This window comes from Hemiscyllium ocellatum, chromosome 12 (assembly GCF_020745735.1).
Source record: "Hemiscyllium ocellatum isolate sHemOce1 chromosome 12, sHemOce1.pat.X.cur, whole genome shotgun sequence".
NCBI lineage: Eukaryota > Metazoa > Chordata > Chondrichthyes > Orectolobiformes > Hemiscylliidae > Hemiscyllium > Hemiscyllium ocellatum.
The window spans coordinates 35,786,773-36,930,680 of NC_083412.1; the positions used below are offsets into that span (position 1 = coordinate 35,786,773).

The 1,143,908-nt window shown below is 40.4% G+C and overlaps 9 protein-coding genes across 14 annotated transcripts; 7 read left to right on the forward strand and 2 right to left on the reverse strand.

Annotated features, from left to right (window-relative positions):
• The first annotated feature begins 9,885 nt into the window (after window positions 1-9,885).
• LOC132821026 (superoxide dismutase [Cu-Zn]) lies at window positions 9,886-33,206 on the forward strand. The gene is made up of 5 exons (XM_060833508.1): window positions 9,886-10,049; window positions 20,720-20,813; window positions 23,518-23,587; window positions 28,400-28,517; window positions 32,702-33,206. Exons 1-5 carry the CDS (start codon window positions 9,975-9,977, stop codon window positions 32,819-32,821), a joined length of 477 nt encoding a protein of 158 aa, XP_060689491.1. The 5' UTR covers window positions 9,886-9,974; the 3' UTR covers window positions 32,822-33,206.
• Window positions 33,207-53,548: 20,342 nt separating this feature from the next.
• LOC132820914 (superoxide dismutase [Cu-Zn]-like) lies at window positions 53,549-72,594 on the forward strand. The gene is made up of 5 exons (XM_060833270.1): window positions 53,549-53,695; window positions 62,406-62,499; window positions 69,114-69,183; window positions 69,978-70,095; window positions 72,445-72,594. Exons 1-5 carry the CDS (start codon window positions 53,549-53,551, stop codon window positions 72,592-72,594), a joined length of 579 nt encoding a protein of 192 aa, XP_060689253.1.
• A 7,993-nt stretch (window positions 72,595-80,587) lies between these two features.
• LOC132820915 (superoxide dismutase [Cu-Zn]-like) lies at window positions 80,588-124,622 on the forward strand. The gene is made up of 5 exons (XM_060833271.1): window positions 80,588-80,701; window positions 87,947-88,040; window positions 97,694-97,763; window positions 100,049-100,166; window positions 124,409-124,622. Exons 1-5 carry the CDS (start codon window positions 80,588-80,590, stop codon window positions 124,526-124,528), a joined length of 516 nt encoding a protein of 171 aa, XP_060689254.1. The 3' UTR covers window positions 124,529-124,622.
• A 5,119-nt stretch (window positions 124,623-129,741) lies between these two features.
• LOC132820916 (superoxide dismutase [Cu-Zn]-like) lies at window positions 129,742-189,061 on the forward strand. Its single transcript, XM_060833273.1, has 5 exons — window positions 129,742-129,945; window positions 135,731-135,824; window positions 157,740-157,809; window positions 170,832-170,949; window positions 188,916-189,061. Exons 1-5 carry the CDS (start codon window positions 129,742-129,744, stop codon window positions 189,024-189,026), a joined length of 597 nt encoding a protein of 198 aa, XP_060689256.1. The 3' UTR covers window positions 189,027-189,061.
• A 14,294-nt stretch (window positions 189,062-203,355) lies between these two features.
• LOC132820917 (superoxide dismutase [Cu-Zn]-like) lies at window positions 203,356-238,735 on the forward strand. The gene is made up of 5 exons (XM_060833274.1): window positions 203,356-203,376; window positions 205,699-205,795; window positions 217,406-217,475; window positions 226,968-227,085; window positions 238,619-238,735. The coding sequence occupies exons 1-5, from the start codon at window positions 203,356-203,358 to the stop codon at window positions 238,733-238,735; spliced, it is 423 nt and encodes a 140-aa protein (XP_060689257.1).
• A 12,082-nt stretch (window positions 238,736-250,817) lies between these two features.
• scaf4a (SR-related CTD-associated factor 4a) lies at window positions 250,818-336,144 on the reverse strand. 3 transcript variants are annotated; one of them, XM_060833510.1, is made up of 20 exons: window positions 336,031-336,144; window positions 299,168-299,251; window positions 290,061-290,105; window positions 289,771-289,932; window positions 287,953-288,085; window positions 286,705-286,844; window positions 283,841-283,990; window positions 283,574-283,671; window positions 283,129-283,249; window positions 279,894-280,064; window positions 279,719-279,810; window positions 278,456-278,646; window positions 278,011-278,111; window positions 277,142-277,255; window positions 276,474-276,630; window positions 274,320-274,435; window positions 272,768-272,930; window positions 270,000-270,098; window positions 264,537-264,734; window positions 250,820-252,622 (listed from the first exon to the last, which is right to left on the reverse strand). In XM_060833510.1, the coding sequence occupies exons 2-20, from the start codon at window positions 299,237-299,239 to the stop codon at window positions 251,772-251,774; spliced, it is 3,174 nt and encodes a 1,057-aa protein (XP_060689493.1). In that variant the 5' UTR covers window positions 299,240-299,251; window positions 336,031-336,144; the 3' UTR covers window positions 250,820-251,771. The 3 variants fall into 3 exon arrangements, with proteins under 3 accessions (XP_060689494.1, XP_060689493.1, XP_060689492.1); XM_060833509.1 differs by having other exon boundaries at window positions 335,856-336,144; XM_060833511.1 differs by lacking the exon at window positions 264,537-264,734 and having other exon boundaries at window positions 250,818-252,622; window positions 335,856-336,144.
• A 60,482-nt stretch (window positions 336,145-396,626) lies between these two features.
• prrg1 (proline rich Gla (G-carboxyglutamic acid) 1) lies at window positions 396,627-427,138 on the reverse strand. Of its 4 annotated transcripts, none has more exons than XM_060832996.1 (4): window positions 426,939-427,138; window positions 412,251-412,291; window positions 407,489-407,649; window positions 396,627-399,788 (listed from the first exon to the last, which is right to left on the reverse strand). In XM_060832996.1, the coding sequence occupies exons 2-4, from the start codon at window positions 412,258-412,260 to the stop codon at window positions 399,300-399,302; spliced, it is 660 nt and encodes a 219-aa protein (XP_060688979.1). In that variant the 5' UTR covers window positions 412,261-412,291; window positions 426,939-427,138; the 3' UTR covers window positions 396,627-399,299. The 4 variants fall into 4 exon arrangements, with proteins under 4 accessions (XP_060688979.1, XP_060688977.1, XP_060688976.1 ...); XM_060832994.1 differs by lacking the exon at window positions 426,939-427,138 and adding an exon at window positions 415,692-415,774; XM_060832993.1 differs by lacking the exon at window positions 426,939-427,138 and adding an exon at window positions 415,651-415,760.
• Window positions 419,085-910,621, forward strand: LOC132820918 (cilia- and flagella-associated protein 47-like). The gene is given in 62 exon segments (XM_060833275.1): window positions 419,085-419,228; window positions 429,759-429,913; window positions 432,218-432,333; window positions 439,238-439,379; window positions 441,772-441,997; window positions 444,961-445,130; window positions 453,085-453,215; window positions 466,978-467,207; window positions 468,316-468,508; window positions 469,958-470,180; window positions 478,547-478,690; window positions 481,785-481,968; window positions 483,224-483,277; window positions 485,478-485,574; window positions 488,569-488,785; window positions 494,822-495,066; window positions 497,590-497,720; window positions 500,920-501,042; window positions 503,701-503,832; window positions 503,946-504,023; window positions 506,911-507,055; window positions 510,886-510,980; window positions 519,172-519,337; window positions 543,225-543,264; window positions 544,705-544,805; window positions 549,928-550,065; window positions 552,706-552,979; window positions 557,096-557,260; window positions 559,175-559,256; window positions 561,740-561,847; window positions 576,880-577,078; window positions 582,506-582,603; window positions 586,343-586,459; window positions 588,387-588,521; window positions 589,176-589,288; window positions 595,313-595,463; window positions 596,138-596,226; window positions 636,878-636,960; window positions 639,206-639,351; window positions 644,193-644,301; window positions 649,117-649,346; window positions 651,510-651,690; window positions 684,477-684,548; window positions 697,219-697,418; window positions 706,241-706,384; window positions 717,174-717,347; window positions 719,164-719,275; window positions 731,643-731,786; window positions 737,437-737,531; window positions 763,601-763,776; window positions 771,440-771,547; window positions 792,890-793,001; window positions 794,996-795,100; window positions 798,678-798,834; window positions 802,178-802,273; window positions 820,679-820,838; window positions 832,400-832,494; window positions 854,069-854,218; window positions 868,220-868,398; window positions 870,315-870,472; window positions 879,992-880,160; window positions 910,283-910,621. Coding segments are annotated over 62 exon segments (8,913 nt in total). The 3' UTR covers window positions 910,490-910,621.
• A 94,189-nt stretch (window positions 910,622-1,004,810) lies between these two features.
• Window positions 1,004,811-1,050,971, forward strand: tmem47 (transmembrane protein 47). Its single transcript, XM_060832997.1, has 3 exons — window positions 1,004,811-1,005,278; window positions 1,020,186-1,020,326; window positions 1,049,704-1,050,971. The coding sequence occupies exons 1-3, from the start codon at window positions 1,005,056-1,005,058 to the stop codon at window positions 1,049,880-1,049,882; spliced, it is 543 nt and encodes a 180-aa protein (XP_060688980.1). The 5' UTR covers window positions 1,004,811-1,005,055; the 3' UTR covers window positions 1,049,883-1,050,971.
• The last annotated feature ends 92,937 nt before the right edge of the window (window positions 1,050,972-1,143,908 follow it).

A 1,143,908-nucleotide genomic window follows, 5' to 3' on the forward strand; every position in this document is an offset into this window, starting at 1 on the left:
AAAGGATCAGTTTATGTTTGGAGAACTGTCATCTGCTTCTTTTTGCTGAAAAGGACGTGCTGGGTTGATGAGCGTGAAGAGACCTTACTGTCATATTGTTGCAGAGCACTGAAAAAGCAATCTGGTTTACAAAGCATTTCAATGTTTTCAAGATTCTGATTTATTATTCATTGTATTTTCATCTTGTTATTATCTATGCAGAGTAAAACCGTAAAGTGCAAAATTGAGACTTTATTCTGTTTTTATGTCCATTATAGAACGTCTTCACCTACGTTTAATTGAGGAATGTTAATATAATTGGGTTAGGTTTTCTGTTGTAAATCCTTTCTTTTTGTTTATTTCACACCGCTCTCATTCATTGTTGGCGATTTACCAATTTCTGGCTCAACTAGTTTTACTTGTTTGAATATACAAAGCTTCAGATTCTTGGTTGTTTTTCCTATCCTGATATTTATAAACTTGTAGTTCACGGAGAACACTGCCACAACAATACAAAGAAGTTTCTGGTGGTATAATGTAGTCATAACTGGAAAATATGAAAGTCTTTTGCCACAGTGGAGGGTAGCATCCTAGTTGCTGAGCCAGAAGGTTCTGATTGGAACCCCACCTTCATTCTTAAGAGCAGAGGACGGTACTTTCAGAGCATGGCTAAATCAGTTGATTATCAATTAATGCAAAGTACCACAGATGCTGGAGATCGGAAACGAAAACAAAGTGCTAGAGAAATATAAAAGGACTAGCAGGCTCTGTGGAGAGAGAAACAGAGTTAACATTTTGAGTCTGGTATGACTCTTCAATGGAACTCAAATTGAACTCAAACTTAACCCTAACTATCAACTTTCATTTCATTCCAGATTATGACATTGGCAAGCAATAAGAGCAAATGCAATTCCTGGTCAGCCATCTCATGGAAAAAACGTTGGCATCTTTACCAGCACCAGCCATATTTTTAGAATACAAAATGCATGTAAAAGTTCCCACAGCACCTCAGATTTGTTATGACTGATGTGAAAAATAGATGTCCAATGTTGAATTCCTGTAATCTGATTTTTAATACCTAGGACCTGTCATGAACTAATATCGTTTTTAAAGGGAAAATACTGACCTCTGATGCCTGCAGTTAAATCCTGATCAAGTTCAGCCAAATTCATGAATCTATTAATAATTAAGAACCATTTTGAAATACAATTAACTTGTTTGAAACAAGTCACTCAGATCTGGATTTGTTTGATTCTAGAAGTTCTAATCCAGCTTGATAAAAGCAATTAAGCCAGATATGGAAATGAACTGTATTTCAGGAAACAGCTTTTGGGCAGAGCAGAGAGAAAAGTTATGGAATTCATCACAGCAGGACTGGACAGCTTGCTGTAGCTTGCTGTCCCTCTCTCTCACTCTCTCCCCTTTTTTTTCTCTCAGCCTTTCGAATGACAGCATTGGTGATAATGCAAATTGGAGAAATATTCATTCACCATGAACTTAAACATATCTACAGACTTTGCTACTGCTGAGGATACAAGACATTAATTATGGTCGCAAGTTAAATGAAGGACTTTTGCCCGAAATGTCGATTTCACTGCTCCTTGGATGCTGCCTGAACTGCTGTGCTCTTCCAGCACCACTAATCCAGAATTTGGTTTCCAGCATCTGCAGTCATTGTTTTTACCTTTTAGTAAGTTAAAGCCTAACACCTCAAGACTAATAAATTTCATATTCTTTTGGCTCCCTGTTTGTACAATCACTCTCCCATTTTAAAGCCTTTTCATAGAGTCACAGAGATTTACAGCACGGAAACAGACCCTTTGGTCCAACTTGTCCATGCCGACCAGATATCCCAATCCAATCGAGACCCACCTGCCAGCACCCGGCCCATATCCCTCCAAACCCTTCCTATTCATATTCATCCAAATGCCTTTTAAATGTTGCAATTGTGGTAGCCTCTGCCACTTCCTCTGGCAGTTCATTCCATACAATTACCTCCCTATGAATGAAAAATTGCCCCTTGCGTTTCTTTTATATCTTTCCCCTCTCACCCTGTAACCATGCCCTCTAGTTCTGGACTCCCCCACCCCAAGGAAAATACTTTGTCGATTTATCCTATTCATGCTCCGCATGATTTTGTAAACCTCGATAAGGTCACCCATAAGCCTCCAACCCTCCAGGGAAAACAGCCCCAGCCTGTTCAGCCTCCCCCTATAGCTGAAATCCTCCAACCCTGGCAACATCCTTGTAAATCTTTTCTGAGCCCTTTCAAGTTTCACAACATCTTTCCGTTAGGAAGCAGACCAGAATTGCACACAATATTCCAAAAGTGGCCTAACCAATGTCCTGTACAGCCGCAACATGACCTCCCAACTCTGTATGCGTGCTTTAAGGCATTTTTGATATTTTGTGTATTTGTCATGTTATAAGGTTCTTTGCATGTATCTTGTATTTATATTTGTGTTAAGATGTAACCAATTGCGAAATGGACCAATGACCGGAGCTCAAAAGTAGGTAACAATAAGATTGATCTACAAAAGGAGAATAATTCTGGCAAAAGACATCATTGCTGGGCCAACAGAGACAAAATTAATGAGACAAGGTGCGCACACACACACACAGAAACAAGGTCATGAGATGTGATTGAGATAGTGATTCACCACCAGATGCTTTGTCCACAATAACTGACCTACAATGTACTCCCAGGTATGTGTGAATAACGTATTTCCTACCCTACCTAAATGTAGAAATCACACTCATTGTAAGCATGCACCTAAAAACCCTGCGTACTGAGAGTAGAATAAAGCATTTCCTTATTTGCCAAGGGACCAGGTTCAGTAAGGGTTATATAGCCACAGCCTTCAAGAACACCACTTCCGCATTCAGGGAATGTAACATGGTCAGCTGTGCAGAGGACTTGTTAGCAGAGTGATCACCTGATAAAGAACTCTTGTACATCGGAACTCAGTAAATGACTGTTAGTCTGAGTATATGCTATTGCTTGGTGAGTTATTAGAGGGTTACTACATGAACTGGAAATTGTTTCCAAAATTTATGTCATGGTATTGATACCCAGAGTATGAGGTGAAGACTATAGAGGCAGTGAGGCCTTCTGTTTAAGAGTCTTTTACTTTGATGTTGTGTTTTATTATCTTGTTCAGTAAGAAAATACCTTTTCCTTTCACTCAAGAAAAGCTTGAAATTAGTTCTTTTCTGAACAAGTGAACTATGTTTTAATTGGAATTTGATATACCTATGTGCCAAAGGGAATTAAAAATCTTTGTTTTGGTCAGCCAATGGATTAAAAAGGGGGTAGCGGATTCATATCCTTCTACTAAGTAACAGTAGACTGCATAGCCAATAGTAGTAGATCAGCCCGATCAACTTTGTTGTACAGGAAGCAATGTTGGCTGCTCCTTGTGGACTGACACATGCAGGTCAACAATTTGTAAGCAGCAATAATTTTCTTAATCGTTCCTGAAAGAGTAAGCATGACAGACCCACAATACTTTCATCCTGAAACATCAATAATTTCTGCTGCTTCCAAGCACAAACAGTAGGTTGAATGCACAACTGCAAGGACAGTTGTGGAAGGGCAACAAATGCTGCTGTGCCAGACAAAAACAAAAGGCGATGGAATTGCATGGCTGCTTAAAGAGGAAGCTAACACAATAATGAAGAAATTAATGACCTCTGATAATGTGGAATCTGTATGGGCAGAGTTGAGAAGCACCAAGGTGGAAGAACACATTCGTGGATGTTTTATATGGACCCCCAAACTATGGGGCAATGTTGAGTTTAGTATTAAACATGCAACAAAAGAAGATTTGCAATTATGGGTGACTTTAATCTGCATACAGATTGGGGAAATCAAATTCATATCAGTACAACAGAAGAGGAATTCCTGGAGTATATACAGGATGGTTTTACGGTACAATATGTGAAGGAATCAATTGGAGAACAGAATTTCCTAGATTAGGTACTCTATACAATGAGAAAGGAATAATTGACAGTCTCGTTGTGCGAAGTCCAAAGGGATGAGTGACTATAATATCACAGAATTCTTCATCAAGGTGCAGATTAGTGTCATTGATTCTGAGACTATAGTTCTGAATCTAAATAGAGGAAATTATGATGGTGTGAGGCATGAATTGGCTATGACGGATTCAGGAACATTACTAAAGGGATGACAGTGGCAAAGCAATGGCAAACATCCAAAGAGTGCATGAGTAAGCTGCAACAACTGTTCAGTCCTGTCTGGTGCAAGAGTAAAACTGGAAGGGGTATCAAATCATTACTTCAAGAGAAATTAAAGATAGTATTAGATCCAAGGAAAAGGCATACAAATTGGCTTGGAAAAGACAACAGACATGTGAAATGGAAGCATTTTAGAATTCAGCAAAGAAAGACACAGGGATTGATTTAAAAATGGAAGATTGAGTACCAGAGTAAGCTTGGGCGGGGACAAAAACTGACTGTAAATGTTTCTATAGCTACGTGAAGAGAAAAAAAGATTGGTGAAGATTATAAGGTCCCTTACAATCAGAAACAGGCGAATTTATAATTGGGAACAAAGAAATAGTTGGCCATTAAATAGTTGTTCTGTCCTCACAAAGGAGGACATAATTCACTGCAGAAATGTTTGGGAACACAGGGTTTAATGAGAGGGAGGAACTAAAGGAAATCAGTATTAATAGGGAAATTGTGTTGGAGAATTTGATCGATTGAAGTCCAATAAATCTCCAACATCTGATGACTTACATCACAGACACTTAAGGAAGTGATTCTTGAAAAAGTGGTCATTTTTGATGATTCTATAGCCTCTGCAACAGTTCTTTCAGGTTGTAACCCCTGTATTTAAAAAGAGAGATAGAGAGAAAACCAGGAACTACAGACCATTCAGTATGGCATGAGTCCATTGTAAAACATTTACTCACAGAACACTTGGTAAACAGTAGCATGATAGGATAGAGTCAGCATGGATTTATAAAAGGGAAATCATGCTTGACAAATCAACTGAAATTCTTTGGTGGATGTTATTAATTGAGTTGAGGAGGGCGAGCCAGTGAATGTGGTTTATTCGGACTTTTAGAAAGCTTTCAAAAAAATTCCAAGGGATTGGAGGTAGTGCTTTGAGATGGATAGAAAACTAGCTCGAAGACTGAAAACAAAGAGTAAGAATAAACGGTTCTTTTTCTGAATGCAGGCAACGATTAGCACCACAGGGATCAATTCTAGAACCCTAGTTATTCATAACACTAATTATTTATATGAGGGAACTAAATGTAATATCTTCAAGTTTGTAGACAAGTTGAAGCAGGTGCAAGGATGACCTTTGAGAGTTGCAGGGATCCTTCAAAGTGATTTGGACAAATTCAGTAAGTGGTGAAATATATAGTAGATGCAGTATGATCTTGATAAATATGAAGTTAACCATTTTGTTGGCAAAAACAGGAAGGCAGGTTATCTGAATGGCTATTAATTGAGAGAGTGGAGTGCAATAAAAGACCCAGGTGTTCTTAGTTAACTAGTCACTGAACGTAAGCATGCAGGTGCGGCAGGTCGTAAAGAAGGCAAATAGTATTGTTGGTTTTCATAGCAAGATAATTTAAGTATAAAGACATGGATGTCCTGCTGCAATTATTCAGGGTTTTGGTGAGACCACACCTGCAAAATTGTGTGAAATTTTGTTCTATTTATATTGGATATTGGATATAGCACTTTGGACAAAAGAGCCCAACGGAAATAGGGGATAAATGGAGACAGGCTACCGAGTTGGATGATAATCGTGAATGGTGAAACAGGCTGAAAGGGCCAAATAGCCAATCTCTGCTCCTAGATTTCATGTTTCAATGATGCCCACATCGCATAAAAGTTTTTTTTTGAAAATGGATACCTACATTGTGGAAGCAGACCATTCAACCTAACAAGTCCACACCAACCCTCCAAAGACTCACCCCCCTACCCTGAATTTTCCATGGCCAGTCTACCTAACCAGCACGGTGGCACAGTGGTTAGCCCTGCTGCCTCACAGCGCCAGAGACCCAGGTTCAAATTCCCCCCTCAGGCAACTGTCTGTGTGGAGTTTGCACATTCTCCTCGTGTCTGCGTGGGTTTCCTCCAGGTGCTCCGGTTTCCTCCCTCAGTCTAAAACTGTGCAGTTTAGGTGAATTGGCCATGCTAAATTGCCACTAGTGTTAGGCGAAGGGGTAAATGTTGGGGAATGTGTCTGGGTGGGTTCCTCTTTGGAGGATCAGTGTGGACTTGTTGGGCCGAAGGGTCTGTTCCCACACTATAAGTAATCTCTAATCTTTGCGCTGTGGGAGGAAACCAGAGCTCCCAGAGGAAACCTACACGGAAATCAAGTGAAAACTCCACACAGCCAGTCACCCAAGGGTGGAATCAAACTCAGATCATTGACACTGTGAGACAGCAGTGCTAACCACTGAGCCACTATGCTGGGTTATTTATCGTGCCAGGCAAAAGTGAGGACTCTGGAAACCAGAGTTTAGATCAGAGTGGTGCTGGAAAAGCACAGCAGGTCAAGCGGCATCCGAGGAGCAGGAAAATTGACGTTTTGGGCAAAAACCCTTCATCAGGAATTCCTGATGAAGGGCTTTTGCCCGAAACGTCGATGTTTATTGTGCCAGTTTACTGATACACATCCCTTCGTATAGGGTCAGAGGGTTTCTATGCATAACACGGAACAAGATCAAACACATAACACAGAGATTTTGCTCTGTGTGCGTGTGTGTGTGTGGTGTCTCCATGTTAAATGTTTGGAGGCTGTAAGGGAATGAGAAGGAGGGGAATGAAGGGGAGAAATCACATGTTTGATGTGCATCTGAACACAGTGATCAGAACAGCATTGTAAGGGTTCAGTTGAATTATATGCAACATCCCATTCAGCATGGACTACATGTTATTAACAGCAGAACACAAAGTGTTGGTGGGGGGTTGTTTCTCGGTCTGGGGGCCTGTGACCAGCAGTATTCTACAGGGATTGGTGCTTGGTCAACTTTTATTTGTCATTTATATAAATCATTTAGTGTCATCTGCAAACTCACTAATCATGCCTTGTAAATTCTCATCCAAATCGTTGATATAAATAATAAACAGCAATGGGCCCAGCACTGACCACTGAAACACTCCACGAGTCACAGCCTCTGACAAGCATCCTTTCATTATTGCCTTCTGCTTCCTACCATCAAGCCAATTGTGTATCCAATTTTCCAGCTCCCCCTGGATTCCATGTAATCTAATCTTCCAGAGCAGCCTACCATGTGGAAACTTATCAGAGGCCTTACTGAAATCCATATAGACTACATCTACTGCCCTGCCCTTATCAACTTTCTCAGTCACTTCATCAAAGAACTCGTACAAATTTGTGAGACACGATCTCCCACACATAAAGCCATGCTGACTATTCCTAATCAAACCTTGCCTTTCTAAATGCATGCATATCTTATCTCTCAGAATCTACTTAAGTAATTTACCTATCACAAATATTAGGCTTACAGGTCTGTAGTTCTCAGGTTTTTTCTTTGCAGCCCTTCTTGAATAAGGGCACAACATTTGCCACCCTCCAGTCTTCTGGAATCTCAACCTGTGGCTAACAATAATGCAAAAATATCAGCCAGAGTCCTTGCAATTTCTTCACTAGCATCTTGCACTGTTCTTGGATATATCGGTTTGGGACAAGGAGATTTGTCCATCTTCATGCATTCTAATACATGTAACACATCCTCTACTGTAATATGGATTGTCCCCAAGATATGACCACTAACTTCACCAAGTTTCCAAGTCTTCATGTCTTTCTCCATGGTAAACACAGAGGGGAAGTATTCATTGAGGTCCTCGCCCATCTCCCGCAGTTCGACACATACTTGTCCACTTTGGTTCTTGAGGGCTCCTATTTTCTCTCGAGTTATTCTTCTTCCTTTAATATACTTAAAGAACCTCTTTGGATTCACCACAATCTTCTCAGCCAAGGCTATCTTTTCCCCACCTGCCTTTTCACCCTCCTGATTTCCTTCTTCAGTAAACTTTTATACATTCAAACACCTCCAGGGATTCCCTTAATCCCAGTTGCCTATACCTGAGCCATCCCCCTTCTTTTGTCTGGTCAAAGTCTCAATATATCTTGTCGTCCAGAGTTTCCTATTCCTGACAACCTTGCGTTTCACCCTCACAGGAACATACAGACCTTGAACTCACTTCTAAAGGCCTCCCACTTGCTGGAGGTCCCTTTTCCTGCAAACAAACTACTACAATCAACCTCTGCAAGCTTCTGTCTAATTCCATCAAAATTCACCTTGCCCCAATTTAGAATCTGAACACGTGGACCAGTTTTATCCCTCTCCATAACTATTTTAAAATTATTGGAACTATGGTCACTGGTCCCAAAATGCTCTCCACTGTCACCTGTCCTGCCCCTTTTACCAAAAGTAGGTCAAATTTTGCCCTTCCCAAGTAGTATCCTCAAGATACTGCTTGAGGAAACTTTCCTGAATGTAATTAACAAATTTCACCCCAGCTAAGCCCTTAACGCTCGACAGTCCCAGTCTATGTTAGGAAAATTAAAATCCCCCACTATAATAACCCTATTGCTCCTGCAAGACTCCCAGTCTCCCTGCATATTTGTTACTCTAATTCCTGTTGACTATTTGTGGGCCTATAGTACAACTGCATCCCCTTCTTATTTCTTCGCTCCACCTACGAAGCCTCACTGGACGATTCTTCAGTTATTTTATTCTGATTACTGCTGTGATACTCACCTTAATAAAAAATGCAACTCCCTTTTTATTTTTTAAATTAGATTCCCTACAGCATGGAAGCAGGCCCTTCGGTCCAACAAGTCCACACCAATCCTCCAAAGACCAACCCACCCACCAGACCCATTCCCCTACATTTACCCCGACTAATATGCCTAACACTAAGGACAATTTAGCATGGCCAATTCACCTAACTTGCACATCTTTGGACTGTGGGAGGAAACCGGAGCACCCAGAGGAAACCCACGCAGACACGGGGAGAATGTACAAACTCCACACAGTCAGTTGCCTGACATGGGAATTGAACCCGGGCCTCTGGTGCTGTGAGGCAACAGTGCTAACCACTGAGTCACCGTTTCTCTGTCTATCCTTTTAACTGTGCCTTATTTATAATTTATACTACGAATCACTGTTAAGGTCATGCAACTTTTCTTTTTTATTGCTCTTTTTGTATCAAAGGTTTGTACCTTGGTACTTTGCACCTGAGATGGTGCCACGAGAGGTGAAATTGTGAATTTTTCAGTGTACTCTGGTACTTGTGTACTTGAGTACATGTGACAATAAAGGATATTCTATGCTGTTCTATTCTATTCCAGCACATGGAACTAGTCACCAAAGGCAGTAACCATACATTTGATAGGACACACCTGGTTAGAGAATGCAGAAGCTGGAATCCAGGTGGACAACCAGGAGGCCAGGGGAACACAGCAAGCCAGGCAACATCAGGAGGTGGAAAAGTCGACGTTCAGGTGTAACCCAATGAGAGATAAAATGGGGAGGAAGGTTTTTGAGTGGAGTGTAACATAGGCATGCTCGGTAGCCCGTTTTCTGTACCATAGTAGACAAGCATGAGGCTGGAAGAACACAGCGACCCAGGCAGCATCAGGAGGTGGAGAAGCACTCACTGACGCTGCCGGGCATGCTGTGTTCTTCCAGCCTCCTGCTTGTCTGCTTTGGATTCCAACTTCCGCAGGTTTTCGTTTTGTCCCCAACCGAGTTTTCTGTCCCGTGGCTGCGCAGTATCAGCAACACGAAACACAAACACTTCAGGTCGATCTCCCAGCCCTTTCGGCCTGAGGGGTTGGCCCCTGACTGCGCAGGCGCGCCAGCTGGGCGGGAATGGGGCGGGGCCTGCGCAGGCGCTGTGCCCTCAGGGACTCGGCGTCGGTCTATATCCCAGTGTGCGGGCAGTTGGTGCCGTCTTTCCGGTGAAAGTCCATCATGTCCGTTATGAAGGCGATTTGCGTGTTGAAGGGCACCGGCGACGTGACAGGCACCGTCTGCTTCGAGCAAAATGTGAGTTGCCCGGAGCCTGTTTGGCAGTGGGGTTGTTTTCCCCCGGCGCTTGGGGGGGGCTCGGGATCTGTCGTGGAGAGCGCCCGTCCTTCCAGGGCCTTTATCCCCCACCCACACTCCATCCCACCGTGTCCCCTCACCCCCTGTGTCCTCCCCATCAGCTGCAGAGCTGGACCAGGGCCCTCGCTGTGTTCCTACTGGGCAGAGCACCGATGCAGACTTTCCCTGTCTTATAGCGGCCTGTGTTTCGTTTCAAAAGTGCACGTCTTAGTCATCCTGTGTGACTGAGCACTGCTCTTTACACCCTACGCCCTATCCCTGCCATTGCTGTGTGTGTCTTTTTTTCGCTGTGTCATGGTTGCACCGCTACTTTGCCGCAGCTTGCAGCGAATTAACGTGGGCAATCCGATAACAATGTTTGTTTTGGGGAGATAGGGCAAGCGCTGCGAACATGTGAAGCGACAGCAACTTGTCTCTCGTCAATGGTTGTGTTGTAGAACCTGTGAGCTTTCGCGGGGTCGCTGACTTGGCGAGTTCATCCGGAATACCTTTTGGACTCTGTTTGTATGCATGCATGCCAATTTGTGAACCTAACAACAGCTGGCGGTGATGTTTTCTTCTGAAGGACTGCTTGCTTGTCAGAGCTTGGCACAAGTGTTTTAATTCATTCTGTTGGAAATGCGCAAGTACATGAGTTTGGCGCGTTTTTAAGATAGATGTGCATGTATGTATCCTTGCTTGGGATACCATCGCCTCCAACTTGCCTTCTAAGGTATACCCATCCTGACTAAAGTCTCATTGCTTGTTGCGTTAACGAGTGATGGTTGTAGCAATGTAGAACGCTGCTTCTTAATTTAAAAATTAGGGGAATAACATTTAAATTAGAGACTCCAGTTGCACTCGAACTTAAAAGCAGGAAGTGTTATTGTAGAGATTTGTGCGCATAACAGGTGTGCTGTCCTGCAGATTGCTGAGGCCTTATCTGTCGTTCCTAAGTTGCGGGGCGGGAAGCAAGTTTTCCCTGTTCCCTAGCCAATATTTGTCGTTCAGCCAACGCCTGAAACGATATCTTTTAGTGTTTGTGTGAGCTTGAGCTTGCTTTCTGTAAATTTACTGTGCTGCATTTCGTAAGAGTGAAAGTGCACATATTTGTTTTTCAAGTGGTCAAAGCACAGGCTTGTTTATACGGTGGAAGAATCATAACCTCCCTCTGGAAAACTAAAAACTGGTTTACCTCTTTATTTTCTGATTTTTTTTTCTCTGTAACTCTTGGTGAATGTAAACTTGGACTGAAGCCTGCACCCTGACCAGTTTTTCTTAATTTGAAAAATTGTAGCTGTAAATACAACTATTTCTTGCATATGCAATTGAAACTATTTTTGGAGAAATTAAATACAAACAAAGTTATTATAATCAATTTTTAGTGGTTGAGGTGTAAGTAGATTTCATGCATACTTTAGCTAGTCAATAGTCTTGGAAATGATACCATGGTAAAATATTCCTGTAAACTTGCAAGAAACGAGCAGCTGTTAAGATGTGCTGTTGCACTGCAGCTGTAGACTTCTGAAATCCCAAGGTGAGATTATTTGCCGCATGTTTGCCTCTCCATATTTAAATCCTGACTTTACTCCAGTGTTAGCATACCATAAGGAAGAGGAGCTGGAGTAGACCATGGCCTTTTCAATCTGCTGTGCTATTCATCAAGACTTTATTGCTCAACGCTATCTCCTTGCATTATCCGCATTCAAATGCTTCATATACAGAAACGTCTGTTTTCATCTGCATTGAATACACTCATCAAATGAGCATCCGTGGCCCTCTGTGGTAGAAAATTCTAAAGAATGGTGATGTTTGGGTTATGAATTTTCTCCTGAATTTACAAGCCTAAATGGCCATTCACTTATTCGTGAATGTGACCTTGTGTTCTAGCATTCACTGTATTGAACCCCTTGAGAATGATTTTGTTATGGGCCTAATTTACCACGCTTCTCATTGAACAGATCAACTGTACGATCTCTTGGCCAAGTATGTTATTCCTTTTGTAAGGAGAACAAAACAGCACAGACCACTAGAGTTGTGGACATGCCAATGCTCTATATTCAAAAATCTCTATCTTCACTTGTATCATCTTTCCTCTGCAGTACAAGGTCCTAATTGGAGGTGATGGGAATCATTCATGATGACACCATATTGAAGAAGTCTGTCCAAATACATTGACTATTGGATAACATTCAAGCTGGCAAAAAAATGTAAGCACTGACTGGCACCAATAGGAGGATCTAGCTATTGACTGTGGCATTGCCATTGCTAAATTTCCCATATCAACGTGCTACGGTCTACCATTGACCAAAATTGAACTGGATCAGCTAGGAGCTCTTGTAGCACATTGGTAGTGTCCCTGAGTTCAAGCCCCACATGCTTCAACATGTCATCACGTGTTATCAATCTTCAAGCTCCTTCAACCTAACTCCACTTTTTGTCCATTTCATTCTTGAATTCTCCAATCTTCAGAGTCTTGAAATAATATTCACTGCTTTGTCAAATGCTTCTGAGAATCTAATGCTCTATATCCACTGCTCCATCTTAGTAGTAGCACTCAAAAATATCTTTACTAATTTGTCAACACTTCCCTTTTATGAAGTCTGCTTATGCTGCTTCTTTATGCAATCTGTAAGGATCCTGTTGCTATGCTGAACTGGCTGAGGCATGATGACCCTATGGTTGAACCATCACCGGTGATCTCTAATGAGAGAGCACCCATTTGTTCTTGGACTACGGTGACTTAGCTTTGGATGTTAGCTTTTTACTCAGACTTGTTTCCTAGTATGCAACTTCCAGTTTGTTTGCTAATAAAAGCAAAATACTACGCATGTTGGAAACCAGAAACAAACAGAAAAAGCCAGAGGAACTCAACATGAGGGAAATGAAATTGACATTTCAAGTCTGTCACAGCTTTAGAAAATATTGTGTGAGGAAGAGTCGTATTGAACTTGCAACATTACCTCTGCTTCTCTCTGCAAATTATGTCAGACCTGCTGAGTTTGTCCAGCACTTTATTATTTTAGTTGGTTCTCTTCCTTTCTGAAATTGTTGACCACTTGAAGTCGTGCATTCTCATTTCAGTGGATTAATTCACTGCTACTGTTTTGACATTGTGAAATGCTTAAAATTGATCTTTAGATGCAATAGACATGGCTGAGATTAGCTTGTGGTTTTTTTTTTGAAAAAAGCTGCAACTTCCAAAATTGTGGTTTAATTTTTGTACTAGAAAACCAAGGAGGGGAGTAAATAATGTTTTGGTTTGTTCCAGTGGTATTCAGTCCACCTCAGCATCTATTTGGTTTCAAATAGTTATTGCATTCATTTTCGAAAAGGTACTGACCAGCCCTAATTCAATGGAAAATGAGAATCTGTAAGTTGGCATGTATGGATATGAACCGAATTCGAAATAAAAATAGTTATTGTTCAGGTTATTTTAACAACTAATTCAAATACTAAAAGCTTCCACTTTATTGTCTCTCTTCTAGCACATTAACACTAACCACAGATTTCTTATTAGTCGGCAAATGTACCTCATTCTCGAGTGTGGTTTTTATTTTCTCTTTAAAGAGTAAGGTGTAGTTTGATACTTCATCACTTAATGATTTAACTATAAATATAATCTTTAAAATTGACAGGTCAGGAAGGAGCGAAACTGGAGTGTCTGTCCTTGTAAACGACAGTTAGTGGTAAGGCTACATGTTGGCAGTGAAGCTATTTACATAGAAAAGCTTTAGGTTAGAAATATGATAGATTTATTTCATAAGACTAAAGGTACAGCTTAAGCAACAAAAGAGGATGTTTGGATTGTGTATAGTGTAAGTTCCATGGCACTCCACGCTGAGTGAAGAACTCTATCTTAAACATTGGATGTTTGGAGCTGGACATACAGGTATCGTGAGTCTCAATTTTAATTATGCATAGAATCTTTGGTTTTGTAATTACAGCTGCTAAAATTAATAAGTTGGAGAGCAGATATAAACTTTAAGCGCCAGGTTTATTGTGTAATTTGCAGGCTAGATTATGATACTAACACTGAAGTAATTACGATGAGGCTGAACATTAGTTGGTATTCTAATTAAGTGTTTGTGCTAAGAAATTTGCAAATGGTTATTTCACGTGAGTTCAATTTTCATTTGGGCTGAGATTATGGTGAAGATCCCACCTTCTCAACACTGAGGCATGTTAACCCTTGGTTAAAGTACCATCAATGGTGTGTATCTATCATGAGCAGCCTGTGGTCTGCTCGGGCTATGGTGAATTTAACTTTATTGGTAATGTTAAGTTTGCAAGCTGTTACCTTAATTTAAGTAACATTTTGTAAATTATATATTGCCAATAGTCATTTTTGCTGTTACAATAAATAATCCTTTTTTTAGATGGGTTATTTTAGTTTGTTTTCAGATTAGCCTAACCAACTTTTGCTCATCAGTGTCGCACTTTCGTCATGTTCTTTGCAGGGAGAAGTAACATGCCTGTTTTAACGTGACAACAGGTAACAGATATTCTCTGGCTCATTCTTGGGGACATGCCTTGGCAAATCATTCTATCTGCTCTGATTTTAAATTTGTTTGACAGAATCTGACAATTGTTATCCAGTCAATGCATTGTCATATATTGGTTGTAGGCAGTGGTACTAAACTATTTAAACTCCGAACCATGGACAGAAATGTTTGACGATACACCGAGATTGAGATTTAAAATTAAAGAATTGAACCCCCAAAATGTCCAGGGTGTATGCAGCAGGTGTAATTTAAAGACCATTACCTAATCTGTCCAAAATCGTCTAATAGATTTGAAACTGCACATGAAATGGAAGGTTCTGAGAAAGGAAATGGAGATCGGGATCAAAGAGGGCATTGTAATGGTTCCCAAAAAGTTTCAGCGCAGTTGCAAAATATTTCAATTGTATAATATTGTGAAATTGGTTCTTTTTAGCCAAAGAGAAACTCAGGACTGCAGATGCAAAAGGCAGTCAAAAAATGTGGCACTGGAAAAGGCCCAGCAGGTCAGGCACCATCCAAAGAGCAGGAGAGCAGACGTTTCTGGCATAAGCCCATCAGCAATGTGGAGGGGGAAGGAGCTTCAGATAAATAGTAGAGGGGGGCTGTGGGGAAGGTAGGTGGGATGGCAGTAAGTGATGTTTGATGGGTTGATGGGGAGGGTGGAGCAGATAGATGTAGTGTGAGGGTGAGTGGAAGTGGTTGGCCACAGTGGTGGATCTGAGTCTTAACTTGACACCAATCCTTAAGAAAATTGACTTCATCCAGTTCTAGCTTTAGAAATGATAAAACTTTATTTTACAAGAAATGTAAATATTTTAGCTAGGATTAATCCCTTTATTAGTGTGAGTAATAACCTATTTAACAGTTTTAGTGGATGACAGTGATAAATGCTGATTAAACTTGATAAGGAGACTGAAACCTCTTATTTGGAAAAGGAGAGTGAGTGAGTGAGTCAATTAGTTCATTGTGATATTAAAATAATGCAGTATAACACTTTTAATTTCTTTAGGGGAGAGGTTATTGACACCAGCTTTAGAAATTTTGACAGCCCATGTAGTTTTTAAAATACCTTTGCCATCTGTCCGATCAAGCTAAAAAATGAAAGGATGCAAGAGTGAAATGAGGGATGCAATCTTCATTTCAAAAATGTGACAGATGTCAGCTTTATAAGAAATATCAGAAGGCACTTGTCTCGCCCCAGCAAGCACCACTAGGTAGTGATGATTGAATGAAAAGTTTGAAACTTTGCAGATTTGGCAGCAACTTTTTCTGCTGAGAATAATACATTAGTCACTGAAAAGGTGGTTTTCTGGCAAAACCTCTCACTATTAATGGGGTTGAAATTGCAAAAAGTTGAATTTTGAGGTGTGCAAATCATGCAATAGCATCAGAAAACACAGCATTATCTATCGATGGGAGAAGGATATGGTCCATATCAGTTTTTAATAGAAATCCAACAGTTCCATCAGTATTAAGTGATCACTTCTCAGCTTGGGACAAGACTATAGTTACCATTTTGAGCATTTTTTAAAATGCATTACGTTGGAAGAAAGACTTAAAATTCAAAGCCCAAGTTTTGGAACTGATGCTTAAACTTGTGACAGCCTTGAGAGCCAGTTTTCATTGGGTAAATGTGGCTTTTTACACAAAAAGGAAGGGCGTAAAGTAGACACCTCTAAGTTTTCTGGTAGAGTGCAAAATTAAACCATTAGAGAACCAGACTCTTGAAAAAGCATCTTCAACACAGTTTGGTGTATGGATTACACATTTGCAGATTGTAAAGGAGTTATAGAAAGTTACAAAGAACCAGTACTTCAGAGCTGTGCAGCACGCACTTGTATGTTGAAATTGACTATTGGTCTGATTAATCACTTTTATTTCTAATCAAAATGAAGTGATCTATACCTGCTTTTGTTAGCTTTTATTTTTGAACTATTTACCAGCAGATGCTATTCAGTAGAGAAGTGGAGCTATTATGAAAGTGTGGAAAACTACTGCAAAATAGAACTTATTGACAATGCAGGGTGAGAGGCAAGCAGTTGCACCAATGGGTTGGCAACATTTAAGTACAAAAAAGGGGAAGACTGATTATGTTCAGACAATTGCTTTGGGAGCAAACATGTTCTTCGAAAGCGATCATTTAATGAAAATGTGTTAGTGGAAGATCAACATGCAGCAGACTAGAAAAAATACTTGAAGGCCAAGGATTTACAGCTTAAGGCCAAGAACTGCAGTACAGATGAGAGGTGCTATCAGAATCCGAAACCCATACAACCAGAACTCTTGGTGGCTACTAGCAAAATAAACATGTTAGTGAAAGCTTTCAAAGCACCAGAATCACTAAGTTGGGGAAACTTGGGAATTTATACACAGGTGCTAGCTGGCAGGTAGCCAGCCTTATTGGGTTACGTGGGGAAAATGCATCTCCTGATGGGACTTGCATAGTTAAAGGCTGGCTGAAAAACGTATGGTTTTGAGGACCAACTGAGTGATAAAGATAGGAATAGGTTCACCAGTGGCAAGAAAAGAAATGTTAAATCATTTTTTAAAATTGGTAGCAATAAAAATGTGAACGCAGACCAGTTGACTGGTTTCTGAAGTGAGATTAGTGCAAAAGGGGCATCAAATACAGTGGGAACACCCTCACAGTAAATTAATGTGATCTAAATGATGTGACTTTGATATTTCTCCAAATAGTTCTTTCTAAATAAAATTAGGCTTTTGAATTGGGCAGTTGAAAGCAGACCTTTCAGTCTTTTATTGGTAGCATAGGGCAGTTTTCAGGTATCCTTATGCATAAAGTTTTTTCTTTTTGGGTGGAGCAATGAATTTGAGAGCAGTCAAAAATATACTTAAAGCAGTATTCAGTATTGGAAATTGGACTTTTGGAGCTTTGCTCTGTTCTGCCTGATTTTCAATTCAGTATTGCTTTGCTTTGCTTCAGCATTCTTACTTGAAACATGTTTGCTGTTTGTCAGTCAGGCCTCTCAATTATGCAGCAACTTGAAAATGGAGGTGGAGGAATTGAGGTCTAATTGGACAGTTGAATTATCTGACCCCGCAAACAAGGCCAGGTGCCAGTTTATGGAGTTAGAATCTTGAGTGTGAAGTCTTTATAGTGCAGGTGATATTTGATTGAACAAAACTTTATTTTTAAAAAATATATTGCTAAGGTTGGAAGATGCCAGGAATGTAAACATTTTTTAGTGATGCTTATGCAAATCTGGTGGATTTTCAATTTCAGGAGAGTTCATAATTGTTTTCTCTTTTCTGGAGAGGTAGGTAAATGTTGTACTTGCTGATCAGAATACTTTAAAAGTATCTTGCCAGAGCTACTCAACCTTGTTCAGATTGTGGCATTTTCTTGTCACAATGGAAGAAATTCTAAAAAGGGATTCGGTAGCAATGCCCCAAAGAGGATTGAGGACAGAGCATTGGATGTGACATGTATGGACATCAGTAAGGGGTTTGTCAGGTTCCTCATGGTCTACTGGTTAGCAAGGTTAGATCTTATGGAATACAGGGAGAACTAGTAACTTGGATTCAGAACTGGCTTGAAGATAGACGTAGGGTAGTTGCTTTTCAGACTGAGGTCTGTAACCAGTGGAGTGCCACAAGGATCAATACTAGGTCCACTGCTAGATTTGGATGTGAGCATAGATATAGTTTATAAGTTTGCAATGACACCAAAATTAGAGGTTTTAGGTGACAGCGAAGCAGGTTACCTCAGCACACTGGGATCTTGATCAGATGGGCCAATGGGTTGAGATAGGGTTTAATTTAGATAAATGTGAGTGCTGCATTTTGCAAGGCAAATCAGAAGGAATTACACGCTTAATGGTAAGGTCCTGGGGAGTGTTGCTAAACAAAGAAGCCTTGGAGTACAGGTTCCTAGTTTGTTGAAAGTGGAGTCTCTGGTAGACAGGATAGTGAGGAAGGCATTTGGTATGCTTTCCTTCATTGGTCAGAGTATTGAGTGTAGGAGTTGGCAGGTCATATTGCACAAGACATTGGTTAGGCCACTTTTGGAATAGTGTGTGCGATTCTGATCGTCTTCCTATCAGAAGGATGTTGTGAAACTTGAAAGGGTTCAGAAAAGATTTGCAAGGATGTTGCCAGGGTTGGGGGATAGGGAACTGTAGAGAGGCTGAATAAGCTGGGGCTGTTTTCCCTGGTGTCGGAGGCTGAGGGGTGACCTTACAGAGGCTTATAAAATCATGAGGTGCATGGATAGGGTAAATAGACAAGTCTTTTCCCTGGGGTGGCAGAGTGCAAAACTAGAGGGCATGGGGCAACCTTTTCACACCGGGTGGTAAGTGTATGGAATGAGCTGCCAGAGGAAGTGGTGGAGCTGGTACAATTAAAGCATTTAAAAGGCATCTGGAGGAATATATGAATTAGGAAGGATTTGAAGGGATATGGGCCAAGTGCCTGCAAATGGGACGAGATTATGTTAGGATATCTGGTCAGCATAGACACGTTGGACCGAAGGGTCTGTATCTGTGATGTATATCTCTGAATCTGTGACCCATTGCATGCGTGCTGATAAATCAGTCTGGGATAATATGCATTCAACCTTGCATAGATGAAAAAAGATTATGGATCAATTTTCATGACATTTAAAATGTGGATAATGGACTAATCTCAACTGAAATGGGTGGATAGCTGCACCCTGGTAGCTGATGGCTTCCAAAAGAAAGCAGCAGGCTGTAAGAAACATATACTAGAAAAGATGTTAGGGACATGTGACAGGGCCATTTATTTGAGAGGTGTTGTCTTGTGCATCCTGAAGTGAGATGTCACTGTGGTACTGAGTCTCTGCTTCAGACAGGCAGTCAGTAAATTGATTGGAGTTTTCCTTGGAGCAAAAGCGTGTGTGGGGTCAGGCTTTCCGAACCAACGACCTTTGGGTTTGGCTTGGTTTGATTTTGAGTTAGAGGTCTGCTGGATGCTGAGCAAAAAGCTTGCTCTCTGGAGAGCAGTCTGAGACAGTGAGGCTTTTTCCTTAAAAAAATAGTTTTGTTCTGGAGGGTAGAGACACAGCATGTGAGAATCACTTAGGTGTTTTGCTGAATTGAATTTTTGCCAAAGGGTGTGTTCATGGGACACTGCCTAAATATGGGATGGGTGATGAGTAATTGAATAATACACATCTTCAGTCTTTCAGCAGTTCTGCCAATTTCTTTTACTTGAATTTTTGTAAGAAAGTGTATTTTTGTTTAAAGTCTTGTGGTGGACCAAGCAAATGACGACATCCTGAACAGCCCCTTATGCTTTCAGTATAAAACTTGAGCTCTACGTTATCTCCTCCGTATTTAGATTAGGTTAGATTACTTACAATGTGGAAACAGGCCCTTCGGCCCAACAAGTCCACACCGACCCGCCGAAGCGCAACCCACCCAGACCCCCTATATTTACCACTTACCTAACACTACGGGCAATTTAGCATGGCCAATTCACCTGACCAGCACATCTTTGGACTGTGGGAGGAAACCGGAGCACCCGGAGGAAACCCACGCAGACATGGGGAGAACGTGCAAACTCCACACAGTCAGTCGCCTGAGTCGGGAAGTGAACCCAGGTCCCTGGCGCTGTGAGGCAGCAGTGCTAACCACTGTGCCACCGTGCCGCCCTTTTGGAAAGTTGAAGCAATGTGGTTCTGATCTGGTCCATAATAAATGCTATGTATATTTCTTCAAAATAAAGAAGCATTAGTCTTTTTGCATTTTCCTTGTTGTTTTTCTTTAATTGCGTAAAATTCTGGTTAAACTTAGTGATCTCAACCAAAAATATCAGGCAAGTGAAATACTTTGCACTGCAATTGTTAGTAATTTAGCTAGTTGCACAAATTAGATTTCATTTTGAAGATGTGATCACTGTTGCCAACATGGGCCACCAGTCAAGTGGCCTCTCTTCTATTTGGCTATGTAATAAAATGAAGCCCTGAAACAGGGAAAACCTGAAGCACCAATTGACTGAAAATATTTGTGAAAAGTGAATTAATTTTCAGTGTGATAGTTTTATTCTTTTTGGATCGCTTGACTTCTCTGTTTTTATTGCCGATTAACACATTCTGTAATACTGGAAAAAAAATCCACCTAATATCTTTATGGAACTTTTCTCCAGGGAGATGGACCTGTGACTGTGAAAGGAAGCATCACTGGATTGACTCCTGGGAAGCATGGGTTCCATGTTCATGCTTATGGAGATAATACAAATGGTACGGAGTAAATATTTGCTGTTATGACAATTGTGAATTAAAGACTTAATGTACTAATGTTCATTAAAATAAACTGGAATGAAATTGAGTTTACTGTGTAGATGTATAACATTTTAAATTCTAGTGCAAAATGCACATTTTATTAAAAGTTAGCTTTAAATCTCTAGTAAATGCTGGCAACATTTGGCAGATTAGACATCTATGGAGAGCACAAAATTGATTCTTCAGATATGAAGCTTTCATTAGAGAGAAGTTTTTTTTTGCAAAAGATAAAAGCTAATACATCAAATTAAGGGAGGATGAAAATTTGTGTTTAACAGTATAGACCACAATCCAGTGGCTCCACTTTTTTTGAGCACTTACATTAAAAAGAGGTGAACTTTTTCAAAATCATCGAAGCAAGGGATCAGTTATCAATTAGGCCATAATCTGTAGCTTCAGTGGCATGAGACTGAAAAGTCCATCCAGTTCTTAATGGCATCTACTTCTGAACCTTGTTTCCCTCCCCTCTATCTTGAACTTGAGACCAGACAACCTGGAATAAGAAACCAATCTGTCTAGACATGAGGCCATTTAGAATCAAATGAGTTGGGCCTGGGGGTAGTAGAGATGAAAGCAGCATCAGCAATACAGGGAGTGATGCTAAGAAGCATTCAATGAAGTGTGAAACCTGGAAACTTGCTTTGTATGTGACAATGAATATTAACACTGGGCAAATGGCAACCAGATGGGAGGCACAGTATTTTCTGTTCATGCAGTTTACATGTGTCCTGATTTTAAACAAACTTCTGTTCATGAGTAGGAAGTGAGAGAACCCATCTAGATAATCCAACTGTACATCCATGGGAAGTTTTTCTTTATTTAAAATGTCTTGCATTTCAATAATCCTTTTAAAACCTTTTTATGCTGCTCCCTAACCTAGGAAAGCATTAACATGGATGTGCCAGTTATGATTAAAGGTTTTAAAAATACTTAACTAGTTGAGGGCTAATGTGTACTTTCCTTGCACATTGAAACCTAGTTCAGTAGTTCACTCTGAAACCAAGTGTTGTAATCAAAAGCTTTTCTTCCAATGAACCTTGAAAGAGTGGTATTCGATTGATTATGGCTTTGATGGTCAATAAAGCATTCAAAAAAAACCAACTTATTGTTGGTTCAGAAAGGCAAGTGCAACAGACCTTTGCACAGCTGGTCTGCTCCAAGAAAATGTAGACAACAAAACAACTTTTTGGCTGAAACAACATTTTAGTGCCAGCAGAGAAAGAAAGTGGCAAAAGTTTGTGTATCTGGATAAACACATTGACTAAATTTGGAAGAGGAGACTATTACATCTCTTTTCCTGTTAGAAATTGTGTAAAACAAGGCTTTGTCTGCAGCCTCACTAATGTGTTTTGCTTGTTGCTAACATTTTTATAGCGTTTACTATCTTGTATCGAAATAGAGAAAAGGTTCAGGAGAGACTGGCATCTTTTGAAAGTTAAGATAAAACGAAAGAGAAACCAAGTTGGTGGAAGAAATAACTTGGTGCTTGTGACTCACTCCAGGCCTAATCAGATTTCTAGGCAATGGTGTCATCGTCTGTTACCTTGACCAAGAGTAAGGAGTGTTTCACTGCTAATGCAGATGTCCAAAATGTGTTACTATCGAGTCCTTGGGTTGTACAGCACGAAAATAGATCCTCGAGCCGAACTTGTCCTTGTCGTCCAGATATTCTAAATTCATCTAGTCCCATTTGGCCCGTTATCCCTCTAAAACCTTTCCTATTTGTGTACCTGTCTGGATGCCTTTTAAGTGTTGTGATTGAACCCACCATATTCCCTGGAATGGAAAACATTGCCACTTATGTCCCTTAATTTTTGTCCTCTAACCTCAACCTATGTCCTCCAGTTTTGGACCTCCTACCCTATGGAAAAGCATTTGACTCTTCATGTTATCCATGACCTTCCTATTTAGCTCCTAAAGTTCCATAATGAAGCTTTATTTTAGTTACCCAACTATTTATCAAATCCTGAATTCTAGAGTTTGTTCAGCAATGCCAGAAATGATCGTAGTATAAAATGTGGGGAAAGGATGTTGGAGAATTGCTGTGAATCACAAATGTTTTTTTTGGGGGGGGGGGGGGGAATTAATCTGCAATTCAAAGTTTAATGTATATGCATATTTTGGCACAAAATTTGCCTTCCAACATACCCACTCTTTAATCAGTTCCCATGCAATAGGCAGTTGCTAATATATAAATCTGGACAATGTATCTCAAATGCAACATATGTTTCTGCTGTCTCTTCTGAACTGTATCACTTCCTACAGTGAGGAAGCAGAATATCTCTCATGCACATAGTTTGCATCTTCAGTGTCATTTGAAGCCACTGCCAACCACCATCACTTTAATTGTGCCCTTCTCTTTTCAGTACTTGATGACTGCAGCACTTACAGGACTGTTTCTAACTCTCTTAAGCCACAGCCCCTAACAGCTTGTTGCATGCTGTTGATTTGGCTGGCTGCTAAATGAAAATGCAAAGGAAAGTATTGATGTGGGCACTTGCCTCCCTTTCAACATGTGAGCTACTGTCTGACTTTGATTCTACTGCCTATGTGTAAACATGATACTATTTTTAAAGAAATTCCTCACCACCTGAAGTTGCTGGAAAGCTTATGATCAATTACCCATCAAAGTTTAGATAACCTGTATTTGTGTACACTACAGGCTGTATTAGTGCAGGACCTCACTACAATCCTTTTGGAAAAGTTCATGGTGGACCTGATGACCAAGAAAGGTGAGCATTTTTTATACAATGATTTTCCATTATATTTTGTGCTATTCAAAGGAGTATACGTAAGTAATTTTATAATGCAATTTTACACTTTTTTTAAAAATTTACTATTTTAGAGTCATCGTCACAGATGTGCAGCACAGAAATTGAACCTTCAGTCCAATTTATCCATGCTGGTCAGATATCCTAACCTGATCTCGTCCCATTTGCCAGCCTCTAAACCCTTCCTTTTCATATACCCAATCAGATGCCTTTTAAATGTTGTAATTGTACCAGCCTCATCCCCTTTCTCTGGTAGGTCAGCACCCTCTGCTTAAAAACACTGCCCCTTAGGTTCTTATTAAATTTTTTTCCCTCTCACCCTAAACCTATCTTAGTTCCGGACTCCCCTCCCCACCCCAATCCCAGAGAGAAGACTTGTCTACTTACCTTATCCATGTCGTCTCATGATTTTATAAATCTCTATAAGGTTGCTTCTCAGCCTCCAATGCTCCAGAAAAAATAGCCCCAGTCTATTCAGCCCCCTCCTATAGTTCAACTTCTCTCAGCCTGGCAACATCCTTGTAGATCTTTTCTGAACCCTTTCAAGTTTCACAACATCCATCTGATAGGAGGGAGACCAGAAGTGTGTGTACTATTCCAAAAGTGGCCTAACCAATGTCGTGTACAGTTGCAACGTGACCTCCCAACTCCTATACTCAGTGCTCTGACCAATAGAGGAAAGCATACCAAATGCATTTTCACTATCCTATCTACCTGTGACTCCACTTTCAAGGTGCTATGAATCTGCACTCCAAGGTCTCTTAGTTCAGCAACACTCCCTAGGACTTTACCACTAAATATATAAGTCCTGCCCTGATTTGCCTTTACAAAATGCAGCACCTCACATTTGAGTTAAACACCATCTACCACTCTGACCATTGGCTCATCTGATTACAATCCCTTTGTACTCTGAGGTAACCTTCTCCACTGTCCACTACCCCTCCAATTTTGGTGTCATCTGCAAACCTAGTAACTATACATCTTGCGCTCATATCCAAATCAGTTTGCACCAAGTTATAAACTTGATATGAAGCATACGTTTGGATGAAAAGATTAGATTCCCTACAGTGTGGAAACAGGCCCTTTGGCCCAACAAGTCCACACCAACTCTCCCAAAGAGTAACCTACGGAGACCCATTTCCCTCTAATGCACCTAACAAAATGGGCAGGTTAGCATGGCCAATTCACCTGACCTGCACGTTTTTGGACTGAAGAAACCAGAGCACCTGGAGGAAACCCATGCAGACATGGGGAGAATGTGCAAACTCCGCACACAATCACCGGGTGCTGGAATCGAACCTGGGACCCTGGTGCTGTGAGGCAGCACTGAGCTGCCCAAAAGTTAGATTATTTTACATTGCAGCATACAAATTGAACTGGCATCAACAGCAGCCAGCAAGATAGAAGCTACCTTGATAAAATAAAGAATTGACCAAATGTATGCGAATACAGGAAAACTGGACAGTGACACTGGATAGAATTTTGATGTATTGAAATTTTCTAACCTGACCTCCCATTAAATCTGCCAAAGCATTCCTACTTTTCTTATTTAACATCTACATTAAGCAACTCCTCCTTTCCACTCACGTCAGACTTCTGCCTTCAGCTTTACTTGAACATAATACAGCCACTGTGAAATCATGACTAATGAAGCTGTCTGACCATCTCAGTTATAGCATCTCCGATGAAGACACTCCAGCATTATCTCTGCTGTAATCCAATTATGTTATTGTGCATTTTAAAGACAGTATAGGAATTCTCCTGATGCCCTTGCACAATATGTGAAAGCTCCCACCTTTTCATACAAGGTTACTGGTTAACCAAAACACAACCACCAGCTAGGATAGGTTTATATCAGTTAAAACTAGAATTTTCTTGCTTGTTGCTCAAATTAAATGGAGTCCACCACAGAATTCTATGTCAAGTTAGTTGATGTATCCACTTGATGAAAAACACAGATCTAGTGTTGTGGGTTTCACAAAATTACTAAGATTGCTAAAGACCCTGTACCAATGTTAGCAGTTTTCACAGATGATTCTTCATCAGCAAAATCATATTGGAGATATGGATGCAATATCTATAAATTTCGTTACGTGCAGCAAATAAACTGGAATGGAAAAATTTGAAAGTGGCAAGTCATTACAGGCTGCAGTTCAGTCGTGCAGACCTGCATAACTGACAGAATGGAAACTCCAGTCAGTTTTAATTTTTCAAGTGGAAAATGATGCCAAAAGTCAAATTTCCTGCAGGAGATTCCTCACAATGAGGATGGAATGAAGTTTGGGGTAGCTAATGTGTGGAATAGGTGTCCCAGTGGCCTGTGTAAGAGTGCAACCTATCTGAGTAAGATATCATCAGATCCAGAGTTTGAGAGATGCAAAGAAATAATGTCCATGTTGCGTTTGTACTCTGGTTTAGATTCAGCTTTTTTTTTTGTATGAGAGCCTCTCGCCATTTCTAGAAACTGCTTGTGCAGAATCAAATATCTTGATGCTTAATTTAACAATGAGGTGCCTTTGCCATGTAACATAATGCCAGGCTTATTTGTGAGATTTTGCCATGAGATCATGCGATGCCCTTTATGCACAGTTAACAGACTATTTGCAAAAGTTATATTCTCTTCATTGAATTGGATGGTCTTTATTGCAGCAGGATGATTCTGAATGCACCACATTGAATCCAACATGGCTATATCATAGGATTGCTAAATGACTCAATTAATGTGATGCGCTTTCTGTCAGATGCTGAAGACCATGAAATGCTGGTTTTAAAACTCCCTTCAGTGTGCTAAAGACAATTTTTTATTCTAAGTGCCACATTAAGAAAACCCAGAAATTCATTATTATTTACAACCAGCCAGACAGCTGGGATATTACTTTTTCATGTTTAAATGAAATCTCCTCTCACTTGAAACACAACCAAACCTGCAGCATTGTTATCAGAATGTTGAAGCAAATGTTCAGACAGTTGTTTTACCTTCCTTTTGTTTCAGGCCCTGGAGAGAATGATCACCCATGTGCACAGGGACATGAGTTCAGTCTTCTCTCAAACAACACCTTCTCAATGAGTTATGTAGTAATTTTACAGGGAGGAGCATCTAGATAAGGCAACATACATTTTAATTGGGTGACCGCTACAATCAGCATGTACCGATAGCGGAGGCCAAACCCTTTTACTGTTATACAATGGGTGTTCTTAACTTTGTTAACTGTACTCATACAATGAATACTTTCTCCTTGTTTGCTGACCTTGCATACTATATGCTTTCAGTATTGTTAAATGGCTCTACAAAATGACTGCCTGTCCATTTTGTTAACCCATTACCCTTGCCTTCAGCACCCCATTGTTAACTGTAAATTCTTATCTGATCTGAGTCTCAGCTGAACCTCCTTTCACAAAACTCCAAACTTAACTCTTTCCCTGCCTGCTTATACCCTATACGCATTCTCAAGTAAAACAAGTTTATTATGCAAAAGAGGTGAAGATGCACTAAGCTACTTGTATTGAAAGATTTCAAAACACTTAGTAAAAGACGACTATTAATTCCAAAGTGCCTCAACAGTACTTGAGTATGAGAGAATTCCTTATTTTGAGAATCTATCACTTCTTCAAATCTTGCCTACAACAGTGTAAGCTGAGTTTCAAAACCCTTTAGCAAGTCTATTAAAATCCTGATGTCGAACTTTAAAATAGGTTACCTCTGTGTGCTCATTCTGTTTACTATTCTAAAGCATCTTGCAATAGCAATCATTTGTTTTCACATTCAGCTTCAGCCAAGACTTCTATGAACTGCCAAGCTGTCTTTCCCCCTAAACTTAAAGAAGGAAACACATTCTAGAACCTTCCAATGCACTACACTGTTTACTTTGCATGTAATATTCTCCCAAAGTAAACAAATTAATCTTCTCCAAGAACTGAAAGAAATTATAGCTACATAATGCTTAGTTAACCTTTGTTAACCTACGTGCATCTAGTTCAAAATTCTAAATAAAAAATAAAACAGATGAACTCCTCTTGCATCACATTTTGAACTGGCAACCAACAACTTGGATGCTGGTGGACAAGTTCACCCTGGTTTTTCATGGGTTCATAAAGTTGAGACTTAAACTGATGTCAATTTTTCTTTGAGCATTACTTTAAGATGTTCATGGTAGTTATTTATATAGACTTTTTTTTCTTTTGGAAGAATAACTTGGAGTAATTTTCTGTAAGTTTTAAGATGGTCAATGGTTGTTGTGTGCAAGACAACCTTTGCTTGTTGAGAGATTTCCCTGTGAACTAAAATGCCCCAAGTACTTTTGAGTTGGTGTCTACACCTTTACTGCTGTCTATATATTTTTGAGGGTTCTGAGTCAACTGAAATAGTTAAACTTCAATATTCCATTTGAATGTAGTAAGATCTAAGTCACCTCTTAAGCTACATATGTTTGGTTTTTTGGGGTGGGGGAGAATTCAGTCCATATGTTCAGTACTTCCATCTCACATATGGTTCAATACGTGTTATCATAAATTCATTCCAGCTCTTTTTAGTTCAAGCTGAAATTGAATTTACCTGCTTTACAGCAAAGGGCATTTTTAGTGGCCTGTTTAGTTTTTCTACAGTAACACTCAAAGCAATTTAGGATGCTTTTACTACATTGAAGACTGAAATTCAAGTTACTGGAAATATCAAATGCTATTCACTTGCAATAAATTAACCTTTTTGGGTTATAAATGTTGCATTCAATATTGCCTCAATTATCTGGTTTAATTGTAACTTATGATTTATTTTAGACATGTTGGTGATCTAGGCAATGTGGAGGCAAATGGGAATGGTGTGGCAGTATTTGAAATGAAGGATGGTCAACTCTCTCTCTTAGGGGAGAAGTCCATTATTGGGCGTACACTTGTGGTAAGTATTGAAAAACTTGTGACCACCTTGTGGTTACAATAATGTCTGATTCAAGAAAGATGAATTGATTGACTTTCAAATCAACTCCTGCAGTTTTCAATGAAATCTGAGTTTTTGTGAAAAACTTGAATGGCGGTACTGAGCTGTACTTCTAACTTGAAGATTTGTTGCTCAGGTTGTGGATGAAGTTGTTGACTTTTTCACTGAGCTTGTAAGTTTCTTTGCAGATGTTTCATCCCCATACTAGGTAACATCAGTCTGCCTCTAAAGTGTTGGTGTTCTATCCCACTTGCTATTTGCTTCCCAGTTTTCTGAGGTGGATGGCATCACTTCCTGTTGTGTCTCTTGGAGGCTAGTTGGCATTCGTGCCACCAAGAGACAGACTCCACTATCTTTGGTGTCCATGCATGGACAAAGAAGGACACCAGTTCAACTGGAACAATGTATCCATCCTATGAGGAACCAAACAAAGACAGAGTCATAGAGATGTACAGCATGGAAACAGACCCTTCGGTCCAACCCGTCCATGCCGACCAGATATCCCAACCCAATCTAGTCCCACCTGCCAGCACCCGGCCCATATCCCTCCAAACCTTTCTTATTCATATACCCATCCAAATGCCTTTTAAATGTTGCAATTGTACTAGCCTCCTCCACTTTCTCTGGCTGCAGATTCCATGCACGTACCACCCTCTGGGTGACAAAGTTGCCCCTTAGATCTCTTCAGTCTTGCATACCAGTGGAAATGTTCAATAATAAGGCAATGATTTATGAAGCAGAATTGAATTGCTGAACCAGTATTTTTGTTTAACGCTGCAGTACAGGAATTATTTTATCCATGTAGTACTTCAGGACTAGGTGTGTTCTGGTTATAGAGTCAGATGTACAGCACAGAAACCAACCCTTCAATCCAACTTGCCCATGTCAACCAAATATCTTAAAATCTAGTTCCATTTGCCAGTGTTTGACTCATATCCCTGTAAATTCTCTCCCCATTCATATAGCCATCCAGGTGCCTTTTTTGAATGTTGTAATTATACTAGCCGCTGCTTCTTCCTCTGGCAGCTCATTTCCATACATGCACCACACTCTGAAAAAGGTTGCCCCTTGGGTTTCTTTTGAAATCTCGCTCTCTCTCCCTAAACCTATGCCCTCCAGTTTTGGACTTTTGTCTATTTACCCAATTCATGCCCCTTGGATTTTTATAAACCTTTTTATAAGGTCGTCACTCAGCCTCTGACACTCCAGACCCAGCTTATTCAGCATCTCTCGATAATTTAAACACTCAAGCCCTGGCAACATCCTTGTCAATCTTTTCTGAACCATTTCAAGTTTCACAACACCCTCCTGATAGGAGGGAGACCAGAATTGCACGCGCAAATTCCAAAAGTAGCCTAACCAGTGTCTTGTATAGCTGCACGTGGCCTCCCAGCTCTTGTACTCAGTGCTCTGACCAACAAAGATAGGATAGTGAAGGCCTTTGATATACTTATCTACCTGCAATTTCACTTTCAAACAACTGTGAACCTGCACTCCAAGTTCTCTATTTAGCAGCACTCCCTTAGACCTTATCATTAAGTGTAGAAGTCCTGCCTTGATTTGCCTTTCCGAAATGCAGCATCTCACATTTATCTAAATTAAACTCCTTCGGCCACTCGTTGGCCCATTTGATCAAGGTCCTTTTGTACTCTGAGGTAAGCATCTTCACTGTCCACTAAATTTTGGTGTCATCTGCAGACTTGCTTACTGTACCACTTATGTTCATATTCAAATCACTTATATGAAAGCAGTGGACCCAGCACCAATCCTTGTCGCACACCACTGGTTGCAGGCCTCCAATCTGAAAAGCAACACCCTACCACCTTTGAGTCAGTTCCATATCCAAATGGCTAGTTCCCTCTGCATTTCATGTGATCTAACCTTGCTCACCAGTCTATCATGAGGAACCTTATTGAATGCCTTACAGAAGTCCATTTTGATCACGTCCACCGCTCTGTCCTCCTTTAATACTGTTTGTTACTTGTTCAAAAAACTCAATCAAGTTAATGGGTCTTGATTTGCCACACGCACAGCCATGTTCACTATCCCTAATCGGTCCTTCCCTTAACAAATGCATGTCCCTCAGGATCTCCTCCAACAACCTGCCCACCACCGATGTCAGGCTCACCGGTCTATAGTTCTCTGGCTCTTCCTTGCTATCTTTTTAAAATAATGCCTCCATAATAACCAAGCTCCACTCTTCCTGCACCTCACCTGTGGTTATAGATGAGACGAATGCTTTTGTTGGGCTTAGTGATCACTATCCGAGCTTTCCACCACGTTCTAGACTGCATTCAGATTGGGGATTTATCCACCTTTTTGTGTTTTAAGATGTCCAATGTTGCCACCTTTTATAACATGGATATTTTTCAAGATGTTGTTTATTTCCCACATTGTGTCTTCTATATCCTTCTCCACAGTAAACACTGATGCAAAATACTCATTTAGTGTATCTCCCGTTTCCTGTGGTTCCACACCTAGGCAGCCTTGTTGATCTTTGAGGTTCCCTATTTACCTCCTAGTTACCCTTTTATCCTTAATGCATTTATAAAATCCCTTTGGATTCTCCTTAACTCTATTTGCCAAAGCTGTCTCATGTCCCCTTATTGCTCTCCTAGTTTCCCTCAAGTATACTCCTATTGCCTTTATATTCTTCTAAGGATTGATTCTCTTTGCTGTCTATACCTGATGTATGCTTCCTCCTCCAAGATATGAGGACAGAGTGGAGCTGGAAAAACCACAGCAGGTCAAGCAACATCAGAGAAGAGGAGGACCCTGATGAAAGGTTCTGAACCGATGTCAACTCCCCCTTTCCTCTGCTGCTTGACCTGCTGTACTTTTTTCCATGCTTCCTTTTTCTTGATCAAAACCCTTAATTTCTCTAGTTATCCTGCATTCCCTACACCTCCCAGTCCTGCCCTTTATTTGAACAGGATCCTAGTCTCTACTCTTGTTTTCTTGCTTTTTTCTGAAAGCTTCACATTTTCCAGCCGTCCCTTTTACGTACGAACATCAACCCCTTGTCACTTCGTGAAAGTCTTCCTAATATTGTTAAAATTGGTTATCTTCCAATTTACAACTTCAACTTTTTAGATCTGATCTATCCTTTTCTATGACTATTTCAAAGTTAATAGAATTCTGGTCATTGGACCCAAAGTGCTCCCCACTGACAGCACAAGTCACCTGCCCTGCATTATTTCCCAAGAGCAGGTAAAGTTCTGTACCTTTTTTCTATGGGAACACCCACGTGCTGAATCAGAACTTTATTGTGCATACTGAACAAATTAAGAGGTCCACATAATCAATGTAAAAATTGCTCCTTGTGTGTGCAGAGATTGTACATGTCATTGTTGTACTTTATTTACAGCTTTAGTCTCTTCAAAAATGCAACTTTGCCTGAACTAAAACTTACTGGCAGAGAATCATCTCGCCCTCACTGTCAACTGACTTTGATATCAAGATAACTGAACTTCCAATATTTGAGGTGCATAATTGCTAGTTTATCAACAGTACCACTTCATAAGATGCCAGTTAAAACAAGTTTGTTGTATTTCAATTTTAGTTCAACCTTTTTTCAAGATAACCTTGGAGGCAATATGTTGAACAGGATATCTTCAAATGAGCAAAACGTGTTCGGCATAACTGAGGCAAAATTTGATTTTTTTTTCTTGCATTGCCACAAGTAAATCTTGCATCGGTAGAATGGAATAAACTATTGACACTTGATATTCTGTTAAAGATTATCGTTCGTGTTTCTTCAAAATTAATTCTGAATTTAAGGCTAAAAGATACTTGATACTAGATTAAAAATGGCAAAAGGTGTGGCTTAAGCACAGACTTTTGAATGCTAATTTGTGCGTTTGCTTGTACTTGGAGTGAAGAAGTAACTGACTCTTGATTCACCATAATCACCCTGATGGGGAGAAGTAAGGACTGCAGATGCTGGAGATCAGTTGAGATTGTGTGCTGGAAAAGCACAGCAGGTCAGGCAGCACCCGAGGAGCAGGAGAATTGATGTTTCGAGCATAAGCCTTTCTTCATCCTGATGATTATGCTCAACATCTATAACCCTGCTCCTCGGACGTTGATAGGGTCACAAGTTGTCATTTGAGATATGCTGATTTTTGACTTTTTTTGTTTTGAAGGTTCATGAGAAGGAAGATGATTTGGGAAAAGGTGGCGATGAGGAGAGTACCCGAACAGGAAATGCCGGAAGTCGTTTAGCCTGTGGTGTGATTGGAATTGCTAAGATTGAAACAAACTAGTCTACGGAGGTGGTGGCGGGGGGGGGCAAGAATTGAAAGTGATTTTTTTTTTCTGTAGGTCAGCATACCTAGCTGTTGATGACTATTGGTCCAAAATAGTCTAATGTACAACAACTTTGTTCAGTGTACTTGATATCTACAGAAAAGAAACTGGCAACTTTGATCCAGCTGACCATTTGGCCTGCAGAGTTGTGCTTTAATTTCCTTGAGACTTGTTTAATCCTAAATACAGATGTCTAGTTGATTCTTGGTTTGTTGGCCCTGTATACTTCCAACCATTGGAATTTGTTTATCTAGAAGAACATGAGCTAACTGAATAGTTGAAAGTACTGAATAATGTAATGTCAAACAAATATAATAAAGGCAACATTCTTTTCTTTCATTATCCAAGTGTCTTAATGGTAAGCGCTGAACAGTTTCAAAATTTGAAATGTTAACATCTTTATTGTCAAAATTGAACAATAAGTTCTTGCAGTACTGTTCAAATTACAAATTAAGGACAGTGGAGTGAAACTGGGGTGTTTGTCTAATGCTGACCTTTTTTAAACTATGTTCCATATGTTCTTTAAAACTTGCCAAGTTTTGATATATTGTTCTAGTAGTACTGTGGTCCAAAAATTGGGTTTTCCCAAATAATGTGCTGTCAAACCTTGGGATCTTGAGCTCCAAGGTAGCTGTGTGGCCCTTGTAAAATGTTTTTATTTTAGTGTGTAGTAGCGTAACTGGCTGAATCTTGACCTGAAAATCACTTTGAAAAGTTAGATTTTATTTTTATTTCATCTCTGGAGTAAACAGTTCTTCCTCCCTCCCTTCCTCTGTTCCTTCAATTCCCTAAGTCCCTCTTGATATTCCTTTTATGTACCTTTTCTTGATTTTTGCCCTCTGTCTTAATATCTTACACCATCATAGAATCTCTACAGTACAGAAAGAGGCCATTAAGTCTGCACTAACTCTCCAAAGAGCATCCCACTTAGAGTCAGCCTACGAACCCTCACCCTGTAACCTCACATTTACCATGGCTGACCCACCTAACCTGCACATCCCTTGGATGCTATGGTTAATTTGATTTGGCACGTGGCCATTTCACCTAACCTTCACCTAATGTCAAATTTCATCAGATTCTTGTGAAGCGCCTTGATCCTTTTGTTGAAGGTGGTATGTAAATGGAAGTTGTGAATAAGAATGATGTTTGTGATCAGATTTCCAAGAAATTTGAATACCTTGTTGTCATAGATCTAAACTTCAGTGCAGGGATACTCAAACATTAAGCTTTTAATTAAGCAATCAGTCATTTGCTCGCTGTATGCAAAGCCACAACATTGAGTTGAACTTCTCTTCAGAACTGAAAGATGGCCAGGTGCATTTGCTTTGTTCATAAATTAAAAGTTCACAGCTTTCCTAAAGAATACTAAGATTCAAGCTTGATCCAACATGACTGCCTTGTCTAACAGTAATAGCTTTGAAAGTTGCTACCTTTTTAAGAGTTAGAATGTTCAGGTCATGCTGGGTCCACAGCAGGCAGTAAGACCATGAGAAGTAGGAACCAGAGGAATCTGTTTCGCCCCTTATGCCAGCTCTGCTGTTAAATAGGATCATGGCTGATCAGACAGTCCTCACGTCCACTTTCCTGTGCTTTCCTCAATCTTTATTTTTACAACTGATTTTGACTTTAAGAACCTATCCATTTTAGCTTTAAATGTACTTCAAGGACTCTGCCCCCACAGCTCTCTGTGGCAGAAGTTCCAAACGCATTTAAACTCAGGAAATTCCTCCTCATTCTAGTCTTAAATTGTCATCCCTTTATTCTGAGACTGCCCTCTGGTCCTCTACTGCCATGAGGGAAATTAACCTGTCTGCATTTTCTAAAGTAAGTACTAAAAACCACAAAATAGCACTTTAGTTTATAATATTGCCCATACTAGCGAATTGTCAAGAGTTTCTAAGGGATATGTACCCAGAGTAGTCATAGATTGGTACTTGGTTCTCTATAGAGATCTTCAATAAATTTGTACTTTTTCTACTGTATTACACAAAATTAGGGCTTGGTATTGAGGATAATTTGTTAGTATGGATTTCTACTTTTCAGGTGAACAATAAAGCCAAGTTCGTGAATCTTGATGTCAAGTGATGTACAGGATTGGATAAGGAAAAAAGAAGCTTGTGGCAGGTAAAGGACTCAGATCAGAAACCAGAGTGTAGGTAGTGCTGGGAATTTCATGGAAATTAGGAATCACAAAGACACATTTGAGAGCGTTGGGTAAAATAAGGGAATATTTAAGGGTTCAAGAACAGGGAAGCTGTTGAGTTAATTTTAGGAGCCAATATGAAAGGAGCTGGAAGACAGGTGAGGTTTTCACGGAGTACTTTTGCATATGCAGTACAAATGTCAAAGGGTGACGTAGGTGTAGAAATTAGGAATGTGATTATTTGGCATTGAGATGGAGGAGCTATTAACAGTTTTAGCAGACAGCATTGGATAAATCCCCAGGTGTAACCCAGACTTTTGGAGCTGAGGGAGGAGATTGCCAAGATATGACTTTCATTTTCAAGTCTCAGGCCATCTGAGAGGTGCTAGAGAACTGAAAGGCAGCTCATGACATTCTTCAAGGGGTGTGGTCAGGACAAACCAGGAAACTGCGGTCAGGTGTAACTGGGAGGGAAATGTTTTTGGAAGAAATTGATTAACAATTAATTTCTAACAATTTAAATGAAGAATCAGCCTGGCTTTGGGGAGATTGACAGTGTTAATTTTTAAGGAATTGACTAGACTTGATTTGAGTTGTGCTGTCTGTATGGACGTCAGCAGTTAAGCTTTTGACATGGTGTCACTACTCATCAAGAACGTAAAAGCCCATGGGATCCAGGGTAATTTGACAAATTGGATCTGAATTTGACTTTGTGGCAGAAAGGAGAGGGTTGTTCTGGTGACAGGAAGCATGTCTAGTGTGTACTGTCACTAGATGATTTGTACAGTAACTGCAGATGGCTTGAAAATTGATATGGTAAATAATGGAGGAAAGTCTCTGGGCCATATAGACAAGCTGGTGAGATGGGCAGGACAACTAAATTTAATTTAATGCTCAGTGTGAGGAGATGGATTTTGGAATGATAAAACAACAAAATGGTGAACAGTAAGACCTTAAAGTACAGGGATGTTGGTGCCCATTGATCCTTGAAGGCTTTAGAAAAGGTGGTTAAGGTATGTGGGATGCTTTGTCCCTTATTTTTCAGGTTTTATTTAGTTAATGCATCACAAAATGTGAAGCCTGACACTACTATTTTTTTTAGTTTAATCATCTGTTTGAATGCTGCCTTTTGAGTAGATGTAACTGTAGCCAACTGTGTTGCAGTTTTGGCAGCTGTTTGCTTGTTCATGTTGAATCTTGTGCACCTCCAGTTTCAGGTTCCTCTTGGCCAGAATCTCAGCAAGAGGGCCACTCGTAATAGTTTGCTGAAACTTCACTGCATGACAGGAGTGCCTTTTCTGAATATCTTCAAACTGCCCCTTGTGCATTCACCCATACAAGAAGAGAATAACAGTTGATCTGCTGAGGGTTCCAGTTGGAGTGGAATGCTGATTTGCACTGAGTTCAGAAAGGCATTGAATAGAAGAGCTGGGAGTTTGATCGAGCCATACAAACATTTGTCAGTCATAGGTACTGTGTGCAGCAACTAGAACTGCACAATTGGAAGGATGCTTGCACTACGCAATGTGAGGAAGTTTTTTGTTTTGTTTTAATTTGTTTATGGGATTCACAAAGATATTGTCTGGACTGGAGTCCTTCAGTAACAGAAGGAGACTAGTTAGCTGGGTTGTTCTCCACAGCAAAGAGGGGAGGATCTCCCTTAGCTACGTCCCTCAATTTGTACATCTAAGAAAGTACAAAAACAGCAATTACTGGCAACATTCAACAGGGAGAAAGTAACATTGATATATTTCAAGTCTGGTAACTTCATCAGAGCAACTCTAATGAAAGGTCACTGGACTCTTGATTTAACTCTGCTTTGTCCCCACAGATGTTGCCAGATCTGATTTTTGTCAGCAATTTGTTTTTGTTTCAGCTCTTCTGAATCTGTTGTTTTTATCAATAATAAAACAAAGAAAGGAAGGGGCTCTGGTTAAGGATGTGAGAAGTGGAAACCTTGCCTCCTGAGTATTGAGACAAACACTAAGAATGCCATACTTACAAGACTGTGTGCCAAGTGCTGACAAAGGAATTAGATGCTTGATAAACAAAATGAACATGATTGGCCAAAATATCTCTTCCTGTGTTGTAAATTGACTTGAGTTAGCAGGGCAGTTTTTTTTCCACACTGTTTAGCTTGAGGTTTTGGTTTGGTCACTAGCTATTTTAGTGAAAGATAAATGTATACCATTTTGAATTTGATACTTTCACACCAAACACTTTAACATGACTAGAGGGCTTTAAAGAGGTGGATGTGAGCAGGAAACCTGGCAGTTTGGGTATGATGTGAAATGAGTCTGCTGTGATAGTAAACTTGAAATGAATTGTTTTTTGGTGAGGAAATTGAGGGATGGAGGGGTTGGGGAAACAGCACTCTGGTGGAATCAAAGTTAACATGCGGGTATGATAAACATGGAAGACAAAAGGTTTTTGACTGACTTTATTACAAGGAGATTGGAGTAAATGATCTATTTTATACACATGATCAGTACAGTAATACCTGGGTAAAACATGCAGTTTATTGTCTTTAAAGGATTTTCAATAACTTGTGTTCCTCTGGGTGTGATAGGGTGAGGGAATTATTCAAGAAGAATAGGCCTATACTCTGCTTTAGAAGAAATTATAAAGAATCTAGTTGAAACCTAATTCATGAACTTGGAAGGATAGATTAAGGGGAAAGTTTCTTCCTAGGTAATCTAGAATGTTGGATGACCAACTCCAGTAAAAGTTTAGGAGTGATGAGAAATTTGCTCAAGTCTTCAGAGTTTTCTGTTCTATAAATTCTGGGTGTTCCAACAGTAAGTATATCTAAGGCAGAAGTTGATAAACTTTTGTTTGGATACCATGTGGCTTGCAGTTTTCATTTTGGTGTTTAGGTGCAGCTTTGATGACTGTTGTGGTTTTAATCTTTTGAAAACTGGTCTTAATGCTTTATCTATTTCATAATCTCATTCAATACTATCACTTAGTTATTCATTACCAATTTACACTGAGTTATCTTAATATGGACGCTGATCCTGAAAAATTGCCCTTACAGGAACAAGGCTGTGATCCAACTAGGAGTAAATTACTGCAGATGCTGTGATCTGTACTGAAAACAAACAAACAAATGCCAAAGATCACAGTGAAAGCAAGTTTAACCTTTTGAGTCTGGATGGCATTAATTATTCTTCAATGAGTCCACAAAGGCCTGTTGAGGGTAAATTGCTCTCGTACTTAATGTCTAGTCTTCTGTGATCACGGTTGAAAAATCCGGAAGAAACGAGAAGAGGTTATATCCAATGAAGAATAAGCTCAGCGAGTGAGATGGGGAGGGTGTGTATTAAAGTAGGGCAAATGTCCAGTCTATCTTCCCAGCCTTGCTCTGCTGCTGGAGTGGGGACACAGAGCGCTCTGCGCATGTGTGAAGTCAGCTGTCTTCAGTGGTTTCTCTCAGGTGGAGGAGTGGGTGGGTGGGGAGACATGGCCAATGCCATTTGTATCCTCACAGGTCACTTCAATACCTTCGGAGTGGTCTTCTTCAAGACGGATGTGAGTAGTGGGCACGGTTATGAACTGGGCTGGCGCTGTGTTGTGTCACAGAGCGCTTGTGGCCCCACTTGGTGCGGGTTTATACCGTAGAGCGACCCAGGCCACAATATGGGCGACCCATCTTCCCCCAGTCGGAAAGATATTCTGGCCTTGAAACAGGCGTCCTCCTGTCTATTGCTGTGCGCTCGATTTAATTTCGGGCATCGTCGGGTATGATGTAATACTTTCTCTAATGTGACGGAGGAGAAGTTTTTGTTTAAATCCTAGCTTATGAAAATTATATTTGGGCGTTTTAGTTATCCCCCACCACCAACATTTTCTGGACTTTTGAAGCTCTCTGCGAGTGCCTGACAAAAGTTTTCACGTACAGATATGGCAGTGCTGAAGCCAGTTATCTGAATATTAACAATGCTAAAAGTAAAAGAGCATTTAACCATGAAAGAGCAGCAGGAAAGTACAGCTGTACTGTCCATGGTTGAAATATGAAATTAAAAAATCTAACCAAAAAAATCACGTTTCTCCATAGATGCTGCTTGGCTTGCTGAGTAATTATATTCTTTACTGTTTTACTCTAACCAAAGAGTACTCTATGTAATTTTCAGTGTGGTCATTTTCATTTGCAAGGTCCCTTCCCCTTTTTTAAAAGGCAATAGCTACCTGTATTGCAATAAGTAAAATGCTTGAAGGTTCCAAAACCATTTTGGCAGGTATGTGACTGAAGGTAAGTGGGTGAGGGCAGTTTCATCTGGCATCTGTGTGCTGATTGTATGCCCAGAAAGACTGGGTCAGTCCGCTGGGAGGAAGGGAGCTGTTTTCCCAGAATTTCAAAGGATCATGGTTCATCTAAATAGCAGTTTCTTCCTGTTATCTATGTAGAAATACATCATATCTTTATTTCAATGATTGAATTAACACAAGGCTCAATGTCTTATTCTCCACTAATTATTTCTGATGATATGGTCACTTAGAAAAATTTGATCCCATCTCATCATTTTATAGTAAAATGGCCCATGTACTAACACTGTCAGCATCAACAGTTGAGAGTGTGGTGCTAGAAAAACACAGGTCAGGCAGCATCGGAGGAGCAGGAGAATCTATGTTTCGGGCATAAGCCCTTCATCATTCCTGTCAGCGTCAACAGCCAGTTTGAATGATTCTTAACAGTCAGAGCTGGTAAAACTGGTATGATTATCAGCACAACATTCACATTGTCAAAGGCACTGTGACATTATTCTCACTCTCACTTAAATGTTCTGCCTTTCTTTCATAAATCTTGTAAAGGAACCTGATACTGCTGAAGTTTGGGGCAAACTTGGATTAAAATCCACTCATGTCAACATAATTGCAAAATGTCGTTTTGTATCGGGAATGGCGCAATTCAAAATGGCCCTTCCAGTTCACAGGTCTAGGTGTAACTTGGCCTGGTTCTATATTGTAGCCCAAATAAGTGACTTTTGCTTTGACAAATTAATTCTTAGCCACTTCTTTCACCAAATTGGCTCTTTGTAGCCATCAAACAGTTCAATCAAATGGTGTAAATGTTCTCTCTAGGATTTGCTGAAAACAACCAAGTCATGGATGTAAACATGACTTTATATAATTCCTTAATGCCTTCACTGGAACATTATTCATGCATTTTTCATTCTAAACATCAAGACTTTGCATTGATAAAATTCATCTGCTGTTATAAAAGCTAATAATTTTTTGGCTGTATCAATGGAACTTGCACAGTCTTCAGCTAGAAGGGGCAAGTGGATGATTAAATGGTCTTTGACATCACAAACGTCTTCAGACATTTTTGTTAACTTCATATGATATCGAAGAACAGATTGAAGCATTGGCTACAGAAAGGCTGTAGAGCACAAAATTTTAGTAATATTGCCAGAATGTTGTAAGGGTCCATAACCTTTTTAGTAACAGTGATGCCCAGTTTGGGTTCTGCCAGGACCATTCAGCTCCTAACCTCATGTCCACTTTTGAACCAAAGTTGCAAAAAGAGCTGAATTCCTGAGGTGAGAGTGACAGTCCTTGATGTTCAGGCTGCATTTCACCAAGTGTGGTATTAGGGAGCCTTCACAAAAACTAATTGGGGTTTGGGGTAAAACCTCCTGTGATTGAAATCATTCCTAGCACATGGGAACATGGTAGCCGTTATTTGAGGGCAGTAATCCCTGCTGTAGGACATCACTGCAGAAGTTCCTCAGGTTGGTGTCCTAGACATTCATTTTCAGCTTGCCATCAGTTATGCCCACTCTCCTCCTCTTTTCTCCCCCCCGCCCCCCATCATAAGGTGAGACGTGGGAATGTTCCCCAATTATTCCATGATGCGCAGCACCACCTGCCTCAGATACTGAAGTGGTCCACGTTCACAGATAACTAGACCTGGACAATATCTCAGCTTGGCTGAGGAGAGGTAAATAATGTTCATGCTATACAAATGCCAGGCAATGATAATCCCCAATAAGAGACTAACCAACCCCTCGACATTCACTAGCATTACCTTCACTAAATTCCCTACTGTCAATATCCTAGGGATTACTATTGATCAGAAATCCAACTGGCTTGCCCTAAAATACAGTGGGTACAGAGTAAGTCAGATGCTAGGAATACTGCAGCAAATAACTCACCACCTGACTCTCCAAAGCCTCTCCACTACCTACATGGCACAAATGTGATAGAATACTTCCCATTTGCCTGGATGAGTGCAATTCCAATAAAAGTCAAATGTCTGGCCAACATTTATTGCCCATCCCTGGTTGTCCTTGAGTAGGTGGTGGTGACCTATCTTCTTGAAGCACTCTAACCCTCCTGAAGGTAGACCACATTGTTGTCAGGGAATGAATTCTAGGATTTTGATCTAGTTACCTGGCAATATATTTCTAAATCAGGATGGTGAATGGCTCGGTGGGGAACTTACAGGTGATGGTGTTCCCATGTATCCGATGACCCTTGTCCTTCTAGATGGAAGTGCTCTTGGGTTTGAAGTGGTTTCTGAAAATCGTTGGCAAATTCGGGCGGCACGGTGGCACAGTGGTTATCACTGCTGCCTCACAGCGCCTGAGACCCGGGTTCAATTCCCGACTCAGGCGACTGACTGTGTGGAGTTTGCACGTTCTCCCCGTGTCTGCGTGGGTTTCCTCCGGGTGCTCCGGTTTCCTCCCACAGTCCAAAGATGTGCGGGTCAGGTGAATTGGCCATGCTAAATTGCCAGTAGTGTTAGGTAAGGGGTATGGGTGGGTTGCGCTTCGGCGGGTCGGTGTGGACTTGTTGGGCCGAAGGGCCTGTTTCCACACTGTAAGTAATCTAATCTAAAAAAAAATTTTCTGAAGTGCATCTTGTGGATAATACACATTGCTGTTACTGAATATCAGTGGAGGAGGGAGTGGATGCTGTGGTGCCAGTCAAGCAGGTTTCTTTGTCCTTGAATGGGACAAGCATCTTGTAGCTGCACTCATCCGATCAAGTAGGGAGTATTCCATCTCATGTACTGATGCACAGGCTTTAGGAAGTCCAGAGATTAAGTTACTGGCTGTCAAAAGTTGAAATTTGGGCTAGAAGTGTACTGGTCTTCAAAATTTGATGTCGTCTTTCCAATTCACCTGGAGATGGTGGATACTAAACAAAATATTTAAATTTTTTTATTCCCAAAGTAGTCATTATTCTTTGTTTACTTGTGATGTACAATCAGATCAGGATTCAGATTTTATTTCTCTCAGAAAGCCATGTACCATTTTTAAAAAATTAAGTTTGCTCTTCACTATAATTTTCGCTGTAAATTTTCCTAAGCCCATGTCTTCAAAGTTAAAAATCACACAACACCAGGTTATAGTCCAACAGGGTTTAATTGGAAGCACACTAGCTTTTGGAACAACGAAAGCTAGTGTGCTTCCAATTAAACCTGTACACCCCAGTTCAACACCGGCATCTCCAAACCATGTCTTCAAGAAATCTTGTTGAAAATCCACAATCATTAAAAGTTACTGATTCCTGGATTTAAGTAGGGATTCGATATAATCTATTAACAGCCTGATAAACAGTTCTTCAGAAGCTGATTTCAGAATGAAGAAATTGTTTCCAATAATGGTTGGGGTTTCGACACTACCTGACATGTATGAATAACTGGCAAATGTGACCACATCTTTTATGTAACCCTAGCCAATAAAAATAATATTTTAGCCTGAATTTCCTGACTGTTTAAGTCACCCACCATTGGACTTTTGAAAGTCGCAAGTAATATTTCATCACTGCCTGTTGGCTGATCTGACACTCCTCATGTCCACTTTCCTGCCCTTTTCACCATAACCCTTGATTCTCCTCTATCTCAGTATTAAATATACATAAGGACTCAAGTCCCTTATGAGATCACCTCTCATTCATAGAGTCATAGAGATGTACAGCATGGAAACAGACCCTTTGGTCCAACCTGTCATCTAATTTCCATTTGAAAAAGTGGCCCATTATTAAAAGAAGTTTAAGAACCATTGATGTCTTCCCCTTCCTCCCATAAAATGATCAAGCAACCTCATTCATAAAGTGAATGCCTCTGTCAAAACTCAAAATAATTCTCGTGTCATGAACAGTGCTAACTGCAAAATTTCACATCACTGATTGACTTGTTGGCTTCTTTTCTGTTTCAGAAAAACAAAATTCCAAGATAAGTAAAATGCATGATCTGGAATTAGACAAAATAGTGTCTCAACTATCCAATGGGGTCAGGTGCCCTAGCAAATAAAGCATTCAGTCTGAATGTTATTTGTAGCCTGAACTTTAATTTTTGTTCTTGAAGATGTGACATGACAGGGTGGCAAAAGTCAAGAGTGGTGCTGCAAAAGCACAACAGGTCAGGCAGCATCCGAGGAGCATGAAAATCAATGTTTCAGGTAAAAGCCCTTCATAAGGAATGAGGCTGGGAGCCTGGAGGATGGAGAGATAAATGGGAGGGGAAGGGCCTGGGGAGAAGGTAGCTGAGAGTGCAATAGGTGGATGGAGGTGGGGGTGAATGTGATAGGTTGGAAAGGAGGGTGGGGTGGACAGGTGGGAAGGAAGATTAACAGGTGGGACAAGTCATGAGGACGTTGCTGAGCTGGAAGGTTGGAACTGGGGTAAAGTGGGGGGAGGGGAAATGAGGAAACTGGTGAAGTCCACATTGATGCCATGGGGTTGAAGGGTCCTGAGGCGGAAGATGAGGTATTCTTCCTCCAGGTGTTAGGTGATGAGATAGTGGCAGTGGAGGAGGTCCAGATCTGCAAAAGGATGGCAAATGGCCTTTTATTTATTATGTTGTGTCAGGAAATGCCTTACCCACTCCTGTCCATTGGCAGCGCACCTCATTGTGACTCATCTCAAACAGCTGGAGGATCTGCTTCTTGGAGAGATGTCCTTCACCTCATCTGTTGTCAATGTAGCATCAATGACAGAAATATTAGCATGAGAGCAAGGTGGTTTATTGAAATGAAATGCAACTGCAGATCAAAATAATCCTCCAGTCAGAAAAAAGTTGTTCCCATAATGTGGTCACCCAGACTACATTTAGTTTCGCCAGTGTGAAGGAGATTGCATAGTGAATAGCAAATGTAGTAGTCTAGGTTGAACATAGTCCAAATGAGCCTGAAAGATGATTGAGGCTTTGTACAGTGAGGAGGGAGCAGGTGAATGGACAAGTGTTACATCTTCTTCAGTTGCATAGGAAGGAACCATAGACGAATGACAAAGTCTTAGCAGTGGACAAGGGTGTCATGGAGAGACCAGTTTCTTTGGAGTCCTCATAGTGGACGGGAGGGGACGGGGAGATATCTTTGGCAGTGGCATCATGCCACTGGTGGTGGTAATAGTGGAGGATGATCATTTGAATGTTTTAATTCATTTGGACACTATTCATTTGGTGGCAAGTGAGGACAAGAAGTCCCTTACTAATGTTCTGGGAGGGAGAGAAAAGGGTGATGTCAGAAGTATAGGGGATGGGTCAGATATAACTGTGGACCCTGTTCACCCCAGTGGGGATAGAATCATTGACATGAAAGGTCATATCAGATTCACCCTGGCATTATTGATACAGACGAGACAGCAAATGGAGAAACTGGAAGAATAGAATGGAATCCTTATAGTAAGTAGGGTGTGAGGAAGTATAGTTGAGGTAACTCTGGGAGTTGTGGGCTCTGAATGGATAGCCTATCTCCAACCAATGAAGTTGCTTGATCTCCAGAAATAGACACATAGAAATCGAGGAGAGGGAAGCGCCAGGTGAAGGTGAGAGAAGAGAAGCAAAATTGATTGACATTTCTAATTCTGGATGAGCCCAGGAAGCAGCATCAATGAGATCATTGATGCAAAGAAAACGTTGTGGGTGAAGGTCGAAGTAGGATCAGAACAACGGATTTTCCACATTTATCACAAAGAGAAAGAAATAACTGGGACTGATATCCACACTTTTGACATGGAGAAGGTGAAATAACTTAAAGGAGAAGTTGTTTAAAGTGAAAACAAGCTCAGTCAAGTGATTGGAGATTGGTGGTTGTAGACTTTTCAAGCTTCTTTTCAAGAAAGAAGTGGACAGTCTTCAGACAACCTGACAGAGGATGCATGAGTAGAGATATTGTACTCTATATTGAAGAGGACCTGGAAATTGTCAAACCAAAGTAAAGTATCAGAAGTTTCACAAATGTGCACGAGGAGCAACTGAACAAGGGAGGAAAAGTTAGAGTCAAGAGAAGAAGAAATAAGGTCAGGGCAGTCGGAACAGACTGGAACAATGGATTTGTAGGGCAGTCCTGTTTGTGGGTTTTTCAGAGGAACTAGAGATGGGTTACGCGTGTTTGGACAGCTATGAGTGGGAAACTGTAGAGGAAAGTTCTCCGGTGGAGACGAGACTGTACTGGAAATAATAGCTTGATCTTCAATATGTGGTCATGATCCAAGGTGAGATCAGAGGAAGTGTATGAGAGTTGGTGCTCAGCCTTTGCAGAATACAGGTCCCCACTCCAGACCACAGCAATACTCTCCATATCAATGGGTTTCATAACCAAGTCAGGGTTGGACCTAAAAGAGCAGTGTGCAGCAAGTTCAGAGGGAGACAGCTTATAAATGCATGAGGACAGCAGAGAAATTAAGGCAACTGATGGAACATCAAGACTTCTCATTTTACCATTTCCTTTCAGTCAGCCAGCATCAGTGACTGACTTGCTCCACTCGATCTCAATATCATTATTGGTTTAGCTCCTTGATTTGAAGCATAAGGAAATACCTCCAAGATAAAATATTCAGAACCTTCAGTAATCTGATTCTCATCAAAATTCAAAGAATTTATGATCTTCTAATTACTGCCCCTTCTTAATATGTTCAAAGGAAACTTAGTCTCGTTCTACTCCTGTATAGTTTTCTGAGGATTTCTTAGGCTCTCTTCTTGGTTTCCATTTTAATTTCCAGCAATATATAAATAAATTGAATAAAAATGGAGGTGGTCTGATTAGCAAGTTTGTAGATGGCGTGAAAATTGATGAGTTGTGGGGAGTGAGGAATGTTGTCAAAGAATGCAGCAGGACATAAATCAACTGGAAAGTTTGGCAGAGAAATGGCAGATGGAATTTAATCTGAGAAGAGTGAGGTGCTGCATTTTGGGAGGTCAAATTTAAGAGGAAAGTACAGAGGAACCTTGATTATCTGGCATTCAATTATCCGACAAGATTGCAATGTCCCGATGCTCGGCTAAACTGTTATCCGGCGTTTGATTGTACAGAATTCGATTAACCAAATAAAATACAGCCCACCCATGTCCTTTGAATAATCGAGATTCCTCTGTATACTGTAAATGGCCAGACCCTTGGGAGCTTTGATCTGCAGAGGAATCATTGGGTCCAAGTCCCTACCTCATTTTGAGTGCGAGCAGCAGCGGAGAAGGAGCGGGAGCAGTGAAGGAAGTGACGAGGACCAGAGGGGCAGCTGGGAAGGAAAGCAGTGACCATATATATCAGCAAGGCGGCTAAACCCAAGACTCTACTACTAGTGTCTCCCACCCGCCCTCCTCATCTAACCTAGTTAATAAGGTAAGGTTCATTCTAAACTTCCTCTATTGAATATAAGTTTGTTATTAATTTCATAGCAACTTGACCTAAACTTTCTACTTTAGTTCTGAGTGGGTATTTAGATAAGTCGGGTATGGATGCTAGGGCAGTTCCTTGCTCCTCCTGCAGAATGTGGCAGGTGGGAGACATGGCACATGTCTCCACTGGCTACATCTGTGGGAAGTGCACCCAACTCCAGTTCCTTGAAAACCGTGTTAGGGATTTGGAGCTGGAGCTGGAGCTGGATGAACTACAGTTCATTCGGGAGGCTGAGGGGGTAATTGAGAGGAGTTACCGGGAGTTGGTCACTCCTAAGGCTCAGGACAAGGATAGATGGGTTCCAGTTAGGGGGAGGAAAGGGGACAGACAGACAGTGCAGAGATCCCCTGTGGACATTCCCCTCAGCAATAAGTATACTGTTTTGGATACTGCTGGGGGGGATGACCTACCAGAGGAAAGCCAAAGCAGTCAGTTCTCTGGCACTGAGTCTGACACTGTGGCAAAGAAGGGAAGGGGGCAGAATAGAAAAGTACTCATGGAAGGGGACTCGATAGTTAGGGGAATCGACAGGAGATTTTGTGGTCAGCATCGGGATTCCCGGAAGGTATGTTGCCTCCCTGGTGCCAGGGTCCAGGACGTCTCCGATTGGGTGTATAACGTTCTAAAAGGGGAGGGCGAACAGCCAGAAATCGTGTTACATATTGGCACTAATGATATAGCCAGGAAAAGGATCAAGGATATAAAAAGTAATTTCAGGGAGTTAGAATGGAAGCTGCAAAGCAGGAAGAACAGAGTAATGTTCTCTAGTTTGCTACCGGTGCCACGAGATAGCAAGGCGAGGAACAGGGAGCGGGTGCAGCTTAACCTGTGGCTGCGCAGCTGGTGTAGGAGGGAGGGCTTCAGATATATAGATAATTGGGATGCCTTCTGGGGAAGGTGGGACCTGTACAAGAAGGATGGGTTGCATCTGAACTGGAAGGGGACCAATGTCCTGGGTGGAAGGTTTGCTCGAGTAGTTCAAGAGGGTTTAAACTAGTATGGCAGGGGGTTGGGAATCTGAGCTGTATACCGGAGGTGAGAGTTGATGCAGATAAGGCAATAGCAAGAAGTAGACCAGCTAGTGAGAAGGACTTTCCTGGGAAGGAACCAAGGGATCAGATAAAGTGTGTTTGCTTTAACGCAAGGAGTATCAGGAATAAAAGTGATGAACTTAGAGCATGGATCAGTACCTGATGTTGTGGCCATAACAGAGACATGGGTTTCTCAGGGGCAGGAATGGTTGCTGGATGTTCTAGGATTTAGAGCATTTAAAAAGAATAGGGGGGGGGGGGGAAAGAGAAGGGGGTGCAGCACTACTAATCAGAGAGGGTATCACAGCTACAGAAGCTTCCATTGTCGAGGAAGATCTGCCTACCAAGTCAGTATGGGTGGAAATTAGAAACAGCAAGGGAGCAGTCACCTTGTTAGGGGTTTACTACAGGCCCCCCCAATAGCAGCAGGGAGGTGGAAGAAAGCATAGGTCGGCAGATTTTGGAAAAATGTGGACGTAGTAGGGTTATTGTAATGGATGACTTTAATTTACCCAATATTGATTGGAACCTCCTTCAAGCAGAAGATTTAAATGGAGCTGTTTTTGTAAGGTGTGTTCAGGAGGGTTTCCTAACTCAGTATGTTGACAGGCCGACGAGGGGAGAGGCCATTCTAGACTTGGTGCTCGGAAACGAGCCGGGGCAGGCATCAGATCTTGTGGTGGGAGAGCATTTTCGTGATAGTGACCACAACTGCCTCACATTCTACATAGCTATGGAGAAGGAGAGGATTAGGCAAAATGGGAGGACATTTAATTGGGGAAGAGGAAACTATGATGCAATTAGACATGAGTTAGGAAGCATGGATTGGGAGCAGTTGTTCCGTGGTAAAGCCACTATAGACATGTGGAGACTGTTTAAGGAACAGTTGTTGCAAGTGATGAATAACTATGTCCCTCTGAGACAGGCAAGAAGTGGTAAGATAAAGGAACCTTCGATGACGAGAGTGGTGGAGCTTCTTGTCAAAAGGAAAAAGGTGGCTTACATAAGGTGGAGGAAGCTAGGGTCAAGCTCAGCTCTAGAGGATTACAGGTGAGGAAGGAGCTCAAAAATGGTCTGAGGAGAGCCAAGAGGGGGCACGAGAAAGGCTTGGCAGAACGGATTAGGGATAAACACAAAGGCATTTTACACTTATGTGAGGAATAAAAGAATGGTTAAATAAATAGTAGGGCCGATCAGGGATAGCATAGGGAATTTGTGTGGGAGTCTGAGGAGATCGGGGAAGCCCTCAATGAGTTTTTTGCTTCTATCTTTACGAAAGATACGAAATTTGTAGTGAATGAAACCTTTCAAGAGCAGGTGTGCATGCTGGAATGGATAGAGATAGAGGAAGCTGACGTGCTTAAAATTTTGTCAAACATTTAAGATTGACAAGTCGCCAGGCCCGGACCAGATTTGTCCTTGGCTGCTTTGGGAAACGAGAAATGCAATTGCTTCGCCACTTGCGAAGATCTTTGCATTCTCGCTCTCCACTGGAGCCGTACCTGAGGACTGGAGAGAGGCAAATGTAATTCCTCTCTTCAAGAAAGGAAATAAGGAAATCCCCGGCACTTATAGATCAGTAAGTCTCATGTCTGTCGTCTGCAAGGTATTAGAAAGGATTCTGAGGGATAGGATTTATGACCATCTGGAAGAGCATGGCTTGATTAAATGCAGTCAACACAGCTTTGTGAGGGGCAGGTCATGCCTCACAAGCCTTATCGAGTTCTTTGAGGATGTGACTAGAAAGGTTGATGAGGGTCACGCTGTGGATGTGGTGTATATGGACTTCAGCAATGCATTTGATAAGGTTCCGCATGGTAGGCTCATTCAGAAGGTCAGGTGGAATGGGATACAGGGGAACTTAGCTGTCTGGATATAGAATTGGCTGGCCAACAGAAGACAGCGAGTGGTAGTAGAAGGAAAATATTCTGCCTGAAAGTCTGTGGTGAGTGGTGTTCCACAGGGCTCTGTCCTTGGGCCTCTACTGTTTGTAATTTTTATTAATGACTTGGGTGAGGGGATTGAAGGATGGGTCAGCAAGTTTTCAGATGACACAAAGGTTAGAGGTGTCGTTGACTGTATAGAGCGCTGTTGTAGGCTGCAGCGTAACATTGACAGGATGCAGAGATGGGCTGAGAGGGTGGCAGATGGAGTTCAACCTGGATAAATGCGAGGTGATGCATTTTGGAAGGTCAAATTTGAAAGCTGAGTACAGGATTAAGCATAGGATTCTTGGCAGTGTGGAGGAACAGAGAGATCTTAATGTGCAGGTACATAGATCTCTTAAAATGGCCACCCAAGTGGACAGGGTTTTAAGAAAGCATATGGTGTTTTGGCTTTCATTAATAGGAGGATTGAGTTTAAGAGTCGTGAGATCTTGTTGCAGCTCTATAAAACTTTGATTAGACTTGGAATACTGCATCCAGTTCTGGTTGCCCTGTTATAGGAAAGATGTGGATGCTTTGGAAAGGGTTCAGAGGAGGTTTACCAGGATGCTGCCTGGACTGGAGGGCTTATCTTATGAAGAGAGGTTGACTGAGCTCGGACTTTTTTCATTGGAGAAAAGGAGAGGGGACCTAATTGAAGTATACAAGATAATGAGAGGCATAGATAGAGTTGATAGCCAGAGACTATTTCCCAGGGCAGAAATGACTAACACGAGCGGTCATAGTTTTAAGCTGGTTGGAGGAAAGTATAGAGGGGATGTCAGAGGCGGGTTCTTTACACAGAGAGTTGTGAGAGTATGGAATGCGTTGCCAGCAGCAGTTGTGGAAGCAAGGTCATTGGGGACATTTAAGAGACTATTGGACATGCATATGGTCACAGAAATTTGAGGGTGCATACATGAGGATCAGTGGTTGGCGCAACATCGTGGGCTGAAGGACCTGTTCTGTGCTGTACTGTTCTATGTTCTACAAGTGGATAAGATGGTAAAGAAGACATATGGCGTACTTATCTTCGTCAGTTGGGGAATTGACGATAAAAGTTTGCAAGTCATGTTGCAACATATAAGATTTTGGTTGAAGATCTGCACCCCCAGCAGGGTTCTCAGTTCCACGATTGGTCAATAAATACACGCAATTGGTCTGGTCCTTTAAGATTTCACTCTTTATTTCTTTGTACGGCTGGGCACAGATCGACCAGAAACACAGAGGGTTTACACCTCTGTGTTCCCCTGAGGAGCTACACACATGGCTTAAAACAAAGACATTTTTATACTTTTCTTAAAGAAAGATACAGGTTATGATGGCATAGTACATTCAGACAATTAACAATCAATACACGATATTGCTTTATTTGCCAGTTACTTGGTCCAGTGATATTTCCTGGGAACCACCTTTGTTTTGCAACACTGAGACACCCTTATCTCACTAACCGAGCCATTGCACCTGCATTTGAAGGTCAGTTAGGATGGCCCATAATGTCTTATTGAGTGTAGTTATTTCTAAGCTGTTGAGGGAGCATTGTCTGCTAATCTCTGTTGAAGCAGACTGTGGTTAGTCAGTTATGCAGTTTTAGCAAAATTAAAAGCCATTTTTTGCAGCTTTTAGCAGAATTGTCAATTTGCAGCCTAGAAGCCATTTTATCATGTTATTTGCATTGAGAAACCATTTTATTGCTGCCTAAGTTATTAAGAGCATCTGCTAAGCAGTTGTTCCTGAAACAACTAATTACATCAGCCTGAATTCAGGATTCAAATCCTCATCTCTCCCATTTGGTCATTGCATGATCACACCATAGGATGGGAGGGCATAGATTAGATCAGTCCAATCGAATGGACACTAGAGACTGCCATACTTCCTCCTTCGAGGAGGAGGAAGTAAGGGTAGGCAACCGCTCCTCCTCACCTTCATTTGGACGGAGAAGAAGCATTTTTTGGAGGGAACCGATGTTGTCAATGGAAGTCATTAGCTTGGCAATAATATGTTTAACAATAGCAATGCCAGCAAAGAGACAAATTAAAATAATACCAATTTGAGGAAGGTGCAGATGTTATCCACATGCTTGATAACGTTCTTGATGAGGTCAGTAACCCCTAGTATACACTTGCCCTTTACTATGGCACAAACCCTACACTCTTTGGCAAGTAGGTAGTCGAGGGTGTACCGGTTTTGCTGGGAAAATAGATGTAATTCTGAGACCATGTCCTTAACTCCTGCTAAGGCCAAGGCCGTCTCATTGCCCAAAAGGATGAGACACAAATAAGATAGTTTCAGTTTTGATGGCTAATAATTCCAGCAGATCTTCCTAGGCAAAGGTAGCCCACAGACTGAGCTTTACTGCTGCCCAAAGCCTTAGCACACGTCCAATGCACACAGAATTTAGATGAAACTGAATGTTTGGTAGGGAAACCCCAACTCCATTCCCAGGTAGTTGAACAGGGAAGAATAGTCGGGAAAAGCTCTGACAGCTACAGCATGGGGGTATCTATTTCATCAAGAACAAGGAAGTTGGTCGCTCTGCCTTGGCTGAAAAATAATAACCGGGTTTAGTATAAATAATGGAGGGAGCTTTCCAATAGGAAGAAAGCCTATCTTTGTGACTACCTCAAACGTATGGGTAATCCATGTCTACAAAGTATGGTTGCTCTGGGTGCTTAGCGTGGAAGCTGTTCAATAAAAAGAGGTGGGTCTTTCGGTAAGAGATGCAGTTATTGTCCCAGACTGGTTCCTTCCATCCCACAATTGGGAAGATGGAGGTGCCCTTAGGGGTCTCAGTGAAATTGGGTGCCATTACCCATACCACAAAGGGCCTGAATACCAGCAATTACAGAGACACACTCCTCCAGTCGGCATGCACATGAGCTGCGAGGCCCCACGGGGAGTAGTAGCGGTTGGTACATTTGACTAAGGCACATGGAATAGTTTTAGCTACATTCACGTAAGTACATCCCCATCCCGTAATAATTGGGATAGGCTACCCCAGACATGTTAGAGGAAATCCCAAGCAACTAGCAGGTGGGGATAAGTAATAGTCCAAAGAGACATTATGTCCGGTAAACGCCTTAGAAATATTCCATACTCTGTTGTTGGGATTTGGGAGGAGGAAAGGGGTCAAAAGACTCCTTTCCTGATGTGAGGGCATAACAGACCACTTCATCATGGCTGAATATTTTATTGTGACTTTGAAGAAACAAATTGTTAGTGAAGGATGACATTTCCCCCTTTTCTCTTTAGCAATGTGCCAATTTAGACCTCTGTGAATAGGGGCAATGCTTACCAGGGCCGTCCATAGCACAACTGAAATTAAACTGGCATAAAACACCTTGACAGGGTAAAGACCATTGAGACTTGTTCTGTAAATGAAGTGTCCAATCTTGATGCAGTTGACCGTTGTGGCAATTTATTTTGGTAACATTCCATGCATCAAAGGAATCAGTCTCTCGGCACACAAGGACATCTTTTCGGCATAAATGGTACACAGTCTCTGGTTGCTCAGGATCACACGGGTAAACAGTCCCTTCTTGAGTACCAATGCCGGCGATGACGAGTTCATATAGCAGGTTAAATTTGATCCCCATCATAATGGTCATTTCTGGATCAAGGATTAGGATATCTAAAACAGAAGAAGAATTACTATTCGAAATATGCAGCTATATCTTAGTAGTCTGGCTTGATTCCAGTTCCTCTCTCAGTTCCCCATCGTCTTCATCTCCATCATCTCCCCCCTTGAAAGGGCTTGTGCAATGACCTTGCAATGATGGAGGTGAACCCAGGTGGAGCGGTCTGCGACCTTAACTGCAGTTGGGGTGGTGAGGAGGACTTGAAAGGGCTTCTCCCATTGAGGTTGGAGACCGCAGTGTGTCCAATTCTTGATGAGAACGAAGGAGCCTCATTCAACAGTTGGAACACTGTTGAGGGAGGGGAGCTTCTCATGATCGGCATGGACTTGGGAGTGAAGACCTCGCAAAATATTAGTCAAGGAAAGAACATAGGACGACATGTCTTCAGCCATGTGGTGCAAGTGAATACGGGAGGAGGCATCATTCCAAGGCATGTGGAAAGCTCGACTCTAGACAATTTCAGCTGGGTACAAGCGGGTCTTACCCATAAGAATGTATCGTAGGTGGAACAATACCATCCGAACCCAGACCCATGCCCCTATCCTATCCCCATTTCCCATTGGCAAATACAGCCAGTCTACACTTGCCTGAACACAATGAGTAATTTAGCATGGCCACTCACCTAACCTGCACATCTTTGAACTGTGGGAGGAAATCGGAGCACCTAGAGGAAACCCATACAGACATTGGGAGAATGTGTAAATTCCACAGATACAGTCACCCAAGGGTGGAATCAAACCCAGGTCTCTGGTGCTGTGAGTCAACAGTGCTGCCCACTGAACCACCGTACTGCCCTATGGCAAATATGTCACTAATTTGTACAAGACATAATTCAATGTGTACATATATATGTATACGGTTTTAATTTATGGGTGAGTGTGGATTACTATAATTTAATTAACATTATTGAACTTAGAAGAACATGGGAAATGGAAAATCTGTTGGGAAAATATGGCAAGAGTGCAAATTAGATTCCTGACATTTAAAATTCCAGTTTTTCCATGCAAGGTTTTAACAGCTAGATGAGAATTTTTAGAAATTATTTTTATTCATTTGTGGGACTTGGGTGTCGCTGGCTGGTCAGCATTGATAGCCCATCCCTATTAGCCCTTGAGAAGGTGGTGGTGAGCTGCCTTCTTGAATCGCTGCAGTCCATTTGCTGTGGGTTGACCGACAGTGCTGGTAGGGAGGGATTTCCAAGATTTTGACCTAACGACTTGGAAGGAACGCCGGTATATTTCCAATTCAGAGTGGCAAGTGGCTTGGAGGGGAACTTGCAACTGGCTGTGTTCCCAAGTACCTGCTGCCCTTGTCCTTCTAGATGGAAGTGGTCATGTGTTTGGAAGGTGCTATCTAAGCATCTTTGATGAATTTCTGCAGTGCATCTTATAGATAGTTCACACTGAGCGCCGGTGGTGGAAGGATAGATTGGCACCACATCTACAAACAATCAAGCGAGTTGCTTTGTCCTGGATGGTGTCAAGCTTTTTCAGTGTTGTTAGAGCTGCACCCATTCAGGCAAGTGGGGAGTATTCCATCACACTCCCGACTTGTGCCTTGTAGGTGGATAGACTTTGGGGTGTCAGGAGGTGAGTTACTCGTAGCAGTATTCCTAGTCTCTGACCTGCTCTTGTAGCCACTGTGTTTATGTGGTGAGTCCAGTTGAGTTTTTGGTCAATGGTAACCCCAAGGATGTTGACAGTGGGGGAATTCAGTGACGGTAATACCATTCAATGTTAAGAGGCGGTGGTTAGAGTGTCTCTTATTGCTGATGGTCATCGTCTGGCACTTGTCAGTCCAAGCCTGGATATTGTCCAGATCTTGTTACATTTGAGCACATACTGCTTCAGTAACTGAGGATTTGTGAATGGTGCTGAACACTGTGCAATCATCAGTGAACATCTGACTTCTGACCTTATGACAGAGGAAAGGTCATTGATGAAGCAGCTGAAGATTGGTGGGGCTTAGGATACTACCCTGAGGGACTCATGTAGAAATGTCCTGGAGCTGAGATGAATTAACCTCCACAACCACAACCATCTTCTTTTGTGTCAGGTATGACTCTAACCAGCAGAGTGTTTGCCCCGATACCCATTGATTCCAGTTTTGTCAGGGCCCCTTGATGCCATACTTGGTCAAATGCAGTCTTGATGCCAAGGGCTGTCACTCTCACCTCACCTCTGGAATTCAGCTCTTTTGTCCATGTTCCTGATGAAGGGCTTATGCCCGAAATGTCGAATTTCCTATTCCTTGGATGCTGCCTAACCTGCTGTGCTTTAACCAGCAACACATTTTCAGCTGTCCATGTTGGAACCAAAGCTATAATGAGGTCAGGAGCTGGGTGACCCTCGTGAAATCCAAACTGGGTGTCACCAAGCAAGGTTGTTGCTGAGCAAGTGCTGCTTGATAGCACAGTTGATGACCCCTTCCGTCACTTTATTGACGATGGAGAGAAGACTGGGCGGTAATTGGCCAGCTTGGATTTGTCTTGCTTTTTGTCTACAGGACATATCTGGGCAATTTTCCACATTGTTGGGTAGATGCCAGTGTTATAACTGTACTGGAAGAGCTTGACTAGGGGAGCAGCAAGTTTAGATTAGATTAGATTAGATTACTTACAGTTGTGGAAACAGGCCCTTCGGCCCAACAAGTCCACACCGACCCACCGAAGCGCAACCCACCCACACCCCTACATTTACCCCTTACCTAACACTACGGGCAATTTAGCATGGCCAATTCACCTGACCCGCACATCTTTGGACTGTGGGAGGAAACCGGAGCACCCGGAGGAAACCCACGCAGACACGGGGAGAACGTGCAAACTCCACACAGTCAGTCGCCTGAGTCGGGAATTGAACCCGGGTCTCAGGCGCTGTGAGGCAGCAGTGCTAACCACGTGCCACCGTTCTGGAGCACACGTCTTCAGTACTATTGCTGGAATGTTATCAGGGCTCATTGCCTTTGCAGTATCTAGTACCTCCAACCGTTTCTTGATATCACGTGGAGTGAATCGAATTGGCTAGAGACTGGTATCTGTGATGCTGGGACCCACTGGAAGAGGCCAAGATTCCTGCAAGTGTGCAATGACAGGCCTATTTAAATACATTAGTATCTCATTAACTAGTCTTTGTCTCATGTCTATGCAATTTGCTATTTTCGCAGTTAGTGTAGAAACATTTGACAGTGACAATCCATAACATGAAAGTCAAGACCATAATAAATCGGATATAGGATCAGAAGTAGGCAAACCTGGCAACAGTACATTCATTCATTCATTACATCATCCAAGTCATTAATGTATATTTAAATACATGTGGCTCCAACACTGATCCCTGTGGCACTCCACTGGTTACACATTGTCATCCTGAAAATGCCACCTTTTATCCCAACTCTGTTTTCAATTAGTTAGCCAATCCATGCTAATATACTACTCCCAACACCTTGGGCTTTTATATAAATAGTCTTATATGCAGTACTTTATCAAACGCCTTTTGGAAATCCAAATATATTACACTTTTTTTTTAGATTATTTACAGTGTGGAAACAGGCCCTTCGGCCCAACAAGTCCACACCGACCCGCCGAAGCGCAACCCACCCATACCCCTACATTTACCCCTTACCTAACACTACGGGCAATTTAGCATGGCCAATTCACCTGACCCGCACATCTTTGGACTGTGGAAGGAAACCGGAGCACCCGCAGGAAACCCACGCAGACACGGGGAGAACGTGCAAACTCCACACAGTCAGTCGCCTGAGTCGGGAATTGAACCCGGGTCTCTGGTCCTGTGAGGCAGCAGTGCTAACCACTGTGCCACCGTGCCGCCCCTTTAGTAGTTCCTTTTTATCTATCCTGTTTGTTACCATCTCAAAGAATTGCAATAAATTTGTCAGGTGTGATTTCTCTTTCATGAAGCAATTCTGACATGACTTGATTTTATTGTGTATTTCTAAATTCTCTGCTACTACATTGTCTTGCAAGATTCTAAAAATTTCCTAATAATAAATGTTAAGGTATTTGGCCTATAGCTTCCTATTTTTATCTCATATTTTGAATAACGATGTTACATTGGTACTTTTCTTTGGGATGTTTCTCAAATCAAAGGATTCTTGAGAGATGCATCCACAGTGTCTGTAGCTACTTCATTTAAAATCCTAGAATGCAACCCATCAGCTCCAGAGGACTTAGGAGGTTTTAGCCTAATTAGTTTTCTCAGTACTTTTTCTCTAGTGATAGAGATTATGTGTACTTTCTCCCCTTTCAGTGCCTTGATTGTTTAATAGTTTTGGAATGCCATTAATATCTTCTAACATGTATTTGTTTAACTTCTCTGCTATTTCTCAGCTCCCCATTGTTATTTCTTCAGCCATATTTTCTCTGGCTTTCTTTTGCCATTTTTCATATTTAAAAATGTTCTTGTTGTCTGTTTTTTACTTCACTTGCAGAATTGCCCTTAGAAACAGAAACATTGAAAATAGGTACAAAAGTAGGGCATTTAGCCCTTCAAGCTTACGCCATCATTCAGTATGATCATGGCTGATCATGCAATCACAGGTTCACAACTCTCTTGAGTGAAGAACTTCTTTCCTTATCTCATACCTGAATGGCTTACCCCTTATTCTTAGACTGTTTCTCTTAATTCTGGACTTCCCCAACAGTGGGAACATTTTTCCTGCATCTAGCCTGTCCAGTCACATCAGGATTTTGTAAGTTTCCACAAGATCCCTCCTCATCCTTTGAAACTTCAGAGTACAAGCACAGTCAATCCAGTCTTTCCTCATATGTCAGTCTTGCCATCCTGGGAGTTAGTCTGGTGAACCTTCACTGGACTCTGTCAATCGCAAGAATGCCCTTCCTCAGACTAGGAGACTAAAACTGCACCACAGTACTCAAGGTGTGGCCTCACTGAGGCCCTGTATAACATCAGCAAGAGATCATTAGTCTGATACTGAAGTCCTCTCGTTATGAAGGCCAGCATGGCATTAGCTTACCTCACCGCCTGCTACACTTGCATGCCAACCTTCAGCAACTATTCTGTCATGATACCCAGGTGTCGTTGAACCTCACCTTTTCCTAAACTGCCACCATTTCAGATAATAATCTGCCTTCCTGTTTCTGTGACCAAAGTGGACAACCTCATACTTTTCCACCTTATATTGCATTTTCTAAGTACTTGCCCACTCTGTCCAAGCCACCATGCAGCCTCTTAGCATCCGTCCTATAGCACACACTGCTGTTCAGTTTAATGACATCTGCACATTTGGAGATATTGCATTCAATTCCTTTGTCCAAATCATTAATGTGTATTTTGAATAGCTGGGATCCCAGCACTGAACCCTGTGGCACCTCACTTGTCACTACCAACCACTCTGAAAAGGACCCATTTATTCTAACTCTCTGCTTCCTGTCTGTGAATATATTACCTCCAAAACCATGAGCTTCAATTTTCTTCACTAATCTCTTATATGGAACCTTGTCAAAAGCTTTTTGAAAGTCCAGACACATAACATCTGCTGATTCACCCTTGCCCACTCTACTGGTCACATCCTCAAAAAATTCCAGCAGATTTGTCAAGCATGATTTTCCTTTAGTGAATCCATGCTAACTAGGACCAATTCTGTCACCACTTTCCGAATGCTCAGTTATTACATTCTTAATAATCGTCTCCAGCATTTTCTCCACCACTGTTATCAGTCTATCCAGCCCATAATTCCCTATTGTCTCTCTCCTTCCTTTTTTAAAGAGTAGAGTTACATTATCTGCCCTCCAGTCCATTGGAACTCTTCCAGAGTGTACAGAATGGTCCATTATTTCAAGGCCCATTGCCTTAATTACTCTGGGATTCAGAGTGTCAGGCCCTGGGGACTTATCAGGTTTTAATCCCATTAATTTCCTCAACACCATTTCCTGACTAATAAGGATTTCCTCCTTCATGCTTGACCCTCTGTCCCCAAGCATTTCCTGAAGGTTATTTGTGACCTCCTTAGTGAAGACAGATCTAATGTATTTGTTCAGCTGGTGTGCCATCTTTTGGTTGTACATTATGAATTCACCTGATTCTAACTGCAAGGGACTTACATTTGTCTTCACCAGTATTTTTCTCTACACATAGCTATAGAAATTTTTGCAGTCAGTTTTTATGTTTGCCACAAGCTTACTTTCATATTCTATTTTCCCCTTCCAAATTAATCCCTTTATCTTCCTCTGCTGAATTTTAAATTTCTCCCTGTCCTTAGGGTTTGCTGCTTTCTCAGGCAAATTTATATGCTTCCTGTTTGGCTTTAACACTATCCCTGATTTCCCTTGTTAGGCATGGTTGAACCACCTTTCCTGTTTTATCTTACACCATTAGGGATGTACAATTGTTGAAGTTCATCCATGTGTTCTTTAAGTGTCTGCCATTGCCTATCCACCATCAAAGATACCTCTTAAGTATCCTTGGCCAGATTATCCTAGCCAATGCATGCCTCATTCCACCAAAGATGGCTTTCTTTAAGTTCTGGATCCTAATTTCAGATTTAATTGTATCACTGTCGAGCTTACAGAAGTACTCTACCATATTTTGGTGACTCTTTCCCAAAGAATCTCACACCATAATGTTGCTTAATCCTCTCTCATTACACAATATCCAATCTAGGATGGCTTGCTCTCTAGTAGGTTCCTCAACATATTGGTTGAGGAAACCGTCCCTCACACATTCTAGGAAATCCTCCTCTATTGCATTGCTATCAGTTTGCTTCAACCAATCAATATGTAGGTTGAAGTCACCCATAATAACTGTTGCATCCTTACTGCATGCATCTCTAATTTCCTATCAATCCCCAATCTCACAACTGCTGTTTAGTAGTCTGTACATAACTCCCAATAACATCTTTTTCTCTTTGGTGTTCTGCATCTCCACCCACAAAGATTACACATCATCCAGGCTAATGTCCTCCCTTACTATTGCATTAATCTCCTCCTCAACTAGCAACGCTACCCCACCTCTCTTTCCTTTCCATCTATGATTCCTGAAAATTAAATGACCTTGGACGTTGACTTGCCTTCCTTGTTCATCCTGGAGCCAGGTCTATCAATCCAGTTACATCATATCAGTTAATAATTATCTGTGCAGTTATTCATGCACCTTATTACAAATGCTCCTCACATTGAGACACAGACCCTTCAGGCGTTTTTTGACATTTATTGGCCTTTTGGAATCATGGTGTAATATGGCCCTTTTTGATTTTTGTCTTTGGTTTCTCTGCCTTGCACTTTCACTTTTCCCCTTGCTGTCTTTTGTTTCTGTTCCACTTTACTTCTCTCTGATTTCCTCCATTGATTCCCATCCCCTGCCTTATAGTTTATTTTCTGTTTTTATTATCGTTTTGGTCATCTTTTGTTGGCTTTTAAAACTTTTCCAGCGTTCGTTTTACCACTAATCTTTGCCACGTTGAATATTTTTCTTTTAATTTGATACTGTTGTTAGCTTACTTGATTAAGGATAGTTGGCTTATTTCCTTAGTAGAATCCTTCTTACTAAGAATTTCTTTGCTGAGTCGTTACCTATTTTCTGTCTGTCATTGTCCTGTCATTGTTCCTCAACAATCTTTTCTGTTAAACACCTTTTCCAGGCCACTCCAGCCTTCTCACCCTTCATTCTTATACAATTACTCTTAAAATTTATCACAATTGTTTCAGACCCACATTTCTCACTCTCAAATTGAATGTTAAATTCTGTTATATGGTCACTGTTCCCTAGTAGATCTCTTACCAAAATAGTCTGATCCCTGGTTGCATCGTTAACATATTATTCCAAGAAACGACATCAATATACACCCTCTGAATTTTTTTACATGGCAATCTTTGCCAATTCATTTTTGCAACTTAGAAAATTGAAGATTTAAGTCACCCGTGATTAGCTAACTGCCTTTTTCACATGTTCTCATTATCCCGTGATTTATTCGCTTTCCTATACAACAGTTACTGTTGGGGGCTTAGATTACTGGCATCAATGTCTTCTTCTGTTGTTATTTCTTACCTCCACCCGAATGGATTCTATAGATCATTTCCTGCTATACCTATTTCATCTCATTTTGAAAAAGTTAACCACCACCACTCCCTTTTGTTCTTTTGCTATGTCAAATACCCCTGAATAATTAGGTCCTAACTTTGATTGCTTTGTGACAAAGTGGATACCTGGCAATGCAGCTGACCAGAATTTGTTCCAGATCTCCATTCAGCTCAGCATCCTCAAGGGCACATGCCATAGACAACAACCATGTGCACCATTCATCCAAAAAGTTTTGACATTGGCAAGACAACAGCTTCACCACATCATGGACAATGTGAGACTCACTCAATTCAGCACTGCAGTTGGAGCTCGCAGACATTACAATACTGCACCCAGGCCGCTTTGTGCAGAAGGGCAGGCACTCATCTCATGCATCGGAACAGGGTGCATCTCAGGGGTCTTTAATTGCTTCCTTCACATTCACTCACTTTGTTTACTTCGATATAGTATCCCTGCCTTGTTTCACCTTTTAGCATACAGACAGCATGTAATGTTTAGCACCAATACACCATTATGTCACTATCATCTGTCCAGTGTGTGTTCTATCATCAGTCAGGAAAGTTGGTGAGGTGCCCTGAGTTTATAAGAAGTGCAGAGGTTAGAAAGGTTAATTGTTTCGTGGGGAAATGGGTTGAATGAGAACCATTGAGGAAGGATGTTGCATGCAATATTTATAGTGATAAACCGTGAACATTGTTAGGAGGTGGGTATTATTGCAGAATTAGAATGAGTGTGTGGGAGCTGAATGAAGATCATGGCATTTAATCTTGACAGAAGTTTAACCTTATTACTGTATTGCTGTGCATTCCTCCAGGCATTAGTCACCCCACTGACCCGGTTGGTTACTTCAGATCAAACTGACGATGTTTGATATAGTGCAAAGTTGAGATTTAAATATGACATGATGCTCATGACAAAAGTCTCTTTGTCTCATGGAGGGGAGCATCCGGCCCATGAAGGTCCTCAAAAGTTGACACAGCCAAAAGAAAATTCAGCCAAATGTGTATGTCACTTATCCATATTAAGGCATTTGTACATCCATTTGCTAATTTTCATTGCATTTACATTAAATTGACTTTCCAAAGCCAGTAACATTTGTTGAATGAGGAATTTGCTTTTATAGGTAACTGACTGTGTGATTGTAAAAGGGGAATTTACTGGACTGCCTCCTGGAAAGCATGGCCTTCACGTTCATTGCTTTGGTGACTTAACCAATGGTATGAAACAAATATTTACTATAATAATTACATGGAGAAAAATGCTTGTAAATTCGTACAACAATAGTTGAATAATCTTCACCAACAGGACAAAGAATAAATGTCAGTAAACTCTCACATCTTAACTTGCAAGCAGTGAGGGCAAACTCAGAATTTCTTTAAGACTTAAATTATGTGTTCATATATTTCAAGCACTTTGATATGTTTTTCCCTCTAAGTATGAGAAACCTCTTTCCATTCTTGCTTGCTATGTATTTATTCAGTTTTTTCACATATTTGTAAGTTCTGCTTTCCCATGTGGAATAAAACATCATGGATGTCATCATCATAAATAAAGTATTCTAATAGAATTTTGCATTATATCCATCTCAACCAGCTGCTTGGCTAACCAGTAACATATGATAGTGAGTGACTCCAAGTGCAATGTTATATTAGTAACTGGGAATTTTGAAGTATATTAATTTTAGCTCAGACATGATCTTCCAAGGCAACAATGAGTAGCATGAAGGGCATTTTACATTGTTGTCTCGCCTTTAGAACAACAAAATCCTAATATAAAATGAATTTGTGGCATAGGGAGTATGTATTTAAAGGCTATGTCTACTTCTACGGCAAAAATTTGGAATAACTGCAGGGAGAGACACATACCTTTCTTACTCGGTATTAAAGAATGGAGGATCTGAAATGTACAAATACATATTTAGCCAATTTCCAAAATAATGCTGAGGGTTTATCTACAGTGAAATAATGCTGAGGGTTTATTTACAATGTATCAAAAAAGTGCAGAAAAGTCCAGAGCCAAAGAAATCTGAAGCATGTTATGGATATGTAGACTCAAAAAAAAAATCAGATAGCTCAAAAAGACAATATAATTTAGAGGAACTGAATAATTAGGTACACATGAATGTGGATGGTCTATTCTTCATTAGAATGCAGGAGTATAGACAAGGTAACAAATCCTGAAAACTGCTTGTCAGTACACTGCAGGCAGGAGGTACAGTGTAAAACTTGACAGTCTTGACAAATCAGCAGGGAATCTGCAGAGTATGACAATTTTGTTTTATACTTTAAGATCTTAATAGGACAACAAATTGTTGGTGAACCTATCCCTCCCAACTATATCACCACATGATTGCAAATGGCAGAGGACCCAAGTGGGTCACTTCATGTCACTCTATTCATGTGGTGACAATGTTGTGAAAATGTCAAAGAAAGAGTTAGTGTCTCAGGATTCATTATGGAAACAACAATGATGCTTTTGGACAAGCGTGAAAAAAATCCTTCGTGCTTTTTTTCTTTGCCCTACACCCCAGTGTAGATAAGCACTAGAAAATAAAATAATTATTCACTGATGTAGCCCTTCAGAATTATAATACTTGGTTCTAGTGTTAGTTGCACTGTCCAACTGGAGTTTATCTTTGTAGAACTATGAAGTGACAGATGTCTGGTGCTGATGCAATGTTTAAGTCAATCATTACTGAATAACACAAACATTGATTGTAGGAGGTTGTCTGATGATACTGCAGCAGAGACTAAGCCATCAGGTTGTGTCATATCTGCTGTGTTTTGTTGTCCACCATATAGGAGTAGAGGCTTTAATTGTTTGATTTTGAGAAATATAGTTCAGATTGGTGCATTGATGAAATCAGGCACAAAATAGTGCAAGCCTATAAAAATTCAGTATTTTTGTCTGCACCACCTTGAGGATTGAGAGCACAGTTACTCATGCAACCAAAGCTCCATAGCTTCACATAAAGTAGTCATAACTGGAATCAATTAAATATTATCAGCACATTTCATACATTCACTCCTCCTGTCCTGCTCTTTGGAATATAGTGCATACTTGAAGTAATGACATTTTTTTGAATTTCAAAATTATCCTTTAGACACAAAAAAAATCACAAACACAGTTTGGTTTTGAACAATACCATATGAAGAAAACAGTCTAAGTTAGGCTGGAGCACCTTTTTTTAGAGCAATAAGATGGTGCTATTTTCTGGGTCTGCAGATTGTGCAGGAGCAAAGATGGCCTTTAGTAGAGTGATGTGCTCTTCCTGGGAGAAAGTGAGGACTGCAAATCCTGGAGATCAGAATCAAAAGGTGTGGCACTGGAAGAGCACAGCCAGTCAGGCAGCATCTGAGGAGCAGGAGAGTCAACGTTTTGACCAGAAGCTTATGCGCAAAACGTCAACTTGCCTGCTCCTCAGATGCTGCCTGACCGGCTGTGCTTTTCTAGCGCCACACTTTCTGACTCTGATGTGCTTTTCCTGACGGATGTGGGAGATTAGGGAGAATTTACATGTTACTAATGATTACGTCTGCAGTGTCTTTGGTTGCAAATCCTATCAGATCGCAAGGATCAGTTAGAGCAGCAGTTAGGGGCAATGAAGAATTTACAAGAGCTTGGGAATGTGATGGATGGCAGTTTTAGAAAGGGCAAAAAGCTGCAGATGCAATCAGGTACATGGCGTAACTCCAGGAAAGGTAGGAGGCGTAGGCAGGTAGTACAGGATTCTCCTATGGCTGTCCCCATTTCAAATAAATGCGCTGTTTTGGAAAATGTGGAGGGTGATGGACTCTTTGGGAAATGTAGCACGAGCAGCCAAGTTTCTAGAATGGAGATTGGCTCTAATGTAATGAAGGGCATGTTGGGTTCCAAGCGATAGATTGTGATAGGGGACTGTCTAGTCAAAAGCACAGACAGACGTTTCTGCAGCCAGCAACGAAAAATCAGAATGGTGTGTTTCCTCCCTGGTACCAGGATCAAGCTTATCTTGGAGAAGGTGCAGAAGATTCTCAAAGGGGAAAGAGACCAGCGGGAGGTCATTGTATACATTGGAAGGGAAAAGGATGAGATTCTGAAGGGAGAACATAGAGAGTTAAGCAGAAATATAAAAAGGAGGTCTTCGAGGGTCTGGATTACTCCTGGTGCTATGAGCCCGTATGTGTAGGAATAGGAAGTTTGAGCAGACGGATGCATGGCTGAGGAACTTGTTCAGGGGAGAAAGGGTCACATTTCTAGATCATTGGAATTTCTTCTGGGATAGAAGGATGGATTGCACCTGAATTGGAAGGGTACTACTATATTGGCAGGGAGATTTGCTAGAGCTGCTCACAAAGATTTAAACTAGTAAGGTTTGGAGAGGGTTGGGGGGGTGGGGGGAAGACATCAATCTGAGACTGGTAGAGTTGGGCAAAAGGAGCGAGTCAAACAGTCAGGGCAGGCATGAACAAAGCAGATAACAAGGTAGGACTGATAAATTAAACTGCATTTGTTTCAATGCAAGAGGCCAATCAGGGAAGGCAGATGAACTCAGGTCATGGCTAGGAATATGGGACTGGGATATCATAGCAATTACAGAGATGTGGCTCAGGGATGGATGGGAATGGCAGCTAAATGTTCCAGGATACAAATACTATAGGAAAGATAGAAAGGGGGGCAAGAGGGGAGGGGAGTTGTGTTTTTGATAAGGGATAGCATTACTGCTGTACTTAGGAGGAAGTTCCAGAGAATACATCCAAGGAGGTTATTTGGGTAGAACAGAGAAATAAGAAAGGGATGATCACCTGATTGGGGTTGTATTATAGACCCTGTAATAGTCAGCATAAAATTGAGAAACAAACTTGTAAGGAGATCTCAATTATCTGTAAGAATTAAAGGGTGGTTATTGGTAGAGGATTTTAACTTTCCAAATATAGACTGGGACTGCCATGGTGCCAAAAGTTTAAATGGAGAGGAATTTGTTAAGTGTGTACAAGAAAATTTTCTGATTCAGTATGTGGATGTACCTAAACTTGACCTACTTTTGGGAAATAAGGCAGGGCGTGACTGAGCTGTCAGTGGGGTAGCACTTTGGGGCCAGCGACCGTGGTTCTATTAGTTTTAAATAGTGATGGAAAAGAATAGGCGGGATCTAAAAGTTGAAGGTCTAAATTGGAGGAAGGCCAATTTTGACAGTACAGTAGCGACTCGACATATGAACGACCCCATTCACGAACAAATCGGTTTACAAACAGGATTGTACATAAAATTTTGCTTCAAAGTACGTACTAAATTCAAGGTATGAACACAAAAAGCCTGTGTGCGACCACGTGGTTTCATTGTTCTGCTTTGCTACATAAAAGCTCTCGGGCCCCGCGTGATCTCATTCAGTTAGTCTTTGGCACGTGCGCTGTGAACAGCCGTCCAAGCATTCTTATGCCATCCGAGCAATGGGAAAAACTGTTTCAGTTCGCTAACCGAGTCCCAGAACGAATTAAGTTTGTAAGTCGAGACGCTACTTATTAGATAAGAACTTTCAAAAGCTGAAAGTATTCAGGGGCAGGTATTTGCAAGTAAAGGGACAGCTGGAAATTGGGAAGCCTTCAGAAATGAGATAACGAGAGTGCAGAGACAGTACATTCTTGTTCATGTGAAAGGAAAGGCTGGTAGATGTATGGAATGCTGGATGACTAAAGAAATTGAGGTTTTGGTCAAGGAATAGAAGGAAGCATATGTCAGGTATAGACAGCAGATATCGAGTGAATTCTTAGAAGAGTATAAAGGCAGTAAGAGTATATTTAAGAGGGAAATCAGGAGGGCAAAAAGGGGACATGAGATAGCTTTGGCAAATAGAATTAAGGAGAATCCAAAGGGTTTTAACAAATACATTAAGGACAAAAGGATAACTAGGGATAGAATAGGGCCCTTCAAAAATCAGCAAGGCAGCGTGGAGCCGCAGGAGATGAACGAGATACTACATGAGTATTTTGCGTCAGTGTTTACTGTGGAGAAAGACATGGAAGTGGGGAAATAAATGATGATATCTTGAAAAATGTCCATATTACAGATGAGGACGTGCTTGGATGTCTTGAAATGCATAGAAGTGGATAAGCCCCCATGATCTGATCAGGTGTACCCTAGTAAGCTAGTGGAAGCTGGGGTAGAGATTGCTGGGCCCCTTGCTGAGATATTTGTATCACCAGTAGACACAGGTGAGGTGCCAGAAGACTGGAGGTTAGCTAATGCGGAGCCACTATTTAAGAAAGGTGCTAAGGAAAAGCCAGGGAATTATAGACAGATGAGCCTGACATCAGCGATGGGCAAGTTGTTGGAGGGAATGCTGAGGGACAGGACATTGGTTGTGGCTGTACAAGACATTGGTTAGGTCACTTTTGAAATATTGCATGCAATTCTGGTCTCCTTCCTATCGGAACGATGTTGTAAAACTTGAACGAGTTCAGAAAAGACTTACAAGGATATTGCCATGGTTGGAGGATTTGAGCTACAGGGAGAGGCTGAATTGGCTGGGGCTGTTTTCCCTGGAGTGTCGGAGGCTGAGAGGTGACCTTATAGAGATTTGTAAAATCATGAGGGGCATGCATATGGTAAATAGACAAGTTGTTTTCCCTGGGATCGAGGAGTCCAGAACTACAGGAAACATTTAGGTGAGAGAGGAAAAATTTAAAAGATACCTAAGGGGCAACTTTTTCACGCAGAGGATGATGCATGTATGGAATGAGCTGCCAGAGGAAGTTGTGGAGGCTGGTACAATTACCACGTTCAAGAGTCATCTGGATGGCTATATGAATAGGAAGGATTTAGAGGGGCATGGGCTAAGTGCTGGCAAATGAGAGTGGATTAGATTAGGACATCTGGTCGGCATGGGTGAGTTGGACCTAAAGGGTCTGTTTCTGTGTTGCATATCTCTATGACTCTCTGACATTGGAGTTTGACTCTACCCAACAAAGGCATCTCTTTCTTGTACAAGACTATATTTACATGCATTTGAGCCATCAGGATGGTCCAATAACTGAACGGATCCCTATTTAACTTCAGCAGGAAAACCATGCCTCAGAACCATACTGTTCCCTCTTCCTTTATTAAGGCAAAGTCCATGCAATTTCTAGTTAGAGTTTTATTTCAACCAACCACAGCTGTTTCCCAGATGAGTGTCCTTCATGTATATTTGCACAATTATCTTAAATCAACCTGTTCAGAGACTCTGTGACATGCCATACTTGAACCACAAGAGTCCTTTGTACATTTGCGTACAATTAACTAATTAGTTTACAACATCTCTTTGCCTTTTTATCTTTAATTCTTAGGTATTTAGGATCCGATTCAGAATTGGGAACCAACACTTTATATCCTAACATGAAGGACTGTAATATACTTAATAATATCAATTTGAAAATGTCTTATTAAGGAATTTTTACTCACAATGGGGTGCAGTCTTTAGTCTTTATGCTCTGGTACTGAAAGGAAAAAGTGATCCTTCAATTAGGAAAGAGTTTTTCCTCAGGTCGTGAGCTCAAAATCTTTTGTGCCTTCTAAAGTATAAACTCTGAAATCCTTGCACCTTCATAGGGCAAACAATTGGAAGAAGTAAGATGGTGTGTGTGTGTGTATATATATATATATATATATATATGCTCAGTTTATATTTGAGATTCTTCATAGCAAAGTTGGTTGAATGTAATATTTTAATGCAAAATTTATATGATTAAAGTTACATTTTGTTTGGAAAACACTTACTTTTGTAATACCTTTTGCTGACCTCCCTTTCACCCTATCCTTCCCCATTTCAAAAAGCTGGTTTTGCAAAGGCACTGAGTATAATTATTTGTTTTAGATTGGATTAGTGCAGGACCTCATTACAATCCAGACCATGAAATCCATGGTGCACCAGAAGAGAACAACAGGTAAGTTCTGTTTCAGTTTTATATGAAACTAAAAAGAAAATGCAGTTTTTTGAAAAAGATATGCTGAATTTGGATGCTTTCAATTCTGAGATGTGTAAATTCATTGTATTTTGTAAAATGTTGGAGCCATTTCTTTCTCTTCCAATGAAATATTCAATTCTGAATATAGAAAAAGGGAATGTTGATCTGGAATGTCACGTTTCTGCTCATTTTACATTGCCTTGTGATTTTTTGGGATGCTTCTCTGTGTTTGCAAAAGGAGCAAGCCAGCATCTTTTCATAATGAGACAGATCTGATTGCTTCAGGCCTATCTCTGTCATTCATCTTCATGAAATCACCTAACAAGCTTCTACCTGCCATTATGCATAATTGATGTTCTGTTGGGGGACCTGAAAATGACAGGTAACAAAGATTGAAGAGCCCAAGGTAGGTTTATTTTCAGTGACTTGGGTCTGTTCACCTTTCCATGTGTGCAGCAATGTTTGTATGTAGTCCATATCGAAGATATAAGTTTAAGAATATTACTAAATGAAACAAGAGGAAAGGTAAGGAGTTTGTTTTATCTCAACTGTTGTTTGGACATTGCAATATCCCAGAAAAAAACTGTGATGGAAACGTCACTTATTAAGGAAATAGGTTCCATATGCACAAAAGTGTGTTCGATATAGAACCACAGATCCTTTACCCATTCATTCTTTCTGATTGTGTCTGTGTTGCCAATGGGCTGAATGGACTTCCTCTGTTATTTAAAATTCTATGATTCTTTAAAACAAAATACTTTTCATCCAAATAGACATGCAGGTGACCTGGGCAATGTGGAAGTGAATGAAGACGGTTTGGCCAAGCTGGATATGGAGGTGCAACATTTCCATCTGACAGGAATTCATTCTATTCTTGGACGCTCCCTGGTGGTGGGTACCAAAATAGCCCTCCAGCTATAGCAACAATGCCAAAATGTTAGATTAGACTTGTGTATTATCAGGTTTAACTTTTCTTCTCCTGGTGAATGGATTTAACAGTAATCTCTTTTCAACTCATAGAGATGTACAGCATGGAAACAGATTCTTTAGTCTAACTCATCCATGTCAACCAGATATCCTAAATAAATCTAGTCCCATCTGCCAGCATTTGGCCCATATTCCCTCTAAAACATTCCTATTCAGATGCCGATCCAGATGTCTTTTAAGTGTTGTAATTGTACCTGCCTCCACTACTTCTTCTGGAAATTCATTCCATATACACACCACCCTCTGCGAGAAAAAGTTGCTTCTTCGGTCCCTTTTAAATTTTCCCCTCTCACCTTTAACCTATGCCCTCTAGTTTTGGAATCCCCACCCTGAGGAAAAGACCTTGTCTTTACCCTATCCATGTCCCTCATGATTTTATTAACCTTTATAATGTTACCCCTCAGTCTCCGACGCTTCAGGGAAAATAGCTCAAGTCTATTCAGCTACTCCCTACAGCTCAAACCCTCTAAACCTGACAACATCATTGTAAATCTTATCCAAAATCTTTCATGTTTCACAACATCCTTCACAACAGCAGGGAGACCAGAATTCCAGTGTTCTAATGATTTGGACGTGAACATAGGAGGTATGGTTAGTAAGTTTGCAGATGACACCAAAATTGGAGGTGTAGTGGACAGCGAAGAAGGTTACCTCATAGTACAATGATAGGCCAGTGGACCAAGGAATGGCAGATGGAGTTTAATTTAGATAAATGTGACGTGCAAATAAGGGCAGGAATTATAGACTTAATGGTAATTGGGTATTGTTGCTGAACAAAGAGACTTTGGAGTGCAAGTTCATAGTTCCTTGAAAGTGGAGTTGCAGGTAGATGGGATAGTGAGGGCTTGGATAAGGTAAATAAACAAGGTATTTTCCACATTCAGGGGAGTCCAAAACGAGAGGGCATAGGTTTAAGTTCAGAAGGGAAAGATTTAAAAAAGACCCAAGGGGCAACATTTTCATGCAGAGGGTGGTCCATGTATGGAATGATCTGCCGGAGGAAATGGTGGAGGAGGGTACAATTACAACATTTAAAAGGCATCTGGATGGGTACATAAATAGGAAGGGTTTAGAGGGACATGGGCCAAATGCTAGCAAATGAGTCTAGATTTATTTAGGATATATGGTCGCAGGATGAGTTAGTCCAAAAGGTCCATTTCTGTGCTGCACATCTCTATGACTCTAAACTCCTTGAAACTGCCACAACCTTCTTTTCCGTAAGCTTCAGGCCTGATTGTCTATACAGCCCTTACAGAATCTTATATTTTTGAAAGCAATTACATCTCTGATTCTTATCTCCAGAGTGTAAAAGTGCAATTAATGCAACGATAGGACCAACCTCTCATTCCAACCTTTGTTTACCATGAACCAAGGTAAGTTTCTTATCAACAAAAAGGAACCCCAAAACTTTCCCTTCACACTTAAATATTAGCTAGCTGCTGAGAGATTGTAGTGGACTAATAAGGACAAGTTAGCATTCTTAAAAGTACAGGGAAAAGCTATACCTTTTTGCCTAGGTGTTCAGTGAGGATGGGGATACAGTCATAGAATTATACAGCATTGAAACAGAACCTTCAACCCAACTTGTCCATGCCGACCAGATATCCTAAACTGATCTAGTCCCACTTGCCAGCAGCATTTGGCTCAGAACCCTCTAAATCCATCTAGACCCCTTTTTAAATGTTGTAATGTAACCTTTCTCCACCACTTCCTCTGGTAGCTTGTTACATAAATGCACAACCCCCTCTGCGTGAAAATGTTGCTCCTTAGGTCCTTTTTAAAATTTTCCCCTCTCACCATAACCCTTTAGTTTTGGACTCCCATTCCAGAGGGGGAAAAAAAAACTTGGCTATTCACCCTATCCATGACCCTCATGATTTTATAAACCTGAATAAGGTCATCCCACAGCCTCTGACACTCCAGGGAAAAAAATGCCGCAGCCTATTCAGCCTCTCCCCATAGCTCAAACTCTCCAGTCCCAGGAACATCCTTGTTAATCTTTTCTGGGCCCTCTCAAGTTTAACAACATCCTTCGTATTACAAGGGTGACCAGAATTGTACACTACAGTATTCTAAAAGTGGCCTCATCAATGTTCTGTGCAACCACAACATTACATCCTAACTGCTGTACTTTGTGTTCTGATGAATGACGGCAAGTGTACCAAATGCCGTCTTTACTACATTTTATGAGTAAATATCATAAAATGACACTGAATGTAATGGTTACACACTTCCATGTTTTATTTTCCATAGATTCACCAGAATGAAGATGACCTCGGAAAAGGTGATAATGAAGAAAGCCTGACAACAGGAAATAGTGGAGAGGGTTTAGCATGGGGAGTGATAGGAATTTGTCAGAGTGATATTTTAGAGGAAGTCTTAGAAGAAAAGCCTAACCAATAAAGTTATTAGTTCACATTACAAAATTATATTTATCTATGATTGTTTGCCATACGTTCCTTGTTTGTGGACCTGCAAATCTGTTTTCCAGCTGAAAGAAACATGGTTTTGCATGTTTGTTTTTGCATGAGCAAAGGTATTTTCTTTCCACTTTAATTCCAAAATGAATTATTTTAGGGACCAACCATTCTTAAGAAATGCTCCTTTCCAATTTTTGTGAAACAATGCTCTGTACCAAAAAACTTGATTTGAATCAAATGTCAATTGTACTCCAATGTTTGCAGTTCTATTTTGCATCACACTTAGGTTTTGAGAATAAAGAAATAGCTGCAGCACAGAATGATAACGCTTTGCAACATTTTATTTCATTGAGCAATATTTCAAGAAGTCTGAGAATGAAACTAAAACTAGAATGCGTTTTGGAAGATTAAATGTATTAATATCTTTAGCAGTCTATACCAATGGTAAAAGTGTTTTTCAATATGTATTTTATGATTTCTATAAAGTTATGTACAGCCATTTCCCCCCAAAATGTCACTTCTTCTCTGAAATTTAGTTAATGACAAAATAAAACTACTTCTTTTTATTGAAGTTGTTTTACAGATGTAAATTGTTAAGATAATATGACTGGAAGATGTGTGGGTCTCGTTGTAACAAGGTTTTGATGAGTTTGGCATCAGTTGGAAGTGAGAAGGAAAGACCATGTAAATATTGGAAAGCACTGCATCTTGTCTTTGAGAAGCTGACTCAACATTTCATTGTTTTCCTAAAATAGAGCTGAAATCGTGGAGTGGCTCGTATGGAAACCCATTGAACATTTTGGATTGATGTGCAAGGTTAATTGGAGCTGATCATAGAACATTGATTGAGTGGAATTTCTTTCTTTTCAGGAAATCCAGCAGCTCCACAGTAGAAGCTGCACCATGTGAATTTCTCAATTGCCCCTTAACTATGTGAAATCCAGTGTGTTTCATTGATACTACTACTTTGGAATCAGCCCAAAATGGATGAATATTCTGAAGATGATATTGATGACCTGGCAGCTCTGAGCTCAGATGGCTCACTGTTTATTGTAGCATAAGACTCCCAAGGACAGTTGAATGATACATAGTCAAAGGATTATGAATTTTGTCAGCCAGACTTGTTTATGTAATTTCCTGGACCTGAGGAAACCCTTAGATAAGACGACATACCTAATATAGGGAATCTTTAGTGAAACAAAGTTGAGAAGAGAAAATCCTTACTCAACTGCTTATAAGATCTGAAAGCTTACATAGTCAAAATGAGAACTCATGGATTGACATAATCCCCCTTTGATGTCAACTCAGTCTCTTTTCTTAGCTATGGGCACATCCTCTTCAAACTTGGTAATCATCGTATCCTCAATGGGGAAATTGCTACAATAGTATTCCTACTGTGGGTGAGCATGAAAAATGTCAGGTTTATCCAGAGTCACTCAATTTGTCAAAGTGAATTACAAATCTGGAACTCCTTACGGGAAAATAAAAGCTAATTGTTTGTTTTTTTCTCATTTATTTTTATCTATCTTAACTTGGGAGTGTAATGACTAATGGCATGTGCATAATAGAAGTCTTTATGCAATTCCTGACATTTGTATGTGTATACAGGTGAAAAGGTGGATGTAAGAAATGGCCTCTCACCTGGAGCAGAAATTTTGTTGGAATTTATAGAAGAAATAGATTCCATTCAAAAATCCTTAAATTTGTATTATATTTCTAAATTTTACAGTGTAGATTTTCAGTCCTGCAATTTTCTCTGTTACGTCAAATCACAATCTGGTTAGAAAGATAAGAACATCACCACCAGCTTCTTCAACTACAAAGTCTCACTTGTTCAGTTTTGAACTCTTGCTTCTAAAGCTACTGTCATGTGCTTTTCTGTGTTCTAACCTTATACGTTTTTAAAAAAAAATCTTTTAATATCCTTTCACCTCATTTAAATACAGAAAAAATAATTCATTCAGTTAAATTTACAAAGTAAAATCTTTTCCTGTGCCTATTGGCGAGGTAACTAACCAAGATAATGCATTTGTCACAGGGATACACATTTTAAATCCCCAATTTTTGACAGAAACCAATGTTTCTTCCATGTATTTTAAACTTGACCATATGATGTTTTTATCTTTTATGCTACATTAAACAAAAAATATAACTTAATACATTTGCTTACGAGAAAGCAATCACAGAACATTTAATCTCTTTAGACAATTTAGCTTATTCAACAAGGGACCTTGGCCATCTGAACCTCTTTGGCGTAGTTCCAGCACTTACTGATAAGTTTATAATTACAGAGCCTTTGTTATGGACTTTGCAATATTTTGTGAACCCATAAAGTACATATTTTCAAGCCCACTTGCTTACAATAACGAATAATATTTTATGAGAATGGAAAGCAAAAATTTAAAATGATTGATTACTTCAGTTCTTTGATAGTGTAGGTAATTAGATTGTGGATCTAACAAGGATCCTTGAGTTTAGTTTCTCATTTGGATACAAAGAAGACAAACTTTCAGCTATTTAGTACCTTACACAACCTCAGGAGATTTTATAGCACCTTACAAGCAACACAGTTCCTTTCTGGACAGTCGTCACAATTGCAATGAAAGAATATTATCTTATGAATCTCCAAACCATGTATTTTTCTTAACTTTTATTTGAAAGAAAATAACCAACTTTATAATTTTGCAGTATTTTACAATTCTTATAATTCTGTTCTTACACGTTCTGTTGAGTCTGATTCTACAGCTAGAGAACAAGGAGCATTAATAGCAATCATAAACTTGCAACTGCTGAGAAAGAGACAGGAAGGGAAGATACATTCTGTATAAATCTTAGCTGTTCAAGATCAGAATTTCATACCACTTGCAAAGTGGGCATCAAAAACTTCTGTTTCAGAAAATAGTATCAAAAATATGACACCTGTTGCAACAGAGCTGGACTCAGATCTTTGGATTTTCAGTAGCTGTCAAGGTCAGCCTTGTGAATTTCTGTCACAAGGTCATTCCAATTGTAACAGGTAACATCAGCAAGACAACTCAGTTTATTGAAGCTATGTACTCTCAGGAGAATTACTTCACTTTCTTCACCATGAAGCAAGGACAGCAAGTTTGAAGAACCAGGATTTTGCAAGGATTCCAAACCTTCCAAGAATGCCCACTGTATCCTCGCAGTAACTGTGGTGCGCCGTCCAGTGCCACTGCCGTTCTTGTAGGGTTAGGTCTCAGCACTCATTGCTCTTGCTGAAAACAGACTGCAAGTATCAAACTGATTTCTATCGTCTTCTTCTTGATTTAAGTCCACTTTGAACTCCTAGTGAGGTTGTCAGAACTGGCCTCAGAAATTTCACCACAATGGGCTTTCCTGTCATGTTCACAAAGCTAACCATGACGTATCCTATACTGTATATGACAGGAATATAAAATATTACATTCTAATCTAGCATCATAAATTATCAATTTGATTATTTAGGAACTATCATAGAGGATAGGATAAGCAGTCAATTTAGCTTATTTAATCTGATCATGGCATGTGAATTTCCTTGGTACAGAGGATCCTTGATTATCCGAATGAGATGGGCGGGCACTATTTTGTTTGGATAATTGATGATTTGGTTAATTGATTCAATGCCTCTCCTCTAGGGCTTGGAATTTTCTGAAGTTTCCTTTTTCCTTGCTCTGCCTGCCTTGCTTCCTCCCTCTGACTCAGGGTTTGTTTCTGAGCAGACACACACTTGTGTGTAAGAGGCCTGCAGCTTTGCTGAAGCCTCCCACAGTACGCCCCACCATCAGTTCAATGGGAATGCCAAAGCGAGCACTTGCTAAGTCTATTTCCCCCATTCAGGAGACTAGGCACCAGCACACTGCGTGCGACCCCCCCGCCACCCTCTCCAGCCCACAACCCCGTTTGCACCATCCCACTCACTGTCGGTCCCACCCCGACACCCATCTGGCCCCACTCCAACCCCATCCATCCCGTCCACCCTCCCAACTCCATCCAAACCTATCCCCACCCCAACCCTGTCCAAATCTGGCCCCCACCATCCACTTCCCAACTCCATTCAGATCTGCTCCCAGCATGCCCCTCCCACCTTCTGCCTCCCACCAAGGCAGCCAGAATGGAAACCAACAGTAAGATTGCTGCTGTCTTTTGGGGGCGGGGGGGGGGGGAAGCTGAGACTCAAAATAGTGCGCGCACGCACACACACACATCTTTTTACAGCAACATTTTGACAAGTTCTACCTTTGCCCTGTACAGGACAATGTTGATGAGATTATCTGGGGAAGAGGAGATGCGGTTTAAGGTATACCCCTGTGTGGAACTCTAGGGAAAGTGTGAGGAGAGGGTGGGTGGTCAGTCATTTGGAGACGGTGCCTGGGCTCCCATCGATGACCAGGTCTGTTCTCGGCAACATTTCAGTAAGCTGGGTTCATTTTTAAGTATTGTAAACAAAAGACGCTATCAGTGTTGGAAACACCTGTTTGATGTAATGTTTCTATCGGGACCTCAAGATCTTCTTTGGATAATCCGAAATTCGGATAATTGATCTTCAGACAATTGCGGTTCCTTTGTATACCATTCACTATTCATGACTGTTCGTTACATTGCCCTGCACAAAGATCCTATAATAATTAGAATTGAACTCCTCTGCACTCTTCCATTGTGAAGAGGCTTGTTGGCAGGAAGTCCAGTGTACCTAGTAGTTTAAAGTACACATGCACTAATTTTATTCTATGTCCTGTTTCCTTTTCAACAACACTAGGTTGTGAACTCTCCCCCGCAAACTCCTTCCTATACTGTCTTATCCACTGCATTTAATTGAGTTTTTGATTATTTGGTATCTCTTGTGTAAATCAGTCGAGCATTCGTATAAATTATGTAGAATGCCAGTTTCTGAGTAGTTGCCTCCAAAATAAAAAATTGATGTTTCACCTTCCCTTCACCAGCGAATGTCACTTCCGCTGTTCCCACAAGGCCATTTAGAGATTCTAGACCTGAAATTGAAAGTGATGGATAGTTAGCAGTATTGGTAAACAGAGTCAACATAATGGCTGATGAAAACTGATGTACTTTGTCATCTATAGTATGTAGGAAAATATTGCATTGGGAAAGGAACAAGAGTATAAGAAATGTAAAAAAGCACTGCTCTAAACCTACCAGTCACCATGACCTGACTCACAACTTGCCTCCATAATGTCCAGAGAAAACTTCTCACCTTCCTCCTATTTTGTGATTTTTTCCCAGGTATTATTGTATCAGCTTAACCTACAAAAAAATGTTTGTAATTGATTGCATAGTGAGATGTCTTGAGAATGTACACATCATGGTCTAATAGAGTTGTGAAACAGTAATGAGGAGAAATATTTTGTGTGTAATTAAAATTCACTATCTTAAAAGCTACAATGTTGATAAAGATTTTGATAACAGTGTTGCTAATTGAATGATGCTATCTCAAAACTGCAATTTAAAACTGACAGACTAATTAATACTAGCTCATTTAGTAGTTTGGGGAACTGGCTTTAATGCAATTTCTGCTGCTGGATTCCTCTGGTGAGTCATTCAATATCATGACAGTATGTTGGTTTTCTATTTACATATGAACTACAAAATGGGAGCAGAAGCCTTTTGACTCCTCAAGCCAGCTCTGTGATTCAATAAGGCCATGACTGATCTGTTTGTGTTTTTGTATTCCACATTCTGTCTACTGCCCCACCTTTGATTCCTTTGCCTACAATAATCAAGGGAATTTTGAAAAATTAACACAAATATATTTACGAACTCATAAACAACCTCTTTTTAGGACAAAGTCCATCAGTTTATTTCGTATTGTCTCCCTCATGATTGTCATTTCACTGAATTCCTCACTCCCTTCCAACTCCTTATTTACAGTTATTGCTGAAACCCTTTTTGTTTACTCTATAGTGAAGACAAAAGCAAAATATTTGTTCATTTCATCCATGATTTTCTTAGACTATTAACTCACATTCTTACTATCTGTAGAGGACCAACACCCACTTTAGTTACCCTTTTCCTTTTTAAATATGTTAATAATGCTTGCCAGCTATTTTTTCGCCAGCTTCCTCTTGAACTGTTAATTTCTTCCTCCTGATTGAGCCTCAATCTCTCCTGGTCTTTATATTCTGACCAATCATCTGTCTTGCCACCCACTTTTTGTGCAACTACATGCTTTCTCCTTAACTTTGACGCTTCTCTAACCTTTTTAGTTAACCACAGATGATGGGTCCTCTCTAGAAGTTTCTAATTGTTTATAATATTTTGGGAGTCCCTCAGTGACATTGATTCTGGTCTCTCTGAGGTCTAATTAGTTAGTATACAGCCATCACTCTTGTGCAATGGTAGTATCCCTATCTCTGAGCCAAGAGGCCTGGGTTCATGTCCTGCCTGCTCTAAAGGTGTGTGATAATATTTCTGGGCAGGTTGATTAGAAAATACCTATAGCAATCAAAATATACTTCCACTTTAAGCAGTGGTGGGTTTCACTAATTGGCGGGAGAACTTGCATGAGGTGAGCTGCCAATTAACAGGACATTTGACCTCATAATTTAGCACAAGGCCGAATATGTTAATAGCATCCATGTGAACAGAAGCAGGGTTTATGCATAATGGCAATTTAAAGACATAAAATAATTTCTCTTTGCATACTTAATGGTTTATGTACACCTTTTAGTGTAGCAGTTTATTTCAACTCAACTTACAGTTAGTGTAACATCACTCTTAAAAAAAATTGAAACTAAGATGAGATCAAATACCCAAAGCCAAAAGTATCAACAATACAGTGAAATGTGGCCTAACTAAAGTCTTATACAGCTGCAACATGACTTGTCAACTTTTATACCTAATGCCCCGACTTGAAGATTGATGTTTCTTACACATCTATTCCACTGAGCAATTATCTCTAGAAATGGTATCAAATGACAGTACACATCTATGCATTTAGAATATATTTAGAAACTAGGAGTATTGTGCGCAATTCTGATCCCACATTATAGGAAGGATACACAGGTTTTAGAAAGGATATGAAAGAGCTTTACCAGGAATTGTATAATGGTGGCTCAGTTGTTAGCATTCATTGTTAAAATTTATTTACATTTCAATAATAATACAACTTTGCCTTAAGTAAAATTTACAATCAGAGAGCCTTCTCACTTGCACCCTCGACTGACAACTTGGACATTGTGGAGCTCGTGATGACTCAGTAAACTTCCAGTATATAATTTTTGCTAGTTTATTGAGAGTGTTGCTTCATTAGGTGCTGGTTAAAACACAGTTTGTTGTATGTGAGAAACATGGATAAGGTGGATAAGAATCTTTTTTCCCCAGGCTGGAATTGTCAAATATTGGGGCACACAGATTCAAGGCAAGAGGGGAAAAGTTCAAGGGAGATGTTTGAGGCACCATTTTCGCACAGAGGGTGGTAGGTACCTGGAACATGCTGCTGGTTGACTTTATAAAAGCAGATATTTTAGCAAAATTGAACAGGCATTTAGACAGACACGTGAGCAGGCAGGAAATAGAGGGATGCCGACCCTGTGCAGGCAAGCAGGATTGGTTTAGCGTGGTTGGCATAAACTTAGTGGGCTGAAAGGCCTGTTCCTGTGCTGTTATAGAACTATGTTCTATATGTTATATGTTTTAAGTCATGGTCAATCATTTTAATTGACCGCTGTGACTTGTTTGAAGAAATAGGCCATGCAGTTTGAACAAAAACAGAAGTTGCTGCAAAAGCTCAGCAGGTGAGGCAGCATCTGTGCAGAAAAATTAGAGTTAATGTTTTGGGCCTAGTGACCTTTCCTTAGAACTAGTAGAGTTGTTGACTATAATAAACACCGCGTTAAGCAAACAGAGAGTAAGCAACAGGAATGCTGCCCACTCAGAAGCTGAAGGGCATCATGTCCATTTGGGGGGGGGGGGAGGAGAGTGCGCAGGCGCGGCGTCGTTGGTCATTGACAAGGATAGAGATGGAAATAAAAGCTGTTTGTGTCCTGAAAGATCAGCACGATGTTTATCCTTATGTCCACGATTTATCCGGCCCTGTCAGCGGCGTCAATGGAGTCGTCGTTTTTGAATCACAGGTGAGTTTCTCACTGGGGTTCTTTGCCCAACCGGCGGAACCTTCCAGAACATCGCCCCCACTGTAATAGCATGGCGGCAGGGGCTGGCTCGCGCCGCGTGTACGGTTAATCCCAGACACGAGATGAGTTTAAATAATGTGAATTCAGTGCCCTCGTTTCTGGATTGAGATGAATGAGTATTAACAAAGGGAAAAAAAAGGCAGGAACGCTTGGAAATGGACGCACCGGGGTTTCATTTTGACATGAACAAGGCGATTCAGGCAAAAGAGAGTCACTCTCCAGTTTCTGCTCTTGATTAACTGTACTGCGGCTTGGTCAGCAAAATGCAGCAACTTTTTATTAGCTTTTATTCTTATTTGATGTTTAGCTCATGCTATGGTAGTGGTGAGGAATGGATAATCTAGGGTCGTCGGTAAATCCTGTCTGATCCAGATTTTTAACTTCCTTTATGTTTCGGAAGCTCACTCGTTCCCGTTAAACAGCAGATCCAAACCAGTTTGTTTCAACTGGCAGATGTTGGGGTCAGACTTTCACACCATAGAGGTATTTATTACTGCGCAGTAGAGTTGAACTTTGCAAAACCGAAATCCCCTGAGAAAATTAAGATCAGGTAGAAAGCTAAGGACAACCTACTGCACTTTTTACAATATATGCAATTTTTGAGGGCTCTTGTGGTGTAGTGGTAGTGTGTTCTACTTCTGAGTCCTAAGCTCAAGTCCCACCTGCTCCAGAGCAGTGTAATAATGTCTCTGAACAGATGGGTTGGAAAATATCTACAACCTAATTTTATCTCCTTATTGGTGCCAGTACTTGGTTCAAGGACTTGTGACTCATTTATAAAATCATGAGGGGTATAGATAGGGTTAATGGTAGGTATCTCTTCTCTAGGGTGGGAAATTTCAAGACTACGGGAAATATTTTTAAGGTGGGAGGAGAGAGATTTCTAAAAAACATAGGAGCAAACGTTTTACACAGAGGGTGGTTTGCTTGTGGAATGAACTCTGAGGAATTGGTGGATGCTGACAGTTACAATATTTAAATGACAAAAAAGCACAATTGGGAAAGGATTGGAGGGATATCATAGAATTCCTAGAGTGTGGGAGCAGGCCATTGAGTCTACAGCAACCCACCGAAGACCATCCCACCCAGATGCACCCCCCTACAACCCTGCATTTCCTATTGTTAATCCACCCAGCCTGCACATCCTAGACACTATGGGCAATTTAGCATGACCAATCCACATAGCCTACACACCTTTGGACTGTGGGAGGAAAGCTGAGCAAACCTACACAGACACAGGTAGAATGTACAACTCCACATAAACAGTCACCCAAGGTTGGAGTTGAATCTGGCACTGGAAGGCAGAAGTGCTAACCACTGAGTCACCATGCTGTCCTATTAGCTGGTTTCTGGCAGGTCAGACTAGTGTAGTTTGGGATTATGTTGGGCACTGACTGGTTGAACTGAAGGGTCTGTTTCCATGCTGTACGACATCTGTAACAACAAAACCTCTAAACTATGGAGAGATTTGCTTCAAATGTCATTTTTAGGAAATTACAAATGTAAGTGATCAAGCAGCATGGTTGATTCTCTTAAATATCTTTTAAAATGGCCTAGCAAGGTAATCGATTCTATCAAGGTTGGAAAGGAATGAAACTGGAAAGAGTGCTGAGCGTCAACCTAGCCATGAAAATGAAAAACGATAAGCCAGCCTAGACAAACCTGCAATGTTCTGTCTACCAATGTCTGGAGACATGACAAAATTGGAAGGGCTTATTTGCAGACTTGTTGAACAGTAGCCAGACATCGTAAAGTTTGATTTGGTGAGTATGACTGTGCCACAGACATTACCATCACTATCTATGGATATGTTCTATCGCATCAGAAACACAGACCCCATTGAGGTGGTGACACAGTGGTATACTTTTGGAATGGGTTGCCTTGAGAGTCCTTACTATTGTCTCTACGGTCCAGGAGGCTAAAATGGTATTAAGTCAAATGTGCAAGCAAGTTTTCTTCTGATTACTACAAATGGTTTGAACAGCTGATGAATCAGTGCGATTTTATATTGATCACCACTTGGAAGAAGCATTAGAGTAGAAAGGGCAGACAATGCACAACTGGCGAGATCCTGTAGAGCATATCTGCTCTACTGGGTCTGCAACAGCTGATCAGAGTCAGATGGAAAGACCTGCTTGTCTTTGTTGCTGGTCTATCTATTACGGATATATGACATTATTGGTCATTGTGATGACTGGACAGTCCTTCTGGAGATGAAATCTAATACTGACATTGGTCCTGCTACAGACATGTTGGACAATATTTTTCAATGTGGAGAAAGTAAGGACTGCAGATTAGATTATATTTGACTTACAGTGTGGAAACAGGCCCTTCGGCCCAACAAGTCCACACCGACCCGCCGAAGCGAACCCACCCATACCCCTACATATACCCCTTACCTAACACTACGGGCAATTTTAGCTTGGCCAATTCACCTGACCCGCACATCTTTGTGACTGTGGGAGGAAACCAGAGCACCCGGAGGAAACCCACGCAGACACGGGGAGAACGTGCAAACTCCACACAGTCAGTCGCCTGAGTCGGGAATTGAACCCGGGTCTACAGGCGCTGTGAGGCAGCAGTGCTAACCACTGTGCCACCGTGCCGCCCACAAATGTTGGAGATCAGAGCGGAAAAGTGAGGTGCTGGCATAGCACAGCAGGTCAGGCAGCATCCAAGGAACAGGAGAATCGACATTTTGGGCATAAGCCCTTCGTGAGGTAGGGCTAACGAAGGGCTTATGCCCAAATGTCAATTCTTCTGCTCCTTGGATGCTGCCTGACCTGTGCTTTTTCAGCACCACACTTTTTCTACAATATCTTCAAATAAATTTAGCAATTCCAAGGCATCTATGAAGCATCGTGGGCCATCAGCTGCAAGAGCATTGTATTTTGCTACAATCTGTAACACTATGACCTAGCATTTCTCCAGTCTACTATTATTATCAAGCCAGTGGACCAATCCTGGTTCTGTGAATGGTGTAGGGAAGCATACCAGGCACACCTACAATTGAGTTGCCATAGAAGACTACGTTATGCTAAATTCCAGCAGAAGCAAAATGTAGACAGAACTCGGTCACCCCACAACTAACCAATCAGATCTTGGCTATGCACTCCTAACATATACAGTCATGAATGTTGGTTAATAATTAAACAAATAGCTGAAGCAGGAAGCTCAACAAATACTTCCATCCTCAATAAAGTGGAGCCCAGCACATAGTGTAAAAGACAAGGCGACAGCATTTGCAGCCATTTTCAGTTAGCATCACAAGTGTCACTGTTTAGCCAATTTGTTTCTCTTAATGTGATATAAAGAATTGTGGATGGTCCTTGGCATGAATGCCATATAGGACTGAGTGTAGCGTCAACGAGTCAGATCAAAACTGGTGTCACTGGCAGTGAGGGGGACAATCCTCTCAGTCCCCAAAGTTCCTCTCTGGTGACCTCGGCCTTATTTTCAGTTATTTCATTATTGACCTTTCTTCCACCATAGGGTTAGAAATGGGGATATTTACTCCTGATTGCACCATTTGTGACTTTTTACACTGAAACAGCCTATGTTCATGTGTACCAAGACTGGACTATGCCCCAACTTGGATTGATAAGTGATTAGTAGCATTTACACTGCACAAGTGCTAGGCAAGAGAGAGTTTAACCATCTCACCATTTATATTCAATGGGATGCCCATCACTAAATCCCCCACTACCAACATCTTGGAGTTATCAAGGGGACTGGAACCTGAACTGGACGAGCCATATACATACTGAATAAATAATATCACAAGAAAATACTGAGTACCTAATCCACAATAACCAGTTCACTGTCTCTCCGTCTGTCTTCTGCACGAACCATTTCACTCCTTACCTCATTACAGCCTTGGTTAAAATATGGACAGAAGAGCTGAATTCTAGAGGTAAAGTGAGACTGTCTGTCCTTGACACCAATGCCATCTTTGACTGAGTGTGGCTTCATCAACGAGCCCTGTCAAAGCTGGAGTCAGTGGGAAGGGCAGTTTGGGGGGGGTGTGATTTTCTATGTGGTTGAAGTCATACCTCAAGATGAAGGATGATTGTGGTTGTTCGAGGTCAGTCATCACAGCAAGAGTTCCTCCGGGTATTTTCCTTTTGAAATCAAGCTCCTCAGCGATGTTATGATACTCCTATGGATTAATTGGAATATGGTCTTTTGGGATACTACCAATGCGTCATGAGCCAAGTTCTTCAGTGCTAGGCCCAACTGTCTTTAGCTGTTTCATCAAAGAGCTCTTGTCCATGAAGGTCTGAGCTGGAGATGTTTACTGAAGTTTGCAAAATTCACTATTTGCCACTCCTCAGATACTGAAGCAGTCTGTGCCTAAATGCAGCAATATCCAGTACAATATCCAGGCTTTGGCTGAACGGTGGCAAGTGGTATTCAAGCCACACAAATGCTCTGCCATAACTGTCTCTAACAAAGAATCTAACCATAGTCCCTTGACATTCAATATCATTACCATCACTGAGTACCTCATTATCAATTGTAATCCCCAAGATGTTCATCAGAAAGTGAACTGCACTATCCATTGTGGCCACAAAAATAGATCAGAGTTGAGGAATCCTGCTTTCTGTCTCCCCAAAGCATGTGGACAAGGATGTAATATTCAGTTGCCTGGATGAGTGCAACTCCAATTTGTAAGAAACTTGACATGATCCAGGACAAAGCTGCCCACTTGATTGGTACCACATTCATTCCTTCCTTCCACCACTGACACTCCGTAGCAGCAGTGTGTACAATCTACAGGAAATTCTGCAAAAATTCACCAAGGCTTCTTGACACCTTCCTTCCCATCACCAGTTCAATCTAGAAGGATAAGACTGGCAGATACTTGGGAGTGCAAGTTCCCCTCCCAGCTGCGTACTATCGTGATTTGGAAATCATTGCTGTACCTTCAATTTTTTTTTGAGTCAAAATCCTTGAATTCCCTCCCTAATGGCATTGTGGGTCCACCTTTACCATGTGGACAACAGTGGTTCAAAATACGTCACTTTCTCATAGGGATGGACAGTAGATACTGGCCCTGCCAGTGATGCCCTCATCCCATGAGTAAATTTAAGAAAAAGGACACTACTTGCCAGTTCCCCTCCAAGCCATACCTGATCCTGACTTGTACTGTTTTGTGTTCTTTCCCTGCTGCTGGGTCAAAGTTCTGAAATGTTATTCACAGGAGAATCACAAAAGTCTGACGATGTAGTGGGAGGTCAATTGGTAGCATAAGTGTACTTTTATCCTGTGGATTGCAGTAGTTCCTTATGGGCAGTTAGGGATGGGCAATAAATGTTGGCCTTGCCTATAATGTCTGATCCAGTGAACAAATTTTTAAGGAGCTGTTAAGTATATTGAGATTGACTGACTGTGATCCCTACGGTCTTTTTGCATAAAGGAGAGATGACCTAACTTGTGGCCATGTTAAGGTGGCAGTCTGCACAAGATGAAATGGCCATTGCAAGGTGGAGTGATTATGGGTTCCCAAACAAATTGTGGATTTATACTCTGCAGCTCTCTTTCTGCCTCTGCTCCCCCCACCCCCAATCTATCCTCACGTGCTGCAGCCAATATCATTTTAAGTATAGTACTGATGATGCATATGGGGCAAGTAGCAGCTCACTATTTCCTAACCTAATGGGAAAGTAAAGTTGATAATTCAGTTTGGGAATTCCTAGACCTATAATGATGTGTTATCCCAGATCACATAATATCTGTAAATATTAATAGGTATTTGTTATGTAAGTTTAGCACTCCCACCAGTGGATCCATTGGAAATTTTTTTGTGATTTTGTGACAAAGCTGTTGTGGTATATAACCAGTAAGAAAAAGAAAAATTGTTAAATCTTTAACAGTGAAGCTGCATAATTCCACTTCACACAAGCATTGTTTTCAAAACTAGTCTTATGAAGAACTTAATACCCATTTAGGGGCCCGTTTTTAAAACTTGTCAATCATCAATTGCCAAGCACCACAATTCATAAGTAGTTCCTGTAGCCACCAATGAATTGTAAGCTATAAAATTAGAGATTTTAAAAATCATTCTGCGCGACCTGTTGTGTGGCACTGATTCTGCATGCTGTTGGCCTCCTGCCTGTGACATGTTCCAGTTGCCTGCCTGGGAATTACCTAAGGACCACTATCAATATTAATTTTGAAACTAGGTAGAAGTTTACAAAATTATGAGAGACATGGATAGAATGGATTGTGGAGTTTTTTTTCTGCAGGGTAGAAAAGTTATGTACTATGGGGTGTAGGTTTAAGATAAAAAATACGAGTAAAAAGTGAAGTCTGCAGATGCTGGAGATCAGAGCTGAAAATGTGTTGCTGGTTAAAGCACAGCAGGTCAGGCAGCATCCAAGGAACAGGAAATTCGACGTTTCGGGCCAGAGTCCCTCATCAGGATGAGGGACTCTGGCCCGAAACGTCGAATTTCCTGTTCCTTGGATGCTGCCTGACCTGCCTAACTTTAACCAGCAACACATTTTCAGTTAAGATAAAAAGGGCAAGTTTAAAAGGAGATGAGAAGCATGCTTTTTACACAAGGTGGTAAATGTCTAGAATGCACTGCCAAAGAGGGTGGCAGAAGCAGATACTGCAGCAATGTTTTAAGAGGCATCTTGAGATACATGAATAGGAAGGGCATAGAGGCATATGGAGTGTGTAGAGGCAAAAGATGGTGTATAGAGGCAAAAAGGTGTTGGCACAGGTTTGGAGGGTCAAAGGGCCTGTTCCCATCGTGTACTTTGTACTTTTCTTTGTTTTGGTATTATTCGTGTTGGTTTAGGAAAAAGCACTATGTAAGGTAAAAGGAAAACTCACTTGCTGTTTGAGTTGTGCCAATCTTTGGATGGAATCTCTGACGATATAACACTCCCTATTTGAACAATTTTGGTTTACTGCAAATTTTTTTTGAAATACTTAAATTATATGTTGTAAATATAACTGTAGCATGTGTTGAGAAGTAGTTTTTGGAAGTAATTAGTTGAGAACCAGTGTGCCTCCCTAGCTGTTAATTTGGGGGCATTTCAAAATTTCCTAGCCAGGTACTTTGGCCTTTGTGATTGTCATCATGGTTAATGAAAAATCTTTGGCTGTGTTTGAGTGCTTACGTGGTTAAAATAACATATTGTGAACTTCTTTATTTATTATTTTATTTTGTAGGCAAATGGTCAAGTATTAATAAAAGGAACTTTTACTGGATTGACTCGTGGAAAGCATGGGCTTCACGTGTGTACTTTTGGAAATCTTTTTAATGGTACGACCTGTGTTCCAAATGCATTTATAAATAATTATATTTTATTGCTAAGCTTCTTTTCTAACTTGTACTATCTATGTTTTTGCATAATTATATTTTATTGATAACTTTCTATCTTATTCATATTACATAGGTTAATTTGTTTACAAAATGTTATGATTCATCTTTATATTTGACTTTAGCTCTATCTCTGGCAATAGCAAGATTTTAAACTTCCTGGGGGTAGTAAAAACAACACTGGCACTTTGACATCTTGTTGGGAAGATAAGAACTATATCTTACAGTTTAAAAATAAAAGGTCTTCCTCTTTAAAGTGAATTTGAGTGTATGTTTTCTTTGTCTGATTTGGTTGTTCTGTGGATTTTATTTTCCAGTTATGGGTAATGTGACTCTGATAGCCACTGTGAAGGATTGTGAATAGCAGGCTGTTGCAAGTGACATTGCTGGACATTTTAGTCCTCCTTAGTCTGTCCTGATGTTATAATGCTGACTTCCAAAATGTAGAAAATGATCTTTAAGTTGCACAAAGTAAAATTTCAACAAAAGTAATTTTTAAAAACTAAACCCTTCCCACTAGTGAGAGCTAAGTAATTACTGAGATCTTTGCCTGGAATTGACTTCAACCTTGGCCCACACATGCTCTTGTTTCACGGATAAGTTTCAAGAAGCCAGTGAAACTCTTGGACCATACTTTTAATTATGTAATAGCACGTCAATATTATTCTATTTTAGCCTTTGAAAATTAACATTTTATCTTTCTTGAGGGAGCTCTGTGTGCACAGTCGAATACACTCCAAGTGAAATCAGTGGGCCAGCTTTGAGAGTTTGTCACTTTCTCTGCTTTTAATTCTTTACACCAAAACTCACTCATGCTTCCATGTTAAACCCTAGCCCAGTGCATTCTTTATACACTTCTCTTTCAGCTTTTGTCTTTTCTGTGTTCATCTTTATTCTTCCTTGTAGCCCTTGCTGGGATTGGTAGCATCATTCTTTCTGGTAACTTTGAAAATTCATCAGTTTGAGCCATTTTATATTGAGACATTTGAGATGAGGAGAAATTTCTTCACCCAGAGAGTGGTGAGCCTCTGAAATTTGCTATCACACAAAGCAGGCGAGGCCAAAACATTGTGATTTTTAGAAGGAATTGGATATAGCACTTGGGGCTAAAGGGATTAAAGAATATGGCGGAGAGAAGCAGGAACAGGCGATTGAATTACATGATCAGCTGCGATCATAATGAATGGTGAAAATAGCAATGTCGAAGGGCTGAATGGCCTACCTGCTCTTATTTTCAATGTTTTTATGTAATTTCAGATACCCTTGTAAAACACTTTTTTTTCAATTTGATATAAAGCTTGAATTAAATCTGTTCTATGCAATAGTTAATGTAAAATTAACTAAAAGAAAAACTGCTCACAGGGAAAAATAAATATCCTTGCATGTAGAATTGATGCTAAGCACACAACTGAGATTACAATCTGATTTGAAGAATTAATTATGACGACTCTTTCTAAGTAAAATCTGTTATAAATCGTTCCTGTGTTCACTTAAATGTACAACTCGTTGCTATCTTTTGATTTTATACAGCTCCCAATGGGTTATGGTATTCTTTTAAGGCATCCCCTATTAGCCAATTATTTAATTGGCTTATTTCTGTCTTCTGATTTCTGCCTTTAATAGTACTTGTGCATTTTTGGTTCTCAAATATTTTTCTAAATATAGATACAAGTGACTGTTAATGTTAATATATGGAGGCAGCCAAATCAAATTAACCACTTTTTAACCCTGCATTTGAAGCATAGTAACATTTAAAATACATAATGGCCCTCAAAATTGACCCCAGTGGTTTCTAACCAGAATTTTTGAATAACAAGTACAGACTTTCTGAATAGCTGACTTTAGCCTCCAGATTTATAGTTTAAGCCAGAGATTTAACAATTCATTAATAATACAAGGCTTTAGCACAGCAAATTTAAACCACAAGATAATTAATTAATGTCTATAATTTAAACATAGAACAGACCAGCACAGTACCGGCCCTTTGGCCCTCATTGTTGTGCCGGCCTTTTATCCTACTCTAAAGTCAGACTAACCTATCTTCCATGTGCCTAACTAAGAGTCATTTAAATGTCTTTAATGTATCCATGCACCCACCACTCTTTGTGTATAAAGCCTACCTCTGACATCTCTCTCAACCTTCCTGCAATTACTTTAAAGTTTTATGTCCCCTCGTGATAGACTTTTCCGCCATGGAAAAAAGTCTCTGGCTATCCACTCTATCTATGCCTCTCAACATTTTGTACACCTCTATCAATTTACCTCACATCCTTCTCCACTCCATTGAGAAAAGCCCTTGCTCATTGCACCTTCCTTCAAAAGGAAAAACATAAATTGAGATTTTGACTGGTCAGTTCAGTCAAGCTATTTCCATGACATGTCGTCCCACAGGCACATGGATTGTATCTTACTTAGTTTCTGACAACAGTGATGTATTCAGGTAGCTTCCACTAGACTGCAAGGAATACTAATTTAATGTTTATAACTGAGACTCTATTCTCTAAATCTGAATAAGTTGATAATGAGCGGACAGCCAGGGAACAATTAAATCTCCATCCTGTACCCAAAATCCTCTTGACCTAAACACAGTTCAAAAACCAGTTAAAACTCTGGTTTCTTTTTGTTGGACTGGTTGTTTCTATTCAAATACTGGGTAATTCAAGATTGAGGACGGGAAGTGTATTCTTTTTAGTGGCCTACAGAAAGTCTGCAGTAGTGAGTAGAGTGGGTTCTTTCTTGATTATGTTTTTGGAGATATGACTCTTGATTACACTTAAAATATAAGCTAAAACTATGAATTTAACCTGGGGCAGTGTTTGTAGAGGAATAAAACGGTGTTATTTTCTGGGTCTATAGAGTGTGATGGAAAGAATGGGCTTTAGTACAGTGATATGTGCTACTTGTCAGATGTGGGAGTTTAAAGAGAGTTTAAGGGTTACTGCGGATTATATCTGCTATAAATGCTGTTGGTTGTGAATCAGATCGAATGAATCGATTGGAAAGACAATTAGAAGCATGAGGAATTTGCAACAGCAACAGTTGGATGGCAGTTATAGGAAGTGGGAGGATAATTTCCTATACAGTCACATAGATGGGTTAACTCCAGGAAAGGTAAGAGAGGTAGGCAGCTAGTGCAGAAGTCTTTTGTGGCTATACCCATTTCAAACAGGTATGCTGTTTTGGAAAATGTAGGGGGTGATGGATTCTCAGGGGAATGTAGCACGAACAGCCAAGTTTCTGGTATTGAGACTGGCTCTAATGCAACGAGGTGTACGTCTGGTTCCAAGAGATCAATTGTGTTAGGGGATTCTTTAGTTCAAGGTACAGACAGATGTTTATATGGCCAGCAGAGAAAAATCAGAATGGTAGGTTGATTCCTGGTGCCAGGATCAAGGATGTCTCAGAAGGTGCAGAATGTTCTCACAGGGGAGAGGGGCCAGCAGGCAGTCATTGTCCACATTGGAACCAACGACATAGGAAGGGAAAAGGTTGAGATTCTGAAAGGAGATTACAGAGAGCTAGGCAGGAATTTATAAATGAGGTCCTCGAGAATAGTAATATCTGGATTACTCCCAGTGCTACGAGCTAGTGAGGGCAGAAATAGGAGGATAGAGCAGATGAATGCATGGTTGAGGAGCTGGTGTATGGGAGAAGGATTCATATTTTTGGATCATTGGAATCTCTTTTGGGGTAGAAGTGACCTGTACAAGAAGGATGGATTGCACCTAAATTGGAAGGGGACTAATATACTGGCAGGGAAATCTGCTAGAGCTGCTCGGGAGGATTTAAACGAGGGGGGGGGGGTGGCGTTGAGACCCAGGGAGACGGTGAGGAAAGAGGTCAATCTGAGACTGATACATTTGAGAAAGGAAGTGAGTCAAACAGTCGGGGCAGACAGGGACAAGGTAGGACTAATAAACTAAACTGCATTTATTTCAATGCAAGGGACATAACAGGGAAGGCAGATGAAATCAGGGCATGGTTAGGAAGATGGGACTGGGATATTAGAGCAATTACAGAAACATAGCTCAGGGATGGACAGGTTTCTCAGTGTTTGACCCACAGTATCCAACCAGAGGATGACTGTTGGGTGTTAAGAGCCACCCACTTAGCTCAAGGATTCACTATAGACTCAAACTAAACATGCCGAGGAAGCATACAGTGAGAGCCACATTGCCACAAAAAAAATACATTATGCAGCAGGCCCTTTAGGTTTAGAAGCAATAGTTCTGCAGTTTGTCCACTGTTTCCTGTATGAATCATGATGGTCTCCTCATTATGACCCTTGAAGGGATCGTCTTCGCCATAAAGAATACACTGAGCAGCTTGAGAACTGGAAGGGATAGAAGCAGGGAGGAAACAATCAGCAAAACCAACAAGATTGTGTGATGAAATAGAGCTTCAGCCTATGTTGCTGGTCACTCTAATGAAGGCAAACAATATCCTCTTTAGGTGGGTGAGGACATACAGCCACGCTTGGATTCTGTTGGTTTGGTGCTTCTCTAACGATAGAGCATCTTGGTTTGCAAGAGGGAGGAAGATGATGCAATGTGTTTGACTGATGTGCCTACTGCTGTCGGATAGATGTCAGTGTGAAAGCTGAGATGTGGGTTGAGGCTTTTAGCAGTGTGAAGCTTGAGAGAGTGGGATGAAGCGATAAACATTAACTATTAGTTGTGATTTCCAGCTAACTGCAGTTTCTAATAAACTATTTTTCCTAGAATCATGTCTCACAAATTGATTGAGTTTTTTTGAAGAAGTAACAAAGAAGATTGAGGGCAGAGCAGTAGATGTGATTTATATGGAGTTCAGTAAGGCATTCAACAAGATTCCCCATGGGAGACTGATTAGCAAGGTTAGATCTCATGGAAAACAGGGGGAACTAGCCATTTGGATACAGAACTGGCTCGAAGGTAGAAGACAGAGGGTGGTGGAGGAGGGTTGTTCCTCGGACTGGAGGCCTGTGACCAGTGAAGTGCTGCAAGGATTGGTGCTGGGTCCTCTACATTTTGTCACTTACATAAATGATTTGGATGCGAGCATAAGAGGTATAGTTAGTAAGTTTGCAGATGACACCAAAATTGGAGGTGTAGTGGACAGCGAAGATTACAACAGGATCTGAACCAGATGGGCCAATGGGCTGAGAAATGGCAGATGGAGTTTAATTCCGATAAATGCGAGGTGCTGCATTTTGGGAAAGCAATTCTTAGCAGAACTTATACACTTTATGGTAAGGTGCGAGGGAGTGTTGCTGAACAAAGAGACCTTGGAGTGCAGGTTCATAGCTCCTTGCAAGTGGAGCCGCAGGTAGATAGGATGGTGAAGAAGGCGTTTGGTATGCTTTCCTTTCTTGGTCAGAGTATTGAGTACAGGAGCTAGGAGGTCATGTGGCGTCTGTACAGGACATTGGTTAGGCCACTGTTGGAGTATTGCTTGCAATTCTGGTCTTCCTATCGGAAAGATGTTGTGAAACTTGAAAGGGTTCAGGAAAGATTTACAAGGACGTTGCCAGGGTTGGAGAATTTGAGCTATAGGAAGAGGCTGAACAGGCTGGGGCTGTTTTCCCTGGAGCATCGGAGGCTGAGGGGTGACCTTATAGAGGTTTACAAAATTATGAGGGGCATGGATAGAGTAAATACGCAAAGTCTTTTCCCTAGGGTGGGGGAGTCCAGAACTAGAGGGCATAGATTTAGGGTGAGAAGGGAAAGATATAAAAGAGACCTAAGGGGCAACTTTTTCACACAGGGTGGTGGATGTATGGAGTGAGCTGCCAGAGGAAGTGGTGGAAGTTGGAACAAGTGCAACATTTAAGATGCATTTGGATGGGTATATGAATACGAAGGGTTTGGAGGGATATAGGCCAGATGCTGGCAGGTGGGTCTAGATTGGGTTGGGATATCTGGTCAACATGGACGGGTTGGACCGAAGGGTCTGTTTCCACACTGTACAGCTTTATGACTAGCAGCTTAATGTTCCAGGAAACAAATGCTACAAGAAGGATAGAAAGGGAGGCAAGAGATGAGGGGGAGTGGCCTTTTTTGATAAGGGATAGCATTACGGCTGTGCTGAGGGAGGATATTCCTGGAAATACATCCAGGGAAGTTATTTGGGTGGAACTCAGAAATAAGAAAGGGATGATCACCTCACTGGGATTGTATTATTGACCCCCTAATAGTCAGAGAGAAATTGAGAAACAAACTTGTAAGGAGATCTCTGCTATCTGTAAGAATAATAGGGTGTTTATGGTAGGAGATTTTTACTTTCTGAACATAGACTGGGGCTGCCATATTGTTAAGGGTTTAGTTGGAGAGGAATTTAAGTGTGCATAAGAAAAGTTTATGATTCCATACGTGGATGTACCTACTGGAGAAGGTGCAAAACTTGACCTACACTTGGGAAATAAGGCAGGGCAGGTGACTGAGTTGTCAGTGGGAGAGCACTTTGAGGCCGGCAACCATAATTCTATTAGGTTTAAAATAGTGATGGAAAAGGATAGACTAAATCTAAAAGTTGAAGTTCGAAATTGGAGAAGGGCCAATTTTGATGGTATTAGGCAAGAACTTTCGAAAACTGATTGAGGGCAAACGTTCGCAGGTAAAGGGACGGCTGGAAAATGGGAAGCCTTCAGAAATGAGATAATGAGAATCCAAAGAAAATATACTCCTGTTTGGGTGAAAGGAAAGGCTGGTAGGTATAGGGAATGCTGGATGACTGAAGAAATTGAGGGTTTGATTAAGAAAAAGAAGGAAGCAAATGTAAGGTCTAGACAGGATAGATTGATTGATTGAACCCTTAGAGTATAAAGGCAATAGGAGTATACTTGAGAGAGAAATCAGGAGGGCAAAAAGGGGACATGGAATAACTTTGGCATATAGAATTAAGGAGAATCCAAAGGGTTTTTGCAAATACAATAAGGACAAAAGGGTAACTAGGGATGGAATAGGGCCCCTCAAAAGATCAGCAAGGCGGCCTTTGTGTGGAGTCGCAGAAAATGGGGGAGATACTAAACAAGTATTTTGCATCAGTATTTACTGTAGAAAAGGATATGGAAGATAAGGGAAATAGATGGTGTCATCTTGCAAAAAGTCCATATTTCAGAGGCGGAAGTGCTTAATGTCTTGAAATGCATAAAGGTGGATAAATCCTCAGGACCGGATCAGGTGTACCATGGAAATCTGTGGAAAGCTAGAGAAGTGATTGCTGTGCCTCTTGCTGAGATATTTGTATCATCGATAGTCACAGGTGAGGTGCCGGAAGACTGGAGGATGGCTAATGTGGTGCCACTGTTTACGAAGGGTGGTAAGGACAAACCGGGGAACTATAGACCAGTGAGCCTGACGTCGGTGGTGGGCAAGTTGTTGGAGAGAATCCTGAGGGACAGGATGTACATGTATTTGGAAAGGCAAGGACTGGTTAGGGATAGTCAACTTGGCTTTGTGCGTGGGGAAATCATGTCTCACGAACTTGATTGAGTTTTTTGAAGAAGTAACAAAGAGGATAGATGAGGGCAGAGATGTAGACGTTAGCAAGGTTAGATCTTGTGGAATACAATGAGATCTAGCCATTTGGATACAGAACTGGCTCAAAGGTAGAAGTCGGAGGGTTGTTTTTCATACTGGAGGCCTGTGACCAGTGAAGTGCCACCGAGGATCAGTGTTGGGCCCTCTACTTTTTGTCATTTACATAAATGATTTGGATGCGAGCATAAGAGGTACAGTTAGTGAGTTTGCAGATGACCCCAAAATTGGAGATGTAGTGAACAGTGAAGAGGGTTACCTCAGATCACAACAGGATCTGGACCAGATGGGCCAATGGGCTGAGAAGTGGCAGATGGAGTTTAATTCAGATAAATGCAGGGTGCTGCATTTTGGGAAAGCAAATCTTAGCAGGACTTATACACTTAATGGTAAGGTCCTAGGGAGTGTTGCTGAACAAAGAGACCTTGGAGTGCAGGTTCATGGCTCCTTGAAAGTGGAGTCGCAGGTAGATAGGATGGTGAAGAAGGCGTTTGGTGTGCTTCCCTTTATTGGTCAGAGTATTGAGTACAGGAATTGGGAGGTCATGTTCCGGCTGTACAGGACATTGGTTAGGCCTCTGTTGGAATATTGCATGCAATTCTGGTCTCCTTCTTATTGGAAAGATGTCATGAAACATGAAAGGGTTCAGAAAAGATTTACAGGGATGTTGCCAGGGCTAGAGATTTGAGCTATGGGGAGAGGCTGAACAGCTGGGGCTGTTTTTCCTGGAGCGTCGGAGGCTGAGGTCGACCTTTATAGAGGTTTACAAAATTGAGGGGCATGGATAGGATAAATAGACAAAGTCTTTTCCCTGGGATCGGAGTCCAGAACTAGAGGGCATAGGTTTAGTGTGAGAGGGGAAAGATATAAAAGAGACCTAAGGGGCAACTCTTTTTCACACAGATGGTGGTACGTGTATGGAATGAGCTGCCAGAGGAAGTGGTAGAGGCTGGTACAATTGCAACATTTTAAAAGGCATTTGGATGGGTATATGAATAGGAAGGGTTTAGAGGGATATGCGCTGGGTGGTGGCAGGTGGGACTAGATTGGATTGGGATATCTGGTTGGCATGGACAGGTTGGACCGAAGGGTCTGTTTCTGTGCTGTACATCTCTATGACTCTTAAGTATTTGCCATCTGTTTGAGCATAATGCCTCAAGAACAAAACATGACAAGCAGACAAAACACAGCCAGAAACCCTAACCACCTTATCATATATCAAAGAATTTTCAGAAATGACAGCCAGACTACTGAGACCCCTCGGAATCCTAGTAGCACACAAACCCACCAACACTCTGAAACAAAAACTAACAAACTTTAAAAGACCCAGTACAACCCATGAACAAAACCAACCTCATCTACAAAATTCCATGCAAGGACTGCCACAAACACTACTTAGGATAAACAGGAAGAAAGTTGGCCACCAGGATACATGAACACCAGCTAGCCACAAAAAGACATGACCCCCCTCTCCCTCATAGCCTTACACACAGATGAAAAAACCCACCATTTCAACTGGGACAACACATCTATCCTGGGACAGGCTAAGCAAAGACATGCCAGAGAATTCCTAGAGGCCTGGCACTCCAACCACAACGCCATAAACAAGCACATAGATCTAGATGTCATCTATCAACCCCTCAGAAAACGAACAGGAAATTACATCACCACAAACCCCAGGAAACCAATCCAGGAGAAAGATATAAATAGAAAGCACGAGACAACAGCTTCGCTTCACTTGGAGGTCGCCGCTGATGATGGTACCTAGCCAGGTAATGAAACGTCTGGATATCAAACCTACAGCTCAGCGAGCAAACCTACTCCCTAAATGACTAGTAAACTCAGACACCCAGGAAGGATTGTAATTGTCTTGAAGATAATCGTACAGTTTTACATTGGCTGACATTTGAGGATAATTGTACAGTGGCTGGCATTTGTTTTTCTTTCCTCCTTTGCCAGTGATGTTTGCATTCATTATCTATGTATGCTAAGTGCAGTAGGTCTTCCTTCAAAGAAAATTAACTTCTTTTTGTTGTAATTTAGTCACATTGAGTTCTAAAGTACATAACTTACTTTTAGGTTATCATAGTGTTGGACCTCATTTCAATCCCCGTAAGAGAATTCACGGTGGGCAACAAGATAATGAAAGGTGTGTATTATATCCAGACATTTCCTAAATAGACAATGCATTTTAGATCACAAGGTAGAAAAGCTGAATTGTGATTTAAATGTAAAATATTCCAATTAGATACCAGCATGAAAGACAATATAAATATTTTAATGAGTTTTCAAGGAACTTGAATTGTTGTCATTGCAGTATGAGAACCTTTGTCTACAAATTTCATCCTGAGGAAAAGATTTAATTCCTTTATTCACTGCCTGAAAATATTCACCTGACAACAATTTCACTTCCATTTTTGAATGGCAATTTCTTGAATTAGCCTGAGTACTTTCTCGGGTACACCCTGATCCTTGGTAATTTTACTTGGGGGTTATCGGTCTGCAGAAAAAAAAAGTTTACGAAGAAAGAAAGTATACTATTGCTTTTGTAATTTTCATAACTAATGTTTTGAAGTAAAGTCTTACAAAATATTTTTGATAAATAGTGATATTCCAGGTTGTAGGTTTATGTTGTTAGTGTTATATGATAGCTGGGTTTGCGCAGAACATCATGTTGAGAGTGTTCCATCAGCAACATCCATGTTTATTGGACAATATGATTATCTCTCATGGCTTTCCCAATTCGTACCTCTTAAAATTAAGAACGTATGAGTAGGCCATTTCAATCCCCTATAGCAAAATTACTTCCATAGACAGGATATTCTGACAATGAGATCTTGTGGTTGGAGACACCAGAACACTTTATTTCCCTTCTGTGCTAGAAAATGTAAGACAGCATGTATTATATGTCAGAAGCATTGTGCACCTTAAGACTATGTTTCACCAAGGAGGTCATTGGCCATCCCTGACGTACTCTGGATGACTTCAAGCTATGGTTTACTGACTAGGTAAAAACAATGACTGCAGATGCTGGAAACCAGATTCTGGATCAGTGGTGCTGGAAGAGCACAGCAGGTCAGGCAGCATCCTCGTTGGATGCTGCCTGAACTGCTGTGTTCTTCCAGCACCATTGATCCAGAATATGGTTTACTGACTGCAGAGTGTTAGTCATTGGAGGAAATGAAAGATGACTGTACCTGAACCTTAATGCGGTGGTCATTCCAGTCATTGAGGGATCTATTCAGTAGCAGCCAAAAATCTGCAAGGGCCTGCATTCGCTACGTGCAGACATCCTTTTGTGGAAGAAGCTACAACATGACCCAAGAACAACAAAAAGACATGTCCAGAGTTCTGCAAGCTCACTAGCTTTTTCATGCTTCAAAACAATTGATGCGACCCATAAGGAACAAAATCAAAACCGCGTGAGTTAGATCGATTATGGAAGAACTGTATTTTATCAATATTTAGCTTGTCTTTCACGTACAGAAATGCATATGAAGTCAAAAGCATGTATGGTCGCTTTAGGATAGAAAGTACTTTCCTGAATTTAAAGTACAGCCACAGTTCTCCGCCAAAGGTCAGATTGTTTGTTTGAAATGTAACAATTGGCTGTTTAGTGGATACCTGAGTTTTGGTTGTGGTTTTGATAACCATTCGAATTTAACCAGTTAGTTTAAATTATACCCAGGATGCCAGTAGCTAATGGAATTTGAATTCTATTGGTTTCCAGGTGTCAAAACAAATTAAATTCTAAGAATTTAATGTGTCATGAAGGATATATAGACCTGGAATTTTTGAAAATTAAAGGGAAAGCAACTGCCATCGAACAGCAGAGCAACTGCTGTGTAGAGCCAGAGAGGTAACTGCTCATCCACTGTCTTGCTCTCAAAGAAATTAGAAAACACTCTCTATCAAAAGTACCTTTTCATGTGAAACATACTTGGAGTAAAAAGAAAGAAGACGACCCAGGGAGAACAGATGAAACATTGAAGATAGCGAAGAAGACAAACTGTGTGGTCTTGAGATTAACTTGATGTCATGTTTAATAATTGTGGTATTGCAACAGCTTTTTTTTTGTAGAGTTGGAGTCAGATAGTAAGTAGTTAAGAAAAAAGTTGGGGCTTGGATTTGTGAATAGTTTTTGTTTAGTGTTCAAGTTGTTATTTTCTTTTAAATAGTGAAAATTACGAGTTCTTCGTCACTCACTCACTCGCATTTTAACAGATTTCAAGGTGAGGCTCGCTTTTCTAGGTGTTTTGGTTTTAAGTAACACAGGGGTTTGACCTCCCAGTGGTAACACGTGTCAATACACATATTCAGTTGAGGTATGGACTTGCTTTTTGTGCTAAACATTTTGTGAATCCGTATAGTGTAAAGTTCTACAAGCATTGTTCTGATTTATTTTTCTAATTATAATATTGCAATATATTCCAGGCACGTAGGAGATCTAGGCAACGTTGAAGCTAATGAAGATGGTGTTGCTGAGTTTCAAATAGAAGATCAACTAATTAGTCTTTCAGGAATTGAGTCTATCATTGGTCGAGCCATGGTGGTAGGCATTAACAATAACCCTGTTTGCCTCATAAACAGATATTCTTTATAAAACGTATTTCAATCTACAAATATATAAAGACTTAGTGATGCAACAGATAAATATACACATTTTATGTGATAACAAATTGTCCATCTGATTGGACATCTGACTCTCTCTCTTAATCTGATTATATTAATTATACGATATTTAAACAACATAGTAAGCTGTAAGAAATTCATGCGTATTTGAAAATGCCTTACTGTAAAATGGACATCTTCGTGTTTTTTGGATTGCAGAAAGCAGCATTTCGACTGCTGGACACACTACCTTGTCAGATTAGACAGTTAACTTGGATACAAATGGTGAATTTCTTCATTTAAGCATGTACACTACCAACTTAAAATCAAGTTTCCATGCATTTTCAGGCAGGATATTTGAAGTAGAAGCAAAATCCACTGCATTTTTCCAAAGCTTTACACTGTTCGCAGTGAAATAAAATGTCTGCTAATTATGGAAGTTATAAAATGAGTGTGGAAATTAGCCATATGGATTTTTTTCCACAGCTATCAATCAAGTGTTCCCTATTTAAATGTAACCCTACATAGAATTTTGATGGGCTGATGATGCATGAGCTTAGTGTTGTCATTACCTGATGCTTGCTTTGAGAATCATGAAGTAAAAGCTATGATTGATAATGTTACCTGATATTTTCCCTCCTGAAATCCAGAGACTGGTAACAGAATGATAATAAAATAAGATTACTGAATTTTTAATAATATATTTTTATTAATAAAAATAGATTTTTAAATATTACAACAAATACAAAACAATGCAATTCAAAACAGTACAAAAATAGTACAAAACTAAACCCAAATAATAAAATAAATCCCCAACCCATGAATGTACGAAGGTATAAACATATATAGAGAAATATAAAATTTTAAAAAACCTAAACTAACTATTTAACTAAATAAATACCTAACAACAAACAAATAAATAGTAATAACTCAGCCCAGCCAAACAAAACACTCATACATTCACAGTTCCTCTTCCCTGGATATTGGACAATTTTCCGCCAATCCGACAGGCCTGGGGGTTTTTCGGATATCCAACCTAGCAAGATATTCTTCCTTGCACAGAACGTAAGAATATTGAAAAGTTTTTTTTCTTATGCGCATCTGCAGGAAATACAATGGGTAGGCCCAAAAGGAGAGAAATAGCATCCTTCTCCATCCCTGCACCTAAAATCCTCTCTATTGCACCCGCCACAGTGCTCCAATATGTTTTGAAGACTGTCTTTGGCCTTGTGACAATGAGTAAGAGTGCCCGTGCAGACCTTGCACTTGGGTCATGCTGAAGATATCCCTGGTTTAAATTTTGACAAACGATCTGCGGCTAAGTGGACCCTGTGGAGAATCTTCAACTGTAAAGCATGGGTCCTATTGCAAATTGATATCTTCCTTGCATTCTCCCAAATATTCTCCCATGCATCTGAAGAAACTTCAACATCCAGCTCTCTTTCCCACATCTTGCAGAGTCGATCAGACTCATCTGAGGTGGCACCCTCCAATTGGTGATTGAAAGTACTGACAGAGTGTGCTCTTAGCCCTTAGAAAGAGGGGTACAATGTCAAATATATAGGGATCAGTCAAAAGTGTAGTCTTTTTTTTTTGAATAAAATCCCTAACTTGGAAAAAAACAAGAGGTCTCTATTATGTCTCCCTCAAATAAATCACCCGTGCAAGATACACCCCTAGCTGCCCAACGTTTAAATTCTGAATCTATTGAACCCGGTTAAAAACCCACTAAAGGTGTAAACAAAGATATTTTGCCAATATTACCTTCCCTCTGCCGAATTGCCCTCCATGCTTTAACAGTATTGATGACTATTGGGTAATAGTTAGAGAATATTGCTGTCCTCACCTTGTCCAAAAGCAGCAAACTGGTAAGGGGGCACCTTGCCTGGGAGGTTTTGATATCTAGCCATATTGAAAGAGGGTCCCCACAAACCCAATCACTCACGTAGGTCAAAAGCGAGCTTAATTGGTAATTTTTGATGTCTGGAAGATCTACTCCCCCCAATCTGTGAGGCAACTGCAGTTTGGCTAATTTAATGTGGGACCATTTACAGTGCCAGATAAAGGAGCTGTTCAGTCTCCTGCGTGTTTTGTTTATTGAAAATCAGGGGGAGCATTCGTATAGGGTATATCCAACGAGGGAGAATATCATCTTTAGTGCTATCCTATCCAACCCAACCACGAGACTGGAAGTGCCTCCCATCTTTGGAGATCTTGTTTAATTTTTTCAAATAATTGAGTAAAATTGGCTTTGAACAGCCAGTCCAGAACAGGACTGATGAATATGCCCAAATACACAAAACCCCCCTGTGACCATCTAAATGGCAATCTATAGTCACTTTCAAGAGCCAGCTCTTTCCTAAGACCACCCATAGGCATAGCCTCTGATTTAGCAAAATTAATCTTATACCCTGAAAAAGCGCCAAACGCGTGAATGTATTGTATTAGGCAAGGCACTGAAATGGCTGGATTTATCAAGAAAATTAGAACATCGTCTGCATACAGTGAGATCTCATGTAATTTTGACCCCACTTCTGGAGCTGTTATATTGAGATCCCCACGAATGCCAACGGTTCAATCACCAACGTAAAAAGTAATGGTGAAAGGGGACAGCCCTGCTGGCTGCCCTGAGAAATATTAAAATTGCTTGATCGTACCCCATTGGTAATGACCGCAGTGAGAGGTACACTGTAGAGAACCTTTACCCATCTCATGAAAACTTCACCCAGACCAAACTGGTCTAGAGTATAGAAAAGGTATGGCCACTCAACTCAGTCACATGCCTTCTCTGCATCTAAAGAAATCACCAATCCCTGTATTGACTGCTGTTGGCAGCCTCCTAACATTATTGGAGGATCTGCGACCCTTTATGAAGCCCGTCTGATCCTCTTTAATAATAGAGGGTAACACAGTCTCCAGCCTTAACGCGAGAACCTTAGAGTGGATCTTAAGGTCCACATTTAAGAGCGAGATGGGCCTGTATGAAGCACAGTCTTCCAGATCCTTTCCTTTTTTCAGGATAAGTGAAATATTGGCCTCTCTGAGATGGTGGGAGACAATCATGACTGTATGAATCATTAAACATATTCAGCATCGAGTCTGACAGTATACTTATAAATTTCTTATAGAATTCACGGGGAAGTCCATCAGGACTGGGCGCCTTTCCACTCTCAAGCTGCCTCACAGCTTCCTGCACTTGCTCTGATAGTGGGACATTGAAAAAGGACTGTTGTTCGGGAGTCACACCTGCGAGCTTCAGATCTCTTTTTTAAAAAAAAGGATTCCATTTTGGCCTGCCCCTCCTCACAATTCTCAGACTGATATAACTTAGAGTAGAATATCTGGAACACCACATTAATCTTTTTAGAATCACATGTTAGGTTCCCAGACCCTTCCCTAATCGCTGTAATGATTTGTGGAGCACTTCTCTTTCTGGCAAGGTATGCTAAGTGTTTGCCTGCCTGTCACCATGCTCGTATAACCTTTGCTTTGCAAAAGCCAGCTGCTTCTTTGCCGTCTGCGTGAGCACGGAATTTAGTGCAGACTGCAGTGCCGTAATCCTCTGGAGTTGGACCAACGAGAGTCTGTCAAAGTAGGCCTTCTTAGCTGCCTTCAACCGTGCTTTAAGGAGACGTTGCAGCTCCCCCTTCTGCCGCTTCCTACTGTTGGAATATGAAATAACTAACTCCCTGGCATAAGCTTTGGCAGTTTCCCAGAGAACAGATGAGCTATCAACCGAGCCTATGTTGATGTCTAGGAGTGCCCGAAATTCCTTCGAGAAATACTCCACAAACTTACTGTCCGTGAGAATAAAGGGGTCCATTCGCCAGTACCTTGAATCCACTGTAACATCCTTAATCTTAACCTTGAGGTACACTGGAACATGATCAGAGATGGCAATATTACCAATTGTACAGAATGCCACCAGATCCAGGGTCACCACAGGGGTCAGAAAAAAAAATCAATCCTTGTGTGACATCTATATGGAGTGGAGAAAAATGTGAAAGCCTGACCTGTAGGGTGGAGACACCTCCAGACGTCCACCAACCCTAATTCCCCCACACAGACCCAATAACTGTTTAGTTTGTGCAGAGGGTATCGAGGGACCTTTAGGCAACCTGTCTACTGTGGGATCCATGAGGCAGTTAAAATCTCCCCTTATAGAACATAGAACATAGAAAGATACAGCGCAGTACAGGCCCTTCGGCCCTCGATGTTGCGCCGACCGAATCCTACCTAACCTACACTAGCCCAATAACTTCCAAATGCCTATCCAATGCCCGCTTAAATGACCATAAAGAAGGAGAGTTCACCACTGCTACTGGCAGGGCATTCCATGAACTCACAACCCGCTGTGTAAAGAATCTACCCCTAACATCTGTCCTATACCTACCACCCCTTAATTTAAAGCGGTGTCCCCTAGTAACACCTGACTCCATTAGCGGTAAAAGGTTCTCAGTGTCGACCCTATCTAAACCCCTAATCATCTTATACACCTCTATCAAATCTCCCCTAAACCTTCTCTTCTCCAATGAGAACAGCCCCAAGTGCCTCAGCCTTTCCTCATAAGATTTTCCTACCATTCCAGGCAACATCCTGGTAAACCTCCTCTGCACTCGTTCCAATGCCTCCACATCCTTCCTATAGTACGGCGACCAAAACTGCACACAATACTCCAGATGAGGCCGCACCAGAGTCTTATACAGTTGCAACATGACCTCAGGACTCCGGAACTCAATTCCTCTACCAATAAAGCCCAGTACACCATATGCCTTCCTCACAGCACTATTTACCTGGGTGGCAACTTTCAGAGATCTGTGTACATGGACACCAAGATCCCTCTGCTCATCCACACTACCAAGTAGCCTACCATTAGCCCTGTAATCCATCATCTTGTTACTCCTACCAAAGTGAATGACTTCACACTTAGCTACATTGAATTCCATTTGCCACCTTTCTGTCCAGCTCTGCAACTTATCTATATCCCGCTGTAACCTACCACTTCCTTCCTCACTATCCACAACTCCACCGACTTTTGTGTCATCCGCAAACTTGCTTACCCAGCTTTCAAGCCCTTCCTCTAGATCATTTATAAAGATAACAAAAAGCAATGGTCCCAAAACAGATCCTTGTGGTACACCGCTAGTAACTGCACTCCAAGATGAACTTAGTCCATCAACTACTACCCTCTGTCTCCTTCCAGCCAGCCAATTCCTAATCCAAACCTCTAATGCACCCTCAATGCCATACCTCCGTAGTTTTAGCATTAGCCTACCATGGGGAACCTTATCGAACGCCTTACTAAAATCCATATACACAACATCTACTGCTTTACCCTCGTCCACTTCCTTAGTCACCTTCTCAAAGAACTCAATAAGGTTTGTGAGGCATGACCTGCCCTTCACAAAACCATGCTGGCTATCCTTGATCACGTTATTCCTATCCAGATGTTCATAAATCTTATCCCTTACCATTCTCTCTAAGACTTTGCCCACCACTGAAGTCAGACTCACTGGCCTATAGTTACTAGGGCTATCCCTACTCCCTTTCTTGAACAAGGGGACCACATTCGCTATCCTCCAGTCCTCTGGTACTATTCCCGTTGACAATGACGACATAAAAATCCAGGCCAATGGCTCTGCTAACTCCTCCCTAGATTCCCATAGGATCCTAGGGTAAATGCCATCAGGCCCAGGAGACTTATCTATTTTCATCCTCTCCAATATTCCCAGAACCTCTTCCCTGCATATTTCCAGGCCATCCATTCTAATCATTTGTGACTCCATATTCACGTCAGCAACAGTGTCCTGTTCCTGAGTGAATACTGATGAAAAGTATTGATTTAGTGTCTCTCCAATCTCCTCCGCCTCCACACACAACTTCCCACTACTATCCTTGACTGGACCGATACCTACCCTAGTCATCCTTTTATTCCTGACATACCTATAGAAAGCCTTTGGGTTTTCCCTAATCCTACCAGCTAAAGACTTTTCATGTCCCCTTCTCGCTTCTCTTAGCTCTCTCTTTAGATTCTTCCTGGCTACCTTATAACTCTCTATCGCCCCAACTGAACCTTCACGCCTCATCTTTACATATGCTGCCTTCTTCCCTTTCACAAGGGATTCCAATTCCTTACTAAACCACGGCTGCCTCACAAGGCCCTTTACACCATGCCTGACTGGTACATACTTATCGAGGACACGTAGTAGCTGCTCCTTGAACAATCCCCACATCTCATTAGTGTTCTTCTCTTGAAGCCTGTTTTTCCAATCCACACATCCTAAGTCATGCCTCACTGCATCATAATTTCCCTGCCCCCAGCTATAACTCTTGCCCTGCGGCGCACACTTATCCCTCTCCATCACTAAAGTAAAAGTCACCGAGTTGTGGTCACTGTCCCCGAAGTGCTCACCTACCTCCAAGTCTAACACCTGGCCTGGTTCATTACCTAGAACCAAATCCAGTATAGCCTCACCTCTTGTTGGCCTGTCTACATATTGTGTCAGGAAACCCTCCTGCACACATTGGACAAACACCGACCCATCTAATGAACTCGAGCTATAGCTCTCCCAGTCAATATCTGGGAAGTTAAAGTCCCCCATAACAACCACCCTGCTACCTTCACTCTTTTCCTGAATCATCCTCGCAATATTATCCTCTACTTCTCTAGGACTATTAGGAGGCCTGTAGAAAACACCTAACAGGGTGACCTCACCTTTCCTATTTCTAACCTCAGCCCAAACTACCTCAGATGGCAAGTCCTCTTCCATCGTCCATTCCACTGCTGTAATACTATCTTTGACAAGTAATGCCACACCTCCCCCTTTTTTACCCCCATGTCTGATCCTACTAAAACATTTAAACCCTGGAACCTGCAACAGCCATTCTTGTCCCTGTTCTACCCACGTCTCTGTAATAGCCACAACATCGAAGTCCCAGGTACCAACCCACGCTGCAAGTTCACCTACCTTATTTCTTATACTTCTGGCATTGAAGTATACACACTTCAATCCACCCTTCTGTTTACAGGCACCCTCCTTCGAGATCGCTGCATTATTCATAACCTCCCTACACTCAAGGTCCTGTACCCTAAAGCTACAGTCCAGGTTCCCATGCCCCGGCGGAGTTAGTTTAAACCCTCCCAAAGAGCATTAGCAAACCTCCCCCCAAGGATACTGGTGCCCCTCAGGTTCAGGTGTAGACCGTCCTTTTTATAGAGGTCCCACCTTCCCCAGAAAGAACCCCAGTTGTCCAGAAACCGGAATCCCTCCCTCCTGCACCATCCCTATAGCCACGCATTCAACTGCTCTCTCTCCCTATTCCTCGACTCTCTATCACGTGGCACGGGTAACAAACCAGAGACTACAACTCTGTTTGTTCTAACTCTGAGCTTCCAACCTAGCTCCCTGAAAGCCTGTCTGACATCCTCATCCCTCTTCCTACCTATATCGTTGGTGCCAACGTGGACCACGATCTGGGGCTGCTCCCCCTCCCCCTTAAGGACCCGGAAAACACGATCAGCGGCATCACGTACCCTTGCACCTGGGAGGCAACATACCAAACGTGAGTCACTGTCGCCCCCACAAAACCGTCTGTCTGTACCCCTCACTATCGAGTCCCCAAGAACTATCGCTCTACCTTTCTCCACCCTTCCCTTCTGAGCAACGGGGCCAGGCTCCGTGCCAGAGGCCTGAACCTCGTTGCTTGCCCCAAGCATGATGATGTGCTGAGACTTGAGACTTATCAGTTTAGAAAAAGCATCTACCAAGAATTTAAGAGGATGAGCTGGGGAACAATAAACATTTAAAGTACCATATTCTTCCCCATTTATCAAGGCTTTAAGAATTACAAACCTCCCGTATATGTCTTTAACACATTCCAACAATTTAAATGAGAGTTTTTCCTAACCAATATAGCCACTCCCCTACTTCTGGAATTAAATGATGAAAAATAAACTCGGTAAAAGCCATTCTGCTGTAATTTGTGTCCCTTGTAACAAAGCAATATTCACCTTCTCCTTTCTAAGACTCAAGAGTACCTTCTTCCACTTAATTGGTGAGTGACTTCCCTTGATATTCCAGCTACACCATTTAATCAAATCATTAGCCATAATCTTCTGCAATTACATTTAAATTCCAGAGCGGAGGAACCCAAACCACAAATTACTGAGCCTTAGTGTCGCATGGTCCACCAAATATAAAAACTACATAAACTAAAACCACTATATTTAACAAACATACAAAATTATAAAACTTACAAAATTATTAAAAATAAAAAACAACAAAAACCAGAAAACAAACCAATATATAAAGTGGCAAAAGCGCTGAGTAGGGGAACTCACCCTCTGCCTGAAGAGGGCAACTACCTGTCCCAAACTGCCCATAAATAGGCATCTAACCATCTCAACCACCTTCACTTCTCCCAGCTAGAGCCGCATCGCAAGAGCAAGCTAAAAAGAATAAACACCCCATCGAATATCGATATGAATAAAAAAAATTCTTTGATTTTTAAAAAAAAGGGGAATAAATACCCCTCCATCCTTTGGTATGTCCTAACTTAGAAATTTAACATGTACATCTTAAGCACAGCCGGACATAGTTCGAACCAAATTATTATCAATAGAGGGAAAAAAAAGGGAAAAACAAAGCTCCAACCAGGTTTCCTCCATTTTTTTCAGAATGATAAACACATACCCAGGCAACAATATTTATACGTACTACAATTGTTTAAGTTAGGTTAGTATGTCCACAAAGTCTCTTGCCTTTTCCGATGTGTCAAAGAGATTCATGGATCCATCTAACGTGATCCAAAGTGCTGCTGGATATCTTGGGGAGTACTGAATCCCAAGCTCCTTCAGTCTTCTCTTGACACCATCATACGATTATCGTTTCTGGATCACTGCCGCTGAAAAGTCCTGAGAAAACATGATCTTAGATCCCTTGTAAGTTGGGACCTTTGGATCCTTCCCTTGGAGTCTGGAAGTCTCCATGACTCTCTCCTTATCCCGGTAATGATGGAACCGCACCACAAAAAGAAGAGGGCGTTGACCCAGACCCGACCTCCGTGCTGCGATCCAGTGAGCCCTCTCTATCTTCAATCCTCTCATGCCAGCCTCCAAATGAAGGAATTTCAGAAGCCATTCTTCAACAAATTCCACAGGCTGCTCACCTTCCTTACCCTCAGACAGACTGATGATCTGAATGTTTTTTCTCCTGCCCCTGTTTTCAAGATCATCCACTTGGCCATGCAAATTACGAACCTGCGTCTTCAGGGCTTGGATCTCATCCTTGAATGAACTGGCATCAGCTTCCACCACTGTGACCCTATGCTCCACCTCATCCATCCTCTTCTCCAGGTCTCCCAGCTGCTGCTCATGCTTCTGCAGCATGAGAGAGACTGGAGCCAGCTTCTCTTCAGGTAAAAAATGAGGTCTGCAGATGCTGGAGATCACAGTTGAAAATGTGTTGCTGGTTAAAGCACAGCAAGTCAGGCAGCATCCAAGGAATAGGAAATTCGACGTTTCGGGCATAAGCCCTTCATCAGGAATGCTTCTCTTCTCTTCAATCACCAGCTTCTCTTCTCTTCACCAGCTTCTCTTCAATCTGTTTCCCCAATGTCTCGCAAGATTTCGAGAGCTGGTTCACCAGGTCCTGGAGAGTAATCGGCTCTGAGGCTGCTGCAGGCTGAGCTGCAGACCCGGCCTCGCATGCTCCGCCTCTCTTTTTAGGCAGTTCTGGACAGCTGAAAATACAGGTAAGTCGATTTTTAAATGTTTCTTGGGGCTCCACAATCTTTCCAACGCCCCAAGAAATCCTGATGACCTGGGTTGGGCGGGTTAAAGGACCGTCCTGCTCCTGCTGCGATGCGAAGCTGTGCAGTGCCATTTTCTCAGATCGCCGCCATCTTAGATCCCCCCCAAGATTACTAGATTATTAATCCAGAGACCCAGATTAATTCTGCCAAAGAATAAGTTTAAAGTCCCACCTCTGAAGCTGGAGATATTTGAAGTCAATTAATAAGTAAATCTGGAATACAAACTTCGTCTCAGTAATGATGACCAAGAAACTATTGGATTGTTGTCAAGAAAACCATTTGAATTACTAATTTCCATCTGAGAAGGAAATCTAGTGTCTTTACATGGTCTTCCACGGTGACTCCAGATACGTGGCAACATAGGTGACTCTTAACTGACCTTTTTGAAATGGCCTAAAAAACTAGGCAGTTGCATCAAATCACTGCAGAAAAATTGGATAAGAAGAAAGCAGTATCTACAGAATCTTCATGTTGGCACACGTACATAGTTGCAGATAATCTGGAAACGTATGCATATAATTCCAGATTCGCTAATCATTGCACATAATTCTGATGTCATCAAATGCAAAGGAAGTGCACATGCACAGAAAAGAAGTGCAGTATTTTAATGAAGTTCAGCAGGGAGATATGAGGACATGGGATGGAGTGAGCTGGTGGGGAGTTAGGTTGGGGTGGAAGGGGAAGTGAGGATTGGAGAGAATGAGAATGTAAGGGAAGGAAGTGGGAAATGAAGGGGAGCGATGATAATGAGGATGAGGGAATTAGGGGAAAATGAGGCCTCTTTGCTACTACAACTTCTTTCCTCTCTTCACAGCTGTACCGTCCTCCTCCCCTTTCACAGTTTCATTCTCTTTTCCTGACACCTCCATCACCTTAGCTGTACCCTGTTTCCCTCCCCTTCATTGGTGCAATTTCTCTCTCTTCTTCTCAGCCACACCAAGTTTAAAGCCAAACTCATTTAAATGCATGTGTGAATGTCTGCTATCAATAAACACAGCCTCAGAATAAAACTGATACTAACCCGGATGCATGGGAAACTGACAAAAGCAGACACTGTCCAAGCTGATCTTGGAACATATGGGAACATGCTAAAATTGGTAAAGTTGTCCTATGGACTATTGAAGCAACCATACATACTAATACATACCGATTATATACTACAACCAATGTCCCAGTTCCCTCCATCACCATCCCTGTGTATGACCTAAGCATTAGCGTTTGAGGCACAGCTGTATTTAATTGCGAGGGACTAGCCTTTGGAATCCTCAGTTTTGAATATTGTACAACATGATGTCATATGACCTGTTCATACCCCTCCAAGCCACTCACCATGTTGACTTGGAAATGTGTTGTCGTTTATTAAGTGTTGCTGGGTCAAAATCCTTGCATTCTCTCCCTAACAGCATGTGGGTGTACCTACACCAAGCAAACTATAGGAGTTCAAGTATGTAGATCGCCACCACTCAAAGGCAACTAGAAAAGCGCAATCCATGCTGTCCAAACCAGTGATGCCCGCATTCCAAGGATTAATGTTTTTTTTAAAAAAGAGAAACACATTTGTTATGTAGCTTGATTTTTTCAACAGACCTTTTGGACTTGTGTTTGAAGGATAGTGGATAATGATGTTCTTTTTAAACAGTTGAAGGAACAGTGGAGCATTTTTTTTAACGATGTTTCTTGAAAGTCATAACTTTCGTGATAACTGCGTCTTTACAGCAGAGCTTTACCAGGCTTTAAGAATAGCAGATTGCAGCTTCTGCTTTAGAGATTGTATGTTTGTTTAAATTTTCTGGCTGGTGACGAACCTGTGGGAAAAAAGGAAAATTTCTTTGGGAGTCCGGTGTGGTACCTGGCAACCTGGTGCAGTCCGAAAACCTATTGACAGCCTGAAATAGATCCGGAAGAATCTTTGATACAATCTTTCTTGATCAAGCTGACAAAGATCCAATCTTATTTGTATTTGCTTACGCTTGACAATATCCTTCTTTATCTGCCAGAACATCAGATCAGATAATGATCTGAACATTCCACACTTTATACTTTCTTTAATCTTTCATGTAGCGAGACTTACTGACCAACTTCTTTCACGTTTTACCGTGTGTTTGTACATTTTGAGTTATTTGCAGGGTTAAATATTTATGTTTTCACATTACAAACAGTGTCTGTTAAGCAGTTTTGTATCATTGTTGAATAAGTCTGTTTACAATAAATCACTAATTTTATGTGCATTAAACAAACTTGGCTGATGGATGTTTTTAGTTTCGGTCTAATATGGAGAAAGCATATGATTAGATAAATTGGAGATGTTGTTTACTGGGGAACCAGGGGAAAACACCTCTCTGTATCTACTCTGTTCAGTCCTCTAAGAAACCTGTATGTTTCAGTAAGGTCTCCTCTCATCATCCTAAACTCCAATGAGTACAAACCTAACTTACTCATCCTCTGAAGAAAATCTCTCCGTACCTGGGATCAACTAAGTGAACTTTTTCTGGACAGCCTACTATAGAAGTATATATCCCCTTAAATAAAGTGACCGAAAGTGTTCCTTATAGAAGTTTATAAAATCATGAGAGCCATGAATAGAGTGAACACCCAAGGTCTTTCCTGGGATAGGGAAGTCCAAAACTAGAGGATCCAGGTTTAAGGTGAGAGGGGCAACATTTAAGAGGTCAGAGAGCCACCTCTGTGTGAATTGAATGAGCTGCTGGAGGCAGTGGTGGAGGCAGATACAATTGCAACATTTAAAAGGCACCTGGAAACGTATATGAATAGAAAGGGTTCAGAGGTATATGGGCCAATGCAGGCAAATAGGACTAGGTCAGATTGGGATGTCTGGTTGGCACAGACAAGTTGGACTGAAGGGTGTGTTTCCATGGTGTCTGACTCTGCTGTGGTCTGACCAATGTGTATAGTTTCAGTTTCTTTTGAAATAAATGCCAGCAGTTTATTTGCTTTTCCTGTTACTCACTGAACTGAGTATCAGGACCCCAAATCCCTCTATACTTTCTCCATTTAAATAATAGCTTTTCTATTTGTTTCTGTAAATGTGCAGAGCCTCACATTTTCCCAAATTATATTCCATCTGCTAACACACTTAAATTGTCGGTCGACTCCTTGCATCATCCTCGACACCTGTCTTCCCACCTATTTGGTGTCATCTGCAAACATAAAGGTAGCAATTTCACTTCACTCATCCAAATTATTTATTTTGTAAATAATTGATTTCTGTGGCACTTCACTAGATAGAGGTTGCCATTCTGGAAATACTTCTTTCATCCCAACTCTGTCTGCTATTCATGCTAATATATTCTGGGACACCATAGTCTATTTGTCGACCAAGCGCCCAAACAGCTTTTCACCTGTACCTCTTCCAATCTTGTGTATTTGTATTTGCTGTGGCCAATGTGGTCTACTCTCCAGAGAAACCAAATGCAGATTGAGTCACCGCTTTGCCTTTTCTGTGCGCAAGCATGACCCCAACATTCCTGTAGCTGGTCATTTTAACACAGCATCCTGCTCATATGCCCACTTGTCTGTCCTTGGTATGCTGCAATGCTCCAATGAATTATGGAGTAAACTGGAGGAACAATATGTCATTTTCAGAGTAGGCACTTTATAACCTTTTGGGCTTAATACAGGGGAACCTCGCTTATCCGAACGACATAGGCGTCCAACACCCCCTGCCCCCAAACCTCATTCAACACTGCCTTGCCCACCCAGCTTCCACAAACCCCCAATTCCATCCAAACCCCCCACCCCCAGCCCTGTCCAACACTGCCCCCTGCCCCCTCTCCGGGACAGCCGGACAGTACACCAACAAGACTGCTGCTGCAGCTGCCTTTCTGGGGTAAGTCTCCAAATAGTACACACACACAACTTTTAACTGCAACTTTTTGACAGGTTCCATCTTTCCCCTGTACAGGACAATGTTAGAGAGATTATCTGGGGAAGTGGTGGGGTGGGGGGAGGTTACAGTACACTCCTGTGTAGAACTCCAGGGACAGTGTGGGGAGAAAGAGAGAAGAGGGTGGGAGGTCAGTCATTTGGAGACCGTGCCTGTTTAATCACTGTAAACAAAAGATGCGATGACTGTTGGAAACAAGTCTTTGATGTAATGTTTCTATCGGGGGACCTTGAGATCTCCTTAGGATAATTGTGTTTGGATAGTTAATGTTCCTCTGTATTGAGTTCAACACTTCAAATTGTGAACCCACTCCCATTCTTTCCTTTTCTTGTTACATTTTCTGTCAGCTTGGCCTCTCTTCCCTCCCCCCATCCCAGTGGGACTGTCTGTTATTTCCAGTTTGTCAGTTAGATACACCATTGTTCTACCATTCTCACATCCTGATCACTTAACCTGAGCTATCAACCTTCTTTCTCCCCCAGTACTCCACCCTCCACTCACCCCAAACCCACAATATTGCATAAACGCTTCCTCTCCACATTTCACATCAGTTCTGATGAAACTCTTCATGGAAACCGAAAGAACTGTGGAAGCTGTAAATCAGAGCCAAAAGTAGAAATTGCTGAAAAAAACTCAGTATATCTGGTAGCATCTGTGAAGGGAAATTATAATTAACTTTTCAGATTGAGTGACCCTTTCTCAGCATGTTCCATTGTATGTTTCTTAATGTTTTGCTGTTGCATTCTACATATTAGTAATTACCTGGTGCCTGTGGAATAAAGAATCCTTGCTTCATTATCTTTGGACCTCTTGTGTGATCTAATTTCATGTTATACTAACAATTCTGTAGAGGTTTATAGTCTCCAACGTCTTCAGCAATATCTAATGGTTACAAAACATACTCCTGATCCCTATTTTCACAGCTATTTACAAATGAGAGAACAATTAGAGAGCAAATTCCTGCTCCATATCTGACAGCAGTTCTACTTGCATGTGTGTCATGGCTTTGAGGTCATATCCCTTAAGTTTGTCTATAGCTTGCATGATGTTCTGTACTGTATCTTCAACAAATTGCCATCTCATTTTTATGGTCCTAATACTGGCATTTTCTCTACACTCTTCATTGAACAAGAGTTGTCACACTTACCTGACTGTAAAACAAGGGATATGCCAGGTCAAATGGGTAGTAGAGATGAACCCCTCCACAGATTACTGCCTAGACCTCTTTATATCCAGCCTGGTCAGGCCCAGAAGCAGACCAACGAGGAGGTCCTAATATTTCCTCACATCCCTCTGCACCAGATGCCCAAAGATCTGGAATATAGGGCTGTAGCGCAACCAAACCATAGCAAACCAAAACATGATTGCATCTGGCAACAACCAACATAAACATGGTCAATGGATTCCATAGCACCACAAAATAACCAATTGGGCTGGGAGTTCGGGAACCACCAAAATCTATAGTTATGTGGGACTGCTGCATGCAACGGCTTCCACCCCAGATTCCAGATGGAAAGTGGGAGAACTCCTGTGCAGAGAGCCCTTCACTGGGGATCCCCAACACTCAGCATCAAAAAAGCATGCCAAGACATGCCTAGGTAGCATAAGTAAGAGTCAAGGTGGATAGTGTGCAGCATTGGTCTGTACAAAAATACCTCTTTGCAATTTGGAAAGACACACTACACATACCTAAGAGACAGGCCCTCCACCTCTTTGCTCAACAGTATAAATGTGGCCACCTGTGTCCAGCCACGTGATAACTCTGGAGTTCAAAGTCCAACACATTCCTGTATCTTATTCCAGTACCTAATAGTCTGATTTCAGAGAAGTACCCTTGCACTGATCGAAAAGTCAGTTCTGACTTGTGATCATTTAATGTTCTTCTCAATGCTTCTCTTCAAATCCCCTTGGATGCCATCCTGCATGCCTTGTGTGAGGTCTGGTTATCTTCTAATTGGTCTAGCCATCATCATCATCAGATGTGGTGCACCCAAGGAAGTGGTCCAGGGCAGAAACGGTTCCTCACAAAGAAGAGATATTGTGGGGAATAGCCTGTGGAGACGTGTGGAATACTGTTAAATGCATAAACCAGCTCCGAACAATACACAAGCCATTTTCATTTACTTTTAGAAGGCAAGGTGTGCAGATGATCATGCAGAACATGACTGAATTATTCACACCATTCTTTACTCTTTGGAGGCTTTGGGGTGGTGCAGCTCTTGGCGCTGCTACAGACTTTGCAAAGCTCCTGTAGTATCATGCTTTTGAAGTTGGGCCACTGTTCACTCTGAATCCAATATGACAAACTAGACAAACTAATCACACACAAACTGTTTGATTATTGTTGAGGCATTTTGGTCTTAGGTGCAAGTAGAGTGCATGACCTTGGTGAAGACATCGTTGAGTACAAGAAATTGCTCAGTCCTGTTATTGTCAAGAACTGTAAAATTAATTGCAAGGATCTCTAGATGTGACTAGGACCCTATATGAGAGCAAAGCTGATTCCTTGCTTTAACCAAAGCTAATTTCTTATCATTTCAACAGCAACCATCAATGATAACCGTCATCCTGGGACAGTAATAGTGCTGAAAATGTGTTGCTGGTTAAAGTGCAGCAGGTCAGGCAGCATCCAAGGAACAGGAAATTCGACGTTTCGGGCTAAAGCCCTTCATCAGGACGAAGGCTTTAGCCCGAAACGTCAAATTTCCTGTTCCTTGGATGTGTCAGTTAGGGCTCCCTCGTCAGTTGGAGCTGGGTTATTGGATGTTCAACCTTCCAGTAATGGTGTGGTCTCTCCTGATGTCTTTGGTGTCTGAAGTCCTTTCCTGAGATAGATAGCAGAAGTGAGGCAAACTATTTTGCATCTGAATCACCACTTCATCCTGTGACACTCAATAATCTTGGTCTGATTGTCATAGGAAATTTGGGTCAGAATTATGCCATTGACTTGAAACATGGCCAAGGGAAAGAAGTCAGCCAGACACCCCTCCAAGAGGGCAGGAATGGGTTCCCAGTGGGGTCATTCTTCTGTCTGAGAGCATCGGTATTTACATAACTTTAGTATGACCTGTACCAGGTTTGGAATGGAAACCATACACGTTCAGCAGCTTCTGCCAAGCTTGGCAGAAGTTTGAAAGTAGGTGAGTGGGTTGTTGTCTGTAAACACTTAAAAGTATGTACTAATCAGAATGTCTCTGAATTTCTAGGAAAATAGCCCACCTCAAATTTAGCAGTTTGATTTTCATACCAGAGTAGTTCTCCATATTCCTCTCATTGAACTTGAGATCTTGACTGGTACAGGTGTTCTAACTATTGTATTCTGAATAATGATAGCACTGCATCTAGGTCAAGAAGATTGGCATCAGTTTTCAATATGGAAAAGTGTTGGAAATCTGGATAACAAAGACAGATGAAGAGACAGGCTTCTGGTTGAGAGTGCAAAAGGAGTGTTCGTTTCTGGGGTCTGGCTCTATGAGATACCCTGTGACATGTGACTCATTGTACATCCTTTCCAGCCACTCCATCATCTTTCTCCGATTTCATCAGCAAATCATAAGTGGGGTGGCAAACCTTGCACAAACCTCTTTAGTGCTGTTCGCTCACATTGAGTCCCATGGATACCTTTGATCTAATTGCCACATTTCTGTGCAATTCATTTTGCAAAGTGGAAGAATGGTTTTCAGTTTTGCTTACAATTTGTGCTATTGTTGCATCTGAGGGCCCATAATCTGAATGTGGTAAAGACTTGTTTTGGTACTACAGTATGCTAATGCATTCTTTCATATGCATCAGGTAGAGTATACTCAGTTTTTGCATATTAGTTTGCACTGGATCTAGCTTCTCAATGCCAAACAATTTGTTCTGGCCTTTGCTTTCTATATTGACACTTTCTGTATTCTCTGGTGCCACATGCATTATGTATTTTGTTTAAAGGTGTGCAATTTCTGTGTGTTTTAATAATGCTGCACCATCCACTCGACTTGCTGATATTGTATAATGTGAAGTGTTAGATCCCAGAACAAAAGTACTGTATGTTGTATCCATAGAGTGCTGCAGTAAAACAAGTATTTGAACATTTTTTCATTTTCACATTATTCCTGCTGCTGCATATGAAGGGTTGAGCTTGTATATTTCCTGTCAAATCTTCAAAATTAATACTGCCACCAGGTTACATTAAAGACAAAAAAAACTGCAGATGTTGGAATTCAAAGTAGACAGACAGGAGGCTGGAAGAATACAGCAAGCCAAGCAGCATTAGGAGATGAAGAAGTCGACGTTTTGGTTATAACCCTTCTTCAGCACCAGGTTACATTATGCATTCTAATTGTATCAATCATGCAACAAGGATTTCTAAAACAATAATGTGATTCTTAATTTGAAGACAAGGCTGTTTACATAGTGTTAACTGGAAAGGTGAGTAGATACATCATCAGGACAGCTGCTGTATTCTGAATTTAGAGCCATGAGACTGCTACATTACATCCTTCTATTTTCTGGGATTTGTGATGTGATGCTGCTGCCTAATGCTGATGGGCAAAGGGGGTGGGGTGGCCCTGTTGGTAAGGGATGCTATTCAGTCCCTTGCGCGGGGCGACCTAGAATCAGGGGATGTAGAGCCAGTATGGATAGAGCTGAGAAATTCTAAGGGTAGAAAGACCCTCTTGGGAGTCATCTACAGGCCCCTAAACAGTAGTATGGATGTAGGGTGTAAGTTGAATAAGGAGCTGAAATTGGCCTGTTGCAAAGATGTTACTACAGTTGTTATGGGGGATTTCAACATGCAGGTAAACTGGGAGAATCAGGATGGTATTGGACCTCAAGAAAGAGACTTTGTGGAGTGCCTCCGAGATGGATTCTTAGAACAGCTGGTGCTGGAGCCTACCAGAGAGAAGGCAATTCTGGATCTGGTATTGTGCAATGAACCAGAATTGATCAGGGACCTCGAAGTGAAGGAGCCTTTAGGAGGTAGTGACCATAATACAATAAGCTTTAATCTGCAATTTGAAATGGAGAGGTTATAATTGGTAATGACAATATTTCAGTTGAATAAAGGGGACAATGGAGCTATGAGGGAGGAGCTGGCCAAAGTTCAATGGTGCAATACCTTAGCAGGGATGACAGTGGAGGAACAATGGCAGATATTTCTGTGTATAATGCAGAAGTTGCAGGATCAGTTCATTCCAAAAAGGAAGAAAGATCCTATGAGAAGGCAGGGGTGGCCGTGGCTGACGAGGGAAGTTAAGAAACATATAAAGTCGAAAGAGAAAAAGTATAACATAGCAAAGATGAGTGGGAAAACGGAGGACTGGGAAGCTTTTAAAGAACAACAGAGGATTACTAAGAAGGAAATACGCAGAGAAAAAATGAGGTACGAAGGTAAACTGGCCAAAAATATAAAGGAGGATAGTAAAAGCTTTTTTAAGTATGTTAAAGGGAAAAAAATGGTTAAGACTAAAATTGGACCCTTGAAGACAGAAACAAGGGAATATATTACGGGGAACAAAGAAATGGCAGAAGAGTTGAATTGGTACTTCAGATCTGTGTTCACTGAGGAAGACACAAGCAATCTTCCAGAGGTAACAGTGGCTGAAGGACCTGAACTGAAGTGAATTTATATTGCCAGGAATTAGTGTTGGAGAGACTGTTAGGACTGAAGGCTGATAAGTCTCTGGGGCCTGATGATCTACATCCCAGGGTACTGAAGGAGGTGGCTGTAGAAATCGTAGATCCGTTGGTGATTATTTTCCAGAGTTCAATAGATTCAAGATCGGTTCCTGCTGATTGGAGGGTGGCTAATGTTGTACCACGTTTTAAGAAAGGAGCGAGAGAGAAAGCAGGAAATTATAGACCAGTTAGTCTGACCTCAGGGGTGGGAAAGATACTGGAGTCAATTATAAAGGATGAAATTGCGACAATCTCGATAGCAGTAACAGGATAGGTCAGAGTCAGCATGGATTTATGAAGGGGAAATCATGCTTGACTAATCTTCTGGAATTTTTTGAGGATGTAACTCTGAAGATGGACAAGGGAGATCCAGTGGATGTAGTGGACGTGGACTTTCAGAAAGCCTTTGATAAAGTCCCACATAAGAGGTTAGTGAGCAAAATTAGGGTGCATGGTATTGGGGGCAAAGTACTCACTTGGATTTAAAATTGGTTGGCTGACAGGAAACAAAGAGTAGTGATAAATGGCTCGCTTTCAGAATGGCAGGCGGTGACCAGTGGGGTACCGCAGGGATCAGTGTTGGGACCGTAGCTTTTTACAATATATATTAATGATATAGAAGATGGTATTAGTAATAATATTAGCAAATTTGCTGATGATACAAAGCTGGGTGGCAGGGTGAAATGTGATGAGGATGTTAGGAGATTACAAGGTGACCTGGACAGGTTAGGTGAGCGGACAGATGCACGGCAGATGCAGTTTCATGTGGATAAATGTATGGTTATCCACTTTGGTGGCAAGAACAGGAAGGCAGATTACTACCTAAATGGAGTCGTTAGATAAAGGGGCAGTACAAAGATATGGGTATTCTTGTACACCAGTCAATGAAGGCAAGCATGCAGGTACAGCAGGTAGTAAAGAAAGCCAATGGCATGCTGGCCTTCATAACAAGGGGGATTGAGTATAGAAGCAAAAAGGTTCTTCTGCAGCTGTTCAGGGCTCTGGTGAGACAGCACCTGGAATATTGTGTGCAGTTCTGGTCTCCAAATTTGGGGAAAGACATTCTGGCTATTGAGGGAGTGCAGACTAGGTTCACAAGGTCAATTCCTGGAATGGCGGGACTATCTTATGTTGAAAGATTGGAGCGACTGGGCTTGTATACCCTTGAGTTTAGAAGACTGAGAGGGGATCTGATTGAGACGTATAAGATTATTAAAGAATTGGACACTCTGGAGGCGGGAAACATGTTTCCGCTGATGGGTGAGTGCCAAACCAGAGGACACAGCTTAAAAATAAGAGGTAGGCCATTTAGGACAGAGATGAGGAGAAACTTCTTCACCCAGAGAGTGGTGGGTGTGTGGAATGCTCTGCCCCAGAAGGCAGTGGAGGCCCAGTCTCTGGATTCATTTAAGAAAGAGTTGGATAGAGCTCTCAAGGATAGTGGAATCAAGGATTATGGAGATAAGGCAGGAACAGGATACTGATTGAGGATAATCAGACACGATTATAATGAATGGCGGGGCAGGCTCGAAGGGCGGAATGACCTACTCCTGCACCTCTTGTCCATTGTCTATTGCTCCTTTAACAAGGTTATTCTGTCCTTGTTTTTCTGTTGAGAGGGGTTATAAAGGCAGAGTTTCCAATATATCAGGAAATACCCACTTGAAAAGGCTTTTATTTATTTTAAAAAAACTTGTACAATGAAAGGGGAGTGACCAGTTCTCCCAGGTCAGGGTTTTTTCTCGTTTTGGGTTAGTTTTAGCTGAGGATGCAAAGAAACAGCTCCATATTGATTCTCTCACTCCCTCTCTCTGTAATCTCTCTCCTGTAATAATCTGTGTTTGAATTTATCCTTTTTGCCAAGAGAGTATTATGGGATGTTGCAGGAAGTCGGAACAGCTCTTTGTTGTGTTTTCTTGTTGGTTGGGTTTTCAAATAGTTATGTTATCCTAAATTTGGTGTTTTGTTTGTGTGTAAATTAATTCTGTTTGTTTAAAACCCAATGGGTTCGACCTGCTGTCTTGGTCCTGGACTATTCACCTTACATCTGCTTAAAATAACTAGAAAAGTTATCTGGACTATCTTTTTAAAATGTTTTGAGAGGTCCGGCCTGGTCATAACAGTGGTCAGAGTTACTTAATACAGGCAGTTGACGATTTATTGCAATTTTCTGATAGTTTATTGAATTTATTCTGAAGCAGCATTTAGATGCAATACATTATTTGGGATAAAGAAAGAATACAACCTTGACAACTGGGGATGGTTCACTGATACTAGGGGGAAAAAAAACAGCCTGTCAGTGTGGAACTTTTGAGGTGTCATCTCTCCATTATCTGAAGTTAGCATCCTGCTATTTAATCAATGTTGAAGGGCCTCCAATTGTTCTTCCAGCTTTGGCAGCCGATATTCATCCTTAATGATGAATATTAAGCCCTCTGTCGATGAATTAGGCAGTTCAGGTCAAATCATTACCAAGCCACCTGTACCCCCATTAGTTTTCTGTGATTATTCTATGAACAATTCTGTAATTTTGTGATTCCAACCTTTGTCGTGTGTTTGTGTGATGTATTGATAACATTATCAGCCATTCTGGGCAGCAAACAGCTTAGCCTATCTTGTTGCCTGCAGAGTGAGCACCTCCTTAATAAAGCTCCTGATGTTCAATACTTTGGCATCCTGGTCCTTCTTGTAACGTAACATAAAATGAAAACTGGTGACAAGGATAAAACCTGCTTTGAGATCCTCTGGGTCTACCCACTGATTCATCCAAAACAATCATGATTCTCACTGCAGATCTTGCATATGCTTTGATAAAAGTAAATAAATCACAAAGTAGAGAATATCGCAGTTATCTTGGTTCGAGATCGGTCAAAAAAAATCAGCGGAATGCAGTCTGTACAAAGCAAGGTCATTAAAGTAAGGCACCTTGACACAATTCTGTCCAGCAACACAGAGGTTAAAACTTCTGTGTTCCGTGTAAATACATTCAAAAATTACACATTATTTATATATTTTTTAGAGACAGTACAGCCTTAATTACAGGAAAAGACCAATCATATATTATAAAGTGACAGGTTAATCCAATTATATTCCCCAGGAAAGGGGTCTTAATTACAAGAAAAGTCCAATCAACTGTAATATGGTGACATGATCGACAACAGGCTAATCCAATGATATTCTCTGGGAAAGGGGTCTTAATTACCTAAATCGTCATGTCTTTGTAGCAGTTTAAGGTTAGTTTGAAGGGTCAATTAATGTGCCAGTATTCATTTTATGAAAACTCCATTGTTCTTTCTTATCTTTGGATTTTAGCTTAATTCTGCAAAGCAGTAGTATAAGTTCACAGAGTTCAATCATTATTTTCAGCCTTTTTTGTGTTATTTTAAATTGAAAAGCTATTTGTGGTTAGTAAAAATCTACATATATTTGTTACTTTTGACAACAACCTAAATTCAAATGTTAGATCCTCATATTTAAGTACTCAGTTTTCTGGTATTCCTTTCCAGTAAGTGTTGCTGCTGGCTTTTCCTATTGAAAGGCGGAGAACAAATGCCTTTCCAGCCCTAGTCTATTTCAATTCAACAGTCAAAAATCCACTCTGCAAGTGTCACAAAGAGATCCATTTGAAATTGCAGCCTGTTTACATGTTGTATGTGCAGGTAATGTTTCTTCCCTTAACATGCAAGGATCTCATGATTGTGCAAATACATATGAGAGGAGGCTTTTTCACACCACCCTTGGAGCCTAAGGATTTGTTTTCTGACTGATTTTATTACATCAGGAAAATGAATTTCATCTCAAGCTTTTTTTAGTGTAGCCTTGTTGCTTTCATGAAACCTTTGTGGTCACGTGATGGCTGTGGCCATTATAAGTTGGCATTTTTGGTCCTCTTTTAAACTATTTCTGTCCATGAAAGCCCGAGGTATTGAAACAGACTGTGATGTTCAAAGATCTATAATCTTTATTCATATCAGTGTGACTTGTTGAGCATGGATTTTTGACCTTGTATGTTCTGAAACAACGAACAAGAAATTGCCAAAGCAAGTCAATAAGCAAAGATTTTAAGAGACAATAATCAAAATTATTGACAATCAACTATTATTTATACACAATATAAGCATAATCTCCATGCACTTAAATCACATTAATCAGATTGCTAACTTCTAAATATTTTTTCAATATTATAATTAATAAACTCTTTATTATAGTGCGACTGGCAACACAATGCTGATATAATGCTGAAAATGAAAATTTTCATTTTCAGTTTCATTCAGGGGTGCAGTTTCATTGTGTATTTATTTGATGGTTTGCCTTGATGCAGGCCTATTTTTGTAATAATTATATTAATATTCTCTTTCGATGTACCCGATCTAACTTGGAAAAAAGAGACCAATATTTTCTAAAGAATTAAGTTCTTATGACAGTACGTAATAAAAGTGAGATCTTGCTTTTAAAAAAAACCTAATTTGTGCTGGCTTTGCTTCTTTGCCTGCTGAAAACCAGACCTTTCATTTAATCATGTGCTACTGCTGATAATAAAATTGTGATACATATGCATCTCTATACCTTATTTCATCAAAAAGTGAAGGATAATTTGAGATTTTCCCTCAAATGTGGAAGTAAATTTTTTAATCAATCCACCCTCGAAGGAGAAAATTCTCTGGGAAATTGTCAGAAATTGCCATTACATTGATTGCAAAGAATGATTAATCTTATTTCTTGTGTGAATCTGTGTGCATGTCAATTATTGTTGTTTTAAATGTATTAATGTTTTAAATGTAGACATTTTTTACTTTCTAAAGATTCAGGCAGAGGAAGATGATCTGGGAAAGGGTGAAAATGAAGAGAGCCTCATCACAGGGAATGCTATTACAGGTTTAGCCTGGGGAGTCATTGGAATAGCTGATGTCACTGTCAATTAAAAAAGCACACATGTCTAACCAGTTCCATGTCAGCAGTCAAATGTTAGTAAAAAAATGTTTTCACATTGAATTTAATATATACCAATGTACTACAATGCAGAAAATATGTGTTTGTTTTGTTATAATTTTTTGAAGAGATGTGTTTATCCTGTATTAAATGTCTCAATATAAAATTTGTTCTTTTTTTTAACCAAATGTCATTAAAGTTTGTTACCAAAATGTGAGTTTGTTTGAATGTACATTTTATGTTGGTGCACCAGTTAAATATTACTGCCAAACTTTATTAATCAATCTCTTGAATATAGAGCAGATTTAGAAACTTTCTATGCAACTGCTCAATGAGATCACATTCCTGCAAAGACGTTTACATTTTCCAATTTTATGAGACACAACAGAAAGATAAGAACAGTCCCTAAAGAACATTGGTGTTAGACTGGGTATGCATCAAGTCATAGGGAACCAACAAGAGAGAAAACTCTACTTCACTCTATCCTCACCAATCTACATTTTGAAGAGAAATCTGTTGATGTCGATATCAGTAGCAGTTACTGTTGCACCATTCTAGTGGAGACAATATTCTGACTTCACATTGTGGATAACTTCCATTGTGTGGCACTAAAATCGTGCAAACTGGACAAACTTTAAGCAGATCTAGCAGCTTAAAACTAGGCATCCATAAGGTGTTTTGGGCCCATCAGCAACAGAATTATATTCAACCATAGTCTGTAAACTCATGCCCCAGCATATCCCCTACTTTACCATTACCATCTAGCTCGGAATTCCACCTCAGTTCAATGAAGGATGCAGGAGGGCATGCCAGAAGCTTAAAAATAATGTGGCAGTCTGGTGAAGCTACAGCACAGGACTATGTGCACACTAAACAGCAAAACTAAAAAAAAAGACAGGGTTAAGTGATCCAACAACAAACATCAGATCTGAGCTGTTCTGACCATATTTGGACCAAAGCTGTAATGAGGGCAGGAGCCCAAGCAAACCCAAATTGAGCATTGCTGATCAGGTTATTTCCTTTACAAGTGCTGCTAGGTAACACTTTCAACAACCCTTGTCGTCACTGTTGGATTGGTCTTGCTTTTTATACACAGGACATAGCTGGGCTTGACTAGTCTGTGAAACAGCTATCCCAATGTTGGCACAAATCTCTACATGCTGTAAGGGTGGATTTAGCAGTGTCGGTAGGGCTGTGTTTGCCAATTGTCAAGTGATCTGTCTGGTATCATCTCTTTGTTTAGATATTAAAGCATATTAATACAACTGAATCGCTTGCTTAGACTGTTCAGAAGGCATTAAGAATCTGGACTCGTGTAGGTCAGACCATATAAGGATGGCAGATTCCTTCCCTAAAGGAAGTTAGTGAACCAGATTTTGTCTTTGAACAAAAATCAACAGCAGGTGGTCACCATTAGGTTAGCTTTTGATTCTAAATTTAATTGAATTCAAATTTCACCATCCAGTGTGACTGCTACTGTCCATTTAAATTACATGGTTTACACTGAGTCAAGTCTGTGTGCTTCATTGCATCAGAAGTCCTGCAATGCAGATCTGGGGCAGTTTAATGTCAGTGGAATGAACAACTTGCATTTGTTTTTTTCAAATTTGGCTCGAACTTTGATTCAGCCCCCTCATTTGAAGGCTGCATATGTGAGCTTTTGGATATTTTCTGTAATGCTTACGGAGAACAACATCCAGCTTTGTTCGGCAAGAAGGAACCATTTCCTTCTTTGAAATGGGAATTCTACCACGTCTCCCTTTACGCTTGATCTTTGCAAAATAAGGGAAGACACTTTTAAATGACTGAGAGATTATGAATCAAAGAATGGATAGCATAAATGTAGTAGGCCTGAAGGACCTCTTGATAGATGCGAAAGATCTTAAATCATGTACCATAAATGAAGTATTATGTCTTCTGATTCCTGAGTTAGAAATAATCATATTTTATACTCAAAATTTGGGAGTGCTGAGTACATTTCTAGCTATTGTATCCGATAATATTTTATATATGTGAATTTATATCTAGCAACTATAGAATTCCATATACAGAGGAGTTCAACGTCATTCGTGGGTGCACATGACACGGAGCTGTCACCCTTCTAACATGCGCACCACCAAAATTCCGAGACTGTTATGTTGACGCCCTGCCCATAAGGATCAACCGTTTAATATTCACGACAAGTAATTGTCGTTATTATCATTATTCCCATTCGATATAAATGTTTGAGAAACAAAGTAACAGTTTATGTAACATTCGCTAGATTTGAAAATAAGAGACAAAGAGAATTTTGTTTCAAGAGGGCATTGAATCTATGGAATTCTGCTCACGTCACATTTTTAATATATAAATATTTTGAATGCAAATGTGGATAGATTCTTGATAAAGTTATCAGGGATAGTGGGAATGCTATGTAATCAGATCAACCACTAGCATGTTGAAAGGCAGAGCAGATTGAAAGGATGAGTGGTCATCCTCTGCTCCTAATTCATATATTTGTACATATGTACATTCTTCATGTAATGCAGGACTGATAGTGTTGGTCAGCACAATAAATGTGGCACCGTGCTTGTATATTCTCGTAACAGCTGGTTCCTTTATATGCAACACACAATTCTATTAGATTTAAAATAGTGATGGAAAAGGATGGACCAGATCTAAAAGTTGGAGTTCTAAATTGGAGGAAGACCAATTTTGACAGTATTCGGCAAGAACTTTCAAAAGCTGATTGGGGGCAGATGTTCGCAGGTAAAGGGACGGCTGGAAAATGGGAAGGCTTCAGAAATGAGCTAATGAGAATCCAGAGAAAGTATATTCCTGTCAAGGTGAAAGGAAAGGTTGGTAGGTATAGGGAATACTGGATGATGAAAGAAATTGAGGGTTTGGTAAGAAAAAGGAAGCATGAGTAAGATATAGACAGACTAGATTGAGTGAATCCTCAGAAGAGTATAAAGGGAGTAGGAGTAGACTTAAGAAGGAAATCAGAACGGCAAAAAAGAGACATGAGATAGCTTTGGCAAATAGAATTAAGGAGAATCCAAAGGGTTTTTGCAAATACATTAAGGACAAAAGGATAACTAGGGATAGAATATGGCCCCTCAAAGATCAGCAAAGCGGTTTTTGTGTGGAGCCACAGAAAATGGGGGAGATACTAAGCGAGTATTTTCCATCACTTTTTACTATGGAAAAGGATTTGGAAGATGTAGCATATAGGGAATTAGATGGTGGCACCTTGCAAAATGTCCATATTACAGAGGAGGAAGTGCTGGATATCCTGAAACGCATAAAGGTGGATAAATCCCCAGGACCTGATCAGGTGTAACCTAGAACTCTGTGGGAAGCTAGAGAAGTGATTGCTGGGCCTCTTGCTGAGATATTTGTATCATCAATAGTCACAGGTGAGTTGCCGGAAGACTGGAGGTTGACAAATGTGGTACCACTGTTTAAGAAGGGTGTTAAGGCCAAGCCAGGGAACTGTAGACCAGTGAGCCTGGTGTCATTGGTGGGCAAGTCGCTGGAGGGAATCCTGAGGAACAGGATGTACATGTATTTGGAAAGGCAAGGGATAGTCAACATGGCTTTGTGTGGGAAGTCATGTTTCACAAACTTGATTGAGTTTTTTGAGAAAGTAACAAAGAGGATTGATGAGGGCAGAGCGGTAGATGTGATCTGTATGGACTTCAGTAAGGTGTTCGACAAGGTTCCCCATGGGAGACCTGTTAACAAGGTTAGATCTCACGGAATAAAGGGAGAACTAGTCATTTGGATACAGAACTGGCTCAAATGTAGAAGACAGAGGGTGGTGGTGGAAGGTTGTTTTTCAGACTGGAGGCCTGTGACCAGTGGAATGCCACAAGGATCTGTGCTGGGTCCTCTACTTTTTGTCATTTACGCAAATGATTTGGATGCGAGCATAAGTGGTTCAGTTAGTGAGTTTGCAGATGACACCAAAATTGGAGGTGGAGTGGACAGTGAAGAAGGTTACCTCAGATCACAACAGGATCTTGATCAGATGGGCCAATGGGCCGAGAAGTGGCAGATGGAGTTTAATTCAGATAAATGTGAGGTGCCTCATTTTGGGAAAGCAAATCTTAGCAGGACTTATACACTTAATGGTAAGGTCCTAGTGAGTGTTGCTGTACAAAGAGACCTTGGAGTGCAGGTTCATAGCTCCTTGAAAGTGGAGTCGCAGGTAGATAGGATAGTGAAGAAGGTGTTTGGTATGCCTTCTTTTATTGGTCAGAGCATTGAGTACAGGAGTTGGAAGGTCATGTGGTGTCAGTACAGGACATTGGTTAGGCCACTGTTGGAATATTGCGTGCAATTCTGGACTCCTTCCTATCGGAAAGACGTTGTGAAACTTGGAAGGGTTCAGAAAAGATTTACAAGGATGTTGCTAGGGCTGGAGGATTTGAGATATGGGGAGAGGCTGAACAGGCTGGGGCTGTATTCCCTGGAGTGTTGGAGCCTGAGGGGTGACCTTATTGAAGTTTACAAAATTATGAGGGGCATCGATAGGATAAATAGACCAAGTCTTTTCCCTGGAGTGGGGGAGCCCAGAACTGGAGGGCCCTAGGTTTAGGGTGAGAGGGGAAAGATATAGAAAGAACGTAAGGGGTAACTTTATCATGCAGAGGGTGGCACATGTATGGGATGAGCTGCTAAAGGAAGTATTGGAGGCTTGTACAATTGCAACATTTAAAAGGTATTTGAATGGGTATATGAATAGGAAGGGTTTGGAGGGATATGAGTCGGGTGCTGGCAGATGGGACTAGATTTGGTTGGGATACTGGTCAACATGGACGGGTTGGACCGAAGAGTCTGTTTCCATGTTGTACATCTCTATGACTTGATGATTCTATGACACAAAGGGAGGGGGTTTGTTATTAGTGGACCAAGATCTTTATTTGCCCAAGGCAAGCAATTTACTCATATTGTGGTGGCAGAGACCTGAGGTGGTAACATTTGAAGAATTTATCGATTTACGAATGATGGTCCTGCAACGGTATTCTAACCCATTCACCCACTCCAGTCGCCCTCTTCACGCTGCAGAGAAAGTCTGATTCTTAACTCCAAGTAAGTTATGTTTGAGCATCTTAATGACCCTCATTACATTATCATTCCTCTGTATATTTTACACCAATGGGTAATGAGGCATCTACATCCGTGATATATCTTTCTTGTACTTTCTCTTTTGCGAAGCAACATGTTAACTCAGCACGTGGCGAAGTCCGTCTCTCGAGTGCGCGTGCGCATTGGATGGTGTTTTGGGCGGGGGGGTGTTAAAGGCGCATGCTCAGTTCTCATTGGTGACGGTGGAGCCGAGAACATGATTGCGACGGGAATTTGTCTTTTGAAGGGTGAGGAAAGTGAGAGCCCGATCCAAGGAACGGTCACCTTCGAATGGGATGTAAGCGTTGTGTAAATAGTAATAAAGTGTAGTAGACGTTGCTGGTCTCAAATGCATTCTAGAGAAAAAAATTGTCAGGGTGGGGCGCCATGAGGTACAGTTAATGTTACACAAACTCTCACTTTGTTTCTCAAACATTTATATAGAATGGGAATAACGATATTTCGTTGCAAGCTATTACTTGTCGCGGATATTAAACGGTTGATCTTTAGTGACAGGGCGTCGATATAACGGTCTCGGAATTTTAGTGGTGCGCATGTGCGTTAGAAGGTTGACAGCTCCGCATCATGTGCACCCGCGAATGACGTTGCATTCTTCTGCACATGGAATTCTGCAGTTGTTCTCCATTTAATTGTGAAGCCAACTACATATTTTCTGACATTATATTCTACCTGCCAGATGTCTGTCCGTTCACTCAACTATCTGTCTGGAACCTGTATACTCTTCAAAACAAACATTCTCACCTATCTCAGCTGGGAACCTGAGCTATGGATCAGATGATGGAGTAGGTAGTGAGCAGCCAAATACAGCATGCAGAGAGTCTGTGAGGAGGGATAGGCACTTGATAGGGCAAGGGGCAGTCAGTATGATGGCTTGAAGTGTGTCTGTCTTAATGCAAGAAGTATCAGGAATAAGGGTGACAAACTTAGAGCATTGGAGCTATGATGTTGGGGCCATACAGAGACTAGGATATCACAGGGGCAGGAACTGTTGTTAGATGTTCCAAGGTTTAGATGTTTCAGAAGGAATAGGGGTGCATGTAAAAGTTGGAGGAGTGACGCAGCTAATCGGGGATAGTATCACAACTGCAGAAAAGGAGGGTTTGTCTACAGAGTCAGTATGGGTGGAAGGAGAACGTGACGTCTGCAGATGCTGGAGATCAGAGCTGAAAATGTGTTGCTGGAAAAGCACAGCAGGTCCGGCAGCATCCAAGGAACAGGAGATTCGACGTTTCGGGCATAAGCCCTTCAGGTATTCCTGAAGAAGGGCTTATGCCTGAAACGTCGAATCTCCTGTTCCTTGGATGCTGCCTGACCTGCTGCGCTTTTCCAGCAACACATTTTCAGTATGGGTGGAAGTCAGAAACAGGAGAGGAGGAGCAGTCACTTTATTGGGAGTTATCTACAGCTCCCCAAATAGCAACAGAGACAAGGAGGACCAATTGGGAGGCAGATTTCGTAAAGGTACAGAAGTAACAAGGTTGTTGTCATGGGTGACTTTAACTTCCTGAATACTAATTGGAACTTCCTTAGTTCAAGTAGTTCGGATGGAGCTGCTTTTGTCAGATGCGTCAGGAAGGGTTCCTGACTCAATATGCAGATAGGCTGACTAGAGGGGAGGCCAGATTAGATTTGGTGCTTGGCAATCAACCATGCCAGGTATCAGATTTCTAGATGGGAGACCATTTCGGTGATAGTGATCACAACTCCTTTGCCTTTACTATAATCATGGACAGAGATGGGAGGAGACAGTATGGGAAAGTATTTAGGGGTGGCACGATGGCACAGTGGTTAGCACTGCTGCCTCACAGCGCCAGGGTCCCAAGTTCAATTCCATCCTTGGGCGACTGTCTGTGTGGAGTTTGCATATTCTCCCCGTGTCTATGTGAGTTTCCTCCGGATGCTCTGGTTTCCTCCCACAGTTTAAAAATGTGCAGGTCAGGTGAATTGGCCATGTTAAATTGCCTGTAGTGTTAGGTGCATTAGTCAGAGGGAAATGGGTCTTGGTGGGTTACTCTTCGGAGGGTCGGTGTGGACTGGTAGGGCCAAAAGGCCTGTTTCCACACTGTAGGGAATCTAATCTAATTTAATCTAATTGGGGAGGGGGAATTACAATGCTATTAGGCAGGAACTGGGGGCCCTAAATTGGGAACAGATATTTTCATGGAAATACACAATAGAAATGTGGAGGTTGTTGAGACAGCCATTGCTGAAAAAGCTTTAGCAAATAGGATTAAGGAAGATCCTAAGGCATTCTATGTGAGGATGGCCAGAGTGAGGGTAGGGCCAATCAGGGATAGTGAAGGGAACTTGCCCCGGGAGTCGGAAGAAGTAAGGGAGGTCCTTAATGAATTCTTTGCTTCAGTATTCACTACAGAGAGGGACCTTGACATTTCAGAGGACAGCCTGCAACAGACTGATGTGCCCAAAAGGGTTGATATTAAGAAAGAGGATTGGCTGAAAACTTTGAAGTTCATGAAGATAGGTAAGCCCCCTGGACTAGATGGTATATACCCTAGGTTACTACAGGAAACGAGGGAAGAGATTGCCAGGTCTTTGGTGATGATCTTTGCATCCTCACTGTCCACTGTAGTATTCAAGTATTCCGGTACTCAAAAAAGAGAACAGAGATAATCCTGAGAGTTACAGAACAGTCAGTCTCACATCTGTTGTGGACAAAGTATCAGAGAGGATTCTGAGAGACAAGATTTACGATTACTTGGAAAACCATAGTTTGATTAGAGATAGTCAGCATAGCTTTGTGAGGGTCAGGTCACGCCTCACAAACCTTATTGAATTCTTTGAGGATGTGACCAAACAATGGTGGAGGTAGAGCAGTGGATGTGATGTACATGGATTTTAGCAAGGCATTTAACAAGGTTGTCCGTGTTAGACTCATTCAAAAAGTAAGGAGGCATGGGATACAGGGAAATCTGGCTGTCTGGATACAGAATTGGTGGTACTAATGTCAAGGACTGTTCATGTGTACACAAAAGGTCAGTTGATGATGGATATCAGCTTCTGTGGAGTTACTTTATTGGTCATAGAGGTAAAGCATGATCCTAAAGAAACCTGCCTGCAACAATTGTTGCAACAATTTGATTTATGGTAAGCATTTCTTACATCATGCCTTTGTTTAGGAAGCTTGATTCATTCGACCCTACTATTGAGGACCGGGCCCAATATGTGGAAAAAATGTATTATTGTTTCCAGATGAACAACACCGTGGCAGACGAAATGCAGCGAGTAATTCTCCTGACAGTGTGGAGCTGCAGCTTCTACTTTATTAGAAGCCTAAATTTCCCTGAGACACCAGACACTAAAATGTTTCAAGATTTGACAACATAGTTAAGGAATATTTTAATCCTAAACCGCCTCTAATTCTGAAAAGCTGTCATTTTTACTTGGCAACTCGAGGATCATGGGAATCAGTATCATGATTTTTGACTAGGTTAAGAAAAGTGGCAGAAAAGCATGTGACTTTGTTTTAACTCTTAATTAGATGCTCAAAAATGTTTTGACATGCAAAAATGCCTACCTGCTGAAACTCTACTGGTCTTCAAACAGGTGAAAGTAAGGACTGCAGATGCTGGAGATCAGAGTAAAGATTAGAGCGGTGCTGGAAAAGCACAGCACGTCAGGCAGCATTCAAAAAGCAGGAAAATTGACGTTTCGGGCAGGAGCCCTTCATCAGGAATGAGGCCTGCCCTTTCCCCATAACTTTTGATTCCCTTAATGATCAGGAATCTGTCTATCCCTTCTTTAAATATGTAAAACGGTTCTGCATCCACAGCTTTCTGTGGCCTGCTTTGAACTTCTGAACAATAAAATGTTTCCTAATCTCTGTCTTGAATTGTGACTTAATTTTGAGTCTAACTATGCCGTCCTCAGCAGTTACCAGGTAAAATCCTCTATATTTTTACCACTTCTATTTTGGAACCAAGTGTTCAACTTCTATGTAGATAGTATATTTTTTTTAAAAAATCCAAGACTTCATAGCCTCTTGTGCTTATCCTGTGGATATTCTTTTTCAACTATAAGTTGCTGACTCTTCTGCATTTTGTCTGGAACTTGTTGCTGTTGTGTGGCCTGAATGTTTCCATAGTTCAAAATAATGATCAATCATTACATATTTGACTATAAATGTAAATTACAGTGACACTTGATCACTTTGATTACATAATAATGTTATGTTAATTGCTTCTTGGGCATTGGTCTTTCTCAAAAATCCAATGATGTTTTCGTTACCATGAAGAATGCTCACTAAGGAGAAAATTCTCAGAAAACGTGAGGATAGTTTGCAGGGTTGGACATTGTGTGATAAGGATTTGGTTGTAGAAATGAAGGATACAGATGGTAGGTGTCACAATTTGAGGTGAAGTGAGATGTGAAGCCAAGGTGCTATGCTTAAGGTCAATCCTGTACTTTTAGGGAAATAAATGGGAAGTGAGTTTTGAATTGACCATGGGACAAAATTCTGTGGTTAAGGTCATGGGAGATCTGGAAACAGTAAGAAAAATTGGATATTAAAGATAGAGATTAATGGAAAAGAAATTATGGGATAGTTGCGAATATCTGTGGAATTAGGAAGCAGAATTGAAAGACTCATGCCATACCACTTGATAGGCATATCTGAAGACTGTATTTAGACAGTTTTAAAATTTACCAGTCAACATAATGTTGATCTGGATTTTAATTCCAAGTGTTCCATGAGACGGAATTAATTCTACATCTTGATATCAGAAGCATTACTGAAAACATGATGTGATTATAGTTATAGACAGGAAAAGTGAGTTTAGGATCTGTTGATTGCACCCACAATCACTGATGTGAACCCTAAATGATGTCATGGCCAGATCTTGTTAACATTTGATTGACAGTCTACACAGCTGATCTCATTGATGGGCCTGCCTCCCACTTTTTTGTAGATTAGATTATTTGTAGGACTTCCCAATGGCAATTTAAAATGCACCATTTATACAAAACCTAGGTTGATTTGCTGAAGACATTAATTAATGTTGAAAATAAGACTGAAGGATGTATGTTGGTTCTTTTGACAGTTCCAAAGAGGTTTTATTTCAGAGTGTGAAGGCATATTTTTGTCTGTCGTTGCTAAAATGATTAAGTTTAAAAGCAGGGTAGTTATGTTGCAGCTGTGTCGGGTGCTGTGGGGCCATGCTTAGAGTACTGCGTGCAGTTTTGGTCTCATTACTTGAGAAAGGATACACTGGCACTAGAGGGGATGCAGAGGAGGTTCACCAGGTTGATTCTGGAGTTGAGGGACTTAGCTTATTACAGAGACTGAGTAGACTGGGATTATATTCATTAGAATTTAGAAGAATGAGGGGACATCTTATAGAAACATATAAAATTACGAAGGAAATAGATAAGATAGAACTAGAGAGGATGTTTCCACTGGCGGGTGAAACTAGGACAAGAGGGCATAGCCTCAGTATTAGGGGGAGATGATTTAGGACCGAATTGAGAAAGAACTTCTTCATGCAGAGGGCTGTGAATCTGTGGAATTCCATGCCCAGTGAAATGGTTGAGGCTTCCTCATTAAATGTTTTTAAAGCTATGATAATTCATTTTCTGTTCAAAAAATTAAGGGTTATGGTGAGAGGGTTGGTCAGTGGAGCTGAGGCCACAAAAAGGTCAGCCATAATCTTATAGAGTGGGCTCGAAGGACAAGATGGCATACTCCTGCTCCTGTTTCTTATGTCCTTATATTGGTATTTGATGGAAACCAAGTACACCAAAAATAAATTGCAGGGTTGATGAGAAATGGTACTGTAAATTAGCCCTTGGATTGTCAGTACCAAGAATTGGATTCTGTACAGGAAAAGCTTAATTGACATACTCTGAATAGTGAGAGTGAAAGCTGACCTTTGCATCTTCATTTTTCTGTATTACAAGAAGCAACCATATTTCTAACTAAACCATTTCTAATAACCATATTTCTAACTACTCACTTTCACAGTACATATCCCTCACTTGAATTATTAGACTTTCATAAAGATTCATGTTTAATTATATGAACCTGGATTTTTTTTTTAATCTTGTAGGAAACTGAAGAAGTGTTTGTACAAGGGACTATTGAGGGATTGAAACCAGGAAAACATGGACTTTATGTTTGTTCTTTGGGCAACGTTACTAATGGTGCGTACTATACAGGCTCTGCTGTTTCCAAATAATCAATAGTTTTAATATCTATCAGCCAATGTGTTAATTCATGCAAGTTAAGTAAATGTGAATAGTTCTCAGTTTTCATTGTTATAGAAATGGTGAAAGGTCGTCTTCAGGGGTTCTGAGAAAATGAAATGCTTCTGGGGAGAGATGCTACAATTGGAAATAATAAATCTATTTGCAGTTTTCAATGCTAAGGTGCTCTTGCTGTCCTTTGCATTTCTAAATTATAGAATTTTTTGGAGGAGATATATGCAGAGGTAGAATTAGCCTGGGTTCCTTAATCATTAATTACCATTAGACATTGTGGTTTATATGGGTAAAGACATATCTCTTGGCCTGTTTTATCTTTTTGAGCAAATATTGTGTTTGCATTTCTTTTCTCGATTTACATCTGAAGTGGAGATTTTTGAACATCTTATTGGATTTTTAGTTCTTCACAGTAAATGGCATAAAATACATTCCAGAAATAATGGGAAGCCACGGGTTGAGAGATAATGAAATCAGTTTGTTCATTTTATTTCTTCTCACACAGCTTTTTCCCTTTTGGAGTATGGTGGGGAAGTGTTGTAAGAATTAGCAGATTATCTGTCTGTTTAGAATTAGAATTAAATTTATTACACGTGTTCTCATGTTACATAAGAGCAGGAGTACAGTCAAAACTGTACAATGTCAGCAACACACGGTGCTATCTTAGGTACAAGAAAAAATAAAGAGAAAGATTACAGTAGATTATAGATATACATAGTATGAGTGAGGAAAACAAGAAGTAAAGCTAAAAAGACAAACATTACAGACTTTTTCTAAGGGCTTCCACATGGTCTGCTCGAGCTCTTGAATGCTCTGTTGTCGATAAATCCTAGTGCACTACAAAGTGAGACATACAGTCATCGAAGAAACAATACTGGAGAAATTATTTTGAATTTGTAGCAATAAGTCTCCTGGATCTGATGACCTTCATGCTAAGGTTTTATAAAGGGGTAGCTTCAGAAATAAGAGGCATTGGTTATAATCTTCCAATATTCTAAATCTTGTAGAGCATTTCTCAAGGACTAGAAGATAGCAAACACAATCCTGATAGTTAAGAAAGAATAGAGATAAAATTGGAAAGTAGGCTAATTAATCCAATATCAGATGTAGAAAGAGCGCTAGAATTTTGAAAAATTTCTTTCACTTGGTATTATCTTTGCTGTATAGGTTACGGTTTGTTGCTCATCTCTAAATGCCCTTGAGAAGGTGTTAAGTACTTAGCTGAAACATTGCAGTGCATCTGGTTTAGGTGCATACACTGTGCCTTCAGGAAGGGAGTTCCAAGATTTTGATCCAAAGATAGTGATGGAATGATGACGCAGTTCTAGTCATGATAAGGAGATTTACTGAGAACCAACAAAGCAGCCAATGCAGATGGAATAACTGCTGAACTACAGCAGAGAAGCACTCTTGGTCTGAATACTTGCCCTCATCTCCCTTGTCTGGACGGAGGAGTGCATGCTCATGGATCTCTAAGACACTTTGATTATGACCATCCTTAAGTAAAGAAATATGACCAAATGCAATAACAACAGAGGAGTCGACCTGCTGTCTGCAACAGGGTAGGTCACCTAATGGGCATCTCATTTTATGTTTAATCTAACATAGTCCCATAGCTTGCTTCTGTTATGCGATACCATCCCCTGAATCCATTGGGATTTACAGTGAACCACCGGTTTGGCTGTCTCCTTTCAGTGAGACCAGACATTGATTTTGAAATTTAACATCACTGAGGAACAGACAATTTGATGGCAAAGACGTTGAACCCAGCACCAGGCTCATAGGCTACAAGGCAGTAGTGCTACCTGACCTGTAAGTGTTGGAAATATATAACAGGCATCCCAAATCCCAGGCAAAATGTCACCAGTGATGTTTCTACAAAATCTTGCAAATCCAATGTCTCTGGCATCAAGGTACCAGTTAGTCAGTCAGCTGCATTGGAAAGGCATGGGTCGAAGTCAGGGCGATGGCAGCAGAGCGAACATGGGCTGGACCCGGAGCGACAGCAGCAGGGTGAGCATGGGTCGTAGTCCTGGTGGCAGCAGAGTTAGTCTGGGGTGGAGGCCAGCGAGTAGAGGTAGTATTGCCTCATGTTCTGCAGCCAGCAGGCATGGACTTATGTTGGAAAAAACTAGAACTACCAAAACTTAGTACTTTATATTCCATCTTTATCATTTTGAACTTTTAAACTGTGTTCCCACGCTTAGCTTTTACTCTGTAACAACACTTAAAGTATCGGTACCTAAGTTGCTACCGAGAGGCGACGTTACACTTTTCTCGCTGCACTCGTTGAGTGCATGTGACAATAACGACTATTTTATTCGTTCAAATCATCTGCACACATGACGTAAGACTTTCAAACAGATTCTCTTCTCTGAACTTCATGACGGCAAATGATTATCAGGAAGGCAGAGAAAATCATGTAAAGGATGTCCTCAAAGTTTCTGTGAATAAGTGCAACATCTCTACCACCTTATGAGAATTTCTTACCCTTGGCTGACCAAATTGGAAAAACAGTATCAGTGAAGGTGCCAACAATCTTAGACATCTCTGATGGTTGGAAGCCAACAACAAAGAGTGGAAGGAATGTGAGAAAACCCACTTGGGTCAGGGTGTGTGAATCCAGCATTATATTGTTTTGTAATCACAGGACCCAAAACTCCAGAGTGGAAGATAGCCATCTTCTGACTCAGGGACTGTCTATGAAGGAGCTGTAGACGTTAAGAGGTGTGGAGTTGAGTTGCTTGCCAAAGACCTTCCAGCCTCTGATCTACATTTATCATCATAATACTTATGTGGCTGGCCCAATTCAGTTTCTGGTCAGTGATGTCATGACCAAGTCTGGAGGGGTGAATTGGTTCCCCCTTTGTGTAATCTTGATCTTTTTAGTGTGCAGCTATATCACACTTCAATTAAAACATAGTACAAGTCAAATTAAGGAACCAATTAAAATGTTTCCGGATTAAAAGAGGAATTTAATTACTTAATAAACCCATGAATAAAAGATGTGATATCAAACACAATTACCGTGATAAAGTTTAAAAAGGTGAGGGAGTCTGATTCAATAGAAAGATTAAGTTTGAACAAGTTGCTAGTGTCCTGAGTTGTTATGTTAAAACTGAGACCACGGGGGATCCAAGATGGCGGCGACCCAGCAAGACTGAGTCCACAGTGCTCTACCCAAAACTTGGGAAAAGTGGGCTATCCACCCCCACCACACTCACTAAACCATTTATAATAGTTGTTAACCTTAAATAGTTACCTATTAGTACATTTAAATAGTCTAATACTAGCTGGAAAATGAGTAAAGGGAAGGGAACAGGCGGCTCTAAGAAAGCAGGGACCCCTCCCCCACCCTCTCCCTCTTCATCTGCAACAAAGGTGTCTTCAGCTACTTCAGGAGATTTACCAATGAAGATGAGCTTTGAGGAGATGTTTGCCAGGTGGGAGGCGAAGATTGATGCTTTTATCGATGAGTCTCGGCAGAGCAGAGAAGCACTATCAGCCGAGCTGCAGAAGCAGGGCAGAGACATTCAGGAATTGGAGTGCCGAGTCAGAGAGGTGGAGTCGAAGGCCGCAGCCTCAGAGACTGGGATAAAATCAACAGCCGACCACATCCGTTTTCTCGAGAATCGAGTCCAGAACCTAGAAAACCACATTGATGGCCTTGAAAATCGATGTCGTAGAAAAAATATTCGGTTGTTGGGCCTGCCCGAGCAGGAAGAGGGAGGTCAGCTGACAGCATTCTTAGAGCATTGACTGCCACAACTTTTAAATCTGCATAATGGATCAGGCCAGGTAAGGGTAGAATGGGCCTACCGGGTCACAGTACGTGGGCCCGGCTCAACCCAGCGCCCACGCCCGGTCCTGTTCCAGCTGCAGAGCTATAGGGAGAGGCAGATGCTCCTGGAAGCCTCAAGAAATCTGGGAAAAGATCCCCAAGCTATGACCCACAAAGGATCCAGGATCATGCTGTTCCAGGACTTCTCCCCAGCTTTGGTCCGAAAGAGGAAGGCATTCGATGAGGCGAAGAAGCGTTTAAGGGACTTAAATATCCAGTACTCCTTACGATATCCAGCGACGCTACGCTTTAGCCACGAAGGATCCATATATAACTTGGGATCACCGGAGAAGGCTAAGGAATTCTTGGACTCTCTTAAATAAACTGTAAGAGATTGTGGACGCTGGTCTGCCTTTCCCATTATTTTGGTTTACATCCCTTCATCTTTTCTTATCTTTCCCCCTATGTGTGTATGTATATATATATATATATATATATATGTTGGGGCGTTTGGTTAATGTTGATGGGGAGAGGTGGTTACCTTATTCTATTTTACTTCTGTTTTTAGGAGCGGGGTTGTTTTTCTTTCCCCTGTTATTTTGTGGTATTATATTTAAGTATTACATGTTGAGATTGTAATCTTATAGTTATATATGGTATTAATATTCTCAAATATATTTAGATGTGGGTGTGGGTGGGGGTGGGGTGTTCACTGTTAACTCTAGCTTTATATTATATTTGAATTCTCATTTTATTGAGGAACACCTGGGTCAAGGGTGGGGCACTGGTTGGAAGAGGGTAAGATGGACTGTGGGAGAGGAAGTGACGCTCCCTGGGAACAAGGGAGAAAATCTCCAATTCGGAATGTTTTATATTTTTTATACTTAGAAAGAGTTTTTTGTTATATTGTTTTGAGTGTATCAGAGAATCTTTACTTTTGTAAATCTTGTATGCTCCATGCTCGGGATGTTCTAAATAGGGTTTCCCCTCCCAAGGGGTCTCGGATCTGTCCAGATGATTATGGCTGAACAGTCGGTTAAGTGGTGCACCTGGAATGTCAGGGGGAGTAATTCGCCAGTTAAAAGGAAGAAAATATTATCAAATCTTAAGAAGGAGAGAGTTGATATAGCTCTCCTACAGGAGACACACCTGTCGGATAAAGAACACTTAAAATTACGACAGGGCGGATTTGATCAGGCCTTTTTTTCCTCTTTTAATTCAAAAAGCAGGGGAGTCGTTATCCTTGTCCGGAAGAACTTCCCTTTGAAAATTCTAAATCAGATAAAAGACGAATCTGGACGATATATTTTGATTAAAGCCCTCATAAATGGAGAGGAATATGGGATCTTAAATGTATACTGCCCCCCGGCACACCCCTTTAAATTCATAACGGAAGCTTTTTCAAAACTGATGGCCTTTGGTGCCCGTCATACAATTATAGGGGGAGACTTTAATTGTATTATGGATCCGGAAATAGACAGGATTCCCAAGAGTGCCGCTGGAGTATCTCTCAGATCTAGACAACTGGCGGACCTGAATAAAGAATTAGGATTGGTAGATGTATGGAGATGTCTCCATCCACAGGGTAGAGATTTTTCTTTCTACTCTAATCCACATAAATGTCACACAAGAATTGATATGTTTTTTGCCCCATCGATTTTTCTAAACTCTATAGCAACCTGTAAAATAGGTACTATAGCAATCTCTGACCATGCCGCTGTATACATGGAAACTAAGGTAAAGAACAATGGGACATCTGCTCAGCATTGGCGTATGGACCCCTTCCTGATAAAAGATAGCAAATTTTTAAAGTACTTCTCCCAAGAACTTTAAAACTTTTTTAGAAATTAATACTGGTACGGCTAGCAATCCGTCAATGATGTGGGAGACCATCAAAGCTTATGCACGAGGTTTGATCATCTCCTATTCAGCGACCCAGAGGAAAATGAAGGGAGCGCAACAGCGTCTGCTCGAAGCTCGCCTAAAAGCAGCCGAAACAGCATACGCTGATAGACCTTCTATCACAAAATTGCAGAGGATTACAGCTCTTAGGACAGCTTTAAACACCGCGCTTACTCAAACGGCTAAAAGGGAAATATTATTTGCGAAACAAAGATTATATGAATATGGCGACAAACCGGGTAGATACTTAGCATTTCTTGCAAAGAAAAAGAAAGCCCCTCAAACTCTTCCGACCATCAAGGAAAGTACAGGTACCCTGACTCATGATCATAAAAAGATCAATGCGACCTTTAAAGAATTTTATTCTGAACTATATAGATCGCAGGATTGTGAAGATAGGATTAGGAGGATGCAGTCATTTTTTAAAAATTTGACCTTCCCGGGCCTGACTCCGGAACAGGTGTCGGCCCTAAATACCCCTTTAACAGTCCAAGAGATACTTGAGGCAATTAGGCAACTTCAGAGCGGAAAAGCACCGGGCCCGGATGGTTTTCAAGCTGAATTCTATAAAGAATTTACAGGAATATTGGTTGACCCACTTATGGATATGTATAATTTTGCGCATAGTCAGGTCTGTCTCCCGCCCACGCTGAAAGAAGCAAATATTTCTCTTATCCTCAAAAAAGGAAAAGACCCAGAAGATTGTGCATCTTATAGACCAATATCCTTACTAAATGTAGACTTTAAAATTCTCTCAAAAATGTTAGCACTAAGACTAGAAAGGGTACTGCCATATATGCTGCAAATGTGTTGCTGGTCAAAGCACAGCAGGTTAGGCAGCATCTCAGGAATAGAGAATTCGACGTTTCGAGCATAAGCCCTTCATCAGGAATAAGAGAGAGAGAGCCAAGCCGGCTGAGATAAAAGGTAGGGAGGAGGGACTAGGGGGAGGGGCGATGGAGGTGGGATAGGTGGAAGGAGGTCAAGGTGAGGGTGATAGGCCGGAGTGGGGTGGGGGCGGAGAGGTCAGGAAGAGGATTGCAGGTTAGGAGGGCGGTGCTGAGTTGAGGGAACCGACTGAGACAAGGTGGGGGGAGGGGAAATGAGGAACGTGGCTGAAGAGCTTCTGTGCAGAGGAGATGACCTGGGGGGTGCAGTGAGAGAGGGACTCACTGAAATCCTTGTAGAGGGAGGAAGAGAGCTTCTTCAAGGAAGGCATCCTTGTAAGAGGATTCGCAGTAGGTTAAAATCTTCGAGTAAAAAATGAGGTCTGCAGATGCTGGAGATCACAGCTGCAAATGTGTTGCTGGTCAAAGCACAGCAGGTTAGGCAGCATCTCAGGAATAGAGAATTCGACGTTTCGAGCATAAGCCCTTCATCAGGAATAAGAGAGAGAGAGCCAAGCCGGCTGAGATAAAAGGTAGGGAGGAGGGACTAGGGGGAGGGGCGATGGAGGTGGGATTTTTTACTGCCATATATTATAAAGGAGGACCAGACGGGATTTATTAAGGGCCGCAGATCATCCAATAATATCAGAAGGGTCTTGAATATGATCCAAGCCTGTCATCAGGGAAAGATACCAGGAGTAGTAATTTCATTGGATGCGGAAAAGGCATTTGATAGGGTTGAATGGTCATATTTATTTTACACATTGGAAAGGTTTGGCGTTGGACAGGTGTTTACCAAATGGGTTTCAACATTGTATAATGACCCCAAAGCAGCTGTTATTACTAATGGGTTAAGATCGGATGGCTTCAGTGTGGGTAGGGGCTGCCGTCAAGGATGTCCTCTCTCACCATTGTTGTTTACGCTGATAATCGAACCATTAGCAGAAGCCATCCGGACTGATCCTAATATAACGGCCCCGAGGATTGGTACAGGTAAACACAAAATTACCCTCTATGCAGATGACGTTCTCTTATTCCTCAGTAATCCTTTAATGTCAGTGCCTCATCTAATTCAAGTTATTAATACATTTAGTGCATTCTCAGGCTATAAAATTAATTTTTCAAAATCGGAAGCCATGCCAATGGGTGGTCTGGCTATGATACCCCACTTAATGGACGGATCCCCTTTTCCCTTCCGTTGGTCCCTGGAGGGCTTCTTATATTTAGGTATTTTTATCACGCCAGTATTTGATCAGCTGTATAGGGCTAATTTTGTACAATTAATGGAAAGGATAAGGCAGGACCTCCAGCGATGGAGAGACCTTCCGATTTCCTGGCTAGGGAGAATAGCATTAATTAAAATGAATGTTCTGCCCCGTCTCTTATATCCTATGAGAATGCTCCCGCTGATGCTGCCAAGGCTAGCCCTACGTAAATTATATGGCTGGTTGGGCTCCTTTATTTGGAACCATAGACGGTCCCTTATTAAGCTGAAGAAGCTACAGCTTCCACAGGCAAGGGGAGGACTGGACTTCCCAGACTTTAGGAAATATCAGTTAAGCTCCCTACTAAGTTACATAGCTGATTAGGTTTCATCTGATCCACAATCAATTTGGCTGGATATCGAAGCCTCCCAAGTAAAATACCCACTTATTAACCTTTTATTTTCAGATAAGAGGAAAATCATTACAGACCACTGTAAAAATCCCATTATATTAAACACAATTAAGGCCTGGAATATAATGCGGCAAAATGAGGGTAACTCACATAAAACATCCCCCCATGCACCAATAGTAGGCGCATGGGGATTCCAACCGGGGATTACAGATGCCACCTTTAAACTCTGGAGATCCAGGGGCATCTCATGCTTAGGGGACCTATTTAAAGATGGGATCCTGATGTCCTTTGAGCAGCTGCGTCTGAAATTCAGAATACCTAATGGGGATCTCTTTCAATACTTCCAAGTTCGAGATTATATACAGAGGAAGACTACATTAATAGATAGTCTTTATAAATCAGACAGAGAACGTAATGTCTTACGACCAGCGGGGGCATCCTCTGTTAGTACTATATACCATTTGCTACATGATGGAGTCTCAGGAGACATGGATGACCTGCTTAAAACATGGGAGCAGGACTTGGGGCTAGAAATCTCTGAGGATATGTGGAATGACATTTGGGAAAATGCTAGAAGAATTGCTATCTGTAACAGAACTCAGGCTATCCAACTAAAGATACTTCATAGGGCCCATATAGCTCCGGCTCGACTGGCAAAATTTAAGGCAGGAGCATCTCCAATGTGTCCTAAATGCAAAATAGAGGTGGGTACTCTTGTACATTGTCTGTGGACTTGTCAGAAAATCCGCAGATACTGGACTAAAGTGGCAAATACCCTGACAGAAATTTTAGGAACGGAAATTAGGGTGGACCCTGTATCTCTCCTTTTGGGCTTTTCGAACCTCTCATCTCTGGATATGCATGGGAAGAGACTATTTTCTATTCTCTCTTTCTGTGCAAGGAAAAATATTTTGGTGAACTGGGTGGCTGAGGGCCCCCCAGGACTGTCAAATTGGCACAGATTAATTATGGAATATATCCCCCTTGACTTCCTCACAAATATGGTGCACCGAAAGACTGATTATTTTATAAAATATGGCAGTCCTTTTTGAATTATATAAATGCAGATATTTCGGCTATCCTAACAAGGGCTTTTATTTAGTGAAGATTTCAGACAGGGCTGCTCCGGGGCCCCTTGGGAGAGGAATCCTGCGCGAATACGGGTTTTATTATATTTGATGTTTATACATTCCGAGCATGTAAGAGACTAGGTATACACTCTGGTTAGTTATAGGTTAGATTAGTAGAAAGTTGAGTTTTTTTTTCTTTCTTTTTTCGTTTCTTTTTTTTTGTTTTCTTTCTTTCTCTTTTCTTTGTTAAATTATGAATATTGTATATATGATTTAATTGTACATCAATGTTTGTATTTGAGAGTTTTGTTTATTTTTGTACATTTTCAAAAATGTTAAATTTCAATAAAAATATCTACAAAAAAAAAACTGAGACCACAACAGTATAACTTGTGTCATCAGCAATAAGATTATTTACAGAATCCTTGAGGTCTTCGAGTCATAGAGATGTACAGCGTGGAAACAGACCCTTTGGTCCAACCTGTCCATGCCAACAAGATATCCCAACCCAATCTAGTCCCACTGCCCAGCACCCAGCCCATATCCCTCCAAACCCTTCCTATTCATATACCCATCCAAATGCCTCTTAAATGTTGCAATTGCACCAGCCTCCACACATCCTTTGGCCGCTCATTCCATACACTTACCACCCTCTGAGTGAAAAGGTTGTCCCATAGGTCTCTTTTATATCTTTCCCCTCTCACCCTAAACCTATGCCCTCTAGTTCTGGACTCCCTGACCCCAGGGAAAAGACTTTGTCTATTTACTCTATCAATGCCCCTCATAATTTTGTAAACCTCTCAGCCTCCGACGCTCCAGGGTAAATAGCCCCAGCCTGTTCAGCCTCTCCCTATAGATCAAATCCTCCAACCCTGGCAACACCCTTGTAAATCTTTTCTGAACCCTTTCAAATTTCACAACATCCTTCCGATAGGAAGAAGACCAGAATTGCATGCAATATTCCAACAGTAGCCTATGACTCATGTCTTTGTTCGTCTTATGCATTGCCTTAATGAGCTTGGCGTAACCTTTCAGGTGGCAACCTTAAATAAGTGTTTTTTCTTGTTTTGAAACTATTTTAGTCTATGAAATGTTCCAGGTATTAAAATCAGATGACGGAAATTTAAAATCGATCCATATTTTAACACTACCATGACAATTGTAACTCCCAAGATTTTGATAGTGGGGAATTCAGTAATGTGAATGCCATTGAGTGTATAGTTGAGACAATAGTTATTGTCTGTCACTTGTCTGGTGCAAATGTTACTTGCCAGTTATTAGCTAAGGCTCAATGCTTTTGAGATCTTGTTGCATTTAGAGGTGGGATGCTTCAGTGTCTGTGTCTAGAGTGCCATGATTTCGTGCTGAACATTGTACATCATCGGTGAGCATTTGCAGTTCTGAGTTATGATGAAGGTAAGTTTATTGAAGAAACAGCTAAGTCCAGGACACTCCACTGAGAAGATCCTGCTGCAATATTCTGTTTTGATGTCAAGAACAGTTAATCTTGTCTTCCTTCTTGAATTCAGCTCTGTTATTCATGATTAGACTATGACTGTAATTGGATCAGGAACTGAGTAGTCTCGAAGAAACCCAAACTGAGTTTGAATTCTGAGAAAAATGTGCCAGGGTATTTCAGTGTAAACATGAATTTATGGATGGAAAATGGTCTTTAATTAATCTGTCAGACTCTTGAGGATCTAACTTAAAATATCAAAAATAGAAAGCCATGAGTTTGAATATTTTTGGATTTTCAAGATGATTGTAATAAGGTACCCCACAAGAGTTTATGATGATGAGGAGAAATTTATTCACCCTGAGACTGGTGAGCCTTTGGAATTTTTTGCCGCAGAAAAGGGTTGAGGCCAAAACATTGAATGTTTTCAAGAAGGAATACAATACAGTTCATGGAGCAAAAGGGGTCAAAGGGCATGGGGAGAAAGCAGGAACAAGGTACTGAGTTGGATGATCAACCATGATTATAGTGGATGACGGAGCAGGCTCGAAAGGCTGAATGGTCTAGAATTGGGGATAATATGTCAGCATTAATCGAATATTGATAGATGGAAAGCAGAGGATAGAATTATACGATGCATTTTGAGTTAGCAGTGCTAACCACTAAGCCACTGTACCATACCTACTTGTGATATGCATTAATGAGTTAGATCAGTGAGTATCCCAAGTTTGCTGAAAGAGTACCTCAGCGGAGCAGGTAAGGGCTGTTTGGCAGTGGCTGCTTGAAAGCTCGGTGACGTTTGTTTAACGGTTTAAATTCGAAAGTTTTTTTGTAAGAAAAGCCCTGAGCGGACCCGGAAGCTGGTGTAGCGCAAGCTTACCTGGGTGAGTTTTTTCTTATAAAGGCGCGCAGGAGAGGAACCCGAGGCACTACAGAAGTAGTGCCTCCCGCCCGCCCTCCTCCTCTAACCTAATAATAAGCAGGTAAGCAGGTTGTGGTAAGCAGGTAATTGCTGCATTTTGCTTGTTCTATTGTTTAGACCTAGTTTTTTTTTAAAGGTTACTTTTATAGGGATGGCGGTGAAGGCAGTGCAATGTTCCTCTTGCAACATGTTTGAGGTGAGGGATGCCATGGTCGTCCCTGCAGATTACACTTGCAGGAAGTGCACCCATCTCCAGCTCCTCCAAGACCGTGTTAGGGAACTGGAGCTGGAGTTGGATGAACTTGGGATCATTCGGGAGGCAGAGGGGGTCATAGATTGGAGCTTTAGGGAAGTAGTAACTCCAAAGATTGCAGACAGATGGGTGACAGTGAGGGGGCTGGGAGGAAGCAGCCAGTGCAGTGACCCCCTGCGGCCGTTGCCCTCAAGAACAAGTATACCGTTTTGGATACTTGTGGGGAGGACGACTTACCAGGGGTAAGCAATGGGGTTCAGGCCTCTGGCACGGAGCCTGTCCCTGTTGCTCAGAAGGGAAGGGTGGAGAAGAGCAGAGCAATAGTTATTGAGAACTCGATAGATCGGGGCACAGATAGGCGGTTTTGTGGGGGCAAGAGAGACTCACGTTTGGTATGTTGCCTCCCAGGTGCAAGGGTACGTGATGTCTCTGATCGTGTTTTCCGGGTCCTTAAGGGGGAGGGGGAGCAGCCCGAAGTCGTGGTCCACATTGGCACCAACGACATTGGTAGGAAGAGGGATGAGGATGTTAGGCAGGCTTTCAGGGAGCTAGGTTGGAAGCTCAGAGTTAGAACAAACAGAGTTGTTGTCTCTGGTTTGTTACCCATGCCACGTGATAGAGAGTCGAGGAATAGGGAGAGAGAACAGTTAAATGCGTGGCTACAGGGATGGTGCAGGAGGGAGGGATTCCGGTTTCTGGATAACTGGGGTTCTTTCTGGGGAATGTAGGACCTCTATAAACAGGATGGTCTACACCTGAACCTGAGGGGCACCAGTATCCTTGGGGGGAGGTTTGCTAGTGCTCTTTGGGGGGGTTTAAATTAACTCTGCAGGGGCATGGGAACATAGACTGTAGCTTTAGGGTGCAGGACCTGGAGTGTAAGGAGGTTAGGAACATGGCATCAGTCTCGAAGGAGGGTGCCTGTAAACAGGAAGGTGGCTTGAAGTGTGTATACTTCAATGCGAGAAGTATATGAAATAAGGTAGGTGAACTTGCAGCGTGGGTTTGTACCTGGGATTTTGATGTTGTGGCTATTACGGAGACATGGGTAGAACAGGGACAGGATTGGCTGTTGCAGGTTCCAGGGTTTAAATGTTTTAGTAGGGTCAGAGGTGGGGGTAAAAGAGGGGGAGGTGTGGCATTGCTTGTCAAAGATAGTATTAAGTAGTGGAAAAGACGATGGATGAAGACTCGCCATCTGAGGTAGTTTGGACTGAGCTTAGAAATAGGAAAGGTGAGGTCACCCTGTTAGGAGTTTTCTACAGGCCTCCTAATAGTCTTAGAAACTTAGAAGAAAGGATTGCGAGGATGATTCAGGAGAAGAGTGAAAGTAATAGGGTGGTTGTTATGGGGGACTTTAATTTTCCAGATATTAACTGGGAAAGCTATAGCTCGAGTACGTTAGATGGGTCGGTGTTTGTCCAATGTGTGCAGGAGGGTTTCCTGACACAATATGTAGACAGGCCAACAAGAGGTGAGGCCATACTGGATTTGGTTCTGGGTAACGAACCAGGCCAGGTGTTAGAATTGGAGGTAAGTGAGCACTTTGGGGACAGTGACCACAATTCGGTGACTTTTACTCTAGTGATGCAGAGGGATAAGTGTGCACTACAGGGCAAGAGTTATAGCTGGGGGCAGGGAAATTATGATGCGGTGAGGCATGACTTAGGATGTGTGGCTTGGAAAAGTAGGTTTCAAGGGAAGGGTGCAATCGATATGTGGAGCTTGTTCAAGGAGCAGCTATTGAGTGTCCTTGATAAGTATGTACCTGTCAGGCAGGGAGGAAAGGGTCGTGTGAGGGAGCCGTGGTTTAATAAGGAATTGGAATCCCTTGTTAAAGGGAAGAGGGCGGCCGATGTAAAGATGAGACGTGGGCGATTGAAAGTTATAAGGTAGCCAGGAAGGATCTAAAGAGAGAGCTAAGAGCAGCAAGGAGGGAACATGAAAAGATCTTGGTTGGTAGGATTAGGGAAAACCCAAAGGCTTTCTATAGGTATGTCAGGAATAAAAGAATGACTAGGGTAGGAATAGGTCCAGTCAAGGATAGTAATGGGAAGTTGTGCGTGGAGGCTGAAGAGATTGGGGAGACAATGAATACTTTTTGTCAGTATTCACTCAGGAACAGGACATTGTTGCCGATGTGAATATTGAGTCACAATTAGTTAGAATGGATGGCTTTGAGGTATGTAGGGAAGAGGTGCTGGAAATTCTGGAAAGGGTGAAAATAGATAAGTCCCCTGGGTCTGATGGCATTTATCCTCGGATTCTCTGGGAAGCAAGGGAGGAGATTGCAGAGCCATTGGCCTTGATTTTTATGTCTTCGTTGTCTACAGGAATAGTGCCAGAAGACTGGAGGATAGCAAATGTGATTCCCTTGTTCAAGAAGGGGAGTAGGGATAACCCTAGTAACTATAGGCTGGTGAATCTCACTTCTGTTGTGGGCAAAATCTTAGAGAGAATTGTAAGGGATAGGATTTATGAACATCTGGATAGGAATAATGTGATCAAGGATAGTCAGCATGGTTTTGTGAAGGACAGGTCATGCCTCACAAACCTTATTGAATTCTTTGAGAAGGTGACTAAGGAGGTGGACGAGGGTAAAGCGGTAGATGTGGTGTATATGGATTTTAGTAAGGCGTTTGATAAGATTCCCCATGGTAGGCTACTGCAAAAAATACGGAGGTATGGCATTGAGGGTGAGTTGGAGGTTTGGATTAGGAATTGGCTGGATGGAAGAAGACAGAGGGTAGTAGTTGATGGTAAAGGTTCATCTTGGAGTGCAGTTACCAGCGGTGTTCCGCAAGGATCTGTTTTGGGACCATTGCTATTTGTCATTTTTATAAATGACCTGGAGGAGGGGCTAGAAGGTTGGGTGAGCAAGTTTGCAGATGATACGAAAGTCAGTGGAGTTGTTGACAGTGAGGAAGGATGTGGCAGGTTACAGCGGGATATAGATAAGCTGCAGAGCTGGGCAGAAAGGTGGCAAATGGAGTTCAATGTAGCTAAGTGTGATGTGATTCATTTTGGTAAGAGTAACAAGAAGATGGGGTACTGGGCTAAGGTCGGATACTTGGTAGTGTGGATGAGCAGAGGGATCTTGGTGTCAATGTACACAGATCTCTGAAAGTTGCCACCCAGGTAAATAGTGCTGTGAAGAAGGCATATGGTGTACTGGCTTTTATTGGTAGAGGAATTGGGTTCCGGAGTCCTGAGGTCATGTTGCAGTTGTATAAGACTCTGTTGCGGCTGCATCTGGAGTATTGTGTGCAGTTTTGGTCGCCATACTATAGGAAGGATGTGGAGGCACTGGAACGGGTGCAGAGGAGGTTTACCAGGTTGTTGCCTGGTATGGTAGGAAGATTGCATGAGGAAAGGCTGAGGCACTTGGGGCTGTTTTCATTGGAGAAAAGAAGGTTTAGGGGTGACTTGATAGAGGTGTACAAGATGATTAGGGGTTTAGATAGAGTTAACAATGAGAACCTTTTTCCACGTATGGAGTCAGCTATTACAAGGGGGCATAGCTTTAAATTAAGGGGTGGTAGGTATAGGACAGATGTTAGGGAATGATTCTTTACTCAGCAAGTCGTGAGTTCATGGAATGCCCTGCCAGTAGCAGTGGTGGACTCTCCCTCTTTATGGGCATTTAAACGGGCATTGGATAGACATATGGAGGATAGTGGACTAGTGTAGGTTAGGTGGGCTTGGATCGGCGCAACATCGAGGGCCGAAGATCCTCGCAACATCGAGGGCCGACTGATCATTACTTAATAATCAGTCATTAAGTAATTGTTTTGATAGAAGTATAGTACAGTGGAGATTAACATTTTAACTTGAGTTAAAATAATGATTGTGTTCAATGACAGAGCAGGTTTGAATGACTAAATGGGCCCTAGTTGTGAGAGGTTACAACCTGAAATTTTAACTCTGGCTCTCTGCAAATATTGCTCGAGCTGTGGTGCATTTCCAACATTGTCTTTGTTTGGGCAGAATTTGCTTTTTTGTGTATCCTAAGTTACCTTGGAGTTGTTTTATTTTGGAGAGATTTTTGCCCCTGAGATCTAATAAGTTATTTCACTGTATCTTACCAAATTGTATCTAAATACATACTTTGTCTCTTTGGTGTAACATATGTCCAATTCTGGTCCCATCTGTTCCCAGAACAATCCTGCACTGAGTAGATATCTGCCTGAAGGCCACTGTGCACCCAGAGACAATCCGGTGTTGCGCTTCACCAGTAACATCTTGACATGGTAGCCATAAAGTCATGCAGCCCATGACACATAGCAAAATGACTGACACACCACTGCACATAAAACTACATTTTTCTCAACTGTGTTGCAATTCAACCACTGTGCCACACATACTCAACAACCTGTAAGTCAGTGTTACGCTGTCCCACAACTTATCATTGCTTGCCTATATGTGACATATCTCTACTGGACAATCAGAAAAGTCCAAACATCAGCTTTTATTTATTAAAAGCAAAAGGGAAAGCAAATAAAACCATTAGTGTTTGAAATCCACCCCAACAATGCTATCTAAATTTTGGTAGCATGACCAATGAATATTTTACCATCCCTGGTTGTCTCTTGCACTCAGCTCTCATTTGTTGGAAGTAGGTGTATATTAAGTTCTATCGAGTTTGTGCATGGATTTGTCCTGGCCACACCAGCTTCCTTCTCAAGACTGCTCCCATTCCCCAGTTCTTTTGCATTTATTTCCTCATTTATTGTAATTGTGTAGAACACAGCATGGCAGGATGATGCAGCACATGCTGTGTGGGCTATACTGGGATGACACCATCAGACCAGTCCAAGTAATGGAACCACATCTTCAGTAGTCCTATACTCTCCTCCACCACAGACTTCATTGAAGCATGAAGCTTATGTTTGGCATTAGCAAGGATTGCACAGTGGTGTTGCGAACTACAGTTTAAGTTGTATCCCTTGTGCACCAGTCACCAGCCTTGTAAGACACTTGGAAACAAGTATTCCAGAATGTTTGGGTTGTGCCGGTAGCCAGAGTGGCAGGCACATACCTCCAAGAAGAGGTAGTAGTGATCACAGATTACCTGTACATTAATTGTTGAATTCTGCAGAACTACATACAGTAAGATTTATGCACCTTGATAACGAGGAACATGGCACAATCATCCAGAGACATTAATGCTCAGCATGTGCATCAACTTGGTGAAGGTGTTGTGTGGTTGCGTGACCACCCAATTTAATCAAGAAGGAAATTTGAGTGACCACCCAATTTAATCGAGAAGGGAAGTCCTGCAATGCTGCAGTATCCCACCTTGAACTGACATTGGTTTCTCAACTTCACACGATGTTCAGTACAGACCATCTAAGAGATGTTGAAATGATGTATGGTTGATGCAAGATCTTTGGAAATGGGATGAATAATGGTTCCCTTTCAGCCATTATTGGCCTTTTGTACTAACATAACTTCCGCATTGTGGTTTTGGGAAGATTTGTAGCTCAGGTTGACGTTCAGGTTGTAAGTTTGCTCACTGAGCTGGAAGGTTTAATTTCCGACGTTTCGTCACCATGCTAGGTAACATCATCAGTGAGACTCCAGTTAAGTGCTGATGTTCTGTCCCGATTTCTATTTGTGTTTTGGTCGGTTAAGGTGGATGATATCATTTCCGATTCAGAACTGATGATGTTACCTAGCATGGTAACGAAGCATCTGAAAACAAATCTTCCAGCTCAGCGAGCAAAGTTACAACCTGACCCTCCACATTATTGAAATGTTCAAGTTCAATTTGCATGCATCAGTGGTTACTGGAAATTGACTTTGACTAGCATCTGACCCCTAATCACATTCACTCTGTACACAAAACAAATGAATGAACTAATGATTTCAAATTAAGTGTAGCTGTATTTTGCAACGGCTCATGTCTTTGTTGTGAAAATATCCTAGCATTCGGCAAATCCAAATCTCATGCTTTTGCCCATCAAACTGACAATGATTCTGCCCATCCTGGGTTTTATCTCTGCCTTTTTCTAGCAGCAGTTCACATCTAGTGAACCAGTGTAGAGAACATAACTGTGAGCATTCCAAACGAATTAATTACTGTGTTAATATCCCTGGACTGTGTGCAGATTGTGTCTGTGACTTATGGTTCTACGATCCCCGATCAACAGCAATGCCCTCCCAGCCCTTGAACTGTACTACCAATTCCCAACATGGCTATTTGGTTATATGAGATTAGATTAGATTCCTTACGGTGTGGAAACAGGCCTTTTGGCCCAACATACCACACCGACCCTCCGCAGAGTAACCCACCCAGAACCATTTCCTTCCTAACACTAACATCTACTGATGTTAGTGATGTGACGTGCACACCTTTGGATTGTGGGAGGAAACCAGACCACCCAGAGGAAACCCACGCAGACATGGGGAGAATGTGCAAACTCCACGCAGACAGTCACCCAAGGCTGGAATCAAACCTGGGACCCTGGTGCTGTGAGGCAGCAGTGCTAACCACAGAGCCACCGTGCCGCCGTTCCCAATGGAAGTGGGAATTACACAGGGCACACAGATACAAGGTGGCCGCTGAGCCATTACCTGGAAAAGTACAGAAGTCATATGCCAGATACTGCTGGAGGCCAACAGGATACCAGCACAATAGACACAGAACATAGATGATTAGTTTAAGGCAGGTGGGGGAGAGAATACATATCAGTAATGTCTATTGCCCGCTGAAGAGGCTGAGTCCAGCCACCATCTTCAATAGAAATATTAACTACCTGTATACAAGTGTTAATACTTCAGATTTGCAGTAGTGGAAAACGATTTTCTTTCTTAGGAAGAATGATCACAACCAATTACAGCAGTAATGGACTTGCGCATAGCTGCTGAAACTGACAATGACTCTGTAATGTTTTCTGTAATCAAACCATGCTGTACAAACAAAGACTCGATACTTGAACTTGTATACCATGAAATGTATAAAATATCATGACGTGCTCACAGAGAGAAGGCTCACAGTTGACAGCCGTCCTGACGGATGCCCCTTTCTCTCCAGAGCTCCGGTTTTTTTGTACAATAAACTCTGTAGTTGTATCCCGATTCTCACTCCGAGACTGGTGATTTTCCCCACAAAATATTAATGTCAGTGAATTTCCTGCCCAAGCAGCTGGTGCATGCTGCAAGTATTGGATTGACTTTTCAGTGTGCTCTTCGCAGAATGTCTATTTTCCCCCTTCCCAGATAGATCCTTACAGAGAAGCAGCCTGTCTGAATTTCTGCACAAAAGAACACCTCATTGCAACTTTAGAACTGGTGTGTTGCAAGGCATGGATGCTTGAAGCATGTTGGTAGGTGCTAAGTAAGTGAGAGTTAAGAGAGTAAGCAGGCACCCTGAGATGACGTCTACTCCAGTCCGTGAACTAGGTGCCTGACCCTCTGTGTGAAGTGTCACTGCTGCAACCTTTCAGTATGCCCAAAAATGCAAGTCTGTGCTTCCAAAGCAGGTTTCAAGTGTATCCAAGAGGTGCCAATTTTGAAAGTGATGGGTTGGCAAATGCCAGTGTCCCTGGACACTGCAGCTGGTGTTTGTGGATCGTGAAGTTCGGTTTGATCAAATGCAGCATGGAACTCTTTCAGAGTTGAATCTGCCAGGTGCCTGCTTTGATTTCCATGTCGAGGTTTCTCAATGTCTAACTTGTTAGGTGAGTTTGGAAAGATCGGTGGAGATGAATGCGGTGAGTTGAGCTGTCAATGAAGCATTTTACAGCTTGTCTCCTTTACAAATATTAGAAGCAAGGAACAAGGGGTAGGCCACTCTGCTCTTTGAACCTGCTCTGCCATTCAATGAAATCATGGGTGGCATGAGGTGGCACAGTGGTTAGCACTGCTGCTTCACAGTGCCAGAGACCCAGGTTTTATTCCAGCCCTGGGTGACTCTCTGTGTGGAGTTTGCACAGGCTCCCTATGTCTTGGCTTTCCTCCAACAGTTCAAATGTGCAGGTTAGGTGGCCATGCTAAATTGTTCCTAGTATCGAGGTATGTGGGGGCTAGGTGGGTTAATCATGGGAAATGTGGGGTTATAGGGATGGGGATGGAGTGCGCGGGGAGGATGGGTCTGGCTGGGATGCTATTAGGAGGGTTGGTGAGGACTAGATGAGCTGAATGGTCTGTTCCCACTCTAGGAATTCTGTGATCATGGCTGATCTGGTTTAAATCTCAATTCTACATTCTTGCACACCCTTGATAATCTCTCCTTGGTAATCAGGAATCTATCAACCTCTGCCTTGAAAATATTTAAATATACTGCATTCATTGCCTTTGGAGAAAGGGAATTCCAAAGACCTCCAATACCGAAAGATTTTGATTCCCTCACCTCTGTTTTAAATGGATAACCTCTTATTTTCAAACTGTGATCTCTAGTTCTGGATTCTCCCTTTTAGAAAAAACATCTTTTCCATACTCATCAGGTTGAGTCTCCTCAGGATCTTATGTTTCACTTACGTAATTTCTGACTCTTCAGAATTCCAGAGAATACAATTTTAGCCTGTCTCGCCTTTCGTCATGGGGCAGTCTGCTCATTCCAGCTTTTTGTCTAGTCAACTTTTTCTGAACTGCTCCCAGTGCTGTACACAGTACTCCGGATGCACCTTAATTGGCAACTTGTTGCTGCTGAGTGAGAAACCCAATACAGCACTTCTGAAAAGCATAAAAGATGGCCCAAGTGGCTCACAGTGTCAAGCCTCACTAGAATTCTTATCTGCTTCTCCCACAGATTTCACCACACTCCATGTTGCTCAGACCCCTATAAGATTCAGTCCTTTGTTTCAGATTTCCGGAAAGGGCCAGTTGTTCTTTAACTCTCTTTATTTCCAAAGCAAAAAAGTTTAAATCTTGGCGCAATATTTCATCTGTATATTTTTAAAGGGAAAAGAAAAAACAAGTTGAAAAGCTAAGTAGAATGTTGCTTAGTTATGATCTGTGTAAGTTTTGATGCATAACTAAAACCCATTGTGCATGGTTTACCTTTCTCATTAGTATTGAAAATGCTATGATTGGTTTTCTAAATGGACACAATTCTTTTTATTTGTGGGACGAGGGCATCACTGGTTAGACTAGCATTTATTGCCCATCTCTAATTTGCCCAGAGGGCAGTTCAGAATCAATGACACTGCTGCGAGTCAGAATCACATGTAGGCTATATCAGGGAAGGACGGCAGCTTCCTTCTTTAAAGGACATTAGTGAAACAAATGTTTTTTCTAACAATCAACAATGGATTCATGGTCCTCATTAGATTCTTGGTTCCAGATTTGCATCATATTTAAATTTCACCATCTCCTGTGTGGATTTGAACTCCCAGAACATAACTTGGGTCACTGGATTATTAGTGCAACAATAAAACCACTATAGCCTCCCCTGAAGTATCACTTTGGGTACTCTAGCCTCTTCTGAAATCATGTATGATGGGAGAGCTAATTCATAACATTTAGTCTTTTGTGCTTCAATTTCTCTTCTCCAACCTCTCTGTGCCATTCCCTCTGCCACTTCAGCCACTTCTGTAAAATGATTCAATTTTGCTTTTGGTCATATTTCCCAACCTTTCTTCCACTATTCCTCAATCTCCCTTTGTGAAATATTTGGGTATTTTAAAGGTGAAAATTATTTATTAATCCTGAAGATTCCATTTTTGTTTCTTTTTCATTTCCTTCTCTCATACATTTTGAATGTACTTCTTGGAGATGCCTCCATTCTGATTGTCTTCATGTATGGGAGTATCTGTGTAGCTTCTTTAATTTGGTTATTTAAAACTTATAGTGGTGTTGGTATTGCATATTTTCCATTTGTCCTCTGCATCTTTCCTCTATGGGATCAAAAAAAACCTAAATTGCCAGAAAACAAGTGATGATCCAAGGTCAAAAGACATGTTTAGTAATTTTCTGTTATTTACAGAACTTAATACAAAGTAACTCCAATGAAAATTATTTGTTTTAGGGTACATGAGTTCGGGCATTCATTATAACCCCTGCAACAAAAAACATGGTGGACCAGAAGATGCAGACAGGTGAGATATTTCTTGCATTAAGATGCTTTATTTAGTTTCTAAATAGAGTTCTGAGTAGATCAATTTGTGCTTCAGATATTTAAAGTTTAAACATATAGGCCACCTATGTTTGTGTTTTTGATAAATCTTTTTGTAACTTTGAGTAAAGTTCTTAATCTTCAAATATCCCATAGAGTCACAGAGTTATGCAGCATGGAAACAAACCCTTCAGTCCAAGCAGATATCCTAAACTGATGTGGTCCCATCGGCCAACATTTGGCCCACATCTTTCTAAATCTTTCCTATTCATGTACCCATCCAGACACTCTTTAAATATTTAATTTCAACTACCTCCACCACCTCCTCTGTCAGCTTGTTCCATACACACACCACCCTCTGATTGGAAAAGCTGTCCCTTTGGATCCCTTTTAAACCTTTCCCCTCTCTTCTTAAACCTATGCCCTCTATTTTGGACTACCCTGGGAAAAACGCTCTTCACCCTATCCATGCCCCTCATGATTTTAAAAACCTCCATCAGGCCATCCCTCAGCCTCTGACACTGGCAACATCTTTGTCAATCTTTTCAGAGCCCTTTCAAGTTTAACAACATATTTCCTATAGAAGGCAGAGCAGAATTGAATGTAGTATTCTGAAAATGGTATTACCGATGTCCTGAACAGCCACAACATGACATCCCAACTCCTATAGTCAGTGTAGAGACCAATGAAGGCAAGTTTGCCAAACACCACAATTCCACTTCCAAGGAACTAAGAACCTACACTCCTAGGTCTCTTTGTTTGGCATCGCTCCCATTCATCTTCAAATAATAATAATTATGCAGACTAACAGTTGATCAATTGTTCAGCACTTTTTTGGAATTAAATATCCTGAGAAAGGTGATTTTTCGATTTGTGTTCAGGGTCCAAACTTTATGACATGCAAAAATAGTTCTAAGTTTTTAAAGGTGACAATTTGAATGGAACTCTGAATGATAAGAAGCTGAACGTCCAGTAAAAGTTCTGTTAGCTGTTTTCCTCAAAAGTATCATTCATATTTCACCTCCAAAGCTAGTTTTGTGTATTGATACATAGTGTAAACCCTTTTTCTCCTGTACTCAGAAAATTGTGGATCTCAACAAAAGTGACTGGCATTTATGAAGCAGTGTTGACAAAAGAACTTGCATTACATAGCAGTTTTTTTATATTTCTGATATTTCAAAGCTTTCCTCAGATAATCTAGCACTGTTGGAGTGTAATCTCTGTTGCTAAATAAATCTGACGGATGTTTTGCGAAAAGCTTAATTGAGGTAAAAGAACATGTATTCTTTTTTGGCAATGTTGGATGAATGACAAATGTTGAGGGAGACTACCCTTCTCTCAATTCTATTCTGGGATCATAACAAGTTGCATAAACAAGTTGGCCTTCCATTGACTTGATTTAGGTGCTGAACAGAAGTGATTTTTAACTTCTTCATCCTGAATGGAATATAAACTGTGAAAATGGTGAGTGCCTATTATGCATTCCTGCTGTCTTCCTTTAAATGCCAAGTTAAATACTTTGTTTGGGGGATCCAAGATGGCGGCAACCCAGCAAGTCTGAGTCTATAGTGCTCCTCTCAAGGCTTGGGCAAAGTGGGTCACCCACCTCCACCACACTCACCAAATCATTCAAAATAGTTTTTACTTCATGTAATTAGTTGCTTAGTACTGAATTCAAACAATTTAATCTCCAGTAAAAATGACTAAAGGGAAGAGAGTCTGCAGTTCTCAGCAGGCAGGAACCCTTCCCCCACCCTCTCCAGCTGCAGGAGAGGCGTCCGCAGCCACCCTGGGGGACTTACCTATGGTGGCAAGCCTCGTGGAAATAATCTCTAAACTCGATGCGAAGATCGACGCCTTCATCGAAGAGTCCCAGAGCCGATGGGACTCACTCTCGGCCGCGCTACAAAAGCACGACCGAAACATCAAGGAAACATCAAGGATGGGGGGTGCTAAAGGCCACGACCTCCAAGACTACAGCAGAATCGGCCATGGATCGGGTCTGGACACTCGAAAAGTGAGTCCGGACCTTAGAGAATCACATTGACAACTTCAAGAATTGAGGTCATCGGATAAATATTCGTCTGCTGGACCTTCCCAAATGGGAAGAGGAAGGCCAGCTTACAGCGTTTCTCAAACATTGGCTTTCACAGCTTTTAATTCTGGAGGCTGGATCAGGCCAGGTAAGGGTAGAATGGGCCTACCAGGTTGCAATACACAGGCCCAGCTTGAACCAGTGCCCCCGTCCGGTCCTGTTCTGGTTGCAGAGCTATAAGGAGAGGCAGATGCTCTTAGTTTCCAGAATTCTTGGGAAAGATCCCCAAACCATGATTTATAAAGGATCCAAGATTATGTTATTCCAGGACTTTCCCCCGTCTCTGGTCCGAAAGAAGAAGGCGTTTGATGAAGCGAAGAAGTGTTTAAGGGACTTAAGTATTCAGTATTCCTTGCGCAACCCTCCTACACTTTAACCATGAAGGGTCCGTGTATAACTTCGGATCGCCGGAAAAGGCCCAGGAATTTTTGGACTCTCTTACAATTTATCTAAGAGTTAATTGATGTTGTTTTGCTCTCCCCCCACTCCAGTTTACACCCCCCCTTTTTATTATATTAATCTCTTTTTTTACCTTATGTTTAATATTGTCTTCGGGGGGTGAGGAGAGGGATTTATTTATTTGTTCTCTACTTAGTGATTTTCTCCCCCCTTTTTTTATATATAGGCCGGGGGGCCTATATAATGTTGGTGGGGGGAGGTGGTTACCTTATCCTGTTTTATTTCTGTCTTTAGGTTTTCTCCTGTTATTTTGTATTATTGTATTTAATTATTACTTGTTGAGGCTGTAATTTTATAGTTATATATGTTTATACATGGTATTAACATTACCAAATATATCCAGGTGTGGGCGGGGGGGTAGGGTGCTCACTGTTAACTCTAGCTCTGTAGTATATTTGAATTTTCTTCATCCTGTCGAGGAGTGCCTGGGTCAAGGGTGGGGCACTGGTTGGGAGAGGATACGATGGATTGTTGGAAAGGAAGTGAGACCCCCTGGGAACAAGAGGGAAAATTTCCATTTAAATATGTTTTATATTTTTTTAAATTTAGAAATAATAATTTTATTATATTGATGTGAGTGTATTAAAGAGCCTTTTAATTTTGTAAATTTTATATGCTGTATGCTCAGGATGTTCTGGATAGGGTCTCGGACTTGTCCGGACGATTATGGTTGATCAGTCGGTTAAGTGGTGCATCTGGAATGTCAAGGGGAGTAATTCACCAGTCAAAAGGAAGAAAATACTATCAAACCTCAAGAAAGAAAGGGTTGATATAGCTCTCTTACAGGAGACACACTTATTGGATAAAGAACACTTGAAATTACGACAGGGTGGATTTGATCAGGCCTTTTTTTCTTCTTTCAGCTCAAAAAGCAGGGGAGTTGTTATTCTTATTCGGAAGAATTTCCCTTTCAAAACCCTAAATCAGATAAAAGACAAATCTGGACGATATATTCTGATTAAAGCCCTTATAGATGGAGAGGAATATGGGATCTTAAATTTGTATTGCCCCCCTGGCACATGCTTTTAAATTTATAACGGAAGCCTTCTCAAAATTGATGGCTCTCGGTGCTCGTCATACAATTTATAGGGGGAGATTTTTAATTGTACTTTGGATCCGGAAATAGATAGGATTCCCAAGAGTACTGCAGGAGTATCTCCCAGATCTAGACAATTGGTGGATTTGAACGAAGAAATAGGACCAGTAGATGTATGGAGATGCCTTCATCCACAGGGCAGAGATTTTTCTTTGTACTCCAATCCACATAAATGTCATACCAGAATCTATATGGTTTTTTGCCCCCTTGATTTTTAAAAATTCCATATCATCCTGTAAAATAGGCAGTATAGCAATTTCCGATCATGCTGCTGTATATATGGAAATCAAGGCGAGGAACAATGAGACATCCCTCCCAGCATTGGCGTATGGACCTCTTTCTGATGAAAGATAGTAAATTTGTGAAGTGCTTCAATCAAGAATTTAAAACTTTTTTAGATATTAATTCAGGTACGGCTAGCAACCCATCAATGATGTGGGAGACCATCAAAGCTTACGTGCGAGGTTTGATCATCTTATACTCAGCGACCCAGAAAAAATTAAAGGTAGAACAACAGCGTCTGCTCGAAGCTCGCTTAAAAGCGGCTGAAACAGCATACGCTGACAGACCTTCTGTTATCAAATTACAAAGGATTATGGCCCTTAGGACAGCTCCAAACACCATACTGACCCAAACGGCTAAGAGGGAACTATTATTTGCAAAACAAAGTTTATATGAATTTGGCGATAAACCTGGTAGATACTTAGTATTTCTTGCAAAGAAAAAGAAGGCCCCTCAAACTATCACGTCTATCAAGGAAAGTACAGGAATTCTGACTCATCATAAAAGGATTAACGCAATCTTTAGAAACTTTTATTCTGATTTATATAAATCGCAGGATTTCGAAGACAGGACTAGGAGGATGCAGTCATTTTTTAAAAACCTGACCTTTCCGGACCTAACTCCAGAACAGATATCGGTCTTGAATGTTCCCCTAATAATCCAAGAAATACTTGACGCAATCAGGCAACTTCAGAGCGTAAGGCGCCCGGCCCAGATGGCTTTCAAGCTGAATTCTATAAAGAATTTACAGGAATATTGGCTGTCCCACTTATGGACATGTCTAACTATTCAGACAGTCAGGGTTGTCTCCTGCCTTCGCTGAAAGAGGCAAATATCTCTCTTATCCTCAAAAAAGGAAAGGACCTAGAAGATTGCACGTCATACAGACCAGTATCCTTGCTAAATGTAGATTTTAAAATCCTCTCTAAAACGTTAGCATTGAGGCTAGAAAGGATATTGTCACATATTATAAAGGAGGATCAGACGGGGTTTATTAAGGGCAGTAGATCATTTAATAATGTCAGAAGGGTTTTGAATGTGATTCAAGTCTGCCATCAGGGAAAGATACCAGGTGTAGTAGTCTCATTAGACGTGGAAAAGGCATTCGACGGGGTTGAATGGTCATATTTGTTTTACACAATGGAAAGGTTTGGCATTGGAAAGGCATTTACCAAATGGGTCTCAACATTGTATAGTGATCCCAAAGCAGTTGTGATTACCAGTGGATTAGGCTCGGATAGCTTCAGTGTGGATAGGGGCTGCTGTCAGGGATGCCCTCTTTCGCCATTGCTATTTACGCTAATAATTGAGCCACAAGCAGAAGCTATACGTGTTGACCCTAATATAACGGCCCCAAGGATTGATACAGGTAAACATAAAATTACCCTTTATGCAGATGATCTTCTATTTCTCGGTAATCCTTTGATGTCCGTGCCTCGCTTAATCCAAGTTATTAATACATCTAGTGTATTTTCAGGCTATAAAATTAATTTCTCAAAATTGGAGGCTATGCCAATGGGTGGCCTTGCTAGTATATCCTACTTATTGGACGGATCTCACTTTCCCTTTCGGTGGTCCCTGGAGGGTTTCTTATATTTAGGCATTTTTTATTACCCCAGTATTTGGTCAGTTATACAAGGCTAACTTTGTGTATTTACTGGAAAGGATAAGGCAGGACCTCCAGCGATGGGAAGACCTTCCAATTTCCTGGCTGGGTAGAATAACCCTAATTAAAATGAATGTCCTGCCCAGTCTCCTATACCCTATGAGAATGCTTCCAGTGATGCTGCCGAGGCTGGCACTACGTAAATTATATGGCTGGTTGGGTTCCTTTATGTGGAATCAGAGACGGCCTCTCATTAAGCTGAAGAAGCTACAGCGTCCACAGGCAAGGGGAGGATTCGATTTCCCAGATTTTAGGAAATATCAGTTAAGTTCCCTACTAAGTTTCATGGCCGATTGGGTCTTGTCTGACCCACAATCCTGGCTGGACATTGAGGCTTCTCAAGTAAAATGCCGACTTATTAACCTTTTATTTTCAGACAAGAGGTAAGTCACTACTGATCGATGTAAAAACCCTATAATAATAAACACAATTAAAGCTTGGAATATAATGCGGCAAAATGAGAGCAACTCACATAAAACATCCCCCTATGCTCCGATAGTGGGAGCATGGGGATTTCAACCTGGGCTTACAGATGTCACTTTCAAACTCTGGAGATCCAGGGGTATCTCATGTTTAGGGGATCTGTTTAAACACGGGTCCTGATGTCTTTTGAACAGCTTCATTACCTAATGGAGACCTCTTTCGATACTTCCAAATTCGAGACTACATACACAAAAAGAAAGATAGTCTTTATAAATCAGGAAGAGAACATAGAGTGCTATGGCCAATGGGGGTATCTTCCGTCAGCACTATTTATCATTTATTACATTATGAAGCATCGGGAGATATGGAGAATCTGCTTAACACATGGGATCAGGATTTGGGACTGGAAATCTCTATAGAAACCTGGAATGACATTTGGGAAAACGCCAGAAGAATCACCATCTGCAACAGAACTCGGGCCATTCAGTTGAAGATACTTCATAGGGCCCATATAGCACCGGACCGATTGGCAAACTTTACGGCAGGAGCATCTCCAATGTGTCCCAAATGTAAAATAGAGGTGGGCACTCTTGTACATTGCTTATGGACCTGTCATAAGATCCGTAGATATTGGACTAAAGTAGCAAGTGCTCTGACAGAAATCTTAGGAACAGAAATTAGAGTGGACCCTGTATCTCTCCTTTTGGGCTTTTCAAACTTATCCTCCCTGCATATACTCGGTAAGAGATTATTTTCTATTCTTTCTTTCTGTGCAAGGAAAAATATTTTGGTAAACTGGGTAGCTGAGGGCCCCCCTGGACTTTCGAAATGGCACAGATTAATTATGGAATGTATTCCCCTTGACTTCCTTACAAATATGGTGCACCAAAAGACCGCATTATTCCATAAAATATGGCAGCCCTTCTTGAATTACATAAGTACACATATTTCGGCCATCCTAACAAGGGCTTTTATTTAATTGAGATGGCGAACCTGGCTGGTCCGGGGCCCCTTGGGAGAGGAATCCTGCACGAATATGGGTTTTGTTACGATTTGATGTTAGTACATTACGAGCATGTATCTCACTACCCAATTTCAGTGTTATCCGTCATTTTTTTAATCTTCTTTGAATAATGTAAGAGACTTAATTATACACTCTGGTTAGTTGTAGGTTAGATTAGTAGTTAGTTGAGTTTTTATTTTTTCTCTCAGTTTTTTTTGTTTGATAAATTTTGGTTATTATTTATTTAAGATTTAATAGTATATCAATGTTTATACTTGGGTTTTTTTATTTTAAACTTGTAAAAATATGTTAAATTTTCAATAAAAATATTTATTAAAAATATTTTAACCGATTAAACAAAGTGCTTGGCAGAAACTAGCAAGGATTTCTTGAATGGATTGAAGTCAGTCCAAAAATGTTATGAGAACTCATGTAAAATTGTTGCTGAGAAAGACCTAGAAAAAGGGACAAGAGTTACCATTACAAAGACAAACTCAATATCAGATTCTGGCCAGAAGATTACAGCTTGAATTCTTTAAGTTTATTGACTGATTTTTGAGGTGAATAAAGGGAAATCATCATTAACACTTAACATTTTCTCTAGAGTTTTATATTACAGATTTTCATCTGCCCAGTTCCTCTAGCAATAGTATAATACACATTACTTCTGTTCCAGGTTTGGAATCAAGATGGCCAGAACTCGTTTATTAAAGGTCACATCAACTTTGAATACTGGAAGCCAAGTTAAGGGCTGAAAATTTAATAGGATCATTTAAACTTCATATTATAGACTGAAGATGCCTCGCACCCCCAGCATCTTCAAACATATGTTTCTTTGCCTTACTTATTTGTAACATTGTTTCCCCCATCATTAGGTGTCATTCCATTCATGGGGGCAATGGGAGAAGTGGGTTATCACTTATACTGATGAGGGTTAGCCTGAATGTTACTTACAAGATGCTAGATAATAATAAACTCCAGCAAAAGAAATGCCGTTAGAATTAGTAAACCCACTCATTGTCAACATCTTTGGGCTATCATTAATGAGAAAATGGACTAGACCAGCTATATAAATACAATGACTGTGAGCAGGCCTGTGAAGCTGAGAGTTTTTTTCGCAAGTAATTCACTCTTTGACTTCATAGAGTTTGTCTCCCATCTGTAATGCAGAATTAAGGAGTAGAATGGAATAGTTTCCACTTGCCCGGTTAAGTACAGCTCCAACAACACTTGAGAAAGCCCTTTGCTTGATTGACATCCAGCCACCAACTCAAACTGTCGCATCTTTTGCCACTAATGCACAATGGCAGCAGGATGCACTGTGGTTGCTCATCAAGTGTCCTTAGACAGCACATTCTGAACCTGAAACCTCAACCAAGCTAGAAGATTAAGGGTTGCCGAAGGCAAGGAAATATAACCCACTTACAGATTCACCTCTAGCTTCACAATTCTAACTTGAAGTTATGTTGCTATTCCTTCAATGTGTCATGCCCACTTAATCATAGAAAACTTGGGATGGGTAACAAAGTAGCATCTACTTCTTAAGAAAGAATAAAAAGACTTGCAATTTAAATTAATTTGTTGTACATTACAAAGAAAATTAGATTATGAATTAGTGCCAGTTGATCGGCAGACATCTTGTTCTGATGAGTTTCCACCCTTGCCTGAATATGTTTCTTTTTGCTGTGCCATTAATATTTACAGCATCCTTCTCTACTTGGATGAGGGTTGTGACATCAACTGTTCATACCCAGTCTTGCTACTCCCCTTCGCATGGTATTAGAGTGAAAATGTGTCAGATGTGGAAGATAATGCTACTGACAGTTGATGTGAGGACTGCAATGGATGAGGTCATTGATTTGGAACTAAAGGTGAAGAATGTATTGAAATTTGTTGAGGTAGAAAGTGGAAAGCACGCTCATAACCCAAGAGAAATAGTGTTGCGTATTGTACCTGCTTATATGAAATAAGTTGAAGATTTTTGTATCTTGGACCCAGGTTCTGGGAACAATGAAGTTGGTATTAACTGTCTCGTCATTTGTGTTACAAAGGTTCTTCATGTTTAGCGCTTCTCGTACAACTTAAGTGTTTGAAGGATTGTGGAAAAACTGATGTTGTTGAAGTTAAGTAGAGAAGCCTAGACTTATTTCATGAAAATAAATAATTGAAAGCCCACTGTGGACGTTGGATTTGCTGCAGAGCCTTGTTTGAACATTGGCTTAACAGACAGAGTGCTTTGATATCTGTAAATAGTTGGGGTACCAGAAGCATTTTTGGAAGGGCTGCACAGCTGATCCTACTTTTTGAAGTGATTGTTGATTTTGGATGAAACCTTCTTTCTTTGTGAGGAATACTTGCAGGAACTTTGCAATATTGTATTTAACAGAGAACAAAGATAATTTAAAGCCCAGGAACCGGCCCTTCGGCCCTCTAAGCCTGAGCCAATCCAAATCTACTGTCTGAACCTGTCACCTAATTCCTAAGCATCTGTATCCCTCTGCTCCCCACCTATTCATTCATCTATCCAAAAGCATCTTAAATGAATCTACCATGCCTGTTTCTACTGTCTCTGCTGGCGCGCCATTCCAGGCACCTACCAACCTTCTGTGTAAAGTACTTGCAGTGTGTATCCCCCTTAAACTTTTTACCTCTCACCTTGAAAGCGTGACCTCTCGTTATTGAATCCCTCACCCTGAGAAAAAGCTTATCTCTATTTATCCTGTCTACGCCCTTTATGATTTTGTAGACATCAATCAAGTCCCCCCTCTATCTCCTGTTTTCAAATGAAAACAAACCTAATCTACTCAACCTCTCTTCATAGCTAGCACCTTCCATACCTGGCAACATCCTTGTAAACCTTGTCTGCACCCTCTCCAAAGCATCCATGTCCTTTTGGTAATGTGGTGACCAGAACTGTGTACAGTATTCTAAAGGTGGCTGAACCAACGTTGCGTACAGTTTTAACATGATCTGCCAGCTCTTATACTCAATACCCCGTCTGATGAAGTCAAGCATACCATATGCCTTCTTGACCACTCTATCCACCTGTGCAGCACCCTTCAGGGTATAATGGACCTGTACTCCCAGATCTCTCTGCTCATCAATCTTTCCGTGGGCTCTTCCGTTTACGGTATAATTCGCTCTATAATTAGATTTCCCTGAATGCATCACCTCACATTTGCCTGGATTGAACCTGCCACTTCTCTGCTGAACTCTCCAGTCTATCTATATTCTGTTGTATTCTTTGACAGACCCCTATGCTTTCTGCTACTCTAACAATCTTCCTGTCATCTGCAAACTTGCTGATCATACCAATAGTGCCCTCTTCCAGATCATTTATATATATCACAAACAACAGTGGCCCTAGCACTAGTCCCTATGGAACACCACTGGTCACCTTTCTCCATGTTGAGAAACTCCCTTAAACTGCTACTCTTTGTCTCCTGTTGCTCAACCAGTTCTTTATCCACCTAGCTAGAACACCCTGCCCAACATGTGACTTCACATTCTCTCTTAGTTTACCATAGAGAACCTTATCAAATGTCTTACTAAAGTCCATGTATATGACATCTCCAGCCCTTCCTTCATTTATAAACTGGTCACTTCCTGAAAGAGCTCTATTAAGTTGGTAAGGCACGATCTACCCTGCATGAAACCATGTTGCCTATCAATGATAAGCCCATTCTTTTTTAAGTATAAATAGATCCTATCCCTCAGTACCTTCTCCAGCAACTTTCCCATCACTGACATCAGGCTCACTGGTCTGTAGTTACCCGGAATGTCCCTAGTACCCTTCTTGTACAGGGGGACAACATGAGCAACCCTCCAGTCCTCTGGCACCTCATCTGTATTTAAGGATGCTACAAGAATATCTGTAGGACCCCAGCTATTCCCTCTCTCTCCTCCCTCAGCAATCTGGGATAGATCCCATCCACTCCTGGGGACTTAACCACCTTAATAACCTCTAGTCTATCCAACATATCATTCCTACTTACGTCAACGTGATCTAGCGTTATCAAACTTCCATCTCTAATCAGTAAATACTGATGCAAAGTAATCATTCAGAATCTCACCTATTCTTTCAGGTTCGACGCAGAGCCTTCCTTCATTACCCTTTAGTGGACCAATCCTTTCTCTAGTTACCTGCTTGCTTCTTATATAAGAATAAAAAACTTCGGAATTCTCCTTAATTCTGCTCGCTAAAGCTATTTCATGACCCCTTTTAGCCTGCTTGATTCCTCATTTAAGACTGGTCCTACTTTTCCAGTATTCCTCCAGGGCCAGTTACGTTCTTAGCTGCCTGGACCTTAAGTACACTTCCCTTTTCCTCTTGGCTAGTCATACGATTTCTCCTGTGATTCACAGTTTATGAATCTTGCCTTTCCTACCCTTCGCTTTCAACAGGACATACCTATCCTGCACTACCTTTAACCTATATTAACCTATAACCTATATATCAATTGTGGACTTCCTTTCAAATAGGTGTGTCCAATCCACATTTCCCAGTTCCTGCCTAATTTTGATAGAATTGGCCTTGACCCAGTTTAGTACTCTTCCCTTAGGACCACTCTCATCTTTGTCTACAAGTATTCTAAAACTTACAGAATTGTCGCAGTTCCCAAATAAATCCCCCACTGCAACTTCTACCACCTGGCCTGGCTCATTCCCCAACACCAGGTCCAGTATGGCCCCCTCCCTCATAGGACTATTGACATACTGCTCTAGAAAACTCTCCTGGATGCTTCTTACAAGTTCTGCTCCATTCAGACCTCTGACACTAAGTGAATCCCAGTCAATGTTGGGAAAATTAAAATCTCCCACCACCACTACCCTGTTGCCTCTGCATCTTTCCATAATCTTGTTTACCTATTTGTTCTTCAGTTCTCCTGAGGAAGCTGTGTCTATCTATACTCCAGAGACATTCATGCATAATAAGTAATTTGACCCTATGTACCAGAATGTCAGGGAGTAACAGACTTTAAATTATTATATCCATTATCTTGTTTACTTACCTGAATAACCCTGTTGGTCAACAAGTGGCTGTTTTAAGTGAATTGCAGAGAAAATTCCTTTTTTCTCTTTTGCGCTTGAAGTGTGTATTTGGCATTATTTAGAGGGATCATTGTTAGACTTTATATTTCTGACCGAATATGTTAACCAATCCTTGAAAAGGTATTGTTTGATAATAAATAATTGTTTATTAAAGGAACTTGGTTGATGGCTCTTTTTAATTAAAACCTGACATAAATATAATACTTGATTGGCTATCTCAGCAACTGAGAAATATATTTTTATATTAAGCTGTGACCCACGGGGTAATGGTACAAGAGCAAAGTGCATTTCTCCAGCTTTGGTTGTGACACTTGTGTGTCTAGATCTGCAATGTAGTAATCCTTGTTTTCGTTTTGGTATTGTCATCCTCTTGTTCTGAAATTCACCTGTTTAAACAATATCACATGAAATTTAAAAACAAATTTTAAGAAAACGAGGTGAATTCCCTGGCTGGAAATTACAGTGCAGCAATGAGCAAGTGCCTGATCCTCAGTATAATTGGATGGGCAAAGAATCCAAACATAATCTTCCTAAAATGATGATTGATCACAAACCAAAAAATGTATTGCACAGTTGCTGCCTAACCTGCTTAGTACAACTTCTTTTGATTTCTGATTCCAATAGCTGCATAATTTGCTTTTAAATTAAAGAACACTTTGTTTGTTTCAACTAAATAGTTTAGGGGCATGTATTGCATGTCTGTGTTACAGGCTGGGTGAACTATTATTTAAGCACTGACGTTTATTGCTTACATTGGCTCCCTGCCTTGCAGTGGAATGAATTGAATTGAAAACCATCTTCCTCATGTAACAGTTCTTGAACACATTTCAATATGTTGAAAGAGTTACGTAAAAGCATTGTCATTGTAATTTCTTATCTATTCTTGCAGAACGTACTTCTAATTTTAAAACTTCTACAATTCTTTATAGACATGTTGGTGACCTGGGTAATGTTGAAGCCAATGATGATGGTGTTGCTAAGTTTGAAATGCACGACCGACTTCTTCGCTTGGCTGGAAATTATTCAATAATTGGACGCACTTTGGTGGTAAATATTGCATCCCACAGACTCTGTTGTTTTACAGCTGTACTGAACAAATGGCTTGTTGGAATGAAAATTAAAGCATAATACGGCACACATTTGATCTTATGAATTTACTTTCATTCCATTATCCCACCCTTTCATTGGATAGTCTAGGACAGTTAACCATCTCAACAGTTGTTACCTATTGTCACTTTTTTAACTTAACTTTAACTTCAACCAGTCACACACCTTGTACCTGGTTCCATCAATGTGAAAATTTTCCCTTACAAAACAAATGTTGTGCTATGCAATAATCAAATCAATTTAAAAGCTAAATGTATTGATTGCTCACTTTTGAATAAAGAGCAAAACAGCACAGGAACAGACCCTTCGGTCCTCCAATCTGCACCAACACATTTTGCCCTTCCATACTAAAGCTGTCTTTATTACAGGATCTGTATCCATCTATCTCCTTCATATTCATGTATTTGTTCAGGTTTTTCTTGAGTGCTGCTATTGTGTCTGCTTCCACCACCTCCTTTAGCAGCGTGTTCCAGGCACTCACTACTCTTTGAAAAACTTGCCTCACACATATCTCTTTTAAACCCTAGCACCTTGAACCCATGTCCCCTAATAATTGACACCTCCAACCTGAGAAAAAAGCCTCGTACTTTCCACTCTACCCTAGCCATTCACAATCCTATAAGCTTATATCCGGTTCCTCAACCTCCTGCGTTCCAGTGAAAACAAATCCAGTCTATCCAACCTTTCTTCATTTCTAAAATCTCCCAAACCAGCAACATCCTAGTAAACCTTTTCACATCGTTTCGGCAGTGTGGTGACCAGAACTGTACGCAATATTCTAAGTGTGGTCTAACTAAAGTTCTATAAGGCTCCTTCTATTCAATGCCCGTTCCAATGAAGGTAAGCATGCTTTCTTTTGGTAATCTGTGGACCTGCACACCCAGATTCTTCTGCATATCAATCCCAAGTGTTCTGCCATTCACAGTATAATTTCCACCTGTACTTGACCTTCCAAAATGCATCCCCTCACATTTGTCCAGATTAGATTCCATCAGCCATTTTTCTGTCCACATCTCCAGCTGATCTTTATCCTTCTGCATCCTCTGACAACCATCCTCTCTATCTGCACTCTACCAATCTTTGTATCATCCATAAACTGACTAATTAGATCAGGTATGCTTTCCTCAAAATCATGTATGTTGACCACAAAGAGCAGAGCTGAAAATGTGTTGCTGGAAAAGTGCAGCAGGTCAGGCAGCATCCAAAGAACAGGAGATTCGACGTTTCGAGCATAAGCCCTTCTTCAGGAATGAGGAAAGTGTGTCCAGCAGGCTAAGATAAAAGGTAGGGAGGACGGACTTGGGGGAGGGGCGATGGAGATGCGATAGGTGGAAGGAAGTCAAGGTGAGGGTGACCAAACGGACCCCACCACCAGGGATATATTTCCCTCCCCTCCCCTATCAGCATTCCGAAAAGACCACTCACTCCGTGACTCCCTCGTCAGGTCCACATCCCCCACCAACCCAACCTCCACTCCCGGCACCTTCCCCTGCAACCGCAAGAAATGCAAAATTTGCGCCCACACCTCCCCCCTTACTTTCCTCCAAGGCCCCAAGGGATCCTTCCATATCTGCCACAAATTCACCTGCACCTCCACACACATCATCTATTGCATCCGCTGCACCCGATTGTGGCCTCCTCTGTATTGGGGAGATGGGCCGCCTACTTGCGGAACGCTTCAGGGAACACCTCTGGGACGCCCGGACCAACCAACCCAACCACCCCGTGGCTCAACACTTTAACTCCCCCTCCCACTCCACCAAGGTCATGCAGGTCCTTGAACTCCTTCATCGCCAGACCATAACAACACGACGGTTGGAGGAAAAGAGCCTCATCTTCCGCCTAGGAACCCTCCAACCACAAGGGATGAACTCCGATTTCTCCAGTTTCCTCATTTCACCTCCCCCCACCTTGTCTCAGTCAAATCCCTCGAACTAAGCACCGCCTTCCTAACCTGCAATCTTCTTCCTGACCTCTCCACCCCCACCCCACTCCGACCTGTCACCCTCACCTTGACCTCCTTCCACCTATCGCATCTCCATTGTCCCTCCTCCCTACCTTTTATCTTAGCCTGCTGGACACTTTCCTCATTCCTGAAGAAGGTTTTATGCCCGAAACGTCGAATTTCCTGTTCCTTGGATGCTGCCTGACCTGCTGCGCTTTTCCAGCAACACATTTTCAGCTCTGATCTCCAGCATCTGCAGACCTCACTTTCTCCAAGAACAGCAGAGTCCCAGCACTGATTCCTGTTGAACACCATAGTCACAACCCTCCATTCCAAAAAGCATCCTTCCACCAGTAAACTCTGTCTCCTAAGACTAAGCCAGTTCTGTATCCATCTTGCCAGTTCATCCCTGATATCATGTGACTTCACTCTCTGCACCAGTCTGCCATGAGGGACCTTGTCAAAGACTTTACTGAAGTCCATGTAGACAACATCAACTGCTTTCCCCAATCAATCATCATCTTCACCACCTCAAAATAAAACCCAATCAAGTTAGTGAGATATGACCTACCCCACACTAAACAATGCTGTCTATCGCTATTAACTCCATTCGCTTCTAAATGCATATAGATCTTGTCCCTGAGAATCTTTTCTAATAATTTCCCTACCACTGAAATGAGGCTCACAGGCCTGTAGTTTGCTGGATTATCCCTGCTACCTTTCTTAAACAATGGGACAACATTGCCTGTTCTCTAGTACTGTGGGATCTTACCTGCGGCCAAACAGGATACAAAGATGTTTGTCAGTGCTCCAGCAATTTGGTTTTTTGCCTCCCTCCGTATTCTGGGATGGATCCCATCTGGATCTGAGGACTTAACTTTCTTAATATCTTTCAAGAATCACAACTCCTCTTCCTGTTTAATAGCAACATGGCTTAGAAATTTGACACTCCCTTCCCTGAGATATCCTCCACCAATTCCTTCTCTTTGGTGAATACTGATACAAAGTATTTGGTTAGGACCTCACCTACCTCTTCTGGCTTGTACATTGATTCCTTCCTTTTGCTGAGAATGTATTTGTGCAGCCTCTTTACTCCGAATGAATAGTTTGGAGTGCCAAACAAAGCTTGATAGGTGTATTACATAACTTAATAGCTATTTAAAGAACAGATACAGAGTGTTCGGCTCACTGTTGTGTCCTGATTTTTCCTCCCTTACATTTATCCAATTTTCCCTGAGATGGATCTGTAATGTTTTCTTTAGCTACTCTTTGTAGTTCCATAAGTTCCATGTTTCAGACATTCTAGATGAAAAGTAGAACTCTGTTAATTTTCTATTGATTTTTTTTTTTCAGTGAGTGTCTTGCATTTATGGTCTCTTTTGGTCCCACCCACAAGTAATAACATCTTCTCTATGTTTATTCTTAAAGATTACGCTTTTTTTTGCTCAAAATGCTCAGCCAATTTTTACTAATAGGTATAACCTGTCCATTCTGGTATTACTTTAATAAACCATTTTACCACTTCAGTACTTAGAACTATTTTCAATTTTCCAAACGTGATCTAACTAATGTTTTATTCTCTAGTGTCAATTTTATTTCTCTACAAATTAACCTTTGTGCTTGATTTACTTTCCAGTGGCTTTATTAAACGATATTACATCTTTCATCTTCTTTTAGTCCCACCTCTTGTCATGTATTTACTTTCCCGTTTCACCTTCGATTTCTGACACTGAACAGTCTATGCTCAACAAAGGACTATTTTATTCCAATGTGTCCCCACCACAAATTGGAACGCAGAATGATTCTGAACTCTTCTGTGGCATTGTCTCCATTCTCCCTTGGCCAGCGTTCTCTTTGTGCTCAATAAACCCTTTCCTTGTCACTAGTACTGTGTTGTGGATCAAACTAGGGATAAGGCTATTTTGAAACTCGTGATGTGTAATGAGGCAGGTTTAATAAATAATCTCAGAGTAAAAGATTGCCAGGGAACAGTGAAATAACACAAATGACTTTAGTATTCAGTTTGAGAGGGATGAATTTGGAATTAGAAACAACTGTACTAAGATTAAATAATAGTAATTACAAAGAGATCAGGGTAGAGCTTGCTGGAGTGGTTTGAGAACAGAGCAGAGAAAGGCAGTCGAGAAACAATGACGATGGCTGACAACAAAGACATATTCCATTGAGAAAGAAGGAGTCTAGGAAAGGAGAATGAGCTAATCTTGGTTAGCCAGGAAAGATGAGGATAACATTAAATGGAAAGAAAAAAACATAATATGTGGCAAAAGTTAATGGTAAGCCAGAGGACTGGAAAGGTACTACAAAATCAACAAAAGATCAACAAAGGGAAATAATAAACTTTGACAGTAAAGTTGCAAGTATTATCACGACGGACAACAAGGGTTTCTATAAATACATAAAAAAGGAAGAGAGAAGCCATGGTGAATATAGGCCCCTTAGAGAATGAGGCAGGAGAAATAATAATGGGGAACCAGGAAATGGCAAAGGAGTTGAATAAATACTTTGCATCAGTCTTCACAGTAGAAAACAAAAATAGCATTCCAAAATTACTAAGTATTCAAGGGACAAAAGGAGGAAAGGAAATAACTGCAATAATATCATGAGAGAAACCAGTGGGGCTAAAGACCATTAGGTCTCTGGGCCTTATGGGATGTATCCAAAGGTATTAAAGGAACAGCAATAATACAATGTAGTAATTTTCCATGAATTCTTAGATTCTGGATTGGAAAACTTCAAATCTATGCAAAGCTAACCTATTATTTGGAAATAGAAGGAGACAATAAAAAAGATAGGCCAGTTAGCTTAATATCTGTACACGGAAAATGTTAGACTCTAATATAAAGGATTTGATAATAGAGCATTTAGGAATACTTAACATGATTAAGCAGAGTCACCATGCCTTCATGAATGGGGAAATCATGCTTGACAAATTTATAAGAACTCTTTTAGAATGTAAGCAGCAGAATAGATAAAGGGGAAGCAATGGATGTAATAAATATGAATTTTCAGAATGTATTTAGTAAGCTACTAAACTTGAGGTTACTTGTTATGATAATATCCTAAGATGTTGGAGGTAGTACATATGTATTGATTAGGGATTGTCTGATGGAAAGCAGAGTTAGTAAAAAGGAGGGGCAAAAAGCTACCAACCTGTAACTTGTGGTTTGCTGCAGAAATCAATGCTGGGCATTATTTCCAATATGTATGAATAACTTGATGAGGAAAGTGATTGATTGTACTATATCCAAATTCACAAATGACATAAAAATGGTGGGGGAGGCAAGGGAACACAGTCACTTTATAAGTGACACAGATTCTGCAGAGTGAGATGAATAGGTTACCTGAGTGGCATTTTGTTTTTAGTTTGGAACTTGTAAAGGTATGTGTGGGATTAATGGGATTGTACTTTTCTGTGTGCTTAACATTATTTGAATTTGTATTGTAAATAAATAGTTTTGGTTATTTTGTTTTATCATCATTTAGTTTGATTGAATTTATTTTGGTAAATGAACTTCTATTTTATGGTTAAAACAAAAGCTGCAACCTTGCATGCTTATGTTTCAGTGAGACACCACTTTGTAAAAACCAAAATAAACATTATCTAGCAAGCTAGGTTTTGATGTCAGATATGATCTGTCAAGTAATAATATTGGATGGGATCATAATAACACTTGTACCCCTGATCTTTCTGTTCTTCTATCCCATTTAATTTCCTTATTCTTCCAGAAAATATCACCTGACACATGTTTATGTGAAGTTTGCTATTTACACACCCAATCTCCAAGTTTTTTACTTTTGTGGTTTTAAGACAGCAGGTAACCAAAGTACTTTACAGCCAATGAAAATCTTATGAAGTAAAGGTAAAGTCACTGTAGTCCAACCAGACAATAGGGCTGCTCTCTCATTACAGAGAGATGACTAGTAGTGGTTTAGGGTCATCAACCCTCAGATGAGGGGAGATGTTGAGAAAGCGAGTTCTTCACATTAACGTCAGCCGGTGCAGGAATTAAATCCATGCTTTGCATCATAGAATATTCAATATTGTAATGTAGGAATGTGGTAGACAATCTGTAAACAGCAAATTGTTGTACACAGCAGTATAATAGTGTCAAAGTAGTCTGTTTTTGAGATGTTATTTGCAGAAAAATATTGACTAAGGTGCCAGGGATAACTACCCTGCTCTGCTTTGAAGTGAAGCAATATGGTCCTTAGTGTCCACTTGAGAAAACTGAAAGGTCCTCAATTTATACCTTGACTCAAATATGATACTTCTGACAGTGTAGAACTCCCTCCTTCAGTGTTGCACTGATATATCAATCTGATTTTATTTGCGCTCGAGTCCTGAACTTGACCCACAAATAACTGTCTCAGAAATTACTGTGCCACAGCCTGTCCCCAAATTTGATCTCATTACAAATTTTGACTTATTGGGACTATTTCCCAAGTCAAAATCAGTTATGTTGTTAATGAGGAGCTTGTCCTTCAGTTATTTGAAACAATAGTCAGATCTTATTTGTAGTACTGAATTCCATCTTGATAATGAAATCTCAGCCTTGGAAAGAGTGATATGGGGTGGTTCAGTTGTGAGCGTAGGTTGTACAAACTTTTGCATATTCTCGATATTCTTGGAAGTTTAAATAAAGTCAGATTGACCTGTTTAATGTGTTAGGTTAGATGCAGACAATGAGGCAATAGGTCTTTTGTTGGGAAATCAGAAAAAAGCTGTTTTACACAAAAGGATAGTGAAATAATGGTGATCTCCGCATCATAAGAAATTTGCAACTTAAAAAAATTGTTCTGAAAAGTATCAAGATATTGAATGAAGGTATGGAATTAAGTTATGCATCAACTATGTTAAGTGGTTCAAGGACCCTACTAGAAAATGAGTGGAGGGATTCAGCCACTACCATTCTTATGACAAATAAATGAAAATATAGTGATGTAACCATATTTACATAACGTACATGCTCTAAGCCTATGGTGTCACTTCTTGGTATTTCTTTTTCTTGTTGAATCTTTTCCTACCTCAACCTCCTACGATGTCTAACTACTCCTAAAGTAGATGGAATCACAGTAGTGGCATGATAGATGATGCAGTTCTGTGGCAGTGGTCATGGTCTGACTCATTGATGCCATATGATACCTCAACAAAAGATGGTGGTGGCTTGTCAAATTTGAAAATGCTGTTAAATATGGACAGTAAATGTGGATTATCTTCTGCTTGAGATGTCAGTTGACCATCATTTGTGTGGCATAAGTATTGTCATCTTTGTTAGACTCCCTACGATGTGGAAGCAGGCCATTTGGTCCATCGAGTACACACTAAGCTTCTGAAGAGCATCCCACCCAGAACCACCTCCCTACTCAATCACCCTGCATTTCCTATGGCCAACCCACCTACCTTGCACATTCTGGACCCTATGGGCAATTTAGCATGGCCAATTCACCTGACTTGCACATCTTTGGACTTTGGGAGCAAACCAGAGCACCCGGAGGAAACCCATGCGCAAACTCCACACGGGAAGTTGCCCAAGGATGGAATCGAACCCAGGTCCCTGACACTGAGAGGCAAGAAGGAGGATGGTAAAAAGTTGTGGCTGTAAGAGCTGCTCCTTTTTTTGAGGTACTTTCAGTGTTGGAACTGATTTCCTCAAATTCTAGAGGCAGCAATTGCTGTTCTCTAAGCTGTTGCATTGCTTTGGAACTTCGGGGAAAAGAAAGGTCAAAACAATGGCACTATAAAAAGGAAGAAGACAGACAAAGGTAGCAACCACATAGGAAATAAATCAAATGGAGAAATAAACCTGGACTGCTGTCTGACCCAGCAGTGAATCTGCACAGTTGACTGTTCTGCAGTTTGATTTCAAGTATATCTGGATATTGAAGCTTGTCTCAAGAAGAATTAACAATCGGCGAAATTCGCAGCTGACCTTGGAGAAACCTGTGTGGGGAAGCTCACAGCATAGGAGCAGCTAAGTGGTTTTTAAAAGTGCAAACTTGCTGTTTTTTACTTGTAAATCTATGATAGTGACTTGAGTGGGTTCTTTTTAGATTATATGTTATATTAAGATTCATCTCTTGATTAAACTTTTAAAAACACAAAAAGTAGGTACTAAGTTAGCCTGGAACAGTGTTTTTTAGAGCAGTAAGACTGTGCTATTTTCTGAGTTTGTAGATTGTTAAGGAGCAAAGTTGGCCTTTAGTAGAGTGTTGTACGCTTCCTGTTGGATGTAGGAGATGAGGAGGAGTTCCAATGTTATTGATGATTATGTCTGCAGAAAGTGTGTTTGGTTACGATTCCTGTCGGATCGCATGAATCAGTTGGAGCGGCAGTTGGCGGCAAGGAGGTCCTCGACGATAGTAATATCTGGATTACTCCCAGTGCCACAAGCTAGTGAAGTTAGGAACAGGAGGATTGAACAGATGAATGCGTGGCTGGAGAGCCTGTGCAGGGGAGAAGGATTCACATTTTTGGATCATTGGAAAGACTTCTGGGGTAGAAGTGACCTGTACAAAAAGGACAGATTGCACCTGAATTGGAAGGGGCTTAAGATATTAGTGGGGAGATTTGCTAGAACTGCTTGGGAGGATTCAAAGTAGTGGGGGAACAGTGGGACCCAAGGGGATAGTGAGGAAAGAGATCAGTCTGAGACTGATCTGAGACAGTTGGAAAAAGAAGCAAGTCAAACAGGGCAGGCAAGAGCAAAGCAAAGACTGAGGTCAGACTGATGAATTAAACTGATTGAAGTATTTCAATGCAAGAGGCCTATCAGGTAAGGCAGATGAACTCAGGGCATGGTTGGGAACATGGGAATGAGATATCATAGCAATTACAGAGATGTGGCTCAGGGATGGACTGGAATGACAGATAAATGTGCCAGGATACAAATGCTGCAGGAAGAATTGAGAGGGAGGAAAGAAAGGAAAGGGCATGGTGTTTCTCTTTGATTAACATTACAGCTATACTTAGGGAGGATGTTCCTGAGACTACATGCATGGAAGTTATTTTGGAAATAAGAAAGATATGATCACCTTTATTGGATTGTACTATAGTAGTAGTCAGTGGGAAATTGAGAAATACATTTGTAAGCAGATCTCAGTTATATGTAAGATAGGGTAGTTATGGTAGGACATTTTGACTTTCCAGACATAAACTGGGACTGCCATAATGTTAAAGACTTGGATGGAGAGGAATTTGTTAAGTGTGTACAAGATGATTTTCTGATTCAGCATGTGGATATACCTACTAGAGAAGCTGCAAAATTTTACCTATTCTTGGGAAATAAGACAGGGCAAGGTGTCAGTGGGGAAGCACTTTGGGGCCAGTGTAATTCTATTCGTTTTGAAATAGTGTTGGAAAAGGGCAAGCCAGATCTAAAAGTTAAAGTTCTGAATTGGAGGATAGTATTAGGCGAGAACTTTCAAAAATTGTTTGGCGAGGGATGTTTGCAGGTAAAGGGATGGCTGAAAAATGGGGAAGCCTTTGAAAATGAGATGAAACCCCAAAGACAGTATGTTCCTGTTAGGGTAAAGGGCAAGTCTGGTAGGTGTAGCGAATGTTGGATGACTAGAGAAATTGAGATTTTGGTGAAGAAAAGGAATGAAGCATATATCAGGTGTAGACAGCAGAGATCAAGTGAATCACTAGAAGAGTATAAAGGTGGTAGGAGTATACTTAAGAGGGAAAAAGGGGGACATGAGTTAGCTTTGGCAAATAGGGTTAAGGAGAATCCAAAGGTGGTAGGAGTATACTTAAGAGGGAAAAAGGGGACATGAGTTAGCTTTGGCAAATAGGGTTAAGGAGAATCCAAAGGGAACTGAAAATTCTTTAAGAACTAGAGGGTAACTAGGGAGAGAAGAGGGTCCCTTAAAGATCAGCAAGGCTGCCCATATGTGCAATCATAAGAGTAAGGGGAGATACTAAATGAGTATTTTGCAACAGTGTTTAATGTGGAGAAGGATATAGAAGATATAGAATATGGGAACGTAAATAGCGGTATCCTGAAAAATGTCCATATTCTATAATATGTATAAATGTGGATAAATCCCTGGGACCTGATAAGGTGTACTGTTGAACTCTGGGGGAAGCTAGGGAAGTGATTGCTGGCCCCCTTGCTTAGATATATGCATCGGTAGTCACAGGTGGGGTGCTGGAAGACTGGAGGTTAATTAACATTGTGCCACTATTTAGGAAAGGTGGTAAGGAAAAGCATCCAATCAACAGGCTGCATTGTTCTTGATGGTTTAATACTTCTTGAGTTAAGAATTAATGAAAAGAAATTTCACTGTGTATCTAACGTACAACATTTTGTTCCTGATCAATTTTATATTGTAAATACAATATCTTTATCTGTGTTTTTGATTTATCGCTGAAACAGAAAAGGAACATTTTTTAAAAACCAAGGATTGCTGCACTATTTTTAAAGCAAGTAACCTGACACTCACATGCTGTTTACACAGCCTTTGATTGAAGCAGTGGGCCAAGTCTAGTTGCATATGAGCTGGAGCTGGTACGTTACCTAACAATGGAGCTATGTTTAACAACAAGTAACAGATTGGTCTGTGGGACTAGTGTCCAGTTATTGATGACAAAGGCCCTCCTGCTTGCCAAAACTCTGGCTACCTGATAACTGAACAGTTTGGGGGTGCAAATGTTCAGGTCAGAAACCTTGGGACCTCTGAAAAAGAAGGTATTTTTGCTCTGCAGTGAAAAGCATCTCAAGCCTGTCATTAATTAGTTTATTTTCCCTAATCATTTTCTGTAACTGTGACTCCTAATTAAGAAATCAGAGATCCTTGTAAGTGTAAATCATTCACCCTGTGTCTCCTGCAAACTAGGGAAAATACCTGGCGAAAGAAGATTAAGCAGCAATTTTTGGATCAACAAAAGGATCATCTCAGCAAATTCTATGAATAAGGACAGCTGAACTCCCTCGTCAGTCTTTCCTGCTACCAATAACACCCATTTTTTGTGACCATTGTCACAATGATGTTTTTTTTACATAAGATTACTATGCCCTTGAGTTTTCTTCCCAGAGAGGGGGTAATTGGCCAGGCTTCAGCTCGGCTGGGTTTGAAAGACGTATTGGGACCCTGTTTGTTTACCCCTAACAGAAAATGCCTCTGCTAAAGGCTTTCGTGACTTAAAAAAAAGTATAATCAAAGGGGAGTGCCCAGCTATCTGTGTAGCTAGCCTTTGTTTAGATTAGAGTTTTTGGTTCAGTTCAGTAGCAGTACATGTGAAGAAAGACTGGTGTGGCATTTCTCTCTCTCTCTCTATCTCTATCTCTCTGTTATAAATATTAATTCTTGTTAAGTACAGAAAGTAGTCTGTGCTTTCTGACAGCCTACCAAAAAGACAGTTTATTGGGAAATTCTGTATACTTTCTGGAATGCTTAATTTTTATGATGACTTTATGATTAGCAGGACTGGACTTCCAGAGTGCTTCCTCAGAATTAGAATTAGGTTTATTGTCTTCTGTGCTCAAGTTACAAAAGACCAGGAGCATAAAGTCATAGAGATTGTACCAACTTCCAACACTTCCTGTGGCAGTTCATTTCATACACGTACCACCCTCTGCATGAACAAGTTGCCTCTTCGGTCTCTTTTATACCTTTCCCCTCTCAACCTAAACCTATGCCCTCTTGTTCTGGACTCTCCCACCCCAGGGAAACGACTTTTTCTATTTATTCTATCCATGCCCCTCATAATTTTGTGAACCTCAATAAACTCACTCCTCAGTCTCCGACGCTCCAAGTAAAACAGCCTGCCTGTTCAGCCTCTCTCTATAGCTCAAATCCTCCAACCCTGGCAACATCCTTGTCTGAACTCTTTCAAGTTTCACAACATCTTTCCAGTAGGAAGGAGACCAGAATTGCACGCAATATTCCAACAGTGGCCAAACCCAATGTCCTGTACAACCGCAACATGACCTCCCAACTGTACTCAATACTCTGACCAATAAAGGAAAGCATACCAAACGCCTTCTTCGCTCTCCTATCTACCTGCGACTCTACTTTCAAGGAACTATGAACCTGCGCTCAAGGTCTCTTTGTTCAGCAACACTCCCTCGGACCTTACCATTAAGTGTATAAGTCGTGCTAAAATTTGCTTTCCCAAAATGCAGCACCTCACATTTATCTGAATTAAACGCCATGTGCCACTTCTCAGCCCATTGGCCCATCTGATCAAGATCCTGTTGTAATCTGAGTTAACCTTCTTCGCTCACCACTGCACCTCCAATTTTGGTGTCATCTGCAAACTTATTAACTATACCTCTTATGCTCGCATCCAAATCATTTATGTAAATGATGACAAGTAGGGGACCCAGCACTGATTCTTGTGGCACTCCACTGGTCACAGGCCTCCAGTCTGAAAAACAACCCTCCACCACCACCCTCTGTTTTCTACCTTTGAGCCAGTTCTGTATCTAAAATGGCCAGTTCTCCCTGTACTCCGTGAGACCTAACCTTGCTAACCAGTCTCCCATGGGGAACCTTGTCAAACGCCTTACTGAAGTCCATGAACATCATGTCTACCGCTCTGCCCTCACCAATCCTCTTTTTTACTTCTTCAAAAAACTCAATCAAGTTTGTGAGACATGATTTCCCACGCACAAAGCCATGTTGACTATCCTTAATCAGTCCTTTGCCTTTCCAAATACAAGTACATCCTGCCCCTCAGGATTCCCTCCAACAACTTTTCCGCCACAGACATCAGGCTCACTGGTCTATAGTCTCTGGCTTGTCCTTACCACCTTTCTTAAAGAATGGCACCACGTCAGCCAACCTCCAGTCTTCCGGCACCTCACCTGTGACTGTAAATGATACAAATATCTCAGCAAGAGGCTCAGCAATCACTTTCCTAGCTTCCCACAGACTTCTAGGGTACACCTAATCAGGTCCTAGGGATTTATCCACCTTTATGCACTTCAAGACATCGAGCACTTCCTCCTCTGTAATATGGACATTTTTCATGATGTCACCATCTATTTCCCTACATTCTTTATTTTCCATGTCCTTTTCCACAGTAAATACTGATGCAAAATACTCGTTTAGTATCTCCCCCATTTTCTGCACATTGAAAAGTGTGCAATATTGCCAACACACAGTTCCATCTTAGATACGAAGTACCTATATACCAAAGAAAAGGCACAAAGAAAAGAAAAAAAAATACTACATTACAGATATACATAGAATAAGTTAGGAAAAAGATAAAGCTAAAAAGATGGACATTATAGTAATTCTGTCAGGGCTTCCATGTCTTCTGAATAGGCTCCACCGGTTTCCAACCAGTAACCATCATTCTGGGGGCGCTGGCCACCCTCGTTTTGCTCCTGATGGTTGGCTGCCCCTGCTCCGCTTGGGCTGTTGGTGGCTCCCACTGTACTCCAGCCAATGGCTGTGATCCCCTTTCCACTTTGGGCTGCTGGCTGCCATCCTGACTCAGGGTCACTAGCCACTTTCCCCTCTGCTCCAGGCCGTTGGTAGAAGAGAAAAAAGACAAGAGTAAAACAACAATTATAGCATAATCAACCTGGCATAGTTTATCAACAAAATAATTATGACACATTTAGTCATCAAGCGATCCAAACAAAACATGATTTTTTTCACCTGAATGCCTCTTAATCTCAGATTGCCATTAACTTCTTCGAGGAAGCACCTTTTCTGTACAGTAACAACTTGTGACTTGCTCGATCTACTTTGGAAATCTTTCTTTGCTCTGACATTTCTTTCATGCTAACAAGATTATTCCTCAACCTTTGCTCAATGACACACTCTGTTGAATGTATAGTATCCCAGAAGAGATGTTTTCCAGGCAAACTTTTCTTCCATAAAAGATTTCCTTTAGAATATTGTATAATCTCCCTGTATTTTAGTTTTTTCTACAATGAGGAGTTGTGAATACTCCTGAATAGTTTGCAAACATCACCCTGCCTCTAGCTTGTAATGGAGGGAAGGTCATTAAAGCAGCTGAAGATGGGTAGGCTTCACACACTGCCTTGAGGACCTCCTGCAGTAATGCCCTATAACTAAGATGATTCACTTCTCACAAATAAACCATCTTCCTTTGTGTTAGATGTGATTCCAAAGAGCAGTGAGTTTTTCTGATCCCCATTGCTTCTTTGAAATCTTTGCTACAGCTCCTTGAGCCACACTGTGGATTTCTGCATTGTTCTCAAAGTCACTCCCTCTCTGCTGTATTGTCGAGTTCACCTCTTTTGTCCATGTTTGGACCAATACTGTGATGAGGTCAGGAGCTGAGTGGACCTGGTAGAAGAGCCCAAACTGTGTGAATTAGCAGAATATTGTTGAGTAATTGCTATCAGTGACAACTTGCAACATTTTTTTGATGATTGAGAGCGTGAACTGATGGAGCAGTTATTGGCTGTGTTGGATTTGCCCAACTTGTTGTGGGGAGGACATATGTGTTCAATTTATGACGTGATTGGGTAGACACTAGTGTTTTAACGATGTACAAAAACAGCTTGATCAAGGAAGTGACTAGCTCTAGAGCTAACTCTTTTGTATTTCTGCTTGAAAGTTGTTTGGGTTCATCCTATATGCAGTATTCACTGTCTTCAGTCCTTTCTTGATATCAAATAGACTAAATCGGATTGGTCGAAGTTTGGCATCTGTGATGCTTGGAGCCTCAGCAGCAAACCAAGAATAATCATTAACTCAGTATATCCAGTTGAAGATGCCATTAAGGGCCTGCGATAGCGAGGTCGTCCTCCTGGCATTTGGGCTGGTGGCAGTAGCAGCAATGCTCCTCCAGTGATTGGAGATGGCAATGGACTCTTCAAGATGGCAGCACCAGAAAGGCAACATCTACAGATGAAGCGGGACTTGTGACCTGGAGGCAGCCTGACCTGGCATCTGAACCAGGGACTCTTAGTTGTGGGGTGAGTGTGGGTTCAGCTGCGTCAGTGAAGTGGGCCCAGCAGTGAAGGGATGGCAGTTAAAGTGGGGTGAACCCTATGTTGGTGAGTCCTGTACAGGTGGCAGCAAGACAGTAGAGGTCTCCATTGAGGCTAGGTGCTGGGTCAGAAGAACTCATATTCCGAACTTTATACTATCGTATTTTTATAATTTATTCCTGTGTCCTATAATGCTGGACTATTTATTTCTTACCTTTTTCTTTGTTTCCTGAGAATTTGATCTTAAGTATCTGTACCTAGGCACGTTTGTACCTAAGAAGGTGCTGTAATGTGGTGACTGTGAACTTCTCGCTATACTTATTTGAGTACATGTGATAATAAAGCTAATCAATTTGATCATTCAGTTGGTGCAAATACTTCAGCTTTATTACTGTAAAACTATCTCAGCAACCACAAGGAAATCTGGAGAGTCAGTTGAGTAAGAAATTAAAGATTTTAGATAGGAATGATATTCCTTTGGGATTTGAGTATCTGAGAAATAGGTTGAAACTTTGTCTTACTGTTTATAGTAAGATTTGTATTATATTTCGAAATGTGTGTGTTTGTGTATGGTATATATATTCTGTACACTTGTTTTGTGTAATAAATTTGTGTTGTTTTATTGAAGGACATTAGCAGCCTACTGTGTACATATTTCAGTGACTTAGAACAAAAGTAATCAAATGCAAAAATTAAATTTCTGATCTATCAAGCCAGTTTCCTCTCAGGGGTTTGACTTGACTGGTATTACCAACAGCTGAGATCTTAACAGGGTATGTTTCACTTCCAGTTGTGAAAGCCTTTTGGTTCCCCCCATCATCACCAGCTATTTCAATTTTCCAGGACCAGATCTTTCCGCATTCAAAGTCTGATGTTGTGAAAGAAGTGTGTCCAGAAAATTTAAAACTACTCCAGACTCTTCCAGTGGCGTTACCACCAGTTTTGTATCTGCCAGCAGGAGGTGGCACAACACATCCACACTTGCTACTTGGTCTCTTGGAAGGTGTTCCAACTTGTAATTATATGCACTTAGTATTAGAGCCCACTGCTGAATTTGGCCTGAAACTATGAGTGGCACTGCCTGACCTCTCTTAAGTAGATCTGGCAGGGGTTTGTGGTCTGGGATATGGAGCCCAAAACTGCACACAGTACTCCAATACTTGTGAATCTGAAATGAACACGATGGATGTCACCGCCCTGATGCCTTTGCTGCCTGAAGAAGAGAATGAATTCTGTGATGCTCTGGGTGCAAGAGATGAGTTGCTGTGCGTTACACACCGCTGGTATTAGAGGCACAGTTGGAGGAACCCGACCCAATTTCCGAAATGGTGGAGCTGCAAAACAATGAACCGGCCTATGTCCTCAGACCCAGAAGGGAGGAATGTAGTGATTGTAATGAGGTCAGCCAGGTGGATCACGTGTTCCCTGATTGGACCAGATTAACAGCCTCAATCAGGGAGCTCTGGCTAATGGAAAAAAATTGGAGTGTCAGACATTTTGTTCAGTGTGAGAGCTAACTGTGAGAGTGCTGGATGAGTGTCTTGGACTTTCTACATGTAAATAAAGGGTGACTTGAAAATGGGACACCGGCTTTTTGGAGTTCTTTCACAATGCGCGTCAGTAAAATTCTGAACTAATTCCTTGTTCTGCGCCTGTCTGTCCAAGCCCTCACTTTCATTCTTTCAGTATTTTCTGATGTTATCATTTATAAGCCTTTCAAAAACCCAAGGTATCATTTCGTGAGAAAGCATTAAGAAATAATTGAACAATTGTGTCATAACTGAAGGAAACAACTAGGTAATTCTTGAAGGATATTACTATCGTAAGTTGCTCCAGTCTTTTAAAACTGACAGCGAAGATCTGTCAGATTAGCCATGATTTATTTGAATTACAGAATGGACTCAAGGGGTTAAATGGCTGACCCTTATTTTTATGTTTCTACTTCCTGCTCTGGCTATCCAAAGTTATTTATATGGGAGTAATTCTCCACCCCATATTTCAATATTGTGCACCATTAGCATCAAAATAAACAACAGATTGTTTGTTTTAAATCCATTTGTGTAATCTTTTAAAGGAATCATTATTTCACTTTCCTCCTCTTTGAATTGTATACTGTAGTTTATGAAAAAGACAGAGATATGTAGCCACCTCTTTGCCCACCAAATGTTTTTTATATGTTTTGATCTTGCAGTTGGGAGAATGAAATCATAGAATTCCTACTGTGTGGAAGCAGGCCATTTGGCCCACTGAGTACACACCAATCCTCCAAGGAAAATACTACGCAAACTCACCCCCTACCTGATCCCTGTAACCCTGCATTTCCTATGGCAAGTCCACTGTGCCTGCACATCCCTGGACACTATGAGCAACTTAGCATGGCCAATCTATCTAACCTGCACATCTTTGGAGTGTGGGAGGAAACAGTGGCTCAGTGGTTAGCACTGCTGCCTCACAACGTCAGGGATTCACGTTCAATTCCAGTCTGTGTGGAGTTTGCACATTTTCCCTGTGTCTGCATGGGTTTCCTCCGGTTGCTCCGGTTTCCTCCCACAGTCCAAAGATGTGTAAGTTAGGTGAATTGGCCATGCTAAATTGCCCCTAGTGTTCAGGGATGTGTTGGTTAGGTGCATTAGTCAAGGGAAATGTGGAGTAACAGGGTAGGGGAATGGGTCTGGTGGGATACTCTTTGGAAGATTGGTGTGGACTTGGGCCAAATGGCCTGCTGCCACACTGTAGGGATTCTATGAAACTGGAGCACCCAGAGGAAGTTCCTCTCAGACTTGGGGAGAATGTGCAGACTCCACACAGTCAGTCACCTGAAGCAAGAGTCAAACCTGGATCCCTGGCGCTGTGAGGCAGCAGTGCTACGTACTGAGCCACCATGCAAAATGGCCATCAACTCTCGTTGATTAATTGAAAATATTTTTGAATATACTGTTCATTTTTATTCAAGTAACTATGTGAAAAGATTACTCTGTTGTTATTTGCAGGTTAAATTATTAACTTTTTCTTTCTCAAAGGTTACAGAGAATGAAGATGACCTGGGTAAAGGTGAAAATGATGAGAGTGCTGCAACAGGAAATGCTGGAAAAGGTTTAGCCTGGGGCATAATTGGAATAGCTAATAAATAAAAGACAAGTAGTCAAAAAATGAAATGAGTGATAACCTGTGTGCTGAATAATAAAATGAAGTAGGTTTCACCATAAGTGGGAGATTTACATAGTGTTTGAAAACGTTCTTTATGAAGTTACTTTCTGTATCTTTGTTCTTTGCAGTAAAATTCTATGTTACTCTGATAACTTTTATCATTTTATTATTTCAAAGAAAAAGTCAAATATGGGTATTAATATTCAGTCAATTTTGTAGGTATTTATAATTTCTGCTTTACTTATGCGAGCTTCAGGTAGGTGTCAATTCTGGTCAGAAATGAAAAAACAATGCTTACAATTTTCTTGAGCTTTAACTTGCAGGATTCAATAAAACCTAATTATTTATGTTCTCCTTGTAAAAATGTTCAAGAATGAAATTGCTCAACTCAGTGCAATATTGTAATAAGCTATGATGACATTTTTGGTTGTTCACGAATTATTTGAAATAAAAAGGAAAAACTGAAAGTCAAGGACAAATAGTAAAACTTTGTTTTAATTATGATTTCAGAAAACAATAGCAAGAGACAGATTTTCATTCCAAACAGGCTTAATGTTTCTGTCCCACAGAATGTGCCATCTAGTCATCCTAATATGAAGTCATACATTTGGAATGGTGAGTTGCAGCCACTGTTTGAGCACTAAGTCTTTCAACTCGGAATGGGAATTAGGGGAAGCCTTTCTGTTGCTTGGAGTTGTACCTGCCACAAAGTAAGTTGTTGGTGCTGATTTCAGCTCCAGGACATGTCTGCCGGAGTCCTTCAGAGCAGATAACTTTGAATAATCAATCTGTTCAGAATTGTTATACCTCTCAGAGTTGGAATTTGAAACTCAGCCTCCTGGTTCAGAGAGAGGGCAATATCTCTGCCCCACAAGAGCCCTAGTTCCTCCGAGTTGTGTCCTAAGCTCAACCATCTTCAGTTGTTTCCTCAATGACCTTCCACTTACTTTAAGGTCAGAAGTGGGGATGTTCATTGATAATTGCAGAATGTTCAGCACCATTCAAGACTCTTCTGTTACTGAAGCACTCCATATTCTGGTTTATGCTGGGAAGTATCTGATTTATGCTGAGAAGTAGCAAAAAACATTTACACCACACAATGCCAGACAATAGCTATCAGCAATAACAGACGATCTAACCATCTCCCCTTTACATTCGGTGTTACCATCACTGAAACTGTTCAAATATTGTGTTTGTAAGAGCAGTTCAGAGGCTAGGAACCCTGTAGCAAATAAGTCATGTCCTGACTCTCCAAAACCTGTCCACCAACTAAAAGGCAAAAATTAGGCCTGCGATAGAATACACCCCACTTGCCTCCAACAACACTCAGGACAGAGCAGCATGCTTGATTGGCACTATACCCACAAACATTTATTCCGTCCATCACTGATGCTCAGTCACAGAAGTATATACGATCCACAAGATACACTGCAGAAATTTGCCAATGATCCTTGCCAGCGTCTTCCAAACAAAACCACTTCCACATTGAAGGTCAAGGATAACACATTAATGAGAACACTAACACTCTTAAGTTCCTATTGGGAGCATTTGATGAAAGGTCTGGAAATTGGACTTGACAGGACACTAATTCGTTCTTCAAGAAGAACAAAGTGGCTGAGGTTATCATGGTAACAGTTTTCTTAAGTACTATTGGCAGCAAGACTTTTGGGATTCTAAGGAGTCTGGTACAATCAGAGAAACCCACAGAGACAACATTTCAAGAGCTATGAGAAGTGTTAGATAATTACTTTGCACAAAGCCGTTGATGAAGGCTAAATAATTCTGTTTTTATGAACAAGTACAGCACAAAGGAAAGTCCATCATCCAAAGAGGTTTACATAACATTGCAAATTTGGAGGATTTCTCCTGGATGCCTTGCAGGACTATTTGTGGCATTCAATGTGAGGCCATCCAATGGAAGTGATTAACAAGGAAATAGCTGGATATTATGCAGCTTTCTAAATTGCTACCTCTGTGGACACTAGTGAAGCCACCAAGTTGGCTGACAATGCCTGGGTGCATCAAGTAGTGAATCTTAGCAGGTTGCAGGATCAACTGTAAAATGCCACCTTTGCGGCAATTCTGGTGACAAGAAATCAACATGTTGGACCTGAGAAACCCAGTGCTGCAGGTATAAAGAAGTGGGCCATGTTACTTGAAATTGCCAGATACAACACAGCTAAGAGAAGAGGTGCCTGAAGGAGATGAGTCAGAGAGCAAAGCATAGGTACATGCCCCCAACCAGGGAGTTGATGAAATCAGCTGCGTCTGCGGGTGAAAAACCCAGACTCACCAGAGTTCTAGTTAAATAGACTCTCAATCTTGGGTGAAACTGGTAGTTTCTGGGTTCTTCCCAAAATAGAGGGGAAAACTAAAAATGGAAATGGATACAGGCACAGCAGTGTCCCTGGTTTCTGAATCAGTATACAGGGAGATGTTAAGGGCACTATGACTAAAGTCAGCAAAGATTACACAGAACATGTGGTGCCACTGCAGGGGCGTGCACTGGTTAAAGGGACCAATGTGAGGAATTGCTACTTTACGTTGTAAAAAGGAATATCATTATAGCATTACTTGGACTTTCCTAGTTACATAATTAAAATTGAACTGAGGCATGGTTGAGATGTTGGCAGAGTCCAACATGAGTCTGCAAAACATCCTGGAGAGTACAAAAGTGGCTTGAAAGGAACCCTGAGGGAAATGAAAGGTATTGAAATTAAATTACAGTTGAAGTCAGAGGCTCATCCTAGGAGTCATTGTGGGTAAAAAACATACACACAAGAAAAACAAAGATTCTGAAGATCAAAAGCCCTGATCACAAGGGTTAAATTCCTTCTTTGCAATTCCTTTTGATTTTTAATAATGATGACATGCCCTTTTTGTCTTAGAAGAATAAGGGAGAGATATTTTCAGTTTGCTGGCTCTGGAGAGCTCTGGATCTGCTGTATTAACCGATTTGTAGCAAACTTTTGCTGAATTAATCTGAGCAGCGTCATAAGGCAATTTTTAAAATTCTTTGAGCCACTCGGTTTTAATAATGGATCGATCTCAGTGCTTAAATAGCAAAAATGGGCACTACTGATTTTTTTTCCACCAGTTGTAAAGCTCTCCAGTCATTTTGGCTACATAGCAGTGTGACTGACATAGCAAGGTGTGAATGCTTAGCAGATGCCATTGACCTCCTGCAGGGATAAAAACATGAATTTTGTTGCAGTAAAAACACCTCAACCTGAAGAAAGCCAATACATTTACTTTATCAGTTATAAGATATGGCTTACTGTTAACCAAACATTACGTGCCTCCTGCAAGCAAGCAAATCTACCTGGAGAAAGAACAGAGATCTTAATAATCTAAAAGGATCATCTCAGCAAGCCCTGTGAACAGGAACCATTGAATTATTTTCTAGTTATTCTCTTTGCATGTGACATTCATTTCTTTGTCTGTATGGGTGTAGAATAAGTTTTAACTACTGATGTTATACGTAATAAATAGTAATACTTGCCAAGTACAGACACCCAGTTAGAGCATAATCAACCAGGGTGGATAAAACCGGTCAATTGAGGAATTTTGCGCACTTTCATAAACATCATTTATTTTCTCCACTCAGGAATAGTGCGGTTTGATTTCCAACATATCAGTCTAGAGAGGCAGAACTTGGTCTACTGAGTAAGAATATGTGGTTTCTTTCAATATGCAAATACAGTTGTTTAAAATGTGATTGAAGATTTGTAGGTCGGGTATCCGTTGTTGTGGTTCTGCTCGCCGAGCTGGAAGTTTTTGCTGCAAACGTTTCGTTCCCTGGCTAGGGAACATCATCAGTGCTGTTGGAGCCTCGTGTGAAGCGCTGCTTTGATGTTTCTTCCGGTATTTATATTGGTTTGTTTTTGCCGCTTCTGGGTGTCAGTTTCAGCTGCAGTGATTTGTATGTGGGGTCCAGGTCGATGTGTCTGTTGATGGATGTTCTTGCCGTTTCCGGGTGTCAGTTTCAGCTGTAGTGGTTTGTATATGGTGTCCAGGTCAATGTGTCTGTTGATGGAGTTTGGGGATGAATGCCATGCTTCTAGGAATTCTCTGGCTGTTCTCTGTCTGGCTTGTCCTATGATAGTGGTGTTTTCCCAGTCAAATTCATGTTGCTGGTTGTCTGAGTGTATGGCTACTAGAGATAGCTGGTCGTGTCGTTTTGTGGCTAGCTGATGTTCATGGATGCGGATTGTTAGCTGTCTTCCTGTTTGTCCTATATAGTGTTTTGTGCAGTCCTTGCATGGTATTTTGTAAACTACGTTAGTTTGGCTCATGCTGGGTATTGGGTCCTTTGTTCTAGTGAGTTGTTGTCTGAGCGTGGATGTTGGCTTGTGTGCTGTTATGAGTCCTAAGGGTCGCAGTAGTCTGGCTGTCAGTTCTGAGACGCTCCTGACGTATGGTAGTGGTGCTAGTCCTTTTGGTTGTGGCATGTCCTCGTTCCTCGGTCTATCTCTTAGGCATCTGGTGATAAAGTTGCGTGGGTATCCGTTTTTGGCGAATACCTTGTATAGATGTTCCTCTTCCTCTTTTCGCAGTTCTGGTGTACTGCAGTGTGTTGTGGCCCTTTTGAATAGTGTCCTGATGCAGCTTCGTTTGTGTGTGTTGGGGTGGTTACTTTCATAGTTTAAGACTTGGTCTGTGTGTGTTGGTTTCCTGTGTACCCTTGTGGTGAATTCTCCGTTGGGTGTTCTCTCTACTAACACGTCTAGGAATGGGAGTTGGCTATCCTTTTCCTCTTCTCGTGTGAATCGGATTCCTGTGAGTGTGGCGTTGATGATTCGGTGTGTTTTTTCTATATCTGTGTTTTTGATGATTACAAAGGTATCATCAACATATCTGATCCAGAGTTTGGGTTGGATTTGTGGTATGGCTGTATGTTCTAACCTTTGCATAACTGCCTCTGCTATGAGTCCCGAGATTGGTGATCCCATGGGTGTTCCGTTGATTTGTTCGTATATCTGATTGTTGAATGTAAAGTGTGTGGTGAGGCACAGGTCCAGTAGTTTAAGTATGCCGTCCTTGTTGATAGGTTCGGCCTCCTGTGTTCTGTTATGTATGTCCAGTAGGTTGGCTATTGTTTCTCTGGCTAGGGTTTTGTCAATTGAAGTGAACAGTGCCGTCACGTCGAATGATACCATGGTTTCTTCTTTGTCTATGTGTGTATTCCTGATGCAACTTTATCACCAGATGCCTAAGAGATAGACCGAGGAACGAGGACATGCCACAACCAAAAGGACTAGCCACTCTACCATACGTCAGGAGCGTCTCAGAACTGACAGCCAGACTACTGCGACCCTTAGGACTCATAACAGCACACAAGCCAACATCCACGCTCAGACAACAACTCACTAGAACAAAGGACCCAATACCCAGCATGAGCCAAACTAACGTAGTTTACAAAATACCATGCAAGGACTGCACAAAACACTATATAGGACAAACAGGAAGACAGCTAACAATCCGCATCCATGAACATCAGCTAGCCACAAAATGACACGACCAGCTATCTCTAGTAGCCATACACTCAGACAACCAGCAACATGAATTTGACTGGGAAAACACCACTATCATAGGACAAGCCAGACAGAGAACAGCCAGAGAATTCCTAGAAGCATGGCATTCATCCCCAAACTCCATCAACAGACACATTGACCTGGACACCATATACAAACCACTACAGCTGAAACTGACACCCGGAAACGGCAAGAACATCCATCAACAGACACATCGACCTGGACCCCACATACAAATCACTGCAGCTGAAACTGACACCCAGAAGCGGCAAGAACAAACCAATATAAATACCGGAAGAAACATCAAAGCAGCGCTTCACACGAGGCTCCAACAGCACTGATGATGTTCCCTAGCCAGGGAACGAAACGTTTGCAGCAAAAACTTCCAGCTCGGCGAGCAGAACCACAACAAATACAGTTGTTTCTGATCCTGCATCTCCTTAAAAATACATCATTTAGTTTCTAATGCATGTCCTTATTTTCCACTAAAAATGATCATCTCGCACTTCTCTTAAATTTAAGCTGTGAGTTTTCCCATTTTTCCAGTATATATACTGTTAGTTCACTACTTGTATTCTAACAAGAATTCAGTGTCAACACCAAACTTTGGAATTATACTATTATACTTTTTTATGCCCAAGACCAAGTTATTAATGAGAACAGTGGTCCCAAAATTGAGCCTTGTGTGACACCACTTCCTTCCAGTCTTGAAAACTCATCATAACTACTCTGCCTCTTAGCCAATTTTGAGGCCATACAACTCATTAAGCTTAAGGATTTTAACTGTTCACCAGTTGATGATGCTGTACTTTATTAAACACTTACAGTCTGGTCCAAATGATGTCTCTTGGCACATTCTTCCCAAGAAATCGACATTCTGCTGTTAATGTCAATACTATCATTATTCCAGGTGAAGAGATGATGGAAGTGTCAGCTAAGCTTCAGAGGTATCATGGGGACTAGTTAGGTGAACACCTCAGTGGAAATGGTGTCAATCAAACTAAGATAAGTATTGCATCACAGAGAAGGCGATTTAAAAGCTGCAAGAATAAGAGAGACAATATAAAATAATAGATCCCAATTTAAAGAGGGTGCATGAGCAGAGGGATGTGGGAATCTATAACACATTATTGATAGAGGTGGGGTACGTGGAAAAAGCAGTGAATAAAGCTTACTGGATCCCAGTTTTCATAAACAGAGGCCACAGGTTACAAAAGCAAATAGATTATGGTAAATCTGTATAAAATACTCAACCTCACCTGAAGTTTTACAAAAATTGTGAAATCAAGCAAATACAAGAAAGATTTGTAGTAATTTTAGTAATGAAAACTTCAGTTCCAGAGATAGGTTGGGGGGAAACAAAACAGGAGAGATATAGAACAAATATTTTGCAACAGTTTTTACTGTGGAGAAAGAAATGGAGGCTAAGGAACTGAGGGAAAAATATTGATGTCTTGGACACAGTCCACATTACAGAAGAGGAAGTGCTGGAAGCCTGGGAACTATAGACTGATTAAGTTATTGGAGGGGATTCTGAGAAATAGGATTTACATGCATTTGGAGAGGTAAGATTATGAATATCACTCAAGGTTATGAATGGCTTTGTGTGTGGGAAATCATGACACTCAAATTTGATTAAATTTTTTGTGGATGTAACCAAAAAAGATTAATGAGGACAGAATGGTATATGCACTTTAGTAAAGCCTTTGACAAGATTCAGCTTGGTGGACTAGCTAAAGCTAGATCACATGGGATCAGAGAGAGCTTGGCAATAGGATACAAAATTAGCTTGACAGTAAGAAACAAGGTGTTGTGGTAAAGGGTTGTGTTTCAGATTGGAGGCCTGTGACCAGTGTTGTTCCACAAAAATCGTTGCTGGGTCCACTTTTGTTTGTCATTTATATAAATAATTTTAATGAGAATTTAGGAGGCATGTAAGTTTGCAGACAGCACCAAAGTTGGTGGTGTAGTCTACAGTGAAGAAAGTTTTCAAAGATTACAAAGGGATATTGATCAATTGGACCAGTGGGCTGAAGAGTGGCAGATGGAGTTTAATTTGAATAAATGCATTTTGGTAAAACAAACAAGGGCAGGACTTATACAGATAATGTTAGAGACCTGGGTAGTGTTGTTGAAGAGAGAAACCTAGGGATTCAGATACATAGTTCTTTGAACTTTCTACATCATGGGTAGATAGGCTTGTTAAGGTGTTTTACATGCTTCCTTTCATTGCTCAGACTTAAAAATCACATAACACCAGGTTATAGTTGTGAGAAACAAAGCTCACTCACTTCAATTTTCAGTCCGAGACAAGATCTGAATCAGTAGTGTCATTTATTTCGCTCTTGCAAGAGGGGTGTGGTGTCCACTGTCCACAAGGCAGGGACACACACACTGAATTCAACTAGTACACAATATTTTAAGTAATTTGGTTCCTATTCTTTCATCCCATTGCTCCTCCCCTGTTTACATCTCCTACCTCTCTAAGACCGGCGCCCATTACTCTTTGTTTATCTCTTGCCTTATCTGGCCTTGTCTGTGACAAAATGCTTATTTCTGGCCTCACAAGGCCATTTGGCTACATCCTGCCATGGTCCATTGTTAGGTATATCCTCCTTCATTACCATCTGTTTCCCTCACTTGTTATGATCTTATGACCTCATGACTTCTTGATTGTGGTTTGTTCTTGTTTTTGCAGAAGCGGGAAATAGATACTTATAACTACTGTTTGTACAGGCATATCTAGCTTAACCCCCACCCCTCACAGCACCTTATCTATTTGTCTGTAACATTTACCATTGTTTGCAGGCACATTTCATTCTTACATGCACATTTTAGCTAATACAAAAACAATTATATATTTTCTTCATATAGTTTTCAATCTTGTTGACTCAGCTTTTGGCTGAAACAATTATACACTACTGTGAGTTCATTTACCTTGCATAAGTAATTATGATTGCAGAAGTAACACTACTTTACCTATATCCCACATATCCAACAAGTTTATTTGGTAGTACAAGCCTATGCAGTGCTACTCTTTCGTCAGGTAGCTAGTGGGGCAGGATCATAGGACATAGAATTTATAATATATAACTTATTATAAAATGTACTGTAAATTCTGTGTCTTACGATCCTGCCCCACTGGCGACCCGACGAAGGAGCAGTGGCCTGAAAGCTTGTACTTCCAAATAAACCTGTTAGATCACAACCTGGTATTGTCTTAACTTTGTCCACCCCAGTCCAAGACCGTTCCCTCCATGACTACCTGGTCAGGTCCATGCCCCCCAACAACCCACCCTCCCTTCCTGGCACCCTCCCCTGTCACCGCAAGAATTGCAAAACCTGCGCCCACACCTCCATCCAAGGCCCCAAAGGAGCCTTCCACATCCATCAAAGTTTTACCAGCACATCCACCAATATCATTTATTGTATCCGTTGCTCCCGATGCGGTCTCCTCTACACTGGATACCTCCTAGCAGAGCAATTTAGGGAATATTTCTGGGACGCCAGCACAAATCAACCCCACCGCCCTGTGGCCCACATTTCAACTCCCCCTCCCACTCTGCCGAGGACATGCAGGTCCTGGGCCTCCTCCACCTCAGCTGCCTCACCACCTGACATCTACAGGAAGAACGCCTCATCCCTCCTCGGAACACTTCAACTGCAGGGCATCAATATGGATTTCACCAGTTTCCTCATTTCCCCTTCCCCTTCCCCCCCACCTCACCCCAGCTCCAACCTTCCAGCTCAGCACCATCCTTATGACCTGTTCTACCTGCCTATCTTCTTTTCCACCTGTCCACTCCACTCTCCTCTCTGACCTCCATCCCCACCCCCCCATTCACCTGTTGTACTCTATGCAACTTTCTCCCCACCCCCACCCCCACCCTCCTCTCATTTATCTCTCCACTCTGCAGGCACCCTGCCTCCATTCCTGATGAAGGGCTTTTGTCCGAAACGTCGATTTTCCTGCTCCTCGGATGCTGCCTGAACTGCTGTGCTTTTCCAGCACCACACTAATCTAACTTGTCGAATTGATCCATCAAAGTGCGCCTGCGTGGCGGGAGAGGAACGCTGCAATGCGGCTGCGCAGTTCGTTCGCTGCCCGTCCGACCGTTATACCGGGAGCTGAAATCGGGGCATTATGGAGGTTAGGAAGGCCATTTGTGTCCTGAAGGGTCCCAGTTCCGCCACTGGCACAATTTGTTTGAGAACAGCCGTGAGTACTATCTATTTGATATCCGAACCAGGAATAAATCAGGCTTTCGAGGATCAGGTGACGGTTAGATGCGGAGGCACGTGCTAAGCTTTTGAACGAAGCGCCTGTTAATGGCGGAACAAATGGCAAATTCTGATCGTTAAATCCGCGTGTCGGTATTTCGGTAAAGTATCATTCGTTTCCAACCCCACCCCGCTTTCACCTCTGTGGTGTTAACGTGCTAAAAAAAATCTAAAGGTGAGCAAACAGCTGAGATTTGCAAAAGTTGCTGCGGAACTTGGCAGTTCCTGGATGTGGTTATCCCAGATCCATATTGTCTTCCTGGTCCGCAATAAGTCTCCCTCCCTTGTTTCCGTGCTGTACATCTCAATAGGTGAATGACTCTATCCGGCGTTCGGCGGCTGATAGGAACCATTTAAATGTCGTGCAGCACTTTGACTTGGGGGCGACGAGGTGTCAAGGTATTTTTCAATGTATAATTTCTGTTACATCACACTGTAAACTTTTGCTCTGAATTCTGTGTCTTACAATGTTGTACTCCACAACCACCTGATGAAGAAGCAGTGCTCAGAAAGCTGGTGCTTCCATTTAAACCTGTTGGACTATGACCTGATGTTGTGTGATTTTTAACTTTGGAAATAGGGTGTGTGAGAAGAACACATGACAGTGGGAGGGAGTATGTTGGTTTGCAGTATGTGTGGCTGGGTAGTACGTTTGCTGTACTTTGGCAAGAGTGAGTGTGTGAGAGTGTCTGGTGTTTGATTGGAGTGAATATGTTTGAGAGAGTCTGGCGTGACAGTGAAAGTAGGTTTTGCATGTTTGTGCTCAGTTGCTTGCACGGTGTTACGTATGGTTCTGCATAGAGATTGTGTTTAGCGTGAGTTTCCAAGTGAATCTCTAAATCTGGTGTACAGTTTTATTGTGTGTGTTTGTTTGAGGTGAATCTGAGGTTCTATTCGGTGAATGTGTCAGATTTGATGTGTTTCTTCTGAATCATACAGGAGTAACAATCACTTATTTCGTTATTCCTGTTTTTTTTTCTGTGCTAGATTGAAATCTGCCTGCAGAAATATGGGGCCTATCTGATATTAAAGTCCTTCTTGATAAAGCAATGATTTGGAGGTGCTGGTGTTGGACAAAGTTTAAAAAAAATCACACAACCCCAAGTTAGAGTCCAACAGCTTTATTTGGAAGCACCAGCTTTCTGAGCACTGCTCTTTCAGAGGTGGTTGTGGAGTATAAGATTGTAAGACACAGAATTTATAGCAAAAGTTTACAATATGATGCAACTGAAATTATTTATTCAAAAAAAAAACCTGGATTGTTTGTTAAGTCCCTCAACGTTTAGAATGACCATGTTGGTTTCGGTTCTTTCATATGGTCGGCATGGACGAGGTGGACCTAAGGGTCTATTTCCGTGCTGTATATCTCGATGACTCTATGACACTATATGTAAATCCCAGAACCTTTTTTAAAGTTAAGTTCTCAAGTGAACTTTTACAATAGGTGCCTTGCCAGCTCAGATAATGCTTTGAAGGTGTGAGGTTGTTTGTGCCCCAATATTCAGACTGATTGTATTTCTTAAGAAAGGATTTACAGAGTCTTACATGGATTCATGCACTTTTTGAGCAAAATAAAAAGTAATTCTGCAAATACAAATTCACCCCACAAACTTATATGGTGTGTATGTGTGGGGTGGTCTGTGAGAGTGTGTGAGAGAGTAAAGTGGTACAAGTCTGTGAGAGAGTGCGTGTGTGAGAGTCTGAGAAAGAGCTTGTATATGAGAGAGGGTCTATAGGAGTGTTTGTGTATGAGAGTGTGTAGTGCAGTGGGGTCACCTATAGTGAGACATGAATCCATTCCCATGAGTACCGAACTTGGCTATCAGCCTATACTTGACCACTTTGTGTTGATGCCTGTCCTGAAGTCTGCCTTGGAGGATGGTCACCCAAAGGTCTGAGGTCAAATGTCCTGGACCGCTGAAATGTTCTCCGACTGGGAGGGAACACGCCTGTCTGTTGATTGTTGTGTGGTGTCCATTCACCCGTTGTTGTAGCCTCTGCTCGGTCTTGCCAAAGTATCATGCCTCAGGACATCCTTGCCTGCAGCATATGAGATAGACAACATTGGCCGAGTCATGAGCACCTGCTGCATACTTGGTGGGTGGTAGCATGTATTGAGAAGATTTGTAGCTCAGGTTGAGGTGCTGGATGTAGGTTTGCTTGCCAAGCTAGAAGATTCGTTTTCAGATGTTTCGTCATCATACTAGGTAACATCTTCAGTCAGCCTCAGGACGAAGCACTGCTGATAATTCCTGCTTTATATTTACATGTTTGGGTTTCTTTGGGTTGGTGATATCATTTCCTGTGGTGCTGTCGCTTCCTGTTCTTTTTCTCAGGGGGTGGTAAATGGGATCCAAGTCAATGTGTTTGTTCATAGAGTTCTGGTTGGAATGCTTACATATAGATAAGGAAGGATACCACTTTGACTGGTACAATACATCCATCCTAGGATAAGCCAAACAGACATGCACAAGAATTCGTAGAGGCATGGCATTCCAACTGGAACTCTATCAACAAACATGTTGATTAGGACCCTATTTACCACACCCTGAGAAAACTAACAGGAAGTGACATCACCAACCCAAAGAAAGCCAAACAAATAAATGGAAAGCAGGAATCATCAGCAGTGCTTCATCCAGAGGCTCACTGAAGATGTTACCAAGTATGGTAACGAAACGTCTGAAAATGAACCTTCCAGCTCAGTGAGCAAACCTACATCCATGGTGGGTGTTGTCCCCACGAGTAATGGTGGTATGTTGACAGTAGCAATGGTGGTATCTTGCAGTATCTACCGTGACAGACTTGTATGATGCCCTGAAAGCCAGGCAGTTTGCTGCGAATAATGATCTGTTTGAGGTTTGGTGTTTAAAGGCGAGATTTGGAGGTGAGGGGAAGGTCTTGGCGAGGTGCTCATCCTCATTGATAATGTGTTACAAGCTACGAAGAATATGATGTAGTTTTTCAGCTCCTGGGAAGTACTGGACAATCAAGGGTACACTGTCAATTGCAGCTCATGTCTGTCTCATGAGCAGGTTATTACGGTTTCTCGCTGTGGCACGTCAGAACTGGCAGTCAGAGTTGAGCATCATACCCTGTTTTTATGAGGGTATCCTTGAGTTATGTACAAGTACCCGTCACGTTCCTCCTTACCTGAACAGATCCTGTGTATCCATAGGGCTTGTCCATAGAGGATGGCTGTTTTAATATGCTTTGGGTGGAAGCTGGAGAAGTCTAGCATCTTGAGGTTATCTGTGGGTTTGCGGAAGAGTGAGGTGCCCATCCTTGATGGAGATGCATGTATCCAAGAATGAGACAGATACTAAAGATTAGTCCATGGTGAGTTTGATGGTGGCATCAAACTCGTTGATATCACTGTGTAGTTGTTTCAGTTACCCCTCGCCATGGGTCCAGAGGGAGAAAATATCATCAGTATATCTGGTGTATAGTGTTGGTTGGAGGTCCTGCGTAGTGAAGTCGTCTTCTTCAACCTGTGCATGAAAATGTTGGCATGCAAATTTGATGCTCATGGCTGTTACATATATCTGAATGAAGAACTGGTTTTCAAAGGTGAAAACGTTGTGGTCGAGGATAAAGCGGATGAGTTGTAGGTGGTGCTCAGAGATTGGCAGTTGTTGCTGTTGAGTACTGAGGCTGTTGCTACGTTTCTGTCACTGGTGTAGAGTGCTGAAACGTCCATTGCTACAAGGAATGTTCCCAGCTCGATTGGTCCATGGGTGCTGAGTTTCTGTAACTGAGTTTCATTTTCTTGGTGGGCCAGAAATTGAGCCCTCTGCTAAGAACTTCAATCTCTTCCTGTTGAAGGGCGTGGTCCGATAAGTTGACAATTGACTTCCCTGTGGTGATAACATTTTCCACTGTGGTGCCAGGACAGGTTTGGCTACTGCTGGTGGTGTTGCCAAGTTTCTCCAATTTGTTGTTCTTGGTGTGCTTGGATGTGGTGTAATTTTTATGCCTTTCTTGTTTGGCAATGTCCTGCAGTTGTACTACTGTACCCTGAGTGCAGGCTGAGTGTGTGGACTCCATCTTAATTTCAAGGTTGTGGTGCCTGCTGTATTATTGGTGCATGAGATGTTTGAAGAGCTCTGTGTCTTACGAGCTCATATTCCATGACCACCTGATGAAGGAGCAAGGATTCCGAAAGCTAGTGCTTCCAAATAAACCTGTTGGATATAACGGCTGAGGAATCCTGGTGAAGGGCCTATGCCTGAATCATCGATTCTCGTGCTGTTCGGATGCTGACTGGCTGGCTGTGCTTTTCCAGCACTCCATTCTCGACTCTGATCTCCAGCATCTGCAGTCCTCACTTTCTTCTACATTCTGGTAAATGTTTATTCACTGAAAAGGTTTAGAATATTTAAATACCTATATAGTATGTTAGTAAATGTGTAAGGTGAGTGGCAAGAATGCCAAGAGGTTAGGGTGGTTAATAGGTAGAGAGGCAACTGCTTACAGTGGTAGATGAGTAGGGTGGGAAGTGATGGTTAAGTTGGAGGGTCAGGTAAGTGGGTTGGCGGAGAGTTGAAGGTTTAAGTGGAGTTACCATTAAGGGAGAATGGGGAATTAATGGATCAAAATAAAGTTAAGGTTATTAAGGACAGTCAAAGGGTTGGGAGTGAAATTGACTGGTTGTACCATCTAGGCAAAAGTGAGGACTGCAGTTGCTGGAAATCAGAGTCTAGATTAGAGTGGAGAGCAGGAAAATCGACGTTTTGGGCAAAAGCCCTACTGACTTCTACATCTCAGAACAGCTAATACTCAAAAGGGGGCATTGTTTCTATAAACAAAACCAGAAGTTGCTGGAAAAGCTCAGCAGGTCTGGCAGCATCCGTGGAAAGGAATCAGAGTCAACATTTTGGGTCCAATGACTCTTCCTCAGAACAGATGGTAGCTAGGAAAATGTTGGATTATATGCAGAAGATAGGATGAGGGAAGTGGGTAAGGAATAAGCGATAGGTAGGCTCTTTTGGAGGCCAAAAGAGTGAGAAGAACATTTGGACAGACAAAAGAGTGGATAATGATCTGGCGAGAAGGGTGAATAGCTATCAGTGGGGACTGTTAGTGGCTAACAATGATTGTGTGTATTTCAGACGATGATAACAATGCTTGGTGTGTGGCATTAGGGTAATGACATGGGAGAGCTCAAGCCCTACTGTTGTTGAAATTGGTATTGAGCAGATAGGCTGCAGGGTTCCCATTTGGGAAATAAGTTGCTCTTCTTCCAGCTTGCACTGAGCTTCACTGGAGCACTGCAGCAAGCCTGAGGCAGTGATGTTGGCCAGGGAGCAAGGGATGTGTCAGAGTGACAGGCAAGTGGAAGCTCAGATCTTGTTTTGTGGACAGAGAAAAGGCTTGTAAAAATGGCTGCAAAAAAGACGCATCCACTTGCCTGTCACTTTAACAAACCACCTTATTCCCTGGCCAACATCTGTCTCAGGTTTGCTATAGTGCTCCAGCGAAGCCCGGCAGAAGCTGAAAGAACAGCACCTCCTTTTTCATTTGGGGATCCTGCAGCTTTCTGGACTCAAGTACTGATTTCAACAACTTTGGGATTTGAGCTCTCCTATATCCTTACCCCAACCCACAAACATCAGGTCTTTTTATCATATAGTCTGCTATTACACGCAATCCATTGTTAGCCACTAATAGTGCCCATTAATAGCCATTCACCTTCCTCATCAGATTGTTATCTACTCCTTTTTCTGTCCAACTGTTCTTCTCTCTCTTTGGCCTCTATACCCAGCTATTGTTTGTTCCTTATCCCCTCTTTCCTAAGTACCATTAGTTCTGAGGAAAGGTCACTGGACCTGAAATGTTAATTCTGATTCCTTTCCACAGATGCTATTAGACCTGCTGAGATTTTCCAGCATTTTCTGGTTTTGTTCCTGATTTATAGCATTCACAGTTCTTTTGGTTTTCATGGTTTTTGTAAAGATCATTTCACCATTGGATTTCTGGATAGGTTTGTGATACAATACCCCTATTCAGGAATCTCCAGCGCAGAAAACATCTAAAGATATGTGACTTGGATTCAGGGTTGAAAATAGAATGTCCTACATGTTTCAGGTGTGTGTCCTTCCTCAAAACTTGTACTTTGCTGAGCCAGGCACATTTGAAATGCTGTCTGATTTATTTCCCTTTCAATACTACTGTGCTACTGAAAGAACTGTGGACGCTGTAAATCAGGGATTAAAATAGAAATTGCTGGAAAAGCTGAGCAAGCCTGAAGCATCTGTGGGGAGAAATTTGTTTACATTTTGGTGAGAGGGACCCTTCTTCAGAATGCTCTCAAGGGTCCCTCAACCTGAAACGTTAACTCTGATTTCTCTCAGATGCTACCAGACCTGCTCAGCTTTTCCTGCAATTTCTCACTTTTATTTCCTACTATTATCCCAACATTTGCCTTTTTAAAAATATGTTAATCCTAGATTGGAATGAATGAATGAGTTAGCTTTCTTGTCACATGCAATCGAATGAGCTCAGTGAAAAGTTTGTAATGTTGCCGCTTATGGTGCCAATTTAGATACAAGGTACCTATGTACAAACACTTAAGTATTTGATACAAAATTCAAAGAATAATAAATAGAAGTCCATAAGAATAAAGAGGAAAAGAAAATGTACTCAATTTACAGTTCTTTTGCCCTGTCTGTGTCAGCACCTAGCGTCCAGACTGCTCCAGGCCAAGTCTCCAGATTATGCTGGGCTTCAAAACTCATGGTTTCACCTCCCACTACAGCCTCCAATCCGGGACTCGCTGCTCCATGACCCTTCAATCTGAGACTGTCCTCCAGGCTCATGCTTTACATGTATACTTATCTTGTAGGAAGGTGGACACTCGACTTGCATAAATGGAGAAATTACTGGATTGACTCCTGGAAAACATGGATTTCATGTGCACATGTTTGGAGACATATCGAAAGGTATGGTTGTTATTTGTCATATTGATATTCAAAGGAACATGGGAAAAACTATTAGAACAGAAATCACTCAAATAATTTGTAAAATGTATAGCTTGGAAGAGAAGAGAATATCGTAAATTGTAATCCTCTACAGTTTGATGGCTGAATTGGGCAGCTCCTCATTGCTTCACCACAGTCATTAAAGTCATTGGTTCACCACAGTTAGGCACCTCACTGAACTTAATGGCAATCCATGAAATTCCTAAATTTTCCTGTAGCAGTTATTTAATATTGCTAAGTAATCATTGTCCTGCCATGAATTTGAAACTTTGGAGGCCAGGGATGGGATGGATGAAGCTTTTTAAGTTCTAGAGTGTTCAATTTAACTTTAATTGTAATTGACTTAGGTCTCTCAATTGTAGACTAGGTTGGGAAAATTACAGGACAGATCAGGTATCAGTATGTCTTAAAAATTTATTACGATAAGTACAGAACAGTGATGTTGACTACAGGCAGTGGTATCAATCGGTCCATTTTGAAACATTGGCTCATGATTTCTGGTTGATTTGCCACTTTTCTTTTTGCTGTGTTATATTGAAGTCTGTTTTCTTTGTTCTTGTGTGTTTGGTTGCTAAAATTTACTGTGTATTCACCCTTGTTAGACAATAAATCTGTCCAAGGTCAGTGGAATCCCTGAGCTCTGATCTGTTAGCGCACAAATAGTATATGATCAATCTTAAATTGCCAAGGTGATGTGTGGTCAATTTGATTTTTGTTTTAAAGATTATGGTCATCTTATTGATTGGTTCCTGGGATGTCAGTCATTTTGAAAGACCAATCCTGTCTTTCACAGGGGCTTTCTTTATCCTCTACAGAGATTGGAGTCATGTGCTTGACAAGAATTATCGTAAAACAATATCATATGATTACCAGAAATTAACTATTATCAAATAGTGAAGGTGTTTGGAATGTTTTATTGGTCAGAGTATTGAGTACAGGAGTTGGGAGGTCATGTTGCGGCTATACAGGACGTTGGTTAGGCCACTGTTGGAATATCGTGTGCAATTCTGGTCTCCTTATCTGAAAGGTATTGTGAAACTTGAAATGGTTCAGAAAAGATTTACAAGGATTTTGCCAGGGTTGGAGGATTTGAGTTATAGGGAGAGGCTGAATAGGCTGGGGCTACTTTCCCTGGAGTGTCGGAGGCTGAGGAGTGACTTTATAGAGGTTTTATAAAATCATGAGGAACATGGTAGGATAAATAGACAAAGTCTTTTCCTTGGGGTGAGGGAGTCTAGAACTAGAGGGCATAGGTTTAGAGCGAGAGGGGAAAGATATAAAAGGGTGGTACATATATGGAATGAGCTGTCAGAGGAAGTGGTGGAGGCTGGTACAATTTCAGCATTTAAAAGGCCTCTGGATAGGTATATGAATAAGAAAGGTTTGGAAGGATATGGGCGAGGTGCTGGCAGGTGGGACTAGATTGGGCTGGGATATCTGGTCAGTATAGACAAGTTGGACTGATGGGTCTGTTTCCGTGCTGTACATCTCTATGACTCTAATTGCGCTGAAGAGGCCAAGCACAACTTAGTGAACTGTTTGCCTACTTTAATCCAAGGTAATGAATAGGCATTTAATATACTTTAACACGAGAGAGTGACTTTATTTGAACACAGTTTAAGTTAAAAGTCTTAGCCAATTTAGGATATAAAACTGCAGCTTAGAACTGAAAGTTTATCTGAATCTATATGAAAAGTCTTTCTTATTATGAGTTTTTAAAATTCTTTCTTGACTTATGGGAATTGCTCGTCAGGCCAGCATTTACTGCCCATTTCAATTGCCCTGGAGAAGATACTGTTGAGGTGCCTTCTTAAACTTTGCTCTGTAGAGACATCCACAGCGACATTAGGGAGATCAAGGATTTTAACCCAGAAGAAAATAAGGAATGTTGATACAATTCCGAGTCAGTGTGTTTTGGAGGGGAACTTGGATGTGATGGTGTTTCGATCTATCTGCTGCCCTTATCCTTCTAGGTGGTAGAGTTCAAGACTGGAATTTTATACTGAAGGAGTCTTCATAGGTTTTTGCTGTACAGTAAATCTTGTAAATGGTACACACTGCTGTCACTGTGAATTCGTGGTAAAAGGCGTGATTTTTGATGGATGAGATTCCAGTCAATTTGATGATCAAGAGTACAGAAGGAGGATGGAAATCGGCCACGGTAGATTCGTCCTGCCTTTTGTTGACTGGCCATTTCTATATAAATTTTCACATTGCTGAAATGATATCAGTGTTGCATCTACAATAGAAAAGCTTGACTAGGGCATGGCTAGTTCTGGGGCACAAGTCCTCAGTCCTGCTGCTGAAATGTTTTCTTGGCTGGTGGCTATTTCTTGTCACATGGAGTGAATCAAATTGGATGAAAACTGCTGGGGACTTGAGGAGAAAAAGTTGGAATATCCAGTTTTATAGTTGAAGATGGATGTAAATACTTCTGCCTGGTGATGGATTTACGCATCATTTGAAGATGGAAATTTTTGTGGAGCTCTTCATTATGTTAGTTGTCAGCTGTCATTCACGACTAGCTGTGGCAGGACTACAAGGCTTATAGTTGAAAAATGTGGTGTTGGAAAAACACAGCAGGCCAGGCAGCATCTGAGGAGCAGGAGAATCAACGTTTCGGGTACAAGCCCTGCTTGAAGAATGAGGCTGGTATGCCTAGTGGGCTGAGATAAAAGGTAGGGGGAAGGGAATTTGGGAGAGTGGCGCTGGGAATACGATAGGTGTAAGGAGGTGAGGGTGATTGGGCGGAGAGGTCGGGAAGAAGATTGCAGGTCAAGAGGGCAGTGCTGAATCCGAGAGTTGGGACTGAGATAAGGTGGAGGGGAGGGGAAATGAGGAAGCTGGAGAAATCTACATTCATCCTGTGTGGTTGGAAGGTTCCTAGGCGGAAGATGAGGCGCTCTTCCTCCAGGCGTTATGTGGCCAGGGTCTGGTGATGGAGGACGCCAAGTACCTGCATGTCCTTGGTGGAGTGGGAGGGGGAGTTAAAGTGTTCAGCCACGGAGCAGTTGGGTTGGTTGGTGCGCGTGTCCCAGAGGTGTTCCCTGAAACGTTCCACAAGTAGGCGGCCTGACTCCTCAGTGTAGAGGAGATCATATCGGATGCAGCGGATACAGTAAATGATGTGTGTGGAGATGCAGGTGAATTTGTGACTGATATAGAAGGATCCATTGTGGCCTTGGAGGGAGGTGAGAAGGGAGGTGTGGGCGCAAGTTTTGCACTTCTTGCGGTTGCAGGGGAAGGTGCTGGGAGTGGAGTTTGGGTTGGTGGGGGGTGTGGACTTGACGAGGGAGTCGTGGAGGGAGTGATCTCTCCTGAATGCTGATGGAGTGGAGAGGGAAATATATCTCTGGTGGTGGGGTCTATTTGGAGGTGACGGAAATGACGGAGGATGATACGATGTATCCGGAGGTTGGTGGGGTGGAAGGTGAGGACCAGTGGGGTTCTGAACTGGTGGCGATTGGAAAGGGGGGGTTCAAGGGCGGAGGTGCAGGAAGTGGTGGAGATGCGGTGGAGAGCGTCATTGACCACGTCGGAGGGGAAATTACGGTCTTTGAAGAAGGAGGCCATTTGAGTTGTTCGGTAGTGGAATTGGTCCTTCTGGGAGCAGATGCGGCAGAGGCGGAGGAATTGGGAATATGGGATGGCGTTTTTACAGGGTCAGGGTGGGAAGAGGTGTAAACTAGGTAGCTGTGGGAGTCAGTCGGTTTGTAGTAAATGTCTGTGTTGAGTCGGTCGCCCGAGATAGAAATGGAGAAGTCCAGAAAGGGGAGGGAGGAGTCTGAGATGGTCCAGGTAAATTTGAGGTCAGGGTGGAAGGTGTTAGTAAAGTGGATGAACTGTTCAACCTCCTTGTGGGAGCACGAGGTAGCGCCAATACAATCATCGATGTAGCGGAGGAAAAGGTGGGGGCTGGTGCCCGTGTAGCTGCGGAAGATGGACTGTTCCACATATCCGACGAAGAGGCAGGCATAGCTGGGGCCCATGCAGGTGCCCATGGCTACTTCTTTTGGTTTGGAGGAAGTGGGAGGATTTTTTCCTAACCATATCGAACATCAAAGAAAGTAAATACAAGAAACTTTCACGTACTCACCCCTACACTCAGAATTCCTCGACAGTTCCAGAACCTTCTCGTGACTTCGGAACCGCTCAGGTGCCATTGCCCATGCAGCCGCTGCAGTCACCACCGCCGCGGCGAACGGTGACATCACCTCCGCCCCCACCGCCGCACGGACAACAGCCACCACCGACCATGTAGCCTCCGCAATCGCCGCCCAGACAACCACCTCCACGATTGCCAGGAAGACCATTGCCGACAGAAGTGCGGCCGCCGCAGGATCCACGGCCACCCGGACCAGTGTCGTTTCTGCCTGGCGCTCCACTTCCGCCCCTGGAGTGGCCATCGTCGCAGCCACTTCCACTCCCCAGTGACGTCACTCACATGCTCAAGGACCACGCCGCCCCCCCACGACTAACTCCGCCCCCACTCCCAGCTCCAGCCCCAAAACAGGTCCTAGCTCCCAGCCCTGCTGTATTTTCACTATCTCTCCAGACCTCCCCCTCTCTGATGATGAACGATCAGTCCTCAGCAGAGGCCTCATCTTCATCCCCCTAAGCTCCCGGCTCAATGAGTTCGACATGCGGCTAGATATCAAGCATTTCTTCCATCGCCTTCGCCTCTGCGCCTACTTCTTCAACATGGACTCTCGTCCACCCTCTGACGACCCCTTCTCCCGCCGCCAACACACCCCATCCACCTGGACACCCCGTGCTGGCCTCTTACACGCCCTCAATCTCTTCATATCCAACTGCCGCCGCGACATTGACCGCCTCAACCTGTCCACCCCTCTCACCCACTCCAACCTCTCACCCTCACAACACGCAGCCCTCCACTCCCTCCGCTCCAACCCCAACCTCACCATCAAACCAGCAGACAAGGGAGGTGCAGTGGTCGTTTGACGCACCGATCTTTACACCGCTGAAGCTAGACGCCAACTCATGGACACCTCCTCCTACTGCCCCTTTGACCATGACCCCATCTCACACCAGGAGAAAGTGAGGACTGCAGATGCTGGAGAGCAGAGATGAAAATGTGTTGCTGGAAAAGCACAGCAGGTCAGGCAGCATCCAAGGAGCAGGAGAATCGCTGTTTCTGGCATGAGCCCGTCTTCTTACCACCAAACCATCATCTCCCAGACCATCCATAACCTCATCACCTCAGGAGATTGCCCATCCACTGCCTCCAACCTCATAGTCCCACAACCCTGCACCGCCCGTTTCTACCTCCTACCCAGAATCCACAAACCCAGCTGCTAAGGCTGACTCATTGTCTCAGCCTGCTCCTGCCCCACCGAACTCATCTCTGCATACCTTGACACTGTCCTGTCCCCTTAGTCCAAGAATGCCCCACCTACAAAGGGCCTGTCTCCATGTTGTCAGACTCTATGACTCCATAACTAGAGATTCACTAGAAAGAAAAGGAATTGAGAAAAGAATAACAGCTTAGGATGTTGGAACATTTTTAGAACAGAACCATGGCAAATAGGAACAGGAGTACATCATGCATCCCAGTGAGCTTACACCGTCATTTAATATAATCCTGGCTGATTGAAGACTTCAATGCATTTTACTCACACTATCCCCATAATTATTATGTCATTGTATCAACTTCGACAGTAAAATATATCGAAACGCTTCCATAGTCTTCCATAGAGGTCACGCTTTCAAGGTGAGAGGTGGAAAGTTTAAGGGGGATACACGTGGCAAGTACTTCACACAGAGGGTGGTGGGTGTTTGGAACACGTTCCCAGCAGAGGTGGTACAGGCAGACACAGTAGATTCATTTAAGATGCATCTGGATAAATGCATGAGTAGGTGGGGAGTAGTGGGATACAGATGCTCAGGAATCGACCCACAGGTTTAGACAGTACATTTGGATTGGCTCAGGCTTGGAGAGCCGAAGAGCCTGTTCCTGGGCTGTAAATTTTCTTTGTTCTTTGCAGTACTGAATTCTAAAGACAACCTTCTAATAAACAAAATTCTCATCTCAGTACTAACTGGAATCCCCCTTATTCTTAAATTGTATTCCTGGTTCTAGACTCCCCAACCAGGAAAACATCTTACCTTCCCAAATATTCTGTAAATTATAATGAGTTCACTTCTCATTCTCAGAAACTCGAGAGAATACAGGCCCAATTTGCCCAACCTCTCTTCACTGTATAGTCCTTCTAACACGGAAAAAGTCTGGTCAACCTTTATTGCACTTCCTCTTTAGCAACGATACATCTCCTGACATAATGAGACTAAACCTGCACAGACTGCTCCAGGTGCTATCTAATCAAGCTACAATAGGAATTTGAAACAAGACTTCAATACTGCTTTCCTCAAATCCTCTTACAACCAAGGCCATCATTCATTAGCTTTTCTCACAGCTTGCTGCACTTGTAAGATATTCTTCAGTGACTTATTGATAGTGACAGTGAGTTGTAATTCTAGCTGAATGCATACGGCAGTTGAAACAAGGTGGACGACCTAAAGGCACAAATAGACATGCATGGGTATGATCTAGTTGCATTACTGATGTATTGCTGTCTGATGACCAGAACTGGGAACTAAATATTCAAGGATGCTTGACATATGAAAGGACACAAGTGAAAAAGGAGGTGGAGTGTGTGCTGATTATGAGAATCAATACATTTAATAAGGGAGGATCTCAGATCAGAAAATAAATTATGGAATCTGGTTGGAACTAAGAAATAGTAAGGGGCAGCAGACATTCGTTGTATTCTTTATAGGCCACCAAATAGTTGTGATAGTGAGGGGCATAGTATTAGTTACCTATGCATAAGCAGCATAATTATCACTGAATTCCATCTGCATATAGACTACATAAACTGATTGAGCACTAAAGCTATAGAGGTTGATTTTCTGAAATGTGATAAGAATGTTTTCTAGATCAGTATATTGAGGAGCCAACTAGAGGACATGCTTTTACATCGAGTTTTATGTAATGAAAAAGACTAATTAATACAATTGTCAAAGAATCTTTAGGGATAAGTAATTACAATTTGATGTAATTTTACATTTGGTTTGACAGGAGTTAATTTATTCAGAAACAAGTGTGTTAAATTTGAATAAGGGAAATTATGAAGGCATGAGGCTCAAAATGGCTAAGGTAAATTGTAAAAATGCATGAGATGACAATAACTGTACATAGGAAATGGATAGGAGGCAGGCAGAGATGAGTCAAGATTAGAGTGGTGCTGGAAAGCACAGCAGGTCAGGCAGCATCCGAGGAGCAGGAAAGTTGACGTTTCGGGCAAAAGTTCTTCATTCCTGATCTCCAGCATCGGCAGTCCTTGCTTTCGCCTGACAGGCAGAGATGATAATTAATCATTGATTTTTTGAATGGCAGATGGTGGAATATGAAAAGTGGGATTTGGACCTGGGGCCCCAGAACATCATGTGGTTCTCTGGATTGACAGTCCAGCAATAATACCATTAGGTTATTGCTCCCCTAATTCATTACCATCACAGTCAGAAGAATTTATTAAAGGGAATAGAGAAATGACAAAGAAGCTGAAAGATTGTTTTCACTGAGGAAGATCCCAAAAATATCATAGAATCAGAGATCCAAATGGTAGGGAGAATAAGGAGTTGAAGGAAAACAGCATTAGTAAGAAGATTACACAAGAGAAATTAAAGAGCTTGAATGGTAAGAGGTTGGCAAGTGCATATGTACAGTGTGACCTCTGTCTTTTATGAAAGTGTGGTTAATATATTTCTGATATACCAACGGGTACAATATACTGAAGTGCTCAGACAGCCATGCTCATGCTGGAGGAGTTGCATTACTGGTCAAAGAAGATATCACCGCTGTGCTGAAGGAGGGCACTAGGGAAGACTCGAGCATTGAGGCAATATGGGCAGAGCTCAGAAATAGGAAGGATGCGGTAACAATGTTGAGATTGTACTACAGGCCTCCTATCAGCAATGTAAGATAGAGGTGCATATGTGTAGAGAGATCATAGAAAGATTTAGGAGCAACAGGGAGGTGGTGATAGGAGATTTTAATTTTCCCAACATTCACTGGGATTCATTTAATGTTAGAGGTCTGGATGGAGCAGAACCTGTAAGGAGCATCCAAGAGGGTTTTCTTGAGTAGTATGTTTGGAGTCCAACTCTGGAAGGGACCAAACTGGACCCGGTGTTAGGAAATGAGCCAGACCAAGTGATTGAAGTTTCAGTGGGGGATTACTTTGTGAATAGTGATCACAATTCCATAAGTTTTAGGATACTCATGGACAAAGACAAGAGTGATCCTAAAGGAAGACTGCTAAATTGGGGGAAGGCCAACTATATCAAAATTCTGCAGGAGGTGGGGAATGTAGATTGGTAAAGGGAAATCCTGTTTGAAGGTAAATCCACATTCGATATATGGGAGGCTTTTAAAGAGAGGTTGACTACAGTGCAGGACAGGCATGTCCCTATGAAAATGATACGACTGGCAAGATTAGGGAACCATGGATGACCGGTGAAATTGTGAGACTAGCTAAGAGGAGAAAGGATGCATCCATAAGGTTTAGGCGACTGGAGATAGACCAAGCTTTGGAAGAATATTGGGAATGTAGGACCAGTCTGAAATGAGGAATTGAGGGTTGAAAGAGGTCATGAGCAGGGTTAAGGAAAGCCTTTTATTCATTTATAAGGAGCAAGAGAGTAACTAGGGAAAGGGTGGCCCACTCGAGGACAAAGGAGGAAAGGTATGCATGCAATCAGTTCTCTTGTACTGAAACCATGTCTTTCAGCAACTCCCACCTTATACAAGGACCTGTGACCAGACCTCAATAATTTTAAATATCAGTCCTGACAGAGCCCTTCATTCATTCTGTTTGAACCTACAGAATTTGCAATTTGTGACATGTAGGTAGCTGGAAACAATTATTTACCCAAAGGTTTCGTGAGGGCAGAAGTCATTTGATCTAGAAAAGAATCTCTACATAAAATTTTAATCAACTATCAAAATCAAAAGTCTTTCCATGTGAGATTTGTGCTTAAAATCATAACTTGAATGGAAGCACAGAGTCAGGAATTTCTCTGTTTTTTTTTAGTATTTTGTATAACCTGTCAAAATCCATGATATGTTCCTTGAAGGATTAGCTGTCCATCATCTTAGGGTTATTAAAAGTCAACCATGCCTCGAGGGATTGCAACAGATTTCTCTTGGAAACTTTGCCGGTAAATTGTAACAGAATCTGCAATCCTTTTTCGGTATCTAAGTCAATTACTTACTCATGGTTCTGAATATAATTTAAACCTTATTTTTCCCTGGTAAAGAAAAAGCTAAGACCATACCTTGGCTCTGGTTGCAGCTAAAGTCCATTCTTTCTTTGTATGGTTCAAATTCCAAAAAAGTCTGGGTATTCAATTGCAATATGACTATCAGTGATTTTGCATCAGGAGCTTTGAGAAGCAGTGCTTTTGTTGGAAAGAAATTTCTTTATTTATCTTTCTGTCTGAAGGGACCAAGGTTTATCCTCTGGTATTTTCTATCTATTTTAAACAGTGGACTGCATCTGCTTGTTGAAGCAAATATAATTTTGTGTTCCACATGGTTTATTTGCATATATTTTAGTTCATAACAAATGTAAATCTGCCTTTCCCCTTCCTAACCAACACCATTTACTAATGGAAAACTAGCTTATCTTTTTCATTAACCTGTTCAGACATGTTCTGTCATGCTTCTGGAGCAGGTGTGACTTAAACTAAGACCTTCTGAGCTAGAACACTGCCACTGTACCACAAGAACCCGAAAATATCAACCCATGGATTCTTTTTAAATCAACCTGTTCAGAGACGTTACACTTGAACCCAGGCTTCCTGCCTCAGAGGTAGGGACGATACAACTTCACCACAGGGATCACTCAAAAATCAGTCTTTTTGTTTATAATCAGTCTGTTCAATATAGTTTGACGCCTTTACAATGCAGTTGGGACTTTGGCTTTCTGGGTCAGCGGTACCAGAGCCCTTAATCTGTTATGACACACTTCCGCAGCAGGTGGCACCTGGATTCAGGCCTTTTGTCCCTGAGGTAGGAAGACTTGCACTGCTGAATAGGATATCAGTTTTTTTTCCCACAGTTTACAGATGTTATTACATACTCTCAACATTTTTTTTACCTCTAATAACCCGCCTGTGTTTCTCATTAAAGGAGCAATAATCTACCGGGGCAGTACAATAATAATGAACATAGGAGAGGACAAGAAAGAGAGAACTAAATTAAAATGAAATTCGAGGAGGAAGTAATACATTCCAGCCCCTGCAGTTTCACATCTCTCTAAAGACTTTGAAGGCATCTGTGGAGAAAGACAACCCTTAATTATATTCAATGGGCATCAGCTACTCTCTAAAACTTCTGCGACATGTCCTGGTTCATTATTAATTCGATCTTGACTTACATTGTCAGGCTTTTGTCTATTAACATTACATATCTATTAACATTATTATGGCACTATCCTAAAATCAATTATACTTAGAAGAAAAACATCAGATCTTTTATACAAGTTACATTAAATTATTGAAGTAGAACAAAAATGAATGGCAGGAATTCCAGATCAGAAATTGTAATGTGTTATTTTCTAGATTTTAAGTAACTTTTCTCTTGGAGTATGAGTCCAGCAGTATTTGTTTTATAGTGATACATTGTATATTGCCATAATTAACCACAGCATACTATTTTATTCACTTACAGCAGCAACATGGATGATCTAAGATTTGTGTTTTATACATGTTTGTCCTACTTTAAGTAGAACATTAAGTGGTAATCTCTCTGTGCAGAAACTGTTCAGAATATAAGGCAATTTTAATACTTTATAATCTGAAATCAGTTTAAGGTTCTGACCATCCCAAAATGTCACAAACTCCGTTGGAATATTCAAAAGCAAAATAAATATTAATGGGAAATAAAGTTGTTCGTGTATTAAGAGAAAAAGCAGGGGCTTAAAATTTAAAAGATAGACTTGAAAATTACAGAGCAGTCTCTGCGTCAGATCACCTTCTGTTGCTACATCTTTCTGAACTGAAGCTTGAAACTGACACAAACATTCTAATTTGCAAAGTTACTTATGCAAATAAATAATCCGAGGATCCGTTTATTTTATGTATAGTCTGCACAAATGTATACTATTTCCATTACCAGTAGTCCCTTAGATTGCATTGTCTCTCGCACCTATTACTACCAGTTGAGCATGATTAAACTTACTATATGAAATGTAATGGAAAATGCTGATGTACCAAGGTCCATCCTTAAGAACTTAAAACATAGTCCAGTTCAAATTGGTGTCCCTCGAGCATGGCGAGGTGAAGATAGGTACAGATATCTAATGAAAGACTCCAAAGTGCACCCTTCAGTATCTGAACCAGATACTGCTATTTCTGAGAACACGCACCACAAGAAAATAGAAGGATGATGTTCACTTGAATTTTCATTTATTGCAAATATATATATGGTATTACATAAAAGTGGACCAGTCCTTCAAAAATTTTAAAACTATCAATTTTTTTTTTAAGGTTGTGGCAGTGCTGGACCTCATTACAACCCCTGTAATGAAACTCATGGAGCACCACAAGACAAAAAAAGGTGAGTTTTATCTAAACAGCAAAGTTTGAAATGCTGAATAGTTTATGAAAAACTTTGTTACCATGTTAATTATTTTGACTAAGTACACTTTGGCTTTTCATCTGTATGGCAGATGAAGTATAATGTGGATACAAGTAGGGTTATCCACTTCAGTAGCAAAATCGGAAAGGAAGATTATTAGTTGGATGTCTATAGATTTGGAAAAGGGGAGGTGCAGTGTGACCTGGGTGTCCTTGTGCACCAGTTGCTGAAAGTGAGCATGCAAGTGTAGCAGTTGGTGAAGAAGGCAAATGGTATGTTGGCTTTTGTTGAGAGAGGATTCGAACAGTGAAGCAAGGATGTCTTACTACAATTGCATTGAGCTCTGATGAAGCCACATTTGGAGTATCGTATACAATTTTAGTATCTATGGAGAAAGTGCAACAAAGGTTTACCCGGCTGATTCCTGGGATGGTAGGACTGACATTTGGTGCAAGTCTGGATCGGTTAGGACCATATTCACTGGAATTTAGGAAAAATGAGGGTGATGTCTAAATTGGATTTGTTTCTAATCACATCAGGTTTTGAGTATTTTTAAGTCATATTATATTCCACTGTAATGTTTTTTAAAAAGCAAATCATTTCAGTTGATAAACAAAAATGCCTGTTGAGTGACGTTTTGGAGTCTAGGGATGGACTCAGTCAACTATAACCCTAATACTGAACTTCAAAGTTGGCCCATATTTTAATAAAGTCAGAAGTCACACAACACCAGGGTTTTATTTGAAATCATAAGCTTTCGGAGCACTGCTCCCTCATCATATCCCCTGACAAAGGAGCAGTGCTCCGAACGCTTGTGATTTCAAATAAACCTGTTCGACTATAACCTGGTGTTGTGTGACTTCTAACTTTGTGTATCACGCCTCCACATTATGGCTACATTTGAATACCAGCTGACCAAAGGCACTGATGCAGAATATGTGCTTTAATGGCTATTGTCTGAGGTAGGTAACTAAAATGGGATACTGGAGTGCAGAAATAGAATATGAATGGTATAAAGATTCTTCTCAGATGAAAGACAAATGAATCATTTCACTGGTAACAATGAATGAGAAAAATACTAAGTTTGCTTTGAATCAAGAAGATGCTGTGCCTCAGATTCATTTTGAAAGTTGCTAAATAACTCCATGTGTGTTGCATCTGTACTTTAAACAAACAATATTTTGTTATAGGATCCTTTTAGGAATCAGGAAGAAATTAGTGATCAGGATTGCACTTTGGATAATCTCTGCTTTTTCTTAGAAACTAGAAAATTTTGTGAGCTAAAGAATAGAAATCTCATGACCAAAGCATCCATTTGGTCTAACTGGTTCACTGTGGGATTTAGGAATATAGCTCATTGTGACCAAACTCTTGATGGTTGTTTTTGACATCCATCTGGGATAACAGTCAACATTTTATATCTTGTGTTTATAAAGACGATATGTAAAATTAATCATCATGGTTAAACTTTCCAGTTGCAGTTAGTATAGCAGTGAATGAATTTCATAGCGTCCCATCCACCTTGACTTGTAGCAAATTTTCTCACACGAGCTTACGCCTTCACTTTCTTGATAATGCAATCGATGTTGAGCACATTTGGGGAATCTCATGGCAAGTAAGGTGGTAACGCTTGCCATTGTCAGGACCTTCTAACTATTTAAAGCACAGCTGCACATCATTTCAACGCTGCAGCAAGGATCAACCTCTCACACTGTGGTGTTCATTTCTGAAATCTCAGCATATGGTGCCAAAGAGGGCCAAGCCTACTTCCCACTTCCAACACAGAGTTCCTAAGTTGCTGGGAGACAGGGTCATGGGATGGAAGCAGCCATCGTCTTTGCTGACCCTCACAGATGGCCAGCCTGACAAACGTTTCAGTATGCCAACAGTAGTGTCACAAGAGAGTAAGTGCCACCATTTTCTCATCCTCAAATGTATTGCTCACATTATTACTCTACCACTCCATTGGCATCTCATCAAGTTAGATGGACTACACCTTCCAGCATGTATATGCATCTTGTCTACTCGAGCTCTCATCCTTTCAAACTCAATGCATATTGCATTCTATACATTCTACTTGCTCAGTGGGGACACCTCACTGTCTTTCCTACTTATACACGATCACTAATTTTACTAAGCAGGGGCCATTTGCTAGTATAACAAAAGAATTGCAATTAGTTAAACAAAGTTAAAGCCCAACTTATTCATCCTGGAGGTAAGGTTGTCTCTGATCTTCTGGCTCAATGATTCATTCCTTTTATGTACTCAATGGATAGCTGACCTGGTGAATATCATGATCCTGATCCTTATCTTCATGCTCAGAATATTGCTGTTCATCCCACGATTTTTTCTGCATCCAAGACATTTCCCAACTTTCTCAGCTCCAGTTATGAAGGACAAACTATGCCAGAATGAGGCCCTTCCCAGACTTGCTTTCTCTAGGACCAATTGAACTGTCTTCTGATAAACCCTGACCACTATTGACCAAACCCCACGACTGACTTAACAGGACAGTCATGATTAATCATGCCATCCCCTAGACTTATGTCACAATGATAACCTGACTGACAGTGTCTAGGATCTGGATCCCGAGGTTTGCATGGGACCAAGTGACTGACTGACCAAGGCCAATCCAAAGAACTGGAATAGGACACGTCCTTTGACCACTGTTATCAGTTGCCTGCTGCTTCTATGCTAAAAATCAAGATAAACTGCAGAAGCTGACAATCTGTAAATCTGTGCTCAAGACCTTGTGAGCTAAGAAGGCAATAAGGCTAGGAGCCTCCAAATAAGTGCTGAACTCAGAGCTCTAGCAAAGTAGTGTAGAAACTGGCAGCCTGTAACTCCACAATAGAGTCAGTGATTGCTAAGAAAGCAAGCTAAATGTCCGTGTAAAAGCTTCTTGTGTAGACACATGAAATGCATGACTATCTCTGCACACATTGCAACCTGGAGGAAGCACACAAATCAGCTCCAGGTCTAACGTAAAGTGTTGTAGGCATGAAGAGTTGGCTGAGTTGTTCCAAGAGCAAAGCTCAGTGTGGTGAGACTGATGACTTGCTGATGATGAGCTGCATGGATGAAGGATTGAGGAGGATGGTGGCCCTGGAGCACATGGGTGCATTATGAACCAGTTGTATGAAGCCAGAGTGAGGCATTTAACAAGCTGCACCTGTAGCTGTGTCTGATCTGTCAAACACAGTTTTTGCACTATTTAATTTCATATGGGAGGAGAGAAAAGTTGCAAGTGGATGTAAATAGGGTGAGTTGGGGCGTTAATGGAATACAAGTACATGAATATAGTTAGTCACCAATCATGGGTAAATACCACAAGAATTTCAGAATATAAATGCCTGTTCAACTACAAGATGTGTGCTGTGAAGCATATCAAATTCAGTACCCAAGAGGATTACATTGAATATAGCAGACATTTACCTCGTATGTTCCTGTCACTTAGGTACAGCTGGGAGGACTATACCAGTCATTGAATATATATTGTAAGTATTAAGGCTATTACAATTATAGTAAGGCACAAGAGTGCAACATGATATCTGGAGACAAGTTGAGCTTCTCTTGTAAAGTCTGTAAATTTTCAAATGGAATTAGTTTGTAATCTACTTTTACCAGTTTTAAGAATAAATATTTTTCTGAAAAAAGCACACGATAAGAGTACACAGCTTATAGACTTCTGCTTCCCTCTTTTCTCGTACTGTCACGAATCTTACACCACTATAGTGTACACCACTGGGTCAGGCAGCATCCAAGGGACAGGAGAATCGACATTTCAGGAATGAAGAAGGGCTTATGCCCGAAACGTCGATTCTCCTGTTCCTTGGTTGCTGCCTGACCTGCTGCGCTTTTCCAGCAACACATTTTCAGCTCTGATCTCCAGCATTTGCACTCCTCACTTTCTCCTCTATAGTGTACACCACACAACAATCACGTGCAATTCAACCATTTCAACTTTTCTATTTACAGTGCTGTAGGGCACCCTTAGAGCAACATGGGTGCAGTAAATAGCACCCTGCACTTTGGGGAATACGAATGCCATAGCTGCTTCACTATCATTGGCGAGGAGAAAGGGTATGAAGAGTTGGTGTATGGCAAAAATGAATCTTGTCATCAGTAACTTCCCAGAATCATTTTGTGGATTGGAAAATGCCAAAAATTCTCCAGTGCTCCCAGTAATGAGCCCTGTCCATAAAAGTTGAGGACTGCTGTAATAATTAGCAGTCATAGGATGGGATTGCCACCTAGTTATTCTGAGCAGAAGTCCCCCTGCCAAAGCTGGTATAGTTCAGAGATAATGGGGTGAGGCACTTTCAATTTGCACTTGCAATGTCAAACAGTTGAAGAAAGTGACATTGAGGTCTTTTATGAGGGATCTAATTTACCTGTGCTTCCTGGGCTGAGGTCACACAACATCAGGTTATAGTCCAACAGGTTCATTTGGCAGCACTAGCTGATGAAGCTACCTGATGAAGGAGCAGCACTCTGAAAGCTAGTGCTTCCAAATAAACCTGTTATTGCTGGTGTATTAAATATATTCTAATTGTTGTCTTGTATTGTATTCTTCTCATAGAATCAGCAAAGCTGCAATGTCTCCAACGATGGAGTTATCCACGTGAGCTCTGTGAGCATAGAATTTGTGGGAAAAATGTCAGGACTATTTGCAATTTCAAGTAAAGAACTTTTGAGTTCTCACATCTATAAAAATGAAATGACTTCTCACAGAGCAGCACTGAGGCATTCCAAAGAGATCATACTTATGCCTCAGTTAGAACTAAGCTTCAGTAATAGTTATGTCTGACAACAAAAGTTTTCAATGTCAAATTGGGAGTAGAGTTCTTTATTCAATTATTTACCACGAAAGACACACCTCCTCAAGAAGGAAAAGGTTCCCTTCTGCATCATAACCCTTGCTGTACCCTATTTATAAATCGGTGTGACGGTCTGGCAGATGAAATGTATTGAATTCCAGAACTTTCTGTGGTGTCATAAATCATACAGTACAGGAGAGGCACTTCTTCAGCCCATCAAGTCTCACCAATTAAATCTATTTTAAATGTACATTTACTCCACTTTTTAGCACTTGGCCCATAGTTTTGGATGGCATGACATTTCAAGTATTCATCCAAAAGTACTTATTAAAAGTTTCGAGGTTCTGCACTTCAACTACCCTCCTCGGCAGTGTATTCACATTCCCGGTACCCTCTCGGTGAGATTTATTTTCCTGAAATCCCTTCTAAGTCTTCAACTTATGTTTATGACCTCTTGTTATTGACACTTCAACTAAGGATAACAGCTGCTTTCTGTCCACCCTCTCCATGCCATTCATCATCTTACATACCTCCAGTCAGATCTCCTGTATGCCATCTTTGCTCTCAACAAAACAACCTGAACTAAATTGTGCAACATCCAGGTGAATCTCTTTTGCATGCCCTCCAGTGCAGTCATATGTTACTTATAGTGCAGAGACCAGACCTGCACAGAGTACTCCAACTGTGGCTTTTGTACAGCTTCAGCATAACTTCCCTCTTCTTAAAATCTATGCCGTGACTAATAACAACAGCATCCCAAACACTTTCTTAACTACCCTATTAACCTGTCCTACTGCCTTCAGGAATCCGTGGATGAGCAACCCAAGATCCTTATATTTCTCTGAGCTTCCTAGTGTCCTGCCATTCATTGAATTCTTTCTTATTACATCTTACAAAGTGCATCACCTTTTTTACATACATGGTGTGCATATGTGGAATGAGCTGCCAAAGGAAATGGTAGACGTGGGTAAAATTACAATATTTGAAAGATATTTGGATAGATACGTGATAGGAAATGTTAAGAGGGATATTGACCAAATGCAGTCAAATGGGACTAGTTCAATTTAGGATGCCTGGTTGACATGGGTCTATTTCTGTGCTGTTATGACTGTGACTCTTACTTAGGTTTAAGTTTCATCTGCTACTGATCTGCCCATCTGGTCAATCTATCTATATAATCCTGTAACAAAGACAACCTCCTTCCTCACCGTCAACCACCTGGCCATTCTTTGTAAAGTTATTGTGTAGTTAGCTTTTGAATCCAGCATAATAATATTATGTTGTTGTATTAGTGAGAGTGATTTGCAGGGTCCACCTGTGATGCGCTGTTTTCCTAAAATCCTTTATGTTCCCTTTTTCTATTGCTGTACCTATGGCCATATGACTTTTCAGCAAACCTCCAGTTTTGGTTGAGCCCTTTTGCATCACTATAAATGTGCCTTGAAATTTTTATGCACTTATTGGCCCTATACACCTACATCATGTAGGCTCAAGAATTACTCTGACCTGCTTAAACGGTACCACGATCATCACCTTCGCTCCCACTCCACTCCCGTTTCCCTCACCCAGTACAATGAAATTTATCCCAGACATGAATTGACACTTTCTCCAGGACTTCCACCCTATATAAACCCCCCTGACCGTTGTTGACCTAAATCCAATGACAGACTTTGCTCCACCCCAGGATTGACTCAGCAGAATACCTTGAGATCATGGCTCACCTCCCATACTGATGTCTCATTCCAATTGAGACATGTACCTGTAATCTCTTGCATTTTACCTGCAGAACTGATCGTGCCTAATTCCCAGGCCGCAAAGACATTGATCACCAGACCACAGTAGAACCAATACTTGACTGACTGTGGCGAATCCCCTGGATTGAAATGATCAGTGTTTTGATGAATGACAGTTCTGATTCATTCAAATTTCTGCTGTCTACTGTATACAATTCTGTGAGCCCCATAATCTCCAAGCTCCCTCGGCTGTTGTGTCCTAATGAGTAGAAGCTTAAAACTTTGTACTTGTTTTCCAGTGGCTTATGATCTTAATGTTTTCCTGCTTTATCTCCCTAACTATAGTTTTCACTCTCACAGTGGATTTCTCTTCAGCATGCATTTCTTAGTTGTTACTATTGTTAAGTATTCATTCAGTCACTATATTCCTGACCGTTGAAATTCCCTAAATGGAATGTTCCATGTTGACTGTTCCTTCCACTTCTAAGATTCTACCTTGATAACTTATGATTTTCATATTAACCCCTCTACATTGATTCTCTTTTTCCAAAGGTTTAATGATGACCATCTTTTTTGGACATGACAGTTCAACATAAGTGTGGTTCTTTTAAAATATAAAATTAGACTGTGTCCCCTTGACAGTAGAAGAGTTGAAATTTTGAGGATTTTCTTACGGACCTTTACTTTGCTGAAAACTTGTTGGAGTAGAAATGGCTCATTTGGCAGCAGATTTGTTTTGTAGTTTCTTTCTCTAATTATGGTTGGCTTATTATTTTTTTCCCTTTCTGTAATAACCTGAGACTTATTCTGCATTACATCAAATTAACTTCTGACCAGATAAATCAGGTGATATGCTTTAATAGTTTCAGCTGAACTTGGCAGAGGTTTCACATCTAAAGATGCAACTTGGACAATGTTTGCTCGTCTTTCTGGTTTGATTATATTTATTTTTAAACTGGATGTTCAGTGAATTATATCGCCATAGTCAAGGAAACTGCTCCTTGACTAATTTACAAGTAGTAACCACAGAGGGTTTTTTTTAGGCACAGAGGTTTCAATGGATATTCCCCTTTGAGATATATTGATGAAAGAGGAGAAGGAGAGAAAAAGGGAGCTCAATGTGGCACTAGTGCCAATGGATTAAATCAAACTGTCTCTCTCTCCAAGCAGTTTCTAAGTGAGGAACTGTTTTGCATATTTAGGTTCACAAAGGAATCTTCAGCTGACCTAGTTTCTACATGTTAAACTTCCATGCCTGATTTAATAGTCAAATATGTTGACAACTAATAGCAAAGCTGGGTACCTAATTTTTCATGCCACTGATTCATTTGATATTGTATGTAGACCTACTATAACAGCAGTTAGAGTGCTATCCTATCCAACATTCCCAAGGCAGTCAGTGTTATTTTTAGGAGAGCTTGGACAAGTAACCATTCTGATATAATAGAAGCATGAAAGAACTGTTCATTTCCATCATGTTGTTACTTTCCTCAGAATTCAGAAGGCAGTATGAGATCCACATTTCACCAACCATCCTCTCTGTAAGTCCATCAAATTATCACAATCAAATGGGACTGCATGGTTGGGTTTGTGAATCACAGCAATTAATTCTCCATATTATTACCAATACAAATTAATACAAAGTGATACCTTGGAATCTGACTTTAATTCGTTCCAGGAAGCTATTCTAATTCCGAAACTCTTTTCCCCATAAGAAATTATGGAAAGTGAATTAATCCGTTTCTAGACCCAAAAAAAACATTTTCAAGACACTGTTAATTGCAAATACACATGGTTAAGGTAAAATAAGATGAGCAAATGACCTAAATATCAAGTAATAATAATAAAAACAATAAATAAATGTATTAACATGAAAATAACTTAATTTACCTTAGTGAGGAGTGCTAATGGTGCATGTGGAAGCTGGAGAGGAGGAAGGACTTCCTCTTACTCTTATTTCCTTCACTGCTCTTCTTGGGTGCCATGGTGAATGCACAAGGGTGATAACTTTAAAAAAACCCAGCACAAATTAAGGTGAAAACACGAGGTAAACTAGTGATGGACACACGAGAGATGCTTTCACGACTACTTCCCGGGACAAACTGAACAAACAATGTGCGACCTGAACTGTCTGTGGCGTTCGGATTCTGAAAATGTGTTGGGATTTTAGGGCAAAATTTTCCCGAAATAATTGTTCGGATTCCAATTTGTTCAAACAATAGGGCGTTCGGATTCGGGGGTCAGCACTGTACTTTGCGATTCTAACAATTATTTCTGAGAGGGATTACGGCTGTCAAGATAAATCATCATTTATTACTGTTTTTACCTTCGAATGTATGAGAACTGTCTAGTTTGGAGGACATTTGGTTACTCAATGTCTATGGCTGCTCATGCGGAGGACTGCACAGATAATCAAGGAGGAGGAAGAGTGTGACTGTACGTCATCTTTAAACCCAAACACAATTCTTCAATGGCAGGTCCACTGAGTAACTTGTAAGCCAACTTGGGACCATTGGAATTCAATCACATCGTGTGCAACTGACATTAAATGTGAACCAGGTGTATCAAATTTATTTTTCAAACTTGTCATGAATAGATTTAGACTCTCGCCATAACCACTGAACAACTAGATTCAGCTTGAAAAGAGCTGCTACTGCATTAGACTAGATAAAATTGTGTCCATCATGGCAAGATAAAGATGCGAAAGGTGAACTATTTATACATTATTTACTGAATTTTATCACTTTTTTCATACTTTGAGTCTAGAAGCAATTAAATTGGAAAATTCTGACATATTTTGTCATTGACATTAGTTGTGATGCTTTGCTGAATTGAAGTAAAGTTCTTGGCAGCTACATGGCTTAAATAATAAGAATATGTTTAATTATGATTAAATCCCAATTCTTAAATCCATTTAGACATGTAGGCGACCTGGGCAACATAGAAGCTGATGAAAATGGAGTAGCCTGTGTTGAAATGGAAGACCGACTTATTCGCTTAGCTGGAAAGTATTCTGTTATTGGACGTACTTTGGTGGTAAGTGTTAATTCTGTACTGTCAAGTAGTGTACCAGTACACGGGCTATAGCGCAGTTTGAAGAAGCTGCCTTCTTTTCTTCTCTCAGTTTCTTACTTCAGCAAAATAGATGTAACCAAAGTTAATATTACAGATGTGGAGAGATGATAGAATAGTCCCTGGTTTTACGACCTCTGACTGACTGACTGAAGGCAAGTGTGTTTTTGAAAAATTGTTCGAACACTCTGAGTGCTGTAACTTCAGAATAGACAAATTACAATGTTTCTGGTTTGTTCTCGAAAGGATTTTTTTAAAATAGCTCACCAAATGCGACAGCATGCACGTGCGTATACAGGAAGAGGTATGAGAAAAGAAGTAGCATGCACTTAAAAGTATAACTATTCACTAGCATATTTGCTTGCTTTGAGATGAGGTCTTGAAATCTTTTTGATTCCCTTCTTTAAGGAAATAAAAGTTAGACAGTTATGAAGATTTGTAGTAACTTACTGCTTGTAAAGACTGGTTTCTTGGGTTTCAAGTATAGTCAATCAATAGATGAAAGCTAGCATGAATTTTGTGCCATTGGATTTTAAGCTGCGTTCAGTTCCTTTTGCTTCTCTGGCATTCTGTTTCTTTGTCTCTGACTACTTTTCTTAAAACATCAGAAATCTGGTTCCTCTCTCATGATCATTGTGTCTTCTTTCATTGCCTGCACTAATGATCTCTGATGCTTTGGCCATGACATACAGTGGTGTTTGAGTTTCCTCCACTTAAATGTACTTATGATATATTCACATTCATCTCACAACCATTCTTTAGAATCCTATTCCAAAGCCATGAAATCTGTATGTCTATTCTGAACTAGTATTAATAATTGTTTGGGTAATAGCAGCCATTAATGTTCAGGATGATTTGTTAAATTGTTGGTACCTCTCCATAAAATGTCTCAGAAAATCAGTTGTGTTTAATGCCTTGTCCAAACATGCAGACTAAATTCCAGAGTCTGACTATTTCCATATATTAACAGATAAAAGAATCACTTTACCCGATGACAAGGTGGGAGGCAGATTTGGATCTAGACAGGATGATAGTCTGGAGGAAGCAGTTTCAGAGTGTGTAAGGGAGAACCAAGTTTAAAGCGGGAACAGGATAGCATGGGAATCTGGACCAGAGTGGATGAAGGGAAGTCAACTCCTTGGGAAATTGAGGGACAACAGTTCAAGTGGATAAAATTGGGACAGTTTAAGGAGAGGAGGTTGGGTCGAAAACAGATGAAGGGGAGTTGGTTCTGGAAGAGGTGAAGTGGAGACCCGACCTTGGGGGTGAGAAATGTTGAAGACTGATTAGAGTCTGGAAGGGGAAAGGTGGCTCATCTCCTGGGGAGCTGGAGGGGTTTGGGTCTGAATAGGCAGAAAGGGGAATCTGACTTGAAGCGATGAAAAGGGTGTCGGTTCACAAGCAGGTGAAGAGACACATCAGCTGAATCATAGGATTTTTGAACTCTTGTAGGATTTTTGAATTCATTGCTCTTGAGAGGGATCTGTGCCTTTTTAAAGTATCGGGTATATGATCGTTCTGAACATAAAATGGCTCAATTGAAGGGAGGTTTTTTTTTGGAAGAAATTTGAAGATGGCTTTGAAAGTTGCTAAGAGTGTTCTAGAAGTATTTAGATATAAAGTGAATTATTTGAAGACTAAAGCCAAACTGAATGAATTAGCAGATAAATTGGGGAAGAAATAAAAGCAGAATCTCAAGGATAAAGCACCAGGACCCAGGTTCAATTCCAGCCTTGAGTGACTGTCTGTGTGGAGTTTGCACGTTCTCCCCATGTCAGCACAGGTTTCCATTGGGTGCTCTGGTTTCCTCCCACAGTCCAAAGATCTGCAGGTTAGGTGAATTGGCCATGCTAAATTGCCCTATACTGTCCAGGGATGTGTCAGCAAGGTGTGTTAGCCATGGTAAATATGGGGTCGGGTGGTATGTAGACTTGATGGGCTGAATAGCCCGAACTGTACTGTAGGGATTGCATGAACGCGCTTAACTTATGGTATACTAAGGAGGTAGAAATGGTTCAGGACAGGCATGAAAATTCTTCTGTAAAGTATTGACAAGAATAATCAGGCAATTGGAGATTGACATTTTTTTAAAAGAGATCTCAAAAAGGGAACCCATTCCTAATAATTTGAATCAAGGAGGTAAACCTTTATTGAGAGAGAATGAAGCAATCAGTCACTGAACTGGCTTAATGATACTTGTCTTCTAGACAGATTAATGAAGGTAATATTAACTGGAGGTTCACAAGGGTTTTGCAAACCAGTCTTGTTGTACAGTTGAATTAAAGGTAATTAAATTAAATGAGTAAAATAAATTCATATAGTAGAAATTGACTTTATTTTGGGAAACAACTTGGTAGGTTCAAGAATATTGGCTTCACCAAGAACGATGGAACAACTAGTAGATACTGAACTGTTAGAAGAGGAACGTATTGGATTGTTTTCAGACTCTGTTGTGACCGGATCTCAGGCCCATAGAATTAAACAGGAAGAAAAGTCTATTAAACAAGCAGTGGATTTGGAAATTTAACCGAAACGACTGAAAGCAAAAAAAATGAGACTGATGTATTTAGCCCATATGTTTTGATAGTAATCCAACAAATGGATGTCAAATTAAAAAAAAAGGAACCTTGATTATCCGGCAAGATCGCAAAGTCCTGATGCTTGGCTAAATTATGTTATCCAGCATTCAGTTATCTGGAATTCGATTAACCGAATGAAATACACATTGCTTGTGTCCTTCTGATAATTGAGGATCCTTGGACGTTGGATCAGAGACAATACTGGTGGTGTGTTAATATTTGAAAAATGAAGTGTTAATGATTAAGTGGAGATCACCTCAACGACCCTGATAATGAATGGACAGTGTTGTTCAGAGTAGTGTATTGATATTTTACACGTGGCTCTCAAAATTCTGATGGTTGATCACTTAGGTATTAGCAAAACACAGGCTAAGCTGTTATAACCTACTTACTAGTCTGAACTACATAACAATGTAGTTACGTTTTCAGACATACTTACATGTCAGATAATGGGGAAAACCCAGCTCTCCATTAAACTGTGACTTTAACTTTAATTCCAGTTTTTGAAGAACCATTTAATAGTTTGTCTAGAACCCCTGCCTAGAACTAGGAAGGGAACCAGCATGTTTGAAAAATTATGAATGTTTCCACAGATTTCCTGAAGCAGAGCCTTCAGTGAAAATTACTGCAAAAATCGTGGCGAAAAAGTTAGTTCAAAGTTTCTTTTTAACCAAGATATGGATCATTTAAAGATATGCAATCAAATGAAGATTTAAATATTTAAAGAAATTATGAATAGTTTGGAATAAAACAATTTATCTCTACTCATCACCCATTATTACAAGGTGCATTTGAAAGAAGATATCATTCGAGCTTATTGCCAAGAACATTCTAATTGATTTGGAATTTTACTGTCACTATTTGCCCAAATTAATCCATGGGACATGATTTTGAACTAATATCTGGACTTGAGGTAAGAGCTCAGCTCTCCACCTCATGCAGAGTTGGACAAAGAGTTTCATTCCAGAAGTGAGATGAGAGTGACAGCCCTTGATATTAAAGTTGCATTTCGCTGAAGGTGGCACTAAGGAGCCTGAGCAAAAATGGAATCAAGGGGCAAACTCTCCACTAGTTGGAGTCATGCTGGGCATATTCGAAAATGGTTGTGGTTATTGGAGGTAGTCACCTCAGGTCCAGGACGACTCTACAGGAGTTTCTAGATAATTTTTAGAGTTGGGTAAAAAGCAGCAAGTAACATTTGCACTACACAAATGCCAGGAAATGACTGTCACGAATAAGTGCTAGTCTAATCACTATCCCTTGACATTCAATGGTGTTACCATCACTAAATCTCCCACTACCAATATCCTGGCGATTACCTTTGACCAGAAACTCAACTAGACATGCCATGTAAATACAGTAGCCTCAAGAGCAGATCAGAAGCTATAAATACTGTAGTGAGTAACTCGCCAAAACCTGTCCACCATCTAAAGGCACAAGTCAGGAGTGTGATGGACTTGTTTGAAGGAATACAGCTCCAACAACACTCAAGAAGCCTGACACCATGAAGGACAAAGCAGCTCACATAATTGGCACCACATACACAAACATCCCTATGATACTTAGCAGCAATGTGTAATGTCTACAAGATGCACTGCAGAAATTCATTAAATGTCCTTCTCCACACTTTCCAAACCCACAACCACTTCTATGTAGGACACACAGCAGATATTTGAGAATACGGCTACCTACAACATCCTCTCCAAGCTACTTGTCATTCTGGCTTGGAAATATATTGCTGTTCCTTCACGGTCACTGGGTCAAAATCCTGGAATTCCCTCCCTAAGGATCATACCTACAGTTCATAGACTGTAGCAGGTCAAGAGGGCAGCTGACCATCACCTTCTCAAGAGCACCTAGGGATGGCCAGCCAGTGACATCCCAAGAGTGAATAAAAAAGGACTACTTAATTAGTTAAGGAGAAATTAGTAAACTGAAACTCAAACTATGCTTCTAGCTGATGTTTGGAGACAATTTGATCATATAATGTAAATTGGCTAAAACATTTTTAAAAGGTACATAACCAAATAAAATAAAGCAGATGGAAAGGCCAAACCTTGAAATATTGTGACAAGAGATAAGGTGTTAGTGCTGTTACCTATCCTGGAGAATCATTGAAAACAAGTTCACTGGACTTTACTCAATATCAGAAAGGAACTGAATGTGTAGTAAGTACACCAGCTGGGATGATGACTTTGTTTGTCTTGATGGAACCCGCTTGCATTCAAAACAAGCTGAAAAACAGATGATGAAAACTCATCACAGGCAATAATGGATATTATGTCATTTAAGACATCCACCATTCTTTAACTCCAAAATTAAAATCCCAATTTGTGAGTTTATAGTTTGTGTATATAACAAAGATCAGATAAAAATGTTGAGTGAAATACAGAATAATAATAGTGTAATTCACTACCATGCGAAGTGCTTGAAATAGGTAACATGAATGCACTTATAGATAGGTTTTATGCAAAGAGAAGGGTGAAAGTAATAGAGATGGGGCAAAAACCCAGAATTTTCCCTCGGATGTAGGTCATTAAGTCTTGTTCGCCTTCATACCATAATGAATTTTCCCTAGTGATAATGGATGCTCTAAGTTCGTCCATTTCTATAATTTTTGTTTTACATATTATTGTTGGGATAATATTAGTGTCTTTAATGAAAACTGAGGCAAAATATTGAATTAGTGATTCCAACGTTTATGTATTCCCTATGGTTAATCCCCAGTCTCATCCACCAAGGGCCCAGTGTTCACTTTTGCTACTCTCTTCCCTTTTATATACTTGTATGAGTTTTCATTATCAGTTATTGCTTTGTGCTAGTTTATTTCATAATTTACCTTTTACTCTTTGTGAATTTATAGTAACCATTAGGGAAACTTTTAAAGATAACTACCTTCCAGCCTGCCACTCGTCTTTGCAATATGATATGTCTTAGTTTTTGTCTTTACGTTATCTTTAACTTGCTTGCTAAGCCTTCGATGTTTGTTTCCCCTCTTACAATGTTCCTTCCTTTTTGGAATATATTTTACTTTGGAGAAATTGAGTATTTCCTCAAATACATGCCACTGCTCATTAACTCCCCTACCTTTCTTGTCTTCCTGCCCAATCTATCAGTGCCAGATCTGTCCTCATACTATATAACGACCTTTATTTGATTCCAGAATGTTAGTGTGAGTCTCCAGTTTCTTGTCTTTCAACTAAGTTTGAAACTTGAGTATGCCATGGTTACTCTTTCCTCGAAGATTCTTTTGCAATGAGATTATTCATTGGTCTCACATTGGCTATTGTGTAACAATCCAGAATAACCTGTTTATTTCTACAACATATTGCTCCAAGAAACAATAGCTAATACTTTCAATGAACTCTCCCTCAAGACAACCCTTGTCAATTTGATTAATCCAGTCTAAATACATATTAAAATCATTAATCATCACTGCTGTACCTTTGTTACAAACCCTCAGTATTTCCGCTTTACTTCACTGCAGGATTACTTTTTAAGAACCTAAAATTTACCCTGTTCAGGGACTTCTTTCCCTTGCTGTTTCTTCTACCCAGACTGATGACTTGAAGGAAAAGCAAGGAATTTATGTTAACCTTATCCTAAGCACCGGTTTGGCCTCAAATAAGTTCTTCAGGCAATTCTGGCATTGCAACTTAAGAAAGACATGAAGACATTAGAGATGGTGCAGAAAAAACAATTGCAAGAATGGTCCTCTAAAGGGGGGACTTCAGATACATGTATAGATTGTCATTCTTTTCCTTGGAGAACAGAAGATTGAGAGATTGATACAGATATTCAAACATATTGTCAAAAGATATAAAGTAAAAGATAGAGGTGACACAATGAAAATCTTTTTTCATAAGCAAGTTTTTAAGATTCAGAATGCAGTGAGTATGGTTTAATCAAGGCATTCCAGAGGAATTTGGATTTTTGTTCTGTAAATCTGCAGGCTAAATGGAAAAATTGAAGAAATGACACTCTGAGTTGTTGCATCAGAGAGCCAACACACACAGTGGATTATGTAACAATAAAGGGTATTCTAGTCTATTCTAAATGGTTCCTCTGTGCTGTAACCATTTTCATGGTTTGATTTTTAAAAAAATTGAATTGCCTTGTATAAATCCATGCATAATCATCATTTCCATAGACATTCCCATTTCTGTGCTTCTTGTTAGTTTGGTTAAATGTGAGGGATTGCATTTTGGTTTTAAAAAAACAAGAACAGGACTTGTACAGTCAATGATAGGACCCTGAGTAGTAGTGTCAAAGAGAGACCTAGGGGTTCAGGTAATAGTTCTTTGAAAGTTGTATCACAAGTGGACAGAGTGGTTAAGAAGGCATTTAGTACACTTGCCTTCATTGCTCAGATCATTGAGTATCGGAGTTGAGATGTCATGTTGACATTGGACAGGACTTTGATGAGGCCATGTTTGGAGTACTGTGTGCAATACTGGTCACCTTACTATAGGAAGGATATTAAATTGGGAAGGGTTCAGAAAAGAGTTACCAGGATGTTGCCATATTGGAGAGTTTTGAGTTGTAAAGATGGGCTGTGACTTTTGCACTGGAGTGTAGGAAGTTGGAGGTGACCTTATACAGGTTTATAAAATCATGAGGGGCATTGATAAGGTGAATAGCAAAGGTCTTTTCCCTAGGGTAGGTGAGTGATTTCTAAACTAGGGGGACTATTTTTAAGTTGAGAGGAGAAAGATTTAAAAGAAACGCTGGGGCAACTTATTCACACAGAGGGTGGTTTGTATGTAGAATGAACTGCCAGATGAAATGGTAGATGCAGGTGCAGTTACAACATTTAAAAGACATTTGGACAGGTACATGAATAGGAAATGTTTAGAGGGGTATGGGCCAAATGCAGGCAAGTGGGTCTAGTTCAGCTTGGGAAACATGGTCAGCATGATGAATTGGATTGAAGGGTCAGTTTCTATGCTTTATGACTGACTTGCTCAAAAAAAATAGTCTTGTTAGATGTGACAAATTCATATTGCCTTTCTGATCAAGTCAATTTTAAGTGCACCTTGTGTTCCTAATTAGATTGCAATAATTTCCACATAATAAAGAAACAGACTGTACGGCTTGGTTCCTTTTCTTTTACCGTTCTTAATGACATTTGTAGTTTTCCAATCCAAAGGGATAGTCTGAGCTTGGAAGGTAATAGCAAAATCATTTGCATTTTCCTCATCTAATAGCTTTAAGGCCTTGGTAGAAATCATCATATGCTTAGCATTTATTAGTCTTCAGTGCTATTATCTTTTCTTGCCCGGAGTAATTAAACGTGTCTGAATGTAAAAGTTCTTAAGACAAATACCACCAGTGTTTTATGTAACTGGGATGTATTCACATTATTTGTGAAATTTAAGTTCATGGTAGTTTTGTTGCATGAGGTAACCTTCTTCTTGTCATCCAGTGCAGTTAAATTTCCATAAAATCAGCTCTTTCTGCAGGACCAGCAACCTGTTATAATCTGGAGCTGTAGCTTACTGGGATTCTTTGAATGTAAAGATTAGTATTTCTGTAAAGATTTTTTAATATTGAACAACTTGCATTTTAAGCACCTCTTTTACTACATGCATAACTGTTGCTTTACTTATATTGTTACTAGTCAATGAATTTAATGGAAATTTGACAGGCTGTTTTGCAGTGCTGCTACTTGGTTTAATTATCATTGGTTCATTCTGTGGGCAAAACCTTAAAATAAAATGGCCAGCAAAGCTAAGGAAAGATCATGGGCTAAATTATACATCTGTTTGAATAAGTGCTAGTTGCGTTGAATTTTTGGAGTGTTTTTCCACCACTAGCCTGAGCCAATTTTGTCACTATATCTTACCAATCTTTACCATATCTTGTTAATTATCTACTCAGCGGCAGAGATACCTCTATCTTACAGGATTCTAGACCCATCTTCCCATATGCAGTCCCATGCACAACTTATCCTTCCAGGATATCCCAGAATTGACTAGCATCCATCTTTAAAATGCAAAAGTATATCCTGCATTACACAGGGCAGAGAAGTGAAATATGGTGGCCCACGTTTTAAGCAGTAACCAGGAGGTCCTGCTGAACAGGGAAGGTGTCATCTTTTCCCCCCAGGATCAGCAGCAGTGTCCATGACACTAGACTTTCTGAGCCTGATCCAATGTGTGACCCAGTGCAGTCTCAACCATGTAGAAAGAAAGCCAGTGGTTTTCTACCATCTTAAGTGCCACCATTATCTCGCTGATATTTTGTACTAATAAATCCACCACCCGCTAAGTCTTGTTCTACTATGCTCATGGTTGCCTGCAAAGTCTTCCCTTGCAATCTTACTCACACCACTAACTCTGTATGCCATCTGTACTGTCTCCTCACTTAGTCATCTCTCAACCAGGCTTAATAAGCTGCGCCAGCCTTAGTTTGTTATGAAGTCATAGAGCCATACAAACACGGAAACAGACCCTTTGGTGTTGTGGTTCTGTTTGCTGAGCTGGGAATTTGTGTTGCAGACGTTTCGTTCCCCTGTCTAGTTGACATCCTCAGTGCTTGGGAGCCTCCTGTGAAGTGCTTCTGTGATGTTTCCTCTGGCAGTTATAGTGGTTTGAATCTGCCGCTTCCAGTAGTCAGTTCCAGCTGTCTGTTGCAGTGGTCGGTATATTGGGTCCAATGAAGTTGCATCAGGACATTATTCAAAAGGGCCACAACACACTGCAGCACACCTGAACTACAAGAAGAGGAAGAAGAACACCTATACAAGGTATTCACCAAAAACGGATACCCGCGCAATTTCATCAACAGATGCCTTAGGGAAAGACAACTAAATGAGGACATGCCACAACCCAAAGGATTGGCCACACTCCCATACATCAGGAGCATTTCTGAACTGACAGCCAGACTGCTGCGACCACTAGGACTCATAACAGCACACAAACCAACAGCCACTCTCGGACAACAACTCACCAGGACAAAGGACCCGATACCCAGCATCAGCAAAACCAACGTAGTGTACAAAATCCCATGCAAGGACTGCACAAAACACTACATAGGACAACAGGAAGACAGCTAACAACCCGCATCCACGAACACCAACTAGCCACGAAACGACACGACCAGCTATCCCTAGTAGCCATACACTCAGATGACAAACAACACGAATTCGATTGGGTCAACACCACTATTATAGGGTAGGCCAAACAGAGAACAGCCAGGGAATTCCTTGAGGCATGGCACTCATCCACAAATTCTATCAACAGACACATTGACCTAGACCCTATATACCGGCCACTGCAGCGGACAGCAACTGATAACCGGAAGCAGCAGATTCAAACCAGTATAAATGCCGGAGGAATCAGCACAGAAGCACTTCACAGTAGGCTCCCAAGCACTGAAGATGTCACCTAGAAAGGGGACGAAACGTTTGCAACAAAAACTCCCAGCTCGGCGAACAGAACCACAACATATTGGGTCCAGGCTGATGTGCTTATTGATTGAATCTGTGGATAAGTGCCATGCCTCTAGGAATTCCCTGGCTGTTCTCTGTTTGGCTTGTCCTATAATAGTAGTGTTGTCCCAGTCAAATTCATGTGGCTTGTCATCTGCGTCTGTGGCTACTAAGGATAGCTGGTCGTGTTGTTTCGTGGCTATTTGGTGTTCATGGATGCGGATCTCTCACAAGAAAAATGACAGTCCACAATAGGGCAGCAAGGGTGATCACAGGTGGTGGCTGTCTGAAATTTGGCTCCTCAGCCCTTGGGTGGAGAGCACCCCAACTAACCATCCCAAGCAGTTGACTGGCTGAGATCAAACCCTTGAACTGGTACAGTGAGTGCCCTTGACTTACTGTGCTGGGACCTGATTGAAAGTTAGCCCCCTTGGCTTCACTGAAGACAACTGACACCCATGACAAGCTTCCTGGTCAGCAGTACTTAATTGTGTGCAGCAGAGGGGTCAAAATAAGGATGCTGAGAGTATCCAGATAGGTCAGAGCAAGTGAGTGAGCACTAACAGAAAGCAAACAGGCTGGATATGCAGTCTGATCCAAACCACAAAGTGGCGCTTATCCCTAAGTGTAGTGTCCGTGCAGCAACAATGCAATGATAGTTGTTGGTTCAGCCTGAGATGCCACTTTGAAGTGCAGAAGTTGGCTGTAAGCTTATGGGAGATGTGCATATGGCTGGTGCCCGTGGAATATTGCCTGAGGTGTGGATTCTAAGTGTGCAACTGAGTCCTTTTGAACTGAAGGATACCCGCTGTAACTTCCACATTGATAGTGTTTGACTTTGAATATGTTTGGTACGTTTTAGGAAGCAGAATAATGGAGGTGAGTGAGTTGTAGCATTTTTGTGGCATCTTTAATGAACAGTAATTCCCCTTAATTGACAATAGACCACTACTTAGCAAGAAACTGCCATGCTGCAGATGCAACAACTCTTTCTCAACGTCAAGGTAGGTCTCATCAGACAACTTGGCATGGTTTTACTATAACCCACGGTCATTCAGGGCTCTTAGATGGAGTGGAACTGTAAAGTTTCAAATAGTACCACTTAGATTTTAGAAAAAAAAATCCGTTGTTATAGATCATTTTGAACTTTGATGTGAAAATTAGATTTCTTTCAAAGATATAAATGGTAGTTATCCATAGTCTTGAAATGTAATGTAGCTTTCATGTAAAATCTATAAGTTCATATATCCTCAAACTTTACTACATTTCTATCCAACAGTTAGAAATATACTTTATGAATATGCACATACTTCAGATTAACTTGTTGTAACCAAAATTGTACTTTAGTTTTAACTGAATTTTCAAAAACTCTTTAGGTATTTTGGACCATGAGAGCAACTAATATCTTATAAAGCAGCTTACTTGCATTAAGTCTTGTGCGTTTACTAATGTGATGGACTGATTGTGATGTATCTTTTCCTTTAAGGTTAATGAAAAGGAAGATGATCTGGGCAAAGGTGGTAACAACGAAAGTCTTGAATCAGGAAACCATGGAGCAGGTGTAGCCTGGGGTATAATTGGTATAGATGAAGACCCCAAGTAAATATTTAGCAAAGAATTCTGGTTAGAGACACGATACTGATCTCATAGACCTAAAACTGTAGTCATTGTTATAGATCACAATTGCATAGTTTATAAGTGCATGCATGTTGTTGGAAACAATATGAAATTAACTGTCTGTCAGGAACTTAATCTTCAGGGCCTGTTTTTAAAAGTTCACATGTTACCTCTAAAGTTGGGGCTAACTTGAACATGCTTTCTGTAGCTTTGAGCACTGATATCAAAGAATGACTTGGATGAGTTATTGAGTACAGCACTTCAAGAGATCTGAATCGATATATTTCTAAAACTGAAGTGACCTAGGTTAATAATGGTATCAATGAGTAATTTACACATACTGTCAGAAATAAGTGACTTCCAAACCAGTTGCTCAGTATTCTGAGGATTTACTGGAAAATAAAACGTCAACACAGTTTAATCAGAATTATTTCTAATTATTTTTAAGAGGTGGTGATACATCCTATTAAATCAATTTGGAAAAGCCATGTATAATTCACTTGTATTTCTTAAACTAATATTACAGTGTTTACCAAGCATTTAACAGTATTGTATTTAAAAATGTAAACTTTTTTAAATGTGAAAGTTCGACAGTGCCTACTGTTTCCCCATATCAGCCAAAATTAAAGTTCATCAATAGAGTTCGAGCTACATGACAGTAATTTGTGTGATTGTAACAATTCTTTTCTCAAATTAGCTTTCTCTACAACCTTTGTTTCCAAACCTTTTACTGTGCTGTGAAGTGAACATAAATTACTTTTTGGTTTTGAGGACTGTTGTCAATTTGAATACTTTCTTCCTGTCTTTGTCATAAATTATGTCAATCAACAAAGCTTATTACAATTATTTTACATTCTGGTACATTACTTTACATAACTGTTGGATCTGGGGAGCATCTGGCTAGGTGATAACTTGGTAAAATATGAATCAGAATTTAAGGTAGAATTTCCAGTGAAGGTGGTCTGATGGTTAATGATGAGCTCCAGCTGCAAAAGGGTAGGACTTGTGGAATCTTGTCACCTGCTATAATTGTACAATTCTGCTATAATCTCTTATTTCATTATTATTTGTAAAATTTTGAAAAGATTAGCCGCTGCATATCTCTGTAAAACAAGAGACAACAAATACATGTGAAATTTTGAGAAATTATGAAGGTAGGAAAGGAACAGCTTTATTCATCCTTTTCCAATCCAATTTTGTTTCTGATACAAAGGTAGATAGGAAAGGAAATTGTCAGAAGAAACAAAGCAGCTACAAAGAGATAGATAGATGTCAAGTATAATGCAAGAAATGAGGTTGACTACTTCAGTGTGAGGAGGAAAAAAAAAATTGAAAGAGCATTTCAGAATACCAATCCATGTACACAAGTCACAGAAATTTAACATGCAAATACAGAAAGTAATTTGGTCTATGGTTTGCTTTGCTATATTTACAGACCTAACCCCTTGTAACACTCCATCATCAGCACTGCCACCTCCCCCCCCCCCCCCCCCCCCCCCCGCGAAAAAAAAACAAATTAGAAAATCCAGGGCACTTTTTTTTGCAGTTGTGAAGTCAAGAATTCAGCTTAAGTTTTCCCTTTCGGTTATGATATGGATCAAAAAAAATCAAAGCTTTAAATTGCAGATTGCATTTCATCTGGTCAGCGCACTGCGTGTAGTATGCATATAGTTTGATGTTCAGTCAAAAGGGCTGCTGATTTTCTCCTGAAACAATTAACTTTGGTATTCTCTCGCATTTTGTTCTCTTAACTTCTCTAACATTTCTAGGTATTTTCCAATCAGCCTCTTCAAGAATGTTGTTATATACCTCTGGGGCAGACGGGACTTAAGAAAGGAAGTTCAACTTCTTATATTGTTGCAAAAGAATGTGTATTCAGTCTGGTTATTAACTCAGTTTTAATGACAGTCTACTTTAGAATAGACTATAGATAAAACATTTTCTTAGTGAATAATTTGCAGAAATGTAAAGTGCTTTCCATTAACCGTGATGTAGCAAAATGTTTTCATCCATTGAAGTCCTACAGGTAGGCAATCCCTGTTGAAAGGTAACATACCCTTAACTTGAGAATCTGTTTTTAGCACTGATTAAACAGGTAAAAGGAAAACCCCTTTGCTCGTCTTCAAAATGGTGCTGTGGATTCTTTTGTTTTATGTAAACTTGACACAACTTAACATTGCCTCCAAAAGAAAGCATTGTTGATCATGTAGCAATCCTTCAGTAGTGTATTAGAGACTGGCAATTTTGGGCTTCACCCGTTAGTGTATAAGTAACGTACAATTTGGTCTAAAATTACACAACTTTTTTTCATATTCATCCAATAATACTAAATGTTTGAAGCAAAGTGGAAACAGCAAAAATGAAATTGTATTGAAAGTAGTAGCTAGTCAGCAATTTCAATAGATTACACTATAATAATATTACTAATTTCAGAATTTGTCACCCTTCAGACCACATTCCTGCCATCTATATGAAAGTTGCTTTGGACTATGCTGGCATTAATTGCTAATGGAGACCTTAATACAGTCCTACAGATTGCATACTTGAAATTGCTTGGCTGGAATTAAGCATGAGGAAATTATCCAGGGCAGTTTCTTTTCTTTTGGAACAACTAATTTTAATATCCTCACTTCGGAGTGAAATCTGTCATCTTTACCTCAAGTTTTTTAGTGCTTTGTTTAAATCTTGAAATTAGCATTTAAGAGAACACAGGCAATTGCATTAATTTTCCCCCCATTACAAAGCACTGGTTAATATGGTGTATGAAACCTAGACATCTAGATCTTTTCCTTTTTAATATGTTTCCTCTGAATGTGTCATAATCCTGTCAATTTTTGGCAAATCTACTTGTCAGGAATCTTCCAAATGGTGATATTTCCACATACTTGCTGTCCTTTTCCTTCTATGTAGTAGAGATCTTGGATTTGGAAGGTGTTGTTGCACAACATTGTGTGGATGGTACATATTGCAGCCTTGGTAGAAAGCAAACAGAGGCTGGGAAAATAGGCAGTTTTGTCCTGGAAGGTTGAATTTCTTGAGAGCTTTGAGACTAGGATTGAGTGACTTTTCCTTTAGAAGGGGGAGAAATTCAGCAGAAATGGCAACAACTGTGGAGGGAAAAACAGTTAATGTTTCAAGACTAGTAACCTTTCATTAGAATTGAAAGCATCTGGGAAATAGTGGTGACATGAGTAGAATAGATGGAGACAAGCCAGGAGAGAAAAGGAAAACAGATAAAGGAGTGCAGTCATTATGTTGAATGATGACAAAACGCAGACTGGCTGACCCTGTACACCTGGCCTCTCTCTAAGAATGACCCATGTTTCCAGTTGCTTGCCATGCCAGAATTTGTCTCAGACCTGTTTCAGTGGAAGTTGGAGGAACACCACCTAATCTCCTGCTTGGGAACCTTACAGCCTTCAGGGCTTGACACAGAATTCAGAGCATGAACACCTTCCTCCTTTTTCATTACCTAGCTCCCCAGGTCCTATTCTATTTGGGATGGTCTGAACACATGCAACCATTAGCCCTGCATCAGAATTGAAAGCAGGTGGAACTGGTCAACTGTTTTTCCAAACTAATCAGATATATGTACTTCTGAAATAGTCACCATTTTTAAAAAAATTATGTAATTACCTCAATATTTTAAGCTATAGGATATTTTAAGTCATCTCTCATCATATTGTTGGAAATGTAATGTCCATTTTGAGGATGAGAGAAAGGGACTTGCAGTATTGTGATAGTGGCCTGACATTTGAAGCAGGATGCCTGGGTACAAGTCCCACCCCCTCTAGCAGTGTATCTTTGAACAGGTTAATTAAAAAAATAAAAGATTTTAAGGACTCATGTCAGAATTTCTTTGCTTTTTGGCTATGTACAACTGAAAATGCACAAAAGCCTTAACTGAACATCTCATTTAAGATAGCCAATCCAACAGTGCAGCCCTCCAAGAACTGCACTGAAGTGTTAGTTTATATATAAAGTATGGTGTGAATCAATGACTTTTTACCTTTGGGGCAAGAATATTTTCTAGAACTCTGCAATCCTTCCTGTTAGATCTTTTGGACTCAGGTTTTGTAGTACCACCAAAGGAAAGTAATTCTGGTTTGCTTTTAAAGGCATATATCTTCTAGTGAATGGCTATGTTCTGAAAATCGTTTGTTTGCCATAAAAATTGACAGAATATTTCTCAAAGAATTGTAAAGCAGGCTTATAACTTAAAATTATTTGAGACCATTAATCTTAAATTCTTGAAAACAAGCTGTGCCCTACTTCATTTAAAATGACTTTGTAAAAATGTGAGAACTATCAGGATCATTATTTGATACTGCTAACCATCCATATGCTATGGTATCTTTAGCAAATGAAGGTAAAACACTAAAGGTTTGACATAAAAAAATTCATTTAGATAATACCTTCCATTTCAAAAGTCATTCCAAAGCCAATGAAGCACTTAAGTGCCACATCAGTAATAAGAAATGTTGCAGCTCATTTTCACACAATAGAAACATGACTTCAAAATATGTCTTGACCTCTACCTCAGATGGTAGGTTGTGCTTCCATTTAACATATCACCCATAACTTAGCACCTCTAACTGTGCAACACTCACTTAACTACTTCCTCAGTGGTAGTGCAAACCTTAACTTCTGTGCTTACGTTTTAGGGTGAGACTTGAACCTGCAGTTTTCAAGTTGAGAAAGCTACAAATTGAGCCTAGATTAGAAATGCAGATAACTTAGGTTTGGTCAACCTTAAATTAAGTGGAGTTAATATATATTTAATCATAAGGGAATAATTTTGCAAAGTCATGCAATTTCACAAGTTCAATACATTGTATCATTAAGAAAATTCCAAAGCAATAAATTGCCATTAAAAATTAGAATTCTAGTAGCAACAACTTAGTCAAACTGGCTCCCATTTGCCAATCACTCGAAGTCTCAGTTAACATAATTTCAACAAAGACCGAATTATAACTCATGACATTCTCACATTAGATTTCACCTTGCAAACACAAAATAATTAACCCTACAATTGCCAAGAAATTACAAAATTTCCTTATCCAAAACAAAAATGGAAATTGCTGCAAAATGTCAGGTATAGAATATCTGTGGAGAATCGTCAGATTTAACATTTGGGTCCAGTGATGCTACTTCAGGTCTTTTAGTTTTTACTGAATCCAAGAGTTTCATTCTCATACAGCAACAAATTACATCAGCATGTGCCAAGGTAGGGAAGGAAGAATGGAATCAGAAACACAAAAGATGCTTTGTACTTAAATCATACCATTGTCCTAACCACGCAACTGTAATCAGAAGAGTTCTTGGTCATTCAGCAATACTGTATATTGGAAACATTATATAACTAAAATCTCAAGATGATTCAGAGGATAATTATAAAAACAACTGACATCAGGCATAAAAGGAGATCTATCAGATGACCAAAAGGTTGGACAATGAGATAGGGTTTAAAGAAAGTGAAAAAGCAGAGAAATAAAGGAGGGAAATTCCAGAACTTGGTGCCTAGGCAATTAAAGGTACAGCCATGAATGGTGAAATGATAATTGGGAGTGCACAAAAGGCTAAAAAGAGAGGACTACAGGACTTATAGCAATTACAGATGTAAAGCAATGAAGCATGGAAGGATTTGTAAACAGCTAAGAATTTTGAAGCCAATGCAAGTCAGCAAGTAATGCAGTAGATGAATGGCACTTGATGCAATTTAACTCGAGCATTTGTGAATATCTCAACTTTACAAAATCAGAAGTGATAACCAGATTATGGTTTAACAGGTTTATTTGAAATCACAAGCTCTCAAAGCCCTGCTCCTTCAGAAGGTGAAGTTGAGGGGAGCGCACAGGCACAGAATTTATAGTTGGAGACATCATTGCAAGAAAATTCCATGTCTTTGCAGGTGATCAAGAGTCAAAAAGTGACCAAAAACATTTGATTGCCCATAGACCTGCTTCCCTTCCCTTCATCTGACAAAGGATTGGTGCTCCAAAAGCTTGTGATTTCAAATAAAGCCGTTGGACTATGTAACCTGGTGTCATGTAACTTCTAAATTTGTCCACCGAGACCAACACTGGCACTCCCACATCATCATCAAGTTTATGGAAGACAGAATGTGGGAAATTAAGAGCTATGCTACAAGAGTCTAGTCTAGCAGTATTAAATATGTTAGAGCAGTTGAACTAAGATGGGAAAAGTTACGCAATACTATGTAGGTGGAAACAGACAACCTTTGATTCTGCAACTGCAATGTCACTTCTAGTTTGAGGACATGATATGGAAGAACATAAGTCTCATAACTGTATACTGGACAAAATTCTTGAGCAAAAATGACTGAGTTACAAAATATGATTAGAAATTAGAAAATGTGACAATGTTCAATTTCAAATTCTAAACAGGATTAGGTTTTTGATCATTCAATCCCAATCCCTTTCCTATATCCTAATCCAATTTATTCTTTCTTCCCCTACAAGAGTAATGTTTGTATATCAACAGAATAAGGCAAAAACAGCAACCTATTTAAATCCAGCAAGGGGACTCATGCAAAATTCAGAGCATACACTTTCCTAAAACGGAGACCAAGACCTTTGATCAAATTTTAAATTAGCTACTCTAGTTGCAATTCTTGTAAAGTGTTTGGGAAAAAAAATCTCAAAATGCTTGCTTACAAGATTGAAGAACTTAAAACATACTTTCATACAATTACTGTCATGCTGACAAAAGAAAATTTCCACAAATGCTTTTAAAAAATATCTGTAATAGCATAACTGCAACAGTTAAAATTTCAATATGAAATCAGACCAATTAAAAAGGAATTAGAAAAGGGGTAGTTAGAGGGAAGAGAAGTATACTGGCATTTAGTGAATAAATCTTCAATTGGGAGTCCATAGACACAGTTTTAGTAAAACAAAAATATCTATAATTGTTCATGTGTATTCAATTACTTTTAACACATCACAAACAAGAACAAACCTGTGTTTAAGCCCAACTTCCACAGTTACATCATTTCATGTTGTATGAAGCTGTATTGGTGATCATGGATGTGTTTTCATGATGAGGATAATGATGTGATTTCAGTAACTTTTTAACAGTAATCTTGGTTTGAAGAGTGATAATTTTTCTTGGGATATAAACACAGCAAATAAGGAACAATGCACTCCTTTACAGAAATTGAACAGCACACCAAAACAATGCTATCATCCTGTAGATGCAAGATGAATATAGTATAGAAAGCCTTATTTGATACCTAAAGAGAGGAGAACTTGGCAAAATCAACTTTTAACATTTATTTTGCCATATGATAGATTAGCTGTCCCATTACTGGACTAACAATCCACAAAACAGATTAAACCTTGTCATGCCTGTTCATGAATGAGTTCAGTTTTTTAAAAAATGTTAGCTAGGAATGGTAAAAGTGATCATAATGCAGTCGAATTGCTAAAAACTGAAATGACTAATATCTTTGGGAGCATAAAATACTGACCTGATCAATGTCATACAGTGTAGAAACAGACCCTTCCGCCCACCCTTCCTACACCAAAAACAGCAAACTGTATAAATCCCATTTACCTGCACTTGGTTCATATTCTGGTATTTTAAGTACACATCTAAATGCTTCTGAAATGTCGCTAGAGTACTTGTTTACATCACTTTCTCAGGTAGCATGTGGGTGAAAGAAACATTCCTAGATCTCTTCTAAACCATGTACTACTAACATTCAACTCATTCGGCCTTAGAATCATCTGCCATGTCTATGCTTCTCATAATTCTGTATATCTCAAATCAGATCCCCTCAATCTCCTTTGCCCCAAGGAAAATAAACCTAGTCTATCGAGTCTGTCCTCTTAATAGCTTTTTCTTCCCAGGCAACATTCTGGTGAACCTCTGCTGCACCCTCTCCAGTGCAATCACATCCTTCCAATAGTGTGGCAAACAGAACTGTATGGTGTTCCATCTGTGGCCTAACTAATGTTTTATAAAGTTGTAACAAGACTTCCTTGCTTCTATTTTCTATGCCCTGGCAAACGAATGCTTCCTTCACCACCCTGTCCACCTGTGCTCACACCTTTAGGGATCTTTGTTCCTCAGTACTCCCTAGGACCCACCATACATTGTGTACATCCTTGTTTGTTGGATCTCCCAAAATATATCACCTCGCATTTGTCAGGATTAAATTCCAACTGCCATTGTTGTGTCCAGTTTACCAGCCGATCAATATCAGATTGTAGCCTGAGACTATCCTCCTCATTATCACCAGCAATTTTCACGTCACTTGCTAATTTACTGATTATACCTTGTGCATTCAAAGCTTAATTTGTTAATGACAGCAAAGGTTCCACTCTGCATCCTGCGGAAACTGGTCACAGGCTTCCAATTTTCAAAACCAACCGCGCACCATAATTTTGCCTCGTATTCGTATACCAATTTTAGATCCGGTTTACCAACTTGCTCAAATTCCATGGGCTCGTACCTTTGGGATCAGTCTTCCATGTGGGACCTTCACAAGGGTTTAGTTAAGTGAGGTCTTAAGTTCATGTAAACCACATCAACTGCACTATCCTCATCAATATAGTCACCTTTTCAAAAAGAAAAATCAACTAGATAGGATTTCCCTCTTAACAAATCTGTTGACTATCCCTAGTCCCCTTGCCTTCCAAAAATTGGTTAATTACAATCCTCAGAAGTTTTTCCAATAATTTCTCTTCCACTGATGTCAGACTAACTGGTCCTTACTTGCCTGGTTTACCCCTGCTGCCCTTCTATAAAGGAAGCATATTAGCTATTCTGCAGTCATTGGTCACTTTGCCTGTGGCCAACCAAGTGTTAAAAGTTATCTGCCAAGGCGGCAACAATCTCCTCCCTTGTTTCCCATTTGCCTGGGAGACTTCTTATCAGACCATGGGGATTTAAGTACCTGTTACGGCCCCTAAAATATTGAATACCTCATTAATCTTAAGTGTTTTAGAAACTCACCATCCCAAATGAAATCCTCAGCTACATGGTCTTTCTCCTCTACCAATACAAATGAGATATAATCATTTATGTCCTCACAGATTTGGTCTCTAATAAGTCTCATTCTTTCCTTGGTAATCCTCTTTCTCTTAATATATTTATAAAAAGCCTTGGTGTTTTCTTTGATCGCATCTGCCAAAAGATATTTTGTGACCCCACTTTGTTCTCCTAATTTCCTTCTTAAGCAATCTTCAAACTTTTGAAGGGTCTCCTTAATGTGCTCTACCTACCATTTGCTTCCTCCTTATTCTTTATAAGACTCACCATATCCTTTGACATCCAGGATTCCCTGGACTTGCTGCTCTCACCATTAAGAGGAACACACTGGCCCTAAAATTCTCACTATACTGGAACTTTCCAAATGCAGACTTACCTGCGGGTAGCTGGTTCCAGTCCATGTTTGCCAGATCCTGTCACATGATTTTGAAAGTGGCCTTCCCCAATTTAGACATTTAACTCTGCATTAACTTTATCCCTTTCCATAATGACATTTAAAACCTATTATGGTCACCATCTGCAAAATGCTTCTCCATTGAGACAAATCTCCTGACCAGCTTTATTCCCTAGGATTAGGTCTAGCATGACCATCTAAATACTGGCACAAAAAAAAATTCTCTTGGGTGTTCTTTAAAAATTCCACTCCATCTAATCCTTTTACTTAGGCAATCCCAGTTAATATTGGCAAACGTGTAGTCCCTACACCTATAACTTTATTTGTCTCACACCCTCTTCTGATTTGCTCACACATCTGCTCCTCTAGTTCCCTCAAATGGTGGAAGACAGAATTGGCCTTTTTATTTCGAAGTTATACCCATTTGAAGAACCTTCGAGGATGTCCTCCCTCATTATGATAGTTTCCTTAATCAGTAGTACCTCAGCATTTTAACATTCCTTCCATCAGGTTGAACCTTGCTCCTACCTTCACATCTACTCTGCCTCCTCCCCCTGCCATATCAGCTTAAAAAACCTCCCTGACAGCACAAGCAAACCTCCCAGCAAGGATACAGGACCCATTCTGGTTCAGATGCATCTATCCAGCTTGTACAAGCTTCAATAATCCAAGAATCAAAAGCCTTCCATTCTACACCATCCCTTTAGTCACCTGTTTTTAACTGGCCTATCTTCCTATTCTTATACTCCGTAGCACATGGCACTAGAAGTAATCTGAAGATTACAATTTTAGTAGTGTTTCTCTTTAATCTACCACTTCAGTTCCTGCTGCAGGACCTTTTTTAGAAAGCCCATGTTGTTAGTACTGAGGTAAATATATCTTTGTATCAAACTGCTTCAAGAGGGCCAAGCTATCACCTCAATTCAATGAATATTGATCTAGGCAGTGATATCCACAAAGTAAAACAGAGGACAAATATAAAGGTTATAATTCCAAGGATAATTACCAACTTGATAAAAATGGAGAAGCTATTAAAAGGGAAATCCATGGAAGTCTTGAACTACTATTTTGGCAAAGGATCAAAATATATTGTCCGAATGATTAGTAAGATTATATTTAGGATTATTCAGTGGACTCAGTCACAGAGTTAAACTTTGTTCAGAATGCTTCAGACTAATCAAAACTACTTGTCAGGGAATATCAGACTAAATTGAACAGAAGAGCATCTCTTTGCTGAACTGAACCTGGGAGTACCTCGTGGCTTATCTGTAACCATGTCTCCTGAACATGTTTGAAAAGCCATGGCCAGATTTAAAGTCAACAAACAGGATGATCTGTTACAGAAGTTGGTATCAAATGTTCTCTGATTCAAATTAAAGTGTCCTATCTTACAGAATAGTGAATCATGCAAAGTCCTACAAATAAACCCAAAACACAATGAAAATCATACAAAGTCACACTGTTTTGAAAGTGATTATATAAGGCAATAAAATCACAAGTAGTAGTGTTGAGTAAATCATGCACAATTTAAATAAATTCATGTATGTCTCTTTTCCCTGTAACAACTACTCTTAGGAGTACATACATAAGATCAATATCAGCCTTTTATCGCTGGCAGATTAAAAGTGCAAAGATATTAGCTTGCAATTACCTTGAATACCACCTAAACATGGAACCAAATATATTGCTAAACATTCTCAGTTAGATGCCACACTATGCCTAATAGAACCTCTATTCATATATTGTCTTTCATATTTGGGAGTTCCCAAAATAATATAAAATAAATTATGACTGCTGTTTTGAAACAAGAACCAATTTGTACATGGATTACAATCCATTTTTGGTGGTGGAGGTTGCTGCAAAACTGATGGCCTGTACAGTACACCAGGTCTAATCCCTAGCCAGCACTCATGCTGCACTGAAAGTTACTATAGATTCCATAATCAGGATTTGAAGTGGTGCTTCAACCCACAACTTCAACTTAGGAGCATGAGTACCACCAGTCAAGTTCCAATATGCATTGAATAAATATGTTTGAGACTGGAACCAAAGGAGTTCCAATATTTCCTACTGTATTCATTATCTTTTGCAAATGTTCTTTCATGAAAATACCAAGCAGCAGAAATATTCCTCCATAAATGGAGCAAAGCAGACAGAGTATTGCTCTGTATCTTATTGCAATGATGGCTTTGGTTCTCTTGAAAGGAGTTTCCGACTCAATCGTAATATCACAAAAAGAAAAATCTGCTAACAACATGAGAAAATACTATAATCCAAGATAATACTCTGCATGTAAATGAAAGTGTAATACTAACCTCCAAGGTACTAAGTTGCCATGGATTTTCATCATCAGGTAGGTAACTGATGCTTACTGAATTTGAATAGGTGAAACTCCCATTTTCTAACTTCGTATTCAAAACAAGCATGAAGACCTAAACCCATTATCATCCAAATATTCCACTGCATGAACACAATTAAATCGACTAAAAGTAGAATTGTTTATGTCAAAAGCATTTCATTGAGAAAAAAACGCACTTATTTTCCCACAATGAATGGAGCATTAACAATTCCAACAGAATCTATGCAAAATCTTACTTTTGGGAATGTCCTGAGATTAGGTGGAAATAACATGAAACTTTAAGTGAGCCAAAATGCTGTCTTGCATAAACAAGTGGGTGAAAAATTTCCATGATTTTTTTTATGGTTAAAGCAAGTTACACAGCCATATATTAAATCTAAACAACATTCATTAACCCAGCTATAATATTGATGTCTGTTAGAACAGTGAACATGTGATACTCTTTTTACAACTACATTAGCATCCAAAACAGAAGAAAACAGGAAAACTGTTACTTTTAAGAAACAGTCTGTATTTAAGGGAAAAGAACAAATAAACTTTCAAGAAACATTCTAAAACAAAGTACTGTTCAGACCATTTGTTTCCTGATCTTGAGTGGGCAACTTTATAAGTTTTCTATACATCACCAGTGAAATACACTAATATTTTTATAATACACTTTGCAAAGCAATCTGTTTTGGGTTCTAGTTGGTTGTTGAAAAACAATTTCCAATTTTTTTTTAAAAGAATGCATACTGAGTGTCTAATTTAGACTTGCTTCCCATATAGAAAATATCAAACTTTAGGGTGTTTCACAGCCTTATTCTTCCATCCCTTGACATTCTTTTCTTCACAAGTCCGAGGAAGAATATCACACGCTCTAAAGTTTGTTAAGAAAATAGAGTTTATTAAAAACAAATCCCTAAGCTCAACTTTTGGAGGAGCTTTCATCGCTTGTTATCTTTTTAAATTAAAAAAGAATAGAAAGCACTTCTACCTTATGTCAAAGTTTTAAAAACGTACAGCAAAAATTTGATTTTTTTTTCCCTGGTTGTTGGGTGTTCAGCCTTCGGAGTAAATCATATGGTCATTCTGAATACTGGGGAAAGCAAACAATTTGCTTAAAACTTTAAAACTAGACAGGACTGTAGGATAGCAGAAGCAATACTTTATACATCATTTTTTTATACAACTCTAAAGCTTCATAGCACAATAATGTGGTGTATACATCAATTACTACCACATCATGTGTTTTATTACAATTAGTTCCTATCACTGAGCCTCGTCAGCTGCACCTGAATTTTTTGTATCAGGTTGATTACTTGAGGTAGGCTCCAATCCCACCATTCCTGCAGCTTTCAAATTCATGTTCGGTGAATCAGATTCTCCTTTAGCAGATTCAGGACCTGGGATTACCTCGGACTGTTTCATTATTTCTTCCTGTGTATCGCCATTAGATCTGTGATGCTCTTCAATGCTTTCATCAGTTTCTTCAGGTTTTTCTTTTCCACGTTGATCCATATCTCTATCCCTGCGAGATTCTTTGTCTCGTGAATCACGATCCCTATGTCCACTTGATCGTCTATTCCTTTCTTCTGAGTCTCTGTGTCTCTCACGTTCCGAGCTTCTTCTCCCCCATTCCCTTCGATCACGTCCACCACTATGGCGATCATGATCTCTATCTTCATGACGATTTCCATAACGATCATTTTCATTTCGGTTTCCACCAAAAGGACGATTTCTGAAATCTGATCTGCCAAAGCGTTGATCCTGGTCGCGATCCCTTCCTGGAGGAAATCCATGTCGGTCATTCCTAAATTGCCTTCCATCTCTATCCTCAGCCACACCAGGGCGACCAAAAACATTTTGAGGTGGAAACGGACCACGCATAGCATGAGGTGGAGGAACTCCATATCCTCCTGGCCCTGGAGGTGGTGGGCCCCTATGTAATAAATGTGGTAGCAGGGGACGTGGTGGAGCAACAGGAAACCTTTGCAGATGAGGTGGTGGAACTCCAGGCGGCCGCTGTAGTGGTATTAAACCAGGCCGCGCACCCAAGAGACCAGGGCTTGGTGGCTGTACACTCATTAAGGGAGTGTGTGCTGCAGTTCCACTTTGATTTCCTGAAGAATAAACACAAAGAAGTATGTTAAGCAAAATCATTAACTTACTTGTAGTGGAAAACAAAAGTAAAATTATTTGATGGGATACGAATACTCTAATACCAAACATTCAGTATTATATAGAGCTATTTTGCCATCCAAATGGAGTACTACATTCAATAGAACACAAAATCTGAACAGTAATAATGTCTCATACATTATTACTGTGCAATGTGCAAGATAAAAACATCTAAGTTTTCCACCTTGAGATACAAATCCACACTACCTGTTTAAAAAATTACCTCTATACATTTTCACTTAATCCTTATAATGTAGATACAGACCATTTGGCCCAACATGTCCACACTAACCCTCCAAAGAGTATGTCACCCAGACCCAATCCCCCACCATATTATTTTACATTTCTCCTGACTAATGCACCTCACCTACACATCCATAAATACTATGGGCAATTTAGCATGGCCAATCCACCTGACCTGCACATCTTTGGACTGTGGGAGGAAACCCATGCAGACACAGGGAGAATGTGCAAACACCATACAGATAGTCGCCCGAGGCTGGAATCTAATCTGGGACCCTGGTGCTGTTAGGCAGCAATGCTAACCACTGAGCCACCTTGCCGGCCAAAACATGGAAGAAATAATATGGCAATTGCCTTGTGATATTACCGCTAGATGTTATTCATCTATTATTAAATCCATTATTAATATACTATTATTGTTCTGGGGACCCCAGTTCAAGACCCATCATGGCAGAAGGTGGAATTTAAATTCAATTCAATAAACATCTGGTATTAAGAATCTACTGAAAACTATTGTCCATTGCCAGAAAAACCCATCTCTCTCACTAATGTTCTTCAGGGAAGGACATCTGTCATCCTCACCTGGTCTGGGCTATATGTAACCAGAGACCCCATGGCAATGTGGTTGATCCTCAACTGACCTCTGAAATGGCCTAGCAAGCCACCCAGTTATATCAATGGATGATATATGTATGCAGTCTCAGAAATAAAACCAAATGGACCAGCTGGCATCAACTTAGGCACCATAGAAGAGAATGGCAGAAGCAGCCATGTCAACCCTGCAGAGCATTCCTTACTAAAATCTGGGAGCTAGTGCCAAAATGAGAAGAGGCTCACAGATTAGTCATGCAACATCTTGATAGTAATAGCCATGAAATCATACTTTGGAGATAATATCCCAGAGACAACCATCACTTTCCCTGTATATGTTCTGTCCCACTGGCAAGGCAGACCCACCAGAGTTGGTGGCAGAGTGAAATACAGTCAAGGTGGAGTTACTCTTGGAGCCAAGTTACCTTTAACATTGACTCTGGATCCCATGAAGTCTGATGACTGCAGATTAGAGATGGTTTTAGGTATGCCTGGTGCTGCTCCCGGCATGCCCTCCTGCTGGTTACTACATATCGCCCTCCCTCAGCTGATGAATCAGTACCCCTTCATTTTGAACAACAGTTGCAGGAACACAGAGGGTAGTGAGGGTGGAAATGTACTCCAGGTGCAGGATTTCAATGTCCACAACCAGGAATGGCTTGGTATCAGCCCTACTGATTCAGCTGGTGAGTCCGAAAGGGCATAGCTGCTAAACTAGGGCTGCAGGTGTTTAAGGAATCGACAAGAGGAAAAATGTATTTGATCTCATCCACACAAATCTGCCAGCTGCAGATGCATCTGTTCATGAACATACCAGTAAGAGTGACTAGCACAGAGCTGTTGTGGAGACAAAGTTCCACCTTCACAATAAATATAACCTGCATCATGTTGTGTGGCACTATCACTGCACTAAATGGGACAGACTTTGAACAGATCTAGCAACTCTAGACTGGGTATCTATCAGGCATTATGGACCATCAACAGCAGCAGAATTTTACCCCAACACAACCTGCAAACTCCTGGCCAGTTATATACCTCATTCAATCATTACCATCAAGCCAGGCGACCAACTCTGATTCAATGGACAATGCAGGAGGGCATGCCTGGAGCAGCACCAGGCATACCTAAAAGTGACATGTCAATGTGGTGGACAACTTGCACACCAAACATTATAAGCAGCAAGTGATAGAGCTAAGATATCGCACAACCAACAGATGAGATCTCAGTTCTACAGTCCAGCTACATTTAATTGTGAATAGTGGTGGTCAACTGAATGCCTCACAGGAGTTGGTGGCTCCACAAATATCACCATCCTCGATAAGGCTAAAAGATAAGGCTGAGGCATTTCAGGCAATCTTCAGCCAGAAGTGTAGAGTGGGATGTTCCATCTCGGTCTCCTCCAGTGGTCCCTAGCAATACAGATACCAGTCATCAGCCAATTTGAATCACTCCTTGTGATATCAAGAAATGGTTTGAGGTACTGGATGAGACAAAAGGTATGGACACTGACAACATTCTGGCAATAGTACTGAAGACTTCTGCTCCAAAACATGCAGCTCCCACAGCCCCAAGCTCTTCCAGCACAGCTGTAACAATACCTAGCCAACAATGTGGAAAATTTCCCAGGTATGTCCTCCTGTACATAAAAAACAGAACAATCACCACCTCATCAGTCTACTCTTAATCATCAGTAAAATGATGGAAGGTCTCACCAACAGTGCTATCAAGCAGCACCTGCTCAGCAACACCCAGTTTGGGTTCAGTCAGGGCGACTCAGCTCATTCCAGCTTTGGTTCAAACATGGACAGAACAGGCTGAATTCCAGAGGTGAGGTGAGAGTAACAGCCTTTGATATCAAGGCTGCATTCCACATGACAATGCCATCAAGGAACCTGAACAGAACTAGAATCAATAGTGACCGGGAAACAAACTCTCCACTAGTTTGAGTCATACCTGGCACATGGTGAAGATGGTTGTAGTTGTTGGAGGCCATTTTCAGGACATGCTTGCAGGATTTCATCAGAGTAGTGTCCTAGGCCCAAACATCTTAAGGTGTTTCAATAATGACCTTCCATTCATCATAAGATCAGAAGTGGGGATGATTGCACAATGTTCAGCATCCTTCACAATTCCTCAGATACTGAAGCAATCCATGTTCAACAATATCTAGACAATACCCAACTTGTGCTGGCAAGTAACATTTGCGCCCCATAAAAGTGAGACAATAACATCTCAACACTGCACCTTGACATTCAATGGTGTTATCATTGAATTCCCCACTATCAACAACCTTGGGTTACCATTGACCAGAAAATCAAATGGACTTGCTGCATAAATACAGTGGCCGCAAGGGTAGGCCAGAGGCTAGGAATACTGCAGTGAGCAATTATCTCCTAACTCCTGAAAGCCTATTGACTATCTACAAAGCACAAGTCAGGAATGTAATGGAATACTCCCCACTTGTCTGGATGGGTGCAGCTCCAACATTTGCCGAACTTTAGAGGACAAAGCAACCTGCTTGATTGGTTCCACATCCACAAATATCTACTCCCTCTACCATCGACGCTCAGTAATAGTAGTGTGTACTATCCATAAGATGCACTGCAGATATTCAATGATCCTCGACAGTATCTTCCAAACCCATGATGACTTCCATCTAAAAGGACAGCAGATACTTGGGAACACCACCATCTCCACCAAAGTCCCCTCCAAGCCACTCAGCAACCTAACATGAAACTATATTGCTGTTCCTTCACTGTCGCCAAGTCAAAATCCTGGAATGCCCTAACAGCTCTATGGGTCAACATACAGCACATGAACTGTCACCGTCTCAAAGGCAACTAGGGACAGGCATATATGCTAGCCAGCCAGTGATGCCCACATCCAAAGAATGAACAAACAAAGCTTACAAAATCTGTTTGCTAATGTTGTTAGTCTGATACATCAGAAATATCTAGGAGACACAGAACAAAATACATTTACCACTGTCATTTTTTGAACATAACCATCCACGTTCTATTCAGGATAAGCTCTTCTGGAACACAAAACGGTAATGAAAAGACATGTTGATACAAGAAAGATACTAAACACAAGGAGGCCGCAACTGTTTCCGGAGTTTAAAAAAAAATAGCCTTGCATATGGAGACAGAATATGGGATGACTGAACTCAAAAGTGGGATAACATTTTACTGCTTGAAAATAAATTGTCTTTATAAATGATACTTTGGGATTATGACCGGCATGGACTGGTTGGACCATAGGGTCTGTTTCCATGCTGTATGATTCTATGACTCTACGACAATGCTGAAGGCAGTTTGGAGCACATTAGTACCAAAGCCCTCATCTTAAGGAATTTTTGCATTCAACTTTATTCAGCTGCTGTTATTACAATAATAGAAAAGTCAGAAAGGAAACCATGAGTCAATGACATTCATGTCAGTTCTTTGTAAAGAAATGTATCTCAGCCCACTCATCTTGCCTTTTCTCCACAGAATTGCAAATCTCACACCAACAGCTAATTATGGAACACCTTATGCTATAACTGAATCTGGCTAGACCACACTCAAAGGCTATCTTTTCCAGGACCTCGCACTCAACACAAAATGTTTTTCTTCAACCAGTCTCTGGTTCACTTTCCAATAGTTTTACATTTGCATTGTGGTTCTTCACCCTTCCCTATGTACTCTTAACACTCATATAATATTTGCCCCTATGCACACTGAAATCTGATGTAATAGCAACTGAATTAACTTTGTCACCATAATTATTGTCATTAAACTGAATAAATAGTTCGACTATAGTTATTTGGTAGCAAAGATCTTGAATATTGCTAAAGCAAAAGGACAAGGCCTTTCCCACAGTTAATTTGCCAACAAATTAGCACTCTGTTCTAATGCAGTGTAAATGTGATGTCCTCTTAAGTCTCTCTCACAAATTGACCTGACAAGTGCATGAGGAAAAGTTTCAGCAGTACTCAAGTATTGCCTTTGTACATACATCACTTTGATCCCACCATCACAGAACTTTACAAACTAGCCAGTAAATGTGTCAGGACACATGCAGTAACAAACATAACTTTTATGCCACAGTTTCTTGAGATAATGGTCTTGTTATTAGAGAAGACTAAACCTTATATTTTGAAATAAATGCGCTTTTTAAAAAATCAGTCAGGGATAGTATACAGGAAGTTTGCTTGTTCCTTGGCTGGAGAGTACGTTAGAAATCTGTAGGATTGGCTTTTCCTCCCAACCAAACTAGAATATCCCTGCAAAGACATGTCTTTAGCCATAGATCATCATAGCTTCTAACAGAATGGGAGGTGTTTCACTTTCCAGTACCAAAACTGTTGCCTTCTTTGAACAACACTACCGAAAATTTAGGTTATATATATCAGAGATGAATCACTGACTGGAAGTAAGCAATCTGTACCTTCACAATGATCCATGACTCTTGCATATAATACTCATGATAATACACAACGGATAAGCAACAACAATTTTTCAACTGTCCGTTTGGGAACCAGTCTAGGCAACAAAATTTTAGATGAAAACTAAAAGAAGTTTCTTTTTCCATTTTACAGAAAGATGGTCATTCACCTGCAATATCTTTGACCATTCAACAGATGGTACAATCTTTTACAGTAATAATTCAAATATATATTTTCCACAAAAATATCCACATCAATTAGATCCTCAATAGCATGATAAAAGATAACAACCTGAAAGCTGATTTTGACAATGTGCTAAACTGAAATTCATGTTTTCCCTTCTGACCCATCATAATAAGCCGATAAACAAGCTATTAATTAACCTGAAAATGTCTACACTAAAATAAATACATATTTGAAAAATATAGCAGTGATCAGGCCCAGATCGGTTAGCCCTGCCATTCAAACCCCAGTTACAATGTTCAGGTAGGTCAGGAGTTACACACTAAGCTCAGCGATACAGCTGACGTATTTCAATGTAAAAGAAGTGTCTTTATCAAATGCTGACTTACAGTCTCCCAGCAAGCAGACTCAAAAACAAGTGGTTTGTTTTTTCCAATTTTCATCCATCATTATACTTTAAATATGAAACTTCAAACTGTGCAATATCTTGCTGCCAAACTCAATGACCACTTTGATTTTGTAAGCCTCAAATCCACTTTCTTGCCTTAGATGCATCACCTTCAATTCCCTTCATGATTAGGGAACAATCTCTCAGTCTTGAATACACCTAATGACCAAGCCTCTTCAGCCCTTTGTGATAAAGAATTTGACAGATTCTCTACCCTGAGAAAAGAAATTCCTTATGTCTTAATCATGTGACCCCTAATTCTGAGATTGTATCCTCTAGTCCTAGACTCTTCCGCAAGAGGTAACAACCTCTTAGCATTTCCCCTGTCAAATTCCCGAAGAATCATGTATGTTTCCTGTTATACTAAAGTCCAGTGGAGTGTGAAAATACTTAAACCTTCCTCATATGACAGGCCCTCCATACCTGGAATTCATTTAGTGCAGCTTCTCTGGATTGCCCCCAATGCCAGCTAAACCAAGGGGCAAAAACTGTTCATAGTATACCAGCTGTGGTCTGACTGGTGCCTTGCACAGTTTGAGCAACACCTCCCTATTTTTATACTCAATTCCCTTGTAAATAAAGATCAATATTCCATTTGTCTTCCTTGTGACATGGGATAAGAGTAGGAATAAACCCGTCAATTTCTCAGTGACCAGTGGGATACTGCAGGGATCAGTGCTTGGATCCCAAGTATTCACAATATATATACACAAGTGATTTAGAGGAGGGAACTAAAAACAATATATTGAAGTGAACAAGTGACACAACGCTGGATAGGAAGTTGAGCAGTTAAGAAAATGCAGAGATGCTTCAGTATGATTGAGACCAGTTCAGGAGAGAGAGATTCACACACACAGTGAGAGAGAGACAGAGAGAGAGAGACACACACACACACACACACACACACACACAGAGAGAGAGAGAGAGAGACACACAGAGAGAGAGAGACACACAGATAAGAGAGAGACACATACACACACAGTGAGAGAGAGAGAGACACACACACACAGACAGATCAGGGGTCTGCCAGTATGGTAAATTTCCCATTGAAACAAATGGGTTTACACCTATCCACTGTTTCAGGCTTCTGCAATAGGTTGTGAAATGTACCTCCTGCAGGTACGGGGGAATTACTGTATTCACTGAAGTTCAGAAGAACATGGGAGTGATCTTATAGAAACCTATAAAATTCTAATTTGTCTAGACAGGATAAACACAGGAAAGAGAGTCCAGAACCAATGACATTGTCTATGGAAATGAATTTCTTCATCCAGTGAGTGTGAGCTTATGGAATTCTTTTTTAAGTAGTTAAGGCCAAAACAATGAATGCTTTCAAAGAGTTAGATATAGTCTTTTTGGGCTAAATTGATCAAAGGACATTGGATGAAAGCTGCAATTATCAGTCATGATCATAATGAATGTTGAACAAGGCTCATGACTTACTCCTGCTCTTATTTTGTTTTTATTTTATCCACCATACTTTTTGTGAATCTTGCACAAGGACTCCAAATCCCTCTATCCTAGCAATCTCTGGATCTACCACACAATTGTGAAGATCCAGGAATCCATTATAAGATAATTTCCTACAATCCCACAACAGGCTTCAGCTAAACAGTTTCTCCTCTCGCAGGCAATCTCTTTCTTACGAAAAGCAACAGAAGTGTCTGGCACTTAGTAAACTTGGTCTTTAAACCAACAGTCAAGGAAACCGTAGCACAGTCTTCACTGAAATTCACCATTTTCATTGTGACTCCTCAGATACTAATGCAGTCCATGTTCAAATATAGTAGGACCTATCAATCATCCAAACTTGGGGTGATTAAGCAACAAATAAATCATGCCACACAAATGTCAGACAAGCCCATCTCTAACAAAAGAAGCTAACTATTGCCCCATGACACTCAGTTGCAGTATCACTGCTAAACTCTCCACTAGTGAAATCCTGGGAGTTACCACTGACAGAAACAGAAATGGACAGCCATATAAATACAATGGCTATCACGGCTCAAAAGCTAGGAATTATCTAGCAATTAACTCATCTTCTATCTCTCAAAATCTGTCTATCAAGGCACAAGTGTGAAGAAATATCCTGCACAAATCTGGACAGGCACAGCTCCAACAGCACTCAAAAAGCTCAAAGCATCCAGAACAAAGCAGTCCATTTGACTGGCTCCCCGTTTATCACTCTGAATATCCACTCACTCCACCATTAGAGCGACAGCAATTCTTAGCATCTATAATATCTACAAATACAATCAGAAAGACAAGAGATGCCTGGGCACACCATCATTACAAATTTTCCTCAAAGCTATCCACATCAGAATAGCTCTGGTTTTCCTCCATTATTGCTGAGTTAACTCCTGGAGCTTCTTTCCCAAAAGCGGTGTGTGCCCTTAATCATCTTGAGATAGCAGTGGTTCTAGGAAGCAGATCACCACCACTTTTTCCAAGCCAGTGACGTCCATGTCCATAAATTAATTTTAACAAGTAAAACTTTCTAGATTTTGTTTATTTTCAAGCATTCAGATAAAATGGGATTCTGTAATTTGGTGAGTGATTTGCATAAAAGCAAAATACTGCAGATGGAGGAGATGTGAAACTCAGCAGTTCTGTCAGCATCTTTGGATACCAAAAAACAAATAAAAGCAAAGGACTATAGATGCTAGACATGTGGAACAAAAATGAAGCTCTCAGATTTTCTCTATTCACAAATGACGCCAGACTTGCTGAACATTCCCAATACTTTCAGTTTTAACAACTGAGTCATTTGGGCTTGCATCATAACCTACTTTTATCTTTGAATAATGAAGGCATATAAATGGTCACAAAATAAGGAAATAAATTGAAAGTCTACTACTGCCTGTCAAGGAGATTAACAAAGATAGTTAACTCACCATATATCTCTGCTTGAATATAACTGGAATCAAAAATGACTGTCTATTTAAGTACTAAGTCGGTGAATGCGTGTCCTTATAAATACAATGTCCTTATTTTTGCTCAATGGAATGTCCTTGCGTTGTTATTTCCGCTAAAAGGATCATCTCATGAAAGGTAATCCATTGCAGAAACTTGAAATGACTAAGAACCACAGTAAACTGTAGATTCAAGATTTCAATCCCACAAAAATAGCTTATGCAACAATATCAGCCATATAAACTGGAGCAAAGGCATTTCATAAAAACCATCAAACCTCCAAAATAATGAAACCCTACTCTGTTGAACCAACAGACAAAAATTCACGTAAAACTTCAAGTTGATGAACTGATACTACCAACTTGAATTTATCAAGTCCAGTTTGCATGGTGCATCAAAGCACAAAGGATTGGTGGTAATACGCTTTCACTGATTAAAAATTATCATGCAGGAAAACACAGCAAGAACAAGTAAGTCATTTTCAGACTAGAAGGCATTGACTAATGGGATACTGCAGATATCAATGCTTCAGCCCCAACTATTCACAATATATATTAGCAAGTTAGATCAGGGAATGGAGTATTAAGTTGCCATGTTTGCTGATGATACAAAATTAGGTGGTATTAAGAGTCATAAAGAGAACCAAGTAGTTCCAGGGTAATTTAATTAAGTCGAATGAGTAGGCAAATATATGGCAGATGCACTATAACATAGAGGAATGTGAAGTGGTTCAATAGCAAAAAACACGATTGGCAGAGTATTATTTGAATAATGATAGATTACCAAAGACTGACATACAAAGGGGCATTGGGTGTCCTAGTAGAATATCCATTGAAAGCATCATGTGCAGGTTTGGTCTCCTACCCGAGAAAGGACATATTTGAATCACAGGGTGTTCACAAGACTGATTCTTGGATTTGCCAGTTTGCCATCTGAGGAAAGTCTGGGCAATTGCACGTGTATTCATTGAGGTTTAAAAGAACGAGAAGGTACCTCATTGAAATGTATAAACTTGAGAGGGCTGGACAAACTGTACACAGTGATAATGTGCTCCCTGGCTCAGGAATCCAGAATACTTGATCATGGTTTCAGGATACTAGGTAGGACCTTTTGAACTGAAACAAGGAGACATTTCTTCACTCAGAGGGTGGTGAACCTGTGAAATTCTCGACGACAAAAGGTTGTCGAGGCAAAGTCACTGAATACATTCAAGACAAGAATGGATTTCTAGAAACTAAAGGTGTCAAGGGGTATGGGGAGATCACAGGAGTATGGCATTGGATCAGACACAAGCATATCAAATAGCAGAATGGACTAGATAAACCAAATAGCTTTCCTCTTATTTTGCTTGTTTCAATGATCTAAATCTAAACTATTCTAAAAAATTATTTACAAGCCTATTTCCTTTACAAAGTGACAACATCAAAAGTGTGCTGCTGGGAAAGTATAGCAGGTCAGGCAGCATCTGAGGAGCAGGAGAATCAACGTTTCAGACATAAACCCTTCATTACGGTTTATGCCCAAAACATCGATTCTCCTGCTCCTTGGACGCTGCCTGATCTGCTGTGGTTTTCCAGCAGCAGACACTCGACTCTGATCTCCAGCATCTACAGTCCTCACTTTCCAATAAGTAAACAACATATCCTCATCACTAGAAGCAGGACAAAATGCACAGCCATTGATCCCAATGGGAATTATGCTACAAACAATGATGATTTTGTGGGGTCCTGTTGGAATGTCTCAAAGAAAGGTTGGAGTTATGCCTGTGACTAAATACTGTAGTGTACTTTTTGGAGTCCAGGGGAATATGAGCCCATGCCAAGAGGATAATTAACTAGAATTAGAGCAATCCTTAAGGCAATCCATCACTGAACTGCACTTGGGTGGGTTGCCAGATCAGCGTAAGAACTGTAATTACTTAAGACATTCAATGACATTGTGTCATTAATCATAGAATCCCTACAGTGAAGAGGCCAACCGGCCCATCGAGCCTGTGACCCTCCAAAGAGTATCCCACCCAGACCTACCCTATTCCCATAACCTCGCAGCCACCATAACTAACCCACCTAGCCTGCACATCCCTGGACACTATAATGCAACTTAGCACATTCAATCTACCTCCCATGCACATCCTTTGGATTGCAGGCGGAAACGACGAAAACTCATGCAGGCATGGAGAGAATGCGAAAAGTCCAGTCACCCATGTCTTGAATCAAATTCGGGTCCTTGGCACTGAGAGACAATAATGTTAACTAATCTCTGGGGAAATCGCATGCAATGTGTTTTGTTTGCAGGTGATGTGTCCAATGAAGTGTTCAATCACAGTATTTACCCATGCTTAATTCTAAGTGCTAGAAATAAGTTGCCTGTGTACAGGAGATTGTATTACTCATTAAACTGTAAAATCTTGTGTCTTTAATGTCTCAATCAGTCCCCTTGACCTTAGTTTTATTTTTAAAATAAAGATCACTGATCCTTAGCTAAATTGTAACAAAGTTGCTGGTCTGGTATCATAACTTATCTGTCCTTCTTAAGCATCTTCAATGTGAGACAAATGTTTAACCAGACTGGACAAACACATTTTTGAGACTTCAGTACACCGAAGTTCATTATAATTCGTTAAAAATATGCATTTTTTTTTCCAATGTCAATCTCCGAAGAGTATTTCAAAAAATAATCTTACGATTTAATTTGGATTTTCGCATAACTGAGATTGTCAAGTGCAGGAATCTATCAAACTGAGATATGTCTCTCAAAAAAATCATTACAAAACAATTATTGGACACACTAAATGAATAGGAAAATCTATCAGATGATAAGTAGTGTGCATGGACTTCTAAATAATTATATGAATGCAACATACATGAAACGTGTCACTTTGAATATTCAGAATAATAATTAATGTTGCTTAAAATTAAGTCTTTTAAAATAAAGACAACATCAGATCCATTTGTTTCAAATCTAATCATACAACCTTAAATACAACCTGCTTATAAATATTCCCCTTATTCTCCGCCTACCCTTTCTAAAATTCCAAGATGGAAGGGCTTACCAATGACAGGCATAGCTTGTGTTGTAGAGAATGGTACGTTGGTACCTCCCAGCCCAGGGTTATGTCCCTGTACAGGTCCAAAATATTTAGTACCATCTGAAACATCTTCACTGTTTCTCAGCGTAGACACTAAGGTAGGGGTCGGGTTCCTCAGTGAGGAATTCTTTGCACTATCTTCCTGGGAACCCAGTGGTGTTGCTGGATAAAATTACATTTTATTAGTATGCATTTATAAGATAAAAATCAAATTATTTAAGAAATTTTACAAATTAAACTTCATATTAAATATTTTATGGCTAGACTGGCTAGAATAATCTTAGAAACATTGATCACCATTTTATGAAACAATGATAATGCAATGGCTCCAGCCTTAAGCATTTAGGTAACAGCAACACAATTCTACTTCATCACCAGATTAATTTCAATGAAATCATGTAAAATGTGAACTGACATCCTGCAACCACAGTTGTACTTTACCATTCAAATTCTGAAAGATGAGAAAACTTCCTTAAACTTTCAATAAAACCCATAAAACATGCCCAGAGTTTTCTATCAGATCGTTTTCAAACTGAAATCCCTAATTCAGTACTTTGTAATTTGTCCCCCCCACCCCCAGCTCCATTATGACCCAACAGAGACTTGAAAAACATTGTGTTCCCTCTATAAAAAATGTAAGAGTTGAGTAGGGAGGCTGGGAGGGCAGGGACCGGTTACAGCAAGAACACAGCTGTTATAACTTGGTCAAGAGCTCCATGGTGCAATTACTGCCTCTAAACTCAATGTCTGTTTGTGACTCCACTTGGGATTCCCATCCCCCACTGTGATAAGCCCTGTTGGAACACTGCATGTTTATATAAACTGCTGCCTCATTCCCCAACTATATAAACATAAGATAGCAACCTGGATTTTCTGAATGTGGCATATTTCTGACTTCCACCCAATGGAGTTGGCCCTTTTATCCCAACATATATTCTGGTCCTAAGATCATTTACAACTATGGTTTCCAACTTCCACAAAGTGACTGAGCTAATCTCAAGTTGAATCTAACAGCAACAGACTTGGACGCATGGCGTTCATGCCCAGTGAAAAAGTGTTTGAATTATTCCATGTAGATATGGTACTGATGCTTTTCAAGGCGAAAACAGATGGTCACCATAAAATGGTAAGTACTTTACTGCATCACTTCTAATGTTCGTGAGGATTTCGTGCAATAGAATATATATTTACCTGAAACTGGAAAATGAACCTAAAATTACATCCACTCAACTGTTTTTGCTGGCAAAGCCAAAGTGCTATAGAAACAATCACTACAAGTGGCAGTGGTGCTGCCTTAATTTTCAAACAGTTGTCATTAGTGACAGTTCTGACACAACATCTCCCTGTAACTAATGGTACTCAGTGTCAACAGTGAACCTGCTCCTCAAAGATTGCTGCAGAACATCATGACATCTGTGTGAAAGCTGACTATACCTTAGAAAAAAAGCCAAATCTTCCAACAAACCATTTGTAAATTCACAAATGTAATCTGGGCATAGACTGTGGCTGTAGAACCTCAACTGCTATCTTCTCGAGAAATCTGACCAACTGAGTTTGATGTGATAACAGTGCAGTTTAATCAAGCGAGTACAGTGAACGTATATACAGATTTTCAGAAGGTATTTGAGAAATTCCACATAGGAAGCTCACCGGAGAGAGAGAAGGGTAACGAATTAAGAAAAAATTTGGCAATATGGATTCAAAATTAGCTGTGAAAGAGAGCCAAGAGCTATAATGGATGAATAATTTTCAGACTTAGGATGAGTTACAGTGGTCTCCTCCAAATGTCAGAGATCTACAGCATGGAAAAAGGACCTTTGGTCTATGTCCATGGCAGTCAAAAACAACAACTTAACTATTCTAATCCTATTTTCTAGCACTTGATTCAAAAGCCATGTATGCCTAGGTATCAACAAGATGCATCTGAAATACTTAAATGTTTTGAGGGTTTCTGCCTCTACTACCCTCATAGGCAGTGAGTTCCTGATTCCCACCACCCCCAGGTGAAAAAGGTTTTCCTGACATCTCCCCTTACCTTAAATCTATGCCACTGATCACTGATCCAGCCATCAAGGGAAAAAGCTTTCAGGTCCACCTTATCCACACCACTCAATTTTATACACCTCAATCACCTCTGCTTGACCAAAAACCACCTCAGTTCCAATCTCTCTTCATAAACTCACCAGCACAGCCAACACCCCAGTAAATCTCCTCTGTGCTTTTTTGAATGCTTTCATTCTTATAATGTGGATTCCTGAACTGTATATACTTGCTGTGGCCTAAACAACTTTTTAATGCAGTTCCAGCATGACTTGCCTGCTCTTGAAACTGTGTGTATTAACGGATAAAGGCAGGTATACCACATGCCTTCTTAACCACTTTATCCACCTGATCTGATACCATAACGGGGCAGTATATTTTCTAGGGTTCTGCTGTTCATCACATATTCCATTGCCTTGTTTGTTCTGCCCAGTGCCAAGTTTCACATTTATCTAGGTTGAATTCCAATTGCCACTGATAGCCCACCTAATCTACCCATTCACATCCTCTCGTAAGCTACATCTATCCTCCTCACTATTTATCAGCCCGCCACTTTTTGTATCATCTGTGAACTTATGGATCAACTCTTCTACATTCGAGTCCAATCATTAATATAAACTAAAATCAGCAAGAGCCCAATATTGACCCCTGTGGGACCCCACTGGACACATACTTTCAGTTGGAAAAACACCCCACAACCATCACCCTCTGTTTTTTGCCACCCAGCCAACTGTGCATCTAATTTGCCAAATTTCCTTGGAATAATTGAATAAGTGAAGTCTATTCTCCTCGGAACACAGGAGGTTTAAAGGTAACTTAAGAGGTTTCCAAAATGTTGAGAAGTTTCAAGTAGAATGACGAGAAGGTAATCCCTCCAACAAAATGTCAAACAATCTAAGGTCAGTCAAAATTCACGAGCAAGAGATCTCCAGGAGATAAGAAAAATATTTTTCAGAGTTGTTGGGATATGAGAATGCTCTAATTGAAAATGTTGTGCAAGTCGATTCCATAAATAATTCTAAAAGGCAATTGCACATGGACTTAAAGGTGAGAAACATTAGGGTTATGAGAGAGATGGGACAAATTACAACCGATTGCTGAAAAAGGGAGCATAGGTACATTTTGGATCAAAGTGCTATCCTTTTAGCTGCATAATCTATATTTTCTACATTCCTTCATTGTTGCGTCCAAATTTTAAGATACAGACATTACTGCCATTAGGGGTCTACCTCATGCTCTTGTGGGGACTTTGGACACAAGCACTTTCCTTGAACAATGAAGTCCTAAGGCAGAAAAGGTGAAGATCCTTTTAACACTGTGGCCTTTACATTTGGCACAGCAACACAATGGTGATTTTAAAAATGCTTTAAAATATCCTGTCGCTGTAGTTCCTTTCAATTTGTTTATAATCAGCTTTTTGAAAAATAATTAACTGACTAACCAGTCATCAAAAGCCTAGTTTTTGTAATTCAACTACATACTGCCAATTCAGCAGTACGCAGACTGAAGGAAACTGCAAAATTAATGACAATTATTATTCAAAATCTGCAACTTTGCACTGTACTCATGCATTCCTAACCTTGTACTCGTGTATTCCTATAATTGAGTACGTGATATTAAAATGTAATTCTAATTCAAATATTATTTAAATAATGTGATCACAAGGGTATAATTGCTCAGGCAAAGCAGGTGCAGAGTGTACATTGCTGCTTTTTACATTAGTTTTACACACCAAGCTCAAGCCTAGGAATATGATAACACCATGAACCTAACTACAAAATCTGTTTCAAATGGCATATACATCAGCCATAGTAGCAGCATGCACGTGTTAAGTGACTAGACTGTCATAAGATCAAGTACATTACGTTCTGAATTTATTTAGACACCTCTCATTCTGTAGCACCAGTCTAGTCTTTTAGTATATTGTTTTCTTATGCTGATTAAGCTCAAGAGATCTTTTTTCATATATATTTTAAAACTTCTTTAAAGGGATTTTAAAATTCCCAAATTACAACTTCCATTAAAATTTTGAAATATGCTCTAAAATCCAAAGCATCCTCAACTTTGAGGAAATAATTAAAATGGCCACAGTCTTCACTGGTTTAACTAATTCCCGTACACTGCTTACTAGTCTCCACAGTCAAACTGATTACAAAAGGAAGCCAACCAAGTCCCAGACCAACTTGCCATTGTGGATTGACGCGGCTGGATCTTCTGCAAATTTCCTCTGATTAGAGCACAATACGCACTCCTTTTATCTTAATGGAAGCAGGCAATACATATAGACTCTGTTTTAAAATAGTGTATTCAATATTTGGGTGATCGAAGTTCACCTCTATATACGGAGAAAAGGAATTGTGTGGTTTACTTTACCAAATTCCTTTCATAACTGTATGCCTGATTGAACCTTTAACAGCAGCTGAAAATTTTTCATTTCATTCTCATTTTTAAGTCCAGGCAAATTTTAACTAGCAAAATAATACCAAAAATATTGACTGACGATTTTTACAGCACTCAATATGTTACTTGAAAAGTGCCATAATGTTTAAAAAGACAAAGAAGAAAACTATTGAAAAGAAACATTCCTTACATAACAGCCTGCCAGCACTTCTGAATCACAGAATCCCTACAGTGCACATACAGGCCATCTGGCCCACTGAACCTCCACAGTTTCGCCAAACAGCATCCAACCCAAACACAATCCATAACCCCATAATTCACCTAATTTGCACATCACTGGGCACTATGGGACAATTTAGTAAAGCCAATCGACTTTACCTGCACATCTTTGGACTGTGGGAGGAAATCAGAGCACCAGGAGGAAACCCACGCAGACACCAGGAGAATGTACAAACTTCATACAGCCAGTCACCCAAGACCGGAATCAAACCCGGTTCCCTGGATTTGTGAGGCAGCAGTGCTAACCACTGTGCTAAATGCCACACAGTGCTTTTCTAACTTAAGAAAATTCCTCCTGATGCCGATTGTGTGTTAATTTTTTTCTCATGTCGTGCAGTCTGCTGGTTGCTGACATGAGGTAGGCTTATCTAAGAACTACGTTATGCCTCAAAAATCTCTTCAAAAAGCTAATCTTGCGATATTTTTCCTCAAAAGGAAACCTTCCAAATGGAAAGCAAATTAACTTAAACATTTACATGGCATTAAACACAGCAGATGCTCAAGATCTGAAATAAAAATAGAAAATGCTGAAAGCACTCAGCAAGTTCAAGACAGAAACAGTTATTGTTTCAGGTTGAAAATGGCAGACTATGTAAATCCAGAATTATTTATTATTTACATTCACATTTAGGTATTTACTGAACAACAGATATTTCAATCTGTTTGAAGCCACAAAGTTATGAAATTAAATTCAAGAAGGCGACTAACCAGGAAGATGGGAAGACTCGCATGTTGGAATGTTCGTTCCTGAACTCCCAATGGGCATTGCAGAACTCAGTGGAGGAATAGGCCCTGGTGGAAGATAACCTGAAATAATAGAACATTTACAGGATCAAAATAGGTTCTTTGCATAATAAGCCGGAAATGGTTTACTTAATGATGATTGTCAAGTCCAAAACGTGTTCACTTTTTCTAACCTAATTTATATTTCTCAGGATGTATTACAATGTATTGGCAATACTGCCACAAATAATTGAAAGACACATTTTAATGTTTAATTAGTTTTATTAAGCATGTTTCACATGTTCTTTTATAAGCCTAGAAACTTAGTAGCAAAGTACTTACTAAGCTAAATTAAAGGTATTTTCTCCACAAGCTAAACAATGAGCAATGAGTAAACCTGTCTAGGTAAATAAAAAACCTTCATCACTGTTAGAAAGTACTGATTTCCATTTATGAATGGAGGGAGATAAAAGGGGGACAAAGTTTTGGCGAACATACAAGAGCATAGAATGGCAGATTAAATGGCTCTCTCTCATAGTGTTGCATTCTCTGATTTCTACAAGGGTCTCGACTTTATGAAAATTGAAAGCTGTGAAGAATTTTGTACAAACATAAACCTGAAATACTGAAAGATGGTTAAATGCTTTTTGTTCAAGTTAAGCAAAATATTGACATATTAACTAGCACGATGTATTCTTTATACTTGGATAATTTTGTAATGATGATCTGTTTGAATTAAGAAAGCCCACCAAATAACTGTACTTTAAAAAAATTAAATGTGAAGGTAATGGTATTGAGTAGTGATGTTGATCCACCAATCCAATGGTCAAGAACTCAAGTCAGAAAATAGAACATTGCATTACATTTTGGATTTTGGTTTTATTATTCATGCTCCTTTGGGGCCTCAAACAAGGTGTGCGTGTGCTTGCGTGCGTCTGGATTTGACACCTCTTGCGGTGGCAAGGGAAGATGCTGGGAGGGAAAGTAGGTTGGTGGGAAGCATGGACCTAACAAGGGAGTCACAGATGGAATGGTCTCTGCGAACGTAGATAGAGATGGGGAGGGAAATATATATCCAGACTCCCTTGGTCCTCTCCTTTCACCCCACTAATCTCCTGATTCAGTGCACTATCCTCTGCCTTTCTGCCACCTACAATCAGACCCCACCACCAGAGGTATACTTCCCTCCCCAATACTACCAGCATTCCACAGAGACCATTCCTTTTGTGATTTTGTTGTTAGGTCCATGTCCCCCACCAACCCACCTTCCACTTCCGACATCCTCCTTTACTGCCCACACCTCCCACCTCCGAACTATTACCCCCATCTGCATCTATTGCCTTCCCACCTACCTTTCCTCCATTCTCCTATTTATCTCTCTACCCACTTTCACCATCCCCTCTATCACACCCTTCATGAAGGGCTTATGCCCGAAACACCGAGTCCTGTTCCTCAGATGCTGCCTGACCTGTGGTGGTTTCCAGCGCCACACCTTTTGACAACAATCAGAACTGGTTAACAACATTGAAGAAAACAAGTTAATAATTAAATAGTTGATTCTCTAAAACTAGCTTGGAGCAAAGATGGAACCAAGATGTAATAAAAATTCATCGAATTTGGTTTATTTTCTCAGATAGGTTATATTTTGAAAGACAGGTCAGTGAGAACATTCATATTGGTAGAAAAAGGACAACTTTTTTTTAAGAAATGGTGAGAAACTATTAAATGTTGATGCACTGAGGGGGCTTTGAGTGCCCTTATACACTAGTTTCTTTCCAGGAATAGCAAACAGTGGGAAAGCAAATGGTAGGTTAACTTGTTCCAATGTGCAGAAGTTTGGTGAGACATCTGAAAACCACAAATAGCTTTGTCACCATACCCAAGACAGGATGTACAACCATCAACGGGGTACACGATGAAGGCTCACTAGCCTAAATTCTGAGACGGAGAGAACTTGAGATGAATTAGCTCCTACTGTTGTTAGGAGGAGAGTGATCTCACAAATATACAAAATTCTGAGGGCTTGATAGAGTACAAGCTGACAGACCATTTACTTGAACTGCAGAGACTATAATTAGGCAGAATAGTTTCTGAATAAAGGGACAGGCATATCAGCCTAAACCAAGGATAAATTTCTGTATTCAAACTGAGAATACGACAGCATTCGCTACCTCAAGAATTCTCAATCTTTGCATTAACTGAGTCAAGCCTAAGATCAATAATTTTTTTTGCATGCTAAAGAAGTCAAAGGAAATGAGAAGAAGGTGAGAACAAGATTTCAAGATCCAAAAGTAGATATAATCCTACGTAAAAAGTCACACAACACCAGGTTATAGTCCAACAGGTTTATTTGAAATCACAAACTTTTGGAGCACTGCTCATTTTTTTAAATGTAGCAGTGCTCCGAAAGCTTGCGATTTCAAATAAACCTATTGGATGATAACCTGGTGTTGTGAGAGTTCTAACTTTTCCCACCCCAATCCAACATTGGCATCTCCACGTCATAACCCCACTGGATGGTGAAACTATTTTAAGTGACCAAGTAATCACTTAGCCCACTTCCACTGCTACTTTTTCTGTTTTATTCTGCAGATAGCAAAATATTGCACAGTAAGCATTCCAAAAAAATCAGTATTAGTTGCAGATATATTTTCCTAAAGCTACTGCTTTGTCATGTCAAATGGAAATATTTTCTGGAATTGCAATTGCTAACACATTATGACACAAATGAAAAGTCCTGTGAAGTAACATACCAGGCGGTGGCTGAACTGGATTGAAACCAGGACGCATAAAGGGAGGTGGTGGTGGTGGAGGTGGAGGTGGTGGCACTCCAGGATTGAAAGTAGGTGGTGGAATTGTTGAAAAGTTTGGTGGATGGAGCCTACTAACAGCTGGAATTGGTTGAACCCCAGGTATCTGCAAGTACAAATTTTATAGTAATCATCTTTTCATTGAATATTTGGCTGCAAAATGCAGTGAAGGCAGTGATCTAAAAGATGAATATCAATATCTTAAATTTTTCTGTCTTCAAACAAAACTTTAAGTAAATGCTAACCTTCAACTTGTTCACATAAGAATGAGTATAACTCAAATGTATTTCAAATTAACAAAAGGCCTTTTACTATCAGATAACTTACATTCAAGTGAATTGGTTTAATTGATTTTACATACATTTACTGAGCCAGTATTACTGTGGTACAAATAATGAGAGATAATCCGACATTTTCTAAAACTGGGTACACGATAGCAAATACAATGCAATCTGGTTAAATATCGAGTAATTCGAAACAAAGAACGAAAGAACTATGGGTAAAAGGATGAACTGTTGGTACTGAGCAAAATTAAAGTTCATAATAAATAACTGCTGATTTTTTTTTAATATAGAAAACATCAAGACACTTTCTACAGAGGGTTAGAATGTTGGGACAGAATATATGTTTTCAAGAATAAATTCAGATTATTAAAACATGGAATTCTTGAAAGGAAATAAGGCTTGCTCAGTGTTCCAGAGTTCACAGAACTGCCAGGAATTAAAAGGCAAATAGAGGGTGAGGTGCACAAAATGCAGGCCGTGTTGGTGCATATCATATTGAACTTTACCAAACAAATTTTCTAGGGGTATTTTTGATTTTTCGAGGGCACTAAAACAAACTAGTGTGAAGCATTGTTGTAAGATGATACTCTGAACACAACATACTGAATGTGAATTCTGAAGAGCCGTACTGGACCTGTAATATTAACTCAAACGAGTTTTGAAAAGATCTGTAGCTCAGGTTGAGATCCTGGATGTAAGTTTGCTCTCTGAGCCAGAAGGTTCATTTTCAGACATATTAACTCTGTTTTTCCTTCTCAACAGGTACTGCCAGACCTACTGAGTTTCCACAGCATTTGTTTTATGTTCCAGATTTCCAGCATCTGCAGTATTTTGCTCTTATTACAATGAACTGAATCAGTATCTCACCCTGATGACCAGGGCTTCATGAAAGGACATGGAGTGCTTCTCTTCAGCAAACATATTTTGAAGTGATATGCAGCAACTAGTCAAATGTACCATAAACAATGCAACAACTGGCACTGTTCTTGAGGAAAAGCCTGCACTAAACCAGGTGCTATACCAGTTATATTATCTGACATAGATATATAAAGATGCAAGAGGAGACTCACTTCAGTCATAACTTGGTACATTGCAATTACGGTAACATAATATACTACGCATTCTGCTCATACAAAGTCGATTCTTCACTCTGATAACATTGTGGATCATTTAATTTATTTGATAAATATAATTCACTTTTTCATTCTTACCTGTGCAGGCATTGGCAAAGACGTTTGAGGCATTTCTTCTGGTTGTGTCACAGCAGTGTTACCATTTTCAGCTGTATCAACAACTGCTGGTGATGCCTTTGTAATAGTCTTCCATTCTAATTCATAAAGAATACAACAAGTTAAACAGCAAAAACTGGCCACGTGGCTGTTCAGGTTTGCTCTGCTACTCAGGTTCATAGCTGATCTTCTAGCTCAACCTCACCGTACTATACCAAAAGAAAGTATCAATGTCTTTAATATGCTCACTGAGCCGTTACTATATTCCCAAGATTCACAAACATTTGAGTGAATTTCTTAACTTCAGTTTGAATGATCAGCACATTTCAGAGTCTGTGACCTCTTGCTCTAGATTCCCTTGTCAGCAGGAACATTCTCACCTTCCACAGTGTCAAGCCCATAAGGAATTTTAAATTTCAATGCAAATGCCTTCGTGGGAGCACCCCTAGGAAGCCCAGTTATTACCTCAAGGAAGTATGGTGAGCTGTCTTTCTGAGCCACGGCAGACTCTAGTGTAGATATATTTACATGGTTTAAGGGAGGGAACTCCATTCCTGATGAAGGGCTTTTGCCTGAAACGTCTATATTGTCCTGCTCCTTAAATGCTGCCTCATCTGCTGTACTTTTCCAGCACCACACTCTCGGTTCTAATCTCCAGCATCTGCAGAATTTACTTTCACCTATTTCCAAGATTTATACTTTAGTAGGGAATTTGCTGGTGGTGTCTCCATGCACCACTGCCCTTGTGCTTCTGGGTAGTAGGTCATGGTTTAGGAGGTACTGGTAAAGGAGCCTTGACAAGTTACTTCAGTGAATAATATCCACCACCATGCACCAGTGACAGAGAGTCAATGCTTAAGGTGGCAACTTGGATGCTTATCAACCATGTTACTTTGTCTTAGATGACATTGGGCTGCATGCATTCAGTCAAATGGAGAGTATTCCAACAGACTTCTGCCTTGCAGATGGTGTACTGGCTTTGGGGAGCATTAATGGACTTAAACAGGATGAATACTATGGCCATACTTATTTACAGCATATATTACTGGCTAGGACGAGGGAAGCAAATGCCAAGTTTGTAGACAACGTAAAAATAGGTGAGAAGGCAAGTGGTGAGGATGACTTAGTGCAAAGGGATACAAACTGAGTTGGGAAGACAAACTGAATTTTGGCCTTTATTTCAAAGGGAATGAAATATAAAATTAGGTAAGTCTTGTTAAAACTACACAAAACACGAGTGAGACAGCATAAAGAATACTGTGAACAGTTTTGGTCCCCTTACCTAAGGAGAGATAGCATCATAGAGCTATACAACATGGAAACAGATCCTCTGGTCCAACTCGCCCATGCTGACCAGATATCCTAAATTAATGTTGTGGTTCTAGCCAGGGAACGAAACGTTTGCAGCAAAAATTTCCAGCTCGGCGAACAGAACCACAACAACGGACACCCGAGCTACAAATCTTCAACCAGACTTTATCCTAAATTAATCTAGTCCCATTTGCCAACATTTGGCCCATCTCCCTCTAAACCCTTCCTATTCATAAAACCATCCAGATGCCTTTTAAATGTTGTAATTGTCCCAACCTCCAGCACTTCCTCTGGTAGCTCTTTCCAGACATTTACACGCAGAGGGTGGTACAAGTTCTGTAGGTTGAGCCTGTACAGTTTGGAATTCAGAAGACTGAGAGGTGACCACATTGAAATATGTTACATGCTTAGTGGGACTGACCGGGTCAATGTGAAGAGGTTGTGTCCCCTTGAGAGAGATTTAGGGTCTGAGACCAACATCTCAGCACAAGGGGTCACCCAGTTGGACAGAGCAAAAAGGTATTTCTTCTGAGGATAGTAAATCTGTGAATTTTTTTATCTCAGAGGGATGTTTATGCTGGGTCATTAAGATAGACAGATCTTTTTTTAATTAGTAATGAATCAAGAGTCGGAGGAAAAGGCAGCAAAGTAGTTGAGAGTTATCAGATCAGCCATGATCTCACTGAGTGGTGGAGCTTATTCAATAGGCTGAATGGTTTAGTTCATACACCTTCTGGTCTACCACCACAGAGTTTTTAAAAAAACACCATATCGTCAAGAGATTTAAGGAACAGACCAAAATGTGTTAGTGCTGCCAATGCTTACCTGGACAAAGTGTTTCATTGTCTAGCATTCCTCCTTCACACAAACGATCCAGTTCTTCTGGCTTAACTTTGTCCCAAGGAATGTAAGTTACTCCAAGCTCCACATCCCAAAACTGTTTGTATTCAGTTTTCATTCCCTTGTTTAAGGCCCAGGCAATCTGAAAAACAAATAACCTTATTTGATACACATAAAGCTAGGCCCAAAAGCAGTTTCTTGATTTGTCACATTAGACAAGTTATAGCATCCAATTTCTCTCTCACAAAGGTTACCTTTATTTCATAAAGTAACCCTGACTAGCGTGCTAATATTTCTTCTGCACAAACATTTGAAAGACTATTTCAGGCACAAGCAATAATACAGACAAAACAGGATGGCACTGGGTTTCTCAGTAATTCTTCAAAATGGATAGACATTCCCAGAGCGCAGTATTAAATTCTATAATTCAATAAACAAGTGTAATTACAAGTAACATATCTGTGTTAAAAAAAGGAAATTTATTTCAATTTTTATTCTAATTGTTGTAACCTAACAGTAAATTTGTTTATAGGAGGAGCACAACATAAAAATAGGTAATTAAGTTTGGTGATTGGAAAGCCAGCTGTATAGTCTGGTGCATAGAGAAGGAAAAAATCAATTTCCTAAAACTCAGCACCCCTTACAGGACATACCTTTATATACTTTTGATTGACCTTGAATGTCCCTCTGCTAAGCTTCTGTAAGGCTCTGTATGCATCTTGTCGATGAACCATCACAATGTAAGCACATCCTCTTGGAGGAATCATCTACAATGGAACACAAAATAGATCACAGAATCACAAATTAAGAACCAGAATAAGTAACACAAAATCAAATTAAATATACACGTTCTGATGACAGGTCAAACACCTGAAATATTCATTGCTCTTTTCTCCCCTATATGCGCTGCTTGACCTATTGCACATTTCCAGCATTTTCTCCTTTTGTAACAATTTCCATGTATGTTGTGCTCCAAGGTGACAGGATGTCATACTGGGATGGGCTCTTCATCTGGCAGAGTAGCCCTGACTTGAGAGCACCTGCCACATTTGGAGTGCCATAAAACGAAGACACGATGTTTGGAATGAAATTAGCTCAGAATAAACACATAAGCTAATTATCAACATTTTGAAACTTTAAAATGCCCTTAAAATGCTCATTGGTATCCAATCCTTTGTTGCACAGCTGTCAGTAACTTTTTCAATTCACACAAACGAATTACAATGAATGCAGCACTAAGTGTTTAATCAAAACAGGCTAACCAAGAAATATTTTGGGCACACTTAACATTCAAACATACCTATTTCCAATAGGACTATATACTGAAATTAAGAGGAAAAGTCATGGTTGAATTTCAGACTCTTCCCCTCACCGATAGGTACTGAAGTAAACTGGGTGCTCAACATTCTGAATATCTCAACTCTGGACAACAATGACACTTACACAACAAGCTACACTAACTTGACAAATATTTAATCCAATGTCACAAAACAATTTTTAACTAGGGATAAAATATACTCACATTCAAAGATTCGATTTGGCCAAATTCTTCCAGAAGATTTGCAACATCCTGCTGCGTTGCTCTCTTGTCTAATTGTCCTATCCAGAGGGTTGTGCTGCAAACTGTAAACATGATGTTGAAAATATTAAGCTCAGGATGCTTAACATACTTAGTAATAGATTTTGGGGTAAAGGAATGGAGTAGGAATCTCAGATTTATGGGTTAGAGGACTCTTCCAATCAGGAAACGAGAGTAAATTCTTTAGGCAAAGAATTTTGTTGAATGAGCAGTTTGTCATCTTTACAATTTTTAAAATATTTCCATCATAAAATTACATACACAACATTTATTTTGCTGTTAATGGGACAATGCCAATTCTAAATAATTATGGTCATGCCAAAATGCTCCTTCAAAAATAGGACATATTCTAATAGGATATGATGGATTCTAGATTCTAACTACCTACCGCTAACAATTTTAGATTTAATTGGTGGCAGTCCTTTTTGACGGCGTTCTCTCTCCTTCTCTCTTTCACGTCGCTCTTGAGATCGCGAACGAGGAGAGTGTCTGCGTCTTTCTCTGGATCGTGATCGAGAACGCTTGTGTCTTGACCTTCTTGACCTAGATCCAGACCGAGAACGTCTTCGCTTTGGTGATCTGTGGAAAGTATACAATTTAGATATTCAGGAAATGAAATACTTTTTTTGGAATTAATGAAATGCACTACCATCACATCATCTAACAACTTTATAACAGTCTGTACTTTTTAAGTACAAACTAATTTAGCAGTTCCCTAGTTAATCTAATTTAACTTTCTACAGTCATATTTGCTGTCTTTAGGTGCATAAACCGTGATCTCCTGCTCTATATCTCTCAGAGCCAACGAATGCATCCAGCAGCAATACTAGGAACCCACCAACAGTGAAGTTCAATGTAATAACAATTTCTTTCATTCAGATATCTAATATGAAGTAAATTAATTTGTAACTTCACAGATTACATCTCTCTAAATAATCTGGAAATTACCTTTTAAGATATGCTATTATCACTTCCAAGTTTCATTACTGTTCCGCTCAACTGACATACTGTCAAGTATGAAAATGTTAGTGAATAACCAAACTTTCTCAACTTGTAAAGTCCACAAGTTTGGAACAAATGACTTGAACATGTGACTGTTTGTTGAAAAGTTGCAGTTCCTACCTATAGTAAGTTTTTATTTACCTGCACTTTTCAGACTGGTCAGTGGGTTGGGTTGGTGGGCAGAATCTTGGGCATCCAGAGGCTTGCAAGGCATGCAGAGGGCTGGAGAATGCGTTTTATTTGTGGATTCCAATAGTTAGAGGCAGCAGGGTTAGCGGAGTAACTAAACACTGCAGTGTAAGGGGAGCACAATAAAATTACCCCAGGTAGAGGGGCAGGGGATATAGATAGTATGGGATGGATAGATCGTAAGGATATGAATAACATGCGAGGAATTGCTTAGGAGAGGTAGATGGGATGACAGAGTGAGATAAGTAGGTTAATTTGATCAGAAATGTTCTGCAGATCATTGTTGATTCAACAGTGATTATCAAGGATACAATGAATCAACTATGAGGTGAGGGGAAAATAAATAAGAAATTATACATATAAAACCAACAGCCTACTTTTAGTAAACTCGAACCTATGATGCTTCATGTAAGCATTCAGATTGTAAGTAATTCATGCACAGTATTCTCGTGTTGCTAACCTTGATCCAGACCGAGTGCGTGATCTTCTAGTTTCAACACTACGACGTTTTGCTTCTCGTGTATCAGATTTTTCAATCTCCATATCTACTTCCTTAAAATCAAAGGATTACGCTCATTAGATTACGATCTACAAAAGAGGTCACACATTACAAAATATATTATGTGATAGCTTACTTGCTGCTGCTGCTGTTGTGATGGTGGTGGTTCACTTGGAGTATGGTAGTCTTGCTGAAAAACAGGCTGTATAGGTGGTGCTGGAGGCATGGTAGGCTGTGGCATAGCTGCATATGGATGAACAGGAACCATCCCAAATGTTGGTAATTGTCCATTGGGAGGTGGGGGCACCTGAAATAAATTAGTATTTCTAAATATTAACAAGAAAGAAAGAAAAATATTCTGAAAGAAACACTTTGCAATAAAAGAAAATTCGAACATTAGATTCAACAGTGTAATCTTGTGATGATCGATGCAGAGATGTGCATGGGAGAAGCAAGATAAACAGTGAGGAAAATTTTAAAAATGGAAAAGGCTCCATAGTTGGAGCCTACAATCTCTTCTCACTCCAATGTACCCATGAGGACAGATCAGGCCCCAGTGAATTGGGCAGGAAGACTAAAAGATAGGACAGTTGATAGTCAGTGACAGATGCTCAATGAGATACTCATCGCTCACAACTCAAATATATTCCAGAAAGGAAGATGAGAGGAGGAATAAACATCCATGGCTAAGTAAATTAAAGATAAAGAAAGACAACACTCGGCAGACCACACTGCAAAGGTGGGAGAAAAATGGCATAAAAAGGCAAAAGGGTAAATGATGGAAGAAAACTAGCTCAAAATTTTATAATTTATAGCAAAAGCTTATGAGTACATAGAAGAGAAGACAGTGGCAAAAGTGAACATTGGTTGCTTGGAGAATGAGTCTGAGGAATGAATAGCGGGGAGCACTGAAATGGCAGAGTCACTAAATGGATAACAGTATTTGGCTTGGTGCATTCTATAGTGTAGTAGTTATATTCCCCCATGGCAATTAAGTTTGCTTTTCAAATTAATTGCTGTCCAGTTAAATTATGTGAGAACTACTACCATGACAGCTTTATCAACCTCAGTAATCAGGTTGCAAATTCACCTGCACCTCCACACACATCATTTACTGTATCCGTTGCACCCGATCTGGTCTCCTCTACATTGGGGAGACAGGCCACCTACATGCAGAACGTTTCAGGGAACACCTCTGGGACACCCGGACCAACCAACCCAACTGCTCTGTGGCTGAACACTTTAACTCCCCCTCTCCCTCCGCCAAGGACATGCAGGTCCTTGGCCTCCTCCATCGCCAGACCCTGACCACACGATGCCTGGAGGAAGAGCGCCTCATCTTCCGCCTAGGAACCTTGCAACCACACGGGATGAATGTAGATTTCTCCAGCTTCCTCATTCCCCCTCCCCCCACTTTATCTCAGTCCCAACTCCCGGATTCAGCACCGCCCTCTTGACCTGCAATCTTCTTCCCAACCTCTCCGCCCCCATCCCCTCTCCGGCCTATCACCCTCACCCACACCTCCTTCCACCTATTGCATTCCCAGCGCCCCTCCCCCAAATTCCCTCCCCCCTACCCTTTATCTCAGCCTGTTTGGCACACCAGCCTCATTCCTGCAGAAGGGCTTATGCCCGAAACATCAATTCTCCTGCTCCTCGGATGCTGCCTGAGCTGCTGTGTTTTTCCAGCACCACATTTTACAACACTGGTCTCCAGCATCTGCAGTCCTCACTTTCTCCTCAGTAATCAGGTTTCCTGTCTTGCAAATACTTGCACCAGACCCATACCACTCATATACGATATAACAGAATAAAATCACTACATCACCATAGCATGCCCATCGACATCAAATTGCTCAACCCAACACCCACGTGCCTCAAAACTAAAAGACCTTTTCAGTTTATTTGAATTGATTTATTCCTGTCAAGTGTACATGGAGATACAGTGAGAAGTGTTGCTGTATGTGCTTCATAGGCAGATCATACTATACAAGTGTATCAGGGTAACAGAACAGAATTACAGCTGCCATGAAGGTGCAAAGAGACAGATTAACATTAACCTTAAAGAGGTTCATTCTGAAGTCTGAAAACATCAGGGAAGAAGCTGTTCTTGAATCTGTTTGTACATGTATGCAAGCTTTTACATCTTCTGCCCAATGGAAGAGGGTGGAAGAGAGTTTAATCAGGGTGGGAAAGTTGCCTGTGTTCCCTTTGCATCAGGAAGTATAGATGAAGTCGATGGATGGGAGGCTGATGTGTGAGATAGACTGGGCTGCATTCACAACTCTGGTGGTTTCTTGCAGTCTTGTGAACAGTAGTTGCCATACTACACTGCGATGGACCTAGAAAGGATGCTTTCTATGGGTGCATCTATAAAAGTGTGTAAGAGTCTTATCAACAGACGATCACTGAAGTCCCTCAATGATCTCCATTCAAACTTGATGACTGATGCTTGGAAAAATTTAGTCTGCTCTCAAACATCTGCAAAATGATGAAAGGTGTTGTCAATAATGCTGACAATAATCTGTTCGCAACTGCTTAGCTTGGGTTCCACCAGGTCCACTCAGCTGCTGACTTTATTACTGTCTTCGTTCAAACATTCAGAAAAGACCTGAACTCAAAAGGTGCAGTAAGAGTGACAGCCGACGACATTACGGCAGCATTTGAATATATAGCATCATAGACCCCCAGCAAAACTGGTGTCAATGGGACTTATGAGGAAAACTCTTTATTGCTGGAGTTATACTGAGACAAAAGTAGGTAACTGATCGAGGTCAATCCCTTGAATAGTAGCCCAGCCAATGAAACTCACATCAAATGAAAAAAGTAACTACAACATAGCAAATAGATGTTATGTAAACTCCATAGTATTAAAGGATTTAATCTTCCTTGTGAACAGTGCAGAAATCTATAAGTGCCTGAGAATGATCATGGTAGACGCTGTCAACTTACCCACTAGGCAAATTAAAGCAACTTCATAATACGATCGTAAGGTTGTTAAATAAACACACCCCACTAATGAAAACCTGAAAGAAGTTGAAGGTTGAGTTGGAAAGTTTGGCCTGGACAAGTGACTTCAATACTGGTTATATGACTTGCTTTGTTGTTATTATATAAAAGGAGAGACACTGAAAATGTGGGTTTTGGTCAGATGAGAGCTCATGAACATGGAGCTATATATAGGTTAAAACAGGGAAAACCTACAAGTTAGTATATCTATTCTGGCTAGTGCAATCCAAATTTCAATCAGTATCACATCTAATATTCACCATAAGTGTACAACCTATACAATGTGCAAATATTTGACTGGCAAATATCATTCCACATTTCGGACAGGCTGCACAGAAATGAAGTCTTTTGCATTTTCTAACCTGCTGTTGCAATGTCTCCTGCTGGAGTCCCATCAAGGTCTGTTGAAATTGTTCCATATTTGGCAGTCGAATTCCAAGCTGCTGATACATAGGTGGCTGTATACCTTCTCCAGAGTAGCCACTAACATTAAAGAGATAAAATATTTCAAAAATTTGTTCAAATTAGCACATTCAAATGTGCATTTGATATACCCACAAAGAATGCAAAGGCAATATAACTAACATTCCACAAACTAAAGAATCTTACATATTTTCCCCCCCAAAGCTGCCATCATTAATACTAATTTCGTAAAACAACTGCAGTGACGAGTGAAACTTCAATTCCAATTTTTAATTATCAAATTTTGGAAAATAACACATTTTTGACACAAGGACAAAGTAACCTTTAAGCAGGATTATCACTAAGAACTTAATTGCTTCAGTCCAGTAGGTTTGCAGCACTTACAATGAAGTCTGAGCAGGTGGTGGACTGGATTCTTCTTCCTTCTTCACATCATCAACCTGGTCTGGTTCATCATCATAATCAAAGCGGTCAAGCAATTTCTGCAGTAAAATTGACATGAACAATTCATCAACTCACTGAGCTACCAGTATCACAATCTTATCAACTACTAAACTGAAGAATATGAGGGACTGTGAATTAAGTTGGCAAGTATTAATGTGCACTAACACAAACTTCCGATTTGTAATATTATTGACTGCTTCTGCATACCTTATCAAAGGCAGCCTTTTGCTCTGGAGGCTGTGTACTCTGTGGCTTCAACTGAGCTGTTAAGGCTTCCACCTGGGACATGATGCTATTGTCTACAACTGGTGACTGTGGCTTTGGAGCCTGCTGGAAGTTCTGTAATATTTGTTGTATCTGATGTAAAAAAATGAAATCTAGTATAATTATGAACCATTAAAAAGAAATTCAGAATTAGCACTTCAGATCTCAAAAAATGAGATCAATTTATATCTGAAGGAACAGTAATATATTTATGTAATATTAGCAACTTTTAAAAAAAATTTCCATAGAACATAGTCATAGAGATGTACAGCATGGAAACAGACCCTTCAGTCCAACGCTTCCATGCCGACCAGATATCCCAACCCAATCTAGTCCCACCTGCCAGCACCCGGCCCATACCCCTCCAAATCCTTTTTATTCATATGCCCATTCAAATGCCTCTTAAATGTTGTAATTGCACCAGCCTCAGATTTTCATTAGATGTTCCCATATCCGGACAATTTTTTTAAAAAAGTGTCAAATATCTCAGTTTTCACTTTCCCCCTTTTTTGGTCAATTAGAAACAAGGAGGGAGAAAATCTGAGAAAGATTTTGTCCTTTTCTTTTCCGTTAACACCCACTGCACTGCAGACTATTTTGGGCAATCGAACCATATCTCTGCCCCACCATCTAAAGTTAGCATTTTAATGCCAGTGGCTTCAATGCTGATGATGCCTCTGAAACCATGAAACAGGATTGCTAACTTTGATAGAACAACTGTCATCACTTTACCTTACATCATAATCTGTCCCTCCCCAGAGTTCATCTAATGATTGCTGAACACTGCAAGTATCATGAGGCCCAACCTAACCATAATTTTTCAAAATCTGATCACCATACTAAAGTGCTACAAAATGTTAGGCTTTCTAAGATGGTTACATCTTCCACTGTCTCCTTTAATTCAGGCTAAAATGGAGTAGCTTGGAGATGTGATCTCATACTAAGTCTGCCCTGCAACAAACTCATCCTGCTCGTTATCAAGAAAGAAACTCAACAAAACTCATTGAATTGTGCAAATTTTAACACCTTTAAACAAAGACAGCAACATGCTTTGCTGCATGCAGACTTTCAAAGTCAGAAATTTGGGGAAGAACGCCATTGCTAAAAGACTAATGATTAATGTGGAAAGAAAAATTAGAGTACAAGAAAAAGCTAGCAAGAAATTTTAAAACATTACTAAAAGTTTCTACAGACATTTAATAACAAGATGACAAAGTGAATGGTGGTGCTATAAAAATGAATATGGGGGAACTAAGGAAAAATAAGGAGCTCATTATAAATTAACAGATAATTTGCACAACAGAAGATACAGTAACACCCCACAAATACTGGAGATAAGGAAATGGAATGGAATTAACTCAAGAAAATTTGCAAATTGGTACTGGGAGAAACTGTTTGGAGATACAAGCTGACAAGTTCTTAAAAGTGGTTGAATGAGATACTTTTCCAAGATTCAGGGAAGGTTCCATTAGATTTGAATATAGTCAATGTAACTCCTTTATTCAAAAATGAAAGGAGACAAAAAGCTGGAAACTAAAAACAAGCTAGCTTAATGCTTATAACAGGGGAGATGTGATAAGTTATTATTTAAGACTAATAACAAGGCACTTGGATAAGTTCAAGGTATATGGGCAAATCAACATGCTTTTGTGAAAAGAAAAATCATGCTCAACTAATTTCCTGGAGTTCTTCGAAGAACTAACGTGCTGAGGATCAAGGCAAATCAGTGGCTGCACAGTATTAAATCTCGAATAGTTATTTGATAAACTGCCATATCAAGAGGCTACAGTGGCAAATAAAACCTCATGGTGTGCAGTGAATATTGTAAAGGCAGAAATGTGGCTAGTTAACAGGAAACAGTAAGCATAACTTTGCTGTTTTCTGTTTGGCAAGATGCAATGAGTGATGAACTATACTTCATGTTTCATAGAAATGATCAGATGAAGAGACTAAAGAACTGGTTGCTAAATTTGCTGACAACACAAACATAGGTAAATTAATTTGCGAAGAGCACATAAGGAGATCACAAAGAGATGTGCATAGGTTAAGTGAGTTGGCAAAGATCTGGCAAATTGATGACAAGATGGGAAAATCTGAAATTGTCCATTCCAAGAAAAATTTAAACAAAAAGAAAATGAGGCTTTGTTTCAGTTGTACAGGACATTCGTGACACCACGTCTGGAATACTGTCTACAGCATAGGGTGTAAATACATGAGCAGTTCAGTGAAGGTTTACTAGTCTAACGTATGGAGAAAAAAACCCGGATACACTGGACTTGTGTGTGCTGCGGTGTGGATGTTGGATTTGACAAAAACGTAGGATCTTGAGGGATCTTAACAAGGTGAATGTGGAACAGGTTTTTCCTCTTGTAGGAGAACCTAGATTGAGAGATTATTGTTTATTAATAATGTGCCATCTGTTTAAGACAAGTTGAGAAAGCCTCTGGCGACTCTCGGGTCTTATAGTCTTCACAAGCTTCTCCTTCTCAAATAGGGAATCTGTCCTCACCAGCGCTATCCTTGAGGGTACAAGTGGCCTAATCCTGCCGGTAATTTTCATATTGTTATACCAAGCAAAACAAAAGAACAATTGTGGGCAAATCACTAAGGATAAGAAGCCTCTATCTTCCAAATGACGGGATTTAAACTGTACCTGTTTCTTCCTAATCCACAACAACATGCATCAATTTCTATATGCAGTGGCAATACACAAAGTATCAATCTCTTCTTGAGTAAAGTGCTGATACAGCCATTGGCATTACTATATTGCTTCGAACTCAAACAACGCGTACCAGTTTAAATTTTACCTGTGCTCCTTGTGTCGATTGAAAAAGCTGTGCTACGGCTACAAATGCATCAGAGTTGGGTAGTTGCTGCTGTATCGCAGACAAAGAATCAGATGTAATCGGAGGAGCTTGTGCAGGTGTAGGAGGAGCAACAGGGGGACCTAGGAATAATAAAAATACACTCAGATACCACAATCCTATTTCTCTGCAGCATTTACTTAATGCCTCGATGCAGACTTCAGAAATGCAACGATTATCCCAAGATCTTGATCTAGGCATGAACATTAAACTTTACATTAAAACATTAATATCCCATTTTTCCACTAACTCAGTGCTCTGATTAAGGTGCTGAGTAGCTGCACAGACCATGGAGTTCCCAGATTTAATCCTCAATCAATGCCTCAGTCAGCAGATATCAAGGAGCATACTTTAGCCATCGCATAGGTAAAGGGAAATAATGCCTGATCATTTTTTATTCGGTGACTGAAGAATTTGCGCTAATGTGAAAACCTGCTCATAAACCAAACAGGTATTACAGAAGAAACATTCCAAAATCCAATAGTTTTCTGAAATTCAAGTGCAAGGATCAGAAGTTGAATAAATATCACTTGAGCAAAGCGCCAAAGCTATCAGCCCTGTTGGAATTCCTTCAGTTGAGTTACAAAACAGGCTCAATAAAGATTGGTTTCTGGAGCTGTAGCTTACTATGTACCTTGACAGTAGTTCTAATGAAAACCTATTGAGCAGAGAAAAAAAAGTCTCCCTCTATTTGTTTTCCTAGCACTTTTAGTTTTTATTCTAGTATTCTAGCATTCAATGTCCTCCTCCCGATTGGAACTTTTGATGTTGCGTACCAAATGTAAAATGTTACTCTTATATTACAATACCAATAACAATGGAAGAAGTTGCTCAAGCAGCTCCACTTATAGTACACCATTCTCCATTAACAAAACGTATACTTGGTTTAGTGCATTAAGTAGCACTGGTACATGGAACAAATTATGTGCGTAGCTGTTATACTCATGGCAAGTTGAAAAGTGTTGCCAACTGCTGAATGCCAAGCTTTCAGTCCTAATGGATTTCATATCTAATGACCAACTTAAGAATTGAAAAAAATCTCTTTGCATGAGGTTTGTTCATTCAAGTACCAAACAATCTGCAGGGCAGTCAAATAACCAACCTGTTATGAAATGAACAGTTCATGCTCCAATAAACGCTCATTACTTTTCTTTTTAAAAATTAACAATGCAACACAAAAATTATACTTACTAGTATTGTTATCAGTACTTTCCAGTGCAGGTGGAACTGATGTTGCAGTTGCCATATCTAATAATGGCTGTATAACTTCAATCTTGAAAACACAGTTCTTTTGCCAAAGGTTCAGCACACGAACTATCTTGCTCTGTTTAAATACAAACAAATAACGATTCTTTAGATAGATGCATTCGTTCATGTCATTCAGCTCTAAGTCACGATTTAACAATGTGGCTTTCTGCTCTTCATATATTTTCACTAGATGGCATTCACTGCCCCATTGATGGTATCATACCAACTCAAAACTTCCTCATCTGCTAACCAAGTAATTTTGATTCTGGGTGAAAACATGGATAATACAATGGAATAGTGAATGGCAGGTGCTGCTCACCTCATTACAGCCTTGGTTCAAACACAGACAAAAGAGCTATATTCCAAACAGAAGGCAAAAATGACAGCCCTTGACAACATGGCTGCATTTGACAGACCGTGGCATCAAGGAATCCTAGCAAAACTAAAATCAATGAGAATCAGGGATGGGAGACAGTCTCCGCTGGTTATTGTTATATCTGTCACAAAGGAGTTCCTCAGGTTAGTCTCCAAGGCATAACCATCTTCAGTTGCTTCATCAGTAACCTTGCCTCCATCAAAAAATCAGAGGCAAGAATGCTGGCTCATATTTGCAGAACATCCAGCACTATTTGCAAGTGCTAAAGATCTGAAACAGTCTATGTTCAATCACAGAAAGACCTGGACAACATTTAGGCTTGGACTTCAGTGGCAAGTAACATTTGCACCACTTAAGTGCCAAGGGATAACCATCACACTCTGACATTTGAAGGCATGCTATCACCGAATTCCCCAGTAGCAATATCCTGTGGGGGGGGGTTACCATTGACCAGAAATTGAACTGGTCCAGTCATCTAAACATCATGACTACAAGAGCAGATCAGGGGCCGCTAAGTGCTCAGTAATTTATTTTAACTCCTCAAAGCCTGTCTATCCATCTACAAGGTACAAATCAGTGTGTGATGAAATATTTTCCACTTGCCGTGAAGTACACTGCTCCGACAATACTCAAAAAGCTTGCCAACATCCAGGTTGAAGAGGCCTGCTTGAATGGTATCCCACCTAATATCTAAAACATCCATTCCCTTCACTATGACAACAGTGTGCATTATTTACAAGATGTACTGCAGTACCTCCTTTGACAACAGCATCCAAAACCATAAACTCATCACCTCAAAAGGACACTGACGGTGGATGCATGGCATCCACGGTCGCACACCATCCGGACTTGGAAACCTATCTCTTTTCTTTCACTGTTACTGGGTCAAAACCCTCAATACACACTTCGCTAAAGCACTGAGTGCGCATCTATTCACCATAAACTGTAGCAGTTCAAGAGGCAGTTCACCATGTTCTCTAGAGTAATTAAGGATGGATAATAAATACTGACTTAGTCAGTGACATACACATCCCCAGAACAAACAAAAATAAATGTCAATATAAAATAAAAACACATGCACAGTTTGAACTGTGCAACAATATTCATTTACTATTTCCCTGTAATGGCACATCGTCTGTCTTTTTCTAATTTAATTAGTTCATTTTGATACAATTCAAACTTCAGAAACAAGGTCTCTGACTGCATTAATACAATATGGCTCCAACAATCATGGCATTAAAATTTTACCGATCCATCATTAATGTTTTACTGAAACATTAGCAGTGAATCATAACTTGGAGAATTTCATTTCCAGAAAACTCAAAATCCTTCCCAAAGGTAATACATTCCAGTACATCAATCTGCTGCCTATTCAATGTCCTTACCTTCTCATCAGATGGACATTTATACAAATACTGGAATGTCGCAGTAATATTTTTGCTGAACCGCGGCCCAAATACATCTTTTTCTGCTCCAAATTGATGACGGGATTGACGCACGATAGAGTCGACCACATACAATCCTGGAACTTTAAATTCTGGTTTGCACTATAAAATTATTGTTTAAAAGGGAGAATTAGTAAATTATTAAAAGAACCTTCGTAAAGAAAATTCGTAAATGTTACTACAACTTAACTATTCAACTTCCAAGAAAAACACTTGAACAAATTGCTCACCTTTTTGATAAACTTCTCTACAATCTGCACAACATGCTTGTAAAGCTGAAAAATGACATAATGCACAGTAATTTATTACAACTGAAATTTTTGACTCAAATCACAATTATCCTTTGGTAATTATAAATATGTTGAAATGCACAGTATCATTTGGAACTAAGTGCAATACAATGGTCTTACAAAGCCTTTAAATTCACGTGGAAAGTAGATTTGAATTTTCCATAGATGGGAAATATCTCGTGAAGTTTTTAATCTTATCTTTTGTATGTTTTACTCTACATTTTTCTTTAAAGACAGAAAACAACGTGTGCCTAAATTATCTAAGCAGAACAAAATTAGTACATCCTACAGTTTGGAAAAGTCAAATTTCATTTTCAATTTTTTAGAAAAATGACATGATCGCATTGAACATAATATTGAACAGCAATATAACAAAATATATCGCAAAGAGAGAGAATGCTATCTTAGTTCCATCCTCCTGGAAAAAACTATCACCCAATTCACTAATTCAAAATCCTGATTATGTAGTCTTTGGCCCTCTATATACAACATTTCTGCAGCTCCCGATTTGCTCAGCTTTGTGCCCACATCCATTTTTAGTTTCACTGTCCCAATCCCCATTATGTGGCCCTCATTTTCAGTAATCAAGTCTTAACTGGAAAGAATATTGCACACAACTGGCTCAGCCATCCACCAGCAGACCTATCTGATCCACTTAAAACCATACTAGATCCCCCTCTCCCTCAAACTACTCACTATTCAAAATCATCCAGAAATGAAGGGATGATCTCCCACTTTTCTCAAATGCAAATCATTCCCTTTTATCCTCAAGGACAAAGAGCTCATGAAAGACATGATTAATATTCAGACAATTCAATCAGCTGTATTGACCACAGCACCTACCTTCCTCTTGCTACATGGTCAAATGTCCTTTAATGTTCCTCCTTGCCCTGGTCTTGACTTTGCATCTTTCGCTTCCATCTCCCTCGTGCTCTCTGATTGCATATTGTTCATGGGATGCATTTCCTGTTCTCTTCATTCTATTCCCATCACACTGCCGATCACCCAACCTCTTCTTTTGATCTTAAAGTCAGCCAGTATTGCAAATGATTTTCGCTTTCCTAGTGTTATCATTCCAACCTTCAAACGTGCTATCATTATTCCACTCCTGAAGGTATCAACCCTTGACACCCCCCAACTTTGCAGACTACATCCCATCTTCAACTTCATTTTCCCTTCTAAACGTTTTGTACACATTGCTGCCTTTCAAATCCAGTTTCATCTTTCCCAGACCACGTTTGGTTGCCTCTAATCAGGTTTCTGCTCTTACCACGGGTGCTGGAACTACACTCGAAGTGACATCATGTGTAAGAAACCTTGTCCTGGACTAGCTGGCAGTCTGTCACACAATTGACCAACTTATCCACCTCAATAACCTCTTTACCCACATGCAAGTCAACCTAATTACATAACTACTGCAGTGTTTTGTCAAATATAAGCAACTTCTAAGCAGACTCACACCCGAGGCAAGCATACTTGCATCAGTTAATGTATGCATATTGAACATAACTGAACACATTAACAGCTTATCATACAGTATAGAGGAAAAGATTCAGCCCAGAATCCGTCCTGCCAAAAATACATCATTCTGGATTAGTGGTGCTAGAAGTGCACAGCAGTTCAGGCAGCATCCAAAGTGCAGCGAAATCGACGTTTCGGGCAAAATCCCTTTATCTTTTATTTCTGATGAAGGGCTTTTGCCCGAAACGTTGATTTCGCTGCACTTTGGATGCTGCCTGAACTGCTGTGCTCTTCCAGCACCCCTAATGCAGAATCTGGTTTCCAGCATCTGCAGTCATTGTTTTTACCTCAAAAATACATTACCTACACTAGTTCCATTTTTAATATTTCAAGCACTGATTTAGTGACTGAAGTTTCCTGCATAAACTAACGTCCAGGCAGTGCATTACAGAACCTCAATACCATCTGAGTGAAAATGTTTTTCTCAAATCCCCTCTAAATCTCCTGGCTTTCATTTGAAAATTATGCCCCTTTACTAGTGACCCTTTGACTTTCTATTCATACTGTCATGCCCCTTGGAATCTTCTGCAACTCTACTAGATCCCCTTCAAACTTCTCTGTTCTAAATAAAACTGAGGGTAAACAAGCAGGATGCTGAAAGAACACATCAAGTCAGGCAGTATCAGGAGTTGGAGAAGTCAATGTTTCAGGGTGTAACCCTTCTTCAGGACTGGGACAGGGTGTGTATGTGTGTCTGTGTGTGTGTCTGTGTGTGTCTGTGTGTGTCTGTGTGTGTCTGTGTGTGTCTGTGTGTGTCTGTGTGTGTCTGTGTGTGTCTGCGTGTGTCTGTGTGTGTCTGTGTGTGGGTGTGTGGGGGTGTGTGGGTGTGTGTGGGTGTGTAAGGGGATCTACAAATAAAGGGGGTAGGGGAGACAGAATGGCGAAGTGGGGATAGGTGAACACAGATAGAGGGTACCTGATGGTTGGTCAATGGGAGGAATTAATCCAGTTGGTGGCTAGAACTCAATGTCTCCAATTTCAAATATCTTCCCTTCCCATCACCTGACTCCCTTCCCAGCCCGCTCATCGACCCTTCCTTCTAGACACCAATCGGATTCATTCCACTCAGGTCGTACCCTCGACTTGTGTTCACCCTTCCCTACCTCACCGTCCTGCCACTACAACCCTCCTTATCTGCAGCTCCCCTTACACCTACCCCAGTCCTGAAGAACGGTTACACCCAAAACACTGACTTCCCCACCTCCTGATGCTACCTGGCTTGCTGTGTTCTTGCAGCCTCCTGCTTGTCTACATTAGACTCAAGCTTATCCAGCCTTTCTTCATAGATGCAATGCTCAATCATCCTGGTGAACCTCCTTTGCATCCTCTCCAGTGCAATAAACCCTTCCTTTAGTGAGGTGACTACAATGCTCCAGCTGCAGCCTAACCAAACTACTGAACAGTTCCAACATGATCTCCCTGCCCTTAAAATCTATGCCGTAACCAAGACAAACATCCCATATGTCTTGCCGAATCAAGTAACAGGTCTTGCTGCCTTCAGAGACCTGTGGACAAGCAACCAAGATCCCTCTGTTCCCCTAAGTTTCCTACTGTCTTGCTGTTCATTGACTACTCTCTGATCTTGTTTCTTCTGCCAAAGTACATCACCTCAAATTTCTTGGGTTAAATTCTATCGACCAATATTCTGCTTATCTGACTAATTCACTTATGTTCTCCTATAACCTAAAACATTCATACTGTCATCAATCTTTCTATCATTCACAAACTTACTCATCACTCCCTACGATCTCACCTATAGCTTTTGAGTATCACAAACAATAAGGGACCATGCATTGCTCTCTGTAGTATACTCCATGATACAAGTCAGAGTTTTGTACCACAAATATCTATTTCCTGCAAATAGGCTAACTTTGGATCCAACCAACTAGGTTACCCTGGATCCCTTGAGCTTTTACCTTGTTTATCAGTTTACCATGCTGTACCTTGTCAAAAGTCTTGCTGAATTCCATTGAAGCTTTGTCAAATACCCTGTCCTCACTTCAACACTTGGCCAACTACTCAAAAAGCTTCACTAGATTTGTTGGGCCTGACTGCTCTCTGACAAAGCTATCCCCGATTAAACTCGCTTCTCTAAATGGAGATGAATCTTTTCCTTCACTATTGTCTCCATTAGTTTGCCAACCAGCAACATCTGACCTCATAACCCCCACTCAATTATTACCATCAAGCCAGGGATCAATTCTACTTCAATGTAGAATGCAGGAGAGCATATCAGGGTCAGCAGCTGGTATATCTAAAACAAATGATGTGTCAACCTGGTGAAATTAACAAACAGAACTACTTGCTTGCCAAATAGCATAAGTAGAAAATGGTAGAGTTAAGTGAACCCACAACTAAACAGATCAAATCTAAGCTCTAGCCTTGCCAAATCCAGTCAGGAATGGTGGTGGACAATTAAACAACGCACTGGAGGAGACTGGATTGAGAATGGGAATTTTTATGAAGAGCCCAAGACAACAGTGCAAAAGTTAAGACTGAAGCATTTGCAGCCATTTTCAGCCCGAAATGATGATCCATCTTGGCCTCTTACAGTGGTCCCCAGATATCAGTCTTCAGCCAATTTGATTTATTTCATGCAAAGGCTATGGGCCCTGACAACATTCTGGCAACTTCAGAACTTGCTGCTCCTTGGCTGAATTCTTCCGGTACAGCCATAACACTGGCATCTACCTGACACTTTGGAAAATAGGGCAAAAGTGAGCACTGCAGATGCTGGAGATTAGAGTCAAGACTGGAGTGGTGCTGGAAAAGCACAGCAGGCAGCATCCCAGGTGCAGGAAAATCGATGAAGGGCTTTTGCCAATTATGTCCCATCTGTCTAAGCTTGATCATCAGTAATGTGATGGAAAGTATTGCCAAGAGCTTTCAAGCAGCACCAGCTGAGCAATAACCTGTTCAGTGACATCCAATTTGGTTTCCACCAAGGCTCCTGATCTCATTACAGCCTTGGTATAAACATGGACAGAACAGCTGAATTCCAGAGGTGAGGTGAAAGTTACAGTCTTTGACATCAAGGCTGCAATCAACAGTGAACCATCACTGAGCAAAGCTAGATTTACGGATATTGGGGCAAACTCTCTAGTGGTTGGAGTCATATCTGGCACATATGGAAGACGTCGTGGTTGTTGGAGGTCAGTCATGTCAGCTCCAGGACATCTCAGCAGGAGTTCCTCAGGGTCGTGTCCAAGGCCCAACCATCTTCAGCTGCTTCATCAACAACCTTCCCTCCATCATAAGGTCAGATATGGGGATGTTCGCTGATGATTGCACAATGTTCAGCAGCATTGAAGTGATTTGTTTTCAAATGCAACAAAATCTGGACAATACCCAGGCTTGGGCTGACAAGTGACAATTAACATTCACACCATACAAACGCCAGGCCATTACTATCACAAATAAGAAATAAACTAATCAAGGTCCTTGACATTCAATGGTGTTATCACGACTGAATACCCCACTAGAAACATCCGGGGGTTTCCAATGACCAGAAACTCAACTGAACCTGCCACATAAATACAGTGGCTACAAGGCGAGATCAGAAGCTAGGGATACAGTGGAGAGTAACTCACTCCCCAAAATCTGTTCATCATCTATAAAGCACAAGTCAGGAGTGTGACAGAATACTCCTCAAATGCCTGGATGGGTGCAGGTTAAACACCACTCAAGAAGCTCGACACCAACAAGAAAAAGCAGCCGCTTGATTGAGACCTCATCCACAAGCTTCCAGTCCTTCCAGTATTGGCATTCAGTAGCAGCAGCTGTGTGTGCTATCTACAAAATCCACTGCAGAAATTCATTGAAGATCCTTCGACAGCATCTTACAAACACACAATCGTTACCAGCTAGGAGGACAAGGGCAGCAGATACATGGGACAACTACCACCTGCAAGCTTCCGTCCAAGCCACTCACCATCTTGACTTAACAACATATCGCTTACTTCAATGCTGCTGGATCAAAATCCTGGAAATTCCCTCCTATATTGTGGGTCAATCCAAAGCAGATGGACTACAGCAGTTCAAGAAGGTAGCTCACATGACCTTCTCAAGGGCAACTAGGGACAGGCAATAAATGCTGACCAGCCATATTCATCCCAGGAATGAATTTTAAAATATATAAAAACCACTGCTACTATAGTCACTGGTTGATCATTTCCTACCAAACCTAACAACCTTTTTGTAAAAAGGAACATATTAGCTGTTCTTCAATCATCTGGCTCCTCCCATGACCAAAGATAATTTTAAAATTTAGGTCAGGGCCCTGTTATTTCCTTCCTCATCATCAACTCATCCAATCTGGGGTTTTGTCTACTTAAATCCACTAATATCTCCAATACCTCCCTGCTTCTTAGACCAATCTGCACAAGTTCACAGTCCAACGTTTCAAACTCTGATCTTGCAAAATGTGAAGTATTCATTTAATACTCAACCAACGTTCTTCAGATTAATGCACATTATCCCCATGGTCCCGAAGAGGCCTTATTCTTTCCATAATTATTCTCTTCCCCTTGATATATTTGTAGATTATCATGGGGTTCTGTCTGATCATGCTCATCAGCATTTTCTCATACCTTTCTTTGCTTCCTTAATTGCTTTCTTCAGATACCTTCTTGCACTTCCTATATTTCCCTAGGGCCTCCATCGTCTTGCTCCCTTTTTAAATGTTATAGTTTCTTTTCCTTTGTATTCAGTCCTGAACATTCTAAGACATCCATGGTTCTCTGGGTTTGTTGCTTCAACAATTTACCCTAAAGGAAACATGTTGGGGGCAGCACAGTGGCTCATTGGTTAGCACTGCTGCCTCACAGCACCAGGGACCGGGTTCGATTCCAGCCTCGGGCGACTGTCTGTGTGGAGTTTGCACATTCTCCCTGCATCTGCGTGGGTTTCCTCCAGGTGCTCCAGTTTCCTCCCACAATCCAAAGATGTGCAGGTCAGGTGAATTGGCCATGCTAAATTGCCTATAGTATTAGGTGCATTAGTTAGGGCTAAATATAAGGTAGTGGAATGGATCTGGATGGGTTACTCTTTGGAGGGTTGGTATGGACTTGTTGGGCCGGAGGGCCTGTTTCTACACTGTGGGGAATCTAATCTAATCTATATGCCCCATACCATGTTACCATGCTGAACACCTCCCATTGTTCTACCATACATTTACCCTCAAGTAGCAGTTCCAAATCTAATTGGCCAGATCTTGCCTTATATGAATAAAATATACATAATCTCAATCCAAAACCCTTTTTGCAAGTCATCTTTCTCCTTTTCCATAACGAGCTGAAAACATAGTGATGTGGTCACTATCTCTAAAATGCCTCGCTGCTATCATCTCAAATGCCTGTCTGGTTTCATTCCCAGAATGAGATCCAACACTGCACCATCACTTGTAAGGTCATTGGCACATCAACATAAAAAGCTCTCATGTACATGTGAAGAAATTTGCCCATCAAAACCCTTTATCCCAAGATTGGCCCAATTAACATTCAGGTAACTTAAAATCTCTTACTGTACTATTTTTACATACCTTAGTGAATTGACTACATATTGCTCCTTTATTGCCCACTGACCATTTGGGGCCCTATATTATATTCCTAACAGTGTAACTACACCCTTTATATTCTTAAGTCCTACCCACAAATCTTTGATGACATTTCCAATATATCATTCCTCCATACTGCAGTAACTGACTCCTGAATTAATCACCGCCTTCAATACTATCTTCACTTTTGCACTCCCGCCTGTCCTGCCTGAAATTTCTACACCCCAAAATGTTAAATTTCAAATCTTGGCCCTTCCTCAAGCACACCTGTGACAGCAATAACATAACACTTTGATATTTCAATCTATATCTTTAACTTACCTGCCTAAATTTGAATAGTCCTAGAATTAAGATACAGGCCATTCAGTCTTTCCTACTCCCTTGATATAACTATAGCTGAACTCATTATACAAATCAAATATGCAAAAGAATCACATTAGCTTAGTTAACATTGAGAAAAAGAATCTTCGTACTGAAATCCAGGTAGCACAAGAAATCTATATTCCCATGGCCCCTAATTTGCCTGTCTCACAGGCTATCTATGTGACATCCAGTTCTGAATAAAGCACACCTATTTATAATTTAGCATTTGGAAGACAGAAGCTTTCACCACCATGCTTCTTCATAAACTTAACTTCCCGGTTACCGTCTGAGGATAAACCAGACTATTTGTGACCTCAAGGCCTGATTTCACAAATGTGAACTTCTAATCCCATAACCTTCCAATTTGATTATATTTCTTTGTCATGAGGAATTGCACTGTGTGGTTCAGAGATGAATTCTGACCAAATGTCATATTCTCTCTCCTGAATTTTCAGTTTCCTTTTAACATTTGAAAGGTCCTCATATAATCAAACAGGCAGACAGCTCTGGAAGTGAGTCTGCAGATCAGACATCCTGTAATAATTAGGACATGTATTGGTAAACAACTGAGTAGATCACGAATACAAGCCATGCTTCAACAATGGTCAATCACCTGCAAGCAAATTCTGATTTGGAGGTTTAATGAGTCATTGCATCATGTACATGAACAATACTGCAGGCACATTGATGGTGGAATTAAATTTCGACAGTTATGGATGGAGCCCAATCAAACAATGTTTTATGTTTTATCCTGGATGGTGTTAAGCTTCTTGAGTTTTGCTGGGATTGTACTCATCCAGACAAGTGGACAGTATTCCAACAATCTTTTGACTTGTTCTTTGTGGAAGGTGGGCAGGTTTTGGGCAGTAAAGATGTGAATTATTTGCTATAAAGTTCCAAACCTGTTCTTGTATGCAGAGCACTTTCATGGCTGCTCCAGTTAAATTTCTGGTCAATAGGTCTCCCCCTTCCATGAAAAATATATTGATCCATGTGCCTATCTCACAAGGATTGAAGCATTCAAGTCGACAACTCACTTTCTCTACATTCTCAGAGGTATGACGGATGGGTTTAAACATTGGATTTTTCTATGGTCTTCACACAAAAATACAAAATGCCACCTTTTCCTGATTCACTTACCCATGTCAAACCTACTTCACGAATCCTTGGCTCTCCCTTCAGATTCAGCAGTCCCCTATTCAAGTCTTAATTTGATACTATTTGGTAATTAGGCCAGTTACAAGCAAATTGTTCATGAATATTTTTTTTTAAAAATTAATGAAAGATTCAACCCTAACCTTATTGCAAGATGACCCAGTTAACTGATGTTTGGGCTTTTCCTAATTGCAAATTTTAGTTTTTCTATTTGTCTTTGGCAGATTCTCAACATAAAATAAAAAATTTCTACCACTCAGAAAAGTTGCTATTCATCTTGGTGAATGTTTTGCTGAAATTACGGAGGAGGAGAGCAGGATTTCATGCATATACACAATTCATTTCTCCTATTCCATACCACAATCAGAAAGAGATACACAGAAGGAAGGAAGGAAGAAGCAAGAAACAACAATAGCTCAAACCATGAAGTACAGCAAATATGTGACTTTCTTACCTTTATAGCTTTGATGGCAGCTTTAGTAATAAGAATCATCTTTGCCCTAGAAATTGGTGGCTTTAGCTCCATCAGTGAAAAGAGCTGAAATGCACAAAAAAAAAGCACAATTAGTATTTGTTGTTTTAAGCTCAAGTTACTTTTAAGTTATTCTAGGGTATGGTATACTTTGACGTTAGTGTCATACTGTATGGCCACTATTTCCACTGGCTATAATTCATAAGCTAACAAAAACCAACAAATATAGTTCAAATTTCACAAAATTTCTATGTCAGCTTTCCCATATTGCTTAAATCATCTCAGGTATATAAGAAACAGCATTTTCAATAAACTTAACTTTAGATTCACCAGGATGCTACCTGGGATGAAATGCTTTAGCTATAAAGAGAGGTTGAGTAAGTTCTTGGCTTTTCTTCTTTGAAGCAGAGAAGATTGAGAATGGACCTGATGGAGCTGTGTAAGGTTTTGAGGGGTATGGGCAGGTTGGACAGAAAGCAGTTGCTTACCTTAGTTGAAGAGTCAATAACAAGGAAGCACATTTTAAGATGAAAGGCAGGAGATTGAAAGGGAGTTGAGTAAAACATTTCAATCCAGAGTGTTGGGGATCTGGAATGCAGTTCCTGCCAGGTTAGTATAGACGAGTAACCTCATCACTTTTAAAAATTGCTTGGTTGAGCACTTGAAAGGTCATAATATTCAAAGTTGTGGGCCAATTGCTGGAAAATCAGACGAGTGTAGTGTTCACACAGTTTTGTCCGAAGGACCTTGTCTAAGGTCTATGATTCGATCCATTACTTTAGTTGCAGAACAGTACCATTACCTCTGCTAAGTCTTTAAAGCAAGCAGCAGTTAAGAAAGGTTGGTATTAACTTCCTACTTAACACTCACTGATTGACCATGAAAGTCTATTGCCGTGTTTGCAAGAATATTACTTTTTTTCACTAGGTGTTAGTTTAAATTAGATTCATTACAATGTGGAAACAGGCCCTTCGGCTCAACAACCCCACACCAAACCTCCGAAGACTAACCCACCCAAGACCCATTTCCCTCTGACTAATGCACCTAATACTATGGGCAAATTAGCATGGACAATTCATCAGACCTGTACATCTTTTGGACTGTGGGAGGAAACCCACACAGACACAGGGAGAATGTACAAACTTCAACACAGACTGTCGTCTGAGGCTGGAATCAAACCTGGACCTTTGGTGCTGAGACAGCAACGCTAACCACTGAGCCACCATGCCGCCCCAAAATCTTAATGATTATGAATCGGCCAGCTAGTAACAACAGGCTAGGAGTTCACAAGCAGTTTGTGAAGTTGATAATCAGTCACAGCTCTGATACTTAATTGAATGGAATTTAAAACATTCGTGTTCAGCTGCAAAAGCAGGCCATTGAATAGGATTCACATAGCTTGTTGACAGGACAACTATTTTTCTAATGAAGATATCTCGATGAAGTTGACATTTTGTCACTCTTAAAATTAATCTATGTAACTGAATTCTATGTTTAATACATTATGTACCTCATCAAACATTTAGGAAATAATATTCAAATTCTCTGTTCACAACTATTGCAAGAAAAATCTAACTAATCAACTGTTTTATTAGCAAACTGTTTCAATTTTGGTTACAAAGTCAACACAACTTAACTGCAGGTAAGTTCATCTAGAAAAATGAAAAGAAAAATTAATTGGGTGAAACTTGGAACTTTTATTTAAATTCCATAAATAAAATGTTATGTTTACTTACAGAAAAAACTACTCTATTCTCAAATTATTAATCTAAGGTAAGCCTAACACACAAATGATTCAATCATCAACAACTATCTAAATCTATCAAGTACTGAATAGTAGCAAATCTGAAACAAAATACAACACAAACATCTACATGTATACACTTACACCACATCTAAAATAGTTTTATATTCCAATGCTGTTATGCAAGGCGTAAATGTAGCTAACTGAAAAGCATGTGCAGATTTTTATTACCTTCCTCAGATCAGAGCAGGCAAAATAGCCAATCACAAACTTGTTCCAACATTTTTCAACAACAAACCTGTTGTCGTCAATCAAGTGAAGCAGTTATGATGAAATTTGCCAATGCTTGTCTCACAGTAAAGAGGAATTGTAGCACTCTAATTGATGCCTCAGATGAAATCAGCGAATGATAACGTTTATTAGCCCAAGCCATGACTTGTTAAATCTAATACTCCCCCAATCCTCCTCCCCACAACTGTACTGGCTGGTACTATTCCTTCCTTGAGAATCTGCAGAGTTCAACATTCTACTCTATCATATAAAAATACTTTGCATTCCTTTTTATGCTTAATACTGGTATTTTGATAAGGAATTAATTTGCTGCACTATTAAAATGAGAGATTCACACTCCTTGGAATACTTGAATATTTTTTAATATAAATCATTGGTAAAATGAAAGACAGTCGTCATGTTCTTCTTACTCAAACTAACTCTAGGACCTAAAAAACAGTCACAAGATTTACTGGAGTAAGACAAAGTGCATCACTTGAATCACCCCTTTAAGGTCACTGTTCAGGTACCATCTGCAAGGAAGCAGATTAACAAGGCCAAGATTTTAAATCAATAAGGCCTGATTCTCAAAATCAGGAGAATTATTTTCCCATTGTTTTATAATATTTTGACACCCATTTTACAAGACATTGCAGAAGGAGTCAATACCATATCATCTTCAAATGAAACAGGGTTACAGACTAGGGATTGTAGATGTAATTCAGACATCAGTTTATGCCTTCATTACAAACTGCTAATTATCCACATTTCTAATTATTTAATGATACTTCAACTTCATCCTGATTTTTTTTGTAGGGAGGGGAGTGGCAAGGAAAGGACGCAATCCCATGACAAATTAAAATGGGAAGCTTTTTCATTAGAAACACAAGTGAGTTGGAATAAAAATTATTAGTAATCATAGTAGGCACAGACATTAACAATGCCTGTCATATTGCCCACGAAACTTGAAGGCACTGTGTAAGTGGGTGGAGTGCTTCAGAAATTAGTCAAATATTAGCTCAAGAGAAAGAAGCAAACATTGGTTCTATTGGCACAAGACTTCATTAACAATGTCAGTCACTGTTGCTACTCACAAAGTATATGTTTGAATTGGAGCATTGGAACGAAAGTTTTCCAAATTTGGAAAAGATATCAAGAGCGACTGCGAGTAACCGGAAACAAAGTATCAAATCCAGATGAATTAGATTAGATCAGGAAGGTGGACTAGCTGGTTGCAAATACCATTCAATGTATAGAATGATGGAGAAAGTGTTTGTATGGCCATAAAGAAGGGTTAAGAAAAACTATGTGAAAAGGAGAATTTAGCTTAAATCTCAAACATTTATAAGTCAGGTCACATCATGATGAAAAAGACTTCCATTGGTTCGTGCAGAAGCTAGGGTTATTACACGGAAAGTCTTCAGATCTTCTGAAAACTATAATGGATTCTCCAAGATGAACATGATATCTGACAAATAAATGACACAGGCTAAAAACCAAAACAGGAAAGGATTTTGCTTTCAGCATTACCAAGAATAATTTACTATAAAGATATATGGCAATGAAACTGGTGTTTCCTATGACCCATTTTTCATCATTTCAAAAGTGCTAAGTGAACACACATTTAATCCTGTTTCATAAGATACTTGAAAAAAATCCATGTCAGCAACAGGTGTCATTTAGCGTACTCTTATTTAGTGTAAATAAACTGATATTGGATGAGATAAATGGGGATCAGAAATACCTTTCTAAACATTTTAAAAATAAAATTTTGCTTTGGACATATTACTAATATAACCAACATAATGGCAAGGATTGTCAGTTAGCATAGTCATATCCACCTGAAAACAAACAGATACTGGATACGTGAAATGGAAAACAAAAATAACTCAAAAATTTGCTTTGGGCATATTGCCAATGTAACTAATTACCAGATAGTCAATGGACTTAAGTGCATGCTTAAATAAAATTGTTTTGTGATAAATGTGCATAATATGCAAGGTTTCTGAATTTCCACTACACAGACAAAGGGAAAAGCTATTTTTTCTTTAATGTTATTCACTTGATATACAGTTAAATATACTTAGAGATTAAATTCCAACCATGCAAGTGCTGTTAGAAAAACCTAGACTTTATTAAATGGGAATACATTGTTTAAGTTAAAAAAAATTAATTAAGTTTTACAAAATAATCTGTTCTGAAGAGGTGGTGTAGCAGGTTTAAGCCTCAACAATATTTTCACTGTTCAGTATGTTCAGGCAGAGAAACTGAAATGCAATTTCAGAACTAATCTTCAAGACAATTGTTAAATGTGGATCAAGGCATATGAAAACGTACAGTAATTTTAAGAAAGCACTGTCTGTGCCATTGATCAATATATATTCATAAAAAAAGCTAATTTATGCAATAAAAATCTTTATTTTGCCAATATTGCTGAAAATGTTCAGTTATGGAAATTAATTGAAGCAGATATATTCAAAATGTGGAACATCAGAAGACTTTATTAAAAGTCCACATTATATGACATTAATGTAATACTAAAACTACAGGATACCAGTCACATGAAAATTAAACCTGCCAAGTGTGCATATTTGACAACAAACATCCAAGAGTTGTGGCAAGCTCTGCGTCAAATCTAAAAGAAAAATAAGGTTGCTCATATTTTTCTATTTTATAGTAGATTACGAAATACAAAGATGGCTTTGATTTATGCTACATCTTATTTACTCATTTAATTAGTTTAAATCTTCTGGTATGCGTTGGTTCCACTTTTCTCCATCACGATGTCTAGTCAAATACCATGCAGATCTGGATGTATAAGCAGTATCCTTGGGTACAGACTTGCAGGACAAATCCACTGTGGTGAAACAATTACTGTCTTAAAAGTGATAGCATGAAGTTTAGAACACCACACCTCCGGTGCAAATTTGAAAATCATAGTTTCTTACTCATGCATATCGACTTAAGTTAATTCAGATACACAGTTATTTTCCATTTGTGTAGTACATCTTTCCACGTGAGCTTCAGTGATTAATGTAAATTTATTTATTTTTACAAATCCATTTCATTCCACCTTAGCAGGACTTATGTCTGTCGCTTGAGAAAATCAAGTGAATTAGATCCATGATATTACAGACAGAACAAGTAGGCCTTTCTACTTCACATCATTGAATGTATGGACATGCAAACAGAATATTAGGCTGTTATACATGGAAGCTTGGAATACAGAAGAAAATGGCTCAGCCTCAATTAAAATTCTAGGGTATTAGAGAGATGTAATGATGATTCATGAAAATGGTTTCAGGGATGAGAAACTTTAGATAAGGTCAAATTAGTGAAGTTGGCCTGAAGGGTTTTGGGGGTGGATGTGGGCGCGAGATCTCAAGGGGACAAAACTGTTGTTGGAAAAATCTGCTGATGCAACTGTTGAAAAAAATCAAGAACCAGAGGGTACAAATGTAAAGATTCAAGAGAGAAAAGATCAAAAACATTCATGCAGTGAGCAGTCAAGATGTATGATGCAAGATTTCAGAATATGGTAAAATGAGGTAGAATTGTGGCATCTGAATGTGAATTAGACAATTATGACAAAAACATTTTCATGGAGATGGGGAGTCACATCAATCACAAGCAAATTGACAAACCAAAAAGCTATTTACTGCAATGAGATGAGAAATATCATGTTTGGATGAGCAGTGTTCTTTGCTGGAAACCTTTTATGCTCCCCAAGAGTAATGAATGTCTCTCAAAAGGGTTTACATTCTAATTTTTGAATTTGGTGCTCAAAATCAAGAGAATAACAGAGGTAAAATTCTTTAAAATCACTCTGTACCAGTGAATGTTTAGTATTAAAAATATTGAAGTGTTTCAGAAAATTTCATATCGATTTTCAAATTGAAGAAATGATTATATTAACCATTTGAAAATGGGAAGCACCATGATTGTTGATTCTATAATTCTAACAGAAATATCCATCCCTTCAATTGTTCTAATTGTAGTAAATTGTATTTGTTACAAAGTAAGCGATTTGGTAGGCAAAAAAAAACTAAATTTCCAGACTTACTGTGTTACCAGGAAGCGCACTAACCCAAGTGGCTATTAGAATCATGTCCAATAATTGACGGTGATGTTCAAAGGCATCGTTCATTTCCTCAGGTACTTGACAATGGATACAGCATCAATGATCAATGTAAAGTAGTTTATGACAAACAGCAAAGAGCTTTTCATTGTTTTACTTTTATAGTAAATAATTTTAAACTTTGCCACTCAATTTCCTGCCTTACCTATGAGAAAATAAATGCTAGTATGCTCTCCATATGTCCTGCCAACACTCATGTCTCTTAACCAAGATGGCTTTTTTTTTAAGTAAAGACAGTTGAGGCTGAATTCACAGCTGTAATTTGCATAGCCTACAGACATGCAGAATGGCAAACAGAAATCTCCACCAATTTTGCTTTTATTTGGCTGAGGGACACAAGCCAGTTGCACAGCTTCCAAAAGATCAAGGAGCACCTCATCTTGCATAGCTTAAAACCACTCAGTCACATATTAAAAGTGCAGAAATGGTGACAATTCAGTTCAATTAAATTAAATCTGTTCAGGAGCTTTCAAGGTAGTGACAGCTATCTTTTAAGATTGAGAAACTCAAAATACCCTGCAGCTTACTTAAGTAAAACCGTATTACGGAGCTGTGGAAGTTACCAGTTGAATGTTTAACTTAATTTCCATACACTTTCAGATTAAATTAACAAGTGCTGATGTTATAATGAAAGAGTTAGCCACAAAGTGGGCCAGAGTATGAAAAGTAGCCCATTCCAACTCTTCAAGGGTGCAAGATTAAAACAGACTGAAAAATGTGAAATATAAGCACAAATAAGGTAAAGTTGCTGGATGGCAGAATTGAGAACTTTAGTGCCTGACATAGTGGCTATACATGACCCATAATAAAGCATACTACTCACTGCAAACTGCTATGAAGGTGAAGTTTTGAACTGGCATGGTCAAAAAGTATCAGTACATCTCTGAAGTCACTAGACTAGTCATGCAGCAGTCTAATGTGCTTGGAACTGATGGAACAGTTCAAATAAATGTGAAACATAGATGTAGCATTAGTAATAGTGACAATGAAATCATTAATTGTGTTAAAAAAAAACAGGTTCACAAATGTCCTTCAGGGAGGGAAATCTATTGCTGTTATCTTGCCAGGCTTATGTGACTTCAAACCTACAAGGTGGTTGGCTCTTAATGGCCCTCTGAAATGGCCTATCAAGTCACTCAGGTCAAGGGCAATCAGGATGGGCAACAAATGTTGTCCTTGCCAGCAACATCCATATCTCAAAAAAGAATGGGAAATTAAACAGGAAAAACTGGATTCGGCTCTTGGCAAGTGTGTTAATTACTCATCTGTGGCCATTCTACAAGCTGTGTCAAACATAGAAACAGACATATTTTGTCACTTGAGAGCATTGACTTTCTCATGGGGAGCACAAGACTAGTCAATCTAAGTTCCAAATGAACTTTTCACTATTGGCATCCTTAATAGTTAAGTAAGAGGGTGTGCCATTTCATCAGCAAAGCCACATTATCAACAATCTCTGTATGATCAGCTGCTAAAGTGAATGTATGCATTCTGGAATGTTTCTTTAAAAGCACAAGACCAAAATGCTGTAAAAATACCTTCTGGTATCATGGGATATATTCTTTAGGAGGTGAAGGTATACAGTAATTTCCCAGCTCAAATGGCAACAAATGATCAATGAAACGTTACACTTCCTTTATTTGCACTTAGTTTTCAAATAATAGTGCTGCAATTAAATTGTACATGCGATATGTAATGAACCCATTTCAAAATATACACACCTTTAACCTGTGTGCCAAACTCACCCATTAATTCTTATGGGGCATATCAATGAATGCTATCCATTGCACAATGTTGAAAGTTTAGTAGTGTAGTATCTTGCAAGTGTTGCCTTCTTTCTCTCATCCACAACTCAAACGGATGTCATGTTGGTGCATTCACGATCATTTACAAGGGATTAAAACCATTAAGATTAGAATTTTGTCAGAACTGTTCATATCAGTATCTTTCTAGTAAGCTGTATCTAAATCTTTTTTACTTGCAAGATCAACCTCAGAATATCAGAATGCGTCTAAGGCTACTTCATTTGAGGATCCATGGAGTCAAAGAGAATTAATGTTTCAGGGCAATGGTCTTCTTTCTAATCATTGACTTGAAACTTGAACCGCTTCTCTATCCATAAATGCTGGCAACCCTGTTGAGAATTTTCTGCTTTTAATCGTATTTATGGTATTTTACTTTTGTATCTACAAATCTTGCAGCTTTCATCATAACAGCTTCAGAAATCCGAGAATATAGGTCTAGTAAATATTAATAGTTTGGGTGTAGATGGTTATGATTGGAATATATTTGGTTTTGCAGCCTATGTATGTTTGCACTAGTAGCAACTTGTGCAACACAAGTTAAAAATGTAACTAGGACTCAGCCCATTTTCCCACTTCTGATGAAGAAATATTCTTTTATTCAAAGCACAATTTCCTTCATTCAGGTAGTGTGACTACACATATAAGAAAGCAAATGGGGTGTGACATTAGATCTCAAGTGTCAGGTGAAAAACTACAGAATGGTTATCTAAATGTCTGGTCTACGAATATAAATGTGCAGATATTCAGCTTGCCTACACTCAAAACAAAAAGCATGCATTCAAACAAATGTTTCATTATCAAAATATGGAGTGCTCTGGCCTTGTAACTCTTCTTCAAACCAGTTAATATATTCACCAGCAGAAACAAAGATGTGATATGCACATGATTGCATTTAAGTTCAAAACTGAACAAAATAGAACACAAAAGTTTGTGACATCCTATTTTTATAAAAAGCTATTGAATTCAACACCAACCAAATCAGTCAGTTGAGCACGAATTTTCAAAAAGATCATCTGGTGCATGTAAAGATTTTTTTTCCTCCTTTGGTCAGATCATAATTTCCTTATTTAGCTAGAAATCAATGGACAGTTGGTACAATTGTAAGTAATCCCGTTAATAGGTTGAGATAACACAATACCACAACAAAATTGAAGACTAAATGGTTTCTAATCACCCTAAATCAAAAAACAAGTGTCAATCGCTCAGCTACATTAATTTCTCACTGACACTGTGGATAATTTGTATGCAGACAGCAGCCTGTGCATTCCAGGTTTACGTTAAGATATTTATACAACGGATTGCTAATAATTGCCTGTTCCTTTTAATTTAATCTCAAATGCTACTGCCTGAATTTATTTTGGACCAAATTCAGAGTTATTTAGGATGGATTCACACGAAGTAATTTTTATGCTAAAAATGACTGTATAGACACAGATAGAAGTCACAAAATTAATCCCAAATATTCCTGTAAGACACTTATAATAAATGGTACTTAGATGCTGCTAATGAAGATTAAGATATTGTATAAATCTTGTTTTAAAAAACAGCTCTGAATGATTCCTACCAATGTCACAATAGGACTAATTTCTATTCCTCACCTGAAAAAAAGTGAACTGTAATCGCATAATTTAAAATGGCTGATGCAACACTTGTGTATTGCGAAGATGTATCATTAAGATTGCTAGTGTTCCTTATTTTGCTAAGATCTGCAGGGAACATAAGGTTATCACCATTTTTTTCAATTTAATAATCAGAATGCACAGTATTAAACGCACTTGATGGATGCACTTGCAAAATCATTATAGAATTTTAAACAAGAAACTCTAGAACTAATTGTAAAGATAAATTAAAAATGTTTACAACCTGATACTAATAACTGGTTGAATATACCATGACCGGCTCTGCACTCGCACTTTTTTTTTAAAAAACAATTAACTATGTTGCATTACTAAACCAACTAGAGTGCCATGTAAGTGAATAAAAATAGTAACCCAATAAATATGATTTCACGTTGAAACACCTTTCATATCAAGTTAATGTGTGTGGGCTCCTCACACCTGAATTTATGACAGCAAACTTCAGTTAGAACCATCCCTTACACCTGAACTAAGACATTCCCACAGGTATTCAACTAACTTTGCATGTAATAAGACATACCTTTTTAGCACAACTGCTTCAAAGTATACTGCATCTTCAGTAGATAGGTATAATAAAGACAGCAGAATCATTTTAATATTTTTATTTTAAACCAAATTATACATTATCATGCAAAGTATGACCATATAAACATTTACAGCTTTTTCAGGAAACCAACAAAGCCATGGACAACACACGAGTACATGACTTTGAAAATCAATAAGCTCATCTGTAATAATTTTACATTTGTTTATTCTAAAAGAGTCTATTCTTTGAAACATGCTTTTGATGCTCATCCAGCTGAGTTCATATTGGCAAAATTCACAGCGAAGAAGGTCCCTTCATCCAGACAGTCAATCCAAGGCACCCTAAGAGCCTAAATTAACCAGTGTCACCACGTTCTTCACACTTCAGTTGCCAATTAACAGCAATATGTCTAAACTATACAAAATATCAGCAAAACAGCAAACATACAATTAAAAACAGTTCTCAAAACAAGTTCAAGACCCTTGTGCAGTACCTTTTATTTTTAAGATGTGCAAAATTTATAAAAAAAACAGTATTAATTTGGCCAGTAGCGCTTTCTTAAATTTCAAAATCCATGTTACATAACATTTGAGATTTTTACAAAATGTTTTCAGTTAAATATTTTTTCAAATTTTGTCTCAACTATGAAGGGAAGCAACAGGCAGGCAGCAGTATTATTATTGCTTTTTCAGCAAATTCTTCCTCAACCTTGCAGACAAATGTGGTTTGGAAAATGGTGGCATAATCAAACATCAATGTAAACAAATTCATCACATAGCCCAGGCAAATGGACACTGATAGAATAAGCACAGTCATTTTCTAAAATCGATTGTTACAAACAGAAATCTGATGGCAAAAAGAAGCTTAAGGATTAACTACCAGCTAAGGAATGCAACTTTGCCTGGTGACCAACTATGCAAAACATCAAGCACATGATAAAGTATCATGTAATTTAAAAGATTTCAAGTATAGTATTAATTACTTAATCTCAACACCTTGATCAGTTGAAGGTTGCTGGTAACTAATTAATCACCTAAATACCAGTGCTGTCAATCATACCAATTGTATTTATAATTTTCAATCAGGAAGTGGAATGCTGTACCAAATAGAAGTGACAAGACAAGGTGCTTGATGAAATTGCAGCAGCTGGTCAATCAGGAAGGTGTTCAACAAGAGACCGATTTAAAAGTTATTTTATGCACTACCTTTCTTGATGAAAGAGACCCTCTTTAGTGTTAAGAAAGCTATGTGCAAAATTTTGAATAAGTTATTGCAGAGAAAGTGTCTGCTAGGCACTTAAAAGCATATGACAATAACAATGGATGACTATACTTTCTCAGAGAGATTGCTTAGCATATCTCAGATACAAGCATTCAGTGGAATGCAATTATTTTAAGGTAATCTGGCCTGTATGGACAGATTTACAATCTCAGCTATTCTTTCAATTTAGCTAAAAAGAACATTTACCGAAAGTTACATCCCAGAAATAATCTTTTTGAATCATGCCCACATACCACTCCTATCCTAAAGATGACACATCCTATACAGGATATAGAATAATTAAAAGAACATTCAACCCAAACATATTAGCAGTGGCTGTACTTACTCAAGTGCTCCAAATCCCCTGAAAAGAAGTTGGTCATCTGAAGTGCACAGGTGAATTATTATTAATTACCAACAAAGCTAAGATGGCAATATCAAAATAACATGCCAATTCAAGTAATCTGGTGAATTTAGCAATCTTTATTCATTATACATGAGGATTAATTTCAGTGATCTAAAGAAGGTACTTAGGAAAGCAATTTGGAACGGTGTTGTAATTTGTGGAGCCTTTGAGCAGCATTCTCCCTACATGTGTAGGCCTGTAGACAGGCACAAGCAGCAATATTGGGTGAAGCTAAAGGTAGAATGCACCAAAGACTGGCACTGAGCCTTTTCTTTCCCTAAATGTCTCAAATGCTCACAATGACCATGATACTTTGTTTCATTGCTCAAAGATGTTTGCAGATGACACTAATCCACATGGTGGTGTTGGAACATAACACCATATCTGAACAACTGGGGAAAAACAGAAAGACAGACATACAAAGATCTATGAATTAACATACCAATTTATGAACTGTCAGCTTATGCTCATGGAAGAATATCAGATTAATGGTGTAAATATTAAAGGGAAAAGCTAAGCAATCTCAAGTGGCTGGACCGAGTGGCAGTAGAAGATGGAATGTATGGAAATTGAAGACAAGCAATAGATCAGTTTTGACTGGAACAAATGAAAGAACTGTAGTGTTGTGACCAAAAATAAATAATGCTGAAGAGGAAACAACACACTAGGTAACTGTTCAGTAATCTTGTTGTAAAGTGCATAAACTTGGGCAGCGAGAGTGTAATGACTCAATACGGAGATGCAGATGCCAAGCTTAGATGTGTTAATAAGAAAGGACAGAATCAGGAACAGCACACTGAAGGATCAGTGAAGATCTTGTTTGTGATATATTAACTAAAATGAATAATAAAAAGTGACAGACTGAATTTTTTTAAAAATTAAAATTAATGGCCTCAAGCAGAAAAATAAATTTTACATTAAAGATCCATGTAATAGAATAAACATAATGCATAGAAAGACTAATGCTTAGCGAAGAGGTATCTTCAAGAAGGTACAGATAAGCAGTGACTAGTAACAGCAAAGCCAGTACAGCACAAGTAAAATGCCTTAACACTATTAGATTATTTGAAACATGGCATTGCCATGTTTTATTTACTTGCTTCCCGTAACACTGAAGGGGCTTCTGGAATGACAATTGTGAGTCCTGTGAAAACTAATAGAGGAATTCCCAAGGGGAGCACTAAAAATTTAAATTTGAATCGAAGCAAGCCATTTGGAATCAAAACATGCGATTTACAAAACTATACCTCTTTGTGGCAAGGCAGACAAAAAAAGGTTAAATCAATCATCAGATTCAAACTAGCTCAATGTTAAGGCTGTAGTTACAGCTCACAGTTAAATAAACTGTTTGATTTGATTTATTATTGTCACATGTACTGAGGTACAGTGAAAAGCATTGTCTTACATGCTTTACAGACTGATCGTACTACATGCATGTATTAGGATTACTGAAATGTGGAGGATACAATGTTGCAGCTGCTGAAAAGGTGTAGAGATCAACATTAACATTAAAGAGGTCCATTCAAAAGTCTGATTAAAGTTCATTGTTTAGCTGGTATTTAACATGTAGGCTACTGTTTAGCCATCAGCAAGACCTGCAAACAAAATCTCATGAAAAAGCCCACATTTAAAATGCGATAACCGAAGTGTTCATGATTTCCAATGTTTCAGACCTGTGGAACAATAAAAACCCATGTAATAAAACAGTACAACTTTACAGGCCAAATTTCATGTTAATTTAGCCATTTAAAAATGTCATAATTCTATGCTCTGCTGGACAGGATGTGTGTGAAAATAGTCATGAGCTTGCATTCAATAATAAAGCAGAGAACAAATCTGATGTTCTTTTTGCATGAATTATCAGATACAACCTTAATTTTTCCCAAAATGCAAATAAAACTCTTATATGTCATGTTTGAGTATTAGTTATTCATATTCCATTTAAATTGGCCACCTTAAACAGAACAATACCAGTGAATGACTCAAGGCCTTATAAATCAAGAATTTATTTTATTAAAAGTGTGTTTTTGGGTTAAAAATCAGCTATACTGCTATGGGTCTGGAGTCACAGAGTCAGTCACACAGCATGGAAGCAGACTCCTTGGTCTAACCAGATCACACTGACCATGTTCCCAAACTAAACAAGTCCCATTTGCCTGCACTTGGCCCGTGTCCCGCCAAATCTTTCCTATTCATGAATTTATCCAAATGTCTTTTAAACATTCTAACTATACCTGCATCCACCACTTTCTTTGGCAGTTCATTCCAAACATCAACTGTGTAAACATTGTTGCTCCTGATGGCCTTGTAAACCTTTCTCCTCTCACCTTAAAAACATGCCCCCTAGTTTTGAAATCCCATATCCTAGGGAAAGAAAACCTTGTCATTCACCTTACCTATGCCCCTCACGATTTTATAGTAGTCATGATTTGGAGATGCCGGTGTTGGACTGGGGTGTACAAAGTTAAAAATCACACATCAAGTTATAGTGCAACAGGTTTAATTGGAAGCACACTAGCTTTCAGAGCGACACTCCATCAGGTGATAGTCACCTGACACAATCACCTGATGAAGGAGCATCACTCCAAAAGCTAGTGTGCTTCCAATTAAACCTGTTGGACTATAACCTGGTGTTGTGATTTTTAACCATGATTTTATAAACCTCAATAAGGTCACCCCTCAGCCTCCTATGCTCCAATGAAAAATGTCCCAGTCTTTCCAGTCTATATTCAAGTATTCTATCTCAAACCTCCATTGCTGGCAACATCCTGTTAAATCTTTACTGAACCCTCTCCAATTTAATAATATCCTTCTTATAACGGAGCCACCCATAACTGGGCACAGTACTCCAAAAGAGGCCTCACCAACATCCCGTACAATCTCAACATGATTCCCAACTCCTGTACTCAAAGGTATGGGCAATGAAGGTAAGCATACTAAACACCATCTTGTCCACCCTGCCTACCCATGACACAGGTGGAATTAGCAACCAGTGACAAAATAATTATTTACCGAAAACCAGAGGTATCTCTGTTCTACAACATTACCCAGAGCTCTCTCATAATTAAAAGTCCTGCCTTGTTTGTATTACCAAATGCAATACCTCCCATTTATCCAAATTAAAATCTATCTGCCACTCAACCCACTGACCCAACTGAGCAAAATTTCTTTGTAATATTAGATAACCCTCTTCACTGTTCCCTATACCAATTTTGGTATCAGCTACAAACCTCTAACCATGCCTCCTGTATTCTCAGCCAAATCATTTACATCAATGAAAGTGGACCAGTACCGATCCCTGCAGAACAGTTGGTCACAGGCCTCCAGTCCAAAAAACAACTCTCCATCTCCACCTTCTGTCCCCTACCATAAAGCCAATTTTGTATCCAACTGGCATGCTCATCCTGAATCCCATCTAACTTTTCTACAAAAGTTAGTCCATCATGTGGAACCTTGTCAATGCCAGCACTCCACTGTGCTGTCCTCATTAATCTTTTTGGCTATTTCATTACAACATGTATGCCAGACCAGTTCAGGATGGCAGATCTCCTTCCCTAAAAGACATGAGTGAATCAGTTAGGTTTCTTTGACAACGACCATTAAGTGGTTCCAGATAGTCACTAAATTAAAATTTCACCATTGGTCATGGTGGGATTTGAATCCATTTCCTCAATTTACTAGTTCAAAAAATTGGGTGCCCACCTTCCCTTTTTCACACACTTGCTGTGTTTATGTTTATATAGCAAACTTTATGTTTGGCTGCAAAGGTAGCACAATCACAGGTCTAGACACTTAATATATTCCTTTCTCAGGCAGCAGAGCTTCCAAAGGAAATTTAACAATAAAAGACAGAGTGGCTGATGAAGATGCAATTTACAAAGTTTAAAGATAAAAGCCAATGTCTTGGGCATCCTTCCTGGCTCTACATATCCCACCAAATAGCATTCTAAGAACTACATTCTCCAGTGAATTCTCAAAGTAGCAACGAATTTTCTTTCATTAAGACTATTGTAAGCATTTTATGATACCAACTGTCCTTGGGAAGGTAGTAATAAATACAACAGAGCATTGAGTTTGTATTTTATACTCTCAGGAAATCAAGAGACATGAAGAGTGGGTGGGAAAATGGAGTCCAAGACCTGTAAGCCACATCTGCAGTTTCTTGTAACTTTGCGATCTATTAAAAAAGGGGCAGTTAAGAGTCAACTATGTTGTTGGGTCTAGAATCATATCAGTCAAACGATGTCGGGACACTAGATTTTCTACTGGTTGGATGCGAATTTTCTTTTAATCATGATCTAGTAGCTACATGATCATTACTAATGGCAGCTTGTTATTCAAGGTTTTATTTAATTAACTTAATTAAATTTTTTGAATTGCTGGATTGTGACTTGAACTGATATTTTTGAACAATTCGTAAATGGAATTAATATTCCTGTGATTTGGTAATCCTTCGGCCGATTTAAATGCCATGCTGATTTAGTGTGTTGCATCTAACATGTCTTGCTCATCCAGGTTAAATACATCAAGTAGTCTCATAGTTTTCTCTTGTTAAGTTAACATTTAGAATCAAGACTATTTATGTATTCCACATATATTAGGCACTGGGACAAATGAATGTCAACTGGGTATGGACACCCTCTTCAGGCAACTATGTTGAGGATTTTGATTTCCAGCTAACAGCAAATGCTGGAAATCTGCCAATGCTTTAAAAATTTACTTTCATGCTTAGGCCTTCAACAGTTCCTTTAAGGAATCTGGGTCTCATCATCAATGCAACGCCCAGTACATAATGCCCAGGCACCCACAGCTGAGAGAAACAGTACAGAACCACTGAACGTCCAGTTAATATTTTCTTCTGTGTAGATGCATATCTCTTTATGGGTACAAAGTCATACTGATATTCAGTAAACCTTTTGCAACATCATTCAAAGGTTAACCCATAGCGCAGGCTACAGATCACATGCTGTTTGTATTTGCAGGCAGGTGAATTAAAGACAGCAGGTACATGGTGGCTCCCGTAGTTTGACTGTCAATAAGTCTCATAAGGTGCGAAGAGACAAAGTTACAACACACATCATCTAAAGTTTGACACGCCTAAAACTGCACAAAGTAAACGGTCTTTATGTCAAGACCCAGCATTTACTGGAGCAGATTTACTAAAGCAGGACTCGACATACCTGACAGCATGGATTACTGATATCCAAGTAGTTGATGGTAATGGAACCATGGACTTTAGTGGCATGAGCAACTGGGGAGGGAGATTGATTGAGATTCAACCTTGATTGAAAATCCCATTACCAAAGTGTTGTTCCACAGTGTCAGTATTATTCTTATGGTAAAATAACATAAAAAGTTGTTTTAAAGTCAGCATTGGGAAAACAACACTAACATCAGTGAACTAAAATGGGATATACCGTAAGAACTCTACAACAGCTCATAAAACCACAAACATCATGTCTGACAGTCTTGTCACTATACAGAGATAGATGAACTAGCTCATTATATATATATATATATATATATATATATATATATATAAAAAGGCAAGAACAATTAAAAATCTATTTACATTGTCAAGTTTAAAACCGAAGCTCAAGGTTTTGGTTTATTCACTCTACAAAGGCTATGAGAGAATTGGTTTTCAATTAATTAAATCTGCAGTGATTTACTCCAATACTGATCTGCATGAAATTACAATAATTCATAACAATCCAACAAAAATGCTGGAGAACTTAAGAGGGACGATGCTAATCCAAATAATCACACACCAGGAAACAAGGTCAGAAATCAAACAACACCGGGTTTGATTTTTGATCTTGTCCACCCCAGACCAACTTCAGCATCTCTACATCATGACCAAGCAACAAGAGTGTGGTCCTAAATTGCATATTTTCCCGAACTGAAAAAGGATTTCAGCACAAAGTCAGAATAATTGTGGGTCATAAAGCTACACTTTTTTTGGCTGCTATAAAAATACAGTTGCAAGATTATGCCAAGAAATGCTCAAATAAGCAAACTATAAACAGTTTCTTTCAGGTATGTTCAGATCTGATAGAATGCAAGTATAACTACCTGTCAGGAACATCTTGGACTCAAATTATTGCATTTTCACATTTTTACCTTCCAGATTATGGCAACACTGAAAGCTACTTCTGGGTAATCCAAGCTGGCAGAGTATTTTGGTGCCTCTCCTGTTCTGCACTACTAAAACAGCATCCACAACACACACTAATATTTTATCAGCAATTGTGATACTGCCACCTAGCTATCAAGTCTTACTTTGAAAACAGAATCATGAACATCTAGCAATATCTCAAGAGAACTAGCAACTGCTTCTTTAAGCCTCTGAGGCAGCTCTACTCTCGTCTTGAATAGTTCCCAGCATGCTCCTTACAAGATTTAACCTTTAATCTAAAATAAATTGAAAATATTAACAGTCAAGATCAACATAACATTTCGCACAAGACACTGAATCAGCATAGGTGTATAAAACAGTAGTCTTCTGACTAGATGTTACAATATTCACTCAACAAATAAAGGACCAATGCCGAAATGCAAAATCAGGCTCTAACAACAAGAAAATTTTACATCTTCTACATAAACTATTGATCCAATACATAATAAGATCTAGCAAGCAGATTCCATTTTTCCTTTGGCACACTACATCAGCACTGTTTGTACCAACAAAGCGGAGGAAGAATTAAATCCATGCACAGAGCTATCAAATACACTAAATGAGACAAAGGACAACAAATGCTGGAGATCTGGAACAAAAACAGAAATTACTGGAGAAACTCAGCAGCTAGAGCCACGGGACTCAAAACATTAATTCTGCTTTCTTCCCACAGATGCTGCCAGACCTGGTGAGTCTCTTTAACAATTTTGTTTTTGTTTCAAATTATTAAATGTTTGCCTTTAATTAAAAACCCAAGTACACTAGCACGCATGTAGAGTGAACATCAGCAGGTAATAGCAGCATTTACCTGCATAATTAGTCTTCAAACCAATTGCAAGATCTTGAAATTCATCACTGGTTCAAGATGTATCTTATTATTTCATGTTAATGATGATGGCATTCTAAATGCCATTGTTGAAATTGGGAACAACTACCAAAGTATGGGGTGATTTCAACCCTCATGCACTTTAAAATAGAATTTTAGGAAAGGTATACTGATGAAAAATCAATTAAAATCTGGACTCTACAGTTAGATTAAAGATTGACATTTAAGCAGTCTTGCCAAATAAACACACAAAGTGGACAAAGTAAATCAAGGTCATACAGGATCATCTCAATCTTGTGAAAAAATAAGATTTTTATCACACAAAGAAAATATGGAGCAGGATGTTCAGTACATGTGTTCCAAGAACTGAAGTTCTTATTAACCAATGAGGAATAGCAAGCTTCTGATATGGTCACTGTATATTCTATATGGAATAGTTGAATATTTATGGCTGAAAAGTTTCATTGTGTTTTGTATTGTTAGTTGCTAGCTGTCGGAACACCTACTTGTTCTTTCTTAAGGGTATAGCAATGCTCTTCTTGTGCAAGTACTTAACTAACAAGCTACATTTCACAGCACTGCAAGATGATCAGTGAAAATCTTAATGCGATAAAAAGTTCACACAATACACTATGGAAGACGGAATGCAAAAGCAACGTAATCATTCAAACACCACAATTTGAGGAATTAAATAATTACGATACTCTGCTTAAATACCTGTACAAAAACACTTTATAGTGATCAAGAAGTCAGTCAACACCAGCACACTTCAGTGTGTAGTAAATGTTCTTAATTGCAAACAAGGGTGTTAATATTCATACATAACCACAATATTGAGAGATTGAAGTTCCAGTAATAAACAATTCATTCCATAGCCTCTCAACCTTATTTCATTTTATCAACAAAGCTTCTCAGCTTTTCAAACTTGCCCATTGAGTATTTTGTTGCATATTTGCAACATTAAGTTGACATAATCAGGTCCCTTACAAATAAGACTGCAATGTATACAATTATATGAAATATTTTCCAAGCACTTATATTTGTCATAGATCAAAGAACTGAAAAGCCAGAAATGGGCTTTTCTATGATATCTGTTAGGAAATAGGCACAGCCTTCCAAAGTAGGGATTCAAGGCAATCACAACCGTTGTGGAGCTCTGACCAAATTATAACAGCGGTCCTCCCACTCGAAGAGTTGATCTTTACGTCATTGTTTACAGGAATAGTGCCAGAAGACTGAAGAATAGCAAATGCTGTTCCTTTATTCAAGAAGGGGAGTGAAGACAACCCTGGTAATTATAGGCCAGTGAGCCTTACTTCAGTTGTAGAAAAAAAGTGTTGGAAAAGGTTATAAGAGATAGGATTGTTTTGGGGTCACTGCTGTTTGTCATTTTTATGAACGACCTGAATGAGGGTGTAGAAGGATGGGTTAGCAAATTTGAGGATGACACCAAGGTCGGTAGAACTGTGGATAGTGCCAAAGGATGTTGTAGGTTACAGATGGACATAGATAAGCTGCAGAGCTGGGCTGAGAGGTGGCAAATAAAGTTTAATGCAGATAAGTGTGAGGTAATTCACTTTGGAAGGAGCAATAGGAATGCAGAGTACTAGGCTAATCGTAAGATTCTTGGTAGCTTGGATGAGCAGAGAGATCTTGTACATAGATCCCTGAAAGTTGCCATCCAGGGTAATATGAGTTGTTAAGAAAGCATATGGTGTGTTAGCCTTTATTAGTGGAGGGAATGAGTTTCAGAGCCATGAGGTCATGCTGCAGCTTTATAAAACTCTGCTGTGGCTGCACTTGAATGAGTATTGTGTACAGTTCTGGTCAGCGCATTATAGGAAAGGATTCAGAAGAGATTTACTAGGATGTTGCCCAATATGGAGGGAAGGTCTTAAGAGGAAAGGGTGAGGGAATCGAGGCTGTTTTTGTTGGAGAGAAGAAGGGCGAGAGGTGGGTTAATTGAGACACAAGATAATCAGGGGGTTAGATAGGGTGGACAGTAAGAGCCTTTTTCCTCGATGGTGACGGTTAGCATGAAGGGGTATAGCTTTAAAATGAGGGGTGATAGATATAGGACAGATGTCAGATGTAGTTTCTTTACTCAGTTGTAGTGGTGTGGAACGCACTGCCTGCAGCAGTCGTAGACTTGACAACTTTAAGGGCATAGATAATCTTATGGACGAAAATGGAATTGAATCGATTAGATGGGCTTCAGATTGGTTTCACAGGCTGGTGCAACATCAAGGGCCTGTACTGCGCTGTAATGTTGTATGCGTTCTCAATGAGGGAATGCACAATTTTGAAATCTTGAAATGGAGTCACAGAGGAAAAGAATTTGAGAAAACACTGGGTGGGCTATGCCATACTTGCCTTCATTAGTCAGAATATTAAGTACACGAGTTGGGACATCATGTTATGGCTGTACAGGACACTAGTGAGACCAAGTCTGGAATACTGTGCACAATTCTTGTTGCTGTTCTATAGGAAAGATGCTGTTAAACTTGAGGGGATGCAGAAAAGATTTACAAAGGATGTTGCCAGAGTGTTTGAGTTCGAGAGAGAGGCTGAGGCTTTTTCTCCCCTTGGAGCACTGGAAGCTAAGGGGTGATCTTATAGAGGTTTATATAAGTATGAGGGGCATGTATAGGGTGAATAGCCACAGTCTTTTTCCTCGGTGGGGGAGTCCAAAACTATGCAGAGGCTTATGGTGAGAGGGGAGAGATTTAAAAAGGGATCTAAGGGGCAACTTCTTCATGCAGAGGATGGTGCATATATAGAACGAGCTCCAGAGGAAGTGGTGGAGGCAGGTACAATTACACCATTTAAAAGGCATCTGGATGGGTAAATGAACAGAAAGGATATAAAGGGACACGGGCCAAATGCTGGTAAATGGGACTAGGGCACATTAAGATTGCTGCTCAGCATGTACGAGTTGGAGGGAAGGGTCTGTTTCCATTCTGTACAACACAATGACTTCATAAATAACTATTATATTCAAATGAACAATGTAATAGGCCAAAATCTACACTATCAATGAGACGCATCTAGTGCTTGTTATGAGATGAAGAAGACACCACAGCAATGTGAAATCAACATTACTTTTAAAAAGGTAAATATGGGACCAGCATAAATTTGGGCTATTTTATCACTATTACACTAGTTTTCAGTTGGAGTCTTTCTGCCAATTTGGGAATAATTTCAGAAAACCTTTATTTTGAATTTTACAAAAATACTTCTACAAACAGTTTAAATTTTCTACAATGATGCATGTTTCCTAAATCAGACTTCCTAATTCCCTTCAGCAACCTGCCATATACAGAATGTGGTGCACTACCTGGATGCCACACCCATGACTGCTCTGCCTTGCTGCACTTCACACCAGGTGGGTATCTTTGAGCAATCAAATTTTATGATCCGCAGTCTTAAATCTCATGCCACAAGGATTATGTGTAAATCTATTTGAGGTCAGTGAAAAGCAACCCCGCTGTACTAGTGGAAACAAAGTCTGACTCACCCCAACAGAATAATTAAATGACTCAGAAATTTCATCTTTAAATTTCTTCTTCATAGGTTCAAAGAATGGGTCTTAAAAATTCCTGAAGAAATACAGACCTAAATTACAGTACATTTACATGAAATCATTTTTAAAAGGAATCCCAGACTATGTTTGAAAAAAAGGCAGTTAAAAGAAGAATCTATTCACACATACCGTTGAACAATCGAAAAGTGCCAATCCTCAACTTCTGACAAAATGACTACAGTAGCCAGCCTCCTCCAAAATCACAATTCAAAACATACAATACACAGGCATGAATATCCAGATACATACATGAAAAACACAGCATAACAGTTTATCTTACAAAATACAATGCTGCTTTCACTAAGAGAACCTTTAGCTATGTTATGCTATGTTGTCTCTTCAGGATTTCAATTAGAGCTGCAGAATCAAATTGAGGTATTCCACTGATTTCAATCTGCCAACTGCTGAGGCTCCATCAGTCAAGTACCTCAATTTCAAATTGGAGGTATATAAACCAAGGCAGACTCATGGAGGAAATACTTCTGGCGATTTCAAACAAAATGTATGCAGGAAAGTTTCATGCTTGTCATGATTATCTCATTTCATTTCTTTATGCACTTGTAGGTCATTGACATGCAAGATTACAGAAGCTTCAAAATATTATGCCATCTGCTGACAATTTTTGCTTGATTGTTTTTATCTTTTGCTGATAGTCTTGAGTGGTGATTTTTATCCTTGTATTCAAGTTAAACAGATAATTCTGCGACCTACTCAGATGAGGTACATCAATATTTTATCAATGCAATATTAGAAATGCAATACAAAGTTTACTTTTGAAATTCAACATGCACCCACAAGACAGATTTCTTGTGAGGTAATCCTTTGAATAACACGAGAGCAAGCAAATGCTTGTAATACTGAGTACAGGCCAATTCAGAAATGAGAAATGGTACATATTAAATGGAGAGATGCTAAAGAATGGCAAAATGATAAGCAATACAGTCCATTCGGGTATAATGTGTTTGGTCAACATGAATTGACTCTGACTTGACTGACAAATATTGGAAGCTGTTTGGATAATATGAACTTTCTACTGAACAGGTATAGCAATTTTATATAGCTATCTTCTACAGTGAAATTCTCTGTAGCATGATTTTCCATAGAGCGAATTGCAGAGAAACAAAATGTTATACCAGAATGCACTGTATAGAACGTTACAAGTCAAAATCTTAAATACTGGCCCATCACAAACTTTTTAAACTGATCACGAGAAGCACCTGCAATTGGATAAATGGCACCTGGCAATATTTAATGAGGCACTGCTAAATAAAACTGTGTGCCAGTTATTTCATACAGTTTCAAGGAGCGTTTTACACTACATACAAACATGACAAGTTATAGGGGAAGATTTTAAGAAAGCTCAAATTATGATTTGTATTATTAATTATGAAAGTCATTCAGGAAGTGAAGATTTCAAGTAGATTCACTGATTTGGTTTTATGACCCTATAATCATGAGAAAAGCATGTTGGCACAAACATGCCTGATGTGTGTGGTAGAACTGCACTAAGGAAACAAAATAATGAACAGGGACAGTAAAAAGGAATGGGAAACAGGTAGAAACTGAAGATGTTTAAATCTAAAACAGGTAGTCAACAAATTATGGTAAAAATTAAATGGAAAGTTAGCTATTCCAGGTATTGCAAAAGTATGTTTAATGTCCGTTGGATTCGAATTGTTATCCATTACTGACTGCTAGAAATTGTCATAGTCCAGATTTTGCGGTGGCAGCTTTGCTAAAATTGCCAATATTTCTCAAACTGACAACACCTTCTGGAGTTGCACAGAGTTAAATGCAGACATCCAAAATTTACTGTCAGTGATCATATCTGTTCAGTTCCTCCATAGATTTGCCTTCTTGGTACTTCCAGGTAGTCACAATGTGAAATCCATGAACTGTCAAGAATTTTCAATTTTAATCCTTTTGTCCAAAACATATAGAAAAAACTAGTTTGTTCAATGAAGTATTGATGAGCTTTTAAAATGGCTTACTAAGTTCACATTTACTGAACAATCACCTTGCTTCTGAAAAAGTGATTTTCATTTTTAAATTCCTCAACTTCACGAGAAATTCCAAAATGTTATCTGAAAACTTAAATTTCAATCCACTCCTTAATTCTATATCACAATGTCAATCCTTCTTTGGTGACGTGTAATATGCGAGCAGTATATTTTTCTACCTGGTACGCTCCCAGGGGAATACTTCAGCTTAAATTGTTGGTTCACCAACTTGTTGACATCCAGGACTAGGGAGTAATACATTTAGAATTTGAGGAATTTCAAGACTGAAATGTTTGGACAATATGGGTATCATGGAGTAGGAAAGTTGAGGTGAGGTAGACAAATAGACATCATGTTATGACAACACAGGCTTTCAGTGCGCAATGGTGGACTTCTCTTATAAGTCTTGCTATGTTGTGATACTTAAATACAGTTGTCAACTTAGCAGAGGTGCAAAAAAGCTTAATTTTCAAGAATTTTAATTCTTGGTACTTATGAGATGTACGTTTTTAAGAATGTACACTTGATATCTTTGGTTCAAAATGACAGATTTATTTTTGGAATTGCTTTCACCAGTGTCTGAATTAGTATTACTCTTGTTTAAGTCACAAGGTTCTGGTTTCAAGTACTATTCAAAGATCAAGGCTGACATCCAGTGGGGGTGGGTTCTGTTGCTGGAGGTGTTATAGATAATAAACCATGGTCGAATCTCATCTCTCATTGACATAAAAGATATTCTGGCACTATTTTGAAGGACAGCAAGGGAATTAATACCTGCATTGTCTAATATTTATCATAGAGTAAAACCATTTATCTAGTCATTACCACTTTGCTGTTTTTGGTAGCTAGCTGTCTGCAAATTTTCTACAAGTGATTACAATTCAAAACTACCTCATTGGCTGTCAGCTAATTTGAAACCTCCAATGGGTTTGAAAGGCTCCACTTAAATGCTCATATTCTTTTAATTTATCTGCCACAGCTAATTATCTACCTGCAGTGGATAAAGTGATCACCAAAGATTCCTATTGAAAGGGAGTGCAAAATAGGTAGAAAACAATAGTCAAATGAAGCAGAAAACATTTTCCAGCGAATCAAAGCTCACTTCCTTCACTGCCTGTAAGCACAGTTTCCAAATACAAAGACATTGTCTCAGGATGCATCTTTCTCCTTCCATACACAGCAAACAATGTGACATCTGATTCACAGGAGACCAATTATTATTTAAAGCAACATGTAGCTAGCTGTACTGCAATGTTATTAATCATAACTGAAATCAAAAATAAGAACAAAACTCCAGCACATTATGACACTTGACCCAAACGTTCAGCTAAAACAATAAGAAATCTAGTCTGGAATATCTATCATTCTCCAAGTAATAAAAGCATTACTACATCATACCTTTATTTCTTGGTCTTCCCACATCCCTTAAAATTTAACCAAATTAACGTACAAACATATTGCAGCCTTCATTATTTGCCATTAATCGATTACTCATTACTGCCATAATTATATCAAGCACTAAATAACTCTCATATCAAGTCATTGTTAACAATTAAGAAACCACACAAAATCACTATTAGATACTGGAAAGGCACTTTCCATGTTGAAACATCAAGTTTGAAGATATTCCTCATTAAATTATGGTTAGCTAAAATATCTTTCTGGTAATTTTACTATTGCTTTCAATTTTACTATAGGGCATGGATTTTAAACAAAATATCACACACGCTTAAAACTTGTTAACTTCAATTAACATTGCGACAAGTTCACTAAGCAATAGATTTGTAGTCACAATTACCTCACCTGTTGTGTTCAGAATACTTAAGCCAGACACTGCATGTGAAAACCAAATCCAATTTAACTCATGACCAAATTGCTGCTTGTTGATCACGTTGTTCTCTACAAATCTTGCCAAATCAGCCCACAACAGTAGACAACTCCATTTATATTGCCAGATTGTCCTAACTGAACATTAGGATCTTCAAAGATTTGAAAAGAGGTCTTAATTAGTGCATAAATTTTAAATCAGAGCACCAAATTTTGTTATCTACCATTTCAAAAGAATGAAAAATAACACATTCATTTAACCATTACTTGCAGCTCTATGGCACTCAAAAACAATCACTCCTGATCTAACCATACTGATTTCCCACAGAATGTCAATTCACAGAATTAAATTTGAACATTCATGCCTTTGACAAAATCCTAGTGGGGGAAGAAACTAAACTAAAACTTTGTCTTCATCTCATTATTTAAGAGATGGGATTAAAGATGAGACTGAAAGAAGGAAAAAAATAACTACCACACTCCACAAAGGAGCAAGCAGACCTAAAGATTAATCTGGGCAATAGCTGGATGGACCCACAAGTCAAATGAACTCCTTCTAGAGTTGCTCTCCAAGTCAAGAAAAAGAATAATCTATACAGACCAAGTCCTATGCCCCCCCCCGCCCTCATGTCTTAATTCTCCTCTGTGCTATCTCCCTACTTATACCCACCAAACAAACCAGAAACAGCGAGGTTTGAAGTTCAGCAAGCCAGCTGGAGCCAGGAACTGGAAACAATATGCCAGCTCCCAGGCTATGCTGACCAAAACAAATCACTGATACAAATTTGAACATTAAAAAATTTCATACCATAGATTGAACCATGTCTGGCCATGAGTTGTTAATCATTCTATTTCAACACACAATGCACCACTAAGTCACTTATAAGTAATCTATACAACTCAACTATAATGCAGGTTTAAAACATTATCTTGCATCAAATGTAGATTCTGTTGCTCTACTTGAGAAATTTCTAATTATGTGTATAGAAGTAACGGAAACACAAGATGAGACTTAAATGGAACATTGTGCCCAATTATTTTCGACTGCCTGTGGTAAAATAAAATTTTAATTAGATTGGACTCCAATATAAATCTTTACATTGGATAATTAAGTCAACTTGGTGTCCCCCCCAAAGTCCCATGGATAAATGCATGGTACAATCCAACTCTCAGTCATTCGCATACAGCCTCTAAGTTCCTCAGTGTTCAGATTACTTCCTCGAAGGGCACATCATTGAGTGTTATTGGAAAGAGAGCCATGCTCAGCCTCCAAAAACTTAATGAATCAACCCACCAAGCTCACTCCTGACTTAAACACAAGTAATATCACAAATTAATAAGGCACCTGGGTAAACACTACCCTGATGAAATTTCACCCATCGTGAATCCCTACCTCCAGGAAAAGGGCAAGACAAGAAAACCTGCGGAAACATACAAAGATTAAAAATGAAGTTAGAAAATAAACTACAGTTGTTTTGATAAAATTAACACCTCAAATGAAACTCCATTTTATTTCTCATACTGGCATTATGGTACCCATGGACCACATTAGGATGCACAATGTTTTGAGACCTTAAAAAGCTGTTAACATTTCCATGGTGTGCTGCAATGGTTAAAAAAACATTTCAGTCTGTTGCTTACTTTCAAAAAACCAACTTGCTCATTGCTCAACGAATTTCCCAAGATGAATACGTGTCACTCTTAAAATGTTGTGTATTTGCGTTAGTTAATTAGAAATATAGTATACGCAAGAGTATCATAAACAATGATGCACATGCATCCTAGGTTAGGTTTCCAAACTTAGGTTTCCACTGCAAGATTTTAAAGAGGATTCAATTTGAGGCAGGTGAATTAGTGAACAACTAATTTCATTTCAGAGTATTTAAAAAAAAGGAAGAAACTGAAAATGTATGAATCCTAATTTTCCCAACAGCAGGAATTTTACAATTTCAAAGGATTGTTAAAAATGATTCCAAATTGAGGGAATGAGAACTCAAATGATTATCCAAATCAGTCATGTCTGATTAATCAAACTGCATTTTTTGAGAAAGAAGTATCCTGGATCAGGCAAGTCTTGTGGATGTTGTATATGTGGACTTTAATTTTTAAAAATTGCTAAGATGTCATAAAAGGATTCAGTGATGAAAGGGCATGGAATTGGAGGAGGCTGTGTGACGGGGCATTGTAATTGGTTGCTTGGAGGAAAATAAGATAATCAATAAAACATTTTCAAATTCAAAGAAACATTGTGAACTAGAGCTTCAGAAAACAACTGGCAATAAAGTAACAATTGCCCATCCAAGTTTGTAAAGGACGGGATGGGAACAGGTACCAAAGCAATCAAAGCTAATGGAATGGCTGCCCTTTATCCACAAGAGGCTAAAATAGTGAAGATATGTTTGGATGTCAGTGAATTGTAGTGGTGATCTCTCCTTGTGGTGTTTTACCTCATCTCCATACCACTACAATGAAAGAGTGGTGATCAGGAGTTTGTATATTAATGTTGATGTCTGGAATTCACACCCCATTTCTGAAATACCTGAAGATGGTTGAGATCTTTCCTTCACCATAGCATCACATCAGGTTGTTTTAAGGTGGCTCAACTGTTCAGCTCCATTCACAGACAGGCAGACAAAATGACCCACAGCAGCTAAACAATCTTTCACAATCATGAACAGCAATATTATTGCCTAATGCCTCAACATCTCACAGGTAATTGTTCACGAGATGATTTACTGATCTGGCCATATCATCACAGCTATTTTGTGTATTTTGCACCAAATGTTTATGTCCCAATCCCACAAGACTCCGCAACCAAGATGATCCAAGTCAGGAATGTAATAAAATTCAAGCTACAACACACCAGAACAGATCCGTTTTTTTTAAACCACCATATAGTCAAATTCAATATCAACTTTGCCAGTGGTGCGTTGTGACATGTATGACCTTCGGGATACAACTGTTCAAAGCAAGTACCACCCTGTTACATATATTGCAACATAACAGATCTACATTCCTTCACTGATGTCAAAAGCAGCTCATGCAGACAGATCAGAATGTTTCATAGGGAAGGATCACAATGATAAATGGTGAAACATCATCTTCAACTCTCAAGGAAACTCAAGATGGACAAGAAATGCAGTATTGCTAGAATCAGCCTCACTCCAGGAATTGTTTTTAAAAAACATATCACAATATTATAAACATTCCTTAGCAACATTTATCAATTATTGCAAACCTTTAGTACCAAGGATTGTGACGCACAAAGTCTAGGATTTGCGTACACTTCAAGTAGTTTTTTTCTCCAATAAACAGAGCACATCAACTTGGTCCATCATGCACACACACATCTCATGCTTGTTCTAGTCTCATCCCCTGCCTTTTCTTCACAACTCATTCAATTCTTTCTTTGAATATTTATCAAATTACCTTTTTTGAATATAATAGTGACTGTTATGGCCTGTTGTGGTAATATATTCCATGGTTTAAAATACCTTCTATCATTCTTCTTTGTTCTTCCAGCATTAGCGATATTCATATATTTATGTAACTTTTTTTCGCTAGCTCAATGACTGAAATAACTCCATTCTGTCTATAAGCTACTAGTATGAATATCATTTCAATCATGGAGAAGTCAGAACTTTATGTAGTAATAACCAGTGTCCAAACCTGTACATGTCATTAAACAATCAAAATTTTGAAATGCTCTAGCTCTATTGCAAAGTATCGGAAAACTCATATACTAAATAACCACTTAGGCCCTTAATATCTAATGGCAAAACATCTGCGATGCAGCAGACTTCACATTCAAATCTTTGAAAACAAATTTTGGAAGTTTATGGAAAATCTTATTCATTTCACGTTCAATGGAGGTGACGTTTTCAGAGATCAATTAAACATATTAGAACATTTTATTTTAAGAATGTGAAATTGCCTGACTTCAGCTAATTGCTTGCACACACTTCTTAGAAATCTTTCTGGATTTTATGATGGCCTTTCTTCAAGTATTTTACCTGCAGATAGGCTTTCCCCAACTGAAAATTGAGCTATTGAGGAAAGGCTCATCTCTGCCATGTTTCTGAAACACCCCTATTGTGTCCAATGTGAATCCGGATAGTCCTCATTAAAGGGTATGTAGAAGACTTGGTGATGGCTGTTCCTATACAAACTGCACCTGCCAAGACCAAAGTCAACTGCATGCACCTAGTGACCATTGTATGCCAAAACACCAGATTGATAACCACCTGAATATATCAGACTTTATCTCTTCCACTCCTTAACAGAATGAACCACAAATGATCAATAAGTTTTGTCCTCCGAAGTGAATCACAACATAGAGAAATCATTTTTTATTGCTGTTTGCCTTACAGTGTGTCTGCTTTCGGTTCTTTAGAGGGATAAGCATTTATACTTTCATAATACAAACTATGTGCTAACCAGTTCTACATCTTGATTTAATAAATGTTGTTTTATTCTAAGTCAATAGTTTTGCATTAAAGAAAGCTGGGATTATCGTTAACTGGAGACTTGGCTGAGGTACTCTCATCAGACTTAGGAAAATTACAGTTCAGAGGATTTGATGAGCTCAGAATTAGAAAAAAAACTTCACTGATAAATGACATTTCAAGGCTTGTGATGAGCCAGGTGGCCTACATTTACCTCAAGAAAAATTTAAATTAATGAAACTCACAGCTAAAAAATTAAAAGCAGTCTTGTAAATAAGGGTACAATCAGTAATAATCAGAAGAATTGTCCTGACATCATTAGAAATGTAAATTATTGAATGGCATCCCAGAGTTTGAAGGCTAAATTTTGAAAGCAACAGATGGTTTACATTTATTTGGAACATTCAATGCATGCCATATTGCAATGCAATGGGTTGCCAGGGTTAGCGAGTTTTCAATTTTTGTGTTAGCACCTCAGAAAAAGACGGTCAGTAATTCAGTTTAGGAACAGAGATGGCGCAAAAAGCTGCAACTAAGGGACAAAAAGAATACATGTTAGCCAATCCTGCACCTTAAGCAGAAAAAATTATTAACAGTGTTAACACTAGAAAGCAGGTGGGATCTCAAGTTTCATGTTCATGAAGGAAAAGGAGACTGAAAGATTTACCTAGGTTGTTACTAGAAGAAAATTCCACAATAACCATCATGAGCTTTCAGAAGGTTGGAAGGGGGGGGGGGGGGGGGGGGGGGGGGGGTGAAGATAAAAGAGAGAGAGAGAGAGAGACAGAGAGAGCGCGGGGTGGGGAACAGACAGTGTCTGTTAGGAGCTGTGCCTCACTAAAGTTGGGACAAAGAAAACAGACAATAAATAATCAGAGATGTCACTGATTTTCAAACCACAAATGTAGTCAAACCCAAGCCCATAGTCACAATGTGTTGGAGGTTCTCTTAGCCAAGTGAAACCTGAAATGATAACTGATGATCACCATGACCTTGCTGCATTGGAGAATAGTTGGACAGCGGATGAAAAAAATCAAGTCAATTCCAGAAAATATTTCCAAAAAGAGAAGTGCATATTTTGGAATTATTCACAAGACCACTGGAGCAGAAATTGTGTTATTGGCCCACTGAGTCTGCTCTACCATTCGATCATGACTAATAGGATTTTCAACACCATTTTGCTGCTTTCTCCCCATAACCTTTGATCCCCTTGGTAATTAAGAACATATCTTATCTCTGCCTTAAATATACTTAATGACCTGGCCTCACTAACTTCTGCTGCAATAAATTCCAGATTCACGACTCTTTCACAAAAGAAGTTTCTTCTTATCTCTGTTTTGAAGGGTATTCTCTTTACTCACAAGCTGTGCCCTCGGGTCCTCGTCTCTCTTGCCGATAGAAAATCTCCCCAACATCCAACAACCACTCTGTCCAGGCCAAATAGGAATTCCGTAAGTTTCAATTCAATCCCCCCTCGTCCTTCTAAACTCCACAGAGTACGGTCGCAAGGTCCTCAAATGTTCTTCATATATTTAACATTTCATTCCAGAAATCATTCTCGTGAACCTGCTCCAGGGCCAATACATCCTTCCTGAGACATGGGTGCAAAGTTGCTCACAATACTCTAAATCTGGCCAGACCTGAGCCTTATAAGCCTCAGAAGTACATCCCTGCTTTTACATTCTAGCCCGCTCGAGCTGAATGACAACATTGTATTTGGCTTCCTAATTACTGACTCTACCTGCAAGTTTACTTTAAAAGATTCTTAGACTATATAAAGTCCCTTTATACTTCAGATTTCTGAATTTTCTCCCCACTTAGAAAATAGTCAATGCCTCTATTCTTCCGACCAAAGTGCATGATCAAACACTTTCCGACATTGTATTTCATGTCACTTCTTAGCCAATTCTCCTAACCTGTCTAAATCTTTCTGAAGCCTTCCTGCCTCCTTAATACGACATGCCCCTCTACCTATCTTTGTGTCATCTGCAAACGTAAGTAGAATGCCATCATTTCCTTCATCCAGATCATTCATGTACAACTTGAAAAGCTGTGGTCCTTGTGGAGTACTACTTGTGACTGGCTTCCATTCAGAAAAGACCCTTTTATCTCCACTCTCACCATTATTCTTTGAAGTAGGAGTAATGCGTGCTGTGGACAAGTGTATATAATTTTTTTTTAAAAAAAGTGAAGTTAAAGTTGAATGCAGAAAACAATACCTCGTGTAGTAGGGGTTAGCACATTGGCATGGATAGAAGATTCGCTAGATAATAGGAAACAGTAGCATAAATGAATTATTTTCTGGTTGGTTAATATAATAATTGGTGCGCCACAAGGAACAATAGGTGCAACCTAAACATTTAATAACTTACACAAATAGCTTGGAAGAACTAACTAATGGTATGGCTGCTAAATTTGGTGATCATACCAAGAAAGACAGGAAAGCAAGTGTGAAGGTCACGAGTATGAAATTGACTCCATGGGTTCAGTAGGGGCAAAGATCACGGACTTCATTGACATGGTTCGCTGTTGTGGAAAGGCTAATATCATTAAAGACCCATCACATCCCAATTGTGATCTCCTACAACTTCTGTCAGGTAGAAGACAGAAGTCTGAACACACGCCAACAGGTTCAGGAACAGCTTTTTCCCAGCTGTTAGTCAACTGATGAATGGATACTTGAGCATCACATAATGCTGACCTTGCTCAAGCTGATCTCGCCTAGCACATAATCTGCTCAATGTAATCTGTTTGCCCCTGTCTAAGTCTTTTGATCTGTACATCCTTGCTTACTATGATATGCTTGTACTGCTCGTAAACAAAGCTTTTCATTGTACCTCAGTACATGCAACAATAAATAAATCAAGTACATAAATTATTGGTAAGCAAGACAATGAAAGATTTTCACAGCAGGCAGTAATGTGGAGGAATCAAATATGTTCTTATTGAATGACAGGGTTAGCTCAAGGGAGCAAGTGGCCTTTTCCTCTTTAACTAGAGTGTTAAGTTATATCATTTACTTTTATTAATGCATTGAATATAACGTTTACTGAAAATGAATGTGGATTTTTATTTTCTCTAATCATTAGAGATCTCTATTGGGATCTCAATAACCTTTATAAGATTATTTGCACGATGTTTACTTTCAGAAGTTCTCCAGTATTCACACTTCGAAATCTTCAAGGCTTCTCTCTTCTCAATCCAACATTTTTACCTCTGGCATCCTGCAAGGTTCCACCCTTGAATTCTATTGCACATAATACCACCAGTAACATGTGAAAACACTCAGTTTTAAGTCAAACGAGTACACCCAGCTGTACCTCAACACCAACTCTCTCCATTCCTATCCTGAAGCTTTCAGCCTGCCTATCCACATTCACCTTAGGTTCCCATCAAACTTTCTTCCACTCTCTCCTTCCACTCATTCCTGGAACATCTGGATAACAAGAATACCAAAGTCAGACTCCCTACTTACTGACAACGGTTTCACCTAAAATATAATTCCAACCAAACTTTTTTCCAAACTTCAAGATCTAGGTCTCTGCTCTCTGCAACCGAATCATTGACGTCCTGGCCCACAGACCGTAAACAGTAAGAATAGGCAACAACATCTCCCCCATAATAATCCGCAAAGCTAACGCCCTGCAAGGCTGCATACTCAGCTCCCTACTATATTCCATATACATGGCTGTCGCCAAATTTCATCCTAACTCTATCTACAAGTTTGCTGACAACACCACAGTTGTAAGCGAGGGTTCTTGAAGATATCGTGCAAAGATAATCTCTCCCTCAACGTCAGCAAAACAAAAGAGCTGGTCATTGACTTCAGGAAGATGGAGTGTCTACATCAATGGTGCTGAGATGGAGATGGTCAGGAGTGCCAAGTTCCTAGGAGTGATGATCACCAATCACTCCTGGTCCACCCACGATGTAACAGTCAAGAAAACACAACAATGCCTCTACTTCCTCAGGAGGCAAAGGAAATTCAGCATATCTATTCAAGACTCTTATCAATTTTTGTAGATGCACAATAGAAAGAGTTCCATCCAGATGCACCACAGCTTGGTATGGCAACTGCTTTGCCCAGACTCATTAAAAAAAAGAGAATTGTGAATGCAGCCTCATCCATCCACAAACCAACCTTCCACCTGTTGGTTCCATCTACACTTCTCGTTGCTTCATGAAGTCAGCCAACTTAATCAAAGACCACTCTCTTCCACCCTCTTCCTTCCGGCATAAGATATAATAGTTTACATACAGGTAAAAACAGATTCAAGAACAGCTGCTTCTCTGTTGTTATTAGATTTCTGAATGGACCTCAAATTTTAAATTTAATGTGCACCTTCTCTGCAACCATAACATAGTATTCTTTGCTCTATTCTATTACCCTAAAAGCATTTGTATGGTATGACCTGCCTGTACTACACACAAATCAAAACATTTTGCTGTACCTAGGTATGTAACAAAAGTAACTCAAATCTTATGATTTCTCAACTCTACTCATTCTTAGTATTTATTTGCCACTTCCACAGTCTACCCCTTTCTGCCTAATATTTAATCTCCATCTCCTGCTTATATTAATTTGCATCCAGGACACACCTGATGAAGCAAATACCAATGATGATCACTGCTCCTTTAATCCAAACATAGTAGGGGGTGCAGCTAAATAAGAAATCAGTATTTAGCAGTACTGGATATCCTACAAATGCTAGCTTTCTTTCTGTATATTACTTTCACACACTCAGTCAAATTATTGTTTTGGAATGGGGACAAATGTCAGATCTGAAATATGGCATATTGAAACAAACACAAGTAAACTTTGTTTTAATAATTTTAACTGTAAAATAAAAGTCTTCCAATACATCTGAAAAACAAGGATTGATTTAATGTATTAGTCCCTCCATGTTATAACACCAGCTTCTGACCAAATGATCAAGCCACTGAGAAATAATAGAATCCCTCCCCATATCACCTAATAATTTGAGACACTGCAAACAAAAGAAATTTGGATAATTGTGTTATCCAAAGCAAAGAAAGAGGTGCTAAAGAAGCGGACTTATCGTCAACTTATACATGCTATTTAAAGCTAAATAGCATGTCTTCCATAAACATCGAAAAATTACACAATAAGCTAAAATTCAAAAATTGATAAGTACTGGTTGAGGTGTTTTGTTCAATCCTGGTAAATACTATTGACTGATGACCATGTGAGATCAAAATACGTTACTGCAGTAAATCAGACTTCAAACGATGTCGCGTTTGAAGTAACAAACGATACGAATGGTAGAAAGTCCAAACCAATTATAAAAATAAGCTAACTTTTTGAGAAAAACTGAAGGGTGCCAAAAAGGGCCGACGGAATGGTTTGGCGCGGCGCTGTGTAGGCCGCGATCCAGCCTCCTTAAACCGCGAACTGAGCCCAGGTCGAGGGAGCGGAGGGAGACATTGTCCTCACTCAGTCCTCGGGCCTGACAGGACTCCACCTTTCGCTAAAACACACACACACACCCACACACACTCTAATAGGACAACACAATAGCAACCAACCGCCTGTCGCCCTGCTTGACCTGGCAACAACGATCGGCTGCAATGCCGCACCGCAAAGCGGAGGAAGAGGCACAGAGAGAGAGAGAGATGGGGACAGGATTGAATGTCCTGCCTCGCCCCGCTCCCCAGCCCAAAATAGGAGGCCGGGCTGCCGCCCTTGAGGCTGACACGGCTGCTTCAATCGAAATAAACGTATCCGCCGCAGAGCGGGCCCGCCGCCATGGCGCACCGCGCTCAGCCCGCCGCCTCCATCTTCTGATTGTTCACCAACACCGGGCCTATTCCCACCCAGCTCCTCCACTCAGACAATAATGTGACGGCCTACTGAGAGAGGAGGAGGAGGAGGGGGGGGGGGGGGGAAGAGTAGGGGAGAAGGAGAATAAAGCTCGGTTTCGGCTGACATTTTCCCTGCTCCCATCCAGCGGCGGCGAGGAGACGAGAGATAAAGGCCAGCCGAGCGGCTCCTGCTCGCACTCACCTCATCGTTAAAGGCGTTGACGGCTTCCATGCTGCCGGTGCCGGGGGAGGGAAGGGGGGGAAGGGTCACCGTGCTCACTCTGCTCTGTCAGAGGTCCAAGCTCCGGCTGCGGCCCTAACCGGGTTCCTGCGGCGCGATTCGGTTCGTCTCGTCTCGTCCCCGTCCCGGCTCTCACCTCCAAAGCTGCTTCACACGCGCCTCAGTCAACATGGCGGCGGCTGCACAACATCGCCGCACTGTCTGCTGGGAATAGGTCTGCCAGTGGCGCCCGGCAACCGTCTGCTCTCAGGCAAGGGGAAGGCGCTCCATGCGCATGCGGAGGCCGGCAACGGTCTGCATCCCGCAATGGGGGGAAGGCGCACCGTGCGCATGCGGACACTAGCAACCGCCGTGCAGGGAAGCTTAGTGCGCATGCGGACACCGGCAAGAGCCGTGCAGGGAAGCTTAGTGCGCATGCGGACACCGGCAAGAGCCGCGCAGGGGAAACTTAGTGCGCACGCGGAGGCCGGCAACCGTGAGCTTCTTTCCGAAAGAGGGGCAAGGGTATGAAAGGGGCGCATGTGAGGACCACAGTGTGCTGGGTGGTAGGTTATCGATCCCATATTGTACCTCAACTATATTTTGCAACAAAAGTGATTCAAGATCACTATTTTCACAAGCACTCCAATTGTCTTCCAACTCTCAAATCGGAATGTCTCTTACACTTAAGTTGCTGATTTCACATTTTTCTGATGCCTCTCGAATGTGATACAGTTACAGCCAATGTTATCGCACTTGGAGGAAGATTTGGAAAGCAATACAGACAGGGGATTCTACACGTAGGGGTACAGCAAGCGCTTCTGCAGCCAAAGATATGATTCTGGGATCCAGGATGTCACTGAGTGGCTGCAAAGCAATCTGAGACAACAAAGTAATCAAACAAACAAAATTAAGAGCAAGAGTAGGCCATTTGGCCCCCAGAGTTTGCTCTACTATTTAACAAGAACATGGCTGTCTGATCATGACCTCTACTTTCCTCACTACTCCTGTATATGTTGACCCATTATGGATAAGAATCTATTTAATTCAGCTTTAAAAAGTATAAAATGATGTTACATCTATGCTGTCTGGAAAGATGATATTCAACCTACCAAGGTTTTACCCATTTGCTTAACCTCATAATATATCATTCTGCAAACTCTTTGTCTCAGCAGTTGTCTGGTGTGTCATTCGCAGACTCAATTGGAGGTCATTCACTTTCATCATTACTGTCATTAGAATGTATTGTCAATAACTGTGGACCCTTGTGGCACACCACTAGTTGCCATTCTCTAAATGGCCCCCCTCATCCCAATTCTCCATCTGCTATTGTTTAGCCCACCCTTTATTCGGCACCATAAGCTTTAAACTGAATAAGTAGCTCTCAGTGCCGGCAAAACCAAGGAACTCATTATTGACTTTCGACAGGATGTTACTCATGCTCCCCTACACATTAACAGCACAGAGGTGGAACGAGTGGAGAATGTCAAGCTCCTGGGAGTTGTCATCAACAATAAGCTTTCTTGGACTCTTCTTGTGGATGCACTGGTTACCAAGGTCCAACAATGTCTCTTCTTCCTCAGGCAGCTGAGAAAATTTGGCATGACAGCAAATACCCTTGCCAACTTTTATTGGTGCACCATCGAGAGCATTCTGTCTGGATGTATCACTACCAGGTATAGCATCTATACCATTCAAGATCGGAGATGGTTACAGAGAGCGGTGAATTTGGTGCGGACAATCACAATGTCCAACCTCCCATCTGTAGAATCCATCTACCAGGCCCGCTGTCAAGGAAACACTGCCGGCATTCTCAAAAATCCATCGCACCCTGGCAATTTTTTCTGTAACTTCTACCATCAGGGAGATGGTGCAGAAGCCTGAACACATGCACCAGCTGGTTTCAAAACAGTTTCTACTCTGCTGTTGTTAGAAGACTGAATGGACTCACAAACTCTTAGCATTCGCCTGTACCTGTGTTTTAGTTTTTGCCGCTGTTTACCTATTATTTACTTAGCTATGCTATTTAACTATGCGAGCTGCCTGTATTGCTCGCAAAACAGAGCTTTTCACTGTGCCTCGGTACACGTCATAGAGTCATAGAGATACACAGCATGGAAACAGACCCTTCAGTCCAACCCGTCCATGCCAACCAGATATCCCAACCCAATCTAGTCCCACCTGCCAGCACCCAGCCCATATCCCTCCAAACCTTTCCCATTCACATACCAATCCAAATGCCTTTCAAATGTTGCAACCATACCAGCCTCCACCACTTCCTCTGGCAGCTCATTCCATACACGTACCACCCTCTGTGTGAAAACGTTGCCCCATATTTCTCCTTTATATCTTTCCCCTCTCGCCCTAAAGCTATGCCCCCTAGTTTTGGACTCCCCAACGCCAGGGAAAAGAATTTGTCTATTTATCCTATCCATGCCCCTCATTGGAATTCTTGCAAGTAGATAAGTCACCAGATCGGGATGGATTACTCCCCACATGTGGTCTGGAAGGGAATAGCAGTTGCTTTCAGGATTAATTTCCAATCAAATGCAGTTCTGTTGGTTAAACAAAGTCCAAAGGAAATGCCAAACAGTAATAGACCAGTTAGTCGTACTTTGGTGGTGGGCAAATTGTTAGAACCAGTCCTGAGAAAATGGATAAATTGTTACTTAGAAAGGCATGAACTAGTTGGGGATTGTCAGTATGGCTTTATTAAGAAAGATCATGCCTTATGCATTTGATTGAATTTTTTGAGGAAGTGACAAGGAGGATCGATGATGGTAATGCAGTGGATATTGTCCACATGGATTTTAGATTAGGTTACTTACAGTATGGAAACAAGTTCAAACCGACCCACTGAAGCATATACCACATAGACCCATACTCCTACATTTACCCCTTCACCTCACACTACGGGCAATTTAGCATGGCCAATTCACCTAACCTGTACGTTTTTTTTTGGATTGTGGGAGGAAACCGGAGCACCCGGAGGAAACCCACACAGACACGGGGAGAATGTGCAAACTCCACACAGAGAGTTGCCTGAGGCGGGAATTGAACACGGGTCTCAGGCGCTGTGAGGCAGCAGTGCTAACCACTGTGCCACCGTGCCGCCCACATGTGAAGCTTTTGATAAGATCCCACCAGTCTGAATTAATGAATACATTTTGATTCAGAGAATGAATGAGGTATGTTAGATTCATTAATGGAAAAAAAATAGGATTGCTTCCTTGAATGAATGAATGGGCCAAGTTTAATCCATTGACTGAACGAATGAAGTATGATTTATTGTATGAATGAATGCAGTTTTATACATTAAAAATATAAGGTTTGGTTGATTGGATGAAATTATGAAGATTGCATCACTGAAAGAGTGAAATTTGATTCACTAAATTAATTAATGCAGTTTGATTCACTGAATTAACTAATGCAGTTTGAGAAGTTTGATTCATTGAATGAATGAATGAACTTTGATTCAATGAATGAACAAAAGCATTTGCATTCAATGATTGAATGAACAAAGTTTGATCCATTGAACGAATGAATTGTGCCTGATTCATTGACTTGAAAGAATGAAGGTTGATTTATTGAATGAATGAAGTTTGACTCACTGAATTAATGAATGCAGTTTGATTCACTGAATTAATGTATAAAGTTTGCATGATTAAAAAAAAGTGAAATTTGATTCCCTGAATTAATGAATTAAGTCTGATTCAATGAATGAATGAATGCATTTGATTCATTAAATGAATGAGTGAAGTTTGCCGGTCAAAAAAAATAAAAGCCCATGGGATACAGTTATGCCAAATGGATCCAATAGCTGCCCTTGGAAAGCTGTTTCAAGTGGTGTTCCATATGAAAGATGGGATTAGAAAAGGCATTGTGCTGACTTTGGGACAGCATGAACAAAATGGGATGAATATCCTCCTCTGCTTATCATTTTTACGGTTCTATGGACCACAGTCAGGTTACCAACCTATAGGTTCCTGCCTCCCTCCCTTCTTAAACAGGGATGCTACTTTAGCCATTTTCCACTCTTCTGGATCCCTTCCTGACTCCAGCGTTTGCTGAAAGATCACCACCAATGTCTTTACAATCCCCTCAGCTATCTCCTTCAAAACTCTAGGGTGCAGTCCACCTCGCTTGGGTGATTTATCCTCCTTCAGACTTTCAGTTTCCCCAGTACCTTTTCCTTAGTGATTGGCACTACACTCTCAAGGTTTTGTACATTGCTGGTATCTTCCACTGTGAAAACTGATGCAAAGTACCGATTCATTTCCTCAGTTCCCATTACTACTTCTCTAGCCACATTTTCCAATGTGGAATGTCTACTCTTATCTCTTTCTTACCTTTTAGCTGTCAAAAAATACTCTTGCAAGTTACTTTTAATATTCTTTTAATATTACTCAAATTTTATCTCTCCCCCACCCCTCTGCTTATTGCTTTTTTTAAAAAACTATCCTCTGGTGTTTAAATATTTCCCAATCCCCCAGACCTTATAGAAGTTTACAAAATTATGAAGGGCATGGATAGGGTAAATAGGCAAAGTCTTTTCCCTGGGGTCAGGGAGTCAAAACTAGAGGGCATAGGTTTAGGGTTAGAGAGGAAAGATGTAAAAGAGACCTAAGAGGCAACGTTTTCACGCAGTGGGTGGTACGTGTATGGAATGAGCTGCCAGAGGAAATGGTGGAGGCTGGTACAATTGCAACATATAAGAGGCATTTGGCTGGGTATATGAATAGGAAGGGTTTGGAAGGATATGGTCCGGATGCTGGCAGGTGGGACTAGATTGGGTTGGGATATCTGGTCGGCATGGACGGGTTGGACCGAAGGGTCTGTTTCCATGCTGTACATCTCTATGACATTGTTTGCTTTCGCTTTTATGCTATCCCTGACCACCTTGGTCAGCCATGGTTGCTTCATCCTCCCTTTAGAATGTTTCTTCTTCATTGGGATGTACTCCAGATCTGGTGTCAGCAGTGCCTTGTGCACCTGATGCATGATCTCCCTACTTTTCTATTTAACTCTCTTGTGATAAATTATATTTGATGAAGTTTCCTAAAACCTTGCTGTGCCTACATACTAACCTTTTGGTGATTCATGCAGCCAAAGACCCAGATCCCTCTGCATCTCAGAACTCTTTAGACCTTGTTACTTTTATTTTTATTTTTCCTAACAAGTTCACAGTTCCATGCTGTTTGATACTGTTTTGAAACTCTAGTTGACCACAGATGATGTGTCCTCTCATCGTATTTATTTTGTGTATTCTGCAACATCCTTTCTGATATTTGCCACAACATATTTAGTGACACCTTAACCTAATTTTCAAGTTGAATTCAAGAGTTTTCTTGGCTTCATAATTCCCTTATTTAAGTTCAAAAACAATCTTTACTCCCTCAAACTGAATATAAAATCAACCACTTCCATGTCAGGAGCATGATGGAACATTCTCCGTTTGCCTGGATGAGTACTGCTGAAAAAAAAAGAAATATCACCACCCAGGACAAAGCAGTACAACTGATTGGTGCCCTATCCATCACCTTCAACATTCACTTCCTTCTCCATCACAATGGCAATACCCACACGTTGCACTGTAACAACTCAGAGTTCCTTCTACAGCACCTTCCAAAACTACAATCTTTACTATCCAGAAGGACAAGGGCAGCACACGCATGGGAACAGCCCCACCTTCACCCAGACTTGAAGTTATCTTGTCATTTCATCACTGTATTAGGTCAAAATCCCAGAACGGGACCCTGGATGTACCTACACATTATGGACAGCAGCTATCCAAGATAACTGTTCATTACCATCTTTGCCAGGCCATTTAGAGATGTGGTAACTTGCCTGCAATGCTGCATCCCTTAAATAAAAGTTATTTTCACAATATTCCAGGATGGAATTTATGGTTTCAAAACTTGTTTTGAGACAGACCTAATTGAAAAGTTAAACAGAGAAAGGAAGTCCACTCAAGAGTTTAACCTAGACAACTGTGATTTCATAGAGTCAGATGTACAGTACAGAAACAGACCTTTCAGTCCAACTCATTCCTGCCGCCCAGATATATGCTGTAATTGTATGAGCCTCCCCCACTTCCTCTGGCAGCTCATTCGTACAGACACTGCCCTCTGCGTGAAACAGTGGTGTTTTCTGGAAGGTCAAATGCAAGAGGAAAGTTTACAGTATATGGCAAGATCCTTAGGGACATTAATACACAAAAGGATTTGTAATGCAAGTCCATAGCGCTGACAGTGGCAACACGAGTGGATGTGGTGGTAAAGGCAGCAAATGGCATGTTAGACTTCATCAGTCATGCACTGAGTATACAATTTGGTAAATCACATTGCAGCTGTATACGTCAATCAAGTCATATTTGGAGTATTAGGTGCAGTTCTGGTTACCATACGATAGGAATGATATGGAGGCTTTGGATGGGGTGCAAAAGAGGTTTACCAGGAAGGTGCCTGGATTGGAGTGTATTAGCTACAAGGAGTGTTGGATAAACTTGATTGCTTTTGCTAGAGTATCGAAGGCTGAGGGGTGACCCTTTAGACGAATATAAAATGAAAAGAATGGATAGTCAGAGTTTATCCCCCAGGGTGAAAGTCAAATACTAGGGAGCATAGATTTAAAGAGAGAGAGGGCATGTCTAAAGGAGATACGCGAGGCAAGTTTATTTTTCCAGAGGGCAATAGGTACCTGTAAAACGCTGCCAGAAAAAGTAGCAGAAGCAGATACAATTAGCTAATTGTGTCTGCGTCTGCTACTTTCTCTGACAGGCATTTAGTCAGATACATGAAAAGGTAGAGAATACAAGGGATAGACCACATGCAGGCAGATGGGATTAACTTAAAACAACGTCGTGGTCGGTGCAGACACATTGGGCTGAAGGGCCTGTTCCTCAGCTGCACTATTCTATGCTCTTCTTTTTATAAGGAAGCTAAAAGATTGGAAATCAAAATTTCTGGGGTCACAAACTGGTTGAAAGAACACAGAACATGCCCTTACAGAAGAGTGCACCTAGGAAATGTGGTGTTGGCTGTTGCTGCTATCAGCTGGGAATTAGACTAAATCTTAGAACGGGAAGAGTGAAATTCACGAGGATGATAATATTTGGGAGACTTTGTGATTGAGATTGATGATATAAATGCTGAGTGAACTGTCAAGCCAACTCAATGTGTAATTTATAGTTTACAATCACCTGTTAATTTATGTTTAATTTCTGAAGATTCTAAGTTTTGGATTCATGCACACTATTTTGGTTAAACTGTAGATCTTGTGGTTTAACTCTTTTAGTAAGAATTGGTATTTCAGATTTATTCATTTAATAAACATCTCTATGATGATTATATCAATACTGAGGTAGTCAACATTAGGACATTCTATCTGCCAGTCATTGGGATTTGAAGTGATTGCGCTCACAGGACAATTGCACAGAGCATGAGTGAGAGAAGAGGGACTGTTGTTACATCCAGTCAAACCAGCTTTCATAAGCAGGAGGGGGTACCAAGATTGACCCTCCGAGTTCCGTCCAGGGCTGGAGTTGTGAGTTTGACAGATACACAATTCACTGTCACATAACTAAGTTTACCCAATGATGTTTGGAATATCTGCAACTGCAGATTTAGTTTGCAAACCACAGATCCTGTCCTATAGATACACAAGAACCTTAATCAACTGGCTCCATGCTGGGAAAGGTCTTGGGAGATATCAGTGAAAGAAGTCAATACATAACAGTTGTAAAGAGTAATAAATTCAATTCAATAGGGAGTGTTGCTGAACAAAGAGACCTTGGAGTGCAGGTTCATAGCTCCTTGAAAGTGGAGTCACAGGATAGTGAAGAAGGCGTTTGGTATGCTTTCCTTTATTGGTCAGAGTATTGAGTACAGGAGTTGGGAGGACATGTTGCGGCTGTACAGGACATTGGTTAGGCCACTGTTGGAATATTGCATGCAATTCTGGTCTCCTTCCTATCGGAAAGATGTTGTGAAACTTGAAAGGGTTCAGAAAAGATTTACAAGGATGTTGCCAAGGTTGGAGGATTTGAGCTATAGGGAAAGGCTGAACAGGCTGGGCTGTTTTCCCTGGAGCGTCGGAGGCTGAGGGGTGACCTTATAGAGGTTTACAAAATTATGAGGGGCATGGATAGGGTAAATAGGCTAGTCTTTTCCCTGGGGCCGGGGAGTCCAGAACTAGAGGGCATAGGTTTAGGGTGAGAGGGGAAAGATATAAAAGAGACCTAAGGGGCAACTTTTTCATGCAGAGGGTGGTACGTGTATGGAATGAGCTGCCATAGGATGTGGTGGAGGCTGGTACAATTGCCATATTTAATAGGCATTTGGATGGGTTTATGAATAGGAAGGGTTTGAAGGGATATGGGCCGGGTGCTGGCAGGTGGGACTAGATTGGGTTGGGATATCTGGTTGGCATGGACGGGTTGGACTGAAGGGTCTGTTTCCATGTTGTACATCTCTATGACTCTAATTCAGTATGTGTGGTGGCTTATCCAAAACTGATGAAAATCCAAACATATCACATCTGCTGCTTCCTCTTTATCTTTCCTGCTTGTTAACTCCTCAAATAATTCTAATAAATTTGTCAGGCATGATTTCCCCTTCATGAAACCATGCTGAGTCTGCCCTATTATGCATTTATAAATGCTATACTATTACATCCTTTAGAATAGACTTGAACATTTTCCCAATAACAGATATTCTAACTGGCCTATTGTTACCAATGTGTTCTCTCCACTTTTGAAATAAAGGTATTACACTGGCAGTTTTCCAATTCTCTGGGACTTTTCCGGAACCTTAGGATTCCAGAAAATTCACTATCAATATATCCATTATCTCTGTAGCTACTTCTGTTAGTATCCTGGGATGCATCCCATCAGGTCCGAGGGATTTATCAGACTTGAATTCCAGCAATTTCCCTAACACTATTTCTCCATTGATGGTTATGAAACTATTTTCCTCTCCTCCTTTTTCTCCTTGAATGTAGTAAATTTGAGGTGCTATCAGAGTCTTCTACTGATGAAGATTTAACTCCTGATTCAACTGCTCTGCCATTTCCCAATTCTCCATTATTATTTAGAGACATTGAGTCATAGAGATATACCACACGGAAACAGACTTTTAGGCCCAACTCGTCTATGCTGACCAAATATCCAAAATAAATCTAGTCCCATTTGCCACCATTTGGCCCATATTCCTCTAAACCCTTCCTATATGTACTCATTCAGGTCCCTTTTAAATGTTGTAATTGTACCAGCCTCCACCACTTCTTCTGGCAGCTCATTCCATACACACACCACTCTCTGTGTGAAAAAGTTGTCCCTTAGGTTCCTTTTAAATCTTTCCCCTCTCACCTTAAACCTATGCCTTCTAGTTTTGGACTCCCCACCAGGGGAAAAGACATCTAGTTACCCTATCCATGCACCTCATGATTTTATAAACCTCTATAAGGTCACCCCTCAGCCTCCGAATCTCCAGGGAATATAGCCCCAGTCTATTCAGCCTCTCCCTATAGCTCAAACCCTCAACCCTGGTAACATCCTTGTAAATCTTTTCTGAACCCTTTCAAGTTTCACAACATTCTTCCTATAGCAGGGAGACCAGAATTGAATGCAGTATTCCAAAAGTGACCTAACCGATGTCCTGTACAGTCACACATGACTTCCCAACTCCTGTACTCAATACTCTGACCAATAAAGGAAAGCATACCAAACACCTTCTTCACTATCCTATCTACCTGTGACTCCACTTTCAAGAAACTATGAACCTGCACTCCAAGGTCTCTTTGTTCAGCAACAGTCCCTATCAGCTCACCAGAAAGAGTATAAATCCTGCCCTAATTTGACTTCCAAAAATGTAACACCTCACATTTATCTAAATTAAACTTCACTTGCTTCTCCTCGGCCCATTGGCTCATCTGATCAAGATTCCATTGTGCTCTGAGGTAACCTTTTTCGCTGTCTGCTATGCCTCTAATTTCCCCAGCCTCATCCTCTAAGGGACTTGTGTTCACTTTGTCTTCTCTCTTTACATATTTAATGAAGAGCTTCCTGTCTGCCTTGATGCAGATCCAAATATACTTACCCTCAAATTTTATTTTCTCCCTTTTTATATGATCATATATTATTGGTTTTTAAAACTTACCCAATCCTCCGTCTTATCACTCATTGTAAGTTTTTCACATTGTAAGTTTTTCTTTCAATTTGATGCTGTCCTCAACTTCCCTGCTTAGCCATGGTTGACTTATCTTCTTCCCAGAATCCTTCTTCCCTGTGAGCCACAAAATACTCTCTTTAACATCTGCCATTGACCTTCAACTGTCTTTGTTGCTAACCTTCTTCTCCATTTAGATCTGGCCAGTTCTGCCCTCATTCCTTCGCAATTACCCTTATTAATGCTTAGGTCAGTTGTTTCTGACTCACTTTCCTCTCTCTCAAACTGAATGCTAAATTTCAACATGTTTCTGTTTCCAATGGGATCATTTACTTTGGCATCATTTAACCACGTCTGATTACACATCATCATATCTTTACAAAGGAAACTTATCAAAATTAAATTAAAATGAAATATTATTTGCCGACATGTCAATGCACCCCTGTCCCTGCAGGGCCCATTTTTAAGGAATGTCTGTACCAGACCAGTGTTTCTGGCCCAATCATTACAGTATTTGGATCTAGCAAATAATGTGGGGGAATCAACTATCAGCAGAATATCACTTAGAGAACATTGACCAATGCATCATAAGGTTCAACATAGCTATACAAAAGTTTAATGAACATTCTATAGTAAAATGTAGATTTTTGAAGAGTGGTCAATTTTAGATGAATTGGAATAGTTATGGCACCCTGCATCCACGTGATGCTCCGCTCCACCTGAGTCTCCACAAAATTCTGTGATTTCCCAAGAAAGGTCACTAAATGCCAACATGCCAGAGAAATGACACCAAATATGGCATAGATAAACTCTTCCGGTGTTTATGCAAAGACAGAAACTGACAGACATTTGATGGTACTGTGAAATATCTGCCTCTCTGCTGAAGACACACAAGTGTTGGCTCATCATCTGCATGAAGTTGAGCATCGGTCAGCTGATCCTCACTCCTTCAAGTGGAAATGGTCACAGTTATCATTTCCTCTGTTACCCCGTCCTGTGCATCTACCTATTGAACATAGAATGGGTGACGCAACAAAATCCATTAATAACCATTCAGGTGAATGGCATGCTGGAATAAAGTCATGCAGAATCAAGATGATTTTCCAGCTTCTGAGCTTTCCAGTGTAGTTGGAGTCCTGGTCTATTTTCTGTTAGTTTCTCTGTTTGATTTCATTTGCTCCTGTTCCTGTTGGAGAGAAATCAGTTAAGTAAAATAGTTGATCCTTCAATCAACCAGGTGTGTTCCCTTGGTCAAGGACTTCTAGTGGTGTTGAAGGCTCTTACAGACTAAACATGATCAAAGGAACGATGGACATAACCATGACTGTACTTACTCTCCATTGTTTCCACACTGCTTAGTGTCAAGCTATCTTCCTGTGATTCATTTGCTGTCCATGGCCTCCTCATCATCCTTCACTGACAGTACAGTGCTGAAAAGCATCCACATCTGCAGGAACAGATAAGTGCTGTTTCACACAAGCCTTATGGACGTACATGGAATAGTATAGGTGGGATGGGCTTCAGATTAGTTTGACAGGGTGGCACAACATCGACGGCAGAAGGGCATGTACTACGCTGTAATGTTCTATGTTCTATGTTCTATCTACACAGTCATTCTGAGATGTTGAAAGGAAGTCAGCCTTCACTCTTCACTGAGCATGGAATTTTGGTGTTATGTGATCGAAGCATGTGTTCCAAGCATAGATAGGCTATCAAGCCTCACATTTCACATGTGCCTTCTAATCCAGGCTGGGCTTCCAGTTTGCAACTCTTGATCTCTCCTCAAGCAGGAGGTCATTAAATCTCTTCACTTGCTTGATGCAGGTTCTTGTAGAAATCACTCATCTGCTTACAATGTCTTCTACCTCCAGCCATTCCTCCCTTCTATCTGTTGAAGCAAGTCACCTTTTACTTCTCTGATGATTTAAAAAAAAATGGCTTTGGTGAATTGTGAAGTAAGCCTATTTTTTAAAAAATTCCTATAGTGTGGAAACAGACCCTTTGGCCCAACAAGTCCACACCAACCCCTCCAAACAGTAGCCCAACCAGATCCATTCCCCTCCCCTTCTATCCTACATTTACCCCTGATGAATGCATGTAACCTGCACATCTCTGAACACTACAGGCAATTTAGCATGGTCAATTCACCTAACCTGCACATCTTTGAATTATGGGAGGAAACCAGAGCACCCAGAGGATACCCATGCAGATATGGGGAGAATGTGCTGAGGCTGGAATTGAATCCAGGTCCTTGGTGTTGTGAGGCAGCAGTACTGATCATTAAGCCACTGTGCTACCCCTTTATTATTTAAAAAAACATTTCTCCACTTCTTGTGTTGTTGATAGCCACCACTCTTTTGTCTATATCTATGGTATGTATGAATTTTCACATCTGCCTTTAAAAGTGCAAGAAATAGGCACTTGGACCAACACACCTTTAGTTGGCAAGCTCCCTACCCTGCTGGCTCCATATCAGTCCTAACTCATACAATCAGGAAATGCCCTCCCTAATGACATTTTGGGTCTAAATACACCAGCATTATCTTGCAGCAGATCAAGAAAGCGGCTCACTAAAACCTTCTCAAGGATAACTGGGAAGGATAATGCTGGCCCAACAAGTGAAACCCACTTTCCCAAATGAATAAAAAAGGGTTCTACCACCTGTCTGTGCTTGGAAAGGTGTAGAAATTATTTACCAACATGATTCCAGGGATGAGAGACTTATGTGGCAATTTGGGAGAAGCTGGGTCATTCTTCAAGTTGAGAGGAGATTTGTTTGAAGTGTACAAAATCAGGAGAGATCTGGACATAGTAAATTGAGAGAAACTGTTCCCATTGGCAAAAATGTCTAGAACCAGAGAAATTGATTTCTTGGCAAAAGAGCCAAAGGTAAAAGAAGAAAAACGTTTTTTTCACATCACAGGTGGTACTACCTGAGAAAATGGTGCAAGCAGATACAATCATGGCTTTCAAAAGGGAATTAGATCGAAGAGAAACAAAATGCAGTTAAAAACACAGAGAAGTGGAACTGGTTATATTATCTATGCAGAGAACTGCACTGACTTGGTGGGTCAAGTAGTCTCTTTCTTTGTTGTAACAATTCTACAATTTCTTCCATCCCATTTTCTCTCCCATACTCTTATGCATATCATATCTTTACAAAATGCATGACAAAATGTTTCCTAAGTAGGTATCAACAATTGTTACAGTTAATATTTAGAAATAATTCAAGACTTTTTATTGCTTTGTTGACTGATAAATTCCATAATTTTATTAGTGGCTGTGGATCTGTGAAAATTGATTTCATGTTGAATTTGAGATAGAACAAGATGTGATTGCTTTCCTGCCATACATTAGCGTGGGCTTCATAAAAAGAGGCATGTCACAATGGAATGAGGTAGTGAGAGAATTTTTCACCTTTTTCTGTGCCTCTTGTTTGCAATAAGGTGTAATTTTTAGGAAGTAGTTTCCAACCTTTTGAGTGCTGTGACAATTCAAGGATAGGATAGTATTTCAACTAGGTTTAAATCAAAAGATAATACAAACATTTATTACCCAAAATCCAAAATGTAAATGCAACAAAACACTGACTCCCTTAAACATACACACATGAGAAAAAATGAGTTTGAGAGATGATACATGAACTTAGGCATTAATAGAGTAATTGGAGTAAAAAGAAACATATCACGTGTCCTCAACCAGTTTTTTAAGATTAAAATGTTGCAGCCTGTAGGTTTTTTTTCACCTCGTCTTTTAAAATATAATTGACAGTTGCACATTTTCAAATTTCCAAAAACATTTTGGCAATGCCTCTGTAGAAAAGAAATATAATCTAAATTACCCCATCTGCTCACTACTTGAATTGAGTGTTTCTTTGGAGAGAGTTCATTCCTTCTTGCTGGTGAAGTGATGATCCCTATGTCTTAATTAGTCCTTGCCTGCCATCTTCATTCCCCAGTAAATTATAATGGTCTTGAATTCCCTTTGGCTAGTTCTGATCATTTGTAGGTAAATTTTGGTACCTCCCATTGTCCACATAATGGATTGAAGCTAATGTGATTGATGTATTGGGGAGGATGATTAATATTCCATCAATTATACCAGTCATGTTTAACTTATGGAGAGATCGTGTTGGATGTTCCATGCTCAGGCCCCAACAGATCTCGCAGTTATTTCTATTCCATTGAGCTCGTGCAGACAGTGATTTCACACCTGGAAACCCATTTGTATTTTTAAGTAATTTCTCAGTAATAATGTGTCTGTCCTGAATTTCTGGCTGCCATTTTCTGAGTCCATTGATCACTTATCTTGACAAGAATTGTCTGACTGGCACAGCCACAACTGGAAAAATGCATATTGGGTGGGGGAAGTGAGAGTACTATCAGTCAAGGGTTCAGTTGTGAACCCTATAAAATGCTGTGCATGGCTGATGTAAATAATTAAGGATTGTCAGTTATCTTCACTGTATCATTTTGAAGTCTTTTACTGGTTCATTTACTTTTATTGGTATTCCAAATATCAAAAAGTGGTTTATGATTTTTGTCTAATTTCCCCTAGTTTTTAGGTCCACTTTTTCCCACTGATATTCTTCTCAGTCTAATACAAGAATGTAACCAAAATTTGGATAATATGCAATAAAACTAATTTTAGCATTCCCTATTTATTATGCATGAACAGCTACATTCCTGAAAAAGAACTTCAAAAGTTGGAATCCAAGGACACTGAAACAAAAACTGTAAACTATAAACATACAACAACATCCATGACGAAAACTGTTAACATTTCTAATCTACTACATGCATTAATTGTCTTAATCATTTAAAAGAGATTGATTAACTCCCTGCAATGTAACTGTATTTAATACAGGAAAACACCTTATGGCTATGAAGTAGATATTATACAACCAACTGATTTCTATGCATGATCAGCTCGCAGATCACAGCCATCTAACTGCCAAGCAGAATCTCACTATTGTCTCCATGCAACATTTGGAGTCCTTAAAGGTAAATTCTCTTAAAGGAAAGGTATACATACAAAATTATTTCCAAAAGATTTTTCAGCTATTTACATTAACTTGTGAGTCTGTGAGTGTTTATAAGACACAATAATTTGCTAATACATTCACATCTCATGATGGTGATTTTGCCTGAAGGTGCTGTTAATTTCCCACAGCAATTTATAATATTGCCGGTTTGTGTTTGGCATCTTGTACACAATGCAATAATATTGGGAGCAGATGGGAAATTGAAACAGATCTGATTTGCTGTAAGTTCTGTTTCAGCATTGTGCCATCAGGTGCATGGGCCTCTTGGCTTCTTGGTCCTGAGTACATTCTTCTCATCTTGACTCTTTGTCGTATATCTTCGTTGATGCAAACTTTTTATTTCACTTGTAACTTTGGCAATTCCATTTCCATATCCTCATTGTATATTTTCATCATCTTCTCATGTAAATTTACAAGCTAAGTCTCAAAAGGAGTATTTTGTGTATGAGTCAATAAAGTATTATACACTCGTAATCGTAATCAGTCAGAGAATCGGGTTGTGATGAAAAGACAGCTTAGTGGTGTTCAGGCTTATCCGATCAGCCACGATCCCATTGAATGGCAGAGCAGACTCAATGGGCTGACTGGCCTACTTTTACTCATAAATCTTACTGTCTGCCAAACATGAGCCTGCTGCTTGAGGAACAATTGTGCTCAGAGACGCTGTCCTCAAATGTAATATTGTAATTTGTAAGTCTTAGTTGATCTATCTACATTTCAGGATTAGATTTATGACTGATTTCTGCAACCAGCCAAACCATTGGATATCAGATAATGTAGAAAAGAAATTGTGTCATTAATGCTCCACACATGCTTCTCACACATGCCCTGGAATGACATGCCAATAAATTGTGGACTGTTCTCCTTAATGGTCTCTCTAAGGGTACCAGATAAATTAAAAATGGAACTTATACTGTGGTGGCAGGTGCATCTGATGTCATGTGCAGCTGATTAATGATGGGGAATGGTGCTCACTTGTGGGACAGTGATAATGTCCCTACCCCTGGATTGGGAGGCCTGGGTTCAAGTCCCACCTCCTCCTGAGGTTTGGATAAACATGCCTGAACAGGTTGATTAGAAAAACAAGTGATAAGGAACTTGGCAAGAAGGTCACATGCAATTTTGGATCAAGGATTGGCAGGAACTTCATGCAGCATCAGTAATTCCTTATAATAACTTGAAACATGCTCTTGACATACCTTGCAGTTCTTAATATGGATTTTAATATCAGGGTCAATATCCAACCAATATTTTACCTCTATTGTGAATCTTCTTGTCTGATCACTGCTCCTGTGTGAATGATTTAAGTTATTGGAGAACACCAATTCACAAAAAATTCTGGCATGATGATGCGTGTTTTGTGATGGTACTGTGCCTTTAAGAGAGATTTGTTCTGTGATGTTTCTCTTGCAGAGAGGTGTTGCCGCAGTGGTGCCAGAATGTCTGCTTCAGAAGCAGTGGGTAAATAGCTTTGAGCTCCTTGAGGTCTTTTAGTTAATTAGATAAAAGAAGCATGCGTAGGTGGATTCAGGTTCACTAAGACCCAGACATTTGGTTGTGCTTTCATTTAGGGTGTTTGGAATTGGCTATTGAAGCTGATAGATATAGCTCTCCCTCTGCTGCAGCAAAAAGCCTGAGTTCTCCCTCTGGTGCAAGTTTATTTCTTTTGGTATTCCTTTTCCCTGGACCAGAAGGGAGATAACATGTGAAGAAAATCTGTTTTGCTGAATTTGCCTTTGCCAAAGGTGTGTGGGATATAGGAAATTTATGTTTCTTCTGCAAATTCTAAATTCATTAAAACTCAGTGTGCAATTGTTTCAGCCAGGAGCTGAGTCAACAAGAATGTGAACTCTGTGGAGGAAATGCTAATTGGTTTGTTAAGAATGTAACAAATGGTAACCCCATTTAGAAGGGCTTAGTGACAGGATGCTGTGAAAAGGTAGGAAGAGGGGCAAGTAGCCTGAAATCAGGAATGAGCATGTTTTTCACAGACAAGACCGGATAAGACACGAGATGAGCAGGAGGGTCTCAGGGAAGTGGAGGATGTAAACGGGGGGGAAACAATGAAATAAGAAAAAAACATATAGGAACCAAATTGTATAAATATTGAGTGTTTGTTGAATTCGATGTGTTTTGTCCCTGCCTTGTGGACATCACACCCACTTGCAAGTGTGAAATAAAGAGCTCTGCTGATTCAGATCTTGTCTCGGACTGAAATTATTGCAGTGTGTGAGCTTTGTTTCTCACAGGTATGTTGATGAGATGCTGTTATATTGGAATAATTGATGATTAGTAGTTAAATAATATATTATTTTATGAAGTATTTCAATAGAGTTAAAGTTATGTCAATTCATTTTTTTGTTTGTATTTTAACTGTGTTGTAAGAATGAAGTGTGATTAGATTAAAGCCTAGTGGTGGTCCAATTGAATCACAGCACCTTACACTTGCCGATAAATAATAAATGTAAAAGTTAAGATCTAGGATTTCTCATTACTTTATTTTGGGGAGGCCTGGTCTGGTACCAGACATTATCTTCAAAAGTGACTCCTCGAGATCTAAGATGGTGGTGACCTAGTAGCTCTGAGTCTGCAGAGCTCTGCCCGAGACTAAGGCAAAGTGGGGTACCCACCCTCACCTCACCTGCTAAATTGCTTAAAATAGTTTTTGCCCAGAACCGTTGGCCATTCTGCATCAAGCTTTAACAGTTTGATGCTTTTTAAAATGACCAAAGGCAAAGACTCTCACAGTTCGCAGCAGACAGGCACCCCTCCCCCACCACCCCGCAGCAACAGAGACATCCGCTGCTGCCCTGGGGACTTACCTGCAGAGGCGAGCCTGATCTTGGAGCTCGTTAAACTCCGAGAGAAGATTGATGAATCCATTGAAGAGACTCGGTCCAGGGGGAATTCAATCTCGGTCATGCTGCAGAAGCATGACCGAGAGATCAAGAAGCTCGGGCAGCATGTCGGGGTGGGGGAACAGAACAACAGGCCATGGCCTCCAAGACCACTGCTGAGTCATCTATGGGTCAGGTCCGGGCTCTGGAGAGTTGAATCCAGACCCTGGAGGAGCATATCAGTTGCTGGGCCTTCCCGAAGGGGAGGATGAAGGCCAGCTTGTTGATTTTCTGGTGCAATGGCTCCCACAGCTGCTGAAATTGGAGTCGGAGCTGGGCCAGGTGCGGGTTGAGCAGGCCCACTGGGTTGCTGTGCTCAAGCCCAGGTCAGACCAGCGCCTCCGCCCGGTCCTAGTTCGACTTCAACACCGCAGGGAAAAACAAATGCTGCCAGAGTCCTCCAGAGTCTTGGGGAAGGATCCCCATGCCATGATATACAAGTGCACCAAGATAATGTTGTTCCGGGACTTCTCTCCAGTTGTGGTCCAATAGGAAGGCATTTGATGAGGTGAAGAAGCGTCTGAGGGACTTAAATATTCAATATTCCATGCGATATGTGGCAATGCTGCGCTTCAGTCATAAAGGATCTGTATATAACTTTGGGTCACCTAAAAAAGTAAAAGAATTCCTGGATGCACTCAAATAGACTGCGGGACTTGAACTGTATGGATAATGATTTTATTTTGCCCCACTTTTGTCTTTCTCTCCTCCTTTCTCCCTCTTTCTCTTCTCCATCTTTCCTTGGTGCTGGTGGAGGGGGGGGGGGGGGGGTGGGGGTGGTTTATTCCTTATTCTTTCTGTGGACTCTTGTCTATAGTTTGTGTGGTTTATTTGATAATTGGGGAATGTTTCTGAGTGGTTTTCTTATTTTTTTGGTTGTTTAATACTTGCTGGGATTTTAAGTTTGTAACCTTAGGTATTTTTTATCTTGTATTGTTTTGCTAAGTGTATCTAGGTGATAGTGTGGGGGTGGGGGGAGGGGGGTCGACCACTTTTAACTCCTGTTTGATAAGATATTGGAATTTATATCCTCTACTTTGTAATGCCTGGGCCGAGGGCATGGCTCTGGCTAGGAGATGTTACGGCGGGATTATTGGAAGGTAGTAGTGCCTCCTGTGAACAAGGGGGAAAGTCTCCTTTTAAATATGTCTTATGTTATTTGTATTTAGGAGTAGTTCTTAGCTGTTTGATTTAGCTGATTTAAGGAGTGTTTTTATACGTGAATCACTTTTGGGTTTTTATTCAATGTCTCTTGGGCGAGGTTCTTCCTCCTGGGAGGTCTCGGCCTTGCTTGGTTAGTCATTTGGTTTAGGTGGTGCACCTGGAATGTCAAGGGGAGCCACTCACCAATCAAAAGGAGAAATATATTATCAAGTCTTAAAAAAGAAAGGGTTGATGTAGACCTTCTGCAGGAAACACATCTACTTGATCAGAATCATTTGAAGCTGCAACAGGGTGGGTTTAGCCAGGTGTCCTTTTCATCTTTCAGCTCAAAAAGTAGGGGAGTAGCCATTCTTATTTGGAAAAATCTTCCCTTCCAAATGCTAAGCCAGATAAAAGGTGAGTCTGGACAGTATATATTAATTAAAGCCCTAATACATGGAGAGGAATACGGGATTTTGAATCTTTATTGCCTCCCAGTGCACGCTTTTAAAGTTGTAACGGAAGCATTCTCCATATTGATGGCTCTTGGGGTACACCATACAACTACAGGTGGAAATTCTAATTGTATCATTGACCCAGAGACGGACAGGATACCTAGGAGCTCTGCGGGCATGTCTTTGAGATCTAAGCAGTTGATGGATCTGAATAAGGAGTTGGGGCTGGTAAATGTGTGGAGATGTCTTCTTCCTGAGGGAAGAGACTTTACTTTCTATTCTAATCCACACAAGCGCCATACCAGAATCGATATGTTTTTTGGCCCCTCGACCCTTTTGAACTTGATATTGTTTTGTAAAATTGGTAATATAACTATTTCTGACCATGCTGCAGTATATATGGAGGTTAAGACTAGTGATGATGAGAAACGTTCCCGACATTGGTGTATGGACCCTTTTCTATTGAAAGAAAGTAAGTTCATAAAATATTTTTTGTAGGAATTTAAAACCTTCTGGAATGTCAACTCAGGTACTGCCAGTAACCCTTTGATAATGTGGGAGAATGCTAAGGCATATGCACGAGGCTTGGTTATCTCATATCCTGCGACCGGAAAAGACAAAAGTGAGAACAACAGCGTCTGCTCGAGGTTTGCCTGAAGGCAGCTGTAACAGCGTAAGTTGATAGGCGCTTCATTACTTGGGCATCTTTGAATACCACACTTACTCAAACAGCTAAGAGGGAGATATTATTCGCAAAGCAGAGATTACTTGAACACGGTGACAAGACTGGCAAGTATCCAGCATACCTTGCCAGAAAGAAAAAGGCACCTCAAGCCATTGCATCTATTAGAGAGAGTGCTGGTATCCTGACTTGTGATCGTAAAAAGATCTATGCAGCCTTTAGAAAGTTCTATTTCGAATTGTGTAAGTCACAGGATTGTCAGAGTTGAAGGAGGAAGATGGAGTCTTTCTAAAACAATCTGGCCCTCCTGGGCCGAACCTCGGAGCATGTGTCGTTTTTGAATGACCCTGGCAACCCAGGAAGTACAGGAGGCGGTGAGGCAGCGTCAGAGTGGCAAAGTGCCTGGACCAGATGGATCCAGGCTGAGTTCTGTAAAGAATTTATAGGGGGATTGGTCAGGCCACTTATAAATATGCACAATTACCCACATAGTCAGTCCTGCCTCCTGCCTAGTCTGAGAGAAGCAAATACTCCTCTCATTCTTAAGAAGGGAAAAGTCCCAGATGACTGCTCTTCATACAGACCCATATCCTTGTTAAATGTGGATTTTAAAATTCTCGCAAAAATGTTGGCATTAAGATTGGAGAGGGTTTTACCATTCATTATAAAAGAGGACCAGACGGGGTTTATAAAGGGTTGCAGATCAACTAATAATGTTAGAAGAGTCCTAAATATGATACAAGCCTGCCAGCAGGGAGCAATACCGGGATTAGTTGTCTCCCTAAATACAGAGAAGGCATTTGATTGGGTAGAATTGCCATATCTCTTTTATACGCTGGAACATCTGAGCTTGAAAGAAATCCTGTCAAACGTATAGCCTGAAGAAGAGTAAGTCAAAACAGGATTATCCAAATGGAATATAAAATGAAGTTGAGCTCTTTTGAATCCTCTGCTAGATGTACTGATTAATAGTCCTGCTTGCCATCAAGCTTCATGAAGAATTTCACATTTGCACATTTCATGTTTAGCACATCTAACTTTTGTAAGGGCACCATTTTAAAGTTAAGTTTTGAAATTGTGTTCCGAAGCATAATTTCAAAGACCTAATCTTTTTTCTGATTTAATTCATTGAAACTTAAGAGAATTCTGAGATGCCTAGGTAAAGTGGATATGGAGAAGATGTAGGAGAGATTAGGACCTGAGGACATAAACCTCAAGATGAAGGGACACCCTTTATTACTGAGATGAGGAGTTTCTTCAGCCAGAGGGTGATGAATCTGTGGAACTCATTGCCACAGGAGGCTGCTAAGGCCAAGTCACTGAGTGTCTGAAAACAAAGATAGATAACTTCTTGTTTTGTAAGAGGATCAAAGATATGGGAAGAGAGCTGGAGAATGGGCTGAGAAACATATCAGCCATGTTCAAATGGCAGAGCAGATTAGTCATGGACAAAAAAGTCTAATTCTGCACCTACATCTTATGTTATTGAGCAATAATGGCCTGGATGCGCATGCCCTGTTTTAAGGATTCCATCTTGTTCCATCTTGTCTAGTTCAATCCTCGATTTGTGTTGGAAGTGAACTCTGCAATTAGGTGGTGTGGTAATGTATGGGTTTGCATTTTACTTCAAATACAATGTTGCAGTTCCCCTGAAACTCCTAATTTTTTAAAAACATCAGCATATTTAGTTGTGAATTGAAATGATAGTTAAAGTTCCTAAGACTTATTTTTTTCTAATGTTTGATTGATTCCATGCATTTTGGCTAGTGTTAGCTCAGAACATTTTGATAAACCTCCAATTAGGGGAGATGGTGGTGGAGTGATAATGTCACTGGACTAGAAATCCAGACGTCTAGGCTGACGGTCGAGGGACATAGGAGAAAGTGAGGTCTGCAGATGCTGGAGATCAGAGTCAAGAGTGTGTTGCTGGAAAAGTACAGCAGGTCAGGCAGCATCCGAGAAGGAGGAGAATCAATATTTCGGGCCGGGGTCCTAATGAAAGGCTCTGCCCCAAAACGTTGATTCTCCTGCTCATTGGATGCTACCTGGTCCAGCGACATAGTTTGAACTCCGTTGTGTCTGACTTCAAATTTGAATTCAACAAAATCTGTAATTAAAAATTAGGTCAATGGTAGCCTTGCAACAATTAGGAAAGCTGGCATCCTTACCTGGTCTGGTCTATGTGTGACTCAATTATGGTTGATTCTAACTGCTCCCTGAAATGACCCAACAACCCATTTAGCTCAAGGGTAATTAGAATGGACAACAAATGATGGCTTTGTAAATGATATCCAAGTCCCATGCAAGAATTATTTTTAAAATTGCTGATTCAACAGTCACTGATGTGCAATATCTATGATGTGGAGGCGGATTGATCTGTAGGTGCAGCTGGAATGCAAGCTGCAGCTTTACTCTGCACTTGGAATTGGTGAACTATTGTATACTGGAAGTCTTACATTTGTAGGTTTCATGTTGGCTTCCAGTATCTGTGGGTATCCGTTTTGAAAATTTACAGGGGTGGTATATAGGCTCTTGACCTATGTATCAATCTTAGTCAATAATAAATGTTCACCAATTGTCTGAGGACAAATCATTTAAATAGTTCTCCTATAACACCAAAGTTGCATTTTCGCGAAACCTCGCTTAATCGAAAACTGTTTGATATAAGTAATGGGGCCAAGTGGGAAAAGTGAGATTGGGCTGCAAATGTGTTGCTGGTCAAAGCACAGCAGGCCAGGCAGCATGAGATTGGGGCAGACTAGCAAAATGTATCACTTACGATCGCTCAAAAATCATCCAAATGTCTAACACAAAACATAGCACAGCCTGAATGAAGGTTTATTGACAAAACAAAAGTAAATTGAACACAGTACATTTAAAAAATATTGCAGGTACAGAGGGTCATTATAATGCATATGGTAGATTCCCTCATTCCTGTTAAACAAGCTATAACACATATTCTCCCCTTATGTCTAAAATGCTTTATAATATCTAGCTTCTCTTCCAGTGTTATAGCCTTTCTTTTGTGTTCACCACCTGAAATATTATCACCAGGATGTTTTTTTGCTAACATTCTTGCCCCTCCATCTTTGCAAAAAATGGATAATCTAGGAGTAGTTTACATTTCACAGGAAGCTGCTCAATGTATCTCTCTCTCAGAGAGCAACACTCTGTGCAGTGCGTCTCATAGAAAGCTGCTCTTTCAGCAGTTGACATGGATGCATGCATGGAATGGCATGACAACTGGCATTGACATCGGTGCATCGCACAATGGAGACTTCAGTGCCAACATCAGTGCATGCACAGAACAAAGCATACAAAACAATGTCTGCTGAAATCGCGCTACTGTGAACAGAAGTAAGTGTTCTTGAAAACATTGTTCCCTAATTCTTCAGCGACATTATAATCAAATTGTGCTGCCAGAACATTTGTTTCCTGAGAACTACTGGTAGTTACAAATGATTTGGATGTTGTGATGACATTGATATTTGCCATGGGTTGATTGCATGAAACATGTGTTTACCACTCTTTGTCTTGTTGTATACATAATCAAATTCTGCTTTCTCAAACACTTTATTTATACACCTTTGGCAGGATACCAGATAGTAGTTAAGAGCTTGAAGATTCTCCCTATAGAGTCTTAGAGATGTACAGCATGGAAACAGACCCTTCGGTCCAACCTGTCCATGCCGACCAGATATCCCAACCCAATCTAGTCCCACCTGCCAGCACCCGGCCCACATCCCTTCAAATCCTTCCTATTCATATACCCATCCAAATGCCTCTTAAATGTTGCAATTGTACCAGCCTCCACCACATTATCTGGCAGCTCATTCCATACACGTACCATCCTCTGCGTGAAAAAGTTGTCCCTTGGGTCTCTTTTATATCTTTCCCCTTTCACCCTAAACCCATGCCCTCTAATTCTGGACTTCCTGATCCCAGGGAAAAGACTTTGTCTATTTATCCTATCCATGCCCGTCATAACTTTGTAAACCTCTATAAGGTCACCACTCAGCCTCCGATGCTCCAAGGAAAACAGCCCCAGCCTGTTCAGCCTCTCCCTATTGCTCAAATGCTCCAACCCTGGCAACATCCTTGTAAATCTCTTCTGAACCCTTTCAAGTTTCACACCATCTTTCCGATAGGAAGGAGACCAGAATTGCACACAATATTCCAACAGTTGCCGAACCAATGTCCTGTACAGCCGCAACATGACCTCCCAATTCCTGTAGGAGAAAGTGAGGTCTGCAGATGCTGGAGATCAGAGCTGAAAATGTGTTGCTGGAAAAGCGCAGCAGGTCAGGCAGCATCCAAGGAACAGGAAATTCGATGTTTCGGGCATAAGCCCTTCATTTCCTGTTCCTTGGATGCTGCCTGACCTGCTGCGCTTTTCCAGCAACACATTTTCAACTCCCAATTCCTGTACTCAATACCATGACCAACAAAGGAAAGCATACCAAACGCTCTCTTCACTATCCTATCTACCTGTGACTCCACTTTCAAGTCCTGCTAAGATTTGCTTTTCCAAAATGCAGTATCTCACATTTATCTGAATTAAACTCCATCTACCACTTCTCAGCCCATTGGCCCATCTGGTCCAGATCCTTGTGCAAGATCAGTTTGGATTTGGGCCACTATATGTTTCAACTCTTTGTAGCTATATCAGCCTTTGCTCAAGCGCACTGCCTCTATCAATGCCATGCAAAATTGATTGAAAGCTGCGCATTTCCTTGTAGAAGGCCACAACTTCCAAATGTCTTGTAATGTTCAGATGTTCTAGTGTGTCAACTATGGAGGCTGTACTCAAGCTTTGTCAACCTGCGAGGATTGTTTCTGTCTTACATTCATCTTTCAGGAGCTCTTTGATATTCTAAGTTTTTGTGTTGTCCAGTAAATATATTTAGTAAGATTCCTTGGGTGATTGCAGCCGCTAACTTAACAATTCTATTTGCTAGCTTCCCATCCCCTAAATCACATACTGAGGCCAATTCTCTGCATCTGCTCTCTAAGCAGTCAATGGATTTTATAGACTTCTTTCTAAACGACATAAATTCTAGACAATGAAAACAGAAGTTTAATCTAACTACGAATTGGTCTTCTAATGTGGTCTTTACCTTTTGGGGTCTTTTAGTTATTTGGTTGTTAATCCTGATGTGTTATGTCTGTGTAGATGTCTGTTTCCAATTGTTAAGCAAATCTTAGCTTACTTGTCTGCACTGGACACACCTGAGTCTCAGACCTAAAGCTCTGAAGACAGTTTAAACATTTTAAGTTCTGTTAGGAGGTCTCCTATGTCCCAATTTAAACTCAGGAATCTTATAAACATTCTGACAATATGCTTTTTACCTTCCCTTTGTGCAGTGAGTTTTTATGTAGAATCCTGTCAAACATAGAATGGTCTGACCCAAAATACAGAATATTTACAGGTTCCCCTTCATCCACAATGCATCTTCAAAGAATTCCAATAAATAGGTTAACTACAGTTTCTCTTTCACAAAATCGTGCTAATCTTCTTGATTACTTTGAATTTTTCCAAGCGCTCAGTAATAACATTCCTAAATATTGATTCCAACAGCTTCCCATATCAAAACATCGAGATAACAGTTTCCTGTTCTCTGACTCACCTTTCTTAAATACCACATACTCCTTAAAATCTATCACTTTGACTAAGCTTTTGATCATCTGTACTTATATTTCATGTGCTGAAAATGTGTTGCTGGTTAAAGCACAGCAGGTCAGGAGAGGTCCGCCCCCACCCCACTCCAGCCAATCACCCTCACCTTGACTTCCTTCCACCTATCACATCTCCATCGCCCCTCCCCCAAGTCCCTCCTCCCTACCTTTTATCTTAGCCCGCCTGGCACACTCTCCTCATTTCTGATGAAGGGCTCTGGCCCGAAACGTCGAATTTCCTGTTTCTTGGATGCTGCCTGACCTGCTGTGCTTTAACCAGCAACACATTTTCAGCTCTGATCTCCAGCATCTGCAGACCTCACTTTTTACTCTTATATTTCATGTGTCCTTATACCAAATATTGTTTGATGACTTTCATGAAAAGTGTATTTGGATGTGTTAAAACATTAAAGGTATACAAATGCAGGGTGTTGTATTGTAAAAAAAATTGAGCAAGTATTTTGAGTAAGACTGGAGAAAAGAATGTGCAACATGTTCCACAGAAATCAGGCACTGTATTTTTCAAATCTATAAGTGATACCCTTTTTTTGATTGTAGATTTGCAAATTTGCAGATTGTTGCCTTTTATTACCTGATACTTAGAAAGTGTGAAATTTTGAATTGAAAGTAAATTGAAAGGGAGCCTTGAAGTCAATAAGATGACATAAATTTCGCACGGTGGCACAGTGGTTAGCACTGCTGCCTCACAGCGCCTGAGACCCGGGTTCAATTCCCGACTCAGGCGACTGACTGTGTGGAGTTTGCACGTTCTCCTCGTGTCTGCGTGGGTTTCCTCCGGGTGCTCCGGTTTCCTCCCACAGTCCAAAGATGTGCGGGTCAGGTGAATTGGCCATGCTAAATTGCCCGTAGTGTTAGGTAAGGGGTAAATGTAGGGGTATGGGTGGGTTGCGCTTCGGTGGGTCGGTGTAGACTTGTTGGGCCGAAGGGCCTGTTTCCACACTGTAAGTAATCTAATCTAATCTAATCTAAATTTGATGATTTAAAATCTATAAAGAGTTTGAGGAGTACATATACACAGGCACTAGAGGGCACAGTTTTTCATGTGAGACTGCTAAGTTGAAGGACCAACTCTGTACACCTTAAAAATATCTTGGAAGATAAATTTCTTGTCATGTTTTAAATACAGGCAGATAAAAGAATTTTTTTAGACGAAAAGATAAATGGTGGCTATTTATGGAACAAAAAAGAGACAAGAAATACGCAGTTTCCAGACACCATCTGACAATGACATTGTTTTAGCTGTCAAACAAGAGGACAGCAGTATTTACCTGGGGTGTGCGAGGTGGTTGTGTGAGGTGGGGATGGGGGTGAATAATCCACTTAAACCAGGTGGTAGCATGAAAGAGAAGACCCAGAGGTGTTGAAGGGCAATATTTAAACTGAGAAAATGAAGAAAGTTTTAACAGTAAACTCCACGATCAGATGCATGAATGGAATGTTTGGCAACATGATCATAACTCCTATATAATCTGCTGCCTTGCTGGAGTGAGGATCAGGAATGTCTATAAGTAGCTATACAAGCTTCTGGCATAAGATCTCTCTTTACAGAAATACTGTTTACACATTGATAGTGGCTATGGACCTGGATAATGTTTTGACAGAAGAAGTGTAAATCAGCTCCACTGCAACTGGATCAAACTGAATTGCTCAAAGATTAGAGAAATAGGCTCTAATTCAGGGGGCACGTGTGTCAGTACCGGGAAAGAGAGAACTGTTTCATTGGGACGGGCTTCATTTGAGTCATGCTGGGATCAATGTCTTGGCAAATCATATAACAAGGGTTGTAGATAAGGCATTAATTTGACTAGTTGAGGGAAGGGCTCAATTGAAGGAATGTTTTAAATATCAAAAAGAAACAAGGGAGCAGAGGTGCAGGGTGGTAAAGAGGCAAACAATATCCACACTATCAAACAGAGGGGTAGAAAATATACACAGAAGCATACAGCAGAAATCAGATGCAGAATAAGTTATAATGGTAAAAAAAACAGAGCTTGAAGCTCCTATCTGAATGAATACGGTATTCTAACAAAATAAATGAACATGACTTGATAGTTACTACAGAGATGTGATTATAAAGTGACCAAGACTGGAGACTCAATAGTCACGTGTATTGAAAGCTCTGGAAGAATATGCAAAAAGGAAAAGGAGGCAGGGTAGCTTTGTTAATGAAGGAAGGTATCAGTCCAGGGATGAGAAGTGATGTAGATGTAAAGATCATGATGTGGAATCAGTTTTAGTGGAAATAAGGAATAACCAGAGAAAGAAGTCACAGATAAATGTCATCTGAAGGTCTGCAGAAAGTTGCTGTAGGAAAACATATAAATTCAGAAATAATATAAGTGTGTAAGAAGGACACTACAATTTTCATGGGTGATTTTAGTCTACATATTGACTATGAGTCACATAGACAAGGATAGCATGGAAGACAAATTTTTAAAGTGCATTGTGATTGTTACTTAGAGTAGTACATTGCCGAACCTAACTAGGAACCAGTTATTTCAGATCTGGTAATGTGGAATGAGGTCGGCTTAACAAGAGATTTCATAGTAATGGATCCTTTCAGATTGAGTGATCATAACATTATAGAATTCCAAATTCAGTTTGTGAGAGAACAACTTGCACCTCAAATGGTGTCCTCAACTTAAATAGGGGCACTTAGAGAGGCATGGTGAAAGAGTTGTCTAATGCGGGCTGGGAAATAGACTAAAAGGAAAGTCAGTAGATGAGGACTGTCAGTTATTTAAACAGATATTTCACATCACTCAGTAAAAATTCACTATGGTTAAAAAGAATGACACAATGAGGTGATTAACAAAGACAATCAGAGACAGTGTCCAGTTAAAAACCACGGCATGCTAAGCAGCAACAATGGTGGTTGGCCAGAGCATTGAGAATTTATTTTTAGGCATCAACAGTAAATGAATGAAAAGCTAGTACATGGAGAAAATTAATGATGCAAGTTGATTTGCAAGAAAGAAAAGTAACAGCAGGAGCTCTTTTATGGCTAAATAAAAAGAGACAAGCCAATGTTACACCTTGCTGGTGTACGTTTTTTTAGAAGTATGCAGATTTCCCCAAATTACCTGTGCTTTAGATTCAGGTTAACACAACACAAGGATTATGTCTTTGTACTTAACAAGAATTACTATTTATTACAAGAAAATAATCTCTAGCTTTAGGTAAATAATTATGAACTGTCAGCATAGAACTCTACTAGTTAAAACTTTAATTCACTTTTAAACTCCCCCTTATTAGACCAAAAGGCACACATTAGAGCATGTTAGCCTCCGAGTCACCCATAAATACAGATAATATCTCATTACATGATAATCAGTGTGGAATCTGAAGATTTGAATTAGCGACACTACTCCCAAAAAAGGAAACATCTGATCACCCAGAGGACATCAAGGAAAACAAATACTGTCGAGTGCTGAGATCAATGAAACTCAGAAAACTCTGTGGCAACATTCTACATGGAAGAATATGATAAAGGATGACATGGTAACCATAAGATACCCACTGGTACAGAAAACATATGCAACCCTAAGGAAAGGGTAGAGATTGCATTCTGAGATTGATCCTGAGTCAGGTTCAACCAAATTGTAGTCAAGGCATTGTAATATGTTGGAAGCAAAACTAAAAATCTCTGGATTAAAAGAGAAACTTTGTATGGTACAGTTATTCATGAAGAAAAGGCAAACATTTTGAAAATAACTTGCAGTTCAGAATGAGTAGTAATGCCTTAGTGAATGGATACCATAATCCACAGCTGACAGGGCCAAGAGAAAAACTTGCACATCCTAGGAGCAGAGAGCCATGGAAATCATGATCCCAATCATTTGATCTGGATAAGTATTGGGAAATTAAAAGATGTGAGCGATTTTGGTTTCACATGAAAATTATGTTAGGAGATGCCATTAATGCCATGGAATGGTGGGAAATTTTCCATTACATATAGTCATAGAGACATAGAGTAATACAGTCTTACAGCATGGAGACATGCCTTTGGTCCAAACCAGTCCATGCTGACCAAAATATCCATCCTTACTAACCCCATTTCCCTGCACTTGGCCCATATTCTTCTAAACCTTTTCGATCCATGTATTTATTCCAATGCCTTTCAAATGTTGTTAATGTACCCACTTTAACCACTTCCACTGGTAGCTTATTCTATATGCGTACCATCCTCTATGTAAAAAGGTTGCCCCTCAGGTTCTCTTTTATTCTTTCCCCTCTAACCTTAAACTGATGTCCTCTAGTCCTTGATTCCACAACCCTGGGATAAAGACTGAGCATATTCACCCTATCCATGCTTCTCATGATCTTATATGCCTCTATAAGATCTCCCTTCAGTCTCCTACACTCCAAAGAGAAAGGGCAGAGCTTGTCCAATCTCCTCCTATAACTCAGACCATTGAATCCTGGCAACATCCTTGTAAATTTCCTCTGCACTCTTTCCAGTTTAATAACATCCTTCCTATAGCAAAGTGACCAAAACTGAACACAATACTCCAAGTGCAGCCTCACCAACATCCTGTACAACTGCAACATAACTTCCCAACTTCTATACTCTATATCCTGACTGATGAAGGCCAGTGTACCAAAAGCCTTCTTCACTGCCCTGTCTGCCTGTGACTCCACTTTCAGAGAACCACACACCTGAACTCCAAGGTCCCTCTGTTCTGCTACACTCGTTAAGGCCCTACCATTCACCATGAAACCCCTGCTTTGAGTTGACTCTCCAAACTGAAAGACTCACACATATCTATATTAAACATCTACAAAAGGCAGCAATGCTTAATTATAGCTGCAAAAGAGCTTACTCTTAAAAGCTGTATACAATTGCAGACATTTAATAAACCATACCCTGATTGTTTTGCAAAAATATGCTTGATTGATAAATTATCTGTAAATACACTAGATATAGTTGAAGTCAAACATTACACAATATCCAATAAATAATCACATGAGCATTTCATGCAAAGGTACCTCCAGCCATATGTCAAATCAGAACGTTTCCAAAATATGACAACAAAAGATTTATGTTCCAATACAGGCTGTAAGGAATTTTATAAGTTAACAGACCATGGCAGAAAGGCCTTAGAGGGTGGCCTTTCGAAACTGTGTCTTGATATCTGCCTCAAGCTTTAACATGTCTCTCATGTGGTTCTGGACCTTGGAATGTGGCAATCTGCAACACTGGTTGGAGGACTCTTTACACTGGAAGGTTAACAGTTTTTTTATAGAATGCCTTTCACCAAATTGATGTCCTCTTGGTGCAGTTGATATTTGTCCTGGCGCATGTCCCAGGTAAGAGCCTGCAGAGTTTGGTGTCATGGGTCTGCTTGGGACAAACTTCAACAAAAACTACTGCATTTCTCTCCAGACTTTCTTCGCAAAGACACATCCCAGAAGGAGATGTGCAATGGTCTCTTGACTACCATCTGGGTAAAGTGTGCAGTGACAGAGAGAGTTTGGACATACATGAAAGATCCGGCAGGTAGCGTTTTCCTCACTATCAATCAAGCTACATATTGGTGCTTGTTGGAAAGTTCTGACAATGAAGTGTTCTGCCAAATAACTTTGACAGTCTACACAGGGAACCATCTGAAAGGATCAATGTTCTTCTTTCCCCATGGGATCTTTAGGATATCAGGTGCTGACCATTCCTGATGGACTTGTGGTCAAATGTTTTCTTTCCATAAGGGGTACATGGTACAGTACAGTCCAGCCACTTGAACCATATCTACAGCATCATGCCCAGACCCATCCTTCACAATCTCAAAGGGAGACAGAACCTCAGGACATTAGTGACATTTGGTTTTTGCATTCGAGAATCTATGCACAACTTGATGCAACCACATACAAAGGCAGCCATTAGGATGAGGCAACATTGAGTACACTCCTCACCTTGCACTTTACCCAGAGGTTTGCACATGGTATCTTGTGGACCCAATTCAATTTTAATCTTCAGATCAACTTGAAGATGGTCAGGGAAAAGGCCAGACCTGCGCCACATTCCCCTCACCAAGTATACCTCAAACCTGATGATAAAGTTTTTCAAAGTTTGGGAGAAGATTTGTAGCTCAGGTACTTGTTGTTGTGGTTCTGTTCTGGATGGAGGTCGATGTGCTGGTCGACCTGGACCCAATATACCGGCCACTGCAGCGGACAGCTGGAACTGACAACCGGAAGCAGCAGATACAAATCACTATAAATGCCGGAGGAAACATCACAGAAGGGCTTCACAGGAGGTTCCCAGGCACTGAGGATGTCACCTAGACAGGGGATGAAATGTCTGCAACACAAGTTCCCAGCTCGGCGAACAGAACCACAATGATAAAGTTTTTATCCACAATGGAAAGGGAATGGTGCTGCCACATGCCCAATTTCTGCATTACCATGGTAATATGCTCCTCCTGAGTTTTACTGCATGCTCTGGTCCCTTGAACCAAATGCCCAGCATCTGAATGGTAGAACGGGTAAGGGATCGGTTGACTCAGGTCCCAAAGAACATGGCCTGACTCTTGCCTTAATTGACCTTGGCCCCTGAGGTCAGTTTAAACCAGTCACAGCTACTCATGTTTCTGCACACTGACAGAGTATCTGGGCAGAAAATTTCACTGTGATCCATACACAGCGACCTTGACATCCATGCCGCTGTGGTCTGTGATATTCAGTCCTCTTAAGCTCACATTCTTTCTAATGGACTTGGCAGTAAGTTCTATGTATCACACAAAGAAGGCTGGAGAGAGAGAGAGAGGGAGCAATTTTATTTGGCTCCAGATTTGGTCAGGAAACTTTCTGATTCCCACCCATTGATTGAGACTGCACTACTGATACTTGTCTCCAACAGTCAGGATCCAATTGAAGACTCCCTCCTTATAGCCCATTTTGGAGAGCCCATCCTTCACGTAGGTGTATGATACTCTATCAAAGATCTTCATCTGGTCAAGGCAGATATTCACCCCACTGTTCCGCATGTAGCAATCGTACCATTGAGTTACACAAGCCTCTCAAAGACTCTCCAGCCCAGGACAGCACAGGTCTGTTCAGGATAAATCACTGATCCTAGAGCAGACCTGACCTGGTTGGCAAGGACCCTGAATGGAATTTTGTCATCTAAATTCAGCAGTGTGATTAGTTGCCAATTCCAAATTCCCTCCCCCTCCCTGTTCGTACCTTAGATGAGAGTGATAATGCTCTTTTTCATGGATTCACATGTTAAAAGCTAATAGCATCCTCTTGTTCACCTCCTAGCCCACCAAGTCCCATAAGGTCATACAACTCAGCTAGTAAGGGCTCACAAGCGTCAGTCAGCTCATCCAGAGACGTGGACATGTCCAGACTTTCCCACATATTGTTGTCTAAGACCTCCATGATAAAGGTCAGGAACAACTGGAGGCTATGCTGTCTGTGGGCTATCTGGCATAAAAGAATTTACTGATCCTCAGAATGTCAGATTGAGTTGATGTTACCAAGGCAGCTTCTGGAAGAAGAAATGTGAGCACTTCTCAATTGGCTCCACAGCGAGGATCCTGTACTCTGAGACAAAGAACAAAACATGTTGGCTCTTCACCTGTTGGGAGATTAATCTCCAATGCCTGCAGCAGGAGCAGGTTTTGCACATTTTCTGGAATCGGGATAATGCCGCACATCTCTCTTTCTCTGTCTCTCTCATTCTGATTATCTTTGAGGATGAAGAACCTTTTGATGTTTGCCTTGATTTCTCCCCAATAGTGCTCTTGTGACTCAAAAAGAGGTTTCACAATTCTCCAACCTTTGTCACCACCATTTGAATTTCTCAATGTTTCCTGGGGTCATCAGTTTCACATTCAGCTCCCACATTCCCCTTCCAACCCCTGGTCCTGCTGTAGGTGACAGTCGGCTAGAAGGAGGCAGTCGTCAGAGAAGAACACTGGCTTGACATTGGTGGATCTGACTGAGAATGCTAAGGATAGACCAAAAAAATCCATCCTGGAGCAGATCGCCCTGTCTTTCTGTGGCCAGGTGTATCTACGCTACATTCGGTTCGCAGGGCTGCTGAAGATGTTGTACAGCCTGACATCTTCTATTGTTTCCAACAGGAGTCTGGTCCAGATTGCTGTTAGCCATTCCAAATCATCCAGCCACATTGATGATGCAATTGAAATCACCACCCAGAATCATCGGCCTGAAAATCAGTAGCAGCAATGGGAGCTGGAGATATACGGCCAGCTGTTCGCTCTTTTCAGCCGGAGCCTACACGTTAATTAGTCTTAGAGGAGTTTTTTTTAATGTAACATCTGCTGTGAGGAGGGACCTATGAATCATCTCCTCCTTAACTTTGAGATGGTGAAGTTTCTTCAGCATTGGAGAAGACTCTGGCCAATTGAATGGTAATTGTTATGTCCATGAGATGACCAACGCAAAAACACATCATGTAGTTAATGCTACACACATTCATAATGGCAATTTCTTTGCCCACATTTTGTTTACTCTATAAGACTCTATTCATTAGACCAGAAGTTGGTTACCTTGTGCACATTAGATAAGATAAGTCCCTAAAAACTCACACATTTAGAAGATAGTGATAGCAACACACGCAACAAAATTTTATAATTTTACTTCCAACTTGTTTATCTGGGCAACTTACTGTCATTTATATTTGTGCATCTGAAAGTGAACCACAGAAAAAGAGTTATTTGGTAATATTGTTAACCATTTCAGGAGAAGAACATTGTTCATTGAGGCCACCAATTCACTAAAAATCATTGGTGCCTTTTGCGGGGGTAGAAATGCGTCAATCTCAAACCTCCTAAATTTTCATGGTAGTTTTCCTGAAATGCTTTTAGTTTATTGTTTTCCTGTAAAATTAATTTCTTCCATTTCCTTTGGATGTTTTCTATGTATGCTTTGTTATTTAAATGCTATTCCCATGACAATTTCTTCTATCCGCACCCTTTAAAAGGATGCACTGTTTTCTATTCCGTACTTTAATATGCCAATTTATAAACTTCTGATTAGATCAGATTTTAACCTATTTCGTTGTATTAGCAAGGGAAGATTACAGATCATGAGGAATTCCATAAAGTTCCAAGACAACGGAATGCCATCCATGTATGCTGTAAGTTTCTATTTCTAAAAGACTCCCAACATTTGGCATGTCATCATCTACAAAGAAGCTGAAGTACGTAACACTACATTGAAGCAGAAGGCTGTGGTAGTGTTCATCCTCGATTTCTCTGACTTTTTTTTAATCAAATGGGTATATTTGCTCATTGGATTACTTACTCACTGAAGCATGCCCTGGCCAAAGTTTATATGTCATTTATCCAACAGTAACCCACATGTGAAAAGTTGCCATCACGACTCCATTGCAAACATAGACTTTGCAAATATTTGCCAAGGATTGGGGTAGAGATCCGAGATAGAAGCAGAATGCTTCCACCTCTGTTACTTGCACTAACAGTGCAAAGTCCCAACAAAATTGGTCTATCTTCAGAGCTATGAAGTATGAATTGAAAACTTGTTCACTGGGTGATGCACAGAGCTCAAGTGTGCAGATGGTGGCAGCAGAAGTTTGCTTGTTAGAGAACTGGAGCTTTTAGCAACTTGTCTTTAATTGTCACAGACACACTTCCTGTTTTAATTTCAGATTTCAGTCCAGTTTAGATGAGAGTTTTTAATTCATTTAATCAATTGGATATATTTTTGGTCGCTCAGCAAGTTCATTTTCTTTCCATATCTTTAATAAGAGGAAGTTAATTTGAAGTGAAACTCAATCATCTTGGGAAAGATCAGGTGGTTCATTTCCAATTAAAGCTTCAACTTACATTTAATTGCATGTTGTAACTTTCTGTCAGATCAATTATGTCACAATTTGCGCAGAAGATAGTGGGCCTCCATTCAACCAGGATAAGCAGCTTAGCACTCCCTCCCTAACTGGGAAATCAAATTATAGTTTTGTAAAACCAAAGTAACATGAAGAGAATTGTATGAAACTACAAACAGAGTCAGACAAAATGGCCTTGACTAAATTACTCAGGAAGTTAGACAGCCTTTAGTCATTAGGGTCTAAATTTTCTGCCTTACACTTGATATCCCTATTTCCAGTCCAGATCAGACTAAACATTGCCCCCTAAACTTTGGATAAACTTTGAGGCCAGAAGCCTAGTTGCCAAGCAGCCTTTGCCCAGTTCAGAAATCTGTTATTACAGTAATGACAGGGCCTAGGTACTAACCATTTTTGATTGGAGTAGAGTTCTGCTATCAATTCTATTTCACTATGCTAGTCGAAGGACTTTCAAATAATGAAGGATAAACATCAAATATGTCTCAGCAGAAGATGCCCTTGTTTTAGATAAAAGGGTGCAGTTGTACTAGATTACATTAATTCTTTACTACCTACAACTAGCTCCAAGATGGCCCAAATGCCTGATGCTCTGCCCAGTGACTATACTATATATCAGAGTAGGCAGAAATTCAACTTTGCTTAGATCAACTGTATTCATTATCGCATAGACCAGAATCCACAGAGCTAGCAGTGGAGAGATTTAGTGCTGGAGTCACATTCATTTTTTTAATGGTAAATGCCATAGTCTGTTGCTCAAATGTCGAGAGTCAATCTGTCAGATACTGAAAGAAGGTAAGTACAAAAGGTAGGTGAGATGTAGAGTGACTGGTTAGTAAGGGCCTAAAGTGTACCTGGGTAAGAGAATAGGATGCCAGGTGAGTGTAGATAAGGAGTGGGGATAAGGACAGATTGTGGCATTCCAGTTAGGTGAGGGGGTACAGCACCAGATGTATGAGGATGTAGCACATTAGGTGGGCATGTAGGGTAGCAGGTGGGTGCAGGGTCTGCAAGAGTTTAGGTTTGAGGTGTTAGGGAGCCAGGTGGGTGAGGATATGATGCAGTCATTGCAGTAGATGCAAAGTAAGGTCCAAATGGATGAGGCGTAGGCAGACTAGGTGGGTAAGTGTAGGTGGATTGGGGTGTGGGGGCTACCAGGAGGGTGAATTAGGTACCAGCTGGGTGAGAGGTAAGATGCAATGGGTGAGGAAGTACAGGTAGTTCTGGGATAACGCGAATTTCAGCAGAGCGAGTTGGCTATAACGTTGCTGAAGAATTAGGGAATGGTATTTTGGAGAATTCTTACCTCCGTTGGCAATAGTGCAATTCCAGTGGAGATTGGTTTGTGTGGTTTGTTCTGTGTATGTGCCAAAGTGCGTGTTGAAATCTCCGCGCTGTTCTGCATACAGATGCGCCGGTGTTCTTGCCATTCTGTGAATGCCCCAGTGTCTGCGCATGTGCAATGTCAGTTCCGATTTTCGTGGTGTACTGTTCATATACAACATGAGCGCTGAGGTCTCTGTGCCAATCTGTGCAGCACCGATATCAGCTGACAACAGAGCTGCTTTTTGTGAGAAGTACAGAACAGAGAGCAGCTTTTTTACAGTTTTTAAATGTACTGTGTTAAATTTACTTTTGTTTTGTTAAGATATAGATTAGATTACTTACAGTGTGGAAACAGGCCCTTTGGCCCAACAAGTCCACACCGACCTGCGCAACCCACCCATACCCCTTACCTAACACTACGGGCAATTTAGCATGGCCAATTCACCTGACCCGCACATCTTTGGACTGTGGGAGGAAACCGGAGCACCCGGAGGAAACCCACGCAGACACGGGGAGAACGTGCAAACTCCACACAGTCAGTCGCCTGAGGCGGGAATTAAACCCGGGTCTCTGGTGCTGTGAGGCAGCAGTGCTAACCACTGTGCCACCGTGCCGCCCAAATAAATATTTCAACCTTCATTCAGGTTGTGCTATACTTTGCGTTAGACTTTTGAGTGTTTTTTGAGTGTGTGAGTGAGTGGTATTTTTTGCTGGTCTGCCCCAATCCTACTTTTCCCATAGGCTCCATTGTTTCTATTAAGCAATTTTCTATCAAGCGAGGTTTTGCTGGAACACAACTATGGCATTATAGGATAACTATCTGTATGTTGATGGGGTGTTGTGCTTTAGGCAGGTAAAAGGAGGTTGGCAATAGATGAATCAGGAAGGTACTGATGTCAGGGCCATGTTGTGGTAGTATAGCAAATGATATGCAATGACCATAAAGTGACATCATGGTGAACTGATAACTATGCGATCCTTATTCCTTGCCCAGGCCTCACATATCTCATATTTCACTGCATGTAAATGCCACTTCACTGTTGTGCTAATAAGTCAGTACAGTGTACAAGACAGAGTTGAGGTGGGACGTGTGAACAAGGATTAAATATAAGTAGACCATCACTTTCAATAATTTCACTCCCACTTTCTGCCACATACTCAGCAAAGGCCAGCACACGTGTCTTCTAGAGAGGTTGTGGTATGTCACAGAAACAAGTGTAGTATGGATTAAAAATGAGGAGGGTGTGTCAGAGCAGTGAACCACTATTAGTTTTCTGTATACCAATAGTAACCCTTAGAAAGTTGCTGCTAATAAATGATGTGATCTTCATCCGTTACTCAGTGTACAATGTTTCCAACTGACTTGTGTTCACTTATTTCAAGGACTCTGAATGTCATTCCTACAGCTCTGAGGGACCCAATTTGAGGATCAGTGAATATGTGCTAGGAAATAGTTTGACTCTTCCTCAAAGTTCAGATGGATTATTACCATGTATGATTTTTTTTAACAAAATCATTTTCTTCAGCCATTTTAATATTGTGTCACCTTTCAATTGTTCATACTGTGTCACATATTTGTTATGGTGATTGAATAAACTGTTCAGAAACTATACCTTTTGACAGTAGAAATATCCTTTTAGAGACAGAAAGACAGAGAGAGAGGGAGAGAAAGAGATCTCCAGTTCTAGTTACAAGTCTCAGAGCTAAAAGCAGCTCCCCAAAAAGACAGTTGGATTGTGCATTCAAATGTCTGAGTTCCTTGTTTTCAAGCTGAATAATTGCAGGTGATAACGTTTGTCTCCAATATATTAAACGTATCATGGAAAATCATAAAAATAAGAGATACGTGTTTGTTCATGCCCAAATCATTTGTCTCTTTTGATAAAATTGTCAATTTATGTTTGAGTTAGTTTTTCTTTGTTGGTCGTTTCATGATGTTTATTTGAAACTGTGGTCAGATGATATTGTGGTCTTTTTTATGACAGTAAAAAATGAGGTCTGCAGATGCTGGAGATCACAGCTGCAAATGTGTTGCTGGTCAAAGCACAGCAGGTTAGGCAGCATCTCAGGAATAGAGAATTCAACGTTTCGAGCATAAGCCCTTCAGTATGTTTTCCCGTTTTGAAACCATTTAAGTCCAACCCAGGTGTTAAAAGCAAATTACAAGTGAATCTAAGCATGAAACATTGAGGAAAAGCGCAACACAGAAGGGAGAGTCCAGAGTTTTTGAATATTGCACTGCAGTCAGGGAATCGATCCCCTTGACCACTTCAGATTAGCCCCTTTGTGACCTGTAAGAGTGAGGGAAGTGTGGCAATGCGTCTCATTGAAATCTATTTGGATCATATGCTTGCTATGACAAAACAACAGGTAGTCCATGCAAACAAACTGTGACCTGTGTGTGTGCTGTATACAGAAGAATTAAGTCCATGAGGGTGTAATGGAGAATAGGAATGATAGCTATGAGGCTGGACTGATAAAAGTTGTTGGTATTTGGGTCATGGAGTTTTAGGAATTAAGCAGTGTCTAAGGATACTAGTAATACAATTGATAGAATATTGATTCTGCAGATACATTCACTCACATGGAGTCTTGAGGCTCTGCATCTTAGTCCTCAATGTTTTGATCCTGTTCTCTATGACTACCTGAATATATGTTGACAGGATCTTGCCAGTATGGGCATTTCTTTTCCTTTCCAGCTCCTCTACCAAGGCCTGCAGCGTGGCTTTTAAAACTCTGGAATCTCTCTCCATATCATACTATTGCTCAATGTTTCATGCTTAGATTCACTTTCTGCATGACTGCTAGGCATATCCTAAGCACAATGGATTTTTTTTTTATGAGATGAAGGCTAACTTTAGCTGCTCACAAGATTGGACCCTTGCTGATGCATCCAATTTGTAACAATAATGGCAAAAGGTGGATGATCAATTTTCAACTTCCATTTTTTGATTTTAATGTTTGGTATGAACTTGAATGGTTTCAAAAAGGGAAAAAATGCTGACATAAGAATGGTCACAGTTTGAAACAAGTATCATGAGACCATCAATAAAGAAAAGCTCATCCAAACTTGAATTCATAATTTTATCAAAAGAGACCGAAATGAATTGGGCATGAAAAACCTGTCCCTCTTATTTTTATGACTTTCTGTGATATGATTAACATATTGGATATTAAAGTTATCAAATGCAATTATTCAGTTAAACCAGACTTTGGGATGCACAATTCAACTGTTTTTCAGGGAGCTGCTTTTAGCCCTGAAACTTGTAACTAGAACTGCAGATGTCTATCTCTCACTCTCAGCCTCTCAAGAACATGTCTGCTGTTGATCCAGAGATCCCTGACCAACTCTGGTCAAAGTTGAAATGCTAATATCTGAAGAACCCCCTCAGGATTTTAAACTACATATTCTTTTATCTTCCGTTTAGAACTGAATGCTATCCTTATTTAAGCATTGTTCTTGTGCTTGAATTTTTGTGTGTTTGATGGTATTTTTCTCAGGTAAGCAAGTAATGAAGTTGCTCTTAACAGCTGTCATAGGGAAGCCATGACTTGGAGATGCTGATGTTGGACTGGGTTGTACAAAATTAAAAATCATACAACATCAGGATATAGCCCAACAGATTTTGAATTTAGGTTTGTTCGCTGAGCTGGAAGGTACATTTTCAGATGTTTCATCACCATCCTAGATAACCTCTTCAATGAGGCTCTGGATGAAGGCTTCATCTGGAGGCTCACTAAAGATGTTACCCAGTATGGTGATGAAACATCTGAAAATCAACCTTCCAGCTCAGCGAGCAAACCTATATCCAGAACGTTAACCTGAGCTACAAATCTTCTCATAACTCTCAAACAGATTTATTTGGAAGCACTAGTTTTTGGAGCGCTCTGAAAGCTAGTGCTTCCAAATAAACCTGTTGGACTATAACCTGGTATTATGTGATTTTTTTTTAACATACATTAGAAATCACGATTGAGGATGTGATAGAAGGGCAGTTCGTAACTTTCAGGAAATCAAGCAGAATCAACATGTGTGAAAGGGAATTCATGTTTAACCAATTTTCTGGAGTTCTTTGAAGAAACACCATGTGCTGTGAATAAAGGGGAATTGGTGAAAGTGCTGTACTGGATTTCAATCAGGTATTTGATAAGGTGCCACACCAAAGGTTATTGTAAAAAATAAAAGCTCATGGTTTTGGGTTAACATGCTGACATGGATAGAAGAGTAGTTATCTATCAAGGAACTGAATAAGATGGATCATTTTCTATTTGCAAGATGTACAGCGTGCTATGCCACAGGGATCAATGCTGGGCCCTCAACATTTTAACAGTAACACAAATAATCTGGATGAAGGTACTAAAGATATTGTTACTAACTTTGCTGATGATAAAAAGAAAGACTAAGTAAACTGCAAAGACAACCTAAGGAGGCTACAACATGAAAGAGAGAAGTTAAATGTGTGGACAAAAATCTGACAAATGGAGTATGACATGAGACTGTGAACTTGTCGATTTCTGCAGGAGGAATAAAAAAAGTGGTTTATGTAAATGGTGTGATTGAGGGGCTCTGATATGCAGAGGGATCGTAATGTTTTTGTGCATGAAATACAGAAGGTTAGTCTATGGGTACAGTAAATGAGAAGCAAGTAGAACGTCATCATTTGTTGCAACAGCATTAGAAAACAAAGGTAGAGTTCATGCTTCAGTTATTCAGGGTGCTAGCGAAATCACTTCTGGAGTCTGTGTTCAGTATTGGTCTCCTTACTTAAGGAAGGATGTAAATGCATTGGAAGCAATTTAGAGAAGGTTTACCAGGATAACTGGAATGATTCTGCTCGCCGAGCTGGAAGTTTTTGCTGCAAACGTTTCGTTCCCTGGCTAGGGAACATCATCAATGCTGTTGGAGCCTCGTGTGAAGCGCTGCTTTGATGTTTCTTCCGGTATTTATATTGGTTTGTTCTTGCCGCTTCCGGGTGTCAGTTTCAGCTGCAGTGATTTGTATGTGGGGTCCAGGTCGATGTGTCTGTTGATGGATGTTCTTGCCGTTTCCGGGTGTCAGTTTCAGCTGTAGTGCTTTGTATATGGTGTCCAGTCAATGTGTCTGTTGATGGAGTTTGGGGATGAATGCCATGCTTCTAGGAATTCTCTGGCTGTTCTCTGTCTGGCTTGTCCTATGAACAGCCAGAGAATTCCTAGAAGCATGGCATTCATCCCCAAACTCCATCAACAGACACATTGACCTGGACACCATATACAAACCACTACAGCTGAAACTGACACCCGGAAACGGCAAGAACATCCATCAACAGACACATCGACCTGGACCCCACATACAAATCACTGCAGCTGAAACTGACACCCGGAAGCGGCAAGAACAAACCAATATAAATACCGGAAGAAACATCAAAGCAGCGCTTCACACGAGGCTCCAACAGCACTGATGATGTTCCCTAGCCAGGGAACGAAACGTTTGCAGCAAAAACTTCCAGCTCGGCGAGCAGAACCACAACAACGGATACCCGAGCTACAAATCTTCAATCAGATTTTAAATAACTGGAATGAGGTGAAAAGGTTGGACAGGCTAGGCTTGTATTTATGGAAGTTCAGAATAGCAAGAGCCAACCTGATTGAAATGTAAAATCTTTAAGGATCTTGAAAGGGTGAATGTGGAAAGGAGTTTTTACAGGGTGGATGTGAAAAGGAATTTTGACAGCGTGGTATGGAAAGGATGTTCCTTTTATGAGAAAATCTAGAACTAAGGGTCACTGGTTAGAAATAAGGGATTGCCTGTTTAAATCAGAGAGGAAGAGAATTTTTTTTCTATCAGTCCAAGAAAAACAGTGAAATTTCACAGCTGACCTTGAAACAACCTCATTATCAGAACCTGATCAACAAAGTGTTTATTTTTAAGACTTATCAAACTTATAAATCATAATGTTATATTTTGCAAATCTGTAACAGTGAGCAGGGTGAGGGTTTTTAAAATATTTTGTTGAGATCTGTTTCTTGATTAAATTTCATTTTAATGTAAAACATTACTTATTATGTTAGCTTAGGTTAATGCCAGAGACTGTGCTATTTTCTGGGTCTACAGATTGAATAAGGGCCAGACATGTGTTTTTCCTGTTGGATGTGGGAGATAAGGGAGAATTTTAGTGTTCCTGATTATTGTGTCTGCATGAAATGTGTTTGGTTGCAAATCCTATTGGATCACATGGATTGTTTGGAGCCACAGTTAGAGGCAAATAGGAATTTACAGGAGCCAGGGGTGTGATGGATGCCAGTTTCAGGAAGTTAGAAAAACCGCAAAACAGGCAGGTAGATGGGTTACCTCTAGGAAAGGTGAGAGAGATAGCCAGGTAGTGCATGAGCCTTTTTGGCTATCTCCATCTCCATCAAGTATGCTGTTTTGGAAGATGTAGGGGTGATGGACTCTCAGGCGAATATAACACTGACAGCCAGGTTTCTGATACTGTGACTAGCTCTAATTTAATAAAGGTTTATCAGGTTCCAAGCGATCAATTGTGATTCTCCCATACGGGGTACAGATAGCTGTTTCTGTGGCCGACAGTGAGACATCAGAATTGTGTATTGCCTCACTGGTGCTGGGGCCAAGGATGATTTGGAGCGGATGCAGAATATTCTCAAAGGAGAGAGTGACCAGAAAGAGGTCATTGTACGCGTTGGTACCAAAGACATAGGAAGAGAAAGGAACAAGGTTCTGAAGAGAGAATATAGGAAATTAGGCAAGAGGTTAAAATGTAAGTCCTTAGGGTAAGATCTGGATTACTCCCAGTGCCATGTGCTAGTGAGAGTAGGAATAAGAGGATAGAGCAGATGAATGCAAGGTTGAGGAGCTGGAGCTGGTGACAGGGATAATTAGAATCTCCTCTGGGGTATAAGTGATTTGAAGGATGGGTTGCACCTGAATTGGAAGGGGATCAATATCCTGCCGGAGAGTTTTGCTCATGCTACTTGAAAAGCCTTTAAAGTAGTAAGGAAGGTTGGGGGGGGGGGGGAGTTTGGAGCCCAAAGACATACTCAGAAAAGAGATAAATCTGAAGTTGGTACAGTTGAGAAGAGGAGCAAGTCAAATAAGCAAAACAATCAAGAGTAAGGCAGAGAAGACTGATAAAATAAATTGCATTTATTTCAATGCAAGAGGCCTGTTAGATCTCAGATTTTCCAATAACGGTCTGAATCTGGTGAGGTAACCGTTATTGCCATTTACAGCTTCATTTCTCAGAGCAATAAGACACACACAGAGCTTCAAATGTCTTAATTTATATCGTTTAAACTTAGAGCGCACACACCCCCATCCCCTTTGATGAGGATTGGTCAGCAGCACCAGGTTATCCCTTATTAATTGGATCTCTGGAACAGCATCTTATACAGTTCAAGCTTGCTTCAGAAATTTACTTGGTGTAAACGGTTTAACTGTTGATAGTCCTAACCTGAAGGAAGTACTGCTACACTCAGCAATTTCAATTAAGCTAATCATATCACTGAATGACAAAGAAATGGACAGGCTTGTGATCCATCCCCCAGCCCTTCACAATGGTTTCCCAGACTTTCTTACATTTTTCTTGAAACTTTTTACAATGGATACATGTTCGAGTAACTTTTGCCAGCTACACCGTGTTAACTGCCAATTAATTGGATACTTGCCAATCACTTCAGGACCTTATTCATTTCTCACTGCAAAGTTATTGATGTGGACTACATTCACTGTGTGAAACTGTTTTCAATCTTGTCCTTTAATGCTTTCAGTGTTTTTCTTGCACACAAGTGAATCGATAACTACTTTTGGATCTATATCTATGATTATTTGAAGGACATTAAGTAAAATCTGCTCTTAATATTGTAACAGATTGATTAAGTAAGCCTAGAGAGACAACTAATTAATGTGAAATATTCTTATCGATGTCTTATGTGTAAGTAACTGCAGCTGCACATCATTTATATAAATGATGTGGATGTGAATATCAGTGGTATGATTAGTAAGTTTGCAGATGGTGCCAAACTTGATAGTGTAGTGGCCAATGAAGAAGGTTATCTCAGAGTACAACAGGATTTTGATCAGATGTGTTGATGGGCCAAGGATTGATAGATGGTGATTAATTTAGATAAATGTGAGGAGTTGCATTTTGGAAATGCAAATCAGGACAGGATTTATAAGGTCCTGGGAGAGTTGCTGAACAAAGAGACCTTGGAGTGCAGGTTCATAGTTCCTTGAAAGTGGAATCGTAGGTAGACAGGGCAGTAAAGAATGTGCTTGGTACACTAAATCTTATTGGGAAATGCACTGAGTATAGGAGCTGGTGTATCATGTTACAGCTGTACAGGACATTATTTAGATCACTTGGATTACTGCATTCGGTTCTGGTTTCTCTGCTATAGGAAAGGTGTAACTTGAAAGGGATGAGAAAAGATTGACAAGGATGTTGCCGGGGTTGGAGGGTTTGAGCTAGCCATTTCTGCTATAAAATGTGTTTCTTCAAAACGAGTTGGCGATAATGTGAATGGTGAATTCAGACCATTATTTGTAGAATGCAAACGTTTCGTACCTATGTTGGCTATAACACGATTCTGGTTACATTGTTTTAAATGGTGCTGCTACTTCGTGTTTTTTTTAATGATGTGTGATCGCATGGAAATGGAACGTTTGCATTACATCAGAGCAGAATGTATAGCGAGAGGCTAAATAGGTTGGAGCTATTTTACCTGTGGTCTTGAACTTCTTTTCAAGTGTCCCATTCTGGGGGTCCAATGAGGCATCTCCCTGTTAGCAACATATTATAGGTATAACTTTGGAAAGGCTGAGGAGTTTGAGAGCTTCCTTTTGGATACAGAGAGCAAGGCAGCTGACAGTGGGGTTTGCTGCAAAAACAGGTTTCCCAGAGGTGTGACATGCTACAGATTGCAAGCATTTTGCCATGAATGTTTACTAGGTCAGTACCAAAGGCCAGCTGCCTTTAAAAATAGAAAGGGTTCCATGCCATTTGCGATCAGCTGTCAAAAAGTCCAGATTTGTGCTCATTATGGATTTCTAACATGTGATTGAAGTTTTTAATGCCCAATGTTAATTGAAGCACTAGCTGCTTGGAGACAAGTGCTTTCCCCAGAAGGTACCTGTGAGGAATTGGCAGACTGCTGCTGAGGAGAGGTATAATGCTCCACATGCCTCCTCAAGAGTCATATTACTGAGTAGACAATGGATCTGTACAAAATGAGACTCAGACTACAATAAGCTGTAATATTACCCAGACAACATTTCCCTCATCACCTGTGTGTGCTGTGCCCTCCACAACCTCACTTTACAAATGGTCAGTCTTTGGAGATGAAGAGAGGGCAAACTGAGATGTTTCTTCCTACAAGGAAGGGAGAATTGATGGTGCCATGAGTGAGGAGATCACTTCTGTACAGAAAGAAACCAGAGCAATGGTGAAGAGGCAGAAGATACTGGAAAACTTAATTGAAAACGAAGTCCAAGCTGTTTGTTTTGATATGCTTTTATAAAACCTATAGGATGGAAGCCTGCAACGTTCCTTATTGGGATAGACACTTTAAACTTTTAATTTATGTAAGACCATAAGAAATTGAAACAGGAGTAGGCCATTCAGCCCTTCAAGCCTGCTGCCATTCAAGAGGAGCATGGCTGATCCAACATTCCTCACATCCACTTTCCTATTCTTTTCCCATAACCCTTGATTTCTCTACTGATCAGAATCTATTTATCCCAGCCTTAAAATTACCCAAGGACTCTACCCCAAAGCCCTCTGTGGCAAGGAGTTCAAAAGATTCGCAACCCTCTGAGAGATGAAATTTCTCCTTATTTCAATCTTAAATTGGCACTCCTTAATTCTGAGATAATGTACTCTGGTCCTAGTGAAGGGAAATATCCTCTCAGCATTTATCCTGTGAAGGCCCTTAAGAAAGTTATATGTTTCAATGAGATAACTTAGCATTCTTCTAAACGCCAATGAATCCCAATCTGTTTAGCCTTTGCTGAGGATTACCCCAGTGAACCTTGTCTGAACTGCCTCCAACGAAGTAATATCTTTTCTTAAATAAGGGGACAAAACTACTTACGGTACTTCAGACGTGGTTTCACCAGTATCTTGAACAGTTGCAGTAAGTCTTCTCTATTCTTATACTCCAATCCCCTTGAAATAAGGACCAACATTCTGTTGGCCTTCCTGATGCCTGCTGCACCTGTGTGCTAGCTTTCTGTGTTTCATGTACAATTAAATCCAGGTCCATTTGTGTTGTAGCTTTCTGCAGAGGGGGCTCCATTTAAATAATACTTTTTTTTGTTCTACCTTGCAAAATGAACAACTTCATCTTTTTCCACATTATACTCTATTTTTGCCCACTTTTTGCCCATTTACGTAACCGTTGTAGGTTTCTGTTTCCGTAAATAGAGCTTCCTCTTTTACTTCACCTGTGTTGGCAGTGTCATTCTTTGCATGCTTCAAACTGAATGGGGAAACTTTGCCGTTGGGCTTATTATGTAGAACAGTAATTGCACAACATGCACTCATATAATATCAGTCTCTTGGGGAAAACATGATTATGGGCCATGTAGGAGCAAATTACTGCGAATGCTGGAATCTGTACTGAAAACAAAGAAGACTGGAGATCACAGCGGAGACAAAGAAACTGCAAATGCTGGAATCCAAAGTAGACAAGTGGGAGCCTGGAAGAACACAGCAATCAATGGGGTGACAGATGTCACAGCCAGATCGCCCTCACACCCAAAGAAGATGCAACAGCAAACTTTTGACACAGCAAGCAGTCACTACTGGGATAGTCACTGCTGGGGAAACGTCAATGTTTCATGAATGGTTATACCCAAAATGTTGACTTCTTCACCTCCTGATGCTGCCTTGACTGCAGAGATGACAGCGGGTCAACAGTGGAGACAGTAATTTAGCGTTTTGAGTCTAGATGACTCTTCATCAGAGCTGATGTGAAGTGTAGAGGCGCAGCATTTATGTTATAGTTGCAGGGGTTGGGTGGGGGGAGACTGGAGTGAAGGGATGGAAAGGGTGCTGATAATGCAGATTAAGTGATTGAAAAGTGAGAACGGCAGAACAATGGTATATCTACCTTCCAAGCTGGAAAGAACAGATAGTCAAACTGGAGTACGGGGAGGGAGAGAGGACAAGGTGACAGAGAATGCAACAAGTAAAGCTAAAAGAGTGGAAGTGAGTTTACAATATCTTGAAAGCAACATGCTGTCTTACCTCAGCTTGGTTGCTTTTGTGTCACTTAGACATATGCTCACATCGCAACTGTGCCTTGATGAGAACTTTGCAAGGTGAATATAGGGATATACAGAGATAGGAAGGAGGAGTAAAAATTGGCCAATTTAACCCTGAGGTTTGCTCCATAATTCTTCTACATCGTAACTGCTGTAATTTATTGTCTCATTTCCACAGTATCTTCAATGCCCTCAATATCTTTCCCCTTTAGAAATTTCACACTGCATTAGTTGAGCTTTCTCAGTGACTATGCTTCCACTAATCAATGGGTGGGACAATTCACAATACTCCTTTCTTCTCAGGAGAATAAAGTACACCACACCTCAGGGCAAAAGTGAGGACTGCAGATGCTGGAAACCAGAGTTTAGATCAGAGTGGTGCTGGAAAAGCACATCAGGTCAGGCAGCATCCAAGGAGCAGGAAAATCGACATTTCAGGCAAAAGCCCTTCATCAGGAATAGAAGCAGGAAGCCTCCAGGGTGGATCTCTCACCTAACCCGCACATCTTTGGATCTCTCCACCCTGAGGCTTCCTGCCTCTATTCCTGATGAAGGGCTTTTGCCCGAAACATTGATTTTCCTGCTCCTCGGATGCTGCCTGACCAGCTGTGCTTTTCCAGCACTACTCTGATCTCTACTCTACATCTCAGTCATGCATTGCCCTAATCTGAGACCATTTCCAATAACTACAGACTCCAGAGGGGACACAAAATCTTCCCTACCTTCAAATTCACAGTCTGTTCAAATTTCTTTATTCCTTACATTGTCTCTCCTTGTTTCTGCAATGCAGCAAATGCAGGCCCATTCTGCTCACTGTCACTCTCACCTCATCTGACAAGACAACTGTTCCTAAACTCAGTTTTGTGATGCTTACGAGCAATCTTCTACCAACTATGGGACCCCAGACAATGAGAATACCATTAGACACAACCAAAAATAGTCTCTTGATGGAAGAGTAACAATGCATACTGTTGGGGGAAGGTGCCTAACCTGTATATCACCTGAACACTATGACAATTTAGCACGGCCAATTCACCTAACTTGCACATCTTTGGATTGTGAGAGGAAACCAGAGCACCCGGAGGAAACCCATGCAGACACGGGCAGAATGTACAAACTCTACACAGACAGTCACCCAAGGCTGGAATCAAACCTGGGTCCCATTGAGCCACTGTGCTGCCCTAATAGGCCACGTTTGGGGCACTTTTGGAATATTGTGTGCAATTCTGGTCTCCTTCCTGTTGGGAGGATGTTGTGAAACTTAAATGGGTTAAGAAAAGATTTAGAAGGATTGGAGGATTTGGGCTATACGGAGAGGCTGATTAGGTTGGGGTTGTTTTCCCTGGAGTGCGGAGCCTGATGGATGACCTTATAGAGGTTTATAAAATCATGAGGGGCATGAATATGATAAATAACTTGTGGACCAACCTATCCTTTTCCCTGGGTGGGGACGTTCAGACCTCGAGGGCATAGGTTTAGGGTGAGAGGGAAAAGATACGAAAGGGATCTAAGGGGCAATTTTTCCATGCAGAGGGTGGTGCGTGTATGGAATGAGCTTCCAGAGGAAGTGGTGGAGGCTGGTACAATTACAATATTTAAAAGGTGTCTGGTTGGGTATATGAATAGGAAGGGTTTAGAGGGATGTGGGCCAAGTGCTGGCAAAAGGAACTAGATTAGGTTAGGATAGATAGTCGGCATGGACGAGTTGGATCGAAGGGCTGTTTCCATGTTGTATGTCTATCGCCTTTAGGACTCTAAGTGACAGAAGTGCTGGGATGGGAGCACTTTTGGACCAGTGACCATAATTCCATTAGTTTTAAAATAACTATGGAAAGGGGTAGGTTTGGTCCACATGTTAACGTTCTAAACTGGGGCAAGACCAAGTTTGATGGTCATAGACAGGAACTTTCAAAATTTGCTTGTAGCAGGCTGTTTGCAGGCAAATGGACAGTTAGTAAGTGAGAAGCTTTCAAAAGTGAGTCAATGAGGGTTCAGAGCCAGCATGTACCTGTTAGAGTGAAGGGTAGGTTGGCAGGAGTAGGGAATCCTGGATGACTAGAGTTATTGAGACTCTGATGAAGAAAAAGAAGGATGCATATCACATGTGTAAGCATCTGGGATCAAGTGAATTCCTTGAGGAGTATACAGGGTGTTGGAATACACTTTAGAGCGCCAGGAGAGCTAAAAGGGGACATGAGATGGCTTTGACAGATAAGGTAAAGGAGAATCCAAAGGGATGTTACAAGTACATGAACGACAAAAGAGTAACTGGGGAGAGAATAGAACATAAGTATGTAAGTTAGCTCACTGAGCTGGCTGGTTTGTTTTCAGACGTTTTGTCACCATACCAGGTAACATCATCAGTGAGAGTCTCTGGTGAAGCACTGATGGTATGTCTCACCTCTCTATTTATAGGTCTTGGTTTCTCAAGGTGGGTGATGTAATTTCTGGTTCTTTTTTTCAAGGGAAGATAGATGAGATGTAAATTGTTGTTTTTATTAATGGAGTTCTGGTTAGAATGCCATGTGTTTATGAATAAAATCATGAGAGGCATGGGTGAGGTAGATAGCCAACAGCTTTTCCCCATGGTAGGGGATACTAAAACTAGAGGACATAGGTTTAAAGTGAGTGGGGAGAGATATAAAAGGGTCCAGAGGGTAGTCTTTCACACAGAGAGTGGTAAGTGTCTGGAATGGTCTGCCAGAGGTAGTGGTAGAAATGAGTATAATTTCATAATTACAGAGACATTTAGACAGGTGGATTGATTGGATAGTTATGGAGGGATGTGGGTGAAATGCAAGCAAATGGGACTAGTTTAATTGTGAAAACTGGGTAGCGTTGGCAAGTTGGGCAGAAGGGCCTGTTTCCATGCCAATGACTTGTATGACTCTATGTCCTTCTCTTATGAAGATGTGGGTGTACCTTGAAGAGAGTTAAAAGTAGCAGAACTACCAGGATCCAACACCAAGTGTTCTCAATAAGCTAACAATGTAACACTGGGTCAAACAACTCGATTAGTTTGTTGCCTGGAGACAAAAAAACAAATTCAAAATCAGCCAATCAGTTTAAACTATACCCCCAAAATACCAATTTATAATCAAATTTGAATTGAATATATTAAAAGCCAATGACACAGTGCAATGGTCTGATTCCCTCACATTCACTCCATCACTGTCACACTGAAACCATCAAACTCACTCCATCACCGACACCCTGACACCCTCACACTCACTGAATCACTGTCACACGGACCCCCACAATTGAGGATGCATTAAGGACATGCATACAAAAAATTCTATTGTGAAAGATACATATTGAAATGTCTAGAATAGTTGAATAGTCTTAATTCCCTAGACATTTTCTATCCTTGACTGGAAATTTTAGTTTACGCAATCAGAAAGCAATCAAATAATTTCAGTTCCTTCAGTTTAAGGGAGAAATTATTCACCTTCCTCATATGCTGATATAAAGTATCATTTACCTTCATCATATTCCTCTTTCAGTATGATCATTTTGAACTCGTATTATGCTTATTGCTGCATCACTGTACACACACAGTTTGGGCAATTTAGAAAATGAGACATACACAGTGCAATTAAAATTTCTAACAATCTTGGCTGGACACGTGACTAAAGCAATCAGTTTGGCTATTAAAACTATTATCTGATGTTTATGTCTCCCTTTGCAGAGGAATTCCACTCTAAGCCAAAATAAACCGGAAGGAAACCATTTAGTTTCTGTGTGTGTTTGAGTTTAGTAATGTGTGGAGTTTTCACATTCTTATTTCACATTTCCTCCCACAGTCCAATGATATGCAGCACAAGTGGATTGACCATGCTAAATTGCCTGGTAGTTTGCAGGGATATGTAGATTGGGTTAATTAGCTATGGGAAATGCAGGTTAAAGAGATACGGTCAGGGTATGGATCGGATGCTCTTTGGAGGGGCAGTGTTGACTCTATGGGCCAAAGACCTGCTCCCACACTCTAGGTATTCCTTGATTCTAGTCATTTTTAAAACACTCTATCCCGTGGATGTATGGTCATTACAAAACTGACTTTCAACCACTATCACAATTCAATGGTTCTATTTTGTCTTCATTGCTTAGTAAGTTTGCCAATGGATTGCTATTCCCCTTTTGATCATTTGACAAATTATAAAGATTGCAGAGTAATATCAATTTAGATGTAATTTGTTTTCCTAGTTCTAATCACATTTTTCCGATAACATTTTATCAACTATTAATGAAAGTACATATTTGAATGCTTTGTTTTGGAAAACAGTCATATTAGACTTGCATATTATCTAAGATGCTGCCAGACTTGCTGAGTTTCTCCAGCATTCTGTATTTGTTTTAAGAATTCTTTACATCAGTTTATACTTGTGCTCATTGTTTTCCTTGAGTTATTTAATGCTTTCTCACTGGTTGAATGTGTTTTCTGTCAGTTGTTTAAAATCTTGTGAAAATTACATTTTTAATTTTCATATTGCTGGGTGATAACTTGTTACTATTTTTCCTAGAAGATATTTAATTAATTAAAACATTAGCATATTTTCTCCCATCTATTAATTTATCAAGAAAATATAAGATTTTCCATAATTTCAGCGTCTACAGACTCTCAGATGAAGATGTTTATTGATTTTTTTTTCTGGAGTTACAAATTTTAAAATTTGCAATTCTATTGAGCTTCAGACATTTACTTTTCATAGGTATGACTCATCATAATGACTTCAGCGATTTCTTCCAAATCTATATTAATTTTGCCTGATCTTTCATTTGGTGCTTCCTCGGGCAAGTGTAAATGGATGTTTTTAGGGCAAAAATAATTGATTGGATCAAGTATCATTTTGAAATAGTAATGTATCGTAAAGCAGTTGGCCTGTTTATTGGATCAAACAATATACTAATAAAAGCTTAACCAAGTTAATTTAGACACAACCAATCAACCAAATCACACTGAATTCTTTATTTAATCACCTGCTTCCTTACCCTGCCCATTACTCTTTACCAATCGTGATACTTCACTATCCAGCCAAAAATATCCAATTAAAACTATGAAATTTAATACAGGAAAAACACATTTCAGTTCATCAATTCCATTTTCTACTGCATCCCCTTCAACAGTAAAAACAACTTTGGTTGTTTCCGGAGGCTTTTTTTTAGGTATAACTACTGGCTTATGTTAGTGACAGAATTCTTAAATGTGGTAAGGAGCAAATCAGACAGGAAGATAGTACATTACAGTGATCATCCTGCTTGTGTTTTATGATAAAATCTGTGGCACGTGTACACCTTTTACTTGACAAAATGCTATATTTTAGATGCTGCTTAAAAGAAGACTATGTCAAGTCAAGCTAAGCCACCCAGTATGTCTAAAAAGACCAACTCTCATTCTTCTAAATTCTAATGGGTTTCAGCTCAATCTTTCTTCCTAATATTAACCCCTTATCCCAAGAATCATGAACCCTTCAATCATATGTAATGAAGGTATGTTACTCCTCTCGTGAGGAGACTAAAACTGTTGACAATACTCCAGGTGTGGTCTCACCAATGCTTTGCATAGTTGTAACAAGACCAGTAACAAAGGCTAACATTTTCAGATTCCTAATTACTTGCTTTTCTGCATGCTGTTTTTTTGTAATTGACATATAAGGACACTCAGGTCCCTTAGTACTGTATCATCCTGAAGACTCTCTTTTAAATAACACTCTGTTTTTCTATATTTTCTGCTAAATTGGACATCCTCACATAATATTTCTGCCAGATTTTTGATCATGCAATTAATGAATCTACATCCTTTTGCAAGTTCTTTGTATCTTCTTCACAAATTGCTTTCATTCCAATCCTGATAATGAACAAACTTGAATACAATGTTGTCAGACCCTTACTCCAGGTCATGAACATAGATCATGAAAAGTTGAGGCCACGGCTCTGATTCCTGAAACATTTAACTATTTTGTATTTTCCAGCATGAAAATGACCCATTTTTCCTGAATCTGTGTTTTCTGTCAGCCAGCCAGTCCTCTATCTCTGCTGATAAATCACCCATAACACAATGGCACAGTGGTTAACACTGCAGCCTCACAGCGCCAGAGACCTGGGTTCAATTCTCGCCTCAGGTGACTCTGTGTGGAGTTTACACATTCTCCCCATGTCTGCGTGGGTTTCCTCCCACAATCCAAAATGTGCAGGTCAGGTGAATTGACCATGCTAAATTGCCCATAGTGTTACGTGTAGGGGAATGGGTCTGAGTGGGTTGTGGGTCGGTGTGGACTTGTTGGGCCAAAGGGCCTGTTTCCACACTGTAAGTAATCTAATCTAATATGCTCTTATTTTGTTTGGTAACCTTTCCCTGTACTGGTCATTCTGCTATAATGTGTGTTTTGTTAACACAAATTCGCTGTAACGCATTTGACGAATTGGGGACACTGTTTCTAAAACGCAAACCTTTATAACGTGTGTTGGCTGCAACATAATTACATTGTCAACATTTTAAGCACTGTTTCTAAAGCATGATTTTTCTATAACACCATACCTTATTAAATATCCTTTGAAATCCACATAGATTATACCTTTATTAACTCCCCTTGTTGTATTCTTGAAGAACTCTTGTCAAACGTAATTTTTCTTTCACAAAAACATGCTGGTTCTGCCTGAGTATATTATCACTTTCTAAATGCCCTATTTCATCTCTCAGAATACATCTTGGATTTTTTTCAGTGATGCTAGGTGAACTGACTTATAGCTTGTTGCTTTTTGTCTCCCAGCTTTCTTGATAGGAGTGTTACATTTGTGGTTTTCCAACCTGTTGGCCCTTTGCACAATGGAGAATATTGGAAGCTTACAAACAATCTATCCATTACCTATTCAGTTATTCTTTGAAGACCATAAGAATTAGAAACAGGAGTAGGCCATTTGTCCTCTCAAGCCTGCTGTGCCTTCCATAGGATCATGGCTGATCCAACATTCCTCACATCCACTTTCTTGGCCTTTCCCCATAACCCTTAATTCCCCTATTGTTCAAAAATCAATTTACCTCAGCCTTTAATCCACAGAAGGACCCTGCCCCCACAGCTCTCTGTGGCAAGGAATTCCAAAGATTCTCAACCCTCTGCCAGTAGAAATTTCGCTTTGTTTCAGTTTTAAATTGACATGCCTGAATTCTGAGATGATGCCCTCTTATGCTACACTCTGAAATGAGTAAACCATCCTCTCAACATTTAGTCTGTTAAGCCTCTTAATAATTCTACACATTTCAGTGAGATCACTTCTCATTCTTCAAGACTTCAATGAGTCCCAACATGTTTATTCCTTACTCATATGACAACCCATATCCCAGTTCACCGCGAATGTTGACCATGAGGTCAAAGGAACGTGTTGGCCAATAGTATTAGAGCCAGTTATTATTTTAAATTCAATCCTCCCTTCTGCTTGCTTCTTGATTTTTCTATATTTGGGGGGTATTTTTGAGTCTTCGACAATGAAGAAATAGAAAATATTTGTTCATAGCTGCTGTTATTTCCTTACTTACCAGTATTAATTCCCCATTTTCACCATCTAAGAGACCAATGCTCAATTCAGCTGTTCTTTACATGGCAGAAGCTTTTAACTGTTGTTATATTTCTTGCTAGCTTTCTCTCATGCTCCAGTTTTTCTTACTGTCACTTTATTTTTTCAATATATTTTTATTCAAAATAGATTTTTAAATATTACAACAAATACAAAACAATACAATTCGAAACAATACAAAGAAAGAACATCAAAAAAGTGTAAAAAAACCCAAAACTGCCCTCATGTAGAAATGTACAAATGTGTATTTAAAAAAACCCAACTACTTAACTAAATAAATAATAACTTACAACAAAGTAATAAATAATAATACAGCTCAGCAAAACAAAAGACTAACTCTGAAATATTGAGAGCATTAATTTTCACCTATTCGCAGTTCCCCCTTTCTAGATATCAGACTCATAAAGCACCATTGTTACAGCTATATAATAGCCCTTATTAGTGTGGCAGATAAACCTGTGTCCAGGTCTTCCAAAAAGGGCTGTCATGTCTTATAGGAATTCTCAGTTTTGTGGTGTACCATACTTGTTAGAAAATCCAAGGGATATCCTCCATAACAATCTGCTGCCAACCCGACAGGCCCGGGGAATTTTTGGATACCCAATCTAGCAAGAAATTCTCTCTTGCGCAGGAAGTGAGGATGTTGAAAAGCTTTTTCTTATGCGCATCTACAGGGAACACACTGGTAGGCCAAGAAGAAGAGGGATTGGATCCTTCTCCACCTTTACACCCAAAATCCTCTCCATTGCATCCACCACAATGCTCCAGTATGTTTGAAACCTATCACAGGAATAGAGACAATGGGTAAGAGTGCCCGTACAAATCTTACACTTGGGATCCACTGAAGATACCCCTGGTTTAAATTTTGACAAATGATCCAGAGCCAAGTGGACCCTGTGAGGAATCTTCAACTGTAAAGCATAGGTCCTATTGTAAATTGATATCTTTCTTGCGTTTTCCCAAATATCTTCTCATGCCTCAGAGGAGACCTCAATGCCGAGCTCTCTCTCCCACACCCTGCAGAGTTGATCAAACTCATCTAAGGGGCTGCCCCCCAGTTGATGATATAGAGTGCTGACAGAAAGTGTACTCTTAGCACATAGCACCTCCTCTCTATGTCGCATTTGTTGGGATCAGTCAAAAGTGTAGTCTTTTGTCGGATAAAATCCCTAACTTGAAAAAACAAAAAAGGTCCCTGCTAGATAGCTTGTATTTCTGTGCTAACTGATCAAAATACATCATTGTGTCTCCCTCAGCTAAATCACCCATGCAAGACACACCCCTAGCAGCCCAATGTTAGAATCCTGAACCCATCATCCCAGGTTGAAAACCCAGCATATCCACTATAGGTATAAGTAAAGATATTTTGCTAATATTGCCTTCCCTCCATGCTTTACAAGTATTGATAACTATTGGGTTATGGCAATATTCCCGCATTGTCCTCATTTTGTACTAAAACAGCAAGCTAGTAAGGGGGCATTTTGTCCGAGAGGTTTCGATATCTAACCATATTGAAGGAGGATCCCCACAAGCCCATTCACGTGAGATAAAAGCGAGCTTAGTTGATAGTTTTTAAATGTCCAGGAGATCCACTTCTCCCAGGCTGTGAGGCAATTGCAGTTTCTCTAATTTAGTAAAGGGTCACTTACGATGACAAATAAAAGAGCTGAACCAGCTGTTCAGTCTCCTGAATGTTTGCTTATCAAAAATTAGGTAGAACATCCTTATCAGGTACAACAAACGGGGAAGAATATTCATCTTAAAAAGCGCTATCCGACCCAACCACGAGACCGGAAGCACCTCCCACCTTCAAAGGTCTTGTTTCATTTTGTGAAATAATTGAACAAAATTAGCTTTAAACAACTGATCAAGAACTGGAGTAATGAATATACCCAAATACATAAACCCCCGTGACCACTTAAATGGGAATCGAGATTCGCCTTCAAGATCTAGCACCTTCGTAAGACCACCCATATGCATAGCTTATGATTTTGCAAAATTAATCTTGTAACCCGAAAAGGTGCCAAATGAGCTGATGTATTGTATAAGGTGAGGCACCAAAACTGTTGGATGTGACAAAAAAATGAGGACATCGTCGGCGTACAACGAAACCTTATGTGATTTTGACTCCACTTCTGGAGCCGATATATTAGGATTCCTACAAATGGCCTCCGCCAATGGTTCAATCACCAATGTTAAAAAGCAATGGCGAGAGGAGACAGCCTTGCCAGCTGCCCCTAAAAATATTAAAATTGCTTGATCGTACCCTATTGGTGATGACCACTGTGAGAGGGTCACTGTAGAGAACCTTTATCCATCTTATAAAGGCTTCACCCTTACCAAACCACTCCAAAATATAAAAAGGGTATGGCCACTCAACTCGGTCAAATGCTTTCTCTGCATCTGGAGAAATCACCAATCCCTGTATTGACTGTTGTTGACACACTTGAATTACATTATAGGAAGACCTGTGGCCCTTTATGAAGCCCGTCTGGTCCCCTTTAACAATAGAAGGTAACGCAGTCTCCAGCCTTAATGCAAGAGTCTTAGAGAGGATTTTAAAGTTCACATTTAAGAGTGAAATGGGCCTGTAAGAAGCACAGTCCTTTGGGACCTTTCCTTTTTTAAGAATAAGCGAAATATTGGCCTCTCTTCGAGATGAGCAGTTTAGATAAATTGGCCATGCTAAATTGCCCATTGTACATTAGTCAGAGGGAAATGGGTTGGGGTGGGTTACTCTTTGGAGGGTCGGTGTGGACTGGTTGGGCTGAAGGGCCTGTTTTCACACTGTAGGGAATCTTAAAAAAAGTGACAGGAGATGATCATGACTGTATGAGTCATTGAACACGTTAAGCATCGGTCCTGACAACATGTGTATAAATTCCTTATAGAATTCACTGGGAAGTCCATCAGGAATGGACACCTTTCCTCTCTGAAGTTGCTTCACGGCCTCCTATTCCTCTTGCTCTGAGAAAGGAGCATTGAGAAAAGACTCTTATTCATAGGTCACACCTGGGAGATCCTTGAAAAGGGAGTCCATAAGACCATAGGAGTGGAAGTAAGATCATTCGGCCCATCGAGTCCACTCCACCATTCAATCATCACTTAACAGCATCCTCTCTGCCTCGTGACATCAAGAATCTATCAATCTCTGCCTTGAAGACATTCAGCGTCCTGGCCTCCACTGCACTCTGCGGCAATGAATTCCACAGGCCCACCACTCTCTGGCTGAAGAAATGTCTCCGCATTTCTGTTCTGAATTGACCCCCTCTAATTCTAAGGCTTTGTCCACGGGTCCTAGTCTCCTCGCCTAATGGAAACAATTTCTTAGCGTCCACCCTTTCCAAGCCATGTATTATCTTGTAAGTTTCTATTAAGTCTCCCCTTAATCTTTTAAACTCCAATGAATACAATCCCAGGATCCTCAGCCGTTCCTCATATGTTAGACCAACCATTCCAGGGATCATCCGTGTGAATCTCCACTGGACACGTTCCAATGCCAGTATGTCCTTCCTAAGGTGTGGGGACCAAAACTAGACAGTACTCCAAATGGGGCCTAACCAGAGCTTTATAAAGTCTCAATAGGACAACGGTGCTTTTATATTCCAAACCTCTTCAGATAAATGACAACACTGCATTCGCTTTCTTAATCACGGACTCAACCTGCATGTTTACTTTCAGAGAATCCTCGACTAGCACTCCCAGATCCCTTTGTACTTTGGCTTTACGAATTTTCTCAGCATTTAGAAAGTAGTCTATGCTTTTATTCTTTTTTCCAAAGTGCAAGACCTCACATTTGCTCACGTTGAGTTCCATCAGCCATTTCCTGGACCACTCTCCCAAACTGTCTAGATCCTTCTGCAGCCTCCCCACTTCCTCAGTACTACCTGCCTGTCCACCTAACTTCGTATCATCGGCAAACTTCGCTAGAATGCCCCCAGTCCCTTCATCCAGATCATTGATATATAATGTGAACAGCTGCGGCCCCAACACTGAACCCTGCGGGACACCGCTTATCACCGGCTGCCATTCCGAAAAAGAACCTTTTATCCCAACTCTCTGCAATCTGTCAGACAGCCAATCCTCAATCCATACCAATAGCTCACCTTGAACACCATGGGCCCTCACCTTCCTCAGCAGCCTCCCGTGTGGCACCTTATCAAAGGCCTTTTGGAAGTCTAGATAGACCACATCCACTGGGTTTCCCTGGTTTGGCCTATTTGTCACCTCTTCAAAGAATTCCAACAGGTTTGTCAGACACGACCTCCCCTTACTAATCCATCTTGGCCTACCCCTCCTCACAACCCTCTGATTGGTATTATTCAGTGTAAAATCTCTGGAATGCCACATTAATTTTTTAGGAACCACACGTTAGGTTCCCAGACCCTTCCCTAATCGACATAATGGCTTGAGGACCACTCAGATTGTCATTATACTCATATAACCGTTGTTTTGCGAAAGTAAGCTCCTTCTTTGCTGTCTGTGTGAGCACAGAATTCAATGCAGACACAGTGCCGTAATCCTCTGTAGCTTGACAAATGAGAGCCCGTCAAAGTAAGCCTTCTCGGCTGCTGTAAAAATAAACCCAGCTATTGGTATTAAAGTAATTTGTTTCATTGTCCATGGTAGCAACTAGTATAAACATTACATAAAACAACATATGACGCCACATGGAATAAATTTCAATATCATTTTATTTATGCATTTTATGCTAAAACAAACATTATTCTACACAATACTTTCTTCTAAAGGTTATAGAAACATCTCCGTATTATAACATTAAGGCGTTAAATATTTTGATTCAGTGCTCCCTTGGTGTATTACAAAGCATTTTTGTTAATTAGTGCATTAACATATTGTTGAAAATGCCCCAACATTTAGAATAGCCATGTTTATAATGCTTTTCAAATTCATTTTATTGTAAAGAAATTAACACAATAGAAAAGTATTTCTGATTCCTTTGCATGATCATTTTGAAACCACTGTTGTATTATTCAAAATATCTAAATAGTTTAGTGCATATTAACATTGAATCAAAAATTTATACAAAAATATAGTAATGTATACATATCCCAGCATTTCAACAATTGCAGGCAGAGGCAATTCCATCACCTGCACTATCTCCTTTCATAAAATGGAGATTGAGGCATGAGACTACAGTGGTGATGTACAATTAATATGAGCCACATATTGACAGCTTTGTTCACCACGTCACCCACTTCCAGGCATCTGTTAGTCATTACTTCACCTTCAAACAGAAAATAACTTTCCTTTATTTTGAAAACATGTGCAAAAATATTTCTGAGCATGACATCTAGAACTAATTAACTGTTTTCCTAACTTAAGAAGCAATGCAATACAAATCACACAAGATTAAAGTTGCTTAGCAGAGAAGAAAAGCTCCTGAACAATTTTCAGACATTGTTTCTATCCTTTATCTTTTTCATGGAACAAAATGAAAAAGAAAACTGCAACACCATCAGGTAATTGGGATTCTGGAAAATTGTTAATTTTGAAGCTAGTCCCCAGTACATAATAATATCATGAATGTCTAATGTTACAATTTGTGAGGACACTTAACTTACATACTGGTATTATTACACTCAAATACTGAAGGCAAATACTTTGGACCATACCTATATGCAATTTTAATTGCTGTTTCCTGAGATGCTCAATAATAATGGCACTTTCTGTATATTACTGCACACCAGACATCATCTACATTTCATGAAAATTTTCACTTCAATATGTACATGGTACCCAAACATAATTTAATCCATATCCTAGATATTTAATTCATTCACACACAATTTCCTGAAGTTTGTACATTTGGAAAAGTCAAAAACACATTATTCACCTGTGCAAAATGTATGCACCATTACTGCCACATCCAATTACTACATATGTTGTCAGTAAGAACTAAAATTAGCATAAATTTTAGTTGAACCTGAGGAAATTTGACTATGGATAACTCAATAGCATGGATTTAATCATTTGATCAGAACATGAATTCAATAGAAAATCAGTTTCATCTGTCCCAAATATTCAAGATGAGCTTAGAAAACCTATCTGTACATTATATATTTAAAATAACAAGAGTCAGTCTGTTAATTCATTTTCAGAAATTTACAACGCTTTTAGTTTTTGTGATGGTGTACAGGGAAGAAAGGAAATAAAATCTTGATAGACCAGGCTCAATTCTTTCCCTTTGCATTAATAATTAACAAAAGTTGAGTTTTCAATAATATATTCATATTTAAAGATTAAAACCTACCACGTTCTTGGTGTGATTTACCAGGAAACTGTACAGTAATGTACATATAATACTGAATGAAGACAATAAATCCAGAGAAAACACTGGCAGGAAAAATACAGAACCAGAAAGAGACTAGACTGTTTAGATGAGCTGTCATTTACTTATATGAAATTGTTTTCTGATGCATGTTGTTAAAAAAAAAAATCAGGTGATAATTAATGCTCAAAATCTGATATTTTCTCCTGGCATGACAAAAGGTCAGTTTGGAATGTGTTTCTCCCCCCCCCCCCTCCCACCCCCAAAGAGTGAGGTGGATGTGAACAGTGGAACAGACATTTCATAGGCACATTCAGTTCAACACATCAACAGATTAAAATTCCAACGCCTACTCTGAAATACAGCAGCAGTGGAAATGAGTACTTCATTAGCTGTTACCAATCGGTAAACTTCAACATCACAAATTCTAAGCCAAACCATTGTTGTCTAAAAATTTACCCAGGTGTAACAAACCAATTTTGTATTCTTCTGCCTTTGTTAACAGTAATTCCAATTAATTTCTAACTTTACATGGTTAATGAGTAATAAGAAACAGAATAATAAAGATTGGATTCTATTCTTGTAGTACAAAACATGCTTGAATAAAAAAAAAGTGAAAAGTCAATCAGAGTTTTTACAATCGTTCTCTCTCTGTGGAGGAGTATTACCCAATTTTAAACAAAAACTGATTGATTATTTCACTGGACTAGCACTCTTTAACTAGAAGCATATTAAATATAAAAAATGTGTGTGTGCATATAGACAGATGATTTCATGTTATCCTCCATCCTTCCTAAAAAAATGCAAATGTACTTAACCTGGACCTAAAAGGAACCATATTCCCTTTTCTTCTAACTTTTCAAAGGTAAGTTTTATACCTATTTAAGTTCAGTAATGAAGTGCCACTTTAAAAAGACAAATGAGTTATAATCACCAAATTTGAAGTGGCTACTTGGAATATAATGAAAGTGTCTAAATGAATATCTTACCTTCAATTATTGATTTTTTTCCCCAAAATATTGTTTATCTCCCCATTCCTAGCAACCTGTGATATTTTTTAACTCTGTTTGGGAGGAGTCATAATTTCTTCATATTTTGGAGGATCCTCACTGTGTTGTGTATCATCATTAATTCTTATATTATCAGCTTGTCCAATAGCCTCATGGTAAGTTGGAGGTTGATCTGAACTTAAGTGTGTGGATGGTCCTCCAGGGAGTCTACTCCCATTGGAATAATCGATAGTCATAACCTCTGGTTGTTGCATACGTACTCGATCAAATGGACTGACAGGATTATCATTGTAACCAAACACAACTACTGATACATTTCTGGCGGGTTGGTTTGCTTGACTCTGTGACTGGGCATAAGCATTCTGCCGGTTATTTGCCTTTCTCACCTGACACCTCCAGATAGCAAAGAGTACAATAATAATTAACAGAAGTCCTGTCATTAGAGGAGCCACGAGATATACTGATTCTATACTGAAGCCAGGAACATTTTCTTGATTGTCATTCTGATCCTTAATGTAGTTTGTCCAAAATTCATTCTGGGGAAAAAAAAACTCTCATTAAACAGATGTACACCATTTTAAACATTGTTCAACATAAATCATCTTCCATGAAGTAACATCAAATCTACAGATATCAGTATAAATATATCTTGACCACTTAATTTTAACCAAATGCTGGTTGTTAGGAGTAATGAATCTATAACAAGGTAAAATAATTCCAAATCAGTAATGAATTGCAGCAGTTCCTTTTGTAAAAACATAGGAATGCAGTAAACCAGCAAGTATTTCCTGTATTTCAGACAGAACGTTTGAACAAAATTGTTTTTTCCAATAGGTAGCTGCAGTGAACCTATGAACAGAACTTGGAACAGATTCACATGTTGAACAATCTGTACAAGGTCAGGAAACAAAGGAGATGTTTCATATGGTACTTGTATCAATAAATTACATAGATTGATCCAATATTGCACTGTTTGTTACAAGACAGACAATAGTGAATTTTTAACTGCATCAATGAGAACACACTTGAAAAATTGCGTTCAGTTCTGGTCGCCTCATTATAGGAAGGATGTGGAGAGAGTGCAGAGGAGATCTATTTACCAGGATTATGCCTGGACTGGAGGGCAGGTCTTATGAAGAAAGGTTGGAGGGAGCAGGGCTTTTCTCATTGGAGTGAAGAAAGATGAGAGGTGATTTGAGAGAGGTATACAAGATGATGAAAGGTATAGATATAGTGGACAGCCAGAGATTTTGTCCCAGGACAGAAATGGCTATCATGATGGGGCATAAATTTTAAGGTGATTGGAAGAAGGCTTAGGGGAGTTGCCAGAGGTAGATTCTTCATACAGAGTGTGGTGGGTGCATGCAATGCACTGCCAGCGGTAATAGTAGAGTCAGAGACATTAGGGATTTAAGCAACTCTTGGATAGGCACAAGGAAGATAGTAAAATGCAGGGTATGTAGGTAAGTCTGATCTTAGAGTAGGATAAAGGGTCAGCACAGCTTCGAGGACTGAAGGGCCTGTACTGTTTTATGTTCTAAAAAAGGAGAGAATGAAAAAAAAAGTGTAAAAGGAAAGCCTGAAAAATCCTTGGAAGTTTGTTGCTCCTGACTGACTTTTCTTTACACAGACAGATCAAAGAAATTACTTAGTTTCATTGATCATAAAATTCTCACCATTGGGATTATTGCCTATGACTAGATTCACTTCAGATATTACATAAAATCAAAGCTGAAATATAACCAAAACCACCAGGTTATTGATTCAAAAAAGGTCAAGTTTAATTCTCATATCTAGAAATCATGATAGAAGGCTTAAAAAATGTAACACCAGAACATTTTAACTTGCTGCACAACTATTGGCAGTTGCTTAATCAGTTTTGGTTAACCTTTCTCAATACCAAGGAGTGTGAATGGAGACATTAAGTGACCAAAAAAACCACATTAATGGACAAGTTGCAATGTTTTCTAATAATTAGAAAAATAAACACTGGATCCATTAAAAAAAACTAATTGTGCACAAACAAAATTTATTGCAAGGTCAGCTTAAACCTGCCTGCAATTCTCTACGGGAGCAGTGCCTGGCAGGTTACCAATAGTAAAACGTGCTTGGAAACTTAAAAACCATAGCTATTTCAGAAATGATTTTGCAAAATCAATCAGACACTTCCCTATAGTAACTTTCCACATCTTGCTGTTTTTGGAAAGGATTTGAAGACAGGGAATGCCAGCTTGAACTGAGGACAGAGAAGCATGTCAGGAATGTGTAGTTAGGTAGTGGGGGCATGGAAGAGAAATAGTGTTAGTCTGAATTGAATACGCACTCTCTCAAGTGGATTGAAATATTAACACTGTTTCGGTCTCCACAAATGCTGCCAGACTAGAGTATGCCCAGCCTTTTTGTTTCTTATTTCAGTATGCATTGGCCAAGCCTCAGAAGGAGATAAATGTCTTAAAGGGTGGGAGATTGGATTAAGTGAAACAAACTATGTTTGATATCTGAAGTGACCGTTGAGGAATTTATGGGAGAGTTACAGACACGAACTCTGCTCCATCTGTCACTTTGATTTTCCGATTGAAGATTCAAGCTTAATCAACGATGAAAGTAAATTGCTCCAAGTTAACCAGCATAAATAATTTTTAGTAGTTTATTTCAGTGAAGCATGCTATAGATCAATTAAGAATGCAGCTCCATTACTGGTCTTAAATAACAGCATCTTTCCCCTTTACAATTCATTACACATTTCGTTCCTCTACTGAAAATGAAGAAATGCTTGAAATACTTACAATGAAAACCCCATAATTTCAGCTGGTCACATTTCATAGCATCCAACTAAAGAATGACCCCAATCATAAACTAGCAGTTTTTTTTTTTACAGCTATTGGTCAATATTAGCTATTTTTCAAAATGGCATAAAAAGTCCAAGACCCCACAACCACCTGTCACTCGATGCTATACAGTGGGGGAAGTGTTGCACTGTACCTTCTTATGATAGAGATCTGGGATGAAATCTCAACTGAATTCTTCCTTATGCAACAGCGAGACTGGTGGCAGGTTGGGAATTACTTTGTAAGTGAATGGCACTCCAACGCAATTTACAACATCATTTCCTGGCATACTCTCCATCTACCATTATCATCAAGCCAGGGGATCAACACTCATTCAATGAAGCATGCAGGAGTGTATGCTGGGAGCAGCATTGGGCATACCTAAAAATGAGGTGTTAATGTGTTGAAGCTACAAATCAGGATGACTTACTTACTGAACAGCACAAGCAGCATCTCATAGTCAGAAGTAAGCTATTCCATAACCAAGGGACCAGATTTAAATTCTGCAGTCCTGCTACATCCACTCGTGAATGGTGGTGGACAATTAAATGACTCTCAAGTGGAGTTGTTTAAACATCCTCATCCTCAATGATGGGAAAGCCCAGCATACCTGTGCCAAATGCTGAATACTCAACTATCTTCACCCAGAAGTACCGAGTGCATAATCCATCTCGGGTTCTACCAGAGGTCCTCTGTGTCACAAATGTGAGCCTTGAGCCAATTAAATTCACTCCACAGGATATCAAGAAAAAGCTGGATATTATAAATGCTACAGGCCCTGGCAACATTCAAGCAACAATCATGCAGACTTGTGCTCCAAACGTTGGCACAACCTAAGCCAAACTGTTCCAGTACAGTTACAATACTGGCATCTACCTGACAATGTGGAAAATTTGCCCAGCTCTATCATATACACAAAAAAAAGGACAAATCCAACCCGGTCAATGACCAGCCTATCAGTCTACACTTGATCATCAGCAGGAAGATGGAAAGAGTCACCAAAACAGCATCTGCTCAGTAATAACCTGCTCACTGAAGCCCACTTTTGGGTTATGCCAGGGCTACTCAGCTCCTGACCCTATTATAGCCTTGGTTCAAAACATGGACAAAAGAGCTCAATTCCAGAAGTGAGGGGGAAGAGTGACTGTTCTTGCCATCAAGGCTGCATTGAGGAGCCCTAGCAAACCTTGAGTCAAGGGAAATCAGGGGTAAACTCTCCGTTAGTTAGAGTCATGCCTGGCACAAAGTCTGAGATTGCTGGCAGTTACACATTTCAGCTCTAAGACATGACTGCAGTAGTTCCTCAGGGTAGGATCCTAGACACAACCATCATTTACTGCTTCATCAATTACCTTTCCTGGGGCATGTTCAGCATCATTCAAGACTCTTCAGTAACCAAAGCAGTCCATGTAAAAAGCCAACAACATGTGGACAGTATCCAGGTCTGGGCTGACAAATGGCAAGTAACATTCATGCTGCACAAGTGCCAAGCAATGACCAATAAGAGAAAAGTTAACCATTTCTCCTGTAGATTAAAGTCAAAAACATTACCATTGTTGAATTCCCAATTATCAACATTTTTGGGGTTACCATGATCAGTAAGTGACCTGGACTAGCCATATAAATACTGTTGGTACAAGTACAGGTCCGAGGCTAGAGATTCTGCAGTGTGTAACTCACCTCTTGATGCCCAAAGCCTGTCCATCATCTACAAGGCCCAAGTCAGGAGTGTGACAGAATACTCCCGAATTGCCTGGGTGAGTGTTGCAATCAACCAGCTCGATTGTTTGTGGATGTTGGACCATTCATCCCCTCCATCTCAAATTTCAGTAGCAGCAGCGTGTACCATCTACAAGGTACACTACAAAAGTTCACCAAAACTCCTTAGGCCGCACTGTCCAAACCTATGACCACTACCATCTAAAATGGCAAGGGCAGTAGAGACATGAAAGTTCCTCTCCAGCCACTCACCATCCTGAACTGGAAACATCACTGTGGCTTCAGCGTCACAAGGTTAACATTCTGGCAATACCTCCCTCAAAGCACTGTATCAAATGGACTGCAGTGTTTAAGGAGTCCACCCATCACCTTTTCAAAGGCACGGAGCAATGGGAAATAAATGTTGGCCAAGCTAATAAAGTCCACATCACATGAATGAATTTAAAAAGGCAAGAGTAGCTATAGATAAATTCACTTCTAAAGGTTACTGAAAGAAATAAACATGGAAGGAAGTTGTCACACAGGTTTCTGTCTTCACTGGGAGATCATACTAAAAAGGTAAAGGAGTGCATCACATTGCCTGCTGACAAACATGGCACTGTGACGTCCTTTGCATTCACCCCAAGCTCATTGAAGGAGGATGCCTTGGACAGTGCTAGGGTAGTCCACAAACATCATCTTTTGGTGAAGTAAGCGTAAAGTGCCCGGAAACCTAATGGCAGTGTAAAAACAGAGGAGCGGGAATAGACCATGAAGTTCTATGACCCAGCTCTGTATTCCAGATTATGACTGGTCACTTGCCTTAATGTCACATTCCTGCACTACTCCTACATTCCTTGTGTCATTAGTAACTAGATAGTGAACAGAATACAAACACAAGATGCTGGCAATGAGTAAGAGGAGAAAATTGCACTGAGAGTGAGGCAAGAGTAGAAAGGGTATGGAGAAATGAAAAGGGTGATCAAGAAGGAATGACTCTGACATGAATGAATTGTTGAAACTTCTGGTACAATTATCTGCAAAATATTGATTGTCAACTTATTCATGGAGTTATATTTTCCTGGGTCAAATTCATTATCAATTTTGCATCTACTCCTGCAGAAATTGCATCATGATAATACAGTGTCATACAAATTGCCTTCTCTTTACTAGTCAATACATGAGAAAAACCATCATATGATGATTGATATTTATCTTCTTCAAATTCATTTAAAAGTCAAGCTGACTTCTGAAATCCACGAGGATATTTGTTCCAGTATGAAATCTCATTTGGCCATGCTAAAAATTGCCCAGAGTGTTAAGTGCATTAGTTAGAGGGAAATGGGGTCTGATGGGTTACTCTTTGGAGGGTCAGTGTGGACTTGTTGGGCCGAAGGGCCTGTTTCCACATTGTAGGTAATCTAATCTAATCTAATCTCATGGTGTACAATTAGGAGAGTAATGCTTCAACTACTTTATTGTTCTTAATATCATTGACACTTTGAACATTTCCAGTAACACAACTTTTAAAAAGTACAATGTTCTTAAATGCTTAATATCTTTTGCTATGCTCAATTATGCTTTACCCGTGATCTTTCCCTCCTCCCAGAATCCTCACTTACTGTCTTGGCATTTCGTTTTGCTTTCTGGATCTCATTTAGTTGCCTTGGTCACTGTTTTCAGAAGTAAAAGGTGCTATGTCTTCTAAACTATCCAAAGTAGTGAACTAACTGTAGTATCCAAAGTAACTGAAATTCAAGTTAGCCTGTTCTACAGTACACCGTAACATTGTCAGCAATCAGTCAAGAATTATCCCAGATAACCTTTATGATCTTTCTTATTTAGCAACAAAGAGTTTGGAAACTGGAACCATTCATTTGAACTGAAGTGAGAAACAAAATGTGATGATTTTGAAGAATTTGATAAGGTAGGGAAAAACCAAACAGCATAAATCAGCCGAGTAATAGACATAACCAATTTTAACCTGCCACATTTGCAGCATGTAGAATGCCCTACTAGAATTAGCAGTGCATTCAAAATTATTTGGAACAGTTTTGATTAAAAAAAATCATAAATTAGCAGTTTAATTTCTCCTTAAGAGAGCCAGATGAACTTAATGGTCATCGCCAGTGTTTCAAAGATAATTTTGCTAGCCATTGCATAACCAAGGTCACTTGTTAATAGGCCTGATTTGTAAATGCTCAGTGCTGAAAACTCAGTAGTTTTAAATGATTAAACTCCAGCTCTTCCCCTGTGTACTCCAGTACCCATTGCCAAGTTGGGAATGTCCCTACACAGAGATGGGGTCGTTCTTCAAATTAAATAAACAATCAATGGAAGAGGCTCACTGCATTAGAGATTTTTATGATGCTAGTGCATTCTATGGATAACTGATACTTCAGTTAGCCAAGAGAAGTTATGCATTGATTAAAACCTTATACATAATTAGGTGTCTCGTTGCACTCACCTACTCATTCTACATTTGAAACATTCCTCCTGAATTGAACTTAATTAGTACCTCCTCTGTTAGCCCCTTTGGTCATGTTCACTTTCTGAACATTCTCTATGATCCTGCTCCACCTAATTACCACACATAGCAGTTTATCCTCCCAAGACCAAAATGATGCATTATCCCAGAACCAAAGACAGGAAATTTCTACAGAAATGTTACATAACAAAAGCCCCTTCTGAACTCTGGAGCCCAGTAACTGTCAAAAATGTATCACAGTGCATCATTACTTTTGGTTCACTTCCCATTTCCAAGTCCTGAGGCTTTGGTGGGGGAGGAGCTTGTTGATCTAAATGTACTTATTAACTTCGCAACCTTGACATACCCTTAAAAAAAATCAAACAACAGTTGGTTTTAAAAGATATTCTCTTCCAAACTAATCATTTGCCAAATGGTGATGTTACTCCTGGTAACAAGATATATACTTGCTGGCAATAACAGATTTTCCGAAGTAATGCAATGGAAGTTGCATGGGCAACAATTTAGAGCAAAATCTCTCAATCATATATACACACACAAGGGCAATAAAGTATACATAAATTTTAGAATAAATAAATAATTAACATTTAAAACATAAGCATTTTGAATTGAAAATGAACAATTAAATTCAGTTGTCAATAAATGGAAGAATATTATTGCTGGAAATTAGAATATTTCCTTATAATTTATCCTAATACCAATGTTAAAGCAACTCCCAGAAATGCATCAGCATAGAATAATCCCAATTTCAAGGGGAGACTCTTCAAATTTTTCTCTCCCCACGTTAATTGTTCTGACTCTGAACTATCATATTAAAGGATTATAGAAGTTAGGAGGCCATTCAACACATTGCATCTCAGCAAGCACTGAGAAGCAGCTGTTTATCCCACGCCCCTGCATGTTCCTTTTAACCTGAGGATGTTACACTTTTCTAAAAAAAAATATCCACTTTTGAAAGACAGAGTTAGATCGACCTCCACCACTCTTTCAGACATTGCATTCCCAATCATAATTTACAACTGTAAATTTGTTTGCCTCCCTGTCACTTGTGTTGTTTCTCGTTCTGACTCCAAACTATAGGCAGTTCTAGGCTGTGGATCCACAAGCAAAGTCACTACCGCTGTTAAAAATCTGCATGACCTCACATCAACAAAGGATAATTCCAAATGTGAAAAGCATTGCATTAAGCCACCCAGCAGAGCCCCAGAACATTTCCACTTACCGTCCTTTCATTATTTTCAAAAGCTTCTCTAGCTTCTTCATACGTACAAACTTCTTCCCAACATTCACGCTCTAAGTTGCCCTGTTTTATTTCTTCTAAGAAGCCATTTTTTCTTCGCACTCTTCTCAGAGCAGAGTTGGCTTCATGTTGTAACAGGAACACTGTTTTTAAAAAAAGCTTGTGAATTCACTATATTAAATATTTTTTAGATAGTTATTTTATGTATTTGCCATCTAAAATGCAGCAAAGTCACAGTCTTATTCCATATCAAAAATAAAAAAGTCAGCCTAAATTTTGATGTTTTGGTTTCCCTAACAACAACTGAATAGTCAAAGAGTAGTTCAGGTGATTCATTTATATGACAGTACATTTTCAATAAAAAAATCAACACAAATTACTGAAAATATAAATTATATTGTACTGTGGTTTTTATAATAACACCACCCCAAGCCAAAATATTTTTGTCCAAATTTGCTTCTAGGATGACATGTGTACAATTTAAAATATTGTTGGTTTCTGCAATTCTGCAGTGTTGGAGGTGTTAATGTTGATTACATGCAATTAATAACTGATCAACTCTCTCCTGTGCATCTCGTGCCAACTTAAGCAAGAAGTCAGTATCATCGACATTTTCGTGTGGTGGAAAGACACAAAGATACTGGAAGCTGGAACGTGCATCTGCTGTTACAACTTCTCCTTTGCCCTGTATTTTGTGCTTCCTTAGGAGGAAGATTTTGTTTCGAATTATATATAGAGTGACATATGAATGCACACTAGGAATTTTACTCCCTTTCTGTATCATCACAGAAACTCTAAGTAGAAGCATTGTTAACTCCTTTGAGCTGACTGACCAATAGCACTGAAGATAAATATCAAATCTAAACTTAGGATCAATAAAAACAGAGACTTAAAAGCTTGTCAAAAATTTGCATAACTCTACTCAAAAACACTGTGGCATTTTAATTGTAAATTATGGTCAGGTGGTAGTTTAATAACTATTATGTCAGAAGTCAACCCTATCCATAACATGAGAAATTCATGCCAATTATGTTAACTTGCTGACCTTCAAGGAGGCTATAAAAAGTTAGTGCAAGGACACTGATGATATTAAAAGCTTTCAAATATTAAAAATATACAGAAGAGACTGAGCTTTACTTCACAATATAACTGTCAAATGACCTTGTATCTTAGGAGTCATCTTCAGTAATTTAAAACTCAGCTTAGTGACAGATGGTAAATGGACAGTGGTTAAAATTCTTCCTTTTTGCAATAACTCTGCTTAGAGCTGTGGGCACTAAGTTACTACTAAATATATTGGACTGGACTTTGCAGTCAGTGGCAAAGCAAACACACTTGCTGCTGGCTGGGAAGTAATTCTTGTCAAGACTGTTCTAAGCTTTATTATTATGTATTGATATTGCAACTGATTGCAGAACTGTGGTTGCAAAATGAGGAAATACTAGTGCTGTTGTGGTTCTGTTCGCCGAGCTGGAAGTTTTTGCTGCAAACGTTTCGTTCCCTGGCTAGGGAACATCATCAGTGCGATTGGAGTTTGCAGCAAAAACTTCCAGCTCGGCGAACAGAACCACAACAACGGACACCCGAGCTACAAATCTTCAACCAGACTTTAAATACTAGTGCTGCTATAATTCACATTATTCACCATTGGCAATAAATGCTGGCCAGCCAAGTGACCCCACATCCCTCAAATGAATGAAAAAATTGCAGCTATTAATGTATTTTACCAAGCCCCAAACAGGAAATTAAAAGCTGTGAAATAAAATCATTAATTTTAATTCAGAGGATGCATTTAATAAAATAGGGTGGAAATAGGCAATGAAGGTAGAAGCCAAAATATTCTTTTCATTCTAATTTCAGCTTAAAAAGAAGCAAATTAATGATTGATTACTTAACAACACCAGAGCTTGTTTACTAAATTTTATTATTTGCATGGGTCATTAAAAATGCAGATATATCTGATTAAGCAGTGGAAATGTAGGGGCAAATAATTAAAATTCTGACTAACTGCTGGCTTAGGAAAAGAGTCGTGATATTGCCAACCTCGAAATCCTGAGTGGCATACTTAAAGTTTAGGATTTCTGTGCTAATCTGCACCTGTCTAATATTGTGGTTACTCTGTTCTGTCAATACCCCCACAACACAACAAAATCAATCCCAAAAAGCAACACTGAATAAAAATTATATAAAACTTGCTGGGACAATGACAGATTTTGCATGGAGTTATACAAATAAAACCAGAAGGAAAAGCGCTCTTACTTTGAGCGCAGATCACTGAATCTGCCAAAATAGTCATCTCTACACAATCACTGAAGTGCTACCTCATCATATCCCTTTACACCTTTTAATCTCTCCTGTTTAATCACTTGACAGAGCACTGCAAGCACGGGGCAGGCCCTGTGGCAGCAGCTTCGCCTCGTGCTCTAGAGTCTGCAGGCACGGACTGGAACTTAAGTACTTATAATCACTGGACTTTTTCACCGTTTCATACTAATCTGTATTCTTTTTCACTCTATAACAACACTTTATTTTACTCGGTAAGATTTGTACCGAGGATGGTGTCATTAAAAGCTGCCATTGTAAAAACCTTTCACTTAACTCCTGTACTGGAGTACACGTGACAATAAATGATATTCTATTACCATCCTGTTCTTTAGTTTTGTTGACAAAAACAAAATGCTGTAGTTACTGGAAATCTGAAATACAAAACAAAGTGCAGGAAAAGTTTCAGCAAGCTTAGCAGTACTTGGAGAGAGAGGAACAGCAAATGCCTAAAGTCCAATCTCTCCTGCCTAGTTATTTGCTTAAATTTATCCAACTTTGATGAAAGATCAGTGACCTCAAATGTTTCTCTCAGTTTCTTCCTCCAAAGATTGTGCACAACTCATGGTGTCTTCCTCGCGTATTTTATTTGTTTGTTGAAGGTTTTCGCTTCCTGGAGTAGTCTAATTTTGCATTTCAAATTATATTTATAAAAGTTTATATTTATCTATCACTGAGAGGGACAAACAGTGGTATATGTTAGTCAGTATTTGCAACGTCAACTTGATTCAGTAGCCCATACCTGAATGAGGAAGCTTGACCATCTAAGCTGACAATTCATTATCATGTAGTACTTCATCAATCTCACTATTGTCTTTTAATTAAGAGGGTGCATTTTCCATGGCATCGCCTCTTTCAAGAATTCACGTTTGAAACAATTAGCACTCCCCTCTCACATTAGAGCAAACTTTGTTTTAACCAGCAGCTTATGAATTTGGACTATTGATAAACCAGAAAAAAAAGAAATAACTCAAATATCGTAAGTTTACTGTCTTATGATCTCTGCAATGTCCGATTAGTCAGTTGAGGATGCAAGTGAGAAGGCTGTCTTGCTGGTAAGTTTTAATTAAGGCAAAGTTTCATAATTATTTAAGTGACTTTTGCTGTAAATAAGGTATAACAGTGATGTGTATACCCCCTACGTTACTTTTCTATTTACTTATAACATGATTTTACACTGATTATGTGGACTTCTTGATCAACCGTTATATTTGATCAACTGGAACACTTCTGGTCCTCCAGGTGCTGGTTAATTAATGAAAAGTTTGATGCATAAATATGTTTTCCTTTTACGTTGGTATTTCATGGAAATTATCCTGATGAGTGCAAGATGAAAATCTTCAACAACTTGTCTTTTCTCAACAGTTCTCAAGTTTTATGCTACCATAGGACCATTTAAAATTAGTGGGATTGTAACTTCAAATCTACCAAGAACTTCATTTTGATGGACTGACTTTTGGGGTCTCTTGTCAGTAAAAAAAAACACACACAATCTCTTTATGCATTTATAGTGAGTTTTATCTTGCTTTTATCAAATTAAGATGCTTATTGCAGAGAATCCCACAGGAAAAGCCTGTGAATTTCTACAACAAGATCTCTCAAATAAATTAAAGTTACTTGTCTCCATTGGGAACCACAATGCTTGTGAATTCCAGACTACTGGCTATAAACTGCGAACTGTTCCTTTGGTTTTTCCAAGACTTACTATTGGCCATATTTATCTGTCCTAACTTTTAATCTGTTCTTGTGTGCACGAAATTAGAGTTGGTTTTTTGGGTTCATTCAACATTTAATGTTTTTAGCTAGGCCAGTTTCAGAACAATAAACTTGGCGTCTTAATTTGTTAAAAGTGAAAGCCTGTCTGACTAATCCTTTACAAAAATCAGTATGTAAACAGATAAGTACAAACACTGGATTAGCAAGTTCATGTTTTCAGATTTTAAACACACCCAGTACAATCAAATAAGGAGGAAAAGATGGGAAAACTATTGTTTTGGTCATACAAGTTTCTAAGAAATCATCAAGAAACTGCAATGAAATGTTATTATTCATTAATTGCTGGAGGAAATAATTTTGAATGATGCAATTGTGATGTTGTAAATCAAAACTCCAGCCATGTGAGCAAGCTTATAATAGCAAGTTCAAATGATACACAACCTTGATTTTTGGGCTGACCATAATTTACAGCTTTTTGTCTCAGTTAAACCATGGTGCAACAAGAACAATAATATTCAAGTGCTAATGATAAGTGCATAGACCGCATGTTACAAAAACTCCATATAAAACACATTTATGACCAGAATAAATTTATTCAAACATGGATAATTATAATCAGTTGAATTACAAATGAGGATTTCATAAAATTTTGCCACATTAAAAGTTCAGAATAAATGTAATTCAGCAAAATGAATCAATTACTTACCACTCTGCATGGTTTCTTCTTGAAGTAAAGCAACTCAAAGTCTGAAAACAGAAAAAATGTAAAAGTATACTTGCGCAAAAATAAAGTACCACAGTTTGAAATTAACCAGTAAAATGAGGAAGACTGGTGTCTACTAAGGTTTACGTAGTTTCTATAATTACTGTAGGAATTAACAGTGTTCGAAAAACTGAGAAGTACAGTGTCTTCCTCTAATCTTCCCTCATCCCACTGTGGCCAACATTACTAGTAAACTCGTCCCTCATCACAAGCAGGCTCACCAGCCATCTGCAGCATCCTTCCTCAATCTATTTTACCTCAAAATCTTCCTTGAAATACCTCATTGCTTGGCTGCTTCCCTTCAGCCCCACACGCTGAAGTGCTTTGTGACCGTTTGCCATATTAGAAAAGGAAATAATTCAATTTCATTCCACTCTGGCGTACATTTTTTGACCCAGGAGCTAAAAAATAATTTGTACAAAAACAACTGAGAAGCACTAAACCAAAGATAGCCCCAGTGCATTCTTCTGAAAGAATTGCACAATATTTTTATATACTGATCTAATAAAACTTTTTCTTCAAAACAGAAACAAACTTTAAATTGTTCTGCATTCAGAGTGTTAAGATTAGTCACTTTTAAAAAAATAATCACAATTTAACTTTTTTCTTGAAAATCTGTGTAATTTATTGGCCTGAATGTGTCATCTAAAACAGTTTTTTGTGAATTAGTTATTTTTTCCTGTCATGTCATTCATAAAAAATTAATTTTGAAAAAAGCTGACCTTTCCAGGCGTTTTAAATCCAACGAAAAGAATTTTAATTACTCAAACACACAGAGTGAAGTTACCTTTATTTGATGACTGGATTTTGTAGGGGGTGCATTTATGATGTCAGTGGTGGCGTTGCCAAAGGATGTGTGTAATAGATTACACAACATTATCTTAAAATGTCAGGGAGTTGATTTAGCTCAATTGGCTGGACAGCTGGTTTGTCACTCAGAGTTATGCCAACAATATGGATTCAATTCCCGTACTGGCTGAGGTTAGCATGAAGGTTTCTCCTTCTCAAACTCTCCCCTCTCTTGAGGCATGGTGACCCTCAGGTCAAACCAGCACCAGTCATCTCTCTTGAACAATACAGCAGTCTTATGGGCTGGTTCCTCGAGATCCATGTCAAAAACATAAGCCAAGTTATGATGCAATTTATGGAATAGAAGTTAGGTTGCAGTTGGGCAGGACTCCTGAGCACTAGTTTGGGTAGAAATGTAAATCTCAAAGGAAATGTTTAAAGCTTGACCACTCTATAACTAGAAGACAGTATGGAGGTCAATATGTGGAATTTACTACTAGAAATAGTTAAGGTGACTGATAGGAGAAACTCGAGAAATGCATGAGAGAAAAGATTAGGCTGGGGTTAGTGAAGGAGGGTAAGAAGTGTTAGTGAGAAGCATTAATACTGACATGGACTAATGTTACAAATACCCTAACAAAAATCACAACATAATTGATTATCCAAAAACAACAGGTTAGTCAAAACTTTCTCTTCTGTATTCATTGGGATAATCTGTAATGTGTGCATGTTCAAGTGAATGGCCAGGTGCCAGTCCAGGGGTGGGTGGGGGGTCACAAAGTGTTAGCTGTGGAATCACCCATCATTACACCAAAGCTTTTACCTTCTAACATTTCACCAAGGTCTCTGTCCTAAGCTAGAGTTCCAGCAGGTAAAAAATGAGGTCTGCAGATGCTGGAGATCACAGCTGCAAATGTGTTGCTGGTCAAAGCACAGCAGGCCAGGCAGCATCTCAGGAATAGAGAATTCGACGTTTCGAGCATAAGCCCTTCATCAGGGCTGATGAAGGGCTTATGCTCGAAACGTTGAATTCTCTATTCCTGAGATGCTGCCTGGCCTGCTGTGCTTTGACCAGCAACACATTTGCAGTAGAGTTCCAGCAGGGCCTAGCACAACAGGAAAGGTCACATTTTCTGGCAATTCCCACACTATTCTTTTAAAGGAATGGAAGATTAGGTTAAAATTTGGTGAGGTGAAAGATACCGGGCCCCAGAGAGGGGAGGGGCAGGGAGGGGGGATCTTCTCCGGGATAAATACATTTTATCAGCATATCACAGCATTTATTGCATTTCATTTTGCATCTCACTAGAAAAACCTCTTAAATGGATTACTCTCAGTATGGTATGGAATTATAGAATCATCAGCATGTAAAGAACTCGAAGAAACCAATTCGTCTGACCAGTGTTCATATTAAAAGAAAAACAAACAAACAATCAACTTCATCGCTATAACTTTACATTGTGAATCCAGATTCCACCACAAATTGGGTTAAAGACTGTTTGGATTAATAGTTTGGCACGAATCTGAAATCAGCTTGGAAACATGAAGAATCAATGTACCAATCATCCCCAGTACTGAAGCACAATTTTTTAATTTACACATCAACATAGCTTAAATTTGCCAGTTCTCTGAAGGAACTCAGACTAAAAGTAAATAATTAGTGACTGTTTTACAATTGCTTCTGGAGAGGGCGTGTTAGTATTTACAAATTGGCAAAAAACTGGAATGAATAAAATGTCTCACTAAGGTCTCTATTTGGAAGATATTCATTATGTAATATTCGAACATTGTCAGAACAGATAGACCAAAGTGTACCTAATCTTTACATCAATAAAAATAAAAAGGGGGAGACTAAATGCCTTCACATTATTCGCCTCTTCCCCTGAAAGAAACCAAAATTCAACAGAGAAAAAAATAATCCGTTCCGTGCCTTTAACTTAAAAGCAAATTAATGTCTCAAGGCACCGACTGCAGTGTGAGCTGAAGGAAGGAGGGAGGATTGAAGTGAAATGGTTACATCAGTTATCATGCTCAGTTGTAGGAAACCACATGGTATATTTCCAAAGCTCATTACTCAGCTGGCTGCCGCTGTGCTATCCTAATGCTATACCGTAATCCTCTGAAGGACAAACCACGCATAAACTACACACTTTATAGAAAATAAAACCCCTCACTATATTCATAAGCTGCTTGAACTTTAATAAAACAGCTCGTTAAGTTCAAGCTGTGTAACAACACTAGCTTCAACATGCTCTTTTTTTCGTTACATTTCGTTTTAAGACAGAGAAACGTGCCCACAGACCGAGAAACAGAACCCTGCACTTAACAACACATACAGCGTCTCTGGTCTCGCCCTGCTGCCTCATCTTAACCAGAGACAAAGGATTGGATTGAAAACTATGTTCGTGCATTGATTCAACTCACATGATCGAGCCAGCAGGACTGGAAAACAGCTCAGACAAACACAGCAGATGGGAATTTAAATCACCATAAATCGTCATGTATCACAATTTTCTCCTTTTACATATTTAGAAACATTTCAGTATTAAATTACCAATACAGCGTCGAACAACTTTTCGCCGTGTAATCTCTTACAGTTAAGTATATCTGCTCCAAAGTCCACCGCAGGAAACACAGCAATTACTTCTCAACTCAACTCCCTCAAAAGTTTTTCCCCCAATGATCCAGAAAGAGCATGCGCAGAGCCAGCCCTCTGCTTTGTGGCTGCACCATCTCCAAATGGACAACAGCCCGTGGGAAAACAGGAAAGCTGTTAAAGGAGCAGGCTGCAGACTTTCACTCTCTTACCCGTAGTCTTTTGGTTTACCCAAGAAACCGACTTCGATGTATGTCGTGGTGAAAACGACAGGCTCATTTGTCAAAAAAAAGGAAAGCTTTCTAGCCCGATTCATTACGGATCTCACTTCCAACTGCAGCAACCTGATAAAGGAGTAGCACTGAAAGCATGTTGCAAATAAACCTGTTGGACTATAACCCGGTGTTGTGCGATTTTTAATCTCATTCTGTGCAGCAGTTCTTTGTGTAATGCAGATTACGCTGACAGTTTCATTAACCGCCCTCGGTGTCTAATGACTAATCATGAAGCAAATCTCAACAGGTTTATCAGAAAATCTGGAAATCTTCCCATCCTTACACGAGGTAAGCATCTCCACCAATTCTGTCAGAACTGCTGAGTTTCTCCAGCACTTTTTGTTCTAATTTCACCTGTTCAGCACTGCTTTCATTTACATTGATGAAGACACATCTGGAGGGAAAAAGTAAGGTTCCTTTACCAATGGGAGAACGTAGGAGACAGTGAGGTCTGCAGATGCTGGAGATCAGAATTGAGAGCATGTTGCTGGAAAAGCACAGCAAGTCAAGCAGCATCCTAGGAGCAAGGAAAATGGATGTTTTGGGCCCTCATTCCTGATGAAGGTCTCCGGCCGGAAACGTCGATTTTCCTGCTCCTCGGATGCTGCCTGACCTGCTGTGCTTTTCCAGCACCACACTCAACAAGAATGTATCTGCCCTAGAGCTAATGCAATAAATGTTCACAGGATTGTTTATTGGAATGAAGGGCTGTTAGCAGACATTGAATAGAATCCGTTTAATCCTGGAAATTAGAAGAATAAACCTACTTGAAACACATTAAATTCTTACGGGTGTTGCCATGAAAGACAATAGACAATAGGTGCAGGAGTAGGCCATTCTGCCCTTGGAGTCTGCACCACCACTCAATATGATTATGGCTGATCAACCTTAATCAGTATCCTGTTCCTGCCTTATCTCCATAACCCTTGATTCCACTATCCTTGAGAGCTCTATCCAACTCTTTCTTAAATGAATCCAGAGACTGGGCCTCCACTTCTCTCTGGGGAAGAGCATTCCATACAGCCACCACTCTCTGGGTGAAGAAGTTTCTCCTCATCTCTGTCCTAAATGGTCTACCCCATATTTTTAAGCTGTGTCCTCTGGTTCGGCACTCAACCATCAGCGGAAACATGTTTCCTGCCTCCAGAGTGTTCAATCCTTTAATAATCTTATATGTCTCAATCAGATCCCCTCGCAGTCTTCCAAACTCAAGGGTGTACAAGCCCAGTTGCTCCAGTCTTCCATCGTAAGGTAGTCCTGTCATTCCAGGAATTGACTTTGTGAACCTACGCTGCACTCCCTCAATAGCCAGAATGTCTTTTCTCAAATTCGGAGACCAGAACTGCACACAATACTCCAGGTGTGGTCTCACCAGGGCCTTGTACAGCTGCAGAAGAACCTCTTTGCTTCTATACTCAATCCCTCTTGTTATGAAGGCCAGCATGCTATTATTCTTCACTACCTGCTGTACCTGCATGCTTACCTTCATTGACTGGTGTACGAGAACACCCAGATCTCTTTGTACTGCCCCTTTATCTAACCTGACTCCATTTAGGTAGTCATCTGCCTTCCTGTTCTTGCCACCAAAGTGGATAACCATACATTTATCCACATTAAACTGCATCTGCCATGCATCTGACCACTCACCTAACCTGTCCAGGTCACCCTGTAATCTCCTAACATCCTCCTTACATTTCACCCTGCCACCCAGCATAGTAAGATCACCAAATTTGCTAATATTATTACTAATACCATCTTCTATATCATTAATATATATTGTAAAAGCTGCGGTTCCAGCACTGATCCCTGCGGTACCCCACTGGTCACTGCCTGCCATTCCGAAATGGAGCTGTTTATCACTACTCTTTGTTTCCTGTCAGCCACCTAACTTTCAATCCAAGTTAGTACTTTGCCCCCAATACCATGCGCCCTAATTTTGCTCACTAACCTCCTATGTGGGACTTTATCAAAAGCTTTCTGAAAGTCCAGGTACACTACATGTACTGGATCTCCCTCATCCACCTTCAGAGTTATATCCTCAAAAAATTCCAGAAGATTAGTCAAGCATGATTTCCCCTTCATAAATCCATGCTGACTTTGATCTATCCTGTTACTACTATCCAGATGTGTCATAATTTCATCTTTTATAATAGACTCCAGCATCTTTCCCACCACTGAGGTCAGACTAACTGGTCTATAACTTCCGGCTTTCTCTCTCCCACCTTTCTTACAAAGACGATGAGAACATTTCTTCTGGTCTAAATCTAGAACCCAGGGTCGCAGGCGTAGATGAAGGGATTCTTATGTTAGCCAGGGAAGAAGTTTTTTTCAAAAATAAAGAACTGCTGATATTGGAAATCTGAAACAAAAAAACACAGAAATTGCTTCAGAACCTCGTCAGGTCTGGCAGCATCTGAGGAGAGAAGGCAGAGTCAATGTTTTGGGACCAGTCACACGCTCTGAACGCTGGAAGCGTTAACCCTGTTTTCTCCTCACAGACCTTCCAAGTTTCTCCAGCGATTTCTGCTTTCGTTTTATAAATTTCTTCAGTTGGGTTGAGATTTTCTTTTCTTCCCCCTTTGGAATATTCTACTCCAGACAGCGATGAGCATTCAGTCATTTTTGCACATTCATGACAGATAAACCTTTGGGCATTGAGGGATTTCAGGGATAGAGTGTGCCACGGCAGAGCTCAGTAGGCGGCCCACCACGATTTCCAAACTTCGCCTCGACAAGTCCCATTTCATATTTCAGCTTTCACTGCGGGGAACTGCAAGAAATTTTAAGTTCTCTGCATTTCTAGTTTCGCCATTACGGAAAGGACGCATTTTTATATTTTTTAAAAAGTGGCAATTTCACCCAAACCCATTTCAAAGTGTCACTTAGTATTGTGTTCCTTACAGTCCGTGGGGGGCTGAAATCATGTCATTTCTCTTCTACGAATTTACGGTGCAAGAATTCATTGCTCACTTTACTTAACGAGTTGCTAGGTAACGGCGAATGCTGAGAGCCAGTGTCCCCTGGAGACAGTTTGTTGGTGATCAGCCGGAAAAAAAAGGTAGCATTGGGGAGGGGAAGGAGACAGAGAGCACCGGGGCTGAGATGTGAACCCAGAAGATGGATATCGCGGGGCTGAGGTTGTCACATTCAAAAGTAAAATTCATTGGGACTGAGCCGGGGGAGCTGCACCAGGAGACAATCACCCTGCAAAACATCAGCAGCGCCCCCAAAAAGGTTGTCGTCCGGCCAACCAAGCACAAGGTAAGCGCAGCCGGGCTCCCAGGAGCCGCCTTCAGGGTGACTGCACTTCAACAGACACAGGAGGGGAAGGTGGGGTCCACTGGACATCAGCTGAGGGCTCTCCGACCCGTCCTCCCGTTTCCTTGGGGAATGTTTGCACTGGCCATTCTCTGGTCTCTGCTGAAGTGAAAGGAATGTTCCAACAAAGTTGTGATTCCAGGGTTCAGGCTGCCTGGCTGTAGGCTCTCTGTTTTGCTTCTCTTATTATCTGTGTCTCCAGTCATTTAGTCAGAGGCGAGGGCTAATAACTGCGGGGAGCTGAATGGACAGGGCAGGTGTGGTAGGTGAGGTCAAGAAGAGAATAATGCAATGTATGAAAACATGAGTCGGATCGAGAAGAGACAATTCAGCTCCACGAACCTGCTCAGAGACAAAATAAGAGACTGTAGATGCTGGAATCCAATGTAGACAAGCAGGAGGCTGGAAGAACACAACAAGCCAGGCAGCATCAGGAGGTAGGGAAGTCAACATTTCAGGTGTAAGCCTCTTTCAGGACTAGCAATGGGTGGGAGGGGAGCTGCAGATAAAGGGGGTTGGGGGGGGTGCAGGGTGGTGAGGTGGGGATTGGTGAACAGAGGTAGAGGGTACGGTCCGGTTGGTCAATGGGAGGAATGAATCCAGTTGGTGGCAAGAAGGAAGGGTCGATGAGAGGAATAGCAGGGAGAGGGGGAGGGGCTGGGAAGGGAGTCGGGATACAGAATGGGAGGTTAGTTGAAATTGGAGAACTCAATGTTGAGTCCTTCGGGCTGTAGGCTGCCCAGGTGGAAGATGAAGTGTTGTTCCTCCAATTTGTGGTCTGACTCACTGTGGCAATGGAGGAGGCCAAGGATGGTCATGATTAGATTAGATTAGGTTCCCTACAGTATGGAAACGGGCCCTTCCGCCCAACAAATCCATATATACCCTCCACAGAGCAACCTAACCTATATTTACCCTTGACTAATGCACCTAACGCTATGGGCAATTTAGCATAGCCCATTCACCTGACCTGCACATCTTTGGATTGTGGGTGGAAACCGGAGTACTCGGAGGAAGCCCACGCAGATGCAGGGAGAATTTTCGAACTCCACACAGACAGTTGCACAAGGCAGAAATCAAACCTTGGTTCCAGGCATTGTGAGGCAGTAGTGCTAGCCATTGAGCCACAGTGGTGCCCTTCATGTCAGAGAGGAAGTGAGAAGGGGAATTAAAATGGGCGGTGACTGAGAGGTCCGGTCGGCCCCTGTGGGCCTGGCTGAGATGCTTGGTGAAACATGCCCTTAGTTTACGTTTGCTCTACCTGATGTGGAGGAGACCACAGTGGGAGCACCTGATACAGTCAACTAGGTTGGAGGAGAGGCAGGTGAACCTGGAAGGACTGTTTGGGGCCCTGGATGGAGGTGAGGGGGTGATGTACCAGTAGGTTTTGCATCTTTTATGGTTGCAGGAGAAAGTACCTGCGGGTGGTGGGGAAAGTGGCATGATCCAAGGATTGGTGAAGGGAATGGTCTTTGCAGAAGGCAGAGACAGTGGGGAGGGGAAGATGTTCTTGGTGGTAGAGTCGAGTTGGAGTTGGCAGAAATGTTTAAGGTTGATATGTTGGATGTGGAGACTGGTGGGTTGGTAGGTCAGGATAAGGGGATCCTGTGTTTGTGTTTGGTGGGGGCCGGGTTTAGAGCAGTGGAGAGAGGAATGGAGGAGGTTTGGTGGAGGGCTGTCTGGATGATGGTGGGTGGGGGGTGGGGGGGGCGAACACACATTGTTCAAAATAGGTGGACATCTTGGATGCTTGGGAGTGGATGTCTCCTCATCCGAGCAGATGTGGCAGAGGCGGAGGAATTGGGAGAATGGGATGGAGTTCTTGTAAAATACTGGGTGGAAGGAGGTGTAATCCAGATAGTTGTCAGAGTCTGTGGGTTTATAGTAAACATTTGTCTGGAAACTGTTGCTGGAGATGGAAATGGAGAGGTCAAGAAAGGGGAGTGAGGTATCTGAGTTGGACCAAGTGAATTTGAAGATAGGATGAAAGTTGTGGGTGAAACTGATGAACTGCCCCAGCTCAGCCTGGGTGCAGAATGCTGCACCGGTGCGGTCATCGATGAGTTGAAGAGTTGGGGTACAGTGCCTGTACTGAAGAGGGACTGTTCGACATAGCTGACAAAGAGGCAAATGTAACTGGGGCCTATCTGAGTGCCCATGGCCACTACCTGGATTTGGAGGAAATAGGAGGACTTAAAGGAAACGTTATTAAGGGTGAGCACCAGTTCGGCAAGGCAGAGGAGGGTATGGGTGGCAGGGGACTAGATGGGTCTGTTGGAGAGGAGGAAGCTGAGGGTCTGAAGGCCATCTCTGTGGGGTATGGATGTGTGTAAGGACTGCATGTCCATAGTGAAGAGAAAGCGCTGGGGGCCGGGAACTGGATGTTACTGAAGAGATGGAGGGCGTGGTTGGTGTTGTGGATGTTGGTGGGAAGTGCCTGAACAAAGGGGAATAGGATGGAGTTGAAGTAGGACGAAATGAGTTCAGTAGGGCAGGAGCATGTGGAGACGATGAGTTGGCAAGGATAGTTGGGTTCGTGGATCTTGGGGAGCAAGTAAAAGCAGGCAGTGCGGGGCTGGGGGACAACGAGATTGGAGGCAGTGGAGGGGAGATCACTGGAGGCAATGATGGCATTGACAGTGCAATTGATTTTGGCGTGACGAGTCACTGTGGGGTCATGGTCAAAGGAGAGGTAGGATGTGGTGTTGGAGAGTTGGCATTTAGCCTCTGTGACATAGACGAGGAAGTGAGGACTGCAAATGCTGGAGATCAGAAGTGAAAATGTGTTGCTGGAAAAGCGCAGCAGGTCAGACAGCATCCAAGGAGCAGGAGAATCGATGTTTCGGGCATGAGCCATTTCTCCAGAAATGAGGAGAGTGTGCCAAGCAGGCTAAGGTAAAAGATGGGGAGGAGGGACTTAGGGGAGGGGCGTTGGAAATGCGATAGATGGAAGGAGGTTAAGGTGAGGGTGATAGGCCGGAGTAGGGGTGGGGGCGGAGAGGTCAGGAAGAAGATTGCAGGTTAGGAAGGTGGTGCTGAGTTCGAGGGTTGGGACTGAGACAAGGTGGGGGGAGGGGAAATGAGGAAACTGGAGAAATCTGAGTTCATCCCTTGTGGTTGGAGGGTTCCTAGGCGGAAGATGATGCACTCTTCCTCCAGCCTTCGTGTTGCTATGGTCTGGCGATGGAGGAGTCCAAGGACCTGCATGTCCTTTGTTGGAGTTGGGGGGGGGGGTTAAAGTGTTGAGCCACGGGATGGTTGGGTTGGTTGGTCCGGGTGTCCCAGAGGTGTTCTCTGAAACGTTCTGCAAGTAGGCGGCCTGACTCCCCAATATAGAAGAGGCCACATCGGATGCAGCGGATGCAGTAAATGATGTGTGTGGAGGTGCAGGTGAATTTGTGGTGGATATGGAAGGATCCCTTGGGGCCTTGGAAGGAAGTAAGGGGGGAGGTGTGGGCACAAGTTTTGCATTTCTTGGGTTGCAGGGGAAGGTGCCGGGAGTGGAGGTTGGGTTGGTGGGGGGTGTGGACCTGACGAGGGAGTCACGGAGGGAGTGGTCTTTTCGGAACGCTGATAGGGAAGGGGAGGGAAATATATCCCTGGTGGTGGGGTCCGTTTGGAGGTGGCGGAAATGACGACGGATGATATGATGTATATGGAGGTTGGTGGGGTGGTGGTGAGGACCAGTGGGGTTCTGTCCTGGTGGTGATTGGAGGGGCGGGGCTCAAGGGCGGAGGAGCGGGAAGTGGAGGAGATGCGGTGGAGAGCATCGTTGATCACGTCTGGGGGGAAATTGCAGTCTTTGAAGAAGGAGGCCATCTGGTTGTTCCCAATTCCTTTGTCTTCACCGCATCTGCTCCCAGGAGGACCAGTTCCAATACCGAACAACCCAGATGGCTTCCTTCTTCAAAGACCGCAAATCCCCCCCAGACGTAATCGACGATGCTCTCCACCGCATCTCCTCCACTTCCCGCTCCTCCGCCCTTGAGCCCCGCCCCTCCAATCGCCACCAGGACAGAACCCCACTGGTCCTCACCTACCACCGAAACGTCGATTCTCCTGCTCCTTGGATGCTGTCTGACCTGCTGCGCTTTTCCAGCAACACATTTTCAGCTCTGTGACATAGAGGTCCATTCTTCAGACTACAGCACCCCGCCTTTGTCAGTGGGTTTCATGGTGAACCGAAGGTTGGTGTGGAGAGAGTGGAGTGCTGCACTTTGACAAAAACTCCCAACCTTCCTCTGATGTCCCATTCTCCTGCCTCCAGCCTTCCCATCCAACTGGTCACCCCTTGCCAGCCTTGTACCAGCCCTTGGCATCTTCATTGCTGACTGCCAATGTGACATCAGCAGCCTCAATTTCTTCACCCCCCTCATCTACTCCAGTCTCACCCCTTCCGAACGTGCAGTGCTTCAATCTTTCTGCACCAACACTCGGCTCACCATCAAACCCGCTGCTCCCCTTTATCTGCAGTTTCCCTTACACCCACCCAGTCCTGAAGAAGGGTTACACCTGAAACGTTGACTTCTCCACCTCCTGATGCTGCCTGGCTTGCTGTGTTCTTCCAGCCTCCTGCCTGTCTTCCTCTAGAAGTTCGAGATTAGAGGGGATTTATTGTAGATTTTTTGAGATGTATTTTTGTGTTTCTATACAAGAAAACTAGGAAAAATTGAAGTAATTACATTAAAAGATCAAAGATTATGAAGTGATAGGACTGATCAAGTATTAACTATTGTAAGTGAATAAAAAGTTAAGTGTTAATAAACTAATTCCAGTAACTTTGAGGTCTAGAAAGAGGTGCTTTGTCTTCTGGTTGAAAAGTGGTTGAAATAATCACACCAAGTATGGATGCAAAAGAGCTCTTCTGTTTAATTTCAAGTTGCCATGCTGCATGCTCAGAGACTGCTTAAATTGGTGCTGTGTTCAATAAAAGCCTTAACTTTCCAGTGCAGCCGTGAATATAACCCACTGGAATCCTGACACATATAACTGATTCCTGGCTACTCAATTACTAGCTTTTTACAGACAATATGCAAAATAAAACCGTCATTCTTTTTTTGAAATGTAATGCACATATCTTTATAACTACAGTATTTCAATCATTAACTATCCTAAACTAATGTATTATTAAGTTATTTATTGGCTTACTTTCTTGGGGAAAAAATTTTTTTTTCATAGTCTGTCACAGCATGAATTCTTATAAATAGCTTTGGTGGTAAAATATTGTTCCTGCATCTTGTAGATATGCATTTGATATTCTCAGTGATGAGTTGGTGATGTGTGTATTATTTCTGATATTGCAGAAGCCATGCTCTCTGTTGCTAATGTTGTCTCGCTGATGTTGATGTTTCTGACATCATTGATCACCAGCATTCTGATTTACCAGCTCAGATATAGGTCAAATATGGACTGTTTCTTTCCATTTCCTTCCCAGTTTCCGGCTCAATTATTATGAACTTAGGGTCATAGAATCATAGAGCTGTACAGTATGGAAGTAGACCCAACTCATCCATGCTGACCAGATATCCTAAATTAATCTACTTCCATTTGCCAGCATTTGGTCCATGTCCCGCTGAACCCTTCCTATTCATATACCCATCCAGATACCTTTTAAATGTTGTAATTGTACCATCCTCCACCACTTCATCCATACGCACACCACTCTCTGCTTGAAAAGGTTGCTCTTTAGGTCCCTTTTAAATCATTCCCCACTCACTTTAAACCTCTGGCCTCCAGTTTTGGACTTCCACACCCCGGGGAAAAGATCTTTGCTATTGACCCAATCCATGCCCTCATGATTTTATGAACCTCTATAAAGTTACCCCTCAGCCTCCATCGCTCCAAGGAAAGTAATCCCAGCCTATTCACCCTCTCTCTATAGGTCAAACCCTCCAACTCTGGGAATATCATTGTAAATCTTTTCTGAACCTTTTCAAGTTTCACAATATCCTTCATATAGCAGGGAGATTAGAATTGCATGCAGTATTCCAAAAGTGGTCTATCTAATATCCTGTACAGCCACAACATGATATCCCAACCCCCGTACTCAATGCTCTGACCAATAAAGGAAAGCAGACCAAACGCCTTCTTCACTATCCTGTCTACTTGTGACTCCACTTTCACCAAACTATGAACCGGCAGTCCAAGGTCTCTTTGTTCAGCAACACTGCCCAGGACTTTACCATTAAGTGTATAAATCAGTTGAAAAGTTGTATCAATCTCTGCAGTTGTTCCTTGGCCAGTTTGTGTGTAGGTGTGCTTGGTAATGAAACTAAGGGTCTGAGGGTGATGTCTGGTTTTTGCACCTTGGGGAGTCTGTAAAAAAGCTGAATTAGTTTAGGAATGGGTGAACCTGTGCTATCCACTCAGCTTAGATATTCCTCAACAACCTCAGAAACAACGATGAAATCATGGTTTCCTATGACATTACAGCACTGTTTACCTCCATTGACATACCATTGGTGAAAGAAACACTTGCAGTATGACTGGAAGAATCAGAAATGCTGACCCTCAACAGCATCATCAGTAAGGACCATACATACAAATTACTGGACTTATGCCTCACCACTCACTTTGTATTCATTGGCACTTATGGGATACCCTATATCAGGACTCATAACAGAAGCAGTCATGCAAAGACTGGAAAGCACAGTCCTCCCCGTAATCCAACTCAAACCAGGAGCCTGATATGTGGATGACACACTTGTCATCATAAACACACAAAGTTAGAGGAAATGCACTATCTCATCAACAAATTCACCAGAGAGGAGGAAAACAACAATCAACTCCCATTTATAGATATCATGGTTGAATGAAGGACCAACGGAGAATTCCCAACCAAAGTGCACAGGAAGGCTACCAACACAGACCAAATTCTCAACTACAACAGCAACCAGCCCAATGTCTACAAACAGCACTGTGTCAGGGCATTACTTAAATGAGCTACTACGTAATGCAGCACACTAGAACTACACAGGAATGAGGACGAATGCCTATACAAACAATAGATACCCCAAAACTTCACCCACCAATGCCTATCAGACAGACAACACCAGAAGGACACTGTACACCCCAATACACTGGTCACCCTACTCTATATCAAGAACATATCAGAAATGATAACCTGACTGCTACAATTACTCAGAATCATGGCAGCACACCAATCCATAGCCATACTACTCCAACTACTCACATGCTCGAAGGACCCCCATACCCATAACATGCAGGACCAACATGATATACAAAACTCCATTAAACAATTGCCACAAACATTATATTAGCCCAACTGGAAGAAAGCTAGCAACCTGGATACATGAACACCAACTAACAGCCTACAGCAGGATCAATTCTGCCTAATCTCAGTACATTCAGACAAAGAAGACCAATAGTTTGACTGGGACAACGTAACCATCCTAGGACAAGCTGTAAAGAACATGCGCAGGAATTCTTAGAGGCCTAGTTTTCAACCTGCAATGCCATCAACAAGCAAGTTGACATAGATCCCACCTACAGCCACTGCAAAGGAAAACTGGAAATGATACCACCCACTTTAACAGAGCGGTGCACAGAGCAGAGTAGAACAACAATACTTCATGGAAATCATACTGATGTTGTTATCTAGCATGGTGAAGAAATGTTTGCATGACAACTCACCAGCTCAGTGAGCTAACCGACAACCACCACATCCACAACCCGCTTTCTTTGTATTTTCTCTCATTCGCCCTGTTGTTGCACTGGTGACTCATCTGTCCTTTTCTTCCTTTGTTCTGCAATTATTTTCCCAGTGATTGGCTTTTCCTCTAGCTCAGCAGACTGACGCACATTTCTGGTATTTCCTTCTAACTGTGAATTCTTATTTTGTCCAGAGCTTCTGTATGTCTTTCTTTCTTTGGTGTTCATGGTTTGCTGCTGGTTCACTGCATCAACCCTGCCACATTTCTCTTGAAGTTAAGTGAAGGCCAGCTGTTTGCGTAATCAGCATTTTCATTTGTTGCTCATGGCTCCAGGCGTGCTGCCAATGCTTGCAGTCAGCAATATTGGGAGCTCATTATTTCTGATGAATTTTTTCTGTACTTTCAGGTTGTACAGAACACTAAATGAGTTGATTTAATAGTCTTTCCTCTGTGTCCTTAAACTTACATTTCAAGGCTGCATTTATTTCTCTTGTTAAAAGAGTGCCAGTAAACTCCCCCAACTCCTGTTTGAGACTTTGAAATTCATACCGGTACATCTAAAGATTTGATTTTGGCTGAAGGTGGGTGCCGAATCTTTCAAAAATGTCATTTGGATTTCTGGTGTCTTCTTAATTAAGTAATTCTAATCAGATAACAGGATGTAGCTGACTCGCTCTTTATTGTTAATGATCTTTAGGCAACTGTTGAATGCCGGAGTGTGTGTTACCAACATACCTCATATTTCAAAATGGTCCAGAGTCACCTATGCATGTATGGTCTCATGTTCAGACCTGAGTGAATTTAATCTTTCATGAAAGAGCTGCCACTTTAGTATGCAACCATGAACTGACCTGTTCCAAAGGGGATTTCTGCCACAAAGTCATTTAGATAAGGCAGGCATATTCTTTGTGCTGAAGAGAATCAGTGTTGTGCAATTCATCAAAGTTTAATGCTGCCAACAGAGAGAATCCCAAGTCCTTCCTTTGGCAAGATCAGAAGTCACACAAGACCAAGTTATAGTCCAACAGGTTTATTTGAGATCACAAGCTTTTGGAGCTCTGCTCCTTTGACAGGTGAAGTGAAGAGCAGCACACAGGTACATAATTTATAGGCAGAGAAAGCAAACAGTCATACAAATTGAGTGGAGTGTCGACAGGCTGGATAATGAGTCGCTGCAGGTGATCAAAAGTGTCAGTGTGAATAAAGTGTCAACAGCTGAATAGCAAGTGAAGGAATGACTTATAATCTGATTAATTAAGGCAGAAAGATAATTACAAAAAAATTAAAAATAAGTTGTTGCTGGAAATAAACCAAATGGCTGGAATAACATGATACGTATGAGAGTTGCATACTAGGGGTCTAACCAAATGTTACCAGAATCACCGTGTTAATTTCTTACTCCTAACCTGCAGGAAGGTAAATGCTACCCTCTGATTTTGCATGTGTTTGCAGTGCTTCACTTTGTTAAGTGTGTGGGACATAAACTCAGCCTTTTAATTTAATTATTTTAAATTTTTCTCCAACATCATCAGCACCCCAATTCATTTTGGATCAAAGGTGTGCATTTATTGCTGTGCCATTTGAGTCAGGTTTTTATTTTCCCATGATGTATTCAGTTTTTCTTTCCCCACCTCTCTCTCTCTCTCTATCTATCTGTTGATATGGCATTAATTTGGATTGATATTGCTGATCAGCATTAAATTACTTTAAAATGTTTTGAGTTTACTCACTGGTACCACCATATGGTTTTGGTTGTCTTTTGGTTTCCAGATGTTTGAAATATTCACCCATTAAGGTTGGAAAGAAGAGATTACTTTTGTTTATTTCTAACTCCCTGTCCATTATTAGACTACTAGGGTATGTTAACCAACAGATCAGATTCTTTATTACAGCCCTGAATGATGGCACTGAACATTCACACATACAGTTCATTCCTAGCTAATTAGTTCCTTGGCCTTTACAGACAATATAACAATATTTAACAGAAGGACCAAAGATACAAGATTATGTGCAAGAGATTTGGACAGAAAGCAATGGTAGCTTCTTTACTCTGAAATTTTTGAGGATGTGGAATTCATTTCCAGGATTAGTATTTGAGGCAGAAAATGTAACATTGAACATTGGATTGGAGAGATGGTTGAAGGGAATGAAAAAATATTTTAACAAAATGGATAAACGCCATTAGGATGATTTGTTTGCCAGTTTCTGTATATAACTTATATGTATCACTGCCCATTTTGTTATTTAGGAATAAAAAGAATGTAGAATTGGACACGATAAATATTTTGTGGCAGCATTTAAGCATCTTGATATATAATTATATGATGAGGTTTGGGTGACAATGCAATAGAGTGCCTTGCATTGTTGGCGGAGCCTGCAAAGCCATTTGAGATGCATCAGTAAGGCCCTGCAATGTCTTAGGAATACAGTCATGCTGTTTATTGTACAACAATTAGCTGTTGTAAAAGTTATTTAAGTTGGCAAATAAGGTGATACTTATCTGGCGAATATGAACAGAGACAGTGGGATAAAACCTGTTGTATGGGAATGCAAGCTTGTAATGACAATGAAGGAAGAGCCACCACAGTTCCGAATTTAGATGGGCTCCACGAAGTGTTTAAATTCTGAAGCTGGCAGTGCATAGACAGTGATGGCAAATCCTTTTGAATGTGCTTGGTGGAATGTGTAGACTTTCCTTCAAACCTAAGAGAAGTTCGGGTTAATGTTTATGATACTCAGGGAGAGTGAAAAGTTTAACTGAGTGAATTCAATACAATTACATTTATTTCTTGCTTTGCAGTTATTCAGGATCATTGTGAACAATAAGGAAAATAAAATTGCACCTGGAGTACAGATTTCAGCCCGAATAGAATATTCAGCAGATAAAAGAGAAGACGCAAAGGATGAATGTATTGTATCCATAGATGAAGATCTTATTAAGATCCCACTACTTGCGTATGTATTATTAAGTAATTCCTATACGAAGAGCACAAAGTAAGTTCTCGTGAAGTTATAACTGCATTCCTTAAAAGTACAACTTTTGGAGAAACAACAAGTTCCCATTAAAACCAGCATAAAAATTGCAGTAAGGTTTGGTAGAACCTTCCTCCTACAAAATTGTTAAAATATTATACCTTTGATTATATTTTGGAAGTAAACTAGATCATTGTTGATCCTGCTTCCTGAACTTCCTGTCATGACATATCCTGCTCTCTGATTCTCCTCTTCTCTGCATACTCTTCCTCTTGCACTTCCTACTTGCAATCTTTCACAGTCCAAACTGTCCCCATATCAATCCTTGGCCTTGCTGAATCTCCCATTCCCTGACTCTCCCAAATCACTGATTTTCTCTCCTGAACCTATATTCTTGTTCAACATCCTGATGTGATCTGGTGCTGCTCCAAGTTTGGGAAATTGCCTTGTTGTGCAGAAGTGTCCAGCTGATTTGTTATTATGCAAGTTTTTTTTAAACCATCTTCTCATCGCTTCCTTCTCCTGAATCTTCATGTCAGTGGAACAGCTTCGATAGTCATTTTAAAAAAATGAATTATCGCAGTCTGACTTCCACATTTCTATGTCAGTGGGCTCACTTTTCAACCATGCCAGAGCTCCAGCTTTGAATCAGATCTGGACCTTGAATGGTTAGAAGTGGGAAGCTGTAATTGGGCGAATCAGAAAATGAGAGGTTCAGTGAGGGTAAGGATCAGCATGAGAGTGATTCAGGGACTGGGAGTGGCAGGAAGTGAGAGAGGCTACAATTTGGAGGATTAGGCAGTGGGAAAGGCTGCTGCAAATGGCACCAGTTGGATCAAGAGAGAACTGATGTCAGACTGATTGGAAATAATACTGAAATGATATGGAATGGGCAAACTGGCTCCATTAATTGATCGACATTGAAGTGAAACAGCATTAAACAAGGCAATATTTTAAGGCCCTCTTGTGGTGTGGTGGTAGTGCCACTACCCCTGGGCTGGGCGGTCAGATTGAAGTCCCACGTACTCCAGAGGTGTGTAATAACATACTGAACAAGTTGATTAGAAAAATAGGTTAAAAAAAATAAATTGGGACTTACCGTACCACCAAACAAAGTTGATAACATGATAATTCAGATAGAATTATCAAGGATCTTTAGTACTATAAATTAATTGAGGTCCAGAAGAAAAGTCATCAATAAAGTATCTTACATAAATCTGTCCATTTCATTTGAAATGAGTACACAGAATTGATACACAAAATTGAGGTCTGCAAAGTCATACTTGTCTAATATTTGAATTTGTCAAATTTCTGCTGGAAATACAGGATTGCTGAATTGACTACATATGTATGAACAATCATATAGTTGTTAATAATGGCACAGGCAACTTACGTGCTCTTAAACTGGCATGTAAAGATTTTCAAAGAAACTTGGAAACTATAGAAATCTGGAGAGGTGCATAAGCAGCAGCCAATGCTACAGTCAAATTCTATTCCCACCAAAGTTGCTAACTACCCAAAGATGTTGGTAGATGACCTGAAACTATAATCAACCTGATCGAAAGACAAGAAGGTTATGCTGAGCAAAAATGGTACACTGAGCTGAAATTAATTGTTACCTATGCTATGATCCCAATAAAATCAAAACAAATTCTTATCATACATATTTATAATAGGTGGAGGATCTTAAGTGTATGTCATGCATTTAAGAGAGTAAAACTTGCTTCATAGGAGTGACAACAATAAATCAATTCAAATCAAAGTCACATAGAACAAATTAGAGAAGATGAAGAGGGAAGTGAGGAAGTGGACTTTTAATAGATCCTTACTAAAATTATAATTTGAACTTAACTGATAATATTTTGTCAAAAATAAAACTATGTTGGAAAGAGAAAAACAAATTTAGTTATAGTTCAGACATTTACTTCTCAAATTTAAACTGATGTCACACAAAAACATATTTCTTCTTCCAAAGACACGCAGAGCAATCTTGGATAATTTTACAGCACTTATTAGTTACTTGTTAAGAAATGTGAGTTTTTACTATATTTTCTATTGTTGTACCAATTTCTTTGAGATGAAACACTTTTCGTTTCTAGCTTACTTCATCTTGATGCTTAGCTGTTGATGTGAGGCTTTAAGACTGCGTCCGAGTGATGCCACTTCATGTAGATGGTGTGAATAGAATAATCCTGCTTCAGCTATTTTCTGTCATTTTAATGGATTCATTAAATTGCTTATATTAGAATTAATTGCTGTGATCGCATTTTTTGTCTTCTCTGGTAGGTTTGTCTCTGTTTGTGATCTTCGTATTGATCCAGAAATTGATTTTGGCACTGCAGTAGCCAACAGTAAACTACTTGTGAAAGAAATAAATGTTCAAAATCATGGAACGCTCTCAGGTAATTATTCCTCATTAGCAACTTGTGAATACACAACTTTCAAATGCTTTATTTTTGTTTGAAAGCTGAGCATCTAAAGCTGATAAAATGAGATCTCTACAATATTACAAAAAACAGTAAATGTCACAATCAGTTTACAAAGTGTGAAAAGTGGATATACCGGGAGCTAAAAATTATAATAAATTATTGCACTTTTAAAATAACAGAAGAATTTAAATAACATCATTAACTATAACAGTGAAGATAAAGTTATTTGATGTACAAATTAAATTTGTAAATTTGTAGTCTTTGCATGGAACTTGATCTATGGTGGATTCCCGGGAAAGTGATACTACTTAATACATTAGCATTGGAAAAATAATCAGCTGTAAATGTTATTTATGAGAAATACTAATAAAGATATCAGAAATGGTTTCTATTTTCATTGTTCTTCTGATGATCAAATTGTAGTTGAAATCGAGGAAATGCAGACTCTCATTCAAAGCTATTGAGAAAACTTCAGGCAACTTGAAAGTATCATCATGTGAACATTCTGTTACACACCAGAAGTTTTATTTTATGATTACTGTTTTACTTTTGGAAGTTACATTCATATTAATTTTAATAGGACACTCGTTAGGCAACCTTAGTAATCTTCAGCTACACATATAATAAAAATGTTTATTGATTTAAGCTTTTTAAGTATTTAAGGGAGATATTTATTGACATAAGTTCTTACCATGAGTGAATAGTCTGTTTTGGTAAGTTAATGAACACACAAGTGAAATGTTTGAGTACATAAGGATTTAAGTTCCTGAATTTCACTGTACTGAATTAATTTTGTATCAATGAGAATCTGCCTTTCTTTCAATAGTGACATACCTACTAGTCTGGCAATTTGTGTTGGTTTGGAGGGAGGAAGACAAAGGATGGCAGATGGAAGATGAGTTGATACTGAGTTGACATAAGGTTTTAGAAATGTTTGGGGTATTTGGTGACATGAGGGATTGTGGGGTCGGTGCAAAGGCACAGGGAGATATAAGGTGTGCTGGAGATGGATGCAGGGGTAGAGGATAACACAATTGCACAATGAAAATGAGAGTGTAAGAATGTTTTATTTTTCATTTTTATACTTTCTTTAGAGTGCCAGAGTCCCAAAGCATGCTCTTTACTGAGTCTGTTTTGTGAATTGAGGAGCCTCATAGCTCTTCCCAGGTCACTTCGCCTGACTACTAATCCAGTCCACTTCCACGGAAAAAGATCCAAGTCATGGGTAATCATTTGTAAAAGGTTAGAGTTGATGAAACAGGATGCTGCTGAACAGGGGAGAAAAATCAGGATCCAAATGTCTGTCATCAAACATTTAAGAGATAATGATCACAGCATCATTAGAGTTAAGTGAGCTACTAAAAAGAAAAACAAGCAATTCAGTGTAAATGCTCATAACTGGAGGAGGGCCAATTGCAATGAAACAAGAACGGATCTTGCTCAGATGAACTGAGATCAAAGATTGGTAGACAAAAGTATAAGAACTGCTATAATGGCATTGGAGGCAGCCCATAGAAGTTTCACAAGATTGATATTGGGTATGGAAGCATTTTCTTAATTGGGGAGGATTAATAGGTTGTGACTGAACTCTTATGTTGAGAAGAATAAGAGGCAAGCCTATAGAAACACACAAGATCCTGAGGGGCTTGACAGGGAAAATGCAGTGAGGTTGTTTCCTGCTTGTGGGAAGAGTCTTGGGCCAGAGGGCATAATCTCAGAAGAAGGGATTGCTTCACTTCAGACAGAGATAAGGAGAAATCTTTTCTCTCAGAAGGTTGTGAATCTGTTCACAAAGGGCTATAGATTTGGGTCATTAAGTGTTTTCAAGGCTGAGATAGATTTAAATCAGTAAGGGATTTCAGGATTATGGGGAAAAGGCAGTAAAGTGGAGTTGAGGATTATCAATTAAGCTGTAGTCTCATTGCATGGTGGAGCAGACTCACTGGGCTGAATGGACTACTTACCTCCACCATTGCCTTCTCTCAGGTAGTTGGGGATGGTCAATAAATGCTAGACTAGCTAGTGATGCCCACATCCCATGAATGAAAAAGAATTGAACAACAGGTGGAGCCAGCTGTCTCACGCCACTAACTTTGCAATAAACATGTCTGACATTCTCTCTCAACAGGTACTACTGTCAAACCGAAAGTACTTTCTGCCTGCCAACAATTCTGTAATGTCGTGTATGAGGTTCAGAGCCAATGTGATGACAGATTTATAAGTCATACCCACCAATGACTGTCCCTTTGACTATCAGAAACAGACAACTTGCTTCTCATGCTCAACTAGCTCCTGCTTACAAAAAGCAGAACATGTCTCCAGCATTAGTAATGGTTCTGCTTATGGACAACATTGTCCCACTGTCTTCAGTCTTACACTAGAAATCAATGTAAATTATCGGTCATGTCACTGTTGTGGTTCTGTTCGCCGAGCTGGGAATTTGTGTTGCAGACATTTCGTCCCCTGTCTAGGTGACATCCTCAGTGCTTGGGAGCCTCCCGTGAAGCGCTTCTGTGATGTTTCCTCTGGCATTTAATGGGACACCAACTAGCCACGAAACGACATGACCAGCTATCCTTAGTAGCCACACACTCAGATGACAAGCAACATGAATTCGACTGGGACAACACTACTATTATAGGACAAGCCAAACAGAGAACAGCCAGTGAATTCCTAGAGGCATGCCACTCATCCACAGATTCAATCAATAAGCACATCGACCTGGACCCAATATACCGGCCACTGCAATGGACAGCTGGAACTGACAACCGGAAGCGGCAGGTACAAATCACTACAAATGCCGGAGGAAATATCACAGAAGCGCTTCACAGGAGGCTCCCAAGCATTGAGGATGTCACCTAGACAGGGGACAAAACGTCTGCAACACAAATTCCCAGATAGGCGAACAGAACCACAACAACGAGCACCCGAGGCACAAATGTTCTCCCAAAGTCATGTCACTGTGTGATTCAATTGCACATTCTAGAAGCCACATAGCTTCACACAAGGGCCCAGTTCTCTGTAGGCATATGAAATATGTCCTTACAAGGCATCTTTTTCTATGGAGAAAGCTAATCTCTGATGCATCTCTATGGCAATACTCAAACCAGTCAAAGTTGACCTACCTGGTTTCAATTGAAAAAGTTTACTAAAATTGACAGCTGGCTCTTCATGACAAACATAGTCCAACCAATCAGCCTTCTTATTTCTTTTTATGTTGTTATTTTCTTCATAAAATTGGATTTTACTCCTGTTTCAGTCCTGGTGAGTGCAACACAATGTTTTTCAACTTCATAACTCTTTTTAACAATGTTTAAAAGGAGCTTGTGAATTTTCCCAATTTGGATAATTGTCCATTTTCCACAGAACTTAACTTTTGATTTCTTTGAATTTGAAAAGTTTGTTTGATATTTGTCCTAAAAAAACTTTCAAATCCTTCTGCAGAATATTTGAATTTTGATTGCCAATTTGGATTTTGGTTACTGTCACTAAGAACTTGTACTTGAACAATATTTTTGCTGTGAACTGATTTAATATTTGGCAAGACGTTTCGAACTTGCGCTTTGGAATGAAACAAAATCTGTGAAGTCATGCAGTGCCCTGGCAGCTTGTCACCTGATTGTTCTAACTCTATCAGAAAATGATGGTTGTGTCATTTGAATCCTGATGTTCTATTGTTGAGTCATGTGTATTCAAATACCTTAAAAATTCTTTCTGCTATGGTAGTGCTTCATAAAGAGATAAATTATCAGATAAATTCATATCTATATTTAGTACATTTTAAAGTAGAGATCGAGGGATAAATTTATATTGCAATCAGTATGGTTGATGCAAGTTTGTTTGCCTTGCCTATACTGAATATTCTTGAAAGAACAGATTTGTTCATATAGGGAATGCGAGACACAGATCTCAGGTGACTGGTACAAGGGTCAGATTCCACTCTGGTAGTAATCTCCTTTATGTTCCAGAATTAACAAGTACTGTATACTGATCTGTTCAATGTAATTGTTTGTGAATTGAAAGAAATATACATACCAAGCATGTCTTTCAGGAAATCAATGATGTACAGTCAGAAATTGAGCAATATACTTAACAACAAGCACAATAAGTGTTGGAGGGGCTCAACAGGTCTGGCAGCATGTTTGAAAAGAAACAGATACCAGATGACTCATATTCATTCCTGGCTTTGGAGTTTTAAGGAGAGTCATACTGGACTCAAAATATTGACTTTGTTTTTGTCCACAGATGCTGCTAGACCCACTGAGTTTCTCCTGCATTTTGTGTTGTTTAAAATTTCTGGCATGCAGTTTATTTTTACTTTTGGTGATTGGGTTGGCAGCAACATAAACTATTCTCGAATACAATTCAATACAGCACAGAAACAGACCCTTCAGCTCATCAAGCTTGCTCCAATTCCAGTCATTATTTAAACACTTAATTTAATCTTGATCTCTGTGCCAGTAAGGAATATACACAGTCTGCTGAGGTAAGGAAAACATTAGTTTTATTTATGAAATTTGTCATAGAGTCCTAGAGTCATACAGCATGGAAACAAACCTTTTGGTTCAAATAGTCCATTCCACACATAATCCCAAACTAGTCCCACTTGCATACTTTTAGCCCTTATCCCTCCAAACCTTACCTATTCATGTACTTATCTAAGTATCTTTTAAATGTTGCAACTGTGTTGGCATCCATCACTTCCTCAGGAAGTTAATTCCACATATGAGCCACCCTCTGTATGAATATGTTGCCCCTCAGATCCCTTATAAATCTCTCTTCTCTCACCTTAAAAACATGCCTCCTATTCAACTCACCCACCCTAGAGAAAAGACCTTTGCTATTAATCTTACTTATGCCCCTCATGATTTTATAAACTTCTTTAAGGTCACCCCTAAACCTCCTACACTCCAGTGAAAAAATCCAGTCTATGCAGCCTCTCCTTATAATTCAAACCCTCCAGTCCCAGTAACATCCATGTAAATCTATCCTGCAACCTCGCCAATTTAGTAATATCTTTCCAATAAGGCTGAGCAGAACTGTACTCAGTTCTCCAAAAGTGCCCCACTAACCATCAATCAATCATGGAATCACATCTTACAGATAATATCCCATAAACCACCATTACTGTCCCTGGACATGTCCTTCCCCACCAGCAGGACAGGCAGAGCAGAGATGGCAGAACAGTATTCTTCTTTCAGGAGGGAGTTGCCCTGGGAATTTGAAACAATTCACAGCATCAGGTCAAACATGAGCAGGGAAACCTCCTTTTGATTACCATGCACGTACTCCCTTGTTGGTCAGTCAATGCTCCTCCATACTGAACAGTGCTTGGAAAGAATACTGAGGGTAGCAAGGGCATAGAATGTACTCCCGGTCGGGGACTTCAAAATCTATCACCAACAATCCTTTGCCAGATAGAGTATTGATCGAGCTTGTTGACCCCTAAAGAATATTACTGCTTGAATGGGTCTGTGACAAGTGCTGAGGAAACCAACAAGAAGGTAAAACGTACTTGACCTCATCCTTGCTAATCTGCTGGCTGCAGATGCATCTCTCCATGATGGTATTGATAAGAGTAATCACTGCACAGTCTTAATATAGATGAAGTCATACCTTCACATTGCTGATATCTTGTATTGTGTTGTGTAGCACCATCTCTGTGTTAAAAGGGCTAGACTTCGAACAAGTCTAGTAACTCAACACTGGGCACCCATGAAGTGCTGTGAGCCATCAGCAGCACATGGAAACACCACCACCTGCAAGTCCCCCTCCAAGCCCCTCGCTGTCCTGACAAGAACTATTTTGGTGTTCCTGGGACAAAATCCTGGAATCCCTTCCCTAACAGCATTCCCTCCCAAACATAATACAGCATATGGACTGCAGCAGTTGGCAGCTCACCACCACCTTTTCAAGGGCAGCTAGTGACAAGCAATAAGTCTTAGCCGGATATAGATATAGAACCATACAGCATCACACACATCCTGTGAGTGAATTTAAAAAAAGTTGAATGTTCATAAATTAGCTGATAATTCAGATAATTTTGATAAAGGTAGTTTGATGCGTGAATTATTCTGGTTATGTAAATTGTTAGATTGTGTTCAGCACAAGTACAAATTTGAATAGGTCTGAATACGATTGGGAATTTTGTTGAGAATTTAGGGGTAGTAGAAGAGGACTTGATAGATAAGTGTCCTTTGTACTCACACTCATTTATTGGCATTCTTAACTTCATATTCCCATAGCTTCATTTCCAAAGCAGTCCCTAAAATTCTCAGTCTTCCACATCAATCAGCTTGTTCTTTTCTTCTCCCAACTTTTCATTTTACGAGAAAGCTCAAGTTTATCAAAGGCGAGCTTATTGTTCCCATAACTGTGAGATTTTTCTATCATCTCTCTTGTATTTCTGGACAAGATTTGGGGTATAATAGCTGATGCCTAAATCAGCAGTCTTTGTGCATGGCGATCTTTTATTTCTTTTTGTATTTCATTGACACTCCTATGGTTAGTGCTCTTTTGCAATGTCTCTTCTTATAACCTCGGAAGTGTCATTTCATAAGTTTTTTTATTCCCCCTCCTTGATGTCCACTTGTGTTGAAATCAAAACACTTAGCCTCTGACTGATTCCTTTTAAATACCTTAAAACTTTTTGCCAGTTTCAGTAATCTTTCATTCTCCAGTTGTCATGATTATCTTTTCACATTGGTTTCACCATGCATAATGCAGTCTAATTCTTCTTTTAACCTTCCATTTCTTTCCAAGCAGGATTGAATTTCACTTTGGGAGTTAGCAGTATTGCCTGGTCCTTTGGTTAAGATATTATATGAGTTTGATGCAGCAAAGCACGTGTAGCTCACAGTCTGCTTTTCTCCCACAGGCCAGTTTCTTATTGTGGATAGAAACAATCTACCATTTTTGGTCATTACACCCAAGTGTGCAGATGTTTTGCCGAACACACAGCAGTTGGTCAAAATTGAATTGTGTACTGTCCAGCCGATGGTCCTTGATGAAATGCTTCTGTAAGTCTTCATTGTAGCTGGTATCTTGCAATTAACACTTGTTCATGAGCTAATCATTGTCCATCTTCTGAACATTTCCCTAGTACATTAGTCCAAGTGCAATTATTTGCAGAATTAAAAAAAATCAGAAAAGAAAGAAAATTCTTAAGACACTCACTTCTGAATTAGAATTTAGATTGTGCATTAGACATATATAACACCACTGTTAATGTATATAAATAAAGGGTTCAGCCCTGTGTTCCAGGCCGCAAGAAAATTATTTTCACCTAAGGCAGCCAGCATCACTGTTCAGAGAAAAATTGGACTTTAAATCTTATCTTCTGAGGAAGGGTCACTCGACCCGAAATGTTAATTCTGATTTTTCTTCACAGATGCTGCCAGACTTGCTGAGCTTTTCCAGCAACTTCTGTTTTTGTTTCTGATTCACAGCATCTTCAGTTCTTTTGGATTTTATTTTGCCTCGATTTTTCTGATGTGTTCCCATCTTTCTTAAGCATTGGTGGAATTTGGATGTGAGAATGCTGCAGAAACCCCATCTTAGCAGACTCCAAAGGAATTTACCCCAAAATTGAAGGTTCCATTGGGCAGTTCCCCTGCACCTGGAACCTTCCGAAAATATCCATTTAAATCAGAGAGGTGGGATTCTGCTGCAATCCAGTAGATAGTTACTCAGGGAAAGTTAGACTTTGATAAACCTCAAAATAAGTTATGAGTTACGATTCGACTAACCCACAACTTGACTCACACATCCTCAACCACTTCCTCCAGGGATCAACAATTTGATCCGCCAGATCCAAATCCTTCCCCTGGAACCAGGTACCCTGCTCCACTCAACCCATGCTGTGATCCCACCACCATGTCCCGTTCTCCAGGACCTTACCACACTTCTGCCCTGCTGCTGGGTCCGACCACTCCTCTTGACATCATCAACAGAGCCACATCTCTTCCCCCGACCCCCCCTCCCCCACCACCCAACCTGGGCCTCACTCTCTACTGTCCACAGCTGACATCCATTCCCCAATTCCCTCTGGAACCATTCTTAGTTTCCTAGGAAGGATTTAAATGAGTGTACCCTTAATCTGTAACTACGTCACCTAGTTTAAGATTCTCCCATTTGAGGAAACATCTCAACATCTACCCTGGCAAGCGCCCTCAGTATCTCATATATTTCAATATGATCATTCACCATTCTTCGAAACTTTAATGCATGTAGGCTTAATCTGCTAAAATAGTTTTGATAAGACATCATCTTCTTCTGAGGAACTTTTGAGCAGACAATTTGAATGCAGCAAAAAACTAAATGAACTATTTTTGAAACTACATAAAAGCAATGGTAATTCAGCAATGGCAATGATGTACCATTATACATTAATATATGCTGACACAGCTTATAGATATCCATTGCACTCTTTCCCATGGCTTGACATTATATTCCTCATGCTATCTATGCAACAGTTTTACAAATTTATATATCTTCATGACTGTTTCAAAACTGCAAGGTAGCAAATAATGTGAAAGAGCACCATTAAATCTAGCCCACTCTATCATAATATTATTGATTGTGTAAATTGAGCATAAAATTTAGCAGCAACTATTCCAGGAATGCAGAGTATTGTATTATTAGAACCATATGGCATATAATGTGCATTTCTTCTCGTACTTAGCCTGTGAAAAGTGCAGAACTGTGAGAATGTACAATTTGGATAATGATGTTCTCCTGTTATCATGTACAATATATCTGTAATTATAGATTCATTGTTTAATTGTAATAGTTAGCATTATGTATAATATTCATTTCAGAAACGTAATTGTGGAGGGAGGGGGATGAGTACAAGACTGAAGGCTTGCTTCCAGCACCTAATATGCTACATTGGCCTTGATTACTTTGTTAACCATGCTCTGCTGAAATAACACCTTTACTTTTAAAACTCCTTCCAACTACTTTTAAATCTTTTCCACACAGTGATTTGAAATTATTTTAAAAGTCATATGTATCTGCATGTTTGCACCGATAAATAAGTAAATACATTATGTGCACTTTAGTGCATTGCTTCACTGACAATAACAACAGTAATACTGAGATTTGTTATTAAAATTTGACCTTAAGTAACAGGTGGCTTTATGATGAGTCACAAAGCCATTGAGAAAATATTGCTTAATGTCAACTTTTCAAAACTATGCCAACATTAATTTAAGTGTGGTGGAATTTGTTCAAGTAAAATTCTGAATTTGAACCCTTGTAAATTTTATAGGGCATTTACAAACATTTTCATTGCTCCAGCAGGTGATGAGCAGTTTCAGTGGAAATAGGGTAGAAATATGGGCAAGTAAAATATTATTTTTCGCTGTAATAGTTCTGTGCTTCCATTTCATTTGCTCTCTTTCCCACCAGGGTGTGCTTGGAAGGTGCTGAAGATACTACTCTGAGAGTTAAGGCAAATATAGTTGCCTCCTTACTGGAAGTTCTTGATTTCTCTGGCCAGAAGCTTGACTGTATTCGGTTTGGTGGTACATATTATGGAACATCAAAACTGGATCAAGTTATTTTGTATAACAACAGCCCAGAAACCATTGATTGGGTGACTGTGATGGAAAACAATGCTCTTGGATCTGAAGTGGTAAGAGCCTGTAAAATGTTATTGGAGTAATGTCTTATTATAATAAATAATACTCAACTCTTAAATGGATTGCAAACAATTTTTTTTCCCTGCAAAATGTTTATATCTTGTTTTATTCTTTGTTTGATCATATCAATGTTAAGTAATTCTGACCAGTTATGATCTTGATTTATTGTAGTTACAGAATTTCAACACTTGAAGCTTCTTTCAAAAGTACATTAGGGAAATTATGCAAAATTGTGGATCTGGCGATGAATAGTCACCAGTTGATGAAAGGCTGTGTACTGGGCTGTTTCATTCATGCCATGTCACACTTGCTACCTTCCAGCATTGTTTTCCCACCTTTTTCAACTCATGTTTGACTTAGATCTCAGAGTCATCACTCTCATTTTGGTTCTCTCTCATTTTGGTGCATGGGCTGTTTTGATGGGAGGATGAACAGGTGGATGAAAGAGGATGGCAGCTTCTCTGCACTCAAGAAGCTTTCTGGAAGTCCATTAGGACGTAAAAGTACATTGTTGTCTGTGAATATATTTTTGGCTCAGAATCTATAAAAAGATCCTGCACCACATTACGGTTCACATAATGAATGGCCATTAGTGTGAATTATGTATTTTTGAAGCCTTTTTTTAAAATAAATCACCCACTTTAGTGAGTTCTATGCTTAATAAGAGCCGGCTTCTCCATGATGGTTTTTCTAGAAAGTTAAACACTTTTTTTCTCTTTCAAAGTTTGCTCTTTCCTCCATAAGGTCTTGATTCATTAAATATAGTGGAATGATTTCAACAGATGTGTTTAATGATGTCAGGTTACATAGGAAAACATAATAATTTGGGTGAATGAGATAGGTGAGAGTCATAGAGTCATAGAGATGTACAGCATGGAAACAGACCCTTTGGTCCAACCCGTCCATGCTGATCAGCTATCGCAACCCAATCTAGTCCCGCCTGCCGGTACCCGGCCCATTTCCCTCCAAACCCTTTCTATTCATATACCCATCCAAATGCCTCTTAAATGTTGCAATTGTACCAGCCTCCACCACTTCCTCTGGCAGCTCATTCCATACACGTGCCACATCTGAGTGAAAAAGTTGCCCCTTAGGTCTCTTTTATATCTTTCCCCTCTCACCCTAAACTTATGCCCTCTAGTTCTGGACTCCCCCACCCAAGGGAAAGGCTTTGCCTATTTACCCTATCCATGCCCCTCATAATTTTGTAAACCTCTATAAGGTCACCCCTCAGCCTTCGACGTTCCAGGGAAAACAGCCCCAGTCTGTTCACCCTCTCCCTATAGCTCAAATCCTCCAACCTTGGCAACATCCTTGTAAATCTTTTCTGAACCCTTTCAAGTTTCACAACATCTTTCTGGTGGGTAGGAGACCAGAATTGCACACAATATTCCAACAGTGACCTAACCAATTTCCTGTACAGCCGCAACATGACCTCCCAACTCCTGTACTCAATACTCTGACCAATAAAATAAAGCATACCAAATGCCTTCTTCACTATCCTATCTACCTGCGTCTCCACTTTCAAGGAGCTATGAACCTAAACTCCAAGGTCTCTTTGTTCAGCAACACTCCCTTGGACTTTACCATTAAGTGTATAAGTCCTGCCAAGATTTGCTTTCCCAAAATGCTACACCTTGCATTTATCTGAATTAAACTCCATCTGCCACTTCTCAGCCTATTGGCCCATCTGATCAAGATCCTGTTGTGATCTGAGGTAATTCTCTTCGCTGTCCACTGAAGATGCTGCATGCATGTTAAGAATAGTGGACCCTGGGCATTAGTAGAGGCAGATACAAGAGAAGAGTTAGAGTGACTGTGAGGTAGCAGAGAGAAAATAGTGGTACTTAACTACACCGAATGCAAAAGATCTTAACCTTTTGGCAGCCCTGCTATAATTTGCTCTGGATCATAGACACTACACTGACTGTTTGGCGACTTCAGACCAGGCTGGCAAAGTTTGAAACAGTGTATAGCTGAAATTTCAGCATGACATCCATGGTGCAATTGCCATAAGGTTCTGTCACTTGCGAGCATTTTGCCACTGTCTGAATGCAGCATTGTATGACAGTAGCACTGTGAAGATGGGTGCATACTTGGTGAAGTGAGAAGCATGCAAGTGTGTGAGAAATGTCTCAAGGGTTCATAGATGGAAATCTCCCATGAACTTCCCAAAGTTGACACTTAGCTGAATTTGGGGAAAGTTCAGTCCATGGTGCTGGAAGACTGCCCTGCTCACCAAACTGGCCATATTCCCATTTTTTTTAGATTAGATTCCCTACAGTGTGGAAACAGGCCCTTCAGCCCAACAAGTCCACACCGACCCTCCGAAGAGTAACCCACCCAGACCCATTTCGCTCTGACTGATGCACCAAACGCTATGGACAATTTAGCATGGTCAATTCACCTGACCTGCGTATCTTTGGATTGTGGGAAGAAACTGGAGCACCTGGAGGAAACCCATGCAGACACGGGGAGAATGTGCAAACTCTACACAGACAGTCAGCCAAGGTTGGAATTGAACCTGAGACCCTGGTGCTGTGAGTCAGCAGTGCTAACCACTGTGCCACCCATAAAGTTATTAGTCTGCGTTTTTGCTAATTTACACCCCTTGGAGGAGGCTGTTGGTATTAAACTGTTTTGTAGATACATAGGCGCTAACAGGCACCTTTTAAAAAATATTACTTATTAAGAAATAACTAGTTTGAGCAGATTAATACAGTAAATAGCTGTTTGTTTGTTATAAAGAGCATTTTCAGTTATTTAAAATCAATCACTTACAGGCGGTGGATTGGAACTTGATTAAAATGTTTTATATTTAATGATTAGCCTTTTTTCATCTGTGTTGATGATGAAGAATCAGCAGATTACCATTTTTAAATATATCAAGAAGTTGTGCTATTTGTAAAACAGGCTTCCCTTAATTTTATTTTTAAACGAATTGTCTTTGATTTAGGGTACAGATTTATCCTTGAGTTCAGATGCTGTTTTGGCAAACAGAAAGGTAGATGAGCCAACACCAACTGCTTATACATTTGGTCTGATTACATGTCAACCGTGCCAAGGGATTTTACATCCATATAACAAAACCATTGTTACTTTGTGCTTCAATCCGAAGGATACTGAGTAAGTCAAATAGCACTAAAGATACTGAAATGAATGTATTACAGTATTTATGTTTTGACATTCAATCATTTTAGCAGGTGAATGTATTATCGAGATGAGAAAACACAAATTATATTCCACTGCTAAAAGATACACTCACAGAATGATCCCAACTGTCATTTCCAAATTACTTGTTGTCTCTCTTGAATATATTTTATCTGCGACCTGATATAACTGTGTGGAAGTGAGACCTATACACCATGCTGTCAGTCACTTCTGTGGCAATGTAAACAGTGCTGGATTGTTATTGACTATAATTTTTAAGAAACATAATAACATAGTTGGAGAAATAACCATTTAATCTGTCAACTGCTCCTCTTGACTTTTAACTCACCCAGCCAGGTCACCAACAATACCTTGAGCTCCTCAGATATTATTAATTTAATTACTTTACCCAATAAATTAATCTACATGTTTATCATCCTTTGAGTAAAGTGATGTTTTGAATTTATGTTTTCACTAAATTATATGCTCTTGTTTCATTAACTTGTTTGGTTTTAAAGTTATAAAATATATCAAGAGATCCTCTGTGCTCTAGCTCATAGTAAGTCAATAAGAACACAATATTTTTCTCCCTGTTTTCATTATTCATTTCACCATTTGTAGAAGCATAATAACAGCAATGAAGGAACCACTCATTCTGGGCAGGATGAGCAGTTACCAGATCCAGGGACTGTCAAATGGATATTTGTTCTCCTTACTTGGAAGATAGAGCAAGAGGTGTATGCTGCTTGGGGTCCGGAGTCAGCAGCTCAGCAAAATATTGATTTGTCTTTTGTGGGAATGTGAAGGAACATTATTGAAAACTAAGATTCCTCTGCAGAGTAGCAGAAAGTTAAAATGACCTTATGATGGTGGCCACTGTAAACTACCAACTTGCTCTGACCTTCCTTACAATTATTTTGCATGTATGGATCTTTTTTATTCACTCTGTTCACAGTGCCATAGGGGACAGAGGTGAGAATTGGATCTGAGGGATGTTCGGTTGGCCTTCAGGAGCCAATTGTGACTCCTGGGCTTGCGGAGAAAGTGAGGTCTGCAGATGCTGGAGATCAGAGCTGAAAATGTGTTGCTGGAAAAGCGCAGCAGGTCAGGCAGCATCCAAGGAACAGGAGATTCGACGTTTCGGGCATAAGCCCTTCTTCTGATTTCCTGAAGAAGGGCTTATGCCCGAAACGTCGAATCTCCTGTTCCTTGGATGCTGCCTGACCTGCTGCGCTTTTCCAGCAACACATTTTCAGCCCTGGGCTTGCAGAGCCTTGTTCTAAAAATAAAAACACGACTCAAACATTACCCTTTTTTTGAAGTTTTGACGACTATTTTGTCGAGTCTTAACCTCTCAATGGAGATCACGATGGTGTCCAATTGCATTTTTCACTCTGTAAAAGAAGGGTACAGTGCAATCCCCATTGAATTAGAAACCTCCAGACCTATCTGTGCACCATTTTGGAACTTTGGAAAAAAAAAGTCAAAACAACAGCAGTTTTTAAAAGGGAGAAGAACAGACAAAGGAAGTACTTGGTGAGGACAGTACAGGAGAGAGAGAGAGAACCTGCACAGTTACTGCCTTTGCTGTTTTGAATTCATGCATCTCTGGACGTCGGAGTGTGTCTGGGAAAATTAACAAACAGTGAAATTCACAACTAAACTTGGAGGGACCTGTTTGGGCGAAGTTCACAGCACAGAATCAGATAAGTTAATCATTGTTTTAAGTGTGTCCAACAGAAAGGCTGCAATAGCGAGTAAAGTGGGTTCTTTCTTGATTATATGTTTTTGGAGATATGTCTCTTGATTAAACTTAAAATATAAGCCATAACTATTTATTTATGGCAGTGTTTTGTAGAGGAATAAGATGGTGTTATTTTCTGGGTCTGTAGAGTGTGAAGGAGGAAAAATGACCTTTAGTACAATGATATGTACTTCTTGTCAGATGTGGGAGTTTAAAGAGAGTTTAAGGGTCACTGCGGATTATATCTGCTATAAATGCTGTTGGATGCGAATATCAGATCGAATGGATCAGTTGGAGAGACAGTTAGAACCAATGTGGAATTTGCAACAGTAACAGTATGTGATGGATGGCAGTTATAGGAAGGGGGAAAAGTCACAGATACAGTCACATGGATGGGTTAACCCCAGGAAAGGTAATAGTGGTAGGCAGCTAGTGCAGGAGTCTTTTGCGGATATACCCATTTAAAACAGGAATGCTGTTTTGGAAAAATGTATGATGAATTCTCAGGGGAACATAGCACGAACAGCCAAGTTTCTGGTATTGAGATTGGCTCTAATGCAACGAGGGGTACGTCGGCTTCCAAGAGATCAATTGTGTTAGGGGATTCTGTAGACCGAGGTACAGACAGACGTTTCTGTGGCCAGCAGCGAGAAAGCAGAATGGTGTGTTGCTTCCCTGGTGTCAGGATCAAGAATGTCTCAGAGAGGGTGCAGGATGTTCTCACAGGGGAGAGGGACCATCAAGGGGTCATTGTCCACATTGGAACCAATGACATAGGAAGGGAAAAGGTTGAGATTCTGAATGGAGATTACAGAGAGTTAGGCAGAAATTTAAAAAGGAGGTCCTTGAGAGTAGTAACATCTGGATTAATCCCAGTGCTACGAGCTAGTGAGGGCAGGAATAGGAGGATAGAGCAGATGAATGCATGGTTGGGGAGCTGGTGTATGGGAGAAAGATTCACATTTTTGGATCATTGGAATCTCTTTTGAGGTAGAAGTGACCTGTACAAGAAGGACGGATTGCACCTAAATTGGAAGGGGACTAAAATACTGGCAGGGAGATTTGTGAGAGCTGGTCAGGAGGATTTAAACTAGTAAGGTGGGGTGGGGTGAGACCCAGGGAGATATTGAGGAAAGAGATCAATCTGAGACTGGTACAGTTGAGAACAGAAGCGAGTCAAACAGTCAGGGCAAGCGGGGACAAGGTAGGATTAATAAATTAAACTGCATTTATTTCAATGTAAGGAGCCTAACAGGGAAGGCAGATGAACTCAGGGCATGGTTAGGAACATGGGACTGGGATATCATAGCAATTACAGAAACATGGCTCAGGGATGGGCAGGACTGGCAGCTTCATGTTCCATGATACAAGTGCTACAGGAAAGATAGAAAGGGAGGCAAGAGAGGGGGGGAATGGCATTTTTGATAAGGGATAGCATTGAAGGAGGATATTCCCAGAAATACATTCAGGAAGAGAGGGGGGGAATGGCATTTTTGATAAGGGATAGCATTGAAGGAGGATATTCCCAGAAATACATTCAGGAAAGTTATTTGGGTGGAACTGAGAAATAAGAAAGGGATGATCACCTTATTGGGATTGTATTATAAGACCTCCTAATAGTCAGAGGGAAATTGAGAAACAAACTTGTAAGGAGATCTCAGCTATCTGTAAGAATAATAGGATGGTTAAGGCAGAGGATTTTAACTTTCCAAATATAGACTGGGACTGTCATTGTGTTAAGGTTTAGATGGAGAGATTTGTCTGATTCAAAATGTGGATGCACATTTCAAGCTCTAAATTGGAGAAAGGCCAATTTTGACAGTATTAGGCAAGAACTTTTGAAAGCTGACTGGGGTAAGGTTCGCAGGTAAAGGGACGGCTGGAAAATGGGAAGCCTTCAGAAATGAGATAATGAGAATCCAGAGAAAGCATATTCCTGTCAGGGTAAAAGGAAAGGCTGGTAAGTATAGGGAATGCTGGATGACTAAAGACATTGAAGGTTTAGTTAAGAAAAAGAAGGAAGCATATGTCAGGTATAGACAGGATAGATTGAGTGAATCCTGAAAAGAGTACAAAGGAAGAAGGAGTATACTTAAGAGGGAAATCACGAGGGCAAAAAGGGGACATGAAATAGCTTGAGCAAATCGAATTAAGGAGAATCCAAAGGGTTTTTACAAATGCATTAAGGACAAAAGGGTAACTAGGGTGAGAATAGGGCCCCTCAAAGATCAGCAAGGCGGCCTTTGTGTGGAGTCACAGAAAATGGGGGAGATACTAAATGAGTATTTTGCATCCGTATTTACTGTGGAAAAGGACATGGAAGACATAGACTGTAGGGAAATAGATGGTGACATCTTGCAAAATGTCCACATTACAAAGGAGGAAGTGCTGGATGTCTTGAAACGGGTAAAGGTGGATAAATCCCTAGGACCTGATCAGGTGTACCTGAGAACTCTGTGGGAAGCTAGACAAGTGATTGCTGGGTCTCTTGTGAGATATTTGTATCATCTATAGTCACAGGTGAGGTGACGGAAGACTGTAGGTTGGCTAACATGGTGCCACTGTTTAAGGAGGGCGGTAAAAACAATCCAGGGAGCTATAGAACAGTGAGCCTGACCTCAGTGGTGGGCAAATTGTTGGAGGGTATCCTGAGGGACAGGATGTACATGTATTTGGAAAGGCAAGGATGATTAGGGATAGTCAACATGGCTTTGTGCATGGGAACTCATGTCTCACAAACTTGATTGGGTTTTTTGAGGAAGTAACAAAGAGGATTGATGAGGGCAGAGCGGTAGATGTGATCTATGTGGACTTCAGTAAGGTGTTCGACAAGGTTCCCCATGGGAGACTGATTAGCAAGGTTAGATCTCATGGAATAGAGGGGGAACTAGCCATTTGGATACAGAACTGGCTCAAAGGTAGAAGACAGAGGGTGGTGGTGGATGGTAGTTTTTCAGACTGGAGGCCTGTGACCGGTTGAGTGCAACAAGGATTGGTGCTGGGTCCTCTACTTTTTGTCATTTACATAAATGGATTTGGATGTGAGCATAAGTGGTTCAGTTAGTAAGTTTTAAGATGACACCAAAATTGGAGGTGTAGTGGACAGCGAAGAGAAATACCTCAGATTACAACAGAATCTTGACCAGATGGGACAATGGGCTGAGAAATGGCAGATGGAGTTTAATTCAGATTACTGCGAATTTTGGGAAAGCAAATCTTAGCAGGACTTATACACTTAATGGTAAGTTCCTAGGGAATGTTGCTGAACAAAGAGACCTTGGAGTGCAGGTTCATAGCTCCTTGAAAGTGAAGTCGCAGGTAGATAGGATAGTGAGGAAGGCGTTTGGTTTGCTTTCTTTTATTGGTCAGAGTATTGAATACAGGAGTTGGGAGGTCATATTGCGGCTGTACAGGACATTGGTTGGGCCACTGTTGGAATATTGCATGCAATTCTGGTCTTCTTCTTATCGGTTCAGAAAACATTTACAAGGATGTTGCCAAGGTTGGAGGATTTGAGGTATAGTGAGAGGCTGAACAGGCTGGGGCTGTTTTCCCTGGAGCGTTGGAGGCTGAGGAGTGACCTTATAGAGGTTTACAAAATTATGAGGAGCATGGATAGGGTAAATAGGCAAAATCTTTTCCCTGGGGTTGGGAAGTCCAGAACTAGAGGGCCTAGGTTTAGGGTGAGAGGGGAAAGATATAAAAGAGCCATAAGGGGCAACGTTTTCACACAGAGGATGGTATGGGTATGGAATGAGCTGCCAGAGGAAGTGGTGGAGGCTGGTACAATTGCAACATTTAAAAGGCATTTGGATTGGTATATGAATAGGAAGGGTTTGGAGGGATATGGGCCGGGTGCTGGCAGATGGGTTGGGATATCTGGTCGGCATGGACAGGTTGGACTGAAGGGTTTGTTTCCATGCTGTATATCTCTATGACTCTATGACCTAAAATGGATGCATTCATCACCAAATTTCCAAGTCACAGGATAACATTTGGAGAGAATGAGGGAAAATAGTTTTCAAGAGCTTCAGCATTAGATATGTCAAGATCTTCAGGACTTTCTTTTATTTGTTGAAGGGGTTTGGGTGTTATTATTGCTCATCATTAATTGTCCTTAAGAAGATGGTTACATCTTGTTGAACTGCTAGAATTATGAACTCCCATGATGCTCTTTGAAAAATAATTCCAGAATTTTGACCCAGCAACAACAAAGGAGAGGTACTGTTATCATGCCAAGCTGCTGTGTTGGAACACATCTCACAGAAAGTGGAGAGGATGCATGTCGAAGGTGGTGGATGGGTGTCTGTTGGACAGACTGCTTTGTCCTAGATGTGTCAAGTTTCTTGAGTGTTGCTGGAGCTGCTTACTATCAAATGGAGAGGATTGCATCACATGCCTTGTTGCCCTTCAGTTGCCAGCGTGATTATTAACATGAAAAGCTCTATTCTAAAAACTACATTTTAAAAGACTGAGGATGAAGATGCCTTCAGAGATCAAAAGACATCTTTTATGGATTTAGAAAAACTACCTTAACTCTTGAGAGAACAGAAATGACATTCCTTTAGATGTGATTCACGGTGAGTCAGGCCAACTGATAGATGAGACCATTAAAACCTTTATTGCAATGTTAGTTTGTCTTTCAAACAGAAAGCTGCCATGAACTACTGGGGGTTTGAAAATCCAATGCATATTGAATTACTATTGCAGCTATAAGCACGGTGACACATCACTTCTTGCAAAGACAAATGATAAGGTGGCAGTCAGCCCCATGAGGCAAAATTAGTTAGCTTGTCAGCAAAATTCCATCAGTAACCACTTATCTTGAAAGACGAAAGAAGAACTCTCTCAGTTAGCGTTATCCATCTGAACGATTCACCTCCTGGTAGACCAACTAAAAACTACTGAGAAATTTCTGCTTTTCCAAGGCCTTCATTCCAGGAACTCATTGACTCAACGAAGAAAAGTCAGGATTGCATCAAAAGAGACACCAAGTTAAAACCCATTATTTTAATTACTGTTTTACCTTCATCTGTGTCTAATCTTGAAAGTGTAATAATGTGGGTGAGCTGAGTGAGTGAGACATCACTTTTTTGATTATCTGCATGACAAGTGTATGAGAAGTCAAATAACCTTCTTCATTTTAAATACACAGAGCATTGCTGCTGGGTTATCACAATTAGGTCTGTCTTTTTGAGTGTCAGAAAATACATACGCCCACACTCTAATATATTGATCATGCAGAGGGTGAGAATGATGGCTGGCTTTCTGATTTAGAAACCATAGTGATTTGCCAGTATAGGGTGGGCTGGGAGGAACAAATTACCCAAATCTGGAACAATGCAATCAGAGACTACATGGAGAGCAAGAATGGGGAGAAGGAGATGGTCTCTGAAAACCAGTCTATGCCATTCCCTCCAATCCCCTTGCCCTCTTTCCCTCTGAGCCCCACTTTGTGGGAAGAGTTTAAAAGGGAGCCCTCACAGCTAAATCTCCTGTGGTGTAGGCCTCGACTGGCAGACTTTAGGATCCAAACAGCATCTAATTGGCTGGCACTATCAGATTGTTAGCGCCAATACCTGAGATGGGTGAATGCCCACGTGTACTAGTTGGCTGATAATAACCTGACTGGCGGGTGACGTGAGGAGCCTTTTTCAATGATGGGTGTAGTGTGTTAGTTGCACTGAACATACTCACATTTGGTAAAAAATGGAACAATTCTGAATATGTCTGTGTGTGATAAAGTCATTGTGTGGGATTGAGCCAATTAGATTTTCTTTGGGAGCTCAGGCTCCTTCCCTCCTCAATTGTGCTCTCTATATCAGGAGACTGATTTTCTAATCTCTTTTGGCATACCAAATCCAATCCCTTTGCTATTGACTTCCTTTTCCTTTAGAAAGAAAAGTCGAGGTTTTGCCTCTTGAGATGCTGACTAGAATTGAGGCTGTAATCAGAGCAACCATTATTTTATTGATTGTTGGAACAGACTCAAGAGGCCAATTGGCCTTTTCTTTCTTTTCATGATGCCCTGATGCTCTAATTCCTGGAGTTTGTGAAGGCTTTGCCTGACTATTTTATTTGAAACTACTGGGCTTCTGTAAGAGTTATGACAAGGATCTGGTGGAATGCTCTGAGAGATCTTCCCTAGAGTATACATTCTGAAAAGGATTTTGATCTTTCTTATAGCCCTTTCAGATTTCATAAAAAAGAGAACGAAATCCCACATTACCGAGAGTATGCCCTTTATGTGAGATTTGAAGCCTTGGGCAGCTGTGATACCTTTATGAAGAAATCATCTGGAAGCATTGAGAGAAAAGGTACTCAATAAATCTCAAGTGCATAATATTGAATAACAGAGCGTGATGTTATTATTTGAATGTATGAATGCATTCATATGCTGATACTGCACAGCAAGTACTATGTTTAATATTTCTTTGCTACAGCTGGTCGTTAATGTGACAGCACTGCGGGGCTGAATTTTCATCTTGAGGATGAGGAATAAGGGCAGGGACTGTTTCTCGAAGTGGGGAGGGTGGCCCCAAAGTTAGAGAGACGTTTGCAGGCCTCACAGTTTCAGAGTGGCTCCTGTCGCAGTTTGAGATAAGAGTGCACCTTGATAAGAAGAGGTGATCTCAAAACATTTTACAAAACGTTTTAAGCAAACATTGACAACAAAAAACATCTGTGTTGGGAGGGGCAGGTGTTACAAGAACCTCTTGAATTCGCCCCATCAGTGCAGACAGGAAAGACCTATACAATCACCTTAGCATTCCAGCCTGAGTCCTAACCTGCAAGTAGTAAACATATACTTGCTGGCTGCAAAATCCCTGTCGGCATCTTTAATCCCTACTTCAAGGCTCTCATTTCTTGCCTGAATTGGGGTGAATGGCCTTCCTGGTCCCTGAACTTGAGATGGCCAAAATGGCCAGTGTGATGAATGGGGTTGATAAACCAGCTTGGTTGTCAATCTTTTAATTTTTGCACCTTGTCTGTCTCAGTTCTCATTGTCGATGGAACCCAAAGATTCAACACATGGAGTAAAGGTCAAAGTGTTTTGGCTGCCCTATAGATTCCATACTGTTTCACAAATGATAGGGAACAACAAAGCTGCCAGAGAGCGAGAGAGAGAGAGAGAGAGGGAGATGCAGAACTGAACTTGCTTTTTTCACAGCAAAGAGGATTAGTGGGAATCTCTTCAAGGTCTTTAAATTGCTGAGGCATAGATGTTGAAAATATAATCAGATTATATGACTTTAAAATGAGTACAGAACTGGAGGGTTAATGTTTAAAATTAACTCACCTTAAAGAAGATTAAGTATTTGACAAAACTGCTTTTCTTCCAGTATTGTGGGAAATCTAAAAAGGACTGCCAGTCAAAATAAAAGCAAATGCAACAGTTACCTTGTCTGAGGTGTAATTTATGTTAAAGATTTCAGAGTGTGTTCAGCAATTTGATCCTTATTTTGAGGACTACAAAAGTAATTTTGAATGATTTTATTGTCTTTGCGGAATTTTCTCCTCCCTTGAGTGGAATGGATAATGGCGAAAAAGTTGGTAAAATATAATGAGAATAAAAAGATCAGAGTCTCAATGTTGAGAAGAAATTTTGTGATTTTCCACTTCAGCTTTAAATGGCAACTTCAGAATCTCACCACTGAGCAGCAACTAACCTATTCCCAAGTATTTGCATCTCAATATTAGTCAACTCTTCTTATTCCCATGCCAGCACATGACCTTGTTTCCTTCTTCAAGAAGGTCAAAGCAGGTAGCAGCTTATGCTGGTCTTTAACCAACTGTGACTACAACACAATATGTCTAAATGCTCCATGGCCATCATCCTTCTCGACATTTTATCAGTGAAAGTTATCATCAGCAAACCATCAACCTCACCATATCATCATGCTCTTCTCAGACCAACTCACACACCATCTCAGCCCTTTCAGTACTTAACTTTGGAGCTCAAGGACACCATTTACCTGCAGGTTTCGGCCAGGTTGCTCTGCATGCAAGAATACACATGAAGCTGATAACTCTGCACAAGATGCACCTTATGGCTCTTAGCTTCCTTCTTATCACTCACTTACTTTGTGTTTCCTTCTAGCTGCCAGCCTCTGTGACTTGCATTGCCTTTTAGTGCTGAGGGGGAGAGAGTTTGAGTACTGAATAATCAAGAGGGTGGGCATTTTGTTGTATGGCACTGTACTATATCAATATCGTTGTGTATTGTATGTTTGGATAAGGTAACTTTCCTTGGTGCTCATGGAGTCATGACAATGACCTTAGTCAGCCTCCATATCACACTGTGAGGGCATAACATAAATCTTCATTGTGTTGGATATGAGGGCTCAGGTATTTCTTCAATAAACTGTACGAGCCTTCTAAACTTCCCAGCTTTTCAGTTCATGCGTCTGGTATGAACTTCACTGTAGCAGGAGTCCTTGTGGTCTTGTTTCGAATCTGAAGACAGCAAAGAGGGAGATAGCAATTATGCCATCAGCAAGCTCAGCAAGAAGAACAACCACCTTAAATTGACACACAGTCTCTCGAGAAGAGGCACCAGATGAAAATTCACCAAGAAGAAGGAGGAGGGATGGAATGAGACCTTGTACCAACGTGCCTCACTGCCCTTTCCTTCCATTGTCTAAAATGTAGTGCAGTCACCAGTTAAGGATGCCCAGGTCATCATCATGGATCTATGTCATTTGACTTGCACCTGAGAAAGTGGCACTCCCATCCTCGTGGCTGTCAACGTCGCAGCTGCCCTGAATTTTTCCGCTTTCATCTGATTTCAGGGAGCAGTTGTGCAGTATCTCCCAAACCTCCACATATAAATGCATCCAGAATTTTGGTGAGATCATTTTCTTCAGATTACAGCTGTTGCTATCCTTGCCTAATGATGCAGAGAGTAAAGAGACTGAGAAGCTGGAGATTGTTGTACATATTGGTAAGAATGATATAATTAGAGATAGGGTTGAGGCTTTGTAGCGTGAATTTAGCAAGTTAGGTAAAAGATTTAAAGGTAGTAATGTCTGGATCACTCCTGGTACCATGTTCTATTGATAGTTGGAATAAGAAGATAGAGAAGATAAATCAGTGGCTGAGGAGATGGTTGAATGGGCAAGATTCCAGACTTTTGGATCATTAGGATCTCTTACAGGACAGAAGAGACCTGTTCAAAAGGGATGGGTTTCACCTGAACTGGAGGGGGAGATTTGCGAGTGCTATTTAGGAGCCTTTAAATTAGTTTGGGGGTGGGGATATGGGAAGGAGGATCCTAAGTAGTAGTGAGAATAGAATGACAAATGAGGAAGATTCTGAAGTTAAAGAGAGCAAGTTAATTAGACAAGACAGGCAAGAGTAAGTCAGAAAACAAGGTAAGTTTGAAGAACCAGCAGCAGGGGTTGGTACATGGGACATCAATGTTGTGGCCATCTCAGAGACATGGATAGAGCAGGGACAGGAATGGTTGTTGTAGGTTCCCCGATTTAGGTGTATCAGCAAGAACAGAGAAGATGTAAAAGAGGTGGAAGTGTGACATTGATAGTGAAGGATTATATTACGGTGGCAAAAATGACATTTGAGAACTCATCTACTGAGGTTGTATCGGCTGAGGTTAGAAAGAGGAAAGGAGAGGTCACCCTGCTGGGTGTTTTCGATAGGCCTCCGAATAGTTCCAGAGATGTAGAGGAAAGGACAGCAAAGATAATTCTGTAACAGGGTAGTTGTTATGGGGTCTTTAACATTTCAACTATTGACTGGAAATACTATAGTTCAGGTACTTTAGATGGGTCCATTTTTGTTCAATGTGACACAACAAGCCAACAAGCAGTGAGGTCACATTGGATTTGGCACTGAGTAATGAACCTGTCCAGGTGTTAGATTTGAAGGGAGGTGAGCACTTTGGTGATAGTGACCACAATTTGGTTATGTTTACTTTAGCGATAGAAAGGGATAGGTATATACTGCAGGGCAAGAGTTATAGCTGGGGGAAAGGCTATGATGATGCGATTCAGCAAGAATTAGGATGCATAGGATAGGGAAGGAAACTGCAGGGGATGGACACAATTGAAATGTGGAACCTATTCAAGGAACAACTACTGCATGTCCTTGATGAGTATGTACCAGCCAGGCAGAGAGGAAGTGATCGAGCAAGGGAGCTATTATTTACCAAAAATGTTGCATGTCTTGTCAAGAGGAAGAAGAAGGCTTATGTTAAGATAAGACATGAAGACTCAGTTAGGGCGCTTGAGAGTTACAAGTTAGCCAGGAAAGACCTGAAGAGACAGCTAAGAAGAGGCAGGAGGGGACATGAGAAGCCTTGGCAGATAGGATCAAGCAAAACCCTGAAGCCTGCGATAGGTATATCAGGAATAAAGGAATAACTAGAGAAAGACTAGGGCCAATCAAGAATAGTCATGGGGAGTTGTGAGTAGAGTCAGTGGAGGTAGGGGAAGTGCCAAATGAAAATTTTTCGTCAGTATTCACACTTGAAAAAGACAATGTTGTTGAGAAGAATACTGAGATACAGGCTACTAGCCTAGATGGAATTGAGATTCACCAGGAGGAGGTGTTAGCAATTCTGGAAAGTGTGAAAATAGATAAGTTCCCTGGGCCAGATGGAATTTATCCTAGGATTTTCTGGGAAGTCAGTGAGGAGATTGCAGAGTCTTTGGCTTTGATCTTTATGTCATCGTTGTCCACAGGAATAGTGCCAGAAGACTGGAGGATAGCAAATATAGCCCTCTTGTTCAAGAAGGGGAGTAGAGACAACCCTGATAATTATAGACCAGTGAGCCTTACTTTGGTTGTAGATAAAGTGTTGGAAAAGGTTATAAGAGATAGAATTTATAATATTCTAGAGAGGAATAATTTGATTAGGGATAGCCAACTCTAATTTGTGAAGGGTTAGTCATGCCTGACAAACCTTATTGAGTTCTTTGAGATGGTGGCCAAACAGTTGGATGAGGGTAAAGCAGCTGATATGGTGCCTGATAAGGTTTCCCATGATAGGCTATTGCTCAAAATATGGATGCATGGGATTGAGGGTGATTTAGCGGTTTGGATCAGAAATTGGAGAGCTGAAAGAAGACAGAGGGTGGCGGTTGATGAGAAATGTTCATCTTGGAGTTCAGTTACTAGTGGCATACCACAAGGACCTGTTTTGGAGCCACTGCTGTTTGTCATTTTTATAAATGACCTGGATGAGGGCAAAGAAGAATGGGTTAGTGAACTTGCAGATGACACTAAGGTCGGTGGAGTTATGGATAGTGCTAGAGCATGTTACAGGTTACAGAGGGACATAGATAACCTGCAGAGCTGGGCTGACACGTGGCAAATGGAGTTTAATGCAGATAAGTGTGAGTTGATTAACTTTGGAAGGAGCAACTGGAATGCAGACTACTAGGCTAATAGTAAGATTCTTCATAGTGTAGATGTGCAGAGAGATCTTGGTGGCCATAGACATAGATCCCTGAAAGTTGCCACTCAGGTTGATAGGGTTGTTAAGAAGGCGTACAGTGTGTTAACTTTTATTGGTAGAGGGATTGAGTTTCGGAACCACAAGGTCGTGCTGCAGCTGCACAAACCTCTGGTGCGGCTGCACTTGGAGTATTGCATACGGTTCTGATCACTGCGTTATAGGAAGGATGTGGAAGCTTTGGAAAGGAGTCAGAGGAGATTTACTAGGATGTTGTCTGGTATGGAGGGAAGATCTTACAAGGAAAGGCTGAGGGACTTGAAGCTGTTTTTGTTGGAGAGAAGACGGGTGAGAGGTGACTTAATTGAGACATATAAGAGAATCAGAAGGTTAGATAGGGTGGGTAGTGAGAGCCTTTTTCGTTGGATGGTGATGGCAAGCATGAGGGGACATAGCTTTAAATTGAGGGATGATAGATATAGGACAGATGTCAGAGGTAGTTTCTTTACTCAGAGTGTAGTAGGGGCGTGAAGTGCACTGTCTGCAACAGTCGTAGACTCACTAACGTTAAGGGCATTTAAATGCTCATTAGATAAACATATGGATGAAAATGGAATAGTGAAGGATAGATAGATTTCAGATTGGTTCCACAGGTCGACCCAACATTGAGGGCTGAAGGGCCTGTACTGCACTGTAATGTTCTGTGTTCTATGTTTCAAGTAAACTGCTTTTATTTCAAGTAAGGGGTCTGACAGGTAAGGCAGTGAACTCAGGGCATGCATGCGAACATGGGACTGGTACGTCATAGTTATCACAGAAACATGGCCAAAGGAGGGACAGGACTGACAGCTCAATATTCAGAAGTTTAGGTGCAAGGGAGGCATGAAAGGAAGGGAAAGATTACTGCTGTACTTAGAGAGGATATTCCTAAGGGATTGTCCTATAAATCTAAATGGTTGGAACTCAGAAATTGCTCCCCAGTAGTCAGTAGGAAATTGAGGAGCAAATATGTTGAGAAATCTCAGATATTTGTAAGAAAAATAAGGCTGCAATTGTCGGAAATTTTAACTTTCTCAACATAGACTGGGACTGCTATAGTGTTAAGTGCTTGGATGGGGAGGAATTTATTAAATGCGTTCAAGAAAAATTTCCTTATCAATATGTAGATGTATGTACTAGTGAAGGAGCAAACCTTGACCTTCTCTTGGGAAATAGGCAGGACAAGTGACTCATGTGTTGGTGGGGGATCACTTTGGGACCAATGATTATAATTCTATTAGTTTTAAAATAATTATGGAAAAAGATAGGCCCTGTATACAAGTTAAAGTTCTTAATTGGAGGAAGGCCAATTTTGACGGGATGAGACAGGAACTTTGGAATGATTGGAATAGACTGTTTGCAGGGACAGGGACAACCCGGAAGTGGAAGGCTTTCAAAAGTGAGAGTTCAGAGACAATATGTTCCTGTTTGAGTGAAGGGGCAGGCTGATAGGAGTAGGAAACACTGGATGACTTGAGATATTGAGGCTCTGGCCAAGAAGAAAACAAAGGCATATGTTAGATATGGACAACTGGGACCAAGTGAATTTCTTGAGGAGTATAAGGAGTGTAGGGGCATACTTCAGAGGGAAATCAAGAGTGCAAAAGGGAAATATGAAATAGCTTTGGCAGGTAAAGTTAAGGACAACCCAGAGATTTTACAAGTACATTAAGAGCAAAAGAGCAACTAGGGAGAGAATACGGCCCCTTAAAGATCAACGAGGTCGTTGATGTGTGGAACCACAGCAGATCAGAGAGATACTAAATGAATATTTCATGTCTGTATTTACTGTGTAGAAAGACATGGAGGTGAATGAACTCAGGGAAATAAATATTGATGTTTTGAAAACAGTTCCCATTACATAAGAAGAGGTCCTGGAGGATTTAAAAAACATAAAGGTGAACAAATCTTGGGGAGCTGATCAAGTGTACTGCAGGACGTTGTGGGAAGCTAAAGAGGAAATTGTGGGGCCCTGAGCAGAGATATTTATATCTTGCACCACCATAGCTGAGGTGCTAGAAGACTGGAGGCTAATGTACCTTTATTTAAGAAAGGCTGTAAGGAGAAGCCTGGGGACCATAGACCAGTGAGTTTGACATCAATGGTAGGTAAGTTGTTGGAGGGCATTCTGAGGGATAGGATTTACATGCATTTGGAGAGGAAAGGACTGATTAGGTCAACATGGCTTTGTGCATGGGCAATTGAATCTCACATACTTGATTGAGTTTTTTTTTGAGGATGTGACCAATAAGCTAGATGAGGGCAGAGTGGTGGACATTGTCTAAATGGACTTTAGTAAAGGCTTTGACAAAGTTCTGCAAGGTAGACTGATTAGTAAAGTTAGATCACCTGGGATCCAGGGAGATCTTGCCAATTTTCTTGATGGTAGGAGACAAAGGGTGGTGGTGGAGAGTTGTCAGACTGGAAGCCTGTGAGCAGAGCTCTTCTGGGATCAGTGCAGGGTCCACTGTTATTTGTCATTTATGTCAATGATTTGGATGAGAATTTAGGAAGCATGGTTAGTAATTTTGTGGATGACACCAAAATTGGTGGTATAGTGAACAGTGATGAAGGTTATCTAAGATAACAAAGCCTTCTTGACCAACTGGGCAAATGGGCAGAGGAGTGGCATATGGAGTTTAATTTGGATAAATATGCATTCTGGTAAAAGAAACAAGGGCAGAATTTATATAATTAATGGTAAGGCCCTGGGTAGTGTTCTCGAACAGAGACACCTAGGCATTCAGGTACATAGTTCTTTGGAAATTGCATCACAGGTAGATGGGGTGGTTCAGAAGGCATTTGGCCCACTTGTCTTCGTTGCTCAGACCATTGAGTATAGGAGTTGCGATGTCATTTTGAAGTTGTACAGGATGTCAATGAGGCCACTTTTGCAGTACTGTGTACAGTTTTGATCACCCTGCGAAAGGATAGATATTATTAACTTGGAGAGGGTTTAGAAAAAGATTTCTAAGGATGTTGCTGGGACTGGAGTTAATGAGCTATAAGCAGAGGCTGAGACCTTCTTCATTGGAGTGTAGGAAGTTGAGAGGTAACCTTCTAGAGGTTTATAAAATCATAAGGGGCATAGATGAGGTGAATAGCAAAGGTCTTTTCCTCAACATAAGGAAGTTCAAAACTAGGTGGCATATTTTTAATGTGAGAGGAGAAAGATTTGAAAGGAATCTGAGAGGCTACCTTTTCACATAGAGGGTGGTTTAAATGTGGAATGAATGTGAAAGTGGCACTTAAGGTACAAGTTACAATATTTAAAAGACATTTGGTTTAGAGGGATATGAGCCAACTGCAGGCAAATGGAACTAGTTTAGTTTGGAAAACTTGGTCAGCATGGAGGAGTTGGACCAAAGGGGCTGGTTCCGTGCTCTGTGACCCAGCAGCTTAACCAGTGGGTTTTTCCGCCATTTCTGTCTTCCTCTAGACACTGGCTGCTATCGACAGCATCCTTATCACTTTGAGAGTGACCTATCACTAACCTGCAAAGTTTATCAGCAAAAAAGGCTTCCCATCTATCAATGTGCAAAATATATATTACAGACTATACTAAATCATGATTGGCTGCACCAGTTACCCTGGAAGTTGCCATGATATGCATACTGAAGAGCTCACTGGGTTCCTGCCTCCTCTTCAGGTCCCCTGGCCACACATAAATGGGAGCCGAGCTTTACCCCTCCAAATATGGTGCATGACACCATCATAAAACCTTCAGACTGATGCAGAACAAAAGTACTATGCTGCTCATGCTTCCACCCAGGCCAAAATGGAACTGCACATGGTTAGTATGGTCAGAAATATTGTTATGTCATGCTATGCTCTTCCATAATTGAAGTCAACAAAATGAGGATGCAGAATAATTAGAGGATTGAGAGCAACCTTCTGAAGATGAAGATGAAAATGAGACATTTATGTGGAAGATTATTCAAGAAGCATGACAGAGCATTGCATTGCCAAACATGAGAAGGCAGAGACAACATTATTGAAACCTGTTTCCAAGATGAATATGTTGGTTTGGACTTAGTTTAGTTGTTTTAGTTGTTGAATTATTTCATGAACTTTGTTTAAAATTCTGTTTTAATGTGTCAAGCATTGCCTGATTTGTGCAAAGTACAGTGGTCCTTGTCATTGTTGCAATCCTTGACCTTTTCTGTTGTCGAATAAATATCTCATTATCCATCTGATTGTCCATTTAATATCTTTGGCCTATCCCTTTTGCAAGCATTGTAGAGTGAAGCCTTTCATGATAGTCAGTTGTATGAGAGGAACTCTGAGGAATCTCCTTTAGACATTAGCATCAGTATTCCTTCAAATGTTTCAGAGAGCACATGGACTGCTATATTGCCTTGAAAAGCTGGAACATCCCATAAGACAGCATTGAATCTGTGAGAGAAAGTGCTTTGTGCAGTGCTTCTTAGCAGAACAATAAGCTGGAAGGGAGACTGGATATGTGAGCTGCCCATTGTACATCTCCTAGTCTTGAACAGCATTACATTCCCTTGAAAAGGTCATAGATAGATAGAATTAACCTTTATATCCAGGGATGTGTGGAATTGTTACTCATTCCATACTCTCACCCACAAGATGGATATATAAGTGCAAAATGTTTTGTGCCAGCCAGGCCCTAGAATAATCCTGCAAACACTGTCCTTTAGTTAGTGTTACTCACGTCAAAGTGCAATGCATGAACGCAGTTCTGAATGCGATGATTCAAAGATTCCTGATGTTTGATGCTGTCTACAATCAATGAATCAGTTGCTTGAGAGAGATGAGCAATACCATTATAACTTTGTTCATCCTTGGGATGTTTGAAGAGACTGCTGAACTCTTTCATTTGTCCAGCTTAACCAGGTCTGACAGTGAAAATGGCATGTCAGCAGACATTGTAACCATACACGTGTGGATATATTTACAAAAGAACAAGGTCATTTACAATTGTCTGTCACCCATGTCACCTATGTGCTCCCAATAATTTTTATTTCTTCCCACTTGGAAGACCAAGCCCATTTGGGACTAGATTCCAAGGCTGCTGACAGGATCCTGATGATCACACACACAGGGGTGAGATGAAGGCTAGACCTGGGTCACCATTCCAGTCACGTTCAGAGCTGTCATGTTATTGATAATGCTTGTGGACTCCTCCATCCTTCGATCTAGTTTACCAATTGCCTCTGACAAACCTGCTTCCTGTTTTGGTTCCTGTCTGCATTTTGACAAACTCATTAAATGCCGAGACTGGGGTAATCTTTTGCCTAGGGCTCAGAAGGTGCCTGCTCTCCAGCACCATCTTAGTGTCAAGGACCTGGAGTATTTCTTCTTTGACTTGCTGCAGAGACTTGCTTCTGCTCCCGAGTCTAATCACGAAAGGTGAAGCTCTTGGAGCTGGTGGATGTGCAGGTGAAAGCCTTGCTGGTGCATCTAAGAGTTCAATAGCTTATTCCTTGGAGGTGTAGGTTGACAGTCTCAGGCACTTGTCTCTTTGGGCAGAACTTTGAACAATGAGGCATGTGCAAGGGAGAGTTTGAGCATCTTGGAAGTGAGTGGAAGAGCAGTTAGTGGTGAGATGGAGAGGGGCAGGATGAGGAGAGCTAGTGAAGTGACCCTAGGGAGCGAATAATAAACAGAGAGGGCAGGAAGGAGTTGTCATGTGGGAAAATAAGTGGGCCAGAGCCATGGAGTGGACAGAGTGCACGCAATAGAGAGATTTGTAGTTCATGCCTTGTGAGGGACTTATACAATGGCAGAGTTCTCATGCGTGGTGGCCCTGTGAGTGTGAGGTACCAGGGAGCTGATGCTGGCTGTCACCTTTGCGGACTGCAGAAGATCACTGACTTTCTTCCTGAACTGCTGTGCATACATTCACCCAAGCACTGCACTGATCTATCTGTAAGATAAGTTCTGGTGATGTGGCCTCCTTTGACAGTCAGCATGGCAAAGTACAGGCCTCTTCTCCAGTATCCTGTACAGCAGCACTTCCAAGTCTCTGTAGAGTGGGGAGACAACTTGCCTTTATGAACACCTTCCTCAGCTTTAATAGTGGGAAGGCACAGCATGAGCTTCAGATGCTTGCTTGCTGTACCTGGATCCCTGCACGTGAATGCTGCAAGGTCTCATCAATGGTGAGCACTTCTACCTGTCCTGCTGCACAATTCCACAGAAATTGGTGAGGGAATGTCAAAGAGTGAGGTTGTATAATGCGTGAGGTGAAGAGCAGGAGATTACATGAGAAAGTCATTTTGAGCCAAGGGGGAGCAGACACCACAAATCTTACTTGACAAACTACTTCAACTGAAAACATGGAAATTCTGTCCTGAGAATTTTTATGACTTTGGCAGATCTATTACATTAGCAACAAACCATTTACACAAATTGTCCATTTTTCTAATATAATAGTTGTTCACTAGTTTTGAGAGTGATCTTCTCAGTGCACCATCAGTAGTAGATTATTTTTTCAAAACATTTAAATAAACTCGAATTAGAATTAGATTTATTGCCCCATATACTCAATTGAGAGCAGTGAAAAATTGATAAAGTTGTCACTATGGCACCATCTTAAGTACAAAGTCTGTAGAATAAATTAGAAAAGAAAGTTCAGCATTACAGTTCTTCAAGCATTCTGTCTATGCCAGGACCTTGCCTTGAGTCTGCTCCAGGCCTCACCACCTGACCATGTTGGGCCTCACCTCCAGAATGAGCCGACTTTGCCTCCAAAGTCAGGGTGATCAAATACTGAGCAAGTCACTGTATTCAGTGTCCAGATTTTATTACTTCGTCACAGCATCCTTAACAGCTACGGAAAAATAGGGGAAGTTACAGAGCAAAAGGATTGCAGACTTACTTAGACAAAGGATCAGGGAATTCTCATGGTATAAAATAAGGCAATTACACCCATTGTGTCCACACTGGCTCTCTGAATGTGGAATTCTGTTAGCTCCATTCACTTGTCTACTCCCTGTAATCCTGCCCATTCTTCCTTTTCAGATATCAGTCTAATTCCCTTTTGAATGTTTTGATTGAACTGCCTTCAACAGTCTCAGGCAACACATTCAAACCTTAACCACTTACTGTATGAAAGTTTTTGCACATTACTGTTGCTTTATTTGACAATTGCTTTAAATCTGTGCCCTTTTGTTCTCGATCCTTGCATAAGTGCGAACAGTTCCTCACCATCTGCTGTGTCTAGCTCCCTCATGATTTTGACACCCTGTTCCACACTTTCACACCCCCTCGGACCTTTCCGACGCTGAACTTGTGAGAATTGACTAACATTGGCTCTCTTTGCTTACTAATATCAGAAGCAATCACAGTTACATTGGATTTAGGGATGTTTTCTTGCTGCTTTCACTTAGATTTAAACATGATATCAGTGGTGAGTTGCTAGCCTATTTTCTCTTGGAATGAAGTTTTTAAAAACATATTTTCTGTTCCTGTGAAAATTTAGAATCAAATTTAGCAACTGCAGTTGGATTGCAGTGCGTCTGCAGCTAGGAAAGCATGTTCACTGAACACAACAGGTGCAGTTTCTATTTTATGACGACTAATGTGCATTCAAAATGTCCCATTCACATTCTGTGAGCCTCCCATGCTGCTCCCCCATCCAGTTCCAGTTTTCAGTGTAGATGCCAGCAGGAGAGTACAGGCCCCACCTATATGCTGCTTATGTCATTTAAAGTGAGAATATTAAACTGAATGGGAGCTCAGAAACAGAAGTTTCAAAAACAACTTTAGGGAAAGACTTACATGAAGGCGTCACTGTTTATGACAGCTGCACATGCCAAATTCTTTAGAGCCAATGAAGGACTTTTTGAAGTGTCGTCATTCCTGTAAAGCAGGAAACACAGCAGCCAATTTTGCATGCAGCAGAGTCCCAAAAATAGCCCTGACTTACCCTTGAGATTATCTGTTTTGTGGCATTGACAGAGGGATACATATTGCCCGTGATACCAGGGATAACTTCCCAGCTCTTCTTTGAAATAGTGCCAACAGGATGTTTTCCGGAGCAGGCAGAAGGAACCTCTGTTAACCTCTCACCCAATAGAAGGGTCCAGCGACTGTGCAGTGTACCATCAATATTGTACTAGACTGAAGAATGTTGGTTTTTATGTACTAATCCTAGAGTGGGTCTTGAACAGAGAGCTCTGTGATGTGAAGATGAGAGTGCTAGCAACTGAGTCACAATGACATAAAATAGAATGCAGAAGATTCAGAGCAGGTAAATAAAAGAATGGCATTTCAAAAGTAGTACTTTTGATAAACATGTCATAGCTTTGAACTGGTTGCAATGTCCCTGCAGTTATCAGACCCAACCCAGCCCTGACCTCTTTATTCTCAACCACTCAGTTTTACAGACACCACCTCATGAACATGATCTACTTGGCAGTTTTGCAGTGATCATTTGCTGCCTCTGACTCACTGCTATGCTCACTGTGATATGTTTGAGTTAGATACTTGGAAACATTTGAACCAGTGACATATTGAATTGAAAAATTTGCAGCATCACGTTGTAGAAGATATTTGGATCAATATGTTTTAAATTCTCAACTTTGAACTGTAAATTTTCATTGAATCTAAGTGGAAGATTTCTCATTGTTTCATTGCTCTTCTTTTTGTAGATCAACCACAAGTTGAGTTAGCACTCACTGGAATTGGATTCCGTGTTTGTTTAAACATCAGTCCAGTGACAGAATTTGACTTCAAGGAATGTTTTCTTGGTGAAAAGGCTTATGTTATAAGTACTCTTCGAAATGATTCGCCGTTGCTTCCACTATGCTTTCAGTTCCCTAAGATAGCACATTTTCAGATCACTCCAGCAAAAGGAAGGATTAAGCCAGGGCAGTCAAAGGTAAATATCTTCAAACTACCCTATAATTTTCTGATTTGTGTTATTTATAAATGCCTAGATTTGAGAGAAAAAAAATCACTTGGTTTTATTGAATTAATTAACAAATGATACATGCTGGCTCCCTGTACTGAACAAAGGATGTTGCCTGGTATGGAGGGAAGGTCTTACAAGGAAAGGGTGAGGAACTTGAGACTGTTTTCGTTAGAGAGAAGAAGGTTGAGAGGTGACTTAATTGGATGGCGATGGCTAGCGTAAGGGGATGTAGCTTTAAATTGAGGGATGATAGATATAGGACAGATGTCAGAGGTAGTTTCTTTACTCAGAGAGTAGTAAGAGCGTGGACGAGCTGCCTGCAATAATAGTAGACTCACCAACTTTAAGGGAATTTAAATGGTCATTGGATAGGTATATGGACAAGAACGGAATAGTGTAGTTAGATGGGTTTCAGATTGTCCACAGGTCGGCGCAACATTGAAGACTGAAGGGCTGTACCGCACTGTAATGATCTATGTTCTAAAGACTTTTTTTGTGAGTGGACTCTTGACTTGAACAATTATCATTGTTAAGCTGCGGAATGTTAAAAATAATGGATTTAAATGGATCAGCAACATGACAAGAGAAAGGTTTTCTGAAGGTGCAGAGGAGCCTTCAGAACTCCATCCATGTACATGTTCCCACCATGTGCATCAAGTGCTGAATGAACTCCTGCAGTCCTTTTAGCAGTTTCAGTGCCTTCATTTTATACCAATTGCACCAGGCTACCGTTGTTCACAGGAGGAGGGGGGACAGAGTGAATGTTTTCTTTAAAGTCCTTACTAACGAGCTTGAGGGAGATGAGAAGAGGTGGTGACAAAAAAGGTTGAAACTGGGGTTTGCGGGACTCTCAAGTGGCAGTGACCTTTAGGTGGTATGAAATAGTCATATTTTCCTTCCATAAGGAAGATGACAGAAAATTATGAGCTTCTGATCACAGTAATGTAAAATCTAGTCATTTAAAATTGAGTGTGCATAATAATTACAACTTTGATTTCACACCAAACATAAAGATTCAGTCAAATCAAAGGTTTCCATGCAAATTTAATTATCTTTCTTCTTTCTTGTCAAACAGGATATTATTATCTGCTTTGCTGCTGAGCAACTTGGCACTTTTCGAGTAATTCAACTGATAAAGTTTTTTGGACTGGTGATGGTCCCAGACAATCCAATAAAGTTGAAAATGCAGCCATTTCACCAAATGAAAATTACTTTATTAGGTGTCTGCAAAACTTCTGTGAAGAAACTGGAGCCAAAATCAATTCCTCGTAAGTTTACAGGGCAGTTATGAAATGCCATGTCTATAATGAGTTGATATGTTAGGAAAATGTTATGGGTTTTCAATTCTGGATTTTAGTTCTCAGCATTGGCTAGCAGTGAAGATATTGCAAAAAGAGAACTTTATTGGGAAATCTCTTTCATCAACACAAGCCTCCTTATCAACCAGCCCTATATAGCACCTCACAGGATGAAATATGTAAACTCTGTATCTCCAGAAACAGGCTGAACTATAGGGGCTTTAAGTTGGCCTCTGATGTACAGCATATAATTTCAGAGGCATGTAATCGGCTCCTGTTATCCATAAACAAGAACTCAGTTGTGGTTAAATAGCCCAACTACCTTGTGGGTATCTCTGGAGAAGAGAAGGTAAGAGAATAAATCCGAACAGAAAATTTGGAGGGGAGTCCTGTGAACAGAAATCTGTCACCTATCAGGCAGTTTTCTGGCAATTTCTGTAGTTTTTACCAAACATGACTGGTTTTATCCTTATCTTTGGACAATACAAGCAATACTGACAGGAAGGATCCTTTTCTTGGGCAACTCAGCGTCTCCATCTTACTTGTCCAGACCTGAATTCTGGAGAGGATAATCCCACATTTATGGTTTATGTTGACACAACATGGGAAGAAATAGTCACTCTTTATAACCTCTTGTTTAATTGGTGTGGGGCATTAGTGCCAAGGGTTACTTCCGACAGTGAGAGTGAGTATGGTATCTCATGACAAGTACGCATTTCCAACTAGGCAACCCCCAGTCAGCCTGCTTGCTTTAATGAGTGCTTGGAGATTAGAGATTCACTCCTCAATAGACTGCTTATCTAACCAGGTCAGTCAAATTTGTTAAAGAGACACTCAGTTTTTCACATTGCTAATGAAAGGAATGTAAGGACTGTGTAGTCTGGCCTTACTGCCACCTTTCTCCAAGTTGGTGACACACGTAAGATAGCTGTGCTCAACAATTTTATAAATTCACTTATGGGCCTAGTTGGAAATGTGTAGTTGTCATCCAATGAGACATCTGAAGTTCTTTTGGTTTTTACTTGTATTATATGTTTTGTGAGAGTTTTTGGTGCAGCTCCAGGATTGGTGGGGCAAGTCCTCCAGACTATCCCCTTCAAACAGAGGGGAAACCATAAATTAGCTCCTTTTCTTGTTTTCCAAGTGGGGGACTTTGTTAAGGTCAGCATCATCTACTTCTGCATTGAATGATCTGCTCAATATTGGCAGGATGGAAATTTCTGACTCTGGGTGTTCTTTTTTTCGTTCGATAATATAAGTTTGTTTTACCCTCACATAAGAATGTGGGGGTGAAAGAAAAGATTCATTCCCAGCTTATTTCTTTGATGAATTTTTGTATTTGTTTTAGTTTTTTTCTGGGATATAATCTAGAATCCGAATCATTTTGATTATTCAATTTATACCATGTCTGATCCTTAGAAATAACTCCTGTCATTGCTAAAGAACCTGAAACACTGGCTCAGCAGACAACTGATCGAAAAGTCAAGTACATTGATTCTTGTCCTGTGACGCTCCCTACTGGCTGTGAAAGCTTGCTATTTCAGCAAAACAGAAGCAAAAATTTAGAAAACAAGGCATCTCCTTCAAAACCTGATGGCAGAGGCGCAAGTACCAGGTCCAGCAACAGAATTGAAAAATACACGTGAGTGCTGATTGAAAGAACATTTTCATATGTTAAAGTGTAGGTCTAGCCTCAAAAACAAGAGAGAAAAAGGCAATCTTTTCTTTTCTGTGTACTTTCACACAAATTGAAATCAAATAAATCATCCAATAATCATGAGTGATCAATGTTTATTAAAAAATTCAAAAAGTAGCACTGCATTTCGTTGAATTACGCCATGAGGCTTTCATGTCTACCTGAAAAGGCAGATTAGCCTTAGATTTAGGTTTCATCTGAAAGACCATGCAGCACACCCCCACAGCACAACAATGCCAGTCTAGGTGGAAATACCTCCACAGAGGCCGGTGTCCCATCATCAAGTCACTCTTTATTTACTCATGAAGAGTCCTTGACACTGATTGAACTTCCTCAGAGACAGTTCTCGGAGTGAACAACATGTCTGAGATTCCAGTTTATATCTGTCAGCCAGGGGTCCCTCAAGTGGATCAGATTAACAGCCCAAGTCAGGGAACTCATATTCTGTGAGGTCCACCTGGCTGACCTTGTTACAGTCACTCCAGAATATATCCCCTTGAGTGGGATTTGAACACACAAACGTCCGACTCTCACAGAATACCTCTGTTCAAGTTTCTGCCAAGGATGGAACTGAAACTTGATAGAAAAGATTTACAAGGATGTTGCCAGGGTCGGAGGATTTGAGCTATAGGGAGAAGTTGAAGAGGCTAGGGTTGTTTTCCCTGGAGCGTCGGAATCTGAGGAGTGACCTTATGGAAGTTTACAAAATTATGAGGGGCATGGATAGGATAAGCAGACAAAGTCTTTTCCCTGGGGTCAGGGAGTCCAGAACTAGAGGGCATAGGTTTAGGGTGAGAGGGGAATGATATAAAAGAGACCTAAGGGGCAACTTTTTCACGCAGAGGGTGGTACATGTATGGAATGAACTGCCAGAGGAAGTGGTGGAGGCTGGTACAATTGCAGCGTTTGAAAAGCATTTGGATGGGTATATGAGTAGGAAGGGTTTGGAGGGATATGGGCCAGGTGCTGACAGGTGGGACTAGATTGGGTTGGGATATCTGGTCGGCATGGACAGGTTGGACCGGAGGGTCTGTTTCTGTGCTGTAATGACTCTAATGTAGTATAATGCTATATTTACCATTTCTTTTTAGCAGATTAACCCCCCTTTCTCCTTTTAGTTTTAATATTTTATATTAATGTTTAATAATTTTTAAATCCTGAATCATATTGACGCTTGGGGGCTGATCTTCTTAGCCCTCACAAGGGTGTCAGAAGTCAAAGGGGCTCCAAAGGTGTTTGACAAGAATTGGAGGTAGGAATCTCCCTTGGGGTGACCCTGTGATCATTGGAGATATTCTCTTAACTGCACCAAGATCTTACACTTCTGCTTTAAACCTCCTGGATTCATAAAACTGGCCTCTCAACCCAAATGCTTGGGCCAGACAGCCTGACCATGCCAAAGTCCTGGATTTGCCTTAAGTCTGACCTTGGTAACATCCTCTTCCTCAGCAGCCACTTGTAAACTTACCAGTGGCTATTGCTTGAATCTGGCCCTGCAGATGCTACGAAGGTATCAGCAGGAGCCCATCTTCCTCTCCGGACATGAGCAGAAGTCTCACTCTGAGGCATTTAATACCTACCAAGCATAAAATGGCTGAGGAGCAGCTGAGCTTTCATAGACAGGCTCCTAACTGTCTTTTCAGCTAGTTTATTGGTGAGTGGAGCCTATGACCAGGGCACCTTGAAAAGCCTGTGCAAATCCTGCATCTGGCAAAGGTTCCGTGGCCTCTTCAGTTGATGCTTTCTTTCCATGGGTAATACAATAAAAATGTTGAGGTTTCACAAAGTTTTGTTTGGATTTTTCCACCTTTAGTGCCTGATTTTGAGATGAAGTAGGAATGATATTGTGGAATTGTGTGTTCCATTAACTGTTAGCTCATTTGGGGATTGGTTAGTTCAGTTGGCTGGAAGGCAGGTTGGAAGTGCAGAGTGATGCCAATAATGTAGGTTCAATTCATGCACTGGCTGAAGTTACCATGAAGAGCTCTCCTACTCAAGCTTTCCTCTTGCCTGACGCATGGTGATCCTTCGGTTAAACCACCACTACTCATCCTCTCTCTCTCTCTCTCTCTCTCTCTCTAATGAGAGAGCAGCCCTATGGTCTGACAAGATAATGGTGACCTTACCTTACATTTATAGCATTATGCATCATATTTGTTTAAGATGATGTTTCAGTGTTATTAGACAGAATGTGAGGGTAAAAGAAAAGATTCATACCCAGCTTATTTTTTTGATAAATTTTTATATTTGTTTCATTTTTTTCTGGTGAGGAAAGGATTCAGAAAAGATTTACAAGGATGTTGCCAGCGTTGGAGGATTTGAGCTATAGGGAGAGGTTGAATTGGCTGGGGTTGTTTTCCCTGCAGCGTCGGAGGCTGAGGGGTGACTTTATAGAGGTTTATAAAATCATGAGGGGCATGGATAGGATAGACAAAATCTTTTCCCTTGGGTGGGGGAGTCCAGAACTAGAGGGCATAAGTTTAGGGTGAGAGGGGAAAGATATAAAAGAGACCTAAGGGGCAACTTTTTCACTCAGATGTGGCACGTGTATGGAATGAGCTGCCAGAGGAAGTGGTGGAGTCTGGTACAATTGCAACATTTAAAAGGCATCTGGATGGGTATATGAATAGGAAGGGTTTGGAGGGATATGGGCCAGTTCTGGCAGGTGGGACTAGATTGGGTTGGGATATCTGATCAGCATGGACGAGTTGGACCGAAGGGTCTGTTTCCATGCTGTACATCTCTATGACTCTATATCTCTATGACAACTTCAGTATCGACACTTGCACATTTACGTAAGAGCTCTTGTTGCTTTTCTAACTCCAAAAAGGAAATAATAAATTTGCCTTTGTAATGGCCCCTATGTATTTGTGTTTTGGATTAAGGACATAACAATAGGAGAACCAAGTAGGCAACATTGTTTGATTAGATTACTTACAATGTGGAAACAGGCCCTTCAGCCCAACAAGTCCACACCGACCCGCAACACTACGGGCAATTTAGCATGGCCAAGTCACCTGACCTGCACATCTTTGGACTGTGGGAGGATACCGGAGCACTCGGAGGAAACCCACGCAGACACAGGGAGAATGTGCAAACTCCACACAGTCTGTCGCCTGAGTTGGGAATTGAACCCGGGTCTCTGGCGCTGTGAGGCAGCAGTGCTAACCACTGTGCCACTGTGCCGCCCACCAGTCCAGACCAGTTATGGACCAATCCAGACCCCCTCAAAATATTTTAAGAAGGTAGCCTAGACCTAACTTGTTCTTATCCTAAAGGGAAATGTAAAGTGTTGTGTCCCAGATGCAATTTGATTGGTCAAACTACTCAACACAATACTTAAAACATTATAGTGAAAATACAACAAAAGAAAGAAGCACTTAGAATAGCTTAACTCTACAGGAAAACCTAACAGCGTAATAGATACAGTAACTATTCCTAATTAACTGTTCCAATAGACTAACATCCCATAAACACACCCTTGGCAAAAGGGCAAATTTAGAAAATGGATTTTCTTACATGCATTGCCTGCTGTAGGAAGAGAAATCTCAATGTCTAGCTGTAACCGAAAGAGGGGGAAAAGTAGTTTTTACTTCTTTACAATTCATTCAGCTTTTGCTGAATCTAAAAACTAAAGCAACCCACTAGAAACCTTGGTGTGTGAGAGCTGGCCACACCACTCCAGGCTGCCCCTATAATTCCAACTTGAAGAAACAAATCTGTTCATGTTACCACAGACTGCTTGAAATCTCTCATTCAGTCTCTCTCTTGAAAGAAACCAAGACAAATACACTTCTTAAAGCCACAGCATTGTCACATTAGGAGTCATGTGACACTTACTCACATGAAGCCCTCCTATTTCTATTTATAAGACAGTGTTTTTTAAGTACCCCACTATTATTAGTTGGAAATTAAAAAGATCCCACAGTCTCTAACTTACTGTTATGGATTGTTTGAAGGAACCAGTAAGATTTTTCGTGCCAGAATCCAATGCCTGTCCATAGATGAATGAGTGGAAGAACAAACAATACCATTTATATCTCTATGGATAAATGATGGCAGAATGATAAGGCCCTGCCATCTTGTGGAGTTGCTAGGTTTCAGTAATGACTTAACTTCGAGGACAAGCCACCTGGGACAAGCATTCTTTGACCAAGTGTTTGGGAGGATTCTGGATGATCACTCTGCATCCACTATTAGTGATGCCATGGGGAGCTAGCACTGAAGCCTTTGCTGTGAGCCTTCAGTGAGCTCCTGGATGCAAGGTGAAGGAGATGAGTTTTAATCCTTGGCCCCTGCTGTTCTGCCACGCCAGCCAGGATGGAATACTTAACAGCCTATAACTGCTTTCCTGCTTTAACCTCTGAATGAAAGGCTGTGCCATGTGACATTACTTGACTCTGGCCTGAGACGCCAAATTTGGATGCCTGGCAATTGGGGGAGGCAGAGCTAAACTAAGGGGGCTGTTAATGCTAATTTTTCAGTAGAAAATGGTTTACAAGCATGTAATATTAGCAGGTTAGATCAATGAATGAAGCATGCAGCCAACTGAATATGAATGGCATGAGCATGAAATTCTTTGAGGGATGCGATTTTCCAAAATTATAATTTTATGATGAAACTTGTCTCATTGCCTACAAATGTTTCTCACAAAACATTTGCATCATAATCACTGGGGCTATTATATGCTCAGATCAGAAATGCATGTAAAATATGAGACTTCAATAAACTGAAATTATAGTGTTTTGACATGATTTCTTGAGTGTTATAATGGGCAAAAACAAGTTTACATGCCTGATATTTAGGGAAAAAAAATAATCATTTTGACAATCTCAATGTCTCAGGTTCTGGTTTGTGAAAAGGAAGAGTGCTCCCCCTAAAGGCAGCTTTGTAAATGGAAATGTTGCTATTCTGGGCCTTGCCTCAATGAATGTAAATGAATTGTTTGTTCTGAGTCTGGTTTTATGTTTGTGCAGTATGGGTTTATAAGTATATAGCACCTTCAATATATCATATCATCCCATTAGATTAAGATGGACAGAAGTTAGAAACACCAAAAGTGTGAAAACAATTTTTTTGAGGAAGTCTTTGAAGGTGAGGAGATACAGAGCAAGATGGAAGATTTTAGAAGATAATTCAAATTCAAGACCATGTTGACTGAGGTCTTTGTTGCTGGTTAAATTGTGAAATAAATATACATTTTTATTCATAACTACAATACATTGTTATAATTGTACCTATCTCAATTTTTAAAACATTCTCTCACAGGATATAGGAACAGTTGTGACCACCCTAACTTCCCTAGAGAAGGTGTTATGATATAGCAGTGAACCCTTCTGTTAATTAAATCAAATGCCCAGAAAAGCTCTCCTTGCCTCTTAATCTGTTAAAATATGAATGATAGAGAACTCCCAAATTCCACTTTTTAACAAAAATAATATCAATTTATTCTTTAAAAGTGAACATTAAACAACAGCTATTCACAACTCTCATCCCCCCTTTCTCTTCACTGTTTATATTCTGCCTCCAACACTATAGTAATAGACTGTTCCAATAAAACACACTAAAGTTACATCAGCTTAATTTCAAAACCATACAGCAGCTGTTGTCATCAGTGTCTTTCTTCTTCTGGCTGAAGATCTCCCTGCATCATCTTCTTTCTTTTACTGCAAATATGTTTCATATGTAAAGGTATCTTTGATAGACAGTGTTCCTAATTTCTTGAGTCTGTCTCAATGGCAGATACTCTGTCTGACTTTCAAAAAGCCTGCTTTTTTGTACCCCCAACATGGGATCATCTCATCGGTTCGATGTTGGCAAAACAATAAATTCAAACTCGATTGGGTTTTAGAATCCTATGGCCCCATGGAATTGCTTAGCTCAGTCTATTTTGGGCTGACGTGACTCTTTTCTATACAAGTAGCTCAATGTGAAAGCTTTACAAGGCCTGGTGCTATTCCTCACATATGTCCTGTATTCTTCATTTAACCAAGGCTGATTCCTAGGCTTGATAGTATTAGTAAAGTGAGAGAAATGCTAGGTCATGAGCTTTCACTTTGTAGTCGAATATAATTGTATGGGTGCTGCCCACTGTGCCCCATGGATAACCAATTTTGAGATGTTAGATACATGGTATCAAGAAATGATCCACAGGGGCAGGACTAGACACTGCAATGGAGGATACGTTCATTGTGAAGATAGAATCTCATGTTCACAAGGACTGTGATGATAAGACCTACTTCACTGACGTGGACAACTGCATCTGCGGCTTGGTGAGGAACACATGAATAGAGGGTCCCCAGTTTACGAACCATTGCCTTACAGACACTTGTATTTACAAATGTTCCCCCATACATGGGTGTAATTTTAAAGACTCAACATGCAAATGTTTCCTATACTTTCCATTGTCCTGCTTTCCATTGTCCTGCATCTTATTCCAACTTGTATACAATTCAACTTGTGAGCAGAGTCCAGAGCAGAATCCATTCACAACCCAGAAATTGCCTATATTTACAGAATGGATCATAGAATCATCACAGAATTGTTACAATGCAGGAGGCCCATTGTGCCCACATGGCTGTTCACATAAGCATCACTACCTAATGCCAATCTTCTGCTTTGTCCCTATGCCAGTGTGTACTACTTAAATCGAAGTCATTACCTAATGCTGCCTTGAATGTCTCAATTGAACCTGTTTCCATCTCATGGCGAGGCAGTGCACTCCACACCTAAAATATTTGCTGTGTGAAAGAAATGTTTTCTCACATCACCCTTGCTTTTTCATCACATTACTAAAAAACTATGTCCTCTCTTATTTCTTTTATGAGCAGGCACAGTTTCTCCCTATCTATACCCAGCTGCTACTGACTTTGAAAGCCTGTATCAAATCTGTTCTCAGCTGCTTTCTCTCCAAAGAGAAGTTGCAACTTCTTCAATCTGTCCTCATAACTGAAGTTTCTCATTAGTGGAACCATTCTTCTCAATCAGTTCTGCATTCTCCTTCATGAATTCACATCTTTCCTATAACGTGGCACACATAAAGGCACGCAACACCCCTAACAAGTCTTGCATGGAGTTTCAACATCACCTCCTTTCTCTTGTACTCTAATCATCTCATGATAAAGCCAAGGACACACGATATTTTATTGACTGCTGTCTGCACCTCTCCTGATACCTTCAGGGATCTGTAGGCCTATACATCCAGGTCCTTCTATTCCTGCATCCCTTTTGGAATTGTATCCACTATTTAATATTGTCTAGTTATCTTCTTCTGACCAAAGTGTATCACCTCATACACTGAAACTTATCTGTCACCTAACTGCCCAATCCATCAACTTGTCAAAGTCAGTTTTTCCTTTTGTTGATTTTCTCACCACCTGCCACACACCCAGTCTATTAGTTACTTACTTCAGGATTCAAGCATCTAGGTCAATAGTGGTGTTTCTGACCACTCTCGGTGAAGGGTATTGACGTCCCCATTCTGTACCTTTGCTCCCCTCAGTGGGTACCGCAAGCAGTGCTCAACATGGGGGAGCAGTGATTCATCAGCGAATGAGGATGTAGGTGGTAATAAGCAGATGTCCTCATTGTCCAGTGTGATCTGATGCAGTAAGATTTCATGGTGGTATCTAGGACGTTGTCTGTAGGTGTGATTCAGTATGGATTGCAGTCAAGCTGTTATGTGGTTTAACAGTGGGGCAGCTTTGCTAATTTTGGCACAAGCCTCCAAATTTAATAAGAATACCATTGTAGGATCGCAATGTTTTCGTGTGTCACTGTCATTTCTAGTCTCTAAATTGATGCTTGGTGATCTGTTCTGGTGTTAATTCCTTTTGACATTTCTGTAGGAGTTTGGCTGAGTAACTTGGCCACTTCAGATGGCTGTTCAGAGTGGTGAAGACCAGGTAAGGATGATGCATTCCCTTTGAAAGGCCACTATTGAACCAGATGTGTTTTTCCATTGTTCAGGCAATGCGTGTGACACTGACCAGGCCAACATTTATTGTCTATCCCTAATTGTCCAGCGACCTGTGGGGTCTAGAGTCTGGAGTTTTATAGAGAAAGATACCATCAACTAAGATTGAATCTGGCATCTGGCTATTGGTGAACCTGACGGTTATTTGTTAAGTTGTTGTCTTCGTTGCATGATTACATGATATCCTCAGTTTATATTCTTAAATACTTGAATATTTCTTTAAGTATTGACCATGGTCTTGAACACCTTGGTTTGACCACAACTGTTAAATCATATCTTTACATTATTCATGTTAATATAATACAGATACGTTATATTTTCTATTAATTTCCCGCAGTGAAAAAACACATCAACAGATTCCTGTGGACCCTGAGTACACTTACAATGATGATGAGGTAGCAGCAATGAAAGCCCATAAAAAATATTATGAAGATTTTATTCGGCATCTAAGATTGCGTCGCTCACAAAAGCAGGATCGCAGGTAAACAATGGACATATTCATGTGCTGCTTTGGCAAAATGCAAAATTTAATGGTGCAGCAGAACTTTTTATCCTAGGGTGGTGCTAATTTTTAATATATTTTCAGATTATCCCTTGTTTCATTGGATCTATAAAATGAGGATTTAAGAGGCCAATTACAGATAAATGCCGAAGAATGTATCAAGAATTAATTGACATCTCTTTAAATAGCTATATTTTCATTCTTTCTTTACACAATAGAAATAAGATTTTCCCTCGGCTAATGAATAGAACATACTATTTTGACGTGATACAGTGTTGTGCAAATATTTCTGGGTGCACAATACTATAAAAATAGTTTACAGTCTTGTATGAGATTAAAATACCCTTTATGATTGTTGAGAATTTTTTGAATGGTAGTATTCTGAAATAAACTTGAAATAAGTACCATAATTATATTAATATTTTAGATATCTGAAGAAACAGAATGCACAGTTATGTGTAGAGAGGTCAGTTCTTACTTAGGAAAGCCAACATATGTTTTGAATAGCCTATTCTGTGGAATACATAGTCTATGATTAAACGAAATAATCCTTGATTTGATTGATGACATTTTCTACAATGGTGCAATGAAGAAAAGCATTCCGATAGCTTCATTGTTTCTTTTTGTTTTCTCCTTTTCAAATTAACTGGGAGTGAAAGTAGAAATCTCATGAATGGTCCTACTGTAATAGGACAGTGAAAATAAAGTTTCAGATCATTATCATATTCTCATGGCTTGACATTTTATATGCTTCTTATTTTGAAAGGCAGCGCACAATACCAGTGGAGAATGAACTATTTAAATCTGCTAATATGGGGCGAGGCAGCCAAGTTGAGGAATTAGGATTTCTATAGGAATGCAAAGAAATTCTTGTGCCTGTATAATACCTTTCATGATCTGAAGTAATTTACAGTTAATTAAGTTATTTTAAAGTGATGCCCTATTGTAGTGCAGGATGGGAGATGGGAACAAGAGGTGGGCATCATCACAGACATGTACAACACAGGAGGCCATTGAACACATTGTACCAGTGTTTGGTCTTTGAAAGAAAACTAGCTATTTTCAGCCCCACACTCCCACCTTTTGTCCAGAATCCTGAATTTGTTCATCCTCAAGTATTTTCCAATTCCCTCGTATAATTGATTATAAAATCTTCTTTAACTACATTTTCAGGGAGAATGATTGATTCCTGCCACTGAATCAGTTCTATAAACATACCATCATCTTTCCACTTTCATACTTTTCGTCTCTTGACCTGTGACACTGTAGAATACCTTCTGCAAATCCATTATTACAATATGAACTGCACAACCTTGGTCAGCTTCCTCTGCTACTTAATTAAGGATTAGAATTAAATTAGTTAGCTCTGTCTTCAACAAATTCATGCTAGTATTCCTTGATTAAACAGTGCCTTTCAAAATTAAAGGTTATTTTGTCCATGATAGTAGTTTCCGATAACATGCCCACCAAGTGATGTTAGGCTGTAGTTTTCTGATGTGTCCATTTCCTTTTCTTTGAAGAGTAGCACATAATTGCAATCCTGTAATGCTCCTCCAAAATTGTAGCCAGTTAACGGCAACGTAGGACCTCATTGTGCTGTTGTTGACTTTTAATCCAGAACATGTGAGAAACCTTGCACCTTTAGCTTTTTGGGGTGATGTTAGGAAAGGTGATGTGGCCTTCCTTTGCTGGCCCCATTGAGACCTCCCAAGGCTCCACAGAAAATGTCATTCCCCATTCATTAAATCTCTCTTGCTGCCTTTGTAATTGTTTTCAAATTCCAGAACCTCTCTCTCTCTCTCTCTCTCTCTCGCTAAATGTTTCCTATGCCATTGATTTTTGTGCTTCTGAAGTATCTATTTCTTCTTTTTGCTGTCCTTAAATGGTTGAGAGTTCAGGGAGGACATGATTACCAGGAGTTGCCAGTGGTGACTTGCTGCATGCACATCTGTGAATGTTGGAGCTTGAGGAGACTTTGGCTGCTGCCAGTTGCTGAAAAACTTTCGAGTTTCAGAGTTTGAGGAGCGGCTGGAGTCACTCACTCCTGCACTGTGGTTCTCAGGCAACCAACTTCTGGAACAAATAGGGTTCAGGAATCTATGCCCCAGATACATTGTATTCGAATTAGGCAGAGAGCAGCCACAAGGCTGATCACTAGGTTTGGAGACTTAAGTGGAAAAACTGAAGTAATTTGAGATCTCAACTTGGAAGAAGACATCCCAACATGAAGGGCTGATGTATGGCATACTACTGGTATATTTGACACATGAGATTGTCCAGAGAAACAAAAGCAGGATAATAAAAAAGATAGAAAACTTTGAGGCTGGAAGTAGTATGATTTTGGAAGAGGTTTTGTGTTGTGGCATTGTGCAGAAAGGGTTTGGGTTTTGAGTAGAGTGGTCTCAGTTCTTGAATCTGATAGAACCTGTGCAAATTAATGCTTAGTTACACTTTAAACACTTAACACTAATGCTGATAGGTATGGCTGACCCCTTATTATTCTGAACATGAATGAAAGCTTATTTTTTCCAAACTCCTCACCTTTACTGCCCAAGTCTTAAATGTTAAAGGTTTCAGTTACCTTTTGCTTTGGAATTGTCAAGTAGTTGCTGCCCAATTTTCAATGTGCCCTCCTGCCTATCAGTGCTGCTGAATAAAATCTTGTCTTCAATTGAAGTTTCATTGTGATGATCTGGTTTACACTTCAACATGTATTGCCATTATGAACCTTGAATTCCTATTAGAAATTATAGTTTTATTTATGCACATGGCTTTTCATATTGCTGCTGTGTTGATCATAACGTTTTGTACTTAACTCAACTACCTTTGCTTCAAATAACTGAAGATATGGAGAATATTTTATAGAGTTATTATTTTGTTTATGAACAGTATAAAGTAGCAGAGCAAAAGGTTTGCTCTGGAAAAATCAGATGCAACTAAGATTTATCAAAAATATGTACTTTTAGTTGGAATCCTGAGTAGAAAATGATCTTCAATTGGCTCTTAACAAGATATTTAAATGACCTTGTATACTATAGTATTATTGTAAAACCTATTCATTTTCCATCTTTAGAGAATTTGAACAATTTAACAACGCAAAAGATATTGGTCTGAGACCTGCAGAAGGACTAAACTCTCCATATCCTGAAGTCACACCCTTTATGCCACAGAGACAGCCACTAAAAATATGTTCTACGGTGCCGCCACCTAGGAAACACAAGCCTAAAGTCACATACAGCAATCTTGCAGAAAAACCAGTGAGTTTGTTTCATTTCAGTTCCACTTTTATGGTAAGATTATGTAGCAGCCATGTTATCATCAGAAATAGAAACAGAAACTGGTGGAAATTATTCAGCGGTGGAGGCTGGAACTGAGTGCATGAGCTAGTTCTTCATTTTTGGGTCGGAACTCTAAAATCAACCAGCTTGAATTGACACCTGGTAGCTGGCATAGGTTCCGGCAAATCCAATTGCGGTCTTTATTGTGGTAGGTGATTATTCTGGAATGAGGAAGAAAGGAGAGCAGTGCCCAACAGCACGTCAAGTCTTCTTGCAAGGGCAGCCACATGATGTACAGATTCCACCTTGTGGTACTTCAGGTGGCTGTATGGCAGAGCATATTGGTTCCTGAGTGCAGCAGGAGACGACTAGTCTGTCAGATGAAGCAGGCCTGGCAGGAGGTGCCTCAGGAAATAGCTACTATGTTAGAGAGGCCCCCACAATCTTCTGTGGTCTGGCAAGGAGAGACAACCTGCTACATCCAGTATTGACCGGCAAAAACATGATTTGCACAGCCTTGGGTCTGTGGTGCCACCAAACACAGAAATGTGGTTTTCCAGATTGGGAAAGCTCCTATCACAAGTTCTTGAGGAGAAGGCAACACAAGACAGCAATATCTCATGTTTGACCCACTGGAGGTGGGTCCAACACTCAACTGTTGGATTCCACTGAATGAAGAGTTATCTGATCCTTTTCTTTAAAAGCAGTACTCTTAAATGCACCATCCCTATGACCGCCTTTCCACAGTGATGTTGCCTGTATTTCCTGTAACTCTCCTCCAAAATTGCTTTCTCTTTATTGAGCTGACAATTGAATTGTTTGCATGATTAGTCGATGGACCACCATTGTTGTCTGGGTTCCCTCTGCACAAACCACATGTTTCAGATCACATCAAAGTTGCTATGCGGCAGGACTACGTTGGGAAGTTTCACATTGTTTGGCAATACAAAATTGCAGGCTCATTTGCCATCACTGTTCAGCAATAAATAAAATCAACTTCAGTTTCATAACCTTTCCTTAAGTTCTGACAAATGTCCGTCACACATGCTGCTTGGCCGGCTGATTGTTTCCCAGCACTTTTTGTTCTTATTTCAGTTTTGCATTATGCACAGTGTTTTGTTCGTGTATGACTCGAAACCCTGAATAATCATGTGCTTATACCAGGGCCACTTGTGCCTCATTATTTCTTCCTTCATTTGACATAATATTTTTTGTTCTGTCTTTCCACCTCAAGGCATTGGCCTGTCGCGATGAAGGTTCCATAGGTGCAATGGGCCATTTTGCAAAGGTGAGTTGCAAAAGCAGGGTATTCTTGATTGGGTTGAGGGCAATGGGGAAGGGAATTGGAATAGTTCAAGGTGTAACAAAAGTGAACCTTCACCTGCTCCAACATTCATGCACTATGTTGCCAATAAGGCTTGCTGGAAAGCTTTTAGGAGAGGATTGCCATCCATAGCACAAGTTAATCCCCGGGATATTTCTGCAAGCAACCTGGGAGGAAAATTGTTGCTGCAATAAAATATTTTTAAAAAGAATTCTTCAAACACTTTCACTAATGAGTTGTGAAAATATTGGAGATGTGGGATAAAACTGTTTGGACTCTCAATCAGTCAAGCAACAAAATCTGTGCACTTTTGAATGGGCATGGGAAGTGCACAGAAATCTATTGGTCTCAAATTGGAATATACTAATTGATGGAGGATCCTTCATCCTCAGAGGAAGAAAATTCCACAGATAAAATGTTACTTAAATCCACCAGTCTTTCTCACAGATGATTTGGCTTTGGTAAAGATCTGACAATGACCTGCGGATGTTTTAACTTCAGATAATTGCAAGATGTTTTGCTTATGAGAAAGAAGGGGAAGTAAAAACAAAGACTTGTACAATGTGTGAGAATTAAAAATAATTGTATTGTTCACTTGAATTTTTGCACCATCATTTACTGGTAATCACTTTATCTTGGCAAACAAATGATTTATACCAAAAGTATATTAGCAAAGTACAATTGAACATAGGCATGCATGCTTCTCATTGTATCACCTGAAACAAGAAAATGCTTACACAAAGTTTTTCCTGAGCATACTAATTTTTCTTTCTCATGATGGTCTTTTACTGCCTTTTATGACCATCTTCAGCCTAATTGTTGACATCTTGTCCATTAGACATGCATCCACAGCTTTCTTGCGTTTGCTGTTCCAGTCTGGAATAAGCTACTGATCAAACTTGAGCAAACTAACTCTTTTTGTCTCCCACATATTCATCAGCTGTCAGGGTAAAATTTGCAGCTAATGATTTTCTTTCAAAGATAATGTGTTCACAGTTGCAAGGAAATACTCAGACCATTTTCATACAAGATCCCAGAAGCAGAAATGAGGTAAACAGCTAATGAATTTGATTTTGTAACATTCTTTGAGAGTTAAAAGGGAAATTTGTAAATGTCGTCAGACAGCTCTCCTGCCCTTTTTTGAGTAGTGGCATATGATCTTTTGAATGCATTTCAGAGGACAGATATCTCATTATAGCTTTCTTTAATGGGGATCCCCAGCATGGAGCTGTTGTGACAATATCAAGTTTCCTGAGTTGCCAGTGTGATTAGAAAATTCTCACAGACAGCCTATCAGGGAATGAAAGGTATTAAAATCCAATTACGTTTTCAGCAGTTTGTGCCAAAAGAAATACTCATTAGATATAATGAGAAAATGTATAAAATAAATTTGTTTGAAGGGTTTAGTTTTAATCTTAACAGTGAAATGTCCCTCCACTCAAAAACACAGTAATATCTATAAATATATTGTCTATTGTTTCCAAACAGTATTTTTTTTAGTTTATTAAACAACAGTCCACAAATATAAAATTGCATTTGAAAGACTGCATCTGTTGCTCAGCAATTGTTATTGTTTACTGTGCTGATAGAAGGACTGAACAAGTTGAAACCTTTTATTGGGTTTCAAACAGTGATGTGAGAGTGAAGGAAGGAAAATTGATTCTGCGTGAACTGATTACAATGATCATTGGCTGTGATAACAGTGCACAGCACAACCTCTGGCAGAGTAGGGAATAACAGAAAGCAACTTTGGGATTTCTCCATTAGTGCAGACCTGCATGAAATCCTGAAGATGTGGTCAATTTCAGAGGACTCGTTTCATAAATCTCTAGCTGTTCATCATCAGAAACTCCAGCAAGATTCAGGTCAATTTCCAGCATCTTATCATGCCCCTTTTATGAAAAAGAGAGGGAAGAACAAAAGTGCAATTCAAGTAAGATTTGTTTCTAGAAACACAGAGAACTGGGGAACACAGTGTTAAGCATTCAGATTAGCTTTCAAGTAAAATTTTGTGGAAAAATGTCTTGTTAGTTTGTTTAATAACCAAAAAAAAACTATTTGAAAACAATGGACAATGTATTTATAGATATTGTAGATGAAACATTTCACTGTTTTCTCCCTCCACTCCAAGCACATTTACTCTTCTTTCAATTATTTACCATAGGCTAGAGATGGCCTTAATGCTGTTCCATCTTCACTTCAAGAGGAAATGGATTGCAGTTTGTTTCTGACACCCCAGCAAATTCATCAAATATCCATTGGTAGGTTCAATGTTTATAACATTGATCGAGACAAAAGATGATTTCATGGGATGTGTACATAACTATCAAGGCAGGGTTTAATGCCCATCTCTAATTGCACTTGGTCTGAATGCCTTGTTATGCCATTTCAGTCAGCCATGTTACTCTGGCTCAGTTCCATTTAGGCTACAGCAGGACGATAAGGAAGGTAGATGTCCTGTCCACAATGGTTTTGTCACAATTATGAAGATGATCTTTATATTCTAGGTTTAGTTGGCAAATTTAAATTCTAGTAGCTGCTGTGGTGAGATTTGAAACTGAGTCACCAAACATTAGTCTGAATTGCTACTTCAGTGACACCACCAATTCCCCACTTGTTTCTGAATAGTCAGTTTGTTAAGGTCATTATTTTTCTGTCACAAAGTTGCATCTGCAGATACTGCTTATTGAAATATAGATATTTGTCACATGTTTTACCAACCATTTACGTTTATGGTTACATATGAAATGTTTATCTAACATTTATATTTCAAATGTTACCCCAATATTCAATGTTCCCTTTTGAAAGTGACAAGGAAATTAGTTTGGATCAATGGTGTGTGGTGCTTAATGGGTGAGAATCCTGTCAGTTATTTGGTGTAGTTCTTGGGGTTCGCCTCTTCCACTTGCCCCATTGTGACTTCATTGAGTAAATGTCAAAGGTTGTGATATGTGGAGAGCCATGACTACCAACCTTCAGACATGTTGATAGTAATTTATCTTCTGATTAATATAGAGAGAGGGGGGAGTTTTTTTTCCAAATACATGTTTAACATTGAGCAAAAGAATGGGTTATTTGGTGTCCGATTGTGCATGCCTACTGCAGACTTTCATCTTTCCCATTCTAAATGTTTCTTCTTCCTGGAGTTTGTTTCTATTGTTCTGGGTTATTATGCAACAGGTTTCACTGTGCCTTTGGTTGGTCCCTTTCTGGCTGGTCCATGCATATTAACTCGGCAACAGGCTGTCCTCTCAGACTGAACCACTTTTCTCCTGCTCCAGATGATAACCTCATGTACGTCTCTGAGGTTGGTGCAATCCCAGCCTTGTTAGCATCTGTATTTATTAGAAGCTCTTGGAGGCAGCCTATGATCCCTTAAGGAAATAGGAGACTGTAGGCAGGTCTCTGATTGCTCCCTGAAATAGGCAAAATGGGATTGTGTGGGTTTTTCAGTTAGCTACTGGGCCACCCTGATGAGGATCAATAACGTCAAATCTGAACTTAATTTCTCTTCCACTGATGCTGCTATGTCTGCCAACAGTGTTGCCAGCATTTTCTATTTTTATTTCAGGTTTGCAGCATCTCCAGCATGTTGCTTTTGAATCTCAGAATATTGATACTTTCATAGTTTATTAAACCAATTACATACAGTGTTTTGACCATAACGTGATCTTCATTTTCTTAATTTCTAAGTAAATCCAATCTAATTCAAAAAGTAGAAAAGACTTTCTCCTACATATTGGTCTTCTCGTTATGATGCTTTTGGTGCATTCAGATGTGATACATGGAGGTGTTAAAATCTTATCTCGAATTATTTATGAGATCATGTGGAAATTCAATCCTTACACTTTTTCTTTTCAGTGACCCCCTTCTAAGATATTTTACACCTCTATCATTTTGGAAATTCATTGGTCAATCTTTCTTAGTTTATATGGTTTCTTCTACCCTTACAGGAAGGGGTGTGAGATTAAAAAAGAACCAGCCCTTTCTGATATCTCATGCAATTAGCAATTCTTAATGTGTGATCTTAGATGGTGAACTAAAACATAATAAAAAAACACTATGCAGAGGAACCTCGATTATCCGAATGAGATAAGCGGCACTATTTCATTTGGATAATTGATTCTTCGGTTAATTGATTTTCTCTAGGGCTCAGAGTTTTCTGTGAAGTCTGCTCCCCGTTCAGGAGACTAGGCAGCAACACACTGCGCATGAGACCCTGCCCCCAACCTTGTCCGCTGCCAGTCCTATCCACCACTGCACCCCCATCCACGCCCCGCCCCACCCCCAATCTCGCACCCACTAACATCCCCACCCACTGTCTGACCCCCGTCTGCACCACCGGCCCCATCCGACCATGCCCTGCTAGGCCAGCTGGACTGTACATTAACGTAAGACTGCTGCTGCCTTTGTGGGGTAATATCCAAATAGCGTGCGCGCGCACACACATACACGCACACAACTTTTTGACAGGTTCCACTCCTGCCCAGTACAGTACAATGTTAAAATGATTATCTGGGGCAGGGGTTTAGGGTTCACCTCTACGTAGAACTCCAGGGAAAGTGTGAGGGGAGAGAGAAAGGGTGGGAGGTCAGTCATTTGGAGATGGTGCCTGGACTGTCCAGCACTGTTCTCAGCAGCATTTCAGTGAGCTGAGTTTGTTTGTAATCATTGTACCAGTAAACAAAAGACGCGATCAGGGTTGAAACAGCTCTTTGACGTAATGTTTCTATCGGGACCTTGAGATCCCCTCGGATAAACCGATATTCGGTTAATCGAGGTACCTCCGTATTGAGAAAATAATGGAAATGAATAATTCACTAAATCTGGTTGGAGAGTAAATATTTTAATCTCTAAGCTTGTTTTTGCTCTGTTCCCTGCAAATTATTCCCTTTAACTAACAAAAGGAAAGCATAGTTTTAAAAGTCATCATATTTAAATATTAATCATGAACAACTTTAAATAGAGTAAGCTTTAACAGTAATTTTGGTCCAGAAATAATTCATGAGATTAGGCATTAGAATATAAGCAACAGTATTATTGTTGTTGTAACATTGCTGCACTATGAATTGTATACAGTTCCACTTTTCACTTTTCTAAGAATCCAGTACCCACTCCCTCAAGTTTTGATCTTGGAAAATGTACTTAATGATCAAGGAACTGCTACCCTTTGTCCCCTGTGGGATTGCATTTAATCTATGACAAAGGCAATTTGTTTGGTACAATTTGTTTTTGAATTTCTTTTTAAACTTCAGGTCCAACTACAATTGACTTTGGAAATGTTTGTGTATATTCAACATCAAAGCAGATTTTAAATATTGTGAACAACTTACCCACTTACATACTAATTGAAGTGACAGCTGACTATCCAGAACTCCGGGAATCCAGCCCATTGTCTCAGGTGGTACCACCCACGACCGCAGCTTGCCTACCTATAATATTTGAATCTACATCAGAGGGAGCATTTCAAAAGTAAGTTTCAAAGAAGAATTGCTTTGTTTTTCAATAGAGAAGCAAACTGTCAGTGAACATAAATAAATGAAAATAAATAAATAAGTTGGTTTTGGTCAATTGAATATGAGGGTGGTGACAAAGCAGGCAAAATAGTCTTTTTTGCCTCTCATATGTCAGTCTAATATTCATTTCTATTCAATTCCACATAAACAAACATGCAATGGACATTTCATGGGCAAACAGTGCAGTACTGTACAGTTTGATTCCTTGTCCATTGTTAATTTCATCTCCACACTGCCTCACATGTTTTGATGTTGTAGCAAATTAAGTATAAATTATTGTTCTTACCTTCTGAGGTCTTATGCCACTGAGATGCACTGGGGACCTTATTGAAAGTTTAAGCAAGTGTGTTTCCATTTACTTTGCTAAAGGGTCTTGGAAAAAAAAAACATTTTCAAAAGCATAACTTAAAGTAGGTCTCAATTTCCAGATTAGAATTCTTTGAGGAGTTAACAAGTAGGATAGTTAAAGGGGTAACAATGGGTGTAATATATTTGGATTTTCAGAATGCATTTGATAAGGTACCATACATAAGGTTACTTAACAAGGTAAGAGCCCATGGGTATTGTGGTTAGTATATTAGAATGGATAGAGGACTGGCTAGCTAATAGACAACGGAGAGTTATGATAAGACAGGATATTTTCAGACTAACAAATTGTAACTAGTGCCACAGGAATAAATACTGCAACCATAATTATTTGGATAAGAAAGTGAATGTACTGCAGCTAAGTTTGTCGATGACATACAGATAAGTGTGAATGCAAGTGGTGAGGATGGCTTTAATGGTCTGAAAAAGACAGAGATAGGTTAAACAAGGAAAATAGAAGTGAAGAATATTATTTAAGAACAGAGAGGTGCAGAAATCTACAACACAGAAGTATTTCGGGGTCCCATGAACACATTACAAAAAAGTTAGCATCCAAGTCTTTATTTTTTTGGCAGCAGTTGAAATGGGAGGAGTGACAGCGAGGACCAGAGGCCCAATGGGAAGGTAAGTTTAAAGTATATAAGCTTATCTCAGGGGTTCAGTGGTCTTCATTTCTTCGATGGCAGTTGAAGTAGGAGGAGTGACAGTGAGGACCAGAGGCCCGACAGGAAGATAAATTTAACTCGTGTATAGGTGGAGCGCATGCTGAGCAGAAGTGGACGTGGGACTGCTCGGTAATTGAGGATTTATATTCGGGTAGTTGCTTTACCCGAAGTAGTGTCGGGTAGCGTCTACCACCCATCCTCCTCCTCTAACCAGAAAAAAAGGCTCTATGCACCAGATTAAGTGAATTAAATGGACTAGTTTTTATTTTATTTTTTAGTTTTCAGTAATCTCATCGGGAATTTAGAATAGTGGGAATGGAGGTTAGGGCAGTTGAATGTTCCTCCTGCAGAATGTGGGAGGTAAGGGTCACCACTGTATCTGTGGGAAGTGCACTCAACGCTAGCTCCTCAAGAACTGTGTTGGGAACTGGAGCTGGAGCTGGATGAACTTCAGATCATTCGGGAGGTGGAGGGGGTTATTGAGAGGACTTACAGGGAGGTAGTCACACCTCAGGTACAAGAGAAGGGGTAGATGGGTTACTGTCAGGGCACAGAAAGGGAATCGGCAGGCAGTGCAGGGATCCCCTGTGGCCGTTCCCTTCAACAACAAGTATACCGTTTTGGAGACTGTTGGGGGGAATGACTTACCAGGGATAAGCAATGGGGCATGGATCTCTGGCACAGAGTCTGTCCGTGTTACTCAGAAAGGAAGGGGGAAGAGGAGCAGAGCATAAGTCATTGGCGGACAGATAGGAGGTTATATGGGAACGTGGGAGACTCACTGTTGGTGTGTTGCCACCCAGATGCCGGGTTCATGATGTCTCTGATCATGTTTTCGGGATCCTTGAGGGGAAGGGGAAGCAGCCCCAAGTTGTGGTCCACATAAGCACCAACGACATAGGCAGGAAGAGAGATGGGGAAGTACAGCAGACATTCAAGGAGCTAGGATGGAAGCTTAGAGCTAGGACAGACAAAATTGTTATCTCTGGTTTGTTGCCCATGTCACAGGCTAGTGAGGCAATGAATAGGTAGAGAGACAAGTTGAACACTTGGCGACAAGGATGATACAGTTCAGAAGACTTTTGGATTCCTGGATAATTGGGGCTCTTTCTGAGGTAGGTGGGCCCCTGCAAACAGGATGGTCTTCACCTGAACCAGAGGGTTATCAATATTCTGGGTGGGATATTTGCTAATGCTCTTTGGGTAGGTTTAAGCTAATTCAGCAGAGAGATAGGAACCCAGATTGTAGCTTGAGTATACAGGAGGTTGAAAGTAGTGAGGTCCAAAATAAGGTTTCAAGGTCGCAAGAAGGCACCGGCAAGTAAGAAGTTGGTTTGAAATGTGTCTACTTCAATGCCAGGAGCATCTGGAATAAGGTGGGTGAACTTGCAGTATGGATTGGTACTTGGCATTTTGATTTTGTGGCTATTTCGGACACATGGATAGAACAGGGACAGGAATGGTTGTTGCAGGTTCTAGGATTTAGATGTTTCAGTAAGAACAGAGAAAATGGTAAAAGAGTGGGACATGTGGCATTGTTAGTCCAGGACAGTATTATGGTTGCAGAAAGGATGTTTGAGGGCTCGTCTACTGAGATAGTATGGGCTGAGGTTAGAAACTGGAAAGGAGAGGAGACCCTGTTGGGAGTGTTTGGCCTCCGAATAGTTCCACAGATAATTGGGGCTCTTTCTGGGGTAGGTAGGAAAGAATAGTAAAAATGATTCTTTTTAGGAGCAAGAGTGATAGGGTAGTTATTATGAGGGATTTTAATTTTCCAAATATTGACTGGGAATTCTATAGTTCAAGCACTTTAGATGGGTCAATTTTTGTCCAATGTGTGCAGGAGGGTTTCCTGACACAATATGTAGACAGGCCAATAAGGGGCGAGGCCACATTGGATTTGGTATTGGGGAATGAACCTGGCTAAGTCACTGAATATATTTAAGGAAGAAATAGATAGATTTCTATCAGTTAAAGGTGTCGAGAGCTCTGGGTAGAGGGCAGGAGTATGACATTGATAGAGAGGCCCAGCCATGATCATTTTCATGAGTGGAGCAGGAGAAAGTGAAGACTGCAGATGCTAGAGATCAGAGTCGAGAGTGTGGTGCTGGAAAAGCACAGCAGTCAGGCAGCATCCGAGGAGCAGGGGATGAAATGCTTATGCTTGAAACATCGATTCTCCTGCTCCAAGAATGCTGCCTGACCTGCTGTGCTTTTCCAGCACCACACTCTTGAATAGTGGAGCAGGCTCAATACTCCTCCTGTTTTCCCTGGGCTGAATGTTATGTTCTTTTGGCTCAGTGCCAATTGTGTTGTCTTTTTGGAGGGTATTTCATTGCGAGGCCTTGCAATTTTTTTTTGCAGTATCATGCCAAACTCACCTTATTAACTACCTTCCCTACCAATGGCATCCCTCATGTCTGAATTTAGTCCCATCTTACCAAACACCATTCCAAGAACAATTCAGTACAGCCAGGATATCCCAGAATTCACCGGCAACCCTGGCAACTGTGCCTTCTTTAAAGTTTGTTGGGCACCTGGACAAGCAAACACTGTCAGGCAGAGTTACCCTGTGCAGTTCTTGGCTTTCATCCCAGACATGATTAACAAGTGGAAATTGGTGCCTTGCATCGCAGGCAGGACTGCTGGATGGGGTAGTGCAGAGGCAGGACTCCTTCCCCCAGGAACAGCAGTGGAGGCAGCAACACCAGATCATGCCAACCTGATCTGAGATTGTCACCCAGGCTACTGCAGTCTCAACTATCTGGATTAATGCCTCACAATGTTGGGAGTAGGCCATCCCTCCAATAGCTCACACTCACCTCTATCTCTGCTATTGTACTGGCTTCCCATCAAGACTAAACTGTCTACCACCCTCACGCAACATCTTAACTCACTCACTCTCACCCACCTCAAGCGCCAGCACCATTAACCTTGCGTGACCTCTGCATGGCCTCCTCACTCAATCAGGACAACTCGCTGCCTGGATGGAATGTAACAAAAGAGCCAACCAAATTCACCTCCCTTGATCTTTGCCTCACTTTCAGTCAAGGAGGAATATAACCCTCGATGGGGCAAAGCTGGTGGGCTGACTGACATTCAGCTCCTCACTCCTTATAAGGAGAACACCCTGACTCAGACCTCTCCTGGTGGCTGACTGCTCATGTCCAAGTCCCTGAGCTGGTATCAGAGACTACCCTGAACTTGAGTCATTCAGATTCCCTGCTGAAGGATAATCCCTAGACTTGACTGAAGCCTGCTGACAACCATGACAAGCTTTCTGCCTTTGTGCCTGCTCTAAACAGGACAATAAGACAGTAGTAATGTGATAAAACAAATAACTGCAGATGCTGAAAATCTGAAACAAAAGAAACAGAAATTGCTGGAGAAACTCATTCAGTCTAACGGCATCTGTGGAGAGAAAGAAGAGTTAAAGTTTCTTGTTCAGTGACCCTTCTTCAGAGCCCATGGGTGGACCTGTAACATTAATTTTGCTTTCTCTTCATAGATGCTGTCAGACTGAATGAGTTTCTCCAGCAATTTCTGTTCTTCTTTCAATATTAATGGGCCTAGTATCTCTGACTGAGTGGCAAAGTGCACAAAGGCAAAGCAATGCAAGGCAGGAATACTATGAGCATCCAGGTAGGCTCTGAATAAGTGAGTGTTGTGATAGCAGGTGAAGAGGCTGAAGATACAGCCTGGACCAGTCCATGAGCTGAGTCCATATCCATGAGCACACTGTGTCCTTGCAGCAGCATTACAACAATAGTTGGTGCAGCACAGAAGTGTAGAAGTGTCTTGTAAGTAGGTCAGAGTTAGTGGATCAATTGTGTTTAGCTGTTTAGTGTGTTTGATAACATAGGAAATTGCATATTAATGAGATAAGTTGGGCAGTTAACAAGATATTTAACAAGCTAATTTCCCTTAATAGGCAACTTCCCACTGCCCAGCAGGAAACTCACCACACCACTTATCGAAAGTATAACAGATGGTGAGAAGTGCTCTTGATATTGAGATGGGCCTCACTGGACTTTTCATCTAAATCTGTCGCAAATCTGACAATAAACCTTGAATACACCGGATAAAATTGTGCTCTATTGCTAATCCTGTTCAAGTCCTTACCTAACTGTGCAATCTCAGAATTTCAGCTGAGATTACTGGATACAAATCAGGAGCATGAACTCTCTCATCGATTCATGCTGATTTTTAATTCTGACATTGCAATTGCTGCCTGGCTAAAAGCACAACTAATTCACTGATGTGTGAAAGGAAAGACTGAAAACAGGAATATCATGACTTGTATGGCTCAGATTCACACTGATAGTATGCTTACTAAATGAGTTGATGGCAGTGTTTCTAAAAGGAATTTCTGAATTGAATATGACAGCAACTTGTAATTTGCTATAATCACTTGGTTGTCAAGAATAACTTGAAAGAATGTTGCTGAGGTATGAAAATAGAAAGTGAAGTTGGATGAATTGAAGCAACTTTTCTTTACAATACTACCTTGTAATGTTCAATCAGCAATGATAGCTACCATCCGTAAAGTTTGCATTTGGCATGCTTATTAGTCTTGGTGATGTGACATCTTGGACTCCTAAGTGTAGTTTGAGAATCTGAATGCTGTTTTGAAATGGGCACAATTTAAAATTGTTTTAAATTGTGGATTTTACGATGGTAAATTTGATTCATTTGCAACTCCCTTTCCCAATAAGTATTTGCTGTATCTTAATTTCTATCACATATTGGGCAATGCAAAAACGGATGCAACTGTCTCCAGATTAGAAAAGCAGTGTTAATGTTGGGCAGGACACTTAATAGGTGTGCAATAGACTGAGAGGAGCTCATATATTTCTAGGATTTTAAACAGAATCATCTGTTAGCATTGGAGGTATTGTGATCAATAATGCTTGTTTCTTCAGCTGCTATTGCAAAAATATTAGCTTTCTTTTATGATGCAGGTCAATAGACTACAAGATAAATAATCATCACGTCGGTCGTATATTAATACTGGCAAATGTGGTTTGTGTGGCTCTTGAGCTATCAACCAACGAAGTGGTGCTGACCCCAAACTATGGGTATCTAGCAGAAACGGGCTTCAGAACAACTGTGCGGCTTTACAACAGGCGGAACTACCCTGCACAATTCAGCTGGAGTCCAATCCTCTCAGAAGATGGAATCGCATTCTTTATCCGACCTGATGGAGGTATTTGGTGTAAAAATTAAGTTAGCTGGAGGAAGAAGCAAAAAGAGAGTAAATTAATCAAGTCATTCTTTCCTCCCTTTAAAGTAGCATTAGTAACACCATAACTATCAAAGACAACACCATCAGAAATACCATCATCAGAGAATTTGCCATCAAAGATATCACCATCAGAAACATCAACATTAGAAACATCATCATCAGAAACACCTCTGTCAGAGGCATCATCATCAGACGCACCACCATCAGAAACACCACCATCAGAGGCATTACCATCAAAAACATCAACATCTGAGACATTACCATCAAAGACATTCATCAGAAACACCATCATCAGACACTCCAGCTTTAGAAATACCACTGTCAGAGATCCCGCTATCAGAGACACCACCATCAGAGACACTGTCAATAACACTAGTAGATATAGCTGAATTCTCCTGAGTTACAAAGAGTGATGAAAAGGAAATTCTTCTCAGAGAATGGTGAATCTGTAGAATTCTTTCCCACATAAAGCTATCAAGGCTGAGTCATGTATATTCAAGGCTAAGATGGATATACTTTAAAAGGCAGAAAAATAAAATTGAGGATTATCTAATTAACTGTGATATTATTGAATGACAGATCAAACACAATGGACCAAATGGCCTACTTTTGTTTCTATTTCCTTATGGTTTTGTGGATTTACATGCCTCTCACATGGCAGAAGGAATGGACACTGTGGTCTGTCTGGAAAGACCTGGCCTCAGTCTCTGCTTTCAGCATGTTGTGTGTTCTCTTCTGTAAGGAGAGAAAACAGAAATGAGTGAGCATTCTTAATGGTTTTAGTGGGAAGGGTAACATTGGAGAGGCTAACTTTGCAAGACAGCAAAAGGATGAGGCTGTGTGGTGATAGTTTAGATGAGAAGTGAGGAATTGGCAGCTGAGAGAGAAATGAGTGAAACTGCGAACTGTTGTCCTCAACAGTGTTGTGGAGTAGAATGTTGTCAAGGTCACAGTGTCAGGCTTGATATTATGCCTCTCAATTGTCATGCCTTCCTGGAGTCCTAAATTCCTTAGGTGTGCTGTCTCCAGGTTGGAGCGATTATGCTCCTTTTGCAGACTCCATTTGAGCATTCATCCATGTCTGCCTGGGTGGTAATCCTTCCATCCTTAGAGCTTGCTCCACTGCAGTCTCTCAGATCCTACAATAGGACCACCAGGTGAGAGACAAAGAGAATCAAGGAGCAGCCTTCGTAGGTCTGATCTCCATTTTGTATGGCTCTGCAGCCTCAGCATCTGCAAATGTTGGTAAGTCCTTCTAACCCACGTCGTGATCCTGTATTAGAAATTCACCCTTTGACAGATCTAGCTCATCATTTCACTTTGATTGGTCAGGGAATCTGGAAGGTGGATGCTAAGGTCGTGGTTCTGTGGAGGAGCCCTGGCAAAGTCTGCCAATGACTGTAAATAGTCCTGCAGTTCCAGCAATATCTAAAGTCAGAAGATTTCACCGTAGAGTACAAGATGCCAGAAATCCATATTAAACCCCCATTATACGTTGGTTTGGCCTCAGACAACTGTATATTTGGAAGAATGCTAAGACATTAGAAAGGCTGGTGAGGGGTGTTGTACCAGACATATATGACTGGAGAAGTTAGAGTGTCTTTCTTAGAGCAAACAAGATTAAAAGGAGTTATGATAGAGGCATGCATTTGATCGAGTAAATAAGCAAGAACAATTCCAGTAATTAGACTAAAACTGATTTGTACACTCAAAGACACTTATAGCACAGAAGGAAGGCATTCACCCATCTTGTCCACACCAATCAACAAAGATATGGCTACATTAATCCCATGTTCCAGCTTCAGGCCTATACCGTAGGAGGCTGTCGCAATGCAAGCAGCTATATAAATACTGCTTAAATGTCACAAGAGGTTTTGACCCAGTCAGCCTCTCAGACAGTGAGTTCCTGAACAAAAGACCTCCTCAACTTTCCTGTTAGTCTTCTACCTCTTACCTTAAATCTATGTCTACTAGTTGTTGACCCTTCTGTGAATGCTTAAAAAAAGTGCCTTCTTATCTTCCGATCTGTGCCCCTTGTAATACCCATCGATTTTGTCAACACTCAATCTTTGCTGCTCCAAGTAAAACAATCCCAACCTGTATCACCTTTCCTCATAGCTTGAACCTTGTTTATTTATCTAACAACCTAATTTTTTATGCCACAAGTTATTATGACCTACAAAGCCTGATCTGAAAGGATAGTGAAAGCAAATTCAACAGTGACTTTCAAAAGAAAATTGAATAACCGTTTGAGGGGCAAAAGAAATTGAAGGTGATCTGGGAGCAGAGCTGGGTGCTAATTAGATAGCTCCATTAAAGAATGATGCATACGTGATGGGCCAAATGGCCATGACTATTCTATGAAGGGAAAAGTTGCTATGAGAAGCTGAGGAGGAAAATACCTATTATCTCAACTCAATATCATTTTTTTCTTCCAATTGTGTTGTTCATTATAACATTACATGTGAACTATACTTTATGCAGGCATCGTAGATGCTTTCAATGATCTGGAATGTGAAGTGGCCTGGCATGCCTCATTCTTCTCCCCTAAGGAAGGAGAGTTCGATCTTATTGTACATCATGGGAACAAACTGAGATTGAAATGTATTGCTAAGGTACAATTTTATTTTAAAATGGTCTGCTCTAAAATGAGTTTGAATATATACTTTATATTTGCTTAATTTGTTAATGAATATGAATTAGCTTCGTCTGTCTTCTAATAGAGGACGCTGTACCTTTTGTATCCATTGTCTTCAACAACCTGTAGGAATTGTTAGAAGGGTTTCTTATTCGATTTGGAAATACTATATTCATGTTAAGTTTTACTTATAATTTGTACTTCAGGCATTTAATTCTCCTGATTCATTGGAATGCATGCAGTTGCCTTTAGTAATCATGTGGCAGTGAAGTATATAAGCTGTTCCAATTTAAACTATATCTTCTGTTTTAAAGCACTATCTTTTATGAATTCAAATGTTTCATTTGCTTCGTTCTTAGTTTTTTTCATGCTGTAATCCTCAGTCAGAAAAGAATAACTCAGTTCAGATTTCATTAGGAGATATCTACAATATATTAACTTATTTTACTAGATCATCTCATTGCCCTGAGCTCACTGGCACCATTCCTTTATTCTCAAGATTGGTGGCATCAAGCCTCATTCCAGATGGTTGAGCACAAATTTAGACCAACAATTCACTGCAGTGCTGAATGATTGCTGTGCTTTCAGAGACTTGGTCGGAATTTATTCCAAGTGACAAGGTCTGACCTGTATAGCCTGTAGGCAGAAATATAACCTGAACACCCCCAAAGAGCTATTGGTCAATCAGAGATTGGCAGTTCTCCATTGTAGATAGTACCACCAGGAACAGTGGCAGCCATTGGTAACATCCCTTCCAAATGCCTAGTATAGTTGAGGAATCCAATTGACATTGGGATGGGTTGGTAGGTTGGATGTCGTTAGCTAGACAGGGCCTTCAGCCCACCATTGCTGTGCTGACCAATCAATACTGAACTACACTAATCTTATTTATCAGTACTTGGTCTATAGCCCGCTATGCCCTGGTGTTTAAAGAATTCTTCCAGGTGTTTCTTAAAAGTTGCTGGAGCACCTGCCTCCACCACCCTTTCAGGCAGCAAGTTTCATATTTCTACCATCATCTGGGTGAAAATAGCTTTTATCAAATCTCCTCTAAACCACTTGCTCCTCATCTTAAACTTATGTCCTCTGGTCTTATCACATCTACTAGTTTAAATCCCATAGATTCACCACTCTCTTGCTGAAGAGGTTTCTCCTTATCTCCATTCTAAAAGGTCTTTCCTTTACTCTAAGGCTATGCCCTCGGGTCTCTCCAACCAATTGAAACATCTTCCAAACATCTACTCTGTCCAGGCCATTCAGTATTCTGTATGTTTCAATTAGATACCCCTTCATCCTTCTAACCTCCATCAAGTATAGACCTAGATTACTCAAACGTTCCCCATATGTTAAGTTTTTCATTTCTGGGACCATTCTCGTGAGGAAAGTAAACTGGCTTTCTTTAAGCTTGAATTTGTTTTTATTGCAAAGGAAGGACAGCTCTTTTTTCAGTGGTCCGGGATTTCTAACTCAAACATTCACATCCATAATCTGTTTAGCTACCTGGGAGCCTGTCATGGATTTATTCGGAGGCAGATGGCCTTTGTCATTGAAAACCTTCTCCATGGTCACTGGAGCACAAACTAAATAACTTCCCATTGTTGGCTGAATCTCTATTTGTACCTCATGCCTAGCGCATTTGCACATTACTGCCCCCTCCCTTCTGGAACAAAGCGGTTGTGTAAACAACACTTTTAAGAATGTAACGGTATTTTTTGAAAAATACAGCAATCTTTCAATAATCTTTGGTTTTTAAAACAGTTTTTTCCCCCATTTCATTCCACTATCAATAATACTGAATAATAAAAACATACTGTCTTTATATGCTGTGATTCAATTCTGCATTCAAGGATTCATAGACAGAGTTCTGTTAAGAAATTGCAGAGACCTGTCCAGGAAACATCAGAGCCAGCAGAGAAAAGAATTATCACTGAGATCACATCCTCTTTTGCAGTAGCAAGTGTGCTGTATTCTGAAGTTTACATGTTCAGCAGTACAGGCAACCTGTTTCACAGCTACTGTGAAAAGGTTTGTATGTCAGACAAATATTGGATTGGATGACAGCTGATTTAGGGTAGGTGTGTTGGGAGGTGGTTTGGTTGCAGGTGGATGAGGTGGGTAGAGCGCTAGGTAAGTTGGTAGGTGCTAGATCACATGAGCTTTATATTTACCCAGAAGTTAGAGCAGATTTTCAATCCTCTTTTTTGGTTAACCATTAAGCTCACATATATTGGAATTCTCCAAATTCTCTTACTTTAATGGGTCCCAGATGCAGAGGAATTGCACATTGGAATTTTCAGTTTCCTGGTTAATTTCCTTGTTAGAATCAGCTGTGTCAGGATTTCCGGATGCTACTGGAATGCAACTCTATTTTACACTGTTGAAATGACTAACTGTCTATTGAATATCTAAGTTTTTAAAAAAATACCTTACTCCCATGGAGATCAAGCAATCTATCCTTCCTGTGTTCAGTCTGTCAGTTGCCTTACAACTTCAGAAACACCTATTGCTCAAAAAGTGTATTTTTAAAGATAAAGTTTCAGTGAGTCTCTTGACTAATCTTTCATCAAGTGAAGCAATTTTCACAACCTTTTGGACATGAGTCTTTGTTAAAACAATAGTGGAAGCACCTTCATAACATTTAGCTGCTGACATTTGTTTGAATAGGTCTGCCTTGAGTTGCTGGAGGAATTGGGGTTAAGAAGTGGTAGGAAATGGAATGTGTTGTGGGAAGTCAAAAAAAATGAGACAGAATAGGAATCACGAGAGATGAGAAGACAACTGTTTAGTGACAAGGCACATTTCTGCACCAGCTCCTACCAGAAAATTTAGCTTTCGTCAGCTGCTTTCCATGCAACTTGATATCATGCCACTGATCATCCCATCTAAAAACTGAAAGCAGAAAAGGAAAACACCAAGATTATAGAACAAGAAACAGAGAGAACCAAGATGCATTAGGGTGTGATAGCAGTAAAAGTGGACAGAGAGGAACAGCAATGCAAAGCTCACAGGGACAGTTGCATCATAATATATTTTCTGACTTAACTGTGCATGATGACACAGGAGATCCACTGTTAAATATTCAACTCTACAATAAATCTGAGTTAACTTGTTTAAAAATACAATAATTTGGGTCTTGTAATATCTAACCAAAATGGCAATTTTCTTTCGTTTTGAAGCTTGGCCATGTGAACATTCGCTTTGCTGAGAATCGTCTGCTTTTTAAGTCTGCTTCTTGGAATTTAACCACCATGAAAACAGCGATTCTCAAAAATTATGGACAACATCATGCTTACTTTAAGGTCTGTCAGTTACTGATTTTTTAGTTAGGTTGTTTCAATTTCTTTCCAATTATTTGTTTGATAAAAATACAATTGGATTTGTATGAAGGCTGAAAACAAATGTTAAGTATTTTAGTTTAGAATATGAGACAGTTTATGTTTGACCACACAATCTTTTTTCATTATTTTTATCCATGTACATCAATGGAGTTGGGGTTCAATGGGAAATATAACACAAATACAGGACAAACTAGAACTTGATACATTTTGGCATCATGTATACTTATAAAGTGCCTTTAAAAAGTGAAGTGACCCAATATCCTTCACAAACTGAATAAATGAACAAAGAACAGAGGAGGAGGATTAAGGGAACAAGAAATCGGAATGGGAGTTGACCAGACAGTTTAATAAACACACTTCACCATTACCAAGGTCATGATTGATCTTAGACTTTAATTCCACTTTCAAGCCTTTCCCCATAACCCATGATTCCAAAGACCAAACATCTGCCTATCCAAGCCTTAAATATATTTGATGATATATTATTTTTAAAAATTTACTCATGGGATGTGGGTGTTGTTGGCTGAGCTAGCGTTTATTGCCCATTCCGAGTTGCCCTTGAGAAAGTGTTGGCAAGCTGCCTTCTTGAACTGCTTTTGTCCATTTTGAGTAGATGAACCCACAATGCTGTTGGGGAAGGAGTTCCAGGATTTTGACCTAATAATACTGAAGGAATGGTAATATATTTCCAAGTCAGGATATTGAGGAGCTTGGAAGGGAAGTTGCAGGCAATGATGTTCCTGTGTATATGCTATACTTGTCCTTCTAGCTGTTAATGGTTGGGGTTTTGGATGGTTTTGACTCAGGAGCCTTGGTGAATTTTTGCAGTGCATCTTCTGATGGTACATTGCTGCCCCTCTGTGTTAGTGACAGAGGAAGAGAACATTTGTGGATATGAATGTCAATCAAGTGGATCGTTTTGTCCTGGATAGTGTCAAATACCTTGGGTGTTGTTAGAACTGTCGTTAGATCCAGATAGGTGGGGAGTATTCCTTCACACTCTGACTCATGCCTTGAGTTATGACACAGTGGTGAACCCCTCTGTTAATTAAACTAAACACCCAGAAAAGCTAACCTCACCTCGTAATTTGTTAAAGTAAATGAGTGATGGAAAACTCCCAAATTCCACTATATAATGAAGATAATGTCAATTTATTCTTTAACTCTAAAAGTGAACATTAAACAATTATTCACAACTCTAAGCCCCCCCTTTCTCGTAACTGCTTCCTCCAACTCTATAACAATATGCTGTTCCATAAAACACTTATTAAAATTACATCAACTTAATTTCAAAACCATATAGCAGCTGTCACCATCAGTGTCTTTCTTTTGGCCGAAGATCTCTCTGGGTCGTTTTCTTTCTTTTTACTGTGTAGATGTTTCATATGAAAAGATACCTTTGATAGAGAGTATTTGATTGGGTTTTAGTATCCTGGGGCATAATTTAAGCTGGTTGATTAAATTTGAATCATTGCTGAAACAGCAACCAACTCGGGTATCTATTTCACAGCCAGATGTTACATATTCTCAATATTCCAGTACACTCTGGGACTGCTAGTTAGCTATATGACTGGTGCTTGTAAGCTCTCAGTGCAAAACAGCATTCACTCTCTCTTAAAGCTACAGTACATGCTTTCAACTTCACAACACTTGTAGATCTTGGACAGGCTTTGTAAAATCAGGGCACAAGTTCCAAATTTCCCTGCCCTGATCTGCTCTTGTCATCATAATATTTATAATGCTGCTCCAGTTCGCCATCTGGTCAATAGCAATCATTGGGATTCACAACCCTCTGCTGTTGAGAGTTCCAACAATTCATTGATCTTTGAGAAGAAAGCAACTTCTCGTCATCTAAATCATAAAAAATTGTTCCTTATTGTGAAGACATGCTAGATTCCTGATCAGCAAAAATAATCTCTTAGCATTAATCCAAAAAAGCCACTTCAGAATTTTGAATGTCTCAAAGAGATTCATTCTTCTAAACATAAGAGAATATAGGCCCGATACACTTGACATCTCATCATCAAACAAATGCCTCATTTCAAGGATCAACTTAGTCATCATTTACTGTACTCCAGTGGAAGGATTCTATCTTTTGATATGCAGACTAAAGCTGTGCACTCTGCGAATTCCAGGTTTGGTCTCACCAAAGCTCTTTTCAGTTGTAACAAGACTTTATTCTTGTACTGTAATCCTCCTCAATAAAGGGCAACAGACCATTTGCTAGGCAATGTCAAAGTTGCACAACACTCTGAATGAAGATATTTCACCTCTTGTCAGGTATAAGAGGCTGATCCTCACTCCAAGGCTGCACCTCAGTTTTAAAATCTACAGCGAAGTGAAATGCTTTCCAGGCATCCAACTTGTCAAGGTCTTAAGCAATTTAGATGTTTCAATGAAATCACTTCTCAGTCTTCCAAGTGCAAGGGAATTGGGACCTTGCTGATGCAATCTCTCCTCACAGGACAGAATCCCATCCCAGTAACCAGCTTGTTAATTTTTGTGATAGCTTACTGATTCTTTTTTCAGCTTGTTAGCAAAAGAGTCAAATCATGTTCCATGTTGATTCAGTAATGTAACTTGCTCCAAACTTATATTGTCCTTTTTTCTGCTTATAAGGTAAGAAATGTGCATCCTGTTCCGGGAATGACTGTAACTCCTGCTTATGGAATAGTACCAGTTGGAGGTCATGTGCTTTTCAAAATTTTCTTCCATCCAACAACAGTGTTCAAATTTGATACCAGATTAAAGGTAAATCAAAAACAAATATTTTGAACAAAATTACTGAAGAATAAACATCTGTTTGTTTTGAAAGACACTGAGATTCCACATTTCCTGATTAAATATTTATGATATTTTCTCAGCTAGACATTCGTAATTCAAAACTATTGAAGCTACGGGTTGGTGGATCAGTGATAAGACCAATGGCTGAAATTGATGTGGTCAGTATCTTATCTGTATTCTTTTACTGTAACTCTGAATTATTTCATGCTCATGCTCCTTGAGAACTTAAAAATAACATTTTGCTAAGCGTTTGTTTGGGAGGCCACCAACACTCCATTTGGGAATCTCCAATCACACCACTCAAAGCCTGGTTCAAACAGATAGTCCATGTATCTTCATCATGTCTACTAAAATTTGCACTGATGAAAAAAAATCCAAGGTTTTATGAAAAGCTTTTCATCTTGCAAGAATACCAATACAGTATAAGGGAAAGGCATTATTCAGATTGTATGAAAAGAGAGCGCAGATTAAGAATGCTCCCATTAATGCTGATTAAGAGTTAGAAACAGGCTTTGTTCAAATTTTAAAACAAGTTGTAGATTTACTAGTTAGAGCATTATCCTGAGAAACTAACCAACAAATGTCTGTCAGTATTTTGGTGTAATATATGTACATAATTTTTTTTGCCTGTAAGGAACAGGGCCCTTAAAGCGAATACATGCAATTTCCGGTATACATAAGTCCATCACAATGCAAGGCTGAGTGATCATCCTGAATCGATTGTCAGCATAATTCTTCATGCATTCAGGATTATCCAACAACTCATTCAATTATCTTGCTTGTTATGAGCAACTGAAAGGACATGCTGGGACTTAGAGCCAATATACCAGGTATCACACTGACATTGAAATTCATAGGATAAGAGGTCATAGCCTTAGGATAAGGGCAGCAAATTTAAAACAGAGGTGAGGAGAAACTACTTCTCCCGAAAGGTAGTGAATCTGTGGAATTTGCTACCCCAAAGTGCAGTGCATGGGACAGTGAGTAAATTTAAGGAGGAGTGAGACAGATTTTTAATTGGTAATGGGTTGAAATGTTATGGGGACAAAGCAGGAAAATGGGAGTGAGGAACATATTGGCCATGATTGAATGGCGGATCAGACTCGAAGGACCGAAAGGCCTAAATCTGCTCCTATATGTTATGAACCTATATGGCATATTACTCATTTGTGTAATAGTCATATGGCTTCTGTTAAACACCACTCATGTTGCTACCATCTTCTGTTGTGATTGTACCAAGGTCAGCCAGGTGTACTTCATAAAATATGAGTTCTTTGATTAGGGCTGTGAATCTGCTCCTATCAGGGAGCCCTAATTGTCAGATAAGAACTGGAGTGTCAGACATTATGTTCACTGAGAACTGGCTCTGAGGGAGCTGGATCAGTGTCAAGGACTTTTCACATGTAAATAAAGAGTGATTTGGTGAAAGGACAGAAGCACCTGTAGAGTTATTTCACCCTTCCAGTCTGAGGTCACCTGGGCACTTTTAAAGACCTTTTAATAGCACTTTTAATAGCCCTTGAGAGTCTATGGGCTGAAGTTTCATGACTGACATTAGTAGCTTGAGTCTGAAAATATCTATACTTGGCAGACCCCTCTTGTTTCAAGGGTCACTGTCAGGCAATTTATTTTCCATGAAGGTTGGGGCACAATATCTTTAAGAATGCTGACCCCAAATGTATTTAATGCTGTTGGACTCTGCAACCTCACCATTGACAATGCTTGACCTCATTCTCTCCCTGTGAATTCAATATTCATGTCAGTATTCCTATAGTTCCATGTGCTACAGGATCAATCTCATTGATAATTTCATGAGTAAGGCCCTAGTCACCTGGTCATTGTGTCAACTGTTAAATTAACTATTTATACTGTATCTACAAGCCAATGATAGCCAACTAATCATCATCTTTTTCTTAACCTGTATAACATGTGTTCAGTTTTCAACCCTGATTTCTTACATTCCAATCCTGATGAGTGCAAGATAAAATGCTTTGACTTTGTGTCTCCTTTGAGTAATGTTTAAGTTCTGTCCTACTTAGTTTTCTTTACAATTATTTCAAAGAAACTTATTCAAACCTCGTATTAGTGTGGAAATTATTTAGCATAATTGGAGCATAATGTGATATTGGGAATGAATATTTGAATAAATGCAAAAGACTGTATACCACTCCAGATTCATGAATTGAAGGGTGACCTTATAGAGAATTATAAAATCATGTGGGGCATGGATAGGATAAATAGGCAATGTCTTTTCCCCAGGGTAAGCGAGTCCAAAACTAGAGGTCATAGATTTAGGATGAGAGGGAAACGATTTAAAGGTGAGCTAAGGGGCAACGTTTTCATGCAGTAGATAGTGTGTGCATGGAATGAGCTGTCAAAGGAAGTGATGGCGACTGGTACGTTTACAGCATTTAAAAGGCATTTGGATGGGTACATGAACAGGAAGAGTTTAGACGGATATGGCCAAATGCTGACAAATGGATCTAGATTAACTTAGGATATCTGGGCGAAGGGTCTGTTTCTGTGCTGTACATCTCTTAGACTCTATAACTGCCAGATAATGTGAATTTTATCATGGCATGAATGATTGATTAAATTTTGTTTGGATTACATTTTGGAGTAAATGTAGCCTTGATCTTCTGAGTTAGTAAATGTTTCAATTGGCCTTCTAAAAAGAAAGGAGATAATCTCATCAGGCCATGTTATGCAGAAGATTTTTGCCAACAAGCTCCAAAGTGGCAGCATGTTGGACATTATAAGCTTTTATGAAGACAGTTAACAATCAAAACATGAGGAAATTATATTGCCATTTTAAAAAAACTGACTGAAAAGCATTATTCCTCCTTGATTCTGCACAAAGATTTGATTTGACTTTCTTCTATGAATTCTGATGTTACTTTCAAATTATTATCTTAATATAAAAATGCTACTATATTCCACAAAGTTGAAGAAAAGTGTAATTAGGATGTACTGTGGAACATTTCAATATTTTTCTGATTTATCTAATTTAACTAACATTGTAATGTCATTCTTCTTTATCTGCAGAAATCTTTCGTGTTCCATGGTATATACTGTGGTGCTTCTTCCACGATTCCATTCACTTTAATTAATTCAACTGAATCACCAATCAAACTTGAATTTGACTTTGCTAAGTACAGAGATTTCTCACTGAATTTTGAAGCGTCTGCAGGTATAAATAACAAAATTTGGATTGTAGAGTTATCCCATTAAACTATTAAAAGACAGCCTAGAATTTCTGAGGATTTCCTAATGTTTTCAGTGCTAGATTCGTTTCAGGGTAATGACCATTTTCGACAATTGACACCATTTTTGGGAGGCTTCTGCCAATCTACATCACAGTCAGCTAAAACTCAGAAATAGTTATGGAGAGCTTCTTTTGGATTTTGGAGAAGTATGAAAAAGATTTTTTTTGTCTTGAGCTACAATGTTTCATAGAAACCCCTACCCCGTGAAACCCACTTTACAAAAACCCTGCTACCAGTACAGGCCTCCATGATTCTGGGCCTCTGGTTGCAGGTTGTTCTGAAAGCATTCACAAATCCCCAGGCCAGGTTGTTCAGCAAATGAACTGCTGGCCTCAGAATCGCTAGCAACTTTCAGTAGGTACGATTTGGTGAAAAGCTGCTGGTGGATTCCTTTCTGGCTGATCTCAATTCCAATTTTCCCACTAAGTCACGCACTATCCTGTCTTGAACGAATGTCTCCTGCCTTGCTTAAAATTTAAACAGAGCTGTGTAATTAACTGTCACTCATTGTTAGCTGGTTATCATCTACAGGTCTAGGTCTTCAGAAGTTGTACCAACACAAAACTGGAGTGATTGTCAAACTATCTATACATTTCATAGATCCTTAAACTCTTAAATTCATTTTTTTTCAATTCTTGCTTTGTTGTTAAAAGTTCAGCAATTATCAATATGTATGTACTTTTCATTCTCCATGCATATATTTTTATTTTGGGGAAAAGGGGATCGTGTTTTGTTACTTTAAGAGCCAAGTACTAGGGTGACACCACATGACCTGCAGTTCTAAGGACTCCAAGCAGCAATAGGTTCCCTTTAGTGTGGAAAGGGGTCATCTGGCCCAACAAGTCCACACTGACCCTCCGAAGAGTAACCTAGCCAGATCCATTCCCCACCGCTATGTTTACTACTGCACTGAACACAATGGGCAATTTAGCATGGCCAATTCACCTGGCCTGCACATCTTTGGATTGTGGGAAACCAGAAAACCTGGAGGAAACCCTCGCAGACACAGAGGGAATGTGCAAACTCCACAGAGACAGTTGCCCAAGGCGGGAATCGAACCCAGGTTCCTGTCGCTGTGAGGCAGCAGTGCTAACCACTGAGCCACCATGCTCCCTATAAATTAGACTAGACAATAGACACAGGAGTAGGCCATTCTGCCCTTCGAGCCTGCACCACCATTCAATATGATCATGGCTGATCATCCTTAATCAGTATCCTGTTCCTGCCCTATCTCCATAACCCTTGATTCCATTTTCCTTGAGAGCTCTATCCAATTCTTTCTTAAATGAATCCAGAGACTGGGTCTCCACTGCCCTCTGGGTCAGAGCATTTCACACAGCCACCACTCTCTGGGTGAAGAAGTTTCTCCTCATCTCTGTCCTAAATGGTCTACCCCGTATTTTTAAGCTGTGTCCTCTGGTTCGGCACTCATCCATCAGCGGAAACATGTCTCCTGCCTCCAGAGTGTCCAATCCTGTAATAATCTTATATGTCTCAATCATATTCCCTCTCACTCTTCTAAACTCAACGGTATATAAGCCCAGTTGTTCCAGTCTTTCAGAGTAAGGTAGTCCCGCCATTCCAGGAATTAACCTCGTGAACCTACGCTGTACTCCCTCAATAGCCAGAATGTCTTTCCTCAAATTTGGAGACCAGAACTGCAGACAATACTCCAGGTGTGGTCTCACCAGGGCCCTGTACAGCTGCAGAAGAATCTCTTTGCTTCTATACTCAATCCCTCTTGTTATGAAGGCCAGCATGCTATTAGCCTTCTTCACTACCTGCTGTACCTGCATGCTTACCTTCAATTGACTGGTGTACAAGAACACCCAGACTAGGGATGTAACTTGCAATTATAAAGTAGTTTGTATTTTAAGTCAGCATGTTTAAGTAAATTAACCTTATGCTATTTATTAATCCTGTATTAGAATAATGATTCTGTGTTAAAGAACTCAAGAATGCAACTACCAGTGGACTGAAAAATTGCTAATGTAATACTTCTAATCAAGAAGGGAAGGAGACAAAATGAAACAATCTATTTACCGATTAGACATCAGTCAATGAAAAAACTGCGAGAATTCATTCCTGAAGAGATCTAAGATTCTACAATTAGGCAGAATCAGTACAGGAAAAAACAAAACAAAGAACTGTGTATGCTGGAAACTGAAACAGAACAGAAATTACTGGAGAAACTCACCAGGTCTAGCAGCATCAGTGCAGAAGCAGAGTTAATGTTTTGAGTCCAGTGATCTTCTTTCAGTTCAGACCTTCAGCTGCAAGACCTGCTGAGCTTCTCCAGCAGTTTCTGTTTTAGAGTCAGTGTAATTTTGTGAAAGTGAAATGGTATCAGGCAAATAACAAGCAATGTGGATGAAGAGAAACCCAGCGATGTGCTGTACTTAGATTCCCAGCAGGCATTCAACAAGGTGCCATTCAAAATTTACTAGACCAATTAGGAGCTCATGGGAGGGAGGGGGGGTAAAATATTAGCATGGATCGAGGATCAATTAGCTGACAGGAAGTGAACAGTAGTGGTAAGTAGGTTATTTTTAGGTTGGCAAACCTTTACTGGTGGAACGTCAAAGGGATCAATGCTGGGATCAACTATTTGCAATAGATTTTAATGACTTGGATGTAGTGACTAAATATCTGAAAGACCAAATGAAAGTGCCCTTCCAAACTTTCAACCTCTGCCATTCAGAAGCTTTAAGGCAGCCCAATGCATGGAAACACCACTTCCTGCAAATTCCCCTCTAAGGCACAACCCATTCAAACTTGGAACTGTATTGCCATTCTTTCACCATTGCTGGGTCAAAGTCATGAATGTGCCTTTCTAACAGCATTGTGGGTGTGCTTACAGCCAAGGATAATGGTTCAAGAGACAGCTCACCACTATCTTCCCAATGAGCAATAAATGCTGGCTTTGTCAATGATTCCCATGTACCACAAAAACACATTTTTATGTGTGGTCCGGAAGGTAAATGGAATGTTGATACTTATTGCAAAGGCAATTGAATATAAAAGTAGGGAAATTTTGCTCTAACTGTGTAGATCTATAGTTAGACCTCTCTGGAATACTACATACAAATTTGGTCTCCTTTCTTAAGAGAGGATGTAATGGTAATTGAAATATTTCAGAAAATGATTACCTAATCAATTCCTAGGATTATATCACGAGGAAGGTTGAATACCTTGGCTGTGTACCCATAAGGATTGAGATGAATGAGAGGTGTTTTTATTGAAACACATAAAGTTCTGAAGAAAGTTGACAGGGTGCATTATGGGTGGATATTTTCCACTTTGGGGCAATCAAGTACTGGGTGCACAATTTAAAAATTAGGGGGTCCCTCATTTAAAACAGGCAAGGATTATTTTTTTCTTTGAGATGTGTAGAACTCCCCTTCCCAGGAAATAGTTATGGATATTCATTGAATATATTCAAGAATGAGTTGAATAGATTTTTGAGCAACAAGCAAGTCTAGCATTAATCAGGGCAGTCAGGTGAGTGATGTTGAGGCTATAATCATATAACCCATGATCTTATGGACTGACAAAGCAGGTTCAAGTGTCCAAGTGACTTTCTCCTCCTCCTAATTCCTGACTTCTTGTGACTTCCTTATTCCTAGAATTTCTGGATTCCCCTCTATTACCACACCAACATGCTCCTTCCATGCCTCACTGCAAATATCAAGGCCTCTATTAACGCTAATTGCAGTTATGGGGTCTAAATTGTAATTTTAATCTTTACCTGTAGATGCAACACAAGATCTGCTGAATCATCAGTTGTATATTGTTTCTCTAAGAGGGAGAGAGCATATCAAATGCGAATTAGTGTTCAGTCCTACAGATGTAAGTATCGAAACAACACTAAATCTATTTTTAAGTTTAATGTTTATGTTTTACATCTTGCTCAGGTTTACTTTAATTACTGAGATGTATGAGGTCAGTTGGGGGGGGGTTTATGGAGTTGCAAGGCTGGGCTGGTCAAGGTCGTAAATTGTTCATGTGGAGCAGGAGGACACTGTTTGGTTGGCATGCCATAGAAGTGTCAGTCAGAAGTTGCTCATTGTGTTGTGTTATAGTTGTAATGTCATTGCGTAAATAATCCCAAACCCAGGATTAATGTTCTGGGGGCATGAATTCAAATCCTACCATAGAAGATGGTGAAATTTGAATTCAATAAAAAAAACTGACTTTAAAAACAAAGCTGGCTTAAGGGTAACCACTGTCAATTGTCATAAGAATCTATCCAGTTCACCAATATCCATTAGGGAAATCTACCATTTTTACCTGGTCTGGCCGACACGTGACTTCAGACCCAAAGCAATGTTGGTGACTCTTAACTGTCCTCTGGCAATTTGAGATGAACATGAAATGTTGGCCTAGCCAGTGATGCCCACATCCCATGAACAAATATCCTTAAAAAAAGAGTGCAGAAGGCTTCCTTAAGAAGAGCTGGAATTGGCAAGTAAACTGGCAGTTGATCGCTATTCTCCTAAATTGGTCATTTTTGCAACTGTTTTAGGCCCATAAAGTGGGCATAACTATGTTAAATTTAAAAATAAAGACACAAAATTCTGGAAATGCTGAGTAGATCAGGGCTGCCTCTGTGAGAAGAGAAACAAAGTTAACTAGTCAGGTTTCATCCAAATGCAGTTTACATGGATCTGGTAGGGTCTGAATTAGAGTATAGCAAAAATTGTCAGCGAAAGCTGTGATTTCATTGGGCTAAATGGCCTGTTCTTGTTCCTTATTGATTCCTGATGAAGGGCTTTTGCCCGAAATGTCGATTCTCCTGCTCCTTGGATGCTGCCTGACCTGCTGAGCTTTTCCAGCAACACATTTTCAGCTCATTCCTTATTGTTTTGTACTTGGAGGTAAAGGTGCCAAATTGTGGAAAAGATTGGGAAACAGCTGTAAATGATTGTGAATTATTTCCCTGTATTGTCAGCTGACTCTGGATACATTGCCTGTAGGCTGCGCATGTAATCAAGGAAGTAGGTCAATAACTGCTAGCACTATTTTCCATAACCCTTGGTTTTGAATTACTTTTCCCCCCACTTTACCTGTTAGGAGGGAGTAGACATTGTTATTCTCCCCAACTTCCTGAAAATATGATTGATGTTTTCTTTTTATTGCCTTGTGAACTGGGAGGAGCAACACTCCTCCAATCCCCACAAGAAAGATTTGAACCTCTCAGGCTCCCTTTTAATCTACCTTGATGTTGATTGCCTCCAGACACTTACCTTTGCTTAGTGCTCAGATTTCTGATCCCCAGCTACCACTCTGGCAAAATGGTGTCCTGGTCTCAGGACAACTAATATCTCCCACTTGATTAGGATGGGAAATGACACTGGAGTTCTACTGCAGAACTCCACATTCATATCCAAGTTGAAAGAAGAGCTTAGGGTTTCCAGTTATATGCATACCTCTGTTGAAGCCACTTGAGGGCAGCAGTGGCTTACAGAACTTTACAAGAAGAGTGAAGTATTGAACAATGTGCAATTAAATATTTCAAAAATATGCTGATTGAAATTGTATTTCATTAAAAATATCGAATTGTTGATGCACTGTTCATTGTCCTTGTGTGAGCATTTTGATCAGTATAAATGGATGAAAACAGATTGGTTTGTGATTGGATCATGTCTGACTCGTGAAGATTTTGAGGAGGTTGCTGAGATGTTGGATTGGGAATTGTCTGTAATTTATCCCATGTTGGCTTTCAGAATGTAAATGATAAGCTTTGTGCAACAAAATTGAAAAATCGAAGCATGTGGAATTAGAGGGAAGCTTGGGATAGGATTAGCAAATGTTCGGGAAATAGTGAAAGATAGCCTAAGAATTAATTTAGTTGCTGGGACCCAGTGTGTGCAAATAATAATTCTTGTTCCTGATTGTGGAGGCTCATGGAATACTTGAGAAATTGATGCTTGGTCTCATCGGCATACACAAGATGAGCTGCCAGTGACATTTTTTTTCTCCTTGCATGACTCTTACCAGATCCAGTTAGTGGATTTTGGGTCAGCTGCTTTTCTAAGTAAGTCTCCTGGGAGAGTGGGAAAGAGTTATGGAATGGGGACTGATTTCAGGCCAACTCTGGATCTTAGGAGAGCTACGCAGCTGGGATGAATCATCCTGCTAGCTCCAAAGGAAAGTTACTTTAAGTTAGGCAATGTATCTGAAAAGCCATGAACAGGACAGACTAACTATCAATATAAATTTCAGTGCAATAGCCTGAAACATAAGTAAGGAGTCTAATGGCATATTGAAGGCTGCCAGACATCTGGCAAATGCCCTGAATTAATACATTACTCAGAGCACAGTGTACTTGTCCTCCAAATTGGATCGTGTTTGCCCTATTTTACACCAAGTTATGTGCTAGATTTCTGACAGAGCAGCATAATTTTGCTTTTGGTGAAATTTCTTGCTGTTTAAAGAGCTCTATGCAAGTAATCCAGCTACTGAATTGTTTGTTCATGGATGATGGGGGCACCTTCCACCCGTACAATGGCTCATTGGCACCCATGGGATGTGAAAATAGTTATTCAGTTCATCAAGCTGCTGGAGAGTTTTACTTTCCTAATCAAATAAGCAAATCACTTAATTATCTGGAACTACTGTATCTTCAGAAATCTTTTCTCTTATACTAAATTACAAAAATAGTTGTTCACTTTCTAACTAAAGCTTCCATTTCTTGAATGCATCTACATACTGAATGGCTATTTCCTTAATGGATGTTTTGTCATCCCCTTACTCGCTCGGAGTGAATGGGGTTGCAGACAAATGTATGTCTGCTCCAGATCAAATGATTCCCACCTCAACCAACATCAGGATTTGCCTTTTATGCTTTTGGGAAGCCCTCCCAGGGAAATGAGGTTCCAGTTCACAGTCATTGGCTGTTTTTTGCTGATGCTGTAGCTAATACTGTTTCATTCTAATTCAAATTTGCAGATGTTCTGTGCACTCTCTGACCCACCAACGTGGCCCACATCTGAAGAATTGGCTCTAGGTTCACAGCAGGGCTATAGTGGGCTTAGCACTCAGTTGGGTTTATCAGTCAAAATCAACATTTCTGGATCTGACTGGAGAGCAGTGCAACTTCTCCTGTTAGGTTATCATAGATCCTGTATCCCTGATAAAGGGCTTTTGCCCGAAATGTCAATTTTCCTGCTCCTCGGATGCTGTCTGACCTGCTGTGCTTTTCCAGCATCACTCTAATCTAGACTCTGGTTTCCAGCATCTGCAGTCCTTGTTTTTACCTGGGTTATCACAGAACCCTGCCCAACCCCTCAATGTGATTTGTAAGTGCCCCTTCAAGTTGCCACAGACATGCACATCCTTTCAGTTTACCAAAAATGATTGAGTCTGCAGTTCACAGCTGCAAAAGGGTTGTAACCAATGATGTATTTCGAAGGCCAACAAATAGATTATTATTCCTACTCATCTGAACAGGTAACAGGTCAGAACTTGTCAATCCTTTATGTGCAAAACATGATTAACGTGATACATGTGGTAATTGTGCATGAGCATATTAAATCTCAGTGTGAAGGTTGAATTAACCATATGATCTAGACCTGTCCCTGCTGCTTAAGTATATACTAATATAGTTATTCATTCAGAGCATCAGTTAGCAACATTCATCAAAAAAATGACTGATGTATGGCTGATGTACAGTGCCAATCATAGGAACAGTTAACATCATGCAGGTCAGTACAAAATCCCCAGTATCTTTGTTTTTGACTTTGAAACAAGTGTGGCAATTTGGCTGATGGCAAGGGATATCACCTCCAGACACCAGTGCTAGACACCCTTGTGTAACTTACCTCTCTCAAGCAGTACAGGTAGACTAAAGGATTTGAATGAACTTTTGCAGCAGAAATTCAGATGGGAGGTCCTTGCAATATTGTGATTATATATATTAAGGTGTCACCTATCATTGTGGTCTGCTGCATATTGTACAGCACTGCATTTAAATGATCCTTGCATTTACTGGGGTAAGAGCAAATGTATGGTCATCATCAGATTAGGAAGGAAGCTAAGCAGGAAGGAAGGCCATATCAACATGTTATAGCCAGCGATAAGCAGTCCTGCTCAGTTCTCACACACTGCTGTGTAGTCAAGGTTTCACTTCATACCAGACCTTATTTTATTCTTCTCTACTCCCATAAACCTGCAGTGTAGAACAGTCAAATCATTCAAACAATTTCCAATTCAGTTGCATTCTGACTGTGCAGATTCAGAAGCTGTCTTTAACCACTTTGCTGACCAAAGTCCCAAAGGCCTTAACGATAATCAATTTGATGGCAACATGATAAATGTCTTCCATTCATTTCTCAAGCAGGTCAGCAGCCTGTCCAGGTGACCGTTGCTGAGTGGTAACACTCTTGATTGTAAGTTAGGAGGTTGTGGTTCAATCTTCAAAACAGACTTTTTTTTAAAATGTTCACAGCAGGTGGGCATCACTGACATTAGATTTTTGGGGTTTGAGGTCTTAGGTTCCCACTATGGTTTGTCAACCATTCTTAAGGAATTTTCAGATGGTTTCTTAAGCTTGTTAGGAATCAGTTGTTTTAATGCAATACGTTAGTTAAGTATATGCAATAAGTATTCCAACTATGTTAATTTAGGATGTTGATGCCAGAAGGTGAACACTGCTGGCACAGTGTGTTGTTCTCATTGAAGTTATAAAGGCAGCGTCCTGTTCTCTAGACAAATTTCTTCCCTGGGTTTTCCCTCAACCTCCATCTTCTATTTGAAAAAAAGAGTTCCCAGGTGAGGACCTTCTAGGATTTACCCATGGCTTCATGAGGGATTCTTTGTTATCAGGCATTTTAGATTTGATCGAGACACCCAACGTCGGGAACGGAGATCCATTGCAAGTCATCCCATTGACCTAGCCTCCAACCCACCTGATTCCACAGACCTGCAACCTCCATTCCAAGATCCAAAAACTACCTTCAAGAAAATCGTATTAGTCCCTTCCATTTCCACTAATGTAACATATCTACACTACTGCCCCTGCAAGGACATTCTGATCAGACCATGAGCACTTGTTGATATACAATGTTTCTAGGGGCTGGGAGTTTACCTGTGTCGATCACCCATTTGAATCCTTCTAGCTGGTGAACATGGGATCTGACCTTCACATGACGGTTACGTTTCATTCATGTTATGAATAAAGCTTTTATTTTCCTAAACACTACATTGACAATAGGTTACATTCTTTAAGGAGAGAAAAGAGCTGATGTTTCGAGTCTAACTGACCCTTTGTCAAAACTGGTCAGTTAGACTCGAAATGTCAGCTCTTTTCTCTCCTTACAGATGCTGCCAGACCTGCTGAGATTTTCCAGCATTTTCTCTTTTGGTTTCAGATTCCAGCATCCGCAGTAATTTGCTTTTATTAGGTTACATTCTTTGTCAGCTTATAGGATGTCGTGGTCTTGGTAGTCTATATTGTCACTTTCCTTCTGTCTTGTTTATTAGAAGTTGTTAATGTTTGGTGAAAGCAAGTAACTGCTCATGCATAAAATAATATTTCATGCTACATAGGAAATACTGGGGAAATTCAGTTTTAAAGCAACCCCAATGTCTAAAACTGGCCTGGTTAGAATTTGTTGCCTATCTATAATTGTCCTTGACAAGTTGGTAGCGAGAGTCTGACAACAATGAATCCAGCAGAGATCCAGAATTGCCAAGGCACCAGGCTAAAGGTGGATGAAGCTGGTTTTTGGATCATGGGATTGAGGTTGCAGGCCTATGAGATCAGGTGGGTGGGAGGCCAGGACTATGGGGTTCCTCACAATGGATCTCCATTCTTGATGTTTGATTACAAAGAATCCCTCAAGAGGCCATGCACAGATCCTAGAATGTTTTGCTAAACAGATGTCCAAGGGCATGGGAAAACCATGCATCATCCATTTAATCTTTGAGCTACCTCGAACACATGGTGAATTTGGGGATGATTTGTGGGTTATTAATGAACCTAATGGACTACCCATTGGTGCAACCAGGAATATTGTATTAGTCCCTTCCATTTCCAGTTTAATCAGGGGAGTTTTTTTTGCTGCAAAGAGACTGATGACAATCACCTGAGGAAGGAGCGGCGCTCCGAAAGCTAGTGTTCTTCCAATTAAACCTGTTGGACTATAACCTGGTGCTGTGTGATTTTTAACTTTGTATATCCCAGTCCAACACTGGCATTGCCAAATCAAGTTAATTGAAGGCAGTGAAGACAAGCACCAAATTATAGCCACGATGCAGAGACAAGAGTCCTCACTAGGAAGCTATCCTTGCATCATCAGCCTTACTCTGAAGATTTTTTTCTCTTGCTTTTTGTATCCAATATGTTCAGATCCCTTTGGCTCTCTTCTCATCACAAATTTGATTGCATTTGATTGGGCTGATTGTTACGACACGGGGTAAACCCTCCTGCTTAATTTAAACCAGCAACACAGAAAAGATTTATCTTGTGCAGTAATCTGTGAAAATTCGAGAGACTAAGAACTATTTAAAGTAAAAATTAACAACTTTATTTCTTAAACTATAACAGTGAATAATTAACTAACAACTATTTTGCAGTTCCTTCCTCTAACCTATCTTTTACCTTCTCCTTCTACAATACTCGTCCAATAAAAACCCCTGATTAAAATTTACCAAACATTCAAGTTTTCGAAACCAACCAGCTGTTAAATCTTTGGGTCTTCCTATGCCTTCTTTTCTTATTGGGGATTATGCTTCACAGGTCATGGATTGATAAAGGTACCTTTAAGAGAGCTATTTTTCAGGCAGTCTCTACGTGCTGGTGGCATGGCAATTCTCCACCCAACTGTTCATGATTTTCCTGTGTTATATCCCCAAAGCATTGGATTGTGTCATTGGCTTTTAAGATTGTCAAAATACTAAATTCAATGTTGTGGTTCTGTTCGTTGAGCTGGGAATTTGTGTTGCAAACGTTTCGTCCCCTTTCTAGGTGACATCCTCAGTGCTTGGGAGCATCCTGTGAAGCGCTTCTGTGATGTTTCCTCCGGCGTTTATAGTGGTTTATCTCTGCCGCTTCCGGTTGTCAATTCCAGCTGTCCGCTGCAGTGGCCAGTATATTGGGTCCAGGTCGATGAGTTTGTTGATTGAATCTGTGGATGAATGCCATGCCTCTAGGAATTCCCTGGCTGTTCTCTGTTTGGCTTGTCCTATAATAGAAGTGTTGTCTCAGTCGAACTCATGTTGCTTGTCATCTGAGTGTGTGGCTACTAAGGATAACTGGTCGTGTCGTTTTGTGGCTAGTTGGTGTTCATGGATACAGATCGTTAGCTGTCTTCCTGTTTGTCCTATGTAGTGTTTTGTGCAGTCCTTGCATGGGATTTTGTACATTACGTTGGTTTTGCTCATGCTGGGTATCGGGTCCTTTGTCCTGGTGAGATATTGTCTGAGAGTGGCTGTTGGTTTGTGTGCTGTTATGAGTCCTAGTGGTCGTTGTAGTCTGGCTGTCTGTTCAGAAATAAATGCTGGAGGAAACATCACAGAAGCACTTCACAGGAGGCTCCCAAGCACTGAGGATGTCACCTAGACAGGGGATGAAACGTCTGCAACGCAAACTTCCAGCTTGATGAACAGAACCACAACAATGAGCACCTGAGCTACAAATCTTCACACAAACTTTGAACTAAATTCAATCTTGATGGGAATTTGGTATTTTTCAGGGTATAATTTAAACTGATTGGCCTAATTCAATCTATTTTTGTCTCCAAGCAACCAGTTACCCCAGCTACCCCAGTAGCTGGACTACATGTTACATTGTATGTTATTCAGAACACTTGGTGCTGTCAAAAGTATAGTTCACCCAAATCTTCATAACACTGATAAATAGGAGATGTATATGCTTATGATTTTGCCAGGAACTTTAGTGGGATTTCATCTTGGCCAAATGGAGCACTGTTCAGTCTAGTCTGGGTATATTTTATTGGTTGCTTCCTGAGCAGAAATATCACTTAAGATTTTCTAGAACATTTTAAGAAATATGTAATGATAATATTTCTTGCCTTAGGTGGCATCCTATGACTTTAATCTACCCGTCATGATCAATGGCAGTGTGACACCATCTCCTCCTCCAAGTTCTATACCACCTGATCCTTATGATGAAATATCTATAGGTTCTTCTGAAGTACAATTGCTGAATTCTGCTACTCCATCTCGCAGAGTGCAAGCTACCGGTAAGTTCAGTGGAAAGAGAAAATGCCAATGCAAGCATTTTTAAAAAATAGCTTCCAAGTGTGAATGTCTCTAGATGCCTATACCTTAACATGAAATTTGAAACTTATGCTGTTTTGCTTCAAAAACATAAAGAAATTTCAGTGTCCTTCAAAGGCTATCTTGGGAACTAACCTGGATTACCTTAAGAAGGGGTTTGTTATGTTAAAGTGAGTCCATGGATTTACATACAAGCATACAAAAAGACGGGTGAGAAAAATCCATCTGTCCTATCCAGTCCAGTGTGAAAACTAATTATTAAGAAATCAAATCCTTTGCAGTAGTTTTCCTAGAAACTGAAACTAAATTCAAGGATCTGTAACTACCAGAATCAAATTTGTTTCCTTGTTCCCAGAGCAAAAGATTACATCTGTTTTCCTCAAATTCATGGGAAATAACACTGTGGTTTGAATAATAAACTGGCAGCTTATGTACTGTTTCTCTCATGCTTTCCCTTAGATATAGAAACTGCCAGTAAGTGTATTAACAGGCATCTCAAACTTGCTTTTCCCTGCATTTGGCTGTTCCAAATCAAATTCTTTAAAGTTTGGATTGTTAAAAATGTGCATTATATCAAGAGACCTAATCTCTGAATTGGCTGTATCATAAGTATTCTTGCTCCTACTATTGCACTGGAAGCTATAAAGTATGCTCAGAATCCCTTCAAACAGCTCTATAACCCAACTCCCTTGAACCACTTTAGTTACCTCTGATAATCACTAAACCTTTCTGTTCTTGCAGTAAAATCCATACTTACTCCTTCACATGGAAACTTGCCCCACCAACTCTTTTATAATCCCATCAATTTTGGATTCCCTTGTATCCTTGCAAGCACACTTCAGATTCATTTTTTTTTCAAATTATTACATCAGAGTTCTTGATGGAATCGCATATCTGTTAATACACTATTTTCTTCATTCATTCCTTACTGTTAATATATAAAATTTGATTTTTTTGACTGTGTGTTTTATGTCTTTTATAAAGTATACTTTATTGATCCTTGACATTGAAACGCCATAAAATTCCCTCCCATCAGCTGCCTTGTATTCCCTTGACCTAATTTACCATATCCTGTTCTGCCAATAATGAGACATCCTGCACAGATAACCTTGCTATGGGTTTATTTGTTTTCCATCCTCTGTTGTCCTTCCGAAGGTGGAGATTGGCCTTCTTCCTTGATCCCTGAGGAGAATACAATTATTTCTATAATGCTATTAGATCAGGCGTTCTCGAAACTTATCCCTGCAATGATGAAGGAACAGAGATCTACATCCAAGTCAGGATAGTGTGTGACTTTGAAAGGAACTTACAGGTGAAAGTATTCTCACACACCTGCTAGTGTCAAGCATTTGAATATTGTTGTAGGTGTGTCTATCCAGGCGAGTATCGAGTATTCCATGACAATGCTGTGTTATGCCATTTGCACCATCAGGAATTGCATTTGTTGCTGCAAAATACTCAGCCTCTGATCCGTTTTAGGTAGCCAAGGTACTTAAGTAACTTGTCCACTTGAATTTTGTTTGTCAGTACTGACCTCTAGAATGTTAATTGTGGACATCTTAGTAGTTAATGTCATTAAATGTAAAATGGAGTTGGTAGGATTTATTGTTTGAAATTGTCTTTGCTAGGTACTTCTGTAAACATATGCACATGTGAAAAGGAGCAGGAGTAGGCCATCTATTCCCTAGTCTGTTGCATCATTCTATGGTATTTTGATTGATATGATTGTGGCCTCAGCTCTATATTCTCACCTACACCCAATAACCATTAACTCCTTTGTCAAGATTGAGTCTACCTCTATCTTAAAAATGTTTATATGATTCCACCTGTACCGTTATCTGGAGAGTTCCAAAGATTAATGATCCGTGAGAAAGATATACCGTCTTTACAATACAGAAGAGTTTTTCCCAGACTGGTTTAAAGAAAGATTTTTGACAAAACATTTTTGAACCACCCTTGATTTCTTCTTAGGAACGCAATCCTGATCTCCAAATCTTTCTGTGTGTGTATGAAGCATTGAATATCCCTTTACACCAATGTAGAATCCCTCTGTAGTTTAAATGTGCTTCTCTGCTATGTAACAAACTCTATAATGACAGTAATTCAATGTAAAAACAAGTATTTCGAGTCATAGAGATAAACAGCACAGAAAGAGGCCCTTTGGTCCAACTCTTTCATGTTGAGCAGATATCCTAAATCAATCTAGTCCCATTTGCCAGCATTTCTTCAAAGTATTGTAACACTGTATCACTCATTGAAAAAAGTAAACTGAACTTAAAGTAAATAGTGTCCATTTCCTTCTACTAATATTCTCCATTTTGATCAACTACAATTTAAAAAGATGTTTTGAATATTTGTACAATTTTAAAATTTATCCCAATTATCTACATCTTAGCTGGTGACTGTTCAGCATTAACTGAGCATCAAATGTGGAATTTTTCTGATCCATACATTTAATATTGTAACAGCCAAGCTTGGAGAAAATACATTGCCTCTCCCTTGTCCTACTACTCCACTGTTCACAAGATATATTTAGATGTTTTACCCAGTTATCGATATGGCTAATTACAGTATATACTTTTCTCTATTAGTTGTTACAAAAGATTCTCCAGTTCATCATGGTTTCAGCTGGAATACCCCAAGCTGTTAAACTCTTGGGTATGGAGGGATGAACTGGCTCCCCTTCTTTATTCATCCATCTTCTTGGCTGATTTCGACATAGATTGTTTAAAAAGGTTCCCTTCCTTTGTCAATGCCTTTTTCCCAGACCAAAATGAGCACCCATATTATTTTAGAGTTCCAAGTCATCATGTAACATTGTTGAGAGTAAAACCGACATCAACCAGGTTTCTTTATTAACAACAAGATTATCGATTTATTATTACATATATTAATCTAATATGTTATCTATTGATTATAAATGACTTATTTGGCAAGGATGTAAAGCTGATTGACACAGTTTAAAATATGAATACATAAATATTGATTCTTCCTTCTAAATTATCCAACTCACCAATTAAAAGAAAAATAAAGAAACTTCCTCAGCAGAGAATATGCTTGAACCCGAGATGTTGAGATGCTGAGAAAATATCTTCTCAGGGAGAATAGCTGTTTCAGTTGTTCAGCTTTTACATGGGATGCTTGAGAATCTCTGGATGGCCATAGGCACATAACTTCCAGTAAGTTCAAACAATTAGCTAAATGTCTGACCTTACTTGAAGGAAAAGGAGTTATTTTTCCTTTTAAAAATAATTCCCTGTACCTTGCAGCTATCTTGTTCAGCTCCTCCACGCTCTCAGTTGTGGTTGTACTTGGCCTCGCAGTCTGTCATATTCCTGGTCATGGTACCTTTGGTACCCTGCTAAGTCCCTATGGGTTTACCTTGCGACTCTTAGCAAGCTGTAAAGGATGTGCCCAGCCTTGTATCAATGGAAACGCTTCGTTTATTGGACATCAAGTCCAATCTCAGCACTTTCCTTTGTGGCATGAGGAGGAGATCTTGCAGTATTCCCTGCTGTGCCTTCTCATCCCTGGATACTTGTCTTCTTTTCACCCTCCCACCTTGTATCCCTCTTTGGTTGGTAAGCGTGACAGAGAAAGGGTTTGTGTACAAACTAATAATCATCAGTCATCTCCATTGACTGTTGATTTTTTCTGATTTTATCTTGTGTTCCCATTAATGGAGGGAGTGAAGTTTTAAATGCTTCCATGAGAAATATTTCCCCAAGGATCTTGTGTGTAGTTTCTACTTTTAATGTCCACATCCAGTGATCAAAGTATTTTTTTAACCCTCTCAAATGTTAAGTAAGTCTACTCAGACTACTTCTGAATGGTCTGAAATTTCTGCCTGTAAGTCTCCTGAACTAATCCAGAATAGCCTTTTTTTTCATCTCATAATCTGTTGAAGCTTCTGCAGAAAGCATGGCATAAACGTCATGAACTTTGTCATTCAATGGCTTTGTGAAAGTAGTGTCCAGCTTTATTTTGGTCACCTCAGCTGCTTAGCTATCATTTCAAAAGGAATAGTAACTGCATCTCCATTTATCCAACATTCCAACTTCTTAAATGCTATTTTTCCTTTTATTCTCTGTAGTGCTTTCTGTCTCCACAGGTTCAAATGTTCTGTCCTTTTTTAAATTCCTCTTCTTTTTCCAGCAGCTTCACCTACATCTCAATTCTAACTGATTCAACCGACTTACTATTTGGTTTTCCTTTTTGCCTTTTTCAATTTCAGATGCCCTACTATTACCTCAATTATACCAGCTTTCTCGTGCTCTTCTTTGAATTGCAACTTCAACTTTGGTGCCAGTGATGCTAGTTTAACTTTGGTTAATTTTTGTAAATCCCTCAAGGAACTTTCTTCCTTTCCAGAAAGGCTGGAGTATCTTAAAGAATGGTTTAATAAGCTTCACAAGTTCCCAAGAAATCTTGCATTATAATAAATCCACTTTGAATTGCACATTACTGAGTTTGGTTATGCTGTATAAACGAGGTAAAAACAATGACTGCAGATGCAGACTCTGGATCAATGGTGCTGGAAGAGCACAGCAGTTCAGGCAGCATCCAAAGTGCAGTGAAATCGACGTTTCGGGCAAAAGCCCTTCATCAGGAGGGCTTTTGCCTGAAACGTCGATTTCGCTGCATTTTGGATGCTGCCTGAACTGCTGTGCTCTTCCAGCACCACTAATCCAGAGTATGCTGTATGAACCCCAACTTTATGTAGCAACTGAGGTTGCATGTCTTTGTCTTTGTCTTTCTCTTTCTCTTTCTTATCCCACTGCTGCATTGGTCACAACATATTCTTAAATGTTTTGCCGGGATATCAACTTTGCGAATTATTTTGTTTATTTACATCAGGTTCAGAGTGAAAAGATCCATCAATCAAATTTCTTTAATTCAAAGCAAAATTATTAATTTATTGTTTCAACTCGATATAATCAATGAATATGCAAAGCTAATTAACACACTTTTGAAATAGGAAAGTACAAATATTTACACTTCTAAACAACCCAACATGCACATGTATGCACACACGCATATACACACACCAGTTAAAGGTAGAGGAATTAAACTTTCTCGCAGATTAACTTTGAAAAAAATCTTTGGCCAAACAATTATTCATTTTCAGGAATAAAAACATAAAAATGAAATGTCCATATAATTTTCAGTCTGGAATTCTTGCACATGTAGACAGATGTCACGAGACACAGGTGTTTACCTTAGATTATGCATTTGTCCTTGGAATCCCTTTCCCCACAATACTTTCAGGAGATATCAGGAGGAAGGCTTCTTGATTCTCCTCAGGGTGAATGGCTGTTTCAGTTTGCAACTCCCTCAGAGAACATTGCATATCTCAGAAAGGTGGCAAAGGCTGAGCTGTGGGCATTTTGTCATTATAAACTCCTCAGCTGAACTTCAAATAATTTTGAAATAACACTATTAACTCAGCTGTTTGCTAATATCATGTGATTTCCAACAAGTTTATTTTTAACATGTGTGCGAAGAGGGAGCCTTTAAAAAAATAAATCAGGTCCATGTACTTCCTCAGTATTTAAAATGAATTAATTTTCACAGTCTATTAAATATGAATAATCAAAAATATTAATAGTGGAAATGTTTTTGCAACAATGTTTAAGTGATTCATTAAGGATTGTTATTTATTTAGCTATTTTCTACTTTTTCATATGCAGTATTTACTTATTATATATACTTTCTTTTGCATTTGTTAAACTGCTAAATTGTTTTTTTTCTTGCCTCTAAAATGGATGATCAATTAGCACATTGAACTTTTATCTTTCAGTACTTTATCCACCACTTGAACTCTCAGATACCAAGTTGGAATTCTCACTTCTGCCAGGATACAATGATATGGGTGCTATTGTAGCTGATCCATTTGTAAAAGTACAGTATATCATGATTACATGAACATTTTCTTGTTTTATTTTGCTTTCATAACCATGAAGTGGCATCATGAAGATAATTTTCTTTTGTAATTTGTTTTAGAAAGTTGAGATACACAACACTTCCTCCAAAGAAATAAAGTGGTTGTTTGATTTGGACAGTCAACAAAATTCTACCCTCGAAGATGGCACTTTTAGAATCTTTAATTACTGTGGAAATATTAAACCAGGTGAAAGGCATTGCATTACAATAGGCTTTTGCACACGTAAGTTTTTACAGTAAAATTCATTTAAAAATTTTCTGTAGTAGCTATCAACAAGATATATTTGGTTTTTAGCTGGTGCTGATGGGTCAATTCTCTTGCACAATTACCTGATACAATTTCAAAACCTGTTGGACTATAACCTGGTGTTGTGTGATTTTTAACTTTGTACACCCCAGTTCAACACTGACATCTCCAAATCACAATTTCAAAAATAGTTGTTTCAGTATGTTTTCATTGAATATGAATTCATCGATTTGATCTCTTTTATTTATCTTGAGGAAAACTTTATATTTTGTATTTAAATAGTTGTTTTGCAGTCCTTGTAGTTGGCGAGACAGCTAGTTTGCAATGCAGAGTGATGCCAACAGCATGTGTTCAATTCCCACTCTGGCTCAGGATAATGTGAAGGTCCCAGTTTCTTGACTTCACCCTCACCTGAAGTGCGATAACTCTCAGATTAAAATCATAACCAGTCACCTCTCTCTAATGAGAGAGTAGCCCTATGGTCCTTTGGGACTATGGTGAATTTATTGATCTAGTAGTATGAAGTTTGCTGCTTTAAGACAAACTGTAAACAGTTAAATGCTCACAAAAAATACCACCTGGTGGAGAAGAGGACTTACCATCATGACAGTTTCAAAATTCTACCATATCCAATATTAAATGACAAAGAAAATACTGACTGACGTTGAATTGAATGTCTTTCAATATAGTAGGATCTTTCATCATTTTCAGTACACTATATAAACAACATACCTGCAATATATCAGATATTGTCTATAAGTTTAATATGTCTACCTCCATCAGGAATATGTTACTGAAAATATTTTACACATATCAATCCCCTCCTATCTGTTTTAATTCAGCAAGAATGCATTTACTTTTGTTTTAGTTTTCATAATTTAGAGCCATAAATTCTAGAACACCTTTTGTTAGTCTCTGAACTTTCTCCATGTGGAACTGATGACTTGAATATAGGGGCATGAGATTGTGCTCCATAATTCTGCTGCAAACTATGGAAACCCTGAAGTACAAAATGCTGTGCACTATACTTCTAGTCAGGACTAGTGTAGCCCGCAGTGTGTCCCATACAAGCATGGTATGAGCACCAGGAGCATTTGATGCCAGCAGAATTGTGACATCAATCAACCATTTCAGTTGATTTGACATGTCTTTGAAACTTGTGCTGCGTGTGTCCACTGAATTTTATTTGGTCTCAGCTCAACATGCTTTTAGCTGCAAAAGGAATTCACCCACAGACTTCAATATTTGGTTGAATTTTTTTTTGACTCCTGATGTTGAAACGCTTGTGAAGGAATTATGGAATATTTTGAAGGGGTTACATTAACTGGACTTGTTGCTGCATCCTTACAGGGAGGGCAGGAAATTTGTTAACATGTTCACGGGAAGGCTAAAATAACCATTATTGCTGTTCATGTCTCAGTCTGCAACATGACAGACAAATGATACAGAAACTGCACATAGGCAAAGCTGGATATAAGAGGCTTCTCTACAAAAGGCCTTACTCACTGAGGGTTTTCAGGGTCTGCTGCTCCCAGCTTCACCCCATTTAAGAATTTGAGGACATGAGATTCAGTAAGATGGTAGTCACATAGCTGCTGTCTCCTTCAACAGCATCTGCAGTCTCACACTAGGATAATGTTCTGAAGGTATAGGTTCACATCTCACCATTGCAGCTCATGGAACTTAAATTTAATTCATAAATTTGGAATATAAAGCTATTCCCAGTAAGAGTGGCTATGACAATTGCCATTGAATGTTATTAAGACTACTTGGTTCAGTAGTTTCTTTTTAGGGAAATAAATCTGCTATCCTTATCTAATGAGAGTCCTCACCCTCAATAACTTTTCCTTTAACTCCTCCCATTTCCTCCAAAACAAGGGGGTGGCCACGGGTACCCAGATGGGCCCCAGTTACATTTGCCTCTTTATCAGCTATATTGAATAGTCTGTCTTCATCACTTACACAGGCACTGTGCCCCAACTCTTCTGCTGTTATATTGTTGACTGCATCGGTGTAGCGTCCTGCACCCAGGCTGAAATGGAGCAGTTCATCAACTTCGCCCACCACTTCCATCCTGCCCTCAAATTCACTTAGTCCATCTCTGACACCTCCCTCCTCTTTCTTGACCTCACCACTTCCATCTCCAGCAATAGTCTCCAGATGGATGTCTACTATAAACCTACAGACTCCCATAACTACCTGGACTGTACCTCCTCCCACCCAGTATCCTGCAAGAACTCCATTCTATTCTCCCAATTCCTCTGCCTCTGCCGCATCTACTTGGATGGGGAGACATTCCATTCCCAAGCATCCAAGATGTCCACCTAGTTTGAACAACATGCGCTTCCTCCCCCTGTCACCCAAACAGCCCTACGCTGCACTACCTCCATTCCCTGTTTCACTGATCGAACACCCCACGAACTCCATAAGGACAGAGTCCCCCTTGTCCTTCCCACCACCCCACCAGTCTCCACATCCAACATATCATCCTCAAACACTTCTACCTCCAAGAACGGCATGTTGGCACAGTGGTTAGCACTGCTGCCTCACAGCGCCAGAGGCCCGGGTTCAATTCCTGCCTTTCAGGCAACTGACTGTGTGGAGTTTGCACGTTCTCCCTGTGCCTGCGTGGGTTTCCTCCGGGTGCTCCGGTTTCCTCCCACAGTCTAAAGATGTGCGGGTCAGGTGAATTGGCCATGCTAAATTGCCCGTAGTGTTAGATAAGGGGTAAATGCAGGGGTATGGGTGGGTTGCGCTTCGGCGGGTCGGTGTGGACTTGTTGAGCCGAAGGGCCTGTTTCCACACTGTAAGTAATCTAATCTAACTTCAAAAAAAATTCTTCTCCTCCCTACCCCTCTCAGCCCACCCCTTCCAACCTAGTTTACTGCATCAGGTACTCCTGATGTGGTCTTCTATACATCGGAGAGACTGAATGTAAACTTAGGGAACAGCTTATTGATCATCACAGCTGGGTCCACAGCCGATCGGATATCTCAGTCACTGCCCATTTCAATTCCCCCAACCACTCCCTTTCCAACATGACCATCCTTGTCCTCCTCCATTGCCAAAACAACCACTGCGTCTATTGGAGGAATAACACCTCACCTTCTGCCTGGGCACTCTACAGCCCAGAGGATTCAACATTGTGTTCTCCAATTTCAAATAACTTCCCTCCTCATCCCCCAACTCCCTTCCCAGTCCCTCCCCCTTTTGCCAATGCTCCCTGCCACCAATCAGATTCATTCCTCCCATTGACCCTCAACCAGCTCGTACCCTCTATCTGTCTTCAACTATCCTTACTTCACCACCCTGCCGCCACCTCCCCCTTTATCTGCAGCTCCCCCCATACCCACCCCCAGTCCTGGCTTGCTGTGTTCTTCCAGCCTCCTGCCTCTCTACTTTGGATTCCAGCATCTACAGTTTTTTAAAAAATCTCTAATCCTTATCTAATCTGGCCTAAACATGACTTATAGTCATTTCTGAAATGGCCAGCAAGTCACTCAGTTATGAATAGGCAACAATTTGACACTCCACGACAGAAGTAAAACAACTAACAGCTGTGCTGGAGAAGCACAGCAGTTCAGGCAGCATCCGAGGAGCAGGAAGATCGACGTTTTGGGCAAAAGGCGTCCAGTCTCCCCAATGCAGAGGAGACCATCAAAGTTTTACTTGCACGCCCACCAATGTAATTTATTGTATCCGTTACCCCTGATGTGGTCTCCTCTACATTGGGGAGACTGGAAGCCTCCTATTAGAGTGCTTTAGGGAACATCTATGGGACTTGCGTACCAATCAACCACACCGCCCTGTGGCCCAACATTTCAACTCACCTCCCAGTCTGCTGAGGACATGGAGGTCCTGGGCCTCCTTCACCGCCGCTCCCTCACCACCCGACGCCTGGAGGAAGAACGCCTCATCCTCTGCCTCGGAACACTTCAACCCCAGGGCATCAATGTGGACTTCACCAGTTTCCTCATTTCCTCTTCCCCCACCTCGCCCCAGTTCCAAACTTCCAGCTCAGCACTGTCCCCATGACTTGTCGTACCTGCCTATCTTCCTTTCCATCTATCCACTCCATCCTCCTCTCTGACCTATCACCTTCATCCCACCCCCATTCACCCATTGCACTCTTTGCTACCTTCCTCCATCCTCCTCTCTTTTATCTCTCCACCCTGCCTGTATTCCTGATGAAGGGCTTTTGCCCGAAATGTCGATTTTCCTGCTCCTCAGATGCTGCTTGAACTGCTGTGCTTTTCCAGCACCACTCTAATCCAGAATCTGGTTTCCAGCATCTGCAGTCATTGTTTTTATTCTGTTTTTACCTAGCTGTGCTGGAGAGTTCACTGAAATTCTTTTGAGTGAGGTAAACAAATTAAAGTAATCCAAGTAGATTATATCTACTGGATGACCTTCGTTTATTTACCTCATTCAAAAGAATTTCAATGAAAATTGACATAGTCACTCTTACTGGGAATAGGCCTTATATTCCAAATTTATTTAATTGTGTATAAGTTTCATGAGCTGCAATGGTGAGATTTTAACCCATATCCCCAGAACCATTAGTGCAACACACTAGGTTATTCATCTAGTGACATTGCCACTATGCTACCATCACTCCCTACAGCTAAATTGAATTTAACTTTCACTCTGTAGTCACCTGATATTTTGAATAAATTTTAAAGTTTGCTAATCGCTCTGTGGAGAGTGATGTTAAGAGTGGGGTGGTTGGGCGTTGTACTTTAAGGACCCACAAATATTTGTACATTATTTCTGTGCTTGTCTACTTTTCAGAGTGCCCAGGCAAATACAGATGTGAAATACCTATGTTTATTAATGAGGACAGAATTAGCCCATATCGAGTAATTACTTTGATTGGTGTTATACACATCCCAAAATTGTTCATCGATCCCCCCTTTGTGATCTTGAACCCAGTTCCTCTGGGCACGGAGATATCAGCAACAGTCCAAATTACTTGTTTGGACTATCTAAGGTTGGATTTTAATTTATATTCCTTTAATTTGTTCAACTTTGAGCATGAATCTAAGCATGATTTGTGTTATTATTTTACCATTGACTTCATCAGATGACAAAGGAACTATTAGAAAAGAAACTTAAGATAAAGAGAAAATCTGAGAGCACCTGAGATTTGAAATAAATATTTCAATATTTACAAGAGATATAATTAATGTTTTGCATGCATGCAGTTATCATGTTTACCTTGGTTTGCTCTTTGAAAGTTTTAAGGATCTGTTTTGTATATGGGACTCTGTTTATGTAGTGAAATATTTCAGGGTGACCAGGAATAAATAGATGATTATAATATAATTTGGCAGTCCCTCATGTGACATTTATAACCACCTTTTACAGATTCTGATGCTATTGCTTACTTCTAACAATTCATAATTGATCTTCAAAATCTGGCGATGCCTTAACTTTTTGCAAACAAACTAAATTTGTGTCATAAATTTGAGCTATGATTATTTTGGTAACATTTGATTATAGATAAAATCTTTGAACTCGTGTCACAATTTCAACCATTTGTTGGTAATCAGTTGAATCATGCAAAACATTTTTTTAGAAATGAAAATTCTGTAATTCAACCCTCTTATGCCTGAAAAATTACATGTTTTCATAAAAACATTGTATTTTCATAACTTTAATTGTTACATTTTTGGGGGAGGAGCTTGGTTGTTTGATATCTTGATTCATTTATTTACTTGCAAAATGTAGCCCGTGCCATGGATCCATGATTAGACTTCTCCAGTTTGATTAATCTGTTAGTGGCAGATGAAGTAAAATTAACTTGGCACTTTTTTTTCCAAAAGGAAAGTCATGTATATTAAAAAAAAGCTACTTGTTATATCTACTTGTATTCTTCAGATTTCAAGCACTCTAACTGTTGTAGAACAGATGCAGCCAAACAGAGGCAGAAGAAGGGAAATAGATTGTAGTGTTATGAACAGTATTGTTTGCTCTTCCTCTCTTTCCATAGCTGACTAACACAGATCTACCTCTTCTTCCACTCTACCTCATCTTTAGGTTCTATCTTTTGTCCTTTATCTTCCATCATTAACTCACCTGTGTTTCCAACTAAATTACCAACTAACATATAAAGCTTTTCAGCGATAGTGCAATTATACCAAACAGTGAAGGAAAGGTAGGGAGAGAGGGAAGGGACTAAATCAAAATGGAATTTGAGGGGGAAACAAGGCACTTCACCCATTACGGTGCCCACACTTCTTCCAACTCAAATTAATTTTCCCCCACTCCACAGAGTTCTCAAAATCTGGGAACCCCACTCAAGGTCAGCCAAAATTCACAATCAATCCCCAGTCTTCCTAAACCGAACACTATCCTTAGGCAAATTGTCTTTCTTCATCCGCCCTCTGATTTAATCCCTTCGTTAATTCCTTTCTTTGAAGAACTTGATTGCTTGTTTTGTATCTTCTTTCTTGGTTTGGAACTATATTCTTGACATGGAGGCAGGAAACAGGAGTTGTTTCCTTTAGTCAGAAATCAGTGGAAAACCGACTAAAGTTAAGATTTTTGAAGGGGTGATCCCTTAATTGATAAGAGAATGCATTTCTTGCCCATTAGCGTCAGTGGAACTGGAAAAACAATGGATAACATGCATGTGGGACTCATTTAGACACCCCAGAACAGTCTTCACTGAGGCTGCTTGTCCTGATGGATATTCTGTGGTCTATGCTTAAGCCTTCTGCAGAACCAGAGGGAAGTAAGATGTCGGAGTGGAGCAGAAGATATGGGTTCCAGGGCAGGATAGCCAAATGCTTCATCCTGCCAATTTAGATTGCCCAATGAGGGAGAGAAGAGCAGGAGGAGGCGTGCTGCAGAGTCGTGTCCCCCTGGGCTTAAGTTCCACCTGCTCCAAAGATGTGTAATGACATCTCTCAACAGATTGATTAGAAAACATCTACGCTGTTCATTTTTGTCAGGGCTGGCATTAATGCCTCAAATGAAATTCTGCACCCATTGTTCTTTCCAAGTTCTCCTCTCTCTGTTCCCATTTTCGGGGGGTCGTGAAAATCCAGCCCTTAATGTTCTATTCAATGTTACAAAACTCTGTGGAGTATCTTGCCAAAAGCATCTTCCCCCCTTCCATTTCAATAAGTGGATCGGGTTGCTGTTGTTGTTCTGAGAATTGGCGGATGTGGTCCTTAGACGAGGAATATCTGTAATCACTGGATTTTAAAACAAAAATCCATAATCAGTTCGTTCACAAAAAGCTTTCTAACCAAGTAATTAAAAATGTTCAAATAAAAGTACAATATTGTGGCTGTTGAAATCTAAACTAAAAGCAGAAAGTGCTGGAGAAATCCAGCAGGTAGAGTATCTATTGGGAGAAACAGTTTAAAATCTAAAGATACTGGAGTTATTTGACTTGAAAGATTAGCTCTGTTTTTGTCTCCACAGATACTGCCAAATGTGCTGAGTTTCTCTAGTACTTTCTGTTTTTATTATTAAAATGTTGCTGTGCAAGTGGATTCCCCATTATCGTTCATTGGCAAGGTAGGTGGACCACAATACCTATGCACGTTGGTGGCAACATTCGGACACACAGCTTCTCCTAAAAAAATACTTTATGCAGATTTTATTTATCCCTTGTTGAAGTAAAAATATTTAAATTCATTAATAAAATTCAAGCATAATGTTTATTTTAAGAAAAGCATTCAGTCCTCATTACAGGTTAATTGAGTCAAAAAGTGCACAGAATGAATTCGATAAAAACAGTTGAGTGAAAGAAAAATAACTGCTGTCTACAAGGAAGTGAAATGAGATTTCATGACTTTCAACCAACTCTTGCTCTAGAAGGTCAATGGATTTTTACTGCATGGTAAAACTGCAATTTCCTCCCATTATTTCTGATGGAACACTTTCTCAAAATTGGATATAATTCCATGTCAATGACGCTGACACAGAGTCATAGAGATGTACATCATGGAAAAAGACCCTTTGGTCCAACTTGTCCATGCCAACCGGATATCTTAATCTAATCTAGTCTCATTTGCCAACATTTGGCCCAAATCCCTCTAAACCCTTCCCATTCAGATACCCATCCAGATGCCTTTTAAATGCTGTAATTGTACGAGCCTCCACCACTTCCTTCAGCAGCTCATTCCATACATGCACCACTCTTTGAGTGAAAAAGTTGCCCCTTAGATCCCTTTTAAATTTTTCCCTCTCACCCTAAACCTGTGCCCTCTAGTTCTGGACTCCCCCACCCCGGAGAAAAGATGTTGACTCTTAAGCATTTTCATGCTGCTCATGATTTTATAAACCTCTATAAGGTCACACCCCAGCCTCCGATGACGAGGGAAAACATCCACAGCCTATTCACCCTCTCTTTATAGCTCAAAACCTCCATCTCTGGTAACATACTTGTAAATCTTTTCTGCACCCTTTCGAGTTTCACAACATCTTTCCAATAGAAGGGAGACCATAAGTGGCCTAACCAATGTCCTGCACAACTGCAACATAACCTCCCAATCCTATACTCAGTGCTCTGACCAGTAAAGGCAAGCATGCTAAACACCTTCTTTACTATCCTACCTACCTGTGATGCTAATTTCACAGAGCTATGAACCTGTACTCCAAGGTCTCTTTGTTTAGCAACACTCTCCAGGACCTTACAGTTAAGTGTTTAAGTCCTGCCTGATTTGCCTTTCCAAATTGTAGCACCTCACATTTATCAAAATTAAACTCCATCTGCCACTCCTCGGCCCACTGGCCCTTCTGATCAAGATCCCATTGTACTCTGAGGTAACATTCTTTGCTGTCCACTACAGCACAAATTTAGATGTCATCTGCAAACTTACTAATTATATCTCCGTATCCAAATCATTTATATAAATGACAAAAAGCACTGATTCTTATGGTACACCACTGGTCACAGGCTGCCAGTCTGAAAAGCAACCCTCCTCCAGCACCCTCTGTCTTCTACCTTTGAGCTAGTTCTGTACCCAAATAGTTAGTTCTCTCTGTATTCCATGAGATCTAACCTTGCTAACCAGTCTACAATGAAGAACCTTGTCAAACACCTTACTGAAGTCCATATAGATCACGTCCACCACCCTGCCTTCATCAATCCTCTTTGTTACCTCTTCAAGAAACTCAATCAAGTTTGTGAGACATGATTTCCCATGCACAAACCCATGCTGACTATTCCTAATCAGTCCTTACGTTTCCACATATATGTAAATCCCTTCCCTCAGGATTCCCTCCAACCACTTGCCCACCACCAATGCCAGGCTCAATTGTCTATAGTTCCCTGACTTTTCCTTATCACCTTTCTTAAATAGTGGCACCATGTTAACCAATCTCCAGTCTTCCGGCACCTCACCTGTGACTACTGATGATATGAATATCTCTTGATTGCAAGGGCCCAGCAATCACTTCCCTAGCTTCTCATAGAGTTCTAGCATGCACCTGATTAGGCCCTGGGGATTTAGCCCCCTTTATGCATTTTTTTTAGATTAGATTACTTACAGTGTGGAAACAGGCCCTTCGGCCCAACAAGTCCACACCAACCCACCGAAGCACAACCCACCCAGACCCATTCCCCAACATTTACCCCTTCACCTAACACTACTGGCAATTTAGCATGGCCAATTCACCTAACCTGCACATTTTTGGACTGTGGGAGGAAACTGGAGCACCCAGAGGAAACGCACGAAGACACAGGGAGAATGTGCAAACTCCACACAGTCGGTCGCCTGAGGCTGTAATTGAGCCTGGGTCTCTGGCGCTGTGAGGCAGCAGTGCTAACCACTGTGCCACTGTCCCACACCTCCTCCTCAGTAATATGGACATATTTCAAGATGCCACTAGCTATTCTCCACATTGTATATCTTCCATGTCCTTATCCATAGTAAACACTAATGCAACATGCTCATTTTGTATCTCCCCATCTCCTGCGGTTCCACACATAGGCTGCCTTATTGATCTTTGAGGGGCCCTATTCTATCCCATGTTACCCTTAATGTTTTTATAGAATACCTTTGGATTCTCCTAAACGCTATTTGCCAAAGCTATCTTATGTCCCCTTTATGTACATCTGATTCCCTCTTAAGTATACTCATGTAGGAGTATACTATCTCTGGATTCTTGTTACCTCATTTCTAAAGCTTCCCATTTTCCAGCCGTCACTTTACCTGTGAACATTTGCCCCCAATCAACTTTTGAAAGTCCTTGCCTCATACCATCAAAATTGGCCTTTCTCCAATTTAGAACTTGAAGTTTTAGATTCCGTCCCTCCTTTTCCATCACACTTTTAAAACTAATAGAATTATAGTCGCTGTCCCCAAAGTCCCCCACTGACTCCTCAGTCACCTGCCCTGCCTTATTTCCCAACAGTAGGTCAATTTTTGCACCTTCTCTAGTAGGTGCATCCGTATACTGAATCAGAATTTTTTTTTGTACACACTTGACAAATTTCTCTCCATCTAAACCCTTAACACAATGGCAGTCCCAGTCTATATTTGGAAAGTTAAAAACCCCTACCATAACCACCCTATTATCCTTACAGATTGCTCAGATCTCCTTACAGATTTGTTTCTCAATTTCCTGCTGATTATTGGGTGGTCTATAATAAAATCACAAAATAGTGATCATCTCTTTTATATTTCTCAGTTCTACCCAAATATTCCCAGAATACCCTTAAGTAGTGCTGTAATGAATTGAATTTATTGTCATATATACAGAGGCACACTGAAAAGCCTTGTCTTGCGAGCAATACAGGCAGATCACAGAGTTAAGTAGCATAGATAGTAAATAATAAGTAAACAGCGGCAAAAACAAAAACACAGGTACAGGCAAATGCTAAGAGTTTATGAGTCCATTCAGTATTCTAACAACAGTAGGGTAGAAACTGTTTTGAAACCAGCTGGTGCGTGTGTTCAGGCTTCTGTACCTTTACCCTGATGGTAGAGTTGCAGAAAAACATTGCCAGGGTGGGATGGATCTTTGAGAATGCTGGCAGCCTTTCCTTGACAGCAGGCCTGATAGATGGATTCTATAAATGGGAGGTTAGCCTTTATGATTGTCCAGACTGAGTTCACCACTCTCTGTAACCATCTCTGACCTTGAATGGTACAGTTGCCATACCAGGTAGTGATATATTCAGACACAATGCTCTCAATGGCGGCACCTATAAAAGTTGGCAAGGGTATTTGCCGCCATGCCACATTTCCTCAGCTGCCTGAGGAAGAAGAGACGTTGTTGGACCTTTATAACCTACGTGTCCACACGAAGAATCTAAGAAAGCTTGTTGTGGATGACCATTCCTAGGAACAATACGCTAAAACTTGCCTGGAAATGGGAAATGAATGCTGTCCGACAGAGCGCCACCCGTGAACAGCTGTACTTCCTGCATGAATGCCTAAGAAAACAGATACCACCTCAATGTCTTCGATACTAACCTCCCCTTAACACCCCACTAGCCAAAAGGATAGCAGAGCAAAATGGCTGCAGAATGCTCAGAGAAATTATTAATGATGCCCACAATAGACTCTGTAAATACAACCGGGAAATTTTGCACCAAACATCTTTACTCACTCATGCAACAGACCATGAATGGACAGATGCAATACAACAAGCCAGACCGCAATAAATACAGAAAATGAAAAACCTAGACCTGCATTAAAAAAAAGACAAACTTACACAACGTAACAACACTGACAACACAGAAGCATTGATAAAAAAAAACTTATCTGACAGACCCTTAACAGACACTGAAAAAGCCGCCTTAGTAAGAGCATTAATTTACAACTTCCAGGATGTGGACAAGAAAGATTTCTTCGCAGCATTAGAAACAACACTGAAAGATAACCAACTCACAGAAGAAACCCAGCAAACCATCAGACAGACAGACGCACCAACATTAAGTAGGGAAAAGGAAGGAAACACACTCAATACACAAGAAGGGAAAGCACTAAAAAGATAAAATAAAAACATAGTTATCCTACCTGCGGACAAAAGATGCTTAACATTCATTTTAAATCAAAGAGACTACTATGAAAAAGCAAACCCACTTCTTGCAGATACCAACAAGTGACGATAGACCCGACCTTTCAATTAGAGAACCAAATCACAGCCTTATTCAAAAAACTTAAGAAATCTGGAGAAATAAATAAGACCAACTTCCAAAAAATGAAACCAGATGGATCCAACATGCTTTTGCGGATTACCCAAAATTTACAAACGAGGAGCCCCCCCCCGCCCTCAGACCCATAGTCTTGCTACCTGGAACATCAACTTACAGATTGACCAAGGAGCTACAGCAAAGACTAAAACACTTATTAGAAGACTCACGCCACTCCATCCACTCCACCCAAGAATTCCTGAAAACCATTAAAGACACCAAGATAGAAGAGGATGAAATAATGGTCTCCTTTGGTGTAACAGCCCTGTTTACATCAATCAACATTAAGCTGGTCAAGGAAACACTGACTACAGTATTAGAAGACTCAAAGACACATACACCAAACACCACCAACTTCATCAGCAAGGACAGTATCGTCAAGCTAGTGGACCTATGCCGTATCACCCACTTCACCTTCAACAACAAAATCTACAGACAAACCAACAGAACACACATGGGATCTCCGATATCAGGGTTCTTAGTAGATACAGTAATGCAGAGACCTGAACAAACAGCTCTGCCAACCATCCAATGCAAACTCTGGATCTGCTATGTGGATGACACCTTTGTCATCACTAAATGAAACAAGCTAGAGGAAACCTTCAAGACCACCAAGAATACCCTTACTGGCAAAAAATTCACTAAAGAGGATGAAAATAACAACAAACTGCCATTCCTAGATGTCACAGTAGAGCAAACAGCTGATGGGGAACTTCAAACCAGTGTCTACAGAAAAACAACACATACAGACCAAATATTGAACTACAGAAGCAATCATCCCAACATTCACAAACGAAGCTGCATCAAAACATTATTTCAACAAGCCAACACACACTGCAGCACAGAGGAACTTCGAAGAGCAGAGGAAAATTACCTCTACAGCGTATTCAAAAGGAATGGGTACCCAGTGAACACAGTCTGCCAATTTCTCATCAATAAACCCAAACAAGCAGACAAAACACATTAAGAAACCCTAGCCACTCTGCCCTACATCAAAGATATCTTGGAAATGACTGCCAGACTACTCAGACCCCTGGGCATCATGGTAGCCCACAAACCCACCAACACAGTAAAGCAGCAGCTAATGAACTTGAAAGACTCTATACAGACAACAAGCAAAACTAATGTCATTTACAAAATACTGTGCAAGAACTGTAACAAACACTATACTGGACAAACAGGCAGAAAACTAACCACCAGGATACATGAACATCAACTAGCCACAAAACTACATAACTCTCTCTCACTAGTATCCTTTCATACAGAAAAGGAAGGACACCACTTTGACTAAGGCAACACATCCATCCTCGGACAAGCCAAACAGAGACACACGAGAATTCCTAGAAGCATGGCATTCCAACGGAAACACTATCAACAAATACATTGACTTGGACCCCATCTACCACCCCCTGAGAAAAAGAACAGGAAATGTCATCACCATAGCAAATGACATCACCAATCCAAGGAAACCCAAACATAGAAAGCAGGAAACACCAGCAGTCCTTCGTCTGGAGGCTCACTGAAGATATAACCTGGTATTGTGATGAAACGTCAGTGAGCAAGCCTATATCCACTTTCTATACTCATTCCACCTCTGTGCTATTAATGTGTTGGGGCATAAATAACATCCTGCCAAAAATCAATAGTGAGTTCCTTGGTTTTGCCGGCATTGAGAGCTAGGTTGTTCTCAGTGCACCATTTTTCTAGGTCTTCCATCTCCTATCTGGAGTCTGTTTCGTCGTCATCGAGATTCGATGGTGGTGTCATTAGCAAACTTGTAAATGGCATTAGTCTGGTATTTGGTGATGCATTCATGGGTATACAGTGGGTACAGTAGGAGGCTGAGTACACACTCCTGGGGGCTCCAATGTTGAGTGTTAGTGAGGATAAAATATTGTCCCCAGTCTTTACTGATTGTGGCTTATGTGTCAGGAAACTGAGAGTGGGGCTTAATCCAAGATCACTAAGTTTAGTAATCAATCTTGAGGGGATAATAGTGTTGAAGGCTAAACTGTAGTCAATGAGTAGGACTGTTCTTGGTGTCAAGATGTTTTAGGGAGGAGTGAAAGGCAAGTGATATGGCATCTGACGTGGATCCTTTGGTCTGATACGCAAATTGGAGTGGGTCAAGAGTAGTGGGGAGGCTGGAGTTGATTAATGCCATGACCAGCCTTTCAAAGCACTTCATGACCACTGAAGTTAGAGCCACTGGGCGGTAGTCATTGAGACATGCTGCATGAGCCTTCTTAGGCACAGGGATGATGCGGCCCTCTTGAAACAGGCAGACACGTTGGCCTACTGCAGGGAGAGGTTGAAGATGTCCAAGAAGACCTCTGCCGGTTGATCTGCGCTTGCTCTGAGTGCACGGCCTGCTACTCTGTCTGGTCCCATTGCTTTCCTTGGATTCACATGAAGTAAAACTGATCTGACCTCTGATGCAGTAACTGTTGGGATAGGTTTGTCAGGACTTGTCGGAATTGGTGTTACCTCTCCGCCAAACCTCTGCTCAAAGTGAGCATAAAACGCTTTGAGATGATTTGGGAGGGATGTGTCATCATCTGCTGTCTTTCACTGTCTCTTTTCAGAACCTGTGATGTCATTCAGTCCTAGCCATAGTCGCTGGGTGTCTGTCTGGGTCTCTAGTTTGGATCAGTATTCATCCTTGGTTGTCTTAATGGCTCTGTGAAAGTTATATTTGGATTCCTTATATTTGAGTAGGTCTCCTGATCTGAAGGCCTCACGCCTGGTTTTTAGCAGGTTGTGCATGTCCTGATTAATCCAGGGTTTCCTGTTGGGGAACATCCAGATTTACTTCCTTGGTATACAGTCCTTCACACCAAGTCCCTTAGAGAGTCCCCTATTGCAATCAATTGCTTTGAACCTGATGGGCCTGCTTGTTACATTGGAGCATTTCTTGGTACCAGAAACGTGGCTGTTTGTGCTATGTTCCCCTTAGAGTCCACTACCCCCACATTTTCCAAAACATCATACTTTTTGAGATGGGGATAGCCACAGGGGACTCCTGCCCTACCTGCCTCCCTCACCTACCTTTCCTGGAGGTAACCCATCTACCTGACTGTATCTGCAGCTTTTCTCCACTCCCTTCCAATGATAGCTGTACATCACACCCACTAGGTCCTTAAATTCCTATTGCCTCAACTGCCGCTCCAACAGATCCATGTGGTCTAATAGGATTCACAATCTAACACATTGCAGACGTAATCATCAGTAACATAGAAACTCTCCCTAATCTCTGACATTGGACAGGAAGAGCGCGTCACTCTACCCAAGGCCATCTTTGCTCTTTAACATTCTACACACCCAGAAAATAGAACTTACTGCTCTAAAAAAAAAGACTATGTTCCAGTTATACTTTTAAAATTTAATCAAGAGACAGATCTCAATAAAACATGTAATCAAAAAAGAACTCAGGTTACTCACTATTGTCGATTTACAGCGAGGTTACACCTAAAAACTATGCACATATCTTCTGCCGTGCTCTGAGCTTTCACACACAGGTTCCTCCAAGATCAGCTGTGATTTTGCTGTTTGTTAATTTTTTCTCGATACACTCCGATGTCCAGAGATACTTGAAGTCAAACAGCAAAGACAGTAACTGTGCAGATTCCCATCTGTGTCAGACAGCAATGTTGGTTTCTTTCTCTGACCATGTGCTCGTTGCCTTTGTGTGTCTTCCTCCTTTTTAAAGTGCCATTGTTTTGATCTTTGGTGTGAGTACAATTTGAGTGTAACTGCACAATTAAGATCATGGGAAAATTTTCTGTTTATGATACCTGCCTTTTATTTCAACATTTTATTTACTGTCAGTTTTAAAATGGCAAGGATATAAAATCATGATAGGTGAAGGATATACTCATTTTTCCAGAATAATACAGAGTGATCCCTAAAACACCAGTGAAAATCTAGACTATCTGGAACAAACACAGATGTTTGATTTGCTATGTCAGCATAAACCACTGGTTCTAATATTATGCTGTCTGTAGTGTTATGCCCTAATTGTTTTAAAACAACCTTTCCCCTATTTAGCATTTCTTACAGTTAGGTTTGCATTACTAAACATTCAGAGTTCATTGAAACCATAAGCCTTTGGTTGTTTTGATTTATATATTTACTGTTCAGTGTTTTATTTTCTAATATTTTACTTTAAGTTCCAGTAAAATGTGCTGTTACAATGCTTGTGGAAAATGTGTGAAATATAAGGTTGAACATTTATAATGTTTGCCCTGCCTCGATTATGCCTGAAAATTGTGATGCCACATTTAGAATTAATAAGGGAACTTCTCATGTGCAATGTCATAGGAGTGGCCAACTTTCCTAAACATGGGTCCAAAAGTTTGATAATGGCACTCCTTTATTCAGATGCAAAATATGTGTTTCGGTATTCAATATGGGTGCTTGCTCATTTCATTTGTAAGTATAGCACCTGCGATATTGTTAACAGAAGAAAGTGGCTCATGCCTGAGGCTGACATATGAATAGGGGCCTTAATGCCTGTTTGAGAGCTATATTTTACGTTTTAAGTTGAATAGCTTTTAAGTGGCTGCTGCAAGCCGCCACCAAATACATGAGTTTAAGAACTTGAATGTTAATCAGTGAAGTGCAAAATTCCTTCACATGACTCCAGTGTGATTTTAATCAGTTCCTCCCTCCCAATCACTTTCCCCACCACTAAAATTCTCCTCTCCTTCCCAGTCACTTCGCCATCCTTTCCCACGCAGTTCCATCTCACACAATTCTTCACCTGACATCAATGCTTTACGCTCCCTCTTGATCACTTCCTCCAATAAGCTACCTGAGCGTTATTTTTGGCAAACTTTACAGCAGTTGTTTTTTTTAAAAAAGTCACAATTCCTGTCTCAGGGATCAGCATCTGAAGCTTTATGCTTTACCTTGATTCTTTGAATTTTATGGCTAGATTATCTTAACAGCAACTGCTATCTCTCACCCCAATGCAGTATTTCATTGAAATTGATTTTGATCTCACAAAGACAAGTAATCTGCTATTTGTTGGAACATTGAATAACTTTGTTGAAGTGAGTGGAGAATATGTCCAGTAAGCATGTCTATGCATTTTCAATATCATTGGATGTCCCAAAACACTTTCCAACCAGTTACATGCTTTTAAACTCAGATTAGCATTATATTTATTGTTCGTTCATGTTCTGTTCAGCTGTAATTTAACTTGTGTATGTAATAATTTATTCTGAAATGTTAAATAACTTATGAGTGATGTCTTAAAGGGGAATTATCATTTCTTGTCTGTATTATAATTTACTGTTGCAAAATTTAATGAAAAAATGATTTGGTTTCAGTGACTGTATACTCCAAGCTAAAGTTCCAGAAGCAGAAACCGAAGAGGGGAATTGGATTAAGCCTTTTACTTGTCAGTTTCCTGAAGGCTCAACTTTGCCGTTTAGGAGTGAAACCATCAGGAGCATAACATGCTGCATTATCTTCTGTTCATTCTGTCCAATTTCAGTATCAACAAATGTTACGTTAATTGATCAAGACAGGAACAGGTAAAAAAATATCAGTACACAGAAGTGCATGCATATTATAGAGCTGTTGGATTTTAATGCATATAAATAAATTGACAAAAAGAAATATGTACCAGCAACTGAAATAGTAGTTAACCACATCCTTTACTTGACAAAATACCAATTTCTAGAGAGCCAATTTAGTTGACTGTGTTAAGTTATTATCCATTGATCATTTTTATGGACTCTGCAGTGTTCAGTGATGGTAATAAAAGTTGAATAGACTTCTTCGAAGAAGTCTATTCATATGCAAACAGATCCAATGTCAACACTGGGATAATAAACCTTCATTTGGTAATGTATGATTTTTTGAATAGATGCATCCAGGATTTGGCCAAACTGCATTCTTTCATTGCTGGCACCTAAAGCTGCTGTCCTTTAGAATTCCCCTAGATCTGTGCTGATCTGGACTGGATATGCTTTACTTCTTTGCAAATACTCTGAAGAATAAATAATTTGAATGTCCCTGTAATGATTAGAACTAGATTGATCTTGTTGACTATGAGATCCTTGCTTGGATTTACCTGGGCCATTCAGGAAGCCCAGGCTGACCACTATAAACAAGGGATTTAGAATCTCCTCAGTTCAGGACACTGACTCTGAGCTGACTAGGCAAAAGGATTCCTGATGAAAGGTTTTTGCCCGAAACGTCGATTTTCCAGCTCCTTCGATGCTGCTTGATCTGCTGTCCTTTTCCAGCACCACTCTGATCTAAACTCTGAGTTGACTGGCCATTGCCAGTGTCCTGTGTACAAGTAAATAAAGGATGACTTTGTGACAGGATACTGTCTCTGTGCACAAAACGTAAATGTGATGATCTCTATTCCGGATATCAAACTCTGTTTATGGCTTTACAAAGGAAAGCTGAAGTACTTTCTGAATTAAAAACAATGGGCTGTTCATCCTGTAGGGATTTAGCAGAGCACAGAATAGCTTGAATGTAATGGTTGTAATGCTATCCTGAAGTCACCAAACTCTTTCTTTAGAACTAATTTGGGGCTAATTTAAAAATCACACAACACCAGGTTATAGTCCAACAGGTTTATTTGTAAGTACTAGCTTTTGGAGCACTATTCCTTCATCAGGGATTAGTTTGACCATGACTGTCAAAGAAGGGGAGGAACTAATTTACAGTAGATAGGATTGCAAGGACAGGCTTGGGATAAAACCTCCAATTGTTCAGGCAGACAATAGCTAATTCCAAATCCCTCATCTTTATTAGCTAGCTTTGCTACATATTCCTTGGTACATTTACCTAATGAATATCTTTTGATCCTAGTCATGAAAATTTGGACTGATACAGTATCGAAATAATTAGACTGTTACTACACTTTGTATGTAAAGTGCTTTACTCAGATTGGATTATTAAATTTGATTTATTGTGCAATGTTTTTGACAAACTATACTATTGTCCTGATGCAGGTTCACCTTACCTGTCTCGGCATCTGCAGATAATTGCCTGTTATCTATATATAGATATATTGCCCTCCACAGTACAGACCAACATATTGTTCTCAAAACTGGTAAGTGGTCATAAAATTATTTTTTTATCAAACTAAATTAATATTAACCCTACTAATTTCCACAGGTGCTAACTGACTTGTTGAATACTTCCAGTATTTTCTCTTTTTGTAACCATAGTGCTGCTGGTCTATCTCAATAGACAATTGGAAGGTAGTTTGGGTAACATATAGGTAGAGGTAGCTGAAAATGTGTTGCTGGTTAAAGCGCAGCAGGTCAGGCAGCATCCAAGGAACAGGAAATTCGACGTTTCGGGCATAAGCCCTTCATCCGGGAGGAAGAGAGCTTCTTCAAGGAAGGCATCCTTGCAAGAGGATTCGCAGTAGGTTAAAATCTTCGAGTAAAAAGTGAGGTCTGCAGATGCTGGAAATCAGAGCTGAAAATGTGTTGCTGGTTAAAGTGCAGCAGGTCAGGCAGCATCCAAGGAACAGGAAATTCGACGTTTCGGGCATAAGCCCTTCATCCGGAGGTAGAGGTAGGTCATTCATCCCATTATTCCAACTCTGCCATTCAACGTGATCATACCCGATCCTTTATCTCAATACCATATCCCCATTCTGTCCCCTTATCCCTAAACAAATATAGTTTCTAGAAATCTAGAAATCTGGAAATGCATTCCGTGACTTCACCTCCGCAGCCTTTTGTGGAAGAGATTCCAGGAGTTCACCACCTATTAATTAACCCCTTATCATTGCACAAAACTAAATTTAGCTTTAGTCTGCCCTTGAGTTGGTTCCTCAATGTATTGGTCTAAAAATCCATAATGTAAGCCACATACTAATGCAAATGTGGTTTGACCAGATTATAGTTCAAAAGTATTAAACAAATGCCAGAGACCTGACCTTACCTTTCTTTACCTTACCTCACCTCTTGTTTCAGAGTGCCCACTATGCCTGCTGTTCTGAGTGATGCTGACTCCCTGTCTTAGGATCCTCAACACCCTGCTTCTCTCCAGGTCCAGCTTTACTTCCCCTATTAGAGTTTTCATTGTGAGGTGATGAGGTAACTAGAAACACATTAGCCTTCATTTCCTTTGTTCAGAGCTGTCTGGGCTGGAAACAGTCAGCTGATCTCCAATCCCTGTGTGTCAGATTTAGCTGGAATATATCTACACAGTGCAGAAGCTTTCAGAAATATGATCATGTGATCAACCTCAGCCATTTTTGAGTCCAGCAATGTTAGCCATTTTAAAAAGAAATAGATTTAAACCCAAATATGTGAAACTCAAATGTGGAGGTTTAATTTGAGATTACTGTTCATGGCCTCTGATAGATCTCCAAGTAAAAGCACTTCTAAGTAGCAAAAATAACAATATTACTGAATTTGCATTCATTTGAAATGGAATGTGACAAAGGCAATATTTTAAATTTAAATAAGGATAACTGTATGGGCATGAAAGCGGAACTAGCTGATGCTAATTGGGATATCAAGCTAAAAGATCAATAGAGAAACAGTGGCAGATATTAAAGGGACTATATTATAATACTTAAAATAGTACATTCCAACTGTAAAGAATAATTCCAAGAGAGGACCCACCATCTGTAGTTAATTAAAGAGTCATTGAAAATTTAAGGAAAAAAGCAATAGTCGCAAAAATGAGCAGCAGATAAAAGAGTTGGTCAGAATATATAGAACTGCAGCAAATGTCAACAAACAGGAGGAAGATATTATAGTATGGGAACAAGCTAGGTGGAAACATAAAAACAGTAAGAGTTTCCACAAATATCTAAAAAGGAACAAAGTAAGTAAAGTGAATATTGGTCCTCCAGGAAGTGAGTGTGGAGCCTGAAGAGGAAATAAGGAAATGATAGGCAAAATGAGTGAATATTTTGGTTCTGTCTTCAAAGAGGTGGCTTATGATGTATGTTAATTGATGTTAACTTTCCAAAATTTGTTAGAATCTGGAAAGGTTCAATCAGACTGGAAGTGGCAAATATAACCCCTCTATTTAGGAAGAGAATGAGGCAGGAAACAATAAAGTACAGCCCAGCCACCTTGATGACTGTCTTGAGTCTTTTTTTGATTAGTAGGGTGAGCTGAGGTCTCAGATGGCAATGTCTACTGACACCAGAACTGCAGGGCACTTCCTCAGAAACACGCACAGCTCCAGACCCACTATGTCATAGCATTGTGCACAAGCTCCAACACCCAGTATGTACACAGAACAGTGTGACATTGAAATGGGAATCGGATAGGGCTGGCGGGGGAGGGAGAATGAATGGTTGGACAGGGAGATGTAATGGAGGTTTTTCTCACCATCCTATCCACAAGCTTGATTTCTTCCCCCTCACCACAGTCCTGACCTCTTCTCCCACCACCACTGCCCTTTATTATGAGTGGAATTGAATATGAAAGTTACAAGATAATGCTTCATTGACACAGAGCATTGAAAGACCACATTTTGAATACTGTGTACACTTTTGATTTCCTTACATGTGCAAGGATATAATATGTCAGAAGCAGTTCTAATGAGGTTTTCTGGATTGATGCTTGGAATAAACACTTTGTCTTATGCGGAAAGATTGAACTGCCAGAGATGGAAATCTGGCCTGCATTTAATTACAGACCGTTAGCAATGTGATTGATTCTTTACTATCCTTTGAAATGACCTATCAAATCGTTACAGAAAATGGTCACTTGATAATGCAAGACTTCTGTGTTGGTAAAAAATAATTGCTAGGTGAAGCTTTTTGTCTTGCACTCAAGAGGACAAACACAAGATTAGCTGAACTTCAAAGGGAGCAGCCACTTTTGCTGCATGTAATAAGATTTCTGATTCACTGGCAAGTTAACTTTGATTTGTTGAGGAATTGTTTTGGAAAATGTCTTCTTACTTATGTTTAACATAAAATATGTACTATACGTTGGTGTGTTTTATCTGCAGAGGATAAGTGCCTGTAATAAATATATGTAATTTCAAGCAAGCATAAATGAGCACCACTTTATGAAGATGATGGCGGATTTTAATTTTGCTGTTAATGTAATTCTAAATGCACTCAGGGTTATTTAGTAAGTGCTGTTCAGTTGCAGAATCACACATAACATTAGACATTATGTTCTGAGTTTTGTAAACATGGGCTAGTTGAGTACAATCATTTGAACAAAATATTGGTGAACTGTTTACTTACAGAAAGTAAAATAACATATTTGAACATGCTGATAGTAGATGTTTGTGACCAGTTGATCAGTTAATTTAATGGGAGTAAAACAGCAGCCATTATTTATTAATATCATGCTTATTTTCTTTTATTTTAAATGATTAACTCAGTAATCATTTTCTGTTACAACTTCATTATTCTGGACTATTACGATGAGGTCTGTAGCCATGGATACAAATAAACTAATCCATGAAGCATAATGTTTTGCATGTTTCAATTTATTCTGCTATAATTCATGACTTAGAAGATTTACATGTATGGCGGTTCATAAAAATAGAAACTCCATCATCTAATTGGCATAGAGTATAGGAGTTAGGAGATCCTGTTGAAGCTGTGCAGGACATTGGTTAGGCCACTTTTGGAATATTGTATATAATTCTGTTCTCCCTCCTTTAGGAAGGATGTTGTGAAACTTGAAAAAGGTTCAGAAAAGATTTACAAGGATGTTGCCAGCACTGGAGGGTTTGACCTACAGGGAGAGGTTGAATAGGCTGGAGCTTTTCCTGGAGCTTTGGAGGCTGAGAGGTGACCTTATAGAGTTTTATAAAATCATGAGGGGCATTGATAGGGTGAATGAACAATTTCTTTTCCCTGGGATAGGGGAGTCCAGAACTAGAGGGCATAGGTTTAGGGTGAGTAGGGAAAGATTTAAAAGGGACCTAATAGGTAATGTTTTCACACAGAGGGTGGTATGCGTATGGAAGAGGAAGTGGTGGAGGCTGGTATAATTACAATTTTTAAAAGCTATCTCGATGGGTACATAAATAGAAAGGGTGAGAGGGATATGGGATAAGGATATCTGGTTGGCATGGACGAGTTGGACTGAAGGGTCTGTTTCCCTGCTGTACATCTCTATGACTATGACTGTAACATCTCTGTGTGAGTTTGGAATGATAAGAATAAAATTATACGTTTAAATTGAAAAGGCAAAACCTTAGATCATTCAGTAACTAAGCATATGGCTGGGAAGTTACCTGTGAATGAGCAGTGGATTGAATGATTCCAAACTAAAATTGCCCATGTATGAGGCAAATCAATGGGTATTTGACATTATCTTCTGTACTGGTTTGCAAAGGCTGTTTTGCTGTGGCATGTCAGAAACAGATTAAAAAATTGAAGTTTTAAAGACCAAGTTAAGAAAACTAATTGAGGACAAGAACACAAAAGCTAGTGACCACAGGGTAAGTGAAGAAAGACAGAACTATGAGCAAGAGGTACTATCTCTGAAATTCCAAAACCAAATAATCAGCTATTTGAGAAAAGAAGTGACAAATGGGAAAGAAATGTGTAAAACAGAGTGAGAACTTGAAAGACCCAACTAATTATCAGAAGAACATCTCAGAGAGAGAGAGAGACAGAGAGAGACAGACAGAGAAAGAGCCTGAGTGATCATTGGAAGAAGAATCCATAATCTCAGAAGCAAGGTGCTTCTGGAGATTTTGTGACGAGCTAGCAGTTTATTTAAGCCAGATGTTGGTGAAGTATTAATTGATGGAACTAAGGTAACATTTGAGCATTATGGCGCTAGATGTGAGTTATGCTTTCCGGATCACAAAGTCACAAAGCAGATGCTTTACAATGTTGTTATTATTGTTGTCTTTCTCTTTTTTAATTCATCTGTTTTGTAAATAACTTGCAATTATTATCTGAATCCATTTTAATTTTCCTGTAATCATTTTCAATCACTGGCAAAGTTGAAACTGTAGTCAAATAACTTTCCCCTATTAAGTGTCAATAATATTTTGAGTGAATTGATTGGTTCTGTAAATTTCAGGTTACAAGAACTTTAATAAGATACATTATAAAAGTCAGAAACTCTACTTCTCTCTTTACAAACTATCATGCTGCTTTAATGTTATACTACATTGTGTCATCCATCCCTCAAGTAAACCATGAGATTTTTCCAGTACTAATAAACAATAATAAACTATTGGCTTTTCCTCATAATATTTTATGTTCTTTTTAGGAACTAATGCAAGCAAACATGACAGTATTGGAAAAGTTATTCTACAACCCTATTACACTCCAGCTGCATCAACACGCAGTTCATCTACCATCACCAGATTCTCTCCTTCCACTTCTTCTTTTGAGGAATCTGTTACAGGTGAACTGTTGCCATTCTCAAAAATTGAATCTAAACTTGTCCAATTTTAATTTTTGTGTTTCATCTGGACTAACAAAGAATGATAAAATTTGATCTCTGACCCAGTTGGGCTAATGGTGATAAGGCTAAGGCTATGGATCCAGCCAGGAGGGATCCTGTCATACCAACAGTGGGGACAGTAAGGATACAGAGTTTCTGCATGCTCAGAGCAGGCCAATGCTGTACTTAAAGCAGCTGCAGGGCCCTATCTGGATAAGAAGTCTTTCCATTGATATTACTTGTGCTGGCTAAGTAGCTTAGGTTATTGGCAGCTGAAAATAAACACCAGAACTGCATCATGTATAAGTGATGGCTTGTGACACTGTCACTGACTAGCAATCCAAGTGCTTTGACTAGTACGCTGTGGATATGGATTAAAATCCCACCATGATCAGTTGAGGGTATAAGGAACTGGCAGAGGAGCTGAGGCCTAGTGCAAATCAAGGTAGGCTAGAGGGGTTGACTGGTCTATTCCTATTTTTAGTTCTTATGTTCTTCTGACATATAGACTTATGACTTACATATAGATGATTTGGAGTTGGGGACCGCACGTTGTGTGTCAAAGTTTGCAGATGACACTAAGATGAGTGGCAGAGCAAAGTGTGCAGAGTACTGTGAAACTTTGCAGAGGAACATAGATACTTTAAGCGAGTGGGCAAAGGTCTAGCAGATGAATACAATGTTAATACATGTTGAATCATTCATTTTGGTAGAATTAACAGTAAAAAGAACCACTGCTTGAATGGTAAAAAAATTGCAGCATGCTGCTGTGCAGAGGGACCTGGGTGTCCTTGTGCATGAATCACAGCAGGTTGATCTGCAGGTACAACTTGTAATTAGGAAGGCCACTGGAATTTTGTCCTTCATTGCTAAAAAGATTGAGTTTAAAAGCAGGGAGGTCATGTTGCAGCTGTACAGAGTGCCGGTGAGGCTAGATCTGGAGTCCTAAGTGCAGTTTTTGTCTCCTTACTAGAGAAAGAATGTACTGGCTCTGGAGGGGGTGTAGAGGAAGTTCACTAGGTTGATTCCAGACTTGAGGGGGTTGGCATATGAGGAGAGACTGAATAGACTGGGATTATATTCACTGGAATTTAGAAGAATTAGGGGGGATCTTATCGAAACATATGAAATTATAAAGGGAATAGATAAGATAAAGTAGAAGGATGTTTCAGGTGAAACGAGGACTAGAGGGCATAGCCTCAAAATTATGAGTAGGAGATTTAGGACTGAATTGAGAAGAAACTTCTTCACTCAGAGGGTTTTGAATCTATGTGATTCCCTGCCAAGTGAAGTAGTGGACACTACTTCAGTAAACGTTTTTAAAAACTAATGTAGTTTTTTTTGAACAATACAGGAATTAAGGTTTATGGTGAGAGGGTGGATAGCTGGAGCTGAGTCCACAAAAAGATCAGCCATGATCTTATTGAATGGTGGAGCAGGCTCAGTGGGCCAGATGGCCTACTCCTGCTCTTAGTTCTTATGTTCTTGTTACGTTATGACAGCTGGTGGAATTTAATTTCGATTAATACATCAGGAATATAAAACTAGTATCAGGAAAGGTAATCTTTAAACTATCACTGATTGTTGTAGATTTAGGAAGGACACTTGTCATTTTTTCCTGCACTGCCCTACATGTGTCTCCAGACCCACAGCAAGGTGGTTGACAATTAACTGCCTTCTGCAATGGCTTAACAAGCCACTCAGTCTGAAGTCAGTTACAGATGGGTAACAAGTATTGGCCTTGCTAGAAATGCCTCCATCACTTGAAAGACTGAAGACAATTGCCTGTAAAGTAAGTTAAAGTAAAACAAAATGGAAGTCAAAAGAGGCAGTCAAGCACTTAGTTAGATCTATATTGTAGAAATGATAGTTCCTGAGAAAATGGGGACAAAGTGTATATCCTGTACCTATTTCAGGTTTTTGAAAAAAAAAGTCTTGCCTTTCATTAGCTGTTCATAAGACCAGAAAAGTATGAAGTTGTACTGAATATTGCTGAACATTGTAATATGTTTTAAGATGCCATAGTATGTTTGGTTATGAAGAAGAATGGTATTTTATCCAATTTATTAAATATGTCAATTTTATTAATGACTAGGCATTATGACTATGGCTATGCTCCTCGAGCACCATGTTAGAAGTGATAGGACCATAGATAGCTTTTAAAATGTAATAAGGTTGTTTGTTTTCAAAAAGGAATGTTCAGGAACTGAGTCCTTAATTTATTCACCTTTTTCGATATTTTGCATATTCTTTAGTTTTGTCAGTGATTGTCTCAAGTATGAAATTTTCTGAGATTTGATCTGCCATTAAGCATAACCTATCTCATTGCCTTTTTTTTATTAAACGATTTATATTTGCTTAGCTATCATTGGTGCTTGGTGATGTTGTTTCTGTATACAATTTGCTGCACAATATTGCACTGTATCTCCTTGCTTATGCAATTAGATTCAGTATTTCATGGTTATTACAGATTAAATCACAAACTGAATTTGCAAAACATATTTCTGTTTCTTTAAAAAGTAAATTTTTTGCTTTGCTGAGGCATAACACAATTGTATTAACGTTATAAAGCCCCTGAAATGCATATCTTGTTTATTACAGATAGTTCTAGAAATGCAGATTCCAAAGTAGAAAAGAAAGACGCAGAGAGTGAAGCTGAGCTATTAGGCAGGAAGAACTATTTGGGAGATCTCCTGTTTTCTGCTGAGAATATTACGGAAGATATTTTCTATCAAAGGGTTCTGAATGCAGTACGGACTTGGTTCACTCTTTTTGGTTGGCCAAATGGCATGAATCCTGTTTCTATACCAGAGTCGCTGCGAAGGTAAGTATCACAAATGATTAAATCTTGTGGTAATGGAGAATTGTAATTATCGTTCTTCAATAAGTCCATCAATGTTTGAACAGTTAGATCAAGCCTTGAGCAAAAAAGGTAAAACCTGTGATTAACATCCAGGGGTCTCAATGTATTTCGCGATGTAAGGAAATGACACCTTAGTGGGCGGCATGGTGGCACAGTGGTTAGCACTGCTGCCTCACAGCGCCTGTAGACCCGGGTTCAATTCCCGACTCAGGCGACTGACTGTGTGGAGTTTGCACGTTCTCCCCTTGTCTGCGTGGGTTTCCTCTGGGTGCTCCGGTTTCCTCCCACAGCCCAAAGATGTGCGGGTCAGGTGAATTGGCCATGCTAAATTGCCCGTAGTGTTAGGCAAGGGGTAATATGTAGGGGTATGGGTGGGTTGCGCTTCGGCGGGTCGGTGTGGACTTGTTGGGCCGAAGGGCCTGTTTCCACACTGTAAGTAATCTAATCTAATCATGAAATGAGGCAGCATATAAACAAATGATGAGGTAATCTATCTGAAGTGGCATACACTGAGGGGTGATTATTGGTCAGGATGCTACTGTGCCATCATAGGGTGCTTGTTGTGTAAGAGAGGGATTTCTGGACTATTATTTAGTATTTCACTAAAAGGACTGCTTGTCAAGTAATGTATCAGTATTTCACTGAGGTGTCAGCCTAGATTATTGAATGGACTTTCTGGCAGTGTACGAGAGTTGAATCAGAAGTGTTGAGATGGGCTGTGGGTACATCTGTATGGGAGGGGGGGTCAGGAGATTTGCGTCAAGTGGGATGTCAGGGCAGGGGTTGGAGGTCTCCAGAGGGTCTGAGGGGAGTTGTGGATTGGACCTGGGCATTAACCAGACATTGGGTTGATGTATGAATAGGAAAATCCAGTAGGAGAAAGTAAGGACTGCAGATGCTGGAGATCAGAGTCAGGAGTGTGTTGCTGTGAAAGCACAGCAGGTCAGGCAGCATCCGAGGAGCAGGAAAAATCAACGTTTCAGGCATAGGCCCTTCATCAGGAATGAGACTTGTGGGTCGAGGCTGAGAGATAAATGGGTGGGAGGTGGGGTGGGTAGCTGAGAAAGCAATAGGTCAATGAAGGTGAGGGAGAAGGTGATAAATCAGAGGGAGAAGTGGTGGACAGGTCTGGAGTGCGGTGCCAAGTTAGAGGCTTGGGATTGGGATAATGTGGGGGGAGGGGAAATGAGGAAGATGTTGAAATCCCCATTTATCTTGTGTGGTTGCAAGGTCCCAAGGTGATTATGAGGTGTTCCTCTTCCAGGCGATGGGTGGTAACAGTTTGGCAGTGGAGATGCCACAGTACCTGCATGTCCTTGATGGAGTGGGAGGGGGGAGTGGGTGCAGGTGTCCCAGAGATGTTCTCTGAAATGATCCGCAAGAAGGTCTCCTGTCTCCCCGATGTAGAGGAGACCACACCGGGTGCAATGGATGCAGAAGAGGATATTGGTAGAGGTACAGGTAAATTTTTCATGGATGTGGAAGAATCTCTTGGGACATTTGACAGAGGTGAGGGGAGTGGTGTGGGTGCTGGTTTTGCACTTGCTGCAGTGGCAGGGAAAGGTGCCGGGAGTTGGGTGTGGGCTGGTGGGGGTGTGTGGACCTGATGAGGGAGTCACGGAGGGAATGGTTCCCTCTCTACACCTATCAGTGTTCTAGAGAGAACAACTCCACTGCCCCATGGCTGAACACTTCAACTCCCCCTCCCACTCCATCAAGGACATGCAGGTCCTGGGCCACCTTCATTGCCAAACTGTTACCATCCAACGCCTGGAGGAAGAATGCCTCATAGTCCGCCTTGGGACCGTGCAGACATATAGGATAAATGTGGATTTCAACAGCTTCCTCATTTCCCCTCTCCCATATTATCCCAGTCTCAAGTCTTCAACTCGGCATCGCCCTCTGGACCTATCCGTCACTAATCCCCCCCCACACCCCCTCCTCCCCACCCCTCCTCCCTCTGACCTATCACTTTATCCCTCACGTTCATCCACCTATCACTTTCTCAGCTACCCACACCACCTCTCACTCATTTATCTCTCAGCCCTGGCCCACAAGCATCATTCCTGATGAAGGGCTTATGCCCGAAATGTCGATTCTCCTGCTCCTTGGATGCTGCCTGACCTGCTGTGCTTTCCCGGCAACACACATTCGACTGGGAAAATCCAGTGGTGAGTTGGAGAGTGAGGCTGGGGACAGCTAGTTTAGAAATCACCTGGAAGTGAGAGAGATCAGGAGATCAATTCCTTTAACTTTTCTTGGGTAACTATTAAGCTCAGCAAGTCAGATGTCTCTGAAGTCTCCAATACCAACAGAGAGGTGGGGATCATTTTGGACAGTTACAGACATTGTAATTACCTATTGAAAATTTCTACAATTCAACGCAGCACAGGAACAGGCCCTTTGGCCCATCAAACCTGCACTGATTCCTAATCCTTATATAGACCTGCTACTTATTGCCCATACACAGTTTCTAACCTTCTGTTTGCAGCTTCCCACTCCATTCATGTGAGTATCAAGATACACCTTAAACATTGCTAATGTGCCGACTTACACCACCTCAACTGGCAGTGCATTTCAGGCGCCCACCACCCTCTGTGTGAAAGAGTTTCCCTGCACTTTTCCTGAAAGTTTCTACCTCTCACCTTGAACTTGTGCACCCTCTTTGGTTGACATTTCTACCTCTCATAATTTTGTAGACCTCTATCAGGTTGCCCCTCAGCCTGTCTTTCCAGTGAAAATAATCTGAATTTAATCAACCTCCCCTCATAACTAAAACCCTCCAGATCAGGCAACGTTCTGGTCAGCTTCTCTGCACCTTCTCCAAAGCATCCACGTCCTTCTGGTAGTGCGACGACCAGAACTGCACGTAATATTCCAAATGTGGCCTAACTAAAGTTTTATACAGTTGTAATAGAACTTGCCAACTTTTTTATTTGATGCCCTGACAGAGGAAGGCAAGCACGCTTAATGTATTTGTGACCACCTTATTCACCCATGTTGCCACTTTCAGTGATCTATGGAACTGTATGTCCAGATTCCTCTGTACATCAATGCCCCTAAAGGTTCTGCCACACTGTAGAATTTGCACTTGCATTTGATCTTCCAAAGTGCATTTGTCCAGATTAAAATTCATCTGTCATGTCTCTGCCAAAATCTGCAATCTATCTAAATTCCACTCTATCCTTTTGAGCAATTCCTTGGGAATCAGCAGTGTTGGGGTATCTGCACAATTAATTAATTACAGTGATTAACCAAACTTGCATCTTTTGAGTTCTCCTCCGTTATTCATAAAATATTGAACATGTACATTTGTTTTATGAAATTAAATATTGGGAAGACAGAAGCCATTACCTTCTGCCTCTGTCATACTTCTTTTACTCCGTAATCCTAATCCAGGACATAAACTTCTGAAAACATCATCCATGCTTACTTCACTATTCGAACATTTTCCTTTATCAGCTGTCCTATAAATTACTGCATCAATTTAAGACTAACTGAACTCTGCTGACCAGTCCCTCACTCCCACTAAATCCTGTTCATCCATCACTTCTCTATTTGGAAAGCTCTTTGTTGATCCTTTACTGCTGTTTTCACTTTTAAATGTTGTGCCAATGCTAAATAAAAACAAAAAGAATAGACTGAATACAGATTAGAAGAGATTTATACAAAAGGTGAGAAATAGGAGGTAAATATTGAGGTCAAGATAACAGCAGAAATATACAAAGAATACTGAGAGAAACAAAGAGGTTCTAAAAGACTAAGACAGAAATAGAGACCAGAAATTAGTTAATTACAGGATAAGAGATTTTTCTAATCTTTATATGTATTATAATAAATTGATTATTTTATGCTGTCATGTTGTGGCTTTAATAAAGGTCACATCCTTTCTGATTTTGAAGAGGAGTCATGGACAGAGTGTGTATGTTTTTCCAATACCTGTGATCAGTATGTTTCATATGGAACACAGTGTGCATTTTCTTGCTCTGTCAGTCATTGTGTATTTCAATGAAATGGAGAATTGTAACTTTAGAGCTTCGACTAAACTGTGAAACTACTAGTAACAGTAAAGTAAAGGAACTCTAGAGTGTTATATGCATCTGAATATTAAAATTCTCCTCAATACAGCACAGAACATATCGGTAGAGATACAAAGACAATTTATGAAATGCTAAACCATCTGAGCGGCCAGTGGCTGCCAGGATTCACTGGAAAGAAACCATTGCTTGGTGACCCTATGGAACGTTTACTACAATTGCACTGGCAATATTCAACACTGTTTACATTCTTAAAGTAGGTGGATATCTTTTTGTTTTAATATGTGGTTGCTTTGCTAATTTAATGTGTTATAACTTATGGTTTTAGATGTGTTTTGAATTCTGTACTGCATTCATCTCCCAGAAGGAGATGAGGAACTTATTGAAGATGCTCCCCCTTGACTGTTACAAAAATAAAGTACAATCATGATTAAAAATCTGAAATAAAAACAAAATATGTAGGAAGTACACAGCAGGATAGGTGACATCTTTAAGGAGAAAAATATCGATAACTGGCAGAATTTAATGCTAGTGGGAAGGGGCAGATGACTGACAATGCTGCCATTTCCCACAATTTCATGAGGCCCTTCTGAGGTGGGAAGCAAGGCAATTTACGTACAACCTGGAAGTACAAGGGCAGCAGATGCATGCAACGCCATCATTTGCAAGTTCCACTCTGAAGGCACACTCCATCCTGACGTGAAATTCAATTCTGATTTGGAACCACATTATTATTTCTCTGCTGTTGCTGTGCCTAAAGGGGCGGTGATGATGTAATGCTAATGTCATTGAATTGGTAATCCAGAACCTCAAGGTATTGTTTCGGGGACATGGATTTTTAAATTTGAAATGTGAAATTTGAATTCATTAAAAACCTGAAATGCAAACTAACCTAATGATGATGATGTAACCATCGTCAACAGTTATAAAAAACATTGGTTTCAATAGTTCCTTTAGGATAGGAAATCTGCCATTCTTGCCTGTTCTAGCCTATATGTGAATTCAGATTCGCTGCAGTGTGGTTGACTGTTAACTGCCCTCTGGGCAATTAGGAATGGGCAATAAATGCTTGTCTAGCCAGTGATGCCCACATCCCATGAACATAAAAATAATTCCTGCAACTCCCCTTCTAATAGTACTGTGGTTTATATACAAGTTGCAGTGGTACAAGAAAGTAAAACATCTCCACCATTAAATAATGTCCCTGCCAATGATGCTTACATCCCATTCATGAATGAAGAAAAAATTCTCTCTTAGACACATGTTATTTTGACTTTGATCTATGTTATGCTTCCTTCTTTGTTGCTGTTTCAAAATCCAACACATTACTACCATTTTCTGAGGAGATCTAGAACCATAGAATAGAATAATAAAATCATAGAATCCCTACAGTGCAGAAAGAGGCCATTCAGCCCTTTGAGTCTGCACTCACCCTCCAAAGAGTAATCCACCTCGACCCATCTCCCAACCCCATCCCTCTAGCTTTGCATGAGGGTTTTATCAAGGCTAACCCATCTAACCCGCATATCTCTGGACACTATGGGGCAATTATTTGAACCGCCAATCTACCTAGCTCTACATCTTTGGACTGTGGGAGGAAACTAGAGCACCTGGAGGAAATCCATGTGTAGAAATGTGACATATAGTTTATGTATAATCGATGATATTCCTAGTTGAAATAATTGTGTTAATTTCTCCAGGCAGATATTTGTGACAAATTTTTGTTCTCACAATAACGATTCATTAGTACTAATTCTCCCATTCACCATGTTTGGAAAGAAAACCCTGATTCTTTTTCTTTACTTAAATGAATTGTTCTCAAGGAGAGGACTATCACCTTCAAGGGAACAGCCCTATTTGTTTAACTTGTATTGGTGCCCAGGAGAATATGAACATTGTCAAAACATTTTTCCCACAGGCAAATGTAGACATTATCCAATCATACTCTTCAGCTCCCACCTTCAGGTTGTAGTAGATTATATTTTCCAGCCGTTAAATATAAAATTCTATTATCTGAGGACTTTCCTATTTCATAATTGTAATAATTCTGTCCAGAAATAACATGGCATTTTCCCCTCGGTACTGTAAAACAGAAGACACATGTAGTCGTTAGTTTTTGGGCATAATGAATGGCATTTTTTTCCTACATTTTAATTATACATTATTACAGAGTTCAAGGAGCTTGTCTTGCTCACGTGAAACCAGAATTCTTACTTGAACCTGAACAGTTTAAACAATGGAACCAGCTACAGGTAGGGATCCTACATGTTTGGTCAGCAAATAAGAGATTTACTGCTAAATTTATGGCAACACAAATCTTTCTGGTCCCCCTCATCATTCCGTCTGTAATGTGACATCATTCAAAACTGCTGTCCATGCCCTAACTCATACCGACTGCTTCTCAGCCATTTTTCCTGTGCTTTCTAACTTATCTTCATTCACAGTGAAGCACCACTCCAATTTTAAAACTCTCACCCTTGCTTTCACATCCTTCAATGACTTTGCATCTCCCTCTGTCTGATTTCCATCAGCCTTATAGCCACCCAAGATGTTTGCTGTGCACTAATTCTAGTCTCATGAGAATTTCTGACATTGATTGTTCCATAATTGTCATCTGTCACCTCAACTAACAAGGACTAAAGCTCTGGAATTCACTTCCTGAAGTTGTCAGTATCTTGAGTTTTCTTTCATTTTAAAATATGCTCACCAAACTAATCTTTTGATCATTGGGCCTAATTTTTTCCATGGTTTGCTATCAGTTTATTTCAACAATACATGTATAGTGTTTTGGGCTTTTATTCTGTTAAAGACAAAAAAAACTGCAGATGCTGGAATCCAAAGTAGACAGGCCTCTTTTAGACATGACCATCCTGGGCCTCCTCCAGTACCAAAACAAACCACAGCTCCTACTGGAGGAACACCACCTTATCTTCTGCCTGGGTACCTTACAGCCAGGAGGGCTCAACATTGAGTTCTCCAATTTCAAATAATCTCCCTCCCCATACCATGACTCCCTTCCCAGCTTCTCCCCCCTCCCTTCCACTGCTCCGTGCCACCAAACGGATTCAGTCCTCCCATTGACCAACCAGGTCTATCTGTCTTCACCTATCCCCACTTCACGACCCTGCCCCCTCTCCCCCTTTATCTGCAGCTCCCCCCATACCTGAAGAAGGGTTACACCCGAAACATCAACTTCTGCATTTCCTGACGCTGCCTGGCTTGCTGTGTCCTTCCAGCCTTGCCTGTCTACTTGACCCTGTTAGAGACAGTAACATTGCAAGTTGTTGTTTATGGGTAACTGCACTTCACTCTACTTTGAAATTATTTTTGTAAAGAGGTAAATGATAGCATTTTAATGACCGTCTTTGTAAACTCAATTATTATTGTATTTGTGTTATTCTTGCAGTGTTATCTACTTTGTAAAATATTTTTGATATGCAAAGTAGCACAGTTCTTCGTGTCGTGGAGTAGATCTAATCTGATAAGATTACCATCAGTACTTTTATTCACAGTTCTTTGTAAAGTCAAACATAACAGAAATCACAATATACTCCAGTCATCCTGCGTTTTGCAGAGAAACAATCTGCACTGAAACCTCATTGGATCATTATGCGTATTGGTCCAAAATGTACATTCAGCTGTCCAGCATCTGACATGCTCACGCCAAATCAGAGCTTTCATCAGATTGCTCAGGTGCACCAAAGAGGAAAATTATGTAGGAGGAGCTTCTTGCTCAGTGAGCAGGCTTCCATGCAATTCTACCTCCTAGCTGTCCACTACATTCTATGGCCAGGCAATCCAACATACCCAAGAATATAGAGTCATAGAGATGTACAACATGGAAACAGACCCTTCACCAGGAAGCCTCTTCCAAGGTGGCCTACTTTGAAGAAATTCTCCTCCTCTCTCACACCTGAGATGCTGCCTGACCTGCTGTGCTTTTCCAGCACCACACCCCTCGACTCTAATCTCCAGCATCTGCAGTCTTCACTTCCTCCCTGTTCTATTCAAACCTGAATATGAGAAACAGATGAAATAGTTTATCTTAAACTATTCAGCAGGCTCATAGACATCTCTACAACGAGAAATATGGGGTTAATATTGTGGGTCAAGTTCTCACAGACATCTTGTTATTCACGTAATAAAACCATTTTATAGCTTTACCTTTTATGTTTCATTCATTCCCATCCTTACTGCAAAATTTCATTAGCTCATGTTACAAATGGATGAAAGAGGATTATAATACCTTGTTCCACACTTTGAGCAATGTCAAATTATTAGCACATTTGTACCGCATCTGTTTCCGCTGCTATACTATAGTAGCACTTTTCATGTTATTATTCACAGGAAAAGTGAAGTAATGTATACCCGATTATTACAATCATTGTCGTAAAATAGCCTTTGAATATTAACAACAAAACTCAACCATTCTTTCCGAAATTGGTTTTGTGTTATTAAAGTATTATACTTGAAAGACGCTGCTAAACAGTAAATCTGTCTTCATTCTCATTATCTACATTACACTAGGATCAAAGATCTAGAGTATTCTCTTACAGATAAAGAGTATGCATTTGGATGATTTATGCTAAAAACATAATATTTGATTTTATATAAACCTTTTTTAAAACAAACTTTAAATCAAAAACATAGCCACAAGGGATGTTCTTTAAATCTTTTACCTGTGTAAGCATGGGCAAAACAGCACTGTGCCTAAATTACATTTTGCTTTTTTTAGGGTTGTTCGCAGATCACTGAAAGCACTGAAATCTTTAAACTAGGTGATGGTGTGTTTGAGTCTGTCAGTAAACGTTCATGGACTGACTTGCTGCTACAGATCTACAAGGTAAAATATATAAAGACACATCATGTGGTTGTTTAGAGCTGACATTATTAACTGCATTCAGTATGTAGTCTGAACATTATATCCTAGTTATCTGGATATCTCAATGTTGAACTGGTTTAGATTTACTGATAATTCTTGCATCTTGTGCTTCTTTGAAAATATAAGGGAGTACTGTAAGACAATTTTAAATTTATTCAACAGCAATATATATTCAATTACTTTAACTAGAAGAGCTGTAAGTTTTTAAAAGTTGACTGTTTGGAATCATTGGCTGCTCTTGGGAGCAGGAAGACGTGGCGAAGGGAGCTGAATTGGGCAAGAAGCCAAAACCTTGATTCCCAGTGGTCATTTGAAAGTTTCCAATTAAGTTCTCTGAATTGAAAGGTCATAGAGCTTCCCAATAGCAAGAATCAGGAAGCCTTTTTGCATGTATTTGCATGTAATGCCTATTAAAAGCCAGCAGACCAGAATTCCTTGTTAAGTTCTACATGAGTGATGCGTTCAATTCATGACTGCTTAAAGCCACAATACTCACTTTCCTGGCCTTTTGAATGAGTAGCTCTGGGGAGCATTTGTCAATGATATGCCATGATTGAGAGAAGCTGGCTGTGGTCGAAGAGGATGAACAAGGGGTCTGGCTGAGAGTGGAAGCATCTAGTGCGTCTGGGCAAGGGTAGAAAGGTGGAAGGAAGGCAGGCTGACTGAGCAAGGGAGGCAAACTGAACAATGAAGGATGGGTGGGCCAGAATGTTTTGCTGCAGGCTTCTTCACTCAAGTAATGCTCCTAACTTGCAGTGAGTGAATGCTGTCCAGGTGACCTTTAAGTATGGTGCTTGGGTCCCATGAACAAAGACCATTAAAAAAACCAGCTAATGGAACACATTGCTTGACTTGTATGTTTCAAATTGGAGTTCAATCTATATGATCATTTGCAAGTGTTACATTATTTTCTATTGGATGTTCCCACTGGAAACTCTTCAACCCCCACAAGGTAATGGGGGGAGCATCTAAAGATAGAAGAAAGTAGGCACAGAAGCAAGTTTTTGATCATAAGAGCCACACCACCTTCTTTAATTAATTCAATAGTCTCTGTGAATCCCCATACCCATCTCCAGTAAATTTACAAAGCTCATTGTGCTACTCTAGGATATGTCAAAGATTAGATTACTTACAGTGGGGAAACAGGCCCTTTGGCCCAAGAAGTCCACACCGACTCGCCGAAGTGCAATCCACCCAGACCGATTCCCCTATATTTACCACTTCACCTAACACTACGGGCAATTTAGCATGGCCAATTCACCTAACTTGCACATTTTTGGACAGTGGGAGGAAACCGGAGCACCTAGAGGAAACCCATGCTGACACGGGGAGAATGTGCAAACTCCACACCGTGCTGCCCACAAGCTGGTAGATCCTAGGACTAGATGCTCTTTTGTACCTCCTTCAATATTTTAATAATTAATTCTGTAAGTGGCCAAATCTCTCTCTGCCAAGTAAATGGGTGGCACAGTGGTTAGCACTGCTGCCTCACAGTGCCAAAGACCCAGGTTCAACTCCCGCCTCAGGCAACTGTCTGTGTGGAGTTTGCACATTCTCCCCATGTATGCATGGGTTTCCTCCCACAGTCCATAAATGTGCAGGTTAGGTGAATTGGCCCTGCTAATTTGCCCATAGTGTTAGATGTAGGGGAATGGGTCTAGGTGGGTTGTTCTTCGGAGGGTCAGTGTCGACTTGTTGGGCTGAAGGGCCTGTTTTCACACTGTAAGTAATCTAATCTCCTCCTTGCCTCACTCTGCCACCAGCTTCGGCAGGCTCCTTCCACACGGATTGTGTAACATGTTACCACCTAAGAAAAACTGAACCCCTGTCAAGCAGAAATTAGGTTCTTTTCTGCATCTCCTACCCAACCCTCTACTCCAGAATATATTCCAGGAAGGAAATGTAGCAGGTTCTGACTGCCATGGGCTATGGTGAAATGATGGTAGAATCAGGTGAGATGTTTGGCGAAGCCCATCTTGATGTTGAGATCATCGCATCTCATCTTGCTTGTGAAATGGCAAGATTCTTGCATGGGAGCGGCAAGGTTCCAATTGATGCTCTTTATTGCTTGTTAAATATCTTTTTAACAGTCCAACTTGCCATCCATTGAGCATTTAGAATTATAGAATCCCTACAATGCAGGTAGAGGCGTTTCAGTCCATTTGGCCAACTTAGTAAACTCACCAACAAACTAGCAATTAGGAAAACCCAACATGGAATTCAACGAGATTTCTTGGTGGTTTGAACTTGCCACTTGCTCCAAAATATCTTAATGTTGGACATTGGGCATCGGCATCTCCATGGACACTGATTACATGCACCCCATATAAATCGGCATTGTTATTCAATGTGTGCCCACCTATAAGAATTCTATTAGCACATCTCGGATCCACATATGTGCAGGATACTTCTGAACTTCAATCATTCACCTCAGGCTGAACAAGAAGCTACAGCAAAGACACTGTATGCTTCGTCAGACATATGTAGCTCATGGATTGGATCAGGCTGCCTCTCCAGGCTCCTCATTCCCTGTCATTGTGCTCACTCACTCTGAGCCTACCTGGATGTTTGCAGTATCCCTGCCTTGCATTTCCTTGCCTTTCCTTTTTGCACATTGCCCCTTACCCAGAGTTATTTGACCCATATTGTTATTGTTCTGTCATGCCTTTTGATGCAGACACAAAGCCAGGAAATTAGTCACTGATCATTGAGGTCACAGGCCTCAGCCCACTCAATAGAAAGAGCCTTCATGAAGGGATTGAAGCACAATAAGTCAAGGGCAGCCTCCAATACCAGTCTAGGCTTCTCTTGGTAGTCATAGTTATGATTCTTTGCTCATAAGAGATGAGGATTGGAATGAATGGCTGCACACCAACCAGCTTGACTCTTTCTGCCTAATTGTGGATTGTTATGCTCTTGGAATGAGAAAGAGGTAATATTATGGAAAGTAAAAGTGTGTGCCATAGTTATGACTGCTGCTGTAAGTGGTGAGGTTTCCTGAACAAGCCAATAGGCTGTACAGTGGGCAGGCAGGGTTAATGGTGTTTCAATGTGGGGTAGATGAAAGTGAGTGGGGAAGATGTAGGCAATTGTGAGAGTGGTAGAACACAAGCTTTGGTGGGATGTAGCTACAGTAGCAGAGATGAAATGAGCGTGAAGTACTGGAGAGAAATGGTAGTACTTACATTGGTGGAATAGATAAGGGCATTGACCTTCTTCTTATACTGATGGGCATTCATCCAGATGGCTGAGACTGAGTCACAGAGTCATACAGCATGGAAATAGACATTTTGGTCTAACTTGCCGATGCTGACTGTCTTTTCCAAACTAAACTATCCCCATTTGGTTGCATTTGGCCCATTTTCCTCTGAATCTTTCCTATTCATGTCCCTGTTGAAATGTCTTTTAAATGTTGTACCTGTATCCGCATCTACCACTTTCTCTGGCAGTTCATTCCATAAGACCATAACATCATAAGACATAGGAATGGACGTAAGGCCATTTGGCCCATGAAGTCCATGCTGCCATTCAATCATTGCTGATGGGCATTTCAATGCCACTTACCCACACTCTCCCCGTATTCCTTAATTCCTTGCGAGATTAAGAATTTATCAATATCTGCCTTGAAGATATTTAATGTTCCTGCCTCCACTGTACTCTATGGCAATGAATTCCACAGGCCCACCACTCTCTGGCTGAAGAAATGTCTCCTCATTTCTGTTTTAATTTGACCTCTAATTCCAAAGCTGTGTCCATGGGTCCTAGTATCCCTGCCTGACGGAAGTAATTTCCCAACATCTCCCCTATCTAAGCCATGCATTATCTTGTAAGTTTCTATTAGATTTCCCCTCAGTCTTCTAAACTCTAATGAATACAATCCCAGGATCCTCAGCCATTCATCGTATGTTAGGTCTACCATTCTAGGGGTCATCCGTGAGAGTCTCTGCTGGACACAGTAATCCAAATGGGGCCTAACCAGAGCTTTATAAAGTCTCAGTAGCACATCACTGCTTATGCATTTCAACCCTCTTGAGATAAATGACAACAGTACATTTGCTTTCTTAACCTCGGACTCAATCTGCAAATCAATTTTTAGAGAATCCTGTACTAGCACTCCCAGATCCCTTGGTACTTTGGCTTTATGAATTTTCTCACCGGTTAGAAAATAATCCATGCCAGTGTTCTTTTTCCCCAAAGTGCAGGACCTTGCATTTACTCACATTGAATTTCATCTGTCTAAATCTTTCTGCAGTCTCCCCATTTCTTCAGTACTACCCGTCTGTCCACCTTACTTCATATCATCGGCAAACTTTGCCAGCATGCCCCTCAGTCCCTTCATCCAGGTCATTAATATGCAAAGTGAACATCTGCAGCTCCAACACTGAACCCTGCGGTACACCACTTGTCACCGGCTGCCATTCCGAAAAAGAACCTTTTATCCCAACTCTCTGCCTTCTGTCAGACAGCCAATCCTCAATCCATACCAGTAGCTCACCTCGAACACCATGGGCCCTCACCTTGCTCAGCAGCCTCCCGTGAGGCACCTTATCAAAGGCCTTTTGGAAGTTTAGGTGGATAACATCCACTGGGTTTCCCTGGTCTAACATACTTGTTACATCTTCAAAGAATTCTATCAGGTTTGTCAGGCATGACCCCCCCCACTTACTAAATCCATGTTGACTTATTCTAATCCAACCTCCACTTCTAAGAATTTAGAGACCCCATCCTTGATGACAATTTCTAGAATTTTACTTACAACTGAGGTTAGGCTAATTGGCCTATAATTTTCCATCTCTTGTCTTAATTTTTTCTTGAACAAGGGGGTTACAACAGGGATTTTCCAATCATCTGGGACTTTCCCCGACTCCAGTGATTTTTGAAAGATTACAACCAATGCCTCTACTATTTCTTCAGCCACCTCCCTCAAAACTCTAGGAAATAGCCCATCTGGGCCTGAAAATTTATCAGTTTTTAGACCTTTTATCTTTTCAAGTACTTTCTCTTTTGCAATGGCTACCATACTCAACTCTGCCCCTTGACCCTCCTTAATTGTTGGTATATTACTCATTTCTTCCACTGTGAAGACTGACACAAAATATTTATTATGCTCTTCAGCTATTTCCTTATCTCCCATCACTAGCCTTCCTGCATTAATTTGGAACAGCCCAATCTCTACTTTTGTCTCTCATTTGGTTCTTATGTACTGAAAGAAACTTTTACTAATCATTTCTAATATTACCGGCTAGCTTACCTTTATATTTGATCCTCTCCTTCCGTATTTCTCTTTGTTATCCTCTGTTTGTTTTTGCAGTCTTCCCAATCTTCTGATTTCCCACTGCTCTTGGCCACTTTATCAGCTCTCTCTTTTTCTATGATTAATTTCCTGACTTCCTTTGTCAGCCATGGTTGTCTAATTCCACATACGAACCACCTTCAGTGTGAAAACGTTGCCACTCAGGTGCACTTTAAATCACAAGATACACATGTCACCAGGCAGAGTACTCATTAAACCAAAAACAAATCTTCTGACTTCTATGGATCCCTTATTGCTGAAGATTCACTTCTGCTAGATTGCCCTGGTGTGCTCAGGGTCCAGGAAAGAAATGCACTTGGATCTTAATTACATCAGCTACTGCTTTTGAGTGCTATTCATTTCAACTGTTCACATCAGGAGGTGAAAGTGGTGAAACATTTTACAGAAAAGTGATAGGATGGGTGGCATTGTAATTAGTTCAATTTTAATTGCACATCAATCAGTTTTCACTGCTCATAATGTTGTGGAAAGATCACCCGATACTCTGAGAAAATTACCAGGACGTGCAGAAAATCCTTCATGAAGATAAACTTCTATTTGCAAACAAAAGCTATGGCAATCAGAAAATGTCTTTCTGCACATTCTTGCGGTCTCTCCAGTTTATACTTTTCTAGTTCCCACGCTTATCTGGTATCATTAGCATAACCAATCATACTAGCTTGCTTTGTCTTTCTAAACTAATCACCTTCTGCCACACTGCTCTGCTACTTTACACTTAACCTATCACATTACACCACCATTGCCTTTAGCATTAGCTCATCTATCACGTGATTTAACTAGCCTATCATAGTGTGCTACCATTTTCTGTTGAGTCCAGCTATTGCTCATCTGAAATGCGATCCAATGCATGCATTACTCCACTAAGTTAATTACATAACTGCTAAATTAATTTCCATATATTCCATATTCCCCACTTTGAGACATACCGGTCTCACACAGAGCAGGAATACAATGAGGCTGGACGTACAAAGGCCAAGTCGTTAGTTGTAGCCCTGAAAGCAGGCAAAAACAATTTCCTGGGGACCAGTTCTCAAAGGATTCTCCCTCCATTCCTGGAGTCACTGGGCCAAAAACCTGTCACACAGTAGCTAGAACAGGAAAAAGGTCCCAAGGACCCCACACAATCTAAGGGAGCATGCAACACAATGTGATTGAGGCATCTTCGTCTGGACAAGGCTTTAGCACTTCAGCAGACAGCAGACCATAATAATAGAGCATTGGAACACTAGCAGAAGAAGGAGTTGGTCCAGAGTATGCTGGAATGACAGTGAATTACTGCACAGTAAGACACACTAAAAAAGACTTAATAGAAGGTATAGCACAGCAAAAAAACAAATACAATGATAATCAGCATGATACCCGCAACAATCCCAATCTTGGCAAACCAAGCCCCCCATCCACCTGAAATACTATCCAACAGCCAAAACAACTGATAGCCAGACCCTGCATTCTACTTCAGCTCCTTGTTCAGATTCCTTAGCTTATCCATCACCTTAGTAAATTATCCTTCTGGGCTAATATTATTGGGTCTGAAGGTACAGCAATGTTCCCCAAACATAACACAGACACCACCTTTCTCATCCAACAGCCAGTCGAAGGCCTGGATATTTTGCCATGCCATTTTGCTGGTTGCATCCAACTTTGTGGGTGGCACGGTGGCACAGTGGTTAGCACTGCTGCCTCACAGCACCAGAGACCCAGGTTCAATTCCCATCTCACGCGACTGACTGTGTGGAGTTTGCATGTTCTCCCCGTGTCTGTGTGGGTTTCCTCCAGCTGCTCTGGTTTCCTCCCACAGTCCAAAGATGTGCGGGTCAGATAAATTGGCCATGCTAAATTGCCCGTAGTGTTAGGTAAGGGATAATGTAGGGGTATGGGTGGGTTGCGCTTCGGCGGGTCGGTGTGGCCTTGTAGGGCCGAAGGGCCTGTTTCCACACTGTAAGTAATCTAATCTAATGTTCCCCTAATGCTGCAAAAACACCATAGGTGTAATTAATAAACCTCTGCTGGTTGTAATAGATGTAATTAATCCATTCAGCATTTTTGCTAACACCAAGGGCAGGGATAAGTGCTTCCCAGCCCACGACAATTTCATTTTAGGCCTTGAGCTTGTTGGGGATGCCCCTTGGCTTACTTACATCAATGTGTATTGCTGGATCAGAGACATATCCCTGTCTAGGGTGGTGCAAAGTCAGTTGTGATAGGGCGTCAAACCAGGCCTGTGGTAACACAACAATCTCATGGAGGAGCATCACATGGGTGCAGACACCATCCCAGCCAGAGGGAAGGGTCAGACACAGCCTCCCTTCCAGTCCACACAGCACCAGGTATCTGCTAAGGGAATGTGCTGAGAATTCATAATGAACTCATGATGAAGAGCACTGGCACCAAAGGTTGTGTCAGTCTCAATGTCACAAGGGCCTTCAAAGTGGCCTACTGGAACAGACCCATTCCATCTGAAACATTCAAAGCTCAAACCTTTACGCACCACGAAATCAGCTATGGAGAACGTCTGGTTATTTTTACTGGTACCATAACCAAGGAGTACCATAACTACAACACTGCTGAAGTTGCTGGCTCCCTGACTCATCCAGTCAATATAATGTGGAGGCAACAGAAAGGGCAAGAGGGATGTAAAGATAACGGTGAGTGATTCAGATCAAATGTCCGACAGGGTCGTTGTCATTGCCATCGGGAGCAAGTGGAAGAATTATAGGGCACAGGAATAATGAAGTATGACGGTTTTGACTTAGTGCACAGGAAGCAGTCCTGTTTAATCAGCATCACTGCCATGTAATTTACCCATTGGTACCAATGATTGCTCCGGGCAGACAACTATGCTAAAGATTGGGCTCCACACTCCTTACTCCTTTATACTTTTTGGCTAGGCTTTACAGGGCATTGACACTATCAAGCAAGATCTGCCAGGTCTGCCAAATTGATGGTCCCCAAGTCTGACAGGAGTAGAAAGGTTCAGGACTGGGGAGGGGGCATTAGTAGCTTCCTTCAACCTGTCCCCAGTCATATAATAAGGAGAAAATTCACCTTCCACAGACCCAATTCTGATAGTCCCAGAAACACCAGTGTCGCCGAAGCCCTCACTCACTGATTGCTCAAAGTCACATGAAGACACTCCATCACGTCCTGTTTGGTCACCGCTGCCCCTTCCTCACCCTCACTCAGCTCAGCTCTGGGGTCTATCTGCGTCTGCCAGAAAGCTCTGGTGCAGTGATTGAGATGATACTTCCCCCACATGAATGGTAATGACGATGCTTTGGTTACAATGAAGAGTCCCTTTCTTCTCAACTCGTACCGTTTTCTCTGGAAGACTCTTACATGCACCTGATCTCTGGGTTTAATAGGCCCCTTTTCTTTGCCAGACACCAGCTTCCACATTTTTCCTGTATGTGGACAGATTCATGTATCATCGTTAGCTGTTGCATGTACTGCTTGAGTATGAGCTCCAGTTGTTCCAAGCTAGGTCCTTCATACAGATCCTTCCACCTGGCATGGGTCTACCGGTAAGCATTTCATGCGGCGTCATGTTTGTCATACAGTTAGTCTGCATAGGGTAGCTCATTAGTGCTAGTGCCAGTGCATCGACCCAGTTAAGGTTGGTACTTGTGCAAATTTTATTCAAGTTGGCTTTTAACATTCCATTAATCCATTCCACCATACCTTGTGACTGGGGATGATACAAACAACCAAATCTTTGCTTGATCCTCAAAGTCTGCAGCACCAACTTAACCACTCTTTGGATAAAAGCAGACACATTGTCTGAACTGATCTCTGCTGGTATGCCAAACCTTGGAATAACTTCATTTGTTAAGAGTTCCACTACTGTGCCTGTCCCTGAGCCTTTGGATGGAGCTGCATCTACCCATCTACTAAACCTGTTATTACCATCAACATATATCTCTTCCTTCTCACTGTCTTTATTGTAGCTATATAGTTGATTACCAAATGGTTAAATGGTCCCTCAGGTACTGGTACGTGTCCTCAAGGGGTCGTTATTCTCTTTCTGATATTAGTTTGAGTACATATATTGCACTGAGGCCTGCAAGTAAGGTGACCAGAATCCGTCCTTCTTTATCCTCCTCAGTACTTCACCTCTAGCACAGTGATCCAACCCATGTGTGTCTGAGATGGGAATAGTCAACAGAGTGGTAGGTGCCACTCACAAACCTTCCTCTGTGCTCCACAGGGCTTCCCTTTGTCTCCACAGTAGTGTTCAGCTCAGGCCACCTTACCTTGCATCTCAATGATATCTGCTATTGTAGGCTCCGGGTGTGCACCTGGGGCACAATGACAGCTGAAGTGCATACAGAGGCCATTCTGGCCGCTTTATCTGCTGCCTGATTACCCTCGCCCACCATATCACTGCCTTTCTTGTGTGCTTGGCACATTATAACAACAAGCACTTTTGGCTTCATTAATGCAGTCGTCGACCCTACAATCTGTTGGCAATGTTGTATGGATCTCCGTTGCTCTTCCTGAAGCCCCTTTGCTTCTAGACCACCCCGAATAGATGGCAGACCCCATGATCATAAGCTGAATCAGTATAGATATCCGCCTTCTCACCTTCCATCAACTCACATGCTGCTGTTCGTGCCTTAAGCTCAGCTAGCTATGCTGAACAAGGTTGTGGACAGGCCTCCAATATAACTGTCCTAAACTGAGACTCCTCCTGTTGGACTACTGCAAATCCCGCATGATTCCCATCATAGTCTTTAAAGCATGAGCCATCTACGAATAGTACCTTCTTGTCCTCATCAGGCAGCAGCTCAGGCTGTAAATCAGCCCACAATTGAGCAAAAGTGGCGAGTTGACTACACAATCATGGAGTTCTCCCTCATGTTCTAATGGGACATAGTCTGCTAAGTTCCTTGTAGCGCATTTCTGTGTAGTTATGTCTGGAAATGTCAATAATATCTGATATGCTATTATTCTGGCAGATGTCAATACAAATTGCCATTTTTCAAACAATTCTGCTACCTAATGGCATGTGTACATGATCACAGGATAGCCCATCGTTAAGGAGGATGCCTTCTCATATGCAAAATGAGCCCCCGCTGGCCCCTGGTAACAAGGTGGATATCCCTGAGCCACTTCATCCAATCTGATGCTGTAATACGCAATAGGTTGCTTAGTTCTCCCTATGCCCATCTCTTGTGCAAGTACTGCGGCAGCATAACCTTCCAGTCTATTTGACACAAAGATTTTCATAGTTCGGCAGGGCCAACTGCAATGCCTGCTTAACGGTGTTGAAAGCTGATGCAGCATCCACCTTCCACTGCAGTGCACTCTTCAGACTTGCATGTCCTGCCTCCTTCATTGTTTTCCTCATGGCAGCCGTAATTTCGGCGTATTCCCCAATCCAGTCTGAACTAAATCCTGCCATCCCCAACACACTATTTCTGACCCTCTCTGAGTCTGCCTTCTCACCATACCCTTTCGCTCCCCCACCTCTTTGTCCCTGTCCTTGGGAACCTCCATTCTGTTTAGGCTGTTGTTTAATTTTATTTTGCCCTTGGTATGGTATCTGTGGACAAGTTCCCCCAAAAACGTTTGTTATCGGAATGGGGTTATCCAGCCCTTGCCAGGTGGTATGAGAGGGTCTCCTTGGACCGGCAATTTGTGCACTTCAGTAGCGCCTATTAACTCAGTTGTCACTGGCAGCATACTTTTGCCTTTCTCTCTCTCTCTTTTTAAGATCCTTGAGCTGCATTTTCTTTGCACCTCCTCCTGTTGATCAGCCTGCCTCTTATTGTCTTTCTAGTATCTTTCGATTGCATGGACTACATGATCTCTGAATTCCTGGTGGGCCATTGACATTAGACCCGCTTCCTCCTCTACCTTAGATTTGACTTGAGGGGGCTTTGCCTAGCAGTCCAGAACATTGCAGTCAACAGTTGGCTACCTCCCACATCTTGTTCTGTTTCAAGCCTCCATCTTTTTAGCTGGTTTTCTAGAGAGGCTGCTGGGTTTTCTATATCTCGCAGCAGATCCCCTCTCAAAGCTTTGGGATCAATCTTAGGTGGATAACTGTCTCTAAGGGCCTGCCATACCCTTTGTCTTACTTGATCAAACCCAGCACCATCAACCATCGGATTGTCCACCACATGCTTCAGGCAGGCTCAGTCCATTATCTCTCTTAACATTAGGGAGCCCCACCATCTCTATTAGCAGTGCCTTCAAATCCCCCATAGCCAACAACCGTCCTGTGCTTTTGTCTTCAAAGGCTGTAACCCACTTTGCTGCTCCCTCAGTAAGCTGGGCAACATATTTTTCAGCCCTTCCAGATCCTGGGTTCCCCAACAAATGTATTGCGGCTGTCTCCCCCCTTTTATAAGCAATGGCAGCATCTTCCCCCATGGGGGCTTCTTTCTCTTATTGAAATTGCTACATTGTGATTCCTCATCGGATTCCAAATCTGACTCTACTTCTATTTCCTCCCATTCTTTTCCTACTTGTTCTGCTTGGGCCCGTCTTCTGCCTGTGTAACTGCATCCTCAGCTCCCTTCCCGTTATCACTCTCCATTTGTCTGCACTCAACATTCTTGCAGTTGTTTAGATTTGCCTCATAGTCTCTTTGTGATCTCAACATGCGTAACATCTGAATTTCATCTCACAATCTTTTTTTTCTGTTGTGTAGCTTCTATTCCTTCTTGCCTCCTCTCCTGTTCTGCCTCTCTTTTCATTCTTAATATATTCAGCTCTGGGTCACCTTCCCCCCAATCCAATTCTCCCTCTATCTCTACCGTTCCCCTTAATACAGGACAGTGTGTCGCATTGTCTTTGCCTGAATAGGGAGGGTTTTTTTCTAATTCTTTTAAGTCTGGATATATGGATGTTTTTTCTTGCTGAGCCTCTGTTCCCAAAGGCTGTTTGTTCTGCTGTGAGCATGTGGAGATTTTTCCTTCCAGAGCCTTTGTTTGTTCTGCTCTCTGGCATCTCTCCTTATTGTAACTGGTGCCTGATAGGCTTTGCTCAGCTCTTCTCTCTCAATCCTAAAAAGTTTTACTATCTCGGCCTCCTGTTCCCTTTTCCGTGTCCTCTTTTAAGATTTATCTTTGGGTCTGTGGTTCTTAATTAACCCTTCCATTTCATCACACATATTTATATCAAAGGTTACTTCTTTTGGCCATTTACTTAGTAATTCGTTAGTTCTTTTTTCCCCCCATTTTTCAGAATTTTTTAATGATATAATTCCTTGCTACTGGGAGTTTCTTACTCAATATTTCAACTGCAGTCCCTTTGTCCATAGTTAAAATTACATCAGTCAGTCTAATTATCACACAGTCCTTTTTTTAAAACTCAACAGTCTAGTGGCACTTTGAAAAATTTGGCTATTTTCTGCGATTTTACTTTTAATCGTCTGTTACCAATTTGCTGGCTTTCAATTTCATTCGGAATCAATAATACTAATGATAAAACAAACTTTCCTTACCTGTTCTGCCCACACAGACACCTGCTCTTTCCAGGGCGGTATCCACAGAACTTTCTATCCTGCCAATACAGACCCCGAATTTCCGAAGGTGGTAGCTGCAAGGTTTTCTATCCTGCCTGTTCAGACCCCTTAATTTTCTAGGGCAGTATCCACAGTGACTTACCTACACCACATAGAATTCTATATCCGTCAATCTCTTTGTTCTACACCTACTCACCCCACTGCGCAGTTTTCCTGAATATTCCTCTGCGACTCACCAAACTTTAATTTACCATCTGCCTTATGGTTATTTGGATCGGAGAGACCCTTCAGCAGTCTTACTGCACTTCTGCGTCCCCAAGGACCTCCCTTTCTTGACAGAATATAGTCTGAATTAGTAGAAAAACGCTTACCTTTATTTTGTTGGTGCCCAGCCCTTATTCTGCCAGTCTCAGGAGTATACTCTGTGGTCTGGGAAGTGCCCTATGGCTGCTGCCTCTTTTCAGAGGGGGGTTCTCTTTCCGATCCTGCTCGCAGAAACAAATTTGTGGGAAAAGATCACCCGATACTCTGAGAAAATTACCAGGACACACAGAAAATCCTTCATGAAGTTAAAATTTTACTTGCAAACAAAAGCTGTGACAGTCAGAAAACGTCTCCCTGTCTACCCACACATTCTTGGGGCCTCTCCAGTTTATACTTTTCCCATTCCCGTGCTTATCTTGCATCATTAACGGAACACATCATACTAGCTTGCTTTGCCTTTTTAAAGTAATCATCTCCTGCCACAGTGCGTTGTTACTTTTCACTAAACCTGTCACATTACACCACCATCGTCTTTAGCACTGACTCATCTATCACGTGATTTAACTAGTTTATCATAGTGTGTAAACATTATCTGTTACATGAGTCCAGCTATTGCTTATCCCTAACATGATCCTATTCATGCATTACCCCACCAAGTTAACTACATAATGGCCAAATTAGCTTACACATATTCCAAAATAGCAGAGTGAAGGTTTCATTTTGGTACTTTGGGCTGTTTTAACATAAAACAAAGAACTGAAGATGCTGGCAGTCTGAAACAAGAAAAAGAAATTGCTGGAAAAACTCAGCAGGTCTGGCAGCATCTGTGAAGAGAAAGCAAAGCCAACACTTTGAGTCCAGTGATGTTTCTTCAGAACATTTAAAATGACATTGATCAGATTTAAAAGGACTCTGCATATTTACCACTGGATGTTTAATTTAAGATTTCTTTACTGAGGAGAATAAGAGGTATAGTTAGTAAGTTTGCAGATGACACCAAAATTTGAGGTGTAGTGGACAGCGAAGAGGGTTACCTCAGATTACAATGGGATCTTGATCAGATGGGGCAATGGGCTGAGAAGTGGCAGATGGAGTTTAATTCAAATAAATGCGAGGTGCTGCATTTTGGGAAAGCAAATCTTAGCAGGAGTTATACACTTAATGGTAAGGTCCTAGGGATTGTTGCTGAATAAAGAGACCTTGGAGTGCAGATTCATAGCTCCTTGAAAGTGGAGTTGCAGGTGGATAGGATAGTGAAGAAGGTGTTTGGTATGCTTTCCTTTGTTGGTCAGAGTATTGAGTACAGGAGTTAGGAGGTCATGTTGTGGCTGTACGGGACATTGGTTAGGCCACTGTTGGAATATTGCATGCAATTCTGGTCTCCTTTCGATCGGAAAGATGTTGTGAAACTTGAAAGGGTTCAGAAAAGATTTACAAGGATGTTGCCAGGGTTGGAGGATTTGAGGAAAGGCTGAACAGGCTGGGGCTGTTTTCCCTGGAACGTCTGAGGCTGAGGGGTGACCTTATAGAGGTTTATAAAATTGAGGGGCATTGATAGGGTAAATAGAAAAAGTCTTTTCCCTGGGGTGGGGGTGTCTAGAACTAGAGGGCATAGGTTAAGGGTGAGAGGCGAAAGATATGAAAAAGACCTAAGGGGCAGCTTTTTCACGCAGAGGGTGGTGCGTGTGTGGAATGAGCTGCCATAGGAAGTGGTGGAGGCTGGTACAATTGCAACATTTAAAAGGCATTTGGATGGGTATATGAATAGGAAGGGTTTGAAAGGATATGGGCTGGGTGCTGGCATGTGGGACTAGATTGGGTTGGGATATCTGGTCGGCATGGGCGGGTTAGACGAAGGGTCTGTTTCCATGCTGTACAGCTCTATGACTCTATGACTCTGTGAATGAATGCTGTTGTAGTAAATAAATTTGACATATTTTTCAGGTTACGGTTCTCTCTCGATTGACACTAAAGGATATCAACAACATTTTAAGTGATCAGAAACACTCAGAAAATATCCCTAGGATAAATATTGAGCCCAGTTCCAGCAATATATATTCCACTGGTGAACTTGTCCTGCTGACCTGGCTCAACCATCATTATGAAACAAAAAGATGTGCGGTGTGGGAATGTTGCCAGAAAGGTGAATGTAAAATGTTCGACTTTTATCTACTTTGGTGGAATTTAGGACGTTAAGACAGTCAATATAGATTGCCAATTAATGTCATTATCTGTACAGTCGGTTCTGCTAGAATGTGTTTTTTTCAACGCGAATTGGCTTTATCGTGATTGAAGAATTTAGACCATTACTTGCAGAATGTGAAATTTCCTGATTTGTATTGGTTATAGCATGATTCCGGCTCCATTACTTTAAATGGCGTGGCTATTTCAAGATTTTCTTCTAACACAAGATCACACAAAAACGGAACAATCATGTTATATCAGAACTGACTATACAGATAAACTAGTACCTATCAGATTTTCTTCAGTTAATCAGTTAATCTAATCAGTTAAAATGTGGAATTTTGGGATTCAGATATAGCCCATTCTTTTGCAAGTTCATTCATATGTCTTTTGTATGTTGGATTCTGTTTTGACAGACAACACATTACAGGGGACAGATTGCATCATTATTGATTATCATTGAATCTGTGGTTAAAACCTTTTTTTTCTAGTGCAGAGCATTAAGTCATTGATCATTTTATTTAGGGCTAGATTCAGGATGAGTCCTGTTTTGAAAAAAGATGGATGTTACTAAGCTAACAGGAAAACAATGCCTAGAGCGGAGATTACATACCATATTTACATGTCTCTTATATCTTATAACTTAAAAATCCTGAAGAAAGTTTATCAGAAGTTTCTAAAGACCCCGTTTTGCTTTGTCTCTGAAATAACTCCAGAAGCTGGTATCCTGTCAACAAGCCATCCTTTGTTTACACGTGCACAGCACATGGACACTGACCCAGCTAGCTCAGAGCCAGTCCCTAGACTGAGGAGAATCCCTGATAATCCTGTTTATATCTGTCAGCAAGGACTTTGTAACTGAACCAGGTTAGCGGGGAACTCAATGACATCCTCTTGGCTAACCTCGCTCCAATCACAGCAGTCTTGTTGATTAAATTTCAAAGGTGAGATTGATTCGGTCTTTTCCCTGAGCTCCTATTTAATGAGAGTCTGCTGAAAGTCATGGGTTGGAAGTCTCTTTCATATGCCCAGAAAATCTTTAACATTATAAGAATGAGACTTATTCTGTGATATTCTTGTGATTTGAAGTATGCTGATAACCAAAGGCAAACGGTTTAAGTGACTTTATGTAGTGCAGGAAGGGAACAACCCCTTGCATCTGACCAAAGTCCAGGCAAAAGTAAGACAGGAGCGTCCAACAAATGATGGTGATAGTGTTACAGGCCTATTTCTGGGTTCTTTCAGACACAAAAACAGAAGTTGCTGGAAAAGCTTAGCAGGTCTGGCAGCATCTGTGAAGCAAAGTCAGAGTTAACATTTCTGGTCCAGTGACCCTCCCTCAAAAGTTTTGAGGAGTTCAAAGTTCGTGAGAAGATTTGTAGCTCGGGTGCTCGTTGTTGTGGTTCTGTTCGCCGAGCTGGAATTTGTGCTGCAGACATTTCGTCCCCTGTCTAGGTGACATCCTCAGTGCTTGGGAGCCTTCTGTGAAGCGCTTCTATGATGTTTCCTCCGGCATTTATAGACCACTATAAATGCCGGAGGAAACATCACAGAAGCGCTTCACAGAAGGCTCCCAAGCACTGAGGATGTCACCTAGACAGGGGACGAAATGTCTGCAGCACAAATTCCCAGCACGGCGAACAGAACCACAACGGTTTTGAGGGAGGGTCACCGGTCCCAAACCACTAGCTTTGATTTCTCTTTACAGATGCTGACAAACCTGCTGAGCTTTTCCAGCAATTTCTGTTTTTGTTTCTGATTTACAACATCTACCGTCCTTTCAGTTCTTGCAGATACTTTGACAGAAGTCTTAGCCACCAGTAAAACAGCCTGTGAGCAATGAAGACAGGAGATGACCCTTTGGCTCACACATTCCACCCCACACAGCTGCAGCTCCTTGTGTCTCCTAAGAAATACACTGTCCCCCTCCTTCCTAAAGTCTTGTATTCTCCTGGGAAATGCAATGGTAGTGATATCAGCTAATTAGGAGAAACAAAGAAGAAAATACCTTGTTAAATCCCTGAGGAACCACTCTGGTCATAATTCATATTCTGTTGTAACACTTAGCTTTTACATGGGGTGATTGCTAGATCAGCCGGGAGTAGTTTTGCTTGAGAAATTCAACAAGTCGATGTACGTTGCAAGAACCAGCAGTCTATTTCACAGATCCACTGCTGTCTGTGAAAAAAGCAACAATCTAATATTTAAACTAGCTCAGGTCTTTTGTCACTTGAAATTGTGATCTTAGATCCTGTTTAATCTATAAAATTGATATAAACTGTTCACAAATGCACATACTAATCCCCGCATCATCTTATAACAAATCAAATTGCTGCAGTCTGTGCATCACTAAACTGGCGAACATTTACTCTTTGAGCCTATCTTGGCCATGAAGTTGGGTTGGACAATTAATTGTGTGGTTCTCCTCCACATTGATTTGAAAACTTCACTGTCAATCCCTGTAAGAGAAACTACAACTGAACACTGTATTCCAACTGAGGTATTGTCAAAGCTCCATCATTCTTGATTCCACTGAAACCTTCATAAAACTGTTTACTCCATGTTTGCCTGCATGATCTGTAGCCAGGATAAACTGAGAACTGCGGATGCTGGAGAGTAAGAGTCAAAAAGTGCGGTGATGGCAGCATCCGAGGGGCAGGAGAGTCGATGTTTCGGGCATAAGCACTTCATCAGCTTCCAAGGATGTCCAACTTGAAGAGGTTTTCTTTCTCTATCCATAAGGATCTCAGTGAGTCTCTCTTCCACTGCAACCCCAGGTCATCTCCTCTTGCCCTGAAGATCTTCAGCCACATCCTGAAGCAAACTCCCTATTACAGCCACGTCTCCTTCCTCAGCACCTGCTGATACCACTGGCTTATCCCGCATGGACTCTAGACTACACTAAGATCATCACAATTTGGACCTGACCGGGACAACCGCAACCTACATCAAATCCAAAGCCTTCACATTCCTGATGAAGGGCTTATATCCAGAACGTAAACTCTATTATTCCTTGATGCTGTCTGATCTGCTGTGCTTTTCCAGTGTCACTCTATTTGACTCCGCATATCTTGTTGGAGGATCCCAAATATTTGAGAGATGGAGCTGTCTATGTTCTATTCCATTATGTACAAGTTCACTGGCATACTATCCAGAATATTTAAAATGCCCTGAAATATTGTGGGTCAGTCCTCATATCAGTTCTCTTTAACCTTTAGGGCAAGACTAGGACGAAGCTGTCCAACTGACTAGCTGCTTAATGAACTGTTTCCTGATCCATCCCTGTTCTTCTCTTATGTATACCAATGTGTGGTGAATATCCTATGCAGACCCCCCCCAGTCTATCATTGATTGAACATGCAGTGCCATTCTCCGTATGGGAGTTTGCAAAAGAAAGGTCAAATTTTGCAAGTGTCATCTTCAGTCGTGGAGAAAGTGAGGACTGCAGATGCTGGAGATCAGAGCTGAAAAATGTGTTGCTGGAAAAGCGCAGCAGGTCAGGCAGCATCAAAGGAGCAGGAGAATTGACGTTTCTTCAGGGCCATTCCTGAAGAAGGGCCTATGCCTGAAATGTCAATTCTCCTGCTCCTTGGATGCTGCCTGACCTGCTGCACTTTTCCAGCAACACATTTTTTAGCTTATCTTCAGTCGTGCCTTCTGTTGTCTCATTTTCCTCCAATGCTCGACATTTTAGTAACCTTAAAGAGAAGAGTAGGGTAAGATCTCATTCCTGATGAAGGGCTTATGCCTGAAATGTTGACTGTCCTGCTCCTTGGATACTCTGCCTTTCCAGCACCACACTCTTCAATGCTGGTTTAATCATGAAGGATAAATGGATACAGGTGAGTATCTGTTGGAAAAAGTGAGGGGAAGTTTCAGTATAGGACTGGATGTTACTTAAGAACACTAAGATGTGTCTTCTGGCTTGTCTAGTTGTGATGCTCCTAACAGGACTCACCTCATGGTCTCAGTGACTTGATCCAAGAGTAAGAGAGGACCTGAATGGATGCTTTGCCTCTTTCACCAACTTGCCTTAATATTGTTTGCAAGCTTTGCCTGAAAGAAACCAGTGAGACTATTAACAGTTGCCTAATGACATAGTTTAAGGATGTGCATATCAAATAGTGGGGAAGGTGAAGGGAGTGTTTGGGAGGGGATTAGGAGGTGCAGAAGATAGTCATGCTTTGTGGGTTGAATGCTGGTTCTCATGGTTGGTTTTGCTGTTGAATCCCTTGTATTGCAGAGTTATTGATGATAATGTGAGATCATTGTACAAGTGGTTAATTTAGCATCACTTGGTTGGAAATGACACATTTTCTTGCATTGAAACCAGGTGTGTGGGATGATGCTCTTTGCAACAATATCTTGCAGGAGTTGTGTGCACTGCTGCTCAGAAATCTGGTATGGTAAGGAAACCCCTTTCTCCTCCAACATCCTCCAGCAGAATCTCCATTGTGCTGTTGGAAAGTGTGGAACCCTTGAAGAATTTATTTCTTCTGTCCCGTGATTAGCTCATCTCAGGTTGCCTGCTGGGTTTAAGAGATGCGGCCTGTCTTCAAGTGAAAACAGTAACATCAGAAAATGAAGGCCCCATGGAGGGAACCTGCTAATTATCAACAACACTACACAGACAGTCTGCTTATCTATTTATCATTTATAACGAGGGGCTCCAATCAATTCCAGAATAATTCTTCACCTGAAAATAGGCCTACACAAGCTTCAACCTATTAATTTGCTATTTGATTAACTCGTGCTCCAAATCCTTTATTTGTGCTTTCAAATATTGTCATGCCTTCAATGTACTCTACGTTTTGCCACCTCCACCCATTTGCTTCAGTTCTTTCAGTCTAACCTGCATTACTACAGTCATGATGTTTTTTTAAAAGTTCTTCATTAATTTAGGTGTAGTAAGAGTATAATGGAAAAAGATCTTTGGTCCTTTGTGAACATAATGACATCTAAAAAAATTCATTTCACCAGCACAATCCCATACTATACTTTATGATTTAATCTTAAAGGATCTGTTTTTAATCATTCACAATCCAATTTTATGTAGCATAATGATTGGACGGTCTTCCTATCGTATGAAGTCACTAAATGTTTTCCATCAGACTTTGAAACAACACAAAAGCCAGGGTGCTCAAAACTACATGCATAGAACACTATCATTAGTTGGTTCGAGATCAGTAGATTGTCTCTAATTGCATTGTTTATCTTGGTCTCAAAATGAACTCTTTTAAGGCCATGATAAAAGAACAAAGGTCTTTCTGCCAGTACATGTGAATATGTAATATCAAAACAAGACCACATCCTCTAAACTCAACACCTTCACCACTTGGTTTAAAAGATTGTCTTATCTTTTCATTTTCCTCTCTCTTTTTAATAGGTGCTATACCGCCAACCCGCTGGATAATTAATTTTGATTTAGATTTGATGGATGGTTTAGTGCTTGCAGCTGTTGTGGCTGCTTATTGCCCTCATCTGGTAGGTATATATTTTCTATTATACTTCATTTGATTGTTTTCCTCTTTAATCGGTTTCTGATTTCTAACAGGGAACAGATTTGACCAGTTGTTGGAAGATGCTGAGATGAAATCAAGTCAAAGTTGTAAATGTTCATGCTGCACTAATTTACCACATTGTGTATCACATGGGATGTATTCACCTTCGTCTCAGGATAGAAGTGCTTCCAGTCTAATTCAGATCCGATAGCCCAAACCAAATTTGAAGGGAATCTTATTGGATTTATTTCCATCATCAGGTTGTATTTACGCTGGAATTGCAGTTTACCAATTCTCTGATTACAGCCTTACAGACGGGAGAGAGATAGACTGAACTGCCTTATTCTTATGAACTCCTGTCCATAAGCAGGATACTTTATTTTTGAAAAAGCTGTGGTGTGTTTCTTAAACCCCTGTTTATGACGTCAGTTTTAAGGTGACAGACAGTGATTCTCTTAGATTAAACCAGGAGTATTTATTGCTCACATTCGATCCCAGCATTGTCTTACACAACTTTTTAAATAAGATCACATGGCTTACAAGTTAACAACATTCTAGAAACTTCCAACAGTAAACATTAGTAGACAGATCATATATGTGAACCCACTTTCTCTTGCATGTGTGTGAGCATGTACACACACTTGCAAAGTTCATAGAATCACTCCACTGGACTTTGAAGCATTTTAAACAGACTTTCTGAAAACTTGGATGTTATCCTCCCCAGTGAAATCTGATGTTCAAATGAACACATAACTATGTTGTCGCTTTTAATAATCATACACTTGAACTCTTTCTTTTGCGTGTGTGTGAGCACATAATGATTCTATAAACTTTGCATGTATATGTACATGCTCACACACATGCTGCAAGAGAAAGGGGGTTTAGTATATGATTATTAAAACCAACAGTATAGTTATGAGTTCATGTGAATATCCGATTTCACTGGGAAGGTTAACTTTCAAGGTTTCAGAAAGTCTGATCAAAATTCTTCAAAGTCCAGTGGAGTGTTAATAATTTGATGCTGGCTATTGACTTGCCATTCATGTTAAAGGAGATCCTATCTCTTTGGTAATATTCCTTTACATACCTTTGAATATAGGTGCATCATTGTTTCTAGCATCTCTTTGGGTATATCGAGTTTTAATATTATCTTCTGCTGTCAATCTGGGCTTGAAGATAGAACCTAAGGATATTCTTTACTTGAATATTTTGCTGTATATCCAAACATTAACAGGTGCAAACTTTCACAAGGGTGATCTGTCTATCCATGCTTACTGTTGAAAGTTTTCAGAATGTTGTTAACTTATATGCCATGTGATCTTGTTAAAAGTCCAGCAAAATCCTTTTTCTAAAAACAATGTAGTGTTTACACTATTTCTAAGATCCTTCATGTCATGAATGTGATTGTACCCTTAATATAAATTAGCTACTTATACTAATTTGGACACCTCCAAATCTTGCTTCAGAACTCAAAAATATAAATCAACTAAATCATGGCTTTATTAACTGTGCACAGAATCTCTGCTCCAAGTTCCTCCTATTGTGGAAAATATTTTGTTTAATCCACAAAGGATGTCTAGGTGCTCGCTTAAGAGAAGGATGCTTCTTAGCCTTTTTCTGCACATTGTAAAAAGGAAGTGAGAATAGAAGCATTTCAGGTTGAGCAGTTTGGGGTCAAACCATGGATCATCTTGGCCTGCTATTCAAATATTATTCAGTGAAGTTCAAATTCAGCAGTGAGCCATCATGCGTGTCTGTAACTTACCTGTTGCTGACCTAGGACCTATTCACTGAGCTCTATTCTTTTGCCTGTGTTGTAGTTACTTCCAATAATCTACCACAGGAGACCTGAGTACAGGATATTGATCCATTTATTCAAGCGTATGCAAGGAGAGTGTATTTGAGGGCTAACCCAAACAACTCTGAGGAATGCAGGAAAAAGGCAGTGTCTTTCTACAAATGTTTTGCCATCTCATATTTCAAACTCTAACCTTGCTTCATTAAAACATAAAACACAGATGTCCACTCCAGGTCTTAGCCTAATGTAATTTATGTTTTCTCCTTCACCTAGCTAAGGAACACTTAGTCATATTCTAGATGTTGTTGCTTACCCAGTTCCCGTCAGTGTCTGGCATCTCCTGACTCTCAACCTATCTCCAAGGCCTGTAAAGGATATTTTTGAAAGCATAAATTGCTGTTTTTAATCTCTTGCTGACACGATCCTATTGGATGCGCAACATTCATCTCGTACAAGATCCATTATTTGAAGTCTGCTCTTCAATTTTTCCCAATTTAACCCTTAGTGCGTTTACAATTCACCTACTATGTGTAGCAATTACATCTAAAGCTACTTTTGAGCAAATGACAGTGACAATGAGCAGAGGGCGCTATTGCTCCTAGTTCATCTTTAAATAGGAGACAGTGAGGTCTGCAGATGCTGGAGATCAGAGTTGAGAGTGTGTGACTGGAAAAGCACAGCAGGTCAGACAGCATCCGAGGAGCAGGAGAATCGACGTTTCGGACCGGAGCCCTTCATGTTTAAACAGTCTCGTAGATTGAATTGGCTAAAATCAATTTGCTAAAATCTCTAAGATAATTCAATGTTAAGTCTGGATTAGTAAGATTTGGAAACTAGTGCTAACATAGCTATTCAAATAATAATAAGGTATTTTCATATACATCTAGTCAGCATACTTGGTTAATCGAGACACCTAAAACCCAAATGGAGTTTGTCAGCTAACCAAGAGCTGAACTGCTGTTCTGGACTGTCCTGATTTTTGTTTTTCCTGGCTTTAGAGATCTTGCTGATGTTGTATGACTGGTTCAACGAGTACTTGACTGACAATTGTATTTTGAATTTGAAAAGTCAAATACTTAAAAATCTGTGAAGTCTAAGTAACTCTTTGCTGGTACATTAAACATGACCCACCTGTTTAACTTGATGCATTTGTAAAATCCTGTGGGAAGAGATAGTTTGAAATCTCAGAGAACAAATCAGTCACTAATGATCAACTTGATTTGTTCAAATACAGGACAAAACACTACTTTTGAAAGTGGTATTCATTAACGATTTGTTTAACCTTCAAAATTTTTTGTTATTTAAAGTTATGCATAGTGTATAAACATAACCATACTATGTTTGTTTCTTTGATTCCTGTGTTTTTTCAAGAAATGAATAATATATTTGACTTAAAATCAGATTTCACATAGTATAATATTGATTCTGAATGTCAGAATAAAATCTTGAGAAGGTATAATTGCATAATTGGCTAAAAGCAATTGTTGGATTGGTTTGTTGTTCATTTGCAGTGTATGTCATTGAAAACTAGCTTAGATATTGAAGAATGAAAAAAAATCTCAAAATGTACTGATTTAGGAATAATGAAAATGATCCCAAGCTCTGGAATCAAAATAATTTGGAAGTTAAATATTAGAAAAGATCTAAAAGAATTACCATTAACTTGCTGCAAAAATCAGCTGAGAGCAATTTGCAAATGGGAACCAGGGAGCTATCCCTAGCTTTTATTTTCTGCAATTTTGTTTAAAATTGGTTAAGGCAAACCATTTGTTTTCCCAACCTTTCCCTCCTTATCCAAATTACACTTTCTGGATTTTTAAATAAACAATACAGCACTTAGTTGGTGTGAAATAATTTATTTCTGGTTTTTGTTTGTAGATTGGTACTCTCAAAAGTACAACACGTTGTCTGTCTTTCTTTACAGATTCCAACTCATTTTGAAAATATGTATACTTCTCCAGCTGCTCCTGAGCAATGCCTACATAACAGTCTGATACTCCTTAAAGCATTTGATACCATTGGCCTAGATTTTGATATACAGGTAAAGTGGATTATTATTGCACAATTCATTTCATTTCAAGACTCAAATCATGGCACAGATATCATTACTGCCTCGATCAAAACATGAACAGAAGTGCTGAATTTCAGTGGACGGTGAAAGTATTTGCTGTTGACATCAAGACAGCTTTTGGCCTAGCGTGGAATCAAGCAACTCAGTAAAAATAAGACAATAGAAATCAAGGAGGTGGGGGATGGGATGCTGGTGGTGGTGCAGTGGTGAAATGGTTGGAGCCCATTTATTTCAATTCCATGACATTGCTGGGCGAATTGTTCAGTGCAATGTTCCTTTCACAATCATCTTTAGCTGTCTTTTTAATGACCTTCCCTCATAAGGTCAATGCTGAACATTTTTCTGTGTTCAGCACCATTCACAACTCCAATAAGGATGTCATCAAGTAACGAGATAACACTGAGTTTTGAGATAAATGGCAAGTAACACCCATACCAAATAATTGTTAGCTAATGTCCATCTCCAACCAGAGATACCAACCACCTGTTAATTAATTACCATCACTGAATTTTCTTCCATTAACATTTTGCATTGTTAGCATTGACCAGAAACTTACTGTTAACAAGATCAGGATATAAATACACTGCATCTGTGGAAAGTGGTTCTGTTGAAATCCTTTGCACCACAATTCAGGAATGTGATGGAATATTCTATGCTTCACTGGGCGAGTGTGGATCCAGCAACACTTGAGAAATTCTATCCAAATCAAAGCAGCTTACTTGTTTTCCTTGCTTTACATTCACCATCTCCTATGTTGAGAGATTGGCTGTTGTATATACCATTTACCAGGTGCACAATAAACCATCAACAAGGCAGCTTTGACAGCAAAAGCGAAACCTGGATGCATTGCTGCTTTGAAGATTGAGGGATAGGGTTATTAACATCAGCAAGTTTCCCTTGAGATTATGCACAATTTTGAATTGGCATCATGTAGCTAATCCTTCATCATTGCCATCAAAATCATGAAATTCCCTACTTAAAGGCATAGTGGGGGGTACCATAAGCTCACAGATTTCAATGATACAATAAGGCTGCTCACCATCACCTTCTCTAGGTCAATTAAGGAGGGTAATGAATACTGAAATATTAAGTAACAATCCCTTGAATCAATGTAAAAATGAATACATCTGGAGCTTCTTGATGTAAACATAGCTGGTATCAGAAACTGGTTAATGCTCAGATGTTACAAAATTTTATTTTACTTAACAATCATCATTTTTTATGTTATACATAAAGTTCCATTTTGTCATAATTTCGCGCAGAGATGACAAACACATTTTATCTCTTGATAGTATCTAAAAATGGGAAAAAATACATTGAGAATCTCAGGATATCATAGAAGGAAGATGTTCAGTACCCCCTCACCCCGTACCACAGCACCACCAGCCCACCTCTTCTAACAATCTGGAAGAAAGATCCTTTTGATCTTTTTTTCTTGCCCTTCCTCTACATTTTATAAAGTTTAAATTTTGCAAATATTTACTTGCTTTGCTAAAAGTCATTTTAGACTCTGATTCCATCCTTGTTTTGTTTAGGTATTCTGAAACCAATGGACTTTCCTCGCTCTTTTCTTTTTAATGACCTTAAATTTATCTTTCTGGTTTCCACCAAACCAACCAATTTCTTCTGTCAGCTTATGTATTGAGTCTGTACAAAACTTTGAGCTCTCTATTGGCCAGGTACTTCAAGGTATCACTCACCAATAGTCGAGTGACTATAATTGGGTATTTACAAGAGGCCAGAATAAGAGGAGTGTACGTTCCTTGGATGTTCATTTTGTTGGATGAAATGGCAGACATAGGGAGAGGTAAACCTATGAAGGGATTTGAACAAAAAAAATGTAAAACCATTAATTTTAATATTTTTGAATATAATGATATTCTTGTTATTTAAACAGGCCACTGACATCTCAGATCCAAATCCTATCATAATGCTTATGCTGTGTGTTTACCTGTATGAAAGACTTCCTAACTATCGCCCTAAGATGACTGTCGAGTTCACTGGCGAACTTCATGCTACAATTGTTAAACATGTGAGTAAAATGAAGCTTCTTTCAGGCTTATGGAAAGCAAAGGATATGACCAGTCAAAGTAAGGTCAACATCATATCTGGAAGGGAGTGTAAACAGGCATGTTTTCGACCTGCCCTTTTTCATTTAAACTGGCAACCTGTAGAAAACACTGAATGAAACAGCAAATGCTTTAAGAACCTGAAGGCTATAATTTAAATATCTATTCACCTTCCTTTTTCTACTCTTGAGCTCTTGCATTTGTGTCAGTCTACAGTATGGTTCAAATTATCTGTTGAGGGAGTTGCAGGGAGACTTCCTGTTACTGTACTAAGCAAGGTGAATGATAATTTTCTAATCTCTTGACAATTCAACACTTTTCAATGTATTCCCTTGTGGAACAATCAATGTTATTGCTGTTTGAAGTATAAAAGCCTTTATTCTAGGGGTTCAGTTAGCTCAGTTGGCTGGATGGCTAGTTTGTAATGCAAAATGATACCATCTATTTGGGTTCAATACTGTATCAGCTCGCTTTCCTGAGGTGCGGTGACCTTCAGGTTAAATCACTACGAACCATCTTTCTCTGATGAGAGAGCAGCCCTCTCTTCTTCTGAGATTATGATGTCTTTTCCTTGTGTTGCTCTAATAAAGTTAAGCCTGAATCATTATTTAAAACAGGTTCGACTTCAAAATCCCTTCATGAAGGATCTAGTGTATTTTGCAACAATTGTCGGGAAAGAGGCAAATGATTTTACTTTGCCTAATGGAAATGAAGTGGTCATTCCAGAAAGGTAAATTCAAATCCTTGCATATTACCTTGTTTGTACCTATGCTGTGCTTGATGTTACCCTATTTCTTTACAGTAGAAACATGTAAAAATAGAGGTTTTTTGACACAGTTAGCAAACCTGGCCTATATTGCACCTGTTTCAAAGTATTTTCATCCCCATTCCCACTTAGTTTCCACTTAAACTCATTTGTAAATTACTGAACTCCATAAGTCAACAAGATGGGGGTTAAATATTCCCTGATTTATTTAACAGTGACTATTCGTTTAATTTTGATCAACATATTAGAAAATATAGGCATTTCAGAAAATGTCATTGCATCACCTTTGACTAACCTGATTTTAAATTGCTGAAGATAATTTTGAAAGATATGCAAAACTGATTTCTATTTTCTGGTTAGAATGGAATACACCAGTCAGTTCCTGAGTAAATATTTTAAAAATGCAAAACATATCTCTCTGAACCAAATCTCCCAACAACATTCAGTAAACTCAGCATCAGGCAGGACAACGTCATTTGCAATACTGACACCCCTCAAACCATATTAAAATTTGAACTCCCTACCTTTGTTGTACAATGGCTTAAGCACGTATTGTCTATAAGATGCACTTCAGAAACTCGTCAAGTGTCTTCTCACAGCACTTTGCAAACCATCAACCTCTATCATCTGGAAGAACAAGATCTGCAAACATGGGAACATCGCATGCCCAAACTCCCCATCAAGTCTCATTCCATTTCATTGTTCCTTCACTGTCAATATGACACATCTCTAAACTGCCTCCCAAACAGCACTGCAGGGATATCTACACCACACAGACTGCAGTGATTTCAGAATGGTGCTGTCCAATGTCTTACTGAGGTCATCATTACAACTCTCTATGTAAACCCTGAAAGAGTTCCAAGTTGTGATCGAATGATTGTTTGACAAATTGTTAATCCCATCTCCAATGGTAGTGTACCTAACGTTGAGCTGCACATCAGACCATGGATCAACACTGTAGTTTAACTTAAAGAAATGCAGTCCTTAAGATTATGTATTTTCATTGTAAATTAGTATTAGCAGACTCATCATCACATTCCCAATGCCATTTAAGGTTTGGCAATGATACTCAGACTCCACAAATAAGTAGTAAAAATCTAGCTTCATGTTTGGAACATTCTGAAGATCAACAATTTAAATATAAATTGTGGATCTCCCAATGGTGATTAGTTCACTCTGTGGACACTACTCAACTTTTCCAAGTGGTGTCTGCTTCCAGCATAATGCTTTGAAAGCAATTAAAAGAACATGAAACTTTATTTGCACTTAAAGATTCTGTACTGGTTATGTTTAAACCATAGAATCCCTACAGTGTGGTAACAAGCCATGTGGCCCAACAAGTCCATACCAACTATCCCCTATAACTTCTGTCAACTAATGCACCTAACCTGCACATCTTTGGACTGTGGGAGGAAACCTACGCAGACACAGGGAGAATGTGCAAACTCCACACAGACAGTCACCCAAGGCTGGAATCAAACCTGGGATCTTTGCACTATGAGGCAGCAGTGCTAACCACTGAACCATCAGGCTGCCCTAATGGGCGGCACGGTGGCACAGTGGTTAGCACTGCTGCCTCACAGCGCCAGAGACCCGCGTTCAGTTCCCGCCTCAGGCAACTCTCTGTGTGGAGTTGGCACATTCTCCCCGTGTCTGCATGGGTTTGCTCTGGTTTCCTCCCACAATCCAAAAATGTGTAGGTTAGGTGAATTGGCCATGCTAAATTGCCCGTAGTGTTAGGTGTAGAGGGAATGGGTCTGGGTGGGTTGTGCTTCGGCGGGTCAGTGTGGACTTGTTGGGTCGAAGGGCCTGTTTCCACTGTAAGTAATCTAATCTAAACTTTATGCCAGTGAAATAATGCTGAAAAATCCAGTGTAATCAAATGGGAAGTCCAATGGTCCTTCTTTTTTGTTATTTTCTTTTTATTTTCCTTTATGGATTTTGACTTCACAACTGCCTCTGGTAGAATACTGCTTCTCTTAACAAGCTCGATATAAATGATTTTTTTTCTCTGTGTTAAACATTGTGGTCGCACACTAACTGTTTGATGAGAGGAAAGAACTCTCTGGTGTGGGAACACCTTCGCATTTAGATTTGACATCAGCAAAACTGTGCGTGCAGTTCATCTCAATCTTCCCAGTGAAAAAGTCTAGTATTTTGACAAATCCATGCAGACACTCTGAAGCCTGCTTCTCTGCAGCGAGAAAGAACATAATTTACTCTCCTTGGCATAAAGAGCCCTAGTCACCTTTTCTTTGCAACACTAAATGAGCAAACTTTACCGTTCATGAAGATCGTAGCTGATCTGTTTGTGCTTTGAATTCCACATTCTCATCTACCTCCATAACCTTTGATTCCTTTGTCTAAGGAGGAAACAATTACAACATTTAAAAGGCATTTGGATGGGTAACTGAATAGAATGAGTTTAGAGGAACATGAACTAAATGCTGGTTAATGGGACTAGATTAATTTAGGATATCTGGTCAGCATGGACAAGTTGGACTGAACGGTCTGTTTCCATGCTGTAAATCTCTATGACTCTAGGGATCTATCACCTTTGTTTTTAAAACATTGAATGACCCCCACTTCTACCGCCTACTGAGGCAGTGAGTTCCAAAGTTGCACAACCCTCCGAGAGAAAACAAATTCTCCTCATCTCTCTTCAAGAAGAGTGACCCTTAATTTTAATCCCTAGAATCATATGCTTCAATCAAGTTGCTTTTCATTCTCTGAACTCCAGTAAAAACAAAGTAAGATACTCCAGTCTTTCCTCTTAAGTCAGCCCACTCATTCCAAGTAAGAAATGCAGATGCTATAAATCAGAAACAAAAACAGAAATTGCTGGAAAAGTTGAGCAAGTTTGGTGCCATCTGTGAAGAGAAATCCCAGTTAACATTTCATGTCCAATGATCCTTTCTCAGAACTGAGGGTCACCAGATTAGTTAACTCTATTTTCTCTTCACAGATGCTGCTGGACCAGCTGAGCTTTATCAGCAATGTCTGTTTTCATTCCAAGCATCACTCAAGTATACCTCCTCTGAACTATCTCCCAATCATTTATAATTCTTTAATAAGGAGATTAAAAAGTACACAAAATTCAAGATGTGGCCTTACTAGTGATCTGCATTATTAAATGTAACATCCTTACTTTATTGAATCATAGAGTCATATAAGATGGAAACAGACCCTTCCGTCCAACCAGTCCAGGCCGAACATAATCCCAAACTAAACTATTTCCACCTGCCTGCTTCTGGCACATATCCCTCCAAACCTCTCCTATTCATGTAAATAGCCAAATGCCTTTTAATTGTTGTAATTCTACCCACATTCACCATTTCTTCACGTAAACCACCATCGGTGTTAAGAATTTACTCATGTCTTTTTTAAATCTCTCTCCTCTCACCATAAAAATGTGCCCTCTAGTCTCGAAATTCCCCCATCCTAAGGAAAAAACAATCAACCTTAATTCTATCTCTACCTCTCATTATTTTGTAAACTTCTATCAAGCCGCTCAACCTCCTACTCTGCAGCAAGAAAAGTCCTAGCCTATCCAGCCTCTCTTTATACCTCAAACCTTCCACACCTGGCAACATCCTGTTAAAACTCTTCTGAACCCTCTCCAGCTTGATAATATCTTTGCTATAACTGGGCGACGAGAACTGTACTGTTCACTTCCTGTCATTATGAAAGATAACATACCACTAGCATTCTAATTTACTTGCTGTACCTGTCGACTCATGCTGTAGAACCCTCTGACCTTGGAATTCTGCACCTCCATTTAAGTAAGACTCTGCATTTTCAATCTTCCTGCCAAATTGAGCAACTTCACATTTTCCCGTATTATACTCCATCTACCAGATTTTTGTCCAACTGCACAACCTATTCATACCCTACGAAAACTCCTTGTTTTTCGTCACAGTATACTTTCAAAATATCTTTGTGTCAACTGCGACCTGAGCGACCATGCCTTCACTCCTCTCATCTAAGTGATTGATATAAATTGTAAATATTTGAGGCCCCAACACAGACTCCCATGGGACACTCATCATTCACATCCTGCCAGTTGGACAAAGATGAATTTATGCCTTTTGTCTGCTTCCTGCCAACCAGCCAATCTTCCATCTATTCTAAAGATGTAGGGTTACAGGACCCGAATTGTAAACTCAGCTTTGTCTCTATAGATGCTGTCGGACCTACTGAGTTTTCTGGCAATTTCTGTTTTATTTCTACCTATGCTAATATGTTTTTATTTTCTACAAAATTAAAAATCACACAACACCAGGTTATAGTCCAACAGGTTTATTTGGAAGCACTAGCTTTCGAAGTGCTGTTTCTTCATCAGGTGGTCCTGCTCAACAAGCACCCGATGAAGGAGCAGCGCTTCGAAAGCTGATGCTTCCAAATAAACCTGTTGGACTATAACCTAGTGATGTGGGATTTTTAACTTTATTCACCCCAGTCCAACACCGGCTCCTCCAAATCATTTAGTTTTTGCAATAATCCTCAATGTGCATCTTATCAAATGCCTTTCAAAGTCCAAGTACAATACCTCTGCTGGCTCCTCTTTATCCACAGCACCTTTTATTTTTTCAAAGAAGAAGGGTGGTAAGGGTCTGGAATGCATTACCTGGAGGGTAGTTGAGGTGGGTAAGGTCACAATCTTTAAAAAGTATTTAGAATCAGAGAATCCCTACAGTCTGGAAGTAGGTCATTTAGCTCATCAAGTCCACGTCGACCCTCCAAAGAGCACCCCACCCAGACGTTGCCCCTCCCCTATCCCCACAACCCTGCATTTCCCTTGACCAATCCACTTTACCTGCACGTCTTTGGTATGTGGGAGGAAACCCATGCAGACATGGGGCAAATTTGCAAAATCCACACAGACAGTCACCCGAGGCTGGAATTAAACCTGAAGCACTTGGAATGTCATGATATTCATAGTCATGACCCTAGTGTTGGAAGGTGGGATTAGTGTGGATTTAGTGCATTTTTGGCAGTATAGATTTGATGAGCCAAATGGTCTTTTCCCTACGATTGAATGATATGTCTAATAAATTGGCTAAAACTAATTTCTTTTACATGAAACCACAAAGTCATGTAAAAATGACTTTTCCTCATTATCATGTATTTTTCTAAGTCATAGATTGTGTGGCCTCTTTAATGATCAATTCAAACACATACCCCATAATTGGCATCAAGTTAATTGCCTAGTAGTTTTCTGTTTGCTGCCTCACTTCTTGAAGAGAGGACTGTATTTGCTAATTTCCAGTCTGAGAGAACCAGAATCTAGGAAATTTTAGAAAATTAACACCAACACCTTTACTGTCTTATCAGCCACCTCACTTAAGATTGTACAATGCAGTCCATCTTGACTTGGATAGCTGCCAGCTGCCAACAATTCTTCCCCTTCTCCTGCACCATCCACACGTTTCTTGATTAGGACATGGCAACTTCTAGACTTTGGAAAGCAGATTCACATCTCTTGGCTGCACAGGGGTTGCTTTGACTGTTTCAAAAATGTAACTTTACCTGTTGAAACTTAGACCTAGTAGAACAATTTTTATTAAAGCTCGCCCTGTACTTGGTATCTTCAATCCAAACAAGTGTCTTTAGGTTGGCCTAAACACCTCAGCTATCCTGTTTGCATACTTAAGGGACCTGAGGTAATTGGCTTTCAATTCTTCTGTAAAATAGACAGACTCTTTTGATTCTTGCTGTTTTGATTATTACCTGAATTAGATATGCACTCACAATTGCAGACCCATTGAAAGAGCACATTCCTGACATTTGAATAAAACTGTGTGAGAAATTAAAATTGAAATTGAAATTGAGTCTTCAGAAACAATTATATTGGCATTGTCTTCTGAGTATGTACCAGTAGAATGAGCTTTTCCCAATATTGATGACATTTTGAATGCCCCATCTATGATTTTGTGTACATTATATTGATCAATTTGATTGGTAAATGTGAACATTTGTTTTCTATAGGAGTCATGTTGATATAAATGTAGAATTCACAAGTCGGTTCTTGAAGCCAGAACAAGCTTTGCTAATTTTTGTATCAAGGTTGAGGAAAGGAGTAGCAGCCGCTACGACTACATTTTTACTGACCTCACGAATTAATGGTATTAATCCTACTGTAAGTGAACACTAGTATATGAACTGATGTGCATGCATTTATTTAAAAACGTTTGGGACCTTTTTTGATGAATCTCATTGTTCAGTATAAATAACATTGCTTGCAAACTGAATGATGCTTTCTAACAATGTGACATTGTTAATATTTCATTTCATTCATTGCACTTAGAAGCAATTTAATTGGTTGTGACTTACCATGTGATTGACATGCTCAGCATTTGTTTGATGACAGTGATAAGGACAGCCAAGGAGGAAGATTGCTTATATGATTCCTAGTAATTGCCTGACATTTTCAATTGCAGCTACTACTATTGATTTTTCAACTGAGCTTGGGTGGGAAATTGTCCTTGGTAACTGCTGCTTTTTGAGTCATGATCATACTGAGGAAAAGCATCATTACACATTTTGAAATACACCAATTCAACTCATTATTTCTACTTTTTATTTTTTTTCTTATAATTCATTTACTTTTGAGATTGTGAAAGTACCTTGTTAATAGCAGAATGGGCTAACATTATCACTGGTCACGTTTTGTACATCATCAATTCTGTTTTGAGAAATGTCTCATTTGTGCAGTATTGTTGAGCACAATATTTTTACTGTGTCAGTCAATTTTATATAATTGTGCAAAAGCTGTTGCTGTTTGAGTTCAGTTTTCTTCCTTCCATTTTTCAGGATACTTTTAAATGTGAGTCTCCATGCTTTAAGCAGAAAAGAATGCAGTTCAATATTTCCAACCCCTTAAATGTAAATGGACTTTTCAGGTATGTCTAAATCGATAAACTACAAACACCTAAAGTAAAAGCCATCTGCTAATTTGATATTCTAATGTGTAAGGAAAAATATATTTTTCCATGGCAAGATTTTGGTGAAAATGAGAATTCATTGCAAAAGGGAAAGAAGATACTTAATTTTATTTTTCCTGCCTCCAGTAGTTGGTGTTTTTCTTCTGTCTGAAAAAGTGTTGCTGAAAAAGCACAGCAGGTCAGGCAGCACCCAAGGAGTAGGAGAATCGACATTTCAGGCATGAGCCCTTCTTCTGTCTCCAAGCTTAGATACTATCACTTGTTACTACTTAAGTAAATTAGTTACTTAAACTAGATACACCAATTAATGCATAGAACCATTAATTCAATGACAGTAACTAAATAAGCCAATGATTAGAATATAATCAGTTCAAATATCTTATCAAATAAATAGTTAGATAGCCAGGTAGTGGTAGTATGTAGAAAGTATTGTGATTCTAGACAGCCACATTCATTCATAGAGTTAGAGATGTATAGCATGGAAACAGACCCTTCGGTCCAACCCATCCATGCCGACCAGATATCCCAACCCAATCTAGTCCCACCTGCCAGCACCCGGCCCATAAGCCTCCAAACCCTTCCTATTCATAAACCCATCCAAATGCCTCTTAAATGTTGTAATTGTACTAGCGTCCACCATTTCCTCTAGCAGCTCATTCCATACTTGTACCACCCTCTGTGTGAAAACATTGTCCCTTAGGTCTCATCTATATCTTTCCCCTCTCACCCTAAACCTGTGCCCTCTAGTTCTGGACTCCCTGACCCCAGGGAAAAGACTTTGCCTATTTACCCTATCCATGACTCTCATAATTTTGTAAACCTCTATAAGGACCCCCCTCAGCCTCCAAAGCTCCAGGGAAAACAGCCCCAGCCTGTTCAGCCTCTCCCTATAGTTCAAATCCTCCAACCCTGGCAACATCCTTGTAAATCTTTTCAGAACCCTTTCAAGTTTCACAACATATTTCCGATAGGAAGGAGACCAGAATTGCACGCAATATTACAACAGTGGCCTCACCAATGTCTTGTACAGCTGCAACATGACCTCCCAACCCCTGTACTCATAACTCTGACCAATAAAAGAAAGCATACTAAACGCCTTCTTCACTATCTTATCTACCTGCGACTCCACTTTCAAGGAGCTATGAAAGTTCAGCAAATATCTATGATAAGTATCTGTAGCTTGATAAACTTAGCTTAGATCTGGAATTCCAGCTGCAGATATTGAGTGAATAAGGAAGTTACTTGGACTCTTTGTTCCAAGAGAACTTTCACATTGGTGAGTGGTGAAGGACAGCAAAGTTGCAACAAAGAGTCAGGCAGATATGGGGATCTAGAATGCAATGATGGAAGAGTCTCAGCCCTCAACAATGACCAACAGGTATGAAATACCTGTTTCCTGTCTGGATGAGAACCAATATTTCAGGGTGGATGCTGAATCTGACACGATGCAGGAGGCCATTAATATGGGGAGAGTGAAAAGGAATGTGGCAGTGATTGGTGAAAGTGTAGTCATAGAAATAGTTTTCTTGATTGCTGTGATCAGAGGTTTCAAAGGTTTGTTACACTGTCTGATGCAAAGAGTAAAGGTATATCTGTGGCTCAGGATGCAATGAGAGAGGAAGGAGCTTGTTAGCATGGCTTACGTAGGAACCAACGACATAGGTAGAATGAAGAATGATGATCCGGTGAGTTTAAAGTCCAAATCAACAAGCAGAAAATTAGAAGGTAATATTCTATGGATTTGTTATCAAAGTTGTGTACAGTTTGGCATTGCGATTAACACAATAGAAGTTTAATTGTGTGGTTGGCAGAGTAACGTAGGAGGCAGAGTTTCACTTAAAGAACCAATGGCATCAGTACAGTTCCACTGGGAATATCACTGTTAAAACCAAATTGGGCCCATCGTTCCAGTGAATCAAAGTATTACACCTGAGACAGGAGATGGATCAATAACCTAATAAGGGTTTGGGGCTGTGGGGAAATGGTGCTGATGGGTCAGGATGTAACAGGGAGACTATCAAATGAAATAAGGCATTTGTTTCTAAACAGATGTCAGGGGAAATTCGTCAAAATTGAGATCATATTAATGCTTGTCAAAATGACTGATTTCACAGAGCAAATTAAATCAATCAATAGCATACATAAATTTAAGTTAAAAATCACACAATACTAGGTTATAGTCCAACAGGTTTAATTGCAAGGTTTAATTGGAAGCACACTAGCTTTCGGAGCGACGCTCCTTCATCAGGTGATTGTGGAGGGCTCGATTGTAATACAGAATTTAGAGCAAAAATTTAAGGAGTGTCACTCTGAAAGCTAGTGTGCTTCCAATTAAACCTTGCAATTAAACCTGTTGGACTATAACTTGGTGTTGTGTGATTTTTAACTTTGTACACCCCACTCCAACATCGGCAGCTCCAAATCATAAATTTAACAGGTGTGATTGAATAGCTATTGCAGAAATAAAGTTGCAAAGTATACCCAGGTTGGCTTCTAAATATTCAAGGATGCTGAACTTTTATAAAAAAAATGGCAACATGGAAAAGAGGGATGCAGCCTGATAATAAAGGATGGGAAGAAAATCAATACAGAGGAAGTAACTTAGAAAATCAATCAGTCATTTCATTTGGATGGAGTGAGGAAAAGACAAAAGGTAGAAAACATTGATGAAAATCGTTCTAAACCTCCTAACTATTGTTGAAATGCAGGGCAGGATAAAAATCAGGAAATTAGAAGACTATGTAGTAAGTGTAATAAACTAATTATGAAACTTCAAACATTTTATAGACCAGGGACACCAAATTTATAATAATAGTCTTAGGGCTACATATATATAAGAATGATTTCAAGGTCAGTCCGACTGCCACATTTCTCACCATAGCCCATGCCAATCAGACTTGTGGTCTTAAATCTCAACATGAGATCTCAACACCTCAAATCTCTGTAGCTTTGAAGGGCAAATTGGCTCGATAGATTGGGAAAACATATGAAAAGGAAACACTAAAAGAATGAAGCCATAATTTGGAATAAATATACCTATTGTATTAGTGAAAAGCCCCACAGTAATAATGGGCCGACCGCTGTAATAAGAGTTGAAGCCCAGAAGGGGAAAATAAACTGGCCCAGTTGAAACAGTTGTGAAATATGTTTTGGGTCCAGTTCAAAATAACTTGATCCTTTCACTCTTGGGTTAGCTATATCCAATTGCTAACAGTTGGTACTCTTTCCTGGCCATTTTGTGTGTGTAAGTATTTGATCCTTGTTGCCATGCAGTAGAATTTTCTGATTTGAAAACAATGGGCACTGTTTGCTGGCTAATTACTAGTTGGAAACAGTCATCACTAGCCAGCTTTTCCCAGCTGAAAAAAAACTGGGATGTCCCCACTGAACCTAGCGTATTGGAAAGGAAATTAGGGGACTTGCCATGAACAAATTAAGGCCTCGTACCTCAACATCGTGATGTGTACAATTTAATGAAGAAACCAAATGAGAGTCTGACTGTAGCAACAAGCTTCAGATCTTAATTTGGATAACAAATGAAATCAAATGTTAATTAAAACATTTACAAATCATATTAAAAGATATGCCCTTTAGAAAATTCATTTATAACTTAATAGATCTACAAGAAACACTATTTCCTGTTAAAGTCCTGCACTTGATCAGATATGTAGTTTCCATTTCTTTGTCATTTTTGTCACATCCTCTGCCCTTGGCCTGAGGTACAGTAGCACACTGAAGGGCAGAGAGAGGAACAAGACATAAGTAAGGATTTTCATTGAATTTATCCAGCAAAGCATAAAGGATGTTCTAACAAAGTTACAGCACAGTTTCAAAGCAGAAGCAAACGTGTCGCCTAAATGAACTACTCTGATATGTTTCACACTATATACTTGCACCTTCCTTGTTTTCTCCTGGTCCACAATGTTGGCTAGTAGACTCCTGTTCAAAGCTTGCTTTGGGTCTGTCTCACCCATGGTTTTGCTGTCCTGATCCTCATGAAAGTGAGTGGGTTAGGCTTTGTGGGTGAGTGAGGGAAGCTGGGCAAGCGGCTAAGTGAGGTTGCCCAGGTAAAGTGGATCTTGCTGTTTCTTCAAGTGATGTCCTATTGTCTGTTGAACTGAGGGATCCTTTGTTCAACTCCATCACCTTGCTCCCTTCCTCTTCCACATCGATTTTATCCTAATCCTAACATCTGATAAAAAGATGCAAGAGCATAACGATTAGTTCCTTAACTGCCCAGTGACTACATACCTGCAGGATGTTGTGGAAATTTAACTGTAGCTTGAACTATATGGACATATATCTCGGTCTTTCTGTCTGTTTCTCTGTCTGTCTCTATTTTTCTGTTTTTCTTTCTGACTCTGTTTCTCTCAACACCATTCCCAAACCCCACCACTGACTCCTCTCTCCCCAGTCACACTGTATGCTTGTTTGACATTTCAATTTAACTGTCCCTGTTGAATGCCATTTTCAGAGGCTAATCAGCTCAATGTGTCACGCGCATTGACCAATCAATACACAGCTAAAGTGGTTAATCTGATTTTAAGATGGGGAATAGGTTTCAAGAACGGGCACTGAAAGCACAATGAGCCATTGAGGTTCCCCACATTAGGGGCCATTCCAGGTGGGAAACTGCTTGACAGTGCCATCATTTGGTGTTGTTCCATTCCAGATCTTGATCTCTCTGTTTCTCCCCGATAGTTTCTGAGACTGTTGTCGGTAAAGCCCACCTCCCTTGTTCTCTCCTAGTCGACGGTGTTGGCTAGTAGACTCCTGTTCAAGGCTTGATTTGAGTCTGTTTCACCCATGGCTTTGCTCCCCGATCCTCATGAAAGTGAGTGGGTGAGGCTGTGTGGGTGAGTGAGGGAAGCTGGCCAAGCAGCTGAGTGAGGTTGGCCAGGTAAAGTGGATCTTGATGTTTCTTCAAGTGATGTCCTACTGTCTGTTGCCCACTGCTGAACTAAGGGCTCTGTTTTTCAACTCCATCATCTTGCTCTCTTCCTCTTTTACATCGATATTATCCTAATTCTAACATCACCAGCATTTAATAATACCAGATGTGTAAAGTCTAGCCATGTTGTCAATGACTAGTATGGTACATTTCCTTTCTTCAAGAAGCCTGTTTCAGTGCAGAAATAAGTGGAATGAAGGGACAGGAAGGGAAGATTACATTAAAAACAGAATTGGCAGCGCAGGAAACTTGCACCAAGTGTGCAGCAGTATTGAGGTTCCAGGAAACCGTGTTCTCAGCATATTCATTGTGCACCATTCAACATGTGGAGATTTTCCATATATTGCCAATGATGTAGCCTGCGTAATTTAGTTTTGTACAAAATAAATTAAAATAGAACAAGGATTATACATGCACATCTCATGGATTTTCATTTTGAAAATGCACATTTTTCCAGCTCATATGTGCTGTGTATACTTGGAATATTGCAGCTTAAACACAAGTGTCATAAAATCTGTAAATCAGCCACCCAGTTCTGGAAAGAAATAACTAATGTTCATATATGAGCAATACCACCCATGTAAAAGGTTGCAGGGGGCTTATGCAACTCCAGAGAGTCAATCATCAATTCCCAGGTTAACTGTTCCCAGTAAGCCATGACCAGTTACGGCTCATCGAATGATGTGTGGAACAATTAGTAGTTGGATTTCCCAGTTGTTCCCAAAATGTATCTGCTTTCCTAGTTAGATACAGTAGCAATTTTGAAGTAGTATCAATTTACTTTTCCTTCTGGAAGATAGCATTTGATTAAAAGAACAGACTTACAATATCGCCAAAAAGAAAAGTAATACAAAGATTGATAGGATTTTAGAATTCAGCAACAAGGTTGATAAGGGAATAAAAGTAGGCAGGCTGCAACTAGCAGGATAACTCCAAGATCAGTATTTGAGTCAAGAAATTTGCAGTCTGTACTAATGGTTAAATAAGTTAACTATGTGTGACATTGCCAAGTTTGATAATAGAAAGTTAGGTGTGAAAGTTAGCAGTGAGTAGGATGCAGAGAGAATGCAGAGGGATAATGACAGATTGGGTACATAAGCAAATAGAATTGCAGTTTGAAGTGTGAAAGTATTCATCCAATTATTAAGTAGGTGAAGTAATAAAGCAGGGTGTCCTCAAATAGTGAGAGACTGGAAAATGTTGGCATTTCAGGAATCTAGTCGTCCTTATACAATGAGTCACATTAAGTTAGCATGCAGGTATAACAAGTAATAGAAAGGCAGAAAGTATATCATTTTCTCTCACAATGATTGGAGAGGAAGAAAATATTTGCACAATTAGACAGGGAACTGGTCAGCCTACATCTGAAGCAGAGCATTCAAAGAATTTTGGTGTCCTTCATTGAAAGGATATATTTGACCTTGAGGGGAGACAACCTGGTTTCAGGACTGCTGACTTCTGAGATGGTGATTATCCAATGAGGAGAGATTGAGAAGCTTAGGTCTAAAATTCATTGAGGTTTACAGGAATAAGAGGTTGTTTAATTGAAACTTAAAGTTCTTAAGAGCTGTTAAGAAAATATTTCTCTTGCCTCATGAATCTAGAAAACCAGGTCACAATCTTAGAATATAGGGTTGGTCATTTAGGATTTAAATGAGGAGAATTTTTTGATTGTGCATCTTTGGAATTCTCAAACTGAAAGAACTGTAGATGCTCAGCCACTAAGTAGATTTAAGACAGAAATTGATGGCAGTTTGTGTACTGACAGAATTATGGTACATGGGGATAATGCAAGGTGGAGTTGAGGTAATGTCGAAGATCAGCCTTAACCTTGTAAGTAACAAAAGGCTCAAAAGGTCGAATCACCCATTACTGTTACTCTTGTGTTCTTATATACAACTTCATTTTGCTCAGTGCCATCTAGGAATGTATATATTTATATAAAGGCTTAACTTTTTTTTATAAATCATTTTCACAGTGGAAATTATCCAAGTATTATTGAAAAATGACATTTTGATACTTGTATCAAAATATGTTTTAAAATTGATCTGCTTAATCTGACAAAATTAATTAAATCATCTACAACATTTTTCCTTATTTAGATCCAAGTCGGTCAATGAGACCTTTCTTTTTGAATACGAGGTTATTAACTATTCAGTCATACTGCTCCTTCCACACATTTGTCCCACTCATTCCTCTTTTGTACCTACATGGACAATTAATTAATCTATTAACCTCAATCATCTACTCGACTACTTGCTATCTAGTCAACATGTGTCGACTGAAGATGCTGTAGACCATCATTGGTGTTAAATGTAGCTTGCTAATATATGTAGTGACTAATTGCAAAAAATAATGAATTTTCCAACTAGGGGAAGAATATCACAAAACGTATTTTTGACTATTATAAGCTTTGACAAATCGCTTATCAACTTTTATTACAAAAAAAAGTCTGTTTTCTGTGTTTTGATAATGAGACATATTTGCTCACCTAGAGCAGGTAGTTTTTAAGAGTGCAATGCTTTGGCTTGCGAAGAAAGGAAGTAAAATGTCTTCAGTATTTTTTCTCCATCTTCCACTCTACTTGCAGCAGAAGAGTGATCGGAATCCTGGACCAATGGCCTGAACAGAAAAGTTTCTGTGTCTTTGTTGCAGAAGTTACTGCAAATGAAGAGAAGAGCCTCAAAATTCAGTTACAAAATTTTTTGAGTTCAGTCTTGTATTTAGGTTTTGAACGATTATGGAGATAGTTGTGAATATTTTACCCACACAGTACTGTTTTCTTTTCTAGAGTAATTTTGATGGAAACCCGGATCAGTCTTTTTAAGACTGAGGATTTTGCATGCATTGCAGCCTTACTTGACAAAGTGAAAATGCAAACTCAAAAAACTAAAGTAAGGTTTAGGTAAGTTTAAAACTAAATTAGATTGATTAATTAATTGATTTGCTTGTCCAATGAATTGCTTTTTCGGTTGAAGACACTATAACTAGGAAGTCAAAGGTTGAATTTAATTCTGTACTTAATATTGTTTTCAAGTCATTGCCTCACTAAGGGTTATATAGAGTGGGTATTACAATCATAATCATACCAACTAAGAGTTGGGACCTGCCAAACATCTTCCACGTTTCTTGGAATGAGGTAATTTGGCCAGTTGTGGTACATTCACGAACACTCTGGATGAAATCTTGCATTGGAGTAATCTATGGATAAAGGAAGTCCTTCCCTATTTTGTTGTGCCCACTATCATGAGGAAGTGCATTTACTTCCTGATGACTGTGTCTCAAATTTAAGAACTTTGGAAAAAAAAAGATTCTTGGATATATATGTCATGGCAGGACTAGCTTTTATTGCCCATCCCTAAACATTGTTGAACCAAGGCTAATGAATTGGATAGAATGCAGTTACAAATACAAATTGTAAAACTGATTTAGCTTTCTGTGACAAAAGCAAGTGTAGAGGATACTGAAAGTCTTAATTAAAACAAGAAATATTGGAAATACTGAGCAAGTCAAACATCATATGTGGAGAGAAAGAGAAGTAAATTTTCAAGGTAAGAACTTTTCATCAGAATCTATCCAACATTCAATATCCTGTTGCTTTACTTAACCGACTCTTGGGATCAAGAAGGGATTCTGTAGAGCTTTAGCCAATGATGGTTTTCTTTTTCAAGAAACTGACGAAATTGGAAGACATCCTGGATTTAATAATCTAAGGAGGAAATGTGGTCAGTGAGTGTCTTACTTCTCCAGATGTGACATAGAATATGGCATTCATTCTCGAGATTTCAAACAGCACTGGCATTATAAAAGTTCTGAGAACTTTCAGCAGTTTGTCACTGAAACTTTTACACATCACCCGATTTGTAGAGATGGGCAATCTTACAGTGTGTTGATTGTTTTCTCCTCCCATGATTCTTATAGACATTGCTGTATAAATGTGGGCATTTATGTGGGCACCGTCATACAGAGCAGGTTGCTGTGCCTGAAAGACAGCCCAACAATATACCCAGTATACCCAGTCCCATCTGCATCAACATTGTGTACATTCTCTCTCCCTTTTGTGGTGGTATGTGCATGTGACACCTTTCTGATGGAATTGATTTTTGTTCCTGAGTTCACTGATTAATGATGAATGCAAATGAAATGGTTGTGTATTCCGTCAGCTTTGCAACAGCAGGGTGTACCGTCTGTTGTGGGAAAGAACCAACATAGTAGAAAAGTGCTTTGAACAAATTGCTTTCAGATTCCTGTTGTGTCTTTGTAGGTGGTCATAGAGTTTAGAGATCTACAGTTCAACAAAAGGCCCTTTGGCCCATGACATCCAAGCCAGTCACAACAATAACATGACTATTCTAATCCCGTTTTCCAGTTCTTGGCACATCGCTTTGTGAGACTTGGCATTGCAAGTACACATCTAGTGGTTTCTTGGCACATGAGCATTGGATCTGTAGAGTTTGCTTGTTACTTTTCTCTACTTCAGAGCTTTTGGACTCATAAAATGGTACTGATGCGGCAAACTCTGGCAATGCTGTTTTCTGTCTTTCTGGCACAGTTGCCTTGAGAAATAGCCTTCAATTATTTTTGTTTCGATTTGACATGTTGAGTGAATTACCAAGGTCTTTTTCCATAGTTAGGGGATCCCAAGTACAGGGCCTAGGTTTAAAATGAGAGAGAGGAGATTTAAAAGGGACACAAAGGGTAACTTTTTCAGGCAGATTGATGCGCATAGAATGAGCTGCGAGAGGAAGTGCTGGAGACTAGTAAAATTGCAACATTTAAAAGGTATCTGGATGGGTACATGAATGGGAAGGTTTTAGAAGGATATGGGTCAAATCCTGGCACGTGGGACTGGATTAGATTGGGATGCCTGGTTAGTGCAGATGAGTTGGACTGAAGGGTCTGTTGTCATGCAGTATGACTCTATGTTCAACATCACTGAAGTCTCACTTGGTTGCTTGTTGCCAAAACATGTGCAATATTGATCATTTGCATTATTTGCTTAGTCTGTTGGAAGAGAGCTGATTTGCTGAGATTAGTTTATGGCGGCAGAGTAGGATCCTTCACCCAGAATGCCTCTGCTCTGCCTGTTCTTTTTCTTTTCCTTTTCTCTTTCTTCTTAGCAGTCCTAGAGCAATATGAGGGGAAACATGACCCGGAACAGCGCAAGGGGAAGCGAGACCTGGAACAACACGAGGGGAAGCGAGTCCCGGAGAAGCACGAAGGGAAACACGTCCTGGAGCAGCGCAAGGGGAAGCATGATCTGAACAGCGTGAAGGGAAGCATGACCTGAACACCGTAAGGGGGAAACGAGTCCCGGAGCAGCATTAGGGGAAGCATGATCCAGAACAGTACAAGGGGAAGCGAGTCCTGGAGCAGCGCGAGGGCAAGTGTGCCCCAGAGTAGCTCAACTTATCTTAGTGCAGCTGAATGTAGGTGCAGAGTGGACTGGAGTCTTGGAGCAGAGCGGGACAGTTGTTGGACTGGAGTCTGGCACGGGTGGTCAGACCACATGCTTGCCGAACTGCTGTAATGTAATATCAATTTGAAATTTTTTACTGGACTTCAACGTCAATCCTTTAACTATGTTATAACTATCTTGCTTCTAACTATTTTTAGACACTGTAAGTAATGTTACTACTTTTCCTTTTATTCCTCTTTTGTATCGAAGATTTGTACCAAGGTACTTGTTCCTTACATGGCGCCATTAGAGACAGCCATTGGAAAACATGTACTGGAGTACATGTGACAATGCAGGATATCCTATTCCATTCTATTTGTGGTTATAAAATGGTTGTTACCTTTTGCACTTCTGTTACATCTTGATAGGTGTAAATGTCTCAAAATATCTTCTGATTTTTTCTCATCAATGCTCATTGATCTATGACAGATTGACGTAGACAAAAATTCCCGATCAGTATTACAGTGATAGTGCCTGATCAAAAATCTGGCATCAAGTTCCTTTCAAAGAAAATCTTCTCTATTGATCTGAGATTATGTTTTTTTCTTCAGATAGTTATTTTGGTGAGAACAGAGTGTGGATATCCTGCATGCCTTTTTGTTGCTTATCCCAAGCTGCAGTACCACTTGTATGTTTGTCACCAGGGCGCAGTTGAATTTTGCTCCCTCTTAAAAACTGAACATAAAATACGATGCAATCTTTCAAAAGTAAACAAAGATCTTCCAAAAGCTCGATACCAGGAAGCAAGGTTTCCTATTTCTCAGTATCTTCATCATCCCTGTGGAATTCTAAGAAAGAAGCAAAAAGATTTAGTAAGGAGCAGAAGTACTGCATGTGCTGTTCAAACATGGATTTCTTTATTTTAATTCTAGTCTCCACCTGAAATAAAAGCATTAAGTGGAGAAAATCCAATGTTCAATGCACAGGAATCAGAATGAAATTTGGTTCTGCAGAATTTAGTTATTTAAGTCAATTAATTCCTGTCTCGCTTGTAGTGCATCATGCAGCAAAGCACTATAATGCCGAAGGGGAGCTTCCTTCTCCTCCAAGTCCTCATCTTCCCCCTTGGAAGACTGTTCCTATTGACCTACCTTCTCTGCATCTAACACATCATATGATTAATGCTTGGAGAAGGGCAGTGCACAGCACAGCAGAATGATTGGGCCCAATCTGGCTGGATGAGATTGTAGCAACCCCTCCCCATCCACCCCACCAGTTCAAGCAATGGAACTGCATTTTCAGCAGCCCTTATAGTCTGCTGCACCATAGCCCTGGTCAAAGCACAGGCAGCATTCTAGCTGGGTTTCACATCAATTAATACATTGCACAATGGTGTCATCAGCCGTGATTGGAGAGGGAGTCCTTGTTCCACAGTAAACAATCTTGTAATGCTTATGCATGCTCAAATAGAATAGGTAGATGCGAGTCCTGTAGGATGTAGGAGTCATGGCAGAGGCCAGGCTAGTGGGCACATACTTCCAGGAAGTAGAACTGATGATCACATATAACCTGAACATTAATGAATGTTGTTATATGGTTCTCTCAGTGCCATGTAGCAGTAATGGCACCTTGCACCTGGTGAAACCAGTTATGTTCCTGAACTTCACTGCCTGAGCTGTTGCATTGATCTCTTCATGGGAAACAAGATAATTCAGTGTGATTGTGCATAGATGGCATTGGTCGCTGTCCTGAATCGTTTGGGAGTTTGCAACTACACAGGTCATCCATCATTCCCTGGAAGGAGCTAGTTGTATACAAATTCAAAGCAGCTTTTGTTTTCATAGATAATGGCCTTCCACTCCTGCAGCCCTCAGGCCTTACTCTAATAACTGGCATAGTTTTATCACAGTGTCCCTGGAAATGCAGAGGCTGTGTCAACATTGTGCTTTGCTTATCACCAAGAAATAGATTTGAGGGCGAAATACCCTGGCTCTGCTTTGTCCCCAATGCATCTGAAGAGTCCTTTACCAATGCCCTTCACCTGAGAACTGTGTGCTCCTCAGCCTCAGCTGCAGTTTGCAGCCTCTCCAGGATTCATTGTTGAATCTGTTTCTCCTGCTCTTACCCTCCTAGCACAATAGCACTGCAACCAATGTCATAACTGTAGGTGCGGTCATGGTTCCTACTGACAAGGACATTTGTTGAGAACATAAGAAACAGAACAGATTCTTAGCTCAGAGAAGGATCAGTGCTCACATACCTCCATACACACATTCCTCCATATAATAACACATGCAGTGCCCCAATAACAACAGCCACATATGGAGTTCTCATGCCTCTTGGATAGCTACCTAGGTGGTCAAGATGCTACATTAGCCGAGTGAGCCACACATTGAGAGGACCAAGGCATAAATTATGCACTTTCAGAATGCAGCTACACTTCATTTGCAATCATATCATAGAGCATGTAAAATATTTACAATGCAAAAGTGATTGGAGTTCAAATACTGGTCACAGGCAATACCCACCATATCACTGGTCTTTACAAATTGCACACAGAAATCTCAATGTAGCAGGTGTTAGCTCCATCCCATGTCTCTTGGGATTGTTCCATGTATTCTGAACCCTTTTCACCCTCGTCGTACATTAACTTTGGAAATTCTCATTGCATGCAGTAGCATCCATCATTGTACTGTCAGTGCAGGTGTAGTGGAGATTGCTTCCTTATCCCACAGTGCCATTGGAGGTCTTGCAAGTACTGTACTCATTGTGGCCAGAATCCAGTTCTTTTAAAGTGGATGGTGCTAACACCAGCTACATTGAGATATCTGTGTGCAATTTTCAAAGGCCAGTGATATGGTGGGTAGTGCCTAGGACTAATATTTGAACTCCAATCACTTTTGCAGTGCAAGTATTTACATGTTCAATGATATGATTGCAAATGAAGTGTAGCTGCATTCTGAAAGTGCATAATTGATACCTTTGCCCTCTCAATGTCCTGCCTCCAGCAGAAATGGCTCCTGAGTTATTTCCCATCAACCTGATATTAATCCCATCCACTTTGGGCACTGACCCAGACAATTTCTAGTCGCAGGTTGCTTTAAGGAATACCCCAACCTAGAGTCTCCATGTCTTCTTTTACCTACCCCATTTACGCTGATGAGTCCATCATGTGGAACTGTGCCTACAAGTTTTTTCTTTGCTTGTGAGCCTTGAGCCTCAACAGTACACTTTGATGATGACCACTGTCCCTTGTACACTCCTCCTGTGAAGCCACAGTAGTAGCAACTGCCAATAACTATCTCTACATAGCCTTCCATATCCTTCCAATCTGTACTACTTACTCCCTTTGCACTTTGACTTTCACCCTGTCAGTGACCGTCTCCCCACCTTAACACATGCTTCTGCTTCTCCCCACCCCAGCCTTGAGTGGCTCCACCCCTATTGCCATACCTCCTTGCTCTCTTATTCCACTTCCACCAATCAACATATGGACTGATTACTCTTCAGTCCCATGATTGATGAACACACAGTTGCAAGAAAGGAGTGTCCAAACTCTGGACTGCTGCACCTGTAACTCCTTGACTAACAGTATGCGATCCTCCCCACTGATTTCAATGGCCCTACAGTGTTGAATGTAGCCTGTTCCCTGGGCTATAGCTGGATGTCTTGCCTGACTATGACTGCCCTAAGTGGACGACTGACCATAGCTCTGCCCCTGGCTGTGTGCAGATTCTGATCTTGACTGACAGTATTGAGGCCACCTGAGTGATAGCAGCCCTCGTTCTCTTGACTTGATGGAGGGCTATCTCAGTCATAATTTCAGACATGGCCATTTAGTTGAAAAATCAAGCACTGCGTTTGCCATGCAGGCAGCTGGCACATGCTGTAGGTTTAAGATTGAAATCTCACTGAGGTATACCACAAGATGCCTGTCCCCTGGACTGATCAGTACTGACCAACATAACAAGCAGACTGACTAAACAGTAAGTCCACACAGCAATACTGTGAGCATTTAGTAAAAAACCGAAAGGACTGCAGATGCTGTAATTTAGAAACAAAACCAGAAATTGCTGGAAAAGCTCAGCAGATCTGGCAGCATCTGTGAAGAGAAATCAAGTTAATGTTTTGGGTCTGGTGATCTGAGGAATTTGTTGCTGTGAGCATTTAGGCTCTGGCTGAAGTGCTATGATACTGGAAGCCAACCATGCATGGTAAGGCAAGGTAGAGGTGATGTGAACAGCCAGCTAAGCGCTCAGTGAGTGACCACTGAGAGACCAAGTGTGCAGCCCTGTGATTTAGTTTGATCTAGTCCATGCATGGGTGCAAGACCCTGCGCATAATATGCCCTTGAAGAAACATATCACTGCTAGTTACCGGCACACCCTGAAGTGTATTTTTACACATGTGGATGGGTGAGGTGACATTAGTATTCTGGCAGGCTGGCTGATGTCAGATGCCAATGTAGGTAGACATAAAGTGTGTGAGGCTGGTATCCTGGAGTGTGCATTGACATTTTGTTGCTGGTGTCAAGGGGAAGCAGTGAGCTGGTGTTGACAGGCTCTGAATTTTTTACTGTGAATTGTTAATGTCCAGTTCCCTTGTGGCAGGTCATAGAATAGGAAGCTCCATATTTAATGAGGTAAGATTCGCTGTGAATGAGGTTGTTAAAAGCAATAATTCTCATTAATAGGCATCTCAAAGCTGGCTAGCAAGAATGTTGACAACTGAAACTCTGCTTGAATATGCAGCCATTTGCTCCTGACATCAAGAAAGGTGTCACCTGACTTTTCACAAAATTGTCCCCCATTATTATCTCAGTTTCTGTCATTGACAGGTCTCTTTGGCACAGTGGTAATGTCCCTACCTCTGAACTAGATGACTTGGGATAAGGTCCATCTGCTCCAGAGATGTATTTTAGCATCTCTGAACAGATTGATTAGAAAATATCTAGTCCATGTTGTTCAGGCCCCAGAAGGTTTCCACCCTAAGTTTGTGTTGTTCTTTGATCTTTCAATAATTTATTTAACCATTCTTAGAAATTGTTCTGTTCTTAATGGAAAAAAATTGTGGTGCTTGCAGCCCAGTCTTTAATATATGTGCATTCCTATATTTTGTTTCTCTGCTGTCAGTCTGTTTTAAGTAACTTCCTTCTGAGAGGTGTTGGTAAACTTTGGGCACTGTAAGTAAAATAGGTGTAGGACATTATTGTTTTACATGATTGTAGCTGGTACTGGAAATAAAGAATGGTGTTGTTTATAGCTGAAAGTGTAACAGTTTTGAAGTGAAAGAAAAGATACTGCAGTTGATGGGATTTACAACCCAATAATTGATGCCTATTATTATAGACTACTATTGTAGTCTGCTCATAGTGGCTGCTGGTGAGTTAAACATCAGCGTTATCATTGTGCACCAGCTTTTTGACACCTGACGCAATTGTGTTTTTGTTGCCGATGTCAGTCTGACATTAAACATACCTAACTTGGAAAATTAGACTCTTTTTACACTTGAAAGAAAGAGGGAAAATAAGGAGTCCTGTTGGCAATGATTAAAATTGATGCCGAAAATAATACAAGTTACAATAATGTGGTTCTTCTAATGTAATGAAATGTCCCAAGGCACTTCACAGGATCATTATAAAGCACAATTTGATACTGAGTTGCATAAGAACTCACATAACAAATGTTCAGAAAAATTATTTTAAAAAGTACAAAGATTTAATGAGTATTGGAATAGGTGAGAGGAAAATAAAAGGTCAACTTCTCAATAGCAGTAAAAATCATTGAAACAAATTACTTAAGTGCAGACTATAAAATATCAGATCTGTTCTGTGTAATTTGATGGAAATGCCTTGGGAAGAAATTAAAAATGGCAGATGTGTTAAATCAGTTCTTCACGTTAACCTCCACAGATGATGACTACAAAGATATTCCAATTACAGGCATACTAGTTCAAGTAATCTGTGTATGTAAAGGGCAGTGGTACATTTGTCATGGATAAACTCAAACCATTAAATGTAAAGGGTAATTGCACTGCACAATGGATGCCTGCTCATTGTCAAGCAGATTAGTTTGGGGTAATAACAGGTACAGTACTGGTTGACACGTTCTGATCCCTCGATGTTGGACACAAAGGTTTCCTGGCCAATAACAGCCGTAACCTAATGCAAATAATTGCAGAGTTCTTTACTTAAGAGTGGAGGGAATAAACATTTGTTGTGCATAAATGGTGTTACAATTGTTCAGGGTCAAATAGAAAGAGTCTGAACAGTCTTGTCGCTACACAAATTATGTTCAACTGGGGTAAAACAGTCATTATCAAAGTCAATAGAATGTTAAACTATATAATCAAAGGAGGGTGAGGAAATGGTAAACAAACTGTACAACACTCTGGTTAAACCACATTTTGAATACTGAATCCTATCTGGTAATTGGTACACAAGGAAAACATTGAAATGCTGAATGTAAAACAAAGAGTGCCCAAAAAAAAACAAAAAATTGCTGGAAAAGCTTAGCAGCTTTTCTGTGGAGAGAAATCAGAGTTAATGTTTTGGGTCCGGTGACCGTTCCTCAGAATACCCATGAGACTGGTCATTGGTTCCCAGGATCTAAGATATCTACAAAGCTTGAAATGTTCAGTTGGGAAAGAGCTTCCAGAGATGATCTTATAGTGGCATAGCCATTAGTAAATGGTAAAGGGCTTGCTTTATTTCTTTATATTCAAACATAGGAGTAAGACCAGGGGATTATTTTTATTCATTCATGGGATGTTAGTGTTGCTGGCTGGGCCAGCAGTTATTGCCTGTATCTGGTTGCCAATCAGATAGGCAATAATTTTTAAGACTGCTCCATCTTTATTGACTCAGAATAATTTATATTGAATGTATAGCTGGCCTTCCCAACCCTGCTCTGCCTGGATTTTAGGGGTGTCAGGAGTGGCACCTATTGTGACCAGTTGAGGCCTTTGAGCCCATTAATGTGTCAAAGTAGTGGCCTCATCCTGTTGCCACTCTGATTTTGATGAGCAGCAGGAGAGGGCGACAGCTAAACTGTAGCCTGACAGGTTTAACCCTCTGGACTGCAGGTATGTGAAGGTATTGAATCCTTTTTTCTAGGCTTCCTGTGCCAATGGGAGATCCCCACCCCCGCTTCCCTCTGCATTGTTTTGGCTCTCTTCGTTCACTTTCCTAGACCTCCCCCTCCCCCTCCCCCTCCCCAATGTACACACACTCACTCACACGCTTGCACACTCCAACATTTTCCTTGACCCACCTACTGACTCTCCCCAATTCCTATGACTGCCTCATAACTGGACTGAGTGGGTTGTCTTATGAGCATAGATTGGAGAGGCTAGTCATTTTTCCACTGGAATTTAGAAGAGTGAGAAGTGTTTTGAGTGACGTATGAATGGTTCTGACAATTTTGGCATGTAAAAGATGTTTCATCTTGTGGGTCAATCCAAAGGGTCCCCCTTGCAGGACAGAGGCAAGGAGAATGTTTTTTCCCTCTGAGGGTTGTGAGACATTACAAATCCAGGAAGGTAGTGGAGATGGTTATTTCATGTTTTCACATCAGAGATGGATGAGTTGTGGAAGGAAATCAAGGGTATCAGTGGTTGATAGGATTGTGGAATTTGAAACACAGAATAACTATCCTCTTTGATGGGATGAATGGTCTACCTCAGATCCTATTTCTTATGGTCATAAACTAATTAAAGGGCTATTACCTGAAAAACTAAAGTATAGCAAATAAACCAAGTGGAAGCAGACTTGCCTTGAAATTTACTCTGGACTTTGGGAGGCTACCTCAGTTAATAATCCACTCCATTGTGTCCTTCCAGACGCAAGGTGATCAAGGTCTCTGTGTATGAAAGCACAGCAGCTTCCCTTATCATCTGTGGATCAGAATTACAGTCATGTTGCCATAATGTAATCAGAGCCTGACATGATATTTAAAAAAAAACACTTCCCTCTTTTACGCTGAAAAGAATAGGTTAGAATTACAACTACAAAGGGGCAGAAGGATTAATAGGCTAAGTCACAGTGACCATTTTAAAAATCGGCATTTTCATGTGGTTTCTTGTCAGTTAAAGGTTAATCTGTTTCAAAGAATCAATGAGACAGTGCAGTGAAGTTTTGGCTCTTACCACATGAATTGCTTCACTTGGTTCATCTCATTATCGAACAGCAGCAGACTATAAGAATCAATGCTGACTGTGCAGCTTTCTGAGATCTGAACTGTTCACATTACCTCGTCTCTTTCCTGAGATTATCTCATGATCCGACAGAAATCCTTCAGTACGAAATAAGTTCAAAATCTAGGAACCTTAAAAGTACAGGACTGAGGAGTAAAAGAAAAAATACATGTCGAGGTTTTAATAAATTCACATTTACAGCAATGAAACGAAAAGGTTTGATTACCTCTAATATGAGAGTGGGATCAGCCTCAATTGACTTAAGCAAAAAATAAGAGAGCTACTACCCTTACAGATTAGTGAACAGCGGTAAAGAAATTGTGAAAATGAGTTGTATGTAATTTGCAGAGGTTCGTAATAATAGGAATCATAATATGGAGTCCTTGAATTACGCTGAGACAAGTTGACATAAGCCAATGATTGTCAAAATAGAGAGTTGTTTCAAAAATGCATGAAGGACTATTTCCTTCATTAATTTGTTGTATGTTCATTAAAGCAGAATACAGTGATAGATCTGATTCAAAACAATGTATTTGATGTGCAGTTGTGTTGCTGCAGTGTAAAATGCATATTGCAGTTATTCAAATATACAAAGGAACATCTGGACTGATTAATAGAGAAATGGATTATGAGGAATGGCTGTGTAATTAAATTTGTTCTCACTGAAAAGGAGAAGGTTGAGAATTTGATATGATTTCCATTCTTAGAATTATAAAAACTGTATAACAAGGATTATGAAGAGTTTTGTTTACCAGGTCTAGAAATAAAGAGGAAAATAAGTGTCTTTTAAGACCAGAAGACATAAGTGCAAAAGTAAACCAATCAGCTCCCCCATTCAAAGAGATTGTCTCATCTGAAAGTCCTCAACTTCACATTCTTGTCATCCCCATATCCCTTGATTATGGGGATAAAAAAATCTTTCCATCTCAGGCTCAAGTATACTTCATGAAACAGCCTCCACAGCTCTCTAAGGTAAAACAATTCTACAGATTCACTACCCTGTGAAAAAAGAAATGCCTCCTCATGTTTGTCTTAACTGGACAACTCCTTATTCTGAAAGTATTCTCTCTGGCCCTCGACTCTACCATAAAGGAACAACCTCAGTATCTACCCTGTCAAGTCCCCTAAGAATCTTATATGTTTCGGTGAGGTCATCTCTCATTCTTCTAATCTATAATGAGTATAAGGCTCAACCTACTCAATCTCTCTTCATCAGAAAATTTCTCTATGCCCTAGATTAAACTTCTAGGGCATAATGAATCTTCCCTGCACTATCTCCAATGTTAGTAGATCTTTCCTCAAGGACCCAAATCTGTTCACAGTATTTCAGCTGTTACCTGGTGAAGGCCTTGTGTAATTTGAGAAAACTTACCTATTTTTATACTTTATTCCCTTTGAAATTAAGACTTATATTCCATTTTTGTTCACCATGACCTGCTGAGCTTGCATGCTAGCTTTCTTGTGATTCAAGCAAAAGAATCCACCAAAACCCCTCTCTGCTGTTGCTTTCTGCAGTCTTTCACCATTTCAACAATATTTGGCTTATGCCAACACTGACTTACAAGTAGTGTTTGAAATCGAATCAGGCCTGGCGTAATGTCAAACAAGGGTTAATATTAGCCTAGACTGTGAAGTGGTCTTTTTGCTGAAAACTCCTCCTGTTGAAGTGATGAGAGAATTCATCATTGTCACAGGAAAGCATGTGTCTCATCCAGGGCAGATGTATGAAGTAAGTAAAATATTAGTCTTGCTGTGATTCATGCATTTCAATTTACTTTATTATAATATATTTTGTTTGTCATGAATTAATTATAAAGTCCCCCCTGAAATGCCTTGTAAAGGTCACTGTTTGTTATGTTCATTTTGGATTGCCTTAATGGCAATTTTGAAGCAAGACAACTATAATTACAAATTTGAAACCATATTCGAAAGGTTGCAATATGTGTGGAAGAAATGTTATCTCATAATAACCTTCAGGGTTTTAGTAGCTATAGAAAATCAAATTAATATTTGTTTTTTATTGTAATCCATTTTCTATAACCTAGCTTTGCAAAGTAATATCAATACAGTAGATGCTGTGAAGTTCTTTTTCGATTGCAATTCAGTGCTTCTGAAATAATCATTAAGTATTCCCTTAGTCTAGCCACATGATCAATCATGAACTCATGCTGGTTTTTACGTGGAATCATGGCAAGTCATGAGGAAACCTGCCACTGGTCATCATATCTTTCTACAGGGTAATGCATTGAAAGGAAGTTAAGTCTGAAATAGTTTTAAGACTGCACTCTGGATAGTAATAATTCCGACTTGCAGAATTATTATTCTTGCAACACAAACCTGATTTAAGTGAAGGTTCTTTGTTCATATTGAATCCAGATCAATAGCAAATTGAAGATAAAGTTACAATCTAAGGATGATAAATTAAGTTAATTTGATGTCATTCTGGATACAGAATTTCACCCTGAGTTGGAACAAATTTAGTTCAGTTCTAATGAAATATCCCTTCCACTCAGGCACCCCTTAATTTTCCATTTGACCATGCTTCCCAAAATCAACAATAATAACCTAGTAATTTCAGCAGGAGATTTGCAGGGAGGACAGCTATGATTTTTCAGGGATGTCCTAAAAGCATCCCCGAAGAGTTTATGGGAGGTCCTTGCTTGTGACCAACCAAATTGGAGAGAGAATTTGATGGAAGTTGCAGAGACAAAGCAGAAGGGAGTCCAATCAACCCATCAATGTAACCCTTTAAAGATTGCATACGGCAAAATCTGCAGATTGTAGGTTGGGATTATCAGCCAGCTCAGATCACCTCAAACATGAGTTGGAGGAAGTCTGATCCCAAGGGGCTGTTGAAGAGAAGAGAATTTAAAGTTGATTGAGTTAGTTTAAAAAGGGATTGAATTGCTTAGTATGGGAAATAAAAACAACGCTAGAAATATACTGACTTTGCTTCAGCACTAGAAAAAAAGGTAAATGAGAGTTTTATATGCAAATAGTTTGCCATAAGCATTAGAAAGTGGGAGGTTAGTAAATGAAAGACAGATGTGGAGGCACAGGTGGTGGTCAAGAGTGCAGGATACCAAGTGTGATTACAATGAACTGGTACTTGGTTTGAAAGCTAGTGAATAACCTATTTAAACATTTATGTAAAGGTGATGCCAGCATGGATTCTTTGGATCAAAGAAGACCCTGTTTCAAAGTTGTAAGTTCTGGATGGGTTCTCAATGATATAAAGATGTTAAAGCCAAGCTGCACAGAAAGAAAAACAAAAACGACTGGACATCTAATTTCAAAAGAGGTGTAAAATATAGAACATAGAACATAGAACAATACAGCACAGAACAGGCCCTTCGGCCCACGATGTTGTGCCGAACATCTATCCTAGATTGAGCACCCATCCATGTACCTATCCAATTGCCGCTTAAAGGTCGCCAATGATTCTGACTCTACCACTCCCACGGGCAGCGCATTCCATGCCCCCACCACTCTCTGGGTAAAGAACCCACCCCTGACATCTCCCCTATACCTTCCACCCTTCACCTTAAATTTATGTCCCCTTGTAAAACTCTGTTGTACCCGGGGAAAAAGTTTCTGACTGTCTATCTATTCCTCTGATCATCTTATAAACCTCTATCAAGTCACCCCTCATCCTTCGCCGTTCCAACGAGAAAAGGCCGAGAACTCTCAACCTATCCTCGTACGACCTATTCTCCATTCCAGGCAACATCCTGGTAAGTCTTCTCTGCACCCTCTCCAAAGCTTCCACATCTTTCCTAAAGTGAGGCGACCAGAACTGCACACAGTACTCCAAATGTGGCCTAACCAAAGTCCTGTACAGCTGCAACATCACTTCACGACTCTTGAATTCAATCCCTCTGCTAATGAACGCTAATACATCATAGGCCTTCTTACAAGCTCTATCCACCTGAGTGGCAACTTTCAAAGATCTATGTACATTGACCCCAAGATCCCTCTGTTCCTCCACCTGCCTAAGAACCCTACCGTTAACCCTGTATTCCGCATTCTTATTTGTTCTTCCAAAATGGACAACCTCACACTTGGCAGGGTTGAACTCCATCTGCCACTCCTCAGCGCAGCTCTGCATCATATCTAAGTCCCTTTGCAGCCGACAACAGCCCTCCTCACTGTCCACAACGCCACCAATCTTCGTATCATCTGCAAATTTACTGGCCCACCCTTCGACTCCCTCATCCAAGTCATTAATAAAAATTACAAACAGCAGAGGACCCAGAACTGATCCCTGCGGAACTCCACTTGTAACTGGGCTCCAGGCTGAATATTTACCATCTACCACCACTCTCTGACTTCGACCGGTTAGCCAGTTTTCTATCCAATTAGCCAAATTTCCCTCTATCCCATGCCTCCTGACTTTCCGCATAAGCCTACCATGGGGAACCTTATCAAATGCCTTACTAAAATCCATGTACACTACATCCACTGCTCTACCCTCATCCACATGCTTGGTCACCTCCTCAAAGAATTCAATAAGACTTGTAAGGCAAGACCTACCCTTCACAAATCCGTGCTGGCTGTCCCTAATCAAGCAGTGTCTTTCCAGATACTCATAAATCCTATCCCTCAGTACCCTTTCCATTACTTTGCCTACCACAGAAGTAAGACTAACTGGCCTGTAATTCCCGGGGTTATCCCTATTCTCTTTTTGAACAGGGGCACAACATTCGCTACTCTCCAGTCCCCTGGTACCACCCCCGTTGACAGTGAAGACGAAAAGATCATTGCCAACGGTACTGCAATTTCCTCTCTTGCTTCCCACATAATCCTAGGATATATCCTGTCAGGTCCGGGGGACTTGTCTATCCTCAAGTTGTTCAAAATGTCCAAAACATCTTCCTTCCTAACAAGTATCTCTTCTAGCTTACCAGTCCGTTTCACACTCTCCTCTTCAACAATACGGTCCCTCTCGTTCGTAAATACTGAAGAAAAGTACTCATTCAAGACCTCTCCTATCTCTTCCGACTCAATACACAATCTCCCACTACTGTCCGTGATCGGACCTACCCTCGTTCTCGTCATTCTCATGTTTCTCTCATACGCATAAAATGCCTTGGGGTTATCTTTGATCCTATCCGCCAAGGATTTTTCATGCCCTCTCTTAGCTCTCCTAATCCCTTTCTTCAGGCCCCTTCTGGCTATCCTGTATCCCTCCACTGCTCTGTCTGAACCCTGTTTCCTCAACCTTATGTAAGCCTCCTTCTTCCTCTTTACTAGACATTCAACCTCCCTCGTCAACCAAGGCTCCCTCACACGACCATTTCTTTCCTGCCTGATGGGTACATACATATCAAGGACACGTCATATCTGCTCCTTGAAAAAGTTCCACATTTCCACCACATCCTTCCCTGACAGCCTATGCTCCCAACTTATGCTCCTCAAATCCTGTCTTACAGCATTGGAATTTCCCTTCCCCCAATTGTAAAATCTACCCTGTTGTGCGCACCTATCTCTCTCCATAACCAAGGTGAAAGTCACAGAATTGTGGTCACCATCATCAAAATGTTCACCCACTAACAAGCCCATCACTTGTCCTGGTTCATTACCGAGTACCAAATCCAATATGGCCTCCCCTCTGGTTGGACAATCTACATACTGAGTTAGAAAAGCTTCCTGGACACACTGCACAAACACCGCCCCATCCAATCTACTTGATCTAAAGAGCTTCCAATCAATATTTGGGAAGTTGAAGTTGCCCATGATTACGACCCTGTGGCTTCTGCACCTTTCCAAAATCTGTTTCCCAATCTGTTTCTCCACATCTCTGCTGCTATTTGGGGGCCTATAGTAAACACCCAACAAGGTGACTGCACCTTTCCTATTTCTGACTTCAGTCCATACTACCTCCAAAGGCAGACCCCCCTCAAACTTCCTTTCTGCAGCCGTTATACCATTTCTAATTAGCAATGCCACCCCCCCTCCTTTTTTACCACCCTCCCTAATCTTACTGAAACATCTGTAACCAGGAACCTCCAACAACCATTCCTGTCCCTCATCTATCCACGTTTCCGTGATGGCCACAACATCGTAGTCCCAGGTACTGATCCACGCCTTAAGTTCACCCACCTTATTTCTGATACTCCTTGCATTGAAGTATACACACTTGAGCCCATCTCTGTGTCCGCAAGTATTCCCTGTCAGTGCTACCTTCTCCACAGCCTCCCTACATTCTTGGACATCCTGACAAACAGCTAGCTTACTTGCTGGACTACAAGTCCGGATCCCATCCCCCTGCCAAATTAGTTTAAACCCCCCCCGAAGAGTGCTAGCAAACCTAACCCCCAGGATATTGGTGCCCTTCTGGTTCAGGTGCAACCCGTCCTGTTTGAACAGGTCTCACCTTCCCCAGAATGCAGTCCAATTGTCCAAATACCTGAAGCCCTCCCTCCTACACCATCCTTGCAGCCACGTGTTCAACTGCACTCTCTCCCTATTCCTTGCCTCACTGTCACGTGGCACCGGCAACAACCCAGAGATGACGACTCTGTCTGTCCTAGCTTTTAGCTTCCAGCCTAACTCCCTGAGCTCTTGAATGATCTCCCCACCCCTCTTCCTACCTATGTCATTGGTGCCAATGTGTACCACGACTTCTGGCTGCACACCCTCCCCCTTAAGGATTCTGAAGACACGGTCTGAGACGTCTCGGACCCTGGCACCCGGGAGGCAACAAACCATCCGAGAGTCTCGCCCATGTCCACAGAACTGCCTGTCCGTCCCTCTAACTAGAGAGTCTCCTATAACTAGTGCTCTCCTCCTCTCCCCCTTTCCCTTCTGAGTCTCAGAGCCAGACCTCACGCCACAGATCCCGTCACTGCAGCTTACACCTGCAAGGCTGTCCCCCCCAACAGTTTCCAAAGCTGTATACTTATTGTTTAGGGGAACGACCACAGGGGAACCCTGCACTGCCTGCTTCTTCCCCTTCCCACCTCTAACTGTTACCCAGCTACCTCTGTTCTCCGGCGTAACTATGTCCCTGTAGCTTCTATCAATCACCCTCTCAGCCTCTCGAGTAATCCTCAGTTCATCCAACTCCAGTTCCAGTTCCCTAACTCGTTCGGTGAGGAGCAGGATCTGACTGCATTTCCTGCAGACGAAGTCGGTAGGAGTATCGGTGGTCACCCCTACCTCAAACATCCTGCAGGAGGAACATTCCACTGCCTGCGCTGCCATGACTGTACACTTTGTCTCCAAAACAAGAACAATGAGTCAATAACACTGAGTCGCTTACCAGTGGACTTTAAAATTAGGTTAGAGGAGGAGGATGGGAGGGAGGCCCTACGAAGTAGGGCCTGGGGTCTAGAACACACCCACTCAAATACCAATCACTTACTTTCCCGACCAGCTCTGCGCTCCAACCTCACTTCCGCCCAGCTCGCGCCGCTGTCTGCGGTGAAAAGACCGTGAAAATATAACCAGAGGAAGAACAAAAAGTATTCCCAAGTTGTAGGTGAGAATGGGAAGATGAATTAAACCTGAGGGCCACTAAGTAACATGTGATATTTGAAAGAATAATGGACAAAGCAGTAATCTAATTCTTTTTGATCTTCCTAATTAAGAAATGCTTGCAAGATGAACAACAGATGTTGTAATCTAGACTCAAGTATATGCGAGGTGTGTATTGGTAAGGTATTTGTATTTATTGATGGCGTAAGACAAAGTAAATCATAGAGCCATAAAGATCTACAGCACAGAAAAAGGTCCATTCACCCACCGCTTAAGTGCCGATCAATAACAGTCATCCAGCTATTCTAATCCCATTTTCTAGCACTTGGCCCATAGCCTTGATTGCCTGGGCATTATAAGTGCACATCCAAATTATCATTAAATGATATGAGAGGTTTTACCTCTACATCTTTACGGCCAGTGAGTTCCAGATTCTCACTACCCTCTGGGATGGTGTTGCACATATTGTGATTGCATGGAAAATGTTTGGGAAAGAGCAAGAGCACAGTAGATGATCACAAAGGAAATAAGGATGCTGGAACTTCTGCAACTGGGGCATCTGTGTACTGTATTTTCCATATCCTTCCTGATCATCCCCTTCTTATCCATGTCCTGCTCCTCCTCTTCCTTCAAAGAGCCATATCAGTCTGGAGCTTCTTCGAGGTCCAAACCTAAACATGTGTGCATGGGTTTCCCCCGAGTGCTCTGGATTCCTCCCACAATCCAAAGAAGCGCAGGTTAGGTAAATTGGCCATGCTCATTTGCCCGTAGTGTTCAGGGATATGTTGGTTAGGTGGAATAGTTAGGGGTAAATGTAGAATAATAGGATAAGGGAATGGGTCTGGGTGGGTTACTCTTCAGAGGGTCAGTGTGGACTTGTTGGGCCAATTGGCCTGTTTCCACACAGTAGGGATTCTATGATTCTATGATCCTCATCTAAGTAATGTTACTCCTCATTGGGCTAGCGTTTTGAAAATCAAGTCAATCAATCTGGAGTCATCATTACGATAAAAGGTTTTCTTTTTAAATGTGAAAAAATCCCCTATTTACCTGTCTCTTAGACCACAGGGTGACTCATGCACACTTATAAAGTCTCTGACTTATTGATTTTAAAAATCTACATCTTACAGCAACCTATGAACTGAAATAAATTGGCTTAAGGTTTGAGGTGATTTTCTTAACTGCAAAGAAAGGACAGCTCCTTCGTTTTCAGAGGTTGGATGATTTCTGACCAAGCTGTTCAGTTATGTGGGATCCAATCACATAGTTGTTGGCAGGCGGGAGAAACAATTCTATAGATCAACCAGCTATTTGTTACTAGCTGTATCTCCCTTTGTACATGCTCCCCAGTTCCAGTTCATCTGTAGTAACCTGCTCCTCTGTTTGAATCAACAGCAGTATAAACAGCACTTAGAATTAATGTCAGGTAACTTGCTATTGAAAATTGCAGATGGAATAAGAGGCTGAAGAACATAGGAACAAGAATAGGTCATTCAGTCCCTTGAGCCTGTTTCTCCTTCAATGAGATCATAGCTACTCTGTGGTTTAACTCCATGTACCCGCCATGGTTTAACTCCATGTTCGTATCTCTTAATACATTTGTTTACTAAATCTTCATCCATTTCAGATTTAAAATTAAGAGCAGATCCAGTATTCACTTGCATTTGTGGAAGAGAATTCCAAATATCCATCACCCTTTGTGTGTAGCACAAAGTTTGTGGCAAGGACTTAACACAATAGTTTTGTTTTTTTTCCAATATTTCAGGTAACCTTTGTCATCCAGTAGAGCTGAAAATGTCAGATATTAAAGTTTTATTTGGATCTTTAGAATTTCTTCAATTAATGTTGGAATAAACATTTTGAAAATTGGTTTTATCTTTCCCCATATTACTTCTGCTACCCAGTAGAATTTCCAATTGGATTTAGTTTGTTCATGGAATCACATTATATGTATTTGATGTACTTAACTGTTCAGCTATGTAGAAAAGTTCATAAGATTAGCTAGTGGGTCGTGACTCTGTGGAGCTCATTGCTGCAAAGGGTTGTGGAGGCCAAGCCATTGAATATAATTAAGGGTTTTGAATGAAACATTTTGTACATTTCAATACTCCATTTTTATGTCTAGTAACTGCAAATCTAACAACATTACATATCTCAGAAATCATAATGAGCTCTCCAAAGAAACCAGTGTTTGGGTAAATCATTCAAGTGAGCAATAGGCTTAATTTTGTACAACTCTCGTCTTCCCAAACTCCTATATCCTCAGCACCCTCTATTTTTCCTAAAACAAAGTTTATTAGGTCAACCCTAATGGTAAATCATGTAAGTTCAACAAGTGGCAGGAGGCTTTCCTCGGATCCCTTTTGGTTTTACTCTGTAGGCCTTTGGTCAGTGAAAGGTCGAGGGAGTTGCCCTTTCTGCTTTTGCGATGTCAATTAAAAGTACCCTTGCACTTTTTCATTCTTGTGTCCACACCTCTCACCCCTATCCCTAGCCCCATGAACTCCAACATGTCCCAACGTGCCAGTTGGCCACTGGGAGATCTTGGATTCATCCAATTTCTGGTGTATCCAGAGATGCTCGTCCTCCTTGGCCTACCTGTAATACCAGCAGTGGCCACAACTCTGCCTCTAACAGTCCACCAGCTTTTGAGATGAAATTTCCTCCCGGAGATGGGCAGAAGTTTAATCTCCTTATAATTAAAGACCCTTTGGCTGAAAAATTAAGGCATTTGAGCTGGTGAAGGGAGGTGGGGGGGTGGGGGTGGGGGGTGGGGGGTAGGGTCTGTCTTGAAATTCACACGCAAGTGCGGGAAACTTGCCTTCAATGAGTCAACTCTGAGTATAGGCTTAACCTTCTCTAAACTGTTAATCCCTTCATACAACAAATCAGTTTAATGAACCTTCTTTGAACAGTTTCTAATGTAATTAAAAAAGTAGCTGAAACTGTACACAGCACTCTAAGTATAGCCTCTTCAATGCATTTTACATTTGTAGCCATACCCCTTGCTGTGCAGACCAGCATTTTATTTGCCTTCCTAACTACTTACTGGACCTGCATACAAACTTTTTTGTGATTCATTTGGATGCACACCAAGATTCCTTTTCAACCGTTACTTCCAGCAGTCTCACTTTCCACTTAAATAACATTCTGTTTTTCTATTCTTCTTGTCAAAATGGGCATATTTTTCCACATTATATGCCATCAACAAGTATTTCGTCCGCACATTTAAACACATTCAATGTCAATTTCAGGATTCCTAACCATAATTCAGTTAATTAACTCTACTTCACTCCACAGACCTGTTGAGTATTTTCAGCATTTTTAGAGTTTATTTCCAATTTGCAGCATCCACAATACTTTGATTTTGAAGTGAAGTTTTCTAATGTGGCTCTGGAATATACAATTTCATTCACAACGAAAACAAATCCTACTGCGCCCACAATGTTAGGGAGGCATAACAGTTCCAGAGGGAACAAAAAAAGAAATTGAAGGGCAATTTCTGGAAAGGTAAATTCCATTTAGTTGATACAAAATGACATTGAGTTTGTCACTGCACCATTGGCCCTAATTTGCACACACTAATAAGTTTTTACCTCCTTCCCTGAAGATTCAGGTTTGAGTTCCACATGGGTGGTGGAATCCTATCAGTCATTGGAGTGTCTAATTTTTTTTTGCTTTTGTTCTGATCTTAGATACAGATAATGAGATAACAGCAATTCTCTCATTAACTGACTCTCGTACACTCTTTCATATATACACTCTTTAAAAAAATGAAATCATGTTATGTTCCGTTAGTACTTTCAAATTTGTATTTTTTGATTTTCAAAATTATTTGATAAGAAGCTACTGCAGAGTAATTGTAGAAAAAATGCTTATGTATAGATGACTGGCTGGTCCTGCTGCATCCTGGAGAAATGACTACTGGCAAACGAAACTACTCTTAAAATTACAGCTACGGTTAAAAACATTACCTGAAGTTGGGTTTGTGTTAAAATCCGGTATTTCCAGTAACATTGGTTCAAATTTTATTGAAATTAATGTCTGAGTGAAAATGAGATGCCTGCACTCATTCCTGGTCTTTGAACTCCTCAGGTGAACATTTTCAGAAGGACTATGGCCTACCGATTGGTCACTCACGATGTCCTGTTGCAGCTGCCATCTCTCTTTTATATTTGTGCTTGAGTTCCTAATAGGAGTCAGTCGCCAGATGTTTATTGGGTAGCTTTTATCACAGAGCACCCATACTTGAAAGCATTTGAAGAGTTAAAAGATTCAGGAACCCAGGTTTGCTTTTGACCTGGGTATTGTAGCTGGCTCTTGGGTAACATACCCAGACCTGAAGGAAGGTTAGTTGTATGTTGTGATAATAGAAACCTCTTCCGAAGGAGAAGGTTGCTGCCTGATCTGTAGGAGCCGTGATGTGGAAGTGCCAGTGTTGGACTGAGTTGGACAAGGTAAAAAAAATCACAGGACACCAGGTTATAGTCCACCAGATTTATTAGAAAACACAAGCTTTTGGATATCTGCTCCTTCTTCAGGCGTTAGTTTGTGTTTTCAAATAAATCTGTTGGACTAGACCCTGGTGTCGTGCAATTTTTAACCTGCTTTGTAAGGACCATGATGATCATATGCTTGCTGTTCATAACACCTAGCACCTCAGGAAATCAACTGATCATCTTAATGTGATTGTTCTTTCAGACTCACTGAAACAGTGTGAACATACAAATATTGACTAGCTCTCGAGTCCAGTATGACTCTTCTTCAGAATAGTTCTGAAACAGTGACTCTCTTTCTCTATAGGTGCAATCAGATTTGGGTTTCCCCAGCAGGTTCTGTTTTTATTTCAGATTTTCAGCATCCAGAGTATTTTCCTTTTATTCCTCCACAAGTTCTCTGGAATTGTGTGCCCACTCCTTCCCACTGGAGGTCAGCCCATCTTCCACCACGATACATAGCTCAGCAATTGCCTTTCTGGAAAGACAATATGGTTTTTGCAATATTTGTTGAAAACTGAACATCTGCTGGTGGATTCTCTCTGGTGGATATTGTCCTCTGTACGTGAGAGGTGAACTGTGCATATGCCCTCTGTATCTGTGTCCCACTTCCAGGCTCATGATTCTGTTGATCTCAATGTGGCTATCCAGCTCTCTACCTCAATCTCTGCTACTGGCTGGAGGTCTCAAAGTCTGACAGCTTGAGGCCCATGACAAATAGCTGCATTCAGTGATCTGGTTTTCCTGAAACCCTTTTTAGTCCTGATATGACATTCAACTTACGTCCCACCACACTGCTAAACAGATTTTCAACTGCCTATTGCTACAGTTGCTGTCCACTCAGTTTCACCCTGTGGTATCTTTCAAGCTGTGGTATCTTTCATAGCCAGCACTGACCTCTAACACTGAGCCTTTCCCTTATTGCCTCAGGCAAGGCTCCAAAGCTTCATTGTTTTTACTCAGATTAATCTGTTTAGAGATGCCATTTCAAAACATCTGAAGCAGGTTCGACTTGAATCTGGACATCCTGACTTAGATTGTTACATTTCTGATAAAATGATAAGAAGTTGGTAAAATTGTGCCCATTGGTCTTGATTACCTTCTGCCTGCATTTCAAGGTAAACTTCTCCAGCCAGCTGGGGCTGCCTTTAGTAGGATCTCCTCATAACCAATAATCATCAGGCTCTCCCTCTGACAAATATCACCAGCATTTCTATACTCCTGCCTTCCAGCTGGTCTCCAGTGAGCTGGAAAACATCCAGCCGTTATCTCTGCTTCTTAGACTGCTGAGGAATGTTCGCGGGAAAAGGGACAGTTGGAAAACGGGAAGCCTTCAAAAGTGAGATAATGAGAGTCCAAAGACAATAGTTTCCTGTTAGGGTGAAGGGTAAGGCTGGTAGGTGGAGGGAATGCAGGATGACTAGGGAAATTGAGGTTTTGGTAAAGTCCAAAATCACTCACACTGTCTGTGACACAACTGCCTCCAGTGATCTCCCCTCCACTGCCTCCAAACTCAGTCCCCCAGCCCCACACTGCCCGGTTCTACCTGCTTCCCAAGATCCACAAGCCCAACTACCCCATATGATCCATTGTCTCCACATGCTCCTGCCCCACTGAACTTATTTCTTCCTATCTCAATTCCATCCTCTCCCCCTTGGTCCACACACTTCCCACCTACATCCACGACACTAACCACGCCTTCCACCTCTTCAGTAATTTCCGGTTTCTGGCTCTCTTCACTTTGGACATGCAGTCCTCATATATGTCCATATCTCACAAGGATGGCCTACAGCCCCTCAGTTTCTTCCTCTCCAACAGACCCATCCAATCCTCCTTCATCATTACTCTCCTCTGCCTTGCCAAACTTGTTCTCACCCTTAATAACTTTTCCTTTAACACCTCCTATTTCCTCCAAATCCAGGGAGTGGCCATGGGCACTCAGTTTGGCCCCAGTTACGCCTGCCTCTTTGTCAGCTACGTTGAAGAATCCCTCTTCAGTATCTACACAGGCAATGTGCCCCAATTCTTCCACCATTACATCGATGACTGCATCGGCGCAGTGTCCTGCACCTAGGTTGAACTGCAGCTGTTCATCAACTTTGCCCACAACTTCCACCCCCACCCTCAAATTCACTTGATCTATTTCTGACACCTCCCTCTGTTTTCTTGACCTCTCCATTTCCATCTCCATCTCCAGATGGATATTTGGAGACCCACGGACTCCTATAACTGTTTGGACTACACCTCCTTCCACCCAGTATCCTGCAAAAACTCCATCCTGTACTTCCAATTCCTCTGCCACATCTACTTGGACAAGGAGACATCCCACTCCCAAGCTTTCCAAATGTCTACCTATTTTGAAGAAAGTGCTTCCTCCCCCACTCCTCCATCATCCAGACGGACCTCTACCACACCTCCTCCATTCCCCGCTCCACTGCTCTAAACCGTGCCTCCCTCCCCACCAAATGCAATAAAGACAGGGACCACCTTGTCCTCATCCAACCACCCCACCAGTTTCCGCATCTATCACATCATCCTTAGACATTTCCGCCAACTCCAATTAGATCCCACCACCAAGAACATCTTCCCATCCCCACACTCTCTGCCTTCTGCAAGGACTGTTCCTTCATCAATCCTTGGTTCATGCCATTCTCCCCACAAACCCTCCTGAACCCCCAAGTATCCTCCACTGCAACTGGAAAAGATGCAAAACCTGCTGGCACACCACCCCCCCATCACCTCCATCCAGAGACCCAAACAGTCCTTCCAGGTGAAACAGAGGTTCACTTGCCTCTCCTCCAACTGAGTTTACTATATCTGGTGCTCTAGATATGGTCTCCTCTACTTTGGGGAGACCAAACATAAACTCAAGGCACTTTTGCTGAGCATCTCAGCCAGGCCTGCAGGGGCTGACTGGACCTCCCAAGTCACCACATTTTAATTCCCCTTCACTTTCTGACATGACCACCCTCGACATCCTCCATTGCCGCAGTGAATCCGACTGCAAATTGGAGGAACGACGCCTCATCTAGGGCAGACTACAGTCTGGAGGTCTCAACTTTGGGCGGCACGGTGGCACAGTGGTTAGCACTGCTGTCTCACAGCGCCTGAGACCCGGGTTCAATTCCCGACTCAGGCGACTGACTGTGTGGAGTTTGCACGTTCTCCCCGTGTCTGCGTGGGTTTCCTCCGGGTGCTCCGGTTTCCTCCCACAGTCCAAAGATGTGCGGGTCAGGTGAATTGGCTATGCTAAATTGCCCGTAGTGGTAGGTAGAGGTAAATGTAGGGGTATGAGTGGGTTGCGCTTCGGCGGGTCGGTGTGGACTTGTTGGGCCGAAGGGCCTGTTTCCACACTGTAAGTAATCTAAACAATCTAAACACTGAGTTCTCCAAATTCAGATAATCTCCCTTCCCGTCGCCCAATTCCCTTTCCAGCCTGTCCTCCTCCCTTCTATTCTTCTGACTGACCCTTCTTTCCAGCTACCAACCTGATTTATTCCTCCCATCAACAAACCAGGTCTACCTCTACCTGTGTTCACTTATCCCTACCTCACCACCTTGCCCCTTTCCCCAACCAAAACCCTCCTCGAGTGCTTCCTCCTTACCCCCACCCCAGTCCTAAAGAAGGGTTACACCCAAAATGTTGACTCCACCATCTCCTGGTGCAGCCTGGCTTGCTGTGTTCTTCCAGCCTCTGGCCTGTCTATCTTGGATTCCAGCATCTGTAGTTATTTTGTCTCAAACTAAAAATAAGAAGGAAGCATATGTGAGGTATAGACAACAGAGACTGAGCAAATCCCTCGAGCATAACGGCAGTAGGAGTATACTTAAGAGGTAAATCAGGAGTGGAAAAAGAGACATGAGGTAGCTTTGGCAAATAGGGTTAAGGAGACTCCAAAGGGATTTTACAAATACATTAAGGACAAAAGGGTAACAAGGAAGAGCAGAGTGCCCCTTAAAGATCAGCAAGGCAGCCTATATATGGAACTATGGAAGTTGAGGGGGATACTAAATGAGTGTTTTGCGTCATTGTTTACTGCTGAGAAGGCTATGAAAGATATAGTACATGGGGAAATAAATAGTGACATCACGAAAAATGACCAGCTTACAGAAGAGGAAGTGCTGGATGCCTTGAAATGGTTAAAGGTGGATAAATCCCCAGGACCTAATCAGATGTGGGAAGCTAGAGAAGTGATTGCTAGACCTCTTGCTGAGATATTTGTATCATCGATAGTCACAGGTGAGGTGCTGGAAGACTGGAGGTTGGCAAACGTGGTGCCACTGTTTAAGGAGGGCGGTAAAGACAAGCCAGGGAACTATAGACTGAACCTGACCTCAGTGGTGGGCAAGTTGTTGGAGGGAATCCTGAGGAACAGGATGTACATGTATTTGGAAAGGCAAGGACTGATTCGGGATAGTCAACATGGCTTTGTACGTAGGAAGTCATGTTTCACAAACTTGATTGAGTTTTTTGAAGAAGTAACAAAGAAGATTAATGAGGGCAGAGCAGTAGATGTGATCTATATGGACTTCAGTAAGGCATTCGACAAGGTTCCCCATGGGAGACTGGTTAGCAAGGTTAGATATCATGGAATACAGGGAGAACTAGCCACTTGGATACAAAACTGGCTCAAAGGTAGAAGACAGAGGGTGGTGGTGGAGGGTTGTTTTTCAGACTGGAGGCCTGTGACCAGTGGAGTGCCACAAGGATCGGTGCTGGGCCCTCTACTTTTTGTCATTTACATAAATGATTTGGATGCGAGCATAAGAGGTACAGTTAGTAAGTTTGCAGATGTCACCAAAATTGGAGATGTAGTGGACAGCGAAGGGTTACAACCTCAGATTACAACAGGATCTTGACCAGATGGGCCAATGGGCTGAGAAATGGCAGATGGAGTTTAATTCAGGTAAATGTAAGGTGCTGCATTTTGGGAAAGCAAATCTTAGTAGGACTTATACACTTAATGGTAAGATCCTAGGGAGTGTTGCTGAACAAAGAGACCTTGGAGTGCAGGTTCATATCTCCTTGAAAGTGGAGTCGCAGGTAGATAGGACAGTGAAGAAGGCATTTAGTATGCTTTCCTTTATTGGTCAGAGTATTGAGTACAGGAGTTGGGAGGTCATGTTGCAGCTGTACAGGACATTGGTTAGGCCACTGTTAGATTATTGTGTGCAATTCTGGTCTCCTTCCTATTGGAACGATGTTGTGAAACATACAAGGATGTTGCTATGGTTGGAGGATCTGAGCTACAGGGAGAGGCTGAACAAGCTGGGGCTGTTTTCCCTGGAGCATCACAGGCTGAGGGGTGACCTTATAGAGGTTTACGAAGTTATGAGTGGCATGGATAGGATAAATAGACAAAGTCTTTTCCCTGGGGTCGGGGAGTCCAGAACTAGAGGGTTTAGGGTGAGAGGGGAAAGATATAAAAGAGACCTAAGGGGCAACTTTTCCACGCAGAGGGTGGTACGTGTATGGAATGAGCTGCCAGAGGAGGTGGTGGAGGCTGGTACAATACAACATTTAAGAGGCATTCAGATGGGTATATGAATAGGAAGTGTTTGGAGGGATATGGACTGGGTGCTGGCAGGTGGGACTAGATTGGGTTGCGATATCTGGTCGGCATGGACGGGTTGGAGCGAAGGGTCTGTTTCCATGCTGTACATCTCTATGACTCTATGAAGAGGAGGTGCTGAACAGCTTCAAACTCATAAAGTTGGATAAATCCCTGGGACCTGATCAGGTGTACCCCAAAACTCTGTGCAAAGCTAGGGAAGTGATTGCTGGGCCCCTTGCATCGATAGTCACAGGTGAGGTGCCAGAAGAGTGGAGGTTGGCTCATGTTGTGCCACTGTTTGAGAGAATTGGTAAGGAAAAGCCAGGGAACTATAGACTGGTGAGCCTGAGTGGTGGGCAGGGTGTTGGAGGGAATCCTGAGGGGCAGGATTTACATGTATTTGGAAAGGCAAGGACTGATTACGGATAGTCAACATGGCTTTGTGCATGGGAAATTGTATCTGAAGAATTTGATTGAGTCTTTTTGAAAAAGTAATGAAGAGGAGTGATGAAGGCAGAGCATTGATCGTGATCTATATGGACTTCAGTAGGCATTCTACAAAGTTCAAAAATGTGGTGCTGGAAAAACACAGCAGGTCAGGCAGCATCCGAGGAGCAGGAGAATGGACGTTTCGGGCATAACCCCTGCTTCAGGAATGAGGCTGGTATGCCAAGCAGGCTGAGATAAAAGGTGGGGGGGGAGGGAATTTGGGGGAGGGGCGCTGGCAATCCAAGTTCTACAAAGTTCCTCATGGTAGATTAGTTAACAAAGTTAGATCACACAGAATAGTGGGAGAACTAGCTGTTGGGATACAGAACTGGTTTGAAGGTAGAAGACAAATGGTGGTGGTGAAGGGTTGTTTTTCAGAATGGAGATCTGTGACTATTGGTGTGCCATAAGGATCAGTGCTGGGTTCATTGATTCTTGTCAATGTGTTGGGTGTGAACATAAGAGGTATGGTTAGTAAGTTTGCAGATGACACCAAAATTGGAGATGTCGTTGACAGCGACAGAGGTTACTTCTGAGTACAAAGAGATCTTGATCAGATGGGCCAATGGGCTGAGGATTGGCAGATGGAGTTTAACTTACATAAATGTGAGGTGCTGCATTTTGGAAAGGTAAATCAGAGGAGGACCCATACTTAATAGTAAGGTCCTAAGGACTGTTGCTGAATAAAGAGACCTTGAATTGCAGTTTTATGGTTCCTTGAAAGTGGAGTCACAGGTAGACAGGATAGAAGGCATTTCGTATGCTTTCCTTTATTGGTCAGTGCATTGTGTATAGGTGTTGGGAGGTCATGTTGCAGCTGTGCAGGACATTGTTTAGGCCACTGTTAGAGTACTGACTGCAATTCTGGTCTTCCTGTTTTAGGAAGGATATTGTGAAACTTGAAATGGTTCAGAAAGAATTTACTAGAATGTTGTCAGGGTTGGAGAGTTTGAGCTGTAGGGAGAGGCTGAATAGGCTGGGGCAATTTTTCCTGGAGCTTTGGAGGCTGAGGGGTGACCTTAAAGAGATTCATAAAATCATGAGTGGCATGGATAGGGTAAATAGACAAAGCGTTTTTCCTGGGGTTGGGGAATCCAGAACTAGAGGACATAGGTTTAAGATGGGAGGGGAAAGATTTGTACCTTCAGGGCAATTTTTCACGCAGAGGGTGGTGCATGTTTGGAATGAGCTGCCAGAAGAAGGCTGGTACAATTACAGTGTTGGATGAGTATATGAATGGGAAGAGTTTAGAGGGATATGGGCCGAATGCTGGCAAATTGGACAATTTATTTAGGATGTCTGGTCGGTGTGGATGAGTTGGACCCAAGGGTCTGTTTCTGTCTTGCATATCTCTGTGATTCTCTGGCTCAAGATACAACATTTCACATTTGAAATCCTTCTATTAAAAAAAGTTCACATAATTGTGCTATTTGGGGGTTTAATTTTTTTTGTGACTCACATTTCTCTTTCCAGTCATTTTTGTTGCCGCAGTCAGCACTTGTTGTGTAGCAGTAACCCAAAAGTAAAGTGACAAGGGATTAAACTAAGGCATTTGCACCTTAATGAGGTGCAAAGAGTTGAGTGAGCAGCCAGATTTGCCTATTATAGCTGGAGCAATTAATATATTATAAGGGCTGTCTATGTCATTGACACCTACGGAATGGTGAATATTAATTGGCTGGGAAAAATAGCTCACAAACCATGTGTAATCCAAGTACTGGGACTGTTTCTCTTTAACCTTGCATTTTGTATATTTAAAATGTTTTTTTGAACAAAAATAAATTATTTGACTTCAATTCTATCTTAGGTTGGCATGGAGACAAGGTTGAGAAAATATAATATGATTCATTCCCACCAGTGGGAAACCTTCCCACTTTGTCATAGGATTGGCTATGCCATAGAAATGGATATCCATTTAAGATAGTTAAGGCCATGCCCATGGCAAAAATTATTCCTCTGGATGGATTTTTCTATCCACAGTCGGGCAGCTCAATGACTCAGTGGTTAGCACTGCTGCCTCACAGCGCCAGGGACTTTGGTTCGATTCCTGCCTCAGGTGACTGTCTGTACTGAGTTTGCACATTCTCCCCGTGTCTACGTGGGTTTCCTCCGGGTGCTCCGGTTTCCTCCCACAATCCAAAGGTGTGTAGGTTAGGTGAATTGGCCATGCTAAGTTGCCCATAATGTTAGGTGCATTAGTCAGAGGGAAATGGGTCTGGGTAGGTTACTCTCCGGAGAGTTGGTGTGGCCAAATAGCCTGTTTCCACACTGTAGGGAATCTAATCCAAAGGGTTTGTTGGGTTTGGTTTATATAGATTTAGGTTGGGATCTCTGCCTCTGAGGGTGCCTTCATATTGCAATGTCTGCAATCATTGCTTCTCTCTCCTAAAGGGGCTGCTGAGGCTCCGTTGCCAGCATTGGGGCCATTAGAGAGTGAGGTGGTCACCAAAACCAAGGCTGCCTCTCAGCATTGCAGCACCAATTTTACTACTGGTAACGAGTGTCTCAGGATTCCTATTTACTCCTGAAATTTGACTCACACCATGACCCTACCTCCTCTCCCCCTTATTTTCCTTCAGTGAAATTCTATATAAAAGAACACTACCAAGGCACAAAGGCCTGCAAAATGTGGATGGGTACTCAGATTATTCATTCAGGAAATCTTTCAATGCACCTAACCTTTTTGTAGCTTACAACATAGGGTATGTTGCTCAATACAAAAGGGCAGAAAAACTTGTAAAAGATGAAGTTTTTGTGGAATGAGGTATTCTTGGTTTGGTATTCATAGAAACTACACTAGGGATAGGGCAATTTATTTGCTGCTATATTTGCTGGTGAAGGACTCCCTAATCACTGAAAAATGCAGTAATCCAGATCTTCTTATTGGAAGATAGTTATTACAACAACATACCCTGATAGATCCAAAGGACCCTCAGAATTCTGAACTCCACTGGAATTGCTCAAGAAGTTTAGTCTTCTGATATGCATTTACCCAGCATTTGGAACCTCTTTAAAAGAAACAGTTTCCCACTTTTGGGTTAGTCACCTGAATCTTCCCAACATATCCCTCTCAGCCCGAACTGACTCAATGCTCCCCCCTGAATCGACCCAGTCCTCCTGTCTGAACTGACCTGTCCTGATTGACTAGCCCCTCGTCCCCACCCCAGTCCCCTCCAATGTGTCATCCTATGATACTCCCCGATACCTCAGACGCCCTCCCTGAGCGGACTGACCCACAATCACCCTAGCTCATCATGCTCCTTCATTCACTCACATGCCATCCTACCTTCCTCAGCAACCTTTCACTCTATCTCCTCACCCATGTAGGTGGAAGTGGGTACTGCAGATGCTAGAGATTAGAGTCAAGGTTAGAGCGGTGCTGGAAAAGCCCAGCAGGTCGGGCAGCATGCGAGGAGCAGGAAAAACAATGTTTTGGACAAAGGCCCTTCACAAGGAATCCTGATCTTGACTCCTCACCCATCTGTCCGCCTTCATGCCAGGAACACCTTTCTCCCCAAAACTCATCTGTCATGCCAGCCTCCTCACCATGTACCTTTCTCATTTACCTTCACTCTGTAGTTTTTGAATAGTTTTAAATGAAGATTTTTGATTTGTAGCATTTTTAATTAGCAGCTAGGACTGTTGTAAAAAAAAGGGCAAATGGCTGGTCTTCTACACCCTCTTGATATGTGACTCATGAGGGTTCACCTGGATTGAAGCTACATTACACAGGGTTAAAAAAAAGTAGAAGCAAAATCAGCAATCTGATCACGATTGCTGCTCTCCAGAAAGTGCAGACCAATGACTATTTAAAATAAAAGGACATTTCCACAAAAAGGACAACTGAGGACAGCACCTTAGAGGTCTAGTATGCAAGGATGTTGACACACTTCTTCGTGTGCTTTCTATGCATCACTTGGTATAGATCTCAGTGACACCTTTATTTTATAGAAAGACACAGTTTGAGTTTTGTACGTTGAATATATTTACTCCTGTACATGTAGGTCTTTGAATATTACGTGTGAATAACTGTCTGATTTGTTTTTAGTGACTTACAGCCTGAGCCAGGTGGATTTGGAAATAATGAGTTTGGAAATGGAGCGATTAATCAGAATATGGGCCAGAAAATGTGTAAGTCTTTGCAAAGTAAGCTTTCCTATTCTTCAAAGAATTGAAATGTTGGGGACCATATAAAAAAGAAGTGTTTTAATACACCTTCTCAGATGGAAGACACAGCTCAGAACATCGGCGTTGCCTGGAAAGAATTTCACATCGGGGAGCCTTTTTTATATACATATACAATATTCTGCAATGCTCTCTGAGAGGTGTTGTTGAGTCAGTAATATTTCAGTAACTTTCAAAGGTGAGCTGCATTCATTGCTGATGAAAGGCTGTTTTTTTTAAAACCAGGGTAATACTAAACCACTTGGTCTAAGCATAGCTCCCAGTCTGAGGAGAAATTGTGATTGACAGCTGATTCTGGAACTCTCAGAAATGGACGTGGCCATTTGGCTGGGGTCTTGTTGTCAGGAACACGGTGTTCAGGTACCACCTGTGACAAAAACAGTAATGGAAGCCACAGCCAATGGCCAATCAGGCAGGGTGTTGGGGAGAGGTGGGTGGGTGCGGGGAGGGGAGAAACCTGTCGCATCTTTGAATATTTTTTCGTGTGAAGGAACTGATAATATGGCACCCCAAAGGGATGTATTGCATTTCCATTTCAAATATGAACATGTATTTTTTTGAATGGGAAAGTTTTGACCATGCTGAACTTACGATTTTACGTTTAATTTTGGTCTTCAGTTGTTTTGTGAAATGGTTTAATTAAGAAACTGCTTCCTTTCTTCCAGACAAAGAACAATAGCAGCATGTAGGGGGTGGGGGCATAAAGGAGCAAGATTAATGACTGACGTTCTAATGTGTGCCAAGATGTACTCCCTATTGGCTCAGATACTTCCTCAAATTATTTAAATTGACCTTCCCGTCACCCTAAGTACACAATTTGGTAAATTAGTTTTCCTACATAGTTTCTCTATTTAGTACTATTAATTTGGTTATGCATTTTTTTGAATACTTGAGAATTTATGACTCTAATTTTTTGCAATTGACTCATATAATTTCAAGTTCTAATTTGTTACACATCATAAAAAGAAATGGATACTTCTTGGATTCTGTCCTGTAGAATCACAATGGCCCAGATTATCTAGATTCCTGATAGTTGAAAATTAGATCAGAGATATGAGTTGAGACCCTATGGAACTCCCGATACACTGACTCAGTTGGAAATTGAATGGGAAGATCAAACCTCAGACAGATAATTCCTCCATTCTCTGCAACCATCCAAAAATGTTTTTGATACTGAGTTAATGTGATAGTTCAGACTTTTCCTAGATAGTTACCCAGAAAATGTTAGCTGGAAACTCCTAGTCTAACACAGGTGTAACCATACAACTGACTACCCTGACTCCCCTCTCAAACTCCTGCCCAATACCTCTGACCTCTGACACTGCCTGACCATTCACCACCACCAAACTCCTCAGCTGACTCTCTCACTCCTCGACCATGAATCCCTTCCTCTAACTACGCCTGCAATCTGGTTCCCCTCTGATGCAATCCTCCAATGTTCCCTGAACGGACTTGAACTCATTTGACCATACCATTTAATTCTCTCCCTGAAACTCCCATGACCTGACCTGAATAGGTCCTGGAACTGACAACAGGACCTGATCCGTCTGCACCTTCCAATCCACCTAACCACTTATTCACTAACCATTTCACCAACTTACATCATTTACCTGTACCCCTATAACATACCCACACTCATCGATTTCACAGCTGCACATTCATCCATTCACTCATACACACTTTTATTTACTGACTCTCATTCAGAAACCATTGGAAAGTTTTATAAGTATCTGAAGATTTTTAGTGTGTTATGAATGCTTGACCACCTGCCTCCAGAGGAAGGGCTTTAAATCGAATAGAAAAGGTTTAGAGGAATACCGGCCAAACACAGGTAAATGGGGCTAGTTTTGCATACAAAGATGGCGCCATAGAATGGCAACTTTGTACATTTTTCACTGTACTCCTGTAATCCAGTAGTTGTACATGTGACACTTTAGATTTCATCTGAACCTAAGCTTGGTTAGCATGGACTAGTTGGACTGAAGGGTTTGTTTCCATGCTGTATGACTCTATGACTCTAAATTAAAGTATGCTGTTTGTACCTGACAATTCTGGGATTCAAAGTCCTGCCAGAAATGTGGAGCTTGTTCAGAAGGGAAGAAGTTTGAGCAGAAAAGTCACCCAACGGTGATTGCCATTCCTCTGAGGTTTCAGGACAATGTTAACTAAAATAATCTTTTCTTGCTTCCAGCTCTCCAGGAGAATTGGGTGTCAGAGTACTTCTGTGAAATCAACTCATTGAATTTAGAGCCGCAGCGTTATTCAGTCTTGGAAATTCTTTATCTTCCCTTTCACATCGGAAAATCCTATTGTACCATTTTGTTAATGAATGAACAGGTATTATACTTTTTTAAAAATTAAAAGTGGAATATAATTGGAAGGTGAATTTAGTCTCAATGGTTAACTTTCTCCAGCTGCAATAATAAAAACAGACTTTGACCAAAGATACAACAAAAGCCCATTATAATGTGGATGCTGAGGTCCAAAGAACTTACACTGTGTTATAACTGGTCCATGTTAGAGCCAACAACTCTTTCTCACACCTCTGGCTAACTACCAACAAGTTAAAATCCATTACAAAGACTCCAAAAATGCCACTTCTATCCAACATTTGCAAGATAAATTATTTCACTAATAAAATTTGAAGTAACGTTTATAGTTGCCTTGCTATGATATGATATCTCTGTCACAGAGAAAATTTCGATTTTGCACCCATCCTGTTTCTGTGTACTGTGATTGGATTACTGTCTGAAATACATTGAATAGCACTTAATTTCACTGAAAGAAGCAAAAATCTGGGACTCAATAAATAATTGTGAGATCGATCTGAATTGCAGATTTAAACATTAAAAGGCTTGTTTTGATTCACAGTCTGCAAAGTAAATGTTCAAGAAGGGTTTGTTTGAATCTGCAATTGCATTCCTACAGAACATCCTGATCAGCTCGCAGGGCCAGCTTATATCGCTGTGAGGTTTTGCTGCTACTGGGGAAAGGGTATAGTAATCAATTTTGCTTACTGTCAGTATTCTGCTCAGTGCAGAATAAAAGGAAAAAGTTAAAAAGGAAAACTTTTGAACAATATACCGAATAAAGGTTCACCATCTGGAGTATATACAGACTATTATAGCTGAACTTTAACAAATAATAAAACTCCCGTTTTTCACACAAAATGAAGATTTAAAGTACGTACCTTGTTTTGGAGTCAGGAGTCACCTGTGCTATAAATAAATTCATAGCATATCGAATGAGGTTAGAGCAGATTTCCTTTGTATAAGAATATTTCCCAATAACTTTTACATTAAAAGGCTTCTTGCGATTTAGTAATGTGAAAATTAGAAGCAAGTTATTTATATTAGTTATTGCTTCAAGGCTATCAATGAAGTTTTATGTAAGTGGTTTGCTCCTAGTGAGCAAGGTGAGGGCCCATGGCGTTCGAGGTGAGCTACTGGTATGGATTGAGGATTGGCTGCCTGACAGAAGACAGAAAGTTGGGATAAAAGGTTCTTTTTCGGAATGGCAGCCGATGACAAGCGGTGTCCTGCAGGGTTCAGTGTTGGGGCCGCAGCTGTTCACGTTATATATTAATGATCTGGATGAAGGGACTGGGGGCATTCTAGCGAAGTTTGCCAATGATACGAAGTTAGGTGGACAGGCAGGTAGTACTGAGGAAGTGGGGAGGCTGCAGAAGGATCTAGTTTGGGAGAGTGGTCCAGGAAATGGCTGATGGAATTCAACATGAGCAAATGCAAGGTCTTGTACTTTGGAAAAAAGAATAAAAGCATAGACTACTTTCTAAATGGTGAGAAAATTCATAAAGCCAAAGTACAAAGGGATCTGGGAGTGCTAGTTGAGGATTCTCTAAAGGTAATCATGCAGGTTGAGTCCGTGATTAAGAAAGCGAATGCAATGTTGTCACTTATCTCAAGAGGGTTGGAATATAAAAGCACCGTTGTGCTACTGAGATTTTATAAAGCTCTGGTTAGGCCCCATTTGGAGTACTGTGTCCAGTTTTGGTCCCCACACCTCAGGAAGGACATACTGGCACTGGAACATGTCCAGCGGAGATTCACACGGATGATCCCTGGAATGGTTGGTCTAACATACGAGGAACGGCTGAGGATCCTGGGATTGTATTCATTGGAGTTTAGAAGATTAGGGGAAACTTAATAGAGACTAACAAGATAATACATGGCTTGGAAAGGGTGGACGCTAGGAATTCTTTTTCTGTTAGGCGAGGAGACTAGGACTCGTGGACACAGCCTTAAAATTAGAGGGGGTCAATTCAGAACAGAAATGCGGAGACATTTCTTCAGCCAGAGAGTGGTGGGCCTATGGAATTCATTGCTGCAGAGTGCAGTGGAGGCCGGGACGCTAAATGTTTTCAAGGCAGAAATTGATAGATTCTTGACGTCTCGAGGAATTAAGGGCTACGGGGAGAATGCGGGTAAGTGGAGTTGAAATGCCCATCAGCCATGATTGAATGTCGGAGTGGACTCGATGGGCCGAATGGCCTTACTTCCACTCCTATGTCTTATGGTCTTATGGTGTGTGTCCATAGAGCAAAAATACCTGAAGGAGGCATGAAGTACTTTTTATTCATTCATGGAATATGGATATTGAGTGGGGAATGTATCAGAGTTACTTAAGTGTTGCTGGGTCAAAATCTTGGAACTCCCTCTATGACATAACTGTGGGTCGACTTACAACAAATGCACTGTTGTAGATCAAGAAGGCCGCTCACCATCAACACCTCAAAGACAATTAGGGATAGACAATAAATGCTGACCCAGCCAGTAATCCCACATCTTGTAAACGAATAAAACAAAAAAAAACTTGTGTTGTATTGAAAGGGGCTTTCAAATCAATCAAACACCATTGCAACTAAATTTTTTTCTGAAAAAGCACCTGGTAAACACCACAAAAGTAACCAATCAAATTCTTATACTTTCTTTCCCCCACGGAACATTCTACACCTCCCTGCAATTGATTTTGTCTTATTCATTCTCCTAACATGCCACAACATAAAGATATTTCTTCTGGCTTCTCCTTTTGTTGTTTTGGTTATTAATTGAAACCACTGTCTCTCACCCTCCCTAACTCTTAACTTCTGTGAAGTGAGTAAGAATGAGAGTATCAGGAGTAGTTGATAGATTTGAGATTACAGTGAAATCAGTTTTGATCTTTACTGGCAGACCAGCCTCAAAGGGCTGAATGGCTTACTTCTGCTAATTTATATTTTTATATATGTTAAGAAGATTCTGTAAGTTTATATCACAATGACTTACTGTGGTCTGTTCACTTCTGAAAGCCCATCTTCATGTGAATCACATGGACCCCGATGTCATATAGAAATTCGAATTAGCTGTCTTTGGAACTCCCCAATTCCATTCTAGCTTGGAGTTAAATAAACGATTTAAGGCAATCCTCTTTCTACAGCTTGTCATTGCCAACATCTCCCTGAGGATGTTGGAATCTAAAGGCTTAATTTTTTTTGCAGAGTCACAGAAACTCTGTGGATCTTTACAGATAATATGCAATTCCAGTATTCCAACTGCTTATTTCCTCACTTTCAGTTACCGTAGGTTTTGCTGGCACAAGAAAAGTTTGAAATCATGACCTAGTTGACTCTATTACTAGGCTAGGCATCTCCGAGTTCTGTGCAGTTCCTGTGGAAGTAAGCCAGCTTCTCAAGGACTCATGGTTCACAGCTCCTCAGAGAAGATGTGAACTGTCATTGAATTTGAGAAACTTCTAAAAGGTAACTTGACAACATCTTAACCATTGCACCCATTCTTCCTTCGCGTCAAATCATGATACTGCCCACCTCAATTGCCTCTCATAGACACATGCCAATGCATGGCACTTCCATGATCATTCACCAGTAAACAATCTGTAGAGGTCCAATCCACCCTACAGTCACAATGGCATTATGTGGAACTGTCTTTATTTGTCATTGGATACTACCTGACTTTTTTCTTGAGCTTGTATTGTCTAGTCTTAACTAATATTTAAATTTCTTTTTAGCCTTCCTTAACATTTTTAAGGATATCTACCTGATGTGACTTTTCAAAATCTTTATCTTTATAAATATATTTCTAGCATTCCCTAACATTTTATAACAATGACCAGCACCAATTTCATTAATGAATTAACTTCATTAATTTAATGCAGCTGAAAGCAGGAACAAAAGGGGAAAGAGCTTGCAATTTATTTTGCATCTTTCAAGTCCTTGGCACGTCATAAGGTCCGAGATGCTATTTTTGCCATATTATCACAGCTTTTAATTAAGAAAATGCACACTTCATAAACAGCAATGGAATCAGATGATCTGTTTTAGTGATTGTTCCAGTATTATGAAGTTAGTGAAAGTACTCACAAGCTGTTAAATGCTTCCTTTTTCTGTGACCACAAATGCCATTATACCACCTGAAAAGGCTGAGTAGTCCGATATGATAGGACAATTCTATGTACTATCTATCCATACCCAGTGGATGTGAGTGTCTGGGTAGAAGTCAATCTAGAATTGCAAACTAGACCTCTGGTCTCCATTCACTTGGCTGTCTTAAACTGGGATTTAAGACATTTCACTTGCTGACTTAGAGGTAAAATTGCTACCACCAAATCCATATATTGTTCTTATTTTGGTGATATTTGTTCATGGATAAATGGTTGACCAGGATTCCAGGAAATCCTCCCCCAGCTTGTTTGACGACTGCCATGGGATCTTTTATCAACTGACCATGTGCTTAATGTCCCATCAGAAATTAGGCATCTCTCTCAGTGCAACACTTGCACAGTCCTGAATTGATATTTCAGAGGAGATTATGTTCCTAAGTGACTGAAGTAGGACTGGACTCCATACCCTTTCAACTCTGAATGAAGATGCTACAGCTTAGTAAAGGGTGCCGTCTATGTTGCAGTATTTCGTGCAAAGTGGAAAAATATTTCATGAAAAGTAGGAAGTAGCAGTCAATCTGTGTGATCAACCTGTTATAAGAGTCTTCTGAAACTTCATTGATGAGAAGGTACCGTCAAAACAACAACCTTAATGAGTCAGGTATATATTTCCACAAAAGGTTCTTTTTAATTTGATTTATTCATGCTAATAGCTTTTTCATCCACTTTTGGTGCTATTGTGCTCTGTTTTCAACATAAAACTGTTTAATTTGTTTTTATAGATTGGAGAGTTTGTGTACTGTCTGGAAGGAACTGGCTGCATACCATTGCCTTGTACTGGATTAGAAGTGTTCAGTCCTGATGCTATGTCGAACTATTGTGGTGCTTCAGGTATTTTCTGGTAGCGACTATTCAATAACAATTAATAATACAATTCTTGAAAAATTCATTTTGGATGTGAGATGGGCCTATAGGCCGAGAAGTGGCAGATGGAGTTTAATTCAGATAAATGTGAGGTGCTGCATTTTGGGAAAGCAAATCTAAGCAGGACTTATATTCTTAATGGTAAGGTCCTAAAGAGTGTTGCTGAACAAAGAGATCTTGGAGTGCAGGTTCATAGCTCCTTGAAATAGGAGTTGCAGGTAAATAGGATAGTGAAGAAGGCATTTGGTATGCTTTCTTTTATTGGTCAGAGTATTGAGTACTGGAGTTGGGAGGTCATGTTGCGGCTGTACAGGACATTGGCTAGGCCACTGTTGGAATGTTGTGTGCAATTCTGGTCTCCTTCCTATCGGAAAGATGTTGTGAAACTGAAAGGGTTCAGAAAAGATTTACAAGGATGCTGCCAGGGTTGGAGGATTTGATCTGTAGGGAGAGGCTGAACTGGCTGGGGCTGTTTTCCCTGGAGCTTTGGAGGCTGAGGGGTGACCTTATAGAGGTTTGCAAAATTATGTGGCATAGATAGGATAAATAGATAAAGTCTTTTCCCTGGGTCGGGGAGTCCAGAACTAGAGGGCATAGGTTTAAGGTGAGAGGGGCAAGATATAAAAGGGATCTAACGGGCAACTTTTCATGCAGAGGGTGATACGAGTATGGAATGAGCTGCCAGAGGAGGTGGTGGAGGCTGGTACAATTGTAACATGGAAGAGGCATTTGGATAGGTATATGAATAGGAAGGGTTTGGAGGGATATGGGCTGGGTGCTGGCAGGTGGGACTAGATTGGGTTGGGATATTTGGTCAGCATGGACGGGTTGGATCGAAGGGTTTGTTTCCGTGCTGTACATCTCTATGATTCTATAACAAGAGGTAGAAATTGCGCTATAGTGATAAACTACAATAGAAAAGAACATTGAACTTAGGAGAAAATGGCCTGCCGATGTGCTAATGCTACAGCCCAGGGTTCATGTTTACCATATAGAATATTCTTTATCACTTCAGGTTGATTAAATCTAAACTTCACTTATTTTTGTTGCATGTACTGCACATAAGATTTTACTTTGTTTTGCATGATCAACTGCTTGTAACTTATGTTTCTAAATATACAGGAACAACTGGTATATTAAATTGAAATATCAATTGATATGAGGTATAATGTAGTTTCAAACAATGGTCTCCATAAAGTTTTTTTACAAAAGTTTGCTTTGTAAAATGTTTCTCAGAATAAATATTTCCAAAAGCAGCCTCATGGAGGCAAACATCTTGGGTTGTGTATGAGGCCAATGTGTATGAGATGTTCACTTGTCCTGGTAACTCACAGTGAGATAAGTGGATATCCATATTTACTTAGATTTGAATGTACAAGATTTTGGCTTTGGCTGTAATGTCAGTGCCTTAAAAAATACTTGTTTTTTTACAAGTTATTAAAATGCAATTTTCCATTTTTCCAATATTCACCAAATCCTAGAAATAGTATAGAAATAATCAATGAAAAATATCATTGTTTCTTCACTAATCAGAGCTTCCTTGTGATTAATATTCACCATGACATCATCATGATAACCTAACCATAGGGAAAGGTTGTTGCAGGCATACTGCATCAGAATTAAAGAGGTATGGCACCTTCCCAAGGGAATATGCATAAATGTGCAGGGAAACATTGCTGTGCATGCACATGACCTGTATATTGATGGAATGACTCGATTTTCTAAAATTCTGGCTGCTCGATACCTGGAGAAAGAACACCTCATTTTCCGGCTGGGATCATCCAACCACACAGGATCAATGTCGATTTCACCAGTTTTCTGATCTCCCCTCCCCCCACCTTATCCCAGATCCAACCCTCCAACTCGGCACTGCCCTCTTGAACTGTCCTATCTGTCCATCTTCCTTCCCACCTATTCACTCCACCCTCCTCTCCAACCTATCACCATCAACACCCACCCTCAATTACCGATTGCATTTCCAGATACTTTGCCTCCAGCCCCAACCCCTCCCAGTTATCTCTCAGTCCACTTACCTGCCAACACTCCTGATGGGCTTACACCCGAAACATTGACTGTCCTGATTCTCGGATGCTGCCTGACCAGCCGTGCTTTTCCAGCACCACACGTTTTGACTCTGATCTCTACCATCTGCAGTCCTCACTTTCTCTGACACAATTTTCTGTTCATTATTTTCCAGGCATTGTACTGGTGCCTGTATACTGATGTGGCATGCCAGCTGCAGAGGCCGGGACTATTGCCCTCTGTTTCCTAATGCAACATCTTTTGGCAAGATGATGTGCTTCTTCATCTAACAAAGAATATAACAGTGACAATTAAGGTGCATCAGTTGGTAATTAAGAGATTTTGCAGAGGAATAAAGGAACTGGCCATGTTTATAGATCAGACCAAACCCCACTCAAATATATCAAGGAGATAGCTGAAATCCTAACATTTGTCTTATTTAAAGGCAAGTGTAAGGTGCTGTATGCTAGATGTAATTTAATTGGTCACACTACTTGGCTTTAAGCAAAACAACTTTATTCTTTGGTAAAAACAATGACTGCAGATGCTGAAAACCAGATTCTGGATCAGTGATGCTGGAAGAGCACAGCAGTTCAGGCAGCATCCAAAGTGCAGCGAAATCGACGTTTTGGGCAAACGCCCTTCATCAGGAATAAAGGCAGTGAGCCTGAAGCGTGGAGAGATAAGCTAGAGGAGGCTGGGGGTGGGGAGAAAGTAGCATAGAGTACAATGGGTGAGTGGGGGAGGGGATGAAGGTGATAGGTCAGGGAGGAGAGGGTGGAGTGGATAGGTGGAAAAGGAGCTAGGCAGATTGGACAAGTCCGGACAAGTCATGGGGACAGTGCTGAGCTGGAAGTTTGGAACTAGTGTGAGGTGGGTGAAGGGGAAATGAGGAAACTGTTGAAGTCCCCATTGATGCCCTGGGGTTGAAGTATTCCGAGGCGGAAAATGAGGCGTTCTTCCTCCAGGCGTCTGGTGGTGAGGGAGCAGCGGTGAAGGAGGCCCAGAGCCTCCATGTCCTCGGCAGAGTGGGAGGGGGAGTTGAAATGTTGGGCCACAGGGCGGTGTGGTTGATTGGCGCGGGCCCCAGTTAAAATACAAACAAAAGAAAGAAGAATTAGTGTAACATTAACTCTATTGTAAAACTTAACAGGATATTAGATTACTTGACTACTAAACAGCAACTGTTCCAACATAACAACACCCTACAAACACATCCTTGGCAAAGGCAAAGTCAGTAAAACAGATTGTCTCATATGTGATTCTGGCAGCAGAAAGAGAACCCAAGCTTTTTGCTATAACAGAGAGAAAGTTCTGGTAGAGAGAGAGAGAGGAAGAGGGAGAGAGCTTCCAAACCCCCAACAGCTGTTGAAAAAGCTGAACTAAAACCCTGGTTCTATGGGAGCCTGTTGTATCCATTCATGTTGCTTCTATTGTTCCAACTTTAATTTTAAAAACCCAAGATCGCACAAGCTGTTTTTTTCTGTTGGCCCGGAGTGACAGCTCAGCACCTTTGGCTCAAAGCCTCCCTTCCAAATAAAGAGACAGAAGTCATAGTGTCGTTACACCATATAGAAATTGAGCGCAATAGTAATCTTTGGTACAACAAGCAGTGCATGGGAATCAGTTGATTGTACAAACTCCTGCTCCACTGTGGCAAATATGTCTCTAACTATTTATTTTGAACTTTAGAGCCTTTGACTCCACTGTCTTTCAGTCATGTTGATCATCTTTGTCCTGAAGGAAGTATCTCCTTCCCTATCTCTTTCCTGCTGCTGTGCAACTCTCTTCCTGGGTACCCTGCCTTTAGTCACACCTTCTTCTGTTGTCTGTCTGTAGGAAGGTGCTGCATGCATTTTTTTTCCATCTTCCTTCCTTCCTTCATTTATTCTTATCTTAGAGAGCATGGCAGACTGACCTTGCGAACGTAAGGAATATTCCGTAAGCGTCACACAGATTTGTTCTTCCTCTTCCACTCCACCCTTGTAATCAGCCACCAACTCTTCAGTGACAGTGGAAAGAGGTCTGTTATTAATTATTTATGGAGTTATATTCTGAATTCTGTACAAGGGGGAAACACATAATTCTAGCTTTTTGATGTGGTTATGACACCAGCATAACATTGTCAGGCCTTAGAACTGTGAAAGTAAGGTTTATTTCAACTCAGCGCAATTTTAAAAGGTCCAACAGATTAATACTTTTGTGATTTCCTCCCTGTAGCAAGCCTTTTCCTGACATGTAAAAGTGATATCTGCTGGAGGTGGGGTTGGGGCTTCCTCAGCCAAGATCCTCAGAGTTGGCTCAACTTAAAAATTCTTTGCCTTAAATCTTGTTTTTCTGCTCTAAAGCTCTCTTCAGCTTGAAAACCCTCCTTAAGATAAATCCTTTCACACACCTTTTGGTCATTCTTCCTAACCTCTGTCTTCAGGGCTGGGTGCGTGTTTCTTTGCCTTATTGAAACTTTTTGTTACAACTAAACTAGCATCTCACTTTACTGTGAAGTTTGGATGAAATCATTTCCTGGAAAGTTATATGAATATCCTCTATATTCTTCTTTGCCAACTTCCATGGACTTTTGGAGATTTGTTTCTGGAATAAAAGATTGAACGATTGGGTTGAGAAAGCAGAATGGTCAGGTTAAAATCAGACCAAGAAGGGTACTCTAATTGAACTATGTGTTATCTCCCTCTTACTGAAGTTTTCTGAGTTCAAATTTCAAAAATAAATGCTGAGTCTTAAAGAAGTACATTTTTGTTCCAGACAACAAGAATGCAACACAAATAATTCTATACTACAAATGCAATGCCAACTGTACCTTCGATCAAGAAGTGAAAATTCCCTTGATTAATGAAGCCAGAGAGAAAGCTTTGGCAATTGTAGGACAGCAACAGATGTCACAAACAGAATACAAACGTAGAAAAATTGCAGGAACATTGGAAAGCAGCAGTGTCCGAGCTTCAGCTGCAGCTTCTAATCCCTGCTGCACCCAGGTAGGAACATCTGCCATAGTTTCTCAAAATCTCTTCTCATTTCTCACTCTGCTTGTTTTGACATTTTACCAGAATAGTGATGAGTAGGAAGCATCACATACACTTAGATATTTTTTACATCAGTGACAGTGGAAAGAGGTCTGTTATTAATTATTTATGGAGTTATATTCCATTCTGTTTCCATCATCCATTTTGTTTCCATCCAATATCATAGTCCCATATTTTGTTATGATCTGAACAGATACACTGATTCAATTTCAGCTTTATTTAGTTATGAATTGAACTTATTGCTCATTTAGTTTCCCCTTGAATGAAACAATGTTATTCGGTTTCTCGCACTGTAGATAGCTATGATACATAGTAGGAGGAATGTTCTTTTTGACACTCCAGAGCTCTGTCCTCAGAAGATTGTTGGAAATTGCTTGGTAGGACTAAAGGGATTAGAGGGATTTTGGTGAGTCTTATGAAGGCTTTTTGTTAAAGGTCAGAAAATTATTCTGTAACAATGACTTAAATACATCATTGCCAAGGAAACTTCTGACAGCCATCAAACACCCATGATAGCCCTTGTCGTGTGAATGGATACAATGTTTATAGAGTTTCTGATAGGCAGAAGAAACAGAATAAAGTGATTGTTTTGTTTTGACTTCAGAGTAGACAAATGAAGTTTTTAGTTCAGAAGAAACAGCAGTATAGTTAATTTCAGGGGAATCAGACTCTTCAGGAGAAATATTTTCTCGTGTGTGAGTTTCCAAACTGGAAGACCTTCCAATGCCCTTCCAAAAAGTCAGTCTACAGAGCAGCAGTTGTTAGGGGCAGTGTCCATCACCTTTATCTTTCACTTGCAACTGTTTTGAAGGTGGCGATCTGGACACCTAGGAGGTTGACACCTCGTGGCCAGTACAGTAAAGAAGGTCTTTGGTCACATGACTGTTTGCATGTGGTTATCCACTGGTCATTGAATTGGCAATGAGAATATGCTGATGGAGCTAGCATGCTCCAGGATCTTTGCGTTGGTGATCTTGTCCTGCTAAGAAGTTATTGAGTATACATCTGCGACAGGGAAGATGGAATGTATTCAGCTTTATCTCTTGTCTATCATCTCCAGGCATCACCCTTAAGGAGGAGTGCACTAAGGCTATGGGCTTGGTCGTCTCACAGTTTGTTGTTCTCAGTTGGTTGCTGTTGTTTTACACTCTTACTCAGGTTGGACATAAAAGTTTATGCACATAAAAGCCTTTCTGCAAAGTGTGTGGATTTCAGCAACAAGTGATAGATTTGTGCCGCTTGGGTACTTAGATATATGAAACTATGAACAACCTTCAGTGTCGCATTGTCAATGTGGATTGATAATAGTATGTTAACATCCTGGGCCATGGCTTGTCTTCCTGTTGTAGACTTTCCAGTCCTGAAACTGCATTGGGATTCAGAGTAGATGCATCTTAAAAGAGGGAACATTTAAGATATCAGCTTGGAGAAGAGAAAGGAAAGTTGATTTGCCAGTAGTTTAGTGGGAATAGGACTGAGATTTGGAAAGTGAGTCTTATGGACAAAAGAGGACATTAGGGAGGATAGAAGTGAACATGGAGAAAGTTGAAAGTTTCAGCTGGTGCAGGAGAACGATAAGGAAAATTTGGCTAATGAATAAGGGAGACAGAGGGTTGCAACAAAAGCAGTTGAATGAATGGTCTCTTGTTTGAAGACAAGGAAATCCTTGCACTTGTCTAATGAGGTACGGACGAATGGTTTGAAGAGATATATGGCACTGGAGAAGGAAGCCAGGAGTTATTTTTTGCATTGCTAAATAATTGTGGATTAGTGAGCAGTTTTGGCACAATAGAAGTAATGCGTCTGATAATGCTTGATATAATGATGAATAGCTGAACCAGTTGTATACCACAAGCTTTGATTTCGATATTCCTTGGACTTCTAAAGCAGTAAAGGTGAGGTCAAAACATATTTTCAATTGAATGTCTATTTTGACAGGCTGTTTTGTCAAAACAGGCACTGAGCAGACTTTTCTCTTTTGATTTATTATGTAAAAAAAAAGCTAATAGTACATAATGCAGAAAATTTCACTCTGTCATGAGTAAACTTATAAGATGGCTCATATAGTATTAAATATTACAAATGATTTATAATGATACATATTATTTTGTACAGAAAAACGTGCTACATGCCTTAACAACAGATTGCACAGGGCCAAAAGTCATTGAGTACACTGTAGAATTATCCATGCCGGGCAATTTTGAATGTCCAGACAAAATATCGATTCCTGTATCCAGAGCACGCATGGTGACTGCAGAGTCACCACAGACATGTGGAAGGAACATGAATAAAACAGGTAATGTTTGAAATATATTATGTCATTCAACCTTATTTAGCTAATTTACTTCATAAAGCTTGATTTATAATTGGTGAGTAACAATTAATATTTATTAGTATGAATTAATATTTATGACACAAAGAAATAAATTTACCTTAGATGTTAAATGCTTTTGTTTTGTTGTCAGTCATTCTTTCATATCTTTAAAAAGCAGTAGATCTTAACTATGTCCTGTGGAAAATATTCCAAAAAATAGGCATCAATTAAAAATATTTCCTGTGTTTCCAAGAAGTTATTTTGTATTTTGAAGTATGTTTTTCTCAATATTCAGTGAACTGTGTGCAATTTTGGCTTATGAGTCATATAACTTTCATAAAATCCCAAATGTAATACAATCTTTGTTTATTTAGTTCATGATATTCTCTGTTTTTGTGTTATTAAAGGTTTATATAGATATCATTACCTAAGGTGCTAGTCATGGATTATCTCGGTAAATAGAAGGTTCATTAAAAAAATTGCAAAACATCTTATTACCACAAAATACTGAAGGAAAAAATAGAAGCGTTGATTTCTGTGTATCATGACTGTTTTTTTAACTAGATGGCAAATCATGATTTTGCTTCTTTTCTTAGCTGCCAAAGTAGTTTTACAAGAGCTTAATTAAACTATTGGTCAAACATTTTATTATGTTTTACTCTGAGATGTTTAACTAACTTAGTAAGGAGGTTTAAATTATTCAAATTCTACATTTTAAGATCGTAGCTTAGTATCTCAATCAGTAGCCTATATATTGATCATACAAATAAAATTACGGTAGTTTTAAATCATTCTTTGTGAGTCAAAACAATGTGGACAGTGCTAGATCAGACATAAAGGGGGTGAACTCTTTGGGAAGGGAAGTTTTGGTGGTGTAATGCTTCTACCTGCCTTTCCATGTCTGCCCCAGTCAAACTCATTGTAGCTACATGCAGACTCCTGCCAGGTACCCAACATTTGGGGGGAGCAAAAATCCAAATCCTAATGGTGCTGCAGCAGCATTGCCACTCTATCACTGAAATAGGCAGTGAGGAACATTAAAAGGACAGAATTGCACTCCAAATTGAAAAGAAGATTCATCTTGAAGATCTTGACAAAGATGAACACCTTCTCTTTGTAAGCCTTTGCTGCTAATGAAGAAGCAGGGGCTAAAGAGCACTCACCTCTCATTTGGGTAACTCTAATCATCAATGTTTCTTCATGGGGACTATCACTTGTGAAAAGTGGTGGTAGGATCCAGAATTGCAGTATTACTGTTGGTGTGGCGGTATGAGCAGGCTGAGAGGTGGCAGGGATGGAGGTAGGCAAAGCCTGACCTGGGTATTGGATGTCACCATCTGTACTTTTTCTCCTGTTTTGTGGTGATTTCACCTGACTTCTCATTATGTTCTTAGAACCTAAACTCACCCTAATCTGTCACAGTATAATATTGTTTAGGACAATGGTGACTCAATATATCATTACTTTAACTGAGAATAATGTGCCAATAATCATGCCCATTGTGACACAAATTATCATAAAATGCATTAGTATATAAAATTCCAATGAAACCTCCAAAACGCAATATGCCTGACTGACTACTATTCAGGACAAAAGCAAACCACACCAGGTTTATTCACTAATAGTACAGATAACTCTATTGATTATAATAGGTTATTTTAGAAAGAACAGAAAAAACAAATGATTTCTAATTTATGCAACCTAAATTATTCATCTTAAAATTCTCAAATACAGACAAACTAAATCTTGACTAAACCAGATAAAAGATTAACAGTTTAATACGTATTATTAGAGCTCTCACTGTCTTCTCATCATTTTTATTTTATTCTTTTATCAGTTTTCATTTGAGCTGTGATCTATGAAGTATGAGCTAAAAATGACTTTTTGACTGTGAGTAACAGCTTGTTTTAAAAGGAAACCAGTTCAAACAACCTTTTGTGTCTTCATTAGGCCAGGCCCAGAAGTTAATTGCAGTTTGGTTCCTGATCAAAAGTAATGCAGACTGTTTGCCACCGGGGAAGAGCATTATGTTTAAACAGATAGCAAATGTTAGCTAGTAATGAGATCTGTACCTGGGAAGTGGCTCTCGCAAATTTGGAAAATACTTTATACTCAAGCAGATGGCAGTTATTGAATGGTAACTGAGACCTCATAGAAGAGACAGAGAGTCTGTCAGTGAGTGAGAGTTTTAATTGGGTTTTGGACTATATTTTATGTGAGAAAGAATCTGGCTGTTAAAACTACATCATGAAGATTTGAATGCTCCCAGCTTAACATTCCTTATCAACCTTTTGAAGTTCAGAGAACAGAAGACTAAGTAATAATTATTACTGCCTTTACCTTCGTGAAGTATAAGGGTGGCTATGATAAACATCTTTAGAAAATCAACCAAGAAACTATTATTGTGCCTGTGGACAATGCACTGTGAGAATCACTTAAGTAATCTGGGCAGTTTTGTTATTTTCTTTTATTTCTCTACTAAGTGTGTTTGTTTGTCTTTTTGAATGTTGTGTGAATGGTGCTGAAAGCAAAGCTTATTGGATTTAAATCATAGACACCATGTAGATGACTTCGATGTTGAAATGTGGTCTGCTGAAGTTGTTGTATAGTTCATAAATGGTTTTGTTTTGAGCTATAAAGCAGTAGCAAGAATTGATTTTTTGCAAAGTCTGTGATTGGTTATTCAACGGTCTAGTTCGGAACCATTGGGGTCAGTTTTAAGGATCTTTGAATGTTTTCAATTCATTGTGTTGCAAACACAGAGGAGAAAGGCTGATTTTGTTTGGCTCCATATTGGTGTTGTAACAATACACTGGGGGTGGAAATAGAAAAAAGACAGGTAAATAAAACTCTAAATGTCAAAACTCCTGATCACGAGGTGGAAAGTTATTTTTCTTCCAGTCCTTTTGGTTTTTGCAACGTCGAGCTGCTGGTGTCTGCAGGTTGATGGTTGTCCTTTGATTCATGGTTCATCAAGTGAACTTAGGTCTTATATGAATTCTTTCTTTTAAACTTTCTGGGATTTTCTGTCATGAATGGAGAGGGGGAGTTTATGGCATCTTTAGAATGGATGTTCTCATTCCCTCCTTCTCTTTGTGCCTTCAGTTTTTAAACACTCTTCAGCTTAACCAATTAGAGAGCTGTTGCCAGGCAAAATTTAAACTGTGGGAATATATGCAATTGCCCATGCTTACACATATGTTGTATTTGTTCCGCATTTCAAAATATATTTTGTTCTAAAAATTCCCTTATTTATTAAAGGCATTTAGGAATGTACATCATTTCAACTTAATAATGTTTTAAAGTTGTTTCCTGCTATAAAGTCTTGATGTACCTAATTGTACAGTATTTTTCATATTTAGTGATTCATTTTTACTTTGTGAGTTATTTCAGCTGGAAGTATATAAGTAACGTAAATATTGAAATATGTACATGGATTTTGTTTGTGCAAAATATTTCAGCAGGAATCTAACACGAGCTTTAACATTAATTTCTAAGGGAAACCAGACTTCACGGAAATCCATTTCCATTAAAGTGACAGTTTTCAGGAACACAACCACATGTTTAAGTGAAGACTTACACAAGACTTGTACTCACAGCAGAAATGTTGTCTTGGATTTGAAGTTTCAAATGCGTTCCAACTCTAACAGAATCTTTTCCTCCTGCCCAACTAGGATAAATCATCCAGTGTCCTTTTTAACAAAATTCCCTTCACTGAACTCCATGAGCAATATTCAATAGATTTGCAGTAGCCGAGTACCCTCTGGTAATTCAGTGACTAACATCCCCATCATTGAGACACTGACCACCCTTGACTGGCTATGATGGCCTTGGCACGTGGTGTGCATGACCAACATGAGATTCCCCAAGCAGGCCCTCTACTGCCAACTCCAAAATGACAGGCGAGCTGCAAGTGGACAGAGGAATGCTTTAGGGATACTCTCAAGACCTTATTGGTGAAGTGTGGCATTCCCACGAACACCAAGGAATCACTGGCCCAAGGCTGTCCCAAATGGAGCAGGAGCATCCATGAGATTTGCTATCTGGAAAAAGTGGAAGCTAGGCAAAAACAGTGTAAGGAGCACACTGCCACCTCAACTAACCACCCACTCCTTCACATGACCACCTTATGCCACCTGAATGTGGAAGCCGCATCAGACTGTACAGTCACCAACGGACTTACCCTGAGAGTGGACGAGAATCATCCTACGAGGGACCACTGATGATATTGATGGTGATTTAGTGCTCTTTAACTCTTCACAAGCCTCTTTCTTTTGAAGAATGAATCTTTCCTCATCAACATTCTGCTTGGTGGTTAACATGAGTCAGTTCTTCTTCCCATCGGCATGCATCCAGCAGCCATTATGACTTTTCCTCCCCCATATACTTGTCTCGTTGATTCGAAGACTCTGAGCAGCAGCATTGCCTGCTGCTGCCATGTTTGTGCTCCTGACTTCAAATTTGAGTTTCTGTCCCCATAACAAGCTGGTATCATGGGTTTGTCTCTGGGCAGGTTAATGTGAAATCACTTCATGTTCTCCAAACTATACCATTTTACCTTGAATTAAAAGCAACAGTTAAAAATATAAAAACTGTTCTAAAGTCTGGTATATTTTTAAATCAAAATGCAATTCCAATTCCTTTCTGACATGAACCCTTCAGTAGAAGAAAGCACAGCCTATATAATCTGACATGTAATTTTGCCAATTATAGTTTTCAAAAAATAGCCATGCTATAAGCTTTTCAATCATCAAAAATTAATTTTGTCAGAAAAAGAGCAAGTAAATCAAGAAATTGATTAAACGCAATACCCGCAAGAGAAAACCTACTAATGTACCAGAAGACTGATCAACTTTGATTATTTTGAGATCAAAATTTTGAAGCTGTTGTCAGCAAAAGACATTGATGTTGATTGGTGTCAAAAGGCACTTTCATCTGCAATTGTTTAGCAATGCATTGTTCATCCTAGGATCATGAATTTTAAATTTTTTTAGAGAGTCCATCAACCTGATATGTCCTTTTTGCAAACAATGTTTATGTAAATCTATAAATAAGCTTTGTGTGATTTAGAGTTTGAGTGCAGCAAGAGCTTAGATAACTTAAGTGAAATTTCTGAGATCGACTTTGTGCAATGTAATATGAATAGTGGGTTTTGTGGCACATATGGAACACTCCTTGTTCCAGTCCTACTTGGGACCATTTTGCTTTCAGATTTCTTCCTTCTCTCACCTTCACCTGGTCTTTCTCCAACTGTTTCGTTTCCTTCCTTTACTTCTGTTTCCATTTCCAGGATAGGTTGGACACCAACATCCGCTACAAAACTACCAGTTCCATAATCACCTGAACCACACTTCCGCACATCTGCTTCTTATAAAGACTCCATTCCTTTCTCCATGTCACATTTATTCTGACCATGCCGCCTTCCACAGAAGTGCCTTGAAGATGTCCTCCTTTTACTTCAGTGGAGGATTCCCCAATCAGCTGTGTCTGACCTATTTCCCACCTTTCTATCCTCACCTCTTCCCCCCCTCCCCTTCCAGAATAACGCTAGAGGGTCTCCCTTGTCCACACACTAGCCTCCGTATTCCTCTGCTATTTCTGCCATGTTCAGCAGAATGCAATCACCAAATGTATCTTCTTCTCCTATTTCTCATCTCTTGAACAACATTTTACTGGGACCATTCCCTCTATGACACTCTGGTTAACTCCTTTGTCACCCCTAACACTTAGTTACTCTGCCATAGCACCTTCTCATACAATTGCAGGAAGCGTAAAGTTGCTTTTTTTTATCATCTCTCTCTTCACTGTCCAAAGCTCCAAACACATCTTCCAGATGGAGCAGCTTTTTACTTTCAGTCTGATCTACTATACACACTGCTCACAAAGCGGTCTCCTTTACTCGGGCAAGAGAAAATGCAGATTGGTTGCACAATTTGCAGAATACCTATTGTCAGCCCATAAGACTTTCTGTGACATTCCAGTTGTTGGCGTTTTCAATACACCATCTTGCTGACATTCCTGTCTTAGGCCTGCTGCATTATACCAGTGAAATTCGAAACAAGCTGAATGAACAGCACCTGATTTTCCACTCTCACACTTTCCAATCTTCATGACTCAACACTGAGGTGATAATCTTCCAAGTGTGAATTTGATTCCTTCCTGTCACCCTGTAATTCTTCCTTCCTATCCCTCTTATCTCCACACCTCTTGCTTAGATCTTACCCCTCACCATTTTTATATCCTTGCATTCACTGCTGGCGTTCCATTTTCATTACCTCACCCCTCACCCCAGCAGTCCTCAACTCCTTTTTACCTTCCTGCTCCCTTGTATTTTCCAACCATTCCTTGCCCCCTTCCCTATTTCAACCCTATCATGAGCAGAATATTTTTATGAACCCTATCATCATGCCCTTCTTAATTAAGTATATTTTTTGTTTGCACAATTACAAACTTTTCTCCCTCACCAACCCCACGCTGACTGTCAGTCTCTAATCTTGCTCTTACGTTTCCTGCCTCAGTCTTTAAATCTCCTCGGTTATCACTCTGGGCTTCAATCCATTTGTCTTTGCACTACATTAACCTATCTCTCTGACCTACATTCAGTTAAGTCCAATTAACCCCTGTCCTTGCATTACACTTAACCTGAAGATTTCACTTTTACTTGACTCTCCATGTATAAGGGTAAAAGAACTTTTAAAATTTATTTCTGAGATGTAGAATTTGCTTGTCAGGCTAGTTGTTATTACCCATTTTAAATGACCCATGAGAATGTGGTGGTAGGCTGCTTTCTTGAACTGCTGAACCACTCTGGATCTGATAATTTAATGCATGAACTTTGTAAAGTAGTAAACAGAGCAGCAAATAAGGAAATTCTTTTTGGAGTGAACTAAAAACCTCATCATGGGTGATCTAAGCAGTGAAACCTTTGCTTTTCAAGACAGGTGGCTTTCTCAACAAGTTGAAGGTTGCTTGATTTAAGACTTTCTCACTTTTGTGGTAGGATGCTAAAAGGAATGAATAAACTCTGTGTGAGGCATAACCGTTATTGCCATCAGCAGCCATTCTGTGGTGTGTCTTACAGGTCTTAAGGTGGTGAGTTTTACTGTTCGTCACAGGATGAAAACATAGTCAATGCTGCCAGGAGGGTGGGAGTTCACTGAGGTGAACTTGGTGTGGTCACCTACCTAACAGCACATTGACAAAAATGGTAGCTCTTGTATTGTTGATACCTCTTTGACCCTTGGCATAGGGATTGAAAAACCATCTGCATGGATTTGATGGCACAATTGTGAATGTGCAGGGGATATGTGCTTCCAATTGAGTTATACCCACGAAAAATGATCAGCAGTGCCTTACATCCTGTAAAACATTGTAGACCAAGGAGATGGTGTGAACAAGTTTACAACAGATATGCACTCACTGCACCAGCTGCCAATGTACTCCAAAGAAGAAAAGTTATTTCAACGATACAAATCCTGATCTTTAATCTAACCACAGACAGATACACACACACACATTTTATATATATATATATATATAATATATATTATGTGTGTGTGTGTCCTCATTTCCTTTAACTTCGAAAGCACAAATAGTTAGGAAATATGGCCGAGTTGATTCATTGTTTCCAGCCACCCTGAAGTGGTCAATTTTCTAGAATTTAATAAGTCCAGTTTATTGAGCCTATTATGATAACTAAAATGTTTTAATCCAGTGAGCAATCTTTGTCCTGTTGCAGTCAATTCATGTCCTCAGTGTTCACTACACCTTCAAATCATTTATATCTTACAATAATGCAAGGTTACACTTTGGTGGGAAGAATAGAAATAAGAATCTTTTCCATATGGGTGGAACCAGAACAGTTATCTACATTGAGCCAAAGTATTATCTTGTACATAGTAGTATGATGCTATTTATTCTGTATTATATCCTAGTTATATGAACAAAAGGAATTAGAACAGAAGTGAACCATATAACTTCATACATGGGCATTCAGTAAGGTGATAGCTGATTTTCAACCTCATCTATGTGAAAGCTATTTCTTTGATTCTCTTCCCTTTGAGTCCAAAAATACATCAACTTGAGTCTGAATATACTCAAAGACTGAGCATCCAGTCCTCCGGGATAGAGAATTCCAAATATTTTCAATTTGACTATGCTGAGAGTGAAAAGTGTCCTTCTATCTTACTCATAAAGGACAATTCCTCATCCTGAGATTTTGACCCAGTCAGGGAAATCAGCCTCTTAGCCTGTCAAGTCCGCTAAGAATATTGTTTTGCTGGGGTCTTTTTTCATTTTTTTAAATTTAAAGAGTACAGACCCATCTCACCCCATAGTACAATGCTGTCATCTTGAGCAGACCACTATGCTAGTTCCTGCCAGTGCTACTGGACAAGCAGTCCAGACCCTTGATTAATAATTCAGAAACATGATTTACATCCCTCCACATTGGTTGGGGAAATTAAATTCAGTGAGTGAAAAAACTGAAAAAAAACTTGTTGTGGTTCTGTTCGCTGATCTGGGAGTTTTTGTTACAGACGTTTCGTCCCCTTTCTAGGTGACATCCTCAGTGCTTGGGAGCCTCCTGTGAAGCGCTGCTGTGATGTTTCCTCCGGGATTTATAGTGGCTTGTCTCTGCCGCTTCCGGTTGTCAGTTGCTGTCCGCTGCAGTGGCCGGTATATTGGGTCCAGGTCGATGTGTTTGTTGATAGAATCTGTGGATGAGTGCCATGCCTCAAGGAATTCCCTGGCTATTCTCTGTTTGGCTTGCCCTATAATAGTAGTGTTGTCCCAGTCGAATTCATGTTGTTTGTCATCTGCGTGTGTGGCTACTAAGGATAGCTGGTCGTGTCGTTTCGTGGCTAGTTGGTGTTCATGGATGCGGGTTGTTAGCTGTCTTCCTGTTTGTCCTATGTAGTGTTTTGTGCAGTCCTTGCATGGGATTTTGTACACTACGTTGGTTTTGCTCATGCTGGGTATCGGGTCCTTTGTCCTGGTGAGTTGTTGTCTGAGAGTGGCTGTTGGTTTGTGTGCTGTTATGAGTCCTAGTGGTCGCAGCAGTCTGGCTGTCAGTTCAGAAATGTTCTTGATGTATGGTAATGTGGCTAGTCCTTTGGGTTGCGGCATGTCTTCGTTCCGTTGTCTTTCCCTTAGGCATCTGTTGATGAAATTGCGCGGGTATCCGTTTTTGGTGAATACCTTGTATAGGTGTTCTTCTTCCTCTTTTTGCAGTTCTGGTGTGCTGCAGTGTGTTGTGGCCCTTTTGAATAGTGTCCTGATGCAACTTCATTTGTGTGTGTTGGGGTGGTTGCTTTCATAGTTCAGGACTTGGTCTGTGTGTGTGGCTTTCCTGTATACCTTTGTGCTGAATTCTCCATTCAGTGTTCTCTGTACCATCACGTCTAGGAATGGGAGCTGGTTGTCCTTTTCTTCCTCTCTCGTGAATCGGATTCCTGTGAGTGTGGTGTTGATGATCCGGTGTGTGTTCTCTATTTCTGTGTTTTTAATGATTACAAAGGTGTCGTCCACATATCTGACCCAGAGTTTGGGTTGTATTTGCAGTAAGACTGTTTGTTCTAACCTTTGCATTACTGCTTCTGCTATGAGTCCAGAGATTGGTGAGCCCATGGGTCTTCCGTTGACTTGTTCATATATCTGGTTGTTGAATGTGAAGTGTGTTGTGAGGCACAGGTCCAGTAGTTTAAGTATGCCATCTTTGTTAATAGGTTCAACGTCCTGTTGTCTGTTCTGTATGTCCAGCAGGTTGGATATTGTTTCTCTGGCTAGGGTTTTGTCAATAGAGGTGAACAGTGCCGTTACATCGAATGAGACCATGGTTTCTTCCTTGTCTATGTGTATATTTCTGATGTGGTCCAAGAATTCTTGTTTGACTGTATAGAGTGTCTGGATCCGCTGATCAGGTGTTTCAGTTTCTGCTGCTACAGCCGAAGACAACGGAATGAGGACATGCCACAATCCAAAGGACTAGCCACACTACCATACATCAGGAACATTTCTGAACTGACAGCCAGACTGCTGCGACCACTAGGACTCATAACAGCACACAAACCAACAGCCACTCTCAGACAACAACTCACCAAGACAAAGGACCCAATACCCAGCATGAGCAAAACCAATGTAGTGTACAAAATCCCATGCAAGGACTGCACAAAACACTACATAGGACAAACAGGAAGACAACTAACAACCCGCATCCATGAACACCAACTAGCCAAGAAACGACACGACCAGCTATTCTTAGTAGCCACACACGCAGATGACAAACAACATGAATTCGACTGGGACAACACTACTATTATAGGGCAAGCCAAACAGAGAATAGCCAGGGAATTCCTTGAGGCATGGCACTCATCCACAGATTCTATCAACAAACACATCGACCTGGACCCAATATACCGGCCACTGCAGCGGACAGCAACTGACAACCGGAAGCGGCAGAGACAAGCCACTATAAATCCCGGAGGAAACATCACAGAAGCGCTTCACAGGAGGCTCCCAAGCACTGAGGATGTCACCTAGAAAGGGGACGAAACGTTTGCAACAAAAACTCCCAGATCGGCGAACAGAACCACAACAACGAGCACCCGTGCTACAAATCTTCTCCCAAACTTTGAAAAACAACTCACATCAATACTGATGACAATGAAACTACAGTACCAGATTGTTCATTAATTCAGTTCTTTAGAGAAGGAAACCTATCCTGTCTGCCCTTTACATGAACCATGGCAATATAATTAGCTCTAAATTGCTCTCTGTAAGAGTTCAGCAAGCCATGCGGTCGTATCAAAGCTGCTTTGTATTGCTGTAATAGACATAGACTGCAGCAGTTTAAGAAGGAGGAACATCACAACTTTCATGAGGATAATTAGGATAGATAATAAAAGCTTTGCCAATGATGTCTTATTTTGAGAATAACCAAGAAAATTGACGAGGTGTTTGTTGCACTGCCTTGAAGGCAAATCCAGTCTTCCTTGGGTGTGGAAACTGAAATTGTACATAGATCCAACAAAACTCTGTACACGACCACAAGACTTCCTTAATCTTGTACTCCAGCTTCCTTGCAACAAAGGTCATTGTACCATTTACTTTCATTATTGTTTTCTGTGCCTGCATATTAACATTGTTTATGAATAAGGTATAAATACCTCTGAACACCTACACTTAATATTTTCCAAAAAAAACTGAAAGAACTGCGGGTGGTGGAATCATAAACACAAACAAAAACAGAAATTGTTGGTGAAACACAACAGGTCATGGGAGCATCTGTGGAGAGGAAGCAGAGTTAATGTTTCCTTCTTCAGAATTGATTTTAGAACTGATTTAATGTTTTCTCAATTTTTGAAAAATACTATTTTTTTGCTATTCTTCCACCAAAATTCTCACCTCTCAGTTTTGTGAGATATAAATGATTTGCTTATTGCAATATAAGTAAAAATATCATAATATTGCCAGTGAGATCAAACTTGAAGGTGTTGAAATCAATGAGCACACTATAGATCAACTGCAACAGGACATAGGTAGGATGGTTGGAAGAATGGGGAGACAATTGTCAGGTGGAATTTAATACAGACAAGTTCAAGTTGATGCATTTTTGCAGGAGGAATAGGGAGACACAAAATAAAGACACAGTTCAAAAGAGTGAAAAGGGACAGTGTGACTTGGGGTTCATATGCATCAATCTTTGAGGTGGCAGAATATGTTAAAAGTGTAGTTAGCAAAGCATATGGAACCTTGGGCTTCATGAAAAGAAGAGTTGAGCATGAAAATAGAAAGTTATGCAGTAACTTTTATAAAGCTACTCCATCCTGTCCTGAAAATGTGTTGTTGGAAAAGCACAGCAGGTCAGGCAGCATCCAAGGAACAGGAGATTCGACGTTTCGGGCATAAGCCCTTCTTCAGGCTTATGCCCGAAACGTCGAATCTCCTGTTCCTTTGATGCTGCCTGACCTGCTGCGTTTTTCCAGCAACACATTTTCAGCTCTGATCTCCAGCATCTGCAGACCTCACTTTCTCCTCCATCCTGTCCTGGTCACTATACTTTAGGAAGAGCATGAAGTCCTTGAGAGGGCTCAGATGAGATTGATCAGAATATTTTCAGCGATTCTGTGGGACTGAGAGGAAGTTTAATTATCTGGTAGTTTGGAAGAGCTGACATTACTCTACATGGAGCAAAGCTAATTGAGGGAAACTCTGATAGAGAAGTACATACAAGACTTTGTCAGGTTTAGCTAAATTGTTCAAAGAAAGCTTGTTCTCACGAGCTGCTGGCTTAGGGTTTTGTGCAAACAATACAAGGAGGATGTGTGTAGAAGAAATTATTTTACCGACTGAGTTGTAATGATCTAATACCTGCAAGAGTGGTGAGAGGGAAAGAGAGAAGATGATCTGTGATTTCAAAAGGAAATTGAATGGGCACATGAAGGAAGTAAATCTGCAGGGCTGTGGCAACACGGGGGGGGAAATTGAATTGACTGAAGTCCTCTGCCAATAGCTAGTTGGGACTTGTTGAACTGAGTGGCCTCCTCCTGCATCATCATGATTTTTTGGGCTGTACTTTCTTTTCCACTTCCTAAACCTGCCTTCAGGATGGTTTGTGGTTTAGGTACCTAAAAATGCCAATGCCATCACCAAGAAGACAATTTTCAAGAAAGTAATTATTTAGCACTACTGAATGTGCAGCTGGCCCCACCATGCACTTTCCTGATTTAACTTCATAGAAAAGTGCTCTGAGGTGGTACTAGTATAACAGCACGCTGGCCGACAGTGGGAATTCACAGGCTTCTCAGCCTATGGCTCTGCTTACACATCCTCTTGAAAATGCACCTGTATGACATTGGTTAGATTACACTTCGAGTGCAATGAACAATTCTGATCTCTGTTATTAAAAAGAAAGACAAAAACAATGACAGCAGGGCTTCAGCATTTTATATGTTGGGAATACTTGGACAGGTTGGTGGGATTTCTATTAACAACAGAGGTGATGAGAGGTAATGTGACCTAAGGTTTTGACCATTATGAAGGGTTTTGGTAGAGGAGGTGATTGAGAGGAAGTTTGCTGGGGTCACAAATATAAAATAGTCATAGACTACTTTACTTTCCCTCAGAGGTGATTAGAATGTGAAACCACAAGGAGTTGTTGAGGCAAGTTGGGCCAAATATCATGTTTCTAGCTGTAAGTTCTTTGCAATAGAAATATAATACAGGAGTCCAATTGAAAGCTAGGCTTCAGGCAGTCATCTAGATGTTTTGAGCCAACCACTGTTGTTACACGCATTGTTACAGATCCTGCAAATAGTCTGTTCAATCCATGTAATTTATGTGTTATTAGATTGATTAAAAATATATTTTTAGAATATATTTATGAAAGACGATATTTTAATCCTTCATTGATTATATGTTTCTTTTATTGTTTTCCAAGCATCTGTATCGTTCATAATTTAGAATGTATTATGAAAAGACCTGAGATAGAATCATAGAGATGTACAGCACGGAAACAGACCCTTTGATCCAACTTGTCCATGCTGACCAGATATCCTAAATTAATCTAGTCCAATTGCCCCCATCCCTCCAAACCCTTCCCATTCATAAAACCATCCAGATGCCCTTTAAATGTTGTAATTGTTCTAGCCTCCACCACTTCCTCTAGAAGCTCATTCCATACATGCACCACCCTCTGTGGAAAATAATTGCCCCTTAGTTCCCTTTTAAATCTTTCTCCTCTCACCCTAAATGTACGTCATCTGGTTCTGGACTCCCATACTCCAGTGAAAAGACCATGTCTATTAAACCTATTCATGTCCCTCATGGTTTTATAAACCTCTATAAGGTCACCCCTCAGCCTCTGTCACTCCATGGAAAACAGCCCCAGCCTCTCCCTATAGCTTAAATCCTCCAACCCTGGCAACATACTTTTAAATCTTTTCTGAATGCTTTCAAGTTTCCCAACATCCTTGCATAGATGATGAGAAATCTGGGAGAATAGGGTGAGTAGTCTAGCAAAGCCTTTCTTGATGTCAGGAGCAACTTGCTGCATTTTCCAACTGATTCCTGACATTGAGATGAGATTCTCGCTAAACTGCAGCAAATTCCCATTAATGGGATTATGGCTGACTATTAGCCTTATTACCTGCAAATCTCACTTCATTAATATGCAGCTTCCTATCTGACCACCCCACCGTGAGGAAACTAAATGCCGGGAATTTCCGGCATGAAAGTCAGACTTCAACTTGCTACTTGCTTCTCTGGACATCCAATTTAGTCACTTGGGAACACCATCACAGGACATGCTTCGGAACACCAACTATACTCACACACCCTCATCGACATACGCTGGCACTGGACACTTGCCAGACTCTCAAAACCCTTGCAGTGCCTCTCCAATCCACTTAAAGAATGATTCTGCATTTTAAAGCTGCACTTCAGGGCACTCTAGCAACTAGCATTTAAAAGCTGCTGTAAGACACTTTGTGTACAGGGACCAGCACCCAGCTCACAGATTAGACCTGGCTGCTTCTCACGGCTGCTTGATTGCTCTCTTAGTGCTCATACATCTTTAGCCTTCCTGAATGTTTACAGTATCTCTGCCTTAGCTTGCCTTTTTTGCCCAACTGCCATATCGCTTTCTGTTAGCGCAATGCAAGGCCAGGAAACTTGTCATGGTTGCAGCAGACCTCAGTCATGTCAAGGGAGATGGCCTTCTCAGGGTGTCCCAGCACAGTCCTGGGGGGGGGGTGGATCTCCCTGCTCTGCTTCATCCTGTCCATGAGATCATTAAATATAAGAACAGAATTGACCATGCGGCCATCGAGACTGCTCTGCCATTCGGTCATGGCTGATTTATTTCTCAATCTCACTTTCCTGCCTTCTTCCTGCAACCCTTCCTCCCGTTTCCAATCATCAACCTATCTAACTCTGTCTTAAATGCTTGGCTTCCACAGTCTTCTGTGGCAATGCATTCCACAGATTCATCACCCTCTGGCTGAAGAAATTCCTCCTCATCTCAGTTTTAAAGGATTGCCCCTTCACTCAGAGGCTGTATCTTCAGGTCTTACTCCTTCCTATTAGTGGAAACACCTCCATGTCCACTCTATCCAGGCCTCTCAGTATTTCATAAATTTCTTTGAGATCTCCCCATATTATTCAAAACTCCATTGAGCACAGACCTAGAGTCTTCAACCACTCCTCATGTAACAAGCCCTTCATCCTTGGGGTCATTCTTATAAACCTTCTCCGGACCCTCTCCAATATCAGGACATCCTTCCTTAGATATGGGACCCAAAACTGCTCACAATATTCCAAATATGGTCTGAGCAGAACCTTCCACTGTTTGAACAGTACATCTCTGCTCTTGCATTCTAGCCCTCTTGAACAGAATGCTAACACTGCATTTGCCTTCGTCACTGCTAGCCGAACCTGCAAGTTAACCTTATGAGAATCCTGACCTAGGACTCCCAAGTCCCTTTCTGCTTCAGAATTCAAAAGCCTTTCTCCATTTTGGAAATTGTCTATGGTTCTACTCTTCCTATGCAAGTGCAAAACCTCACACGTTTCCACATTGTACGTTGCCACTTCTTTGCCCACTCTCCTAGCCTGTCCAAGTCCTTCTGCATCCTCCCTGCTTCCTCAACTTTACCTGCTTCTCCACCAATCTTTGTGTCATCTGCAAAATTAACAACAATGCCCTCAGATCCTTTGTCCAGATTGTTATTATATAATGTGCACAGTTGTGGTTCCAATACTGATCTCTGTGGAACTACACTAGCGCCATCTTGAAAAAGGCCCCTTTATCCCCATTCCCAGCCTTCTACCAGTCAGCCAATCCTCTGTCCATACCAGTATCTTGCCCCTAATACCATGGAATCTTATTTAGGATGTTTAAATGCATGTCCTCAAAGCAGGCACCAATTCCCCTTACTTTCCTTGTCCGGCACAAAATTATGAACTGTGCAGGGGGCATCTCCAGGCATATGGTGCTTGCATCTGTGCATGACAAGCTGGTAAGGATGATTTGAGTGTGAAGTCTGCAAGTCTAGTCCAGGATTTCCTGGCAGTGGTGAATTCTTCTAGGTATAGTGAGTGGTAAAACCAGGCATGAGCACTGCCATAGGGGCAGTGTTGGCAATTACCAAAGTGTGTTTGGAACAATAGTGTGAGAAAAACTGCTCTGCCTCATGGAAAGAGAGTTTCCACGAAGCTTGACGAAATTGACACAGCCAAAAAAGATTCAGCCCTCGGTGATTTTATCGTGATTTCAGCCTGATAATAAAGATCAAAATGTTTGGAAAAGCAGAATAAGGGTAGATGTTCCAAATCTGCAATAAAAACAGAATCATATGTAAACATTCAGCAGAGCAACAGTTAAACCTTAACAAGTTCCCAAAGGGAATAAATTAAGTCAGAAAACTTCTGTTGTAGGAAAGTTTTTGAAAAAGGTCATAAGAGATACGATTTATAATAATCTAGCAATCAACAATTTGATTTCAGATAGTCAACATGGCTTCATCAATGGCAGGTCATGTCTCACAACCTCATTGAGTTTTTTGAGAAGGTGACCAAGCATGTAGATGAGGGGAGGGCAGTTGATGTGGTATACTTGGACTTCAGTAAAGCCTGTGATAAGGTTCCACATGGTAGGCTGATAGAGAAAATGCAGAGGCATGGAATTGAGGGTGATTTAGCAGTTTAGATTAGAAACTAGCTTTCTGGAAGAAGGCAGCAAGTGGTGGTTGATGGAAAATATTCACTCTGGAGTTCAGTTACTAGCGGTGTGCCACAAGGATCTGTTTTGGGACCACTGCTGTTTGTCATTTTTATAAATCACTTAGACGCAGGCATATGTGGATGCATTAGTAAATTTGCAGATGACACTAAAGTCGGTGGAATAGTGGACAGTTTGGAAGAATGTTACAGGTTGCGGGGGACTTGGATAAACTGCAGAACTGCACTTTGGGAACAATAACAGGAAGGTAGAGTACTGGGTTAATGGAAAGATTCTTGGTAGTGTGGATGTGCAGAGGGATATGGAGTCCATGTGCATAGATCCCTGAAAGTTGCCACCCAGGTGGATAGTGCTGTTAAGAAGGCATACGATGTGTTAGGTTTCATTGGTAGAGGGATCGAGTTCCAGAACCGCAATATCATGCTGCAGTGATACAAAAGGCTGGTGCGACCACACTTGGAATATTGCATACTGTTCTGGTCACCCCATTACAGGAAGGATGTGGAAGCATTGGAAAAGGTGCAGAGGAGATTTACCAGGATGTTGCCTGGTCTGGAGGGAAAGTCTTATGAGGAAAGGCTGAGACACTTGGGTCTGTTCTCATTGGAAAGAAGAAGGCTAAGGGGGGATTTGATAGAGACATACAAGATGATCAGAGGATTAGTTAGGGTAGACAGTGAAAGACTTTTTCCTAGGATGATGACATCAGCTTGTATGAGAGGGCATAACTACAAATTGAGGGGAGATAGATTTAAGACAGATGTCAGAGGCAAGTTCTTTACGCAGAGACTGGTAAAGGTGTGGAATGCCCTACCTGCTAAGGTAGCCAACTCAGCCATATTAGGGAGATTTAAACAATCCTTAGATAAGCACTTGGTTGATTTTGGGATAGTGTAGGGGGTTGAGCTGAGAATAGTTCACAGATTGGCGCAACATCGAGAGTTGAAGGGCCTGTTCTGCGCTGTATTGTTCTATGTCTATGTCTATGTCTAAAACATAACATTAAATCTCACTTTCATCCTTGATATATTCAGCGTAAAATGTTGTAGTAACTTGCCGCCCAACAATAAGGTCAGATTATTAGACCTCAACTTTCAAGAGATAGTAATTTTAGATTGACTTAAAGCATTCAAAGTAAATCCATGGGTAGCAATTATCCTGGAGCTGATCATTATCATGAGATAATCATTTACTACCAAATATAACCAGTATAATGTTGTAGTCATACTTTTAAATTGGGGTAGGTCTAATCTGTGTAACCAAAGAGCAATTAACATTTTATTAACTAGTAAAAAAAACGTCAATAATCAGGATTGTACTTCAGGAATACTGATAAGAATATATCTGTTCAAAAAGTTTTCAATGTCTGCCTGACCTCCAAGACTCAGTAATGAAATCAACTCAGTCAGGGTATATTTAAGTAGCTTCTTTGATTGACGTCATAATGTGGTTGTAATAAGTTACTTTCCTTGTGATATTTCAGTGTCTCCATTTTTTTAGAAAGATTTAGAGATGTGAAATGGGATCAAATTTTGCTTATTGCTATTAGTTATTGAACCTCTGGATTTATATGCATGATTCTCTGAATGGCTGGGTAAGTTGAAACTGTTGTTGAGGTGGTTTATGAGATGCTTGGTTTTATAAATATAAACATAGTGTATTCAAGCAAGGAAATGATGTTACACCTCCACAAATCATTGGTCAGACCACATTTGGAGTATTGTATTCAGTTCTGGGCACTTTATTTCAGGAAGATTGTTAAAGCCTTGCAGAAAGTTCAAAGGAGGATTACTAGAATGCTGCCAGGAATTAAAGATTTTAGAAATGAGAAAAGATTACAGAGATTGGTCATGTTCTTTTGGAGCAGAAAAGGTTAAGAAGTCACCATATTGAGGTGTTCAAAATCATGAGCAATTTTGACAGGGTAAAGAAGGATATTCTGTTTCCACTAGTTAGTTTGTCAGGAACCAGGGGTCACAGTTTCAAGATCAGCAACAAGAGAGCTTGTGGTGAAATGGGGAGAAGGTTCTTTATTCAGTCGCTACAATTTGGATTGCGCGGCCTGGGAGAATGGCAGATACCAGAGGAGGTTTCAAAGGAGAGCTGGATATATTTTTGAAAGCGATGAAGTTGGAAGGCTACAGAGATAAGGCTGGAGAGTGGAATCAGCTGGGTAGCTCTTTCAGGAGCCAGTACAGATGCAAATGGATCGAATAGCTTCCTTCTGTAAAATTCTATGGTTCTGTGATTGGATGTGTCTGATTGTCATTGCTCTAAAATTGTAACAGCAGATTCTTTTCAAAGAAGATTTTTGAATGGATGTCTTTTTATGAGCATTTCAAAGAATTGACTCTTATTAAATGGTTCATTGGTTCTTTATTTTGTGCATACTGAGTAAGTGAACAAATAGGTTGCAGAGTAGTGTGGGAGTAATGGGAGGTGTATGGAAGAGGCCAAGAGGAAGCGTGGGAGATGTGAGAAGGAATATTGAAGGGGGATGGTGGTTGGATGGGGGTTTTTGAGGGGCATGGAAGATGAATGGGATGACGAATGGGTGAGAGAGGTGAGGACTAGGATGCATAATTCCCTTCAATACACCTGAAGTACCAGAGAACTGAGGCAAGCCTTCTACCCAGTCAGTCTTTGGAGTTTCCTACCTTGCATTAGCAACCCCAACTTCATCCTGTTCCTGCCTCCCCACCATGCAAGTACAGTGGATGGGCTCCTTTTTTAAGGAGTTTGATATGTTGGCTCAGGAAGTTTGCTGCCTCAACCAAACCATGACCTTGACAGAATGTTGTCCCCATGTATTTGAAAGGAACTTCCAAATATCAATCTTAAATGAACTAGATTTGATTTTAATGTTATGCCTTCTGGGTTTAGATTCTTTCACCAGATGAAATAGTTTTTTTCTCAATCTACTTTATTAAATCACCCATCAACTTTGTAAAATTCTGAGAACACCAACCAAGTTAATGCAATTTATTGAACCTAGAATTGCACTGAAAAAGAAGTCTGCACTCCAGTATCTTATTTAACCTTTAATCATAAAGTATATTTACAACTCCAAGCCTCAATATCTGACTGAAGATTGTTTAACAGTTCAGTAGATTAAGAGTGCACATGTATCAGCAAGGTCACATTCTTTATACATTTTGAAGGAACTGTGGTGTGAAAACAAAGTGTCCTTGGTGGAGGCAAACCTTTATGAAAGTGTATCTTTAATCACTTTTGATTGAAGTACTGGTATAATACATATTTAGGTCAGCAAAATTAAATGAGATTTTGTTGGGAAAATAGAAGAGCTAATGCAAAGAAAGCATTGATTATAGAAAATATTGTAACAAAAGATCTTGGCCTTGTGTTTCTCAAGGATTTCAGTTTTAGCTTTCAGCCTCATCTCATGAGTTAATGTTTAATCTACATACAGCAGCAATTCTTCTGTAACAGAGCATATGTGCTCTGATGATTTTTATTTTACTCGCAGCCGCTACTCGTTTACCTCCTCATATAAACAGCAAAGACTTTAAAAGTTGAAAACAGAAATTAGGCTTCCAGCCACTGATTTTATTTCTAGCCTAGGTTTTAAGAGCACACAATCAAATCGTGTTATGCTGTAATGTTGGCTATTAGTTAAGTGCAGTCTATGCTATAAAGTTCACTGGGTCCTTGAGGGTCAGCTGAAGAACCGAGATTTATTCACCAGGCATTGATGTAAGAGGAAAGGGAAAGTGGACACATCATGCATTTTATCAGGAAGGCCAAAATTACTGTTAATTAGGACTTTGCACCATTTATAGGATCAGAGATAGGCCTGCACTGATGTCTTTGATGTTCAAATGAAATGGGCACTGCCTGTAAAGATTTTTCAGAATGAAGATACTTGAAGAAGGGTTATACCGAAAATGTAGACTCCTCCACCTGCTGATGCTGCCTGGCTTGCGATGTTCGTCTGACCTCTTGCTTGTCCATACCAGACTTTATAGGCAATATATGTGAGAAGCAATGGCCTAGTGGTATTATCGCTAGACTATTAATCCAGAAACTCAGGTAGTGATCTGGGGACCTAAGTTCAAATGGCAGATGGTGAAATTTGAATTCAATAAAAAGAAACTGGAATTAAGGGTCAATGATGACCATTATTGATTGTCATAAAAACTCGTCTGGATCATTAATGTCCTTTAGGAAATGAAACTGCTATCCCTACCTTGTCTGGCCTGCATGTGACTCCAGATTCACAGCAATGGGTGAAACACACTGGCCTAGCCAAACCCCCACATCCCCTGAATGAGTTAGAAAAATTGAATTATATACTTCAATTATTTACTTCAAGTAAACAGCGAAGACTTTAAAGTTGAAGGTAGAAATTAGGTTTCCAGCCACTAATTACTTCAAGTAAATAGTAAAGTATTTGTGTAATACTTCCATGCAAAATGAAATGATCTATTTTAAATTTAATTGATTTTGGTCATAAGTTACTGTTCTTTGAACATCATTAAACATGCAATTCACTGCATTTAATGAAGGGAAGGCATGAGCTGCTGTGACTTCTAAATTTTAGCACAGTATTTGAATATTAAGAAAAATTGTTTTGAAAAAGGATTTGTATGGCATTTTAATAGTAATGTTTTGATTGCAGCATGAACTCAATATGCCAATGACCTTTAAACTGCATTTAAAATCCATGCCTTATTTCCAATTAAGTCAATTTTGAAGTTGAATTTTGTAAATATTAACTGACAGTTGAGATAAGAGTTTGCATATGAAATGCATTTGGTCACTCAAGTAATTTTTCAATGGAAGTTCACACTGTAGACTACTGGATAATTCAACTTTGAATAACAGTGGTTAGCACTGCTGCCTCACAGCACCTGAGACCCGGGTTCAATTCCCGACTCAGGTGACTGACTGTGTGGAGTTTGCACGTTCTCCCCGTGTCTGCGTGGGTTTCCTCCGGGTGCTCCGGTTTCCTCCCACAGTCCAAAGATGTGCGGGTTAGGTGAATTGGCCATGCTAAATTGCCCGTAGTGTTAGGTAAGGGATAAATGTAGGGGTATGGGTGGGTTTCGCTTCGGCGGGTCGGTGTGGACTTGTTGGGCCGAAGGGCCTGTTTCCACACTGTAAGTCTAAGTCTAAGTCTAAAACTTAGATTTGTTATTCCTCATATAATAGTAATCAATCTCTAAACTGACAACAGAATGGAGCTATACACTGTTCTTTCATGATGTTTTGTGGAAATAGCAATGATGGACACTCTATCAGTAATCCCAAAACTTGAGCTACATGTTTTCTTCCCTTCCATTTATTACAATATTCAGGAAAGCAACAGAAAATTATGTATTTAATTTCAGAACAGCTGTGATCTATATTGTTACTTCTAAAAATCATTAACATTTCACAGTTCATTAAAATTTAATTCTTTCTCATTCAATTTAATTTTTTTCTTTAATTCTTTTTTTAAAGTAGTGTATTTATTTCTGAATGTGCACACCAATAAAATAGTTATATTTTTTCATACGCCTGAACATTTACCTAACTATTATTTTGTGCTGTCAGTTCCTTCACTGTTTTGATAATCAAAATATGTTTTGAGAGGATAATTGAGAGGAAATCCGATAAAAGTATGCAAGATTCTGATAGGTCCAGATGAGACCTAATGGTACAGGGACTGAGGAATACAGATTTAACATTTTGGAATAAACAGGAAGTAACGAAGAGACGTAGCATGTCTAGTTGCACCTTTGGAGAAAGAAAAACAGGCTAACATTTTGAATCCAGTATGATTCCATTTCTTTGGAGCTGAAATGGGCTGGATAAGTGATCGAGCATATATAACATAGATTTTAACACACAGACCTCCAGATTAGGAATGAGGGATTAATAACAAGGTAATGTTTAAATAAGACAGACAAATTATTCATTGTCCATGCTGAGTCGATGGCAGAATACTGTTGAAGCTATGTTAGGTATCACACTTACTATAGCAGTTGAGCAGTTGGTTTGAAGATTTTGGTTCTCCAGATTAGCTGAAATTTGTTGTACAGTTTCCTGTTGTCTGTGGCTATTGACTGGTGATTAGCTTCCAGAAATCCTAGAGAGAGAGAGAGAGAGAGAGAGATTTTCTGCTGTTTCTTGTTAACTGCAAGTACAGGGTTAAATAGTAGATGTCCTCAACTGTAGCCTTCATTGCGCATACTAGCCCAGTTTCATGAGAACACCAAATTATTATTACAGGACCAGACTAGTGTACATACACCAGGGGTGAAGTTTACTTTTAAACCCTTTCCTTTTTTATTCCTGGCAGAGAGAACACAGGCATTTCTTTTGCCCAGATGACTTTCTGGTCCCTAAAATTATGTTCACAGTCTGTGGCTATAACTCTCAGGAGACAATTCAGGTTTGTGTATTGTATCTCTTCCTTTGACATGTATCTCTGCTAATTCCTTCATGTCTTTCCCAGTATGACATTCCATGCTCTCTCTTGAGGTTAGGTGTAATATACACAGGAATTTTCTAAGCAGTCACTGAATTGCATTCTGAGCTATCTCTGACTTGGATGTTTTGGTTTTAGAAGTAAAACAACTTCTCTTACTTAAAAGGTAATATGCTTGTAACTCATTCAGGGCTATGGTCTGTTATAACAACAAAGCATTGTGGACCCTAATGCATCCTGCATCTACAAATGGCATTGAGATTTCTGTGAGCTTGAGATCAATGAGAGCTGAACATATGGCTGATGTGAACTGTTGACATCTATTATCTACAACTCTTTGCATAAGAACTTCATTATAGCCTCCTTTCATCAGGTCTCAGTTCCATGTGAATTGACAACATTTTGACAGAACACTTTATGCATATCCTCAGTGGCAATTATTAAAGATTTGTTCCAGTTAAGCCTTTATACGACACTACTCATTTGTGATCATTTGCTGGTAATAGAAAAATAAACAGATATTTTTGAAAATACTGGGTTAATACACTGAAATTAATTCCCGGGAAATTGCTCTATTTCTTCTAAAGCTAATTAAAAGTGAGTTCCTGATGATAACAACACTACCATAAGACTATGAGATATATGATCAGAATCAGGCCATTCAGCCCATCGAGTCTGCACCACTGTTCAATCATGTTGATATGGTTTTCAAATCTTTAGTTCCGCCTTCTCCCCATAACCTTTGTTCTCCTTACTAATCAGGAACTTATCTACCTCCATCTTAAATTTACTTATGATTTGGAGATGGCAGTGTTGGGTTGGGGTGTACAAAGTTAAAAATCACACAACACCAGGTTACAGTCCAATAGGTTTAATTGGAAGCACTCGTTTTCAGAGCGCCGCTCCGTCATCCGGTGGTTGTGGAGGACATAATTGTAAGGCACAGAATTCATAGCAAAAATTTACAGTGTGATGTAACTGAAATTATACATTGAAAAATACCTTGATTGTTTGTTAAGTCTCTCATCTGTTAGAATGACCATGATAGTTTCATTTCTTTCATATGTAAACTGCAAAACATTTTTTAGCAGTTATATTCTCAGTTGAATTTTTTACAATTGGTGTCAGCCCAGATAATGTGTTGAAGATGTAAGATTCTGTTAATTCATTTTTTACATTAGAACTAATCTAAACATTATGGCACAGACAGCAACACACAGGGGGCTAACACCTTCAACATTTTATCTGGGCTGACACCAATTGTTAAAGTTCACCTGAAAATGTAACTTTTTAAAAAAAGTTTTGTGATTTACATATGAAAGAAGTGAAACTAACATGGTCATTCTAACAGATGAGAGACTTAACAAACAATCAAGGTGTCTTACAATTGTGTCTTCCACAACCACCTGATGAAGGAGCGGTGCTCCAAAAGTGAGTGTTTCCAATTAAACCTGTTGGACTATAATCTGGTGTTGTGTGAATTTTAACTTAAATTTGCTCAATGACTTGACCTCACACATTTGCCACCCTAGCTGAAGAAATTCCTCCTTATCGCCATTTTAAAGGTTATCTCTTTCACTCAGAGGCTGTGGCTTTGGGTCCGAGTCTCTCAAAATGAATGCTAACATTACATTTTGCTTGCTAACTGCCAAGTGAACTTGCATGTTAACTTTAAGAGAATCCTGAACCAGGACTCCTACTTTTCGGATTTCTGAAGCCTTTCCTCATTTAGAAAAGGCACTTAACCCATATTCTTCTGACCAAAGTGTATAACCTCACACTTTTCCAGATTGTATTCCATCTTCCATCTCTTTGCCCAATCCTAGCCTGTCGTAGGCCTTTAGCAGCCTCCATGCTTCCTCAATACTACCTGCCCACCACCTATCTTTGTGCCATCTGCAATCTTAGTAAAAATGCCCTCAATTTCTTCATTCAGATCATTAATGTATTACATGAATAGCTGTGGTCAGAATCACTGAGCCATGCAGAATTTCATTAGCCACCAGCTGCATCTTGTAAAAAAAACTCTTTATCCCCAATTTCTGCCATCTGCCAGTCAGCCAAACATTTATCCATGTCAGTACCTTGCCTCTAATATCATGGGCTCTTACGGTGGCCTTTTTCCACACTGTAGGTAATCTAATCTAATCTTATTTAGCAGCCTTCCGTGAGGCACCTAGTCAGAGGCCTCCTGGAAATCCAAAACGTCACTTCCAATGGCTCTCCTTTCTCACAAATAGCACTACCTCTGTCACAATGTTACCAGCTTACTCCAGGGTTTCTGCGCTTTCCACTAGTGCGGATGGACCAGAAGCAGATATATTGGTGTATTCTCGTTGGAACTATGCTATCTGCAGGGACAATATGAAGCAATTTGTTTTCTATTGTCTCATTCTACCAGTACATCCTAATACCCTCAATTTTTGCTACAGCTTTTGACAGTGATTATGGGCACCTAATTTCTTCCTTTTGAACAGACCTTAATTTGAAGTTCAACATGGCATACACATGTTTGGCAATAGTCCTCCCAAAATATGTCCACCCGACATTGATCAAAATTAAATATCAGCCCAAAATTTGCAGAATATTTGCCCATTGGAATCAGCTTGCAGCCTTTTATTTTCTGGTACTAGTATAGTTTTTCTGTCATCTATTATTGCACAAACTTCAGTTGTCACCTACCAGATATATATTATGAACTGTAAGCCCTAATATTAATTTCTGCCCTTGTTCACTTAGAAGTGATCTCAGGGTTGAGCTACTTCTATGAGTTGTATTTTTAAACTACAGGAATGTAACAAATTCTGTATCAAACACAGGATCTACTTTCAAATCTCACTGGCTATTAAATCTTTAATAGCAACTTATTCTGTGATTTTTACTTATCCAAAAATCCAAATATACAATTGCTACAGGGTTGATGTCATCCATCAGGTTGTCAATCTTGACAAATAATTCAACTATTTGGTAAGATATAACCTTTTTCCAAAAGCCAATAACCCCTTCACTGTGAAAATAGTGACAAAGGCAGTACTTAGGATCCATTTGAAGATTTCATATGCAACTGATGCCAAACTGTAGAGCCTTTAATTTTCTGAATTGGATTGCAGATGTCTTTTGTTGCGTACTCATACATGTAATTTTAAATTCATGGAATTGGCACACCGGCTTAAAAGGATATTGGAGTGGGAGGGGGAGGATCCAGTTGTGGTCACGTTGGTACTAACAACATTGACAAAGCTAGGGTGGAGGACCTGTTTGGGGATTATCAAGCACTAGGAAGGAATTTGAAGTACAGGTCCTCAAGGGTCATAATCTCCGGATTACTGCCTGAGCCACGTGCCAATTGGCATAGGGATAAGAAAATTAGGGAAGTAAACACATGGCTAAGGGATTGGTGTGGGAAAGAGGGATTTCACTTCATGAGGAATTGGCATCAGTTTTGGAACAGAGAGGATCTATACCATTGGGACGGTCTCCACCTGAACCGATCTAGTACCAATGTTCTAGCGAAGAGGATAAATAGGGTGGTCAGAAGGACTTTAAACTTCTGAGTCGGGGGGAAGGGAAAGTGAAAGGGAGTATGGAGTTAAATGGAAAGATAAGCACGATGTGTGCGGGCAGATTTAAACTTGAGGCAGACTGGGAATGCAGCAAAAAGGAAGGATAACTTAGGACATCTTATGACTTCCAACATCTGTAATGATAAGAAAGTTAGCATTAAGGCACTTTACCTAAATGCTCGTAGTATTTGTAACAAAACAGACGAACTAACGGCACAGATCATAGTGAATGATTATGATGTGGTAGGCATCACAGAGACGTGGTTACAGGGGGGTCTGGACTGGCAGTTAAACATCCAAGGATTTTCAACTTATTGAAAACACAGGGAGGTGGGCAGAGGGGTGGGGTTGCCTTGTTAGTTAAGAACAAAATTAAATCTATGGCACTGAATGACATAGCGTTGGATGATGTGGTGTCTGTGTGGGTGGAATTGTGGAACCACAAAGGCAAAAAAACCATAATGGGAGTTATGTACAGACCTCCGAACAGTGGTCAGGACCAGGGGCGCAACATGTACCGGGAAATAGAGAAGGCATGTCAGAAAGGCAAGGTCACGGTGATCATGGGAGACTTCAATATGCAGGTGGACTGGGTAAATAATGTTGCCAGTGAATCCAAAGAAAGGGAATTCATGGAATGCTTACAGGATGGCTTTTTAGAACAGCTTGTCATGGAGCCCACAAGGGAGCAGGCTATTCTGGACCTAGTGCTGTGTAATGAACCAGACTTTATAAAAAAATCTTTAAGGGACACTTAGAAAGCAGCGATCATAATATGGTAGAGTTCAGTCTGCAGTTTGAAAGAGAGAAGGCAAAATTGGATGTAATGGTATTACAATTAAATAAAGGTAATTATGAGGGCATGAGAGAGGAACTGACGAAAATAGACTGGAAGCAGAGCCTAACAGGGAAGACAGTAGAGCAAAAATGGCAGGAGTTTGTGGGTATAATTGAGGACACTGTACAGAGGTTCATCCCCAAGAAAAGAAAGATTATCCAGGGAGGGATTACACAGCCATGGCTGACAAAGGAAGTCAGGAAATGTATTCAAGAAAAAGAGAAATCCTATAAAGTGGCCAAGAGCAGTAGGAAATCAGAAGATTGGGAAGGCTACAAAAACAAACAGAGGATAACAAAGAGAGAAATAAGGAAGGAGAGGATCAAATATGAAGGTAGGCTAGCCAGTAATATTAGAAATGATAGTAAAAGTTTCTTTCAATTCATAAGAAACAAACGACAGGCAAAAGTAGACATTGGGCCACTTCAGACTGATGCTGGAAGCCGATTGATGGGAGATAAGGAAATAGCTGGATAACTTAATAAGTACTGTGTGTCAGTCTTCACAGTGGAAGACATGAGTAATATCCCAACAATTAAAGGGAGTCATGGGGCTGAGTTGAGTATGGTTGCCATTACAAAAGAGAAAGTGTTAGAAAAGCTAAAAGGTCTTAAGATTGATAAATTTCCTGGCCCCAATGGGCTGCATCCTAGAGTTCTGAGAGAGGTGGCTGAGGAAATAGCGGAGGCATTGGTTGAGAGCTTTAAAAAGTCACTGGAGTCAGGGAAAGTCCCGGATGATTGGAAGATCGCTGTTGTAACCCTCTTGTTCAAGAAAGGATCAAGATAAAAGATGGAAAATTATACGCCAATTAGCCTAACCTTGGTTGTTGGTAAAATTCTAGATTCTTAGAAGAGCAGGGTCGGATTAGAACAAGTCAACATGGATTTAGTAAGGGGAGGTCGTGCCTGACAAACCTGTTGGAATTCTTTGAAGAGGTGACAAGTAGGTTAGACCAGGGAAACCCTGTAGATGTGGTCTACCTAGACTTCCAAAACACCTTTGATAAGGTGCCTCACAGGAGGCTGCTGAGTAAGGTGAGGGCCCATGGTGTTTGTGGTGAGCTACTGGTATGAATTGAGGATTGGCTGTCTGACAGAAGGCAGAGAGTTGGGATAAAAGGTTCTTTTTTGTAATGGCAGCCGGTGACAAATGGTGTCCTGCAGGGTTCAGTGATGGGGCTGCAGCTGTACACGTTATATATTAATGATCTGGATGAAGGGATTGGGGGCATTCTAGCGAAGTTTGCCAATGATACGAAGTTAGGTGGACAGGCAGGTAGTACTGAGAAGGTGGGGAGGCTGCAGAAGGATCTAGACAGTTTGGGAGAGTGGTCCAGGAAATGGCTGATGGAATTCAATGTGAGCAAATGCAAGGTCTTGCACTTTGGAATAAAGAATACAATGGACTACTTTCTAAACGGTGAGAAAATTCATCAAGCCAAAGTACAAAGGGATCTGGAATTGCTAGTCGAGCATTCTCTGAAGGTAACCATGCAGGTTGAATCCGTGATTAAGAAAGCAAATGCAATGTTGTCATTTATCTCAAGAGGGTTGGAATATAAAAGCACCATCATGCTACTGAGATTTTATAAAGCTCTGGTTAGATCCCATTTGGAGTACTGTGTCCAGTTTTGGTCTCCACACATCAGGAAGGGCATACTGGCACTGGAACGTGTCCAGCGGAGATTCACACTGATGATCCCTGGAATGGTAGGTCTAACATACGAGGAACGGCTGAGGATCCTGGGATTGTATTCATCGGAGTTTAGAAGATTAAGGGGAGATCTAATAGAAACTTACAAGATAATACATGGCTTGGAAAGGGTGGACGCTAGGAAATTGTTTCCTTTAGGTGCAGTGATTAGGACCCGTGGACACAGCCTTAGAATTAGAGGGGGTCAATTCAGAACAGAAATGCGGAGACATTTCTTCAGCCAGAGAGTGTTGGGCCTGTGGAATTCATTGCCGCAGAGTGCAGTGGAGGCTGGGACGCTAAATGTCTTCAAGGCAGAGATTGATAAATTCTTGATGTCACAAGGAATTAAGGGCTACAGAGAGAATGCGGGTAAGTGGAGTTGAAATGCCCATCAGCCATGATTGAATGGCCGAGTGGACTCGATGAGCCGACTGGCCTTACTTCCATTCCTATGTCTTACGGTCTTATGGTCTTACACAAATGCATATAACCATTGTGGGAGGATAATACTTAAGTGAGTACAAGCAATAGAAATAGACACTAATTTTTGACCCCATGCAATGAGGTAGGGTAGGAAATTGTAAAGCATACAGCTTTAAACTGCACTTGTTATAAATTATAAAATGCAGGGCCATTTTGCTTTTGTCTGTGAACAGAAATTCCAGCAGGAATACCATATAGAAATAAATATAGCCTATAGATAAAGAAAATATGGATGGAATATATTGCACTCCCCCCTCCCCACCTCCCCCCCCCCCGCCTCGGTTACTGGTCCCCAGTCCCCGGTCCTCGGTCCCTGGTCCCTGGTCCCCGGTTCCTGGTCTCATGCAGGGTAGGAGAATGCTGGTTGGCGTTCTTGCAGCCTCCCTGTGTTTTAAACCACAGTGGGAAGACCACTTTTCTAACCAGACACCAATTGAGGCCCTTATTTGGGCAATGAAGGCCTCATTTCTTACTCTCAACCCACTCCCTGACTAACTAACAAGGGAAGGCGGAATTGCCATCCACACAGACTGCACTCAACCTTGTCAGGATTGCTTGTGGTTCATGTTAAATTGGGGATCGGAGGTTCCTGTGTTCCCAGACACTCAGTGGGATCTATCATTGGGAAGGGAAGGAAGATGCTGCCTGACTTTTGTCTGGTCAGTTTTTTCATCATGTGCTTAGTGAGGTTCTCATTTGTACTTAATCAGGAGGATTCATTAGTTGGAAATGGACAATTCTGAGTCAATAATCTGTTGACACAGCAAGTTTTCATTTGTCTTATGCAGCAGATTTAAAGCAACAGCCCATGTTTTGAGAGAATGCTGTGAGTTGCCTTGTTGAACTATTGATCTGCTCTTTGAAGCTTAACTGGATATTGTTGACATAAATTCAGTGTTTGAGGGGTGTCATGTTGCAGGCCATTTAGAAGAAGGATATTCTCAGAGCTTTTATAGTTTCTGCAATCAGGTTCAAATCCAGTTGGTCTGGGAGAAAGGTGATTGCAGCATTGTACAATTCTTTTTGAATTTTCTGAAAATATAATGAGCTTGATTGGGAGCAGGTGGTGACAGATGCTTAAATTACAATCAGTCATCTAGGAATAGTGACTTAGTTTGATAATAAAATTACAGCTCACGGTTACACCTAGATGTGACAGGCCACTCACTTTTCCGGACCTTAGTCACATCACTGATTCTACTCCTGGCTGCTGCCTTCATCTAGGCCCTCCTACTGACAGTGAGTGCATATTTTCCGCGCAACATTAAGATCAAGATTTATACCTTGACTGCAACCCAAACAGTTAAAGCTTCAAGAGAGGGATCCAATAACGTTGCTCATCCCTTCGACACCAATCTGTGAAAGCATTGGCTGTTTGGGATTGGCTGGATTAACTTGATCAGTGAAACAAAAAGTCATTAGGGATCTGATATTTTAAGTATTGGAACCAAAAACAGAAATTGTTGGAAAAGCTCAGCAGGTCTGGCAGCATCTGTGGTGAAAAATCAGAGTTAACATTTTGAGCCCAGTGACCCTTCCTCAGAACTGATTTTCATTTTAATTATTTAAATATGATGAATGCCAGTAAAAATATAAATGAAGATGTCCCATATTAAAAATCTTGAGTGTGGCGGGCACTTCCACCCATATTCTGTGAACATATTTAAATTGAAACTCAGTCTGTTATTTCTTAAGGAAATACTCCATCCAAAGAGATTTACGTATTCTGCCACTAGATGGCAATAGAATGAGTTTTTGAAGTTGTTGCCTCAACTCTTATTTGTGGGCTCATTTTCTCCGTGAAAGGATAAATCTTTGACATTTTAGTGCTTTACCTTTTATATATGCCAACTTGTTGGCCTTTTCTGGACCTTTTGCTGGTGTATTTGATAATATTGGGTAATAGAGTAGAACCTCAGTGGTTACCAGTTGAAATCATGTCATTGGAAATTGTGAAGATCTCTGGTAATGTGTAGAATAATAGCTGGAAAAGTTATCAACTTTGCTGGATTGGCCACCCATTTTATAATCCAAGATACTTGACTGTTCGTGGATGATAAAGCTATGCAATATGGAAAATGGGAGATCGATCCAATCCTGTGGGTTTCCTACAAGTTGGATTAAACTAAGTTTTACCTTGATATTAACTTCCCTGCTCCATTGTATTTCTAACTTCATAAGTAATTGCACTACCGTTCACTGCTGTGAGTGGAAAATTGTCATTCATTTTGATGCTGTTTTCTGATTTACTACATCAAATTCTGCAATAAATTTATAAACCATGGAATAACAGGGACAGTAACAACATAAATACAAAATGGGCTGAGAGTCTGCAATTGGATAATTTTCAAGCTTGATGAAGATTTATGGTCGAGCTCCCCAGGGATCTTTGCATTTCCTGATATGTATAAATAATCTGGATCTTGGTGTGCAGGGAACAATTTTAAAGTTTGTAGATAATGCAAAACTTGGGATGATTATAAACTGAATGCTAGAGTGTAGAGGTTCAATATTACATTGATAAGTTGATGGAGTGAGAGGAGAGGTGGCAGTTGAAGTTCAATCTGGAGAATAGTGAAGTAATGCATTTTTGAGCCCAAGGAGAAACAGTCTAAAATGAAGTGTACTTTTCTGAAGGGTGTGCAGGAGCAGAGAGACCTGCGTATATATGTGGATATGTAAGGATGGCAGGACAGGTGAGAGACCAGTTAATATAGCGTACAGTATTCTAGGCTTCATTGATTGGGGGCATTGAATGTAAGAGCAAGGAGATTTGCATGTAGGAAACTAGTTGGACCTCGGCTGGTGTACTGTGTAAAGTTGTGTGTGTCACACTATATGAAGGAAGTGGTTGTTTAGGTGGAGCATGCCAAACAGGTTTATAAGGATGGTTCCGTGAATGAAAAATCTCAATTATGTAGAAAATCCCAAGTTCTCCTGTGTATTTTCTTTTAAGAGGAGAAGCCAAGGGAGAGATTTGATGCAAGCTTTCAAAACCATGAGACTTCTGGACAGAGTACAGAGGAGCCTCGATTATCCGAATGAGCTGGGCGGGGCAGTACTTTGTTTGGATAATTGATTATTCAGGTAACTGATTCAATGCCACTCCTCTGGGACTCTGAGATTTGTGAAGTTTTCTTTTTCCTCGCTCTGCCTGCCTTGCTCCCTCTCTCTGTCTCAGTATCAGGCAGCAGCACACTGGGTGCACCCAACCCACCCCCCCCCCCCCCCCCACCATGGAAAGTGTGGGGAGAGAGAGAGGGCGAGAGGTCAGTCATTTAGAGACAGTTTCCGGATTAGTGCTGCTGGAAGAGCACAGCAGTCAAGGCAACATTCGAGGAGCAGTAAAATCGACGTTTTGGGCTTTTGCCCGAAATGTCGATTTTACTGCTGCTCGGATGCTGCCTGGACTGCTGTGCTCTTCCAGCACCACTAATCCAGAGTCTGGTTTCCAGCATCTGCAGTCATTGTTTTTACCATTTAGAGACAGTGCCTGGACTCCCATCGGTGTCCAGCACAGTTCTCTGCAGCATTTCAGTAAGCCAAATTCACTTTTAATCATTGTAATCAAAAGGCACAGTTCCTCTGTAGATAAAGACAATGTATTCCCACACATATAGACATTGAGAACAAAAGGTCCCAGTTCTGAAATGTTTTGCAAAAGAAACAAATCGAGGTGACAAACAACTTGTTATAGAGTGAGTAGTTAGCATTACCTGGAATTGTAATGGAGGTAGATTCAACTGAGCTGTTTAAAAGAGCACTAGATGATTATTTAAATAGAAATTGTATGACGGGTTATATGGAAAAAGTAGGAGATTGACACTACGTTAAATTGCTCAGAGAACTGGTGCAGAAACAATGAACCAATGTGTCTTCTTCTAGACTATAAGATTCTGTGAATTCTATGATTCTGTGAACTGATGATTCATCCTATTGGGATCTTGCTTTCTGTGATATCATTCCAATGTTTGTTTGTAGTACCACTTGCAGCCCTTCAATCCTTAATATATTGGTTGAGATGTGTTGCATTAGTTCCAATTCCTTTTTACTTGAGTATTACAATCATCTACAGTACCTTTGACATTTTCAATTGTGGTAAACAGTTCAACAAAATTAATCTAGATCTTTAAAGTCTGGATACTGTGGTTTTTGTTCCATATGCATTGTAGGAGGAAGTTAACAGTATTTGGAAATATACAGATACTTTAGCTGGGAAATACAACTGATTTTTGTCATGAAATAATGAAATGCATCATTGTAGGCCATTCAAAGGTGCATCCTATTTAACAAGCATAACATATTAATTATATTAAGTGCTTTGCGACGTTTGAGTTGTTATATAAATGCAAATTGTTATTTAAAAAGTTAATAATTTACAATAAAATATTTCATTGGGTAATAGAGGTTTTACTGGTGTAAAAGACAATAAAGAAACCACTTCAAAATTTAAGGTTTTTCAAAATAAGCACTAATTCCCTTCACAATTTATGTGGTATTCAAAACATATTAATTTCATGATATTCATTGGATATTCAAGTTAAAGTTATCAATACAGAACATACTAGATTGCACAATGTATAAATGTAGTCTTTAAAAGCTTGACCCAATTTAATGTGAAGCACAGCATGCATTGCAGCTAAATGAAAACAGGAATGCTGAGGAATATTAATAGCTGCTTTGAGCAACCTAATTAATATGCACACACTGTGTTTGGCAGAAAAGTTCCACTCTGTTACATCTGATAACAATACATTTATTTTCAGTGAATCTTGAGGTGTAACTGTGTTCATTTTAGACTAACAATCCCTTGAATGTAACATGGCACATTTTAGAATTCACTGCTTTATAACATGTTAATTGATAATGTGTGAACAGCAAGCACTATTCCATTATTTTTGTTTAATTGTGCATAATTTTATAAACACATCTGAGACTTTGCTTAAATCAAGAGCAACACATTCAGCTAAAATGCAATTAATTCAATCACCAATGCAAATTCAACATAGTGCAAATGCTTTGGCTTCTGTGCAGTGAAACAGAACTATTTTAACTCCCCACGGCCTAGTACCCTGCAAAAGAGAGGGCTATAGGCGTGTAGACATTTAACTCTCCACTAGATGCAATTTTAACATAGACGTCTGTTGTAATGGTGCATGTATAGTGTGGTATACATCCTTATGATTTCTTGCAAACTGTAAAGATAAAATGCAACTTTGCTGAATTCTATTAATGCTAACAACAAAAACCCATTCTTTATGAGAATAATGATTATGGACTTGGACTTAAATCACTTCAATTGCTAAGTTGGTTTTATTTGCTCTAATACTTCATTTAGTTCATGATTTGTGAATATAATGAGCAAGTTTCTCATAAACCAGATCTCAGTTGGTCTCTTTGTTGCTCTCTTTTCTGTCTGTGACAAAACCTTGTATTTATGCCTATAGTGTAGTAAAATGTCCCAAGTGTTTCAAAGGAGTAAATATCAAACAAAATGTGACACCAGAGCAAACAAAGAGATGTTTGGACAGATGACCAAAGATTTTTGGTCACTTTGAGGAGAGTCTTAGCAAAAGACAAAATGTTAGATAAATGGAGAGGTTTAAGAGGAAATTTCAGAGATGAAGCCCTAGACAGCTGAAGGAACAGATACAATGCTCGAGCAAAGAATCTCAAAGATACTCAAGAAGATCACAGTGAAAGTGTGTACAGATTGAACAGGCTGGGGCAGTTTTCCCTGGAGTGTCAGAAGCTAAGGTGATCTTACAAAAGTTTATAAAATCATAAAGGGCATAGATAGGATAAATAGACAAGGACCTTTCCTGGGGATATGGGAGTCCATAACCAGACGGCAAAGGTTTAGGGTGAGAAGGGAGAGATTTAAAGGAAACCAAAGGGACAACTTTTTCATGCTGAGAGTGGTGCGGGTATGGGATGAGCTGCCAGAGAAAGTGGTGGAGCCCGGTAGAATCACAACATTTAAAAGGCATCTGGATGGGTTTGAAGGGATATGGGCCAAGTGCTGGCAAATGGGACTAGATTAATTTAGGGTATCTGATTGGTATGGTTGAGTTGGACTGAGGGATCTGTTCCATGCTGTACATCTCTCTGATTATATGATTCTATGTCATATAATAAGAAGTGAATATGTCATTGATGATAACATAAAAGATTATGTTACTCTGACATCAGCAGATGATTGGTGTGATAGCGACTCAAACAGGATAAGCAAAGAAATCCTGAATTCAACTTGTGTGAAATGATGTCTATCATACTGTAAATACAGTGAGTGAAAAAGCCTTACACTGGGGTAAGAACAAACCAGGGATGGTAAAGGCAGTGTAGTAAGTGTAGTAAGACAGTGCAGGCTTGAAGATTGCAAGTGTACACACCCAATTCTTGAGAGAAACAGGAGAGTATAGATTCAGTGAAGGCACACTAATCTGATGGAGAACTAAAATCCATGTGCTTTGCAGTTCTCTCAAAGCATGATGTCAACATGGGTGCTTCAACATCATCAAATTGAAGCCAGATCATAGTCCATGAGTACAGGAAACAAAAGAGAAGATCCAGAGGGCAGAACAGAAACTCAGATGACTCTGATGCAAAAATAGTACAATGTGGAGACTCGAGGAAGAACAGAGTTATAGAGTCATAGAGCCATACAGCACAGCACAGACTCTTAAGTCCAACTCATCCATGCTGACCAGACATCCCAATCTGACCTAGTCTCATTTGCTAGAATTTGGCGCATATCCTTCTTAACCCTTACTATTCATGTACCCATCTAGATGCCTTTTAAATGTTGTAATTGTACCAGCCTCCACCACATCCTCTGGCAGGCAGCTCGTTCAATACATGCACTACCCTCTGAAAAAATTAGCTCCCTGATCCTTTTTAAATCTTTCACCCTTCACCTTAAATCTATTCCCTCTCATTTTGAACTCATCCACCCTGGAAAAAAGACATTAATTGGAAGACCTTGAGCAAATAAAGGAAAACAATGATGGTTGTTACTCATGTCTATGCAGTGCAGTAACCGATTGGAATTCCAATTCCCATCGAAACACTGTCATTACCTCAGTCATTTAAAAATTCTGAGGATTCCCATAGAGATCAGAAATGGGAACTCTGGACCTGGCAGCTCCAGAGGTACAGAACTGCAGCAGAGTTGCATGTGAAAGAAAAAAGCCATCAGGTCAGTACATTTGTGCGTGCAGTTGATCAAGAGATGTTCTCATTTTGCAGTGTAGAAAAAGTACAATTGACTTTAAATGTATAATCAAAGCATTTGATACATACTTTAGTTCAAAAAGGAACCTGAGGTGGGGTCTGAGGGCGGCAGTTCCCACGTGGTTAAAGATGCCCTCCAATGCATCTCGTCCACATCCCACACCTCCGTCCTCAGATCCCACCCCTCCAACCGTAACAAGACCGCAATTTCCATTCCAACATTGGTTAAAGATGTCCTCCAACGCATCTCGTTCACATCCCGCACCTCCGCCCTCAGACCCCACCCCTCCAACCGGAACAAGGACAGAACACCCCTGGTGCTCACCTTCCACCCTACCAACCTTCACATAAACCAAATCATCCACTGACATTTCCGCCACCTCCAAAAAGACCCCACCACCAGGGATATATTTCCCTCCCCACCCCTTTCCGCCTTCCGCAAAGACCGTTCCCTCCGAGACTACCTGGTCAGGTCCATGCCCCCCTACTACCCACCCTCCCATCCTGGCAACTTCCCCTGCCACCCCAGGAACTGCAAAACCTGCGCCCACACCTCCTCCCTCACCTCTATCCAAGGCCCTAAGGGAGCCTTCCACATCCATCAAAGTTTTACCTGCACAGCCACTAATATCATTTATTGTATCCGTTGCTCCCGATGTGGTCTCCTGTACGTGGGGGAGACTGGGCGTCTCCTAGCAGAGCGCTTTAGGGAACATCTCCGGGACACCTGCACCAATCAACCACACTGCCCCGTGGCCCAACATTTCAACTCCCCCTCCCATCTGCTGAGGACATGGAGGCCCTGGGCCTCCTTCACCGCTGCTCCCTCACCACCAGACGCCTGGAGGAAGAACGCCTCATCTTCCGCCTCGGAACACTTCAACCCCAGGGCATCAATGTGGACTTCAACAGTTTCCTCATTTCCGCTTCCCCCACCTCACTCGAGTTCCAAACTTCCAGCTCAGCACTGTCCCCATGACTTGTCCGACCTGCCTATCTCTTTTTCCACCTATCCACTCCACCCTCTCCTCCCTGACCTATCACCTTCATCCCCTCTCCCACTCACCAATTGTACTCTATCCTACTTTGTCCCCACCCCCACCCTCCTCTAGCTTATCTCTCCACGCTTCAGGCTCTCTGCCTTTCTTCCTGATGAAGGGCTTTTGACCTAAACGTCAATTCAATATGCCTGTCAAGCCAAGATCAGGGTCCAGAACAGGGTGATCACTAGAAGCAATACTAAGGTTCCTTCTGTTTTGCTTGGATGGGTAGGTCACAAGATCTCATCATCAGTCTCCCGAAATTCTGCCAAAACGCCAAAAGCGTGGGAATCAATGTCATTACCCAGATAAGGTTGTTCATGATGCAGTTCAAGGCAATATCATAAACACAATGAGTGACCAGCAGGGTGATCTTAATGCTGTCAGTGTAGAAGACTAGAAAACTTTGGAGATTAGCAGACTGGTTCAGAAGGTTTGATCACATGGAATACATGGCGAACCAGCCATTGGATACAGAACTGGCTCGAAGGTAGAAGACAGAGGGTGATTGTGGGGTGTTGCTTTTCAGATTGGAGGCCTATGACCAGTGGTGTACCACAAGGATCAGTGCTGGGTCTACCGCTTTTTGTCAGTTATATAGATAATTTTGATGTGAACGTAGGAGGTATAGTTAGTAAGTTTGCAGACGACACCAAAATTGGAGATGTGGTGGACAGAGAAGAAGGTTACCTCAGGGTCTAATGGGATCTTGATCAGATGGATCAATGGGCCGAGCAGTGACAGATGAGTTTAATTTAGCTAAATGTGACAGTGCTGCATTTTGGAAAAACAAATCAGAGGAGAACCCATACTTAATAGTAAGGGCCTGTTGCTTAATAAAGAGACCTTGGCATGAATGTTCATAGTTCTGTGAAAGTGGAGTCACAGAGAGATAGAATAGTGAAGAAGGCATTTGGTATGCTTTCCTTTATTGGTCAGAGCATTGAGTACAGGAGTTGGGAGGTCATGTTGTGGCTGTACAGGTCATTGGTTAGGCCACTGTTGGAATATTGCGTGCAATTCTGGTCTCCCTCCTATCGGAATGATGTTGTGAAACTTGAAAGGGTTTAGAAAATATTTACAAGGATGTTAAGGGTTTGAGTTATAGGGAGAGGCTGAATAGGCTGGGGCTGTTTTCCCTGGAGTGTTGGAGGCTGAGGGGTGACCTTATACAGGTTTATAAAACCATGAGGGGCATGGATAGGGTAAATAAACAAGCTCTTTTATGGGGTGGAGGAGTCCAGAACTAGAGGGCAGAGGTTTATGGTGAAAGGGGAAAGATTTAAAAGGGACTTTAGGGGCAACTTTTTCACGCAAAGGGTGGTGCATGTATGGAATGAATTGTCAGACGAAGTGGTGGAGGCTGGTACAATTACAACATTTAAAATGCATCTGGATGGATATATAAATAGGAAGAGTTTAGAGGGATATGGGCCAAGTGCTGGCAAATGGATTTAGGATATCTGGTCAGCATGGATGAGTTATAGTAAAGGGTCTGTTTCTGTGCTGTACATTTCTATGACTGTATAACAGCTATGTCACCACACAAACTAAGAAGAAACCCTAGCAAGAGAAAAGATCCTGACAAAGGAAAACGATTTGGAATTGAATACATCCTAGAGATCAAGAATGAAGATAGACGACGTAGGACAACATACCAGACCAAAGTCAAAGAGGGCCAGCAGAGGCTTGAAACAATCATCTTAGGAGTAAAAGCAGTGAGTACAGAATTTAAACTAGATATTGGAGTGGCTATTTCACTACTTGCTGACCGCTTGCCATGGTTAAAATCAATGGACGTTCTACCTGTGAGCATTAAAATTGCACGGTCCAGGGAACAGGGATCTTCAGATGCATGACCAGTTTACCACCACACTGAGTCAAAAGGGGTGAGAGATCAGCTAGACTCTTGATGTATTGAGGAACAAGAAAAAATAATTACTAATCAGAAATACTTCGATCCAGCCAGGTCGTTTAGATGTATTGAACCACAGTCAAGTCAGAGGAAAATGTAAGCTAATCCCTCCAAAGATTTCCTAAATCATTTAACAGATTAGAAAGTCGCAAACAGGAATGACTGTTACTTTGCAGGAAGATGCTTAGACCATATCCTAGAAAAGTACCTCAGCTGCTATTAGAAAAGGTGAAGGCACAGTTAGTCCACATGTTAAACATTAGGGTGATATTATCAGTGACAGAAGCAATGCATTGCTGCTGAAGAGTGGTAACAGCTTCCAAATCTAGTGCAGAACTAACATTTGCTCATGGATGGAATTCAGGTGAACAAGGTTGTTCAAAGAGAAATTCATCCAATTTCACCAATTGATGACAGTTTAGCCAATTTACACAGAAGCAGATTTTTTAAAATGCCAAATTAGGCTATATAGTAGATTTTGACAGACACACTGACTGTGTGACGAGGTCATTAACAATTGTAATCATTTAATTTAGACAATTCAGTTCCAATCATCTACCTTTTGGAATTTCACCAGCACCGGAAATCTTTCAATTTGCAATGTCATTGATCCTTGAAAGCAAGTAAAGTATTATATCTCACTACTAAGCAGACCAAAATAGAGTTTGACGACAGACTCAGATAAGTCTAAAAATCTTTGCAAAACAAAATGAGAAATGTCAGTCCTGAAAACCAAGAATCACATTTTTCAGACACATAATACAGGAATAAGCTCACAAAGATGAGTAAATTCCTTAACTGATCCAAGTAAATTATGTCCAGCTCTTTAGAATAGTAAGCCAAGTGGGCAAGTTTATTCCAAATCGAGGTAATGATGAATGGCTTTTGCCTGAAATGTCGATTTTCCTGCTCCTTGGATGCTGCCTGAACAGCTGTGCTTTTCCAGCACCACTCTAATCTTATTCCTAACCTAGCCAGTCTCACTTAACCAATGAAAGAGATTACAAAGAGGTACTACAATGATGATAGGAGTCAGGAATGGATTACTACTTTAAATATACTCTCTTCAGACATATTAGCTTTCTGTCACCCAGGTTTATGGATCGTAGTAGCTGTGGATGCATCTGTTTCAGTTCGAAAAGGTTCAACCCTTATCCTTAAACTGTGACAGCTGGTTCTGGACTTCCCGCCAATCGGAGCATCCTCATCCTGTTGGACTTTTACAGGTTTCTACAATTGACTCAATCTCTACTCGTACATCAGTCCTGACCTTCACAGAAATTAATTTGATAAATCTTCACTGCACTATCTCTACAGTAAGAACACTCTTCCTCAGTTAAGGAGACCAAAAGTGCACACAATATTCTAGATGTGGCCTCACCAATCACTGTATAATTGCAGCAAGACAAGCAACATTTAAAGTTGCTGATGACCTACTGGTGTATGACCATAGGTTGGGTCTGTCGAAATTGATGAGGTAAGAAAATCCAAAAACATCTTATGGTGGACACATAGGAATTACAAAATGCAGAGTACAAGCTCAGTATATGGTGGGTAGGCACTTCAAAGGAAGTAGAGAGTTTTATATCATTGAAACTCACAAATGCCAACAAGAATCACATGGCAACAAAATCTTCAATATCTTCCGAACTTTCAGGAAAGCCTTAGAAGATCAATTTATTTAACATCTGAGGGAAGACACATTTGGCGCTGGTAGATTACTACTCTAGATGAATCATAGTTTTAAGAATTAATTTAATTACAATGGAATCATTTATTAGAGTACTGAACTGGATTTTTAATAAACATAGTTTCACAATGGAAATAGTTATGGATAACAGACCTCAAGTTGTGAACAAGAACTACAAGAAGTTTGCCATAGAGGCAGCTATCAACCAGGTGACAAGTTCTCCTCTTCATCCTAAGTCAACTGGAGAAACAGTTTTCTGAAGAATAGAGTGGCCATGTTCAAATATAATTCATACACCTGAAGGAACACTCAGGAGAAACAGAAAAGCAAAGTCAAGACAGAAGTCCAAATATGATTACCAAAGAATGTGGGACAGAGATAACTGTGCTCCATCAGATATCTCAAAAAGTGGTACAATAGTACCAGGAATGGTGGGAGAGGCATGGAGGTGACAAAGGCATGAATTAGAATTTCAGTCACAGATGAACTGAGGTAATGTTAAGAGTTGGAAGATAAAAGCAATACTCGAGGAAAACAAAATTGCATTTGGAAGAATAACATAAGAAATCTTATGCTGTCTGAAAGGAAAGCCTTTTGAAACCAAAGAATATAAATGCAAAAAGTAAAGTTTTGGTTGTAATTGCCTGTTAATAGACATCTAAGTTTGCATAAATAATAATTTTGTCATGATCTGTTAATTACAATGTGCACAAAATTGGAAACAGAGATAATCCTAATTGATCTTAAGATGATTTTTTTTAATCCAATGAATGGATTACTTCAGGTGTAAAATAATTAGCTCATATTGGAGAGCAATGAATGTTGGAAAAATAAGTAGTCTTAAAGAAGAAATGAACCCACTATTCTATACATAGTAATTGTTATAATACACATGGTTACATTTCTCTGATGTCATGCCTTCATTCTTAATACATTCTCGTTTGCAGTCTGAGATCCCATCAATTTTATTCACATAGTATTTCTAATTTCAAGTTTTCTGAATCTAAGGACCTTTTGCTTTATACTTCTCTTCAATCTGAAATTGAGATATTGGTTTTAGAGAACTTATTAATGTTTTAGTTTGCCTAGTCCCAGAATTGCTCCCTATTTCTTAATCGTTCTGGAATGCAAAAAACAAAGATCCCTCCCTACCCACTTTACCACTGAACTTCTGCCCCCAAAATGCTGCTTTTCTGTATAACATACCTGTCTTCTTAAATCCCACTCTGCTAGTCTCCTTCGTCTTCACCTCCAACAGTAACTGGTCTTCTTTGTCACTGAAATTGTGACACAGTTGTCTCTCCTGCCTTCCTTACTTACCAGGCCAAACCTCCTTTAAATTTCTTCACAGCTTTCACCCTGAAATTGCATATTTCTCTCGTTATCTCTCTTTCTTGATCCTGCCGTTTCTTGGCTCATTTTGACCATGAGACTCATTGCCTACTCCATGAACCTGCTCTGACTAAACTGTTGGCCATCCAGCTTCCTTTCATGGATCCCGGGTTAGCCAGTGTTCACAGTTGTCACTTTTCAGCTACTGCCCCTTTCTCTATCTTACACCAACACTGTACTCCAAATAAACACTACCTCAAATGACAACTCCGCTCCACCCTCCCTTTGCTCACCAAAGTCCTTGATCAGATTGTTGCATCACAAATCTGTATTCATCTTTCTCAGAACACCATGTGTGAATCACTCCAATCAGGTTTGGCCTTTTCATCTCCTTTTACATATTAGGAGGACATTAGTTTTGGATCTTGGCTACAAACTCCATTTGGGCTGCTGAATCCATCCTTTCACTGAGCCTAAACCAATTTGTTTGCAACCTTGGTGCCATATTTGATTGAAGATGAACTTTGGATAACACATAGCCAAGCCTACCTATCTGTTTCTGGTAACAGCACCCAACTTCACCCCATCTCAGTTCACCTTCAGAGGGTGGCAGGCATCAAATCAATAGCATATGGAATATTTCACCATATGGAAATAAATAATTCAGGGTCAACGGAGCTTGAAACTCAAATAGTGTGGGCGGGTGGGCAGGAGTGGGATTCCTGTTTATCTTTAAAGTCTTTAAAATAGTGGGAAGGAAAGGGGTATGAGATGCCATTTGCCCATTGAGAGAGCAGGCTGCAGGTAGGTCTGATTCTTAACCCTGAGAGCAGTCTGATGCTGGACTTCAGGGGTCTTAAATAGGTGAAGGCTGGGATGACAGAGTCTAGCAAGGATACAAGTGCAAAGGAACAAAGAAACTAAAGGATCTCTATCAGAATGCATGCTGCGTTCATAACAAAGTAAATGAATTAATAGCGCACATTGAACAAAGTAAATATGATCTGATAGCTATTATGGAGATGTGGCTACATGATGACAGAGACTGTGTCCTGAACATGGAAGTATGTGATATTCAGGAAGAATAGGAAGCTCAGTAAAGGTGGGGAGGAGTAGAACTAGTAATCAATACTCAGAAATTATTTTTGAGTATTGGAGATTAAGTTGGGATAGAGATGAAGGATTGCAAGAGAAAGAAGTCACTGGTATGGGTGATCCCCAAACGAACCACAATGTAGGATGAAGTATACAAAAATAAGTACTAAGTACTTGTGATAAAGCAGTACTAATAATCATGGGTAATGTTAATTTATATATAAACTGGTAAAATTCAGATTGGCATTGGCAACTTGAATTGAAAGTTTACAATTTGTATCAATGTTACCATTTAGATCAATGACTTAGATCAAGAAGTGAAAGCATGAGAACTACGTTTGCAGATAACACAAAGATGAGTAGGAAAGTCTATATTAAAGAAGACACAAGGAGTTTGCAGAAGGATACAGAGAGGTTGAGTGAGAAGGTAAAATCTAGGAAATAGATTACAATGTGGGAAAATAAGAAGTTGTTCACTTTGGCAGAAAAAGTGAAAAACCAAAGTGTTACTCAATTGGAGAATGACTGCAGAAATCCAGGCTTCCAGTATTCTAGTGGATGAGTCACAAATGTTAGTATGCAGGTACGGCAAGTGATTAAGGAGGATAATGGAATGCTATATTTTATTGCAAGAGGAAGTAAAGATAAAGAGGAAGTCTGTTCTGTTTCAATTATACAGAGCATCGGTGAGATCACACCATGGGCAGTTTTGCTCTCCTTATTTAAGGAAAAATATAAATGCATGGAAAGAGGTTCAGAGGAGGTTTTCTAGATTGATGCTTGGCATGATTGTGTTATCTTATGAGATTGAACAGGCTGGGCTTGTTTCCACTGTAGTTTAAAAGAGCAATGCCTGGCTTGATTGAACTGTGAAAGATATTGGTCTTGACAAGGTAGAAAGGATGATACCTCTTATAGATGAGTCAATAACTAGGGCCTCTGTTTTAAAATTAGGGGTTGCAGCTTTAAGACAGATAAAGAGAACCATTTTCTCTGAGAGTGTTGTGTGTCTTTGGAACTTGCTGCTTCAAAAGAGCAAGAGATGGCATTAGGGGTCTAGCCCTCCATAGTGCCATCACCACCTCATCCTCCTACAACCTTCTTAAATCCCTGAGCTCTTCCAGCTCTGGCATCTTGCAAATCTGCAATTTTAATCACTCCACCATTGGTCCCATCAGCTGTCTCAACACCAAACTTGTCCCCATTTTCTATCTGTTAAAACCTACCAATCTTTTGCTATTCATTTCATGTTTCCATTTCTTCTCAAGCAGCTAATTTAACAAAATTAACTGAATTTAATGGAATGCAGGAAGAAGACCTTTGAAAGTGTGAAATAAGATAATATTTGTGATAAAATATAAATTGTGAAAATTACTGCAATTCTACTTTTTAAATTCTAAGTAGTCTTAGAAAATGGAAAATTAATAATGTCACTTCTTTTGGTAAATCTAGATAAGGAAGACTCAGCTATCCTGCCAATGAAATTTTTCGCAAAAGGACCAGGTCGATACCCTTGTCAGATTTTTCTCCGATCCCCATGTGACATTCGTTTGTACAACATTGTCTGTGTGGTAAATCCTGAGGACAATTTGGAGACTGAATTGGAAGTCATAGCTTCCACCCACCAATCTGTCATTAAAAACATTCCACTGGTAAGTATTGTAAATGTAAGCTTCATTTAACAAAATTCAGCATCATTCAAACGTTTTACTTCCTCTCGTTAGAAAATTTTATGTCAGTCTCCAATAGCAATTAAATTCAAACTTTCAATTTCTGTCACATCAGTTTGCTATCTTCATTGATGATTACCTAATCAAGTTTAAATTGAGCATAGTGGAAATTAGCAAATCATATTGGAAGACTCTCGTGTTTAACCAGACAAAAATTGCAATTACCATTAAATATTTTATGCAACAATGTCATTATATTGTAATTACTGGACTATATTTTTAAATCATTAGGCTTGTACATTTTAAGTGTGTATTACCTGAATTGACATGGCACAACAATAATCTTTTCAGTTTTTGCAGTCCTTTTGTATGAGGTTGCTAAGTAATTCCAGTGTTCCAGTCCGTACTTACACAAAATATTTTCTGGCATATTTCTACCAGATTCATTCATCATCTTTGAAGTCTAAGAACTCTTTTGTACAGGTTAAGAAATCCATTCACTGAATAGAAGAACCTGCTTTAGTAAGCAGGCTAAGAAAATGCTGAGACGTTTGAAAGCTGATTTTCTATTAATATACAGTTCTCTAAAACAATAGATACCACTGACTATTCAAAGGCAATACCTTAGCTAAATGCAGTACTTTTAACAGAAAACAATTGACACAATACAGAGAGATGCAGTCAAAGAGTATTATTACTTAGAGCGCATACATACAGTGTTGCTGTTGTTTCCAACAGTTCTGAAATCAAACATTTTCTTCATGTTAGGTATGATTTTGCTGACAATCAATAAGCTGTAAGCAAGAAGGAAAGTATGCATAACAATCAAAACATTGGCACATGTGTGGATTATGCCTAATATACTGGAGAACATTGCATGAAACAGACAAATAAGAATTCCTATTTATGGCATTCATAGACCAGGAAGAGCAATTACCAAAGTTGGTTAATTGGTTAATTATGCATTCTGTTGTAAGGTGTCTGAAAGAGAAACATTACCAGGAATCAATAGCAATTAAACAAGATTAATAACTACTAAACAAAACTTGATTCCAAAGAATTGAAATACAACATTATATCCATGTTACAGACCGATTTACGGTCAGATTTATGTGAGCTGCTTATTTTTATATCCAATAGGAACCAAATTAGACCATTATGCTCAGGGTGTTTGAAGTTTGGTGTGCAACATTTGAGAAATCATGTTTACCTTGTTCCCGCCTTTCCTTTCCCGTCATGGCGAGATAATTTCTTGCATTGGTATTTCTCTCAGCTTCCTCACTGTTATTGCTGGAGTCTCTCAAGGATTTAGCTTAAATATTTTTTGTTAGCATCCTACCCCTTGATGTTAGATTCCACAAGTGCATTCAACACCTGCAGCTCTAGGTCACCATTAGTTTTTTTTATCCTTTCCACTACTTCCGATTTGCCCTGTTACTTGTTTGACATCCAGCACTGAATTAGGAAAAGTTACCTCCACTTAAATGTTGGCAAGGTAAAAGCCATTACAGTCATCTGAGTTGCTGACTCAATCTTCATTCCCTAGTCATAACCCGTCTCTTACTGTCTGTGAGAAAGTGAAGACTGCAGATGCTAGAGATCAGAGTCGAAAAGTGTCACTTACTGCCTGTGGCTGAGGTATTATTCAAACCCTCATAGTCCTAAACATCCTTGATCTTCTGACCTCATAGTCACTGTATTGTCAAAAATTCCTGCTTCCACTTTTGTAAAATTGCATTTCCCTGACTCTGAACTCTTGTTACCTCTAAACTTGACTATTCCAAGGCTCAACTAGTTGGCTTATGACCTTGCATTCTCTATAAATTTGAATTAATCCAGCTGAATTCAACCTGCAGAAAATCCTTTACACCAATCAGTGAGGCAATGTCTTAGAGTTAAAATGCTTGTAATTATGTATAAACACCCCAAATAGTCTCAAGCCATGCAAGGGCTGAAGAAGAAGAAGATCAGGCTGATGGTGAGGAAAAACAGAACCATGTTTCATTGAGCATAAGGATGATAAAGGCAGTGAGGGTGATGATGGTAATAATAAATGCAGGAACATCAGATAAATAGTGAATGGATGAGAATAGCACTGTTTCCCACCAAAGGACCAGGAGTAGGCTGTTCATGATTTTGGGATTGTGGGACCTAGAACTCTTGGGGATTCAACTGAAATATGAGAGGAGCATTCCAATTACGTGCAACAATTCTTCCCCTGCACAAAAACTAAAAAACAATTTACAGATTGTTCGACCCAAGGACAAATTGGATAGAACCTTGCAGTTCAGACCCTGGTGGCTGTGAACCAGGCTGCTGGTTGTTATAATGTTCAGCATTTCATAACCCAGCCAGCCATGTAATGAGTGCAACACAGATTTTAAGTCCATTGGAACGGTGAGAAAAGGCACAGATTGACCTGTGGCTGCAGTCTCAAAATGCCTCAGCAAGCTGTCTTGGCACGAGCTTTACTGTGGGACCCACTTCAATGAAAGAAGAATCCAATCAAAACAATAACCTTTTTGATGTACAGGAGAAGATAACCATTTCTTGTGATGTTGGTCTTCAGTGTGTGTTTAGATTAAGGGAAAACATATTTCGACATTCAAGTAAAGTACAGAGTCAATTAAGAAGAATTTGTCTTCCATTTATTTGATTGTATTAAAATAATAAGCTCATACGCTCCAGTTTCACCTTGTTTATGATGGTCACACAGGAGAAAATACCCTTGCATGAGTAATTTTCAATCAGTTGTTTATTATTGGTATTATTATTGGTATATGTGATGCCATGTTTGAGAATGAGTGTTGATTGAAGTGTGGTTTTTTGTTTGGAAATTGTTAGTAGGCTGTGGTAGCAAAATTGGAAGGTGCTAAACTGAAGTGAAGGCTTCGGTGATCAATTATGATTTATTGCCCTTTGCATGTGTCCTTTGAGTGAAAAATAATCAAGCTGATCCATTCCAAAGCAGGTGTGGCCATCTCCAAGAAAAGAGTATAAGGGAACCCAGACTACCAGACATAGAGGCTACTGGAGGGATGCTCCAGACATATCAAGGTAGTGCAGACAGCCCTTTTAAGAGTAGGAGAAAGTGAGGACTGCAGATGCTTTTTGAGACTGCAGTGGTACCCTTGCCCACTCTCATAGAAGAAATGTAGTTCTGCACTGCTGCTCTTTATACAGCTCTAACTGGAATCAAATTGTTTTGATAAGGATGTCTGCCAACAAAATAATAGAAGACAAATGGAATATTTAAAAAAAACGTTATGTTCAACATGTAGTAGAAGTACCTACCTTAGACCAGCAAACTCTAAAAATATGATCCGAAATGGATTAAGAAGCAAATTAAGAAGTGAAATAGGAGAAGAAAAATTGTAAGTCATTCTGCAGGAAAGGAGAGAGGACTCATTGGATGAATATAGAAAATCACAAAGTGAGTTTCAAAGGTAATAAGAGATATTGAGAAATTCAGAAAAATAACATCTACAAAGGTAAAATATAACAAGAAGAAACTTAATGAGTTTTGAGAAGATTTGTAGCTCAGGTTGAGGTTCTGGATGTAGGTTTGCTCGCTGAACTGCATGGTTCATTTCCAGACATTTCGTTACCATGCTCGGTAACATCTTCAGTGGGTCTCAGGCAAAGCACTGTACGTAATTCCTGCTTTCTATTTATATGTTTGGGTTTCGTTGGATTGATGTTGGCATTTCCTATGGTGATGTCATTTCCTGTTTTTTTTCTCAGGGGGTGGTAGATGAGGTCTAACTAGATGTGTTTGTTGATAGCATTTCCATTGGAATACCATGCTTCTTGGAATTCTCGTGCATGTCTCTGTTTGGCTTGTCCTAAGATGGATGTGTTATCCCAACCAAAGGACTCTATCAACAAACACATCGAGTTCGACCCCATTGACCACCCCCTGACAAAAAAAAAGGAAATGACATCACCACAGGAAATGACAAAACCAACCCAAAGAAATCCAAACATATAAATAGAAAGCAGGAATCATGTACAGTACTTTGCTTGAGGCCCACTGAAGATGTTACCTAGTAGGGTTACGAAACATCTGGAAATGAACCTTCCAACTCAGTGAGCAAACCTACATCCACAAGAAGAAACTCTCAGCAGTAGAATAGCAATGGAGTATGTAAGAAAATTAAAATATGTAAAAGTGTTCAAAACTGAATACTGTATATACACACACATTCTGAATGATACTTCAAAGAGATCATGAGGGAATGAAAATTCCATAAAAGAGTATGAAAGAAAAATTTCAGAAATTTAATGCAGCTGAAATGGTATTTCTAAACATGCACAGAATCATATAGAAGGGGATATTTACCCTATTGTGTATAATAACTCTTTAAGTGAGCTATCCAATTAGTCCCAGTCACCTGTTCTTCCTCCATAGCCCTACAAATTTATCTTTTTTGGCAAATATAATTAATGTGATAGCCAGTTAGTTTGACCTCTGTTCCATATAAAGTCATTAAATTAGTTGTCAGGAACAAACTTAAAGATTACTTGTGTGACAACAGCCTGGCTCGGTACAGGCAACATTGCTGCTGCCTGACCAGTCTCCATGATCTCTTCCAGGAAGTGACTACACAATTGAAATGGCAAACCTTACAATGTTGAATACTGTAGCTACGAAAAGGTATTGAAAAGTTCCATGCAATATGGAATCTCAGGAGCAAAATACTTCAGATGGTAGAAATCTGAAATAAAAACAAAAAGTACTGGAAAGACAGAAAGTCAGACATCACCTGTTGAGATAGAAGCAGAATTAATGCTTCAGATAAGTGAGCTGTCTGAAGTAAGGTCATTGGTCTAAAATGATAGCTCATTTTCCACTCCATGATTGCTACCTTACCTGCTGAGCATTTCCAGCACTTTCTGTGTTCTATATTGACTAATAAGTGGCAAGCAACATTCACAATGTGCAAGTGCCAGTCTCTCATGTGAGTGAATCCAAATATTTCTCCTTGACTAATGTTGCAGGACATTGGTTAGACCACTTTTCTGTATGGTCCCCATCAATATTTCATGAATCACCATTGAAGAGAAACTGAACAAGACCAGCCATACAACAGTACAGTGACTATGACTGTAGATCATGGAATCTGTGCATTCTGCAGTGAATAACTCACTTCCTAACTCCCTAATCTACATGGTCAGGAGTGTGATAAAATACATTTTACTTGCCTGGTTGTAGCTTCAACAACATTCAGGAAACTTGAAACCAACCCTGTCAATTGGCATCCTATCTATCACTAGCAACATTTATTTCTTTCACCACTGACACATGGCGGCAGTAGCAAGCACCTATTTACAAGATGTAGTGAAATAACTCATCAATGCTCCTTTGACAGTACCTCCCAAGAAAGCACATACGGTGCTGGGACCACTACTTTTCGTAGGATATAAATGATTTGGATGTGAGCATATAAAGCATAGTTAGTATATTTGCAAATGACATTAAAATTGGAGGTATAGTGGACAGCAAAGAAGGATACTCCGATTACAATGGGATGTTGATCAGATAGGCCAGTGGGCTGAGGAGAGACAGGTGGAGTTTAATTTAGATAAATGCAAAGTGCCGAATTTTGGGAAACCAAATCTTTGCAGGACTTATATACTTAATGGTAATGTCTTGGGCAGTGTTGTTGAACAAAGAGACCTTGGAGTGCGGGTTCATAGCTCCTTGAAAGTAGAGTCGCAGGTAGATAGGATAGTGAAGAAGGCATTTGGTATGCTTTCCTTTACTGGTCAGAGTATTGAGTACAGGAGTTGGGAGGTCTGGCTGCAGTTGTACAGGACATTGGTTAGGCCACTTTTGGAAAATTGCATGCAATTCTGGTCTTCTTCCTATCGGAAGGATGTTGTGAAACATGAAAGGGTTCAGAAAAGATTTACAAGGATGTTGCCAGTGTTCGAGGATTTGAGCTACAGGGAGAGATTGAATAGGATTGGACTGTTTTCCCTGGAGTGTCTGAGTCTGAGGGATGAGCTTTTAGAGGTTTATAAAATCATGGATAGGATGAATCAACAAAGTCTTTTCCCTGGGGTCGGGGAGTCCAGAACTTGTGGGCGTAGGTTTAGGGTGAGGGGGAAAGATATAAAAGAGACCTAAAGGGCAACTTTTTCACAGAGGGTGGTACGTGTATGGAATGAGCGGCCAGAGGAAGTGGTGGCGCTAGTACAATTACAACATTTAAGACATCTGAATGGATATATGAATAGAAAGGGTTTGGAGGGATATGGGCTGAGTGCTGGCAGGTGGGACTAGATTGGGTTGGGATATCAGGTCGGCATGGACGAGTTGGACCCAAGGGTTAGTTTCCGTGCTGTACATCTCTATAACTATATGACATATAAACAAACACCACAGCTGCAAATTGTCCCTTAAGTCACACAGCATCATGACTTGGAAGCATATTGCTGTTTTCTCATCAATGCTGAATCAAAGTTCTGGACTTTCCTTCCTAACAGCATGATAGGTGTCCCTGCACCACTTAGTTTCTAGCAGTTGAGAAAGCAGCCCACCACAACCCCCTCAAGGGTAATTAGGGATGAGCAATAAACACTAATCAATGTGGTCCAGATCCTAGGAAAGAACTAAATGAATGAAATATCAGGATGTGACAAAATATTGAGTCCAATAATATTGGGCTCAGATTTCTCAGATGAGATGCTGTTCCTATTCCATTGCTGCAAGGTTTCTTTTGAAGCCAAGTCCAGTTTGTATCATCATGTGGACGTAGGATCAGAGCCTGGAACAGAAATCGAAAACTGCTCCTGATCTATTCCTCAGCCCTTGACCTGAGCACAGTGGCTCCACGCCTGACCCAGACAGCATGGGACCTGAAAATTCAGGGTCTTGGTTATTGCGCCCTGATGTAACTCTTGGTCTGAGACCTTGGCTAAGAGGGATAACTTTGGTAAAACACTCAACACGGTTTATGTCGACAATTCGCCATCAAAGGCATCTTCAGTAGGATCCACTGAAAGACACCAGAAGGAGTACTGCAGAATGTGATGACATCTTCATTAGATTTCTATCCATATCTCTTGTGCCAGCTTGTAATGATCAGAACTGACTCAACGATAAGGATTAATTTGCCAATGATGAGTATTTTATTTCTGCATTTAAGTAGGCTAGAATGTGTAGTTATGCTCCATAAAAGTTAATATCAGAATTCTATGCCTATAATATTCTTGCAATTAAGTATGAAAATTCTGTGATCACATTAGATTTTCATGTTTCTGCTCTATACAGTGTCAAAATTTCATGTGATATAATAGTAGACAACTAGATTAAGTAAAATAATTTTGAATGATTAAAATTAATAAGTCCAACTACATTACATGCTTTCGTTTTTAATAGAAATGATTTCTTTATTTATGCTGTGCAAATTCTTCAGTTGCTGGTCAAGACTTTCTGCCCCTTCCCTCAAATTCTGCGACTGTGTAATATCTTTGCTGGACAGGATTTCTAGTTGTGCTGAAATGTAAACCTGACTAACCGTGATTTTGGCCCCGAGGTATTTAATAGTTATTTAATATTCTGAGGTAGGGTCACCAGACCTGAAACATTAACTTTGATTTCTCTTCACAGATGCTGCCAAACCTGTTGAGATTTTCCAGCAACTTCTGTTTTTGTTTAGGGGGTAGGGTTGCTCGCTGAGCTGTACGTTTGATATCCAGACGTTTCATTACCTGGCTAGGTAACATCATCAGTGGCGACCTCCAAGTGAAGCGAAGCTGTTGTCTCCTGCTTTCTATTTATATCTTTCTCCTGGATGGGGTTCCTGGGGTTTGTGGTGATGTCATTTTCTGTTCGTTTTCTGAGGGGTTGATAGATGGCATCTAGATCTATGTGTTTGTTTATGGCATTCTGGTTGGAGTGCTAGGTCTCTAGGAATTCTCTGGCATGTCTGTTCTGTTTTTGTGTTGTATTTAATGGCAAAGTGCTCAAGTTATTTTCAAACAGTTGTGCTGCCATGGCAACAAAGGTTTGCTGCAGAAGCCTCAGTGAGCCTGCCCAGTAAAGAAGATATGGCTAGCACGGTGTCCATTCCTTAAAGACTCTTTATTGTAGGAGCTCTCTTACAGCCAGTGAGTCTGTGCAAGGACATGCTCCTCATTCATTCATTCCTGTGAATACTAGATGCCAGGGCTGAAAGGAGACTTCGTTATTTCAACAGTGTAAATGGCAGGAAAGGTAATCATTTGACTTTAATATTTCCCCCAATGAACCACCCAGTAAAAAGCAGCAGGGAGACTACAGCACATATGTCCTCAAGTTGCTTTTCACGAATCCAGATTTGACTAAGGGCAGGTGGAGGGAAGGCGAATAACAAATAACATCATCTCCAGCATTTTGCAGGAATGTCTTACTTTGTATTTGGCTTTATTTCAATATTTGAACTTCTGAAGACCAACCACTGAGTTAGCAAACTACATTTTATGCTTAACACTGTGTTTTTCAATGCTATATAATATTTTGTTTATATTAAAGGTACAGGTGTAAAGCATCTTACTTGCCATCAATTCAAAATAATAAATTTTCAGGGATAATCACTTTGTTGTCAACAAAGGCACAATAGATGACCTGTTATTAAAGAAATTATGTGAGTAGTGCATCTAGTTAGAAGATGGCTTTGCACCTCCTGGACCATGCAGCAGACACTCTCCGCAGATGCTGCCAGACCTGCTGAGTTTTCCAGCAATTTGTATTTTGATTTACAAATGGCAATTGAGGCGAATTATAATGGAGACATTCTATATAATTTATTTTTTAGCATAATGACTCACAGGAAGACTGGAGACTTAAAGCTGTTCTGGAAGGGAAAGACTTCTTTGGCCCATCAATGATGTACATCCGGGCTTGTGAAACATCGATGTATCCATTAATGTTCAAGCCAAATTTTGAGTGTGTGACAATGGTAAGATATCTTTCTGCTTTTCAGTATTATATTGATGAATTCCTGATAGATTGTGTAAAACAAAATTATGTTGACAAGTCATTGCTCATTAGAAATCTGGTGCCTGATATTTTTCTTCAATGTTCTGTGTTTGAATTAATAATCTCATGTGGAATCACTGTGGGGACTACTGTAGGTGATGAGAAGTAACCTATTTAGCAAAATATTTTAACTTTCATTGATGGTGTTCAAGGTTTATATAACTGAAATAATGGTTTTGATTGACAACTGGGGAAGAAGTAACATTGGACACAGTTAATAATATAGATGAAGTTTAATAGAAAAACTTGACATATCTTCTCGTTATTTTACACTCATACAGCTGGAATCATATATTGTCAAGCAGATAAATTGATTTGATTCAAGAAGGAAAGTAAGAAAACAAAACCTGATTATTACAATATTCAGGCCTTTTTTTGTGATTTTTGGCACTACAGCTTTTGACAAAACAAAAAATGAGAAGACTGTGACACTACTCCAATAATTCTCCTAATTAATATAATGGTGATCAGTTTCACTTTGTGGGAAAATCAGGCCGAGGTGGTGGCATGTTACATACCAGGAAGAATGAATGAGATTTTACAGGTTCCATGGTCTGCCGTAATTTAAATCAAATTGCTGGCCTGGCACCACAGATTCCATTCCCACTGAGCAGTTCCCAAGCTGAAGGATATTACCATATGCATTTCCAACTCTGATTGGAACTTGAAGCAGGAGTCATGAGACATTGGTCAAAACAAGTTGTAAACCATCCTGGCCTTGGTGGGATGAGAAATTAAAGACTCTATTTTACTGGTTTAACTCGAACAGTCTTTGTAAGTCACCTGCTCAAGATGGATGGGAAGAAGCAGCTGTGTCGGGAGAATGAGAGCAATACTGGGTAGCAGGAAACCTATTCCTGGGACAGGCTCGGAGATATGTAAATGAAGAGAGTAGGTGCAGGAGGCTTCATGGATGAAGGAAAGGGGAAGGGGTAGGTAGAAGCCAGGGAGCAAGGAAATGGAAATTTCCTTGTGAGACCGAGGAGCACCAAAACAGTGAGACCTCTTCCTGGTTTGCTTGGTGCGGACGTCTGTGGTTTCATCACATAAAGCTCTAATTCAGAAAAAGAACATTTCTGGCCTTGGAAACATCAACAAAATCAAATCTATCTTATTTGAGTAAAGATCCTGCAAATTCTGGCAAGTCTTTTGCTTACTCAGCAAATTAAAACAGGAATTGCAGAGGGACTGCAGACCTTTAGTGGTTAGGTCCCATTCGTGATCTTAACTGTGTTACTCTCCCTCCCACCCCTACTAGCTTATGTTGAGAGCACAATTCACCCCTCACATTGAAGACAAAACAACTCCAGAGGAAAGAGGTAGTTTTGAAGGATAAGGACCAAGGCAGAGGTAGAGGACTATACTTAAATCCTACAGGGTTCATGACACACTTCTGTTGGCATCATGGCACCACCATAAGCTGGGCACTCCTGGCTCTAGTGATTGGAACCAGGTGGACCTTATTGACTATGAGGTTCTTGATTGGAGTTGATAACCTGGATCAATCAGGAAAGCCTTGGCTGACCAATATAACCAGGAGAGTCCTTTAATGAGAAGGGCACTGCTTGTCACTGGCCACTCGGGTGTTTCCTTTCTTCCTGGTGGTGGAAACTGAATAAAGATTTGTGTACCTTGTGTCTGTCACTGTGTCTCACACCTGCACACACACAACATGGGCGCTGGGGAAAAAATAAGCACTACTGCAGTTAGATGGTAGTGTGGGGGTAATTTTTAAAAAAATAAAAAAGCGAAAAGAGAAGAAAAAAATAAACAACAGTGTCAGACACCCTGAAAAGAAAAAAAAAACAAAAAAAAATTTAAAATATATAACCAGGAGAGTCCTTTGATGAGAAGGGCACTGCTTGTCACTGGCCACTTCGATGTTTCTCATCTTCCTGGTGGTGGAATGTCAATAAGGTTTTTTGTACTCATTTCTTCACTGTGTCCTACACCTGCACATACACGACATGGATGCTGGGAGTGGAATAAACACTCCTGCTGTTTGGCAGTATTGTAGGTGTTTATAGGGAAAAACAATATATAGGAGAATCACTTGTTCATTGGCTGCACCAGATGTATTTTCTGGTAGTGTAAGGGAGGACAGGAGAACAGAATATGATTTAAATGAAGAAAAACTTCAGAAAGCTGCAACACCAGGGGACTTGGGGCACTTGTATAGTACACATAGAAGGCCACCAAGCAGGTGCAGCTGGTAATCAGAAAGGCTAATGGGATGCTGGCCTTTATTTCAAAAGGGGTTGGGGCATATGAGTAGGGAAGTCTTAGTGCAAGGTGCTGGTGAGACCACATCTGGAGTACTGTGAGCAGTTTTGGTGTCCTTATTTAAGGAAAGCTATTATCAGTTCAGAGAAAGTTCTTGAGGATGATCCCCAGTCTGGAGGGGTTGCTTTATGAGTAAAGGTTAATTAGGTTGGGACTCTACTCACTGAAATTTAGATGAATGAGAGGTGATCTCATTGAAAGATATTGGATTCTTAAGGAGCATGACAGCATAAATGCTGACAGGATGTTTCCCCCCATGACAGATTCTAGGACCAGAAGGCACAGACTCAGAATAAAGGAGCACCAATTTAAGACTGAGATGAGAAGGAACAAGAGCTGTGGGAGCTGAGTCCTTGTGTATGTTTAAGGCTAAGATAGGTAGATGCTCGATCAGTGGGGGATTCACAGGTTATGTGTAAAGGGCACGAAAGTGGATGTGAGGAATGTCAGGTCAGCCATAACCCCTTGAAAGATAGAACAGCCTTGAGGGACTGAATAGCCTAATCCTGTTCCTATTTCTCTGGGTCTTATGGTCCTAAATCCATTTACAACCCCTCCATCCCTCGCCCCAATTTATTCCAGTAGACATGCCGGTGAAGAATTTTCAGTTTAGTAGATTCACGCTTAAGTGACCTAGTTCTAATTGTAGTTTTAACTATAATGTTCATTATTTCACAGCAGCATACTTATCTCTTAACTACCCTGCTGAAAATATCTTAGCAAGCTACTTGAGTTGTAAAGAAGGCAGGTCACCACTGCATTCTCAAAGGCAATTCAGGATGGGCCATAAATCTTGGATCAACCAGTAAACTCCTCATCCTATGAACTAATAAATAAAAGATTATGTCCTTTGTTTCTGGATTTTGCACAAGAAAAAAAGCCTCTGAATCATTGATGCAATGATGCTACAATACAGATTAAAAGTGTTTGTTACTGCTTCAATGGCAATGTCAGTACAATATGTATGAGCTGACTTCTTACACATCCTTAGATTCCAAAGTAATTCACAGTCAATTAGTTACTTTTAATTTGTAGTCACTGATGCTTGATAAGCAAACTTGGCAGAGAGTTTTGCATTGAAAAATGTGTTGCTGGCAAAGTGCAGCAGGTCAGGCAGCATCCAAAGAGCAGGAGAATTGATGTTTCGGGCATAAGCCCTTCTTCAGGAATCAGAGGTTTTGCATTGTCCACAGCAATGAGAATGGCATTCTGTTTCAGATAATGAACGCAGGATGTTTTTTGAACAGAAAAATGATGTTCAAGATTGAAACTGAGATCATAATGATATGCATAGATCAGCTTGTTTCTGTCTAGACCCCTGGATCTGATAAGTTAGATGTAGTAGTAAAAAGTGAGGTCTGCAGATGCTGGAGATCAGAGCTGAAAATGTGTTGCTGGTTAAAGCGCAGCAGGTCAGGCAGCATCCAAGGAAAAGGAAATTCGACATTTCGGGCCAGAGCCCTTCATCAGGAATGAGGAGAGTGTGCCAGGCAGGCTAAGATAAAAGGAAGGGAGGAGGGACTTGGGGGAGGGGCGATGGAGATGTGATAGGTGGAAGGAGGTCAAGGTGAGGGTGATAGGCTGGAGTAGGGTGGGGGCAGAAAGGTCAGGAAGAAGATTGCAGGTTAGGAGGGTGGTGCTGAGTTCGGGGGAATCGACTGAGACAAGATGGGGGGAGGGGAAATGAGGAAACTGGAGAAATCTGAGTTCATCCCTTGTAGTTGGAGGGTTCCCAGGCGGAAGATGAGGCGCTCTTCCTCCAACCGTCGTGTTGTTATGTTCTACCGATGGAGGAGTCCAAGGACCTGCATGTCCTCGGTGGAGTGGGAGGGAGAGTTAAAGTGTTGAGCCACAGGGTGGTTGGGTTGGTTGGTCCGGGTGGCCCAGAGGTGTTCCCTGAAGCGTTCCGCAAGTAGGCGGCCCGTCTCCCCAATATAGAAGAGGCCACATCGGGTGCAGCGGATGCAATAGATGATGTGTGTGGAGGAGCAGGTGAATTTGTGGCGGATATGGAAGGATCCCTTGGGGCCTTGGAGAGAAGTAAGGGAGGAGGTGTGGGGGCAAGTTTTACATTTCCTGCGGTTGCAGGGGAAGGTTCCGGGAGTGGAGGTTGGGTTGGTGGGGGGTGTGGACCTGACGAGGGAGTCACGAAGGGAGTGGTCTTTGCGGAACGCTGATAGGGGAGGGGAGGGAAATATATCCCTGGTGGTGGGGTCCGTTTGGAGGTGGCGGAAATGACAGCGGATGATACGCTGTATACGGAGGTTGGTGGGGTGGTAGGTGAGAACCAGTGGGGTTCTGTCTTGGTGGCGGTTGGAGGGGCGGAGGAGTGGGAAGTGGAGAAGATGCGGTGGAGGGCATCGTCGATCACGTCTGGGGGGAATCTGCGGTCCTTGAAGAAGGAGGCCATCTGGGCTGTATGGTATTGGAACTGGTCCTCCTGGGAGCAGATGCGGCGGAGACGAAGGAATTGGGAATATGGGATGGCATTTTTACAGGGGGCAGGGTGGGAGGAGGTGTAGTCCAGGTAGCTGTGGGAGTCAGTCAGTTTATAGTAGATGTCTGTGTTGAGTCGGTCGCCCGAGATAGAAATGGAAAGGTCTAGGAAAGGTCGACGATGCCCTCCACCGCATCTCCTCCACTTCCCGCTCCTCCGAACTTGAGCCACGCCCCTCCAACCGCCACCAAGACAGAACCCCACTGGTTCTCACCTACCACCCCACCAACCTCCGTAAATATTCCCAAATTGCTCTAATACCTAAATTTTCACAGGAATGGAGAGGATCTCTGGCTTAACAACAATACTGTTGAGGTCCTGCTTCCAGAACTCCAGCCTGAATCCAGCACCCAACACTTTCGTTGGCAGATAATCGGGTGGGTCCCTGGTTCAAGGAAGTAGCTGCAAAGTTTTAAGACTTAGGTGTGCATTGTATGGAGATTATACTTTTCAAGAGGACATCTAAACTTATTGAAGCTCTTTAGAAAGGCAGAGATCCCTTTGGAGGGTAACATACTGTTTTGGATAGGTCCAGGGATATTTCTGGAAGAACTGAAGTGCCACTTGTGGGTGTTAGAAATAGAGACAAATGTGTGGAGCAAGTAAATGAACTCATTGGAACAATCAGATATTTGAATCTCTGGTCTTTAAATTTAAAAAGTCTGATTGACTCTTGCTATTTCATTTTGTTGACCTAAACCTAAAGATTATCATTGGATTTGTGCTGTATGACTAATTTCATAAACTATCGCTATCACAATAGGATGTTTATCATTTCACAGTTTGATTGACAGCCCTAAGTGGTTGTAACATCTTGGAAATAGGGCTATGCATATAAATGCTTCTTTTTAATACGGGGTTAAGTAATGAACTTAGATGGTGTGAACAGTTTTGTCTCTAATCAATGAGATTGTTGAATAGTGGTCACCAATAGACACTTAACAGCTGAAATTTACCATTTTTTGATAAAGTCCTTTTGTTAATGAGACTGATATCAGGCAATTCATCATGGGCAATGCCAGCTTCTCTCATGCAATCAAAATGATTTCTAGCTCCTAAATTATGCAACCAATCTCTGTGGTGGCTGGCTCATGGAATTGGAATTGTGTTGCAGGAGTTGCGCAAATGCTCACTACTGTCAGGACTTTGCAACGTTCACACTCCCTGTGCCATATTTAGACCCTAGTCCCATAGCCACTTAATGCACTGCAAGTGAGGCACTGGCTTCACACTGTAATCCTTTATTCTTCTCATGAAAAACGTTGTCCAAAAAGGCATGTCAGCTCCCCTGTTTGCAGAATGGTGAAGTGGGTCATTGTAATTGCCAGGGTGTCAGAGACCACAATGTTTCCCTTTTGTATACTGAAGGTAAGTTGTTCTACTATACTGTATAGCTAAAACACCCAGGGAGCACACAACTTGGAAAATTAATTGGTGCATAGTTTTATATATAGAAGACATATGTTGCTTTCTGAAGGAGTGAGATTATTACTTTGAGACAGAGTAGCACCAGGCATTCTGAGTTAAGGTAAAACTGCCTGATGATAGCTCTCTGGTCGAATTGCATTTTGTTACAAATCTGAAAATGAAGAGCAGGCATAGACCTCCAGAATCAGTGAACCGAAAACATCCCTTTCTCCCCCTCACCATGGAAAGATGAATAAACCAAGAAAGCTTAAAAGAAAGAATTCTAACAAGAATAGGCCTGGGTGCACCAGATCAAAGTGAAAAATAATGATCACTTACCAGAAAACAGCTTGTCATTATTGCTAAAACGAAAAGGAATTGTAACAGACAATTTAACTCAACCTTGATATCTGGACTATAGATCTTTGGAATTTCTTTCCATCTATATTTTTTCCACCCATAATATCCGTGCTAAACTGTTTGCCTTTTGTGTGTCTTAATCTTGAATGAGTGTCTGTGTATTTTGGTTGTAAAGGTTTACAGTTACGTTAAATTCGAGAGTAAAAGATCAGAAATCAATTGTTTTCTATCATTTGTTAAAGGTATGTGTGTTACAATAAATTGACTGATAATGCAAGTTTTGAGAGGATTAGTTCAGATTGAGGTTCTGGATGTAGGTTTGCTTGCTGAGCTGGAAGGTTCATTTCCAGATGTTTCGTTACCTAGTAGGGTACATCCATAGATTAATAAAACCTGGTGTGAATTGCTTTTGTCCTAAAAAGCAGTCAGTCAGGCAAGTTAGTTATTTTGTTGATCTCATTGGGATTTAATGCATTTTGTGATGGCACGTGGAGCAGTGAGGCACTCTTCCCAGTTAACTCATGACAACGATCAAGTGAAATGCCCAGCAGTGACAATAAGAAATTCAATGTTTTTTTATGCTCTGTAAGGTTAAATACCACCATTTTCTCTCGACTGCCGCACACTTACAGGGCCACTGCTACTGACTTTGACACTGCAGACATCGTTTAGCCAGGCTTATGGACTGCAACAGCAGCTCTCGCTATTGCATGCAGGATGTCTATTCAATACCTCTTACTCATCTCATCCTCCTGAATACTACGAACCCTTACTGCCATCTGTACCTCCTAATCATTGGCTGGGGGCGTCTCAACATTTTTCCTGCCCTTGCATCACCTCTAATTCCTCTCTCATCCACCTCTATCCGACTCAATCGCTTGCTTTCTGTCTTGGCAAGAATATCTCTCATTACCAGGAAGAAGCCTCTCAACTGAAAGAGGATGCAGTGGCAAGACTTTTACCTGCACCCTCCAGCAGCTCAGAGACTTTCACCTCAGTGTGTTCTCTGTCTGGATTAGATGTGGGAGCACAGTCTGGTGAGCACATCATGATATGCCTCTGCAGCCAGTTGATGAAGATACACCCTGCCAGCTGACATTCTGAGAGCTGCTGAAGACTAGGCACCTGCTCAGCCCCAGGCCGAGGATGATCCCATGGTCTCGGTTGTGAATGATTTCATGAAACTACACAGAGACTCAGGAACAGCAGGCAGCTTTGTCAGAGACAGTGGTGAACTTGGATCAGAGGTAGAGGAGACCACTGATGTTACCAGTTCTGAGCTGGATGCAGCAAGCATAGCTGGCTGTTTTCATGGGCAGATTAGCTTCATCTGTGATCACTCAGGTCCAACATTTCTATCTCTGCCAGCTATGTATACAGATCCACACTCCATCAATATAACCATGAACATTCAGTGTCAATGGCAAGGTCAGAGGGGGAAAAGAGACCTTGACCTCACTTCAGCTGGCCCTTCCACCAATCGACAGGCAGGCACCCAGAGGGAGGGGGAGCCACCAACAGCATCCCCTGAAGCTTCAGTTCTGGACACTGTAAAGGTACCTGACTCTGCCACTTCCATCCTACTTACAATCCAAAAGCCTGCAGAAGTCCGACTTGAGGAAGGTGAGTCTGTGCAGGTTTCCCCACTCCTAGACAAGCCAGGTCTTTCAGGCCAGCTACAGAGAAGTCTACCTCTAACGTAGCTGCGACATGAGGACTGCATGTAGATGTAACAGGAGGGAAAGGAAGGATAAAATCTACTAATGGCATTTAGAGAGCAAGGTTGACATTTCACTGCAAATAATCTTGCAATTTTGTAAATATATATTCACTTACATGATTTAAATATCTGATCTAGTCTCTTTGTCCCTTTCAACCATGTCACACCCTTTCTGTAATGCAAGCATTTTCTTGGTTTCAATGAGGTCACCTCTCATTATTCAAAGCTCGAGAGAGAGTACACATCCATATACTGAAACACTTTCACATGATTGTCCTGCCATCCAGGAACAAACCTAGTGAACTGTCATCGTATTCCCCTCCATGGAAATAACATACTTTCTCAGACAAGGAGACCAAAACTGCGCACAATACTCCTGGTGCAGTCTAAACAAGCTCTTGCACAATTTAAGTAAGACTTTATTACTCCTGCAATAAAGGCTAACATTCCATTAGCCTTCCTAATAACTTGCTGCACCTGCAAGTTGGCCCTCATTGACTTTTCGACAGGAATACCTTGATTCCATTGCACATCTACACTTCCTAGACTCTTACCTTTTAGAAATACTCTGTACATCTGTTTCTCCTACAGAAAATGAACAACCTCCCATTTTTCAATGTTATATTCCATCAGCCATATTATTGCTCATTCACTAAATCTGTCCAAATCCTCCTGACGGAACTTTGTATCTTCCTCACAACACGTTCCACTGAGATTTGAATCATCAACAAATTTGGCAATATTACATTTGGTCCTCAAATCCAAATTCACTGATATATATTGTGAATAGCTGGGGTACAGGGTAGATCCTAGCAGTATCCCACACATCCTGTCAATGCCTACTCTCTTGGTCAATCTTTCATCCATACCAATAGAATACTTCTTATCCTTTGTGCTTTTATTTTATTAACCAATGTTATGTGGGACATTATCAAAAACCTTCTGAAAATCAAAGTATACTACTGCACTGCACAACACCTGGATACCATTTGCTGACCGAAGTCTTAAAAATGGGCTAACCTTTGAGCAGTTAGTTTTTGTTAGCAGGGCAATTGAATTTAAGAGCCATGAAGTTATACTGCAGCTCTATAGTGCCCTGGTTAGACCACACTTGGAATATTGTGGTCAGTTCTGGTCACTTCATTATAGAAAGGATGCAAATGATATTTACCAGGATGCTGCCTGGCCTGGAGGGCATGTCTTATGAAGGGAACTAAGGCTTATCTCATTGGAGCAAAGAAGGGTGGGAGGTGAGGTGTACAAGATGATGAAAGGCATAAAAAGAGTGAATAATCAGAAACTTTTTCCCACGGCAGAAATGGCTATCATAAGGGGCCATAATTTTAAGGTGATTGGAGGAAGGTTTTGGGGAGACGTCAAAGGTCATTTTTTTACACAGAGTGATGGGTGCATGGAATGCACTGCCAGTGGTGGTAGTAGAGTCAGATACATTAGGAACATTTAAGTGACTCTTGGATCAGCACAATGATGATAGTTAAATGAAGGGTATGTGCGTTAGTTAGATGTTATTGTAGCATAAAAGGTTGGCACAACATTGAGGGCCATAAGGCCTGTATTATGTTGTACTGTTCTATGTTCTATTAATCCTTCTTTCTGGGCTGAGTCTGTGTCATTTTGAATATCAATGGTAAGGATAAACCATTCAACAGTCTTACATATCAAGGTGTAAATTATTGCAAGATAATAATAGTTATGATTAACATGCATACATGAATAAGTTAACATAATTGCAACTATCAGGAGCCAGAGATGACACACTGCTTCCATTTTGACCTTGTGCAAAGCAGTTCAATTCTCCACATAAAGACTGTGTTACATCATCATGTTGGGTGGAGCTAATGCCCCTTCAACATTATTCTTTTAGAAGAATTCCTTCAGACAACAATGTCAAATTTCAAACAAATTATAAGTATTTTGAAGGCTTGAATCCAGGAAATGATTTTTCATCACAGTTTGATGAACACACTGAATAAATCTCCTGACAGGCAAGAGACAGCAAAACCCTCAGAATCACTTAAGAAACAGTTGGACATGGTTATGAGGAGGTGTTGGTTGCTTCTGGCTGGATTAGGAAATATGGGCCAAAATTGTCCTATTGGAAAAGTCAGAGCTAATCTATAATTAAGTCTTTATATTTTATTATTCTTGGCACACCAACTGTTCATTACAAATTGTGTTGATATCCTTTGGTATAAAATTACCATAAAATGGTAATGAATTGACTGCTGAATCCCCTGAATAAAAGTTTTATAAATATTGTCTAAGCACTTCCAATTAGATAAAGAAGTAACCGGCATCTCCCAGAATACTTATCTGCTGACTGGTCCTTAAATGACTGACAAAGAATGGCTGCTTGACGGTAAAACAGCCTCTACTATGTTTAACGTTTACATTTTTCCTCAACTCTCTCCTTATTCACAGGGTAAACTTGTCCTGATGAATGAAACAGATGGCACTGAACGTACCATCAACCTCAAAGGGATTGGCAAAAAGCCTGTGGCCGTGGATCATGTTATGATAGACTGCCAAGTAAGACAGATTACAAGGCAGGTCCTAATGGTTCCTAATTATACTCAAACCAGGTTAACATGTAAGGTAAGAGAGTTCAGATTTTACAACATTAGCTTGATATCCTTGCCAAAATAATTTAATATAAATTATACCATACTACAATTCTTATTTCATTCACACCAATTTGAAAATCAAATACTGAAACAATTTTTGAAACTTTTCAATCCACCAGCTGCCCCTCCCTCCCCCAGCCCCCCACCTCAGTCTAAGTAAAATAGGTTCATTCTCCATTTTCTAATCCACCAATCCAGTATCACTGGTTTTGTTGATGTGTACAGCTTGAGGTTTTCTCATGCAGTCTCAATTAATAATTGCAATTCCAATTTTGGATCCAATGGAATTTTAACCATTTCCTTGAGTGGTGCTGAATATGGCTGCCCTGTCACGTGAATTTGTTGGGAATATGTGATTATATCTTTTCATCAGTATACCTTTTAACTGACACAGTATGCCAGTATACTTTTAAAAGCTAAGTTCTTGGCCTAATCATTGTAACATAGCACTTTGGCCTAAGTGTATAATGATTGCTTACTCCATCCTAACCCCGACCCCTTGAAGCAGGATATGCTTTTGAATACATTTTACTTATTCATAATCTATTAACTTTATATTAACCCAGACATGTGATCTGAATGTAATGTATGTACATATTATAGCTATAACATGTTTGATTCATTCATACTACCGTAGTTTTTTATTTGATGTGTGTTAACATTAGCACTCTTGCATCGAGTAAATTACTGTTTGTGAAAAAACCCACATAATGATTAGCAGCAGTTGCCATTAAAAAAAAACGCACCAAGATTTTGGAGGCAAAAGTTCGTAAAATGAATTGACCAACTGAACAACAGCACTGGACGTCAGAGAATTCAGACAATGAACAGCATCAGTTTCCAGATGCAGTTAACCGTACAGATTTGTTGATGGGACATTGATTAGCGCAAAGATAGAGCTAATTTCTTTTTGATTCAAATGTATATTTCTTCATAATACAAGCAATTTCTTAAGAGTGCCTTATCTTAAAAAATAACGTTGTGTAAAGTCATACATATAGGCAAAGTCAGTGCAAAAACTAAAATCCTCACTCCATACAGTGAGCATTTAATTTCTCTCGCGCCCTCTTTAAAAAGAAGGCCAAGCGTCTGCTGATAAGACACTAAAAATACAGTTTTCTACATTAAGCAGGCTAACTTGAATCCAGACCTCATTCAGTTCTGATGTGTTCATTCTCCAACCCAGCTTAAAAACACAGGGAGCCCCATGTATGTCATCGCTCCCTATTTTGCATTATTACAACTGATAAAAATCTAAACTAAAGGCCTGTAATCTTAAACTACAACATGTAGTTCTTAAAACAGCAGTTTTAAAGGGACTAAGGGTACTTAGGAAGCAGCGACATGGGAAAATAGTGGATAACAAAAGCAAAAATGAAAATAAAGAGAAGCAAGACATGTAAAAGAAGTAAAAGTATTTAGCACCATTTCAAAAAACAAAGACTTAAAGATCTAGTCAGCAAACAACTATCAATGTTCACTTTGCCCAAGTTTTCTCTCTCTCTGGGATCCGTCTCCATCTATCGAGTTACTCCTTCTCCCTCACAGTATAAATCCCATCATCACCATGAGTGCCACGTTTTCTGACCTATTTCTAGTTCTGAAGAGTATCCATTGACTCGTAATGATAATTCTTCACAGATGCTGCCAGACCTGCTGAATTTCTCCAGTAATTTTTGTTTTATTTGTTTCAGATCTCCAGCATCTGTTATTTTTGTTTTATTAACCTACGTGAAATGTTGTAACTTGTTTTGTTAAAGTATAAAACCAAACATTTATATTTCTAGGTTGTATCAGACTTAGCAATAGTGAGTGGCGAACCATACATTACCTTAAAAGCTGGGCAGACTGCTCCATACTTACTTAATATTTTACCTTGGAAACGAGGCAAGTTTACAGGTAAGAACACCAATTAAATAAACGGGTAAGTTTGAAATATTTAATTGATTTCAATTTAGCAAAGAAATAATGTGCGAATATAGCACTTTTGAACTTGAAAACAAGTTTGACAAAGTATAAAGTGAGAAAATTATGAAGATGAAAATCAATGTTTTACAGGTAAATTGGTACTTTTTATAAAAAGGGCAGAAAACAGGTTGTTACTCCGATTGAAAATATGTAGGTATGGCAGGCAGCATGGATTTCCTTTAGATCTCTCATTTTCCATTCACATAAAGGAATTGGACATCTGATTTCCTGGACAGACTTGTGCAGACACTGACTTGTGGAAACACTGACACTCTCCCTAACTTTCTGAGTCTTTTAGTACCTTCTTTAATGATACTCTATAAAACTATTAGCCTCTCGTGAACATAGTTGAAATTGGTGATCTGATGCTCTCAGTCCTGATCTTTTATGTCCATATATAAAGCTGTGATTCTAAGACTGATCTCTGGGAGACACCACTGTACACTTCCTTTTGTCCCTAATTATTTCCCATCATGCTGCTTTCTATCTGTTAACTACTTTTGTTGCCATGCTGCCAGTGTCCCTTTATGCCTACAGTTTTGTCAATATATCTAATATGCTTTATCAAACATCTTTTGAAAGCCATATTCACAACATCAATCTTCTCCACTGCATCAGCAAAGAATTGAAATCAAGTTAGTCAAATTGCATTTCACATATCTGTGAGAACTGTCATTTATTATACCCTATTTGGAGAAGGTCTGACAGATGATAGCATTCCCATGTATCCCCTTGTCCTTCTACAAGATAGTAATCATAGATTTGGAATATGCTGTCCAAGGGCTACATGAATTTCTGCAGTGCACCTTGTAGATGGTGCATCCTGCTGCAACTGAGCATTAGTGTAGTGCCTATCCAGCGGGCTGCTTTGAACTGGATAGGGTCAATCTTCTTGAGTGGTGTCGGAGCTGCAGGAGTGGGAAGTGTTCAATCACACTCCAGACTTGTGTCTTGTAGATTGTGTACAGGCTTTGGGGAGTCAGGAGGTGAGTTACTCACTGCAAAATTCTTAACCTCTGACCTACTGTTGTAACCACAATACTTATATGAAGAGTACAAGTCATTTTGGGGGAGAAAGATAAACAAATAAAAATATATAGCTAGGAGATGCAGAATCACTAAATAAAAAGAAGAAAAAGTATAAGCTGGAGATTTGGAACCTTTTCAGTTCAGGGGACTGACTCCAAGTTGACTGGCTACAGCCAGTGTACTATGCACTAGTAAATAAAGGATGATCTGGTGACATTTTACTGGAATCTGTGCAGTTATTTAAGGGTAAAAGTTACATCCTGTTTTGTTGGGGATGGTCATTGGTCATTGCCTGGCACTTGTCACTTGTCACCTGAAACCTAGATATTGTGCAGATTTTACTGAATTTGGACATAGCCTGCTTCAATATCTGAGGAATCATGAATGGTGCTAAATATTGTGCAGTCATCAGCAAACATCCAAGCTTGTAATCTTATGATGGTGGGAAGGCAGTTGATTAATCAGCTGAAGTGATTAGGTGTAGGTGACTCACATGAAGAACTCCTGCAGAGATTTCTTGGGACTGACCTCCCACAACCATGCCCATCTTCCTTTGTGACAGGTCTGACTCCAACCAGTGGAGCGTTTTTCTCCTGATTCCCATTGTATATTTAGCTAGGGCACCTTGATGCAACAATTAGCTAAATATGGGCTTGATGACAAGGGTCATCACTCTCATTACTTCTCACATCCTCATATCTCATACCTCCTGATTTACAATGACATTGGCAGTGCATCTTTCCTCAGTGAAGACAGATGCAAAGTACTCTTTCAGTACTTCAGCCAAGCCCTCGACCTCTTCCAAACAGTTATTTTCTTTTTTGGTGCATGATTGCTCTCAGGAAGAATGCCATTTATAAACAGCTCAGGCATTTACATACCGCCTACTGTTTTTCTTTCACTTTCCTTTTTCTGATGTTGAATCAATGAACCACTGATGTTCAGACACCTGCCACCTTCTGGGTGAAAATGTTTTTCATGTCCCTTCAACCAATCACTTTAAATTTGTGCCCACTGGTAATTTCCATTATGTAAACAGTCTGCAATGTCCACTCGATCCAAGGCTCCTATTATTTTGAACACCTGAATTATGTTACACTATGCCTTTTCTATTTTAACGAAAACAACCCGAGTCAATCCAATATTTCTTCAGAGCTGCAACTTTCAAGTTGTGAAAACATACTCCCAAATCATATCTGTACTCTATCTAGAACAATTATGTCCCGACTGTACCATGGAGACCAAGATTGTACATCTGAAGTTCCACCTATGGTGAACCAGTGTCTCATTCCAGTATTAGATCCCTGATTTTGTATTCACTATCTCACTGATAAAGGAAACATCCTATATGCCATTTTTACCATCTTACTTAACTGTCCTGCCACCTTCAGGGATCTGTGGAGATGTACTCCAAGTTCTCTCACTTCACAAAATCATGACAGTGTGGAAGCAGGCCATTCAGCCCATTGAGTCCACACTAACCCTCTGAAGAGTATCCACCCATATCTACACCCCAGTCTATCCCTGTGCCCTTGCATTTCCTATCACTGGAGTCATAGGGATTGAAAGAGACCCTTCAGGCCAACTTATCCAAGCTGACCAGATATCCCAACCCAATCTAGTCCCACAATCTAGCGCCCGGCCCATATCCCTCCAAACCCTTCCTATTCAAATACCCATCCAAATGCCTCTTAAATATTGCAATTGTACCAGCCTCCACCACTTCCCCTGGCAGCCCATTCCACACATGCACCACCCTTTGTGTGAAAAAAATGCCCTGTAGGCCTCTTTCATATCTTTCCCCTCTCACCCTAAACCTAAGCCCTCTAGTCTGGACTCGCCCACCCCACGGAAAAGACCTTATCTATTTACCGGATCCATGCTCCTCATGATTTTATAAACCTCTATAAGGTCACCCCTCAGCCTCCGACGCTCCAGGGAAAACAGCCCCAGCCTGTTCAACCTCTCCCTATAGCTCAAGTTCTTCAACCCTGGCAACATCTTTGTAGATCTTTTCTGAACCCTTTCAAGTTTCACAACATGTTTACGATAGGAAGGAGACCAGAATTGCATGCAATATTCCAACAGTGGCCTAACCAATGTACTTTACAGCCACAACATGACCTCCCAACTCCTGTACTCAATACTCTGACCAATAAAGGAAAGCATATCAAACGCCTTCTTCACTATCCTATCTACCTGCGATTCCACTTTCAAGGAGCTATGAACCTGCACTCCAAGGTCTCTTTGTGCAGCAACACTCACTAGGAGCTTACGATTAAGTGTATAAGTTCTGCTAAGATTTGCTTTCCCAAAACGCAGCATCTCGCATTTATCTAAATTAAACTCCATCTACCGCTCCTTAGCCCATTAGCTCATCTGATCAAGATCCTGTTGTAATCTGAGGTAACCTTCTTTGCTGTCCACTACACTTCCATTTTTGGTGTCATCAGAAAACTCACTAACTATACCTCTTATACTCACACCCAAATCGTTTATATAAATGACATAAAGTAGTGGACCCAGCACTGATCCTTGTGGCACTCCACTGCTCCCAGGCCTCGAACCTGAAAACCAACCTTCTCACCACCGCCCTCTGTCTTCTACCTTTGAGCCAGTTCTGTATCCAATTGGCTAGTTCTCCCTGTATTCCGTGAGATCCAACCTTGCTAACCAATCTCCCATAGGGAACCTTGTTGAACATCTTACTGAAGTCCATGTAGATCACGTCTACCACTGTGCCCTCATCAACCCTCTTTGTTACATTTTACTCAATCAAGTTTATGAGACATGATTTCCCACGCACAAAGCCAAGTTGACTATCCTTAATCAGTCCTTGCCTTTCCAAATACATGTACATCCTGTCCCTCAGGATTCCCTCCAACAACTTGCCCACCATCGACGTCAGGCTCACCGGTCTATTGTTCCCTGGCTTGTCCTTTCCACCTTTCTGAAATAGTGGCACCACATTAGCCAACCTTCAGTCTTTTGGCACCTCACCTGTGACTATCAATGATACAAATATCTCAGCAAGAGGCCCAGCAATCACTTCCCTAGTTTCTCACAGAGTTCTCGGGTACACTTGATCAGGTCCTGGGGATTTATCCACCTTATGCACTTCAAGACATCCAGCACTTCCTCCTCTGTAACATGGACATTTTTCAAGATGTCATCATCTATTTGCCTACAGTCTATATCTTCCATGTCCTTCTCTACAGGAAACACTGATGCAAAATACTCACTTTGTGTCTCCCCCATCTCTCATGGCTCCACACAAAGGCCACCTTGCGGATCTTTGAGGGGCCTATTCGCTCCCTAGTTACCTTATTGTTCTTAATGTATATGTAAAAACCCTTTGGATTCTGCTTAGCTCTGTTTGCCAAAACTATCTCATGTCTCCTTTTTGCCCTCCTGATTTCCCTCTTACTCCTATTGCCTTTATAGTTTTCTAAGGATTCACTCAATCTATCCTGTCGATACCTGACATATGCTTCCTTCTTTTTCTTAACCAAACCTCAATATCTTTAGTCATCCAGCATTCCCTATACCTACCAGCTTTACCTTTCACCCTAACAGGAATATACTTTCTCTGGATTCTCATTATCTCATTTCTAAAGGCTTCCCATTTTCCAGCCATCCCTTTACCTGCAAACATCTGCCCCCAATCAGCTTTTGAAAGTTCTTGTCTAATAACGTCAAAATTAGCCTTTCTCCAATTTAGAACTTCAACTTTTAGATCTGGTCTATCTTTTTCATCACTATTTTAAATCTAATAGAATTATGGTCGTTGGCCCCAAAGTGCTCCCCCCCTGACACCTTAGTCATCTGCCCTGCTTATTTCCCAAGATTAGGTCAGGTTTTGCATCTTCTGTAGTAGGTACATCCACATTCTGAATCAGAAAATTGTCTTGTACATGCTTGACATATTCCTCTCCATTTAAACCCTTAATACTATGGCAGTCCCAGACTATGTTTGGCAAGTTAAAATCTCCTATCATAACCACCCTATTATTCTGACAAATAACTGAGATCTCCTTACAAATTTGTTTCTCAATTTCCTTCTGACTATAATGCAATTCCAATAAGGTGATCATCCCTTTCTTGTTTCTCAGTTCCACCCAAATAACTTCCCTGGACATATTTTTGGGACAATCCTCCCTCAGGACGGCTGTAATGCTTTCCCTTATCAAAAATGCCACTCCCCCTCGTCTCTTTCCTTCCTTTCTGTCTTTGCTGTAGCATTTGTATCCTGGAACATTAAGCTGCCAGTCCTGTCCATCCCTGAACCATGTTTCTGTAATTGCTATGATATTTCAGTCCCATGTTCCTAACCATGCCCTGAGTTCATCTACCTTCCCTGTAAGGCCCCTTGCATTGAAATACATACAGTTTAATTTTTCTGTCCTACCTTGTTCTCTGCTTTGTCCCTGCCTGCACTGATTGTTTGGCTTCCTTCTTTTCTCATTGTACCAAAGGCCATTCAGCCCACTGAGTCCACACCAACCCTGCATCCCACACAGATCCACACCCCTAGCCTATCCCTGTAACCCTGCATTTCCCATGATTGATCACCAAGACTACACATCTCTGGACACTGCTGACAATTTACTTCTGTGGTTCAATGATTCAACATCAGAAAAAGGAAAGTGAGAGAAAAATAGTAGGAGATATGTAAATGCCTGAGCTGTTAATAAATAGCATGTTTCCTGAGATCAGTCATGGATCAAAAAGAACTTAACCATTTTCATGGAGGTCAAAGGCTTGGCTGAAGTAATGAAAAAGTTCTTTGCATCTGTCTTCACTAATGTACTACTGACTTTGTCTCAAGTAGTTGTGCCCAGTTCACATTTACCAGATTGCCCCTAAGCCTTGTAAATTTAGCTTCCTCAACTTAAAAGTTTTATTAGTGTATTTTCTTTATCACTTTCCATAATGATGCTAAATATAACCCAGTTAAGTGAAAAATGATGCTAAATATAACCCAGTTAAGTGAGATACATCTTTTGGGCACAAAGGATTGTTGTACCATTGTAGGCTTGCTGAAAACTGTATTGCTTGTGATTAATAAGTGAATACATTTTAATTTTCATTCTCTAGATACTGTAGGCTGGATTTTCAGCATGGAGATGGGAATCAGGAGTTGGTAGATATCCTGACAGCATGATTCCACCTCCTTATCAGTGATGTCCATTCACAGTATTTTTCATGGTTTAGAGTCAGAGATTTGTTGGAATCAACCCTGCTATGTCCAACCAGCAAGCCTGAAGCAAAGACAGTGATGGGCTAATGCTGGTGTGGCAAGTTTATAATGTGCAGTTCCATATTCTGAATATAAGTTTTGCTCTTCAGAATGACTATAAAGCCCCAGACGTGCATGATCTAATCCTTGACCGTGTTCTCACTGCTCGCCCCTCCCCTCATCACCATTTCCCATGTCTTCCTAAGCAGTCATATCACCCATGCCTTCTCAAGGTCTCACATTCTCCACACCACACCCCTCGTACCTTCCCAACCCATTCACTGAATAGCCACTATATACAGAGCTCATAAACCCAATAATAGCATTGTGAAATATCTCAGAAACTCAAAATCTGTCAAATGAAAAGACTTGGAAATTGACTTAAAAGAATGCATAATCCTCACACATCTATCAAAATAAACAAACACTAGTTCAATATTGACTGGAAAAAAACAGAACTCTAATAATAGGTCACAAATCTGTCAAAATAGCCAAGGTCACTTTCCTTACAACAGTTCTGTCAACAGTCCATGCTGACTGCAATCCGATTAGTGGTTTGATACTCACTCAGGCATTCATAATGAGATTCCATTGAACAACTATGTCAATAATAGTTCCTGAGCTGAATTAATTGAAGCTTTTAATGAGATCCAGAATCTAAGCCACCCACCAGTGCTCTGAAACAGTTAAACAGATGGTTGGGTTGAATCTCAATGATAATGTACTTGGATTTCCAAAAAGTCTTTGATAAAATGCCACATTGTAGTGGGAATTGAATCAAATTTTGGAAAACATGGTTACTGCGAGTGTAAGATGGCACCTTACAAACTAGTACTGTAAGGCATGTCTTAGGAGCTTAGATCTTGAACGCCCTAAGGGTCCACATCAGAAATGGCTGGAGGGGAACCTTGTGTACCCTGAATGGTGTATCAGCCTTGAGCAGATGAGAGTATAAACATACTCTTGGAGACAGGTTAAGAGAAAACCTTACTTTGAACGATTCCCAATTCATGTATAAAAATAAAATATAAACAATATATGTTTATTTGGTTAAGATGAAAATAAATGTTTATGATTTTCTGTGTGTATCAGACAGCGTGAGACAGAGCTGGGCAGATTATTGGACAGAATTCTGTTCAGCCTGTCTAATACAGACTATCTCTCTGAAGTTTTTTGAATGAACACAAAGTTAAAGAGCTTTCTTGAGTCCTCTTGTGGTTTGTGCAGTAAATTAACACAAAAGTCTAAGAAAAGATAATGATTTTTAGAGTTAGTAGCAATATATTCGCAGTATTAGAGGATTAATGAACAGGTAGAAAGCAGAGAGTAAGAATTAATGCCTGAAGAAGGGCTTATGCCCAAAACGTCGATTCTCCTGCTCCTTGGATGCTGCCTGACCTGCTGCGCTTTTTCAGCAACATTTTCAGCTCTGATCTCCAGCATCTGCAGTCCTCACTTTCTCCTAGTAAGAATTAATGGTCCACATTTACATTGGTATACTATGACTGGTACTATTCCATAAGGATCAGTATGGGAACTCTTATTTATAATCTATATTAATGAATTAGGCAAAGACTCTGAGAATAAGTTTTCAAAATATGCCTTTAATATAAAGCTGGGTAGCAAGGTAAGCTGCAAGGTGACATAGGTAGATTCAGTGAATGGTAACAAGATGAGAATATAATGTGGGGACCACGAAGTTCTTATGCAGTGATTGAAATAATATCAGCCAGATGGATCTCATAGAGCATGCGATCCCTGATTGTGACTGTAAACTGGTTAAATCAGGGAGCCTTGGCTAACACATATAAACAGTGCCGGGGTTCTGCTCCTTGTCCGAGCTGGCTCTGTGCTAGCTTGGTCAGTGTCATGTACTGTGCATGTGTAAATAAAGGGTGACTTGGTGACAGGATGTTAGCCTTCATTGAGTTACTTTATATCTTCAAAATGAAGATCCCACATGCTCATAACACAAGGGTGCTGAGAAAGCCAGAATAGCTGGGTGTGGGCCCCTTTCCCGCAGTGAAGAAACCTGGCAGCACGAGGAATGAGGATGGGTCCTGCCTGCCCTTTTTAGATATCTGGCCTGTTATGATTTCCCTCCCCACCTTGATGGGGAAAGTCTCCTACTATGAGGAGGTTGAACAAGAACTTCAGATCTGCCAAATTTACCAAGGCACAGCAATACCTTCTAATGAGTAGATTCCCTACAGTGTGGAAACAGGCCCTTTGGCCAAGCAAGTCCCCATCGACCCTCCGAAGTGTAACCCACCCAGACCCATTTCCCCCTGACTAATGCACTTAAAACTATGGCCAATTTAGCATGGCCAATTCACCTGACCTGCACATCTTTGGACTGTGGGAGGAAACCCGCACAGACATGGGGAGAATGTGCAAACTCCACAAGACAGTCACCCAAGGCTGGAATTAAACTTGGGCCCGTGGTGCAGTGAGGCAGCAGTGCTGACCACTGAGTCACCGTGCTTCCCTGGTTTGAAATACTAAACCAACAGAATATTGAATGCAACAATCAGTGTTGGGGCAACAGGAGATAAAGCAAAGACTTAATCCCTGTGAGGCAAAGTAAGTGCATGAAAAAGAAGCAAATGTAAAGATCTAAGTGAGGCTGTGACAGGCTGACACAGTCAATCTCCAGACCACATTGAGAGGTAAGTGAGAGCAACAGGGAATGAAACAGGCATGCATACATGTGGTGAGGTCATTTACAACTGTATTCAGAACAGAGGACTGTGAAATGTTTAGCAAAGAAAAACTGTTATTAAATCTTCTGCTGTGACTGATGTAATTTCCAAACCCTGGCCTGTGAACTGAGTTCTTCTGGCACTTTTTATTATTTCTGAAGTTGGTTTTAACTTGATTGGGATACAAATACGTTTGTGGGAAATCATGTCTCACAAACTTGATAGAGTTTTTTGAAGAAGTAACAAAGAAGATTGATGAGGGCAGAGCAGTAGATGTGATCTACATGGACTTCAGTAATGCGTTTGGCAAGGTTGCCCATGGGAGACTGATTAGCAAGGTTAGATCTCATGGAATACAAGGAGAACTTGCCATTTGGATACAGAACTGGCTCAAAGGTAGAAGACAGAGGGTGATGGTGGAGGGTTGTTTTTCAGACTGGAGGCCTGTGACCAGTGGAGTGCCACAAGGATCGGTGCTGGGCCCTCTACTTTTTGTCATTTACATAAATGATTTGGATGCGAGCATAAGAGGTACGGTTAGTAAGTTTGCAGAGGACACCAAAATTGGAGGTGCAGTGGACAGCGAAGAGGGTTACCTTAGATTACAACGGGATCTGGACCAGATGGGCCAATGGGCTGAGAAGTGGCAGATGGATTTTAATTCAGATAAATGTGACGTGCTGCATTTTGGGAAAGCAAATCTTAGCAGAACTTACACACTTAATGGTAAGGTCCTAGGGATTGTTGCTGAACAAAGAGGCCTTGGAGTGCAGGTTCATAGCTCCTTCAAAGTGGAGTCACAGATAGATAGGATAGTGAAGAAGGCGTTTGATATACTTTCCTTTATTGGTCAGAGTATTGAGTATAGGAGTTGGGAGGTCATGTTGCGGCTGTACAGGACATTGGTTAGGCAACTGTTGGAATATTGCGTGCAATTCTGGTCTCCTTCCCATCGGAAAGATGTTGTGAAACTTGAAAGAGTTCAGAAAAAGTTTACAAGGATGTTGCCAGGGTTGGAGGATCTGAGTTACAGGGAGAGGCTGAACAGGCTGGGGCTATTTTCCCTGGAGCGTCGGAGGCTGAGGGGTGACCTTATAGAGGTTTATAAAATTATGAGGGGCATGGATAGGATAGATAGACAAAGTCTTTTCCCTGTGGTCGGGGAGTCCAGAACTAGAGGGCATAGGTTTAAGGTGAGAGGGGAAAGATATAAAAGAGACCTAAGGGGCAACTTTTTCACGCAGAGGGTGGTACATGTATGGAATGAGCTGCCAGAGGATGTGGTGGAGGCTGGTACAATTGTAACATGGAAGAGGCATTTGGATAGGTATATGAGTAGAAAGGGTTTGGAGGGATATGGGTCGGGTGCTGGCAGGTGGGACTAGATTGGGTTGAGATATCTGGTCAGTATGGATGGGTTGGAGTGAAGGGTCTGTTTCCATGCTGTACATCTCTATGACTCTATAAATACTTGGTAAAAGGATATGCCATTTTGGGGAGGGTAAGTCCTTGCAGTGTCAAGATTATCCTCACACAACCTACTTTTTAAAAGACTGTTTGAGTATTGTCATTTTGCTGGAATCATTAGTCACCAACATGTTTTGTTCTTCAATGAAGGAGATACACTTACTTAACCTATTAATGAACTGATTCCAGTCAATTCTTAAACTCCCCAGATTTCCTTTCCTGCTCTCCTCTGCCCTCACCCTGAGTTCACATCTTTATCCCCTCACCCTGAATTCACATTTTTATCCAGTTTCTCTCCTAATTCACCTCAAATTCACTCTGAGTTCATCTTTTCCTTGAAATGAACCTCTAGTTCCTTTGATTCTCTTCCCACTAAATCGCTGATAATCCTCCTGACTTGTGAAAGTTGTGCGATACAAGTTGTTCTGTCTCCACAGATGTTGTTCCTTCCTGTTTTAACTGAGACATTATCACCTCTCTTCAAAAAAGAACTTTGATCCCATCACTCTTATAAACTACTGCCTCATCTCCAACCTCCCTTTTCTCTCCAAAATCCTTGAATGTGTTGTTACCTTTCAAGTCCTTTCCGATCTTCCCTGGCACCCTTGTTTGCACCCCTGCCACAGTGCCACACCATCCCTTACCAAAGTCATGAGTGACATTGTATGTGACTGTTGCAAGGGTAAACTTTCCCGCCTTGTCATTCTGACATCACTGAACACACCATCCTCTACAGTGCGATTCAGTTGGGTGGGTTGTTGCTAAATTATTAGACTGCTTATGTGATATCCCACTCTGCATGACAGAAGTTTCCTTCATTTGAATATTGGGAAGACCAAAGTTACTGTTTTTGCCCCCACCCAAAACCTTATTCCCAAGATACTGATTCTATCCTTTGCCCTGATCATAGTTTGAGGTTAAGTAAAACTGTTCACAAACTTATTATATCAAGGTGGTTTTCTGACCTTATATTTGTGTCATCACTCAGATCACCTATTTTCATCCCATAATATCACATAACTTTGCAATTATTTCAACTCAACTGCTGCTACACTCAACTATTTCAATATACACCTAGTCAGCCTCCCATTTCTGCCCCTTGCTAAACCTCAGTCCATATAAAACTATATCACCCCGCCTTAACTTTCAGTGAGTCTGCTCCTGTATCACCCCCTTACAATGGCAGCATCTTAACTTTAAAAATCTCATCCTTGTTTTGAAAGGCCTCCACAGTCTTTCCCCTTCCCAACTCTGGTGTCGTTTGTAAGTCTACATCTGTGCACCTCAAACTTTAACCCCTTATGCATACCTCATTCCAATTATTCCACCTCTGATACTTGTGCCTTCAGTTGCCTTGGTTCCAAGCCTTGGAGCACCCCTTTCTGCTCCTCCCCATTTCTCCACCTTATGTTCCTCCTTTAAAATATATGGAAGCTCTACTGCTTTTGGTCACCTGATGTAGTATCTATGCATGAAGCTCAGTATAACACTTTGTTTTATAGCGAGCAGTCTGAAGCACCTTAGAATGTTACATTGCATTAAAGGTGCTGCTTGAATTTGAATTGATGCTATTCTTTTTGCTGAGAAGCAATTTGGCATCATTCTTGCTGCTTGATATTGATTTCATCAATGAGTGAAAAGCACATCAAAGCTTCAGTACTAGGTCTGGTAATCTTCCCTTGAAGGAATGAACTCTTTTAAACAAATGTCAGCACTAAGATCAATTTGACTAGATCAACATTCCTAGAATTTGAGGTTTGTCTTAAATTTAAATTGGGAGGAACAGTTTTGAATGCAAGTCTTTCACCCAATTAAAAGTAATGTCTGTTTTAATAGCACATTTGTGACCTATTTGTTTCAGGAGTCATCTCATTTGTGGTCGAAGATGAAACTCAGCAGCAGCAGATCCCCCAGTGCAGTAGCTCTGTGGAAAAGTTGGATAATGAACAGCCAGCATCAAATGAGACATCAGTGGCATGTGAAGCAAGTGGGGATGTAAATTCTGGTACGTTCTATTTTAATAACTGTAAATTTAAGCTACAGATGTGCATTTGTTTCTTTACTATCAAAAGCTGCATTTATTCATTTGCCAATAATTTGAAATCAGTCTCTGGAACATGTGATATGAATCTAGATCTCCTGGCTCACAGATAGGGACTATGACTGTATGACTATGACTACTGCTGCAACTACAAAAGCTCCGGTTCATCATTTATTGCTTATCTTGGCTTTGGAATGTTTAAACATTGTGTGGAATGTGGCAAACTTGAGAAAGGCAGCAAAAAAAATCCCTCCTGTAGGCATTTTGCACATGTTGGGATTTTAAAAATGCACTTACATGGAGTTATCTTTGAGTAGTTTTGACTCAGGCTGTTATACTGAAGAAAGGACTTGTTACTATAGACATCTAAGCTTTTTGTTTTGTTGCTCAAAGTTATATCAGTCAAGTTTCCAAATACAATCAGAATTCAGCCCCATGTTAGTAAGGAATGATTGACAGTGTATATGCAGTGCATTTCCCAAAGCATAATCAATTTAGTCCTATGTGAATGGGAAATCTAATCTCAGGACACCACAAGACAATTTTGTCATTATGTTCCTTCTTTTACACAACATCAAATTTTTCAGTTACAAGCATTTGCTGTTCATCCACATGCATGACTCATTTTTTGAAAATATCCTGTGATTCATTCTCCGTGGCATTCACCAACCTTTTCCATAATCCATCTACATATTGATATAAATGGTCTTCCAATGACAAAAATAGGCAGATTACTAATTTGCCATCACACTTCTTCCAGTATTCCCTCTTAAACCCAGATAGAGATTTGTGTCATGCGGAAATTCTCCCTGATGCGGTAAAATGGCCCAAAGTTGCAAGTCCCATCTCTGGATGTAGCACTTTCCATTTCTACAGGGGCAGGAATGGAATCGGTTCAGGTCTCATGCATATGCAGTGCATGTAGCCGGCTGATTATTGAAGTGGTCAGCTGTCTCCATTTCAATCCAATTTTGATAACCCCACTGCATGGAACCCTAGGGTGTGGAGAATAGACCAACCAAAAACAAATCTGTTCTCAGTGCAATTATTTTGAATAGTTAAGGTATGCCTTTGGACAGGAAGGTACCATCACAGAACCACAGAATTGTCATGGTGCAGAAAGTGGCCATTTTACACATCCCATTGCTTTGAATTAGGTCTCTGAGCATTATTTAAACTCTATTTAAATAATATCCCAATACTTTCTTGAATGCCTCAATTGACCCTTTCTCCATCACACTTCAAGACAGTGCATTCTAGATCCGAACCACTCATTGGTGAATTTGTTTCTTTTATCTTCACCTTGCATTTCCTTCACCTTTCACACTCTGCTTCATGATTCTTTTACAAGCAGACACCTCTCCTCATCTACTCTATTGAGAGCGCTCAAGATTTTGAAAACTTCTCTTGGATCTCCTCTTGGATTTCTCTAATCCCAGTCTAGTTCCCACAAAACAGTCCCATCTTTTCAATCTATCCTCATAGCTGAAGTACACACGGCCTCAAGACACCTTGGAGTGGGAGAGAGGGAGGTTTGATGGAGGATCAGGGTTCCTTTAGAGGTAGATATCAGGGTTCATTTGGTGGGCTCAGGTGCTCTTTTGAGATTATCAACTGTGGAAAAAATGTGCATAATTGTTGAACAAACCTTTACAAATTTTGATTTGTCAAAACCTATCAAGAACTGTCAAGTACTGTCAAAACATTAAGACTTGTCCAGTAGTTTTGAACTGTCAATATAGGTTTTTATAGATGTATTTTCTCAATAGAGTGTAGTCTTCAGAGCTTTGCTTATTTTTCTTTTCTGTGTGCATGGGTACCTTGTGAATGTTAGATGGATTGACATGGCGGATAAAGGATGTTGGAGGGAGATTTTAAAGATGTGTCTTCAGTCCTGTGTTCAGCAGCACAAGTCGATCTATGTTCGGAGTTCCTCAGCAATGAAACATAGGAGAGATCTTTGGACACAGACTCCAAAACACTCTTTAACTTTCCCAGTCAAGTACAGAATATTTATATATTTTACATAATAATGATTACGTGCAGCATAAATGTCAGTACTTGCCACATTCCCTCTGACCATTATGTTCCTCTCCAGACATTTGCCAGCTGCATCATACTAAGTGGATTTTGTTTGTTACCTTGTGAAGCTGTGGTTGCTTATTTTCTGGAGGTCAGGATGACTTTGATGTTTGCAATTGCTTTTGCCCCCTTACAATGCTATCTGTTCCTCATTGCGCTTTTACAAGGTTATCTGTTTATACCATGTTTTATATATTCACCCTGTCCCTAGTGTTTACACCATTTGGTACATGTCCTCCAGTCCTTGGTGTTTACACCATGTGGCATTCAATCCTCTCTGCTGGCAGAATGGGGGCTTCTCCCCTTACTATCTACAGCCATTTGTTTAAAGGAATTCAGTGAAATTACTTAGTTTTTAGTCGCATTTCTAATTTCAGTATACCTCCGTGTTTAATATGTAATGGTAGTTACCTAAAAGGCTTTTGATTATGATGGGATCAGATATTTCCTTCTACATATCACTAAATAGCAAACTTTGGACTTGTTGGTACCAGGTGCTTATCTAGGTTTTTCAAGAGTATTCCTTATCAAAATTGCCTGTGCCTCAAGTTGACTGTCCACAGGAATCTAATTAAGTTCCCTGATATCTAATACGCTAAAGCTGCGACTGTAATTGTATGAATATGTGCATGTGCATACATGCATACGTACTTAAAATTACCTCAAAGGTCTTAGCTAATGTGCGTCAAGATTTCCCCCCTCTATCCTTTATTAAATAACAAGTTTTAAATTAGCTTGCTAAAGGACTTCCATCTGGGCTTCCCTTATTAGAAACATCTCAATGTCTACATTTCTTTGTTTCTTCTCACTAAGATCCTATTGTGATTCCCAAGACATTTTGCTATCTGGTTACTATTTGTTTGAGGGACACAGTTCTGACTGTGGAAACTGCTGTGTTCAACTAACAATTCTCTTCAGCCATTTTATATCCACGAAAGCCACAGGCAGCCATTTTATGTAACCTTCAGCCATGGGCATCTTCAACAAATGGTAAAGGGTAGTATTTTAAAGTAGACAATAGGCTGGCATAGGGGCTATAAGAGGCCAAGGGAATGGGGATAGAGGCATAACATGATCAAAGTTGCATGACGAGTCAAGGGGAATGTATTTTGGCAGAGAGTTGTTGAGGTGACACAAGGGGTTGAGGGAATTGGTAGAGAATATTAAGTGGTCTGGATTGCATGAACATGGGATGAGGACTACAGGACTGTTTTATAACTACCCATCCCAACCTACTCACTTTGGCAACTGGTGTTCTTCACACCTCTTCCCAGATCCCAATCCAGCCTGCAGCCTTCATTCCACTCTCACCCACCCAAACAAAAATGAGTGTTCATTCTTAAAAGCTGGATCCTCAGATTTGAAAATCCTCCCGACACTGTGTGCTTTACACAGGAATGGAAATCGGGGACCCAGGCTGACTATCTTCCACAGATTTTCCACTTGGTGTGTGGCACAATGACAACCTGAGAATTTAATTCCTACTTTTAAAAAATCTGGAAATAAAAAGTGGAAACCAGTAAAAAATGACTGAAATTGTTGAATTCTTGAATAAACCCAACTGTTTCAGTAGTGTTCCTTAGGGAAGAAAACCAGCAATCTTGGCTCAGATCCCACAATGACATAATTAACTGCCCCCGAAGTAGCCAAACAAGCCACTTAATTATATCAAACCATTATAAACATGGCCATGATCTAGGCTCAAATCAAACCAAAACAACAAGAGATAACTCTGAGAAGACTGGATGAGATTTTTAGCAGAACATTAAAACAACCTCGTGATGTTCTCACTTTGTAGAGAATGAAATCTGACAGCCAATGCCCCCAGATTGTTCCACCACCATTGCTGAATGTATCCCTCCTCATTCGTCAGATGGAACCAGCAATTTAACACATCAATATTTTCCCAGTTCTATTACTGAATATTGATGATTGGTTAACCAACTCACAGGAAGAAGGAACCAGTAAATAATCCAAATTATGGACTTTTGGCATGCACATGGATGTAATCATAGTCATGTTCAACCAGAATTGCTCATCTTCTCAACTTCATCCACAACCACTGATGCCCCATTTTTAACCCTTTTTTTATTCCTTGTAAATGGCCAAAAGCACTGATGTAACGAATGCTGCAGACATAGAATTGTGCTTGAGATCTACCAAACCCTTATCTCCACATATATCCTGTCCACAAAAAAAGCAGGCCTCCTCATATGTATTGCAATAATTAAGCAGGGTGATCCATTACATACTCTTAAAGGCAATTAGGGAAGACCATTAAAATGCTTACTTTACCAGTGATAGTTACAATCCAAAATTAAATTAAAACACATTTGACTAAATAAAACCTTGTATTTTTTCATTATACTCTAAATATAAATAGTTATAATAAATGGCTTGAAATTAGCAGCGTATGTGCTCTTATAACAGTGTAAAGCAATTATTTTCATTCATGGAATATATGTATCACTGGCTGGCCAGCATTTATTGCCCATTCCTAATTGCCCTTAATAAATTGGTGGTGAGCTGCCTTCTTGGACCACTGCGGTCCGTGTGCTGCAGATAGACCCACAGTGGTGTTAAGGAGGGAATTCCAGGATTTTGACCCAGTGATGCTGAAGGAACAGTGATATGTTTCCATGGGATGTAGTGAAAGACTCAGAGGGAACTTGCATCTGCTGCCCTTGTCCTTCCAGATAGTGTTGATTGTGGGTTTGACACGTGCTGCCTAAGGAGCTTGGTGAATTTCTGCAATAAATTTTGTAAATAGTGCACACTGTTGCTACTGTGCAAGGACAAATGCACTGATCAGCAATGTTCTATCACTTTTAATGTTCCTGGAGTGATACTTTGGAAAAGATCTTGAAAAAAGGGCCCATAACACTTCTTGATATTAAATTTCAAAGAGAGTGCGCAGAATTTACAACATTATTGTCTTTTCCCAGGCTAAATCACATCTTACTTTGCACTCCTTCCTGTTTCAATCATTCAGCTTATTGCAATCACTACAGGTGTGGACTGGAACTGCATTTCAATTATTATCAGTTACAATTAAAATTTGTGCCATACATAAACATGCATGGACAGAAACTGTGTTATGGCAATAATGTTTTACTTTTTCATATTCAATATTAGAGTATTCTATGTGTAATATTATTAGGGAATAATGTTGGAGCCTGAAGCTCTGAGTTTAAGTCCCATCCCAGGATTTGATGTCCAAACAATAGGTTTTGTAAGAAACTGTAAATCCTTCTGACACATGACAATTTGAGGTAAAATTGGTGAGATTCCTGGCCAGCTTTGTAATGAAAGGAATGTTGGAATGTCTATCAACATTATCCATAACCCAGACCAACAAGGTACATGTAAAATTGTATGTTATTGCAGCAGCTTGGATTTCCTGAGTGAACTATAATCCACCACTGCCTGTTATAGTATAGCAATTGCTTCAAAGTTTCTAAGAAGGAATACTGTTATGCAACCAACACAATAATTGTGAAATTCTAACTTTTTACTTTCCTAACCACTGCAGAGAAGAACATATTGTACAGAGTTTGGTTTTACTTGGAGATTAATGCAACCCCAGCTCCACCTGAGCAGTGTCTCTGTGTAACCTGTGCTGTGCTGGTAAGGGAAATATAAGAAAATCCAGTGTTATTATATTTGAAAAGATAGTAAATGTGATCTGTGTAATATGAATACTTTTAGAATTTAACTATGATAGTATTCATTTAAAATCAAAATCTGTAATGTTATAATAAAAATAATTAATACACTGAAGTTATCAGAGTAGTGGTCTTACTATGTGCGCACTGGTCAGGAGGTTTGGTATTCAAGTTAGCTGACCATGTTCAAGCATTTATTATTTTCATTAGAGTACTAAACTGAGATTATAACTTTGAAATTATTTCTAGATGTATTTTTCACAATGTACATTGCAAAATTGTCAAGACAGATTTTAAAATTTCTTCCACATTGTATTTTGATCTGTATTTTGGTGAACACAGATAGCTGGACTCCTAGACATGGCATTAGAGATGTTTTGTAATTGTTTCAAATATATTGTAATTGCTTAATTAACATAAGTGTGTACAGTCAGTGGTATATTATTGTGCTTCCCAAAGATTGCCAATTTCTGATGATTAGATACCATTGTATAGTGGTTACAGCATTGAGGGCTGAATTTTTTCCCAAAGAAAATGGTGAATTGGGATCAGGCAACAAGGTTCAAGTGTGTGCCATTAGTTTCCCAACCCAGATGTTTGCATTTCCAGCTTTAACCAAGGCTGGAAGTTAGTTGAGCTGCCATCCCATTCCAGAAAGGCAGGTTGTAACTTTGAGAATGATAACGAGGTTTCCAGGCTTATTATCATGCAGATTTTCATCTTAGACTACTGTTGGCAGGCCTTTTCCTGTTCTGCATCAACCTTATCCTGCAAACTCTGAGATCTTAGAAGTTTGAAAAGTAGAAATATGTGTTCCAACATTTTTGAGAAACGTAGTTCTTACAACTATTTTTGCAAGGGTTAATCTTTCCAAATACAGATGCAGCCATTGTTCCATTTGATGTAACAGTAATAGTGGGATGTAGCATGGGTATAAATGTAAAACTTGAAAAAAGCTGTTAACTGAGAAGTTAGCTGCAATTCTGATGTGGCAAATTGAGAGGAGTCCTTTGTGACTTGCTTAACTGCATGTAGGGAAATGCCAGATCCACACACTCTAGTCACTCCCTCCAGAATATTAACATATATTTTATCTGAATGTTCCACTTCTTTTGACTGTTTGGCACAACTTTTATCCTGTCCTATAGAAAGTTCTGCAATGAGAGTGCATTGTTTGAAAACCCATATAGTTCAATGTTTAGGACTTCTTGCAGAATAAGTCCAAACATCTGAAAATTGAGGCCCTTTGTGGTGTTGGCCAGCCATTTTCACTGGTACACATAATTAGTCGGATAGTCCATTAAGTTACCAGGTGCAATTCTGCTTTATTTATTTTTTTCCCGTGACATAGAAACCTCTTGCTGGCAAAAATACAGTGAAAGTGCAAAGAAGCCAAACTGAGGAACTTCTGCATGACCTTCCCATACAGGGTTAATGATTGCTAACTTATTTTTTTTTCAAATGCATGATTTTACGATTTAGAAGAAAAAGAACTATTTCCGTGAATGGGGCTTTGAAAATCCAACAATGAGCATTTTGTGAAATCAGATGTAAAATTCACTTCTCGCAATTTCTCTTATTTTCCACTTTTGGAACTGAATTGCTGTCCTTGGTTATGAACAACTTGAGAGCTGCAAAAGGAGCATGGTTAGAAGCAGTGCCAGATTAACCTGTTTAAGATCAATTTGTGCTCAAAAAGTCATGTTAAAAAAACAAATTGCTTTCTGGAATGTCTTTAAAATAAATAGAAAATGAAAAAAAAACTTTCAAAAGCAGAAAGTGAATTCCAGCCTGAACTCAGCATCATATTTATCAATTTCTCACACTGGACATCTCACATACTCTGAGTGAGATTGTCAGGTCAATATGAATTAAGGGGAATTGTATATTGTGGATGCATTTCCACTGTTAAACAAGACTTAAAATCCTGAAACTAATGTAAGGATATTGCCATAAACAAACCAGGAAACTTTGAGAAATGATTATGCTATTGTCTGGTAGGGCAATGGGCTCTAATAGGGACAATTGATGACAGATGTGAATTGGGACAATTTCTTCTACCAGGCAGTGAGCAAGTAGTGGTAGACCTGGTAATTTGCAAAGATAGAGGATGAAACAATGATTTCACAATAGAAGTACCTCTAGGTACTAGTGATCATAAAATAGTAGAAACTCCCACTTAGTTTGTTGGTGAGAAATGTGAGCCTTACACTGGGTTTTCAAACCTAAATAAAGGTACTTATAAAGATTTGAAGATATCATTAGCTAAAATGAACTGGAAAACTAGATTAACAGTTTGGATACTTGATGCAGTGACCAGTCTTTAAGGAGATATTTCACAACTCTCAGCAAAGATTTAACCCAGTGTGAAAGACTGTCTCTTTGAGATGAATGCATCATCCAGGCCTTAATAGAATGTTAACAATAGTATCAAATTGAAAGAAATGATGTACAATTCTGCAAAGTTTGCATGTTGAAAGATTGGCAGATTTAAGAACCGACAGAATGAAATGGTAATGTACGATATGGGAAAGTTAACTTGAAAAGTACAAACAGATAGTAAGAGTCTCCCCAAATATATTAATAAGAAAATAGTAACTAAAGCAAGTGTAAGACCTTTGGAGAGTGAATGTGTTGAATTAATAACTGAAAGCAAGGAAAAGAAGGAGTAGGAAGAGAATTGGATGAGATTCTGAGGAGAGAAAATAGGAAGTTAGGCAGGAATTTAAAAAATAGGTACTCAATGGTGGTAACATTTGGATTACTTCCAGTGCCATGAGCTAGTGAGAGTAGGAATAGGAGGATAAAGCAAATGAATGCGAGGCTGAGGAGCTGGTGCAGGGGCGAAGGATTCACATTTCTGGAACATTGGAATCTCTTCTGGAGTATAAGTGACCTATATAAGGAGGTAAGATCGTACCTGAATTGGAAGGGCACTCGTGGGGGGATTTGGTAGAGCTGCTCGGGAGGATTTAAACTAATAATGCGGTTGGGGTGTAGGTGTTGGAATATGGGGAGACAGTGAGAAAAGAGATCAGTCTGAGACTGGTGTAGTTGGGAAAAAAAGCAAGTCAAACAGTCAAGGCAGGCAGGAACAAAGCAGAGAATGAGGTGGGATTAATAAATTAAATTGCATGTATTTCAATGCAAGAGGTTTAGCAGGTAAGGCAGTTGAACTCAGGGCATGTTTGGGAACATGGGACTGGGATATCATAGCAATTACAGAGATGTGGCTCAGAGATGGACAGGACTGGCAGCTTAATGTTCCAGGGTGTAGATGTTATAGGAATGATAGAAAGGGGGGCAAGAGAGGAGGGAGAATGGCATTTTTGGTGAGGGATAACATTATGGCTGCACTTAGGCAGGATTCCTGGAAGTACATCCACTGAAGTTATTTGGGTAGAACTGAGAAATAAAAAAGGGGTGATCACCGTATTGGGATTGTACTATAGCGACCCCCCCCCCCCAGTATTCAGAAGGAAATAGAGAAACAAACTTGTAAGGAGGTCTCTGTTATCTGTAAGAATAATAAGGTGGTTATGGTAGGGGATTTTAACTTTCCAAACATAGACTGGGATTGCTATAGCATTATGGAATTGGATGGAGAGGAATTTAAGTGTGTACAAGAACATTTTCTGATTCAGTTGATGGATGTACCAATTAAAACTACTAGAAAACGTGATCTACTCTTGGGAAAGAAGACAGGGCAGGTGACTGAGATCAGCAGGGGACTGCTTTGGGGCCAGTGACCATAAGTCTATTAGTTTTGAAATAATGATGGAAAAGGATAGATCGGATCTAAAAGTTGAAGTTCTAAATTCGAGGAAGGCCAATTTTGATGGTATTAGGGAAGTACTTTCAAAAATTTACTAGGGGCAGATATTCACTGCTAAAGGGATGGCTGGAAAATGGAAACATTTACAAATGAATTAACAAGAGTCCAGAGACAGTATATTCCTATTAGGGTGAAGGACAAGGATGGGAGGTGTAGGGAATGCTGGATGACTCAAGAAATTAAGGTTTTAGTTAAGAAAAAGAAGGAAGCATATGTCAGATATAGAGAGCAGGTATTCAGTGAATCATTAGAGCATAAAGGCAGTACGAGTATTCATGAGAGGGAAATCAGGAGGGTAAAAAGGGAACATGAGATAGCTTTGGCAAATAGAGTTAAGGAGAATCCAAATGGTTTCTACAAATACTAGGGAGAGAATAGGGCCCCTTAAAGATCAGCAAGGCTACATATATTTGAAACTACAAGAGTTAGGGAAGATACTAAATGAGAACTTTGCATCAGTAACTATAGACCAGTGAGCCTGATGTCGGTGATGGGGAAGTAGTTGGAGAGGGTACTGAGAGATAGGATCTATTTATATTTAGAAAAGAATGAGCGTATCGGTGATGGCAACATGGTTTTATGCGGGAGAGATCGTGCCTTACCAACTTGATAGAAATCTTCGAGGAAGTGACTAAGTTGTTAGATGAAGGAAGGGCTGTTGATGTCATATACATGGACTTTAGTAAGGCATTTGATAAGGTTCTCCATTGTAGACTAATGGAGAAAGTGAAGTCACATGGTGTGCAGGGTGTTCTAGCTAGGTAGATAAAGAACTGGTTGAACAACAGGAGACAGAGAATAGTAATTGAAGGGAGTTTCTCGAAATGGAGAAAGGTGACTAGTGGTTTTCCACAGGGGTCAGTATTGGGTCCACTGTTGTTTGTAATATACATAAATAATCTAGAAGAGGGCACTGTTGGTATGATCAGCAAGTTTGCAGATGACACAAAGATTGGTGGAGTAGCAGAAAGCATAAGGGACTGTCAGAGAATACAGGAGGATATAGATAGAGTTGGGCGGAAAAGTGGCAGATGGTTTTCAATCCAGACAAATGTGATGTGATGCATTTAGGCAAGTCTAATTCTAGAGCGAATTATACAGTAAATGGAAGAGCCTTGGGAAAAGTTGATGGGCAGAGAGATCTGGGAGTGCAGATCCATTGTACCCTGAAGGTTGCTGCACAGGTGGATGGAGTGGTCAAGAAGGCGTACAGTCTGCTTGCCTTCATTGGACGGGGTTTTGAGTATAAGAGCTGGCAAGTCATGTTAAAATTGTACAGGACGTTGGTTCAGCTGCATTTAGAATACTGTGTACAGTTCTGGGCGCTACATTACCAAAAGGATGTGGATGCTTTGGAGAGGGTGCAGAGAAGGTTTACGAGGATGTTGCCTGGTATGGAAGGTGTTAGTTATGAAGAGACGTTGAGTAGGTTAGGTTTATTTTCATTAGAAAAAAGGAGATTGAAGGACCTGATTGAGGTTTACAAAATCATGAAGGGTATAGACAGGGTGGATAGAGATAAGCTTTTTCCCAGGGTGAAGGATTCCATAACGAGAGGTCACGCTTTCAAGGTGAGAGGTGGAAAGTTTAAGGGGGATACACGCGGCAAGTACTTCACACACAGGGTGGTGGGCATTTGGAAGGCGTTACCAGCAGAAGTGGTAGAGGCAGGCACGGTAGACTCATTTAAGATGCGTCTGGACAGATGCGTCTGGAGTAGGTGGGGAGCAGAGGGATACAAATGCTTAGGAATTGACAGACAGGTTTAGACAGTACATTTGGAACGGCTCAGGTTTGGAGGGCCGAAGGGCCTGTTCCTGGGCTGTAAATTTTCTTTGTTCTTTGTTCTTTGTTCAGTGTTTACTGTGGTGAAGGATCTGAGAGATAGAGAACGTGGGAAATAAACAGCGACATATCGAAAAATGTCTATATTACAGAGGAGGAGGTGCTAGATGTCTTAAAAGGCATAAAGATCAGGTGTACCCTAGAGCTTTGTGGAAAGCTAGGGAAGTGATTGCTGGGCCCCTTCCTGAGCTACTTGTATCATCGATAGGCATAGGTGAGATGCTGCAAGACTGGAAGTTGGTTAATGTGATGCCACTATTTAAGAAAGGTGGTAAGGACAAGCCAGGGAACTATAGACTGGTGAGCCTGATATCGGTGATGAGCAAGTTGTTGGAGGGAATCCTGAGGAACAGGATTTGCATGTATATGGAAAGACAAGGACTGACTAGGGATAATCAGCATGGCTTCGTGCATGGGAAATTATGTCTAATGAACTTGGTTGAGGTATTTAAAGAGATAACAAAGAAGATTGATGAAGGCAGAACAGTGAGTGTGATCTACGTGGATTTCAGTAAGGCGTGTGAAAAGATTCCTCCTGGTAGACTGGTTAGCAAGGTTAGATCACATGGAATACAGTGGGAAGTAGCCATTTGGATACAGAACTGCCTGGAATGCTGGTGATGGAGGGTTGCTTTTCTGACTGGAAGCCTGCAACTAGTGGTATGCCACAAGGATCGGTGCTGGGACCACTGCTTTTCGTCATTTATATGAATGATTTGGATGTGAACATAGGAGGTATGGTTAGTAATTTTGCAGATGACACCAAAATTGGAGGTGTATTGGACAGTGAAGAAGGCTATCTCAGAGTACAACGGGACTATGATCCGATGGGCCAATGGGCCAAGAGGTGTCAGATAGTGTTTAATTTAGATAAATGTGAGGTGTTGCATTTTGGAAAGGCAAATCAGGGCAGGACTTACCATTAGGTGTATAAGGTCCTGTGGAGTGTTGCTAAACAATGGGACCTTGAGCGCAGGTTCATAGTTCCATGAAAGTGGAATCTCGCGTAGACAGGATAGTGAAGAAGGCGCTTGATATACTTGCCGCTATTGGTCAGTGCATTGAGTACGGGAGTTGGGCGGTCATGTTGCTGCTGTACAGGACATTGGTTAGGCCACTTTTAGAATACAGCATTCAATTCTAGTCTCCGTGCTATAGGAATCCTATTGTAAAACATGAGAATTCAGAAAGATTTACAAGGATGTTGCCAGAGTTGGAGGATTTGAGCTTCATGGAGAGGCTAAAGAGGCTGGGGCTATTTTCCTTGGAGTGTCAGAAACTGAGGCTTGACTTTATAGAAGTTTATAAAATCATGAGGTGCATGGATAAAGTAAAGAGACAAGGTATTTTCCCCAGGTTGGGGGAGTCCTAAAGTAGAAGACACAGATTTAATGTGAGAAGGGACAGATTTAAAAGGAACCTAACTGACAACTTTTTCCCACAAAGTGTGATGGGTGTATGGAATGAGCTGCCAGAGGAAGTAGTAGAGGCTGGTATAGTTACAACATTTAAAAGGCATCTGGATGTGTAGATGAATAGGAAGAGATTTGAGGAATATGGGCCAAAAGCTGGCAAATGAGACAAGATTAATTTCGGATATCTGGTTGGCATGGACGAATTGGACTGAAGGATCTATTTCCATACTGTACATCTCTCTGGCTCTGGGTGTTGAATGGGTGTTTTATGTCCGTATTTGCTGTAGGAAACTTAGATATTTGAAAATTAAAGTGTCAGAGGGAGGAACTTAAAATAATCATCATGAGAAAAGTACACAGAAAACTATTTGGCCTGAAAGATTATATGTTCTTAGAACCTGATGACCTGCATTGTAGAGTCTTAAAAGAAATAACACTTGAGATAGAGATTTTGATCATGATCTTCTAACATTCCTTAGACTTGGGAAGTGTTCCAGCAGATTTGGAAATAATAGTCGAGAGAGGAGAGAGACAGCAAACAAGAAACTTCAAGCCAGCTAATGTAATATCAGGTGTAAGAAAACTATTACATTTCATTATTAAAGAGATTATAGGGGGACACAGAAAATCATATGATCAGGCAGTGTCAGCATAATTTTGTGAAAATAAAATTATGTTTAATTAATTAGTTATTTGAGTAAGTACAGCATAACTTGGATGAAGGGGAACCTGTAGATACACCATCAAAAGGTTTTGCACAAGGGCATAGTGGGCAGCACAGTGGCTCAGTGGTTAGCACTGCTGCCTCGCAGCGCCAGTGACCCGGGTTCAGTTTCAGCTTCGGGCACTGTCTGTGTGGTGTTTGCACATTCTCCCTGTGTCTGCGGGGGTTTCCTCCAGGCACTCCGGTTTCCTCCCCACAGTCCAAAGATGTGCAATTCAGGTGAATTAGCCATGCTAAATTACTTACAGTGATAGGTGCATGAGTGGGGTAATGGGTCTGGGTGGGTTACTCTTCGGAGGGTCTGTGTGGACTTGTTGGGCTGAAGGGCCTGTTTCCGCACTGCAGGGAATCTAATCATCTTTCAACATGTTAACATATTAGCTGAGAGGAAGGTGAACTGGGCCAGGTTTAGATTGTCTGGTTGTAACTAGTGGAGCTTCACAGGGATCAGCACTGGCTCTGAATTATTCATTATTGATATTAGTAATTTGAATGAAGCAATTAAATATATGTTAGTGATATTTCCCAATGCCACCAAATAGTTAGGAAATTAAGTTGTCAAAAGACATTGACAGCAGAGTAAAAATAAGTGGCAAGCAGAAGATTGGCATATGGACGTGAATGTGAACTTGTCTATTTTCTCAGGTAAAATAGAGAAGCAATTTTTTAAAGATGGATACTGGTTGCAAAAGTCAGTCATACGGAAAGAGCTGCGAATTCTTACATGTGAATTATAAAACATTAGTATATAAATGCAGCAAGTGATTTGGTAATAAATGGTATTTTAAATATTTGTTGCAAGGGACATTGAATATAGAAGTCAGAAAATTTTATTGTCACTGTGTAGCACCTTTTAATAAAGCTATATCTGAGCTATTAGGTATAGTTTTGGTTTCCTCATACCAAAGAGATACAATTACATTAAAAACAGCTCAATGCTGGTTGCTTTCATTGAATTGAGATGATAAACTTCCCTCGTGAAAAATGTTGAACTGGTTAAGCCTTCACCAGTTGAAGTCTAGAAGAATGAGAGATAATCTTCCTGTAATCTAAGTTCCTTGTGGGTCTAGATAGAATATATCCCAGGAAGAAAATTCCTCTTGTGGGGAAACTAAAACTCAGGGACGTAGTTGAAGAATAAGCAGTTTCCCTTTCCAGCTGTAGCTTTCCTCTGAGGTTTGCGAGTCTATGAAATTGTCTTCCCCAGAAAGCCATAGAAGATGGGTTTTTGAATTTATTCAAGGATGAGTTAGATATGTGACAAACAAGCCAGGAATAATGGGAGTCAGATCGGAAAGTGAGATTGAGACCCCAATAAGATTAACCATATGCTATTGAATTAGCGTGATCAACTCTTTTTTTTAATATAGAGTCATTGTCATAGAGATGTACTGTACCTTTGGTCCAACTCATCCATGCTGACCAGATATCCTAACCCCAATCTAGTCTCATTTGCCAACACTTTGAGTGTAGAAGGATGAGGAACAACCTGATAGAGGTTTACAAAATAAGGGGAGGTGTGGATAGAATGGATAGTCTGAATCTTTTTCCTGGGATAGAAATGTCAATTACCAGAGGACATAGGTTTCAGGTAAAAAGATAATTTAGAGCAGATGTAAGAGGTGGGACTTTTTTTTAACATGGAGGGTGGTATGTGCTAGAAATGTGCTGCAAGAGGAGGTGGTGAAGGTTGATACATTAGCAACAGTTAAGAGCCTCTTGACAGATGTATGAACAGACAGGGAGTAGTGTGATACAGACAGCACAGGGGCAAAAGATTTTTAGTTTAGTTTAGAAAGACCATAAGTATCGGCACAGTCAAAGAATAATAGAATCCCTGCAGTGTTGAAACAGGTCCTTCAGCCCAACAAGTCCACACTGGCCCTCTGAAGAGTAACCCACCCAGACACATTCCCCTACCCTATTACTCTACATTTACCCCTGACTAATGCACATAACCTGCACATCCCTGAACACTACGAGGCAATTTAGCGCGGCCAATTCACCCAACCAGCACATCTTTGGACTGTGGAAGGAAACCGGAGCACCCAGAGGAAACCCACACAGACATGGGGAGAATGTGCAAATTCTACACAGATAGTCACTCGAGGCTGGAATCGAACCCAGGTCCCTGGCACTATGAGGTAGCAATGCTAACCACTGAGCCACCATGCTGCCCTTTTAGTGCACTGAAGAGCCTGTCCCTGTGCTATACTGTTGTTTCTTCTCCAGTTCCTGCCTAATTTTGTTGGAATAAGCCAGCACCCAGTTCAGTCCAAGCACCAGTCTTAACTTTATCTGTAACTATCATAAAACTTATGGAAGAATGATCACCGTTCCAAAATGCTCCCCTGCTGAAACTTCAAATCACGTGACCAGGCTAATTCTGCAATGAAAGGTCAAGTATGGCAGCTTCCTTGGTTCCCTCGTCAGCTTCAGCAGCAACCCAACCTCTCCACCCAGCACTTTCCCTTGTAAAGACTATACCCCTCACCTCCATCCAAGGCCACAAAGCATTCATCCACATCGGCAGAGATTTCCGTGCACATTCACCCACCTCATGTACTGTGTCCGTAGCTCTTGACATGGTCTCCTCTACATCGGGGAGACAGGATACCAACTCGCGGAGCGTATCAGGGAATATCTCTGGGACACGCGCACCTACTGCCCTATGGCCAACCACTTGAACTGCCCCAAGGATATGCAAGTCTTGGACCTCCTCCACTGCCAAATCCAAGCCACCCATCAACTGGAGGAAGAACAGTAGTGTTAGGTAAGGGGTAAATGTAGGAGTATGGGTGGGTTGCGCTTCGGCGGGTCGGTGTGGGCTTGTTGGGCCAAAGGGCCTGTTTCCACACTGTAAGTCTAATCTAATCTAATCTAATCTAAATCTAATCTCATCTTTCACCTTGGGACCCTCCGACCACACTATATCAAGTTTGACGGTATCTTAAGGTTTAACACATCGTATAATATAACAAATAGATGTAGGGTAATTAAAGTACAGCAGAGTGAAAGCTATTCAGTCCATTAATTCTGCATTGAATTTTTTGAACAGCAAACCAATTAGCCACACTCGCTGCTCCTTCCCCTTATTCCTGCAATATGTTTTTCCTCGAAATATTTATTCAATTTCCTTTTGAAGGCTACCATTGAAGCTGACAAACTATTTTGGAAATTGAGCTGGTACTGGACCTCCAAAATTCTTCATTTTCTAACTAAAAGAAATTGCGTGTACATGAATACCACGTTAGGTATGCCCTATGCTCCACAGTTGAACAAGTGACAGGAGGCCACTCCTTGTATCTGTAACTCATTGAAATGCAACTACAGCAGTGCTGAGGATCTAATTTGTTTTAAGTTACAGGCATAAATGTTTAACTAACATTGGCAGGAACCCAGGATAGCTACAAGGAATAGCAAAAGGCATGTAATTCATTCACTTAAATATTTCTTTTCATTTTATCCTTTAGCAAAGATAGGCTGAATGTTTGTCTGCTTGTCTGTGGCTCTGGTTTTAGCTGTGGGGAAGGAAGCCAGAAAGCCTATGCAAGGAAATTGTGTAGAGAGTCACATCTAATTTTTCCATTTCCTTTGGCAATGCCTGATTACAATATGCAACTGCTTACTTGGAAATTACCATTCTATTCGATGTGGGCAGTGCATTTTATGAGCAGAAAAGGTTACTGCTAAAGAAATAATTACCTTTTTTTGGTGTTTATTGGTATCTAACTAGTGCACAAAAAATAAAGCAAGCCTCTAACAGGGCATTTTTTTGTGATATCTGTTGTAAAGTTAACTTGTTGAAAAAGAAAGATTAAAATGCCTCACCATATCTCAGTCAATCATTTTGAGAATAGGATGGGAGGGAAAGAGAGAATAGAAAACAGTTAATATATTAAAGTTGGTCTGATTTAGATCTGTTAATCTGTTTGTCTTCACGACTTCTATGAAATAGGAAAATAAAACAAACAGAGGTGATTAGCCAGGAGTGTCAATACTATACAAATACTACTGTAAGAACTGTTAACTGGTAGAGGTTGCAATCAAGCCCACTGTCAGGTTGGAAGTGGCTGAATATTAAGGTGGGCTGTTTTAAAAAGCCCGTTTCAGTTCTCCTGGCCTTCATCCCAGTCATTTCGAAATGCTAAGCTCTTATCTTTTGTGCCTGACACATCTTTAACCCTTCTAAACACTCCTTGGCCCAATCCATGCCGGCTCGTACTAAACCAGATTGTAACCCCAATGACCCCTCATGTCTTTCATGTCAACTTATGTTTCTCAACAACTCCGTGGCTTCTTATATCCATGTGTCAACTTATGGTCAACTCATGTCAACCTCCATAACTCCTTTTTGGGCTATGCCATATTAATACCAACTCATGCCAATATGTTTACAAATGTTTGCCCTCACACCCTCCATATCGATGAATGAGCATCCACAAAAATAATAATAATGAAATATAATAATGGTCAAAACATCTATAATGGCCTTTGTTATTGTCAATAAAAATCCTCCCATTAACGAAAGTGCAATCAAGTAATTTTAAATACCTACAAATATTAACTCCCATGTAAAACAGACATATTCAGAACCACACATCAATAAGAGAACTAATTCTTAGATAATCTTTTTGAGATGCCAATTAAACTGTAAATTTGCAATCACTTACCAAAATAATTGTTATTTGTGGAAAGTAACCAAGTATGAATAATGACATAATGATAGGCCTTAGAGTAATGTCAAAACAGCTATTGTCATTTCTAGACTATGTTTTTCTTATTGATATAGGCACCCTTGTTTAGAAAAAAAAACTATTCAAGGGCTGGCAGTTTAAGTAACTGCACAGATTGACGTATGTTTTACCCCTCCAGAGATGATTTTTTTAAAACTTTGAAGAGTTGGAGTTTTAAATAATTGCACAGTTTGACAGTTCTACAGTTGTTATGCACACGACAAGCTTTTACAACTTTTCAAAAAATTCATGAATCATAAGGGTTAAGGCCCTTGCCAATTACCAGCCAAGAAAAGGCCTGTTGTTGCTACCTTTTCACCCTCAGCATGGACAGGCCCATGCCAAAGCACGAGGTCAGCACCTCTTGCTGTAAGGATTGCTGCTGGGCAAGCAGATGGGTACCTTTCTGGTGTTTCCTCTGTTCCCATTGGAGGCAACCACCTTCCAGCTCATTTCCCCATTTATCCTGTAATGTCCCTACCTCTGAGTCGGGAAGCCCATATTTAATCAAAAATAAGTTGATTAGAAGATACATGGTACAGGCCGTCCAATCTTTTGACATGGTGTGGGGGACACGTTGTACTTGCAAGTATTAGCAATGTAAGGCTTGGCACGTTGATAAATATTAATCTAAAAATAGCATTGCCTCGAATTGAAATAAATGAGTAATTTATAAAAGTGATCATTAAAACTTACTATTAGCAGAACTTACTAATAATTTTTTTGTTGTTCTGAGTTAAGAAACAGAACAAGAAAGAAACAGACCAGATCCTTGATCTAGAATAAATCCCATTCATTGTGCTTGTGTAATGAGGAATCAAGAATCTCCCAGTGCTAATATTTAAAACTTAATGACTCACTACAATATGTGCAGAGGTAATGTGAACAAACCAATTTAAACAATTTGTCATTTCTTACATCTTCCACTGTTATTCAGCTGAGAACTCTAACATAGTGGACAATTTTGACTGACTTCGATTGCAATTAAATATATCATGTATATCCTTGAATCAATATCACTCGTTTTATTCTAACATTTAATGAAAGAAATACCCCCAAATAATCAGCTTTATATGTTTTTAATGGAGCTACAAGTCTAGGGAAATGTTTTTGAATTTCTCTCCCTGTACAAGAAGCACCCAACCTCTAAATAATGACTGTTTTTCTGGAGATCAGAAACTATAGCCATGTGTCTGCTATGGTTCATTAAAAAAACTTTCCACGAGCAGATATGAAACCATTTTATACCTGTATTACATAAGACAGATTGATGGGAGACATTTGATCTAATCAGAATGGTTGGGTATTGTCCACATATGCCCTGATTGACTTGGATTGATTCGTAAATGCATAAGTCATTTCATGTTTCATTTCATAATTCAGGAAGGCTGACAACTGATAATTTCTCTCTGTTAGACTATATATCACGTCAGATACTCAGCTGGATTTAACTAATTTTTGAAGACATTATCATGTTTATGCTGATTTTTTTTCCTCATTTAATGCTGCATTCAAAATTCTTCTCAGCATGATTTTGTGAGCCCAGTAATGATTCTGGATGTACGCAATGGTGTTTCACCTTGTTAAAAGGCTGATAATTGCCATTTAAGGATATTCTATCTTTAAATACACTAATTTGCAGATGTTTCCTATGTGTTATTTTTCAAATAGATATTATGCTATTGCAGCAAGTTTCTTCATTTTCAATGCATAGCAACAACTGAAGCAGAGTACATTTTACTTGACAAGTGAACAGGGGTCTTCATGTACAAAGCAATAAAGGAAGAAATGGAAAGATGGAATATGAGCTGGCCATTGAGTTAAGCCAGGAAGATGCATTCACCGGTCTTGCAATTTTCCCATTTTATAAAATATAGGCCAACCCTAAGTGTTACCTTGGCACCATTGAGCAACGTGCCAGAAAGCTATGATCCTTAATGTAAGGTGACCAGCTGACAGAGCCAGTAGAACAGCATTATTAATGTGTTTGAAGATTGTGACACTTAGAGTATCTTTTAATGTAATAAACCCTCTCAAGGCCCTTCACAAGGAGAATTATTAGACAAACTTTGGCACTAAGTACATAAGGAGATACAAGAAAAGGACACATGACCTCTGAGTAAATTAATGAGAAACATGATGCAAAAACATATTAGTCTGAAGTAAATTGCAAATGCTTCAGCTTTGTCACTTTTACTGATGTCCTGAGCTTCTCCAGGTTCGATTCCAGCCTCGGGAGTCTGTGTGGAGTTTGCACATTTTCCCCGTGTCCGCATGGGTTTCCTCCGGGTGCTCCGGTTTCCTCCCACAGTCCAAAGATGTGCAGGTCAGGTGAATTGGCCATGCTAAATTGCCTGTAGCGGTAGCTGCATTAGTTGGAGGGTAGTGGGTCTGGGTGGGTTACTCTCCAGAGGGTCAGTGTGGACTGGTTGAGCCGAAGGGCCTGTTTCCACACTGTAGGGAATCTAATCTAATCATTGAGAATACCAGGTTGCCATTTAGCACAATGGTAGTCTCAAAGAAGACAATGGATGTTATCCTTAATGTGAAGACAGGACTCCATCTCCACAAGTCCGTGTAGTGGTCTCTTCTGCCAGTAGTGTAATGGACATATGCATGTCTGACTGGTAGATCAGTAAGGAGTGGGCCAGTAGGTTTTTTTCTGTTTTGGTGGTTGTCCCACCATCTGTTCCAGATGCAGCCTAGCAGCTTGAAGACTTGACCACTTCAGTCAGTAGTGGTGTTACTCAGCCACTATTGGTGTTAGATATTTCAGTCGATCACCCAGTGTATATTCTGAGCCATTGCTACACTCAGTATTTTTTCTAATTTTTGTTCAAAATAGAGCAGTCGTCATTTGTCAGCTGAATGTCCTCAACCAGGTTGCTTTTGGGGGTTTGATGGTAATCAGCAGGAGGTTTCCTTTATCCCTGTTTGACGTAAACTTATGAAATTTTATGCGGTCGGTGGTCAAGATTCCCAGGAAATCACTCTCCCAACGGGATATCACTGTCAACCACAACTAGTGGGATTGTCCTGTTGGTGGGGCAAGACATACACAGGGATAATGACCCTGTGTCTTGTGTATTGTTTGGTCAGAATAAATATATCAGGCTTTTGCTTGATAGTCTGTAGGGCAGCTATCCCAATCTTAGCAGAAGCTCTCAGACGTTATTAAGCAGGACCTTTTGTAGCGTCAGCAGGGCTGAGTGTATCTTTGTTGTTTCTGGTGCTTAGGCTGATTTCTGGTTGTTTTCTGTTAATGTAATTACTGTTGTGCAGAGCCATGTGATTGTCTGGCTTTATCCTGAACTTGAAGACTGATTTCTAATAAAAAACAACTTACATTTATATCATGTTTTTAATGTGATAAAATATTCCAAGGCTTTTCGCAGGATTGTTATGAAGCACAGTTTGACAATTAACCCTGTAAGGAGATACAGTATTAGAGCAAATTATCATCAGCTCGATCACAGAGGTAACAAGAATCTCGGAGGGAGGGCTTTGTAGATCTTGGGCCTTTACAGTTGAAGGTGTGACCATTAATGGTGTAGTGCTTAATGATAGGATGCTCAAGAGACTAATAAGTGTAGATATGTTAGAGAGCTGTGGGCACTCGAGGAGCTTACAAAGGTAGGGAAGGGAGAGGCCATAGAAGGATTTGAAAACAACGATGAGAATTTTAAAATTGAGATTTTGGTTAACCAGCAGTTTATGTGAGAACAGGGATGATAGATTATTGAATGTTGTGTATTTTAGAACATAGGCTTCTGTGTTTTGGATTGCCTCAAACTTTTGGATGATAGAATGTGGGAAGCCAGTTAGGAATATGCTATACTTACCAAATCAAAGTGATAAAGGTATGGATAAGAGTCTGTTTCTGCACTTCCCCTGATGTTACTATCTTGTACAAAAAATTACTTATATTAGATCTATATTCCATTGATCTGATGTTAGCATCACATTAACAGTTCTCCTTGGCCATTATATGATAAACTTTACAGGGTGATTATCATTTTGAATATTCCGCCTTCCTTTTCTTTGAAAATTTCTTTCATCTCCAATAATGACATCTTTCTTGTATCTCCAGCTGCTATTAGGTCATGCCTCTTGTTGTACTTCACCTCAGTTCTCATAGATATCTGCTCAGAGAGCTTTCCTCCTGTGTCAAGTGAAAATTGTAAGTGGTTCAGTAGAAAGAATGAAATACAGAAATAATGCATTTCTTCTATGTTCCTTCTACCATATCTCTATTGTTTGATCATCAAACCATGCTATGTCCATCAGAGGATCAGTGGGCATAATGCACCCACCAGCTGCCCCTGCCTGCTGCATCATTAGAGTCCTATACCTCATTTTAATTCTGCAAATGAACTATAGGTACAAATGGTTCCCCACTGTACCTCTGCTTTCTTCTGAGGACACTATCAGATTTCATAGGTTTTAACAGATGCTAAGTGCACTTGTTGTTTGGACTGCTCCAGCAGACATGGAGATTGTTGGAAACTGGTAATGTGCATGTGTGGCACATTGCTTATTTGTACCTGGCCATCAGAATTAGGGCCTATGTTTATGTTAAGACCACAATTTGAATAACTTAAAGAGACTCTAATTTGATTCAGATGAGATCTTACAAAGACTTGGCAAGGTGACAGAGGGCTGTATCAGAATAGGAACAGGCCGGTTAGTACAACTGTCCAATGTTCTGATGTTGTTGTGGTACTTCCTTTGATGAAAATTAAAGTTAATTTTTTTTCTGTCTGTGCTTCATTAATTGTGAAAATAATATTAATAACAGCCAGTTACAATAACAAGTGTGTAGTTACCAAATTAAAGAGAAACTGACAGCAATATTGGAGATGCAACTTGAACAGGTTGGCCTGCTATACATTTGTTATACATCACAAGATCTGTCAATCGTAGATTGCCTACAGTGCAGAAAGAGGCCATTCAGCCCAACAAGTCTGTACTGAGCCTACAAGCAGTGTCCCGCCCAGACGCAGCACCACACCCTGTCACCATAACTCAACATTTATCATGGCTAATGCACCTAGTCTGCATATCCCTGGACACTATGGGGCAATTCAGCATGACCAATCCACTAACCTGCACATCTTTTGACTGTGGAAGGAAAACAGAGCAAATGATGGGAACACACGCAGACACTGGGGGAACGTGCAAACTCCACAAGGTAATAAGGTTTCAATATTTCAGTAACCTAATAGACTGCATTTTACCACAGATATTACAGCCTATAAAATATTAACTAATGCTGTATTTAACTTTTTGCATCAAATAATTTCTACGAATTTCAATACAATATGTTCAGGGGCAAAGAAAACTTCAGTTTCACTTTTGACAAGTTGATTTATATTTTAGTTTATTCTGACAAGTAAACCATCTTTGGAATTGTGTGAAATTTTCATTCTTGCTGAAACACAAACCACTTTTATCAAACAGCAGATCAAAAAGAGTCATCTATCCATATAATTAAAACAAATGTGCTTGACATGCCTTTCAGAGACATTACACAGCCAGAATGTCAAATATCCATTAGGAAATAAAAGTATCAATTGTGTTGAAAAAACTATCTAACTACTAAGTTTTATAAATAATCACAGTTAAATCCACAATCAAGAATCTGAAGCAACAGTGCTTTTTCAAAATTTGGTTCCTTGGGGACTTGGTGGAGTATGAGTATATTCTTCATTGATAGGAAGGGAATGTTTGAAATGTTTTAGTGCTAACATTAGGTTTTACGATAGAAGACAAGAGAACCAACAACCATGCTAAGTGTTCAGGCATTAGGCATAAAGATTTGATATTAGGATAAACCTCACTGTTCAGTCTCAAACAAGACATCTGTTAGTCAGGAGTCTGCAAGTGGACTCTTTTAACATGGGAAGGCTGTTGTGCTAGAGCTACCATGTGGCTTTGGCTGACTGGGAAATTCCTATTTTTACCAGCTGCCACAGGAAGCTCAGACTTATTTCCAAATTGAAAATCAACAAGTCGATAAAGTGAAATGATGACCAGTCTTTGAAGTGCTGTGGATTTTTAAATGCTCAGCAGCACATTTTATTCTCATCTTTGAATAAGTTTCCAAACGGTGATGTTAGCCTAAAGTATTAAAATGACTTTCCCTCTGGAAATTGTAATGGGGTCTGCAATCATCAGTCAAATGTACTTCCAGATTTTCCGTGTTATGATTAGAATCAAGTTCAGTTGGAAACGCTAATGAGATATTCGGCCCAATATTCTATTCCTGGTATGAATTCAGAATACTAAGGATGCTGGAAATCTGAAATAAAAGCAAGAAGTATTCGGAGAACTTAACAGGTCAGCCAGCGGTTCGGGAGAGAAACAGAGTTAATGTTTCAGGTTGATGATCAATTGGAAGGTAACTATTCTCAATATGAAAGTTCGTGTGGCTGTCTGCCAATGTCAGTTCACCACTTAATCCTCCAGCTCTCTATCTTGGAAACCATGGACCAACATCTTAGAGCATGGTCTATGGCTAGTGACTACATGTATTCCTCCTATCCATGGATGTTACATCAGACACTCATCAGCCTTATCACTTAATAATGACACATCTCCAATCCACTTGCAAGATGCCTCTGCATATCAGTGTTCCATTCTGGAGCATGGGACATGTCGTGCAGGTGGACTGAAACTAATTCTGGATTCGGCCAGAGTTCATCTCCGAGTTCCTTGCTTCCTCTCTCATGGCTCATTCAGTTTGTCCCTCCTTGAATATGCACATTTTGCCCTACCTTTTTGTGCTTTGCTCCCACAGCCAGACCTTAAAGGCTCAAAGTATTGCTGTCTTGCCTGACAGTCAGTCCAGGGGTTGGGTAAGGTCAGGTGACTGCTTTGGATGGTTAAGGTCAGTGGGTTTGGAACAGTGCAATCCAAGGATTCTGCTGTGGTCAGTCCTGCATGTCCACAACTAGTCCAGGAAGTCACGGCATGTCAGTCAGGAGCTGCACAGCACCTGATCAAGAGTCTAGTCTGTCATCACTCAGGGTTCGCCATACAATATAGTCAGGGGTTGGCCTAATCAGTCTATTGTTCTTGAAGTCAAGGGGTGTTATCAGGGCCACTGTGGCAGTAGGATATTTGAGAACTCAGTTCTGGGGATTGAATGCAGCAATCTGGGAAGCAGAGGGGATAATAATTATGAAAGGGGAAGACAGTGGTATATTGGACAATATGGCTTATCACAGGAGAGGGCAAAATTGAAATTCAGTGCCATGTTGGCCTCATTGGGGTGCAGTGCAGTACATTGATTGACATGACGAAGCTGTAGCGCTGGGGATTTACAGTTTCATCTCTCTACTCTTTGAGCCAGGTGTTGCTGAGTGAAAGCTTAGTACTGATGAACTCAACAGGGAATGCCAGGAAAAGGGGACATGAGGTATGGAGGGTGGGTGGCTTTGATTACCAGTTGAGCCTGTGACTCACTGTGCCTCCATATTTGTATAAGTCATCAATTCTTATTGAAAATGGAAAATGGCTCTGATCACATCTAGATTTGGTGGGTGTTTTCTGTTGAGCCTGTGGGCTGTACTTTTGAGTGAAGTGAGGCTGTTTTGGGGGTCGTTGCATTTATCAGGCACTGATCATAAATTTAGGATAGGCATTTCTGTGAAACAGAAATGGTCACAATTTGTAAAGGAGTACAAGGTCCCATTCTGTGCACAAGGACATTGTTTTTACCTTGAGATGTTCATCAACATGCTCTTATATGAAATGTTGCCTTCTATTGGATGGTGTGGGGGCAGATAGGACATGCTATCAGTGATCATGCTGCACTTACAATCTCCTACTGTATTTGTGGATCATGGTTTGGTGCTGCACTAATCACAATAACGTTTCTATGTCAAAAGCCCAAGTAGAGACATTACATGGCCCTCCTTGTCAGAGTCCTTCATCACCCATTGTACGAAGGAGGATATTAAACCATATAGGGCTGGATAACCTTTCAAGAGCAACAAGTTTCAGACCATAAATGCTGGTTCAGTTTGTATGAGTGAGTAAAATATAGTATGGTTACTGAGAGATATGGCCAACTGTTCTGTAACCATGGCTGATGCCTCTAATGCACAACCCCTGACTGAATCTAAGTGGAGATACACTGCTGCCCATTCTTTCACCAGGGCTATTGTGGAACAGGTGATAGGAGCAGATAGGTTCCTGATGAAGGGCTTTTGCCTGAAATGACGATTTTCCTGCTCCTCAGATGCTGCCTGACCTGCTGTGCTTTTTCAGCACTACTCTAATCTTGCAACATCCACTTTCGCCCAGATGATAGGTCTGTTGAAAGTGAAGTGCTGATGCTTATTTTGGTTTGAGGGAGGCCTGTGATACAGTCTGGAAAGAGTGTGCTGTATAATTGTAGTGTGTTGTGCTTTGCACAGCTGGAGCAGTCAATGTTGGGATGTGACAGATTCTGAAGAGCTGGGTGAGTAGCAGCAATATTCCAAGGAGAAAGATTGGACAAGAGGAATATCACTTTCAGTGAACAAGCGCAGCAGGCCAGACAGGACTTTGTTGACATAGCAACAGCAGAAATCTTAAACATGTGTCATCCCGGACTCAGTGTTAACTCTGTTTCTTTCTCCATAGATCTTTCCAAACCTCCAGAGTTGCTCCATCATTCTCCATTTTTAGAACCTAATTGGCAACTGGTTCCAGTAGTTGTGAGTTGGGTGCATTGATAACTTATGGACTATAAATTTGTTGTTGCTCCAGAAACGAGCAGGCTCTGTTTGTTGCATGAGGCCTATGCCACTTCTGTTTGTTTGTTCCATACTTTAGCTATTACTGCATAAAGGTGAATGTTTGAAGACTTGCCAATATGTGATAGTCCCTCAGTGAACAATGAGGAGGTGTTGGGGTACACTGGGCATTAGGGAAAGGGTAGCGTTGTCTTAGACATAGTCCTAAAATGGGATGAAAGTAAGGATGGATACCTTGTGGAACTTGTGCTGTAAGAAACATTTGTTATTGATTCCTCTCCAACTAAGTGCATGGTGAAGGGTAACTACAGACCAGCATCACTTGATTGGATGCACAAGCCGAGCTTCAAAGATGGCGCTGACATTGGATCTTGGGAAGTGCTAGCAGTGTGGATAGTCTCTGTGTTGCCTAGCTAACAAAGCAATTTTTGGAAAAATAATGTGAGAAATCTCACTAGGCTTTACAAAGAGAATCCATCCATGAAACTTGCAACAATTACCACTTAACTGATTTCTGATAAAATTTTGCCTGTTAGCTCGGTTTCTATCGACAGTTGTTGCCTGACCTGCTGAGTTTTTCCAGCATTCTTTGTTCTTATTCAATTTCTGTGAGCGTGAGGAATGCTTTGCTCCTGGGTGGGAGGGAAATGGGCATGTGGCAACAGCTCTCCTTCTCCTTTTACTGAATCCTGGCTTCATGCACCTTCCCAGGAATGCAGAACAATAGAAGGAAGCAATAAAAGAAAGTGAAAATGAGTGGAAGGAGTTTAATCCCTTCTACCTCCTCCTTTTCCTGTGATAACACAAGGTGGATTCACAATGAGGCTGTTGCTAGCACTTGCATTTAGTCTCCCTTGAGTCAAAAGTTCCAAAATAGGCAGATGGAAAGACTTAGGAAGCCTTAAAAAGGCAAATTAACTTTGTTTCCCACAGAGTGCCATCAGTTTAGGGGCTGGAGGCCGTCTGGTCGCTGCTTTTAGATCGCAGCGGAAAGGCCTGCGGCTAGCTGTAATTACTGCTTCTGGCTTTCCACTCAACATTCTGTGCAGTAGCCAAGTGCTGAACCTTTCTCGGGGCATTTGCCACTGTGCTAATTACTTGATTCGTTCAGTTCAACTGGTCACAAATAACATACTTTGGGTGAGCTGTACCTGATCAAGTACTTTCCCACATGAAGGACTGAAATATCAGAGTCATGTCTGTCAGTACTGATTGAAAGAGCTGAGTATAAAATATAAAATATCAAATTGAAGTAATATAACTAAATTCCATTTCTATGCATTTGAGCAAATGAATATTTTAATTTTGAACAAATTTCAAACTTGCATACTGCATAATTTTATTCCTGTTATTTGAACTGGCACAATTGGGAGCTGCAATTAAATTGATTATTGTTGCAAAATAATGGAATGAAATTACTAATTGATTTTCTGGTAACAAAACAATTGTAGTTCAATGGGTTAGGTAACCAAGGAATGATCAATTAACACCCACTTAGAAAGGCATGTGTTAATTAGACGCAGCATGGCTTTATTAAAGAGAGGTCAAGCCGAACAAATATGGTCAAGTGTGGATATGAGGGAAGTTCAGTTGATGTAGCTCATAGAAAAGCTTTTGACAAGGTTCCACATGGGAGACTGATTGAGAAGATTAATGCACTTGGAAGTGAGGGAAATTTGACAAGATAGATCAGAAACTGGCTTAGTAATAGGACACAAAGGCTAATGGTAGAAGGCTGTTTGACTGGAGGCTCGTGTCCAGTGGATCAGAACTGGGAGACTTACTGTTTGTTTGTTATATACATAAATGAGGTGGATGTAAACGTGGGAGGAATGTTAAGCAAATTTGCAAAGGACACCAACATTAGTAGAGTGGTTATTAGCAAAGAAGATCATTGTAGGTTACAGGAAGATCTAGACAGGTTGGTCAGATGGGCAGACCAGTGACAAATGGTATTTAATGCTGATGAATGTGAGGTGTTGCAAGTTGGAAGAAGAAACAAGATGAGGGTGTTCTTAATGAATGGTAGGACACTAGGTAGCTTTGAGGAATGGAGAGATCCTGCAGTAATTATTCACAGATCCTTGAAGTTGGCAGAGCATGTAAATAGGATAGTTAGAAAGCATATGGGATACTTGATTGATTTGTTTATTGTCATGTGAAGAGGTACAGTAAAAAGCTTTGTTTACAAGCAGTACAATTTGATCAAAGTAAGCAAGGGTGTACAGACCAAAAAGACTTAGCCAGAAGCATACAGGTTACATTGTACAAGGGATGCACTGGGCAAGATCAGCATTAGTAAGATCAGTATTATTTGAGGCTAAAGAGTCCATTCATCAGTCTAAATAACGGCCCGGAAGAAGCTGTTCCTGAACCTGCTGGTGTGTGTGTTCAGGCTATGTATCATCTGCCGGACAGAAAAGGTAATAGGAGATCATTACCAGGTTGTGATGGATCTTTGATGATGTTGGCAGCCTTTCCGTGGCAGAAAGCCATGGAGCCCACGGATGGGTCTTTGGTTTCCATGATGGCCTGGGCTGTACATGCCACCTTTTGCAGTTTCTTACAGTCCTGGGCAGAGCAGTTGCCATGCCAGGCCGTTCTGCACTCGGACAGTATGTGCCACCTTGACCATTGTGTCTACATGGTAAGTCTAGGACAAGTTGTTGGTTAGCGTCACTTCAAGGAACTTGACACTTTTCATCCTCTCAACTTCAGCTCTGTTGTTGTAGATGGGGGTGTGTTCTCCTCCTTTCTTTCTTAAGTGAATGATCAGTTCTTTAGTTTTGCTGATGTTGAGAGAAGTTGTTGTAATTGCACCATATTACCTTCTGTATTTTGACTTGTCGTTGTTAGATATCCATCCCATTCCAGTGGTGTCATCAGCAAACCTGTAGATGGCGTTCATTGGGAATTTGGCAACATAGTTTGGGTATACAGGGAATACAGTAGAGGTCTGAGGACACATCCTTGAGGGGCTCCAGTGTTGAGTTTTATTGTGGAGAAGGTGCAGTTACCTATCTTCACTGATTGCGGTCAACATCAAGGGCTGAAGGGCCTGTACTGTGCTGTGATGTTCTATGTTCACTCTTGTCTTGTTATCTTTAGAGCAAAGAAGATTGAGGGGGGAAATGATTGAGGTGTATAAGAGTATGAAGGGTATTGATAGGGTGTATAGAGAGCAGTTGTAACCCTTGCTTGAGGGGTCAATCATGAGAAGGCATAGTTTCAGGGTAAAAGGGAGGAGATTCAGTGGGGATTTAAGATAAAACTTTTTCACTCAACAGGTGCTGAAAATCTGGAATGCATTGCTTTGGAAGGCAGTGGAGGCTGGAAATCTTACAACCTTTTAAAAAATATTTCAATGAGTACTTCAAATATCATAACATTCAAGGATATGGGACAAGTGCAGGAAATTGGGATTAGCACACTTTTAGTTATGTTGATGCAGACTTGAGGGACTGAAGGGCCTTTTCTGCACTGTATGAATCCATGGATTTTGATAAACATCTATAACTATAGCACTAGTTTGCACATGTAGATGCAAATACTGTTGTTGAACTATATTCTTAAGACAAACATAATGTGAGGAAATGTCATTTCATTTTATTTAATTATTGTATATTTAAATGTAAAATTTTCTAAAATGTTTGCGAAGTCAACATGAGGGAAATGATTATAAAAGTGAATCCCTCCAACTAAACTCAATTAATTGATAGGTTTCTTTCTTATTTTTTAAAAGCACTGCTGAAATAATATTATGGAGGCTGACATCCCATCACCAAGTCATCCTTTATTACACGTGCACAGTGCATGGACTCTGACCAGCCAGTTCAGAGCCAGTCCCTAGAATGAGGAGAATCTCTGAGATTCCTGTTTATATCTGTCAACCAGGACTCCTTGATTGGAATTGTTAACCTGGGTCGAACAGGGATCTCATTCTGTGATCCACCTGGCCATTGTTCCAATCACTGCAACTGCATTTGTAGCCAGGTTCAATAAGCCTGTAATTGTAAAAATATTGCAAAAAGGGTGAAACTTGTATAGTGGATAAAGAAAATATCTGAGTATCTGATTGCTGCATCTACCTTTTCAATGCACATGCTGGGGGTGGGGGGGGGGAGCGAAATGAAACAGAAACCTTAATTAAAAATGTTCTGATGTATTTATATTTTGTACTTTTCCTGCATTTATTTTGTCCTGCCAACCATCCAATCACAGGTGGCCATTCTCTCTTTCCTCACCTTTTCCCCCTTTTAATTGCTTGAAACCCATTACATTTCTTATTCTTCCCAACTCTGTGGATTGGTGGTAGACTGGAAAGATTTATTTCCTCTCCTCATAGTTGCTGCCTGGCCTGCTACGTATAATTCAGCATTTTCTGTTTCAATTGAACTTAAATTCGAACCTGTTTTCCCACTTGCCACCTCAGAATTATCAGCTATTACCAATATTATCAACTACTGTTTGTAAATCTCTTTTTTTTTCTAATCCATTACCTATAATGGGTCTTCCTTCATGGTGTAGAAACAGGTAAAATTTTGTAACCTCAGGTATGTGACAGCTCTCTGTATTAGAGAACTAATATGAGTTCTGCCTGCAACATTTCAATTTCATCTGAATTACTAAGCCTTTGAATTAGAACAAATAAATATTTGATTTTCTAAAATTATCAATAAAATGATGACTTCTATGCCAGCAGTTTATCAAACCATGTTAATCTTGTATCTAGGATGCCATTGATGTGATCATCCCTATAAGTAATCCTCTTCAAGAACCCTTGGTGCTTGATGTGATGTTGAATGGAGCTGGGATTACTGGAGACACTAACCTGGCAGTTGGGCCAAAAGAAGTTATTTCTTATAAAGCTAGGTACACCCCTCATGTTGTTGGTGAAAGATGTGGAAGGTAAGATAAAATTTCTACATTATGCTGAAATATAACCAGGATATTGGTTACTCGTCATAGAACTTAGTGACACAGAAAAAGACCATTTGCCATGCCATGTTTATGCCAGATGATAAAGCATTTTCCAGCCAAATTTCATTCTCCTCTCTTGGTCTTTTGCCTTGCAGATTATGGCATTTCAAACACATATCCGTTTTTTAAAATACAGCAAACTTTCCATTATTTGGCACCTTGGGAACCAGGACTAATTAATGAAATATTCCAGTTGATCAAAAGGTCCATATAATCAATGCAAAAACACACACTAAAAATAGAAACCAAATGCAGGGGCTGTACACCTCACTGTTACACTTTATTTACACTTAAAAATAATGCAGCTTTGCCCTAAATCAAGCTTACCAGCAAAGAACCATCAACTCAACTGACTACTTGGACGTCACAGAGATCGTGGTAATACAGTAAACTTTCAGTATTTCAGATATGTAATTTTTGACGGTTGATTGAGAGAGCCGATTAATAAGGTGCCAGTTAAAACAAAGATTGCTACTATAAAGATTTCTTTCCCTCAACCCTTTCGGGCGATAAGTTTCATGTCCTTTTAGTGAAAATCATCTTCTAAACTCCTACGGTTTACTTGGAATCTGCTCCCCTTGTTTATTGACCTCCCTAGAAAGAGAAACAGATCCTTCCTATTTATTTAACCTAAACATCTAATCACCATCTTCTCGAGGGCAGTCCAACATGGGCAATAAATGAGAGCCAAACATTTGTTGTGATGCCCACATTCCATGAAGCAATTAAAAGATAGCCTTCTCTGAACCTCCTCTAGTGTGATCACACCCTTTCCAAAGCAGTGGCCAAAACTAAACAACATACTCCTGTGACCTAATTACTGTTTTGATAGGTTGCCAGCAAAATCTCATTGCCCTTACTGTTAATGCCTTGGATAATAAAAGAATGTATGCCATGTACCTTCTTGACCACCTGATATATATGGATCTGCGGACGCATCCTCCAAGGTCGTTCTGCTTATCTATGCTTCCCAATATCCCATCATTAACTGTGTATACCATTACCTGTTTTGACTCCAAAATTCATTACCTGGATTGAATTCCATTTGATGCTTGCACCTAGTTTTGAGTCCATCTGTTTAAATAGTCCACGGCAAGTTGCAGGTTGACAGCAATCAAACCATGATTTTCTTTTTTTCTATAGAAACCAGTTTTAAAAATTTGTTGTGATTTATTTGAAATAATACTGTCTCAGTTAGCTTTTCTGCTTCGTCATTTTTGTTTTCATATTTGTTTTGTTAAAATGTGACCTCCGGAAAAGCATTTTCATCTTTCTGTGTTATTTGGAAGCTCAGGAATGCCATGAAAAAAGAGATGTGAGGCAGATCTGTGACGCGTAGATTTCAAGCACTGACAGACCAAAGCACGTCTATCGAGTCATATCACAAAGCAGTCTTTACGAATTTCTCTTTGCTAAGAAAGCAATGACACAGCTTTGCTAGGATTCACCTCAAGCTAATGTCCATCACTGGATAAGACTGCCAGTGGCATTGAGGTCATGATATTCTTTATACTGTACTTCTCTATATATCCTGCTCTTATCGAGCAGCCAACAGAGATATTTTTAACACAAATCAACCATCGGGTTGCAAATATATTGAGCAGGTGACTTGTGCTATTCATCAGTTTATCAGGCATTTGCAATGGCAGGACATGGAATTCAAATTAGTTTTGATCCATTCTGCTTGAAGGAAGAGGCACAACAGTAGTAGACAAACAAGGGGAAATCTCTGGAAGCTGTAGATGGGGTGTTAGTAGGACTGTATAAAAGGGGAACCTCCTTCAGGTGTCTTTAGCCTACCCTGAGGATGAATAGGTCTTATAGCCACTTGCCACTTATTTGCTGAGGGTTAGTGCATATAGACATGAGTACTGTACGTGCTGTCAATGAGAGAGGGGGAATATATATGCTTCCCTTTGTGACTCTGACAATATCCTGGAAATGTAGTTCAGCAGCCTTACAGAACCATTTTGACTGCAACTATAGGAGATTTGTAACACAAGTGAAATCACTAGCTGGTCAGTTCCTGACCTAGCTTGAACCAGAGTTAGCTTGGTGTCAGTTGGATCATTAATGAGATATTTATGTAATTATACTGGAAACTCCAAGAAAGTGTAATGTCTATAATACTTATAACAGAACTCCACAATTTCTGGAAGCAAACTCTAATATATTCTTCAACAGGCTGCCCAGCGTTGTAAGCTTTTATAAATTACTCATTATCATGAGTTGGAAGTGTAGCACCATTCCTTCATTGTCAGTGGGTTGAAATGCTGGAACTCTCTGCCTAATCACATTCTAGGGGTACTTCAGCCATCCAGCACACTCATCCAGGAGGATAACTTGCCAACTCTCAATGGCAGGGATAGGTAATAAATTGCTGACCTTGTCAGAGATTATCATATCCATGAAGAAATTACCAAAAACAAATTTATTCCACTGTCCTAAGGCATCAATGTATGTGCTGGTTCTTGCGAAGTTAAGCACAAGTGCTAATGCGTCTTCTGGTTGATTGCTGCATGTACAGGATGCATACTCAAGGCTGAACCTGAGAAGCAAAAGCAATAGTTGATGTCTGTAAACATGAATGCAACTCCAAAAAATGTCACAGAAACAGCCATTCACCTTTCTGCACTTGATCTCCAGGCTCACTTTATCCAATACAATGCATCCTGCCAGTGCTAACTATTTCCATGGCAGTATTTTCCATCAGATTGAAGGCCTGATGGTCACCTCACTTTCCCTTTCAGTTCTGTCCTCTTTGATACTTGAGAGCTTATCTTACAAGGCGATTGGGTCTAGATTAGAATGTAATGTTTGAAACTTTCTAAATATCTATGATCCAGCTTCCCGTGAAGGGATGCTGAGACGTAGCAGAAAATTGTGAGAAAAGAGGGGGAGGTATGCAATATAACACCTCTCTAGTGTGAACAAAATTTGCAATGTACTCCAGTTGTAAGAAGGTATTAGCATAATTTTGTGCCAATTCTGAGGACACGGGTGGGTGTAAAGTGTATGGGTGTAAATGAAAGGAGCTGCGTTGCACTTGCAATTTAAGGAGAAACAAATGCAACAGGGAAGATAAGGATGAAGAGTACTGTGATAGATTTCACAAAGTAAAATGGACAGATGAAGATTATATTTTTGTTTCAAATCTTCTCAAATTATTGGGCCTCATTCAGTGTTGACTGACAAAGAAAACCAACCTAGGATTCCTTGGTGACAGCTGCAAGAAACAACGGATTTCAACTTGCCAATGATGTGTTCACATATGTTAAACATAAAGTACCTTTACCACATCTGTCATAAATCCTTCTCTTCACTCTTCAAATATGCCAAATCTTCAGTTCCTTGTCCATCTTTAAATATCAATTTCATCAATCTCTGTACCCAATATAAGTATTCATCACCTGATTGAATAAATCAGCACAAAATAAGTACTCCCATTCCCGAATGATTATAATCTCAGTGAATAATAAAGCACAATAAAAATTGTGCATTCTTTTACTGTGAGGAATTCAAATGACTAGTCGTACTCTTTACAATTTACAGAAAGAGAGTATTTATCTCAACGAATCTTTGAAAGAGCAATCCTTCTTGGTTTCAATCCTCAGCACCTTCCCCATGTTTCTGCAGTTTTTATTCTTTTTCTGGTATTTACATAAGTCCATTTTGAAGAATACTGCTGAATCTATATCCAACTCCCTCTCAGATAACACATTCCAGATTCTAACCACTTGTGTAACAAATTTTTTTACACTGGTTGCCTCTGACTCTTTACCTTTCAAACCATAGCCTTAATTTTTCAGTCATTGAAAACTATTTCCCTTTAGCTAAATCCTTCATGATTATAAACACCTCTCTTCAATCTCTTGTTGCTCTTCACTGCTCTTAAAAGAAAATGCCAGTTTCTCGAATCTAATATCTCTCTATCATACCTGGAATCATATCAATATTGCTGTCACATCTCCAAAGCCTTTTTTCTTTCTTAAAGGATGGCATCCAGAATTTATCACATGGACAGAATTTTATCTGGCAAAGGGAGGCAAATTCAGGTATGGACACTAGGGTGAGGGAGTAAAATGCCCCAAAAATGTCATTGATCTGAAAAATGACGATTCCAAATATTTGGATTTTAATAGGGTGCACTTGGAGGTATATGAGAAGCCACCTTGTATTTGTGGCTCTTTTGTTAATAAACAAGTAGTTCAGACTTGAACACTTAAGAGAACAGGCTCACAGTTTCCCAAGCCTTTAAACTCGTCGGGGACAAGAAGGCAAGAGCAGAGTTGCCACACCTTTATTCTGTGAAATTGACAGACTGGAAAACAATTATATGCTGTAACTGTAAAGGGCAGCCTGACCAGACAACACAGATGGCTGAGCTCATAGAATGCACTCTGAGAATGTGCTGTCACTACTTTATTGGTGACTTCCAAAATTTTGGAAGTCATTTATGATACTTTGTACTTTATTCGCATTGATCTGAACTCTCCTAACATCCTTCATTGTAACTTGTGATTAGTTTACGCAGCTCTATATTGGATCTTTTCAGTGTTTTTGAACTCCAGACTCCTAAGTTGCACCAAGTGAACACTACTCTTGAGCTTCCTTGAGCACCACTTCTTTCCTATACTAAATGGCCCATAGGGCTTCTTTAAAATTGTAACTCTCTCATTTCTAACCAGCATTGAGGACCTCTTGAGAACTGCAAACCAAACAGCTGTTGGGACTTAAATGAGCATCAGAGTTCTCTGATGTGACAGCTGCGATTTGGATGAATGGAACCATTTTCTCTGGCTCCCTCAGTCACTGATTAAAACTGACTGACCCTTGAACTGATTTGAGTGACCAATTAGAAATCTTGTGTACTTGAGGATCAAATCTGACCTATACTGGAACATCTTGTATTTTGAATGTTACAATTCTATGGCTGATTAACTATCCACAGGTTTGGAGCGCGCACACAAACAAAATGAATTTTATCACAAGAACATTGCATTACCTAAAATCTATATGAATTCCACAATGACAGTAATTTGAGATATTACTCTTCCCAATAGGATTAAAATAGATTTGTGAAGTGTGATTACATGATCTGTTCTGATTTCAGTGTTTTTAAAACATTATACAATATAGTTTTAAATAAACAGTACTTGGGATAATGCAAACATTTGTAATTTGATATATCAATTATAAGAATGTGAATAATTTCAAACAATTTTTTTTTGAGAATCATGTCTGATTAAATATAATTAGCTGAAGTGCCTTTAATTGCACTTGGGGCAGACTCACTCCTGCTGAGTCACTATTGTCTGATGTTTGTACTTCAATGGGATTGACAATTTTCCATTAGTTTTCTTTTCCTATTTTAAAGAAGGATCACATTCTCATTTTGGGTAATTTTCGGTGTGAAAACCTTTGACAAGTAACATCAATAACACATTTTGAACTGTTAATTTTGCAAACATTTGAGAGGAAGAACATTTGCTTTCGAACCATGGTAATATTTGTCCTAAACAAAAATAGCAACTTGATTGATTTTCAGTACCATTAGAGGATGGCAAGAACAACTGTATCTTAGCTGTTTTTGTGTAGATCACTAAAAAAAACATGCAAATAGTGACAATTAACAGTTTTGTGAATTAGTCACTGTTACCTCCGGGCCAACTTGTTACAGATCCAGAAGGTATACTTCAAACTGTTAAACTCCCAGATGAGGAGGGATGAATTGGCGCCCCTTCGTTATTCGCCCACAATCTTATTGTTTGCAACAAAGTAATATATTAGTATCCTTTTCTTTGTGCATGAACTTACATTTTAAAAGGAGCCAATTTCACCAGGCTTTCTTGAGTTGATAAAGAATGAGTTTATTAATTACTAAATGAGAGTAATCATGCTGTATGCATACAGTACTCACAGGAGGGAGAAATAAGAAGTGAGTCTAAAGGATAAAAGTTAAAAAAGATGTATAGATTAATCTCTGAATTGTCCATGAACAGTGGCTAGTTGAATGTTGTCTGTTGCAGCGGGAGTTTCTGGTAGCATTGACGTTGGTGGTTGAACAGTTGTTTTTTGAGATTCTTAGTTGTGTAGGCTGATTGAAGTTCCTTTCTCCTGATTTTTTTTTAAAAGCTAGTTTTCAGCCCACAGAGTAATAAAGAGTCTTTATCTGCAACAGGAGGGTGACTAGGGCATATTTGTTCGATTGTGACCTACACTGTATGCTAATTCTGAAACCTGGGGAGGTACACACAAGAGCATTAACCCTAATAGAGATGAAACTGGACTTTTAACCCATGTCCTTGTGTATTCATCAAAGGAAAACAAAAACACTCTATAGTTTTAAATATTACCCACTGGGATTAGCTTGTTGTTCAGCAGGGTTTCCTCGACCTCTTGTGTCTTTATAGTTTATAGTTACAAGGGACTGCAGTCCCGTCTGTTTGGAGCTTCGTTGACACATTAGTTGGTACATTCCTTCAAATGATCTCTTTCACTAGATGTCATTTAATTTACATCCACAGATATTTTTGGCTGTATCAATCCTCTTTTAAGCAGCACGTTTTGTTGCAAGCCACAAGGTTACTCGTAACGGAATGACTTGTTTTGCAGCATTTTGTCAAGTATTGAAAAATAACTTATTTATGTGATCTTTTAAAGTATATTGATCTTACCTAGATGATTAAAAGTTTCCTTTTTCAGTGTATAATTACACATGTTTATTTGGAGATATTAAATTAGTTTCAACTGCATATGATTTAAAGAACTTTAAATTATTTTTTCAAAGTTTTGTGATTTTAGCTTTGGCCTTCAGGATCAGTTCAGACTTCTTGAAGCCTTTTCCTGTTCCTCTGCTTTGGTGAAAATGGTCACCAATAATGAGTTGCACCAAATATCAGAACCCTGCCTCAGCCAATGCCTGGCAGCTTTTGCTGAAGCATTATTTCATTATTGATTCATCAAGAAGCTCTGAAGTGGCTGATGGCAACTTAACCCTGCAAGCTTTCTTATTGGGGGAGTCAGTTTCCCCACCCCCCACACACACCCGTTACCCACACTTGCTGCATGGAACACCAAATCTTGCCCAGATCTGGTTGTATGCAATTTATATTCTCATAACATCGCATGTGACATTTTAGCACAGTAAAACAACTTACAAAATCCTGAACTTCTGACTGGACTCTCAATGTTTTCCTGCATTTAAATATCGACCTTTTGCATCAGAAGGACTTTTATTGCTTGTGCATTGAGCACACTCCTAGTTTTCTTGTTTAAAAGTATTTAAAATGTCAAAATAGACAGGTCACCCAGAAGGAAAAGCAAGTAAAACCTTATATGACACATTCTGGTCTGACTTGTTTGTATACTTCAGAACAGTGCTCCAGTATGACCAATATGTTCATTTCTGAGTATTTCTGTTTTATTTCCCTCAGAGAATTCATGCCAATAATCTCTTTGAATCTTCAGAAGACAATAAAGTTGGGCCTTATCAGCAAATGATGCAAGTGATGTCATAAAGGTGAAAACCTTCATTGGTTTTAATTTTGAGGAGCAAAAAAATAAATTTCCTGTCTGTTCTTATTTACAGTGTTACCTTCCACTCCGATCGCATTGGAGAATTTTGGTATGAACTAAACCTCACTGCAAAGAAGCCAACACCAATTTCCCTTCCAGAATTGCAGTGCGAGCTGGGAAAGTAAGTACTCTACTATGTAACAAATAATTTCTAAGTAAACATAACTGTTAACCCCATAAGTATCCAACATAAAACTTTGTAATGGTTCCTTATCATTGCTTTTAAGACCATAAGAAACAGAAACACGAGTAGATGATTCGGCCCCTTGAGCTGGGTCTACCATTCAATAGGAACATGGCTGAGCCAATATTCCTTATTCGATTTATTATTGTCACATACACTGAAATGCTGTGAAAAGTATTGTTTTGTGTGCTGTCCAGACACTTTCCTGCATTTTCCCAGTAACTCTTGATTCCCCAATTGATCAAAAATCTATCTCAGCCTTGAATGTACTCAAAAGCTCTATCTCCATGACAAAGAGTTGCAAAGACACTCAGCCCTCTAAGAGAAGGACTTCGTCCTCATCTCAGTCATAAATTGGCACACCTTTATTCTGAGACTATGCCCTCTGGTCCAAAACTCTCCCACGAGATGGAACATCCTCTCGGCATTGACACTGTCATACCCCTTAAGGATCCTGTATGTTTCAGTGAGATCACTTATTTTTTTTCTAAACTCCACTGAGTAGAGACCCAGAGTCTAGATCAGAGTGGTGCTGGAAAAGCACAGCAGGTCAGGCAGCATCTGAAGAGCAGGAAAATCGACATTTTGGGCAAAATAGAGATTCCTGATGAAGGGCTTTTGCCCGAACCGTTGATTTTCCTGCTCCTCAGATGCTGCCTGACCTGCTGTACTTTTCCAGCACCACACTGATCTAGACTCTGGTTTTCAGCATCTGCAGTCCTTGATTTTAACCTGAGTAGAGACCCAATCTGTTTAGCCTTTGCTCATTAGACAATCCCTTCATGCAGGGATCATCTGAACTTTCTCTGACTTGCCTCTAATGAAATTATATACTTCCTTTCTTAATGGGACCAAGACTACTCACAGTTGTCCAGATGTGGTCGCATCAGCACTTTGTATAGTTGCAGTAAGATGTAGTTGTGGAAAATTCACTGAAAATATAATAACTGAGCACCTTTAGGGTACAGTGATATAAGCATAATAAAAAGATGTGTATATGGTGTGAATTTCTTTTGATGCATTTCTGATAACACTTTCCAGTCTATTCATGACTGTCATGTACTTTTATTTCATGGAAATTTCATTTTAATTATTCAGAGTGAGTCTTTAAAATTCAGTCTTCAAAGTTATTATTGTTGACACACAACATAACTCTGAAAACTTTCAGCTTTGACTCTGTTGTCCCATTGTTTAAGAAGGGTAACAGGGATAATCCTGGAAATTACAGGCCTGTGGGCCTCACAAGAGTAGTTTGGAAGTTATTGGAAAAGATTCTCAAGGGCCAGATCTTTCTGCATTTAGAAGCTAATGGAAGTATTAGTGATAGACAGCATAGTTTTGTGGAGTGGAGGTTGGGCTTCACAAACCTGATTGAATTTTTTGAAGAGGTGACAAAGATGATTGAGGGAAAAGCAATTGATGTTGTGTACATGGACTTCAGTAAAGCTTTTGGCAAGGCCCCTCATGGCAGACTAGTACAAAAGATGAAGTCACATGATATCAGGGGTAGCTGGCAAGATGGATACAGAACTGACTTAATCATAGGAGACACAGGGTAGCAGTGGAAGGATGCTTTTTGGAATGGAGAGGTGTGATGAGTGGTGTTTCACTGGATTCAGTGCTAGAACCTCTGCTGTTCGCTGTCTACATAAATGATTTGGAAGAAAATGTGGCTGGCCTAATTTAGGAAGTTTGTGATGATACAAAGCTTGTTGAAGTTGCAGATAGTGAGAAGGATTATCAGAGTAACAGAAAGATATGGATCAGTTGGAGGCATGCGCAGGAAAATGGCAGATGGAGTTTAATCTGGACAAATATAAGATGATGCATTTTGGAAGGTCAAGTACAGATGAAAATTTTGCAGTGAATGGCATAACCCTTAGGGGTACTGATATGCAGTGGGATCAGGTCCACAAATCACTGAAGGTGGCAGCGCAGGTAGGTTTTTAGATTAGATTCTCTACAGTGTGGAAACAGGCCCTTCGGCCCAACAAGTCCACGATGACCCTTTGAACAGCAACCCACCCAGACCCATTCCCCTACACCTAAAACTACGGGCAATTTAGTATGGCCAATTCACCTAACCTGCACATCTTTGGACTGTGAGAGGAAACCGGAGCACCCGGAGGAAACCCACGCAGACACAGAGAGAATGTAATTGAAGCTGGGACCCTGACACTGTGAGGCAACAGTGCTAACCACTGTGCCACGTGCTGCCCTGGTCGGGTAATAAAGGTAGTAAGGACGAGAATATGGTGATGGAAAAGCACAGCAGGTCAGGCAGCATCCGAGGAGCTGGAGAATCAGGCATAAACTCTTCATCAGGAAAAGCTCCTCGGATGCTGCCTGACCTGTTGTGCTTTTCCAGCTCCACACTTTCGACTCTGATCTCCAGCAGTCCTCAGATCTGCAGTCCTCATTTTCTCAAGGTATTAAAGACCTATGGCATGCTTTCCTTCATTGGAAGGGACATTGAGTGTAAGGACAGGCCAGTTATGCTGCAGCTTTATAGAATTTTACTTAGGCCACACTTGGAATATTGCACACATTTCTGGTCAGTACACTACCAGAAGGATTGGACGTTTTGAAGAGGGTACAGAAAAAGTTTACCAGGATGTTGCCTGGTATGAGGGATTTTAGCTATGAGAAAAGATTGGATAGACCGGGTCTATTTTCACTGGAACACAGGAGGTTGAGGGATGACCTGATAAAGTTTATATGATAGTGAATGGCATGGTTAGAGTGGGAAGTGAGCCTTTTTCCCAGGGTGGAGGGGATCAGTTACTATGGGACCCAGGTTCAAGATGCAGGGGGGATGATTAAAAGAGATGTGTGAGGCAAGGCTTTCACACAGAGAATGTTGAGTGCCTGGACCATGCTGCCAGAGGAGGTAATGGAAGAAGACACAACAGCAGCATTCAAGATGCATCTGGACAAATACATGAATAGGAAGAGAATAGAGGAATACAAATCCTGTAAGTGAAGACACTTATAGTATGGAAGGAATAAATGTGTAGGCATAGACTTGATTGGCCAAAGGTTCTGTTCCTGCACTGTATTGTTCTTTGTTGTCCTTTGTTCCAAGAGCTGTGGTACGCTAATGTTACTGGTGAAGTGCAACCTGCCTGGTGTAGTACTCCCTGCAACTTGAAAAATGCCAACAGGATTTTATTTTTTGAGGTTTAAGAATGTGGACATTTAAGGAGGAAAGATTAGTAACTGTGACCAAACATTTGCCTAGGAAACAGAAGAGATATTGAAAGGTGAACAAATTTAGCAAGAAGCTTTCAGAGAGCAACATCTCACCCAGCAGCCTCTAGTATGAAGAAAGTGAAATTTGTCAAAAATCTTGAAGTCAGAAGAATGGAGTATGCAGGGAAAGGAAGCTTCATGGGCAAGACTTTAGTGAAATTTGCAGACAAACGTGTAAAATGTGAATCATGAGATGAATGAGATTCTCAGCACTCTTCCACAAACTAAAAATACTACACACCCAACATGATGCAAACTTTAATGGCAAAGAAATCCCTTTACTTGTTCCACTGATCATTTCCTTCATGCCTACAATTCTGTCCCATACCAATCCTAATTGCCGTCTTCTGATCTGAGCTCCTCTAGCTGCAGGAGATGTTGGGATAGCCTTTGCAATGGAGCAACTGAGGCCTCATAGGCTCTGCTACAGGTTACTTCATTTTTGTCACAGCAAATGGGGTACTGACCCTTCAAAGAACATCCCACTCAGACCCCTCCCCCTACCCTATCCCTGTAACCCTGCATTCTACATGGCTAATCCACAAAGCCTGCACATCCCTTGACACTATGCCAATTTAAGTATGACCAATCCACCTAACCGGCACATCTTTGGACTGTGGGAGGAAACCAGAGCACCCAGAGGAAACTCACACAGAAATGGGGACAATGTGCAAACTCCACACAGACAGTCACCTGAGGCTGGAATTGAACCCAGGTCCTGATGCTGTGAGACAGTAGTGCTAACTACTGATCAAAATTGAGGACTGCAGATACTGGAGATCAGAGTCGAGAATGTGGAGCTGGAAAAGCACAGCCAGTCAGGCAGCATTCGAGGAGCAGGACATTTGATGATTTGAGCATTCTCTTCATCAGGAATGAGACCTCATTCTCCCCATGTCTGTGTGGGTTTCGCCAGGTGCTCTAGTTTTCTCCCACAGTCCAAAGCTGTGCAATTTACATAGATAGACCATGCTTAATTGCCCACAGTATCTAGGCAGCTGTGGACGTAGTTCCCTAAAAATGAGTCTCTTCTTCACAGAAGAGGAGAAAAGTAGAACCTTGTTGTTCAGGAGGAAGCATGTGAAATATTGCATGGGATAAACATAGTGAGGTAACATATTAAAGGGGACTCAGAATTTAAAAGTAGGGATGTACTTCTGAGAATCTATAACACTCTGGTCAGACTGTATTTCGAGTATTGTGCGCAGTTTTGGGAAGGATGTCCTCCAATCTTTAGAGAAGGTTCACGAGAATGATCCCAGGAATGAAAAGCTTAACATGTAAGGAACATTTGAGCACGCTGGGACTATGCTTGATGGAGTTTATAAGGATGAGGGAGAATCTAATTGAAACTTACAGAATGCGGAATGACCTGAACAGAGTGGATATTGGGAAGATGTTTCCATTGGCAGAAGAGCCTGGGATCTGGGGCACAGCCTTAGAGTAAAAGGCAAATCTTTTAGAAGGGAGATAAGGAGAAACTACTTCAGCCAGACAGTGCTGAATCTATGGGATTCACTACCACAGAAGACTGTGGAGGCCAGGTCATTGAGTATACTTAAGACAGAGATAGGTTCTTGATTGTCAAGGACGTCAAGGGTTACAGGGAGAAAGCAAGATAATAGGGTTGAGAAACTTCTCAGCCATGATTGAATGGCGGAGCAGATTTGCTTGGCTGAATGGCCTAATTTCTGCTTCTATATCTTATGGGACGAGCATCTTTCAAAGTAGCTGAAACATTGGACACAGACAAAATGTGTCCCAGGCGGCCAAGACTGCGAAGCTAAGAAAGGGAGAAAAACCACCGAGGATTTGACCATCATTTTCCAAATGTCTTTGACTACAGACCTGATGTCAGAGGACTACGGTTGCAAATGTCATACTGTTGTTTAAAGGCAGAAGGTTGAAACTGAATAAGCATAAGCTGGTCAGTTTCACCTTGGTGCTGAAAAATTATTGAAAAATGTACTAGAGGACAAAATTAGTCATTAAGTATGTAATTAGCTCGCTGAGCTGGAAGATTTGCTTTCAAGAAACCAAGACCTATAAATAGAGAGATGGGACATACCACCAGTGCTTCACCAGAGACTCTCACTGATAATGTTACCTGGTATGGTGACAAAACGTCTGAAAACAAATCTTTCAGCTCAACAAGCTCACTGATCATTAACCTGAGCTACAAACCTACTCAAAAATCGCTAAAATTTGTCATTATTTAGAAAGGTACAGATTAATTAACAACACTAAACATGCATTTGTTAAAGGATGTTTGTGGCTAACTAGATTAGATTAGATTAGATTAGATTAGATTACTAATTTGATTGAATTTTTTTGAATGGGCAACAAAAATGTCAATAGGAACATTTTGAGTGATTTAGCATCACCAGCATGGATTTCAGCAAGCTTTTTAACAAAGACTCAGATGGTATTCTGGTCAGGAAAGTAATAGCTAAACCAATCACAGAGGAACCTCAATGATCCAAAAATCGGATTATCTGAAGGAGAGCTCGAGGTCCCGATAGAAACATGATATCAAAGACGTGTTTCCAACACTGCTTGCGTCTTTTGTTTACAGTAATTAAACAAGCACCGAGTCCAAATGACTGACCTCCCACCCTCTCTCTCTCCCCACACTTTCCCTGGAGTTCTGCAGAGGTGGAACCTGTCAATGTGTGTGTGTGTGTGTGTGTGTGTGTGTGTGAGAGAGACACACACATGCGCTGTTTGGAGACGTACGTCACAAAGGCAGCAGCAGCAACATTGTCGGTGTCCAGTCCAGTGCGGTGTTGGACAGGACGGGGGGAGGTGTTGGACGGTTGGGAGGCGGTGTCGCGGGGCAGGGGGAGGTGTTGGACAGAGGCGGGGTTGGGGGTGGGGGCTCGCGTGCTATGTGCTTCTGCAGTTTCCTGAACGGGGAGCAGACTTTAAAAACTCCGAGCTACAGAGGAAAGGCATTTAATCAATTAACCGAATAGTCGATTAGCCGAACGAAATAGTGCCCACCCATCTTGTTCGGATAATCAAGATTCCCCTGTAAATGACAAGTTAGGTGCAAAGTCATGCTACAATTCCCCAGCTAGACTCCCAAATCTAACTTATGGCCTGGTAGGGGCTGATAACGTTTTGTTTAAAATAGATAAAGTTTAAGATCCAAATACACACAAATAGAAAACCATAATGTTCCATAGTTTTGAACAATCAAACTAAACTTCACAGAAATTAGAGAAGTAAAAGTAAGCTATCACATAATATCTAAGAGATATTCATCATTCAGAACTAGCACAAGTATGAATTAACAGACAAACTATCATCACACACCTGAGAGAGCACATTAAATATCAAATACAGGCAAGACAGATCCCAAATGACTCTTGGCAGCCCTGCAAATCCCATTTTGAATTTACAAAGAGTTCAAACTGTTCACTTTTTGAAATATAACTTCAGAGCTGTCAAACACCACTCTATTATGGCCAGCCTCAGTGATTGCTCAGAACCTGGTATTAGAATCTCTTTCCTTGCAGCTTTGCTCCTTTGAATTCTTGAGACTATACTCCTGCATCTACTCACGGTACAATTCCACCATTTTTGCAGTAGTTTGGTTTCAGTTAGTTGGTTAGTATGCCGGGTTTTCCCTGAATTCCATTACTTTTCAGTTGCACCAAACAAATACTGCCTTTGGGCTTCCTTCATCCACAATCTCAGCTGTACTAAACTATCAACGATTCCCAAGGTTTACGAGATGGGTGGGTACTATATTGTTCGAATAATTGATTATTTGGTTAATTGATTCAGTGCCTCCCCTCTGGGGCTTGGAGTTTTCTGAAGTTTGCTTTTTCCTCTCTCTGTCTCAGGGTTTGTTTCTGAGCAGACACACACTTATGCGTAAGGGACCTCTAGCATTACTGAAGCCCCCCCCACCTCCATCAGTTCAATGGAATTGACATCGCGAGCACTTGCTAAATCCACTCCTTGTTCAGGAGGCTAGGCAGCAGCAGACAGTATGTGAGCCCCCACCCCACCCGTCTGCCCCCCTCCCCCCCCCCACACCCCCAAAAGTGTTTAAACACCTCTTTGAGGTATTGTTTCTATCGGTACCTTGAGATCTTCGGTTAATTCGAAATTCAGACAATTGATATTTGGACAATCGTGGTTCCTCTGTATTCCAAGGCCCCATTGCTCCAAACAGCTCCGAGGATTTTTCTAAGCCCACACTAGAAATCCTTGCTCAACTTACTGACTGCTAGGGCTTGTGAGCCCTAACTGCTGAGTACCTCCTATACTAGCACTGTTTCGGTGTGGAACTTCTTCTGTTACCCCTCTCTATGTGACTGTCCAGCAATCTGAAAGTAGCAACCTTGTACTTTGACTGCCTCTAATCAACTGAGCAAAACTGACTCAGTTCTTTGAAATGTTCCTCAGTGACGTCTTCAAGGAAATGCAACAAGTCTTGCCTTCTTCCTAGGCAGGATCAAATGCATCTACGTTTGGAATATCTGTCAATTGTAGCTACCAGTGAAATGTCCTGTACTTAATTTGACAGGATGCCAGCCCACACAGTATAAAAAGTAGGTTTCAATGCAACTACCTCGGTGGCAGGGAGCAAAATGTAATGCTGATACATATGTTTGTGTCTGAAGGTCTTTTCAGCGCATTGTACTCGGTCCTTAAGTTTGTAGGTGATACCGAATTGGGTGTGCCATTCATGAGAAATGGACTGTACAACTGCAGGAAACAATTAAAGGACTGGGTAGAAATGTTGCAAATGGGATTCAGTCCTCAAAAGTGTGAAATAATATTTGCAGAGAGCAAACCAAGGGACTATACGATAAACAGCAGGATGCTGAGACGTGGAGGAACAGAGGGACCTTCGAGTTCATCTACAAAGATCCTTCAGGATAACATGGCTAGATAAAGTAATTAAGAAGGCATATGATTGCTTTTCTTTCATAGTTGAAGCATATCTTCGGCCTGCTGATATATACTATGCTAGAGCCAAATAAAACACTGGTTAAGTCAGAACTGCAGTACTGCTTGCACTTCTGGTCACTGCCTTACAGGAGGGATGTGATCTCATTGAAAGAGAGTATAGGAGAGAGTTAAGAAAACATTACCAGCTTTGGAAAGTTTGGGTAGATGGCTGAAATAACCAAACAGAGGCTGGTATCCTGTCACTCAATAACCTTTTAATTACACAAGCACAGTACATGGACTCTGACCAGCTAATTCAGAGTCGGTTCCAATAGTGAGGAGACATTCTGAGATTCCTGTTTATATGTCAGCCAGGCTTCCTGTTTGGGGCTGCTAATCTGAGCCAATCAGGGAATTTCTACTCAATGAGATCCACCTGTTCAACCTCGTTCTAATCACTACAATGGAAATCTTTCCTTTCGTTCAAAGGAGGCAGCAGACAGCCAGGGACTTAACAGAGGTGTCTGACATTGAAATAGGTTTAGATAGAGTGGATAGGCTAAAATAATTTGCCCTAGCGAAGAGGTCATTCACCACCGAGTACAAATTTACAATGATTGGTAAAGAGATCATAGGGAAATTATGAAGAATTATTTCTACCCAATGGCTGGTTGGGGTCTTAAAATCTCTGCCTGAAAGGGTGTGAGGGTAAAAACTGTTATTGCATTAATGAAAACTATTCGGAGATGTACTTGATGTACTATGACGTTCAAAGCTGTTGTCCAAGAATGAGAAAGTACCATTAGGCAGGATAAGTTTATTTTTGGTTGACACAGACACAGCAGCCAAAATGGACTGTTTCTGTACTATAAATTGTTGAATGTTTCCAGAAGAAGGTGAAGATTTAAGAAGCGACATTTAAAATAATGAATGTTTTTGTCAAGTAAATAAGGATAAACTGTTGATATTTGAGAAGCACCAGAAATCAGAAGCACAGATTTGAGGTGATTTGGCCAAAGAATCAGAGATGAATGAGGGCTTTTTATTTAGCAAGGAGTTGGAAAGTTCTGAAACGCAATACCTGACAACGTGTTTTAAGCAGATTCACTACTATCTTTGAATTAGATAAACATGTTGAGGGGAAAATTGATTTGGATATGCGAAAGGGACAGTAAGCATAACTTCCAAAGAATGGGTTGAATGACCTCTCCTATTTTCTGTGTTACTATGATAATTTAGCTTAGGATAAGGACAATTTGTTTTCCAACAGAGCTCCCAATTCTATCTTTGTAACAGTAAAATTGCAATCTGAATAAATGTATGTGGCTAACTTATTCTTCCATCCATGCATTGTATTAGCAGATTGTTACTGCTACATTGCTTTATTTGATGTCCATGTTTTATCACACCTTTTGTTAAAAATTAGGACATGATTACATTATTTAGTTTTCTAACAATCCTTCATTTAGTCCTTCATTTAGAAAGCATTTTTAAAGATGTATAAATTTATATGACCTGTTTTCCCAGCTTTTGCGTCATGTGGAATAACTGCAGAAAATCACACATGCTTGTAGAAAGTTGCAGTCTACCGAGTGGCTAGTAGACGAACTCTGCCGGATTTAATAGTACAGTCTGACAAGGGCAATGGCCCATATATCTGGCAGCTTTAAAAGTTGAAAATTAATTTTTAATTACAATTGTAAGATTTTCAGAGAGAGGACAGTTAAAATTGACACTGCACTGTGTTAAAGAAGGCTGAGCAATATTAAAAGTTTTAAAAAAACAAAAACAGAAATTGCTGGAAAAGCTCAGCAGCACCTTTGGAGAAAAATCAGAGTTAATGTTTTGGGTCAAGTGACCCTTCCTCAGAACTGAAAAGTAAAGATATTGAAATGACACAGTATATGGATTTATATCTGAACACAAAATGGCTGGTGTTTCAGACCGATATTCATCTGGACACACTAAAGTTATCACAAGCTGCAATAATTCAACAATTGATTTAATCTGGTTCATTTAGGTTGAAGGCAAACTCCAGCTCTCTATTTGGCCCATATGCACAAAATAAACAAGGCACTTAAGGAGGTTTGACTTTAAAATTGATGTTGATGCAAACAAACAAATTATTATTTGGCTGATATAAGCAACCGTTTTAAGTGAAGACTGTAATCTATCAACAATTAAAGCATATTTCTTCATTTTAAAATGTTCATTAAAAAGACATGAAGTTTTAATTAATACATTGCAGCTTGATGAAGGCAGGCAAGTCAATATGCAATGGAGTCAATGACTTCAGATTTTTTTTGTATGGTATGTGCATTGCTAATTTTACTGCAAAAATTGAAATATCAAATGTAATTACTTAATGTTTCAAGTAAAAACAAAGTGCTGAAGAAACTTGATAGCTCTGGCAGCATCGGCACAGAAAGAAACAACGTTTAAATGTTTAAGCCCGATACAACAATCTATTGGAGCCTTGGTTCTCGCGATCAGGTCACAAGAAGCCTACATAAGCACATTTGCATCTCATCAATTGCGCAACTCACCAACAGGGTGGCACCATGGCTCAGTGGTTAGCGCTGCTGCCTCACAATGGGTTCAGTTCCTCCCTCGGACGACTGAATGTGTAGAGTTTGCACATTCTGCCCATGTCTTCCAGGTGCTATAGTTTCCTGCCACAGTCTGAAGATGTATAGGTTAGGCGGATTGGCCATGCTAAATTGCCCTAGCGTACAGGGATGTGCAAGCTCAGTTGAAGTACCCATGGGAAATGCAGGGTTACAGGGATAGTTTAGGAGGCGGGGTCTAGGTGGTATGCTCTTCGCAGAGTCAATGTGGACTTGATGGGCAGAATGGCCTGCTTCCACATTGTGGGAATTCTACTCTATTCAAAATATGAGCTTCCCCTTCCCAATTTACTTCTATGCAATCAAGATACTCAATAATTCAGTAGCTAAAGACGCAGGCCTGCGATGTCAAAAACTATTGTGTGTAGGCCTAGATCGGCTAGAGTAGCTATTGAGCTGACTGTCTCTGTAGTGATGGAGAGTACAGGTGAACACCTTGCTGATGCATCCTGTGAGGGTCCACAGGCTTTCTCCTGAGAGATGGTGCTGGCACAGGTGGTGACATTTCTGTTAGCACCAGCAGAAGAGAAGCAAAAGGAGTAGTAGGTGATAATGTAGAATAATTTTAAGCAGACCAAAGTGTTTGTCTTCATGCACATCTGAGAAGGACAGAGTGCAGTGTCATTTAGACTTCGCTCTTCTTCACCGCAGGAAAAGCCCCAGTCTTTCCAAACTGTTCTTGCCTCATCCTTGAAAGCAGTGGGGGTCTTCATATCTTGTACCCCACCACCTTTCTGGCCTTGGTCCTCTTAATCTCTCCTGCAATGAGATAAAGAGAGAGGTTGAGCCCTCCCTGATGAAGGGCTTTTGCCCAAAATGTGGATTTTCCTGCTTCTCGGATGTTGCCTGACCTGCTGTGCTTTTCCAGCAACACACTCTCGACCCCCAACGAAGCAGATCCATGCTGACCTTCTCTCTCTGGCTCCTTTCCTGTAAGACCCTGTGTTTGATTTTACCTTTTGTGCCAAGGAGTGTTTATGGGGATTGTTGCAAATATTTGGAACAGCATCATTAAATTGGAATGATCTGTTGGGTGTTCAGATCGGTTAAGCTATTAGGTAGACGGAAGTGGGTACTGCAGATGATGGAGATTAGAGTCAAGATTAGAGTAATGCTGGAAAAGCACAGCAGGTCAGGCAGCATCCTTAGAGCAGGAAAATTAATGTTTTGGGCAAAAGACCTGTGTGCTTTTCTAGCACTACGCTAATCTTAAGTTATTAGGTATTCTGTTCTCTTTTGTTTGTTTCATTTGGTAATACTGTAAATAAATTCTGTTTTGTTTAAAACAAAGTGGCTTGACCAACTGCATCCCTCCGAGAATATCTGTGTTACACCTGCTTAAAACAACTAGCAAATTTGGGGTCTGGGATACTTTCTTGAAATGTTTTGAAGGGTCTGGTCTGGTCCATAACAGAGGGCACATCATGCAGTGATGCTGTGACTTGCAGACTGTGACTGAGTATGAGATGTCAGTGCAGTGGTCAAGTAAGACTGACCCTGTGAGTGTGAGGTAAGCGAGAGAAGTTGCTGCCCTTTACCCTTGTGAAGGAGCAGGGATCAGTCACTTTCTTGTGGAAGAACTTTAAATTCCTGTTTTGTGCAGAATGCTGGCACTGACCAATGTTGTGATCTGTTGTAATCAGCTGAGACATTTGTCTTCAGAATTTAAATCCAGTGGAAATTCCTGACCATAGTTTTGGAGGTATTTCCATAACAACAATTTTTGAACAATTATTTAACCCTCTTATGTATTTGGTAAGCTAACAAAACAGGCAAAAGAGTGATACTTTTTTTCATGCTGCTTTCCATCCTTCTTATCCTCTTTATCTCGTTAACAAAATCTGGGTGAGAATGGAGAATTAGCACATTATGGAAAGTTATGATCAAAACAAGAAGAATCCTTGTCTGTCATAACATAACTATAATTGTTTATCCTTGATCCCAAAACACCCAATCGCATATTTTCTTGATAATGGATTTAAAATGAAAATATCTATCAATCAGATTTATTTAATTAACACACATTATTGTCTTTCTGTGAACAAATCTTGTTCAATCGTGATGCAAATTGGTTAACACACTTTGTAATATAAAAATAAAACCATTTACTACTTTAAATAACAAGTATAAACACATGAAAAATAAAAAAAAATCAAAACACAGATTTCTCTCCGCAACAATTCACTTTAGGGGGATAACAAAAACATTTTTGACCAATAAGTCTTTGCTCAAGAAAGCCAAATAAAAGTGTTCAGACTGGGTTCGTGATCTGGTGCACAAAGATGGGATGTCACCATGAAGATACCTCTGGAATCTTGTACTGCTGCTTGTTCAGAAAACAGTATCAACAGTTAAAAAAATAATCAGGGAGTCGCCGATAGAGCAATACTCTCTAATTGCCTTAGAGAAAGATATGGTAAGCTGCCTTCTTGAACTGCTGCAGGCTGTGGATCACAGTTAATGATCCACAGTAATTCTGGAGGGAATTCCAGGATTTTGACCCAACAGTAATGAAAGAATGATGATATATTTCCAAGTCATAAAAAACAGAGGAACGGGAGTGGGTCAATTGGGAATTCGAGCATGTTCCACCAATCATTATAGTCATAGCTGATCATCCAAATCTGATCACATCTTCCTGCTTTTCCCTCATATCCTTTGATCCCTTTGGCCCCAAGTGCTGTGTCCAACCCTGTCCTGAAATTATAGTGTTTTGGCCTTGACTGCTTTTTGTGGTAGGAAATCCCACAGGCTCCCTGGTGAAAAAAATTATCTTAATCTCAGTTCTAAATGATTTACCGCACATCCTTAAACTTGCACTTCTGCTTCAGTCAGGTTGGTGTGTAGATTGGAAAGGAACTTCTAAGTGATGATACTTTCATGTATCTGCTGTGCTTGACCAGCTAAGTGGTGGAAGTTGTTGTGATGCATTTTGTAAATGGTGCACACTGCACCCACTGTGCCTCAGTGGTGAAGAGTGTGAACTTTGAACATAATTGATTGAGTGCCAGTCAAGAAGGTTGCCTAGTCCTGGATGGTGTGACATGTCTTGAGTATTGTTTTAGCTGCACCTATTCAGGAAAGTATGGAATATTCCATCATATGCGTGACTTGTGGCTTGGAGATTGTGGACAGGCATTGCAGAGACATGAGGTGGGTTACTTGCTTCAGAATTCCTGGCCTTTAATGTGCTTTCATATGCATAAGGCTAGTTTAGCTCAGTTTTTGACCAACAGTAATGGCCAGGATGCTAATAATGGAGGAATTCAGTGATGGTAATACTATTGGATGTCAGGGGTAATGGTGAGATTCTTTATTGTTCAAAGTTTGTGAGAAGATTTGTAGCTCAGGTGCTAATTGTTGTGGGTTCTGTTCGCCGAGCTGGGAATTTGTGTCGCAGATGTTTCATCCCCTGTCTAGGTGACATCCTCAGTGCTTGGGAGCCCCCTGTGAAGCACTTCTGTGAGGTCTCTTCCGGCATTTATAGTGGTTTGTCTCTGCCGCTTCCAGTTGTCAGTTCCAGCTGTCATCTGCAGTGGCCGGTAGATTGGGTCCAGGGTGATGTGTTTGTTGATAGAATCTGTGGATGAGTGCCATGCCTCTAGGAATTCCCCGGCTGTTCTCTGTTTGGCTTGTCCTATAATAGTAGTGTTGTCCCAGTCAAAATCTTGTTACTTGTCATCTGAGTGTGTGGCTTCCAAGGATAGCTGGCCGTGTCATTTCATGGCTAGTTGGTGTTCTTCCTATTTGTCCAATGTAGTATTTTTCTTCTTGTATGTCCTCATTCCATTGTCTTTCCCTTAGGCATCTGTTGATGAAATTGCAGGGGTATCGGTTTTTGGCGAATACATTTTACAGGTGTTCTTCTTCCTCTTTTTGCAGTTCTGGTGTGCTGCAGTGTGTTGTGGCCCTTTCGAACAGTGTCTTGATGCAACTTCTTTTGTGTGTGTTGGGGTGGTTGCTTTTGTAGTTCAGGACTTGGTCTGTGTGTGTGGCTTTCCTGTGGTGAAGACAATGGAATGAGGACATGCCACAACGCAAAGGACTAGCCACATTACCATACATCAAGAACATTTCTGAACTGACAGCCAGACTACTATCACCATTAGGACTCATTACAGCACACAAACCAATAGCCGCTCTCAGACAACAATTCACCAGAACAAAGGATCCGATACCCAGCATGAGCAAAACCAATGTAGTGTACAAAATCCCATGCAAGGACTGCACAAAACACTACATAGGACAACAGGAAGGTAGCTAATGATCCGTATCCATGAACACCAACTAGCCACAAAACGACATGACCAGCTATCCTTAGTGGCCACACACTCAGATGACAAGCAACATGAATTCGACTGGGACAACACTACTATTATAAGACAAGCCAAACAGAGAACAGCCAGGGAATTCCATGGCAGTCATCCACAGATTCTATCAACAAACACATCGACCTGGACCCAATATACCGACCACTGCAGCGGACAGCTGGAACTGACAGCCGGAAGCGGCAGAGACAAACTGCTATAAATGCCAGAGGAAACATCACATAAGTGCTTCACAGGAGGCTCCCGAGCACTGAGAATGTCACCTAGACAGGGGACGAAAAGTCTGCAACACAAATTCCCAGCCCGGCGAACAGAACCACAACATTCTTTATTGTTGGAGATCATCATTGCATAGCACTTATGTTCTATGAATATTACTTGTTACTTATCAGCCCAAGCCTTGATGCTGTCCATGTTTTGCTGCACATTATTTGGCACTTCATTATCTGAAGAATCACAAATGATGCTGAATATTGTCTAGTCATCAAAAGAACACTCCCACTTCTATCCTTATAATGGAGGAAAGTTCACTGGTGAAGCAACTAAAGATGGTTCGGCCTAGGACACTACCTTAAGGAACTCTTGCAGTGATTCCTGGGCTGCGACACTGACCTCCAACAACTACAACTGTCTTTCTTTGTGCATGGCATGAATCCAAACAGTAGAGAGACATTTAGGTCAGTTGCTCTCACCTCATCTCTGGAGTTCAGCTCCTTTATCTGGGCACTTTTTTTTCTAAAGGACATTAAAGATTTAAGCTGGCCAGAGCACTAGGTACCACAACAAGAGGTTTTCCAGAAACAGGAGAACTGGACTGGAAAGCAGTTTTTCTTCCCTGGACTGATCACAACTCCAAACAATTTGCAAAGAAGTCAGTGCAACCTGACAGTCGTAACCCAAAGCACCAGGTTTCCATTAAACAAGCAGTAATCGCAAGGCATGTGACTTTGAAGCTATGCCTTGTTTAAACAAAAATCCACTGTCCTTTCATTGGCCACTTTAAAGAAATATCTAGACATCTAGATTCCTTCCAAGTGTCAAACTCCTAAATTATTAAAGACAACAGCAAGAACAACAATTCTCCAATTTCAATTCCTCACCAAAATTGATGAGAATACTTTTACTCCTGAAGTCAAAGTCTTCTATCATCTATAGCATTAACTATGCAATTACATTTTTCTTGGGAAAAAAACTAAACATAGCAAGATTAATATTTAATTTGTATATAAAATTTATATGGTAACATTTATACAGAAAAAATAGACAAGTGTTGAGTAGCTAAGAAAGGCTCCAGTAATTTCCCATGAAATAATAACTGATATTTAAACCCTTTAACAAAATGTAATTGAAGCACTAAATTATGTTTGTAAATTATAAATGTCATTTTTTTAATATGTGTAAATTGTGTAAATAGAGCTGTAGCTTGCAGTTCAGGCATAAAGAATCTGACCCTGTAATAAATTGAAAAGAAGGGTCAAAGACACAAATGATTCAACCTCATAAAGAAGGAATGGTTCACTGAGTTCTCAATGATTTGTACACCAGTCAATTGGGAATTCTGTTAAAATTTTCAGATTATGACAAAATCGAAGGTATAATTCATTATTTAGAAGATCAACGGAACTTTAATAGGATATTGATAAGATGCAGGAATGGGCTAAAAATGGCACATCAAATTGAATGAAAGTAGATCTGAAGTCATATATTTTGTAAATATCTAATATTATATTCTTAATAAGGTGAACTTTGTGCTGTGAAGGAACAAAGGAATTTTGGATACAGTTCAAATGTTAATGGGAAAACAGCAAGTGGATTGGACATTTTGAACGATACTCAGTGTCTTTTTATCACAAAAAGTATTAAAGATACTAGTAATAATAAGTCAATATAAAATCTCAGTGAGACATCAGAGACTATGTGTGCAAAATTCACAAGGATGCTGTCTAGTTAAAGGAAATATAAATAAAGAAAGGATGTGAAAAATTGTCTGTCTAAAATCAATGCAGATTACAGTGTGGTATGATACATGACTGGATTTAGACAGGATAGAGAGAAGCACATTCCTCCATCTAGCTAAATGATCTACATTGAGAGTTCAATGATGACACAAGATCAACTGGAAGAAAGAGGAAGGAAAATTTGCATTTGGTCTAATGAGTTCAATTACTGTTTGAGAGAAACTATGCAAATATTCAGTATTAAATTGGGTAGTGGTTGAGACTGAGACTATTGTTTGCAAGAAGGTCAATACTAAAGTAGACTGGCTGTATTGAATAGTCTAGTTGCATGGGCAAGATGTAGTGCCTCATGTATTAAATGTGGGGCCAAATGTCCTTATGGGTGACTGACTCTCACACCTAGCAAGGAGAAAACTCACTGGACAAATGTGCAGTTAGCTACTTAAGAGCTGACAAGTGAGTGAATCATGAGCCTCAGTAGTGAAAGCCTAACACCCTAGAAGCTGCTGACCAGTCAGAGGCCAACAACTTTAGATTCCTAAAGATTGTTACTAGAGACCCAGGCTTTAGGGGGTCAAACAGTGAGCTGGTACATCATTTTCTTCCCATGAGATGGGGATTTCCTTTTGGGGGGCTGGGATGGGTGAAGGTGGTGGGAAGAGGCAGAGAAGGGATGTGACCAGACCTTCAGTGTCTGGCTCCCTGCATCCATCCTTTCCCCAAATTGGCCCCAGATGGAGATGCAAATGGAGGCCACACACACAACTCAATGTGCAGGTTACTTGGGGAACCAGACATTTCATTGCCTACCAGGAAACTAGAAATCTGGTTTTGTCCAGCAGAGGTTCTTAGTTGGAGATCATTCATTAGTGATTTAAAGGGTCTCAATTGATGGTGAAACAAGAAGGTCCCTAGTAGATCTACTTTCCCAGCACTTAATTGTGCAGGCAGTGAGAATGGGTTAAGTATCTGTCTGGAGTCAACCTACCCAATTTCTTACCACCTTCTATTCAGGCAGGGAATAATCATATGCCAGTCTTCTATGTATAGATATGAATTCTTGTTGCGCACTGCTTTCTGATGGGGAAAATACAGTTGAATTGTTCATTATAGTCAGATTTTATGATTGTATTGTTGGCAAAACAGCCAGTGTTCCTGTCACTACCCTTCAACACTGAACACGAATGCACAGTTACATGCAGAAATCTAGAAACTTCTTTCACTGTGGTGTTGAAGTTCCTCCCAAATGTAATCAATTGGAAATGATTAAACTGATGGGAATTTTTCATCTTATTCTCTTAGTTGTGCTGTGAAGTGCCACACCTTCTTTAATAATGTACAACTTTGTTTTTAAACAGTGTACTCTCTATTAAATTCAGAATTACTATAGAACTGCCTCACTGACCATGAAAAGGTAGTTTTATATAGTGAAATATCAAATTTGTCCATCCAGGATCAAAAATTCAAGGTTTAAAGTTTGTTAGTAATGTCATAGCCGTATCTTATTCCCATGTCCCAATCTCTTCCTTTTCCCTCATCTGTAAAGTCTAAAAATTAAAAGTGAAGAGATTACTTTTCTTTATTGTCTGAACAAATACCTAAATGTGACTGGCTGTTTCTACTGCTTGATGAAAGTGCTTACTGCCTTGAGATTCCCTCAACTTGAATCCCAGATTCATAATGATATTAAGTAAAGGAAGTGCATGCCCAGAGAAGTCACTAGATCTTGAGCAGTGAACTCGATTACTTTCCCACTGACCAAAAGTTCTAGCCACTGAGACCAAGGTCTGATTTTACTCCACTTAGTCCAAAGATAAAGACCAACAAAATTCAGAAAGGTTACGTAAGGATTATCTGTGGAAATGAACTGGCATTAATGAAATTGGACTGCATTAGCTCTCCACAACTTGTTACCCTGTAGTAAGGCTGCTGTGCTGAGTTCATCTATGAATATCCTTATGTGGAGTTTCCTTGGGATTAAGACACTGTAACTTTGCTGGAAGATTGGGAGAAAGACTGGATAAATGTGGGTGAGATTTTCACCACAGTTACAACAGCTCATTTAGAGTACCCTAAGGTACACTTGATATTCATACATGACCTAACTGGCCTGTTTGAAATCAGAAGATTATATTATCCTGGACCTTCCATGGAACAGCAAGCATCATTAGATTTGTGACTATGTTCGAACCTTAACATGTCCCAATGATACTCTGCATTTCCTGGTGGGTCTACTGAGACCAGAATCCCCAGAACCACACACCACAGCATCCATTCCAAAGCTGTAGATCAGTGGGAGGACTGGACATAGCCCTTATAGCACTGGGTCAGTTTAAAGGTCCAGTTTGAATGTTAGTGAATGTGTGAGTGAGTGAGTAATAAAAAAGGGTAAAGTCGACAGATGAGTGAGGTAAATGAGTGGGGTGCCAGGTAGTTCAGGTGGGTGAGTGGTCAGGGATGATCAGGTCAAGTTGTGAGGGGTGATCAGTTCACAAACTAGTCAAATTGGATCGGAGGATAGTCAGGTAGTTGGGTTAAGTTGGGTGGGTAGTTGGCTCAGGAGGGGTAGTCCGGTGGGGTCAGGTAGGAGTCAGGTATTGGGAGTTAAGTCTAGTCAGCTGGAGATATGGTAGATAGATGGTCAGGGGTTAGCATGGTTGGGAGGGTCAGCTTGTTGAAGGGGAGGTGGAGTTAGATTACCTCTGGATATGGGTTACCTAGGGGTGTCAATAGGATGTCAGGGTCTCAGGAGATAGATGAGGTTTTAATTTGTCCAACATTTCCAGCATTGCTATCCAGGTAAGTACTGCAGAACTGTCTGAAATTCCGATTGTAGCTCAGGGTCAGATACTTTTACACAATGTCCCAGAGAGTAAATTAATCGCATGTTAAAAGTTCAAATTTTGCAGGCAACTCCTGTGGAGATCAATGGGTTTTGTGTCATATCTTGTCTCCAGTGATCCAGACACTGGGCCAACCTTTGATCAGAAATGAAAGTGAATTTCTAAAGTTGTTTATGCAATCACATCTGCAATTCTGAAATGTGGCCGTAGAGTCTGGCTTTTGATGGCAATGAATTAAATTTCCCCAATGTTAAGGCATTATCAGTAGAATACTGTTTACTAAGCTGTACAGACAGCAAAGGTCCCAAAACAATCCTCAGTTCACATGTGAGAAAGGGAAAAATAAACCACATTTTCTGTTTCTGCTTCTTATTCTCATTAGATATGCGTACTTTTTAATATATGATTTGGATTCTGTTGTGATGTCTCTGCAATTAAATAAGCAATGAGCATTTGTTGCAAAGGATTGTAATTGATTATTGGGCATTTTGATTGAGGTAGCAAAGTGAATCAAGTATGAATGAAATTGCAACTCAACAGTATCTTTAGGAGAGGAGATCACAATAAGTAGGTAATAGCTTAGCTTGGGACAAAATGTCTTGCATTCTAATTAGTCTTATGTCTGATCCCCTTCCCCCACTATGGAAACTGTTTGGTGGGAACTCCACTTGAGTATTACTGAGACATGCTGTTAACGTTTTCCATCAGGGCAGATGCAAGAATTCCAAATTTCAAAGGGAGCAATAAATTTTACTGTGTGAGAAAAGTGTGCTTTTGGCTGGAATGTTGATTTGACTGGTTGAGGCATTGCCATGAAGACTGTATGGAGAATGGATGTACAATCTCCATGGCAATATTTCAGCTAGTGATGAGTACTAGATGAAAGTATTGTTGTTTTTTATTCAGCAATTTTATTTCCATAGATGATTTTGCATCTGTTTTCAATTTAAGGTAAAGTTAATTTGAAAAGCATGATAGGAAAAGCATGGTGGGAATTTGCCACTTATCCCTGTATAATTCCAAAGAACAGCTGAGTATTTGCGTTGTCCAAAATATCTCACAATAAGTGCACCAGCACAAAATAGATACTGAAAGGAAACTCAATAAATGCTACTCTTGTTCAGAAAAAAATACTGCTTTAATTTGAAATTAAAGCATCTCAGTCCATTACTTAAATGACATTTTGATTATTAATTTAATGTTTTGTGTTAACACTTTGTGTATAATGTGGCAATTCTGCTAAAAATTGCATGCAGGATGAATTATTCATTGATGTACTTAAAATATCAGCTATTTCTTGATCGACACAAAATGATTATACCAATGTATTAACTGTGCCTTGTGTCCTAATTTTTTTGTGCAGACGGGTTTGGCAGGTGATCCCTCTGGTTAATTCTACTGTTGAGACTCTGAAATTGGAAGTAGTTAACAGTAACCCAGGAGTTTTCTCGGTAGAGATTGATCCTAGAAAAGTCGTGAGTATCAAAGCGCTTGTTTTTTTGTCTAGGACTATGCATTTTACAGAAAAGTAACTTAATGTCATTATGCTAAAGATGGATTTTTGACATCCATAACTTAATGAGCAAAAATGCGCACCAACTAGATGTTGGATAAATCAGCCCTTCCACACTATAATTTTAGTTTCCTGACCTTGAGTCTTTCTCTGTCTCTCTGGCCATTGTCTGAGGCTGAATCAGTCTGTTTTCAATCTTGGTGTCATATTTTATCAGCTTCCACTTGCCCCAACAGCACTAAGATCACTTACTTCCACTTCTGTCTTTTGCTTCAGTTCATCGTTGGCTTAATTTCACATTTCTGCTTTTGTTACCTCTGAACTTGACTTTTCAATGCTTTCCTGGCTAATCTCCTGGCTGCAACTGCAGTAAATTGAGCTGATTGAAAATTCTGCTGCCTGTACCAATTGCCAGCAGTCCTAATCAGCTCAGTGCTTGTTGACATTTATTGGCTTCCTGTCCAGAGATGCTTAAACTTCAAAACTCTTGTCCGAGATTGTGAGGTTAAAGAAAACTCCAATAGTGCTGAAATACAGATTGTGCATCAGAGGGAAAAGAGATCAGGCAATATGTCTGTCAAAGCTTGAAGGGAATTGAGAGGAGGATATTTGAATTGTGATGGTGCAGGTGGGTTCAAATATTTCCAAGGACTACGTTCTGGGATTCTTACCTGAATAGGTCATGATGTGACATTTGGTGTTACAGCCAAGTTTGGAGCTGGGCTTCTGCCAGTTATCTCTTTAGATACATGTTCTCACTCTCTTTGGAGGTTTTGGCTGTAAGGTTTTCTACCCTCTGAGGGGAATAAACATCCCCTTCCTCCTGTTGACTGCTTGTGGATAGTTTTGAAAAGCTGCTTCAGTTTACTCGACAGCACCTGCATCCATTTTTGCTGAAAAATCTTTTCCTGCAATCAACGCAGTTCCCCTTGTAAAGGGCGAGATCAAAACTTGTCTGAGGTTGAGTAGAAACTGGAGGGGTTCCTTGCACCTCTGTTTCTGCTCTGCTACATTTGTTGTATCACGAAAGGTGAAACTAGAAATCATACGTTGCTCGCCCTTGATATTAAAACCTAAGCTTATCCCTATCTTTCACTTGATATTCAGAAAAAGGCCATGATCCCGATGATATTACAAAGGATTCGAGATGAGCAGGACACAGGTTTTCTTTCGAGGTCTAAGCGGCACCCACATTTCTGTATCCTTCCAAACAGATGTGGAGGTTATGAACAGCACACAAGCATGAACGCCAAGTTGTCTGTGTGATCTTATGCAGGGGAGGTTGCACTATCTTAACGGCCACCCATATAATTATTTTCAATCAAATCATGAGGCTGCAGCATTTTTCCTTAAGTAGTGGGAAAGGCTTAACGTGCATGCAATAAATGCACAGCTGTAGCAGAAGACACAGAGCATTATGACGTCAGTGTAAAATATGTTTCTTTCTCAAATGCCATCTGTTGTGAATTATCACATTGTATCTGTAAAGCATAAAAATATTCCAGGAAGATGATACCACCACATGTGGTCTAATTTAACTTACTCATGAGCAAGCTGAACTTGATTTGATGAATACTTTAAGAAATTTAACATAGATATTAAAAAATGATGTGAAATATTTTCTGCACAGCCTCGAAAAGAAATTCATGGCTCAACTGGGAACTCACCATATCAGGTCTTGGTTTATTTCCCAGTGGTCTCACATCCCATTCACCTGTGGAAGATTTAGCTTTTCAAAATAATAAACAAAAAAAATTTCTAAATTCTGAGATTCTGTGCACAAATTCTAATGCTTTTGGTCCTAAAAGCCCTTCTCTGGTGACTGACCACAAAGTATTTAAACATCAGCCTCCAATAAACTCACAATAATGTCCGTACTGTAAGCGTAGCACGATAAAGGAACTAGGCCATAAAGCTCAGCATTGATTTTGTGTTTTGATTCCTTCCTGTTTACAGTTAGTTGTGGGTCCTCAGTCTACGCTTGAAGTACCTTTTCAATTCTCTCCGTCAACACTGGGAAAAAACAATCATTGTGCAACTATTATCTTTAAGTGTTCTCAGGTATGTACTCTCATTTCTCATCATCATCTATAATTAATGGTCGGAGGAAGGGTTAAGAGAAACTAAAAGCAAGAAAGATCTGTGTTATACCAGATGAGTCTCAAAAGGTTCATATTTAGTGATGTGAGGATGCAGCAAAAACATAGGTAGCATAGAAAAGCTGTTGGAAATCAGAATAACAGAGAATGTTGCAAACAAAATGTCATCAATTTGCAGCATTAACCCTGCCTTTCTCCACAAATGTTTCCTGCCTTACCAAGTACAAAATTTTCAATTTTATGCAATATTTGTCTATGATATTTATATGATCAAGTAAGTCCAAAAAAAGCACTGCGGTGTCCTTATCCAAGATCTTCATTCAGCCTTATCTAGAATTCTATATCCAGTTTCGTTCCTTTGTATGATGGGTGCTTTAGAGTCTCTGGAAAGTTTCAGAATAGTCCCTCTAACTTATTATGCAGTTTAAAACTGTTGGTTTCCATGTGAATCTAGCAAGTCTTGCGAAACACTGTATCATGCTGTATATGAGATTAAGTCCTTTTTCCTTCATCCTTCTCACATAAATTTCTATTTATTTTCATTTTTAAAAAAAGTATGTTTCTCTGAACAAGTTTCAACTCTCAAAGGTCACAAACATGGACAAAAATGAACTCAGATCTGTAGACCATGAAGTCATGTTATTCTGAAGAACAGTGTTCACTAAAATGCAGCAAAATTTCAGAATGAAGTAACTTTGTGTCTGCTATCAGTGTCAGAACGTTACTTGCACAAGTTCCTTGTTGGCACTTCCTAAACACTGGGGGCTGTTGGGACAGCTTTTCTCAATGGTTCCCCTTAATGGTTGTTTTGGTTTTCAGGCATTCCATTTAAAAAAAAAGTCTAATGAGAACTATGAAAAACTACTGTTACTGCTTTAAAACCTATTTGGTTCACTCATGACTTTTAAGGAAGGAAAATCTGCTCCCAATCTGGTCTGGGTTGCAAGTCACTCCAGATCAACAGAAATGTGGCTGATTTGTAACTGCCCTCTGAATTGGCCTAGAGAGTTACTCAGTTCAAGAGAACTAGGAATGGGCAACAAATATTGGTCTGCTAAAAAATGCTTACATCTTGTGCAAATAAAATTATCCTCAACCTCCTTTATTAGGGATCACATACAACATTACCTTCTGTACTTGTGTTGACACATACAGCATTTGGACTCACCCAGAAGCAGAATTAGAAGAATTCATCGATATTCTCAATTTATCAATCTAAACTTAAAGCCAAATTTCCCCAACAAAATGTTAATTTCCTGAAGACCACAGAATTTAAATTGACATAAGGCAAGAGGCATATAAGTTACCAAATGGTTCTTTCAAAATAACTGAAATTCTTTTGCGTAAAAATGGAACCACCATGAGCACATCTTTCATAAGACTGGGTGAGGTTGCTGCCAATGTATTTCCATCACATATTCATGAGGCTGAAATGTTAAACAGACCATTACTACTCTTTCTACTGCATCTCAGATCTCATTCTCATATTTAAATTTAACAACATTTTTCATTACAATAATATTTGCTACAATCTTCCCCATGCAGCCATTCATGAATATGTGCAGCTTTAGGCTAGAGATAATCCATTCATTTGCAAATCATTCATTACCTCTGTGATTTCATGTTTTCCTAGTTAACTGGGTGTTCCTTTGCCACTTCTTTGCCTGTCTTGAAGCCTGCTTCCCACATCCAGAAGCCTCCCTCTGTCTCCGATCTCCTTTGAGTCCTCCTCTATTCCAGACCTGCTGCAGAAATCCCCTCTCTCTCAAATTTGCCTTTTACCTTCCCTCTCCCTCCCAGTCCACATGTAACCTCATCCCTGCACCCCCACCATTTCTCTCTCAGCCCCTTGATTGACTCCTCATTTTTCTCCCAGTCCCCTTGCCACCTTCCTACCTCTCCCCACCCTATTGCAGGTTCCCTTTCCCCCCCTCCCTCAGCCTGCTGAAGCCCCCTGATCTCACAACAGGTTTCCCTATGACTCCCCCTGTTTGGCCCCTTTGTGGTTGTGTTATATCAGCCCCTTTCACTTGCTGCACAATCAAGCTCCCCAGAGCCCCCTTGTACTTCCCATGTCTATCTTCTGTCCCATTATATCTTCCTGTGTCCCTAAATATCCCTTGTACCATCTCCATGTTCACTGTTAGTTCCCTTCCTACAGTCTCCCTGCCCCTTTGTTTTTCCAAGTCCCTTTGCTGTCTTCTTGTGTCCCCACAGATCCCTTGTGGTTCCACAGTGCATTCCTGCCAATATCCTTATGGAGACCCAATCTCCTTGCAGATCCTATAGCCACCACCCTCTTCTTTTCCCCCCACACTCCAAAAAAAAGCTACTAAAGGGATTAAACACAGCCCTTCAATGCCTCACACAGCATTGACAAAAAAATGCATTCCCCACGTCCTTTGCCAGCACCCAGGACCTCGTTGTCAACGGGACCTCACTTCCTTCCCAAGCGACATTGTTTCCCTCTTGCATTTAGTTATGGTCCAGACTTAGACTGGAGAACTGGCTCCTCGCCCTTTCCTCTGCAGACATTTGGGGTTGGATCTGTCATGCCCCATGTATTTTGATCATTGGTGGATGGGTTTAGAAATTTGTGTTCCAAACAGAGCAACTTCCTATAGTGTTTCAGTTATAGCATTGAAGTAAACTGGGATTATACCTTGCCTTCTGACACGCATTGGAGTGGATCTTAAGAAAGCAGACTGGTGAGCCTTCTTCGAAGAGCCAGTAATATCCATGATAGTATTCTTAGCCCACTAATGACCTTCCAGTTTCAGATTTTGACATGATACTGGTCAATGTTATCATGAACCTGTTTTAACAGAAGAAAAGCAACAGCAATTTTATACACAGCGAGCTCTCACAGCCAGAAATGTGATAATGACTAAATCATGTATTTTCATGGTGTTCATAGATGGTTAAATATTGCTCAGGAGACCTAGGACAAGTCTCCCTTTCTTCTTTTCCAAAGTACTGTCACGGGACCCTGTATGTCCATCAAAGAAAGTAAATGAGGTCTCAGCTTAACATATCATCCGAAGGAAGCCCCCTCCGACTGTCTGCACTCCCCTGGTACAGCAGGGGACTTTTTTAAAGTCTCCAGTATGGGACTTGAATCCACAATCTTTAGATTCTGAGGCACTTGAGCCACAGCTGACACCAGGCAAGTATAATATGTGCATTGGATTAGGTGCTACACTTACCTTGTCCACCCTATAGAATGTACATGGAATTGAAATGCATTCAAGTAAATTTCCTCAGTCACCATACTTGACGGGAAAATTTACCTGAATTTTTCAGACAATAAGCATCTTTTTGACTTGTAATGGAAGAACAAACAAAAGCTAATTTAGTTCTCTGTGCAGATTTCTTTTATTCCGCTGGCCAATTGCTAACATTGGAGCTTCCAATCTGCTTCCTGTTTATTGAGCATTATGAATCACTAATTACAAATGGCTTGAAACTTCTGTTCTAAGTCAGTGAACAGTTATTTGCATATTTTGTATGTGGCTAACAGTTTTACACTCTTTCAACAGTTCGAAGAGTGGACATTTCATCTGTCAGGAGTAGGCTTGCTTCCCCAGCAGATGGACCCTGTCAGTGTCAGTGCATGTGTCAACTCTCATGCATCAGTTATTGTGTCTTTTGAGAATCCAACTAATGAGTTCCTTCTGGTGGATGTGGTGATGACAGGTGATGACTTCAATTTAGAGTATTGTTTGTTTTATTGAATGTTCATTGATGTTAAGTAATTATCAAAGGGTTTTTAGCCATTAGTAGCTAGTAACTGTAGCTGAGCACATTTTTAAGATACATGAGTTTGCAAACCATGCTAGAGTTAAATATTAAATGTTTCACACTCTTAAATACTTCAATTGTTGTTTTTTTCAAATAGATGAATAATTTTCGTACCAAATGTTCTGGTCTTCAGATCATCAAGCAAATGTGGAAATCGGATCCTTTGGAGGTCCTGATGCATGAACACAGGGGAGTGGGGTGGGGGGTGTGGTAAACCCAGGAAATGTGAACTTCCAGTAAACAATTCCCTTCTCCCCATGACTCTCTGTGAATGTCCCTGAGTTACAATTGAAGACTTCGGAAAGTTTACCTGGATTGTTACTTTGGGACATAGTACTCGGAGGGAGCTGTGTATTCCTGATCTGGTTGTGGTTTCAAATCCCAGTTTCTTGTATAACCCCACAACTCTTGACTCCCTTATCTGTCAAAGATCTTTCTAACTCAGCCTTGAATAACTCAAATGACCCCAAGTTTGCACTGTCTCTGGTGAATTCCATAGAGTAATGTCACTGAGAGGGAGAAAAAAAACTTACATCTTTGTTTTGAAAGATAGATGTCCTTGACAAAACTTTCTAGTCCCCACTATGCCAAGGAGAATGGCAGCTGTGGGAACTTAACTTGCTAAGAGGCAAAAAGATCACATTCTTGTTGAGAAAAACTTCAATTAAGTTCCGCCCCTACAGGTGACTGGTCATGTATGTTGCCTGCAGGCTGCAGGATGCCAATCTGTGTGCATTTTCATCTCAGTAATACCATAAATTGCTTGAATTAAATTCACGTTTCCAAATAACTTTAAGCCTAATCAAGAAAGCCAACTGCGAATAGGAGGCAGGTACCTGGTGAGCTGTACTCTTTCCTTCCTCTACCTCGGGTTACTGTATATATGGCTTTAAACAATTATAGTTACTTGTGTCATGACTTATTCAAATAAAGCTGACAGGTCCAAGCTGGCTGGGCGATCGCCTAGTGCAAAAGGTACAAAAGAAACAAGGGAGAGGGTACAGCTGATATCTGAACAGCACTGGTAGTGTGGTTGAAGGTGCTAGGTTAAAGCTTCAGTCTCTATCAAGTTGTAGGTTCAAATTGCACTCCGACTAAAATATCACCATACACTCAAGTCGACAAGGCATGTGGCATTCCCTGCCATCATCAGTCAGAGCACTGAATATAAAAGTTGGCAAGTCATGCTGCAACTTTCTAATACTTTAGGCAGTCCACATTTAGACTGCAGTGTGAAGTTTTAAATGTTGTGCTATGGGAAGAATGGGGATGCTTTGGAGAGATTGCGGAAGAGATTTACCAGAATGTTACTTGGATTGGAGTGGATTAGCTGGAAGGAGAGGTTAAACAAATTGGTTTGATTATGCTAGAGCATTGGAGGCTGAGGGAACAGGACAGCCCCCCTCTCCTCCACCCCATGCAGGGTTGTTCCTGCCTTGCAGCATCTCAAGTGGTGTGCAACTGGACTTTAAAATGAGTGACAAAGACTGGAAGGTTTCACTGGTGGCAAGCATTTTTGCCACATTCACCATGAAGTTCCCTGAGAAACTTGATTAGCATCTCAATTACATAAATAATGAGGTCAAAAGCAGAAAATTATGTGAGAGTATTTATCTAGGCCATGGTGGACTGAATGCCATGAAACTCATTTGCCACCATGCATCAATTACAAATGAGAAAATCTAGCCCTTTGTTCTAACTATATTATTGCAAGGTCCTGGAAGGTTGAATCTCCCTGTGCAATAGTGCTGTGGCATGTTGCCAGTGACTTCAGAAGAGTTTGCACAGAAAGAAAATTACTGACAAAAAACTTCCACAAATACTGTATTCAAAGGTGTAAATATTCAGTTATAACAATAAGAAACGATATGAAAATTTTTGAGAAGAAGAAAGAGTGACTATTGAAACTGTACATTGGATTGAGTGCATTTTATTCTGAATCATCTTTTTCAGTTCCCTGCCCAATGACAGGTCTGACTCTCAAAATTACAACAATGGCAAGGGGTGGGGGCCCAAACCAACCCCAACCCTGGCTATTGATATAAATATGACGTCAACCATCTATTAAGCCAACCAAAACAACAAGTCATCCAAGGAGCTTCTTTTGCAACATAATGTTTTACATTTAAGCATCAATGGATGCTGAAGAAATTTCAAAGAAACACACTTAATGTTTTGAGTATGAATTCACTCTTCTTTGGAATCAATAGTCTTCAGACTTGAAACATTGACCCTATTTTCGCTGCCATACCTACTGAGTTTCTCCAGGGCATCCTATTTTCTTTCAGATTCTTACATCTACAGTATTTTACCTTTATGTTCTTGTATGCATATTATAGCCTGGAGCTATGGGTATTGGTAGAAAGTCCAATTTTTTTCATCACATGGCTGACTAGGAGTCTCTCCCATTTTTACTGCCAAGTATTAGAAGAATTTACACGATGATACTCAATGCATTTGGCTGTGTTATGGATATAAATTCATTGGATGGACTTGACCATCAAATCCTGGATTTGGAATTAATGCTTTAGACATTGTGCTATCCACTGTGTCACAGAATCTCCATTCTGAAATTATTGCAAGGAATGTCTTTAATCCAAAGGACTATGTTTGGATTTTTGTCAATATTTCTTATTACAAATGTAATTAAGAGCTGGAAACAATTCTTGAAAGAACTAAGCCATGTGGGAAATGGATTTTTAAAATATTCATTAACAATGATACAACATACACACAATGTTACTTTTTTTGTTAGTTGGCAAGGTCATGATAAAAATGCTACAAATATTATTGTGGTCATTCACATCTAATTTGAATAATAGATAAAGAGGTAAATGTAATTATGTTGATTTAGAAGCACAAAATAATTCATTTGTGCAGAAACGTCATTAAAAAAATAATCATTTCTGTTTTTACATTGACAATATTGCAGAAATGCTTATGCTATATTCATATTCAATTATTGAAATATGGATTGCACATGTATTTTCAGTTGGACCAAATATCACACATCTTTTGTCAACTTGGAAGATTGCAGAATAACTGGTTTTCTTTTCTTTCTAAATAAAGTGTTCTGTCTAGAATTCTGACTTGCATTGTAATATATTCCACCGTATGCTAATTTATAGCTCATTTTGGTGTGATATAAGAGAAGAAAATACATTAGTGTCATTGATTCTTTTCTTTGAAATAACAGTGAATTGTAAAAGCTTTTAATCTCTAATCTGCATTTGTTCAGGTAATGAACAGGTCATGCACCATCAGTGTCCTTCAGACCTGCTACAATGCTCAAACAAAGACTCTGTTTTCTGCATTCCACTGAAGCAAAATCAAGGTAATGAATGGCCAAGTCTTCCAACAGCAGAGCAAATATTGTAATTTTCAAATCTACATGCACTTCGCACATGGCATCTGAAATTATTTAATTGTGTATCTATTTGTTAAGTAGCAGCACTCTGTGTCAAGCTATAATATTGAAAAAGCAAAACTCCATGCAAATGGAAGTCTTCCAGCATGAACCACAAGTCATAAAACTAACTGTTCTGTTAATTATGCAAATTTAAAACATTTTTGCGTGTTTAGCTTTATTGTTATAGTTTTGGTACTGTTGTATTTTACACAGGTTTGATTATAATCGTTTTGTGGCTGTAATGTGCTATGTCAAATTTAACTGAATGATCTTGTAGAATACCAGAATAGTCTTAATGGATGAACATCCTACTCTTTGTTTCTACTCCTTATGTTTTATGTTCAAGTCCTACGTAAACTGGGGTACGTACGTTTATTATTACAGGGTTATAGTACATTGAATGAATGTATATTTTCCCAAGGCCAACTAAAGTTTGAATTGTTTAAATATCTACAAAAACTTCAATGGAGTTTTTATTAATCTGTTAAACTTTTAAAATTATTACTAAGTTTCTTTGATAAAGATTGTGATCTTGCATAATGGTGTAAACATGAGTATAACAACAAGTATTCATGTAACACCTTTAATGTTGAAAAACACCTAAAGATGCTTCATAGAATGGTTATCAAACAAAATTTGTTACTGAACTGTATTTGGAGATATTCAGGTAAATAATCAAATGCTTAGGAAACAAGGCATATTTTAAGGAATACAACTAGAGAAATTTAGGAAAGGAATTCCAGAGCTAAGGTCCTTGACAATTAAATTGCGTAGCCACTACTGATGGAACAATTCAAGTTGGGCATGACTTCAACCTGGTCTTGGTTTTGATTATCTGGAGGACGATATTCTTATGTTTTTTTTGGGATCGGAGAGGAATTTTATAGTGTTTGGACTTGGAATTTCCAACTTTCTCAAGAGGTTACATAGCTGTAGGATGGTTTTGAGGTTTGGGTTGGGGGAAGGGGGGTTGTGGATGGCATAGCGATGATTAAAGTCAGGGTAGGGAAGAAGTGTTTGGCAATGATGGTCCAGCCATCAAGCTATGGAGTTGGCTTAATTTATCAACTAGTATTTTCCTGACTGTCACTTTTGTAATTTCATAACAAATGGCAATGATTACTAATGTTAAACATTTCTGTTCTACATGCATGAATGTATGAGTATGCTAATTTCAGAAACAGTTGGATTTTGTGGGGAAGAGTGTGGGATCATTATGGATTGATGATGGTTTCTTTCTGTGTATTTATTATGTGATCTTGACAAACACTGTCAAAGAATTCAGTGGCTATTTCATTATGGAGTTGGAATCTGAACTTGTGAATTCTGAAAATTAGGGAAAACAATACATAGAATGAGTGAAAGAAGAACAAGTGAAGCAAAGGGACATTGAGAAAATAAACAAGAGAAAAACAAGATTATATAAGTATAGGATTCCTTGCCAAAATATTTTCTGTGCAGGTTGAATTAAATAATGCCAACAAAAAATAAATAGTTTAATTTATTCTTGTCAAAAATGGATAACACGAAGACTTAAGTAGGATTTCAATCAGAAATTAGAAGAAAAAGATAAATGGTATATGATATCGCTTGAATGTTATTTTTGATATTTTGGACTAGATTTCCTTTGTGTTTGAAATGACTCTTTGTCCTTCACTAAGTGCAAAAACATTCAACTATACTTCACAACATGCTCAAAGTCCTTGTGAATTTCAGCTCTAATGCCAGAACTGAGTGCTCTCTTCAACAATGGAAGGAAATTAGCTCAGAGACCTCCTCTCTCCACAATCCCTTTTCACACCCCAATACCCCAGCCCTCCCACATGTTTGTGTCCTGTACCCCCATCCCATACCCCATGTCCATATCCCTCGCTCCCTCTCCTGCATTCACATACCTCCATACTCGCTATATCCTAAATACCCCTATTTCCCCACCAACTCCACTTTCTCCATGCCACAAATTGCATTCAGCTGCATGAGAATCTGAGCGAAACAAAAATGACTGCATGAAGGAATGAGATCTTCTAAGGCAATGTTTTGGACTAGAATTCTAGTGGTTAGCTTTCCAACCCCATCATTGCTCCAAGAGAATCTGTACAGATGTGGATTCTAAATGCAAACTTAATTATTCTCTTCCCTTCAGCAGTTTTCCAACATTCAATGAAAATTGTGAATCATATTCAGTGATCTCCAGAGACTAGCAAGTTTCTGGTACTTGTGCTCTATAGTCAACCCTCCTATGTTATCATTGAAAGCAGTTGGATCAGAGCATGGCTTGATTATGCCCCTCTTAGGCCAATCTCATGTTATTTCCCGTAGTGACCTTTCCAGAATATGGTAATAAAAATCTTAGCTGTAAAATGAAAAGCAATTTAAACCCTAAATGGAATCTAATATGTGTAGAATAAATGCTCTAATAGCTGAGAACTGCTGGGATTTCTGCTGAAATTAAGCTGATTTATTGGTATCTCCCTATTTGGAATTGTGGGCATGAATATTTTAGATTGAGTTTAGGTTGTTCTGAAATGGTAATTGTGCAGGTTTGAGGTAATGACTGGTGAGGAGAAATAATATTTCGTGAGCTGGAGTATAGCTGTGGCTGCAGGCTGATATAAGAGACCTGGCGCTGCAGCTGTATTCTCCCATTCGCTGGAATGCTCAGTTTCGCAGGGTCGAAGGTGATCTTTGTCTTGGACATCCATACTGCTAATACTGCAGTGGAAGTTATCATACAGGTGACAGCTCGTCAAGGAGATCCTTAACATCTTTTCAAGACTGTCTTGCAGGGAACATGCATCCATAGGTTTCAAAAAAGATAAAGAGCAAATTATGCTGGATACTGGATATTGGAAAAAATAAGAACAGTGAATGCTGGAGAAACCAAACATGTCTGGCAGCATCTGCGGAGAGACTTGAATGCAACTTAGAATATGGCGCCAAAGAAGTGATTAAATCTGGTGAGGGGAGGAAAGGAAAGAAGTGTCCTATTGCCTTTGCTTTTCCTAAATTTTTTCAGCCTCAGCAATTGATTCCTACACTGCTGCAGGAAAAGAAGCTAGTTATGTGATAATTGATTGAGGTCTGTTCTATTCCAAAGATTCAACATTGTGCAGCAACTTCTGGTAAGGCCAGTAAAATATGTAAAGTCATAACTAAATATCCAGTTGAACAAAATAATTAAATAGCTGCTTAGAACACATCAAGGATGGCAGGTCAGGTTACGTATCACAGTTGCAACAAGGGTGAGTTCTTGGATACCAGTTTGATCCTGAGCGAACACATCTGCAGCAAGTGTGGAAAGTTCAAGCAGCTTCAGATCAGAATTTGAGCTGGAGACTGAACCATAGACACTGCAACATTTGAAGAAGGGAGAAACTTGCCAAAATTCTTTGTACCGAAAGGCAGTCATTCATCAAAATGAAATAGATGAAGTGAAAAGGTAAGTTTTTTAAAAAAAGGATGATGTGGAATTGAATCTGAATCTTGAAGGGTAAGGAAATTCACAAATGACAAGTAACAGTGAAAGGTGAAGGGATGGTGTTGCTAGTTATTGACAGGAAAAGGTAAAAGGTACTCAAGTTCAGGAAATCCAGATGTGAAAATAGTTGCGTCAAAATAAGAAATGATAACGGTAAGAAGTTAGTTCAGGGCGTGTACGGGCCTCTTAACATTAACTATATAGTTGGGTGGAGCATAAAGGAAGAAATAATTAGAGTTTTTCATAAAGGCACAGCAGTAATCATGGCATCGACATTTAGATCGACATAGAGAAGACTTGTGGGCAAAAGGTTACCTAAATGAGGACTCATAGAATGTTTTTGGGGAACTTATTTGTACAAGCATGTTCGCGCCAATCAGAGAATGGACTAATAGATCTTACATTGTGCAATTAATTATCTTAGTGAAGTTGCCCTCTGGTAGCAGTGACCATAATATGATTAAAATTTATGTTCACTTTGAGGGAGAGATGTGTAGGTCTGAGACTTTTGCTTTAAATTTAAATAAGGTTATTCTAAGGGCAGAGCTGGCTGAAATGAATTAGCGAAATAGATTAAAGGATAGGTTAATAGAGATACAGTACCTCTCACTTACAATTTGAATACACAGAATGGATGCATTCTAGCAAGTAAGAAAGTTCCAAGAAATGGCCTCAAAATTTGTGGTGATTTGGAAATGTTAAAGATAATGTTAAACATAGTATGATATTAAAAGGTTCCAGAAGCGGGAATAAATCCGGAAATGGAAGGATGAGAGGCGGTCAGGAAAATCGCAGTCACCAGAGAGGGGGTACTAAATAATCTGTTGGAACTGTAGGCTGACAATTGTAAGTGGCTCGTGAGATAACTGATGAATTGGGTTTAAATTTCCAAAATCCCCTTGATTTGGGATGTGACATTAGATTAGAAGATAGCAAGTATGATTACTTTATTCAAAAAAGGCAAGAGACAGAAAACAGGAAATACAGTTAGCTTATCATCTGTCACAGGGAAAATGTTAGAAGCTATTATTAGAAGGAAGTTATAGTAGGGGTGTTGGTTAGCTGAGCTGGCAGGATTTGCAATACCAACAGTGTGACTTCAACTCCTGCATTGGCTGAGGTTACCATGAAAGTCATTTTTTTTCAACCTCTTCCCTTGCCTGAGGCATGGTGATTCTCAGGTTAAAACATCACTGGTGGTCTCTCTCTAATGAGCAACCCTATGGCCTGCATAGGACAATGGTGACTTTAGCTCATAGCAAGGTACAAGCGAACAAACTAAACTCAACATTAACTAAACATCAGGCAACTAACACAGAAATTGCTGAAAAGACGCCTACCCTTTCTTCACATGACTTAAATCCCACATTATGTTTATGCATTATTTGCACTTTACTACAGAATTTTAATCTTAACAAGAAGTATTCTAAAATTAGTCCCAGCTTCCATATGGCTTGCTTCTGCACATTTCACTGAGTCATAACGTCCTTCAAAAGTAATTTATTTCATACTTCTGCAAATCACTGAACCATCTTGCTCTCACCTCTAGGACCTCTGAATCTGACTATCTGTGAGTGTGCCCACAGCAAGGCAAGCAACTCCTTTCTTGGTGCTTTGGTGTGAAAACTGGCAATTGATTTTCAACAGGACTTCCTGAAACCCCATAGCAACCAAAGTAGATAGGTTTATCACTGGGCAAAACTAGTACGAATTTCCCTGACCCTCTCGACAAATCAATCGATCCTGAATTTTAAAAATTTTAAATACTTGGCCTGTACTCATAGCACCTCACTCGTGAAACTGAAAAATTACTACAATGACAACTTTCTACAGCACTATTAAAGTATAATATTTCTAATACCTTAAAAGCAAAGTTACTCATTAAAATATAAGAAATATTCTGTCTTCTCCTGTCATATTTCTTGATAAAACCTTGTCTTGTAATCCTGTAATAACAACTGCATGTGACATTTAGGATTTAGAGTTCAGTTGCATGAGTTTGGGAACTTGTCCCTTGAAGATGAGAGTTCATTTTACTACTGATGGTTTTATTTTCCATTGTTCATCACAGTAAATCTTCTTTCTCATTCCACATCTTTTGACAGCTTTCCTATGTCCTAGGTTAGAATATTATATTTTGTTTTAGATGGGTTAATCTTGGCAAGAACAACGTTTTCAAAAGAGTTTTCACCGTTCAACACAATAGTTGAACCATTGCTTCCCAGCGTTAGTACCTGGTCTCCATGATCTTTTGCAGGTATTTTAGTGTACAAGTCTGAAAAGAAAGTCTCAAGAGAATAGGAATTGGGACGTCATGTTGTGGTTATGCAGGACATTGGTTAGGCCACTTTTGAAATACTGGATTAAATTTTGGTCTCCCTGCTATAGGAAAGATGTTGTCAAACTTGAAAGGGGTCAGAAAGCATTTACATGGATGTTGCCAGTGTTGGTGGGTTTGAGGTATAGGAAGAGGCTGAATAGGCTGGGGCTATTTTCCCTGGAGTGTTGGAGGCTGAGGGCTGACCTTATAGAAGTTTATAAAATCACAAAGTATATAGATGGTGTGAACAGCAAGGTCTTTCTCCTGGGTGGGGGTGTCCAGAATTAGAGGGCATAGGTTTAGGGTGAGAAGGGAAAGATTTAAAAGTGACCCAAGGGACTTTTTCATGCAGAGGATGATGCGTATATGGAATAAGCTGCCAGATGAAGTGGTGGAGGGTGGTACAATTATAACATTTAAAAGGCATCTGGATGTGTATATGAATAGGAAGGGTTTAGAGAGATATGGGCCAAGTGCTGGTAAATGGGAGTAATTTAGTACATCTGGTCAGCATGGATGAGTTGAACTGAAGCGTCTGTTTCTGTGTTGTACATCTCTATGACTCTAATCAATCACACATCAGAATTGTCCTAAGCCTGCAATGAAAGAGGACAACTTTTATCTTTTAGTTCATTCTCATTACTTAAGCTTTCAGCTCATTATCAGAAGTTGAGTTCTGAGGAAGGGTCACAGGACCTGAAACATTAACTTTGATTTCTCTTCACAGTTGCTGCTAGACCTGGTGAGCTTTTCTAGCAACTTCTGTTTTTATTGTTGACCAGAAGGTGTGGGTTTGACAATGCCTCTTGCTAGGCAAATTCTTCATTCTTCTATTGAATAACATCTACTTTAAACATTTTAACAACTTTTAAGATTATGCTGGTAAATAGTCAAAACCTCCTGATCTTCCTTTAAGCTCATTCACAATTATTTTTATATTCATTTATTGTCTTCCCACTCACCAAGTGATTCCATCCATTGCGTTTGTACCAGCTGACTCAGCTAGCTGCCCATTTTAATCCCATTTCCGTGCATCTGGTCTACAGTCTCGCAGGTTACAGCATTTCAGGTGAATATCCATGTTCCTTTTAAATGAGCTGAGGCTCCCCCCTCAATCACCAAACTGGGCAATGAACTCCAGTCACCTATGCTCTCTGCTGAAAATGATTTTCCTCATGTCCTCTCTAATACTTCTACCATTAAACAGATCTTACCTGTCCTCTGCACCTTCAATGTTTTGTGCATCTCTGCCTCCTCTGTTCTGAGGATAATAATTCTGGATCAGTGGTGCTGGAAGAGCACAGCAGTTCAGGCAGCATCCAACGAGTAGCGTTGGATGCTGCCTGAACTGCTGTGCTCTTCCAGCACCACTGATCCAGAATCTGGTTTCCAGCATCTGCAGTCATTGTTTTTACCCCTCTGAGGATAATAACTCTAGCCTATCCGATTTTTCATCAGAGCTGTAATTTTCAAATCCTGGTAACATTCTTGTAAGTTTCCTCTGTTCTCTCTCGAGGATAATTATGTCCTTTCTGTAAGGTGGTGATCAGAACTGTCCACAAAACTCCAGCTGTGACCTAATTGGTATCTTGTATGTTCCCAGCTTTACATCTCTGCTTTTATATCAACTACTTTATCCAATTAAAGAAAGTATCCCTTTTGCCTTCTTTAATACCTTATCTATCTGTCCAGCTACCTTCAAGGAGCTGTGAACATGTACTTCAAGATATCTCACTTCTTCCATCCCTCTCAATACTCCCCTGATTATTTTGTGTTGTCTTGCTTTGTTTGCCCCTCCCAAATGCATTACCTCACACTTCTCTTCAATTCCATTTGTTATTTCTCTGCCCACTCAATCAAGCCATTAATGTCATTCTGCAGTTGACTGCCATTCTCTTCATTACCACCTAACCAGCCAACTTTAGTGTCTGCAAACTTCCCAGTTATGCCTCCAGTTATGTTCCCACTGAGTGTAGAGAACTGGAAAGGTTTTTAATTTGGGAGGATGAGATTGGTGAGAGCTACTGAGTGGTCATGAGGGAAGCAATGTGAGAGTTGTAACTTACGAGCCTTAGTGAGTTGCCTTTGCAGTGGCACAGTTAACACAATGGTGGTTTTGTGAGTGTAAGATAGCAGACAGAAGATGGAAGGCACTCCCCATTGCACAGTACAGAAAGTTATTTGACATTCTTCTGCACTGCTGGGTGTTCCTTCTAATCTTTGGACAAAGTACTGACCTGGGCTGTTATCTGGATCCATTATGGCTATATCTAGTGGCGCGGTCTCTTACAATGTCGGTAAAAAAAATACTGTCCACCTCTGCACCACCCAGTTCACCAACACCTCCAGGTCCATGTCTGCAAAACAGGATATATGTTTTTCTTCATGGGCTATATCCTCAATGATAACGGTCAGGTATCACATTGTGAGGGGCAATAGGGTGACATGGTGGCTCAGTGATAAGCACTGCTGCCTCACAGCGCCAGGGACTCAGCTTTGATTCCCTCCTCGGGCGACTGTCTGTGTCAAGTTTGCACATTCTCTTCGTGTCTGCCTGGGTTTCCTCCGGGTGATCCGGTTTAATCCCACAATCTAAAGATGTGCAGGTCCGGTGAATTGGCCACACTAAATTGCCCATAGTGTTAGGTACATTAGTCAGGGGTAAATATAGGGTAGAGGAATGGGTCTGGGTGCATTACTCCTCGGAGGGTCGGTGTGGACTTGTTGGGCCGAAGGGCCTGTTTCCATACTGTAGGGAATCTAATCTAATCTAATTCCTGGTTTGCAGCAACCAAAGTTGTGTGCATCTAGGGTTTACAACTGACATTAATAGTAGAAATGCCACAGTGTGCAGGCAGTGGCAAACACTTCTGACTTTCTTGCCATGTACAATTCACATGCTGGGCCCTGAAGAGTCCGGGTGCATTAGTAATTAAGTGAAGAGCAGAAGATTGCTAGAGATAGTTGCTGCAAGCCATGGTTGACCAGACACCATGAATCTTACTCGACAAAATGCTTTAACTGAAATGGGAAAGTTACACTCCTTATAGCCAGCTAGATAATTTCCTAACAGAAATTCAACATTTTTAATGAATAACGTAATCACAGTCCACATAACTGCAATACTGGAAATGTAACCACATTTCAAATTAACTTTATCGAGTTAAACATCCTCCATTAATACTCATTAATATCTTTTTATAATATGAAACTTCCAGAGGGAGATTGCTGCCATCAGCCATCATCAGCAATTTCTCTAAGAATAATAATTTTGTTTCCATGCTTTAGCAGATAAGAATAATGATATTTCATCTCGGAGCTTATAACTCCTCCATTTTCAGTGCTTTGATTTTTGATCTATGCTGCTAATTTCCTAACTCTAACTATAATTCTGATGATTATCAAATTTCTGTGTGAGTTTGCAAACAAAGGCTTACTGCTATTCATATGTTTTTGCAACCATTCATAATCATTAACCATTGCAGTAGCTGACTTTATTTTGGAAACTTTATTGACTGTATCTCAAAAGGGATACTAATTTTAAATTCTTCCATGAATATTATCATTATAAGATTTTCAAAATCTCATTCAATCTCAATAGACCTATATTTCCTATCAAATATCATTTCCTATTTTCTCGTAAATTCCACAAAAGTGTGATTCTACTGCTTCCTTTGATTTCTAGACTTTTGCTGCAAGTTTCAGAACTAACTCCGAGGCAATAAAAATAATCATTTTCTCTGTATGATAATCACTAAATGGTTTGTCTGATGGAGATGAGGACTCTTCTAATGCCTTTCCACCAAATGCGTTTTGCAGTAAAACCATTCAACTTTCCAGAAGTCATTGTATCTTTGAAGCAATTTCCTAAAATCATGCATTATATGTTTCAACTCCTTCCTCACAAAATGAGGTACAAAGTGTCAATTCAAAACAAAAAGTTACATCTGAGTTTTCATTAAGTTTTCCTGCCAACCCCTGCATTCATGTAATTTAAGGTCTTTTGTCAATTTCATATATTTTTCTCTAAATTTTCTTGTTCTAGTTTCTTATTTGGTCTTTTTCGCTTTCTCTTTCAAACTTGGGGTTTTCATCGTCTTTTGCCCTTTGGAATTCAAGAACATGTTTTCACATTTGCTTTACTATCTCAAATTCATTTTTTTCTGCCCATATCTCTTTCTCTTGAATCTAGTTGTTGCGTTCATCTCTTTCAGCTCAAGTTACTTCATTTATAATTGGAATCTAAATAACTCAAACTGAGTGCTATCAGACTCAGCATTTTCATCTCCAGGCTCAGGTGTTCTGAAAAAGATTCTTTCACCCTAAAATGTTTTCCTCTCTTTACAGATGATGAGTTTCTCCAGCACTTTGTTTTAACTTCAGATTTCCAGTATCCACAGTATTCACCATTTTCTTCTCAAGATTCAGAGGTTAAGCTGATACATCAGTAACCTTCATTTATTTAAGTTTCTACTTCTAACTCTGTTTCACCACTTTCAAACTAAACTTTGTCAACTATTGCAAGCAAATTGTCTTCCTTCAGAGATGGTTGACCAACAGAAGTGGCTGTGCTAATTTTTCAAAGAATACAGCAAAAATAAATGTGAAATCAGATGTATTCAAATATGCCAAATTCCTTTATATTTATCTTCTTGCCTCTGGATTCATATCTTGCAAAAACCCCACATTCAGAGATTGAAAACGTAAGAGATTTAAATTCCCAGTGACCAAAGTAAAGGACCTTGCAACAAGATTTCACATTTTACTTCGACATCCTAAAATCAACATTGTCTAAACACTAAGTATTAAGCAATGAATACGCTGAACTACAGAATGGGTATCCTAACTTGGCAGAAGAACCCACATGACATATATATGTTACAGAGCTGTAAAATGTGTTGCTGGAAAAGCGCAGCAGGTCAGGCAGCATCCAAGGAGCAGGAGAATTGACGTTTCGGGCATAAGCCCTTCTGAAGGCTTATGCCCGAAACGTCGATTCTCCTGCTCCTTGGATGCTGCCTGACCTGCTGCGCTTTTCCAGCAACACACTTTTCAGCTCTGATCTCCAGCATCTGCAGTCCTCACTTTCTCCATATATATATGTTACAGCATGCCCTCTGAAGCACATGGTAATCTTTACAGGAAATTGTCCCAAGTGGTTTCTTGGTTCTGACAGGAGTGTTATTTCCCAATTTATTAATTCCTAGTGTCTGTTGAAAGTCACTTCTTCAGTCTTCTGAATGTCCCCAAACTGACTTCTAGCATCGAGGCTTAATAAAACAATTCTTACTCCCATCCAAACCAGGCTGTGAATTTGACTGCAAGCTGACAGACATCAATGCCAGCTGTTGCTTTTATTTATTTCCAGGTTCGAAAGCTGATACTTTACTTTCACTAGGACCTGCCCTTTGACCCCTGCCTTAGTGGCAACAAGGTCACAAAGGCTTATCATTGGGTAGAACTAATAGAAGGTTGTATGTCCCTCTCCACTCCATTTTTCCTTAAATTCAAAGAGGTGTTTTAAAAGATAATCATCTTATAAAACCTCTCACTCACAGAAGTATCAATAAACAAAAGACTTTAAAAGGTTTTCCGGAAGCTAAACTTGATACTGTTTTGGAATGACAAAATCCTGCTTGCAAAGTGATAATACTGCAATGAGAATTTCATTTTTTTCATTTATTGGTTGTCAAATTATGACTTAGAATGCATGTTTTATTGAGGAATGTTGGAGCAACATAATTATTTTTAACAGAATTGTCAGGCTATAATAAAACCTATTTTGGGTTGTCAAATATTGGAGTACCTACGTTTTTTGCAAGTTTTAGATATAAATTACAATGTCATAACTGTGAAATACCTGACAACACATTCTTGTATGGATGAATCGTTGAGGGAGTGGAAGATAGAGCCTATTGCTGTATTGATGGAATCTCATGTTGTGATGGGTATGAGAGAATTGACAGCTGGTCCATGTTTTAAAAAAAAATCAAATTCTATATCATCTGTCAGCTTAGGAGAACCATTAGAAATGAGAAAGTTTAGAATATTGAGTCTTTATAATTTGCAATTGTGATGCACACTAGATGCTAACTAATATGTGGAAAACATTCACAAACTCTGATCTCCATAATACCTTTTGGTGAAGCCTAACAGTGATAACAATTATCATGATCAAAATTATATAACCATATGGATTGTTACAGTGCATTCATATGATGTTTAAGAAGTCTGTTTAACACAACACATTTAAAATCTATCCCTAAAATAGATACTTTAGGAAAGGTAAAAATTGCCACAGAGCAAAGCTTTTGAGTTACTGTCACAGCATAGAAATGGTCAAAGATAGATTTTGATGAACCATAGAAAATAACATTGAAGTTCCAGAATTAAGATTCAAATCCTTGTTGCTAAAGAACTGGAAAAGTTGTTTGAGGTGGGATAGGGAGGCTGTGGAGAAATAGGAAAACAAACCATAAGATCCTGAATTTGAAGAATAGGGAATAGAGAACCAGTGAAAACTAATGAGGAAAGAAATAATATTTGAGTGGGATTTATTGCAAGTAAGATATGAGTAGTAAATGTTTTTAGATAAATTGATACTAAGAGGACAGACAACTTGACTTGTTATGCAAGGTGCTGTCGAAATTGGCTTTCCTGTGTTTGAGGATACCTGTTCAAGGTGGCAAACCGTTACTATGGGTCTCAATGTGACTAAATAGACCATTTGGTAATCCACACATCTTTGAGCACAAAGGACAGGGATCTCTCGCAAGGTAGTGTGACCCTGACTGTAGGATTTGCTTCTTTTTCTTTCCTTCTCTGAAGTCAGATGATTTCATTATTAAATCTTTGCAATAGCAGACATGGTGCAACTTTATGGATCAGCTTTCTGAAGAATTTGTAACAAGCCGCTCCCAATCATTCAAGTCTGTGCTGTCATGCTTCAAGTACATCTTCAGAATGTCTTTAAGGTGTTTTCTTTTTCCTTCCCTAAATTGTTGGCTATTTGAAAGTTGAGAGAAAGGTTTTCAGCCATCTCGGCACATTGATCAGTACATCAAACTTGATATTGCAGGAGTTTTGCATGAATGTTTTTGGACTTGTTTTCAGGAAGGAAACTAGCCTATCTAACAGAGAGAAAAAAAACATCATTGTCATTTGTAACATGGTCTTCACATGGAAAGACAGACTTGTGCCGATAAAATCCCAACCATTATGGAAGTCATTAAAAGGCAATCAGTTCATGGATGATAAAGGAAATATTACCAATCTTAAATCTGGAAATTATGCTGTAGTATATTAACAAATGAACATGAATATATTTGTTGAATATTAATTTAATGGTCTGATCCCTTTGTTCAGAGAGTAGAAAACTGATTTAGTATAAATAGTTTGTATGTTGGTATACCAATATCATAACAGATTATTTCTGGGTGTTATTTCTGTTGGAAAAGAAAACTGATAAAAGAAAATTTCAAATCCAGTTGAAAAATTGTATCTGGAACAAATTAAGAATCAAAAATCAAAAGAAAGCTTGAAACTATTCTTGACAATCATGCAGTAACGAACTACTTGAGAGTCCTGATGCAAAGCAAGTGTTGGAAAGAAGTGGTTTGATTAAATTTTGTACTGCATATCATATTCCAAGATGGGAAAAATAGTTTGGCCCAGGCATTTAGTTTAGTTTGATGTTTAATTAACCCATGCCTGTCAAGCACAAATGCATAATTAAATTGCTAAAGCCATTGTTGTGGATCTGTTCGCCGAGCTGGGAATTTGTGTTGCAGCCGTTTCATCCCCTGTCTAGGTGACATCCTCAGTGCTTGGGAGCCTCCTGTGAAGCGATTCTGTGTTGTTTCCTCCAGCATTTATAGTGGTTTGTCTCTGCCACTCTCAGTTGTCAGTTCCAGCTGTCCGCTGCAGTGGCCAGTATATTGGGTCCAGGTCGATATGATGGTTGATAGAATCTGTGGATGAATGTCATGCCTCTAGGAATTCCCTGGCTGTTCTGTATGGCTTGTCCTATAATAGTAGTGTTGTCCCAGTCGGACTCATGTGTCATCTGCATGTGTGGCTACTAAGGATAGCTGGTTCTTAGTAGCTACACACGCAAATGTTCCCTTAAAATTTCCTCCAGTTTTCCTTTTGTTGTTGACTTGTAGTTTACCACAGATGTGGCTAGTCATCTTCAGTCAATACATTCCTGGAATGCATACTTTTAAATTCTGGAATATTGCTCATAAGGATTTATTCTTTCTTCTTATCTTGGCTATCCCAGAAGGCCAACCCACAGTGTAAAGCCAACTTCAGTTATGAAGCATTTTACCATTTTAGACAGCACAAAGAATTTTACCTGAATCCTGCTGAAAAATAAGATCTCTGTGGCCAGCTGATTCTGCCTTTTTCTTTGAAGGAGAAGTCAAGGGAAAAACTGAAATTGCAAGTGGGGTTGATAACATTTTTTGGTTCAGGTGAAATCAGGAAACAGCTCGGATACGATGATTAATATATTGGGAAAATGGATGAGGGAGGGAGCCAAGTAGGACTGGAATGAAACGGTCCCATACAGCTCACAAAAAAAACATCATAGTTCAGACACATGTTGTCAGACCTCTATTTTACATGTTTATTTTTGGATTTCCAGCATTTGCATATTTTGTTTTTGTTTGATATAGCTAGGAATTGTGTGTACTCACTTAGCAGCGCCTTCAATTTGGAGAAAGTGATTGGAATTCAAGGGAAGTTGTTCATTACAACAATATATTGAGTTGAATAGTTAAGGGCAGTGCTGTATGGAATCTGGTTGGGCCTCAATTTAAGAAAGAAGCAAAGAGTCCCTAGGCCATCCTTCAGTAGGATGAAGGTGTGGAGATTATGGATATTTATGGTGTAGAGAACATTTTTGGGGTAAGAAAAGCAGAAACTATTCGAATGATTGAATGTATTGGAAGAGTGATGTCGGTGGGAGGAGACTGGACAAAGGGAGAAAACGTAGAATTGAGAAAGGAATTAGTTGGTTCCATTCAGCGATCTGAGCTGAAATGATTATCTTTGGTTAGATGTTGAAATGGAGTTGTGTGGGTTTCAGTATCAAAGAGAGAATTGAAAATATAGGAATTGAAGCCCCGAGAGGGAAGATCTTCAGTGTTGATATAGTCAATGCCTTGGAAATGATGGTGAGGAGAAGATCAGTACTGAACAAGTAAAAAACAACAGCAGTCAGAGCTCCACAAAAAACAATGGCAGCGCATTGCTAAAAAGTGTAATTGAGGCAATACCAGAACAACAGTAGAAGAACAACCATTGAAAATGCTTCAAACAGTAGCAGCAACATAAAGAAGAGTGCCTTAAAGAACAAGTTATAAAGGTAATTATTGCAGAATTAATGGGATTGCAACAAATTATTCATTAGGGAACAATGCAAAATAAATTTGCTGGGCCCCCGCACCCTGCAGTATATCTAACTATCTTATCCCAACCTTTACATTGAGAATTTCAACTTTGATGTTTCTACAAACTGAGGAGCAAACTCTTCGTCCTGATCTCCAGCCATGGAACAAGATTTTGATGTTCACTCTCCAGCCTTATTTCTTTGGTTCTGGTGAGTGGCACACACCATTCGAGCACCCAAAGTAACTCTGCTCTGTACAGATTTGGTCTGGCTGCACTGGTGGCAGTGGTCTGGGGTGAAGGTCAGGGCTGGTTAAGAATAAGATTTAAACATTTTTTCTGCTTTTTTCCCCACTCTAAGTGTCTCTGTCTCTTTTCACTATTAGTTTGTGTGACTCACATCATTTCCGAGTGTCTACTTACGATTTTTCAGATTGCTTGACTCTTTTCCAGGATCCTCTCTCTCTTTCTCAATAAAAGTAGACTGCCATAACCTTTCAAATAAAACCACAGCCTGCTGTGATTTGTACATATGCCATGGCAACAGCTGGGAGTATTGCTGCAAAGATTTCTTTTTGAAGGTGTGCACTTACAAGCACAAAATGATCTCATTTCTGGATATATTCCTTCATAGTCACATTGAAGCATTTGCCATGAACTGAATCATCCGGGAGTTTTTTTGTCTTTTTTCTTGTGAACTAGAAACTACTGTCAAATAAGAAGTCTAAGAACATCGAAAATCTGAACAGATACTATCTGTCTTCCTGTCATCTATTGTAGAACTGTCCTTGCTCTTAAAAAAAAGCACTTTTCTTGCCTAGAGTTTTGTTTTGAGCTATTGAACATCAAAACATTTAGACCATTTCATTTGACAGCAATCACTAATCACAACCTCTCTGCTCTGTGATGGAACGACACCTGAATTTGACTGTATTTTAGACATTACCTATTTGATATAATTAAACCTTTATAAAGTAACCAGAAAGCCTCATTCTGGAAAATTAATTAAATCTCCCCCAAAACATAGTATCTCTCTAACTTATTGTCTCTCCATATATTTGGTTCTTGTTTATTTTCCTCCATTCCATCAAAGATAGTACACACTAATCTTTTTCTAAATATATATTATATTTATGTTTTAAAAGATAATTTTACACAGCTTGAAATTCAGCACAGGTGAGAACCAAGCCAGGGGATCTTCCTTAAATTGCCTCTAAACTTTCTGCCTTTCACTTTAAAAATTATGACTTTTGGTATTGACCTTTTAACTAATGGAAACAGCAAGTTTGTATTCACTATATCCATGGCCCTTCAAAATTTTATTCACCTCAATCAAGTATCCGCTCAACCTTCTCTTCTCCAAACAACACATCCCAAAATTATCCAGCCTCCCTTCATAGCTGAAATTGTAATTCATGTATAACTGTCTTTCTGGTACAGATCGAGAGTGGGAAAGTAAGGTGAAATGTCACAATTAATAGTTTGCTTACTGATTTGATTGAAAATCCTGTATTATTTTTGTGCTTTAGTAATATTCACCTTTTGGGTTTCTAACCACATGCTGTTCAAACATAGCTGTCCTGACGTAGAAGCTGTGTCTTTCAGCAGCTTTTTTAAGATACTTACATAACCTCATCAGACTTTGAATTGGGTAAGGACTGAAAAGCACTGTTCTTTTCCCAGGTTTGAAGCAGGGAGAAAGCCTGGAAAGAGATTAAATTGTGTTTGTAACACTATTTCATCATGAATTTTTCCCAAAGCATTCAGAACCACCACAGACTGTATATGGGCGAATCAATTCTACAAATAACATGTAACTGAAATATAACTTACAGATTTGTGAACCCCAATTCTTACTGTTTAGTTCCACTATCCCCAGCTTTGCTTCCTCCCAAGATTTCTGAATTCAAGCCCAGAATTCACAAATGCTGATGTCCCTCTGGCCCATCTGCACTCGCATAATTCTGCAGCACCATTTCTCAAACGACTCCTCCATGAATGTTGACTGTTCTCCCCTAAGCCACTAACTATGTATCCTCACTCCAACCACCACCAACACCATCACAACCCTCACCACAGAGGCCCATGCATGTCTGCTCAGCCTGCAATTCCTCAAGACTTACAATACCCTAATTGGTACTCTCCGTGTTCTAAGATTTCAGTTACTCACATGAGAATCTCCTTCCAAAACTTGCAATCCCTCTGAACTCTTCAATAGCGTGAGCTTCTGAATCTCTCATAAACTATATTTGGGAAGATTGAATCTGTTCAATGAAAAGGAGTAAGTGAACAATGAAGATTTTCAAGGTGTTTATAAACAATTGTAGCAGAACCAAAGATGAAGTATTCTTCTGGTTTGTGATAAGTTTGGAAAAAGTAACTTTTTATCAGATACACTAACAATCACCACTCAGACTTTCATTGTTATAGGAGAATTTTAATGAATAGCTCTTCAGTCTATCTAAGAGAATGTCAATTTTATTAAATTAACTTGTTCTTGAATATGTGGTATGGATCTGATGGAATCCTATTGTTCAATTGATATGTTAAACAAATATTTGCTATTTTCTTAACCACAAAATGATAGTAGCTCATTTATTTAAGGCATGGGTTGATCCAAAGCCTACTGCAAATGAGATTGAGACTTGTTTTGTGCAACTGAGCACAACATACTTTATCATGCAGAGTATTTGCCTTTGACTCATCCATCCTTCAGAACTTTTCATCCTAGTGTTTTCTATGGGATATTAATGATCCTGGACATAAAAGATAATCATTTGCATAGAGTTCAGAGTTATTTTAAGTGCTTTTGTATTCCTGTTTTTCCAAGTAGCTCAAGACACAAAAAAAGACCACTGAGCTATTTAACAGCATTGCAAATTTGTTAGGGCAGATTTATAAATCTGTGCCATTATATAATTTGTCTCTGCAATAAATTGTACATTAACAGATTCATCTCCATGGTTTGTCAACTTTCTTTCAGCCAACACCTTGTTCTGCCAAGTCATTTATTGTATTGTATTTAAAATTACGTGGCAAATCTGAAATTGCTATAGGTGAATTATACATTTCTGGTCTATAGAATGTGAAATTTCTTAACAGTATATGCTAAGACTCTACCTGTTGTTCAAATGAACAGGTCTATTACTATCCCCAAAAGGAAAGCTGGATATCCCTGTGATCTTTGCACCTGATGACATGGTTTTATATGAGGGTCTGTTGGTGGTACAGATTAAGAAGCAAGATGGAAGTGGTTGGATATACGAAATGGGTAACGTAACCAACAAAGAGCTAAGAAGGTAAGATGAAGAAATAAACAGCTACTTCCTCAATAACTTTTTGAACGAACAATTGAACATATAAAATATAGCTGTGCTATTGTTGATACAAATGCTGTATCAGACGTGTACTGACAATGGATGATTGCACAATGACAATTAAACATTAAAAGAAGTTGAGAAGTATTACTATAGGAAACGAAATTTACTTGAAACAAAATTTCTGGAAATCACAATGAGACATGCAGCAACCATGGAGTGAGAGCAAGCTTACATTTCAAGGCTAGATGACTCGTCATCAGAAATGGAGTTATCTGGATTTGAAACTTTAGTTTGCTCTCGCTCCAAGAATGCTGCCTGACCCATTGTGATTTCTAGCATTTTATTTTTGTTTTCAGTATAGATTCCAGCATCTGCAGTAATCTGCTCTTAAAATGTACTTGAATGCCAAAAACCTCAACAAGGACTCTGAGCTGAACATTTGTTAGAAGGAAGTGACATATCAGCTGTAAAAATATAGCTATTGTTGAGTTTTAGCAACTTGATGTTTAGAGATTCCCAAAACTACCCCCAAAATTCACTACTTTCTGCACTGGCAAGTGTCCTGAATGCCAGGAAATGCCAACTAGAGGTCTTAAATGACGTATTACATAAGTACTAAGCATTACATTTCCAATGTTATTGTGATGTTAAATCTTTTGGTTTCCAATCTGTCTGTATCAATGAATGCACCAACTCCAACAAATTACTGAGGTGCAGCCAAATACTCCTCCAGTTTTTTTCATTCATCATTTGTGAGATGAGGGCATTGCTGTCTAGGCCAGCATTTATTCCCCACCCCTAATGGTCCAGAGAGCAGTTAAGAGTCAACCACACTGCTGTGGGTCTGCAGTCACATATAGGTCAGACCAGGTAAGGATCGCAGTTTCCTTTCCTAGAGGGTATTAGTGAACCAGATGGGTTTTTCCTGACAATCAGCAACGCTTTCATAGTCATTAGAACTCTTAGTTTTGGATTTTACTTTATTGAATTCAAATTCTACCATCTGCTATGGTAGGATTCAAACTCAGGCCCCCAGAACATTACCTGGTTGTTTGGATTAACAGTGTGGCGATAATACCACTAGGCCATTGCCTCCTTAAAGTGGTTGCATTGCTGCAAGGGATGGTGTTGTGTGGTGGTTGGTTGTGGAAATATACAAGGAGATGGTTATATATTCACTTTGTGGAAGAAGTGTTAGAATATTTGAACAACTTAGTCAATTCTTAGAGTGCTGACTGTGGGCTTACAGGATCCAGTTTTAAAATGTGAATGATCACTTTAAATACTAAAATGAGAAGAGAATTGCATCTAAAAAAAGATAAATGACTGAGTGCCAGTGTACATGGACACTTGAAGTTAAAATTAATTTACAGATTTATGAACAGAAACTAAATGCAAAGACATCATTTTGGTGAAGTGAGTAAAGTAATGGACAGTGAAATGTCTGTGAATGTTATTTAAGTGGATTTCAGAAGGCATTTGATAAAGTCCCTTATGAGGGACTGTTAAGTGAAGTAGATGCTCACAAAATTGAAGCCGAATTATTGACCTGGGCGGAAAAACAAATGAGCAGCAGGCAACAAAAAGAAGTGATTAATCACATGTGCTTATATGATAGGATGTGACTAGTAGTGTCCAGCAAAGGTCTGTAGTTTTACCATATTTAGAGACTTGGCCAAAGCATTAAAAAGCCTCACAGCCAAATTTGCCAATGAGACAAAGGTAAGTGGCATTGTATATAGTTTATAGAGAAGCGTTATAGCATAAAGAAATGTTGGTAGCTTAAGCAAATGGACAAAACTTGCAAGTTGATCTCAATGATGACAAATGCAAGGTCATTCACTTTAGGCCTAAAACATGTAGAAAAAGATCTTTCCTCCATTGAGAACTGTGAAAAACTGTGGAGATCTGAAGAGACTGGGTGGTTTCAGATACACGGACCAATAAGTGACATGATTAAATACACAAAACAGTCAGAAAAGTGAATACAATGTTGAGCTTTATATCTCCAAGATTAGAACGCAAGGGGTAAAAAGCATATTTTATAAAGTCCTGGTTATCCCATATCTGAATTAATGTGAACAGTTCTGACCACCATGTTTTAGAAAAATCATATTGCCCATGGAAGGAACGCAACATGGATTAACAAGAATGGAACTTGAACTCCATGGATTAAATTACAAAGAGAGATTACACAAGGTAAGACTGTCAGCCCTGGAAAGCAGGTTGTCAACAACAACCTGTATACAAGCAGTCATTTGATAGTGCAGAAGTTAAATATTGCTGAAAAATACATCCTTTATTGAAGGTTTTCCTCTTGCAGACAACAGGGCATTTCACGAGAATATAAATTCAAGGGAACACAAATACTTGCACTGCATGAGAGGAGAGTACTGATTGTTTGGCAAGTTGCCTCTGATTCATAGAAGTATTGCTATGGATGATGTATCATTCGTTAATTGACAGTTAACAACCAGGATTTGTTTACGTTATGAACCAGGCAGATTGACTTGAATTATCCTGAAATGAATCATTGAGTAGCTGTCAGCTATGTTATTGAGTTGAAACAGGCATTGTACATGTACATGTCTTTACTGGAACATCTGCCAGCAGATAAATATCGAGTCCTTGGATGTTGTAGTGAGAGCTTATCTTAAGTTAGCTGAGGAAAAGACTGAAGCTGCTAAAGGAGAGTCTCACAGATTGTTCAAGTCTTCAATATCAAGTACTATGTTCAAACTCCAGAGAGGTAAGCTGTCAACAAGAGTTTTGGGTTCAGAGTCCTGTGCATCTGGAGTTCAAAAAAATTGTCTTTTACAATTTTCTCTGTGCTAATCTCTGAAGTTTCTGAAGGTGAATTTGTGATAGGTGTTTGATAGGATTTAAGATTGATGATTATACATTAGTGGTGCATTGTTTCTGTTGTCTTGTTTCTAAGGCCAGGAAGTGGTATTGCTTTGGATTTCCAGTTGGCAGTTTTACCCTTATGAGCGATTTCAAATTGTGAGACGTGAAAAATGTGAAAAAAGATGTGCTGGTCAGTTGCATGGTCTTGTTTGGGAGTGTATGAACAGACATGAAGTAATTTGTAACATCTACACCCTGCACGAAAATTCCTTGATAACTTTCCTAAAGTCGCAAATCAAACTTTTAACCTTCACTACCAACAGAATGCTGCAGTGTGCATTGAATGATAACAAAAAATAATCGCTTCACCGAATATAGATCTGTTCACATTGCTATATTGTTTTAGTCTATTTTTGTTACAAATTTGTACAAATGATCTTAAGTGTGCTGGATATGTCTGACCTGATGGCAACTGATCAGTAAATTGCTGACATTGGTTTCTGTTGACAGAATTAGGCTGATTTCAAGGGGGCAGTGGTATTATTGCTAGACTGTTAATCCATGGATCCAGGTAATGTTCTGAGGGCCTGGGTTCAAATCCTGCCATGGCAGATGACACAATTAAGAGTTTAATGATGACATTGAAGATTGCTGGAAAAGCCCATCTGGTTCACTAATGTCTTTTACGGAAGGAAATTGCCATCCTTACTTGGTCTGACCAATATGTATGTGACTCCAGACTCTCAGCAGTGTGGTTGACTCTGAACTACGCTGTGGGCAATAAGGGATGGGCAAGAAATGCTGGCTACTCAGTGATGCCCACGTCCCCTGAATGTATAATAAAAAGGCATGGCTGCAAAGTACTGAGCTGTGTCTATTGATATGCACGGCCTCTAGCACATGTAAAGCCTGATTTCAACACTCTGGGATAAAGACCACCAGGTCCTGGGGATTTGGCAACTTTAAGACTGGTTAATTTATTCCCTACAATCTTCTAACTAATGTGGGTGGCACACTGAATCAGTGGTTAGCACTGCTGCATGACAGTGCCAGGGACCTGGGTTCAATTTCACCCTCAACTGAGTATCTGTGTGAGTTTACGTATTCTCCCGCTGTATGCGTGAGTTTCCTCCCACAGTCCAGAGATGTATAGGTTAGGTTAATTAGCCATGCTAAATTGCCCATAGTGTTCAGGGAAGTGTAAGCTAGGTTGATTTGACATGTGAATTGCAGAGTTACATGGAAAGGGTAGGGGGTGGATTGGATGCACTTTGAAGGGTTGGTGTCGACTTGATGAGCCAAATGGCCTGCTTCCATTCTGTAGGGATTCTATGATTTATGCACCTGTCCAATTATCTTTGAAATGTGGTGACTGTACCTGCATCTACCACTTTCTCTGGCAGTTCATTCCAAATACGAGACACCCTCTGAGTGAAAATGTTGCACCTTAGGTCTCTTTCAAATCTTTTTCCTCTCACCTTTAAGTTCCAGATTATCTAGCCTCACCTTACAACTCAAACCCTGCATTCCCAGTAACAACTTTGTAAATCTTTTCTGCACCCACTCCTATGTAATAATATTCTTCTGATAGCAGGGCTATACTCAGAACTGTACGCGATACTTCAAAAGTGGCCTCACCAATATCCTATACAACCACAACATGATGTCGAAATTCTATCACCAATGGCCTATGCAATGAAGGCAACGTGCCCAAATGCCTTCTTTACCATCCTGTTCACCTGTGATGTAACTTTCAAAGAACTATATACTTGAACCGTTAGGGGTTCGACAACACTCCCCAGGGCCCTACCATTAACTGTATATGTGCTGCCCTTGTTTGTCTTACCAAAATGCAACACCTCACATTTATCCAAATTAAACTCCATCTGCCACTCCTTGTCCCATTGACCCAATTGATCAAGATCCCTTTGTAGTCTTAGATAATCTTTTCATGTATTTTTTCAATCTGGTTTTTGTTTCGTGCCTTAATTTCTCTTGCTCAAATTTAACAGCCCTCTTCAAAATGAACTAACTCATTTGCAGCCATAATGTAAAATTCTACCATATCATGGTTTCGTATATCCCTAAAGATCTTTTACAAGAAGATTTTTAACTATCTCTTTTTCATGAACTCATGATCTGCACATCCTGCAGCTTGTTCCTTAACATACTACTTGAAAATCATTCAACCACACTCCAGAAGGTTGTCCTCCATGGCTTTAGTGGTAGTTGGCTTACCCAGTGTGTTCGCATATTGAAGTCAATCATGATAACTCTGTTGCTTATGGGAGAAGCTTCTCTAATCTTTTGATTAATACTGTGTCCCATACCACAGGTTCTATTTGGTGGCATACAATTCATTCCAATGTTAATATTAAAAATGAAAAGTTTTGAAAATATCTCTTTTTCACCAACATATCTTCATTTAGCACAGTGAAAGTAAAACATGCCAAGGCATGTCATAGTCTTATTATTAATCAAACTATGGCACCGTGCCACATAAGGAGATATTAGCTCAATTAACAAAAATAATTTGGTCAGAAAGTTAGATTTTAAGAAGCGCCTTCTAGGAGGAAAGCGAGGTAGAAAGATGGAGAGATGTAGGTTTTAGGCAGCTAAATGTTTGGGTTTAGGGAACTAAGCATGCAATCATCGATGCTGGGCATCCTTTGAAGAGACTGCACAATGAGACAAACTTGGTTAGGTACAAAAATCTGCAAATGCCGGATTCCAAGATACACAAGCAGGAGGCTGGAAGAATGCAGCAAGCCAGGCAGCATCAGGAGGTGGGTAAGTCAACATTTCGGATGGTCCTGAAGAAGACTTCTCAACCTTCTGATGCTGCCTGGCTTGCTGCTTTCTTTCAGTCTTCTGCTTGTCTATCACCAATGCTGGACCAATTAAAATCAGGGACACTCAAGAGTCTAAAAATAAGGAGTGTAGAAATCTTAGGAGTGTTATCAGGCAGGAGAAGAGCATAATGATGGACAAGAACAAGGCCATGAAGGAATTTGAAACTGGTAATGATAACTTTAAAAGCAAAATGTGGCCTGACAGATGGTCAGCAAACACAAATGTGATAGGTGAATGGAACTTGATGCATATTGACTAATAGCCAGCAGAGATTTAGATTGTGCTCAAATTTACAGTAGATAAAATATGGAAGACCACTCATTGGAATAGTTGAGTCTCAAGGCAACCAAGAAATGATTGAGGGTAGCTGAGAAAGGGGCAAAGTGGTGAATGTTATGGAGTTGGAAATAGGTGGTATTACTGATGATGTGTTTCCAAGCAGTTAAGGGGTGTCTTGATCAAAGTTTTCAAGGTAACAAGAGACATGATGAAGTAAATAGAGTGTTTCCACTGGTTGAGGAATCTGGGGCTAAAGCTCATAAACTAAAATTTTGAAGGTAATATTTAAAGAGGGAATTTAGAAACACTTTTACACACGATGGCTTGGAGAAATTTTGAACTCTTCCACAATTGCCAATTGTATTATATCATTGGTAAACTTTAAGTCTGGGATTAATAGATTTTGGGATATTTTGACCTTTTAACATAGGTTTTGATGGATTTGGGGCATTATAGAGTCTATATCTCATTGAATCCCATGATCTCATTGAATAATGAAACAACCTTGAGGGGCTAAATGCCCATTCCTGTTCCTAAGTTCCTTGTGGGTGAAAGAATTAAGATCTGAAGTAAAGAGTAGATATTTGGGCCTCATTTATCACTAGAATAAGGATTTGAAAAATAGGAAGGGAATTAATTTTCCTGTTTTTCTTTCAGGAACTCAATGCTGCGTTTTAGAAGTCAAAGATATTAAAAACTGATGTAGTGTTGATGAACCGTCTCTAGATGTTGTAGCAAGGTTTCTAATATAAAAATACATTACTTGCTAATTTTAGCAGTGACATCCCGTGGCAGAAGGTCAATACTGTAGTGAACCCCTGTGTCAGCTCTATTTCTGCTTTCAGTGATTTTTGTGAATTGTGTTGTTATAATAGCGAGCATTTTTACTGTTGGAGAATAAAACACTTTCCACTTAGGCATGCAGTGTCAATATTAGCCATTTCCAGATCAAGTAGGTCCAGTACAGAGCAAAACTTCCATCTTCCCTATTCAAATTATTTGTTTTAACTCTATCTAAAGACCAGTACTATTTCTACTCTATAATAGAGGTACCTACTTCCATTCACCCGTTGATGTTGCTTTGTGATCAATCACTCAAGAAGTCCACCCTGTTTGTTTTGTTTAACCCTAAACCACGTGAAGTCTCATGGCTTCAGCTTAAACATGGACAAGGAAGCTTCCTGCTGATTATCATGTACTGTTCTCCCTTGGCTGATGGATCAGTACCACGCCATGTTGAGGGGATGAAGTGCTGAGGTCAAGGACCCAATGTACACTGGGTGGGGGATTTCCATGTCCATCACCAACAGTGGCTTAGCAGCAGTACTACTGCTTGAATTAGTTAGGTCCTAAAGGACATTGCTGCCAGACTCGGCCTGCAGCAGGTGGTAAGGGAACCAGGAAGAGGGAAAAACTTATTGGACCCAATCCTTACCAATCTGCCAGGAGTAGATCGATTTGTCCATGACAGAATGCATGTGAGTGACCACCACATAGCCCTTGTGGAAATGAAGAACTCATGAACATATGATCTGCACATCCTGCAGCTTGTTCCTTAACATACTACTTGAAAATCATTCAACCACACTCTAGAAAATTGTCCTCCATGGCTTTAGTGGTAGTTGGCTTACCCAGTGTGCTCACGTATTGAAGTCAATCATGGTAACTCCTTGTGGAAATGAAGTCCAGCCTTCTCATTGAGAATACCCTCCATTGTATTGTGTTTCACTATCACTGTGCAAAAATGGGACAGACTTTGAACAGATCTAACAATCCAAAATTGAGCATCATTAAGGTGCTTTGGGGCATCAACAGCAGTAGATTTTTACTCTGGCACAATTGCATGACCTGGCAAATTCTCCACTCAAGCATTACCATCAAGGCAGAGAATTAACGTTCAGTCAAAGGAGAGTGCAGGAGGATATGTGAGGTGTAGCATCAGGCAAACTGAGTCATCTCAGCTCTAGACCATCTTTGCAGTAGTTCCTGACAGTCCTAGGTCCAACCATCTTCAGCTGCATGAACAATGACCTTCCCTCCATCATAAGGTCAGAAGTTGGGAGATTATTTGCTGATAATTATGCAATTTTCAGCACCATTTGTGACTCCTCAGAAACTTAAGCAGGCCATATTCAAACACAACAAGATCTAGACAACATCCAGACTTTGACTGACAAGTGGCAAGTAGCATTCACACCACACAAATGCCAGGCAATGGCCATCTCCAAAAAGAGACAATCTAACCACCACCCCTTGGTATTCAATAATGTTACTAACTTTTGTTTCTCCACTATCAACATCTAGAAACTCAACTGGACTTGATGTGGAGGTGCTGGTGTTGGACTGGGGTGGGCAAAGTCAGAAGTCATACAACACCAGATTATAGTCCAACAGGTTTATTTAAAATTGCAAGCTTTCAGAGCATTGCTCCTTCGTCAAATGGATGTCAGGTGTCAGGTTAAACTAGACTTGCCACATAAACACAATGGCCACAAGAGGCTCGGAATATTGTGGCCCTAACTCACTTCCTGACTCATCAAAGCCAGTCCACATTCCAGACAACACATTCCAAGCCGACAATCTCTTCCATTTAGAAGGACATGGGCAGCTAATACATGAGAGCAATGCCACCTGCATGCTCCCCTCCAAGCCACTCACCATCCTGACTTAGGAATACATTTCCTTCTCTGTCACTAGGTTAAAATCGTGGAATTTCCACCCTAAAGGCAATGTGGAATATCAACAGCGAATAGACTGCAGCAGTTCAGGAAGGCAGTGCAACACCATCTTCTCGAGGGCAACTAGAGACCAGCCATAAATGCTGGGCAGCCAGCGATGCTCACATTGCACAGTAAACATTTAAAAATTCCTTCTTAAAATGCACTCAATTTCTTAGCTGTAAAAGGAGGTTCTTTAAAGGAATTTTGTTGGCCTGGAATTTGCAATCAGCAATGAAGCAATAAAGCACTCTTCTCACCATGAAGGAAGCCTACTGCATGGATTTTACCCTTCCCAACAAACACTTAAACCTGATGCTCAATGTCCAACAACAGAGATAAAATATGAAGAAAACCTCTTGTTTGTATTATGGAATGCAAGTATTGTTTGGCATCTTTATCTGTTCACTGTTATTTACTGGAGTAAAATATTTCAAAATGCTGCCCCATTAGTTAGACAGTTTACCTCATAATTTTGCTCAAAAACAGTTTGCTGCAATTTAATGGACATGCTGTTGATAGTGGGCAACAAGGTCAACAGGGCGTCTCAGCAAAACCCTGGTGAATGTTTGGAGCACTGGCCATTGCTCTTAAACAATGATATTTAAGGATGGAGGAAGAAGGAAGAACACTGGATGCACAGCGAAACAAAAGAAACATAGGAAAGAAAGTTAAAGCTTGATATGTTAAAAATCTTCACTAATAGCTTATTCCCAAAGTGATTCCTTCAACTTTGGTCCTGAATTGCCATGGTCTATAATTGTATGGGTCATTCACCATATTTTTATTGACCATGAGCAACCTTACATCAAATGTAAAGAATAAAAATATGGCACTTGTTATCTCAACCGCATCTTAATATGTTTGGAACATACACAATTCATTTAGCCTTTATAGCTGATTAGAATCACAAGATGCTCTTGTGGAACCTTCTGGTTATTTTCACTGTGGAGCCACAGGAAAGGGTCAGGACGGGAATAGGAATTGGGTGGCTTGGCAAGTGAAAGACTAAGCTTTTGGCAGGGAAGGAAAGAACTTGCAAGTAGTGGAGGATCCGTTTTCCAATGCTAATAGACAAAAACAATGGAACTTTATCTTTAAAGTGCCTGTCCCATGACATTGCCCAAAGTATATCAGATATTTTTATCTGTGTATTTCAGGTCACACAGGGATATTTTATGGTGCATTGACAACTTGAAAGCAATTTAGAGTGGTGAAGTACAAAAGTTGTTTAAAAGCTATTCTGAAACAGTTCCAAGATAGCCATCAATATGTGGGAACAATTTTCTTAAGTTCAAAATAAATGTATGGTGAAAGGCCAACAGCGCAAACAAATTTTACCAGTAGGCCCATTGCAAACATGGTGGTGATTATATGTACCAGCTGAGGAAGTCTTGTTTGAAATCGTCAGAACTCACAAGTATTGTGTGCAAAATCGCAGTTCAATTTATGACTGATCATTGGTAGCAAATATTGTAAAATTGCAAAAATAGTGAGTGGCATGGTGACACAGTGTTTGATACTGCTGACTCACAGTGCCAGGGACCCAGGTTCGAGTCCAGCTTTGGGTGACTGTGTGGTGTTTAGGTGGGTGCTCTGGTTTCCTCTCACAGTCCAAAGATGTGTAGACTAGGTGGGTTGGTTGTGCTAAATTGCCCAAAGGGTGCAGAGATGTGCAGGCTTGGTGGATTAGCCATGGGAAACACAGGGTGGCTGGGTCTGGATGAAATGCTCAACAGAGGGTCAGGAGAGACTTGATGTGCTGGATGGCCTCTTTCCACATTGTAGGATTCTACATAAGTTTCATCTGTGACCAAATAAATCACTCCAAAAGATTAAACAACATTCCAGCTGGCTTCAATAACTTTCTAAGCATGTTTCTGATATGTTAGTATTGCTAACATTCTGGTTATTATCATTCTGGTTATGGTTTTATGTGACATTCTGGTTATGTCTATACTTAGATCTCTATTTTCTTTTCTTGTTTCTTTGACCATTGTGTTATGGAGTAATTCTTCTAATTTTGTTTTAATTCTTTTATTGTTTATCATTGAAATGACACTTTTGATAGTAGTAATTTATATGTCAGTATGGAAGGAATTAGATGTCACAGAGTCATAGAGATGTACAGCATGGAAGCAGACCCTTCGGTCCAACCTGTCCATGCCGACCAGATATCCCAACCCAATCTAGACCCACCTGCCAGCACCCAGCCCATATCCCTTCAAACCTTTCCTATTCGTATACCCATCCAGATGCCACGTGGGCCTCGGAAGATGTTGAGTAGTGGATAAGGACATTGGAGAGGAAGAAAGAGGCAACTGGATTGATTTGTCTAGGATGATTAGTTTGGTCTACAGAAAATGGACATGAAGTGTGCACTCGCTCCATTTTTCTCTCTCTCTCTCTCTCTCTCTCTGTGAACTTTAGTCCATCCCTCATCTTCCAGATGCTTTCTTTAACACAATAGTTTCCTGAGCATATGTGTTACCTTTGTCAGTAGTTCAGTTCTGAAAATGTACACAAGACTGAACTGCCAGTAATACACAATAATTACAAATAAGACTAAAAGATGCACAATTTGTGACTGTATCACTATCTGTGCCACTTGGATTTCAATCTGATAATTATGCAGCAGGTCATTCATCAGATGAGCAGTCTACTTCACAGGATTACTGTCCAAGCTGTGAATATGAAAATTATCTCTCCCTCCTTCCTCACTTCCCAACTTAGTTGTGCTTGTAATTTAAACAGTGAGATTGAAGAGTCTAAGGATCGAAATCTTAAATTTCTTGTTGCTCACTAAGTTTTATATGAACAAAACTATAATTATTTTCTGTTTAGTTTTTGTAGGTCACAAGGAGGAGGCATTTCTGCAATCCGATGGCTGTATCCAATCTATGGTATCCCTGAAACATTGTCCACAAAACTGTCACCTGGTACGTATGCAAAGGACATTTGCTTCCAACATTGTGTCATGAATCACATGTAAACTGGTTAATCCACATGGCAGCAATTCAACTATTAAACTACTGTGCACCAGTTCAACTTATTTACAAACCGTTTACTTGGCATGGAGAATGGCAGCTAACATTGACTTCTGCTAAAAATGCGGACTTTAAAACAAATATGTTCAAAGTGAGCAGCTGAGCTGGTCAGCAATGCAGAAATACATTAATGTTGACATCAAGCTCACCAGACTAGCCAGACACAAGAACTTTTGATAATCTTGCATAGAGAAATTGTGGAAGATTATTGTGCATATTTTAATCTTTGTGCTTTCTCTTTGCACAACTGCATGATTTACAAAGCTGAATGCTGGATATTTGTCTATGTAGAGACTGTGATTTCTCCAAAAATGTCTCTGTTGGCAGTGGCTTCTTATACTGTTTCATATTTTCACCACCAATCTTCTGCCAAAATTAGGGGCTGGATTTTACATGCGTTCACTGGGTGTCTTTCCAACAGGGTGGAGGGAGCACGTAGAATAGGTCAGATGGCTAGCCCAGGACCTCCAACCCACTCACAAGCTGACATGAAACTTTGTCAATAATTCATGGTCATTTAGGCATGTGGGTAAGCCTATTATCCAGAATTATCATCTGTCTAAATCAAAGTTGTGATTTAGATAGTGTAGACATTGAGGTAGGAGTGGGAGTTAAAAATCCATTTTTAATAGCCTACATGAGGACTGAATGGAAGGAACGGGACACATCATTGAATCATTCAGGAATGCCTCACATGCAATGAGGTACCCCCCAACAAGATACCACCAACCACCTTCCTTACATTGACAATTGCATGAAGTAACCTCCTCCCCACCCTAAGTCCCCAGTCATAGTCCCTTCAGGCAGTTCCTGCACTTCTGGCAGGGCACATCACTGAGCTCTTGCACTATCAGGAATAATGAACTGATAGCTCTGAGGATGGGAATTCTTCCCACTGAAGGTTGAAAGTCCCGCTGTCTACTGAATTAGCCTACCCGTGGCTTGTCATGGCTGTTCAGCAGACTTTTGTTTCAATATATGCTTCATAGAACATCAATTGTTAATTTTAATTATTTTTTGAAAATAATGCAGTCACTGAGCCTACAATACTTTCAGGGAGAAGTCATATTACCCACTTTGAAGGTGTGAAAAGTACTGATTTTGAACACCTCCAGTTAGATAGAAACTGCTCGAAGCAAACAAGCCTTTATTCTATCTCTTTTATTCTGAAACTTATCATCAAAGTTTGAGCATTTAAAATACACTGGCAGAATTTATCACTGCATGGGGAGAGTTCTTAAAGGAGAAGTCTGAATCTTCACTACTGTCTCCAGAAAAGTAGATTGCAACCAGCCAGAACTCATCCAGCGGGAACCCCAGTACCAATACCTTATGCAGAAAGTGACTTCAGGTCCAGCAAAATGGCGGGCGAGTGCAGGGCATCATGGAAAATGTAGGACATTGGTTGGGGTAGCGTCTCCAGATATCTTAAATTTGTATATTTTGGTTTCTTAAATTTGGTGGTTACCTGCCCTCTACCCTCGGTTTGACTATTTTTTCTAAACACGGCCCATTTTTGCCTGTATCCTTTCAAATGGCAATTTCTGCAATAAAAATTGAGTCAGGCAAGTCCTGTTGTGCTTGGCTGCACCATTCACCTGATCCCTAATCTCCGGAGAAGCTGGACACTAATGAAGCCATGCTAGGTAGGATTAAGGACATGATGGACAATATGTGGGCCAAAATCATTATCAAGTTTGAATCTGTAATTTCAGAGATGGTTAAAAAGGAGGTAACAACTGCTCTGAAGCGATTGGAGGAAAACATTTCTTTGCAACGCAGGGCTATTTTACACCTGAACGTTTGGCTAATAAGTATGATAACGGGCTAGCTAGACTCCAAGTTAATGTTAGTGTGTTATCTGCTATGGTAGAGTAACTGACTAAGAAATGTGAGGACTTGGAGGCCTGCTCCAGGTAAAATAATATTCGACTTGTGGATTTACCTGAGGGATTAGAGGGTCCTTGCCCCACGGAAGTTATGGCCTAACTTTTACAGGACTTGCTCAGACTTGAGGCCAAACCTGTGTTGGACAGGGCCCATTGCACTCTGTGCGCTAAACTGAAAGAAGGTGAGTTATCTCGCCCGATGGTCATCAGGGTGAACCAGTTTCAAGTGAGATACACTGTGCTGGAGATGCTTCTCCCTTTGTATTTAACGGAAACAGAGTATACATTTTTCCATATTTCACCCAGACTGTGGGGGGGGAGGGGGGGGAAGGGGGAGGGGGGGGGGGGGGGAGGGGGGGGAGGGAGGGGGGGAGGGAGGGGGGAGGGACGGGGAGGGACAGGGGGGGAGGGGAGAGGGACGGGGGAGGGACAGGGGGGGAGGGGAGAGGGACGGGGGAGGGACGGGGGGGAGGGGGGAGGGATGGGGGAGGGACGGGGGGAGGGACGGGGGAGGGACAGGGGGAGGGGGGAGGGACGGGGGAGGGGGGGACGGGGGGAGGGGGGGGAGGGGTGAGGGAGGGGGGAGGGAAGGGGAGGGAGGGGGGAGGGAAGGGGAGGGAGGGGGGAGGGAGGGAGGGGGAGGGGGAGGGGGGAGGGGGGGAGGGAGGGGGAGAGGGAGAGGGGGAGGGGGGGAGGGGGAGAGGGAGGGGGAGAGGGAGAGGGGGAGGGGGGAGAGGGAGGGGGGAGGGGGGGGAGGGGGGGGGGAGGGGGAGAGGGAGGGGGAGAGGGAGGGGGGGAGGGGGGGGAGAGGGAGGGGGGAGGGGGAGAGGGAGGGGGGGGGGGGGAGAGGGAGGGGGGGAGGGGGAGAGGGAAGGGGGAGGGAGGGAGGAGGGAGGGGGGAGGGGGAGGGAGAGGGAGGAGGGGGGGATGGGGGGAGGGAAGGGGGAGGGAGGGGGGAGGGAGGGAGGGGGACGGGGGAGGGGGGAGGGAGGGGGGAGGGAGGGGGGTGGAGGAGGGGTGGAGGGGGGGAGGGGGTAGGTGGGGTGATGAGTTTGTTTTGTTCTGATGGGGATCGGGACAGGGGGTGGCACATATATCACTTTTACAAGGTTTACATTTATTTATCTATTATTGCACATTTGGAACTTTACGAGTGATTATTACATATAACTCAGGTTAATGCTTCACCACCTTCGGGAGGTGGGAACATTAAATTTGCCAGTTGATTTGCAAAGGCCTGAACAACCCAATTAAATGCAGTAAGATTTTACATTACTTACGCCATCTTAATGCCCGTATAATTTACTTTCAAGCAACCCACTTGAAAAATACAGATAGTCCTAATTGAAACGAGATTGGATTGGACAAGTGTATGTTTCCTCCTTCTCGAGCAGAGCTAGAGGAGTTGCTCTTCTTTTCTATAAATCTATTCCTCTTGTCCATGCTAAAACTACCTCTGTCTCTACGGGCAGATTTATGATAGTTATTTATAGGACAGATTTTTGACATTGATGTAATCATGGCGAATGGTTACGCTTCCAACTGGGCTTTTTTCAGACGGTTCCTTTCAATGTTACTGGATTTATCTTCACACCAGTTAATCTTGGGAGGAGGTATTAACTGTTGGTTGAATCCTCGCTTAGACTGTACTTCCTCTGTTCCAAGTGCCTAGTCCAAATCTGCTAAAATAATCAAGACTTTTGTGGAGGAGTTTGATGTGTTGATCCCTGGCATTCTTTCATTCCTCTAAAAAGGAATTTTTGTTTTTGCAAGTCCACCATACTTTAACACGTATTGATTTCTTTTTGGTGGAAGACAGATTGCTTGCATCCATTTCTGGTTGTAAATATGATTCAATTGCTTTATCAGACCATGCATATGTCTTTATGAGTGCTCGCTTTCAGAAGTTTCTTAATACACACCCACCTTGGCATCACAATGCACGCTTATTCGTAGAGTAAGATTTTGTTAATTTTGTTTCTCAGCGGATAGATTTTTAAAAAGAAAATTGACAAAACCCCAGATGTTACAGCTTCCTTGCTGTTGGAAACCCTGAAGGCATTCATCAGGGGTGAAATAATTTCTTATGCAGCACATAAGAATAGATTTAGGAGAGAAAAATTGGCATGGTTAGCTCAACGTCTGTCTCAATTAGACTCTCTTTATGCAATCTCTAAGTCTTCAGAAGTACATAAAGAACTCATATTCCTACAGGCCGAGTATGTTATTGTAATGTCACAATATACCACTGAGCTTTTACTTCACCCTAGGTCTAAATTTTATGAACAAGGAGATAGAACTAGTAAATTGTTGGCCCATCAATTGTGCCAAATGTCCTCATCTCAATTAATCCCCCAAATTAAGGCTAATTGAAGTGTCACTTCAGATCCATTAGAAATCAACAAGACTTTTAAGAAATTTTATATTTCACTTTATTCATCTGAATGTTCTTCTGCTACTGTAGATTTTGAGAACTTTTTTGGTAAAATTACTGTTCCTACATATTGATCAAAATGTGGTAAAGAAGTTGGAATAACCAATCACAGCAATAGAGTCATAGAGATGTATAGCATAGAAACAACTTTGGTCCAACCCATCCATGCCGACCAGATATCCCAACCCAATCTAGTCCCACCTGCCAGTACCCAGCCCATATCCCTCCAAACCCTTCCTATTCATATACCCATCCAAATGCCTCTTAAATGTTGCAATTGTACCAGCCTCCACCACATCCTCTGGCAGCTTATTCCATACATTTACCACCCTCTGCGTGAAAAAGTTGCCCCTTAGGTCTCTTTTATATCTTTCCCCTCTCACCCTAAACCTACACCCTCTAGTTCTGGACTCCCCGACCCCAGGGAAAAGATTTTGTCTATTTACTCTATCCAACAGTGGCCTAACCAATGTCCTGTACAGCTGCAACATGACTTCCCAACTCCTGTACTCAATACTCTGACCAATAAAGGAAAGCATACCAAACGCCTTCTTTACTTTCCTATCTACCTGCGACTCAACTTTCAAGGAGCTATGAACCTGCACTCCAAGGTCTCTTTGTTCAGCAACACTCTCTAGGACCTTACCATTAAGTGTATAAGTCCTGCTAAGATTTGCTTTCCCAAAATGCAGCACCTCACATTTATCTGAATTAGACTCCATCTGCCACTTCTCAGCCCATTGACCCATCTGATCAAGAACCTGTTGTCATCTGAGGTAACTGTCTTCGCTGTCTACTACAGCTCCAATTTTGGTATAATCTGCAAACTTACTAACTGTACCTCTTATGCTCCCATCCAAATCATTTATATAAAAGACAAAAAGTAGAGACCCAGCACCGTTCCTTGTGGCACTCCATTGGTCACAAGCCTCCAGTCTGAAAAACAACCCTCCACCACCACCTTTGAGCCAGTTCTGTATCCAAATGGCTGGTTCTCCCTGTATTCCATGAGATCTAACCTTGCTAATCAGTCTCCCATGAGGAACCTTGTCAAACGCCTTACTGAAGTCCAAATAGATCACATCTACTGCTCTGCCCTCATCAATCTTCTTTGTTACTTCTTCAAAACACTCAATCAAGTTTGTGAGATATGATTTCCCACTCACAAAGCCATGTTGACTATCCCGAATCAGTCCTTGCCTTTCCAAATACATATACATCCTGTCCCTCAGGATTCCCTCTAACAACTTGCCCACCACCGAGGTCAGGCTCACTGGTCTATAGTTCCCTGGCTTGTCCTTATCACCCTTCTTAAACAGTGGCACCACGTTTGCCATCCTCCAGTCTCCCGGCACCTCACCTGTGACTATCAATGATACAAATATCTCAGCAAGAGGCCCCCCAACAACCACTTCTCTAGCTTCCCACAGAGTTCTCGGGTACACCTGATCAGGTCCTGGGGATTTATCCACTTTTAACCATTTCAAGACATCCAGCACTTCCTCCTCTGTAATCTTGACATTTCGCAAGATATCACCATCTATTTCCCTACAGTCTATATCTTCCATATCCTTTTCCACAGTAAATACTGATGCAAACTATTCATTTAGTATCCCCCCCCCCACCTTCCATAGTTTCACATATCGGCTGCCTTGCTGATCTTTAAGGGGCATTCTGCTCTCCCTTGTTACCCTTTTGTCTTTAACATATTTGTAAAAACCCTTTGGATTCTCCTTAATTCTATTTGCCAAAGCTATCTCATGTCCCCGTTTTGCCTTCCTGATTTTCCTCTTAAGTATACTCCGACTTTCTTTATACTCTTCTAAGGATTCACTCGATCTATCCTGCCTATACCTGACATATGCTTCCTTCTTTTTCGTAACCAAACCCTCAATTTCTTTAGTCATCCAGCATTCCCTATACCTACCAGCCTTCCCTTTCACCCTGACATCAATATACTTGCTCTGGATTCTTGTTATCTCATTTCTGAGGGCTTCCCATTTTCCAGCCATCCCTTTACCTGTGAATATCAGCTTTCGAAAGTTCTCACCTAATACCGTCAAAATTGGTCTTTCTCCAATTTAGAACTTCAAATTTTTGATCTGGTCTATTCTTTCCCATCACTATTTTAAAATGAATAGAATTATGGTCGCTGGCCCCAAAGTGCTCCCCGACTGACACCTCAGTCACCTGCCCTGCCTTATTTCCCAAGAGTAGGTCAGGTTTTGCACCTTCTCTAGTAGGTACATCCACATACTGAATCAGAAAATTGTCCTGTACGCACTTGAAATTCCTCTCCATCTAAACCTTTAACACTATGGCAGTCCCTGTCGATGTTTGGAAAGTTAAAATCCCCTACCCTATTATTCTTACAGATAGCTGAGATCTCCTTACAAGTTTGTTTCTCAATTTCCCTCTGACTATTGGGGGGGTCTATAATACAATCCCAATAAGATGATCATCCCTTTCTTATTTCTCATTTCCACCCAAATAACTTGCCTGGATGTATTTCTGGGAATACCCTCCCTCAGCACAGCTGTAATGCTGTCCCTTATTAAAAATGCCACTTCCCCTCCTCTCTTGCCTCCCTTTCTATGCTTCTTGTAGCATTTGTATCCTGGAACATTAAGCTGCCAGTCCAGCCCATCCCTGAGCCATGTTTCCAGAATTGTTATGATATCCCAGTCCCATGTTCCTAGCCATGCCCTGAGGTCATCTGCCTTCCCTGTTAGGCCTCTTACATTGAAAAAAATGCAGTTTAATTTATTAGTCTTACCTTGTACTTGCCTGCCCTGATTGTTTGAATCACTTCTGTTATCAGCTGTACCAGTCACAGATCGATCTCTTTCCTCACTATCTCCGTGGGTCCCACCCCCTACCTTACTAGTTTAAATCCTCCCAAGCAGTTCTAGCAAATTTCTCTGCCAGTATATTAGTCCCCTTCCAATTTAGGTGCAATCCATCCTTCTTGTACAGGTCACTTCTACCCCAAAAGAGATTCCATTGATCCAAAAATGCGAATCCTTCTCCCATACACCAGCTCCTCAGCCATGCATTCATCTGCTCTATCCTCCTATTCCTGCCCTCACTAGCTCATAGCACTGGGAGTAATCCAGATATTACTTCCTTTGAGGACGTCCTTTTTAAATTTCTGCCTAACTCTCTGTACTCACCCTTCAGAATTTCAACCTTTTCCCTTCCAATGTCATTGGTTCCAATGTGAACAATGACCTCCTGCTGGCCCCTCTCCCCTGTGAGAACATTCTACACCCTCTCTGAGACATCCTTGATCTTAGCACCAGGGAAACAACACACCATTCTGCTTTAATAGAACTTGAGGCTGCGGCTAGATCACTACAAAATGGTAAAAAGTCCTGGGGCCAATGGTTTTCCAGCCGAATTTTGTAAAACGTTTTGAAAAGTGCTGGCTCCACTTTTGGTAGATGTGTTTGCTGAAGTGTTTAATTCTGGCTCTCTTCCTCAAACTTTAACTCAGGCATCAAGTTCTTTGTTTTTAAAGAAAGCAAAGATCCCTTACTATGTGATTCATATCATCATATAAGTCTGCTAAATGTTGACTTTAAATTATGGTCAAAACTATTGGCCTGACATTTGGAAACCATCCTTCCATCTCTCATATCCTTGGATCAAACTGGGTTTATTTACAATGCGCACTCCTTTTTTAATCTTAGGCGGGTATTTAACGTTGTTACAATTATCCCCCATCCACTTTCCTGATTTGGAGATGCCGATGTTGGGCTGGGTGTACAAAGCGAAAAAGTTAACCTGGTGTTTCCACTTTTCTGAGGCTTTGATATCTTTAGATGCTGAAAAAGCGTTTGATAGAGTGGAATGGATTTTTTTTTACTATGGATAAATTTGGCTTTGGGGAAAAATTTATTTCTTGGATCAAACTACTCTGTGAATCACCGCAGGCCTCTGTTAGGACCAGTAATATGAATTCTGATTATTTCCACCTTTATCATTTCACTAGACAAGGTTGTCCTTTAAGTGCACTGCTGTTTGCCATTGTAATTGAACCTCTGTTTATTGCTCTGCACACTCATCCTGATTTCTCTGGCATTATTAGAAATGGTGTGGAGTTGAAGGTTGCCCTCTCTGCAGATGACCTTTTGCTATTTGTCTCAAACTTATCTCTCTCCATTCCCACCGCACTTTCAGATTTAGAATCTTTCAGTAAGATTTCTGGGTATAAATTCAACTTTGGCAAAAATGAGATATTTGCTATCAATAAGCCTACCAGAGAATACCCACTAGATAATTTAGCATTTAAAATTGCCACCTCTCGTTTTGTTTATCATGGTGTACACGTGGCAGATACACTAGGTAATTTGTACATGAAAGATTTTGAACCATTACTGGTACAAATTAAAGGAGACTTTGAACAATGGTCTCTCCTTAATTTGTCTGTTGCTGCTAGAATATTTCTTTCCAAGATTTTCTTATTTATTTCAACGCATTCCAATTTTTCTCCTTCTTTCTGTTAGGTAGATAGTCTCATTCTTGAATTTATTTGGAAGAAGAAAATCTCCTCGGTTATGAAAAGAGTTGTTACAGAGGTCCAAGATACTAGGTGGAATGGCAATGCCAAATATTTTGTTTTATTATTGGGCAGCAAACATTAGAAATTTGAACTATTGGCTCCAATATGAGAATGTAGGGGAATGGGTCTGGGTGGGTTGCTCTTCGGAGGGTCAGTGTGGACTTGTTGGGCCGAAGGGCCAGTTTCCACACTGTAAGTAATCTACTCAAACCTTGATGCTCTTCCAATTTAGCTGACTGTTGGGGCAAATTCCACCCATCCAGTAACATTAAAGGCTTTATTTCAATCACCTATCCTTTTTTCAACCTCTGTTTACATGATTTGTAGATGCCGGTGTTGGACTGGGATGTACAAAGTTAAAAATCACACAACACCAGGTTATAGTCCAACAGGTTTAATTGGAAGCACACTAGCTTTCGGAGCGATGCTCCTTCATCAGGTGATAGTGGAGGGCTCGATCGTAACACAGAATTTATAGCAAAAATTTACAGTGTGATGTAACTGAAATTATACGTTGAAAAATTGATTGTCTGTTAAGCCTTTCATCTGTTAGAATACAGTGATAGTTTCACTTCTTTCATGTGTAAATCACAAAGCCTTTTTTTAAAGTTGCATTATCGGGTTAGCTGTTAACAATGGTGATAGCTAGACAATATGTTGAAGGTGTTAGCCCCCTGTGTTCTCTGTCTATGACCTGTCGTTTAGATTAATTCTAACTTAAAAAGTGATCTAATCTAAACATTGGGGAAACCGAGCAAGGCTACGAAAACGGATGAATGGACACGGCACAACAATCAACAGACAGGAAGGTTCCCTCCCAGTTGGGGAACACTTCAGTGGTCCAGGACATTAGGCCTCGGACCTTCAGGTGATCATCCTCCAAGGTGGACTTCGGGACAGGCATCAGAGGAAACTGGCCGAGCAGAGGCTGATAGCTAAGTTCAGAACCCATAGGGAGGGCCTCAACCGGACCTTCGGTTCATGTCACATTACAGGTGATCACCATTGCACTACACACACACACACAGATATTCCTACACACACACTCTCACATACACACGGACACAGGTACACACAGATGCGCACACACACACCCACACACACCCTTATAGACACACACACTCCCACACTCACACATGCACCCCCTCACAGACTTAAGACACTCTGCACTCACTACACACACACACACACACACAACCCCACCCCAGACAGACAGACAGACACACACACAGACAAAGACCCACATGCACACATATATTTTGTGGGGTGAATTTGTATTTGCAGAGTTACATTGCACTTTGCTCAAAAACTGCATACATTCATGTAGAACTCTGAGCTCAAAAACTGCATGAATTTATGTAAAACTCTGTTATCTAACTTTTTAGGTTAGAATCAATCTAAACATCAGATCATAGACAGAGAACACAGGGGGCTAACACCTTCAACATATTGTCTAGCTATCACCATTGTTAACAACTTTAAAAAATGCAACTTTAAAAAAAGGTTTTGTGATTTACACATGAAAGAAGTGAAACTATCACTGTATTCTAACAGATGAAAGGCTTAACAGACAATCAATTTTTCAATGTATAATTTCAGTTACATCTCACTGTAAATTTTTGCTATAAATTCTGTGTTACGATCGAGCCCTCCACAATCACCTGATGAAGGAGCGTCGCTCCGAAAGCTAGTGTGCTTCCAATTAAATCTGTTGGACTATAACAGGTGTTTTGTGATTTTTATCTATTTGCATGAACAGTGTAATTGTTTTATCCTGTCTTAAAATTTGGTTTCAATTTAGGCACCTCTTTGGCTTTCAGTCATTTTTTGGCAGCAAATCATATTTGTTCCCCATCTTTAGTGGACAGTGCCTTTTCTGGTTGGCTAAATTAGGGATAAAAACTGTGAAAGATTCATGTGTTGATAGCGTTTTTGCATCTTTTCAACAATTAGTTTTCACATCCTAAAAGCCGCTTCTTTAGTTACCTCTAAGTTCATAGCTTTGTCCATAGTTTATTTCAGGTTTTTCCCATCCTTCCTAATTATTCTGATTTTGATATCTTTCTAAAACTGCTTTCTTCATTAAAGGGGCTATTTCAGCTATTTATTCAAACATTCATAAAATATGCTCAGATTGTCTCAATTCTATTAAATCTATCTGGGAGGCAGATCTGGAAGAGGTAATTCTGGGTGATGTGTGGGATGAGACTTTACAAAGGGCACACAGATCTCCTATCAGTGCAAAACATTGATTTAGTCGATGCAAGATTCTACACCGCGCCCACTATACCAAAGCTCAACTTGTAAACATATTTGAGGAGGTGTCTCCATCCTGTGATCGGTGGCAACAAACTCCAGCAAATTATATGCTCATGTTCTAGCTTTGCCCTTCTCTAAGTAGATATTGGACTGATATTTTTGACACCTTATCTAAAGTATCTGGCAAAAATCTTACTCCTAATGCTATTACCGCTTTGTTTGGGCTGTCACCCTCTTTACCTAATCTTCCTTCCTCTAAAAAAGACATGATATCATTCACTACCATATTGGCCAGAAGATGGATACTGTCAAAATGGAAATCCCTAATTCGACTTACTCATACACACTGGGATAGAGATGCGTTATACTTTCTTAAATTAGAAAAAGATTAGATTATCCTTATCTGGCTCCTCTACCAGACTTACAAAAATCTGGAACCCTTTTCTTTCATATGCTAAGGCTGTTGTATTTTTAACTATTCCAGACTGAAGTATCTAAGATTGTGGCATTTTTTTTTCTTTTCTTTTTCTTTCATTATGCAGTTATTTTACTTCTGGTCTAATTTATTATGGTTTTGTGCTTTGTATATGTTTATATTTATTATGGTTGCATTTCATTTCTTTATATTTTTGGGGGAGGTGTATGCCGTGGGGAGGGTGATCGGGGATTTGTTTACTGTTGTTTATTGCTTGCAATTGCATCTTGTACTGCTATCATTTTTTGGAGAAAAATCAATTCTAAAAATATGCAACGATGGTTCAATTTTTTAAAAAAGTGTCTTTGGTTGCAGACCAGCATTTGAACAATCTGGTGAATATTTTTCAGAGTATGTGGTTTTTGTCCGAAGAGTATTTGCATATTTATCTTCCTCTTAACCATTTTGCATGTTATGCTTTAACTTGGCCTTGTGCAGTTGAGGCATGACTTCAAATTCCTTGAATGCTATTCTCTTGATATACATGGCAATATTCTATTAGCCTAAGTTTGTTTGTATCTCCACTGTATCTAGCTTTGTATCACTTACTGACCACAGGAGGCCATTAGATCTGTTATTATTCTTTTGGCAGTTCTTCATTTTCAGATTTCCAGAGTTTACTGACCTGTGTTCCTACTGCTACTGTTTACTAAGAGTGATTATTGAGGATATTGTATCCCATGTGATAGCTTGGCATATCTTCTATCGCCCACCAACATTACTAATTAATTACTAACCACCAGCTTGGCATCATCAAAATTGACCCCTCCATCTGCTGTGTGAGAAAACCCACTGTTGGCCCTGGTGCTCATTTTGCAAATGTTTAAATTTCAGCAATCATTTTTATGCAGTTAACATTAAGGTACAATCTGCATTTAAAGAGCAGCAGGCTTGTTAGATCAAACATTGCTGCTAAGGCTTTGTATTGGGTATAAAGTTTGGCAACAGCACTGAGGAGCAGATAGCATTCCCGGAGACATACCGGTTAACTCACATTCAGATGGAAGTAGCAAGAATCTGTATTTTGTTTGTTGCCTCGTTTGTATGATCACAACTCATATGTCCAAAAATATTTTTAATTTTATATACCCCAGTCCAACACCAAATAATTATGTGCTATCCAAATTCTAGCCAGACCTGTTTTGCTTGAGTTGAACCTTTTAGCTGACAATACATTTGCGTAGATACAACTTGTAAAACGTTCATCCCCAACAATACACAGAACATTATTCCTCAAAATTGGGTATGTAAACTTAATCATCTTACAATAGCAGTGATTTGAAGTGCCAGTCTGAAGAGAAAAGTCAAATATTTTGAAATAAACTTTTGAAATAAACTTTTGCTCAGATAGTGGCTCTATCTTGCCAAAAGCAGATATGTATGGCCAGATTTAGCCATCATTGTTGAAGATGGGGGTTTCTGACACTGGAGAAATAGAATCGTTCCTTTCATTACCAAACCAGTGGCTTAGCTAAGGTAGATATTCAAAATCGTTTTGCTCACCAGGGAATTCACCTGATTTGCCACCACGATTCTCTCAAGACAAAGTTAGCTCAGAGAAGTATTTGAAATATTGCTTTGGGTCCATACCTCAGGAAGGATGGACTGGCTGTGGAGGGTCTTCAGAGGAGGTTCACAAGAATGGCCCCAGGAATGAAAAACTTAACGTATGAGGAAAGTTTGAGGATTCTGGATCTGTACTCAATGGACTTTAGAAGAATGAGGGGTAATCTAATTGAACCTTACAGAATACTAAATGGCCTGCTCAGTGTGACTGTTGGGAAGATATTTCAATTGGTAGGAGAGACTAGGACCCAAGGACACAGCCTTAGAATAAAGGGAAGACCTTTTAGAACGGATATAAGGAGAGTGGTGAATCTATGGAATTCACTGCCACTGAGATAGCTTCTTGAGTATCAAGGGGATCAAGGGTTACAGGGAGAATGGGGTGGAGAAATTTACCAGCCATGATTGAATGGTGGAGCAGACTCAATGGACTGAATGGCCTAATTTCTGCTCCTAAGTCTTATTGTCTTATGCTCTTAAAACTATTTTTCTGATGATGAGTCATCGAGGCTCAACGTTAGCTTGCTGTGTTTCTATGGATGCTAACTGACCCACTGTGATCTTCAGCATTTTTCATTTTCAGTACAGATTCCAGCATCTGCAGTATTTTGCTCCTACTTTTCTCTGTCTCCTTTATAGCGTCATAGGGTCACAGAGATGTACAGCACAGAAACAGACCCTTTGGTCCAACTCATCCAGGCTGACAAGGTATCCTAAATTTCCATTTCTATTTCCATTTGCCAGCATTTGGCCCATATCCCTCTAAGCCCTTCCTGTTCATGTACCCATCCATTTAAATGCCTTTTAAATGTTGTAATTGTAACAGCCTCTACCACTTCCTCTGGCAGCTGTTTTCATACACGCACCACTCACTGCATTAAAATGTTGCCCCTTAGGTCCCTTTTTAATCTTTCCCCTCTCACCTTAAACTCATGCCTCCTTGTTTTGTGCTCCCCTATCAGGGGTAAAAGACCTAGGCTGTTCACCCCATCCATTCCCCTCATGATTTTATGAACCTCTATGAGGTCATCCCTCAGCCATTGACACACCAGGGAAAATAGCCCCAGCCTATTCAGCCTCTCCCTATAGATCAAACCGTCCATGCCTGGCAACATCTTTATAAATGTTTTCTGAACCCTTTCAAGTTTCACAACATCTTTTCTGTAGCAGGGAGACCAGAATTGCACACAGTGTTCTAAAGGTGGCCTAACTAATGTCCTGTACAGCTACAACATGACCTCCCAACTCCTATACTCAGTGCACTGACCAATAAAGGAAAGTGTACCAAATGCATTGTTCACTATCCTGTCTACCTGCAAGGAACTGTGACCTGCATTCCAAGGTCTCTTTGTTTGGTAACACAACCCAGGACCTTACCATTAAGTGAATACGTCCTACCCTGATTTGCTTTTCCAAAATGCAGCACCTCACACTTATCTAAATTAAACTCCATCTGCCACTCCTCAGTCCACCAGCCCATCTGATCAAGATCCCATTTTACTCTGAGGTTACTTTCTTTGCTGTCCACTACACCTCTAATCTGGGTGTCATCTGCAAACTTCTATGCTTCTATTTTCACATAAATGACAAAAAGCAGTGGACCTAGCACCAATCATCAGAGAGTGAATCTTTTCCAAATAGGCAATAATAGGAACATGCAGGTACTTAAAGAGTCTCAAATGCTCAGGCCCATATTTTCTGATGCCCAGACATCCATTATTCCACCAAAGTAGAGTCTGAAGGAATTATCGAGGAAATTTGAAGATTCCGCTGTGCAGTCCCCTATTGCTGGAAATCTCGAGACTTTCAACAGTTCCAATGAAATTAAGCAAAATAATTACTTAGGAAAAGTTAGACCAGTAAACACATAGTCTAACTCCTGAGTCACTATTAAACTGACAATACTTACATTTCTTTATTACAAAAGTATGCTTTCTTCATAAAAGATTTTATACACGTACACAGTCAACAGAGCACTTCACATCTGTACAATCTTTACATATGGCGAACAAACAAACCAACCCAAGGCATTTTCTTAATTGTATAAGACTATATTTACATAATTTGAGGAATGGGAGCGTCTGATAACTGAATGGACCCTTTATAACTTCGGTGATCTTGCCCCACCCCACTGTAACCTGACAGCAAGTGTTAGTGTGTCCCACAGCAAGTAGTCCTGGGCTTTGGAATGTGCCACTCTGCAACACTCAGTCACGGTCACTCCTTGTTCTGGAAGATCAACAAGTTTTGAGAAGACCAAAGAGCATCTTTATAGCATCATAGAGATGTACAGCGTGGAAACAGACCCTTCAGTCCAACTGGTCCACGCCGACCAGATATCCCAACCCAATCTATTCCCACCTGCCAGCACCCGGCCCATATCCCTCCAAACCCTTCCTATTCATATACCCATCCAGATGCCTTTTAAACGTTGCAATTGTACTAGCCTCCACCACTTCGTCTGGCAGTTCATTCTATACACAGACCACCCTCTGTGTGAAAACGTTGCCCCTTGGTTCTCTTTTACATCTTTCCCCTCTCGTGCTAAATCTATACCGTCTAGTTCTGGTGTCCCCGACCCCAGGGAACGGCGTTGTCTATTTATTCTATTCCTGGCCTTCATGATTTTATAAACCTCTATAAAAGTCATTGAGTTGCTGATCCTCCAGGCACAGTTCATGTTTGCCTCGGTGTGTGTCCCGGGGAACAGACTGCAGAGCACAGAATCCCACATCGCAGAGTTGGTTAGACTGACCTCAACAATAACAGGTTGCATCTTTCATCAGACTTACTTTGCAAAGGGACATTCCAGCAGGACATGTGTGACAGTCTTTATCACCCCACAACCATTTTGAACGCGGTATGTGATGGCACAGTCCAACCAAGCTGACATGAAGGATCTCACAGATCGAGCCCTTCTCACCACCAGCCAAGCGATGTCCTTGTACTTGTTTGGAAGTTCTGGTGATGAGGCATTCGGTCAAATGACTTTGACAGTCTGCACAGCGAACCACCCTGCCTTTTTCCCGCAGAGTCTCAGGGATGTTGCATGCTGACCACGTCCGGATGGACTTGTGGTCACAGGTGTTTTACTTTGCAAATTTCTCTTTAAAGGACAGGTGACACAGAACAGTTCAAACACTTGGAGCATTCCTGGGCTCTGAGGGAAGTTCCATCGTTTGCAACACCAAGGACAGGTAGAACCTCGGTATGTAGTGATACACCGTGTTTGTGTACTGAGGATGTATGTGCAGCTTGATGCAGCCACACAAAGATGGGCTTCAGGATGAGGGCAGCATTTTGTACGTTCTTCTCCCCCTTATCTTGGGCTTTGTACATGGTCCAATTTAGACCCGAGATGAATTGGAAGATGGCTCGGGTGCCTGAAAGAGTGCAGGTTCAGGGAATGTTCCAGACCTGCACCACATACAATCACAGAGAGAGTGCCTCACACCTGATGACCAGGTTTTTTTCCCACAGTGGAGAGGGAACAGCACTCCCCAAAGCCTAGTTTCTGCCTCAGCTTAGGGATATGCTCCTCTCAAATTTTCCAACCCAAACAAACCCCCCCGAAAGCTCCTAGAATCAAAAGTACAGCTCTGCATTTCTGAAGAAGGCCTGTGAGAAAGGTGCTGTCAGATACACAGTGCTCCCATCTTTTATAAACACAAAGGGCCGGAATGGGAATATGCATGAGATTGCCATTCCTTGCAAAATTTAGCCCAGTATTTTGACTAAGATAGCAAGATAAATTAGCTTACATTTGAGAAATTAGAAATTTGCATTTTACTTATTATAACCAAGAATCATGGGAAAGTGGCTGTTCCCACAGTCAGATTTGCTTAATGCTCTTTTGCATATTTAAAGTTAAATAAAGCAGCTGTCAGTAGAGACTTATTTCCATCAGTTCCCAGAAAAAGGAGTAAATGTCCTTGGGTTCCTTGTCACGATTCCTGAGTCACACTATAATTTAATTAGAAATTGGCCAGTAACTGATGCATCCGGGATCATGGAGGTCAACTTATGAGAATGATTAATGATACAGAATCCAAGAACTGTGCAACTCACTTCTGGAAGTGATTTGAACTCATTTGAAAAATTGAGTTTGCAGTATTTTGATGAAAAATCACCAGTTTGATTTTCTGGCCTGTCCCACTCTGTGTAGGTGCCACTGGCAGCGTGTGGCTTTCAAAGTGTGTGGCTTAAATTTGCTGGCAAAACTCAAAGTGACATCCCACATTCATACTGACGACACACAGTTCTCCCTCACTACTTTCTCATTCTCATTATTGTTAATTTTATATTAATTGTATTCGATTCTATACAGATGGTGGGGATTAAGTGTTGATTCATTTGAATTCCTATGAAAAGACCCAAGTTTTGTTAGGAGATGCGTGCTTGTAATGTGTAATCACAAATAAAAGTGTGTAAACGCTGATTGCATTTAAAATCATAAGAAGGCCATAAGAAATAGGAGCAGTATTAAGCCATTGGCTCAGAATCTGCTCTGCCATTTGTTCATGACTGATATGTTTCTCAACCACATTGTTCTGTCTTCATCCCACACACTCGATCACCTCACTGATCAGGAATCTATCTATCTCCGTGACTTGGCCCCTGCAACCTTCTGCAGCAATGAGTTCCACATGCACCAAGACCCTTCAAACAGCTGCACAGCCAAAATGCTTAGAGGGAACATTGAATGCAGCAACTTTGCACTTTGGTAGGAAACAAAGAGACTATTTTTTAAATGGGGGAAAGGCCTCAGAAATCTGAAGCACAAAGGGATTTAGGAGTCCTGGTTCACGATTCTCTTGAGGTTAAGAAGCAGGTTCAGTTGGCACTTATAAGACAAATGTAACGTTAGCAATCATTTTAAGAGCATTAGAATACAAGAGCAGAGAGGTTCTGCTCAGGCTGTCGAGGACTCTGGTCATACTGTATTTGGAATATTATGAGCAGATTTGGGCCTGATATCTCAGGAAGGGTATGCTGGCATTGAATGGAGTCCAGGTAATATCTACAAGAATGATCCTGTGCTGAAGGGCTTGTCAATGAGGAGCAGTTAATGACTCTGTCTGTACATGATTGAGAAGGATGACAGGGAATTTAATTGAAATTTACAGAATACGGAGAGACCTGGATAGAGTGAACATGGAGGAAACATTTACACGAGTAGACGATGGTAGGATACAAGGGCCCAGACTCAGTGAAGGGACGATGCTTTAGAACTGAGATGAGGAGGAATTTCTTCAGCCAGAGGGTGGTGAATCTCCTAGCCTGAAAATGTGTTGCTGGTTAAAGCACAGCAGGTTAGGCAGCATCCAAGGAACAGGAAAATCGACGTTTTGGGCATAAGCCCTTCATCAGGAATCTCCTAGCATGTCCAAGTCTTTCTGCAGCTTTTCCATTTCCTCAACACTACCTGCCTCTGCCCATCTTTGTTTCATCTGCAAAATGCCCTCAGTTCCTTCATTGATATTGTTCATGTATAATGTGAATAGTTGTGGTCCCAACAATGCTTCCTGTGGAACTCTACTAGTCACTTTCTGCCATCCTGAAAAAGACCCCTTTATCCCAACTCCTTGCCCTCTGCCAGTCAGCCAATCCTATATCTATGCCAGTTCTGTGTTTTTTTTGATCAGCTTTCTGAATTGTAGCATGACCAAATTATTACACAATCGATTAGATTCCCTACAATGTGAAAACAGGCCCTTCGGCCCAACTAGCAATTTAGCATGACCAATTCACCTAACCTGCACATCTTTGGACTGTGGGAGGAAACCGGAGCACCCAGAGGAAACCCACACAGACAGCCGCCCAAGGCTGGAATCAAACCTGGGTCCCTGGCACTATGAGTGCTAACCACTGAGCCATCGTGCTGCCCAAAACTGCCCTGGGGAAACATCTCTGGCTATTGACTCTATCCATGCCTCTCATTACCTTGTATACCTCGATCAGGTCACCTCTCTTTCTCCTCCTCTCCAGAGAGAAAAGTCTAAGCTTAATCAACCTCTCTTCATAAGACAAGCCCTGCACCATGCCACATCCAGGACTGATAAGCAATAATATCCTTCAATTAAGAATTTGCAATTCTGAAATCTCTTCTGTGTTGACTTTCTGCTGTAAACACATGCTCATACAGAGGGACTCCACTTCTTTACCATTTTATAAATGACTTGGATGAGGAGATTGAGGGGTGGGTTAGTAAATTTGCAGACAGCACAAAAGTTGGAGGTGCTGTTGATAGTATTGAGGGCTATTGCAGGCTGCAGCGTGACGTTGACAGGACGCAGAGCTGGGCTGAGAAATGGCAGGTGGAGTTCCACCTGGATAAATGCGAAGTGATGCATTTTGAAAGGTCAAACTTGAATGCTGAATATAGGATTAAAGACAGGATTCTTGACAGTATGGAGGAACAAAGGAATCTTGGTGTTCAAGTGCATAGATCTCTCAAAGTTGCTACCCAAGTGGATAGGGTTGTTAAGAAAGCATATGGTGTTTTGGCTTTCATTAATAGGGAATCGAGTTTAAGAGTCATGAGGTTTTGCTGCAGCTCTACAATCCCTGGTGAGACACTTGGAATATTGTGTCTAGTTTTGGTCGCCCTACTATAGGAAAGATTTAGAGGCTTTGGAGAGTGTGCAAAGAAGGTTTACCAGGATGCTGCCTGGACTTATGAAGAGAGGTTGATTAAGCTTGGACTTTTTCCTCTGGAGAGGTGACCATCGAGGTGACCCAGTGATCTCTTTTCAAGTCAGGATGGTGAGTGGCTTGGAGGGGAACTTGCAGGTTGTGGTGTTCCTATCTATTTGTTGCCCTTGTCCTTCTAGATGGAAGCGGTCGTGGGTTTGGAAGGTGTTTTCTGAGCATCTTTGGTGAATTTCTGCAGTACATCTTGTGAATGGTACACACTACTGCTACTGAGCATCAGTGGTGGAGGGAGTGGATGTTTGTGGATGTAGTGTTAATCAAGCAAGCTGCTTTGTCCTGGATGGTGTCAAGCTTCTTGAGTGTTGTTGGGGCAGCACTTATCCAGGCAAATGGGGAGTATTCTATCACACTCCTGACATGTGCCTTGTAGGTGGTGGACAGGCTTTGTGATACCCGCCGCAGTATTCCTAGCCTCTGACCCGCTCTTGTAGCCAGTGTGCTTATGTGGTGAGTCCAGTTGAGTTTCTGGTTAATTCTAATCCCCAGGATGTTGACAGTAGGGGATTCAGTGGTGGTAGCACCAATGAGTGTGAAAGGGTGCTGGTTAGATTGTCTATAATTAGTGATGGTCCGAGCCAAGCAAGAATGTTACTTGCCACTTGTCAGCCCAAACCTGGATATTGTCCAGGTTTTGTTGCATTTGGATACTGACAACTTTGGTGTCTGAGGAGTCATGAATGGTGCTGAACATTGTGCAACATCAGCAAGTATCCCCAATTCTGACCATATGATGGAGGGAAGGTCACTGGTGAAGCAATGGAGGTTGTTGGGTCTAGGATGCTACCCTGAGGAACTCCTGCAGAGATTTCCTGGGACTAAGATGACTGGTAGCAGCTTGGAGGGGGAGGGGGAGTGGTAGCAGCTGTGGAGGGGGAGGGAGGGAGGGAGAGAGAGAGAGAGAGAAAGAGAGAGAGAGAGAGAGAGAGAGAGAGAGAGAGAAAGAGCTCTAATTTTGAATCCAATGTGACATCTTCAGAGATTACTGTGCTTCTTTTCTGCCTGTCTCTGGGGTCAGACTCGATCATTCAAAGTCTTGGCAACTTGTTTGATCTTGATCTGAACTTCTGACCCTATATTCTCTTCATTACTAGGTCCACCTACTTCTACCTCCATAGTATTATCCATGTTAACTGTTGCGGGGGCTCAGCATTCCTCTAAAGCTGATCATTTCAATAATTTCCTGGCCAACCTCCCACTTCACTTCTTCTATAGACTAGACCTCTTCTAAAATTCTGCTGCTTATTGCTCCTGTACTTGCTGACCTACATTGGCTCTTGATGCAGCAGCACCTCATAAAAAAAATGGAGAAATTTTAAAATCTCTGCATGCTCACCTATTCTAAAATTATCTGTAGCTCTGTGTTGAAGTTTGGTTGATATGGGTCCTTAGGACAATTTGTTATGTTGAAGATGAGACATAAATGTGAGTTGTTAAGTACATCTAAACAGTGCTATATATTGGTAGGATCTTGAGAATACAAACGTATTTGAAATGCAATCTGACACACTGAAATTTATTAGGAATCACTGATCAAATGAAACCATGAATGCTTTTGTCTTCTGCAGCTGTGATTCGGTGTCAAGCCAGAAACAGGAAAGAAGAAACAATGGAAGTTCATCTGACAGGTGTCGTCCCTGGCTCTTCATGTGATACAACACAGACCCAAACCAAACCCCCTTGTACTTACAATCAAGAGGGAGGTCAGGGTGCCAGTGGTAGGTTACAGAGTATTACAGATTGGCTTTCTTTTCATTTTAAGTTAACACCTCATCTTGAAAACATTCAAAATAAAGGCGGCTTTAAAAATACACCACTTTCTAACATAGTTTGTATTCATTAGATTGCTTTGTAGTTGACTAGCAATTATTATTTAGAATAATCGTGACAGAGTAATTTAAAACAGGAACAATGGATACAGCAATGTTAGTGACTCTCATAAAGATCTTTTGTTTCCTGTAAAGTAGCATTTCCTTACTTTACATTTGCAAATACAGTTTAAAATTACTTCACTAGTTATGAAGCACTTTGGAATGTCATGTGGCAGAGTATATTGCACACATGACAGGCCAGAGTTGCCTCAGTGATCTTTATGATTAGTCTATAATGTGCTTCTGACTTCATCTTGCAATGGTGCTGGGCAATATTCCTAGCTTCTGCCATAAATTCCATTTATCAACTTGTAGCAGTATTTGGCTCCAGTGAACAGCTTGCCTTGTGTCTCATTGAGCAATGTACCATGTGCTCTCTCATTCCCTGACAAATTTAAAACATATGTGGGTGCTCTCAATTTGTCACTGTAGCTTCGATTATATAACTGGTAGAAATCTAATTTAAGTGCATAATATTGTAGGACACGATAGATACTTGAAATCTAAAATAAGAATAGTGCTAGCAGGTCAGGCAGCATCTTTGGAGGAAGAACTGAACTGTTCTGAAGAAGAATTGACTTGAAACGTTAATTCTGTTTCTCTCCACATAGATGTTGCTAGACCTGCTGGGTTTGTCCAGCAATTTCTGTTTTTACTTTGTTAACACAATACTTCTGGACATTCTGCCAAAACATTTGGTGGGCAATTGGGCGAACCACAAGGAAATTTCCAGCATTGATCTCACAACCTAGGTATCTCAGACATACATGTCCATGATGTCACCTATGCAGAAGAGTCCACCTGGAATGCAGTTGTTCTTGGAAGAGTAAGTGGCAACAGATCTTCCATCTGTGGTGTGTCTGGTGCATTGTTGATTACTTGAAGAGTAATGTTTCTATTCAACAAAGACCTAATCTACACACTGAAGATACATTTCAATCTGCTCCAGAGAAAACATTTTGCACATTATAGAACAGTTCAAAGTCCATAATAGTTCAACTTCAACATCTCTCAATCTACAGAAACATGGAATGTCTTATATTCCTCAAACTGGAGACAAGGAACGAAGATCCCTTTTGATGTTTTTATTTGTTGTCTTATTGTTGAGCTGTTAGAAATGGAACAGGAGTAAACCATTTAGGTGATCGATCTACTTTTCAATATGATCATCGATGATCAAACACTTCAATGCCTTTTACTCACTGCTTCCCCACAGTCCTGCACTCTATGGGAACCAGAAATCTTTAAATTTCTATATTAAATATCCACAACAACTGATCTTTCATAACCCTTTGTGATGCAGAATTTCAAGGGTTCATACTGTCTGAGTAAAACAAAAACTCTCCTAATCTAAGATCGAAGTGGCACTCTCCTTGTTGTTTAGATAAATTAGCTTTATTTTCACGTCCCGTGGTTCTAGATTGCCTAACCAAGGAAAACATCTAACCTGCATCTGCCAGTTTTATCCCTTTAAGTATTTTCTAAGTTTTAATCAGATCAACTCTCATTTGTTTCAAAATTCTAATGAATCCAGTCTCCATTTGCCTAATCTCTCTTCATAGAATCCTCCTGCATCCTGGAAACAAATCAGGTGAATCCTTCTTGCACTCTCTCTGTAGCAATAATATTTTTCCTGAGATGGAATCATACAGCCTGGAAACAAATGCTGTTTGTTTTGGTCCAACAAGCCTATGTCAACCATGCTCCCAAACGAAACTAGCCCCAACCTGTCTGTGCTTGGCCCACATCCCTCCAAACCCTTCCTATTCATTTACTTATCCAGATTTTTCACAAATTTTATAACTGTACCATCCGCTACTTCCTCTGGCAATTCATTCCATTCATGAACCACTCTCTTAGCAAAAAAAAGTTGCCCTTGTCCTTTTTAAATCTTTCTCCTCTCACCTTAAAAATATGCCCCCTAGTTTTGAACTCCCCCACTGAAGGGAAAAGACCCTTGTCATTCACCTTATCTGTGCCCCTCATGTTTTTATAAACCTCAATAAGGTTTATGTCCAAAAATGTCCAATCTTTCCTGTCTATTTTTATATCTCAAACCATTCCCAACAACGTCCTGGTAAATCTTTTCTGACTGCTCAAAAGTTTAATAATATCCTTCCTGTAACAAGATGACCAGAATTAATATTACACAATAATCTATTATGTAGTCTAACTAAACTCATGTATAATTGACGCAAGACTCGACTATTCCTGCACTCAAGTTCATTAGACTTCTTAACAGCGTGCTGCATATGCATGATAGCATTCATGACTTATCGACAAGGACAGCTAGGTCTCTTTGTGCATCTGTATTTTCTGACCTCTTATCGTTTAAGACATACAATGCACATCTGTTTCTCCCACCAAAATGGACAATCTCATATTTTTCCACCCATTCACTAAACCTGTCCAAATTGTCCTGTACAATATATGAAAATAATATGCTTATTCCCCTACACCAATTATAAACAGTTGGCGCCCAAGTACTAATCTTTGTGGTATCCCATTAATCACAGGTTGCCAATGTGAGAATGACCGTTGTATTCTTATTATGTTTTCTGTCTGTTAACCAATCATTAATCCATGCAGTACAAAACCTCCTACCCTCTGTACTTTAATCTTTCTAACCTGCCTCTGGTGGAGAGAGTTTTATCAAAAATCTTATGAAAGTTTATGTGCACTGTATCTATCAATTCTCCTTTATTAATTTTGTTGTTAGCATCTTCAATATTTCCAACAAGTTCATCAAACAAAGTTTTCCATTTGCAATTTGCCCCCCCAAGATCATTATCAAACCAGGTGTCTATGTATCACAGCCTTTACAACGGGTCCATAGTTTGCTGTTTTCTCTCTCACTCATTTCTTAAATAGCAGGGTGCCAACCGCCCAATCTTATAGAATAATTTCAGAATTTTAAGTATTTTGGAAGATAATCATGAATACATTGATTACCTCTTTAGCAATCTCCTTCAACGTTCTGGGTTGTCTATCATCAGGTCCTGGGGATTTATTAACTTTCAGCTCCATTAGTCTCTCCAGTACAATCTTCTTACGAATGCCAATTACCTTTAACTCCTCATTCTCCCTGGCAACTTGGTTCTTTAGTTCTGCTACATTTTTACCATCTTTCTCAGTGAAAGTAGACACAGAGAAATCATTTAGTTTCACTGCAATTTCTGTATCCCATTATAAAGTTTTCTGACTTTGTCTGTATTGGATCGCATTCACTTTGGCCAAATCTTTATTTTTATGTGCCTATAGAAGCCTTTACAGTTTGTTTTTAGGTTTTTGTTCAATTATGTTCATATTCTATTCTCCCTTCTCCTGTTAGTTTCTTGATCCTCCTTTGCTTTATTCTATAACCTCTCAGTTCTCAGAATTACCACTATTTCTGGCAACTTTTCAGGCTGTAACTTTTAATCTAATACAATCCTTAACTTCTATATTGTTGGCTACAGTACCCTGACCTTTGTTGAGTTTTAATATCATGAAGGAACAGAATTTGCTCTAAGCCACATAACAGATCTGTAAAAATGATTATCAATTGTCTATATATAACCAGTGCTTTTTAATATATTTTCCTAATCTACCTGAGCCATTTTATTCACATTCCCTCCATAATTCCTTCTGAATAAACCACCTTTCCCATATAATGTAAAATTCTATCATACTGTGGTCACTAATCCATAAGAGTTCTTTTACAATGCGATTCTGAATTTGTCCTTTTCCATTACTTAAGATTGGATCTAAAAGAGCATGCTCTTTGTTGACACCACGACATGTTCCTATAGAAATCAATCCCTGACACACTCCAGAGCATGCCCTCTACATCTTCTGGTGTTTAATTGGCTTATCCAGGCTATATGCAGATTGAAGTCATTCTTGAAAGTTATGTTACCCATGCTAATTGCTTCTGTTATCTTCTGATCAATACCAGATAGACTATTCAGTTGTCTATAAATAGCTTTCACTAATGTCTCTTCCTCTTGTTGTTTCTTCATTCCACTCAAACAGATTGCCCACATTGTTCTTCTGGTGTGATATTCTCTCTTAGTCATGTACTGATCCCACCCCTTATCAACAGCACAACATCATTTCCTTTTCCCTCTTATTGGTCATTGAATATCTTTTCATATCCCAGTCCTGATCACCTTGCAGTCATGTTTTTGTGACAATTAGAATACACCATTTTTTATATACATAATATATATATTTTTGTCCCTTCATATCTTCTTGTTGAAAATGGTGAAGAGCAATTTGCTGATTTGACATAATTTTGCTTTCAAACCTTACTCAATGCTCAACTTTGTTTCACATACCTTTAATCTCCCTAGCTTCTCTTCAATTTCCTGTTCCCACTTTTACTTTCTTCCAAATACATTTATAGGAAGTGTGACTGACTTGTTAGCCTTCAGGTTCCCATCGCCCTGAAAAGCCAGTTTAGAGCACCGTTCAGCACCAGCAACATTCCCTGTGAGATGATCTGTTTCAGTCCCATTAAGAAGCAACTCATCTAACTTTTACAGATCTTACCTGCCCCAGATCTGGTCCCATTTCTGCCTAAAACTGATGTTCCCCCTCCCTTTGGTTCTTCAGCCAGATATTCAATTGAAGAACACTCCTGTTTGTATGCTCATTAGCATATGGTATTGGAATAACCCTGGAATTACTGCTCTTGGGTCCAGCTTTTTAAATTTCCTCCCTAGTTCTCTGATATCTGCTTTTAGGCCCTCATCCCTTTTCCTATCTTATGTTGATGGCCCCCAGCCGCTGTATGAAATCATTGACTCTGGCACGAAGGAGATAATGATATCTTGATGGGAAGTGAAATTGATTATTTTACACAAAAATTATTAATGTTATGACTGGAATGAAATGCTGATAAAACAAGGATAATAGTCTCAGAAGACTCCTACATTACCTACGTGATTTTATTAGACTGTCTGGTAGTCATCTATTCCCTCTCTGCCTACATGCCTCTGGTCTGTGCTGTGACCACCTCTCTAGAAGTGCTATCTATGTAGTCCTCTGCTTCACTGATCCACAACAATGACTCCAGTGACTGTTCTAGTGTCAAAACTTGGAGCTCAAGGAGTGCAGTTGGTCACATTTCCTATAGGCGTGTTTGTCTGGGATATATAGTACGTTTATGACTTCACAAACTGAAACTCAAACTAAGTATCCAAATTTCACTGTTACCCTCACTCTTGCTACGCAGCTTACTCTGACCGTGCACTTTGATGAATACTCACAAGACTTGACCATACCTTTATTTAAAAGGGACAGTGTGTGAATGGAAATTGGAGGAACCAGTAAATGCTTGCAATGGATATGCGTGCTGCAAGAGCAGCACTTTTATTTCAGGATGCACCCTTGCAAATATTATTGCATACAGTCTGGAGTAGGAAGAACAGACTGTTTTACATCAGCGGGGAGAAAAATCATGTGGCTGTCATGAAGGAGGTGTGACTGGAGATCATTGAGGAAGTGAGCACCATTGTCCTGGATGCAGCATGAGAAATGTCTTAATTGCCCATAAAAGGGACTATGTTTTGTTGATTTACTTACATCTTTGGGTTTGGAGTGCACCAACATCTTGCATATGAATGTACAAGGTGTGTTTAGTAAGTTTGCTGATGACACTAAAATATCCGGTATCGTGATTAGTGAGAAAGGTTATCAGAAATTGCTGCAGAACCTTGATTAGTTGGGGATGTGGGCCAAGAAATGGTAAATGGAGTTTAATACAGATAAGTGTGAGGTCTTGCATTTTGGAAAGTCAGGTCAAGGCTGGAGTTTCATGGTGAATGGTAGGGCCTTAAGGAGTATAGTGGAACAGAGGGATCTTTGTTCCACTGGAGTCATTGTTGTGGATCAGTGAAGCAGAGGACTATATAGATAGCACTTCTAGAGAGGTGGTCACAGCACAGACCAGAGGGAGTTCAGGTTCAGAGTTCTTTGAAAGTGGAGTCACGGGTAGACAGGGCAGTGAGAAGGCTTTTGGCACACAGGCCTTCATCAGTCATGGTATAGAGTATAGAATTTGGGAAGTTATGTTGCAGTTATACAGGACATTGGTGAGACTGCAGTTGGAGTATCATGTTCAGTTTTGGTCACCTTGTTATAGGAAGAATATTATTAAACTGGAAAGATTTCAGAGGAAATTTAGGAGGATGTTGCTGAGACTCAATGGTCTGCGTTACAGGGAGAGGTTGGTCAAGTTAGGACTTTTTTTCTTTAGAGCATAGGAGATTGAGGTGGGACCTTTCTCGAAGTGTATAAGATCATGAGAGACATGGATAGAGTGAATGAACTCAGTCTTTTTCCCAGGGTTAGGAAATTGAGGACTAGAGGGCATTGGTTTAAAGTTAGGGGGGAAAGAATAAAAGAGAACTCGAGGGCCAACTTTTTACACATAGGGTGGTACACATATGGAATGAGCTGCCAGCGGAAGAGGTTGAGATGGGTACATTAACATTTAAAAGGCATTTGGACAAATACATGGAAAGGAAAGAATTAGAAGGATATGGGCCAAGTGCAAGGAAATGGGGTTAATGTGGATGGGCACTTTGGTTTAGACCAGTTTGGGCCAAAGGGCCTGTCTCCATGCTGTAGGACCCCATGACTCTATAAGGCCCATGCAGAGGCTTTTCTCAGCTACCTTGTTGGAGTTCTCCATGCCCCACTGAATAAATGGACTAGAGGACAGAGGGCCTTGCTAAACTATCACTTGTTTGTGTTGCAAGGGTTATCATTACTGCGGTCATGTTACCATAAAGGCATAGAGAAATTGAGAATGTGCCAGTAAGCCCAGATCCACACCAGCCTCTATATAAAGAAGTCTCAGGTGAAGGTCCCCTCAGGTTTCAGAGTAGGTGCAAAGGCTCACCAGTCTATTATCTTGATGTCATTTTCTCCAAGTGAGCAAGGTGCATTGCTGCACAGGCTGAGGATGTCCCAGAACTCCATCACTGGAATATGTCTACTGCTGGAGCAGAACCTGATATCTGAAGGGGTTATGTTGTTATTCTATCCTAGTGACCATCAAGGTGACAGTTGGAGTAAAATTTTATATGACTGTCTTCTTCCATGGATCCACTGGGAACTTGTGTGGGATTTCTCAAACCTCAGCCTCAAATATATCTCAAGTTATTGCCAAGGCAATTTGAGCCAGAATACACCATTTCATCTCTTCCCCCTGTGATGAGGTCAGTGCTGCAGCTCAAGCTGTAGCTTTATCAACACAGCTGCCATCTCATGGTGCAGAACCTGATAAAATGTACACACATTAAGTGCATCATAACAGCTGAATTGAAAATGTTTCCATTCCATCAAGGTACAAGTCATCTGCATTCATTGGTATCACATCTTAGAAGTTTGTCAGTTCCCTGGAAGCTGCCATGATGTCTTTGTCCTTGAGAACTCTCAAATTTATGCTTCATTTCAAAGACCAAATGACTTACAAGGATGGCTACTGTGACCATGTCTGGTGATTCCTTTACACAATCCCTGACTGAGGCTGAGTGTCGATTCAGTAATGTTCATTCTTCAACCACAGATATGATGGAGTAGATGATAGGCCTTCTGATGGTGTGGTTCTGATGCTTATCTTGGTACGGGGTCTGTCACAATCCAGACAGAGTATGCTACATAATCCTAGCAGGCAACGAGAGTATTTGATGGATGCTGAAGAGCTTGGAGAGCAGCAGCATCTCCCGAGGAGGAAAATGAGGACATTGAGCAGGGGAACATTACCACTTGTACGATGGAGTGATAAAGATGGCCCAAGAAATTGATAGTCCAGTGACATTATCCCTATGTAACTAACTCCCCATGAAAAATGTGAGAAACCAATAAATATTGGAATTCTGCATGATTCAGACTTATTTTTATCCTATTCTTCAACATTACTTAACAAAACATTTTCTTCCAAACGGAAACTTACATTGATATAATAACCTTGTACTGTGCACTAGCTTATATTGTTGTCATTTTTTAAAACTGGATTTTCTCATTGAATGCCAATTCTAGTTTGCTTTTTATAGTTTTCTGATTTGCTTACTTGGTACATCGTGAGTAGAACAATGTGGTTTTGCTATTTTGGTTATATACCAGGCCTTAGATTTCACATGAGGCAGTTTGCCGTATTTATTAATTATTAACCATAAAAGTTTGTCAGAAGGAAGCAGAGATTGGCAGGTAAACCCCAAAGCCCAATCTTTTCTTTCTTGCGGCAGTGAAAGTGTAAAGCTTGCATAATAATATTAACAATTGGCCAGGGTGCAGCAAAAATAAAAGAAGAAATGTGAGCACAGGATTGGAAAGTGCTTGAAAAAAAATACAAAAACACGATGATTCTGAATAATTGCGACAGGGATGCAATGTCACGTAATTCTATTGTACTTTGCTAAGATTGGATACTCAGTCAGGTACCAGATATACCAGATCGTTGTGTAACATTGAAACTCCCATTTGTCTTGTAAATGACGGTTGACACATGAGGAATGAAACTTGGTAAGTCAGAATTTCCAACCCTCAAAAAAACCTGGCCTAAGATTTCCTCAGTTATATCAGATGAAATACAATATGATGCAATGCCAGTTGTTTAAGAAAACCATGCCACTTGAATAAATGGTGCATTTATATGTTAAAATCACAGAAAAAAATGTTATCCCTTTAAATTTTACATGTTATCTCAACATTTTGTTCACAGTTTGAGCTTACTCGTTAAAACTAGCCCCATTAAAATCATGGAGGCTCATTTGATGAAGTAATTAACGTAATGGTTTTTAAGACCATTTTGTTTATTTTGAATGTTCATGTTCCCTTTCTGTACAATGTGGTTATTGAAAATGGAGACTAGCCACCAACAGCAAGCACCACGGTCTATTGACAGTGACTTTTTATTGACAATAACAATATTATCAAGTTAATGCTTACATCATGAACATTGTGGTAGGTAACAATTAAATTTTGAAATGGATAAATTTTTCATTCTGAGGGTAGCTACTAATATCATGAAAGACTATGGAAAATAGGGAACTGCTTAAGTGGAATTTAGTTTTTGTTAAGGTTTGGTGTGTTTTATATAAATCTCAATTTAAAATCCCATTCTTATTGTTTTCTTGAGGTGTATATTTTCCAATTATGTTCCTTTGACTTTTATGAAGCAGCTGTATGTACAAGTATTGTTCAAATAACTTGATTACACAATCTCTGAAGGATCACTCACTGGGAGGGTCTCAACTAGCTCCTCCTCACAGAAACTTTAAAAAGCCTTCGATGGTGTGCCTGCTGAGTTCAATGATTGTAAAATGTTTGGCAAGAATTTTGCAGCTAAGTTAATTCTGGGTAGAGGCAAACCATTGGTGTTTGGACCGTTGAACTGGTGCACAGTCATAACTGGAGAAAATGGGCTGTAATTTGCCCCAGCAGTGCAACGAATGGTGTATATCATTAGTTAGACTTTTCTTTCCCCATTTATTCGTCTTGATAATTTGTGTCATGTGTTATTGATGTGCTAATGACGTAAGTGAGGCAAATTAGACAGCTGGGACCTGCGTGAACATGGCAAATAACTAATCAGGATTAAATTAAAAGTTCAAAGACTGAAAAGGAAGCATTAATGAGAATGGTGAAATAAGCTTGAAATCAAGTACAGCCAAACAAGTGAAATGTAGAGAAGAGATATTGGAGTAAAAGAGAAAATAGAGCTTTCATGATGAGAATGGATGAGGACACTGATTGGGATAGTTATAAGGGCCAAAATGCCTACTGAGGTCAGGAAACAGTTAATTGAGTCCTAAAAGATACCCAAGCAAATCTTTTCTGCAGCTGATGTAACAAAAAGTAAATTCAATCAATGAAAATGAGTTTTACAGCAAAAAATGTGGCACTTATTTGTAAAACTATATTTTCAAATTAGCAATCAGTACATTTTTGAATACCATATAAATTGACAGGTATGAGAATATAGTTGAAAAGTGGTCCTGAAGTAATAACTCAGTCATAACATACTGAATAGTAGAGCAAGCTCGAGGGACTGAATGGCCAACAATTGTTTCATATTTGCTGTTTCTTTTTATGAATATCAAATAACATTACTGTTTAAAATTGGTATATTTTAATCTGCAGAACTGTTTTGAAAGCAGTATAATCAAAATTTGCTTTCCTTTGGATGTATTACTTTGAATTTCTTCACCACAATACCTGATACCGGACTGGATTAAATTACATTGCCCTTTTCCAAGCAAGTCTTAGCCTAGTTTATGAACAAGTAATAACAGCTGATTGACTGGTTTAATATTTCTAATAGTGGTTTTAAAAATAATCAGTTGATGCTCCAAGGAATAATATAGAAGGAACTTGATATGGAAGCAAATTATTGCAAATGCTTGAATTATGGATTTCAGGGGGAAGTGGTTAGAATCATATCTGACACATAGGAAAATGGTTGTGGTTGCTAAATGTCAGTCATCTCAGCTCCAGGACATCTCTGATCTGGACAAGATTGGACAATATCCATACTTGGGCTGACAAGTGGCAAGTAACATTCGTGCCACACAAATGTCAGGTTATGACGATCACCAACAAGAGACTATGTAACCACCACCCCTTGACATTCAATGGTGTTACCACCACTGAATTGCCCAATAACAACATCCTGGCAGTTATCATTGATCAGAAACTCAACTGGACCACCACACAAATGCAGTGGCTGCAAGGGCAGGCCAGAAGCTTGGAATATTGCAACTTGGAATACTACAGTAACTCACCTCCTGACTCCCAAAAGCTTCCCATCACTCCCCCCCCACCTACAAGGCACGAGTGGGAGTGAAATGTAATTACTCTCCTTTTTGCCTGGATAAATGCTGTTCCAACAACACTCAAGAAGCTTGACACCATCCAGGACAAAGCAGCTTGCTTGATTGGCATTGCATCCACAAGCATCTAGTCAGTAGCAGCAGTATGTACTATCTACAAGATGCACTGTAGAAATTCACTAAACCTGGCATCAACTTGACAATTTCCCATTGCAACAAACTTGAATGCTAGAGCTCACTGTGCGAGCAGTCAGAGATATAGGCCTACAGGTCAACAATAAATGATACATGCTGGAAGTATTCAGGAAATTAATCCTTGAGAAAGACACTGAATAGATTGAGGTCATTGATAAAAAAAGTTATGAGAAGTACTGTCCTTGTAAAAGCTAGGAATGTGAGTAACACAAAATGTAAATTTTTTTTACGTAACCATTCCAAGGGCAGCTACAAATTCCAGTTATGTTTTTGTGGATCTGATTCACAATACCAGATTCATGTGTTCTAAACCCATGACCACTTCCATCTAGATGGACAAGGGCAGCAGATACATGGGAACACCACCACCTTCAATTTCCCCTCCAAGTCACTCGCCATTCTGACTTGGAAATATATCACTATTCCTGGGTCAAAATCCTGAAATTCCCTCCCTAATGGCATTGGGGTCAATCCTCAGCAGGTAGACTGCAATAGTTCAAAAAGGCAGCTCACCACCACCTTCTCAATTATGGTAACTCAAGACGGGCAATAGATGCTGGCCAGCCAGTAACCTATATCCCACAAAAAATGAACAAAGAGAAAAGTCTGTACTGAAAACAGAAAATTCTGGCGATCACAGAGGGTCAGGCAGCATCCATGGAGAGAAAACAAGCTAATGTTTCGAGTCCAGATGACTCTTCTTCAGAGCTTCATATTCCAGCAGTCATTGTGTATCCTCCAAATAGGAACCAATGCATCACTAACAAATATAAAGAATTTCTAGCACCAGCATTTTAAAAAACTGCAGGAATTACTTTATTCACTGTGATTGTTTTAACACTACATTGATTTGTTCAGATTTCAGGAAATTGCATCCTATCTTTCCCCTGATCCCTGCGTTTACAAAATGAATTCAGCTCCCTTACTCCACAGCAGAACCACAGTTGCACAAAAACATAACTGGAATTTGTAGCTGCCCTTGGAATGGTTACGTAAAAAAAATTTACATTTTGTGTTACTCACATTCCTAGCTTTTGCAAGGACAGTACTTCTCATAATTTTTTTTATCAATGACCTCAATCTATTCAGTGTCTTTCTCAAGGATTAATTTCCTGAATACTTCCAGCATGTATCATTTATTGTTGACCTGTAGGCCTATATCTCTGACTCTCACACAGTGAGCTCTAGCATTCAAGTTTGTTGCAATGGGAAATTGTCAAGTTGATGCCAGGCATTTCCTCACAAAGTGAAACGGTATTTGAATGAATGCTATACCTTTGTATAATGAAGGAATATGGGGCTGCTTGGATTTTTAAAATCTTGTCACTGCGAAGTTCCTTGAAATGACATGGATTACAACATGAGGAATGAACAATTCTGAACAAATTTTTGTTTTGTATTACTGTTGCAAGGTGTCACTCAACTTATTTTTATTGTGTTGCATAAGTTAACTCTTGAAATAGGTACAGAAAAAGAAGTCGGTTCAATTCCCGACTCAGGCGACTGACTGTGTGGAGTTTGCACGTTCTCCCCGTGTGTGCGTGGGTTTCCTCCGGGTGCTCCGGTTTCCTCCCACAGTCCAAAGATGTGCGGGTCAGGTGAATTGGCCGTGCTAAATTGCCCGTAGTGTTAGGTAAGGGGTAAATATAGGGGTATGGGTGGGTTGCGCTTCAGCGGGTTGGTGTGGACTTGTTGGGCCGAAGGGCCTGTTTCCACACTGTAAGTCTAATCTAATCTAATCTAATAAAGAATCTGATAAGTTTATTGTTTGTGCACAAATATTTTGCGACCTAATTTTGAAGCCTAATCCAGAGATCTTGTTGATGTTAGTTGATTCTTGGAGCAGTTTTAATTGAGTAGCTGGCAGTGGAGATGTTAATATTGTCTTTCTAATCACAATTACTAAAGGACACCAAACATCTCTGCAGATACTGGAACAAACACGCAACTATTGGAACTATTTTCACACACAAGCTCAATGCCAGCAGGAAGACAGATACAGATCCTGCACATTTGTTGTGAGAGGTCCTGCAGTTGTCATGCAGCACTGTACAGTGACAGTCCACTGTAACCTGACACTTCCCTCTTTTCTTGAGCATAATGTGGAGGTGCATTGGTTGGACTGGTACATCGCATCAGTTGTATGTCACTTTGATCTTTTACTATAAATTCTGTGTCCTATGAACCTGCCTCACTAGTTACCTGACAAATTGGCCAGCACTCCAAAAGCTTGTACTGTCAAATAAATCTATTGGACTATAACCCGGAGTTGTGTGATTTTTAACTTCTTGAACATATACATAGTAATGTTTCACTATGAGGTTAGTGCATAGAAAGACAAATGAGAGGTACCAAAGACTCCCTGTCTTTGCAATCATCTTAAGCTTCCACGACAACCACTATCATATTGGAGGTCAGCTGCTGAGCTGCTAGTTGCAGCCTGGCTTTCCTTCCCTTTCATATGTGCCTGTCATTTTTTAGCCCCTCTAAAATAAGGCTTACGGCTGAATGAGGAGAAACTCTGCCTTTAAGCCTGGGTTCATGTTCCACTGGAATAGTTCAACAAGTTGATAATCAGTGTGCTAATCCCTCCAATACTTCCATATTATTCCCCAAAGGGAAATTAAATGTGTGTGAAAATGCAAAACAAACTTCGTTTTCTGACATGTTCTTACTATCACTCTGATAAGCATGCAAATGATCATGAGTATGAATGCTTGCACACACTTGCATTATTTTTGACTGATTCTGTGTAAAATCTGTTTGTGAGCCAATGTTTCATATTGTCAAGTTAATTGAAATGTCACATGGGATTTCTCTGTTTGTACAGCAGGACAAACCCCCACAGGAGACTTTTTTTATGAAATTCAGTTTGAGACAGAGAAGGCCAGAATTCAAATGGAGTCCACAATTGCAGTAAACTTTGTGAAGAAGAAATGGGACACAGAAACAGGCATTGTCACAATCACTTTCAACATTATTTTTGCACCATATAAACCAGTCAGGTATGTGAATCGTGCAACATGAACCACAAGGTCATCTTTGACTATACAAAGTTTGTATGAAACTAGGTAAGAGACTTTCAAGACATTCTCAAAATCAAATAGAGTAAAACAAAGTTTCCTCTTTTTTTGGATGCACATGGATCATAGCTGGACATTCTAATGGTTTTCATGTCGGAATTTCCTGTCAGAGTTGTTGCTAGATTAACCACAAAGGCTGTTCCTATATTGTCAACAAATGTATGATTGGAATTAGTTTTGTGGTGGATTGGAAGAAAGCTTTCCACAAAAATAATTTGGGTCTCTGCTGATGTGTGACAATTGTCTAAGTGACAGTGGCTGGCCACTATTCCATCTGCTCACCATCTTCCATCCCGACATAACTACCTTGAAACAAATTTTTGCTGCGTAGTTACGACATTGAACATGCTACAACAGTCAAGTTCCTAAAAGTCAATATCTACCCAATATCTCATAAACATGAATTACATTGTATTCAATTAAATCAGTTGAATAACACTGGTGGGGGATTTTGCCATAGACAAAAATGAACTCTTGCTTTTGCAAATCTGATATCATTAAAAAAAAATCAAATAATCTTGATTAATTCGATGAGCAATAATTCACTTATTTGTTCATTGATATTTCAAAGCATCCATCAAAGTTCTGCACAATCCTTGAAATTCAGCTATCACTATGAAAAGTTTACGTTGAAATTTTAGCTTAATTTTTTTACATGGTGTGTGTAAATTCCCAAATCACCACTTCCCTTGTTAAGTTTAAGGTGAGTCCACCAGTTACTGTGTAAAGGATCATTCCTCAGTAAAGTGCAGCACTGTTTATTATGTCTCTTCACAAGTGCATAACGGATTTGCACTGTGACGCCAGTGATGGTGTTTGACTGCCCTGGGCCCCTGGTTTGTCCTGACCTTGTATAGCTAGGACCATTCTCATTATGTGGGTCAAAGCATACCATGCAACAGGTGGAATTTCTCACAAGCAACTTGGTCGTGACAACCTGTATTCTCATTCCGATTCGAAGGATATCTGTTTGTAGGTTTTGCTCAGGAGGGTTGCTGCATTTGTGTCAAGATGGAAGGTTAACAGGAGGTGGATTTGACATATCATTACAGATATCAACATCATTTGCTTTTATTAGCCTTAATCTCACAATACAGTTAAATTATTTACGTGTTTACTTACTTTGCACACTGTTTCATCACAAGCAGAATGTGATGCTTCATCATGACAACAGAACTCTCCTGCAGCTCTGCGCTGATTGAAACCATCTGTATCAATGGTTTTCTTCAATTATTTTCTTTATGCAAAGGCAAGCCAAACGATAATGTCTTTCCCTCACATTTACAAATGAAGAATCTTTCCAGCTCCTTAAGTGAACCAGCGACTGCAAAAAATGTATAATTGATTACTTCTAGAAGTTAATCAAATTAGCAGTTGGTTCTACTTCACTTTAAGTTCATTGATTCTACTATTTCTGTCATGTTTTATGAATTCTTTGCAACTTCTCTGTGCATCATATCCTTATCTAAAATGAAATTGGACACAGTTTTAGGAAGCAATTCAAATCAGGAATGCAGCTGCAGGCAATCTCAGCATTTGTTTTGATTAACTGACCATTTTTGGTGTTGTTTTTTGGTGTGTCTGGAAAATTTATTGAAGTATTTGTCACAGTAATGGCCCACCCAACAAGGATGCTGGTATTGGTTTGAAGAAGTGGATCAGTGCCAAATCACCATTATGTATATCCTTGAGACACTGTTTACTTGAAGTTAACATGTTTTCTTTGCTCGAGTAATATTTTTTTCATAATCAGAAACAACTGTCAAATCTTCAAAATATTTTGGACATGATTGTGCTTCATATAAATGAATGATTAATTTTTTTTTGTTTGACTTCAGCCAGTCAGCAATGCTGAAAGTGCAATCTGCCACTGGTGGAATCTGGAGATTCCCATTATTGTTGATTGCTACGGAGCCACAGGTGGACGATGTGATCAATATTGAAGCATTAGGACTAAATAAGGAATCCGTGGTTTGCTTCAGGCTAACAAGCCAGACAAGGTATTGTGACAATTTCCAATTACTTTCCTTACTGTAAAAAGTTTATGCCCCAAGTGCTCTAGTAAGTTTTTTATTTAAGCAAAGTGTATATAAAACAAACAACTGATTTTTGAATAAATGATGGACCAGATTTTGGCATAACCCCCTCCAGGGATTCTGTACCTGTGTGAACACGGGCCTTTAATTCCCTTCACCCCTTAAAGCTGAAGATTTATTAATGAAGAATGCAGAGTCTGCCAGGAGCTGTCAGTTCGAATAGTTGATTCAATGTCAAATTGAATTTAGGAAGTGGAATGAAGAGAGGGAAGAAAAGAATTAAGGGCTTAAAAGAGATAAATGAGTAGAAATAAAATGTTCTTCAAAGGTTTACAAGTTTTTAAAAAAATCAGCAGTAATTAAAACCTGAAAGAATGGGAACTGAGTGAGATTTCATGCTCCATGAACTAACTGTTGTAGTTGTCTTCTTCGAGTATGACTGACTTCCTATTACCAGACCAAAACTAAACTAGCAACTTGAGAGCTGACTTGTGAGCTTATTGGTAAACTGAACGCCTCAATGGTGAAATTCTGTCCCACTGGAAGCTGTTGGTTAATCACGTACCAGCATTTTCTAAGTCCTTGTGATCATCCCTAGAAGCCCGGTCTTCTGAGGATCCAAAGCTGAGTTGGTAGCTTGACTTGACTCTCACAGGGTGGAGAATTATTGAGAAAGGAGTGTCAGAGGACCCAGAAGCAAGGGTAGAGAATGGGTGGCCTTCAGGAGCTGTTCTATTGGTCTAACTCTTCCCAAGGTTGGCTCCAGATTGAGGTAAATGGAGCAATGGTCTGCAACCCAGCAGACTGGTCACCCTAACTTCCTAGTTGGTAAATCAGCCATTTTACTCCTTGGCTGTGAAGGCAGGTATTCAGACTGGTAGTGGCTGGAAGTCCTTCAGTGGCTGTTAATTGATCAATTAAGTCCCTTAATTGGTAGTGAGTTGGAAAGCTCACTGATGAACATTCCTGTCTAATACTTAATGCCTAATACTGAGGTAGAAAATGTCTCTCCAGGGCAATACCCCGAATTATTTGGTCTTCTCATCACCTTTCTTGCCATCTCTATATAGCACATAATTGCACTCTTCGTACTTGTAAAACCTAATTTTTATTGCCAGATAAGTTGGTTGTTGGTCATCAAAAATAATCACTGTTTAAAATATACTGACACTACAATGGTCAAAGGCTAAACTTTCACTGGCATGTTTAGTGAGTATCCTCAGCAACCTCATGCTATTCACTATGTTTTAATGCCTGGTCACTCAGTGAGATGTAAAGATGAAGGAGGACCTGGAGGAGAAGGGCAACTCAGATAGCAAGTTCCTGTTTTCTGTATTTAATTGCACGTGTATGATGACTTGAATTTATTGTCCAATTTGTACGTTAATTGTGGTGACACAAATAGTCACTTACTGGTATGGAACTTGAATATTATTAAAGAAAAGAGACATGTTACTGTAGTTTCCTGTCCTCCCTTAATTGGGCCAAGTACACAAGCTTTAAATTACAAAAAGCTACAACTATAGGTTCCCCAAGCCTCTTGGTAATTCAAAGAAAGCACAAGATTTGAACATATTCCTTTGCAGAAATTAGGTCCTTGCATATGAATACATTATGCTTCTAAGAATGAAATCAACAATGTTACAAATTAAACTGATTATCTTAAATTGGTTATTAGTGTAGCAATCAGCACATGTGAACACTTGCAGATCAATTGCAGCACTAAATCTAACAGCTGATGTTTTGTTTTGGGTTTTGCAAGCATTGGCTGGTTGAGCATGGTCTGTGTTCTGCCTATTGCAAACAACCAATGAAACATGCTATTTTGATTTGATCAGTTGATTGTTGGGACATGCAGGAGAAAGTGATGGACTGCAGATGCTGGAGATCAGAGTCAGTTGTGTGATAGACAGAATGTCTCTTTCAGTTAAAAGTTAAAAATCACACCGCCAGGTTATAGTTCCATTACATTTGGTGGTTGTGCCTGATGAAGGAGCAGTGCTCTGAAAACTAGTGCTTTCAAATAAACCTGTTGGACTTTAACCTGGTGTTGTGTGATTTTTAACTTTGTACATCCCACCTAACACTGGCTCCTCCAAATCATGTCTTTCAATGAATGCCAACATCCTATTAGTGGATAATGCCTCTCATGTCACCACTATATAGTTTCAATGTGAAATGGTTTATTTAATCTGTTGTTCAAAATTTTGCACTACTTTGTTTTTACAAAGTAAGGTGAGGTAGAATGGTCCTTCTCATGTATGAATGTGGCAGCCTTTGGCCCATTTGTAAGTTAGTGGAATATAGAGTGAGTATTGACCTGATTCGGATAATCATAGCCTAGCAGGATAACATTTCTGAATCAAGCTTGCAAAGTGAGCAAATGTTTTAGACTCAGTTTTCAAGACTGCTGGTGAGGCCAGTGTTGTAGTTGATGGATTCTTTGAATTCCAAAATGTACATTGACCAGTGAGTGTAGGCTTGCTGTAGACAATGGGGAAGACCTCTTCAGTAGATTTGTTTGCAAGCATATTAAGGAAAAATTTTGCATTAGAATGAAGTCCTCAAGAATGGATCTTAACATGTGATGGAGTGCATTAAGATGTCTTAACAACAAATTTAAGACAATCAGGTGAGCTCACAATGTAGCTCTTTTATGTTTGCTCAAAACACAGCACACGTTAATATACAAGGATCAGTTCTCACAAACAGAAGGAATATGTTTAGGTGTTCCACCTTTTTTGAACCATTCAAAGGACTGAGAAACCTGTTGTTCCCTGCTAGTAAATCAAAGTCCACTTGCTGACCCATGAGCACCCTTTCGGTCCTGGAGTAGCAATTGTCATGACTGTTTGACAGTGACTCAGTTAGCCTCACTGTTACATGTATAGTATGACTAATGTATTGAATTTAATTATTCTGTAGGTACTGTAGTAGCGTCCTTATTATCATATTCTATTATGTTATGACTTGTCAGTCAATGCTTCAAACTTTTAGACACTGAATATTAAAGTGACCATTGCAAATGCTGTGATTTTTGACATTTGAACTCCAGTCCATCTGAGTCTCTGGGGAAAAAAAAACTAATTAGATATCAACATTCACAGCCACCTGGGAATTCACACATGCCTTTGCTTGGGGATAGATTATCAATAAGTGACCCACAGCTTTCTAGCCAGATGCTCCTTATGTTTGACTCTGGACAAAAGACGACGTGTGTAAAGTAATGTGAATACATCCCCATCAACTATCCACTATATTTTGTCGATGTCTCATCTAAAATAAATTGGATAAATTTCTAAGTGTCAAATGATTGTATTGCATGAGTAATCGACATACAATCACTTTTTGGACACAAGACTTTAAACTGATATAATTCAAATAATGAGGACTATTTTGTCCTCTGCTTTTTTAAAGCAGTTTTCCTCCAGACAAGAGTCCCAGCAGAAATCCATCAAACTCACTCACGTCCTTTAAGCAGCCATGGTGATAAACAGGAGTACCTTGAAAATAGGAGGGGGATTTTTCCCAACCCTTTTCAACTTCATATTCAGCTGGGAGCAAAGCTCCTATAAATTTGATGAGAACAAGCCTCACAACTTACTGAAACTTCTCTGCTTTACAAGAGGTCTACTTCAAGTAAAATATCAACTCATTTAAGAATGTACAGTCCTGCTACAAAAGAAATGGTGACATTCGTGCATTGCAAATATGATTTTTCTTAATCTGCGTTTAGTCTTTGTGTGTGTGTGAGGCAATGTATGAGAGTTAAGTACGTGATATGTTGCTCTCCAACGAAAATGTGTGATAATAAATTATCTCCTTTGTTAATTTTCAAAAGAAGATTGTTGCTGTAGTTATTTACTTTGGGACAATCACATTGAGGGTAGGAAAACACATGTTCCTCATTTATAAGATGTATTGATCATTAGCAGTAAGAAAATGCACAATTTCTGTCTGTAACAATATGCACATCATCCTCTGCTAGTGTTATGATGCTTTCGTGATGTTAACAGAATATCTATGTAAAAATTGCAACATTGAAAATAGGCCATTTGGTCCAATTGATCCTTGTTGGTGATTTTATATTACATAAACTACAATAGGAATTATATTTTTCTATCCTGTTTTATATACTTAAATTTCCCTTTAATAAACCAACTAGATATCCTATTCTAAATCTTGACATGGTATTTTCTTTAACTAACTCCACAAGTGAGCCTTAACAGTCTTGCAGGTCTCTGAGTGGAAAATGTTTCTCCTGTTATCACTATTTAATTTAAATGCATCTCCCCTGTGCCACCCTCTCGCTCAGAATAAATGTTTGTTTCTACCTATACTAGTACAACTTTTCATGTTTTCGAACACTGTACCTCTCTTCAATTTTGTCTTAATTTTCTCTGAAAAACTATCATTGTTTTCATTAGAACATTGTTGAATTTCTTCTTACCATTATGAGTCTGTCAACCTTTGTCTCAATGTTCTTCTTGCATCATGGAGGACAACCCTGCGTACAATATTCCAACTTTGACCTCACTTAGCATTTATATAGACTTCATCATTACTTTGCCACTTTTGTATTCTATATTTCTTTCTGTAAAGAATTGCATTCCATTTTTTATGGCTACTTCAGGTAAATTGTAAGACAGTGCAATGAAACTAATTATCAGCACTTGATTTTCTGTCATATAAGCATATTCTTGCCAACTTTGAAAGTTACTTTAATCTCAACCAAACACAAAAAGTACATTATATCTTGAGTCAAAAGACTATCAGAATTAACTTATTTGCTAGCCTCACAGTCAGGAACAAAGTTTTATTTTAGCTTTCTGATCTGGTACCAAATTTTAACTTTCAAAAATTTATGTGGAATACAGAAGTCTAAGTATTCATTTTGTGAGAAAGGTTTGTTCAGTATTATTCCAGGTTCTTAACTCTCTTTGTCTTTATACTGTACCTTGCTTTGTATTTGTATGTGCGATATTCACTTAAGTGGCTGGGCCAACATTTGTTGCCTACATTAAAGTGTCCTGGAACCGAGTAGCTTCCTCTGGCATTTCACAGGGCAGTTAAAAGCCAGCCACATGACTGTGGGACTAGAGTTAAATGTAGGCCCGGTGAGGTATGGACAGAAAATTTCCTTCCCTAAAGGACGTTAGTGAACCAGATGGGTTTTTATGACAAGTGATAGATAGTCACCATTAGATTAGCCTTTTATTCCAGATTTTTATTGAGCTTGAATTCCATCTGCTACAGTCAGATTTGAACCAGTGTCCCTAGAACATCAAATTAAAACAAAGATGAAGTCACTGACCTTGAGAAGTTAACTCTGCATGCTCCCTACAGATACTGCCAGACTTGCTGAGTTTGCCAACAATTTTTTTTTGTTCCCAGAACAGTAGCCTGGGCTTTTGAACTGATAGTGCTAATAATCTCTCCAAATTTCACCTTAATTTGTTTCACCTTGATTTAACAAAAGATGTCATAGAAATTCTGCATTTAATAAAGTAGGCCCGAAGTTCCATTCATGCCCCATGGATACATTCCTCTTTGTACAGATCATTATGCACTGGATGGACAACTCAAACTATCACTCTTTGGTGAAGTGGCACACTTTACATGCTCACCGTAAAAATAAAATAGAATCATAACATCCCTGTTGTTTGGATATTCTTTCAAGTATGGCAATAATTTTATCAGCTGTATCCTCCAGAAATACTACCTAGGTCTCTTGTTCTCTATCCTTTCTTGTTCATTACTCTGCCATAATAATAACTTAAAATTTTGTTCCTATAGCAGCATCATTCTTGCTGTTAATTCTTTGCCTTAGATGGTGATAGTTATAATCTTCCAATGATCTTAAATTGCACAGATGACTTCAAGCATATCTAAAGCTGACTACACTCGCTACAAAAATAGCATCAATTATTTTTTTTTCCCTGGCTTCACCGATAGCTATTTGAGCTTTGCCTTCTTCTGTTCTAAACCTCATCACTTTATTGATTCACAAACTAACGCCTGACAGAAGGAGGCCATTTGAAGAACTATATATTTCAAGGAGGTGCAATACCGTAATGGTATTATCACTAGGTTATTAATCCAGAGACCAGGTAATGTCTGGGAACCCAGGTTCAAATCCCACCATGGCACATGAGCAAAGAAGCCTCCTGCTAATTACTATGTACCTACCTCTCTCAGCTGATGAATCAGTTCTCCTCTTGTGGAACAATGCTTGGAAAAAGCACTGAGGGTGGAAAGGGTACAAAATGTACTCTGGCTGGGGATTTCAGTGTCCACAATGACTTGGCATCAGCACCATTGATGGAGCTAGTCAAGTCCTAAAGGACACCTCTGCTATACTGGATTAGCAGCAGGTAGTAAGACAACCAACCAGAGGGGAAAGCATATTTGACCAATCTGCAGATACATCTAGCTATGACAGTATCAATGAGAGTGACCATTGCACAGACCTCGCCTTCACATATCTTGTATTGTGTGGCACTAGCACTAACTTAAATGGGCTAGGCTTCAAATAAATCTAGTAACTCAAGACTGAGCTTGCGTAAGGTGCTATGGGCCATCAATAGCACATGGGGACACCACCACTTGCAAGTTCCCCTCGAAGCCACTCATTGTGCTGACTTAGAAATCTATGGCTGGATCAAAATTCTGAAATTCTGTTCCCTAGCAGCATTGTGGGTCTGCTTCACAGTACATGGACTGCAGACGTTCAAGAAGGCAACTCACCATCAACTTCTGAAGTGCAACCGGGGATGGACATAAATGCTGGCCAGCCAATGATGCCCACTCCTATGAGTGAATTAAAAAAAAATGAAGATCAGCAGTTAGTCCCATTCCTGTAGATTTTTCCATTCTGACCAGGAATATTTATTTTTTAAGCATTTATTCCATTCCCTTTAGGAACTTAATAATAGGCCTGTCTCCACGATCATTTTAGGCAGCGCATATCAGATCATTAAAACTAATTGCTCAGAAATAGATCCCACACAGTCACAGCCAAGCTGCTTTATTCACAAACTTATGGAAAATAGGCATTTTATTTTTGTGAATGGACAAGCCATTTTGAAACAAAATAGATTTGTGAGGTTAAGTTACTTTTTTTTTGCTTTTACCAATACACATGGGACTGCCCAAGACTGGAAGCTAGCTTGGATGTCTGGACAGGATATTAAACTGTAAATGACCTTTCAGAACATTTCATTGAGAAGATATTGCAATGCAAAACATCTTTTGGATAAAATGGCTGCCAATGTTCAAATACCTGCAAAAACTAGTTCACAGTGATCTTGCAGATTTTGAGGTTGTGGAATGGAATTCTGCAAAAGACTGTGAGAAGAAACACATTTTCACAAGGAGCTGTAAAATAGATGAAAGTCAAACACTATTCTGTTTACACAAGGGCTTCACTTTTTAAAAAATGTTCATTATATGATCACTTATGAATTATCTTTGAAAGTGCACGTACAAACAACACCACCCCCTGTACATCCATGACTGTGTTGCCAAATTCCAAACAAACCCACCTCCAAGTTTGTTGATGATTCCAGCATAGTATGATGGATGGGTCAGGGTACAGGAAGGAGCTAGAGGGGTTGGTGATGTGATGCAATGATAACAACCCCTCTCTCAATGCCAGCAAAACTAAAGAACTGATTAATGACTTCAGAAAGAAAGGAGGAGCACACGCCCCACATCAACATCAACGAAGCTGAGGTTGAGAGGGTGGGGACAGTCAAGTTCCTAGGAGTGACAATAATCCACAATCTGTAATGGACTTCTCTCGTAGATGAGATGGTCAAGAAGGCACAACAATGCCTCCTTCCTCGGGTGGCTCAGGAAATTTAGTCTGTCCATAAGGGCTCTCACTAAGTTTTACAGATGCACCATAAAAAGCATACTATCCCGGTGCATAATGGTCTGATATGGCAACTGGATTGGCAAGACTGTAAGAAACTATAGAAAGTTATGTGCATAGTCCAGACCATCACAGAAGCCAACCTTGCATCCATGGATGCCATTTACACACCTTGTTGCAGTGGAAAGACTGCCAACATCATCAAAGACCCAACCAACCTGGTAATGATCTCTTACAATCCCTTCCATCAGGCAGAAAATACAGAAGCCTGAACATACACATCAGCAGGTTCAAGAGCAACTTCTTCCCTGCTGTTATTAGACTGATGAATGGACTCTCTAACTTCAAATAATGCTGATTTTGTTAATGTGATCTTGCCTAGAACATGGTTTAACCTGTATGCCTTACTCTGTCCAAGATTTTTTTCACCCTATGTTCTGTATGTCCTTGCTCACAATGATCTGCCAGTACTGCTCGCAAACAAAGCTTTTCACTGTATTTAGGTACACGTGACAATAAATCAAATCAGTCAAAATCACTCAGCATTAATTTGGCAAAAATCGAATTATTCAAACAAGAGTTTTCTTTCACAAATCTGTGCTGGCTTTAATTTATCCATCCATATAACAAAATTTTAATGTACCAATTAATTTTGTCTCTAAATGTATTGCATCATCAATGCCGGGTTAGTTGACCTGTAATCATGGCTACCAATAGTCCAATCCCACCTCTTTACATGCAGCAGAGAGAGGCCCAGGCCAAGCCTGACAGAATTTACTGGACTGTCTGGTGTTGTACAAGGGGATGGACCTCAAGAGATCCCCTTTGCCCATTGGAAGATCCCTCCAAGCCATATTCCTTTTGTCATAGCAATACTCTGTGGCCCAGCTTTCGAACCACACCTTCCACCTGCCTCAGAACTTCTGCAGAGGTTGCTAGCCCAGTCCCTTCAGTCCAGCTTCCATAACCACCTCCTCTTTGCAGCCCAACTATTCTCCCAGCAGTGGGACCGCTTGATGGCCCGCAACTAAGCAAGGGCATCATGCCCAGATGAAACAGGGGTCTCACCCTGAGACAATGAATGTCCCACAGAGCGTAAAATGGCTGCAGGGACAACAAGCTTAATTGTTGGTGGGATCCCATTCGACATTAGGGAAGCATTCTGGGGAACATGGTGTCCCTTAGGTCTAGCCCCCTTACATCTAGGACCTTCCTGATTTGTTCACATACTTCCATTTCTTCATTGTAACTAGGTTTATGGATCATTGTCTCCCCAAGGATCGCGGCAGTTCTGAACAGCCCACGACTACCACCTCAGGGTAACTAATGATGGTCAGTCATTGTGGCCATGCCAGAAATGCTGACACCCTGAGATCACATTTTTAAACATAAGTATTATTAAATCGTTCAGATTTTCTGTAGATCAAATGAAATTAAGTGAGATGTTCAACCTCGAGTATAACAACTGATCATTCTTCTAGAATTCAACAAACCTAAATAGAGAACAAAACAGAAGTTGCTGGGAAAGTTTAGCAGGTCTGAAAACCTAAATATGGGATATTAGTTCTCACTAACTAGTGTTCTACTTCTCATTCTGTGCCTTTTAGGTATCCCATGCCCTTCACAGCCCACTTTCTACCTTGTAGTGATCAGGCTTTTGTGGTATCACCTCAAGCTGGTGAACTGCTTCCACTTGGCTCCACTGGGACTCTATTCACTGTTGGATTTACCCCACGTATGTACAGCAAAAAGTACAAGGCAAAACTGCTGATTCAGGTGAGTCCAGTAGGTATTTAATTTTAACTTTAATAAATCGCACAATGCCTCTCAGAACTGCTCATAAATAATTGAAATACTGAGCAGAGTTTTCAGTGGCTACAGGGACAGAAATCAAGTTGATGTTTTGAGCGAACGATCTTTTGTCTGTTGAAGCAACTGATTCAGAAATTCCGTTGGCCAGGTGTTTTTTTTTTCTGCAGGGTAGACTGGAATTGAGCATTGGGAACATGAGCTGAATCCATGGGGATTGCTGGAAAATTGAACTTGGATTTTGGAGGGTTCCAGCTCAGTTTAGTTTAATACTTAATCAGGAACAGTTAGAGAATTGAAAACCTTATTTCAACCCTGAATAACTGTTAAATGGAACCTTCAACTCAACAGTGATCACTGTAACCACACTACCTCAACTGCTGACACTCCCCAATCCAACACCTCCACCCTTGACCTGATCTCCCCCTCAACCCATCCTCAATCTGACATCAACAATCCCCCAACCTCACTCCACTGGACATGACACCACCCCCCCAACATAATATACCACACCAATTCTGTGACCTTCCCCAACCCAACACCACTCCCTTCCTCATTGACTCCTACATCCATGGTCTGATTTACCTAACACCCATTCAACCCCACCAACAACCAACATCTTCCCACTACCCCCCCTTCCGGTTACAAAAATCCTCATGACCCGACACCCAGCACCTTCCCTATTCTGAAATCCACCGCCTCCCCCAGTCTGAACCCTCCTCCTCTAACCTGACATATTAGCTCCATTCCAACCCTATCGAACCAACACCCTCCCTCTATCCTGCTGCCTGACCTGACAAGCTCCTTCCACCCTACTCCAGAGCCCAAGCCCTCAATCTACCCTCAGCACTCATCCATCACCTGACATTCTAGCCCCTAACCTACCTTCCATTTGCCCCTCCCCCCACCTTCACCTGGGGCCTGACCTACATGTCCAAAGTGGCTGCTGGACATTTAAACTACAAAATATGGCCCACTTATTGCTGAGAAAGGATTGTGGTTTCCATAACGATTCTCTCTGCTGCCAATCGTGGGCCTTCCTAGATTGGTCTCTGCTGTTTCATCACAAGAAACTGTGGGGGAAGAAGTGAACAAAATATGAGTGTGTATTTCTTTCTGGCTGATCTGCCTCAGAAAAAGGTTTCTGATCATAAAATCTGGGCCAAACATTTTGTTTTCAGTCTTTTCAGTTACTGCCAAATGTGCTATGGTTTCCAGCTCTTTGTTTCTTGTTCAGCTTTCAACATCAGCAGTATTTTGAATGTGTGACAGCAATATCTGATCATTTGGTTTAAAAAGCACTTTTTTTTATACAAGCATATTTTGTATTAAGAATGAATCCTATACCTATTGGCTATTGAATATGAGCATTAATAACTGGAACAATCATCACGCCAAGTTAAGATTAACTCTAACCTTCTCTCAGCAAAAGCCTTGAGTCTTACTCCCAGAAGACTACCATATTACTTTGCAATCTCTTCAAGTGAAATTGCAAATATAATGCCGCAAGTGTGGAAAATGGATGCATTTCGAACTGCAGACTTCCATCTGCTAAGAAGCTATTTGAATTTGAATTAATTCATTTAATTTAGGACATTTACAATCATCAGACAAATTAAAAATACTTCATCCAGTATTCTAAATTTGGATCCAAACCTATATTCCAAAGCCTAAAACTAAATGTTAGCTTCCTACAATACCTAGCCCTATCTTTTATGAAGATAATATGATTTGATTAATATGTGCACTAGCATAATATAAAATTGCACTGTGCCTGTAGGGCTGTCTTTGGGACATAAATATGTGTTAGAGTTCAGAGAATCTCAACAAAAATGTGTTTTGTGGGATTTCTGACCTGAATATAGGGTGCCTTAAGCCACACACTTCATAGTAATGTGTCAGAAAATGTTCCTGCATTACATCGTCCACTCCTTAGGTGACAGAACCACAAACACACAAAATCAAACTATAGGGCAGTGGTAACTAATAGTGACAGATACCTGCAGCCCTGCAGTTAAGTCCAAAATAACTAGCCTGGTGTATCGATTTTTAATTGTTTTCTTCCATTAATGTTTTCATTGAGGGGAGTGAAGTGATTTTGTTTTTCCAAATTTTAATTTCAGCTCGAGCTTGTTAATCTATGAGGACAGACCGATGTAGCCATCAAAACTATTGATTAAGCTACAGAAATGTGTTTGAGTTTTTATCCTCCCCTGTGCATTAAGTATATGGCTGCCTTACTGTGCAGGATTCTGTTTACTATTTTGATCAAGAATTAGCTAGGCGGAATGCTGAACAGGTTCAGTGTTCTCTTTTTCCCAGAAGTGGGGGTGACTAATGAAATATGGCATAAAATCAGATTTTCCACTTACTTGGAGTCATTTATAGAAGCTTCAGTTTGCATAGATGGGAGTATCAGAGACACATTTGGTCCCAAAATTCTTATTTAATGATGTTATTATCAGCGATTCTGGAGGGGTGCTCTGCAAAGCTCAATCTACTCATATTTCATTGGCAAATATATCCATTAACGGCATTTGGTGTGAATCTCATGTCAAACAGTTATGCTGTTCTGCATAGCTTTTCAAAACTCAGGCTATCCTCAGGATTTCGACCGCAGCAGCCAAGCAGGATAAAAGCTACCATCTTTGTGGTGCCTCAATCGCCACATTAAAGGCATTGAAGGTATGCCTGTGAGAAATGCTAATGTTTGAGATACCCTGACTGCAACTGGGAGGGAAGGTGTCATGGTTTCTCCATTCTGCAGGAAGCCAAAAGAAATTCAAAGGCTATCGGATTTGAATTCCAAACTACTCAGTCTCCTGGGTATAAGGTTCCTCACTTCTATTGTCTCATTTGATGCTGAAACTGGTTGTGCTTTAATGTTAACTGTAACTTGTGACAGCGGAAGCAGGATGTATGAGATTTCAGTACCAATAACCTATCAAGCTATTCCCTATGACATGCTTGGCCATGCTTGCGAATGAACTATGATCACAATCACACCTATTCATTGCTAGAGGACGTTGTCACAAGCCATCCCTGTCATGGACAACCTTGTTCTCAAAGGAGTCAATTGTCTGTTTTGTGATCAGAGCTAAATAATGTGTTGTTGTCGTAACACTAATGCATCATTATTACATAGGATTACACCAATCACTGTTGTTAATTGAATGGAAGTCTTTGCTTATGTTGAGGCTTCACCACTATGATCAGGGTAATCTAGGACATGTTATACCTTAGAAAACCTGAGAAAACTATGTCCAGTTGCCATTGAAAAAGTGACAAAGTTATTTAGTCTGCCAAAAAAATGCCAATTTCCTTCTTTATTTTTGTATAAGGTATAGATTAACTGATATTATTGATGTTCCTTTTGGGAAAATTAGAAAAAACTAAAATAAAGAGTTCAGAGCTCTATTACCATTTTATTGCAAAAGGTAATGCTGTGTTGTCCCTGGAGATTGCAGATGTAGGTCATCTTTCAGCAGGTGACATAATTCTATCACTTGCTCCTTGCTGAAGATTAGTCTCCATCCAAAATGTTCCGATTTTCAGAACTGTATACTATATTAGGTACAGTTTTCACTTCAAACAACTGACTTTCATCTGTGTGTATTCCAAAAATATAGCTGGGGATGAGAAAGCAGAAACGATGTGAAATTGTGGTGATGACTATTTACATGGCCTTGAAGTTGCATGCCGTTCTTGTTGGTTTGGTAATAAGTTAGAGGATCTCATTTTTGGCAAATTGGTAAAGATGCTAATTTTGCCCATGTTCTACTCCAAAACTGATGTGCTTGAAGCAACTTGGGCTTTTCTTGTAATTCATCTGATAAGTAGTCCATGCCGTTAATTTGATTAATTTGAAACCACAACGTTTTCATAAAAATTCCTTTGTGGGATGTGGGTGTTGCAGTATGGGCCAGCCCTAGTTGTCTGGATAAGGTGCTGGAGAATTGAACTGCTACAGTCCATTATATGTAGGTAGACCCAGAGGCTGTTATGAAGGGGGTTACAAGATATTCACCCAGTGACACTGAAAGTAGTTCCAACTGAAGATGGTGAGTGGCTTACACTGAAGCTTGCATTTAGCAGTGTTTTCGTGAATCTGCTGCCATTGTCATGGAAACATATAGCATGGAAACAGGTCCAATTTGTCCACACTGACCAGGTATCCCAAACTTAACTAGTTCCATTTGCCAGTGTTGGTCCATATCCCTCTAAACCTTCCCTATTCATGTACCTGTCCAAATATCTTGTAAATGTTATAATTGTACCTGCCTCTACCACTTCCTCTGGCAGCTCATTCCATACATGCACCAGTCTCTGTGTGAAAAAGTCCCCTCTGAGCTTAAACCTATGTTTTCTAGTTCTGGACTCTTCTACTCTTGGAAAATAAACCTTGGCTATTTACATTATCTATGCCCCACATGATTTTATAAACCTCTATAAGATCACACCTCAACCTCCGACACTCCGGGGAAAAAAGTCCCAGCCCATCCACCCTCCCCTTATAACTCAAGCCCTCCAGTCCCAACACATCCTTGTAAATTTTTTCTCCACCCTTTCAAGTTTAACCACATCCTTCCTTTGGCAGGATGACCAGAATTTATGCAGTAATCCAAAAGTGGCTTCACCGATGTCTTGTACAGTTGCAACATGATGTCCCAACTCTTTTCTCAATGGTCTGACCAGTTAAGGTAACTGTGCCAAATGCCTTCTTCACCCACCTGTCTACATGTGATGCTGCTTTCAAGGAATGATGAACTTGTACCCCCAGGTCCCTCTGTTCAACAACATTCCCCAGACCATTAACTTTCAGTCAATTTCTGCAGCACACCTGTAGATGGTACACACTGTTGCAGGTCAGTTAGCTCAATTGGCGAGATTGTGATACAAAGTAATGCGAACAGTGTGGATTCAATTCCCACACTGGCTGAGGTTACCACAAAAGATTTGCCTTCTCAGCCTCTCCATTCCACTGAGGTGTAGTGACCCTCAGGTTAAACCACTATCAGTCATGTTTTACTAATGAGAGAACAGCCCTGTGGTCCTTTGGGACTTTACCTTATCTTTTATTGTGCGTAAGGTAGTAAAGGTAGTGAATGTTTGTGGATTTTGGTGCTGATAAAGTAGGTTATTTTGTCTTGGATAGTATTAAGTTTCTTGAGTGTTGTTGGAGCTGCACCCATCCTGGAGAGTGGAGAGTGTTCCAAAATACTCCTGACTTGTGCCATCTAGATCATGCGCAGAGTTGAGTTATTCACTGTGAGATTCCTAGCCTCTGATCTACTTTTGTAGACACAATATTTATATAATGTCTTTTGTTTTTGATCAATGGTAAACCTGGATATTGTTGTTGAAGGATTTAATGATTGTCAAGGGCTGATGCTTAGATTCTACCTTAGTGAAGATGTTCATTATCTGGAATTGTGTGCTGTGAATGATATTTGCCACTTTCCAACCCAAGGCTGGATATTATCCAGGTCTTTCTGGATTTTCTGAGAAGTTTCCCATTCCTCTTTGCCCTTGAGAAGGTGGTGGTGAGCTGCCTTTTTGAACTGTTGCATCTACATGCTGTAGGTTTACCCACAATGATGAGTGGCTTGAAGGGGAACTTGCTGGCAGTAGTGTTCCCATGTATCTGCTGCCATTGTCCTTCTAGGTGGAAGTGATTGTGTATTTGGAAGGAGCTGATTAAGGTCCTTTAGTGAATTTCTGCAGTGCTTTTGTGGATAGTATACATCACTCCTACTAAGCATCAATAAGGGGCAAAGTACTGACTTGGATTGAAAATTGGTTGGCTGACAGGAAACCAAGAGTAGTGATAAACGGCTCCCTTTGGGATGGCAGGCAGTGACCAGTGGGGTACTGCAGGGATCAGTGCTGGGACCGCAGCATTTTTACAGTATATATTAATGATATAGAAGATGGTATTAATGGTAACATTAGCAAATTTGCTGATGATACAAAGCTGGGTGGCAGGGTGAAATGTGAGAAGGATGTTAGGAGATTACAGGGTGACCTGGACAGGTTAGGTGAGTGGACAGATGCATGGCAGATGCAGTTTAATGTGGATAAATGTATGGTTATCCACTTTGGTGGCAAGAACGGGGAGGCAGATTACTACCTAAATGGAGTCAGGTTAAATAAAGGGGCAGTACAGAGAGATCTGGGTGTTCTTGTACACCAGTCAATGAAGGCAAGCATGCACGTACAGCCTAGTGAAGGAAGCTAATAGCATGCTGACCTTCGTAACAAGAGGGATTGAGTATAGAAGCAAAGAGGTTCTTCTGCAGCTGTACAGGGCCCTGGTGAGACCGCTCCTGGAATACTATGTGCAATTCTGGTCTCCAAATTTGAGGAAAGACATTCTGGCTATTGAGGGAGTGCAGCATAAGTTCACGAGGTCAATTCCTGGAATGGCGGGACTATCTTATGTTGAAAGATTGGAGCGACTGGGCTTGTATACCTTTGGGTTTAGAAGACTGATTGACACATATAAGATTATTAAAGGATTGGACACTCTGGAGGCAGGAAACATGTTTCTGCTGATGGGTGAGTCCCGAACCAGAGGACACAGCTTAAAAATAAGGGGTAGGCCGTTTAGGACAGAGATGAGGAGAAACTTCTTCACCCAGAGAGTGGTGGGTGTGTGGAATGCTGTGCCCCAGAAGACAGTGGAGGCCCAGTCTCTAGATTCGTTTAAGAAAGAGTTGGATAGAGCTCTCAAGGATAGTAGAATCAAGGGTTATGGCGATAAGGCAGGAAGAGGACACTGATTGAGTATGATCAGCCATGCTCATACTGAATGGTGGTGCAGGCTCGAAGAGCAGAATGGCCTACTCCTGCACCTTTTGTCTATTGTTGTCTATTGCCTAATAATAGAGGGAATGGATGCGTATGAATGTGGTGCCAATCAAACAGGCCGCTTTGTTGTGGATGGTGTCAAGCTTCTTGAGAGTTATTAGAGCTGCACTCATCCAGACAAGTAGGGAGTGCACTATTACATTCCTGACTATCGCCTTATAGATAATGGATAGGCTTTGGGGAGTCTTGTCACAGAATTCCGAGTCTCTTTTAGTCACTATGTTTATGTGGCAAATTCAGTTGAGTTTCTGGTCAATGGTAATCCCCAGGATGTTGATAGTGGGAGATTTAGTGATGGTAACACCATTGAATGTCAAGGGGCAGTGGTTAGATCATTACTAAGTGGAGGTGGCCATTGCCTCGGATTTGTCTGGCACAAATGATACTTGCCACTTGTCAGCCCAAGCCTGGATATTGTCAAGGTCCTATTGCATTCGAGCATGGACTGCTTCAGTCCAAAATAATGATGAACATTGTACAATCATCAGTGAACATCCTCATTTCTGACCTTATCATGAAGTAAATAAAATAATTAGACCTCGGACGCTATCTTGACAAACTACCAATGTGTCATGGAGCTGAAATGACTAACCTCCTACAACTGCAACCACATTCCTTCAAGCAAGCTATGTGTCAACTGTATGATCAATGTTAAATCTGGATATTGGTATTGAAGAATTCAATGATGGTAATACCATTGAATGTCAAGGACTGATGCTTAGATTCTCTCTTGTTGAAGATGGTCATTTCCTGGTATTTGTGTGATGTGAATAATATTTGCCACTTTTCAACCCAAACCTGGATATAGCAGAACATTTTTTTTTCCCAATTCCCACAGATTGCAGTTTTGCTAGGGCTCTTTGATGCAACACTCAGCTGAACGTGGCTGTGATGCCAGTGGGTTTCACTCTCACTCTCACCTCACTCTCACCTCACTCTCACTCTCACCTCACCCTCACCGTCACCCTTACCTCACCTCACACTCACACTCACACTCACACTCACACTCACACTCACCTCACCTCACCTCACACTGATTTGGATTCCTCCTGCATTTTGAGTACAGGACCTACCTGGGCACTTCTCCACATTGTCAGGTAGATGCCAGTGTTGTAGCTGCACTGGAACAGCTTGCCTGGAGGTGCAGTAAGTTCTGGAGGACAATTCTTCACAGTACTATTGTCAGAATATTGTCAGTCCAAGGCCTTTGCAGTATCCAAAGCCTCCAGCAGTTTGTTGACATTATCCATTCAACACATCTGGCTGAAGACTTTTACAAATACTTCAGCATAATCTTTTGCACTGATGTGATCAGCTTTCCCTTCATTGAGGATTAGGATATTTGTAGAGCCTTCACTTCCAGTGAGTTGTGTGATTATTCACCACCATTCACAATTGGATTTGGTGGGAGAGCAGAGCTTGGACCTGATCCAGTGGTTGTGGAATCACTTAATTCTCTTAACACTTGCTTTAGGTCCAGAGTCACATGGAGGCCAGACCAGGTAAGGACAACAGATTTCCTTCCTTAAAGAACAGTTGAGAAGCAGAAGGGTTTTTATTGGCAGTTGGCAACAGCTTCAAGATCATTATAGAGTTTCACTTCATTTTCTGGGAATTCAAATTGCACTATCTCTCCAGCACAACACCTGAGGCTCCTGATTATTAATACTGTGACAATATCTCTACATTATTAACTTCACCTAAAAGGCAAATAGAAATGAGAGTGTGCATTAATTGCTGATCCAGCCATATTCCTTGAAAGAATAAAAGATAGCTTATTCCAGTGCACCCATTTCCAATTTCAAAAGAGGTGCCATTTGATGCAAGTATCCTGCTTGCTGCAGTTGGTATATTAATAAATGTATGTGGTGGGTTTTTATTGCTGTAATTAACATTCTTGGGAGACATTAATGAGATGTCATTAAATCTGAATATATTTTGTTTTAAATGTAACATGTCCAGCAAGGGTTCTAGACTCTGGAAAGATTCAGCCACTGTTCAGATGGGCTTTTAAAATTGTGACAGCTGCATCTGAATTAAAGCATACGGTTGGAATCTGAGTTTCTTCTATCAAATGTTTGGTCAACAACAATTGTGCACAGTGGCTCAGTGGTTAGCACTGCTGCCTCACAGCACCAGGGACCCAGGTTTTATTCTAGCCTCGGATGACTGTCAGCTTGGAGTTTGCACGTTCTCCCCGTGTCTGCATGGGTTTCCTCCGGGTGCTTCAGTTTCCTCCCACAGTCCAAAGATGTGTGAGTCAGGTGAATTGGCTATGCTAAATTGCCCAAAGTGATAGGTGCATGAGTAGGCAGTAGATGAATGGGTCTGGGTGGGTTACTCTTTGGAGGGTTGGTGTGGACTTGTTGGGCCGAAGGGCCTATTTCCGCACTGTAGGGAATCTAATCTAATTGTGTTGACAGAGTCTTACAGCATGGAAACAGACCATTTGGTTCAACCAGTCTATACAGCATTTTCAAAATTTTTGAAGCTTGGAAACTGACAATTCTGAGTGGGAAAGAAGTTGCACATTTTGATAGCACATCAAAATCAGGAGATCTTCACTATTAGCCACAGTAATGGCATGCACAACAAGGTGTTGTATAGGACAAAGACAGATTGCAAAACACAGCAGCCATACTAATGGGTTTACAAACTCTTGAAAGAACAGTGATTTTACCAGCTGAACTTGCTATGTTAGGCAGTGGCAAACATCTTAAGTATGCCAGAAGAAGACCTGTTACCAGCTGGAGTTAAGCTGACACACGTTATTGATGGCTGTGAGGGGCACTATCTTCCTCATTTCCTCCAGGGTACAGAGGGAAACATGCTACAAGTCTGGTAATCCATGGCTCATAAATGTATCCTTTACATTTTGTGCTCTTTTTGACAATGAATGTAGAAACAGACCTGTGCATGAGTGAAAGTCATGGTATTCATTTAATGAACGCAATGGATTAGCTTATGATGATGATGAAACGTGTGGGTCATGTTACAAAACAAGGATGGATAGAATAATGTAATACCATAAATAAGGAGGCAATCAAATACATGGAAGTAAAAGCTTGGAGCTGTGGCAAGTTAGTAAAGTGGGGACAAAGGGTTTAAATCACAGTTTGTGGTGAATTTTCAAACAAACTAATTTTTCTGATCTGGTTAGGTCATCACAATAAATAACTTCCTATCCTCTGTCTATGATTGTTGCTGCTTACCTGTTTAGCTGTTTATGCCTCCTGCCTTCTAGTTCCTTAAAATGCTGGAGAAAAATATGTCTCTCCTCTGACTGTACCCTGCAGTAATTCTGGAGATACATTATTCATTCTGAGCTATTCCTTCATTGTACATGAGCATTTAAGAGTTGCCACAAGATGTGACTTCTCCATCCCTAATTGGGACTCTGCCAACCCCAGGGTGGTGGCCAACCCAAACACGCACCTGCAGCCTGCCCATTGTATGCTAATTGCACTAAACCTTGGAAAAGGACCCATTTCAGCATTCATGAACTCACACTCACTAGCTGCCAATCCTAACACTGGAGAGAAATTTGACCATGTTATTTTCAAAAATCCTTCAAAGCCTGGATCCAAATTTATGAACATTTTATGGGACTTATTATTCCCTTGTGTGAATAAGGTTAAAAGAATTGGAGTGTGAAAATTGGAGTAAGAAATTCTAGAAAATCTTCCATATTGTTATGCCCCATGCAAGGAACAAAAAACATTGCAAGCAATACGGCCCATGCACTAATCTGTTTTGAATTGTATTAACATTCTAAATGCACAAATCTAATTGAATATTATGCTCTGTTAGAAACAACAATTTATTAAACATCAGAGGAGCATTATGTGACAGAATTTGATACCAAATCACACAAGGTCTTCTTGGGACACATGACCAAAATTCTTGTCAAACGTGTAGTTTCGATAAAGCCTCTAAAAGGTGAAAAGAGAAGTAATGAAAGTGGAGTGATTTAGGGAGTTAAAAGCAAGACCACCAATGGTTTTGAAGTAATTAAAAATGAGGATGATTAATTGTCAGAATTGAATAAGGTTAGATATCATGGTGGGTTGTGAGGCTGAAGAGATGATGGAAAAAGGAAATGGTAGGATTCAAAAGCAAGGATAAGATTTTTTAAATCCTGGTATTGCGCAACCTGGATTTAATTTCGGTTAGCAAGCACAGGACTGATGGTGATTAGAACTTTTGCAAGTAAAGCCACAGTTTTGGATGACCTGAAGAGTAGGATGTGGAAGGCCAGCCAGGAATATATTGGACGGGACAAGTCAAAGCTCAAGATAAGAATGACATGGATAAGGGTTCCTGCAACAGATGTGATGTAGCAAAGGCAGTATTATGGAAATGAAAATAGGCCTCTTAAGATCGCATGATTCTTGGTCAGAAGCTAATTTCTGAATCAATTATGACACCCAAGTTATGTATAGACTGTTCCAGCATCAGAAAGTTGCCAGTGAGAAGGACAGAGTCAATACGAGAGAGATGCATATTGTAGAATGGACCAAACATAATGGCTTCGATCTTCCTGCTATTTAATGATTTCAATGTATATATGTTAGATCATTTTGAGCAAATGTTGAAGTGAAATTACTCATTAAGAATGCTTGTTGTATTGCCAGTTTGCGTAATGCAGAGTTATAATAGAATGCTTCTGAATCAGAGTTTTATTGAGATTAAAATGTGACATTATAGATTTTCAGGAATCAGAAAATGCAACTGGTCACATACAGCATTAGACTGTGGAACTCGGAATGAAATTTTTCACTAGTAAATTCTTGTGACCTCTTAAGTTTAAGTGCAATTTAATATAGATTTGTTGAGCAGGTTGCATATTCTGTCTCGGTTGAAACCAAATTGGATTCTACACAGCAATTAAATGCCAATATGTTGTTAACGTTCAAAAAGCAATTGGATCTCGGAGCAATCAGGCCTTTACAGCAATGCTATTTTCTGTATTGGTTTGAGAGGAACAGTTGTTACTTAGCTGTGTTTGTTTCTGAAGGTTGCTAAGGCAATTCAAAACATTGCTGAAAAAAGGTTTGCTATGCTGTTTTTTTCAGTTGCTGCATTGTGCAAATAAAGTTAATCTGTAAATCTTTATACATTGGTTAAGTTTGAATGTAGCATTCGTATTCCAGATTCAAATGAGACAGTCTAAGGGAAACAAGGACAGTTTTGTCATGGGAACAGTCTTAAACTAGAGAATTGGTTATTTGGACTGCTTAAACTTTTAGTCTGTCCTTTAGTTTAAAACAAAATATAAATATGAAAGAGGTGCTGGGCACTGAACATATCTACTTTGAATAGGACCTTGTTTTCTAGTGTTAATTATAAAAAATGGAACCTTGTTGCCTAATATCATTAGTAGCAGCATTGCCTCACAGTTACTATTCATCAATCTCATGAGCTTGATAAAAAGACAAAAGTTTAGCAAGTAAAAGCCTTGTATCCAAAAGATCTCAGTTTGGGCAGCTTTACAAGAAGCTACGCAATGTTCTTTTTTGAGAGGTGAAAGCTAGCATGATTTCCACCTCTTCAATCTTTCCGCCTCTTAAGATTACAAAACTTTCAAAACAGTGTCGCATTTTACTCCATGCCATTGATACTATGGTTGTATTGTTTGACAGATCTTAGGCTGCTATGATTATGGTAGTGTTTCGCATTGCCGGTATTGGCATTTCTTCATTTTATAGAATATATTCTAGCTGGCCAGTACTTGGCAACCTTTTACATTTCACAATAAATTCTGAAGTGAAATTCTAGTTCTTGATGTCATTTTCTGGTCACCGAATATGAATGATTTCGATTTATTTGATATCGTGGTAGATTGTTATAAACAAGGTAGCTGGCCTGAACAGGCAGAGCCGAGTTGTTCAGCTTGCTTCTACAAGTAAATAGTGCTGCTCGTTTCAGGGTCAAGTTACATTTTGTGAGGAATTGCTGACCGTGGAGGTTACAGGGAAGGTGTTCTATTTAGATTAATTTTGGCACCTCCTAAAGCAGCAATATTATTCAGTTCATCTTATAGTCTTGGAATGTAAAATAAAAGCATCAATAATCAGGCAATTTCTTTTTAAGTGTTCAACAGGACATCTACGTTTATTCCAATTGGAGTAACATGCTGGAATTCAAGCCCAACTATTCTCAGAGTCTGAACAAAAGATAACATTTTTTAAAATTAATGAAGAATTCCCCCAATTTGCTTGTCTTTTAGATTCAGGTTGACAGAAAGTACAAAGTGGGTTTCCGTACTTAACAAGAATACTTATTTATTACAAATAAACAGATTTTAACTGCAGATAAACAATAATGAAATATCAACATGTACCTCTACTCATGAAAATCACAACCCACTTATAAACTCCACCCTTTACACATGCACACAAGCGCGCACACACACACACACACACACACACAAACAAATCATGGCTGTTCTGGGTGGGGGGAAAGATTAGGAAGGCAGTTCAATGGTCTCAGTCTACACTGTCTGATGAGATAATCCTTTTGATAATCAGAATTCTGATATCAGTTTTCCTTTTCCAGCTGTTTTTCCCTCATTTTCAGGAGGCAATGGGTGACAGATCTTTCACTTGTAAAGGTCTTTGACTTACTAGTTAAAAGCAATATCTTATAGCAACTGATGAGGGAAAATAAACTGGCTTGAGATGCTTTTATTGCAGAGGTAAATAGCTCCTTTCCTTTCAGAAGTTTGATGGCTTCTGCCTCTATCTTCATATCCCAAGCTGTTGAGCCAATCAGCTGAGCTATGGGAGCCAATCACATAGTTGTTGGTAGGCAGAAGGTCTTTATCCTTGTAAACTGGTCACTAGTCCAGACACCAATCACCGTGGGAAGCACGATGGCACAGTGGTTAGCACTGCTTCCTCACAGCGCCAGAGACCCGGATTCAATTCCTGCCTCAGGCGACTCTCTGTGTGGAGTTTGCACATTCTCCCCCTGTCTGCGTGGGTTTCCTCTGGGTGCTCCGGTTTCCTCCCACAATCCAAAAATATGCAGGTTAGGTGAATTGGCGAGGCTAAATTGCCCGTAGTGTTAGGTGAAAGGGTAAATATAGGGGAATAGGTCCGGGTGATTTGCGCTTCGGCAGATCAGTTTGGACTTGTTGGGTCGAAGGGCCTGTTTCCACACTGTAAGTAATCAATCAGCTACTTGTTGCTGGCCAAAGCTCTATTCATGCATTGCCTCCTGGCTGTAGCTCTAGCTCTTTTGCGAAAGAAATTTCCATATTTTCTTGAACAAGCAGGAACATAATCGGCACTTACAACGAATGTCAGGTAACTTGTTTTTAATGTGTGCAGCATTCCATTTCAATTCTTTGTCTTTAAATTTTCCCATTTCATACCATGTTCAAAAAATAAAGTCTTCACAAAAGTAAAACTTACATAGTAAAGAAACGGTAAATTTAAATGTCATTCGAAGTATGTTATAATGAATGCAGTACATTATAACTTCACAACTCTTGCAATATTTAAGTATATTTATTTAGCCAATTATCAACTTAACCTCATCTGAACCGAAATGAAGTTGCAAGTGCAGACCATTTTAAAAGCAATTGCACATACTTTTTGAGTTTCAATGGTCACACCATACAGGGGAAGGAAATTTGGACAGTGATGCAGGGCTCAAAAGCTTGCTTGAAAACAAATTCCCATTTGTATTTGGATCTACTCTGTGTGAGGCCTCCTGTTTGGCAATACTGCCATGCTATGCTCCTGAAGAAGAGCAAGATGCAATCATTAAGTCTCAAAGTACTCTTTTACAGAAACTCACTATGAACAGGCAAATTATAATATTCTCTTATCAATTTGACAGCATGCAGCTTTCAGAGTAGGCAGGAAGCACTATATCACCACACCGATGTCATTTAAAAGTAATTTAAATGCACCAACCTGGTCAGGCTCTGGTTGCATCCGAGTTCGAAATTGCATGTCAAATGCAAAGGAAATGGAGAGTCTATGTTAAAGGTTGCTACTTCAACTTCCTTGCTTATTGCCTCAAGAACTTGCATATGCAGCATACTTGGTCTGTACAACTTTTTGTGAGTTCAGCTCATAACAGTAGGCCTTCACAACAGCTGATGCCAACTTGCACACACATTACTCATAATGAATTTGTATCTTCGACTGCTGCCTGCTTGTTTATTTCTGAAATGAATTTAAACTGCAAACATACGTTTTAGTAAACCATCAATCTAAAAACAATGCACTTAATTTGACAACAGATTACCGATTAAGTGACAGTGTTAAAATAATCAATGAACTACATAATTTTTTTTAACCACTGAGATGTACTAGCTTACATTTATATCATTTATTAAATGCTTCACAAATGTGGGCAACACAGTGTGAAGCCAGGAGGTAGGTGAGTAAGGGAATCTTAATGATTAATCTTTCTCTAAAGTCTATTTTAGTTTACTTCTAGCCATTAACAGCAAGTTATTGTTTTAAAAAGATCAGTTAATGCTGAAAAGGAAAGAATTAAGTTTCTTCCAGGCTTGAACAGGGATGTACAAGCTCTCTGTGAGCAGCTTTAAATAGTTAGGAAACCAATTAAACTGAAGCTCGTTTCTCTGCTTTGGCAGAGCTGACTCATTGTTTTATAAAAAGTTCAAATGTAGCACAAGGCTTCCTCAGTGCTGTTTTTCTGTACAGAGTGCTACTCGAGTGCATGGAGTTGAATGAAAGAGGGGGGTTATATGAGAATGAGAGCTATAAATTAAACTTTTAAAAATGCATAGTGTAAACAATAATAATGGCTGGACAAGGGATATATTACAGAAGTTCCAGGGTTCTGCAACAATCCATTGCAAACACGTCTGTCTTAAGTGTCAGCGTCTTGAGTTTTAGACCAGAATTTTTAAGTTGGAGGCCAAGCTGCGTTCATTGCAACATATCAGGAACTGGGAAGGTTACCAGGGCATATCATTGTATACCCCTTCATATTGCTTCAGTTAGCATCATCTGTTCAGGTGCTAATATTGGGAAAATTGAGAACTGTATCAGTATCTGAACTGCACTGGAGCCAGTGTACTAATGAGTTCTATAACTAGGGAAATAGAGAGAGCTTAAAACTAAATAGAGGGAAGAAGGAATCATGTTGGCAAAGAATGTGAATATGAAACAAAAATGTTAAGACAATAGATATGGTGACAATAAAAGAATTTGGCAGAAGGCGATAGTGATTTAAAATTTCAGAATGAGAAAGAAGACAGAGCCAAAGTTAAAAAAAAATGAATTAAAGGGTCTGAATCTAAATGCCCTTAGTATTAGCAATGAATCAGATGAAGTGTCATTTCAAATAGACATTCATCTATATGACATGCTAGCTGTTGCAGAGGCATGGTTACAAGGAAATCAAAGCTGAGATCTAAATATTCAAGTGTGTGCCACATTCAGGAAGGGCAAGAAGCTGGGAAAAGCTGGTGATTTTAGATTGAGAGTCCACGATGTAAAATCAATTTGGATTGAACTAAGAAACATTACGGGCAGGACATTGTGGTGGGAATTGTTAAAAGCCGACCAAACAAAGGCAATTTAAATCACAGTATAAATCAGGATACAAGAGGTGCATGTAACAACAGTGATCCAGTCATCATAGAATTTTCAATCTATATAGATATTAAGTAATCCTAAATAGTGTTAATGTTACAGAATACAAATTCTTGAAATATATACAAAATGGTTTTCTAGAGCAGTACCAACTAGTAAATGCACGATATTGGATCTAGTATCATGCATTGAGGAGGCGATAATTAATAATCTTGTTGCAAAAGAGCCTTTAGAAAAGTTTAAGTATAATATGATAGCATTTTACATTATTTGAAAGTAATGTAGTTCAGTCAGAAACTAGTAGCTTATATCTAAACAAAGGAAAGTATGAAGTTATGAGGAGCAAATGGTCTAAAATAAATTGGGAAGCTATATTAATAAGTGTGGTGGTAGATGGTAATGGCTCTCTATTAAGGAACTAATACATAGTTTACAAGAAAAGCACATTCCATTTATACATAGAAACTAACAAAGTAAATGTTCTAACTGTGACAGAAGAAGTATGTCATAGATTACATTGAAGAAAAAGCAATATAAGCTTGACAAAAAATGGTAGTTCTAAGGTTTGGGAATATATTAAAATTCTTTAAATAAAAAGATTAAGAAGGGAAAAGTACAACATTAAAATAAACTGATGAGATACATAAAATTAACTATAAGAGCTTCCAAAGTTGTGTAAAAAGGAAAGGATGAAGAAAAGCACATGTAGATCTGTTACAGAGTCAGAACAATTTGTAATGAAAAATAAGTAAATGGCAGAGAAACCAAACAAATGCTTTGTGTCTGTCTTCACAAAAGAAGTTACTAAAACCTCTCAGAAGTTATGGAGAAATGAGGGATCAGTGTAAATGATAAACTGCAAGATATTAATATTAATAAAAAAGTAGAACAAGACCAAAAAAATTGAGATTCAGTGGAAACAAATCCCTGAATCTGATCTGTTGAAAGATGAGTCTGTAGAGATTACACATACATTAGTGGTCATCTTTCAAGATTCTGTGTGCTGTGATGGTCTCAGCAGATTAAGGAGAATGTGGAAACTTAGGTTTACAGAAGGCTTTGAGAAAAGCTGCACACAAGAGATTAGTGAACAAAATTGGAGCCCCTTGGTTTAGGGGGAATATACTCACATGGATTGAGAACTTGTTATTAGACAGAATGCTGAGAGTTGGAATAAATTGGTCATTTTCAGGTTGGCAGGTTGTAATTAGAGTGGTACCACAAGGATCAGTGCTTGGGCCCCAGTTATTCACAATCTGTCTCAATGATTTGGATGTGGGTTTAATTATAATATTTCCAATTTTACAGATGACACAAAACTATGCATGATTTTGAGTTGGAAGGAAGATACAAAGTGACGTCAAAGGGATTTGAAGAGGCTCAGTGAGTGGGCAAACATTTGGCAGATGGAATACAATGCAGAAAAATATAATGTTATCCACATTAAATGGGAAACAGAAATCCAGCGTACTTATTAAAGGCTGAGATTGGAGGTGTTGAACTTCTAAAAAGACTTGTATTCCCTGGTTATATGTCACTGAAAGTTAACATAGAGGTGCAGCAAATAATCAGGAAGGTAAATGACATCCTAGCATTCAATACTGGAGGGTTTGAGTCTTATAATAATTATCTCAGAGCCTTGGCAAGACCACACTTGGAGCACTTATAATGTGCAGTTTTGCCTGCTTGCCAAATATACTTTCCACAGAAGGAATAGAACAAAAGGTCATCAAACTAATTCCTGGGATCGAAGAATTGTCCTTTATGGAATGATTAAATATGGATCTACATTGTCTGGACTTTAGAAGAATGAGAGGTTATCTAATTTAAACATATGAGACTTTTATAGGGATCAGGAGAGCACATGTTTTCCCTGGCTGGGGGTTCGAGAACCAGTGGTTACAATCTCAGAATAAGGGGTAGGTAATTCAGGACTGAGATAAAGGAGGACTTCTCCACTCAGACTGTGGCTCAGTCATGGAGTACGCTTAAGATCAAGGTTGATACATTTCAACATAACAAAAACAAGTTTGGAAGAATATGGGCCAGGTGCTGGCTGGTGGGACTAGATTGGGTTGGGATATCTGGTCGGCATGGACGGGTTGGACCGAAGGGTCTGTTTCCATGCTGTACATCTCTATGACTCTAAGAAGAGATGATTTTGACACAGGAGAACAGCCATGATCTATTTAAATAGCAGAATAGGCTCAAAGGGCTGAATGGCCAATTTCTGCTTCTACTCTTCCATTCTTTAACTGAGGAAAAATATAGAAGTCAAGGCAAGCCAAGTAAAATGACCAATGATGAATCATAGTCTGTTAAAATATGACTTTAGTAAAGGTTCACATTTTTTAAACATATTTATTCATTCTAATTGACTTCTCTAATGAACAACTTTGTAACAGATACGTCTTTAGTAAACTAATCTGCAGTATGAACAGTAAAGACAATCAGCAGATAAGTCTGAGGATCAAGTCAACCTACAACAGATAGTTTGGGCATTTTGCCAGAATCGAGCTTTTAGATCCAAAGCTTAGTGCAGTGATAAATTCACCGAAAAAAGTAGAAAAAATAGGAACCATAGATAAAGAGGTTTTAAAGTATAATTACTTCTTGTGATCTGGAAACTGGTTTATATCGCCACCGTTTATTAGAAGTGACATTATCCTCTGTGTACAGCAGGTATGCATTATGTGACAGATGTATTTCCATCTGAGATTCTATTTCAGTTTTGCTTTTATCCACGAGTCAGGTGGTCATAAGTTCTAACCTTACTCGAGGACTTGAAAAAATTACCCACCGCTAACACTACAATTCAATACTGTCAGAAGTGGTTGAAAAAAAATTATCTTTCCACCAGTTACAGTGCATCTAAGAGATTCCACAGCTTTCGTTGAAATTTAAAAGGTGTTGGCCAACATGTGTCCTCAAATATCAGATAAAATATATATCAAGTGATTGTGCATCTGAGCTGTGTGACATCTTGTAGCAGTAAATTGACTGCTGTAATATGAATTGGAGCAGATGGGGATGTGCTTTGCTGATGGGATTATGCTAACTTCCAGAAATTAAATGATCAGTAGATTTTAGTTCCTTGCTGTAGATTAATATAGGGTTAACATAACAACAGAAACTGCATTTAAAATGATAATTAGTTTACAATGAATGACTTAGGGACATTCTGAAGATATTCAAAGTTCTTTCTTTGTACTGGAAACATGTTAAATATGAAAAATATTTTGATTTGAGGCAGATCAGAATGGATTAAAATTTTATTGTCAAAATGTATAATTAAAGGCCATGTGTTTCAGCCTGATCGTGCTACAGTCAGACTTTCAGATTCCCTTTGCTGTGTTTCAGTCAGAGTTATTAACGCACATTGAAGCTTATTTTTAACAAGTGCTTGCAGACAAGTACACAGGTCAGCTCATTTCCTGAATGCTGTAATCAACAACTTCCAGATAATTGTAAATCAGAGCCAATTTTCAGCTTTTACAAATATTGATTGGAGAATTTGTAAATGTAATTTCTGAAGCTCAAGCCATGTATACAAAAAAATTAACATCAAAAGATGGGAATCGAAAGTGTTTAGGTAAACGGCAAATCATTTATGCATCAGGTGTTTTAATTGGCTATTGTTTACTTGTTCCTGTATTGTAATGTAGAAATATGGAACAAAAATTAAACATTCAGATGCTTGATCCATGTGTCACTCATTTTTATAAAAGCTAATCTCTACCTCAATTGCATTTGAGAACGTTTGATGCATATATCTCAAAGTGATTATCTAAGAAACGTTTTTCAATCTCAGTCTTCCAGATATTACTTCTGAATGACATGAATTTAAAGTTATAATCTTTTTTGTTCTGGCTTGCCACCACCCTCCCATCTAATTGGAAATGGATTCTCTGTACCGACCATATTAATCCTCTATTTTTTTAAAACATCTTTATAGATTATATAATAAAAAGCATTGGAAACATTCATCAATTTTCTTAGCCTGTTATAATGCTATTACAGCGTTAGTCATAACCTTAATTTGGATTGCTATTTTTGCTTTATGTTTAGGTTCCTAGTTTCACTTCCATGTTTTCTCTGAGACTTGGTTTTATTTTGAGTGTTTCCAATTATCTTTTAAAATAGCGAAACAGATTTTACCATGGAAATTTCCCTCTGTTATAAATGTTACAGAGTAAGAAGAGGGTATATGGGCCACGCTCAAAAAAAAACATTGTATCCGAATAAATCCTCATTCAGATTCCCAAACACAAGTATTAGGGTTAAAAGGTAAGTCAGGCACAGCCCAGAAAACTGCCAAAATTTGTTGTATTATCCAACAAGATATATAACTGCTGTTAAGGACCAGAGAATGCTCACTATGCCTCACAAAGTGACCACAGTAATTAATCTTCTCACCTTTGGATCACTCTAAGAGGCAACATTGACTTCTGCCAGGTTAGCTAACATATTTGCACAAATATTTGCACAATTTACTGAAATAACTTAAATCTGTTTCCAAGACAGATTAGATCCCTAGATAGAAGATCAACACAAATGAGTGAGTGAACCATTAATCACATGACTGGGTTACTGTGAATGCTCTGACAAATAGATTGTGTAAAATGAAAATGAACTCATTCCCCTAATAACCATGTAATATCCAACTATAGGCATAGATGGCTGCATGTCAATACCCAGAATATAGAGAATTACCTTGATTAATTTCATTTACTGCCTGTCTGTATCTCTGCAGAAGCAAGCACATTGACTTGCTTATTGGAAATGAGGATTACCCAGAGCTGCTGTGACAGCTAACAGCATTAAAAAGGATCACTGTAGTGATTGCTCACATTTGCACTCAAGTCAAAATTAAATAGACAACAACACGCTGAAGGAATATTTGATAAATCCATTGTTCCCTCTTCGCTAATTTTTAGAATCAGGCTCTACTTTCCCACCCACTGTCCATATCCCCGATTTCTTTTGAGCCAAAAAAATCTGTCTTTTACAGTTCAGATGTTCCACAACACTCCAGATACATAATTCCAAATATTCATATCTCTCTGTGTGAAGAAATGTCTCCTTGTCTCAGGCCTTATTCTGATGTTGCTTCCATGTTCCAGACTTGTCAGCTGGGGGAAATAATGCCTCAGTACCTAGCCAGTTAGAATATTGTATGCTTAACTAGATCACCTCTCATTCTTCTCAATATCAGAAAAAAAATAAACCCAATTGAATTAGCCTCTCATCATAACATCAACCTCTCATCTCTACAGCCATTTTAATGACCATTGTTACAATGCTTGTAAATCCCTTTCCAGTGCATATAAAAATGGAGGCCAAATACTATGCATAGTATTCCAAATGTAGTCTCACTAAAGCCCTGTGGAATGCTTGTCCTCTAATAACCTTGTGATAAATTTAACTCATTATTTGCCTTCTTAATTCCTTGCTCTATCTATATGCTAACTTTGTGTTCCGTGTATGATTATACATAAGCCCTCTGAACCTCAACATTGAAAAATTATATACCTTCTAAAAAAATTCTGTTTTTGGATTCTTATTACTTAAGTGAATGACCTCTTATTTTTCTACATTATGCTCCACTTGCCGTCTTGTTCTCCAATCACTTAATTTACCTACATCCTCTTGATTCACTTTCTGTCCTTCTTCACCTCCACCTCATTATAACCACTGCAAACTCATTCATATTACATTCTATCTTTTCATCTAAATTAGTAATATAGTTGGCAAATAACAGAGAAGACAACATTGATCCTTGTAGCACTTCACTCGTTATAACATGTTGCTTGAAACTTCCTTGTTTATCACTATTACGTGCATACTATTCACTAAATTATTCCATAACCTTGACCATGTATATCCCCCCAACTCAACAATCCCAAGTATTAAACTTTTTATATGAGACTTTATCCAATATCTTTTCTAAATTCAAATATACAAGATTCGCTGGTTCCTTTTAATCAACCTGACCAATTGTATCCACGAAAGTATCTAAAATGATTGTTGACACAGTTTTCCTTTCATAAAATTGTGCTTTATCCGATCATGCTGGGATTTTCTAAGTGCCTTGTTAGTTTCCTTAATGATAGATTCTGATATTTTACTGCTAACTGCTGAGAGACTAACTGACCTGTAGTTCCCTGTCTACCTTCTTCATCTTGTGTGTAAGTGATGGCCAACTCCAGGAGAAGGTTTCAGACTTGACCATGATGTGGCCAATGTTACAGCTTCCTCTTTAGCAATAGTAGAAACCACACAACATCAAGCTGCTGTGGACGCTCAAATGGAGTCATGCAAACTCAGCTTTTTGCCATCATGACAGTGGTGTAAAGAAAGGACACTAACTGCAACGTGAATGCTAGAACTAATCAGTGTCAGATGGTGGCTAATTTCTAGTGTGCACAGCTTTAACATTCACTCCTAATATCAGCAATATGAGCCAATGCAGAATGGCATCCAGCACAGTAGCACCAAAGTGTGTAGTCCCTGTGTCCATTTCATTTTGGATGCAAAACAGCAACAATATGTAGATCAGTTTGTCTGGGTGCAGAAATAACAGCCTGTTATTCTGAACTCATTAAGGCAGGGATGAAAAGCTTACCTTAATGCTGCAGGTTGTTGAGATCATGTTCTGAATGCTTAATAGCCAGAAGTTAATATCTTCCTAGATTTCAGTCAGTCATTTCATTTTCCAATTCCAACAACATCCTCCAGGTTTCTTGTGCGATGTGCATCACCCCAGTATCAGCTCTTCATCAGGACAATATGTGTATCAAGGTGTGATTTTATCTAACTTGATGAATATAAACTATAAGGTGTATTACAGAGTGGGCACTTTCTATTGATACGGCAAATGTAAATTTCTTTTCTTTTTCCCTATCTCTGAATTTGTTAAAAGAAAAAGTATCCGAAAATGCTTTCAATCCTCAGTAGTATAAGTATCCAAGTAAATATACAGCATAAGAAATAGGAACAGGAGTAGACGAGATGGCCTGTTGAACCTTGTCTACTATTCAGTGCAAATAAGGATTGTCTTCAGTTTCAACTTCTTTTTCCCACCTGCTCACCAAATCCATTGATTCTCGCGAGGCCAAAAGTCTGCCAATCAAAGCCTTAAAAATATTCAACAGTGGATTATCTACAATCCTCAAGAGTAGAGAATTCAAAGGTTTCACAACTTTTCAAAGAAAATTATCCTCATCTCCGTTCTAAATGAATGGCCCCTTAACCTGAGATTGCACCCTAATTTTCTAGATTCCCTGGGGAGGCAAACAACCTTTCAGCGTCTATCCTGTCAGACCCTTCAAAATGTTTCAGTGAGGTTTTACAAGCCGTGAGAACGTAAACAAAATTTCTTCGGCCTCTCATCATAGGACAACTCCTTCATCCCAGGGATCAAACGAGTGAACCTTTGCAGTATTGCCCATAATGCAAATGATGGGCAATACTGATGAAGGGCTTATGCCTGAAACGTCGAATTTCTTATTCCTTGGATGCTGCCTGACCTGCTGCGCTTTTCCAGCAACACATTTTCAGCCACAATGCAAATGTAGCCTTCCTTAAATAAAGAGACCAATTTCATTTGAAGTATCACCCACGTCCTGTATAATTGTCACAAGGCTTGCTCCTTCTTGACCTCCAAAATTTCTTGCAATATGCCTTTTGAATTGTGTCTTGTTATATTATGCGAACTTTGTGTTCCTTTTGGGAGTATATCAATGTCCTATATGAACATACTTGAACGTGATCATGTTGAGCATTAATATTTTCATGTTTCAGGACTTATTCTGTTTTCTACCTTTACAATCAAACTGATACATTCATATTTCCCCACATTATACTCCATTTGCCAGTTTATTGCTCAATCACTTAATCTGTCTATATCTTTTTACAACCTCCTTGTACAATCCTCATGGTTTCCACTTCCATCAAGTTTTGTATTGTCAGACAACTTGTACATCAAAGTCATCAATATAGATTGTAAATAAATGAAGCCTGACACTAAATCTTGGAGGATTTACCGATCCTATGTCCATGCTAATATTTTGTGTCAACTCCATGTGTTCTTATCGTAGATGCAAACGTTTTTGTTAATTTGGGGATGTTGGCCTTGGAGGCTGGGCAAACATTTATTGCCCATTCTTAATTGCCCTGAGAAGATAGTGATGAGCTGCCTTTGTTTTAAACTGCAGCAGTGAATTTGGTGTTGGTACACTCAATGCCATTAGGAAGGGAGTTTCAGGATCTTTACCCACCAGTAGGGAAAGAATAGTAAAATGTTTCAAAGTCAAAATGGTGAGTGCTTTGTCGAGATACTTGCAGCTGGTGGTGGTGTTCCCACGTATCTGTTACTCTTATCCTTCTAGATGGTAGTGATCATGGATTTAGAAGGTGTTGCCTAACAGCCTTGGTAAGTTTCTGCAGCACATCTTGCAGATAGTACACACTGTTGCGACTGAGTGTCAGTGGTGGAGCAAGTGGATGTTTGTAGATCTGATGCCAATCAAGCACCACATTTTGCTTTGTCCTGGATGGTGTTCAGCTTCATTAATGTTGTTGAGTTAGTGCGGAGTATTCCATCATACTTTTAGCTTGTGCCTTATAGATGATGGGCAAGCTATAGGGAACTTCTTTTCATTTGTTCATGGAATATGGGTGTTGCTGACTAGGCCAGCATTTATTGCCTGCTCCTAATTGCTCAGGAGGCAGTTAAATCATAGAATCACACAGGATAGAAAAGGCCCTTCAACCCATCATGTCTACACCCTCCAAAATATAGTACTACCCTATACCAGTTCCACTTTGCCATACTAGGCAAGGGTTAAAGTCCTCAAGTGCTCATCCAAGTACTTTTTAAAATTTGTGAGGTTTTCCACTTAAACTACCTTCCCAGGCAGAAAATTCCAGCTCCCTCATAACCTCTGGGTGAAAATATTTTCCTCTAAACCTCTCCCCTTTCACTTTGAAATTATCTTTCCGTGTTATGCACCCATCAATTGAGGAGTATGGCAACTTTCTATTTACCCTGTCCATGCTTATACACCTCTATCAGGCTCCCCACACCACCCCGCAAACCAAAACAAACGTTCACTGCTCCAAAGAAAGCAAATCAAGCTCATCCAGCCTCTATTCATAGCTGAAATGCCCCATTCTGTGCAATATCCCAGTGAATCCCCTTTGCGCCCCCTCCTGTGATTTCACATCCTTCCTTTAGTGTCATGACTACAGCCACATGCTGTAATCTAGCTGTGACATAACCAAAGTTCTAATCAGTTCCAATATGATCTCCATAGAACATAGAACATTAAAGCGCAGTACAGGCCCTTCCGCCCTCGATGTTGCGCCGACCTTTCATACCAATCTGAAGCCCATCTAACCTATACTATTCCATGTACGTCCATATGCTTGTCCAATGACGACTTAAATGTACTTAAAGTTGGCAAATCTACAGTTGCAGGGAAAGCATTGCATATCCTTACTATTCTCTGAGTAAAGAAACTACCTCTGACATCTGTCCTATATTTATCACCCCTCAATTTAAAGCTATGCCCCTTCGTGCTCACCGTCACCACACTTGGAAAAAGGCTCTCCCTGTCCACCCTACCTAACCCTCTGATTATCTTATATGTCTCTATTAAGTCACCTCTCAACCTTCTTCTCTCTAGTGAAAACAGCCTCAAGTCCCACAGCCTTTCCTCGTAAGACCTTCCCTCCATACCAGGCAACATCCTAGTAAATCTCCTCTGCACCTTTTCCAAAGCTTTCACATCCTTCTTATAATGCGGTAACCAGAACCGTACACAATATTCCACGTGTGGCTGCACCAGAGTTTTGCACAGCTGTAGCATAACCTCATGGTTCCGGAACTCGACCCCTCTATTAATAAAAGCTAAGACACTGTATGCCTTCTAAACAACCCTGTCAACCTGGGTGGCAAATTTCAAGGATCTGTGTACCTGGACACCGAGATCTCTCTGCTCATCTACACTACCGAGAATCTTACCATAAGTCCAGCACTTTGCATTCCGGTTACTACAACCAAAGTGAATCACCTCACACTTGTCTGCATTAACCTCCATTTGCCACCTTTCAGTCTAGCTCTGCAGCTTATCTATGTCTCTCTGTAACCTACAACATCCTTCGTCACTATTCACAACTCCACCGACCTTAGTGTCATCTGCAAATTTACTAACCCACCCTTCTACGCCCTCGTCCAGGTTGTTTGTAAAAATTACAAACAGCAGTGGACCCAACACCGACCCTTACGGTACACCACCGGTAACTGGACTCCAGCATGAACATTTCCCATCAACCACCACCCACTGTCTTCTTTCAGCAAGCCAATTACTGATCCAAACTGCTATATCTCCCACAATTCCATTCATCCTCATTTTGTACAGTAGCCTACTGTGGGGAACCTTATCGAATGCCTGCTGAAATCCATATACACCACATCAACCAATTTACTCTCATCTACCTGTTTGGTCACCTTCTCAAAGTACTCAATAAGGTTTGTGAGGCACGACCTACCCTTCACAAAACCATGCTGACTATCCCTAATCAAATTATTCTTCTCTAGATGATTAGAAATCCTATCTCTTATAACCTTTTCCAACACTTTACCAACAACTGAAGTAAGACTCACTGGTCTATAATTACCAGGGTTGTCTCTACTCCCCTTCTTGAACACAGGAACCACATTTGCTATCCTCCAGTCTTCTGGCACTATTCATGTAGACAATGACGATTTAAAGATCAATGCCAAAGGCTCGGCAATCTCCTCCCTGGCTTCCCAGAGGATCCTCGGATTAATCCCATCCGGCCCATGTTATAATCTGTGATACAATTGATGAATGAAAGTGTCCCATGTGCATCCTTAATGTCCTTATTAATCTGTCCTGCTCCCTTCAGGGATTTGTGGACAAACACCCCAAGATCCCTGTGTTCTTCTGAGCTTCCTGGTGTCTTGCCATTCATTGTTCCTTGGTGAAAAGTGTGTCGCCTCACATCTAACAGGTTTAAATTCAATTTGGGAGAAGGTGAGGACTGCAGATGCTGGAGCTCAGAGACTCCTGCTCCTCGGATGCTGCCTGACCTTCTCTGCTTTTCCAGCACTACACTCTTAAATTCAATCTGCCATTGATCTGCCCAATTTACCAATTGTTTATGTCCTCCTGTAACCTAATACATTTGTCCTCAATAAGAGTCACATTGCTGTGACTCTACAGTAAAATGTCAGCCACACCAGGTAAAGTTGCAGATTCCTTCCAGAATTGACAGTGATAATACAGGCATTATTAGGCTAGCTATGTTTTAAATTTAAGGTTTTTATTCTATTCAGTTGCCACCATCTGCCAGGCTGAAATTTGAACTCATGTCCCCAAACCTTGGGTCCTGGAATAAAAATCCAGTGACATTTCTATCACATACAGCCTCTCCCTGAGCCAGAAGGTGCATACTGGCTGCAGGATTCCTAGCTTCTGACCTACTCTTGTAACTACAGTATTTATGACTAGTCCAGTTCAGTTCGTAGTCAATGGTAGTACCCAGGTTGTTGATGGGTTTTGTGTCTCAGGTTGTCAAAGAGTCTCCCTTTATCGATCCTATTAGTTACATTCTCAAAGTACTCTTGTAAATGTTTTAAGCATGATTTCCTTTTCATATTATTTTTACTTTATAATGCATTGTTCAAACTTCATTAATAATAAACTCATACATTTTGCTGAATGACTGCCCTATAGTACATTGTTTTCTCTCTGCTCTCCTTTCCTGATCAGCAGTATTACATTTGCTAACTTGTGACCCCTGAGACAGATATAAAATATCGTGAATTTTGGAAAATCATACCAGTACATCACTAATCTCTGCAGCCACCTCTTTCAGAACTCTAAGATGTAAGCTATTAGATCTGAGGAAATTGTTGGATTTGAGTTCCTTACATTTGTCCAATACTTTTTCTATGTTGATGGTAGTGACCTTCAATTTGTCACTTTATCAGTCCATGGCTTACTCTCTGTTCCTCATACATAATTTGTGTTTTCTGTTGTATCTAAGTTACATGGGTTATGCCAAGATTTGTGGCAGAATTGGACAAGGCATTTGATGAGGCTGACCTTGACATGAGCAGCATCCTACTCCACCAATTGAATACTTTTCACAAGCGATGTGGCAAGATTCTCAGTCAGCAGCAGTGTCGCCAATGACGTGGAATTATTGCTTGTTAAGTGCCTTGCCTCATTAATATGTAGCTTCCTATCTTATTAAACAATGTCAATGTATGGAACCTAAGATGAAAATCAGAGTAGGTTCCTGCCGGATGCAGCTTGGTGCTTGTTTTAAAGGGCCATTTTGTTGGGAAGCAGGGCTGCATCTCAAGGAAATTGGCATCCGAAATCTGGCAGCTTCTATTAACCCTTAGGGAACATCGCTGGTCCACTTATGTAACACTTCTGCAATGCTAATGCTACTGCAAAGACACTCTGCGTTCAGTACCTGCGCTCAGCTCATGGACTGGACCAGGCTGCATCTCCAGGCTCTTTGCTTGCTCTTATATTGCCCACTCATTCAGAGCCTATCTGGATGCTGTCAGCATTCCAGTATTGCCTTGCCTTGCCTTATCTTTTGCACTGGGCCCCCTCAGCCAGAGATATGAGATTCATGTTGCTTCTACCTTGCCTTGCCATTTAGTGTAGACAGAAAGAAAGGAAGTTTGTCAGAGTTGTCAGCAGGCCTCAAGGAGGGAGAAAACCTTCAATCAGGACTCCTGCCTCTATGTCAATATCATCCACTGATTCCAGTCCAGAGGCTTGGAAGCAGTCAGTCAGCTACTTGGGGTAGTCAGAGTGAGGATGCTGTCAGCATACAGATTGAGGAGGTGAATGTCAGGCAGCCCCACCATCTGAGTGTTTGTCAACTGTCTGTCTGCAAAGCTGGATCATGAGTTAACCCTGTCTGCTATGTCAGAAACTGTGCAAGGTAGCTCTGGACTGACAGTGATTGTCTGAGTACATGATGGGCCTGTAAAAATGGTGCAGGTGCAAGGCTGGTGATGAGTTTTGGGATATTAATAGAGTGGGGAGTTGTTCTCAGAACTGTTCCTGATAAGATTTAGGAGTATTTGTGTTTCCAGTTTTCCCTGTCCTTTAGGCAGATATCTAGTATCTATGGTATTTTGATAATGTATCTTTGTTGAACATGTGAATTTGTTTTTCTTGTAGTGACTCTTAGTACATATTTATTTCCATACATCCTAATCTATTTACCTGAACAGATATGAGTGACTTTCCCCTTTCTGACCAGTGTATTAACTATGCTTAGATTAAAATTCCTACTGTGTACTGAAGTAGCTTGCTGTCAAACTTAATATGGAAGTATGTCATTCTTAAACTTAATATTCTTAAACTTAACTTGGTAGAACTTGTATCAGTTTCACACCCGGAAATATGTTAATGAGCTGACCCAGGAATTTTGGACTGAATGAGCAAAAGATCATCCTGCCCTCTTTGTGACATAATTGGATCATTAGAATTTCACAGCGTTGAATTTTATATGTATCGTCCTGCACTCCATCTAGCATAAAAATAATTTTGCACGATCTCTTATCATTTCTAGACCATGGATATGCAATGGATGTATGAGATCAATGGTTTGGATCCCCAGTACACTCCTCCTAATGTTCAACATGGCAAAATTTTCCACAAAGGCTTCAAGCAGACTGTTGTAGTCCAGCAACGTAACTTCATCAAAGAAAACCTCAACGTGATAACAACTGCAGTGTCCTCTCCTCTAAAAGGCGCTCCCCTCGTTCACTATAAATAAAACAATTAGAGCAAAGTAAATATGAAATGAAATGTTACCTTTCGTTTTCTGAAGAACGTAGATTATTTTGTCTATCTAAATAAAAGCCCATCATTTATAACTGACTTTCTACATGGAAGAACATATTTTTATTAACACAGTAATCTCATATATGCTACATTATTATATCTATCACATTGTTAAGATTCATTGGAAAAATACAATGTAACCATTATCAATTGAAAATATTTTGCTTTCAAAAATAAAACAAGTCCTCTGTATGTGCCCACTTTTATTTTATATAAATCAAATCTAATCAACCTAATCATCTGTCAGCTTTGTATGATTTTCTGAAAATGTCTACGCTTTCCTGTCAGCAAAATCAATCTGTCTTGGCAATACTTTTTTTAATCAATGCCTGTCTTCTGATTAAAAGATCGAAGGAAATAATTATTGTTAACCTGTTAGAGATGGCAGGACAACTATCTGCAAAGTTTTTCTCCATTCTCCAATGTTGACAAAAAGGTGAACTGAAACATAGGACTCATGCTTAAATCACAGAGTGAAACAGCACTATTATTAGAACTTACACAAAACACTGAACTAAAATAAAAATGAAGTGCTGCAGATGTGAAATAACTGGAACATGCCAAAGAAACACAGCTGTGTGGCAACATCTATTGAGAGAGAATTAGCGATAACATTTTGAATCCTTTTGGAACATGCACATAATTAAAAGCAGTTTTAATGTTGTCATACTTTGAAATTGATCTCAAAATAACTGGCATAGTTACGACATGAAGTATACATTTATCCAAAAGAAAATAACATTACATACAATTGTATGGAAAATGCATTACAGAAATTTAAATTAACTAGTTCTTGCTGCCAGTATGATTTACATGAGCCTTCACCTATCTTTCTCATCTAATTCTATCAGCAAAACCCCATATTGTTCTTCCTTGTGCACTTGACCAACTAGCCCTTAAATGCTTATCTCACTATCCTTTCCACAAACTACTCAGGAACAAAGGAGAGGAGGAGAAAAATAATTGGTTGCCCAGGAAGTCCATTAAATATGGCAGCAATATTTCTTTGCATCAGTGTCAATCATCAAGCAGCAAATGCTCTAGTGGTTGAAAACTACTGCCACGTAGGATGCAGCACAAATGACAGAAATGTTTCCCATTGGAATAAAGAATATTTTTTCCTGTAATGGCTAAAGATACCACAGCACAGAATTGCCACTGCAATCAACAGCTTCCAAGTTAAAATATTATTTTGTATTGAGCAAGAAACAGGAATGCGAGAAACAAGGTTCAAATGCATAAATGATCTTTGATGTGCTCCTAAGATTGTACCATACATTGTAGTAACCCCATTGCATTGTTATTTAAAAAGGCATTTGCTTTCCAACAGAGAGAAAAGCAGACGAAGACACAAATGAGGTTGATAATTAGCCAAAGGAAGAGGGAGAGGCAGCACTATGATTTTAACCTGATTCTGGATACTGAGAGTAGCAAAGGAGATTTCATGATAACTTTGCCTATGCTTAAATCACACATTGTTGTATCCACATGTCTTCTCAATGAAGATCTTCTCCTACTTACTAAGGCAAATGTGAAGTTTTTTTTATTTTTCTGTTTTTTAAATTTTGGACTGAAGTGGGAAAAGAATGGAGATAAACGCCAAGGGTTATACAAAGACTGCTATGCTGCATAAAAGCAAGTTACCCTGACAGTCATTGATTTCCAGTACTGTACCTTGTCTGAGTGACCCAAAGTTAACATGTCAGTGACAGTACAAAGGATCATCAGAAAAGCATTAAATCACCATTCATCAGTCATTCTAACAGTATGAAAAATGTTCATGAAGAAAACATTGAAAGATTATCCACTGGGTAAACCACAGATGACTTTGCTATGAGACATAATGAAAGTCCTTCCAAGCTTGATAGAATGTGCATACTGTTTATCTAGGAATTTTTCTCAGATGTTGTGGAAATGCTGTAACCCCCAGAATAAATCAATCACCATCTAAGCTGTAACCACTTGATAGAACTTTGAGGTAGTTTGGTGGCATTACTGTTGAGGTTTAGTCAGCAGTATGACGTTAAGAGCAGATATGAGCTGGAAGTGTTGTTTTGAATCAGTGTTGCATGCTGTTTGGTGTCATAATCTGCCTGCTCTGCTTGCTGTTGACAGATACTCACCGTCTTGCACTAACTCTCCAACCATTATGATGCCCAGTGCCTCTCACCGAAATGCATGGATGTGCATTCAGAAGCCATTTTGTTTTCAGAACAGCCCTGATGGTACCCAAACAGTGAACACTATTGACCTCAACGTCACACTGAACAACCCGTTTAGTTTTTTTCTAATTTCTGCTTGAAACCTTTCACTTTTGAGACGCCAGAACTAATGTTAGCAGATTTATGCGGTTAAATGATTGTAATTTACTACAGTTATATTGGAATTCACAATGCCTAGATTACTACAAATACGGCTAGATTTTACTAGAAGTTGTGTCATCCCTGGTTCAAAACGTGATGCATACCTATCCATAATGAAGCAGGCTGCCCAGCAGCCAATTTACATTCCTCAAGGTGAGATCTCCATTCCCATCTGGGGAGGAAATTCTACCTTTGAAAGCTGTCCGATTGATCTGGTTGGCCAGCAGCACTGTAGTCCCAGCAATGCCTGCTTCGAATGGCGGGCACTGCTGGAATTCCGAGCCAAACTCAAAAAAGGGACATGATGGAATTTCACATCTGGAAGGAGATGCCCTGCAGCAGGAGAGCTAGGAGCTCCCTGGCGTTGGAGTGTTACTCTCTCCAAGGCAGTTACAGATTCGCTCTGGTGCCAGTGACCTATGGGAGCAATGCTGAATCAGGATTCAACCAGACAGCAAACAGTCATCAGAGAATCCATGTGGAAAGTTAGGATCCCTGGGAGACAAGGGGAAAGCTTTTAAAAATATTGCAGAATTACAGGCTGGAAATGTAGAAGTAAATAATTGCATTTCAGATCATGTGTCACCGTCATGGCGAGCAGACAAATTGAGCATGGATATTGTTAAGGAAATCAAGGACCACAAAAGCAATTTAATTTGAGATTGCAGATTCGGAGACATTGTGAAGCTCGAATTAAAGTGATAAATGGGCAATTTGAAACTTAGGCAGACAAGGTCTAACTCAAGAAGAAAGTGAAGAGACTTTATTAAGGTTGCAGATAAAGCGAATAATCTATTATTAAAGGCAAAAGTGGGAATCAACCTGTAGATAAAACATTAAAGCAAGCATCTTTATTAAAGCTGACATTTAGTAAAGATATTAAGGTAATGGGCATTGCTTATTTAAGGTATAAATAGTGGGATTCCTTAGAGAAGCTGTAAAAAAAAGGGTAAAATCCTCCATTTTGCCTCTGAAAGGTGTGAATACTGCATTTTAACAAAGAATATGGGAATCTTTCAATTTGACCCCAAAACATGGGAAGAGCTTTCCATTGCAGAACAGAGCAGCAGCTTTTCTTACAACAGATAAAAGCCTTTTTGAGCACAGATAATAAATAATTACATTAGAAGAGATGGCATTAGAAATAATATTGTTAGCAGATTTACTTTCACTGGTTGGTAAATAAAACACACAGTTGGACATCTTGAAAAAAAATTATTAAGATCCAGAATAATTTCCATAATTAAATACTAATTTAGAAGGTGAGTAAATGAATACACTTCTAAGTACAATTGGGAGTATGGCAGTATCATTATAGTTCAACAAGGTATAAAATAAGCATGAAACGTTTGATGAAATATCATAAGCACTTCACAATCACTGTAACCTACAAACAAATTAAACTCTTGAAAGAGCAAGATTTAACAGATAAGTTCAGCATTCAAAGAAATCCATTGATGATTTCATTAATGATCTTTACAATTTCATGAAAGGATTAGATTATAATGATTTAAGGTCAGAGTTCATAAAAGATAGCATTGTTTGAATTGTTGATGTTTGTCAGATTTATTACAATCAAAAGAACATTTGACTCCCAAGAAACTCATTCAGTTGGCAAGTGAAGCAAAGGCCCTGAAGAAGCATAGATCAATCTTAAGACAAGAAGATAAAACTTATCATAGGAGATCATCAGAACTCATTTATTTATTAAGATACAAATCCATAAAAGAAACATGCATGAAACCAACACAGCAAACAGGACCTTTATCAGTGCTGGAGAGCAAGGAAACCTCACAGGCACAGGTAGTGTCCAACTGTTAAGAAGGATTGTTTTATCTAGAAATACTTGGTCACTGTTTGGGAGAAGATTTGTAGCTCGGGTGCTCATTGTTGTGGTTCTGATTGCCGAGCTGGGAGTTTTTGTTGCAAACGTTTCGTCCCCTTTCTAGGTGACATCGTCAGTCCTTGGGAGCCTCCTGTGAAGCGCTTCTGTGATGTTTCCTCCGGCATTTATAGTGGCCTCTCGCCCGTAGGTGTTCAAAGTTTGGGAGAAAGTTTAGCCACTATAAATGCCGGAGGAAACATCACAGAAGCGCTTCATAGGAGGCTCCCAAGCACTGAGGATGTCACCGAGAAAGGGGACGAAACGTTTGCAACAAAAACTCCCAGCTCGGCGATCAGCACCACAACATACTTGGTCACTTTTAGAAACTCTGCCAGTCACCAGTAGAACAGTCTAAGATAGAAGAAAAGCCTAAAGTATTTCTAGCTGGAATAAAAAAAATCTGTTTGGTGGCGAGAAGGAAGAGTCAACCAGATTCATTCCTCCCAATGACCAATCAGGCCGTCCCGTCTGCTTGTGTTTACGTATCCCCACCTCACCACCCTGCAACCCTCTAAACCTCTAGATCTGCAGCTCCCTTTACACCCCCACCTCCCAGTCCTGAAGAAGGTTATATCAAAACACTGCCTTCCCCACCTCCTAATGCTGCCTGGCTTGCTGTGATTGAGAAGGAGGCTCTCTCAGTTACATGGGCTTGCAAGAGGTTTCAAGAACACAACCTCCATCTGAAAGAGTTTTGGAGACACAGCACCAATCCTTGGTTTCTCTACTAAATGAGAAAGGATTAGCAAGGATGCTCCAATGAAGATATTTTGACTCTTCCTTGTGTGGTTTGACTATGAAAGAGAATGTGTACAGAGAAAACTGCAGACAATGGTGGATGCACTCCCAGACTAACGAGTCAACAACCTTACCAGGCATGATATTGAGTTTTTTCATCAAATTGAGTGTTCTACTTAGTGCATAGTAGCACATTGACCAGCAAGCTAAACTTGGCTCCACCAACTACAATCAGCAAGTTGTTGAAGATTGGCCAGATCAAAAGCTCAGGCCATGAAAACATTTTGAGCATGTACAGCATTTCATCATTGTGGCTTAGTGGTGTATGATGAAAGGCCAGTTGTTCCAGCTTTACTTTGAGAAAGTATTCCACACAAGATTCACCAAGGACACTTGCATGTGGCCTGGGATCTCCAAAGAGATTGAAAGTGTCATTACCAAATGTGAAACGTGCTATTCATAAGCCTAAGTGATGAGACCTGCCAAGACCCATTAATATTCCCACTGAGCCATGTGACCCTGAGAGCACAAATTGATTTAGTTTTGATGAAAGTCTTCCCTTATTGCCCATGGTTATTTTTCAAAGTGGTTAGAGATGAAGAAGTTACATACCACAACCATAGATACACTTATCAAAGTCTTTCAGGAAATATTTGCAATGCATGGTATCCCTCACATGGTCATTTTGGACAATGGACCACAGTTTGTCAGTGAGTGCTTCAGCCAACTTACTGCCAACCCTGGATTTAAATATGTTATAAGTTCAGGAAGCTTTGTACAATTGAATGGGAGCATCAGACATGGGATCAGAAGAGTCAATTCATTTTTTAAGAAAAATGCTGACTTCCAATTGGTATTTTTAAATTACGAATCCACCTTCAGACCATAATTCTTCATGCAACAGAACACAACCCCTCACTATTTAGTTTAAAGCCCTATCCATGGTCCTAGCTATGCGGTTGGACAGAACTCTGGACCCAGCTTGATTCAGGTAGAGTCAATTCCATTGGAACAGCTCCCACCTTACCCAGTACTGGTGTCAATGTCCAATAAATTCAAACCCATTTCTCCCACATTAATCTTTGAGCCACACAATTACCTCTTGTGGACCCTGTGCTACTTAGCTCGTGGCTCAGTTAGCAATCTGGGGGTTATTGTATTTTTGGTTCTGCTTTTTAATTAGTCCCTACCTGTTCATGTTCCCTCAGCAGATCCTCTTTCCTCTTTCTACCTATTGTTGGTACCTACGTTGATCACCACAACTTGATGTTTCCCCTCCCACTCCAAGTTCCTTTGCAGTCCAAATGAGATTTTCTGAACTCGGGCACCAAACAGGCAACACAGCCTTCAGCATTCTCAATGCTGGCCACAGAGAACAGTGTCTATTCCCCTGATATACTATTCCTGATGGCAATTATATTTATGTTTTCTCCCCCCATTTGAATGGGTTCCTATAGCACGGTGTAATGGTCAATATGCTCATCCTCCCTATAGTCCTCGCTCTCATCCACAGAGGCAGCAAGAATCTCAAACCTGCTGGACAAGCCCAAGAGCTGATGCTCCTTCAGCACCATCTCCTGGACCCCTCTACCTGCCTCACTCATAGTCACACCATCCTGTCCCTGACTATTGACCGAATCTGAGATAGCTAATAAAAAGGATGTGACTGTCTTGTGAAACACAGCATCCAGGTAACTCGCGCCCTCCCTTAATGTGTCACAGTAATTGAAGCTCAGACTCCAGCACATCAAGTCTGAGCTGGAGTTCCTCAAGCAAACAACACACGTTACAGTTGTGGTCACAATGAACCACCATGGAGTTCACCAGCTCCCATATTATGCAGTCACAACGCATCTCCAGGCCTGGCATCTTGATTTATTAACTTGATTAATTAGATTTTTAAAAAATTCATATTGGTCTTTTAGTTTGTGACCTGCAAATGCTTTGCCTGTTTGCCTTCAATCTAAAAATAATCTGTAATAGATAGTAAACTTAGTAGCTATCTCCAGCCAATGAAGTGACGTTTATTGTGATGTCACCCTTTTTGTTCTTGGCCTATAATCCTGGACTCAAAGTGTGTTTATCCAGACAGGTTTTCTGCAAGAGTAACTCGACTAATGCCACTTCCTCAACCATTTCCCTTCGCCGTGCAGTTTATTTGTTTTCAAGTGTTTACCCAATTCTCTTTTGAAGGTTGAGTACCATAACCACTGCACTGTATTTACCAGTACAAATGCTCAACATGTTTATCAATTCCTCTGAAGCTTCATATAGAAAAGGTAAAAGGTATGCATGAAGATTTAAAAGATATCCCTGGTTAGTGGATGGATAGATTATCTTATTTGTATGTGGAAATGCTGCTGTGCTCCTTGAATGATGAAAAAGGATACTTCCAGTGAATAATTAAAACATCAGGTCAGTATCTACTCTTCCTCAGTGTCTGCCTGCACTGAAACACTTGTAACTCCTTTTCAATCTCAACAATTTTCAACAATTGAATGTAATTTATCACTTTAAATTTAAATGGTGGGGCAGAGAGGAAAAAACAGAATTGTGAACTTGCATTGTTGGTATGGTCTGGTTCACTATCATGCAGAAGTTATCCACTAATTTCTGTGTGCAATTGTATTTACGTGAAATTATTTTAACTGAGTCAAAAAGTTCATATTTTTATTATATGTAACATTTTAATTAATGCATGGAATATTTTACTTTGGAGTGACTACAATAATGCCATTAAATTGATATCAGGTCATTCTCAGAACTTAGACCCATTAACTCAGAATTAATGGAATAATATGTATGAAGAGTCACGTTCTCCCAGCTTGGAATGGCAGACCTGCACAGCCTCGTGCAGAATATTCTTTGGGCTTCTGTACAACTAGGCTGCTCCCTTCCATTAAATGGATGCAGAATCTTCCCAGATTATGGCTTGTGACTTTGGAGAAATCCATGTCTTCGGAGTGACAATGCATCATTTCAGTAATCTCCTTCCTGAACTGCAGTGCTGTATGTTTTGGGACCCTGGTGCTGTGATTCAGAAAGATGGTTTGCTTCCTCTCCCATCAGCATCTCATCGCAGTGCTTAGAAATTCTTGCCCAATATTGCGGTGGATGCTACGAACAAGTGGCAACGCAACAGAATCTGCTATTCTGATGGCTATTGAACAATCAACAATCACATAATGAACCACAATCTGTACTTCTTGGAACCACTAAAATCATAAGAACTGCTTAAATATTGCATTAGAATAGCAGTACCCTTGGCAGGGTGACCTGATATCTCTCATTAAGATATACAGTTGTCCTGTAATTAGTATGCGTGCCCAATGGAAATTGAACTCAATTAGATGATCCATGTGTCAGAAATGGTTTTGCCATTGGAAACATGCACCAGCTTTAAAAAATAAAATTAATCAAGCTTTATGCCAATCTTGATTTGCCAGCCTGACCCCAATGCCCAGTAATACATTCAAGACCAATCCAAGGAAAAAGTTATTCCAAGCACTCTCATGTCGCTAATAGTTGCAATCCTGTTAGGGATTATCAACATTTGAAGAGAGATCCTAATGTCTCATTTTAATCAACAGAACTCCAGTACAGAGTTTCATGTTTGAATCAGAAACAACCTATTTACAAAACAATTAAACAAGAAAAACAGCCCAAACCCAATGGATGGGAATTTCTCAGTGTTTGAATGATATTGACAATGGGGAGAAAATTGGTCGTTTGCAGGAAAATGAAAAATGGGGAGCTGTATAGAAAACAGTCAAGGGTCTATTCTAACCTCAGAAGGGGCTGTCCTCCAAAGTCAGTTCAGCAGGACAGCCCCGATTTCTGGGGATTTGGACAGTAATTATCAAGGAAGGCTGTTCGTGGCAGAGCTGTGTTGGAAATCAAGTGTGGGAAATTGATGCAGCATGCTAGGAAACAGAGAGGGCAATCACAATGAGTGATTAGTCCAGATCAAAGTGTAGCCTAGATCAAAGACAATATATCATGTGAGGGCAAGGGGTATTGTGGGAGGTTAGGTATGGAAAGGGGGTATTCAACAATCACTACCAGCCTGGGTTTATTAGGTGTGCAATGTTCCATGATGTAGGGCATTCCTGAAGAAGGGCTTATGCCCAAAACGTCGATTCTCCTGCTCCTTTGATGCTGCCTGACCAGCTGCACTTTTCCAGCAACACATTTTTCAGCTCATGGCTATGTGGTAAGCCTAGGGCTCAGGAGATAAATTGGGGAAATGAATAGTTATGTGAAAGGGTATTGGAAGTTGTGGAGAGATTGAAACCCAGTGATGTTAATGCAGAAAGACTGAAATACAGAAAGGAACATGAAGGTTGAGGGTGAGGGCGGGATACACAGAATAACCCTTTTGAGCAGGATCTAGAAAGCCTATTATCTTCAATGAAGTCTTAAGTATGCAATAAACATAAGTGAAAGTACATTCAGAGGGTGTGGACTTGTGTATGATGTCAGGCCCATTGAGGGACAATTACATTAGCGAGGCACTCAAAGATTTGAAATTAAAAACATTGGCAGGAACATAATCCTACATGCATGTTTCATTCTTTGACCAACAATGTAGAATACCAATCCTGCCACAGCAATCCTGTCAATATGTGGATGTACCCACGAGAGAAGATGAAAGACTTGACCTACCCTTGGGAAATAAGGCAAGATAAGCAACTGAGGTGTCAGTGGAGAGAACTTTGGAGCTAGTGACCATAATTCTATTATTTTTAACATAGTGATGGAAAAGAATCTATAAGGTAAAGTTCTAAATTGGAGGAAGGCCAATTTTGATGGTATTAGGCAAGAACTTTCAAAAGCTGATTGGGTGTGGATGTTCACAAAGAAAGGGATGGCAGGTAAATGGGAAGCCTTCAAAGATGAGATAACTAGAGTCCAGAGGCAGTATATTCCTGTTAGGGTGAAAGGCAAGGCAGGTAGCTGTAGGGAATGCTGGATGACTAGAGAAATTGAGGTTTTGGTCAAGAAAAAGAAGGAAGCAAATGTCAGGCATAGACAAGGGAGATTGAGCAAATCCTGAGAAGAGTATAAAGGCAGTAGAAGTATACTTAAGAGGAAAATCTGGAGGGCAAAAAGGGGACATAAGATAGTTTTGACAAATAGGGTTAGAGAGAATCCAAAGGGATTCTATAAGTACATTAAGAACAAAAGGGTAACTAGGGAGAGGATAAGGTCCCTTAAAGATCAGCAAAACCTCAAATGTGTGAAACCGCAGGAGATGGGGGAGATGCCAAACTATATTTTACATCAGTATTTACTGTGGAAAAGGACGTGGAAGATACAGAATGTGGGGAAATAAATGGTGATACCTTGAAAAATGTCCATATTACAGAGGAGGAAACGTTGGATGTCTTAAAATGTATAAAGGTGGATAAATCCCCCGGGCCTGATCAAGTGTACCCAGAACTCTGTGAGAAGCTAGGGAAGTGATTGCTGGGCCCCTTACTGAGATATTTGTATCATCGATACAATGGTGAGGTGCCGGAGGACTGGACGTTGGCTAACATGGTACCATTATTGAAGAAAGGTGGTTAGGAAAAGCCAGGGAACTATACACCGCTGAGCCTGACATAGGTGGTGGGAAATTTGTTGGAGGGAATCCTGGGGGGACAGGGTTTACATGTATATGGATAAGGAAGGACTGATTGGGGATAGTCAGCATGGCTATCCGCATGGGAAGTCATGTCTCACTAACTTGATTAAGTTTTTTGAAGAAATAATGAAGAGGATTGATGAGGGCAGGCAGGTAGACGTGATTGATATGGATTTCAGTAAGGCGTTCAACAAAGTTCTCATTGTAGACTGGTTGGCAAGGTTAGATAACATGGAATACAGAGAGAACTAGCCATTTCGATATAGAACTGGGTCCTAGGTAGAAGACAGAGGGTGGTGGTGGAGCGTTGCTTTTCAGACAGGAGGCCTGTGACCAGTGGTGTGCCACAAGGATCGGTCCTGGGTCCACTGCTTTTCAACATTTATATAAATGATTTGAATGCAAACATAGGAGGTATAGTTAGTAAGTATAGTTTGCAGATGACACAAAAATTGGAGGTGTAGTGGACAGCGAAGGAGGTTACTTCAGTGTATAACAGGATCTTGATCAGATAGGCCAATGGGTTGAGGAATGGAAGATGGAGTTTAATCTATGCGAATGTGAGGGGCTGCACTTTGAAAACCAAAACAGGGCAGGACTTATGCACTTAATGGTAAGGTTCTGGGAGTGTTGCTGAATAAAATGACCTCAGAGTGCAGGTTCATAGTTTCTTGACTGTGGAGTCTCAGGGAGATAGGATAGTGAAGAAGGCAGTGTTTGGTATGCTTTCCTTTATTGGACAGGCCATTGAGTATAAGAGTTGGGAGGTCAAGTTGCAGCTGTACAGAACATTGATTAGGCCACTTTTGGAATATTGTGTGTAATTTTGGTCTCCATGCTATAGCAAGGATGTTGTGAAATTTGAAGGGTTCAGAAAAGATTTACAAGGATGTTGCCAGGGTTAGAGGATTTGAGTTATATGGCGGGGCTGAACAGACTGGGGCTGTTTTCCCTGAAGCGTTGGAGGCTGAGGGGTGACCGTATAGAAATGTACAAAATCATGAGGGGCATGGATAGGCTGAATAGACAAAGTCTTTTCCCTGGGTTGGGGGTGTCCAGAACTAGAGGGCATAAGTTTAGGGTGAGAGGAGGAAGATATAAAAGAGACCTAAGGGGCAACTTTTTCATGCAAAGGGGGCTACAAGTATGGAAAGAGCTGCCAGAGGAAGTGGTGGAGGCTGGTACAATTATATCATTTAACATGAATCTGGAGGATATATTAATAGCAAGGGTTCAGAGAGTTGTGGGCCAAGTGCTGGCAAATGGGACTATATTAGATTAGGATATCTGCTCGGCATGAATGAGTTAGACCAAAGGGTCTGTTTCCATGCCCTACATCTCTATAACTCTCTGACTGTATGACCACATCATTGATAAGTAAAAATTAACCCTGGTAATCTCCGTAAAGGCCTTTAAGTCTCATCTGCAATCCACAGTTCTCAAACTCACGCACCAAAAGCTGTGAAGGGTAAGTCTGTGAGAATATGCTCTTAAATGACATTCTGTCTTTCTTGGGTGATATATTGTTTGGGAGGGGTGGGGGTGGGGGTGGGGGGAGGTGGGGATGGGGGTAGTGGTGGTGGCAAGGGACAAAGCTTCAGTAATCCTATCAGACTTACAACCTCCCACTGGGTCTGTATGACAAGGCTTCCCTGCATGCATTGTGATAAATCTAGTACATTAGAAGTCTATGTAGAAGCATCCAATGGCCTTCTCTATCCTAGGGCTTCATGTCCTATCATAACAGGGGCTATGGTAAAGTATAATTTGTGAGGACTACGTTTGCTGTCTAGACTCATGACTAAGGAGTAGTTTTGATTCTTATATTCCCCAATTTTAAGTTGTTGGAACTAACCCCAATGAATCCAGACGCAGAATCATCACTGTGGCTCCTGTTCAATAAAACTCGCAGACATTGAGGAGGATGCAAGGTGTCAGTGATCCCAGGATCCACAGTAAACTCCAGCAGCTGTTCGTGTTAGAGCACACGGCTGCAGGGGAGGTTCTGCAGTGGAAGAGGTTCCAGGCCTCACTGCCATTTCCTCTAGAAATTGATGACATCGACTGAGGATTTCCCAGACCACCTGGGCAGAACGGTACAACCTGCTGAAGTTGGAGTTGTGATCTGAACAGGGACATATCCCTGTCACTGTCAAGGTGACAGCAGTGCTGAATGTTCATATGATTGGCTGCTTCATGGAATCCATGGAATCCTGGATGCAATCTCTTAATCCTCAACCCACAAATTAATCAAAACTGTGACCAACGCAATCTGTGCCAGGTCAGTGCTACAGTCTGGCAGTGGACTTTACCAATGTAACTGGCCTCTCCCAGGTGCAGAGCAAGGTAGACAGTACACACAAAGGGGATGGGAGGAAAACAGGAAAAAGCAATTGAGTTGGACAATCAGGTATGATCATGATGAAAGCCAGAGCCCAGAGGGCTGAGTGGCCTACTTCTGCTGCTGTTCATTTTTGTATCTGTAATCCTCTTCTTCAGTCCATTGAGTACCAGCGATCTGGGGCATTTCTTCCTTAGCCCACTGCTGAGGCATGGCATTGATGTGCCCATCAACTCTGATCTAGCTAAAGTAGCCAAGGAAATGAAAGGATCTGAGCTTATGGAGGGTGCAGGAGACAGTCTGATTGGTACATCCTCTGTGGAATTTATGTCTTCTTCATCGAGAGGAAGAGTTGATGTCCAGAGGGGTTGGCCTTTCGAAGTCAGAAACTGTGTGGATGCTTCTGGTTCCTGCCTCTGATGAGAGGGAATGAGATAGACAATAATGTTAGCAGAATGAGCATATTAAGGATTCATTGTTACGACATGAGGTAAACCCCTCTGCTAATTTATACCAACCACACACAAAAGATTCACCGCATGCTGTAATCTGTTAAAATTTGAGAGGCAAAGACTTATCCCAGAGGTCACTATTTAAAGTAAAAATTAATAACTGCATTTTTTAAGTCCAGAGAATATTAAAACCAACAACCATTTACAACTCCTTTCTCTTAAACCTACCTTTTACCTCCTATTCTACAATACTAGTCTGATAACAAAAGTCCCGATTAAGATTTACAAAAATAATTCAACTTTCAAAACCAGTCAACTGTTGAATCTTCCCTTTGTGTCTTGCTCTGCAGATTTTTCATAGTTGTCTTTCAATGTTCTGCTCCACAAACGCCTTATTGTCAGGTACCTTTCAGACAGCTGTTCTGCTGCAGTCTGTACTTGATGGCTTGGCAGTTCTCTCCCTAACTGTTCAAAATGTCCAGTTTTATACCCCAAAATATCAGATCATTTCATTTCATATTATCAAAATACTAAATTCAAATTTGATTAGATTCTGGTATCTTGGGACATAACTTAAACTGATTGGTCAAATTTGAATTTTTTTTGTTGCACAGCAACACAGCTGCACTATTGGTTCCAACCAAGTGTTACATTGTTACCTTGTTCAGAGTGCTGTGTGCTGTGTCAGGCAGTCCTTACTATGTCCTTCAACTCTAAGGTACAGTTCCTCTACACCTTCATAATACCTCCCCCCTTAAGAAAAATCAAACCATCATAATGAAAAGATGGCTTTTTTTCCCTCTATTCCTTACCTACAGTATCATGGCATAATCTAAGTTCACATCTTCCCACATAAGCAAAAAATTGAATAGATATCAATCTTATCTAAACTTTATTAGTTAAATCCGTAATAATGCATCTGCAATTACAATCTTCCGGCCAGCAACATGAATGATATGTAAATTAGAAGTCTGTAACATAAGATTCCAATGAAATAGTCGCACATTCTTGTCTTTAAAGCATTCCAAGAATGTAAGAGGATTGTGATCAGTGTGCACCGTCTCCGATACATTGTTTGTGACATACACATGAAAATGTTGTAAGGCCAGTACCAAACTCAATATTTCTTTTTCAATTGTGGACTATTTCCTCTGGTGGATGTTGAGTTTCTTCAAAAAGTAACCAACTGGCAGTTCAATCGCATCATCATCTTCCTGTCGCAGTACAGCTCCGATTCCTATGTCACTAACGTCGATGGCAACTTTAAAAGTTTTGAAAAGTTTGTAGCTAAAACTGGTGCGGTGATTAATATTGCTTTCAAATGATCGAATGCCTCCTGGCATTGTTATGAATGCCACCGAAGCATTGTGTTCGTCTTCAGTAAATTAATTAACGCTGCCACTACACTGCTGCAGTTTGGAACAGGCTTCCAATAGAATCCGCTCAGTCCCAAGAATCGAAGCACTCTTTCTTCAAGGTTGGTCATGGAAATTTCTCGATGGCCTTCATCTTTGCATTCTGTGGGGTCAACCTTCCATGACCGATGTTATATCCCAAGAACATCACCTCTGTTTTCACGACTTCAGTTTTGTTTACGTTTATGACCAGTTATGTTTCTCATAGTCGTTCAAAGAGCTCTGCCAACGGTACCATGTGATCTTTCCAGGACTTACTAAAGATCACTACATCGTCCAAGTAGACTGCACAGTTTGTTAACCCAGCCACAACTCTGTTCATGAGTCTTTGGAATGTCTCAGGTGCATTCTTCCTTCCAAAAGGCATCACTTTAAACTGATATAGCCCATTTGGGCTTACAAAAGCAGAAACTTCTTTTGCCATCTCTGATAAAAGGTACCTGCCAGTAACCACACATTAAGTCCAACTTGGTGATTTAACTGGCTTGTCCAAATTTCTTGATATTGTCCTCCAATCTAGGAATTTTTAACAGCATTGACCTTCTGATAATCCACGCAAAATCATTGAGTCCCAACTAGTTTGGGAACTAAGACGATTGGTGAATTCTACTAGCTCTGGCTCAGTTCAATGATATCCTCATTGAGCATGGCCTCCACAAATTCTAGACCTGACTGACTTTGAAAGGATTAAGCCAATCAGAGTGTTGTTTTATCAGAGCAGAATTCCCTATGTCTACTTCATGTACATTAGCATTAGTCCTCCCCATCTGATTCTTACAAATGTCCTTATACTGCAGTAACAAACCATTCAACTGTGTTATCTGCTCCTGAGGCAGATCGTTTACAAACCTATCCCACTCTTCAAGGACTTCTTCATTTTTGAAGCACATCAAAATCCACACATCTAGATTTAATTCCTCACTCTGCAGTCAGTAATTAACATCTGTTTCTCCAGTTCTTTCTCTAATATATTATGGTTTCAGCATGTTCACATGACATACCTGATACCGTTTTTTCCTATCTGGGATCTTTACTAGATAGTTCACCTGACACAATCTTTTCTCAATTTAATAGGGACCACTAAACCTAGCTTTGAAGGGATCAACTATCACTGGTAACAGTACTAACACGCCACCCCCTCGGGAAAACATCAGAGTCTCAGAGTTTTTAGCTACTACCTGCTTCATTCTACACTGTGCCCTCTTTAGGTGCTGTTTAGCTAACTCACCTACTTATTTAATCTCTCCCTCATCTCCAATACGTAATCTAATTGTGAGATCTCTGACTTTGGTCCTGTCAATTTTTCTTTAATTAATTTAAAAGGGCCTTTCACTTCATGTCTGAACATTAACTTGAAGGGAGTGAGCTGAGTTGATTTGTTTGAGGCACCTCTCATGGCAAACAATATGACAGGGATACCTTTATCCCAATCATTCGGGTAATCCTGACAGTATGTTCTAAGCGTGGTCTTCAAGGTCTGATGCCACCTTTCTAAATCTCCCTGGGATTCAGGATGATTTAAAGTGCTGTATACCCAAGCTACCCATAATCTCCTTAAACAGCCTAGCAGTAAAATGTGACCCTCGGTCTGACTGAATCTCTCCGGGTAGCCCATGCCATGTGAAGAAAGCTACTGACTCCTCTACCACCATTTTTGCCTTGACACTCCAAAATGGAACTGCCTCCGGAAATCTGGTGGACACATCCATTATGGTTCCCACTTTTAGTTCTCGGGAGGTGACCTATACAATCAATTATAACCCACGTGAAAAGTTCTTCAAATACGGGAATTGGCTGCAAAGGTGCTGATTTTATTGTAGCCTGCGGCTTACCTAACATTTGGCATGTATTACACAAACAGCAAATGTCAACCACATCCTTGTGCATTCCAGGCAAATAAAAATGTTTTTGTACCTTAGCCTGAGTCTTTCGTACCCCTAGGTGACCTCCTACAGGTAATTCATGTGCTACCCATAATACTTTCTGTCTCTATGCTATTGGCAACACAGTCTGGTGCACTTCAGCCCATTTCTCCTCTGCACTAACCTGCTGTACTCTCCATTTGTGCCTTAGGATTCTATCTTTCAGCTAATAATCCTCTGGAATATTCTCTGCCTCCTTTTCAGAGTACAGGTGCGCAATCATTTATCCAAAATTCCGAAATCTGAAAAGCTCCGAAATCCAAAGATTTTCTCTTGAAGTTTTTTTCTGTACAACAAGGTGGTTTAGCATGCGAACAGGTGACCCAACTCTACACCCACTCGACCCACATCACTCAGTTGTAACATGGCGGCGTGACTCACCACTGGCGGTCGTCAACTGCGTCTCAGCGCTCGTACTAGTCACACACAGGTCTGCTGTTCAGTAATTTTTAAAAAATTCAATGTGAAAATGTCATTTAATTTGAAATCCAAAAAATTCTGAAATCTAAAAAAAGCTGGCCGCAAGGATATGGGATAAAGGATTGTGTACGCATCAACATATATTTCTTTTATCGTCTTATCTTTCTGTTGCATGCCCCTTAGCTTTGCAGGACAAAGCATGTCTGTCTGACCCTCTGCCTGTTGAGGTTTTTCCTGCACCATTACATCAAACAGGGTATCCTCTAACTGAACCTTAACTCCTTTATCTTTCTTTTTAGCTTTTTCTTCATGCGATGACTTATGCTAGTGGGATCTGGTTCTACACAGTCTGGGAAAATACCAGGATATTTCTGTTTTAACTCCTCAGTTTCTTGGTCTTCCTGGGCTTCTCCACCACAAGGGTGTCACTCCCATCTTGGATCCTGCCAAATCATTCCCAAGAACAAACTGGATTCCTGGAACTGACACTGTCAATCGTTCCCACTGTAACTTCCGAAGTCTTGAGTTGGCACTCCAACCTGATCTTACATAGGGGAATGCTAAATTTCTGTCCATCTATCCCACTAATTACCACATTCTCAGGTAACAGATTAGAAGAAGTGCAAATTCACTCATCTCTTACTATCAGCGACTGGTTAGATCCTGTATCTCAAAATTATAATTTCTTGTTCTTCTCCCCCTGTTCTCTGAGTAAACTTTACCCACAGAGTTGAATTCTTTGTAGAAATCAGATACTAACTCCATACCTAGCCCCTGCCTATGCTGTGCACTCCCCTGCAGATCTCCATCTCTCCTTGGGGGTCTCCTTTTCTACCTTCATTAATGCCACTGGCTTAGCTTCTTTTATCACATCTTTTCCCAGTGCCTTTCTTTACAACCAGCCCTCTGTTGTTACATGTCCCACTTTACCACAGTAGAAATACCTGAAACCTTTCACCTCCTTTCCACCCTCTTGAACTTTTTTATCCTGTGGTAAACTATAACTAGTGCTCTTTACTTTTGGTTTCATAGTGTAGGATCTTCCCTTCTCCCAACTTCTATCCCAAAGTTCTGGCCGGAAGCTTGTCTTATGCATCAGGATGTACTCATCTGCTTATTCTGCTGCCCTTCTCACTTCCTGAACTTTTTGGTTCCTCCATGTGAATTCTTAACATTGCTGGAAATGAGATTTTAAACTCCTCCAGCAAAATAATCTGAGAGCCTCATAGATGCTATCTATCTTTAAAACATGCACCCATTTATAAAAATAACTATGTTTAATTCTTTTGAACTCAATGTAAGTTTGACTTGGTTCCTTCTTTATGTTTCTGAACCACTGTCTATATGCATCTGATACCATAGAGACTTCAAGTCATAGAGATAGACAGCACAGAAATAGACCCTTCAGTCCAACTCATCCATGCCGATCAGATATCCCAACCCAATTTAGTCCCACTTTCCAGCACCTAGCCCATATCCCTCCAAACCCTTCCTATTCATATATCAATCCTGATGCCTTTTGAATGTTATTATTGCAATAGCCTCCACCACTTCCTCTGGCAACTCATTCCATACACGTACCACCCTCTGTGTGAAAAGGTTGCCCCTTAGGTCTCTTATATCTTTCCCCCTACCCTAAACCAATGTCCTCTAGACTCCCCCACCCCAGGGAAAAGACTTTGTCTATTTATCCTATCCATGCCCCTCATGACTTTATAAATCTCTATATGGTCATCCATTAGCCTCTGACACTCCAGGGATAACAGCCCAGCCTATTCAACCTCTCTTTATAGCTTAAATCCTCCAACCCTGGCAACATCCTTGTAAATCTTTTTTGAACAATTTCATGTTTCACAACATCCTTCCGATAGAAAGGAGACCAGAATTAAACTCAATATTCCAAAAGTGGCCTAACCAATATCCTATATAGCCACAATATGACCTCCCAACTCCTATAGTCAATGCACTGACCAATAAATGAAAGCATACCAAATGCCTTCTTCACTACCCTATCTACCTGTGATTCTACTTTCAAGGAGGTATGAACCTGAACTCCAAGGTCTCTTTGTTCAGCAACACTCCTTAGGACCTTACCATTAAGTGTGTAAATCCTGCTAAGCTTTGCTTTCCCAAAATGCATCACCTTGCATTTATCTAAATTAAACTTCATCTACTACTCCTCAGTCCATTGGCCCATTTGATCAAGATCCCATTGTAATCTGAGGTAACCTTCTTTGCTGTCCACTACATCTCCAATTTTGGTGTCATCTGCAAAGTTATTAACTAATCATATTATGCTCACATCCAATCATATATATAAATGACAAAAAGTAGTGGCCGATCTTTGTGGCACTCCACTTATACCAATTCATAAGCACTTAAAATAGTCTGTTTGACCTCTTCATAATTTTTTGACCCCTCATCTGACAGCACGGCAAATACCTCACTAGCTCTGCCTACCAGTTTAGTCTGAACTAGCAATACCCATAAATCCTCAGACCACTCCATCTGCCTCACAAATTTTTCAAGTGAGATAAAGAAGGCTTCAATATCTTTCTCATCAAAATGTGGCAGAGTTTTAACATACTGGGATATATCTCTACCTTCTCTTTTATTCTCCATCCTGTTAACGACTTTGCTGACTAAGTTGCAACGTCTCACATTCAAATGTCTCTTTGCACAGCTAAGAACCTTCTTCTCTTTTTTTCCTCTCTCTTTCTCTGTCTCCCTTTACTTAAATTACAATTGAGCAAAATTGAGTTAGAAGATAAGTATTTCTACCTCTCCTGCAGTTGTCTGTTTCTCTGATACACCCAAGTGTTTGAGTTATTCCCTTTCAAATTTTGTCCTTGGTTAAACCCAAATCTATCTTCTTTGCTAATTCTAAAAGTATGGCCTTATTCTTTCCTTCTAAACTTTCTTGGCAAATTTGAGAATCATCTTCAAATCCCAGAACCTCTTTAGCAATTTTAAGAGCCATTTCTCTCACTTCTAATGTCACCAACCACAAGTCACCAATGTTAAACAATTCATCTCATCTAAGATCTTTAAATAAAACAAAGACCCTAACTGGCAAGTGTTTAAATCTACTGGGCATTTTCATAGCCCAAGTCTATTCAAATCTGTCCAAATCTCAACTTGAATCTGTTTAAACAGTTCAAATATGAACAAAAGTCTCCAAACTATTATGACTCGCGGTAAACCCATCTACTAATTTAAACCAGCAATACAGAAATGATTCACCTTGTGCTGTGATCTTTTAAAATTCGAGGCAAAGACTTATAACAAGGGTCACTATTTAAAGTAAATCTTAACAACATTTTTCTTTAAGCCCAACAGCAAATATTAAAATCAACAACTATTTACAACTCATTTCTCTTAAACCTATCTTTTACCTCCCACCCTACAATACTAGTCTGATAAAAAGTCCTGATTAAGACTTAAAGAAAATTCAACTTTCAAAGCCAGTCGGCTGTTGAATCTTCTCTTTGTATCTTCGTCTGCAGATTTTCCTCAGTCGTCCCTTCAATGTTCTTCTCGACAAGTACCTTTCAAACAGCTGTTCTGGTGGCAGTCTGTACTTGTTGGTGACATGGCAGTTCTCTCCCTAACTGTTCAAAATGTCCTGTTTTATACCCCAAAACATCAGATCGTTTCATTGGTCTTAATATTACCAAAATACTAAATTCAAATTTGATTGGATTCTGGTATCTTGGGGCAAAATTTAAATTGATTGGCTGAATTTTAATTTGTTTTTGTGTTCCATAGCAACACAGCTGTACTATTGGTTTTGACCAAGTGTTATATTGTTACCTTGTTCAGAACACTGTGTGCTGTGTCAGGCAGTCCTTGCCAGTTTTTCAACTCTCTTAAAGGTGCATAATAACATTCACAGTGGCTGTAATGGGAGAGTAGTGTAGCAGATCAAAAGAAACCTTACAAGGTTGTTGGGATATGGCATTCTGGACATGGCAACATTAATAGCCATAGTTCTCTCCCATGAGCTCATGGGATGAGGAAACAAATGGTGGCCACCCCATCACCTTTCATGACCCCAACAGCCATATTATGAGACATATTTTGTCCTGTAGATGTAATTGTGTGAGATTACAGTGGCTCTGGTACATCCGTTAATGTTGGTGTAGAAGTCGAAGAGCTGGGAAAGCATTCCTGAGAGAGTAAGTAGGAAGCTCAAAGGGTTACTAATGGTTTGGGAGTGACAACCATTGAAAGAAGACACCACATGTAATAGCAAGAGTGTTAGAACATGTGAATGGTTGGGAGCAGTGGGACAGGTAGGATGATTAGAGAATTGCACAGGAAAAATCACTGGGGAGGGAAACTTTGCCATCTGTTTCAGAGCTGCATCATAGCATCCCCGAATATTTTAATTAGAAAATATTTAAATCCTCTTTGGACTAGTTTTCATTTCTGCCAACAGAAATAAGACCACGCATTTCATATGAAGGCTTTAAGCCCGAAATATTGATTCTCCTGCTCCTCAGATGCAGCCTGACTGGCTGTGCTTTTTCAGCACCACACTCTTCAACCCATGCTTTTCATATACTTTAATACTTGTGTAGAAAAAAATTAAAGTCCTTTTTGAATGAAATGAAGATTATTATGTTTCTTTCTATCTCAATCAATTATTTGTTCATTAATATGAGCATTGCCAACAAGATAAGGCCTTCTTTTGTTAATCAGTCATAATTATTCTTGTGAAGATGGTGGTGAACTGCCTTTTTGAACTGACCATGCAGTATCGGTATACCTACTGTATTGTTAGAGAGGAATTCCTGGATTCATGTGTTGCTGTAAAAGCACAGCAAGTCAGGCAGCATCCAAAGAGCAGGAGAATTGACGTTTCGGGCATGAGCCCTTCTTCAGGAATGAGGAAAGTGTCCAGCAGGCTAAGATAAAAGGTAGGGAGGAGGGATTTGGGGGAGGGGCATTGGAAATGCGATAGGTGGAAGGATGTCAAGGTGAGGGTGATAGGTTGGAGTGGGGGTGGGGGCGGAGAGGTCGGAAGAAGATTGCAGGTTAGGAAGGCGGTGCTGAGTTTGAAGGATTTGACTGAGACAAGGTGGGCAGAGGGGAAATGAGGAAACTGGACAAATCTGAGTTCATCCCTTGTGGTTGGAGGGTTCCTAGGCGGAAGATGAGGTGCTCTTCCTCCAGCCGTCGTGTTGTTATGTTCTGGCGATGGAGGAGTCCAAGGACCTGCATGTCCTTGGTGGAGTGGGAGGGGGAGTTGAAGTGTTGAGCCACGGGGTGGTTGGGTTGGTTGGTCCAGGTGTCCCAGAGGTGTTCTCTGAAACGTTCCGCAAGTAGGCGGCCTGTCTCCCCAATATAGAGGAAGCCACATCGGGTGCAGCGGATGTAGTAAATGATGTGTGTGGAGGTGTAGGTGAATTTGTGGTGGATATGGAAGGATCCCTTGGGGCCTTGGGGGGAAGTAAGGGGGGAGGTGTGGGCGCAAGTTTTGCATTTCTTGCGGTTGCAGGGGAAGGTGCCGAGAATGGAGGTTGGGTTGGTGGGGGATGTGGACCTGACGAGGGAGTCACGAAGGGAGTGGTCTTTTTGGAACGCTGATAGGGGAGGGGAGGGAAATATATCCCTGGTGGTGGGGTCCGTTTGGAGATGGCGGAAATGACGACGGATGATATGATGTATATTGAGGTTGGTGGGGTGGTAGGTGAGGACCAGTGGAGTTGTGTCCTGGTGGCGATTGGAGGGGCGGGGCTCAAGGGCGGAGGAGCGGGAAGTGGAGGAGATGCGGTGGAGGGCATCATCAATCACGTCTGGGGGGAAATTGCGGTCTTTGAAGAAGGAGACCATCTGGGTTGTACGGTATTGGAACTGGTCCTCCAAACGGACCCCACCACCAGAGATATATTTCTCTCCCCTTCCCTATCAGCATTCCGAAAAGACCACTCCCTCCGTGACTCCCTCGTCAGGTCCACACTCCCCACCAACCCAACCTCCACTTCCGGCACCTTCCCCTGCAAACGCAAGAAATGCAAAACTTGCGCCCACACCTGCCCCCTTATTCCCCTCCAAGGCTCCAAGGGATCCTTCCACACCTGCCACAAATTCACCTGCATCTTCACACACATCATTTACTGCATCCGCTGCACCCGATGTGGCCTCCTCTATATTGGGGAGACAGGCCACCTACTTGCGGAACGTTTCAGAGAACACCTCTGGGACACCTGGACCAACCAACCCAACCACCCCGTGGCTCAACACTTCAATTCCTCCTCCCACTCCACCAAGGACATGCAGGTCCTTGGACTCCTCCATCGCCAGACCATAGCAACACGATAGCTGGAGGAAGAACGCCTCATCTTCCGCCTAGGAACCCTCCAACCACAAGGGATGAACTCAGATTTGTCCAGTTTCCTCATTTCCCCTCCACCCACCTTGTCTCAGTCAAATCCTTCAAACTCAGCACCGCCCTCCTAACCTGCAATCTTCTTCCTGACCTCTCCGCCCCCACCCCCACTCCAGCCTATCACCCTCACCTTGACCTCCTTCCACCTATCGCATTTCCAATGCCCCTCCCCCAAGTCCCTCCTCCCTACCTTTTATCTTAGCCTGCTGGACACACTTTCCTCATTCCTGAAGAAGGGCTCATGCCCGAAACGTCGATTCTCCTGCTCTTTGGATGCTGCCTGACTTGCTGTGCTTTTCCAGCAACACATTTTCAGCTCTGATCTCCAGCATCTGCAGTCCTCACTTTTTCCTGGATTCATGACCCAGTGATGGTGTAGCAACAGTTATGTATTTCTAAGTTAGGATGATATGTGCCTTGGAGGAGAATTTGTTAGTATTGGTGTTTCTTTATTTTGCTGTGCTGTTGTTCTGGATGCAAGTGGTCACAGGTTTGAAAGATGATGTCATTGGGTCTTAGCAAGCAGCTGCAGAGCATTTTGTAGGTAATCCCTGCACACTGCTGCCACCGTGCATTAGAGTTCGAGAGAGTCAGTATTGAAGATGGTGCATGGTGTGCCATAATGAGGTCTTTGTCTTGGCTAGTATCAAGTTTCTTGAATGTTGTTGAAGTTGCACTAATCTAGGCAAAAGAAAAATATTCCATCACACTCTTGACTTATATCTTCTTGATGGTGGCCATGCTTTGAGGAATCAGGAGGTAGTTATTTACCATAGCGTTCCCAGTCTCTGACCTGCTTTTTCTAACCACAGTTTCAGGTCAATGGTAAGGCCTTCAGACTTTAAGTGGAGAATTCAGAAATGGTAATGGCAATAGAATGTCAAGAGGAGATTGTTAAATTCCCTCTCATTGAATATAATCTTTGCAATGCTGCTTGAGTGTCACAAATGTTATTTATCACTTACCAGCCTGAATGTAGTCTAAGTCTTGTTGCATGCAGTAGTAGAGTGTTTCATTATTTGAGGAGTTCCAAATGGTGCTGTGCAATCATATTTGAGCTTGTGTTGGCTGGTTGACCATTGAAGAAGCAGCTGGAGCGATTGGATAGGACTGACGACGCTAACTGGGGAACCAGTGCAACAATATCCTTGAGGTGACATGACTGGTCTCCACTAACCAGAACCATCCTCTTTGATGCAGAAATTGCACTGATGTGGATGAGAAATAACATGGATGTGATAATCAGTGGAACCCTTTTCCCCTTCCCAGTGCTGCTTCATTCACTGTATGCAGTGAAATGTATTTTACTGACACATCATAACTACTTTGGTCTAATTATTCTTTCCTCTGCTGTTGCTGTAGTATTTTGTGGAGAAAATTCTATAGTTAACCATACTTATGTTTATTGGAGCCATGCAAATTTTAATTGAACAATGAAACACAATATGTCCTAATTTCTCTTCCTTTATTCATTTCCTCAGCATTGACCAAGATTAAGTATATTGTATATTAAATTGATGGTTTTGTTCCCCACAGCTATGCTTCATTACCGTCCAGGAAGTTAATTATCTCAAGTCACAGGGAGTCTGCGCCAAAGCATAAGTGAGCTAGGAGACTGAAGTTACTTTCTTGAATTCCAGATGACTTTCTAAATTCTAAAATTACAAATTGTCATCTGTAAGTTTTCATTAAGACAGCATCATGTCTGACATAAAATGAAATTAAATTTCCTTTTAGAAATGTTACTGAACATATATTGAAATTGGAACATAGCACAGTTCAACAATTTTTGCCAAAAATGCACAAGTTGCAGCATGAACTGAAAAATAATTTGTTATATTAAAAAAAAGAGTGATTTTACATGAGGTTTGGTGTTTTATTCTCTATTGTTAATTTAAATTTTGCTATACTTAGCAACATTATTGGTCAGCTTCCAAAAAATCTGAACATTTTACTTTTGCTATTTTAATTTTGAAGACTTCTCATGAATCAGTATGAATAGCAAGTCAATCACTTTGTAAGTATTGAAATGTCAGTAATTTATTTTAAAATAGAAGCATGATAGAATCCTAGAACTTATAAATCGTGATCTAAACCATGAAATCTAAAGCAAACCTTGTCTTTGAGGCTCTCAGCATTTATAATTAAATCAAGAGTTATTACCTTATATAACTGCAGAGGAGTGGTTGATGTAAAAATGCTTAAGAAATGGCAATGATCAATTTGAATCTTTAATGACAAGCTTTAAATGTATGCCAGTGGTAATTGAAGGTGTATGTTCCATCAGAACCATGAAAGTCCAAGTTACATTTCAGGAAGTTTGAATTGCATATTTTTGTATTTGTATTTGAAAGCTACCATGAGAGGAGTTGAAAGGAAATAAGAACAGCCAATAGTGGAGATACTCGTCAGGTTTAGCAGCACCTGTGGAAAGAGAAACAAAGCCAACATTTCAAGTTAATAATCTTTCATCAGATATTTTGTTTCAGATTTCCATCATCTGCTGTGTTTTGCATGTGCATCAAATTAAGGAGAACTTTATCAGACTAAAATGTAATACCTTGCAAATGGATTAGCGTGAGTACATTTGCAATCCAATTTTAAAAGTGGCACTTTAATTCATGATCCTTTACCCTGTGTTGTGTCATAAATCATGTAAAATATGGAGCAAATAGACCATATATGCAGTAATGCTGTTGGTTGACTTGTCAACTTAATGAGTTCAAACATCATCGTTGTTGACTAATTTTCCTTTGGTATGCTCATTTTGATCTGATTAATTCAGGCAAGCATGTGAGAAGTTTGACAGGCTAAGAAAGCTGCACATTAGACCATACCACTAATACTCCTTATGCAAATAAAAGTCTATGTTGAAATAATTATTTGCAGAAACAGTCTATATTGCGCTTTTGCTACAGCTTATTACCAATTTAAAATCACACATTGACAGACACACAGCAAGATCAGTAATTTTTCAAAATTGTGAAGGATGAAATGACATAATGTGCCTCAAAAACAAACACCAATGTATTTTTCTTGATTTTGTTCTCAGCTCCACTGTACTCCGTGCCTATTGGCAGGCCCTCATTCCTTACAGTGAGGGATCCTTCACCTTCTCAATGTTCATGTACTTTCTCACTAAAACAGGGAGGAGATGGAATAACAGACTCTGGTCATTACATTTTGGCTGATGCATTCTGTCTTCTGATGTTCCCTGAATTTAGAGCACATGATCATCTAAATAGTAAATAGTAGACCATTGGGTTCCTTGAGCCACTTTCACCATTCCCATACCGTCATGTTTAATCGCTATGTTTTGAATTCCACATTCTCATTTACTCCAGATAACCCTTGTGCCCCCTGCCTATAAAGAATCTATCCATATCTGTCTTAAAAAGATTCAGTGAAGCAGTATAATAAACACTATTATTAAACCATTATTGTTTATAGACTACCAAATTGATTAATTAAATATTAAATGAACAATAGCGCTGACAGACTGCAGATGTCTAGTATTTGAAGGCATAACTATGACAAATAAATGAAACGTAACAAGTTACAATCTCTGAGTGAGACTTCAATGTGAACCAGAGCTGGAAGGAGATCCCTATATATCAACGTAACAGGGCATTTTCTTGAACATAATATAAAGTCTCATTGGCTCGCCACAAAATCATAGAGTCATATACAGCACAGAGACAGACCCTTCAGTCCATGACAACCCTAAGCCCAAATTTAACTAGTTCCACCTGCCTGTGCCTGGCGGGTATCCCTCCAAACATTTCCTACTAATGTGTTTATCTTAATGTCTTCCTCTGGAAATTCATTCCACTGACAAACCACTCTGTGTCAAAAGGTTGCCCCTCATGTCCTTTTAAAATCTTCCTCCTCTCAGCTTAAAAATATGCTCCATAGTCTTGAAAACCCCGGCCGCAGGGATTCCCCCACCATTTACCTTATGTATACCCCTCATGATTTCAAAAACCTCTGTATAGTTATACCATGGCAAATTCCATTCTCTCAGTGAGAAGTAATCACATGGAGCACAGAACTTGTCATTTTCCATTCATTATATTTCTTCGGTTAAAACCAGTGGATTGCCTATTTGGAGTTAAACACCTGGCATTTTTAATATTAAGTTTGACCAGCATATAGGAAATTTCAATTCACATCTTCTTTTCAAATTGAGGTATAATTCAATTCTAAAACTACAGAAAACTTAATGGCTTGGATTGTCTTCATATTGGCAGTCTTCATTGGCTGTAAAGCATTTGGAACATCATAAAGTCACAGAAAATGTAATGCAGAAGTCCGTATATTGTACATTACCTAAAAATCTTTCTTTCATCTATCCATAAATTACAGTGCACAATTAGTCTAGATCCAACTAGCTAATTATTTTGGCTGTCTTATCAACCTGTTAACTGCACTAGCTCACGATGACTCTGCTTCCGTACAGTTCAAGGTGACCAGTCAAACTTTCCTACATTCTTTGCAGCATGCTTGTTCAGCTCAGGGAGATAAGTTTGAAATGCAACAGTGATTGATGTTCCATTCCCACAGGAACTGATATTGCAAGATCCTTGAAGGCATACATATTCCCAAAGGTTAACCTCAATTAATGTTTAAAACCTTTCTGTGATGAATCATTAGTACAGTTATCCATCAGTACCTTCTTTTATTGAAAAAACCTGCAGTTCCAAAGAAGAGTCATTTCGGACTCAAATCATTCACTTTCTTTCTCTCTCAATAGATGCCACAGGACTTGCTGAGTTTCTCTGGCAAGTTTTATTTCAGTATCCAATAAGTAATGTGACAACATGTTTATTTCTTTCAATGGAGTTAATTAAATTAATGTTGTTGATTATGCAACAGAGGCATTATTTCTGCAAATAGGCTATCAAATAAAATTTAGAAAGTTTATGGAACATGGGCTGCAAGTTATTTGTGTTCTGCATCCGGAATAATTTACTTCAGCATTCTCTCCTTGATTTACTTTTTTCTATTCCATGTGTAGAAATGATAAGGAAAGCAGGTGTCACCTATAAAATAACACCAATGGATACAACTGCAAATGTGTTGCTGGTCAAAGCACAGCAGGCCAGGCAGCATCTCAGGAATAGAGAATTCGACGTTTCGAGCATAAGCCCTATCTTATTCCTGATGAAGGGCTTATGCTCGAAACGTCGAATTCTCTATTCCTGAGATGCTGCCTGGCCTGCTGTGCTTTGACCAGCAACACATTTGCAGCTGTGATCTCCAGCATCTGCAGACTTCATTTTTTACCAATGGATACAAAGCAATTTATATTTGCCATGATTATTACTATTCCGTTGAATTATATAATCCAGTGTTAACACTGGAGCCAATTTATAAAATTCAGATTGCTTTTTTCATTTTAAAACATTTCTATCATTTGATCAAAAGCAACAACACTAAATCAGTCATTGCAGCAAACATCATAAGTGGCAGAATAGAGGAAATTATATCCGGCAGAAGGATGTTATTCTTTCAAAACTGTCAAATGGTCAATATTTTAGTCATTGTGCTGCACTACATCCACATTGTTAATAACTATTAAATAAAATTTAACAGAGACAAGTGAAAATTATGGCTCATCGTAAAAAAAGACAGTATAGTGATCCAATTGTTATTGTCTAAGTATGAAGGGAACAAAGAGGTGAATTTCCTTTGAACTTCTCCTGCTTCAGTTGGAGTTGGAGAGTATGTATTTCTGTGCTGAAGCTCCAGGGACATTCATTGCCATAGGAGTTTGTCAACTCAAGCTTAACATATTCAATTATTCTGCAGCAGCAATCAACAAAGCCAGTAGAAAACGGAACTATAGAACTACAACTGTACAAGTCATTGACAATAATCAAACTTGTTGGAGTAGAGATGCTTTGATCTTATTCTACCTCCAACATTTGATAACCTTTGGTGATCTGACTATGAGTTTCACTCTGTTTTCCTGCCTGTCCCCATGACCCTTACCACCCATTTTGATCAAAAATCTAGCTAAAATAGAATAAGTTTAATGAACAAACCTCTCTGATCTCTTTGGAAGAGAACTCCTAACATTGACAGTCCTCAGAAAGGAGACATTTCCCCTCATTCTGCTCTCTAACATGCTTGCAGTCCTGGAGGGTATGGCTCTTGATGTGGGAAGATAATTTAGAAAGGCATGATGGTGGCGTCCCTAAACTCTGTCACCTTCTTGCCTTTGCCCAACTCCGATCTTTTCAACCCTTCTGCCAATTCAGGCACTTCCAGTCAATTAGTAGTCACTTAAAGGTAAATTCATTCCTGGGCTACAATTATCTCGGATCCAAGTAGGAAAGTTTTGTATTGGCCCATTAGATTGGTACTAATGGGGACAGATCTCAGCTGAGAGTTGGTGGAATGGTTGCTTTGCATGAATTTGCTCGTGCTTATTTAACAGGACATAATGTGGGGTGAGGGGGTGGAGTCACCAACACCTGCCCCATACTTCTGAATCCTCCAAATGCTATCCCTGTGATGCCCAACCCCAGACACCAGTACTCTTCCCACAACGCCACATTGATCCTCATGATGATGGCCACCAGTTGTAGCCATGGCTTTCTCAATAGCATTGCCTGGTACCAGAGCTAACGGCCCATGAATGACCAGTGGTTCTGACTGGATGGGGCTTCTGTCCCCAGTGATTTGTTTTCAAAGGAAGGCCTGATGCTGCCCTCTAAATTGGGAGAAGATGCAGTGGACCTTTCTTTGAGGAGTCAGCACAATTATCCTGTAATTTCTTCAGAACAAACAAGAAGGCACTCAATAAAATTGGAAGCTTCTTCCCCTGTTCAAGATTTTCCCTGGACAGAAAATTTCTTCCCAGCACTTTTCCTGTCAAGCCGTTCAAATATATTTCACTTCACATTCTTTTAAACTCCAACAAACATAAAGCTAATCTTCTCAACTTATTCACCAAAGATAGCCCTTCATTCTAGGAATCAACCTTTTCTGAATGGTGTCTAATGCTAGTATATCACTCCTTAGGCAAGGGGACCAAAACTGTATACACTGCACCAGGTGTGGCACGCTAATGTCCTATGTGGTCATGGTAAGATTTTCCCCTTGCTGTAGTGGTCAGAAGAGCCCATAGCTGGCAAAGATGTATTGTAATCAAACTGAACCTTAAATACTGTGCCTAGTTTTGGTTACTTAGGAATGACATGAAACTTCAATCCTACAGCATCAGCAGCAGGGACTAAGCCGAGCAATTTTCCACAGCTTCCTGCCAACCTTTCAGCTCAACTGGGCTGAAAGCCAGTCAGTGGGTATTTTATCAAGCTCATCAAGTTAAAGTAGTTAAATAGGCCCTATTTCCTCAACATCGGGTCAGTTTCCAACTAGGTCTTTGACCCAGAGATTAAATTAGGGTCATTGTTTTATAGATTTAGCTATGCATTCTGTATTTTATGTATGAAATCATATTGAATCAGAACGTCAGAATCACAGCTATTTTCAGCTTAAGCTACTGTTAATTCAGCAGCCATTTATTTAATATCAGAAATGTAGAAACTTCTCTGGGCCTAGAAAGATGTTCTCCAAGAGGAAGGGAACTAACATGATTAATTTTATCCATTAATTACCTAGTAATGCTTCGATCATAACAATTTGAGTTTGTGCTGTGATTTGAAATGTGTTGTATGTTGATGTGCAATACATGATGAGAAATGAGTACATATTAAATTTGGTAGATGGTCCTACCCTATCCTACTGCTATGCAGAAAAACATAGCTTCAATAGATGTGTCATTATTGTTGGGAATGCAAGGAATAATGGAAATTTTATTTCAATGCTTTTTCTCTTTGTTTTAAATAATTATATTAACATAGACTAGCAGATTGCCCATGATTTCTTGCTGAATATCAAAGGATGCATTGTATTAAATTCACAAGTATCTAACTAATGAAGAAGTTATCCAGTTATTCTCACAACTGCTGTTTGCCAGAGTTTGTTGGATAAAATTGGTTCCTTCATTTCTCATGTTGCAACATTGACTATAGGGCTAATGGCTTTTTGACCTTTGAGGTGAAAAAGTGGACTCTGGTCCAGTTTTGGATCAGAAAATCACATCCATTGGGAAACTGATTTGTGTTCAGATTTTCACAATGGTTTGCTTTTAATTGATGTCAAGAAGGGTTTCTTGTTGACTGAGATACAGTGGGGTTGGGGATAGAGTTGAATCTGATGGAAATTGGGATTCATTTAAAATCTCCACTGCAGCTCCTGGTTGGCCTGACAGAGAGATCTGTGGTATGTGCCAAACTCCACACTGCTCCTGGAGAGAAGCAAGATGTCACTGGACAGCCTGAGGCCTTGGGCAAGACAATCTCTTGATTCTTAGATGTTAAACTAGTTCTAATATTGGGAGAGTGGAGGGAAATCCTTTCCTCAGAAGATAGCAGAAGGTGACACCTAGTCATGTAACAGATGCACCTCTTGTTTAGTTATATCCTATTCTGCTTCATTTTCTTCCTCCTCTCTCACTTCTTGCTTCTTCCTCTCTCTTGATAAGCAGTCACTCTCCAATGCCTCACCATTCTACATCTCTCTGGACAGCTCTGATGTGGACAGCACAGCATTTCATGATAACTGAGACATTGTCGGAGGCTTTTAGAGGGCACCACATGAACAGTTTCGGCACTAGAATCCTATCTTCAGAAGCCTGGTGGCTTGCAACATTTTGAGCAGCATTGGTTGTAGCAGTTCTATGCTCTGACTGTGGGATCAAGTAGGGGAGATAGTAATCACCTCCTCAAAGGCTGTGCCTCATTCCCTAGGATCTGGTCACTACTTTAGGGAGGAAAGGGTAGGTTTTTGAGTCAATGTTTGACGTAGCTTGGCCTGGAAGAGTTTGAAGGAGTCATAACTCCTATCAGGAAAGTACACGTGGAGGTTATTCTTGTGGTTACAGAATAGTTGGACATTGAGGGAATGGCTTCCCACTTATCAGGACCTTCGTGTTAGTGGATCTCACTGGCTAGCCACTTTGGGAACTTTGGTCACATGTGTTTATTTGATGATGTCCTGCACTTGAGGGAATCAAGCGCTGGGAAAAAAATTCTGTACTCTCAGCATGGCCGTGGCTGTTGATCATTGAATGTGTTATTCAGTTCTGGTAAGGAGGCCATTAGGAATGATAATATGCAACGATGTGCAGCCGTTTATGAAATGTTCAGCAGATTAGGCAGAATCTGCAGAGAGGAAAACAGAGTTCACATTTCAGGTCAATGCCTTTTCATTAGAATTTGGGATGAGACTTATTCATGTCATAGCTCAGTGAATTTGCTGTGCAACTTCGAAATCATCTATTTTTGCTACTATTATAAAATTATTTTTGTTTTCCTAGTTTTCTAGTTTTTGGCAACAAATTGAAAGAATGCTGAATGGATTCACAAGATAATCAGTAAATTTTGGATCAGTCAATCTAATGGGAAAAGCCAAGTTTGATTAACAATGTAGGTTGACTGGACTCAAAATGTTAACACTGTTTTTCTCTTAACAAACCCTGCCAGACCTGTTGAGTTTTTCTAGTACTCCCTATTTTTGTTCTAACTTTCATTTGGTCTAGGGCACTATTAATCAAAACCAGAGTAAAATATTAGTTTGAATATTGCTGAAAATAGGGATTGATGCTAAAGTATTTTGTCTTGAACTGTTAAGGATAAATGCAAAAATGGCTGATTTAAAGTGTAAAGAACAATTTAAACTGCAGGGGAAATGGTGCTGATTAGTAGACAGGTCAACTCAGATCAGTCAGAATGATGCCAGAGAGTAGGAGAGAACAATAAGAAATTAGAGGCTCCCCAAATTTTTATTCTACTTCATGCACTGTTAGGTTGGTTCAGTGATTCCTCTTCCATTCTGAAGATTTTGAATCCTATGCCAATACTTGAATACAAATGTTAAATATTCATTTCAGTAAAGTACTGAGGGCATGCTGCAAGTGGATGAGTAGAAATTGAAATGTCATTGGCTTATTCTATAAAACCTATTTACGAAGGAGTACAGATGTGTTTAAATTAACATTTATCCATTGATCAATATCATCAAAACTGATTAATTAGTTATTTCTACAAGTGCCATTTGTGGTTTTTGCTGAGCCCAACTTAGTTGTCCCAGCTGCTAACAAACTAACAGCAAATATGCTTCATAAATATCTAATTTGTTATGAAACAATTATACAATGTCCTGAGAACATGAAAGATATGACAATATTGACTTTTTATCCTATTATTTTGAAAAGACAGAAACAAATTAAGGGGAGAAATCCTTATCAATGCTATCAAACAACATTTGGTCACCATTTGTCTTCACACTGATGCTCAGGTTAGATTCCACAAGAACCATACCACGATAGAGCTCATTATAAACTTGGTCCAACATTGGTATGAACTGAATTCTGATAGTAAGCTGAGACTGTGTCCTTTTGCTATCAAGTTAGCATAAAGCTGGCACCAAAATACCCAAAACCCAGAAATCATTGGTAATCAGGAAAGAACCTCTCCACTGGCTAAAGGCAGTCTGGGCACATAGGAAGATGTTTGAGGTCTTTTGCAACTTTATGACATAGTTGCGGACGTTCCTTACAACTGTGTGGCCATTCCAACTGGAAATTCAAATATCCTTCTCAAAGAAAACAAAAAATGCTGGAGATCACAGTAGATCAGGCAGCATCCATGGAGAGAGAGCAAGTTAACAATTCAAGTCTAGTTGACTCTTCATCCGAACTGATGAGAAGTGTGGAGAGGGCAGCATTTATCAAGTAGTAGGAGTGGGGGTGGGGGTTGGGGAGGGGCGGTGGAGGTATTGGTGGGAGTGCTGGCGAACAAAAGATGTTGATACTTCAGATTAAGTAATCAGAATGTGAGAATGGCAGAACAACATTGTGTGTAACTGCCAAACTGGAAAGAACAGACATTCCCAATGGGATGAGGGAAGGGGAAAGGGGGGGAACAGAGAATGTACCAAGTAAAGCTAAAAGAAAGGGAAGGAATGGGTTCACAATTTGAAGTGCTGAACTCAATATTAAGCCCAAAAAGTTGTAAAGTGCCTCGTCTGAAGATGACATGTTTTTCCTCCAGTTTGGGCTGTGATTCATTGAAGCACTGCAGCATGCAGAGGATAGACAAATGGACATGTGAGCAGGATGCTGTGTTAAAATGACCAACTACAGGAAGGTTGGGATCATGCTTGTGCACAGACCAGAGGTGTTCTGCAAAGTGGTCACCCAGTCTGTGTTTAGTTTCTCCAAAGTAGTGTAGGCCAAATTGAGTGCTGTGAATACAATACACAAGGTTGGAGGAGGTGCAGGTGAAATGCTGTTTCACCTGGAAAGAATGTTCAAGCCCTTAGGATGGCGAGCAGGTCATCCCATTGTTCTGCTATTCTCATATTCTCACATTCTGCTCACTTAATCTGAACTATCAACATCCTTTCTCCCCCAGCACTCCAACCCCCCTACCCCCCACTACTGCTTAAATGCTGCTCCCTCAACACTTCATGTCAGCTCTAGATTTGAAATATTGGCTTGTTCTCTCTCCATTGATGCTGTCTGACACACTGCTGTAATTTGCTTCTATCTTTCTAAAAGATTTTGGTTTCTTTGAAAAGTGTAATAACTTCACAGTGCTTTGTGTGATTCAAATCCACCTGCTATGGTGATTATTCTTTAAGCTGTCCATTCATTTGCAAAGCCAATATATTTTTATGTTTCTGTATTTTTGATAGTGAACTGAGATGGGAACAGGGCTGTGGAAGGAATTGCCGCACTTATTAAAAGCCTGTTACCGAAACAGGTTCGAAGTCATGTTTACATTGCTGCTTTGTTCAAGGAGTAAGGGATACTTTTGCAGATGGGCTGGCACCAGGGCGATTCAACCAGCTAATAAGTAGTTGATTGGTTTGTGGTGTTGTGGTGTTGTGACCAATTGTGGATGACAAAGGCCGTGTGCCTGATAACAACTGTGTGATTGGCTCCAGGAGCAAAAAATGCACCATCTGCCCTGAGTGTTTCTCTCCAGTACAATACCTAAAAACTGAAGAAAACCAGGTAATACTCCCTTGGCAGTTGCTGTAAGTTATGGCCTTTAACAAGAAACTAAGATATTTTGTAGTTAATGTTCTAGCAGTCTGTGCTTCCTGGACACAGGTGAAAGGACCTGGAGAAGAGAGATTGAAAAACAGTATGTCCTGGCAAACAAAAGGATCAGTAAATCCTGTGGAATGCAGCCATTGAACTGTTTTTCCAGCTTTTACCTCCATCATAACACCATTTTTCTGTCTGTCTGCATGTGTTTGTAGGGGAGTTTTAGAGCTTTAACTGGTAGTTATACATCAACAGTTAATTAGAAGGGACTAGGTTGGCTTGGGATATCTGGTCAGCATGGATGAGTTGGACCAAAGGGTCTGTTTTCGTACTATACATCTCTATGACCCGATGACTTTAATTGTTTACCAGAATCTATTTATTAGTAATAGATAGTGATTCTTAGTGATTAGCACAGAAACAAGATTGATCTTTCTGTTAGCCTCGGTCTCTCTGACAGGTTAATTGAAATTTTTTTTTGCACACGTTGTTGAAATCTTTAACATTTGTGATGACTCCAAATTACCTGACTGCTACCCCAATGAAGCATGACCGTATTTGAAGATACGTTATGGTTAGGTGTTATGAAGGTGTGCACTGTACCATTAAGAGAGTGAAAAGCTAGCAGGACTACCTGACAGCACCAAATGTTCTGAACAAGATACAATGTAAACTTTTGGTCCTGTAACTGGTTGCCTGGAGATACAAACAAATTCAAATTAGGCCAATCAGTTTAAATTATACACCCCCCCCCCAAAAAAAACAAACTCCAATCAAGTTTGAATTTAGTATACTGACAATATTAAAATACAGTGACACAATTTGATGTTTTGAGGGTATAAGACTGGGAAAACATGAACAGTTGAGGGACAACTGTCAAGCCGCTAGCATGTACAGCTCTCTTAAAGGTACATTTATCTATCAACAACCTGTAAAAGAGAAATCCTGAGAAGAAAATCTCCAGAGGAAGATACAAAGAGAAGATCTGATAGCTGGCTGATTTTGAAATTTGAATTTTTGGTAAATCTTACTCGGGGATTTTATCGGGCTAGTGTTATAGAAGGGAAAGTAAAAGATAGGTTAGAGGAAGGAGTTGTAAATAATTGTTAGTTAATTATTCTCTGTTATATTTTAAGAAATAAAGTTGTTACTTTTTACTTTTAATTAGTCCTTTGCCTCTCGAATTTTCAGATTACTGCACATGATAAATCTTTTCTGTGTTGCTAGTTTAAAATTAACAGAGGAGGTTTACCCAGTGTCATAACATAGGTAATAAATTGGAGAAAAGATAATTAACTAACATTTTGACCTGGATACAATGTCCACATGATTCCATTTTCATGAAGATTGGCTTTATGATGGGGAAGAGTCGATAGAAAGTCAGGGCTTTTCTTAAGATACTCATGAACTTTACCAACAGGTAAATCTGCACAAATTTGCAAGAAATCCGGCAGAGAGGTAGACACAGCCTGTTCCTTTTGTTCATTCTGCAGAATGCACATGATAGCTCATAGTTAGATAGAACAGACCACATTTATGAGGATGGAAACAGAGCTGAAAGACTCAGCTCTCTTAAGTTTGAGTGAAGAGTCACCAGGTAACCATACACCATAATGGGTAGGCAATGGCCTGGTAGTATTATCACTAGACTCCTAATCCAGTAACTCAACTAATGTTCCTAGGATCTGGGTTCAAATCCTGCCATGGTGAATGCTGGAATTTGAATTCAATAAAATTAATCTGGAATTAAGGATCTCATGACTTTTGGATAGATTAGATTACTTACAGTGTGGAAACAGGCCCTTCGGCCCAACAAGTCCACACCGACCTGCCGAAGCGTAACCCATCCATACCCCTACATTTACCCCTTCACCTAACACTGCAGGCAATTTAGCATGGCCAATTCACCTGACCTGCACATCTTTGGACTGTGGGAGGAAACCGGAGCACCCGGAGGAAACCCACACAGACACGGGGGGAACGTGCAAACTCCACACAATCAGTCGCCTGAGGCGGGAAAAGTCCATTTGATTCATCAATATCCTTTTGGGAAGGAAATTTATCTTTCTTACTTATCTGGCCTACATGTGACTCCAGACACACAGCAATGTTGTTGAATTTTAACTGCGCTCTAGGCGATTAGGGATGGGTAATAAATGCTGGCTCAACTCCATCATGCATTTGAAATTAAAAAAACAGAAATTCAGTTGAAGGGTTAGAAGTTATCTGGCCAAAGAAAAAGAAAGGAAACAGGTTGTTGAAGGCCAAAAAGCTGAGAAATAGAATCACCAACCACAAACTGAAGAGGGAAGCCAATAAGTAAGCATAAATATGCATCATTGAAGCAAAGAATAAAATTTATACCAGAAAATAAAACAAGTCATTGGATGCTTAGTATAGCTTCAGACTGGTGCCTGACAAATGAAGTCTCCATTTAAGAAGTAATGTAAAATAGTGTAAAACCATTGAGAGGGGAAGCTTTTATAGGTCAAAGTGTGATTTATTGATGGAAATGTTGTTGTATGGCTTTTTAGACATCTGAAAATGTCCGGTTATTCTTTTTGTCAGTGTCTGTAAAGTCACATATCTTTTTAAAAGTAATCGGTCTCTACAGGTATCATGACAAATTGACGAGTAGATTTTTTTTGAAAAGCCTGTGGGCAGAATATCCCCATTTGCTGTTAGTGTTTTGTGGGGGAGATTCATGGTACATGGACTGTATGGCCCAGAGTGATGTCTCTCCCACAATCTTCTGCTCTGCAACTGTTAATTTTCTAATCAGGGTCCTTGGTGCCCTCCTTATGGAATTACTTTGTAGGCAAGGTAGAAGTACTTGCCACTGCCAGACCTTCCTACTGTTCATACAGTTGGCATATTATATTTAAAGGCCAGCTGCTCACCACTTCAGACACTGCAAAGTTAGGAACTGCCCTTCACAATGTTGTGCATGACCAGTATGGCACAGAAAGGAAAATGCTGAGTTCACCAGAGAAGAGCATGACTACTCAGTTGGGAAGGGGAGATCACCAGAAAACCACAAGACTTATGAGCAAAAATTATGCCATTCAGCCCATCGAGTCTGCTCTGCCATTCAATTGTGGCTGATAAGTTTCTCAACCGCATTCTCCTGCTTTCTTCCCATCACTTTTGATTCCCTTGATACTCAAAAACCTATCTATCTAAATCTTAAATATACTCAATGACTTGTCCTCTACAGTCTGCTGTGGCAATGAATTCCACAGATTCACCACGTCTGGCTGAAGACGTTTCTCCTTATCTCCGAACTACAAGGTCTTCCCTTTACTCTAAGGTTGTGCCCTCGAGTCCTAGTCTTGCCCACCAATGGAAACACCTTCCCAACATCTAATCCGTCCAGGCCATTCAGTATTCTGTATGTTTCAATTAGATACTCGCTCATCCTTCTGAACTCCACTGAGTATAGAGCCAGAGTACTCAAACATTCCTCATCTGTTATCCTGGTCATTCCTGGGACCATTCTCATGAACCTCCTCTGTACACGATCAAGGGCCAGTACATCCTTCCTGAGATATGGGGCCCAAAACTGTGTACAATCTCCACGAATAACCAAACTAGTAAGCCCCATTTGCTTTACTGCTTTGTTTGTAGCTACTAACAATGCTAATCCATTGTTAATTTCCAGAAGATTCTATCCTCCTTACCAAACTAATTCTCTCTCAGACTGCCTCCCAGCTGATGGTAGCACCCCCACGACCTTCACCCCAAGACAGATTTTGATTTATGAACATGACTTTTTGCTTGAAACACATGCACTATGTTTTCCACATAAGCTGCTGATGCTTCTGCAGCCATGGTGTTGACACAGTGCAGTGTTGCACAGTCACGTGTTCACCCCCTTCACTATGTACAGTGTTTTGCCCACCATGATAAGTTGCATGCATCTCTCTCTGCACTGAAATGAAATGTGAGCCACAGAGATCTGGCAGCCAGTAACTGAGAATTAAAGATCTTATGCACTAAGGAGATAATGCAAGTCACATGGAGACCAGCAGTCGGTAATTCAGTGGTAAAGTCAATGAGAAGGCAATGTGAAGTAGGCAGAGGCTGGCAGCCTCTTGGTAAGTGAGAAGTGAACAAGCATGATGAAAGCAAGCTAAGGGCCATACAATGCATATTGTGTGGATACGAGAGGTGTAGGTGTCCCTGCATGAAAAGCAACTGGGCAGGAGCATGCAAGTCTCTGACTTCAAAGTATAGAATTGACAATTTGAAATATTGAGAGAGTTGGTCCAACAGCAGACATGATGATGTGGGGAAGCTGGTGTTTTGCTGATGCTGACTTGCATGGAGAGGGATGGTATCCATGGAGTATGCAGGGACATTGTGCAGAAGACAGTTCAGCGATGACTAAGTAATTGGTTGCCAGGTACCCATTGTGACTTGCATTTCAGAAATGTGTGCCTTCTCGCTTCTCAGGCAAGGTGAGGAAAATTGGTAGTGTTGCATATAAATATGAATTGGAATATTAATAAGATGCAAATACTTGGAAATAATAAGATTCCGAAGTTTCCATTTAAGGCTTTAGCGGAAAATCACAAAACATTTTATTGATGTCAAAATTATAGTATTATTCATCCTCTCATATTTTTCCAATTTTTACTCCATTACTCATACCAAATCAGAAAGGGCTATATTCCACCCAATAGCTTATATTATATATCTTAAATAAATTCTTTTTATTAATTTGCATTACAGATATTTATTTAATTTGCACCATATTTCATATAATATATAATATCCTGACAGGGCTGGACAGACTGGATGCAGGAATAAGGAGATTGCCTGTGTTTCATGTGGATTTGACACAGAACAAAGGATCGTAGTCTTAGGATACACTGTATCCTGTATACATTTCAGACTGAAATGGGGAAACATTTCTTCATTCAGAAACTGGTGACCCCATGGAATTTTCTACCACAAAAGGCTATGGAGGCCAAATCACTGAATGTATTTAAGAAAGATATAGATAGATTTCTAGAGACTGAATGGGACAAAAGGTATGGGGAGAGAATGGGAGTATGGCGTTAAGGTAGTGAATCATGTTGGATCGTAGATCATTACAATGCCATGTACAGCAAGGAATTCATTATGCAGTCTAATCAGAGAATCCTTACAGTGTGGAAACAGGACATTCAGCCCAACAAGGCTACACCAACTCTCCAAAACGTATGCCATACAAATCCACTCCCCTACCCTATTACTCTACATTTTCCCCTGACTAATGCAACTAACCTACACATCCCTGAACACTATGAGCAATTTAGCACGGCCAATTAATCTAACCTGCACATCTTTGGACTGTGAGAGAAAGCCAGAACACCTGGAGGAAACCCCACTCAGACATGGGAAGAATGTGCAAACTCCACACGCAGTCATCCGAGGCTGGAATCCAACCCGGGTCTCTGTTGCTGTGAGGCAGCAGTGCTGACCACTGAGCCACTGTGCCACCCTATAAAAATAGGATGTAAATAATTAATATTAAACAGCAACAAAAACAGGCAAATTCATCAAATAACATCAAAACGAAGTAATCAGCTCAAAAACTTATAAGCGTATAAGAATTATGGAGCAACAAAAACAGACAATTTCAGCAAATAACAGGAAAGTGGTAGATGGGATATTAAAATAAGGGCAATGTTCAATTAAAATTATATTAAATTTGCACATTAGTTTATTATTCTTATGTCACAGGCACTGAATTACATCTTGGTAATATTATTCAAGAATATACAATGAAGAAATGATCCAACGTATGTGATCTGTATCTTACTAATGGTCAAATCAGAATTCACTATATGAGAAATTAATCAAGATTTACATTTGTGTCTGGGGTTTAATGTACTGTAGTAAATTTGACTCTGTGTCATCTTACATAACTGCACCAATGAATATCGATTAAGCGACTGATCAGCATCGGCAGGTATGCAATGCAGCGCAATGTATCTGCTAACTCTTGGATCACCACAGTTTTATCAAATACTGAGAGGACACAAAATGCAGTTCTTAACAACTATTTCATTTTGTTGTTTCTATGTAAATGGCTAAATAACCAATATAATTGTAAACATCACCAACATTGCAGTTGCTCAATGTACAGATTTCAATATCTCATTAGCTGCATACAGTTTAATTTGACATAATTCAGGTCAGCATTGTACTAATATTTATTTAACTGAGTTCAGAGTGTGTTTATTCAACATTGCAGGATTTGGGCATATAATATAGTAACAGATAGTAATCATTGTCTTTTTCTGTCAATTTATTTTTTTGAAAGAACAGTAAAAGAAAAATTTACAGCCTCCTTGATGTAATAGCATTTCAAATTTGTATAGGAATGATTTGTTTTCATTTCCAAGATGCTGTCTCCACCTCCAGATCACATTTTGATGACATGGATATAATGTTTTCATAATATAATAATCATCTTCTTCCTCTGCTTGCAATTTTTAACAATTTCCTTATATTTGTAAGAACTTTCCAGTTTTTCTCAACTGAGTTGTCTGTTTGCTTCCTCTCTACTTCTCTTTTATTCCATGCCTGTTAATGTTTCTAATGTTTGTCTTGTTTTCTTCTAACCTCTCAAGGTTCCTTTGCTAAGAAATCCAGACAGCTAATGCACTTCCTAAACTTAAAAAGGAGATCGAAGTCATCCAGAGAACTAAAGACTGATTAACGTCGCATTGCTGATAAGAAAGATAATGTAATCTTTGTGCAGACAAGTAATGGGAAAACATCTAGAAACTGAAAGTATAATAAAGAGGAGTCAGCATGCATTTCAAAAGGGAAAGTCATGCATGACCCAACCTTATTGGATTCTTTCAAATTGTAACAGAAAGGGATGACAAGAGTAATATATTAGACTTACCATACATGGATTTTCAAACAGTCTTCAATATGGCTCTACATAGAAGACTCATGACTAAAATTCAGAACATGTGTTAAAGGATGAATAGCAAAATAGATAGTAAGCTGACTTCAAAATGGAAAACTTAAAGTTAATAGTAGCTTCTCTGATTGGCAAGTAGTGGGAAATACTATTTATAAGGATCAGTGTTAAGAATAACGTTGTCCAACATTTATGTAATCAGTTTCGACTTGGGGATCAAATGCCATTCATTGCATGAACACCTGAAACTTACGAGCATTCTAGGGCTCACATTGTCAATTAAAGTATAGTCAGTGGGGCCTCAGGCCCATTTCCACCTCCTTCTAAGCAGGCTGTAATAGTTACCGATGTATGGTGTCACACAGCACTTTAGTGTATGTTACTCTCTGAAGTTTGTTTATGCAAGACCACCTCCATTTCTGCAACTAGCAAAAGAAATTAGTAAGCTGGCTAGTTCCATTGTTTACCTACAAAATATGCTTCATGTTTTTATATTAGGATTCTTTTGACTGAATTTTTATATTGTCATTTCATTCCCTAAACTGATTTAATTTAATAATGCTTCTAAAGGACTAGATGCCTCACAAAGTCCACAAGAATTATTGATACTTATTCTGCTACTCTCTCTCAAGTTCCTATACTCATGCCTCATCATCCATGGATTCGCCACTGTGATCCTGAAGAGGTCAATACTGATTCTAAATTTTTCTCATAGACTTATTCAATCGGATCACATAGTGCTTCATGATTGATAAGAGACCTACATGGTTTCCATGTTTCCTGATATCCGTAGGAAATCCATGTTCCTATCCCATGTGGCTAATGAGGATTTGGTATACTTCAATTTAGGTTATCTCTCGGAACACGTTTAAAGCTGCATCTGAAGCTATGAATAATTATGTTAATGAGTTAATCATAGAAAATTATTTGTAAGCATAACGTTACACCTCCAGTAAACTTTGTATTTGATACTAGTCACTAATTCCTAAACTGCAATCATACTGGAAACTCTAGGCTCCACCCTTTACAGAAGCAGGTAAAAATTATGGTGAGAAAATATTTGTTTTGTTTCTGATCACAGATTTGCCAAAATAATGCTTTTAATTGTATCTCTCATTTATTTAACACACTTTGCAACAGCCAGCTCAAAAGCATACAGATGATTCAGAATGTGGTGGAAGTTATTTGGTTTTGTCAGATAGCAATGAAGACGAATCTTATATTAGAAATAAATCAGTTTTTACCAAAATAAGAAAAGATCCATAATAATGGCCTGGGGGATGTTTTTTTCTGTTCTTATTTTAAAATAAATATGAAAGTGATCATCAATATATGTGAACTAATTAACCATGGAAGCTATCCAACTTAAAATGTTATAGTTTGCAGGATGAACATTATTGTATCTAGTATCTATTACAGAATGTCTGTGTGGAACTCAATACTTTTTTAAGACTGTGCTGACATCAGTGGGTCTAAGTTAAAAAAAAAATTGATCAACCTTATGTGACTAATTTGTGAGTAGCCAGCTATCAAGTGGATAATTCTGGACCGTAACTCGGACTGCAGTATGGGGAAATGTGAATACCTTCTTCTAATTAAAATCCTTCACTAAATTTCTAATGTTACACAAAGTCACCTGTGAAATCTGGACAATGAGGTTTTATGGGATCAGCCCTTCAAAAATATGGTAGAAAGTGGAGATAATGGTCCTGATGATATTTTTGGCAGGAGTCTAAGTATCCTTGCTTCTTTTTGCTCTGAATATTATATGCTGGCTCGTCCTTTGGTTTGTAGTTAGGGTATAGCTACCTCATGCTTACTTTGCTTCAGTTGTTCTTGTTTCCACTAACATTGATATCGCTGGGAATAAAAATGTATTTTTCTATTCTGATTAATTAAATGAAGGAGAGGAACTTATTGGGAGGCAGTGCAAGAACATTTGAAGCACTTTGACTACACTGGCCTCTACACATCTACCTGCATTTACAGGCTTTCCAATATCTAGCTGTATATATCACAAGAGACTTGTCTTCACCATTTCCATTACAGAAGACAAGCTAAAGTAGAATTGCATAATCACTCCCATAAAATATCTGAAACAAGAACAGTTCTTCCGGCACTACACCATGAAGCTTTCATACAATGAGATATTTCATGCCATCCAAGAACATTTACCATATCAGGCAGATTATTATGTGCATATGTATCAAATATATTTATTGATTCTATGTTTGAACATAAATACTTTATCAACTCTATGCAAAAAGAAGCAACCAGTTGTCTAGCATAGTCAGACTTTACAACTTTACAACCTTATAACAGGATGAATATACTGGTCAATGTAGGTCTTTGTCACCAAAGAAAAAAATAATATCAAGCAAATTTTCTCATCCTGTTGCCATATTATTTTATAAGGTTTTTCATTTCTTATACCTACCTGGTATAATCTTGCATGTTGCAATAATTTGTGCTTCAGGCATTAACTATGGAAATGAATTAGCTTCTTGTGTGTCACAATTGTTTTGTTTTAATTCTGAATCAGCTTCATTTTGCATTAATGAAACATTATCATACATTGACAGCCCTTTGTGCTAGAAACAGTTGCTGGTAACAGTCTGTTTATGTTGGTGGAGAAATTTTTTCATCTAGAGTGGTTAGCTTCTGGAGTTCACTGCGTCAGAAAGTGATTAAGGCCAAACACTGAATATTTTCAAGAAGAAGTTAAATATAGTTCTTAGAGCTAAAGGAATGGATGAAAATGGAGAGAAAACAGGAATACGGTACAGGAGTTGGATGATCAGTCATTTGGTCTCACACTGAAATGTTCTTTGTTTTAAGCCAGAGGAGCCAAATCATAAGTACAAACTGTTATGCATGACACACATGTAGACAGCAAAATTTGCATATGAATCTTATGTCTTCAAAAATAAAAGAGGATTCCACAAAAATAATTTCCAGATGGTATTGAACTACGAAAACATGATTATTCATACTGGATGTCTGTATCTAGGAAATGTAAACATTACTGTACCGAGATAAGAAACAAGATTTTTGCCTTGCCCTCATCAGGACTAAACAATAGACTAGGAAAACAAGATGCACAAAAATAAAAGCAAAGTACTATCCATGTTGAGATCTGAAATAAAAACGAAGTGCTGGAAAAACTCAGCTGGCTTGGCAGCATCTGTGCAGACTGAGTCAGAGTTAATGGTTTCAGGTCATTGTGGACATGCAGAAGTACAATAACAATTATTTGCTGATCTTAGTTCTCAAACCAGGTGGATGAACAGATTGTTCAGGGTATTACCATGAGAATGCAGCAGAGATTGACCATCTCCACAATCCTTTCATTCAATTTTCCAAAGGTGCAGTGAATGCACAAATTGCTCTTGTGTGTTATTACATGTAGTTTCTAGTATGCACAAATGCATAGTACTGTAGTGCCCAACTTATATCTTCAATTCATTTCTGGTGTAATTCTTAGCACAATCGAGAACACTTAATAAATGTCCAAGAATCTCAGCTAGTCGTGGATATAGTGCTTCTAGGCTTGCAGGCATGGTCTAGTTGAGGACAATCAGTGTGCTGCCCACCTTGAATGGTCAACAGGATGCATTGTTTGATACAGTTCTCCATACTTAGGGGACTTAGCCTAGAGACATGTCATTACACCGGCACTGAAACTCATCTTTCACATGATGTATTTGTGCGGTAAACAAAACATTGTTTTGGCCTGTTTGTAGCATCATGTTAGTAGAGAAAAACACTGTAAAGTAGCAGAATGATCAGTCCTAGTGCATGAATCACAAAAAATTAGGAAAGTAATTAGGAAAGCTAATTGAATGTTATCATTTATCATTTATGAAAAAGAAGAATTGAATACAAAAATGATACAAAGCGCTCATGAGACCACATATGGAGTATTGTGTACAGTGTTGGTCACCTTATATTTAGCAAGGATTAAAATTTGGAAATATTCAGAGAAAGTTTACCAGGCAAATACCCCTAGAATGAATGGGGTGCATTGAATGGGAGATATTGTTTTGTCTTATGAGGAAAGGTTGTCTTCTATCTACTGGTGTTTAGAAGAGTGACAGGTGAATAGTTTGAAACATATAAAATCCGAAGTGATCTCGACAAGGTAGATGTGGAGAGGCTGTTTCTTCTTAAGGGAGAATCTAGAATTGTCCGATACTGATTAAAAACAATGGGTTGCCATTTAAAGCAGAGATGGTAATTTTGTTTTCTTTCTCCATCGAGGTATATGAGTTTTTGAATCTCTGTTCCTGAAAAATTGGTGGAAACGGAGTATTTTGGTATTTTAATGCAGCGGTATATTGATTCTTTACAAGCAAAGAGTGAAAGATCATCAAGAAGAGGCAAGAATGAGGATTTGATGTTACAATCATATCAGCCATGATCTTATTGAATAGTGCAGCAGACCCAAGGGCTGATTTGCCTGATATTGCTGTGTGTTCATATTTTCATATCTGTTTTTTCCAGCTGCTTGTGCTTCTTGGAAAAGGTACAAGCAAGAGCGATGGATCATACCTCCAAGTCTCAAAGAGTCTATTTCCAACTTAACTTAGCTTTATCAAAAAGCATGTGGATAAATATGGAGATCTCACTCAGCTGCCTTGCTTCTGTTATCAGCACATTTCTTCTTCAACTCCCAGCATCTACAAGTGGTTTGTGTGACTGCATTGACTTGGATCAGAGATCTCCCATCACATAATGATATTATAATCTTGCTGGAAGGTGGCATTAAGTCCCTCACAGGTGGTCTTCTACTGATGCATCCATAATGTATTCAGAGGTGAAATATATGAAAGAATGTCATTTATTTTTTAAAAAGATATTTTATTCATAATATTCTGTGAATATTCAAGCAGTATAAGTAACACAACTTTGTACAGTTTGATTCAAAACCCAGAGTGTTGGAACCCTTTTCCTGGGAGAACTGGAGTCCTGACTTCTTTTGCAGAGTGCCTGTAATTCTGTCAATGTACCTGTTTACCAGCACATTGTCACAGCATGTAGTGTTCCCATATTTCCTACTCAAATGATTTGGCTGTCGTGTCAGGTTCACCTGCAGCTGTGCTGTATCTGAGGAACTTGGAGACAGTTGGACATTTGGACAGCATATTGGTGCAGTGTCTTCTTAACTAGTTTCACACAGTTTTGATGGCAGGGTATCCTGTGAGTTTCCATTATTTGACTCCTTCAGTAAACTCTGTTGAATAGTTTGTTCGGTTTGGTAAAATGAAGCAGCAGCAGTAAAATTGTCCAATTCACAAACCCTTCCCTATCCCTGTCTTGGGCTTTTCGGTGAGTTGTGTTATATGTCCACACACACACTATTCCATGCAACTGTACCTTCTCTGTTGTTACCTTTGCTGGAGGTCTCTCTTGTGTCTAACCTCGTTATGTTTAGAAGAACATGGTGGCTCAGTGGTTAGCATTGCTGCCTCACAGTGCGAGGGAACTGGGTTTGATTCCATCCTTGGGCAACTGTCTGTGTGGAGTTTGCATGTTCTTCCTATATCTTTGTGGGTTTGCTCCAATTTCCTCACATTTACAATCGTGGGTTTCCTCCAGGTGCTCCGGTTTCCTCCCACACTCACAATGATGTGCTAGTTAGGTGGATAGGCCATGCTAAATTGCCTGTAGTGTTCATAAATGTGTAGGTGAATTAGCTGTATGGAATGCAGGATAAAAAAGATAGTGGGTTTTGTCTGGGTGGGTCTATGTAGACACGATGGGCTGATTGGCCTGCTTCCCCATGTGGTGATTCCAAGATTATACTTTTGGTTTTAATTTCCATTCTGTTCATACACTTTCTCAGTCATTGGCTACCAGGTAACATTGACTAATATTTGTTATTACCCAATAAAACCAAAAATCAGCCCCAAAGAATTTCTGCAATCTTTTAAAAATGCCTTTTGAACAGTCTGAAATCCACCTGCACATTCCACTAGCATTTTAAGGCAATTACAACTTTTCCTGACTGTGCTCCCTTCAAGGTAAACATCAATCTGACAACACAGAGGTAACGATGGATAAAGAGGGTAAAGCTGGGTGTCAGCAATGTGTAATGGAGGCTGATCCAATATCTGTAAATTAAATCACTAAAGACCAGTAAATAGGAAAAACAGCCAAAGATCAAGTGCTAGGGAATTACAGAGGCAATAAGGACAGAAAAGATGCTACTGCTGGAGCCACTTTGATCGGGTGATAAACAGTCCCACTGAGGTGAACAGTGGAATGGTAGAGGAGGAGAAAGGTACTGGCAACTGCATCAAAATTGCAGAGAGATTGAGGACAAAGAGAAGGGATAACAAGTACATAGTTATAGAAGATGATATTTGTGCTTTAGTTAGAACTGTTTTGTCATTGCAACAAGACAGAAAACTGATTAGAGAGGTTCAAAAATACAGTTGCTAGAAAGTTGGACCCAGATTTGGCAACTGAAAGCTTGAAGAGCAATGGCAGTCTGGAAGATATGACAGCACATTGCAAATCCCAAGCAATTGAAAGTGACTTTTTTTGAGGCAGTTTTGCAAAAGATGGATGAATTCTGGACGATGAGTACAAAGCAATGTAAGATCTATTACCATCTATTACTATTAGGTATTGTGTTAACTATACTTTCATCAAAAATGTGACTGGTGTTAGAGCTGAAAAATGTGTTGCTGGAAAAGCGTAGCAGGTCAGGCAGCATCAAAGGAGCAGGAGAATCGACGTTTCGGGCATAAGCTCTTCTTCAGGAATGGTGTTAGTCAACATAGTCAGTATTTCAATGTCCTTCCCCACTAGCTGTATTCTTCATGATATTCAATGTTTCCACATTCATGTAGTTCCAATATGGGTGACATTACTGAAAATAAGCACATGGGAAAGTCTCTATTGCACACTTCACTTTGAATTTACTCTGCTGTGTAATTGTATATGAGGGACAAGTTAAAAGCAATAAGGTATATGAATGTTTGTTGTAAGTGAACATCAAACACTTTTCAACAAGTGCTACAAGTTGATACAATGTTTCCTGGCATTTATTTCAATAAATACAGGTACTGCTGAAATCAGACATACTGATTGAGCTTCCTGCCAAGTTTGGAGCTCTGTTGCTCAATGGAGATGATGCTGGAATAGCAATCAGGATAACTCTCTTTGCTTTTATTCGCCATAGTTAATTTTGCCAGCTATCAAGCATAGTATCAGGGTCAAAATCCTTGTATATGTATTCCATTTCATGCCTTCACATCATTTGCATTTGCTTTTACTTTCATTTTCTTGGATAACCTTCATCACACCACCCAATGTTGCTTTTTGGAAGGTCAAACAACATTTAACATCTTTTTTCAACAATTCTCCAAACCAAGCAGTAACAATGGTGGAATGAAGCTGAGTATTTAACCATCTCTTGATATATGGCTTAGTCAGTTTCATTGCAGGAAGGGAGTGCTCAAGAACCCTGGATTCAGTATTTCCTCAGGTTGAAAATTGCCCCCTATAAATCCTCAAAGCTTAGTTGCTCATATTTTTGCATACATCTTTGTATGCATCATCTTTGAGGTTGTTATTTTATGTCTGCTTGGAAGAATCTAACTCCCATCATTTCCAAACTTGACTTCAATCCATTGGTCAGTTTCTTAATTGATAAAACAATTGAGAAAAACATAGGTGAAGGAGGTTCACAGCTTTCAGATGATGAGAGAAGTTTGAGCAGCAGGCAATGCAGCAACTCCTGCTGGTTGACTCCATAGTCTTGTGGGCTGTGAAAACAAGAGTGCAGCTTTCAAAAAGTGACCTTGGTATTGGAGATGCTGGTGAGTTCATATTTCTATTTGAGAAACAAAATGTCCAACTTCTCTAGTTCTAGTAATTGGAGTTATTTGTGTCTATTTCCTCCAGGAATCCTATTATTTTTAAAAAAAATAGTTAAAATACAAAACTGTTCAAGTATAATTCAGTGGAACTTGTCTGAATTTGCCCCACACCGATTTGCATGGTGTATATTAACTCCTGCATAACCTCTGAAATAATTTTATTTTTTGAAGTCTACAGTACTACTTACTTTAATAAGGTTTATACTTTCATTTACAAAACTATTAATAATTTTTGAGAAAAAAAATTGATGACCATTTTGTCATCACAAAAGGTACACATTGTAGAAGCATTTCAGATCAGTATCTCATACTTCATATGGTATGAAGGCTCATACTTCAGGTGAAGTGAAAGAACACATTTCATAGACATTGATGGAACACAGAACATTTTGCTGACCTTGACACCCTTTTTTTGCCATTGAATTACCTCACTTGGGTTTGCAGCAAGAACACCTGAAGCAAATTCATACAACTTAAAAATCTCATTCATAGTGGATGACAAGACAGGCATTTTTGGTTGGTGTACCTATTGCTCACTTTTAACCCGTATGACATAACACATTTATTTGCCTATATATAACATCCGTAATATTTGTTAATCATAGCCAGCACTTTTCCTGTTGAACGCTTAGACATCCATACACTGTTACCAAACCGTGCATTTTCCATATTGCAGGAATCACTACTCCCATGTGTTCAACATGAAATTCTTTGAAGATATGAATGTTAAATCTTCATTCAATATGACAATACCATACTGAGGAATAGATATGCATTAAATTCATTGTGGAAATACCATATCTTTATATTTTTCTGTATTTTTATTGTGGATTGAATTTGGAAAAGGACTGTTTAAAAATCAAGGATGCTGGAAGGATTGTTTCACTATTTAAAAACAATCTATTGAACCGACTGTAAGAAGTGTTTGTCCTACTATTTTATTCAAGCAAGAGGGTAGGCTGGTGCCAGGGGGTGTGTAACAAGTGAGATTCAGCCAACAAGTAGCTGATTGGTTTGTGGATAACAAGCTGTGGATAACAATGGCCATTTGCTTGCCAACAATTGTGTGATTGGTTCCGAAGTAATTCAACACTATGGATGTAAATTGGAGAAGTTTCCATACTTTGTTAAAATCATTAACTTTTATAATGATTCTGAGATAGCTGAAGAAAGGTCCACAAGACCATAAGGTAATAAGAAATATGAACAGGGTAGGTCATTTGGCTCCTTGAACCTGCTCTATCATTCAATGTGTTATGACACAGGGTAAACCCCACTGTTAATTTAAACCTGACACACAGAGAAGCTTACCTCACACCATAACCTGTTAAATTTCGAGAGGCAAAGAACTATCCCAGAGGTCACTATTTAAAGTAAAAAATAATAATTTTATTCTTTAAATCCAACAGAGAACATTAAAACAACAGCTATTTACAACTCCTTTCTCAGAAGCCTATCTTTTACCTCCCACTCTACAATATTGGTCTGATAAAAGCCCTGATTAAGATTTACAAAAAAGATCTAATTTCAAAACCAGCCAGCTGTTGAATCTTCTCTTTGTATCTTCCTCTGCAGATTTTCCTCTGTCATCTTTTCTTCACTATTCTGCTTCACAGGTCTTTCATATGAACAGGAACCCTTCAAAGAGCTATTCATCTAACAATCTGTACTTGTTGGCGCTTGGCAGTTCTCTTTGCTGCTCTGACAAGCTGTTCAAACTGTCTGATACTTATACCCCAAAATGTTGGATCATTTCATTGGTTTTAGTATTGTCAAAATACTAAATTCAAACTTGATTGGAGTTTGGTATCTTGGGGCATAATTCAAACTGATTGGCCAAATTTGAATTTGTTTTTGTCTCATAGCAACCTAGCCAGTGGTAGTTGTTTTGATCAAGCATTACATTATTACCTTGTTCTGGACTCTCTGTGCCTCTCTAAGTCCTTGCTAGCTTTTAACCCTCTTAAAGGTACAGTGCCCCTTACACCTTCATAACACATGGCTGATCTGCCATTCCTCATGTCCACTGTCCTGCCTTTTCCCCAAAACTTTTGATTCTCCTACTGATCAATAATCCATTTATCTGTGCCTTAAACATACACAAAGACTCTGCCCCCCCATGCTATGTCCTAGAAGTTCCAAAGACTTCCAACCCCCTCAGCATTGAAATTCCTTCTCATCTCAATCTTAAACTGGCATCCCTTTCGTCTGAGACTGTGCCCTCTGGTCCTAGATGCCCACATGAGGGGAAAGATTCTCTAAGCATTTGCCCTGTCAAGACCCTTAAGGATCACTGGACTCTAAACTCTGTTTTTCTTTCCATGGATGGTGCTGGACCTGTTGAGTTTCTCCACTGATTTCTGTTTTGTTTGTTCCCGGGTTAGCAGGGCTTGGTTTCCAGTGTACTACCCAGTGAGTTTTGAAGGAAGAGCTATAAGCTTAAGTGAGACTTCAGAAAGGTCAGTAGGTGTTAGGTGTAACGAGGATTAAGTCCATGGTCAAACAATTTTCCAACACACTGGGAACAATTTTTATTTAGATTAGATTGGATTGCCTACAGTGTGGAAACAGGCCCTTCGGCCCAACAAGTCCACACTGACCATCTGAAGAGTAACCTACCCAGACCCATTTCCCTCTGACCTAACACTAACACTATGGTCAATTTAGCATGGCCAATTCACCTGACCTGCACATCTTTGGAATGTGAAAGGAAATCAGAGCACCCGGAGGAAACCCACGCAGACATGGGGAGAATGTGCAAACTCTACACAGAGTGTCGCCCGAGGCTGAAATCGAACCTTGGTTCCAGGTGGTGGGAGGCAATAGTGCTAATCACTGAGCCACTGTGCCACCCCTGTTTCAGCTCTACTTGCCTCATAGGAGGCAATGAAAATGCTTGAACTATTACCCATATTGAGGTTAGTTGTCAGAATCACTCTCATTACTTTAATTTACAAAAGGCAAGGACTGACAATCAAAACTGTGAGGACATTCCTCAAACCTATGCACATTGAATCCTGATGATATCCTGACTCATCAACTTTACTGCTAGGCCAGGGCAGGAGAGTGGAGAATTAGTGGCAGAACTGGTCAATAAAGCTCAGTCTTTGGCTTTCCCTAATGTGGCCAAGAGGAGCTGCTCTGCATCACATGATTTTCTCTTGTTCTTCCTGAATTTCACACTACTCCTGGCAAAAATCAGAATCAGTCCCATGTAATTGAGGCAAAGGAGTTAAAATGGAATGGACTTAATAATTTCAACTCACTTCTGCAAGATTTAAACTTGAGATGTCCAAACATTAAATAAACTTGAATGGGTGAGTTACTGGATGTCTGCAGGCCTCAATGCAGTATATCCAAATAAAAATGTTAGTATTTTGAGGCAAGGATGGTATAATCTGGGGGAAACAATACTTGAAACTGAGACAGTAATCCAAAAAAAACTATTACTTGCCACGAAAAAATAATTGACTTGGAACACCGGCATTGTTAGTGGGAGATAGCTTAATATCCTGCTGAGCATCTTTTTGAACACATGGGCTTTTATTTTGACTCAACTAAATACAGAGTGTTGGTTACTATTGCTTTATTTATGCTCCCATTAATTGTCAATAAAGGTATCAAGTTTGAGAAGTGACAACCTGGAATTTTACTTTACAGTAATTCTCAACCCAATAACCACTGCAACCACTCTTATCATCTTTTTTCTTATCTGCATTCTTTAAGCAACAATTTCTATTCAAGTAATTGCCACTTTCTTGTGCCATTTGTCATTGAAAGATATTGCCCTTGTTTTATATGTGTAGCCTGTGTATATTTGTGTAGCTGATTTGTTTCCATTTTTACTGTCTTGATAAAGGGAAGACACAAGGCCTATCAAGATTGATTCATTACGGTTAATTCCACAGTCAGGCAAAAAAGAAAATAGGATTGCACTTGCCTATGCAAGTATAGTAACAGCATGGTTCTGTTAAATTCTGCGAGGTTTGCTAAATTCTTGCATTTTAATAAGTTCTGTATGCATTTTCCTTTTGTTTGGAAAATATTGAGTCAACCTGGGACAGCCTGAAATTGCGAAGGCAGCAACTCTTAAAGCATTCTAAAAGGTAGGGTGCAATTGTAAAAATCATGAATACCTGGTATGGCTGAAGTAGTTCCCAGAATGTACCTCTTTTGTGAAGAAAGTCAAGAGATAGTATTGCAGATTGTGTTCTTAGAAAAAGTGGTAATTCATTCGGAGCAGAAAGAAATGTTCCAGATGGGATGAATGTACAGCAGACACAACATAAATTGACACATTATGTGAATGCTGGCCCTTCGGAGCACTAAAAGTGGGATTAATTGGGTAAAATACTTTCTGGACTGACAGTACTATGTATCAAAGCCACTGGGTGTCCAGGAAAAATGAAGGTTTACCTGTATCATGCTTGGCTCACCAAGTGATGGCACATCGGTAGTGCACTCTAACAATGACTGGACTCACCTCTCAGTGCTTCAATTTCTTAAAACTTCTTAAAATGCCTCCAATTTGTAGCTACCCACTGGGTAGCCTTCCTTTCGTTCATACAACTCTGAAATGTTTTCGTACCTAATCACATATGTTCTGTAATAGAAAACCGAAACAACTGTGGATGCTGACAATCAGAAATGAAACAGAAATTGCTGGAAAAAACTCAGCAGGTCTGGCAACATCTATGGAGAGAAATAAGAATTGGCTTTTCGAGTCCAGTGACCCTTCGTCAGAACTCATGGTAACTAGGAAAAGGTTGTTTTTTGTGCAGAAGATGCGGGTGTGAGTGGTGCGGAGTAAATGATAGGTGGGGATACAGCCCAAAGAAAGAGAAGAACAGTTAGTCAGACAAAGGAGCGGATAACAGTAAGTCTAGGAAAATAAATTGCGGCTACTAGGGACTATTAGTAACTAACAATGGATTGTGTGTAATCGTAGACCATGTGATAACAAGGCCTGGTGTGCAGGAGTGCAGGAAAGTGTGGGGAAGATGCTCAAACCCTAAAATTGTTGTACTCGATATTGAGTCCAAAAAGCTGTGGAGTTCCCAAGCGGAAAATAAGGTGCCGTTCTTCCAGTTTATGCTGAGTTTTGCTGTAGCACTGAGACTGAGATGTTGGCCTGAGAACAAGATGGTGTGTTGAAGTGGCAGGCAACTGGAAACTTGATCTTTTTTACGGACAGAACGTAGGTATTCTGTGAAGGGGTCACCAAAGCTCTGCTTTACCTGGAAGGTATGTTTGGGCCCTTGGTTACTGAGGAGAGATTAAGTAAATGGGCGAGTGTTACACCTTCTGTGGAATGCAGGGGATGGTGCCATGGGACAGTGGGGGGTTGTTGGGAGTCAAGAAGAAGTGGACCATGATGTTCCAGAGGGAACAGTCCCTACAGAAGGCTGACAAGGGAGTTTGTCTCTGATGGTGGTATCCTGTAAGAGGTGGATGGAATGGCAGCTGATAATCCTCTGGGCGAGATGCTGGTGGGAAGATAAGTAAGGAAAAGCGGAGGACCCTCGCACTGTTGTGGGAGGGGAGAGAGTGAGTGAGGGCTGAAGTGTTGGAGATGGTTTGAACCTGGCTGACGGCCCTGTCAACTATGGTGCTAGGGAATCCTCGTTTGAGGAAATAGGTAGATATTTTTGGGCATACGTTCTGTGTTTATATCTCATAGATGCACAGCTAACAAATTAAACTATTTGTAGGACAGGTCAAAACACCTTCCTTAAGTCCAGATAGAGAACCTTCTGTGCTTCACCTTCATCTAGTAGATCTGCAACCTTTTCAAGTAACTTGTGGTGGCTCAGTGGTTAGCATTGCTGCTTCACAGCACCAGGGTCCCAGGTTCAATTCCACCCTCGGGTGACTGTCTGTGTGGAGTTTGCATATTGTATGTATGGATTTTCTCCCATTGGCCATGCTAAATTACCCATATTTTTAGGTGCATTAGTCAGAGGGAAATGGGTCTGGGTGGGTTCTTTTTCGGAGGGTTGGTGTGGACTGGTTGGGCCGAAGAGCCTGTTTCCAAACTGTTGGGAATCTAATCAACTCCAGTAAAACAATGACCATCTTGTTCTAAGTGCATGCTAGTGTATCAGGCAGGGAGGATTCCCTTATTTTGAAATTCTAGCTTTCCACTTTGGATATAATACTTTACAAATGCACTTGAAGTAGAATAATTACCCTATTGGCTGGTGCATGTGGTTTTAAGTTCAAATCTTTAAGCCTTTCTACAATTAATTGTAATACGTTTCCTCTAAGGTAAAACTGACATTCTCAAAGTATTCCTTAATGCAATTATTGTTGTTTCAGAGCAGAAATTACCTGAAGCATCAAAACACAGAAGTATGAACCTGCTCCTCATGATGAGTTAAGTCGGAATAATTTCTGTTAAATTGTTCTCACAATGAAAAGACTGTGATTAGAGGGGGGAACGGTTTGTAGATAAGTATACATATTGTAGCATAAATTCGCTAGTCCACACTTTTTGTCGACTGCAACTTATGACTGGGAATATACAACTATGGGGTGATATTATAGAGGTTTTCTTCTTTAATTGATGTCTTATTCTTGCTCTCAACAAGAGCTTAGGATATAGCAGAAATCTATCCAATGTAAATATTGTTCGTGTAGAAAGCTGAGGTCATGAAAAGAAAATTTGCCAAAACTTATCCATAGAATACAATAAGACCATAAGAAATAAGAAGAGGAGTAGGCCATTCAGCCCCTCAAGCATGCTCCACCATTCAGCAGGATGCATTTCATAGCTATGTATTATACCTCCTTAGCCATCAATTTCTAAAGTATGATGGATTTTAATGTGTGTTACATGTTGCAAATGTACTGAAATTAAGATTAAAATTAAAAGATTTGTTAAATCTAATGAATCCCTGGGAGTGGGTGAAGTGAAGAATTTTAACAAAGAGATTCAATAAGACAGCAGGAGATCATTTTGACAAAAAGCAATGGTGAGGCTATAAACGGATCATCATAATATCCATTCTTAAATAGAAATGGTGTAACAGGCAACTTTATTCCTATTTATTCTGAAATGTCTGTACCACACTCTGATTCCGACAGGAGAATTCTCTAAATAGGGATTTTTATTCTAACATCACAGGCATTTCAAGAAAAAAGAAGACAAAAAATATGGAGATGCATTCTGGTAAACACTATCCACGCTAAAGCTTACTTCATAGCTGTCTGCTTCTCTGAGAAACAATTGTCATTATAAGGACAATATAGTGAAACATTTTTATAATTAAATCCTGTTTGCTTCCAAAAATGCAATTATTAGGAGTTTCACTCCATCAGGAGTGTATTAATTGAACAATTCTAACAGTTGGACAAATTGGGGAGGAAGGAAATTCTTTTCATGACAAAGGACTATCCACTGGAACTGTGCACATTCACATTAATGTTCATGATCTTCAGATATTTTCCTGAATTGTAGCTGAACTTAAACTGACTATATTCTTTCTCTTCTGCCTGTCACACGAGTTAGAATACTTTATACAGTTTTTAATAAATGTTTTCCGCCTGAATTGCAGAGTATTGAAATGCAACGTAACCATTTAGTCCAATTGCTCCTAATAAATTGCCACTTTGCTCGAGAACACATCCTTCAATACTATCACTTGGCACTCTTCTGAAAAGAGGCAAGTTCTGGCGATTAATCCAGCCAAACCAGGAGTTCATCATAACAAAAATGAGCTGCCAAGAAAGTGAAAACAATTGTGACAACTAGAGGGGCATAGCAATAATGTTAGTACTTGGCAAAATCTTAAGCATGATGCTCCACAACAGATTGAAGGCAGAACTAGACAGCACCCTTCATAAATAGCAGACTAGTTCCCAGGTGGCTCAGATCATGCTGTGAGCAGATCTTTATGCTCCTGAGCATCAAACAACAGAGCTTGGAATAGCACCAGTCATTAGTTGTCAACTTTTGGAATCCAAGAAAGCTTTTGATAGCTTCCAGCGGCAGTCAGCTGGGGAGAAAAGAAGACAAGACAGCAGTGTGGAGTGTTACACTAACATCTTCAAAGCTTTTTATCAGGTCTTTAGCTGCTATATCAAGACTAGCATGGACTCCTTCAACATCATCACAGATTTACAGCAAGGAGACATGCTATCCCCATTCTTTTTCCTTCTGGTTGTTGATTTCATCATGAGGAAGGCGATGTTGGGTGCCGAATTTGGCATCCTGTGGCAGTACCACTGGTTGACTGACTTGTGCTTTCACAGACAGTGTCACTGCGCTAGCTAAAGAATTGCAGCTTCGGGCCACGATCACCGGACTTGAGAGTAGCGGCATCAAAGATGATCAACACATCAGCTGTGAGAAGATAAAGTCAATGGTAGCAGAACAATAAGGAGTACATCCCTCCCCCTGCCTCCTGCCTATTGAGGCAACACAACATTGAGTAAAAAATGAGGTCTGCAGATGCTGGAGATCACAGCTGAAAATGTGTTGCTGGTCAAATTACATCAGGCCAGGCAGCATCTCAGGAATAGGGAATTCGACGTTTCGAGCATAAGCCCTTCATCAGGAATGAGAGAGAGTAGCCAAGCAGGCTAAGATAAAAGGTAGGGAGGAGGGACTTGGGGGAGGGGCGATGGAGGTGGGATAGGTGGAAGGAGGTCAAGGTGAGGGTGATAGGCCGGAGTGGGGTGGGGGCGGAGAGGTCAGGAAGGAGATTGCAGGTTAGGAGGGCGGTGCTGAGTTGAGGGAACCGACTGAGACAAGGTGGGGGGAGGGGAAATGAGGAAACTGGAGAAATCTGAATTCATACCTTGTGGTTGGAGGGTTCCCAGGTGGAAGATGAGGCGCTCCTCCTCCAGCCGTCGTGTTGTTATGTTCTGCCGGTGGAGGAGTCCAAGGACCTGCATGTCCTCGGTGGAGTGGGAGGGAAAGTTAAAGTGTTGAGCCACGTGGTGGTTGGGTTGGTTGGTCCGGGCGGCCCAGAGGTGTTCTCTGAAGCGTTCCGCCTCGTGCTCCCACGAGGAGGTTGAAGCTACATCGATGACTGTATCGGCGCTGCCTCGTGCTCCCACGAGGAGGTTGAACAGTTCATCAACTTTACTAACACCTTCCATCCCGACCTTAAATTCACCTGGACTGTCTCAGACTCCTCCCTCCCCTTCCTAGACCTTTCCATCTCTATCTTGGGCGACCTACTCAACACAGACATCTACTATAAACCGACTGACTCCCACAGCTACCTGGACTACACCTCCTCCCACCCTGCCCCCTGCAAAAACGCCATCCCATATTCCCAATTCCTTCGTCTCCGCCGCATCTGCTCCCAGGAGGACCAGTTCCAACACCGCACAGCCCAGATGGCCTCCTTCTTCAAGGACCGCAGATTCCCCCCAGACGTGATCGACGATGCGCTCCACCGCATCTCCTCCACTTCCCGCTCCTCCACCCTTGAGCCCCGCTCCTCCAACTGCCACCAAGACAGAACCCCACTGGTTCTCACCTACCACCCCACCAACCTCCGCATACAACGTATCATCCGCCGTCATTTCCGCCACCTCCAAACGGACCCCACCACCAAGGATATATTTCCTTCCCCTCCCCTATCAGCGTTCCACAAGGACCACTCCCTTCGTGACTCCCTCGTCAGATCCACACCCCCCACCAACCCAACCTCCACCCCCGGCACTTTCCCCTGCAACCGCAGGAAATGTAAAACTTGCGTCCACACCTCCACACTCACTTCCCTCCAAGGCCCCAAGGGATCCTTCCATATCCGCCACAAGTTCACCTGTACCTCCACACACATCATCTATTGCATCCGCTGCACCCGATGTGGCCTCCTCTATATTGGTGAGACAGGCCGCTTACTTGCAGAACGCTTCAGAGAACACCTCTGGGCCGCCCGGACCAACCAACCCAACCACCCCGTGGCTCAACACTTTAACTCTCCCTCCCACTCCACCGAGGACATGCAGGTCCTTGGACTCCTCCACCGGCAGAACATAACAACACGACGGCTGGAGGAGGAGCGCCTCATCTTCCACCTGGGAACCCTCCAACCACAAGGTATGAATTCAGATTTCTCCAGTTTCCTCATTTCCCCTCCCCCCACCTTGTCTCAGTCGGTTCCCTCAACTCAGCACCGCCCTCCTAACCTGCAATCTCCTTCCTGACCTCTCCGCCCCCACCCCACTCCGGCCTATCACCCTCACCTTGACCTCCTTCCACCTATCCCACCTCCATCGCCCCTCCCCCAAGTCCCTCCTCCCTACCTTTTATCTTAGCCTGCTTGGCTACTCTTTCTCATTCCTGATGAAGGGCTTATGCTCGAAACGTCGAATTCCCTATTCCTGAGATGCTGCCTGGCCTGCTGTGCTTTGACCAGCAACACATTTTCAACACAACATTGAGGCCATCAGCCACTTTTCTTACCTAGGCAGCAATATCTCCAAGGAGGGTGACGTAGAGATCCATATTGAACCAAGAACCAGAAAAGGAGCATCAGTCTTCCAGATATCCAACAACATCAACACAACTGTGAAATTTCAAACCCACATATCACATGCTGTGCCAACGACAATCTATGTCAGTGGGACATGGAATAAAACAGCAAAGGTATCAAGTAAGTTAGGTGACATTCCCTGTCTAAGGTCCTGGGTGTCACTTGGAGAGACTACAATGAAGAAATACTACATAAGGTGAGCTAGAGACACTTACAGGACAGAGAAATCACTGAAACATGCAGGATTTGTGTTTTGCCTCCTGGACTTATGTGTGGTCAGAATAACAGTTTAATGGACATTACCAGATGGGATAAAATGACAGGGCCAGCCAAAGAAGATCTTGAAAAGTACATTTAAGGAAGAACTTGAAGAATAGGACATGACTGAGGTTGGATCTAAAGAAATTGTGATAGACAGGGAAAATTGGCAAAATTGTGACACCCATTGTCTCTGATGGGATCAACGATACTATGTCTAAGAAAGTATTTCTTGTTTTTGTGCTATTTGATCCATTACTGACGATTTTATATTTATGCTGCTTGTTTTCTGGTCTTTCCTACACATTAAAACACTTTCTCGACATCTGCTGTGTCAAACTCTTTTATAAATTTGAAACCCTCTATCAGAACAATATTCACTCTTCTTTTCCTAGAGAAAAGAACCCCAGCCTCTTCAATGTCCCTGATCAATATAAATTCTCATTTCTGGTGTCTTTCAGTCAATCAGGTTTGTGACGTCGCTGGTATCTTTAGGTGCTTTTGTTTTATAATGTGGAGACCAACCTTGCTCAGATATCGTAAGTATGCTGTAACCAAGGTTCCAGACAAGTTTAGTGATTAAGTTTCTTCATGCGACCTACATGGCTACATTTAGTTAGTTGTGCAACTTTATCACCTGATCCCCTGTTACAGTATCTCCTTTAGGCTCTTATTTTCCATGGAGTATATGAACTATTTACTCACCTCACTAAAATGTAATGCTTCCTATATCACCATGTTGAAGTGCATTTGTCAGTTCATGTCCACTTTTAATCTCCATTCCAAGTTAACAAATGCCTTCTCCTATTTTATCTCAGTTCTCCTTTTCAGTGATTATAAACTCACCTTCCCTAATCTATTCCGATATCTTCCTCAAAATGTAAAATTGCACTTCTTTGCATTTGCATCAGTTCAATCTCGCTTTCTTATTGGTCAAATGTTATTTATTCTTACCTGTTCACGCTTAGGAAGAGCCCATCAGATTGGGGCTATAAGAAAGAAGGTAATTGTAAAGTACTGATGTCCAGACGCCCCTCGTACCTCAATCAATAATTGAAACCAGTCATCATTAGCACTGCTGCAGCAGCTTCAATCTTATATCACAGGAAAAGAACATGCAATTTTGATGATTTTGTTTGGTTGAAATGGATATACACTTTTTTTTTCCATTTAATGATTAAGGGATTATCAATGTGCATTTGCCAAATCATGATCACTCTTAATGTCCATTCCAAATTAATGAATGCCTTCATGCTTAAAATGTATTAAGAATAGTAACATCAGTTAAAATTAATAAGAGTTAGGTGTTTGCTCATTAAAGATTAGAATTTCACAATCAGCATTAAATATTCTTATTAGAGAAATATTATTCAATTTTCTTTCACAATATGTAGATTTAAATGCTGAAGTTTTGAGTTCAATATAAATAACTTGATGATATTGTAAACTGTGAATTCAATTGTGTGAATTATATATATGACGCAATATATAACAGAAAAGAACATTTTATTGACAAAAGATGTTCACAAGAACTAAAATTTTGAATAAAGTCACAGTTTTAGCTCTTTATTCTGGACTTAGTTATTCACCGGAAAATAAGTCTAGAATAAAGAGCTAAAACTGTGATTTTATTCTAAATTTTACTTCTAGTGAACATCTTTTGTCAGTAAAATGTTCTTTTCTGTTATATATTATGTGACCTTTTCATTATATATAGCTGTGTTACAATCAGAGTTTTACAGTCTCACACTGACACTGGGGAACCAGGAAAATTTATCAAATGACCTTCCCATCAGTATACATTCTTCCCCCACAACTGACCTGTCCACAAGTTTATGGTCAAACACACAAGATATAGGCCTTGTCCATCCTATCCACAGTCTCATCGTCTCAGGATAAAGGGTGCAAATTTAAGACTGGGGTGAGGAGGGATTTCTTCTCTCTTTGAGAGTCTTTGGAATTCCTTGCCACAGAAAGCTGTTGGGACATAAGCTTGAGATTGATAGATTCTTGATCAATGGGGGAATCAAGAGTTATGGGGCAAGGGCAGGAAAGTGGGCATGAGGAATTCAGATTAGCCATGATCCTGTTGAATGGTGGAGCAGGCACAAGGGGGCTGAATGGCCTGCTCTGGTTTGTATTGCTTATTGCCTTAATCATCTGAGCTTTTGGAAGCTAAATTAGATATTTTGAAAAACTGAAGTAAATCTTTACGTGTAGTGATGACCATGGGAGGAGTAGTATTCATATTTAGAATGGCAGTTCCCAATATAAACTGGCTGTACTTCAATTAAAACTCCATATTATTGTCAAATCTCACAGCCACAAGTTTCTTGCAGGATGTTCTTCTTTTTGTCAGGTGCCAAAATGAACCAATTCAGAATCATCCTTCACAAATGATGTGTTTTCCTCAGTTGAATAGATTATGAACATTCAAACCCAACGGGCTTCTTTCCTTGCTAGACAGCATGTGACCTGGCCACAGGCAGAGAGCTTAGAGTACTGGTGAGGCAGTGGAGGTGAACCTCCAGTGAAGACAAGTCATTGGCAACTGAATTACAATCCCACATGCTCCACTGAAAAAGAGCTTTTGCTTCCTGAAGACATTGATGTCAACTGTGACCTTCAGTGAGAATATGATCCTCCTGATGCACTGGTGCCTCAGCTAGTGAGACTCCATATTGGGTATATTGTCTCCCTCCTGTTGGATTTCAGTGTTCATCTCTCTGTCTGTAAATAAGCATGTGGTTGAGGAATGTTGGGGAGAGAGAAGTCAAAGAGCAGCATTGATTTATGTGTTCAGAAATACAGTGGATCTTTATTTGAGCCCTTTATCACACGTATAGGGAGGCCAAAGACAATTCCGCATCTGACCTTCACATGGGACCAATTCATCCTCTTAATGTCCAGCTCAGTTTGGAAGAGAGGCCATTGATGTTCTGATTTCCCTAGTGGCATACAGCATTTTTATATATTTTGTGTGACAATGATTATATCCAACATTGTCATTGTTACTTCCCCCTTAAGCCATATATCCAATCCTGTGAAATACCTGATCAATGATCGACACCCCTATGGACAGCCCTAGATTCCCCATGATCTATTGATGATCCAGACATTGTAATCATCATCAACCTTGGGGTCTTACAATGCATCCCATTCCAAAGTTAATGGTTATCGTCTTTCAGACTTGCTTATCTCTAAGGACTGCTTGAATACTATTATTCATTTTATTCATGGCTATCCTTATCAAATTCTTTTACTCATCTCATTTTTCCCAGTTCCTTATCTTTAACACAAAAAGAGGTTAGTTCTTATTAATTGCTTGGAAGATTGCTCATCTAAGTTGTAATATAACATTAGTTATATGTAAAGTTTTATGTTTACATCTACTATTAGTATTCTTTAGCTAATGTGTTTTGAGCAGTTTTGTCCCACCTGACCTTGAAGGTTCAGTTAGACACTGCCACTCTATCTTGCAGCTGCATTACAACCCATTCTAGTCACATACTGTCTTCTGAGATGAAATTTACTGCCCCCACTTTGACTAACTCTTTTACTTAATAGGACAACATATTTTTCATTAATAAGACTAAATGTCAATCACTTTTAAAGCTCAATGGACTTGTCTGATCTCCCAGCTTTTTACAACACATAATTCCAGTCTTACCATTTATCTCTGTTATTATGGGATCCTACTTTTCCTTTTAATGCTTGCTGCCAACTTCAGGCTGTCTGTTCTCACACTTCTCTTCTCGAACTGTCTCTTACAGACATCTGCAGCTTTTTTTTAACAGAACTCCCTGTATATTAATTTGTATGATTCTTTGTACAATGTTATTCCATGTTACCTTGGAATAACTCCATCCCAAAGCCAACATTGTGCTAACATATGGCCTCACTTTAATGCTGGATCAGCCAAGCTAATTCTGTTACTACAGCCATATTTATGCCAATGGATGACAATATTGTGCCATCTCTGACCAGGGGCTGCCCCAATAAAGAGAAGGTGTTGGCATAGCTGATGGTATTGAACCTGTAGCTTCTGATGTGTTTGGCAGGATTAAGCCCCCTGACCTTGACTCTTAGTAAAGGCGGGCAGTGGGACTGCGTAAAATACTCTCATGTTGATTTGAAGGCTCCCTGCAGCAAAGTTCAGCTACAATGCTGGACAGAGGACATGCTTTCCATGCATTTGGCAATCTCACGACATAACAGCTTTTACCCAGCAGTCTGTTAGCTAGCCATGGTTGGAGGTCTTCGGTGAAATATATAAAAGCCTTTGCAATTCCTCAGTTTCATTGTTAGGTTATAGCATGGAACTCCTGCACTCTTGAAAAAGAGGGAATTCTAGCTCAGATTCACTCCAAATTGAAGATTTATTTCACCAACTGGATTTAAATACCTCCAACTATCGTGATGGCTTTTGAATCATGTCTTCAGAGCAATAGTACTTTCCAATAACATTATCATTAAAACAACCATTTCTGATAAATTACATGACTTAAAGTAACAACCCATTTCCTGAGATTGGAGTGGCCAACCATCCTGCACATGCCCACAACAATTTGCTTCTAATAAAATATAAACAGGCAGGTATGAGATTGGCTTGATTGATTGATTTATTATTCTCACGTGTACTGAGACACGGGCAAAAAATATTGTTTTGCGTGCAATACAGGCAAATTGCACCATTCAAAGTGCATCAGGGCAGCAGAACAGAGTGCAGAATACAGTGTTACAGCCATAGAGAAGGTGCAGAGCAAAAGATCAACATCAACATTTCAGAGGTTCAATAAAAAGTCTGATAACAGTGGGGAAGAAGCTGTTCTTGAATCTGTTCATACGTGTACTCAAACTTTGATATCTTCTTCCCGACGGAAGTGTGGAAGAGAGTAAAACCAGAGTGGAAGGGCCTTTTATTATGTTAATTGCTTTCCCAAAGCAGGAAGTATGGATGAAGTCAATAGATGGAAGGCTGGTTTGTTATAGACTGGGCTGTGTTCACAATTCTCTGTGGTTTCTTGTGGTCTTAGAAAGAGCAGTTACCATACCACACTGTGATGCATCCAGATAGGATTCTTTCGATGGTGCATCTAAATGGTGAATCCTTGTGGAAGTGCCAAATTTCCTTAGCTTTCTGAGGAAGTAGATGTGCTTTCTTGACCATCATGTCAGCATGGGTGGACCAGGATAAGTTTTTGTTGATCATCACTCCCAGGAACTAAACTTTGGAGTTGAGGTAGATGGTTTAAATGGTTTTCCTCCCATTCATCTCTTGCTTGGAGAGTTAAAAATCCCTACTACACGTCAGCATGTGATCATGATGAAAGACCACTTCAACAAGTCAGTATTTACAATACAAAAATGTCACTGGCACATAATGGATAAACTTTGAGCTTAAAACTCAATGATGTTAATTCATTAAACAGGCAATAAAAAATACATTGCCTGCTACAGACCTAAGCCAAGCTTTGTTCCAGCTAGGATATATAACAGGAAACCCATCTCCTACTGCCTGTGTTTACCACTGCCAAGGTAGAATTTTATCCATCTACATCAGGAGTCCAAAATTCATAACAGGATATACTATAATGATGAAACCCAGGTCAGTTTGATAGAGGGAAAAATGTGTTGTCAACATTTCAAAACTACAGTGTTTCAGCATTGAAATTGAAAACATATGATCATTTCGTAATGCTAAATACTTTAAGTATGCCAGTATTTTTAATGTAAAACAGGATTTCATAAGGCAAAATATGATGCTTATATTGCAAGTGTTCACAATGGTAAAATAATGGAGGTAATATTTGTGCTCAGAGAAAATATATCAACATTTCATAGTGGCAAAACTTCGAGTCAATATTTATATTGGAAAAATTTACATAATATCAAATCTTGCTACATTTTCAACAAAGGCAGTCAATGCAATACCCAAGACTTTGATGTCTGCTCTTCCTTTTGATCAGCCATTCTTCACTCATTCCCAAGTCAGATTCACTTAAAGAATATCACCCAATACCTTTAAGAGGTGAGGCTTAGTTATAGAAGTTTGTTTCATGTACTGAGTGCCAGTAATAGTATTATGCCCCTTGCTGATACTGCAGCCAATGACCAGTACAGAGAGGACTAGCTGCTCGCAGCAGCTATAGCAATGATTTGGAATCATGTAGTTTGTACACTTCATGAATTTCACAGAACAGGACCAAGTTAATCATGCAATACAACAGCTGCATCCTTTTCTGGGATGAAAACATCTAACCCTTTAGGCAGAATCTTCCCTGACCATAAATGATGTGGGCATTGGCAAACAAATTGTAAAATTATAGTGTGATTGACTGTAATACGATTCTTGGCATTGAGAGTAAAATGTCCTCTTTTACAACCAAGCACTGAACAGCAGGCTGAGACTCTCACTGCTGGGCTGCAAGAGGCCTATTTGCAACAATTTGCATGGTTTAACATGTCATTATGACATAGACTTGCTTCATGTCGGGTAGAAACTAGACAGCGATAATTCCTGGCATCAAAGTCAGAGAGGCTGCCTGGAGATTCCATCATGCTACTTGCTCCTCTGGCCCTCCATCTTGCACAGCAGTCACCATCATCTCATATTATGTGTTGTGGAGATGGGAGAGCAAGACATGAGAAATTATACAGAACTTACAATTTCCACTGCCTTTGTGTGACATGGCTTGTGCTGAATTCATCAGTATCAGGGCCTCAACATCGAAAGGTCCCTGTATAGGCATTCCATGGCCCACCTTGTCAAGTTCCTCTACATCCCACTGTATGGAGGAGGATACTAAACTGTTATTTGCAACTGATGAAAATACTTTGTGCACACATTCCTAAGGACCTATTCTGTTACTTATATTCCCCATGGGTTCAAGGGAAGCATTACCGATGGATCCAGCGAGGGTTACATTTGCCGTTGTTGAGATGCAGTACAAGTACTGAGAAATTAAGGTGCAACAAATGTGCCAGCAAGTCCAGGAACAGCAGCAACATCCAGCAGAAATTGAACAACTTCCACAGGAAGAGGTCACAGCTGAAGGCTCCCTTTGGATGTGCAGGAAGTGCAGGAAGGTCCAGAGCCTTTCAACCTTGATGCCATTTCCTTCAGTTGAGCAAAGCACAGTGTCACTGACTGAGATTGTTCAGGTGTCTTGTTAACTGATGGAATGGGCTAACAGGAGGGGAAGGAGGTGCTGGTCATCCTGATCTGGTAGCCATTGAAGCGACAGCTACACCAAACTTTTATGCAAGTGGGGATCCAGTGGGGATCTGTGTAGAATTGCACAACCTCCACACACAAAAGGCTATTAAAGATACAATTTTTACTAGAGCACAATACTTCAGCTTGTTTCCTCATGACAAGTGCTGCAGTCCAGGCACTAAACTTTGTCAACGTAGCTGTGAGTGCCCAGTTGCAAGGTGCTATTGACTGTATACATGTTTTCTTGAGACCACCATATCATGTGCAGTTGATTTCATGAATAGAAAGGGCTCAATTCGAGCAACATACACACCATCTGTGATCATCAATGCCACATTTCAGATGTCTGTGCCAGGTACCCTGGCAGCTACCATGTTGCCAATATCCTTGAGAACTCACATGCTCTTGCTTAATTTCAATGGGCTGGATGCCTTCTGAGAATGGTTACTCAAGAACAAGGGTTACTGTTATGGACCAGGCCAGATCCCCTCAAACCATTTCACGAAAGTAGCCCAGACCCTAACTTTGCTAGTTGTTTTAATGTGTAATGTGGATATTCCTGGAGTGTTGCAGCTGGTGCAACCACATAGTTTTAAACAAAACAGAATTTATTTACAAGATTACCAAATGAAACACAACCAAAGGAGAACAGAATACAGAATAACCTGGCCTATCTGAAAACCCAACAGATTATCCCAACTTATTAATGCTGTTCCAAATACTTGTGACAATCCGCATAAACATCCCTTAGCATGAAATATAAAATCAAACACAGGTTCTTACAGGAGAGATGTCAGAGAGAGGAGGGTCAGCATGGACCTGCTTCTTTGGATCCAGCAGCTTCACACTGCTGCTTGTAAAACCAAATCAAAACAGAGTAAAGCTGAGCTGGGAGAACTGGCCACTCCCCTTTCATTGTACAAGTGTTTTTTTTATTTGAAAGCCTTCTTCCTGAGGCAGTACCAGTTAGCTATAATCAAATTGGTCCTAAAACCCTTCAAACCTAGACATTTTGCAATTGCTGCTGTTACAATCTCTCTGAAGAAAATGCTAAGGCCAGCATAGCCTTAGCTATTTTGAGTGCGAGCAGCGGCTGAGTTTAAACGAACCCGGAAGACCACAGGTAAGGTAAGACAGTTTGTTTAAAATTACTTACCGGTAGCGGGCAGCGATGGTATTTTTTTTCTCTCTCTTCACAGAAAGAGCGGGAGAAGTAGGGGGAAGTGACGACGACCAGAGGGGCAGCCGGGAAGGAAAGCAGTGAGTATATAAATCAGGAAGGCAGCTAAACCCGAGACTCTACAATGGTAGTATCTCTCACCCACCCTCCTCCTCTAACCTCCTTAAGTACTCTGGTTTTTTTAAGGTAAGGATTTTCTATTTCTTTACCAGTGACTGGTTAAAACTTTACTTTTTTGTATATCTATTAATTCTTTTTTAGGAAAAGACTATAGCAGACAGGTATCAGAAAGTATTTTAACTCAAACCTGTACAAAGTAACAAAGTAATTAACTAAGCAGAGATGGTTGGGCAGGTGATATGCTGTAGCTGTATGATGTGAGAGCTGGCTGATCCCATTGTGAATGGCAGTGACCACATCTGCAGCAAGTGTTGCTTGCTGGAAGAATTCCGGATCAGAGTTGATGATCTGGAATGTGAGCTTCAAACACTGCGGCACATCCGGGAGGGGGAGAGTTACCTGGCTGCTTTGTTTCAGGAGGCAGTCACACCTGGGAGATTAAGTAATTCACATTCAGCTAGTGATCAGGGACATCAGAATGTGATTGTAAGTGAGACAGGTAGGGGGACCCTGAGTTCAGGAATGCAGGAGCCTCAGCCCTTGACATTGTCCAACAGATATGAGATTCTTGCTCCCTATACGGATGAGGAAAAGGGCTCTGGACAGGATGAGCCAGCTGACCACGGCACCATAGTGCAGAAGGCCATTCAAGAGGGGGGAGCAAATACACAAGTAGTGGTTATAGGGGATTCTATAATTAGGGGGACAGATAGTATCCTTTGCAAGCAGGATCAGGAGTCTCTCATGGTGTGTTGCCTGCCCGGTGCCAGGGTGCGGGACATCTCCGACCGGCTTGAAAGGATATTGGAGCGGTAGGGGGAGGATCCAGTTGTTGTGGTCCACGTTGGTACTAACAACATAGGCAAAACTAGGGTGTTTGGGGATTATGAAGAACTAGGAAGGAAATTGAAGTACAGGCTCTCAAGGGTCGTAATCTCCGGATTACTGCCCGAGCCACGTGCCCATTTGGCATTGGGATAAGAAAATTAGGGAAGCAAACACGTGGCTAAGGGATTGGTGTGGGAAACAGGGATTCCACTTCATGGGGAATTGCCATCAGTTTTGGAACAGGGGGGATCTGTACCGTTGGGAAGGTCTCCACCTAAACTGATCAGGTACCAATGTTCTAGCGAAGAGGATAAATAGGGTGGTCAGTAGGACTTTAAACTTCTGAGTTGGGGGGAAGGGAAAGTGAAAGCAACAGGGAGTATGGAGTTAAATGGAAAGATAAGCAACAGGATAGCATATGTGCAGGTGGATTTAAACTCAAGGCAGACTGGGAATGCAGCAAAAAGGAAGGATAACTGAGGACATCTTATGACTTCCAATATCTCTAATGATAAAGTTAGCATTAAGGCACTTTACCTGAATGCTCGTAGCATTCATAACAAAGCAGATGAACTAATGGCACAGATCATAGTGAATGATTATGATGTGGTAGGCATCACAGAGACGTGGTTACAGGGGGGTCTGGACTGGCAGTTAAACCTCCAAGGATTTTCAACTTATCGAAAAGACAGGGGGGTGGGCAGAGGCGGTGGGGTTGCCTTGTTAGTTAAGAACAAAATTAAATCTATGGCACTGAATGACATAGCGTTGGATGATGTGGAGTCTGTGTGGGTGGAATTGAGGAACCACAAAGGCAAATAAACCATAATTGGAGTTGTGTACAGATCTCCTAATAGTGGTCAGGACCAGGGACTCAACATGTACCAGGAAATAGAGAAGGCATGTCAGAAAGGCAAGGTCACAGTGATCATGGGAGACTTCAATATGCAGGTGGACTGGGTAAATAATGTTGCCAGTGAATCCAAAGAAAGGGAATTCATGGAATGCTTACAGGATGGCCTTTTGGAACAGCTTGTCATGGAGCCCACAAGGGAGCAGGCTATTCTGGACCTAGTGTTTTGTAATGAACCAGACGTTATAAAAGATCTTAAAGTAAGGGAACCCTTAGGAAGCAGTGATCATAATATGATAGAGTTCAGTCTGCAATTTGAAAGAGAGAAGGCAAAATCGGATGTAATGGTGTTACAGTTAAATAAAGCTAATTATGAAGGCATGAGAGAGGAACTGACGAAAATAGACTGGAAGCAGAGCCTAGCGGGGAAGACAGTAGAGCAAAAATGGCAGGAGTTTGTGGGTATAATTGAGGACACTGTACAGAGGTTCATCCCCAAGAAAAGAAAGATTATCCGGGGAGGGAGTAGACAGCCATGGCTGACAAAGGAAGTCAGGAAATGTATTAAAGAAAAAGAGAAATCCTGTAAAGTGGCCAAGAGCAGTGGGAAATCAGAAGATTGGGAAGGCTACAAAAACAAACAGAGGATAACAAAGAGAGAAATAAGGAAGGAGAGAATCAAATATGAAGGTAGGCTAGCCAGTAATATTAGAAATGATAGTAAAAGTTTCTTTCAATACATAAGAAACAAACGACAGGCAAAAGTAGACATTGGGCCACTTCAAACTGATGCTGGAAGCCTAGTGATGGGAAATAAGGCAATAGCAGGAGAACTTAACAAGTACTTTGCGTCAGTCTTCACAGTGGAAGACATGAGTAATATCCCAACAATTAAAGGGAGTCATGGGGCTGAGTTGAGTATGGTTGCCATTACAAAAGAGAAAGTGCTAGAAAAGCTAAAAGGTCCTAAAATTGATAAATCTCCTGGCCCCCATGGTAAACATCCTAGAGTTCTGAGAGAGGTGGCTGAGTCACTGGAGTCACGGAAAGTCCCGGATGATTGGAAGATCAGTGTTGTAACCCCCTTGTTCAAGAAATGATCAAGACAAAAGATGGAAAATTATAGTCCAATTAGCCTAACCTCACTTGTTGGTAAAATTCTAGAATCCATCATTAAGGATGAGGTTTCTAAATTCTTGGAAGAGCAGAGTCTGATTAGAACAAGTCAACATGGATTTAGTAAGGGGAGGTCATGTCTGAAAAACCTGTTGAAATTCTTTGAAGAGGTGATAGACCAGGGAAACCCAGTGGATGTGGTCTATCTAGACTTCCAAAAGGCCTTTGATAAGGTGCCACACGGGAGGCTGCTGAGCAAGATGAGGGCCCATGGTGTTCGAGGTGAGCTACTGGTTTGGATTGAGGATTGGCTGTCTGACAGAAGGCAGAGAGTTGGGATAAAAGGTTCTTTTTCGGAATGGCAGCCGGTGACAAGCGGTGTCCCGCAGGGGTCAGTGTTGGGGCCGCAGCTGTTCACATTATGTATTAATGATCTGGATGAAGGGACTGGGGGCATTCAAGTGAAGTTTGCCAATGATATGAAGTTAGGTGGACAGGCAGGTAGTACTGAGGAAGTGGGGAGGCTGCAGAAGGATCTAGACAGTTTGGGAGAATGGTCCAGGAAATGGCTGATGGAATTCAACATGAGCAAATGTGAGGTCTTGCACTTTGGAAAAAAGAATAAAAGCATAGTCTACTTTCTAAACGGTGAGAACATTTGCAAAGCCCAAAGTACAAAGGGATCTGGAAGTGCTCGTCGATCATTCTCTAAAGGTAAACATGCAGGTTGAGTCCATGATTAAGAAAGTGAATGCAATGTTGTCACTTATCTCAAGAGGGTTGGAAAATAAAAGCACTGTTGTGCTACTGAGACTTTATAAAGCTCTGGTTAGGCCCCATTTGGAGTACTGTGTCCAGTTTTGGTCCCCACACCTCAGGAAGGACATACTGGCACTGGAGCATGTCCAGCGGAGATTCACACAGATGATCCCTGGAATGGTAGGTCTAACATACGAGGAAAGGCTGAGGATCCTGGGATTGTATTCATTGGAGTTTAGAAGATTAAGGGGAAATCTAATAGAAACTTACAAAATAATACATGGTTTGGAAAGGGTGGATGCTAGGAAATTGTTTCCGTTAGGCGGGGAGACTAGGACCCATGGACAAAGCCTTAGAATTAGAGGGGGTCAATTCAGAACAGAAATGCGGAAGCATTTCTTCAGCCAGAGAGTGGTGGGCCTGTGGAATTCATTGCCGCAGAGTGCAGTGGAGGCCGGGACGCTAAATGTCTTCAAGGCAGAGATTGATAAAGTCTTGATATCGCAAGGAATTAAGGGCTATTGGGAGAATGCTGGTAAGTGGAGTTGAAATGCCCATCAGCCATGATTAACTGGCGGAGTGGACCCGATGGGCCGAATGGCCTTACTTCCACTCCTTATGGTCTTATGGTCTTATGGCCATAAGCCTTGTTAATGAGCAGCATCGTCACACTACCCCTCTCTCATTGTGGCTGATGACTGTTATGTAATTCCCATGACTGAGGCTGGGTGTAGATACAACACAGCCCATTCTTTCAGCAGGGCCACACTGGAGTGGGTGACAGGTATCCTGAAAATGAGGTTCTAATGTTTGGACAATCTGGATGTGCCTTGCAGTATGGTCCAGGCAAAGTGTGCTACATAATCCTAGCATGCTTGCTCTACATAACTGGGGCAGGGAAACAGAGGATGTGATGTGTTCTGAACTGCTGAAAGATTGGCAATAGGAGGAGGAACATGATGTTGAGCAGGAGAAACATCGCATTCTGCATGAGAAAGTATTGCAGGTAAGGTGTAACATAACTGAAATCCAGTTCATGTCAGTAAGAACTGGATGCAGTATTAACTCATGAGCTGTAGATTTCACATTGCTGGAAAGGCTAATAGTCGCTCTCTGTTCACAGAAACAAATACAGATTCAATTTTTAAAAAATATTCTTCACTTTGGCTATTGGTGAAAAATAGTGAACATTTTCAACAGTTTAAAGGCTTTCCAGTATGTGATGGTCCTACACTCAACAATGAGAAGCTTAAACTTAACATTGGGTGAAGAGTAGCATTCTCTTGGTTTGGGTTTTCAGCTGGGATAAGGCGAAAGATGGCTAAGTCGCTTGTTTCTTAAATAACAATAGATATACAAATGCGCACTTGTGATTGCAATGAAGTGTCAGGCATGTCACTAATGTGCCCTGAGAAATGTTTCTTTTTGGCTTCTCTCTCATTTTATGCACAGTGAAGGCCAATTCCTGACTGCATGGTTGGGCTTTAAAAATGACCGTGGCACCAGGAATGCCAGGAGCTCCTGGGAGTGGCAAACACTTCTGTCTGTAGAGAGTCAGAAGGATGAACAAGTGGGGACCATAGGAGTGTGGTGCATAGGTAAGGGGGTGAGATTTAGACAATAGTATGAGAAATTTCACCAAAACCCAAGAATAAAAATCCTACGTGAAACTTGCCAAAATTGACAATTCACCGACTTCTGGTTAAGTTCAGCCCTTTGTATTTTTGCACAGATCAGTTAGCTGGAGGCAGCTCCTATAGTTTGCATTAATGTTGTATCCTTACTTTATTAGAATTAACAAGTATCACAAAATCAAGCAAATGATGAAACATTTTGATTTCCTTTTGCAAACATCTGTGTGTTGCAGTTCATATTTATTTAGAGAAAAGTTTGAAATTAAATTTCTAAAATCTTGTTCAATTTAAATGCTGTATCAGTTGTTATGCAAACTCTTGTTCAATTTAAATGTAACATTGGTTGTTATGCAAATGAAAAAGACAACAATAATGAACAAGAGAGAATATGCACATAAGCCTATATTAATTTCCCATCTGGTGCATTTTTTGTTGGATACAAATTGTGAATACTGTATAACTTCCAGAAAGCATAGGAAGTTGAGAGAGATGCACACTGAGAGACTTTCTTCATTCAAAATTAAAGTTCTTTAAAAGATAAATGTAAAAATTAATTCAAAATAGATTGTTGAAAACACTTGATTGTCACCTGTCTTTTGTCATTTGTGATAAAATGGCAAGGGTAAAAAATCTGTTACATTTCAGATATACCGAGCCCAAGTGGAAGAAAAGGAGTTGTTAGAGTGTAGTGGTAGCGTTCCTCCCTCTGGGCTCGAAGTCCTGGGTTCAAGTCTCACCTACTCTAGATATGTGTCATTACACATCAAAGTAGGTCTATTAAAAACAAAGTGGTAGAAAGACGAAGAAGTGAAGACCAAAGCCAAGCATCCATTGCGAAACACAACATTGTACAAGTGAGATGATATTTTAGGTAGCTACAAATCAGTGCTGATTGAATTTGACACCATTTCTCAGGACTGTCTCAAGTTGATCTTTACTTTATTTGGTGAATGCAGTTCTTTCAGAAATATTTCACCCCTTCAACTTCAAACTTGCTGCTTTTCCAATAGCAGTAAATATTGTCTGAATAATTTCTATGTTGAAGCAGGCTTTGAAAAGTACAGCAAGATCCCAGATCAAAATCCTCTCTCTTCTGTTCTGTGGAGCTCGGATCCACTGCTGAGTTATGCCATTTGCCCATTAAATCGATAGAACTCATTCCAGGGTGTTTGGGTCCCTGGTTTATGAGTTGCGTTGCTACTTCTGCATCACTATTATGTTTAAATATCCTGACAATAAATAACTTATTATTGATATCCTTATAAGCTTTTATTTTGAATTTCCCACTGAATGAATTGAGTCTGTAATACTTTGATGTTGCCAACAAGATGTTAATAATTGTTATGTCTGGAAATTTAAGTTACATTCTCATTTTGAAAGCTTCCATTTGGACCGAATGAATATTGGCAAGTGCGCAAAATATGAACATTTTTTGATTTGAAACTTTTTTGCCATATCTTTTAAAGATGCACACAGGTAAAAATGTATTCGAGTGATACATAGATAGCCAACTAATTAAGTCTGCAAAAGTCTTTTCGTTTTGTCACAATGCTTCTGTGCAATGATTGCTGCTTGTCAGGGCTTGTGGGGTAATCTTAATTTCATTGAACAACTGGAGTCATAGCTGGAGAAACAAACTCAAGCACCAAGATCTCAAGAGGTGTCAGCCTTGGCTCATTGTTAGCAAAATTACCTCTGAGCTGGAGATCAAGGGATCAGTTCAGAAATACAATGGTGTAATTTAGACTGACCCTGCAGTGCAGCACTGAGAAAGTGTTACATTATTAAAGGAGTAGTCTTTCAGATGAGGCCTTAAACCAAGGTACTGAAACAAATACTGTGTATGCTGAAAATATGAAAGTAAAACAAATAGAAAATGCTGGAATTATCCAGCGGCTCTAGCAGAATTTCAAACATCATTGGCCTGAGAAGTTCCTTTTTCCACAGCTGATGCAGGACATATTGAGTATTTAGAGTCATAGAGATGTACAGCATGGAAACAGACCCTTCGTTCCAACCTGTCCATGCCGACCAGATATCCCAACCCAATCTAGTCCCACCTGCCAGCACCCGGCCCATATCCCTCCAAACCCTTCCAATTCATATACCCATCCAAACGCCTCTCCCATCCAAACACTGGCCAGGTGTTAGACTTGGAAGTAGGTGAGCACTTTGGAGACAGCGATCACAATTCTGTTATGTTTACTTTAGTGATAGAAAGGGATAGGTGTATACCACTGGGCAAGAGTTACAGCTGGGGTAAAGGCAATTACGATGCAATTAGGCAAGATTTAGGAAGCATAGGATGGGAGAGGAAACTGCAGGGGATGAGCACATTAGAAATGTGGAGCTTATTCAAGGAAAAGCCTCTATGTGTCCGAGATAAGTATGTACCTGTCAGGCAGGGAGAAAGCTGAATAGCGCAGGAGCTGTGGTTTACGAAGGAAGTGAAATCTCTGGTCAAGAGGAAGAAGACGGCTTATGTTAGGATGTAGTCCAACAGGTTTAATTGGAAGCACACTAGCTTTCGGAGCGACTCTCCTTCATCAGGTGACAATCACCTGATGAAGGAGCGTTGCTCCGAAAGCTGGTGTGCTTCCAATTAAACCTGTTGGACTATAACCTGGTGTTGTGTGATTTTTAACTTTGTACACCCCAGTCCAACACCGGCATCTCCAAATTATGTTAGGATGAGATGTGAAGGCTCAGTTATTGTGCTTGAGGGTTACAAGGTAGCCAAGAAAGACCTAAAGAGAGAGCTCAGAAGAGCCAGGAGGAAACATGAGAAGTTGTTGGCGGATAGAATCAGAGTAAACCTTAAGGCTTTCTATAGGTAATTAAGGAATAAAAGAATGATGAGAGTACAATTAGGGCCAATCAAGGTTAGTAGTGGGAAGTTGTGTGTGGAGTCAGAGGAGATAGGGGAAGCAATAAATGAATATTTTTCGACAGTATTCACTCTAGAAAACGACAATGTTGTCGAGGAGAATACTGTGAAACAGGCTACTAGACTAGGTGTGATTGAGGTTCACAAGGAAGAAGTATTAGAAATGCTGCAGAGTGTGAAAATAGATAAGTCCCCTGGGCCAGATGGGATTTATCCTAGGATCCTCTGGGAAGCCAGGGAGGAGATTGCCGAGCCTTTGGCATTGATCTTTAAATCGTCATTGTCTACAGGAATAGTGCCAGAAGACTGGAGGATAGCAAATGTGGTTCCCCTGTTCAAGAAGGGGAGTAGAGACAACCCTGGTAATTATAGACCAGTGAGCCTTACTTCAGTTGTTGGTAAAGTGCTGGAAAAGGTTATAAGAGATAGGATTTATAATCATCTAGAAAAGAATAATTTGATTAGGTAGAGTCAGCACAGTTTTGTGAAGGGTAGGTCATGCCTCACAAACCTTACTGAGTTCTTTGAGAAGGTGACCAAACAGGTAGATGAGAGTAAACCGGTTGATGTGGTGTATATGGATTTCAGCAAGGCATTCAATAAGGTTCCCCACAGTAGGCTATTGTACAAAATGTGGAAGATTGGGATTGTGGGAGATATAGCAGTTTGAATCAGTAATTGGCTTGCTCAAAGAAGACAGAGGGTGGTGGTTGATGGGAAATGTTCATCCTGAAGTCCAGTTACCAGTGGTGTACCGCAAGGGTTGGTGTTGGGTCCACTGCTGTTTGTAATTTTTACAAACAACCTGGACGAGGGCGTAGAAGGGTGGGTTAGTAAATCTGCAGATGACACTAAGGTCGGTGGAGTTGTGGATAGTGACGAAGGATGTTGTAGGTTACAGAGAGGCATAGATAAGCTGCAGAGCTGGGCTGAGAGGTGGCAAATGGAGTTTAATGCGGACAAGTGTGAGGTGATTCATTTTGGTTGGAGTAACCAGAATGCAAAGTACTGGGCTAATGCTAAGATTCTTGGTAGTGTAGATGAACAGAGAGATCTCAGTGTCCAGGTGCACAGATCCTTGAAATTTGTCACCCAAGTTGACAGAGTTGTTAAGAAGGCATACAGTGTTTCAGCTTTTATTAATAGAGGGATCAAGTTCCGGAACCATGAAGTTATGCTACAGCTTTACAAAACTCTGGTGCGGCCGCACTTGGAGTATTGTGTACAGTTCTGGTCACCGCATTATAAGAAGGATGTGAAAGCTTTGGAAAGGGTGCAGAGGAGATTTACTGGGATGTTGCCTGGTATGGAGGGAAGGTCTTATGAGGAAAGGCTGTGGGACTTGAGGCTGTTTTCATTGCAGAGAAGAAGGTTGAGAGGTGACTTAATAGAGACATATAAGATAATCAGAGGGTTAGGTAGGGTGGACAGGGAGAGCCTTTTTCCAAGTGTGGTGACGGCGAGCACGAAGGGGCATAGCTTTAAATTGAGGGGTGATAAATATAGGACAGATGTCAGAGGTAGTTTCTTTACTCAGAGAATAGTAAGGGTATGCAATGCTTTCCCTGCAACTGTAGTAGATTTGCCAACTTTAAGTACATTTAAGTCGTCATTGGACAAGCATATGGATGTACATGGAATAGTATAGGTTAGATGGGCTTCAGATTGGTATGAAAGGTCGGCGCAACATCGAGGGCGGAAGGGCCTGTACTGCGCTTTAATGTTCTATGTTCTAAATGTTGCAATTGTATCAGCCTTTGCAGAAGCTTTTAATTTCATTTTGCAATAAGCCAAATTGTTGCCTGCCTTACAAGATGGATGCAAATAATCTCATCATTCAAATTTAAGAAATATTAATTTATCAGACATCATTAACTCAGATCATTCTATGGAGAGCATTTCCTCTTCTAAGTTATAACAGATACAATTGGAACTGTGCTTCACATAATCCCAACTGTTTCTGGTTGTTCTCCGAAGGAAAAGTGTCACGATATGAAAGCAGCTTTGGTGATTATCTTTCATCCCAAAGCTGATGATCAGGCAGCAAACTTTCTTTCAGTATTTCACCACATTTGCAAGGGAGTCACAGAGCAGCTGAAGAAATTGGTGCTCATTGAGATGAGATAACATGCAAAATAAAGTCTCAACAACTTTGAAGGGATTCGTGGGGAGGTGGTGAAAACTGGGGTCATCCTGCCTGTAAGAGAAAAATGCAAGTGGTCGAGATTAATTAATGAGGGGAACAGAGAAAGAATTAAATAGTTTAACAAAGCGATGAATGAATTTTTCAAAGCTTTTATTGCAACAGTAAAATTCAAATGTGCGTTTCAGATCAGGTCGCAATACGATAGGGTATAATTTGTTATACTTTCAAGGAATAGCTATCTATAATTGAATATATTTTGTTACATTTTCACAAGAATGCCTAGCTATAATTGAATATATTTCCAATACTGACTGGTCTGCATGAAATCTTAACAATATCCATGGGAAAAAGAACAATAAAGTGAAATAAGAGAATACTGTAGTTAGGTCCAATTATTCTTTCACTTGTAAGAAAAAAAACCTTTACAAATCATCAACACCTGCAGTATGCTTGAACACATATTGACGAAATAACAAATGGATTAGTCCTCTTATTGGTCTAAACTGTACCTTTATAGTTGAATTCCTCCCCCCCACCTCCCCTCCCCAGGGTTCTTTCAATTGTCTACTTTACTTACAACTAAAGATCCGCAAAACCTTGGGAAATTGTGTAAATGGTAGTGCATTAACGCGTACAATTGTATGAAATATCTTACGATGCAAGTTTATTGGTGCCACCTATGAATTACCTTGGGCGGCATGGTGGCTCAGTGATTAGCACTGTTGCCTCACAGCACCAGGGACCAAGGTTTGATTCCAGCCTCAGGCAACTGTGTGTAGTTTCCACATTCTCCCCGTGTCTGCGTGGGTTTCCTCCGGGTGCTCTGGTTTCCTCCCACAATCCAAAAATGTGCAGGTCAGGTGAATTGGTCATGCTAAATTGCTTATAGTGTTGGGTGCATTTGTCAGAGGGAAATGGGTCTGGGTGGGTTACTCCTCAGAGGGTCAGTGTGGATTGGTTGGGCTGAAGGGCCTGTTTCCACACTGTTGGGAATCTAGTCTAATTTGTCTGGAATTAATATGGGTAAGTCCTCTGATTTCCCATCAAACCTTTGGCAGAAATCTGGAAAAAATTATGCAAATGGCAGTTTCTACAGGGAATCCATTAGATTACAACAGACTGAGGAATCATGATAGAAATTCTACCTGAATTTTATGTGTATGCAAAGGGCAGCAGCACTGTCATAGAGTCATACAACATGGAAACAGACCGTTCGGTCCAACCAGTCCATGCTGAATATAATCTCAAACATAATGCCTGCACCTGGCCCATTACCCTCCAAAACTTTCTTACTCATCTACTTAGCCAAATGTCTTTTAAACATTGTAATTTTTACCCACATCTACCACTTCCTCAGAAAATTCATTCCACAGGCAAACTACTCTCTGTGTAAAATATTTGCTCTTCAGGTCTTGTTAAAATCTTTCTTCCTTTCACCTTAAAAATGTGCCCCCCTGCCTCGAAATCCCCCATCCTAGGGAAAAGACAACTTCCATTAACTCCATCCGTACCCCCCCCCCCCATTATTTTATAAACTTTTGTAAGATTGCCTCTCAAACTCCTACATTCTCGTGAAAAAAAGTCCCAGCCTATCCAGCCTTTCTTTATAACTAATGCAAAGTATGATCATGGAATACACAGAGTGCCACAAAAGTTGACACAGCTACAGGATTGTAACTTAAGGAAATCATACTAATTAATGAATTCAACTGAAATATATTCAAGGATTACCTGCAGCATAAGTTCTGCTATAGAAACTGAACAAATTATGTCCTGAAAGCAACTCAGTTCAAAAAAATATAAAAAGCAAACATTACACATAATGAAAAAATGGAAGATGAATAGAAAATTGAAGAAACCAATAAAATTCATGATTTGAAAGACTATAAGACACAGTCTTATGACACAGACAAATTGAATGCAACGAATTCAAAAGATGGGTGACCTAACTTGACACAACAGCACAATCAGGGATGAGTTGGGTAATCATGGCTGCAATAATGTTGTAATTCAGAATTAAAGGGTTTTGATTTGTGCAACTCCTGCAACAGGAGAAACATGTTTGTGAGCTTGACCTCAAAACAATGTCTGAGCTTGGTGATGATAAGTCAGACAAGGGACATGCTCACCATCCATTTGGAAGCTTGTAGTGGTTGGAAAGTTGAGTGATACATCCGAATGGAACATAGATGAAAGATGGCCACAATTTTGATGTCAGTGAGTTCGAGGTCATGTTACAGGAAGGCAACCAATGAGTTAGTCCTACCTGAAGCTGAAGGCTATGTTTCAGTCCATCCTAATTACAGACTGGTGAGAGAGAGTTTGCCAACCAAGGCAATGCAGTTACTCAGATTCCTTGTTCAAATTTGAGCTGCATCATACCTGAATGGCTGAGATCCCGCCACCCAGCTGTAAGCAGAGGGCTGTTACATAATGCAGCTAATCCTTGCAAGACTTAAAAATCACACAACACCACGTTATACTCCAACAGGTTTATTTGGAAGTACAAACTTACACATATTGACCGATATGCATGTGTGTGTGTCTGTACGTGTGTCTGAGGGAGTGAGAAAGTGAGAGCATGTGTATGAGAGAGGAGTCTGTGTGAGTGTGTGTGTATATGTGTGTAGTATGACAAGTACCCAAGATCCCAGATGAGGCCATCCTCATGGGTACTGAACTTGGCTATCAGCCTCTACTTGGCCACTCTACATTGTCACGTATCCTGAAATCCACCTTGGAGGCTGGTCACCTAAAGATCTGAGGCTGAATGTCCTTTACAGCTGAAGTGTTCCCCACACACACATATATAAATTCATGGGATGAATTTACATTTGCAAAATTGTATTTGCAGATACATATTATTTTGTTCAAAACACACAATCTGTGGGCAGTCAGTCCATGTGACATTTTATAAATTCCTACTTTGGAAATAGAACCAGTCCGACTCCAGGTTGAAGTACAGACAGACTCTAACCTCACACCTTTAATGCATTGTCTGAGCTGCGATGTCACAATTTTTTTATAAAACCTTAAGTTATTTTGGGAATGTGACTTGAAAGAAGTTCTGGGATTTACATATTAATGACTCGAAACCTGCAACTCACTCTAAATGATTAAAGACTTAACAGCAATCTAGGTTTGTTTAATACATTGCATCAGTTGTATGACACTTTGATCTTTTACTATAAATTCTGTGTCTATTGGTCCTGCCCCACTAACTACCTGATGAAGGACCCATGCTCCAAAAGCTTGTACTTTCAAATAAACCTGTCGGACTATAACCTGGTGTTGTGGGATTTTTAACTTTGTCCACGCCAGTCAACACCGGCATCTCCACATCAATACTTGAAAGGGTTAATAGACGTCACAATTAGGCTATAAAAGGTTACTCCTGGGAGGAACTAACCAATGCTGGAGAAGATCTCCATGTACTAACAGTGTTTCTTAACTGGTTCCTGAGTTATTGTTCTTAGAATTGACGGCAGTCGCTAAAGTAGTGATGCATATTTACTCAGGTTGAATCTGATGTCTCAGAAAAGACAGCCACCTGTCTCAGATATAACATAACTGGTGACAACATAATATATTACAAAGCTTTACTGTTTAATCCAAGCCTATCTTCTGCTCAGTACGTCAAATGTTCATGTTTTCCGCTTGGCATCAGTAATTTGACTAATACTATTAAAAAGGACTGATGGCAGCAAATCATAAAAGATGTCGGCAAACAATATTATAGGAGAGGGACTTTCACTTAAGCTGGTGTAAGACCTAAAGAGCTAGAGGAGCCAGTTGGTGGCCAGAGTTGAGCCCATCATTCTTATCATGGATAGTGAGCTTCCAGATAGCAGTGCCAACACAAGCCATAGTAATTCTGGAATGATATCTGCAGGGTGAGGGTGCATTGACGCCCAAGCAACACTGAAGAGATATGAAGACACCAGAGTCAGGTTGGCAGGTATCCTTGATGATCACAGGGACGGGAAAGGGCTGGGGACTGTGCATACATACGGATGGGGAAGGGTGAGATGACCTTCGCTACTGAAGGGGCACCCCGGGGCCCACAAGGTACTTAAAAAGGAAAGCCCCACCCGAATGCATACTGGATGGGTCTAGTTTCTTTGACTGTTCTCCCAGTGCTGACAATAACTCTCTTCCTCTTCACTACTGCTCATGAAATACCCGTAGAGGTGGAAAGACGACTTTAATTGACAAATCAAATGGCTGAACTGATGAATGCATGCCTGTCCACTTTCCTGCTTCTGTAAGGATGGCAAGGCAGCTGGAAGATGGTAAACAGCACTCCTCCCACTTCTCACCAACACCTTCCCTATGCCATTCTGCCAGCCTTTCTTCCTTGTGTCCTCCAAGCCTGTTGGGGTAAATAAAGGGTGAAATTTCACTGTAAAATAATAGACGTTGTCTCCAGTAATGCTGTTAAGCTGCATCTGCTCAGCAATAATCTGCTCACTGATACCTATTTTTGGGTTTCACTAGAGCTTCTGAGCTCCCAACCTCATTGCAGTTCATTGGTGGACAAGGAGCTGAACTCCAGAGCTGGAGGTGAATGTGACAACCCTTGATATCAAGGCCTTAATTGACCAAATGTGGGATCTAGGATCCTTAGCAAAACTGGAGTCAATTGTAATCAGAGGAAATCTCTGGCTCAAAGGAAGATGGTTGTAGTTGCTGGAAGTCAGCTCCAGGACATCTCTGCAGGAGTTCCTTAGAGCAGCATCCTTAGCTGAATCATCTTTAGCTGCTTCATCAATGACCTTCCCTCCACCATAAAGTCAGCAATGGAGATGTCCACCAATGATTGCACAATGTTCAGAACCATTCACAACTCCCCAGTTACTGAGGCAACACCAGCACCAAAAACAAACAGAAATCAATAAACAGTAGCTGCACTTTCTTCTCAGAACAGAAACAGAATCAGGCTGTTTGCCATTTTAGTGTCAACAATTTTAAAACAGTGAACGATTATTGCACCCAGCTCTCATCTCCTGAATCATGACTCCTCCACTGAATATCAAGCCATTGTTTCCAGGACTGACACTGACCTCATCTCCTTTAGAGATCTTCCATCCACAACTTCCCATCAGCCCACACAGCTTACTTCTACCTGCTTTCCATAATCCACAGTGTTTCACATTGTAACCATTGTCCCCACAGTTACCATCCTTGCAAGGCATCTGGCCTGTGAAACCAAAAGGAACATAAGGATTCTTATACAAGTAGGGATAATCGCAGCGAGGAGAAAGTCAGGACGGCAGATGCTGGAGATCAGAGCTGAAAAATGTGTTGCTGAAGAAGGGCTTATGCCCGAAACATCAATTCTCTTGCTCCTTGGATGCTGCCTGACCTGTTGCGCTTTTCCAGCAACATATTTTTCAGGGATAATCGCAGCTCCAGGAGTACTTAGCACACACTTCAATGAAGTTGTACTAATGATCATAGATTCAAGTTGGAATGATCTTTTCTACTGATGAACAAAGCTGCATTTTTATATGGCCCTCTCAATAAGATATGTGTAGTGCCAAATGTGTTACCAAGAGTTATTGCACTAACCTCATCACAGGGAAACAGGATGAAGTGGTGTAATCAGGCACCAATGGCATCTGTTACAGCTTTGATTTATTTGTGGGTAGATCCCACACACATCCCCAGTGACACTTTGGATGGAGCCAGCTGCATAAAAATACAACGCAGTTGCCATTTTAATGGCCATCAAATCCCTCAGGTCATGGGTCCCACACTGACAGTGGACATTGTTCTGAGGCAGTTCCTAGTACACTCTCCGCCTGCACTGTCACTGTGCCTCACTGGAGGAAATGGGATGAAGCCTTTTGGTTGTTGTGTATTTTCTGTACATCTTGAAGGGACCTGCAGTTGTGAACTTTTCACAGGAGGCTGTTTGGCATCCACTGCAGATTCTGGACCTGCAGGTGCATCTGTTGCTCCTTCATTTCTGTGCACTTTCACTTACAGCAACAGCAATGATAACACAATATGCCTGGATCCATTAGACATGCTTGCAATGGAGCTGTATTGGGACCATATGAAACAGAACAGATCCTTCATAATGTGAATGGTCAGCAGCTATATCATTCACAACAACGTTTAACAAACTCCTCCATACAAAAGGATATGAGCACTCAGACAGGGAGGGCCACATAATGCCTCTGCATGATACTCTGACCGTAAAGCCTACTCTGATGGGTTTAAGGAGCACAAGCCATGTTGTAAAGAGACAGTAGTACTAAACACTTGTCCTCCAGGTCCCTCCAGAAAGGTTTAAGAGCATCTTGTATTATACCTCAAGTTCAAGTTGAGCAGCCTACGTGGCCTTGCATTAGATGTGTGAATTGTGGCTCACAGGTTTCCATTTTAAGTTTGCTTGTGATCCCTTCTGTTACAGAGTAATAACAATCTTTAGTCTGTAATGACCAATGACATGGTCAAGATTGCTTGTGACCAGCATATGCAGCCCACACTGTTGGTCATTGCATCATGTCACATGCACTATGATTGGAAATGACCCCAGCCTGCAATCTGCAAGCGCATGATTGATGGGCCTCACATCTTTCAGACATGGAGGCAGTATTTTGCCAGCGAAGACACACTGACCCTACCATTCTGGGAGTGGTCGCAACTATTTTCCATTCATTAATCACAATTAGGAATTGAGAAATCACAGAAGGCATCACAGGTCGTGCCGGGCACCATGAGTGCCAGGTTCAGCCTGATCATCAGATTGCCCCTTTGTATCTGGCACTCCCTGAGCAGCCCACCACCACTGATTGTCCACATTCCTACCCACCACCTAGCTTGCATCCTTACCCCCCAAAAAGCCAGTTTAGTTATGTCCAGCATTGTGGTGCAGACTCCTGCTGTCGAGGCTACAGTGGTGGTAACTGCTGAATAAGACTTTGCCCACTACATCCTATGCACTACCGTATCCTCCCCCATTAGTTGGATTTCTATCCTTCACTGTCCTTGTCCCCTCTGTATCCCAGGCTGCTGTCTTCTAACCCCAGCATTGAGTCCCTGACTTTGCAGTGTCCCCTAATATCCCCATCTTTACATTTATTCTGCTAACCTTCAGAACTGACCAATACCACTGACTGACTTGGACAACCCTGACTGATTATTGACCAGACCACTGACCACAGTCTGTGCAGATCCCTGCCTGATGATCTGTGAATCCCCTGACTGCCTACATTGGATCAATAGGAATGAACTCGCCGATGACTGGCCTGTAGTGAGATGGACCCTGACTGCCCCAAGTGGATGGCTGACTGTGACAAAGCTCCTGACTGTCAATGGGAGTTGTCTCATAGGCTGAATAAGGGTATGAAATGGATTTCCTCTCACCCTGACATTGTAGTATTTGCTAACATGCTCTTATATGCAACATTGCCTTTGTTGTGAGATGTGTACAGAATATATCTGCACTTGGAGAGATGCAAATAAATCAGGCATCATCAGCATGGACTTTTAAGGGAAGGTCATGTTCAAAAGTTTTGATCATATTTTTGAGGCGGTAATTACAAATGTTGATGAGGGTAATGCATTTGATGTGGTTTGCATGGATTGTAGCAAAGCTTTTGATAAGGTTCCTCATGGCAAACTGCTCAAGAAAATAAGAGCCCATGGGATTCAAGGCAAAGTGGCACATTATTCCCTGCCTCTCAGTCATTTGGATCGAGAGGATGATCGCAGAGTAATGGTTCTGTGACTGAAAGTCTGTTATTTGGGGGATTCTGCAGGGTGCTGTGCTCCTTGCTGTTTGCACTAATATGTTGAATATAAACATAAGGGATATGCTTAATGAGTTTGTGAATAACACAAGAAATCCTCGGGTGGTAAATGGTGAGGATAATGATTGTGAACTGCAAAAAGATATCAATGTACTCGTCAACTGGATAGAGCAGTGGCAAAAGGAATTCAACCCAGAAAAGTGTGAGATAATTCCATTTGGGAGTGCTAACAAGGCAATGGATTACACTATGCATGGTACAACTCTCGAAAGTACTTAAGATCAGAGGGACATTGATGCACCTGCCCACAAATTCTTGAGGTAGCAGGATGGTACCTAGTGGTTAAGAAGGCATATGCAACACTTGCCTGTATTAAATGAGGCATAAAGTACAAGAGCAGGGAATTATGCCAGGATAAAAACCAAAATTGCTGAAGAAACTCAGCAGGTCTCAGCAGCAGTAGGGAAATGTTTGGAAAATGTTGAACAGGTTAAAGTTAAACATTACTTTGACAGACAAGGATTAATCAATGAAAGACAACACGGCTGTGTCAGGGGAGATCATGTCTGGTAGTTTTGATTGAGTATTTTGAGAAGGTTGACTAGGTGTGTAGATGAAAAACACTGATATCATCTCTATGGAATTCAGCAAGGATATTGATAGAAGTGCTGCATGGGAGGCTAGCTCAGAAAGGTCAATAACTACAGGCCATAGATTTAATATAGGGGGGAAGAGATTTTGAGAGGATTTAAGGAAGAATTATTCTACCAGAAGTAGCTGGGCTTTGAGAATGAATGGCCTGAAAGGATGGGAATGACATTTAATAAGTATAGGTGAATACCTGAAACACTGTGGTGTGCAAGACAGCAGGCCATGTGCTGGAAAGTGGAACTAAGTGCTTTATAATTGGTACATACACAACAGTCTAAAAGGCCTTTTTCAGTGCTGTAAAAATCTATGACTCCCTGTCCATGTTTCAATTTTTGATTTCTTTGTAAATCTAGCACGCTGAAATACTCCTCTACTATAAATACAGATGCAAATGTGCCTGTTATTTCATTTTGTCCATAGACAGTATTATGATTATTTGTTTTCAAGAGTCCACATTATTCCTGATCATCCTTTTTCTCTGATATATTTGTAAAATTTCTCATGTTGATTTTGATTTTCCTTGGCAATGATCGAAATATTATTTTGATTGCCATTATCAAAAAAAAAGTGCTATTGTGTTCAGGATTAGGCAAGTAATCACTCATTAGGTTACCCATACCTAAGGAAGAGCTTCATTTTATAAAGTGCTCACTGTTGATCTGGCACGACAAAGTGAGGGCTGATGATGCTGGAGAGTCAGAATCAAAAGGTGTGGGGATAGAAAAGCACAGCAGGTTAGGCAGCATTCGATGAGCAAGACAGTCAATGTTTCAGACATAAGCCCTATACCCGAAATGTTGACTCTCCTACTCCTCGGATGCTGCCTGACCTGCTGTGCTTTTCTAGCACCACTGTTGATCTGTTGTTTCTTGCTTAAATGTAATTCTGAGTAAGCAAATTAATGTAATCAGAGTGTTGAAACTGTGCTTTTAAACTTTGGGTGCTGTGACCTGGAATCAGGTCTTTCATAAATTAAATAATGCAAGTCTCAGTTTTTAGTTTTTTTTAACTTCTCATGGAGTTGATGTATTACTGCAAGTAGTCTTATATACCAGACAAAGTTGGGTGCAAGTAGATTCGATCTCGTAGATCACTTGTGTTGAGCAGCTGTTTTCTGTGCTTTAAGTTCTATGTATCAGCAAAAACAGTTCTACATCATCCAGTGGATATTAACTTAACAATAGCTTATGATGTAAAGTTTAAACAGCTTCCTTCTGTATTACAAACTTCCATGATCTTTTCTCTGAAGCTACAAGAGAGCTGGCATGAAGAAGAAAAATTTTGTATTGGTACATTAGATTGCATTCAAATAAGGCATATTGCTAAGCCAGGTAGAGAGAGCTTTATTTGCCTAAACAATCACCGATCTGAAAATATTTAATGCAAACCACTAAAAAAAATCCTATTTTGAAGAAATGCATACATGCTCCAAAATCTGTATTGTCTTTTGTAAATATCATGATTGTCATTAGCTTATTTTGGGATCCAGAATCTGATTGGACAGGACATTGTACAGAAGCATCCTGTCCATTTTGGAAACTGCAAGGCACTAAAAACCAGTGATATAGTAATTTGTAAAACAAATATTTTAAATTCTACTGTAGAACAACAGAACACATTTTTATTGTTTCTTGCTGAAGGTTTTTAAACTCCATTTTTCATTGAACTGAGCATTCTTTTCATTGAAATAAATGGAATTGAAAAAAGTAAGCCAAGCAGAAGTACATAATTGTAGATGCAATTATGACATATTGCAAATTTGAGTAATATCAAAATCAAATTGTTTGAGTAATGATTTGACAGATACATAAAAACTTCAACATAACATTTATTACAAACAAAACTATCAAATCATAAAGTCTTCCTAAACCTACTGAGTGGCGCATTTTATATCCATTGCTTCTAGTGAGTGGAAGCTTTGATAGTGAAGCAATTTACTGTCTGGAAAGTTTACTCATCCTAAATGAATCTCAGTGAGATAAGTGTTAATAATTTTGTTTTGTTTGTCACATTGTCACATCAGATAGGAAATGAAACAATATTATTACAAGCTATTCGTGTGATTGAATGATAAAACATCAAAACAAAGATAGCAGAAAATGAGGGAATAGAATTTTGTCAATAAATACACTGCATGCCCAAGGTTCAATTTCATGGAATTTAAACAATTTACTCTTTCATGCTCTTTATCATGGATTCAGCAGACAACTTCGGGGATGGTATACACTCGCAATTTATCCATGAATGGTATAATTTGGAAAAAGTTTAGAAAATATAAAAACAGAAAATATGCAAAATCACAGTGTTCCTCAGAAGCTAACTCCTCGGTTTTTCAGGACTGGTTCTACTTCTGATCACTGGTTTGGACCCAGGAAAAAAAACAGATAGAACTGGAAGTAAATGCCAAACTTTTGATGTAATTTATATATGCGATGAAATATTTTTTTTAAAAATGGAACATTAAGGAAGAAATATGCTTCAGGCTTGAATGTTTTAGTGTGATTTTTTGGGGGTAATCTGGGAACAACGTAAATTAAATTTATGTGAACAAAAGCAGTTACTCAGTTTTGCTATGAACAGAAAACAACTATTTCAGTGATATGAAAGGTTAAGCCTGTGCAAGGGAAATTTGGGTGATAAGTTGCTGTCAGTAGGACATTCAAATGGTGCAATAATTGCTAAAGGACACTTGAGGCCTATTTCAAATCAACTTGAGGAACCTTTACTGAATAACACAGAGTCTTAACCAGGAAATGTAAGCTAATGTAAAGAATTCAACCTCAAATAAAATGTAGGAAAATAAACTTTAAAAAGAATGTTTGGATTAAGAGAGACAGAAATAAAAGGTTGAAAGCATCCATTTTCTTCTTTATATACGTACTAATTAATAGCTAAACACTTCATAACTGTTCATTTCCAGTGTGCCTGAGAGGTTGTTAGCAATAATGGCATTGTTAACGAAACTACTGTCATTAATGGTGGCATTGAAACAAGTGGATTGTTGTCAAAATACATTTGTTATACAATTTTTTTTAGGTAAGGAAATCCGCTGTTGTTTCCTGGTCTGGCCATCATCTGACTCCAAACACAAGGCACTGTGGTTGATTCTTGATTATCCTCTCAAAAGGCCAGACCATCCAACTATTTGTATCAAACCATAATGAAAATGTCTAAGACAAAAAACTGGATGGACAGCTAAGTTTTAATTTAGGCACTGAATGTGACAGCATCTAGTCTCGTCAGCCTTGAAAGATTCTCCTCACTAACATCTGGGGATGAGTGCCAAAAATTTGGAGAGCTGTCCCAACAGTCTGGCATAGTCATATTCACAAAACTAAACATTTCTCCCAAAGATCCATTCTTCTATTCATTCCTGAAGGTATCCTGTTCCACTGTCAGGATAAACACAGTAGCAGACAATGGGAAGGAGTACTGTGTCCAGTTTTGGTCCCCACACCTCAGGAAGGACATACTGGCACTGGAGCGTGTCCAGCAGAGATTCACACAGATGATCGATCTCTGGAATGGTACGTCTAACATACGAGGAATGGCTGAGGATCCTGGGATTGTATTCATTGGAGTTTAGAAGATTAAGGGGAGATCTCATAGAAACTTACAAGATAATACATGGCTTGGAAAGGGTGGACTCTAGGAAATTGTTTCTGTTAGGTGAGGAGACTAGGACCCGTGGACAAAGCCTTAGAATTAGAGGGGGTCAATTCAGAACAGAAATATGGAGACATTTCTTCAGCCAGAGAGTGGTGGGCCTGTGGAATTCATTGCCGCAGAGTGCAGTGGAGGCTGGGACGCTAAATGTCTTCAAGGCAGAGATTGATAAATTCTTGATGTCTCGAGGAATTAAGGGCTACAGAAGAATGTGGGTAAGTGGAGTTGAAATGCCCATCAGCCATGATTGAATGGCAGAGTGGACTCGATGGGCCGAATGGCCTTACTTCCACTCCTATGTCTTATGGTCTTATGGTCTTAGGACTGGCCCTGAGAGACCTCAGCATTGGTTTCAGACCTCATGGGGCTTTGTAGCATTAGATTAAACATTAGTGTGGAAATAATTTATTAATACCATGTACTTATGAATCAGTGCTCCTCAATGTTGTTAGATAAAGCAAAAAATACACTTTGGTGGAGCACTTCAATGACCATTGCCATGGGTGTCTGTGTACCACCAGTACTGGTAGAGCTGGCCTACTCCTGAAGAACATATCTGCCAGAGTGGTTCTGGCATCAATAGAAGGAAAATACACTTGACCATGTTGACAACAAACTACCTGAGTAAAAAATGAGGTCTGCAGATGCTGGAGATCACAGCTGAAAATGTGTTGCTGGTCAAAGCACAGCAGGCCAGGCAGCATCTCAGGAATAGAGAATTCTCTATTCCTGAGATGCTGCCTGGCCTGCTGTGCTTTGACCAGCAACACATTTTCAGCAACAAACTACCTGACTCAAATGTATCCATTAATGTATTGATTGGAGTGTCTACCAGACACAGAACTTTCAGAGATAAATTCCCATCTTCGATGGCGGTCACTTCCGACATCCCAAATATTTAGACCAAATCTGAGAACTCAAACCTAGATACTAGGAGAGACTTTGTGCTATCATCAGCAGCAAAAGTGTTGGAAAGCAGGTGGGGAGCAGCACCAGGCACACTGGAAAATGAGGTGCAGAATTGGTGAAGTTATAATTCAGCACTCTATGCATGACAACAGCGCCAGCATCTTCCAGGCAGAGCCAAGTGATCCCACAACCAATGAGGCAGATCAAAGTTTTGTAGCTGGATCACATCATTCAGCAATAGTAATGCAAAACAACGTTGACATGGAGGATGCTCCCAAAACATTCACATTCTCAACCATGATTTGGGGCCTCACTGGCAAGGACAGCATTTATTGCCCAACCTGAATTGTCCTTAAGAAGATGGGGGTGAACTGCCTTCTTGGACCACTGTAGTCTACTTTATGGAGGGACACTCACTGCTGTTAGGGAGGCAGTTCCAGCGTTTTGAGCCAGTGACACTGAAGGAATGGCAATATATTTCCAAGACAACATGGCGAGTAGCAGAGGGAAACTAGGTGGCGTTTTCAAGTACCTGCTGCCCTCCTCCTCGATGGCCGCTCTTACCTGAGCATCCAGCCCAGTTTAGTTAGTTGATCGAACTGTGCTCTGCCTATAAATACAAACATACATTTTGACAAAATACTTGGGAATGGCTGCTCATGAAGTTTGTTAATGTAGCTTTGGTCTGGATTGATGAGTGAAAATGCACGAAATAACTTCTCTGATTCTTTGTGATCTTGGTGCTTCACGATTGGCCATGACGGCACACGGTCACCTTCCTGTCTGCATCGTCACTGAAGAAAGTAAAAGCTTTTTTTCCCCCATTTACAGTTTCGATTACATCACGCTGTGGATCTGCTCCCATCCTTTGACTAAATTCGTTTGTGAAGAAACTGCATTCACTTTTACTGAAATGCCAGTAATTTCACAAAACTCGGCACAACGAACCCTTGCTGTAAAATAATAAACAGTTTGGGAAGTGACATGACTTAGTTCACATCATTCTGTTAAAAAAAAAGTGTACAGCCCAGGCATCAATGGGAACAAAAGCATGAATGCAGAGTACAGTCCAGAACTGTGAGTGCAGCAAGAGGAACAATGTTGCTGACAACTCTCACATTTCGAACTAGATTGTATTTAATCTCGCGAATCTTCCCTTGCTTACACCGCTGAAATCTGACCGGCTGGCCACTCGATCACACTGGGCGCTCCTCAGCATTACCCCCGGCGCCGCGTTTTTGTCCCATCGTCGGCAAGTTGCGAAGTTGAGGGGGCCAGTGTGGGAGCGGCGTTAGGACCGGCGGAGGCGCTGACGCTCTGCTCTCCCTCCCACCCCTCAGAAAGGAGGAGCTGACTCACACACACACACACACACTGACGGCAGAAAGTCCGACAGACCTGGGAAGGGAAAGGAGCAGAGAGAGAGAGAGAGCGGCGCGCAGTGAGTGCACACAGTCGCTCGCTGCTGGAGTGGCCGGTGCCAGAGCCAGTCTTTCGGCCCCCATCGCTCCGCTGGATGATGTCTACGGCCGAAGAGAGCCGAGTGACAGCTGTCACCCCACTCAAACTGACCGGGCTGGTGTGTGTGGTCCTCTCGCTGTGCCTGGACGTGGTGGCCTTACTGAGTCCAGCCTGGGTCACGGCCGACAGTCACTTCTCCCTCTCCCTGTGGCAGAGGTGTTTCCGACCGGCCTCGCCCCCTGACACCGAGTGGGACTGCAAATGGGCACTGGGCAGCGGTAAGGAAAGGGGGCGAGACTCGGTCCGCCCGTGCGTCGTTCCTGGTATCCGGCAGCAGACACAGATGACTGGAAGAGAGAGTTAGAGGGGAACCGAGGCAGGGTTGGAGGCTCACCCAAGAACGATTAATGGGGAGAAAAATATCATCCTGCTAGCCTTGAGACAACTTGATCAGCACCCACAGGCGGCTCGCTACTTATTAGCTATTCCAGAAATTAACTGAAACGTTGTTAGGAGTTAAACAGCAGAATGTTACTTAGATGGACATAAATAAACAGCGTTGTAAAGTGCTAAAACAGATGAGGAGTTAAGTTGAATGGGCATGATGAAACAAGTAAAGGAATTGTGCACAGGCATCTCAATACAACTGGAGAGAACGATTGGATTGATATACTAACATTTGAGTTGAAATATGCGGGGAACGGACAGGCAATGTTTGATTTGTGGAGACGTGATAACACTTCTGCTTGCATCACCGAAACGCAAATATTCAGGCAGAAACAGATATGTATCGGGACATGTAACATTCTGACAAGCATAAGGCACACAGTATGAGCTGCTTTACACTGACAGAAGCGTAGCCGTCTCCAATGAGACATGGTGCACAGCGGCCGAAGTATTGACAGGGATGTCTGTACTGAAAGTTCACACGCAGGAAAATGATTCTGTGTTTTGTTTTAGTATCAGGCATGCCTTAGGACGTGTACAGAAAGCAAAACACACCACGGAAGCAAATTATATTGCCCAAATCCGGACAGAAATTCGAGATTAAGATGTGTTTATCAGAGAATAGCAAATGAACACTGGGATTTAAGGGCACAAATTAGAGTGAAACAGACTAACTGGAGTAACTGCTATCAACTAGGTGAGAACAGGAGCAAAGATGAAAATTAAGATAGCAAAAGTGACCAACAAACAATTAAATACCGTTGGACACACCAGGCTTATAGAACTCAAACACTGACAAATGATGAGATCAATGCTATGCAACTTCTCATCTGAACACTAATGTGGATCTTATCTATATAACAGAGGAGAGCGCGAGAGAATTATTTATTTTTTTGGGAAAAAAGGAGGCAGAAGGAGATGGATTCTGGGTATGGTACTAATGCAATATCAACAACTGACAAAGTAAGGTGGATGGAAGCGAACTATAAATGTGAGAACACTTTAAAAGAAGAAGAAATAAATAATATGGGAATATGCAGAACTGTAAAAAAAAAACAAACTAAGAAATGGCGTAAAAACAGATTGAGACAAATGAGTAACAGGCATTGAAAACAGTGAGCAAAAATAGAATGAAGAACGTTGAAATAAAAATAAACTAGAAATAGAATAGAATACAGGGGAAAAAGCGTGGAGAGCTACTGTGAAAAGATGGACGCGAAACTAACAGGATTCTGGATTAGTGGTGCTGGAAGAGCACAGCAGTTCAGGCAGCATCCGAGGAGCAGTACGGCGAAAGTTACAGGAGACGAGTGCGATTTGAGTTGGTTTAGGAGCGCGCACTGATGTGAGGGAACAGGCGCTCCAGGACGCAGTAGTTTTTCGAAGTTCTTTTCTGCCACTAAACGCAGAAGAGAAAATGTAAATATAGGTTTAAGAGCTCCTTCTGGCAGTTTTATTTGTGGGCGGCGATACAAAAGCTGTTCCAGAGAGAGAGAAAAATAGAGTGGCTGATGTCAGGAACCCAGAGAAAGAGCAATTGTTGGCGATGACATGAGAAAATATAGGTCACTACAAGCTGCTGGTTTGGTCGGGTATTTCTTGTTTGTTTCCACATTTTAAAATATTTATTGCAGTCAATTGTCAACAAGTCTTTGTAAAATACATCCCACTCACAGGAAGTTATTCAACTTCAGTGGCTCAGTTTCATCTTGCTTTCATTTCGTCTTGGGGTCATTGGTTAAAAAGTGCTTTCATCAACAATTTATTTGCTGCTAATCATTGATCCGTGCTCATAGTGAAGGTCGGCCCGAGTCCGATCAGCAGCGATTAGTACTTTTCAGGTTTGCGAGGGAAAACAGTTGCCGATTTCTCTGGATTTTTTTCCTGGGGCTGCCAGGGTATTCGAGAAACATCAACATAATAATGTGGGCTTTAGTTCTGGCGGTGCGCTGCTCTCGCTGATAGTTTGGTTGTTTTGTTTAGCATGAAGGCTCGTGTTTGATAATAATCCCCCAAACATTGGCGGTTAGTAAGCTTGTGGTGCCTTTATAAAATATGTATCGTGCGTTCTTCCGAGATTAAAACTTCCATCTGCATGTGTGGGGAGGAGAAGCGAGTTGAAAAGAAAACAGTTCGCTGCATTGTTTCACAATTTATTGACTAATTGCAATGAGCAGGGGAGCAGTTAACCATAACTCCCGCCTACTTGCCACAGGCAAGCTTCTGAGAACTCCTTTTAAAGTCATATTACGCAGTGGCCTAAAAGTGCTGTTTGCACGGCAGTTTCTGTTAATGAATTTTAAAATTTGCAATGGCGAAGGAAGGTCTCGGAACTGGGACAAGCCAAATGGCGTTAACTCTGGCGTCCAATTGTTTGAGGCACTGCGCCTATTCTTAACGATTTTCATATGATATTTTGAAGATTTTTAAAAAATCACATATTTTCGTATTTATTTTAATCAGGAGCATATTCGAAAAAAGAACCCACCAACTTTACCTTGTACAAGAAGATTTTTTAATTAACGAAAATAATATTCCCGGTGTTTCATGATAATTATATAAAAGATTAAAGGTGTTGGATTTAACATTTGGACCGGATGTAACGTCTACTTGACAGCTGAGAGATGTTTTACTCGGTTTCTAGCGAAATTGGGTTAGCAATCTGGAGGCCCAGTTTACTGCTAGAGTTGAGATTCCTGTTAGAGTTTAAACATGATTAATGGTTCTGGAATTGAAAATTGGTCTCTACAGTCTCCTGAAACTACCGTGGATTGTTATAAAAACCCAATCTGGTTCACTACTGTCCTGGTAACTTTCCAAAATTCACTGGACTCTGGGGCAGTTCCAGCCACTGTTTACAAAAGGAGGTAGATAAAAGATGGGGAACTGTGGACAGGTTAGCTTAACTTCTGTGGTGGGGAAAATGCTTAAGGCTATTATCAAGGAAGGAATAGCAAGGTATCTAGATAGAAATTGTCCTGTTGGCCAGATGTATTATGGATCCATAAAAGGCAGGTCATGCACCGGCACCGTGACTCAGTGGTTAGCACTGCCGCCTCACAGCACCAGGGACCCAAGTTTGATCCCAGCCTCGGGTGACTGTCTGTGTGGACTGACTGCGCGTTCTCCCCATGTCTGCGTGGGTTTCCTCCCACAGTCGAAAGATGTGCAAGTCAGGTGAATTGGACATGCCAATGGGTCTGGGTGAGTTACTCTTCAGAGGGTCGGTGTGAACTTGTTGGGCTGAAGGGCCTATTTCCACACTATGGAATCAAATCTAATCTACTGGAATGCTGTGAAGACATAATGAGCACAGTGGACAATGGGGATCAATAGATGTATATCTAGATTTCTTAAAGGCGTTCAACAAGGTGCAACACAACAGGCTGCTGCATAAGATAAAGATGCAGTGCTACGGGCAATGTATTAGCATCATTAGCGGATTGGCTAACTGGAAGCAATGAGTGCCAACTGGAAAAACAATCAATGCCTCAGGAATCAGGGACAACAATTATTCACAAATTAAGTAGATGATTTGGAGTTGAGGACCACATGTAGTGTGTCAAAGTTTGCAGATGACTCTAAAATGTGTGCTAGAGGACTGTGACACTTTTGCAAAGGGGCATTATTTAAGTGAATTGACAAAGAACTGGCAAATAGAGTACAATAGATGCAACAAGTAATTAAGAAGGCAAATGCAATTTTGCCCTTCATTGCTGAAGGGATTGAGGTTAAAGGCAGGGAGGTTATGTTACAATTTTATAAGGTGCTGGTGAGGCTACATCTGGGGTACTGCGAGATGTTTTGGTTTCCTCACTTGAGAAAGGATGTACTGGCACTGGAGGGGGTGCAGAGGAGGTTCACTAGGTTGATTCTGGAATTGAGGGGGTTGGTTAATGAGGAGAGACTGAGTAGACTGGGATTATATTCATTGGAATTTAGAAGAATGAAAGAAAATTGACGGGAACAGATAAGATAGAAGTAGAGAGGATGTTTCCACCGGCAGGTGAAACTAGGACAAGAGGGCATAGCCTCAGAATTATGGGAAGAGATTTAGGACTGAATTGAGATGGAACTTCTTCACCCAGAGGGTTGTGAATCTGTGGAACTCCCTGCACAGTGAAGTAGTTAAGGCGTCCTCAGTAAATGCTTTCAAAGCTAAGATTTTTTTTGAACAGTAAAAGAATCAATGGTTATAGTGAGAGGGCGGGCAAGTAGACCTGAGGCCACAAAATGATCAGCCATGGTCTTATGGCAGAGCAGGCTCAAAGGGCCAGACGGCCTACTCCTGCTCCTAGTCCTTATGTTCTTTTGTCCTTTAGGGAAGGAAATCTACCACCCTTTACATGGTCTGGCTTACATGTCACTCCAAATCCACAGCAGTGTTGTCAACAATGTTGTAAATGTCTTTGGCCAGGTCAACATTTGCCACCCCACCCTAATTGCTTCTGAAAGCGCCTGAAATGTTTTAGTTCAAGGGCAGTTAGGGATGGGACAACAAATGCTGATCTTACCAGAAACCTTTACAACTCATGAAAAGGAAGACATGTCCTGTATGTAAATTAAATCATTTCCAATTTTCATACAAATTAACTGTCATGGATGTTTGTGATACAATAAGACAGGAAAACATTAATGTTATTCTTCTGCAGTCAGCTATTTACAGACATTGGCCCTGAACTTGCCCTGCAGAATGCAAGCTTAAATAGAAAGTGGCATTCTGAACAACAAGTTATATGTTATCAGCTCAAATAATCATTTTATTCTTCAGTTGTAATATGAGTTTTGTAATGTATTTGAATAAGGAATGCTGCAATGTTCCGATGTTTTATATCAGTATAGACTGATGCTTTTCAGAATGATCACAATTCTTTTTATCTGTCTACTGTTAGATTAGTTCCTATTTTTGAGATTGCATATCAAATAAGATGTATTACAGATTGGTTTGTTGCAACATTCATGTAGAAGGGGCGATGTAGTGAATAAATAGAGGATGGAAAGGAAATGAAATATTCCATAATTCAGTGGTCAGTGGGTTGTTTTGAGGCTGTTTTATTGGATAATGTTTACCTAGATTAACATTTTAGTTAATGTTATGAAACTTTTGAAGGTTTAAATCATTTTATTGTTATCAGGTGCATGTCTCTGCAAGAGAAGTACCATATGATAGCATTAAACACAACACTGCTCAGGGCAGCTATGCCACAGTTTTCAGTGGGTGATATTTAGCAGTTAACAGAGAAACAGCAAAAAATAATTTCAAGGAGTTGCGAGCTCTGAAGCTGCGAGAATCTATGAGCAGCATTAAGCTTCCTTGTGAGTGGGCATGAATTATGATTTTAGGTATCTTAGAGGCAGGATTTAAAAGGACAAGGGAGGTTGTGCTGCTGGCTAAAGCCAGCTTTCTTTTGAAGTAGGAATGATGTTAATGAGGTGTCATGCTGAAATTCACATTGTTTGGTGAGCACTGAACCAGTGTTTCACCTGCCCTAAGTGAAAATGCATAATTAACCCACTGATCTGATATGCTCCAATTCAGCTGCTAAAACTAAGTTATTGTTAACAAAGTTTTTTTTTGTTATTGTGCATGATGCTATTTTGTTAACTTTCTTCACCATATTTCATGCCAACCAGTTGTTGCTGCAAATATCTTGCAGGGAATGCTGACGTTAGGCATTCCTTTGAGGTTTCCTGTACTCATAATTTAAATGAGGAAGATGAATCCACGAGGGGATGATGAATGCACGTAGAATGCAATGTGAGGAACTATGCCAGCAGCAATCACCACCATGGGACTTTCACTTACAGATGCTGATAATTTTAAGCAGGCATGTCAGTGGAGAGCTGTCTTCACTGCCATCACTTTGCACAAGAGGCTATCACTGTATTGTGCCATATGCTCTGGGTTGACCTGCAAATAGCTGCTAGGATAAGGAGGTCTCTTTCTATAAATATAAAGGTTATTAATTCAGGAAGGTTTTATGCCTTTGAATTACTCCAAGTCACAATGTGTCCGATCACCCACTGTGTGATGCACTAAGCATCCACAGATGTGTCAAGCAGGTGACAGATGCTGTGCGTGCGCAATGGGCAGTATGTTCATTAGTTTTCCAATGGAAATTGGCACAAACTAAAAGGAGAAAATGACAGGCTTTACAAGAGTGCAGTGTATGGTATATGGCACCCATCTGGGCATTAGGGTCAGTGCATCAACCTAACCACTTGCATGAGTGGAAATGACTCAATTAATATATCAATGCAAATAATTATCTGTTATTCAAGGTGCCTCCATTATGCAGAAGTCAAAGATGCCTGTGCTATTTGACAGCTTAAATATATTGGATGGCTAGTTGCTAGGAAACCAGAACAATGCTTAGCAGCTGTAGTTGATGCTTCACCAAACCCTGTCAAGGTATCTGGTTGGTTTATTTTTTTGCCAAGGCCAACATTTATTGCCCAATCCTATCCCATATTGCCCTACACGAGGAGATAGTGAGCCACCCTCTTGAACTGCTGAGGTATGTGTGGTGTAGTGGTACCAATTGTGTGTTGAGTAGGTGATTCCGTGATTCTGACATAATGGCAATGTACAAGCAATGATAGGTTTTCCAAGTTGTTGTGGAATGTTAGTTGTGAGGGAACTTGCAAAGGTGGTGTTACCAAGTGCTTACTGCCCTTGATGTTATGGATTGAAAGGCTGCAGTTTTGGAAGCATTGTGGCCAGTTCCTTCAGTGTGTTAAAGAGATGAATGGGATGCTTGTCAATCAGGTTGTGCTGTCCTGGAGTGATGTTGAGTTTTTCTTGAATACTAATGAAACTGCATTCATTCAATCCAGTCAGAAGTATTCTCTTCCAATCTTGACTTGTGCCTTGAAGATGATGAAATGGCTTTGAGAGTCAGGATGTGAATTACTCACCTTTGGAATTTCCAGCTTTGACTTGATCGTATTGCTATAGTACTTATATGGATGGTGCAGTTAAGATCTGGTTAACAGAAATCCTGAGACAGTTGGTGGTGAGAGACTCAGTGACAGTCAATGTAACCCAGTGTCACTGAATGTTAAAGCGAGTGATCAGATTATGTTTGGTTGGTCACTGCCTGGTTATTGTTTGAGATGATTGTTACTTGCTCAGACCAGTTTGACTATTGCCCAGGTGAAGGTTCATGTAGGTGTGCCTTGCTTCATTATCAGAGCTTTTGTAAGAAGTGCCATTATTTTTCTTTGTACTAGAAACGAGAAGAGTTTCTCCCCACTTCCACTGACTTCAATTTCACTCTTGCTCCTTGATACTGCACCTTGTTATGCTTGATGTTAAGGGCTATCACTTTGAAATTCATTCTATTCAACAGTTAGGTACATTATAGACATTGTATAATGATAATAACATAAAATCACACAATGGGATTTGATAGACTAAGGGAATGGAACAACTGTGGCAGGTGGAGTTCAATGTAAACAAGTGTGAGATTATTCATTTAGGACTGAAAAAGAATAGGTAAGGGTACTTTCTAGATTTGTATGAAGTTAAATACAGAGGTCCGGGTGTATAGATCTTTGAAATGTCACAAGTAAGTGCAGAAAATGATCAAGAAAGCTAATGGAATGCTGGCCTTTATATCTAAAGAAGTACAGGAATGCACAAGTTATTGCTGCAGTTATGCAAAACATTTTTTTTAGATCCCACTGGAGTCCTGTGAATAGGGTTTCACACCTTAGGGAGAATATATTGGCCTTGGAGGGTGTACAACATAAGTTTACAAGAATGATACCTGGACGTCAGAGGAGAAATTAGACAAAGTAGACCTGTATTCTCTTTATTAAGAAGAAAAGGTAGGGTAGATAAAGGTAAACTATTTCCGTTGTTGTGGTTCTGTTCGCCGAGCTGGGAATTTGTGTTGCAGACATTTCGTCCCCTGTCTAGGTGACATCCTCAGTGCTTGGGAGCCTCCTGTGAAGCGCTTCTGTGATCTTTCCTCCGGCATTTGTAGTGGTTTGAATCTGCTGCTTCCAGTTGTCAGTTCCAGCTGTCCGCTGCAGTGGTCGGTATATTGGGTCCAGGTCGATGTGCTTATTGATTGAATCTGTGGATGAGTGCTATGACTCTAGGAATTCCCTGGCTGTTCTCTGTTTGGCTTGTCCTATAATAGTAGTGTTGTCCCAGTTGAATTCATGTTGCTTGTCATCTGCGTGTGTGGCTATTAAGGATACCTGGCCGTGTTGTTTCGTGGCTAGTTGGTGTTCATGGATGTGGATCGTTAGCTGTCTTCCTGTTTGTCCTATGTAGTATTTTGTGCAGTCCTTGCATGGGATTTTGTACACTACATTGGTATTGGGCCCTTCATTCTGGTGAGTTGTTGTCTGAGGGTGGCTGTTGGTTTGTGTGCTGTTATGAGTCCTAGTGGTCGCAGTAGTCTGGCTGTTTCCACTGTTGGGGCATTGTCTGAATAAGGAGCATTCAGGAGAGATGTTAGGGAGCACTTCTACACACAAAGGTTGGTAGATGTTTAGAGCTTTCCTATAAATGGTAGTGAATGATTGATCAGGTTTTATCTTTAAATCTGAGATTTTGTTTGTTAAACAAAAATATTAAGGAGTATGGGTCACAACTGGTATATGAAATTAGGCCACAAATCAGCCATAATCTTTATTGACTGGCAGAACAGACCTGAGGGGCTGAAAGGCCTACTTCTGTTCCGATGTTCTTTGCCCTATGTTTAGATTAGGCCTGTAATAAGGTATAGAGCAGAATAGTCCTGGTTGAACTCGCATTAAACAATGATGAATGGGTTGCAGTTGAATAAGCACTGCTTGACAGCACCACCAATGACAAATCCATCATAAGAAGTAGATAGAAGAGAGATAATTGACTATTTTATTCATCTTACTTTTTGTGGCAGTGCATCTTTTCACTTTATCAGGTAAATATCAGTATGTCAGCTATAAGAACATCAGAAAAAGGAGCAACATCATGTCATACAACTCACTGAGGCTTTTTTGCCATTCAGTAGAGTCAATGTTAGCCTGATCTTGCCCTTCATGCCAGTCGCTTATTCCATTTTCTGTCACCCTTGATTGCCCTATAATTTAAAAATATGTCTATAAGATATCTTGGTCTGAAGTGCACATTTTTAGCACTGCAGCTTGTTATGCCTTACTTGGGCAGATGGCTGATCATCAAGCTCCACTGGTCACTTCCCAGCATTGTCAAAGATTTTGAAAAGTACATAGAATCCTCCCATTTGCCTGTCCTTTAGATTCAGGTTAACTGAAACATGAGCTAGGTTTCAGTACTTAACAAGAATGAACATTTATTGCAAACAGACTGTAACTGCGAAACAATTATAAGCCATCGGCATATAATCGTACTAGTTAAAGATGTAACTCACTTATAAAGTTTCCTTTACAAACACACACAAACAGTCACATACATGCGCACGCACACAACAAATGGGTGTTATGGGAAAAGGGCAAAATTGGGAAAGCAGTGGCCACTGTTCAGAGGACTTGTTGAAATGATTCTTGTTGCTGATCAGAAAGTTGCTTCTCTCTGTTCAGTCTCCAGATACTTTCACTTGTTTGCAAGAGGTACTGGGTGACTTGTTCACACTTATAAAGGTCTCTGACTTATTAATTAAAAGTTACTGCAGAAAGGACAATGGTTTTTACTGCAGAGACTAGAGACACCTCCTAAGCCTGTGGAGATCTAATAAAATGGAGATTTTTCACAGTCCCAAGCTGTTTAACTACCTGGGAGTCAAATGCATTGTTGACATGCAGAAGGCCTTTGGCATTGGTCTGTGGAGTTTATCAATTGACAATTGATAATGTGTTGCCAGCCGAAACATTGATTCTCCTGCTCTTTGGATGTTGCCTGACCTGCTGCGCTTTTCCAGCAACACATTTTCAGCTTTGTATTTGGTGTACACAGACATCTCTGATATTATGTAGAGTGGATTAAATTGTTTAAAAATTTGCATCTGTAATGCTGGGGTGATCGGAAGGAGATATTGGGCTGAAGATGGTTGCAAGCAATTCATCCTTGAGTATTACACTTTGTTTCTTGGTGAATGTGATTTTTCAAGGAACCTCCACCTCCCTCTATCTGTTTTACATTTCCACCACCGGTCATACTGGGTTGATAGGGATGCAGAGCTTTGATATGATCTATTGGTAGTGGCGTCACTGAACTGTGTCACCAGCATGCTTCCACTTCTGTTTCGCATTTTGTCATCCTGTCTTGCTGACCACACTTAGTGTTACATGTGGTGGTGCAGAGTTTATACATGTTGCTTGCATTGATGTTGGATGACCTTTAACACAGAATGTAAAACATCCAGATGATATAAATTGGCACTACCCACATTCTGCTAGTTCTTGTGTATGTAACTTCTGTGGAATGCAATCTGAAACCATATACATGTACATACTGGGGACAGTGCAAATTCACTAAACCCCTCCCAGTGTTTGTATCACTGCAATGCATTTATATGCCAATCAAAAATTATTTGCGAGGTTTTACTGCAAATATATGTAAATTTAGAATGTGTATTTAGGTGCATTAGGTTGGTACCTTGCTGTGGGTGCTGCATCTTATTTTTGATTCATGTGATGTATATAGTACTTAATAATAAATTGAAGAAAGCTGTATATTGTATTTTCAGCATTTTCCCAACAAATGATTTCTTTATCAGTATTTAGGCTGTACCTACATTTGCCATTTTCTTGAAACTTCTATCCATCAAAAAGATGCAGCTTGCATTTCTGTTTTCAGGAAGGGTTAGTGCTGTTCTCCAGACTATCAGTTATCACTGCTGCATCTCTTGCCTCTTGCGCCTCCACTTGTAAAGAAATTCCAGTTTTCCTGCACTCCATTGAGGTTTTCACAGAAACATTTCTCAGATTATACTCCCAAAAACTCTCTATTAAGCAAGTGCTATTTCATTAAGGCATATCAACCTCTCCCAGTAGTTTTCCGTTAGGGAGGACTTTGGTTAGGTAATGGGAAGGGCTAGCCTGCCAATTTTTTTCTGTAAAATCAACTGCCCATTTGACAAAATAAGGGCCTCTTCCCACCACTAATGGCATTTTGAAAATGTTATATCTGCCCTCTGTCACATGGGCAGACAACCTAAGTTGTGAAGCTAGGCAGATTATCTGGAAGGTAGACAGGAGGGACGTCCTGATAGTGCTCTGTGTGGAAGAGCCCGCTGGTGTCAATGACAGCATCCACGCAGCAGCAATCTCCTTTGCTTCCAAAACCAATAACTCCACACCCTGCTAAGACGTGCCTCACCGGTACTGGCAATCTCCAGCCCAACTTGTCGAGGGAGAGCTGGAATCCGTCAATCAGTCTTTCACTACAGACCCAGCAGTGTCAATTTCTCCCAATAGCACTGTTGGCTTTCCAATTAACTGAAAACACTAGAAGGCACTTACAACGCCAGGAACCCCATTGGGAAATCAGCTGCTAAATTGTTATAAAATCTGACTTGGGCACCCCCATGCAAACAAAGATGTTTTTTTTCCCAGCTTCCTGGCCAATCTCCATTTACTGTCACATTGACAAAATGTAGACCCTCTGTATGTAGCCAAAATCAATATGTTGCAGTCAAAGTAGCATTATAATTGGAAAATATGATTCTTTGAAAGACTGAGTGTTCTTTTATGATTCTTCCCATAGATATTAGACTTTCTGTCTGGGCTATTTGAATGCCATTTGAATCATTTGAGAGGTTTTTCTTTGATTATAATTGGTATGGTAAATAAAGGAGAACGACTGATGTAGTTTACTTGGATTTCTGAAAATAATAGCAATGAGGTGCAACACAAAAAAGTTAATGTAAAAGAAAAGGGCTCATAGATTTGATGGCAGTATATTATGGATCAAGGATTAGTTAATTCATAGGAAGCAAAATGGGAGTAAGCAGGGCCTTTTAAGATTGGCAACCTATAACTAGTTGAATGCTATGGAGACCAGTGCTAGGGTTTCAACCATTTACAATTTATATAAATGAATTAAAAAAAGAAATAGGTCACTGGTGATATAAAACTAGGCGAGAATGCAATAAAAAGTGCAATGTGCTGGAGCAACTCGGGTCTAGCAGTATCTGTGGAATCTTTCAAAGAAGTGTCATGTTGGAATCTCTGTTAACTCTTCTAACAGATGCTGCCAGACCTGCACACTGTTTTATTTCAGATCTTTGGCATTCAGAGTATCTTGTTTTTGTTCAGGAGAGAATGCAGATTGTGAGAAGGACACAATAGTGCTGCAAAGTGCTATAAATAAGAATTTTGTAACATGGTAGGTTTAAACCATCATTGTAATTTGAAATAAAACTGAACAATTTGAAAGGAGAGGTTGCTCAGAGGTTATGTATAATTCTGTCCGACAGTAGTCCAGGTTGTTTGGTTACCATAGAGACAAGTTAGGACTTGCTCAGCAATGTTCAAGCTTCTCGCACCTGAAACAAAGGTGCAAGTAACTCAAAATTTTAAGATACCAAGTGTGTGTGTGCAAGTGGAAGAAAGGAGTCTTGTGGTAAGACCAAACACTGCAGACAATGCGGTCAGCAAAGAGATAAGCCGTATTATTTTGTTAGGCTACCAGACAGAATGTGGAAGTGAGCATGGTCTAAGGAATCACACAAATTGATTCTGCTTTTCTGGGATTATAGTGGAAGATCACCAGTACAGGCTTTAAAGCAGTTATCAATTTTATCTCCCAAAACTGGTGCCTCAATGTTACAGTTCAATAAAACTGAGAAAACAACCCATTGGTCGCAAGGAGGATCTTGTGAAAACTCTCATTCTGTGGCAAGTGAGATAGTGTGGAGTTTTCAGATGTCTTAAAAAGTAGAGTGAAGATATTTTTCCTGCAGAATATTTGTTGCCTATTGGACTGGCAATATAGGATAGCCAATCTGTGACAATTGGGATGTAAAGCATAACAGTGGTGTTGGATTTTTGGTTGTATTAAAAAGTAATCTCTTTCCTGGTGGTTTTGTATATTTGTTGCCTACAAAGTGTTGCTTAGTTTTAGTTGGGTTCTAACTGTACAAGTGTTAAATCTTGAAACCTTTTAAGTTTAAATGAGATATGAATGATATCAGTCTCTCCATGGACTATGACAAAGTACATGTGGACAGTTAAAATCAACACCAAGGTGACAGATGGAGTATAATGTGGAAAGGTGTGAGATTATTCAATTTACTTGTAAGACTAGAAAAACAGAATTTTAAAAGAAGTCATGAAATTTATAATTGTCGACTTTTGAATAATTGTGCAAGGTACATATAAAGTTATTGGGTAGTTTCAGTAAGAAATAAATAAAGCAAATGGCTTGTTGATATTTATTGCGATGGGATTAGATTAAAATAATCAAGTTTTAAAATGTTTTGCCAGAACTGCACAGAGCCTTGGTGAGACCATACCTAGAATTCCATTTGTAGTTTTACTTTCCATATTTAGGCAAGGTTATACTTACACTGGGGGCAAGATAGCAAAAGTTCACAAGAATAACTCCTGGGACAGGAGTGGCTGACTAAATCGTATCTATGTTCTCTGGAGTTTATAAGAATGAGAGATTGTCTCATTGAAACACATTGGGTTTGACAGTTAAGTGCTGGCAAATTATTTCCCTTGACTATGGTGTCCAGAATGTGAGTGCACAGTCTCAGGATAAGAGACAATCACTTACAACAGTGATGTGCAGGAACTTTGTTTCAAGATATGAATCTTTGGAATTCTCTACTTGAGAGCATTATAGATTTTCATTGTAAAGGTTGCAGTGTCATGACTCAATGGGGTGCATTGTAAAGCAAGCCTCACTATTCCCAAAGTCATCAGAAATGCTTGGTTTTCTTTGCCTATTAACTTAGAAGACAAAAAAAGTTCTCAGAAATGGGACATTTTCAGTTCCATGATTGGTTTTAAGATATTTTCTACGTTTTCGATAAAGGAGGAATCTCTGGTCCTAGTTAACGAGCAAGTCTGAGAAAGGCCAAAAGTCATCTTAAGTAAATGTACACCATGAAAAACAAAATCCTTTTACCACACTGTTCACACAATAATCGAAAGAACAACAACACATTTTCAAAATTTAATTTAATTGATGAGTCGGTGGATCATACCTATTTCAGTTTACTCATGGAAAAGTACCTTGCAACTAATTTTTGATTTTATCACTTGTGGATTCTGTGCTTTTTCAAATCAAAGGTTAATTTATACTCTATCACTAAAATATTCGTGTGCAAACTCATAATATCATAGCTTTCCACCTGGTCTGGAATAAAATCAATCAAATTTTGATAGTTTGCATGCTGTGGAAATTCAAATTAATTGAGTACAAGATTCGGCCATGTTGGACAAGATCCCGAAAGGCAGATTTTGAAATTAGATAACAGATGTGTATATTTTTAAACTGCTGCTCTGCTTCTGATGTTAGCTGAGAAGGAATTGTTGACCTCTGAGAACTGCAGGAAATAATTCTTAGCAGATTGGTGTCTGCTGTCTTTTCTTGTAACATTTTGGCAAGTGCTGTTGTTTTCTTTTTGCAATTTAAAGATATGAACCTGCTGTTCAAATGTTACAAATTTGCAGATGCATTACTTTTTCACACACAAGCTCATTTGTACACTGTTACTTTGTGAATATTGGAACATGGCAGTTTTATGTTATGTGATTTTATGTATAAGCAGAATTATCAGGTTGTTCATCTTTTATATTCTGTGTTGTAGATTGGGAGATTGCAACAGTTGCTTTGCTTCTGGCTGGAGCAGCCATTATTCTCATTGCCTTTCTGGTGGCTCTGATCTCAGTCTGCCAGGGAACCCGTCGGAGATTCTACAGACCTGTGGCTGTCCTGTTGTTTGCTGCAGGTAATTTATGAATCCGTCTGAATGCTATCCAACTTGCATGCTCATATTAAATGTGAAGAGAGGTTGTAAGTTGTGGAAATGATTATCTGCTGCATGCAGTCTTTTAGTTCTTTATTGCATTATCAAATTACAGTCGCATTTGCTTTTTAAAAACATGTTTTGATTGATTTTCAGAAATGTGAAATTGAAAATACGTGGAAACAAATTTGGTCATAGATAAAGTCAGTTTGTTTTCCAGTTCTCTTCATGGGTTATGGGTTTATAGGTGCTGATGACATCCTTTGCTAAGGAGCCATTCATAAAGTATCAAATAAGACAGTGATCACAGGAGGATGATCAACTGTTAAAGAATAACAGCTAACACCAATCCTATCCCCTCTCAACATAAACCTTATGCAATGGCAGCCACTGGATAGTAATTGGGAGCCATTGTCACCTTTCAGAGCTAAGGCCTGTTATGCTGCACTGTCCCTTTCTAGGTCAATAATTGAGGTATACAATGTTATGTCTGTAAACACTACCACCTTCAAGATCCCCTCCAAGCCCCTCATCATCCTGACTTGGAAAACTTGGCTGTTTCTTCACTGTGGCTGGGTCAAAATCCTGGAATTTCTTCCCTAATGGCCTTGTGGTTCAACCCACAGCAGGTGGACTGCAGTGGTTCCAGAAGGCAGCTCACCACCACCTTCTCAAGGGCAACTAGGGATGGACAATAAATGCTGGCCAACCCAGTGATGCCCACGTTCCACAAAAATGAATGAAAAAGCTAATTTATTATGAAAATTATAGAGGGGATTCCTCTTCACCTTGTGAAACACCATACTGTCTGAGCTAATATACCGTCTGTATTCATGTAAACGTTGACCCCTTATATTTGGCCAAAACCTCTTTTATTTTCTATATATCTCATGTAAAAGTTGACCCTTACAAAGGAAATTGCATGTTCCCATTAACCCACTAAAAGAAATCGCATTCATTCATTCATACCGGTAAATCTACTCATCGCTGTTTGTTTACTATATTGTATCACTATTCATTCATCATAACTCTACTTAGCCCACATGGTGTACTACAGCACATTTTGATTCATTCATTCATTCATTCATTCAGACTGGTGCTAAGTCTATCGGTACTTATCACTCTTTGTTCACTATTCATCCACAAATTAATATCATTCAAAAGTTAATCATTTTAATTGTGCCATTATATAAGACCATAAGACATAGGGGCGGAAGTAAGGTCATGCAGCCCATTGACTCCACTCCGTCATTCAATTGTGACTGATGGGCATTTCAATGCCACTTACCTGCACTCTCCCCATCTCCCTTAATTCCTTACCAGATAAAGAATTTATTAATCTCTGCCTTGAAGACATTTAACGTCGCAGTTCTACTGTGCTCTGTGGCAATTAATTCCACAGGCCCACCTCTCTGACTGAAGAAATGTCTCCTCATTTCTGTTTTAAATCTAATTCTAAGGCTGTGCCCACACATCCTAGTATCCCTACCTGATGGAAACAAATTCCCAGTGTCCATCCTTTCTAAGCCATGCACTATCTTGTAAGTTTCTATCTGATCTCCCCTCAACCTTCTAAACTCGAATGAATACAATCCCAGGATCCTCAGTCATTAATCATATTTGGTTCTGGTCACCACATTACCAAAACGATGTGGATGCTTTGGAGAGGGTGCCGAGAAGGTTTACGAGGATGTTACCTGGTACGGAAGGTGCTAGCTATGAAAAGAGGTTGAGTAGATTAGGATTGTTATCATTAGAAAAAAGGTAATGGGGGGTGGGCCTGATTGAGGTCTATAAAATCATGAAGCGTATAGACAAGGGAGATAGAGATAAGCTTTTGCCCAGGGTGAAGGATTCAATAACAAGAAGTCACGCTTTCAAGGTGAGAGGTGAAAAGTTTAAGGGGGATACATGTGGCAAGTACTTTACACAGAAGGGTGGTAGGTGCCTGGAACATGTTGCCAGCAGAGATAGTAGAGGAGGGCATGGTAGATTCATTTAAGATGCTTCTGGACAGATGCTTAGGAATTGACCGACAGGCTTCGACAGGAGATTTGGATCGGTTCAGGCTTGGGGGGGGAGCCGATGGGCCTGTTCCTGGGTTGTAAATTTTCTTAGTTCTTCTTTGATGGTCTCTGGAATGGTAGGCCTGACATACAATGTGAATCTCCACTAGACCCGCTCCAGTCCCAGTATGTCCTTCCTGAGGTGAGGGGCCTAAAACTTGTCACAGTATTCTAAATGGGACCTAACCAGATCTTTATAAAGTCTCAGTAGCACATTGCTGCTTTCACATTCCAACCCTCTTGAGATAAATGACAGCATTCCATTTGCTTTCTTAACCTGGACTCAACCTACAAGTCAACCTTTAGAGAATCCTGGACGAGCACTCCCAGCTTCCTTTATACTTTGGCTTTATGAATTTTCTCACCGTTTAGAAAATAATCCATGCCTTTTTTTTTAAAAAGTGCAAGACCTTGCATTTGCTCACATTGAATTTCACCAGCCATTTCTTGGACTACTCTCCTAAACTGTCTAAATCTTTCTGCAGCCTCCCCACTTCCTCAGTACTACCTGCCTGTCCACCTAACTTCATATCATCGGAAACTTCACCAGAATGTCCCCATTCCTTCATCCAGATCATTAATATATAACGTGAACAGCTGCAGCCCCAACACTGAACCCTGCGGGACACCGCTTGTCACCGGCTGCCATTCCGTAAAAGAACCTTTATCCCAACTCTCTGCCTTCTGTCGGACAGCCAATCCTCAATCCATGCCAGTAGCTCACTTCAAACACCACGGGCCCTCCCGTTACTCAGCAGCCTCCTGTGAGACACCTTATCAAAGACCTTTTGGAAGTCTAGGTAGATAACATCCACTGGGTTTCCCTAGTCTAATCTACTTGTTACCTCTTCAAAGAATTCTAACAGGGATGTCAGGCACAACCTCCCCTTGCTAAATCCATGCTGACTTGTTCTAATCCGACCCTGCACTTCCAAGAACTTAGAAATCGCATCCTTAACAATGGATTCCATAATTTTACTTCCAACTGAGGTTAGGCTAATTGGCCTATAAATTTCCATCTATTGTCTTGATCCTTTCTTGAGCAAGAGGGTTAAAATAGCAATTTTCCAATCATCTGGGACTTTCCCTGACTTCAGTGATTTTTTGAAAGATTACAACCAATGCCTCTGCTATTTCTTCAGCCACTTCCCTCAGAACTCTAGGATGTAGCTCATCAGGGCCAGGAGATTTATCAATTTTTGAGACCTTTCAGCTTTTCTAGCATTTCTTTTTTGTAATGGATACCATACTCAACTCTGCCCCTTGACTCTCCTTAATTGTTGGGATATTATTCATGTCTTCCACTGTGAAGACTGACACAAAGTATTTATTAAGTTCTTCAGCTATTTCCTTGTCTCCCATCACATATCTGAATAAAAGTGACAAAAATTAGCTACATACATCTTTAATTCCTTAACAAATGTGTTAACGTTGCTCAGGTTCATAACATATGAGAGTAAATGGGAGGGAAATGAAATAACTTCAAGACACTTACACATTCAGAATTTAATAAATGTTTCATTTTAAGTGTGCCATTATACCAGGCGGTGATGATGTTGAACAGTGTGATTTTTGCAGGATTTTAATGAATCTTTGACATGCCAAATTTTTGTTCCGGTATGCATAAATAAAACTTCCTACCAGGAATTCATTCTTGGTTCTCTTTTATCCGGTAATTACCTTTTACCGTAATTAATTGTGTTTTCATTCTTTACCTGGGATTTATTGTGCAATCAAATCGAGTTTTGCTCATAAAACTGTATTTTGAACTGCAGCAAGAATTTCAGCCCCTCAAAACTAGTGCCCATGTATTATTTGATCCTATAAATTGAACCTTTAAAACTAGTTTTTAAAAAAAATTGACTTTTACAGGAGTATACATGGTATTTATTTAAATAGGTGCCATATTGTTTGTAGAAAAACTGCTACTTTTCATTTCACACTTGTGGCAAAATTGTTGCACAAGTCCTGTATTGCACAGGCTTATGGTAGGATAAGTGTTGAACTGTTACTTGTGTGAAATTTATTATGTACCTGCAATGTACTTTCTGTGTCTGAAATAGTCTGGAAGATGTCAGAAGGACTCGTTAAACAGTCTGCAGGTCAAAAGTAGCCCCATTGGTTTCTGTTGCTGATTTTTCAATTGCATTTTGCTTCACCTAAAAGCCTACCAATATTTTCTTTCCAATATACTGAGCCATCGTGCCTCTGCATTATCAGCCCCAGTGAAAGTCCTGTATGACACCCATTGACAAAATAGAGAGTTTCCATTACCATTATGGATTCTGGTCCTTTTAGCCTTGCTTTTTAGCAACAATCAGCAAAGAAGAAGCATGATAATGCCCCCGCCCCCAGCACACTGCCTGGGGAACTGTGGAAGCAAAGACAAATGGAAGCATTGACCAGAGACACAAACTAAAGAATAAAGGGCAATAAAAAATAAGGAAAACACAGTAACGGACAGACTTAGAGAAAGCAAAACTGAAAAAGTCAAAGTGAGAGTGAAGGTAGAGCAAAGCAAAAGTTACATAGCAAGAGATAATGGGAGCAATTTTAACTTTTGGAACTAATATAAATATGTAATTTTGATTCATCTATACTTTAGAAATCTGACCTAATTTACATTCCCATTCACTTAGATGCCCAGTCTTTTCCATTTCCCACACCAGTCAGGAAATACTGGATATAGTCTGAAAACAGGCCCAAGGCTCATTATCCTCCAAACCTGTAGCCATTCCTTCCACTGTGGACAGAATACAAGTTTTTTTGTGGCAAATGCAATCCACGATTGAAATGTGCAGCTGGCTCTAAGTCTGCTTCAGAGTGGCTGCATATCTTACAGGTGTCCATGTTCATGAAAGACTAGCACCACTTTAGCTAGCCCTACACTATTTAGTCAGTTTGTACCTGTTAACTGGGAGAAACATTCTGCCTGCAGCTGATGCTTCAAATGTATGGGAAAGAGTATCCAGGCAGGAAGGACATTGAATAATACCACAACAGGATTGAGAACCTGCTCCAGACTTTTCATATGCAGTTTTGGAGATCTAGTAGATGGACAGGAAGAAAACAACCCTTTTAAAGAGTCACTGCAAAGTCAATGGGAGTGAAACCTGTTGGGATCGATGCCAGAGTATGGCACCAAGAATTCCAATGCAGTGTGTTATATAGTGTGAGGGTGGGGTAAAACAGGTTCCCTTGATGATCTGGGGAAGAACATGTCTCCCACTGGCCCATAGGAAGTGCGTTGAACACTTATGGCCCACCTAGTATCCTTTCATGTTCCAGGTTTTCTAAGAATCTAGTCAGTGGGTGTTGACAATAAGAGTTCAACCAAAACGCAAGTGCTTGGCTTTGTTAAAATTTTGAAATGTATGGTTAACCTCTGCAAAGCGGATTGGTTACCCATCACCCAGCCCACTTGGTTTCAACTAGAAGTGGGAGGGTTGTGTTTTTTTTTATATATTTCTAAACTCCTGTCCCATTCCAATGGGAAGAGGAAATAGAAACAATCTCCTTGCTTTCTCCTCGTTTTAATGTGGCGCTTTCTGCACGTACCTTTTCCTCTTGCTTTCTTTCCCCATAATTTTTTGAATCCTGGTTGTAAATATGTTTCTATTCCTGCCTTGTCCAGTCTCTTCTATAGTGTCTGGCCTTCTACTCAATACCAGCTTTGCATTATTTATGAGGCTTTTCTATCATGTTTCCATTTCTGTTTTTAATTGTTTATTTCTTTTTCCATTGTATTTAATCTGATATATTCTTTCTTTAATTATTGAATCATTTATGAAAGGTGTTTTGCAGGTGGCTGTTTGCACTTTTATTCTTTCATTTACATTGTCACCTTGTTAACTGTTAATTTTATTTTCAATTGTCATTTCTATTTTTTGATTCAGCCAATATTAGTAATTATTAAAAATATGTTTGAATAGTGATAAGGAAGATATGACTAAATATGAATGAATGAGCATTAGAATAATAATAGTGAATAGCATATTAGAAATGTTATAGTTTCTTTGCAATTCCTTTTAATTCCAGAATGTGTCTATTTATGTTTTCTTCCATCTCAAATTAGGCAGCATTTTACTTTTCACAGGAACTTGTACCTTGTTAGTTATAAACTTTAACAAGACTGCCCCTTGTCCCTTTGCTGTGTTTTGCATTGACAATTCTGCTGTACTGCAGGAGCACTTGAACAAGTAGCTGTTTTAAGGGCTCGACTTTGAATCAGTGGACAAGATGTGCTGGGTGGTGGATAGCTCATTACTCAGTTGTTTAATGACCATTTTTGTTTCTGGATGACAGATCATCATCTGCTGCCAATGCATATTCAAATTCGCTATCAGTGAAGTTCCAAATAAGGGAAATAGATATTAATTTCTTTCATTCAACCATTGTTCCTTGAGGTGGATATTTTGGATCACAATGTTGTTTACATTTCAATACAAATTTAAAGCGATGGCACAATTCTGAAGGATATGATGATCAATTTATGATTGTAGTCATTATCAGTTATGATTTAGACTTTGATCTTGATTGGAAATTTCAAGCTTTTTTAATTATTCAAAGAAAAACGGATAATTTATCTCTAGACTTTAATCATACAGATGATAATGTTTCTCAAATTACTAATTTGCAGGAAAGAAACATTTGAGATATGGGATGAATAAAACTATTCTGAAAATTCTCAAGCTTAAAATAATGACTGAAAATTGATGTAATCACTGCAGATCACTTTCTCCTCATGCAGCTGTGAAATTAACAGTGACAACATCTGTGATGTACATATACAACACAGGTTTAAAGGCTACAGGTTTAAACCTTTCTGTAACTTTAATCTTTCAATTTATCCCTCCTTCTCTTTCCAGGTATTACTAGTGTGGACTGTCTGTTTTAAATGGATGCACAAGCCGATAATTATCTGTTTAATATTTTATTAGTTTAGGCCTAGACTATTTCATTTCATGTCTGCCAGAATAATTTAATCAGCTTTGTTTAAGTGCTGGTGTTCATTATGTTTGAAATAATATGCTTTTTAAAATATTCACTTAACCTTTCAAGTTAATCATGTGTTAGTGTGGAAAAGAGTAGAGAAAAGTACAGAATTTAACCGTGTACAGTGAAAAATTGCTTGTCGGTGGGAATGAAAGAAGTCTTTAGTCCTGCAAGTTAAGTTTTTCTGTAATGTAAGATTTAACTAAAGAATCATTTTAATTTGCAATTACATGTTCTGGCAAATCATATTTTCAAGTGAAATGATTTTCAAATCCATTTTTTGTGCAGACGGAATATTCTGTCAAGTGCTGCCCAGCTCTTGGAGACATTTTGAGTTCACCTCTTAAAAATAGTATGTAAGCTAACTAAGACTATACAGAAGCATCAGTGAGCAAAAGAGTTTTGTTTCAGCAGTTAAGTAATTTGACTTTGAATGTTTATCTACAATAGTAGCCCAGTTTGCACTTCTCCTGATTTGAAATTAATTTCCCTTGGCATTCCTCATAGGCTTGGAATATAGTTACTGATGGTTGCAACAGATCCATCATTGTCTGAGTATGGCACTGGTTCATTTATTGCTTTAAAATGGCAAAGTTACCAAAGCAAAATGATTTGAGGTTTAAAAAGGTCAGTATTTCATCAATGCTAAAAGAATCATCCCATTACCACGACCATGTGTGTCAAGAATATTACTGAGTGGCCACGGAGCACCCAGAGAGTGGAAGATAAAGAGCCAGCATTCATAATCCATACCAGTACCCATGACACATGTAGAAAAGGCCATCTGGTCCTGTTGTCAGAACTTAAGAAGCTAGGGAGAAGTTTAGCAAGCTGGACCTCGAATCGTAAGCTCCATATTCCTCCCAACTCCATGTATGAGTATAGAAATAAGAGGAAAAAACAGTTGAATTCTTGACCAGTAAGATGATGGGGGAGGCAGGGCTTTAGGTCCTCAAAGATTAAATCTTTACAAACCAAGTGGGTTTCACCGTCACAGAGCCAGAACTGAGTTGGCTTTGGAACATGTTGTTATTGCTATTGGGGAAGATTTTAACGAAGTTGACAGGGATGTGGGAACTCTAACATCATATCAGAGAGGTATACCAAGGTTGAGAGGATATTGGGAGCAATAGATAGCACTAGACTAAAGAACAGTAAGTTAACAAGTGGGGTCAGAGTAAAGGAGAGAGAGTAACAAAGTTTAAATCAGGATTACTGTACATGTGAATGATAGAGTGTGCTAAATAAAAATGAGTTACAGAAGTCCATAGCCATCTGGAAATATGATATTGCTACAATAGAAGCAATTAGACTTTTCAGTGTAGTCTATACCAACTAGAAAGAAGAATGTTAGAGAACAATTTTGCAAGAGAGTTGCCAAAATTATAAGGTAGTTATAATAAGGGGCTTAAATTATCTGAGTAGAGTCACGATAGTAACATAAAGACCAGAGAAGATTTTCTAGGTTTTTGTTTTAGCAAGGTTTTCTACAGCATAATGTTTACATTCTAAAAAGAAAAAGCAAGACTTGGTTCTTGGGATTGAGTTGAGCCAATTAGATCCAATGTCAGTAGAAGAATATTTTAAGAGACATTGGTCATTTTATCAAAGATTTAGGCTGACTGGGGAAAAGGACATTGAAGAATTCACAGTAAGTAATCAACGAGATGAAAGCCAACTTTGATGGAATAAGTATGGATCGGGGCCCAATAAATTGAAGTCAAAGATTGGCATGAGAAAACATAGAAAAATAGAGAGTTTAGGGACAGTCAAGGCATGTTCCTTTGAAAGTGAAATGCAGAGCAAACAAATCCAGAGCATCATGGATTTTGAAAGCGATAGAAATTAGGATGAAGAAGAGAACGTGTACTTATGACGTGTCAAGTAGAAAATCCATTTGAGAACCATGCTGAATATACAAAGCTCAGAAAATAGATGAAAAAGAAACAAAAGGAGTCAGGAGATTCAGGGGCAGAGGTGAGTCTAGTGGCCTTCACTAAGGAAACCGTGCTGAGAGTGTAAAAGATCCAAAGGTGGATAAATCTGAACCAGATAGACTGCATTCGAGGTTCTGAAGGAGATAGCTGAGGAGATTGTGAAGGCATTAGTGGTGACCTTTCAGTGAACAATGGAGTTAGGGAGGGTCCCAGGGGACTAGAAATTGGCTAATCTAAGAAAGGAGGAAGACAGAAAACTGGAAATGATTAGCCAGCCAGCCTGACCTCAGTTGATGGTAAGATTTTAGAGCCTGTTATTAAAAATGAGATTACAGAGTACAAGTGCATGGCAATATTGAGCTGTGTCAGCATGGTTTTGTCAAGGGGAAGTCATGCCTGACACGTCTGTTAGAATTCTTTTGAGGAAGTAATGAGCAATTTAGACAAAGGTGAGCCAATGATTGTGATCTATTTGGACTTCTAGAAGGCCTTTCACAAGGTGCTGCACAGGAGAATTGCTAAATAAGATAAAAGCCCATGTGTTAGGTGTGAAGTACTGGCATGGATAAAGGATCGGCCAACTGAATGAAGGCTAAAGTAGGGATAAAGGGGTGTTTTTCAGGATGGCAGCTGGTCACTAGTGGAGTTCTGCATGGATCAATCTTGGAAACACAAATATTCACATTGTACATTCATGATCTGGACAAAGGAACTGAGAGTATTGTTGCCAGGTTTACAGACAGCATGAAAATAGGCAGAAGGGCAGGTAGCGTTGAGGAGGAAGGGAGGCTGTAGAAGGCTAGGCCAGTGGGAAAAGAAGTGGAATATAACATGGCAATGCATTTGGTAGGAAGAATAGAGGCATAGAGTATTTTCTAAATGGGGAAAGGCTTCTGAGATCTGAAGCAGAAAGCAGTCCTAGTTTAGGATTCTCTTCATGTTCAGTTGGGAAGGCAAATGCAATGTTAGCATTAAGTTTGAGGACTAGAATATGAGAGCAGGAGTGTATTGCTGAGTCTGTACAAGGGTCTGATCAGACCATTTATGGTGAACAGTTTTGGGTTCCGTATCTGAGGAAGGATAGGCTGGCTTTGGAGGGGATTCAGAGAGGTTTATAAGAATGATCCTAGGGATGAAAGGCTTGTCATATGAGAAAGTGTTGAGACCTCTGTGTCTGCACTTGATAACGTTTAGAAGGATGAGGAGAGAATCTTACTGAAACTTACAGAATGCTGGGAGACCTGGATAGAGTGGAGGTGGAGCAAGTGTTTTCACTTTGTGAGTGTGAAGTGACATTGGTCACAGAATTCTGTCTTCCTTTGGGTCAGGACTAGTGCCAGAGGATTGGACAATTGCAAACTGTACATGTTTGTTTAAACAAAAAACAGGTGACAAGATAAACCAATAACTACAGGCCAGTCAGCTTAACGTCAGTGATGGCAAAACTTCTAGAAGCAGTAATTTGGTCAAAATGATTACTGCATGGATGAATAATTTGGACAAAACAAATGCAGGTTATTTTTTTTTCAGGTAAAATAATGTTTAACAAGCTTTCTGTCATTTTTTTTGAAAAGGTAATAGACGAGGGTTGAAGGGTTAAGCTGGATGTTGCTGCTGGTAATATAGACCTCCAGAAGGCATTTAACCCTGTGCCACACACCAGACCTGTGGGCAAAGTTAACGCTTATAGAATAAAAGGGAAAGTAGCTACGTAGAAATGAAATTGGCTGAATGACAGGAAACAGAATAATGGCTCATAAATGTTTCTCAAATTGGACAAAGGTACAATTATGAAAGGGATGCAGGAGCAGGGGTATTCTGATGTGTATATATACATGAGTCATTGAAAGTGAGTAGAGTGATTGAGGGTAGTTAATAAAGCAAACAGTATCCTACACTTGATTAATGGGACTGAGAGTACTAGAGAAAGGAGGTTTTATTTAGCTTGTACAAAACACTAATTCAGCCTCAGTTAGAATTTTTTTTTAGTTAAGAGAACCTCAATTTAAGAAGGATGTGAAGTTATTAGAGAGAATGTGGAAAAGGTACAGGAAGTTCTTCTGGGAGGAGGAACTTTAGTGACACTGATGGATTGGGGAAGCTAAGACTGTGTTTTTCTCTGGTAAAGAGGATTGAGGGGAGATTTATTGAAAATACTAAAATTGTGAGAGGTCTGAGCAGAGTAGACAGGGAGAAACTGTTCCAATCATGAAAAGATTGAGAACTAGAGGACACAGAATTAAAGTAATTGAACAAGAAGTTAAAAATTCTATGAGGAAAAACCTTTTGTGCAGTGAGTGTTTGAGATCTGGAATACAGTGCTTTAGTGTGATGAAGACAAGTTTAATCTAGGCAATCAAAAAGGAATTACACTGTTATAAAACAAAGAACTGCAAATCCTCCTCCTCCCATTCCCAACATCACTCGTTCCCACGGCATCTTCCCGTGCATTGGATAATGTGTGATACCTGCCCATTCACCACCTCCTTCCTCACTATCCAAGGCCCAAGAATACCTTCCAGGTGAAACAGCATTTACTTGTATTTCGTTCAATCTAGTCTACTTTATTTGTTGTTTATAGTATGGTTTTCTCTGCATTGGGGAGACAAAACAAAACGCCTACATTCTGTCTGTAAAAAAAGAAATCACTTCAAGCTTCCAGTCACCTACCACTTCAACACAGTGGTGTGTTCCAACACCAACATTTATGTCACTGGCGTGTAGCAGTGTTCCAGTGAGTCTCAGTGCAAGCTTGAAGAACATTTCATTTTCCATTTGGGGTGCTGCAGCGTTTGGGACTCTACGTATAACTTTAGAACCTGATTCCATCCTTCCATGTTTTTATTCCGCCCACACCTAGTCCTGTTATGACGTGGGTCACTTTTAACACAATCACCCATTCTCACATACTCCGTGACCCAATAACACATTATATGATTTAGATTCAACAACATTCACCCATTTTCTCACTCTTAACTCTTCTTAATCCCTTATTGTCCTGGCCTGCTGCCCATAACCTCTGGGTTTACCTACCCCCTTCCATATCTCTGTCTCTCTGGGTTCCATCTCAACCGATCCACTGACCTCTGCACTCCCACTCCTTGTAGAGTACTGAATTCAAAACGTTAACTCTGCTTTCTTCCCACAGATGCTGCCAGACCAGCTGAGTTTCTCCAGCAATTTCTGTTTTTGGAATCAGACTATTATTTGACAACGAACAATGTGTAGGGTTGTGAGGGAAGACCGGAATTATATATTCAGAGAGCTGATAGTAGCACACCAGGTTGAAGGGTGTTCTTCTGTACTTGTAGCAGTTCTGTGATTCTGATTTGTGTGCCTGCACATAATTCTGCAGGACTGATTTGATTTTTTTGTTAATCTTTTTATTGACCACATGTCCCATTACCCATCAGTAGTACTTATTCATATTACCTGGAAATCTGCCAAACTTCAAGCCCAGTCGAAACTTCCATCTCAGACTGAAAAGCAGCCTTCTTGTGGAAATTCCTTTTACAGGCATTTCTGATGGTAAATAACTAACTGAACAGGGAATATTTTTTCACAATTCTGTAGTTTTTGAATGAATGATTCCAATTTCCATAGGTATTCTTAAAGGGAAGGTTGTGAATAGTGGCTGTAAAGATAAATAGCTGTTTCATCCAATCTGAGAATGGTGTCATCTTGGAAATGTAACACTGGAATGACTTTGAAAGCGCACTGTCCAGATTGAATGTTGTGGTGTGGCGAGTTTCTTCTGAGCATTGTTGTACCATCACAAAGGCTGTGTATTTAAACCTCCAAGAAGTTTCAAAGCCCCAACCCTGTCTCAATCATTTGGTGCTGAAATGTACCTCCTTGCCATTATTACTTCTACGCTGAGCTAGTATCTCATGTGCTACCTTAGGTAAAGTTGAAGTCATACAAAATATTGCTACTGGAGTCTTATCTTGCACCAAATCCCTTTCACCCATCACCCTTGTATTCAATGAGGTATGTTGATTACCTGTTAAGTGAAGGCTCAATTTAATACTTCCTGTCTCTATTTTCAAATCCTATTCTGACCATGCCTATAATACCTGTTATCTTTTCCAAAAGTACTACCCTCCAAGGTATGTACTCCTTCAATGCTGGCCTTGTGTACCCCAAATTTTTGTCAGACTACTATGGCTGGAAATCCTTCAGCTAAGAAACCCGTAATCTTTAGAATGCTTTAAACCTTGCCACTTCTATTCCACTCTTTCCTCATTTAAGACATTATCTCTTTGACCAAGATTTTGGTCATCTGTCCAATATGGCTCGATGTCAAATTTCTTTATCACTTCATAGAACTTTTTTTACTATGTTAAAAGTAGAAATACAAATTGTTATTTAGTTTGTTCCTTTTTAGACCAAGTGATTATATGCATTAGTAATAAAAGAACATTGCTGAAGCAGGGAACAGTATCTACATTTTGCCCCAGCACAAATCAGTGGCAAGTCGGATATAGTTGTTAATGATAGCAGTTCACATAAGCCGACAAATGTGACAAACTACTGCACTACAAAGCATCATGCTGATTCACAAAAAAGCCAGTTGCTTGGTAATTTGTCAGCAGTGGTTCGTTAAAGACTGTGGGAAAAATCTTGTATTGGTCACCACATTGCAGATAGCACGTTTCATCAGATCAGCATGGATTTCACAATTTTGAGCCAAAATGCCTTAAACTGGACCTTCCAGTTTCTTCTACGATATCTTAAAGGTAAAAGAGCATACTTCTGAAAGCATGTTTTAATTAAGAGCTTGTTTTCACTGGGCCTTCTGCCACAGACTGAGATGTAAGAATTCTGGCAAAATGGTGCATTAAGATGTTGGATGGCTTCTGTTGCCAAGCCATTTTTACCATGGCAGGAACTCCAGCAAATGGACGATTAATCATGGACCCACCCAAGTCCTGTATGTAGTCGATTTGAGGGTTTCTTTGTCCCTTTCTGTACATTTTACCTATGGATGGAGGACCTGTGACTCTGGAGTGACTAGATTAGAGTGGTGCTGGAAAAGCACAGCAGGTCAGACAGCATCTGAGGAGCAGGAAAATCGATGTTTTAGACAGGAGCCCTTCATCAGGAATCTGCCTGACCTGCTGTGCTTTTCCAGCACCACTCTAATCTTGACTCTGACCTCCAGCATCTGCAGTCCTCACGCCACTCTGGAGTGACTGATTGCCACAGAGGCTGGCCAACCCCCTCTCCCCTTGGCAATATCTATCCACATATTGACAATGGTGCCTCTCCACCTGGACTCCTTCACCTGGTCAGGGCTTACCTGAATCACCCCAGTGTCCCTACGCAATATTCTCTGCACCTTGTCTTATTTGTAATGCTTCACGTTGCTTTTCTTTTCATTCATTTGTAAAATGTGGGTGTCGCTGGCTGTTCAGCATTTATTGCCAGTCTCTAATTGCCCTTGGAAGGTGGTGGTGAGCTGAATTCTTGAACTGTTACAGTCCACCGTCTGTGGGTTTCCCTACAATGGCATTAGGGAGGAAATTCAAGGAATTTGATGCAGTGACAGTGAAAGAATGGTGATATATTTTCATGTCAGAATGGTGAGTGACTTGGAGGGCAACTTGACGGTGATGATGTTCCCATCTATCTGCAGCCCATGCCCTTTTAGAGGGGTTTGAAAGGTGCTGTCTGAGGATCTTTGGTGAGTTTCTGCAGTGCATCTTTTAGGTAGTACACACTGCTGCTATTGAGTGCTAGTGGTGGAGGGAATGGGTGCTTGAGGAAGTCATGCCAATCAAGTGGGTTGCTTTGTCTTGGATGGTGTCAAGTTGCTTGTGTTGTTAGATGTGCACCATTCCAGGCAAAAGGCACACTCCTGACTTGTGTCTTGAGGATGATGGGCAAGTTTTGGGGAGTCAGTATTCAGTTTCAGTATTCCTAGCTTCTGACTTGTTCTTGTAGATACTGTTCACATGATGAGTCCAACTAATGGTAAGCCCAAGGATGTTGATAGTGGGGATATTCAGTGATCATAAGACAATTAAATGTCAAGGCGCTGTGGTGCCCTATCTTCCATTTGCCAGTGGCAGAAGTAGTTGATCCAGTTGGCACCTCCTGGGATTGTTGGTGCCAGCATCATTCTTTAAAATGCAGTTCAGGCCAGGTCAGGTCTGAGGTGCCAGAGCTGCCCTGAGCAGTTCCTGTTTCTCAAGAGTTGCCCTGGAAACGGCAGACTAAGGTAGTTGCTTACCCCTCTCTGACAGGGGCCTGGAGGTAGACGTTATGATGCCATTCTTCCTCCTTGGGACTGCCAGTGGATATCCTGCTAGCCTGCGGTGAAGTTACCACCCAGGTCAGTGGCACTTTACAGGGTGTTACTTCACACTGTTAATGATGCAAGTAGTACACTGACCTTCCTGTGATAGTAAGGTGCTGCCATCTTCTCTGTACTGCCTTACACTCACACCCCTCTGAACAATGCAGCAACTGCTCTCACTTGCTTTGATCCACGTCAGCTTTCTAACCTTGTATGGCCTGGGCACTGCCTACTTACTCATTCATGATACCTGACCACCTTTCCCAACCTACACCAGCACTAACAGATGCACAAATCTCTTCCATCACACACACAATCTCTTCCTTCTGTCTCATTCCTATAACAGGGTTAAAAGAGCCAGGTTAAATTGTAGGGCTCAATCATTATCTCCTCACTCTATCGAACGAAAACATCCTTATCTTCGTATGAGAGAGGACTGTGACCATTCATGGTAATAGTGAAACTAGAACTAGATGGTATAGCCTCAACATAAGGGGGTGCAGATTTTGAACTGAGTTGAGGAAGAACTTCACCCAGAGGATTGAGAATCTGCAATTCTGTGCCCAATGAAGCAATTGAGACTATCTCGTTGAATGTTGTAAGTTTTTGAACAATGAAGGACTTAATGGTTATGGTGAATGGGTGGGTAAGTGGAACTGAGGGTTCGAAAACAATCACAGCTGCAAATGTGTTGCTGGTCAAAGCACAGCAGGCCAGGCAGCATCTCAGGAATAGAGAATTCCTGGTCAAAGCACAGCAGGCCAGGCAGCATCTCAGGAATAGAGAATTCCTGGTCAAAGCACAGCCGGCCAGGCAGCATCTCAGGAATGAAAACAATCAGCCATGATCTTACTGAATGGCAGAGCAGCTTTGTCTGGCCAGATGGCCTACTCCTGGTTCTTATGTTCATTTCCTGGCAATCAAGTAAGAATTATTGTGCTGCTGATTCCTCCTTACTGCAACTGGGAATGCACTCTTAACAAAGCCTGAACTTCTACCCTAGTTAACTTGTTCTCTGTCTTTCTCTTGCAGGTGCCAGTGGCATCTGTACAGTTCCCACCCTTAAGACAATTCTCACAAGACATCTCCCCCTCTGTCTCTGAGGAAGCAGCCACAGATCACTCAAAGGATGCACTGGCAGGACTGCCTACTGCATCCTCCAACTCAGATTCTGATACCTCGGTGGGTATCCTAGCTAGATTAGAATGGGAGCACATGCTGGTGAACAAATCACTGCCACCTCTCTACAATTGGCTGAGGGAGAAATAGCTCATGTCATTGGTACTCAGACTGCCAGAGTTCAGGAATCTATGCAGCCCCATTGGAGATTATCTCATAGTGTTGGCCATTAGTGACTTCATACAAATGCACAATCGGACTCAGTAGCAGCAGATGCATTTGTCAGAGGCATTGTGGAAACAGACTAAACGTTTGCACAATTCCATCACTGCTTTTTGTACTCTACTGCCTCTGGCTTGAGAGCATTGAGCTACCTCAATGAACAGGCCAGCAGCTGCTCTGGAGAGCCAGGTCCAAAATCCACACTGCCTGATAGATAGGCACATAGATCTGCATCCTGTCACTTCAGCTCCCGGTGCTTAGCAGAGACAGACAACCACAGCTTTTGTGCCTGGATCCATTAGGATATCCAATGAGCCTATGTGGGCAATACCAGCAACAAAGCAGCTCCCCAGCATTTGCAATACATTCACAAATAACATTTGAACAGTATACTCCAAGCACCAGGCCATGGAAACACCTCAGATGGAAGCCGGTGGCTTGATTCTCTATGGATGTTGCACATTGTCGCCCTGATACAGAGCTCTCTTGCTCAAGGTGCACATCCAATCAGAGATTATTGCTGCCACACCTGGAAGGATGTCTCCTCCCACTCCCGAACCCAACTGTATCCAAGAAAGACAGTGTTGCTTTCAGGATAATGGTGTGGAAGTTTTTTGGCCAAGGTGTCAAGGAAGCAGCACCTGTACAGGATGAGGGCTATGGGACTGTGTAGCTTTGTTACTTTGGCAACTCGGGTAAAATTTCCAAGCTGCAAACGATCACTTGCACTTCACAGCAATTGGTAAAATTAGTTTATAAAGATGAATAATGTGGTCAACAGTTCTTGGGCCAGGATCTTTAGCCAAAGTGGAAAGTCTGTCCTTAAGACTCACATACAGCATTTTGTGCTCATCCATGGCTTTCATTATGTGAAGGTCTGTTTCGTTATGTTGTCCTTCTCAGGGCTTCACTTTCATATGAAACTAGACCAATTCCATCAGAGACTGAAACATTTATTCTGCTCTCTCCTGGGTATTGTGGCAGTCATTTTCATTTCCACTGTGCACTTGTGATTTTGGGTGAAGATGGAAGGAAACTTGTCTGACTCCATTTGGAACCTTGACCACTTGCTTTTTCAAATGTATTTTGCTTTCATTTCCTCTACTTTTCAATTTATTTCTTTGATTTGAAGATACTTTGTGGAAGTTGTGAATAAAGTTTGACTTTCTCCGAAGTTTGTATGAGTTCTTATCTATAATTCTGAACAGGTTTATGGTCATTGAATGAATTAATTGCCACATCTCCAGTCACAAATTTATATGCCTAATCAGATTTTTTTGCAGTTTCCCCAGTGCGTGACCCGTGTAATAATCTGCAGACTCCTATTTGATTAGTTTCTTTCACCTAACGTTTGGCTCCTAAAAAGTTGTTTGAAATTCTCCAGGTTAGTCTAGCCTGGAGCATTGATTCATAAGTAAATCTCAAACTACCAACTGCTCCTAAGATTGACAACCTTCTTGATTGCCGCAGAAATGTCAGGAATTAAAGATGAATCTCCTGCACACTTATTTAACAATCAAAATGAAAATCATAAAAACACTCAGATCTGTGTCTTTAATTTAATTGCACTTGAATGTTTGCATTTATTAACCGTAAATGTTTTGGAGAAGTGGGGGAGAAGGGTGAATGACGAATAGGGAAATATCTTCGAGTAAAAAATGCAGATGCTGGAGGTCACAGCTGAAAATGTGTTGCTGGTTAAAGCACAGCAGGTTAGGCAGCATCTCAGGAATAGGGAACTCGACGTTTCGAGCATAAGCCCTTCATCAGAATGAGAGAGAGTAGCCAAGCAGGCTAAGATAAAAGGTAGGGAGGAGGGACTTGGGGGAGGGGCGATGGAGGTGGGATAGGTGGAAGGCAGAGGAGATGACCTGGGGGGTGCAGTGAGAGAGAGACTCACTGAAATCCTTGTAGAGGGAGGAAGAGAGCTTCTTCAAGGAAGGCATCCTTGCAAGAGGATTCGCAGTAGGTTAAAATCTTCGAGTAAAAAATGAGGTCTGCAGATGCTGGAGATCACAGCTGAAAATGTGTTGCTGGTTAAAGCACAGCAGGTTAGGCAGCATCTCAGGAATAGGGAATTCGACGTTTCGAGCATAAGCCCTTCATCAGGAATGAGAGAGAGTAGCCAAGCAGGGAGGCTCTTCCTCCCTCTACAAGGATTTCAGTGAGTCTCTCTCTCACTGCACCCCCCAGGTCATCTCCTCTGCCTTCCACCTATCCTACCTCCATCGCCCCTTCCCCAAGTCCCTCCTCCCTACCTTTTATCTTAGCCTGCTTGGCTACTCTCTCTCATTCCTGATGAAGGGCTTATGCTCGAAACGTCGAATTCCCTATTCCTGAGATGCTGCCTAACCTGCTGTGCTTTAACCAGCAACACATTTTCAGCTTCGAATAGGGAAATATGGTCACCTGATGAAATATCCAGGAGTAATTCCAAGCAGCATTAACAACCCAAGCTGCTTCCCTTCCTTGTTAAGGAATTGCCTTTAATTTACTCTGTCTCTGTTGCTACTTTCTTGTATAACTATCCAGATCCATCTTCAGCGACTTGATCAATGATCTTTCCTCCAAGTTTGGGCCTAGGGGCGATGTTCACTGATGGTTGTCCAGCACCATTTGTTTCTTCTTGGGTACTGAAACATTTCAGGGCCATTTACAGCAAGAGAAGGTTTGGGCTGAGAATTGGCAAGTGACCTTCATGCCACACAAATGCAGGCAATGGCCACAAGAGAATATAACCATCACCTGTAATTCCCCCCAGGCTGCTCACTATCCCAGTTTGGAATTGTATTCCTTCTCTGTTGTTAGGTCAAAATTCTGGAATTCTCTAATAGCACAGTGGCTTGCCTCTAGAGTAAATCGGGATGCGCTATAAATCCTGGTCCGGATAGCAGCATTTGCATCCCATGAATTTTTTTTTTGGAAAGAATCAACTTCCGGAAGCTGGGACAAAAACAGGAATATCTGGAAAAGCTCAGCAGGTCTGAAATCATCTGTAAAGAGAAAGCAGACTTAATATTTCCTAGGTCCAAGGCTCTTAACTGAATGATTTAAAATGTTGAATTGTATTTGAGTATTAAAGGCAAGCTGGCACCAATATGTGAGTGTGTTAAATTTGCGCTGTAGAACATGGAAAATAGGGAACTTAAGGAAATAAATAGTGATGTCTTAAAAGGTGTCCATATTATAGAAGAGGAGTACATTAAGATAATTAAATCCTCAGGACCTGATCAAGTATATCCCAGAATCTTGTGGGAAGCCAGGAACGAGATTGCAGGGCCCCATGCTGAGATATTCGTATCATTTACAGCCACTGGTGAGGTGCCAGAAGACTGGAGTGTCGCAAATGTGGTGGAGTTGTTTCAGAAACGTGGTAGAGAAATGCCAGGGAACAATAACCCAGTCAGCCTGGTATTGGTAGTGGGTAAGTGATTGGAGGGAATCCTGAGGGACAGGATTTACATGTATTTGGAAAGGCAAGGACTGATTAGGGAGAGTCAGCACACCTTTGTGTGTGGGAAATCAGGTCCCACTGGCTTGATGGAGGTTTTTAATGAGATGACAAAGAGGATTGATGGGGGCAGAGCAGTAGCTGTTGTCTATATGTTCTTCAGTAAGGTTTTCAATAAGATTCTGCATGGTACACTGGTTAGCAAGATTAGAATTGAGCAGAGCTAGCCAATTGGATGCAAAATTGGCTTGAAGGTAGGAGACAGAAGCTGATGGTTGAGGGTTGTTCTTCAGACTGGAGGCCAGTGACCAGCGATGTACCGCAAGGATTGGCTCTGGGTCCACTGCTTTTCATCATATATTCACATCCAGATCATTGATATAAAAGAAGTATGGCTTGTTAGTTTACAGATGACACCAAAATTGATGGTTTAGATTAGATTACTTACAGTGTGGAAACAGGCCCTTCGGCCCAACAAGTCCACACCGACCCGACAACCCACCCATACCCCTACATATACCCCTTACCTAACACTACGGGCAATTTAGCACGGCCAATTTACCTGACCCGCACATCTTTGGACTGTGGGAGGAAACCGGAGCACCCGGAGGAAACCCACGCAGACACAGGGAGAACGTGCAAACTCCACACAGTCAGTCGCCTGAGTCGGGAATTGAACCCAGGTCCCTGGCGCTGTGAGGTAGCAGTGCTAACCACTGTGCCACCGTGCCGTTTAGTAGATGGTGAAGAAGGTTATCTCAGAGTACAATGGGATCTTGATCAGATGAGCTGATGGACTGAGGAGTGGTAGATGGGGTTTAATTTAGATAATGTGAGGCATTGCATTCAGGTAAATCAGAGTAGGGCTCTGTGGAACGGAGACTTAAGAGGTGCAGGTGCATTGGTCCTTGAAAGTGTAGTCACAAATAGACCGGGTGGTGAAGAAGGTATTTGGTACGCTTGCCTTCATTGGTCCGAGTAGGAGTTAGGATGTCATGTTGCTGTTGTATAGGACATTGATGAAGCCACTTTTAGAATACTGTGCAATTCTGGTCTCCTTGCTATAGGAAAGATGTTGTTAAACATAAGGGTTCAGAAAAGATTTGCAGTGAGGTTGCTGGGATTGGGAGGTTTGAGTTACAGGGAGAGACTGAATTGTCTGGGGCTTTTTTCCCTGGAACGATAGAGGCTGAGGGATGACCATGACCATTATAAAATCGTGAAGGGCATGGATAGGACGAATAGCTAATGTCTTTTTCACAGAGTATGGGAGTCCAAATTTAGCGGGTGAGAGTGAGATAATTTAAAAGGGACCTAAAAAGCAATTTTTTTCATGCGGAGGGTGGTGACCATATGGAACAAGCTGCCAGAGGATGTGGTGGAAGTGGGTACAATTATAACATTTAAAAGGCATCTAGATGGTTAGATGAATAGGAAGGTATGGAAGGATAAAGGGGCCAAATGCTGGCAAATGGGACTAGATCAGTTTAGGATATCTGGTCAGCATAGATGAGTTGTCGGAAGAGTCTGTTTCTGTGCTGGACATCTCTATGACTCCATGACACTTTCCAAATGTCAACATAGTTTTATATACATTTGTATATAATTTTTACTTTCATAGGAAGGCAAAATATTGTTTCAGATACACAAAGCTTGCAAACCTCTTTCCTTCTCCATGCTGAATATTATATTCTCAGTCAGGTTGTTTTGGAGAATTTCATGATCAATAAAATTTGGCATTAAGATATAATTATCTTTAAAGTATTAAACATTTGCAGCAATCCAATATCTTGATCCATATTTTTAATTTTGTTTTGTTTCATGGGATGAGGCATTGTTGACAACACTGGCATTTAATTGCTGTTGAGATGGTGGTGAGTCGCCATCTTGAACTATGTAGTCTGTTGATGTAGTTACAATTGCAAAGTCGTTAGCGAGGGACAGTGAAAGATCAACAAAATATTCTAAGTTGGGATGGTATATAATTTGGAGGGGAGATTGCTCGGGGTGATAATGTCATTTGCCTGTAGCTTTTATACTTCCGGATAGTGGAGCTGTAAGGAGCTGTCAAATGAGGCTCATCAAGTTGCTTTGGTGCATGATATATGCGATGTATACTGCTGCCACAGTGCAGCAATGGTGGAGGTAGTGAATATCAAAAATAAGGTGGCAGTTATGCCGATTGCTTTGTCCAAGAAAGTTTTTTTTTAATTCATTCATGAGATGTGGACAAGAAGGACAAAGGCAGTTGCAGATACATGGGAATGCCATTAGCTGCAAATTCTCCTCCAAGCCCCACACCATCCTGTCATAGATCTATTTCAGTGTTCATTCTGTATCACTGGGTTTAGCTTTTTAAAGGTTATTGGAGCTGCACTCATCCAATCAAATGAAGAATATTCCATCTCATTCCCGATTTGTGCCTTGTCAATCGTGGGTAGGCAATGCATTAAATCTATGTTCAAGGAAACCTTTGGGATGTTGATAGGAGAGGAGTCAGAAATGGGAATTGAGTTGAATGTTAAGCAGAGTTGTTAAAATTCTCCCAATTAAAGACAGTCAATATCTGATACCTATGCAATCCAAAAATTCCTACTTAATCCAAACTTGAATTGTGTTACTTTATCATTGCATATGAGCAACAACTGGTTCATTATCTGTGAAGATATAAATGGCTCTTAACACTATGCAATGATCAGCAAACATCGCCACTTCTGACCTTATGATGAAGAAAAAGTAATTGAACCTGTTCTATAGCTTTGTGCCTAGGATACAGTCCTGACAAACTGGTGCAACTATGACTTGGGGCTTGAGGTAATTGTCCTTCAACATTCACAACCATCTTTTATTATGCAGGGTATCACTCCAACCAGTGGAGACTTTTACTTTGATTACCATTGACTTCAGTTTTACTGGGACTCCTTAATAACACATTGGAACTTCTCTGTAATGAGGTTGGGAGCCAAGTAGTCTTGATGGAACAGAAACTGTGCTTCAGTGAACAGGTCATTGCTGAATAAATGCCACTGATAGCATTGTGGATGACATCCTTTGTGATGGATGCTAATGAATGAGAGTAACTAATGGGGCAGTAATTGGCTTGTTTGAGTTTGTCCTCCCTTTTGTAAACAAGACATAGTTGGGCAACTTTCCACAATGTTAAGTGGATGTCAGTGTTATATTTATATTGGAATAGCTTAGCCGGGGTATGACTGTTTCTAACTGAAGAGAAATGTAAATGCTTCAGTCTTTAATGGAGTGCTGGTCTCCACCATCTTTTGAGATGAGGATATTCATAGAGATGGTGATGGAGATATGTGGGACATTATCTGCAGGGTATGATTTGGTTGCTTGACTAATCTATAGGACACCTCTCCCAATTTTGACAAAAGGTCACCAGGTATTGGTGAAGTGAGCTTTGCAGTGTTGTTAGGGTCAGTTGTGCCTTTGTTGGGTAATTTTGAGTGATTCCACATTGTTTTGTTTTTATTTGACTTCCTATGCTTGTATAACTGGCTTGTTAAAGATATTCGGGGACAGTTAAGTGTCAGCCACATTTCTGAGTTACATTTAGATTAGATTAGGGAAGGATGACACATTTTCTTCTGCAAAGGCTATCAGTGAGGCAAGTGGGGTTTTACAACAATCTGGTCTTTTCATGGTTACTGTTGCCTGTTACTGTTACTGTTAGCTTTATACTTCACATCTTTTAATTAATTTTAAATTTCCCCAGCTACCATGGTGTGATCTGAACTCATGCCTCTAGCCCATCAGTCCAGGAATTCTCTGGATCATTAGTCTTATAGCATATATTATAATACTCTCTTCCCTGGAAATTCTGAATATCTGTTGTGATTTTTATATCGGCGAAAACAAGGAAATAGCTTTATAATTTGCTTATTGGAAATATTCTTTCAAGAATACTTTTGTGAACTGATTCCAGAAAAAAAAAGTCAAATTATAAAGCCATAATGATAGGTTAGGAAAAATGTCCGATTACTAATATATTGCACCATTGAGTAACTGAAAGATTCTTCTTGTCTGTGAACTTACACCCAACAAATTCGGTGCTGCTTCAGTAAATAAAAACAGGAGGAGCCTGATAAGCACGAGCTGTCTCCTTTAAATGTAGCAGTTTTGCCATGCCACAACCATATGTCTGCTGTTGAATTAGAGGTCAGTATGAATGTCAACTTAGAAGCAAGTCAATTCATTGGTGAAAATAGTAGGCTGAAGAAAAGCAGGACTCCGTTTTAATCCTCAGGAGTGTGGGATTTAAGGACAGAGGTTGAAGTTGGGGTTAAGACAGCTGAAACCGACAGCACGCATGTTGTCTAATGAGAAGATATTTGGAAATGTGATTGGTGTGGTGATATATAGAATGCTGGAAAACTGACATCAGCAGCCACATCCACTCAAGTAGCTGCACTAGACAGCTATAGTCTGTATTACTTATAATGTTCTGCACATTTAAAAGCTTACTGAAACTCCAGAGAGGCAGTTAAGTAACTTTTAGGTAAGGTACATGAAATAGCTCCACCAAAACTGGTATCCCATCATGAAGTCATCCTTTATTTACATGTGAAGAGTCCTTGACACTAATCCAGCTCCTTCAGTGCCTGCTGTCAGAGTGAACAGAACCTCTGACACTCTTGCTTATATCTGTCAGCCAAGACTCCCTGATTGGAGCAGGTTAACAACTCATTCAGGGAACTCATATTCTGTGAGGTCCACCTAGCCGACCATGTTATAAACACTGCACCTTAGAGAGATGTAGTCAACTCAGAGAAGGAATAGTACAGTCTCAGACATACCGTCCCTCAATTTCAAAGTTTTAACCGTTTTTCCTACATTTGCATCTGGTTTTGCCTTTATGGTTTTAGTAGAGGTACGTAAGGGGCTTTATCAACTATGTCACTTCAACTGCTAGGATGCTTTTTTAAAATTCACTCATGGGATGTGAGAAGCACTAGCTGGCCAGCATTTACTGCACATCTCTAGCTGCCGTTGAGAAGATGCTACTGAGCTACCTTATTGAACTGCTGCAGGCCACTTGCTGTAGGTTGACCCATAATGCCCTCAGGGAAGTGCACAGGTAGGCCTTCGATATGGTGTGTAAGGAATGAAAGCCATAAGGTCAGGGCAATCGCAAGGATCTCTACTTCTCCTCTCTGTGAAATTCCCCTCGAAGTGTGCTCGTGAGCTGTGTTGCATAAATAGTGGAAGGACTGGATGCCTTGAGCCTCACTTGACAAAACACTTTCATTGAAAGGGGGGAAGTTCCAAGCAACAGGGCTCAGGCTGTATGTAATTGTGAGTTCTGTGACCGGCAGGGGCTTTAATCTCTTGGAACTCCCCGGTTTCCTGTGATCCTGCAAGGAGGGAAAGAAAAGACATATGAGTACATGGATTGGAATGTACTCATGAGGAAAATACATGCAATCACTTAAAGATAAAGATGTCTTAGACTGAGGTGTAAATGTGCAATTTTGACATTTGTGGATGACATAAAATTTTGAAATATTCTGAACTGCAAGATCTTAATAAAACTTCAAGAGGATGTAGACAGGACGGTATAATGAGACTACAATAGGCAAACTGTACTTCATCCAGAAATGCAAATAAATTAGTTTTGTAGTAGGAATGAGGAGAGGTGATATGAAACAGAGGGCACAAGTACACGGGAGTGCTGGAGCGCAGGGAACTGGGCAAATGATAATATGCACAAATTATTTGAAGGTAACAAGACAGTTTAAGAAAGTGATTAATAAAGTATAGGAGATCACTGGTTTTAAGAATAGGCTATTGTTATGGTCCTGGCTGATGTTATTACTGGAAAACCATATCCCAAACTGATACCTGGCTCAATAGATTATTTTTTGTTTAATGTGTTGGTCTTCTACTGAAACACGCATATTCAATGCTGTAGATCTGGCTTTAGTGATAAAACTGAAGTTTATTTCACAGAAGAAATGAAGATAAAATAGAATGAACCAAATTGTTTATGATAACACAAATTTAAAGAGTTAGAAATACATAGTGAAATGCAATTCCATTAATCCCAAGCCACTCTTTTGTAGTATTTACACCAGAGAGAATTCCCCTCACTACTCCACATCAGGTTTGACTGAGCATGTGGTTTCGCTTCCTAGTCTTGAGCATTTGATAGCCTCTTCCTTGATTTATCATAAAAGTGAGCTCAGATTTTCTCAGTTTCACACTGTTCCTTTAGAGTTTTTACCAACCACTTCTGGTCTGCAACATTCAAACTAAACTCTTCACATAACGGTCGTAATGATCCTAAACCACCACCTTTTCGCAGAAGCAACTGTTTTATAGGTCCAACTTCAGCCAAGATCTCTATAAACTGATACAACAAAGTTCTTTTTCCCCTAAGCCATCAGTATTTCCTCTCATCAAAAAAGAAATGAAAAATTCAATCCTTGACCTTCAAATGCACAACTGGTTATTTTCTTCATTTGTAAAAATCTCTCAGTTTAAACAAATTCCCGTTAGCCTGCCAGCACATTCTTTCTCAGACTACTTAAAGAAAGATTAACCACCATGGCTACAGAAATGCCTAAAAGTTAATCATTGAACTCCTTCAAACTTAAACCCATATACCACTAGGTCAAAATTCTAAAATCCAAAATAAATGATATGAAAACATGTGTAATTCATGCACCTTAACATTACACAATATAGGACAAATGCAATAAATCTATGACAAACCTATATAAGGAACTGGTTTTACTTCAGCTGGAGGTGATATGCATAATGCTGGGTAATACACTTTATAAAGGATGTGAAGGCATTAGAGAGAGTTCAGAAAAGATTTATGAGGATGATTCCACAAATAACAAACTTCAGTTATATGGACATAATCAAACAGCAGATGTTATCTTTGAAGAAGAGAAGATTATGAGGAAATTTGATGGAGTCCTTCAAAATTGTGTGGAGTTGGAAGAGTAGATAGGGAGAAACTGCTCTTGTTGGCAGTAAGATCTAGAAACAAACAGTAGCGACTTAAGGTGATTGGAAATAAAACGCAAACAACATAACAAGCAAATCATGTCCAAGTCATTCTGCTATAGTGTGCATTTCGTCAATGCAAATTCGCTGTGACATGACTGATGAATTGAGGATGCTGTTTCTAAATTGTAAACTTTTACAACGTATGTTGGCTGTAATGTGATTACATCGCCAACATTTTAAGCACAAGAATGCAACCATCACATTATAGAAAAATTGACTGGATACTGCATGAGTTTAAGATGTGGAATGCACTGTCTGAACATGTGGTGGAGGAAAATTTAATTGTGGGTTTTTGAAGGAGAATTGGACAGTTGTCTGAAGACAGAACATTTGCAGGGCGAGGGATACAGGCTGGGGAGTCAGATTAAGTGAGTTGCTCTTGTAACATGCTGGCAAGGATATCATTGGCTGAACGGCTTCCTTATTAGCAATACTCAATCTATGATTGAGTGATCTGTAAATTTTGTGAATGATGCACCTTTAATTATCGCTAGTTAGGAACTAACTTCTTGCAGTGTACAAAATTAGGTACAAAGTTGATTTCTAAATTCAAAGTCCTATCTCGCTGTGATGGAATTTAGTTGGTGGCATGTTTGCAGTTCACTGTTTGGCTTATCTATGGTTATATTTTCTGGTGATGTCTGCAATATGTATAGTAAAAATAAAATGGTTCATTTTCAGGACAAAGGTACATTTGTATTCATGACAACATATATTTTAAAAATGCGGCACTTAAAGAAGACTCAATTGCCCCACAAGGTATAATTTCTCTTATCAGTTCCAGACGTGGCATATATACAGCTGTGGACAATAGGTTTATTATGCAATCCTCTGGGTACCATGGACTCAAAAACTCATAGTTGAAAAACTTGTTTGTTGTGATTTAACCTTCTCAGACAGGACATCAGTCAGCATCACAACCAGCTTTGACATTGTTGATTTAAGGAGCAGTCCAGTTTCATATGGCTTTCCACGTTTGGTATCTCTTATCTGTTTTTGCACATTTAGTTGCTGATTGACAGTCAGCTTGGATTCAGAAAGATGCCATCCTGTGGTTTTGCAGCCTGTCAGGTTCACCATCCAGATTGACAATCATTAGAAATGTAAAAACATTGAAAATACATGCAGGAGCAGGCCATTTGGCCCTTCGAGCCTATGCAACCATTCAATATGATCATGCTGAAGCAATATATCTCAGCTTAAATCAACACTTTCAACAACATGGAGCTCTAACACAGCCAAGTCTCTCAAAGTGTTTCTCAGGAAAGTTCCCTCATAAAATTTGATGCCAGGCTATAAAAGGAGATATCAAGCACATGATAGGAATATTGTATTGGGCATCTTAATGGAAGAAAGTGAGAAGAAATTCCAAAACACAGGGCATTATCAATTGAAGGTAATGGCATGCTTATATCAATGTTGTTCAAAAGGCCTAAATGGGAGGAATGCAGATGTCCCCAGAGTCTTTTAGGATTGGAGAAAATTAGAGGCAGATTGAGAACAGAAATAGGGGAGATCCCATCTACATGAATGCATGAAACATACATGGGCCCTGGTGAAAATTATTACCAAAAAAAAAACACTATTTGGCTTGATGATATTGTCCACCTGATGCACAGCTCTTATGAAAGACTAGGATGGTGGTCATATAATATATACAGAGAAATCAGATTATGAAAATTATCTGAAAAGTCTGAAAATGCTTAAACAATGACACTTAACATGCTTTGTAAATTTCTAAGCTTAAATGTGAACCTACCTTGGAATGAGTGGGTAAGGGCGGAGAAATTGGGCTAATATTACATTTAGCAACTCTCTGAAAATTTGAAATAATAACAATGGAATTTGGAGTGTATTTAATGTATTTTGTGATCTCAACCCAACTGTCATATTTAATAGAATAAATACAAGTGGGACAAAGACCAGATGGCACTTGAAATAATGCCTTGAATATGTTTTGACAAATTACTGTAATGATAATGATATTACAGACTTTAAGATTAATTTTTAGCCTCTGAGTGAAGGATTACAACAATGTGTAATGCACTGTACAGTATTGAAATAACAACACTGAAATATTTCTCTATTTTGCTGATGAATGTTATAAATAAAATGTATGAAGTTGAACACAGAGTAGAGACAAGAGGGTCGACAGTATCAAAATATTGCATTCTTCATATTTGTGGCCAAAAGACAGATGGCTATTGTTTTAATTGCATGTATTTATTTACAGTTGTTCTCCAGGTCTGTGGACTCATTTTGTATCCGATCAAATTTGTGGAAACAGCCACCATGCGAACATATCATGAATTCAACTGGGGATACGGCATTGCCTGGGGAGCTACGATCTTCTCATTTGGGGGAGCAGTGCTTTACTGCTTAAACCCAAAGAACTATGATGACTACTACTAGAGTAGAACTGTTTCTACCAACATACTTAAAGTAGAGCTCACCAATTATGCTTACTTGCTGTTCTTTCAGTTGAAGTGTGGTATTTAACCTGCTATCAATGCATTATCCACTTTGACTGCAGTGAAGATAATTGCTTTAACTCCTGCATCAGATTTTTTTTAAAAAATCTGGAAAAAGTTATAGCTGAAATCTTTGTACATTGGCAGTTTTACATATGGAGAGCTGGAATGCAGACTTCTGGTGACGTCTCATTATCTAAGAGGAATCACTGAAGACTTTGGCTTATATTGAAGAATATTAAACAAAAACCACAACTGCAAGATGTTCATATCAATCTGTCTGCAGAAAAAGAACTTACCCTAAGTATGATATTGAAGTATTACTTACCCTAAGTATTGAAGCTGGGAACTTACGTTTCATTGTTGGATTTGGTTCAGATAAAGTATCATCTGCTGATTGCTCTGTGGTAACTTAAGACAAAATGCATGCTTGTATCCATTTACCATTATTCATCAACATTTTCTGTCAACTTCTGTGTCCTAATGCAAAGTAGACATATTATTCCTGTTTATAATTATTACAGTGTGCTTGGAATAACAGTCCAATTGCTGAAGTTCCATTTGTATTGTCAAATTAAAATTACAACATTTTCTCTATCATTTTCTTATGCCTACGAATGAATTTTGCAAAATATCTTTAAAGATTTAAAAAAAAACAGCAACAGCAACTCTTAGAAGCCTCTTGATTCAAAAACCCAGATGATTGTTTTGGTGAGGTGAAATGTCAGAAAAAAAACTTGTATACTATTCTAAGCATTCTAATTTATTTGAGCAACTACTGTATTTTTATATGGACCTCTGCACACAAGTTCCTAAATCTTGTAACTGTGCCTAAAAATACTTATTTTGACTTAAGTCCAAGATAAATATCATATTTCCAGCTATTTGTTACCTCTTTCTTTCTCTGTATTTTTTCCATCTCAGAATAATATAGATCCATAAATATGTTTACTTATTATAAAAAGACTATTTTGGGAAAGTAAAGATTTTTTTTGTTTCAGCTGTAAAATATGGCATCAATACTATGAATCAATAAAACTGTGCAGAATAAAAGGCCTACATACTTAATTTGTCATCTTATTATTATTTTCTTCTCATAATTACATCTGAAATTTTACAGCTTTGGTTGTATAATTTATTTTCAAACTATTCTTATCTGTGTAAAAACAGAATATACTGAATGTTTAAACTCCCACCAGTATTTCCTTCAGCTGTGAGTTACAAAATTGATACTATCAGCAATAAGCATTCCCTTGGTAAATGCACTAACTTCAACAAACAGAACACATGAAATAACCAATAAATGTGCTCCAAGCAATAACAACTGTGGATGCTGTCATACCTTTTGTAATGTAATATAATTATGCTCCTATCACTGGAAGTAAAGCTGCCTCACAGTTTATTGCAATCAGCAACTGGTAAAATATTACCATTGATATTTGTTCTAAGTGAGAGTGACAGTTTGCAAAGCCATTTCACCAATTTAGATTTATAGGAACAGGAAGCCCAGTGAGGCTGCTAAGCCATTCACTGAGAGCATGCCTGATCTGTGCCTGGTTTCACTTACCCACTTTTACCTCATATTCAGTAACATCTTTGTTTTCTTTTTCTCAATCAATTTCAGATTTAAACTGAACAACTGATCCAAAGAGAATGTTAGAAAATGGGTGAGAGTATGAATGGGCGGGATGGGAAGGGGCATGAGATAAGAAGATGGGGTTGATGAGGGTAGGTGGGTTGGTTGACATGTTAGTATGTGGTACTAGGTTACAGTAACAGCTGGGTTGGAGCAATGAAGTTGTGAATGGCTAGCTGAGTTGTGGTGTAGTTGAGTTGTTTGGGTTGAGCTTTCAGGCAAGGTTTTAGTCAGATTGAGTTGACCGCTGATTGAGTGGTGGGGCTAGTCAGGACTGTTTGAGGGGGTGTAGTTGGACTATGGAAATGAGTCAAGTTGTGTTGGGGGAGTTACTATAGTAGTCATATTAGGTTGGAGGTAGTCAGGAGGTCAGGCATGATAGGGAGCTGACAGGCTAGTCATGGGCTCGATATTGAGTCAAGTGTTTGTGTTAGTCAGAGCTGTCCAAAATCTTCAACTTACCCACAAATCTCAGGGTGCAGGAGAATTGCTCATCAGGAGTTCAAACTTCACAGGCAACATTTTAAATTGATTCACGGGATGAGGGTGTCACTGGCTGGACCAGCATTCATTGCCCAAATTGGCTAGCGGGCATTTAAGAGTCAAACACACTGTAGGTAATCAAATTGAATTATGTGGTTCTGAGCCACAAATTGGCTGAACCAGGTAAGAATGCAGTTTTCTTCCCTGAAGCGCATTAATGAACCAGATGGGTTTTTTTCCCTGACAATGAGTGCAATTCTGACTCTTGATTCCAGATTTTACTGCATTCAAGTTCTACATTTGAAATAGCAGGATTTTAACTTGAGTCCCAAGAACATTACCTGAATCTCTGGATTCACAGTCTAGTGATAGCACCATGAGGCTAATGCCTTCCCATGAGGATCAATACATTATGAACTCCCTGGGGTTCTCAATGCACATTTTAGATCATACATCTGGTTTACAACAATTCCAAAACTAGAAGAGCTGTGCCATTACCTTTTTGGAACTTAATGTTTCCATTTACATTGATTACCACAAATTTTCATAACCACAAATTTAGATATTTAGCTTTCTATTCCCTCATCTCAATGCTATTATCATAGTAAGTCTAATGATCAAAAGAATAATGAGGAAATACCACAAGGTCTAATAAGTTAACCTCATCACAATCTATTAACATCTTCCTCACACAATCTCATAATAGAGAGAGAGAAAAAAATTGAGTTCTAACTTAAATTATTGGAACATTCTTCTCCTGCCCTGTCATACTTGTGACAATGCTGCTCCTTTAACAAGGTTATGCTGCCCTTGGCTTATTTTTCATAAAGGTCATAAAAGCAGCAATTCCGAAAGGTTTGGCTTGGATGGGTTCTACAGCCAATTTGATTATAGCTAACAGGTACTGCCTCAGACAAAAGGCTTTGAAGTTTTAAAAAAAAAACCTGTACAATGAAAGGGGAGTGGCCAGTTCTCCCGGCTCAGCTTTTCTCTGTTTTGGTTTGCTTTTACCAAGCAGTGGTTTGAACCTGCTGGACCCAAAAAAGCAGGTCCATGCTGATCCTCCCCCTATCTGACATCTATCCTGTAAGACCCTGTGTTTGATGGTTTTTTTCCCTTCTTGGCCAAGTATTTGAAACAACACCATTAAGGTGAGATAATCTTGGGTTTTTGGATAGGTTAATTTACTTTATATTCTGTTCTCTTTGTGTTTATTCAGTAATCTTGTAAATAAACTCTGTTTCGTTTAAAAATAAGTGTCTTGACTAGCTGCATCACTTCTGGAATATCCACATTATATCTGCTTAAAACAGCTCGAAAGTTAGGGTCTGGATTACTTTCTTGAAATGTTTTGAGGACGTCTGGCCTGGTCCATAACAGTTTGGGGGATCATCCAAGATTTGTTCTGGTAGTTCCTATTTGGGATTAGGGTTGCTAGACCTGTAGACAGCGAGTGGTAAGTGTTTTGTTCTGGCTGTTGAATTTGGTTGGTTTAAACAGTGATTAGGATAGCAATAGCTCTTTCTATCACAAAGAGTTTTCTGGGGGTGGAAGAAGTGACTTCGGGAGTTATGCAAAAACTGCTGGAATTAGCAGACTATCTGGGGTTGGAGCTTCCACCTTCCATAAGGAAAGGAGACATAATCACAGCAATAGTTCAGCATTTAAATTTGCTGGAAAAACCATCAGAATCTTTAGAGATGACTAAAGCTCTATTGAAAATGAAGCAGCTTAAGTTAGAGGCAAAAGACAAGGAAAGGGCATCAGAAATGAAATAGTTTGAAATACAATGAAAAGCAGAGAGAGAGAAAAGAAGACAAGGGAAGGGAAGAAAGAGAAGGAGCTTGAACTTTAGAAATTAGCATTTTAAACATGAAAGTCAGGTTAAAAGGATGGAGATGAAGGCTGAAGGTAAGTTTAGTGAGGAAGAGAGTGAGGATGAGCATACCCATGGGAACCAAAGGCCTGGTGGGGATCTGTTTAAATATATTTGAGCATTGCCTAAATTCGATGAGAAGGATTCAGAAGCTTTATTCATTTCATTTGAAAAGGTGGCCAAACAAATGTGGTGACCAGTGATCATGTGGGTTTTGTTGATCCACTTGTAGATAGAGCTAGTGAGGATATCACATCACTATCAGAGGAGGTATCTGGGACATATGAGGAGGTGAAGAAAGACATCTTAAGTGCAGATGAGCTTGTATCAGAAGCCTACAGACAACATTTCAAGAATCTAAGGAAGGACTGTGGTCAAATTTACATTGAGTTTGAAAGGATCAAACAAGTAATATTGATAGGTGGATCAGGGTATTAATATAGAGCAAACCTATGACACTTTTAGAGAGACAATTATTTGGAGGAGTGCAAAATGCACCTCCTGAACTATCGAGAGCTCGTGTGGAAGAGCAGAGTGTTAAAATGGCAAGATTAGCAGCTAAACTTGCTGATGATTATGAGTTGGCTCATAAAGCAAGGTTTAGCATCCAATATCAGTTTCAATCTGTGATGAATAGAAATTGGGGAAAAGAGAAATCCTCACATGGAAAATAAAAGGTAGATCTTCATGAAGATCATAAGGATAACTTACCACAGGGTAAAAAGGAAACCCTTGAAGGGGAAGGAGAAATTAAAAAGCTCTGGTGATTTCACTGCAATAAAGTACGCCACATGAAATTACAGTGTTGATGGGTTAGGAAAAGCACTAGGAAAACAGTGAGTTTGTTGGAGTGTTAACATAAAGCACAGTGGAGGCTAGAAAGTTGCACGAGAATGTACAAGCTGGTTGGAGGTTGGTTAAAGAGGAAGTGCCAGATCTTCTTAAAGCATATACCTGCAAAGGTAAGGTTTACTTGCATAGGCCAGGAGCAGCAGGTAAAGAGGTTACAATATTAAAAGATACAGATCCACTCAATCTTTTATGTTGAGAGATGAGGAGATATGTACCTCAGAAGGGCTAGAAGAGGTTCTAGTAACAGTAATTTATGGTGAGACAAGAAGCGCTCAAATATGTAAAGTGAGGTTAGAGTGTCCAGCGAAGAGCAGCAAAGTATGGGCGGAGTACTGGACAAACTCTCAGCTCCAGGAATACAATTTGTCCTTGCTTACGATATAGCTGGTTCACAGGTAGGAGTGCTGCCTACTGTGGTTGAAAAGCCAATGGAAACTCAGGCAATTGAACTATTGCAGGACATATATCCTAGGATTTTTCCAGACTGTGTGGTAAGGAGGTCACAAAGTCACCAGTTGAAACAGGAGAGATCAAAGAGTACAGATAAGAAAATTGAAATGGAATGAGCAGAGACCCTGTTTGATCAAATGGTTGAGACAAGCCAGGAGCAGTTAGATGATAAACAGATGATATAATCAAAATGAGTTATCTTGACTGGAGTTCACCCAGAGCAATGGTGCCAAAACCAGATGATACCTAACGGTTATGTGTGGACTATCACACTGTTAATGCCATTGCAAAGACTGATGTATGTCTGATTCCACATTTGGAAGACGGTGTTAAGAAGGTAGGACAAGCAACTTGTTTTTCTAAGTTTGACTTGCTCAGAGGATACTGGCAGGTACCTTTGTCTGAAAGAGTGAAGACAATTTCAGCTTTTGCAGTGCGGAATGCAATGTATTAGTTTAAAGTCATGCCATTTGGTATGAAAAATGTGCCAGCCCCATTTCAGAGACTAACCAGTAAGGTCATTGCTGGATAACCCAATTATGTCATGGATGTAGATAAACTGGTGATTTTTAGTCAGACATGGAAGGAACATTTGCAGCATTTATTAGAGTTGCTCGATCAACTTTGGGAGGTAGGCTTGTTGATAAACCTGGCTAAAAGTAAATTTGCCAAAGCCCAAGTCACCTTCCTGGTCTGTGTTATTGGACCCAGACAAGTGACCCCACGGATTGCACAAACAAATGTTATTGGGGAGTTTCCCATACCATAGACAAAAGGAGCAGTACTATGAGTCTGGGGTTTGCGTATTTTATCAAAAATTCATACTGCTCCACATGCTGAGTTGCTAGAAGTTTCAGCCAACTGTCAGAAGGCATTTCTCAGCCTGAAAGCTGTGTTAACCACTGCCCCATTGTTAACCACACCTAACCATGCTGAGCCATTCAAGGTAGCTATCGATGCGAGTGGTGTGGGTGCTTTCCTTTTGCAGGGAGATGACAAGAAGATGGAAAGACCTACTGGGGACTTCTACAGGAAATTGAACATTCATCAGCGGAAATATTCGACAATTGAGAAGGTAAATTTGAGCTTGGTGTTGGCATTACAACATTTCAGTGGTTATGTTGCCAGTAAAGTATCTGAGACAATCATAACCCATTGAAATTTGTGAAGAAACTTAAGGACAGAAATACTGGACTGTTTAGATGGAGCTTGTTGTTACAGCCTCTCAATTTGAAAATTGTGCATGTGGCAGTACGAGAAAACGTGATTGCTAACGCATTGTCGAAACTTGAATGAGAAATGGATGCATTTGATGGCAGGAGTGAAACATACTGGAACAGAATGTGGTAGTACATGTTTGCATGATTATTGTCAATGTGACGTATATGGGTGTTGCAGTGTATGAACAATTTAAGATTAAGGGGTTTTAAAATGAAGCCGTCTTTGGATATTGATCACTCATTTTTTTTAAGGGGGAAGGTGTGACAATATTGCTCCTTTAACAAGGTTATGCTGTCAGAGAGTCAGAGATATACAGCACGGAAAGAGATTCTTCAGTCTATCTCGTCATGCCTACCAGATATCCCAACTCAACCTAGTCCTGCTTGCTCGCACCCAGCCCGTTTCCCTCCAAACCCTTCCTATTCATTTGCCCATCTAGATGCCTTTTAAATGTAGCAATTGTACTAGCCTCGACCACATCCTCTGGCAGCTTATTCCATACATGCACCATCCTCGATGTCAAAAAATTGCCCCTTAGGTCTCTTTTATATCTTTCCCCCCTCACCCTAAACTAATGCCATATAGTTCTGGACTCCCCCACGCCAGGGAAATTATTTGTCTATTTATCCTATTCTTGCCCCTCATGATTTTATAAACCTCTATAAGGACACCCCTCAACCTCCAACACTCCAGGGAAAACAGTCCCAGCCTGTTCAGCCTTTCCCTATAGCTCAAGTCCTCCAAACCAGGCAACATCCTTGTAAATTCTTTTTGAACCCTTTCAAGTTTCACAACATCCTTCCGATGGGAAGGAGACCAGAATTGCATGCAATATTCCAAAATGTCCTGTACAGCCACAACATGACCTCACAACTCCTGTACTCAATACTCTGACCAGTAATGGAAAGCATATCAAATGCCTTCTTCATTATCCTATCTAACTGTGACTCTACTTTCAAGGAGCTATGAACCTATAAACCAAGGTCTCTTTGTTCAGCAACACTCCCTAGGACCTTACCACTAAGTGTATAAGTCCTGCTAAGATTTACTTCCTCAAAATTCAGCAGCTCGCATTTATCTAAATTAAACTCCATCTGCCACTCCTCAGCCCATTGGCCCATCTGATCAAGACTTCTTTGCTGTCCACTACACCTCCAATTTTGGTGTCATCTGCAAACTTACTAACTGTACGTCTTTTGCTCACATCAACATTGTTGTAGTGGATCCAGTACCATTCCTTGTGGTAATCCACTGGGCACAGGCCTCCAGTTTGAAAAACAACCCTCCACCACCACCCTCTGTCTTCTACCTTTCAGCTAGTTCTATATCCAAATGGCTAGTTCTCCCTGTATTCTATGAGATCTAACCTTGCTGACCAGTGTCCCATGAGGAACCTTGTCCAACGCCTTACCGAAGTCCATATAGATCAAGTCCACTGCTCTGCCCTGATCAATCCTCTTTGCAACTTCTTCAAAAAATTCAATCAAGTTTGTGAGACATGATTTCCCACAAGAAAGGTCGCAAATACAGCAGTTCTGAAATATCTGGTTTGGATGGGTTTTTGGGCCAATTTGATTATAGTTTAAAGATACTGCCTCAGGCAAAAGGTTTTCAAATTTTAAACAAAACACTTGTACAATGAAAGGGGAGTGACCAGTCCTCCCAGCTCAGTTTTGCTCTGTTTTGGTTTGGTTTTACCAAGCAGCGGTTTGAAGCTGCTAGACTCAAAGAAGCAGGTTCATGCTGATCCTCCTCTCTCTGACACCTCTCCTCATTGATCTTTCCTTTTTCCCAACGGATGATTATGGGGATTGTTGCAAGTATTTGAAACAACATCATTAAATTGGGATAATTTATTAGGTTTCCGGATAGGTTAATTTCTTCTATATTCTGTTCCCTTTTGTTTGTGTTTCATTTGGTAATCTTGTAAATAAATTCTGTTTTGTTTAAAACTAAGTCGTCTGACCAGCTGCATCAATCCCCAAATTTCCACCAACACCTGCTTGAAACAATTGGCAAAGTTAAGGTCTGGGCTATTTTCTTGAAATGTTTTGAGAGGGTCTGGTATGGTCCATAGCAAGTTCTGTAAAACTCTATTGGCCTTTTCCTTATTATTACACTGGCAACCTCCAGTCTCATGAGACAATAGTTTGCACTTTGGGGTTCATCATCCTAATCACCTAAACATCACCTGTAGGCTCAGTGTTCTAATTTGGCACGGCAGCCATACTAGCTGCAGATGAAGACAGAGGACTGAATAATTGCAGGATTCACCAGCCACTGTCTTCTCTGGGCTTGCTTCTTAGCCAACTGAGCTTCCCAATTTACCTCAGCTCTTCCATTGCCCCTCCAAACAGTCAGCCTCCAGATGTCCCAGCCATCAGTGCTCCAGTTAACTATGTCAATGTCAGCCATTTTCCTCTCTATATTCCAGATGTCCTTGCATCAAAAGCATGGAGGCTAGCAAATTATGACCTAGTGGCCAAGTTATACGAACTTTTGTTTATTCACTCATGGGACCTGGACATCACTGGCTGTCCAGCAGTTATTACTTAGGTCTAATTGCCCTTGGGAAGGCGAGCTGCCTTCTAGAAGTGTTGCAGTCCATGCACTGCAGATTAGCTCACAGTGCCATTAGGGAGGGAATTTCAGGACTTTGATCTAATTAAACTGAAGGTACGGTATTATCCAATGAATATGACTGAGCCAGTGCAAAGTCATTAGTTTAGTAACAGATGTATGCTGACAGAAGCAACAATATAACTGGGATCATGAAGATAGAAACTGTTCATCTTTTGCTCCTGTCTAATGTTAGCTGACCAAGTCTTTTCAGGGAGTGCAATGAGGACACCAAAATCAACAATGTGCTTTCCACACCTAGAAATGGCGTCTTCTGTCTAGAACTCAGTAAGATCCCTGTTAAAAGAGTATAGACACCAGCAGCTGCATGTTTCTGTAAGCCAGTTCAAAGTGAGTTATCAAATGTGGAAAGATTTCCTGAGATTTTATATGCAGTATATGTTCATCAGTCATGCAAACTCTCAAACAATTTATTAAACTGGACTAAATCCAATACTTCTATCATTTTAAATATCTTAATCATACCCTCTTCAAGTCTCAATTTGTCTTGTGTGATTTGTCCTAATACTTGGACTACCTCTTTGTGACTAAGAACTGTGATGCCTAGCATTGATTTGATAGCTATTCTCTGCATCTTCTCCTGACCCTTAATACATTTGTTCTATGTAAATGGACCAACTTTATCTATGACCTGGGCAAAAAGATAACATTTTTCTATACAGCAGACATTATAGTGTACACTTCATCTGTCTCCTGAAATGCTTGCAATGTTCAAATTGTGAACATTTATTGAGATGTCAATTTTTAACCCAGCTGCTTCCTCCTTTTCAGATGTCTGTCATCACCAATGACTTATAACAATTTCTATTAATAGAGATTACTTGCAGAATTAAACATGGCAGGAGCATTATCAAACAGCATTTAACAACTAGTTCTTGGATACAGTGTTGACATGGGGCAGGGGCTCAATACATTATCTGCAGGAGCCTCCAGTTCTACTGCTTATAATGGACAGCCATTGGTCCTTACATGGCTACCAACTCTTAGGCATGAGATTTCCATCCTTGAGAGGTCATAATTGCTTGAGACCCCAGACATTATCCATTTAAGTAGTTGACAAACACTTAGCTGGATCAATCTCCATCTGAGAAGCAACATAACTTTCCAGCCAAATTCTCCGACTGGTGAGGGGAGCATTGCTTTGCTGGAATAATATCCAGGTAAGTAATTCCAGTCTTTTAATATTTAATTGGAAGCAATTTCATCTCATCCAGTACTGGATGCTCGATAATCATTCCGAGAGAAAGTGAAAGGTGTTGCACGAAATGGTGTTGAGGTAAAGTTGAGTGTTGCCAGCAGACAAAGTGGAAAGCATACAGGTTGTGCTTTCGCATTATGTCACTGAGAGATGATATGGAGAAATAGGAAAGGACTTAGGATAGATCCTTAAGAGATGCCAGATGTATTGATGTGGAAGCAGGAACAGAAAAACATTACAGGCCAGTTAAATCAGATAATAAAACAATAACTGGTATTGTGAAAACCTGTTGTAATGTGGTTTAATATTTTACAGATTTGTTTATAAGTGTGGGGGTTTTCATGGTTCCCAAAAGAGTTAAATCTTTACGTGAGCCTTCATTCTGCTCATGGAAAATAGAAGAAAATGACAATATTCTTATTAACACCACCCACCTATAATGTGGTTTAACTTTTTGGACCCCAACATTTGCATTTTAATAGAATTCCACTGCAGTTCAAACAAGATTAAGATCTCAAACATTTTGACTGAAACATAATCAATTAATAAAAATGAGAAAGATTTCATTAACTCAGTTAATTATTTTATTAATAAAACTAACAGTAAATGTGCTTTATAATATCATAATATGATTAATATCTTAAAATTAGTGCAATTAAATGCTGAGATTTAGGTATTAACCAACAGTAAATTAGTTTTATGAATACACAAAAATATATATCCAATTGTGTTATGATTATACCATTTTGTACTTGGCATGTTGAATTTAAAATTATTAGATTGAATGATGATTTAGTAAAGTATATACACACACAAGGTAAAGAGACTCTTAAGAATCAGTAAGATCACAAGAGTGGACCATGGCGTGTTTACCAGATAAATGTAACTGTAATATAACTACACAGTGATCTAATTGCAAGATTTATTTGTCCTATTTTATGAACAAATTAGCTTTTTCATCATCCAACAGAGAAAATGTAGGCCTTCTTTAATGCAATGTTCCAGTTGCAGTGTTATCTCTGAATTCATTGACTGCTAATTACTGCTAATTATTTCAGAATGTTGATAGAATTTTAATCAATTTGCTTTCTTCCTTGTGCACTTAACTTGCGGAGTGCCATGCAGGTGTGGCATTTTGATAAATCTGAAAATTATAATTGCAAAGCAAAAGCAGTGAGTCGACTTCAAAGTCTTTTTTTTTGTTTAAAAAGTTAAATGTAAAAGTATGACATATTATGTTAAAGATTAAAATCTATCATAAATAATCCTTTTGAATTGTGTTATTCAGAATATAATTGGAAAAGAAATTCTGGAATGTAATTTCAAGAAAGAGCCCCACTATGTTATGGCCAGGTAAAGACGCTGTGAGGCTCCCCTCTTTTTAAGATCTCTCATTTAACCACGATTTGGAGATGTCAGTGTTGGACTGGGGTGTACAAAGTTAAAAATCACACCACACCAGGTTATAGTCCAACAGGTTTAATTGGAAGCACACTAGCTTTCGGAGCAATGCATTTAACCACAGCAGAGACATTGGAATGAATTATATGTTATTTTGGGGGAAGTGCAAGTTGCATTCAGTTTTTTCTAAGCTTTCTCCCCACAAGTCCCAGTGACATTTCTCACTGTATCTTACGAAATTCACCTCATTAACTATCTGTCCCACTCCTATAGTGTCTTTCACATCATATTCAATTTCCTCTTAACCATGTGCCATTTCCAGAACAACTTGCTACTCAATGGATATATCCGCAAAATAATGACATTGGCTGAACTGGTTCAAGAAGTCAGCTCACCACCAATCTCTCAAAGGTGATTGGGAATGGTCAGTGTGCAGTGGTCATGCAAGAGACAACTCTGATCACATGTGTAAGTACAAAATACCCATTCAAAACCAAGGAACCAATGATAAAGTTTTTGTGAGTGAAAGAAAGAAGAATTTGATTGTTTATAACACTGAGAACAAAAATGAAATGTGACATTAAAAGTACTCCAAAAGATGTCACATGCACAAAAAGGAAAGTAAAAGAGTATGCATTGTAAAAGTCATCTGAGTCCTTCGGCTACGAGGTTTTGACCTATGGTTACAGTTGTGCAATTGCTGTCTTGTATCTTCAGTCACTGTGAAATCTCTAGATATTTTAGAGTTCTCTGTGAGTGAATGTTTTTCCAATTTGCATTATGACTAAATGCTAATCAAGGTGCTGAAAGGAAGTGGAGAGTTTTGAATTTAGCTGCAACAAATCCATCTCCCCGGCACTCTGCGAAATAAGCTGTTTGAAATGCAGTTTATTTTTCTATTCCTGTGTCTGATTTCATCATTGCTGCAATCACTGTGTAATTTGCAGGTGAGTCTCTATCATCTCCAATGCATGAAACTTATATAAGGATATAAATCAAACCTCAGATATGATCCAAGTTTTGACAAATATGCTATTTTTGACTCAAAATGGTTCTTGTTGATTGATGGTTTCATGAGTTGGTTCAACCTGCGCTCAGCTGTTTTTTTTTAAAGCCATATTAGTTCATGAAGTTGGTAGACATTGAAATTAGATCATGAAAGTTGAAGATTTGTGGTCCATATGTTAACAATGTTTATCACCAGTTCTGACAACAAGTTCTGAACTTCTTAAGCTAACATGGAGAGATTTTCATTTTTTGATCTCAAGGCCTGAGTTGCTGAATATGATGGCAAGGTCTGAGGTGTGGGGTGTGGTGGTGGATGAAGGTGCTCAGGCCCTAAGATAATAGAACTTGATATTAAGTCCTGAAGTTTATAGTGTTCCCAAGCAGAAATGAGATGCTGTTCTTTGAGCTTGCACTGAACTTCGTTTTCTGTGGACCCCACAAAAGCATTCTGCAAAGCGATTGCCCAATCTGTACTTCTTATCCCCAAAGTCAGAAGTCACACAACACCAGGTTATAGTCCAACAGGTTTATTTGAAATCACAAATTTTCAGAGTGCTGCTCCTTCATCAGGTGACTATGACCCAATGTCATGTGACTTCTGACTTTCTTCATCCAACACTGGCACCTCACATCTTCTCCCCAGTGCAGAGGTCATCACATTGTGAGCAGCAAATACAGTAAATCAGATTGAGTGAAGCGCAGGTGAATCACTGCTTCACCTGGAAGGCGTGTCTGGTCCCTTGGATAGTGAGGAGGGAGGAGGTAAACAGGAAAGCACTGCACCTTCTTTGATTGGATGGAAAGGTGTCATAGAGGTGTGGGGAGGCATTGAGAATGGAAAGAGGGTGGACCAGGAGGTTTCTGAGGGAATGGCCTCATAGAAGACTGACAAGGGAGGGAAGAGAATGTGTATCTGGCGGTGACATCTTGCTGGAGGTTGCAGAAATAGTGGAGTGGTAAGAGATCTGTGGAATCCAGTTGGGATGGAAGAGAAGGGTGAGGGAAGAAGTGCTCAAGATAGGCACCCTGTCAGCCATGGTGATGGGGAATCCTCAGTTGAGAAAAAAGGTGGACATTTTGGAGGCCTCCTTGTGGAAGGTGGCATCATTGAAACAGATCTAATGGAGATGGAGGAACTGGGGGAATGGAATGGAGTCCTCACAGGAAGCAGGGTTTGAGAATGCATAGTCCAGATAACTGGAGGAGACAGTGGGTTTATAGTGGATATTGATGGCCAGCCTATCTCCATAAATGGAAACAGAAATGTCAAGGAAGGGAAAAGACGAATCAGAGATGGATCAGGTGAAGGTGAGAGCAGGGTGGAAAATGTAAGTGAAAATGTTAAACTTTTTCCAATTCCTGAAAAGACAGGGAAGCAGCACCTTATATGACATTCATGTATTGGAGATGAACTCAAGTAGGACTGGGACAAGGAATGTTCCATATAACCATAAAAAGACAGGCATAAATGGGGCCCATAGGGGCACCCTTGGCCACACCTTTGACGTGAAGAAAGTGGAAGAGTTAAAGGAGAAGTTTTACTAAATGAAGACACGTTCAGCCAAGTGGAGGAGAGCAGTGGTAGGTGGGTTGGTTCAGACCTTTCTTCAGGAAGAAGCAGTGAGCCTGAGACCATCCTGATGGATGCGTAAAGGAATTGCACATCCACGGGAAAGACGAGGCAGCTGGAACAGCTGAACTGGGCTTTTTTTTTTGGAGAATTGTGGATGCAAGTGGGGAGGGACAAGGGGAAAGAAAATTGAGTCAGGGCAGAAAAAGATGACTTCTGTGGGGCAGGAGCAGGCGGAAGGTATGGGTCTGTCCATGCAGTCCTGTTTGTGGATCTTGAGAAGAAGGTAGAAGTGGATACTGTAGGTTTGGAGACCTATGAGCTAGGAGACTGTGGGGTGTGATGATGCTGCTCCTTTAACAAGACTATGTTGTCCTTGGTGAAAATACGTTGCTGGAAAAGCGCAACAGGTCAGGCAGCATCCAAGGAGCAGGAGAATCGACATTTCGGGCATGAGCCCTTCCTGAAAAAGGGGATTGTTGTAAGTAGTTGGAAAAGCATCATTAAATTGGGATCTATTGGGTTTTTGGATAGGTTAAGTTATTCTATATCCTGGTCTTTTTTGTTTGTGCTTCATTCGGTAATCTTGCACATAAATTATGTTTTGTTTTAAACTAATTGGTTTGACCAGCTGTATCACCCCGGTATATCCCACTATACACCTGCTTAAAACAACCAGAACAGTTAGGGTCTGGGATACTACCTTGAAAGGTTTTGAGGGGTCTGGCATGGGTCCACATCAGGGCATAAGTGTGGGGGCAGGGAAGCGAGTAGTGGATGGGGGGATGGGGAGTACTAGTGCAGGTGGGGGTGGGGGATGGGGGAGTTGGTATGTGATGTTGTATCACCAGATAAAATGAGGTTAGTGACCATCGTGGACACAATTGTCAGATATTTGATGATGGTATCATGGTCCGGGGGAGATAGGAGGAGTCTGCGAGCTGGCACTCAGCCTCTGCAATGTTGAGGTCAGTGCACCAGACCCTTGCCGACAGGCTTCTTCACAAAATCAGGGTTGAATCTGAGAGCATGGAGTTCAATCAGTTCAGAAGGAGACAGGTTTGACTGGGTGAGGGAGCCATGATGTGGTGGAGCCAGTGTTGGACTGGAGTGGGCAAAATCAAAAATCACACAACACCAGGTTATAGTCCAACAGGTTTAGTTGGAAGTACTAGCTTTCGGAGTGCTGCTCCCTCAGACTCCTGCACTCTGAAGAAAAAAAGGTCCTAGCTTGCCCAACCTCTCCCTATAGCTCAGATCCTTAAGCTCAATGAAGAAGGCCAGTGTGCCAAAAGCCTTCTTCACTGCCCTGTCTACCTGTGACTCCACTTTCAGAGAACCGTGCATCTGAACTCCAAAATCCCTCTGTTCTACTATACTCCTTAAGGTCATATCATTTACCTCCTACCTCAAATGACTTTCCAAAATGCAAAACCTCACACTTACCTATATTAAACTCCATTTGCCATTCCTCGGCCCACTTCCCTAGCTGATCAAGGTCCTGATGCAATTTCTGAGGACCTTCCTCACTGTCCATGGTACCGCTTATTTTAGTGCCATCTGCAAACTTACTAATCTTGCCTTGTACATTCTCATCCAAATCATTTACAGAACAACATCAATTATCCAAATGGGACAGGTGGGGAGTATTTTGTTCAGATAACTGATTGGATACTGCATAATGTTTTTACGAGACCTTGAGATTTTCTTTGGATAATTCAAAATTTGAATAATTAACATAAGGATATTCGAAGTTGTCCTGTATATAGATAGCAAACAGTAATGGACCCAGTAGTGACCCCTGAGGCACTCCACTAGTTACAGGACTCTAGTACAACAAGCATCCTTCCACTATAATCCTCTGTTTCCTATCATCAAGCCAATTGTGTATCCAATTTGCCAGCTCCCCCTGGGTTCCATGTGATCTAACCTTCCAGAAAAGCCTACCATGTGGAACCTTGTGAAAGGCCTTCATGAAATCCATAGACACTACATCTACTGCCCTGCCCTCATCAACCTTCCTGATCATTTTATCAAAGAACTCTAACAAATTTGTGAGGCATGATCTCCCACACACAAAGTCATGCTGATTACACTTAATCAAACCCTGTCTTTCCAAATGCCTGTGGATTTTATCTTTCATAATCTTCTCAAGTAACTTACCTACCACAGATGTTAAGCTTACTGGTCAACAGTTCTCAGGTTTTTCTTTGCAGCCCTTCTTAAATAAGTGCACAACATTCACTCCCCTCTAATCTTCTGGGACTTCACCCTTGGCTAATGATGATGCAAAAATATCAGCCAGGGCCCCCACAATTTCTTCTCTAGCCTCTTGCAGTGTTCTTGGATACACCTGGTCAGAGCCAGGAAATTTATTCACCTTCATACATTATACTGGGACCACTTTCTCAAAATCTATCCTGTTTAGCTGGATAAGTCCACTCTTTCATCCCAAGAATCAGCTGAGTGAATTGCTTTTGAACTATCTCCAATGACAGTATATCCTTCCTTAAATATGGAGAATGCAACTGTACACACCTCACCAACACCCATGTGTTTGTAACAAGGTTTCTCTGTTTTTAAACTTCAACCAGTTAGCAATGAAAGCCAAAATTCAGTTTGCCTTCGATAGCACTTGCTGCACCTGCATGCTAACCTTTTGTGTTTCATTCACAAATATCACCCTGATTCCTCTACATTACACTTTTTTTACAGTCTTTCCATTTAACCAATTGCCTGCCATCAGACTCTTGGTACCTCAAACTTTCTTACACTAAACTCTATCTATTGAGTCTTTGCCCACTCACACCCTATAATCTATATCCCCTAGTAGATTCCTTTTGTCCTTATTTTTGTATCATTAGCAAATTTGCATATAATGCTCTCTGCTTCCTCTTCCAATTCATTAATATAGATTGTAAATAATTGACATCCTCAGACTAATGCACTAATTATGTCTTTTCAACCTGAAAAAAAGACTCATTACTCCTGACTCTCTCTGTTGCATGTTAATCCATGCTAGTACATTACCTCCTCAATTCTGTAAGCTCCTACCTCGTGCAATGACTTTTAATGTGCCAGAAATCCACACACTCTCTATCTACCATTCCACTTTATCAGCTCTGTTTGCTTTATTAGATTCCCTATAATATAGAATCAGGCCATTTGGCCCAGCAAGTCCACACTGACCCTCCAAAGAGCAACCTACCCAGACCTATTCCCCTACTGTATCTTTACCCAACTAATGCACCGAACACTTTGGACAATTTAACATGGCCAATTCACCTGATCTGCACATCTTTGGACTGTGAGAGGAAACCAGAGCACCCAGAGGAAACCCACACAGCCAAAGGGAAAATGTACAAACTCCACACAGACACAATTTCCCAAGGCTGGAATCAAACCCAGGTCCCTGGCACTGTGAGGCAGTCGTGCTAACCACTGAGCCACCATGCCCACCCATGAAGCAGTAGGAGGAAACAAAGTGTATTATATCCGCATTTATCTCCAAACATCCCTAGAAAATTTGTCAAATATGATGTCCCTTTCACAAAATCATGTTGACTCTGTTTAATCGTGTTTAGACTTTTGAAACTTCCTGCTATTTCTTCCTTAGCAATGGCTCCTGATTTTTTTTTCCCAATAACAGGTGCTAGATAACATCCCACATCCTACAAGTGCATAACTAAAAAAAAATCTTATTATTTCCTCCTTTCTGTCTGCCTCTCTTCTTGAACAGGGATGTCAGTAAGTTTCCAACCTGCTGGAACTCCCTTTCCCATCTCACTTACAGTAACACTCTCTTGTCTTTCAGCATGGATCAAGAATGATGGAATTAATATAAGGGATATGGCTGCTTCCTGAATGTTGTCCTGGTACCTCTCCTACTTCCTGATGTGTAGCACCAGAATTCAGTAATGATTACTGCTGGGACTGCAAGAGGGAACAGGCTGAATAGAATAGGTATGTCCTGGGATTTTACAAGGAAAAGATCAGCGAGCCTAAGGAAAATCAAAAATGCCTGAACCAGGAGGCTAGGATTTAGAAGAAAAGATGGGGAGGAATGAGATTGCAGGTGATATCCTAAGTGGTTGCCTCCATACATACAGGACAGCTCTCCAATACTTCCCAATCACCACACCCACACCCCCATCCCCAAAGCCCCACAATGCCACTTATTGATTTGCCTTCCCCTTTCTTTCAGTGTATCCAAAGAGACCCTTGCAAAAATAGCCCTCACTATCTGACTCACTGACCACTGCCCGTCATTTTCTGGCAGTGAATTTGGGCCCTTACTTGAATATCAACTGGATCAGGAATGGTTCCAGTAGGTATAAGGATGGATTGACTAGTGGGCGAACTACTTACCCAGAAATATGATGTGAAGCAGGTCAGGGTGAAAGGGATAGAGGTGGCCTGGGGTCTCAATATATTTTATGCTGAAAACACAACCATAGTTGGGGCTATATAATCCAAGTCTTGATTTATTTTCTTGGTCACATGCTAACTGATCTGATTCATGTCACTCGGTTGACTGCAAATACACAAAGTAAATCAAAATGCCTATATTTTGAATCTATGAACTGTTCACCCATTGCAAACATGCACTGAAATATTCACAAACTGCATAGAGAAGTGCATTTTGCTGGAAATAATACCTTTAAAGTTCAAAAATAAAATGTTACTGAATTGGTTTCTCCATAAGTCATTCTGTATGAGATTGCTATAATCAATACTCATTAGCAGCAGTGTGTATTGTGCTGAATTCTATGCTGCAGAATACTTTCCTATTTGAAAAATAGGCTTAGATGTGCTCAGCTCTTTATAACCTTTAAGCATGAAGTAGTATTTGCTGCTTTCAGATCTGTGCTTCTCTAACAATTACAAATGCGTATTCTGTAAATTTGCAAAGCTATTTTAGAAAAGAATTAATAAAATGAGCAGAACTATACATAATTTGTATTAAGTAATTCATATATTTGTACAGTCATTAATAACTATCATTGCAGGGAAGTTATATTCGCTAATGGGTGTAAGGTTTGTCATTAAAAGTGTCAAGTACATCTTCCTTTTCCCTGAGATACATCACTACAGAAATTGATTCTTCAATGCCTAAACACAAACTGATTAACATTTGATTACAAATGACAGTTTAATTAGAGAGAATGCCATTTTCATTGTAAGAGGTCAGTAGCAGAACAAAATTCCCTGACATCTTCATGTGAATGAGCAACATTAATCACCAAAGGATGTATTTTTTTAAAAGCTTTTTATTGTTCTGTTCAGCTTTTTTAAATAATGTGAGGCAAACATTGGGGGTGGGGTGGTGAATTGGTTTGGCTGTAACGCAAAGCAGTCAATGCCTTATTTTCTGCTTTAAAACAATACTGCTGCCTGTACATTGAAGTCTCAGTCTGGGGTGTTCCTGAGCTGCTGGCATCTGCACATTTACTGTCCCCAAGGCTACTTGCACCTTATCTCTAAGTCAGTCACTTCAACTCTTTGTGCGTTGTAACATTTCTTTATTTACACCTGGACATGACAGGCTATCAAATGCAACCCTCTAGTTTAGTGTGTAAAACGGCACTTCTTCATATGCTCATTTGAGACATATGTTTTCGCTCTTACTGATGTCAGAGTAATGTGACCAATCACATCATTACGATTTGCAAGAATCCCATGCCACATGCCTTGCTTTCCTTCTTCTTGGCCTATGCTATTCCATTAGTTTACTACTACTGATTGTTTGTAATCATTGACATCTTCATTATTACCATTGTCATAATTAATGCCAGCATTACCATCTCCTCAGCTTTAGGTCACAACCTCCTGCCAACCCCCCTCATGCTGAAAGTCTGAATCTCACTGAGTGACAAGATATGGATCACTGGCCGGATGTCCAAATCTAGTTTGTTTGAGCGCAACACAAGAGTAGGACTTTCTTAAAATGTTCAAAGTTTGTGAGAAGATTTGTAGCTCGGGTGCTCATTGTGGTTCTGTTCGCCGAGCTGGGAATTTGTGTTGCAGACGTTTCATCCCCTGTCTTGGTGACATCCTCAGTGCTTGGGAGCCTCCTGTGAAGTGCTTCTGTGATCTTTCCTCCGGCATTTGTAGTTGTTTGAATCTGCCACTTCCGGTTATCAGTTCCAGCTGTCCACTGCAGTGGCCGGTATATTGGGTCCAGGTCGATGTGCTTATTGATTGAATCAGTGGATGAGTGCCATGCCTCTAGGAATTCCCTGGCTGTTCTCTGTTTGGCATGTCCTATAATAGTAGTGTTGTCCCAGTCGAATTCATGTTGCTTGTCATCTGCGTATGTGGCTACTAAGGATAGCTGGTAGTGTTGTTTCATGGCGAGTTGGTGTTCTTAAAATGTATTCATAGGATGTAAGTATTGCCAGCTGGGCCAGTACTGGTAAGCGATTTTTGAGAAGATTTGTAGCTCAGGTTGAAGTTCTGGATATAAGTTTGTTCGCTGAGCTAGAAGGTTCATTTTTAGACGTTTTGTCACCATGCTAGGTTACATCATCAGTGAGTCTCCAGATGAAGCCTTCATCTGGAAGCTCACTGATGATGTTACCTAGTATGGTGACAACACATCTAAAAACAGACCTTCTAGCTCAGCAGGCAAAGCTACACTCAGTATTGATTGCCTATCATTGGTCATCCTTGTTCAGGTGATGGTGAGTTGCCTTCAATAACAGTGGCAGTCAATTTTGGTATAGGTATATTCACAGCACCATTAGAGAGGGAGTTCTAGGCTTTTGCTCCATTGATACTGAATGACTATCAATAAATTTCTAATTAAGTGTGTGTGAATGGCTTGGAGAAGGACTTTCAGGCAGCGATGTTCCCATGAATGTTCTTGTTCTTGTTCTTCTAGATGGTAGCGATGATGCATTTAGAAGGTGCTTTTTAAGTATCCTTGGTCAAATTCTGCAATGTATCGTGTAGGCAATACACATTGTTGCAACTAAGTATTGGTGATGGAGGGAGTGAATATTTGTGGATGTGGTGCCAATCAAGCAGGCTGCTTTGTCCTGTCAAGCTTCTTGAGTGTTGATGAGCAAATGAGGGGTATTTCATCACATTTCTCACTTGGGACTTCGTAGAATTGCTTTGATTTGCAGTTGTCATTTTCAGTGGCTAGATTGATGCCAGGTGGTCCATCTGGGATTGTTGCTTTGTTTTTGGAGACTTTTTTTGCAATTACTAGAACTGAAAATCTTGCTGGGCCATTTAAGATCAGCCACATTGGTGTGGGTCTGGAGTCATAGGTTAGCCAGACAAAGTAAGGCAGGTAGTTTTCCTTCCCTGAAGGACCTCAGTGACACAGCCAGTTCACTCTAACAATCTACAATGGTTTTACAGTCATTATGAGACTTTTAATTCCAGTTTTAAAAAATTAAATGCAAATCCCACCATCTGCTATTTATGGCCATCCCACTGGTGATCATATTCAATATCTCCTCCCAGCTTCAGTAAACCAATGCTTCGTTACCTCTCTCTGAGGTGGTGTAATGAAAATCAAACCCCAACATCTCAATTTAGCTGACTTTCAGAATAAGGGTTGACAGAAAGCTGGTTTTCTATCCTTCATAAAAATAACTATTTACTAAAAATAAGTAAGATTCTAGCTCCAAGTAAACAATTACAAGCCATCAGCATTTAACTTTACTGGCTAAAACTCTAACTTCCTTATACAATTCCCCCTTACACAAACATATAGTAACAAACAGAAAAAGAAAAAAAATAGGTGTTATGGCCTGAAGGCAAGACTGGGAAAGCAGTTCAGTGGTCCCTGTTCACAGGACTTTCTGAGATGATTCTTGAGCTGGTCAGAACACTGCTTCTTCATCTTCCTTCTCCAGATGCTCTCACTTATTTGCAGGAGGCACAGGGTTGACACATAAAAATCTTCAACTGTTCATTGACAGTCATTGCTTACAGCAACTGCTAAAGGAAAAATAGAATGGTTTCTTTCATGGTTAGAAGTGTTTTATTTTAACTATAGAGTATCAAAAAGAAATCCTGGGCTTTCGGTGATCTGATAACTTCTCACTGTCTTGTTCACAGTGTCAAGTTACAGAGCTGCCTGGGAACCATTCACATAATTGTTGACAGGCAGAAAGCCTTTGTGAACAATAAGTGGACCACAGACTAATCAAGTATTTGTTACCAGCAGAATCTCCATTTGCACATTGCACTCGGCTTCAACTTGTCTTCAAACCATTCAATGCTGCTTGAAGTACCAGTACAAGGTTAATTGCTTTCAAAATCAGCAGCAAGTTTGAGTTTTAGAACAGTCTTTTTTCCATTTCAGTCCACAATTCGAAATAAGGAAAATAAAAAGACACAGCCTTTACAATTTTGTAACAACTCCTGCTGCATTCTGACAATATAGGATCTTGGTTGATTGAGTTTTCTGATGACCATGGCTTTTGACTTACTGTCCCTTAACCAGACGTTCTGCTCTGGCTTTAAAATTGACAGAAATCTTGCTTTGTATCTAGGCTTATTCTACTTTTGTTGATTTTTAGCTGTGGCATTTCTTCTCAGGGTATTGAGAGGTTCTGCTTGTCCTGAAGTTTTGTCCTAAAAGTGGTACGTCTGTTTTAACCTCCTCCTTGTTAGTAAGTCTGCTGGTGAGTCACCACTATTCCAGTGATTTTGCTCTGTAACTCAGTAAAATCCAGTCCGGATTCTTATGCGTCGGTGACTTCACAATCTTGACTGTCATTTCAATGTGAGTGGAATGCAATACTTGTCATCTCATTGATACCTGCCTCCATGGTGAACTTCCTGAAATCGTCTCAGAATAAAATCAAGTATTGCAAAGATCCTTTTCAATATCCTGATTACTAGAATCGGCTCTGGTTGAAAAAGGAATTTCCTTTTTAATCCATCTTGAATAATAATTGGCGAGGACAAAATACATCTTCCTGCTAAAGTCAAAAGTAGGCCTTTGCTATGGCCTTCCAGAAACTTTGACAAAATCATTGGCTATTTAATTTGTTGATGGATAAAATGATGTGGTTCTCCTTGAACTCCATTGTTTAACTGAGGTGGATCCACAAATAGTTCTTCATTTGCCAGCAGCACAGTTGCTATCTTTGAGCACCATGATGTTGGTTCTGTTACTGTGATATGATCCCACCTTCAAATATCCTGTCCAACTGAACTTGTACTTTTCTCTTCAAAGGATGAGGAATTTTCCTGGGAATATGTAAATAGATAGGTTTAGCATCTTCTTGCAGAGAAATGGGATATTCTTGCATCAACTTACTGAAATCTTTGAATAACTTGGGAAGTTCTTGCTATAATTCCCTCCTAACTTCATCTTGTCATGTTGCATTCACTCTCTCTAAGCGTCTTAAACAAACACATGCATTTTTGCTCAATTATGAGATATTTTGGTACAACAGGAAATAGAAAATTTCACTGACATTTCATTTTCTGAGGGAGGCACGGTGGCACAGTGGTTAGCACTGCTGCCTCACAGCGCCAGAGACCCGGATTCAATTCCCGCCTCGTGGACCGACCGTGTGGAGTTTGCACATTCTCCCCGTGTCTGCGTGGGTTTCTTCCGGGTGCTCCGGTTTCCTCCCACAGTCCAAAGATGTGCAGGTTAGGTGAATTGGCCATGCTAAATTGCCCGTAGTGTTAGGTAAGGGGTAAGTGTAGGGGTATGGGTGGGCTGAGCTTCGGCGGGTCGGTGTGGACTTGTTGGGCCGAAGGGCCTGTTTCCACACTGTAGGTAATCTAAAAAAAATCTTTGTATACTGTAACACTCCTTCATTTACATCCATAACCAGTATATTTTGAAGTACATTACTCCAGTGTCTGAGATTTTTCTTGTCACATGCTAATTCTAAACTGGTTTTCTGTCTTACTGATGTTAGAGTTGTGTGATCAGTTAGTGAAACCTGACCTCACTACATCACAAGCAGTCAGTTTTATACTAACTTTGTTTGCTTTCTCATTGATTTCACAGTGAAATGGCCTGCCAATTTTCTGTCTCCCATTTTACACTCTGGCCCAAGACCAACTTAATTCCCAATGAGTCATATTGGCTATTTCAGATCAGTGCTTACAAATGACTTTAAGCTGTTTCTGCTGCATCCGCAACTTAGTTCCAAGTGTTAGAGAACATCTATGATGTTTCTACTGAGTTCCAGTAAAAAGAAGAGAGTGGACCAGGGGCATTTCTAAGGAAATCCATGCTATGTGACGTGCTGTTTAGGTCAAAGTTGATTTATACTTTCAAGTAATTAATGAAGATATATTGAAGGTCAAAAAGTCATCTTCTCGAACGTGCAAGAATTCATCGATCCACTAGACAGATATATTTCCACATCTTTCTGACAGCTATTTTGAAATGGCTTTAACATTCAAGTGGCTTTAACATTCAAGCTATTATATTCGCAGCATCACTTGTGCAATTCTGGGCCACGCAGGTAATGGTGAGGGTTCAATATCATCTTGGACCCTTTTTAGGATTATTCCAGATCACATGAACTCCTCAGATCACTTTCTTCCCATACGTTTGAGAAAGACAGATCTGAGAGTGCTTGGAAGAAACTTAAGAATTGATCTAATTCTCTCTGAATGAAAAGAATCTGCTAAGACAATTACCATGATCCCAATAGATTTGCTAGTACATTTTAGTCAGATTATAACAACACAGATATTATAAAGATCAGAGCATCATTCCTCAATGATATATCACCCCATTAAAGAATGAATGGAAATGAGTCTTTGATTTGTATACAGAAACCTTCATAAAATTTTATATTTTCTAAGTTACACAAAGGTTTATTAAAACAATTCTCCTTTTATGAGAAAATAATTGCAACATCAATAATTTTGGAGAAAAAATTATACTCGTGTTTCTAATTTATAGGAAGTTATTTATGCTATCCTTCAATGTTTAAGGTAGCACTTTGCTAAATCTCCTAGTTTGGAAACTTACAGATTCTAATGAGGCATTTCTATCCCAAAGAAGGGGAGAGCTATTGTTATTAGTCTGCAGTAGCACTCTCCTTACAATGAAAAACACTGGAGTGAATCTACTGAATATTAAAATCTTCTGTGTGATTCTTATATTAATACCACTCTTAAAAGCTGAACCAGTAGGAAGCTAATGAACACATATGCTAGTCAACATTCTCAGTCTTTGTCACCATCCATTGTGCTTGTCAACATCTTTCAGGATGTTGGATGCTCAAGATGGTGGTGCATTCCTCACAAAACAATATTCTCAACACGGTATCAATGGTGGTTTCTGCTGAAAATATTCAGTGATCATATCATATCAATTGTTGGATTATGTGTGACATTTTAGCAACTTCCTTTATATTTAACAAGATGACAAGTGTTTTGTGATCATTTTCAATCTGCACAAAAGCTCAAGAACATTGTCAGAAAATATCATGCATTCCCACGTGGCTGCAGTGTTCCTTCTTTATGACCATATATCCCTGTTCACTTCCTTACTACATTATGTAATGCATAATGGACTGACCATATGGTCCCAATTATTTCTACCTGGAACCATACTGCTCCAAGTTCTGTTACTTCTGCTGCTACATTAGCAGCTCATCAGGATTGAAGTGGTACAAATCTCAGAACATATTGGCATTCCCTTTATACTCAGAAATAATTTATCTTGATGGTGGTCCCAACACCCATCCTGCTCTTGCCTTAAGGGTTGCCTTAAAAGACTAAATTTGATAGAAATTGACCCATTTAGTTGACCATTAGAGTAAGCCACAACTTTTCATTTTCGTGGGTGGTCAAAAGTTTCTGTATGTTCTTTTTTCTGTGAGTTTACCACAATTCCAGTTGATCGCCCTAAAATTTTATTGTTGGTTTCAAGTATTCACACTTATTACTGAGTGTTCAACAATCCTGCACTGGGTTTTGACCACCTTCCAACTTTTTGGTCTGATTCTTTCTGCCATGGATCAAATGACAAATGATGCCTTTCATTCCTTCCAATGTATTGGATCTTGTCATCTGAAATATTTCTGGGATGAATGTATTCCCAAAAGGTACACAATTAAAACAATAACATTCAAACGGCATATGGGGAAGGATTTTAAAAGTTTTGACTATTCATTTAATGCCAAAATTCACTGTTTACCTCCAATCTTGTCAAGTTTTTAATCAAGTTTTCAGCCACTGATGCCACTGAATGTGTTTATATTCTATGGCCTAGTACAATTAAATAACATTAATATAAATTCTCTGAGATCTGTTCAGTTTTTGGACAGATGAAACACTAAAGTACAACTGTATAGGTTTAATAGCCAGTAAATTAACCCATGCTGAAGCATGGCCTCAATTGCAGTTCTAACTTGTTTCAGAAGTGGAGATAGGATTTCCTTGGGTGTAAATGACAAGTTAGTTTTTGCATCTATTCTGAACATGAAGATGAATTCAATGTACCAAACCCTTTAAATAATTAATGGAATTTGAATCTGAATACATGGTATGGTCTTGTTCAATTTCATTAAATTTGCAAATTCACTTTTGATCCATATATGCATTTTGCTTGATTTTCTTGGTTCTGGACCACATATTGTGCTTCCCAATTTTCTGTGTCTTTTGATTTGGGGTTTGGTGTGAGCTGGCTTTGACCTTCAAATTGTTGTAATTAATAAAGATTGTAAAGTTCCTTGCTTGAGCCTGCCTGTGCATCAGTGAGTACAGAGACTGCTGCTTCTGTATCCAGATTGAAATTGGTAGGGGAGAGGGTGCCATGCCCACCATTGCTTCTTGTCTGTTTTGTTATAGCATAGCTCCTCATTGGTGCCACAGCTGCCAGCAATGTTGAATGCCGCGTAAGCATTGTCCTCAAATTTCCGTACTTTTGTTTTACCACCAACGAAAGTGACTTCCCATTTTGTTTTTTCTTGTTTACTTGGATAAAGCTCTTCTTTAATGTTTTTTTTCTTTTCCATCGTGGTAAACATTGGAGAGACAGTTCACCTGGCAGGCTGAACCTTGGCAGCAGAATAGACTTCCTATCTGAAAGGACAGAGAACTTCCATCGTGTCAGCTGACTGACTCCGACTTGATTCATTTTATTAATCAAAGGAGTGGTAATGTTCTGGGAAGACAGCAGCCAGAAGGAGAGAGGGTGCTAGTCCTGTCATTGCTTCTGCTCTGTATTTTTGCAGGATAGCTCCATGTTGGTGTTACAGCTGTCATCCAGCAATGCTGAATGCCATGTGAGTTGTAAAGACGGTATGGTTTTATTTTTCTGTACTTTTTTTTATTGTTGACTAAAATAGGAAAAAGGCTGGTTTAAAAATCAAGTGTTGTTGAAGGGTTGTTGCAGCGGTTCTGAAGAAGGATCGCTGGACCAAAAACATTAACTCTGCTTTCTTTCCACAGATGCTGCCAGACCTGCTTAGTCTCTGCAGTAATTTCTGATTTTGTTTCTAATTTCCAGCATCTGCAGTTCTTTGGTACTTTTGCTCATTGTTGAATGATTGTTGCACTTATTAAAACCAATTAGCTAATGGTCATTTACACAGTTGTTAGTTCAGTTGGTGGTGAAAGCCCAGTTGCAGATAAACTGGAACAGAGGGCTATGTACGAAGAGAGATTTGACTGGCAACAAGTAGCTGACTGGTCTGTGATACGGTGACCAGTTATCGATGTCAGAGGCCTCTGCCTGCCTCCAACTATATGTTTAGTTCCCAGATAGCTGTTTATTTCATCTCATTGGTTGCTATAAGATGTAACTTTTAAGATCTCTACAGGCATAAACCAGTCAATCCATGCCTCCTGCAACCAAATAGAACAAGATGGAGAAGGAAGCAATGTTCTAATCAGCTAAAAGATCATCTCAGCAAACCACATGGAGGAGGACCGCTGAACTGTCTTTCCAGTTTTTCCCTTTCTCATACCACCTATTTTTTGGTCTGTATGTCTATGCAGAGGGGAAGATTTACAAGTAGGTTAGACTTTTAACTCATAGAGTTATATGTTGATAGTTCATATTTGTTTATCTGAAGTTGGAATCTATTCATTTGTAATAAATAGTAATTCTTGTTAAGTGTTGTCTGTGCTTTCTATCAACATCAGACTGGGAAATTCTGCATGCTTCTTAAAATCTTTTGTGGTGATTGTGGGAATATTGCAGCTTATTTCCAGTGCACAATCCCAGTGAATCCTGACAATACTCTAAGATGCTGTATCTGGTGGTTGCATTTTCAGGTGGAGTAGCAATGGGAGATTGCAATCTGCAGTGCAAAATTTCAGAAGGACCATTCCGGCCAACTGTCCAATGCTGCCATTCTTCCTGGGTGCTCTGTAGGCTCACAAAGCAATTTGCCAATAGTTCATGGCAAGAGAGCTCATTTTAAACAGAATACAGACAAAACATATCCATTCTTTCAGATACAAGGACACGATTTAAGTCTCAGTTCTGCAACAGGCATTTTTTGAACTTCGGGGTGTAGGACGAATCATAATATGAGCACTTGGCCAGATGCAAGCTAATTTTTACCTCAGTGGGAGAAAGGTTATTACTGCTGTGTGCCATTTTCAATCAATATTGTTCATTACCTTGAAGTTTGTATGTATAACCTTAAGACATCATCATTCACCAATTACAGCAGAGATTGAAGTTGACTCATTAGTTAAATAAGCCAACCTTTATTAACGAAACACCATTTAGAAGAAATCAAGCTGCAATTATTCTGAAAATACTTGTTGATTCCTCGATGTTACATCTATTGGGAAGGAGTGGTGGGATTTACTCCTTCCTGTTGTTGCATGCATATTCAGCTGGAAGCCTAAAGTAATGGATTTGATTTGAAAATCGCAGTGTTGCTGCCATGTCAGCTTTGCACACAGGCTGACATCATGATCCATCTGTTGTGCATATTTCCAGTGGACACTCACTTCATTGTAAAAATGTAGAATTACCACAGCAGAGAAAGGAGAAGTACCAAGTCAAGTCCTAACTTTAACCATTCAAATGAAAATAAATTCCTGGTTCCCTTACAAGCTATTACAATTATATTTGATATGGAAAGGAATGACTAAGTTAATCTGAACTTTTCTAAAGTTTCATACTTTATGGTCCTCATTGTAAGAATATATACCCTAATATTATGGTGCCAATATAAGATGCAGCCACATAGCTACATTACATAAACTCTTCGCTGATGATGAAGGACTGGACTTCTAAATTATGTGATATCTGGTTCAGGCTCTAATGTAGACATAGGTGGAAGCTCTGGAATATTGAAATGCAATGCTTTGGCCCCCAGATTTTACAAAACGGCTTTTAAGTTCGAAGTTTACTTTAACTTTAATTGTAAGGTCTAAGCCAATCAAATGTCTACCACTCCTGATAAGTTACAAGACCAACGAGGTGTAGGTATGGTTTTAGAAAATTCAGAATTCATTTAATTTAGCACGGCCATAACAGAAGAATGATGCTCATTAAAGGCAGGGTTTTCAGTCAATTCAATTCAGGACACTAACTCTTGATTTCTGGTTTACGGAACTCTTGTGTTTCTTGTTCTGTTAATTGCAGTTTGTCTTCAGGTTTCCGTCTTCTTACAATGTACAGGACTGCTAAGAGTTATAGCTTATTAACCTCTGTTAGCCATTATCCACTGTGTGTGATCAAAGGCGTCCTGAACTCTAGTTTACTTACCAATGTGTGAATTGCACATGATTAACTGGATGGTATATGCTACTATATGATTCATTTCTTTGAGAGTAATGGTCCTCCCAACAATATCACTTCCTACATAAAAACCGAAAGAACTGCAGATGATATAACTCAGAAACAACAACAGAAATTGCTGAAAAACCTCAGCAGGTCTGGCAGCATTATGGAGAGAAATCAGAGTTAACATTTCAGATCAAGTGACCCTTCCAGAGGCATCACCAGAATAATTGATTGTCTGCTTAAAGAATATGTATTGTTACTTTCTAATAATAAATATTATCCAAAACGTCCATTTGATACTTTTAAATGTTCTGGAGAGCTTGAAAGCCCATTAATATGCTTTAGTTAAATTAACCATTTGTTAACTAAAGCAATTTAGTACTGAAATCCAAAGCTGTTTTTGCTTCAAAGGACACAACATTTGTCCTGTGGTAAAGCAAAGCTCAGCAGGGATATCTTCTAACACTTGTTTACTTTAACCAGAGAGCACATGGCCATTCTCAGTTAACACTCAGAAATGTCTGCAGCCAAAAGCCAAGGTGTGACAGCATTACATTTTACTGACCACATTGAAAAAAACATAATTTAATTCCTCACTTGCCGAATCAGGTCAAAAAATCTAGACCAAAACGAATTATTACAGAATGTCTTCAATCTTACAGATGTTGAAGCAATAACCTTCAAAAATAATAAATAAAACCAAGATTGAACCTCATTCTTCTCATTGACTTGACACGCTGCCTTGAGATCCAGTTACAAACAGGTGAAGCTCAGTCATCAAGCTGCTTGTCTGCTGCTGTAAAACACATATAAAAAGCAGTGAACATCGCAGACTAACATGTGTTCTACATCACTTCAGTTATGTTGTTCTTCCTCCCCCCATTTGCTTCCTGCTTTAATTTTAACTTTTATAGAAGGAGACATGAAAAATGCAACTACTGAAAAAAACAAGTGATGCTGAACAGAAGGAGGTCATTGGGCTCAAGGTGTTCATGCTAACTCTTCAACAGAGCTATCTGATTAATCACACTCCTCTGCTCTTTCCCCATCACTGTATTTGTCTTAAACCTTCAAGTATTCATAGCACATTGAAAGTGGAATTGCAGGTAGACAGGATAATGAAGAAGGCATCTGTAATGCTTGCCTTTGTTGGTCAGTGCATTGAGTATTGGAGTTGGGAGGTCATGCTGCAGCTGTACAGGACATTGGTTAGGCCACCTCTGAAATACTGCATTCAATTCTGGTCTCCCTGCTATAGGAAGGATGTTGTAAAACTTGAAAGGGTTCCGAAAAGATTTGTAAGTATGTTGTTGGTGTTGAAGGGTTGGCTATAGGCAGAGGCTGAATAGACTGGGCAAGAGGGAAGGGTAATGGCATGAAAACAGGTGAGGGGTGGAGAGGGCAACAACATGGAGACAGTCGATGGTATATCAGACAGGTGCAATGGATGCCAGGGATGAGGGGGGAAGGTGAGCCACCCAACTTCCCTGGAGCATCGGAGACTGAGGGGTGATCTTATAGAGGATTAGAAAATCATGAGGAGTGTGGATAGGGTAAATAGACAAGGTCTTTTCCCCAGGGCGAGGAGTCTAATCTAGAAGGCATAGGCTTCCGGTGAGAGGGGAAAAACCTTAAAGGGGACCTAAGGGGCAACTCTTCCTTGCAGGGGGTGGTGAATGTATGGAATGAACTGCCAGAGGAAGTGGTAAAGGTTGGTACAATTACAAAATATAAAAGACATCAGGATGGGTATATGAATAGAAAGGGTTAGAAGGATAAGGGCCAAAACGTAGGCAATGGGATTAGATTAATTTAGAATATCTAGTTAGTATGGACAAATGGGACTGAAGGGTCTGTTTCTGTGCCGTATAGCTCTATGACTTTATGCCTCTATTTGCCCAACTCTGTTTTGAATATTGTAATTGTATCCTTTTAGCCTGTGCATCTCATCTGGATAAAAAGAGCAAATGCTAGAAACACAGAGTATGACCGGTAGTGGTTGAAAACGAATATTAATGCTTTGTCTCTTCATCAGAACTAATCACTTCTCTTTTGAGATGCTGGTGGATGTGCAGTTTCGTTAACAGCATTTCATTTTTTTACTTTTATCTTTCAAGGTTTCTTACAAGCTGTTATTCTGTTTGCACATCCATGCAATGTCCAGAGAGCTTATATAGTGCTCAAGATAAAAGTACAAAAACCTGTCAAATACAGACAAGGCTAATGAGGTATATCCTCAATGGATACAAGATTTCTCCTTCCCCTTTATTGATCAAGAGAGCTTAGGCAAAAGGCTGAGTTCATATTAGGTCAAATATGCAGATAATTACAATCTTCAAGTATACAATAATTAACATGAAGATTAGAGAACTATGTCATTGTTTCTCTACTGTCTGTGTTTCTCTGAATTCAGATCACAGCAGCTCAGATTTTGCAAAAAGAATGTATGAGAACAATACATAATGTTATTAATGCAAAACCAACCAGCGCAGTGACCCATATTGAGGAAGAGATACACTTGTGAATTCTGAGTCAAACAAGTTGTTGGCCTATTTGCACTGCTCCATCTGTTTCCTGAAAGCATTTAACCTCTATTTTATTTTCATGAAGTTCCTGCATTTAAACATTGATTTGCCACAGTAATTTAAGTTTAGTAATTATTCGCAGACACTGGCAAAGGATTTGTAGTGAAATCAATCTACTTATTTCAACAGCACTTCTTTAAATCCCCACCCCATCTCATTCCATGCTTCCAATGCCATTCTGCTCATGTCATCTGGATTGATTCCTTTTATCCTTCTTATGTCATTTCCAATCTAGTGCCAATCCCACCCTTTCTTCCCATTTCAGCTTTGTCCTCCACTTCATTCTGTATTTGTCATCCCATCCCTATTCCCTATACAATGTAGTAGAGTTGCTATCACACCTCCCATCGTCCTCCCTCATCCCTCTCTGATATACCATCGACTGTCTCCATGTTGTTTCCCTTTCCACCCCTCACCTGTTTTCATGCCATTACCCTTCACTCTTACCAAGCCTGTGGAAAGGGAATATATCAGGGCACAATAACCAGAGCCAAGGGTTCTAGGAGTCCTGCTGTGTTTGGATCAGAGTTGGACTGCTGTGCTCAGGGGTGGGACCAGGGACCTGTGCCAGGAGAAGAGTTAGGCCCATGATTTCAGTTCCTGTCACGGTTCCTATCTTCACACTGCCCTGTTCCATGTTGTTTGTGTTGTTCCACTGCTTCTCCAACTCTCCAATGCCACCAACTTTATCCTTCCCCGTGCTGCTGCTGCACCCCCAGTTTCATAACAAATCGGCCCCCTTATATCCCAAACAGTTAGACCTCCCTGAACTCTCCAATGCCATCATTTCATTGCCATCTTGTTCCATTTCTTCTATCACTGTGTCAATCTTAAGTTTAAATTGTTGGATGAAAAGATCTCACTGTTTTGGATATTTTATCATCATTTATGGAGTTATTTTTATTCACCTGTGGGATGTGAGTGTCGCTGGCTGGGCCAACATTTGCTGCCAATCCCCAGATACCCCTGAGGAGGTGGTATTGAGCTGTCTTCTTGAACCACTGCAGTGCAAGGGTTTTAGGTTGACCCATAGTGTGCCTTCAGAGTGGAAATTCCAGGATTTTGGCCCAGCAACACTGATGGAACAGTGATGTATTTCCATGCAGGTATGGTGAATGGCTGGGAGGGGAACATGCAGGTGGTGGTGTTTCCATGTGTCTTCTGCAATTCTCCACATTGTTGCATCAATGCCAGTTTTGTGGCAGTGCTGGAACAGCTTGGTTAGGAGTTGCACAGTTTGTCCTATTTTTCCAGGAATTCACAAATGCCCCAGTAACACTTGCCCATCAATAAATCAAAATTCTACTGACGTTATGCTCTAAACACACGTTGTTGGGTGTACAGTTACCTGCAAAATCTTACCTAACATTTCAGGAGAAAGGATAAAGTAGTATATTTTTATTCAAGGAAAAAGAAATCTACATATCAGATTATGGGAGATCTTATCCCACTAGGAGATCGTTGTTTTTCTCGATAAGATTGCTGCTTTGACCCATAGCTACTTCAAATGTTGCAGCGGAATTAGTCTGTGGAACTAAAGACAAGTGCATTTGATCCCAATAGAGGAAAACTTAAAATCATGCATGTATTTTGTGATATTAAATCCTGGTAAACATGGAAGCCATTAATTAAAGCCCTCTTAAAGTGTTAGGCATCATGATAAATTGTCCTACTGATGCTAATTTTTCACTTTCTGGAAATAGATGGTGGGTGTGAGACAAACATGATGAAACTAATGAAGAATGCGATAGTGAACTGTACGTACAGAGAAAGGCGTATCAATGGAGAATTTTGTACAAAGCAATAATTCATTCTGTGGTTATATTTAATATACTGAGTAGAATTTATGAGAATTGTCAATGACTACAACAAGGTCCTAAAGTATGTATGGCATTTTTGATTCCTATTTGATATTTTTGCTATGTGAGGCAGTATCATCCAGAAGTATGATGAGTGGGGAAGGATCGAAAAATGTATTTATGCAAGAGAATGGTTGCAGGGAGGAAAGGAGTACAGTGCGCTGAGCAGTGAAATGTCATGTGCAGGTGAACTGAGCCTGCTGTCTGAGACTGTTGTGAGGACATGAGAAACAGGTGAATGTCCTTTCATTATGAAAGGGAGAACTGCCTGCAATTTGTTGTGTGTAGAGAAGAAAGAATTTGATAGTGAGAGTGGGGTTACAAGAAGCTGTTATGGAAAGATATGAGGAAGAAAACCAGGAACAGTAAGAAAATGTCTGCCCAGGTCTGTAGGAAGATTTTGCAAATATAAGATGTTAGGCTACAGCTGGAGTCCTATGCAGAGCGGAGGTTGTGGCTGGGCAGTAGGTTTGTGATACAGATGGATGCCAACAGCATGAGTTCAATTCCCCCACTGGTTCAGGTTGCCATGAGGAATTCTCCTTCTCAACATTTCCCCTCAACTGAGGTACAGTGACCCCCCAGGTTAAAGTGCTACCAGTTGTCTCTTCCTCTCACTATTGGGAGGGCACCCATAAGGTCTGGTAAGACTGTGGAGGCTTTATCTTTATGTAGAGTTCTGTTCATCACATTATAAGAAGAATATAATTGTCCTTGAGAGGCCACAGAGGAGATTCACCGTGATGTTGCCTGGGCTGGAGCATCTCAGCTATGAAGTGAGACTAGGTAGACTTGTGTTGCTTTCCTTAAAGCAGAGGAGACTGAGAGGGAGCCTGCCTGAGATCTACAAAATTATGAGAGCATAAAAAGAGGTGCTAGAAGAAAGGTTTTCTCTTATCTAAGTGAGGAGAACTCAGAGCAGAAGGAGCAACTCAGCCCCTTTTGGATCATGGCTGTTTTAAACTCAGCCTCAACACCACTTTCTGACTACTCTCCATAACCCTTCGACCCATTACTAATTTAAAAATCTGCCTATTTCTTCCTTAAATATACTCAATATTTTAAGGTGCAGGAGGTTTAAAAGAGACTTAAGGAAAAATATTTTCACTGACAGGGTGGTGTGTAGCTAAAACCTACTTGTAACATCACAGAAATCACAAGGCCTTTCACAGGAGCAGCACCAAACAGAACTTGGGAATGATGGCTGACCCAAAGCTTGGTCAAAGAAGGCAGTTTCTCAGCGATCAGGTTCAAGACATGGCTGTCTGTAGCAACTCATTTGAAGTCTTAGATAAGCAAAAACCAAACAGTACAAGGCAGAGTTGGAGAGATTTGAACACAGGAATGAGAATTTAAAAATTGAGATATTGGTAAAACTCAAAATAATGGAGGTAGGAGGTTAAATCCAACAGCTTTGAAAGGCTGGAGAAAAGGCATGAATGAGAGGTTTTAGTAGATTTAGGACTATAGAGTCCTATAGCACTGAGACAGATCCTTTGGCCTAAACTAGTCCGTGCTGACCAAAATGTCCGTCCACACTAACCCCATTTCCCTGTACTTGGTCTACATTCTTCTAAACCTTTCCTATCCAGTAGATGAGCTGGAATAGGAGAGGGTGGAAGTAAGTGGTCTTGGTAATGGGGAGGAAATTAGTTTGGATGCTAGGTTCATGATTGAAATATTTGGCTAGGGTTTGCAGTAACATGAGATACTTTTAATATGAAGGTTTCATACTTAAAGTATTCTGTGGATTTGACCTTGAAGGATTATAAATATCTGGATTTATTAAATCAGTCAATGAAAAGGCATTTCTCAGTCATCACAAGCATTGTATTAACTAATTGTTCAGTGGAGGCCACCTGTCTTATTAATGACTGTTCACTTCTAGTTTCTGCTTTGTGGATTGTTTGAAGTAGCTAGGGAGAAGCTTGCTGAAAAAGAAGCTTCCCAGTTTAGCACTATTTATCCAGTGATCCAGTTAATGTTCTGGATACTCAGTTTTGAATCCTGCCATGGCAGAAGGTGGAATTTGAATTGAATAAAATTCTGGAATTAAGAAATGATTTGGTTGCGAGCATAAGAGGTAGAGTTAGTAAGTTTGCAGATGACACCAAAATTGGAGGTGTAGTGGACAGCGAAGAGGGTTACCTCAGATTACAACAGGATCTTGACCAGATGGGCCAATGGACTGAGAAGTGGCAGATGGAGTTTAATTCAGATAAATGTGAGGTGCTGTATTTTGGGAAAGCAAATCTTTGTAGGATTTATACACTTAATGGTAAGGTCCTGGGGAGTGTTGCTGAACAAAGAGACCTTGGAGTGCAGGTTTATAGCTCCTTGAAAGTGGAGTCGCAAGTAGATAGGATAATGAAAAAAGTGTTTGGTATGCTTTCCTTTATTGGTCAGAGTATTGAGTACAGGAGTTGGGAGGTCATGTTGCAGCTCAACAGGCATTGGTTAGACCACTGTTAGAATATTGCATGCAATTCTGGTCTCCTTCCTATCGGAAAGATGTTGTGAAACTTGAAAGGGTTCAGAAAAGATTTACAAGGATGTTGCCAGGGTTGGAGGATCTGAGCTACAGGGAGAGGCTGAGTAGGCTGGGGCTGTTTTCCCTTAAGCTTCGGAGGCTGAGGGGTGACCTTATAGAAGTTTACAAAATTATGAGGGGCGTGCATAGGATAAATAGACAAAGTCTTTTCCCTGGAGTTGGGGTGTCCAGAACTAGAGGGCATAGGTTTAGGGTGAGAGGGGAAAGATATAAAAGAGACCTAAGGGGCAACTTTTTAACACAGAAGGTGTTACGTGTATGGAATGAGCTGCCAGAGGATGTGGTGGAGGCTGGTACAATTGCAATTGTATGGGAGTGTGGCCAGTCCTTTGGGTTGTGGCATGTCCTCATTTCGTTGTCTTTCCCTAAGGCACTCATCCACAAATTCTATCATAGTTCAATAATGCAGAGGTTAGAAAAAACAGTGTTAACGCAATTACAACCCAAACTCTGGGTCAGATACGTGGACGACACCTTTGTAATCATTAAAAACACAGAAATAGAGAACACACACCGGATCATCAACACCACACTCACAGGAATCCGGTTCACGAGAGAGGAAGAAAAGGACAACCAGCTCCCATTCCTGGACGTGATGGTACAAAGAACACTGAACTAAAAATTCAACATGAAGGTATACAGAAAAGCCACACACACAGACCAAGTCCTGAACTATGAAAGCAACCACCCCAACACACACAAACGAAGTTGCATCAGGACATTATTCAAAAGGGCCACAACACATTGCAGCACACCTGAACTACAAAAAGAGGAAGAAGAACACCTATACAAGGTATTCACCAAAAATGGATATCCGCGCAATTTCATCACCAGATGCCTTAGGGAAAGGTAACGAAATGAGGACATGCCACAACCCAAAGGACTGGCCACACTACCATACATCAGGAGCATTTCTGAACTGACAGCCAGACTGCTGCGACCACTAGGACTCATAACAGCACACAAACCAACAGCCACTCTCAGACAACAACTCACCAGGACAAAGGACCCGATACCCAGCATGAGCAAAACCAATGTAGTGTACAAAATCCCATGCAAGGACTGCACAAAACACTACATAGGACAAACAGGAAGACAGCTAACAACCCGCATCCATGAACACCAATTAGCCACGAAACGACACGACCAGCTATCCCTAGTAGCCATACACTCAGATGACAAACAACACGAATTCAATTGGGACAACACCACTATTATAGGGCAGGCCAAACAGAGAACAGCCTGGGAATTCCTAGAGGCATGGCACTCATCCACAAATTCTATCAACAGACACATTGAACTAGACCCTATATACCGACCACTGCAGCGGACAGCAACTGACAACCGAAAGGGGCAGATTCAAACCAGTATAAATGCCGGAGGAATCAGCACAGAAGCGCTTCACAGGAGGCTCCCAAGCACTGAAGATGTCACCTAGAAAGGGTACGAAACGTTTGCAACAAAAACTCCCAGCTCGGCGAACAGAACCACAACAATGAGCACCCGAGCTACAAATTTTCTCACAAACTTTGAGTTCCAATATTATGTTTAAACTTTTTCAGGAAGATGTGAATAGTCTGGGTGTAACACAGTTAAAGTCTTCAGATTACTACTCACACACACACCAGGAGCTTAGATCTGTACTGACAAACCTTCATAGATGATGATCATGGCAAATTGTCAAAAACATCCTCATAATTGGTACAGTGGATTGGAATTTATTTTGTTTGCAATCCAAGGTTCACCCAATCCAAAGATGTGTGGGTCAGGTAAATTGGCCATGCTAAATTGCCCATTGGGTTAGGTGCTTTGGCAGGGGAAACATAAAGTAGGGGAATTGGTCTGGGTGGGTTACTCTACAGAGGGTCGGTGTGGACTTGTTAGACCGAAGGGTCTCTTTTCATACTGTAGGGAATCTAACCTAATGAAAAAAATAGATCTGCTAAAGTTTTCAGTCCTTCTGAGGTAGTTCATGGACGTGCGATTATAGGTCCACTGAAGCCAAGAGAAGATCTGAAAATTTAACTAGGGTGAAGTGTCAGTATTACAGGTGAACCACTGAAAGCACAACCCAATGTTCCATGTTAGGTAACTAAGAGGATTGCTAAAATTGATTATTTGAGCAACAGCCCAGGTCACCTGAAAAAATTATCAAATCTGTCATGTATCAATATGTTGATACTGTACAACTGCTGGGAAGAGTGTAAGCAAACAGAGATATGTCAAATAGAAAGCACAATGGAAGATGAAAGAGCAAGTGAGTGAGGCAGAAGGAGGCTTATATAATTTTCAAATTGAATCTCCTGCTATTAAGAGAGCTAACAGTCAACTACTGGCAAGATAAACACCATGATTTTTTTTATTTAGAGCCAGAACAATGAGGAGATCTAATACGGCTGCTCATAAAGTTTAAAAAGAGTGCAAACCAGGGTGCCCAACCTTATCCAAATATGATGTAGATGTAGGAGAATCCTCCCCCATGAAATTTCATCCTATCCCTTTTGTCCAGAGAAACATGGTCAGATAAAACCAGAGATCCAATGTCTGTAGGAAGATCATCAACTGAAGTTAATCTAAGTAGCTGGAGTTTCTCACTTCTCCATCAGAGAACAGAAGCTGTAATTAGACAATTATATTCAGATGATAAACCATGCCAGAAGTGAGTTTGCAAAGACACAGGTCACCTAGCTAGGGAATTCAGTAGGGCAAGACATGTATGCTAAGAACAGGAAAAATATCAGTTTTGGTGGAATTTCCTGCTCCTGAATCTAAATGAGGAATTATGAAGTTTTTGGGGATATGTGATTTGTCCCAAATTTGTAGCAAACTACAGCACTATAGCTGCTCTACTAACAGTTTTACAGCAAAAACAAGCCAAGGTAGCATAGACCGGTGAGTGGTAAGCTCCCTTTGAAATGCAGAAAGCAATTTTGATCAATGGACCAGGGTTGGCTTTCCTTGATTTCATAAACCCTTCACGGTAACAATTTATGCTAGTGACATGGGGGTATGTGTGGATCTGCTAGGAGAAGGTGACCCACCATAGAAAAGTTAGTTGTATATTTTATCAAAAAGTTAAATTGACATCAGAAGAGATTTGATGGAAAGCAGACATATTGGGATTACTGATGGTTCTTAAACATTTTGTGGAATGTGTTCATGTAGCTACATGGAAACACTGGTAATCTCTGATTATATATGATATCCCAGCCTCATGTTCCTAACTAGGCCCTGAGCTCACCTGCTTTCCCTGTTAGGCCCCTTACATTGAAATAAATGCAGTTTAATTTTATTAGTCCTACCTTATCCCTGCCTGCCCTGACTGTTTGATTCACTTCTGTTCTCAGCTGTACCAGTCTCAGATCGATCTCTTTCCTCACTATCTCCCTGGATCCCACCCCTCATCTTACTAGTTTAAATCCTCCTGAGCAGCTCTCGCAAATCTCCCTGCCAGTATATTAGTCCCCTTCCAATTTAGGTGCATTCCATCCTTCTTGTACAGGTCACTTCTACCCCAAAAAAGATTCCAATGATCCAAAAATGTGAATCCTTCTCCCATACACCAGCTCCTCAGCCATGCATTCATCTGCTCTATACTCTTATTCCTGCCCTCACTAGCTTGTAGCACTGATAGTAATCCAGATACTACCACCCTTGAGGACCTCCTTTTTAAATTTCTGCCTAACTCTCTGTAATCTCCCTTCAGAGTCTCAACCTTTTCCCTTCCAATGTTGTTGGTTCCAATGTGGACAATGACATCCCGCTGGCCCCTCTCCCCCGTGAGAACATTCTGCATCCTCTCTGAGATGCCCTTAATCCTGGCACCAGGAAAACAACACACCATTCTGCTTTTCGCTGCTGGCCACGGATAGGACAGTGAAGAAGGTGTTTGGTATGCTTTCCTTTATTGATCAGAGTATTGAGTACAGGAGTTGGGTGGTCATGTTGCAGCTGTACAGGACATTGGTTAGGCCACTGTTGGAATATTGCATGCAATTCTGGTCTCCTACCTATTGGAAAGATGTTGTGAAACTTGAAAGGGTTCAGAAAAGATTTACAAGGATGTTGCCAGACTTGGAGGCTGAACAGGCTGGGGCTGTTTTCCCTGTAACGTCAGAGGCTGAGGGGTGACCTTATAGAGGTTTACAAAATTATGAAGGGCATAGAACATAGAACATAGAAGGATACAGCGCAGTACAGGCCCTTCGGCCCTCGATGTTGCGCCGACCGAATCCTACCTAACCTATACTAGCCCAATAACTTCCAAATGCCTATCCAATGCCCGCTTAAATGACCATAAAGAAGGAGAGTTCACCACTGATACGGGCAGGGCATTCCATGAACTCACAACCCGCTGTGTGAAGAATCTACCCCTAACATCGGTCCTATACCTACCACCCCTTAATTTAAAGCTATGTCCCCTAGTAACACCTGACTCCATTAGCGGTAAAAGGTTCTTAGTATCTACCCTATCTAAACCCCTAATCATCTTATATACTTCTATCAGATCTCCCCTAAACCTTCTCTTCTCCAATGAGAACAGCCCCAAGTGCCTCAGCCTTTCCTCATAAGATTTTCCTACCATTCCAGGCAACATCCTGGTAAACCTCCTCTGCACTCGTTCTATAGCTTCCACATCCTTCCTATAGTATGGCGACCAAAACTGCACACAATACTCCAGATGAGGCCGCACCAGAGTCTTATACAACTGCAACATGGATAGGATAAATAGACAAAGTATTTTTCCTGGGGTCAGGGAGTCCAGAACTAGAAAGCATAGGTTTAGGGTGAGAGGGCAAAAATATAAAAGAGACCTGAGGGGCAACTTTTTCATGCAGAGGGTGGTATGTGTACAGAATGAGCTGACAGAGGATATGGTAGAGGCTGGTACAATTGCAACATTTAAGAGGCATTTGGATGGGTATATGAATAGGAAGGGTTTGGAGGGATATGGGCCGGGTGCTGGCAGGTGGGACGAGATTGAGTTGGGATATCTGGTTGGCATGGACAGGTTGGACTGAAGGTCTGTTTCCATCCTGTACATCTCTATGACTCTATGACTCTATATATCCTTAACCTTCGTGGTAATTTTTTTTTTAAATGTTGGGCTATCTCGGAGTTTGTTTTTCCTTGCATAATGAATAATATTTAATTGATGCGGCTGTAATAACAGTGTAACTTATCAAGCATGAGGAGGCAATAGCCTAATGGTATTATCACTGGAATGTAGATTCAGAGGTTCAGGAAAAGTTCTGGGAACCAAGGTTCAAATCCTACCATAGCAGATAGCAAAATTTGAATTCAATTAATATCTGGAATTAAGAGTTTGATAATGACCATGAATCCATGGTCGATTGTTGAGAAAATCCCATATGATTCACTTGTGTCCTTAGGGATGGAAACTGCTATCCTTACGTGGTCTGGCCTTCATACGGCTCCAGACCCATAACACTGTGGTTGACTCTTAACTGCCCTCTGGGAAAATTAGGCATGGGCAATAAATGCTGGGCCAGCCAGCAATGCCCTCATCCTGTGAATGAATAAGAAACATTTGAAATGAGTACTGAAACAGTATCAGCGATAACTGTCTTGGATCCAGTTAATGAGAAATGAGTGTGTAAATGTGTCTTAGTTACTTTTATATTTTAATTCCGTCTACACTGTGTAATAAAATGCATATAAAAATGGTGCTTGATATTTCCAAGCATAGTGAGTTATGAAGCCGTCATATTGAATAATTTTTGTTGGCTTAATTTTGAGGAATTATGGATACATAGATTGCTTTACTTAAATAAGTTTATGAAATATCATTATGAAATATCATTATGAAATATCATTGGATCTTTTTTTTCTTGATAGTCTTTGATAGTCACAAGGCTTGTGATAACTGCTCGTTTACTGGAGACCCTCTGCTTCTGCAGGTAACTATCAAATTTCACTTTCTCCTTTGAACATTATTTAGAGTAGCTACGGGAACTCTGCTTGAAGAAAGAAGCTTCTCAGCTTAGTTCATTTATTTCTGAGTAGTAATAATTTGTTGTTGGTCCAGTGTGGTAGCTAGAGTCCAAAACCAATTCTTTTTTCTAAGTGAAGCCTCTGAAAATGTTTGTCATTATTTCTGGAATGACTGCATCTACAAATATCCCCAGAGTCAACTATTTGCGTTCAGTGAGATTTGTCTTTGTACACCAGAGCATCAAATCAACAGTTATTTGAATATCTCAAATCTTATTCTCTTTGCCAAAAGTATTTTTTTAACTCTCTCCAGAGAGAAATCCATTTCTTTCTTTTTTTCTGATGTGTGCAAACTTGTATGTAATTTAATTTCATTGAGACAGGAAACCTGATGGACAGTTAGAAGGCATTGCATTCCATCCTTTGTTTTCACTGGCCAATAATGGTATTTTATCTGTTGCCTCTTTTGTTTTCATTTCTCTTTGCAGACACTGTTGTTGTTTTATGTTGTGCACGAGTCTCCATGTTTCAGATTAAGGAATCATAATTTTAATTCTGGATTTTATTTTAGATGTCAAACATACCACTTGTTTTAAGAATAAGATTGGTGTAAACATAACCAGACTATTTTGAGTTCAAGAAAGAAACTAGTTGAAATTATCTTCCATTCTGGATTGTAGTACAAAAAATAAGCAATCGGCCAATTAGTTATCAAGTCAACACATTGTCCTAATAGTGCAACTGGTGAAGTACTGGGATTTCATTATCTGAAACTTCCTCCTATCACAGTCGTAACATTATGCACAATTTACTGACTGACTACGCTGAATCTATTACACAGAGAGGGTGACTGAAGGTGAGGAGGGCACCATTATACCATAACATCACATGCCTTAATGTCAAGTAACAGTTTAAAAAGTATTGGCCTGGCTGGTCTGAAATCTGTCTCAGAACTCATTAATTATATTAATCTTTTGGCAGTTTGCTCAAGTTGAACAATGAATATTGACAGAAGACATAGCCGTTGTGGACAAGTCCTATCCTATCTAGTGTTGATATCCAAAGAAAGACATGATTCAGCTTTTGGCAAAGTATTTTGTCCGAGATTAGTGCACCATTAGTTGATATCAATCGATCTGATAGCTCAGGAGAATTTGATTACTGCTTACCATGTACTGCTCATTGTACTCTGAAAATATAACTGAAAAGTTTTTGAAATACTTTTTGCTGTTTATGTCGGGAATTGTAAATAAGGTTTTTCGGCCCTTATGTTCTGTGTAGATTAATCCTGAGTCCCGCTATAACTCTAATGTGTTGCTGGTCAAAGCACAGCAGGTTAGGCAGCATCTCAGGAATAGAGAATTCGACGTTTCGAGCATAAGCCCTTCGTCGAATTCTCTATTCCTGAGATGCTGCCTAACCTGCTGTGCTTTGACCAGCAACACATTTGCAGCTGTGATCTCCAGCATCTGCAGACCTCATTTTTTACTCCCGCTATAACTCTAGCCTGGCAATTACATGCTGAAGAACTCCCACCAAATCAATTTCATTTTTCGCAGTTTCTGCGGTTATATTTAATGAGTGCAATTTCCATCCTCCCTTGTAAATGGATGACTGGGGTGGGGGGGGGTAGAAGGGGTCGGGGTGGCTTGCAAATTTCTTGCAGTCCATGTTCCCACTCACAATGCAGCAGGATCCAATGTTTGGCTGACAGCCAGTAGAACATGTTGCTATGCTATTGGAACCTATCAGGCTTCTGCAGGGATATCTGCCAGATCAGCTAGTCGGCAGATGATTCCTGAACAAACAAAGTTGAGAGTACTTGCTCAAAGAAGCAATCTCAGAAACCTTCCATAAAGGGATTTTTGGGGCTTCCCGCTGAGGTCCAGACCACACAAGTGGCGTTTAGTTCTCAAAGACCTCAAACCTTTTTCAAAAAAAAACAGTACAAATCATTTTACAGTATCTTCAGAAAATTTCTATGTATCTCCTTTTGTTGCCATTTTCAGATATGTTGTCTTTCAGAATCAATCTAATGAGATCCTGCACCATCAGAAGTCACTCGAGTTTCTAAGGTAATGCCCAGGGTGCACCTTGAGATAGTTGGAAGAGACTGCAAACTCATGTGAGCTTCATAAAAAAACGTAAGACATTTCAGGTCACATCAGACAAGATCTCCTTAAAGTTAATGTCTTTTTGGCTGTATGCCAAAATCCCTATTTGTGTTGACATTTACAAATCTAAATGAATGGTTGAATTGAGTCTGGTTGAATATATTATTTCATGTTACAAGGGATGGCTGGATTAGAAGATGTGCATGTCAAAATTTTAAAATAAGAAATCAGTTAAACTAAACTCATCACCTTCATTAAAGAGACTGCTGAAAATTTGGAGGCTCTAAAGGGAACTTGCCACCAAGACCATGACAGAAGCTAAATTTCTAAGGACTGCACCAGGGCTAGTTGAGAATGAGCTTGCATTGATATGGTATCTCTTCTGGCATCCCAAAGCTTTCTGCAGTCAATTGAATACTCAGCAACCTTTTTTTGCACAGCAAGATCCCATTTGCAGTAATGGGATAACGACCAGATAATCGGTTTCTTTTTAGTGATATCGACTAAGGAATAAGTATTGGTCAACTCACCAGGGAAAAGTAATTCATTCTTCTTCTTAGATTCTCAAGTGTTTGGACCGACAAAGTAGCCCCATACTCAATTACAGCAATAATATTGTCCAACTGTAATCTGCTCATAATTGGTTACCTAATGCTTTGAAAGGGTGTTTCACAGGATTATTGCAGTTGAAATGTAATTTGTTTCCCCATTGTGCAATCATTAGAGCCAATGAAATCTTGTCCTAGCGAGAAAGACTGCGTTTGTGCAGCCAGGCATTTGCTCCAGGGTGCTGCAACAACACAATCAATGTACTTGTAAATGTCTGTTGTTCAGAACAAGTTTAATTTCTCCAGTATAGTGAAAAACCAGAATCCATTTGAATTTGTTTGGTATTATTGAGAACAAATTAAATGTTGTACTGCTTGCAAACAAGTACTGAAATTGTTAAATGAGATGGTCCCTGAAAGCCAGTGTGGAGGACGTAATGAGCAATTAATCCATGTCTATTGATTCAAATGCAGCACGCTTGCCGATTTCATGCTGCTCATTTGAAAGATCTCTGCTTCCAGAAACTGCTAACTATACTTTTCTTTAGCTGGACATCTGAGCATTGGCCAATTTGGAATGACAAGAACCATTTAAAGCGAGCCTACTTTCAAATGACTGGCTACACCTCTTAAAGGGGAGTTGTATTGTGGTTAGAGCAAATGTAAGGAGCTGATGTAGAAAAATATTTGATCAGGAAAACGTGAGGATTAACACAACTGGAACAACAGGGAAGTAGGCAGGCTCCAATATTTTCCAGCACTGTGCCAAAGGCCTTGAAGTTAAAGGTGAAAACATGAAGAAGTATCCTGTGTCCCACAGCATGGAGGGATAGATATGGATGGAGACTAGACTCTTGAAATACAATCACAGAAGAACTTTTAGCAGCTAACACTGGAGTTCAATGCTGGGAACTTTAGTCTTGAAGACTTGTACATGGTGCTACAAAACTGATGAAGAGTGATCAAAATCAATAAATGTAGCTTTGAAATACATTTTCTACCAAATGCATTAGTAGCCACAGCCACTGCCACATTCAATACTTCCCTTCAACACCTCCATCCCACATAAAGTCAGGGAGTCATAGAGCACAGAAACAGACCCTTCGGTCCAACCAGTCCATGCCAAACATAATCCCAAACTAAACTAATCCCACATGCCAATCCTGACACATATCCCTGCGAATGTACTATTCATGTACTTTTCCAAATGTCTTTTAATTGAATCTACAGCCACCACTTTCTCAGGAAGTTCATTCCACATGAGAACCACCCTCTGTGTAAAAAAATCGCCCCTCGTGTCTTTTTTAAATCTCTCTCCTCTCACCTTAAAAATGTGTCCCCTTGTCTTGAAATCCTCCATCCCAGGGGAAAGACAACTACCATGAACTCTGTCTATACCTCTCATTATTTTATTAACTTCTATCAGGAAACCTCTTAACCTCCTCCACTCCAGTGAGAAAAGTCGCAGCCTATCCAGCCTTTCTTTGTAACTCAAACCTTCCAGACCCAGCATTTACATCCTGGTAAATCTCTTCTGAGCCTTCTCCAGCTTAATAGTATTCTTCCTATAACTGGGTGACCAGAACCGGACACTATATTCCACATCTCCCAACAATCACAATTAATCAGGAATCATAACTAACATTCATATTCTTCATCCTCCATTACAAACCACATCTCACAGCTTGTGTGCCCTGATAGCTACACAGCCACGTTGGCTGAAGTAAGGATAAAGTTTCAGGTGGGTCCACCTTCCTGACACCATTGGGCCAGGAAACTCTAGTACATTTATTAAGATGGCATGAATACAGATTAAAATCTCAGGCTGCCAGTAGTATGCTCACAGTTGCAAACTTGTGAGCAACGAACAAGAAAGACGTGCCTTCCCAAGCCTGACTGTAATTATAGGCCTGTACCTGGCAGAAAGGGTTACTTCATGGAACTGGAACTTCTTTTTGCAGACTCCTTCATCAAGAAGCCATGATTCAGAATGGGTGTGGCCAGAGTATTGCTGTGTTGAGTAGGTTCACTCTCTATTGGGTGGGATGGGATGGCGGAGGTGGGGGAGGGGAGGGGGCAGCCTGTGCTGGGCAAAAAACCTGCTCAATGGAGTCAGGGAGATGCACACACACACACACACACACACACGGAGGGGTGCAATGTAAATGGTGGCATGAAACGTGGAACAGTTAGTGGTTCTGGGCAGGGTCTGGAACTAAAGGGCATGACCACATCGGTCAGGAGAAATTTTCCCAGGAATGGATGCAGGCAGCGGGAAATGAGGGGCAATTCCACTGACAGGTTCATGCAGGTCAAGGACAGGTGAGATGTTAACACAAGGGAAATGAAAGATCTCATCAGATGGAAGTGAAGGAGGTCATGGGGGTAGAATGAAGCAGTGTCAGACTCAGGCTAGCCTTCGGGAACTTGAGGGCTGGAAGGTCAATGGATAAAACTGAGAGATCTACAGCGAGAGGGGATGGGTTTACCTTGACTGGGGAAGGCTGAAAGTTAATAGAGGGAAGTGGCGCCGGTTTATAAGGTGACAGTTAAAAACAAGTTAGCTGGACTTACATTCTGCAAAACTCTCAGATGCCACAAAGCCCTCTTACCTCCAGAGGTTGGTTAAGGCAGGTGACAGGGACAATCCCTAGGGGAGCTGGCTACTGTGCATAGTTTGCAGCCAGATTCCACTGTACTGCTTGCAGGCACTGGCTTCTGCAGTCACCTCTATTCAGGTGAGCTTGGTCAGAGGGGATGACATCTCTTTGGCCATCTTTGAGATAGAGAATAGCCTTTCTTGGTTAGATGGGAGAAAGTGAGGACAGCAGGTGCTGGAGACCAGAGTTGAAAAGTGTGGTGCTGGAAAAACACAGCAGGCCAGGCAGCAGCATCCGAGGAGCAGGAGAATCGGCATTTCAGGCATAAGCCCTTCTTCAGGAACGAGGAAAACAGGAGAATCAACGTTTCGGGCATAAGCCCTTCTTCAGGAATGGCAATTCTTCATTCCTGAAGAAGGGCTTATGTCCGAAACGTCGATTCTCCTGCTCCTCGGATGCTGCCTGGATTGCTGTGTTTTTCTTGGTTAGATGGCCTTGGGGAGAACCTCCAGTGAGCAACGCTCCCTTTAAGTTCCCTGGTTGCACAGGAGCACAGCCACTCCAGTGTTCCATCCATGGCAGATGGCATCAGCACACCAACTGCAGCATTGACGTCTGGTTCTGTGCAGTCCCTAAGCCAGTTAAGAGGGAACTTTGCCAGTAAGGTGTTGCTAAGACATTTTTATCCAGTTTCAGACTGGTCCACAGGAAAGAAGGTTTGAGGGAAATCACCAACACGTTTTTGCATGCTGAACTGCACTGAGGTTTAGTGTCAGAAAGAGTGTGCAGAAAGAGGGAAAAATAGAAACTGAGATAGAGATTGTGAGTGGAAGCGTACCTTTGAAATGAGTAACACAGTGCAGTATTGTATTTTTAATTTGCCTAAGTCCAAGGTGTGTCATGTTCTATGGAGACCTTTTCATCGCAAGACCTAGCAAGTTCACTCATTTACCCCGTGCCCTCATGGTGTCTCCGATGTCTGATTTTGACTTCATTCTACCACATCTTACCTTATGTTTCAAAATCTTTCATTTGTGTTATTTGTAAATAGTTTGGTATATTCTATTTTATCTTTATTTGCTTAATACATTTCTGTTTTATTGTTAAAATCAAGCCTACAGCACTCAGTGCCTATACTTCAATGAAAAACCACCACATTTAACCCAAAAGAAACAAATTATGATCTATTAAGCTGGCTTTCAGTCTGTGATCTGAATTTTCCAGTAATAACATCAGCTGAGATCGTAATACTATAAACCAGAACAGAGACTCCTACATCCATCAGAGATATGTTCGCTTGGTCACAGACATGGTCACAACTTCTACATTCTGCATTCAGTTTCATAATCTGCATAATGTTGGATCTACCTTTTAGCATATTATCTTTTTCCCTTCTTCTACGCACTGCTTTTTTCTCCCAGCTTCTCTTCAGTGGGTTGGGCTACAGACTTTTAGATTAGATTATTTACAGTGTGAAAACAGGCTCTTTGGCCCAACAAGTCCACACCGACCCACCGAAGAGCAACCCACCCAGACCCATTCCGCTACACCTAACAGTATAGGCAATTTAGATGGTCAATTCACCTAACCTGCACATGTTTGGACTGTGGGAGGAAACCGGAGCGGGGAGAATGTGCAAGCTCCACACAGACAGTTGCCTGAGGCAGGAATTGAACCCGGGTCTCTGGCATTGTGAGGCGGCAGTGCTTGCCGCAGTGCCGCCCAGACTTCTATTGGATTAGTCCATACTTAAGGACCCTCCCACACCTAATGCCTGCCATCAGGTGTATTGGATGAATTTACAGGCCATTACCAATCAGTCTGTCCATGTTATGAACATGACCAGCAAGTTCTGAAATGGGACTCGAACCCAGAACTTGAAATGTTACCACTACAACACAAAGCCTCCTCCCTCTTTTACATAGAAATATGCATTTAATGTTAAAGCATTGAAAAAGATTGCTAAGACTTAGTGGCCCAAACTTCCAAGAAATATATTTGAGGAAAAGGAACTAGCAAAAAATGTTAGTGACCAGGTAATTGTTTAACAGTTACCCAGCTAGCTTATTCCCTTTTCTTGAGAACTGATACATAAAATAATCTTTTTAGCAGAGCACTTCATACACCTCACGTTAATAAGCATTCAAACAATATAGTTATCTTCTACATCAATTTACAACATATCAGTGCATGCTCAAAAGTTGCTGAAGAACTGAGTGCCAGAAGTGATTGAGTTGATTAATTTAGTCTAACCATAATTATTGCTGTCCTAATGTTTCTCACTGAACCGATTACCCAATGGAGCCTTTGTTTTAAGAACCTTCACTAATTTTGTTTATCAAATGTGATGCTCCTCTAGAATCAATGACTGTTGCTTCTCATATTCAGAATGTTGTGACGACTGTAGTTGCGAACTCCCAAGTATTCAAGCCTGTGAAGGCATTGCTGTAAACAATAAAGATGAATGATTCCTTTCAAACCACAACCCATGCTGTCCATAAACCTGTCCAAGTTGCCCACTTGTGTTCCTGATTTGAAGCCAAGAGCCTGAATAGTAACCATTTGTACTTTCACCAAACCCACAAAGCAGTGGACTCCCGTTACAAGGAATTGCATGCTGAAGCTATATAAATTGATAGTACACTTCTAAATATGGGTGCCTCCAAAGTCTTAGCCTGATTATTGAATCTCCTTTGCAGACCTTCCAATCATATTGTGCATAGGTAACTGTTTCATTTTTACATATGGACCATGAACTCCTCAAAGCTTGGACAAGATCTTGCCTTCCAATGGATTATCTTCTGAGCTGTTCCTTTCCACATATCTGTTGCTGGAATCTGAAGATGCATTTGTCATCATATGCAGATCCAAATAGTTCACTACTCCATGTGGAGGGCAAATACTGTAACCAAACTGATTCCTGGAAGTGACTGAGTATCTGGTGGTGCAACAGTTAGAGGATTGTCTCACACTGTTGTATTATTGCAGTAGCCCCTGCAGTCTGTAAGACCTAGAAGAGACAGATAAAAAGAGAAAGTCTTAGGATTGAAGATAGAAAATGATTATTAATGTTTAGCAGCTTTATGAATACAGTGGAGATTGTGAAACATGCTGCATATTTGTTAAGGTGAATGTAAGGCTACAGTAATAAGCAACTACCCTGTTGAATCTTTGATTAACCTCTTTTTTCATTGGTATTTAGGAATCTACTCAGACCAATAATTTCCTGGCTTTATGCTCTGCTAGATGAGGGGAGAAGGTTGCTGATTCTTCTCACTGTTCCAGCTCTTTTCCTCTCACTACTTACTGTTTTGTTCTACAGAAAGATGTTGAGAGTCAGTGACTGTGGGAGTTAGGTGAAGATGGAAAGGGGTTGTTCATATGGAGAGACATGGAGAAAAACAAGTCGAAATGAAGATAAGTCACAATAGAATGCCAAGTGTGTGTAATTTGTGAGCAAGGAGCATTTGGTGTGAATGATAGTGTGAGAACAGGATAGTGCTATTTTGCAAAAAGGAACAGAAGAGGTGATTATATTTGGAATAAGAAACAGGGGCAAAGCACTGCATCGTTATGATTGATGAAAGATATGATGGAACAGTAGTGGGAAGGTGCTGAAGGACCTTTTGTTTGATATTGTCAAGTGAGGATGTGGAAAGGATTGAATTATTGGATTCTGGGTAATCCAAGATGGAGGACAAGAAAAACCTGTGGCTGTTAGAGCTGCTTCTTTTTTGAGGTATCTTAGGTGTTGAAGATAACTTCCTCGAATTCCAGAAGAAGTAATTACTGTTTTATAAGCTTTTGCTTTGTTTTGGAACTTTGGGGGGAAAAAGATCAAAACAGCGATGCTTTAAAATGGAAGAAGTGAACAAAGACAGAGACCACATGGTCAATGTGAGTGAGAGAGAGAGAGAGAGAGAGAAACAAAAGAAAGAGAGAAAGAAAGAAAGAAACCAATACTGCTGTCTGACATGTAAGTGAATCTGCACAGCAACTGCCTTTGTTGTTGACTTCCAGTAATTTCAGGACATCGGAGTGCATCTAGGAAAAATTAACAAACAGCAAAATTCACAGCTGAACTTGGGGGAATGTGTGTAGGAGAGCTCACTGCACAGGAACAGACAAGTGCATGGTTTTTATGTGTAATCTTGCTGTCTTTTTTAGTGGTGATTAGAGTGGGTTCTTTTTGATTATATGCTGTATTGAGATCTGTCTCTTGATTAAAATTTTAAAAAATGTAAAACGTAAGTACTAGGTTAGCCTGAAGCAGTGTTTTTGGAGCAATAAGATGGTGCTATTTTCTGTAGATTGTTAATGTGCAAAGATGGCCTTTAGTGGAGTGATGTGCTTTCCTGTCAGATGTGGGAGATGAGGGCCATGTTACTGATGATTATGTCTGCAGTAAGTGTGTTTGGTTGCGAATCCTATCAGATCGCATAGATTGACTGGAGCGGTAATGAGGAATTCAGCGGAGCTATGGAGTGAGATGGATGGCAGTTATAGGAAGGGAGAAAAACCACAGATCCAGTCAGGCAGATGGCTTATCTCCAGGAAAGGTAGAAGAGGGAGGCAGTTAGTGCAGGAGTCTCCAGTGGCTATCTCCATCTCAAACAGGGAGAACTAGCCACTTCAATACAGAATTGGCTCTATCAGAGAAGACAGAGGATGGTGAAGGAGGGCTGTTTTTCAGACTGGAGGCCTGTGACCAGTGGTGTGCCACAAGGATCGGTGCTAGGTCCACTGCTTTATAAATGATTTGGTTGTGAACTTAGGAGGAATAATTAGTAAGTTTGCAGATGACACCAAACTTGGAGTTGGAGTGGACAGCAAAGAACATTACCTCAGATTACAACGGGATCTTGACAAGATGGCCAGTGGGCTGAGGAGTGGCACATGGAGCTTAATTTAGATAAATGTGAGATGTTGCATTTTGAAAGGCAAATCAGAGCAGGATTTATATAATTAATGGTAAGATCCTGGAGTGTGCTGCTGAGCAAAGAGACCTTGGAGTACAGATTCATAGTTCCTTGAAAGTGACGTCTTAGGTAGATAAGATTGTAAGAAAACTTTTAGTATGCTTTTCTTTATTAGTCAGAGTGTTGAATATAGTAGTTGGGAGGTCATGTCGCAGCTGTACAGGATGTTGGTTAGGCCACTTTTGGGGTATTGTGTGCAATTCTGGTCTCCCCTCTATAGGAAGGATGTTGTGAATCTTGAAAGGGTTCAGAAAAGATTTACAAAGGTGTTGCCAGGGTAGGTGGGTTTGAGTTATAGGGAGAGGCTAAATAGCCCGGGGCTGTTTTTCCTGGAGTGTTAGAGGCTGAGTGGTGACCTTATAGATGTTTATAAAATCATGAGGGGCATGGATAGGGTAACTGGACAAGATCTTTTCCCCAGGTTCAGGGAGTCGGGAACTAGAGGGCATAGATTTAGGGTGAATGGGGAAGATTTAAAAAGGATCTAATGGACAAATCTGTCACGCAAAGGGTGGTGCGAGGATGGAATGAGCTGCCAGAGGAAGTGGTGGAGGCTAGTACAATTACAACATTTAAAAGGCATCTGGATTGATACATGAATAGGATAGATATATGAATAATAAGGGTTTAGAGGGATATGGGCCAAGTGCTGGCAAATGGGATGAGATTAAATTTGGATATTTGACTGGCATGTTGGACCAAAGGGTTTGTTTCATGCTGTACATCTCTATGACTTTGTGACTCTAAGAGGTCATTTACACTGCATGTGAGAGATCATTAAAGCCCTTACCATGGATGTTGCTGGTGCGATTTCTTTCCAGCACTGCTTGATCATAGCTTCGAGGAAAACCCTGTTGGTGAGGATGACCTTCTTGACCTAATTTCACTCCTGGGAACTTGGAGGAAAGTACAAAAAATCCGATCGGTTTCGCCACAGCAGCCAATGCACTTCAATGAAAAATGAATGGAGGGCAATCAATCTTATTTTAAGACACCTGATTCCATGGAAAAGAAAGATCAAAGGAGTTATTTCAGAAATTGTGCTTGTTAGACATGTGGGCTGCCTGATTTCCAAAGCAAATGGGAGGATAGTTAATCACTCAACGGAAATGCATTCTGTGAGTTAAAATCATCTCATTGATAATGTGCATTTCTGGGAATATGGAATAGATGAAAATAATTTATGGATCATATCAAAACATGCATTCATTTTACCTTTATTACCCTTTTGAGTGCAGAAGTGTCAAAGAAAACAAACATCTCTGGTGTTTTCACTGGAAGTTCTTTTTAAGTAGCATTGCATACTTAATAATATTAAATCAAATATGAAGTGAGGGGTTAAAACATTTTAGCATGTTATCCAAGGCCGATCACCTAATCATTTTATGATTTACAAGACTTTTATTTAATGTATTTTAAAGAAAATTTCAAGCATCAAAAAGCATTCATTTTTCAAGTTGGTTTGATCCCTTTTTCACTGACGTTTTCATTAGGAATAAATGTGTGTTTTCTCAGCTGGGGCTAATCCCATTGTGAGAGAACATATAGCAAGGGGTTATTGTAAAAGTGTTTGGACTTTGGCACTCATTCATTCATTCATTAGTATGCAAAACTGCTGGCTTAGAAAAATATTTTGGGTAGTTCAGGCAGCAGGTAGGTGGGCTTGGCAATAAATCACAAAGCACAATCACTTCCTTTAGTTCTCTAACCAGGCAAGAAATTATCATCAGCAAAATCTATGCCATTTCTGTCAACTGTCACAGGAAGTTGAAATTCTTTCAAAGGTTATTGCATTTTGTATGACAGTAAGGATTGGGCCAGTTAGCAGAAGATATATGAAGAAATGGCATTTGTGTTTCTGTATAATACCTGTAATAAGTAATGAAATTAAACTAGCTTTTCAATTGAACTCTTAAGCAAGAGGAATTGTGTTTAAAAACTTGTTTACAAAGGCAAAATCTAATGCGGTTGTGCTATTTGATTTGCCTCTGACAGATTCAATTGTCTGTTCCAATGAGCTTACTTGATGTCTTTTGTATTATCCCGTGTGAACTGTAATCATCTAAAGATGAGAAAAGCACAATACTCATAAACTCAACCTGCTCACTTTGTACAACTTAAAATACAATTTTGCAGATGATGCTCTATACACTTTCTAGATAACAAGAATTTTTTATCAGGCAAAATGACCACTTCATTGCAAAAATGCATAGTATTGATTTTTAGCTGTCTCACAAAACTGTATTCACAGGTCTGTTGGGATTTAACCATATAAGTGAGAACATTCCCATGTGAACATTTTTATTGAAGTCACAGCAGGTTACAAGAGCCTTCTGGCAAGCTTGGTGCCTGTGGAATGTTGTGACTATAATTGTTGTTAAAGTAAAGTGTTATGATCAAATATATCCTCTAAGATTGGCACAATTGTTTGGGGAAATGGTCTTTGATGGCATTGTTGTTAGATACATACTCCCACTGAAATGTATTTCTTCTTGAAGTGTTAATACATAATGTGAAAGTTTATTTCATTGATTCGCAAAATCAAAATAAAAGTTTTGTAAAAGGGGGAAACGTTGTCTTTTATTAGTGGCCTTGAAAATCTGAAAGACCTTATCCAGACAAGTCACCTTGGGATCACACCTGGCCATTACCAGCAGTGGTGCCAACATAGAAAATGAATGGCTGTAGGAAGCTTAGAGAAGTGATTGCTGGGCTTCTTGCTGAGATATTTGTATCATTGATAGTTACAGGTGAGGTGCCAGAAGACTGGAGGTTGGCTAACGTGGTGCCACTGTTTGAGATGGTGGTAAGGACAAGCCAGGGAACTATAGACCGGTGAGCCTGACGTTGGTGATGGGCAAGTTATTGGAGGGAATCCTGAGGGGCTGGATGTACATGTATTTGGAAAGGCAAGGACTGATTAGGGATAGTCGACATGGCTTTGTGCGTAGGAAGTCATGTCTCACAAACTTGATTGAGTTTTTTTGAAGAAGTAACAAAGAGAATTGATGAGGGCAGAGCAGTCGATGTTATCTATATGGACTTCAGTAACACGTTTGACAAGGTTCCCCATGGGAGACTGGTTAGCAAGGTTAGATCTCACGGAATACAGGGAGAACTAGCCACTTGGATACAGAACTGGCTCAAAGGTAGAAGACAGAGGGTGGTGGTAGAAGGTTGTTTTTCAGACTGGAGGCCTGTGACGAGTGGAGTGCCAAAAGGATCGGTGCTGGGTCTACATTTTGTCATTTACATTAATGATTTGGATGGGAGCACAAGAGGTAGAGTTAGTAAGTTTGCAAATGACACCAAAATTGGAGGTGTAGTAGACAGCGAAGAGGGTTACCTTGGATTATAACAGAATCTTGACCAGATGAGCCAATGGGCTGAGAAGTGGCAGAAGGAGTTTAATTCAGATAAATACGAGGTGCTGTATTTTGGAAAAGCAAATCTTAGCAGGACTTATACACCTTAATGGTAAGGTCCTAGGGAGTGTTGCTGAACAAAGAGACCTGGGAGTGCATGCTCATAGCTCCTTGAAAGTGGAGTTGCAGGTAGATAGGATAGTGAAGTGGGAATTTGGTATGCTTTCCTTTATTGGTCAGAGTATTGAGTACAGGAGTTGGGAAGTCATGTTGTGGCTGTAGAGGACATTGGTTAGGCCACAGTTGTAATATTACGTGCAATTCTGGTCTCCTTCCTATCAGAAAGATGTTGTGAAACTTGAAAGGGTTCAGAAAAGATTTACAAGGATGTTGCCAGGGTTGGAGGATTTGAGCTATAGGGAGACGATGAACAGACTACTGAACAGATTGTGTTCCCTGGAACATCGGAAGCTGAGGGGTGACCTTATAGAGGTTTACAAATTTATGAGGGGCATGGATAGGGTAAATAGGAAAAGGCTTTTCCCTGGGGTTGCGGACTCCAGAACTAAAGGGCATAGGTTTCGGGTGAAAGGGGAAAGATATAAAAGAGACCTAAGGGACAACTTTTTCACACAGAGGGTGGTATGTGTATGGAATGAGCTGCCAAGGAAGTGGTGGAGGCTGGTACAATTGCAACATTTAATAGGCATTTGGATGGGGTTATGAATAGGAAGGGTTTGGAGGGATATGGGCCGTGTGCTGGCACGTGGGACTAGATTGGGTTGGGATATCTGATCGGCATGGATGGGTTGGACTGAAGGATCTGTTTCCGTGCTGTACATCTCTATGACTCTATGAGTGTTACATTCTGCCAATTTGCAGTTAAAGTGTGAGCTGTATAATCCACAATGATCCAGGTTGAATCTTCTTGTGTGATATTCTCTTTTCACTTCATAATAAAGATGTTGGCTGCATTTCTCTCAGAATTTCACAGCAATTGAATTGGATGGGCTTGCCACTGGTGAGATATTGCAGCATTGATACCACTTTCCCCATACCTGAAGCCCAGAAGCACACTATTTTGAACTCTGAAAACAAGGAATGACCCGTTATCTTACAGCTCTCAGTACTGCAAATGTTGCAGGGAAAGGCAAGCTAAATCCTGCTTCCACACCAGGGTAGGGTGGGGAAGAGGACAGAGCAGTCCTCCTTCTTGCTGTCTGCCAAAGAAGGCCACAACAATAGACCCAGCCAACCTGGACAAAACTTGCAACAGGAGTTGGTGCTGTGGAAAGGGATGCCCAGCAAATTCCCAAGACATTCAATAATCTTCTGTGATCTGCAAGGGTAAGTGCCACTATCTTCTCAGTGCTACCTTATCCCACAGTGGCACCACTCACTCCAACTCTGCCTTACTGAATTCTGACTGACTCTTCCTTGTCCTTCTGTGTCAGAGGACAACTCCTCCGGCCCCCACAACATTACTGCGACTGTTGTTGCCTCACTCACACATGGATCTGCTTCTCTCTAAGACTCATCAGTCAGCCTCAGCTAGTTCCCAGACTGTATTTGTGTTCGTCTTTTACCACTTAATCAATCTTGTGTTGAACAGGGCCAGTTTCATTATACTCAATCACTTTTCATCTGAATAACTGTTTCCCTCCCCTGACTCTTCAAATATCGCATTTTGTTTCTGTATGACCCCCTCTTCTCAACTAATGCTGTTGTAGATTTGTTTGCAGTTGTGCTTTGCCAGCACCATACTCTAAGACGCTGTTGCAGATTTGTTCACTTGAGTTTGGACTGGCAGAACAGGGCTCTCTTTACAGCAATGAATTATAATGCTGCTCTGGAACAGTTAGTAGTGGAGTGAAATTGTTCATAGTTGGGTATAACATCTCACTGGGATATAATTATCACATGAGAATCCTGTGGTTCTTTGCCAAACTTGCCTTTCCTCCTTCTCAGAAAAGTTGATAAAAGCATTATCATGTTGCTGTTCTCTTGTTGGGGTTGGCACAGTGTTCAGCTGTAAGTGCCAGCTTTTGCTTTTCATGTATGTGGGCAGCCCATCTAATCTATCCAAAATTGTAAAGTAGCTTAATTTAATTGGTTCCTCTTAAAAAATACTGCATTTAATCGCTATTTTCCCACAGCTGTGAACATCATGAGCTTGAAACTTCCACTCATATTGGGTGACTGTTTCAATGCACTCTGCAAGGAATGTTTGTGAACATCTTTAGACCATCAAAAACATTGTTGTCACTTAAAAACCTGCTGCACCAGAAACCTGTCTCCAGTCCATGATCCTTTCAAGCTTCTAAGCATTGTTGCCAATAATAGAAGATGAACACTTGCTATATTTGTGTGACATTTCTTTGCCCACTATTTTAGTAAAACCTCAAAGACATCTGTAATTAATGGTGGATAAGATATATAATTAGAGAGCATTGAGAGAAAGATGACATTGGAAAGGATCCATTTGTTCCAGGCATGAAGAGCTTTAGTTATTGAATAGTTTGTTGAAGCTGGGATTGTTCTCTTAATAGAGTAGAAGATGGAAAGGAGATATGGCACAGTTATTCAAAATCAGGAGGGAGCTGGACAGAGTGAATAGTGAGAAATTGTTTTTGTTGGTGTAAGGATTAAGCATCAAGGTTTTGAAGGGGTTAAAGGGGGTGAGGTGTTTAAAGGACAAGAGAGTATCAGAGGAGTAGGGGGAAAATCAAGATAACTTAATGCTAAGATTGCCTCTGCCACTGTGAGACTATGAACAGAGCAGGTAAGAAAACGTTGAAAAACTTGGACAGGTGGTGAGGTCTTTCCATCCATGAACCACTGTTGGAATTTAATGATACTCCTGGAGGTGAGCTTGAAGATGGAGCAGAATGTATAATTGGGATAGAGGAACGTAGGAACAGGAGTAGTTCATTTCCTTGAAACTGTTTCCGCCATCCATTTCCTCTATCCTTGGCTGATCTGTAGAGATGGACTACCACACTTTGCCGACTGCATGCCGTTAAGCCCGGTGCTGGAAGGCTTGCAAATAGCCTTCCTGCCTAGAGGCTAACCAAGAAAGTCCTAAAGGGCCTATTCCCACACTGCTGGTATTCAACTGTGCAGGACATAGTACATTCAAGAAAGCCATTCAGCACACCCCTATGGATATTCCTGTTGCCTTTTACAAAGGGTCCCCATTTACAGGCACATGGTGCCTGATCAAGGGACATGGCATTAGACAGGAGATGCAACTGCAGGAAGGCACCACTGGGCCTTGCTGTCTGACATCTCCCCTACTTGGGTGAATGTGAGGACTGCAGATGCTGGAGGTCAGTCAAGATTAGAGTGGTGCTAGAAAAGCACAGCAGGTCAGGCAGCATCCGAGGAGCAGGAAAGCTATTGAAGCCCTTCCTCATGAAGGGCTTTTGCCCAAAACGTCGATTTTCCTGCTCCTCAGATGCTGCCTGATCTGCTGTGCTTTTGCAGCACCATTCTAATCTCTCCCCTACCTGTCAAACAATCCCTATCCTGTGAGCCCACCCTACCCCACTTACCAGACTCATTAATTTCTGTGGTCAGATCTGCTTATTTCAATGGACAAGGTAAATAGGTATATGTGCAAAGTACAGATAAGGCATGTTTAAGGTTAAAAATATTAGTTTTTTTTCAAAACATAAAAGACCACAGCCATGAAAAGTACCAGAATCTGACTTGCCCCAGTTACCCAAAGGCTTTGAAACAATTTGTATTGGATTTCGGTAAACCAGCTATTACATTTGAGGCTAAAATTTGTGTTTAATTCCACAGAGCAAAATAAGTGGATTTCACCACTGAATGACTGTTAAGAAATTCCCCATCACAGGAGTAATGGCCCAAAGCAATGAAAGCAATGTGTAAAGTGATGAGAAAGTGGGTAACATTGCTGCAAGCAACAGTCAATAAAAGTATTGATATTTTTATTGAGGTCATGCAGCAAGATGTGAAATCTTTGATTGTCAAGTAGGTGTTAATCATACAACTGCACTGAAACAGCGTTATTAGGAATCAGCTAGCTCTGCCACAGAGCTTCTCAGCACTAGAGGGTGCTGTTTGAACTCCTTTTCTTCATGTGCCCTGTGTCCTCAGCAGCTTCTTCATGTTATGTGTGTTGGACCAAATTAACTGGCCATTGCCATCTTGACATAATACCTGGATAGGGATTGCTTATTGTATGAGAGCAGGTTGAATAGACAGGACCTGTAACCACTGGAGTTTAAAAGTATGATAGGTTCTTTTATTGAGACATGGAAGATCCTGAGGGGACTTGACATGGTGGATAATGAAGGGATGTTTAACTTTGTGGAAGGTTTGGGAACTAGGAGACACGGTTTAAAAATAAGAGTTCTCCTGTTTCAGCCAGAGTTGAGTAAAACAAAATAAACAAAATCTCAAAAGTTTGAGAATCATCGGAACACTGTTTCCCCAGGGAACATTGGAGGCAGGGCCATTGAGTACTTTTAAGGCAGTGGTAGATAGTCCATGAAAAATGGGTCAAAGTTTATCAAGTAAGTGGGAACGTGGAGTAGTCGCCGCAACTGGGTCAGATTTTATTGAACGACCGAGCAGGCTTGAAGGTCGATTGGCCAAGATCTGACCTTAATTTACATGCTTGTATGTATGATGGGGAGGTAGGGAGGAGGTTAACCATGAGTGTTTGCTCAATATTTTGACCCATCCACTTCAATTATTTAGCATTACTTCAAACATTCATTTTTAGGTTTCTGCCATTGTTGAGAATGTGGCTGCTTCTGGAGCCTCCCATTAGTTATGTGATTGTTCACTATCATTCTGTGCTGGATGTGATAGGATTAACAAGTTTTGCTATGATCTAATGATTGTGGAGCTGCTTAGATCTGTCTGTAGCCTGATTTAATAACTGAAAACCAATTAAATGTAGCCTTTTGTTCATGACTTTTGCCCGCCATGAATAATAAATGATCAAATATATGCATATTCTACTTTAGTAAAAAAACTCAACTAAACACAAACAAAACCATTATATCTGTAATTGTGCTTGTTCTCTGGTAGCTAAACATGGATTTATTTCATTCAATTTCATAAGTAAATACCGAGCATATGCATCACGAGACAAGTCATCATGACATCAGATCACATATAACTGGGATCCAGGTCAATAGAGTTCAAAAGATTTTCTCTGTACCACCTCCTGTATATAAACATATTTTAGAAAGATTTTTGATGCTCAATGACATGGATGTGGACTAATTTCTATAGCCACCATGAATTGATCTTTCTGCATAGTGGCAAGAAGACACTATACCCACAGGACAAAAGCAAATGATCAATGAGGTCCAGCAGAGTGTATTGCAGTGAGTGAAGGTTAGGGCCAACTCAATCAATGGACTACAGAGAGATGAAGTCTTGTACAACATCAATAAAAGCACAGTGAAGTCAGTGACAGGGAACACCACTGAGAGGCCTGGATAGAGTAGATGTGGAGAAGATGTTTCCATGAGTAGGAGAGACTAGACCTGAGAGTCCAGCCTCAGAGTGAAGAGATAACCCTTTCAAACTGAGGTGAGGAGGACTTTCTTCGTCCAGAGATTGGTTAAGACAGAGATAGATAGATTCTTGCTTAATAAGGGGATCAAATGTTATGGGGAGAAGGCAGGAGAATAGGATAGAGAAATCAAAGTGCCATGATCGAATGGCAGAGCTGACCCAAATTGGCAAATGGCCTAATCTTGCTCCTATTACTTACAGTGAAAACATTTAACTCTGCTTTTTTTCCATATATGCTGCCAGACCTCAGCTTCCCCAACATTTTCTGCTTTTGTTCCATTAAGGAACCCTATTGGCATGTGTTTTGCACAGCTCAATATACAGAGAATCAGGAGCTTCATGAGTGGGACTATTTCAGAGCTGGTCACAAGGTTTTCAGAAAAGAAAGGAATGGAAAGAACAAGGAGGTGATGGTACTGATTAAGAAAAGCACTGTAGTAATGCAGAAAGAGGAAGGTCCAGACCATTTAAGAACAAAGTTGATTTCACCCTGTCTAGCCCACAGACAATCATCTGCTGGGAAGGAGTTAGAGGACCTAATCTGCAAGGAAACTGAAGAGTGTTTTAAATATCATAGAGTAGTCATAAGGGGGGATTATCATTACCTGAATATAAACTGCAATATTGGTGATTTAATGAATGGAAAGGGTCAAGATATTAGTGTTCAGGAGAATTTCCTACAGCATTATGTGACCAGTCCAGCAATATAGAAGGTATTACTAGATCTGGTTCTTGGGAAAGAAGTAGGCAGGGTAGAGCATGGAAACATGAGGCCTGCAGATGCCGGAGATCAGAGTTGAGAGAGTGGTGCTGGAAAAGCACAGCAGGTCAGGCAGCATCCGAGGAACAGGAAAATCGATTTTCCGGGCAGGAGCCCTTCATGAGGAATGAGGCTGGGATCCTCAGGGGTGGAGAGATAAATGGGAGGGGGGGGGGGGTGGGGCTGGAGGAGGGTAGGTGAGAGTGCAATGGGTAGATGGAGGTGGGGATAAAGGTCATAGGTTGGAGAGCAGGTTGGAGTGGAGAGGTGGGAAGGAAGTTTGACAGGTGGGACAGGTCATGAAGGTGGTGTTGAGCTAGAAGGTTGGAACCAGGGTAAGGTGAGGGGAGGGGAAATTAGGAAACTGGTGAAGTCCACATTGATGCCCTGGGGTTGAAAGATTCCGAGGTGGAAGATAAGGCTTTCTTCTACCAGGTGTCAGGTGGTGAGGGAATGGTGATGAAGGAGACCCAGGGCCTGTATGTCCTCGGCAGAGTGGGAAGGGAAGTTGAAATGTTCAGCCATGGGGTGGCGAGGTTGGTTGGTGCAGATGTTCTGGAGATGTTCTCTAAAGTGCTCTGCGAGAAGGCATCCAGTCTCCCCAATGTAGAGCAGATCGCATCGGGAGCAACGGATACAATAAATGACATGTGTGGGAGTGCAGGAGGGGAGGGTGGGTTGTTGGGGGGTGTTGTCCTGACCAGGTGGTTGTGGAGGGAACGTTATTTGTGGAAAGCGGATGTAGTGGGGAGGGAAATATATCCCTGGTGGTGGGGTCCATTTGTAGGTAGTGGAAATGTTAGCAGATGATGGGATTTATGCGGAGGTTGGTGGGGTGGAAAGTGAGGACTGGGGGTTCTGCACTTGTTGTGGTTGGAGGGGGTGCGGTTCAAGGGTGGAGGTGTGGGACATGGATGTGATGCATTGGAGAACACTTTCAACCACGTGGGAGGAGAAATTTTGGTCTTTAAAGAAGGAGGCCATCTGGTGTGTTTTGCGGTGGAACTGGCCCTTCTGGGAGCAGATATGGTGGAGGTGGATGAATTTGGAATACTGGATAGCATTTTTGCATGAGATAGTGTGGGAGGAGGTGTAATCCAGGTAGCTGTGGGAGTCGGTGGGTTTGTAAAAAATGTCAGTGTTGAGATGGTCCTTGTGGATGGAGATGGAGAGGTCTAGGAAGGGGAGGGAGGTGTCAGAGATGATCCAGGTGAATTTAAGATCAGTGTGGAATGTTCAACGTCCTCGTGGGAGCACAAGTTGACGCTGATGCAGCCATCAATGTAGCGGAGGAAGAGGTGAGGAGTGGTGCCACTGTAACTCTGGAAGATAGATTGCTCGACATAGCCAACAAAGAGGCAGGCATAGCTAGGGCCCATACGGGTGCCGATGGGTACACCTTTCATCTGGAGGAAGTGGGAGGATTGGAAGGAGAAATTGTTGAGGGTGAGGATGAGTTAAGAGTGTCAGTGGAAGGGTACAGGTGGGGACATTGGGAGAGGAAGAAACGGAGGGCTTGGAGGCCCTGGTTATGGCGGATGGAGGTGTAGAGGGACTGGCGGTCCAAAAAGCATGTGTCAGTGGAGAAGCATTTAGGGAACAGTGACCATTGTGATGTAGAAAAGGACAAAAGACAATCCTGAGTAAGAATAATTAATTCAGGAGAGCTGACTTAAAAGGGCGAAAGCAGAACCCATGAGATGTAGGAGCAGAAATTAGGCCATTCAGCCCATTGAGTCTGCTCCACCATTCAATCATGGCTGATAAGTTTCTCAACTCCATTCTTCTGCTTTTTTTTAGATTACTTACAGTGTGGAAACAAGCCTTTCAGCCCAACAAGTCCACACCGACCCTCCAAAGAGTAACCCACCCTGACCCATTCCCCTACATTTTACCTTTACCTAACACTATGGGCAATTTAGCATGGCCAATTCACCTGACCTGCACATTTTTGGACTGTGGGAGGAAACCGGTTTCTACTCATGACCCTTGATCCCCTTGACACTCAAATATCAATCTATCTCAGTCTTAAAAATACTCAATGACCCGGCTTCCACAACCTTCTGTGGCAGAGAATTCCATAGATTTACCATTCTCTGGCTGAAGAAGCTTCTCCTTATCTTTGTTCTAAAAGGTCTTCCCTATACTCTAAGGCTATGCCCTCGGGTCTTAGTCTCTCCTACCAATGGAAACGCCTTTCCAACATCTGCTCTGTCCAGGCCATTCAGTATTTTTCTACTTGGTCCAGGCTATTCAGAGCCGAACCAAATAGATAGGAACAAAAGCCTGGATGGACAAAACTGTAGCTGAACAATAGATTACCTTCAAAGAAGAGCTTGTTCAGGCACAGTTGAGATTTATTCCCTCAGAAGGGGAAAGATGGGACAAACAAACCCAGGGCTCCCTTGATCAGAAAAAGGAGATAAAGATTAAAACAAAAAAGAAGAAAAGTCTGTTTTTGATAGATGTTGGATAGAAATTACATTTGGGAACAAATGCATTACAGAAGGTTCAAAAGGGAGGTGAGAAAGGAAATAAGAATATCAAAAGGGTATTAAAATAAAAAGAAGCTAATATAAAGGGTAGCTCCAAAGTATTCAATAGGTAGAAAGACATTAAAAGCCTGCAACAAGGAGGAGTAAGGTCAAATAGGAACCAAAACGAGGATTTACACATGAAAGAAGAGGGATAGTTAAAGTGTTAAATAAATCACTTATCTCCGTCTTTACTAAAGCATAAGACACTGCCAAGCCTTGGTGGCAGGATAAAACTGAGTCACATGGAAGTATTTACAATTAATGAGGAGGTGGTATAGGAAAGGTGCATAAAGTTTAGACCAGTCAGTTTAATTTTAGTGTGGGAAGCTTCTTGTAACAATTTAGGACAGAATTAACGATCAATTATAAGTCAATGGGTTGATAAGGAAGAACCAGCATGGCTTTCTATAGGGGAAATCATCTTTAACTAACTTGCCGGAATTTTTTAAAGGCATAACAGAAAAGGCCAATGAGATTGTCGTGCTATTGCAGGAGCATTCATGGACGTCCATAAGGCATTTGATACTGTTCATGCAACAGACTTGAGAGAAAAGTTATTGCTTATGGAATACAAGAGACAGTAGCGACATAGAAACAAAACTGACTGAGTGCTAGGAAACCAAGTAATGGTGAATTAATTTCTTTTTCATGTTATATTAATGTTGTAGATCTCAGGGTGCAGGGGACAATTTCAAAGTTTGCGGACAATACAAAGCTTGAGGGCATTGTAAAGTGTGAAGAAGATAGAGTGGAACTTTAAAAGGACATAGACAAGTTGGTGGAGTGTGTGGATTGGTGGCAGATGGTGTTTAATGCAGAGAAGCATTTTGATAGGAAGAACATAGACAATATAAAATAAGAGGTACAATTTGAAAGGGACACAGCAAAGAGAAAGAGCTGGGGGTTTATGTACATAAAGCATTGGAAGTGGCAGGACCTGTGAAGAGAGAGGAGTTAAGCAGAGAGTATTCTTGACTTTATTAATAGGGTCAAAGGTACAAGAACAAGAAGATGATATTGAACTTGTATAAGCCTCCAGTTAGATTTCAGGGAGAATATTGTGTATACTTCTAGGTGCCACATGACAGGAAGGATATAGACTCATTGGTGATAGTGTAGAAGAATATTTCCAGAAATGAGAAACCTCAATTATGAGGATAAATTGAAGAAAATGGGAGTATTTTCATTAGAGAGAAGCTGGAGAGAAAACTTGAAAGAAATGTTCATAACCACGAGGGAGGTGGACTGTGTAAATGGGAAGAAACTGTTTCTCTCATAAAAGGATAGAGGACGAGGTAACTTACCAAAGAAGCAAATGTGCTATGAGAGAAACATTTCATTCAGCAAGTAATTAGGGTCTGGAATGCAGTAAGTGGAATTGTCGTGGAGGCAGTTTCACTTGGAGTGTTCAAGAGAGTGTTTAATGATTATTTAAATAGAAACAATGCACAGGTTTTCAGGGAAAAGACAGAAGAATGACTCATAATGATTTTCAGACACCTGGTGAAAACACAAAGGGCTGAATGGCCTCCTCCTGTGCTGTAACAATCCTATGAATTCCTAGAATTCTCAAGCTTGGATTTTGTCTATTTTGGCAGGAAAATTAAAATTTCTAACTGGTGAGAGATTGCAGATCTCAGTGGTGCAGGTGGTTCTGGGTGTCCTCATGTATGAATCTAGTTCCTCATTAATAAAAGATTCGCTCCTGTGATAATCAGTTTCCTATTTGGAGGTGGATTTCCTGACCCAAAACCATCTCCTGTTTCCCATTATCGAACCAATCTCAGCCCTGTATACTGCTTCTGTCAAGTCGATTAAATGTGTAACTGAGTCCAATCAACGAAAGGAAAAAGTTCTCACTGACAACTCAAAATGTCTTGGGCAAATGTATTCTCCTTTTACCAGCTCTAATTGGAAAGCATCATTGTAGAGCAACATAGGATGCTACCAAGGCTGGAAGATTTGAATTATAAGGGGAGGCTGGATAGGCTAGGACTTTTTTTACTAGAGTGTAGGAGGTTGAGGTGTGACCTTATATAAGCTTATAAAATCATGAGGGGCACAGATAAGGTGAATAGCAAATGTCTTTTCCTTAGGGGGTAGGGGAGTTCAAAACTAGAGGGCATGGGTTAAGCATGGGAGGTGACAAATGGTTAATGACAAAGTGATTGCACTTTTCCCCTGTTATATCAACAATATCAGTGGACACACACATCCCTGAAAGAGACAGGAATTGAGTGAGAATGCTCAAGGACCTTAGCTCTCAGTCCTACTACAAATAGATTGAAAGGTCAAAGTTAAAAATCACACACAACAGGTTATAATCCAACAGGTTTATTTGGAAGCTCTACCTTTCGGAACACTGCTCCTTTATCAGATGGCTGTGGAGTTTAAAATCGTAAGACACAGAATTTATAGCAAAAGTTTGCAGTGTGATGTAACTGAAATTATATATTTTAAAAGACCTGAATACTTTGTTAAGTCTCTCATCTTTTCGAATGGGCATGTTGGTTTCAATTCTTTCAAATGTAAATGTCAGAACTTTTTAAAAGTTACATTCTCAAGTGAATTTTAACTGTGCCATATTGGCCCAGATAATGCACTGAAGGTGTGAGTTGCCCTGTTTATGCCCCAATGTTCACACTGATTCTATTTCTAAAAAAAGGGATTTACAGAATTTTACATGGATTCATGCAGTTTTTGAGCAAAATAAAATGTAATTCTGCAAGTACAAATTCACCCCATATATGTGTGTGTGTGCAGAGGGGTGTGAGTGTCAGTGAGGGAGTGTGTGTATGTGTGTGAGTGTGAGTGTAAACGGATATAAGAGAGTGCATGTGTGGGTGTGAGTGTATGTGTGAGCATATGAGAGAGAGCCTGTGTATGAGAAATGGTCTGCATGAGTATATGGGTCTGTAGGAGTGTCTGTGTGTCTATAACTAGTGCTTCTAAATAAATCTGTTGGAATATAACAGATTTGTTGTGTGATTTTTAACTTTGTACACCCCAGTCTAACACTGGCACCTCCAAATCATGTAGGTAAAAACAATGACTGCAGATGCTGGAGACCAGAGTCTAGAATAGAGTGGTGCTGGAAAAGCACAGCAGTTCAGGCAGACATCCGAGGAGCAGGAAAATAAACATTTCAGGCAAAAGCTCTTCATCAGGAATACAGGCAGAGAGCCTGAAGGGTGGAGAGATAAGGGAGAGGAGGGTGGGGGTAGAGAGAAAGCAGCATAGAGTACAATAGGTGAGTGGGGGAGGGGATGAAGGTGATAGGTCGATGGGGGGAGGGGTGAGTGGATAGGTGGAAAAGAAGATAGGCAGGTAGGACATGTCATGGGGACAGTGCTGAGCTGGAAGTTTGGAACTGGGGTGAGGTGGGGGGAGGGGAAATGAGGAAACTATTGAAGTCCACATTGATACCCTGGGGTTGAAGTGTTCCGAGGCGGAAGATGAGGCATTCTTCCTCCAGGCATCTGGCTGTGAGGGAGCAGCGGTGAAGGAGACCCAGGACCTCCATGTCCTCAGCAGAATGGGAGGGGGAGTTGAAATGTTGGGCCACAGGGCGGTGTGGTTGATTGGTGTGGGTGTCCCAGAGATGTTCCCTAAAGCGTTCTGCTAGGAGGTGACCGGTCTCCCCAGTGTAGAGGAGATGGCATGGGGAGCAACTGATACAATAAATGACATTGGTGGATGTGCAGGTAAACCTTTGATGGATGTGGAAGGCTCCTTTGGGGCCTTGGATGAGGTGAGGGAGGAGGTGTGGGCGCATGTTTTGCAATTCCTACGGTGGCAGAGGAAGGTTCCAGGATGGGAGGGTGGGTTGTCGGGGGGCGTGGCCCTTACCAGGTAGTCACGGAGGGAACGGTCTTTGCGGAAGGTGGGAAGGGGTGGGGAGGGAAATATATCCCTTGTGGTGGGGTCTGTTAGGAGGTGGTGGAAATGTCGGCGGATGATTTGGTTTATGCGAAGGTTGGTAGGGTGGAAGGTGAGCACCAGGGGCGTTCTGTCCTTGTTACAGTTGGAGGGGTGGGGTCTGAGGGCGGAGGTGTGGGTTGTGGACGAGATGAGTTGGAGGGCATCATTAACCACGTGGGAAGGGAAATTGCGGTCTCTAAAGAAGGAGGCCATCTGGTGTGTTCTGTAGTGGAACTGGTCCTCCTGGGAGCAGTTACGGCAGAGGCAGAGGAATTGGGAATACGGGATAGCATTTTTGCTGGAGGTAGGGTGGGAAGAGGTGTAATCCAGGTAGCTGTGGGAGTCGGTGGGTTTGTGAAAAAAGTCAGTGTCAAGTCGGTCGTCATTAATGGAGATGGAGAGGTCCAGGAAGGGGAGGGAGGTATCAGAGATGGTCCAGGTAAATTTAAGGTCAGGGTGGAATGTGTTGGTGAGGTTGATGAATTGCTCAACCTCCTCGTGGGAGCACGAGGTGGCGCCAATGCAGTCATCAATGTAGCGGAGGAAGGGGTGGGGAGTGGTGCCGGTGTAATTACGGAAGATCGACTGTTGTACGTAGCCAACAAAGAGACAGGCATAGCTGGGACCCATACAGGTGCCCATGGCTACCCCTTTGGTCTGGAAGAAGTGGGAGGATTCGAATGAGAAGTTGTTAAGGGTGAGGACCAGTTCGGCCAGACGAATGAGAGTGTCGGTAGAAGGATACTGTTGGGGACGTCGGGAGAGGAAGAAACGGCGTGTTTGGAGGCCCTGGTCATGGCGGATGGAGGTGTAGAGGGATTGGATATCCATTGTGAAGATGAAGCATTGGGGGCCGGGGAAACCGAAGAATTAGAGGAAGTGGAGGGCGTGGGTGGTGTCTCGAACATATATGGGAAGTTCCTGGACTAGGGGGATTAGGACAGTGTTGAGGTAGGTAGAAATGAGTTCAGTGGGGCAGGAGCATGCTGAGACAATGGGTCGGCCAGGGTGGTCAGGCTTGTGGATCTTGGGAAGGAAGTAGAACCGGGCAGTGTTCTACTATGAGATTGGAAGCTGTGGTTGGAAGACCTCCTGAGGTGATGAGGTTCTGTATGGTCTGGGAGATGATGGTTTGGTGATGGGGGGGGTGGGATCATGGTCGAGGGGACGGTAGGAAGAGGTGTCCTCCAGTTGGCGTTTGGCTTCAGCAGTGTAGAGGTCAGTGTGCCAGACTACCACTGCGCCCCCTTTATCTGCTGGCTTGAGGTTGGGATTGGAGCAGAGGGATTGGAGGGCTACACATTGTGAGGGTGAGAGGTTGGAGTGGGGGAGTGAGGTAGACAGGTTGAGGTGGTTAATGTCCCGGCGGCAGTTGGAAATGAAGAGGTCGAGGGTGGGTAATAGGCCAGCACGGGGTGTCCAGGTGGATGCAGTGTGTTGGAGGTGGGCGAAGGGGTCCTCGGAAGGTGGGTGGGAGTCCTGATTGTGAAAGTAAGCTCGGAGGCGGAGGTGGAGGCGGCGGAAGAATTGTTCGACGTCACGGCCTGTATTAAATTCATTGATGCGTGGGCAGAGGGTAATGAAGGTGAGTCCTTTGCTGAGGACTGATCGTTCGTCCTCAGTGAGGGGGAGGACTGGAGGGATGGTGAAAACTCGGCAGGGTTGGGAGCTGGGATCTGGTGTGGGTGTGGAGCTGGGAGTGGGGCCGGGGCCGGTAACTGGAGTGCCTGTGGCGGTGGGGGTAATCAGGATGGAGTCATGAGCAGGGGTGGTGTTCCCCTCAGGGTTCTGGGAGATGGGAATGGTGACAGTGGGATCTGTGGGGGGGGGGGGGGGGCGTGTCAGCAGAATGCAGATGAGTGGCCTTGATGGGGGTTGAACTGGTGGCAAACATGGCAGTGGGGGGGTGGAAGTCACTGAGCGTGTGACTTCAGCGATTATGTGAGGGGCAGAAGTGATGTCACGTGTGGTGCATGAGGAATTATGAGGGGTGGAAGTGGCTGTGGGAGTGGCCATGATGGGGGTGGAAGTGACATCATCAATCAGCGCGGAGATAGTGGCTGCATGAGCCACATGACTAATGGTGTCCGAGCAGTTCCAGAGACCGGGGGAATCTACTAGAATGTTTGAGGAGTGCTGGTTATGGAGGTGGGTAGATAAAAGTTTGTTGTACTTACAGTTTTTGATGTTTGAAATGGAGTTGAAATACTGTTTGTTGAGAGTATGAATTCTCCTGAGGATGTAATATAGAGTGGGTCCTTTGCAATTCTGAGAGAGTGTGGCCCTCAGCTGAGGCAGGGCTGACTGTTGAGAGGTTAGGTGCCGGCGCATTGCTGTGAGCGTGGAGCAGAGGATCCTGAAGGAGAACTGTTAATCTAGATCTCCAAATCATGAAAGATCAAAGGCAAACTTGACAGAAAGCTCGCAACTGCAGCAAATGTTTGACAAACGGGATTCTGCAGAATAACAATTTTTCTAGGGAAGAAAGCTTACTCAATGGAATTGGACATTTGGAAGTCCATTTGACAGGAATCATGCACGATTGAATTCTTAGATTTAATATTATATCTCGTGTATGTTTACTTAATGTTATGTATTCTTACAGAACTACCTCAGATTTTAAAAAAATGTCAGATTTTCAGAATCAAATTATTCTTTATCCTTGTATGGAAAACAAAGTGTTTCTTTTGCAACAATGGAACATGAAACTGCCATACTTTCTCGCAAAATGTCAAAAGATAGAGCAAGCCTTGAACAAAGTGAAAAGTTTAATTAGTCCCAGAGGAGAGTCATTACTTTACCGTGACATTTCTATTCTCAGTGCAATGTGCTCTGCACAACATTCAGTAATTCGGTTTATATTCAGTCTGATACTGCCCAATGTTCTTTGCCAAATGTTCATCCAGTTCTGTTTAAAGGTGTTGATTGGTACAGCATTAACTGCTTCACGTGGAACACCTTGTGGTGCAGGTGCCTCTCCTTCAGTGAGTGGATTTATTGTGGAAAAAGCAGCACAATATTCACCTGCAGGAGTTTGGGTTCTGGCAGAATTTCTAACTTCTGGATTAGTGGTGCTGGAAAAGCACAGTAGTGCTTTTTACCTAGAATTTATAACTTGCCCAGAGTAGCTTTCAAACAGACATGCATAGTTTGAACAGAATTGGTCCAACCCTGTGTGTGTGACAAATTACTGATAGGTGTAAATGAGAGAGCCTCACATACTGTTGCAGATTGCCTCATAGCTGCTCACAATGGCCATTCAAAGTCAAGTCCAGAAAACCAAAAGTAGTAATAAGTAACAGGTCAACAGGAATTGAACATTGAGAGGGCCAGATAAATCAGTAGATTATCTTCTTGGTTCACAGCACACTAATGCTCAGAACAGACAAGAATATAATTGGTAGTACCAAGTAAAACAGCGAAAAAGTTTAAACAAGATTTCTGAGGATAAGGAATTGGCTTCCAAGACTGAAGCATTGCCAAAACAAAAAACATTGCCTCAAATCCAGAATTAGAACAGAAAATTATGAAGTGCACACCAGGTAAATCAGCAAATGAGGAGAGAAGTGGCAGATGTAACATTCCATCGCAATAAAAAAAACAAATGAAAGCAAGTTCCAACATCCAGTTGGAAAATAAATTACATTTCCCTCTCCTCCCTTCTGAATGCATTTGTTCATTCTTCCTCATTTCAACATTCAGCTGTAGCAGATGTGATACCTGTTTATTTATCTAATACAGCAAAAGCAGAGCCATAGGCATTCTCCTTCCATGTGAGAAATCAACTAGGAGAAAGTGAGGACTGCAGATGCTGAGGTCAGAGCTGAAAAATGTGTTGCTGGAAAAGCGCAAAGGTCAGGCAGCATCCAAGGAGCAGGAGAATTGACGTTTCAGGAAGAAGGGCTTATGCCTGAACATCGATTCTCCTGCTCCTGGATGCTGCCTGACCTGCTGTGCTTTTCCAGCAACACATTTTTCAGCATGTGAGAAATCAACTTGAACATAACTCCTTTGATTAAGTTCACTGTTCATTTGTTCATTGAAAGGTGTTTTTTTTTCTTTAGGTGAATGAAACACAGAGGAAGTGACTGTCTTTCCAAACCCATCCATTTGGTCCTCTATTCTGTCCTCGGCTACCCTCAATTTTAAACTTGTCCTCCCATTTCCTCTGTGATCACTAGCCATTTGCTTCCAGCATTCCTCCTATCTAACTCAATAAAACCCCACAACACCAGGTTATAGTCCAACTTTCGAATCACTAGCTTTCGAAGCACTGCTTCTTCATCAGATGATTGTGAAGCAGAATCATAAGACACAGACTTTATAGCAACAGGATTGCAGTGTCATGGAATGTAATATTAAACTAATTTAGATTGAGTCTTTCATCTTTTAGAATGATCATATTAGTTTGGTACCTTCATATGTAAATCCCAGAATGTTTTTAAAGTTCCATTCTCAAGATATCTTTAACGAGAGGTGCCATCTCAGTTCAGATAATGCATTGAACATATGAGGTTAAAGTCTGTCTGCATCTCAGTGTGAGGTCATGTTTCTCGCCTCCCCGTTTCTCGCCCCCCCCACCCCCACCCCCCCCGTTTCTCGCCCTCTATTTCTCTCCAACCATTTCTCCCCCACTGTTTCTCCCCCTCAGTGGGGGAGAAACGGAGGCAGAGAAACAGTGGGGGAGAAACGGTTTCTCTGCCTCCGTTTCTCTGCCTCCGTTTCTCTGCCTCCGTTCCAGGTCCTCTCCGTCTCGCCCTCTCCGTCTCGCCCTCTCCGTCTCGCCCTCTCCGTCTCGCCCTCTCCGTCTCGCCCTCTCCGTCTCGCCCTGATTTTCATTCTCTGTTTCTCTAATTCTGTTTCTAACACTCTGTTTCTCATCCTCAGTTTCAGACACTTTTGTTTCTCACCCTCTGTTCCCCTGCCCCCAAATCTGTTACTCATGCTCTGTTACGCACCTGTGTTTCACACCCACTGTTTCTCGCCCCAAGTTTCAGGAACTATTTTTCTCACCTGCTGTTTCTCAGATTCTGTCACTTCCCTCCATTAGTCACCTCCTGTTTCCCACCCTGTGCCTCACCCTCTGTTTTTCGCTCTCTGTTTCTCACCGACTGTTTCTCACCCTGTGTTTCTTGCTCCCTTTTTCTCGCTTTCTGTTTCAGGCAGTCTCTCACCCCGTGTTTCAGGCACTCTGTTTCTCACTGTTTCTCACCGACTGTTTAATTACACTCTTATTCTCACCCCCTGTTACTCACCCCCTGTTACTCACCCCCTGTTACTCACCCCCTGTTACTCACCCCCTGTTACTCACCCCCTGTTACTCACCCCCTGTTACTCACCCCCTGTTACTCACCCCCTGTTACTCACCCCCTGTTACTCACCCCCTGTTACTCACCCCCTGTTACTCACCCTAACCTCAACCAGAAGAATGGATTCTGAGGACGGGAAAAATTTCTGGCTGTAAGAGCTGCTCCTTTTTGAGGTATTCTGGGTGTTGGAGGTGATTTCCTTGAATTCCGAGAGCAGCCATTACTGTTTTATATGCTGCTACATTGTTTTGGAACTTTGGAGAAAAGAAAAGTGAAAACAACAGCATTTTTAAATGGAGAGGAACAGACAAAGGAAGCACACAGTGAGGTCAGTGCAGGAGAAAGGGAGAAAGACAAAAACTGCACAGAATTTCAGCTAGTAAGATGGAGGGGAGGGGATGGCGGGGGGGGGGGGGGGGGAGCGGTTTGGGGGGAACCAGAGAGATAGTGAGAAAGAGATCAATCTGAGACTGGTACAGTTGAGAACAGAAGCGAGTCAAGCAATCAGGGCAGGCAGGGACCAAACAGAGAACAAGGTAGGACTGATAAATTAAACTGCATTTATTTCAATGCAAGGGGCCTAACAGGCAAAGCAGATGAACACAGGGCATGGTTAGGAACATGGGACTGGGATATCATAGCAATTACAGAAATGTGGCTCAGGGATGGACAGGACTGGCAGCTTAATGTTCCAGGATACAAAGGCTACAGGAAGGACAGAAAGGGAGGCAAGAGAGAAGGGGGAGTGGCGTTTTTGCTAAGGCATAGCATTACAGCTGTACTGAAGATGGAAATTCCTGGAAATATATCCAGGGAAGTTATTTGTGTGGAACTGAGAAATAAGAAAGGGATGATCGCCTCATTGGATTGTATTATAGACCACCTATATTCAAAGGGAAATTGAGAAACAAATTTGTAAGGAGATCTCAGTTATCTGTAAGAATAATAGGGTGGTTATGGTAAGGGATTTTAACACACCAAACATAGACTGGGACTGCCATAGTGTTAAGGGTTCAGATGGAATGGAATTTGTGAAGTGTGTATAAGAAAATTTTCTGATTCAGTATGTGGATGTACCTACCAGAGGAGGTGCAAAACTTGACCGACCTACTCTTGGGAAATAAGGCAGAGCAGGTGACTGACGTGTCAGTGGGGGAGCATTTTGGGAGCAGCGACCAGAATTCTATTAGATTTAAAATAGTGATGGAAAAGGATAGACCAGATCTAAAAGTTGAATTTCTAAATTGGAGAAAGGTCAATTTTAACTGTATTAGGCAATAACTTTCAAAAGATGATTGGAGGAAAATGTTCGCAGGTAATGGGACAGCTGGAAAATAGGAAGCCTTCAGAAATGAGATAACGAGAGTCCAGAGAAAGTATATTCCTGTCAGAGTGAAAGGGAAGGCTGGTAGGTATAGGGAATGCTGGATGACTTAAAAAAAATTGTCGGTTTGGTTAAGAAAAAGAAGGAAGCATATGTCAGGTATAGACAGGATAAATCGAGTGAATCCTTAGAAGAGTATAAAGGAAGTGGGAGCATACTTTAGAGGGAAATCAGGAGGTCAAAAAAAGGGGACATGAGATAGCTTTGGCAAATAGAGTTAAGGAGAATCAAACGGGATTTTACAAATACATTAAGGACAAAGGGGTAACTAGGGAGAGAATAGGGCCCCTCAAAGATCCTTTGTGTGGAACCGCAGAAAATGGGGGAGATACTAAATGAGTATTTTGCATCAGTATTTACTGTGGAAAAGGTCATGGAAGATATAGGATGTAGGAAAGTAGATAGTGATATCTTGAAAAATGTCCATATTACAGAGGAGGAACAGCTTGATGTCTTGAAACGGGTAAAGGTGGTTAAATCCCCAGGACCTGATCAGGTGTACCCTAGAACCCTATGGGAAACTAGGGAAGTGATTGCTGAGCCTCTTGCTGAGATATTTGTATCATCGATAGTCGCAGGTGAGGTGCCAGAAGACTGGAGGTTGGCTAACATGGTTACATTATTCAAGAAAGTTGGTAAGGACAAGCCAGGGAACTATAGACCAATGAGCCTGATGTCAGTGGTGGGTAAGTTGTTGGAGGGAATCCTGAGGGACAGGATGTACATGTATTTGGAAAGGCAAGGACTGAATAGGGATAGTCAACAGGACTTTGTGCATAGGGAATCATATCTCACAAACTTGATTGAATTTTTTGAAGAAGCAACAAAGAGGACTGATGAGGGCAAAGCGGTAGATGTGATCTATATGATGTTCGACAAGGATTCCCATGGGAGACTAGTTGGCAAGGTTAGGTCTCACAGAATACAGGGAGAACTAACCATTTGGATACAGAACTGACTCAAAGGTAGAAGACAGAAGGTGGTGGTGGAGGGTTGTTTTTCAGACTGGAGGCCTGTGACCAGTGGAGTGTCACAAGGATCGGTCCTAGGTCACTTCTTTTCATCATTTATATAAATAATTTGAATGTGAGCATAAGAGATATGGTTAGTAAGTTTGCAGGTGACACTAAAATTAAAGTGGACAATGAAGAAGGATACCTCAGATTACAACAGAATCTTTATCAGATAGGCCAATGGGCTGAGAAGTGGCAGATGGAGTTTAATTCAGATAAATGCGAGGTGCTGCATTTTGGGAAAACAAATCTTAGTAGGACGTAAACATGTAATGGTAAGGTCCTAGGGAGTGTTGCTGAACAAAGAGATCTTTGAGTGCAGGTTCATAGCTCCTTAGAAGTAGAGTTGCAGGTAGATAGTATAGTGAAGAAGGTGTTTGGTATGCTTTCCTTTATTGGTCAGAGTATTGAGTACAGGGATTGAGAGGTCATTTTGTGGCTGTACAGGACATTGGATAGGCCACTGTTAGAATATTGCGTGCAATTCTGGTCTCCTTCCTATCAGAAAAAAGTTGTGAAACTTGAAAAGGTTCAGAAAGGATTTACAAGGATGTTGCCAATTTTGGAGGATTTGAGCTATTGGGAGAGGTTGAGTAGGCTGGGAATATTTTCCCTGGAGCGTCAGAGGCTGAAGGGGACCTTACAGAGGTTTATAAAATCATGAGGGGCATGAATAGGATAAATAGACAAAGTCTTTTCACTGGGGTCGGGGAGTCCAGAACTAGAGGGCATAGGTTTAGGGTGAGAGGGGAAAGATACAAAAGAGATCTAAGAGGTAACATTTTCACGCGGAGCATGGTACGTGTATGGAATGAGCTGCCAGAGGAACTGGTGGAGACTAGTAAAATTGCAACATTTAAAAGGCATTTGGATGAGTATATGAATAGGAAGGGTTTGGAGGGATATGGGCCAGGTGCTGGCAGGTGGGAGTAGATTAGGTTGGGATATCTGGTTGGCATGGACGTATTGGACCGAATGAGTCTGTTTCCATTCTGTACATCTCTATGGCCCTATGATTCTTATCCCTAACCCCTAAATCACATGCAAACCCTAAGACTAACCCTCACCCCGACCCTGTCATTGAACCTGACAGTGACCCTAACCCTGAACCTAATGCTAGCCCTAAATTTAATTCTAACCCGAAAACTAACCTTAGCCCCTGACCCGGTCATTGAACATGAACCTGACCTTGACCCTAACCCCGATGCAGACCCTAACCCTAATCCTCATCTTAAACATAATGCAGGCCTAATGCAAACCCTAACTCTAACTATAAACCTATTGCAGATGAACGCAGGCCTCCTTCACAGACCTTCACCTAAACCTAACCATAACCCTTATCCTTCCCAAACCCTAAACCTATCCCTAACCCTAAACCTAACCCTCTCACAGCCCTAGCCCTATCCCTAACCATAACCCTAAATATCACCCTAGTTTTAATCCGAACCCTAAACCAACACCTAACCCAAAATCTAACCCTAAATGTAGTCATAGCCCTAATCCTAACCCTAACCTTAACCCTGACTATAAACCTAACCCAGACCCTAACCCTAACCCTAACACTGACCTTGCCTCAAACCCTAACCCTAATCCTAACCCGAACTCTAACTCTCACCCTAACCCTAACCCTAACCCGAACCGTAACCTTAACTCGAACCCTAACGCTAACCTTCATCCTTCCCCAACAATAAACGTATCCCTCACCCTAGCCCTAACCCTCGGGCAGCCATAATCCTAACCCTTACCCTATAGCAGGCCTAGCCCTAGCTTTAACCCTAAAACTAGCTTTAGTTATAGTCCTAACTCTAACACTAACCCTATCACCTGAACCCTAACCCTAACCCTCTCATCCTAGCCTGATCTCCCTCGCCCTAAGCTTCGCCAAAACACGAGCACTAACCCTAGCCTTAACCCGAGCCCTAGGCCTAATCCTAACCCTAAACCAAACCCTAAACCCAAACCTAACCCTAAATGTAGACGTAGCCCGAACCTTAACCCTAACATAATGCTAAATTAACCCTAACCCTGACACCTAAACCTAACCATAACTCTAACCCTTAACATAAACCTAATCTTGATCCTAACCCTAAAGCCAAGCCTGACCCCGAACCCGACCCTGACTCAAACTCTAGCCCTTAACCTGACCCTAAGCCTGACCCTAACCCTAACACTGACCCTGACCCAGAACCCAACCCTGACTCTAACCTTAACCGTTAACCGTTAACCTAAACCTTGCACTAATTCTAACTCTAATCCTATTGCAGGAGACCCTTCCCCTAACTCTTACCTTAACCTCAACCCTATCCTTAACAATATCGCTGGAGAGGTTGATGCAAACCTTAACACAGCCTTAAACCTAACTCTAACCCTAACCACAACAACGACTCCGGCACCGACCCTTACCATAACCCTGACCCTTATCCTGACCCAAACTCTAAACCTAAACCTAACTCCAACTCTAACTCTAACTCCAACCTGATCACAGGAGACCCTTACCCTCACCTTAACCCTAACCCTAATAATATCGCAGGAGCACAGGACGCTCATTCTAACACAATCTTAACCCCACCCCTAACTCAAAAACTGACACTGACCCTGACTCAGGCACTGAGACTGACCCTAACCCTTAACCTAAGCCTAACTCTAACTCTAACCGTATCGCAGGAGACCTTTATCGTAACTTTTACACTAAACTTAACGCTAACCCTAACAATATCGCAGGAAAGCTTGATGCTAACCCTAACACAGTTTTAACCCTAACCCAAACACTGACTCTAAACCTAACCCTGACCCTGACACTGACCCCGACTCTAATCCTACCCCTAACCTTGACCCTAACCCTAACCCTGAGCCTGACCATAAAACTAACGCTGACCCTAACCCTTACCCTGACCCAAACCTAACCCTAACCCTAACCTAACACTAATCCTAAACCTAACTCTAGTTCTATTTTGACCCCAACCCTAAACCTGACTCTAACCCTGATTATCCCCATACTTGACAGATTACTAAAACAGCAGGACACTGACCCTTACCTTAACTCTAACTCTAAATCACACCCTGACACTATCCCTGAACATAATCCAAACCCTAACCTGAACACAATATGAAATCCAACACAAACCCAAACCCAAACCTGAATCTTAACCTTAAACCTAAACTGAACCAAAAGCTAACCTGGAACTGAACCCTATCCCAAACCCTAATTCTAAGCTGAAACCTAACTGTAACTCTAACCTGAAACCTAACGCTAGTCCCAACCCCTAACCCAAACCCTTACCTCAATCTTAACTCTAATGCTAATCCTCACTCTAACACTAACCCTAAACCTCACTCAACACTAACCCTAAAGCTAACCATAACATTAACCTTAAACGTAACCCTAACCCAAAACCTAAAACTAACATTATTCTAATTGAACCTGGACCCGAGATGTAAACCAAACCATAACTCTAACCCCAACCCTAACCCTATTCCCTCACGGTAAACCTAACTCTCGCCCTAACCCTCACCTTAACACTAACTCTAATTCTAATCCCTCACGCGAAACCTAACTATCATCCGAACCCTGACCTTAACCCTAAGCATAACCCTAATCACTGATCCTGACCCTAAGCCTAACCTTATCGCACGTGAATCTGACCCTAACCCTTACCCTTACCCTATCGCACGTGAGTCTAACCTTTACCCTTACCCTATCGGTCGTGAGTCTGACCGTAACCCTTATCCTAACCCTATCGCACGTGAGTCTGACACGAAGCATAACCCCGAGCATGGTGAAGGTGACTTCTGCCTGTCCACCAGGAACATGGCCCATGACGGAGCAGTTAACAAGAAGTACTAGAAAATCAAAGACTTTTTCTTTATTTCTTCAATTCTATACCTTCACATTCTATGTTTTGGATTATTTTCCTGTTTTCACACTATATTTTATAACAATATACATCTGGCAATAAATAATAGATCAAAAACCAGTCCAGTTTCTCCAAACTTTTGTTAAATATTAATTCCCTCATCCCGTGGGTTATTCTGATAATTCTAGATTAGATTACTTACAGTGTGGAAACAGGCCCTTCGGCCCAACAAGTCCACACCGACCCGCCGAAGCGCAACCCACCCATACCCCTACCTATACCCCTTACCTAACACTACGGGCAATTTAGCATGGCCAATTCACCTGACCCGCACATCTTTGGACTGTGGGAGGAAACCGGAGCACCCGGAGGAAACCCACGCAGACACGGGGAGAACGTGCAAACTCCACACAGTCAGTCGCCTGAGGCGGGAATCGAACCCAGGTCCCTGGCGCTGTGAGGCAGCAGTGCTAACCACTGTGCCACCGTGCCGCCCTTCTACTTTGAACTCTTTCCGGGGTTTAACACCTGTCCGTATAAAAGCTGCCCAAAACTGAACACAGTCCTCCAAAATGGTTGAATCAATGATTTGTAGGGATGAAGGATCAATTACATTTGCTTAGATGTTCTGTCTCAACTTCTAAACGCAAGGATTCTGTAAGCAGTGCTATCAAACAGCACCATGCTCAGCAGGAACCTGCTCAGTGACATCCAGTTTGGGCTTTAATAAGGTCATTCACCACCTGACCTTATTCCAGCCTTAGTGCAAACATGGGCAAAATGACTGAATTCCAGAGGTGAAGTGAGAGTGACAGTCCATGACAACAAGGCTGCATTCAACCCAGTGTGGAATGAGATCCCTGGCAAATGGGTATCAGAGGGACAAACACTTCACTGGTTGGAGTCTTACCTGATGCAAATGAAGAAAGTGAGGACTGCAGGTCTTGGAGAGTCAGAATTGAAAAGTATGGCTCTCGAAAAAGCACTGTAGGTCAGGCAGCATCCGAGGAACAGCAGAGTTGATGTTCCGGTCGTAAGTGCTTCATCAGGAAATATTCCTGCTCATGAAGGGCTTATGCCCAAAACATCAACTCTCCTGCTCATTTAATGCTGCCTGACATGCTGTGCTTTTCCAGTACCACAGTTTTCTACTCTGACACATATGAAGGTAAGTCTAGTTGTTGGAAATCAGTCATATCACGTGTGGTAGGTTTAGGGTAAAGGTTAGGGTCAGTCTCACGATCGATAGGGTAAGGGTAAGTGTTAGACTCACGTGGGATAGGGTAAGGGTAAGGGTTAGGGTCAGACTCACGTGCGATAGGGTTAGGGTCAGATTCACATGCGATAAGGTTAGGCTTAGGGTCAGGATCAGTGATTAGGGTTATGGTTAGGGTTAAGGTCAGGGTTCGGGTGATAGTTAGGTTTAGCGTGAGGGATTAGAATTAGAATTAGTGTTAAGGTGAGGGTTAGGGTGAGGGTTAGGTTTACCATGAGGGAAGGTAGGTCTGGTTGTTGGAAATCAGTTGGAGATCTTTGCAGGAGTTCCTCAGAGTAGTGTCCAGGCCCACCCATCTTCAGCTGCTTAATCAATGACCTTCCCTCCACCATAAGGTCAGAATTGAGGATGCTTGACTGTCAAAATATCCACCACTGATGCTCCATAGCAGCAGTATGTATTGTCTAGTGGATGAATTGCAGAAATTCATCTAAGATTCCCAGACAGCACCTTTGAAACACCACTTCCATCTCAAGGGCAGCTGATAGTTGGGCACATGGCCAACTGTAAGTTGCTCTCTAAACCACTCTGCATCCTGATTAGGAAATATATCACCATTTGTTCACTGTTGTTGTGGTCAAAATCCTGGAATTCCTATCCGAACATCATTGTTTCGTCATAGCCTGTAGACTGTGGTTGTTTAAGAAGGCAACTCAGCATCATCTCAAGAACAACCAAGGATGGACAATGAATGCTGGCCAGTTGGAGATGCGCACTTCCAACAAATAAATAAAGAAAAACTGTCTTATCTTGGTCTAACTTGCCTGGACACCATCAGAGAAACGTACATGTGAACCCCGAGGTCCCAATGTCTCTGCGCCCGGCTCAAAGTTGGACCATTTATGACCCCTGTTAATTTCCATTAGTTTATGGAAAACAATCCAATTCTATCCAATTCCTCCCCAAAGCAAAATTCTCCAGCAGAGGCAACATGCTGGTGAATATGTCCTGTACTCTCTCCCGTTTGATCACATTCTGCCTATAATGTGGATTCAGAAATACACAATGTCTTGGATGAGTCCGAAGCAATGTTTTATCACAGTTCCATCATAAACGTCCTGCTTTTCAACTCCAAGCCCCGACTGATCGAAGTAAGTGTATTGTATACATGAGTAATGAGCTTGTGTTTGCTAAATGCATGCCAGAAGAGCTGGGATAAGAGGGAGGCCGTCAGATATCTGTAATGAGGCCATGCTAGACCTTGTACGGTGACTGCACCTGCATAAAAGATTGACGTATGACTGGCAGAAGTAGGGAGAGAGAGGGATACAGTGATCATCCCAAACAAAAACATTCCGATTGTAATAAGGCTAGTCCGTGAGTGAAAGCGCTAAATTACAGGAAGGCTGCAGAGAGATTGGATTGGAGGCAGCTGTTTAAGGATACGTTCACATCTTACATGTGCAAGTCATTTAAAGGTGAGTTGATCACAGTGCAGGACTCGCATTCTGCTGTGTCTTTTGCAAAATAAAAACAGCGACCAGGGTATCCTTGTGCATGAATCATAAAACACCTGTTTGCAGGTCCAGCAGGTAGTTAAGAAGACAAATTGAATATTGTCCTTCATTGCTGGAGGGATGAAGTTTGAAAATAGGAAGATTGTCTCACTGTCGTTTCAGATGCTGGTGAGGCCACACCTGGAATACTTCAGAGTGATGTACTGGCACTCGAAGGATGCAGAAGAGGGTCACCTGTTTGATTCCACAGAATGGGAGAGTTGGCTTAGGAGGAGCGATTGAGTGAACTGGGGCTATACTTATTGGAATTTATAGGAAAGGGCGGGGGGGGGGTGTCTTATGGAAACATATTACATTATGATAGGAATAGATAAAGTAGTGAGGTTGCTTCCAAGAGTGTGTGGAAGTACAGCTAGGGGGTATAGCCTCAAAATAAGGGGAAGCAGATTAAGGACTGAATTGAGGAAGAACTTCTTCACCTAAAGGATTACGAATGTGTGGAATTCTCTGAGCAATGAGGCACATGTGGCTGTCACATTGAATGCTTTTCTTTATTGCAAAGGTAGATTTTTAAACAGTAAAGGAAAGAAGGATTATAGTGGACAGTTTGGTAGGTGGAGCTGAACACACAACAAGATCCGCCATGATCTTATTGGATGATAGAGCCAAATGGCCTACTCCTGCTCCCACTACTGTTATGAAGTTGTAAGTGTGTACTGTACCTTAGAGAGGAAAACCTGGCAAGGACTGACTACAAGCACATAGTGCACTGAACAATTTAAAAATGCAACATTTGGCTGTAAAACAAATAGCTGGAGCTGAGTTGCTGTGGTACACGACAAATTTGAATTCGGCCAATCAGTTTAAATTATGCCCCCAGATACCAAAATCCAATCAAACTTAAATTGTAATGTTTTGATGACATCAAACCAATGAGATGATCTGATATTTTGGGGTATAAAAATTGCATATTTTGAACAGTTAGCCAGATCAACAAAGAGTACCAACAGATTGTGCCCACAGAATCACTCTCTGAAAGGTACCTGTTTGTATGAAATCTGTGCAGCAAAAGACCGAAGAAAAGGCGACCCAGGAAAATCTACAGAGGAAAATACAGGGGAAAATCGACTGGTTTTGGAATTTGAATTTCTTGTTAAACTTAATCGGAGGGGAGGGGGTTTACCAGATCAGTATATTGTTGTAGAGTGGGAGGTTGGTAAATTTATCAGGCAAAGGAAGTTTACAGTATTGACAGTTGTTGTGTAATTCTTTTTACTTGGAGTTAAAGAATAAATTGTAATTTTTTTCTTTAAATAGTGGGATTTGGTTCTTTGTCACTCATACTTTAACAGATTATGAGGTGAGGTGTGCTTTTCTGTGTGTCTAGTATAAATTAGCAGAAGGGTATACCCAGGGTCGTAATTTTTTAGTTACATCCTTATGTTCATATTGTCCTGGGATGACGAAAGATACAGATAAAAAAATTCAGGAGCCCTGAATGAAAACTGCTATTGAAGGTACATTCAGAAAGTGAAAGGGAGCATATGTAAGGTTTAGGAATGTGAAATCAGCCTAGGACATTGCAGAATATACAGGAAGCACAAGACTCTGTCCTTGGCTAGTACGATTAAAGAGAATCCCAAAGCATTTCATTTGTATATTAGGGAAAGACAGTAACTGGGGAACAGATCATTCCACTCTCGGATAAAGGACTGAATGCATGAGTGGAGCCAGAGTAAGTTGGTGAGATTCTTAACGAGAACTTTGTTTCAGTACTCAACATGGAGAAGCACGTTGATGATGTGAAGATCAGGGATGTATGTTGATATTCTAGAATGCATTGAAATTAGAAAAAGGAAGTGTTGGGGCCTTATAAAGAAACATTTCGGAAGATAGGGAAGACAATGGTATACTGGTGTTATTGATAGACTGTGAATTCAGAGATCCATGTGACATTCTGGGGACACGGGATCAAATCCTGCCATGGCAGATGGTGGAATTTGAATTCAATGATAGAAGTCTGGAATTCAGAGTCTAATGATGACCTTGAATCCACTGTCAATTATCTGTGAAACCTATCTGGATTGCTAATGTCCTTCAGCAAAGGAAACTGCCATCTTTACCTGATCTGGCCTACAGATTACTCCAGACACACAGCAATGTGCTTTACTCTTAACTGCCTTTTGAGCAATTAGAGATGGACAATCTATACCAGAAACATCTAAATCCCATGAATGAATGTACAAAAACTAAGATCCTGGGCCTGTTAGGATCCATCCCAGTGGATTGAAGGAGGTAAGTGTTGAGATTGCTGGGGCGTCGACAGAACCTCTTCATCTTCTTTTGCCACAAGCGACATTCTAGAAGACTGGAGAACGTCGATATTGTTCCTTTGACTAAGAAAGGCAGAAGGGATAATTGAGGAAATGATAGGCTGGTAAGCCTTGCATTCGTGGTGTGGAAATTATTATAGAAGCTCTTTGGGGATAGGCATATGTACATTTGAATAGTGAGCATAGCTTTCTATAGGGGTGATTTTGTGATTGAGTTTTGTTGAGGATGCAGCGAGTGTGATTATTGAGGGTCCGTCAGTGGATGTTGCCTACATGGATTTTACTCAGCATTTCTAATCCCTATTGCTAATTTGGTCCAGAAGTTGAAATCGTGCAGGCGCAGTATGATTTAGTGAGTTGAACACAAACTTGGGTTGGATGTTGAAGACAGAGAGTAGTTGTGGGAGGTCGTCTTCTGATTGGAGGTCTGTCACCAGTGGTGTTCTACAAGAATCAATTCTCTGACCTCTGTTGTATGTAACGTATGTAAATGATTTGGACAAAAATGTATGTGGTCTGATGAGAATGTTTGCAGACATCAAAATTTGTGGAATTGAGGATAGTGAGGAATGTTGTCTATGCATGTAGTGAGATAGATCCATTGGCGATTTGGTCAGCAAGATGTCAGATGGATTTTAATCAAGAAAAGTGAGCAATGTTGCATCTTGGGTGGTTAAATGCAACAGGAATATATACAGTAAACTATAGGAGCCTAGGAGCATTGACCACCCCTATGGAGGGTCCTGGGGTTACAATTCCATAGGCCAGTGAAAGGGGCAAACAAGTGGATAAGGCCATAAAGAAGACAAACAATCTGCTTCCCTTCATTGGTGCAGGCTCTGAATGTTAAAGTTGGCAAATCCTATATAAAATGTTAGTTGGCCATATTAGGAGTATTGTGTAGAGTTCTTGTTGCCACGCTGTACGAAGGATGTGGAGACTTTGGAGACTGCAAAAGAGGTTTCAAAGGATGTTGCCTGGATTGGAATGTATAACCTTTAGCAATTATGGATTGGTTTTATGTGAGTGTCATATGCTGAGGGGCAACTCATAGAAGTACATAAGTTTATAGATAACACAACAGGGTTTATGTTCAGAGATTTTGTTCAAGGGAGTAAGTCTTAAATCTTGGGGGCAGAGCTTTAATATTGCACTTTAATGGAGATGTGCGAGGCAAGATTTTCTTTTTTATGCCAAGTTTGGTAGTTGCTTGGAATACGCTGCCAGGGAAGGCAGTTGAAGTAGATACGATAACAATGTTTCAGAGTCATTTAAACAGTCAGACAAACAAGCAGGTAATAGAGGGAGACAGACCACGTGCTGGCGTTTGGGATTAATTAAGAGTGGCGTCAGTATTGGCACTGACATAGTGGGCTGAAAGGTTTGTTCCTGTGCTCTACTGCTCTATGCTCTATTTTCTATGCCTCCTTAACCACTTCATCTATCTGGCCTGATATCATAAGAAACCAATGTACATGCACATCAATGTCGCTCTGGTCCTTGGTCTTCCCCAGAGTCCTACCGCTCATCAGGCATTCCCTTCGTTGTTTTCAATACCCACATGCATCACCTCACATTTACCAAGGTTGAATTCCACTTGCACTGATCAGCCCACCTGACAAGCCCTTCTTATTCTACTTGCCGCATTAGACTATATCCCTCACTATTTACCAGCCTACCAACATTTGTATGATCTGTCAATTTACTGATCAACTCTCCTACTTTAAATTCTAAACACATTTTTTTCTAAACCACAAACAATAAGAGCCCCAACACTGATGCCAGTCAGACTCCCACTAAACCCAGACTTCCAGTCGGAAAAGAACCCTCATTCACATCCTCTGCTTCCTGTCACTTAGCCAATTATGGAAACGAATTGACAAATTGATGATTATGCATCCAGATTGACAAATTTCCTTGGATCCCATGGGTTTTAGTTTTGCAATCAATTTCCCGTCTGAGAGCTGTGAAAAAAAGACTTTGCTGAAGTACAAGTAGATTGCATCAAAAACATGCTCTCAATTATACTACTGTCATGTCATCCCAAAAATTAAGTCAGGTTGGTCAGAAATGACATCCCATTAACAAAGACATGCAAACCCTCCTTGATTAATCCCGCCTCTTCAAATGCAGTGTAATTCTATTCCTCAGAAAGGCTTCTAAAAGTTTCTTTACCACTGAGTTTAGACAGATCAGTTTGTAGTTTTCTGCTTCATCCCTTCCTGAAGGTACCACATTGGCTGTCTTCCAGGCCACTGGCATATCTCCTCTGGCCAGTACAATTGAAACTGTTTTCAAGGTGCCTTCCTTTTCTTCCTTGAACACACTTGACAACGTAGGATACTTTCATCTAGATCTAACTACTTTAAAGCCTGACAAACCACTCAGAACCACCCCTGGGTCTGTGCTAACATGTTTAATTGTATCACAGATCTTTGCATTCATTTCTATACCCATATTGATCACCTCACAAATGAATGGCGACCCAAATGATTATTTCGGACTCTACCTCTTTATTCTGATTCCATGGACAATTTGCCGCTATGGTTCATGATGTGCCCCATTCTATCTCTAGTTATTCTTTTTATGCTAATATGCCTTCAATGTAACATATTATTTTCCACCAATGCAGCTGCCAGTAAATGTTTATACTACTTTTTATGTATCTGAATTTTCCTTTTAGATCCACTCTTGCACATTCTATATTTCCTCTCATTCTTTCACTGTTTGAGTCCTCAGTATCTGTCATGAGCACCCATTTTGCTTATAATCCAATCTTGTGCATAACTTGATATTCTGGGTTGCTGGGATTTGATTTCTCATTTCTTTGCTTTCCTGAAATATGTCAGTCTTATATTCTTCATATTTCTTTGATTGCATAGCACTGCACTGAGACAGAATTCTACGGAAGTTTCTTGAAATGTATAAGCTTTACAATACAGTACAACAGGTAATCAAGAAGTCAGTTGGAATGTTCGCACGTATTTCAAGACATCAAAGTATAAGAGGAGGAAAGTCTTATGGCAATTACACAAGGTGTTGGTGAGGCCACATCTGAAGTACTTTGGACAGTTTTGGTCTCCTTAAACAGCCCACTTTGATACCTTAATGAAAGGTATCATTTCATTGGAGGCCATTCAGAGAAGTATCCTGAGGAGAAACCAACTTTGGAGAGATTGTCTACCGAGAAAAGTCTAAATAGGCTGTTTGAAGTGATTCTAATCAATGGAATTTGGAAGAATGGAAACATACAAGATACTGGAGCTGGACCATTTAAAGGTGAAATGATGGATTCCCCTGTGAGAAGGTCTAGGACCAGCAAGAATAGTCTCAGAATAAAGGGGCACCACTTTAAAACTGAGTTGAGGAGATCATCTCCTCTCAGATGTTTTTGATTTCATACAACCCCATACACCGAGAGCTGTGTGGGCAGAACCTATGTGCAGAATTTAAGATGAAATACATTTAGTCTTAATAATTAGGGATGTCAAGGATTATAGGGAAATTGCAACAAAGTGGGCATAAGGAATGCTGAATGTGTATACTTATTCCTGTTTCTTGAGGTCGTATGATCTTTTGGAAATGCTGTACTTTCATTTGAATGAGGCTCTGATCACATGTTAGATTATGTGTAATGACAGATATGGTTCTTTTATCACTTAACCATATGTTCATACTGAAAGAGAGCAACCACATCTCTCTATTCGGAGATAAGCCATGAGAGAGATACCAAGTATCAGTCATTTAGTTATTTAGTCATGGAGACATAGAGATATACAGCATGGAAACAGAACCTTCGGTCCAACTCGTCCATGCTGACCAGACATCCTAAACTAATCTAGCACCACTTGTCAGAACTTTGCCCATATCCCTCTAAACCCTTCGTATTCATATGCCCATCTAGATACCTTTAAATGTTGTAATTGTAGAAGCCTCTGCCACTTCTTATGACAGCTCATTCCATATACACACCACCCTCTGCATGAAAAAGTTGCCCCCTAGATCACTTTTACATTTTTCCCCTCTCACCATAAACCTATGTCCTCTAGTTCTGATAGGCAGAAGTACATTGTTGTTGAAAAAATAAAGAGAGCTAGATCTGGATCTAATGTCTCTGAAAGAAAATGTAACTTCATTGTTGGTTCTGATGTTTAACCAACAACTGACAATCAGAATTGTTCAGTCTTTAAAGTTTTCCAGCTCAAGTACATAACAATGTTTTCTATCTCAACATGGGCTCAATTTGATGTCATAATCTGTTTGTTCAGCTAAACTGATTGCCCAATCTTGAAACATTTAGAGTCACAGTATAAAGAAAAGGCTCTAGTAATATATCAAGTTAGAATTTGACACGGAGAGATTGCTAAAAGAACTAAAGGACAAACCACTTGACACTTGAAAATGCATGAAAATGTGTTGCTGGAAAAGTGCAGCAGGTCAGGCAGCATCCAAGGTGCAGGAGAATCGACGTTTCGGGCATGAGCCCTTCTTCAGGAATGAGGAGAGTGTGCCAAGCAGGCTAAGATAAAAGATAGAGAGGAGGGACTTGGGTGAGGGGTGTTGGAAGTGCAATAGGTGGAAGGAGGTTAAGGTGTGGTGATAGACCAGAGTGGGGGTGGGGGCGGAGAGGTCAGGAAGAAGATTGCAGGTTAGGAAGGTGGTGCTGAGTTCAAGGGTTGGGACTGAGACAAGGTGGGGTGTGGGGGGGGGGGGAGAGGAAATGAGGAAACTGGAGAAATCTGAGTTCATCCCTTGTGGTTGGAGGGTTCCTAGACGGAAGATGAGGCACTCTTCCTCCAGCCATCGTGTTGCTATGGTCTGGCGATGGAGGAGTCCAAGGACCTGCATATCCTTGGTGGAGTGGGACGTTCCGCAAGTAGGGGGCCTACTTGCGGAACGTTTCAGAGAACACCTCTGGGACACCCGGACCAACCAACCCAACCACCCCGTGGCTCAACATTTCAACTCCCCCTCCCACTCCACCAAGGACATGCAGGGACAATAAGGGTCCCGGGCCTGATTCGAGTGATACACTGCTGGACACCGACCTCCAGTCACTCAAACAACCTTCCACTAGAACCATTCTGTCCTATTACTAAGCCAGTTTCTGGTCCATTTTGCTAGTCTCCCATTTGAGACATCGTCAAAACTTTTGTGAAAATCCATCTAAACTGCATCAACTGAACTTCCCTCATCCACACCTTTGATCACGTTTTCAAAAATACCTCTAACAAATTTGTTAAGCATGAACTCTCCCTGACAAGGCCATGCTGCATATCCCTAATTAACCCATCCTTTTCCAAATGAGTATTAACTCGCTGTTTCAGAATTTTCTCCAATCATTTCCGTACCACTAACCTGAGATTCACCAGTCTGTAACTTCCTCGTTCATCTCTATCACCCCTCTTAAAAAGTGGAACCACATTAAACATCCTCCAATCCCTTAGCACATATCTCATCAACTTTGCTTATGCAGAAATAAACTCATTTCAGAATAAAAAGCTATAAGTTATTTTAATGTGATCGATATTTTTTATTCAGTCTCACAGATGCATTTCAGGGATGACTCTATCCCCTTTTGTCCACTGGATGCCTGAAAACTGCACTGATTATGTTGGTCCCTGTACCTTTTTTTGGGTTCACATCCCAACTTCTGTCTCGCATCTGTTGTACCAGTATGGTTAGAGCTTCCAACACTGTAGTTTCTGTTGGTCCGCAGATCAAGATGTTGTTAATATAACGTGCCACATGAATGTCTGGTGGCAGCAGATCACATATCTAAGTCCTTTGCTGCTAGCCCAGGGCATAAGGGTAGGTTCTGTAGATATTATTGTGTTGCTGACAGAAGGCATATTGGTCATCTTCCCATGTCGAGGCAAACTGAGCTTGTGATTCATGGCTATCAGAATTGAGAAGAAGGGCATTTGCCAGATCAACAATGACATACCGGGCATCTGGCCCCTGTGATAAACTTTCTATAACGGTGACCATGTCAGGCACTGTTAGTGAAGGAGCGTGTTTGTTAAGTAGGTGAAAATCAGTTGTCATTCACTAACATTCATTACAGGCCACACAGGACTATTGCAGGCACTGCATGTATCACAATCCCCACAGCAAATAGGTCTGGTACAGTATCCCCAATTTCTATATATGTCCTCCCAGAATATGATACCGTTTCATCAAAACCAGCCATGTGGAGGAGGGATAACGGGGGATTCCCATTTTGCCTTGCCAACAGTAACCATCACAGCACCCATACCAAAAGAGAATTTGCTCGTTTAGGTTTGCAAGGTGATACCTCTTAACAAGTTCATACCGATATTATTTTCTGGTATGTTGGCTATCAATGCCAGGATGATTTTTGGCTATCCATTCCCTAAGGCCATTCTAATAGTTGTCCTAATTGCCAGTGTTATTGCTCCACCAAATCCATTAACTCTAGGCCCTGTATGTCTATGTGGGTTGCCATCTATAATAGTAACTTCTACCGCAGTGTCTGATAATGTGAAGTCTCATTGTACATTGCATTTCGTCCCATAAATCATGGTAGCCTCAGGTATCCAATCATCCCACCAAATGCCCTTATATGGACCCCGGAGTCCCGGCCCCACTCTGAATCAATTGGCTCACGACAACTTCCCGACCTCCCTCAGGCTGGAGGACAGAGATGCTGAGGGAGACGCTGTTGCTGTGGTTTCCTTTCTTCCCTCCACATCTGATTTAGTCTCCCTTACTTCCTTACCCTTTGAAGAGCAGTGCATCCTGCACATATTGTATATTGCATTTGTAGTTATTCCAACAATCCATTCCTCTCTATCCCCGCTTTTGGTAATGCTATGACAATTTCTCTTTTGTTTATTTTGTGTTTCACCTTTGAACTGACCCCATCTGTAACCTGTTGTCCTTGATTGGGTGGGCCTCACTCATCACTAATTAGCTTCCCCATCCTCTAACTATCCTCAGAATAAACATCCCAGTCCCACTGCCTATCCCTGGGCTGGTTGTAATGGGGTTGACAGGGCACCTGTCACCCAAGCCCTTGCATGAGTCGGCTCCTCATTCCACCTGGGAAAGTTTCCTGGTCTGGACCCTGACGCTGTGGAGAACACGTACCCCACTTACAGAGCCAAATCCCTCAAACATTTTCTACCCTGTGATATGGTCTCCCGTTTTTTTCAAAGTCACCTTCTCAATCTGTTGGAGATTTACTGCTGCTAGTATCAGCACATTCCACAGCGTTCACGTTTGCCATGTGTTTCTAACAATGCTACTCCTGTGTGGATCAACACTTAGCGCTCCAAATGTCCTCGGGCTGTGACACTCAGCCTAATGTGGGCCGCACTCTGATCTCTTAACTGCATTAGCAAAGAGGCCAAAGGTTCACCCTGACCCCAAACCCTGCAATTCAGACAGAGAGCAATCTCTCACCCTTCTCCAACGTTGTGTGCTTTGCCCTCCTCCCTGTTTTCCACAATTTGTTATTAGGGGGTCATGAGATTAGTCCCTTCTCTGAGGTTGGCTCCGGCATCTCCTTCCCGGTCCATTCATGCACTGTGTCAATGAATACCGAATGTCTCCACCCCATTGAGAGGTTAACAATGCACGTACTTTGACTGGGTTCCCTTTCCAACTGTGCTTTTATTTCCTTCTCCTTTTCTGTTGTTCTGTTTCTCTTGCACAGTCTCAGCTCTCTCCTGCGCTGTCTTCACTGCGGGTGATGTCACGCTGTTCTACTGATGTCTGTTTTTGGCTGGCACTCTTCCAATTCTCTACACCTAGAATCATGTGTAGAGCTGTTAACAATATCCATCCCATTTGTCCTTGGTTCTTCCCGCAAACACTCGTGTACGGCACCCTGTATGAATAGCCTTCCTAGCTCTTTTTCTGGTTATAATCATACCCCGCATTCCTGCAGGGGTCCTAATTGTGCTCACAAGTTAGCTGCCAACCTCAATTCAGCGTCAGCTTCA

Excerpts from the sequence above, each read along its gene's own strand:
- LOC132821026 (XM_060833508.1), top strand. The coding sequence starts at position 9,975 with ATGTCCGTTATGAAGGCGATTTGCGTGTTGAAGGGCACCGGCGACGTG. Across the intron at positions 23,588-28,399 it reads GGACCTGATGACCAAGAAAG|ACATGTTGGTGATCTAGGCA; the intron begins GTGAGCATTTTT and ends GATTTATTTTAG. Across the intron at positions 28,518-32,701 it reads TTATTGGGCGTACACTTGTG|GTTCATGAGAAGGAAGATGA; the intron begins GTAAGTATTGAA and ends TTTGTTTTGAAG.
- LOC132820914 (XM_060833270.1), top strand. The coding sequence starts at position 53,549 with ATGGACTTGGGAGTGAAGACCTCGCAAAATATTAGTCAAGGAAAGAAC. Across the intron at positions 69,184-69,977 it reads GCACCAGAAGAGAACAACAG|ACATGCAGGTGACCTGGGCA; the intron begins GTAAGTTCTGTT and ends TCATCCAAATAG. Across the intron at positions 70,096-72,444 it reads TTCTTGGACGCTCCCTGGTG|ATTCACCAGAATGAAGATGA; the intron begins GTGGGTACCAAA and ends TATTTTCCATAG.
- LOC132820916 (XM_060833273.1), top strand. The coding sequence starts at position 129,742 with ATGTTAACTCAGCACGTGGCGAAGTCCGTCTCTCGAGTGCGCGTGCGC. Across the intron at positions 129,946-135,730 it reads CGGTCACCTTCGAATGGGAT|GAAACTGAAGAAGTGTTTGT; the intron begins GTAAGCGTTGTG and ends TTAATCTTGTAG. Across the intron at positions 157,810-170,831 it reads GGACCAGAAGATGCAGACAG|ACATGTTGGTGACCTGGGTA; the intron begins GTGAGATATTTC and ends AATTCTTTATAG.
- prrg1 (XM_060832996.1), bottom strand. Across the intron at positions 399,789-407,488 it reads TTGAAAATAATGAAAGGACG|AATGAATTTTGGACAAACTA; the intron begins GTAAGTGGAAAT and ends TTTTTTCCCCAG.
- tmem47 (XM_060832997.1), top strand. The coding sequence starts at position 1,005,056 with ATGATGTCTACGGCCGAAGAGAGCCGAGTGACAGCTGTCACCCCACTC. Across the intron at positions 1,005,279-1,020,185 it reads CAAATGGGCACTGGGCAGCG|ATTGGGAGATTGCAACAGTT; the intron begins GTAAGGAAAGGG and ends TCTGTGTTGTAG. Across the intron at positions 1,020,327-1,049,703 it reads TGTCCTGTTGTTTGCTGCAG|TTGTTCTCCAGGTCTGTGGA; the intron begins GTAATTTATGAA and ends ATTTATTTACAG.
- LOC132820917 (XM_060833274.1), top strand. The coding sequence starts at position 203,356 with ATGGTTAAGTTGGAGGGTCAG. Across the intron at positions 203,377-205,698 it reads TGGTTAAGTTGGAGGGTCAG|GAAGGTGGACACTCGACTTG; the intron begins GTAAGTGGGTTG and ends CTTATCTTGTAG. Across the intron at positions 227,086-238,618 it reads TTATTGGACGTACTTTGGTG|GTTAATGAAAAGGAAGATGA; the intron begins GTAAGTGTTAAT and ends TTTTCCTTTAAG.
- scaf4a (XM_060833509.1), bottom strand. The coding sequence starts at position 335,885 with ATGGAAGCCGTCAACGCCTTTAACGATGAG. Across the intron at positions 299,252-335,855 it reads TCAACGCCTTTAACGATGAG|CTCTTTTCACTGATGGAGCT; the intron begins GTGAGTGCGAGC and ends TGTGCATTTCAG. Across the intron at positions 278,647-279,718 it reads CGCACTCGGTCTGGATCAAG|ATCACCAAAGCGAAGACGTT; the intron begins GTTAGCAACACG and ends TACTTTCCACAG.
- LOC132820915 (XM_060833271.1), top strand. The coding sequence starts at position 80,588 with ATGGAAATAAAAGCTGTTTGTGTCCTGAAAGATCAGCACGATGTTTAT. Across the intron at positions 80,702-87,946 it reads TCGTCGTTTTTGAATCACAG|GCAAATGGTCAAGTATTAAT; the intron begins GTGAGTTTCTCA and ends TTTATTTTGTAG. Across the intron at positions 97,764-100,048 it reads GGGCAACAAGATAATGAAAG|GCACGTAGGAGATCTAGGCA; the intron begins GTGTGTATTATA and ends AATATATTCCAG.